Source organism: Mus caroli, unplaced genomic scaffold (genome assembly GCF_978045245.1).
Source record: "Mus caroli unplaced genomic scaffold, Mus_caroli_1 scaffold_14, whole genome shotgun sequence".
Classification (NCBI taxonomy): Eukaryota; Metazoa; Chordata; class Mammalia; order Rodentia; family Muridae; genus Mus; species Mus caroli.
Genome location: NW_028227269.1, coordinates 77,463,664 through 78,617,096, shown reverse-complemented (window position 1 = coordinate 78,617,096; position 1,153,433 = coordinate 77,463,664). Strand labels below are relative to the sequence as shown.

The 1,153,433-nt window shown below is 44.1% G+C and overlaps 11 protein-coding genes, 6 long non-coding RNA genes and 2 pseudogenes across 30 annotated transcripts; 13 read left to right on the top strand and 6 right to left on the bottom strand.

Annotated features, from left to right (window-relative positions):
* Positions 1-5,373: 5,373 nt before the first annotated feature.
* Positions 5,374-10,642, top strand: Zfp36l1 (ZFP36 like 1 zinc finger CCCH-type). Its single transcript, XM_021179175.2, has 2 exons — positions 5,374-5,605; positions 7,855-10,642. The coding sequence occupies exons 1-2, from the start codon at positions 5,549-5,551 to the stop codon at positions 8,812-8,814; spliced, it is 1,017 nt and encodes a 338-aa protein (XP_021034834.1). The 5' UTR covers positions 5,374-5,548; the 3' UTR covers positions 8,815-10,642.
* Positions 10,643-26,601: 15,959 nt separating this feature from the next.
* LOC110307431 (uncharacterized) lies at positions 26,602-51,034 on the bottom strand. Its single transcript, XR_002379387.3, has 4 exons — positions 50,839-51,034; positions 48,887-48,988; positions 28,038-28,310; positions 26,602-26,837 (listed from the first exon to the last, which is right to left on the bottom strand). It is a non-coding gene; the product is annotated as an uncharacterized LOC110307431 (long non-coding RNA).
* LOC115032802 (uncharacterized) lies at positions 39,783-50,141 on the top strand. Its single transcript, XR_003838442.2, has 4 exons — positions 39,783-39,867; positions 42,126-42,265; positions 46,582-46,705; positions 49,718-50,141. It is a non-coding gene; the product is annotated as an uncharacterized LOC115032802 (long non-coding RNA).
* Positions 51,035-137,041: 86,007 nt separating the features above from the next.
* LOC110307463 (galectin-1 pseudogene) lies at positions 137,042-137,463 on the top strand (annotated as a pseudogene).
* A 39,003-nt stretch (positions 137,464-176,466) lies between these two features.
* Positions 176,467-177,069, top strand: LOC110306554 (large ribosomal subunit protein eL20 pseudogene; annotated as a pseudogene).
* A 34,159-nt stretch (positions 177,070-211,228) lies between these two features.
* Positions 211,229-218,226, top strand: LOC147001266 (uncharacterized). The gene is made up of 4 exons (XR_015045130.1): positions 211,229-211,335; positions 211,711-211,771; positions 214,834-214,946; positions 217,527-218,226. It is a non-coding gene; the product is annotated as an uncharacterized LOC147001266 (long non-coding RNA).
* Positions 218,227-229,138: 10,912 nt separating this feature from the next.
* Positions 229,139-251,125, top strand: LOC115032772 (uncharacterized). Its single transcript, XR_015045129.1, has 5 exons — positions 229,139-229,387; positions 230,224-230,328; positions 239,640-239,723; positions 247,748-247,843; positions 250,435-251,125. It is a non-coding gene; the product is annotated as an uncharacterized LOC115032772 (long non-coding RNA).
* A 49,418-nt stretch (positions 251,126-300,543) lies between these two features.
* Rad51b (RAD51 paralog B) lies at positions 300,544-820,731 on the bottom strand. Of its 2 annotated transcripts, XM_029484370.2 has the most exons (11): positions 820,484-820,731; positions 816,391-816,496; positions 814,629-814,742; positions 812,765-812,881; positions 799,591-799,727; positions 786,556-786,675; positions 784,376-784,559; positions 468,100-468,196; positions 350,351-350,454; positions 311,599-311,677; positions 300,544-300,986 (listed from the first exon to the last, which is right to left on the bottom strand). In XM_029484370.2, the coding sequence occupies exons 2-11, from the start codon at positions 816,472-816,474 to the stop codon at positions 300,970-300,972; spliced, it is 1,053 nt and encodes a 350-aa protein (XP_029340230.1). In that variant the 5' UTR covers positions 816,475-816,496; positions 820,484-820,731; the 3' UTR covers positions 300,544-300,969. The 2 variants fall into 2 exon arrangements, with proteins under 2 accessions (XP_029340230.1, XP_029340231.1); XM_029484371.2 differs by lacking the exons at positions 300,544-300,986; positions 311,599-311,677; positions 350,351-350,454 and adding an exon at positions 454,580-456,295.
* LOC147001265 (uncharacterized) lies at positions 306,875-328,444 on the top strand. The gene is made up of 5 exons (XR_015045234.1): positions 306,875-307,273; positions 323,673-323,746; positions 324,741-324,937; positions 326,135-326,292; positions 328,125-328,444. It is a non-coding gene; the product is annotated as an uncharacterized LOC147001265 (long non-coding RNA).
* Positions 414,755-415,601, bottom strand: LOC110306769 (platelet-activating factor acetylhydrolase IB subunit alpha1). Its single transcript, XM_021178859.3, has one exon. The coding sequence runs from the start codon at positions 415,496-415,498 to the stop codon at positions 414,800-414,802; it is 699 nt and encodes a 232-aa protein (XP_021034518.1). The 5' UTR covers positions 415,499-415,601; the 3' UTR covers positions 414,755-414,799.
* Positions 419,372-428,377, top strand: LOC147001264 (uncharacterized). Its single transcript, XR_015045235.1, has 3 exons — positions 419,372-419,577; positions 420,586-420,768; positions 427,992-428,377. It is a non-coding gene; the product is annotated as an uncharacterized LOC147001264 (long non-coding RNA).
* A 137-nt stretch (positions 820,732-820,868) lies between the features above and the next one.
* On the top strand, positions 820,869-890,925 carry Zfyve26 (zinc finger FYVE-type containing 26). 2 transcript variants are annotated; one of them, XM_021178747.3, is made up of 42 exons: positions 820,869-820,939; positions 821,398-821,693; positions 823,336-823,414; positions 826,574-826,663; positions 829,514-830,036; positions 831,022-831,143; positions 831,698-831,862; positions 831,998-832,086; positions 833,148-833,311; positions 834,524-834,724; positions 836,464-837,072; positions 837,303-837,389; positions 838,273-838,341; positions 838,888-839,039; positions 841,207-841,408; positions 842,322-842,585; positions 843,772-843,891; positions 843,991-844,155; positions 845,169-845,387; positions 846,542-846,644; positions 848,596-849,338; positions 851,089-851,285; positions 851,848-851,952; positions 853,209-853,331; positions 853,688-853,864; positions 855,624-855,870; positions 856,556-856,654; positions 859,259-859,422; positions 861,434-861,570; positions 864,583-864,614; positions 865,473-865,609; positions 867,093-867,313; positions 870,178-870,325; positions 870,552-870,761; positions 878,525-878,743; positions 882,004-882,201; positions 883,055-883,254; positions 884,078-884,219; positions 884,742-884,801; positions 885,805-885,987; positions 886,660-886,704; positions 888,991-890,925. In XM_021178747.3, the coding sequence occupies exons 2-42, from the start codon at positions 821,500-821,502 to the stop codon at positions 889,192-889,194; spliced, it is 7,608 nt and encodes a 2,535-aa protein (XP_021034406.1). In that variant the 5' UTR covers positions 820,869-820,939; positions 821,398-821,499; the 3' UTR covers positions 889,195-890,925. The 2 variants fall into 2 exon arrangements, with proteins under 2 accessions (XP_021034406.1, XP_021034405.1); XM_021178746.3 differs by having other exon boundaries at positions 856,553-856,654.
* A 9,359-nt stretch (positions 890,926-900,284) lies between these two features.
* Rdh12 (retinol dehydrogenase 12) lies at positions 900,285-913,835 on the bottom strand. Its single transcript, XM_021179503.2, has 7 exons — positions 913,596-913,835; positions 911,754-911,872; positions 911,168-911,323; positions 909,992-910,096; positions 908,996-909,205; positions 904,127-904,316; positions 900,285-900,934 (listed from the first exon to the last, which is right to left on the bottom strand). The coding sequence occupies exons 1-7, from the start codon at positions 913,661-913,663 to the stop codon at positions 900,832-900,834; spliced, it is 951 nt and encodes a 316-aa protein (XP_021035162.1). The 5' UTR covers positions 913,664-913,835; the 3' UTR covers positions 900,285-900,831.
* A 19,080-nt stretch (positions 913,836-932,915) lies between these two features.
* On the top strand, positions 932,916-951,379 carry Rdh11 (retinol dehydrogenase 11). Of its 3 annotated transcripts, none has more exons than XM_021179204.2 (7): positions 932,916-933,080; positions 935,884-936,002; positions 936,359-936,514; positions 938,745-938,849; positions 939,904-940,113; positions 942,383-942,572; positions 949,370-951,379. In XM_021179204.2, the coding sequence occupies exons 1-7, from the start codon at positions 933,016-933,018 to the stop codon at positions 949,473-949,475; spliced, it is 951 nt and encodes a 316-aa protein (XP_021034863.1). In that variant the 5' UTR covers positions 932,916-933,015; the 3' UTR covers positions 949,476-951,379. The 3 variants fall into 3 exon arrangements, with proteins under 3 accessions (XP_021034863.1, XP_021034864.1, XP_021034865.1); XM_021179205.3 differs by lacking the exon at positions 932,916-933,080 and adding an exon at positions 933,872-934,024; XM_021179206.3 differs by lacking the exon at positions 932,916-933,080 and adding an exon at positions 934,176-934,356.
* A 1,508-nt stretch (positions 951,380-952,887) lies between these two features.
* On the top strand, positions 952,888-969,620 carry Vti1b (vesicle transport through interaction with t-SNAREs 1B). Of its 2 annotated transcripts, XM_021178769.3 has the most exons (6): positions 952,892-953,343; positions 959,573-959,631; positions 960,841-961,032; positions 965,337-965,510; positions 968,056-968,117; positions 969,308-969,620. In XM_021178769.3, exons 1-6 carry the CDS (start codon positions 953,229-953,231, stop codon positions 969,402-969,404), a joined length of 699 nt encoding a protein of 232 aa, XP_021034428.1. In that variant the 5' UTR covers positions 952,892-953,228; the 3' UTR covers positions 969,405-969,620. The 2 variants fall into 2 exon arrangements, with proteins under 2 accessions (XP_029340594.1, XP_021034428.1); XM_029484734.2 differs by lacking the exon at positions 959,573-959,631 and having other exon boundaries at positions 952,888-953,343.
* A 138-nt stretch (positions 969,621-969,758) lies between these two features.
* Arg2 (arginase 2) lies at positions 969,759-996,624 on the bottom strand. Its single transcript, XM_021178768.3, has 8 exons — positions 996,423-996,624; positions 995,472-995,544; positions 978,223-978,400; positions 975,863-976,022; positions 975,062-975,156; positions 974,830-974,934; positions 973,832-973,968; positions 969,759-970,054 (listed from the first exon to the last, which is right to left on the bottom strand). Exons 1-8 carry the CDS (start codon positions 996,531-996,533, stop codon positions 969,849-969,851), a joined length of 1,065 nt encoding a protein of 354 aa, XP_021034427.1. The 5' UTR covers positions 996,534-996,624; the 3' UTR covers positions 969,759-969,848.
* A 27,872-nt stretch (positions 996,625-1,024,496) lies between these two features.
* On the top strand, positions 1,024,497-1,033,656 carry Pigh (phosphatidylinositol glycan anchor biosynthesis class H). Its single transcript, XM_021179223.3, has 4 exons — positions 1,024,497-1,024,794; positions 1,028,411-1,028,620; positions 1,030,636-1,030,719; positions 1,031,850-1,033,656. The coding sequence occupies exons 1-4, from the start codon at positions 1,024,543-1,024,545 to the stop codon at positions 1,031,940-1,031,942; spliced, it is 639 nt and encodes a 212-aa protein (XP_021034882.1). The 5' UTR covers positions 1,024,497-1,024,542; the 3' UTR covers positions 1,031,943-1,033,656.
* A 29-nt stretch (positions 1,033,657-1,033,685) lies between these two features.
* On the bottom strand, positions 1,033,686-1,085,141 carry Plekhh1 (pleckstrin homology, MyTH4 and FERM domain containing H1). 2 transcript variants are annotated; one of them, XM_021179057.3, is made up of 29 exons: positions 1,084,791-1,085,141; positions 1,073,208-1,073,378; positions 1,062,240-1,062,302; positions 1,061,082-1,061,231; positions 1,057,677-1,057,760; positions 1,056,586-1,056,667; positions 1,055,741-1,056,495; positions 1,052,009-1,052,090; positions 1,051,411-1,051,502; positions 1,049,874-1,050,024; positions 1,049,568-1,049,695; positions 1,048,375-1,048,485; positions 1,047,420-1,047,506; positions 1,046,946-1,047,107; positions 1,046,130-1,046,210; positions 1,045,629-1,045,811; positions 1,044,989-1,045,097; positions 1,044,104-1,044,216; positions 1,043,219-1,043,395; positions 1,042,793-1,042,890; positions 1,041,306-1,041,483; positions 1,040,663-1,040,818; positions 1,039,531-1,039,631; positions 1,038,680-1,038,821; positions 1,037,746-1,037,888; positions 1,037,507-1,037,636; positions 1,035,617-1,035,703; positions 1,035,222-1,035,368; positions 1,033,686-1,034,881 (listed from the first exon to the last, which is right to left on the bottom strand). In XM_021179057.3, the coding sequence occupies exons 2-29, from the start codon at positions 1,073,328-1,073,330 to the stop codon at positions 1,034,726-1,034,728; spliced, it is 4,071 nt and encodes a 1,356-aa protein (XP_021034716.1). In that variant the 5' UTR covers positions 1,073,331-1,073,378; positions 1,084,791-1,085,141; the 3' UTR covers positions 1,033,686-1,034,725. The 2 variants fall into 2 exon arrangements, with proteins under 2 accessions (XP_021034716.1, XP_085686629.1); XM_085830503.1 differs by lacking the exon at positions 1,084,791-1,085,141 and adding an exon at positions 1,084,360-1,084,436.
* A 23,042-nt stretch (positions 1,085,142-1,108,183) lies between these two features.
* Tmem229b (transmembrane protein 229B) lies at positions 1,108,184-1,152,328 on the top strand. 8 transcript variants are annotated; one of them, XM_021179149.3, is made up of 3 exons: positions 1,108,186-1,108,503; positions 1,136,445-1,136,625; positions 1,148,954-1,152,328. In XM_021179149.3, exon 3 carries the CDS (start codon positions 1,148,972-1,148,974, stop codon positions 1,149,473-1,149,475), a length of 504 nt encoding a protein of 167 aa, XP_021034808.1. In that variant the 5' UTR covers positions 1,108,186-1,108,503; positions 1,136,445-1,136,625; positions 1,148,954-1,148,971; the 3' UTR covers positions 1,149,476-1,152,328. The 8 variants fall into 8 exon arrangements, with proteins under 8 accessions (XP_029340819.1, XP_029340818.1, XP_021034808.1 ...); XM_085830499.1 differs by having other exon boundaries at positions 1,148,951-1,152,328; XM_085830501.1 differs by lacking the exon at positions 1,108,186-1,108,503 and adding an exon at positions 1,114,717-1,114,734 and having other exon boundaries at positions 1,148,951-1,152,328.
* Positions 1,152,329-1,153,433: the final 1,105 nt, after the last annotated feature.

The following is a 1,153,433-nucleotide window of genomic DNA, read 5'->3' as shown; positions in this document are numbered from 1 at the left end:
CATGATTCACAGAGATAAAACTGAAACATCAGACTTCACTCAAGTTAAAAACCGTTCCTCACCCCTAGTTGTTAAAGAGTTGAAAAAGTAAGGGGCCGGCTTGAGAAATCTTTGCAAATCACATGTCTAAGGAACTGTATCTAGAATTTGTTTGTTTGTTTTAAAAAACAAACCCTCAAGTCTTGATAGAAAGAAAATAATGACCCAGTTAAAAATATGCTAAAGACTTGAACAGAGACTGCATATGTCTAAGACGGAGCATTGTTATAGGAGAAATGTGAATTATGTTGTAATGAGAAAGGTGGGCATAGAGGCTCAAAGCTGGAATCCTAACACTTGGGAAACTGAGGCAGGAGACATGCCTTGAGTCTAAGGCCAGCTGGAGTTGCTTTAGTCAGTTCTAGACCAGTCTGGGTTATAGTGAGACCTTGTCTCCATCCAATCCAAACCAGATGTGATGGGATAGCACAGTACACCTAGTAGAATGATTAAAGTAAAAATGATAACAAGTACTGAGGCTGTAAAGCAACTGGATACTCATAAATACACATGCCAGAGATGCAAAACTGTGAAATCTACTTTGTACAATGGCTTGGTAGAGCTGTGTATGGTGGTGCATGCCTTTAATCTCTACACCTGGGATGCTAAGGCAGGTGGGCATCTGTCAGTTCCAGGATAGCTAGGGTTATGTGGAGGCTCTGTTTCAAAAACAAAATAAAAGGCTTAGTAGTTTAAATTTTAATTTAATGTACAATGACCATATGGTCCTAGAGATCTCTATTTACCCTAGGGATGTAAGAGCTATGCTCACACACAGATGTGTATATGAACATCAATTGCAGCTCTATTTCCAGTCCAAATGTCCCATAGGTTCATGGTAGGCAAACTATTACATACTTATGTACCAGGAAGCTATTTGTCAGTAGCAGGGAATGAGCTAAAATATATGCAACATGGATAAATTTTAAAGGCATTATGCTGTAAAATATTTATATATTGTTTGGCTTTATTTATATGGCATCCTAGAAAAGACACTATTATTGCGATTGAGAACATATCAGTGGCTTCCAGGGATTAAGGATGGAGCAGCGTGTGACCACAAAGGGACATCATCCTTAGTTATCAATTTGGTTTGAGGCCAGTCTGGGTTACATAAAACTGTGTCAAAAATGAAAAAAAAAAAATTAGCCAGGTGTGGTGGTGCAAACTTTTCATCTCAGCACTTGGGAGGCAGAGGCAGGAGTGTCTCTGTGAGTTTGAGGCAGGCTGGTTTATACAGTTAAGTTCCAAAACAACCAGAGCTTCTACAGTAGAGACCCTGTCTTAACAAAACAAAACAAAACCCAAACCTTGGGGCAGCGACTTCGGACAGGATTTGCATGTGCAAAGGCCCAGGGTAGGAGGAAGAGGACTTAATTTCCTTTAAATAGGAGCACAAAAGAATGTCCTGGGGGCGTGGAAGTAATAGTGAAAAGTCAAAGGCTGTGCATTAAGCAGAGGGGTTGGTTCTCCTCTGGCCCAGGCAAGTGGGTACAACCCAGGGAAGGGTTTCCAACTTCTCTTCTGGGATCTGAAACAATTAACCTAAGAATGGAGGTTTAAATACCCCACTTAAGGTCCCAGCAAGATATCTTCTCTGCTAGAAGCAGGACTGGACTTGCAGTAGCCTAGGAGATGGCCTTGTATCTTCACCTCTAAAGGACTCAGACCCCAGGCCAAGTTTCATTTACCGTAGGATCTAGACTGCCCTGCCCTAGGCAGCACTGCCTGGTTCTGGGGGACCATGACTAAGCTGAATGATACTAAGTGCTCTGAGGGACTTAGGACACACAGGAGACAGGTTCCAACCTCTATTCGGTGACCCCCGCATCTACTGTTTGTAGAAACACTCGTGGCAATCATCAGAATATTCAGAAAAGTTACACAACAGGTTCCCGTGCCACATCCTAACCCACTTCCCTGGTTTACTTGAATACACAAATTTAAGGCCAGCCTAAGCAACTTAGCAAGACCTTGTGTCAATAATAAATAAAAACAAATCACAGCTAGAAGACAGAACCAATACTCGAATCCCGAACTGCTCAACGCCAGTGCCCTGGGTTCATTCATCCTTAGAGGGTCTGAATCACTGTGCCTGGCGTCCACAATCCTGACAGGTAACCCAGGTAGCTTCAGGGCTTCACTCGGCCAATTCTCTTTTTACCTTTAACCCAGGGAAATCGAGGCCACCCTCAGGGCTCAGGTAGCAAAGGACCGGGAAGGGTCAGATTTCAATCCGAAGCCTTTGGGAGATTTCGCAAATGACCAGGAGCCTAGGAGGAAACGCAACCCCTTTAGGCGCTCAGAGGCGTCGCCTGGCGCCATTGACCGGTTCCGCCGTCTGGGGGGAGGGGGGATGCGGACGACCCCGCGCCGCAAGCTTCCCCCTCAGCAAGGTCGACTGCTTTGGCTGGGCTTTGGCGGACGCACACGGTCGTCTCCACGTCTCCGGGCTTCCCGAGGACTTTCACTTTCCGGAGTAGCCCAACCTCGCGGCCCCGCCCCCCACCCCGAATACCTGCGCAGCGGAGGACGCGCGAACCGGAAGTCGGCGGCAGAGCGGAGCTCCCCGCCCCCCCCCCCCCCGGGCGGAAGCGGCTGCGCAGGTGGAGACGGCGGCCTGTGCAAGCCCCTTGGACGCTCAGGAGGCCTCGGCTCCAGTCCCGTGAGCTTCGCGGCTGGGCCGGGTACCTGCGACCACCTGCGGGTCACAGGCCCGCGCGCTGGCGGCCGCGGGTCTCGGACGCAGAGTTAGCGAAGGGTTAAGGAGCGCTCCCCCTCCCCCCCCCGTCCCCGGAAAGTCCCCTAAATGACGTCGCAACCCGACAATTAGAAAGAAAAAAAAAAAAGAGTTTAATTATAGAGACGGCTGTGGGACCAGGGACAAACCTGGGCGGGCGGGTGGGTAAACAAGCCGGGAGCGCGCCGCCCGCGGAGCCCGAGCCTCGGGGAGCGGGGGAGGGGCGGCCCCGGGGAGCTGGGAAGGCGTAGGAAATTCGAGGAATCGCCTCCCCCCCCCCCATTTGAGAAAAACAAAATTATTTAGGCAGCTCGGGGTGTCCAAGACTGCTCGGCCGCCTCAGGGACAGCACCACCCAGCGAGGTCGCCCCTTCCCGGCCAGGGTCCCCCTGCAGCTGAGCTTCGCAAACACTCGGGAGTTTAGAGCAGCCCAGCGGGTGATGCGGACTGAAAAGCCGAAATAACTTCACATCAGGACTCCGTCTAACCTTGTGGGTTTTAACGCACCCTGCTCTGTCCTGAAATCTGGAACTCATTACCTCATCATCGAGAAACTGCACGAAATCCGCGGCACACACACCAACCCCCCCCTTGGAGCTGGGGAGGGGAAGGAGCAAACATCCCTTTAAAAAGAAACCTACACACCCGAATGATTTAAATTAAGGTGGATGGAAGTTATTTCCCTTCCTGGCGCTTGCCAGATTTCAAGAAAAGATGAAAAATGAGAGCGGGGGAGGGAAGCCACCGGCGACTGGACAGCAGCAAAACCCGGAGCAGCAGCCGTGTTAAAAAAAAATGGGGGGGGGGCAATCAAGTCACTGGAGAGGAGTCAAGCAAAGACCCCGCGGAGAATTAACGTTAGGTTCGTGGGCTGCAATAAAAGTCGTGTTTCGCAAAGTTGAAAGAAAAAAAAAAACTTGTTTCTAAAACAGTTGTGATTTGGAAGGTTTCCCTGGGTTTGCCCAGAGGCTGGCGATAAATAATAAAGTTTTTTTTTCTTAAAGTGTGCGTGTGTGTAAGGGGTGGTGCGCCTCGAACGCTCTGCTCCGCCCGCTCCGTCCTTTCCAGAGAAACGTACTCGTAATGGGGTGACCTAATTACATCGCAATGGAACTCGCTGGTAGCCACTCGGAGCACCGGGTTTCATAACAGACCCGGCGGCCTCGAATGCTGGGAAGAAACGTGCGAGGCCTGGGCGGTGCGGCCCGCGATTTCCGCCCGGGTCTCCACTGCAGCACGCGAGCCGGTGCGGGTGGGAGGCAGCCAGACCTAATAGTAAATAAACACATAGTTCGCGGTTTTAAAGGGCGGTGTAATTCATTGAAGGCCACTGGGTTCCGTGGGTCTTATTGCTTGGTACCCCCAAACCGGGCATAGTGACAAGCCATATGTTCCGTTCGCGTGGGGGCGGGAGAGCAGCAAGAAGTTAAAAGTGTCGCTTCCCCCACCTCTACCTTCCTTCTTACCAAAGTAGCTTTTTCCCCCCTTGTTTTTAACATTCGGGGATGTGTGGAGGAGGCAGCCCGAATTCAAAGCGCGCGTGGAAAGTGACTTGTTGCTCTTTTATTTTCAAGGGGCGCCCTTTAAAGTCTGGACTTTTCTGCTGTAGCAAGTTTAAAGATCAGTTGTGTGAACGAAGCTCCCCATCTAGGTCTGAAAGAATTCTGCCCAGGCAGTAGTGTCCCCACCCTACTGGGAAAACGCAGGCTGCCGGACCAGCACGCTTGGACACCGGCGCTGCGCGCAAAATCTTGCTGCTCTCGCCCCGCCAGCCTAGGCTCTCCTGGAGAAAAAGTTTTCTCTGGTCGTCCCTACTTCTCTTGCCCACTGATGGGAAACAACAAACATAAAACTCTTGACTCGAACATTTGGGGTGCTCCGCATTCCTAAACTCCTCGCCCAGCTCATTTTGCGATGGGCAGCCGGGTGTGGACAGGGAAGTCAGGGAAAGGTAAGTCGTGCGGGCACTTGGAGAAGTTTCAAGGGACACTAGCTCAAGATGGAAACCGCAGCCCTGGCCGGCTCAAGACCAGCTCCAGCGCCTGCTAGGAAGAAAAAAAAAAAAAAGACGGGGAGAGGGAGGGAGGGAGGGAGGGAGGGAGGGGAGGGAGGGAGGGAGAGAGAGAGAGAGAGAGAGAGAGAGAGAGAGAGAGAGAGAGAGAGAGAGTCGAGCCCGCCTTCCAACTCTTTAAAAAAAAAAAAAAAAACCAACAAACACAACAACTCGAACTCCGAAGGGGGTGGAATGAGTGATGTCACAGAGCCGAGCAGCGAGGCTGACAAAGGGTGGGCGCCCCTCCCCCTCTGCCCGGCTCGGCCCAGGGGAGGGGCGCCCCCGGAGCCCGCGGACTCGAAACTTTTCCTCTTTAAGAAAAAAAAGTTTTGCGCCGCTCCGAGTGCTTTTTTTTTTTTCCGCCTTCTTTCCTCGTCTCCCTCCCCCTTCTTCCTTTTGAAAGTTTCTTTCCTCCCCCTTTACCCCTCCCTCCCTCTTGACCGCATGGCTGATTCAACCTCAGTGTCAATCAACTTTTTTTCCGCCTCCTCTTCTTCATTTAAATACGTTTATAAAGCTCCTCCTTCCACCCCCCCAACCCACCAAATTTATAAATTGGGCTTTGCGCGCCGCAGCCCGGGAGAGTCAGAAAGGCGAGGGGCGCCGGGAGCAGGCGTGTGGGACTCCTGACCGGAGAGCCGGAGGCTGCGCCTTCCCCGCACCGGGACCTTCACGACACACCAGATCCTAGTCCTTGTCCCGTGCGAACGCCCACGATGACCACCACCCTCGTGTCCGCCACCATTTTCGACTTGAGCGAAGTTTTATGCAAGGTAAAGCAGGGCGGAGCGTTGGCTTTTTGAAAGTTTCTCTTGTGCTCCAAGAAACTCTAACAAGTTTGGGTCTCGGGGACGGCGTAGAGGGAGTGAAGGAGTTTCACTGCTTGCGTTTCCCTCCATGGTGAAGGAATTTGCTTATGTCCTCCTCGCTCTTAAGTTTCAGGTCCCAGGTGGGGTTCTGTGAATCCGGGGAGCAAAGTTCTGGGCGACTGCTCCAGTTTGCGGGGCAAGGAGGTGCGGAAGATTGGTTAGGATTGGGACAAATTTTGAAGGATTCTTTTCTGCATGGTGCACCTCCGGAGCTGGGCTAAGCGGGTGGGCTCGGCTTCACAGTGTGCGCCTTGGGTTTCCCGTACCCGCTGGAGGTGTTCGAAGTTATCCAACACCTTTTGCTAGGGGTCTCTAGGAAAAGCGAGGTCTCAGGGCGGTATCTGACTGGGAGAATTTTCCTGTCTGTTTTGGGGAGCTAAGAGATAATGCGACGAAGAAAGAGGCCGACTTAAGGTTCAAAAAGATGTAGGCAAAGCGACGTTGTAGTGGAGTTTGTCCGCCCCAGCTGGGCTAGGCTCCCGCTGCGGGAGCTGGTCGATCGTGCTGCAAACTTGGGACTGAAAGTGTTTGCTTACCTGGGTTGTGAGGCACTACGGTTCGTTGACTAAGGAATAGGGGAACAAAATGCTGCCAGACCTCAAGTTCCCGCCAGTTAGGATTTAAGAGGGCCAAAATGGGGCAGTTTGCCAGTCAGGTTTTTGGAAAACAAAACAGAAAAAAAACTTTTAAAACCGTAATGTTCCAGGAGTGCGATTGAAATAACTCCGTGAATGCCCGCTCTACTTCCCCCAACCCCCCAATTTGAAAGGATGAAGCTGCTAGGCTACTTTTAATTGCTGAACTGTTTTTGCCTTCCCTTAAACACGTCGGGTCATGTTGCTCTCTTCCTAGCTCGCTGCTCCTGTCGGTGCAGCTGCCAAGGCCCCGGGGCTGCAGGGTTGGGGTGCAGGGCCGTGCTGGAGTTGAAGAGCAACATCAAAAACTTTGCATTTTCGGCTTCTTTCCCTCCCTGCGTTTTTCCAAGTCTGTTTGCCCTGGCGGCAGCCTGAGCTAGCCAACTCCATCCTGGGCCCCGCTGCCCCGCTCTTTGATCTATTTCTCTTTCTTTTGCCCCCTCCCCCCGCAGGACTTTTTAAATGAACCTCATTGTTGGAAGCGGCTCTCCTCTGGGTTCCTGTAATCCGCTCGGTGGGGTGGTTGGCGGTTACAGGGTTACCGATTCCCGATCCCCTGCTGCGGATCCTAAGGGACTAACTTTAGAATTTGCACAATGACACACACCCACATGTGTCAGGGGCCTGGAGATAACTTTCAAGTCTCCCACCCCCACTCTTTCTAAATCTTAGGTAGTTTGGGCAGGTGACTAGGGCTTGTGGCAGCCTCTGTCCCTGCTCACACACATACACCCGCCCCCAGTTGACTGAGTAGGGGAGTGTGAGTGTGCTGGTCCTTTTCTTTCTCGTCTGCAGCTTTGGTTCAAGATTAAACACTGGTGCTCTTATCCAGAGCTCTCTTGCAGCCAGGAGACCAAGTGCAAAGGCATCTTCCCAGTGAAGGGGGTGGAGAATGCTGGGAGAAAATCCCTCCCAGGGTGTGGGATACCCTTCCCGAACCTTGTGTTTTCAGACACCCTATAACTCTATCCACATAACAGACTAGGCCCTTCCACAAGCAAGGAAAAAGCAATTTGAAAACCTGTTGCCAAAGGAAGGGCACACTTGTGGAAGAGGAAATGGTGGAGAGTGTGGGGCCAGATTTTGGGGTGGGGTGGGGTGGGTGGGGTGGCGGGGGGCAGGTAAGCAGGGACTGATAGAGGATTTGGCTCATCCTTCCAAACTTCTAAACTAGCTTTACCTGATTTTTTTGGGGGGGGGGGGAGGGAAATGAAAAGGGACTGTCTTGTGTGAAAGGCTCTGAGTTGAGGAATGTATAAACAGGGCCCGGATTTTAGAGGGGACAAGAGGAAGCTACATATCGGGTCAGCACGGGGTGGGATAAATACATAACTTTTTCTTCCACACACGGCAGGATTTTGCGGTTTCTCATGAGCAGTGCCAAAATAAATCCAGGTGGCTCCTTTTAGAGAGACAGGCCTATCAGATGGAGAGGTGCTGTCCTTTGTGGACACCATGCTCTGGCCTCGTGGATGTCCTCAGTCACTCATCCGTCCCTTTCTTTCCCTCCCCTCCCAGGGTAACAAGATGCTCAACTACAGCACTCCCAGCGCTGGGGGCTGCCTGCTGGACAGGAAGGCAGTGGGCACCCCTGCTGGCGGGGGCTTCCCTCGCAGGCACTCGGTCACTCTGCCCAGCTCCAAGTTCCATCAGAACCAGCTTCTCAGCAGCCTTAAGGGTGAGCCGGCCCCGTCCCTGAGCTCACGCGACAGCCGCTTTCGAGACCGCTCTTTCTCCGAAGGGGGCGAGCGGCTGCTGCCCACCCAGAAGCAGCCTGGGAGCGGCCAGGTCAACTCCAGCCGCTACAAGACGGAGCTGTGCCGTCCCTTCGAAGAAAACGGTGCCTGTAAGTACGGGGACAAGTGCCAGTTCGCGCATGGCATCCACGAGCTCCGCAGCCTGACCCGCCACCCCAAGTACAAGACGGAGCTGTGCCGCACCTTCCACACCATCGGCTTTTGCCCGTACGGGCCCCGCTGCCACTTCATTCATAACGCCGAGGAGCGACGCGCCCTGGCGGGGGGCCGGGACCTCTCCGCTGACCGTCCCCGCCTCCAGCATAGCTTTAGCTTTGCTGGGTTTCCCAGTGCCGCTGCCACCGCCGCTGCCACGGGGCTGCTGGACAGCCCCACATCCATCACCCCACCCCCTATCCTGAGCGCCGATGACCTCTTGGGCTCACCTACTCTGCCCGATGGCACCAATAACCCCTTCGCCTTTTCCAGCCAGGAGCTGGCGAGCCTCTTTGCTCCTAGCATGGGGCTGCCTGGGGGAGGCTCCCCCACCACTTTCCTCTTCCGGCCCATGTCCGAATCCCCTCACATGTTTGACTCTCCCCCCAGCCCTCAGGATTCTCTCTCGGACCACGAGGGCTATCTGAGCAGCTCCAGCTCCAGCCACAGTGGCTCAGACTCCCCTACCTTGGACAACTCAAGACGCCTGCCCATTTTCAGCAGACTCTCCATCTCAGATGACTAAGCCAGGGTAGGGAGGGACCCCCCCCCCTGCCTCCTTCACCTCTCCACCCCATCTCTTCCCTTCACCTCCCCACCCCCTAACTTTCCCTCAAACCCCACATTGATACATTTAAGCTCAACCCCTTTCCCAGAACCTTGGTATGTTACCCTCCCCCCACATAAGGACAAGTCAATTTGTCGGTAGCTTCTGGCTTGAAACCCTCTCCCTCCATTTCATAGCCCACTTAACCACGCATAACAGAGTTCCATCTTTTGTCAGTAGATGCCTTTTTTACCCCCGGCTTAAGCCTTAAGTGCCAAATCACAAAAGAAAAAAAGCAGTAACCGTTTACAGAAGCAACTTAGTGCCTTGTAATCTAACTTTGTCACTGTGACTACATTACCTCTTCAACGCCAGGGGGCACCCGTGGGCCTCCCAGAGCCTCTGCCCGTGGGGTTGGGGGTGGGGGTGGGGTGACCCGCAACCAGCAGCTCCCCCAGCTGGCCACACAAGTGCACCTTTCTTTCGGTCTCCTCTTCCTTATAGTTACTCACCTCCCTCAGAGAGTTGTTGCTGGACTTGGGGGGGTTTTTGGGGGGAGGGGTCTATTTTGACTTTCAAAACCTTTTTCTTCCCAGCCCGAACCCCTGTTGACTAATCTTGCCTGGGTTTGTGTAGGTCTCCAGGGACAAAGGTTGAACAAGTTGGAGGAAGGTTTTGACATAAGTGGGACTTTGTGATTTAATTTCTTTCTTTCTTTTTTTTTTTTTTTAAGTGGGGAGGAAGGGGAAACTAGATGGACTATGAGAGACTTGATTTTGGTGCTAAAGTTCCCCAATTCATATGTGACATCTTAAAAACGACAACAAATGAGAGAAAAGCTAAAAACAAAACAAAAAAACAACAAAAAAAAACCTACCATGTAAGGGGTGAGCAGTTAATGGTATGCATTCCACATACAATATCTGTGTAAAACGATTTCCTGTAGAAGTAGCTTTAATGGATTTTGCTCTAGAATACCTTAGGTCTACCTTAGAGCCCCCCACACAATGCTTTTTTCCCTGGGTTTAAACTTCATCTAACTTTCAGAAATTGGAGAGCAAAAATGTTGCTTATCACTGCACATCAATATAAAAAAGCTTATTTAACTTATCAAAACGTATTTATTGCCAAACTATGCTTTTTTTTGTTAATTTTGTTCATATTTATCGGGATGACAAATCCATAGAATATATTCTTTTATGTTAAATTATGATCTTCATATTAATCTTAAAATTTTGTGACGTGTCTTTCCTTTTTTCCACAGTTTTAATATATTATTCTTCAACAACATTTTTGTAACTTTACACTTTTTTTGGTTATTTTATTTTAAAAAAATGAAAAATTAATTTAAAAAAATGCAAAAAACTGTTGGATTATTTATTTTAGAAATTCTCCCCTTTGTGTTGGACTGCAAATTGAGTTTCTTTCTCCTTAGGCCTTTTCACAGGTAGGACTGAGAATGTATGTATAATTTCTGTGACAGTACAGAAGGAAAACCACCATTTATGTATAGCTTCTAAAAGGGAAAACAAAAAAAAAGAGAAAAACCCTTTGAATTCCATGTGCCCATCTCAAGACATTCCGCTCGCAGATTTGTGGTTCTGGATTCCAGGTTGGAGTTTTCCAATGTTGACATAAACAACTGGCGCACACACATAAAGATGAATGTAATTATTATTCCTCTTGCTGGTCACTACCGTCGCTTTCTATTTCTCTTTCTTTGTGTGAATTTATTTAAAAGAAAAAAAAAACTTTTTGTAACGACTATTTGCAGTTTAAAAATCAATAAACCCCGTTTTTCAAGAAATGATTTGTCTATAGGTTTTTCCTTGGTCTGACACTCCTTGGGGCAACAAGGTGGCTGGTCTTTCATCTTTAAAGTTAAACCCATAACTCTGGATGTTGATGCCTTAAGGTCACTCAGCTTGGGTGGGACGGAGGTATTTTTTATTTTTATTATTATTATTTTTTTTTAGCAAAGGAGCCTGCAGAGAGCAGGTCCAGGGTAACCTTGCTGACCTGTGTGACCTTGGCTACTGTAGGGAGCTTTGACGACAGGATCATCCAGTCTTCCCACTGTGGACTTCCTTTGGGGGATGGTCAGGGTGCTACTGTACAAAGTACAGTACATAGCCCATGCTGCACTGGCTGGCTTACATTGGCTGTGTCAAGCTCTCATAGGTATTGGTCTCATAGCCATTAGCCTAGCCAAGGTCCTAGCCTCAGTTCACCCCTGAACCCGGTATGAGGAAGCACTGCCTGCCTGGAGAGGAGCCACCAGGATGGGAAAGGGCGGTCTGTACCAGGATTTGACTGCAGGGCTGGAAAGGGAAGATGGAGGTTAACCTAGACTAATAGGAAGTCAATTGTACCCATCAAGGGAGGTGGTAGGCCAGATGTGGTGCAAGAGTTGCTGGAGGAGGCTGAGGCAGGAGGATCCTGAGACATCCAGCCAGGATCAGGGAGCCCTTGGAAAGTAATTTTTTACCCCCTCTCTCTTTGGATTTTTGAGTTTCTCTGCAGCTTTGGCTGTCCTGGAACTTTCTCTGTAGACCAGGCTGGCCTCAAACTTAAAGAGATCCACCTGCCTCTGTCTCCTAAGTGCTGGGGTTAAAGGTGTGTGTCACCAGCACCCTGCTGGAAAGTGATTCTTTTAAAGGAGTAGGGTCTGGGAGAATTGAGTCCTGGGGAGGGCAGAGATAATACTTGAGCCCCTGGCTTCTTACAGTTAGCGAGTTTTAAGGGTTGAGCCATCTCCACCTTTATACCACTGCCCTCCATAGATAGATTTGCTGCAGACACTGTTCAATACTGAATGAATTACCAGTATTCTCTGAACATTTCAAGAGTTACTTGGCTTACCAAGTTTACTGCTTGTCAGGCATGCGAGGTAGAAATATGGGGACTCTTTTCCAGGATGGGCTGACTGATACAGGAAGAAAAGAGGCAGCCCTCGAGCTTGAGATGAACCCAGACTTTTTATTTCTTAAGAGGGAAAATTAACTGTGTGGTGTGAATGTGTGTGTGTGGTGTGAGTCTGGTGTGTGTGTGAGTGTGTGTGTGTGTGTGTGTAAGCATGTGTTGGGGTGGTAGTGATGATCTTCCATTCTGATCAAAAGCAAAGACAATGAGTCCATCACCTTGAACTCATTCTCTGTAGCCAGAGAGCCTGTGGTGGACATTTAATTCTGCCTTTCATGACATCATCAGTAGGGTTCAGACGAGTCTTGCAGCCACCCTGACTATCTTCCTTTGAGGTCAGTGTTTGGAGTTAGATAACAAGGGAATGCATTGGATCCAGAAGGCCCTGGAAGGGTGGAAAGGCCAAGGGAGGCTCCCTGTTATCTGGGGAAGCTGGCTGTTTGTAGACCCTCACTCCAAATCCCATCTAAGTGTCTCCATGAGGAGCTCAAAGCTTCAGTTTGTCCAGACCGGTAGCTTGGATTCCTACCATCTAGAACTGAACTGGAAGAGATGAGCCTGAAACTACTTAGGAAAGGAAGCAATAGCCTTTCAGCCCCATTATGCCCCAGTATGTTAGAAAGGGCCTTGGCAATGGCCCTAAGCACCAGGCTACGGGGACATCCAGGAAATGTGGTTTCACAGCTGGCAGGATAAGACCTGCAGTAGGAGCTGAAGGTATGGCCCACACAAGGGGATCTGTGGTCCTAAAGACTAGGTCCTGCTCTGGGTACAAGGTCTTTCCTACCCCTGCTCAGGACCTGGGTTATCTCTGCCTTATACAAGATCTCCTTTGTGTGGACACGGCCTCAGGGGTGCTGGCTCTGCTGGCCTTCCTTTGGAGCAGCTCAAAGCAATGAGCTGTTTGGGCCATTGACGACTCCTCCTCCTCCTCCTTTTCCTCTTCCTCCTCCTTTCTTTGACAAGGTCTCACTATGTAGTTTTAGCTAACCTATAACTATGTAGATCAGGTTGGCCTTTCCTGGTCTTAATGCCTCTTCATCAAGAGGAAGTAAGGGCCTGCTGGGCTTCAGGAATCTAATTGAATCACAAATCCCTAGCACTTTAGTAGATAGTTTTGTGTGTGTGTGTGTGTGTGTGTGTGTGTGTGTGTGTGATGGCAGAAGAACGAGCCAGGGTACCAAGAAGGAAAGGAGCTGTCATTCTTTTCTTCTTTCTTTCTTTCTTTCTTTCTTTCTTTCTTTCTTTCTTTCTTTCTTTCTTTCTTTCTTTCTTTCTTTCTTTCTTTCAAAGGTGTCTGTGTGCATGAGGGCCACACTGTGCATGTGGGCGTCAGAGGACAACTTGTGGGCACTGGTTCTTCCCTTCCACCATGTGGGGTCCTTCAGTTCATCAGGTTTGACGACAAACCCCATTGCCCACTGAGCCATCTCAGCAAGCCGAACTACTGGTCTCAAGGGTTACTGTGACGATTAAGGGAACATTGTGGTAGCAGCAGCTTTCATGAATACCAGGCAGTATTTTTAAGACCTGAGACTCAGATGCTCAGACTGATGGCACGGAAGAAGTGCTGCAGAGCCCCAGTTACATTTTGTTGCTGGGATAAAACACCCTAACAGAAAGGCAATTTAGGGAGGAAGGATTTGTCTTAGCTCACGGTTCCAGGTTATCATCCATTACAGCAGGGAAACCAAGACAGCAGGGAACTTAAAACCTAGTCACAGCACAGCCATAGTCGAGAGCAGAGAGAGATAAACACATACATGCTTAGTGTTCAGCTAGCTTTCTCTACTGTTACACTGCCAGGATTCCCAACCAGGGAATGGTGCCTCTCACCTTCAGCCTGGGTCTTCTGGTATCAGTTAAGGCCCTCTAGACAATCCCTCATAGACATGCCTGCAGGCCAAGCCATCTAGACAATCCCTCTCCTAGACTCCTCTCCCCTGGGCTTCTAGGTTGTATCAAGGTGACAAACTGACCATCACATATAGCCCTTTGCATGGGAGAAGTATGAAAGTCTCAGGACCTGAACTCAGGCTCATTAGCAGTGTCATGGCATATGATCGATGTCCTATGGAGTATCATAGGCTGGTACACTAAAGTCACTGGGCACAGTCCCTAGCACGCCATAATAACAGATTACCAGGGTCCGTTCCTGTCTCTCTCACCCTCGGTGGTGAGCTGCAGAAGCTGAGAGGCACCCGCTGGATTGGATGACTCTGCACACACCCCGCCCTCCGGGGGGTCATGAGCTCATGGCCCAGGAAGCTCTCTGGATTGGCATGTTTGGAGGAGGGAACAGGCCATCCCCTTGGACTTTCCCCTTTCTGCCTGCTGAGAGGTGGCTTCTGTTAATGATCAACAGACCAAAGGGTGCCCTGGGTGCCCCAGGGAGTTGGCTCGGAGCCCTTCTTTCTCCGGGGTCTCCCACCCCTGCACGTAGCCAAGCATTTAATCATGTCTGGCTGGCTTGACTGGAATGCTACCTGAGTTCAGGGGGTGAGGTGGCAGGGAGGTCAGCAAGGCTCCTGTTGCCTGCTGGCTGCCTTGCAGATGCTCCCAGGCTGAGGCCTACAGGTACAGAGAGCTGGGAACAGGGCAAGCACCTTTGGCCTGTTCCCAAGGTCAGGTCAGCTCTGGGGCTTCCACTCTTTGATGGGTACTGCTTGGGTAAGGGACACCTGGCCTGCAGGCCTGCATTGCTTTTTGGAGGAGTCCCAAATGGGCACATCTGAACGCCTATCTGAGAAACTAGTCTCTGGAGAGAAAGCAGGGGGCTGCTTGGGAATTGCTGCTGGTCAGCGGATGAGGGTATCTCTTCCTTGTGTAGCCTGTTTGTACTTGTTGTGAAATGTTGGCAAAGCCTTGGTCTCAAGTTACAGGGCTATGAGTGACGGCCATACCTGTGCTATCAGCTTGTCGTGCAACAAAAATAAATATTGGCAATTGCCAAACCTAGTGCTGTTTTCTCCCTTCCTGGATCTCTCTCTCTCTCTCTCTCTCTCTCTCTCTCTCTCTCTCTCTCTCTCTCTGTTTTGTTTGCTTTTGTTTGTTTGTTTTTGTTTGTTTGAGCCAGGGTTTCTTTCTGTATCCCCCGCTGTTTTGGAACTTGCTCTATAGACCAGGCTAGCCTTGAACTCAAGAGATCTTCCACGTAAATGGAAGGGGAAAGAGTGTGACCACAGGGGGCAGATTTTATTTCTTCTATCCTCAGAACTGAAAGCAGGGAGGGAGCTGCTTCTGGGGTTAAAAGAACCTGGGTTCAAGTTACTCTTCAGCCTCAGGGTCACTGTGTGGCCTTAAGCCACAAGGTTAGAAAGCAATTTAGGGCCCAGTTTTCTGCATCTGCAGAATAAGATGATCCCAGTGATGACGATGATGTTATTAACCACACCTGCTTCAATGGGCCACCATCCACACAGCAGATATACACATCGAGATGTATAACAAGAGCAAATGATAACACACAGCACAGATGAATTGCACAAAGCTGAGGGAGGAAGTCAGATGCAAGTGAGCACACGTAGGGGCTGAGGATATAGCTCAGTTGGGACAGTGAGTGCTAGCCTTGAATACATGAAGCCCTGGGTTGGAGCTCCCAGGCATTGTATAACCAGGCATGATGGGGGCACACCTGCAATCCCATCTTTGGATACATAACAACTTTGAGGTCAGCAGGGGCTGCAAGAGACTCCAAGTTAAAAAAGAAAGAAAAAAGTGCATACAGCATGAGTTGGAGACCAGGCAAAACTGGTCTCTGATGAGAGTAAAATCCACTGAGCTGTGGCCTGAAGACATGAGTACTTTATTGTATTTAAATCATACTTCAAAACAAAAAAGGGGGGCTGGAGTGACATCTGTGAGGTTAAGAGCACTGACTGCTCTTGCAGAGGACCTGAATTCAATTCCCAGCACCCTTGTGGTGGCTCACAACCATCAGTAACCCCAGTTCTGTTGGATCCAACAGCTATGCACATGGTACACATACATGCATATAGGCAAAACCTTCATGCATGTGAAATAAAATAAATCTAAAAAAAGTTATAATTCAAAACAAAAATCGTGTAAGTTTGATGTGAGGGTTAAATAGTATGCATAAGTAAATAAAAGAATGGATGAATGAATGAATGAATTCAGTACCAAGCTATAGGAAACTAGTAAATTGTGGCTATTTTGGTAAAAGCAACAGATACAAGATGTTGGTAGCTCTGTGGTCCCCCCCTTTATAGGAGGAAGACATGGGCTAAGAATAGGAGAGTGACCTGGCTGGGGAGGGGGATTTGAAATCCCCCTACCCATCCTGTGTTCCTCTATAGGAGCATTGACAGTGATGTGGGAGAAGAATAATTAGTAAATGCAAGCATCCATAGCAGAAATTAATTTTCCTCTTGACAGATTCAAAATAAATCTCCTGTAGCTACTTGGTACCTGTCATGATTCATAGGAAGGGCAAAAGGAGGCCAAGCTCAGGGTGAAGAGAAGAGAGCTTTGGTCTTGGGCGAGCCAGCTATGGGGAGCCACTGTCCTAGAGGTCACCCATATGAGGTGCTTGCCTGCAGGGCTTGCCCAGTCCTTTGCTAGGACTGATGAGGCTGTGGGGCCTTAGGAGTCTCCCTGGCTTAGATGAGACTTGGTCCTGTCTTCTCTGACCCTCAGGCTTAAACGTGTATGGAAATCTCTTCATCCCATCTGATCTCCCTCTGAAATAATTAAATAGCCATTTCCATCCTTTGCAGCTAGATCCTGAGACGGATGTCTAGCTTAGCCGCTAGACCTAGCCACTGCAGGGTTCAGGAATTGCTGTTTCAGGGCTAACCCCTTCCGTGGACTGTGTCCCAAAAATCAACCGTAGTGCTTGGGGAGGAGCCCAAGGCCTGGGGACAGACAGCGGAGAAGAACATAAGGTATCCCCACCTGGGGTTTTGCTGGTTCATGGCTCCTCAAATCTACCTTGGGCATCCAATTTGCCTTACTCTCTCTCATTCCATGCTGCCAGGCAGTCGTGAATTTGTGACCTTGCAGATGGCCTTGGGCAAGTGACATAATCTCTCTGAGAAGGGAAGCATATTCACCTTGGCCACATGACAGGATTGGGGGCAGACAGGAGGAAGGCACTCTGGAAAGGGCCCTGTGCAGAGGTAAATAAATATGGTGTAGGGACTTGTAGCCCTTAGGATGGTGCCTGTGTTAGGAATGCCTGGGAGTCAGAACCTGGCTCTTCCACTAGACTCTCTGCACCAGGCTCCCAGGCGGTATGTGTACTGTAGGAGACTGTTTAAACCTCACATACTTAAAGTAACAGGATCCAGCTCTGTGGAGACTTACTATGCAAGCCCAGCTCTGGCTCAGCCTCTCCTTATGTGATTATATGTGATGGTATCTTTAGATACTATTATCATTTGTCCCATTTACAGATGGGGAAAGTCGGGCTCAGGGAGATCACTATTTCCAGTCACACACTTATATGCCACCAGTCTGTCAACACCACCAGCTCTCAGTCCCCACATGGTGAGAAGACAGATGTCAAATGGCAGCAGTCTTCCCTAGGGATCAACTCACGCTCATGGAGTCTCTTTCTCTCAACTCATCCATTCCTGATCTCTCCATCCCATCTGATTACTCTCTGCAGCCCAGGAGGCTGTGCAGTGAGGAGAAGTTGGCCTTGATTTCAGCTTCTTTGGCAAATGAGGAAACAGAGGTGCGACAGGGTAATGGCTGCTGTGTTAGGCTCATTCTCAGGTGCAGTGGTCCAAGCCCATGTCTCAGATGAGCTGTGGCATGGCTGGTCGGGGTGTGTGTCATATTTTCTTTCTCAGGGGGATGTTGGCTCGTGAGGCAGAGCAGGACTCAGCTGATTCTTCTCATCAGCCACCAGTGTTGTGGGCTCTCTGAAACTCAAGGTCTCACCTCATGGAGCTAATATCTTCTTTGCTGATGCCCTTCTGAAAGATATGGTGCATACCTAATTTTTAAAATGATTTATTTTTACTTTATGTGCATCAGTGTTTTGCTGCATGCATGTCTGAGTGACAGCATAGATTCCCCTGAAACTTGAGTTACAGACAGTTGTGAGCTGCCATGTGGGTGCTAGAATTGAACCTGGGTGTCCTCTGGAAGAGCAGTCAGTGCTCTTAACCACTGAGCCATCTCTCCAACCCCTATGGTTCATACTTGTCAAGCTGCGTTCCCACAGTCCTCCTCCACCAAAAGTTATTCTTGCTAAAGTAGGGGTGAAAGGGGGAGAAAGATCAGGTTCTTAGGGATCCTTCCAACAGTGCTGCTCAGGGAGAGAAGATGAAGGAGGCCGTACAGAATCAGCATAGCCACAACTGCCATGGCTCAGGGCTCCCTCGTACCCCACTCCCATGGCTGCTAGCTGGGTTGGGGATGACAGCACTCTCTGACTTGGTCAATGATGAAAGAAGTCCTGTTTCCCCAAGCCACTCTCTTCCTTTTTTCTTGACTTCCTTCTATCCAGATCGGAGGCAGGGCGATAGCAGAGCAGTTGGACTTAGGTAAAACGTGAAATATTTTTTGGTATCTGGATGGCCTTTGATCCTTGCTTCTCTCTCACATACTACAGTATCTTCCAGAGGGGTTGGGAGCAGAGAATGCCTCTTGTCACACTGAAGATGTCACCCAGGATAGAGATAATGCATATCGTTGGGCCTGGTGGCACACACCTTTAATCCCAGAACTCGGGGGGCAGAGGCAGGCAGATTTCTGTGTTTGAGACCAGCCTGGTCTACAGAGTGAGTTCCAGGACAGCCAGGGTTACACAGAGAAACCCTGTCTCGAAAAACCAAAAAAAAAAAAAGAAAGAAAAAAAAAGGAATAATGCATATCAAATACACACAAGGATTCCTTGGGGGAAGTGATACACGTTCTAGGAAGGTTTATACTGGTTTGGTGCCCAGGAGAAGTGGTCGGGGCACTAGGTTTTCTCTTACTATGCATGTGCTACAAGGCCCTGAAGAGTTGGAGACCCACCCTTGATAGAGGCAAATATGGGAGTTACAGTGGTGTAACTACTGAACCATTCACACCCTGGTTTGGGACATGGAGGGAGCCAGACCTGTCCCAGCCATCACTGGTTGGATCCTGGAGGATCACTTTCTCTGTGATCTGGAATCTCTTTGTCTTTGTCTATGAAATGCTGGAGTTGAACTAAAAAAAGGCCTTTTAAGGATTCCATGAATATCTTAGAAAGCAAAATACACAGATTTTCCTTTTAGGAAAAGCCAAATTTCCTTCACCCGTGCTGAGGGCTGGGAAGCCAGCTGGGTGGGAGTTATAAAACCCTGGCTGGAGTTACAGAGGGAGTTGGTGGGACCTGCTGACATCAGCCGACTCACACAGTCAGGGGTTCTAGAGTTTTGGCTGTGTGCACATCCTTTGATGGGGTGGTTGGAACCACTTTTATGAACTGTATATTGACAAAGAACATGTAAGTCAGCCCCTTGGCATGCTGTATTTTCCCAGACATGCCATTTTCAAACTAAAACACCGAAATGTCGGGCCTTATTTTAGGTACTTGCACACCCTGTCTGGGATGTGCAATCCTGTCTAGGAGCTGAGCTGACTGGTTTCTCTGACATTTGAAGTACAAGTTACTGAAGGCTAAAGTCTCAGGGAGGTGGATTTCGCTTCAGTCCATGGATATATATATATATATATATATATATATATATATATATATATATATATATTTAACAAGCTGGCTGTCAGGGGCAGTGAGTTTCCTCTTGGTGGTGACAGTCAGACAAAAGCTAGGTGGTATTCGGTACACCAGTCCAGGCAGGAGCTCTGCAGAATGACTTGTGAATGTATACCCAAAGCAACCTCCCCTCTCCGCTGCCATGTGGACTTGTTATTTTAATGCTTATAACTATATGAAAGTGCAGAACCTTTGAGGGAGGCAGGTGTCTGGAATCCCTTACGGCTCTGTTTCCGGCGCAGATTCTCGACACACACCCGGTGAATGGCGTTTCCATTAGTTGAGGCTTCTCTAGGAACCCATCCTTTGCAGGCATTTGATACTTCCACTGTCTAGCCATGGATGTTTCGGGGAGCTGCAGTGTCCAGAAGTTCCTGAGTTGTAGAACTTGCCTAAGGAATGGGACATGAGGCCTGTGGCTGCCTCTGTGTCCCTGAGTGAGTCACTTAAGCTCTTTGACTCTCAGTTGCTCCATTGGTGAGAGGAGTTGCGGATTTTCTTCCTGCCCTTTCCAGTTGGACTACTTTATGAGTCAAGCACTCTGTGTTTGAGCTCAATCCTCTGTTCTCAAGCTGTTTGTTCAACTCTGTTTTATTAGGGGTTCTAGGCCCATTAAAACAGCACAACACAAAACAAAACAAAAAACCAAGTAGCCTTGGGAAGCAGACAGTAAAAACAAGTGGAAACATATTACTGTATTCTTCATAACAAAGTGTAAGGATTACAACTGGACTTAAGGAAGTTGACTATTTTTATTTGTTTGTTTTGAGACAGAGTCTCTTTACAGAGCCCTGGCTGTCCTGGAATTCACCATGTAGACCAGGCCGGCTGGCCTCAAACTCACAGAGATCTACCTGTCTCTGCCTCCTGAAATCCTGAATGCTTTAATTGAATGCATGCACCTCCATGCCTGGTGAAAAATGGACTATGTAAAAAAAAAAAATACACACATACACACACACACACACATACCCAGGTATAAATGAACTGTTAAGGATTTTTTTTTTCTGTGACAAGTTCTTATGTAGCCCAGGGTAGCCTTGAATTTGCTATGTAACCAAGGCCTCTCTCTCCTGAGTACTGGGATGTGTACCAACATATCTGGTTTATGCGGTGTTGGGGGAGTGAACCAGGGCTTGGTGAATATTAGGCAAGCATTCTACTTGAGCTTGTATCCTCAGCCCAACAAATTGTTGAAAGTGATATATGATAGTTACCTATCAGAACATTGAGCTGCAACAAAGGTAATATTTTCCCTCACAACTCTCAGAGATTCCTTCTAGGACATGTGTGTGGGTACCAAAACCTGAAGATGCTCAAGTCAAGTATATGAACTGGCTGGTGCACATAGCCTACAGCATCCTTTTATAGACTTTTTTTTTTTTTTTTTGGTAAATACAGACAGGGTTTCTCTGTGTAGCCTTGGCTGTCCTGGAACTCACTCTGTAGACCAGGCTGGCCTCGAACTCAGAAATCCGCCTGTCTCTGCCTCCCAAGTGCTGGGATTAAAGGCGTGCGCCACCACCGCCCGGCTAGACTTTTTATTGATCTGTCTTTTCTTTCTTTCTTTCTTTCTTTCTTTCTTTCTTTCTTTCTTTCTTTCTTTCTTTCTTTCTTTCTTTCTTTCTTCCTTTCTTCCTTTTTCTTCCTTTCTTCCTTTCTTCCTTCCTTCCTTCCTTCCTTTCTTTCTTTCTTTCTTTCTTTCTTTCTTTCTTTCTTTCTTTCTTTCTTTCCTTCTTTCTCTCTTTCTTCCCTCTGTGGTATAGGGGGTGGAACTTGGAAATACTTGCCTGTGCGTGCTAGGCAAGCATTTGGCCACTGGCTGACCTCAGTTTCCAGCCCTCTCTTTCATACTTTAAATCGTCTCTAGATGACTTATAATTCCGAATACAACGCACATGCTAAGTAAATAGTTGTTACACTCTATTGTTTTGGGAGTCATGTCAATCAGAGTCTGTTCGTGTTCAGTTCAAGGTCAATTAAAAATGTTTTGCATACATGATTGGTTGAACCTGAGGATTCAGAACTCAAGAATATATATAACCTACTATAAATTTGTTTCATTTAAAAAATACTTTTATATAAATGGAGTCTCTTCACTCTTCTTTCTGGGGACTCAAGGAGATGTGAACCTAAATGAATCCATTTTATTTTCTATGAGAATTTTCAAGTACTGACACTATTCCGACCACTTTCTTTTTTTTTTTTTTTTGGTTTTTCGAGACAGGGTTTCTCTGTGTAGCCCTGGCTGTCCTGGCACTCACTTTGTAGACTAGGCTGGCCTCTAACTCAGAAATCCGCCTGCCTCTGCCTCCCAAGTGCTGGGATTAAAGGCGTGCGCCACCACGCCCGGCTCCGACCACTTTCATTGCAGGGTTATCCTGCAGCTAGCACATGCTGAATCCGATATGACAAGAGGGTTCTTTTTCATTTCCAAATAACTTTTTTTTTTTTTTTTTTTTTTGGTTTTTCGAGACAGGGTTTCTCTTTATAGCTCTGGCTGTCCTGGAGCTCACTTTGTAGACCAGGCTGGCCTCGAACTCAGAAATCCGCCTGCCTCTGCCTCCCGAGTGCTGGGATTAAAGGCGTGCGCCACCACGCCCGGCTTCCAAATAACTTTTGTTGTTACATACATATTCCCCTTTCCGAATACTTCCAGAAGAGGTCTCCTTGTCTGTGTCTTAAAAGTCACTTCACTGCCATCTTCAATAACAAAGAAGGCCGAATCACTTCTGTGATGAATTGGCCAGCATACAAGCAGGTATTGCTTGTTGGGTTCAATTTTATGAAGCAGGCGTGTGGTTTGAAAAATCATCCGAGGCTGGGTGTGGTAGTGGATGTCCGTAATCCTAGCATTTGAGAATCTGAGGCAGGAGGATTGATGTGAGTTTGAGGCCAACTTGGACTACATCATGAGTACTATGCCAGACGGGGTTACAGAATAAGACTGTCTCAAAATAAAATAAAATAAAATAAAATAAAATAAAATAAAATAAAATAAAATAAAATAAAGACAAGACAGAGTATGGTGGCAAATCTTCTTTGTCAACTGGACAGGGTGTGTTTATAAGGGTGCTTCCAGAAAGGCTTTTAAGCAAGGAGGAAACCCATCCTGAATGTGGGCGGCACCATTCCTGTGGCTGAGGATCTGGACTGAGTGAAAAGGAGAAGACAGACTGAGCACCCAGACATATCCCTCTCTGCTTCCCGGCTGAGGACGTTATGTCTCACACCCCTGCCCCACAGTTACACAGCTCTTGTGTCCATAAATACTTTCCCCTCCGTGAGATACTGTACCCCAAACCGTGAAGTAAAATAAGAACCTTCCTTAAGTTGTTTTTGCCAAGTATTTTGTCACAGTGATGGAAAAAATAACTAGTTTTAAAAGGCATGGAATGTGATTCTCACTCTGAACAAGTTTACATTTTAGGAAGGTAGACACAGAACACGGTTTTAGGGATCGACGTCACTGGAGTGATAGGAGCAGAAGAAACCACAGACAGACTCACACGCAGAAGGGCTGGGATCAGGTGGGCCCTGGGCGCTCCGACGGGGATGCCCGAGCAGCCTGGAAACTTGGTGCTTTTTTAAATTCACAGCTGAAAGAGGAGGTGGGTTAGCTAATCTTGGTAAGGACTCTCTAGGGAGGCGGCCTCAGGCAGCAGTTATCTTGGAGGAGAAAGCTGTGGTTGTTACTTCTGTACACAGTTAATATCCCTTCCCTGAATGGGGGCGGGGGCGGTGCGGGGGGACGGGCTTGCCATTCCAATGGATCTGAGACATTGGTGTCCTTGACGTGGCAGGGTTATACTTGCTCCCCAAAGAAACCATGAATTATCCAGACTGTACTGTGTCCCTTAAATAACATTATATAGAGATTCAATGAATACAGACTGGGGGCAGTAATAGAGACAGTTCAGCTTGTGATACCGTTAACTGGCTGGCATCATCAGTGCCAGCCTAAGTAGGTATCAGCCAGCGACCCATCCTGACCTGGTTCTTATTCCTATGAGCCCCAGACTCAAAAACTAAAAGTGAGTGACCCCCTACCCTCCTACTACCAGCTCCCTGACTATCTCTACACAAGACAGCTGGTATCAAGAGAAGAGAGCAGTGACAGAGAGGCATCAAGGTCACTGCCTATGGGGTCAAGCCAGTTCATAGGCCCTTACAGTGTACTACTTTGTACATAACAGTTATAAAATTTGGCTCCAACTTTTATAAATATATATTTGTTTTTCTTTACAATAACTCAAGGGATAGGGATGTAGCTCAGTGGGAGAGGACTTGCCTGGGATGAACAAGGCTCTGCCTTTGAGTCTCTGCACTTCTCCAAAAGCTTGTATTTTCTGGTGTCTCTTGGGGTGGAAAAATCAGTTACCTAGTCACAAAAGGCTCACCATTTGGAGTTGTCCATGTGAACCTACGACATTTCTATTTCTTTTAAGATGAAGCTTGCTCTACTCACTGTGATCCCCAAAACTCCTGAATATATTCCTCAAATGATAAAGAACTATTTTTCTGGACTTTTATCTTTAGCCAAGTAAAATGAAGTGCCTAAGAGAACTGTGTGCTTTTTGAAAGAGGCAATAGAGCTGGGTGTGGTCGTGTGTGCCTCTGATCCCTGAGCCCAGGAGGTAGGAGGGGAAGCAATAGGAGAATGAGGTTATCTTCAGCCACATTGGAAGTTTAAGGCCAGCCCAGACCACACGAGAATCTGGTCTCAGAAAACATCAATCAACAAATCAATAAGCAGCAAACAAACAAACAAACAAAATAAATAAATAAATAAATAGAAATAGCTCAGTGGTTAAGAGCATTGGTTTCTTTTCAGAAGGACCAGGGTTCAATTCCCAGTACCAACATTGTGGCTGGCTCACAACTATCTATAACTCTACTCCCAGGGTATCCAGAAGTCTCTTCTGGCCTCTGTGGGCACCATAAGTGCATACACATACATACATGCGGGCAAAAGACCTATACATATAAAAAATTAATTCAAAAAGAAAGAAAAATATAAAAATAAAACAAACAAATAAAGAAGTCAACAAGAAAAAGCCCAATGCAGCATGCATTTGCCATAGGTGAGTCATTGAAGGTGTTTAGTAGTCGACAGCCTCTTTCATATGTGCAACATGCTTGGTTCTTAACAGAGAAATACCGCTTTAAGAGTGATCCTGATAGTTGAGATTTACCAAGGGCTAATACACACCAGGTAACACTCAATCTTTGCAGTATTCCCTGCCTTGCATATGAAGGAAATGACAGAGAGTTTAGCCAACATAACCAAGATCACACAGCTACTTAGGGACCCAGAGAGGGTTTGAATGAAAGCTGGCCAGCCAGACTCCAAATGTCATGCTCATTGTTGCAACCTCTGTGCCATGAGTCTCTAAGATAGACATCTCTGCATATATGTATTCGTTGTATGTGTGTGCTCTATGACTCCACTGGAATATAAGCCACTTGAGAGCTAGGTTCTGGTCCATTTAATCTCTGCCTATGCAGAGTGGTACCCAAAGAAGAGCTTGACCTGTGACTAGCACTCAGGAAATAACTTTAAATGGGTGTGTTGGCTAGAGAAACCTTTAGTTGCTGAACCTGAGCCTCTGAGTAGCTCAGCCTGCTGGGGGCTCAGGGTGGACATTTTGTCATTTGTAAGCAAGATGAAAAGGAGAGGAATGTCACTTCAGTTTGCTACACACCTTTCTGTCCCAAGCCTCTTTTCTCTCTCTCTTTCTTTCTTTCTTTCTTTCTTTCTTTCTTTCTTTCTTTCTTTCTTTCTTTCTTTCTTTCTTTCTTTCCTTCCTTCCTTCCTTCCTTCCTTCCTTCCTTCCTTCCTTCCTTCCTTCCTTCCTTCTCTCTCTCTCTCTCTCTCTCTCTCTCTCTCTCTTTTGACAGGGTTTCTCTGAGTCACCCTGGATGTCCTCAGATTCAATATGTAGACCAGGCTGGTCTCAAACACAGATATTTACTCATCTGCCTCTGCCTCCAAAGTGCAGGGGTTAAAGATACACGCCACCACTATCCCAGCCCTTTCTCTTTTCTAAGTCACTCCTCCTCCAACCTCTGGAGCTTGAGATGAGACATTTGGTGGGTTGGAAAGTGGAGGGAAGAAAACACTGTTTACAAAGCCATCTGGCCAAGGAAGTCATCCTTTCTATCATGTGATGCGCCATGTAGGGTGTTTGTGCCTGGGGCAGTGGCCATGGGTTGGTGGGCAGTGTTTGTCCATTTGATTCCTGAATGGGGCAGAAGTAGTGGAAGGCTGTGGGAGGGGTTCAATGATGCAGTGGCTGTGGGTGAGTGTTTCTTTCTAGGGTCTGCTTGCTTTAGGTGTTTAGAGGAAAAGCTTGAGAAAAGGACTGGGGTTCGAGTTTATTTGAGAGTTGATTCCAGGAAGCACGAATAGGTTTGGAGAGGCTGAGTCAGAGAAGAAGGTAACCAATAAAGAGCTTCTTATCAAGACAGCCATCGACAGGGTGGCCCTGGGCCTTCGTGATGCTGAAAAGATCTGAAAACTGATTAAGGATGTATGCCTTAGACATAGAGCACATCAAGGGTAAGGGAGCTGTGGTGTTGATGGCCCATCTCCCTCAGTCATTGGTTGAAGACTGCCTGGCACTTTTAGGCATCTATGAAGGGTGGTGAGAACCCACGGACAGACATAGGGTCTGGCAATTAGAATTGGACAGATGTGGGGTTGGAATGATGGCTTAGCATTTAAGAGCACTGGCCTTTTCTTCCAAAGAATCCAGGTTCAAATCCCAGCACCCATATGCCAGTTCACAACTATCTGTAATTTCGGGGGCGGGGGGGGGGCAGGGGTCTGACACATTCACACAGACATACATAGAGGCAGAACACCAATGCAAATAAATTTAAAAAAATAATTGGACAGTTGTACATCAAAATGGTGTGAAGGAAGGTGTTGGGATCTGGGTCTGTGACTGCTTCTGTGCCCACTGTGTCAGCACAGGTTGGCATCGCCATTGGACTCCAGGGCTTTTGTAGAGGAGCTTACCCTGCCCTGAGACAGTTAGCTTTTGCTATATAATAGAATATCTCATCAAATTAGGACCTGAAATAACCATTTATTTAGCTTTCCATTCAGTGGACAACTTGAGCTGGGCTCAGCTGCACTCAGCTGGGCTTAATTGTGTTTCTGTGGTCAGAAGGCCAATGGCTGGGAGCTGTGGAATTTAAGACGGCCTCCGTGGGACAGCTCATCCCTGTTCACATGATCTTGCAGGCTAGCTGGGACTTGTTCTCAGGGTGGCAATGCACTCCAAGAGAGTGAGGGTGGGCAGGCAAGAGCTCTGGATTGCTGGACTTGGAACTGGCACACCACCTCCATCAACCTCTGTTGGCCAAAGTCACAAGGCAAGCCCAGAGTCATGGGGTAAGGAAAGAGTCCCCTTGATAGGAGCAACTGCGAAGTCATGTTCAGGAGGGCAAGTTCAGGAAGAGGAACACACACAGCTATTTTTGCAATAATCTACCATGGTCCATGCCCTTTGGCATCTTATGATCATGGGTAGACAATCAAAACCAGTGTGTGCTCTGCTATTTTAAACACAGCAGGAGTCAGGAGCTCTCTGCCTCAAGGATGGGGAAGTATCTGTCCTGTGTTACCTCCTTCCTGGCTACTTTTAGATATCATCTCCTTGGGCTGCTTTAAGGGAGCAGCCATTTTTGATGGGTCGCATGCAATGTGTGTTTCCTGCAGCAGTGGCCTTGTGGACAGAGAGCAGAAAAGAGCTGAGTTGTCTGAAGCTAGGTCAAGGGTGGGTAATTTGTGTTTTGGCAACTTAATTTGTCGTCATTGTTTTGACTGGATGTAGACCCTTCTGCATGCTAGGCACTCCACTATGGAAATCCAGCCTCCTTATCTTCAATGTTAAAGAAAGCCCATCCCTTCCAAGACAGAAGGGATTTTTGGATTATCTCTACCTGGGAAGTCAAGTGTAAATTAAACAGGTGGAGTGCAAATGTTTAGGGGTCAAAGGTGGTATGCCTGAAGGGTTCCTACCTGTGGTGGTGTGATTTGCCTTGGAACCTTCTTCATGGTCTAGGTACTACTTTCTGGATATCTTGAAATGGTCCTCTATAGCCATTGTGAGCCAGGAGAATTGCCCAGAGTGATGGAGGCACTAGGGCTGTAAACCCAACACTCTTACTTACCATCAGACCTCATTGTTAGTTTTCTATGTGCCCAAGCAGTGCATTGAGAGGAAATAATTTTGAGGATCAACAGTTGCCATCCCTCTATGTCACACACCTTCCAGCCATTCTTAGCAAGGAGTCAGCCTCAATCTCCCTCCCTTATCCCTTCATCCTGTGAAACCTTCCCACCCCTCCAGCCTACCCTGACCAGTGTAGGAGCCTCTTCTCCTCCACAGCACAAACACTGCAGGAAGTTTGGGCAGCCACAGGGTTGATAGGGCCATCTCCACCTGTTGTGTCCATCTCCAGGGAAGAATCAGAGCAGGGAGAATGGCAACGTGCATCTGTCTGCTGGGTAGCAGAAAGCACACTGCAAGAGCTATGCCTTTCTGTTTACCTTTCAAATTCGTGCAGAGAACTCATTTATAGCAGCTGCTTCCACACACAGTCCGGATCGTCCAGAGATGGGTCAGTCCCCTCGGGCAGGTAGTGGGGCTGTTCGATGAAATTTAACTCTCATTATCTGAAAGGCTCACTGGGTATCTCCCATATGCCCTACAACAACGGGCTTTGCTGTTGCTTCGCTCACAGAACTCAGGTAATTTTTCTCTCGCTTGCCTCTGGTGGATTACCCTCTTCTGGAAGCGCCTGGAGGAATATCAGCAACCACCTGCTGGGCGACAGGAGTGGGGTTCAGATGAGGTGGTGGCAAGGGAAATGCTTTGCATACCAGCTTTGTACAGGCAGGGAGGGGCTGCCCAGGACAGTGCCTGTACCTTTGTGAGCACTATTGTCACCAGGTCTCACTGTGGTTCTTCATATGCACGTTCACTTATGATTCAGGCAACAGCCTCGTTTTAGAGATGGCCAAGACCTGAAGCACAGAGTGGTTAGGAAATTTGCCCAATATGGCTCAGCTGGTTCCAGCACCCGGCTAGAGGACGTGGGCATTATCCCATTAGTTTTACAACAGCCTTAAGAAGTAATTGGTTCTTTATTGTATTGGCTCATGAGAGCAGATTGCTAAATGTCCAGGTATTTTGTGAGTCAACCATTATTAAGTGTGAACTCACACAAATGTGAACTCATACAGTTAATCAGATCAATTATACTAAAAGCAAATGTAATGACTCCCCCAAGCTCATCCATTCCTGACTTTCTCACTGTTTCAGTGCAAAGCAAAGTAGTTGCTACTTTGGATTAAACAAAAAAAAAATCCTTTTTTTTCTGTAGGGTGGGAAGAGACTGCCTCAGCCGGAAGCCACTTCTTCCGGCCATTCTCCAGGGCAGATCACAGTAGGAAACAGCCACCCAGGCCTCCAGGAAGAAAAACACCCGCTTCCCATGCTCCCAGAACAGCAATAGAAAGTTCTGTGCTTGGGCTTTGAGACCCCTATCTGGATCCCAGAAGAACTGGGCTTCTCTGGTGGGATGGTGGGTAGGAAAAGTGTGTGTGTGTGTGTGTGTGTGTGTGTGTGTGTGTGTGTGTGAGAGAGAGAGAGAGAGAGAGAGAGAGAGAGAGAGAGAGAGAGAGAGAGAATGGTCTTTGTAGCCCCTGACCCAGAGGGTTTCCTGAGTCACTTGTACTCTGAGATTTTGGAGGCAGCTGATCTAGAAGAATTCATGGTTTTGGGTACCAAATAGACCCGAGTTAATCTCGTGGCCCTCTCTGCCTTCTGTAAAGTAGGTGACCTTGGTCAAGGCATCTCACTTCTCTGAGCCTTAAATTTTCCGTCTGTAGAATTGGAGACCTTCTGAAGGGAGCTGTGGCATAAAAACCAGCCAAGCAGAAAGCATGCAAAACATCAAGCCGAACTAGTAAAGAGCAACAGCAATTGTGTCTGAGTGGCTGTGCTAGGCTAGGAGGATTCTTCTATGGATGGACAATAGTCTAATATCCAGGTACCAAGGCAGAGGGGCACTGACTGTGGATGTGCTGTGCTGAGATAGCTGTAGATAGACAGCCTAGACATACAGGAGATGATCCTAACTTGTCTTGTTCAGGAATTGAATGAACAAATGTCTCCCAAGACCTACTTGCACCTATGGGATACAGAAGAAACAGGAAACCTTGACTAGTGGAAAGAGTGAGGCCCCAGGAGGAGCCCTTTTGGGAGGTTGGTTGGAGACCTTCTCAAGGGAGAGCTTCCTGGGGGAATCCCAGTTCTTCACTTTGTTTCAGTAAAGTGGAGAGAGAAGTAAGCTGCACGCAGTTGGCTTCAGGCACCACAAAGGTGCTCTGTTGTTCCCTCATCTTTGCTGCAGAGGACTGACTGTGTTTATCTGCCATTGCTCAGACCTAGGTAGGGCTAAAATTCTCTTAGGTGAGTAACATTGACTTTCCTGGTTGAAGGGACAATTCCACGAAGGGTCTGAAGCTAGTGTAAGACCAACAAGCCAGAGAACAAGGCTCTCCTTAAACCACTGCCCTTGGCGGCTGGGATCCAGTAGGCAATCAGGCCCTTCTGGCCCTCCTGATGGCAGGCTTCTCTCCTGTGGTCCTGGAGTCAGGAGCCTCTCTGGCAGACGTGTCTACCATGTGAATTGAGGAAGTCTAGTCTCTGAGGTTGTGTCAGGAATGGTATTGTACTGGTGTTTAGGGGACCAGGGCTCTTGGCAGGTTGTCATTGCACTTTACCAAAAGTCACCTTGTCTCCCAATCCATCAGTCAATCAATGACATATGTACAATGATAATGTTACTCAGCTGTGCTCAATAGTATAGCAAGGGGTCCTGATTTTTAAAAAAAAATTTTTTTTAATTTTCCCACATTTTTTCTATTAGATATTTTCTTCATTTACATTTCAAATGCTATCCTAAAAGTCCCCTATGCCCTCCCCCTACCCTGCTCCCCTACCCACTCACTCCCATTTCTTGGCCCTGGCATTCCCCTGTACTGGGGCATATAAAGTTTGCTAGACCAAGGGGCCTCTCTTCCCAATGATGGCCAAGTAGGCCATCTTTTGCTACATATGCAGCTAGAGACATGAGCTCTGGGGGTACTGGTTAGTTCATCGTGTTGTTCCTCCTATAGGGTTGCAGACCCCTTCAGCTCTTGGGTACTTTCTCTAGCTCCTATATTGGGAGCCCTGTGTTCCATCCTACGGGGTCCTGATTTTAATCTTAGCAGGGGTAAAACGAGCGGATAAAATGCCAGGTTCCTGTCACAGGTGAAGTCATTCACAGAATGACTTCCCTTCTCTGCACTTCTCCCACTGTTGTCTCCATGGCCCAATCATTCCTCAGTAGAAACCAAAGAGAAATAAACAGAAAGAAGATCAATTTTCCTGGGCCACATCTAGCCAACAAACATGAACTCAAGATGTGCTCTGGTGACAAAAAGGTTATTTTCCAACAATATTTTAAGTCGTTATGAGCTGGCAACAGTCCAAAGGTTTTCCTTATGGTTATAACTTGTTTGTTTTATGTGTTGGGGGTGTCGCCAGCAGGCTTGTTTGTGTATAGCTTGTGAATTTAGTGCTTGTGGAGGACAGAAGAGGGTGTTGGATCCCCTAGAACTGTAATCACTGATGGTTGTGAGCCACCATGTGGGTACTGGGAATTGATCTGGCAGAACAGCCATGATCTTAACTGTAGCGTCGCCTCTGCACTCCAACTTATCGGTTTTCATTTAGTGGAGTGACTGTGGTACATATCAGTTTGGAACAGTTTCATAAACAGTAGGGCAAAGAGCATGATAAGACGAACTACTCAGTCACCATACAATGTCACCATAGGTAAGCAGCTGTCACTTCTACACATGCCTCATTGGTCAAAGCATACCGTATGGGCAAATTTATTCTGTCTAGGACAAAGAGTCCAATACTCTTCCAATGAACAGTAACAAAGCCAATGGCATGGAAAGCTTTTCTTTGTTGTTTGACTCTGGCCTAGCCCACTATGTATTTGTTATGTAGGTAAGAATGACCTTGAACTCCTGATCTTCTCTCAAGTGCTGGGACTACAGATGAGTTTGAGGTGTTTGGGATCCAATCCAGGGCCTTGTGTATGCTAGACACATCCTACCGACTGAGCTACATCCCTAGCCCAAACCATGGGAAAGGTCTGTAAGTCTGTTCTGTTGCAGGCAATGAGGTCCAAGCTCATGAATTTAAAAAAGGTGTTTATTTGATTAGATTTTGAATTAGCATATATAATTGTACATTCTCTTGGGTGTTTGTCTTAGCGTTTTACTGCTGTGAACTTACACCACGACCAAGGAAGCTCTTATAAAGGACAGTTATATTTAATTGGGGATGGCTTACAGGTTCAGAGGTTCAGTCCATTATCATCAAGGCAGGAGCATGGCAGGGTCCAGGCAGGCTTGGTGCAGGAGGAACTGAGAGTTCTATATCTGAAGAGTTCATCTGAAGGCCACTAGGAGAAAACTGGCTTCCATGTGGTTAGGAAAAGGGTCTCATTGCCCACCCCCACAGTGACATACTTCCCCCAACAAGGCCACACCTCCTAATCGTGCCACTCCTTGGGCCAAGCATATTCAAACCACCACAGTGCTAATGTTTTATATCTACACACACACACACACACACACACACACACACACACACACACGCACGCAGAGCAAAAGCTTGTCAAATGCAAGCTCCCTTTGTTCACCTCTCCAGCCACTCCCTCCAACGTCTTCATGGCTATTCTTTATTCACAACAACTTTCCCCCAGACTTCACATGGGAGAGTGTGTGGTGTTTATCTTTCTGTGTTTGCTTAATTTGACAACGTGATGTCCTTCAATTTCATCTAGTTTTGCTGTAAATGACATGATTTTGATTTTTCTCTATGGCTATATGATACTCCACTGTGATATATACCACAATTTCTTTATTTCTTCATCTATTGATGAGCACTGAGGCTGATTCCCTATCTTGACTGCTATAACAGTGGCAAAGTAAGCATGAATGTGAAGGAAGGTCTATCCTTCTCTTTATTTCCTTTGGATTCACACACAACAGTAGGACAGCACACAGTAAGAGCTCACAGTGTGCTCTTAACTGTGGCACTATCTCTCTGGCCTCTATTTGCCCACTTTTAAAATTGAATTGTTGCTGCTTTTAAGTGTTGTGAGTTCCTTCTATCCTCTGGATTCCCTTCAGCGGGTGAATAGCTGGCCCTCGTTCTCCATTGTTGAGTGTTTCCTTTGCTATGCAGATGCTTCTGGGTTTGATGTCATTCCATTTGTCAATTTTTTGTTCATTTGTTTCCTGTGCTTTGGGGGCAGTCATATCTGAAAAGGTGTTGCCTGTTCCAATATTTCCCTTATGTTTTCTTCCAAGTGTCTGCAGGTCTTACATGCAGGTCTCCAATCCATTTTGAGTTCAGTTTTGTACAGGATGAGAAATCCACAGCACCATCAATTGGCGAGGTTTCACTAATGTGCGTTCCTGGTACCTTTGTGGGGAAGCTGCTGATAGAAGACATCTGGGTTTATTACTGGGGCTTCTAATCTGTTCTTTCTCTGTCCTTTTTTAATTTTCTCCCAGGACCATGTTGTTTTGGTTACAACTCCAGCCTTACCAATTCTTGTGTGACAGACCCCAGAGGCCGGAAACCAGTTGGTGAACTTGGAATGGAGTTACAAAAACCATAAGACTAGAATACAAGTTTCTTGAACGAAGGGTCTTGGTTTCCCTTGTTGAGGAGTGTATCCCAAGGGGAGTGTATCCCAAGGGGAGTGTATCCCAAGGGGAGTGTATCCCAAGGGGAGTGTATCCCAAGGGCCCCAAATAGAGACTTCAATGCATATTTGTTTCAGAACACTATAAATGGCTTTGAGAAGCGGTCTGACCCTCCCCGCCTCAGATGAGCAGTTTGTGCGTCTTCTCCCTATGGTGTGGTAATGGTGGCAAACTATGATCACCTCTCACTCTGTGTCAGAGCCAGGCTGACTACACCTAACCTTTTGCCTTGACTGGCTCCTTCTGGCCCCTTGTTTTGGTCTATCTCTCAGTAGAAGATGTTTTAGGCATTCAAGGCTCTATAGTCTGGGTTAGAACAACTCGAACCTGCCGTAGCTCGAGAGCAGCCAATCACAGGAGCAAACAGATGCATGCTCTGATGTTTCCAAACCAGGCAGTGCTGAGAACTGGGTGTAGGCCTACATTTGTTTCAAAACCTACTTTAATAAGGGTTCTTAAACGCTTTAACCTCCCTTCTAGCCCACCACCCAGCAGAGGAAAGCAGAAACTTCCACTTCCGCTGGGGGTACTTCCGCTGGGGGCACTTCCGCTGGGGGCGGGCTGTAGTTTGCTTCCTTCTGGTTCACCCACAGGGCTTGCTTCTCAGGTACTTTCTCTCCCCCAGTGCCCCTTTCAAGACTATTTGTGGAGCGTATACATATATATTTTTTCCTCACTTCATTTCCATAAAGTTAAGTCTCATAGTACCGACAGCGCCAGTCTCCAGGCCTGTGCTCTACCTACTTGGAGTCTGTGTTTCTTTTGGTCCTGGAGAACTTTCTGTCTTCACACGGCTCTGACCTAGTCAGGTTTTCAATCTTGCCTCGTTGTATATCTGAGGAAAAATAAACGTTACCTCACCCCTGACCTTCTCCAGGAAGTACCTTTGTTACTGTGGAAGGAGAGAAGGCCAGTGGCTGTGTGAGGGGAAAAGAGCATGCCTCACCCCCCTTTCACTGGTAAGTTTTTCTTTTCTTTTCTTTCTGGGAAGTATGGGAATCTATTTTCTTAGGGGATGTGGCTCAGATATTTTTACTTCATGGAACCCAACACCTCATACCTCCAGATTTATTTTCAGACTGGAATCTCTCCAGTGTAATGTGACAGCCTGGGCTATGCTAATCTGCCACCCCCTCTCTCTGGGTCAGCAACAGGCTTATGAAATTAGAAATCCAAATGGAGATGGTCAGACGGTTAGACTTACCCAGGCCACATCCTTCGTAGCCTTTTATCTCACTATACAGACTTGTGGAGCAGCAGGAGACTTTGTCCCCAGCAGGAGACAAATGAACCCAATGAATCCATCTTGTTGCAAGTGTCTATTAGTCCTGAAGACGCACACACATGCATACCTCCTGACCTAGATGTCTAAGCCAGAGCCTCGACCTTCAACCAGCTGACAGATGGCTTACCCCACAGCTTCTGTCTACCTCCTCTAGCAAGAACCCAACTATGACAGAAGGAAGAGGAAAGTGGGACTACGGGCTCAGGAGTCTCTCCAGCATTGACAATCAGAGATTCAGCCTTGACATGGGTTGTTAAGAGAGCCTTGGCCTCCCCTCTCCAGCTAGTAGGGGTCAGTGACCTAGGAGCATAGCCACTCCTGGGGGAGGAGCCGGCTAGGAAGGATGAAGTAGAGATGGGAGGAGTCTGGGTGACTCCCTCCTCCTGGCGTTCCAGCCAAGTGGCTGAGCTGGAGAAGCAAAGCCGGTAACAGATAAGGGACTGGTTTTCCTGTGGCCTTGTTTATTCAAGCTTAGGTTCTTGTTGACTGGTTCCTGAGGGAGGTGGGGGTAGGGCAGAAGGCAGTGTGGGGTTCCTGGATTCAGCTTGCATTCAGCTAGCCAAGGACTTCAGGGAGGGCTTATTGAACCCATCTCTCTTTGACCCCCAGACTTTTATCCAGAAGGTGGCTAGCTGGAGGTTTGAACCCTTGGTTTGGTGGGAGAGGATCCTTAATCAAGGAAATGGCTGGTGTCGTAACTGCATTTTTCCTGGTCTGAGGATCTGTGGGTCTCAGGGCAATTGAGAAAGGATCTCCAGCCACCACAGAGCTAGTGATAACATGTTCACACTAATTCAAGAATTCCTCGTGCTGCGTTCTTTTGCTTCTCTGAAACAAGCTGAGTCTGCAGTGTACCACGTCTGTGGACCCGAAAGTCTGTACCTTATGCTGTGCAGCATGGAGTCAGGGCAGAACAGATCCAAGCCTGTCCCTTGTGGAGATTAAAGGCAATGGAATTTTGATGCGACTCATGGCCCCATCAGGGTAGGCCATGAAAGCCTTGCTGGGGTCCTAACCTTAGGAAAGATTATTTAGCAGAGCTGATATGGAAGTGGATTTTGAAAGGTGGGCAGAACGACCACAGGGTCAGCTGGGGTCCAGTGAAAGAGCCTCCCAAGCAGAGGAAAGGGGAACCTGTGAGGGGAGGAAGTGTGAGGTGCTGAGGAAGCAGCAGAGGAGAGAACACAGGGCTGGAAGGAAGGGAGGTAGGGAGGGGGCCTGGAGGAAGAGAGAGGCTGCAGTAACAGACTTCTTGGAACAGGAGATGAGGGACCCTAGGAGACTGACTACTCTCTGAACACAAATGGGGGAGGGTGCTCTTCTCATGTGAGGATGCCTAGAACAGGAGCTTGTCTTCTTCACCCAGTGGTCCTTCCTTCCCAAAGCTTAGCCAATGGTGTGTTCTGTGCCCGGGGCTTGGGTGGGTCTGTGGTGGCAACGGCTTGCAGATGATGTCCTGGGAGATCTTCAGCTCAAGAATAGGACTGGTGGGAGGCAAGCTGAGCACCGAGAGGCGGTCCATCAGGCAGGGTGTGTCCCCAGACACTCTGCATCTGCCTACTATCCCTGTCCCACCCTCTAGGGTACAGTAGGGGAGGTGCTACAACTTCACAGACAAGCGCCTCAACTCTTCCATGTTCGTAAGGTCATCCATCCTCCAGCCTGCCAGGCTTCCTTCCCTCTCTCTTCTCTCCCTCTCATCCTTCTTCCACTGTATTTAACAGCTTTGGTCCTGTTTCTTTATTGACTCTCTGACACAGCACATAGGAGGTCCCTTCATTGGGTTAGACAATGAGAACAATGGGCAAAAGGCGTAATATTAGACTGTTGGGGTTAAACCTCCTCGCTAGCTTAGTGATCTGCAGCAAATATCTTCATCTTAGTCTCAGTACCCACAGAGCAGGTTAACAGAGACCACTGTACAGTCTGTTGGATTCCATGGGAACACTCCTATAAAGAGCTTTGGTGCATAGTAAGTGGTCCATGGATATTAGTGCTGCTGTTTATTTGAATTGGTTGCTCACTCTGGGAAAAGAGGTTGCTGAGAACTTTTTTTTTTTTTTGGAGAAAATAATGCAACAATGAAAAGATAGCCACCCTAATAGCAAGTCTTTATTTTTCATAGCCATTTCCAGTACTTATGGAGATCCTAATCTCAGAACCCAGAGCCTAGAGAACTTTGTTTTCTTTGATCTGCTCCACTAAATCTGCTGTGCATAGACTCAGCAGATGACTGTGAATGTGGGATCCACCCTCGCACCCAAGCTGAGGGTAAGAGCCCTGGATTTATATTTCTCCTCGCTCCTCTATGCCTTGCCTGCCATAGATCTGGGAACCTGTTTCTCCTCATCTGTTAAATGGGAGTAGTAGTGTGAATATGGGCAAAGAGCCCAGCACATAATAAAGGATTAGGAAATGCTAGTTCCCAGCCCCTCCCTTGGATTTAGTATGGGGTGCAGAGAATGGGAGGAACCCAAGGTTGGGGGATACCAAGCTGGCCCAAGGCCTCCTACCTCCCAGTGCCACACAGTGATGCCCCCAGGACACCTGAGTGAACTGGAGACCCCATCTGCTCTAGAGACGGGCTAGCCAGCCTGTGGTTTATTTTTCTGTTACTTCAGTGAGAAAGGAGGGGGTGTGGGAACCCCCATAGGTTCATGAAGGATGGGAGCTGAGGAAAGCCTGACCTGGGAGCTAGTGGGGGGCTCTGTTGTTGGGATGGGCCTACATCTTGTTGGGGAGAGCGACCATGGGCTTATGTGGGTGAGCCAGGGACTGCAGAGTTCATGGAGAGTTCAGAAAGAGCCAGGCACTGGGAGAGAGGCCACTATGATTAAGGGGAACTCATTAAAGCAGGCTGGTGGGAGCTTCCTGGCTAACCTGGCTGAGTTACCTAAGTAACTTCCCTCTATTCCCTGCCCCCTACAGACCACTTCTGTCAAGTGCCAGGGAACATTATGTTAATAACGGATAATTGCCTAGGCTCTGAGAGCATTTGAGAAACCACGGCACTTTAAAATAGTATTTTAATTTTATGTGTATGAGAGTTTGCCTGAACATATATCTGTGTACCACATGCATGCAGTGTCTGTGGAGGCCAGAAGTGGGTATCGGAGCCCCTGGAACTGGATTTATAGACAGTTGTAAACCTTTGTGTGGGCGCAGGGAATTAAACTCCATCTTCTGGAAGAGCAGCCAGTGCTTTTAGCGGCTAAGCCATCTCTCTAGTCTCAGTCGGGACATTTTAAAATGTTCATTGTCTACTTCTAACTTCACAAGGAGGCAGCATAAGAGGCAACAGTGCTGTTTCACAGGTGACAAGACTGAGACTTGGAAGGCTGGAGAGTGGCAGGTGTCATTTCTGCTGTCAAAGAACCTGCAGCTGATGGGTGAGTAGGGATCCCAGGGTTGTCTCCATTATTATTGCTATTACAATTTTCTTTCATATATTTATATATTATTTATATCAATTTGATTTTATTTATTATAATTATTGCTATTATCATTTTTATGAGTCATAGTTGCCCTTGATTTCTCTATGCAACTGGGGCTGGCCTTGAACTTGCAACCATCTTCCCTCTGCTTCTTGGGTGCTGAGACTGTTTTTTTCTTTGGTTTTTTGAGACAGGGTTTCTCTGTATAGCCCTGGCTGTCCTGGAACTCACTTTGTAGACCAGGCTGGCCTTGAACTCAGAAATCCGCCTGCCTCTGCCTCCCAAGTGCTGGGATTAAAGGCGTGCACCACCACTGCCCGGTGGGACTGTTTATATATGTCATGTACCACTTTTCTTGACTTTTCGTTCGCATTTATTTATTATCTATCTATCTATCTATCTATCTATCTATCTATCTGCTTATTTAGAGTCAGACTCTTGCTCTGTAGCCTAGGCTGGCCTTGAACTTACCATGTAGGCCAGTCTAGCCTTGAATTTGTTTCAATCATCCTGCCTCAGACCCCTGAATGCTAGGATTACAGGCGCCGGCCATCATGCCTGGTTTCCATTACACTTTTTAAAATAGAAGTTTGCCTTTATTCCTTTGAAGATCCATTGGTTTTGCTTTTTCAGTCTTGGGAAATGACTTTCCACTTGACAGGGCACCCCTGGGTGCTAGTGTCCCTCAGAGGAAGAGCAGAGATGCAAACAGAGCCTGGTTGGAGGGCATGGGACAGTGCCAGAGGCGTCACAGTTGCTTGTTAATGGGTGGCTAAGGGAGTCTTATGAGGCCACACTGCCTGGACATCAGCTGTCACTGACAGGACTGGGGCCTCTCAGCCCTGGACTGTGCATCTAAGAGATCACAGTAGTGAACAGTGAGCGTGGCCTTGGGAAGAGAGCCCTCCCACCCTGGTGCCTTGGTTGGGTCATTCAGAAATGATGACGTCCATTTTTTCCGCCCTCCCCCACCTGACATTCTAATCACCTTTGTTGACTTTCTGTGTACAGGATGGTGGAGCAAACATTTCCCAAATTCCTGGAAACCTGTCTAGGTCTGCCAGTACCAAGCAGTGTGGCCCTGGATCTTTTGGTTTTTGTTGCTGAGTCAGGGGCTCATCCTCTGTTACATGTATTGAATTGCTCTTCAGGGACCCTTCAGCTCATTCTCTGAAAAATGAGGCCCGGGGGCTCATCTGGGTGGGGTTGAATGAGGGGCCAATGAGTAGGCTGCAGTTATAGAGGCCAACAGAGGGAAAGGGTCTGGAGAAACCCAGGAGGGTAGGGTAGGGATTGGGTTGGTGAGGAGGGAGTCAGGGCACCAGTTGGTTAGGCTTTTGTTCTGGCTATCTTAGAAAAAAGGTTCCCGGGATTTTAGGGCTGGTCTCTGAGGAGGCTGGAGTCAGCTACTCTTTTTGCCTTATTCTGGAGGCCAAAAGGCAACAGAACCTGTCCTAGGTCAACCTGAGCTCTCCCTAGGCCACAGTTTCTTTGCTATCTGATATTTAGATCCCAGCATGGAAGAAACAGGCACAAACCACAGGCAGCCAGTTGTGTTCAGTGTGGTCTGCAGTGCTATAAGGTAGCAATAAGGGAGAGGAAACAGCCGGCATGGCATAGTGGCCAAAGTATTTTCTCTGTGTCTTTCCCATTGGACTGTTGTCTTTACTGACTTAACTATCTCCACAGCTTGGGCCATTGACTTTCTTTAAACAGATATAAAAATCCAACTCCAGCCCATGCTTCAGGAGGCCCCCAGACTCACCCTTCCTTCCATGGTCCAGGGCGAGGAGGAGTGGAGGGCACACTTCTCCTGGTAGGTAACTGGGTCTGTTTCAGTTCTTACGGTTTAGTTCAGTTGGTGACTCCATTTCCCTCTGTACTCAGGGTCTTCAGCTTGAAAAGAAGGGTTTCTTTGGCCACCCTCTGCCCTTGAGCTTGGGAGGATGTTGCTGGGATACATGAGGTCATGTCTGTCACAGTGCTGTGTGAAAGAGGCCCCAGGAATATGCCAGCTTCTTTAGTTGGTTGTGGATATTTAAGGTACAAGGATATTGCTCATGAGGTCCTGGCCACTATGCTGGCCCCAGATGGAACACAGTTAGGCCAGACCCGACTAGTCAGGAAGCCAGAACAAGTGAACTTCCTTTTTATTTAAATCTTAACCGTAGTACACGTTCAGAAACTCAGAATTATCAGCTCTTAAGATGCAGGTCACATCTCTTATCCAGTAGCCAGGGTGCTAGCGGGAATAGTGGTTTCTGACTGTTGAGTTTTCTTGGGAAATGTCATCAGATCTATGTAGGCCACACTTGTTGAAAAATGTGACTGTGCAGCCATTTGCTCTCCAAGCTCCTCCATAAGCTTAGTGCCCTCTGAGGTGGAGGGGTCACTGGTGGGAGAGCTTAAGAAAGGATCTCCCCCCAGCTGAAGGTCACAGCTTTGACCATAGAGTCTAAAGGTCCATCCAGCTGTATGACCCAAGAAAGGCATAAAAGGACCCAGTCTCAGTTTCTCTCTTTGTAAAACCTGTGCCACAAAAGGCATAAATCATGCCTTCTTTTTGTCATTCTTTCGAGAACCAAACACTATCTAGAATGTTAATGGCCTAAGGGGAATGTTCAGTATCTCTGAGCAAATGCAAGAAGATGGGACATGAGGGTAGGACAAGAGAACAGGGAGCATGGCATGAACTTTCCTGAACACAGCTCCGGGTGACGGTCCCCTCATGCACTCAACCACTTGGCTGATGACAGCAGGCCAGGATGTTTGGTCCAGGCAGCAGCATTCGCTGCATTTTGAGGATAGAAGTTTCTGAGTTAGAATAGAATCCTAGAGGAATAAGCCTTCCTTCCCTTAGAGTCCACAAACTATTCAACTGTGGATGCCCAGGGCCTAGAGGCCTTAGAGACAGGTGTGAAGAGCAAGGGTTGTTTCTGTGGTCAGTGCCCAGTGCTAAACTTAAGGCTTCTAATCTCCTGGAAGCTATGAGGTATACAGTCCAGGACACATTTTTTTTTTCCTGGACAGAATTTCTATAGACCAGACTGGCCTCATAGACTCACAGAGATTTGCCTGTCTCTGTCTTCCAAGTGCTGGGATTAAAAATATGTGCCACGACCACCCGGCTTCAGAATACGTTTCTTAAGTATCTTCAGTAAGGATGAGAGCTGCAGACTTATGGCGCTTCTAGCTCCGTGAACTTGAACGTGTCATTTGACCTCCCAGAGCCATGGCTTGCTCAACTGGAGACAGGAGCTGTTGAGAGGATGGCAGGAAGGGGCACTGAGACACCCAAGAGCATTGGCGTTGGTAGGTGGACAGAGAAAAGTCACCCACACTTCTGCCAAGGGACAGGCAGGGACGGCTCACCACTTGGGCTGGGGAGAGAGAGAGATTCCAGTATCCTCTCCATTCTAAACATGGGCTTTGGGTGCTTGGGTAAGGGTGAACAGAAGCACCAACTTGGGGCATCACGTGGGGCAGGGTGAAACCTGAGTCTAGTTCTCAGTTATATTCTCCAAAAGCCTTAAAACTTTACATTTAGCCGGGCGTGGTGGCGCACGCCTTTAATCCCAGCACTCGGGAGGCAGAGGCAGGCAGATTTCTGAGTTCGAGGCCAGCCTGGTCTACAAAGTGAGTTCCAGGACAGCCAGGGCTATACAGAGAAACCCTGTCTCAAAAAACCAAAAAAAAAAAAAAAAAAACCAAAAAAAAAAAAAAAACTTTACATTTATTTATTTGAGTGTGTGTAGGGGAGCACATGTAGAGACCAGAAGGCAGCTTGTGAGGACTGGGTCTTCCATCATGTGGGCCCAGAGGACTCAGATCATCAGGCTTGGTGGCTGCTGAGCTGGCTAGCTGGCTCTCCAGTAACTTTTTTGGTGCCATTTTAAGAGAGATGGACCTGAATCCTCAGTTTATTTGTAAGTAGTCCAGCAGACCTTATCCCTATTCCTAACAGGAGGGATAGATGAGAATTACTTAGTAAACTGAGACTGTAAAATGTTGTTGACATTATTATTATTATTATTATTATTATTATTAACAACTTAATATGTTTTCTTTTTTAAGGGGGAATCTGGCTTGCTCCGGTGTATGGTGCAAGCTATCTGCTGGCCTGCCAAGTTTGATGGGAAAGCTTAGAGACTGTTTCCACGTGCGAGTTTACAACACAAAGGATTAGTTGCAGTGGTGGGAGGCCTTATGGCCAGGTGAGGATGGATTCTGGTGGAGGCTTTTGAATTCTTCAGATGAAATCCAGAGATGTTCCCTCGGGGGACGAGTTATGATACAAGAAAGTGCCTTACCTCCAACCCCCACCTTTGAAGGGCTCAGGCAAGACAATGTGAATCTGCAGACATGGTCACCAAATAGGTCCCCTCTGTGCTTCTGAGGGTCCAGCTAATGAGGCAGCATGAAGGGGGTTGTGAACAGGTCTCAGATGGATAAGGGCATGGGCTACACATACTCACTCTCATGCACTACTGGGGTGTATAGGGAATGGGTCTGGTACTCTGGAAGACGGATGACTACCCCTCCCCCGCCACACCCTCTATGCTGCTCTTGAAGGGTCCCTACATACAACACTGACAGAGGCTAAAATGTGGGTTTGTAATGAATAGCCTAATGTGTCTAAAATGTGCTGGTTATGTGGGTCTGTAGTTTCTGCCCTGAAATCCACTTTTGCTGCCTTGGCTTTGGCTTCCTTGGTTGATCTTACTTTCCATATGCGGAGTTCTTATGTGTCTTAGTCCTTCCAAAACTAAGAAGCATGAACGTCAGGGTGACAATTCTTAGATTCGAGTATTGGCTCTGCAGCTCACTAGCTGTGTGATTTGACAAATTAATCTCTCTTTCTCCATCTTTGGCCATGTGTATGTTTGTGTAGTCTCTCTCTCTCTCTCTCTCTCTCTCTCTCTCTCTCTCTCTCTCTCTCTCGATGTACACACAAGCTCACGTGCACATACAATGTCTCTGGATGAACAGTGAGTTCACTATAGCTAGTCTGACTGCAGCTTGCTCCTGGGAACCTTCATCTCTGTCTTCTGAGCACTGGAATGGCCGGTTGTCATGCTCAATTGCATGAGTTCTGGGGAATCTGAACCCCAGTCCTTATACTTATGTGGTGAGTGTTTTACCCACTGAGCCATCTCCAAGCCTGCAATTCCGTTTTTTCTGTAGAATGGAGATGATGCTACCCCATAGACTCAGTTTGAGGATTAGGTTACCGTTTATAAAGCTTTTAGATGAATGCTAGCACATGATGGATGCCGAGCGCAGCAGGTGGCTTTAGGTTACTGGTGTCTCTGTGTCATCTCCTTTCTCCTGAGTCATTTTAGCTTGCAGCCTGTGCACAATGTGCTGGTGTAACTTGCCATTTTATTTTGTGGTTCTCCCTGACCCCTTGACAGCTCATAAATTACAAATGTATAGAAGCTGTCCTGACCTGAGTACATGATAGCTGTCTGAATCAGTTTCCTGTATGGAGGTACCCAAACCTGTCTGTTGCCATGGCTGTTCTAGGAGAGATGGATCCTCTTTAGGCAGGTGAGCCCAGCCTTACCTACCTGCATGCACATCCTTGTGTATCTGCCTTCAAATGTGTCACTGAGAATAGAACGCTTCCTGTAGCACATGAGACAGAGGCTCTCTGGAGAACAGCTAGGATGTTTTTGGGTTGTGGTTGGTGGCTGGTAGCCTTGGGGTGTCCATGACTATCTGAGGCTCTCATTCTGCATGATAGGCAGGCTAGAGTCCATCCGTATGTATCTACAAAGGATATGCAACTGACCATCTTCTCATTCCTTGCTTACTTTATTATTACCTGTCGTTAATAAAGATGGGAAATAGAGATAGGATAAATAGAAATACGGATTGGATTTTGGCAATAGCTGTCTTCCTGAAACCCAAGCGGATTGTGCAGGTATGTTGTATGTTTACCAAGAATCTTAAAAAGGTTCACATCTTGGATATCACCAGATCAGTTCTTGAAAAACCATCTGTCTTGCTTAGGGTTTCATTGCTGTTACGAGATATCATGACCAAGGCAACTTTTATTATAAGGGACAGCATTTAATTGGGGCTGGCTTACAGTTTCAGAGGTTCAGTCCATTATCATCATGGTAGGAAACATGGCAGTGTCCAGGCAGACATGGTGATGGAGAGGAGCTGAGAGTCTCTACATCTTGATCTGAAGGCATCCAGGAAGAGTATCTTTCTCTTCCTCCCTAAGCAGAGCTTAAGCATAGGACCTCAAAGCCCACCCCCATAGTGATACACTTTCTCCAACAAGGCCCATAGCTCCTAATAGTGTTACTCCCTGTGGGCCAAGTATGCAAACACATGGATGCATGGGGGTCCAAACCTATTCAAGCCACTACATTGACCTAAGGGCATGCTGTAGAATGTGCAGAAATGTGTTCTGCACAAAGATGTCTGCTATGAAGCTGTTTATGCAGTGCCAGGAGCAATGGCAGTGTCCAGCGACTCAGATAAAGTTGTACTGAAATTATAGGCATGTCGTTCTGGCAGTTTCCATCCTTTTATAGGTTTGCGAATGCCTTGAAAAGTTAGGAGAATGAAGATTCCCAGCCCCTGCCTCAAGCAATTCTGGTTTAGTGGGTCTGGGATGGGGTCCAGAAATCCATATTTTCAGCATGCCCTATATGACTCTTACTACAGATGTTCTGTAGATCAACATTTGGAAAACTGATAAACTTGATGGGATTTTGCCATCATTTAAAACGATGTTTATAGAAAGATTACAATAGTGTGGAGGAATGTTTTATAAATAAAAAAGTATGTAAAATTGTATATGTTACTCTGTATCCAATTATGAAATAGTTATATAAAGCAAAGTAAAAATATACAAAAGGGTAAACAGAGGTGGCCTCAGGGTGGTTGATAAATGGAGATATTTTTTCCCTACATTCTCTAAAATTTCCAAAAGTAAATTAAAAAACAGAAAAAGTCCAAATCCATAGGGCTGGAAAAGTTGCTTAGTCAGTAACCTGCTTGCATGAGGACAAGAATGTAACCCACAGAACCCACATGAAGAAGCGAGGTGTGGTTGCCCAGGCTGGAAAGCCCAGAGCTGGGAAGGTGGAAACATGTCCCTGGGACATGCTAGCCAAGTAACCTAGCCAGAGTGACCCTGTCACATAAAAAGAGCAAAAAAGCAAAGCAAAGCAAAACAAAAGAAAACAAAACCCCAAATAAACAGGATGGAGGCTGCCTGGGGAAAGACTCCTGCACACACACATACACACATCACACACACACACACACACACGCACATACCACACATACCGCACACACATACTCACACTGTGCACACATATACACACACACATACACTGTGCACACACATACACACACACTGCACATACACACATACATACACTGCGCATACACACACACACACAGACACACACCCCACATGATAAACTGGGCATGGTGGCAAACACATGTTACTGCTTGGAAGCTGGAGGCAGGAGAATCAGAACTTCAAGGTCAATCACAGCTCAACACTGAGCCAGCCTGGGCTATATGAGTCCCTGTCTTAAAACAAAACAAAAGCCATAAACCTGCTATTTGAAAACATATTTTTCTTGAAGCAGATTAAAGGATGTTTTGTTACCTTATTTCCTGGATTTATATGGGCGTAGGGGAGGGAGGTTTCATTTTCTTTGTAAATAATCTGAAATTAGCCAACACTGGACCATCTTCAGTTGGGCCCCAAGTCCCCATGGCAATGCTCCTGCAGGCAGCTGTACTCCAGACATTTTATAAACTCTCTGGAGTTCTAGAAGGGCACAGCCATCTCATTTGTTCTCAGATAAAACGAACTCTTGGGGGCGGATAGCTCAGCAGTAAAACGTGAGCTTAGAGTCTACAAAGCCTGGCTTCAGTCTCCACCAACAATAGACAAAGAGTAGTAGATAAACTAACACATGTATGTGCACACATAAGTAGTAAATAAGTATTGAAGAATGCTCTCTCTCTCTCTCTCTCTCTCTCTCTTTCTCCCTCTCTCTGGTGTGTGTGTGTGTGTTTTTCTGTCTCTCTTTGTCTCCCTCTGTGTGTGTCTCTCTTTCTCTTTTTGAGACAGGGTTTCTTTATGTAGCCCTCAGTGTCCTGGAACTTAGGCTGGCCTCGAACTTAGAGAACTGCCTGCCTCTGCCTTCTGAGTGCTGGGCTTAAAGGCAGGTGCCAACACCAGCTGGCTGTTTTTAAGATTCTTTAGATATTACAACTTGGATAGGATAAGGAGACATTGCCTTAAGGAGTTGGACATTAGAAAAACCAAAGTCATTGTCTGAAAGAAGCATGGACTGCAGGGGCCACCACACAAAGTCCATTGTGGCCTTGAAAGTAGAGATGTGTTGCTCTGGGGTAGAGGTCTGGGGTGGGATATCAGCACCCTGTCTCTGTCTGCTAGCTGTGAGGGCATCTCTTCTTAGCTGGTGCATGGCTGTTTTCTGCATGTCTTCACTCTGTAAAGGGTAATATTTAAATCTCTTCTCAGGAGGATACAACTACTTGATCAAGACTTCATCTTGATTATCCCATTAAAGACCCTATCAGTCAGTAAACTGTTGGATGTGCCAGCACGAGGACCTGGGTTTGAATCTCCAGCGCTTACGTAAGAGGTGGGTTATGGTGGCCAGTGTCTGTAATCCCAGCTACAGGGTGGGGAGAGGGGCTTGGTGCCAGGAGGTGAGGCAGAAGAGCACAGAAACAGGAGGATCTGGCTGCTTGCTAGCCAATCAGGCCAATCAGGCTAGCCAACTAGGGAGTTTCAGATTTAGTGAGAGACCCTACCTCAAAAAATAAGGTGGAAAAGGAGGAAGTCATCACAATGGCCTCTGGCTCCTACATGTTCACCCTGTCACATGTCTATGTACATACAGATACCATAAATGATCTTTTCTCTAAATAGGTATGGGTGCATGTATATGTTGTATATGTATATATGTGTGTATGTTCATGCTGTGTATGTGTGTTGTATATGTGTATATGTTTATGTGTGGTGTGTATGTGTGTGGTGTGTATATGTGCATTTATGTGGTTTCTGAGTGCATATGTGTATGTGTGTGGAAGTTGACGTCAGGAATCTTCCTCTGTCTTCCACTATTCTACCTTATTCTTTTTGAGGTAGGGCCTGTTAATCAATCCCAGAACTCCCTGGTTCATTTGGTCTCATACTTAGCTTGCTTCAGGGGTGCCCTCTGTCTCTGCCTTCTGAGACTGGAATAATAGGGAGACTGTCATAGGCTCCAGTGTTTATGTGGGTTTAGGGACCCAAACTTATGTCCCTTTACTTGTGGAGGAAGTGCTTTAGCCTTGTAGCGGTCTCCCAGTCCTATTGTTTTTCTTGAGACAGTGCCATATGTATCCCAGGCTGGCCCTAAACTTGCTATTTAGCCAGCCTTTGAACTAATTGCTTTAAGCACTTGCATACTTTTCTGTAGTACATACCTATGGTGTATCACTTAGTTATTCTTTTACTAATTGTTATTTATGTTACTTCTGTTTCTCAAACTATGATAAACATGAGCACAATGAATATATCTGCTTATTTGCCTTTGAGAGCTTGTGTGAATAGATACCTACAAAATAAATTCTTAAGTGCAAAATAACCAGGACAAAGGGGATCTCTATATATTTAAAATATTGATACATTTTGCAAACTGCTCTAAAAAGTGACTGTTAGTTTACTTGCCAGTTTATATGTCCGTCATTTTTTAATTTATTACAGTGCTAAGTAAGGCCTGTCACTTAGAGCCCAGAAGTGGGCACAGAGGGACAAAGAACCTTCTGTGTTTGTCATGGGAGATGTGAATTTTATGACCCTCTCCTTGCCATGGTCCAGGCCCTCCAGGATCTCCTCTGATATGCGGGCAGCTCCTTGTGAGGCCATGCCCTAGTCACCCCGCCCCCAGAGTAACCACCTTAGAGCGCCTCCATTCATGCTGCCATTGCTCATTGAGTAGGACCACTCTCTGAGGCCACGCTAGGTTCACAGAGGCATACACAAATAAGAAGAGATGAGGAACCAAGTTTGCAGAGCTTTGAATACTAAATCAGGGGATTTCCCCCATTAGGGAACAATTCCTCTGGTTACCCAAAAAGAATTGGGTAAATGAGGCAGAAACATCAGAGAAATAAGACAACGAGCGCACCACAAAACTTCTTACGTCATCAACCATTTCCTTATTAAAAATGTTTTTTAAATAATATGCAAGTTTAACTACCAGGCAGTTTATTACAGGTTGTACTAGAATGGTCTTCTTACAAAGTAATAAAATGTAAATGTGGCTTTTAGGTATGCTAATGCTTTAGGTTGGCTGAACACCAATTTCCCAATTTCCCAGCCCGGCTCTGCTCTGAGGAGCCTAAAGGAACCTATGAGAGCCCAGTAGGCATAGGGAGGAGAGGGGAGACCAAGTTCCTATCCTAGTTTGAGAAAGTTGGGATTCCCCAGAGGGGATCCTCAGCCTTGTGCTTGTTAGGGAATAGAAAATACTTGTCCCCAGGGCCACTGAAATGCACAGCATGTAACATCTGTACAGAAAAAGTGTGTTTGTTTCCCAAGGAGAAATTTAGAATAGGGTGAGATAAATAAGGAAGACTTTCAGGCTCAGGGCATTCAAGAAGGGAGTTATGGAACACATAGCAAGTGTTTTAGGTGGGAGAACGATTTAATTGTGTGAATAGTGTTACCTGTGTCAACTTAACTTCTTCTGTAAGTCTGAGGTCGTGATGTCATGCTCCCTTCCTTCCCCATCACTTTGGAGCCAAACCTAACATGGCAATAAAATGTGACCCACCTGGAGAGAGGCAGCTTGCAGTCTTCACTGAGTGGCTCTGACAGGACAGTTGCAGGACATGGATGTGGTGTCAAGGGCCTGACCTAAGGTGTGTGTGGTCCCCTAGGAGTTAGAATGAAAGACTGTTAACTTGTATTCATAGCGCTGTCCCGCAGGCATTTACCAAGTACTTTTCAAACTACTTAATATAATCTTTACAGTGACGCTACAGGACTGGGGTTCTATTATATAGATGAGGATACTGAGACTCCACCCTAAGAAATGAAGTTGTCATTGAGGCTGAATCTAAGATTGCACTGTCTGGGTAACAACATTGAAGTAATGTCCTTGGTGAGAATGGCTTTAAAATCAAGCTGCAGGGTCAACATGGTGGCACATACCTATAATCCCAATACCCAAGGGTCAGAGTCGGGAGGAACTCATTGAGTTCGAGGCCAGCCTGATGTACATAGCCAGTTCCAAGCCACATAGGGCTATACAGTGAGACCTTGTCTCAAAACAAACAGATAGACAGTCAAAACCTACAACAAAGCCAAAATCCCCAAATAAACATCAAGACAAAAAAGACAAACAAGACAAGCTAAACAAACCCACATTGAAGATGGATGTCAGATGGGAGAGGCTCAAGGAGAAAAGCTGGAGGGAAGGTGGGATTGAATTGGAAATGGGGGTAGATGGTGGCAGGGTGACATCTCAGATCAGGTAGATGGCCAGGGTTGGGAGCTAGAGGAGGTCCAGGCTTCTCAAGTGTAGAGTCCTGGAGAGGAGTCTTCAATTTGGGCAGTATAGCCTGGCTCCCTAACCTGGCCTTTAACCTGTCTTCTGTTTCAGCCATTCATTCCCCTTTCTGTCCAAAGAGGAACAGCCACAGAAGAAGAAAGATCCCCTTCGCCTACTCAGTGTGGCAGGAAGAGGAACCTGGATGTGATTTGGATTTTTTAAAAAAGAGATCTTGCTTTGGTGTGGCCCAATGTAGCTTTTCACTTTGCAGGTCTGATTGCGACCACAAGTGACTGCACCTCTGAGGGGACTCTTGGCAGCCACCTCTGAGGGTGGGGTTTTCCCCTCCCCAGCCTCGTGACTCCTCAGGTGCCTCCAGTTATCTCTAGAGCCACCGGAGACTTCTTCAGGCCAAACTGAAGTATCTGACACAAACATTCGAGGCCAGCCTGATCTACAAAGTGAGTTCCAGGACAGCCAGAACTAAGACAGAGAAGCCCTGCTTCAACAAAACAAAACAAAAGAAAAAAGAAAAAACAAACCATCATCCTTCTAAAAAATGTGGACTGGATTCTGTTGTAGTCTTAGCTCTTTCTTGACTCATTTCCTCACTCTTCAGACCTCTTCCCTCTCCCTCCACGAATTAGTGGCTCCCCCACTTCTGGCCCCATCCCTCCTTCCCTCCCCCTGAAGCCCCCTTTCCCATGCATCCTTCTTACTTTTGAGCATGCTTGTGACCTGCTGAGTTTAATTAGGGTTGTTTGCATCAGTATGGGGGGTAGTGATTTACTGAAACATGGGTAACTCATTAGTGACTCCAGTACTGAAGAAAGTGACATCCTCTCCCCAAAGGTCATTAACTGTCAGGAGTTCCTCAGGCAGGAGTGGGGGCCTCATGAGCTTTTTCTGATAGGAAAATTTGATGGACCCAGTGTTGTGCAGGTCTTGTATGGTAGCCATAGCTGCAGTTGAGTTCCTATCCATGTCATGTCCATGTTTTGTGGCACACCTCCCTATCCTCCGATCCCTATGCTCTTTTCATCCCCTCTTCTGAGATATTTGCTGCCATGTTTGGGGTCAATCTCTCTTCTGTTCCGTTTGGCTTCTCTTGAAGCCTGAGTGAAGTGGGATGAAGATGGGGCAGCCACGGATGCTGAGAAGAGTATCGAGTATAATGGCAAGAGGATGCTGCTGTCTGCTCATGGCCTAGGACAGAAAATCTGCCTTCCTACCTGCTTTGATTCTGTTTTACTGGAGAAGAGGACCTGCTGTATAGCAAGGCTCTTTATTCCCATAATTCTCTGTCTCTAGGCCATTCGAGTACAGCCCAAACTTCAGTGGCAAAGAAGAGGCAAGTTTCAGGGACACCTGCTTTCTGGTTTTGATAACGGATGAAAATATCTTCCCTTTGCTGCTGTTGCTACCCTGAATGTATCATCAGGACAGAGGAGTTAGAGTATCTCTTACCTGATTGGCTCAGGACCACTTGCAGTTCATTGGTCAGAGTCATTCAGACGCCCCCCCCCCTCCTCCGACTGCAAAGCATTCTGGGAAATTCAGGGTCTTCCACGGATATTTTGTGGGTGAAGATGAAGCCCCTCCCCTCCCCTCGCATTTTCCTCTTCTCTGAAATGGATGGTTGAACTGGATAACCTACTTCCAAGAAGGTATTACTCTTGCGTTCCAAGGTTGTGTGAGCCAAAGGCTCGACACCTAGGCAGGTGACAGTGTTCCAGGAGACCGTTCCTATCTTAAATGGCAATTTTATTCCCACATTCCTTCCCAGACCCTCTCTGAATTTTTTTCCTTTTGAAACACCCCCTTGAACTTCCAAGTCCCAAATATTTCCAACCTGTGAGATCAAACAGCCTCAAGTGTCACCAGATCAATGCAAACATTTTACTTTCTGAAAGAAAGGGGACTTTTCTTGGAGCGTGACAGAAATGAAGTGTTGACAGGCAGGCTGCTGCAGGCTGGGACCACCTGGAACCACCTGGCCAAGGGCATCCTCCTCTTTGGCATCTCTAGAAGGAAGGTAGAAACAATTCTAAGATTCCCTCATTTGATTTCTCCTTTTTCTTTCTATGTTTCTATCCTATTCCCAAGCGTGGTGAGATCCACACTAATCCCTAATGTGTGTGTGTGTGTGTGTGTGTGTGTGTGTGTGTGTGTGTGTAGACAAAGATGTGTGTGCAGCTGGGTACAGTGTACCCGCCTGCGATCCCAAGAAAGTGGCAGGATGAAGCAGAAAGATCATGAGCTCGAGGCCAGTCTGGGTGACTTCGACCCTCTCTCCAGATAAAAGTCTGAAGGGTTAGAGCAACTCAACCACACCTTGCTTGCCAAGGTGCTTCAGGGTCAGTCTCTAGTATAGGGAAGTGTGACTTGCTCAACCTGGGGAAACACTGTCCTATTTGACAGATCAGGAATGTGCCAGAATCTCAGTACTCATGATTCCGAAGGACATTTGACAAACTCTCACAATCTCAGGAGGAAGGATTGAGGCCTAGCCATGTCTTTGATAGCATCCTGTCACATGCTGTCACTCTGACCTCAGGCAGGCTCCAGTTTTGATAACTAAACTTCTGTCTTCCTCAAGAGTCTGTAAATGCCTCGCCCTCTCCTCCCATCTCCCCGCAAGGAATCTCTGTTTTTTCAGAAGAGATCCTTCTGGGTTCACCACAGGCGCACTCATGGCCTCTGCAGGAATGTCTGAGGCCTCTGGGCATTGCCATTAAAAAAAAAACAAAACAAACAAACAAAAAAAAACCAACAACAAAACACCCCTACATAGCCTGTCAGCTGGGCACCACCCCAACTGTGTCAGAGGCTATGGATTCCAAGGGATCTGGTAGGCTCCAGTGTTCCTTGGCTGCTAGAAAATCTTGGACGTTCCCTTTTATTAAGAGGTGCGGTATAAGTTTCTCCCCTTGAGCAGGATGGTAAAGCTTTGATCAGTAAAACAGGCAGAAGGTGATGTTCTGTGGCTTTTGGGTTTGGCTTTATAAGACCCCACAGCTTCTGTCTGGCCCTCCTGGAATGCATGTGGGGAACCCAGGTGCCATGCTACAAGAAGTGCGAGGCAGTAGGACAGGCCACAAGCAGTTCTTCTGTCCTTGGCGGGTGTGTGTGTGTGTGTGTGTGTGTGTGTGTGTGTGTGTAACCAAGTGTCAGAATCAAGGAGGTCTGAGACAGTGCATGAAGAAGTCTATTGGTAAGTCTAGATTCCAGTATTTTACCCTCCCCTGCTGACACGGTTGAGGGAGAGAGTTATGCCTTGTAGGGCCCTTTGTAAATTTCTGACTCTGGAATCTGTGAATAGGAGAAAATGAATGGGTTTGCTACAACACCCGATTTGAGGTAGTTTATTGCATAGTCATTGATAACTGGAAAACTATTGTTCTTCGGCCATTAATACAAGCGTGGATGGAATCAAATGTCAACTTCCAGGAGAGACGTCTATAGTGCTCATTCCTCTGCAGCCCTCTAATGACAATGTAGAGGGTTCAACAACCACACCAACAAGAAGGACAACCGAAGAATTACTGGGAAATTGAGGGTGTTGCAGACAGAGCTAGGGAAGCAGGGCACAGGTGGAGATGTGTTGGCTGGATGGTCACAACCTAGGTTCTCCCACCTGCTGGCCTGGCTCCCCTGGCCTCTCACTCGATTCCTCAAGAGCTTCCATGCTATTGCTCCTGCTGTGTTCTCCAGGACACTCTGAGCATCTCACACCAACGTTTCAAGTCTCTTGTTATCATTTGGTCCCCTCTGTAGGCTCAGTAATCCTTATTGGCGCAATTACATTTACAACCTAGCCATCATTGACCTCTCTTGAGGTCACTCCAAGCGTCTCTCCTAATTTTTAGGGCCCCTCTTTTATAACTAGAGGGGAAGCCCTAAGTACATAGAGACCAATGCTGTGCTTGTCTGATGCCTTTATTCGCCCTCTCTGCTCGGATTCCTGTTTATCAACCATCTGCATCTCTCATGTGTCCCTGTTATTTGTAGTTTATAGAACACCACCATGTCCCTTATCTCTGGCCATCAGTCCTCCTCAGTGATCTTGTTATTTCCACTGATTCAGGTGAAGCTGGGCCGGCGTGGGCTTTATTTAGATCATCTTTATTATACCTGTGGGTAGATTTTGTAAGCAGGCCTTAGCACAGGTTGACTTGTGGGCTTCCTTTTTAAAAGGTCAGTGTGAAACGGGAAGTGTGACTAAGATTCTTCTTCCATGAAACCTCATTTCATTAGCCAGAAAAGGCGTCTGTCGTTCCTCCCCCTCCCCCTGCACTTACTCATGGCCCAAATAGACACATTTCAATACAGCACGTATTTCCCAAAACACTGGAACGTGCAGACTAAGTCTCATGTGTGAGGTGAGTAGTTAGTTATCAGGTTTGCTCCGATTCTGTGGTCCCATTCTCACGACAGCTCCTGGAGCAGCCATCACACTCTTTATAGAATACAAAGACAAGCAGGTACTCGAGAGATCAGGGTTGAGCCGTGGGGACTACAGAGCCCAGGAGCTGGGGCAGCGGGCAGTGCTCATCTCTAAAAGGGCAGAACCAGAGTGGGAAATAGGGTCATCTGCTGATTCCCAGCTACAGATGCCAGATCGACCACATGTGTTGTCTTTGAGCATCCACAAGGGCCTCTGCATATTTCTTCTCTTGGGACAGTGGGGCCAGGATCCTAGGCAATTTCGTCTAAGATTCCTGATTGGGTGGGGCGGTCTCTGGGTGACAGTAGTTGCTGTCCTTGCACTTCCTGGTTTGTAGCCTACCTTCCTTCCTTCCTTTCCTTTCTTCCATAAAATAGAATGCTAGTACCCCATAGGGTTATTATGAAGTGAAATATAAATGAACACACAAAATCCAGAGAGCAGCCTTCCTGTGCTGTGGCTCCATCAGTGCTAGCTATTATTATTCTGGTGGGTTGGTTAGCTTTCTTCCATTCTATTCAACTTGAAAAGGATCTGGCACCAGCCAAAGCCTTTGCTCTGAACATGGCACATTGAGGCTCCACCCTGGCCCTGGCCAGTCTCTCAACAGTCAGCTCTTTCTTCAGAGCTAAAAGAAATTATGGAGATGATCCAATGCAGAGTCAACACTTGTGTGTGTTTGTGTGGGGATAGGTTTTTTTGTTTTGTTTTTTTTTAGTTATGACATGCAACAGCATGCCCACCTCTGAGATGATCTATCTCAGAGCTGTGAGTAAAATCTACTCCCCACAGACTTTTTCAGTGTCTGTTCTGGCCACTGAAGCTCTTAACGGGAGTGTGGATGGAGGGTCAGGAGCCAGGGCTCCATCTGCTTGATCGCATGCATGGAGAGAGTATGAAATGTTGGGACTAAGAGCTACAGCCCAGTTCAAGTGTTCTGAGTGTTGGGTTGATTTCACCTTCCTCTCAATGCTTTTGTTGAGAAATTCCTCTGGTTTAGATGTGAACCCTAAAAGGCTCATGTACACTTCTGTGCTTTGTGGTGCTTCATTTTGCACAATAGTTTCCTGGGGGGAAAATGCAGCCTTGCCACAACAGAGGAAGGCTAGACTGCTGCAGGACAGGGTGGGGGTGGGGCTGTGGGTCAGCAGGATCGGGTACTAGAGGGTGAACCAGAGATGTGGCTGCTGAGAGCAGAAGGAACCCAACAGGCCTGGGCTTCCCTGCTGTGTGCACCAATCTGTATTCTTCTAGGGCCAGGGTGAACCTCTGGGTTCTGTGTTAGACCCCCAACTGTCTTCATATCTGGATCAGAACTCTCCTTCCCGGAGAGGGAAGGAGGTGTTTCCCAGCACAGAGACAGTCTTTGCACTATTGTCTCCGTGTGAGAGTAAGTTCTTTTCTCAAATGTTCTTGATCAATGGCCATGGTTGGCTGGCTTGGCTGTATACGTGGAAGCATTGATGGTTGCTTAGAAATGTATTCTACTCCTACAGGGGTCAGAATAATGTTTCAGCACCTTAAGGATCTGTACATAGAATTCGCCCCATCTTAAGACACATAGCAGAACTTTTGGTTTTGGTGAGAAAATCTTTGTATTGATTGCTACTGATGTGCAATGAAGTAAAATTCCTGAACAAAAAACTGGTTTTTCGAGGTTACGCATTGACATGGGGTTGCTAGATATTTCCCACTCACCAATCTAGTATTTTGAAACAGGATGCCTTGGTCTCCCCAGTTTCTATTTTTATTCCAGAGTTGTTTTTTATTGTGTGTGTGTGTGTGTGTGTGTGCAGATCTTGGAAGAAACAGCAGGGGGAGAAAAGCAGGTGTTGGCTTAGGGCCTTGAACTGGGAAGATGGAGGCCTTTGCAGCTTTCCACCCCCGGCCCCACCCAACATCTTCCGAGTTTGAGAAAAATGGCTCTCAGCAGCTTGAGCAGTCCTGGTGTTCTGTAGCCCCTTGCTCCTAGCTCCTGCTTGCTGGTTTCAGTGAAGATGTGCAGAGGTGGGAGTGTTCTCCCTGTAGGCCACACTGCTGCTCTTTCCCAATTAGTTCCCCCAGGGAACAAAGCCTTATTTCTTTCCTCTCTTAGTTCCCAGGCACTGTCTGGGGGTTGGGGTAAAACAGCCCCTTGGCAGCTCAGGGGTTAAAGAGAAAACACAGCAAGAGGGGGAAACAAGCCAGACAGCTGCAGCGGCTCCTCAGAGCCCACTCTAGGCTAAACAGAGGCCCCAGCAACTCCTTGGAGACTTGAACCCTGGGCGATGGAATTTTCCCTTGCGTGGAGGCTATTGTCCTCTGGAAAGGGCCAGGGCCAGAGAAGGGCCTGGGGAGCACGGATTCCCCCCGAAGTGGCAGCCAAGGAACTCCTGAGAGCCCAAGGGCTCTGTCTCACCCAGCTGGGCTTGGGTGAAAAAGCAACTGGGGTGCAATCCACCCCTCCTCCTTTGAGAAAAAGGGGGGCATTATGAGGGGGGGGGGTGTGCTCCAAAGGTCTGGGCACCAGTTGTTGCCCTACCCCTCAGCCCCAACCAGCCAGTCACTGGAATAGAATGAAAGGCTTGGTTCCCTTGGCAACCAAAGGGTCTATGGTTTTTCACAGAGTACAAGATGGGCTTGGGGGAAAGACAGGGAGGTGGAATTAGGGGTGGGGAGTGGAGGAGGGGGCAGACAGGGAGGGGCAGCCTGTTTACTATAGATGTTTGAGTTTGACTCTCAAGGGACGCTTTTGTAGGTTCTGGCCTGGGAAATATAGGATACCCGGAGTGTGGTGAATGCTCTCAATGGCGGCTTAGTTCTGAGGCACCAAAAAGGTCCGTAATAGGAATGTGTGTGTGTGTGTGGGGGGGGGGGGTGCGTGTGCTCGTGCACAGGCCTCTTGTGGACCTCAGGAGCAGCATAGAGGAATCTCACCTTCAGAGGTAACTAGGCAGGCCCCTGTTGCAGTCGGAGCCCCTGAAGGTGCTGAGGGAAACTCAAGCGCATCAAGAGCTATTTGTGAGGCTGAGATTAGAACAGCAGGCGCCTGTCTCCTGGCCTGATCTCACTCGACCAGACAAAGCTATTTTTAATATCAGGCAGAAGAGTTGTTGAAATGTGGACAAAGAGCAGAACCTGGCTAACTTTGTCTCAAGCACCAGGCTTTGTGAGAGGGGCTTAAAAGCTGTCCACATGGTGGACACAAGCATGGAGGCTCAGTGAAAAGAAAAGGCCAGGAGACTTGGTCCCAGGACTTTGCGATGCGAGGTCCCAGCGCGTCCATAGAAGTGAGAAGGAGGTACTGGGACTCTTGGTGTGATCCTCTCTGGGACCCTAACCTGTGGGGCTCTGACCTGGCACTGACAGACAAACCTATAATGTCTCTGAAAGTATGACATCTTCCAAAGGAGACTGAGGGTGCATAATAAAGAGCATGCGTGAGCGGTGTAAGTCAGCACACTATTTAGGAGTTTTAAAAATATGTACACATGCACACACACACACACACACACACACACACACACACACACCCCAGGGGCTGGGGATGTAGCTCAGTAGGTGGAGTGCTTACCTAGCATGCAGGAAACCATGGGTTTGTTCTCTGCCACCACACACACTGGGCTTGAATGGCACAAGCCTGTAATCCCAGTATTGTGGTGGTAGGAACATCACAGTTGGGCTATCCTTGACTCAGGGCCAGCCTGGGCTATATGAGAACTTGTCTTATAAAGAAAAAAAAATCAAAGCCAAAATCAACCTTCCTATTTTAGACAGACAGGTCTTAGAGACAATATATGGGACTCATGGCTGTTTCTAGAAACTTCTGTTTCTATCAGAGGCCCTGAAAGTGGAGGTTGGGTGTGGGAGGTCACTGTGTTTTTCCTGAGAGGTGGCTGGGGCCATCACTCTGAAGTACTTCCTGTCACTCACCAGGTCAGGGTGGGTACCATCTGAAAGACACAATTTGAGGAAACCTAGAGGGCGGATCCTAAGATGAGGAAACACCTGGGTGGCAGGGTCCTGATAAGGAAGCAGTCCTGAGAGGCCACCGCAGCTGCTGTGTGTGTGTGTGTGTGTGAGTGAGACCTATGGCCAATCAGAAGTCAGCCTGCTTTAATGAGTGTCATCAAATAATAATAATCCCAGGCACATCAAGGGCTCACATATCACCTAGTTAATGTAGTAGTCTGTTTAGAAAACACAGAGAATGACATCCCAGGGGAAAGAAAATAACAGGAGGAGAAAGGTCATCTTGGCTCTTTCAAGTGCATAGGCCTCACGTCCCTTTTGTGTGCAGATGAGAAGTCTGGGTGGGTTAACTATCTTGAGCAAGATCACACAGCTAAAGGTGGAGGAGAACTGGGCTTAGAATCCTTTCTGATTATCTTAGATCTGTACAACAGCCTATTGTCAATCACAGAGGGCTTTCAGATATGAAATCGCCCTTGCTTTTCCAAACTGCTTATTAAGGCGATGTATTATCCCATCTGCAGCCACAGCAGCTGAAGGTCACGGAGTGCAGATCACAAGACCCGAGTGTGGTAAAGCCCTGTCTGCACTGGGGTTTGCTTCCTGCTTTCTGATTCTAGGTTCAGAGGCCCAAGAAGAATGGATTGTTCCGCAACTACTCATTTGTGTGTTTCAGGGCATTCAGCTAGCATTTGCTATGAACCTACCGCGAGCAAAGCATGGGGTTAGGCAAAACAGAGCCCACTCTCTGGCAATCAGGAGACATTTTCTGAATTCAGTGTGTTGACTGGTTCGGTTCACTCCCAGAAACTGTTATAATTTTAACCACGGGATAAACACATTAAGGAAAGTTCATCAGAAATGCTCCCCAGGTCACTTTTTACTCTTTAAAATTCACTGCGCAACCCAACAAACTTTGGCTGAACTCCTGGTGATCTCCAAGAGGGACATTCTTCACACCTGGAGGCCAAGACTTCCTCTGGCTGTCCATATTTGCACACCAACCCCCAGGCAGACTTGCAAGCCTGTCTCCCCTACTCCTCAGAGTCCCTATTGTGAGGGCCCTCCCATGGACCAACATCCTCCCATATCTGATTTCATGACCCAGCTACTTCCTGAGCAGGAGTGAAACATTTATCTGATGCCTAAACTCATGCGGGTCAAAGTTAGTGAGTGTGTGTGCCGGTCAATCCCTGCTCACCTATCTGCACAGGACCATGTATTAAAAATGTTTTTTTTTTCCCACATGAAACTGCCATAGGGAAAAGACTTGTAACGGATGAAACCACAGTTTGTACGGAGAGGTAGGAAGCACTTGAAAACAAGAGGGTATGGTTGTTGCCCTAGAAAAGCTGTCAGACTGGTGAGTGATCTTCATGGCTGTTCATGGGACCCAACTTTCATTAAGCCCTTGGGTCCAGCTGTAGGGTGAAGGGATGCTAAGAAGTCCTTACAAGGAAAATGAAGGTGCTAAGGAATGCTGGGACCAGTCTGTTTGTGTGTGTGTGTGTGTGTGTGGCTTGATTTAGGCATCTATTCAATTAAGTCAAGACCTGGTACTGTACTTGTAGAGCCTATGGTTGCCATGGGACCAGGATGAAGCTCCTCCGAACCTGGGGACAGGCTCTGGGAGAGGGAGTTTTAGTGTCAAAAATTAAATTGTTTTGTTTGTATTTATTATGAACAGGTAAGAATTTTTATTGCTCTGTAATTAAAATTCAATGGAATGTCCTCTTGGATCTTGTCTGGTAACCCCACCTCCTAGCTGGGCATACCCCCGACTTTGTGAGATTATATTTTCATTCTCTGCCAGCATGAATTAGCTTACAGAGAGTTTTAAGGCTCCATGTCTTCTGTGTGAAACAGCATCATGATCGGTTTTCACTTTTCCCCCTCTCACACATTTCAGAAAATGGAATTTGTTTTTTTTTGTTTGTTTGTTTGTTTTTTGTTTTTTCGAGACAGGGTTTCTCTGTGTAGCCCTGGCTGTCCTGGAACTCACTTTGTAGACCAGACTGGCCCCAAACTCGGAAATCCGCCTGCCTCTGCCTCCCGAGTGCTGGGATTAAAGGCGTGTGCCACCACACCCGGCTTGTTTGGTTTTTGATATTTTTCTTTTTAGTTTTACAGAGGCCAACGCTGACATTTGGACTCCTTAATAGATATATGCTAAGCACACCAGACAGTTTTTTTTTTCCCCCATAGCCAACTTACCTCTCATCTTTTTGTTTGCCTTTCCTCAGGTCTGTTGATAATGATTTCCGGGTGTGTAACAACCACAAATGGCACTAATCCAGGAATGAAAATCCAAGGAAATGATATATGTATTGTAAGGAAAGCGAGACAGGCCGGGTTCCCTCCCTACTCCTGCTGATGTTAGTTATGATGTGGTGTCTGTCCAGCACACACAAAGTTAGTAAAGGCCATGGGGAAGTCTACATTCGTTTGACAGAATCTCTGAAGTACGTATATTTTGCTTTTCTCCTCTCGATTTGTATGCCTATAGTTTCTTTATTAGTTTAATAACAAGCCAGTAAAAGATTCTAGAGACTGGGAAGGGAGCACTGGTGAGAAAAGCCATTAATTAGATGGTCTTCACAGTGTGTTCATTTCAAGAGACACCTCAGTGAAGGCAGGGGCTGTCTTAGGATTGTGAAGTTTTGGCTCTTAATTTTTATTTATTTATTTTTTTAGTCTTTTTTAAAAAATATGTGTATGTGTGTATGTGTATGCCTCTGTGTGAGTTTATGAGCATCACTTGTGGCCAAAAGAGAACATTGGATGCCTGGGAACTGGAACTGTGAGCCGCCTGATGTGGGTACGGAACTGAACCTGCAGAGCAGTAAGTATTCTTAGCTGCTGCGTCAGCTCCTGGCTCCTTGGTTCAGAGTGTTTTTGAGACAAGGTTTCACCTTCAACTCTGGTCCTCAAAGAGCTGGGATCATAAGCCTGTACCACCATAGATGTCAGAATGACAACTTTTATTAATCTTTTGGTTGTCAAACTTTGTGATATAGTTGCCTAATTTAAAAAGAAAAGAAAAAGTTTTAAAGGGTACTTTAATTTTCTTTATTGTGAAACGTGAGTTCTCAGCCTTGCGTAGTGGTACACAGGTGGTACCAGGTAGTCAAGGCATATGCAGGAGGATCATATATATGAACTATAATGAATTTGAGGATAGCCTAGACACCATCTTAAAATAAATAATAGTAATGGCAACGATGATGATGATAATGATGATAAAGCATGGTCTTGCTTTTAAAATTCAACTGGTTATAGAAAGGAAATATGGCACTTTTAAAATTACCCAAATGTGTAATGGCTTTTCAAACTCCTTGTTTTGTTTTCTGAGTACCATTTCCATGGCAACATGGTGGAGGGAAGTGATGCTGGAATTCAGCTGTACCTTAATGAACCTGATCCTTTCCATACCACAGCTAACGTTTAACAGTTTCGTCTTCGGGGAGTGTAACCACTGAGAATCGCAAGAGCAGGAGCCCCGTGAATCCCAGCTCTCTACCTCCGAGCAGTTCCTCTGTTCTGAAATCTGACCCTGCCTACCTGCAGAATCACTGACTTTCCTGACTTCTTTTCTTCTACACAAATCCCCTGAGCTTATGAATGAATCAGCAAGGAGACATAGAATTACACAACAATAGACAGTGTTTCCTGGAGCTCGGTGACAGGTACTAAGGTGAAATGCAGACTTCATCTAACGAATCTTTGAATCATCCTGAGGAGGATTGCAGCCCCATTTTATAGATGAGAAAACAGAGATTCGAGGGACATTCAGATCCCACAGCTCGCAGGTATTGAGAAAGCAGAGAGGAGAAGCCTGGTGAACTGTGAGAGTTTTGCTGTAAGCTGTTGTCAGTCCCCCTGGAGGATGGTAACCCATCATTGTAAGAGCCTTAAAAGAAGAGGCTATCAAGGAATGCTCAGGTTGAATCCTCCTTACGTTTGATGTCAACCTTTAGAAGCCCACAGTTAAACGGAGAAGCAGCTTTCAGATGGAACAATACATTCCAGATCTTTCCAACACACTTCGAATCCAGCCCCTTCTCTGGCAGCCCTTGTGGAATGTTGTAGGGTAGTTTGTGTTGTGAAGGCTGTGGAGGGAACAGTCATGTCTTCACTGCTCTCAGAAGGGCCTTCTCCCGTTCCCCCCATTAAACAGTGTAGCTAGCTAGCAAGCATCCTTGAGAATGGCCCTCCCACAGCCACGCTATGACAGCTAAGAGGGAGAAGGAGAGTCCTGAAGAATGGGCTCTACCATAACCCAGGAGGATCCAGAGAGGAAACCTTTTTTTCTCCCAAATGAAGGTTGATCATTTCCCGTTCCCCTGGAGCTGGCCTTCTCTGAGAACATACACATCAGAGAGATAGATGCCTGGCTCTTTAACATCTTCCTCCTTTTTAGGGGTGTGTTTCCAGGTTTTTACCACACTCATATGGACCAGCTAATGTCTACACTCATAGGGACCATGTAATGTCAGCGGGGCTTCTGGCCAAAGGTTAGTGTTTATGGTTCATTGACTAGGTTGAGGAGCTATCTCAGTTTCCTGGCATCTCATAACCATTCCCTGATGTGGTTGGATGTCTGTTGTATCCTCAAATTGTTTTAATGTGGGACTTAAAAGGAAATAGGATAGTTTGGCTCTAAAATGCAGTTTTATCTTTTGTGCATTTGCATGGGGATATAAAAAGAAATCAGGAAGAAGACTGTCTACAGTGCTTCAGTCTGCCATACCTTTTCTCAGAAAGACCCAATAGTATTATTTTGACAGTTGGTTTTGGCATAATATAGAATTTCCTTCAAGGAATTAAAAATCAAGCCAAGAGTATTGCTGAGTTCTGGGCTAGCCTAGGCTATAGCGTGAGACCTTGCCTTAGAAGGAAAAATTACATATATCCCTGTGAACATGTATCTCTGTGACTCTGTGACAGACCCTGGTTTATAGATAAAGAAAGATTCTTGCATAATATCTTAGAGAAATTATCCAAGGAGCTGAAGGGGTCTGCAACCCTATAGGTGGAACAACAATATGAACTAACCAGTACCCCCAGAGCTTGTGTCTCTAGCTGCATATGTAGCAGAAGATGGCCTAGTTGACCATCACTGGAAAGAGAGATCCCTAGGTCTTGCAAACTTTATTTTCCCCAGTACAGGGGAACGCCAGGGCCAAGAAGTGGAAGTGGGTGGTGGGTAGGGGAGCAGGGTGGGGGGAGGGTATAGGGAACTTTCGGGATAGCATTTGAAATGTAAATAAAGAAAATATCTAATAAAAAAATTTAAAAAATAACAAGAAAAAGAAATAGTACTTGTAGCCATTATGATTTGAGACTATCTTCACAGATTTGTTTATCAAAAGGTCTATTCAAATTTTCTGGTCCTGGTTAATTAACACTGCTTTTGCTGACTGAACAAAGGGTGTAAACTGGGCTTGACTAACCAAATAAGACCTTTGCCTTGCTTTGTCGGCTGCTCACAATTACCTCTACCATAAAGTCGTCCAGCCTGCAAGGAGATTCTAGGAGTCTTCCTGGAAAGACCTGTTTTTTTCTTTCTTACTCCTGATGGATAGCTGAATACGAGAGGGACACTAATAGGCAAGATCGAGAGAGAGAGAGAGAGAGAGAGAGAGAGAGAGAGAGAGAGAGAGAGAGAGAGAGAGAGAATGAAATGCACATGTGTTTGTGAGTATGTGTGTGTATGAAATGCACATATATATGTGCTTGTGTGTGTGTATGTGTGTATGCAATGCACATATACATGTGTTTGTGAGTGTGTGTGTCTGCACACGAGAGTGCACGTGTTCCTGGGTGGTGAGCTGTAAAGCATGGAATAGTGGGTAGCCCAGCTTCACAGCTGTGAATGTTGGCATGATCTTGTGGTCAGCTTTTTCTTGAAGTTGTCCATGTCTTCTTCCCATGATGGTCTGGATCACTTGACCCAGGTAGACAAAAACAGAACTTATGGATGGGCCAATGGTTATCCGATGGAAATACTCTGCCATTCTTCAGCGGACTGGAAAATACCTAAAGTAAATTAGAACGGATGGCTGAGTTAGTAGGAACGCAGTCTTGTCTGGTTGAACTGGTTGGGCTTATGTTGCTTTTATTTTCTAAAAATACTCAAACTTTTAAAAACCCTTTAAAAAATAGTCATCCTATTTATTGACAGTGTGTGACTGCTAGCCCTCCTCCCCTGAGAGAATCACAGGGCTATGGAAGCACCCTGTGTACCTTTGGGCCATCCTCAAGAGAAGTGTGTTCCCTGACCCCTGCTGTGGGGGTCCTAGTCTTCCAGACAAGAGAAGACCATGGGGAAGGCTCTATGTCACTGTTGGATGCTCTTCGCGACCAAGGCTTATGTTTATATTTGGAGGGAGGAGGGATACCTAACTTTGGAAGAAGATCCATCGACCAGATTCATATGCTTGCCACACTCACAGTACAGCTCATGCAGCAGAGAGAATAAACGTATTCAAACTATGACTGAAGGGTAGAAGTTTCCGGAGTGAGTATTTGGTTTAACCTAAGAACTACCCATTGCCCAACTATGAGTGGGGAAGTTCCTTGGAGGTGCTGAGAAAGGGCTCAGTCTCAGGACTGTAAGCAGAAGACAGCAGGGTGTTGTAATGCAAACAACAGCAGGAGGCACGAGGTTCCACCAATGACCTCCAAGGTCCCTTCCAGCTAAGACGACATGATTCTATATCTGTAATTTTCCATTTCCTATTAAGAAAAAATTTTCCACATTGAAAATTATTTTAGTATCTGATTGAGGCTGTGGGATAATTTCTTCAGTTTGCGCTAGTGTGGGGATTACTCTTCTGCCTCAGTATTTTAATAAGACCTAATCACATCAGTGGTATTTATTGGGCAGAGGCTGTGAGGGTTTATTGCTAGGTGGGAAGGTCTTATTGTACTGATACGACCTAGAAACTCTCATTTTGCCTTACCCACAATGCCTGAAATCCCTCTACCCAAGAACCCGGGCATTTTTTTTTTTTTTTTTGCTTGTTCATTTGAGCTTTAGTTTTGTTTTCCAACAAGGTCTCACGTAGCCCAAGCTGGTATTGAACTTGCTATGTAGCTGGGATAACCTTGGGTCCTCTCTTGGTCACCTCCCAAGTGTTGGGTAACAACTGTTACATTGAACAAACCAGGCGTTCATTTTTCTGTAGCTCTGGACAGTGGGCACAGCATCAGGGATTGGAGCCTCATTGTCCCCTCACCAGTGGCCTCTTCCTCTTTAGTTATTACAGTTCCTAGTCCTCACAGGGCCCCTCCCATGTGGGATTAGCTCCAGGGGTCTTCTATGACTTCCCTGTTCCCCTCCCTTCCCTCTGACTTGAAGGCAGAGCATGTTTTCTTTGAAGTATAAATGATGATTTAATTCTTCCTCCTCCTAAGCTATAGAGAAAACATTTTCTTCTATTGAAAAAGAGAGATGCACTAACTCAAACATCTATTAACACTAGACCAGAATTTCTCAGCCTGTGGGTCATGACCCTTTGACAACCCTAAATTTCCAAAATTATTTAAATTATGATTCATAATAGAAGAAAAATTCCAGTTATGAAGTAGCAATGAAATAATCTTATGGTTGGAGGTCACCACAGCATGAGGAAATGTGTTGAAGGGTCGAAGCATTAGGAAGGTTGAGAACCACTGATCTAGATGATGATATCATTGACACTTAACTCTCTCTCTGTCTCTCTCTGTGTGTGTATGTACATGTATGTGTGTGTGTGTGTGTGTGTGTGTGTGTTGAATGTGTGATGCATGCATCTGAGTGTAGATATGCACACTCCTGTGCATGCATATGCATAAGCCAAAACAGGACATTGAGTGGTGTTGGCTTCTGTCATTTCTGCCTTTGTTGACTTGACATAGGGTCGGTCTCTCAGTGAGTTAGAAAAGAGTAATTTCTGCTAGACTGGCTAGCTATCGAGCTTGAGGGCTCTTCCTGTCTTGGCTCCCCAAGGAGAGGCTATAGGCGAGCATGGTCTGACGTTTTATGTACATGCTGGGGACTTGAACCCTGGTCCTCATGCTTGCAGAATAGGCACTGAGCCGTTTCCCAGGCCCTCTGGTGTAAACTTTTTTTTTTTTTTCCCCGAGACAGGGTTTCTCTGTATAGCCCTGGCTGTCCTGGAACTCACTCTGTAGACCAGGCTGGCCTCGAACTCAGAAATCCACCTGCCTCTGTGCTTTGAAGGTCGACTGCTGTGCTACCATTGGCTTTGCAGTTCCCTGAGGAGCACATTCTCCCTTTTTGGGTTAAGGATGTGTTAGAAAGAATGTTCTAGGCGTTGGAAATAAAACATTGGCAATTTGAAAATACTCCAACTTAATGACTTCATATTAGACCTCCTTTTAATGGTCATAGTATGACCCCAGGTCCTAAAAGATATGGCAGCCTGAGACGGACCCCAGTCCTTGGACTCTCCAGTAAGTACCCAGTAAAGAAGGCTAAAGGATCACTTTAGCTAAGTTCCTGATTCAAATCAAAGCACGAGGTGCTCAGCGTGATTAGTTACTAGGGACAGTAGACGAGAAAGGACCCTGAAGTCTAGGGGCGTAGTAACTATAAAACTCAATGCCTAGGGAGCACAGGTCCTGGATTTGACCCTGAAACTGCAAAACAAAATCAAATGAGATAGAACGAAACAAACAGAAAGCAAAGACAAGAAACCAGTATTACCAGAGCAAAATAAGATTGAACTTAAAATGAGTATTTAAGAAGAAGAGTGTATTCATGTGCTCAGGATGCTGTGCAGGGACTTGAAACATGCACTCTGGTGTGGGTGTCAACTGGCGTAACCACTGTGGTAAACTGACAATATCTAGCTCTAGTTACCCAACAGTCCATCGCTTGGTATACACCCAAGCCTTAGGTCCTAGGAGGACCGAGTTCACACATCTTCCCAAAGAAATATACAAGAGTGTTACTGCAGCTGTACTCATGATCACCCCAAACTGAAGCAACACAAGTGTCTCAAATGTCTACTGATATGATCATGAATATATAGATTATTGCATTATTGTGTGAGGGGAATAACAAAGAAAAAACCCAACTGATAGGCTCAATATAATACTTTAAAAAGTAAAAAAAAAAAAGTATTACTCTTTTCAGTGATAGAGCTAGGAGTAAAAGAGCATAGACGGTGATTCCATTGAGAAGAGGAAGATAAGGGTCAGGTGAAATGGCTCAGGAAGGGTACTTACTGCCAAGCCTGGAACCCATACAGTGGAAGGAAGAGAAGTACTGACTCCCTCATGCTGTCCTCTGACCTACACATGTGTGCTATGATACATTCCTGCACACACATGTGTGTTCACACATATAAGGGATAAAGAATAGACAACGAACTTATGAACGTGCTGAGCACTTGTTCCCTTGGGTAGGAGAGGAGGTGGGCTGAAGGAAGGTTCTCAGTCTGATTGTGGTTATTTGATAGTATTTACCTCAGCAAAAGTGCATGAAGCTCAACCCAAGGCCTGTGCACTTCAAAACCACAAGGAGATACCACTTTACAGCCATTACAGTAGACAATGGAGCTAATACCAAGGTTTTAGGAAGATGAAGAGAAACTAGAGACTTCTTATCTGCTTGTACAGTATTGGTGTTTGTGTGTGTATGTCTTAAAAAAAAAAATAAAACAATTTGGCAGTTCCTTACAGAGTTAAGAATATGGCCAGCATATGCTATTCCTGAGCATATATCTAGGAGAATAGAAAACATATGTCAGCACAAAACCCATGATCGTTCATAGAATCTTTAATCATAGTAACCCGTAAGTGGTAACAGTCTAAACATGAATCAACCATGAAGGGTAAACAGAATGCAGTGTGCCCATAGAGTTGAATGCCATTCATCAATAAAAGGAGTGAAGAGCAGATGCACACTGTGGCATATGTGAACCTTGGAAATATGCAAAGTGAAAGAGTTATTCTTAAAAGACTACATGTTGAACGAGCCCATTTATGTGATATGTATATGTATGTGTGTGTATGTGATATGTGTGTGTATACATACATGAATGATAGTGGATAGAAAGTAGATGGATGTCTCAGAGGGGGAAATGGGGAGTAACTGCTGACAGGCACAGCAAGGTACTGGGGAGAGGCAAATGTTCTTATTCTTAAATAGTCATAGTAACTGCAGCTCTGTGAACATAGCAAAAAGCCATTGAATCATACACTTTAAGAGTATGAATTTTATGATATGTGATTATCTCAAACCTCTTGTGGTGTTTGTTTATTTATTTATTTATTTATTTATTTATTTATTTATTTATTTGGTTTTGTTGAAACAGTGTTTCTCTAGGTAACCCTGGCTGTCTAAGAACTCACACTGTGGACCAGGCCGACTTCAAACTCAGAGAACCTCCTGCCTCTGCCTCCCGAGTGCTGGGATCAAAGGTGTGCGCCACCACTGCTCAGCTACCACCAGGTATTTTGTGGAGTCAGAAATTTGTTTCCTTTATTTAACAACCAGAGACTTGAATTTACCTGAAAATGTCTGCTTGGGAAGGAAGGAGAAGCTTGAAGGGACGGTCTCTAGTTGGATGGTGTCTGCTGCTCTCCTAAAGACAGCTGGCTTTTCCAGGACAGCTCAGGTTGGACTCTTCACTGCTTCCTGCTCTGCCCCTGACAGTCGGCACACACAGACCTTTTTTACTTAACTGAAATTACGTTTTTTTCCCCATATAATCTGTTCTGATCATGGTTTCCCCTTCCTTATCTCTTCCCAGATCCTCTCCACCCATCCAACTTTATACCTCCTCTCTCTCTCTTTAGAAAACAACAGGCAAACAAAAAATTAAATCAGAATAAAACAAAACAAAACTAAACTAAACATAGAAAAATCAGGAGGAACACACACACACCACATACACAAATACACCCATAAAACACAAAATGGGAAATTATAGTATATAAGCAAAAGACCAGGAAGGCAAAAAATAGCCAAACAAAGCATTACGAGCAAAAACAAAAAAACTTCAAAAATAACCATGGAGTTCATTTACACAGACTTTTTTTTTTAAGCCACATGACATATTTTCCTCAGAAAGTAGACTCCAGTAAAGGCAGGGAATGGGAAATGATTTAGCCAAGGCAAGGGGTTATGAAATACCCTGTGTCAACCCTAGATTAATTTGTTGAATTGCAGTGTCCCTCCCCTGCCATGACTGTATTTGGAGACAGGACCTTTAAGGAGCTGATTACTTAAAAATGAGCCCCTTACCCTGCTGACTAGTGTGTCCTTTCACACTAGTGTATGCACATCAAGTCAAGATCAGGTGAGGACACAAGCCAAGCCAAGAGTCCTCAGATTAAACCAGCACTGCAAATAGCTTGATCCTGGGCCTCCAGGACCGTGAGGCAGATGAGTCTGCTGTTTAAGCCACCTGGTCCTTGAGTCTTGGTTACCACAGCCCTAAAAAGTAAGATGGCAGGTATGGGCAGAGTAGTGACAAGGCTCCCAAGGGTAAGAACAAGTCTTTGATCCTGGGTTCCTTCAGTGCAGTCTCCTCGTAGGTCTTATGTGAATGAAGTGTGAGTATTTTTTCCCACAGACCTCCATCTCCTGGGGACTGTGTGGTGGGTTGACAGTAAGGACAAATGGTACTCATAAAACTGAATCCCACCACTCTCCTCCAGGAATCAGGTAGGGAAGCCAGGAGCAGTTAGCCTGCAGACAGGTTGCCCTGTAGTTATCAGGGCCCAGTTGAAGGGAGTCACCAAACCCTGGAGTTTACATTCATCTGGAAGTGCCTCTCAACTGTCAAAAATTCCTTTGCCTGTGCCAAGGGCCTGAGTCAATATGTACTTCCCCCATGGGCCCTTCTTAAGGATTGCTACTCAAACAAGGCCTATTGTAGGGCTCTGAAAGCCCAAGTTCCTTCAGATATCAGACCAGAGATTATTGTCCCGATATCAAAGGACTAATAAAGGCCAACAGAGCTCAGAAAATGAATGCAGGGGTTGAATGTGGGTCAATCCTTGGGACCAGGGGGAACATGTCATCAATAAGGCTCACAGGAGGAAAATGTCCCTAGTAGGGAATGTAGAACAAAATCCAAAAATCTATTTCATATACTGTCGAGTTTCAGCAGTGCTGAAGCAAAGAGCACTCCATGTTCTTGGCATAATTTGCATTATCCGTGGTCTTGCTTGTCTGTGCTCCTCACTGCCCAAGAATCTGAGTTTTACTAGTGAAGAATGGCCCTTGTGTGACTGTATGTTTATTTATATTTGTGGGAAGAGCTTGTGGCAGAGACTTTGTGTGTATGTATGTGATGCAGGGTGGGTGCTGGAGGAGGAAAAGGTGGGCTAGAAGAGCCAGGGCTGGAGGAGATGCAGGAGGGGGCATCGCAGCTCCAAGGACTCTCTTTGGAAAGTTGTAAGAACCTACTGCAACCTGTGTTCTTTCTCATCCAGCAGTTGCCACCCAAGGCCTCCCCCTTCTTTTCTAACCCCCTCCTCTTCCTCCTCCTGTTCCTCCTCCTTCTTTTTTTTTTTTTTGTTTGTTTTTTGTTTTTCCAGACAGGGTTTCTCTGTAGTCTTGGCTGTCTTGGAGCTTGCTCTATAGACTAGACTGACCTTGAACTCAAAAAGATTTGCTTGTCTCTGCCTCTCAAGTGCTGGGATTGGAGGTGTGTGCTACCACTACCTACCCCCATTTCTTCATCTCCAGCTTTCTCTTTTTCCCTTCTTCCCCCTCCTTTCCTCTTTCTCCCCCTCCTCCTTTCCTCTCCTTACCCCACCTCCCGTGGTATGTGTCCCAGTGTTGTGTACATGGAAGTCAGAGATCGATACTGGGTGTCTTCTGTCTCTCTCCACCTTACTTTTTTTTGACACAGGCTCTCTCATTGAAACTGTAGCTAACAGTTTTAGCTAGAGTGGCTCACCAGCAAGTTCTGAGGATCATCTCTTCCCCTGACCCAGTGCTGGGGTTGCGGATGTGTGCTGCAGTCCCTTTTTACATGAGTGTGGGGATCTGAACTCAGGTCCCCGTGTTTATACAATGAACGTTTTTCCCAGTGAATTATTTCCCCAGCCCATAAGAGTTTGGTTTAATGTATTGCTCCAGAAAATTTTTTTCTGGTGCTATCTTCCTGTTAGTTTGGCTGAGACATCTACAGGAGATGGACAGCTTATCCATGGCCTTGGTGATCATTTACAGGGGTTAGCTTCAGTTTGCTCATTCACAAAATATGAGTTTGATTTCTCATATTGAGGGCTGTTGAGTTGAATAAATAAAATAAAGAGTATGTGGTACCCTTTTTACATGGTGAGAATTCAAAAATGTTGGTTTTTACCTAAATCTCAGCTAGGCAGTGTTTCGCTCAGGAAGTCATTCAACAAATTTGTTGTCAATTAGGTGGTGGTAAAAGGTGCCCCCTTTTAGTTGAGCAACATTGTGGCCTAGATGTTCCCGCCCTTATGAAATTACAGTCCAGTAGATAAGAAGCAAAGTGGAGTCAGGTGCTAGGGAAGGTTGTGACAGCATATTTTCTTAGCCTTGTTTTCTGATGTCGCCTCAATTGGCTGTGTAACCAGATAGGAATATACGCTCAAGGGGAATTCTTTTAGCAAAACCTTGGGAACAGGACCATAGTGACTCACAGCAGGCTAAGCTCTAACAGCAGCAAATAAAGGGCTGGGAAATGGCTAAGAGACTCAAGCAGCTGTCACAACAGCCACCGTCATCTTCTGCTTATGTAGGACTCTTCTCTTGCAAGCTAAGTGCTTTGTAGATAGACATTACTCAGTGAATTCTCACAGCTTCCTTCTGGGGCAGGGAGGAGGCAGAGATTATTAGAAATGAGGAAACAGGCTTGGCAGGAGGATAACCGCCGTGTCTGAAGTCATACAGCCAGCACATGCTCTGGTCCCTGGATTGGCTTGCCCAACTTGTAGCGCATTGGCTTACTCGGTGTCCATAGGACAGTGAGGTTGGGGAGCTGTGTAACTGGGAAGCACGTGTATAGGTGATGGATAGGAAAGCCTCACAACTATGCTTCCCAAACACTGTTTCTGGTTCTTCACTCTGTTTTGCATGGGTAGCCTTAAACATCATGTGTAGAGACACTAGTGCTTGGTCCCTTCCTGATTTGTCCTTGGGATGTTCCAGTGATGGGAACTTGGAGGGAAAGTGGTGTTACGGTTTTTTTTTTTTGTTTTTTTGTTTTTCCCTGTGACTTTGGTTATCTGGACCAGCCAACTGTGGCCCACATACATTACATAGAAAAATTCCAGAAAGAGCAAGTTTAAGATTGTAGGCTGTAAGGAGTGGCATGGTGAAGAAATCTTGCTCCAAATGAAGCACACGATCCTCCCTCTGATATGTCTTCAGAGGGTCAGTTGTAGCCTAACGCTACGTCACCACGTGGACATCAACTCAGTCCATTATCTCCCATCATTACAAGAAGCACTAGAACACTGTAACAAGACAGTTGAGGAAAAAAAAAAGATCATCTCCACATATCTTTTATTATAGCATCTTGTTATAATGGCTCTGTTTTATTATTAGTTATTGCTGTCAATCTTTTGCTATGTCTAAGTCACACATTAAACCCTATCATAAGTATGTATGTAAGAGGAGCATAGGTAGAATTCAGTGCTACCTACCTATGACATCAGGAGTTCACCGAGGGCCTTGAAAAGTCCCTCCTGAGGATCCAGGGGAACTGCTGTAATATACTTCACCCCGCTCATGCTACAGATGAGCAAGCTAGGGGGAGCAGAAAGAGGGAATGTGATTCACCCCAGGTCAGATAGATAGTCAGCAGTAAGCTCTGTTCTTTGGTCACTAGCTAGGACTCTTTCTCCTCCAGCAGAGAGGTTCCCAACCGTCCCTCTGCTTTCCAGCCCTGACTCTCTCAGTTCTTGGCTGTGTGTGACTTCTGACACCATCCTTCAGAGACCCCGGGCTTCAATTCAGCGCTCCTTGGAGGTTAAGCTTCTAGATCACTTCTGGGGGATATTTCCTGGAGCACCATCTACCTCCATGGCTGTCTTGAACACTAGGCACAGAATGGTGGTACCTGGAGACAATAGTGAATCCATGAGAGGGAGGACAGAAGCTAGAGACGCTCCAAAGTGCTGCCTGCTAGCTGTCTTCAGCCTCACCAGGTCGAGTCACCTCGCTGGCTGGAGTGTGGAAAAACATTCTATATATGGGGGACAGCTTCAGATAGCAGGCAGATAATATCTGTTTCGGTAAACCCTTTGACCTACTGACCTTGATGCTCTCTTCAGCTACACTGTCTCAGTGCTTTGAAGGTCTCCACTGGTCCAGGAAAGTGACAGTGTCTCAGGCTAAGCCCAGGCTTTCTACCCCTGCCCGTTGTCCTTCCTCTACCTGCCTTGTTCAGCTTCAGGGTAAGACCGACAGACAGGTAGGCCACTTTCTCCTACCTGATTTCCAAGCCTGAAGTTCCCTGGTGTCACTGTGGCATGGCCTCATGTGGGAATATTTACTTTTTTTTTTCCTGCCCAATTTGTAAGTTCTCAGCTTTGCTTTTGACCTTCTTCCCAGGAGCAGGGAGTCTAAACAGCAGATATTACTTGGCATAGGGTTGCTGCTGCTGCTGCTGCTGCGAGCTGATTTCCCCTAAGGATGCCAGCAAGTGGATCTCCTTTCTTCTCACTTCTTTGTGATTCTGCTATGGCCAAGGGGCTTGCTCTGTGGGCAGCACGGCTTTTACTTACAGAACCTCAGGAAAGGAGACAGGAAAGGCCTGTCGAGAAACTGCCCATTTTGTGTATGAAGCAATTCTCCCATGGCCGGGGTGGGGGTGGGGGGGTGGGGAGTGGAATGTGTGGATCCTGTAGGCAATGATGGGAGCCTCCGATGGAGATGGGCTGAAGAGGAGCACATGCTAGCATAGGCTCAAGGCATAGGAAAGGGAACACTCTCAGCTTACCCTTCCCACAATAACCGCCCTGCTGCTGCTGCTTCATGCAGTGCCTACCTGCTTGGGGGTGTGCATTGCCTTGCTTCCCAGATGCATCGAGATCTTCATGCTTATCTTACTCATCTGCACACTCAGAAGTGGGGAAGCAACAGGTATTATTATTGCCACTGACGGATGAGAAACTGGGGCACAAAACAGGTGCAGTGTGGGAGTGGAGCCCAGGCTGAGAACACAGATCTGACCCCAACCCAAAGGGCATACTGATGGCAAACCTCAGAAAGATTGACCTTAAACAGTCAGGTGCTCACCACATTTGGGGTGGGGGGAAGGGGGCCTTGTTGTTCTGGTGTTAGGATAATCTGGGGGCTTCACTAGTCATGCTAATGTTTTTGATTTTTCCATTTCCCTTTTCTATGTTGGGCAGTGAATAGAAGGTGTTGTTGTTATTTTTACTTTTCCCACACATCTTAATTATTGGTCTCTGAAGTTACTCAGTTAATAGGAAAAGCATACGATGCTTACTTGTAATTAGGGCATTTTAACGTCTACTGCAGAGAGCGTGGAGAGGAAAGGAAAGGAAGAAAGACCCACTTGGGACAACAGAAGGTGATGGCATACCAGGGAGAGTGGGAGTCCATTGGCAAAGAACCATTCAAGAAATTCCTCATTCTTTTGACTCTTAATTCACATTTAATATTTTTACATTTGAAATTTTTTTCCTGTGCATGCTCATACACCATAGTGCATATAGAAGTCAGAGGACAACCCCAGGGGTCGGATCTTTTCTCCTCCCATCATGTGAATGTCAGAGAATGAACTCAGTTCGTGCAAGCTTGGCTGCCAGGGGTTAAAATAGAACAGTTCTTGAGGAGGTCTCATGAAGAAAGAGGTCCCCCGTCTCTCAACCACAAAGAACTCCTGTGGGTCATTTCCCACTCTACAGATCTGAGAAGCAGCTTAGCTTGGGCAGGAGGAGTGGGACCAGGGTGGGGCGGAGCTAGTGTGATAGGCTAAAACCTGACCAGGATGCTAGTCCCACCCTGGGTGTGCCCAGGGCCTGTGTGTTGTACTCTAATGAGGGGTTGGGCCAATAGTGACGAGCATTTTCTTCTTCCACTTCTTCTTCTTCTTTTTTTTTTTTCTTAAATGAGGTGCTGTTTTGCATAGATAAATACTATGATTGTAATGTGGGAACCAAATGGCAGGTCATTATGCACCAGCACCCTCAGAGGTGAGATTACCGATTATGAAACCCTGCTGCTTCGGGCCTGCTGCCCGATCGTGGGAACTAGGAGGTGTCTGGTTGTCTGGGCCTCAACCTGGGCCAACTGGCTTGAGGCCCTCCTCCTGGGTCATCACCTGACAGTGGGGTGGGGACAGGAAGCTTTCCTCTCCACTGCTTACCTGAGATTCGGAATCCCTGGCAGGGCAAGTGGAAAGGGGAAGACTGGCTTCCTGCATTGCTGTTCCACTTGGATCCGTGGTCTGCCATTAGCAGGACCAAAGTTCTGCCCTTAGCATTATATGGAGCTGACCCCAGCGTGTTATGAGAAGAGATCTGGGGCTGTAAAAGAGGGGTCCTCAGCAGTTCCTTGTGTGCCGATGCTTTGTCTGGGAGGAGACAGAACACAGGAAAAAGAAAGAAAGAAAAGAAAAATGGTTCACTCTGGGTCTGTCAATAGATGCCTAGCTAGGGGGAGCCAATCTTAGAAGGGGGCGTGGCCTTGAAGGAACCTGCTGCTTGAAATAGCCTTGGAGCAGAGTAGCAAATGGCTGAGAGGAAATGGAGAAGGCCAGGAAGCGAGAGCCAGGGTCCCGGTCTCCAGGGAATGCTCCACTCTGCCCACTAAAGTGGGACATGCGAGTTCCTAGAGATCAACCAGCTAAGAAGACACTGCACACACTGTGTGCTTCGATGCACTTTGTGCTTTTTGTCAGGTTCAGCAAAGAGGGAGAGAATGAACACTGCTGAGCTTCCAAGAGGTCAGATCTTGGTGATAAATACAACCAAAGTCAGCACTGCCTGAGGAGGGAAGGACACTTCGTAGACAGCGGTGGGGAGGGGAGGGGAGCGGAGTGGGGGATTGAGAGTGGGAGGTGGGAGGGGTTGTGTCCTAACTGTGGTTAAGGTGGCTAAGAGCACTCCCTACAGATCACATCAGGGACGGCCAGCCTTTGGGACAGTGTCTAGCAGCCCAGGCCATCACTCACTCACTCATTTAGTCAATTTATCACTGTTCATTAAGCACCTGTGACGGTGTCAGTAAGACAAAGAGTCTTACTGATCTTCATCGAAATGAAGTCAGAGCAACCTCCCAACAAGACACAACTAGACAGCAACCAGTTTGTTCCTCCTGGTGTTGCCTGGGTTTTCAGAACAATGTCATAACATGGCTCTAGGGAGGAAGTTAGACTCAGCTACTGAACTCCATCACATCCTCCTCTCCACTTCCAGTCTTCTAGCGGAGCAGCTGGATTGGGAGCAAGACGGGAACTGAGAGAGCCAGACTCTACTCTTTCCAAAGTCTTGAGACTCAGTGGGCCACTGCTGGGTAGGACCCAGACATGCTTCATGGTGTGGCAAGGAGCACTCATGATGCAATCCAATTACGCCAGGCTGTTAATGGGCTAAGTGCTATATCTTTATTATGCATCAAACGCTGGAACACATTAAGCACCCACCGTATCTCAGGCCTTCCGCACGAACGATGCATTAAAATCGTGATTCCATAAGAAGCTCATAACCCTATTTACCAGCTTCTTCAAGGACTTGACCTTAATTGATCTGTAAAACCAAACATGACTCTTATCCCAGAGCTCTCTCAGAATGACTTAATGGAGGATTATAATGCTTACATTTCATAGCACCTAGAAATGGTCTTTTGTCTTTTTTTTTTCTATTTATTCTCACTGTAAGGAACCCCTGTAGATGTTCTGTGCACCGCTAAGTGCAATATTTGAAAGGAATTTGAAGGAAATTATTAAGCAGAAGTGAAAACTACATTTTTGTGTGGTTGGTGTTTTTGTTACATCCTATTTAAAATCATTTTATTACGTGTTTTATTTAATATTCATATGCACAAATGTTTGGAACCACTCTAGCATTCATTACCTTCCAACTTCTACCCTATCTCTACCCCACGTGCCCCTCCAAACTTCATGCTCTGTCTCTCTGTCTCTGTCTCTGTCTCTCTCTCTCTCTCATGCCCACTGAATCCATTTATTGCTGTTTGCATGTGCATAGGAATGGGACCATCTACTTGAGCATGGGTAGCCTTCCAAGGCCCTGAAGAAAAGTGACTCTTCTTCTCCCAGTAGCTAACAATTGCCAAGATACTCCTCAGATAGGAGTGGGAGCTTGTGAGCACCTCCCCCACGCATCCTGGGACTTTGGCTTTGATCTTGTGCACGCAGTCACAGCTCTTATGAGTTCATGTAGGCAACTGCTCTATTATTTCTGCCCAGGACTGCTGTGCTACAAACATCCATTCCCTTTGGTCTTAGAATCTTGTCATCTCCTCTTCTGTGATGATCTCTGAGCCTTGGAGGGAGAGAGAGCATGTGTGTGTGTGTGTGTGTGTGTGTGTGTGTGTGTGTGTATGATACAGATGTCTTATTTATAACCGAGGATTTTCTTATGGCTCTCATTCTCTGTGTGTGGATCATTGTTGGCTCATCACCATCTACTACAAAGGGAAGCCTCTCTGATGAGGGGTGAAGATGCACTAATCTGTGGCTGTAAAGATAAGAACTTGAGACAGTTTATTAGTAGGTCCATTTATCAGAATAATAGCACCAGGTCCTCCCCTGGGGCCTAGTACCAAGTCACACAGTACCAGGCCTGAGGTTCATCTTATGGAGCAGGCTTTAAATCCAATCAGGAAATGGGTTTTTACTCACATAATGTTGCTGCCACCATTGCCCCAGTGAGCCTGTCTTGCCAGCCTAGTCATTAGTTTGCTTGCTTGATTTTTAGAGACAAGGTCTCCTACTGTAACTTAGGCAGGCCTGGGGCTCACTATGCAGTCTAGACCAGTCTGGAACTCACAACATTCTTCCTGCCTTACCCCTTGAAGTGCTGGGATAACAGGCTTGTGCCACTACACCCAGCGAAAACGGTATGTTTGGAGATATTTATCAGTTTGAAGAATTGAAGGGATGAGAGGCAGCTCAGCAGTGAAAGCGCTTGCCAGCAGTCGAGGAAACTAGAGTTTGGGACTCGTGGACCCATGCAAGTTTGCGTGGGTGTGGCAGCTTGCCTGTAATTCCAGCCTTGAAAGGCAAAGGCAGGAGATTCCTAGACCAAGCTGACTGGCATGACAGCCACAGACTCACTTCTGAGTTTGACTGAGAGACCCTCCCTCAGTGAATAAAGTACAAGAGGAATGACGAAGATTGCCGATATGGATTTTGCGTCTGCACACGTGCCTGTATAGCTGCACACACATGCACGCCCACAAAAATGGGAACATGTCTACACCGTGCCCCCCCACCACATAAAAAGAATAAATCAAATAAATTAGAGCTCAGCACAGGGGATTATGTTCAAGGGAAGATGAGATAAACAAGTAGCCGTGCACCTGTATTTAGATGTATCAGTTAGTACCTTTCGTTACTATAACAAAATACCAGAAGTCATATTACTTTTTTTTTTGTTTGTTTTGTTTTTCGAGACAGGGTTTCTCTGTGTAGCCCTGGCTGTCCTGGAACTCACTTTGTAGACCAGGCTGGCCTCGAACTCAGAAATCCGCCTGCCTCTGCCTCCCAAGTGCTGGGATTAAAGGCGTGTGCCACCACCGCCCGGCGTCATATTACTTTATAAAGAAAAACTTTACAGTTCTGGGGACTCAAGAGCATGCAGCCAGCATTGATTAGCTTTGGGGAGGACCTCATGGTAGATGAAATCAGTATGATGGGAACACGCTGGAGAAGAAAAGATCACAGCACCAGACAGGAACCAGTGGGAGACTCAGGTTCCAGCACCTTTTCCAGGGACATCCCAGTAGACCCTACCTCTTAAAAGAGTTCCAGCCTGTCACCACAGGGACACTCAACCTCTAACACATGAACCGCTAGACGGACCAGCCTCATCCATGAGAGCAGTGGCACACTGCATAGCCATCAGGGATGCTAATGACAGTGCTTTTGCAGAATGAGAACATCCTGTCCGTCAGCAAGGCTGAATGCTGAAGACCATTTCTGAGAAGGATCATCACGGCACAGTGCTAGGGTATAGCTAATTTCATTATTTACGGAGAAGCTGTCCAGGATATAGCTCAGTTGGTGGGGTGCTTGCCTAGCATGCACTAAGCCTCGGGTTTGGTCCCAGCACCGCGTAAGTGAGACAAGGAGATTTTTTCATTTAGGAGATGGAGGTGGGAGGATCAGAAGCTGAAGGCCATTCTTGCCTACAGTAGTGATTTGCAGGCCAATGTGGGATAACTAAAGCCTGTCTAAAAATAAAAAATAATAATAAAACCAAAAATGGAAAACAAATAAACAACCCTCCACCTTCTTCCAAATTAGCACAACACTGCATGTAATTGGAGCGTGTGCTAAAAGACGAAAGCAACCCTTTCAGACGTCAGCAGAACGCTTCCCTGTTGGCTGTTTTCCCCATCATGCTAAAATCTTGTTCTCAAAATGAGGTTTGGGCTCTGGAGGCACCTGAGCAGCCTTCCCACTGTACTTAAGGGGCAGATTTTAGACATTCTCCCCCTTATAACAGAATCCCTGGGGCTGCAATCTAAGAGTCAGAAGCCAAGCCACGCCTTCCCGTGTCAGGACACATATTCATATTTGAGGGCTGGTGTTTCAGAAGTTCTCAAAAACATCCTGGAAACAAAAGAGTCAAGTCACCAAATCTTCAAATTTAGTAACATTTAAGTTCTACCAAAAAATTGTCTTAATCTTCTGAAATATACTTGAAGAATTTTTTCATTAACATCTGGCTGCAATCTGCCCAGAAATGTTAGTAACTATGCATTAAGAATATTTTAGTACTTGATCTAATGTATTCTTTATGATTCTCTGTAAACACATTCTTAAGAAAAATGAAATATTTTAATTCAAACAGCACATTTCAGAGGGGAAAAATATATCCATAAGAAGACTATATTTATAAAAAAAATGGAATTTTTCTAGGACTCTGAGTGTATCCCGTCGGTGACTGTTTAGCAAAATGCACTCATTGACAATGTTCATGGAGATCCTAGGAAACTATTATGTTTCATAGATTCTAAGAACTGCCATTCAGTAAATTGTTCATTTGGGGACTAGGGTCTCTCAAGAAGCCCTGCTAGGATGCAGGAGGAAGAAGAGGGGTTGGAAGGGTGCCAGCAGATCTTTCTTCCTTGAGATATTCACCCATGGGGTTCTAAGAAGATCCACAGTATTTTTCTCTGTCACCAGCCAGTTAGTTTTATCATAGGAAGGGGCAGTTCTTACCAGCCTTTTAAAGATGCATGAGTCACACTTGACAAGAGAAGATGTTGGATTGCATTCCTTTGGTGAAGTAGGGACAGTCTGTGCCCTTAGAGGAAGCCACTGGGCATCACACTGTGTCACAGGTGACAGCTTCCCAGAGAGTTTTCTCTATCCCCTGGGCAACCCTCCTTGTGGCTGCTATAGCTTTGTTGTTTGTGCAAAATACACATGATCACTATGCTGGTGAGCGGCTAGTGAAAGAGCCTTCCAAAGCAGACTGTGTGGATGCCATCAGTCACTGCCAGCTTCAACTCATCACTGACCCTGTCCTGGTACAGCCACTGCGTCTGATCACTAACAGTCAACTTCTTCACCAGAGTCACTTTCTTGTTTGATTCACACAGCAACCCTATAGAGAGAGTATGTCATTGCCCATTTGTAAACAGGAGGGACATTAAGCTCAATCAATGAGGCCTTGTAGCCACTCTGCAGTTGGCATGAACTTTGAAAGTGGGCAGCCTGGTTCCAGCATCCCCTGCCTTCTTTACTCACTAAGAAACATGCAGGTTTTCTGTCTGAAGCCTGCCTACCACTAATGGATGAATGTCCAGGGAGAACAAGGGGCAGTAAGAGATGTGTACAGGCTAGAAGCTTTAATGTTGACATGTTCAGAGTGGAACAAAGTCATTTACGTGTGTTCTGGGGTTTGGAGTTCTCAGCAGATAAGAGCTAATTGGGTTTAGCTCAGTGGTAGAGTGCTTGTCTAACATTGTTCTGAGTTCTATACTTGCACCACAAAACAGAGATACAGACACACACGCCAAAGCAAACGGTCCTTGTATTCCTCTGAGTACAAGTGGCTGAGATGGGTGGAGAATGTCAGATGGGAACATGTTTTCTCTCTAAGGTTGCCAGGGAGGTTTAAATCTGAATTTCAGGTGAACAGCAACATTTTCCTATGACTGTGATCCAAACATCACGTGGGGATAGAAAGTTCTGCTGCTGTTTATTTGAATCAAATTTCATCAGGAGTCTGCTGTCTTCATCTGCAAAAGCTAGACTATCAATGTTTTGGGTGAGACAGCCCAGAACTCAGGCTGTGTGTTTGATAAGTCCTCTCAAGGACTGAAAGTGCAGAACAGATGCAGAACTCAGGACTTAAACCAAAGGGCATCAAATGACCTTCATTTTGGGGGCATTCTCAGATGTCTTCCAAAGGCAGGCAAGTGGAGGCAAAATGTTTCCCTCAGTCCCAGCAACTTCCACCCCTATTACGTCTGTATGAGTTTTTATTAGAATTGAGCTCTGGTTTCAAGTTCAGATACAGTGCATTGAAGCTGCAGTTTTAGCCTTTGGGCTTTGTCTCCCTGGGAAGTTGTCTTTTATATCAGCAGTCACTCTACTGCCAAAGCTGTCACCCTCCTGGCTATGATTCTGCTTCTCTGGGTCCTCCCACAGCTCAGTCACCCCCATTTCTGGTAAAAGGTTTGAGATCCTCTAGGGAAAAAAATCTCTTCAACAGCCTCGAGCTTTGGCCTGTCCTGAAAAGCTGGCTCAGCTGTTCTAGAGTTCCCAGCAGAGCTACCAGACATGAAAGGTGCAGCCCAGGCATGTTGGAAATGGTGACTGTCCAGCCCTTTTCTGGGACTGGGAGGGATACGGCATGGGGTGGGGCCAGCAGGGGGAGGAGTCTTCTCCATCTCAGGCTGAGCCTAGTTCTCTGGTTCCATCTGACCTTTGTGCACTGGAAGGCAGGGTGAGGTTCACAGCCAGGGGACCTTTCGGAGTGGCCTGGAGGGAAGATGTGTCTGGGTGGTCCAGGCCCCGGGGGTTGTGGGGGCCACTCTGACCCTCATTGTGTATGAGTCCTTAGTGAGGGTGTTCAGAACCTGTGTTGCTGAAGGTCATGGGCTAGGAACTTGCCAAGATCAGCGTGTGCTTGGTGTGTTACAGGAATGGCAGATGGGCTGCTTATATGAGCCGCTGGCTGACTTCAATGCTGAGAATGGGGAAGCACCACACACCTACCATTCATTCTCCTGCTGCCAGCCAGCCTTTCCCATTGTATCCGCATTCCTTGTCTCCCGAGGGCAAATCACTGTCATCCACTAGGCTCCTCTACCAGCCACACACAGTCCTGTCAGCCTCTCCCCAACCTCCAGGTCCTTTGCCTACACATGCCCAGTGTGTGCCCATTCTCAGGAGTGCTCTCAGTCCATCTGCCTCTTTTCCTGGCAAACTTCTCCTTAGCAACAAAATGTGCTCCAAAGTCACCATCCCTGTGAAGCCCAGATCCTTTGACACCTCGGTTCTCTTCTTGTCTTTTCTATGCTGGAGAATGCTTACATAATTTATTCACAAGGAAGCTTTATATCCCAAGCCCTGTGTGTGGCTCCCAATTCAGCCTAGGTCTCTTGAACACTCTCGGGGGTTTACCCAGAGCCTGGACTTTCTAGGGCAACCAAGGCTCAGTTCCCTGACTTCTTTTCAGCTGCCCCAAGAATGGGCTACTGACTAAGCAGATGTGGCGAAGCCAAGGCACACACAATACCATCTGTGGCCAACTCTGGAACCTTATGAGGCCTCGAGTTCTTCCCTCATTTCTGAGGTTCTCCCTGACCCAGAGCTGGACTTTTCTTGCTCTGTTAACCCATTGTTTCTGCTTGCCAGCAGCTTGGCTAGGCTGTGCTCCTGATACGCAGTGGGCTGCTTGGTGACTCTTCTTCCTATGAATGTTGGGGAGATGTTCCAGTACTATAGAGAGGGTTAGGGAGGAGGGTCCAGTAGGAGGTAGAGAAGAAGATGGGTAGGGGAACCAAGGAGCCCATGCAATTGCTTATAGCAGAGGTTTTTAATGAGGGGCAGGCATTCTTTGCTAATGTCTACAGAAAAAAAAAGTTTTTTTTATCATACCTATCAATGGAAGGAGTGCTATGGCATCTAGTGTTGGCTCTGAGGTCATTAAGTCGCCTGTAGGCCACTGGAGAGTCCCACACTAGGAACTTTCCAGCCCAGAGTGTCAAGTCCTCAGGCTGAGAATCTCTGCTCTAGAGAAGGGCTGGGGTCAGGTAGGATGTAATGCTGAGCTTGAGAGGCGGACTCAAGGCTTATAGAAGCAGAGGCCAGCAGCAGGCATTGTCTTCTGGGCATGTCTGCTGCCTTCCATATGCCTTCTGGTTCCTCATATGCTGCCTGCTGTCATGGAGCTCAGAGGGGCAGGAGGCCTGTGGTAAACAGGAAATGGTTAAGTAGGAGCAGGTGGAGCAGTCCATGCAGAAGCAGGGCAGGAAATAGCTGAGCCGATGAATGGACTCACAAGAATGCCAACCTCCTCCCTAAAGCACTGGCAAAGCCTGGGCCACCTTTTCCCAGCCCCCTATGACATGTGCCCAGCCCAACATGGCCTCCTCAGCTCCACCCGAAGGAAGGACTTCAAGGAAACCAGAAAGTTGGGAGCCATAGGGCAAAGAGAAGGGAGTTCCTCCATGGTTGCCTGTGGGTCAGGCCTCCTGTGGGCCTAGGGTAGATGGGGCTGCAGGAGGTGAGCAGACTTGGTTTTCCTCTAGAGTTCCTTGTTCTCTGGTGAGCATTTTGCACTGGTGGGCACTTCCAGAAGCATTCTTCCCCACCTGGTAAGCACGTACAGTACTCCTGTGTCCTGGACCTGGGCAAGTACTGTTATCACAGGCTTCTGTCCTGGCTCTCTCATTAACTCCTTAAAGCTCAACTACATTCTGAGGGGGTGGTATAATCCTCCCAGGAGAGCTGAGGAGCCTAAAGGTGGGGGAAGTAAAGTGAGGGGCGCTAGGCTGGATGCCCCCCTTCATGCTGTGCTCCAGGACTTTCTTTCACATCTGAATGAATCCAACATTTAGGAAGTCCTCTGGGTTTGGTGGGCTTTCCTCTTCTCCAAAATCAAACCAGTATTCTTGGTCATCTTTGGACCCTTCTCTCCTGGGGACTTGGGGCTTTCCACAGCTCCCTTGTGAGTGGACTTTGTCTCTGTGGACTAGGTATCTGATTGCTCTGGACTCGAAGCATCCTTGATAGTTAGTCACTAAGGATCCTGGAGTATCCAGGTATGTTCCTTCAGTTCAGATATCATTGGCAGGATCCCTACATTGGATTGGGCACCTGGATGGTACACAGGAACATAGAGGCAGAAGTTGCCTAATTCTAGTGATGTTACAGTCACCTGTTCCCTAGCACCAGACGTTTGGACACAGCAATTGTGCATTAAGGACCATGGCTTTGGGCTTAGGTGTCCTTGACTCCTACCCAAGCATGGCAACAATTTGAGGGGAAGCAGCTTGGCTCACAGGTTTCATGTACACCACAGGCATATCAATCACCAAATACTGATAGTGACAGAATTATACTTATTCTATGAATAGCATGCATTGAAGTGCAAGTGGGTTTTAATCCATGTATAGGCCTTTTAAATACCTGTTCAAATACAAGAAGAAATACTTGATTGTTTCTGCTTCAGAGCTTAGAAATTGAGGCCCAATGAATGGAAATCAGTGTCCTACTTATGATCATAGTAGCGGGTTTCCTGTTCTCTGAATTGAAGCTTGGGTAGTCTGGCTTACTGAATGACCACTATACTGTACTGCTTGTGTGAGGAGACTTCTGAAGAGGCCCTGGAAGACAGAGAAGTTCAGTGGGGCAGTACTATGGGAGAGATTGGAGGCCTCCATGGCCAAGTGAGGATGAGCTGTGTATCATAGGGGCCGTCAAGGTTATAGAAGGCCCTTGAGCTTTGATCACTTTATGGCCCTGGCTTGAAAGTCCACTGGAGAGAATATGGACTTGGAGAGGAGGGAAGGCCTTTAAAATAATGCTGGTAGAAAGACTTGAACCACCTGCTTTCAGGAATTGCTGCAAAGCTTGGGTAATCAAGACAGAAAAAAGGATGAAAAGATAAATATGACAATAGAACAGAAGGAGGAGTGTGAGATACAACTGCACACACGAAAGGTGGGGGTGTTGCCTCTCTCTGTGTATGTACATTGTGTATACATGTGTGCAAGTGCACATGCAAGTATGTGCACATGTGCATGTGCGTGTGCGTGTGCGTGTGCGTGTGCGTGTGTGTGTGTGTGTGTGTGTGTGTTTGGAGGTTAGTGTTGGGCATTGTCTTCAGTCTCTCTACTCTTTACTCTTTGAGACAAGGTCTCACTGAACCTGGAGCCTACTGATGTGGCTGTACTGTCTAGCTAGCAGGCCACAGTGATCCTCCTATCTCCAAATCCCAGCACTGGGAGTCACTCACTGTGCCTGATGCCACTCTCTTTTCCTTCCTTCTTTCCTTCCTTCCTTCCTTCCTTCCTTCCTTCCTTCCTTCCTTCCTTCCTTCCTTCCTTCTTAGGTGCTGAAGCTTTGATGCCAAGCACTTCACCAATGGAATCATCTCTCCAGCCTTTAAAAGAAAGTTCAGTAAAGATAGAATGTCTTAATAGCATTGGGAAGATTGGATATCTATATGTGAAAAGGAAATAAAGAAGAAAAGGAGGGGACAAAGAAAAAAGGAAAGAGGAAGGGAAAGAGCAAAGAGGAGGTGAGAGGAAAAGGAGGAAGCGCAGGAGGATTAGGAGGAGAAGCAGATGTTTCTTTTGTTTTTGTTGCAGGATGTTTGATCACACTGTGAACCCTGACATTGTGTTATTTACTGAAAAAAAAAACCCAACCTGTTTTTAGTTGTGGTGTGGCTCAGCCTTAGCATATACCTTTAATCCCTCTAGTGGGAATACAGACGTGCCCTGAGCATATGCCTTTAATCCCAAACAAGGAAGCTAGTTTGTAGAAGGAAGCAGCCATGTTTGAAAGTGATGTCTAATTGAGTACCAGACGAAGTGATGAATCAGAGAAAGATTTGGCAGAATAGGATATGGCCAACTCTCATGAGGAGAGGAAAAAGATCATTTGGGAGAGAGCAGACAGATGAAAGAAAGAGGAAGGAGGAGGAGGAAGAGAAGGAAAAGGAGGAAATTTAACTGGGACAGTTGAGGCAGGTTGCAGAGAGAGGAGAGGAGAGGAGATGACAGGAGAGAGAGAGAGATGAAGACAGAACTAGAACTAGCCAGAGAATGAGAAAGAGCCAGAGATTAGAACATATTACCAACGATAGTATGAGGCCAAGCAGAGCTACTCAGTCAGAGGCTGAGAGAGAAGCCAGATTGACTCAGTCAGCTTGGAGAGGAGTGTGAGCCACAACAGCTGAGTTGAATCGGCCAGGCAAAGATCAGAAAGAACTAGAAAGCATGAGTTTCTTCAGCAGCGATTCTCCGAGGCTGTGACATTCTAGTCCTAGCTTAGATTGGATGGAGGCTAGAAGGCTCAGAGACAGGAATTATATCAGGTAGACGAAGGTTACGTTTACAGTGGGAGGAGCAAGAGGAAGACAGAAATAATACCAACATTGGCCTACAGTTCACAGTCAATAGTAGATGGAAATGTTGCCACTTTACATATAAAAAGACGAAGACACAAGAGAAAGCATAAAAAGGAAAGTCTCTGAAAGTACAAGTAAAGAACACAGGTGATCGTCTTTGTGATTTGGGGTAGACAGGAATTCTTACATATGACACTGAAAATATCACCCATCAATCTGGTAAATTTGATTTCATCAAAACTTAAAATCTCCATTATAAGGATAAAAGGACAAGCCACCAACTGAGAGAAAATGTTTACAAGGACTCTGTCTTGACAGAGGATTTGCATATAAAATAAACCAAGTCCTTCAAAGTCTGCAAAAAGAAAACAATTCTGACTATTAGATAATTGAATATAACCCTTCACCAAAAGAAGAAATAAACACAGAAAAATATGTTCCACCTCATTAATCACAAAATTGAAATCCTAGTGAGAAACCACTACATATCTTTGGAGTGGCTAAAAGAAAAAAAATGTTAGAAACAAAACAGCACACATGCATACAAAACAACGCACACAAAACAGCACGCATGCACGCACATAGAGGCAGGCCCTTGTCTCCAAGGCTCATGAGTGGATTTTGATCCCTGGAACGCAATGGTGGAGGGAGAGAATCCACTGCAAGTTGTCCTCTGATCTTTACACATGTGCTGAGGCACACGTGACTCCCATCCCCCAGCCCATAAATAATGTTAAAGAAGAAAAAAGGAGAGAAACCATGCTACCTCAGCAGCTGGGGAAACCAACTAGAATTCTTGCACATTGCTTGTGGGAGTTCAAAATAGTATCCTCAGTTTGAAAAAAGTGTTGACAGCTTAATATAAAAACAAGTGCATAGTTATCATACCCCAGAAATACTATTTTGGCATTTACCAAGGGGAACAAAAAACTCAGGTCCCTGTAAAGACTTGTAAACAAATGTTTATAATGGCTTTCATCGTAATGGTCCAACACAGGATGTAACTCAAAGGAACTTGGGTGACTGAAGGAACAAACTGCCAAGCCCTCCTCGTGGTGGCACAGTGCTCTTGAGTGAAATGCATGCTTACCATGGAGAATAAAACAAACAGCTTGGTGCATTAGGCAAAGCCAGCCCAGCCAGGTGAGCACACACAGAGCACAATGCCATTGAAGTGGCATTCAGGAGAAGGCAAAACTCTAGTGGTACAGGAATTCCTGAGGAATTGGGGATCTGTGCTGGGGAAGAGGTTGACTGAGAAGAAGCACTGAAGAACTTGGGGTGGAGGGAGGGATACCTTTGCAGCTCCATTGGAGTGCTCTCATGACTGCATGCATCCTTAGTTAAGGCCCTCAGAGCTAGAGTTTTTTTATGTATGTATGTATGTATGTATGTATGTATGTATGTATATATTTATTTATTTATTTAAGATTTATTTTATTTTTATTATGTGTGCATGTGCATTTGGGTGCCTGCAGAGGCCAGTCAGAGGCATTGATCTGAAGTTGGAGGTGGTGGTGAACTCCCTAACATGGATCAGCTGGGAGCAGATTCAGGTCCTCTGCAAGAACAGTGTGTGGTCTTAACCACTAAGCCATCTCATCTCTCTAGCCCCAGAATCAGAGGTTAAAAGTGGGCAAATTTTAGCATGTGTAAAGACTGTCTCAACAAATGACTTAATACACACACACACACCACAATATAAATACATTTTAGGACCACTGGATAACTTCTTGGGGGAAGACCCACCTGAGACATCATTCCCAATATCATCTCTGTGTGCCAGAGTCTTCAGCGAGCTCCTACACAAACTTGCTGTTTGTGGTTCTCCAGGGCTAGGAAGGGAACTAGCAATCATTGGTCCCTCTTTGGGTGCCAATTGTTGAGGCTCTTGTTTTCATTAACTTGCAGCACCCTGGATGACCAGTAGGTCAAGGTGAGGGGGTCTCTGACAGAATGGGAGAGGAAGAGGCATGGGAAGGGTAAGTTTTCCAGGAGGCTGGAGATGGGTGGGGTGGGAGCTGAGTCTTCAGTTTGGTTCCTGTCTCTGGGTTGTTCTGGGTAGGTACTCCGTGAAGGCACATGCCCTTCGCTCCCCCATCTTTGCTCTTGGCTGGACTCTGTAAGTCTTCCTTCTCAACCTGTGATCCCTCCTGGGCTTCCTTCCTCTGTGCCTCCTCCTCTGCCTCTTGATTATTCAATACCCAAAATAAGCTTTGGGATTCTTCTTCTAAGGCAATTGAACATAGGTGGCCTCTGGATCCCCATCTTGTCTCATTTCTACTTCTCTGGGCCTTTCGGGGTTCAGATTGTCTCAGGTGTTTCAGTCTTGCTAGGGGCTTCATGGCTAATAAGAACACTGGGTCTTCTGGGGCAAATGTCACGGAGCAGACTTTGGTGGTCTTGTCATGCAGGTGACGAAGAGAAAGAGGATTGACTGAGGTCATCTGCTTGGGTCCGTTGCTAAAAATGTCCCCATTTGTTGCCTGCCTGCCTTCCTTCCTTCCTTCCTTCCTTCCTTCCTTCCTTCCTTCCTTCCTTCCTTCCTTCCTCTCTCCCTCCTCCCTCCCTCCCTTCCTTCCTCCCTTCCTCTGCTTCTCCCTCCCTTCTTCCCTCTCTTCTTTCCTTCCTTCCCTTATCTTCTTTTTCTTCCTCCTCCTCTCCCCCCTCTCCTCTTCTCCTCCTTCTCTTTGAGACAAGTTTCTCTGTGTAGACTTGGCTGTTCAGAAACTCACTCTGTAGACAAACTGACCTCAAACTCAGAGATACTCCTTTCTCTGCCTCCCAAATACTGGGACTAAAGGTGTGTGTGTCCCCTCCTCCCCCCATTCCCAGCTATTCATTGTATTTCTAAGAGGCATTTTCCTAAGGTGTGAAATGCAAAACATCCTTTCTGGTGACCAGAGGATTTGGGAAGACGCCTTGAGCCACACGTCTCTCTGATTCAGTCTTCTTATGCTGTATACACATCCCACTTACCAAGGCAAGGGCCCACAGCTGGTCTATAAGTCATCCTCAGACTCCCATTGTTCTGAGTGAGTTCTGCTGTCTGGTAAACCATGAACAGTGTGGGTGTAACACTAGGTGACAGCAATCAATGGGTGACAGCCTGGGAGCTGACTCACTTCTGCAGATTTTGAATCAGACTAATGTTATTTCCTTTGATTTCTGGTGGACCAAGCCAGATTCCTCAGGGCACCTGTCGCTGAATTTGGGTTTTGGTGGAAGACAGTGAGTTGACTGAGGGCCTGAGGCCTGTTAAAGAAAAGCATTGTCCAAGAGACTAAGCAGTGGGAGCTAAAGCTTTGCAGAAGGACTGGGGGGGGGACAGAGGGACAGAGGAGGCCTGCCCAAGTAAGAGGGCTCAGCTATGGAGCTCAGGAAGTGGGAATGTGCAGTGTTCCTGCGTGTAAATAAGATTTAGTGGAGGCTCAAAGAGTGTAGAGAGAAAAGATACAAAGAGAAGGGTGGATTTCTTTCTCCCCTCTCCAAGCTGAATGTCTGCAGCGCAGTTGTCTTTCAAGTGACCTGGAATGAGACGTGAATAGGCTGAGGACCTATAGCTGGCAGATGACAGGCTGTCTAACTAGTGGCTACCAATAACGAGGAGCTTCCCCCAGGGCCCAAGAGCTCTGTAGAGTCTCCAGGGAACCTGCTTGAGGAGGACTCCAGGGGATCTCCTTGAATACACGGCCTTCTCTTTCTCTCCCACTTCTTTCTTCCTGGGCTCCTTCTGGTGTCTCAAGCTTGACCTGTTAAAAAAGAGGGCGGGTGTGGAGGAGGACACTGTGGGGATGACTCTGGCACATGCCCACGCCAGTGATGAGACGTGGAGTGCAAAGACCCAGGAGGGACCGTCGAGAAACTGCATTGCCGAGGCACCAGTATTCCTGGGTATACTGCTGGACCCTGTGTGACTGCCCCAAATGTTCCCTGGATTCCTCATCTCTCTCCAGGGAGAGAGGAAGTTTTATTCCTGGTCCCAGTGACACCCTCCTCAGCTCATCTTATGGGTAGAGAAATGAGTGACTCCTGTGCTAAGGACTCTGGGAGAAGAGTCTGCCCTACTTAGTGCTTCCCTGGGGAGGAGGGGCTGGTAAGGAGAGACAGTGGCTGAATATGTGTGGCCACCCCAAAGGGAAACCTCTCTCCTGGGCTCTTGCTATCTTCCTCTGAGATCATCGCCCATCTTTTTCAGTTCAACTCCCTCTCCCTTTCTATGTGTTTGCTAGACAATTTCTCACTGAAATATTCTCTTCATAGCTCCGAAGTAGCTGGGCACTCTGCATGAACTTCATGTCATTGGTGGAGGTATTGAGGCTGTGCTCTAGCCATTGCAGCTCTAGAGGGAACAGATCCTAGGACCTCCCTAAGAGTTCCGGAGTATTCTCTGGCTAAGGATAGATATCTGTCCAGCAGTGCTGATGATCTCATTGCTGGCTCTGTCTCCACTGTTCTTAGTGCTTGTCTCTGTGTGTCTTCTTGAGGGCTTGGGGGTCATCTATTCTGAACTGTCAGTGTCACTGTCAACCTCAGGTTGATGTTTCTTGGAGGCAGACTCAGAGCACTGAACTTGATTATAGCTCAGAAATGCACCTTGGTTTTTAGCAGGGTCAAGTTTGGGTGGTAACGTGGCAGAGGTGGTGGGTTCCCACCTATAACCTGTCCCCCCCCCCCCGCCTCTGATTTTTTTGAGACAGGGTTTCTCTCTGCAGTCCTGGCTGCCCTGGAATTCACTCTGTACACCAGACTGGCCTCAAACTCCAAAATCCGCCTGCCTCTGCCTTCCAAGTGCTGGGACTAAAGGCGTGAGCCACCGGGCTCAGAGGGTAAGAGCACTGACTGCTCTTCCGAAGGTCCTGAGTTCAAATCCCAGCAACCACATGTGAGCACAACCACCCATAATGAGATCTGATGCCCTTTTTCTCTTGCTACTTCTCTCCATACTGAGTACTGGACACACTGATCGGTGGGATACCGTCATCCTAGCCTTTGTCCCTACTATTCCATCCTAGCCTTTGTCCCTACTATGCCATTCTAGCCTTTGTCCCTACTATTCCCTGCACCCAGGATATACTCATCTATCTGCTAAGTTCCTGACCAGTTTCCAAGTTAGAAATAAATGGCCCGAAGCCTTCCCCAGACCCTCACGGAGAGGTTGGTTGTGGTTATACACACTGCCAGCCTTTTCATGGGAGATGGGGTTTTCATCTTGTTTTACTGTAGTTCATTCCCAGCTCTCTGGTCTCAATCCCCTGACATACAGAAGGTGCTTAGTAAGGTCTTCTGCCAGCACATGGCTCTGTGTGACTACATGAGTGAATATTCGGGTGGTGAGGTGAGAGGAGGAAACACAGATGCAACCCTTAAGGGGAAACTACACCATGCTTCTCCAGCTCTGACCCCTCGATGACGCCTAAGATGTTCCTCAAGGATGCTGTATCATCTCCTTGGCCCCTCTCAAGGACTGCTTCATTGAATGCTTGCACGTTCCGCAGGGACTTAAAGATGGAGAAAGCTTAAGGGCCAGGTCTGTGTTAAATCATGGTAAGAACGTCTTCACATTTATGGTGGAGATCAGAATCTCTCAAGACACTTCACGGAGGAAGGAGCTGTTCTGGGCTCTGGGATGAGATGTTGGGCGAAGGACCTCAAGGATCAGGAAATCATAGCAAGGAGTGAATTGAGGTGGGGTAGGATGATGGCAGAGGATGTGGAGGGAGTGGATTTGGGGTGGAAATGCTTTATGAGGGTGTGAGAAAGCTGGTGTTCGGGAACTGATTCGGGTCTATGGTGGCTAAGTATTAAGTGTCAGAGGCTTTGCAGTTAGAAGGAAATAAAGTAGGAGCCGAACGGCCCAGAATATAGTAGCTAACAGACTTGGGAGGGGCAGGAAGCAGCCACAGAGTTTAGGATTTGACTAGTTCCATCACATAGGGCCGGTAGCAGTGGGGAGGATCCGACAGTGCTCCCTCCCACTTCCTAAAGGCAAAACTCACGGGAACATGGGCGATCTGGGCCCTGGCTTCTAGCAGCCTTTTTCCCACCTTTCTTGTGGGCAGTTTATATACCAATGGCCCACCGCACCCCAGGAGGGGTGAATGGGGATCCATTTGTTTTTCCAGAGTTTGACCTCTCAGTAAAACTCTTACCCCAAAAAGTGTGGGTTTAAGTGAAAGCGTAAATCAGCCCCTTTGAAATGCAGAAGCAGCTTGGGGAAGCCCCCTTTGATATGCAACTTGGAACCCGGGCACTTAAAACCTGGGTTAATTCTCTCACTTTATTGGAGGCAGAGAAAGGGAAGAGGAGGAAACCCAGGACTGCTCATTAAGTCTGGGGACTTGAAAAGCTTGGGGCAAGAGCCTGCGGCTGCAAAGACATCAGGAAAGCATAGCGGCCCTGGGAAAAGCGGCCCAGTCCCCAGGCACTCTAATCCTGGTTCCCACCCAGACAGATGAGACCCGAGGGTGGAGAAGAGAGGAGTGGGCAGGCAGCAAGGGGAGGGGCTCCGGAGGGTGGGCGAACGGGCGGGGGGGGGGGGAGTGGGGGGTGTTACTACGGAAACGGGGAGGGCGCGGGATAGGAGAAAGCCAAGGGCTAAGTTGGCAATTTCCTGAAAAGAACTGAGAATGCCAGAGTGTGGATCTCATTCGCTGGGCAGCGTGTGCTTTCGTAGGTCCGGGGGCTGTCGCCCCTTGTGGGATTCAGGGCTGTGTGGTTTGCCTGTTACCTCCTGGCAGGGTCTGGGACCTTCATTAGAAACATCTGTGGCTTGCTGACCCCTGTCACAGGGCGGGTGGGGAAGGGGCTCCATAAGATTTTCAGACAGGGGTGCGGTCCTGAAGTTGCAAGGCTGTCCCCTACCGGACTCCCAGAAGGGAGGAGAGGCCGGGGCTCTCCAAGACATATGATGCTGGTTTTGAGAGTGCTCATCCTGGATTTTCCAAGGTGTTTGCCACTGTCATCCTTGCTAGCTCAAATCTTAGGTATCTCAGGCTCGCTTTCCCGGGGCACTGCAGCTGCAGAAACTTTATTGGGGAGTGCTTATAGTTCCCTAGTGGGCTGGCAGCTAGTCCTGAACCCCTCCCCCCGCCCCCCAAGGCTGACCAGGCACAGACTGTGCTGCTAAGTGCCAATCTGATTGCCCCGCTCTTCCCCTCTGCTGACTCCAGTTTGGTGGATGGGAGAGGTGAGAATGTAAAAGCTTGATCCTCCTCCAGAGTGTTATTTCTGTCTGGGCTGAGGGAGAGGGTAGCTGATGCATTCCTGCCAGCCCCTGATCTCCTTGTGACCTCTGGGCTCTGGATTCTGGAGAGCACATTAGTCCTGTCCTTGGCACAAACCCTGACTCTGTGTGCTGGGTTTTTGCACACGTACACACTACAGGCAGGGTCAGCATAGGATCAGCAGCAGCTGAGCCCTACGCCTCTCAGCATATGTCCCTGGTCCTCTCTCCTCATGGACTCAGGAATCCACCTCCATTTGAAGAACTTTACCTCCGTCTGGGGCCCCACCTGGATCACCCAGTTTCTTTCCTGTGTCATCAAATGGCTATAACCTTATTCGTCAATGGATTTCAGACCAGGACCCAAACAATGTAAACCACAGGCGTAACCAGCTTCAACCTCCTTTATCATAGGAGAATTGAGAGCAAGCTCCCAGAAGGCACTTCCCACACTCCTAGGACATGGAAGGAAGAGGACAGGGGGACCATAATTAAACCCAGCTGTCTTTGGAGCTACTGCCCAGGTCTCAGGGTAGTCACCTCTGTTTCTCTTCACTCAGATCCTGCCTTGAGTGGCCAAGAGGATGCAGCTCCCTCACCTGCTTCATTATAAACCAGCACATGAATCTCAGGAGGTTCCTGGAGGCCAGCATGAGAGCAACAGAACCTGGATAGCCAATGGCGCCGAGCTATAGACGCCCAAGGACTCTTTTCTGCTATGACCACAGAAGTGGGCTCTGAAAACAGGAAACCGGGCTCCTGAGTGTTGACTTGGAGATAGAGCAGAGGGGAGATGAAGACACCGGAGGCCAACTAGAAACAGCCATTGGGAAGGAAGCCTCAGAGGGAAAGGGATGGTGGTGGGGAGGATGGACAGGGTGTGAAGTCCAGAGAAAGGAAAAGGCAGAGAAAAGGCAGCCCCTTGGTGGTGGGGTCTGTAGTAACCAATTCTGGGTCATAGTGAGGGAAGGCCAAATCCAAGATGTCTGAGGTGCTTCTGGGAAAAGATGTATGGTGATAGTATATGTCTATGTAAGAATAGAACCCTGTCTGTACAGGCATGTGTAGACACACACACACACACACACACACACACACACACACACACACACACAGCCCTGTACCAGCAATCACTGCATTCCAGTCACCCAAATCCAGCCCACTTTGCAAAATGCTTTCTCATGACTTGCCTGCACATTCTCCTCCACTGAACCCTGCTCGTTTCTATATGCTTCCTGCGGCTGAGACCCTTTCTTCCCCGCTCTCTTTTAAAGCAACTGTACAAACACCTGCATTTTATTAATGCTGCCTGGAGCCGGGGCTGGGCTGGGCCCCCTCTGCTCTCACCCCCACACCATGCTCAGTGAAGCAAAACGCAAGGGTTAACCCTGTGTGGCTGGGTTTCTGTCCCCGAGAAGTGAATCCCCAAGAGTTCAGAAAAAAACGTCAAAACTATGAAAGAGTGAGAGTCCCCAGAAGTTATCTGGGCTTTCTGTTAGCCCAGGAACCCCATTTCCCTTGTCTTAGCTTTTGGCCTATTTCTCTGATCATTGTGCCCTGTGTCTCTTGACAGAAGACGGGGACATCATCCTTTCTTGAAATTCAGGCATCCTCTTTAGAGACAGTTCTCCTGCCTGGCCCTTTAACTGTCTACTGCATTGTTCTATCTTTAGAGGCCAAATGGGACTAAACAATCCCAGAAAGAAAAAAAGAAAAAAAAAAAAGAAAAAGAAAAGTTGCTTTCCTCTTTAAAATATTTTTAAGTAAGGAAAGCATAAAGAATATAAAAAATGTTCCATAATCCTATTACACAGAGATATCCCAGGTAGGGACTAACATTTCTTTCAATTCAATACAGGCATCTCTTTTTTAAAAGAAGCAAAGAGGACAGGACAGATGACCCAGTGGGCAACAATCATGAGGACTTCAGCTCAGAGCCACAGCATCTGAGTGTGATGGTATATGCTGGCAACCCTAGCATTAAGGAGGGGAGACAGTCAGACCACAGTGGGGTCCCTCACCAACCAGTTAAGCAGAACAGCAGGCTCCACGGTCATTGAGAAAAACCCATCTCAAGAAATAAGGTAGAGAGAGACTGAGGGAGACATTTCAACATCAACCCGTGGCTTCCACATGTGCCCATATGGGCAAGTGTGTTTGCATTCATATGTGCACCATCCCCCAGCGCTTGTGCATGTGTGTGTATGCACACACATATATACACACACACACACCCCATCATTAAAGGTAGTTTATGAATTCTGTTCAGTTTTTTCATTCTCCCCAGCATAGATTCCCTCCCCTCTGTTTTTTGAGACAAGGTCTCTCTATTATGTAACTCTGACTGTCCTACAACTCACTGTGTAGACCCAGCTGGCTTTGAACCCGCAGAGATCTGCCTATGCCTCCTGAGTGCTAGGATTAAAGGCACGTGCCACTAGGCCCAGCACAGTTGGGTCTCTTAAAGACAGTGGCTGTTTACAGTTTCTTGCATGTAATCCCAGAGAAATAACTTGCTTATACTTTACAAACAAGCCCAGAATCCCTGCCACTTCAGCATGAGAAGACTCAGTCATCTTTTGGATAGCTTTGGATGAGTCTCTAGAGTAGCTGTGTCATCGTTTATTTAACCAATGGGAATAACGGTAGCTTGTGGTTTGTTATTTTTTCTTCTTTTTTATTTTAAAGATTTAGCTTTAGCCAGACATGGTGATACACCCCTTTTATTCCAGAGCTCAGGAGGCTGGGGCAGACAGATCTCTGTGAGTTCAAGGACAGCCTTGCTTATGTAACAAGTTCCAACCAACCAACCAACCAACCAACCAACCAACCAACCAACCAACCAAAACAATTACCTTTTAAATGGCTGTACTCTGGACCTCGATAAGAGTGGTATGTGCTCTTAACTCCTGAGCCTTCTCTCTCAGCTCCACTCCGATTTCATCTCTCTGATACCTTGTTGGACTGATCTGCTCCTGTAGGCAGCCCATTTCTGATCCACATCTTCTTCAGTCCTTTTTATCAATACCACTGAACTTGGACTTTTTAGGTGTTTGTTCTACATATTAATCATTTTGAGATGGTCCCATGTATTGCAGGCTGGGCCTCAAACTCACTGTGTAGCTGAGGAAAACATTGGACTGTTTGTTGATCCTCTTGTCTCTAACTCAGGACGATAGTCATTCACCATCATGCCCAGTTTATGGAGTGCTGGGAATTGAACTCTCGCAAACAATTGTTCACAAGGCAAACACTCTGTCAGCTGAGCTACATCCCCAACCCCAACTGCTCCAGATAGTAGATCTTTAAAAAAAAATGCCTTTCTTAAGACAGGATCTCACTTGCTATATAGACTAGCGCTGACCTTGAACTCACAAATCTACCTGCCTTGGTCTCTGCAATGCTCGGATTAAAGGTGTGTGAACAGTATCATGTTCAGCCTCCACATTTGATCTCGATGTGAGGAGACTGCCAACTTTTCTTCAGAGGGAGTACTTTTAAATCTTGTTTTCTTGTGCAGTTCAACTTCTGGGTGTGCACTTCCCCCCACCCCCAGTACTGAAAGCAGAGGAGGAGCTCTGTATGCTGAGTCCTGCTCTTGGCAGCATTGTTCCGAGTAACTGAGAGGCAGAAACAACCTAAGTGTCTGTCAGCAGAAGGCTGGCTTACTTGTACACACAGGATGGTATCCAGCCTTAGAGAGGAGAGAGCATCACCTCGAGGGGATACTAAATGAAAAAAAAAATCAGTCACAAAGGGACAGCAGCACTGGACTGTACTTACATAAGACTCTCAGAGTGGTCAGAATCATCCAGACAAAGGGCAAAATGCTGGTTGCTGGGGCAGGGAAGCTCTGGCGGCGCCAGGGAGCAGGGGACGGACTGCAGAGCATTTTATGCACACAGTTTCAGTTTGGGAAGATAAAGACATTCTGGAGATGGACGGGGGTGATGGTGTGGAACACACCGGATGTCATTTAATGCCACCAAACTGTGTACTTTAAAATGCTCAAAACAGCACATTCTATGTTGTATATATTTTGCCCCCAATAAAATTGTCCTTTTTCTTCTTATGAGAATGTACCACTCCTGTTGCTGGCGAGCTGTCTCCAGGGCTTGCTGTAGCCACCTCCTTACCTCGGGTGCTATTGGCCCCCGCCAGTGCCAGAGAATCCTTATCCTGTTTCCAGATATTTCCAGGGCATGAGCCCATGACATTATTAGGCAATCTTTTCCAGCGTCTCAAAACCCCAGACATTCCTGGTAGCAGGCCTTTCCCGCTGCACCTGAAGTGGATTTTCCTTGGTCAGTAAGTGCTTTGTCAGGCCAGAGGCCCTCATAACACCACCTGCAAAGTAGATCTAGCAACATCCAGAAATAGGCTGGTGAGCAGGCTCAGGAGGTCCGGTGAGGAATTCTTGTCAGTGGGGGGATAGTCCTTGCAGGATTATAAATTCTAAGCAGAGCCTGGAGCTCAGGCCCTGTGGGGTCCTAGAAGGCAGTAGGGCCCACCACTACTGTCTTCACAGTGGTTTGTTGACCAGTAGAACTTCATTGCCTGTGTCCTCTTTTGCCTTCAGCTGAAGGCCTTTGGCTGACAAGCTAGTTCCCTCAGCACCCAGGGGCAAAGCTAGCAAGTTATTTCAGCAACCCTTTACATTCTTGTTTGACTGGAGACTCATGACATATTAATCAACTACTTGAAAGGCGTACCTGACAGGCATGTTCCCTGCACTGGAAAATGCTGACCTAGTCAGCTTTGAAACATCAAAGGACCACAAAGGAACAGTGGTTGAGAAAGACCTTGTCACCTGGGTACCTGTGAGGCCTGGAATGACAGCTTTGTTTGGTCTTGGAGCAAGTGGGCCTTCTCTGTGGTGAGGATATGTCCCCGTCCTAGTCCAGGGCCCAGGGAGGGAGTGGAAAGGGGACTGACCTGACTGGTGGCTTTGTGCCTCCTGACTTAGGTGTCCCTGTTATCACAGTGGGTCCTGGTGACCTCCTTACCCCAATCAGTGGTGTTGAGAGCCTGGCCTGGTACCTTTGGATGCTTGTCAAAGTGTTGGTTTCCCCCCTCGAGGGTTCTACGGAAGTTGGGAAGAACTAAGGCGAGGGAAGATAACAGCCTTTGGGTACTGAAGGCACTGAAAGCTAAGATGAAGAGTTGACCATGGGTCTGGCATGAAGTAGGTGACAGGTATCAGCATGAACAGAGTCTGTATAGTAAAAGAATGCCTTGGATCATTTTCTTTCCTGATCATCTTGGAATGTCTGACAGATGAAATTCCAGATGCCCTGGTGGGATTTTCATCTCGATCAGACTGCTAAGGGAGGATCTTCTAGCTATAACATTTTGGAAATACTACTATAGCACAGGGTTTCGGGTCTTCTGTTTGTTTTGTTTTGTTTTGCTGTATTGATAGTTTGGTATATGAGTACCCCTGTCCCGTCCTTGGCTCACACATTCAAGGAGCTGCTATCAGGAAACTCAAATGAGGAAAAGGAATGTGGGAGGAGCAGAAAAGGCTGCCCTAGCTTTCCATGGAGAAAGGCACAGTGCCTGTATTATTTGCCACTGAATTCTGGGACTTCGTATGTGGCAGGCACACGGAGGCTGAAGATAAAATAGTCACATCCTGCATGACAGCGTTTTGGTCAGTCATGGTTAGCACAGAGAACAATGGGCCCATCAAATTATAATGAAGCTGGGCAGTTCCTCTCGCCCATCGATACAGCAGCCATACTAAGACCCAAGTGCATATATTGCTCACATGTACCGTAACATTGGTATAAGCAAACCCACTATGCAGCCAGTAGTGTGAAAGTACTGCAAACAGATTATGTACAGTCCATAGTGTTTGATAATGATGATCAACAGCTGTTCTGGCTTATGTACTTACTCTACTTATTATACTGTAGATATTTAGTGTGCTCTCTTTCTAGTTACAACAAAAAGTGCTAATGGTGAAACAGTATGCCTTTCCCACGGTGTGAGTGTTCGCTGATTCGCCCGCGAATGAGGACACCACACACAGTAGGGTTCTTCTGCAGCAAGCTTTATGCGTCTTGAGAGGGAGAGCATAAGCTTCACAACCGGAGACCCCAGGCAGCCCGAGCCCCTCCTTTATATAGGAAATTCTCCCCGCCTCGGACGTGGCAAGCCATACTTGGCTCAACACTGATCACCCCATATGACGTTATCCCTGAGGCGCGAGCTGCCCGGGGCGGGGATTTCCAGCGCAGGCGCAAACTAGATGTTTACTAGTTGGTACTGAGGAAATGAGCGCCATCTTGTAATGGCGATTGCTCAGTACCAGAAGGTAGCGGCGCCACACACCACGGTAGCAGTAGCCTCATACAACTTGTGCTCACTGTGTCTGGATTACAGCAGACACAGTCATGTCAGTGACTGACCTCAACCATCTAGGCTGTAGGTGCAGTGCATTTTATTGTGATCACACAGCAACAAGGCTGTGCGATGCTCTACCCTTCAGAACTGATCCCTAATGTCAAGTGACAGTTGGCTATAGCTGACAAACTGTGAAGGGGGCATTGGTTATAGAAAGACCAGTGAATTGTCCGAATTTCCTAGCAGGTCATTAAACAAGGGGAAGGAGAGACTCTTGCCTCGTAACCTGGAGCCTGTTCCCTGCAGGAGGCCATAATTACAATCTGAGGTGCGTCCCCCGTGGAGGTTAGTGCCCATGCACTGCTATCTCAGAGCTTTGGTTTTAAGGTCAGAGCTGGATGGGACTCTGCCTTAGTTGGGATCCAAAGCCTCAAGGGGCTGAAATCCTGTAAAACCCTGAGCTTTCCTAAAGCAATCTGTAGGGACCTAGGACTCAGGTCCCTGGAGACATCCCTGTGAAGGTCTCCTAAACTTCTCATCTCCGTGTGTGTGTGTGTGTGTGTGTGTGTGTGTGTGTGTGTGTATGTGTGTGTGTGTGCGTGCGCGCACGTGGACATGTCTGTCTGTCTGTTTGTCTGTCTGTCTTCTCTAGGACTAACCCAGATAGCCTAGAACAGGAACAGAGCGTCTGCTATTCATGTCCATACGGTGGTGCAGACCCTGCCTCCCTTTCCTTTATTTTTTAATTAGTATACAAGATAGTGGCGTTTAGTTTTTTTCATTTTTCATACACATTTTTATTCTTGGTCCTTCCCTTTCTTAAGGAGACAGCTTCCTGGTATAGAGATAGAAGCCCCGCTTCTTGGGGACAGCTCTGACTCTTGACAGTCTTGGCAGGAGAAAAAGTGTGACTTTTTGAGAGTACAGTTTGTACTTGGACTGATCGCCCCTGCCCCCCAAGTCCTGAGGACGACGGATTAAGAGCATGGAATAAAGATGGTGACTGGATGAAATTTTAGAGCGCCTTTGCAGTGGCTTGGCCTCCACACCAGGCGCCTGCCACCATTTGGAAAGCTGACCCAGGAAAGCACCGGAAGTCATAGGCAGCTCTGATCAAAGAAAGCAGCCTTCCTCTAGAGCACCCTCTCTCCACACCCTTAAAGTCTTCTCTCTTCTTTCTTAAAAATTTAAAACTCACATACAGTTTAAAATTTAGCAGCACATGTGACGCCGTGTGGGAGTTGGCTCTTTGCTTCTACCACGTGGATCCTGGGGCTTGAACTCCGGCTGTCCGCTTCCGGTGGTAAGCGTCACTCACTGGAGCGTACTGCAGAGTGTCTTCCCACCCACTGTTTGAACTTTGAATTTATATGCCCAAATAATCCTCCTGCCTCAGTCCCCCAAGTAGCTGAGACTACAGATGTACACATCCTTGCTGGATTTTGAGCCCCAGTTCCTCAGCTTGTCCCCCAAGTTAGATATCCTCCTACTCCTCCTCTTGTTCCATCTGTCGTCCAAACACCGCAAGCACGGCTCACGCTTGAGCCAAAGCTCATCAGAAAAGCTGCCGGTGCGGCAGCGGTGCTTGCTGGGAAAAAGTCAGTGGCCCCTGCAGGGCTCACACAGGGCTCATGGAACGGGTGTGAACTGCCACAGATTCGCTCTGGAGCCCTTAAGTCTCTCACAAAAGGATGTTCAAAGGACATATTCACTCTCTAGGATCCCTTTCTTGGGTGACTTCTTGCCTCTTCCTGCCTTCTTCTGCTGCCTTTGCCTTCTTAACATCTGGGTACCCCATGATGGCATGCAAGGACTCTGGATGTCCAAGGTGCCAGCCTATCCTCCAGCCCTGCAGGCTCCATTGCCACAAGCAGTTTGAGAGCTTCTTCTTGCAAAGACAAGTAGGGAGAACACTTCCAAGCTATGCCTGTTTCTTCTTTATTTTCCGACCCACCCCCTGGGGGTGGGGGCTGAAAAGCCAGCTGGGTTTTTTTTTCTTTCTTTCTTTCTTTTTTTTTTTTTTACAGTACATTTTGGCAGCCCCCCTTTTTTTCTGACAGAAAAAAAAAATAACAGGCATATTTTGGGCGATTACTCAACTGGGGTCCTTTGTGACAGGATACGCAGCTGCGTGACTAATGGAGCCGGCTTTCTCCTGGTTTCCTTCTCCTTTCAAAGCTCTTGTTTACTGCCCTATACCAAAGGGGGGGGGGAGCCATACGCTACAGATTTTTATATGTTAAGAAAAGCTTTGTGAGACACATAAGCTATAAATCCTATGGATAGTCCATTTCCAGCAAGCCATCGCCCAACCTCCACCCCAGCGTCTTTAAAGCTCTCAAGCTCTTTACTCAGGACATGGGATTTTTTTTTTTCTCACTTGCGTCCCTACTTTCTTCTGAACATATGTCCAGCAGATCATGTGTGTGTGTGTGTGTGTGTGTGTGTGTGTGTGTGCATGCGTGCGCTTGCAATGCAGGGGGGGGGGATGGTGGGGGTGGGGCGGGGAGCAGGATGGGAACCATATTTATGATGCTTAATTCAACAATTGCTAAAGGAAGGAGTAATGACTTCCAGGGGTTCAGGGCCTTTGTGCTTCCATAGCCTATGACAGTTTTGTGGTGTAAGCAAAAGTTCTTAGAAAGCACGGGACTAGCTTAATGAGGAAGGGTATCTGTTGAATGGGGAGGGATTGCCTCTTGACAGGAAAGTCTGACTTGTTGGCTCTGGGACTCTGAAGTCTGGGCTTTCCCGGAGAAGTGTTGGAAGAGATTCTCTTTAGCTTGTTGTGTTTGACGACTGGAACTGGAAGTTTGGGTTTTGGAGAGACCACCAAATGGCTTTCTAGAGATCCATGGCTTTCTACTTCACAAAAGTATCTGACCTCTGGGTAAGAAAAGTCACCTAGTTAGATTTCATGGAGACAGAGCCTTGGAGAGCCAGCACAGTACCTGTGACTCTGTGATGGGTTTGAATTTTAGTTGCTATCTGGATGGAACTAGTCATCTGGATGGAACTAGTTTCAGTTGCTTGGATGTTGGAAATTGGAATAGTGTCCTCTCTTCAATCTGCATCGGAGCAGCGTCCTCTCTTCAATCTGCCGACGTGAGGAGGAAGACAGAAGAAGCACAAGGCAGGGCAGGATGTATAGACCTACTAACGTCTCCCAGCCAGAAGCCTGGCTCACACTCTTTCAATGGATGAGAGAGCCTGGCTACTTGAGGACCATGATGTCTAAGGATGAAGAGGAGTCAGAGAGGGGCCTGGTGCATGTTACTGTCCAGTTGTCTGGATAGTCTCCGACCTTGCTATCCCTAGTCATCATCCGAACAGCTCTCAGAATCATTACCAATCACAATCCTTTCCTACTTAGGAGACTCCCCTCCCTGTTCAGCCCAGACAAAAGGCACTCTCTAACCACCTGCTTGCCCTCTCTTCTTTGCATCTTTTCAGATACTCTTGGTTCTGGGAGGTGACCCCCAGACACAGTTTAGAGACTGTCTTCTCTGCCTTGCCTATTCTCTTTCCTCTACCTCTGCTAAACCTCCCTCACTGGCCATTTTTTTTTGAACTAAGGTTTCATGCATACTCAGGTCTTGTCAGACTTGCCCCAGATGAAGATGAATACTGTGAAGCATGAGGTTTTGAAATCCCATCCCATCTTTCCCTTGACCCCTTCAGTGATTAAATAGTACTAACCCTAAGAACTGTTTGAACCTAATATTCTTGATAAAACCAACTTGACCTGATTTGGGAAGAAACTAAAGTGAGGCTGGAGCTGGGAAACTAACGGGTGGAAGTTTACTGAACATGTCCGTGACACAGACAGAAATAGAACCCTACGACCCGACTCCCCTCTGCCTGGGGTTTACAGTGACATCTTAGCTTGCCTATCCCAGAATAGCCTCTCCCAGGCTGACCAGCTGTGAAGTGATGTGTTGCAAGGGTTATTTTTTGCCTTGGCTTAACTCTTAAAAAAAAAAAAAAGAAAAAAGAAAACACCCCAAACTCCTAAACCCAGCCTAAGAAAATCCATTTCTCACAAAGCTATCCACTTGCCAAGTTTAAATGGGACCCATTACATCATGAGTGCTTTCAGGCCACATTCTCCACGTAAGACGGCACTCTGGTACCTGAACTGAGTTCAGAAATCACAGTTTTTCGAAAGAAACAGATCACTAAGTCACTCCACTGGACTGAAGCTGTTGACATTGCTTATTTGGAGATACCAAGCATTGACTGATGTCCTTTCAGTCATGTGGCCCTACACTAGCCTGCAGCTATGTAACAACGGGTGTGGTCATCAAAGGCCTGGAACTCAAGGAGCTAATGGAGAGGGGCAGAGAGGGTGTCCAGGAGTTGGTTTGTGGAAATCGATTGCTGAGTTTTCAGGAATTTTACAAGTTTCGGTGCTAGAGGCAGCCATTATTAGGTAACACGCAAAACCCAAATTGTAGATGCTACGGCCTAATCACATCCTAATTTGTCTTACCACAGTTTGTCCTGTGCCTCTAGAGTTCCACAGCTATTGTTGTATATATGGGCTTGCTACTGTGAGCCAACCTCTGTGCCTCCGAATTCGGTGTCATGACACTAGCAATCTAACTCAGCTGTGATGAGGATATTTACAGCAGAGAAATGGGCAAACTCTGCTATGGGCTTGATGTTTGCCCTTTGTCCAGCATCAGCATCCAGAGTTAAGAAAAGGAGAGACTCAAGGAAGCGAATGAACATGAATAGGGTAGATTTCCTGTCGAAGCACACTGCAACTCATGTGAGTAATGTAGAAGCCCTTGGAAGCTCTAGCACTGACATGGTAAACAACCTAAAACACAGAGGCAACATTCTTCCAGTTTTCAAAAAATATTATCCTACTAGGTGGAGTCAAGTAAACTATGAAGAAATGAGGTTTTGAAATGCTCTTGTATGTAGCATAATGACCGATGCATTCTGAGAAATGTGTTGGGCAATTTCATTGTTGGATGACTTATGGAGTCAAATTGAGATGGCTACAGTGTCACTCTGACAGGATTCTGTTGTAGCTGCGGGGTGATTTTTGCCCAAACATTGCTATGTGGCATGTATCCATGCGTTTTTTTGCTGTTTCATGTTCCTCTTACTCATTATTTTAGCAAATTGTCAAACAGCAATCATTCCTGATTCATGCAAATTAGTTGTTAAACCTTTATTAGCATACTTCTGGGAATTAATGTGCATGGATCTCTGCCTTGTGGTTCTAGACGGAAGAACAGTATAGAATAGCTATGTAAATGAATTATTTATTCTAGCTAGCCTTTATAAAAGACACAGACACCTGTTCTTTTCTTTACAAGCTGTAAACCAGATTGGGCAGGTTTTATGCTATTGTCACCTATCATATGCCCCTTGTTACTTGCTTTTGAGTGTCACCCAGGCTGCTTCTGGTCCATCAGCCTGTCCTCAGGGTGCACTTCTGGCCATCGTTCTGCTCTCATGGTGACCTCCTCCTCTATGTCTTATTCTTACTTCTCTCCCCCTGTTGTCTCCTGAGTTCTATCACTTGATCTTCAAGTCCCGCCTTCCTCTCTCTACCGCCCAATCACAGGCTCTAGCCTTTAATTAACCAACCGTTTACACAACAAAGGCCGGTTTACATGAGAATACACTCATCTGAATGACAACCAGATCTTGGGGTCCAGAATTTAGCATTTGTATATATAACACCAGGCCAGCCCTCAGCATTCCACAACTCAACAACAGGGAACAGGTTATAGGGGAACGCGTTCTAACTACTGGGAGAAAGCCACACAGATGATGTAACTCATAGCCAGCACCAGAGACTGCCCTTAGAGTAGAATGTGGAAAATAAGACAGACATGTATAACATGTATATCATTGGCTAGGATTAGGGTTAGATGGCAAAAAAGCCAAAATCGCTGCTGAAACTCAGAGTGAGAATTAATGTGGTATTTATAGTCCCTTGGCGTTTGTAAAGGCCTTCCTTCCGCATGAGCTCATGTGATCACCAGAACTGTGGGACAGATGAGGAAGCTGGATAACAGCTGTTACATCATACCCATTTTACAGATGGGAAATGGAGGTACCAGGAAGTTACAGAGTTTGCTCATAGTTAGCTTTCCACATAAATGGCTAAACTGACACTTGATGGAGACAGAATTATCATAACTTTGGGTCAGACATACTTGGGGCGGGTGTGTGTGTGTGTGTGGGGGGGGGGGGACACTTAATCCTGACATTTATGTAACTTTAGTAAGATTACCATTTGAAGTGTTGGCTCTTTAAAAAATGTTTTGAAAATTATATTTGTTTATGAGTATGAATGCATGTGTGTGTGTTTGTGTGTGTTGTGTGTATACGCATGGTGCACATGTGGAGGTCAGAAGATAGCTTTCAGGAGTCAGGTTTTGCTCTCTCCCACATGGGTCTCAGGAGTAGAACTCAGGCCCGTCAGGCTTGGCAGCCAGTGCCCTTACCTGCTGAACCTCCCCCTCCTCACTAGCCCAGCTTTTGATCTTCTTAACACACAAAAAGAAGATGACAAGTCACAAGTTTGCAATGAAATTTAATCAATGGACATAAAGGACTAGTGTTTAGGAAGTCATCCATAAACGTTTCTTTTCTTTTCCCTCCCACAGAGTTTTGAAATTACTAACATTGGTTATGAGTCTTTTGTCTAATATATTTACTGTTTTTGCTGTATTTTTAGGGGTTGAGATAAAATTACTCACATAGTTTTGAGGGGCTAGAAGCCAGGGCAGGGAGGAAGGGGCCAAGAAAAAGGTAGGACAATAGGTACGTCACTCCTTAGCTCATTGGCAACTGCAGTAATTCCATACATAAGGCTTAGTAAAAGCACCCCACTTACATCAGCTAACTCCCCATTTGGGTGCCTCTGGTTCTATGCCCTATATCCTGTAAATCCTGTGTCCTTTACTCTTGGTCATGGTCTCAGTCTTGGTGTCGCTACACACAGGATTCACAGGACATAGGACATAGAACCAACAAGGAGCAATGAACAAGGAACATGAAGAGAACCGCCTAATTTTCCTTCCATGAAGACAACTTGGGAAGCGATGGAAGAAGTATGGTAGTCCCACATTAAAGAGGACAGGGAAGGTGCTGTGTTTTAAATGTTCGGTGCCTCCCACAGCTGTACATGATCGAACACTTGGTTCCCAGATAGTCACACTGGGGTCTTGCTGGCAGACAGAGGGCCGTAGGGGCAGGGCTTAAGGGTCCTCTGCTGGCTCTGACACTGCCTTCAGCTCTCTGCTTCCTGATTGATCCCATCAGCTGCCCCACGATGCCAATGCTCCAGCCATGTTTTCTCGGCCGTGGCGGACTCTACAATTATACACCAGGAGCTAAGGTAAAACCCTTCCTCCCTTAGGTTGTTTCTGTCAGTTATTCTGTCACAGCATGAGAAGAGCAGCCAATTCAGTAGGGGAAGCAGCGCAGACAGACAGACAGTTCAGACTCCAGACTGGGCCTCACCACTTGAATTAATGGAACAGTCCAGGCTGACTGTCCAGAGGCGGCTTCCCCAGGAGAAGCCCAGTTTAGGGTCAAAAATGTCCCCATTCTGCTTGATATTTTAAATGCTGCCATGCTCAAGATGGTGCTCTATGTGATGGCCTGAAATAGGAGCTGAAAGATAAGGTGTGAGGTTCCAAAAATCTCTTTCTAGTTTTAATCACAGTTTCCTCAGCTCTGACACAAGAAAGAACATCTCTACTGGGCCACTCTCAAGGCCAAATGAGAGGGAAACATCTCACAGGTTTCTGTTATTCTTCTTTGAGTCCCTGTGCTTGCAAAGGTCTCTCCCTTCAACAGTCTCCCCCCCACCCCCACCCCGCCGCCATCTCCCCAGTCTAGTATGGCCCCATGAGAAGAACACACCACTTCTGTGGATAAGGCTGCCCTCCTGCTGGCCCTGCCTGCATGTAGAGACACAGTCCCTGGATACTGGGCCAACAGGCTTGTCACTGTCAGTATCTCAGGTGCATGAATGGATGCCTGCAGAGAGCTTCACTTGAAAGCCATCAGAGCGAAACAGAGGCACCTTCCCTTGCTGCATTCTTCAGCAGGGGGGGCTCAACATGCGTGTCTCCTCAGAAGGCCTGTGCGAGTACAGACATGCATACCTCCCGGCACGCTGACACTGCCTTGGCAGTGTGCAAGTTGTGCAAATTCCACTCTGGATCTCTCAAACCCAGCAGCAAAGCAAAAGTCATACATAGGTACCCTGAGACCTCTGTCTACTGAGACCAGCGTTTCAAGGTTCTTGCGCATAGTTTTAAATTTTCTGGTTCCTCTAAGAGTCAGCCTGCTTTTCCAAACCCAATGCAGTTGTCTGCCTGGGTCCAGCTTCCAAGTGTTTGGGCCACCAAGTGTGAGGGTGGAGAGTCAGATTACTAGGATGGGGGTTGGCTTCCATCTGATGGCTATATAGTCCCAGAAGAATCGCTTTAACCTCCCCGTGACTGGGTTTTCTCACTGTAAAATGATGTTCATGGTGGCACCTAACTCATACGTTATTTCATACATACTCTGAGCTTGTGCATTTGAGTTGGAAGTTAGCACTGTATATGAAAAGTGCTTACCCAGTGCTTGGAGCACTATGAAAAAGCATACGTGATACACAGTAGTGATGATAATTAGCACTATTATCAGACCATCACCACATTATACTAATGATCCTATTACTACTACTACTACTACTTTCTTACCACAAACCTGGGGGTTTGTTACTAGCATCAGCCCTCATGGGAGCAAGGTGTGTGAGGCAGGTGGATTAGAGAATGCAGACGTGCAGAAGGCAAAGAGATAAAAGATGAAGGGACAGTGCTTGTGTTAACTCTCAGAAACCTGCTAGACCAACAGATTGGGCCAGTGTCGGGGATTTTTTCATTGCTGGGCTCTCTCAGAATCTACTTGGTCTCATTTTTATAAACTGTGTACCACAGTCATATAGAAGTTAAACTCTTTTTGTTTTGAGATCACTGGGGATGGAGCTTCTACATCTTTGAATTAACCCAACTGAGTTGGACCGAATCAGCCTTAGAAAACTGGTTAGTGACTGTGGTCCAAGTCCTAACTCCAGACCAGGTCTTTTCTTACCACGTCTATTGCCAAGCCGAGCCTATAAGGAATCAGAAACAACTAGAGACCCAAGTTAGCTGTCTCACACCTATGTACCTAGACATCTAGTCCCTCCCTTCAGTCACTTCTGACCCATCTCATGGTACTATTATATTTGACTGTAAAGTATCTCCCAAAGGCTTGACTGAAGGTTAGTCCCCAATGCAATGTCCAGAAATGGGCTTTGGGGAAGGAACTGCATCATGAGGGTTCTGTATGGGCCAACCTATAGTTGGAGTTATGATTTCATGGTAGTATTAGGAGACATTACAGACTAGAAGGTGGTGCCTGCTTGGAAGAAGTTTGTGAGACACTCAGAGCCATCCTTCGAAGAAACTAGAAGACAACACTGATGACTTCTTCCATTTCCTGGGAAATTTGTAGTGAGATATTTAAGGATATGCTTAAATGCAAGTATACATGCAAATAACTATATATGTGATATATATATATATATAGCATATCTTATGATAAATAACTGTATATATGATATATAACATAACTTATGATATCATCACACACTAAAACAGAAGTGGCTATGGAAAGAGAAATACCAGAAGGAAGGTTTTCTGTTTGTGATTTTGTGTATCCTCCAAAGTTTTTGCACTGAGTATTTATTGTGTGTGTTGTGTGTTGTATTCCACTCTGTATACTCCCTTTGATGAGAAAAGTTCTAGTTCAGCTCCTTATTTTCGTTTGATTTCTTGGTACAGAGGAACTATATTTGCTGTCCTCACTGTGAAAATAGGCCCGACATTCCCCCGAATTGATAGCTAAAAGTTTGCCCTTAGTCACTACAGGAATTGATGCATGTTTAAGCTTGACCAGGTCTGGCTAGTATACAGCACTGGTCAGCATGGTTGGGTGAACTGTGGATAAATATTTAGAGTTGCTTACAAACAGTGAGAAAAAAAAAAAAACCCAAACCTCAAACCAACCAACCAACCAAACAAACAAACAACAAAAAAACCCAGCCTGCCCTGTAGAGAATGTTCTGGACATGGTTTGTAGCTGCGGCCTGTCTGAGATCGCATGGGAGACATACTGTTCACAGTGCAAAGCCAGAGACTCCATGGCCAGGACGCTCTTAGATGGGGTTTGCACGGCTGTGTCCTGGCTGTCAGGCCCCAGAGGAGATGAGCCTGATGATCTCATGGTTATTTTCCATCCCTTATGATCTATGGGACTTCCCTGACGCTTGTGTAGCTGTTTGTAATTTGTTCTTTGGCTAGTCCTTTTTACACAGCTCTGAAGGAAAACAGTGATTTCCACATTTTTTTTTTAATGGCAGAGGATTTGATCCCTCTCCTCATAGATTTGCCTTGGGTTCTATTATCTGTCATGAAAGGAAGAGGCATATGGAAAAAGGAAGTTCGTTTTACAAAGATTTATCTATTTTTATTTTATGTGTATAGGTGCTTTACCTGCATGAATGTGTACCATGTACATGCAGTACTGACAGAGGCCAAAAGAGGGCGTCAGATTCCCCGGAACTGGAGTTATATATGGTTGTGAGCTGCCATGTGGGAACTGGAAATTGCATTTGAGTCCTCTGTGCTCTTAACTACCCAGCCATCTCTCCAGCATACCCCCCCCCCCAATAAAATTCTTTATTAGGTGAACCTGGACTCTCCAGAACCTCTTGTCTAAGATGTGTTCATCTACCAATAAGGACTCTCCACTGCCGATTCTAGCCCTGTGTCCCTGGGGGTCTCAGAAGACAGAATAGCTTCTGTCTCTGCCTAGAATTGTGAAAATTTCTGAAGGAGGTTTTGACATAACGGCAAATGCCGTTTTTGAGGCAATAGAATCTTTCCACTCATTACAAACCACCCTTCTACAAAGCAGATTTTTAAATCCTTCCGTAGTATGAGTAAGGGCCGAGAAACAACAGATGATTTCTGCTTTCATCCAAATTATATGGAAAGTTCCAGGGGCTCCAGGAGGGAAGGACAGGGAGGAGAACAAAAAACAGAACATCGGGGTCTCAGCATGTCCAGCTCCAGTCCCAGCCTCTGGGACTCACCACTTCCGACATGTCATCGAGCCTATAAATACTGTTCTCATCACCTGCAGCTGCAAAGCTAACGTCGCTTAGCTTGCCTGGATCTACATTTATAGTCTTGCTTGATTGCAGAGCACACAGTTCACCCAACCACCTCCCTCCTTGGGTCTCTGTGGGATTCTAGGGCTATCAGGGGATTGCCTAGAATGGAAAACCCATCAAACTACTGCCCCCAAGAAGGAACTGCCCAGTCCCAGGCTCACAGCTTCATTTAACTTTTCCATAGTTCTTCATGGCTCTGTATCCTTTTGTTCCCTCAAAATCCATTTTGGATAATCAGTCAACGACGTAAGCACTGTCCAAGGCCTGACAGTGTTCAGAGCACTGTGGAGATGTCCCTGGGGCATATAAAAATAGTTTAAGACAGGGTTGGAGACACAGAGACTCATTAGAGAGGCAAGGCCCTGTGCATCTGCATCAGAGGATGGATAGGGGTAGCCACTGATGTGGAAACAAAGTGTAGGGAGGAAGTAGCCAGGATGTGAGGTGGAGGGAAGAGGCAATGTATCTCCAGGCCTCTGGAAGGTTTGTTAGGGAGCGGGATGAGATGCCAGAGAGGACAGAGTTGGAAACTGGCCTCGTCCCCCAGGTGTGTAAGCCTGTGAATGTGAATTCAGGTGGGCAGAAGAGAGGCGTAGCACACAGATTGGAGAGGTGAGACAACTATGCTATGGGAAGCTTTACATTTTTAAGTTCCTGTGTACAATCTCCTGCCCTTCCTTCCTTTTGCAAGAACTAGTTGTTTTATGTTTGTCATTGCATCTTTGCCCCTATGTGCTGTTTTCTAGAATAAGATTGTGTTGCGAGCATCTGACATTTGCCTCGGGAATCTTCCTTTTGTCTCCCTCTCTCCTCACAATGGCCCACCAAGCATGGAAGTCTCCAAGGGTCCTTTGCCATCTCAGCATGGGTGACTTGCCAGGTACCATGGGTGCCTCGTAGACAAGACAAGCTGGCTTTCTCTTGGCAAGGAGTTTCGTTTTGCCAATGGAACCAGACTTGGAAGAAACCAGATCGAGTGTCTGAACTATGTCCCCATAGACTGCCATCTTGGGAGGGCCAGGGGCAGACGCCAGGAGCTGGCCAGCATCAGGGTACAATCTGGTAGCCACAGAAGAGCCCTCATCCTTGGAGAGTCTGAGTGCGCACTGACACCTGTTTGGCTTGGCTGGTCCTGGCTGGTCCTGGCTGGTTGCGTTTCCAACAGAGATGAGCAGGAGATGGATGAGTGGCTGAGAGCCGGCAGTGGTGGGAAAGAAAAAAAAAGTCAGTTCAGGGGTAGGCATCCATGAGGCAAACCCTAGTTAGACTGGTTCGCTGGACGATGTGAACCGAGCTTTCTCGTAATCATCTGAAGCACTCCGATGGAAGACAAGGGTGGGATGAAACTTCACGGAGCTGTTTTTTTGCATAAAAGGAAGATTAAAAAGAGCAAATGGCTAGAAGGGCAATGATGGACAGGGTTTAGTGGATAAGAAGAAAATCCATTGCTGGGAATTATGTGGGACTAGAGGTTTGTGGTCCGGGAGTTGGTGTATGTGGGGGAGCTATGGTAGTAGTTCTTGGGCCCCTTCTCTGTCTGTGCTCTTGGCTTACTGCTGCGAACATGGCTTCTTGAGGCCAAGAGGCTTTGTGGCAGAAGTACACCATAAAGACTTATTCCCACCAAGGTAGCTGCAGCAGGAGGGCTTGCCACGCCTCCCCGCCTGCCTTACAACCATGACTTTCTTACTCAAAGACTGTCCATCTGTCCAGCCACTCCGCCAAGCCCAGAAGCCCCATGCTGGTTTCCTTTGGAAGAGCCCCAGCTCCCAGGGTGACCTCGGTAACAGCCGGGCACACGGACGACTTCAATCCCAAACTTCCCGTTACCAGGAAGAGCTGGCCCAGGCTGTGAAAGTTACAATAACACAGTGGCTGTTTCTGAGCAGAAGCCTTCTGTGAAGTCATCGGGATAGTTCTCTCAGCAGCGTGTCTAATTTTCCCTGGCTGCCTTTCTGGGAGCCGGGCACCCAACCCAATTTAGTCCCTCCACTTTGGCTCATTCCTAGACTTCCATGCCATAAATCTGAGCCCCCCTCAGTGCCTGATCCCACCAGCAGGCAGACAATTCAGAATTAGCCGTCGTCATGGTTGTCTAAACTGACAGGCAGGGAAACTGAGGCACAGCAGGCCACAGGGCCCTGTCCCACCTCCCACAGTGACCCAGCAGCACGGGCTGCCAGCAAGGCCCAGGATTCTGGCTGGAACTTTAACTATGGAGCTCTTATGGAGGGCTAGGGGCCATGTGAATGGTTTCAAAGCTTTTACTGGGCCTCATTTGGCTCCAGATCCCAGAACTGTGTGCAATTGGATTTTGATGGGAATGCTGTGGAGTAGGAAGTGTGTGTGTGTGTGTGTGTGTGTGTGTGTGTGTGTGTGTGTGTAAGTGTGTGTGGTGGGCTTGATGGTGCTGTTTGGAATCCTTTTATGCTTTCTTGCCTGGAACTTGACAAGCCCCAGAGTAGAGAAAAAAACCAGAAAACTCAAAAGCAATGGGGGTGAGAGAAGAATCCTCCCAAAGCCAGGGTGCAGGCTGTGGGCAAATGCCTTTCTTTCTTCACCCAGAACCCCTGCCCTCAGGCACAGTAGGCTAGCTGGCTGGGCTGGTTTGGCCAGTCCAAGCCAAGGTTGGACTTTTGATTGCAAACACTCTCTCTTGCAGCCCCAGGCCTGCTGGGTGTGGCCTAGTGCTCTGGAGAGGGGGTGTGGGGGAAGCAAGTGGGGCCTTTGGGTTTCAGACAATTTCTAGGAGCCTCAGGGGACCTACATATTTCCTATGTAAAGTCCAGTCTGTTTGAAATTAGACTTCTCTTTTTTGCTTATTTCCGGAGAGATTAAAAATAGAGACTCAGGCTTAATCTGGGAGCCTCTGAGATCAACAGGGCCCTGTTTCCATGAGCATGAAAATACCAAGCAGTCTCACCCATGATCGCAGGTCATGCATAGCAGGCCGGGTGTGTGTGAAGGAGTTTTAAGTTGTGCTCATTTTCAACAGCCAAGATTCTGTTTCTAGACCACAGCAAGGACACCTTCTTTCTAATTTCAACTAAAATAGAAGAGATCAGCACTGTTGAGGGCCCCAAACCCTTGTTGTGCTTCAGGTTACTTGATGAGCTCAAGTTGCAGGTCCTTCCTGTCCACACAACCACTCAGTTCATAGTATGTATTGGGGGCAAGGGGTGGGCATCCTCTCTCTTCTGAGGATGCTTTTCAGGTTTCCTAGCTGTTGGCTGATGATAGCAGGTCAAACCCTCTGATGGTGCTTGCTCAGGAAAAAAAATAGATAAAGAAATATAGAAATCTAGGTTACACATCCTGGCATAGGCCAATAATCATAGTATTCAGAGGATGAAGGTCAGAAGATAGGTAGTTGGAGGGCTAGCCTGGGATACATAGTGAATTGAGGCTAGCCTAATTGCATAATGAGTCCCTGTCTCAAACCAAACAAACAGATGAATGGATAAAGAAATGTGGCATACACACACACAGCGGAATCTTGACTGAAAAGAAAACTGAAATTATATCATTTGCCAGAAAATGAATAGAATAGAATTGGAGCCCATCCTCTCTCTCTCTCTCTCTCTCTCTCTCTCTCTCTCTCTCTCTCTCTCTCACACACACCCCTAAATACTGTTATGTGAGTAAATACCAATATATACATATGAAAATGTCACAGCAAAATCCATTATTTTGTACAGTAACAAAAATATTTAAAACACAAAATCAAAGCAAAACAGAGATCTACTTGGTTCTAATCTCTGAAGAACTTAGATGAACACACTGGGGAAAGGTAGGAGCCATTTGTGACCGTAGGCTTTCTACTCCCGAGGAAAGGGAGTAGACCGTAGTGAACTACACATACCTGAGATGAGGGAGTAGCAACTTTCTTGGGTACACAAAGTGTAGTGTGACAGAGACAAAACTCAAGAAAATAGTCTAATCTTTCAGCATATTCAATTCTAAAAAGGAGATACTGGCTAGTGGACTTCCTGCCTGGAGTTCTCCTGTATCCCATCTGGGGACCTCTTGGTGCTGCTCTCCAGCATTAAGTCACATGGTTATGCCTGTGTCTGTGTACCTGAGTTTGCTCCGCATAGGACTAGTGCTGGCCAGCATCCTTACTTCTGCTCAACTCTCAATGTACTTTTGAGTAACTGCTATATACAAGGATTCTTTGGTTGCTAAGAACTGAAAATCTGTCTCAAATTCCTTTAGCAAAAGGGAAACCCAATGGTCCATGGAATGGAAAGACCCAGAATTCGAGTTAGCATCAGACACAACTGTATTTGGAGCTGAAATAATGTCACCAGAACTTGGTTATTCTCCACTTCTCATTGCCTCTCTCTGCCTTGCTAGCTTCAAACCCAGGTTTCAGGAGACAATAAAAGGACAACAGCCCCAGCTTTCTGCCTCGCAGAATTTCAGTTAAAGGGAAACACTCTCCTCTCCAAGAGTCTGGTGTGTGTGTGTGTGTGTGTGTGTGTGTGTGTGTGTGTGTTTGTGTGTGTAATTTCAAGATACCTTTTTGGCTCTGAAGGATATGATATCCACTGCCCAACCAATTAATACACCCAAGAGAATGTAACACCTAGACTGAGTTAAGCCTGGGTCACATGTATACTTTAAGTTTCGGGGTTGTATGTGGAACTGTTGTACTTTTGGGCTGAGAGCAACAGAGAGTATGGGATTTCCCAAAGAGAAGTGGCACCTGGGTACCGGAAGGTGGATGGATGCTGAATAGCTAAAATGATAAATAGGAAATGCTGCTGTTGTGTCTCCCCTACATTCCTCTCCCCGTACCTGGATCCATTATCTAGATCTTCCACTTAGAACTTGAATTTTGACCCTGGAATTGGGGAGGCAGGGTATTTCTAATGAAACTGATGTTTCCGCTTCACAGATGTGACTAGCAAGGATCTGATCCAGGAATAATTCTTAGCGCAGCTTTGGAAAGCCTGGGCTAGACTATAAATCATGAAGAGGAATTCTAGCCACACACGTCTTTTAATCCCAAACTCAATTTCTACCCACCCTGGGTCCTGCCTTTGGAGCAGAGCAACAGAGAAGTCCCACACTGAGGACACCCTAGGCCTGATGGGAGGTCACCTTCCCATGGCATTGCCTTCATCAGCACTCTGGGGGCAGGCCTTGAAACTCTGTGCTTTGTCCCTCACTCTCTTGTCTTTGCTGTATTGCCAAAAAGAGCCTTAAAAGTCATGGAAACATCTCTGCTTCTCTAACTCAAGGGATTCAGGCAACAGAGGTCAGGGAGTTGAGGTTCACATAGGAGCATGTGGAAGGGCAGATATGGCTGGACGGAAAGATGCTTATCCTTGGTGCAGTTATGTGTGTGGGAGCAGGAGAGGCAGAAAGTGCAGGAGCATGGCTCTCAGGAGCCACTGGAGTGGGGGCATTGGTAATGAGCCTGGGAAAAGAGTTTGTCCCTGCTGAGAATGCAGGATGCTTCATTACAGGTTTCCATTCATCCAGGAGCCTATCACGCTTCTGCCACCGGAGACAGGTAGCCCAGGGGATGGGTAGACACATGGGAGTTCACTAGTAGAGTCTCCAAAGTCAAGGTGGGTCCTGGAGTAACAAGCAGACCCACAAATGGGATCAAGAACAAGCAAGGCAGAGCCAGTGGCTAATTCATTGGCCCCAAACAGGCATCCTGGGCCAACGAAAGGGGGGTAAATCAGTCTCTCTTCACCCAGAAATGACTGTATTTCTCCATATTGGCAGACTTTCCAGCTTTGACAGGGCCTGACTCTTTGGGGAATCTTGTTTTCTTTGCCTTACACTGACCGGTTAAAAATAGATGGGTGAAATGTGACTGGCCGGAGAGTCTTTGACCTCTTTCAGATTTAGCTTTTGGACCAAGTTAAGAGAATCCATTCTAACCCTTATTTTGTGAAGAACAGCGCTGAGAGGGAGGATGGGTAGAAGATGCTCCACAAGGACAGGCTGAAGGGAGGTGCAGGTCTTTAGCTTAAGTAAGAATCATGTTTCCTGATAGTGGTGGCCGTGTCAGGGGAGGAGCTTTTAAAAATCAGCCAGCACAACTACTATATTATAAAAGAGGAATTTCTATCAAGGCTAAATCATAAAACTGATTATAAATAACTTCAAAAATGCTTATCTTTGCCTTTCTTCTACAATGTGTGTGTGTGTGGGGGGGGGAATTACATGCTGTCCAAATTCCCCTAGTAGCCATAAATAGCCAAATTTTGTTACTTACTGCTAAGTATATTCTAGCACCAACCCAACACCCTACATGGTTAGATTTTTCTCCTAGTAGCAACCTATGATACCTCACATGTGTTAAGTCTTTACCAAATCAAAACAAAACATATTCCAGTCCATTCTTCACAAATATACTCTCATTAATTCCTGACATGGACTTGTAAGGAAGGGTTGGTTATTATTCTCATTTTCTAGAAGAAAAATCAAAAGTTTAAAGAAGTTAAATAGCCCTGTCTAGACATCGGTAGAGATTGCCTTCAACTCTGGTCATTGAGATCACAGATCCTCTGCACTTAAGCCCTACTGTGTTCTTATCAACCCCTCCACAACTCCCTCCACCCCTGAGTCTTGCTGAGCTTGTGTTTAGGAAGCTTGGCTCCTGATATAAGCAAATTAGTCTTCATCCCAGCAGGAGAGAGATGGCACACTCCAACAGGGAGGTGGACGGTTACTTAGAAATAGGGCTACTCACAAGTTATGGGCAAGGTAAGAGATACCAACAAGGCAAGATGAGGTCTCCCAGGGCTGGCAAGGGGGGGGAACCCTGGGGCAAGGTAGACAGTATTGAGAGAAAGGGTCTGCAGGAAAGTGCCACTCTAGAGACAGTGGCATTAGGTGGAGGGAACAGCCAAGGCACACAGGCAAGCAGCAAATAGCCCAGTGGAGTGGAAACAAGGGAATGAAGCTTCTGACATTGGTTCATGCTGTGTCTCTGGTTGGCGTCTCCTACTGGACGAACACAACTGAAGCCCTGTCCACGATACCAGTCTCCTGGCATCATGGTGGGTTGATGGAGAAAGGAACTAAGGGTACATGAATGTGTTCAAATAACAGATGAACAAACCTACTGGGTGAAGGTTTTTACTTTGGGGGGTTCATGGGAATTCTTTAAGAGGCAAAGGGATGGTTTCTAAAGACTATAAGAGAGAATGCTAATTGTTAGGAGTCAGTATATATACACCAAGAAAGGAAATAAATAACCTGCCAGGTGCCCTTTATCAGATTCTGGCTAGAACCCTTAAGCTGGAGCCCCCAAGGCATCACAGAAGTCATTAGAGGAGGACAGAGCCATCTGGAAGATCACGTAAGCAGAGTGGCTGGGGATGTGCTACAAGACTGGCCTCAAGGCTGTTGATACGTGTTGTGTCAGCCTAGACAGGGATCCAGTAGTATCCCTGAGCCCTCTCATAGCCTTTCTCTGTGACCTTTCACCCAAGCTAGGGAAGAATAGTCAGGGGCTAGGCTGACTTACTTGCTGCTCACAGTAGCTGAAACGTTGTGTAACAGAGCTGGAATCCTCAGAGGTCTCATAATGTGGACTAAGGATGGCCAAAGGAGTCACAATGAATCCAAGGGATGAAGTGTACATCTGGAACACTGAGGCTGAAACAAATGAAACCCCCATGTTCAGGTGTGGGGGTGTGCTGTCTCTTAGAGAGCAATCTTGATGTGAGTCAATGTGTATGACTATCACAAAAACTGGTGTGCTCTTAGTTAGGTGACATTCATAGAAGAACGGTCTTAGGTGACATTAGCTGAGGAACTGCTGGATAAGGAAGGTATGATTTTTTTTATTATGTTTTGTGTGTGTGTGTGTTCATGTGTTTTTTTTTGTGTTTTGTGTGTTTGTGTGTGTGTTCATGTGTTTTTTTGTGTTTTGTGTGTTTACTGGATTCTTTATTGGTTTGTCCTGTCTAGAGTATTTGTGTATGTGTGTTCATGAGTTTTTTGTTTGTGTTTTGTGTGTGTGTTTACTAGATTCTTTATTGGTCTGTCCTATCTAGTGTGTGTGTGTGTGTGTGTATGTGTGTGTGTGTGTGTGTTTACTGGATTCTTTATTGGTCTGTCCTATCTAGAGTGTTTGTGTGTGTGTGTGTTTGTGTGTGTGTGTGTTTGTTCCTGTACACTCATGTGGAGGCAGGATATTGATGCTGATGTCCTTTCCTCAATCACTTCCTATCCTATTTGCTGAGACAGGGTTTATCTCCAAACCCAGAGCTCTACGATTGGATTAAGCTGACTACTCAGCAAGCTCCAGGGATCTGTAAGTTTCTTCTTTACCTCGCTAGGGTTACACACAGATCACCACATCCAGCTTTTTATGTGGCTGTTGCAGATCTGGACTTAGGTCCTTGTGCTTGTGAGGCAAGCCCTTTCCTGAGCCATCTCTCTAGCCTCTGCCTCATTTTTAATGGAGAAGCAAATAGAAATGGGATGGCACTTGGGATGAGGTATGGACGAGGTAAGAGAAGGTCACATGGAGAACATATGAAGAGAGAAGACACGATGAATATGAAGGGTAAGAGTGAGGTCTTTGGGTATCTGAAAAGTGTTTATACAGGAGGGCTTTGCCTATGAGGGCCATAAAGAAAGCACCAGTGGGTGTCAGTTAAAGGCAGGGTGACTGGATCATATTCTGTGGCTAGTGGAACAGCATGTGATGACATGACTCTGGTTGTGTTAGAGGTATTGGAGACAAGAACTGTTAGAGAGGAAACAGTATCATCACATGAACAGGAGGGCCATGAGCCCAAAGGATCCCTATGGACTCGACATATCCAATGCATCGTCGATGCTTGCTTTCTGTATCTCCTTCACACTACTGTTCATCGGCTGTGGAGAGGGGGCAGTGGTGGACCACATCTAGTAACTGGTCTTCAGTGCTTGGATCTCTGGCACTCCGGGAAGGGCATTTCTCTTCAAGAGACTTTGGGGGAATCTTTGAAAATGCAGATTTCCCCAGCATAGAGGAATATCCTAGTCTGGGGGTTCAGGCAGACCTGGGTGTGGCACACCTTTTTTTTCTGCAACCCCAGACAGGTAATTTGCATCAAGCATCATCAACTCCCAGGGGCGGCTGAAGGGCTTCTGTCCCAGAGAGCCTTTGTACTAGTCTGTTTCCTGTGCTGTGCTGTGGGAATAACGATGACTACCGTGCAGCATGTTGTAAGGAATGTGTGAATGGATATCTGGGAATCCTGGGGCCAAGTCATAATTGCCACTCTTTCCATTCATTCACAGGGCTCAAAGTGATAGCCATGTCTGTGAAATCTTGGGTACCAGATACCCACTCAGGCCTTTGTGTGAAATATGTGCACTTCTTTCCTTTAAAGTTGCTGGAAAAAGTTGGCTTTGGGGGGCAGTTCCTGAATGGATGCACTGCTTCAGTAGCCTCCGACAATGCTTGTGCAAACCCCCACACTAACATCCCCTTGGATGCTCTAAAGGATGGTCTCTTGGGTTCCTTAGACACAGTGCAGTAGCAGTGGAGGTGGCTGGATGGAATAAGGGTCCCTTCTTCCTGAGGTCCTAGATCCTGGTTTTATGGAGTTGCTGATGTCCTAAGTTCAATGAGAAGCCTGCCAGCTTCGGAAACCACTGCAAGGAGTGGCCATTCCTTTCCCTTCCCCATGGTTTCAGCCCCACAAGGCCTCTTCAGAGAAACCTGGTGTCTCTTTCCCCTGGACATTCTGTGCCACACAGTTAATCCCATCACAGTAGGTTCCTGCCTTCCAACCAGAGATATAAACACATGCTAGAGGTCTGGGACAAAGGTTCTGTTCTGGACCCACCTGAATATTTATCTCCATTTTAAAGAAAGACTAGACAGACGCCCAATAAAAGCTTGCTGTTTAGGCTTTCAACCTTGTCACTAATCCTTGTGTGAAGTCAGAAGCGGGAAGAGTAAACATGTTAGCATTTATTCAGCTGACTGACGACAACATTGGGCAACTATTTGTGATTTACAAACTAGAGCTGCCCACGGGCTCCGCTCATGTGGCCGACGGCATGTTTTTGTCTTAGTGATTGCAAATATTGTTAAAATAAAACAGGAGATTTTTACGGGAAACTACGGATCTCTGGGCTCTCTTTAAAGAATCCAACAGAATCTGAGTTGTGGCTTATCTCTAGGTCCCCTATATGTTGTGCTTTGGGCTTCTGCTGGTTCCCATAGGCATCTGAGTATTCAGCCCAAGGTTTGTTAGTTTCAAAGCTTGTGACTTCAACAGGAAAATCGGGAAACATTGAATTTGGAGACATTTGGCTTCCTGGGTTTATTTCCTGACTCACTATAGCTTGTGTTCTTCCAGCTTCCTCCAGCCCAACAGTCCCTTTCCTGTGGTACAACCAAAGCCTAGTAATGCCCACGGTGTGGGCCACGCCCCTTTGCCCATGTTCCTGACAGTTCTTCAAGGTCCCCCTGAACCATGCCCAGCTTTAGGAGTGCTAAGTGGGGGGTGGGGTGGGGTCAGGCTTCAGCCTGGCTGTATTTCCTTAACTTCACTTTATCTCAGAGACCTCAGTAGTTCCCAGGCATGGGGGAGGGGGTGGCCTGTGATGGCTGGCCTTCTCCAGAACCTCCTATCAGAGCAGTAATGGTCTGCTTGTCCTGTTACAGTGATCCTGAGACTGCCCACACTCAACAGGGCAGGAGGGACCCTGCTGGGGTTCTGCTTCCTGCTCTCTGCAAGGGCAGATTTCAAAGCTCTCAGTTCACTCCTTCTTCTCTGCCCCCTCCCACACTCCTTTCCTCCCCAACATTCCTTGTTTCTTGTTTATATTGCAGAAAACATCTGTGAGAGTAAATGGCCGGGATGAAAGATCTTGGCAAAGGGCTATTTTTCTTTGCTTGGCTTCAAGGGAGCCAGATGAAGACTTGAGCCTCACAGAGCCTTCCCCCAAGCCCTGGCCCCAGAGGGGAGAGAACTAGATCTGAAGGAAGACAGACCAGAAGGTGGCCCAGCCAGGCTCCCTAGGCTGGAAGGTTGTTTTTCCACTAGAACTGGCTGGCCCGGAGGAAAGTAGATTCCCTGTGTGTCCCCAGATGGTTCTGTGGGGGGTTTCCTGCCCACTCTGTCCCCTACTGTTCCACACTCTTCTGGGTTTGGTGACCTGTTTTGCAGGGGAGATTCTCACACCTTTCCTGTCTCTTGCCTTTCTCCAGAGCAGTTGTGCAGTGCAGGAAGTGGCTGCCTGGGCATTGCACACACTCTTTTTCTAAAGCCTTATACAGTTTTATCCAAGCTAGTGACTTCTCTGGGTCTTAGATTCTCCATCAGGGGTGTGGGGATAATGGTGTTTATTTCACAGTGACATGGTAAGGAAGAAATATTAAAGAACAAGGCCAGTTCCTTTGTCAAGTCAGTGCAGAGTGTGTGGCAGAGGTGGCGGTAGTGGTGGCGATGGTTTGATGAGGTGCACTGAAGGAGGGACAAAGCTTGAGTAGAATCTCCAGGTAGATCCCTGAACCCGGAGCTTCCCTTCTGTAAACAGAGCTGAGCTCTTCCCCTCCTCCTTGTAGAGAGGCTGTGCTATGGTGCTAAATGCTGATACCTGTGCCCTAGAGATGAGATCCAAGGAGGAAACCAAGCTTTCTCATGCAAGCTTTCTCATCCTTGATATTGTGGACACTTGACTTTCCTGGAACTCATCAACTGGCCATATTCACAAAAGGCCCTTGTCACCCAGATGAAGCCCCATGCCATATTCCATGATAATAGTCCTGGGGGCACTCACTGGTGTGGCCTGACTTCCTGGGCCTAGAGTTTTAGTTTAGGTACATCCAAAAGGGCTGCAGAAGCACCAGGAAAGTGGGGATGTGTCTGTTCTCAGCAGCCCAGGGAGCTGCCAGTTGAGTTGGCCAGACCCTCTCTCTTCTGTCATGGTGTCTGGTACTTCTCAGAAAGACCAGGGCCAGGTCTTAGGAGTTCATTAGAGCCTAGGACCATGGGAGAAGGCAGTTGTCCTTTGGGAAGATAACAAGTTGACTCTGTCCAGGGTGGGACATAGGATAGATAAGCTTTGGCTCAGGTAGAAGAAAGAGAAGGAGAAGGAGAAGAAGGGAGGAAGGAGAAGGAGAGGAAGAGGAAGAAGAAGAAGAAGAAGAAGAAAAAGAAAAAGAAGAAGAAGAAAGAGAGAGAGAGAAAGAAAGAAAGAAAGAAAGAAAGAAAGAAAGAAAGAAAGAAAGAAAAAGAAAGAAGAAGAAGAGATGACACATGAACATCAGTTTACTGAGAATCAAGGCAGGGGACATCCTTCAGCTATGACACTGTCTGGTATGGGGTTGTCAGGGTCACCAACTGGATTCATGAAGATTTGTTCACAGAAGATGAATCTGGTGGACATAGAACAGAAGACCCACTCTGGGCAGCAAACCGTACAGCATCTGAGCTGTAATCACCAATCAAATTGTGCATGCCCTGGAGAGAGATGGTTTGCCTTGAGGATGGTCTGCTTGCAGTAAAGGCTGGGGAAAGCATAGCATCCTGGATCCCCAGACTGACTTTATAGGGACCGTGCCTGATGGAGGCCGTGCTGGCAGGAGGGACTTGGAGTCTAGGGGCTTAAGTATCAGATGCCCATAAGCCCGGCCCCCACATGCTTCCTGAGAGTTATTATTCACTGAGACCCGAGAGATCAAGCCATGCATCCCAGTCACACATACAGTGACAAGTACATGCTGCGGAATCAGGATGTGAACTTGCGTCAGTTGTGGCCGCAGAGCCTCGAGGACCCTTTTCCATTAAACTTGTTGCTAGCCGCATTTGACTCTTTAAACCTAACTAAACAGAATGAAAGATGTGTGCCTTTTTGAGTCACACTAACTATATTTCACTGCTTGATAGCACCTGCAGCCTGTGGCTATCCCATGGGGCAGGCAGCATGGAACATTCCCTCTTCACAGAAACCTCCATTAGCGTGGTGACTGAGCCCCGAGCTTGTTTTAACACGCTGGCTAAGCCCTTTTATTCAGCGGCAAATTCATCTAGCTGCCAAACACCTATAGTCTCACCCCCACTTTCTGCAGTCCACCCAGAGATGAGGGGGTGAATATTTACCACGTTTCCTGAATGAGAGGGATGGAAAACGAAGGGCAAATAATTCATTGGGGCTGGAAGCCAGCACCATAGACCGGCAGAAGCTTGGGGAGATTATGTCTTTGCTGCAAGGTATCTTCTTAAGTCTGTGCAGAATCAAAGCCTAGCTGGTCCTTTTAGGGCCTGGAGGATCTTCAGGGGTCTAACTCTCTCCTACACAGGCAGACGCAAAGGTTACTCGGCTGGCCTGCCACCTCCTTTCAATCACCCAGCTTTCTGAATGGGAGATTGTGAGTGAGCTTTATGCAAGAGCACAGGAGAAAAGGGCTCTGTGTGGGAGCCAGGAGAGGCTCTGAACCCCACATAGAGGCCAGCTCTGTGCAGTACTGCCCAGGCAGGCTGGGCCAGGAGGGGTGGCCAACTTTAGCAGCACATCAACCTCCCTGTTTTGATCCTGGTTCCCATGGGATCGGTCCTCGATCCTCAGGCACCCATGGAGAAAGGGGAGAAAAGAGGTCCATGAGAATCAGAAAGAGGTTTTCTTGTCTCCCAAGGGATGGTACCCACAGGATCTGACTCACATCCTGAAGCCTTCTTGGAGGATAGGTGCGTCACTTTTAACCATCCACATTGCCAAGCCGAGATGAATGAGAAACACAAAGAAACAGGCCCAGGTTGCTCAGCCTGATGATCAGTGTAGAAGAGGCTGCCTGCAGCAAGATGAGCAGATCACAGGGGTAGAGTGCTCAGACCTGCTTTTGCTGGGCCTGTGTCCTCTTGATGCTAAAGATGTTGGCTCGTTCCTTTGGATTCTCTATTCATCTGGAGGGCAGCGTACTCTATTCTTGCTAATCTCTAGCACCTGGGCTATGTGTGGCCTTTGGGCAAATTCATTAGTTGGTTAATAAATGATTGGGGTTAGATGTGGGTAAGAGATGGTGGTGCCACTTGGCCCCTGCCTGTGGTGGGAAATGACTTCCCTCAGGAAAGAAGGAAAGAAGAAAGGAGAGAGAGAGAGAGAGAGAGAGAGAGAGAGAGAGAGAGAGAGAGAGAGAGAGCAAGCAAGCAGAAGCTTGGGGAGATTATGTCTGTGTCTTTCATCTGGAGCAAAGAGAACCAAACCAGGATGGGACCCAGGTTCCTTTCTGCATCTTTGGACCTGGCTGTTGAAAGCCCACTCCATGAGTGACTTCTGGTGTGGGCTAGAGTGCCCCTGATGGGCAGAGGCTAGGAGGAGACTGTAAACAGAAAGAACTGCAAGAGAGAGGGGACCTCGCCAGGATGGATGAGATCTGCCCATCTCCCCCTCCCCCTGGCCTGCCCTCTTCTCCGACCTGCACAGGTTTGCAGTTCATGCAGCGCTCTCTCCTGCTGTCCCTGCTATCAGATGATGAAAATGGAGATTGGCCTAGAAGAAAGAAAGAAGGCGCTTTCTTCCCCCTTCCTCGTCTATTTGAGCCCCCTTTCCTCCCCCATCACCATGTGTTCCTCAAACCTGGGCTCGGTCCAAGTCCTAAATGTGTTGGAAAGTGTATCCCCGAGCAGCTGTGAACCTGCTCGGGCTGCAGTGGCCCGGGGTGAATGAGAAACCAAGAGATAGGCTGCTAACAATGCAGCCTCTGTTCTTGTATGGAGAGCAAGATCACAATCAACATCACACACACACACACTCACAGACACAGAAAGACACACATAGACACACATAGACACACACATAGAGACACAGAGACACACACACAGACACAGATATACACACAGACACAGAGACACAGATACACACAGACACACACAGAGACACAGGCATGCACACAAACACACACACACACTCACAGACACAGAAAGACACACATAGACACACAGAGACACGCACATAGAGACACAGAGACACACACAGACACACAGAGACACAGATATACACACAGACACACAAAGACACACAGAGACACAGATACACACAGACACACACAGAGACACAGGCATGCACACAAACACATATACACACACTCACAGACACACAGAGACACGCACATAGAGACACAGAGACACACACAGACACACAGAGATACAGATACACACAGACACACACAGAGACACAGGCATGCACACACACACACTCACAGACACACGCACATAGAGACACAGAGACACACACAGACACATAGAGACACAGATATACACACAGACACACAGAGACACAGATACACACAGACACACACACAGACACAGGCATGCACACAAACACACACACACACTCACAGACACAGAAAGACACACATAGACACACAGAGACATGCACATAGAGACACAGAGACACACACAGACACACAGAGACAGATATACACACAGACACACAGAGACACACAGAGACACATTTATACACAGACACACACAGAGACACAGGCATGCACACAAACACACACACTCACAGACACAGAAAGACACACATAGACACACAGAGACATGCACATAGAGACACAGAGACACACAGAGACACACAGAGACACAGATATACACACAGACACACAGAGACACAGATATACACACAGACACACACAGAGACACAGGCATGCACACAAACACACACACACACTCACAGACACAGAAAGACACACATAGACACACAGACACACACACACACATAGAGATGCAGAGACACACATGGACACACATAGAGACAGACACACAGAGACACACATAGACACAGATACACACAAGACACACACAGAGACACAGGCACACACACACACACACACACACACACACACACACACACACACGCCTCCTGATACCCTCTACCCACAAATGACTGGCCCACCTGGCCAGCCTCTATCTGTGTAGCCTCTTTCCAAGCCTCTCCCTCTTCCACCTTCCACTTTAACTTAGCTGGGAAGGCTGGGAGGGAGTTGAAGGCTAAGGGCTTGCCTGCAGCCAAGTGGAGTAGCTTTGTCTCCTGACTTCCCACTGAGCTTGCGGACCATGAAAGACAGTTGGATGCACAGCCAAGGGGGCTTTGCTGGGGCCTGAGAAGGTTTTGGAAAGCCTATTTGCAGGAAGCAGACATCCTGGAAAAAACCCTTGCAGGCAAGTTCTGAAGCAGGCCTGGTTGTGGAGTTGGCAGCTGCTCAAGGCCGTGGTGGAGTCAGGGGGCCTTTCCATCAGGCCTGATTACAACCACTCATGAGCCTTGCCAACTGGAGGCACTGCATGCCAAGTCCCCATGGGGGTCTGAACCACCCACCGAAACAGCCAGACCCACTGTAGCACACCCGCCTAGGCTGGGAGCCGGAGCTCTCTTCTATCACAAATATGTAAACTGAGGCTCAGAGCAACCCGCCTGCTAGAAGCTGGCCTAGTAGCTGGATTCTCTAACTAAGGCCCTCATAGGTGGGTTCTGGTGCCCTCCATGAGCCTGACTGTAAAGCAAGCAGGAGGCAAGATGAACATAAGTACTCCCCAGTAGAAACTGTCTCAGAGTCTGTTCTCCCTAGATAAGGTGGGTACAGCCAGGCTATAAAACAAGATCTTTGTTGAGACAGCTAACCACCAAGAGTCTATCAATCCTGAGGCACTGAGGTCTTTTCTAGCTCTTTTCTCTCTCCTCCCTCACACCCACTGGGCCTGAGTTCTGTAATGTCTGTCTCCAAACAATCCCTCAAATATTGTCTCCTGCTACCTCAATTCAAGTATAAACGGCCTCTTTCTGAATTATCTCCACATATTTCCCACCTCCATGTCTGCAGATCAAAATTACACATGTTTTTCACATTCCTCAACTTAAGAGTGTTTCTTACCCTCAGGGTCACATCCTCACAGACACATCCTGGTCAAACATGGCTCACCCTAGTTCATCGTCTTTTATCAGATAGCTCATGTCAAGCGGCTGATCCATTCTGGGACACCGTAGTACCTTTGTTCATGCTGTGTCTTCCACTTGGGATATTCTCCCTCTAACACTGTCGCTATGTGGGAAGTGTATTCATCTTTCAGAACATGACTCAAGTGCATTAGACTGTAGGGCCCCCGTGACAGCCCGCCTCTGCTGTTTATCACACTAGGGTAGAAGCTCAGAACCTGTGGAGACTTTGCCTTCGAGAGACCATATTTGTAGACACTTTTGCTCATCACAACTTGTGTGTGAATTACTAGCACTAGTGACTAGAGGGCAGGGATGCTGTTGAACTTACACAATGCATGGAGCAGTCTATCCTGAGGGTATGTGTCCCCAGATGTTAATTATGCTGAGCCCTGGAATAGGCCAATGGAATGTCCAATGTTTGGCCTAAAAAGATGTCCAATAGCTATTTATATAACAAGTGAGTGATAGAACTGACATAATAGTCATATATTCTCTTGCTATAGGACCAGTTCTCTTTGAGACCTTCAAAAGAAGATCTTAAGTTCACTGTCATGCACAAGCACACTGAAAAAGATGGAATACAATATACATGTGTATAGAAAACTTTGCTTTTAGGGTACAAAAAGACCAATGTATCATTAGAGTGTAGCTCAGGTTGGGTGTGGTCACACATCACATCTTTTTAAAAGTAGGGGCCTTTGATAGAGCTTCAGGGAAATTGCTCCCATGCATCAGGAACCAAACCCTTATTAACTCAGAGGGAGTCAAGGCCCGAGTCCGCATCCTACATGGGATGTGGCCAACTTGGAGGCTGTACAGAGAGAATCATGAAAATGGTTAAACTCTGGACATCTCTTCTGATGAAGAAAGGTAAAAGGAATTGATATTACCTAACCCAAAGGAAGTGGGTTTCCAGTGTGCTCCAACCACTGTCATCCTGGAAGGAGACTGTCAAATGGAGACATAGCCATCAGCCACTTTTTGGCATCAAGGACCCAAGAGGCAGAAATAGGCAAGGAAGTCCATGGGCTTATGAACCAAGCAAGTACATGTGGGGTTGAGCACGCATCAGGGAAGCTGATTGGCAGGGGTCTTCGAGGGACCCCATGTCTCTCTCGACTCTTCCCTAGATTATATCCCTATCCTGCCGCTTGTACCATTAGAGAGCTGGGGATGGGGCTGTCAGGCTTTGGATTATGATTCTAGAACTTTCCTTTGAACTGGAGAGGCAGGAAAGACTAATGACTCCGGGAGGCAGAGGGGAAGAATATCAGGGAGGGGGAAAAAGGTGAGACAGAGGAGAAAGGCAGGCCAGAGCAAAGAAGCAGCTGGAACCTCATCAGGAAAATGTCGAGGCTGGCTGGCGAGCCAGCATCTGGAAAACAGACTGGGGGCTATATTTAGACTGCCATGACTTGCAATAATTTGTGTGAGGGGGGGAAAAGGAAAATGTGAAGTTGGCGTTGTCGTTTTTGGGGAGGGAATGAGTTATAAAAAAAAAAAAGGAGCGGCTGGAGTGGGCAAGCTGTACATGAGGCCTTGGCCCCTGGCCTCCAGGAGGGGGTTGTTGAACAGCACGGCCTGTCAGGAGTGAGGGATGGTGTTTACTGAGCCTAATCTAGCTCATGCCCCAGCCTCAAACATGCCCTGTGCTCCCCACCAAGAATGTGGGGTGCATACCTAGGTATGCCAGGCAGCTTGTCTCCCACAGCACCCTGATGCTTCCAGGATAGTGTGGGGTGCTCTCCTCGGAGAGAGGATCAGGCAGGGCTCTGGATGGGGGTCTGACTGGAGCAGCACTCCAGTAAATTCTAAGAATGTGTATACATCGCAGAGGCCTTCCTGCAGCTGGATTATAAATAGAGGATTAGTTCAAAGGCAGGCAGCCTTTTAAAGAGACGGTGCCAAGCAAAGTCTGCAAACCAAATACAGTAAAACCTTCTTAAGCCCCTGTTGGTTGATTCCAAATAGCATATAAGTCAAAGTCCCAGCATTTTCCTGGCTGACTCGGTGCCTGGCTGTCCTCTAGTATCCTTGGGGGTCTGCCTGAAGCAATGGTGAAGCCTCCGTCATCTAGAGCAGCACATGTCACTTTAGACGGCAGGACATCCCCGTTAGCTTGAAGTTTGTTCTCGGAAATAGCATGCTTATGAAATGCAATCATATTCTTTAAAACCGTCATATAGGTAATAGATTTTAATGTAGAATAGGCTGGGATTTTTCTTTTTGGACAGGCTCTCGCTCTGTTGTTGCCCAGGCTGATAGAGGACTCATAAACTCTAGCAATCGATCTTCCTGCCTCAACTTCCTGATTAGATAAGACTACAGATACGTTCCATCATATCTAACTAGGATGCTTTTATTTTAATTTAATATTTTAAAACTCCGCTTACGGTCATTTTTGTAAGTATTAGTTAGCATACTATATTCCAGTCACACCGAGCCTTTAGATGTGTGTATTTATGTTTTTTTGGGGATTCATAGGTCTTTTTTACATTAAAAATATTTACTTACTTTAAAATTATGTGTATTCTTGTGCATCTAGATGAGAGTCTGTTCATGAGAATGTGGGTAGCAGTGGAAGCGAGACTTCGGATTCCCTTGAAGCTGGAGTTACAGGCAGTTGTGACCTACCCAATGTGGGCGTGGTGAATTGAACCTAGATCTTCCAGAAGAGCAGTGTATGGCTTGTCTTTATTCTTTTTAAAAACAAGTGTTTTATCTCTTCTTTTGTAAACCAGCAGGAAAATGGTATATTGCCTACAGCAACCTTACAACCTATCTTTTTCTTAGCTAATTTACTTCCTTTAGTCTGTTCTGGATTGAGAAACCATCTATGCAAACTTATTAAACTTCTATGTGACCAAAAGGGCACCAATACAACATGAGTAAGGGTTCCAAAGTTCCCGAAGTTCCCCATTCCACAGGACTCAACCAGTCAGTCTTAAAGGGCCACAGACCACTCAGCCCTCCAGGGACACATTTGCTTTGTTTGTATGATTCTCTAAACAGTCCAGTATGGGTTTGGGTGGATTCATCTGGCTGCTTAGACACCTCTTGGCTCATTTCCAAGCTCTGGTCTTATTTTAGATAGTGAGGTATGTGGGGAGCTATGTTCTGGATAGAGGAAGCTTTCTTCCGACTTTACGTCTATATTCATCAAAACTTTGAATTTGAAGTCATTGAGGTTTTTTTTTCCCCTCCTAAACTTAATCATGTCAGTGGTAAAGGTACTGAGTTGCAAATTGGCTTATAAGAAAAGATAGAAACTGGATATTCATAAGCTAAGCCTACGCAGAGAGGCTGGGAGGTGTGTGTGTGTGTGTGTCCGTCCTCTAGTAAGTAATGATCAGAATCAGTGTTTTATATAGTCCTCAACCAGCCAGCCTCCCATCAGCCAAGACCAGACATTTTGGATAGAGAAATCCGACTAGGCGGAGGAATCACTATACTCAATTCCAAAATTTCTAAGCCTTCCTAATGCTGCAACCCTTTAATACAATTCCTCATGTTGTTCTGACCCCCAGCCATAAAGTTATTTTCGTTGATACTTCATAACTATAATTTTGCTACCATTATGAATCATAATGTAAATATCGGATATATAGGATATCTGGTATTCAACCCCCAAAGGGGTCGAGACCCACAGGTTGAGAACCACTGTGCTCTGCGCTCCAAGGCTAAGAAACAAAGAGATGACTCTCAGAAGCCCTGCTGCCCAGCCCCAGCCTGAGGCAGCTTCATTAGCCTGCCTCAAAGAGGCAGGAATCTCACAGGATTTCAGAGGTTGTCCTGAGAGAGGCTCTTCCAACCGGTTTCTGTATAAAAGTTCAGCGTCAGACTTTGTTCTCCTACGTTGTCCTGTTAAGACACTGGCCTCTTTGCTGAAGGCGTCCACCACTGGCAGGTCTACTCACATACTGACCCAACTTGCTCTAAGAAATTACATAGTCATGACCTTGGGCACATGCCTCTCCTCCCTTCCTCACATACGATTGGGTCAGGACACCTGATGGTGACCCGTTCTTTGGCTAGCCGGCAATTATCAGTGATTGATGTGGCTTGACACTGAAAACTAAGTGAGGGTAAGAGTCTGCTCAGGGGAATCTGGAGTTAAATGGAAAGCATGGGCCAGTGGGCCACAGACACAGCGACTAGGAAGATATGCAGAGGATGGAGTGGGGTTCATCTCAGAGCTGACTTTACAGTGAAGTGGCAGCTGGCAGTGAGGCACTGAGAACAGAGGTTCAGTGAGGGACACTTGTGGGAGCCAGAGCTGAGTCCCTGCAGTTTGTCTTTCCCTGTGAGTCGCACTTAAATTCATGTTCCTGGCCCTGAAAGCCTCACGAGCTGGCTTGAGTGGACCTCTGTTCTACTGCAACAAGACTGCCATGTTCTCTATAAAGTAGTTTCTGTAACCCTTGGAACCCAAAGCTAGAGCCATCCAAACATGTCCTTTTCTAGCCTAAGGAGTTATTCATTTATTTTGTTTTTAACATTTTCCTCCAATGATCCCTCTTATAGAGGCTTTAATTTTTGTGCTGTTGATCTCTGATCTACAAGTCCAGCACCTTTGTGTTTCACTGTGATGCCTGGTGCTAAGGTTGCCCTGGATACCACCAGGACTGACTTTGGTGCCCAGTGTCCCCGGCCATCAGTCCTAGGGCCGTGTTCTGCTTAGTCTTCTAATGATAGGGCTGCCTGCTGACTGACACACAGATCTGCTTCTTCCCTAATCTGATATTCCCCAGAGGGGCATCACTGTCAGCAAATGTCAGCGCAGGAAGGGGCTTGGCTGTCAAGTAGGCCAACCCTGTCATTTTAGCAATGAGGAACCTGAGTCCCAGAGAGACTACACAACTTACTCAAGGTCAAACAAAGCTGAGCAACTTGTTGGGCACCCTGCATGTTCTCCCTCTGAATGCTCTTTGCAGCCTCCACCCACCCTCTCCCCTCCCCCCCACACACTTTTTTTCCAGCTTAACCTCACTGATTTAAAGTGTTCTTCTGACCTCAGAGGGCATTTTGAATTGTGTGTATTCAAATTCAGACACTTATTGTTGATTTTCCAGGGCTGATAGAAATGATCATGCAAGTTCGGAAAGCTGAGGCAGGAGGATTACCTGAGTTCAGAATGTTTGGGATTAGTCTGGGAAGCATAGACACACTGGATCTCTTAAAACCAAACAGAAAGAAGTAATGTGCAGTTATTTCTCAGAATCTAAAGTATGCCTAAGGTAGAATGAAGCCACAGGTGAAGTACTTTATTAGATATACAAGTGAATCGCAATGGAGCCTCATTGTATCGCTGCTATAACCATGCACAGAGAGACTAAATGATATAATAAAAGAAAATGAATTTCGTTTTGTTTTGTTGTTTTTTTTTTAAAGATTTATTTATTTATTATATGTAAGTACACTGTAGCTGTCTTCAGACACACCAGAAGAGGGCATCAGATCCCATTAGAGATGGTTGTGAGCCATCATGTGGTTGCTGGGATTTGAACTCATGAACTTTGGAAGAGCAGTCGGTGCTCTTAACTGCTGAGCCATCTCTCCAGCCCTGTTTTTTGTTTTTTGTTTTTTGTTTTTTGTTTTTTGTTTTTTTAAAGACAGGGTCTTATTCCATAGCTCTGGCTGTCCTGCATCTCACTATATAGACAAGACTGGCCTTAAATTCACAGAGATTCACTTGGCTCCACCTCCCCAATGTTAGGATTAAAGGCATGCACTACCATGGCCAACTTGGATCTTTTCTTTTGCTACTTGTTTTGGCTTTTTTCTTTTCTTTTCTTTCCTTCCTTCCTTCCTTCCTTCCTTCCTTCCTTCCTTCCTTCCTTCCTTTCTTTCTTTCTTTCTTTCTTTCTTTCTTTCTTTCTTTCTTTCTTTCTTTCTTTCTTTCTTTCTTTCTTTTATGTGTGGTACCAATGTGTCATTGAAAAGGAAAGACTTTATTATTTTTTTAATAAAGCTGAGACACATTAGAGATTTGAAGAAAAAGGTGAATCTAGAATCTTACTGTGTAACATTTCCAGAGAAACCTCTTATGGTTTATTTAGTTGAATGCAAGACACACTAAAAAAAAAGGTTGGGGTGGGGTGGGGTGGGGTGGGGTGGGGGAAATGGCTCAGCAGTTAAGAGCACTGGCTCTCTTTTAAAGAACCCCTGTTCAATTCCCAACACCCACATAGCAGTTCACAACTGTCTATAACTGCAGTTCCAGGGGATCTGACATCCTCACACAGACAAACAAGCAAGCAAAACACCAATTCATGTAAAATAAAAATAATTAAAAAAAAAACCCTTCTGAAAGAAAATACAAATGAATGGCATGTTAATCTCTAAAAAAGGCTTGCAGGATAAAAACAAGGGAAACAATTCGGGACGCAGGAATTGAGAACATAAAATATTTAAATGGATTTACTTTGAAAAGTAATGTGAACCAAATTAAAAGGCAATATAAAAAATCTTGGAGAAATAGAGACACAATAATAATAATAACAACAACAGCAACACTAATAATAGTTCTTACAGAGTGCTAAGAAGATGGCCTAGCTGGAGAAGTGTTTGCTGCACAGCCATGAAGGGTATGGGTTCAAATCTCCAACACTCCTGTAAAAAGCCAGTGCAGAGAAGCAGCTTGCAGGAGCTCCCTGGATAGCTGGTCCACCCAGTGGTGAATTGAGCTTCAGTGAGAGGCCCTATTGCAAAAAGGAAGGTGGAGAGTGTTAGGGGAGGAAACCTGATGCTGATCTCTGACCTTTACACACACAAGCACATACATGTACATGCATACCTACATTCACATGTACACATACCCACATGGACATATATACACATGCAAACATGCTTGAGTTCAGATGACTTGACAACAGCAACAAAAACAACAACAACAACCCCAAACCAAAAAGGCAATGAACAAGGGATAGAAACATGATATTCATAAATGGAAATGAAAACGGTTATTAGAGATAATCCAAGTTTTATGAATGACCATTTCCTACCTATCATGAAAAGATAAAAGTTTTGTTTAGTCATGTGTTTTTACATTTACTTAAGTTGTGGTGTGTGTGTGTGTGTGTTCATGTGCCACAGTGCATGTGTGGAGGTCAGAGTTGTGGGTATTGGTTCTCTCCTTCCACCAGGTGGGTTCTAGGGATTGAACTCAGATCATCAGACTTGGCAGCACCCACAGAGCCATCTTCCTGTCCCCTTGGTTTATTTTTAAAAGAAAGGAAGATTCTGCTCCTGTCAGGATTTGTGTGTTTCCATTTGCTGTTAGAGAAGACTGGCCCCACTTTTCTGAACACATTGCTTTTGTCCATATGTGCTGAGAATGCTGAAGATGGTCATCAGTTTTGACTTCTGGGAACTGTACCTGCGATGTGGTTGTTAGATTTAGCAAATAAAAGATAAGGCTCCCAGTTAACTCTGAATTACATACACACAATGAACACTGTTGTTATTTTTTTTTTTAAAGGCTAAACTGACTCCAGGCAATGTTTGGGGGAATAGTTATGATAAGAAATTTTTCGTTGTTTATCTGAAATTCAAATTTAGCTAGGCATCCTGTGTTTTATCTGGCAGCACTTGCCTTAAATTTTTAATCCTGGGCGTTTCTAGAGATGACTCGGTGGTTAAGAGGGCTTGTTGCTCTTGCAGAGGGCCAGAGTTTAGTTCCCAGCACTCATGCTTGGTAGGCTACAACTATCTGTAACTCCAGGGGACCCAGCGCTTGTACACATATGTGCATGTGTGCGTGCGTGCGCGCACACACACACACACACACACACACACACACACACGCACAAAAAACCAAACATGCCAGGAATGGTAGCTCACGGCTTTAATTCCAGCACTTGGGAGGCAGAGGTAAGCAGATCTCTGTGAGTTCGAAATCAGCCTTGTCTACAAAGTGAATTCTAGGACAACCAAGGATACACAGATAAACCCTGTCTTGAAAAACACACACACACACACACACACACACACACTGCTCCGACTATAAAGGGATTTTAATGCTGGAAGATATTTTGTGCATATACTTGACACACAGAAGATATTTAATAAATATTTGCTGAATAGTTTAGTTATAATATAGACTATAGAAATAAATAATCTAGAACACAGCAAAGATTTATGCACAAGTCTTTTGTGGCAGTTTCATTTTCTGTTTTTGACATAGAGTCTTGCCAAGTAACTCAGACCAGCTCTGAACCCATCTTCCTCCTATCTCAGCCTTGAAAGTGATGAAATTACAGGTTTGATATTAAAAGATAAAAAGAATGCAAGCCATTGAGAGACCCACACAATGGTCTCAGATCACAAAATGGCTGCAGAAACCAATAGCAGAAAAAATAGTTGGGAAACTCTCAAACACTTGCGGATTAAAGAGCAGGTTGTAAAGAAGACCAGAGTCAAAAGAAAAATCCCAAGAGAAATTTAAAGGTACTCAAACCTGAATGAAAATGGAGATCTCTTTGGCAGAGTCTTCTGACAGCTGGTGGAGCAGGTCGCAGGACTCTCTTCTTCCCTTCAGTCATGGCCTGTGGTCTGGTTGCCAGCAACCTGAATCTCAAACCCAGGAAGTGTCTCAGAGTTTGGGGAGAGGTGGTTCCCCCCACCCTCCACCCCCAATTCCAAGAGCTTGTGCTGCACCTTGGGAACAACAGCAACAACAGTGCCTGCACTTCAACCCCCAGCTTCAGTGCCCATGGGGACACCAACTGTGTGTAATAGCAAGGATAGTGGAGCCCGGGGAACTGAACACCAGGAGTCTAACAACCCCTTCCAGCCAGGGAGCATCGTGGCGGTGTGCATCACCTTTGACTAGGCTGACCTGAGCGTCAAGCTGCCTGATAGGCATGAGTTCAAGTTCCCCAACCACTTCAACATGGAGGCCATCAACCACATAGCATCAGATGGTGAGTGACTTCAAGATTCAGTGTGTGGCCTTTGAGTGAAGCCAGACAGTCCATAGCCCTCAATAAAGCCTCTGCTCCCCATAAACAAACAAACAAACAAACAACAAACAAACAAACAAACAAAAAATGGAAATCCAACTTATCACAATTGGTGGTTGGAAATTGCTCAATTTTCTGAAAAATATAACCAGGTAAAACTCACACAGGAAGAAATATAGAAACATGTAGCTATTTGGCAGATTAAATTGATAATTAATAATCTTTCAAAACTGAAGGCAAACCATGTTCATAATGGTCCACAGATAAATTTTACCAAATATTTAAGGCAGATATTACACTAAGTCTCTGCAGTAATTTTTAGGAGATGGGGAGAAAGGGGCGATTAACACTTCCTAAATAAGTCTATGATGCCAATGTCATCTAAAACCAGACTGTGATGAAGAAAAAGGAGACCAATTATTTCTCATGAACATAGATTCTAAAATATTCAGTACAATTTTATCAAACCAAACCCAACAGTATATAGAACTAATTATGTATTGAAATTCAGTGGGATTTCTCTCAGCAATGGGAAGCTGTTCAACTTGTGAAAATTAATCAAAATGGCGTCCATCCCTTCAATACGCTAAGAAAAAAATAAAAAAATCATAAGATCACATCAACAGTTGACAAAGAACAGTTGACAAAATTCAGCACTTGGGCAGGGGAATGTATCTTAGTTGTTAGAGTGCTTACCTGGTGTTCACAAAGCCTGGGGCGCCCTCTGTAACACCCATCAAAACAAGCCATGGTGGAACACTTCTGTAATCTGAGCACTTGGGAGGTAGAAGCAGGAGGGTTGGAAGTTCAAGGTCATCCTTGACTGTAGCAAGTTTGAAGTCAGTCTGGGATATACATGACACCCTCAACCAACCAGCCAACCAACCAACCAACCAACCAACCAACCAACCAACCAACCTACACACTAGCCAATTAACAAGCCAGTAGTCTAACACTCTCTTCCCCAAAATTCTGTAAATTAGGTACACAGGGGTATTTCCTCAGCTTGAAAAGATATCTACAAAAAAGCCACAGAGCTAACAATGTACTTACTGATAAGAAACTCAAAGCTTTCTAACCAAGAGAAGGAACAAAAGAAGACCCAGCCCATTGCTTTTCAACACTGTACTAGAAAGTCATAGGAAATGTGTTAAGACATGGAAAGGAAATAGAAATGTATGCAGATTAGGAACAAATAAATAAACATATTTTTGTTGCAGGTGACATGATTCATAGAGAAAATCCAATTGAATTAACAAAGAACTAGAACCCACATATGACTGCAAGGTTACAGGATCCAAGGCTAGTACAAAACTATAACTTGCCTCCCTATGTGCCAGCAACGGACAAGAGGACTTGAAGTCAACCCCAGTAGCATAGGGCTGGCATGTGGGGTGCACATGTATGGAGCACATGTACGGAGTTGGTGTGGTTATATAGTCACTATTGGGGCTATATATAATCAGTGTCATCAGGCTAACACACACTCTGGTCATCTCTGCTGTAGGACAAGGAGAGGGTCTGAGCTCTGAAGAAGTATTCTGGCCCCAGAAATGAAGGTAAAGGTTAGGAGTGCTGTCTCTATGTGTGTATGGAATTAGGAGGAGGAAGAGTCAGAGAAAGGAAGCACCGGGAGGGGGCAGAGAGAAAAGGTGACAGTGACCCAGAAGGTCCCATCCTCAGCTTCCTAACGTCCTTTAACTAGGCTTTCCCACTTCTGGCTTTCTTTCTTCTCTTCTGGTCTAATACTTAAAGCAGGATCTCATATAGCCACAGCTTGCCTTGAACTTCTGATCCTCCTGTCTCAATATTCTGAGTGCTGAAACCACTGGGAAAGACCACCACACTTCTTTTGCTGTGCTGATGATCCAACCCAGGGCTTCCTGCACGCTAGGGCTAGGGAAGCATTCTCTCCATAGAGCTATATTCCAGCCCTAGGCCCCACCTCTTCAGCATTTTACCATCTCCTAGTAATGCTATGGACGGGTGCATTATACTGGTAAATTTTCATTTGGTTCTGGATGCGTGGTGGTCCCTCATCTCATTTCAAACCCAAGCATGTTTGCCTCAAAGTGTCCTCCAATAATTCTCTTGTCTCAGGGTTGGCTGCTTAACTCTGCAACAGCAAGGGAAGAGAATGGCTAACAGGCCAAGACTATAAAAGCTGTGTCCTTGAAAGCAGCTAGAAGGTAAGTCAGTTCCAACAGAGGGGTCTATTGTTGATCCCACGATATTAAAAGTACCTGAAGTGCAGAAGGAGAAGGAACTCCTGTATGGAGAGAGCTTAGCTGAGAACCGTAGTGAACTGCCTCAACTTCCCCAGTTTCTGTGGGATGCTTAGTGCCTTCAAAGATCTGAAGATGTTATCTCTCTGTCTCTACATCTCTGTCTCTCTCTATTCCTCTTTGACGTTGCCATGTTTTTTTGTTTTGCTTTTTAAAGATTTATTTATCTTATTATGTGAGTATAGTGTTGCTCTCTTCAGACACACCAGAAGAGGGCATCAGATCCCATGACAGATGGTTGTGAGCCACCATGTGGTTGCTGGGAATTGAACTCAGAACCTCTGGAAGAGCAGTCAGTGATCTTAACCACTGAGCCATCTCTCCAGCCCTTACTTTGGCTTGTTGCATTCTTAATAGACACCCTCATTCACAACTTGACGTGTGCTACTGTAGGTCATTCTCTGGGCAGTGCAGAACAACCAAGGACCAAAATCTTCAACATACAATTCTTAAGGAAACATGAGGGATCTCTAAACTACAGAATCCTCCAACCCAGCCCTCAGTGCATATGACCAAGGCCATGCATGTCCCCCCGTTGGCCATCTATTTCATGAAACCTTCCTGTGAGATTCAGGAATTCTGTCCCAGACACATGGCGGTTCAAGCTGAAGAGGGAAGAGGTTCCTTCTTTCTGGATCCTAAATCGCCTTAGCCTTGTGCCACCGTTTTAGGTGTGCAAGGAAAAGAAAATGTCCACTGTGTCATGTCCCTGAGGCTTGAGGGTCTGACATGAGTAGCTAGCTTCCCTGGACGGAATGCAGACATTTCCCTCACATGGGCATTCTTGGACTGTTCCATGCCGCTGGGAAGCTCTATGCTGTGTACCTTATTGCCAAATCAACCTTCCTTCAATGGATGTGATTCTGTGGACTTCTTCCCCTGCCCTAACCCTTCCAATGGCTTCTGTTTATCTACAGACTCAAAGACATATTTTAGAGAGAGGCATGGAGCCCTGGGGCTGTAAGCTTCTACCTCCTACTCACTCACACATTCTTGCACTCCTGTGTCATCTGACTACTTAGAACATCCCCCGCCACTCCCCTTCCCCCCCTCCCCCCCCCCCCCAGGCTCATCCTACCCCCTCTTACTGTTTCTTTCTCCTTTTCTGCCCTTGTCCTTTAAGGCCAGTCTGAACCCTTCCTTTGACCTTTCCGGTTCTCTAACCCCACCACTCTGCTCAGAGTCTTCTATTTAAATGTCACACGGGTTGGTTGTTGTCCTGCATATAACATCCATGCTTGTGCAGCCCTCCTCTCTGCTCACTGGACTGTTGGCTGAGTTCAAGCCTGGGCCTTAAGTGTTCCTTACTTTGCCAGGCAGACTTTAGATATAAAGTGGGTGCTGGCTCCCCTCTTCCTCTGCCCAGCAGTCGTCAATCTTTCTTGAGTGTGAGGCCAGGGGAATGCAGTGTGTCTACAGCCAGTCCATCCATCTCCCTCCCCCAGCACACCCAGAGGGCTAGCTGTGTGACCTTTTCCATCTGTGGATCTGTGGTGCTCTCTCTCTCTCTCTCTCTCTCTCTCTCTCTCTCTCTCTCTCACTCTCTCTCTCTCACATTTTTCTCTTCATATGTAGAGTACTGGAGCTCATTCAGAAGCCTGGAAGAAGGCCACTCTGTTATATTTAGGCTAGCAGAGACAACAATTTTAAGGGTCTTTAAAAATAAAGCCCCGTTTCAGCTGGGTCCTCAAGCATGATCCCACTGACTCCTTGCAAGAAGCTCATCTGTCCCCTGCAGGCCCCCAGTCTCAATTATAGACCCTTCATGTGGCCCACACATGTGTGAGCATGTGCATCAGAACCAGCTAACAGTTGTTCTCCCTGCTTAGTTCAAAGAAAGGGTTTTCCCGCCTCCCCAGGTCTTCCTTCACCGGTCTGGCCTCTCCTTTCCGTCCCAGAAGAGCTTGTGACTTCTCAGGGGCTTTTCTCTCTCCAGTAGCCAGAATCGGACCTGGTACCAGAGAAGGTACTGCCTCCTCTGGTTTCTGCTCCCTCTTCTTCCCAGTTCTATATTCTAGGGTCAGAAGCAAACAAGACAAAGGCCGAAAGCTTGAAGCAGATCGCGAGACTCGCAAGTGGGCTAGAATGTGACATGAGGCTTTGAATACATGTTCCCCGTGGGTGGCCTGTGTGTGCAGGTGTGCGCATAGGAGACTTACTGAAGACGCAGGAGAAGAGGCAAGTGTGAAAGCCAGGCCCACCCTTCCTACTCCCTCTGTTGGCCCCATATCCCCATTCTTTTCCATCCCCACCGATGAAACACTTCTTTATGTCTTATTCACATCCTGTCTTAACTACCACAATTGTCTCCTTGCCGGGCCCACATGTCTCTTGTCACCAATGGGATCCAAATGTTGCTGACACAATAATCTCACTGCCTTGGAGCTGCCATCACATTCCTCTGCTTTTGCAAATTCTTCTCTCTCTTCCTCTTGCTAGGGGAAATCACACACAGGCCACCATCTCTCAGGGCCGCCCCGCCCCTCTCTCTCTCTTGGCTCTCGGGCTGCCTTTTCTCTCACCCTATTGCTGCTCTGACATCACAGGGCCTTTCAGTATTCCGGCAACACCCCCAGTGTTGTTTCTTTAACCAGCAAATGCACACCAAGAGTGGCAGGAACGCCTCTGGGCATTCAAAGCCTAGAGCGGCAAGAATCAGAGCTGAGAGAAGCAGTGGACACAAACCAGACAAAGCATCAAGAATCAGAAATGCTGCTGGGGCGTGGTGGCACATACCTTTAATCCCAGCACTCGGGAGGCAGAGGCAGGCGGATTTCTGAGTTCGAGGCCAGCCTGGTCTACAAAGTGAGTTCCAGGACAGCCAGGGCTATACAGAGAAACCCTGTCTCGAAAAACCAAAAAAAAAAAAAAAAAAGAATCAGAAATGCTACACATGCAGCTGGAGCCATGGGTCCTCTTTGGTTGGTGGTTTAGTCCCTGGGAGCTCTGGAGGAGTCTGGTTGGTTGATATTGTTTTTCCTATGGGGTTGCAAACCCCTTCAGCTCCTCCAGTCCTTGCCCTAACTCTTCCATTGGTATCCCCAGCCTCAGGCCGATGGTTGGCTGCAAGCAGTTGGGGGTACGGGTAGGGGTAGGGGTTTGTGGAGGGGAAATCGGGAAAGGTAAGTAAATAAAATATCCAATTTAAGAAGAAAGAATCAGAAGTGCTTGGGAGGAAAGGGAAGCAGAGAGGGGCCAGTGAGTAGTCTGAGGCCTGGGATCTCTCTACCTTCCTAGCACTGGCCCCTGGGGCAGAGCGCCCCGCCCTCCCTTTCTCTTTGTTTCAGTCACTTGTGCTTATCTGGACTGGAAGGAGGCAGTGGCTTCCTCAGGAGACCCTTTACAGTCTTGCCTCACCCAAGATTCCCTAGGGCTGGAAGAAATCAAGCACACACCCACCTTCCCCCATTTCCACTCCATTTCCACTTCCTATCCAGAGCAGTGAGTAGTCATTTAAATGTGGTTAAGTAAGGCTGAGTGTGTCCTATCAACATTTAATGTCTCCCCTGGGAATGTGTGCACACATATAGAAGCCAGAAGTTGATCGTTGATGTCTTCCTCAGTTGCTCTCCATGTTATATTTTTTTAAGTTTTTTTTTTTTTTTTTTAAGTTTAAGGCCTAGAGAGATGGCTCAGTGGTTAAGAGCACTGACTGCTCTTCCAGAGGACCTGAGTTCAATTCCCAGTACTCACATGGTGACTCACAATCCATTGTAACTACATTGTCAGGGATGCAATACCCTCTTCTGGCCTCTGAAGGCACCAAGCATGCCCATGGTATATACATGCAGGCAAACCATCCATACACTTAAAACAACAACCAAACAAAACCAAGTATGTGTGTGTATATATGTGCATGCGTGTAGGTACCCACAGAGGTCAGAAGGGATCCTTGCATCTCAGGCCATGTGTGGAGAACTCAGGTCCTCTAGAAACAGTACTCACTCTTTACTACCAAGCCATCTCTCTAGCATCTTCACTCTAAGGTTTGAGACAGGGTCTCACTGATTGGACCAGATGGGCTGCCTAGTGAATTCCAGCACTCCGGCGGTCTCTACCTCCACAGCACTGGGATAACAGACCATCCATGCCATGTGTGGGGTGGCTTCCTCATGTGTGTCTTGAGAAATCCAGACTCAGGTCCATAACTCGTGCATGCGTGGCAACCACTTATGAGCCATCTTCCCAAGCCTGAAGATGAATTCTTAAAATTAATTTCACCTGTTTTTTTCCCTTCTCACCATGGCAAGTAGAAAACGTTTAGATTGCGGGCATAGCTTACCAGTGTGGTTTGCTTACTTTACATTTTTTTTTTACCAATAGCTGCCCCGCTGAGTATCAGACTGTGGCTTAGGAACAATTGTGTGACGCTGTGGCCCTGTGTTCGGTGGCCATGTTGTCCAGAACTCCCTCTCCTGTGTAAAGCAGGCAAAAGCAGATTTTCCTAGAAAAAATTAGGGCCATTCTGGGGAAAGGAAGGTGGGGGTGGGGGTGAGATCCAGAGGGCGGGGATATGGGAGGAGCCCCATCCATTAGCTAGTCTTGTCCTGCTCATCTATGATTGGATCAGATCGCCCATTCATTTGAAATTGCAGGGAGGCCCTCATTCAATCACCCTAAGTGAAATCTGATCTTTATCTTGGGATAAACATTCCAAATGGAAGGTGAGTGCTGCCAGATAAGGGAGATAAGAAAGCCATATGGCCCTGTCACTGCAGGCTCCCTGGGGCTTATTCCTATAAGGATTAATGACTCTGAAGGGGGATCTTATAAAGTCCTGTCTCTTGAGAAGGCAGAGCCTCCCAAGCCCCTATGTAGGCATGTGCACTGACAACAGACATAGAAGGCTAGAACTCAGACCTTGCTATTGCAGCCCTCTGGTCTCACTAGGGACCTCCTGCCTGCTCTGTCCATCTCTCTTCATTTCAAAAGGTTCACTATTACCAATGTTTATAACTCTACTGAGGATCCCAAACCCAGATTCCCACCTTGATGTAGGAATTCCCTCTGCCCACTTGCATCCCTGTTCACGGCTCTGACCAGTAATGTCTGCCAGGATGGTAGGGGAGGGGCATTTTCCAGGTTGAGGGTTTTCTCTGGGTTTGTTAGGGCCTGGAGACGCAGGGAAGCTTGCAATCCCAGGCCTGGGGGAGGGCAGGTAATATGAACTCCCAAGGGAAAGGGATCTGGGGCAGAGGAGAGAGGGAGGGGAGAAGGCTGGCTTTCCAGCATGTTCTCTATACCCTGGTATCGAGAGGCACTCCATCCTTCATTCCTCTGGCGCTGCTGCTCCTGCACAGCTGTTCTGACTCACAGTGGACATCAAGGTTCACAAGTGACTGCTCCCAGCGCTGGGGCAACTTCCAAACTGGGTCATGGTAACCAATGGTAACAGGAAGAATAGCCTATAGAGTCTAAGTGCCCCCATAGCTTTCTCTACAGACAGAGTAAGTAAAAATTACCAAGAAGGGAAACTGAGGCTCAGAGAGGCTGAGAGATTGCCTGAGTCTGCATAAGCGATAAGCGCCGCTGCAGCCAGTTGTCAAACCCTAAAGGTCAAATCGCAGAGTCACAATCTTGATGCAGAGAGGGGCCCCGACAGACACTCAATGACTATTTCCTGTCTTCAGCAGCCTTGGTCAGTGGCGGGGAATCAGAAAGGCACTTGCCCAGACTCTCCCAGCCCTCACGTTGGACAGCCTCAAGTTAATGTGGACAGTTGTGTCTGACTGTCAAGCAAGCCAGTCTGAGCTGGATTCCATACTTTACTTGCTGAACAACCCAAGCCTACTGCTCTCTGAACAGCCCTGGCCAGGAAGAGACCACCCCTGGATCCGGAGTCCAGGGCATTGCAGGGGGAGTAGGAAGAGCTGAGGAGGGAGTGTGGGGCCCTAGAGTTCCAGTAAGTGGGTTTCCCTGCTTCAGGCTTGCCCTGGCCAATGGTCTTGGTTTCAGGCTTCTCTGTGCTCTGAGCACATCTAAACATTTGGAGAAAAACAAGAAAGTGAACAATAGGCGCTTGTGGGCTGGAGAACAGGGCTGACTTCCCCCTGGGACCCGGGCGCTGTTCGTAAGCTGCCCCAGCTGCACTCTCACGGTTGGGATGTCACTGGGGCCTGGCTGAATTACAGCCTTGTCCTCCATGGGGCCTGCTACCAACTCCTTTCATACCCGGGGAATGCAAATGTTGGTAGGGTGATCTGGAGCTGTGTAGAGACGAAAGCTTGCTTTCCTGCCTGGAATTTGGGAAATCAGACAAAAGAACACACGCTCTCGCGCGCGTGCGCGCGCGCACACACAAACACACACCCCTATTTGGCATGGTAGCTCTGCCAAGCCATGCCCTGACAGTTGTGTCCTAACCAGAGAAGTTTGCCCCACAGGAAAAAAAAAACAAAATCCCAGCTCTCTATCAAGTGGACTCTGGGCACAGCCCCAAGAAGCTCAGAGTCCATAGGACCTGGAGAGCAGAATGCCTAATTTGTGCCAGAGCAGTTTCACCAGGAGGTGGTAGCAAAAGTACCCCCATTAGTTATAGCACTGAGGGAGGTGGGCCAAAGGTGCTCTTCTGAGCTGGCCCCTCTGAGGTTTTTAAGACTGTTGCTTCTCACCGTTACAGCCTAGGCCGCAGGGACAGAGAATGTAGTCAAAATATCAAGATTAGAACAGAGAAGAACAAAACAGAGCCCAGACCCCTCTCAGCTAGGGCTGACCAGTGGTATCATTCATACCCAGTAGGACTAAGTTTCCCTGTCAAGAGTTCCTCACCTTTGTTCCCAGGACTGGAGGCCGCTTTGAGCAATGTCCCATCTGGGTGGCATCCCTGGAACAGGCTCTCAGGCCCTGGTGTTTTTGAAGTGGCTGCCCAGACATCCCATCATAGGCTCAGGAGGGTGAATAGCCCTTCTACTCACCCCTCCCACTCCCCAGCAATGTTCTGGATCTGAGAGCACTTCTGGGTTGTTTGTGCCCAAGGACAGGAGGAATTTGGCAAGAAGTCTGTGGTTGGAGGACAGTGCATTTACTTTGTGAAAGGATGAGTGAAGGACCATTCGGGGAAGTAGGGAGCACTGTTGTCAGAGTTGGGACTGGAGAGATTAGAATGGGTCAGAGGACTCCCATGAAGGACATGAGTAACAAAATGGGGGGTTCAGAACAAATGGGTTGACCTCTGGAGAGCAAAGGCAAGGCTTTAGTATCTAAGAACTTCAAAATGGCTGTTAGGTCCCGCTAGATGTGTGGTTCCTCCTCTTTCCTGCCCCAAATAGTTTTGGAGACAGAATCGTCTTTTGTTTTGAACTTTTATGAGTGTCTGTCTGTCTGTCTGTCTGTCTATATGTATGCACATCACAGGAGTCCCTGTGGAGGGCAGGAGAACTCTTGGGAATTGGAGTTATGAACGGCTGTAAGCTACCACGGGGTAGCTTACCCAATCCAGGTCCTTTGCAAGAGCAGAGGTTGCTCTTGCCATTGCTCCAACAGTGAGACGGTGTTTTTATGTAGCCCAGGCTGACCTCAAATTCTCATTCTCCTCCGTCTGTCTCCAGAGTGCTGAGATTAATGGACTACATTATCACCATACCTGGCTCTTGGTCTACTTGTTGGTCACCTGGGACTGTGAAACCTTCGTAGTCTCTGCACTTCTCCTGAACGGAGTTCTGTTCCTTTCAGCACATTAACATAAGGCTTTGTTCCTTGTTAGGGAGCTGGGCTGAGTCCCACAGGGGCAGTGTCTCTAGGCACCCTGATCTTCTTGTAGTCACTGCTCTCTTGAAAGTTCACTCATCTAACAAGAAGGAGGCAAGCAAGCAGCCTGTATGCATGTTTGAAGGGGACACTCTGTTCCTTGGAAGTAAAATAGCATTACCATTGCTTTTTTTTTTTTTGATTCACAATCTCTTGTATCTTTTCCACCAAGCCTCCCAAAATTTCTATTAAATCAGTGCAGCCTTAAAACTGAGCAAATACAGTAATTTCACTTGCCTTGGAGACACAATCTTTGACCGTGTATGTCCACAGTTTCATGTGGGCTTTCCCAGTGTATTCTTTCCCCTTCACAATTGAACACACAGTTGTCTGGCTTAAATCAAGAGAGCATCTGAGTTAGGCTAACTATTCCCCACTTTTGGCGTGCCTAATGACTTCCATCTTTGTTTAAATTACATTAGGTTTGTGAGACCTGCCCTTTTTTATCACCAACATCAGTACTTCAAGTTTCCATTTCCATTCATTCTTATGAAAGAATTCAGGTCAAAATGCAATAAAAATATTCCAAGACTCACACAAGCACCACTGAACGGGCAGCAGGTGATGCTGCAGAAATGGAATTGTTGCTTGGCAGGATGTAGCATCGTGGATGCCTCAAGCGCTTGTTCACCGGCCAACCTGGGACAGTCTGAAACCAGAGCTTGGTCCAAGAGCTTGGGATGGTGTTATATAAGTCAAAGGGAAACATAGGCTACTGCCAGAGTCAGAGGTCGAAGCCAAAGGCGACTAGAATGATCTCATCTTAGGAAGCACAACAGGTGTAAATCCTGGCACCTCTCGTTTACTTGGGCAAACATTGCCATGCAATGAAGCTGTGGGTGAGGGTTGTTTCCCACAGCAGGGTGCCCTGTGCACATGCCCATACACCTTCCAGCATGCATGAGTTTGGGGATGCATGAAAAGAGTGGGTTCGAGGACCCAGCACCCTGCTACGCAGCTAGAGAGACTAGGCATGCCTATCAGGGAGGTCAGTCAAGTGGCCAAGTTCTAGCCAGGGCTTTTCCTAAAATACAGCAGCTCCAGGCCGCTCTGTTCACTTCGTGACAGGGGACAGGGGCAAGTTGCTATCATCTTGCAGAGATAGGGAGCTTACGGCCAACAGAGTGGTGAAAGGACACTTAGTATTCCTTGAAGACATTCTTCAGGAGACCAACAAGGAAGTCCCTGCCAGTTAGCAATTGGAGCTGGCATTGTCTGGTGTGGTCCTTGTAAACTCTGCAGTTCTAGAGCGCAGACTGAGACCCTTTTTCCTCAAAACTCCCTGACTACCAAGACTCTTTCATCAAAGCTTTACTCTTGAGACAGAATTTCTCCACATGTGGAGAACATGTGAGGAAAGCAGCAGGCGAGCACGTCAGAGGGACAGAACTCCCATCCCTGGGCAGGAGGCTGGACCTCCAGCTGCCTCGGCCTTATCTTTCTGAGTGGTGCAGGACACGTTATTTCATTGTCAAAAGAGAGTTGATCTCTGACAGGTCATCTCTATATTTAGGTATTGATTGGAATGTTGGCAGAACGTGACCTAGGAAAAAGCAAGCTATGATTTTTTTTTAAAAAAATAAAGCTATCTGATAAGCTATTTATGCTCTTGCCAGCTGGGAAACTTGTTTTTAAATTTTTTATTATTTCCTTCAGCGTGGCGGTGGTATGTTGCATAGTGTGGAGGCTCTAGTTTGAAGTTAGGTGTCTTACTCAGTCATTCCCCACCTCATTTGGTGAGACAGTGACTGTCCCTAACCCTGAGCTTACGTGCTGGGTTGGATAAAGCCCCCTTCCTTCTTGGCTTTTGCACCTCCTGAATTCCAATCCCCTGCCTCACTTTTTACACACTCAGGTCCTCCTGCCAGGACAGCAAGCACTTTATCAACTGAGCCCTCTTTTAGCCTCCAGAGAAATGTCAGTTTGGCCCTGGGGCTTACAGGAAATGGCTAGAGGGAGGATTTGGCGTTCCCATTCAGGGCTAGGATGAGGATTGCAAAGCTAGCAAGCTGTTCCCCAGCCACACTTTGCAAGTGAAGAGATATAGGCAATATTCACAAGGTGGGTTATAAAAGATGCCTTTTAGTTAAATTTAAAACCAAACATAACTTTTATTCAGAGTAACAGAAGGCTCACATTTTGAATTCACAAGACCTTGTTTGCAAAGCAGTTTTTCCTTGACCTTAAAATAAGAAGCGAGGCTAGACAGGTGGGTTTTGTGATTCCTGTTTAGCAAGCCTCCCTAGAGACAACTCAAGAACTCCTTCACCCTTGGCCATAGGAAACCAAACACCTGCGCTGGGAAGGAACTACCTGCGGTCCACAGTGCAGGCCAGCATGGCTAGGGAAAGGGGAGAGGCTTGGCAGCTCCGCGCCAGCTGAAAGCCCACTTTTGTTTGACCTACATCCCAATCACCCTCTATCTCTCCTCAGGAGGGTGAGGCTGCACCATGGAAGGTGTGGTTTTCCTCAAGGGACCAGACTAGTCCTATGGCTGCAGGAAGCCAGCCCTGGCCTCTTGGGCCCTGAGCTGGGGGAGGAAGAACAGCCTCCCCCACCCCAGTCGGGTTAGTTTGCACTGGAATGCAACACTTTTCAAAGTGTCCGAGTGATAGGCACTTTCTAAGTATGTACAGCGATGGTCCGATAAGAAACCAGGCGTGGGGCTTTGCGGGTCAACGCCTCCAGCTCTATTGGTACAGCTTGCCTCTACCCGGGCTGGGGATGGAGTGACGTCCCCCTTTACAAACTTCCTTATAGAATCTGCTTCCTGCCGAGGCCCCTGTTTTTCAATTTCTACTTCTGGAATTAGAAAAAAGAAAATAAGATCCCATCCACCACCCATCTCCCGCGCCTCAGTAAACCCTCAGTTTACACCACACCTAAACCCAGGTGACTCTGATGGCCGAGGGGACTTGGCACGCAAGCGTCTCCATCCCTATCCCCACCGCCCCCAGCCCCCTCTCGCCTTGCTCAGTCCCACAATGCACCCTTGTACGGGGGATTTGGCTCAGGGATGGGGGGCAATATTCGTCAGATATTTAAAACACAGCCGAGAGAACAAAGCCAGCCTTGTGCGGCGCGGCGGCGGGAGCCGGGAGCAGCGGGGCCGCGCACGCAGCTTGGCTGGGGCCTGGGCGCACGCGTGGCGCGCGGTCCCGTGCGGTTCCAAACTTGGTTCTCCCGCATTCCCCGCGCGCTCCCTGAGGCAGGCTGAAAGTGAGGCTAGCTTTCATATGCTCGCCACAACATGTTTAATTGAAGAAAGAAAAGAAAGAAAGGAGAGAGACAGAGAGAGACAGAGACACACAGAGACAAAGAGAGAGACAGAGACAAAAACAGACACACACAGAGACAGACTGACACATACACACATAGCCAGAGACAGTAAGAGACACAGAGAGCGAGACAGAGAGACAGAGACACACTCACAGAGACTGAGAAAGACAGAGAGACAGACACAGAGTCAGACACACATACATAGAGAGGGGAGGGGGAGAGAGAACCATTTTCCATGTTTCTGTAGGAAGCATAGGTGATTAAAATAAAATGACAAACCAATTGGGAACTCAGGTTTTAAATGACGCAGACTAACAGGACACTTGGGTCAAAGCATTTGGGAAAGATGTCTTCTTTGGATGCAAGAAGTGAAATCTTTTTGAAGGAACAGGCCCTTTTGTCTTGTTTAATCTGGATGACCACTCTTTCGGTTTCCTGTTTATTGTCACTTGGGATTTGGGAGCTATGATGGTTCTTGTCAGGGTTCAGGCTTTTGTTTGGGGCTGTGGGCAGCCAGTGTTTGTTTGTTTGTTTTCTAAAAAGGCAAATAGAAGTAGTGTTTGCATGGAACAAAGATGAAATTGTGTCATGAGCTAAGGAATTCTCAAGGGAGGCAGGGTAGCAAATAAATTTGGTTGTTATTGAAGAAGGTTGAAGAGTGCTTTCTCTGTCTCTCTGTCTCTCTTTCTTTTCTCTTCTCTTCTCTTCTCTTCTCTTCTCTTCTCTTCTCTTCTTTCTTTCTTTCTTTCTTTTTTTTTTTTTTTGAGACAGGGTTTCTCTGTGTAGTCCTGGCTGTCCTAGAAGTCACTCAGTAGACCAGGCTGGCCTTAAACTCAGAAATCTGCCTGCCTCTGCCTCCCAAGTGCTGGGATTAAAGGCATGCGCCACCACTGCCTGTCTTGAAGAGCTCTCTTGAGTAGAACTAAAAGAGACTTTGTAGGGAACATATGATGTGCAAAGCTCTGCTTTGCAATAACAAAGATTGTCTCCATATGCAATGGAGAGACTTGCAGAAGCTGGAGAAAGCCAACACCAGTCTTAGGAATGAGATTCTGTGCTTGACTTACCCAGATGAGTGGGAAAGGTCGTCTCAAACAATCAGACGAGTCTGCAGCCTTCCAGGACAAGGCTCCAGGACCAAAGTCCATGGTGGTTAAATAGACAGCCCTTGCAAGGGCAAGTCTGGAGGAGAAGAAGGAATCAAAGGGTTACAACACGCTGTCTTCTGCCCACCCTTCCCTGCCTGTCTGTGTACACACACGAGGAATTTGTGGTGCTCTCCTCTCCCTTCATAGCTCAATTGCCAGGTGGTCTGTCACAAGAAAGTGAAGAAATCTCCCCCACTCCCTGTTTCTGAGCACAGAGCAGAAAGCCTTGTGTATGCTAAGTGTCCTCTCCGCTGCTGGGCTGCAGCCCCAGCAAAGGGATTTTTACGTGAGATCATCTTGGCAAGAAGCTCTTTTTACCATCCTTGACCTCCACATCTCCAGGGCAACTGCTGTGGGGACGTCATAGGCAGAAGATCGTGACCCTTAGAGGCCACACTTCAGCAAGGACAGATAAACAGTTTTACTGCAATGGTCACGTCGCAGGCTCGTTCTTAAATGTGGGCTGGTTAGGATGATGTAAATGGGTTTTTCCTCTCTCTTCTACTTTCTGGCTCCAGAACCCTGGGTCTAGGCATAGTCTTGGGGTGTGAAGTAAGGGAACAGTGGGGTGGGACTTGAGAGAACTGCCTTCTTTTAGACCCAAGGACAAAGTCTCCCAACGCATAGCCTGGTTTCTATTTCCCATTCTTACTCTTAGTCCGTCTGCCCCTCTCCCTTTTTTCTGCTGAGGTCATTTGTCTTTTATAGAAAGGAGGTTATTGTAGAGAGTTTCCAAGATGGCAGCCATGCCATTTTCCTCATTGAACCTGGGCAAGCCTCGGAGATATGTTTGACCAAAAGTCTATGATTATTAGGGAGATTCTAGACCTCTTACAGCTTGGATCCAGCCTCACGAAATGCTCTTCTGGGCATCTGGCGCACAGATCTTTACCATGGCTCTAGCCTTAGGAGCCATTGAACTGCAATGGTAAATGCTCCCTAGAACTGGCTAGCCAAGCTGAGTCAGCTTAATCACTCTGTGAAGGAGCCGGGTGTAGGGCAGTCAGTGTGTTATACAGTGTTGGATAACTGAACAGGAACAAAATGGAGAGTGGAGTGTGAGGATCGTCCAATGTCTCAGGCACTCTGAAGAATTCCAGTCTCTTAGCCTTCTGGCCCTTGTGTCCTTCAGTGTCACCCTTCTTTTTGGAACTGTGCCTTGGGCCCAGCCTCATGAAAGCCTTGCATGCTCACTGGCTGCTTCATGCACACTGGTCTCAACACACATCCTAGAGTGCGGGGTCTTGCCTTGCTTGCTTCCTTCCCTTCTCTGTGTCCCCCTCAGTGTCCCCCACAGTGTGGGGATCCCCGGTGGGACAAGCATTTTCCTGGTGTCTGAATTGTTGGGCTTTTGTCTTGCGCGCATCTGACGCTGCAACAGGATCCTTCTGCACACGTTTATTGGGAGAGCTTGATTGTAGAGGGGAATAGACCCCGAGCCCAGAACTGGTGCTGCTTTATATAGGCCTAGGAGAGGCGTTGGTTGTGCTTGGTTGATGCTTACCACCTCATTTGCATGCCTACATCTGATTGGTTAATTTCTCTCTCATCTGATTGGTTAACTTCTCTCTCATCTGATTGGTTAACTTCTCTCTCATCTGATTGGTTAATTCTCAAAACCTCATCTTGGCAAAAAAACTTTACTGCCTATGTATGCGTGGTGGCCAGCAGAAGCCAGCGCCACCCTGCAACGGCACATGTGGCTTCCCACACTTTTGATGTGAGAGATCTGATACCTGGTGATAGATGGTCTCTGCTTGGGCTTACCCAGGAGTCAGCCATACCATGAAATCTCAGTCTATGAGGATTGCATATTCATTACTATGAGTTAATTACTCATGGCAAGAGATGGGGGGGCAGTAATAATCTGTTCAGATTTATCCCCAATAAAGCCACCTCAGGGGCATTAAGGGATCCAAAACTGGGCAGGTAGGAGAAAACCTGATATGGGGTGAGCTCCAGCATGCATCTGTGGAGCTTCCAGAGTCAGCTGAAAATATGTCTTGTGAAGGATCCTCTCGTGTGTCCTGGATCCCCTTTGACTGGCCATCTGTGGGAGTGTGTAGGCCATGTTGGGGCGAGCAGTAAGGATACATGTTAACTTCAGTGGGATGCAGTGCCTGCCTAGGACTTCTGCTCAGAGTTTGGAGGGGGGAGGAGTAAAGGACCAGTAGACCATGGGCAGCACAGGAAGGGTCCCTTGGTTCCTTCAGCAATCACCCTCCTGTGAGCCAGACTTGGCTGTAGAACAGGAAGATGTGGTGAGGAGCGAAGGCAGACAAAGATCCCGTTCTTGAGCAAACCACTTGGCATCCGGCACATCTCTCATTACACAGGCAGAGCTTGGCAGACAGCAGTATGGGAGGGATCGTAGCATCCCTTCATTACATCATCCTTTGACTTCAGTCAAGACCTAGAATAGAACTCCTTATGCTGTGAAGTGAGAATGAAGGTGGGCCCTAAATGGTCCCAGCTCCATCACTATTGACTGTGTGACCCTGGGCATATTACTGTGTCTCTGCAGTTCTCTAGTTTTTTGTTTGTTTGGGTTTTTTTGTTTTTTTGTTTTTGTTTTGTTTTGTTTTGTCTCTGGCCAAACAGTACTTCAGGGTTGGAGGGGGATTCTAGAGGCTCAAACATTTAACCCACAACCTGGCAACTGAAAGTGCTTAGGAACCACCCCCTCTCCCCTTCTCACAAGGTGTAGAAGTCTCGTATCTGCCATACTCAACAGCTTGTGCTTTGGAAACATAAGAGATAATGGAAGAAGAGGAGGGCAGAGAATTTCGGTTAAGGGGCTCTCCGTCCTCAGGAAGCACTCCAGTTCTGTACCAATCCCACCTCACTCAGCCTCTGCCTGTGACAGTCCTAGTGGCCACAGGAGAGCTGTGATTGGGAGCCCAGCTTCTGTCATTCTTCTATGCTTCCCATAACCATAGTTCTTTTACTTGAGGAAGACTGGGCAGATGGGAAGATGGCGTCACGAGGGAGACATACTTCTGAGAGGAGGTAGAAGCCCACCCATGAATGTTCATGGTCTTTGCCAAATAGCCCCCATGCTGTGTGCAAGGTGCAAGCATTTCCCTCTGCACAGGAAAGCATGAGCTAGCACCCCAGATCCTTTCCAAGCAACACACACATCCTCGTCACACGAGCATCCAGATGGTGCGCCAAGAGCTGCTCAATCTGGGTTGGAATTTATTCTCTGTCGAGGTGCTTGGATCTCTGTGGGGAGAGTCATTTTCTTGAGAAAGTGTTCACTTCACCTCATCTTCCAGGGGTCCATTTCCTGCTCAGCGGACTCCAGGTAAGTGAAGTCCTGGCCCCAGGACTGGGCTGGATTCCAAACCCTTGGTGTTTCCAACCCAGAGGGGGCCATGCCTGTTGTAAATCTTGCTTCTCCTTAAAGTAGTTCGACAGAACCTTCCTTGGAACCTTCCATAGCACACCTCAGTCATTTGCTTTTCCCTGTCAGCTAGCCTCAAGACCCCAAAGTAAAACCCCATGCTTCACCGGCCTGCCTCATTAGCAGACCATTCTGTCTGATTGTCTGATCAACTGAGGAACACCTAGTTAGAATGTGTAGGAATTGACAGCTTATTTTCCTTTCCAGATGTAATTCTTTGGACTCTCCCCACCCAGGGTCACCACATGCTCATATGGCATTGGTAGCTAACCTTAGTGAAGGCACCCCTTCTGTGCGGACACGGACATCTGAGGGCACAGTTTACCTAGAGGAACTTCTGCCCCCATGGGCTCCCTGAGCAAACGTCGCCTGTGGGGCTGCATAGAGTGTGCCTCACACTGTCACTAGCTGAAGCTTCTCCTCTTGGGAAGGTACTTACTGGAGGGACAGAAGGCCGAGGAGCCTTTGTGTACATTTGACACAGGTTTCCAGAGGCCTAAGAGAGACACCTTAATGTGGGCATGTTCTGAGGTCAGAGGGAACTTGGAAATGTTTTATGGTCAAGGCTCAAATTCTCCTGGGACAGAAGACCAGCCTTTTGAAGCTAAGGTAATCATGGCTGATGAAACAGCTGGTTAGATCGACATAATCCTGCCTAGACACTTGACAGCAGCTACCTTTGGGTTTGCGCTTCGCATCTGGATGCTTTAAGGGAATTCCCAAGGACCATCAACCTCTTCTGAGAAAAGAGAGGTGAGGTTCACGGTGTTTCTCTCCCTTCCTCCTCGAGTTTGGCCTGTGGTTAGGACATCTGGGCCCAGGGAGTTTGAACACATCTCTGCTTTCAGTTCCAAATCCTCACCTGTCAAGAGGCTTGCCCTCCCTGCTTTGATGAATCCATTTACAGAGTTCTTCATGGTGTGGTCTGGGGGCCAAAGGGGCAAGCCTGGAAGGCTCCCTGCCGGATCTCAGGGATATCATCTTCCCCAGCTGCGGCCCAGCATAAGCACCTCTCAAACCAGAAGAACCACACACAGCACGTCCACATGTATGGTCCTCAGGAGGATCGGTGATTTCCGGTTTAGTTCGGCGATTTCCGGTTTAGTTCGGTGTTTTCTAAATGGACACTTACTAGACCCAGCATCTGGCTCTATCAGGAAGTGCAGAGGCCCATGTTCATTTGCCACCCCATTCCACATATTTTACTGAGTCGCTACCATGTGACCGCTCTTGGTTAGGCTCTGGATGAGCTGCAAGTGAGAAAAGATCCTCCACCTACAGTTGAAATGCCCTTTCCTGACCACCTCCTCATCAGATCTGAAGCCTGGGCACACTCTCTTTTGAGAAACAGCATCCATATTAACTGCTCAACACATTCTGATTTCCTCAGTTAAACCTGGCTTAGGAGGAGAGGGTCTATGGAATTGGCACTCATACTGGCACTGTAACCGTCACTGATGTGGGCTGGGTAAACTAGCTTGTTGCCCAAGTGTACCAGAAGTCAGGAAGAGTTCCTTCTCGTGATGGAAACCCAGGCTCTGAGGAGGATCTGTTCCCAAGTGAGGGTCAGGAGATCAGGGATGCTAGGACGAAGGGTCCCTGGAGGTTGGAATGGCCAGGCAATAACCAGAGTACAGCAAGTGGGGAGGACATTTTTATCCAAGTACTTATTGAGATCTGTGCTTGTGTGTGTGTGTGTGTTTGTGTGTGTGTGTGTGAACATGCACTGTAGCATGAAGGCCAGAGGTTAACCTTGGATGTCCTTTTTGAGACAGGCACTCTTATTGGTCTGCAGCTCACCACATAGGCTAGACTGGCTGGACAGGAAGTCCAGGGATGGATCCATCTGGGCCTCCCCCAGGCTGGGACTACAAGTGTGCATTGCTTCACCTAGGTAGGTTCTGGGCATTAGATCCAGCTCCTTGTGCTTGCATAGCCAAGCATTTTGCCAACCGAGTCATCCTCCAGTCCTCTGTGAGCCGTCTTTAGGAAAGAGCCAATTGTAAGCCTGCTCACCCGTCTTCTACAACAAGCCATGTGACCATTTATGTGTCTGCCAGAATCAGGAGATGATGCTGGGAGGGAACGTGATGTCATGGCTACTTGGCTTGCTTCTTGAACCCCAGAGCTCTGGGTCAGGTTGCACCCCTCATTGTGCATAGAGCTGATATCATGGTTGGGAAGAAGATTAATTTGGGCCCTGGCTGCTGGTAGCACTATCTTATTCCTGCTGGGTCACTAACTCCTGTCTCCCTTGTTCTGTCTCGAAGAGCAACAGGAAATAAGTTTGCCTTTTTGGCTTTGGGGGCTTATTTTTCTCCTGTAGGATGAACCTCTGCTCCTTTTTCCTTTGGTCTCTCATGAGACCCCTCACTTGATCCTCAAGTCTCACCTCTCTCCCTCTACTGTCCAATCACAGGCTTTAGCATTTTATCCACCAGTTAACTTGCGGAGCATCACTTGATGTATGTGAAGATCTCCTGGGGGGGGGGCAACCAGATCTTAGGGGGTCACTATTTAGCATTTGAATACATAGCAGCACCAGACCAACCCCAACAGTGGGGGAATGACAACTGAATAGTTGCAGAGAAAGGCATGGGAGAGCATGGTAAGAAAAGAAACCTGGCCACAGGGGAAGACAACTACAACAACCTTGGACATCACTGGGATGTGAAGCCAAAGTGAGAGGACCCGGCAGACCTGGATGGATGAGTGGGCGGGTGGCTAGATAGATGGGTAGGTGGTTGGGTAGATGGATGGGTGGGTGGTGGGAAGATGGATGGGTGGGTGGGTGGACGGATGAACAAAGAAATGGGAGAAAGGACAGAGGATTTACCAGGGATTGTGTGAGTGTTTTCACACACAGGAGGAAAAATATGACCTATGAGCTGATGTAGAGTGTGCTTAAATAAACACAAAGCAAAGAAAAGGGGGGGGGCATTTTGTGTGGAGGGGAGGTGAGAGGGAGGGATTGGGAGGAGAGAAGCTGTGATTGGGATGTAAAGTAAATAAATCAATTAAGTAAGTAATGAAAAGAACCCTAAGGCATTCACACACTAAACAGCTTGAAGATCAACCCCACACTCCCGAGTCCAGCTCTCCCCGTCAGAGTCATCTTTTAAGAAATTCCAGACCTGCCTCTGTTCAACTGTATGGTATTATGTCTGCTTTCTCCAAATCCCATCCCACAGCAGACATGTCCAGCTTGGAGAGGCAGATGAGAGCCGGAAACATGGTTAGGAGAGTCAGGAGAGCAGCTTGTGATTTGAGAATAAGGAGTGTGACTAAGGCTTGGAATATGGATTACTCCGTGAGCAGAAAACCATTCTCTCTTTTGTTAAGAAAGGATTTTCCCCTATGGATACCCCAGAGGGAATGCTTTGTAAAGAGTCAGGGTCAAGGCTTAGGAGTCAAAGGACTATAGATTCTGTAAGCCTTAAACAATATGGGCACAGCCCATAGGAGAGTCAGACTCTCCATTCCTGAAAGGTCCTTACCAGGGACCAGAATGCACACGGGGACACAGGACATCATACTACAACAGCTACCCATGTGAGATAGGTAGGAAGGGGTCAAGGAGAGGTCAGAGAGAACAGGTGGTATTCTTAAGTCCCCACAACCTCAGGGGCCTGTTCATGTGTGAAATCATGGGATTCACACTGATCTGTGAATAGGTCCAGTCCAGCAACCTACATAACATGTGTCTATAACTTCCCCCCTTTAAAAAGTTTTCTTTTTAATCATGTGGTGTGTGTGTGTGTGTGTGTGTGTGTGCGCGTGTGAGTGCAAATACCTGTGGAAGCCAGAAGAAGGTGTTGGACCCCATGAAGCTGGAATGGTTAGAAGCCAGTTTATGTCAGAGCCAGGAACTGAAGTCTAGTCTTTTGCAAGAGCAGCAATTTCTTCAGCCCCTCAGGGGCCCCTTAAGGTCAATAAATGACAGGAACACTGGCCTTTTCTCTAAGCAGATGCAACACTAATTCAAGCCTAGGTAAGAAAATGGCTAAGGAGTAGAACTCCCAAATAGCATCAACCACACCTAAAGCCTTGGAATCCTGCAGGGAGAGAAAGAGATGTGGGTGGGAAGTTGGGATAGGGTGTTTCTGCTGACCGTGGAGAAGCTGTCAGGGAAGCTTTGGTGCTGTGAGATTCAACATGGGCAGGAGAAAGGTGCACTGTACTTGGAGCAAGGGGCAAATGAAACTCAGGAAAACTGTCAGCATCATGTCTGAAGCCTCCAAAGAGGGCTACTGCTCCTTTGATCAAGATCAAAAATATCACAGGGGAAAGTGTTGGGCAGAACCCAGAGAGAGGTACCTGTGATGAAAGGGTTGCATGGCAGGATATTGTGGCCTTTGGTTCTGGGGTAAACTACGGTAGGGTGATTTGTCAGGGAAGAAGCTGGTGAAGATTTCTCTACCTTGTAGTTTCCTGCTCACACCTCCCTTTGCCTGGGCATAATCGAAAAGATGTTGCCCTATGCAGTACTGATAGGCCAAGCCTCTGGAACACAGGGCAGGAGAGGGTGATGACCAGATACGGAGCAGAGTGTGAATGCTAGGCAGACACTCGGAAGCACGAAGTCTGCTGACATCTGTTGCTGCTCCTGCTGGCTTCTTTGTTGTCTTACCTGCTTCCGCCTTATACATCTTACCTTTCTGGCTGCTGTTTTAACCCTAGGACCCCAAGCCATTTTATCTAGTTTCTAGGCCCTCCCTCTGCCTCTACCACATCTTTATTAAAAACCAGTTCTAGCCAGACTCCATACAGAGCCAATTAATTTATGAGATTTCTGTTTTCAGCTGTGACAACGCTGTAGGTTCCAGATTCACTTCCCACGATCAACAACGTTGGGTTGTGGTGGCACATGCATTCAATCCCAGCACACTGGAGGCAGAGTTAGGCAGATCTCCGAGTTTGAGGGCAGCCTGGTCTACAAGAGTGAGTTCCAGGATAATCAAAATCAAAGACCCTGTCTCAAAAAAACAAAGAAAGAAAGAAAGAAAGAAAGAAAGAAAGAAAGAAGAAAGGAAGGAAGGAAGGAAGGAAGAAAGAAAGAAAGAAAGAAAGAAAGGAAGGAAGGAAGGAAGGAAGGAAGAAAGAAAGAAAGAAAGGAAGAAAGAAAGGAAGAAAGAGGGAGAGAAAGAGAGAAAGAAAGAAAGAAAGAAAGAAAGAAAGAAAGAAAGGAAGGAAGGAAGGGAGAGAGTAAGAAAGAAAGAGAGAGAAAGAAAGAGAGAGAGAGAGAAAGGAAGGAAGGAAGGAAGAAAGAAAGAAAGAAAGAAAGAAAGAAAGAAAGAAAGAAAGAAAGGAGGAAGGAAAGAAGGAAGGAAAGAAAGAAAGAAGCTGATGTGTTGGCTAGTTTCCCACCAACTTCACACAGGCTAGAGTCACCTGTAGAGAAAGGAAGCTCAACTGAGAAAATGTCTCTATAAGATCAGGCTGTAGCCTGTAGGGTGTCTGTGATTGACGGGAGAGAGTCCAGCACATTGTGTGTGTTGTGGTAGTCCTGGCTTCTATAAGAAAGCAGACTGAGCAAGGCATGGGGAGCAAGCCAGTAAGCAGCATCCCTCCATGGCCTCTGCATCAGCTCCTGCCTCCAGGTTCCTGCCCTGTTCGAGTTCTGCTCTCACTGCTTTTGATGATGAACTGTTCTCTGGAACTCTGAGTGAAGTAAGCTCTTTCCTCCCCACGTTGTTTGTGATTATAGTATTTCATCTCATCAATAGCAATCCTGACTAGGGCAAGCTTCAGAAAATGTACAGCAAGCATCGTAGAACTGCAATCCCAAGATGAAGGAAATGCGTGAGGAGTACTCTGGGATCACCCGTTTTGGAATAGGACGTCAAAGGTCTGGAAGGATCCCAGGCAGAATATGTTGGTCTCTGTGAATTAAAAACCAGGCATTACCAGGTGTGGTGTGACATGCCTACCATCCCAGCTCTTTGAGAAGGAAAGCAGAGGGATTACAAATTCACAGCCAGTTTGGGATACATAGCAAGGCCCTGTCTCAAACACAAAAGGTCAAAGGGGCTTTAGATAGAAATTGTCAGGGTAAAATACAAGTGCAGAATAGGAAAGAAGGGACTGTGTGGGAGAATCTGCATAAGTGCCTCCTTGAAAACTTGTTTCCCAGTGAGATGTGCACGCCTAGAGTGTAGCTCTGTTAGGATGGGTGGGCAGAGGATGACCAAACACTATCAACTGAGTAAGTCAGAGTTCATACAGGACAACGACTCATACAGACACCATCTAGCTTGCAAATAGTAATTCCAAACTACACATGGCTGGGGGAATTTTAAGAATCCTCAATCTAATAAAGCTTAAAACAAATCCCCCAAAGGGGGAAAATCACATTCAGAAGTAAGTAGTGATCTATCAGATAAAAACCTCTATATTCTTTAAAGAATATACCTAAACACACACAGTCACCAATAGAACCTTTAAGATATCCCCCCGTTCAATCAAAACAACTAGACTCACCAAGGGAAAGGAGAATGTGACCCACACCAAGAGAAACACCAGCTAATAGACATATACTCGAAAATGACAGAGTTGATTAGATAAAGAGACAGGCACATTAAAAATAAACATAACTGTAAACATAAAGTGTACTCAAGAGTTGGAAGGAAAACATGTATAGAATGAAAAAAGAATTGGAGATACCAAATAAGAACCAAATGTAACATCTAGTTATGGGGTTTAAAGTAAACTGGAAACTTCAGGAGAAAAAAAGAAGTGAAGTTAAAAACATACAGCAATAGAGACTATCCAGCTAGAGGCAGAGAGGAAAGACATAAGGTAATAAAATAAGAGGAAGGCATGGGCAGGGTCTAAGTGTAAGCAGAGAGGAGGAGCAGAATTTCCAAATGTGATGATAAGAACTATAAATGCCACTGAGACAAAACCATGTTAAGGTATATTTTAATCAAATTACTGGGCTGGGGCATAGCTTGGTTGACAGAGTGCTTGCTTAGTATGCAGAAAGCCCTGCGTTCACTTCCCATTGTTGCATAAGACTGGGTGTGATGATTCACACCTGTAATCCCTGCAGTTGAGAGGCAGAGGCAGGCAGATCTCTGAGTTTTAAGACCAGCTTGGTCTACAGAGGGAGTTCCAGGATAGCCAGAACCACACAGCGAAACCCTGTTTAGAAAAACAAAACAATGATGACAAAGAAATCAAATCAAATTAATTCACTAAAAATTGACAATAGAGAAAAAAATTTAAGTGTAAACAAAAAAACCCTATTAATTTATACTTTAGAAAGTGAAAGAAATAATGCAGACTTTGGCCAAAGTTATGCAAACCAGAGACAATGGAATAATATGTCAAACGCACATAAAGAAAATGAGAACTCAGCCTAGCTCCCTATATCCAGGAAAAATGCTCTTTACAAAAGGCAAAGGCATAATAAAGACTTTGCAAAGCAAAACTATAACGTTTCACTACAAGCAGATCTGCATTGTAAGACACATTAAAGGAAGTGATTTAGGCAGAAAGCTTAGATCTACACAAAAGAGCGAAAAGTGCCAGAAGTTGTTCACACAAGAACCACACAAACATGAACATGAAAGTCAACAGTGTAGATAAAATGAAATATAGAAAGGAGTGTTCAGGCCACATGGAGGAGGAGGAGGAGGAAGAAGAGGAGGAGCAGGAGCAGGAGCAGGAGCAGGAGCAGGAGGAGGAGGAGCAGGAGCAGGAGGAGCAGGAGCAGGAGCAGGAGGAGCAGGAGGAGGAGGAGCAGGAGCAGGAGGAGGAGGAGCAGGAGCAGGAGCAGGAGGAGCAGGAGCAGGAGGAGGAGCAGGAGCAGGAGCAGGAGCAGGAGCAGGAGGAGGAGGAGCAGGAGCAGGAGCAGGAGCAGGAGCAGGAGGAGGAGGAGCAGGAGCAGGAGGAGGAGGAGCAGGAGGAGCAGGAGCAGGAGCAGGAGCAGGAGCAGGAGCAGGAGCAGGAGCAGGAGCAGCAGCAGGAGCAGGAGCAGGAGCAGGAGCAGGAAGGAGCAGGAGCAGGAGCAGACAGGACAAGAGGAAAACAAACAGTAAAGACCTTCTATTTCTCTATGCTTTTAAAAGAGACAGCTTTAGGAATGCAAATACTTTTCAAGTAAAAGAATAAGATACTGAACCATACACCATTTATTAGAAATCTGGAATGGATTAATTACTGCAAAAGAACACTACAGAGCAGAGAATATCCCCCTCAAATAAAAAGGGACAACCTTACAAAGACAGAAAAATGTAAGAAGACATAGCAATACTCAGTGTTTGCTTATAGCACAGGAAAGAAAAACGGATGAGACACAAAGATGAACTAGACACACAATTACAGCTAGGAAAAATAATTCTCAGGAATCGATAGAACATATAGAAAAAAATAAGAATATAGATGTGACAGCATGCTCACTTGACTTGAGCTGAGACTTATAGACCTCACACAGCAACAGGGCACCCATTTCCTTTTGAGTTTACATAGGACAGTTAGCAAGGTAGATTATAGTTTGGGCCATAAAAACGTTTTTTAAAAAGGACTACATTTGATGAGGGAATGTAGCTCAGTGATGGAACCCTTGCCTAGCATGTGTGAGAACCTAGGTTAAGTTCCCAGCCCTGCAAAGAAAAAAGACTACTTACATTTATTCTTTTAATTTTAAATTGATATTTTTAAATTGACTGAAATTGAAGTTGAAATTTAATCACCAGATAATTAAAAGTAAATTAAATTAGAAGTAAAACCAGGAATATGTTTAGGAAAAATATCCAGATATTTTCAAGATAAATGAAGAAAATGTGAGGATAGTTTAGAATTTTTGTTTTGAACTGATGGAATTAATAAGACATAATTTGTGTGTGTGTGTGTGTGTATGAGACAGGGTCTCACTAGTAGCTCTGACTGTTCTGAATCTCACTCTGTAGACCAGGCTGGCCTCTAACTCACCCACCTCTGCCTTCCGTGTGCCTCCATGCCCAGCGTAAGACATAATTTTAAACTATGAAACTCTCTGTGTTCACTTATTCACCATGTTGTACAGCAATCACCAGTGCCTAGAACATTCCCAGTACCCATGCCTATTAGCAGCAGGTAGTTCCTGCTTCTTCTTCCCACAATCCCCTAGAGATCATTACCCTACCACAGGCAGGTCAGCTTTGTCCTAAGCTCTGTCTGTGCTCTAGACCCATACATTCCCAAAATGTTCATTTTGTTTTGAGACAGGGTTCACTTTGTAGTCCTAACTGGCATGGGACTCACTATGGAGCCCACGCTAGCCTTGAACTCACAGATCTGCCTGCCTCTGCATCTCATCCAGACCCTTCCCCAAATGTTCATTTGCTGCAATAATTTACTGCACTGTCTGCAGTCCCCACCTCCCTGTGTCCTATGAATAAGGATGTGTAGGCAGCTCTGCCTGTCTGCGTTGCTGGTAACCACACTCGTGGGATTTCCCACCATCCGAGCTAAATATGTGTGTGCCGTTTTCTCCCGATAATCTGTGCCGACCGTTCACTCCAGTGACCCTTGAGAGGGCAAAGGGCGAAGGGAACATGTTTTCCTTCTCCCCTACATTACTAAAACCCACTGGACCATATGCTTTAAAATAGTAAATTTTAATCACGTGAGTTACAACTCAACTTAAAAATATAAGGATGTGATAGAAGTGACTTTGTGTTCCACCACATCTGGCCTGATTCAGGTTGACCTTCCTGCCAAGTTAAATCTCTTTTCTCAAGAGTCCAAACTCAAGGACATCTGTCTGGTTCTCAGCATGGTTCTTGCTGGCTTCCTCCACGATCCGTGGCGGAGACTTGAGCTTTGTGTTTTAGCAGCCATGGTTATTTTCCTATGGTATTATTTCTTTAATGTCTATTGCTAACTTGCTCCATAACCAGGCTCGGTTAAAAGGATAAAGGATGATGGAAAAGCTCTTGGCAACTTCCAGAAAGCATTTCCAGACTCGTTTGATCTTGAACTGGCCGTACAATGACAGTCTCTAAGGCTCAGGTCCCCAAAATAGAGTCTCGCTTACAACAACTAAGTTGTGTGTTTGAACAGGTTATGGAGAGATGGCCTCTTACCCACAGCCTACCAGGACATTACGAAGGGCCATAGGCTTTTAATGAGTAACTTCCAATGAAAGCCTTCGATTAGTCTGTGTTGTACACAATTACCTCAGTTATTAGTCATGGGGAGGATCCAGGGGTTACGTGGCTTGGCCTCATGTGCTCCCCACTTTTTTCATGCTGTCTGCGAATCCATTTTCTCCAGCAAGGATGTGTGTACATTCCTCTCTTTGGAGTCAGGGCCTGAGTCACATGACTGCCTTTTGCCAGCTGTGCTGTGATCAGAAGAACTGAGTTCCCTGGTCCTCCTGCCCTTCCTTCTTTCCTCCTTTCCTTCCTCCTTCCCTCCTTCCCTTCCTTCTTTCCTCCTTTCTTTTTTTTTTTACCTCTTCCTTTTCTTTTTTTTTCTATCTCAGCTCCCTCCCCCCCTCCCAATTTTTGTAAAATATAAATAACTTAAAATAGATGATTTGGGGCTGTGTGTGTGCACATATGTATATATGGTATATGAATGATACATGTATGTATTATGTATGTATGTGTATGATGTATGTATTGCATGTATGTGTATGTTGTATACATGTATGTATGATGAATGCATGTATGTGGACAGGGAACAACCTTGGGTGCTGTTTCTCAGGAACCATCTGCCCTGCTTGAGAAGTCTTACTGGTGTGGAACTCAATGGTTAGCCTAGGCTAGGGAGCCCTAGGGATTTCCCTGCTTCTCTCTTCTAGGAGCTGATATTACAAGCACAAGTCACTGAGCCTGCCTTTTTTACTTGAGTTTTGGGGGTCTGATCTCAGGTCTTCACGCTTACATTAGAAGTGCTTTACCAAATGGGCCATCTCCTTGGCCTGTATTCCAGCCATTTTAAAACATGCAATTCTGTGGCTTTAAGTACATTCACACCTATTTGTAACCAACACCACCATCTGTCTCCAAAACTTTTTCATCTTGAAAAACATGAAACTCTGTTCCCAGAAACCGATGATTTTCTCCCAACACGTAGCAGCCACAATTATACTTCCTGTCTATGAATTTAATTAAGATACATACCTCGTATAAGAGGAGCCACATGACATTGGTGCTTTTCTCCCTCTCTCTCCACAACTGTGATCAAAGGGTCACATATTCCCTAGGCAAGTAAGTGCTCTACCACTGGACTCTATAATATATATTATATCACATGCACTATGTATATTATATAGTACTATCATACCATTGAAGCACACGCATGTGAATGCATATGCACTTTCCCCTACCCCCTTTTCACTTCTGCTAAATTGTCCAGGCTAGCTTTGAACTTGAGATTGTCCTGCCTCAGCCTCTTGAGCAGGTCTAGAGACCTGTGCTGCCAGGCTTGGCCTGCTTGCTTTTCTTTTTTTTTTGTTTTTTTTTTGAGACAGGGTTTCTCTGTGTAGCCCTGGCTGTCCTGGAGCTCACTTTGTAGACCAGGCTGGCCTCGAACTCAGAAATCCGCCTGCCTCTGCCTCCCGAGTGCTGGGATTAAAGGCGTGCGCCACCACGCCCGGCCTGCTTGCTTTTCTTGACAGCAAGAAGCCACGTGGCCCTGGAACTGACCCCTCCAGGAATTTGATTTTCAGCATCCAGGCCAGGAGGAGGGATAGGATAGTCTCAAACACACACACACACACACACACACACACACACACACACACACACACACACAGAGAGAGAGAGAGAGAGACAGAGACAGAGACAGAGACAGAGAGAGACAGAGAGAGATACACAGAGAGAGAGAGAGAGAGAGAGACAGAGTCCCAGACAGAGTCAGGAAGACTTTCTGTGCCCTGATGACAGCTGGAAATTCTTTCTGCTCTTCTGTGAGTGCTACAAACAGGGGACTTTTCAAGCCCAATTCCAAACACAGGAATTCTTCCCTCGTCAGACTGTCTCCTGGGCCCCATTGAGCCAGCTGGCCTTCCCACGCAAGCCAATGCACTCAGCTGTGACTGCCCGTTCCCGGGTCAGCCTGCTCCAGCTCACCCTTGACGGAGAACACCGGCTCCCTGACAGCTTCGGCTGCTTTCTGTTCCAAGTTGCACAGAGCATCATGAAGACTTTTTTCAAAACGTGCAGGTCAGCCACTCACAGCAGTTCCTGCAGCCTCGGCTGCCATGATCTTTTTATTTATTTGGCCTGTTCTTTGGCATTCGTGACAGGGTCTGAGCCTCATACAGATCCTTCTGGCTTTTGTGGATGTGAATAAACCAACTTCTTCCTCCTCAAAAAGAACATAATGCATTGGATTTGGGATAAGAGTAGAGCTAGACTGGAATCAGGGAGACTAGGAAACAGAGGTGGGGTCCAGGGGGCCCTGGGATGTCCCATGTCAAATCCGATGGCTGGAGGCTGAGAGTGGTGCACTGTGCATCACCAAGGCATGAGGACACGTGGACCCCTCCCTCCAGTGACAAAGTTTCGCTTTTTCAAATTTGTATGTGAGTCTGCTGTGCCGACTGTCACTGACAGGCTGTATCCCCTCCCCCTTTTGCTAAAGCCATGGACTGATGTGGCCTCCGTCTCTGTCTCACAGTCTCTTCAGGAGTTACACAGTTCTGTAAGCTCCAGAGATTCTCTCCATTGAAGATTGTGCCGATAGGAGAAACTTTGTCTGCAGGAGACCCAGCTAGAAGGGACGGAATGTAGAGGGAGAAGCAAGGCTTGGAGGGGCAGAGGAAGGCCTAGAGAACAGGAAAGAGGTTGTCCACCACAGAGCCTGTAAGACAGGAGCCTCCGATGCTGAAAGTCAGACATAAACAATCGCCCTGCAGGTTCCGAGAACAGAATGACACGTTCTCGGAGGTAACTGGGAAAGAGACTGAGCCCCAGCTGCATGTCCAAGGTCTCTCTGTTCTGACTCCAGTCCACCCAGTTGGTAGGAGGACGGTCCTAAGAGACGTCAGTATACCTACAGAGGGCACATGCAAGACTTTGGGCCACTGAGTCAGGGATTCCTTAATTTTCTGGGTACTGAATCAGGGATTAGAAGCCTGGGGCTATCTCACTCCCTGACTCTGTCCTCAGTTTTAGCAACGGAGAACTTAGGCTAAATCTGAGAACAAGATCCAATTCAAAAGCAGCTGGCTTTAGTTAAATATGTATGGTATTAAGAACGGTTCTCTGGTCAGCCAGGGCTGTGCACCCAGGGAGATGAGGCAGGCTCAAATGCTGCTCTCCTAGGGGATGAAGGAGGGGAGTTGTTCTTTTGGAGGTCTGCAGGTTTCTTGGAAGAGCAAGGTTTTGAGCAAGACTGGGAAATACAATGTAGCAAACAAGGAAGAGGAGGTGTCCTAGGCAGACAAAATGGGTGAGCAGAAAACTGGGTATGTGAGGGCTTGGCTAGCTCTGTAAGTGGGGAGTAAGTGGCTAGAGTCTAGACTCAGGTCCTGAGTCAAAGGCTGCAGGCAACAGGTGGCAAGAATCAGGCTGGCAGCAAGGCAAGGCCCTGACCCTGGCTAGGGAACCACATGCACTATGGAGTCCTCCTTAGCTTCTAAAGGGAAGATGGGTTGCTGCGAAGGACCCTGTGTCCACAGATAAGTAGACCGTAAGAGAAAAGGCTCAGAGGCTGAGAGAAAAGTCTGGGAGAGAAAAGACTGAGGGCTTTAATTTAGATAACATTAGAATATGAAGGTATATATACATATATGCATATTCACATATACAAAAATACATATACAATATATAAGCACACATGTACATGTACACATATATGTATATATACGTGTACATATATGCATATATACATATATGTGTATATATTCTGAATTAGATTGCTTGGGTTTGTAGAAGCTAATACTAACTTCAAGGGGCAGATTTCAGCCTTGCCAGTGGGGAGGCTGGAGAGATAACATGGTCAAGCAGTCTCAAGAAGAGACATGAGTCTGGGAGATGTTTGGTTTGGTTTCCTGTAGTTCTCCATGGTGTCTGTGGAGAAGCAGCCAGCAGTAGTGGGAGTTTCAGTAGAAATCGAATTGTGAGAATTTCAGTAGCTAGAGATGGAGGTTCATGGAAGTAACAACTGGAGACATGACTCTGGGTGATGAGGACAAGGAGGGCTGGGTTGGCAGAGAGGTAGGTTGGCGTGTACAGAGGAGGAGGACAGCGCAAGGCTGGCAGAGAGAAGCCAGGAGATCCCAAGGTAGAATCCAGAAAGATGGTGGTCTGGAGGCACAGCGCCCCCAGGAGGCGGCTGTGAGGAAGGTGCGTGGGCTGGGTCTGAGGAAAGGAGTAGACACAGAAGGTTTGCAGGACCCTATGGGAAGTGTGTGAACCAGAAGGTGCCAAGTGGACAGAAAGCAGGTCTGAGGGAAGCCATTCCAGCCCAAGGGAAGAGGCAGCTATGCTCTGGGGTACTGCCGCTCAAGGATGACGACGAGTGTACCTTTGAATCGCAGCAGAACCTGAACATGCAGCCTCTGATCCAGGAAAGAAGGAGGCTCAGATGTCCGGTGTGGAAGGCCAGGGGCAAGACTGGGCCAGGTAAGTAAGTTTAGCTTGCAGAGGAGGTGGGGACACCTGCTGCCCTGGCATGAAGGAAGGTAACCAGCCATATGAAGGGACTCTGAGGTGAGCCAGCAGAGGCCAGAAAGGGTCTGAGGAAATACCAGACAGAGCCCTACCAAAGAGGGCCATGAGATGTTCTACAGAGAGAAAATGGAGGTTGGGGGCAGAGTCGAGGAATCTGAGAAAGGTGCAGTTCTCAGGGGCAGCTGCCCAGGTGTTGATCCACCCCCCAGCATGGTATGGTGCCTAGCCTCCCTGCAGGGCCAGACAAGATAGCTTCAGGTGCAGAGAGGGCGCAAAGATTGATTTAGGTGGGTCCTTCTGGACAGCCCCGAGAAAGTTAGGGACAGAGGGACTGAGGGAACACAGAAAAGCTTGCGAGGGGACATGAGGGGAGCAGGGAATGGGGGAAGCACAGAGAACCACAGAATAGGTGTGGGGCAGAACCTGGGGAGTGGATGTCCAAGACACACAGTAAGTAATCTGTTGAGACTATTAAGAGGCAGTGTTGTGTCTGGAGAGATGTGGTTGATGCAGGAGGATGGATGGCGAGAGGCAGGGAGAGGCTGGGCCAGTGGCCCAGTTGATTAGAGACCAAGGACGAATCAAGTCCTGACAGACTGTGAATGGAGCCCAGTGCCCTGTGTGGAGAAAAGGCTGTGGAAAGTACTTCTCGCATACAGCAGCACTTAGAGGTGCAATGGGTGCTCTCAGAGGTAAGGGGTGGGGTGCTCTGTCCTCTCTCCCTAACCCTGCTTCCTGGGGTCCTTGGCTGAGAGGCTAAGGCTCTAACTTTATGACTTGGGTGATGCCCCGGGAAGACATTTTGGAAAAGTGTCTCTTCTCACCTGCTGCCCACCACCAGAGCCTGCTCCAGGGCACTCTAACCCCTTGTCTGGTCCCCTGGCTAGGGGTGGAGAGGGGAAGGGTCAGCCTCTTTTTACTCCACTCAAGTGTCTTCTGCATGCCAGGGACCTTAGGCAAGGAAGAGACAGGCCATGAGCACTTCCTGTCTTGGAAGGACAAGCCACCGCCACTGCCGCCGCCGCCACTGCCACTGCCGCCACTGCCACGCCGACGGACAGCACAGTGGGATTTCCCGGTTCCAATTTGTTCAGCTCAGTTTGATTCTTTCTTTCCCTAGTGAGCTTCATGTGGCGATGCTTGCTCTTCTGCAGCAGTTTACGGGCGCAGTGGGGTTTGGAGAGACCTGAGATAGCCACGCGAAGGAAGCGGGTTCTCTGAGGCTGTGCGCTCCCAGCAAGGCCTGGACGCGAACCCATACCCAACTCTCAGGCCCTCAGCCCTTGTCAGATCAACTTCAAGGAGCTTCCATTCCAGGCCTCCCAGGACCCTTGGCCTCACACCACTTCCTGCTAAAAATTGCCACAGACTTCTCTTCTCCAACCAGAACCTCCCTTTGTTTACTTTAGCCCCTCAGGACTGGGATTTCTTTGGGCCTGGCTCTCCTTTCCTATTAATGTCTATGAAAAATGGGTGTGTGGGTGTGGGTGGGTGGGGTGATGGGAAGATTGCTGTGCCTGCCCACCTTGGGTTGGTTATCTGTGAGTCTCCTGTGTTACCAGCCTGGGGACAGCTCTGGCCCTTGTGCCTCCCTCCCCCACATCTGTACACGCCTATCCTTTCCTGTGTCAATTGACATTTGTCCTCAGTGGGGAGAGAAGACCTAAAGCGTTTGCGCTGAGACCCAGGGCAGAGGGAGATAAATGGAATTTGCAATAAATCCGGGAGCAAAGTTGTAACTTGACTTCAAAACAAACAAAAGGGCCAGAACTGCACTTAAGCTCTGCAGAAGCTCAACTCCCAGTGTAAACAGAAAAGAGCATTGGGGGTGGGGAGCCTCCGAGGGCCTGGGACAGAGGGGCAGGGTGAGGCTGACTGACTTCCTCTGGAGGATAGGGCTGGGGCAAGGTTTCTGTGGCCTTGCTAAGAGTGGAGGAAGACGGGCCAACTGCTGCTGTCTGCCTCTCTTTTCCCATGACTTTCCTGTAGGGAAAAGTGTTCCCAGATCTGGACCAGAAAGTCTTTTAGAAGAATGTGTCTGTGGTCTGTGGTCTGTGGCTGGACTGGGAGTTTACCCATCTATCCCACTCCTGGGCTGCATGAGATACCTGCATATCTGTGTGTGTCGCTACACTACTCACAGTAACAGGGGATTAGAACATACTTAGATGGCCATCAACACACCAACGCATTGCGAACATGTGGTACTTACACGTGATGGCATTTCATTCAGCTGTAAAGAAAGACACAATTATGAAACTTGCAGGAAAATGGGTGGACCTGGAACTTATACTCAATGAGGTGGCCCAGATTCAGGAAGAGAACACCGTATGTTCTCTCACCTATCAGATCTTAGCCTGTGATGTTTATATGTAGATCTGTGCGTGTGAGCATAGATATAGGATGTGAAATGAGGACCACGACAAGAAGAAACAGGGGACTCGGGGGAGGACACAGGAGACACATGAAGACAAGCAAAACGGAAAGCTGGGGGGAGATGGCTTAGCAGTTAAAAATGCATGTCCGCGCAAGCCTAACCATCCAAGCTCCATCCCCAGAGCCTATGTAAAGATCTGGATGTGGTGGTGCACATTTCTGGTCTCAGATGATAAGCCTGTGGTAGGCTTTCTCATTCATACCACCATGCTCACTGAACACGTGCCCAGGGACTGCAGGCAACAGGAGAAGCTAGAAGGAAGGCCTGGACCACACTCTGCCTTCAGAGTGCCTGGAAGGAGTCCCTGTTAACAGCATCTTGTCTACAGCACTGTGGGAGAAGAGATTTCCCTTATTAAGCCAAGGTTCACACCAAGTTTGTGGAAACCAGCACAAGGCGGCCCTCACTGGTATACTTGAATTTGGATGTCTTTTCCTTAAAGCCATAAGAGAGACCGTGGGCCCGCCCTGTCACACCACAAGGATGTCTGAGGAGGCAGTATCTCTATTTGACTCTGCCTGGTTCATGCTCTAGAAAAGCACAGAGAAGTGATGGGACCCATTTGGTCTGAAGAAAAAGCAAGACCAAGGGAATGAATTACTCATTCATTCATTCATTCATTCACTTGTTCACTCACTTACCACTGGCTTATGGAACCTACTACAGGCCAGGCTCTTAGAACAAAACTGCACCCAAGGCTAGAGCCAGTCTTGTCCTGATCATAGGAGCTTGGGCCACAAGGTCCATCGTATGTCACTGAAGAGGCTGGTTGATGTGTCTGGAATTTTCTCCAACTCTGGGATTGGGTGATTTGGAAGAAGAAAGAAGGGACCAGGGTGGGGGGCATTTTCTGTGGTCACAGATGTTGAGAGTCAGGACAGAAGCAAGGCTGCTGGTGACATGAGCCAGTGAGGAAGTGGCCCTATGAAGACGAGGCATAGCTCAGTGGAGGGCTGGCGTAGGCAAGAGCCCAGCAGGGCAGCCACTGGCGAGACGTTGAAAGAGATGAAAAGGTCCCCCCTGACCATCACTAACCATACAAAACCCCAGGTCTCCAAAATAGCTTCAGCTGGTTTGTGCTTATCAAATATCAGACTGGAAACCCCAGCGGTTTGTGTAGGATGCTTTCCAGAACAGGGGGGTCGGGGGAGGATTTTACAAACTTGGCTTCCTGAAGCACAAGTTTCCTGGAATTCTGGCCTCCTTATTCTGGGATCCCCCACCTTCTCATAGGCATCCTGTTCCTCTCACACACCTGGTATCTCAGTGAACGGCCACTTTCTAGATGGCCTCTCCAGCCACAGGACATCTGTGTTCCTCAGCTCTTTGGTTTCCTCTTCACATATTTGGGAGTTACATGACACTCCGTGGCGAGTGATGCTGGCAGTCTAAGAAATACTTAGTTCAGAGCCCGAGGCCACTGTGGTTTACTGAAGCTCCATTTCATCTGGGCTAGAGGTGAATGCTTCCCTCCCGAGACCCCAGCAGGCGGGGGATGTAGCAAAGTTCAAGGAACAGTCGCTTCCACCGAGGCTGAGTGTTTGGCACACACAGCCTGACAACGCACTAAAAGACAGTCCAGGTCCAGGACCAGCATCAGCGGGCAGGGCAAGGCAGACTGAAGGAGTGGCCTGAGGGGAGAGGCTATGTCCTTGGATCCTTGCTCCTTCCTAATGATGGTTTGTAGTGGCACCATTAACCCTTCAAATGCTGTCATTGCGAGTCCTACAGTTACCTGACACCACATGTAATTAAAACCTGTTTGTAGTTAACTTTTCTTTTTATGACCTCATAGCTGTCTGTAAGGCCTCCATCCTGGGTCACCTTATTTTCAGAGAGAAACCCAGAGGTATGCTGAGGGGGAGAGAGAGAGAGAGAGAGAGAGAGAGAGAGAGAGAGAGAGAGAGAGAGAGAGAGAGAGAGAGAATAAAGAAATGTAACTTAAAAATGGAAAGAGGTTTGATGCCATAGCTCATATAGTTCATAGTGCATAGTTCCCAGACCTTAATATCTCAGATAAGTTTGATATAGGTATTAGTGAAAAAAATTAAATCCGGGGTGGGGAGGTGCCTTGGTCTATAGAGTGCTTGCCATGTAAACCTGAGGACTTGGGTTTGGATTCCCAGCACCCAAGTAAAAAGCTGGGCATGATTAGTAGCACCTGTAGTCCTGCTACTTGGGAGGCGGAGATAGGGAGGATAAAACATAAGGCTTGCTGGCCAACGGTCTAGCCAATCAATGAGCTCCAGGCTCAACTAGAGGCTGTTTCAGAACAAAGAGAGAAGGGATTGAAGAAGACACTTGATGCTGGTCTCTGTCCTTGACATATTGACATACATGTGTACCCATGTACATGCACACATGAACATGTATGCACACATGTATAACTCCCGTCTCTCTCACACACACAGACACACACAGAGTAAATCAATACACAAATAATTGAATGCCTACCTTGTGAAAGGCAGTCCTGGGCAACTTAGTGCTAAAGAGAGAGACAGAGGGACACTAACTATTTCAAGATAAATATGTAAATAGGATGTAAATAAGGCTTGAGAATACAGCTCAGTCCCTTAAGTACTTGCTAAGCATTAGGAGCTAAGTTTGGGTTCTAGCACTTATGTAAAAAAGCCAGGATGGCCTGTATAAATACAAGTATGCTCGTGCAGACAGGGAGGTGGCTGGATCCCAGGAGCTTGCTGGTCAGCCAGCCTAGTCTAGTCAGCAATCTCTAAGTCCCAGTAAAAGACTCTGACTCAGCAAGACAAAGTGGATAGCTACTGAGAAATGACACCAGAGGTTGACTTCTGGCCTCCACACGCATGTAAAAGCATATACATACAAATACATACACTCACATCCATGTGCGTGCACACTATACACACACACACACACACACACACACACACATATATATATATATAGTGGGCAGATACTCAGTAGTAAGGCATTTGCATAATATGTAAGTCCCTGGATTCAATCCCCAGTACTAAAATAAAGCCACTAAGTTTTAGGAAACCATAGAACTAGACAGATGGAATTAGACAGGTGAAGAGAGGCTAATGACCAAAGTTCCATTGCATAGAGGATAGAAGAATAAAGAACAAGCACCAGTCATTGGGTTTAACGCACAGGAGAGAAGACAGTGGGCAGGCACAGTAGGAAGGCAGTGTTTGTTGGATCACCATTGTGATTATCTGGAGATGAAAATAGACCATAATAACCATTTGAGTGGAGAGTAGAGTTGGCTAATGGGAGTTCTGTGCATATATATCCAAATAAAGAATTAAACTCAGTCGTCAAGATATTCAGGCTTGATCCCATTAACTATGTCTTTTGAGAGTTAGCCAACTGATAGCCTTTAGTCATCTTTATATTTATAAAGGCCTTTCTCCAAAGAATTCAATGCCCTCTCCCAGGATCCTTTAGGGGTAAGTTGGTGGAAGATACTACACATGGACACTGCTGAAGGATGAGAATGCCACTGTCAATCAAAGCCACCAGGTGTCTGTAGTGAGGGCCCCACCCTCTGTGACTGGGTCATTCCAAATCACCCACAGCTTACTAATATTCCTGCTCTCCTTGATGACCTTGTCCATCTGTGGCTATAGCATCTGATGCTTCAGTAGGTAGCTGCAGGATAGAGGAATCCTGGAACTTCCGTATGCTTGGTGTTGGACCACAAAGAGACCCCAACATCTATCTTACTTCTGTTTAGATTATCTATCTATCTATCTATCTATCTATCTATCTATCTATCTATCTATCTATCTATGTATCTATCAATGTATCTATCTATCTATCTATCTATCTATCTATCTATCTATCTATCTATCTATTTATCTATCTATCTATCTATCGGTTTTTTGCGGCAGGTTTCCTCTGTGTGGCCTAGGTTGTCTTGGAACTCAATCTGTAGACCAGGCTGACCTCAAATTCAGAGATCCTCCTGCCTCTGCCTCCTGAGTGCTGGGATTAAAGGCAAGTACCACCATCATCTAGCTCTGATAATTTATTTACTATAAGCAAATGCTGAGATCAAGGATTAGGCCAGCCTTTTATGACAGGCAGTGAATGAGCATGCAGTGCCATGAAGGCATCGGGCATGCTTTGAGAGTCCAAGGTGGTGGGGTTGGCAAAATGCCACATATCACCACTGTACCGTATGTGAATCTTTACACCCAACCATGTGGTGGCCAAGTCCCTCTTCTGGTAGTTTGTGTTGCAGCTGAAGAAGATGAAGAAGTCATCCGGGGAGATTGTGTACTGCGGGCAGGTGTTTGAGAAGTCACCCCTGCTCGTGAAGAGCTTCAGCATCTGGCTGCACTACGACCCCTGCAGTGGCACACACAACATGTGCCGGAAGTACTGGGACCTGACCACTGCTGGCGCAGTCACACAGTGCTACTTCAACATGAGTGTCCGACACCGTGCCCGCACACTCTCCATCCATATCATGAAGGTGGAAGAGATTGCAGCTGGCCAGTGCCGCCAGCCAGCTGTCAAGCAGTTCCATGACTTCAAGATCAAATTCCCACTGCCCCACCACACAAGTCAGCACAAGCCAAGAGGCTCAACACCTTCTTCTAGACACAGAGACCCACTGAATAAAACTTCAAACTGTCAAATATGTATATCAAGCCAAGAAAACAGGCAATTGCCCAGGTTGCGATCTGCAGGAACCTTTTCTTAAGACCTTCTCCAGAGCTGTTCAGTAGTACCCCGATCCTGTGCAGGACCCAGCCATGTGCTCAGAAGTCAAACTCCTTCTAAATGCAGAGAATATCAGGGCATACCACAAAGATGAGATCTGAGAGATGGCTTAGTAGGTAAATGTTTTGCCTTACAATATCCAGGACCGGTGTTTGATCCTCAGTACCAGAAAACCAAACCAAACCAAACCAAACCAAACCACGATCCAGGCATAGTATCACATGCTTGTAGTCCCAGCATTAGGGAGGTAGACACAGGTAGATACCTGTGGCTCACTGGGCAGCCAGGTGAGACTAATTGGTGAGCTTTAGCCTAGTGAGAAGCCCTGTCTCAAAATAAGGTGGATGGTATTTCTGAGACTATCCTCTGGCCTCTATGTACCATATTCATGTATGTAAACATGCATCTGAACACACATGTATACCTGCATGTTAATGTGAGCACACACACTGGGGAGGAGGAGAAGATGAAGACAACGATGTAATTGGTCACCTCTGTATAGTAATTGGTGTTGAGTGTTGGCTTTACCATGCCAAGAAGGAAAGGGAATGCCAAAGGCTCCAATGGCCGTAGTGCTTTACAAAGCCTGTGCTCTGTCTGCAAAAGATGCCTCATGTAAAGTCACACTTCCCAGGTCTTGTTGAGCTTAGCTTGGGAGGATTATCTCTTTGGGGGTGGGCCAAGAAGTTCACATTCCCAGCTTGGTACTTATGAAACTCACGCAGGCCACTGGCACATTGGCACAAAGCCAGGGTTTAGTGATTGCACAAGGGGCCCGATCCCTACAAAGCCAGCCCAAGGAGCCACATCAGCTCTCTCTGAGCCTTCGCTTGTTGCAGCAAATACTCCTCTCCAAGTCACCTGCAGCCAGTAGGATGCTCAAGAACAAGCTCCTAACCATCTTGGCTCTCCACAGCAGTCTTCTACAGACTTCTGCAGAACTGGGGTGTCCCACAAAGAGATGAGGGGCACTTAGCACACAAGGCTTTCTTTTCTGGTTTTGGTGGAGAAATCTCTGCTGTCTGATCATGACTCAGCAATGATATAACTTGTTCAGAGAACAAAATGATAAGTGTTCATTAAGTGAGTTGGGAGACCCAGAAGGTCCAGACACTGTATAGAGCAGGTCCTGGCACCTGCAGGCAGAGATCTAATTGCTGGGAGGCCCTGGAAGGGAAAGAGGATAAGAAGGAGCTTTAATGGAGGAAGATCTGAGACCATCATGGAGTTTCCGTCTTTTCTTTAGTGTCTCCATTCAGCTTCATACAATACAGTCAAGATATAGTAGATCAATTCCAGGACAGGCAATCACAGTGCAGACCCATCTTACCATTTGGGAGGTGCGACATCTCCATAGGGTGATGGAGAAAGGTCACAGGCAGGGTTGGGACGAGAACTCCTGCCTTGTCTTTTCTCAATATTCTCTTTCTACTTGAAAAGAGAAGGATTAAAGTCCTCCAGTGCTAGAGTCAGATGTGTAGCCTGAAAGATTCAGTCTACTGGCCATGTGACTCCTCTACAGTACTAAAGTGAATAGATTTCTCCAATAGAGTGGTCCAGCTTGCCTCTTCCTTCTGGGCCCTGGGAATTAGCTCATTAGACTCCTCTTGGGTGTCGAGACAATGGGTTGCCATGGGTACTGTCAGAACAGCACCCAACATGTAATGAGTTCTGTAGGGTGGGGTCATCCCCTTCTTCCCCCTCCCACTCTCCCTCTTTCCCCTTCCCTTCTTCCCCCTCCTCTTGAACCTAGGTCTGGTTAGCTGTGGACATCTGTCTATTTTGCTATAACCCCTGGCAGTCTCAGCGTGTTAGAGGAGTGTGGGAATCAGGCACTGGCCTGTGTCCTGCAGTGGGCCATAAAACAGCGGCAAAGGGAGCAGCCAGTGCAGATAGGCCTAGAGATGAAAGGCAGCGTGTTTTCCTTTCCAGAGTTCGGCTGTGTTCCTGAAGGCCCACAGCTTCCTCTGTCCTGCTGCTGGCTCTCCTTTTTTTTTTTTTTCTCTTCCCAGTTCCCCTCAGGGATATCTTAAGAGGCAAACTTCCAGCACTAACAGGAGGTCTTTTGTTCTCCTATTCTCAAAGTGGACTTTAACCCAGTTACTACAGACTGAGTCACAGTAAAAACAAACAAATAATAATACTTGGTTTTTCTTAAAGCCTCTTCCATTCCTGTTGACTGAAGAGGGGGAATCTGACACTTTCTTGGGCCTACCGGGGCTCTTCCCCACCCCAACCTTTTAGAGACACAGTCTCAGAGAACCTTCCAGAACATGCTGGATCTTGGCACTATGACTTGTCTTAGATTTTCATCTGATTTTGGGTGGTGTATGGACTTTGAGGAATTTGGGGGTCTCAGCATAGTCCTGGTAGGGCTCATCCTAGTCTGAGGAGCACCTGTTACACCCTTGGTGTGGACACATACTTACTCCTGGACTAGCCTCCCTTGTTCACACTTTAGATTCTTTATATGTGAAACTAGGGGATGAGGACATTCTCTGATTTTATCAAGAGAGACTTTGCGATTGACCCTGCTCTGCTAGAAGACATTAGGGCAAATTAAGATGCTGTTTATAGCAGTCTCAGTCCATTCACCAAAAGCTTTATGGGCCCTTAGGAGTAGGGTGGGTGTCAGAGGAGAAAACCCCACTTCCTGGCCTCAGAAAGGCACACAGGTAAGCAGGGAAATGCAGAGTCTTTTCCTGAGGGTAAGATGGGTTTGTGTGAAGGGAAGGGGGTGACCGTTTCCATGGGGAGGGCATAGAAGTTTTCCTAGGGGATGGAGCAATTGAGAGTGGAGCTGCTCAGGTGTATTCTGTCCTGTCTGACAAATAACAACAGAAATGTCACCTTCATCACGACCAACTTAATAGGCTTAGGCCTAAGACTTCCCACTGATCTCAGCCCTGTGTAGAAAGAGATTTCTTTTTCCAAGAAGCAACTCCCACTCCATCGTTTGAAATCTGACCAAGAGGATAATGGGAATCCAAGGCAGGAAACATTCTCTTTTTCAAGCTGATTTCTTTGCTTTAGTGAACCCCAGCAACACTAAAGAAGCCAGCATCTCTGGGTCCAGACCTTAGGCTCCTTACAGAGACTCAGCCTAGCCAGTTGGTGCTGGGGAACACCAGCCTCCCTCTTGGCCTGCCTTTCCTGGAGTGGTTCTAAGAGGTTAAATAAAAATAAATTCCAGGAGCAGACTTGCTCTCATGGACAGTAGCTGGTTGATTTCTTCTGAGAAAATGGAAACCTTGGTCTTCTGATGTGTGCAGTGACAGACACAAGAGGAATTTTCCGATACAACCAGGGAGTGGATTTTCCAAGGACAGGCTGACCAAGAGAAGCCATCATCTGATCATGACCCAGAATTAGGTAATGTGGCACCCCCTGGAGCAGAAGAGGTGACTGGCTATCCCAGGAAGAAAGTTGTGTTCTCTTCTTTTTCTAGTGTGTGTGGTGATCTGCCACCAATGGGATTAAGGATTTCAAGACAGCTGGGTCATCTCAGTGCCATTTCCCCGTGGTGAGAAGAGACAAGATGTTGATTCTGTTTGGGAAGGAGGTGATGGTGATGGGCAGCTGAAAGCTAGACCGCTCTCTAAACTCTGTGACACAAATGGTATGCACAGGGCCTATCTACGGGGCACTGGCTTCCACAGTGGCCCGGCTGTACCCTTCCATGAACTCATCCATTATTCCATATGCTTACTCGGCTCCGCTCTGTGGCTAACCCTGTCCTATGAACTGGACGGACAAAGACAAATTGTTCCCCACCCTGGTTTGTTCTCTGGAGTTCCCTTCATCTTCCTCTGCAAGAGAAGGGCCATTGTTTTCCCGAGCTCCTTTCTCACAGCCACGGCTGATTTTTCAAAGGTCTCAGGGATTCTGGAAAAGACCTCGGAGAAGGGATGAATCACACTCAGGTTTGACAGCCCACCGAGGAGCTGTCAGGGTTTGCAGTTGTCCTCTTCAAACCCCTGGAAATATACTTAAGATTCCTTGGAGATGCTCATTACTGGCTGGGAGAAGACGTGGCTCGCAGCTGATGAATTCTCACTGTTAGGTCAAATTCGCAAAACCTTCCAAAGCTCTTACTGTAGCAGAACGTCCACCTTTGTGATGCCGAAGATGCTGGCGCCATGCGCATGGTGGGAAGGGCTGGAGAATTCAAGGAAAGATGTGGGATTAATAAGCAGGAGACACATCTGCTCACATCTTTCTTTAATGATTTTCCCCCACTGATTTTGGAAACCACATGTCCATGGGAGAGAACTGGAAAAGTAGAGCTAATACCTCTAAAAAAATAATAATAAACGTGAGACATAGGTTTATCACCCAGAGACAGTACTATGACAATTGTAGATAGATTTTTGGAGTTTTTTTTTTTTTAAGTACATGATGCTTTACTTAAAAAACCATTCTGTTCTGTGCATGGGGCTTCAAAATTCACTTCCCCTTTAATGATATGTTGTGTGACTATTTTCCCACCAGCTTAGGTTTTCTTCTGATGTAATTTTAATGATTATCTAGTATTCTTCCGCACAGATGTTTAATTTATCTAACACCATATACTTGTGCCTGGTTTGAGTTTGTGTACCTTTTTCTTTGCCACTATAAATTGCATGACATAGACGTCGAGGACACTGACTCAGGTTGCTTTATTGCTCTGGTCATAAGTCATTTAGTCCTTCCTCAAAAGCCGTCCGTCTCCTTGGAGGCCAGAGACACTTTGCAGCCCTTTCGCAGAACAGAAGGACAAATTTAATCTATTCAAGCTAGAAGCAGCCAGAATGTGCTTATAAACCCACAGAAACACCCACCGATGTAAAAAGACAGTGGACTACTCAATTCAGCACAACTCTATTCATAGATGTGTTAGTTCAGACAAGACTGGTCTGTCCCCTTGACTGATCTCCTCAAACCTGGCTCTCTCTCCTGCAGGAAACACAAGCAATCGTGTAGCAATACAAGCTGAATGCCAATGTGAAGTCCACTTATAGAAGTAACTGGAAGTGGGATTTGCAGAGTGAAGCATTTTTCATGTTTAAGATTTTCATTTTTTCTTCTACTCTATCAGAGTAGAGAATCAGAAGGATGCTAGAATAAAACATCCAGGGCTCCAAGCATACTTACAAGTCATGGCTCACCCAGGTAGAGAAGGGGAATCATAGGCTTCCAGAACTGGGTGAACTCACATCAGAGAATTGGGGGCAAAATCCAGGCTGTTGATCTCCAAGGAAGCTCACCCAGAAGAAATCTAACTGCACATGGGATGAGCCTCAGGACACCTCCTGTGTCTGTATTTTAGGGGCTTGGCTCAGCCTAAGCCAGAAAAGTGTGCTCTCTAATGGAGGGGCAAGGATAGCAGCCCAAGACATGGAATCTGTGTGGGGAGGCCTAGAAATCAGCTCCTGCTTCTACCCACTCCTTCTCAACTCCATTCTCATCCAAGATGTTGGATGAAACCACTAAGGAAGAAATTCTGCTCTGCAGGGCAAAGTCCAGACCCCCTTTGTCCCCTGCTGAGGTACAGAAAGTTGTAGAAGCAATGAAGGGGAAGATGAAGGTGAAGGCTTAACGAGGAGAATGAGATGAGGAGACTGGCATGGGGTGTGAACAATGGCAGAGTGCAAAGAGGGGTGGGCGAGAGAGACATGGTGGCACATTTGTGCACACAACACACACATCCTTATCCTCTTCCCTCGATCACTCAGAGTTTAATGGAGTTCTGAGAGAGGAGGCTATGGGCTCAGCTGCTCATGAGAAGTCCTGGAGTGGGCTTTCCAAAGCGTGTGGTGGGTGGAAGCCTCGAGGAGTGGGGTCACAAGTTTCCCTTGAGGCTAACATTTTTGTCTCCACTCCAAAAGGTCTGCTCTTCTCAGCTGCTCTACTATGTCATCAGACACCCCTGCACAGCCTGACAGTCCCATATACACAAACCCAGCGCCCGAGTGAACCAGTGCTTTCCCAAGCTGCTGAGGGTCTTCTGGGGGTTGGGGAGGGTTCATTCTGAGCAGACCCAGAGCTGGCTGATGAACTCAGCTGTCTCGTCTCCCGGGAAAGATTTACTACGCCAGAAATATGGCTGCCTTCCACAGCCCCACCCACTACCCCCCATCTCTTCTTCCAAGCCTGAGGCTGGGATTGGGGAAGTTTATAGAAAAGCTGGGAACGGATCAATATTCCTGTCTTGAGTGACAAGAAGGAACTGTTCAGAGACTGAGGAAGTCCCTTTTTTTTTGAGACAGGGTTTCTCTGTGTAGCCCTGGCTGTCCTGAAGTCCATCTTTTTTTGCCCATAATTGGATGACAGTGATGTTATGATCAAGCCAGACCAGAGATCCCCACCTTCAACCCGCCCAGGTGCATAGGCCCTCCCACTAGGCCTCTGGTGATGAAGAAAAGAGAGCCTAGGCCTGGTTGCCAGCTATTTACACCTGGGATGTGAATTTCCCCTCTGTCCCATTAGATGTCATCTTTCCCTGTCTATCAAGCCTCAGGGACAGGCTCTAACTGGTTCCTGCTACAGCTTTCTCTACCCTAAGGATGAACTAACTTCTGTCCGAAGCCTCTGTGCCTTCAAAGCACCGAGAGGCTGATGGGAGCTTGCGAGCCCAGCTGGAAAGCTGACCGTGTCAATGCTCCGCCTGGGGGCGTTATTCAGTGCCACAGGCTGGGCACTTGACATCTTTGCTTTATAGATAGGGCTGTTGATTTCCAAGGAGGTTCATAATCTTGCCCAAGGTCACAAATAAAGCATGGTGGAATGAGAACTTGAGTCTGGCAGCCTGGTTTTGCCGTAGGAATAAAATGGCTCCAGTCTTGTCAAACCTTGCTGCTGGCTTGCTCTGATCTCAGTTTGGTGGCAGGATTCTGTTTTGTGCCTGTGCTTGCTCCTTCTCTGGAGCCTGCCTGGTGTGCTTCTCTTCCCAGCTCTCATCAGGATCCACTGCTGTTACATATGCCCCCATCTTTAGCCCACCATAGACTCAGCATGTTGGCCATGGCCAGGATCCCACAGGATCCTCCACAGCCTTCCTCCCCTCAGCTCTGTATCCACACAGAGCCCCACCTCTCGAAGAAAATGTCCCAGTGTGCTTTGCTGCAGGAAATCTATGCTAACATACTCAGCGTCCTTGTGTCTGTAATGAGGTAGCAATAACAAATACATAGCTTTGTAATGGCTGAGTGAATCTATGTAAGGCACTCACAGGGTTGTGCCTGGAACACTGCAGATGTTTGTATGGGCCAGCAGTTCTTGATATTGATATAGGTGTTCTTGTTACCACTGTACTTGGAGAAAGAGGAGCCTCGTGGGGAGGACTTTGGGTTCTGGCTCTTCTACTGCTGAGACAATTGATCTAGGTTTTGGTAATTGTAGTTCAAACTTTCTTTTGTTTTGTTTTTGCTTTTTGAGAATTAAATGAGATATACACCTAGCATGGAAAAAGAGCTCAATCAGTGATTGTAAAAAGACTATTCTCTTTCTCTCTCCCTCTCCCTCTCCCTCTCCCTCTCCCTCTCCCTCTCCCTCTCCCTCTCCCTCTCCCTCTCCCTCTCCCTCTCCCTCTCCCTCTCCCTCTCCCTCTCCCTCTCCCTCCCCCTCCCCCTCTCCCCCTCCCCCTCCCCCTCTCCCCCTCTCCCCCTCTCCCCCTCTCCCCCTCTCCCCCTCCTCCTCCTCCTCCTTCTCCCTCTCTCCCTCCCCCTCCCCCTCTTCCCTTCCCTCTCTCCCTCAGACAGGGCCTTATTATACAGCCCCAACTGGCCTAGAACTTACTAGGTAGACCAAGCTGCTTTCAAAGTGTAGCAATCTCCCTGCTTCTGTCTTCCGAGTACTGGAATTATGAGCAAGCCTGGCTCATTTTTCTTCTTCCTTCCTTTCTTTTCCTTTCTGCAACACTGGGAATTGAACCTAGGGCCTTAGGTTCTAAGCAGAACTGCCTAACAGGCCAGTTTTCTACCTTTGAGCTATATTTCCAGGAACAATGTTGCTATTTTAAAACTTGGATACATAATGTTTAAAGCATCTTAGGCCATTAATTACTTCTCCTATGACAGACCCCCCCCCATATACACACATGCACACACACCTCTCTCTACCTCCCCTGACATTGATAGTGCAGTTGAGTTGGTCATCCTTCTACTGGGTCTACTGACGATAGAGAGCATCACATGAATCACATGTGAATCACATGCTCCAGGCAGCGAAGCGCTACCCATGGCTCGACCGATTCTGCAGGCTCCAGTGGGACAGAGAGAGAAGGTGAAAGACACAGGATGGTATGGGACATGCAGGTGGCTCAATCATCTCTTCCTATGCCGAAAGCACAGGTTTGCAAGTCCTGGAGTGGCTTTGGGTCTCTAAAGACTTGCTCAGTAGAACCAGAGCCCCCATCCAGCAGCAGGATACCTCGGCAACAGGATGAACAATGCCTGATACAGCAGGTGTGCAGAGTCACCACGACACTGTACCACTTGCCAAGGCTGGGTACTGGCATATGCCCAGGAAGAGGTTAGATCCTGAGGGCTTCTAGGGCAGACATGAGTTTGACCATCTATGCGCTCTAGGATTAGGATGTCAATAGAGGTTTCTAGGAAGTGGGGGAATTCTGAAGGGATTTATTTGCTGACGAAAGAGCTAAGAGGCTGCTTTTGTTCCTCTTCACTGGTAGACAAGTATGAAGTAAAGTCAAAAGCCAAGGCTGATGGAGGCTCTAGGCATGGCTGCTGTACAGCATGCTTCTTAGAATTCCTTCGGAATCTTATTCCAATATCCATTTCCCACTACCCCTATGTGCGACATCATGCTAGTGGGAATCTGACCCATTTTGCCGTGTCTGCCATCACCAAACAGACTCAAAAGAAGAAGACGATACAGTTCTGTCTCCAAAGCCTGGGCAAGCAAGAATCAGAGTTATGCTGTGTTTAAATAGGAAGGGGGGGGGAGGGCCACGAGAAAAGTGAGTGTGGTGGTATCATGGGAAAGAGCGAGACAGGAGGGTAGCCTCTTCGGGTAGGGGTTGTCACTTAATGAACACTTCACAGGGCTTGGCCTAGCCATCAGGGAAGGCTCTCTGTGGAAAAGGCATTGAAGATGGATATCCAAAAGAATTTTGTCCCACTTCTGCCCCATAGTCAGCTTCAAGGTGGAGTGGATAGCCTGGGGCAGCTAGCTCCACACTATATATTCTAGGATGTGAGTCTTAAACAAAGGATACAGTAAAACACAGGTCTAACCCCAGCTAAGTACCCAGGTGAGTCAACACTTAGGACTCCAGGAAGAACTGCCTAGACTCTTGTGGGAGCCTAGACGAGAAATTCTGGTCTGCTTGTCAGTCTCGGCAGGTAATGAACAGGTCTCAGCCCGGGGCGTACACAAATCATGAGCCGAGGTCCTGGGATAGGTCACTCTAAGCCCTGCAGGGGAAGTGACTGGGAACATCCAGTCATGCCAGCAGGTGAGAGGGAATTACAGGTGTGATCTGAAGAGTAGTTGGGCTGGTTTCAAGCCTGCAACCTGCCCATGGAAAACTGGTTCCATTTGTAACAACTGTCAACTCACCTCCCCCCACCTCCCCAACCCCCCTCCCCCTTGAGCCCAGAGAGGCAGGCTAGCTACACAGAGTTTGGGGGAGAACTGTCAGTCTTGTTGACCTGCAGAAGCCTCCCCAGACTCTGATAGACAGTCGTGAGGCTCCTTATGCTTTGTTGGAAGACAGGCATTAGGCCAGGATGGTTACAAACCTTCAGAACCAACATCAGAGTGGACACTCCAATCAGTCCTGGGGTAATCTATGTGGAATGGACAGGAAAGAATATGAGGCATGGGTAGAGATGGGAAGGGAGACTTTGAAACACAATGCAACAATGTTGCTTCGATATTCGATAGACCTATGGAAGTCTCTCTCTCTCTCTCTCTCTCTCTCTCTCTCTCTCTCTCTCTGTGTGTGTAGAAGAGCTAAGAAGAAAAAAGAAAAGTTAAGGAAAAGAAGAAGAAACAACAACAACAGCAGCAAAAAACCCAAACCCAAACCCAAACCTAGCCTTTTCTATCCCTGTAACCATTAGAAAGAAAATGAAGTCTAAATTGTGTTCAGAGCCGCTGGGACAGAGGAAGAGAGGCAAGAATGGAAAAAACAGGCCGTAAAGATGCCAGGACTCCTTAAGCAGAAACATCTGTTGAAGTCATAAGACTCAGGGCCGGTCAGGCTCCTAACAAACCCAGGAAGAGGAGAGTCTGCACTGGATCAGGATGCCCCTTGTGTCCCGAGCAGGCCCCTGGGACAGCATATGTGCACGCAGAAGGGATACCTTCTCCAGAGCTCCACCTGGCCTGGCTCCTGGCAAGAGAGGAAAGAAAAGGAAGGAGCCTGGGGCAGCCAGGGGACAGAGATGGCCTGGCAGTTTGGAGTGTGTATTTATTAAAAACTTTAGCTTCCTGGGGCAGCCTGGGGAACCACAGGTCTAAACTTCTGCAGCTGAAGGAGGGGGGAGGGAGGGGCTGCTGACCGTCTCAGGAGCTGGGGGCTCTGTTTAATTTTTGCAAATTGTAGCACCTTCTCTTACTTCTGCCTTCAGCTTGAACCAACTATCTCAGGCTTGCCCATTTTGACAGTTACCAAAATGGCAGGTCCCATCTCTCAACCAGATAATACTCTCTGTGCCACATTCCTGCTAAGTAGCACCTCATTTAACCCTCTGGCAAATGTGTCATTGCTTTTGGGGATTATATATATATATATATATATATATATATATATGTATATATATCGGTCTTCAGGAAGGTTCTTGTATGAATACTACATTCCAGAAGAAAACTGAGGCCAGACACTGTTAAGGGACTCCCAGGTCTTCCAGTCATAGACTCCAAGAACCATCCAAGGAGCTGCCTCTCCGTCCTCCCATGAAATGAATGTGAAAAGCAGCAGCAGCCAAGCACTGCTGAGGGAACAGCTGTGCTCAATCAGCCCAGCATTCATGCAAACCTCGAGAGCCCCCCCCCCACCTCCCACCCCCTGTGGCTCATTCATCTCTATGCTCCATATCATCTACCTAGGTGTACAGATGGAACCACAGCCACAGGGCATGCCACCCCCTCAGGGAAACTGCCAACCCCCACTCCCACCCCAGCTCCACATACACACCACTGTCATGGCAACAACATCCTGCTGTCTCTCAAGGAAACACAGGTAGTGAACGAGATGAAAACCAGATCCCACTTTACTTGCTTGTGGGACGTGGGGAAGGTTCTGGAAGACTCCATTGGGAAAGCTAGATTTGATTTCTCTTCTAGGAGCTTCTCCTTCAGGCTGGCCGGGCCTGGAACTTTCATCGACATAGCTATGTTGTCTACATTAGACAGCAGCTCCCTGGGACCCATATTTCACATTGAGATGAAAGTATACATAGGTACAGTTGGAAACAGGGTTCATGACTAGGGGGCTAATAATACTCACAGACAACACACAAACGTGATAGCTAGAGGAAAAGCTGAAACCCCAACATCAGGGTAGGAAAGTCCACTACAATTAATGGTCCTTGAACAATTCTGGGATGCTATTATTCATGAGGTTGGGGCCTGCTGGTGTGGGTCCCCTGCCTCCATCAACCCCACGGGGTCGGTAGTATCACACCTACCCTAAAGAGAGGGAGCTGCAGGCAGAGGGCTCACTTCTCCTTCTGCCATATTGCCAAGTGCAAAACTGGGACCAGAACCCGTAAGGCTCTTTTCTGAGTGCCACTGTATCACAGACTGTGATATGTGTCATGGTACTTAGTGGGCCCCTGCAAGCTCACTCTCTGATCCAGTAGGGGCCTGTGGTTCTTCATGGAACAAGCAGGAGGCAGGCTCCGGGACCCTACCGTCTTCTTTAACACTCCACTCTGACAGCCATTTGGGTTGGTGTCACTCTTTCTCTGGAGTAAAGCTTTCCCACCAGGATGCTAGGATCGACCAAGAAGCCCACAGCATACAGTTGGTCCCACATGGTCTCACTTGGCTGCCTGTTAAACCCCAACACTGGTACTGAGTCACAGACGCCAGCAGGGACCTCTTCAGGGAGGATCAGAAGGCCATAACAGGAGACAGCTGCTCCCTGGGGGCTCAGATAAGACTTTGATAGGATTTTGGTATCTCAGGGGATGGATGTGATGAAATCTCTTTCAGATGGCCTCTCTCACAAGATGGGGAGAATCTCCCCACCCCTGACCAGCAAACAAATCAAGAGTCTGCTGCTTCAATCTCAGTGGAAGCAAGAAACAAGGCAGTGTGAGGCCTGTCTGTATAGGCATGAGTGCTCAAACCTATGAGCTCAGCATTTGGAAAACTAAAGCAGGAGCCTTTCTGAGAGTTTGAGGCGCCCTGGACTATAAGATCCTGTTTTATATATGTGTGTGTGTCTGTCCGTCTGTCTGTGTCTATGTGTGTGTGTGTGTGTGTGCGCGCGCGTGTGAGCACGTGCCCAGAATCATCTATGTGTGTGTTTAAAATCAATTATATATTAACATATATGAAATATTTATTTATTTATTTTAAGGCAAGGAGCTGCTTTGTGTGAGCCCTGATGACTAGAGTGGCTAGAGTTCCTGGTTCTACTCCATTTAAGAGAACTGGAGAGAGAGGGAGAGAGAGAGAGAGAGAGAGAGAGAGAGAGAGAGAGAGAGAGAGAGAGAGAGAGAATGAATCTTCTGGCCTTTTAGTTCCAGTCCAGAGTCTTCATTTCATCAGGGCTAGCTCTGGATTTCAGAGTCCAATTCTTTCAAGAGGGCTGGAGTGAGCTGCATTCCACAATAAGGAGGGTCTAGGAGAGGCCTGGGGTCCAGATTTTCTTCAAAGCATAAAACTAGGCTAGGAAGAGGACTCCCCCCGCCCAAATGCCCCAGTCCCAGAAGGATCTTTATGGCTCTCTTGTCCTCTTTTGCTTCTACAGAAGGGTTTCTCTGACAACCCATGTTAAGAGGCCATCCGGGTACAGGCATCCTGCTGGATGCTGGCATACAGCCCAAGAGTGGGACTCCCTGGCTGCTGGCTCTGTGGAGCTCACAGCTAGAGGGAGCTGACTTTTCATCCAGTAACTAGCAGTCCACTGGGATTATAGTGATGGGTACCCATTCCCTGCCTGACCTCCGGTCTTTTGGAGTTGACTTGCTTATTAAAGTACTGCTTTGCCCACACGAGTCCCTTCCCACCCAGCGTCCTTCCTCCCTCTCCTCTGACAGCCCTTCTGCAACCCACTGGACACCTAGGTTCAATCCATGTGTGGATTCACACTTGCATGAGCGTCTGGAACTTACCCATACAATGACCAGGAAGGCTGTTCCTTGGGAACATTGTATGTGTTTGCTTAGTAAGAAAATCAAATCAAAGTGTGTATGGAGGGGAAAGGTGGCTGTATGGGGGGGGGGTGCACAAAGATTGAGGTGCACAGAAAAAGACACTGGACCCAGGATCTTGCCCTAGAGTCTTGTTACCTACGCAAGGATCCTGACTCTAGTTTAGAACAATGCTCAGCAAATTGCCACCCTGGTAACAGGACCATCACAGCTCTGCCTGTCCATTCGAGCCTTAGAAACTCACCATAGGCACTTTCCTGTCCTTTTTTAGTGATCTTTTCTTTCCCAGGCTGTAGGAAGATGGGGTGAAGGTCAGTGTCCTGGAGGAAGGTGGATTTGCTATGGAGATTCACTAGCAAAGCAGGAAACAGGCCATGCAGAGGGTGCTTTGCAGGCTGTGATGAGCTCTGCAGCAGATGAGCGGTTGTCTTGGTAACACTAATGAAAAGCAGGCCTCAGAGAGGGCCAAGAACCCCCAGGGACTGAGTTATCTCCCCCTCCCGCAGGCAGCTCTTCTCGCCTCCCCACCAACAACCTCAGATCAAACTCCCCGAATATTTATAAAATCTCTACCAGAAACAGAGAAAGTCTGGCCTGGCCAGGCGTCTGCCCACGTCTTCCTGGCTGCTTGGGTGACACTGCCCAAACGTGGTTCATTATTCTGTTTTTCTTCCTTGCCTGAGCAAGACAATGGTGGTGGTGGTGGGGGGGGGGGGAGGAATGTTTGCTCTGCCCTGTTAGACTGACATTGAGTCAGAGCATTTGCTTCAAGTCCGGGGTGTGTGTGTGTGTGTGTGTGTGTGTGTGTGTGTGTGTGTGTCTCACTGTTCTGCTCCTCCCTGCTCTTCAACTCCCAGGTTGTCTTGTTTGGTCCCATGGATTCCCAAAGTGCCTTGGTTGCTTGCTTCCTCTGTCCCTATCAGCTTCTGCCTGGGGCTTTGCGGCAGCTTCTGAGGGAGAGTAATGTCGTAGGGCAGCTCTGAAAATGGAAAGGGCTGCCTGCAAAAGGAGCTGGCCTCCCTGCCATGGGGAGCAGGCATGGGGCTTATTCACTTTGAAGAAAAGGGAGGTACTCACATGCAGCCAGCAGGGAACTAAAGCTGGTCTGAGAAAATCCAAGTGACCCCCCCCCCCTTACCCCTGTTCATTACTTGTTTTGCCTGGTGGATATTAAAATGCAAAGAAGTTGAGAAACATACAGTGCTACAGTGCTCTGAGGGTCAGAGGTGGGGTGCTGCAGCAGGCTTTGTCCTGCTGGTAAATGGAAAAGCACCATTTGCCCAGTTGATGAGAATATCCCGTGCTTGCCCTTCGTGACAGCCGAGAACCCCAGATATGGTATAGCTCCATGTAGAGAGGCAGCAGGGGGTCGTGGGCAGGTCCTAGATTGGGTGGAGAAGTTGAGTATGATTTGAGTGTCATACTCAGCTCTGCCAGATTCAGACCTGGGTAAGTTATGACTCTTCACCTCCATCTTTGGAAAATGCGGACTACGGCAGGCTTAAGGTCTCTCCTGTAAATTTTGTTCAGGAAGGAGAGATTACAAATGCACGTTATCCTTTGGGTCAAACGGAAGGCACGAGATGTTAACCTACAGTGTGAGACATGTAGTGTGAGAAGGGACTCACGGATGTGCTGGGCAGGATAGGGATGTGTCTCGTTGCAGGGAGGCTTCAAACACAACTTCAAAATTTTTCATTTTTGAAAGATTTAGATAGAAATAAGAACAGCCTCTTGAGTGGGGACTATGACCCAAGTACTGGGGGAGAGGAGAACCTATGAAGAAGGCCAGCTTGTGAGGGGCAGGGAGGATGCTGGGAACTGTAGTGAAGCCTGTCTTGTGCCACAAGGAGCACCTGTGCAGGAGAGGAGAGACTTGTTCCCAGCGGTGATTTCAATGAATGACCCTGCTTGGAGTGACATCCACCAACAGCCCAGCCAGAAGAGGTGAAAGGAAACCAGGTCAGTGATCAGCGAGAGCAGGACTATTGGCCTTTTGCTCATGTGGCCTCAGGGAGACTTGAGTTTCGGTAGCCAGCGGGGGGACCTGAACCTCCAGAGACTTGTCCCTTCCTTACCTCTCTGCCAAGGAGGTCAGCCAAGTGGCACAGGAGGGTGGAAATTAGAGTTAAGGAGTGAGAGAGAAAGAAAACAAGCTCCTCCGCTGTGTTGGGAGCCTGGGATGGTGACACTTACAGGACACGTTAGGGACCTGTGTGGAAGTACGAGGTGGTAGGCTGACACTCAGTCCTAGCAGCAAGAGGCGTAGAGCACCAGGAAGACCCGTTCTTGAGCTCATCTCCTGAATTCCCACTGGCTGACCTCGTGCCTGCCAGGCTTTGGCCTTGGTCTGCTTATAAGATTGGCCCACGCTGTGGTCCGTATGCTCCAGCCACAGCCAAAGTATTCTTGGGATGAAGGGACAGACTCACCAAGAACACACTGTCGGACCTGGATTTCAGATTCTGAACTTTCCTAGCCAAGTGTCTGAGCTTAACTCAGTTGAGTGGAGGGCCCTAATTAATTGAAGTCTGGTCTGCTAAAGCAGGCAGGTCGAGGCACTGGTGTGCATACTCTCGGGCTTTGGAGGTGACCAAGAGGCAGTGTGGCAGGGCTAGGACTCAAAGCCTAAGTGTTTACATGCTTGTGCTTAAGACCCTTTTTTAGGGCTGCTAAGATGGCTCATCAGGTGAGGGAGCCTGATGCCAACACTGAAGACCTGAGTTCGATGGCCAGGACCCATGTGATGGAAGGAAAGAACCAACTGCCTTAAGTTGTCTTCTGACCTCTAGATGTGTGTTATGCTACATATACCACACACACACACACACACACACACACACACACACACACACACAATGAATACAAATATAATTTTAAAACTTTAAAGGCCACTTCTAGTACAAGGTGGCGTTAAGGGCTGAATCCAGTCTATGATTAGCTATCTCTAGGCCATCACATACTAACTGGATTTCTTGGGGATTCCAGATTCTCAATTCAAACTTGGCCTTGAGGACATCCTGGAGATGTCTGTCAAGGCAGGAGAAGAGACCAAAGACTTTACTAGCTTGATGAATAACTTTTAAATATTTGGACATGTGGAATCTGGCCTCCGTTGGACTCCGTGTTTCAAAATGTCAGAGCGGGTCTGTAGTCCCCAAACCATTTACACCTTGTTTCCGGTTATGCCACTATTGAGTTGTGACTTGTCTCCAAAGAGCTTCACTCGCTCCCAGCGGGTCTGTAAGTGTAATAGACAGACTTCATGAGCAGCAAATCCAATGGACTCAAGGTCTTGGTGAACCCAAGATCTGCTTGCACCTTAAATCCATCCTCTGACGCCGAGTCAGGCCCAGTGGGCCATCTGAAAGCCCTGCACTCTCCCACTTATGCCCTTTGGGTTTGGTGTCCTCCTTGGCAGTGGTTCTCAAACCGTTTTGAATGCTGCGACCCTTTAAAGCAGTCCCTCGTGCTGTGGTGACCCCAACTATAACATTATTTTTGTTGCCACTTCATAACTGTAATTTTGCTACTGTTACAGATCTGTGTTTCCCAATGGTCTCAGGTTGTGACCCCACAGGTTGAGGGCCGCTGCTCTATGAGGACACAGGCCGTGCCTTATAGAGAAGCAGGGTAAGCTTTCTGAGTGATTGAGGGAACCTGGAAAAGCCTGAGATCTGAACCGATGTTGACCATGTGCTCTGTCTTCTGAGCTCAGGCCTGAAACTTCTTTTCAGGCCCCAAAGCCTCTTGCTCTGTTTACTTCTGTTCTTCCTTCTCTGCTGCTGCCACACACAAGCCAAACTGCAGTGGACTCTAGAGTAGGTAGAGGCAAGGGATGGACATTGCAGTGGGGCTTCTCAGACTTCTAAGTAAATGAAATACTTTCCAGAATATCCAGGAGACTGATAGGGAGGTGATACAAAACAAAGGAATAAAACCAAGGAGAGAGAGACAGACAGAGAGAAGAGAGAGAGAGAGAGGGAGAGAGAGAGAGAGAGAGGGAGAGAGGGAGAGAGAGGGAGAGAGAGAGAGAGAGAGAGAGAGAGAGGAGGGAGAGAGGGAGAGAGGGAGAGGAGGGAGAGAGGGAGAGGAGAGCTGGGCCCTCGCCAGAGGCATTTCTCTGTATATTGATTCCCTTCCGTTTTCTTTTCCAGATGCTTTGACAGTGGGGCAGCTGCCATTGTAAGAACCAGTGGGAAATGGAGATTGGGGTAGCCTGCTCTGGCAGGCTGACTTGCAAGTTCCTGGTACGTTTGACAATCATACAAATAAGAAGCCATACAAATAAGGTTGAATAAAAAAACCAGAATATCTAGTGGCATTTGGATTTCAGAAGTGTTAGGTATCATAGGCCTCTCTCTCTCTCTCTCTCTCTCTCTCTCTCACACACACACACACACACACACACACACACACACACTCACACGAGTATACTTATACTAAAACATATACAATGGAAGATATTTATACTAGAAAACTACATTGTTATCTGAGATTATTTAATTTTGTAACATCTATAGGTCCTGCTCTCAAAGTTAAACACCTTGGGTTGGTGTTCCCACGTATGGTCAAGGAGAAGCCAGGGCAGTTGGTACTCCTTTAATCCAGACCTACACTGAGCTGTGAGCAGCAGGAATAGAGGCCTCCTTGAGCTGTCTCAGTTCACTGCCTGTGAAGTGAGGAAGGCTTTCCTTAACCTGGGCCAACAGGGCCTCTTCATTTGAGGTGGCAGGGGGATACAGGGGGTGGAATGGGTCTGGCCGTTTAGAATCAGCTAGACAGGAGACTTGTGGGAGGCTCACAAGTAACTTGTTTTCAGACTCTTGAATTTCTGAGGCGAGTGAAGCCATATGTCACAGGGAAGTTGGTGGTAGCCTCACCAACAGGGAGAGTCGGGCGAGCTGACGTCAGGAGCCAGCCACCCTGAGACCTGCTTGGCTTCTGTATTTCCCTCTTCCAGAACGATGGAAGGGGCCATGGGGGAGGCTACTAAGTCTGAGAGGGTGAGGCCAAGAGAGTTAGTTGATCTAGGGGAGCAGTCAGGGCCATGGGTTCAGTTTAGAAGTGAGAAGGCAGATGTCATATAAAGCTAGTGGGTAGCAGGGGTGAAGCTAGAGAGGTGATCAGAAGCTGGAGCGCTGCGCTCCCCCCTACCACTGATGAGCAGCACTGAAGACCGTGCTCAGGGGTCAGGGTGAGTTTGGTGGCCTCAGCACAGGCTGGCTCCTTTCAGGCACAGACTTTCTAAACTAAGAACAGGCTCCAAGATGCACTGACAACTGCTCTCCTTCCCTGAGTGAGAGAGGCAGAGTGATGGGCAGATATTGGTGCTCTTTAACAGTAAGAAGTTCATATTTGAGTTTTTTCCAGGATTACTGGTACAGAGCTTCCAAAACCAATGATAATAGACAGGCTGTAGGGTTGTAGGGAGCGTCATGATGGACGCTGATAGCCAGAAAGTCCAAGAGGATGACCTGTTGTTTGAATTGAAGTGCCCCCAACAGGCTCATGTTTTGAAAGCAAGGCACCATTTTGAAAGCTGTGAGGCTGCTGGGGGATGGGACCTGGCTGGCAGAAGTGGGTCACTGGGTCAGGCCTTTGAAGGTTAGTTTAAGCTTTTGGTTCTCTGTATGCCCTGTCTACTTTCTGGTCTGGACCATAAGAAGAAGATGCTGATCTCTGATCCTGCAATCCCACTGACAGAGCTGCCACTCCTTCATTGTCACGACTGACTGAAATCCCTCTGAAGCCAGGAGCAGAAATAAGTCTTTCTTCTTTTGTTCTGGTGAGGCAGTTTAGCTACCATGAGAAGAAAAATAATACAGTGTGGTGAAAAGGTGGGAATTTATGCTCAACCCTTCCCCTCCAGGGGTCAAGGGAGGGTCTGAAAATTGAGTTAAGCACTGATGGGAAGTAATTTAAACAATTGTGCTTATTTCTATGATGTCTCCATAAACCCCGAGTGACAAAGGTCGGGGAGACTATAGAGTAACACAATGAAGTGCTAGGGGGCTGCTGGCATCTTGAGATTCTCATCTGAGGTGGGAAGAATCTGTGGTCTGGAGCCCTTAAACCTGTGGCATCTGTTGGGAATTCTGAGCAGTGCATGTCAGGATTTGACACTCCATTTCCAGGTGGAGCCAGGCATAGTGGAGCTTGCTTTCAATCTTGGAACTTGAGAGATAGAGGAAGGCAGGTCTCTGTGAGTTCACAGCCAGACAGCCAAAGCTGCCTAGTGAGACCCAGTTGTGAGAGAATGAATGAATCAATTTTAAACAAAAAGAAGAAGACTTCTAGTTGATGTACTACAGAGAGTTTGAAAGTTGGTTGGGGTGAAGGGAACACCTGCATTTGGGGTCAAGTGTTCTGAATAAAAACTTGCCTTAGGCATCTAAGGTTCCACATTGGGAAGCAGCCAATATAGGAGGCTATCTGACTGGTAAAAGCAAGGTTGAGGAAGGATATAAGTGAAAGACATAAGTGACAATGGAAATGATCCTTTGTTGGTGAGCAGTTAGTGATCAAGCAGTGTCTGGAGAAGTGGATCCTAAGACTCTGAACACGCCTAGGTGGGGGACTATTGTAGAGAAGGGCACAGGCATATGAGACATGAGAGGGCAGAAAGGATCCGTGCAGTAGAAGGCTAAGGAAAGCTAATCAGAAAGACATGGCCTCAGCTCCCCAAGCCACCAGTCACAAAGTCAGCTCACTCTTGTCACTGTGTCTGCCTGAGAGTGTGGTGCAGAAGGCAGGTCCCGTGGTTTGTGCCCAAGATCAAGGGAAGCGTGGCGATGACTAACCACAATGTTACTTTGTTTAAAAATGTAAAAGATTTCATTTTTATTTACCTATGCATGTGTGTCTGTCAGGGACCATACACATATGCATGCAGATGGCCGTGGAGACCAGAAGGGGGCACAGGACTCTCTTGAGCTGGAGTTAAAGGCAGTTGTGAGCCACACTAGATGAGTGCTGGGTACAGAAGTCAGGTGCTTTGAGAGAAGCAACACGCAGACTTGAGTGCTATGTGATCTCTTTAGACCTTTTTTTTTCTTTCTTTCTTTTAAGGTAAAAATCAGGAGAATGGGGAATGAAAATCACACTCCACATTTCATCGCTAGACTGCAGAGAAAAGAGAAGGTTTGTCTTTGTTCGCCACCTTTGTAGCTGGCCGTGGGCCCTCCTTTGTTCCAGTCTTTATTCCTCTGCTTTTACCCCGATCCCTAGATAGGAGAGAAAGAAGACTGGAGGGGAGAAAGGAGTTAGGAAAGTCCCTGAATCTAATTAACTTTCCTTTTGTTTCTTCTTTGACCATGGCTACTAACGAACCACAACCAACCTCCCTAAATGACCCTTCCCGTGCGTCTCGGTGTCCTAGCATTTATAGACCCTCTGAGAAGCTCCCAGAATTCCATGCGTCACACAATCATGGGAACTATCTGCAGCTGGCAAAACCACACCTCTGCCAGAGCATGAGGCAAATTGTAGTTGAGTGGCTTCGAACAGTGCGAAGCAGGCCCACATCCCAACACCTGGGATTAAAACAAAAGCACACATTTTTATAATATTTCTGTGTCTTTTAAAGAAACCAAGATGGTCAAAGTTGTCACTATACCTTTTCAAGGCTGGGCCTTCATCTTCAAAATGATAGGTATCAAAGAGAAAAATCACAGGACAAGGAGGGTTTAGGAGCTTTGTTGCTGTTACCCTGTGGAGGAGGCCACAGGTACATGGCAACCGATCTGTATCCCCCCTCTCTTTCCTCGTCCATTGTGTCTCCTCGAGGGTTATTGTAAATACAGAGATCAGCTAGGCTCTGCTTCTAAGCTAAAGGTCAAGGCTAGAAAATACTTGGAACCAAAATGAAAATCCTGCTTCCCTCCCATAACTCTTGTCAGCTTGTTAAGCATTTCTGTTTATACAAGTTCTGGAGTGAGCATTGGTCTCTCAGGCTCTGACAAGACCCTGGCCTTCTAAGCTTGCTTTCCAGGGAATCTCAGCAAACCACAAAAAGAATCTCTCTGTTTCTTCCTTCTTTACTCAGTTTTTTTTTTAAATACAAGACAATTAACTGTTTTTCTCTTGATGTTGAAATGTTTTCTCTTTCAGATGCCCCAGCAGCAGAAAGCTTAGCTGGGAACCCAGGCTCTGGGACGAGAAGAGGCACACCCAGCCGGGCTCAATTCTGACCCTTTGCTGAACTCAGTCTTGCCCCTGCCTAGATCAAGGGCTAAGCCAGTCCTCATCGTCAGCACAACAGAGTATCGAGAGGAAGACTGCGGCTGCTCTAATTGCTAAGAAGGCTCTTGCCCTCAAAACCCTGAAACACCAAAGCCCGAATCCTTCCCGAGAAACACCGACCTCTCTCTCGGGCCCAGTCATGCCCACTGCCCAAGTGCAGCAACCGGGAGAGCAGAGATTGTTTCTCATCATCGCCAAGGGCCATGGAGGAGAGGATGCGAGGAGACTCGCCTATGAATGAGGGCTTCTATCTCACATGTCCTCAGCCTTCTCGTGTTGGGCTTGACTTTCCGTCCTCAGTCTTGTGGTTGGCTGAAATGTGGGCATGTGGGTGGTAGGCAGGGACAGATGCCCTTCTCTCTCTTTCAGATCATTCCCCCTGCTTGGCTGGGATGCTTCTGTGTTCCCTGGAGATGACAGCTAGGAACCTGGCCACCAGCTTCTGTGGTTCCCTGGGTTCCTTTTGGGCTTGGCCAGTGTGAGGCAAGGGCAAGACATCAGAAGCTGAGAGAGCATCTCTTCCCCATTGCTGCCTTTGTTGCCATGCTTTGTCCCTGACAGGAGCTATGCCCCTCCATTTTGTGGCTCTCCCAGGTGACATCCTGTAGGGTCTCAGCTCTCACCAGACCAGCCACATTATTTCTTCCCTTGGCTCCTCTGGGCTCCAGGATGACAGCATCTCCCTGCTATGACCAGTTCCCAGTGGGAGTTGGGGGTGGGGACTCAGCATTCCTGACACCTCCTAACCATCTATAAACTATCCCTCTACTGTCACTTGGAAAAGAATTCTGTTTCTTGCAGAGACCTCATTTGTTTTATCTTTCTATTAAATTGAGAGGTTTGGTTTTTTTTTGTTTGTTTGTTTAAAAAAACAAAAACCAAAAACTGTCCTCCAGTACTGCTGCCTCAGTTCTTTGGGCAGCTCCAAATAGGGAGATGCCACTAAAGAGCTTGGCTCAGTGCTGGGCACATAACAGAGAAAGGTACAGTGTATCAGCTAACCTACTGCTAGCCTTGGCCTCCTTTTTTAGAGAAATAGTCATTCCAGAGAATTTTCTTGGAAGCTGAGGTTATCAGTGAACTTATTAAAGTAGCCAGAAAACCAAAGACATTGTATCCCCTCCTTTGTTTGTTAGTTTGTTTTTTTAAAGTAGATTGGGTTAAGCAATCTTCACTTTCTCCCTGTATCTCTTTACCTTTGGCCCATTTTTCCAGCATCTCCCCCACACACACACATACACCTGAGACAAACCCTGGCTAAACCACTGGGCTTCCCTGGCCCAGGAGGTCTTGGTCCACCATGGTTTTTAACCTGTGGGTCATAATCCTTTTTTGGGAGGGTTGCATATCAGATATTTACACTAGAATTCGTAACAGTAGCAAGATTAGTTATAAAGTAGAAAGAAAAATGATGTTATGGTTGGGGTCGCCACAACATGAGGAACTATATTAAAGGTCATGGCATTAGGAAGGCTGAGAACCGCTGCTCTTGGGCCTGGAGCAGGTGCTGCAATGCTGCCACCACACACACAGAAACAGTCCACCCTTTGTTGTAGTGATGACCGAGGCACTCATGCCCAGGCCTGCTACTGTTGCCATTAGTTCTGGCTCCTGGCTCCTGAGCAGGACCAGTAGGATCACCATGGATATCTGAATGTCTTTCAGCAGCTAGAGTGAAGCCCTGGGGGCCCTGCATGGTCAGAAAGCAGGAACAGTGACATGTAGAGGCTAGAGAAGGTTTGAGGACTGAGAGTGCTGTGTAGCCAGCAGCATTGTTACCAATTTAAAGTTTCAGAGCGTTAGTCCACTAATATTATGATGGAGAGTGTGGCAGGGAGCATGGCAGCATGCAGGCAGACAGTGCTGGAGAAGGAGCTGAGAGTTCTACATCCCGATCCATAGGTAGCAGGAAGAGAAAGTCACTGGGCCTGGCTTAAACTTTTGAAACCTCAAAGCCCACCCCCAATGACACACTTCCTCCAACTAGGCCACACCTACTCCAATATGACCACACCTCCTAATCCTTCCCAAGTAGTGTCATTCTCTGCTGACTAAGCATTCAACCATATGAACCTTATTCAAGCCATCACATCAGAGAAGGCACATTGGCAGCAGCATGAGACAGCTGGCTATGTTGTATTCAGGTGGAAAAGCAGAGAGGTGAAATTGGTCCTCTACTAACCTCCTCCTTCTTATGCAATGGAACACCCCAACCTATGGAATGGCTATGGCTACACTGGCAGTGGTCTTTCCCACCTCAGTTCAATCTCTATGGAAATGCTCCCACAGACAGTCCCAGAGGTTTGTTTTGTAGGTGATTCTGAATCCCATTAAGCTGGCAATCATGCTTATCTATCACAGTAATGCAGAGAGTATTTAGGTAGGGGTATTAGCAAAGGTGGGTGCTTTGAGTGACAGTGAACACATCCCCAAGGGTATGGTAGGTGAGGAGCCTAGGGCAATCCAGGCAGATGGAAAATGGTGAACAAGGACACTGAATCGGGAGCCTGCTTTACAACAGTAAAGAGTTCCACCACGTGCCTGAGTAGAGGCAGGGAGAGAGGTGTCAGGAGGTGAAGGCAGAGGAGGAGCAGGACTGGCTCACAGGGCTTAAGATCACTGTAGCCTCTGGCTTCCTGTGTGTAAGATGATTCTTGTAGGGTAGGGGACAGCTTTGGAACAAGAAGAGGTGTGCTGGGATATGCTCAGTCACCCTGGATGGTAAGAACTGATTTAAATAGTACAGAACAGAAGGACAAATGCGGACATAATCCAGGTTAGCACTGGGTTTGAGTTCATACTCCATATATGAACTGGAATATGCAAATCTCTTTGCTTCTGTGTCCTCACCTTTAAAGTGAGTCCACAGAGCTCCGCATAGGCTGAGTGATTGTGTGCACAGAGCCTGGCCCATCACAGTGCTATGTTGTTCCTGCTGTTGTTGCTACATCAGAGGCGACTGGAAGCTGAGCCGTCAATGTCATAAAGGGTATCAAGATTGAAGTCATCGTGGTAAGAATGATGGCTCAGGCCTGTAATCCAATGCTTAGGGAGAGGGAGTGTGGGGGGGGGGGCAGAGGCAGAAAGATCAGAATTGCAAGGTTAACTTCAGTTATATATCTGTTCAAGGCCAGCCTGGACTGTATAAGACCCTGTTTTGAAACAAAAGCAAAAATAAAAACCATTGAAGTCTTAAGCTGTAAGTTCATTCATAGAAGCCAGGAGACACAGTGCAGGGATAGAGGGTGGGGGAAGTCCAGAAAAGCTGAAGGTTCTGGAGGAATGGGTGGTCCAGGGTGCGGTAAGAGGGACCATGGAAGCTCATTCGGAGGCCAGTCTGTGGGAGAGCAGTGGTGGAATGAAGTACCCCAGGCAAAGAAACTAAGAAATAAGGAGTTAGGACCCAGGCAGACCAAAGATCAAGAGATCAAACTCAGGAATCAGAGAACAAGGATAACTCGGGGCAAGTGCCCAACGCCAAGATCTTACTTCAGGCATGTGATAGGGTAGGCTTCTTAATGAGCAGCTTAGGCTTCCAACAACCCAGAAAGCAGGACAGCTGCTGGTATTTTCCAGCTTTGAGATATGAGGTCTGGGACTCATCGGACAAGGTTCATGACAGACGGATAGACTACTGCACAGATGAGAAACTTAAAACCCACTGCAGGCTGAGAAGGTTCCAGAGACTGAGCGATACTTAGCAACACCCACTAGTGTATTTGGATTAGAGATAGCATCTCCAAAAGTTGGCCAGAAATCCCTGCTCCTAAGCCAGAGATACCGAGGACTTGAGGAGAAATTCTTGTATGGAATATGAAATGGCAGGGCCCTGGGAGCCCGTGAAGCATGTGGGCCAGCAATCTTCCCAGAATGGCATACTTGTCAATCACCAGGATTGTGCTCTTATGCTAATTCTGATAGACAATGAAACCATATCCATTCCTGCGTCTGTCTCAGAGGTCCATTCTTCATGTCTGGGGATGTTCACTCTTACTTTGCTCCTTTTGTTATGCCTGATTAGCTGGCTTCTGGGTGAGGAGCTGTGAAGTGGAGTCTCAAAACACATCCAATCAACAGCTAACCCAAGGACCAAGAGTTGACCAGTGTTCTAACCAAATATACAGAGGAGACTAATAATCCCTTGAAGATATCTATTCTAGTGTATAGAAGTTCCCTTACAGGTAGATTTAAAGGTTCTTATTAATCAATCCTGAAATAGGCATAATGCCCCACATTGGTCCTAATATAATCAAAAAGGTTGTTGTTGTTTTTAAAAAGATTTATTTATTTCATTTATATGAGTACACTGTCGCTGTCTTCAGGCACCAGAAGAGGGCATTGGATCCCATTACAGGTGGGTGTGAGCCACCATGTGGTTGCTGGGAATTGAACTCAGGACCTCTGAAGAGCAGCCAGTGCTCTTAACTGCTGAGCCATCTCTCCAGCCCCAAAAGGTTTTTTTTTAATGGAAAAGGGAGAGAGAAGAGAAATTGCAGCCAGAGGGAGATGTGCTTGAAGAACAAATGATCAGAGGGTGACAATGCTGGTGGCTCTGAAGACAGAGGAAGGGGGGTCTGAGTCGAAGAATGTGGGAAACTCCAAGAAGCTGGAAAAGGCAAGAAAGCAATCTCCTTTAGAACCTCTAAAAGGAAATAAGACCCTGGCATCCTGATTCTTAGTTAAGTGAGAGCCAATTTGGACTCCTGATCTCCAAACCGTAAGAGAAGTAATTGGCATCGTCAAAACCCACTACGTTTTTGGTAGTTTGTTTCAAAAGTGACAGAAAATGAACACCCTGAGCTAGATCTGTGTTCTATGTGGAGGGCCCAGTGCCACGGTATGCATTGTTCTCATCTCCATGGCCCAACTTCAGCTCTCATGGTCACCTCCTGTGTCCCTGCCAACCAGAAGATTCATCGTTCCTTGACAGTCCTTGTCCCTGGCCTCTGACAATTTCCCAGAGGCTTCTTGGAAAGGTCGTTGGATCCTATCTCTATGGAGAGACTCAGGCTTTCAAAGCCTGCTCGTGGGTTGATGGGCTGGCTGTCCAAGGGCAATACCAAGAATGGAACGGGGAAACCAGTGTAAGACATGAACTAGTGTGATTGCATATGCGGCTCTCTAGACTTTGAGCCAAGGACTCCACACGCCTGCAGGGCCTCTCCTTTTAGGGTATTGACCACAGTCTTCAATTACAGCTTCATATATGCAAATGTCATTCTCCCACTAGATTTGAAGCTTCCTTGAGGCAAAGATTGTGGACTTAAGTATTTATCTTACTAACCTCCAGTGAAGGAGGAGGTAGAATCAGGGACTGGTTCTGATGAGGGTATGGGGTTACCACAGGCTGCTGAGAGCTCTGATTCCACATCCTAGCTCACCCGCAGCCTCCAGACTTAGACTCTCTGATGACAACCTGACCATACTCTATTCCTTTAAATGCAGTATGCACTGAGCACTTATTGGAGACATATTTTCCATAGTCCCCCACCTTGTTACTTTTTTATGTTACTCATGACTTCTAGATCCTTCCAGTGCTTGGTGCCATTAGCCCGTCTTATACAAGGTGACAAGAATACTTTCCCACAGCAGTGAGAGACCCACATGCCATATGTCAAAGGATCATTTGGAGTCTTCATTGTGGGCCTTCTGCTAACCCTAGCTCCTCCCATTGTCCCAAGTGTCCATGCTCTGCTCCAGGCTGGACACTCTGGAAACTTGATGCTTCCACCTGTGGAAAACAGAGTCAGGACAAAGAACTATAGGGGACCTGGGTGTGATGACTTAAAAGCCACTAGGGTGGGCTCTCCTCTCATTGCCACAGCCTGTCCCACTCTGGGCCACTTTAGGTAAACAAGGGTAAGAAAACAATGTCTATGGGCTACAAAATGAACCTGTCAGGAAAGGAACATTATTGCCAAGTGTTCTCAGAGGGCAAGACAAACAAAGACTTGACTTTAATACCAGGACCCTGGTTCCCAGCCACCTGTCCCCAGCAGACCTGTGAGCAACAGGCCTAGAGCCCCACATGCAAGGATTCTTTCTACCTGCCCCCTCCCTATTCCAGGGCGAGCTTGGCCCCGTTCGTCTGACTGGGTGAGGGGCTTCCTAGGAAACAGCCAGTGGGAGGCAGAGGCTGCTAGGATTCAGGATGCTGGCAGGCCAGGCTCCGTGGAGGCTGTGGCAAGCCCTTTCAGTGGTGGCAGCCCCATCTCCAAGGAGGCAATCACGTCAATAAGGGACGTTCGGCATCTTGCCCTCTCGGCTGGCAGAGGTGTCCCATGGCAACTAGAGCTGTGATCTGCATATGACAGCACATTGCTGCTATTCAGGACTTTTCTTCCCCTGCTTTTTTTTTTGAAACAAGCTTGCCCTATATCCAAGTTCCCTGTGAGCCCCATACAATGAAAACAGCAGTTGACAGGTTCCCTGTAACTTGTGAAATCTGAGTGCATCCAAGGGGAGAAAGAGTGCTCATTACCGAAACACAAAACGAGCCCCTTTCAAGGCACAGCTAGTTGGCCCTTCAGTTTGCTGCTGCTGACCTCGCTGCCCTTTAGAGCACAATGAGCAGAGAGGAGAAGGGAGAGGGGGGCCTTTACTCCTCAGGTTGCCAATTGATCACCCTCCTAACCCCTATGGGGGCTTCGTGGCCCAAACAATTCGGGTGACAGAGGTCAGGGCTCCAGCCCCTTCCTCTGTGGGACCTTAGCTCTCCCTGCAGGGACTTTCCCAGGTGAACAAAGGCAAGCTCCCAAAGTCTCAAACACACTCCAGCTGATGACGCAGAGGGGAAACAGAGACGGGAAATGAAAGGTGCCCAGAACCACAACACTGGACCTCCACCCTCTTAGCCAATCAGACACAAACACTGTTTGTACACTCTGGGATGAGGCCGTATGTCGCAAAGACCCAGCTGAATCCGAGCTCCAACATGGCAACCAACACCCGGCAGCTGGGCTACAGAAAGGAAGTCATATTGGAGGATGAAATAGCTATTTTGGTCACTTACCCCTACCTGAGACACACAAACACTCACTCTCTCTCTCTCTCTCACACACACAATTAATCATACTTCTAATATCCAGACTATCAGAAGAAGATGAAAAATAAGAGGAAAGGGAGACAGAGAAAGAAATTGGGGAGAATAAGAATGAGAATTGTTACTGTTATGAGGTACGCTCCCTTGAAGCTTCAAAGAGAGCCTGTGCCAGCTCCAAAGAGGGCTCTAGAGAGACCCAGCTCGAATCCTGGAATGGTCACTCTGCTGTGCAGAGAGCAACAAGGAGAATTTCTATATGAGAACTACACTTGGTCCAGCTCTCTGAAGAGGAAGAGACTGTTAAAAAGATAGTGCTGGATTCTTTTCTTTTTTACTTCTAGAAACAGTATTTGAAGGTACACACCCGATTTCATTGTGTCAGCCATCTGGCATAGGCTTACCGGAGGCTAGCAGGCAAGTTTTGTTGAGTCTCCTATTTGATCGCCAAAAACCAAACTGCAGCACCTACAACTCTAAAACTCACAAACCTGCTTCATACTTTCATTTTGCCAACACCAAACCTTCTGGAATATTCTCCACCCACTCATCCATCTCCTCCGACGGCTTCAGCTGCGCATCAGGTGTGGCATCTGTCACACATACCTGTGTCTTAGTACTTCTCACTGTGTTACGATGATCTGCTCACCTAATTTTAAATTTTTACTCTTTTGTGTGTATATTGTGTGTGCAGTATGTGTGTAAGTGCATGGAGAAAGCAGATCCCAATATCAATTTTTCTCTATAATCCTCTGGTTTTTTTGTGTGTGTGTTTTTGTGTGTGTGTGTTTTTGTGTGTGTGTGTTTTTGTGTGTGTGTGTTTTTGTGTGTGTGTCTCTGTGTGTGTGTATCTGTGTGTGTCTGTGTGTGTGGTGTTTTGGTTTGTTTGTTTGCTTACTGTTTTATTTTGTTTTGTTTTTTGAACCAGGGTCTTTCAAACCTCAGACTTCACTGATTCGGCTGGACTAGGGGCTGGGTAGAGTGTTCTAGGGTTCTACCTATCTCTGGCTCTGTCTTGGCCTACCGTGTTGGCTTGTCTGTGGGTGGCTGAGGCTATGAATTGAAGTCCTCATGCTTGTGTGGCAGGCACTTTATCCACTAAGTCATTCCCTTAGCACCCTGATTACTTACTTTTTGTGTGTGTCTCAAGAGAGGACAGGGTCAACCACTTTGTTCATCTTGATGTCATTAGTGTTCAGCTGTTGAACAATTGCCAGAAGAACAGCAATGGTCACCATCACCTGGATTGCTTTTGTTCGTTGTTGTTGTTGTTTTCCAGTTTAATGTAAGAAAGACCTAGGAACAAGCCTACTATATTGCAAATCACATCATGCGAATGAGACTTTTGAAGGGAAACACACAGCAGCCTTGCTTATGGAATGCCTACCACGGGCCAAGCACAAGGGTGGAAACTAAACATCAAAGCCAACACAAAAGAAACAACAACGGCACGTCTCAAAGATGGCCTGCTCGTTGATGTGGCAGGAACCACAGACAGGGAGAGATGTATGGACTACAGCCATTAGGAGAGGCGTGCTGAGAAAAGTAGAGCTTACGCTATCCATGATGACTGTGCCCGACAATGCAAATGATAATGAAAAACAGTATGCAGAGCACAGAGACTTTTTAGGGCAGCGAAGCTACTCTGTGTGATACCATAAAGGTGAATTTAGATCCTATGTACTCTCCAAATCCATAGAATGTACAACTTCAAGTCCATGTAAACTGTGGGTGTCAAGCAACAAGGCTGGGCCAATGTAGGCTCAGGGATTGAAAAACGCATCACATTGGTGGGCGAGGTTGATATAGTGGAGCATGGTAACTCTCTATTTGATGCTCAATTTTACTACGAGTCTGAAAAGTCTCTAAAAATAATAGCATATTAAAATATGGAGAAAGGATGAGCTGAGTGGGGATATTAATTAGAAATGTATATTGAAAAAGAAACTATCTATTGGTAGCATCAGCTTGTACCCAAGATGGTACTAGAGGTGGATAAGAATGATCAACATCCCTAGAGGGAAGAGGCCCAGGTCCGTTCTCCACTGCACTGAGGACACAGGGGATAAAGCGTATTGTCATTACTATCATTATCGTTACCCAAGTTGGCTTATTTCTTCATTTTTATTTTTTGTCATGTGTTTATATGTGTTGGTGTGTGAGTGGTATGTGCACACGTGTGTTTGTGTGTTCACACACCTGTGTCTATGCCTATAGCTAGGCTAGCAGCCAGGATGATGCTTCTGTCTCTGTTTGCTGAGGTACAGGGGTCAGAGGCATGTGGCCACACCCAGATTTTAATCCTGGTATTGGAGATTCAAATTCAAGTCTACAAAGACTTCTACTTATGGACTGAGTCATCTCCCAGTCCCTATAGCTCGTGTCTTTTCAGCAATTTTTAAAAGATTTATTTATTTTTATATATTTGAATAATTGTTGCTGTTTTCAGACGCTCCAGAAGATGGCATTGGATCCCATTACAGATGGTTGTGAGCCACCATGTTGTTGCTGGGAATTGAACTCAGGACCTCTGGAAGAACAGTCAGTGCTCTTAACCACTGAGCCATCTCTCTAGCCCAGCAATTTTTATTATATACATATATATGTATATTATAGATATAGATATAGATATAGATATAGATATTGTCTTAAAACAGGGTGTCACTATGGAGCCCTTGCTGCCCTGGCATTTGTTCAGTAGACCAGGCTGGCCTTTAACTCACAGAGATCCTCCTGTCTCTGCCTCCTGAATGCTGAGATTAAAAGCATGCACACTGCACCTGGGTTTTGGTAATATTCTAAAAGATAACATTGACCTTGGCATGTCAAGCCATCATGAAAACACATAGGGTAAAAGTATGAATCAGTCCAGCCAACAGGGACTCAGGACACCCATGAGCATGCTAGAGATGTAAACAGCAGGAGGGAGGGGCTGCTCTCTTGCTGTGTCTGTGCTCCCTGGCATTGGAACATTGCCACACCGCCTCTCTTGACAATAGCTGCAGGGCTGAGTCAGATCAGCCTGAGTGGCAGATCCTACTTTAATGTGAGAAAGAAATTGCCAAAGGTACAGATTTTCCAACAGCAATTCAGATGTGTTTCGAGAGTAGTGAGCACTCTGTCCTGGAAGAATCCAGCCCCTGGAAGCTGAATTTTATGACCCAGGCAACCAAGGGCTCTCAGATCTTACTACTAGGTGGTTAAAGACTGAAAGGGTTAAAGATCTGAGTCCCACCCTTGCCCAACAGTCAGTCACAGGAGTCCCGTGACTGATTTTTAAAGTTGTTTGGCATTGTCCTCTGAGTCTTCACCATCATACCCAGGACTTTCTGCTTACCATCATTTGTTATATTACAGGGATTTCAAAGATGGCTAGGCTAGCAGCCAGGATATGAGAAAGTCAAGGGCTAGTTCAAGGGTACGACATGCCTGGAATTTTACACTCAAGGGCTGTGTAGTAGCTCCCCAGCAGAAATGCTTGCCTTTGACAGAACAAGGCCACTCTACTCCCTGGGTTATAATGAGTCTTCCTTGGACTCCCGAACAAATGGCTCTGAAGTCACCTTTTGCCGGAGGAAACATGGTCCTTATAGGAGGGAACTAGAGTGGCCCCTGATAAGGCAGCGCATCCTGTCTGACTCCCCAGCCACACCCTCGCAGCTGGGCCAGCTGTGGTCTCTGCTGACTTCAAAGAAACTGCTTCCCTTGGATCTACATCAAGGACTTAAATGAGAAAAGGGTCCTCTGACCTTTCTAGTGAAGGATGGGACCACCTTTGTAGGGTGTGTGCGTGCGTGTGTGTATTTTTCCGGTTACTATTATGTTTTCACACACTGGATATAAAATATCTGAAAACAATCACCGGAAATAGTCTTTCACCTATGGCCAGAGACTGGAGTCTGGCCCAGTGTGGGAGAGGCTGTACTCCCCCTGTTGGAACCAGGGGCCATGTAAGCATACTAGCAAAGGTGGGTGGCCCAGGTTTCAAACTTTCATTCTGAGGTACCCTCTACCAGGAGTGCATGGCTTCTGATTGGATATGGCTTCTTACCCACCATCGTGTTCTCCTTGAGAAATGTCCACCTAGGAGAGAGACCTTGTTCTCAGACCCATCATCTGCCTTGTTCTCAAGGCTTTCCACTTCAGCTGCAACCCAACCTGACAATCAAGAGCATTCCAGGCCTGAAATCCAGCCCTATCCTGGTATCTTGAGAAGGTGCTTTGTGGTGGTTGTGGTCAGCCGTGTGGGGAGACAGTGGGATTTCCACCCATTCTGAGGTTAAGGCTGCTGGGTGCTGACCGTGGGAAGCTGACAGACTCTGCGGCAGTAAGGGCTGGAAATACTTCCCCAACCCACACCACCCTCAAGCCTTTAGGAAAGGGAGCAGATCCCACTCGGCCTTGCAGGCCTGAGCTGCAACACCAGGCTCAGCAGGCTCTGTTACCAGAAAGTGCTAACAGGGGCGGCCCAGGCCTCTGTGAGAGACCTCCCTTGAAAGGAACCTGGCCAGTCCTCTGGCCAATACCCACTGAGAGGCAGAGAACAACCACGAAGGAAGAAACGAGAAGCCTGAAGGTTTATAGGGAGGCTATTTGGCCCTACCCAGCCTCTCTGTGGGCTCTCTCAGCCACTATCCATAGAGCTTGAGGTTTAAAGAATGCAGGGAAGAGAGAACAGGCCCCAAACTGATTAGGACCCAACTTTCCAAACAGACACAGGTCACCCTCTTCCTGCCCCAAACACCAGGCAGAGCAAATGCTATTAATAACTGCAGCCTCTCTCCAGGCCACGAGGGCTGAGCCTGCTCCTCCAACTCGGCCAGCTGTTCTGAAACAGGTTTGGGAAAGTAATCTTTGGCACGTAATGAAAAGGGTGTGTAAGGGAGGGGGGTGCCCAAGAGTTCTCTATCAGGGCCAATATTATTTTTAATTGCCGAGAATCAGCCTGTGGCCGTTACTCAAGGCTGCAGAGCCCGGGTTTGCCAGGGATCTGAAACCAACTTCAAGAGGAGTTGAAAAGCTCATTCCAAAGACTGTTCATTACTGATCTGTGGCTTCTTGTGGAAAATCAGGTTATGTCTTGACGTTTGTACAATCCACTCTCCATGCCACCTCTCTCCCCCCTGTATCCCGCCGAGAGAGTGAGCGAGCAGTGAATTTGAGCTATCTGGGAATTTTAGTGTCTGACCCTCCCCCCCAACCTCCCCCCCCCCCCAAAGCATGACCGATGGCCCATTTTTCAAGCCAAATCTTGCCCCATGTAGGCAGCTGTCATGGAATCACAGAAGGTACTTGAAGGAGCACAAGCAATGGCTGGTTCTAATCTGGAGGGGGAAAAATATGAATTAACAAGGCAGCTACTTATGGAAGAATGTTTTCTTTTCTTCAGCCTCAGCCTGCATATTTTCACAACATGTGTACTCTGTTACCTTGTCACTTCCCTGTTTTCTTTGGGTAAATAACTGGGCTCTGGACTTCAGGAAGAAAGAAAGAAACCCAGCCCAGGAGTGTCACTAAGGCAGGCCTGGCTAGCTGAAAGAGCAGGGAGAAAGGAGTCTGTGCTGAGGGCCAAGGCAGCTTGTGCAGACTCGGTCTGGCCGGCCTAGCAGGGGCTGTTCACTGATCTCTGCAGGTACTGGTGTGGGAGTGAGAGACCCGGGCACTGAACTGCCCAGCTGGGCCCCGTGCTTGGCAGACCTCAAGGCTGGGGGAAGTAAACAACTCTCCTTCCCTGAGTCAACTGTGAAGGCCTCTCTGAACCCGGCAGAGTCAACAAGGCTCACAAAGGCTCTTCTGCCAACTCTGCCCTTCCACTGGCCAGTGAGGCAGCAGGGATGAGAGAGGCCACTCTTGTGGTTCCCAGCAGTGAACCAGGGAGGAACTGGCAGGAGCCAGGGCCTTCTGTGGAACATGGGATAGGCTCTTCCTCCGGATCGAGAAAGTGTTTGGATATGTTGGTGATGGAGTCCCATGCAGATGTCCAAAGGCTTCTGTTCTTGTCTTCCAGGGATGCTGGGCTTTTCACTTGGAACATTCCCCTGTGGTGTCTGTCACCTACTCCAGAAGAGGTAAAAAAAATTAAATAAATAAATAAAAAATAACCACTGGGCCACTAACTGGATGTCTTTCAAAGTTGCACTATTAAAGAAGGCATGAGACGATCCGTGTGTGGGTTCCTTTAGTGAGTGGAGATCTTTTCATTATAGAGCAGCACTGACTCTTTTTGATTTTGATTACATTTTTATTTCTTCATCTGTGCACGCGTGGGCACACATATAGGCGGTGGTCAAGAGACAGCTTGCAGAAGTCAGTTCACTCTTGGTGGACCACTGGGTCCCAGTGAGTCAAAGTTGGGGTGGTCAGGCTTTGTGCAACCCCCCTAGTCCACCCAGCTACTTCACCAGCTGAGTAACAGCAACAGCAACTCTTACTTAATCAGCTCTTCACCGCTGATAGTCAGAGAAGAAAATCAGAATTAGAAATGATGGATGGCTCACGCCTATAATTGCAACACTTGGGTGACTGAAGCAGGAGGATTATGACTTTCAATCCGACCTGGGGTACATAGCAAGGTCTTGTGTCCCCACCCCCCCCAAAATTAAACAGAATATAGAACCAATAAAATAATACTATCTTATTGCTCTTGATATTATATAGCATGTAAAAGAAGTTAAGTTTGCCATGTGTCACAGCATGCTTGCAGGAGAAACTGAGGCATACCTATTCAGAGACTGAGACTCTCATAAAGTCCCACAGTGGGCTTGGGAAAGGAAGAGTTAACTGACTGTTGTCTGGGTGGCTGCATACCTATATTTCTTTTTTTCCCCATCTGCTCAGGAGCCTTTGATTCCAACCTTGAAATTCCCTGTCTCACCTTGTAGATCACACAGCCCTCCAACCTTCCTGGGACAGATCTTTGGAACTTTAAAGTAGAATTTTCAGTTGCAAAGGTCTGGTCCTCATCTGTTGAGCACCTCTTTATATATCCCTGGAGTGAGGCAAATGTCCACAGGAGGGGTCACTTCGAGGGTCAGGATGATCAGGATGCCAGGATGGTGACTTTGGAAGCCATGCCTATCCTAAATTGCAGACTGCAAGGGCTTTTGGAAAAAAAGGAGACAGAGAGACCGGGGGAAGCAGAGACACAGAGAGAGACATCAGAGAAAGTGAGAGACACAGAGAAAGACACAGAGATAGACAGTCAGACAGACAGAAAGAGACAGACCGAGAAAACAGGCAGATAGAAATAGAGAGAGACAGAGAACCAAAAGCTTTCTGGGAACTGGGGATGAAGATATTTATAGTTTAAAAGTCGATTCTTCATGTGCTTAAATTGTACAAAGCCAGCTTCAGAGAGTGTCTGGGGGGGGGGGAGGAGCTTCCATGATAATGAAGACCACAGCTAATGGGGCCTTGCTCCCCCAGGCCAGGGGAACATGCTTTGCATGTACCACTGATTTTGCAATCTTCATAAGAACCCTCTGTTGTAGGTATTGTTGTCCTCCTTTACCGGGTGAGGAATCCGAGGCACAGGGTCAACATATAGCTTACTCCCACTTACTCAGAGAGACCCATAAAGTTGGGACCTGAACCTATATACCAAGTGCGGTGTTTGAATTCAGCATGTGCTGCCTCTAAGAGAAAGCTGGAGTTCCTGCCTCAGAACGAAGACATTCGTTGATGGCTGGGTTGCTCTCTATGGCTGTCTCATACCCACAAGAAGGCTCTCCAAGCACCGACAGAGTATTTAGGCATCAGGTAGTGTGCCCACCTGGAACCCTGTGCTGTGGTTTGCCAAATAGCCACACTGAGAGTCTCCGTCATGAGACCTCCCTCCTGCTCACACCCATCCCTGGTCTGGCTGGCTTATATTTGTATCTCAGCCTGTACCTGAACGCTTCTAGCTTTTGCTTCCTCTTACGTATTTCCTCTAAGTGCCGTTGGCAGGCTTTGCAGAGTTGAGACGCATGTAAGCATGGCTTGCCTAATTCCTGTTGTATTCCCTATAGACAACCCACACCAGAATCCTTTTAGCTGCCTTATGAATACAGATCCTCTGTCTCTGCTGGAGGCTTCTGTAAGGCCTTCTGCAGTGGGACTGGTTGTCTGCATTTTGGGGGCATCTCCTCAAGTGATTCTGATATGCTGATGACAAGCCGGACTTGATCATTTGAACACCAGCTACACTCTGGTGCCTTAGAGGCTGTAGGAGTGAGCACTGTAAAGATTCCACTGAGATTTAGGGCACCAACACTGGTGCTCTACAGCAGGGATGCTGGGACAAAGGGATGTGAAGAGTAGCGGAGACAGGTGTAGGAAGCTGGGCAGTATTTCTGCCGGCGGTATGGAACTCCGAGGTGGTCAAAGGCCCTGGCAAGACTATTCTACAAAAAAGGTTCCAAGCAGAGGCCTTCGGAGTCTATTTCAAGCAGCCAGGAAGCTGCTCTGTTTCCTGCTGGGAAGTAGTATCCCGTTTGTTTTCTCTAGGCGATCCCAGCAAGCAGGATGGAGAAAGAATCAGGCAGAGTCAACTAGAGAGGAAGTCAAGAGGCCTCACAAAATGGAGAGATAGATGGAGACCCAGACAAGTGAATTGTGGAAGCAGGAGAGAGAGAGAGAGAGAGAGAGAGAGAGAGAGAGAGAGAGAGAGAGAGAGAGAGAGAGAGAGAGAGAGAGAATGCCTGTGTGTATTGGAGCATGTATGCATAAGTATGTTTATGACTGTGTGTGTGCATGTGTGCATTTGTGTGTGTATATTCATGTGCATGTGGGTGAGTGTGTACAGGCATGCATGTGTGTGCATGTTCATGTGTGTGAGTATATGTATACATACATGCATATTTATATGTATGTTGGACTATATTTCCAAAGTTCACTTCAGAGCCCTCAGACTCATCAGTGGAAGACATTCCAAAGTCTACTACGTGCAGAAAATGAAATTAAGCTTTAAGTCGGTCAGTTGGAGTTGAGAAAATGAAACAAACAAAAATCTTCAAATTGAAAAAGGAAAGATTTCCCCCTTACCTCCCCAATAACTCCAAAGTAACAGGGCACAAAGTACTTCAACTTTGGCCTGGAGCAAGCCCGGCTCATCTGAAGGGAAACTATTGCTCTTTTTGTGAAAACCTAGGGCATCTAGGAATGGTCGGTGGAGTGACTCGGAGGTAAATCTGCCTACTAACTGGAAAAACGGCTCAGGAAGAGCTGAGGGGAGCAGAGCTGCAGTGCGCAGAGCCTTGCTGTGTGAGTAGAAGCATGACCTCCGCAGCAAGAACTGCTGTGGCCTCTGGGCTTGGGCAAGATGCTCAGGATTCTGGGGCCTTGACTTCTCACCCTAAAGAAAGCAGGAATCTGAGCTTGGTGGTTCATACATATAACCACTTGGGAAGCTGAGGCAGGAGAATTGCTGCCAGTTAAAGATAAACTTGGTCTATTCAGTGAGTTCCAGGCCTGTCTGAACCATAAAATGTGTCTTCTGTTTCAAAACAAACGAACAACCTAACTCAAACCAAACCAATACAAAATCACCCTCCTCTACCCAATACAGAGCAAAACTGGGGTGGGGAGCAAGTGCCCAGTTGGTAGGGCTTGTCTTGCAAACATGAGGTCCTGAGTTTGGACTGCAGAAACCATGTCTTAAAAAATAAAATAAAATAAAATAAAAAAGCCAGGACCTGGAGAGTTGGTCCCCCGCCCCCCATAGTGGCTCCTGTTCTATAACTCCAGTCATGTGGGATCCAATGTCCTTTTCTGGCTTCCAATGGCACCAGGCACACCCATGCCAGGCACATACCCATACACATAAAATAAAATAAAAATAATGAGGGGGTGGGTGGAGGGAGCTGGGTGTGGTGCATGTGCTTGCAATCCCAGCACTGGGGAGAAAAAAACAGATGGATCCCTGGGGCTTGCTGGCTGTCCAGCCTAGCTTACCTCTCAAATTCCAGGCCAGTGAAAGAGATCCTTAAAAAAGACTCCCAAGGAACAACATCCAAAGCTGTCTTCTGTTCTACACACACACACACACACACACACACACACACACAGAGTGAGGCAGAGAAGATGGCTACTCCACCAATAGAGTTGTTGCCTGGGCAGTGACTCTGCCATTCTATGCTGGAGACCTCTTCGGAGGTCCAGCTCTTTAGTCTGCGGAAAAGACAGATCTTTCTCACCATCTCTTTAATGTGAAATCCACAGAGAAAGTTCTGTTGTCTGTCTTTTGAGTAAGAAAATTTGTTATTATTCAGAATTGCTTTTGTGGTGTGTACTTATATTATCATATGCCTATTTATATAGTATTATATACTTCAGACTATATGTCAAATGTTTACATAATGCATCTCATGTGTGTGTTGTATATCTAACATATACTGTCATTAGTATAATATATATGTGTGTGTATATATATATATATATATATATATGCCATGATACTTTATAAATACAAATCACATTTAAATAGGTATTTAAATAAATATTATAGTTATATATAGATTTTTGTGTGCATATATATAGATATTTGTATAAAACACTATCAATAGTATAGTTGTAGATAGATATTTGTGTCTGCATATATAAAAACACTATAAATCATAGGTAAATGTATTTATTACATACAACCAAGAACATGAACAGAATAACTGGCAGTAATCTAATAACCATTTGGTTCTTGTGGTGAGCTAAATTGTATCACCCTAAAGGATACTCAGAATCAATAACTCCTTTTACCTGTAGCTATGGCCTTAGTTGGTTTGTCTGTCTGTCTGTTTTATGATGCTTCTCTCATACAGTACATCTTAACCACATTTCCCCTTTCTCCACTCCTCCCAGCTCTCCTCCCCTCCTCTCTCCCTACGATCCACTCCCCTTCTGACCCCTTTCAGAAAAGAACAGGCCTCCAAGAGATAACAACCAAATATCCAAATACTACAAAACAAAACACAGTAAGACAAGCCTGGACAAGGCAATTAATTCAACAGGAAGAAAAGAGTCTCTAGAGCAGGCAAAGAGTTAAAGACACGCCCACCCCACAGTTTGGAGTCTCACAAAAGCACCAAGCTGATAGCCACAGCATATATGGAGAAGGCCTAGTGCAGACCCTTGCAAACCCCTTGCTTGATGCTTCAGTCTCTGTGAGCCCTATGCACCCTTGATTGGGTGGGCCATGTTCTCCTGCTGTCATCCATCCCCTCTGGCCCCTACCATCTTTTTGCACCCACCTTCTGTGGGATTCCCCAAGCTCTGAGGGGAGGGACCTGATGGAGACCTACAATTTAGACTCTCTCTCCAAATAATATGTGGTGGTGGCTTTCTGTATCTGCTCCCATCTCCTCCCATCTCTGATGATGGCTGGACAAGGCACAAGTCCATAAATAAAGCAACATATCATTAGGAATAACTTCAGTTATTGATTGATTGGTTGAATTTTAAGCCAGTCCTGTTTGGCTCTACCCTAGGACTCTAAGCTATCCAGTCTCGGGTTCCTATATGGCCTTAGTTTTAAAATAGAGGCTTTGCGGAGACAGAAGATGTAAGGAAGGATGAGGACATACAGGAGTTGATCAGTTCTGATTCCAGTACCGTTGCTGCCCCTAGAAGAGAAAAGACACAGAGACAGACTCCCAGGAAGGGAAGGTCATGTGATGACAGGGAGGAGGACACATGACATGGGTGGCAGAGCGTGGCGCAGGCAGAGACTGCCTCAAGGCAAGGGTGGCCGAGGATGGTGTGAGCCACTAGAACCTGGGAAGACTCTTTTCCTGGGTTGCCAGGAGAAGTATAACTGTTCTGAAACCTTGATTTCCAATTTCTAACTTTTAGATCCACGATGCAATAAGTATCAAGCCATTGTTCACTGGATCTTCATTGGGGCAGACCTAGGAATTGAATACAACTCATCGCAGAGTGCAACAGAGCAAAGCACCATTGCAGAATTGGGCTTGCCAGCTGCTCGGTGCCCTCTTTAGCTTTCTCCCTCTCCCAGAGGCAGCAAATGGGGTGCAGATATCAGTTTCTAACCCAAACCAAGAGGTTATGAAGATCGCTACATATTCTGCTCCTTTGCTAAAGTCCGCCACCACCATCTCAGTCCAAGCTTGCCCTCCTGGAGCCGAGAGGGCAAGAAACGTCACGACTTCACCAACCCCGCCCAACAACCTCTCAGCTCGCCCTGAGCAGCTTTGAGCTCTCAAAGGCGGCTGCTAATTTATGGTCAGAGGCCCCTGGATCAGAGGCCCTGCTGTCAGAGACTTTTCTTCTTTCTTTTACTTTAATGGTACAGAAGAATTCCTCTCCAGTCCCCTCAAAACATTCACACATCTTTTTAAAATTTGCACTTTTTAAAAAGGCTCATTTCCTACGGTGAGGGGGGAGGCTAGGAAATGCCCAATAAATCATCTGTCTGTCCGCACTCAATTGCAAAGCAGGAAATGCAAAGAGCAGCCTGTACCTTTCCCGTTGTTGTGCATATAGCAAGAGCTATCAAGCCTGCTGCACTGAGTGCAAAACTCACTCCAGCAAGGCTGTTTGAGTTACTGTCTGGACTCTAGACTCAAAGCAGTGGGCTGGAGGTTGCTTCTCTCTGGGCAGCCTCCATAGGGCTTGCTCTGGGAAGTCTACTCAGTCAGCAGCAACCACTTAGAGACACTAAGTGCACATCACTGTAGTAATCTGTGCAAGATTCAAAAAGTTTGATCGTGACTGCTCATTTTAAAAAGGAATTTATATCTAGCTGATTCTACAGCCCACTCTTTTACATCAAGGTGAAGCCCCCTAGGATGGAACTGACAGAATGGTCGCATAAGCCAGCAAAAGCCTCTTGTGATGAAGGTTCTGGGTGGAGGCTTGAAATATAGCATGGGAAGACAGGAGGAAGAGGAGGGACAGATGCAGGGGACATCTGGGATGTCACAGATTAGAAGGCCCAAAAAAAAAAAATGCCCAACAAATCATCTATCCTGTACATGGCTTATCCAGAGACAGTGAGAAGCCCAGTGGGTATAGAAAGCAAGACTGCCAGGTGATGGAGTGCCCTTGTCCAGGACAACTCTGGAACCTGGTCTAGGACTGTGGTTGGTGACATTATAGGGCAGTGACATTGACAATGTGCTTGTGATCTGTATAAATGAAGCTGGCCCTAACTTAGAAATGACTTCCATTCAGACTTGGATTCAAAATAGCATGGGCCTGCAAAAGTTACCAGGCCTCCTGTGCTCTCTGGGGATTTCCCATGGAGCACTTCACAGAAAAACCATTCTCTTAGGCCTCCTGGGACATTTGCTCTTCAGCTGTCATGCACTAAAACCACCCGTAGTACTCTTCTCTCTCTGGCTTCCTGGAAACCTCCTCTTCCCTAACCCCTGTGAACTCCCTCTTTGCTAAGAGCTAGCTCTCCCTTACTTCTTTCTCTTCCAAGGGCCTTCCCCTACTCTTGCCTACTCTTGCTACTCTAGCAGAGTAGCGCCTTGTCCTGGTCTGAGTGCTCCTGGGATGATCCACATACTCTGAACTGGGATCCTATCAACTGACTGTAGCTTTTAGGAACCATCCAAAAGAGATGGGATGCAGAAGAGGCCACACTAAGTAAGGAGATCTTATACTCCAAGGAGGGGCCAGAGCAAGCCCCAGAAAGAAAGAAAGAAAGAAAGAAAGAGAGAGAGAGAGAGAGAGAGAGAGAGAGAGAGAGAGAGAGAGAGAGAGACCCCTTAAATAGGAGATGAAAGTCTTCCAGGCATCAAGGGTACCCCAAGGTGGATTAGAATGGTTAGAATTTATATTTGAAATCTGAGCATTGGGCACAGTACTGGGCACCCAGTGGACTTTTCACACAAATACACCAATAACTGAGGGGTGAGGAGGTGGGCGTGCAAGGGCTCCGTGCAGCTAATAGCTGTCCTGGAAACCGTGCCTTATCTACTTACATTCTATTGGAGAAAACAGACACAGCATGAAAATGGGGGCTGCTGTAGATGCTGAGATGGGAAAGGAAGACGGGATTAATAGCAGATCAGGTCAGCAGTGGGAGCTGGTCTGGGACTGGACCCCACTGCCCAGGCACTTCCTCCAGTAGGTAGAAACCAGGCTTTCTTAGTTTTAGTTTTTTCTTCAGTAAAATTGGAGAGTAGCTTGAAGAACCTGTATGCCAGGAAACTGGACTTTATCTAAAGCATTGGTGAACTCTGCCTTGTTATAGAGCGTACCCTTCTTCCCGTGGCAGCATAAAGTTAACTCAGGGCTGTGTCCAGCTTACATAGAGTCTGTAAGGCCAAGCTCAGGGACAAAGTTAATTTCTTTGGAAAGTCACAGGGGCTTTGTGTAATGTGCTACAAGCAGTCTGATTTGGGGTGGGGAAGGATTTCACGAGGCTCATTCGTGCCAACCCTGGCTCTGTCAAGGCCGTTTCTCACATCTGAAATAATCTTACCCTCCTGCATCCACCCACCTCTGCTTTTGTCTCCCAGTCTCCCAGGAGAGAGTCTCTGTGCCAATGTGTGACCTGGACTGGGTTCGCAGTGCTGCCAGACACTGCGTCTTTTGGTTAAGCCCTTGCTTGCTGCTCTCTTGCTTCCTGAAATATGAGTGTGTAACCTCTCTACCTCTCCAAGCCCTCACATTCCTCTCCTTGCTCTCGGCACAATGGTGTTCTCAGCTGCAGTGGGGGGCAGGGGGGGCGGGGAGGGAGCGAGTTCAACAATATGAGAGCTCTCTGCCGGGACATTCCTTGTGCACACTTCACTTCAGTGTGCTCCACCCTTCTCCAGGGTCAGAGCCAAGGCCGTCTCCCCAGTGCAGGAGATGACTTCTTTTTGGGCTGGCTGCTAAATTATACTTTCTAAAGAAATAATCTGAATGACCTAAAAAGATTTATGATTAAGGAAGTTGGTTGCTATATACAGCCTATAAAAGTATGAACTGGGAAGTAGCTGTTACAGCTAACAAAAAAAAAAAGGATTGGTCAAATAGACTAGGGGTCAGGGTGGTTTTGTATTCACTATGACTGCAGTTTTTCTAGAAGCGAAGCAGAATCTGTAACAACAAATACGAATATGCATGAAAAAATATGCCAAAATTAAACATTGTTTATTTTTAGGCAAGGAGATTCTGATTAAATTTTACTTATTCTTAGTACTTTGCTATCATATGGATTTTCTACTGTTAGACTGTGGTATTATGATTAAAACAAAGATTTAAAGAAAAAGAAAACGGGACAACGTCCCCCCCATGGGAGAGCCACATGTGATTCCGTCCCTTTCGGTGTTCCTTTAAGAGCAACCTTCCTTGGGGTGGCACTGGGCAGACATCTGCACAGTAACTCATTATGCGTAAGGGTGATGTGTAAAGAGAACCATAACCAATTAACATCACAGTGGGAACCGAGGCGTGCAGAATGGAAACGCCCCAAAGGGAACATACTATTACTAACTTCCCCCCACTCGGAACAGGTGTTTAAGGGAATGCACTAAATTCGCTTCAGATAATTTATTTTTGAGAGTACTCTGATTATCGAATTTTCCTGTCTTTGTTTTCCTGGGAACTTTCAGCCAGCAGAAACTGTTCAGCCATGGATGCTGCCCTTTGGTCCTTTGAATCTATTTCATGGAAGCTTTACCATGTACCACAACTGAGGAGACAACTGGTTATCTGCTATCAGCTTGCAGCAGTGGATACAGTAGTGTCTCCCCGCCAGGAGCTTGGGAAATGTTTGATGGTCAGAGTGATTGAGGGAAATGTGACATTGATTGGGGGCCAAGGAGTGGCGCTAGGCAGGGTGGCTAACTCTTCTGCAGCATGTGGGGAAGTCTTAGAGAAAGAAGAACTGACCTACCCCAGATGTGAACACCAGGGGAGGGGTACTCATCTACCTTGTAGACTAGAGGTGATGGAATCCCTAAGACCCCAGCTCTTCCTTGGCTGCATCTCAGCAGTATCCCACACCACCAAGCTGAGATGCAGGGTTACTAGACCTCTCAGGCTTTCCAGAGAAGATATAAATCTCGATGGTGATGCACAATTTCCTGATTTAGAAAAAAAAAGTATACTGTACAAGCCAAACAAAAGATATGCAAGGGTCAGAATTAGCCTTGGGTTACTAAGTCACAATTCCAACTAAGGAAAAAGACTCAATCCTTGTCTTTATGAAGAATATAGCAGGACTTTTATGAATTCAAATTCTAGAATAGACAGACCTGGGTTCAAATCATGGATCTATTTATTTATTACTCATTACCCATATCCCCGTCCACTGAGGATTCTTCAATCCCCACTTCTTACTCCATAAAATCGGAACTAAGGGTAGCACTTGTGGGCTCAAGATGTGCCTGGCACACGGGAAATGCTTATAAAGTAGAGCAAGCACTAGCATTACTTTTATTAAGGACCTCACAGTCTGGCATAAACACTTGCTACATACAGATATACAGATGCTCAGAGGTTATTGAATACATGTGAGAGAAAGCCCTTAACTTGGAGATAGTTTCACTCTGGAAAGAGAGATTAATCTTGGACATAAATATGAGTTTGTTGGCTAGACAACTGTGATTGACATCAGACACACGGGAAACTGAGGCAGTCAGGCTTGTGAAGGAGCTTGGGGTATGTGATTCTCACTTAGAGGTAAAAGAAGAATGGTCTGAGGGAAGGCCAGGAGGTAGATGATAAAATACTAATAAATGTGGCAAGGGCTCTGTGAGTATTCAGTGGAGTGGCAAATTTCCCTCTAGAGCGTCATGCAAGGCACAAGGCTGGAATGGTCATGGGGATGCAGGTCATGGGCACAGCCATGCCAAAGCATGAGTGTTTAATATGTTGGTGGAAGAATGGGGGGAAAAGGAAGTGAGCCAGTAAAAACCAGTGACCTGGGGTCAAGAACAAGGAAGGATGGAAACAGACCTGTGGACAGAGCCAGCCTAGCACAAGGAGGGTCCTGGGGATGGGTAGGGACTTTACCGGGCAAAATCTGTAAAGTAATGGCATGTACTGTCAAATATGACCACAAGCAGAAACAAACTTCATTTAGAAGCAATTATTTTAATTATATCAACTTCCGTTCTGTGACCAGGGTATCAGGAAGGTGAAAGACAGCATGTAGCAGCCACCTCCAGGGATCCACAGAGGTCTCTTTAAATTTCTTTAATGACAAGAAAGACTTTCATTGTGTCAATGGTGGCAGTAGTATGGGATGCTATGGAAACAGGGCTTGCATTGAGACGGTTAGATGGTTTGGTACTCTTGTGTTACACAGTCTCCCCATACTCTCGATGCCGTTATTCGTTGTCAGTGTGAGCTCTTCATCTTGATCACACGGCACTTTGTCAGGAGTTTTGAAATGTTTCTCAGATAATTTGCTGTTTATTCTCCCATCTCCAGAGAGCCTACCCTCACCTTACTTTTGGCTCTTCAGAGCACTCATCTATCTATGCTGGGGTTGTTGATAGAACGAGCATGAACAAAGTTTGTAGAGTTTTGACTCATCTGTGCTGGCTGAGAGGGAATCCCATATCACAATAAAGGAGGGAGACACGGAACACTTCCTGAGGAACAATATTTCCAGGGAAACTGCAAATCTACCAAAAGAACAAACTGTCTCCAGGCATCACAACAACATCCACTCACACTCCAAACAGGCCAAGTGCTGTTTATGCTGGAAGGCGTGCTCGTTTTTTAAAAGTAGACCTGGCACACCTCCTCTAGGAAAGATTTCATTGGCTGGGATTCTGATGACCTCTCTAAGGTGGGGTACTAAGACCGTCGTTCTGGAGTGCCCTGGGTTCCACAGAATGTCTCCCAAATGACTCCCGCCAGTGAAGTCTCACTGTCATATAGCCTTACTGTAAAAGAATCATGATCATGATCATGAATAATCACTTACACTCTCTGTCCAGATCGTCACTGTAGACAGCTGTTGGAAGGGATCGTACACTGAAGTCCTGTTACTGCCATCGGAAAGGGTCACTTATCTTAAAAAGTGAGTAGTCAGGTGGTGGTGACACACATCTTTAATCCCAGCACTCAGGAGGCAGAGGCAGGTGGATTTCTCGGTTTGAGGCCAGCCTGGTCTACAGAGAGAGTTCCAGGGCAGCCAGAGCTACACAGAGAAATCTTGTCTCATAAAACAAAAGCAAAAACAAATAGCGAGTAAAATGCTCTCATGACCATATTGTTAGGCAAAAAAAAAAAAAAAAAAAAAAAGCGCAAATAAAAGCAACTGTGTGGTACCTGGCACTCCTAGGACTAGGAGTGCCCTGTAACTGTCACATAAGAGTACCCTGTGACTATGTAAGGAAGGGAAGGGAGCACTTTGTGACTGCACAGAAGACAGAACCCTCTGACTGTACAGAAGGGAGCACCCTATGACTCTTTACAGAAGGGAGCACCCCGTAACGGCAGAGACTGGAGCACTAACTATGACATGAGAAGGGAATCGAGACCTCCTCCTTCACCCTCAGAAGAGTTCTGTTCTCTTCCTGTATCAGGATGACCCCCTGCATCTGAATCCTCCTAGTCCTTTCCCTTTCCCTGTCCAAAACAGATGCTGGTGACAGCTGGGGAATGCATAGCAATAAAGACTTATTGGACAATGGTCAGAGCCAGCCAAAGTGTGACTAGGCTGCCTTTTGGTGGCAAGTTGCCTGTCACCAGAGGCAACCAAACACGAGCCCAACACCTCTCAGCAGGGAGAACAGGAGGATTCCACCCAAGTTTCTCCAGGACTTAGGGGACCTTTTCTTTCTTCTAGATCCTTCTATTAAAATGTGTCTGGCCCATAGATTACACCCTGGATATGAACTATCCATTTTTTAATAAGGACATGTGATTCATTGGTGTGAGGGTTTAGGTTCAGATAGATCCATCTTCCCTTCCCTCAGTGTTCATGGGTTCTTTTCTAACCAAGCCATGGTTCAAGAACCTTGAATTTAATACAGATTCTGAAGAAATGTCACAGGTAGCCAGGAACATCTCTGGTGGCACTTTGAAGGGATAACTTCTGGAGCTCAAAATTCCCAGCTTCCCCAATTTCTAGAGCCCAAACCATTGGCCCCAGAGGTTTCCAGGAGATCTGAATTTTTAGACAACTTAGACATCCTGAAATCAAATGCAGATGAGGTCTTAAGAACTGGAAGAGGTGTCAGAGGGTAGCTAACAACTTTGAGAATTCCCAGAAGTCCCCCAGAAGTGACAGCCCCCAATCAGGGAGCTCAGGAGAGAAAAGACAGAAAAGGGAACAAGCTCAGAGGGGCCAGGAGCCTCAGGGTCTCCCTGTTACCCGTAGGATGCCCCCATCATGGCCCTGGGTGGGACGATAATCCTCGTGTCTCGGGCCCTGTGCATTGTTTTGCCCCACCAGCACCCCCTCCATGGTCATTATGGCCTGCATCTCTGGCTCCTCAGCTCCTGAGCTGTTGGCCAACCTTGTACCTAGATCACCGCACAGTCCCCTCTCTCTTCCCCTCTGTTGTGAACACAGGATGGGACCTGAGGAGGTCACAGCTCGGGCAAAGAGGGAGGGGCAGAACCAGCTCAAAGCTGCAGGGAGTAAATCAAACTGCTCTCTTCCTTGGGCTGTCTGACTGGCCTTGCAAGCCTTTCCAATCAGGGAGTCTAAAGTTACCATATTGACAGCATCTGCAGCCAAGCCCAGCTCTAAAGGAGATGAATAGCAGTGACGCAGGAGCCCAGTGGAGGTAAGTGGCTGGGCAGGGCTGGGCTGGGCTGGGGGAGGAGAAGGGGGAGTCCCAGAGGAAGAGGACAATCTCAGCAGGGGTTCTGGGCACTAGAGAAGTGGGGGCAAGACAGGAAGCAGGCCAGCAGCCTCCTAGACCAAGAGAAGCAAGGAGGAGAGAGAAAAACTGCGTCTGGCTTCAGAGAGTTCTTAAAAAGCTGTTCCAGGCTTTTTCTGTCTCCAGGAGGTTTCACTGAGCCTCCAAAGCAGGACCCCTAAAAGTTGAGTTTCCATGTGTAGGTAGTGGTGGGGTCTCCACTGGGTTTTGCTTTGGATTCGTTTAGTAAAGTGACCGCATCTTGTATGTCCCCTTCCTAAGGAGTCCTGAGCAGCCCATGAAGAAATGGAAAAGGACTCCATTGATAATAACGGCCTGGAGGTCAGAGTGATTTAGCTGTGGACAGTGAGACCAGGGAGGCTGAGGAGTGTTCGATGTCGGGGTGTCTCAATATGCTGTGCTCCGGCCTGGCCTGTTCTTTCTTAGGGAGGAAGGATACCTTGGAAAAGTACACAAGACAGATGACCCTGTCCCTCAGAGAGCATCAGCTAGAAGGGACTTATGTATTCCAAGGAGGAGGAAGATTAGAGGACCAGGCTGCTTCCCCTCCCTTCATGATTCACTACAGATGCGTGCATTCAGAGCTCTGTGGAGTGAGTGGGTACCTAGCCCAGCTAACTCTCCCCACTTGGGCTAAAGCATCTCCACCGCGATAGGTTTTCTGTACCGTCTTCTCTATAAGTTTTCATGCCATTTTTCTGTCTTCTTCAGCGACTACAGAAAATGCAGACATCATTGTGACAAGAAGGAAGGCAGATGGAGATATCCCTAGAGATGGCCTGGATGTGCCAGGGGTTTCTGAGGAAGGGGGCTAGCCTAAGGAGAGACCTAGATCATCATTTACATGAGGACTGACCCCAGCATCTAAAACTCTGAAACCTGGACCCAGACCTCTATATCTGGGCTGTTCACCTATCTAGTCCATGAGCGCTGTTCTTGGTAGGAGGTAGTAAGAGACAGGAGCTAATGGTGTGGTCAAGCTAAGGCCTTCCCTACATAGGCAGGACATTCAGCACTCATCCACATCTGGAAATGGTAGGTGACATAAGTCCTGATGGACACAGCTCGCTTGTCTCATGGCCCAGTATTCCTAAGTGCTCCTCAGTAACAGTTACCTGCTAAGAACTAGGCAGACTGCTTACCCAGAGTGACAGCTCCTATACCCACTGACCTTTGCCCTGACCTGTTGTCAGCAGTAGCTGGAAGTCCTCCTTTTTCCTCCTCCTACCTCTTAGATCTCTCCCTCTGTCTCCTCCCCAGCGTCTTTTGCTGCTGCCCCATCAAATGGTGTCTTCTCTAGGTTTGGGCTTCTGTTTGCTCTTTCAGATATGTTTGTTCTTCTTGAGTGACCTTATTACTCTGCTGGCTTCATTTACCACCCATGCTCTACGATCTCAGGCCCAGTCATCTTCCTGAATTTCCCACATGTATTTCCAAATGCCTACAGGACACCTCGAGCTGGGCATTGTGTGGTTCTCTCCAATCACACATGTTTAAAGCATATTGGTTATCATGACCCTGCCTCCTATGACAATCGCCTCATCGTGCTCCTCCCTGTCTCTTTTATGTCAGTTGACAAAATTGCTATCCCACAGATACCCAAATGGAAACCTTAAAACCACTCTTGATCGTCCCTCTCTCACTGACATCTGCCCTTTTCATCTGTGCCAACATCAACCTGGATTTGGCTTTTAACACACACAACACACACACACACACACACACACACACACACACACACACACACACACACACACACACCGGCTATGGCAGATTCCCTCCCTCCTCTGTGATCTGGCCACTCTTGGTTCTCTCTCTACTCTACAAATGGGAGACAACTGTTCAAACACAGTAGCTGTTTGTGCTAGTTTTTGTGTTCAGAACTGGTATGGGTGGGGTGTTTGGTGTTTTATCTGTGAACTGGGTGTGTGCCTAGCTAGTGCTCACAGAAGCCAGAAGAGGGAGTTGGATTCCATGGAACTAGAGTTACAGGCCCATGTAAGCTACCTTGTGGGTACTAAGACTCAAACTCGAGTCATCTTGTAAAACAGACAGTGCTCTTAACCTCTGAGCCATCTTCCAGCTCCACAGACAGTTTCATGTATCCCAGGTGCTGACCTCAGACCGGCTCTAGAACCACGGATGACCTTTGAATTTCTGATTGTCTTGCTTCTATCCCCCCACCCCACCCCCAAACCCGGGGGTTATATGTGTGCTTGCACTACACATGGTTTCTGCCGAGCTGGGAATTCAGCACAGGTCCTCATGTGTGCTAGGCAAGCACTCTACCTACTAAGCCACATGAGCCCTTTCCTAGCAGTCCTTTTCTATATTCCATATTCCACTTCATGTTGAACCCCAATCCTATCTAAATAACAAATGGATAATTGATATTTTAGAAATCAATGTGGGGTCCTTAAAGGAGAATAAAGACCTTAGGGATGACCCGTCTATCCTCATGTTTACTCTGGTGGCTCCTCTTCTCAAATCTCCAGTGTTTCTCACACTGTTTCTGCCCCAGGTGTCTCCCGTCCAGATACATAGACAAGACACTAAGGGCAAGAGCATTCTGGTTCCATTCCAAGACAATGACTGGCACGCAGTAGGGCCCTGAAACAGGCCAGCTGACTGTCAGGGGCATGAGGCAAAGGGGAAGTGGCCGTTTGCTGCTACCATATCCAGTGGCCAAGCTGTTTGGATGGAAAAAGGACTCTCGAAGGCTCCACTGACAAGCACGGAGCTGGACGCACACACCTCTTGCTCAAGAAAAACAGCTTTGTCCCCGTGTCTTGCCCTTTAAAATACCCCTGTACAGCCAAAGAAGAGAACCAAGAGCCAGACACATGCCCGTGGGATCTGATGGTCAATGGTCTGCTCTTATCATCCTGAGCAGAAAGTCAGCGGGCTAGAGACAGTCCTAAGACTTGGCTTCTCTTTTCAAATGATCTGTGCAGACCCAATTCTATTTCTATCCCAACAACAAGGTATTTATTTCTTTTTCAAGGATCTCAAGTGAAGCCTAGCTTCTCAGTTGTTCCCACATCCCGTTCCTGGAATTCCCTAATTTCTATTCCCTGAGACAAGAATAATTGAATACAGGGCTTTGTTGGTCTTTGGCAAAGCACTTAGAATCACTGCTGGCTTTGGCAGGATGGGGGCAAGGTGGACAGGTAACCAACCGTAAGAAATTCCAATAAAAATTCTGAGTGAAGGTAAGCTTCAAATTAAGAGTTAGATTTTGTGTGTATGAGAGAGCGTTGTTTCAGGCTAGGTGCCGGCTCTCGGAACGTTCTGGGCATGTGCCAGTGTGCTTGGCGTCCCCTGTCATTGTTGACTCTTGCAAATTTCACACATGCTCACCTCATCTTCCTTTCTTTTTACAATCTCCCCAGAAAGCACCCCACCTCTGACCTGAGCATTTCATTAGTCCTCCCTCCTTAGAGGCCATTTGGGATTTTTCTTGACAGTCGTTTTATTCACTCTGGCTCAGACCTGCCAGCCCAGCTTTTCTCAGCCAAGCCTCCAAAGGAAACATGATCTGCTTGCTGCGTCAGATCACTTGGAAATAGATACGACTGGCTTGGAGTCACTCCACGCAGGGCTGTAAAATTGCTCTCCTCCTTCTAAGTGGGTTGGGTCAAGCCCAAACTGAGGCAAGAGGTTTCCAAGGAACACAGAGCACAGGCTGTAGTAAGTGGCAGTGATGAAGTCGGTGGCTCGCTCACTTTGGAGTCAGTATTAACCTTCCATTGTGAAGGGTGACCTTCATGGTCAAGCACAAGCAAGACCCTGGGGTCTTTGCTGGGGTGCCTGAATCATTTTACAAGGGTGATGAGGATTCAGGCTTGCTGTGAATCTCTTCATTCAAGCCAAGTTCTAGTGTAAAGTTTTGTTACTTCCAAGAAGGTTAGTCGATTTGATTTCAAGATGTGTGTGTGTCTTGTGCAAAGTTTGTTAAGGTGTCTACTCTTCTACTGGGCCACACTAACAAATACCATCAAAGTTCTGATACTCATTTCAAGGTTTCCTTGGAATTCCAAATGGGATTAAAATACTGCTTGGCTCCTCTTTTCTTGTTCATTTTAAATTGTATTTTATATGTCTGGATGGTTGGCATGCATGTATGTACACCATGTATGCAGAATAAGAAGGCCAGAAGACAGCATTGGGTTCCCCCCAGGAACTAGAATTATAGGCATTGTGAGCCATGATGTGGGTGCTGGAACTTAAACCCAGTCCTCTGGAAGAACAACAAGTTCTCTTAACTGAAGAGCCATTTCCAGCCCCTGGCTTCCTTTCTCACTGCTGTTTCATTCTAATGCCTGGGAGTCAGCCTGGTCTAATGAGTAGGGCTCTTAGGTGGGAGTCCCAGGTCTCAGCAATGTCAATCAAAGCAAGTCCTTGAATGTGCGTCCATTGCCTCATCTAAGAAATGCTAAGTGCTTTGACCATCACAGAGCACTGTATAAAGACAGGGAAGGGTTGCTCTCAGCTGTAGCTATGGGATTGAAAACAAGGTGATTCTGGGGGTTTTATGGCAGCTGGGAGTTAAAACATGACAGGCAGACAAACATGACAGGCTGGGAGGCAGGACGATGACTACCCCATTAGAAACATGCTGCAAATTCTCTAAGCTCATCTGTTAGGATTTTCATATAACCTTTCATTTTAGACAATAGAATTAAGTTACTAAATCTCATGCCTGGTAATAACTTGCCCCTGCCCCCTTTTTTTCCTGCCAGGGACACAGAAACAATTCTCGTTGCTTAATTATTTTCTGGAATGATAAGGCACTCACTGACAGATCGAAGAAATGATTCCATCCGAGTCTATCCTGGTGAAGCAAGGTATTGGGGTTACAAGAGCACATGAAGTGGCCTCCATGCAAAGGGGAGGACTTTAAGTAGGGATGTAAAGTGGGGGGCATGCGGAGCGGGGAATTTGGGGCAGAGGAAAGGGGTAGACAGAATCTCTGGGTTGGTTTGGTTATCTGTCTCTTCTAGTGAATCTTTAATGGCCTCATCCCTGTTTCCATAGACCTTGCTACCATTATATCTGCTCTGAAATGTGTGATGGTCTCGCCAAGGCCCGAGGAAGCTGTTTCTCTGTGACTGTTCTGGTATTCAACCACTTGCCTTTGCCAAACAGCTTCTCGGTCCTAGAGATCTGGGGAGATCTAAGAGCAAAAGTCCTTAACTTCAAGAGATTCCGCCCCTCGGGAGGTCTGAGCTTATAAATAGCTAACCATGGAGAAGGAGGCAGAGGGGAGCAGAAGAGTCACAATGGAGCAGTGGTTGGCAGAATGTGGTCCTAGGGCCAAATCCAGCTCCTGCTCTACTTTTGTAATGTGAGTTTGATTAGAACCAAGCTCGTTTGTCTGCATGCTGGCAATGGCTGTTTTTGTACTACAGTGGCAGAACTGAGTAGCTGTGACAGAGACAGTGAGTGTCATGACTCAACTTGATTGCCAGGTTGGTTGAAAGGGCTTAAGAAATTAGTAAAGGAAACTTCAGGGTGCTTCCCTCTGCAAGGATGATCCAGAGAACAATAGATAAGGAGACAGACTTCCTATGACGGTGGTGACGCCATTTCAGCTGGGTGGATGCTCACACGGAATTAAAATAGGAAAAGACTCAGGAGGCAGAATTAAGAACATCATCTCGGGTTTGAGGCCAGTCTACTCTACTGTGAGTTCCAGCCAGGGATTCATAACAAGATCCTGTCTCAATAAAAACAAAACCACGGTCTGTCACCGTGACTTACACCCTAATCCCAGCCATTGGGAGGCAGAGGCAAGAGGATCTCTGCAAGTTCTAGATCAGCCTGGTCTACACAGTGAGTTCTAGGTCAGCTAAACAAGACCCTGTTTCAAAAAACAAAGCAAAATAAAACAAAATAAAAGACAAATGTGAGATAGGGGCAGGGAAGGTAACTCTGTCTCAGCTTCCTGGCTGCCTTGAGGCAAGCTGCTATTCATTGTCCTGCCTTCTATGCCAGGATGGATTGAAACTCTGAAAACTATGAACAAAATAAACGTCTCCTCCCTTAAATTGTCCGGGTCAAGATTTTGTCACCGTAACATGAAGTCTGACTAACACAGACAGCCTGACTCTCAAAGCTTAAAATATTTGCTTTCTCATCTTTTAAAGAACACATTTGTTGAGCTCTGGGTTAAGGGAAACACGTCTTACAAAAGTTTAATTTGGATTAAAGTGGGAACAGGAGAAACACACCCCAGTTTACTGGAATAGTGAACACAAAGAGACAGAGGCAGTAGAGGATCTTTTACAATAAGGCAAGCAATGAGCTGTCTTCTTATCTGTGGACATGGCTGAAATGTTGGTGGCCGTAGTGATGTTCAATCTCTTTGTGACTTCAAGATCTATAAGAGGTATCTCAAGACATTTTCTTACATTCGAAAGACTATATGAGGTCAAGACAGAAACAGGGTTTTCAACCCAGGCCCTTCCAAAAGGACGGTGAAGTTCAGGTTGCACATTCCAAGAGTCAACAGGTCAGCAAAGTAATGCGGGTTCACAGAAAGCAATGCAACATCTACCTTGAACAAGGACAGCAGAGAAAGGTTCATAGCACCCAGGAGGATGACAGTCACTCCAGCAAAGTAGTCATCACTAGTTTAAAACTGGAGAAAGACCACAAAAAGACACATGAGTGGAAAGGCAAATCTTGACTGGTAGGAATGGAAAAGGGCAAAAACATAAGAAGAAAAAAGACACAAGAAGATACAAGAATAAAGTAACTGTATGCACAATTTCCATTTGAAACTGCTAACATTAAACAGAAGAAACAACAGGAAGTTGAACTTGGTCAAGAGGAACGACTGGAGAGGAGGATGAAGGATGGGCTGTGGCTGAGCAGGGAAGCTGCCTTTACATCGACACTAACATGTTAGAAATCCATCTGTGGAGCAGGGCATCTTCTTCCCCAGTGGTCATTTCTTTCTCACCCAAGAAATGTTTATGTGACCTCCAGTATATAGATATATAAAAGTTATATATAACTTTTTGAGTAAAACTGCTGACACGGTGGTGTACTCAGACTCTCGTACTGGGGAGGCACAAGCAGAGGAATCCCTGGGGCTTGCCAGCCAGCTGCTTTAACCCAATTTGTGAGCTCCAGACCAATGGAAGACTTGGTCTCAAGGGAGATAGATAGTATTCTTTTTTTTTTTTTTTTTTTTTTTTTTGGTTTTTCGAGACAGGATTTCTCTGTGTGGCCCTGGCTGTCCTGGAATTCACTCTGTAGACCAGGCTGGCCTCGAACTCAGAAATCCGCCTGCCAGTATTCTTGAGGCTATCTGAAGTGGTCCTCGGGCTTTCCTTTGCATGCATACAGACATGCACACAGGAACACAAATACATACATTTGAAAATTCTCTGATAGACATGTAATTTTACATTTATTAGAGATTACATCACATTGCATACTAATGATATGGACATAACTATCTATTTACATGGCATTAAATTTTAGCTGAATATTTGATACTGCAGGATATACAGCATTTTGAACATATTTCATAGTTGATTAATTTGGTTTTATGGTTGCCAATACTAAGAATGCCACTTTTCATACATACATACACACATACACACACAGACACACACACAGACACACACACACATATATATGAAATGCAAAATTCCAGATGCTCATTCAGGATCACCTTAGAAATTATTGGAAATTCTAATCCAACCCAAAATTCATTTAACAGTTAAAATAAATGAAACTCAAGGCATCAACTCAAAATAGCAATTAAAAAAATTAAACATCCTTACAGGACTGAAGAATAATGGTAGAAAATATAAACAAGACGTTGTCCTCTGTAATGAAACCATTATGTTTACATGAGCAGAACACAATATGTATAGTGAGACACTATAGTTCATTTCAAAAAATATTTTGTAAAGATTTATTTATTATATGTAAGTACACTGTGGCTGTCTTCAGACACACCAGAAGAGGGAGTCCCATCTCATTACAGATGGTTATGAGCCACCGTGTGGTTGTTGGGATTTGAACTCAGGACCTTCAGAAGAGCACTCAGTGCTCTTAACAGCTGAGCCATCTCTCCAGTTTGACACTATAGTTCATTGCACACTCCTGCATGTGAGCTGGGGTGCTTCACTCATTGGCATTGGGCGACCCGGTGGCACACATGGGGCAAAGTGAGCATGCGTGTGTTCAGACGAAGGCTGCAGTGAACTGGAGCAAGGGGAGCACTGCCAGAGGCCCTTTGGATTTATGATGTCTTTTTAAGGACTTACTCTCTTTTCAATTACATGTATTATGTGTGTCTGGGTGTGGGTATGTGCTTGCAAGTGCCAGTATCCACAGAGGCATCAGATGGATCCCCTGGAGCTGGAGTTACAGAAGGTTGTGAGCTGACCAATGTGAGTGTTGAGAACAGAGCTCTGGTCCCCTGCCAGAGCAGTTTAGACAGCTGCAAAGAAAAAGTGTGGAGACCGAGTCTATAGACAGCACAGAACCAGTGTGGATCCCAGAGACTAGAGAGACATGCCACCACAGCCACTGCCAGCCATGTTTAAGTGCTTGGACTTCTTGGAACAGAATCACAAATACCAAGAGCTGTCATTCCAAATCCCACTCTGCATTCTCTCTCTTCTTTGGGACAAGGCCTCAATATTTGCACTGCTCTTAGAGCTTTGCAGGCAGAGAGTAGGGTGGTAGGTGACATTCAAATTCAGGGATGAGAAAATCCATCCCAGGAATGCCGCATCCCATCTTGACTTTCCCACTGATCTACATGAGTCCTCAAAGCAATGGGGTATGCCTTCAGCAAGGAGGGACAGGGTTCCCACTGGTATGCAAGACCCCTGGTAACACAGGATGGAGATGGGAATGGAAAAAGAAGCACTGATGGCCCAGAACTCGGTTCTCAGCACCTTACCCTACCTCTGTCGGACCTGAATTGTCCTCACTCGGTCAGAAACCCCCAGTTGTCCCAAATTCCAATTTTACACCTGCCTTCCAGGTTACAGGAGGGACATGGAATTATTGCAGCCACAGGGAGACCCTGTTGGGCTTATGTAGTTGAGGCTGATGGCTTGGCACATTCTCAGAACACCCGGCTGTATAGAATACGGCTTCTGAGGAGAAGGCAGGTACTACTTCTCTTTGGAAAGGAGCTGGGTGTGCCATTTATCTGTTTTATCTCTTTATTTAGACATCCATTCAGTGCCATGGAGAACCCATCATCTATGTTCTTCCAAGTTTTCAAGGGAAGGGACTGGGTGTAGTGGATTAGTGCCTGTAATCCTAGCACTCAGGAGTGTTCTTGGCCAGCCTGGGCTACATAGCAAGACCTTGTACCTAAACAGCAGAAGCAGCTAGCCTGAATTAAGCAGGAGAAGAATCTGCATAATTTACACGGGGTAAAGCTGAGAGCCCCCAAAGGATGCACAGGCTGTGGTCTGGAACCCAGGCCTAAAATCCTGGTCCCATCAAAGAATGGTTCTCCTTTTGTGCTCCGAGAAAGAGCACAGGCTCTTCTTTTCTGCCTATCTCTTTGAAGAACATGGGAGGGGGAAAAATGAAAACAAAAACAAATGACAGCGACCACAATCACTTTTTACGACCACAGATGGAGTCGGGAGAGGAAAGCACGTTCTGCCTGGCTTTCACAATCCCACATCATCTGGCCTCACTCTCGGATGGAATCTTATTCCCCGCATGGAGTCTTCATTCCGACCACGTCTGTTTCCTGCTCTCAAACACGCCACCCAAATCCACTCTTTGCTCTTGGTTGAAATTCTCCCCAGCCTTGGCTCTCACAAGCCTGCATCGGTTTACCAAGTGTCCTTCACTGCCACCAACTCCTCCTCCCACTCCAACTTCCTCCTCTAGAGAGTGGCGCAGTGAGCTAGAGCTCCCTGGTATGCTTCTGGGTTTCAGGGCTCCTTCACTGACTTTTTGGGAGGACATGCTGTCACGGATTTCCACAGAAGTAAACAAATGAGCGATCAGATTGGAGAATAAATATCTCATGTTTCCATATGACGTGTGTGATCTTGGAAGGACAGCAAGAGGATCAAGCTGAGGGAGCAGGGATCCATTACTGGCTGTTCTGCCTCCCGGGAGCCAGGGGTTATCCCAACGAGCTGGCTCCATTCCAGTTCTGGAAAGTTTTGTTCTGTTTTGTTTTCTGTGCATGGTGGGCAAATGCTCTGTGCAGAGCTCAAGTTCTGGCAAGCCCCCCAGTGCTGAGGTTCTGTCTGTAGAGGCTCGGACTCTTGGACCTCAAATGAGATGTAAGAGGCTCAGAATTCTCAAACGAGTCGGTAACTTGAATCCACTCAACCTTTTATTGAGAGAGAGAATGAGAGAGAGAGAGAGAGAGAGAGAGAGAGAGAGAGAGAGAGAGAGAGAGAGAGAGAGAGAGTGTGCTAAAAGAGAACTGATGAGATTGTTCAGTGGGTAAAGGCAGTTTGCCAAGAAGCCTGATGACCTGAATTTGATCCCTGGAACCCACAGGATGGAAGGAAACACTTCTGCAAGTTGTTCACTGACCTATGCATGTACATTGTGAAATTATATACATACATAGATGTGTGCTAGTACACACAGACAGAAAGATACACACACACATCTTTAAAATTTTAAAAAGAGGAAAAATAAATGCTCACGGTAGGATTCATTCATGGCTGGAAGCATTTTTGTAGGGGCAGAGCCTAGTCAGCTTTACCCAGTGGATTCTCTCTGTCAGTGATGCTTTGGTACAGCTGCTGGCGACAGATGCCAGCACAGAAGACATCCCATCTATGTATCACAGGGCCTAAAGGAAGTACCAACAAGAACTCAGTACCCACATGCTTTTCACTGCAGTGGTAAAAAGCACCAGGCCTCCGGGGCTTAGTTAACAGCAGTGTGGAGGATATGGGACTCCCGTTAAACACATGGACCACAGTTTAACATCTTTTCGCCCAGAGGGGGGAAAAGGTCTTTCTTTCTCACTCCTTCCGTCAAATTAAAACAATGGAAATGGGTTCTCATTATCCCGATGATTAAGTCCCATTCAGCCAGCTGACAGCACCCAAAGAATGATTTTCCTGTGTTGCACAGTGCGCTGCCCTCCATGGCCCCATTCATAGGCCGCTGTGTGCATTTAATCACCCTGGGCCAAGCCCAGCTAATGAAATGCTGGGGCCTTGCCCTGCCCTGACCCTGCTGCTATTTCTATCTGAGCTCAGCAGGTCCTTTGCTTGACAGTTGCAACGGAACAAGCATATTTTTCTCTCCCATCTACGTAGTGTAAAGAGCCTATTTTGGCAGCCTGTGGGGCTGGGGACCCCGCTGGAAAGCCAGTGAACGCCCCTGGAGGTTAGCGCGTAAAGCTGTTTTCCAGACCGAGAGGAGGAGGGGGTGGGGTGCTGGGGACTGGGCCTGCGGAGGAAGGGCTGAGCGTTCTTTTGGGGGGGGGAGGGCAGAAAGGGAAGATGAGCCTAGAAGTAAACGGCCGTGCAGTGGGGAGAGCTGATCTAGCCTGACGCAAACCTAAACAAAAGCTCTTTGTTGGTTATCAAAAATCTGCCTCCCTCACTGGGGTCAGAGCGAGGAATCCATGCGGCCTGGTTTCCAGTTCACGTGGTTCTGTGAAAGGAGAGGACCCCTGCAGAGAGGCTGCTCTCTTGAAATTCTTAGCTGTTGTTTTAATGAGTCCCCAAGACTCAGAAGTTAGGGACGGAGTTGCCAAAATTACAAGCATTTATCCCATCCTGAAGTTTTAAGAACTTACACTTGGTTGATGGGAAAACCAGCCGCCAACTTTCTTTGAGGCGTGTCGGAAAGAAGAGGTGGAGACCAGGTGTTTAATGTGGCAGCCCAGTGGCTTTATATGGAAGGGACATATCTAAATGGAGGTCTTAAATCAGGGGTGACAAACTCAAACGCCCTAGTGGCCAGAGAGGCCAGAGGTCACCAAAATGAGTGAAGGGAGACAGGTGGGAACTGTGACCAATTAGGAGACGGCCCACTCCTGGTATTTGCTGCTCTACTCCAGCCTTTCTGCATGTGCATAGGTAGGCCTGGCACTGCGGGCTTCATTGGGACTCACAGACTCATCCTTCCCCTCCTTATATAAAACTATCCTGTTGGAGACTAATTCAAGATGTAGAGCAAGAAAAGCAATGTGCCAACCAAACTTACCCTTAACATTTTTCAGGGCCTGGGGGAAAAGGACAAAGGGAAGTCTGCATATTGTGTGTCCAAATACTTAATAGATATAAAACAAGTTCATGAACTGTTAAGCAAAGAAGGTTCTGTCTGTCTACCATGGGGGGGGAAAATGCCTTCCTACAACCTGGAAGGAAGGCAGGTGTGAAATTAGAGTTTGGGACAACTGGGGGTTTCTGACCGAGTGAGGGCAATTTGGGTCTGACCGAGGTGGGGTAGTGTGCTGAGAGCCTAGTTCTGGGCCTTCAGTGCTTCTTTTCTCATTCCCAGCTCCATCCTGTGTTATCAGGGGTCTTGCATACCAGTGGGAACCCTGTCCACAGATCTAGTTCTGTCTGTCCCTTTATACCTGTAAATAGCCACTCTTGACTTGGGGCCATATGCAGAGAAGTGCAGGCTGCCCTGAAAGGAACTTACAAATGGACTTGGTTACATCTGAGAGGACTCTGGAGTGTTCAGGAGGAACATGTTCTCCGTGAGGTGTTTGTTTCTCTCTGGTTCATGGCACTGGAAAGCACCATGGTGAGAGGTCTTTTAAGGTTGGGTCTCAAGTAGCTAAGCTCTAAGTATTGGTCCCAACTTGAAGAGATCTCTACTTTTCCTCGTTAAATGCCTAGAAGCCACGGTGTCTTGACCTTGCTTGGCCTGGTGTTACGATTAAGCTATGCAATCTTGGGTAAAGTGCAGGAGTTTTGGTGAACAAATTTCTACCTGATAACATGGTGCTTTCGTCAACCAGTTCGGTAAATACCTTGAAAAATATTGGCGGAGAAATAGAGGACCTCCAAAAAAACGACTACTGGGCATATTTATCAAAGGATCTAAGTACAAAGAGTGCGCTGAAACTATCTCTACATAGCCTTTTGTTAATCCCAGGTATGGGCCAAGTCTGGAAGAACTGCAATGGCCTGTTCTCCCTCCTCCCTCCCTCCCTCCCTCCCTCCCTCCCTCCCTCCCTCCCTCCCTCCCTCCCTCCCTCCCTCCCTCCCTTCCTGCGGTGGTGGCTTGAATACGAATGGCCCCATAGATTCATGTGTTTGAATACTCAGCCTATAGGGAGTGGCTCTGTTCGGAGGTGTGGCCTTGTTTGAGGAAGTTTGTCACTGTTGGGGTGGACTTTGAGAGCTCCTATGCTCAAACTATGCCTAATGTGGCAGTCTTTTCCTGCTGCTTTTGGTTCACGACATAGAATCCTAGCGTCTTCTCCAGCACCATGTCTGCCTGCATGCCACCATGTTTCCCAACCATATTGATAAATGGACTAAGTCCCTGAAACTATAAGCTAGCCTCAATTAAATGTTTTCTTCTGGTCATGGTGTCTCTTCATAGCAATAAAACCCAAACCAAGACACTCCCTTTCTTCTTTCCTGGTTCTGGGGATTGAGTCTAGGGTGTTGCCCTTGGTATGTGGGCACTCTATTACTGAGCTATATTTCCATTCCCAACAATATCTTTCATGGGAGATTTTGCCTATCTTCCACTCGTTTCTTAGGCTAGATCTTCTCTTGCACTGGCAGAACCAAATCTCAGATCTAGGGCTGGGGAGATGGCTCAGTTGGTAAAGTGCTTGCTGCTCAAACATGAGACTCTGAATTCAGATCCCCATCACCCTCTAAAACCTCAGCTGTGGTGGTCTATAATCCACATCTATAATCCCAGCACTGGGGAGGGCAGAGACCGAGTCAAGCAGATTCAGGGGGCTCCATAGCCTACCAAGGCAACCAAAATGGTGAGGTCGGGTTCAGTGAGAAAGTCTGCCTCAAAAAAATAAAAAATAAAATAAAGATGGAAGCTGGATGTAGTAGCACACTGGCTTCCATATGCATACACATACATATACCACACACACACACACACACACACACACACACACACACACGGTGGGGGGGTGTGAGAAAGCACTGGATCCCTACAGACTCCTGAGATTTGTGCCTCTTTTCCACAGGTACTATCCTATAATCAACATCAAGAAAGGATCTGGGCTATGATTGTGACATTGTAGAAAGGCCTCGGTTCTAAATGAATGAAGGTAAATGGGCAAGTAGCTACATGGGGGTAGGGGTGGGGATGGGCGATCTATTTAAAAGAAAAAGGAAATACTGGAACTTTCCATAAGGGTCTAAGCCAATGACACAGTAAAGACTTACAGACGGTTAACTCCTCACCACAGAGGATGAGCACCTTCCTCGACCTGGAACCCTGGTGTGACACTAACTGTTAGAGTTGCTGCCAAGGTGTGTGGGACTATCCTACCTAAGCATGTGGCCCAATACACAGAGGTATCCTTTGAGTTATAGCAATCTAGGCCTGACTCTAAAAGTGAAGTTGCAGAGAGAACGAAAAAAAAATATGTATTAAATATTGTGGAGGATTTTTTTTTAACTCTGATTTTCACATGTATGCTTGTGTAAAAGTCACTTCTATTCTTCTGATGTAATTGTCATCTCTGAGACTTTCTGCCTCCATCTGTTAACCTATGCCTGGTCCTGGAAGCTTCCAGCCTCTGTACAATCTTATCTAGGCCTAGAATGTTTGCTTCCTCTGAGACTTCCTGCTGAATAAGCTCACCCTGTCTTGTTCTATCTGATCTCTAGCTGGCTGGTTTAATTCAGCTGTTCTGGCTCAAATTCCTCTTCAAGCTGACTGATTCAATCTGGCTTCTTTCCGTTTCTTACTGAATTGCTTTGCTTGGCCTCATACTAACTTTGGCAATTTATTCTAATCTTCTGGCTCCTCATTCTCTGGTTTGTTCTGTCTTTACCTGTGTCTAGTTTGTTCTCTCTTCAACCTCTCTGTGTCTCCTGGTAAAACTGATCCCCATTCCCTTCTCTCTGCTCTGCTCCCTTAAGTCGCCTAACTTTCCTTTCTCTTCTTATGAGAGTTGGGCATATCTTTGTCAAATCTTTCTCTGGCTCATCACTTTGTCTGTCACTCACTTAGACATCACTTTCAAACATGGGTGCTTCTTTCTACAAACTAACTGTACCTTCCTTGTTTAAGATTAAAGCTGGTTCACAGTGTGATCAAATATCCTGCAGCCTGCATGCTTTGCCTGCATGTATGTTTGTGTACCACAAGCATGCAATGCCCACAGAGGTCAGAAGAGGACTTCAGCTTCCCTAGAATTGGGGTTACAGATGGATGTGAGCCACCATAGGGATCCTGGCAACTAAACCCAGGTCCCTTGAAAAAGCAGTGATATTTTTAATTGCTGAGTTATCGCTTCACCCTGTCCCTGAGTTTAATGTGTGTGTATGTCTATTTGTGGGTGTGTTGACTGTATATGGGCACTTGCAGAGGTTAGAAGGTGGTTTGAACCTCTGGAGCTGGGAGTTACAGGTGTTATAGCTGCCTGACATGGGTATTGGAAGCTAAGCTTGGGTCCTCTAGAAGAACAGCAAGTGCTCTTAGCCACTGCTCCATCCTTCTAGCCTGAAAATGAGTTTGTCTGTCTGTCTGTTTGTTTTTTCAACTCCTTAAATCTCCACTGAGGATCTGGGTATGGGGGGAGTGGTTGCTGATTTTTCACCTGTATGGTCAGACTGTGGATGTCGCTCATTATCAGAAGGTTTGTGATCCACATTAGGTCAATCAGATGCCCCAATCAATTCTGTGGAAAGTGAATTTATGGTGGAGGAATAAGGGAATAGCTCTATGGAGAATTCTATCATGCTCAAGTGGATTATCCTGACACACTTGTGTGATCCTTATTGAAGTTCTTGCTTCCTGGCTTCTGAAAGTTTGCTTATCTCCTTCTCCCCTTCCCTTCCCTCCCCTCTTCCCCACCTTTTCCTTTCATTCCTTTCCTTATAGTTCTGGGGATTGACTCCAAGACCCCAAGGATACTAGGTAAGCGCTCTCTCTCTAATCTACACCCCCTGTTCACGTGTCTCCCATCTCTGAGACTGGTTCTCCAAGCCCCCCAGTCCTTTCCACCTTCTTTTTGGGGGAATTTCTGTTGCATTCACCCTAAGAACTGGCTCCTAACTGCACCCAGAATAGCAAGTACTGACCTCCAGTGCTGCTTACCAAATGCTGTTGACCGTTCATGCAGCCAGCCCCAGTGTGAGCATATCTCACTGAGGAATATGACGCCATCCCAGGCTTTCCCCACCCAGTCACACATATTTGTTTCCTTTCTTCATTTTCTTGGAATGTTGAGACACTCATTTCATTCTTTACTTCATCCTATGAGCTATTCATAAAAACTGGCCAGAAGACTCACAACACTTCAAAGGGCACTCCCAGGATGAGTTTGTAGTTGGAATCTATATATGGTGAGTCAGCCTGGGGCTCCTAAAGCCTGCTGTCAAGTATCTGTATCAATATCACATGCTTGGAAAGCATGCTCCAGGGCTGGAAAGACAGTTAAGAACACTTGCTGCTTTTGCAGAGGACCCAGGTTCAATTCTCAGCACTCACATGGTGGCTAACAACCATCTGTAAGTTACAGGGGATCCAATATACCCTTCTGACCTCCTCAGGCACCAGACACATACATATATGCAGACAAAGCACTCGTACACATAAAATAAATAATCTAACAAAGAAGATGAATGGGCATCAACGTTTCCAACTTTCCTTCAGAGAAGTTAATGGGAAAGGCAAAGGGTTTTCCAGGAGTCAAAGGCATGAGATTAGGAACTGAAAATAATGAAAGGGGTAAGTGTGTGTGTGTGTGTGTGTGTGTGTGTGTGTGTGTGTGTGTGTGCAGGAGAAAGAAAATCTGATGCCAGAAAGTACCTGGGTCACCAGAACAGATTAACCAGAATATAGGCATGGGAACCAGCAAAAACTCTAAGGGAATCTGAGGCTAGCCTGAGATATAAAATCCTTATCACAGACAGACAGACAGACAGACAGACAGACAGACAGACAGACAAACTCTTATAGGACCTCAAGGTGGGCAAAGAGAGACAGAGAGAGCCTGAAAGTTACCAGAGGCCAGGTATAGTATATTACCTGTAATACCAGTGAATGGATCTCTGAGCAGGAGGATTGTTCTGAGCATCAGGCCAGCATGGGCTACAAAAACAAACAGACAGATAAATAGATAGATAGATAGATGATAGATAGATAGATAGATAGATAGATAGATAGATAGATAGATAGGTAGATGATAGATAGATAGATGATAGATAGATAGATAGATAGATAGGTAGATAGATAGATAGGTAGATAGATAGATAGATAGATAGGTAGATAAGATAGAAAAGAAATTTAAAAGGTAGCCGATGATACTGGATATGGTCTACCGGTCATGGGGGGGGGGATTCTCCAGGGAAAGTGGAAAACCAGGTATTAGAAGGGTAGGTGATAATCTGGATATTTCTTCTTGATTAGAAAAAATAAAGAACTGTGAACTTTACAAAGCAAATCAGAAGCTAGGCGTAGTCGTCTACGCCTTTAAACCCAGCACTTGGGAGGCAAAGACAGGTGGATCTCTGTGAGTTCCTGGCCAGCTAGGGCTACACAGTGAAACTCTGTCTTAAAACAAACAAAAACAAAACAAAAACAAAAATACAAACAAAAACCAACCAAACAAAAATACAGTGGGAGGGCAGTAAGTGCACACACAGAGTGACAGCCGCATTAGGTTTGCTAAGGGTTTGTGCAAATTGTTTATAATTTCAAAGAATAAACTCTTTGTTTTACTGATTCTTTATGTTGTCTTTGTGTGCTCATTTATGGAATTTGTTTGTATGTGTGTGCTCATATTCATGTGGCTACAGATACACCCATAAGCATGTATTTGGAGAGGCTAGCTGTGGATATCAGGTATCTTCCTTAGTCAATTGTTATTCACAGTTATTTACTTAACTCATTACTTATGCATTTCGAGACATGGCCTCTCACTAACCATGTAAGTCACCAGCTTATCCATGCTGGCTCGCCAGTGGGCTCTGGGAGGCTGCCTGTCTCCGCCCCTTTCATAATTCTGGGAGGCTGCCTGTCTCCGCCCCTTTCATATTTCTGCTGATTCTAAGTCAGATTTGTCTGCTTGCAAAATAGGATCTTTTGTCAACTAAGCCATCATTCCAGTCCCTCGGGTTTTTTATTTTTGTTTATATTTCATTAATTGTTGTCCTGAAATGATTTTTTTTGGATTTTAGTTTGTCTTGTGTTTCCAAGGCCCCAGGGCACATCATGAAGATATTTACTTTAGGGCCCTCTAATGTATTTTTTAGTGCAGGCACTTGTAGGTATAAACCTCCCCTTAAGACTGCTTCCATGGTATCCCATAGGTTTCTATTTGTTGTGTTTTAAGTTTTGTTTGAGTCTATGAAAGTTTTGCTTCCCTTCAAGACTTCACAGTGACACATTTGTCATCCAGTAGCTTAATCTCCATGCGTTTGTATTTTTTGTATAGCTCTCCTTGCATCAATGTTATGCCATTGAAGACAGAATACAAGAAGATTTGATGTAGTGGGCAACTCCATGGTCTGTTTGAGTATGGTGCCACTAAACTCCAATGTTTCTCTGATGATTTTGTCGTTGGGGTGACTTTGTCATGGGTGAGGATTTGGTTCCTAAGTCACCGACTACTACTGAGGTGGACTTTAAATCTAGTAGCCTTTGGTTTATGACATTGGCTGCTCTTGTTTGGTGCATATATGTTTATAATGGTTTCTTGATGATTTGGTCCCTCGGATAGCATGAGGTAACCTTCCCTATCACATCAGACTCCTTTTAGTTTGAGGTCTGTCGTTGATTAGTGACACCAGTGTGTTTCCTCATTCCATTTGCTTGGAATGCATCTTCTGATCCTTCCATCCTGAGGTGAATCTGTCTTTGATAATCAAGTAGATTATTTGGAGACAACAAACATACAGACCCTGCTTTTTAATCACATCTGCTAGTCTCGTGCCATTTGACTGCAGAATAGAGGCTATTTACATTCAGAATTATCATTAAAATGTTTTTATCAGTTTCTGCCATGTTATTGGTTTCATGGGGTTTGTTATTTTCCTCTCAGTTGTTCAACTAGCATGATTTATTCTTTCCTGGAGCCTCCTGGGTGCGTTTATTTTTTCTCTTCAGCCTGAAGAATTCCTTCCACTGTCTTCTGCAGAGCTGGTTTAGTGGTCATAAATTTTTTTAGCCTGCTTTTATCATGGACAGTTTTTCTTTCTCCTTCAATTATGTCAGTTATCTCTGTTGTGTATAATATTATAGGTCAGCAGATGTGGTCTTTCAGAACTTGAAGTATATCATCCGAGGCCTTTCTGTTTTTCCCAGTTTCTGATGTATAATCTGCTGTTATTCTGATGATATGGAGTGGGTTAATGGCTTTCTCTTGTACTACCAATAATCTTCCTTTGCTCTGTATATTTGGTACTCAAGCTATAATATAGTGTGGGCGATTTCTTTCCTGGTTTAATGTACTCGGTGTTCTAAAAGTCTCTAGAACCTGGATGAGCCCCTCTTTCACAGGATTTGGGGAGTTCTCTGCTATAATTTCATTGAAAATGTTTTTTTATGCATTTGGCATGGCTGCTCTCTCTTTCTTTTATGTCCATAATTCAGGAAGTTGGTTCCTTTTTATAGTATGTCCCAAAGATCTTTCATGTTCTGTTCATGTATTGGTATTAACACATTAATTTGATCTTGACTGGCTGACCCAATCTGTCTTCCTTGTCTTCAGCCCTTGGTCTTCCGTCTACTACATGCTCCATTTTATTTAGGAGGATTTCACTAAGTTTTTTATTTAAGTTTTCATTTCTAGGATCTTAGCTTGGCTTCTTTTTCTTCCTTCCTTCCTTCCTTCCTTCCTTCCTTCCTTCCTTCCTTCCTTCCTTCCTTCCTTCCTTCCCTCCCTCCCTCCCTCCCTCCCTCCCTCCCTCCCTCCCTCCTTCCTTCCTTCCTTCCTCTTTCCTTCTGTTTCTTTCTTTCTTTTGTTCTTTCCTTCTTTCTTTCTCTTTCTTCCTTCCTTCCCTCCTTCCTTCCTTCCTTCCTTCCTTTCTTTCTTTCTTTCTTTCTTTCTTTCTTTCTTTCTTTCTTTCTTTCTTTCTTTCTTTCTTTCTTTCAACAAGATAGTACTGTGTGGCCCTAGATAACCTTGACTCACTATGTAGACCAAGTTGCTCTATAAATCATGGAGTTTCCCCTGCTTTTGCCCCCACAGTCCTGAGATTAAAGGCATGTGCCACAATGCCCAGCTTCAGCTAGAATTTTCTTCAGTATTCTCTGTGTTGAATTCCATTTTTTATATCCTGTATTGACTTCCTTATTTTATTCAGCTGTCTTGTGTTCTCTTTGAATTCATTCAGGAGAGTTTGTTTTTTGTTTTTTGTTTTCCACTTTGATTCTTTGAACATATTTATAGTCATTATGTTAAAGTTTGTCTGTCACCCTCCTCACTAAGGCCCACCACAATGAGGCTGATGATAGGGAGGAAATATGTTGTCTTGGTTTTTCATGGCTTTGCACTAGGATTTGTGCATCTGGAGTTAGCTCATTAGTTGAATTTTTAACATTTAAGTCACTTTTTTCCCCTCTTTCAATGGAAGTGTTTACAATATTCAGGAGGGACTAGCTTTTGGTAGGGTTGAAGTGTCATCTATTTGGCTGGTTTTGGGGGCCCCAGGATTGATCTACAGTCTTCCCCTGAGAAAAGAATATTTTCTGCAACAGCAGTTTGTATGTAGCAGTACACCTACTATGAAATTACAGTAATGGTCAATTAAAACAGCATCACCCCTTACGCCCCATTTGTACTGTGTGTGCTAATGTATTAGTTACTGTGTGTATGAATGTGTCTTCATTAGGGTTTCTATTGCTGAGATGAAACACTATGACCAAAAACCAAGTTGGAGAGGAAAGGATTTATTTAGCTTATACTTCCATATCACAGTTCTCATCATCAAAGGAGGCCAGGACAGGAACTCAAGCAAGGGCAGGAACCTGGAGGCAGGAGCTAATACAGAAACCATGGAGGAGGACTGCTTACTGGTTTCTCCTCATGGTTTGCTCAGCCTGCTTTCTTATAGAACCTGGGATCACCAGCACATGGGGTGACATCACCACCAATGGTCTGGACCCTCCCCATCAATCACTAAATAAGAAAATGCCCTACAGGTGTACCTACAGCCTGATCTTATGCAGGCATTTTCTTAATTGAGTTTCCCTCTTCTTAGGTGATTTCAGCTTGTGTCAGGTTGACATAAAACTACCCAGCATGAGTGGAAAAGAGAAGAGAAGAGAAGAGAAGAGAAGAGAAGAGGAGAGGAGAGGAGAGGAGAGGAGAGGAGAGGAGAGGAGAGGAGAGGAGAGGAGAGGAGAGGAGAGGAGAAAGATCCTGTCTTCTGCCTCAAAGAAACAAAGCAGAGAGTGGTAGAAGACACAGGGATCCTCCTTTGGCCTCCACATATGTGTCTATAGACTGTTCTTTCTCTCTCTGTCTCTGTCTCTGTCTCTGTCTCTGTCTCTGTCTCTGTCTCTCTCTCTCTCTCTCTCTCTCTCTCTCTCTCTCACACACACACACACACACACACACACACACACACACCCCAGAAACTGGCTATAAAAAGTTACTTAGAATGACAACTACAGTTAGAAATATTTGTGATAAATTCCAGAGGACAGTGGAAAAATATCTTCAAGGATCTAAGGCAATCTTAAATCTGCTAAATCTGCTAAACTAGTGTCTTATACCCAGCTAAACTAGCATTTTAAAAAAAAGCAGGTTAAAAACAGAAGCAATTTTAGAAAGTTTTTTTAAAAAGTTTTTTTAAAAAAAAGTCTTAAATATTCACAAAATAGATCACTAGAAGCTGGGTAATAAGAAGAAAAACAAGTCTCAAGGCAAGGTACAGAAGATAAGAAATTATTGTAGGCTCCAAAATCTATTACAAGCACTTCTGACTACAAATACAAAGCTGAAGTTTAAAATGAAGATTGGGAAAATCTGAAGGGAGAGATAATGCTCATTGGGTGGTGTAGGTAGTGTGCTTGCCTTGTTCACCAAAAGTCCTTCAATTCCAAAAGCATTTATAGTTAACTTATATTTTGTCAAACTAAGTACAGAATTTTGTCTCTGATGTTTCCTCCCAGATGCCAACCATGCCGCCTACCTGTCCCTGACTGGTCTAGGTATTCTCAGTCATAGGGATTTTAACAGACTGGCCAGGAACTCTCATAAGAAACCAGGTAAAACTCTTGTTTATTTTGTTTATTCTTTTTGATTTACGTCCAATTTCCAAAGTGTACTTGAGACAGTTTACAATAAAAGACATATGTACAATAAGTTGGTTGAATAAGAAAGAGAAATTTAAATCATAGAGAACGAAAAGGAAAATAGTTATGCCAGAAACCTGAGCTAATTGCTATTGTAATTGAGCATTAAATTTGTTCAAGGTTTTCTGGCAGCTAACGGGGAAAAAAAAAAAAAAAAAAAAAAAAGAGGAAATACAAAGGGTAACTTGATGGCTGCAATTTGCCCTTAACTTCTTTAGCAGGCTACAGGGCTAGAGAGCACTCCATTCTGGGGAGCTAAAGTGGGAGCCAGTCTGCGCAGGTTCCATACAGTGTATCCTGTGCAGGTCAAAACAGTGTGCCCCATCCACATCCCATCTTTCCTTTTTCCCAACTGTAGCCCCAGGTGGGACAGCTTTGGTTTGAAACCTGACTAGAGCCAGGACTTTCAGATTAAAGACTTAAAAAAAAAATTAGGGGTAGAGATTCAGACAGTATAGCAGTTGAAATGCATACTGTCCTCTCGGAGAACCCAAGTTTGGTTCCCAGTACCCGAAGCAGGCAGCTCATGTTTGTCTGTGACTCCAGCTCTAGAGGATCTTACACCATTTGATAGCCTCTGCAAGCACCTGCACTCACATGCACACAGTCCCACACGGACACACATAGTTGAAAATCAAATAAAATCTGAAGAAAACGTTTTTGAAATGTTCATGTATAACAATATGTATTTGGGACTGGGGCAACGGCTCAGTCTGTAAAATGAATGCTTACTGTGCTAGCATGAGAACCTGAGTTCATATCCCCAGGGCCCATTTAACTGCCAGGTGTGGTAGTATCTACCTGTAACCTCAGCATTGATGGAACAGAGCCAGGCAGATCCTGATGTTCGGCCATCTCGTCCAGCCAAATAGAAAGCTGGGTTCAGTAAGAAACTGTCTCAAAAAATAAGATATCAAGAGAGGAAGACATCATCCTCTGCCTCCATGCATGTAAATCCATACTCATCCGAACATGCACACACACATGTACATGACCACACATAAACACAGAATCGTACATTTGAAACACCTCCTTATTTAGGATTTGGAAAATATAGAAAAGTATAAAGGAGAAAAGATAAGTTATCTGACAATCCCGCTTGAAAACAATTGTGATGAATTATTAATAAGTTAACTTCCATTTTTAATGTAAACTTATATTGGCTCATTTCTTGCTATTTTCTTTCTATCTAGATGATTCTATAAGCTTGTGCTCTTTGACTCGAGTCATTTTTATTTACGGTAAAACCAGCCAGCCACTGCCCATAGATGGCTCTGTGAGGTAACTGCCTAGCTTCATAAAAAGTCTGTGTCTTTTCCAACAGGCAAAAGGAGGCCTTCCCTGGGTGCAGAGTTAAGTAATTTGTCTAAATCACACAGCACTAAAGGAAGAGCAAACCCACAAAGTTGGGTGTGTCTGTGGAGCACATTCACTTCAGCAGATGTTCAGTTGCTCAGAGACACAGACAGCTCCCTCCTGCCGCCTGTGACCCCTGGGAACAGGAGTGTCCGATGGTGGCTGAGCCTGGCCAGGGGCCCCAGCCAACCAGTACAAGAGAATGAAGGAGCTCACTTTGCCCCGGCTCTTCTCTCCTTCTGCCCTTCTCCACATGCAAGAGGCCAAGAAACTAAACTGCCTAGACTGCAGGTTAGCTCGTAGATATCAGTGGGTTTTTTGCGTTGATGAAATAATTTTTTTTTTGATTTTTTTTTTTTTTTTTTGGTTTTTCGAGACATAATTTAATCCAAACCTTCCTTTTCCATGGGGATCAAATTACGAGAAGGTCACAAAACCCGGTTCTGTTGTTCTCAGTCCCGACAGTGCCAGAGAGGGTGTCAAATTTTGTTGTTGTTGCTCATACTGTGGCTTATAGTTGGAACTGTGTGCAGACACGGCTTTCTTCTCTCCTGGGCACTCTGATTCGTGCTGAAACATCTCTCATGTACGAGTCATGACTGGAGTATCCTGAGCAGCTCTCAGAAGAGCCACTTCCTTGGGCAGATCCAGGCCACAAAGTTGCTGGGGAACATTGGTTGCCACCCTCTAAACAGACAAGCCTTTTGTGAACAGTCCAAAACCAGCAAATGACCCAGGAGTTAGGGCCACCCTGGGATGAAAGTAGGAGGGTCTTTTCCCCTGTCCTTTATTCCCTTGGGGGGCCCTATGAGCTAAGCCCCAGGAGTCCAGTAGTCTAAGTGCCAGGGACTCTTGGTTGGCCCCGCAGAGATCGATCCAAGATGAAAGTTTGCCGAGCGAGCCAGGCACTCTGCCGCAGTTGGGATAAGTCAAGCTGGTGTGCCAGTGGGTGAGTCAGCGACCGAAATGCCCTCTCTTCATTGCATAACTCTAAACACAGGCTTTGCCTTCCCGATAATCATGCTCCTGGCGGTGGCACAGCAGGGCTTATTTCCTGAAGACGTGCGTGGGAAAAAAAAAAGTTTTCCAGGCAGACTTAGACACTCAGGCTTCCATGCTGTAAGCAACAGTATTTCCTTCCTCTCCAGCGCTGGTGATATGATTCACAGCAAAGCGTGAAGATGACTTTCCTGATGCACCAAATGGCAGCTGGCTGTAGCGACTCAGGCTTGTGGTCCCCAGCACTCCGGAGGATAAGGCGGGAGACCCATGAGATTGAGTCTAGGGCTACATATCTGGACCCTGTCTCAAAACAAACTGATAAACCAGCAAACAAATATCAAGGATGAAGAACTTGAGCAATAAGAGGAAATGCATCAAGTGCTAAACACGTGGTACATCCTTCTCTCTACCTAGCTATAATGACCCACATATTCTGCCCGTTATACAGGTGAGAAAACTGAGGCCTGAGGTTAGATGATATTCTTTCTCTCTTTTTCAGTACTAAGAACTGAATCTTGGACCTCATGCTTGCTAGGCACTGAGCTGTATCCCCAGTCCTAAATGATGTCCCCAATGTTACAGAGCTTGTAAGAGTCTGAGCCAAAGCTCCAGGAATTCTATTTTCTTTTCCTTTTTCTTTTATTTTATGTATATGAGTACCTTATCATATATGTATATTTTATTTTATGTATATGAGTGTTTTGCCTGCATTTATGCATATGTACCACGTGCTGGCTGGTGCCCTTGGAGGTCAGAAGGTGGTGTTGGATTCCCTAGACCTGGAGTTATGGTTGTAATCCACCCTGTGGGTGTTGGGAATTGAACTGGAGTCCTCTGCAAGAGCAATAAAGTGTTCTCAACCACTGAGCCATCTCTGCAGCCCCACGTTCTAGTTTCTTAACAGCTTGAAAGTGACAGAAGTGATGGGATTGAGAGAAATCACAAATCCAAAGTATTTTCCATCAGATGGCTTATCAGACCCAAGGAAGGCTCCTCTTAGAGACGAATGCCTGCCATGCCACACTTCAGCCTTGCTGGCTCCATAGAAATCATGGCTGGCTTCCAGAAAGGGGAGAAAATTGTCCCTGCTCCTGTGTCCAGCACTGTTTGGTATTTGGATGAATATGAACAGCTAGTTATGATGCCATTGGGGGTGGGGGTTACACTGCAGAGAGGCCTCAACATGCTGTCCAGACAGGGAACGTGACTCACCAAGAAGAGACCCCAGGTTGGGAAGCTCTGGGTGGCTGGATTGCTCATAATCTGGCGAGACTAGGCAAAGAAAAAAAGGCCACAAGGACCTCCAGGAAACCACTGTGGTAATTATCATGGCTGCAAGTCCCCAAGTCAGGGGACCTGCCAGAGGCTGTCCCAGGACCCTAGACTAGAGATCTATGATATTGTAAAATAGTTTCCCACTGCTGCTCTAGTGAGTTTCCATACAGTGCCTTATGGCCATGCAGATTTGTTATTTTATACTTCTGGAGGTCAAAAGGTGGGTATGGGGCTATAATAAAGCCGCTGTCAGAGCCTCACTTCTTCTGGGGATTCAGGAAGCAAAGTCTGTTGTCTTGCCTTGATCTGAGTATGAAAGTCATCCACAGCCCATGGCTCATGGCTCTTCTGCTCTCAAGCTAGCAACGGCTCATGAGTCATTCTTATATTGTGTGATTCTCTTCTGCGGTTAATGAAGCACTTATGCCATCCAGGATCATCTTTGCATTCTCAAGTCAACCAGCTTGAATCTTAATGTCATCTCCCACCTTGATTCTTTCTCATCATATGACATATGGATTAGGGTGGTGATATCATTGGGCAACCATTACTCTGCCTAGCACAGGCCTCAAGTGGAAAAGCCAAGACTCCCTTGTCTTAGTTAGGGACTCATTGCTGTGAAGAGACCATATGACTAAGACAACTCTTATAAAGGACAACATTTAATTGGGGCTGGCTTACTGTTACAGAGGTTCAGTCTATTATCATGGTGGGAAGTGTGACATCATGCAGGTACACATGGTGCTGGAGGAGTCAAGAGTTATACATCGTGATCTGAAGGCAGCAAGGAAGGAGGTCTGAATCACGCTGGCCAGACTATGAGACCTCACAGCCCCACCTCCATAGTGACATACTTCTTCCAAGGCCACACCTCCTCCAACAAGGCCACATCTCCTAATAGTGCTACTTCCCATGGGCCAAGCTTATTCAAACCACCACACCCCTTTTATGCTACTCTTGGTCTAGTAGAGAATAGGCTAAATAAAGGGTGACCTCTGCCAGGCATATTGGGAACCTGCTTCAGAGAAAACACCAGGGAAGTTTGTTTCAGAGAGTGTCTCACTGTGGGTGTCTTAGTTAGGGTTTGACTGCTGTGAACAGACACCATGACCAAGGCAAGTCTTATACAAAACAACATTTAATTGGGGCTGGCTTACAGGTTCAGAGGTTCAGTCCATTATCATCAAGGTGGGAGTGTGGCAGTATCCAGGCAGGCATGGCACAGGCAGAGCTGAGAGTTCTACATCTTCATCCAAAGGCTACTAGTGGAAGACTGACTTCCAGGCAACTGGGGTGAGAGTCTTAAACCCACACCCACAGTGACACACCTATTCCAACCAGGCCACACCTCCAGATGTCACTCCCTGGTCCAAGAATATACAACCACCACAGTGGGCAACTCATAATCCTCCTGCCTCAGTATCCAAGTGCTGGTATTATGGGTATGTGCCACCACACCTGGCACATGATTTGTCCCAAAGAGCTATGGACATACCTCCCTCCTCCTGTGTAGTCATTGCTGTCATCTTTGTCATCTTCATCTTTTTACTCTGTGTGGTGAGGACCAAACCCAGGGTCTCATGCTCTTGTAGGCGCGCACTGCCCTGCAGAAGGCAGCCCTGGTCTTTGCACTTGTATCCTGAAATACTGGAAACACTCCAAGAGTAGAGCTGCAATATGTCTGGTCCTCAGGAGGGCCTTATATGCGACCTGGCTGACAGAACCTGTGCTCCTCCTGAGCCATGGCCACATGAAACAGATGAAAAGATGAACGTCCTCCACAGTTAAAGCAGTTCTAAAATCTAGAACATTCCCTAAACTGTGTGTCTTGGGTCACTTAGGAATTCTATTTAAAGCCTGCGGGCCCCTTCATCCACAACCCAGAGCAATCCTCTCAGTCCTCTCCCTTCATCTTGACACATCTCTGTGAGGAGTGAGAAGCCCCACTGCTTCATCTCACTCAGGGTTTATGGGGGTCCATGTATTTTTCTTTCTACTCTGCTTTGGTCATCTCTCAGCGTTGCTCTGTGGGAGCCTTAAAGGGTTTAATTTTAAAACCAAAGCATATTTTAGAACTTTGGTATGTCTAAGTCCCTTCTGGCTCATGGCAGCTGTTCTCTGTGGACCCCTCACTCCATGTGTCCTTGGCCAGATTACTGACCTTTCTCTGTCTCCCTCCCATTTGCAACAAGGCTGGTGACAGCACTCCCCATATAGGGCTGGAGGGAGCAGAGGATGCACCAGGGGACAAACCAAGAATAGTAAAGCGTGAATATCTTAGCTGCCATTCTTATCCAAAAAGGAGGCACAGCGTGAACCTCCTCTCTCAATCACACAAGAAGCCTATTTTGTTGTTTTCGTTTGTTTTCTTTAACTTAGTTCTGAGACAGGGGCTCACTATATAGTCTTGGCTGGCCCAGAACCTACTTTATAGACCCAACTGGCCTTGAACTCACAGAGATCCACCTGCCTCTGCCTCCCAAGCACTGAGATAAAAAGTATTTGCCACCACGCTGGGCAAAGCCAGCTTTACAGACCACCAGAATGTTGCATTTATGCCACCCAAGTAAAGGCATTTTTTAAAGCAATGTGTCACCTTGTTCTTTCTACAGGAATAGTATTTCTTCAAGGACCATTTCTTACAGGAGAGGGAAGACATGGAGGCACAGTAAATGGGTAGGTGACAGGCAAATGGAGAGCCTGGCACTCATGTCAAGGACATGATAAAGCCTGCCTGCACAGGCTGAAGTAGGGGCATTCGGCAGAGTGGTTTTTCTGTGGGCCTACTGTTTGGTGCCTGCTGCTTACCCAGGTCCTAACCCAAACTCAAACTGGAACTTCCTGGATGGCGCCACCTTGCCTTGACAATCCTTAATTTATTAACTCAAAATGCCTCCCAGACCCTGCCCAAGACCTCTCTAACCTGGCTCCCAACCCTCCGTGCTCAGACTCACTGGCCTGCACTGTCACAGCTTTGAATGGGACTGTCCTTGAGATCCATAAAGAAGTACTCCCCCGGATCCCTCACCAGCCCAAGGCCGCTCGCAACCTTCATGGGGGGGTGGGTGGGGGGACTGTCCTGGTTTCCACTGGCAGCAACGGTTACTCAGGCTGCCTCCGAACGGCCAGAAGAGTTCCAGAGTCCACAGACCTTGCTTCTCAGTGGCACACACATTCATAGACGTCTCTAAGGTGCTTCCCTGCAGGAGAGCTCTCTGTGAGCTAGGTTCTTACACAGGAGTCTCTGCTAAGGAAAAGCCTTGGACGAGGGGTTAGGAAAGCTGTCAGAGGCTGTTTTGCACAACATCAAACACATTCCAGGCCTTATCTAATCAGGGAGCCTTCTTCAACAGCCATGCAGAGGCTGTTCCTGCAAAACATTCCCCAGGCAGGGCGAGGGCCTTGATTCTAAAGGCAGAGTAATGGCTCTTTTGGCACAGGCAAAGCTGGCTGGCAGCTGGAGCTTTGAGGTAACCTCTGACCCTCTCCCACAGTTCCTCCCAAGTCCCGCCGCACCACTCTAAGCCACCCTCAAATCCCAGGCTCTAATTGGCTCTGGTTTGTTTTGCCTTTCTCTTCTGTCCAGTGCTTCAAAAGGCACTTCAATAATTGTTTGAGGCACGAAAAAGGCAGGGTTCAGCTTTCTTAACTGGAATTGGAGGTAATTACTGTCTTCCATATTCGAGCCGGTACATGCTGCAAATCACATGGCTCTAGATTGCTTTCCAGGGGGGTGGCCAGGTCTCGGAGCTACAAGGAGGATTATAGAACTTCACAAAGGCTCTGCTTCAGAGAGGGAAGACTCCACAGGTCTGAGAAGTACTAGAGGAGTTGTTTATCTCCTGCTGTCCGCTTGCTCGAGACTGCCCAGAGAGGTTTGGTCTGAAGAGACTTCAACTCTACCCTGGAAGTTTGGGATTTGCTTTTTTATTTTGTTTTCTCTCAATGGGCAGGAACTGACCCCCCCCCCCACACACACACACACATAACCCCCTTCTTGTTTGAAATTAATAACCACATGCTCGACCTAGGCTGCCCAACTTCAGAACAGAACCTCAATGCAGTGAGGCTAAGACCCACCTCCAAGAACCAGAATAAGGATTCCGTTTTGTGCATTCAAAACAGCAAACCCAAATGTGGAGAGTGTCTGGATCATCCCCCTTCTGCTCCATGTGGACCCGGAGGGCCTTGTTTAATTGATCAGCTGACTCACAGGACCTCACCCACAGTGAGAGCGTTTGCTGACCCAACCTCAGAGGGTGTGTGAGGTCCACATGAGTTTAGCCTATGTGAAGTGCCTGTCTGGGATCTGTGTATACCAAATGTTCAATAAATGTCAGCTAACAGTCACTGTCAAGGAGGGCCTTCTGATGCCAAAGGAGCCAGTCTGAACAGAGCCACCGTGAAACAGTACAAGGAAGCAGGAAGGGCTAGGGTGCCAGCCTCAGTGCGAAGTGTCTTCCCTCTGAAGGGAATCGTCTTAAACATCTGAAGTTACCTCTGTCTCAGCCTGGCTCTCGCTCACCATCCTGAATGATCTCATCCAGGTGGAGGGCTGCTGTCCCCACCGTGCTTCTGGCTCTTCTCTTTCCAATGTCCTCCTCAGAGCTCTCAATGTCCTCGAACCTGGACTCCAGGTCAGTAAAGCCAATCAAAGCCCACATCCGGGCAAGGGCTCGGTGGAAATCCCCTCTGAGCAGGTGACCTTTCCAGGTCGCACGCGTTGCTTTCATAGTCTTGAGGACAATGCACAGGCACATACTTATCTGTGTATTTGTCTCATATCTATTTCTAGATAAACTAAAGTTCATGTGAATGAGGCCAAGTTTCTCTGTCCTTTCTTCTTTAACACAGATGACGGTTTGCCTGTGAACTTTCTTTATTCTGTTTATGCAGATCTGAGTGATGGAATAGAGATCTAGCAGGTCCTTTCTGTACACTTGCTGAATGAATGACTTCTTTCTCTGTCTCTCTGTCTCCCTCCTTCCCTTCCCTCCCTCTCTGTGCGGTAATGGTACTGGGAATTGAACTCGGGACCTTGATCACATTAGGCAAATGTTCTACCACAAGCTACATTCTTCGCCCTCAAACCATGATTTCAAAGCAGAGACAGTTCCTGTCGTCGGGAAGAGTTTCTGGGCACAAAGAGAGGCTGAAAAAACACTTGAGATCACATCTTGTTTTTCTCAAGTGGGGCCATTTGGCTTTGTCTGTCTTGCATTTGATGGAGTTTCATGTTTAATAACAGCCCTGAATGGTTAGGATAAACACACCAGGCACGATCATGAACTAGTTGCAGGCTTAAAGGCCTGAAGCAGGGCGTGCCTACAGTGTATGCACAAACATGGTTGACTCTCAGTTATCCGCTCCAGCACATAATCTAATAGCCAGTAATCTAATAGTTTACAATGTAATATCCTACAGCCCTGAGAGTTTTACATGTGGTTTTGGACTGTTTCTGAATTTGCATTGGATACAGGCGGCTCTGACAGCCTAAGAATTCACTGGAGCTCCTATGTCTATCACCATTGGCTCGGTGGCCTGGAAAAAAACCCTCCTGGGCTCCCAGCACAGGCAGAAAAAAAATACTGCATTAAGCTTGGGGGTCGGGGGGAACATAGTACCCTTCAGTCACAGAAGCTGGCCGTCCAAACCCCAGCTCCTCCATGTGCCAGCTCTGTCTTTGTTCCCTTATCACTATCTACCCCCGAAGACTGTTTCAAAACATAGTTGAGCTTTCAGGGGGAAAAAATGAGTCTGAACTGCCCCGTTAGGTGGGTGCACAAACCAGCCTGAAGCAGAATGGGCTCCTTAAACGCTGTCTGTCTCACAACTGGGGAAAGGTTTGATTCTTCTCTTTTTCTTTTTAATTACATGTGTGTGTGTTTTTTTTAAATTACATGTGTGTGTGTGTGCTCCTGTGAGTATATGTGTACATACATGTACATGTTCAAATGTATGTGCTATAGACTATTCTCTCTTCCAACCATGTGGTTCTGGGAATTTGGGTCTTTTGGCTTGGAAAAAAAAGGCACTCTTATTGACTGAGCCATCTTGCCACTCCTTTATCTCCCACTCTTCATCCTTATCTTTTTCTGCCCTAACGTACCTTCTCTTCCTAGCTCAGTGGAAGGGTAGTCAACAGGTCTTTGCTTTGAAAACCATGCCTGGTGATGAAAGTTCTTGATTCTGCCAGTACACTTCAGAAAGGACCATTGTCCTGAGCAGCCTGGTGTTGAGCTAGCTGAGGGGCCCCTGTGCCATACTGGCTGCACTCCTGGTCCAAACTGTGAGGACTTTCTCCTCGATGGGACATATGTCTATCTTGGCATGTGTTTATGCTGACTTGGGTCAAAATCTCAAGGCTGCAAAGTGGAGACATCCTGAGATCCAATGCAGAGCCAATTGTGTTGTCAGTGAGTAGCTCGAAACCCAGAATTCCCACCTCTTTTTCCTGTCATGAAGTTATATCTCGAGGTAAAACAGCTGCCGGTTCTCAAGCCAACTGGGACAGACGCCAGCTGTTTATTCCAGATGCCAAGAGCCAGATGCACACCCACTCTCCTCTCCCACTCCCTAAGCCTGAAGTCTCAAATTTTATTGAATTTATTAATAGCCTTAAGGGTTTGCTAAAAGAGCTTTCCTACAGGCTCTGCCTCCAGAGAAACAGACCTCCTTAGTTCTGGATGGCCAGGAAATCTACATGTTCAATAACAACACTCCCATCCCATCTCATCTCCCTAGAATTCCAGTGTAATCCCTCAGAGGATTATATCTGGAGAGATAGATACTTGCTAAGGTGGAGGTACTGGTAGGTTGGTAAATGTGTGGCAATCAGGGAGTGTAGGAGTCTGATTTGCAGCCTGCCAGTCTCTGTGGTGTAAATATTCTCATCATGGTCAGTCCAAGCTATCACATCACCGTGATTGTGAAAGTGGGACCAGATGTGTGCACGTCCGTAGTTCCAGCATACCATAGGGTGGTGACTCTCCACGGAAGCTTCTGGATGGCTCTGAATGCTGGTTCCTAAGTTCTTAGTATAGGACGCCTACCCTCTGACTCTTCTTACATCCTTACGTCTGCTGACGGCTTGCTTTGGTGACTGGTTTCCAGTGCTCTCATGGGGTTCCAGATCAGAAAAAGAGGGAGAAGGAAGAAGAAGAAGGGGAGAAAATTCAGTGAGCGTGGGATGCTGGCTTCAGTACACTGATCATTCGGTTCCCCTGGCTTTTAGTGGGAAGGGCGCCCTCAAACATCTGCTTCTGGCCCCATTTGATAAACTCTCTGGTTCTCTCACGTCAACTTGATCCTGTTGACCTGGAGGATGATGAAAAGACTGGATGCCAGGGACCTGAAAGGATGGAAGGGGACAGAGGAGGTCCGTGGGGTGCTCATATGACCCAAGGTCAGTGGCCGCTCAAGGCCTTCCCTTTGTTTCCCAGATCTGGCCTCCTGTTTGAAGGTTTTGGCGATTTCCTCCCACCCCCAACCAGGCGAACAGATGTGGAAAGGTCTCCAGTTCCCAGGGCTCAGGACACAGCTGCCTGTTGCCCCCCAACCCCCGCCTGTAAACCTGGGTCTGCCCTCAGACAGAAGAGCCACACAGTCACTAACCATAGGGCCGAGACCAGTCAGGTGTAGGGTTCAAGCCTGTTCGGCACTTCTGTCAGCTAAACTACTCAAGAATGAAGAAATGGCATCTCCCGCTCTGTGCTAGGAATCTCCAGGCTTTGTAGAAGAGGAAAGGACCCCCCAGCCCTTCCACATAGCCCGTGGGCCTGCTGCTCTCTAGACTTACTGCATCTCACACTTACTGTTGACATGAGTGCCTTGCCAGCCCCAGCCTGGAGCAGGAGGGAACCCCACTGATCTGAAATGGGTCTTTTCAGCTGAGCTTCGCTGCCCATCAGATGAAGGGGCGCTGCATTGGAGGGGGCAGGTGTTAGCCTCCTCATCCGCTATATATTCAACCCTGATCATCCTCGGAACTTCCCAGAGTCTTACCAATGGGATAACAAAAGCATGAAGATTACCCTAATTGACCTTAAATAAAGAACCAGTCTCATATCTAATCTAACCACTGAAATACACTGCTCTTTAGTGATAGTTTCCTAGTTTATTGGAGAGGTGGCCATTACAGCTGTGAACAAAGGTTTGGTACATGCATGTTGTAGCACATAGCAGTCGCCTTAAAATGGGACAAGTAATGCAGTGTCACATGTTTCTGAAAGCGGTGGCTCTCATGGTGAGTCCGGGGGACCTTTGCAGCCCATGAGATCCTATCAGAGTGTCTGCAAGGTTACAGGTCTTTTCATAAAAACAACAAGATGCTATTTCCTTTCTTACCATGTTGACATTTGGGGTAAAATCGCTGTGACCGGACTGTTCTGGCCACCATGGTAGTCTTCAGTGCTACAAATGTTGGGCGTAGGTGAGTGGGGGAAGCCAGTTGCATTTCAGAATGTTCTAGATGAAGCAGCTATAAAAGCCTGCCTGCAGCTTTCTTGTTTACCATTCTGCATAATGAGTTGAGATGGGAGTATGGGGCCCTGCTAGCACATCTCCCTGTGAGCTGCATGGGGCCCTGCATGTGAGCCACTTCCACAGAATGCAAAAGTCCAGATAAGCCTGGGTATTCAGAGAAGGTTACATGGCAGGCATTTTCTGAAAAACAAAACAAAAACAAGCAAACAAACAAACATGCAAAAACAACCACCCGATATTGCCACACAAAGATAACTGACAATATTGGTGGCCAAAATAGAAGCTTTGAGCAAAACTTAGAAGTTTTGAAAAGGCCGGCAACATGATCTTGACACCTCCCCCCACACTGACAGACATTTCTGATTAAATCAACGGTGCTGTTAAGAAACACAAAGTTTTTGTTTTCATCACGGAATATATCAAACTGGGAAGATCTGCACTGTTTAATGAAGCAATGTTTTCCAAATGACCCATGCACAGCATTACCATGCACACCCCAAAGACCTAGTCCAAGTACAAGCTGGACCCAATGATTTTAATGTACGCAAGAACACAGAGTCCACTGATTTGGTTTCACATTCCACATTGCAAATAGCCGTCAGGAAACTGCTATTAGTTGACTACAGAATCTCGTCAGAGAAGATCTGTAATTATCTGAAAAGGCCATTAAAGTATTCCTCCCTTTTCCAACAATGTGTCTGTGGAGGAAGGCAGAAGTAGATACTCAGACCCAGCTGTCTTCTATTAAGCCAGACATTAAAGAGATTTGGGGAAAAAAAAACAAGCAAACAAACAAACAAACAAACAAAACACCATATACTGCTGTCACCCTTCTCACCACACTTTGTTTTGTTTTGGTGAGCAGTTGTTTTTACAATGAAAGATTTAAATTTTTAAATGAATTGATGTTAACAAATGACTAAATATTAAAATGTATCTATTTAAATGAATAAATGTAGCTTATTGCTATGCAATAACGCACTGACATTGTTTTCTGTTTTAATTCATAGTACAATAAGAATCATTTAATTATTAATTGTTGCCGAATGAAGCACCGTCAGCCCCATTAGAGGAATGCAGCATTGCTCCTTGGTTGTTTCCCATAGCTTCTGAGACTCAGGTATGCCCTGGGTGGGGCACGGTCTCTCCAAGTTGGAGCTATCTGAAGGCTGCACAGGGGTTAGAGGATCTGCCCTGAGATGGCTGACTCTGCAGCCTGGGACTGTGGGTGGCAGGTCTTGGTTTTTCTCCATGAGTATTTGCAGTGGACTCAACTCACAAGTGACTGGTCTTCTTCAGAGTGACAGAAGAAGCATGGGCTCTAGTTGGTGAGAGTCAGGAGACTGTCACTTCAGGGTTTACCAATAGATGCAATCTACAGAAACGAAGACTCTCTGGAATCTCCAATAAAACTCCAGAGCACAATGCAGTTGTTAGAGCGTGCTAGTCTGAAGGAACTGATCTGCGTCCTTAAAATATCTGCCGTTTACCTACTTCTTTATTAATCTCCCTTTGTTGATAACAATGCCATCATTTAGGCAAAACTCATTTACTCACCCTCCACGAGGTAGGCTGCTCAGCTTAGGCCCTGCTTCTCTTCAATTAAAAATAACCTTTCATTATAAAAACAACTGCTTATACTTACTGAAACAAATCAAAACTTGGGGGAAGAGTGACAAATTATATATATATATATATATATATAAAATTTCTTTAATGTCTGGCTTAATAGCATTCTAGTAAAGACGCCTTTGTGAGTCTCCAAATTTTTATTTTCTAAAATTTATGTGTATGTGTGTGCCTGTGCGAATTTTATGTGTACCATATGTGTGCAGGTACCTACTGAGGCCAGAAGAGGGCATCAGACTCCCTGGGACTGGAGTTACAGGTAGTTGTGAGCCACCAGATGTAGCCGCTATAAACTGAAGCCAGACCCTTTGTCTTGGCAGTATGTGCTAGTAACTGCTGAAGCATCTCTCCAGCCCCAAGCTCCCTTACTCTGTCATTTTCCCACTGTGCCAGGATTGATTCAAACTGAAGTTCCTGCAGCCACCATGCAGAGTACTAAGCACTATGTGATCAGAGTGAGCTACCCGGATCTCCCCTTGGGAGCTTTAACTCTTCTCTTTACTCATCTTACTGTTGGTTTCTGCTTGTTTAGTTGTTTGTTTGTTTGTTTGTTTGTTTGGCTGTCTGGCTATTTGGTTGTTTGGTTTTTTGGTTGTTTGGTGTTTTGTTTTTTTGTTTTTTGGTTTTTTGCATGACAATAGCGGGGATGGCGTCATTAGTCCTTCTCAGGTCAGGCTCCCCGGACAGTCATGGTCACCAAGAGTTGGGTCACTAATGGGCAAAGAGTGGAATGACTGAGGCAGAAGGAGGAGGGGTCTGAGTATTGACAGAGGCAAATGATTTGGCATTTCAGTGGCTGAGGTAGTGACTTTTACTCTGAATGCAATGGGAGCTGTTTGAGCCTGGGTAGGTGGGTTTGGGAGACACCGGAAGTAGTCTGACTGTTAAGCTGAAAGTACATTTTAGAGCAACTGGAAGCTGGGAGGTGTTAAGAAGTTTCTGTAGCAGTCTGCTGGGGAAGAGATGCAGGTAGCTGAGACCAGGGCGTGGCAGTGAGACTGTAAGGACTGGTTAGATTCTGGCTTTGTTTTGACAATGGAGCCAACCGGACTTAATGGCATCTTGGAAGTGGGCGTGACTAGAAAGGACAGATTTCAAGGACGTCTCCAAGGTTTTGATCTGAATAGCTAGAAGCCTGGAGTTGTTTTACTTGAGAAAGCCCTAGTTTGAAAGGAGAGATTTCGAGAGTTTCATTGAACTGGGTGAGTTGGGTTGTTTGCCCGAGCTTTCCTAGAGACCCCAGCTGCCTTTGCTCCTGCTGTTCCAACCATGCTTCCCCGGGGCAGAGACTGACTGCCTGCTTCTTGGAAAACCAAAGCAAGTCATTCACTGTGTGAAATTTGTGTTTCAGGGAGTGTGAGAATGTTAGTCTTGGGCCTCTTACTCCTTTCCCTTGTCCTTATCAGAAATGAAAGAAAACAGGCAGTGGAGATAGGATCTCCGTTGAACAATTCTGGAAGGTAATTGGGAGTTGAAAACAAATCTCTCCTGAAATGCTCGGAGCAGGTGGAGAGAATTTCACCCCCAGCTCTTAAGCCACACATTATCCCCCTCCCCCCCCCCCCCCCCCCCGCAAATGACTTCCAGCCCCAGGCAAACCCCAACTTCTACCCTCTAAATGCCTGTCTTCAATAGAGCTCTAACAACAAAAACCCACCATGAGAAAGGGGAGCCCGATCTGCACAGATACCGGAAGGGCTGCCCGAGAACATCTTTCTAGAATGGTGCTCCCCAGAGGGACACCCGAGGTGGGACTTTGGGCTTTTGTTTTTGAGATGTGTGTGTGCACATTTTATGGCCAAAGGTTATCCTCAGGCGTCATTTCTCAGATATCTACTTTGGTTTTTGAGGTGGGGTCTCTCTCATTGGTCTGGAATTCACAAAGCAGGATAGGCTGGCCAGCCAGCAAAATTCAGGATCTGTTTGTTCTCATCTCTCCTGTGCTGGCACACACCTCCATGCCTGGCATTTTTACTTAGTTTCTGGGAATCAAACTCAGGTCTGCCTGTGTGTGCAGCAAGCATCTTACCGAGCCATAGCTGCAGCCCTAACTTTTTTTCAGAGTGTTGTGAGGGGTTGAAAACCTGTCTTGAACCAAGTGATTTTTACTGTCTCGCCCTCTATCAAAAGATATATATTTTCTTGATGAGAGTTGTCTATTGTTTCATTAGAACTTCATACCATGAGCCATGGTCAAGCCCCTTGCCATAACTAGAATTTCCAGACTCCTTTATTGAACCACAACGTGTTAACCTTTCCACTAAAACAAAGCCGTGTCCAGTGCTGCCAAATTCTGGCTTCGGTCAGTCAACGAAGGGTTGACAGAGCAGTTCTCGAGGGTCTGGGATTACTAAGAAAAGCAAGGATTGTGTTATACTGTGGGGAATGAATGAGGGGTACCAGAGTACCCCTTATTCCCACAGAGAGACAGGAAGATGAGGGACTTGCCACACGGCTAGCCAGCAACAAGGTCACATATGGAGAGTCACAACAGCCTCAGAGGCTATACCATTTTCTGGCACCTTCCACGAGCTAGATATATACTCTATACTTTGTGTTAACTGGTTTCTATGGAATTTACATATTTTGCAATGAAGTAAAACTGTACAACAGAAATTCTTGTCCTGAAGGATATGTTGTGTATCTTTACTGTCCAGTGTAGCAGCCATCAGTCCTGTGTAGCCATTAGGTGTTTCACACATGGTGAATGAGCCCAGGCAGTAGATTTTTACACTTTATTTCATCTTGAATTCAATGTAGTTACATATGGTTAGTGGCCACTGCATTGTCCAGTGGAGTTCTGTGTGGCTCAGTCCATCTAAAAGCTAGTGAATTGACATGGCCAGTCAATCTCAGGCCTGGCTGAGCTCCAAAGGCAGGCCTCATCTTTTCTCCTATCTCCTCTCAGGGAAAGTGCCTGGCATTGTGCAACCGGAAAAGGCTTAGGAAGGAAGCTGACCAGACAACATGCAATCAGTCAAAAATAAAGCCAGATCCTAACAGGTTGGTTGGTATTTCTGCCGGAGGCCCTGATGGGGACCGAGCAACTCAGATGAAGGATGAGACTGCACGGGAGCCTGTAATGGTCCTGTTGACCAAGGGTTCTGGGACTCACCAGTCCTCACCCCTACTGTTTAAACAGCACCGTTTCCTTTTGCCAGGTCTACTACTAATCGACTAATTGGGAATGAGGTAGGGAGCTCCCAGGCCCAGCCTTGCCCTGTCAAAAACATGCAGCCTCCTTCTAGGGCCTCCACCTGAGACACTGCCGATGAAGTACAGCTACCATGTGCCACGTTCAGAAGCCAAGTCAGAGAGGTCATTGCCTTTCAGTCCTCTTCTGTGACCCTCCAGCATTCATCTTGACCTCAGCAGTCCTGCTGTAAGGCCTCTGAAGGGATCGGTGATGCTGAGGACAAATCAAAAGTCACTGTTTGTATGGCCAGGTCCTGCCCTCTGCTCTGAAGTATGCACCACTGGCATCTCACCCTTCATTCTGTTACAGTTCCTTGCTGCTCCTAAACACACTGAACTTGCTCTTCCCTTCAACCCGGCATGGTCTTCCTGTACTTCCTGGCTTACTCTCTTCACTCTGTCTCTGACAAACAGGTTACCTCTTCAGCAAGGTCTTTGAGGTCCCACTGTGTGCAAAACAGCACCTGAGTCCCATTCTCCAAGGAGCTTATCCCCAGTGCATTGTCAGAAATCTGTGGGTTTGACCAATGGTGGGCGGAAGCCATCAGTCAAAAGGTTGCACCCCTAACAGACAGTCCAGATTCTTTTCCTTGTCTTTATCCTGTAAAGAGTTACAGTGTAGCAGCTATTCTGCAGTGTCCTTGCATGGTGTTTAGCATTACAAATAGTGTGGAGGTGACACAATGTATGTGACAGCCAGCCAGTGCATGGCTTAAGTGTGAGCACTCTTATGCTGTGTAAGTTTTGGTATCTGTAGGTGTCCTGGAGTCAGTTGCTTGTGGTTACTAGGTATGCTTGCTTGGTTACATCTGTCACTTGTAATAAACTGGGTAAAGAAGAAAGGCATCTTTTTTTTTTCTCCTTTATCCTGCATCTATCCTGTAGTCTACTGTCACATCACTAGCTACTCACTGGATACTTGTTATATTAATGGAGGCAGGCATGGCCAGGCCTGGTGTGCAGGGATGGAGGCAGAGGTAGGGTTAGACTTGGCTTTCTCTCTACAGATCAACACGTCCATGATTTGGATCCTGAACCATGAGAAACAAAGAGATTTGCTGGTTAAAATTCTTCCGCCCTGGGAAAGTTAAAGATCACAGATAATCCAAACCTCGGTGCCAAGTCCTCTGATTTATAATCAGGGAACTATTCACGTAGAGGTAAACAAGAGCAAAGGCTTGACAAATGAGAGCGTAGGAGGAGATGATGCGAAGCAGACGGAGGGTGTTGTACTCGCCTTTAGTGGCCGAGGCTCCCCATCCAACCTCACCCACACTTGCATGCAGATCATTTCCACCACTTTCTACAGTCTCTCGAGCAGTGCTGCCATGATGGATGCTCGGAGTAGGGGGTCGGTGCAAACGGGAGAAGCATAGGTTATGTCCCATCTCTACAGTAGTGGTACCCTATGCTCCCCTGAAAGGCGCAACCGGAAACAGATGTTTTCCCAAGATCCAAAGCTTCCCTAAAACCTGGACTGGGAAGTGGAGGGGAATCTCTTTTCCTCTTTAATGGGCATCACAGAAACATACCTCCCTCTCCACCTTTAATAACTTCAAGGTCTAGAAGCAACTAACACCAGAGGGGTGCATAAATATCAAATGAATAAATGAGAATGCCCAGCCAAAGGAGAACAGCAACCTGGTGAGGAAGAATGTAGTAAGCAAAGCTGCATGGCGGGGGTGGGGGGGGTGTCGGGAACTGTGGGAAGGACTCCCTACACCAGCTGGGTGGTTTAGTGCATGCCTCAGTTTAACTATTCATACTAGAATCCCCCTCTCCCACCCCCAGAACGGTCCCTCCTTTGCCAGCTCTGAGTCTGATTCTCTGAGCGTACCTTTACAGCTTTGTTGTGGATTAGCTCTTACATGTGTCCTGCTGAGAGCGAGGCCAGCTGCTCTGGGACTTAGCATCATTATTTAACAGCAATTCCCCCAGTGTGTTTTCCATAGTCCTCACTGAAGAAGGTTCTGGAGGACAGTCATCATCAAAGAAGGAGGTAGGTCCTGACCAGTGCAGACCAATGTATCAGATAATGCCACCTTAATAGACGTTCCCATGGCTGTTTCTCTGGCGAGCCTTTGGAATGACTGGGTTGCAGAAGCCTTGTTTGAAGCCAGAAGAAATCACCTCTATGGCATGTAGAAATGACTGCCTACTTTCTTCCTCTCCACAGCTCAATTTGGGTCTCTGAGCACCAAGTAAGGGCTCCAGCAGTGGGCAGCAGGGATCAGGGGGCACTCCCTCTTGAACCTTTAGCTACCTGTGCTAGCCTGGATCATTTCCCTGGGCACACAGGCATTTGACTCAAAGCTGCCTCTAAATTTGGCGTCCCCCTCCCACCAAGAGAAGGATCGCAAAGCACCAGGTCAGCAGAATTCAGAGATCTCTTCCACCTTTATAGATGATTCATAACCTGGAGTCACCAAGAAGAGAGACAACACTTGCTGGAGAGTCTCCGTGGGTACAGGACTTCAGACCAGCTTTCGATGAGAATTTCTGTGCCTCAGTTTCCCCAGATGGGATGTCACACTCTCCATCACAGCCCCATGACCCCTTTCCCAACACAGGGGTATATGAGGTAGAGGCTTTCCTTTTTAATGATCCTAGATACACTCTAGGAAGAGAAACATTTTTATGATCCTGGTAACCAAATAAGATAATGAAAACCATGGTGAAAGCCTCCATGTTCTCAGAGGGGACTCTGGGAACTCCAAGCCCTCTGAAGCCTTAAGTGGCCAAGGCCTTCCTGAAGGCCTTGGGACACCAGCTGATGGCTGATGAAAGGATTTTAACGCGCCACTGAAATTCTCTTTTCCAAAATAACCACTCTGAAACCTGTTAATTACAGACAGACAACTGGTCCCAGCTCCCCAACAGGACCAGACTCTTCTAACATGGAGAGCAGGGCTCTGAGGCTGGGGGATGCCGTGGTGCTTACACATGCTTTGTGTTGGGTGAATTAGCTTTAGGAAGAGAATCCAAATTAATTAAAACCACATGGCCACTCCCTCCACCCCCAGCCTCGCTCTCCACCTCCCTCCCCTGGAGACAGGGGCTGGTTCAGTCTAATTTGGTCCAGTGTTTTTGTTTCCTAAAATCTGTCTTGGGCTCGGGCCATTAATAGGTTGCAGCTGATTTTAATCTACATGAATCAGAAACCTCGCTTCTTTGGTTTTAAGGAGGTTACAAATTGTGTGTCCCACAAAGTTGGGATGAAGGGGAAAGGCCCTGGGTGGGGAGGGGGAGGGGAGGGGGGAGGGGAAATGCATGCTGGAAGGCACAAAATCTCTGCTCTCCATTAAGTAGCCAGGCTGAATGAGCCTAGGAGTTCTCGAAGCTGGGGGAAGGGAGCTGAGAGGCAGGGAGGGTCTCCTTGCACTGATCCTGTGGCAGGTACATAGGACTTGGGCCTATGTAAACAAAGTTAAGACCACTATCTGGAAGAGCTGGGACTTCTATTCACCAGTCTTCCAACAAATTAACTCCCCAAGCTCTTGCTGGGCATCTACCATAAGTTAATGCTGAGATCAGCAAACCACAGCCAGCTGGTCTAATCAGGCCCCCAACCTGACTTTATAAATAAAGTTTTGTTAGGACACAGCAGTGCCAATTTCCTAAGGCATTGTCTCTGGCTGCTTTAACAGTTGTGGCAGAAAGCTGAAAATATTTACCAACCACCCCGCTGCAGTTACAAGTTTGCTGAGTTACAGAACTAGGCTAAGTCTTACAGACCAGGCAATCTGCTTATAGGACAACAAAGGACAGATTTAGAATTCATTCAGTTCCCACATCATATAAGAGTCTAGATTCCTTCCAGACATTACCCTGCGGAAAGAAATCTCTGTGCTCATTTAACCAAAGGCAATAAAAGACGGTGCCACCGCGGTAAGGATGCTGAACCCTGGGCCTCACAACCCCCCCTCTCCTGTTCACAGATGGAAGAGCAGTTTCTGAGATGTAGAAGTCATCTTCTGAGCAGTGCTCATGTGGGAAAGTCGGGAAAGAGCACTTGGGAGGACTTAGTCTCTGGGCCACACACCAATCCTGTGTGTTAGATGACCACAGTTCTAATGTCGCACACCAGCCAGCTCTCAAGACTCTCTTAGCTCTGGCTATACTGGTGCTGGTGTGGGTTTGGGCTCGCACGCCCATTTCAAAGGGTAAGAATCATAGCTCTGGGCATCAGGGAATAAGGACGGGGATGAGACTAACCAGATTTCACTTGTGAAAACGGTCTCTCCCAAGGCCCGTTGCTGAGTGTGTGTTGGGCATCCTCCTCTTGGAATTGTGGGTCCTATGCTGGTCGTCCTACAGTCAGGATCCCAGAGAGCTAGGATGATGTCTCTGAGACTCCTGTAAGCTAGCTGCAGGAGCAAAGGAACAGGGAGCTTCTATGATGGGCATGGAGTCAAAGTCTCACTTGGGGTGCTGGGGTAGACCAAGCAGATGAGTCTTACCCAAGCAAAGCCTCTAGGGAGGACCCTCCAGTTGAGATGGCAGTGAGGACCTTCCAAAGCTTTGGGAGCTAAAGACTCGTGGGCCTGTTTTGAGGATAAGCAAGGGAGCAAGAATCAGTTGGCACCCCCCCACCACCATGTCTCGTCGGGTAGGTTGACATGGGACACCAAGAAAGGTGTGACTGGCAAGCGCAGGGAGCCCATTTTCTGCAGGGTAGAGAGCCCAGCCTGGACTGCATGCTATCACCACTGTGTTCTGTGCATGCCTGGGCCTGGAATCAGATCAGTCCAGTGCCTTGACACATTGCATGGAATGTTGACTCTACTGGGGTCTGGGCTAGCAGGAGCTGAACATCCCTACAAAGGACATTATTCTAGGCCTCATTGTCTGTCCCTTTCCATCAGTGTCCCCAGCCAGGTTCCTTGCAAACTTTTTGTACTTTAGGCATCAGCTCAGAAGAGTTCCAACAGTCAATAAGGAATTCCAGTCTTTTTGAGTCTTGCTGTTTATTGTTTGATGGTCTCTATGTGACTAGTATCTGTGAGTCCCCGCCACCACCACCACTGAGAGTGACAGAGAAGGACTGAGGAAGCCCTCATTACCATAAACTGATGCTTCCTAGCAGATCAGGGCAGAACCAGGGAAATGACCCCATTAGCATATCTGAATCCCTCCATTTTGGGACTCTGTGCTTAGACACAGCCTTACACAGGGTAAACCCCGTGTAAGGTTAAATGCCTTTAGCATGAGGAGAATGTACAGAACCAGCTCCACCTTCTGCCTCCTTGTGAGCCTCGGGGCCTTCCCTAGTACCTGCCCTTCTGACAGGGCCAAGGGTCATGGTTAGGTCTTCAAGGTTATTTTGTCTGGACATGGTTCCAGACCATGTTTTACTGAACCCAGTGTCCAGGAGACTATTGCCATGGCTTCCTCTAGTCCAGACAGAGAGGAACAGAGGTGGAACTGGAGACCTAAGTAGGCATTTGGGACACCTGATTTAACAAGGCCCGGAGCTATGCTAAAACAGTGAGGACATTGTGCACAACTGGTAATGCTGTCGTGGCCCCTGCACAGAAGGCAGTGCACCATGGTTAAATAGGGGTCACCATGTGTGCACTATGAACTGGGCATGGCTTGAATGAGCACAACAGCAAGACAGATCCGAAGAGGTCACGCACCAATGAGTTTGTTCACAGAATGAGTGCAGTGTCTCACCCCGTTGAGGTGGTCAGCCCCTGTCCTATGTCCCTATTACATCTGGCCAAACTCCCCTACTTACTCACTGTGGGCTACCAGGCTGAGGATCTTGAACCTCCTTTGCCCCCCTTCCCCCCAAACACACACACACAGAGAACTAGGCATATAAGCCAAGCTCTTCTTCCCTTCTGTGCTACTAAACAAAGCAAAACTAGGATGAAACTGAGAAAAAGCCCACAGATGCTTCCTGGGGTCGGGCAGGCAAACTTCAACTCTGAACAGAGGGAGCCAGACCATTGGAAAGCACATAAACACATCCAGGAATGGCGCAAGCTCTCATGAAGGGCAGACTGGGCGCAAGGTTGGCTCTTGAGCAATGAAGAAGACACGATTGTTAAAAAGGTGGGGGGCGGGGGGAGTGAGCTGGGGAAGGGTCTCAGAGCCTGAGCTCCAGCACAGGCATACCAAAAAACAAGCTTCCCCACCAGGGCACAGATGGGTGGGAATTGAAGATTCATGTTGAAAATTGATTTCATGTGTCCTTCAAAAGAAACAAGACAGGGACCTCCCTTCACACTCTCCTGCCCTGCTGAGTAGCCCTGTCCTCTCGCCACCGAGGCCTGGACTTTGTGCTATCAGCTGCGTTTTGTGTCCTGTATAAACACAGGGCTGGTAATTAGCACAGGAAATACGCTTCGTGAGCACCAGCCTGTGGTATGGGGAGCTGCCAGGCTTCTCTACCTGAAAATATTCACAGGATCTCAAACCATTTTTTTTCCCAGCGTTTTCCCTGCCCACTTGAGTAAGGGCACTGCCATGCATTTTGTTATACACACACACACACACACACACACACACACACACACACACGGAGAAAAGTTCCCTGGTTCCCACCTCCCATCACAGACAGAGACTACTGCCCTTAACCAGGAAACACATCCTTCCCCTCAGGACTTCCTTCCCTTAGTTTCTATATGTCTGCTATTATGTGTGTGCACGTGCACAGGCGAGTGTGCACACACTTTCCCCTTCTCCTCAGACACATGGAAATCCCTTCAGTGTCTCACCCCTGCCAGCCATTGAGCATTACCCCCCACCCCCAACCCACAGTGCAAAGGAACTCCCACAGGAGTCAGAGATGTTTATGTTCCCATGTGTGTGTGCATACACACGCTCACAAGGTCTATATTCCAACTGGCTCTGGTCTTGGATTGTTTGCCATTGTTTTGCACTGGCCTCTACCAGGTGTCTGCCTGCAGAAGAAGACAGGAAAGGTTTGCCACCGTGGTTTATAGCACGTCCCTTGAGTCTAAGGTTTTTTGAAGGATTTTGAAGAAGATGGTTGTTTGAGCTGTGAATGGACTCAGGGTTACTGGCAGCTATGGGGTACCCTACCCCATCTCCCTAGGTGCATGAGCACTCTGGCTGTTTGGAGGATTTCTTTATTGTGCCTGTCTGAGATTATGGCTTCTTTGTGTTCTAGTCTGTATAGGTCCAGCCTTCTTGGAGAAAACTATCTTCTAAAAGTGTGGGTGTGGGCGGGCACCAGCCAAACAAACAAGGATGGATTTGGGTTTCCAAGAAATGGAAAGAGTTAACAATGGGCTCCGAATGACAACTGCCACCCTGGGAAATTGGACCCACCAGAGAAAAAACGGATACACAGAGAACTCCCAGCCCCACCTTCAATACCGCAGATACTGTGCAGGCTGTTTCCAGTCACATAAGATTTAAGTCCCAGGTCCTGATCAACCGAATGTGTCCAAGTTCTTGCTGTATGGATTTGGACAAGAGCTAACAGCTGTGTTGTACTATACACAGTGCGGCTTGCTCACAGTGCAGGGGCGGGCTGCTGACAGATTCTTCCGTACACACTGCTGAGCTGTGGCAAGGGCTGGCTGGAAGTCTGTGGACTCTGCCCATACATAGCCTTTGCTTATAAATTTCTCCCTACTTCCCACCCCAGCAGAGGTCAAAGAAACTCTTGCAAAAAAAAAAATTGTAGTGTGCAAGATTGGTAAGGGCAGAGTCAGGAAGTATGTGTGTGTGTGCATATTTGTATGTCTGTATGTGTCTGTTATCTGTCTCTATCTCTGTGTGTCCATGTCTCTCCATATATCTGTGTGTCTGTCTGTCTCTCTTTCTTGTGAGTATGTGAGTGTGTGTGTGTGTGTGTGTGTGTGTGTGTAGGGGAGTTCCATGATGATCCTTCCCTTATATATTAAGAGCCGGGCGTGGTGGCGCACACCTTTAATCCCAGCACTCGGGAGGCAGAGGCAGGCGGATTTCTGAGTTCGAGGCCAGCCTGGTTACAAAGTGAGTTCCAGGACAGCCAGGGCTATACAGAGAAACCCTGTCTCGAAAAACAAAACAAAACAAAACAAAACAAAAAAAAAGAATCTCTGGGGTCCCTTGGCCCTGGTTTGAAAACCATGACTACAGAGAAGATACTTTCTTGGGTAGGTACTGGACTTCAGTGACAGGGGCTGCTAGAGACTTTCATGGCAGATTGCATTTTGTATTCTCCTTGGTTCAGGTTCTGCTCATGTTGGATGCAGCACAGGGTTGTATCATAAGTATGTGGCCCCACCCCCTGGGCTTCCATAGGAAATCTGCAGCTTACCAATGAGGAATAACTATAGAAATCTAGAGAGGGCTGAGAAACAAAACTGAATGCCCATTAGGGAACACCACCACTATTAGAACCATTAAAATATATTCTGTGTGTATGTGTGTGTGTGTGTGTCTGTCTCCTTCCCCTTCTCCTCTCTTACTCTCTCTCCCTCCCTCTCTTCCTCTCCCTCCCTCCCTCCCCAGCTCCCAATAGGAAATGACATAATTGAAATCAAACCAGAAACTAGCAAAATAGTGTTTCAGTTCCCCTTCCATCTCCGTAGCAGCCTTAGCGTCCACATCCCAGGGTCACATGATGGACAGCGGCCAGGTTCCTCTGGCTTCTGTCAGCAGAGGATCTTGTTGTCCAATGTAGCTTTATGTAAAATGAGGGACCCAACCTGGGTCTCAGCACTGGTGTGAGAAAGCACACAGAGGAACATGCCCAAGTTAAAGAATACACACGTGGGCACTTATACTGTGTGCAGTCAACATGCGAAGATAATTGCTCACTTCTGCCCGCATTCGTGTGGGTGTCTTCTGACACCCCATGTCCCGAAATGTCTCAACTGAAGACTTTGGTCTCCTATGCTGGAGATAGCATCCAAATGGATGTGCAGAACAAGGCTGTGCTTCCAGGTCCAGCTCTGGATTCTGTTTGCCTTGAGGAGAATTGCCAAAGCTTTTGGTACTGGAATGTGTCCATGCCTAAAATAAGGGGTATTGTTAACGTGGCCCAGAGACTTCAGAAGGGCCGGGATGAAGATGTAATTAGAGCCTATGAAGGCTTTCCACTTCCTGGATGAAAGGCAAGGCTGTGTGGCATTTTACTATCTACCTACCCTGGCTTTTATATTGCTCCACCTCCTCTGTCTTCCCTTTGGGGGGTCTGCATAAATTTTACTGGATATTCATTTCAAAATAGACCTATTTCTACCTTAGGGCACAATTTCATTTGCTGTCTTAGAGAACCTTAGAACCTTGATAGTCCTGAAAGGTCTACCTCTACCACATGAAAAGAACAACCCGGGCTGGTGAGATGGCTCAGTGGGTAAGAGCACCCGACTGCTCTTCCGAAGGTCCAGAGTTCAAATCCCAGCAACCACATGGTGGCTCACAACCATCCGTAACGAGATCTGACGCCCTCTTCTGGAGTGTCTGAGGACAGCTACAGTGTACTTACATATAATAAATAAATAAATCTTAAAAAAAAAAAGAAAACCATCAAAAAAAAAAAAAAAAAGAAAGAAAAGAACAACCCACCTCCCCCACCCTGTGGAAGAAGAGGCCTGAGTGTGATAAGTCACTCTCATTGGTGGCACTTGATTTTGTCATGCTGCTTCTGAGCTCAGTCTATAGTGCCACGTGTGTTGCTGGAGAATCTTGTCACCTCAAATGTTCTGTCACCTGTAAAAGGAAGATGACCTCACTCACCTCACCAGGTCAAGTGACATAAAGAGCCAAATTTAGTGAGTAGCGGTGGTTTCTGGCTGCTCTCTCTTTACCATCTGTCGCCAGAGGAATAGGGGCGAGAAGACCCTTCTGCTCCCCCTCCTGGAAGCCCTCTGTCTAGCCTCGAACCCATTTTGATAGCAATACCACCACTTGGTTGAGTCTAGGCTGCTCTCATCTCAGTTTCTCCCAAATACTCAGCCCATCACTCCCAGTGTCTTCTCTCTTCTCCATGCAGCAATTCCAGGGCCCCCAAGTCATATCCCCATTCTACCCTCCCTTCAAGCCCAGTCCCAAGAGTGAGAAAGCAAAGAGCTCTTGTATTCTTTTGAGCAGGAGAAAAGTCCGTTGAAAGTGGCTTTGCTTTGTTGTGCCCACTTCAGAGAAAGATCAAAACTGCAGGCTCCTCGAAGAAGAAGGGAGGCTTCAGGCAGGAGGAGGAGGGGCAAGCCTAAGCAGGGGGTACAGAGGCTCTCACAGAGCCCAAGGGGACTAGATCCTTACAACTAAGCAGTATATGGCCCGCTCACAGATGGTCTCATTACCCCAAACCAGCCTAGACAATACAGCTAGACCGTTCCCGGCCGATAGATAGGCAACCATCCAGTCTGAGGAACTGAGTTAGCAGTACCCACATAGGACCCCTTCCCTTCCTGAGAGTTCTTGTCTTTCAGGTTCCCAGGGAGGAGCGCAGAGCACATGCAAGGAAGCCCTTGAATAGGCACCGCTTCAATTCAAGCCTTGGATGCTTAGAAGGGGCCTCAGCATCCCACAAATCCCCCGGTGCACAAAGCTTTGAGGCCAAGTGTTCAGTCTGTTTGTTCTTTGAAACAGGCCCTGGAAGCCAGGAGTTATTTGTTTCCGAAAGGTAGGCGCGCATCAGGTGGGTGGTCGCTGCAGTTTCTGTGCTTTGATTCCTGCTTTTCTTTTCAGGACCACTGAGGGGTTTATTTTCCCTCTCGCAGCAGTGCTCCGGGGCTCTGCTGTACACTGTATCTGTGTTGGGTTTTCCCACAGGCCCCTGCAAAAGCAGTCCACTTGCTTTCAGAAGGCCCTGGGCGGCCCCGTGAGGGGGGAGCTGGTTGCAGCTGTATGCCCCTCCTTTCTGCAGCAGGCTTTGATCAGGTTTTTTTTTGGGGGGGTAGTGATGGGGGTGTGGGCTGTGTGCAGCCTGACCTCCCAACTCCAACATCTCCCAGGTAGAAAGTTCTGTTCAGCCTGTCTGTGGCTTCAAAGGCCCTGCCCCTCCGGGCTGGGACAAGTCTGATAATGGCTCCCATTTTTGTTGCTGTGTGATCTTCCAGCAGCCCTATCTTTCAGTCGACAGGATCCTGCTTGTTTGGTTGGGCTGCTCCAGCCAAATTGAAATCACCTTTCTGGTTGAGGAAGCACATTGATGTCTGTCTTCTCCCATTGAGACCCCTTTGATGGCTCAGACATGGTCTTCTAGCTCAGACAAAGGTGACCCGGGCCATGGCAGCCAGACACCTGTCCAGTCAGAGCCCGAGCCTTGAACAGGGTGGACATCTGCTTGAGTCTGCAATTCAAGAACACTCCGTTTGGCACTTGTGTCCTCGGGAGCACACAGCTTAAGGAAAGCCAAGGCTTTCTGCTCTACTTCCTCGAAGAAATCCAGCCATGGTGGCTGAGGCGGCATCCTGTTCTTCTCCATGCTTGCACTTGAACCTGGGACACAGCCCAGATCCCTAAAGTTGACTACAGTTCCCAGGAACTTGAGCCGCTCTCTGAGTTGAGAAGCAGGCAGCTGGCCAGTGTTAGGCAGGATGTCCCTTCCTAACAGTTGTGGCCTTACAGGTTCAGTTCTCAGCCCCGGGGCATGAACAACAAGTAATGGGGCCCCTCCAAAACCTATTTCTAGCTCCTACCCCAAACAGTTTCATCTGTCAGTCCCCAGGGTTGAGTCAAAGGACAAGGGGCTGAGCCACCAGTGTTCTGCCGTTGGTCTGGAGAGGGGTTGTGGCTTCCCTGGAAGGCTGGCTGACTGCTCCTCTGGGGCAGGTGGGGTTAGGCTGCACATTGCCCTTTGGTTTCCTCACATTTAAAATGAGGGTGGCCAAGGGCAATAGGAGAGCATCCTCCTTCCTCAGTCTGATAGCACAGGGCTCTTCCTTTTGACTGTACTCAAAACAACCAGGGCAGAACAATGAACACAGGAGGAGGCCCAAGGGAATTTATCATGTGGCTGTCCCGTGGCAGTTCCCTCTCTGCCTTTATCTCCTACAGAGGTCTGTGTGGGAGGAAATTCTGGCAGGCTGCATTTGTCTCCCTGGAGTGGAGAGAAGCTGCAATGTTGGCCTCGCCCCAGCCTCAGCCATAGCAAGGAGACCTGAGCCGTCTCCCAAGACTCTGAAGATGTGCCCATCAGAGTGCAAACCTGCAAAGAAGAGACTCCAAAGAGTGCCAGTGTGTCCAGACCAGCCCAGGTCCTCCTCTCTGCTCCTGTCACGCAGTGACAGCTTTGTAGACACTTGTCCTCTGTTGTTGGAAAAGCAGGGGGCAGACACAGCAGTGAACACTCAGATTTCTCACACCAGGGAGGTCACTTGCCTAGAGAATTCATCCTTTTCCCCAGATGCCTGGGAAAAGAGAAAGGACCTCCGAGCCTTGCGGCAATGAGGAACTTAGCCAGTTCCAGTTGCTCCCTCTGAAAGTACATGTTTTGCTACCATGTTAGCAGCATCTGATCAGGCCATCTCATCTCAGCACTGCTTTATTTATTTGTATAGTGGGGGGTATACGCATGCAAGTAGGTACACGTGTGTGTACAGGTATATGTGCAGACTTCATGAATATGTAGAGGGCACAGGAGGAAGTCAGTTCTCCTACTATGGTGCTCTCTGCCTTATTACTGTGAGTCAGTCTCTTGTTGACCCTGGAGTTTGCAGCGTTTTGGCCAGACTAATGGCTAGCAAGCCAATGATCTTCCTGTCTCTGACCATCCCTAGTCCTGGAGTGAGAGGTATATGTGGCTTTTAACATGGCTGTTGGTGATCTAAACTCAGGTCCTCATGCTTGCAGAGCAAGTGCTATTACCCACTGAGCCATCACCTCAGCCTCCCATCTCAGCATTCTTAATGTCATTCAGTCCATATGCAAAATCCTCCCTGCCAAGGGGAAACTCTAGTGCCTTTGCTGCCAAGATTCAGAAACTAAGGAAAACAGTTCCTATCCGGCAGCTAGTCACTGTGGGATGTTGGACCACCATTCTTTGGGGGCTTGAGCCTTTTATAATGCTACAAACTGAACACGGGAAGACCTGGGTTGAAGGTCACCAAGTGATCTTGACTAGGCGACCTGACATCTCATGGCCTCAGTTTACACATTGGCAAGACTATAAACCTCAGAGGACTGTTCTCACTCAGAACTGCATGAGATAACGTCTGTGATGTGCCTAGCACACGCTAAGGATTCTATAATGTGACCATTATCATTACCATCCTTTCAAACGCTATGCAGGTCTGACTGGTCGACCTCCTTCCTGCTAAATAGCAACCTCAGAGAACAGTAAGCCCTACTCTGATGTAAGGAACAAACTCCGGGTGGGGATCGGGGGCGTACAGGTGGAGGCAGACCCCACAGCACAAAGGTTAGGAATGTCTACCTGGGATACCAGTAGAAAACTCAGGGACAGATCTGAACATAACCAGATTTTTTTTCCTCTCTGGCCAAGTCACCTCTCAGGTCAGACACAGTGGACTGGTTTCTTAGGACTTCAGTGACACATTGGCACAAACAACATCATTTCTCACTCAGTAGACAAATATTCTTTGACAGTTTTGGAAAGAAGTCTAAAATTGAGATGTCTGTAGGGTTGTGTCTCCTCCGGAGGTATCAGAGACTCTTTTCTTGTCTCACATAGTCCCAGAGGTTCCAAGTGTCCCCAGACTTGTCCCCAAACCAAGCACTGCATAACTTTGTCTGCCTCTGGGGCTGAGCTTCCTCCTCTTCTTTGTGTGTCTCTTAAAAGGACACTTGCACTTCATCAGAGACATGTGGCCTCAAGATTGCAAGAATCCTAACTTGATTACAATTACAAAGACCCTTTATCCAAATAAGGTCACATTTACAAGTTATAGGGTCAAGATAAAACACATGTTTTGGGAGGATCAATCTTCAAATGAGCACATCGCCAGCCTTGCAAAATGTCCAGGTTGACTAAGACTAAAACATCCACAGAAAGTGTTCTTCATCCCATGACAACATCCCTGGACCTCCACTTGGTTCTATCATTCTCATGGTAAAAGCTGGCTTTTAGTTCACTGTCAATTAACAAGAGCAGGAATCCTTGCACCAGAGAGTAGGTCTCCAGCTGGCCCTGCATCCTGGAGCCTCTGATTCTCAGCCAGAAACTGTTGTGGAAAATAATAAAAAAAGGAACCCACCAACTCTCCCCAGGGCCGGACCAAACTCACATTCTCCTGCCACTGATGTCAGCTTCTCCATCTAACCCCAGCAGCATCTGGCTCACTTGTCCCCTGGAACTGCTGGCTCTCTCTCCACCATCGGCTCTATCCCACATTCTAGTAACCAAATGGAACCGCCAACCCCGTGGTTGCATATCACAGTACCCAGTAACCTGGTAAAATCAAGACTCTTAAAGCTTAATTAACCAATCAGATTTATGTATCAATAATATCACAATTTACAAGATGCCAATTCAATAATTTCAGAGCCAATTGATAATGATAAAGGCTTTATCCCAATTAATCAAACCTTATGATACCACAACTACTTGTGGCTGGTAAACGCCACACGGGTTCAAGTCTGCAGCCATCTTCCTTCTCCTCCTACCCTGAGACACCCCCTGTCTCTGCCACTCTTAAGCTCCGCCTCCCCTTTCTCTGTCCAATCACAGACCTCCTCTGCACTAACGTAATTGGACAGGGAAAATCCTGCGACAAGATACACTGAGGTTTGGAACCCTGCTTTGCCCTGGAGGCTGATGAGCAAACTGTGAGGACTTGTCTGTATCTTCTTACTGGGTCCCAGGAAGTACTGATTGGTTGCCTGATGCTCAAACCCTTTATCTTCTCGCCGGTCTCCCATCCTCCCCAGGCCCTGCACTTAGAAAAGGTCTACACACCCAGGGCGCCTCACTTTTTGCCGATGCCTCTTCTGGCCTTGCTCTGGCCTGATCTTTTCTTTATGTTTCCTCCTTCAGCCTCTCACTCAATCTCAGGTATCCATGACTACGAGTACAAACGGACTTTCTCATAGGGGTTCCTGAGCTCCTGTTACAAGGCCCCCTGTCTTATTGGAGTTTCTATTGCAGTGATAAACACCACAACCATAAACAACTTGGGAAGGAGAGGGTTTATTTCAACTTACACATTTCATTGCTAAGGGTACTCGGGGCAGGAACTCAAGGCAGGAATCTGGAGGCAGGATCTGGTGCTGAGGCCATGGCGGGAGTACTGCTTACTGAATCGCTCAGCCTGATTTCTTATAGCACTCAGGACCACCAGCCCAGGGATGGCACCACCCACAATGGATTGGGCTCTCCCCCATCAATTGCTAATTAAGAAAATCTTAATTAGCAGATCTTCAGGCCAATCTTATGAAGGCATTTTATTATTTTAATTGAGATTTCCTCCTCCCAAATGATTTTAGCTTGTGTCAAGTTGGCATAAAACTAGCCACCACTCTGCATGTTGACTCTGCTACCAAGCAAGATGTAAAGAAGACTATAGTACAATCATATTCTTCCAGTCAAATACTGTTCTATAGAAATTTAACAAGGGATTCAGTTCCTTACAGGTGGTTTCAAGTAAGTGTTCTGTGTGCATGGAAGCCATGCCTTTGGAAGAGACTCAAAGGACAAGTCATTGCTGTGCCTGTCCCTCTGATGGGTTCAATCCAAGGTGCTCTGATGGTGACCTCTGTTTCCGCATCAGCATCTATTAATAGTTTTATGTCAACTTGACATAAGCTATAGTCATCAGAGAGGAGAGAGCCTCAATGGAGAAAATGTCTCTTTATAAGATCAAGCTGTAGGCAAACCAGTAGGACATTTTCTTAATTAGTGACTGATCCCGGAGGGCCCAGGCCATTGTGGGTGCTGCCATCCCTGGGCTGGGGGTCCTGAGTTCTATAAGCAGGCTGAGCAAGCTATGAGGGGAAAGCCAGAAAGCAGCAGCCCTCTGTGGCTTCTACTCCAGCTCTTGCCACTATATTCCTGCCCTACTTGAGTTCCTGTCCTGCTGACTTTCTTTGACGATGAATTGTGATATGGAAGTGTATGATAAACAAACCCTTTTCTCCCAGGCTTCTTTAGTTGTAGTGTTTCACCACAGCAACAGAAACCCTAAGATAATACACCCCCCCCCCTTTGGCATTCCTATTTCTGGCTTGCAGATGTCAACAAGTCCTGTGTAGAATTCAGTCTTTATACATTTGGCCTCTCTGGATCATTTACCAACACAGTTGTCTCCCCTCACCCAACCCCCCCACTTTCCCGTGTTCATTGGGGCCTAGTTAAGGGTAAGGGTTGTTGTGACCCTGAGAACAGGTGGTACTGGTGGCTAACTGGATATAACATGATAGCTGCATATAACACATACATTGGCAATGGCAATTCAGGGCTCTCCGCTGATTAGCACAGTATGGTGATGGGAAAGGGCCTTTCCTCTGAACATCATGACACTTCTTGCTGAAGGCCACACTCATCTTTCTTTTTTTCTTTCTGTTCACATATCTGTGTCTTTCCAAGTATATTGTGTGCTCTACACACATGGAAGGCAGTCCTTTCAAGTGTGCCACTTTCAAACATGGCTCCTGGAAGGAGAGGACCTGACTTGTGCTCATGCCTTGCTGGTGGGAATGTAAAATGGTCCCATCACTGTGCAAGATAATATATTAACTGGGTTCTCAGAAACAGAAAATACTGAATCACCATGTGGCCTAGTAAATCAACTCCTAGATATATAAGTGGGCTCAAATAAATATGCCTCTATACGCTCATTAGAGCTTTATCCCCAAGATACCAAAGTTAGAAACAGCCCCTCAATGTCCGTCATAGATGAATGGGTATGTGCTGCTGCCGTATACATCCTAGTGGAATGGTATTCAGTTGTAAAAGGAACAATACATGAATCTTTGCTATGGTGTGGATGAGTCTTTTTAAAATATTTTAATTTATTCTATGAGAATTTTATACACGCATATAGTATACTTTGATGTCCCACATCTCTTCTCCATCTCTTTCCAGATTCCCCCATCTCTATCCCATTTTTGTGTCCTCTTTTTAACAAAAGTCTTATTTCATTTCTAATTATTTGTGTGTGCGCGCCGTGCACACGTACATGCATACACTCATGCATAACCCCGAGAGCAGGTACCTCAAAGGACATCAGTTCCCCTGGAACTAGAGTTACAGGCTGCTGTGAGTTCCCTGCTGGAGCACCAAACTTTGGTCCTCTTCAGGAGCAGCAGGCACTCTTAACCATTCAGCCATCTCCAGTTCCTTCTTTCCTTCCTTCTTTAAATTCATCCACGGAGTTCAATGTATTGCCCATATTCTCCTCTGTGTGTGTGTGTGTGTGTTTGTGTGTGTGTGTGTGTGTGTGTTTGTGTGTGTGTGTGTGTGTTTGTGTGTGTGTGTGTGTGTGTGTGTGTGTGTGTGAGCACCCACTGGAGCACGGTCATCCTACCCCTAGAGAGAACGTACTCTCCCTCCCCAGCAGCCACCCACTATCAGCAGCTTGTCCATGAGGGATGAGGGCTTGTGAGTCATCACCCGCCTAGGATGAATCCTGTTAGTGGAAGAAGCCATACACACAATGTCATGGGCCAGACTGCTCTACTTGTATGAAACACCCAGAAGAGGTAACCCCAAACCACAAAGTAGACTGGCGGTTTCTCAGAGCTGGGAGGAGCTGTGGGATGGTAGGGGTGGTGAGAACATTCTAGAAGGTGACTGAGGAGGTCAATGCAGTAAACACCACCAAACTGTACCCTTTCAAATGCTTAATTTCACAATATGTGAATTTTAAGGGGATAAAATTTAAAATGTCGAAAAGAAATAACAATAACTGACCTGTGTGCTCTCTTTAGACACCCTAGCCCCGTTTAGATTTTCTAACTAGGGTGCCTGTGTGCCCATTTTCAATACTATCCACCAAACCAGTTCAGGGTGAAGATTACCATCACAACTGTTCACTATCCTAAGGACAATCTTTATTATTATTGTTGTTGTCATTGTTGTTACTATAATAATAATAATAATAATTATTATTATTATTATTATTATTATTATTATTAGTGCACTGGTGTTTTGCCTGCATGTATGTCTCTGTGAGGGTATGAGTTACTGACAGATTTGAGCTGCCAGGTGGGTGCTGGGTGCTCTTAACTACTGAGATCTCCAGCCCCCACACATTCCCCTTCTTAAGCCACATTCCCTGTATCCAGTGGCAAAGTTCCATCCCTGTCTCTGAGCAGCTAGCCAGTGCCCGAGCAGAGATCAGTGGGTGTGGATAAGAACGCTTGAACCAGCTGTTGTTTCTCAGTAGTTTGCTTCTATGACAGTAAAGAGGGTTTTCTGGGAAAGAAGCATAGCATAGGTCTTTAAGAATGTACACAGGCGTCAAGAAACTGAATTCTACTAAACAGGACACCTGGGGTTGGGGGTTTTCTTCAAAATGGTTGTTGCAGGAAGTTTGGAGCGGGGAGTCTACATCTGGGCTCTCTCTGCTTCCATTTCTGCTTCATTTGAGGAGTTTGGAGACCTTTTAGTTAGAAGACATGGGACTCCAACATGCAAAAGCTCAGCATGAGAACCAGGGTATGGAGACTATCCCTGCATCTGGGGCTAAAGGCCAGAGTCTGGTAACTGAATTCATCAATACACTCATTCGCTCACTTCCTGAACATAGCTAGAGAAGAGCTCTGACCCGGAGCTTGCTATTCAGGCAGCTCAGTACAAAGCTAACAGACACACCGCAATACTTAAACAAAGGTGTCCTGCCTGGGGAGCTTTGAAGCCTGGGAGAGGCCCTTCCGAGATGGTGATGTTTGTGCCCGGTGTTGAAAGCAGATGGATTTAGGGGCCCAGTAATACAGAAGATGAGCTCAGCACCTTGACCAGCCCAGAGGCATGAAGACCTGATGAATTTGAGGGGAGGAGACTACAGGGCAAGTCAAGGCCCTGCTGGGAAGGGCTTTGCATTCAGTCTAATTCTTTGTGCTTTTTCCTTTTCAGAGGAACAACAGCTGTATATTTATCAAGCGTCACTTCTTGCGATCCTTTCAGTAGCCGCCTTTGTACACATAAGGACAATAGGGTTCCAAAAAGTTGAGTCAACTATCAAAATGAAGAGCACAGTGCTGGACCCTACAGACCCTAGACAAGGTTGTCTATCTAGCGGTGTTCGAGAAGGAGAGTAAGTGCAACCCAACTTTGGGTGCCCTTTGACAGCCAGTCCTGGTTCCTTTTCAAGTGAACTTCCCTTCGGTTTCACAGTTTGCTTTTTTGGCTAGAGCGTCCTGTCCCCTCACTGCAGCCTGGAAGAGGAGGAGGAGGAGGAGGAGGAGGAGACCCAACCCCTTGCCTTCCTGGCCCCCAGAGCTTAAAACAAGAGCCCTCTGCCATCGGACATCCTTACCATTTCCAGCTATTGAGTGTAATCAGGTGGGCCAGGATCTGATTTCAAAGCCAAAAGTAAAGGACTCAGTGGAATCCTCTTTCCCATTGCTCCAGCAGAAGACAAAGGGTTTGAACAAACAGGATGTAAGAGCCACCGAGAGCACTCCCAAGCAAGAGAAGCAGGCAGGATGCAGGGCTGGATAGAGGGCCTGGGAGTCTGGGTGTTGGCATGTGTATCAATCGTGCCCAAAAGAAACAAGACACAGGATAAGAAGATAGTCCACAGCCGATCTAGAGGGTTCCCACTCTTTTTTAGGTATGAAGATCTGGCCATTCACCATTCAGAGATAGTGGCATTTGTAGATAGCACAGAGAACCCAGTATGCCTCTGGGACAGAAGACCAACCTTTGGGGATCTAGAGGAATGCCCCAAGTGTGATGTGGAGCTAGGAAGGACTTGCTGGTTGCGGCTTATGGACAGGTCCTGGGGAATATATTTGTTTCCTTGCTTTGCTTTTTTTTCTTTTTGAGATGGGTCTCACCACATAGGCCTGGCTGGCATGGAACTTGTTATGAACATGAAGCTGGCCTTGGACTTGTGGAGCGTTTCCTGTCCAAGCTTCCTGAGTAGTGGGAATGAAAACATGTGCCACCATGCCCTGCTATTTTTGCTCTTTTCTATCTCTTATCCCAAATCTGGATCACTGGGCTTGGGAATCTATGTAGTTAACCCTCCTAACTGCTGCCCTGTAAAGAGAGTCCAGGGTCATTCAGAGAACCAGATCCTTCTTAGGAGTACATGCACTTAGGGACTATCTCTATCTTTCTTCTTCTCTTTCCCACTGTCCATTATATATGAGAGGGAAATCAGTGGTGGAAACTACATGTCCACTAGGACAAGAGCTGACAGCAGACAGAGGTCAGAGGTTATGGAGGGTCGCAGGGATAGGAAGCAGCTCATAGGAGGAAGAGGAGGGGGAGGAGGAGGAAGAAGAGGAGAAGTGCCTCTAGAGTGGCTGATTCCCTTGCTGACTGCAGAACTTAGGGGTATATGCCCCCAGTTCACCATCTATCAATGAAAGCGACTTGGAATACTGTCTACTGACATTTCTGACTATTGCAGTGATGGGTGTGCACCTAACATTTCTGGAAGGACTTTCCTTACACAGGAAACTGAAGAACAAACCTAGCCTTTTACTAAGAAAGCAATCTGGATAGAAGTGGTCATTTCAGAGTTGAATATTTAACTTAGAGTCTTTAAAAAAGATGAGTGAGTGATTGTGTGTGTGTATGTTTGTGTGTGTGTGTGTGTGTGTGTGTGTGTTCTTTCCTTCTACCACCTGGATTCTAGAAATCGCTCAGATTACCGGGCTTGGTGACAAGCTCCTTTACACAATGACATACCTGGCCAGACCCAATCTAGAGTCTTTGAACATTAAATCTCTGGAAGAGATGTCAAATGGAGAATCTACTGTTAAAGGCCACAGTTGGTTGTAGATGGCGTAAGCATTGGGAAAGAGAAGGTGACCTGACATCTGTACCCCACATTTGACTCAAAAGGTGACCCTGCAACAAACTCCAGCAAACCCTAAAACTTTTGCAAAAGAGTACCGAACCTGCTGCAATGAAATTATGGCGTTGGGAGTTGTAGGAAGGCAAGCTACAGAAGTTGCCTGTCTTCTGGGAAGCGGGTCAAAGGTATTTGTTAGGTTGTTTTGTTTCTATATGAGTACACAGGTAGCATGTGACACTGGGCAAAAGCAAGAACATAAACTCGCAGCTAATGGTGAGAATATGGGGAGCACAGTGGGCATGCTGGGTGTGAGTGATCTCAATCATAAAAATAGAAGCAGGATGCTTCCTGGGTGTGGCCAGAGTGCAGACTCAGTGTGAGGGCCATGGAGGAATTCTAGCTTCATTAAATGGACCCTTCAACGTCTCTGGGTTTGGAGTAGGTAGAGGAGCCAGCAGATTCTATCTGGGTTTTTCTTAAAAGAAAAATATGAAGCAAGTAACCTTCAGAGAAACTTTGAATTCTGGGGGAGGTCTGTGTGTGTGTGTGTGTGTGTGTGTGTTTGTGTTCATGTGTGATATGTGTCAACATGAGTGTGAATGGGTATCATTTCTAAGTAGCTTTTGTTTGTTTCTTGAGACAGAGGCCCTCACTGGACTAGGACTTGCCAAGTTGCCAAGTATGCAAGGCTGGCCAGCCAGCCAGTTTTAGAAATCCACTCACCTGCCTTCACCTTCCAAGAGCTGGGATTACAAAGTTGATGTGCCACAGTTCTCTCTCTCTCTCTCTCTCTCTCTCTCTCTCTCTCTCTCTCTCTCTCTCTCTTTCTCTCTCTCTCTCTGTGTGTGTGTGTTTAAAGTGTAGGTTCTGGAGATTGGACTTTGTCCCTACCTGACTCATCTTTCCAACCCCTCTGGGAGATTCGAAGACGAAGCTCACGAAGCTGCAAGGCCTTTTAGAACTTGATTTATGACTCAAGATGCGCAAGGGAACTCCAGGGTTCCCTTGCCCAGGTCAGGGTGAGAAAAGAAAAGCCATTAATCAAAAGGTGACTGGCGATCCACTCCAGATCAGTAACTACACGGAGAGGCAGTGGGCCCAGGTGGAGGAGGAATGCTCTGCTTGTGTTCTGTGAGGCCAGGAGACAGGTCTGCTTGGAGGAACCCCTGAGGGATGGTCTGATGTTTGTTTCTCTAGATCCAGAGTGACCAGACGGACTTGTACAAAACTAAACAAGCTGCCTACACTTGAACCTTGGAGCTGCTGAGATGGAGCTAATTCCTGCCTCAAAGAAGTCTGCTTGTGTGAGAAATGCAAACTGGCAGGCACCTGATATTTGTCAGAGCTGGTATAAGGTACTGGGAAGACAATGAGACTTTGAAGAGGTCACTTATATGACACACTTGAGAGAGTTCTGCCTAGAAGCTGATCAGCACATGTCTGTTGCCTTCCCCTTCACTCTCTGTGCCAACTGGGAACTTACTGTGTGCAGTTCCAGGCCCTCAGAACTGATACCACACAGCACTTCATAGCCTCAAAAATAGCTTCACGTATAAGGGAAATGTCTAGAGCTTTTCACCTTTGCTCGTTAGAACTGCAGGCAGTCTGTAGAGAGCAGGCATGGATGGTGTGAGAAATCTGGAGTTCATGTTGTCCTTCAACTACAACGTCCTTTCTTGTATTGGTTTTATAATCCTGCATTCTAAGCCAGATCTAGCTTATGTGCTGAATGTCCCTAACATGCCAGATAAGGCTGCGGGGCCCTGGGGCACATCAGCAAACGGATCAGAGATGGCTTCCATCCAGAGCCTATATAATAGCAGGGGAGATACCCAATGGGTGATAAACACAGTAAGCTATTTATTACCTGTGTGCAAGAGGTGTTTCAGGAACATACACTCAGAGCAGGGAGGGCTATGGTTGTAAGCAGGGTGGGTTGCATGGAGAAGATAACCTTTTAGTAAACAGATGTGAGAGCCACGTAGTATCTGGGGAAGGGGAAGGGAACCTGTGGGAGGGAACAGGTGAGCTGCCATTTGGCTGCAGCACGGTACGTCTGGGCAGGAGCAGAAAGAGATAGGAAGGGGTGCCGTGGGGGCTCTGTGAGGGTTACCCAGTAAAAAAGGCAGCCACTTCAGCCTGTGGTGCCGAGGAAAGAGGCCATTGGATTCCTGTCACAAAACAGAATGGGTCACTGCCGGGACCCAGGCTCTGACCTCCAGGGCCTGCTGAAGGAGCCTTACCTTTCCTGTACTGTGGTCTTCTCAAGGCTCTTCGCAGATGAGGAAGGTGAATTCTGTCGTGTCACTGAGAACGGTTGCTTGGGGGAGGTTACAATGTTATCTAGAGGCCCAGAGCTAGAGGTCAAGAGGCTGAGTATTCCATCCTTACAGCACCTGCACTAGGTCACTGATATGCGACCAGACTCTTAGAGTTTGTGCATCGGACCTGTGCACTTGAGGATCATTCTCATTCAGGAAAAAAAAAAAAAAAGGTCATCTGGAGACTTTGGTTTGGGAAATTAATATTTTATTTATTAAAGTTATACATTGAGAAGTCAAACAAGTTTTCTTTAGGTTCAAATCACCTTTCTAAATCTTACCGTGTGCCAGTTATAAGTCGAGGCTGGGCAGTGAAAGTTTGTGGTCACTGATGACCAATGCACCCCACCGAGCACATCCCATTCCATAGATTCCACATCTAGATGCCCAGGGAAAGAAGAGACACCAGAAGAGGGTCAAGGGTAGAGTTGCAACTTGGCCAGACACTGGCCAGACACAGACAGACCCTCAGCCAGATCTGGGGCTCAGGCCAGAAGACCTTTGGGGATGGGCTCCCTGGAAGGCCCAGAGCCACTGGGAAGGAGATTCCCAAGGCAGCTCCAGGAAGGAAGAGAGGGGACTATTTGCCTTTCCCTAGTCACTAGCATTATTTTTTTTTTTTAACTCTGGAGGAAACATTGCCACCTGGCTTTGTCTCTACCATGCACATCCCACGAAGCTTAAGCAACAGTTTTATAGCTGAGCCTCTTCGGCACTCTCTCCCCTTCCCTTTGGTAGAAGGCTTGCTGGATTACTGGCTCTGTCTTCTCCTCACTCCATGCACCTTAGTGCTTCTCTCTGCTGTCCAGAGGGCATTCCTCCCCTCCCCAGCCCCTTCCAGGGAGCACTCTGCCCTCCCTCTGTGCCACAGTTTCCCTCCATACCCCACACCCTTTGTGCTGAATTCGAGGTTCACAGTACAATAGAGCTTTGATGATCTGCCCCAGTTGAGAAGGAATGTCAGCTGAAATTAATGAGGGGTCTGAATAATAGCTTTGGAAAGCTGAGTCGCTCGCTCTCCCGGACAGTTCCTGGGAGAAGTGTGAGCATTTACATTCAGTGGTAGCTGATGTTGAGAAATGGCGGCTAGGCTTAGAATGGAGATCCCTTTCCATGCTCCACCAGGAAGCAATTGTTGACAGCTAGCACATACTTTCTTTGAATCACACTATTCGTATTTCTAAAGCCTTTCATTTCTTTTTTATTTCTATCACCCTGAGTTTACCAGACTCTTCACAATCCATTAGTATTAGTCTGCGATCTCAATAGGAACATTTTTTTTCATCCAAAGTCTCCAGAAATTCCATGAGTGAAAAATAAAACCTTAAAAAACAACAGTCAATTAAAATAGTGGGGAGGGGGCACTTTTTGAGACAGGGTTTCATACAGACCACGCTGGCCTTAACCCATGTAGCTAACTAAGGCTGGCCTAGAATCCCTGACAGTCCTGTCTCTGTCTCCCAAGTGCTAGAATTATAGGTATGCATGGCTACATCTAGCCTAAAATCTTAAGCATAATAGAACCAGTTCTGTTATCCTGTTTATATCACTTTTATTGAAAGCAGTAACAATGTATTATTCCAACAAACTATTCTTTAAAAAAACAAAACAAAACAAGACAAGACATCCTTTCTTAGTTCCCTCCTGGCCTGTCTGGCCTTGGTTTCTATTTAAACAGTCCACAGAGGCAGAGAGAGAGCCCGCTGCCAGCTCTCACTCACAGAGGTTCGATAACTCTGTACCCCTCTGCACCGCACCCCACTTCCTTACTATGTCCCTGCCATATTCTATCCCATATATCTGCCAGGAAAACTTACCAAGTGAAACATGCGTGGCAAATATTAACATTAATGAAATCTAGGTAAATCTTTTGGGGTGTTTATTACAATATTTCCCCCCTTTTTGTTGAAATTTGCCAAGGAAAGAAAAACTCACCTCCCTTCCCCAACAACCCCAGACAAGGTCTCTCTACGTCTCTCTGGCTGTACTGGAACATACTCAAGGCCTTCATGAACTTTTAAGAAAACAGTCTAAGAATACAGTCCTAGCAAGACAAAAGAAGAGTCTCCATTATCACTTAACCCTTGTCTTCCCCTAGCACTGGGAAGGCTGTTCTCTACTCACAGAAACAGTAAGGAAGCTAGCAGCAGGGGAAGGTGAGTGGCATGGGGTCCGGTGGGGTGAGGGGTGGAGGGGGTGGGAGAGTGGGTTGTGTAGTTTAGTGGTAGAACATTTTCTTACACTATGTGGGACCCTGAGTCACATCCCCTTTACTGCCAAAGAAAAACAAATGCATTCTTCTCTTGCCTTCACAACAATCTCGTGGGAAAGACAAGTGTTCTCATTTTACAGAATGGACATTTTATAGGCCATTGAGAGGTCTATGAGACTAGCTACCAATACGAACTCACAGTTCTGACTGTCTCACTAGGCGGGGAGTCACCTGTTCTAGTACCAGCTTGTATTAATTAATTGTACCCTCCCAACAACTCTGAGTGACACAGAGAGGTCAAGGTTACAAAAAGTAGTAAGGGGTAGACTAGATTATGAACCCAGGAAGTCCCCACCCAGGACTGAATTCGTAGCCATGTGTTATCACAGCCTCATGTGACAACATGACACATCAACTTCTAGGGGAGAGAACCTGGTTCCCTCCAGGTGTATTCAGACCACCAACAGGTCAATTGGTCTTGCATGGTACCTTATAATGTTTGCATTTCAAGATTTACTTAAGACTTAAGAAATATTTTATCTAACATTCAGATCTCTGGGTTTTCTCATAAAATCAGATGCTTGGGCAACCTGAGGCCAGTATCTCTCGAGGTGTGTGCAGCTGAGTTCTGTTACAAGCTTCTCTGATCACACTTGTTAAAAGCTTTAAGGAAGGCCTTATTCAAGAAAGGGCAACGTTTTACAGGAGAGAAGAAAGACTAAATATAAGAAAGAAGGGTGGGGATTTATAGCCAAGGAGTGGGGTCAGTTAACGAGGAGAAATGGAAGGCAGTAGACATATTATTCCTATTGAGGCTGGGCAAGGATGAATCTGATTAGGTAAACAGGATGCAATGGTAGAGGTTTTATTTCTTTCTTTTATGAAAAATAGTTCTCAAGAGTGAGAACTATAAGGGGTAACAATTAGAGTGCCACCTGAAACAAACAAACAAACAAAAAGTTAAGGTCTTATTTTGTCCTCCAGGCTATCCAGAGCCTTACAACACAGCCTAGTCTGACCACAAACTCATACCAATCCTCCTGTCTCAGTCTCTGAAAAACTGGGAGCCATTATTCCCATTCTGTCTAATAGACAGATTCTGCAGTCTTCTTAGTAAGACTGAGCTAATCAAACCAAAGACAGACAGAGCCTGACATGGGGGCATAGTTAGAAGAGGCTCAAAAGAGGCTTGGTTTTGGTCAGGCACTCTTTGCCGGTAACCAGTGTTGACTTTGACAAGATCTGTGCTCTCCAGTCAGTCAAGTCCCCACCATTCTGTTTGCACAGCTCTATGACCTGCCCAAGATAGACATCTCAGCCACAAGGCTTGGACTGCAAAAAGCTACAAGGCCAAAGCAGCAGCATGTAGCATCTACCCTGCTGCCATCAATGTATTCAAAGTCACCTGTCAGTCAACCTACCTCATCCAAACCACCTATCATCCATCTTTTCATTCTTCTTGCCTACGCCCCCCTCCCTCCCTTAGCAATTTCCAAAATGCACATCCATGCCTTTGCATCTTAGGTAAGGGAAGGGCAATGCCGAGGGATGGGAGAGAATCTGCTGCTGAGAGCCGCTAAGGGTGTTACGCCACCTCAGAACTCATATGTTGATACACTAGTGTCATATGTGATTTTATTTGGAGTCATATCTTTTAAAAGAAGGTAAATAACCCAGGAGTGTCGTCTTCGTGCTTTGGGAGGCCGAGGCAGGAAGGATGCCTGCCACAAGTTTAAGATCTGGGTGGGTCACATGAATGTGAGGCTAGCCAGGGATAAATAGTGAGATCATGTCTCAAATGATAAAAAAAAAAAAAAAAAAAAAAAAAAAAACCTAAAATAAAGGAATGGTTTAAAGAGAGAGAGAGAGAGAGAAAGTTAAGCGGGGTCAGAAGGATAGGGTTCTAATCCCATAGGGAGTGATGCCTTTTTTTAACGGAGGTGACTGTAGGAACTCATGGACAGTAGACAGTCACTTGAAGACACAGACCAAGGTCAAAGGCCTCAGAAGATGCCACCACCTGTCTGTAAACCCTGGTCAGAGGCTTCAGGAAACCCCTGTCATTTTGGAATTCCAGCCCCCCTCTCCCCCCAGGGCTCTGAGAGAGTTCATCTCTGGTGTTTAAACCACATAGTGTGTTGTAGTCTCCCACACTAGCCTGAACACACACCAGCAGCCAGAGGCTGTGTTTGTGCCCTCCCTCCATCTTTATTTCCTCTCTCACCTTCCTCCCTCCCTACATAAGCTATTCCCCAGTGCCCAAGGTCATTTGGATTAGCTACCAAGAGAAGTTGGCAGTTGTGCCAGTTTGGGCTGTGGGGAGGGGAAAGGGGCTAAGATGCCACTAAAGGAACGTGAACTCAGACCCCCTCACTAAACCATGTGTGCCAACATAAGATGATGTGTTAAAGTTCACAGCACAAGGAACCTATGGAACACGGAACAGACAAAACCCAAGGTATCAGAGCCACAGGTCTCCTGGGCTGGCTGATTGGTTTGAACGGGTGGTTTTTATCCAGAGATTTGGGCGTCTAGCTTAAACAGTGACGGTCAGAGTAACGGCTGCGACATCCATTTCTGCATCAGCTTTCCTGTGGGTCTTAGCAGGTGTTCTACTGAGGCTTACACCATCCATACAAAGATAGGTGGTTGCTGATTAACCCCTGAGGGGCCTGGAGAACTGGGAGGAAGCCAAGCTGGCTTCTGCTTTGTCTCTGCATCAACCTCCCAGCTGTTGGATTGGAAATGACTGTGGAGTTTGGATGCCGGCGCTGGCACGAGAGGCTGGACAAAGCCCAGATGGGCTCTTCAGTCCCAGAGGACAGCCAATGGCAATAGGCATCAACCTCAGACTCTAAGTGGAATGAGCAGGGATCTGGAGGGGATCCAGAAAAAGTGGATTCTACAATCCCAGAGCAGCAGGTTTAGAACTGCAGCTAGTTATGGTGGCGGCCATCTTACTCAGCAAGGAGAATGCTATGGTTTTAGTCAGTAGATAAAAGTGTCAGTCACATAAAGAGTTTGACTGGTGATCTGATCAGCACTGAAAAACCCAGAGCTCAGGGTGGGGCAGAGCACCCGGCTTGGTTAGATTTCACTCATAACTGCACGACCACTCCAAAGAACATGGAAACACTAGAATCTGAAGGCAGACTGTGGTGGGCTTTCGGCTATCTGATGAGGCACAGAAGCTAGTACCGTCCAGTGACTAAAAGGTAAAAACTGGAGTTACAGTCTAACTTTCCCTCTAGTCCTTGGGTGTCTGGATTCACTATTAACTATTTATAGTGTTTGAAAGCTTTCGTGCACACGCAATACCAGTCTTCCAAAATCACAGAGATTTGTGAATAACCTCAAAGAGTTTTGAACATTTGGGAAGAACACAATTGCCAACACCTTTATCCTAAAGGAGCCCTTCAGCTGCGCTCCAAGCTTCAGTTTGAAAGCAAACTGCTTGCGTCGTTTTAGTTAAGAACCTGGCACCAGGGAGATGAACGGAGATGAAGGATCTCCCTACCTGCTCCTCAGTGTAAACACCTCTTTTGCTTGTAATTCTGGGAAATTACTCTAAGGACTGGGAGGGGAAAGGTACAGGCCTCAGGAGGGAAATGGGATTTGCTTTAGCAGAGGGGTTTTTATATGCATTTCTATTTCCTTATATTCTTACATAATTCTCAAGAGCCTCACTACCAGTATGAGATCTCTGTGACTGGGCGCATTAACAGGGTCCATGTTAACACCGACGGGACAGCTGGGAGGTGGAGAAAAAAATTTAAAATTTCCTGGTGTGACAGAGTATAAGGGATAGGTCTACAGGGACAGGAAGGGGAGAGAGAAGTGCAGGAGAGAATGGGTAGCCCTGAAGGAGTGGACTCGAGGAGTGGACTCGAGTTCATCATGCCTCGGCCCCTCTCTGGGGTAAGCAGCCTAGTTTGAACCTTTGGGGCACAGGCAGTCATGTTTCCAATTACTTTTCCAGCCCACAACTGGGGCTAGCTAGTGACCAGCGGTGCTGAGATCCAATAAGAGGAGACTGAGCCAATAAAGTGCTTTCTTAGGAATGTTAACCTAGAGGGTAGGATGAGGTGGGGTGGGAGGGGAAGGGAGGAGAGGTATGGTAGCTGAAAGGCTGAAGTACAGGAACCACCTGTAACTGAAGCCCCAGGGATTAGAACTATAGAGTGCAGGACACTTGGGCAGGACAGTGAGGCCGGAGGATGCCTCCAGTCCTGACAACTATTGTCCTGAATAACAGGACAACTTTTACTGGAGGGAATTAATACTGGTTTTCCCAATGAAAAGCGCCCAACTTATCTCAGCAAGGGTATGTGTTCTGTGTAGGCCGGTTGCTCTGGGAAGAGCATCGGCTGGCTGTCTTAACAGACGTGGCCAACAGCACAGCTTATTTGGAAACAGTTTGTGTGGTTTGTGTACTTGATCAGAGGCTTTATGGGAAGCCCTCAGTAGGAAATGTTACAGCCTTATGTCTCCTTTGCTATTGGGACGTCAGAGGAAGCTAAGTCTATGCTTGGGTCCTGAAGAAAGGAAGTCTTGGCATCTACAAAAAAAAAAAAAAAAAAAAAATTGGTTTGATCCCAAGAAGTTCTTCTCAGATTACTAGGCTCCAGATCTATGGTGAGCTGTAGGGGATCCAGGGCAGGGAGCCCTAAAAAACCCGACATCTTTTTACCCAAAGGAAGCAAAGGGGTGTGGCAGCCATGTTGGCTCATCATTTCTTGTCTGATTTCAGGGCTCAGGGAGGCTGACCTGGATGGAAACCGAAGGACAGCTCTTGTCAATACAGACCTCATCTATTATATCCACAGCATCTTGGAAGTGTCCCCAGGCAAGGCTGCCATCGGTACTTGACTGAAAACACATGGCCGGAGTCCACTCAGAGCAGGGATTCATTATTGGGAATAATAAGGGAAAGTTTTTCTCCCCCTCCCCCTGCAGGGAGAGCTGCTTTCTGGAAGTCACAGGGCTTAGAGGGAATCTGAATCACGTCTGGTAAGGGGAGGAACGGAAGAGCATCTCCAGAAGCCTCTCCACAAACAGTAAGATTGTCTCGGGCAGCTCACAGCTGGCTGTTTTATCCTCAGAGTGTCAGGTAGAGCAGGCCAATCCTTTTAACTTACTCTTCTCTCCCAGAGCTATTAGCAGCTACCAGCACGAAGAGAAAAGTGTGGAGTTAACTGGTCCTCCCGGTTATTTCTCGCTTTCAAAGACGTCTCCCCCCCCCCCCTTAGCACTGCTCCACAGAGATGGTTGATATATGCCAATGGATCCAAGGGGAGGTATATGCAAGGAGTGGCTCTGAGAGGAAACCCATGCCAGCACACTAAGGCAGAGGTTTGTGTGGTCACTAGTATATAAGAGTTCTTCTCTTCAGGGGAGTTTGACCTCTCCTGCCCCTACTCCCTTCAGGTTGAGGATGCATGAGTGCAAAGTCTAGGAGAAGTGGCCTGTGTTATTTCTTGGGAGGAGACTGTCTTAAGCATGTGCACACATGCGCATGGACACACACATACACACACACACACACACACACACACACACACACACACACACGACGTCCTGGAGCTAGAGTTACAGGGGGTGTGAGTTGCCTACTGTGGGTCCTAGGATCTGAACTTGCATCCCCTGCAAAAGCAGCAAGTGCTCTTGGTCTCTGAGGCATCTTCTCAGCCTCTGGATGCCAAAGTGGCCCTGGGAAGGGCACACTGACACTCAAGTGCACATGGAGTCACCACCTGGAGGGGAGCACGTCCAGAGAACTTAGATGTTCACACAAACTTTAAGTCTCTGGTATTTGGGCAGCAAAATCAAATCTTGATTTATATTTAGTGATTTGTTGATTTTCCTTCCTTCCAGGTCTGCACGGGGTGCTAGAGAAGATGTGTTTCATCTGATTTCTGTCTTCAGCAGAATTCAGAAAAGCAGGTGTTGTGTTTTCTCTCAATCTAGCATATTCGGCTGAGAATTCTGGTGGATCCTTCCTTCTCTCTGAAAAGAGACCTCTGGTGTTGAAGTGTGAACTCTTTAGTGGAGTAAGGCTGGTCCTTCCATAGCTGCGGGGACCGAAGTGATGCCCATGAGGCTGATAGCAAGCACCCAATGATTGATACTCCTGGGCAGTGCTGGAGTCAAGATCAGGCTTTAGAATCAGACACTTTGGACTTCTTCCCCATCACCTACAGCCTTATCCTGTTTCTAGAATTCTCTTTGGGCAATTTTGAGGTTTTTTACAGTCCTACTTTTGTAATCCTGACTAAGCAACTTCGTTTTACTCATAGCACACAGTTTAAAAGACAGCATCCAGAAGTGTTTGGCACTTCTGGATCAATCCAGACCTTCTTCTTCTGAATATTCCCCAGAACTGAAGTACCACCCAGAGAGGTTTATACACATAATAAAAAAAAGACATCATCAATAAATGGAACAATAATACAAGATACCCCAGTAGCACATCCTGGGTACCCCAGCCTGGCAGGTTCCAGCTGTGTCCTCTCTCCTGTGCAGCTTTCCTGCATGTGTCTCCCAGTATTTTAATAGTGTTAGAGATGAAGAAGGTGGTAGCAATACTTCTGTTCTCTTCCTCAGCCCCGGGCCCAAGCCTTGTGCAGCCACTACTCAGGGCACAGGATCTAACCAGTAGTGTTTCTTCTGTAATTATGTGGGAAATGATTACTAGTTTCTATAGAATTGGGTGTTTAGCATTGTGCTGAGTAAAAGTTAGAGAGGCTGCAGTAGCTGTGAACAGAAATATTACATGGGCAAAGGACTCAGGTTCAAATCCCCACTCTGTCTTTTCTGTTATGAGACTGACCTCTGCTGCCTTTGCCTCCTGTTAGTACAGAAGGAACACCGTGACAACCAACCTCACCAGACTGCAGAAAGGACTGGGACTAAGTGTGCACAGTGTGTCACACACCATACAGTGCTTGGTGTGAGCTGTCATAGTGCCCAGGCCTGTCTTAGTAGCATGGCATCTGGCAAAAGGTCTGGGGACCCTCAGAGCAGAAGAGGAGGACTATGTGGCTCTGTCAATCTCTGGGTATAGAGTTCTCAGAGGTTCCTGGGCTCAAAACCCAAAATCAAGCCAAACGAAAAACCCAGAAAAGTCTCCAGGATGAAGCCACTTAGTCAGCAGTTCACATTTTTGGATTAGGGGATTGCTCTTTGTCCTAATACCTTCCCAGACACTTTGGAGGAAGGGATCCATTTTAATATAAGGAGCACTTTGCTTTTCTCTTTCAGTTTAGTCAAAGTGGAGAGAGACCCAAGTAAAAGTGGTAGAGAATAAGCATCTTCCTGAAGATGGAAAAACTTTTAGTGTTTCCTCATTTGCCACGAGGTAAGTGACTCCAAACCCAAAACGATATATATATGAACATGTGTGTCTATGGTGAGTGTGTGTGTGTGTCATCAAAAAAGACTAAAAAGATGCAGCTCTTGCCAGATCCAAAACCACCCCCATAGAAAGGAAATAAGAAGGAAGGACAGAGAGACCCTCCTAAGAGCTATCATCACTGGGTACAGGTTCATGAATCCATATCCTGTGGCTCTCCAGCCTGAAGATGGCTGCCTGCATATGCAAAACTTGGATGCCCTGATAAGAGGAAAGTGAAGCCAAGTATCAGAGCCATAGATAGGCAAGAGAGCAGAGAGAGGTGGTGCTGCAGAGGGGGTCGGATGAATAGGTGGCTCCCAGCTAGCTTTGGTCAGTCAGTTCAAACACATTTGTTGGCCTGCTAAAGCAATTTGGGAAGCATGAGAAGAGAAGAAATCTCTACCTTCCTCTCAACCTGGCGTTGCAGACAGATCTAGGAGAGCCAACCTGGTAAGGATTCTTATTTACTGGCTCTGTCAGTTGTCCAAGGATCTCATCTGCAAGCTCAAGGGGAGTATCTCAGCCTCCCTATGCTGGGTGCCAGAAACTGCAGGCACGCATTGGTACTCTTCCCTTCCTCCCCCCACCCCCCCACCCTCTGCAAGGACCTCTCTGGCCAGTGACAGATTAATGAGAGAAAAGCATACACGTCTTTCTGATGTTTTATATGACACAGAATCCTCAGAAATGGAGACCCAAAGACACAGGAAAATGTGTAGAGTTTTTTCCTTTTTCCTTTTTAAGGAGAGTGGGCAGAAGTATGATTGAAGGATAAGCAGGTGTGATCTAAAGGCAGTAAACTTGGGGGCAGGTACTGCCACTCTGTTTGCTCATATTCTTCTCTTCATCTCCAGGCCTCTGAGAGATAAGAGCATTCCTTTCCTCAGGGCCCAGGGAGGGCAGTTCTAGGCTGAAGTCTTTATGACCTGCTTCAGGGGAAGAAAGCTGGCCAGGTTTTATGAGCTGCTCATGGAAAAGGGAGAGAAAGGGGCAGACATCAATCTTCCTCCCGTTGTTTCTTTATATACAGGGCTAGTGTCTGCTAACCCTCCTCACCATCTTCTCCAACGCTCCTCTGTTGTCTTGAGTTTAGCCAATTCCTGTCGTAAGAATGCTCCAGAATCTTTTTTTTTTTTTCCAAGACAGGGTTTCTCTGTGTAGCCCTGGCTGTCCTGGAACTCACTTTGTAGACCAGGCTGGCCTCGAACTCAGAAATCCGCCTGCCTCAAAAAAAAAAAAAAAAAAAAAAAAGCACCAGAAATGTACATTTAATCAGCTGCAAAACTAAGCTCAGTTTACCTGCGGAACTATGGAAAACCCACAAGTTCTCAAAAATGTCTCCCCCTTGGAGGAAGCGCATGGTTTCAACTGGAGCATCTGCCTTCCAAACCTATACAAATCCTCCTCGCTCCCTCATGTCCAGCATGCCTACTGGCTCCTCGGGAACTCCAGCACAGCGAGACACCACCTCCCCTCCGTCTCACCCCTGCCCAGCACGACGCTTCAACTTTATCCACCATGAGACTTCATCTGATTTTGCTGTATGGTTATTAGAATGAGTTTTCTTGATTAATTTATTGAGAGGAGCATATGTTCTGTTACTTTATATTGTCTTGTTGTTATTAAGGTTTATTTTATGTGAGTACACTGTTGCTCTCTTCAGACACACCAGAAGAGGGCACTAGATCCCATTACAGATGGTTGTGAGCCACCATGTGGTTGCCGGGAATTGAACTCAGGACCTCTGGAAGAGCAGTCAGCGCTCTTAACCACTCAGCCATTTCTCTAGCCCCACTTTATATTGTTATGTGCTCAGCAATTCCTAACTTTTTGGCAGAGGCAGCCTTTTACCACCCTCACCTCGGTGTTTGCACTCTTCAGCACAGGAAGGGGCGGGGGGGGGGGGGACCGACAAGATGTAACCCTTACTCTGGCTCCTATGACAGTTAAAATCTCTGAAGGGGGAGCAGGCACAAAGTAATTCTACTCTACTACAGTTTGGGGTGACTAACACCTGAGATGATAGGTTGCCAGAGGCTGGAAAGAATGTTGTTAAGAAAATTTTTATAGTTGGGCACAGTGGTGTATGCCTTTAATCCCAGTACCCAGTGGTTCAGACAGTCTGGGCTATGCAGTGAGTTTCAGGCCAGGGCTATATAGTAAGGCCATGTCTTACTAAACATAAAATAATTTTACATTTATTCTTTCTTTTCTTTCTCCTTCCTTCCTTTCCTCTGTCTTTTGTTCTTTTTGCGTGTGCACTGTGCATGTGCAGCGGGTCAGAGGACAACTTTGGGGAGCTGGCTCTTTCCTTCTGACATGTGGGATCTGGGTACTGAATTCAGGTCATCAGGCACAGTGGCAAGAATCCTTGCCAGCCGAGCCACCTTGCCAGCCCCGGGAAGATTCAAACTTTGACTTTGAAGAGGTTTAAGCCCCCCAAACATTGCACTGAACCATCTCAATCTGATACTTCAGCTAGGAGCCTCTGGGCAGTGGGAACTGGTGGGCTGGGGATCCGAGGTAAAGGACTGAATTACCCCATGGGTCACCAATTGATTTATTTGCTAATTGAGTGGCCCAGCTTTGGGTTTCAACTCTAAAGAAACCACTTCGTCCTTTATTAAATACTGCAAGAATCTCACTCTTTGTTCTGCGAGGCTATGCACAATATACCAGCGGAACGTGAATTTATACTTACAATAGTCACAGCACTAATGACCTTCCAAACAACACTAATACCATGCACGCTCTGCTCCAAAGTGAGGTCTGAGCCTGTCAGCGAGTTCTGAGGCCATCGACCTCCCTCTGACACGAGAGCAGACCCCCACGCCCATGGCCGCCTTCAGTTTCGCCCACGGTTTCAATATTTCATTTGTGAATCAGTTACTCTTTGGAGACCCCGGTTCTTTGTACACTTATTCTTTTTATTTGCGGGACAATACTTTATTCGGAAATGTTCCCTTCTGTAATTACAAATCTTGTTAGTCCCCCCTCCTGCTCTCCCTAGGGGGATTGTGGGCTTTAATTAATTAATGTGGCTGAACCGCTTTGAGGGGCATGGCTGAAAGGTGCTGTGTAAGTGCAAATTATTATGATGGCTGCTGACATCCCACGGTGGTGGAGCCCCAAGCCTCCGCATCCAGAGACTGGACAAAGGCTTCTTCATCTTCACCTTCCCTTCCGGGTCTGAAATCACGGTTACCACCTCAACAGCAATCAACCAATTAATCCTCATTATGTTGGTTTCCGTTTCCTTTTTCCAAGCAGCGCAGTCCTGTTTCATTTCACGAGTCACATGCCATCAGCACTAGACAAAGGTCACAGTATCCCTATGGCCTTTCGTGGCCTAAAAGGAACAAGAGAGGGAGGGGGAAAAAAAACGAAGAAGAAAAAGAAAGAGAAAGTTAAAAAGAAATTGTCATGAAATGTACTAGCTTGCCACTAGTAACCTAACCAAAGCTTTCTCTGCTGCAGCTGTCCCCTCCCACAGAGCCAACCACTGCATGCCCCAGAGACACCCAGAAATGGCCCAGTCAGGGTTAAGGTCCAGCAACTCTGGCTTTGAACTCCCTAAGAGCCACAGACAAAAGGGGAAGTCTATCTCTACTAGGTGGGACAGGATCATCCAAAGCCACAGGAACCCCCCTTTGGCTTTGTTACCCCCAAGTTTCTCCTGAGAAAGCCAGCTGCCCTCTGTGGTCTCAGGAAGCCCTCACAAAGGCCTTGAGCACGATTTAGATGTTTTATGCTGCACCTAGCACCCCACAGCCCTTAACAAACGCCCAGGACGTCCACTATGGTGAGAGCCATTGAAAGCAGCCCCGTAGGGGAGACTTGGCCTCTCATAGGGATGCTGCTGACCAAAACACTCCTTACAAGGTTGTGCCTCAGGCCCTTTGTTAGAGTGGTTGCGGGCACGCCTCAGGGGGTCGTGTCTTCATCGGCCTCCATTTATCCTCCCTATTGAAGGGCTCCTTCAGGACACTGGTCAGTCTCTGTGGGAAATGATTTGAAGAGCAACAAAAGAATTTGGGCCCTTTGGGGGGGGGGGCTTCAGAATTCAGTAAACATCTGGACATGGAAGGCCAGGTTCTCAAGCACCCTAGCTGGGGAGGTGTCAGGAGAGAGAAAGAGCTGCGTGCACAACGGAAGAGTGCTTAGTTTTGTGCTGACAGTTGTTGTCCAGAGGCCCAGACGCCCCAGTAGGTCGATGGAAGATTTTTCAAAAGCTCCCCTATTCGTCAGTGAGTGCAGTTCACTCTCTGTCAGTTCCCGGGGCACATGCGAGGAAATGGAAGTTTTGCATGGTCAGTGAGCAGCGTGTGACGGATGGACGGACAGGCTGATTTGGTATGGATTGTGAAATAAAGTAAGGTTGCAATAAGCCTGTCCTCAGTAGTAGTAGCTGCTCAGCATTTCTGTCACCCTTGAAGTTTGTAAAGCACTTACTAGCCAAGGTAACCTACTGATTCTCAGGACAGACATGTTTTAATTGATGAATAAAACAAACAAACAAAAAGAGAGAGAGAGAGAGAGAGAGAGAGAGAGAGAGAGAGAGAGAAAGTGAAGAGGAGGAGGAAGCGAGAAGCGATTTGCATTTCATCACATGGGTGAGAGTTAGGACCTGAACTCTTGACTCTCAATGTCCCTTTATTGTTGAGTCAATCCATTTAGAACACATTAGTCAGCACAATTCAACATTTGTCACTAACCAGCGTCAGTGCTAGAAGTAACCAGCATCCCCCAGGGTCTCCAGATCTATCCTCAAACAGTAAAAAGAGACAATGGGATGCAGGTTTTGTCAGTATTCACCAGCTGAATCCAATTCAGGGCCCGCATGCTTTCAGGCAATCATGCCTGGTCATCCCAAGCTGGAAAGAATCTCTCTCTTTATCCTTTTCAAGCCCTATTTGGGGGGGTGGGTGTCAAACCTTTGCAACAGGTTTTTGATTAAATTTATCTAACTACATCTTTTGAGCTAAAAAGAAGGGACTTTGCCCCTCCCTCCCCCACGTTCTCTGCATCTGGAGCTTTGTAAACAATAGGTGTTCAACTAGCATGTTCTGAACTGAACTAACCATCACGGGGCTTAAATCATATTCGAGAAAGAACGCCAAGTCCTTTTGGAAGGAATTTTTTTTTTAAAGAAAATCAATTGTTTTAACATCTTTTCATATTATTACCTGGGCGTCTTAACAAATGCAAACTCCTAGCTCTGTGAATGACTTCCAGATTCTACCAGAGGAGCACACAGTCAGCCTAAGTATAGCCCAGGTCTTAGAATAAAGGGGTTTCTTCTCTAGCTATATCTTTCAACGAATGTATAAAGAAAGCAAAAGTGTAGGCAGGGAAAAAGAAAAACAGTTGAAAAACAAAAAACATGTGTAGTCTATGACTTTAGACCTAAGTTCATCCTCTAGTTTCTTCCTTCCATACTAGTTTAAAACACACACTTTAGTTCCTGCTTAAAAGACTGAGGTGGGGTTGGGACAGGATTTTTGGAAGAGTAACTGACTGTTGTATCTTAGCCTGCTACAGTCTCAGAAACCAAAGAGAAAAAGACAGACCTTTTAATCATCCAGTATTAGTGTTGCATTTCAAGGCTGTGAGCCAGCGGCCTAGCATCTGTACGACTGCCCCTGCAGTCTCTGTAACTGGCCTCCGAAGGCGGTGTGTTCTTGAAATATCTCATTTACTTGAGCATATGACTACTGAGATTACGAACATTTTCAACCTTTCCGTTAAGCATTTCATCTACGGCTTGGCCAACATCATGTAAGCAGAAATAAAGCGTGTTAGCCTCTGGGTAATTGTCCTTAGAAGAGGTGTGGGTTCCCTCTCGTCTCACCATGTATCCACCAAACACAAATCCTCTGCAGGGCTGTGTGAGAAAGCAGGAGTCCTCTGAGCTGTTCAGCACTGTCTAACCGAGGGGTTATACCCAGCAAAGTTACAAGCCAGCTACCCTCGAGAATTTCTCAAGGGATCATTAGATTGGGATGACTGATGTATCGTTTAGCTTAGAATATCAAGATTTAAGATTTGAGACTGGCTTGCCGTTTGCCAACAGAGGCCTCGCAACCCTGAGAGCTAAGTGGCTACAGGGCTTGCCAAGGCAGGGGAGTTTCTAAACCTCAGGCCCAGGCTGGATGCTGGAGGGGGTGGATGGACTGCACCTCTTGGAACCGCTTCCTTACCTGAAGAAGAAAGTGGTGGACCAGCCTACAGGGTTCTTGGAGGAGATGTGTGTGTAGCTAACTTTAAGCAGGGAAGCAATTCTCACCAGAAACCACCTAAGTAGATGTTAGAAGCACACACATGCTGTGTAGCTCTTGCGAGAGGACACAAAGTCTTCCATTCCAAAGGCAGAATTGTTAGAAGCACAAATCGGCTTAGGAGAATCAGCAAAAGCCTCACAATGCTATGGATTGCACAGAAATCAGTTCATTAACTTCAGTGGGAGTGGAAAGTGGGAAATCTCTGCAGAGGGGAGGCTCAAGTGGAACAGTGGAGAGAAAACCTGCAGAGCGTCTGGAAGCCTCTGCCCTTCTCAGCAATTCCTAGAGAAGCCTCCTGCATGCCTACTAAGAGATCTATAAGGAGACCCGTTGCTCTAAATAATCAAAATTAAAGGGGGTGGGGGCTCTGAAGAAACGGCTCAGTGGGTCAGAGTTACTGCTTTTGCAGAGGACCCAGGTTCAACTCTCAGCACCCACATGGTCACTCACAACCAGATGAAACTCCAGTCCAGGGGAGCTGATGCTCTTCTGGCTTCCTCAGGCACAGGGCATGCATGTTGTACGCAGACACACATGCACGTAAAATAAAAATAAGTAAATCGTTGTAAAAAATGTCCATGAACAAGAGAGTGGGGTTGCATGCAGTGGATGCGGTTACCCGAAGTGAAAGAACACCGACTTACGGCTGTCGATGTAGAAATATCATGGAAGCCGGGCGTGGTGGCGCACGCCTTTAATCCCAGCACTCGGGAGGCAGAGGCAGGCGGATTTTTGAGTTCGAGGCCAGCCTGGTCTACAAAGTGAGTGCCAGGACAGCCAGGGCTACACAGAGAAACCCTGTCTCGAAAAACCAAAAAAAAAAAAAAAAAAAAAAAAAAAAAAGAAATATCACGGAAGCACGTTAAAGGACAAAAGAAAAGTTGTAAACTGCGCATGATAAACTATCCTCACAGCTTCTAGAACGTACCCCAGAAGAGATCATTCCGTGTGGCTTCACACCTACACAGGAAAACGGTCAAGAACAGCAAGGGAAGAGAGGCAACACTGGAGAGCCCAACTCTGTGAACTGAGGGGTGGAGGGGCAGGCTTGGGCGCTAGCTTTAGAGACTTGAACTTTGCTAAGTTTTACTCTCATAATTTAAAAAAGAAAGTGAAACCAATGGGAATTTTCAAACTTAATTCTAGGTATTAGATATACATAAAACTCATGTTTTATGACTTTTGCATTGTTCTGTATTTACAAAAATGTTTTCAGGCTGGGGCTACAGGTCAGTAGTAGAGCTGCATCAGTACCTGGCAGGCCAGGGACTCAGTGAAAGGCCAGCTCTGCCTCTGCCTCCATGATCTCTGGAGGAAAATCAGCATTGCCTGCTTCACCAAACCTCAGGGCTCTTGGCCCAGTTTCCCACAGGAATGTTGGGCTGTGCCAGGTATGTGGGATGTATTTACTATGTAGACATCGGTACCCGGCTGGAAATACGTTGAGAAGTTTTGGTGTCACTTTGAGTATAAGAGGCCAAAAATGAAACCTTTACATAGACTACTGATTGCAAATGAAGGCTAATAAACCCACATGGCAGTATTTAGGGGAACGAATTCTTCCATATTGTCTCCTAGGTGGCTTAGGACTAAGGAAGTGGGGTTAGAGACTTTAGCCCAAGTTTGGGACAAACATTCAGAGCAGATTAATGTCTTTCCCCGTAAGCTTCCAAAGGTGCTCAAACAAGGTAAAAAACAAAAACAAAAACAAAACAAAACAAAACAAAACTGAGCAACAGAGCAGAGACACGCAGCTGTCCAGTTCTCAAAAGAAACAGCTGCTGGCACTTGTGTCTCTCCTCAGGGGCCATGTCCGGGTGGTCCGGTCTCCTCTCTCATCCCCCCCGCCCCCCAGCTCCTTCAAACCTCAACTAGTACAGGACTGCATAGAGCCAAAGCCAACATGTCATGCTAGAGCCTCGTGTTGTAAAAACAATGGAAGACATACAAAGTTCTGTCTCACTGGGCAATGAAGCTGTCTTCTGTCCTCCTTAAAAACAACTTGGCTTTCTGCTTTCCCAACCACTCCCTGGATTCCTGAGGAAAGGGGAGACTGCAAGACAAAGCAGTCAACAGCGGGCCTCCTCATCCATCCTCTTCAGTCACTGGGCCAGCTTCCTCCTTGGAAGGTCCTTCACCCAGTCAGACTCTAGAAGGGTCAGCTGGCCTCTCCCACCCTGCACCAATCCCTCTACCCCTAGCATCAGCAACACACTTGGCTTCCCATCTCTGCTTCCATCCCAGTGCTGTTTTTTAGCAGTGCATTTTTTTTAAAGATTTCTTTACTTATTACTATACATAAGTACATTATAGCTGTCTTCAGACACACCAGGAGAGGGCATCAGATCTCATTACAGGTGGTTATGAGCCACCACGTGGCTGCTGGGAATTGAACTCAGGACCTTCGGAAAAGCAGTCAGTGCTCTTACCCGCTGAGCCATTTCACCAGCCTTAGTGGTGCATTTGTAGCTCACTGAGACCATGGGCATGAGCAGAGAGATGTAGGTCAAACTGGAACTCCCTGTGAAGTCTGTCTTCTCGATCGTAGCCTGGTGCTCAGACGTCCACCCCTATTAAAACCTATCCCCCAAATCAATGGCTTTCCTGCTTCCCTCCTGACCCCCTCCCCCCTCCCCCCAGTCCATCAGTCCTGGCACCTCTCTGCTTCATTCGGCCCTGTTACCACTTGGTGAGGCTTCCAGGGAGGGGTAAAGGAAAATTAGATTCACAGTCCCTTTCCATTCCCAACATCCTCCATCCAGTTGTACAAAGGACCGAACTCTCCCTCGGACTCCACCTGGGCCCCTGCTAAAGGCCAGGGCCCTTGGAAGCTGGTGGCCACTGGGTGCTTGGCTCCCTCTCCTTTGGGGCCTAAGTATTTCGCCTAGCGTGAGGAGGCAGAATCCCAGACAAATGCAGGGCAGACAAAGACGATGCAAACAGGATGGTATTACCATGTTAATGGCTTCAGTCCAGCAGCCTCCTGAAGATGCCTGGGAGGGTGGTTTTCTTTCTTTTACTTTTTCTTTTCTTTTCTTTCTTTTTTTTTTTTCCAAAGGAGAATAGTTCCGCTTTCTATTTTACTACAACAATAGCACGGACTGGCTCCTTCAAGGGTTTCAAAAAGCAGCTTGAGAAATCTCTAACCAGCCCCTTGGTCTTTCCAGCCTGCCCTTTCATTGTCTCTCCCATGCCAGTGAACAAAGAGGAGGGACGGTGTCAGGCCCCCAGTCGCCGCCGCCTGCATCTTGCCGTCCTAATCCTTGAGAACTCGTGAGGGGAATGGCCTGTGGAGCTGGTCAATCACATCTCGCCTTCACCTTTCATTCTCTCTGCTGTGCACAGAGAGCTTCAGGTATTAGCAATCTTTGGGGTTTGCAGAGGGATAAAAGGCACCGAGGGACCATTCCCACGGTCACTCACAGCCCCACCCCCAGAGTAGCCAGCGTGAGCTAACAGTGTTTTCCCACCACTCCAGCTTCACTCTCTACTCCAGACTGACAGGAAGCTACAATGGCACCTGCCATTCTCTTAGTAGTAGCCTATAGGACCTGCCCCAGCCTCCTAGGTAACCTCCCCACTGCCCTCCTCTGTGTCCTACAGGCAGGAACTGCAGGTTTCCACCAGGAAAGCTTTGTGGCTTCAGCTGCAGGCACCTCTCCAGGTTTATTATACTGGGAGCAGGGATTCTCTGCTTTAAACCTGAGGACTACGCAGGGCTTCCGGCATGCTCAGCTGCTAAAATCGGGGTGAGAGTACGCTTGTGTGTTTCAGCCTGTGGTGATCTCAAGGTAACGACTGTACTGAGAGGAGAGACATAAGTATGTGGTCTCCCAGGAGAAGTGGGTACATGGAAGTCTGGAGGCCTTTAGGGATGGCTCAGGCTGCCTAGTGCAGTCTAAGCCACAGGTCACTTGTGGTCTACATACATAACTCACCATGTACATACAGACACACATATGGATTGGTCCTTTTGCATGTGATATAACCTGATATTTTCCTGTTTTCCTTCCTCTCCTCTCCCCTCAGTTCCCTTTCGTGCTCCATGCTGTTTTTTTTTTTTTTTAAGATTTATTTTATTTATCATATGTAAGTACACTGTAGCTGTCTTCAGACACCAGGAGAGGGAATCGGGTTTCATAACGGATGGTTGCAAGCCGCCACGTGGTTGCTGGGACTTGAACTCAGGACCTCCGGAAGGGCAGTCAGTGCTCTTAACCGCTGAGCCAGCTATCCAGCCCCCTCAGTGCTGGTTCTTACGCACCAGTTTCATTGCTGACTGATAACAGGTTACTGTATGGTTCTTAAAAGCTGGGGCCCCAGAGACTTTTCTCCAAATCACACAGCAGAGTTGGAACGGAAAACCAAGCACTCTTTCTGATAAAAATGAGGCTCAGGTTTTCTGGGGAGAACAACTCTAGCCCCTAACCCCCACCCCCACCCCCACCTCCCCAGAAGAGTCAGGAGCACATGGCAAGAGGGCAGGGCATGAGAGGTTCAGAGGCATTGCTGACAGGGGACAGAGGTCCCTCACAGGGAAGTGCTTCTGGGGGAACTGGGACCAGCAGCCAGTGAGGTGTGGAGCCCCACCCCAGGAATGTTTTCTATTGGTTGGAAACTCTTCATCCTGACATTTTCTTGAATTCTCTTCTTTCCTGGACATATTGATCCAGGTCCATCCCTTTCGGTAACATATTTTCTTTGCTGGTTTCTAGTTTCCTCTGTAGCTATATTTATTACTATTAATTATTATTATTACTGTGTATGTGCATGTATATGCTCATGTACATACATGACATAGCATGCATGTGGAAGTCGGAGGACAACTTTTGAGGCTTGATCTCTTCTTCTACCTTCTGTTTTTTCTTTTTCCTTTTTAGATTCTATTTTATGTGTAAGAATATATCGCCTGCATATATGTATGCACATCACATGTGTGCCTGGTGTCCACAGAGGCCAGAAGAGGCATCAAATCCCTTGGAATTGGAGTCACAGATGGTTGTGAGCTGCCAGTGAATGTTGGACCTCACCCTGGGTTCTCTATATGAGCAGCAATCACTTCTAACTGAATAGCCTCTCTACCTCCTTTCTGAGAAGCAGGGTCTCTCTTGTTATTTTTGCCATGCCTATATACTTCAGGATAGCCCAGCTTCAGGGTTCCCCTCCTGTGTTTGCCTCTCATCTCTTCATAGGATTGCTGTGATTACAGATGTGTGCCACTGCATCTGGTTGGGTTTGTGGGTTTTGTTTTTTTGTTTTTTTGTTTTTTTTTGTTTTTTCCTTTTCTCTTTAATGTAGGCTCTGGGAATTAAATTCCCGCAGTTTGTTGGGTTTGTGAGGCCCTTTTGGCTTCTGACCTCCACTCATCAACTCTATATTCAGTTTCTATTCTTCTGTAAATAATTCTCTCTTCTCATCTAAATCATGGCCTTAGGAATGAACAGGAGGGAGGGAACCAGTGAATCTGGTCCCTGCCAACACCCCTGACTGATGTTATCCACTTTAGACAAAGCTTAGAAACGCTGTGCAGGGGGGCTTTCACTACAAGCTCTCTGGGCAGAACAGATTCTTTTCTTCCTGAATTTAGCTTGCAATTTTCCCTTAGACTTTCTGAAATCTTCATCTAAATTTTCTATTTACTGGGCTACTAATCTTTTAAGACAGCTTCTAAAAATGAGGCACTCCAAACCTACACAGTGCCCTGGGTAAATATGAACCCCAGCTTTCTGTCTGTTTATTAGTTATACACCCTTACAGAGTATGTAACAAAGGGGCCTGCTGTTTGCTTTGCTTAATCTGGTCTTAAAATCTCTGCTTCTTTGTCAGAAAACAATATTTGCAATTGTAAAAAAAAAATATTTACCAAGGAACTTGGATAGCATAAGTCAGAGGCTAAGAGCCAAAGGTCAGTGGTTCTTACCCCAAATTTTTGTAGACCTGAGAGTCTCCCGCTGTGGAGCTCAGCTGCACCAAACAAATGCACTGCTTGAGAGTCCATTAAGAGGCAGACATTTTAGAGTGGGGAAGGAAAGGGAGGGTTAAAGCCTATCCCTCATCCGGAAGTGTGAGCTCTCCATCCCGCCCCTGCTGCGCCTCTGCAATGCAGTAGTCTCCTTGGGGACATAGAGAAAACGGCCGCGTTTTACAAACCTGGGGAAAAACCTGAGTTCATAAAACCCTGCAGGGTAGGCATTCCTCCCATGCAAAGCCGTGGCAAAAGGCTCTTTATGGTTCCGGGCAGATGTTCGCCTAGCATCCCCGTGGGTGGAGCCTCTGGCCTGACAGTGCAGGACAAATGTGACTCCTAAACGCGTCTTAATCCACAGAGCAGTTTTAGACAGTTCACTCAAGAGGTGAATCATCTAAGTCTTGACTTTCCTTTTGCATGTTAAGTATTTTCTGGAAAGACCTGGCAATGTCAAGAGCCTCTCCTAGGCAGGGTAAGGAGCATCTAGGCTGAGGAACTGCCCTGGCTCTGGTCCAGTGGAGCTTTGCCTTGAGCAAGAACCTGGTTCCTTTCAAACCCAAGGACCATGGTACCACAGAGCATAAGCTAGAAGAAGTGTCTTTGGGACTTCAGCACAGGGAAACGATGGTCCAGGGATTTCCCACACAGCCCTGCAGGTTGTGGGCATTGAAAACTTTGCACAGTTCACACCATGGTGGAGACAAGTTCTCACAAACAATAAGAATCGTTCCAGACATTCTCCTAAGACAAATACTGGCTTTAAAGGAAATGGTTCTTTGAAACAAAATTTAAGTAAGTTAAAACCCCATTATGAGCCTGAGGAGCCAACTCCGTAGGTAAAACACTTGCTGGGAAAGTGTGGAGACAAGAGTTCAGAACCCCAGAGCCCCTGTGGAAAGAGAATCCCAGGCTCCCTGTGGAAAGCTGGCCCTGTGACTGCCCTCCAGCAATCTCAATATGGGAGACAGATAGGAGATTCCCTGAGGCAAGCTGGCTAGCCACACTAGCCAAAAGGTCAAGTCCAAGCTCAGCAAGGGATCCAACCTCAAACAGAAGGCAGAGAGGAAGAGAAGAAGACACCTGTTAACCTCAGGTTTCAATATGCACAGGCACCTGAGATTATGTAGAAAGACACACACCCTTTTAAAATCAATTTTATGGTCATACTTCATATTGGCCTACAGAATCTCTTTATGAATTAAACCTCATTTTTTCCTTTGTTTGTTTCATTCTTTCTTTCTTTCCTTCCTTCTCTCTCTCTCTCCTTTCTTCCTTCCTTCCTCTCTCTCTTTCTCTCTCTCTCTCTCTCTCTCTCTCTCTCTTTCTTTCTTTCTTTCTTTCTTTCTTTCTTTCTTTCTTTCTTTCTTTCTTTCTTTCTGGTGTTGTCCCATTTGGACAGTTTTTTGCTTGTTTTTCCTTTTGTTTTGCTTGTTATAGTGCAGTAATATAAGTGAATGTACCGCAGAGCAGCAGAGCCAGCCCTTCCTCTCTTACTAAGTCCTGTAACTCTTCCTCCCTCCTGACAAATGTTTGTTACAAGTGCCAAATCTCTTGATCTTATCAGGGTAAAATAAATACCATCGGCTAACTGCCCTTGGGCTTTGAGTTGCCCTGCACTAGCATCTAAAAGGACCCAGGCAACACTCACCACTGGCAGTGAGCAGCCCTGACAAGAACACGCTTACAGAGAAGGTTTAGCAGAGGAACCTTACCTTGAAGAACCAGGCCTTCTCCCTTGATGGTGTAGACAAAGGAGGTGAAGGCAGCCAGAGGAGACTTGGCAATGAGAATCTGCAGAGAGAGCATATTTTCCAGAGTTAGACAAAAGTTTAGCATGAGACTCTACTCACTCCCATTCTGCTTTGACAGCACAAGACTATATAATACATTGAATTTATTATTAAAAATATTTTAGAAAGCCAGGCAGTGGTGGTACACACCTTTAATCTCAGCTCTCAGGAGGCAGAGACAGGTAGATCTCTACGAATTCAAGGCCAGTCTGGTTTACATAGTGAGTTCTGGGATAGTTAGGGCTATGTAGAGAGATTCTAGCTCAAAGAAGCAAAACAAAACAAAAGCAGAAACAAACAAAAAACAAAACAAGCAAAAAAAAAAGTTTTTTTTTTTCTTTTGAACCAAATGTTCAAATGAGTCTTAAACATCTCAAAGTGGTCACCTAGGAAAGCCATTTATCTCAAACATTATGCCACTAAATACTATATTCTTAAACAAATTCTCCTAGAAATAAAATTATTTTATGTGATATGGTTTAATAGTTACTCTCTGCTCAATCAATGATAAACCTACTCTGATTCTCTAATTTTACCCATAACTTAGCTATTTAAAAAAACCAAAGCTACCCTTAAAATCGTTACTCTTATATAAAATACGTAAACTACATCACTGGGGGAAACAAGGGCAAGCTGTTTCACTGGCCCTCCTTACTGAGTGCACTTCCACCTTTTACCATGTGGGTGATGGTGCTTTCTCTAGCTGAAAGCATGGGGTATTTCTGTTGGCTTTTGACTGTGGGTTTGGCTACATGGTTTCTTTTGGCTTGTGCCAGTTCCCAGCCCAGGGCTCTATCTGTTCTCTTACACTCCTGTCAGAGCCACACTGGTCAGGAGAGTCGGAGGTGCCCGGGACAGAGCTAGCCACTCAGGCCCAGGAGTGGCAGGAGACCCACAGGTGTGAGAGGCCAATATTGCATTGTGCCCCTGAATGTTTGATCATTAAGCATTCTTGCACACAGGTGATCCGCACTCCAGCAAAAAATGAAATGTTTGGAGGATTTGGAACAATGACATTCTCCTAAGACAAAATGTCTCCTGTAAAGATGGTGATTATTTGGTAAAAATAATTTGTGTAGAATCATTTTGCAGAACATGTATGTATGCATATATGTATTTATCTGTACGTATCTGGAAAGTACACACACACACACACATATATATATATTTATATATCAAGTGCTTATCAGTGGGTATGTGAATTGGTTATCTGAAACACAAAGTAATCAGCATGTATTTATTTGGAATAAAATAAAAATTCCAGACTTTGATGGCCTGAGTTTGATCCTTAAGACTCAGATGGTAAGTGGAAAGGAAAGAAACCACTTTTATAAGTTACCTCTGACCTCTACCTGCATGTCCCAGCAGGTACATGCATACACACAGACACAGACACACATCCCTAAATGTAAAAAATAAAGTTTCACCAAAAAACCTAGGAAATAATTGGTGGATTATTTTATTATAATATCTCTACGCGACTGATAGGACACATGTCCTGTTTTATAAGTAAAAATGTCTGCAGCAAGTGACAGTTTGTCACAGAATCACTTTGGTAGTTAAGGAAGCAAAGGAGGAAAATAAGATTCCAAGCCATAAAAAAGTTTACACACATGTCTCAATTCAGCATCTACTGAGAGTCAATTACACAAAAAGATCACAAGTTTTGGTGACAGGGTTTGAATCTCAGCCTCCAGCTAGGCACCTGGGCAGAGCCTATGCACACTGGCTTCTCTCATTAGGTTATCCCCCTTTTCCTTTCTAGTAAATAACTTACAAGTTCCTACATTTCTTTGACTTTTTTTTTTTTAAGTAAATGTAGTCATGTGTGCAAGCTTCGATTAATGGAACATAAGTAGAAATGATAGGTAAAACTTTGGCTTATGTTTTCATAAGAAGCTGAATACCCCGGTCTCTTCCTGTCCTCCTTCCCAAGGACAGGAACCTGTTCCACCCACACAGATGCTGCTGCTGCTGCTGCTCCTGCTACTGCTGCTGAAGCCATGTGTGGTAAGGGTGGTCTGAGAGAGCAACAGTGCCTCCTTCATACCCAGGTCACCTGGCCTTTCAGGACAAAACTACCTGTCTCAGCCTCTGTGTTTCAAATGCGTTTGTTACTAACAGTAACACTTGTCACTCTAGACAGCCTGAATGTTTGGGGTCTTCATTTTTTTCATATATTAAATAAAGATTAAAAAAATACCTGTCTCAATAAGTTATGATAAAAATTAGATTAGGAAGAGAAATACTTGTCACGGTGTCCAACACGTACTAAGTACAGAATAAGTAAGAGGTCCTCGGAACCACGCATATTCCGTGCTTCCCAAATGCCCTCTACCACTGAGACACAATACACTTAGCTTATGCCAGAAGGGAGTCTCTAATTAATCCTGATCATTTTTGTAGCTGTTCTAAAGTTCCTTGATGCACTAGCTCATGGTTCTTGGAGCCAACGTCAAAAGCATCTCCTATGAAAGTTAAGGCAGGTCATCTCCTGACTGCGATAGTTTGGGGGATAGCTCGTGTGAATTTTAAGGATGTTCTTTCAGTGGGGAGTGTGGTCCAAACTTTAATGTAATCACTTGCAGGCCCCGGGTATTTGGTAGAATACCTACTTGGTAGAATTTGAAAGTTGCCCAAGACATCTAGATGTGCTTCTCACAGGCATCCATTAATCATGCCTGCGAGGCCAGCCGGACTCTGAAGTCTGGAATGGGAAAGCATGAGTTGAGAGGCCTGGAGCCAGTCAGGAGCTACGGGGGTTAAATCTGGGAAGAGATGGAAATGGAACCATACCAAAATTAAAGAAAATAAATAAAACCCCAAATCTAGGATCTTTTTTGTTTGTGTGGTTTGGTTTTTTGAGGCAAGGTTTCTCAGTGTAGTCCTGATTGTCCTAGAACTTATTCTGTAAACTCTGCCTATCTGCCTCTCAAGTAATGGGATTAAAGATGTTCGCTATCACACCTGGCAAATCTAGGATCTTTACTGTCTGTGTGTAGCAACAAGAAGCAGAGGCAAAAAGAGTATAATCAAATATGAATGCAATAAGGTATCGCATTTTGAATGTTATATGATTTTTATAGACTACAGAAGTTGAGAACTAGAAAAAAAGTAGAATGTTTTAATACTTGAAGAAGCAGTGCCTTTGAATCTAAGCTGTCTGACTCCTGGTGACATTGTCTACCATCCCACAAACAAGGTCCTGAGCATGAGCCAAGGGTCACTGTATCTAGAAGGACTTTCTTGAAGGTAGTCATGGGGTTTGGACAGGCTACTGATTAAAATGCTCTGTCTTGAAGCAACATCTGTGTGCAGTCAGTGAGAGGCAGTGAGAAAACCATATCAGATGGAGCCCATTTCCTTTCGGGGAGGAGGAGGCCTTTCAGACTGATAGATGAGAGGGTATCTCCAACACAAAATGTCTTGTTATAGCAAAAAAAAAAAAATGTGATCAGCTTTCTTGATATCCTATTGGATAAAGTAAAGATGGGTAAGCCTGGATGCTGGTAGCATTAAGTGGGGTTGTGAGTGATCAAATAGTCCTTAGCAATCTAGGAGGGGCAGCAACCTCCAGCAGGTGCCCCCCCCCCAATCTAACCTTGGCCTCGTCATGTTCAGCATTTTTACTGAGGCCAGTGAGGATGTGGCTGTATCTGGTCATACCCTATAACAAACATGGAGCCCAGTAGGGAAGAAAGTGACAATAAACCCCTCTGTTTCAACACACCTTACATTCTAAGGTAATGACCAGTGGCCGCAGTATGCTAGGCAATCTATGAAGGGGGAAGCAGAAAAGAGGACAGGACAGGAGTGGTGATTAGAGAAGAGCTTGGCTTTAAATAGAAGGGCACAAGCTCACTGAAAAGGCTGAGGATTACATAACTGAACATACCCAAGGGATGCTGACTTGAATAGGTAACAGAAGACAAACATAGGGGCTGGAGAGACGGCTCAGCAGTTAAGAGCACTGACTGCTCTTCCAGAGGTCCCGAGTTCAATTCCCAGCATCCACATGGTGGCTCACAACCATCTGTAATGGGATCTTCTGGTATGCTTTAAGACAGCTCTAGTGTACTCATATACATAAAATTTAATAAATAAATCTGAAGAGGAGGAGGAGTTTATAAAGAACAGGCAACTGTGATAATCAAATAAATCTCAAGTTGACTAAAATGTTGAGATAAATCCTATGTTTATTTTAGCAAAAGGTCAAAGATTTATATATTAAGAGGTAACCAGAAAATTCTATATATCTCACAGGGTACAATTTTATTGTAATAAATGTAAGGCCTTCTCTTTGGGGACAGAGTACCTGCTACTGGTGCCAGGTTAGGAGAGATGAGATCTGGCATTCAGAAACTAGACTAGGAATGTTATTCAAACAAATCAGCTGTGAGATGTGCTCAAAAACCAAGTGTGGGCTCAGGTGTAAGCTCAGCATCCTCAGAGGGCGGGGCTGTGTTAGCAAACTGCACTTACTGAATGCACAGCATGTTTGGATAGGGAACAAAATCCAAACGTCAAACTGACAAATAGGAGGACGCCTAAAGGAGAGCAAACAAGGGTGGTTCAAAGTCCAAAGTACTTCATGATCACAGGGTTCTTCGGTGCAGTCACAAGGGCTGGAGGTTGAGGGGAAGTCTACATAGCTTCTGAGTTTTCATAGGTGTGTTTCACACACACTAGTGGGGGGAATATAAAAATCACACCTTAGCCCCATAAATGTCAATGAAGATACTGACAAATGCTGCATGCCTTTGTAAATACACAAAGATTCTTCTCTCTTGAAACATGACCCAATGTCCTATATCTTTGTCCCCTTTTACCATTCAAACTAAAAGCTAGCATCTACGTATATGTGTGTGTATGTGTAGCATATCAGGGGAGTGTGGAGGCCCTAGCTAGACTTTCAATGTCTTCAGTATTGCTCTCAATCATATTTTTTTTTTTTTTGTGACAGGATCTCCAATTAAACCTGGCACTCTCTGTTTTGGCTCTCCTGGCTGGTCATCAGGCCCCCAGGACCCTCCTGTCTCTGCACCCTGTCTCTGAGAACTGGGGTTAGAGGCACAATCTGCCATGCCTGGTTTCCTTCATGGGTACTAGGGATCTGAACTCAGGCAGCCATGTTTCCTTAGCAAGTACTTTACCCACTTGCCACTGTGCACCCCCCGACCCCCGCCAGGGTAAACTATCCTCTGAAGCAAACAGCTTTACCGCTGGTAACGTGGGCTCCTCTGCTCCCTATGTTCAGTGCTCTCTCACGTGTTTGAAGTGTTCCAGTGTGTACATGTGTACATCAACGGTTCCTCTATCTTCTCCAGCACATAGGTCTACAAGGAGGCCTAGAGACTAGTAAAACCCTGAGTCCTTTGTAGGGGGGAAAAAAAGTGGGCTCTGCCTCTGAGGGTTCCAAAGTCTATATTTGCAACACCAAATGTCAACCCCCAGTTTGACAGATGTAGATCAATCCACTTCTCTGGGGGTGAAAACACCAGCCAAAGCAAAAGAACTACTAGCAAATAAAGGCATTTCCTCCCTACAGTAAGGTTATTGCATGATTCAAGATGGGGGGAGGGGACAAGAGGGGGTGCGGAGAGAACTGACCAGGGTATCTGTGCAGTGGCCTCATGGCTTGTGACTTCCACACTGGCATTGCCTTTCGTCTCTGAATGCCTAAGCCTTTCGTCCTGGGTGCAAACGCTGCCTCTTCCAGAAACTAGTGTTCATCTCCCCAGCTTAGGGTCACTCCTCCCTAACCGGACATGCACACATGCTGTCTCTGCAGCTCTCTGAGAATGAAACTGTTTTCATTTACTGTCCTTTAAATGTGTGAGTGTGTTACTACACATACTAAATGTTATTTTATTTCACGTGTATGCGTGTTTTGCCTGCATGTATGTTTATGTACTGTGATGTGCTTAGTACCTGCAGAACCCAGAAGAGGAAATTGGATTCTTTCTGGAGCTGTAAGCTTCTGTGTGGGTGATGGGAACTAAACATGGTTCCTCTGGAAGAACAGCCAGTGCCCTTAACTGCTGGGCCATCTCTCCAGCCCTCATTGCTGTTCCATAGCATGATTAGAGGCAACAAATCTACAGCATTTGGTGGCAGCCACCATCACAATCAGCTGCTTTTGGCTCCCACGTCTTCTAGAATGCTCTTGATATAAAACAAGTTCCTCTCTGGAGCAAAAGATGGAATGAATAAATGTATAAAGTGATGGATGACCTGCCAGACCTCATCTGACTTGTATCTATTTAAAAAAAACTTATCTGTTGTTTCTCCCCCAGTTAGGGGTCTTGGAAAATGTCATAGAAAAGAGCAGGCTACCTCCCCAGTCTCTGCCAAGAGACTTCGCTTGGGCAGGACCCAAAGTCAAGCCATTGGTTCCAGACTGCTATAGCATCATATGTTTTTCCTGGCCTGACCCTACTTCTATGAGGCTTAAAAGTGGAAAAGGAGCCATGGAATGGAAAGTGCTGGGCACAGGAGTCCTTCTCCAGGATGAGGACACCTTCCAGGAATAGTGCCTGTGCCCTTCTGTTATGATACAGGCATTCTATCATCTGGAGCAGCCCAGCCTGGTCCTCCTCTGTGGTTGGCCAGGGTATACAATAGGGACCAGGGTCTTGGAGTTTTGAATAAAGGCTATTCTGGAGGGTGCTTTTGGAGAGATTTGGTCCTGGCAGGCTCCATCAGTTCCTGCAATACAGCCCAGTCTCAGGAAACAGTGAGTTTTGTCTTTGTGGCCTAGGAAAGCAAGTTTGAATAGGCAGCCATGTGCGGAGGCAGGCTGGCACCAGCGCTCCCACTTTCTCTTCCCCAGCTCCCATGCCCGGAAGGCTGCTTTTAACCCTGGTGATGAGCACCTTCCTCCTTTCTCTTCTTCCTCTTCCCGCCCACATCCTAGAGCTCACAATGGTTGAGGGTGAGGGCTGGAGTAAAGGGCTTGGCAGAGTCAAAGTGTACAGAAAACCTTTTCTTCCCGTAGGAGCAGGTGGCTAGCTGGGCTGGCTTTCTGCTCTCTGTTGGACAATGACAATGGAGTGTGTTCAGCTGAGGAAACGGTGGTAAGAAACAACCGAGAGCCAGCTCAGAAGTGACACCTTGCACACTCACCCATGTTTTCCTGCTAGCCTTTCAATTCTTTCTTAGTCTTTCCATCGATCAGCAAGATTCTGTAGTTGTTGATAACTTGAGCCGGGATGTACTTGCAGGATATGTCTGATCCTTTCATCTGTATGTGTGGTCCTACTAAGGAGCTCAGGAGAAACCTGTGGACTCTGAAATGTCTTTCAATGCAGGTCCTATTATCTCATTTCATCTGCAGTCTGGGCTAATAAAACCCATTGCTAAATTAAACACATCTTTCCTCTAGCTCTGCCAAGAGACTGACAATAATCTTGCATGCCAGGGTTTTGCCTCCTTGTTGAAGACTTAGCAAAAGGGTTCCTCAAATGATTGGAAGCCCAGGAGGAAAGCTGCTTGGCCTGGCATCAAGTAATCCAAGAGATTAATAACCTCAAGGCTTGTCCCTTCCCCAGGTTGAGTAAAGTCCTCCAAGCTAAGGGACAGGAGGGCCGGAAATGCTTCAGACAGGAAGGTCTGTGTCTGCAAGGAGGTAGTAAGTTGAGGGGGATCTGAAGTATACCCAGAGATTCCCGTAGGAATTCCCTGTCATTGTGTTGAAGGACCTACAGGAAAGGCGGCGGGGGCAGCTGCTGTGTGTCTCTAGATCTGACCCCGATTAGAATCTGCTTCGTCACTAGGAAAATCACTCTCCATGGAACACAGAAGCTTCAGCAACAATGCCACAGGCATGGGAGAAGAGCCAGCAGGGAGTTTAATGGCATCTAAGTTGTCTTTTCACATCAGAGAGGCTCGGGCTCAAGAGGTATACAGTGCTGGAAATGGCAGGGTGGAAAATAGACTGTATCTCAGGAAGCCTGGATTTATTAATTTATTTCCATTTGGCCAACGTCACGTCTCCCATAGACATTTAGTCACAGAAAGTAAGCTGGCCTAAATCTCTATGAAATAGGGATTTCCTAGGTTTTAGGACAAACCCCCTAGAAGTTCTGCACCTGAGGCTGTGAGATCATATATTGCCACAGAATACTATTACGTTCTTTGATGGCATCTCTCTAGTGGTTGTTTCCAACGTGTCTTCTAATAACATTGGATTATGAAAGTATTATCTAGACGAGAATGTGCTCCTTAAGGAAAACAGAGTTTCCTCAGCCCAGTGGGATCCTTGTGTAGTAAGTTACAGGGCATGGTCAGAGGGAGCTTTTCCTCACAGCTTTCTCCTCAATATTTCTTTTTTTTTTTTGATTTTTAATATTTTTATTACATATTTTCCTCAATTACATTTCCAATGCTATCCCAAAAGTCCCCCATAGCGCCCCCCACTTCCCTACCCACCCATTCCCATTCTTTTGGCCCTGGCATTCCCTTATATTGGGGCATATAAAGTTTGCAAGTCCAATGGGCCTCTCTTTCCAGTGATGGCCGACTAGGCCATCTTTCGATACATATGCAGCTAGAGACAAGAGCTCCGGGGTTCTGGTTAGTACATCATGTTGTTCCAACAATAGGGTTGCAGATCCCTTTAGCTCCTTGGGTACTTTCTCTAGCTTCTCCATTGGGAGCCCTGTGATACATCCAATAGCTGACTGTGAACATCCACTCCTGTGTTTGCTAGGCCCCGGCATCGTCTCACAAGAGACAGCTATATTTGGGTCCTTTCAGCAAAATCTTGCTAGTGTATGCAATGGTGTCAGCGTTTAGAAGCTGATTATGGGATGGATCCCTGGATACGGCAGTCTCTAAATGGTCCATCCTTTCATCACAGCTACGAACTTTGTCTCTGTAACTCCTTCCCTGGGTGTTTTGTTCCCAATTCTAAGAAGGGGCACAGTGTCCACACTTTGGTCTTCATTCTTCTTGAGTTTCATGCGTTTAGCAAATTGTATCTTATATCTTGGGTATCCTAAGTTTTGGGCTAATATCCACTTATCAGTGAATACATATTGTGTGAGTTCTTTTGTGATTGTGTTACTTCACTCAAGATGATGCCCTCCAGGTCCATCCATTTGGCTAGGAATTTCATAAATTCATTCTTTTTAATAGCTGAGTAGTACTCCATTGTGTAAATGTACCATAATTTCTGTATCCATTCCTCTGCTGAGGGACATCTGGGTTCTTTCCAGCTTCTGGCTATTATAAATAGGGCTGCTATGAACATAGTGGAGCATGTGTCCTTTTTACCGGTTGGGACATCTTCTGGATATATGCCCAGGAGAGGTATTGCTGGATCCTCCGGTAGTACTATGTCCAATTTTCTGAGGAACCGCCAGACTGATTTCCAGAGTGGTTGTACAAGCTTGCAATCCCACCAACAATGGAGGAGTGTTCCTCTTTCTCCACATCCTCGCCAGCATCTGCTGTCACCTGAATTTTTGATCTTAGCCATTCTGACTGGTGTGAGGTGGAATCTCAGGGTTGTTTTGATTTGCATTTCCCTGATGATTAAGGATGTTGAACATTTTTTCAGGTGTTTCTCTGCCATTCGGTATTCCTCAGGTGAGAATTCTTTTTTCAGTTCTGAGCCCCATTTTTTAATGGGGTTATTTGACTTTCTGGAGTCCACCTTCTTGAGTTCTTTATATATATTGGATATTAGTCCCTTATATGATTTAGGATAGGTGAAGATCCTTTCCCAATCTGTTGGTGGTTTTTTTGTCTTATTGATGGTGTCTTTAGCCTTGCAGAAGCTTTGTAGTTTCATGAGGTCCCACTTGTCAATTCTCGATCTTACAGCACAAGCCATTACTGTTCTATTCCAATATTTCATTATTAGAAAATTTAAGTACACAGCAAAATGGAGAATGTTTTTAATGAATACCTATAGTCCAATCATCTTGCTTTATAATTAACACTTTTTATATTTACATCCTAGTTACCTATCAACTCACCTGTATTTGTTACATTTCAAAGTAAATTGTGAACATTAGCTCATTCTTGCCTAAATACTTTCACATGCATATAACTATTGTAAGAGTAGGGTTTGTTTATATATCTGATTAGCCACACTGGGTTTTGTTTTGTTTTTTTAGTGTACATCATATGTGACTTGAAAGTATCAGTGATTCTTCCTCAATATAATAGAATCAGCAAAAATATGATGACTATACACATGTGTTTGAATATAAACTTAATCAGTAAAGCTGATCTTTAATCTTTCAAAATGAACTTGTTTTATTAAGATATAATTTACATACAATAAATGTTGCTATATACATTTAATCTATAGATTTTCCTTTGAATGCCACTTCAACTATGTCATGTAGGCTTTGGTATAGTATATATTCTATTTCAATGGTCACAATTTTCTATTTTCTATTCTGATAGATTCTTTGCTTTGTTATTTATTTCAAAGTCCGTACCCAATTCAGAATTTTTGAAATGTCTGCCTGTTATTGGTTACTAACTTGATTCCATTGTAACTGGAGAAGTTTGTTCAGATTTCAGGTCTTTTAGATGTGCTGAGACCCGTATTATAACCCCATAGACTACAGATGATCATACTGGAGGGCGCTCCACTCAGAGTGAGCGAGCCGCTCCCACGGGAAGTGGTCTAGAGACGCCGATGATCATAGACTACAGATGATCATACTGGAGGGCGCTCCACTCAGAGTGAGCGTGCCGCCCCCACGGGAAGTGGTCTAGAGACGCCGATGATCATAGACTACAGATGATCATACTGGAGGGCGCTCCACTCAGAGTGAGCGAGCCGCTCCCACGGGAAGTGGTCTAGAGACACCGATGAGCATAGACTACAGATGATCATACTGGAGGGCGCTCCACTCAGAGTGAGCGAGCCGCTCCCACGGGAAGTGGTCTAGAGACACCGATGAGCATAGACAGATGATCACACTGGAGGGCGCTCCACTCAGAGTGAGCGAGCCGCCCCCACCGGAAGTGGTCTAGAGACACCGATGATCATAGACTACAGATGATCATACTGGAGGGTGCTCCACTCAGAGTGAGCGAGCCGCTCCCACGGGAAGTGGTCTAGAGACGCCGATGAGCGCACTGTAAAGTTCACAGCTCTCTTCAAATCTTTTGCTTCTTTGATGAAATTCTGCTCAACTGATCAATCCATAATTGAAAATGGGATATGGCAGTCTCCTAATGTTACTATTGAATTATCTATAGATAATCTTAGATGCCTTTTCCCTTTGAACTTGTTCTTGTTTCAGTTATTATTTTGGGGGTTCAGTTTTTAGACGCATTTATGTTTATAATAGTTAAGTGTTCCTGACGGAGGAACATTTCCTTAATTAAAACTTTTTCATACAATATATTTTGATTATATTTTTTTCTCCATCAGCTCCTCTCAGGTCCTCCCCCACCTCCCTACCTACTCAACTTTATATTCTCTCTTTCAAAAAAAAAAAAAAAATACAAAAAACAAAACCACAGTTTTGTGTTGGCCAAATACCCTTGAACATGGGGTCTGTCCTGGAGTTGGTTGTTATTATACCCAGCGAGACTCCACTGGTAAAAACTGATTTTCCCTTTGCCCCGGGGTATCGATTGTAAATATCTTCCTGGTTAGGTGGGTACCCTGTATCTTTTTCCCCTTTAGGCCAGGTTTGGTGACTTTAACAAACAGAAGGTTCATGAATTTAAGGCAAGCCTGAACTGTACACTGAGACCCTGTCTCAGACATTAACAACAACATGTCCATTTTTGTTTCTGATAGAAACTTTTTTTTGTCTTAAAGTTTATTTTCATTGATTTACATATGGTTTTCTTTCTCTCTTTAAACATTTTATTTTTAAAATATATAGGATATATTTATATAGTATATATAGTACATTTGTAAAGTATATAGTATATACTTATATAGTATATTTATAAAGTATATGGTATATATTTATATAAAATTTATTTAACTTTTAATCTTTATATTTTCAACCTAGTTGTGACTGTCTATGGGGGCCACACTTTAGAGTCAAAGACACAGGTTGGAAGTACAACTAATTTCAACTTACAAGTAAGTATGAAATATTTCATCCTCATCTCAATTTGGGGATTACACTTTGTTACAATATTTCCTGTAGCAGACAGTTTCGTTTCAAGTGAGCAAAATCACTATTTCTTTCCCTTAAAGCATGTGAACAAAACTGACCAAATAGACAAGGCCCGGGGAAAACAAAAGCACCAGTTAGCTGCCCACACAGAGCACTCTGGACATCCAGTTAGGCAGGTCTGCCCTTCCAGACTCTCCACAGGCCCACAGGAAGAAGAGCTTGACCCTCCAGTCCAGGCTTGCTAGAGAACACAGCCAAGGCGAGGCAGCTCTGGCTGTTAAGGGTCATGGAGGAAAGCTGTGGTTGTGAATTATTATAGTAAAAAGATGCCAGGAACTCAGAGGGTGTGTCTTGAGTTCTAAAGCACACATCCCTATTACATCATGCTTGGGCCACATGGGACATTCTTTAGTCTCACAGGAATTGATTCAAGGAAGGCAACATGTTTCTGTGTAAAGAGGCTGAGATCTGGGCTTGACACATCCAAGAACAGCTGGTCAAGTGGGACTGGCTTGTGTAATGTACCATACCCCTGGCCATGCTGTGATGGTGGAGGACCACTGTAAAGGAGTCAACATGGTTGTCCTTCAGATTATTCTTATTAGCACAACATTCTTATTATTTCCCTAAAGCCCTCTTCCAATGATGACAAGGTCAAAGGACAATAGACAGAATTCAGAGGGGCACGCGCGCACACACACACACACACACACACACACACACACACACACACACAGAGAGAGAGAGAGAGAGAGAGAGAGAGAACCCATTTTTTCTCTATAAGGAGATCTAGAACTTTATTCCAATGTAGTCAGCATGTAACCAGAAATTCATGCTAATATTTTTGTACTTTCAATAATTTTAATAAGATTGTGTCTAAATCTCATTCTGTATACAAGCACAGGGTGACTTGTTCATGAAGTATATTGGAAAACTCACAGTACCCTTTTCCCACAGAACTAGGCGCCCATGCTGAAATAATTCAAGGAAGTGGGATGTGCACGAGAAAGCCTTTGAGAAGAACTCAGAAGAGTGCAACAGGACAAGACTAGACACAGAGTTACCACACTGGGATTCCCCCAGGTTACCATTCGGCAGCTTACTCCTAACACTGCAACTCTTGGCGGACTTCCGGATGATCACAGAGATGACAGGTAAATTCACTCTTCAAGTTCTCTTCCTGTGTGCCCATGACTGAGGTGTGAGTGATCTCATATCACTCTTATCAGGGAAGCAGTGTTATTCTCATTTTACTAATAAGGAACTTTGCATAGGTTCAAACAAGAGGGAAAGATTGACTCTCCATGTCTAGGACATGTATTTATAGATCCCACTGGCCACTCAGAAGATCTGACTTGAGGCGTGCTAGGAGGTGTCTAGTCAAAATCTTCCCCACCCCACGGACTCTGATGTCAGCACTCTGCATGAGAATATTACATTTGGATTTAAGCTGTGCACACAGCTGTCCTACCCTGTTGATTCACAGGTACCACCAGCAGAGCATGCTTTCTTGAGTCAGTTTGTAGATTCCCTGGCCTGGAACATATAGCCTTGAAATTGAGGATTACAATGAGTTTGGGTGTTGGTGGTACACACCTTTGAGGCAGAGGCAGGCAGATCTTTGAGTTTGATCTAAACTGGTCTAAAAACGGTTCCAGGACAGCCAGGGCTACACAGAGAAACCCTATCTTGAAAACCAAAAATACATACATACATACATACATACATACATACATACATACATATATACAGACAATAAGATGAATATGGCTGGGATGTGTAGATAGGCCTTTTGTGGGGTTCTGCAGTTTGTGATTCTGCTCTCAGAGGAGGCATGGGAAGGGTTAAAGTCCTCCTATTGTGTTATCACATTAAGAGTCTTCTATAGAAACACACACACACACATACACACACACACCCCTTTTTATGGAAATGGCACTCATATAAATAGCACATGCTCATGATAATGGAGCCAAGCAATAGAAAGAGTTGGGAAAATGAAGCAGACCAGTACCTTCTCAGCAAATCTGTGAGGAAAACTTCATGTCTGAAACTGAAGACCCAAGTATCATAGTATGGGTATGCGCTGCCTCTTGAGCTCCTCGGAGTGAGGGAGAGTCCAGAGGATGTAATATTTAAAGGGCCTTGAGGGCAGGGAGTGTCTTTCTGAGGTCAGTTTCAGTCCATAATCCCCTTGGTCCTATCTTTCCAGGCAAGGAACCTACCTCTTGGGATGGCATACATGCTAACAACCTAGCACTTGGCCTAAAAGGCCAACAGAATAAAAAGACCCCCTTTGTTTCCTAGAGCCTTTATCTTAAATAGCCTAACCTTTTCTCTTTCCCAATCAGAGAATCATGTTTTAGAAGCAAATCAGAGATCTGCCTAATTGCTATGGGACAAAACTCTATCCAAGGCAAGAATGGCAGGGACCAGGAAGAGTCACTAATAGGAGAAAGGATGAGTCAGGGAAGACATCCCCCTCGATGCCCCAGACTCCTACGCACAGGTAGGTTGACAGGTCCCTGCAGAACAATCAGTGTTCCCAAGAGGGATAAGATCCCAAAGATGACAATGGAATGTCAACAAAAGTGAAATCGTGCTGGAAAATCTTAGCCTTCTTGAGGATCAACTGTGCAATGTCTTTCATCAGCACAGGATGAGTGGGCTTGATCCTGAGCCTGGGACAGATTGGGGTAGGAACCAGGGATGCAAACAGGCTTTAAGCACTTCATTGTTCTGAGTTTGTATGTCTTTGGTCATTTGTAGTTTCCTGAACTATCCCCTTTTTATTATTATATCTACATTTAATTTGTATATATGTGTGGTACTGTGAATGTAATTTGGTGCCATGAATACTCTGGGCAAGAACTCTACCAATGAGGTCCACACCATAGCCTCATCTCTCTTTAAAAAATAATCTGTTGTGTGAGAGAGGAGCAATTAAAGTAGGCCCGACTAAGAGACACTTGAAACAGTAAGTATATTTAAAGATTGGTTCATAACACCTGTTACAGAGTCACTACTGATAAAAGCCCAGTAAGCTTTTCCCAGTGTTCTGAGGTGAAGGGTTTAGATGAAGCAGAGCTATTTCTGAAGTGAAGCTATATTACGCCTGATCTTATAATACACATTTTGCTGTCAATGCTGGTATGTATTCCTCACTTGTTTGAGACAGGCTTTCTTGTAGCACTGACTGGCTTCAGATTTTCTGTGTAGACGAGGATGGATTTGAACTTCTGACATTATAGGTGTGTACCACCAAGTCTATCTAGTCTATCAGTCTATGCAGTGCTAGGGCTTGTATCTACTGCTTCGTGTGCACTAGGCAAGCACTCTACCACCCAAGCTAGAACCCCAGTCTGGTGATGACGATGACAACGATGATGTTTGGCAATTAAAAATAAACTACTTCATGTTTTCCTGGCATGAGTTTAAAGAACACAGAATTTCATTTTAATGCCATAATGCTTTGGACTGCATGCCTATACACTAACTAATATTATTGAATACCATGTTTCTGTGAAAAGTGATAAGTAAATACACTCAGGCACACACACACACACACACACACACACACACACACACACACACACACACAGTGGGAGAGAATCTGCAATAACCAGATTACTTTCCAAGCAGGCCACATAACATTATATATAGTTAGTGCAAACAGAGAAAGCCTGTATTACATATCTAGGGGGCGGATTTTTTCCTTTTGCTCCATATTATTCTATATTGCCTGATTCTCTCCATACACCCCAGATACATTAAATTTTGTTCCTCATTTCAGAACACATAAACAAAAGCCTCCTCTTCCTTCCTCAGGTAGGGAAGATCAAGTTGAAGGGAGTAAGAACTCTGCCATATTCGGTCAGTCGTCAAGCGGGGATATTCAATTTGTGCTTGCCAGAGCTTTCCTGTGGAGCAGGCAGACTCTAGCCGAGCACCCCTGACAGCTCTCAGGCCACAATGAGAATACAAGACCTAAAAAGGGCAGACACACTTTGCAATTATATAAACCCATATTTACAAGAAGTATAAGCAATGGTTACTTAGAACTGAATGACTTATTTCATGTTATATTCATTCAACAAATATTTATCGAGTACCTCCTATGTCCCAGGTACTGAGCTAGACAGTGGGGAAAACAAAGACGAATATGATGCTGCCTCTGACCATAAGCAGCCAGAAGGCCCAGCTTTGAAGTAACCCAGAAGGCCTTGGGAATCCAGAGATGACTCGTGCTTTAAAAAACACTGGCTTCTTGCTGCCTTGCACAGGATGAGCAGCCGTCTAGGGATTTAGTGGCTCATATGCCTGTATTTCTGGCCTTTTCAGATTAATGTGGACAACGGGTCAAAAAAACGTCCTGGAGCATGGATGGACTCTATATCTAAATAACATCAAGGTCACACGAGCAGGGCCCTCACAGAGAAAGCAGAAGTCGGTGGGCGCCAAGCTTTTTGTTTTTGTTTTTTGTTGTTGTTTGATTTGAGGCAGGCTCTCTCTATGCAGCCCTGGCTGTCCTCGAACTCTCTATGAGGACCAGACCGACCTTAAACTCACAGAGATCTGCCTGCTTCTGCCTTCCAAGTGCACCACCATACCTGCCCGCCTGCCCAACCTGATTATCATGTTTTAACATTTTGTTGGGCATCGCTGGCTCCCCTGCAGTGATTTTTCACATCTTCAGCAGCCTCCTTTCCCCATGGGCTGGCTTGTTGCTCCAGCTCCTCCCCCCCAACCTGATCATTCCTACACTGATCCTGTGGGTTAAACACAGAGATGCTGCTTTGCTTGGATGGTTTGTTCCCTCTGAACTCTCAATGTGGTCTGCTAGAGCCCTTCTCTGAAGCTGCGCTCAGCCTCAGGCAGGACAAAAGTTCTGCCATCTGTTTTAGGAGATCTTTACTCCAGCACAATTTGGGGGGCTCTTGCTTGACTGTATGAGGTCAGCCACTCTAGTTATAATTCTGCCATGTCATCTGGCAAATAGCTGCTACCTATAAGTAAGTCTATAAATGCCCTCACGGCAAACCAGGGCCCTAGAGCCAACCTAGACAATTCAGCAATAGTGTGTGTGTGTTTGGGGTGACACCCACACCCATTCTTCTTTCTCCACGTCCTGGCATCTGCTGTCTGCCCCCTCCTATGTAGGACCTCATGCCCCCACTACCCTCCTGCCCATCACACTGTATTATGGTCAGTGGTTCTGAGACTTACTCTGGCCAGACTTTTAAACACGATATTGCATTCATCTTTGGCTTTTCCATAACCTAGCTTGGTAGATGGCTGCTAAGTATCAACTTGCTGTATGACCTCATTTCCCAAACCATTAGTAGTTTCATCTTATTTACTTGATGCTACTTTTGAACTGGAAAGACTATTTTACACCCCATCATTCATTGATGATTAAGTGAGACCAACTCAGAAAAGGCTGTATTTCAGCAGTGGAAGCAATGACATCAAGTTTCATATGTGACAAAGAAGCCACGGTCAGAATAGCTAACTAAAATTCCAGGATGACTTTTAAATTGCTTCTAAGTCAGTACTTTTTTTTTTTTTAAATAGTCTATTTACTTACTTAAAAAATGTATGTGTACAAGTTTTGCCTAAATGGGAACTGGGCCCTCGGCAAGAGCATGACGAGCCTTCTCTTCAGCCTCTTAAGTCAGTGTGTTTAATTCACTCTTCATCTGAACCTTTTCTGAGAGCCAACACGGCTGCCTGAGTTAGGTTTCTGGCTTTTCCCCTCAGTACTGTGGTTGGGGAGCAGAGAAAAGGTCAACAGGGAGGCCGGAAGAACAAATGCACAAGGAGGGGAGAGCGAAGAAACGACCCAGTTTAGAAAAAGACAGACCTGGAGAATCAGAGCCTGTCTCTGCCCAATGGGAGGACAGGATCCGCAGTTCAATGATAACATTTTCAGATCCAGTGCAGGGCTCAGGGTCAGGGTCAGGGAGGATGTGCACAACCTAACAAACTCGTCTCTCCAGGGAGCAGTCTCTCTGTATCTCTCCTTTCTTTATGGATCGGCTTCTTTGTCTCTCTTAAGGTGGCTTTCTTCCACACCATGGCAAAGATGGCTCCCAGGAGCTCCCTGCCCGCATTCTACCAGCTTAGCCATCCTTGTTCCAGCTAAGTCTTGGGTTTACTTTAATTGGCTTAGTCTGCGCTCACCAATTATTGCAAACCAATCTCGGTAGAAAGGGAATATGATCCTTCGACTGGTCGGATGTGGAGCTAGTGGTTCAAGCAGCCCTGCCTGGACACACAGGTTGAAGATTAAAGAAGGGTGTTTGCTTACAGGAGAACCTCGGTACAAGCATTAAAAGAAAGGGTGAGAGGTCAAGGGCAAGACAAATGCCAGGTGCTCGTCTGTGTGTGTGTGGGGGTGGGGGGGTGGGGGGAGGTCTGCCTCCCTTTCTACCATTTATTAGTTGCTTGTGCTTTAGGACACGTCTTCATTTCCAAGCCTAGTTCCCCATTTGTAAGCCGAGGGCCATGGTGCACACTTGCCAGTGCTATTGAGAAAAAACATCTCATAGTATATTATAGGGGTGATGCTCCCACAAACCCTCCCTGTCTGAGGCAAAATTGGCAGATGTTATTGTTGAAGCCACTGTTTCTTGGGGACAGCAATGGAAAGCACAAAGGGTTAGAGTACAAATGACGGGGAAGAAAGTTGCAGTGCTCTCTGATTCTGATGCCAGATGCTCTAGAGTTTCCACGCTTGGGCAGCATCCTTCTCTCCAATTCTCTAGCCTGGTGGTTCTCAACCTTCCTAATGCTGCAACCCTTAAATACATACATGCTATGGTGACCCCACCACCACCATAAAATTATTTTTGTTGCTACTTCATAACGGTAATTTTGCTACTGCTATGAATCGTAATGTAAGTTTTTTGGAGACAGAGGTTTGCCGAGGGGGTCGTGGCCCACAGGTTGAGATCCACTGCTCTAAGGCATTTACTCCCCAGTCTAACATGGCATCTGCCTTTGTCTGCTCTATGCACTTGATGCACTTGATGATCCCAGTTTCAGAGAAGCCAAGCACCTTCTCTACACTTGTCTGTGAGTCAAGGGATGTCATAATTTCAGGTGTATTTGATACTGCCTGAAAATGGCCTAGGCCCGTATGGTGGTTTGAATATGCTTGGCCCAGGGAGTGGCACTATTAGGAGATATGGCCTTGTTGGAGGAAGTGTGTCACTGTGGGGGTGGGCTTTGAGACCTTCCTCCTAACTAACTGCCTTTGGAACAAGATGTAGAACTCTCAGCTCCTCTGGTATTATCTCTGCCTGCATGCTTAGTTCCTGCCTTGAATGTTGTCCTTTATAAGACTTGCCTTGGTCATGGTGTCTCTTCACAGCAATTTAACCCTAACTAAGACAGCCCATTATAACTTAAAGTGGGTAATTAAGAAGGCTAACTTCAATTATTTAGACATATTTATAGAATTTGAGCCTAAAGTTCGGGAGTGATAAGAACCACAATCACTAACAATTCTGCCACTGAAATTCTTCATGTATGAGACAGGGAGGTGGGGGTGACGGTACTTACCTTACAAGGTGCGGTGGTTAGGTTAGATGGGTTATCTACATCACTGTAGTACCTCACAAATGTCTAAATACTCAGTACCCATGTTGTTGTTAAGCATTATGGCACTAGAGAACACTAACTTAATCAGCTTACTGATCTTTTCCAAATGAGAGAGCCATTCCCTCTGAAGGAAGGGAACTTTAAAGGGATCTACCCAGTCTTCTAGGTAGAGCAGTATGTAACTGAAAAGAGAACTCTGTAGTCTCTGGCCCCAACTTGTCCCTTTGTGGTAGGTCTTGTGGACCATCCTCTGAAGCTACAAGTAGATATGCCGGTGGGAACACACCATTGCCTGCCTTTGCTATGCCTCTGAGCTCCAGAAGGAGTTCTTTGCCCAGCTCTGGACTTCATAAACAGTCATGAGAAGAGAAATTAGCCAAAGTTCAATTGCGTATCAAAGAAACCCACAGAGCCAGAGAGCTCTCCCAGGACCCACACAGCTGCTTTGTCTACTGCCAAGCCATGGCCCTAATGCATGGATACGCCTGTCAGCCAAGAGCCAAAGCCACAAAGCTCTACCAGCCCAGTTAGCCCTGGCATTCTGATATACCAAGGGATCTATTATTTGGGCTGTTGTCTCATTGTCAAGAGTAAAGATAGAAATACCAACCTCATCTGTAAGCCAGTGTACTAAAACCACTACCACCATCCCCCTAAGCTACCCTACCCCTTACTGTGAGAACGGGCCTATTGCCTTGTGTGATAAAATGGGAAAAAATTCCAGTTTTCCCCACTGGTTAGCTGTGGTCTGAATTCTTTGTGGTCAGTCTTTCCTATGAGCCTGACTTGGATGGGCCAGTTTCTATGTCCAAGTGCACACACTTGGATCCCATGCCAGGGTCCCACGCCAGGCATGGATCTATCTCAATTTGTCTCTAAAGGAAAACCGTTCTATGGTTCAAGTGTGTTTTCTACCTCAGAGTATAGCAGAGGGGTTCCCAGCTCTATCTATCAGTGATACTTGTTTCTTCAAATGGTTACCCCAGACTCAGTGGCTACAACTGTCCCTTCTAAAAAGCCAGATGTTCTGTACTCCAAATGGTCGGGCCTCTACTTGGGATTCTGAAGTTACAGACAGCAGCTTGTCAACTCTGGAGGAGGAGTTTACTTCATCTAAGCCAACCAGTGTTCATTGGGCATGTAGTCTGTGTCAGGCACTGAGCTGGGATTCTGCTTAAGAGCCAGAGGCAATGGGAGCCAGAGGACTGTACTTTTTCTGGTGGTGGTTAACAAGAATGTTAACAAGAATGTTAACAGAATCTCTAAGGCTAGGCCATAGGATCAGCGCTGAAAAGTTCTATGAAAGACCACAAACTGCAAAGTCTCAATCAGATCATAAAATTATCAATAAAGGGCAAATTATGAATATCTGTGGATTGCTAGGATGCTCAAACTCCATCCCATTAAAAGCACGTTTGTTTTTTATAAGCACAGAACTTAAAAATCAATTTTAAGTAAAAAAAAAAAAGACATGGAAATGTAATCTTTACAAAGTGATTTATCTAAAATCTTGGCAAAGGTTACTGTACTGAACCCTAAATTTGGCCACAGTGGAGACTGATTCCTCAGAATTCCCACTTTGTGTGTTACCATCAGACCACCCTGCCATCTAATAAAAAACCTATGCCATGTCGTGGATCTGAGCATTTGAAAACAGAAAGAAATGCGACAGGTCAAAATTCCACAGTCCCTAGCATTCTGATTACTTGCAAATCCATACAAGGCTCGTGTATCTCTCTCCTCTCATTCCTTCGGTCTCTGAGTGTCTGCCTGTCATGAGAGTGGTGAAAACCTAAAGGCTATGCTGATGCTTCCGGCATGTGGAAAACCACTCCCTGGTTCTCTCTGCCCCGAGACATCCAGAGGCTCGTGAAGATGCTCTTAGACACCCAAACAGACTAATCTGTCCACTCTTGCACGTATCCAACACCATTAAACACTCCTTTGAAAAACAGCGTGCTTTGCACAGACTTGCTGGGAAGCCACAGGCTGAGTTCTCTGTCATGGATCCAACCCATCTCTTAGACCACAGGAAAAAAATGCTTTCCACCACAGAGCTGGCTGCAAAATGTATTCTTTTTGTAGGAAACAAAATGTTTCCAGCCTTGGGCTTTTTTTTTTTTCTTTTCTTTTTTTTTTTTTTGTCCTTTCATTGCTATTGAGTAGGAAAGGCAAATGCTTAAGCAAGAGGCCAAGTAAACATCTGAGAAAACCGAAACCAGGCTCCTCTACTGGAGAGGAGCCGGCATCGAGTGAGCAGTTCACTGGGTGAGGCCCAGGTCTTGGGCAGCCCTGGGTCAACCCCAACACAGGCAGTTCTTTACCTGTTTATGGCCCTGCTTTGATCTGACTTCACTACAGCTCTACGTACTAAGTGAAGTTAGACAAGTTGCTTTACTTTTCCGAGCCTCAATCTGATCTCAAGTGTGACTTCTACCAATAACAGCACGTGTTACTAAAGATGTGGAGCAGAAGGTACAGCTCCACAATGGTGAATGCTCACATAAAGCCCCGAGTTTGATCTTGAGCACAAGAGGAGGAGGAGGAGGAGAAGGAAGGGGAGATGATGATGGTGACAAGGGTAAGGATAAAAGTTATGGGGTCTGGGGACATGGTTCAGTGGGTGAAGAGCTCACTGTGGAAGCATGAGGACCCAAGTTCATATCTGCAGCCCAGATGTAACAAGCTGGCACAGGCAGTACTGTGTACCTAAGATTACAGGGTCTGGGAAACAGAGGTGGAAGTCTGTAGAGCTACTAGCCAGTCAGCGAGTTCCAGATTCAGTGAGAGACCTTGTCTGAAAACTAAGGTGGAAAGTGATTGAGAAGGGCATCTGGAACTGACCTCTGACCTCCACAGGTACATATGTGCCATATGTATGTACACATGCATGCACGCACACACACACACACACACATGCACACGTGTGCACACACACACCCCACAGAGCCATACAATACCCAGCACTCAGATATGGTTTATTAAGATAGGTTCAGTAACTCTTAAAGGTCACTAGAGAACGAATTTCACAGACCACTAGAACCCAAAGGTCCCTCAGAGACAACTACTCTAGCTCTGTATTATGTAATGAGGAGGCACTGGAGGGATGGAAAGGGCCGATGAAGGCCTGCAGGTAGGAGAAGGCTTGCAGACAGGAAGCAAACAGAGCTAAAGCCACTTCCATCACAGAATATACATACACTATCAGCTGGCAGAGGATCTCAGGGTTTGTGTACCTCAGACCCACCCAGGAATGTAGAAGTTCCGATTTTTTGAGGTGGAGGGCATCCTTTCTGGATTCAGCCTAGAAAGGCTCAGGCAGCTGAACTGTCATATGCTCTGCAGGCGGAGTCTAAGCAGTGCTCCTTTGACCACCTGTCCAGAAACACTTCACAAGGAAGTCACTGGCCAAGTAAACAGCTGAACTATAGGATTATATGATATGGCTTTGCACAGATAAGCCATGAGGCAATTCCTGAAGATAACTAACAATGTTCCTATTGCCTAAAGCAGGGGCAGAGTGCAGTGTCTCATCTTCTTCATAGAAGTAGAGAGTGCAGAAGAGAAAACCAGGACTGGAAGGGCAGCTCAGCGGAGAGGAGTGCACACCGCTTGTGGGGGGGACCTGCCTTCAGCTCCCAGACCCACACGGACAGCTTTCAACTGCCTGTCACTCCTTCTCCAGGGTATCCAGTGCCCTCTTCTGGAATCTGTGGGCACTGCATACATATGCATAAACCCACATGCAGATATACATGTACACATAATATATAGAACCTCTTTTAAAATTTCAGAAGAATCAGTGGCTCTCTGTTATAGAAGAGCCATCTGTCCATGATCAGATATCTTATTAGAGAGAATTGATTTTAAAGTCTCATTGTCCTTTTGACAATGAAAAGTTTTCCTCCCCGCCCCGCATGGTACCTATTGAGATGAAGACAGTGTCTTTTGTATGTATATTTTATTTTAGAATTAATGAGTTAATCTTAATTTTTGAAGAAATGTGAAAGGCTACACAAACGTTCAGTGTACTCAAATGTAGCCATGCTCCTGCACTGCATATGTGGCTGACTTGTGTTGTAGAATTCTTTGTAGGCTAATGAAGGAAGCAATATATATAACCATAACTATACTTGGGATGGTGGGCTTGAAACTAACAGGGCCTGCTTTGAGAAAAGTTCATTGAGGGATTTCAGGGATTTACACACACAGGTCCTAACTCCGCCCTTCTCTTCGTAAAGCGTGGCAGTGCACTCAAGTGCATGGTGATTTCCTTGTTTATAATTTGGAAAAATATTAAATAAATTACTTATTTTTATGTGGATGGGTGTTTTGTCTTCATGCATGCCTGTGCACCACATGTATGCAGTACCTGTGGAGGCCAGAAGAGGGCGTGGAATGCTCTGGGACTGGAGTTATATATGGTTACACTATCACACACACATTGCTGGATATTTCAGAGACCAGGAATCTCAGGTCCATCTGTGCATATCACCTGCTTCCCTTTCATTAGCAGCCTGCTCTTTAATAACCGTGTTGAGTATCCTGCTCAGTGGTTATGGTATTAAAGACTATGTGAACTCTCCAAATAAATCAATAAGGAAGTTGACTCAAGTTGTTTCCAAAGACATGGGGTTTGATCTATTACTTGTAGAGATAGAAATATGGAAATTTCTGAGATTTTTTGCCACCAGAGAAGAATGGTGATTTTCTTGTTTATAGTTTGGAAAAATATTAAAGAAATTATTTATTTTCATGGGTATGGGTGTTCTGTCTTCATGTGTGGCTGTGCACCACATGTATGGAGGCCAGAAGAGGGTGTTGGATATTCTGGAACTCGAGTTATATATGGTTGTGGGTGACTATATGGGTCCTGTGAATAGAACCTGAGGGCTCAAATTCACTGAGTTAGTAACTGTGGCTTTAGAAAGTACTTATTATGATTTAGGCCAATCTTATAGTCATTAATATGGGGCAAATAGCTCCCCCCACCCCAGTTTAATATACAGGTCTCCTCATAGAATAAGAGATTGCCCCTGAGTTAGAATCCCAATCAATGACTATTTGACGATCCCTTCTTCCAACAAAGAACACTGTGGAATTGTTTGTCATATGATCGGGGCATTTAGAGAATGTCAATCCCTCCCAACGATGAATCCACTAAAGGATGAGAGCCTGCCATGCTTTCCCAAGGGGAGGGCAGAGGTAGGACCTGTGCATGCAGCTCCCTGAAATGCTTCAACGGACCCTTTTCACAGGAGGCCCTGTTAGTTTTAAGCCCATCACCCCCACAAGACACTATTTCCAGTCATTAAAATGTTTCCTGAACTTAGATACATCTGGAAAGTTTTGGAAAATCCTACAGGAAGGAGATGAGGCCAAAAAGAGCTCCTTTTCCCATGCTATTCAGGAAGCGCTGCACAAAATCTTTGCCCTCTAAGACAGCCAGCTCAGGAGCCTGACTCGTCTGGCTAGAGAACCACTGGAGATGAGAGGAGTGCTTTGGGGAACTGGGTAATAAAGAACATATCTTGAGCTTTACACAAACCATTTATCAAGAGAGAACACTTTAGACCCATATCAGTCTATGTCAGAGAAACAGGGATTTTCCCAGGAGATTCAAGAGAGAGATTTAATTTTTGGAACTAGTTAACGCATGCTGAGGAAGGGCTGAAAGGAAAAAGAGAATAGCAATGAAAAGAAGCTGTCTCTATCCTAGGGCTGGAGGAAAAGAACTCCCATTGCTGCTGGAGCCCAGAGGCTGAAGAAGTTTCGACCCATTGGATCTTGGACAACAAAGGGACCAGAGACATGGAACCAATACAACTGCCAGAGATGGGGCTGGAGGTGGGGAATGAGGGTCAGGGTTCGGTGAAGAACACACAGCTTCTTTATTCTTATCCAGAATGAAGGGAAAGGGAGCCCTGGGGATATGAACTGTAGGGGTCAGTTCTCTTGTGACTGAGCTAGGAAGGGCAGAGAATGTGTCTGAGAGGAGATAGGCTACTTACTGGAGGGATGCACAAGGCAGGTTCCTGATTGCCAAGTTGTAGGGGGTGTTTTACAAAAACCCTTGAAGCTGAAAGTCCTCCAGAGTCACTGCTTATCGTACCCATTGACCTTAAATTTTCCAGAATTATCTGGGGAAGGAGGCGGGGCTATCCATAGGAGACCCCGCCCCCTTCCTCAAGAAAGCAGGGGTCTACTGCAAAGCCTGTTCTTTTCCCTCGCCCAAGTGGGCACCGCCAAGCATTTCATTCTGATGGCTGCCTATTCAGAAGCCAGGGTTGTAACAGAAAATAACAGGGTTCTAGCAGTTAAAGGGTTTGCCTAACTGAAGGCAGAAGAATTAGGAGAGGACCTGTGCTTATGGCTAGATACACACAAAGGACTATTACAACAAATACTAACATTTGAATAAATTTTGTAACTAAAGGCTTTACATGTATTATATACCATCTTAGACTGTTCTTTATTGCTATATCTGAATACCACAGACTGGGTGATTAGTAATATACAGACATGTATTTCAGTTCTAGGGCCTCAGACATCTGAGATAGAATGCCTGAATCTAGTGATACTCTTTCTTGCATAATCACATAACAGAAGTAAAAAAGAGAAGGGTGAGAAAGAAATAAAAGGGGGCCCAATTCACACTCCTACCATAAATACATTAGCCTTGTCATAAAACCTTACGGCACAGCCACCTCTTAAATTGCTTATCTTTAAAATAAAATTAATGAGTTAATTAGTGATGTGTGTGCACACGCCATGAGGACAACTGTCCCGGGCTGGTTCTCATCTTCCACTCCCTGGAGGCAGTCTCTCTGGTATTGTGATTGTACTGAGTACTCCAGGCAGGCTAGCCTTTGAGCTTTGGGGGTAATCCTGTTTTCATCTTGCTATTAGAATGCTGGAATTGTAGATGCAAATATCTGCGTCTGGATTTTTATGCGAGTTCCGGTGACAACCTGGGTTCTTGGGCTTTCATGTCTAGTGCTCTTACCTACTGAGCTATCTCCCTACCATGCCCCTGTTCCATCTCTCAACACAGTTACAACAACCATCAACTTTCCAAGACATGCTTGGGAAGGAGCACATTCAAACGGTAGCACACACTTTTGTTTTTAGCTGAGGGGCTAAAAATCACATTTTAATATATGAACAAAAAGGGAACAAGGTCTTACCAGTGCTATGGCAGACACTCATCCAACTCATCTATGGATTTACTTAGGAAATACTTGGCCTCTGGACAATTAATTATACCGTGTAGTAAGAGCCTTGCTGTGGAGGAGTCCCAGGGACTGCTCCACTGAGAGTAGGGTTATGAATGGTGCTTCAGAGAACTGGCTTTCTCAAATCAATGGGATGAAATGCTGATGGCTCAAATCAATGGGACGAAATGCTGATGGCTGTCAGCTGAGCCAGTCCCAAGGATCTCAGAGCAGGGGTGGGATGGCATACAAAGGAAGGGCAGTGCCAGAATGGAGTCACAGTAGGAAATCAAGATCAGTTACCAGGAAGAGCCCACAGAACTGCCCAATGTAGGGCAGTATATCTAGAAAGAACATTGTATAAGTGGCTACTAATTGAAGGGAACACATGGTATAAGAACAGCTGTTGAAAGGTTGGAGGCCATGTTGAATCTATTAAACCTGCTCCTTCCAAAGGAATACCAGTGAAAGACCACAGGATGGCCAGTCATCTCGTTTCACAAGACACTGATCAGATCTTTAGTAGAGGGCAGGAACGGTACTTTCAGAGAACAGACAACTCAGGACTTAAAGGTAAACCATGAAGTTGCCTCCTATGTGGGAAAATGACATTTTAAGGGAAAAGTGAGGGGTCAGATATAATTTAAGTCATTATGTACCACCCATGAAGGAAGGGATGCATTTATGGGGTCTGCTACGGGCCCTGCCCATTCTCACTGGAGAACATCCTGGGCGGATGAGTAAAAGGCTGCTCTAAAGGTGAGCACATCTCCACAGAGGCACCCTCTCTTTCTTCATTGACAATGAAGGACACAAAATGAATGCAGAAGCCAGTCCATGGAAAGATGCTGCTGGCAAGACCATAGTTTGGAAGCTGAATGAAAAGAGCAGAGATCTCTCTGAGGGATGGGAAGATTCAGCAAGATGCAAGAGCTCATTCTCTCGCAGAACTGTTCTGGTAGCACATGGAGCCACAGAGCCATAGGAAATATCTAAGCTTGATGGAGATCAAAGTAGCCTTTTTAAGGTAAAGATCATCCCATTCTTTGAAGGAAACATTCTATTTAATATAACCACTTCAGGGAGTTACCCCCAGGGGTTGAACAGAGGAATTAATTCCAAGTGCATGCATGAAAACCTTACATTAACATGGGATATAATATAGGATGAAGGTTAAAAACCCAGAGGTGTAGATGAGGGAGCACATATGTATAACTGGATATGGCACAAAGGAGAAGAAAAATTCTGGGCCAGAAGCCATGCGATTTAGAGCGAAAATTTAAAGCTCTATAAACCTCAGTGTATTCACCTATAAATCATACCTAGAAATGCCTACCCCTTAGAGTTATTACGAGGTTGGAACAAGAGAATGCCCACAAAGAACTTAGAAGAGTAACTGGCCCAAAAGAAACCCAATAAATAGCTGGGGTAACAAAGGAAACTAACCCCAAAGCCAGGACTGTGGGGGCCTTGGGTAGACAGCTCCTGGTCTCTCCCAACTACACCCAGGACCTCGCTCGGTTCTGTTTTATGAGCTCTGTGACGATGTATCTCATCTGTGCTTCCAATGGGCAGTGAAGAGCTCTGTTGGGGAGGGTTGCGTCAACATTCCAACCCTGGGTCTTTACTGCCAGTTCTGAAAAGAAGCTTTAGAGAGTAGGCATGGGGATGCAGGCACCACAGCCTGGCTACCAAAGGTGTTCTCAAAATCACAGTCCCTTTGGTAACAATAAAGCAGGAGTCCAAGACTCAAGCACACATCGTCTTTGTCCAAAATGCCAAGACTCTAAAGCTCTGCCAAGCCCAGAAGGGAAACTTCCAGAAGGAGACCCAAAGATGAAAAGCCTCTGTTTCAAGCATTTTACCCAAGACAGTTGTCAGAGCCATTGCCTGCTCTAGAGAAGGCTAGAGACAGGGAGAGGGGCAACAGGGGAAGAAGGCCGAGGGAAGAAAGGAGTATGTCAACTGAAAACTCCAAATTAGATGAAGCAGCAGAAATCACGAAAGCCCAATGATTTATATTGCTTCTGACAACCAATCATGCATTTGATAATGTGTAGCGTATCATAAAATGTTACAGTAACATAAGACTTCATCAATTTGAATCGAATGCCAGAGACATATCCATTTACCCTCACACACCCATCATGTGACTCCCTTGTCTGCATCCAGTCCCTGCTCCTAACTTTGTGAGCTCTTTGGATGCTGAAGAGCCTCACTCTACCCAGTGCTCCAGTCAGGGACCTCAGGAAGGATGAGAAATGCAAATTAGCACTGTACCCGACTCTGTACTCTCAGCCGCAGCTCCTTCTGGGAAACAGCAGAGACCATAGGGCCAGGTAGCCTGAAAGTGCACTGTATAGATTCTCCCTGGCAACAGCACCCAGACTGTAGTACTATGACCTGGGCCTGCTTCAAGGTGTTTGGAGTCACACACCCAGAAAGAACTGAGCACTTCTTCACCGGCCACTGTCGGGAGTATTTTTAAAGCAAAATAACACTCAGAACAAGGGAAGAAAACATCAGACTATCATCCCTTCGTGTCCTTGTTCCTGAGTGGTAACTCTTTGAAGGTAAGTTAAATGACATTCTAGATCCAGCTGTCTTTCAGGAAAACTAAGCATGAAGCAGTGAGGGAATGGGGGCGGGGTTGGGGGGTACAGACAGAGAAAGAGAGAATCAGAATAAGAGCCATTAACTGTGAGACAAATGTCACTTTCTAGTCCCTCATCTAATTCCCACCCTTAAAAATGTAAATGATAGTAACACCAACAAAACCTCTTAAACCTCCGATGACATGTTACCTGGGCTCCGGAGCTCCGGTACAAACCTGTCTACATTTTGAAGTTATCATTGAATATCCTTCTTTATCTTACCAGCCCAGCTTTGCTTGGTAAGACTGGGGGTGTTAATGCCTGTGTTGAAGGACTATTGTGGTGATGACTGGCAATCATGCATTTGAAAGAGTCAGCCTTGAAGGCTGCACCATTATGGGTTCTGTCACAGGCTAACTCTTCCCCTCCTAGAAGACGCTTTCAGTTCTGCCGGGAACTCTGGGACCAAGCATGAGGCCCTGCCTGACATGGCAGAAAATGGGCCCCTACACAGAATGCCTCCTGCTTTCTGCTGCCTCCTGCCCTGTAAGGCCTTTTTGCAGGGAACATGTAAGACTCAAAAATGAGATGAGCACAAAGCATCTTCCACATTGGAAGCACCAAGAAAAAAGTCCAGGAAAAGGACTGAATGCCTTTAACCTGTGAAGGCAGGCAACAGGAAGCCTGGGGCTGGAGAGTGTCCTTCCAGGAGCACAATTGAAGTTACAGGAGATTGTCTGTGAGCACAGATCCTCCACGGGGAATTGCTCCACTGTGATGTTTAAGTAAGAAAAAGATTCCGAGTCTCCTCTCTGGGCCCAAGGTTCAAAGACTGACTTTTATAATTCATTGCAATGTAGAGTGGGAAGGTGTTTGTAATAATGCTTTTTTTGCAGAGTTCTGTAGAATTTTTTTTTAATGAATTACTGAAAGTCATAGGAGATATAAATAGCACATCACCTATTAGCCTAAGAATTTGCTGTGTTTGGGGACTTATTTGAAACTCAGAATCTATCTTAAAGATTCATCAGGAATAGTGAAAATGACAACATGTCAGGAGTGAGATGAAGTGAATTCTAATTCCAAGCCCATTTCTTGCCAGCTTCAGGACTGTGTATCAGTCACTTAACCCCAGAGACTTGCCCAACTGTAGGTTAGTTAGGAGGTTAGAAGAGAGCATGAGTCTAAGAGTTGCTGTTGCAAGAGTCACCAACAGGCTCCTAAAAGCTTCAGACCCTTCCTCCGGCATGACCCCAGGGCCTCCTGGGTTACAGGCACCTTAGCTTATCCAGTGACTCACTGTAGTCAGGGACACTGGATAAACCAGGAGGGATTTCAAATGAGACACTGTCACATTCTAGGGGAAATGCAGATGCAAATGCCAACCAACTCATAGTTGATGAAGATATGAAAGCCTTCTTTCCCTTTGCCTCCCCCAATCAAAGGTCTGTTCCACGGTCTGTTCTTCACCCATAACTAAAGAATGCCGCATCCTCCCCTACCTTCATTTTCAAATGAGCCAAACACAATTCAGTGTCCTTGACTCGGTCACAGGCCTTGTCCAAGAGAGCGCATAGCTGTTTTCCTATGTTGCTTCCCAACTGAAAGCATTAAAAAAAAAAAAAAAAGCTAGACAAACAGGGTCTTCAGTTTGGTTCCAAAGCCCTGTGTCTCTTTTACTTCCTGTAATTGCTTAGATTTCTCTGGGAAAAAAAAAATCTCACCCGGCTATTTGGCCTCCTTTCCTTTGCAAGTTAGAGCTGGGAGGGTCACTGCACCAGGGGACTTGGAACCAGACAATAGCATGTAAAAATAAAATTCCTCCGAGCTGGAGAGGGATGGAGAGGGCGGCTTATTCCCTAGGTTCAGCCTTCAGAACTCTGCGTAGACCTAGCACTAGGCTCCTGATGGATGGAGACCAGGATCCTCAAGGAGAGAAGGAAGGACATGTAAGCAGGAATAAGCCTGCTACAAAAATAAGGGTATATGGTTTAATACACTAATAAATATATTCTTTATCCCCACATATATGTTTCCTACACTTTTTTGGTGTTTCAGGGGTTTTTCTTTTTTGAGATGGTGGTAAAAACTAATTTTACAACTCTACTTTGACCAAGAAAAAAAAAGCTTTCATTTTTATTTAGACGTTTAAAGTCTCTAAGGTGCTCAGAATCTCCTTGGGAAGATGCACTCTTGGGGTCCATGATCTGTCGTAGCTGAAGGCTAGAATAAAGGGCCTTCAATGGAAGGGCCAGGCACCAACTGCACCTGTGTTTTTAACTGAATGTGCCCAAGGCCTTAAGAGACAGCTCCCTTTCCTGGGACCCATTAAGAAATGGTGATAGCAGGCATACTGATTTTTTCTTGATAAAAATGTTGTTGTGATGATGATGATGATGATGATGATGAGGAGGAGGATGTATGTGTGTTTTGCTTGAATGTATGTTTGTGTGCCACATGCATGCAGTGACTGCAGAGGCCAGAAGAGGGTGCTGGATCCTTGTAACTGGATTTACAGATTGTTGTAAGCTGCCATGCAGGTACTGGGAGCCAAACTTGAGTCCTCAGGAAGAGCAGACAGTGCTCTTAACAACTGAGCCACCTCTCCAGCCCCTAGCCACTGGCTTTTTTCCAGGGAGCCGTTTCAGGTGTGTGTGTGTGTGTGTATTTCTTAAGTGTGGAGATAGTCATAGGGGTTGTTGACTTGGTAACAGTGTTGTCCTTTTCTCTATTAGACCCGTGTATATGCTCTGTGACACCAACTCAACATAACCGTGGTCATAGCATCCTTTCAAGTAGAATTTCCTCAGATTTTTCCTTATCCACTTACTTGCCCTCCTACCTACCTCCTTACTTACCTTCCTACCTACCTGGTGGCCTGAAGAAAGAAAGAAAGAAAGAAAGAAAGAAAGAAAGAAAGAAAGCCCAAGTCTTTAAAGTCACCATTTTCCTAATCTGTACAATACCTGTTTAAGAGCATTTCTGATTGAGGAGTGTGGGCAAAAGTTCAGATTTCACACTTGAGCAGTCTAAAAAGGGAGGCAACGATCATACTCAAGGCAACGCACTTGGCTGGAATTCCATGTTCCCTTGGCTGTTTCTGCAGATATTTATGCTTAAAAGAAGGTCCTCCCACCCAGTCGCATGGCCAAACTCTCTTTTGCATATGTGATCTGTGATCACTCTTCCCCACCCTCCACTTCTCCCCTGCTCTCTCTCTCTCTCTTTACCTACAAAGAGCAGACAAGCAGATGTGCTGGGGTGGAAAGCAAGCGAGATGGTATGATTACCTAGAAGCTGTCTGTGAGAACAGCTTATGTTTGTGTTAAGGCTTAACTAAGTATGATCTCTCTGGAGCAGAAATCTTCAGAGAGATCTGAAAGCAAGGAGACACAAAACTGTGTCTGACTGTGGCTTACAGCAACCTAACATCATTTAATGTCTGAGTGAACACAGGCATACACCTCACATCGTGGCCAATTCTACCTTAAGGACTTTTGTGTACCCTCAAGAACTCAAGACACCTGCCCCTAAAGGTGGCTGTAGGACCCCTCTCTCATGTGACATGGGCCATGTTTAGGGCTCTGGCTTGGTTATTCTAGTAGACTGGCTCCGGTTCTTCCATAGCTCCCAGCAAACTGCTTCTGAACTGTCTTTGTGGTCAATACTCCTATTACACTGCTACGCAGGTGTCTGCTTGCAGTTGTAATCTGAAGCGGAACTTTCTAGCTGACTACTGGGGCTTTAAAGGAACTACTAAGCTGCGACATTCAGTATGGGGAAGAGTAACTCAAGGCTGGGCTCATGTATTAATAAAAAATACGTTTCCTTCTCGTCATTTGTTTTACGACGATTGCCTGGAACTTGCCTCCTGTCGCCTTAGCACACTAAGAGGGATTTGTCCACCTCTTTCCTTTTCACCTTCCTTCAGAACCAAGACCTTACATGTGTGTCACACAATGTCCTCAGCTCTGAAGCTACGTCTTCACTGAGCTCCTAATTCGGGGCTTGTGAGTACAGGAAGAGACATAAGTTTCCAATACAACTGTAATCCAGAGGGAAGTGGGGGAGTGGGGTGTCAATGAAGGCTTATGTCTTCGCAGTGACAAAGACTGGGCCTTTGACAAGTATAAAATGGATTCTGAGAAAACGCCGTCATCAGAAAGGAAACACTGGCTACTCAAGTCCAGGACCGCCAACAACCTATGGCACTGAGGAAAGCCACAGATCCAAATCAGGATTGGGGCTTGAATGTACAGTATTGGTCTTATCAACATATGGGCTCATCCCTCAAGTGTTCAATAACTTTAGGGTGCCTCCAGAGCAGAAGATGAAAATACCGTTATAAAGTCTATTCAAATAAACTGCCTATATGAAATGGCTACTTCCTTCCAATCTGTTGAAATAGGAGAGTCATAATATTTATTTCATCAAGAGGGTGTGAGGCTTAGCCAGGATTAATTTGTTTCATTACTCCTTCTTGGGCACTTCAAAATTTATATAATGCCATATGTGGTTTGTAGGAACAGGCTTCACGAGGATTTGATGGAAAATACTCTGAAGGTTCCATCAGGTTTTGCATCATTTCAAGCACAGCCACCTACGCTCCAACTTTCTGAGTCACCACAGGGAACCCGATGCTTCAAAAACTTCCCAAATGTTAGTCTTGGCCAAGTCACTGTGTATATTGCTGCCTCCTTTTTCTTTTAATTTTAAAGATGTGTTTATTTATTTTATGTACATAAGTACACCGTAGCTGTCTTTAGACACACCAGAAAAGGGCATCAGACCCCATTACAGATGGTTGTGAACCACCATGTGGTTGCTGGGAATTGAACTCAAGACCTCTTGAAGAGTAGTAGTCAGTGCTCTTCACTGTTGAGCCACTCTTCAGCCTCTTTGATCCTCCCAGAACCTTTACCAGTGGCAGAGCCTTCTATGGACTCTGCAATTACTAATTATTGATACTCTTATAGAACATACCATTTTCATGGTTGTCTTTCCAAGCAAACTGAGCAATCAGAGGGGATCGGCTACATTTCTTCATTCTTTGATTCTAGTATCTTCTGCCATAATGAGTAGACAGGGGGTGATTCAGTAAAAAGAATTGTCAGACAAATGCTGAGAGGAACCCTCTGCTCAGTGACAAGGCAGAATCCACCCTGTACCATCCTGTGACCACCTTCCAGCTGTTTTTCTGTGCTGGGCACCATCCTGACATCTTCCCTTTCTGCCTATCCTTATTTAAAGCACGAGCTCTTAACCTGGCTAGTTCATTAAAATCACCTGGGTGAGCTTTACACATGAAACGGATGCTGATGCTTATGTGTGCTCTCCTGTTCCCCCTTCCCCAGGCAGAGGCTTTGCTTTGGCTAGTCAATAGTCAGCATGGAGCTCTGGCATTGGGTATTTCATAAAGGATCTCATACTGAAGCTGCAATGCAGCCAGGCTTGAGAACTACTGGCTGGAACTACTCAGGTCCCCCCAGCCTTTCCTAGTGCTTTCTAGGACGCCCCTGATGGTTTCACCTTTCTTTAGATTCATAGTGTTTTAGCCATCCATGCAGGAGTTACCCAGACACCATCCTGTGGTGGCACTTCAGTATCCCTTACTCTGGCTTCCCTGTTGATTATCCATGCGCGCATGCACGAAATCTCCCCTCCTTGACTGGAAGGTGCTCTGGATCAGAACTATGCCTCCTTCCTCCTGGCACCTCTAAGCCATGCACTTGGATGAGCTCACACATATTTTTGGATGATTTTTAAAGGTCAAGGATAAGCATAAAGCCTAGTAGAGACCACCTTCATTCTACTCGAAAGTCATGTCTTTGGTTAGAAGAAAAATATTGCGAAATGACTACAGCAGGGCTGAAGCAGTACAGGGAAGGTGCAAATGAAAGCTGAGTTAGAAAGAGCCCCGAATTAACGCAAAAGAAAGCTTCTTAAGAAGGTTTTTGCTAACACGGAAGCAGAATAAACAAGAGGCTGAACTTGGCTTGTGCCCTGATAAGGAGATTTCTTTCTTAGTTATATAATTTTACAAAGTTTCCTGGGTGTGAAGAAAATAATCAGCCAAGGGGGGCTGCTTCCTCTGGACCATACACTTTACTCCTAGGCTGCTCAGCTTGGCCTCATCCCTGCTGGCCCCATGATCCCAGACTAAGCCTTAGATTCAGAAGCCCTGGTGCAGGATAAAAACATCATCCTCATCCCATAAGTTTGATCCCTTGGTAGAGTGGTCTCTGTTTGCAGATTGAAAGCAAAACACAAACCAAGACATACAAGCGATACCTGCCGCCTTCGAGTTGGCGTCTCAGAAGTACTGACCATCCTGAAATGGCCCTACGCGCTCTCCTGCTGAGAAGCACCATAAGAAGGTATTTCTAGACTAACTTGAAAGGATTGTTTTGTTACCCATATCACCAAAAAGTCTTATCTTCGTATGGCTTCACTGTGTTGTCATGAACTAAGACCACAGGAAAGAGCAAGTGAATCACCAGGCGCACTATCTGCTCAGGCAAGATAAGGACATCAGACCGAGCTGTGTTATTATAGGTATTATTATCCTAGGTATTAGGTCACACATTTAACAGTATATTTCTTCTGAGAAATTAAAATGTATGTGATCTTGTCTGGATTGGTAGTCCAGTCATATTTTTATTAATTGTTTGTTATTGTTTGAAAAGAAGACTCGAAGGCATTCAAGTCTGCTGCTGACTGGTAACCAGGGCAACACGTTTCCCTTTGTAGATCATACCAATGGTTCATAGATGGTCACTGTTCCATCCACACTTTGTTCCTGTGCTCTTCGTGTAATCAATGGCCTGTGTTTGACCCTCATAGTCAGAGCCACCCAAATCCTCAAGTCACCAAAGATACAAAAAAATAACATTGGTTCTGTCAAGTACTTTCTGTTGGTTCTGACAAAATAGACATGGTGAACATGTTATAAGGAGACCAAAAAATATGCTTTTAACTTTATTTATTTATAAATTTTATCTAGAATTAGAAAAACTAGAATCTGGAAGCCTGGATTCCATGGTGCTGTATGTGAAAGATCACAGAATCAGTATGTTTCAGGAAGAAAGCCATCTCAAATCAAAGGCAGAGATACTATGGGTTTTCAAGAAGTGGGGTCCATCAAGTGAAAGAACCAATACTGACATTGAGAACACAAAAGTCCCTGTACTCACAGATAAGCACTAAGGAAACCAGCAATGTTAAATACACAGGCTTGTCTCTTCAGTGGAAGGGATGTATACCTGTTCTGTATACCAGAGGGCCAGGAGGGGATATACAGTTAATAACCTGGTGACCTTTGCTATCTGTAGGGCCAGGCCTCACCCGAATCCCCTAGATTGTTTATTCCAGACTCTTCCTCCTTAGACCTTTATCTTTAACTTTGTCTCTCAGTCAATAGAATCCATCCTTACGGATGTCACAAGTACTGTATAGCCTGATGACCTCTACCTTATCTATACGACCAAGACCACACCAGATCCTAGGCCCTTAATCAATAGAAGAGGTCATGTGTGCTTTGCAAAAAGAGTTTTGATGTAGTCCTGCCTTAAGCTTTACTGTGCACACAGGATTGAGATAACCTTTACCAGGAAACTTATTCCCAAAGTTTTATTGTACTTAAATGTGTCTAAAATAAACTGCTTGGTGTCAGACTTTTGTAGTTTGAACCAACACCAGCTAAGTCATGTTAACTGGATTTCCTTCTGACCTCACAAGGACTGTTACTCTGCCAGCCCTGGTGGTCACAGAGACCTCTGCCCACACCGATTCACAAAGAATGTTGCTCTTTTCAGTGTTTTTCTGATAGCTAGCTACACACTGCTTTTCCACTGACATTCGCCCATCTAAGGGACACACCAATGGTCATGAGGTTCTCCAGAAATCGTTTGGATGTATTCCATCAAGAAAAGTGTTGGCCTCAGAACCAGGATACTGGAACCACAGTGGAAAGGTGTCCCTGAGTAACAGGCATGCTAGGGCTTGAAAACACAGGAATGCTTCCTTGGATGGAATAACCAGCTTTATCTTCTCGGAACAGGGCTGACCTAGTGTCCAGGCTGAAATGCTGTTTACACAAGCCCAAGAAAATCAAGGAGAATCCTCTGGTCTGTAACCAAGGACATCCATAAAGTTGTCTGGAAAAGGCAAATAAATGCCCATGTCTGTATTTGATGAGCCCTGGCTCCTTGCTACAAGAGTCAATTTATCTCCTGCTATAAAAGCAATACCATTCTGCCCCATCTCCCCTGGAAAGGCCCGCCAGTCCCACCCCCTTCTTTATTAACCTGGATTTGCTGTGTATTTAGCTGGCAAATCTGGCATGTGAATTCTTCTCCACTCAAAACATCAGGGCATCCACCCAATCTTTTGCCTTTGCCCGATTTCCTGAGAGATGCTAACTCAGTCTGGTCAAAAAGTGGGATAAAGTTGAGGCAGGGCATCAGGAGATACAACCTTTGTGAGTTTTAAAAAGATCAGGCTCTAGGGTTCCTTTCTCTGGATTTGGGAGAGAAGATTAAGTAGGGGGTGGACAGTATTACTTTCTGAATAGAGGGATTCTCTCTTGAGGCCAGAAATCTAAACAAGGGGACCTGAGGAAGTCATTATGCTTTCAGAGCACCCTCTGATGATACCTAGTTCTTAAACCCCCTAGCGTATGTGGCAATGTGAAAGCTACACACTGGGCTTAGCACTAAGTAGAAGGTGTCCACCTTAAGGTCTCAAAACACACACATGCCAAGAAAAGGTATGGCAACTATTTAATTTGCTCACAAATTAGCTAGTTCTCAACACATACCTAACAGAATTTAAATCCCTCATCTCCAAGAGTGGTCACCAGTCATTCACAGATGTTGAGGAAATGCTAACCGCAGGACCCACTCTCAAACTGTTTTCCTGTGATATGGCCAACTCCCCTCCCCTCCAGCCTACCTCTCCACTCCTACCCCCACTTCCATCCCCCCCCCCACCTGTTTTATTTTAGTTGCTCTTAGGACAGGAGAGTTTTCCTTACGGTCAGTTAGTTCTTGCCCAGGACAGATATGGTGGCGACCACCTTCAGATGCTCTGATTTCCAGTTCATCTTTCTTTCTTACCTTCACGCTTGAAGAACTCTGGGAGAGCACTCACTCACCTGCCTTCTCTCTGAATCAAGGTACTGGAGAATCAGCCGGGTGTTCACACAGTGACCCCATGTGTTTCCTAGTGCAGCTACCAAACAGCTGGATCTAGAAGTGCCTGCAAGGAGACAGAACAAAACCTAGTAGTTTGCAGAGAGGTCCTGCCTTACATGGCATTTGACTTAAGCTCAGTCATTATTCTTACTCAGAAGGGTACTCAAAGCTTCATCACAACAAAAAAAGATGAGTTAGAGAAGGCCAGCACTAAGGAACTGGGGACTAAATAAGAGTCAGCATGGAGTCCTTCAGCCTTAGCAGAAAGTGACCCCCCCATGGGCAAACAAAGGCAGTTACACATTAACAAGAAGATGCATGGTGTGGCAACAAAGCCACTACTCAAAAAGAACCACACCTCTCCCATCCTTGGCAGAAGGGCACAGCGCTACTCTATTGTTTATGAGCCATCTTGGTTTAGTTGAACTAGTAGATCTTCGTTTAGATTGCTATGCATCTTAACTCAGTTTTCCTTATTAATCTCATGGCATAGATGACATTCCTTTGCCCTCTCTCCCTGTAAACATCCACAGCCAAAAGGGAATCTGGGCGAGCTCAGCCTTTCCTATCCAGTCCGCTTTAGCTTGCTCTATTTTAAGAGAAACATTTCTTTACCCTCTAAGACTTTCCTGTAAGGAGGATCTGAACTGGACTTCATGTGAATTCCTAGCTTACTTCAAGTTGCACGTGGACAGCTATCTCATGTCTGCAAAGCTTCACTGATCTCTTTTGACACGACCAGGAGAAAGCATCCCTACTTCCAATCCCCTTTCTCTTTAAAGGCAAGCTGCCAAGCCCTGCTTCAGGGAATCCAGCTCCCTCTAATCCAAGTCTGACACAGCCTGAGGGTTCCTCCTCAATCTTGGGCCTTCTTTGACTCCAGGCCATGGCAGGGAAGTTGGCCTGAGGGGGCCCATGGAACACTTTGCTCCCCATTGAAACTCAATCTCCTATCAATGAGGAGACTGAGAACATAGATGTTCACTGAATGAACTGAAACAAACCGAGGCATCATTCACAGCCTCCTCACGGCATCATCTCATCTGCACCTCACCATGATCAAGTAGTAAGTGGTCCTCTTTCCCAGGACAGACAAAGTTTAAGGTAGAACCAGCTCCACCCAGCCACAAAGTTCTTGGGTCTAAAAACCACAGCAGAGAAATGATGTTCAGTGGGTCTTAGCCAGAGGTGATTTTGTTGGCCAATGCCTAAGTGGGAGGGCTACAGGCATCTAGAAGGTAGAGGCCAGTGTTGTTGCTAAACATCCTGTAATGCACAGAACAGGACTCTGACAAAGGTCTACGCACCCCTTGATAATACAACAGTTCTGGAACCCCAAAGTTAGGTAATGCACTGGGTGAAAAATCAATAGCATGGACTTCAATGAGGAGATTTAAAGAATTTAGCATCAAATAGAAAAGAGTAAAATTTAAAGTATCCCTGGCTCATGTGTACACAACCCATACATGAACAGAGGAAGGTGGAAATAATCTGGCTATGTGCATCTGATGACCTCACGCCCTGATCCAGTCCTTTTGGTCCTCCATACCGGAGGATAAGATGCTAAGGCCTGAACAGTATATTCTGTGGTCTTTGTCTTCTGCCCCTGCCCCTCCCTCTGACTTTATCTCTCTGAGCTTCCTGTGTCCTTTCCACTTCTCAGTTCTCACAAGCCTTGACCTCGAATCAGCAGGCGATAAAGCTCCCCACTCCTACAGACTCTTCTGGCCTTCTCTGTTGACTTTTACCTCAGAGAGCACGTCTTTACCCTTTCTGTCTTTCATCTCTCTCTCTTCTTCATCTGGGTGGACCCCAGGGAACTGGGCACAGCCAGCGTTTTTCCTATCTAATACCAAATGCTAAAGAGCCATTGTGTGGTTATGAAATGCATGTTCATTATTAATAAGAGGCCAGGTCTTTCTCACCTTAGAGATGAACTCACTTCCAATTTCCTGGAGATACACAACCTTTCCATCTTCCTTCCACTGTCCCCCCCCCCCCCCCGTGGTATATATGCTTTGTCCCCCCCCCCCCCGTGGTATATATGCTTTGTCCCCCCCCCAGTGGTATATATGCTTTGTCCCCCCCCCCCCACAGTGGTATATATGCTTTGTTCATGGTTCTGGGTTACAGAAGGATATTTTCCTACAAGTAGATAGCACATTTTGAACACATTCCCCCATATCTCTCTGTTTTCTCCTTTCTTTCTTCTCCCTCCTTATTAGCCACCTTTGTTTTATTGTTTCCTTTTCATATTCATACCATATGTACATGTAAGATTTTATGGATCTATATAAAATCTAGGAAGTATGAGTAAGAGAAAATACATAATATTTGCCTTTGGGGGACTCAATTTACTTAATACAAATATCTCCAATTGCATCCATTTTACTGCAAATGATATAATTTTATTTCTCTTTATGTCTGAAAAAATTCCACCTGTCTCTATAAACAGTGTTTTCTTTTACCACTCCTCTGCTATAGACGTAGGTTGATTCCATAATTCAGCTATTATTTTTATGTATATATGTGCACCATGTGTGTGCTTGGTGCCCACTGGGGCCAGAAGAGGGTGTCAGGTCCCCTGTAACTGGAGTTATGGGGAGCTGTGAGTCACCACATGGGTGCTGAGAGCGGAACCTAGGTCCTCTGTAAGAATAGGGAATGTTCTTAACTGCTGAGCCACCATCTCTCCAGGCCCTCTTTTGATTTTTTCTTTTAAAAAGAAAAGCCAAAAATCAATGTTTTGTGGACTTGGTCTGAGGCTATTGTTCAGTGGTAGAGTCCTTGCTTGCCACATACGAGGCCCTGGGCTCAAGTCTACAGCACCACATATAAAATTTCCCTCAATTTACATTTTAAAGGGTTGTTGTTGGTGGTGTTCTGTTTTGTTTTGTCTGTATTTGTTTTTTAAGACAGGGTTTCTTTGTGTAGACCTCATTGTCTAGGAACCAGTTCTGTACACCAGGCTGGCCTTGAACTCACAGTGATTTGCCTGCCTCTGCCTCCAAGTGCTGGGACTGAAGGCATGCACCTCCCAACCCCCCCCCCCCCCACCTATGTGCCCATAGAAAATGTATGGTATGACCTCATGTCTCAAATCTACCCTGTGTCCAGAGCTGCCTCTCAAATGCCAACTTCTCTTATCATCACAATAAATAACTACTGCCTTCCTCCTCTAAAGTTACAAAATACCTTTTAAAATCCTCTCACTCACCTCCATTTTCTATTGTGGTATATTATTTGTGTGATTTTTGTATAATACACATAATAAATGAGCCAGAGGCATGCCCTGTTTGTGCTAGCAGGCCCTGTATCACTTAACACAAGGATACACTGACTAAATGACTAATACGTTATTCCCATGCTGAACCATGTTATAGGCTTGTTTTAACAGCATATTTACATTCTTAATTCTACCTTAAGCTAAAATTAATAGGTTTGCATTTTTTTCAAGCTAACTGTAGCAGCTAGCTGTTTATACATCTCCTAAGTGAGCGGATTAAGTGAAGCTGTGCTTCACAGTTTGCCAAGAAAAGGCTACATGTGAACAATTAGGAGTTACTAATTGGTTAAGAACTTACAACTTTTTTTTTTTTTTGATGGTGATAAAACTGGTGGAGTGTCCTAGTTCTAAAGAAAGGCAAAGGATGGTTCTAGAGATCAGAAGATCAGAGACATGTTCAGGGCATGGGTGACTGTTTTAAACATTTCATAAAAGTAAATAAACAAGCAAATGGTTATAAAACCAACAAAAATAAAGCAAAATGAAAAACTCTATACCACAAGGCCCACGGGAGCGGGATGGATGGGTAGCAGATACTCGGCTGTTCTTTGGTCAGATATATTTGGGACCTAATCAAGGGCTGCAAGGGCAAATGACAGAGAAAAGCTTCCAGGGGAAACTCTGAGTGAGTGACCTTGAGGAGACATGATCCAGACACACAAGCATCAGGCCAGTGTGAGAATAACCCCAGCAAGGCCTTTAAAGTTACCAATGATGAAGACAATGCTTTCAATTTTACTATATACTAGGCACTATGTAAACCCCTCAAATAGAGACACCTTATATCATTTGAATTTCATATCTCAGTACACATTTTTTTGAGCCTATGAGATAACAACACTATCAGTTCTACTGACAGACTTAAGCTATGAGAGACGAAGTCAGTTCCTCAAAGTCACGTAGATTGATTAACGGCAGAGCTAGGTTTCAAAACTAGGCTGCCAACCCCTACTTCGATTAGCCTTCTCTGGGCTCATCATGTCTTGAAGATCAAATATCTTGTTATTCTCCTGTGCACAGGGGCTGAGAAGGGTCCTGGATTGCCCAAAGGCCCACCTCAGGAACGGTCCTGACAAGTTATCTTATCACTCCTATGAAACTGCATGTCACTCAGACTCCACAGTCAGTTTCCTTTGTTCTGATATTCAGTGATAACACAGGGCAAGAGGTCTCCACAAAGGCAGCACATGCATGCCCTGGCTTGGCAAGTTATTTAACTTTGCTCAACTGGCCTAGCAGCTGCATTCACACAAGTCAGGTGGCCTACAGCTGACCTTTAAGCTAGAGGCTTAAACTCAGGTTAGGAGAGGAAAGATAGGTCACTTCACGAGGCTTCAAACGCAAGAGAAGAACTGGGGGTGGCTCTGGTGGTAGATCACTTGAGAGGGGTCAACAGGGAGGCTGTCAGTTATGATACATGCATGGTCTTGTTTCCTATAGGAGAACCTAGTGGTCCTTTCTGTCTTTGCAGTTTCTAGCATTCCCATGAGAGGACTGGAATAAGTGCTCACTAATGCTGTTTATGCAAAATTCAAAGCAGGAGAGTCTGCTTACTGACTCTTTGTAAAAGGTGATTTCCTGCCCAGTGACCTCATTGGTTAGGAAACTGATAAGTAGGTCTTCTCTGTGTTCATTTTCAGCGGAAGTTCTGAAAACTGGGGCACTCTCCCTTCCTCCCATTTTTGAACAACTGTGATATTTAGACCTGCCAAGGCTGTATGACTTCATTGTCTGGCATTTGGTGGATTCCAATACAAATAAAAAAAATAAGTCAAAGGCATGAACTGGGACTTGAAAATATTTTCATGATTGGGTTGTTTTTTTCCTTTTTCTTTTTTCCCCATCCTCACAGGCTAGAGTCTGCAAGGTCCCCAGAACAGCTTAGTTCATTCACACTGAAGTGAGGCTCTCTCAAAAGACTGTGGGAATCCTTATGCCCCACTCTGTCAGAGACTTGGCTAGGTGAGTCAAAGCTTGCTAGTCTCCGTCTGTGATTGCTTACCCATCTGTAAAATTCGAATATTAATTCTTGCCTCCAGGCAACCAAAGGTTCTTGGTGACCCTAGATGGAGATACTTGATATGGATAAGGATAAATAGCAGGAACAAAGATACAAACACAGAAGATGAAAGGTGAGGGGGGAAACGATGTTTAATCGCAGCTCTCTCCATTTCTTTCTTTCTTTTCTTTTTTTCCCATTCTAATCGTTATCGGAGATAGCAAAGCTTAGGAATGACTCGGTGAGGATCTGGACGGAGCTTCTAAAACTTCTCCCAGAACTGCTATCTCTTGGAGCCAGTTCCCAGCCTCTGGTGGGAGCTGGATAGGAAAACACATTTCTCCCGTGGTCTCTCTGCTCTGTACACACAGGATGTAGACCTCATGATTTCAGGGCTGGAGGAGGATAGCCAAGTTGTTAGGGAGCCTGGTTTCTAGAAGGTGATGGGCAGCTGGTACCACTCTGTGTCAGTCAGTATTTAGGAAGGGCCTGTGTGTTTATGTGTGTGTGTGTGGAGGGGGGCGCTGTAATGAAAAAGTTTCTTTTCTGAAAACATTTAAATTTATGACTTCTCTGCCAAACATTTCTGAGAGGTTAGACTGTTGCTAGTGAATAGCAGAAGCATGTTTGCTCTGTGGCAGAGGACTCAATTTTAAGTGAATAGACTTATGCATGTTTAAAAATAAGTGGAAAAACCCCACCCCCAAAACAAACAAACAAAAAACAACCCCCTAAAACCAAACTAACAAAGTGGTGACTTCCAGAATAGGAACGGAAGGGAAGGGGAAGGGCTTAAAGGAGTGAATGTTTGGAATGCTTGGTTCTTCTTGTCCAGTTGGGTAAAAAGTAAGTTCCTGGGATAAGAAGTAGGAAGTTACAAACGACAACGCTCAGGGTTTTCAGGACTGAAGTGAGTGTAGGGAAGGATGGTGGGTTACCCTGGGAACTTTCTATGGCATGCTTGATGGTCTGGCCTATGGTTCTACTCCTGGTTTAGCGGCAGGTTTTCAACAGGAACACTTGGGAGAAGGAGCAGCCATAACAAAGCACCCAGGAGTGAGCCACAGGGCTGACTTTTCCCAATCCTCAGTACCTTCACCCATGGTCAGAAGGAGTTGTTCAAAGTGACTTCAAATGTCCTTGGGTATACTTACAAACAAAAACAAAAACAAAAACAAAACAAAACCCAAAACCAATAAACAAAAAAATCCAGAGTCTATGATATTTTGACAGCAAAATATTGGCTTCTTATTTGGGACCTTGTCTTTTTTAAGAAGCCTGAGTACACAGTGCTTCCAAACTGTCTTTAACTGCCAGGCCCTGCTCAGCAACCATGTATACCTAAAGACGGTACGAGTGTGCGACCCCTTTTCAGACAACAGGTTTCTCCCCAGACCAGGTCTTTTTCTTTGTCTGTTCTACCTACTACAACCCACGAGGACCAACTTCTAGCAAACACAATTTCCAATCAACAAAGCTTTTAAACTCCAGAGTCTGAGTGGTTGACTGGGAACAGATGGGGATCACCATCCATTTGATTCCAATTCTCCTGTTCCAGACCAGGCCAGGGAGCCACTGACCTGTGGTAGACATTTTTCCATGGGCTCGCCCATTTGATCTAGGGAAACGACTGGAGAATCTGGGTTACCCCAATAGGAAGATGAAGTAGGGGAAACATTCAGATTTCCCTCCCTGGCTTTCCACATAGTCAATGCTGCCTAGCTGGGTCTCAACAGTCTTCACTGTGTCTGATGCAAAAAGACAGCCACAGTTGAAGATGAACGGGGCACTGCCCGGAACAGGAGTTTTTAAAAAACAAAGATTCAAGGTGACCTTCGAGTTCCATGGAGCCACAGGGCCAACATATCAAACAGAGAGATTGGGAAGGCTCAAACATCTATTCTCCAACACAATTTCCTTGGGGGGCTTGCGGTTCACTAACAGAACCTGTGAACCAGCTGTATTTAGTGTGCTCTCTGCTTCCTTGGGTCTCTAGAACTGACAATCGTCTGTAGGTCAAGTTCCAACGGAAGTGACATTTCTGACCTAGCTCTATAAATAGAGTACTGGAAAAACACCATCAGCTGCACAGACTGGCCCAGGAACCACACGCTAACTATTAAGCAACCATACGATCTGGGCTGCCATTTTAGATGAGAAAGAAATAGCTTATGTTATTTATAACCTTCTGAGTTTCAAGATTCTCAAAATACTTGGAAGCTATTAGTCTTTCAGATTTACAAGGAAAGGATCTGAGGCATAAAGCCATGTAACAACTGTCTCACCCAATACCATCTGCTCACAGCCCAGTGACCTGCTAGCGGACCAGGCCACTTTGCTTAGGTCATGGAGAAATTGTCCTCTCTGGGCTATCTCAGCTAGACGAGGGAGGGATGGATTGCTGTCCAGTGTTTGCTCGTATCACATGCTCAGCCTGACTCAAGCCTCAGTAACACTCATTACTGGGGAGACTTGAGCAAAGGGAAGCAGAAGCCATCTGCTATGGTAGAGTAATCAGCACCTTTGGAATGCAAGATTTAGAGGTGGATTAATCTCCCCTAGCAGCAGGTGGAGCAGAGGCGGGGGTGAGCTAATCACTAGGATAAAGCCTGGTATGCACCAGCACAAATCATTCAAACAGCCCCGCTGATTTTTGTATGGGGAGAGAATACTTAGACTTTCCCAGAGTCTTGGAATGGTCGTGTAAGTTATTATCCAATCGGGATACTTGTGAGGTCGAGATGGGCTCATTTGAGTCATAAGGGGACAGCAGCAATGACTTGGGACTGTTCTGGGTGAATGCAGGTGTCATCTAAGAGGGTTACCATGTAGAAACTGTCTGGAATCAGGGTGCGGAGGCTCCCTCTTAGAAAAGGTCAATCTGAAGACTGTCCCATTTGGCAACCAAACTATCCCAACCATGTAGGGCTTCTTCTGGGCTGTGCTTGCAGTGACATGCGTCAATATCTTTAAATATAGCTAAGGAAAAAAAATAGCAGGAGTAGTCCCAGTGTCTGAGTAGAAAGAAGCAATCTCCTCACATGGGTTCAGCTGGCAATACCACCCAGGAGATCACTGGAGCCCCTGAGCCAGGAGCACTGCTTTCTCCCTGGTACTTTCTATTGGAGGGGGACAGTCCTGCAGGATGACCTGAAACGAAGTCTCTCAACCTGTGAGAAGAAGTTGTGTGTGCAGGTGTGCATATCCATGCCGTGCATGGGTGAGCCAGAGGGTGACATTAGGTGCCCTGCTTTTCCACAGAGACTGGATTTTTACAATGAATCTGGAGTTAAGCTGTGAGCCCTAGGGACCCACTGTAGTGCCATGTTACAGGCAGGCGTGGCCATGCCTGGGTTTTTAGGTGGATGGTGGAGATCCGAATTCAGGCCCTCATGCCTGCATAGCAAGTGCTCTTATCTGCGGAACCATTTTTTTCCAGCCCTGAGGAGAATCTCTAATTAGTAATGAATTCCCTTATTAGAGTGAATTCATGCACACGCATGGGCATGGGAATACACACACACACACACACACACACACACACACACACACACACTAGCAAAAAAAAAAAAACAAACTGAACTATTTAAAGAAACCTGAAGCACATTAAAAAAAAAATCCATGCTCATTTAAAATAAGCCAGGATGTTTACATGAAATGTCCCTTGTCCCCAGATGTATTTCTATCCTCTTGCTGTGGATTTTTCACATTGCACTTAACAGCTGTCTTGGTCTGAGTTTTGTTTTTCTGCTCTCATCATGGTATCTGAGGCGGCCGGAGGATGCCAGAGTTGCAGTCTCAGTAAATCTGTATTATGCATGGTCATCATCTTAGGTTTTGGCCATCTGATGTTTGTTTCGGGAAACACGGGCTAATGGAGAAGGAACACAGCTGTCTAGTCTGACATCAGGTTGGTTGGAACCCTGACTGCTGGGGTGAGAGAAATTCCTCAGACATGGACATCCAGACAACTGCCTTTGAAGAGAGCTGGAAAAGGTTAAAAAAAATGGCATATCCTTTATCCGTTACTCTTCCTAGGAAGACTTAAGACGCAGGAAATATATAAAAGCTGTACATGTTTCAGGCCTTAGTTTGGATAATGAGAGAGCCATGTGATAACCCACTCAACTGAAAATCAAGGGGACTCTCTGAAAGCTATGTTTTGACTTTGGGAACTCAGCTCACAAAGAAATGGAAATCCCAGGTCTGGGAGCCAGTCCCTTCACCTTTAGTTGAAACCCTACTACGTTTAGTTTAGACCTACGTGAGCAGTTCCTACTTCATACCTGCATCAGCTCACAGGCTCTGCAAGCGGCAAGGTCAAGAGGCAAAAAAAAAAAGAGATGTGATTTATCAGGAAGTATGTTCTCGAAGAAAAATATTTCTGTGAAACCATTGACCAAAAGATCTTAATACACAATGACACTTCAGCTAAACACAGTGTCTAATCCTGGACTGAACTCTGGAAGACCTGCCACAGAAACATTACTGGGACACCTGGCAAAGCTTAAATATTGCCCGTATATTACATTACAGTGTTGTATCAATGTTAATTTCCTGGGTGAAAGAATAAATGTATTATGGCTGTATAAGAGAAACTGTTGTTCTTGGGAGACAAATGAAAGTCTCAGGGGATGGAAGACCGTGACATCTACAACGTGCTGTTAGATGGTGCCACAAAGACAGTAACAACGTAATGATATCACAAACTAGGTGGATAATGACAGTAAGCCAGAAGCAGGTGAGGCAGAATGTCAACAGCTAGGAGATGATACACAAGCTCACTGTAGTTTTCTTAGAATGTCCTGTGTAAAAATGTAAGTTAATTGTGAGGGATGGACTGGGCCACTCACAATAGCAGGACATAGGGTTGGGTCAAATGTTTCTCACATCAAAATCACCTGATTAACCCTTTAAGGTGTTGAATACGGAGCTCCAGGATTTAAACCCCAAATCTAAGACACCAGAATTTCTACTGGCACTGTCCCCCCATCCCCCCCCAGCCCCCAAGCACAAACACGCAGCAGGAGTTTGCATTTCTGTTTGCAATGGCCCAGGTGCATTTGCATTGGGAAATCTTCAGTGTCTTGTGACACAGGCTCTGTATCCTTTTCATCTTGGAGACACAGCTCTGCGGAATGCCCTTTGGCCCAGTGTTTAAAAATGTTGTCTGCTGACTTTACCCTCGTCCTAGCTCCCAAGGGGAAGAGAGATGTGAGTGCTTTTTCAGAGTGGCCATAACTCATCTGTCTGGAGCTGCTGTCAGAGGCGCCACCAAAACATCCAGAGAGGGTGGAGGAAGGACAGCTGACAGTTTGTGGCATAAAACAGGTCAGGGCTAGAACGGGCCAGGTCCGTCATTTAGGTACTCTCATTAAGGCGCTTCCTCTGTTATGCTCCTTGGCCTGAAGTTCTTCAAGGCACTAAAGTGGTTCAGCATTCAAGAGGTCCAGGTCTTGCTGTCACTGACTAAGGAACACTCAGGGAGTCAGGATAAGTAAAAGGGACAGGAGAAAGACATCCTCAGGTGTCTATAACTCTGGGGTTGCACGTATAGCTGATAAAGTCAACTGAAGTTTCTTTCCTTTGATCTTAAGACACGGGTACAATCATTACTCCTGTATAAGAGGGAAGGAGAGAGGAATGGAGAGATGGAGGGAGAGAGAAATGGAGGGAAGGAGTGAGGGAGTGAGGGAGTGAGGGAGAGAGGGAGAGAGGGAGAGAGGGAGAGGGAGAGACTTAGCCACTGTAGCCCACCTTGCTGCAGCCATTGTTGAGGCCTGAGTCCGGGCCTCTCTGCTGGCCCAGCTGCCTTCCTTCTGGCATCTAAGAGCAAGCAAACAGCGGTGGAGAATGCTTTTAATTATCACCTAGCATGAATGTGAGGATTTATTGTTATGCTTTCCTCCCACCCATCTCAATTGCCCCTCTGGGAAGCAGAATGACTGATAGGAATCAGTATACACTCTTGCATGGAGAGAATGGAATGTGGGCGGCACACAAGTCTGTGCCCCTAAAGGCACTGAGCAGGGGAGAGGAGTAGATGTGGATCTGTGAGGAGCTCCGGTCCATGAAGGCCTCCCGGTGGCCTTGCCAGAGCTCCCTCAGAGTGGCCTACCTTTGTTTGACATCTGTAGCATGGTCTCCTTGAGCCAAGGCTTGGAGAAGCTGCCAGACTTCCCTTTTGGAGGGTTGTGCATACATGGGAGGGATAGATGTCCCCCAACACCCCAACACAAGGCTCACAACAAATTAGGGGCACAGAAGAGAGGAAAGCTCTTCTTTGTACCACATTCACAGTGAACGCTAGATGGTATATTGTAGGGTCCCAACAATGTGTAGATAACCAGACTCCGTGTGTGTGTGTGTGTGTGTGTGTGTGTGTGTGTGTGTGTGTTCCTGAGTCCAAGTGCATAGGTCTAAGGTCTGAAGGTACTTTTAGACAACGAGGTAATCTTGCTTCAACATTCTCTACTTCCCTAGAGGCATCCAGATCTTTGAGGGTTAGTCAAATAGTTTTAGAAAGCGACCTCATTGGCAGAGAGGAAACTGACAAGGGAGAGATGCTGATACCAGCAGAGTCTTTTTAACTGGGGGAACTGGTTTCAGTGGGTAGTAGGCAGTCAGGATACATCTGCAAAATATGAATTCTTAAGCAAAGCAATTTCCGTCTCCCTCACAGCCACTGTTTATCCAGAAATGGGATAGAACTATGGGTTTTCCAAAAATGACCAGAGTCAGGAAAGCAATCCAGACCACCAACCTGTGTAATGTGTCCCGCATCTCAGACATCAGGTGACATAACAGTAAAGACTTAGGAGGTAACATTTTAGGATAATAGGTGTGTTCCGGGTGCTGGGCTAAACACCTCGACTTATATTGTCTCCGTGAGGGAGGTACCACCATCACACCAATTTTCTAAGGGAGGAAGCTGAGCTGCCAAGAGAGTTATTTGCCCAAGGCCACTTGGCAAGTGGCACAACCAGGATGTGAGCCCCACGGTCTAACTCATTATTTCTCCTTTCATTATTTCCTTCTGGGAGGGAAAAGTAACCAACCCTCAGCCCACGCCATTTTTCCAGATATCCTCTTCTTCCTCAACAAATTGTAATATGTAGTTTTTCATTTAGAGTTCTCCGGGCCTTTCTAGAAAAGATATTCTAGTGAAATTCTCTGTGTTATTGGGAAATCCAGTCAAGAAACTGACAACAAAGAAAAACAAACCTGCAGGTTTTCTTCGGCTATGTAAAATATGTAAAATATCCCCAGCTGTTAAAACCATGGTCGAATGTCTTTCTATGATCATAATCTACACATCTGGATTTCTTTGCCACAGATACGTGATTATGTATCTCTTTATGTTTTCAGACATGCCTGTATTTTATGGCATCTCTAAGTAGAGGTGCTGTGTTGGTCATTTCAATTTCCATTGCTAATTTCCTGGTTTATTTTCATTAGCACTAACTCTACAATGAAAAACTGCAGAAGGCAAGAGTGATAGAGTTAAGAGCTCTGGACAAAGCCAGCCTGGGGCTACTTTCGGTAAGGGCACTTGCCACCAAAACTGACAACCTGAGTTCAATCCTCAGAACCCACAGGATAGAGGAAGAAAACCAACTCCCGTGGCATGATCGCCCAACACTGACCTGCCCCCTCCCAACCCCCCCAAAACATCTTGAAAGCGAGCTAGTTTATTTTCAACCCGCCCTGTTCTTGGGGATAAGAAGACGGCTGATACTCAGGGCTAACATAAGCATCTGTGTGGACCAGAAACTGCTGTACAAGTTAGGAGCCCTTCGCCATGCTGCCAGCAATAGGAAGTCGTTGTTACCATTGCTCCTCCATTAGAGAGGAGGCAACTTTATCCTTACTTCTATAGCTATCAAGTGGTAGGGCCAGGATTCAAATCCCTGCTGTCTGGCTGCAGGGCCCAGGTGTCAGCCTTATGCTCAGCTCTGCCAGGCGGTAAGGCTGGGACCTCGGGCCTCCATACTTCCCATCTCTGAGTTCGATTCTAACAATGAATCATTACAGCCTCTTTGTTTTGAGACAGGGTTTCTCTGTGTAGCACTGACTGTCCTGGTACTCACTTGGTAGCCCAGACGGGGCTATACCTGGAGTCTGCCTACCTCTGCCTCCTAGAGTGGAGCTCTAGGATTAAAGGTGTGTGCCACCATGGCCTAACCCATTACAGACTCTTAAGCAAAGATTTCCATAAACTTTCCATGATATTACCATAGGCTTATCATGTTTATGAAACAGCAATGGTGCAAACAAAAATCTCCTGTGTTAATGATGGTTTCACATAAAAGGCTACTAGTATTCCTTAGGAGAGTCACGTTGCACACAGCCCCTGGCCAGGACTAGGTCAAATACCCCTTTGCATATCCCCTGTAACCAGGGTTGCTGCTTCACCTAGGGGCCTCCCAGGGATAACTGCATCTAGGAACTCCTGTAGCTGCCTATGGCTCTGTTCAAGATGAAAGGCTCCACAGCACCTCTAACTCTAAATTAAAAACAGCACAACAGGGACAGTGTGATGACTCAGTGGGTAACTGACTCAGGCTTGTGCCCAAGCCTAATGACCTGAATTCGATCCCTGGGACCCCCATGGTAGAGGCAGACAACCAACTCCTGCAAGGTGTCCTTTGATCGCTACAAACAAACAGTCAATCAAACAAACACATACACAGGACTACACATAAAAACAAACAGCAGTGTAATAACATGGCAGGCAGGACAAAACAATAATAAGACAAATGGCAGAAAGACCTCAGGGACATAGCACTTCCGTTAAACTGATCACTAAGGGGGGATTCTTTCAAGAGGCAAGTGTCTGCCAAAGGGAATCTAAATTCATTATTCTGTATTTTTCTTCAGGACTGAGAAGTTTTCTACCCTCCTCTCCCCATCCTTTTCAAAAGAGTACCCCAACCACAACCATAAACTTTAAAAGTAGAAGCTCTCAATTCCAAAGGGATTTTTAAATAAAAACTCAAAACCCCACAGTGGTTACAAACTGCTCTGGGGGTGGAGGTGTCACCTAAGGGGACACTACTTTCATAGTTCGAGGAAGGAGAGGGATGGGAGAGAGGAGAAATCAGGAGTGAAGAAAGGGAGGTGGGAGGGGACTGGATAAAGAGGGAGAGTCGCTGGCTTGAAAAAAGCAACATTGTCCAGAGAGGTGAAAGGGAACAGATGGCCGTGGAGAATGTGGCCCTCAAAGACCCCCGACGAAAGGGCAGTGCTGACAGATCTTGCTGTTTCCCATTGATGCTTAGATGCTCTGTGTTGGAGAGCTGAGGCCAAAGTAGATGCCAGACCTCTGTTCCCAGCAGCTCACTGGGGCAATGGTGCTCGGGGTCCAGGAGAAAAGAAAAGGGAAGGGCATCAGCTACCAGCAGCAGCAGGGAAGGCCACATCCCACAGCCTCTCTTCAGGCTTGGCCAGGGAAGGTCAGCCTTGCTCTTGACTGAGCACTGGCAGAGGTGAAAGAAAGGACAGGAGTCCAGGCCAAAGTCTCTTGCTTCCTTCCCTGAGAACCTGCTGGGGGAGGCATGTCTGGGATCAAATGGCTTTACCTTAGGAGGGGGAAATGGAGAAAGACTCCAGGCATTGAAGAGTGAGCCATTCAAACAACAAACAAGAAACCTGGAGTTTTGAGAGAGGACAAAAGAGTGACTTGCTGAGACAAACGCAAACATGGGTTAGGAAGGAACCTGGGTCAGAGGCCAGTCAGCCTTTGCCGAAGAGCAGGCATCAAAGTGTACTTGCCTGGCATAGCACGATAGGACATAAGAGGAGAATGCATGCCCCTGCGTGTCTGTCTGGCATGGGGACAGGATGCCAATGGGCGTGGTGTATGCAGCTGTGCCACACTGGGGAATGCCCCAGGAGACTCAGAAGTCATTTCAACGAACAGCTAGTGCAGGAAGCCCTGGTTGGCTGGTGAACGCATCCTTTTGGAGGAGAAAGTCCAGCAGCCTCTGCAAGCCAGAGGACGGGAGAAGCGGTGAAGAGAGGGAACGGTTTGCAGAAGTAGTAATTACAAAACAGCTTGTAAACTTCAGGGGGCTAAGATGTAATCAGTGTAATTTCCTTAATATAACTTTGATCAGAAAAATCATTGTTCCAAATGGCCCCATGACCTCTCTTTGTACCATTTACAGGGGGAGAGATAAGTTCAGCCCTGCTCCTGCCTGCTAGGAGGTGGTTGCACACTCCCCATTCAATGTTTAGTCAGCCCACAGAGTTATATGAGCTCAAATCATTTTCCCAGTTCTGCATGTTCTCTTTCCTCTGCATTTTCTCTTTCTGCTGGCCTCGAAAATGGCAACAACCTGCCAGGGGCTCCGAGTCTTGAAGAAATGGAGTATGGGTTTGTGGGAACCTACCCCTCACAGGAACATTTGGAAACATTCCCACATATGTGAGGCCCCACAGACATCTCTCATTTGACCCTCTTGAGGGAAGGAGGGATTAAAAGAAGGCTCTGATTACCTTTAGTGACTTGGTAAGCCCACCTTAACCTAGCCCCCCCCCACGCCCCAATTTTCACCTGGACGAGGACTCCACAGTGGCTATCAAAGTCCCATGTTTATACCTTATGTGCATTGATCTGAGTTGCTGAGAAATTTCCCATGAAGCCACATAGGGAAAAAGACCATGATAAAGACCTTGCCTTTTATTTCTCTCCTTCAGCAGAATTGGTCCCCAGGCACTTTAGACTTAGAAGTTCCACTAATAAGCCTTATAAACTGTGAGCCCAGCCTCTGCATAGAAACTACTTTGTATAGCCCCTAAGTGAAATCCCCCGGGGGACAGAAGATGCCCACGGCTTTAACAATCGAGACATAACACAGCCTCAGTATGAGAACAGAAGACAAGCACGCTCTGACATCCCAATTGAAGCTACAGGCTGAATCGGACATAGAAGAATGCAATTACCTTTTCTCGTCTGATGGTACACTAAAGAAACTGGAGAAGTGGGATACCTATTAGGTCCCCACTAATCCTCCTCCTAAATTCAAAGCAGGGCGAGTCCCTGGAACTCATTTCTGAGTATTCTTACTCCCTGTCATTGTTAGGCAGCTCAATTGATAAGTGCTTCCAGCTCAGAATGCTTTCTGCTTAGCTCGCCCCCTCTTCTTTCCCAGCGTCTCAAAGCACTTTACAAATATCACCTCATTATTTTTTATAGCACTCCAGCGAGCCTGATAGGTGGAAAGGTTCATTATCTTCTCCTCAGCAATAGGGGAAATAGACAAAGGAAGGAGAAGTGACTCGCTGAAGCCAGCAAAGGAGAGGCTGGACTGGAAGTACAGCTCAGCCACTCTCCAGACTCCAAATGTGCACATGTCCCATGTCAGCTTGTAAAACTGATCTGCTGACAGGGTGGGGTTTTCTCCTAAGCACTGTTTTGTAATCGGCATGTCTGGAGGGAGGCTCTGCACTGGGCTGGAGGGGAAAGGGCAGGAGTCGAGATGGAGGCTGCCTTCAGATGGGAACATGTGGGTTAGACAAAGTTCTTCACCAGAGTCGCAGCGCCTTCCCCAGGAAAGGAGGTGCTTAGAATGGAGGACTCTTCTTGCCATTGTGTGATGGACGAGGAGAGAGTTTCTGAAGATTGCTTCTAGTGCTCCTTAGTCCCTGATCATTGGGAACCATTTCGCAAGCCGGAAATGGCTGCACCCTTGTCTTCTTATAGAGTGTTCCTTTTCATCCACTATCCATCTATGACAGGAAGCATCAGAGCAGCTGGTGTGACAAGGTGAAGCGGAGAGGTGGCCCTGGAGAGCGGAGGAGCAGGAAGCGGCTGAAGGGGCCGTAAAGGAAGAACTTAAAGTGAGAATCTGGCAAAGTGCATCATGACCTGATCCTCAGTTCGAACCAGAGACGCACCCAATATTCCGTGGAATTTATACTAAGTTCCCCAAAGTATGGGAAGGCCTGGGAACAACAGGACTTGATCTGGCTTTTCCAGATAGGGGATTTGCCAGTCCCTTCCCCCTCCTGTGAACAATGGTCCAGTGTGCCGGGGCAGTTTTCCATTGACACAGAAGTTCATTTTAATAATAAAAAAAAAAGCACTGATCTTCAAGTTAATCAAAACTGGATTATACAGGTTTCAGGAGTTTATAATTTGGCGCTTGAGCTGCTGCCTAAGCCCGAACCTTTAGAAAAGCTGCCTTAGCTCATCTCTCTCATCTTCAACATTTACTTTAAGTGATGAACTGACCAAGAGGTGGAGGGGTAAGACAGTAAGATCAAGATTTGTTTGTAGGAGCAGTTCCTGCCACAAGAATAATGACCTTGGATAGCAGTAAAGAATGATGCTTTGGGGTGAGGGAGTGGTTGGTTACAGGGACCAGAGATAAAGGACTGACTATGCAACCACTGAAGGAAGCCCATTTTTGTGATGCTTAGGTTGTTTTTGTTGGCCTGATCTTTGCACTCACCATGGGAACTGCGTCGATTGCTTGCTGCTCCCGCAGAGACTGCAGGATACTTTTCTTTATACAGAGGAAAAGGAATAAGTACCCCCTGAAAACCAGTGTCTTCAGGGCTGGGGGGGGGGGTGAATTGTATTCATCTCCCTGTCCAGCTGTAAGGGCCATGGCTTGCCAGCTCTGTTCCAGCTGCTCTCGAAGGGCCTCAGCCTGACCTTGTGGAACCTTCTTTCTGGGAAGTCAAGGAATTTCCAGGATTAGTTCAAATCTTGAGGCTGCCAACTGTGACAATCTACAAAGCTCTCTTAGGCAATGATTCAGACTCCCATTTCTGCTCAAAGCCAAGATGGTTCCCAGCGAACTGGAAATAGTCTCATTTCCTGGATGTAGGCTGTAATGGGAGTTGACCCCGGAAGAATTTTGGAAGGGCAAGCCTCAGCATTTCTGCATACTGCAGATTCAACAGCTGATACCAGATATAACTGAAATGTAATAAAACCTGAAAAGCAAGGTAAAGCGGTCATCAGACACACATTTGAAAAAGAACACCATAAGAAAAAGGGAGTGTGGTGTTTTAATGACAATAATGGTTAATCTCATATATTTAACCACCCAAGACGGTATATTTGGGGGGGGGGAAATACCTGGTGAATCTCTCCTGAACTGAACTTCTGGACATTCTAGCCTAAGTCCAAGTTTCTAAGTTCTGATTAGATAGAATACAAAAATCCCTCATTGGAAAAGAATAATTTGGTACTTCGCATTAGCCCAGGTAAGAGCTAGACCTCAGATCCAGCCAGGAACAGCCCTGGTACACTAAGGCCCTCACCTTTCCCTCTGTCTCCTGAACTCTGCAGACATCTGAGCTGTTGATGAAACATCAGAATAAACTTCCAACTCCCTCTGTGGCCTCCTCAGGCTTCAGTTCCATCTGAAAAGCGAAGCAACAGGACTAGAGCGCCTGCAGCATCCGTCCTCTGAGAATCCCTGTACAACTGTGTCTCTGCAGAGTTGGCTCCAGCACTTTCTGGCTACAGTATACTTTCTACCTTTCAGGCTTCACTGAATCCTAGTTCCCAGGCAGGCCTAACACTGTCTGGGGGACTCTCCGATCACAAACCAAAGCTTTAATGGACAATTCAGTCAAATGTTTCTTCTACTCCTGCAAGTTAGAATTGACCAGGACTCTACTAATCCGGCTGACCTCAGGAACTAGGGATACTAGCTCTTAGAGTTAAGAGCTCTCTAATCCAAAACAAAAGGATGAAGACTCCACATATGAAGGCTTAGCAAGAACACACACACACACACATACACACACGCACACACACACCTCTGGAGGTTAATTTTATAGTGCAAGCGTCTAGGAAGTTAAGAAGACAGCTTTTTAATATAAGTGGTCAGATTTTTTTTTCAACATTCAACATTTCCAGTCTAGTTCGTAACCCAGCTCGGCCACTCTATCCATAGCAATGTTTCACTAGTTGAGGGAATTTTAAGAATAGTCAGCAACTCCAAGGAACTTTTCATTCAAGGACTCCAGAATGTTACATAAGGATTCTCATGATCCCAAACAGATGTGGAGAAGCTATTTATCTGAGAAATGAGGGGCATTTTACAGATTTGTCTAGAGTAAGCCAGGACTCGAACAGAGATTCTAACAAAGCGCTTTCAGATTTGAGCAGTTCTTAATCTCTAACACATTAGCAGATACCTGACTGAGTTACACAGACACTTAGAAGAGTCATGGAGAAAGAAGGGGGTCCCAAGTATCTGATTTCTCTAACAACCCAGGGGTCAATCTGGGAACCTTCTGGAAGCCTAACTAGGGCAGGCAGAATTTAGACTAACCTAGATGATTAATATAAATAATGATCTGTGTTCTTAACTTAGAAAATTATTTCCCACTCTTGTGTATTATCTTTTGGTTCAAGTCCATGTGTATGCTCTTTCAGATGACAAATATTTAGAGCACGCTGGGGCAATAAGCACAATGAGAAACCAAAAGTCATTGTATGGTATGGTCTAAAGTTTGAGAAAAAAAAAAAACCCTCACTCCAAGTGTCTATATACATATATTTCTTGCGTCATCTTACTATGCAGTAAGCAAAGAGGACTCCTTTGCATCCAGGCCAGCCTTGAATACCTCAAACATCCCAGCCACCCTTGTGTTTAGATTACATTCCTATCACTGCAGTGGGATTACAATCTTTATTTTCCTTTTCTGTTACCTGTATTTTTCTTTTTTTTCTTTTTTTACTCTTTTAATTGTACATATGTTTTGTGTAATTACATTTTATATTGGTATACAAAACAGCATGGATAAACTTCATGAACAACGTAAAGCCAAAGAACCTGCACTGGAGAGTGAGAAACTGTCGTCACACCGTTTACAGAGAGTTCGAACACGGACAAACTAACTTGTGGTGGCAGAACCCTCGAGTCGGTGGGTATTCTGGGCATGGGATGGGAAGGCAGAAAGGATGGTTCCAGGGGGAGGGATTGTCCTGGAAACCAGTAGTGTTCTGTTTCATACTCACATGTTGGCTGCACATATGTGTTCACGGAGAAACTTAGTGGTGCTGTCCCTGTTCCCTGTACAATGCATACCTGTTGCTGACTGCATATCACACTTTTAGATACTTGCTTACAATATAGAAAATACTCAGAGGCTTCGCCATACTATACTTCCGGGGAGTCTAGGGAATGGCTCTTTGTAGACAAGGGAGGGAGAATTCAAACTATACTTGCAGATGTGTAGCTGTATATTTGCGGGGGGGGGGGGCGGGAGATGCTCATTGACAAGGAGGAGACAATTCTACCTTCACAGCTCCGTGTCTGAGAAGGGGGCTCCGCAATCTGGTTCCATTAACCGGAAAGAAAAACACGAGCTGACATCAGCAAAAGGTCATGACCTCTGCCAAGATTAGCAGCCTGTGAATCTTTCTGACAACACGGGATTGATGGTGACTCTGAAAGGCTGTGTTTTCATTCATCTTAGGCTCTCCAGAAAGGCTGATGCTGGACCCGATGCATCACATGGAGAGGCACACGTCTACGACTAAGCCCAGATTTATGAAAACAAAGGGCTGAATCTTCTAGAAGAAACTCCAAGAAAACGGGCAACCTTGTATCCCCAGTTCCTAGTGTGAGATCTTCTTATTAACAGAAGAGGGGCTCAAGAAATACTTTTGACGTGTGTGAATGTTTAAATCTCTGTTCCAAAAGAAAACTGGAAATGTGCCAGCTCAAGCAGAAGTGACTGTGAATGGGAAGGGACGGGTTGGAATGACACACTAGATTGATGACCGTCTCTGCAGCATCTCAAGGAAGCTTTAGCATGAGGGGACTGAAGTTGCTGTACACATCTAGGGAAACTCTCTGGAAAGACGCAACTGTCCAGCAGAAATATAGTTCAGGGTACACATGTCACTTAAGATTTTTATTGGCTATGTGAAACCAAGCGAGACAGATGCTAACATTTTATTTTAGTTAGCACACTGTGTCCAAACTACCATCAGATCGATGTGTAACCAACATAGAAGTTAATATATTTCACTCTATCTCCCCTATATGAAGTCTCTGAAGTCCATGGTACATTACACTTAGAACGTGTTTTGAATACTCAGCAGCTGCATGTGACACTGTGGGTCTAGGTGGCTTCCATTTGGTGGTGGTGGAGGCGCCCTCTATGTGACCCAGGGTATACAGAAAAATGAGCTTCGTATTTAACAGTGTTTCCATCTGTGCCTGCAGTCAACTGCATCCAAATCCTCCCCATACCTGGTATCCCTGTGGCAACTTCACTTTCTGCTTCCAGTACTTTGAGCATGGTTTCTGTCACATGCAATAAAAGCAGGCAGAGATAGAGAAGGCGTGCCTACGGTACATCCTGTTTAAGTGGTGGCATGCCTCTTGAATCACAGACGGCTAAATCAGCATGGTTGAATTTATAAACTAAGAAAGCTATTAAGAGAAATGTGCCACCATCTTATTCTTGGCTTTTGAGGGCATTTGCTGTAGGTTACACAATCAATTTGTCAGTCTCTTCTAGTTCCTGTTTGAAGAATTCCAGGTACGTTTTTGTAAATTCTGAATCAAACAGGAGTTTAATAAGGTGCAGGCCTACAAGATACCTGGATCCTATCCATGGGAGACTGCTACGACGTAAAAGAACCGAAAAGAACAGCCTTTCTACTGGCCAGCAAACTCCTGCTCCATCTCAGCTCCTGTCTTCCCTCCAGCACATGTATTTCTGAGTTTCCACTTAAACATGGAACTGGAGTTTGAGAGGAAATGGGCCAGTGGTTGATGTCTCTTGTGGGGAAAGCAGCGGCCATCCCTGATACCTGGACCCAAATCCTTAGTGATTTCATGATAAATAAGTATGGCTATTTTGGGACTAGGGTTCTTTTCCCTAGGAGAGATCCAGATACACACAGAGAGGTGAAGGCAATACAGACTCCGCTAAACTACACTTTTTTTCTCTGTCATAAGGCAAACTTTGGGCATTTTAGGTTGTAAAGGCCACCCTGATTTCTAGGATGTCTTTGCAGGTGATGTAGGGTTGGTAATCTGGAAAGTCCAGACCAAAAAAGAGGCAGAAACGGTCTTCTTCCCACTGGCAGCTAGGAGCTCTCCTGGGACCAGGATTGATGATGCTAATAGGCATGTGCAATTCAGTGGTTTTGGAGGAGATGGGAAGGGCATAGGGGTAGGTATTTAATAGTGTTTAACTAGGCATTGTGAGGGCCGAGACAAAAAGAGTGAGAAAGCAAACATGCCACTCTATCCTTTAAAGTGTCGGCATGGGTCCTGTGTGCCGTGCCAAGTGTGGGAGGGAATCTGCAGAACTTAGTGGAACTGCAGCTATCTACAGAGGAGTTAGATATTCAGTGGGTGTCTTTCAGCCAAAAAGGCAACCAAGAATGGCATGTAGTCATGTGTGTGAGTCAGGACCTTGTAGATACCTTTTCCCTTACACAGACCACTCACCATGTAAGAGGGGAACAACGCACTAGTCCATGAAGATATACTAGGCAGTTCCTTGCTGGAATGCTCAAGTGAGTCAAAGAAAACTTAGCCTTTAACATCCAAAGTTTCTGTTCTGCTCATCCTAATTATGAGTAGGTGAAAAGCTTCACACACACACACACACACACACACACACACACACACACACACACACCATGGCACAAAAGCAGGACCTTTGAGTTCTGGTAGTTTGTGTGTGTGGCTTTTCTACATCCCTTGCTCTCTTGTCTCAGGGTGCCATTTATAAGAAGGAGGAACTGATAAACTCCAAAGTGTATAGTTGATGGGATCATATCTGAGAATCCCAAAACTTTGGAAAGGACACAGGAAAGAGGGCAACAAAGTGGCTGAGGGACTAAGCTCCTTAGGTGACACAGAGAAAGGCTAAGGCCAGACTTTGGAGACAAGCTTTGGGTTTGAAATCTGACCCTGATGCTTATTAGCTGTTTACTTTTGGACTAACGATGTAACCTCTCTGGGCTTCGGTTTCTTGACCTGCCACCCAGAGACAGCCATGCTATCTTACCTGATGGGAACCACGCACTGGATGAGGCCATGTATGTTCAATATATAGGGCATCTTGTTCCCATCAATATTAGCAAACCCCATTACCCACAGCACAGTGTGTTTTCAGGATTTACTGAGAGATACAGTCTCTAGTCCAGGTTAGCTTCAAATCCCCAATGAAAGTGAGAATGACCTTCAACTCTCTATCCCCCTGCCTCTACCTTCCTAGTATTGGGGCTATAGGCAGGTATTACCATGTCCTATTTATGGCGTGCTGTGTACGGAGCCCAGAGCTTCTTGCGTGTTAAGCAAACACTCTGCTAACCGAGTTGCATCCTCAGCCCCATCCGTCTTTCTTCTTTTTCTATTGGCATTTCTCTTGCTTCAGTATCAGTGCTGGGACGGCAGGTGTGGGCTACCAAACACTGGCATACTTTTACTGTTAAATCTGGAAAAAGACTATACAAATGTCTACTTAGTCTTGCTTGGAAAACACCCCTTCATGATAAAAACGATCGAAATAAGTAAATAAGTCAACGAAAACAATTTGTGTATTCCAGGAAGGGGTAGGGGGTGGGAGAGACTGTTTCTTAAATTTTTTTTTAAAGTTGTATTTAATGTATGTTCATGAATGTGCATCACATGAGTGCCTGGGAGTTGTAGATGGCTAGGAGCTACCATGTGGGTGCTGGGACTGAAGCCCAGGTCTTCTGTAAGAGCACTGAGTGCTCTTAACTGCTGAGCCATCTCTTTAGCCTCCAACATTTCTAAAGAATGACTCTCAGAATTATTGGATGTTCTTAATGCTAGTTAAAGCCTTGCCTTCTGGGGAGGTAGTTCTGGGAAATAAATTCAGCCTTGCTTATTGGCTCTTAACTTTGGTATGGGCTCTTTTGAGAGATACAGAAAACATGCAAGAGCCTGTGGGATGGGTGGGGTACCTAATGTCATCAAGCTTCCTCTATGACGAGCTTAAAACTATCAAGGGTCTGGAAGGGGTGCAGAGAAGGAATACTAAGAAGAGAAAGAGCAAAATGCATCACATTGCCAGGAAGAATAGTTACATCCAGAGGCTTCCATTTTAATTGCCGAGGCTGGGGGGGGGGGGCTTCACCTCCATATGATGTGGCAGGGAAGGGTGGCAGGCCTGGCGTGCTGCCCATGTGGAGAAGTTGCCACCCAGCTGAGGGGAGAGTCAGGCTGAGCAGTCCCTCTGTTCCCCGGAGACTTGGATTAAGCTCATAGCCAGGGGAAGTGCGGATTAACACAATGTGGTGTCCGAGCTAATGAGTTAGCAAAACAGAGACAGATGGCAACTGAGTAACTTAGCCCATCTCTGTTTGCAGCACACTCCCACGGTGACTCCTGTCCTTGTGCTGTCTAACTCTGCAGAGCCCTTTCCGTCCAACCCAGAAGGTCATGGCCACTGAGTAATCATCCTGCATGAAAAACAGCGACAAGCCCACTTTTTAAACACAACTGTTGTCCATGATTGGTGGATAGTGGAGTGGAATTTTTACTGGTGACCTTGGAGAGACACCCGTGGTTCTAAAGGGGACACAATGATTTTTATGGAATTCTTGTTATTGTATATTTAAGACATAATTTCTTTTTACCAGTAGGCAGTATGTACAGAATGCTAGAGCATGATATGACTTGGGGGTACCTTTTATTCTGAACCTAAAACAAATTTCCTTTAGTCAGATCTATAGATTACAACAGTTTCCTTTGTGAGCTGGGGGCGTGGGAGTAGGAGTCTTGGCTAGAGAAAGCTGCTGAGACCAAACATGTGGCTATTCACGTGGGAGGCAAATGACTGCTTTACAAGTTGTCTGTAACTCTGTCTGTTACAACCCCCCCCCCCCCACATACACACTAACAATGTGTATTCCCCTAAAAATAAGTGTTTGTGTGTGTATGTGCATGCATGCCCATAAGCATGATGCATGCTGACACACACCTGTGGAGGTTAGAGGACAAGCTATTGGGGTTGGTTCTCGCCTTCTTTCATGTGAGGCCTGGGAATCAAGCCCAGGTTGTCAGGTTTGGTGGCAAATGCCTATACCTGCTGAGTCATTTCACCTGTTCCACTGTGTAATCTTTTAAGGTCTTTTTTTGTTTTGTCTTGTTTTTGTTTTTGCTAGAAAAGAAACCAAACAAACATGCTCTCTAATGGTCATTATTTTCAGGTGGGATTAAAGGCAGCTACCAATTGTGAGACTTGCCTATTGCTGACACCAGCTCAGACAGCCAGTTTGGAAGATGCTTACCTTTTGAGTATTGGTTCATTTTTAAAGTAGTATTTCCTGTGATAGTACAATCCCTGTTATATAAACAATAGACAAATATCTTCAGAAGAGGGGAAGATTTAAAATTTATTTCCTTCCCTAGTACACCTGGTTATTTCACTCAATAAAGTGGTCAGAAACTTTAAGAAAATCAAGACAACATTCTCCAGGGTCTAGCCCTAAATGTGTAGTCCTCACCCCTTATCAAGGAAACTTCTCTTCACAACAGATGGTGACCATTAAAGAAACCACAGCCAATCAAAATGTATAGTTGTGGAGTCCACTTCCAACCGATACATCCACAACCCAACCCCTGTTCCTAAGGCTCAGGTGTCATTGTGGATGAGGGGTGGAAAGAGCCAGAAATACAGGGAGTTGGTGTGAAACTGTGCCTCCTAGGAATGTCAGAAGCTACACCCATAAAGTCTCACCAACATGGCAGCCTAAAGATGAACTGAACAAGGAGAACAGCAATGAACATGCTAATCTCGATGGAGGAAGGCTCAAGAGATTTCAACCCTGTACAAAAGAATTGCAGGCAACTAAGGAATGCTGAACGCAGGAGAAATGGTCTTCCCCAGGGACAAGCACATCAATTGGTTATTCATACCAAACGGTCAGCCCTGAGAACATGCACACAAAAGTAACATTATATGGACTGGGCAGGTTGTATTCATGTATTTAGGAATATATACCATCACCACCACCAAAACCAAAAACAACAATTAATGAAAAAGGAGACCATGCATTTGAAAGAGAATAACAATAAATCTATGGGAGGCTTTGGAGGGAGTAAAGAGAAGGGGAAAATTATATTGTAATCGCAAAAAATAAAATAAATTGGGCTGGAGAGATGGCTCAGAGGTTAAGAGGACTGACTGCTCTTCCAGACATCCTGAGTTCAATTCCCAACAACTACATGGTGGCTCACAATTATCTGTAATGGAATCCGATGCCCTCTTCTGGTGTGTCTGAAGACAGCTACAGTGCGCTCATATACATAAAATAAACAAATCTTTAAAAAATAGTAAAAAAATGAATTAAGTTTATTTCTACAAGTGGGTTTTACCTTTGAAAAGTAAAAAGCTGACTTAGAAGAAGAAACTTTCAGGAGTCACTGACTAATTTAATAAAACACGTATGCAAATGGAAGCACAGATGCACACGTCGCACACCAAAGACTACTCACACCTCTACCCATTCCTTCAAAATTTCTTCTCCACCCACCCTCTCGGGAGTTCCCTGTTCACACTTTGCCTCTTAGAGTAGGGCCTTGGGATCGACAATGACAAAAAGTGATCAGTTCAAAGAATTTTGAACTCACTAGCAGACTTCAGACCACAGATCAGGGGCGAGTATACCTCCCCAAACCTGTGTGGGTTTAAAGTTGAATGTGCCACTCAGCTAGTGATCTGGAAATTCTTTGAACTGATCACTTAGTTGTACTGGCTCTTGGTGGCATTGTAGGACCTAAGCATCATCTTTCAGCCCATGTCAGTAGCATCTCCTTATCCTTTTTGTCAGTAACTAAAATGCCCGCCCACGCTACCAAGCACTGATAGGGAATTAGCAACAAATTACAAGATGCATGAACTTCTTCTAATAGATTAGAGTTAAGAGTAAAATAAGAAGTATCTGTCTTTTTCTAGGTATAATGTCTCATTTAGGAAGAAAGGCCTGAGTAAATTACAGGAATACACTACAACATAAGGCTGGGTGGAATCATGAGTGAGTTTGGGCCCAGATGGGCCAGTGAAAAACCCAACCAACCAACCAACCAACCAACCAACTAAAACATGTACTGAAAGCCATTTAATGAAAGGGTTTCATTGGACTCTGAGTCTTTCAGCTTTAATGATATTACCTTCATATCCCAGGAATCTTCCAACATTCTACCAATAGGATTCAAAGTAGTCTTGAGGACATTTGTACTGGTCTAATAAATGATGTGGCTGACCCAAGTTAAAGGCACATAATGAAACACAACTTCAAAACTTTAACTTCATTAGCACTGGTGAGCAAACCAACTCTACGGAGTAGCGTTTGAATAGGTTTATATTTTAAGAGCTTGTGGGTAAGTTCTGCTTTTTGTCTAGACTTAGCAAGGTTCCTGACACGTCATTTTCAATAGCTGCCTTTTTGGATGAATGAATAAAGAATAACAAAACTAATGTGTATTTGTACCAGTTAGGAAATGTCTAAAGTTCTAACTTTTGAGGTTATAGTTCAGAAGGCCATTCTATCCTCTCATAAAATATCTTCTGATGTGGCTTTCAAAGACAATATATCTAAGATCAGTGAATCTCTATGGAGAACAGTTCTTCCCTGACCCTGACTTGTGGTTATTTACTAATGTCTAGAGATATATTTTGATTGTTACAAATGGTAGGGAGGGGGTGCCACTGACTGGCATCTCCTCACTAGGGAAAAGCAGACCTCCAGCTAACACAGAACAATGTACAGGACAGCCTTAAACAGTCAAGGGGCAGCTGGTTCCAGATGTCAAGAATGGTCTGGTTGAGGAATCCCAGGCCAGATAATCCACTGGCCAGAGCCAAATAACTAGACATATTTCCCAATGATCTTTGTGCCAGCTCCTATTCCTGTTCTTTCTAAGTCTGTCTATCTTCCTTCCTCCCTTTCTTTCTTTCTTCATTTTATCCTTTCTTCTAAAATGGTTATTTTACTTTATGTGTATGGGCATTTTGACTGCATACTACATCTGTGTCTGCCAGAAGAGGGTGTCGAAGCCCCTGGAGTTTCAGATGGTTGTGCTGGGAATTGATTCTGGTTCCTCTGCAAGAACATCAAGTGCTCTTAACCCCTGAGAAGTCTCTCCAGCTCAGTCTTTTCTGTATATATTTATCCATCTCAAGCTTCTTCTTCTTCTTCTTTTTTGGTTAGCTATTTTATTGGGTTCTTTTTCTCTATCTCTCTATCTATTTATCTATCTGTTTATTTATTATTAGATATTTTCTTTATATACATTTCAAATGTTATCCTGAAATGTATCCTTATACCCTCCCTCTGCCCTGCTCCCCTACCCACCCACCCCCAATTCTTGGCCCTGGCGTTCCCCTGTATTGGGGCATATAAAGTTTGCAATACCAAGGGGCTCTCTTCCCAGTGATGGCCGACTAGGCCATCTTCTGCTACATATGCAGCTAGAGATACGAGCTCTGGGGGTACTGTTAGTTCATATTATTGTTCCACCTATAGGGTTGCAGACCCCTTCAGCTCCTTGGGTGCTTTCTCTAGTTTCTCCATTGGGGGCCCTATGTTCCATCTTATAGATGACTGTGAGCATCCACTTCTGTACTTGCCAGGCACTGGCATAGCCTCATACGAGACAGCTATAACAGGGTCTCTTCAGCAAAATCTTTCTGGCATTGTGCAATAGTGTCTGGGTTTGGTGGCTGATTATGGGATGGATCCCCGGGTGGAGCATCTCAAGCTTCTTGATACCAAGCACTATATGTATTTTTATCTACTGCCCATTGTATCTCATTATCTCAAAGATACTCTGAGTTAACTATAGGATGAAGTGAGAGAGACAATGGTCAGGGTCCCATAAAGGACAGAAATCAAACATCAGTTGTTTCTTCCCTCAGTAGAGAACAGCCTGAAAGGATTACAAGTAGATGCTCAGCTGATGCCTACCATACTATTCTAGTCCATTTATCATGACACTTTTACCAGTCGGGGTTAGAGGTAGCATGAGAGCCTAATTGTGGAAGAAATCTACAGTCTTTAAACAGAAGTTCATCATGATCAAAATACTGTTCTGGGCCAGGGTAAGATTACTCAATTCTTCTAAAAAATAGGTTAAAACACACACATACACACACACACATATATATTTATTTATATAATGTATAACATATATATGTATAGATGACTATTTGGCCAAGCAGAAAGACTAGAATTCTGATGAACTTGTTTCTAACTAACTAACTAACTAACTAACTAACTAACTAACTAGCTGTGTAGCTAGTCACTGGGACTTGCTTCCCTCATCTTAAATAAAGAGACCATGACCAAACTAATTTTGATGGTTGATGGGACAAGGAAATCAGGATATATAGAGAAATTAACAAGAGTGAAGGATTTGGACTAAACATGAAAATGATTTCTTGGCTGGGAGTGATGGGACTATATTTTAATTTAGAAGTCTATTAACAGGTGTCGATTAACCTGTAGTCACCCCATCGATCAGATCTAACTCCAAATGATTGGAATGCCAACTTCATTTGTTTTTATAAGACTGAAGCTATCACTCTTTGAAACCAAAGGGTGCTTTATGTGAATGCACACAAATCACAGACTCGATGGAGGTGGAATTCAAACAGAGCTTTCCTCTGCAATACAAATATTGAGGTTAACACTAAATGGTGAAGGGCTGGGTGCAGCTCAGGTACTAAAGCACTTGCCTTGAGTGGAACTCAGAGACTACAAAAGAAGTTAATGAAACCAAATAGAATGAAATAGTATGAACGTTGAAACGTTCAAGGCAAGAGTTTGGATTATATTTTCCTGGAAATGACACTGGGGTGGTAATGCCAGGCAGACTTCTAGGTGAGTTACTACACAGGTACAGCCCAGTGACGGGTCTTTATGCTGTGTTGTTTTGGTCCCAGTGCTTATAGTTTTACTTCAACAAGATATAAGCGAAAGTTATCTGGGAGGAGGGAGTTTGAATTTTAAATATGTCTCCATATGACTAAACTGCAGGCAAGCTAGTAGGGCATATTCTTAGTGATTGATGAAGGAGGGCCCAGCCCATTATGCGTAGTGTCACCTTGGGCTGGTGGTCCTGGGTTCTATAGGAAAGCATACTGAGCTCCTGCATCCAGGTTCCAGCTCTGTCTGAGTTCCCGTCCTGACTTTCTTCAGTGATGGACTACACTACGTGGAAGTGTAAACCAAATAACTCCTTTCCTCCCCAGGTTGCTTCAGTCGTGGTATTTTATCACAGCAATCTTAGTCCCTCACTGCTGACTCTTGCTAGACCTAGTGATTTTACCTTATTGCATCCTTGGCTCATCTCTATGGGAATTTTAATACAATGAAATCATCTTAATTATACACACATATTGACATCCCAGGAAGCTCATGAAAACTACCTGGCAGAAAGCATAGATGTACATTCACTTTAGCTATCTGGGCTTTGCTGGGGCATTAACCACAATCCATGAGTGAGATGTCATTTTGAGCCTGTGTGTGGCCGGTTAATCACGTGTTCTTCAGTCTGGCTCAGTGAACAAGCTCTGCAAGTTCACTTTGGCCTCCTCCAACAGTCTTCGTTTTTCAAGATGACCAATAACTGACAGAGGGAATGACTGGAAGGGGAAGTCACCCCTTTGCTGGCCAAGTAAAACCAGGCCATCTTATGGAGCTCACAGCAGCTAGTTGGAGGCATGATTTAAGCCTAAAAGAACTCTCTAGAATCCCAAGGCTTCCACAAAAAGGCAACTTCGGAGAATGGCAGCAAAATAAAAGCCTGGGACCTCAGGACGTGATTCCAGGAACAATGAGTACAGAAGAGTGAAACGGAGTCACTTTTTCCAGGCAGGCCACTTCCACAGACAATGCAGTCACAGGGCAATAAGCAGCATTTACGAGTATGTGAGGACACCCTGCATGTTTATAGACACCGCAGCAGCCGCCAACAGCGGAAGAGAGGGAGTGGATCCATTTATGAACAGCAGCCTCTCTCTTCACCCTGCTATAACTCCACCAAACCCATGGGAGCCCAGCTTACCAGTTCAGCAAGAACCATCTTGATTAAAATACGATGTCTCTGGTCACTAAGAGTTCTCCGGGGAAGTAATGGGAAAGTAGCCAAACCACACTATGTGAGAAGCAGACAAAGCCTCTCTCCTTTACAGGCAGACATGTTCTGGCCGGAGCCAGTCTTCTCACCAGCTCCTCCGCTCTCCGACCCAGCTTCCCACGGGGTAGATCTGGCTGCCTTCTATTTATTCTTCACACCCTCTCATACCTCTCCTCTCTCCCTGGGAGTGACAATTCGATCCCCGGCAAAAGGATACCATTTACCACATCACCTTGGAAGCCTAGGAAATCAGCCCTGGACAGAAAGTTAGAGAGAGCCAGAAAGGGGATTTCCTATGTTGGCCTGTCAGTCCGCCATTTCTCATCAGTTCCCTTGTTTCCCCTCAAAGCACTTGGAAGACTCAGCGAACCCTGTTGACTTAGTACTTGGAAAAGTGCATGAGGTAAAAAATGACCTCCAGTTTACAGACCTTAGTCAGAAAGATCTTGTTGGTTTGGGTTTTGAGACAATGTTACTGACCTTGCCTCCTGAGTGATAGGATTTCAGAGGTATGCATCCCTAGGTAGAAGGATTGATTTTTGTTGTTGTTGCTGTTGTTTGTTTTTTCGGGACAGGGTTTCTCTGTGTAGCCCTGGCTGTCCTGGAACTCACTCTGTAGACCAGACTGGCCTCTGACTCAGAAATCTGCCTGCCTCTGCCTCCCGAGTGCTGGGATTAAAGACGTGCGCCACCACGCCCAGCCTAGGATTGATTTTTAAAAATCCACTCGTTCATTTACTTACTCAACATTCAATAAATACAGAGTACCTGTATACACCAGGAACTGGGCTGAGACTAAGTCCAAACTGATGTCATGTGACTGACACCTGGCAGTGCCAGTCTATCCTTGAATGAGAAGCCCCATTTACTATTTCCTGAAACAAATAACCCTGGATCAGCGCAGTAGAATGACTAACAGATACCCCATCTACTCTCTTGCCATTCCAAGAATAGGAAAGCTTTGCTGGAGAGAAGGAATCAGGAAACACCAGGTGATTTTTTTTATGGTGAGATTATCCTCCCTTCTATAATGGGCATCATGCTACCAGACAATGTCTACTGAAAATCAAAAGGGATAAAGGCAGTGAGATGCCTCAGTAGTAGAGGCTCTTGCCACCAAGCCCGAAGACCTGGGTTTGATGCCCAAGACCCACATGATAGAACACGGTGACTAACTCCCATAAGTTGTCCTCTGACCTCCATATGTGCATCCTGCCCACACATGTGCACACAAAATAAATAGATGGATGGTATGCACAAATGCATTTTGTAAAATATGATTTAAAATGCACAACTGAAACTCAAGAAGAATGAAGACCAAAGTGTGGACACTGTGCACCTTCTTAGAATTGGGAACAAAACACCCAGGGAAGGAGTTACAGAGAAAAAGTTCGTAGCTGTGATGAAAGGATGAACCATTTAGAGACTGCCGTATCCAGGGATCCATCCCATAATCAGCTTCTAAACGCTGACACCATTGCTTACACTAGCAAGATTTTGCTGAAAGGACCCAAATATAGCTGTCTCTTGTGAGACGATGCTGGGGCCTAGCAAACACAGGAGTGGATGTTCACAGTCAGCTATTGGATGTATCACAGGGCTCCCAATGGAGAAGCTAGAGAAAGTACCCAAGGAGCTAAAGGGATCTGCAACCCTATTGTTGGAACAACATGATGTACTAACCAGAACCCCGGAGCTCTTGTCTCTAGCTGCATATGTATCGAAAGATGGCCTAGTCGGCCATCACTGGAAAGAGAGGCCCATTGGACTTGCAAACTTTATATGCCCCAATATAGGGGAATGCCAGGGCCAAAAGAATGGGAATGGGTGGGTAGGGAAGTGGAGGGCGCTATGGGGGACTTTTGGGATAGCATTGGAAATGTAATTGAGGAAAATATGTAATAAAAATATTAAAAATTAAAAAAAATGCACAACTGAATTTAATCTTAGGTTTATAAGGGTTGAGAGATAAAAGAAGGGTAGTCTCGGTTGATAAGGTTGACTAACAATGACTTATGATCCTCTGATTCTTTTTAAATCTACATGGGTGTTTTTTTCTGCATGTATGTTTATGCATTATGTGCATATAGTACCTAAGGAGGCTGGAAGAAGGCATTTGATCCCTCAGAAATACAACATTAATTGGTTGTTAGCTATCACGTGGGTACTAAGAACTGAACCTGTGTCCTCTAGCAAAGCAAAGCAACCAGTGTTCTTAAACACTGATCCATACCTCCAGCCCTTCGACTCTCTCTCTCTCTCTCTCTCTCTCTCTCTCTCTCTCTCTCTCTCTCTCTCTCTCTCTCTCTCTCTCTGTATTTAGGTATATGAGGCTGCATGTGTGTTATGGTACAAGCGGAGGCCTGAAGATCCGTCCTTCCTTGTCTTCCTCCTTGTTTAAGGCAGGGTCTCTGTTCTTCTCTGTCTCAAATACCAGGCTCAGTGGCCCATGAGTTCCCAGAGATGCTCTTGTTTCCCAGGTCCATGTAGGAGCACCAGGATTACAGACAAGGGTTACAGGACCAGATTTCCACGGGCTCTGGAGGTTTGAACTCAGGTCCTCATGCTTGTGTGGCAAGTTATTTTCCCACTGAGTTATATCCCCAGCCCAATGCTCCAAATCTTAAAGGGAAAGCAGCCTTTGTAAGAAACACACTCTTTACAGGTTCATGGAAAGTTTTGGCGAAAGAGCAAAAATCTTGATTGTAAAAACAAAAGAAGCCCATGCACTGAGAGAGTTAAGCATACTGTGGTGAGAAGAAAAAACTTAAAACAAAGATGTTTTGCTTTATCACAAATTCTATTGATTCATGGAGTCCTTTTAAAAAATAACTATTTGAGATTCCCATAATACACCGAGAAACTTCCAGAAAATGTTACATAAGTTTCAGAATCACCAATATAAGAAACTTATTATTTATTTATTTTTGCAGTGTCTTTCAACTGTAATTATACTGTCTTTATAATAATAATAAAAAAAAACTTTGGTGGTAAGAGTATAAAAATTTTAAAAATCTCATAGAACTTGCAGACCCCAAGTTCCAGAGCCCACAATTTGAGAAATATTGATTTTTGTCTCGCCTTTGCCTTTTATGGGTGAAGGAACAAATGACTCTCCTAACCACACAGATGGCTCTTAGCACACAATCCAGCCAGAAAGCTAGGTCGCCCGGTTTCTAGAACAGTAGTTTTTCCTTCTTTAGACAAGGCCTCCTCTGTCTGCTACCCAGCTCACTATCTGTCCCAGACAGACACTGGCTTTGTACTAGTCCAGAGATGGGGAAACAGATGGAGGCAGCAGGTTTGAGGGGAAGTGCTGTGGGTGTGGCTGCCGTCACTGCAGCTGGGCCTGCATCCGAAGGGAAGGGTCTCCCATGGTCACTTTCTACTGCGCATCTTTGAAACAAAGAAACGTTGGGTGGAAAACACAGGCAGCTTTAGGAGGAAGCATTTCTGCCTAGCAAGTTTGGGCAGAAACTTTGATGAACATGGTCCTGAGCTAAGAGCCAGAGAGGAGCTCCAGAGGGATGAGGTTATAATTCAGGGTGGCCAATTTAATCAGCTCATATTCATTAAACACCCACAAGCACGTGGTGCTTTACAGCTAACCCCTTCCCTCACGCAGAAGCATCCACAGGCCTGTTTTAATCGGGCCACCCTGTTCATGTTGGGAATCTAGCCAGAGTGCTGCTAAAGCAACTGCTTCCCTTCCTAAGAAAACAGGGTAGACTTACTACCGCGAGTAAAGGGGGAAAGCCTCTAGTTTTGCATCCCATCCTAAAGCCGGGAAGGACACAGGGAACCTGTTTTCCAAGGTTGGTTTGTAAAACTCAGTGATAGATTGATCCTTCCTCTTTCAGACTGGCAACATCCCATGCCATCTAATTCCAGGCTTTTCCCCTGCAGTTTCCTTGGGTGGCATCCCTCTCTTTTATCTGAGCTGAACTTGAGCACTTATAAATATTCCCACAGAGGGACTGAAGCATTATGGCCCTTGAGTTACTTATAATTAGCCAATCAATGAATTTGAGCACTTCTGGCCCTTGGATAATGAACTCATTGCAAGTAAAGAAAGCTTGTTCTTACCGCTGGCTGTTTGAACTGCCAAGAATGTTTTCAGCCCCACTGATTTACCAAGCAACTTTTGATTACCGGCTGATGAGAGGACTGACTGAGGCTGGTGGGCTGAATCTCCCTAAGAGCTGGGGTTGGCAAACTTCTGGTAAACTCTGAAAGCTGGGGCGCCGTGCAGCGCAGCATACAACGTACATCCCTGTCTGAGGTATTAGCAACTGTTCTGGCTTTTCCAAAAAAAAAAAAAAAATCTCCTGTAATTCTCTGCAGCGTGTCCCCAACAGAGAGCATTAGGTCATCAGGGAAGTCTGAAAGGCTGTCCTGACACTAGGACATGATGCTAGTCTTCTCTTACATGATGCGATCCACGGGTAAAGATCCCATGAAGCTTAGTGAAAGACTCCAGGTATCCAGCTTATAACCTAGAACACAAAGCACAAAGTAGGTGCTCAAACAAATATTGTGCTCTTCGTAGTTTAGGGGTGAAGAAGCCAGAGGCAGGATGGCTTTGAGTATCTCCAAAAATATGACCAGGGAAAACAGGTGTTCCGGAGGCTTTTAGGTGAACAACCATAAAGTAACAATACCCTTACAGTTTGTAAAACTCCTTAGGCTTCTCCAATAGCTCTGCAGTGGATATATATATATATATATATATATATATATATATATATATATATATATATATGAAATGAGCAGGTTTCTGTCTCTTTAGTTCAGGAGTAGCCAGGATCCCTCCATATTAAGGATCAGAACCTTGCAACGTGCTGGAAGCATCACCTGACAGCCTCCTCCCCCAACGTTAATCTTTTATTTTCAACTTGGTGACTTTCACTTAAGCCAGTGTCAACACTTCAGAAACCCTACCAGATTTATAGATTAAGACTCTCCAAGCCAATAGAAGGCCCACAATTCTCTTGTGTTTCAGTTACCTAATGCCTTAAGTCATTCGACAAATGTTTACTAAGTGCCAGTTATATATGCCAAGCAAAGACACAAGGAGTAGAAAAACAGTCAGGAGTGAGACAGACCAGTCTTTATAATGGCAGGCACACAAGGGACGGTGAAAGGGCCTCTGTGGTGAAGTGGAAGGTATTCTGGACATGTAACTGTGGGTCACATCCAGGGCTATACATGAGGTCTGGGAAGATGTCCCCACGAAAGCACTATGGAGAGAGATAAAGGCACAATGACCTGAGCTGTCAATGAGAAAACAAAACCATTGTTTAATTATTACAGTTTGTTTGCCAGACTCAAACCTTCCAAATGTGTGTGTGTGGGGGGGGGGGTCTGCAAAGAAATGTAATCTACAGTGGAAGTTTGGAAAGCACTGCTCCAGTGGGGCACTGGAGGGTGTGGGCAGGGGGGCATTCAGTGTTACTATCATACACGCACAGATCACAGAACACCCTTGAACTAGACAGGGTTCTGATTTGCCTTTCAGCCCTCTCCAGACAGAGACCGAAGCATTGTGCAAGTTTGAGGCTGGTTAGTGCTTCATAATAAAACATTTTTTTTTAAAGAAGGGGGACAGGCAGGGAAAAGACCCTTGCATCCTGTTTCTTGAAGTGCTACTTCCTGTTATCAGCCACAGCTCGGTGGGCTTTTAAGAACAGAGTACTAACTAGCTCTTGGTTGCTGAAGCAGCTTCATCTCCACTAACCTTTACACACTATGACTATGTCAGTTTTTCCAAGAAGGAGAAATGGATGGAAAGCCAGGCCACATCTTAATAAGGCCCTGGTGAGCTAATGGGTGTGATTATTTCATTGTCTCGGATTCATGCCAGCCTAGGCTCATCAGATACAGGCACAATCCAGAAGAAACATGACCTCACTTTTGACATGGGGCTATGTGCACAGATGCCAGCAGGAATTTAGTGATCCCTCAGCGCAGGTAAAACTCAACTCTTTATGGTTGCAGCTAATGAGAAGCACACCAAAGTTACCTAAAACAGTAAAGCTAATATTGACATTAGCGTACTAGATATGTTGGGGTAAGGGAAGCCAGGAAAAACTGCTGAGACCATCTGTGCTAAGTGTGTCGCATCCATAATGAGGCACATATTTAAGATAAATTGCCATCTCTTTAAATGATTAAGTGCCAGATTTATGGAAAGCTGCAGCCCTACCAAGACCACAGGGTTGCTAAGTGGTTTAAGGCTGTAAAGGTGAGACTCTCACAATTCTGGTTGTGTCACAAAACGTTTTGCAAAGCCTTTCTGTGTCTCAGTTTCCCAGACAACAGGAGAGCAATTCCATTACTTAAACTGCGCAGCTTTGAGTATAGTAGACTTTTGCAAATCAGGAACGCACTCAGACCCTTTCCATGGTACCATCTCAACAGACACTGGAACACACTAGGAAGTGCGGTCCAAGGCTCCACGAATTCTAATTGTACTTCAGAGCATGTGCACTCACTAGTCATTCAACGTTTCCTCCTGAGCATCTCGTATGTACCAGAGTCAGACCCTGCTGTAGGCATGAGAGATATGATAGTCTGAAAAGAGACTGTTTGGAATCTGGGATTTAGCTTACTGGTATAGAACAAAACAAAATGGCCCGAGGGGAAAACAGACTTCTTCTGTGCTCTAATGGAGCCCAGGGTTTGCTGAGGAGCCGCACCAAGGTTGAGATTTATTCCTTTGTGTGCCATGTGACATTGGACAACTTTGTTTCCTTATCTGTATAATGTTGTCCAATGTTGTATGGAATAATGAACATCTGACACATGTAAGTTAGCCAGTAAGTGTTAATTCTTTCCTTCCTCTCTGCAAGAGACACACAAGGAAAACAGCAAATAAAAACAAAATGGTGTCCTCAGTTTCTTTTCTTCAAGTGAAAGATGCTTTATAAATGCAAATAACCAAGCCATAACCAACTTTTCCCCTACAATAGGCAGTGTGGTAAGAAGAGCTGTAGTTTGGCGACCACAGAGTCAAAAGCTTGACACTTATGTGAGGCTTTAGTAGATTATTTAAACATCTCTGGGCCTTTGTGTCCTCATCTGTGAAATCACAGATGTGAGAATTAAATACAAATGTTGCTTTTATTTCCTCAGAGGAAAGGGTGAGAGGAGAGCCATACCCAAGCTGTGTGAATACATGGCTTGTGCTGAGCTCAGAGAGTTTCTATCTAACTATCCCTAGACCTAGAAGCGTCTAGCCTTTGTACAACTAATCTCCTACAAGCCTGGATCTTGAAGGCTTCAGTTTCCAGCCTCTGTCTCTTAACCTAGGCCTAGAATATTTCAGCCTCCAAGACTTACTGCTAAATAAACTTACTCTTTCTAGCTCTTTCTGAACTCCTTTCTGGCTGGCTCAACTCAGCTGTTACGGCTCAGACAACTTTACGAGGTGACTGACTCAAACTGACTTCTCTTGGTTTCTGACTGAATTGCTCTGCTTGGTAAAACTGCCTCTGAATTCCATGAACTGACCTGCACTGAACTGGACGGCACTAACTCAGCTGAACTCAACTGTACTACTCTCTCTCTGCACTGTTCTTAAGTAGTCTCTTTCCCATCTGTTCTCTTAAGAGTTAGGCATATCCTATCTCTGGCTCATTCTGACAAATCTTTCTCTGAGTTGTCACTTTGTCTGTCCCTCAATTAGATGTCATTGTGTGGGACTAAAGGTGTGTACTAAGAGTGTGTCTAAATTCTAGCCAGAAGGATGAAATGTATTCCAGCCAGATCAACAGACCTAGAAGGTCTCTGGATGTGATCCTTTGCCAGAGCAGGATTGTTGCTGGATTAAAATTCCTCTACATCTAAGAAAGAGGAATACAACCTGTCTAGGATAATCCGGAGGACCAGGAGCTGCCTGGCTCATTAACAAACAATGGGGGCAGCAGGACACTGTCTTAAAGTTGCTGGTTTGGCTTAGCTCTTAATAGTACTTGTATTTTTCATAATTTACTTGTCAGATTCACAGAGATACAAAGAGATATCATAACTCCACAAACAGCATCGTGGTGGGATTTCTGTTAAGGAACAGTGAAAGGGTCATCAAAAAGCCGTGTCAATGCTTTCAAGGGAGAGGAAAGTCTAGCATTTGGAATTACATTCTTTTGGTGACTCCTGAAGAAAAACATTAGTGACCTTACTGTCACTATTTCTCCTTAATTACCCACAACCCTGTGTTTTCTATTTCCCAAATATAAAGCAGGGATCTTAAAATATCAGAATCCTAACTAACACTAGCAAACAAATAGCATTTAGGTGGAATCCAAATATGTTCTGGGAAGTTCTCCAGTAGCACTGTTCTTCCTTCACCCTTTCTGTTGGGTTTGTAGTACATGCAGATGGGAGAGTCAAGAGCTCTTTCACAGCTGAGAGAGAGGCAGTTTGGACCAGTCTCATCCCCTCAACCCTCCTCCAAAGCCACCCACTGGTGCTATATTTCCTGGTTTATTTCTTAGCTTCCATCTGCTTTAGGACCCAGTCAAGTCTATGCAAGTTTCTAAAGGTGTAAATAAAGTCATGTCTATCTCCATTTGAAAAATCTGTATCATGTTTAGTATAAAATCCAACTCTTCTCCTGGCTTTACATACCCCAGCTCCAGTTCTACAGGCCTGAGCCTTTTAAAAAACAACTTCTAAGCCATACCAAAACTATTATAAATGTAAAACTAGATCTCCAAAAAAGGTTTAAAATTATAAGGGGCCAACAGTGAATTGTGTTATCATTGCTATTGTTGGTGGTTGATCAGTTACTCTTTGATGGAGAGTTTTGAACATCTCTTACAAACATGAAAACTAACTCCTACCAATGGCTATATATCTTTATGGACAGATTGTGATACAGGCAAATCCTTCCATTCTTGTTAATATGTTCAGGCATCATTTTCCTGCTATATATTTAACTTTGTCCTTTCCCCTTCTGGATGTAGATGTCCTTTGCAGGAAATAGCAGCTGTGCCACTGGACCATCTCCAAGGCCATTTCCATATCCTGTGAGAGAATCATCCTCTCAAAGTTTGCTTTTGCAGCAAAAAGGAATAAAGACTATTTTATTGTATATAGTACTTTTTTTTTGGTTGTTGTTCAGAAGTGACTTCTGTGTGATCCAGAGAGATGACCAGGCCAGTCTCTAAGTCTGCAGCTTGCACCAAGCTAGTCATTTTGACTGCTACATCTATCACCTAAACGCTAGAGGTTCTGGATGCAACCTAGTTGCCAGAAATGGCATACTATGTCTTAGGAGGGGACTCGAAGGACACAGCACCCATTTTAAAGAACAGCAGGATTTTCTGGGAGGAATTTCACCAACTAACTTATACCCAAATTCAAAGCCAAGTAGCTAGCAAGTAACCCCTGAGAAAGGCAGGACCACTGCTTCCCATCTCACCCAAGAAAAGACCAATGGTGCAATGAAGAAAGAACCTGAGGTGGCACAAAAGTGCCCGGATTAAGGATCATCAGAAGTGCCTCTGGGGTGCTCTTGGCTGCTAAAGGGAGAGTTTGGATTTCCATAATTCAGTGGACCCAATCTGTGCAAGAAGGTGCATGGGAAAGGGCATTGCACCCTAGCTGAGGCAGTGCTAAGAACATCCTGATGGGATGGAGGCTTTCTAAACTTTATAAGTTGCCAAATCCACTAGCACTACACTGGTGACTTACATGACTTTATTTTTGGATTAAAAAGTCAGCAAACACTAGACAAATCTGGGAATTTAAGCAAAGCAATAAGCCCAATGGGTAATATCAAATATGGAACCATGTCTCATCTCCCCAGAGAGATGAATCATCGGGCTCTTCAGGACAAGCAAAGCACTAGCTGTAGAGAAGAGTTGGGTACTGACTAAACTGCCTAGCCAAGGGACATCACAGCCAAGACTAATTATGTATGTGTGTGTGTGGTGTGGTGGTGGGGGATGAAAGAGAGAGAGAGAGAGAGAGAGAGAGAGAGAGAGAGAGAGAGAGAGAGAGTAGTTTCCATTTCACTCCATACAGAAAAGAAAAATACAATAGCCCAGGAGAAGAGGGGGAGGGGGAAGGGGAGAGGGAGGAGGAGGAGGGGGGAGGAAGGGGAGGAGGAGGAGGAGGAGCACCAGCCAAAGCAAAGAGATTGTGGCTCTAGCAGCTATTCTCAAAATAAGGCACCAAAGCAAACTGGAATCTATCATCACATTTAAGATACACATTTGATGTGAGGAATTATAGGAAGAACTAAGCTGTCTCCTGCTAGCTCCTAGGCATCTCTGATGTAGGAAGCAGCACTGTGTGCTTGGAGAGAGCTGGGTGGAAGTGAAAGTAAAGCAAAATTTTAGCTCAATTTTCTCCTTATGCTCAGTTTATTATAGGGAGAGTAAAGAGATTTGAAGACCAGTTGTCACTAGTGTAAAGGCAATGAGCTATTGAGAAATTTTAATATACTAAAATATAAAAGACATATCACATTTATTTATCCTTTAGAAACAAATAAGCATTAATTGGACCGCTATAATAAAATTTTATCTAACTGCAATTCAACAAAATAGTTGTTTTTTTTTCAATTCTTTTTTTTTTTTTAGGTATTTTCCTCAATTACATTTCCAATGCTATCCAAAAAGTCCCCAATACACTCCACCCCCCCAGTCCCCCACCCACCCACCCCCACCCCTTGGCCCTGGCATTCCCCTGTACTGGGGCATATAAAGTTGGCAAGTCCAACGGGCCTCTCTTTACAGTGATGGCCGACTAGGCCATCTTTTGATACAAATGCAGCTAGAGTCAAGAGCTCTGGGGTACTAGTTAGTTCATAATAATGTTCCACCTATGGGGTTGCAGTTCCCTTTAGCTCCTTGGGTATTTTCTCTAGCTCCTCCATTGGGGGCCCTGTGATCCATCCAATAGCTGACTGTGAGCATCCACTTCTGTGTTTGCTAGGCCCCGGCATTGTCTCACAAGAGACAGCTATATCCGGGTCTTTTCAGCAAAATCTTGCTAGTGTATGCAATGGTGTCAGCGTTTGGAAGCTGATTATGGGATGGATCCCTGGATATGGCAGTCTTTAGATGGTCCATCCTTTCTTCACAGCTCCAAACTTTATCTCTGTAACTCTTTCCATGGGTGTTTTGTTCCCAATTCCAAGAAGGGGCACAGTGTCCACACTTTGGTCTTTGATCTTCTTGAGTTTCATGCGTTTAACAAATTGTATCTTATATCTTGGGTATCCTAAGTTTTTGGGCTAATATCCACTTATCAGTGAGCACATATTGTGTGAGTTCCTTTGTGAATATGTTACCTCACTCAGGATGATGCCCTCCAGATCCATCCATTTGCCTAGGAATTTCATAAATTCATTCCTTTTAATAGCTGAGTAGTACTCCATTGTGTAAATGTACCACATTTTCTGTATCCATTCCTCTGTTGAGGGGCATCTGGGTTCTTTCCAGCTTCTGGCTATTATAAATAAGGGTGCTATGAACATAGTGGAGCATGTGTCCTTCTTACCGGTTGGAACATCTTCTGGATATATGCCCAGGATAGGTATTGCTGGATCCTCTGGTAGTATTATGTCCAATTTTCTGAGGAACCGCCAAACTGATTTCCAGAGTGGTTGTACCAGCTTGCAATCCCACCAACAATGAAGGAGTGTTCCTCTTTCTCCACATCCTCGCCAGCACCTGCTGTCACCTGAATTTTTGATCTTAGCCATTCTGACTGGTGTGAGGGGGAATCTCAGGCTTGTTTTGAGTTGCATTTCCCTGATGATTAAGGATGTTGAACATTTTTTCAGGTACTTCTCTGCCATTCGGTATTCCTCAGGTGAGAATTCTTTGTTCAGTTCTGAGCCCCATTTTTTAACGGGGTTATTTGATTTTCTGGAGTCCACCTTCTTGAGTTCTTTATATATATTGGATATTAGTCCCCTATCTGATTTAGGATAGGTAAAGATCCTTTCCCAATCTGTTGGTGATCTTTTTGTCTTATTGACGGTGTCTTTTGCCTTGTAGAAGCTTTGCAACTTTATGAGGTCCCATTTATCGATTCTCGATCTTACAGCACAAGCCTTTGCTGTTCTATTCAGGAATTTTTCCCCTGTGCCCATATCTTCGAGGCTTTTCCCTACTTTCTCCTCTATAAGTTTCAGTGTCTCTGGTTTTATGTGGAGTTCCTTAATCCACTTAGATTTGACCTTGGTACAAGGAGATAGGAATGGATCAATTTGCATTCTTCTACATGATAACCGCCAGTTGTGCCAGCACCATTTGTTGAAAATGCTGTCTTTTTTCCACTGGATGGTTTTTGCTCCCTTGTCAAAGATCAAGTGACCATAGGTATGTGGGTTGATCTCAGGGTCTTCAATTCTGTTCCATTGGTCTACTTGTCTGTCGTTATACCAGTACCATGCAGTTTTTATCACAATTGCTCTGTAGTACAGCTTTAGGTCAGGCATGGTGATTCCACCAGAGGTTCTTTTATCCTTGAGAAGAGTTTTTGCTATCCTAGGTTTTTTGTTGTTCCAGATGAATTTGCAGATTGCCCTTTCTAATTCGTTGAAGAATTGAGTTGGAATTTTGATGGGGATTGCATTGAATCTGTAGATTGCTTTTGGTAAGATAGCCATTTTTACAATGTTGATCCTGCCAATCCATGAGCATGGGAAGTCTTTCCATCTTCTGAGATCTTCTTTAGTTTCTTTCTTCAGGGACTTGAACGTCTTGTCATACAGATCTTTCACTTCCTTAGTTAGAGCCACGCCAAGGTATTTTATATTGTTTTGACTATTGAGAAGGGTGTTGTTTCCCTAATTTCTTTCTCTGCCTGTTTATCCTTTGTGTACAGAAAGGCCATTGACTTGCTTGAGTTAATTTTATATCCAGCTACTTCACCGAAGCTATTTATCAGGCTTAGGAGTTCTCTGGTGGAATTTTTAGGGTCACTTATGTATACTATCATATCATCTGCAAAAAGTGATATTTTGACTTCTTCTTTTCCGATTTGTATCCCCTTGATCTCCTTTTGTTGTCTAATTGCTCTGGCTAGGACTTCAAGTACAATGTTGAATAGGTAGGGAGAGAGTGGGCAGCCTTGTCTAGTCCCTGATTTTAGTGGGATTGCTTCCAGCTTCTCACCATTTACTTTGATGTTGGCTACTGGTTTGCTGTATATTGCTTGTATCATGGTTAGGTATGGGCCTTGAATTCCTGATCTTTCCAAGACTTTTATCATGAATGGGTGTTGGATTTTGTCAAATGCTTTTTCAGCATCTAACGAGATGATCATGTGGTTTTTGTCTTTGAGTTTGTTTATATAATGGATTACATTGATGGATTTTCATATATTGAACCATCCTTGCATCCCTGGGATGAAACCTACTTGGTCAGGATGGATGATTGTTTTGATGTGTTCTTGAATTCGGTTAGCGAGAACTTTATTGAGGATTTTTGCATCAATATTCATAAGGGAAATTGGTCTGAAGTTCTCTATTTTTGTTGGGTCTTTATGTGGTTTAGGTATCAGAGTAATTGTGGCTTCATAGAATGAGTTGGGTAGAGTACCTTCTGATCCTATTTTGTGGAATAGTTTGTGAAGAACTGGGATTAGATCTTCTTTGAAGGTTTGACAGAACTCTGCACTAAACCCATCTGGTCCTGGGCTTTTCTTGGTTGGGAGACTATTAATGACTGCTTCTATTTCTTTAGGGGATATGGGACTGTTTAGATCATTAACCTGATCTTGATTTAACTTTGGTACCTGGTATCTGTCTAGAAACTTGTCCATTTCATCCAGGTTCTCCAGTTTTGTTGAGTATAGCCTTTTGTAGAAGGATCTGATGGTGTTTTGGGTTTCTTCAGGGTCTGTTGTTATGTCTCCCTTTTCATTTCTGATTTTGTTAATTAGAATACTTTCCCTATGCCCTCTAGTGAGTCTGGCTAAGGGTTTATCTATCTTGTTGATTTTCTCAAAGAACTAGCTCCTTGATTGGTTGATTCTTTGAATTGTTCTTCTTGTTTCCACTTGGTTGATTTCACCCAAGTTTGATTATTTCTTGCCGTCTACTCCTCTTGGGTGAATTTGCTTCCTTTCGTTCTAGAGCTTTTAGGTGTGTTGTCAAGCTGCTAATGTGTGCTCTCTCTAGTTTCTTTTTGGAGGCACTCAGAGCTATGAGTTTTCCTCTTAGAAATGCTTTCAATGTGTCCCATAAATTTGGGTATGTTGTGGCTTCATTTTCATTAAACTCCAGAAAGTCCTTAATTTCTTTCTTTATTCCTTCCTTGACCAAGGTATCATTGAGAAGAGTGTTGTTTAGTTTCCACGTGTGTGTTGGCTTTCTATTATTTATTTTGTTATTGAAGAAAAGTCTTAGTCCATGGTGATCTGATAGGATGCATGGGACAATTTCAATATTTTTGTATATGTTGAGGCTTGTTTTGTGACCAATTATGTGGTCAATTTTGGAGAAGGTACCGTGAGGTGCTGAGAAGAAGGTATATCCTTTTGTTTTAGGATAAAATGTTCTGTAGATATCTGTCAGATCCATTTGTTTCATAACCTCTGTTAGTTTCACTGTGTCCCTGTTTAGTTTCTGCTTCCATGATCTGTCCATTGGTGAAAGTGGTGTGTTGAAGTCTCCCACTATTATTGTGTGAGGTGCAATGTGTGCTTTGAGCTTTACTAAAGTATCTTTAATGAATGAGGCTGCCCTTGTATTTGGAGCATAGATATTCAGAATTGATAGTTCCTCTTGGAGGATTTTACCTTTGATGAGAATGAAGTGCCCTTCCTTGTCTTTTTTGATGACTTTGGGTTGGAAGTCAATCTTATCAGACATTATAATGGCTACTCCAGCTTGTTTCTTCCTACCATTTGCTTGGAAAATTGTTTTCCAGCCTTTCATTCTGAGGTAGTGTCTATCTTTTTCTCTGAGATGAGTTTCCTGTAAGCAGCAAAATGTTGGGTCCTGTTTCTGTAGCCAGCCTGTTAGTCTATGTCTTTTTATTGGGGAGTTGAGTCCATTGATATTAAGAGATATTAGGGAGAAGTAATTGTTGCTTCCTTTTATTTTTGTTGTTAGAGTTGGTGTTCTGTTCTTGTGGCTGTCTTCTTTTAGGTTTGTTGAGGGATTACCTTCTTGCTTTTTCTAGGACGTGGTTTCCGTCCTTGTATTGGTTTTTTTCTGTTATTATCCTTTGAAGGGCTGGATTCGTGGAGAGATAATGTGTGAATTTGGTTTTGTCGTGGAATACTTTGGTTTCTCCATCTATGGTAATTGAGAGTTTGGCTGGGTATAGTAGCCTGGGCTGGAAATTGTGTTCTCTTAGTTTCTGTATAACATCTGTCCAGGCCCTTCTGGCTTTCATAGTCTCTGGTGAAAAATCCGGTGTAATTCTGATAGGCTTGCCTTTATATGTTACTTGACCTTTTTCCCTTACTGCTTTTAGTATTCTATCTTTATTTAGTGCATTTGTTGTTCTGATTATTATGTGTCGGAAGGAATTTCTTTTCTGGTCCAGTCTATTTGGAGTTCTGTAAGCTTCTTGTATGTTCATGGGCATCTCTTTCTTTAGGTTTGGGAAGTTTTCTTCTATAATTTTGTTGAAGATATTTGCTGGTCCTTTGAGTTGAAAATCTTCATTCTCATCTACTCCTATTATCCGTAGGTTTGGTCTTCTCATTTTGCCCTGGATTTCCTGGATGTTTTGAGTTAGGATCTTTTTGGATTTTGTATTTTCTTTGATTGTCATGCCGATGTTCTCTATGGAGTCTTCTGCACCTGAGATTCTCTCTTCCATCTTTTGTATTCTGTTGCTGATGCTCGCATCTATCGTTCCAGATTTCTTTCCTAGGGTTTCTATCTCCAGCGTTGCCTCAATTTGGGTTTTCTTCATTGTCTCTACTTCCCTTTTTAGGTCTTGGATGGTTTTATTCAATTCCATCACCTGTTTGGTCTGGTTTTCCTGCAATTCTTTAAGTGATTTTTGTGCTTCATCTTTAATGTCTTCTACCTGTTTAACAGTGTTCTCCTGCAATTCTTTAAGGGATTTTTGTGCTTCCTCTTTAATGTCTTCTACCTGTTTAGCAGTGTTCTCCTGCAATTCTTTAAGGGATTTTTGTGCTTCCTCTTTAATGTCTTCTACCTGTTTGGCAGTGTTCTCCTGTATTTCTTTAAGTGTGTTATTAAAGTCCTTCTTGATGTCCTCTACCATCATCATGAAATATGCTTTTAGATCCGGGTCTAGCTTCTCTGGTGTGTTGGGGTGCCCTGGACTGGGCGAAGTGGGAGTGCTGGGTTTTGATGATGGTGAGTGGTCTTGGTTTCTGTTAGTAAGATTATTACGTTTACCTTTCGCCATCTGGTAATCTCTGGGGCTAGTTGTTATCGTTGTCACTGTTTAAAGATTGGAGCAGACGCTGTGTTCCACTCACCAGAAGTCTTAAGATCCTGTGGTGGATGTCGTGGGTAGCTGGCAGGTGTCAGCTGACCCTGTGCCCTAGCTACCCTGGTGCTGGTCAGACCGGAAGAGGCTTGTGGCCCTACTCAGGCCGGTTTTCTGCTTCCCTAACTAATGCAGCAATTGGATTGGAGCAGAAGCTGTGTTCCACTCACCAGAAGTCTCAAGATCCTGTGGCGGGTGTTGTGGGTAGCTGGCGAGTGTCAGCCGACCCTGCGCCCTAGCTACTCCGGTGCTGGTCAGGCTGGAAGAGGCTTGTGGCCCTACTCAGGCTGGTTTTCTGCCTCCCCAACCAAAGCAGTCTCAGGTCCCGTGCAATTGGACTGGAGCAGAAGCTGTGTTCCACTCACCAGAAGTCTCAAGATCCTGTGGCAGGTGTCGTGGGTAGCTGGCGGGTGTCAGCTGATCCTGCGCCCTAGCTACCCCGGTGCTGGTCAGACCAGAAGAGCAAAATAGTTGATTTTTACATGGCTAAAAAGGTGTTCAGGCCAGGTAGCAGTGGTGGTGCACACCTTTAATCCCAGCACTCGGGAGGTAGAGGCAGGTGGATTTCTGAGTTCAAGGCCAGCCTGGTCTACAAAGTGAGTTCCAGGACAGCCAGGACTAAACTGAGAAACCCTGTCTCAAAAAACCAAAAAAAAAAAAAAACCAAAGTGTTCAGAATACCTAAGTAAGGGTTACCCATTTTTCCAGGTAAAATGAGTATGTGTGCACAAACATGTACATACCATGCATGCATGTATACCTGTGTTATAAAATATTAACTTTAAATATAAAATAGCATGTAGACACACATGCACAAGAAAACACAGAATTTTCTAAAACGCAAAACAATACAAGAGATTATTTCTCAAACTACAGGTATGAGTCTGAGCTAGAAGTTCATCACCTTTCTTGGCTCCATTGGTCATGTACCATAGGCTACTTCACAGCTTTCGTTCTGATGCTGTAGTATAGATAACAATTTAAATATAGAGTCAAGTGTGCTTGTGTGTTTTGGTTCCTTATTCTGCCTTAGCATGGTAATCTTTCAATAAGGAAGCCGTCAGAGGGATGGGGGTGTGTTACGATTTCACCATAGATACAATTCAATCTTCTGTAATCACATTAAAGAATTACAAATCAGAAAAATAAACTAATTCAACTAAAAAAAAATACACATTTGAGCTACAAACCTACTTTATTTACACTTATCTTCCATTTCAAGTCTTCGAAAATAGTTCTCATAAATTTACTGGCCTATATTGTTCATGCAACAACAGAGTGTTTTCCACCTTGGCAGTAGGCATAGCTTTCCTGCAGTAGTCTTCAGATGACTTTTCTCATCTTCCACTTTCAGGAGAAAGTAAAGATTCAAAGGTCGTCTCTTTGATGAGAGACATGCGGTCACACACCACTACCACTGTACACAGGATCATGTGGAGGCAGCTGCAGCAAAATTTCAACATAGTGGTCCAAACGCATTATCTAGCATGGTGAAATCTTTTTGTCATCTCTGGCTAGAAACCATTGCTAAATAAAAAATAGAAATAAAACGGTCTGCCTTTACTCTGGCAAGTTACTTAACTTCTTTGAAACTTTGTTACAATATGGGCAAAACATGTATTTCATGAAAAAAAGTAAAAAAGAAAAAGAAAGAAAGAAAGAAAGAAAGAAAGGAAGGAAGAAAGGAAGGAAGAAAGACAGGAAGAAAATATGTACTTGGCTCAGCTCATTTATTAAAGTTAATTACTTTTCAGATTAGTTCTCTGGCTTTCTAATTCATAGAAGCAACTCTACCATGATGGCTATTCTTGGTTGTCAACTTGACTACATCTGGAATTAACCCCAAGTGGCTGGACACACCTGTAAGAGACTTTCCTCAATTAAATAATTTAAAACAGGAGGACCCACATTTAATCCAGATCTTTGGAGGTAGGAAAATCCACTTTTATCTAGGTCATATCTTCTACTGGCTGCCTATACAAAGGACATGGGAAAAGGAAGCTTGTCTCTCTTTGCCTGTTTGTTCTTGCTGCCAAGTCAATTCCTTCACTGGCATTCGAGCCTACTTCTTCAGGATTCTAGCATAAACTAAAAGACCAGCTGAGACATCCAACTTACTTCCTGGACCAAGCAACTACTGGATTCTTGAATCTTCCATTGGTAGATATCCACTATTGGAATAGCTGGACCATAGCCTGTAAGTCATGCTAATAAACCCCCTTTCTCTATCTATACAGATTCACCCAATTCGTTCTCTTACTCACGAGAACCCTGACTAATACATCCATCCAGATTTAGTAACATTTCATCAGGAATAAAAAAGACTCTACCTCGAAACTAAATCAGCAATAAATGAAGAAATAATAAGGTTCTGCTAACTCTTTTTGGACTTTGAACTGATGTATAGCCATTAAGATAAGAATTGGTTCTAGAATATTCCTTAAGAGCTCTCTGGCCTCTCAGGCTGGAGAGATGGCTCAGTGGGTAAGAGCACTGACTGCTTTTCCGAAGGTTCTGAGTTCGAATCCCAGCAACCACATGGTGGCTCACAACTACCTGTAATGAGATCTGACACCCTCTTCTGGTGTGTATGAGGACAGATTCAATGTAGTTATTTATAATAATAAATAAATCTTTGGGCCAGAGTAAGCAGGGATGGAGCAAGCAGGGTCGACAGGAGTGAATGGGGGTTGACCAGAGTGAGCAGAAGTCCTAAATTCAATTCCCAACAACCACATGAGGGCTCACAACCATCTGTACAGCTACAGTGTATTCATATACATAAAATAAATAAATGAATTTTTTTTTAAAAAAAGAGCTCTTCTGCGTGATCTCCAGAAGATGCCCATACCTATAGAGGTTTCATAAATGTTCCTCGCCTCCTTTAGTTTCCAAAGTATCTCTACCACTGGTAACCCCATGCCAGAGGACCTAGTATAACAGCCTCTATGACAAAAATGGCAATTTCAGCTTGCAATTTTTTATCTGGGCCAGATTAGTCTCCAATGTGTCTTTAAAAAAATATTTCCCTTGAGTGCTGTGCCTTCTACTTGGAATGTTCTCTGCTTTCCTGCCTCATAAACTCATGTGCCATCTCCTTTGGTTCTCTTTGCACTTGCATGTTCCCAAGAAGCAAAGGATCCCTTCCCGTGCGTCCCCCCAACCTTCAGGAACCTGCTTGGCTGATAGCTTTTAGTGACCTTTGCTTCCCTCTATACTAAGTCTATCCCTGAAGCATGGATTCAGTACTGACTGAGAACATGAGCTAATTAAAATATATTAATAAAAAGTTCCCTGCTTTTCAGGTGACTCCTTACAATTTACCCTTCAGGTTATGGGTCTGTGGTAAGTCTTGAAATCCCCAAACTTTTCTGTAAGAAATAGGACTATGGTGACCTTTTCATTTTACAGACACATTTAATTTAGCTTGGATTATAAAGTCATGAGTGGGGAAGTGGCTATCAAGCACAATCTGGAGGAACACTATTACTGCCATTGGTTTGAAAAGCCCGGTAATTCAGTGGTGAGCTTCATTAAGTGGCCATTTTGCAAGGGCTTTCAGGTTGCCTGCCTGTCGAGTAGGACAATCCACAATGACAAGGATTCCACAGTAGCCTGCAGTTTAGACCCCTTCCTACATTTTATAAAGGGCACTTCAAATGCTCTGAAGAAAATCTGTTAGTGTCCCAAAGCTCCTGAGACTGAAACGCTAGAGTTAGAAGCTGGCTGAAGCTCGCTTACACACTGAAGTTATTAATCCCCTTCTTATATGTTTGATATAAGCCGGAGGGCACTTGGGAGAGTGATCCAATTACCCAATTCAGAGAATTGCCCTTTTCTTTCAACCAAGTTCAGAGCTCTGAATTTTTGTTCTACCAATGACTTTTTGTTTCAGTCAAACAAGGTCAAGGAAGAGGCCAGTATCTGCCAAGGCCAACAGGGGTTTCATTTACATGCCCACTAATTCGAGCAACATAAGAACCTCTTGAGAGCATTAAACTGGGGTGTGGGACAACAGGCCTGTTATTTATTTATCAGCTTTCAATGCCATTTCCTTGCATTTCAGCATTCTTGGTGACCATTTGGATTTGATGAAACTTTTGTATATGTGGAAGCTGTGGGTAGGATGTGCCAATAGGCAAAAGACCTCTGAGGGTGTGGAGGTGTGGGGGTGTGGGGGTGTGGGGGTGTAGGGGTGTGAGGGTGTAGGGGTGTGGGGATGTAGGGGTGGGGGGGTGGGGTGTGAGGGTGTGTGTGTGGGGGTGTGGGGATGTAGGGGTGTGGGGATGTAGGGGTGTGCTGATCCACAGAGGAAGGCTGCTTGAGTCCAGAGTCACAAGGCAAATTATGCACAGTCTGTACTTCCTTAAAGTCAAACATTCCCAAAGTTGACTAGAGGTTAGGGGCTTTCTTTCACCATCTATCATTTGTCACAGACCTTATTATTTTGTTGATTTTTATTTATTTGTTTAAGTGGTATTTTTTTTTGTTTTTTTTTTTTTAGTTCAAATCAGTCTATCCTTTTGCTTCCACCATGGCCAGAAATGGGACAGTCTGTCCAATGTCCTCTCACTGTCAGAAAGATTGACATAGGATGTCTATTACTTGAAGTTGATGAATTTTATTTCAATTTAGCATAAGCATTAAACTGATGCTGGAGGAACTAGAGAGGTGGTTCAATGGATTAGAGCACTGGCTGTTCTTCCAGAGGACCTGGCTTCAATTCCCTACCTGGCAGCTCACAATTATCTGTAACTTCAGTGTCAGGGAACCTGACACCCTTACACAGACATACAAAAGATCAATGAACATAAAATAAAAAAATAGATAATAAAATAAAAAGTAAACTGATGTCGCAGAGAGAGAAAACATATGTCAATCCAATTGTCAAAACTTCCAGGACTCCCACTTCAGAAACTGTGAAGAATTAAAGTGATATAGAAGTTAAGAATTAATTTTAGAGATGTTTATTAAACTCAAGAATAACTCGCTATTTTTTTAAAAATTTACCACAAAATGATATCAGCCTTGGAGTTGCTATATGTTTATAAGAGTGTAATCAATAGACACATCTGGTAAAATCTCCTTCCTGGGTATTTCACAAATATTCAAAATGTTACTGAAAACAATCAGAAAATTAAGAGGCAAATAAAAAAAATATTATTTCCTAGTATCCTGATCAGAAAGCCAAAAGTTTTTGAGCTTGGTATAGTAAAGTGATAACATTTTATCCATGAAACTATGATTGCTAGAAATCAAAGAAGAAAGGTTTGCGGTAAGACATAACTTACCCACGCAGTTAAACAAGAAGCAACTTGATGCATGCTAGTGATGGCTCAGATCAGGCCCTGTCTCAATTGCCTATCTTAAAAAACAAGATCCAAGAATTTCTAGACCACACTAGTTAGCTAAGGGTCCAGAGAGCAGGGGATTCTGGGTGTAATCTGAAGTCATCCCATCAGCTGCTCACCTTGGGCAGTCTTGGGAATGACTTGAATCTGTGCAGGCTCAGTTTCTGCAGACGCAGTACTAGCCCTGATCCTTTCAGGTGGTGATGCTCGCCTGTGCAGGTTCCACAGCCACACTAGGCTCCATTAGAAGGTCTGAAACACTGGACAGAACACCCTAAGACAGATGGACAGCATTTTGTTCCTGAGTGGGGCTATCAGAGTGTGGGCAGAACACTCACATCTTTCCTTAACACACAGCTGGATCAGGACCTGAGCCCAACTTCTCTGTCTCCTACACAGGCCTCCTTCCTGGGCACTCCCCAGAAGCTCTGGTGTGTTCTGAGGCAGCATACAGGGCCTGCCTTCCTCTCTCTTCAGTTTTCACATTTCCTTTGCCCAGGAATCCCACCCCCTCCCCTCATAGGCCCTTTTAAGCACTTTCTTCAGACTTGGGACTAGGTGAAAAAATGTAAAGGAACGCATTTCTAAATCCCCGCCGCTGAGCTCCCTCACCAAAGAAGAGGGCAACTGGAGACCCAGGAGACATCATAGACGCACTGTCCCCAGCACCTGCCAATTCCTGCATATAACTATCTGAAGAATGCTGGGGTCCAGGGAGCAGGAGTGCAGAGAGGGTAACTCAGAGAAGGGAAACACAGTTCTGGTCTCAAAGCGGCAATAAAAATAAAATTAAACCCTCTCTCACACACATAGGATTCTTTATGTCCTCAATTGAAGTTGCCGGAGTACTTCACACTGGAACTATGGGCAAGAGGATTTTCTGAAAAAACAAACCACACACACACCAGACCTTGCTGCTCCCTTGAAGGGGCTTATTTAAGGCAAAACAAGGCCTCCCATCATCCCTGTGAGAGACCATTGTCCCCCTTGTTGCCACAGCGCCCTGTGAGGCTGTGGGAAACAAATGACCTCAGAGGCACTCAGTGTGTGTCACTGCAAAAGAAAAGAGAATCTAGGGGGCTGGAGGGTGGGGGGAAGGGGGCTGCTGGCCAGCAGAGCCCTCCACAGCCCGGTCCTCCAATGATATCCCTCTAGGCACAGCGGGGAGGAAGCTTGTGGGCCCCAGGAGTCTCCATCCCGCCTGTAACGAGATTAGGCTCCACTCCTTAGCAGCTAGGCGTCCTTCTGGACGTCCTGCTGCTTGCCCTGGTCACTCTGGCCTCTAATTGGTCCTCCCCACAAAATGTCTGGTGGTTGCCTGTGTCACGCACTCTGTTTCATGCATGCCCTGAATCAAGCGTAGGCTCTTCTGAGGCCAGGCAGAGCAGTTGTGAGCAATGGGAGAGGGTGAGAGGGTTGATTGGGGATCAGGTAGGCGATCTATAAACAAGGGCAATTCAGGGACCAAGAAGATGGGGATGGGGAGATAGAGAGGGTGAAGACAGACAAGAAAGGATGTCAGTAAAGCACAGCTAAATATTCATCAGCCATTAGCTCGCAGCACAGAGTACGCAGCTAGCAAAGGCAGTTCATTGTGGCCTTGCTTGCCCTTGGAATGCATTTGGAGAGGTAAGCACGTGACCTAGTCAGACCTGTGCCTTCCCATGGACTAGTCTTTGTCATGGGTTTTAACTACCTTCCCATTTGTGTTTGTTTCCCTGTGTGTCTGTGAAGCGGGGCCATGCCCGAGATTCCCAGCTCACACCAGGGCACGTAGACACAATGGCCCATGTGCACACAAGTCTTGACTTCAGGACTCTCTCACAGGAGAGTATCATACTTTATTTTCAGGGGTGACACCAGTCCCGGCCCTCCTGGTGAAGGACCAAACTAGGGAAAAGCAGAGCGTGCACAATCGAGGAGGGTAAGCAGGCTGACACCTGAAGATCCTTCTGTTTCTATTCTGGACCTAATCCAGACCATGCAAAGAAATACAAATATAATTTTATATATAATAGCACATATGTGTTTTATAGGTAGAGTCTTATATGCATGCAATTTCTGTGAACACACATATTGTACAACTTTATCATTTTTCTCAACTATTGAGTTGTTTGTATTATCTCATCAAACATTTTCTCTATGCACAATATCAGTTTCCTAAGTATTAAAAGTTTGAAGAATTGGGTTTGTTTGTAGAGTTTGTTTTGGCCGCTATCAAACATGGAAACATGGTGTTGTGCAGGGAGGAGAGCAATGGGAGTGCTAAGTTAGTTGTTCCTTTTCGGAACAGGATGAACCATGGAAATGCAGGCTTTATGCTAACTGGGAAATGCCAGCTTGAGAGAAGTTGAGTTTGGTGCAAAAGGGCTTTCCCATTTAGAGTTGCTTATAAGAACATAAATTCCTATCTGTCTGTCATCCCCTGAGCAGTGTCCGGGACAATGCAAAATACCACTGGCGTCCACTTATGTACACTCACACCCTGAAAACACATACCAGGGATATGTTCCATTTCCATCACGCTCTTCAAGTGTAATTGAGAAACATGGACGCCAGCAACAGGACCCAATCTCCTGCACTTACTCTGTGCATCTCCATTCCCTTACCTGGAACAGGTTGCTGTGGAAATGACTGGGGGTGTGGAGAAGTGATGTGATAGTAGATAGTTCATATATAAAGTTCACAAAAAATAAAACAATAAAAGCATATTTTACAAAGAAAAAAAGAAAGCTAATTTAAATGAGCTGATATATGAAAAATCCTTGCAATGATGTTTGGCAAATAGAAGCAGATATTAGTCATTGTGATTAATTGCTGATATCAATATAGTTCTATTGACTTATTCTCATCTAGGGATTTTTTGTCTTCTAGTCAGGATTAGTAAACATGATGAAAGCTAACATTTCTGTTTTTTTTGTTTTGTTTTTACATATTCCACTGGGCACCCTTTGTAGTTATCGTCTTAGGAGCTCTCTGCCAGTTTAAGGGATATAATATGGCTGACGTGTGGTTACTGTAGACTTACAGAAGCGGATGCTTTATTCTGCTTTTAGCGGAATGTCTTTGGCATTAACTATAAAAGCTGTGAAAGAACAAGAACCTGATGAAGGAAAGAAGGCAAAAATAATCTCTCTTCCCAACCCTACCCCTGCTCCTGAGGATGAGTATGCTGTGTGTGTGTGAGAGAGAGAGAGAGAGAGAGAGAGATTGAGAGAGAGAGAGAGATTGAGAGAGAGAGGAGGCACTGAAGAAAAGGGACTGAAGCTCTAGAGACCAAAACTCTACTGGTTCAAGTGTAAGATGGTACCTCTTCAAATTCTTGGCAAAGTTCCCTCAGGTGCAAAGCCTATTTCAGTTCATCATTTAGCATGCCTGCCTCAAGTATCTAATAAGAGATATTAGAAGTGGACATGAGTAAGCTCTGGGTGTCAACTTTGGTCTAGACACTTCTGAAGTTATGTAAGCTCAATTTCAAACATTTAAGCTTTGACTTCATCTGTAAATGGAGATGCCACCTATGACAATGGGGTTGGTGGGAAGGCTGTAGACACTGCTTACAAGAACAGAGCCTCGTGGCCAACAGGTAGAAAAATAATGGTGTCAATGGCGCCATCATGACTGCCACTGCCCCTTCAGGCTGGATGCCCCATGGTTGGCTCTACTTTCCAGGACTCCAGCCAAGAAAAGAGAGAAACAGAAATCATGATACTGGGTCTTCTCTGAGGATACTATGCATTCAAAACAACTGAATATGATGGTGAGGATGGATTCCAGAGGAGGTGGGAAGGGTCTTGCAGGAGTCAAGTGGGAAGGGACCAGGAGGGAGATTGGCAAGATCCCTGACAGAGCTGCTGGACAGAGTTGGAGGAAGAACAAGCTGTCTGCCGTCGCCAGCAGTTCAAAGGCGGCAGAGACTAGGCACACTTCAGGAGATTCTTCTTGAAGCCGCCAAGTAAATTGTTTTGCTTAAGTGTTTGCTGTTGGGGACCCAGGAGCTCAGCCCAGATGGAGCAGATCCAGTTCCCCCACCCCGGCAAACACTGTAGAAAGGTCAAAAGCAAACACGCCAAAAAAGACCCACACCAAAAGCGGACTGGAGGAGATTTTTGTCCCCCTCCTTTTCCCCTTTTCCACTGTCTGAAAGAACTGGTCTCTCAAGTCTTTATTTCAGACAAAAAAGAACGAACAGCCCCCACTTCTAAACACTGGCACAGAACAACCACTTTTTTAGAGAGAAAACACACCACCCACGACACTCATTTTTGCCAGCAACATTCAAAATGGTCCCTTGATTCTGCCAAGGGGATGCAGAGGTGAACCCTCACATCTCTAGGCTGACAGGAGGTGCCTGCCTGAGCCTGTGCGCCTGCTTGGGCCCCTCCCTCCACAGCTGCTTGTATTTACAGTTCAGTACCTTGAACTAGGAGAGGAGATTTCATACCCCAGTGATGGCCTTTCTCCTCGCCCCAGCTCCCCAGCCCTCTTCTTCAACAACAAAACCCTGCCTGCCCCAAGCTAAAGGAATCCAATCACCCAGAAAGGGAGACTTTATGAGCTCTCTGGGCGCTTTGGGCAGACGGAAGGGATTAAAGCGAGGTGTGCTTTATGTCTTTTGTATTTCCATCTCTGCTGCCTTCTGGAGTAGCCAGTTCCCCACCTCGGACAATTCTGCCCATCCTCTCGATGGGGTCTGTTTTTTCTTTCTTCCCCCTGTGGTTTTTGGGGGAGGTGGAAGGAGAAGGCAGTAAAAATTTCATCTTAGACGCATCATAAAACCTGGAGAGGCAGCTGCAGGCAGGTGGGGTAGGTACCGCAGCATAGCTTCCCCTGGCAGGGCAGACTTGGGGAGGGTTTTTTTTTTGCATTTCTATAATACTTGCTTGAACTATAACACAAGGGTCCAGCTGAAACCCATCCTGTCTAGGATTGGTACATCTTTAACAGGTATTATTAAGTTCTTCGTTTGTAAGGGCACTCCAGCTCCGTGGGATACGTAATCATAAAATGAAATTCTTAAAATTACTTTCTCATGACTTTCAATACTTTTTTTTATCATAGGTTGGCATATCACATAATCTAACTGAAGAATAATTTATAGCCCAGACCCTGCATTCCATAGACCAAGCAGACCATAACACCCTCAGAGTGTTCAGACAGGTCCAAACAAGCAAGCCACTGCAAGAGAAACAAGAAAGGACTATATATATAATTTTTTTTAAAGACATACATTCCCTCCAGTAATCAATCAAAGAAAGCAAATAGGAAGATGTGAGCCAGTAGACATTGCTTTCACTTCTAAAAGTGACAGAGGTTGAGAAACAATTACCAGTCCAGCAACAGTGCATGATCAAGAATCCACAGTCTAGGGCCGGGCGTGGTGGCGCACGCCTTTAGTCCCAGCACTCGGGAGGCAGAGGCAGGCGGATTTCTGAGTTCGAGGCCAGCCTGGTCTACAAAGTGAGTGCCAGGACAGCCAGGGCTACACAGAGAAACCCTGTCTCGAAAAAACCAAAAAAAAAAAAAAAAGAATCCACAGTCTAGCAACAGTGCATGATCAAGAATCCACAGTCTAGCAACAGTGCATGATCAAGAATCCACAGTCTAGCAACAGTGCATGATCAAGAATCCACAGTCTAGCAACAGTGCGCATGATCGAGAATCCACGGTGCAGCACAGTGTGCATGACCAAGAACTCACAGGTACTCTTGATCATCATTCAAATAATATGCTGCCGACAGGCAGTTTGACACGTGAACATGGGAAAATGTACAGAAGCCGTCGAGGCTATTTAGGGATACATTCTAAAGACACAGTTAGACAAGTATAGAAATCTGAATATAAAAGAACGGCCAATACAAAAATTTAGTGATAGTAAAAATTGGTAAAAATGAAATGACCAACAATTGGGAAATGTCAATGGATTATGGGACAGCTTTTTAGTGGATTACTTTTGCCAGGAAAATTGATGGTGTTCCTCACAGATATAAGCTTGCCTACGCAGACTTGCACAGTAAAAAAGGCCACACACTGCCAGTTCAGCATGACTTTGTTTTCTGACGGTGGCACATGTGAACGGACCCTGCACAGATCCCGGAAGAGGGGCTCACCAAACTTAATTCTCTCAGGAGAACGACCCTAGTTGACTTTTTCCATTTATACATTTAGGGTTTTTATTTTCAGTACTTAACAACTATTAAAATTTTATCATTATTATCATTATTTTATTAATGAAGACAATTTTAACTTTAAATATATTTTGATCACATTCTTCCCCTTCCCCATTTTTTTAAAACTAGAAAACAATAACAATTGGTCTATTTTCACTGGGATTTTAAAAAACCAAAAATCAACAAACAAACCAACCTCCTGAAACTCCTAGAATGATCTCAACAGCAAACCCGTCTGACTCTGAGGAGAACCAGGATGTCAACTGCAGGCAACTGATTGCAGAGAATGCATCAATGTTGGGAAAGAGGAGAGGGTGGATAGAATGCCCAGGAGGCAGAGGAGTGGATTAAACTAGAGAATCGAATAGACCTACAGCCCAGGCACCACACCACTTCCTCGTGTTTCCAGATTCACATCAAAACTGGTAACACCATGAGGGTTTCAGACAATATTAAGAAGAATTTTAAAATGTTCAAGCTACTTTGAAGATACTGAAGCTAACCAGGCACTTGATAAATTTGCATTCATCTTTGTTAAATATAAAACAAAGAAAGCGTTAAGAGAATAAAAAGACATGTCAAATGGGCACTACAGAAAACAGGATTGTAACGGTTTGAGCGTGACATGCCCTCACAAACTCAGTCCTGGGCACTGTTTTGGGAGCTGTAGGGTATTGGGTCTTGCTAGAAGTGGGTCACTGGGAGAGGGCCTTATGGGCTACCCTAGTCCTAGTTCCAGCTGTAGTCACTCCCACTTGCCCTTCTGTTCCTCCCTCCAACCCTCCCTCCTTCCCTCACCCCCTCTCCTCTCTGATTTATAGCCCACTGAGATGAACACAGCAGCCTCAAGCTCCTGCCACCAATCACAAGTTACTCTCATAACTATGTCTTCTCTACCGTGATATATTGTCCCCTCAAACCATGAGTCAGAAAACAGTCTTCATCACTTTGGCTGTCTTCTGTCAGGTATTTGGTCATAATGATGGGGCAGGGGGCAGGGGGAAGCTGATGAAGTCTATTGGAAGAGAGAAGTGGGAAGTGGGGGGCTAACCAAGCAGTCTGTAGGCTTGGCTTTTGGAAGTGGTATGTGGAGAGAACGTGGAAGAGTTTGGAACTGTGGCCCAGTTGAGTGCTAGCATGTTGTAATTGGAGCTTAAAGGGTGATTCTGGTGGGAGTGCATAAAAGCACACTGCAGAGAGCCCTGGGGGCAGTGAAGGATGCTCATCCACCTTCAGGGGACACAGACTTACTCCATTCTACATAAGTTCTGAAAATGTGAATAAAGCTGGACTCACACGTAATGGACTAACTTGTTTGGTAGGAGACATTTTAATATGGTGCCACATTGTGGCTATGGCATGGCTACAGCTCCCATCTTTAAGTAGGGTTACAGTAAGAATACAAAGCAAGAAGCAGAGACCAAGTTGAGATCAATGTGTGGTTTGGTGAGGAAAAGACTGAACTCAGTTAAAACTGCAGGTAGGGCAGGTGTGGAAAGAGCTACTAAAATCATTTAGGAGATAACTGCAATAAAGAAGAAACCTAAAGGGTCCTGGGGCCACCACTGAAGTGTTTGGCTTGCAGGTAAAAGGCACAATTGTCTTCCTCAGAATCCTCATGTAAAAAAGCAAAGCCAGACCTGATGGCGCACTCTTATACATTCTCACCCTGAGGACGCAGAAACAGGTAGATCCCCGGAGCTAACTGGCCAGCCATTCTAAGTCATTTGATGAGCTCTAGGCAGAGAGACCCCCTGTCAAAATAAAGCAAAGCAAACCAAGAGTTAAGGCAGACTGTACCAGAGGAACAACAGCAGGTGCTGTCTGCTGCTCTGGGCATGCACGTGCACTCACACAGCACAGGCCGGCCACAGACACTTCAACAAAACAAAAACAAAAAAAGAGAGAGAGACACACACACACAGTGGAGGAGGAGGAGGAGGAGGAGGAGGAGGAGGAGGAGGAGATAAACTAGACCCTATGCTCTGGAACTACTGGAATGGTGCCGTGAGTGCAGAACCCCAGAAGGTCCAGGGTGTAACAATACAAATATAATTGAAAAACCTTTATTTAAAATGAGCGCGCCGACAAGTGAGAGAAAGGTGTCTGAACACGGTGACACATTAGCAATAAACTGCTTCAACAAAGGCTGCTCAAACTAATTCTCTCCCAGGTCCTGCCTCCCCGGTACATGGATGTTGCTATACCTGTGGCGAATGGGGCCAGTCTATATCTGAAGCTGGACTATATCTACCAAGTTCTGGATTTGAAGAAATACAACACAAAAGGGATTCAGGCTTGTGCAGGTTTATGCCAAGGAGGTTCCAGATAGCTTCTGAAGCCAGGCAGGGTTGGGTTCCCTGTGTGGGTCCCCTCAGTGGGCTGTGCAGGTGAAGCTTATGTGGCAGTGAAGACACCCCGGAACACTGACGATGCCGAGAAGTGCAATGTCCTCTTAGGAAAGCTATAGATGCCCCGTGGAAGCAGCCTAAGTGTACTTCAGACACTGTAGGAGCGGTGCTACCCAGGCCTGTTGGAGGCCAGAGGAATCCACTATGAGCACTAGACACTGGGCCTGGAACTGAAAGATTTAATGTTTTCAGTGCTGAATCTTGCTTTGGTCAGCTCTTCCCTTGCTATGCCCGAATTCCTCTCTTTGAAATGGGGAAGTTTATTTACTCTGTATCATTTTGTGTTGGAAATAAACAGGAGTTCGGTTAAGAGATGGTCTCGAGTCTCAGAAGAGACTTCACACATTTAAATAGTGTTGCTACTGAAAGATGTTGGAGATCTTTATGGTTAGACTGAATCCATTTTGCATCATGAGATAGATATCCATGGGCCAGAGTGTATGGGGCCAGAGGTGGAAAGTTATGGTTTGGATGTGAAGCCCCCTTACAGACTTATTTTGTCTTTGAGCACTTGGTCCCTGATGGGGATGCTGCTTTTGTAAGTTATGGAACCTTTAGGATATCAGTCTTTGCTGGAGGAAGTAGGTCACTGGGAGTTGGGCTGTGTTATGGTGAGCTCCACTTCCAACCCTGGTCTCTTTCTGTCTGCTTCCTGGCCCACCAAGACATGAGGAGGCTAATGCTCCTGCCGACAGTCATGAGTCATTCCTACTGCCATGAGTTTTGTTTTATGATGGACTGGACCCCTAATGATAAGTCCCGAATAATTTCTTCCTCTCTTAAGTTGCTTTTGGTCAGATACTTTGTCATAGCAATGAGAAATGTAACTAATTCAGGAATATAAAAATCACATTTGCCCAGTTGTCATCAGAGAGACTTCAGTCAGCAACTGATGGAAACAGATGCAGAGACCCACACCCAGCATTAGATGGAGCTTGGGGAATCCTACAGAATATGGGGGTGGGGGTGGTATTGGAGCCAGAGGGGTCAAGGACACCACAAGAAAACCTATAGAATCAACTAAAAAGGGTTCATAGGTGTTCACAATGATGGAACCGCCAACAAGGGAGTCTACATGGGTCTGACTTAGGTCTTCTGTGTGAGACATTGGTATTGGCTAAGGATCCCGAAGACCAAGTTCTCAGCACAAAGGAGATTTATTTGCCCCAGAGGGACAAAGGCCAGAGAATAAGAGACAAAGACAGGAGATAGAGGACAAGGGAGAAGGGAGAGGGAAGAAAGGACAGGGGCAGAGGTACCTGAAAGGGGAGGAGGGAGGGAAAACACAGACAACAAGCTCTTCACTGAGTCCATCATGGTCCCATCTTAGTCACAAGAGTTCATTTAGGGGCTGGAGAGATGGCTCAGAGGCTAAGAGGACAGACTGCTCTTCCGAAGGTCCTGAGCTCAAATCCCAGCAACCACATGGTGGCTCACAACTATCCATAACAAGATCTGATGCCCTTTTCTGGTGTGTCTGAAGACAGCTACAGTGTACTTACATATATAAAATTACTTACATCTTTAAATGTAATTACTTACATCTAAAAAAAAAAAGTTCATTTTACCAGAATCCTTGTTTAAGAGCCAGAAGCACACGTGGTGAGCCAGTCTCTTCTTTTTCCATTTTATCTAAAGCAGGAGCTTTCTATGCAGGCCAGGCTGGACTCAGACTTAAGTGTATGTAAATATGTAAGTTCTTATAATAGGACATCATCCACGTATAACACCATAAGCAGTAAAAACCATAGCTCCCTTTTTTTTTTCTTTTTGAGATTATGATATAGTTCATGTTCCTAATATTGCTTTTTGTAGTCTCATGGTCAGGAAAGCTCTGTACTGCTTTAGGCTTATTTATTTAGTTAGTTTGTTTTGTGAAAATGGTGATAGGAGAGGAACATGCACGAATGCGTGAGTGTGTGTGTGTGTGTGTGTGTGTGTGCGCACACTGTAGTATCCTCACAGGAGGTTTATATAGTATTTATATACTATTTAAGTGCAGGCCCCAGAGACCTGGGGCTCCTCCATTAACTAATTCTGTCAGGAGTTCAGTTGCTATTTACTTATGTCTTCTCATGGATCAGTAGTCCCCTGCAGGGAAATGACTCTCAAATGCCCAGACCTCTTTACCCTCTTCACTATACCATCCCCAAGGTACTGCAGACATCTCCGAGGCCAAGGCAATAATCAGCCTATGAATTCACTTCCTGAACTTCTCCTCAGTCCTCCCATCCCCCAGTTTGGAACAAAGGGCCCTGAATATACTAGGCAAGTGCTCTACAGTTGAGACACAATCCAAGCCCATGACTACTGTCTCTTTAACGTCACCCGCATCACCTCCGTGCAAATAGCATCACTCACCTGGACACTCACATCTGCTTCTCCGGGGGCATTCCCTCACTTACCTGTCTAATCCCTTCTCTACGCTATAACAGTGTCTTTCCAACAAGAAAAATCTCATCTCCTAATCTCTTTGTTGCTTGAAGCAGGTCAACAGTTTTCATTTGCTTTCGAGTGAAGACAGAAACTCCCTTGTAGGCTTCCCTGACTCCAGTCCATGTGTGCAGACCACATGTCGTCACTTTCTTTTTTTTTTTTTGAGGAGGAGAAGCATTTAATGTCAAGGGAAGGAAAGATGCTTAGGATGCTGTCTCTGGCAGAGGGATGCCTTGGCCCTGATCTTGGGCCAAGAGACGAAGAAGCAAGGAGTGCAGGGCCCGGCAGACAGGTGTGTAGCCCAGGCGGCTCAGGTGTAGGTAATCATACATGTCATGGTGACTTATGGTGCCATCGGAATGCACAAACCCAGGGTCTGCATCTAAGAAATGGGCTCGGGGGTAGCCAGCCAGCGCTGCCCGAACCAGCTCGTTTACCTGTCGGTTTTTCTCTCGAAGTGGGTTGGGGTGCTGGCCTCTCGGAAGCAGGCCCAGCACAACCACCCGTGCCTGGGGCTGCAGCTTGTTCACCAGTTGTACGATGGCTTTGATGCCACCTGTCACTTGTTCTGCTGTGTGGCTATGGTTGTTGGTGCCCACCCAGACCACCACAATCTTGGGCCGGATGTGTTCCAGCTCCCCATTCTCAAGCCGCCAGAGTACATGCTGTGTGCTGTCACCACCAATGCCAAAGTTAAGTGCATGCAGAGGTGAGAAGAGCTCCCGCCAGATCTCACATTGGTGCATTAGCTGAACCAAGGAGTCCCCTATAAAGACTACTTCGGGTTCCTTGTCTTTGCTGTCCGCTACAAACCGATGGTGCAGAGACATCCAGCGTCCGTCACCCTGCACGTCTTGCACAGGCGTGGGCTTGCTGGCCGGGTTCTCCCCTTCCCCACTCATCCTCAGCACCGCAGCCCCCTGTAAAGCCGACAGGGACCAGGGACAATCTAGCGCCCTCCGTCCGAGGAGGAAATCATTTGCTGCAGGGCCATGTCGTCACTTTCTCACAGCCTCTTACACACAGTATACATGACAACTTTCCTCCATGAAATGCTCTCACCAATGGCTACCCCCTTCCTTAGCCAAGGCCTGTAAAGTGTGCCTGACGTTCTTGCAGAACCTCTCAGTTCCCTTAGTGAAGCCATCTCCTTTGAGGTAGAGACAAGGGTTCTTTGACTCATGTTTATTCTTCCTTCAGACTATATGCTTTGTGGAGGTAGAGACCATGTCTGTCTGGTTCACCTCAGGCACTCATGAATTGATCAAGAGAAGACCTAAGGATGAAGGAGAAACAGGAGCTGTAGTTTCTACTGTTTCTGCTTGCGTCCCCTGAGTGTAGCAGATTCTTTCCCTCATGAGTTAAAATGCTATTCCCACTCCAAATGCCACTACTTCATGTCTCTCCTCCCTTTCTGATATCCTTTGGGTCTGGTCTAGATCAGGATGGCTTAAACCGCACAGTTGCCCTTCAGCAAGGTCCAATCCATCTCCATACCCCATTGCCAGCTAGAACACCAACAGGAAGGAAGGCCTAAGACAGCGCCTTCCCTCAGTTATTGTAAAACTGAATTTAGCAGAGCTATGGGGTAGGAATCCTTTTCTAGAGCTGGAGGCCAATACACTGCTTGGGAACACCACTGCTCTGTCACCCCATCCATGACTTCCCTGAGGCCGTGCCAGATCTTCTGGTAGGTTCTTCTATAAACAAAGTCAGACTGATGCAGTTTCTATTCTGGATCATCTTGGTATGTGAAGCAGAGAGCAGTAATAAGCTGTAGCCTTCAGGGTAAGCAACAGAGCAAGCATGCTCAGTGGGTTTGATGGATGGGAGTGGAGGGAGTCCGACTATACCAGGGCAGCCGCCACCTCCCCTTCACTAAATCAGGGCAACTGTCTATCTTCACTTTGCTCTGTTCACTTTAAACACTAGCTGAGAGAAACTTATTGTAGTTTATCCCTCTGTCTCATGGTTGCCACAATATAATTTTCAAATGAAATCTCTAAGTACAGACCACACACGCTATTTCAGTGGACCTAACATGATTTATGCTAAGACTTGGGGGAAGGGAGACATGCTGAAGAAAGATGCTTCGCCAGCAGTTTTCTGCTGCCAGCCGTTGCCTGCTCTGCCTTAGAAGAGCGCAGATGCAGATGGAGTTTAGGGTCTCCATTACCGCTGCCTTTGGCCATCTGACAGATCATCTCTGCTACACCAAGTGAGCATGAAGGTCAGAATCATGATTCCTAAGACAGTTGTGGTCATGGAATATGAATTAAAGAGAACCCTGCTTGCTCAGCCATCTATTCTGAGAACATCAGAATGCAATTTGTTGGACAGATTCTATAATCTGCAGATGAAGGCAGTTATAGGGCTCAAGTTTATCCAGCGTTAACAAGCCCTAATAGTCTAGTTCAGCTCAGACATAACAAACGGAAATGGCTTTAAATTATCCTTCCCTAGAGACATGATTTCATAAGAGAACTAACTCTATATGTGCACAGAGAGATTTCCAATGTAAACACGTGGTGGAAGCTAAAAGCTGCAGCCAGGCTTCAAGCCTGGATATGCCAATGGCAGGGTATTTTATTTCAAAGACACCGGTTTCCTCCCCACGCAACAGTGTGCAAGCATTTTCTGCTGACTACACTTTGAACTGTGGAATACACACACACACTTGCATATATGTGTAATTTTATAGTTTTCTTTCTAGCTAGGATATTAATAGATTTCACTTAGCCTTTCCATGCATAAATTTGACTGGGCCACAGATGCTTAAGGGATAGGGTTCCTTGTGGGAAGCACGGGGCTCACTCATCACCCAGGCTGTCTGAAATGTAGACTAGTCTCTGAGGGTTTGGAAAACACAAGGTGAACCATTTGGCTTTTCTACATTCATGCTGGGTATCAAGCAGCTTCTTCAGAATGGGAAAACATAGAGAAAAGAGAATTCCCTTAGCTTCCATACAGGACAAAACAGCCTAGCTCATTTGGGCGGGGGGCAGAGGTCTTGGGGTGGAGGTGGGGACTGGCTAACTTTAAACAGACTAAGAGCAAGGCTTTGCAATGGCAACTATCCAGTGTCCATGCAATCTACGTGCTGAGTCTTGCCTCCTGTTTTTTATATGGCCCACCAGCTAAGAATCGTTTTAGTGATTTTTTTTTTTTAATTTGAACAAGGACAATAGAAACATATTTGTGACATGTGGGGACTATATGAGATTCAAGTTCCCAGCCTTCATATTTCACAGAAACATAGCCATGCTTAACTGTTCACAGTCTGTGGCAGGCTATAATGGCAGAAGAGAGGAACTGCTTCGAAGACCATCTTAATGTGCACAGTCTCCAGTATTTATCGGGACCTTTACAGAAAGGTTTGTTGACCTCTCAGATCTCTACTGTGAGACAGAGGCATTCTTCAGTTCCCAGTTTTGCTTGCCCGTGTGCTTACGCATTACACCAAGGGGAGCTCAGCCAGTTAAACAGTCCTTGTGTTTATCCAGAGTCCACACATACAGAACCTTTGTAGGTTTTCCCACAGGCCATCGAGTCATACGCAACCTATTTACACCCAAGATCACAAAGAACCGCAAGTGAGAAACTTTTGATTTTTATTAACAATTTCCTGAGCTTGAAAATCTTGCGATCCTGGTCCCAGCAGGCACCAGTTGCAATCTCTGATTTAGGCCATTGCCCTAGTTAACTCTGAAATATGTCTTCATTTTTCAACCGTTACTTGCTACTGTGGCGGACTTTCAGATAGTTTCCCAAGCTTTACTCTGTATTTTATACATTTAAATAACTGTATCATCAGAACCTGTTACAGGAGGTGTATGAGATGCAGCGACAGTAATAGCTATGGCTTGTGTTTCAGGAAGGTCTTCACTGTCTTTTCACTCTGCCTCCCAGAGTGTGGGTCTGCAGTGGTCACTTGGTACTTGCTGATTTTAACAGCATTCCTCACTTCTGCCTTGCCCTGTCAATTTTCAGAGCCTGGGTTGGACACTGAGTGATTCATTTATCTCACCCACTCTCCAGAAAGGAACACAGGTCAGAGAAACAACAAGGATGAGGTTTCCTAGAGTTCTGAAGTCCCTTCTCAATCCACAGATATCCTCAGGCCTAGATTCCTATGTAGTCTTTCTGTGTATTACAGTAAAGACCAAAGAAGGAAGAAGAAACTGTTCTGTACCCTACAAGGAGTTGACGACGTCATGTCAATAGCCGAGAGCCTGCCACTGTTCATAAGCCTGCTTTTTACAGCCAGATTTCTGCAACACTCAGGACCTCCAGTCACTGTGTGGGAATAGCTGATCCAGTTCCTCGCAATTACAGGAGTAGAAAGAATGTTGCTAACAAAAAGTACTAAATTATTCATCCATGCATATAAACAAGGGCTTTGTGAACACGTATAGAATATTGTAAATGTGTCAGGTGAAATGCTATAAGCTAAGGACAACAGAAACCACACAGTGTGGTCTTTGTTCCTATGCTCATTCACTCCAGTGAAGAGAAAACACAGTGAGTAACAGTTTATGGGCCCCAGACAGGGAAACGCACAAAAAGAGAGTGTCTGATCTTCAGGGGGTGGGTTGTGAAAACAGCTTTGTCCAGGAGGTGTCACCGAGTCTTGAACACAGGGTCTGCTTTGGAGCAAGAGGACTAGCCAGGTAGGTAGGAAAGGGTAAATTACAAGTAGGTGGATCATAGGAGCCACTCTGAGGAATACAAACTGCCTCAGTGTTTGGAGGAAGGTGATAAAGAAACAAGGCAAAGGAGAAGCCATTCAGAGAGATGCAGCTCAGCTGCGGACAGATCCTCAGGGTCCAGTGAGCATGCTCAAGAGTTTCAATTAAATCCTAGAGACAACTAAAAGACACCAAGGGAAGGATGGATGTCCCAGCATTGGGTCAGAATGGACACTTGGTCCTGGAGCAATGGAGTAGGAGCTGCTCCAGAGAGGAACTGTCAAACCAGTCAGGTGAGAGATGCTCAGGGCATGAATGTGGACAAAGGGCAGGGCAGGAGGGTACCAAGAAGGGAAGCTTAGGGGAGTAGACAGGGCAGGGCCACAGAGGCGAGGAGTTAAGCTGATTTCTTGGCTTCTGGTTAGTGACTGGGTAGCTCTTGGGTTGAGTTGCCATGCACAGGAATAGAAGAATAGGTCTTTTTGTTTTAAAACAACACAAAACTTAAAAAAAAAAAAAAAAGACAGTGCCTTCCTGACTATATTTAGCTTAGGAAACCATATTAAATGAAGCTGTGCTTCAGGGTACCAAGGGAGAGGTTTTCTATCTCTGTGGCTTTTAAATGTCACGTGTGAGATTACCATGTCAAAGCTGAAGCCACTGTAAGTATGTTTTGGATAGAGATGAGGTATAAATGAATAATAAACAGAATGCTAATGTTTTTAGCGTCTGCTCTAGTCTCCAAACATACCCAAAGACAAATGCAGAATCTTTGCACAGCCCCTTTCTCGAGGCTTGAGGAGCTATTGAATTAGATCTCTAATATCAAACGTATCTCAAAAAGACAAGACTGCCGTTTATCAACTGGATATTGTCTCATAATTTTCCCTTACTGTCCTTTACCTCTGCGTAGAGAGAGATTTAATGGGATTTGAAATGTGCAAGTTATAGACTAAAATGTAGAGTACAGTTAAATTGGGTTTGAATTTAAAAAAGAAAAAAAGAGAAACAAGGGAATTTGTCTTTGTCACAAAATGTGCAGGGCTGGCAAATAGCATGTTAAATAGGCCAAGCCTAGAGAAACAGTTTTGGCATGTTCACATTCATGTGTGGAGCTTAGAGGCCGAGAGTGGAATGGTGGTTATCTGTGCTGAGGCAGGGAGGGAGGGCAGGCGGGGATGAGAGTCAGGGGTCCAGATCTTCAATTAAACAGGAGGAATAACTAGCCTTTGAACTTTGGGTATGTTGTATTGTGTGGGTAATGACAGATTGCACAGGGTGACCATAATAATGCATTATAGGCATCAAAAATGGGGGACTGGAGAGATGACTGTCGGCAAGTGCAAGCACGAGGAGCAGAGTTCAATGCCCAGAGCTCACAGGAAAAGCCAGGCATGGTACTGTGCATCTGTAATCCTGGTGCTGAGGCAGCACAGGCAGAAGGGTCTCTGGGGATTTGCCAGCCGGGGAGTCTAGCTGAATTGGTAAGTTCCAGGTGGAGGACAAGGCCTGACCAAGCGGCCCTTCTGTCTCTGCTAGTGCTTTTCTATCAGCGAATGTATCTCAGTCGCCATGGGATGTAAAATCACCGGTGTGCTACTATGAGACTTACGGGCAGGCATGTGTTCTTTCCACTTGACTTGTGTTCCTTCCACACTTCTGACAGAGGAGCCCTCCTTAGGAGAACTGCTATCACTGACTCCCCACCCCCGCCTGGGTGCCCTGTCTTCTTGCCACAGGGGGCAGGGGAGTTCTCTTGGAGAGCCAAGAGAAGGTGCTTGTGCTTTCTGAGGTCCTGAGAAGCTGCTTGGCTGCCACATGGCGAAAGTAGCAGCTGAGAACCGAACCAGCGGGCTGAGCCAGCAGGCAGAAGCCAAGGAAGCGCAGCAGAAAGGGGCAGAGCATTGAAAACCTGGCTGCAGCCCTTCCCCCACCTATACTAGGCAGGAAACTCCATTGCATCTGGCACCCAATTTTATCATTATTTATAAATTACTTTCAAACATTACTTAAGGATTGGGTCTATGGTTCTTTCAACCTGAGTTTCTAGGTTTTTAGGTATATGCAAAACATAGGAAGATTTCCTGCATTAATACTCAAAGACAAGTTCTAAGAATTTGCCAGTTACTCGAAGGATGACATCTGTGCTGTTTCCTGGTGGATCTTCTTGGATGTGGCACCATTTACCAACGGTCGCCTGTAGCTTTAACTTCTCCTATCACGTTATTTATTGCTCCATGACTTATTTTTTGTTGTTGTTGTGCACTGCGATTTACTGAAATCCAGCCCCCTTCGTTTTCTTTCTTTTCTTCTCTTCTCCTTGAAGCAATAGATTCATCTTTGCTTCTAATACATCTATGACCACTGCCTTACCTTAACTTTGCCTTCTCAGATCATCTCAATGGCGAATCACCTCCTCTACATGAAAGCCCCTGCTTCCCACCTTCCATGAAGGGGTGGGTGTCAGCAAAACCAGAATGTGATTGACCCATAGAGTGCACTTTCCCCTCTCTACCCTATACCGATGAGATGGAGCAGGTAAGGACTCTATCCCCAAATCTATGTGTCCATGTTGGCCTAATAATGGCTGCTTCCTCTACCAAATCTGAGCTCTTAGAGAGCCGAGTTTCATGAACTCCTTTGGTCATCCCATATATGAAAGATAGAGGCTAGATAGAATAGGAGAGAATGGGAAACAGTTGTGTACTATTCCTGGACACTTATCCCATCAGTATGAACCCAGCCATTTCTGGTAAAAGAAATGCTTAGTAAACACTATCATTTAGACTGTACTGACTACTAGCTATCTCAGGGTTGATATTGCTGTGAGAGACCACCATAACTAAAGTAACTTGGGGAGGAAAGGAAGGAGGAGCCTGGAGGCAGGAGCTGATGCAGAGGCCACGGAGGGATGCTGCTTAGTAGCTTGCTCCCCAAGGCTTGCTCAGTCTGCTTTCTTATAGAACCCAGGACCACCAGCTCAGGGATAGCACCACCCACAATGGGCTGGTCCTTTCTCATCAATCACTAATTAAGAAAATGCCCTACAGGTTTGCCTATAGCCAAATGTTATGGAGGCATTTTTCTTAACAGATTACAGGTGACTTTAGCTTATATGAAGTTGACATAAAACTACCCAGCACAATAGCTATGTGCCAAGCTCCTGGCAACATTAAAAACAAAATACACGTATTTGTGTGTGTGTGTGTGTGTGTGTATGACAACTCACAGTTAGCTACCTCCATCCACCTTGTAGATGGAGGGATCAAACTCGGGTTAGTATGCTTGGTGGCAAGGGTCTTTGCTTGCTTATTTGCTGTCTCTCTCTCTCTCTCTCTCTCTCTCTCTCTCTCTCTCTCTCTCTCTCTTCCTTTTGAATCTTTCAGCAGCCTTCTGTAAAGTTTTATAAAGCTTTATAAAGTTCTGTCTCAGCATCTCCATAGTAAACGAGCTTAGTGCCCTTTAACATGCTCTACTGCAGTGATTCAAGGTGCACGCAGTGTAGACAGTATTTCCATTCTACTCTCTACTCTTCAACTTTACTATCTAGGAGGAGCAGACTTCCCAAAACTCTGACTTTCACATATAGACAGTGTCACAATCATATTCATAAAAGGGAGAAGAAGGCATAGAAAGAGGAAAGATTCTTGGAGCAACATCTGCAAGAAAATCTTTCTAATATGATGAGATTGTGGCACACAGTCATGTCATCATCAATAAGGCAGAAATAGAAATAGTTATTTAATACGGTTTTGGGGGTAGGATGGAAGCTATGGTTAAGTATGAAGATACATTTTGAGCTGGGTATGGTGATTCATGCTTGTAATGAACTCAGGAGGTAGTGTAAAGCACGCAGGAGATGGAAGGAAGATCATGAGTTCAAGGCCATCCTCCAACATAGTGAGTTTGAAGTTAGCCTGGGTTATGTGAGATCCTGTCTCACCAAAACAAAACAAACAAGACAAAACAGCAGTATGACACACTGTGAGATACCTACACAGCTTCTAGTATGAATCCACACATTCAGGGGATGGGCTTAGGGGTTTGGAAGCCAGTTCACACCACATTATCTGAGTGGATAAAAGATAGACATATATCCCAGGCTAGGGCAATAAGATCCCCCGAGGAATTTAGATGGATCCACGCTAATTGACCCAGGCAGGGAAACGGAAGGAAGAACAGATGAACTTGGGTTCTTGGGATGTATCTATGTGCTTTGGCCAGCAGATAAAAAGAAAACAAGAAAGTAAATACAGAATCAAGTGGCTATTTGATACCATGTGGTCTTGGGGTGAAAAGGCTAGTTAGCCACCCTGGCCCCTGCTAGAAAGTCCATTCTAGCTCTGGTCTCTTATGAAAGCCTCCAAATCTAATCCACTGGACTGTGATTCTTCTGATTCCCTATGGTAAATCCCTTCAGTTAACACAGTCCGAGTAGATTCTGGCTAACAAAAAACTTTTAATCTCGGCAACAAGAGTGGCTCTTAATTCAAATTGAACATCAGAATGACCTAAAGAGGTTTGTGAAAAACACCAAAAGCTCTCCCTTCCCTGCCTTCAGGAATCAGACAAAGATGGTCTATGGCATTGCCATGACAAGGTGAAGTCTTTAAAAGCTCAGCCCGAGCGCTATGAAACACAGAAATGGCAAGTGGTAAATCGCAGACAGCTTTCTGCTAGGCGTCTGAAAGGGCATGTCTGACCAAAATAACATCTTCTTCGCTCCTTTTCCATCGCTGTGATGAATACCTCAACAGATGCAGCTTAAGGGAGAAAGGGTTTCTTTTGGCACACAGTTTAATCTACCACAGCAGCAGGAGCTGGCCAAGGAGCAGAGAGGGATGAGTGCTAAACTCAGCTTGCTTTCTCAGATTTATTCAGCTCAGGATTCCCTGCCTAGAGAATAGTACTGTTCACAGTTGAGACTGGCCTTCCCACATCAACTGTCCTAATTAAGCTGATCCCCCCATAGACGAGCCCCAGAGGCTCAGGACTCTAGATCCTGTCAAGTTGATGACTAACACTAGTCATCACAAGCAGCAATGGCAAACAGGGCTCGTCTCTGCCACCAGCTGAGGGCTACCATGGTTCATTCTCAGCATCGACTTTCACACTGACCACAGAAGGCAACCTCAGCCATCCACCTTAGGAAAGACTTAAGCATCCAAAGAGCTGAAATAACTATCTCGCTTACATACCAATGAGCTATCACTCTGGGAGTACTAGTGCATACTTGCAATCACAGCATTCAGGAAGCTGAGGCAGGGGGATAGTTGAGTTCCAAGGCCAATCTATGCTACAAAGTGAGACCTTGTCATAGAATAAAAGCAAAAGGAAATAAACTGAGATTTTTAACTCAAATAACTTTTGTGCATGGCATCAGATCTTTAAAAACATTATTTAGTTGTTAATTATAGGCCGTGATGGGTTTGGCTGGGCCCTCTTGAAAATGAGACATTGGGTGTGTGTGCAAAAGGCAATTACAGGAGAATGTGCTATAAAAATCCACCCCCCCCCCTCCACACACAGGAAGAAATCCAGTCCAAAATTTGATTGCATTCATCTGACAGCAAGATTAACACCCAAACTGTGGAATAAATTAGTAAGTAAACTGCAGTGAAATCACCCTCTTATTACTTTAACAAAGGAATTTACTGTAGGGCTAGAACATAGATCATTTTTTGAAGCAGATGAGAAAAATTACTAGAATGTTTGTTCAAAACAAAAGCAAAGCATTTTAAACAACGGAATGAAGGAAATTTGATTTGTTAAAAAATTATTACATTTATTTAATTCATGTGTGTGTGTGTGTGTGTGTGTGTGTGTGTGCTATACACCCACATACCAGGACATGGGTGTTGGAGGTCAGAGGAAAACTTGTGGGAGTCAATTTTCTTTATCTACCATAGGGAAAATTCTATTCTCGGGGATAGAATTCAGGTGGCTTAGTGGCAAATGCCTTTACCCACTGAGTGATGTCACTAACTCCCAACTTCAGTATTTAAGAATTACATTGTTTGCTTCTAATACAGAAACAAATAATGATATGGGTAGCGTCCTTGCAGGTCATGGGAATGAATTCTTCCCAGTGCACAGCTGGTGTCTGAAAGACTTGTCAGAAGTAACAGTTTGGTTTCAGAGTTGTCACAGGGAAAGCAAAGGTGACTGAGGACTGAGAGGCCTCACCCAGAGAACAGAGCAAATTTGGCTAGAGCTGAGCTCTGCATCACCTTATATCATGGCTCAAGGCATTTCCATGAAAATGACTACAGAGGTTGGGGTACCACCTTCCTTCAGAACCTACATAGCTTGCATTCAGAGTCCATTGTGACAGAAGTCTGGATTTTGGACAGTCAGACCCCCAAGGACTGGGTCCTCTACTTCTGGCCATCTTACTTGTCATGTATAGCCCTGTATGTTCTAAAAGCTGAGTAAGCGTGGAATGAACTATAATAAGAAGGCACTGTAGTCACTGGGGTGCATTTAGAACACTGTTCTTGGGAAGACACACGAGCTTACGTTTCTTGACTGTAAAACAGACTCATGCAAGTCCAACACAACCACATTACTGGCAATCTTGAGAGGTAAGTACATGATTTAAGGCAATAGATGGAAGGGATATTATTAAGTCTTTGGCTTCCTCAATGGCTCTACAGATGATGTAATGATAGCAGCTACCATTTGCTGGACACAATTGTTCAGTGGCTGGCTTCTCGGCAGAGTCTTCCAGTAAAAGCAGAGGGGCAAGGGCAGCTATCCTGTGGAGGAGCCTGCTAACTGCCTGCCTTTCTGGGTGGACAGGCTCCTGGCTACCCTTCATTTGCCTAACCACCATCCTGGTCAATCTGCTACTTGAAGCTTGTTCCTTGGGTGTAGGAAGGAGAGCCTTGGACCAGCCATTCACAATCACCCATGGATCCCAGGAAGAAGGCGATATAGTCCGGGTGCTCTTGATCCTTCAAGGAACCGTTCAGAAATTAGACGAGATGATTTGGAAGTCTTTCTCCTCAGCTTACAAAATGTTAGAATGAAAGAAAGCTAAACTGGAGCAAGCGAAAGATCCTTAGGTTTATCCTCCCAATTCTCCATATTTCAATTCTGAGAGATAAAGCATATTGTTGGTTTCTCTGAGCCAGGGCTAACTAGGGAGAGCCTCATCTTAACAAACACAACGACACCACAGCTTATCTTCAATCTATGGTGTATGCTCCTTCACCAGGCGAACTTAGATCTTTTAACATGTGGATACAGAGGCTGCTCCTTGGTGCTGTCCCCAGGGTTCTCAGTGGAGAAGATTTGTGCAGCACATAGGCAGTTTGCAAGAAAACGATATTATCAAAAGTAGTTCAGTCTCCCTGAACTAATGATCTCATGTCAAGACTGCACTCTTAAAATGAATTGTATTTTGATTAATGACTAAAAAATAAATGACTAAAGTGTGTTTATGTATGCAGAAATTTATATTATACATGGACGGGGTGTATCTCATTTGTGTTTGTATGTATATACCAGAATGAAAGAGGCAGCTGTTTTAGCCATTTATGCTTGGGGGATAGGTAGGTAATATGGTAGGTTCTGTTGAAAGGAAATTATGGAAGAGAATTTGATATCTTGAAGTTTTCAGCAAGACGGGATTCAGAGGGCAAGTATAGAAATACATTTAGAAACTGGCTTCTTGGTTCCCAACATTTTTTTAATGGTAAGTGTATTGAACGAAGCATTTTACTCAGGCTTTTTGTGTATGTAGGAGAGTTTTGTGTGTTTGCTTTTGTTTCGAAGTTCTTTTTTTTTTCTTAGCTCAATTGGAAAGTAGGAATGAATGGGGCACTGTAAAGTCCTTTCCCATCAAAATCACCATCTGCAGCAAACTCTCCCTCAAAACAAATTTACAAAATTGATATTCTTTTCTCTTCCCAGTTATTCCCTGTGACTTGGAAACTACAAACCCAGATAGCATCACCCCATCACCTGAACCTATTCAGAATAAGGGATGATGAGCTTGGTAGAGTCCTCTAGGGGTCCATAATCCTCCTAGATACTTTCAAGTGCAGATGTGGGCTCCACAACTGGGGGATGACTGCTCGTATGGGATCCTCCTGGCCCAGGAAGTAGAAGACTGATGTTGTGTAGCTAACGGATGGTTATGTGGACGCATGAAGTGCTACAGCGAGGGAAGCTGCTACCTCTACAAAGCACGCTGAGCTCCGCATGCTAGAACTTAATGAAATAGTTGACTAGTATAGAACAGTGTGGACCAACAAACAGCCTCAAATAGTTTTTTTAACTTTAGATTTTAAATAAGCTTAGATCCAGTCAAGCAATAATAATGGCAAAGCTTTTATTCTGTAAACTTTCCCATATAGAAAATGAGAATAAATCCTGTAACTGAACTCTTTCTTTTCCCAGAGTGTCTGGAGCCCAGGGCAGACTAAGTTACAGAAAGAAATATGGCTGCTCCCTCTTAGAGACGACATTAGATGCCCTCAACTCAATATGGAACCCATTTACTTAAGCAATGCCAGAACACTGCTACCATGGCTCAGCTAGTCCCTGGCTTTCCCCACTTGAATGCTGCCCAGAAGCTAAACTGAAAGAGTACAAAACAAAAAGCCCCTCATCCCGTTTAAAATCAAACATCTGTACTGAATGCATACAGACCTTTTTTTCATAGCATTATCCCCCCCTAATTTGCTGTTTGTTCACACAGCATCTGCCTCTTCCCAAGAAGCGTTGGGAGTCACTCCAGGCAGAGGTGCATCCCTGGCCGAGCAGCCAGTGCTCCCTCATCTCAGCTGGATCCTCTTCTGAAAAGACAACATTCTTCTGCTGACAGAGAATCTCTGGGAAGACGAACCTCAAAGTATAAGTTCTCACCTGGTTTCAGAATCTGATCTCCCTGAAAATGCTCTTTCATTGAAAGGAAATGTCTTCAGCCACCTATCCCTCTCTCATCCCATTTCTTTTCTTTTTTTAAAAAATTAATTAATTTATTTTCTTTACAACCCAGTATCAGCCCTTCATACTCAGTAGAAGCAGAAAACATCTGGACATCTTTTTCTTTACAAGAATTTGATTTTAAAGTGTTGCTTTAAAAAAAAAAAGCCGGGCGTGGTGGCGCACGCCTTTAATCCCAGCACTTGGGAGGCAGAGGCAGGCGGATTTCTGAGTTCGAGGCCAGCCTGGTCTACAGAGTGAGTTCCAGGACAGCCAGGACTACACAGAGAAACCCTGTCTCGAAAAACCAAAAAAAAAAAAAAAAAAAAAAAAAAAGCATAATTGATCTTTAGAATTTCTTTTATAAGGACATTTTTAACATTAGCTTATTTAAAATTAAAAAAATATTTAACTCCATTAGAATGTTTTGTAGAAAGCAAAATCTGGACTCCCAGGGTTTTAATGCCAGTTGGTTCTCCATATGGGCTGGTTCTGCATCTATGGATTCAACCAACTGTGGACTGAAAATACTTGGGGTGGGGGGGAACATCTGTACTGAATGCATACAGACCTTTTTCTTGCCATTATCCCTTAATCAATACAGTAGAACAACTATTTGCATATCATTTGCATCCTATTAGGTCTTTACAAGTAATCTAGAGATGATTTAAAATGTGCAAGAGGAAGTGCCTAGGTTATATGCAAATACTGCATCATTTTATGCAAGAGGTCTTTGGTGGTTGTGGAGTTTGGGGTGGGCCCTCCTGGATTCCTCCCCCAGTACGGTGGGAGACTACATTTAATTGCAGATGCTCCACACAGTCAGCGACATATTGTGTTACCAGGCCTAAGCTTGTTCTTGGAATCCCTGCATTCCATGTGTCTGTCATTGTGCTCTCTGGAACTGAGGAAAAAGAGTACTCTCTGTAGCTTTCTGGAATTCCCAGTTCAAACTGACTCTTATGGTTTGAGTATAAAGTGTCCCTGCAAAACAAAACAAAACAACAACAAAAAAACCCCACCAAAAAAAAAAAAACAAAACAAACAAACAAAAAAAAAAACAAAAAACAAAACCAAACAACAACAAAAATAGCAAAACCAAAAATCCAAACCAAAGCAAAACAACTCATTATTAAAAGCTTAGTTCCTAGCTGGTTGTGCTATTCTCGGCGGTTTCGAGAATTTTAGGAGATAAAGACTAGGCACAGAAAGCAGACTACTAGGGGTATGTCCTTAGAGGCTACATCTTGTTCTAGGTGGCTCTCTGTTGGCCCCGAGCTGGGCAGCCTCTGTCTCTTGCTCCTACTCTCATGATGATCTGTCTTGCTACGGGCCCAGAATCAACAGGACCAAAGATTACAGACTAAAATCTCTGCAACAATGAGTCAAGATAAATAACCCCCTTTCCATTGTTTTGTTCAGAATTGTCAGAGCAATCAACAAGTAACATAATGGCCTTAGTACAGAGGCTTATGGTATTGGTGGGACTATGAATTCAGGAAGTGTTGAATTCTCAGATATGAATCTGGGTTATAAGCGACAGTGCATATACTCAGGTTGATTTGGTAGGCAAAGCAACAGTAGGGTTAGGGACGGACCTAACGGGCCTTACCACCAAGCATCTGAGACAGATAAATGTGGGAATCCTTCTCTACCTTAAACCTCTGCTTTGCAGTATGTGAATGTTCTAGGCAGGCTCTTCCAAAGTATGGCCACACACTATATTCCACCAGGTTGGTATATGGTAGACTGAAGGGTCCTTCTTCCTGGTGGTTCTGACTAAATTCTTGTAATAAAATTTCATGTTCTCAGTTTGGGTCATATATTCATTCCAAAGCCAAACACCCGGAAACCCTGACTGGTTGGTCTAGATTCAGAGCCAGCCTATAGCATGCCCTTAGTGTCTTATGAGTCTGTCTCAGAGTCTATGGTATACTCTCATGATGATCTGTCTTGCTACGGGCCCAGAATCAACAGGACCAAAGATTACAGACTAAAATCTCTGCAACAATGAGTCAAGATAAATAACCCCCTTTCCATTGTTTTGTTCAGAATTGTCAGAGCAATCAACAAGTAACATAATGGCCTTAGTACAGAGGCTTATGGTATTGGTGGGACTATGAATTCAGGAAGTGTTGAATTCTCAGATATGAATCTGGGTTATAAGCGACAGTGCATATACTCAGGTTGATTTGGTAGGCAAAGCAACAGTAGGGTTAGGGACGGACCTAACGGGCCTTACCACCAAGCATCTGAGACAGATAAATGTGGGAATCCTTCTCTACCTTAAACCTCTGCTTTGCAGTATGTGAATGTTCTAGGCAGGCTCTTCCAAAGTATGGCCACACACTATATTCCACCAGGTTGGTATATGGTAGACTGAAGGGTCCTTCTTCCTGGTGGTTCTGACTAAATTCTTGTAATAAAATTTCATGTTCTCAGTTTGGGTCATATATTCATTCCAAAGCCAAACACCCGGAAACCCTGACTGGTTGGTCTAGATTCAGAGCCAGCCTATAGCATGCCCTTAGTGTCTTATGAGTCTGTCTCAGAGTCTATGGTATAGGATGACCAGTAAAAGAATGAGTCCAACCACTAACTCAGTATTAGCAGTGGACCTCTAACTCTTCTGGCTAATGATAGCACCATCCAGAAGTGCACAGGAGAAAATGTTGGGTTACATAAGACACTGGAATGCAGAGACTAGTCTGAGAAGATAAAATTCTCTTAATCAGGGAGGGAAACCTAAGAATTAAGAGAGACAGACTTTTGTAGCATTACAAAGGGGGTTATACTGTTGCCTGAATCAGTAATGTTCTGAGCGAACTTCTGCAGGGTGGCCACAGACCAAGACTGGACTAATGTACATGGTGTCCATTGGACGGGAGGAAGGGACAGACGTCATAGGTAAGTAAGTGCCTATGAGGCTCTAGGCAGAGTTAGCAGACACATTGTATGTCTAGACAGAAGACAAGAAAACACTACCTTTTGAAAGTCATTCAAGTGACTTCTTGCCAAATACTGGTAATAAAAGAAATGTGGGAAAGGAAATAATTAGAATAGAAATCCTATCATAAAACTAATAAAAATGTGTCTAATGTGCCGTAAGTGTGTTTAGTAAGGCACATTGGTTGGCTTTTAGATTTTACGTCATTGTACCTTTTACAGTGCACATATACTTTTGCAACTATAAGCTGATGTTTAAATAATGACTATTCTACTCTGTTTTAATAATACTTTCAAGATTTGTACTTGTAGTACTTATTAATTTTGGTACTTAGAAAGTGAAATAACTGCAGTCTGTTTACCTTTGGTTCCATGTAGAATAGTGGTTCTCGACCCATGAGTAGTGCCCCCCCGCCCCCCCGCCAAATCATCAGAAAACATAGATATGTACTTTATGATTCATAATAGTAGTGAAATTACAATTACTAAGTAGCAACAAAATCATTTTATGGTTGGGGGTCACCATGTCATGAGGAACTATATTAAAAAGTTATAGCATTAGGAAGGATGTAGAGTCTTAGATTAATTATAAGGATATCTGTAAATAATAAAAATAACCTTACTGGGCAGTATGAGCTTTAGTATTGAACACAAAAGAGAACCAGGGACTTTAGTCGGATCCCCACAGGACATTGCTGGATGTCTCCAATGGTAATATGCTCTGAGTCTAAACACAGGGGGAGAAAGCAGAGGAGAGACACACAGAGGGAAATGGAGCGAGGCCCTTTGCAGGAAGCAATGTTTCCAAAGAAAAATATTTTTATTGTTTGTTTGCTTAGGAGGAAAAGAGGTTAGTTTATACATAATTTTCTCTAGAAAACAAAACAAGTCAGAAAGCAAGATATCTGAGAGTATCAAATTGATAGTGTAACAGCTATGGCAGAAGCTATTAAAAACCTGTAGCTTTCCCAAACAGGTAAAATGGGAGCACACATACTCACCTCTAGAATCAAGAATAAAAGCAAACCTGTCAGACATGGCCCGTGTGTCCCTCCAGTTCTACTCTGGTTCCTTCTCCACCCCACCTCTTGCCTTTGCGGTCTGTGGATCACCTTAAGAGGACTCTCCTGGGCATGACCCCTGGAGAACATTAGCAGGAGACAGGAAGGAGGCCACCTCAGCCAGGGGTGCTGATGGAGTAAGTACCTCTAAAACACTGTACAGTTCTACAAGTTTCTTCATAGCTACCTATTCCTTGAATGCACTCCCTTGATTACACAAGTCTGCTGAGGCTGGGCGGTGGTGGCGCACGCCTTTAATCCCAGCACTCGGGAGGCAGAGGCAGGCGGATTTCTGAGTTCGAGGCCAGCCTGGTCTACACAGTGAGTTCCAGGACAGCCAGGGCTACACAGAGAAACCCTGTCTCAAAAACCAAAACCCAAAAACAAAACAAAACAAAAAAACCCCCACAAGTCTGCTGAACCAATTAGCTTACCCCATCTTTTTCCTGATAACATTCTAGCTGATAGGGTAATAGTAATAGCATTTAGTTGAAGAATCATTATGCTATAGAAAATGTTCTAATGGCAACCTGTACCTCTTCTTCCGTCTACTCCTGACATCTATTACCCTTTTTATTGGAACTGATTGCAGGCCAACCCCGGCCACAAGGAAGACTCTGCTCAAAAGGACCTTCTACCCACAGAGATGCAGAAGCCTAGGACCTGGGATGCTTGCCTTTCATCACAGTAGTCCATGCCAGCTTCCCCCTTTCCTTCCCTCAAATTCCTGCCTGTCCTCAAAACTTGCTACCCATTCTTTTCACCAGTGGTGGTACAAGTAGCACTTGCCAATGCTGCCCAGGACAGTACTGAGCGCTGGGTAAGATCAGTTAACCAACACTATTAAATTATTAAATATTACTATTTAATGAAGGTGAGGAAGAGCAATACCCCAGTGAGTACTTGTGAAGGAACCTTGCTCACCTAGTCCCCACAACGAGCACAACACCGGGCACATAGCGAGCTCTGTGAAAACACCTGCTGACGTGAGTTATGGTATTGAAGTCTGAGGTCCACAAGATAGTAAAAGTGTTTATACATAATTTTCTCTAGAAAACAAAACAAAACAAGTCAGAAAGCAAGATATCTGAGAGAAGCTGTAGTTGTGAACTTCAGCTGTGCATGTCTGCTGTGTTCTTGGCTTCTCTCCCACCCTTGTCTTTTATTCTTATTTTATTTTTTCATTTAATTTGAGTCAAGGTCTCCTCAACATCGCCCAGACTGGCTTCAAACTTGCTATGCATCGCTAGCTGACCCCATCTTCCTGCCTTTTGAGTGCTGAGATAATAGGGCTGCACTACCATGGCCAGCTTCACTCCTCTTAACAGAACACCAGTGATGTCTCTGCGGTGGGTTTTGACCTATTTTTGGAATGTGGACTTCCCCTTTGACATTCTGATGAAAGCTCTGTACCTTCTCCACATCAAAAGATAAACACAGCTCAAGGACTACAGGTTAAAAAAAATAGCTGAGATGTTCTATGTCATCCGGAGCAGACAGTTCTGATGTAGAAAAGGGCAGAACATAAAGTACTCTAAAGGGAATCTGAAAAGATGCATTCCAGCCCAGACTCCCTAAGAATGGCAAACAGGAACTGACTAAGCACGTGACTCAGCTGTGCTTTACATACACTTTATACACAGAACCTGAGATACTTTATATAACTTTTTACTTGCCTGTATTTTGACTTTGAGTAGAATTATCTGGTATCATGCTGACATTCAAAAGTCATAGATTTGGGAGCATTTCAGATTTTGAATAAGGAATGCTCGACTTGGATCATCTTTCATAAAAAGAAGATGCCAGAACTTTAGTAGCCCCGACCAAATGCTTGGTCTTGTACCTGGTTTTCTGCTGCCACTAACAACCCACGACTTGCACAGTCCTTTATTGGATGCACTTGTTGAACACTGAGCGGCAGATCAGGTACGATGCTAGCTGCCCTGAGAGACCCATCGCTTCATAAACAGTTTTCCTTAGAAAAGCCGTAGGAACAGAGGGAGCTTCACTTACACCAATGAGACCATCTGCAAGTGTGAAAGACAACTGTGGTGGAGCATCTGGCCTACTGAGATCACGTATAAACAGACAGGCCAAAGGCAGCTGAGAAGTTTATAATCTACAAGGAAACCAAACTTGAACAGAAATACAGTGATAAAAAAATTAATGGGGAGAAATGAAATAGCAAAGCAATTAGTGAAAAAGAGATACAGTCATCATGAATCTACAGTAGGAGGTTAAGGTCTCCCTCTTAAATATTTCATTACATGATATGGAGGTGTATGTCATAGTCTTTCATGGAATCAGAAGATGCAGCTTGACAACCAGAGCAGGCACCATCTAGTCCAGTGTCAGCTTAGGTCTCTAAGAGGCTAGTCCATCTCAAAAGGACCAGTCCCCATTCTGGACCTGTGTGCTGGACTCTGTGACAGGTATTAGAGACAAAGAGATGAATGGGGCAAGAAGCATAGGATCTTGAGAGAGACAAGCTCCTCTGAAATTGACTATAAGACTCTGTGGTATCCATGATAGCAGGGATAAACAAAATCTGTAAGATGACACCTGGAAGCTGCATCGTGTGACAGCCCGGATGTGTGTGCATGCTGGGAATCACAGGATTTGCTAAGTCTTCGTGGGCTTGGATGATCCATCATAATAAATATCACTCCAGTGGACTTTACAATAGAAAACCAGATGTTATTTGAGAACTTCCAAAACTGTACTGTAAGTATATCACATACATGTACTGGGATGTTGGGCACAAGTCAGTAAGCATGACTGTTTTCATTCTCCAGAACTCAGTGAACTCCAGGTGACACTAGTGACTGGACATACCTGGGCCAGTTCTTTCTCAGCTTCTTCCCTGATGTTTTGGGCTGCCTGTGTAGCTTCTAAGGACTCACAATGGACTCCTCTGGTCAACAGGGCCTCTGGGCTCTTTCCACATGTTCTCTTAGTATGTAGAGCTCATGGTTAAGGGTAAAGCTAGAATATTCAGATGTCTCTGTTCCTGCTTCACTCTGAGAGGAACAAAACGTTCTCTGGTGAGCTAGATTTCCCTGACAACTTTTTTTGTTTATTCTGTGCCTCCTATCTGGCAGACCTAGATCTTGGATTTGAGGCCAGTGTTTGGTACATAGTAAATACTGCAGGATTTACTGAAGGATGAAGGAACAAAAGAAGACTGCTCACATCTCTGGATATCTAATCGTTAGTGCTTCATGTATATGTTACATCTCTGAATGGTCGTTGGTGGCACTAAGAACAGAGCTCATCTGCCTCAGGCTGTCCAGCTGATGCTGGCACCAGGCTCATCTGTATACTACCTCCCTCCAGTCTCCCTTTTCCAAACCCCATGGGTTCCTCAGGCTTCTGGGTCAGGAAGGTCCATGTATCACATCACTGTGCTGTGCCTGGAGAAAAGCAGCATTTGCCTGTATAGGTCAGCTAAAGGCTGACCTATAAAAGCAAGAGTCTACACCAGCCTCTTCCTTCTGAAATCCTCATGTGCCAATCCACTGGTGAAGGTTGTTAAAGCCATCAGCTAACAAACAGCAAAAGTATCCCCAAAGTCCAGAGCATGAGCACATACTTTTATGTGCTTTGCTTTTGAAGACAGGGTTTCTCTGTGTAGCCTTGGCTGTCCTGGAACTCACTCTGTAGACCAGGCTGGCCTTGACTCAGAGATCCCCCGTCTCTGCCTCCCAAGTGCTGAGATTAAAGGTGTGCGCTGCCTCTCTCCAATTTCAAGCTATTTTCATAGAAGTGTGTTTTATATCTGCTTTACCTAGTTATCCTCATGCACTGGAGGATAAGGTTTTGCTTTGGATCAAAACTGCTGGGATTAGAGCACAATACTTTTCAATCCACTCAGTCATGTTTTCCAACTTGATCTCCATCATGGGAAGGTACATGGCTGCGTGAGTTTGCATAGGTACGTTTATGGCAGTGAGGACGTATGTGCCAGTGTGTAGCAGTGGCAGAATTTGCTTCTAGAAAAGCATTTTCTCCTGCATGTTTTATTTATTTATTTGGAAAAGCCTACATATAATTGAGCACATTTTTGGACAGCCACAGTGAGCCACCAACGCACACACCATGTTTTCCCTGCTTGCATCTGCATTGCACCTTTGCACAGAGGTCCACGGGTCCCACTAGCTCCATGCTTACTTACTTTGACCCCTTGGCCTGTGGAGCTGTAGCCTTTCCAGGAGCAGCCCTTCACATTGTTATATGAGGTACATTTTAACCAGCTTGTCAAGGCACTGCACTCTGGGTAATCATGCATGGTTAAACCCTATGCTTCCTGCTTGTAGATGTTCCTCCCATCGCTCCACACACAAATCCCAGCAATCCCCTCACACCACCAACTTTGAAGTGGCTGTTCCTACAGAGACCTCTATTGGTGGCTGAACTGTCACAACACAAACTGCCAGGAGGGTTTTGCCTTTCTACTGAGTGCATCTGGGAAACCCGGAAGCAAGACGCTGGCTATTAGCTGCCCCTCAGATCGATCTAGACCAAACTTTTCCCACTCTGCTCAAGCTCAGGTTAGACAATCAAAACATATAGCTAGACTCCACCGCATGTGAGCTATATCACTTCATGTACAAAGCTTGCAGAATGGCATAATGATCAAAAACGTAGGCCTCATACCTCAATAGGACGTGCAACCTAAAGGGGAGAGAATTTTGTGCTTAAACAGAAGCCTGGTGGCCCTCGTGCTGACAGACAGAGCGCCTACTGTGCTTACTGGTGGCTGTAACTGAAGAAGAGGCAGCAACACCAATAGACACATGTGGAGGGGAAGGAAGGAAAGAAAGGCCAGTGGGACGCTGGAGTAGAGATGACGTCAAAATACACTAAGGCTGGACAGATGGTCAAAATCCTTGAGCAAAATTGTGCACCATGCCCTTCAAATCCTTGCAAATGGCCACTTGCATCTTGCTTGGACCTATAAGTAAACAGGCAAAAGTTCAATGCTGTTCTTTCAGGCATAGATTAAAGGATGAACCACCTTCTTCTTTCTTCTTCTTCTTCTTCTTCTTCTTCTTCTTCTTCTTCTTCTTCTTCTTCTTCTTCTTCTTCTTCTTCTTCTTCTCCTTCTCCTTCTCCTTCTCCTTCTCCTTCTCCTTCTCCTCCTTCTCCTCCTCCTCCTCCTCCTCCTTCTTCTCCTCATACTGTATTTCATATAGTGATTACTATATACAAAGTATGTTCTTAGAGAATTGCTAAATGTTAACTCATTGGCTCCTCACAGTGTCACTTTGGAGCCAGAATGACCACTTTAAGGGTCTTCACTGCTGCTGCTTCTCCTGCTGGCTGTGGATCAAACCCTGACATTGCAGAGCCACTCAAGAGGCAACAGAGAGAGGAGAGCAAGGACCAATCAATAGTGTCTTCTCTGTGCTGTTTGAAATCTTCTAAAACTACCACTTACTAAACTGGTCCCCAAAGTCCCTGTGGCCATCGCATTCCAGCACTCAAATGGAGGAAACAAAGTATATAAAGTGACCAACTCAGAGCTACATTGTCAGATGGTTAGCAAAGGAAGGCAGTGTGCATGGAGCGGTGCCAGTGGGGAGGGGCAGAGCAGGGCCAGTGTTTGACAAGAGAGAGATTGCCTCTTTTCAGGTTGTAGGGCTAAAGCAGGGTACAATGTAACTATGCCTCACCATCCCTAGCTCCATTTCCCTTTGTTTGCCTTAGACTTTCTTTTTAATTGAATGGACTGTGGGGCACCAGACAAAGAAGGAGGTGTTTGCTGCGGGGTGAGGGTGGACAAGGAAGGCAGGGCTTGCTGCACTACTACACCAGAAGCCAGATGAGAGACCGGCTGTGAGTTCATGAAGGGCTGGGAAAACTTGCACTGTGCACTCCTGTGACCCGAAGGGAAATTTCCCCCAGACCTTTGGGTTCACAACCCACAAGTTTAAGAACTGTCATTTTGATACGTGGTAGACTACTCCCAGGGAGATGTTTGACACTTAACGACTTGTGGCCACAGCAGATGACGGGGTGGAATGGCTAACTTCATGAAAATTTCCAACTGGAGCAAGTAGAACTTTTTACACAATAAGACCAACATGCAGACTAGTTATTTTACATAGGGAGTAAACAAGAGAGGATGTGTTAATTTAAAAAAGAATGTGGTGTTTGGTGGTACATATCTTTTGGTACTCTTAACCAAGAGGAATGCTGAGAGGGCAGAGTGGCTGGGGCAGCAAAGAAGGGCCCTTCCCCTTGGCTCTGAGCTACAGCCACCCGGCAATTAGAGCAGACACCATTTTTATCCAATCATGTGATTTCCTGGTCAGGGCATCTTGGAGCTGGTAACTACTTACAGTATGCTGCTCCACAGAGAGCCTCCAGGCTTTTTAAGTCAATGTCTTATTGCTGGGAAGAGACACCATGACCACAGCATCTCTTATAAAAGAAATCGTTTCACTGGGGCTGGCTTACAGTTTCAGAGGTTCATTGGCAGGAAGCATGGTGGCACACAGGCAAACATGGTGCAGAAGAGCGGAGAGCTCTTCATCTGGATACACAGGCAGCACGGACAGACACTAGGCCTGGCTGGAGCATATGAAACCCCAAAGCCCACCCCTAGTGACGCACTTCCCCAACAAAGGCCACACCTCCTAATCTCTGTCCAATAGTGTCACTCCTCGATGATCAAGTATTCAAATATCATATAGAGGCCATTTCTATCCAAACCACCACAGATGGCAAAACAAAGCCACACTAAACAGTGTTCAAATCAATATCCTGGGCTTTTTGTTTCTCTCGGTTTAAGCATTTTCACACACAACAGGGAGCATTCAGTTTAACATTCAGTTTAACCTTCTGTTGTGCTCAGACTTCTGGTTTGCTGTGTTACTGCACACAGAGACAAAGACTGTGTCGCGTCAGTTCTGGATGAGAAGTTCTCTATCAGTTCTAACCAATAAGGGACAAGGAAAGAAAGGAAGGACAAGCCAAGCCAGGGCTTGAGGAGCGAGTGGAAAAGCAGGGCTCCGAGGGTAGGATCCGGAGCAGCACATTGGTGAGCAGAGGCACGGCTGCCGGAAATCCTTACCCTGCCTCTGTTTTGCAATGGCTCAAGTTACTAGCCCTCCAGAGTCCTTCATTGCTTTGTTTCTAAAACTGAAATTACATCCCTTTAACATAGAAACTCCTGTAGTTAGATGTAGACAGTGGAGGTAAAGCACTGGCATATTAATCACTCAGTAAATGACAGCTATTATTATTCTCTGAGACACGTCTAGTGGGACCCCACCTCACTGAGCTGAGTTTACAGAAGCAAGAATTTAGGAGGGTCCAGAACTATTCTAAGGAGGTCAAGAACACTGACATTCAAAGGGAGCCAGAGTTCTGAGTTCAGCCACCCAAAGGGTCTACAATTAATAGTAAGAAGGCTCCCCCCCCACGCCCCCCCACCGAAATGGACTCCTAGATCCAGCCACAGGAAGTAGTTGGGGTGAGAGGATTCATGTCACCGAGACAACTGGCTTGGTTCACAGTTTTAGTTACTATGTTTTGCTTTAGCTTAAGCTTGAGAGTGGCTTTCAATAATTGTAAAACTTTCCTAAGCTTCTTGGGTGGTATATATACATTTTTTAATTGTAAAAGTACCATAACAAAAAAGGTGCCAGATTAATAAAAAATAAATATATACAGCTCAATTAAATTTATATTTCAGATAATGCTAGCCTTGGTAGCCCATGCCTGTAATCCCAGCACTTGGGAGGTAGAGACAGGAGGATCATAAGTTTAAGACCTGGCTACATTGCAAGTCTGAAGCTGGCTTGGGTTACATGAGACCTTGGCTAGAATAAAATAAATAAATGAACACAACTCAGGCAATGAAAGATTATGTTTTAGTATAGGTACATCCCCAATCTAAGAGCTGGGATGTATTTTAAACTAATTCTGTGTGGTTGGTTTCTCTAAAATTATAATTTCACTGAGTACCCTGGATTGTATTTGACAAATCTTGACAGTGTCCAAAACCTTGCCCTTTTTAACATGCAGAGTAACAATGCTCACCTACCTTCCCCATCCACAATTAGTGTTGCATTGGAAAATAAGATACAAGAACAAAACAAAACCCCACATAATTTCCAGGTCTGTTATTTCTTAGTAAGGCAGTTCTAAATTCATAGACTTTTCTTGTGTTTGGTTTAAAAAAATTACTTACCCACACCGGAATTTTTTTAATTAAAATTTTTTTAAAATTTTCATCTTAGTACAGATTAAAAAAAAAAAAAAATGGGAGGGGACTTCCCCTCTGATGGCATCTAAATAATTATTGGTAGGTTGACATTTAAGACATGACATTTTTAAGATTACTGGCCCTTACATTTTTAGCTTGTCTAGAAGGCCAATAGGATAAGATATATTCTTCTAAAAAAATCTCTCTTCCTTATTCTTTATGAAAAAATAAAAATTACATTCCCCCAAATGAAGCAGTACTTTCTTTGGCAGGTTCAATACCACCAAATACTATGAAATCAAACTTTGAGACTCAAAGGGCAATGTTCAATTACCACTGAACATTGGCCACTGTGTCTAGCTCTCACTGAGATAGGGCCATTCACAATAATCCCAGAGAGAGGTTATCCATGCCATAAACAAGACCACACAGTAGGTGGGCCAGCAAACAAATACAAAACTCCCTCTTCCTTGGTAACATCGAAACCAGCTGAATTCATCCCATTTCTTTTTTTTGTTTGTTTGTTTGTTTTTGAGACAGGGTTTCTCTGTTATAGCCCTGGCTGTCCTGGAACTCACTTTGTAGACCAGGCTGGCCTCGAACTCAGAAATCCGCCTGCCTCTGCCTCCCAAGTGCTGGGATTAAAGGCGTGCGCCACCACGCCCGGCTCTCATCCCATTTCTGACTGGGAGCCAAAGATATCCCTACTTTCCAAATATCTCTGAACAACTCTAAGTTCTTCATCATCTTAAATTTAGAAATATGCACATTGTAGGGCCCTAGCACTTTTATGCAAACACGTTCTGTAGTTGTTTTGTTTATCTTCTCATATCTTTTTTTTTTCCCCTAAAGCTACTCAAGAATGAGATTGTACTCTAGAAGGTCAGCAGTTGACATTGCTGTCCTTTTCTTGTTGAAAGGATAATGCTGAACTTCAGGGCCAGGACGCAAGGGTCCACAACCTAGCACAACTAGACAAACAGAAGAACTAGTCCAGCTTACCAGCCTGGACAAATCATTTCCTACTCAAAGAAATGCCTTTTATTTTATTTTTTAATTAATTAGATAGTTTTATTTTTAAAAAACTTATATAATTGTTTTTGCCTGCATGTATATATGTACACTATATGCACACAATTCCAGAAAAGGCCAGAAGAGGGTGTTGGATCCTTCAAAACTGGAGTTACAGACAGTTGAGGGGGGCTTATATGGTTGCTGGGAGTTGAACCCAGGTCTTCCTCGAGAGAAGCCAGTGCGTTTAGCTACCAAGCCATCCTTTTCTTTTAGTAACATCTCTAAGAAGTCTTTACAGAAGACTTTTCAATTCCATGCAGTCTACAACAAAACTCATGATGTCATATTGAAATGACCACCTAGGCCACCGGCCCATTGTCTCTTGAAGGTAAGTACCTTGTTTCACTGAGTGTTAGCAGTGCCTGAGGAGAGACGTACCTAAGTAGACACGTGGATAAATGCTTGATCAGATGTTTAAAGTGACACATAAACTCACTGAGGAGAGCTTGAATTTTCATTTTCTGTATATCCTCTTTATAATCAGGCAAGGTAAACAGATGTTGACATGTAAGGAGAGTTCTGCAGCAAATAACTGCTCAGTATTTTTAATGATGTCCTGTCATTTGGAAAACAAAATTACTGAAAAATCTTCCTATATGTAAATGTTAATCTTAGGACGTTGTGTACTCTGGGCTTGAGACTAGATGTCTCAAGTGACTTCCTGGGTGGCCCCTCCCTAGATAGACTTTACTCTGCACTTCAGCTCGGCTTCCATTCCAATTACGATTGCTGGTATTTCTGAAATCAGTCCAGCTAAAGTTCTAAAATTGGATTGAGGCTCCATAAATTTACTTTAAAAAAAAATTACTCAATTGTATACTTACAATGGATGAATTTTATGGTAAATACATTAGACCTCAATAAATCTATATAAAAAATTAAGTATCTAAACAGAGAATCCTTTTAATTTTCATTTTGACTCCTCTGCTCCTACCAGAGCAGGAGATAGCCCGGTTGCTCCTTGTTAGCCTGGAGGTGAGTCCACTCTAGTGGGAGTGTGCAGGCAGGTCACCAAATGTAAACAGCTCTACAAAGGTCACCACAAAGGCACTGTTGTTCTGTCTCATAGCAAAGAGGGAAAGGAGAGTCGCCACAGAATATCTACTCTTTCTTGTATCCCTAATTAGAAACATGTGGAAAAGGCCCACCCACAGCCAATCAGCCAGAAAGGCTCTATTTCTTCTGCCTAATGTTGCATGTTGGCTAAAGGAAGACCTTTCCCTGGGCCTGCCATGGAATGGTTTCAAATTATTAAAGCATCTCCAAAGGCCACCATCAAAGTTACCAGTGGATTTTTACCAGTGGTTCCCCATGATTTGAAAAACATTCTCTTGACCAGCACATAACCTGTGCCCGGTTGGTAAACTGGAACCAGCTCCATTTGTTTGCCCAGTTCAACCTGGCTGTGGACCTCCTGCACCCTGCCCAGGATTGTGCACTGCTCAGATTCCCTTGGGTATAGGCGAAATGCAGTCCTTACAAATGTAGAAGGTCTGTGGCAGCACAGCTCAGTCAATGCCTGCAGTCCTTGTCATCCATCTAAATTGAGCATGGTGCTCTGATTTTTCCATTTTACAGATGGAGAATACAGAGCCCGTACCTAAACAGTCTCAATGAGAGTCAAGGAAATGAAGGATGGGCTGATAAACTCTATTTGCTAAAATGTCACTCATGTTTAAGATATACTACCCAAAGAGCAGTAGGACTGTTCTCACTCAAATTCATTGTAGTACTGACTTTACATCAACTCTGGAAGACAGTGACTTGTTTTAATATTAGTGTGAGTAAAACTCTAAATTATTTACACTCACACCAAAAAAGGCCCTTGTATAACAGAGGGAGCAACACATGTAAAGACTGTCATGCTGGTCCAACATGGGGCCTTTTGCAAAGATCAGATAGTACAAGAGCCCAGCTTTGATGTGACCCAAAGCAGGCATTTAATCTCCTATGTGGAATAGAGCTATAGTTCTTAGATTAATTATTCAGCCACAGATCTGTTGCCAAGCTGCTCCAAACCTTTCCTAATGGGAAATAGAATGGCCATTTACCTCAAACCATGTGGTAGAACCAACTTGTGCCAGTGACTCTGCATTCCTTCTTCACTTACAGATTCACAGAGGTCACTGAATCAGCTCTGTGCTTTGGGAGCAAAAATTCTATATTCTGAACAGGTTTGCTCGTTCAGACACAATACCAGAGATAAAGAGTGGCTGATTCTTAGACAGAAAGTGAGCCAACTAAGAAAATGAGGAAGTCAGTTTTCCATGTGGAGACCCGATCCTCACTTGAGGATTGAGATATAGGGAGTAAAGCAAGGTGAAGGCCAGAAGCTGTCTGTGAACCCAGACCTACTGTCATTAGCTAGCTTTTTACAGAACCCTCACTGGGTTTTGACAACTATTGGTGGCAGTATTGGGTTGAAAACAGAAGCCAAATTTAGCACCGGTGATTCTTGCTAAATTTGAAATTTGAAATTGGTTTTCTAGGATAGTGACCACCATTGCCTGTCACAGAGACTAGAGGATGGAACCTTGGACTCAAAAGGATAATCAAGAATGAACTCTTAGCCTTCCCTTTGTCTCTGTGGTTTCAACCAGTATCAAAACAAAAAACAAGGCCCACCAATTTGGTATGGGATGAGGTGGCACTGCCTTCTTCCCCAAAGCAAAGTAATATCTTAACATCATGCTGCGCTGTAGCATCAAGTATGCAGAAGTTGAGTTTCTACCATACATAAATGTTAGGAACTAAATGATCAGCCACTAATGTGAAATCAGACTCTCTGAAAGACACAAACACATAGGAGACTACCTTTAAGGGCATTTCCGACCTCCCGGACTGCCGAGGCATCCTGAGAGACAGTCTGAGACTGTTTTGTTAACCTCTCCTCCAAGAGGTATTTGGGCAGGGCTGAGAATCAGAATGAATGCATGAGAGACAGAGGCTGGGGGTGGGGGTGGGACAGAACTGTCTTTGTGGCACAGGCTTATTTTTCTCTAGTTAAGACAATTATAGTGAGCTTGTCATTAGTATGCTTGAACTAATTTTTCCAGATGCTTCTCTGAAGAGTGATTCTGATCCAACCTTTCCCAAACCAGAAGTTGAAGAAGAAAAAAAAAAAAGAGAGAAGTTTTAAAAAGCTAGTAATGCACATGGAATGGTGCTGGAGCTCAAACCAGGGCAAGCACAATACCATTGACCAGTTTTTTTTCTCTCTCTCTCTCTCCTTTTCTCTTTCTTTCTTTCTTTCTTTCTTTCTTTCTTTCTTTCTTTCTTTCTTTCTTCCTCTCTTTCTTTCTCTCTTTCATAAATGAGGCAAGAGAGAGAATGGAGCTCACCACTAAACTCATAAAATGGAGATTCCCACAATTGGGGAAATCACACCCTGCGAGTGACGGAGGAGTCTCACACTTGGACAATGACATTATTAATAAGGATATCTCCCTCTCCCCTGCCAGCTAACTAGTCTCCAGCATCTTTAAGCGAGAGCTCTCTTTCACTTGTATGACATACCCAGTCCTGAGTTTACTCTTCTAGGTCTGACAAGGCTGCAGCGATCGGAGGCCACCAGGGCCTTTAGTTTTCTTTCTCCTAGATTTCAAATTAGCCAAGGGAAAAAAGAAGGAAGCTAAGGACCCTGGTACTGAACAATCATGGCTATTGTCATCCACTGTGTGCGCTTTCTATCAGCAAAACCATTTACATCACTGCAGATCTATGCAGCTCTCACAATCTCCCCGACTGTCACTCAACCTATGATGACTCCAGGGGAACTGTAAGCCAGAGGTGAAGGCTTCCTTTGTTTCCATCTCTGTGGTAGGATGACATGTGGTCCTGAGTGCCAAGGTACTAAGATAAGAGGGATGCTCAAAATGCCCAGATGGCTGGAGAATGAAAACCAGAATACAGAGCCAAATCTGCACAGCAGAAAAGGGCCACTGTGGCCAGGCTGGAAGTGGGGTCCTTGTAGTCCACAGGCAGCGGAACTAAAGGGAAGCCATCCCCCAACTCAGCTGGTGGGAGCTGGGCAGCTTCCCAGCTGGAAGGAACTCTCAAACACATCCCTGTAAGCTACCCATGAGAGACAGAGACGCTGTTAAGAACAACACACAAAAGGGGCTGCTAATCAAGAGGAACTTCAGCCTTAAGAATGGGATTCAGTCATCCTTCCAGAGATGCCTGCCTGGGCCAAGGCCCAAGAGAATGACATTCAGCTGCTGCATCCCTCTTTGGGGCCCAAGTTGGAGGCACTGAAAGAGAGATTCACAAAGGAGGCAGATGGGAAGGCCCCATGGCCATGCAGTGCGGTTCCCATGCAGAACACCCGAGTCGACAGGTAGAAGCAAGCACAATTGGAATCAGCTGCTTGGAACAGAATCAACATTTTAAATAAGAAACTAGCAAAGGGACTGGCAAGATCGCTCAGGGTGAAAGTTCTACACAAGCCTGGAAACCTGAGTTTGGTCCTTGAGGTGTAAGGGAAGAACTGCCTCTACAGTTATCCTCTCCTCCAAGAGTCCAACATGGACCATTGCACCCACAGAGGCACAAAGGCACGCATACAGGCACACACACACACACACACACACACACACACACACACACACACGCAGTGACCAAAGACCTAAAACTCACACCCTACCCTTTCCCCGTAAACTCTGAAAGGGTTCAGTAGGCATTTGGTGACTGATGCATAGGGGCCAGAAGTCAGCAGCCTCTGATCTCTGCCACCCCAGGTTCTAACACTACCAGATGTCCCAGCCATGAGAGTTTCTGTGGCTCTTCAAACACAGGCCTTTCGTGTAGATAGCCCATTGGCCTTAACCGTCATTTCTCATGCTTAGTGTTTATAGCCCAGCTGTTTGCTAACAATGCCCGCCACACTTCTTTCCTAATGCTTTCAATACCATCCAAGTTGCTCTTAGGAACATTTTATCTTCCACTCATTCTAAAAATAGGAAAGCTATGACATCACCGAGTAAATCAGACAGAACAAGCTGTAGAAAGGGAGACACTGAAAGCTGCAGGACTAGGCTGGAGATGGACGTGCTGCAGAGAGGACGGAACTGCTAATGAGGTATTCTCACATAACTGAGGTTAGGGCCAGTTGACTAAAGGCCAGAGCTGAGCTGTCTTTTCTTTCTGCCCCTTGTTCTTCTCCTACCGCCCCCCCCCCCCCCCCGCTTTCTTCTTAGTGTACCTGACACCAGGCACTCAATGAATGACAGGTACATAGTGGTGGGCGAATGAGGGCGGGGAGGAGTGTATCTTCATGGTCCATAAAGACTGATCTTTCCTTCCTATCGTGCCTTGATGGCTGGGTGGGACAAAGAGACAGCAACAGAGTCTTTGCCTTCTGGGCTTTGGATTGTAATGTGTTTTCAGTGGAAAGGCGGCAGGAAGAACAGTAGATGAGTTCTCTACTCTGCTTTGCACACACAGGGACACAGGCGGCTGGGAGGCTCCCAAAAGTGCAGCCAGGCATTTTTTCTCACTAATGTGGGTATGGTTAGTGCTGATGTTCTGAGTAATCTCACCACGGTGTTTATAGTTTACGCTTGGGTAGGATACCGTTCATTAGCTAAAATGCAGAACAAAACCATATTTACCCTCCACTGCGTTGCTGTCCCATATGGAGTTGGACATTTTTAGATGGAGAATAGGTACCTCCATAAATGAATGTGTGATATGCTCAACATGAGCAACAATAACAGTGTCAAGTTTCACAGGGTCCACATGTTGAATGTTTGGTGCCAAATATCTACTTATTTCTCCTTTAACTTCTGCCCTCTTTTCCAGCTGTAATCATGCTAGAGCCTTGTCAGGCATGGCAGTGATGGGAGATGCTGCTCCTGAGGTGATAGATACACCACCATTCCCTTTTTCTTCTTCTTCTTCTTGTAGAGGGAATAACTTCATCAGTATCTAATACTGCCATGCTCATTCAGGCTCATATCTTTGATAGACATTTTAACTCCATTAGCCAGGATCTTTTACAGCAATAGCAATGCATTTAGTAGTGTTGCTTTGAGGCTGGTAAGATGGCTTAGTGGGTAAAGAGCTGGCTGGCTCTGTAAGTTTACTGACCTAGGTTCAATTCCATGACCCACAAAAAGATAGGAGGACAGAACCGACTCCACAAAGCTGTCCTTTGACCTCTATAAATACTCTCTCTCTCAAAAAATATTTTAAAATGCTGCTTTCTTGGGTTTGGTGTCACAAGACTGGAATCCTGACTATTCAGAAGGCTGAAGCAGCCAGACTGCAAGCTCAGAGCCTGCCTGGGCTGTGTAAGAACTTCCAGCTCAGCCTGGGAAATCAGTGAGCTACTGCCTCAAAAAGTGGAGGATGAGGAGATAGGGGTGCTAGAGAGATGGCGTGTTTGTAAGAACACACATTGTTCTTGCAAAGGACCATCTGTAACTCTAGTTCCAGGTGATCCAGAGCCCTCTTCTGGCTTCTGTGGGCATCAGATATACATATGGTACATCTACTCATGCACAGGCAAAACACTCATACACACAAAATAAAATAAAGTAAATAAAGAAGGGAGAGGTATGTGGGATATAGCTCAGTGCTATGGGTGTGGGTGCTGGGAGGCTTCAGAGTGGACAGAGTGTGCCAAGGCCATGGGTTTAATTCCAATACAGAAAGAAAGAAAGAAAGAGAGAGAGAGAGAGAGAGAGAGAGAGAGAGAGAGAGAGAGAGAGAGAAAGAAAGAAAGAAAGAAAGAAAGAAAGAAAGAAAGAAAGAAGAAGGAAGAAAAAAGGGAGGAAAAAACCCTTCTTTAGGGAGATTTCATAAAAGATTATGATGATGATGATGATGATGAAGACTATGTAGATGGTTCTAAGCATAGACAGAACTCTTTGCTCTTCACCAAATTGGTAATTTTCATCTCTGAAAACACTGAAGCTAAACCTAGCAGGAACAACGCAGCCTTACGATCTTTAAAGATTCAGTGCTGCTTATAGTCCATCTGGTCCCAACCCCACGCCCTCACCTTCCTCTGCATTTCATCTCTGTGTCTGTGTTTCCTTCCTACTTGATAACAAACATTTTTTTACCTTTGGCTCTCCCCTTTTATGACTCAGTGTTCCGAACTGAGATAAGAATGAATAACGGCCACCCTGTGGCTACTTTCAGTGCCAGGGCCAGTGTCACACAGTTGAGCTGGCTCAACAGTAGAGAGCAGACACCCTCACTTGATGAAGCTTTCCATCAGACCAACGGACAGAGGGCCAACCTGAGTTTTGCTCTAAGAATGGCTTCCCTATTCCACAACCAAGGTAACTCTAGGAAGAATCTGCTGACATTTCTAAGAACACCTATCTACTGGTGACACAGGAACCTCACAAAAAGTGTTGCTGCTGCAAGGATCTGTGGTTAGACTGGAGACTGAGAAACTGCTGCAGGGCCCCTTGTTTCCTAGGAGTCTTCCCTCTGAGGACTGCCTGTGAATGGGCCTCGGCGGCTGCTTTTCCAATAAGACTGCATTTGGTTTCCATTCGATTTCATACCAGAGATTAACCCTTAGCAAGATGGGCAATACTAGGCTCCGTGGTTCAGAAGATGGCCGACTTGGGTGGCAGGAAGCTGAACAGTCTACTCTGGAGAAGAAAATGTTTGTGGGTAGCAGGCTTCATTCCCAAGCCTTAACAAAACAAAGCACAGAAACAATGCAGTTACAAACGCCAGTGAAAGAAAAAGCAAGGGATAATGGCAAGTCATAGTACCGGGAAGGGCCCACAAGAAATCTCCATTTGACTAAGTTGGAAGCCTTGTTTCTTAAATAGTTACACAACCCCTAAGACATTGTTATGTAATATGGTCTAAGGGCAGAGTAAAGTATTTGGAAATATCTCTTGTAGAGCCTTTGTATTATCTTCAGCAATGAGAAAATGAATGAGCTTTTGTTTGTTTGTTTGTTTTTGTTTGACCTGGCAGCCTTAAGATTTGAAGGTTTGTTAGGTGGAAAAGGTAGAACGGGATGCAACTTGAGTTTCTCTGGCAAAGAAACGCCCCAGGACACTGGTTCATGTCTCAAACCAGACACAGAACTTTCTATCAGTGCAGTTTGTCAAACGCTGTACCAGGCATACTTCCTTCTCCCCCTGACAGTAAGGAAGGCAGGCTGGATAAGCTAACACAGTGGAAGTGTTCTGACGTACAAAATGTCCCAATGGTGTGTCCTCTGTGGTAACAAACAAACAAGGCCGAGCTGGGAATTATGTAAGGCTATCTTCGATACTATTTAGAAAACAAGGGGAAAATGCCATCTGCCCCGCGTTCCTCGAGAACATCCAATCAAGGGCCCGGGCAGGCTTCCTGGCTTCAGACTGGCTATAAATAAATTTAATAAGGATGAAAAAAGTCACAGCATCATTTACAGTTCTCTCTCGTCTCCAGCTGACAAAAATCCAGTCCAGATGTTTGTCCTACAAGATCAACAGTAACTGTGTGGAACTCCCTCTGGAGTAAGAGAGCTCTGGGATTGGTTGGAAAAGAAAGGGAAAGGAGGTTGGCAGGGCGGGCGTGGACTAGCCCTGTTTGATACTCACTTGACAGAGACACAGTACTTAACTTATTTTGTGTATAAGTATCCTAGTTTATGTAGCCTTCCCCTTCCTCATCCCTCCTTTCAAAGCCACGGGGACTTGGCTTGTGAAGCTTGCAGTGGTTGTTCCATAACCTTTGCTTTTAAATTAAACAAATGACCTCAGATTTTGGAGCGGTTGTTGACTCGGAGGAAAGTATGCCATTAAAAGCGTGCCAGAAACAGATTTAATTGGTGCACGTCCCAAAAACTGCCCTAAAGAACACAGGCTTCCCGCATATAGATTTCAGGGTACCTACTCAAAGGCCGCGAGGCTTTGTCAAAATTTGAGATGTGAAACAAGCCAGCTGAAAGAGTCCGTATCAAAAGGGTAAATTCAATTCAAGAGATATTAATCTGATTACCTAAGTATGGCTGCGAATCGGATATGGTCCATTGTGCGCTCTTGTTCAACCTGGACAGCTGGAGGAGCCAATGGCTTCCTTTCCCCTGACATATAATTAAGTTTTAAGAGCCGATCAAGTTACGGATACCAAGTTTTAAGAAATATTTCATTCAGGGGTGGCATTTACAGTGCTTGCCTGTTGCAAGAGTCATTGTTCATTTTACTTCCTTGAGCCATGCTGGAGAGTGTGTGGATCAGGGCGCAGGGGCTTGGTGTTTGTGTTTCAGGCTACAATAACCGCCCTCTGTGCACCTGCCTGGAGGAGAAACCAGTCCAGCCGCCTCCCAAGACAAAAGAGCCCTGTTTTAAGTGCTGAAAACCCAGACATGAACTGACCCTGTCAAATTCCAGTTAGGGAAAAAAAATCAATATTTTTCATCCAATCCAAGGGAGCTGGGTTTCCTTTCCTAGCCACAAGTAGTTTGAGCAAGAGTGACTGGACAACAGAATCATCTCTTTTCTCATGAGTCTCTGCACTCTTCTAGATTCCTGCCCTGAAGGTGGAACTCACAGCCTGGTATACCATTACCTGTCCCTTGGGGTCCATACACCTTTTTTTTTTTTTTTTAACCTCTTTCTCTCCCAGACAGCTCCCAATGCAATCTGACTACAGCCATAGAAGCATACCTTCCCAAAGCAGTGTGTTACCAACGTATGTTGACAAAGATGTCCCCAGTACACAGTTGTCACAAACTGCAGGTACAGTCACCATTGTAAGAATGCTTGCCAGTAGGCCAAGGGCTAAGACTACACTCTCTCGATTCCTATTATGGTTTTTTAATATGAGTTGATCAAAGACCAGGGCTAATTTTAGATGTTTTCTCTTGATTGTTCAGCTTTGACTCATACTAATTGATATGGAGGATGAATAATTACACCAAACTCAACTAAGAAGCATATCATAGAGGGAATCATTTCTTGAAAAATCTGAAACAGCCAACCAGGTGGGGTTTCTTTTGAGCATTTCACCCAGGTAGCAGATGAGCAACCAGAAAAGGAAGGTGACTAACTTAATTTGAGAGCACAAGTTGCTTCCAACAGCAGAAATGATCTGTGAATTATAGTTTCCTACTTCTTGGAGAGGAGTGGGAGATAAACTATGATTTTGACAGTTATCTTAAACTGCCATTGGTAATGAGACCCTGGCTAAAAGTTGGTTTTTATTATGCCTGCTGATAACCAGCTATAGTTTCAAGGGTTAAGGCTTTCTCAAGACTGCTTCAATAATTACTCCAAACTCCAGCCCCAAGGGGCAGGAAAACCAGACGATCAGCATAGAAAAGCCAGGTTCCCTGACATAACACTACACCAGGATGTGATTGATTGATTGATTGATTGCGTCTGTAGTGAGCCTAGGAACTAAGCAATAGTTTATCTGATTTGGTTCTCATTAAAAAGCTACCCATGAAAAAAAGAGCTGACCAACTCAGGTGTAAGCCACACTGAGCTACCTTGGCCAGGCTGGTGACTTCCTGGGAAAGCATGGTACTCAATCTGAGCTACCAGTGGATGTGACCAGGGACAAAGGCAGTCAGTCTATCAGATAAGATCCAGGGTACTGCATACATGTTGAATCAAAATACTAGTCAAGGAACTGTCTTAGTTTTGTTCAGCTATCCTGTGATGGTAGCCCTTGCAATCACCATGGAGACCGACTGACCTCCATTTCTCCCTTAATAGCATTTACTTATTTACTTATTGGTGAATACATGCCAGACATGCATGTCGAGGTCATTGAACAACTCGGTTCTCTCCTTGTCCTCAGGTGGGTCCTGGGAATTGAACTCAGGTTGTTAGGGTTTGACAGCAAGTGAATTATCTGCTGATCCTACTACTGGACTTGAACATCCCCCTTATTCTTGACAACTCATTAGTTGCTGTACAACATAACACATACAACAACAATTGTTGTATGTGTATGTGTATAAAATCAGGTCATTGTCTATATCTTTTATTAATCAACTATAGCACAACACCCGGCCAACTCAGGCATAAAGTTGAACTTCATTATGGCATGTAGAAATTCTAAGGCTCCAAACAGAGAAGCTGAGCAGTAGAATTGACCTTTATATTTTAGTAGGGCCAAGGCTGAAACTGGTCTTCCTATCCTCTGAGCAACCAGTAAGGTTTTTATATTATAGGTGCTCTACACTGAATGAAGGGGTGGATTAGTGAACAAACAATTGAAAAGATGGAGCCAATGCTCAAATTTGGGGTCAAAGGTCAATGAGATGATGCAGTGGGTAAAGGTGTCTGATACCTTGTACAATGATCTGTCTTTGAGCCCTGCAATCCACCATGGTGGAAGAAGATAACCAACTCCTGCAAATTGTCCTCTAACCACACACATGCTGTGGCATGCACACCTCAAAAATAAATAGATGATAGATAGACAGACAGACAGATGGATTTGAGGGTACAGCCTCACTTTTCTTGAGATGTAAAGAATTCTCTAAAGAGAAATGAGAGAATTTGGAACTAGACCCAATGCCAGACATACACATCCCACTCAATGAGATGTGGGAAATGAACGGTAGAACCTGTTTCATTTTCAAATGTCCTATTTCTAATGTGTTTTATATAACTTAATTGAACGGTTGTTTGTACTATGCTTTACAGAAAATATGCTAAATATTTATGGCTTATAGATTCAAAACGCAAAGACAACTAGCATAAAAAAATGACAAGGAAGGTGCCAGATGCCCACAGAGGGGTGGTCTAGCCTGTGCTTGCTCTACTCATTATCACAGGATGAAGAGAGAAGCCTGTCTGAGGCTCAGAGGAGAATATAGCACCTTGCTTTGTAAAGATGGAACACAACCCTACAAACACTCTGAAAAGGCCAACAGGTGTCACTTAGTGTGGCCAAGGGAAAGGAGGGTCAGGGGTATAGTCTAAAATGCCCCATGACTGGGGCAGGAAGAAGACAATGTGTCTTCCAGACACCATAGGCTATCATAATAAGCCCAGCGGCATATATGAATGACTTCCTTTCTAGTTGTTGGTCAGTGTGACTCAATAGAAACACCACCCCCCACCCCCATCAAAAAAGGCTATTGTCATAGTTCTTGGTTACCCAGTGGAACTTGATGGTAAGATCCTACTGCTAAAGATACTACATACCTGAGTCACAGACATAGACAAATCAAACTGGTATCAACCTGGAAGTCATCCCCACCCCTACCTGACACCATCCACTAGATTTCTTAGTGCTGAAAGGTCCTCTTCAGTTACCAAGGGAGAAAAGGAATCAATTGTCCTACACAGCTGTGACCTCTGTGGGCTACAATAGGATGCCTTGACAAGATAGTGCATGTTATGGGAGTAACTAGTCACTTCTGATTAGATTTAAAGCCTGCACTGTGACAAGACGAAGCTTGTGCCTGGTACCATAAACTGGGTGTCTTAGTTAGGGTTCCTGTTGCTGTGATGAAACACTATGACCAAAAGCAACTTGGGGAGGAAAAGGTTTATTTGGCTTATACTTCCACATCACTGTTCATTATTGAAGGAAGTCAGGACAGGAACTTGAACTGGGCAGGATGCTGGAGGCAGGAGCTGATGCAGACACCATGGAAAATGCAGACATCTACAGCTTTACTCCTTATGGCTTGCTCATCCTGCTTTCTTATGGAACCCAGGACCACCAGCTTGGGATGGCACTGCCTACAATGGGCTTGTCCCTCTCCCCATACTCTAATCAATCACTAATTTAGACAATGCCTTACAGCAGGACCTTATGGAGGCATTTTCTCAGTCAATGTTTTCTCTTTTCAGATAACTCTAGCCAAAACCCTGTGGCCAGCTAGATCATAGGCCCCAGGGTGGAACTTGATTGCATTCATTATTCCACCAAATGGACATACTAAATACACTGCCCCCAAGTTCTTATCTTTATACCAATAGATTAGTGAACCTCTCAACCCTCATCAAAGAAGTTTCTTTTTGTAGTAGACGGCAATCAACACAGAGACTCACAACTGGTAAACGTGCAGAGGATAAAAGACTGGAATAGTCTTTTTTTTTTTTTAATAAAAAACAACATTTAATTGGGGCTGCCTTACAGGTTCAGAGGTTCAGTCCATTATCATCAAGGTGGGAGCATGGCAGTATCCAGGCAGGCATGGCACAGGCAGAGCTGAGAGTTCTATGTCTTCATCCAAAGGTTATTAGTGGAAGACTGACTTCCAGGCAACTGGGGTGAGAGTCTTAAGCCCACACCCACAGTGACACACCTATTCCAACCAGGCCACACCTCCAGAGGGTGCCACTCCCTGGTCTAAGAATATACAAACCATCACATTTCACTCCCTGGCCCCCATAGACTTGTTCAAACACATGAGTCTATGTGGGGCCATACTTAAACGTAGCATAATGCAAAATGCATTTAGTCCAACTTTCAAAGTTCTCATAGTCTATAGCAGTCTCAACAATGTTAAAAGTCCAAAGTTCAAAGTCTCTTCGAGATCCATCCAATCACTTAACTGTAATCCTCAAAGAAAGACAGGAAACCAGCTGAGCAAATTCCAAACTCTGCATCTCCATGGCTGATGTCAAAGCAGTCTTCAGATCTCCACTCCTTTTTCATCTTTGTTGACTGCAACAAACTGCTTTCTCTGGGATGGTTCCACTCCCTGTTAACAGCTTTCCTCAGCATGTATCCCATGGCTCTGGCATCTTTAACATCTTCGAGTCTCCAAGGCAATTTCAATGTTACAGCTTCTTTTTTCAGTGTCTGGGATTCCACTTGATCTTTTGGACTCCTCCTAAGGGCTGGCATCACTTCTCCAGCTCTGCCCTCTGTAACACTCTAAGCTCAGGTTGATCCACTCGACTACGGCTGCTGTTCTTGGTGATCATCCCATGGTATTGACATCTCCAATACACTGGGGTATTCCACTCCAACTAGGCTTCACCAATAGCCTCTCATAGGCTGTCTTCATGGTGCCAAGCCTCAAATCCTTTGCATGACCCCTTCAGTCCTGGGCCATCAACTACAGCGGAGGCTACACCTTCTCCAATGGCCTTCCATGACCTCTTACAGTGCTAAACCTCAGCTGTTCTTCATGACACCTTCATGCCTTCAAAACAAGTATCACCTGGGTGACTCTTACACATTACCAAATCCAGCAGCAGCACCAGGTAGAACCTTGGCTATCTCAAGAACACATCTTCTTTGTGTTCCCAGAAAACAATTCCCAGAAGATTTCACTTCAGTGATGCTGGTCTCTTCTTAATCATTGCTGATTTCTTAGCTTCAGCTAACCAGCATCAATTGCCCCAGTAGTTCCTTCAATTCTTAACTCTAGAGCGAGAGCCATATGGCTGAAGCTGCCGAGTTCTGCTGCTTGCAGGAACTAGAACATGATCCCCTTGTACAATTAAATTGTAACTGGCTTTCTGTTTTCCAAATCCTTATCACATCCATATTACCCCCCCTTCCTCCAAAGCTCAGGGATCACTGAGGAAAAGGAGGCAGGACTAGAGGTAGTGAACACTGCAGTGAAACAGTATTATCTGGACACAGCAGTACCATTGCATACGTGAACTCATGGAGGTTATGACTTCATGCCTGAGACTTGAGTCCAAGCCAGTTAAGTTCCCAGTATAGATGTGGGAGGGGCTCCTGAAGTCCCACTCCTAGCTGAGGCACTCTTGGCAACTGATGCCTTCTGGGGGAGGAAGAGTCAGTTTTCTTCAGGGATGCAAACACCCTTCAGGAATGAGAGAACACCCATCCTATACCCATGCACATGCAGACAGCACCTAGTAGACTCTGTGTTTAAGAAAAAAGAGCACATGAAGTTGGGAAGGAAAAGGAGTAGATAGGCTAGGGAAGGAATTGGAGGGAAGGGAGTAGGGTGGGTTTGATCAAAACACTTTAATTCTATGTATGTGTGAAATTCTCAAACAATAGAAAAGGAGAGAAAAACTTATATGAGTGGAAACAACAACATAAAGATTCTAGGCTTGATCACAACACTGAAAATAAACTGAACCTCACAAACTTACTGTCTTTCTCAGTACTCGGTACAATGTCTAGTGTATACTAGTCACGTGACATTACTGTTGCAACTGTTAGCAAAAGGAGCGGGAGGCATACATGTATTTATTTTCACAGTGTCATTTAGGACTTTAAATCATTTGCTCTTTTTCTCTTACATCCTAACAATGAATTATAGGTATTCTGATGTCATTTCCAACCACAAGGCGCTTTGAGAAATGGATGGAGAGCTAAATGGGACTCCTATAGCCAAGGCTGGCCTCAAGCTCACTATGCAGTTCAAAATTACCTTGAACTCCTCCTGATCTTCCTCCCTCTCCCAAGTCCTAGAAAAACCAAGCATGAACTACCAACCGAGGCTCACATGATAAATTTAGAAGCCTAATGTATAAGATAAATCTCCCCTTTTTTCCCCATTTCCCAACAAAATGGGAAATCAAAAGTAGGTCTGGGCACTCAGGACCTTAGAAGGGCTAAAGTATACCAAGAGGTTCTTATTAGGTTAGGGCTATCCCAATCTTAAAGTGACCATGATGGGAGCGCCTCTGTTTGGTTCCTATCATTTCTAGTCTTTAAGTTACTACTTGAGAAATATCTTCCAGCTACAAAGTGGCTCTATTATGATGGCTGGGTACCAGACTTGCAAAACAAAAACAAAAACAAAACAAAACAAACAAAAGACTGATTAACATGATGGAGATCTTTCACAGTTGGGTCTCCACCTCTGTCTATAGCTTCCTTTACTCCACTACAGTTCCTTTCTTTCTCCCTTCCTCCTCTTCCCTTTCTTGTCCTCTTCTCTTCCCTTCTCTTTTATATATGTATATATATAAAACCTTCTGTCTGCTTGGAACACCAAACGAGAGCCCCCTTTCTCCTTAGAAACTGTTAAGGAGCCTTTCAAGTCCAGCTGAAGCTCCCTCTTGAAGACTACAGAGCCCATCCCCCAGCTAGGAGTTTCATGTGTTCACTTCACAATCTCCCAAAACCTGTGCCATTGTGACACCAAATATTGAGATTTTAAAGCTTTTTCAGTTTAACTTTTTGAATTTTTTACAAAATTTTACCCAACTTTGCTACTAGTCTGCCCATTACATACAGCACCACCTGTGAGCTTCCTAATCAGCAGGGCCCAGAGCATCTGTCTCAGACTCCTCCAGCCTGGCTAATGCGGGAACGGACAGATCATAGGAGTCTAATAAACACCCTTAGACTATCAGTCTAAAGTCCCACCATCTCCACCTCTGTGTGAGTGAGATTCCTCCTCCTGTACTCTCTGGCTGGTCCTTTCTCTGTATTACCCGCTGCCATTCATCTTACAGTTAGCACCAACATACATTGAAGGAATGGGGGGGGGCATTCACAATGTGTGAAGTTATTAAAAATTCCAGTGGTGGTATCGTGCCTTAGGCCAAAAGCTCTGAGCAAGCCTCTTCCTTCTTTTGCCTGCAGGTCCCTTGTCCACTCACCAGACATGGGTTGAGTAACTGCCCTTTCCTGTCACTGTTCTCTGGGGGGGCCTAAGACTGGACAAAGCCTTACCCTCATGGACCTTACATTTTAGTGACTTGAGAATAGGATTTTCTTGCTGGCTTACAGTAATTTCGTGCTAGCAGCTCAGAGAGAAAGCTACTCTCCCAGGGCTCAGTTTGAGCCCTAAAGGAAAAAGCAGTCCTTTCCTTTGGATCTGGGCTCTGTATCTATCCATGGTGCTCGGAGCCACTTGGGCATTGACTTGTTTCCTGAGCTTGACCTTTGAAGATTTCAATTGCTAATTGTATGTCTGTTATAAATATCTTAGGGGAACACCTTCTCCTTGTCATTTGTTGTTTTTGGAATCTATTATTTGTACAAAAATGATTTTATCCTGTCATTTTCACATTTGTTTGTTTTGACGGTCTTGGTGGGTAGCCTAGGAAGGTCTTGAACTTTTGATCCTCCCGCCTCAGCCTCCTCATGTTGGAATTATAGGCATGCAGCCTCACACTCAGCTTATTTCAGCATTTTCACTCATTTATATATCATATTTTAAAACGGAACAGTCTGTTCCATTCATTTTCTGACCACATTGTGAATATCCATCTTTTATAGCTGGAAGTGGTACTGCTAGGAAACCTGGATTCTCTTAGCTGGCTTTTTAATGAATCTAATGGAGATATAATTAAGAAAATCAACTCAACAACTGCTCGAAGCACACGCGCACACACACAAACACACACATTCACACACATACATACGAATTACACTTAGCTCATAACTAAAGAACCTCTCCTGAAGATAGTAATTTTGCTCCAGCTTATTTAAAATCATAGCAAGGATACAGCTTGTGAGTGGAGAATTTACAGTGTATGAATTTCAATTACTTAGCTGACAACTGGCTCTTCTACCTTTGCGCTGTCCTAAGCAGTTGATAGGTGATGGCTGATCATGGACTATATAGTCTGTGCTAATGTGCTTCTTTTATATGACTCTGAATATGAGGAAAAATTAGTAGAGTTAGGTTAGGGACCATATCTAAAACAACAATTAATAATTAAGACTAAGTAGAGATTTATGGATAAACAAGAGATCTTTCTTCCCCATGAAGACAAACTTTAGGGCTTGTTGTAAGCATAAAACAAACAAACAAACAATGGGTCAAGGAGGAGCCAGATAGCTGTTTGGGGCCAGAAAGACAATGATTTTATTTTATTTTGTTTTGTTTTATCTTATATCACAGTACACTGGCTTAAAGGCATGGGCTCATGAGAGGTAATTAAGACTAAACTCTCAAAGGAGAAGACACTGAGAGAGGACAGGACTGAAAGAAGGAGTCAGTCCTATTATCAAACTTACACTAACACATGCTCAACTGGGCAAGGTCGGTCCCTCCATTAGATGTTATGCTGTGTCTATATAAAGGGAACTTACCCTACTTTATGGATGTTCATACAAGGAGAATAGCATTGAACATTCCATTTGCCATAAGTCTTCTTAGTTCCAACTCACTGGGCAAAAGGATAACTGATGCACAGACATAGCAGGTCAGCGGGGCCAACCCGTTCATAAGATCAAGGCTAAGGACAATGCAAAGCCATGGTACAGAGAGATATGGGGAAATAAATAGAATGATTGAAGTCTCTGGATGTCTGATTCTCCATACGATTTGACTACATTTTGGTTCCCAATTGCATATAGATTAAGAGACTCTTAATTAAGTCTTCACAGACGAACTTGGTAGATTAAAATGTAAACTTTGGAACTAGCTTCTATGGGTTGGAGTCCGGCTCCACAACTAACTAACTTTGCCATATAAGTCCCAGGCCCCTTTGCCTGTAAGATGGGATAATGAATGCTGTCTTTTTGTAGAGTTGCTGTAAGGATTCTATATAACAATGGTGGAACAAAGCCAGGCACACACAGTACATAGTCCATCAATACTAGTAGCACATATTCATGGGCTTTCTTCTGTTCTTACTTTCAAGAGTTCCAAGACTGTCTCTGTATCCTCTATCCCAGCCTACAGGAAGCACCATTGGTGAGAATTCAGATGAAAACACATCTGTCTTGATCCTTTCCCATAGAGACTTACTGAACAAGCAGTGGTCGTCAAATTGTGACCTCTGGACCAACACTATCCTATTCTCAAAGGCTCAGAATTTGGTTGACCTATAAATTCTTTGCTTTTTATCCAGATCAACTGGAAGTCTAGGAGTAGAAGCTCAGGAACATGTATATTAGTAAACCCTCTAGATAAAGTTCACAAACAACTAGAAGAAAGCTTTTACTGGAGAAATGCAAGTCCCCCACATTTTTTTACTGAAGAGCAGATCTAATTAGGGGTGTTCTCCATCTTCCAGAGCACATGGCTGTGGAAGGAACAGACACAAGAACCTATGTCAGAGTTTGTCTGGGCTGTTCTTAGGATACACTACTTCACAGGACATTGTGACACTCCACCCGTCAATTCTATAAATGCATGTTTGAAAGCACTTCATGTCACATTACAACACAACACTAAACAAATCAGCTACTTTCCCTTTCTGCCATCAGTCTGACTTACTGGTGTCCCACCATTGGTATAGAACTCTCTATGTTGATGGCCAATAAGGATATCTTCTTAGAAATCCTTTCCAACTGGAAAGCCTCCAGGATCATACCATTCTCTTTGGCCTTGTTACCTCTGCATGGAGGCAACTGACAAAGCTTGGTTCTGATGACTGAATCCCGTCAGTCCCTGAGCCCTTAACAAAAACATGTGCAGACCTGGGAAACCAGAGAGTAAATTTTAGATGGTAAAAGGCTCTGCAAATAAGGGGAAGTACTTTCACAACACCTATCCTAGAGCACCTGGGGGGCAGAGGCAGGAGGATCACAAATTTAAGGCCAACCTGGACTAGGTAGTAAAACCCTATCTCAAAACAAAATAAAGTCTATACTTTGTCTTAGTGGGTAAAAGAGGCTCACCAAGCCCGATGATAAATTTTATCCTGGGAACCCACATGATAGAAGGAAAGAACCAACTCCCACAAGTTTTTCTCTGGCCTGCCCACGTGTGTGTACCGCATGGTGCCACACACAAACACATGCATGCAGACAAACATAAAGAAATATAATTTAAAAAATTTAAACAGGACAAAACAAAACCAAAGCCCCACATATCCAGATCTTACAAAACTATCCAAAGACTGTTCTCTCTGACTGTCATCCAGAGTGGCTATCATACACCTGTGCTTCAACTGTGTCTTCCTTCACCAGAGTACCGAGCTCATGGCCAAGCGGACTTCCCAGTGCTTGGCTTTAATGTTCCCCTCTCCTTTGATCCTTCAGTCATGGTTATATTGCCCCCTTGGCCTCCTTACTGAGAACCCTCACTCGGTTCCCCTCCCTCTGGAGATTTATGGCTTTTCTGACATTTGCAGGCTGTGCCAGCCTCCTCTCAACTCCAGTTTCCCCTGCCTTACACAATATTTAGACTTTCTGTAGCCAAACACCACACATTTTTTGTGTGCTTTTAAACTTTTTTTTTTCCTATAAATTAGAATTTCCATGGCATCTAAACAGTTGCTGGAAGTAATATAGGCACAGGCAAGCACTGTAGATTCTAGACTGCAGGGAATGTGTGGCATGGGCAAATATGTGTGCCTTTGGGAAGAGAAACACATGAATGCCCTGTGTGTTGACATATGTCTGTGGCTTTGGAATAAAAACTGAAAGATCACTGGGTCCTTTAAATATCTTTATCCAAAACTCACTGTGAAGAAGCCATGATGTCCAAATCTAAGGTTTCATGGGAAACACGGTGACTCCTGTCCCTGGCACCACCCTTCCACTCATGGTGTGGCCTTTGAGCAGTCTCCTTCTCCTCTTCATGCTCCAGTTGCTTGAGGTGGACTAAGACATTTATCATTTTAAGACAATTTATAGTACTATGGAAATGCTAATTAAATGCTGTTGACAACTGCTGTTAATATTAACCTCAAAATCACACAGGGACACCTGATGCTTTCAAAGCACCAATTATAGCCATGCACCATACCTCCGAGTAGAGGGTGTGAACCTGCTCCACCCACAATCCCGTCTACATGATCTACACAGACCTATGAACTCCAGTGTGTGCTTGAACTCTGAAGGGCTTGGAGCGAACATGTGGAGAGAGTTGGCTAACTTGACCAACCCACCCAAAAGTTTGTGGTTAATGGATTACAAATTTGGGTAATGCAGAACAATAAATCACAACTAAAATAATAAAGCTGAAAGTACACACAATTTAAGCAGAAACACCAGTGTTTTTTATCGGAAATGAAAGAAAGCATTGATCACAGCAACTGTCTGAGATTAGCAGGGAGCCGCATTTTCAAACATCCTGCAGTAAATCCAGAGCAGAGCCAGCTGGAAAGCAAGAGTGGAAATAAAACGAGAGAATTCATACCACGCTTTGAAGTCTGCTTCTTTCACAACCACGAGTCCCCGATTCGCCCCAACCATTCGGAGCTGCTTTTGCTTGCTAAATTTATTTTAAAAGACACACAAGCCACACACACTTGCATATAATCTTTCAAATGGACTCCAGCTTTTTGCAAGGGTGGCTTGTTAGGGAATTTGAATCCCAAAATACTTTCTCTTGCAAATAAAATCAGCCATCAATTCCCTTGACTGCAACAGGAATAGAAAGGCTTCCAGCACTAAAACTAAAATCTACTCCTGATTCTGGTAAGAAGCACATTTTATTTTTTCTTTTGTTCTATCTTTGACCCTTCCATGCACTTTCAAGTTTTACTTTCCATGTGCTGTAGTCAACCAAAGACTACTAACAGAGATAAGAAGATACCAACACACCAGATGTCGGAACACTGGGATGGCAGCCCGGTAATGTCTTCCATCCCATGAAACTACTTGGGACTCCTCAAGTGGGCCTGACTTGTCACCATATTGAAAATTAACTGCTACCTTCCCAAACCATCAGAAGAGAGCAAGGTAAAGGTGCAAGTTGAGCAGAGCTCCAATCTTGCTACTACAAAACAATGTCACCTACCAACCATGCCCCAGTGTATGGGGACTTGGGTCAGTTCTGCTCAAATCCCAGGTCAGAATAGGATAGGCATTTATGGACAGCTAGATCATTAGATCCTTTCCCTAATGACCGATATGAGGAAAGAGAGTCCCTGTGACTGAGGCCCAGCAACCCAGGGTCTCTTCTGAGTTGCCGCAAGGAAGAACTACAAGAGCTAAGAATCAGAAGTGTTGCAATAACTGTTGAATGACTTCTGATAGCGTGTATATCAGGATTTTCACCATTAAAACAATATCTGGAAAAGTTGCTTTGAATGACACTACCTACTCAGGTCTAGAATTATGGAAAACATAAAACAATAAATATTGTTGTTTTTTTTTTAAACCTGGTCTCATTTGTGAAATGATGGGCTGGACAAATAGAACAACCATAAAGTCTTTTCCAGCCCTGATATCATTGTAAGACAGTAAGGGGGTCTAAAGAGCAACCAACCGGTGGGATTTTAATTCTACTGTACAGAGTCAGGCAAATGACCTCATTGTTGAGGCTGCTCTAGTTAGCAAAGAGACTTTGGCAGGCTTGACACACACCCCTCTTTCTATATTGCTTCTTTCTTATTCCATATTCATTTCTGGACGCTGGATTGCTGCAGTGACCAATCTAGACTGCTTTTTGAGACAAGGTCCCATGTAACCCAGGCTAGTCTTGAACTCTATGTGCGGCTGAGAATGACCTTGAACTTCTGATTCTCTTGCTTCTAAGTCCCAAGTACTAGGATTACTTGGGGTTGTCTGTCCCTTATTCTCTTTGTATCTCTTCCATATGAACATATAGCCAATCAGAAGTGTATGCAACCCAGAGAGAGTGAGAAACACCCTGGGCTGGGATGACTTTGCATAGACCCTGAATGTTCTATTTTCTTGAATTAATGAGGGTAGTTATGAAAGGCAGGCTGCAAAACCGCCAAGTAACTGAATGTGTCCTCTTATTCCTTCCTAAGACACAAGCTGTATAGGGCAGGAATAGGTTGGGAAAGGCATCGGCCTATGGAGTCCACTCCTACCTTCTTTGGCCATTCCACCCCAGAGCTGTTAAGTCAACACTGGAATGAAACTGCAACGCAGGGACTCATATTGGGGGCCCAAACTGTGAACACTAGGTGTGCTTAATCCAGACAACAACCCAGGCACAAATTGAATAAGGCAGAGGCAGCAATGCCAAAACAAAGAACTCTCAACTCTACAAACACTGGGAGGGCAACAGCTGGTCAGCTGAGATTAAAGGAGCACAGAGTGCCTCCCATCTCCTGACTTCTCCTCCCCCATAGCCATCCTTGTAGCCAGCCAGGACTTACTTTTATAGCCCTGTGCAGATGACCTTGTTCCAGCTAAGATAGGGGCTCCTTTGATCTCAGCAGGGGATGCTCTGGGCTTGCAGCTGGCAGATATTAATAGCACAGGATCAGCTTGGGTAGAAGAGATGGCTCAGTTGGACCAGGTCACTTGTATTCCCTTCTCTGCAGCAGAGCAGAAGGGACTTCATTTCCCGGATCAACCCCTGCTGGGTGCTTCTCTCAGGTCAACCCAGATCATTTTATTGCTGGCTGCTCTTGGCTGCATGCTCTCACCCCACAACTGTTTTCAAGTGAACACTGTTTAAGCAAGGGCCTCTGTTCTGCAGCTGAAATCCATTACAGGTTTACTCTGTGAAACAGAAGAGCCACCCGTGGCTGGGTGCTGCCCATCTGCAGACCTACCTCACCCTGTCAGGACTGAAAAAGACTCAAGCAATCGCTCACTTCTTAAAACTAACATCAGGCAGAAGAAGAAACTGAGGTCCAAAGTGATGAAAAGACTTGCCCATCATCATTAGTTAGCACATAGGCAAAGGTGACCAAATAAAGGACTGAAACCACAAGCATTTTGTGCCATGTATTTCTCATCTCTCATAGGAACTAAGGACCATTGCAATATATTTGATCAGGAATGAATGTTCTAAGAAACGACCCCCACCTCTTTGTCTGAAGTTCTCGGGATGGACTGTTGTTGTTTCAAGAGTATAAGGGAAGTGTTTTCCCCAGCCAAAATCTGTTCGTTTTAACTTACTGGTAAATGACTCCATTTTAGACTTTGGTTAAAACATTCCCACATCCTCTTTACCTATTTAGCTATACAAGAAAAATACCTTAAAAAACAAAACCCCACAGCCGGGCGTGGTGGCGCACGCCTTTAATCCCAGCACTCGGGAGGCAGAGGCAGGCGGATTTCTGAGTTCGAGGCCAGCCTGGTCTACAAAGTGAGTGCCAGGACAGCCAGGGCTACACAGAGAAACCCTGTCTCGAAAAACCAAAAAAAAAAAAAAAACAAAAAAAAAACAAAAAAACAAAACCCCAACTGCTTCAATCGCCATTAGGGCTTCATAGTCAGGAACAGTTAGTTACCTAAGGAGGAGCTAGGAACTTCCTTTGCTGCTATCATTTTCCTGTTGCCATTACACTAGAGTCCAAAGCCATTTCTTCCCCCGCCATTTCATTCCACTTTGCTTAATATAAAGCAGGATTCTGGGAACTTATTTCCAAATAAAGAAGAAAGATAATCTTCTGATTTCCTCAGAGCTGAACAAGTGTGTGTGTGCATGTATGGTTTGTGAGTGTGCTTGTGTGTAGTGTATATATGGTATATGTATATTTTGTGTGTGGGTATGATTTGTGTAGGTATGGTTTATGAGTGTGTTTGTGTATTGTGTTATATGGTATATGTATAAGGTATGTACCTGTCTGTATATGATGTGTGCATGTATTGTTCCTGAATGTGTTTGTGTGTGTATAGTATATGTATGCGGGGTATGTATGTGTGTGTGTAATATGTGCATGTATTGTTTGTGAGTGTGTTTGTATATAGTGTGTATATGATATATATGTTTTGAGTGTGTGTGATGTGTGCATGTATGGTTTGTTGAGTGTGTTTTATGTAGTGCATATATTGTTTGTGTGATGTGTGCATGTATAGAATTTGAATGTGTTTGTGTATATTGTATATATGGTGCATATGGTATGTGTGTGTCTATAATGATTTTTAATGACATACATAGGCAGAGTTCTGGTCACTCTCTTCTGTGGTACTCACTTATATCTACTTACTGCTCACAGTATGCCTATAACCTTTGTTGGTCACTGACATAAAGCATGAACACAAAAAGAATACAGCATAGTATGTGTCTCTGAGAATCCGAGAGTTTAAAGCTTGTTATATATTTCAGTGGTAAAGGCCTTGCCATTATAACATGCGTGTAGTCCTAAATTTAATCTCTAGCAGCAGAAAGAAATATCTACCAAGTAAATCTTCTTAGAGCAATTTTTTTTTTTTTTGATTTTTCGAGACAGGGTTTCTCTGTGTAGCCCTGGCTGTCCTGGAACTCACTCTGTAGACCAAGCTGGCCTCGACCTCAGAAATCTGCCTTGCCTCTGCCTCCCAAGTGCTGGGATCAAAGGCACGCACCACCATTTCTTTACATATCTGAGAAGGTAGAGAAGGCATAGAGGGAGAAGAGAGCAGGACCAGGAGTATGGGTCAGGAGACTCTCTCTATGCAAGAGGCAGTCATTGAACCTGAAGGCCTTGGGAAGAGGGGAAGGGGACAAAGAGAAACGCTGCTCTAGAGGGAGGGAAGGGCATGAGAAGATTGCATACTTGACACGGATACTTCATTCAAGGACTTAGTAGGCTGACTAGCAAGGAGAGAGCTGACCCTGAACGGTTAAGAAAGATAACCTTGTTTAGTGGGGTTCTAGGAACTGGTCCACTCAAAAGAAAAGTACGGGTGCTTTTGCATTTGCGGAACCCCATGTTGTAGAGCATGGTTGTTACAATAAACCCAAAATCCCTGAATATTTTCAAATCGGCACACTTCTTTTAGCACATCCTCAGAAAAAGACAACCCTCAGCGAGCTGAGTAGGAGGGAAACACCCTGGAAGGAAGCCAAAGAGTAGAATGGAAACAGAAGGTCCTACAGGGTTTATTAAAATGAGCCAATTATGAGTTTTAATAAATCACTTGATCACAACACAAATCACAAAGAAAATGAAGAGACTTGTGAAGGATATATTTGGAAAGAAAGCTGAAGCTGATTTGATGAGAGAAGTTGAAGGAGAGGTGAATTTCAGCTTGTTCAAGTCTCAGCTCAGGTGGCAGGAGGGTGACAGAGCACTGAGTGAGGGAGGAAGGGACACAGCCCTTCACAGCGTTCACAAATACATCATTAGCTTTCACTCCAAAGACAACACCAAGAAGCAGACATGTGGGGCTTCCAGGCTGAGACTAAAGTGGTCCAGGAGCCTTGCCAGGCCTGAAAGTCTCCTGTCTTTCATCATGACCAATTTTTAGAAAGTAGAAAGGGAAGATGAGCTAGAAGGACTGTGCGTCTTCTCAGGCCCATAGCGCCATGCCCCAAATCCAACTGCAACTAGAAGAGCCCAGAAATGTCAAGGGAGGACTGTCAACAACATCAGAAACCACCTTCTGGCTGCTGATGTAGTTCCCCCAACTTCTCAAGGCTCACTGCCTTCAAAATTCAAGCCAGTTTGACCTTTGCTAGTAGGAGGTGGCATAAAAAAATGGGCAGATTTGCCCCTGTGAAGACCTTGTCATGTTCCTTCTGTACAGCTGATCAGGAATGTCACATCACCTGCATATGGAACCACTGCACACTTTTAGACAGTCTAGAGGTGTTTGGTTCAAAGAAAAGGTGAGATCACCACAGGGGACCACCAATAAAGGCAATGCTGGAGTATCAGTCTCAGAAATAGTCAGCAACTGGTTACGGGGGGGCACCGCAGAGGGGTAACAAGACTCCATCCATGGGGCAATGATGGATGAGTATGAAGATGCCTCAAAGGGAACTCACTCAGAGCCAGCAAAAGTCAAGAATAGATCAGCTGTCCCGCAAGATGCCCAAGCCTAAATCACACAGGCTCCAGCCAGCAGAACTGACCAGAGTTCAGTAGCCATGTCTCCCAGCTCCCAACAGGAGGCAGGAGGCTGTAAGTCAGTGTCAAGTTTCAGTCTCCCCAGGACAGATCCTTTACCTTCAGACAGGGACAAATCATCAGCTGGAGACACCAGGTCTGCTTGAGAAGGGAGGGCTCCACTCAGATGGGTCGTAATTTGATTCGTCAAGATAACCTGCGAACAGACAAGGGAGAACAGAGCAGGGAGGGAGAAGAAAGAGAGAAGACCAAATTAATTATTAGAGCTATCAAAAGGCAGGCTGTGGTTTAGGAGAAGAGTGATAAGCCAGGTAGGAAAACCCCTGCTTGAACTATCACCAGCTTATCTTCAGGAGGGGGCCTATCATCATTATTCAAGACCCAGAGAACAGAAGCAGGTGGGCTTTCCTCAGAGCTTAAATGGCTGATGGATTCGTCCCAGATGCTAAGCAAGCTGAGAAGTGTTACAATATTAGCTAAACACAGAGAGCGAATCAGAATCAAGAAGTACCCGTGCACATTTTATAAAGTTTATCAATTTTGAAAACCGATTTCCAAGTCTAAGATATTGCTGGTACTGATTTTAAAGTCATCATTTATAAAGAGTTTGGAGATCAGCAGCTTCTTCCTGTCACCCCCAATGACAGTTAGTTTTGCTATATATTTAAGACATATGTTAACATGATATTATTAAAAACTAAAGTTTGCAGTTCTTAAAATTCCTGGAAAAGACTCTAAACTACGAAGCTCACATCACCCAATATAATGCTCTTATATTTGGTAAGTCAAAAACTCTTTTCCTTAAAAATTTCCACCAATAAAATCTATTGTTTAACCATTGTAAAGAGAGAATAAAAGGAAGATTCTCTATTAGAAAATTCTGAGAACACAATCATTTTCAAAAGTTCTGCATGAGGCTCCCATCATAAGAAAGAAGCACTGGACACTTGAAAGAAACTTGTTAGCTCCCTGAAGGAAACAGTCCCGTGTACGCGATTTGGTGCTTGGCATGTGTATCTAATAGAACCGTCCTGGTCTGTTGTCAGGGCTAGCTTGTGGGTTTGCCATCTTGAACGCACAGAATAATGTCCTTTTAAAAAAATGTCTTGTGCTACTGGGGATTGAACCCAGGGCTTTGTGAATGCGAGCCAAGTGCTCTATCTCTAGCTACACTGTAAGACGTCCACATCACCTGGCCTTTCTACTCCACATCTCTCACCACGGATCATCGCCACATACAAGTCCTGAACCGATGAGAACCCATGTGGCTTAATCGAGGGGTGAGGGAGAAGGAGGATGACAAGGTCAGGGGAAGAGCTGAGGGGCTCTATTAGCAGAGACAAGCTCGTAGGGTCGTCAGCGTTGGGGAGACTCGTGTCTCCAGCTGTCTGCACACCTTCTCGGAGTGCTGAGCAGGCTCTGGGAGTCCACACAGTATTCACCCTTCTCATAGCTCAGTCTTTCATTTTGCTACTTCTTATCCAGACTGGTAAGACCTACACGAGCTGACGTCAGTAAACACGCCCCCCAAATAACAACTATTTATGTGAAAGAGTATTAATAACAAAGTATGTTCATCTCTCGCTTCATAATACATAGCATAATATAGCTGTTTAATATGGCTGGGTTCAAATTGTGACTCTGACATCCTGGACCTTGGAAAAGTCACTAAACGGTTGAGCCCCATGTTCGACATACAAAATCATATCTGTCTTACAGAATTTTTACATGAACCGAGACAATCAGTATAAGGTGCTTAGCGGAATGCCTGGTAGTAAGTAAATATTCAATAAATGCACAGAAGTCAGGACAATCTTTCTAGAAGGACAATGTGTGTGTTAAGGACATACTGTGCTTCAGACATTGGTTCTAATAACTGAATAATAAATCATAGCAGAAATTAGGTTTTTGGCATGTCATGCCCACCAAACTTAGTCTTTTTTCTTTTTTTTATAGAGTTAACCACAAATGTTTGTTATAAAAGTTCAGCAGAATTCCTCCCTAGAATAGGGAATAAAATACCCATGGAAGGAGTTGCAGAGACAAAGTTTGGAGCTAAGACGAAAGGATGGACCATCCAGAGACTGCCCCACCGGGGGGTCCATCCCATTATCAGCCACCAAACACAGACACTATTGCATATGCCAGCAAGATTTTGCTGACAGGACCCTGATATAGCTGTCTCCTGTGAGGCTATGCCATTGCCTGGCAAATACAGAAGTGGATGCTAACAGTCATCTATAGGATGGAACACAGGGCCCCCAATGGAGGAGCTAGAGAAAGCACCCAAGGAGCCAAAGGGGTCTGCAACCCTATAGGTGGAACAACAATATGAACTAACCAGTACCCCCCAGAGCTCGTGTCTCTAGCTGCATATGTAGCAGTCGGCCATCAGAAAGGCCCCTCGGTCTAGAAAACTTTATATGGCCCAGTACAGGGCCAAGAAGTGGGAGTGAGTGGGTAGGGGAGCAGGTAGGGGGAGGGTATAGGGGACTTTTGGGATAGCATTTGAAATGTAAATGAAGAAAATATCTAATAAAAAAAAAAGGTCAGCAGAAATGGCTCCATGGGTAAATGCACTTACAGAGAACCCATGTTCAGTACCTAGTGCCCACATGCTTGCACTCAACCACCAGCAACTCCAGTTCAGGAGATCTATCACCCTCTTTTGGCTGTAGCAGGAACTGTATTCATACAATGCATGCAGGCAAAACACTCATCCACATAAAATAATAAATTGAATATTTAAAAAACATATGTGAAACTACCACAGTAGGAAAGATAACTAGTTGGGACAAAGCTAGTCAGACACTGACGTGCTCTGGTAGTAATATGCACCTTATCTACCTAGGAACAAAATAATGTATGTTCTAGCTTTTTTTGTTTTTGCTTTAAATTGTGACTTCTGAGAAGTCTAGATAGATAGTCTTGATTTTTTTATTAAAGTTTTTTATTAGCAGACATTATTTGTACAAAGTGATGAGTTTAATAATGATATTTTCTTTTCTGAAATTTATTTCTTTTGAGAGAGGGTATCACAGTCCAAGTTGTCCTGGAATTCATTATGAAGATCAGGCTAGCCCCCTTGAGAGCTAGAATTAAAATGCATGACATTATGCCCCACCCACAAATGGTGCTTTCATTCAAGTATATCAGTGACTACACTCAGCAGCCTCCTGTTACACTTATTGGTTCAGTTATGTGTGGACATGAAAATTGTTTCCTCAGAACTATTTCAGGTTACTTTTAGTGGGTTAGGAACATGATAATAAAAAGTGAGCTCTCATTTTTGTGGGATTCTTCCAGATGATGGCTTGGTGAGAGTGACTAGAACTCAAGCAATGTGGCAACAGAATACACACACACACACACACACACACACACACACACACTCACTCACAAACACACACACCACATATGCACACACGCACACATATGTTTACACATGTTTATATCTATGACTTCACGGACTATAGTACCTTTCATGTAAAGCAACGCCTGTCGACATATATATTGGGGGCACTAAGAGGAGAGGGAGCTGCATGGCTTCTCCAGAAACGTATGCAGGAACAAGAAGGCATCAGCTAGCCGGGAGTGGTGGCACACGCCTTTAATCCCAGCACTTGGGAGGCAGAGGCAGAGGGATTTCTGAGTTCAAGGCCAGCCTGGTCTACAAAGTGAGTTCCAGGACAGCCAGGGCTACACAGAGAAACCCTGTCTCGAAAAACAAAACAAAACAAAAAAAAGAAGGCATCAGCTAAAATATTTCCATCACTTGTTTTCAAGTTTGTTCTTGTAATGGAAATGTTGCAAAAATGAGATGCTTTCACTGTGTGGAGTGGGTAACAGTCAGCAACTCTCCAGCAGGTTACAGATTGCTTCAAAAATGCCTGCCCCGAGTTGGGATGCAGCCCAGCAGCAGAGCACTTGCCTCCTAGGTGAGAGGATCACGGTTGATCCCCAACATATGAATGACAGAATTGGGAGGGGAAACACAGAGTGGGGAAGGGGAGAAAGGAAAGTACCCATTTCCACAGAGATAGTGGATGAAGAAGAGGCCTTTCCCTCTCCTAAGTGGCTCTCCTGATGATCTCCCCCTTGTTATCACGAGTCTTAAAGCCAAGTCACCAAAGGCTCCCACTGCCTGGAAACTCGAGGGCTTGGTAATCATATCATCTGATAGAATTGTGTGGTTTTCTAAATCTGTGTTTAGCAAAATGACAGAACAGAAACACATTCGAAAGCATCAATTACAAATAGTCACAACTTGGACAGAAGCCTACAGATGTGTTTTTCACCGAAGCGATTTGGAGATGTGAAAACTATGCTCTTAAAATAACTTATAAAATACTACTGCGGAGTTATAAACAGAGTCTTAACACTGTCTGGTTTCTGAAATGAGCTCTGACTGACACTTCCAAGGGCTTTTCATAAACTCCATTCCACTGGAGCAACTGGGGCTTCTGATATTGGACATAAATTTGTGTGAGAGCAGACTGCACAGAGCTTTAAGACAGTGGCTTCGGAATTAGACAGACTGAAGTTCAGATGTTGGCTCTATTGTTTCTGACCTATGTAACACTGGTCAATATCATAAATTTTCTTCATGTGATAAACTTTACTCCTAGGAACTTAAGGATTAGACTAGATCATTTACTTAAAGTCTTTAACACAGCACTCAATCTAGGGCAAATGGTATCCCTGTCACTGTCCAGACTCTGCTTTGCTTGTTTAGAAGTCTCATGCCCAACTTTACATAGTGGCCTGTTAGTATGTATAATGTGTATTTTTTTTTGTATCTGTTAAGAAAAATTTTAATAGTTTCTCATCCTTAAAAAAAACACAAATAAAAGTCTATATCCTCTTTGTAGACCATATCATTCACTGTTGACAAAGAACATACATTTGCTATTTATATCTTTAAAGGCAATAAAACTTGAATTGGAAGTGCATCTGTTATTTCCCCCATTTCCTTAAAAGCATGGCTAATTGAAAACATGACACATTCATATCACCATGGGCTATAACTACAAAGCCCGAGGGGGGACTCTTGGATAAAAGGGAAGATAAGAGATTTAATGATCATCGTTTCATCTGAAATTAGGAAGAGACTGAATCTGGCTCAATGTTTAGTAAGGAGAAAACCATCCCCCTACTGTTCGGGGGGGGGGGGGGGACATGAAACCTTGTGAGTTATACAGCAACTACTGTCTTGACTCAATTTTTTTTTTTCATGGAGAGATCCCTGACTTATTTTCTAGCACTGCCTTGACTATAGGATACACAAGAATTACATTTGTATACAAAATGCACCCTCATATAATGGAGCATAGACTACGAGTCCCATTGCTAATACTCCCTCCCAGCAGAAGGAGGGGGTCATTCCTTCCTTCCAAGACAAGTCTCCATGCCATGTGCACCATGACTCCAAGGATGAACCTGAGTAGAGTGGTAAGAAAATGAATAAAAGACAGACAGATGGACATGTGGACAGAAACCTAGGATACAGTGTCTGGGCTCTCATCTGGAGAATCCCAGGGCCCCAGAATCTCATTGTGTTTATTATGTAGAGCTGAGCAGAGTGGTGGGGTTATTACATACAGATGAACAAAGATGTGGGGTTCTTACATACAGACAAACAAGGAGGCAGAGTTAATGGAGTACAGCTGGAGCAAGGGGACTAAATATCTACAGAGAGAAACTATGGTCGATAGTTTCAGCAGACATCACCAACATTGCACTTGGTTTCCTGAGGAAGGCTCCGCTGTCCCTTTGAACCTGAGGCTATGGGGTCCCTGACATGGCTGTGCTCCTGTCAACAGCACACATTCAAGGCTTCTCTCACTCAGGGATTCCTCTGTTCCGTAGTTTCTTCTGTTCCCTACATGGCTCATCCCAAGTTTCCTCCCACACTGTCTTCTATAAATACACCCTGTCCATCTTTCTGTGCACCAGGGCACAATGCCTCTGTGTGAACAGTTTAAGGAAATAATGATCTTCCTTAGAAAGAAGTAAATTCAAGGTGCAGACTCATAAACAACATGGTAGGCCCTGCTGTCACAGAGACTTGGACATTAGAGGAAAGAGATGGGAACTAGGTTGGGAAATCGATGTAGTTTCAGTCAGAAGACAGAGTGTTCTGGTCATTCAGAAAACCATAATACACAAACAAAATATATGACTCACTTCCAGTAAGTATTAAGTCGACTGTCAAATGCTTTGATATCAGAGGGTGGGAGCAGAATAAGCTTGTCATCAGGCCTAAAAGTCAAGCAGGGGACTTGAGCATCTAAGCCCAACTCTTCACTAGTGTATGAGCCAGGGCAGACTACCTGCCTTCAGTTGAACTGTCTTAGCTATGCTATGATGCAAGGTTATACTCACACCATCCTCTAGATAATCCTGCTCCAGAATAATTCTGATTTTTGGGGCCTCTTAAGTGTGTAGTTTGATCTGCTCCACATTGAAGGATTAGAAGTATCAGTGTTGGGGCTTCCAAGAGTAGCCATCAAGTATACCATAGCTTACCAAGAGTATCAACACCAACTGTCAAGTATACCATAGCTTACCAAGAGTATCAACATCAACTGTCAAGTAATACCATAGCTTACTAAGAGTATCAACATCAACTGTCAGTATACCATAGCCCACCATGAGTATCAACATCAACTGTCAGTATACCATAGCCCACCATGAGTATCAACATCAACTGTCAAGTATACCATAGCTTACCAAGAGTATCAACATCAACTGTCAAGTATACCATAGCTTAACAAGAGTATCAACATCAACTGTCAAGTATACCATAGCTTAACAAGAGTATCAACATCAACTGTCAAGTATACCATAGCTTATCAAGAGTATCAACATCAACTGTCAAGTATACCATAGCCCGCCATGAGTATCAACATCAACTGTCAGTATACCATAGCCCGCCATGAGTATCAACATCAACTGTCAAGTATACCATAGCCCACCATGAGTATCAACATTGGAGAGAACAGAATGGAGGACTGCCATCTTTGATATAAGAAGTACCTTTCTCAACTCTTAGAAGATAATAAAAAAGACAAAGTTTTTAGTCAGCAGGGGTAGAATAGGTAGAATGTAATATCTGGTCTTGTTTAGCAGCAGAAGAAATTTTAATGGTCAGCAAACTAGTAACAAGTCAATTAAATATTTCTTAATTCTTTAAGAATTTTATATGATTCCAACATACCCCTCCCTGACCCACCCCCACTTCTCTACCCCTCCAACTTTGTGTCCTCTTTTTAACGTTTTTTTAAAAAAAATAACTGGCTCCAATTTGTGCTGGCTGTATATTCCTGGGTATGGGGCCATCTACTGGAGCAAGGGGAAGTCTAGTGACAACCCTCTTAAAGAAAAAATGACTCTCTTTCTTCCATATCAGTTGTCCATAGCTCCTCGGGTAGGGGTAGGGGCTTGGGAATCCCTCTCTGTCTGTGCTACAGTGCTGACTGGCATGATACTGTCTAAGTCTTGCACAGGCTACTACAGCTGCTGAGAGTTTGTAAGCACAGCCATCCTTGAATGTTCAGAAGACACTACTTCATTTTGGTCTTCCCTGACCTCTGATTCTTACAAACCTTCTGTCTCCCCTCCTTCAATGGTCTATAAACCCTGAGGAGGGAGTGTGATATGGACAGACACCTCATTTGTGGGTGAGCACCCCTGACACTTACTCTCCGCACTTTGACCAGCTGCGAGTTTCTGTATTAACCACCACCATCCAGTGTTTAGGGAAACTTTTTCTAAGGAGACTCAGGGTGGCACTAACCTACAGGGAGGGAGATGTGAGTTTAGAGTGCAGTTTGAGACTATGTCCATTTAGTGAGTGAATAGGAGTAAGCTCAACCATGGGGCCTGTGAGCACCCCATCATGGGTTCTTAGCCAAATTTACCTGGTATGTGTTTCCTTCTGTGGACCAGGCTTTAAATCCAATCAGAAATTTGGGTCATCCTATAACATTCATCCCGCAATCATACCCATGGACATATCTTACCATGAGGGTGATTGTTTGCAGTTCCCAGGATTCCCAGGGTCATATCTAGGTAAGTCTGTTGATGACTTTTTTACCTCAGTGGCCTGCATAGCCCCTTACAGTACTATGAAAGCTACCCAGCAAAATAAGCTTCCTGGTCAGTACTAACTTGATTTTTCCACATCTTATGAACAATGCCTTCACCAACAGGGTCTCACCATCAAGTTCTAGTAGGCAACTAGGAACAATGACAATAACTTGTGTTGTTTGGAGTCTCTAGGATACCTCTGATCAACAACTTGAGGTGAGGGATCCCATATCTTCCACTGGGATTTTTGTTTGTCTTCTGGGATGAGCATAATCCCCTGTGACATGAACGCCAATCTTCCCCCCCCCCAAAAAAAAACCACAAAGCTTATAAAATAGTAGGTTTCCACATGGTGTGTTCAAACAAGTTAGACTTAAAAAACAAAGACATCATGAATATGAGAAATGCTATCATTCATTCTGTGTGTGGGCATGTTAGAGACAGATTTTATCATCTGTTTTCCACTGAGTGAAGCAGTCACCTGCTTGAGTCCAGATGACAGGAGGAGCGTGCAGGTTTTCTTGATTCTCTTCCTTCCTAAAGTAACAGTAGGAAGAGGAGAGAGGGTCTCTGAGCCCAGGTCTATTTAGCAGGTGACTTCTTTATGCCTTGAAGTGCTGGCTTAGAATATTCAATCTATTAGTCATGAACTATGGGATCTCATGTCCAGACATGTACTATAAAACTGTCCCAAGTCACTGGATAACAAGCCACTAGTCATACTAATTAATAACTCTGAGCTACATGGGCAAACAGCTACAGTTTCTGGAAAGACAAGCACGCAAAAGAGTCTACATAAATTGTGTCGAGTTTTCTGATACATTGGACCGGTCATTTCTGAAACTAAACTCTTCATGGAACTATTTGCAACAGAGTTCAAAGGGTAGATGGGAAAGAGAAACCATCACATGACGTCAGGCATCTCAAGGAGTTCTTTGCCCAGAACACAATTGCCTCCTGTGCCCACTCTCTGGCAGAAAATGACCATAGCCTGCTCCACAGAATCAGTGAAGTTTCAAAATCACCTTAACTAGCCAGGAGGGCTAGGCGCTGTGATTGTAAATAGGCAGCCCACTGAAGAACAGGGCCAGTGGGAGAGACAGCTTGACCAGAATTCCGGCATCAACTCTACTCACTGCCAGCCAGGTATAAGCACAGTGATGAGCCACTGCCTTTCCTGGGCTCCAAAGTCATAATCCTTCTTTTTGTACTGAGAATAGACTATCTGCTCCAGGAACATTTTTTAAAATATTACTTTTTGTACCTTAAAGCATCCTAATTGCAGAGATGACAGTGACTTGGTCTTTTTATCCAAACAAAGCCTTGGGTGAGTCAGACATTCTGAATTTTGATCCCAGATCCGTTAAAGCTTGTAGAATGCCTTGCTCTTAAGGAGACAGAGGCGGAACTTTCCTGTGAGAAATTGTTCAGGTTCATTGAGCCCTTTCATCGCCAAGGCTTGAGAAACACCCTGGAGTGAATTTTCAGCATGCTCTACTCTTGCTTCCTGACCATGACAGTGTCTGGTCAACCCTCCTGCTCCTAGGGAGCCCCTGGGAGAGGCAAACAGAAGACAGAGAGCAAGCAAAGGAAAGAGTTCTCTCTCTCTCTTTCTCTCTCTCTCTCTCTCCCTTCCTCCCTCCCCCCACCCCATGTGTGTGTGTGTGTGTGTAGAGAAATGGATTAAGAACAGGGTAGGCTCACCATCAGGTCCAAAGGGCTGTGCTCCCAGGCATGGGCCCCCATTCCTCCCACACTCTTCCTACCCACTTCCATCTTTGGAAAGAGATATCCAGCATTTGTTGTGAGGAAAAGTCAGACTAAATATTCTGGAATTTGAGTATCACAAAAACAAATCTGGTTTTACTATTCACTGGCTTAGTTTTGCCAAGCTCTGGAAAATTATAAATCACTCCATGATGAAAAGAGAGAGAGAGAGAGAGAGGGAGAGAGAGAGAGAGAGAGAGAGAGAGAGAGAGAGAGAGAGAGAGAGAGAGAGAGAGAGAGAGAGAGAGATCATGTCCCCCTTCAGCTCCGAGAATATCAAGTATCAGCTCTACAATAAAGAACCGATAAGGCTTTGGGATGCCGGTCTGCTATTTCCATTGTGAGGGACTGAATGTAGGACAATGACTATCTGAGAAAATGTGAACGTTGTCAGGGCTTTTCTTTTTTTAAATATTTGTCATAAAACACCAAGCTCCAATTTGATCTGAAGAAAACATGCCTGTGGGATTCCAGCAGCCTGCCTATATTTAGTTTTGGCTCTGACACGAATCTGCTGTGCAATTCTGGGAAGTGTGCCTAACCCCTCTGTTCTTTAAAGTGTTGAGTCCACAAAAGCTATGGCAAGAATTAATATATTCTGATGGCTGTTAGTAGAAGGGGCTATGAAGGAAAAATGTTAACATGTCTCAGTTTGCATTAGTTCTGCTGTTGTACACAAAACTCCAGGACTGTCATTGAGTTTCATTAGCCTCAACCTTAAGGATGCAGCTCTGCCCAGAGATGCCTGGCAGCAGCTGAGGAAAAGGAGAGGGAAACACAGTGAGGGAGATGGCTTGGGCATATTTGAATTCATGGTGTGAAGTCTTCAGTTCACACTGCACAGTGATCTGCGAATACAGATCTCTCTAGTGGACTGTCTTCCTCAATCGTTGCCCTTCCCTACATCCCAGAATTAACAGGTGCTAAGGTCATTAAGACCAAGGAGCAACAAACCAATACTCAACTAGAACTCGCCATGCCTGCGGCCACAGCACCCCAGTTGCTGGCTGCAGGGTCTCCTGCAGGAGTGTACACCCTGGGAGAAGCAGACCAAAGCAATCCACAGCCAAGCTGGAGAGAAGAGTGTTGCTGATCAAGAGAGTCCCTGGAGGAAAGACAGGCTCTGTGTGAGGGACAGCACATATGGAAGGATGCTAAATCTCCTCAGCTTGCCATGCTCTTCAGCATCAGCTTGCCATCACCTCTTCAGTCACAGAGGGCACCCCTAAGCGTTCTACTACCATCACCTCCACCACCCAGTTCCGGGAGATGGAGGAGGAAGGACAGTGTCTGCCATTTGTTTACACCAGGTATGGGGTAACTGCCCTGCACGATGGTGAGGCTTTCTCTTTAGCCTAATTACCCCCAGAATGGATACTCTAGGGAATATCTGTGGCCAGCAACTGTGGGGCTGTGGCTTATAGGTATGGTGAGTTCTAGCTGTATATCAACATGTTCCCTGCCTGGCCCCAGTGGACCGACCTGTTGGGTCTGAGACTGGGGTGGGTTAGGAGGGTGGTGGCACCAGTTGTGGAAGCCACATGTAGCAGGCCAGTGTGGCAGTTTTCACCTCTAGCCCAACTTGGCAGTGTTGGGCCCACTGCAGGAAATGACACAGTCTCTTGGTTACTTGTGACAGGGTAACCACTGTGGTTTCCAATGGTATATTTACCAACTATATCAAATTTTGCAGTTAGCACGGGGCCAAGGAAGGCTGGCTACCTAGGTATGGAAAAGAAGGTGGCCCATTTTCAGATGGCTCTGGGGTTCACACGGATGTGAAAGAAACTTTCCTACCAGCTGTGCTGTGCATTTTCTGTGGCAGAGTCACTGTGCATGAAGTTTGTTCGGCTGTCTTTGCCCACTTCCTCATCCCTGCCTACTGAGCTCTTCAGACAGGCAGAGAGGTGAATTTCCAGACCCCTCCCGCCCCGAGTTTCTGATGACCTTTTTCGGTGTTTTTGTTACTTGTGGTGCTTTCTATTCACGTGTATGCCTTGGTGCTGGGGATTCCCCTCCCTTCAGTTTGCAAGGAGGGTTAGAAAGACACGGCTTTGTGATAAGTACCATCACAGACGGCTGCTACTCACTCACTTCCCCTCCTTACACTCATTTGGGGCCAAGAAATATCATTCTATTGAGTCATTTGCTCCCCAAAGAGACTGAAGATATAACTCTTGGGGGGAGTCCAACTTCATCAACACCAACTTTGATCCTCCAGCCTAAGGTATGCTTATTGTAGACAGGGGCTAAGCTCAGAGGAACCTCAGATACGTCCTGTGGGGCGCAGAGCAGTGCTAATCTCCCTGTCTGTATTTCTATGTTCCCAATTAAGTGATGTGGCATCCTAGCCAGCATGGGCTCACTGACGGGGCAGGTCCAATTATCTCCATCTCCAGAGTGAATCTGTAGCATGAAACTTTGTCCACCATTGTTCAAAGGTTGGTTAACTGGTCTACCTAGAAATCCCCAAGTCAGCAGCTTTATCAGATACTCAGGTACAAAAATGATCTCATGTCCTCAAAGATGGACAATTTTTAAAGTGATTATTTTTGAGGCAGAGTGATTGCATGCTTCTACATCCATATTTAGAAGACATTGATACAGACACAAACAGTGACAATTAGACACAATCAGACAGAGTCAACAAAGAAGAGACACAAGAAGAATAGGTCAAGAACAAATATAGTAAGTGGCCAAATACTTACCTAGTAGCCCTTGGTATGGCACTCTCCAACATGACCACTAGTGAGCAAACCCCCAGTCAGAGGCTACAGGCTGGCAAGGACCCATCTCACCTAAGGAACAAGGCCCAATGCCAGATGACAAACCAGTTTCTCCTCTCTGCCATTCACTCTGGTGACCTGGAAACAGCCATCTGGAGCAGAGTCTGAGAGGAAATGTGAGGCTCTGGCAGGCCTCAGAGTTGCTGGAGGTGATGGCTAGGCCTGTGCAACATCCACCGGCTCATCTTACCAATAGAACTACATATTGAAGCCAATATCTTACATCTTTCCCTCCCTCGTTTTCAGCTGGCTTTCTGGCACCACTCATCTGACATCATTAACATGAGTAATGGCACTTTGATACTTTTCAGAGTTCATTCACAGACTGGTCTTAACTGATCCTTAGTGTATGAGGGAAACTGAGAACTAACTCAAGTAGCCATCATGGCTTAGAGGGGTAGGCAGGCTCCAGACTCAAACATCCTGGCTCCCTTCTCTCTCTCTCTCTCTCTCTCTCTCTCTCTCTCTCTCTCTCTCTCTCTCTCTCTCTTTGGTTTTTCGAGACAGGGTTTCTCTGTGTAGCCCTGGCTGTCCTGGAACTCACTTTGTAGACCAGGCTGGCCTCGAACTCAGAAATCTGCCTGCTTCTGCTTCCCAAGTGCCTGGCTGGCTCCCTTCTCTTAACAGTAGTGGAACACCAGGTCTACACTTAGGTAGATCATTTGCTCTCTCTATGCCTTATTTTCCTGAGCTGCATAATTGGGTTAGCAATTATCCCTGTTGTGAAGACAAAGGACAGCATGTGAGATGCTCTTAAAAAGCCTGATACCTGATAGGTGCTTAATGAACATTACCTTTGCTATGACAGCCACTCTGGAACCTGTTTATGTCTCATGGTTCACTTCCTGTGGTTCTCACTCTTCCCATCCCAAATGGCCCAGTCTGAAATCCCCCTCCCTTCACTCTTTCTTAAGATTTTCTATTTCAGCATCCAGGTGAACTCTCAACTCTTTCATGAAAAACTTCCCAAATATTTTAGCTTCAACTAATTTCTCAGTTTTTAATATACCTACTTCAGCATCAGTATTAAGGAACTCACTGCAAGACTTACTCTACATGTGTTTTTGTTTTTTTGTTTGTTTTTTTTTTTTTTTTTTTTTTTTTTTTTTTTTTTTTTTTGGTTTTTTCGAGACAGGGTTTCTCTGTATAGCCCTGGCTGTCCTGGAACTCACTCTGTAGACCAGACTGGCCTCGAACTCAGAAATTCACCTGCCTCTGCCTCCCAAGTGCTGGGATTAAAGGCATGCGCCACCACGCCCGGCTCGTGTTATTTTTTTTTTAACAAGACTTAACAGAAATATTTCTTGGTCTCAAAGGAGTCCAAAGAGGGGAATTTAGTTGAGCCAAGCCATTTATGATGGTACTCATCATAAAGATTTGTCTTTTTAATCTTTGTAAATCCTTGCTTAAAGTGTAAACTTCAAGGGATTTGATGTCATTCTGGGTCCCTGGGTCCCCTTCTGGGTTCCTATTCTAAAAGCAGGAAGGGAGAATGGAACCCAGCTTTGATTTAGTTCTTCGTATCTACAGACTCCACACTGAGTGCCTGTCTGACATTTAGTTAACTTATTTCATCCCCTCAACCCAGCCAAGTCAACATTATTATCCTGCTTTTCTCAGATTAAACAGCACCATGAGTCAGACTCAAATCAGTCCTATATGGCTCCCTGGTTCTTCCAAGGAAAAGTTCTTTGCATGAAAATGCATGGCCTCATGATTTACTGATTCAGTTCATCAGACCAAGGCATGCTAATATCAGAGTAATCAAGTTCCATGTTGTTCAGTGCAAAATCAGATAAAGAAATCTGGGAAGATGGCTCAGTGGATAAAGTGCTGGCTGTGCAAGCCCAACATTAGACCATCAGCATCTACAAAAAGCCAGTTATGGCGGCTGAGAGAGGAGAATCATTGAGGGGTTACTTTCCATCCAGTCTTGCTAATCAATGAGTTCCAAGTTCAGGGAGAGACCCTGTCTCACAAAATAAGGTGGAAGCAGTGATGCCTATGAACGGCAACAATGATCAGCATGGTATGATATACCTAAAGGTGTAACAGTGGCAACCAACAGATGCCTAATTGGACTTAAGTCCTGCTCGACAGGAGGGAAATCATGTCTATCACAGGAAACCTACTTAACTTCCTAGGACTAGTGAGGTCATAGATCTTAGAAGGGAACCCACCGCTACCCATTTACTGGACCAGCATAATTTCAAACTGTGTTCTAAATATATATTCTTTAAATGCAGATAAGTCAATCTCTTACTTCTTGTCCAAAAAAAAAAAAATCCTATCTCTTTGCAGCAGACAGAGACCATCACAGAAAATCACAACCAGTCCAATTGTAGAGAATAACTGATCATGGGATGCCTGGCACCAGTGGCTATATCAGTAACACAACTCTTTCACACAAGCTTAAGGAACATTGCAGAAGAGAGGGCAGAAAGAATGAAAGCCAGAGGACCAGGAGGTCTGCAGGGAGATCACGTCTCTTGGAAATGACAGGGAAGCTATACCCAGGATACTGAAGTAACACGGATACCTGATCAAGACCCAAACAATGGCAACAGTAACAGAGAAAAGGGAAATATCATGGGGCACCAACTCCTAGACAAAGAACTACAGGCAACTAATGACTGCTGAGAGAAGAATTAGTCTTCCCCAGGGATTAACTAATTAATTGTGTAATAGCAAGTGGTCAGACTTGAAATAATACATATACAAGCAACACTGAATACACACAGCAATTTAAACATATATATGTATATACATATATGTGTGTGTGTATAGAATATAACATATAAATATAAACACAATGACAATCAAAGAAAAGGAGGCCATGAATTTGAGAGGGGGTAAAATGGGGAGGGAGGATAACAGAAGAGGGGTTGGAGAGAGGAAAGGGAAGGGGAGAAATGAGTTAATTATATCTTAATTATAATTTTAAAGACAACATGGGAAGTGATAGAGGAAGACATTGGGCAGTAACCTCTGGCTTCCACACATCCACAAAATCATATAATATCCACGCACATTAGAGAGGAGATGATTCTTAAACAAGATGTTTAAGAATAAAACAAACTTTCAATAGGAAGGCAAGGAATGACCCAACAGTTACTAGGCTCCTCAGTAGACTGAAAAGGTTGAGTTTGCAGGCTGGGGAGGAACCATGCACTGGTAGGTGTGGGCAATGGAAAGGACACAGATTCTTGGATTCTTCTTCTGTCCTGGCCACTAACCACGCTACTAATGCTTTCACTTCTGCTAAACTGTGATGACAAGAGTTTCTGAAGAAAAAGCTGCTACATAAGTGCAGACAGACAGACAGACAGACAGCGAGCTGGTTAAGTGTGCTGCAGTCACACACAGTACTGGGATCTGTAATAGAAGTTCATGACAGGGGCCAATTCCATGTGGACATTTGTCTTTCCAGTTTTACTTGGACCTGTAGAGAGTAGCTACTCAGGGTCTACTGAACCATTTGAATTTGTTCTTGTTTTCCTACTTTAAGTGGCATTTGTATTTTTCAGACCAGTTACTATATATACAGTAGCAATGCAAAATAATAAAAGATTGATTCTTGATATGTTTGGAAATCAAGTCATTAAATATTACATTAGTGCCTTTGCTTCCTGTTGGGCACCTGGCCTTATGGATAAAACTCAGCTGGGTGGGGACAATAGAGGCAGAGGTTTGTCCTTGGCTTTTTAATTCATTCATATCAAAATGCCAGTGGTGGGTTACAGCTGTTTTCTTTTATGGCATTCCACCACTCCTTTAAAGAAAAGTCACAGAGAACCTGTAAGTACTGACTGTCCATTTCCACTTAGCTGATGTCTCATGGAATTCCAAATCCTGGTGTGGGGAACAAGTTCTGCAGTTGACTTCCTGGAAGGGCTCCCCACTGAGAAGAGATGTCACGCTTCTTTCTCCCTCCCCAACACTCCTTCCTGTGGACTCCTGCCCTCCGAGGCAGGCAGGACCACAGTGAAATTACTAAATCTGCCTGTTGGGCTAGTGAATCCGGGTGAGTGAGTGAGTCAATTCTCTTTAACTCTGTGGTCTCAACTTCTTGTTAGCTTATTGCAAAATTAAAGGGCACATGGAGAGCAGAACCATCAATCAGTAACCAGCAGAGGAACGAGCTCTTTGTGGAATGCACTAAAAACAGGAAAGATGAAGAAAAAAAATGAAAAGGAACCTTATGAAATGATCATTTCTTAGGAGAACAGAGAGAAAATTCCCCTGCACACATGCAGCATTATTTAGGAAAAATCTTATTGAAGGTTTCCTATCTCACCAGGGAAGCAAGCACAGGAATGCAAACAAAATCCCTCAAATGAGCTGCCCTTTATTAGAGCTATTTGTGTGTGTGTGTGTGTGTGTGTGTGTGTGTGTGTGTGTGTGTGTGTTTTGATGTATTCCACAAGCATAGTAGATATGGGCCAAGGGGCTGGGACAGTGACTCAGCAGACCCAAGACCAGGGGAAGGGAAAGAGAAGCCATTATTGTTTATTATCAGACAAACAAACAACAATCACTGGCTTCTACAGGCTCTGCTCAAAGCTGACCTTCCCCCCAGCACATCTTAATTCAGAGCTAACGTTTTTGAGGCCATGCCTTTTTTAGAATACCCAGCAAATGCTATTTGATGAGGACAAACCCTGAAAAGGCTGGAGAAGAAAACCAATATTTACAGAGTGCCAATCACCATGCATAGTGTCTTGTTTAACTAACCCTCTTAAGGGACTCAGGGTATAGCTCAGAGAAAAAGTGCATGCCTGGGACACACAGGCCCTGGTGTAAACCATGACATCGCAATAATTAAATAACTTTCTATAATAGCCATCACAGCCCTGTGATGTAGATGACATTATCTCCCTATTTTATAGATTAAAAAAAAAATACTGAGCAACTGGGTTGAAGAAATAGCTCAATCAGTAAATTAAGACTTAATTCAACCTTCACATCCACATAAAAAGCCACATGTGATGGTGCCCACTTGTAATCCCAGCCCCCGGGGAAGTAAAGATCAACAGGCCCCTAAGGCTTGCTGGCCAGCCAATTTAGCCTAATTGATAAGCCATAGGTCCCAGCAAGAGACTCTGTCTCAAAACACAAGATGGGCATCTCCTAAGGAAAGACACTCAAGTTTGGATTGACCTCTGTCCTACGTATGTACACACACACTCACATAGCAAATTGCTGAGCTTGTAGCAAGCAACAACATCGTGTGACTATAAAACAATCTTTTATAATTTAGATAGCATTCAGGAAATCTACTGTTGCATCCTAAATCCCACTGGCAAGAATGAAAAGCAGGTAGTGATAGGAATGGCATTCTGGTAACTCACCAACATAAACTTTCCATGCTGACATTTTCCTGATCAGTTTCTTCTCCAAGAAGGTCCATTATAGAGGATAGAAAGGCAAGGAACTAAGGGGCGTAGGGAGCAGCTTGCACTGGTAGGCAGAAAGACCTTTAAAATACAACATGGCTCCCTTCTTACCTGTGAGATGCAGCTTTGTAAACAACATAACTATGGTGAAGAATTTTGTAGGATATTTTAAAATAACTTTAAATATCTAGTTTGTGTGAATGAATATAAACTCTTATGGGAACCTCACGGCCAGCAATAGAGTAGATATTGCAACCAGAAAGAATAACCCGTCTAATGTTTACATTTAAATGGAACGAAACCCAGGTCCAACTGACTCTATATCCTTCGTCTTGACACCCCTTGATTCCAGTGGGAGCTCACCTTCCAGAGACAGGGAAAACTGCCACAAGGATGGAATCTCATTGTCTTTGATGTGAGGACAGGCTGCTTGGGACCCGTATTCTCCTATGGAAACTGGGTTATTGTTCACTTATTTTCTCTAATGGTTACTCATTATGAACAGCTTTAAAGCTAGGCAGTGATGGCTCATACCTTTAATTCCAGCATGGCAGAGGCAGAGGCAGAGGCAGAGGCAGAGGCAGAGGCAGAGGCAGAGGCAGAGGCAGAGGCAGAGGCAGAGGCAGAGGCAGAGGCAGAGGCAGAGGCAGAGGCAGAGGCAGAGGCAGAGGCAGAGGCAGAGGCAGAGGCAGAGGCAGAGGCAGAGGCAGAGGCAGAGGCAGAGGCAGAGACGCAGACGCAGACGCAGAAGCAGGCAGTTCTCTATGAATTTGAGGACAGCTAGGGCTACACAGAGAACTCTGTATCAAAAACCAAAACCAAAACTAAAATCAAATCAAACCAAACAAAACAAAACAAAGAATAGGCTTAGCTGAGGTGGTCTTCCATTGCCTCTATGAGGCGTGTTGGTCATAAATTATCACAAGCTGTCTCCGGCACTGACTTAGCCACAGAGTTCCCAAGAGAGGCCAGTACAAGCAAGAGGTGACAAGGAAGACTCAGGATAAGCTTGGAAGGAAGCTAAGAGTAAGGTTTGTGTTTAAGTCCCCCTAAGCCTACCATGTTGCCTCTGCCTCAAGCATCCCATGGGAGTAATAACCCATCCTTCCCAGAGCATCTCTGCACCTCTGCAGATCCCCTCTCCCTGCAAAGTAGGCCTGGAAAGCCCATGCTCTCAGCCATGAGCCATCCACCATTACCCAGAACCTGCAGTCCTTCCCTCTTTTGGTAAACTCCATCCTTATAGGGGACTCTGGTTGTAGAACTTAGTGTCACTGAGGCCCTACTGATAAGCAAGTGCTCTACAGCCATGCCTATGAAGTGGTGGACGAGTGTCTGGAAGCCAGTGCTTCTGACTTCAGATCCATATCAGCTCCCCTGTGTGTACTTTCCTTCCCTTGTGCAAAATTTAATATTTAACTCTACATTTGATGACAGACACCCTCCAAACATGCCTGAAGCACAGCTGTGATAGGAAATGAATCAGATAAAACCAAAATTTATTTCATTATTAAAATGAAAACTCTTATATTTACTAGATGCTAAATATACTTAAAATGAAGCAGACAGGTATCTCTAGTGAATTGAAAGGGTGCAAATAATCCTTGTCGTGAGAGAGGTGCAGCACAGAGATGTGTGAGTGCATTGGAAAAGAAGGGGGTCCCCACGGGAGACTCAGGGAGACTGTCACTGGACCGGGACCTTACAGGAGACCATTTAGTTATGTGGAAGGCAATTCTGAGTGGCAGAACAACCCATGTTATAAGAATTTGGATCTACAGAGTATTTTAGATGTGATCCTTTAAACTGAAGTGCTGGACATCATTGATAAAGTGGCCATCCCATTTCTTCCTATAGTTATAGATTAGTCATGTATACCAGGAATTTATTTGTATTTAAAAAGATCTCTCAGAGAAGAATGGCAACAAGACCTCAGCTGAGAGACACCAGGATAGACTTTCTCCTCCACTAGGTATCTGGTACCCCAACCTTTCAGGAAGAGTAGGCCCCATAATCTCCTTGGCCTGAGATGACAGGTTATTCCAGAAAGAAAAGAAGGGTGGGGCTCAGGGGAGCAGAGCTAAGAGTGTCCACCCCTGTGTGTGTAAGCAAGGGAGGTTCCACATTTCAAGCTATATTTAGAAGTTGAATTCTGGTAAAAATTAGGACACTAAAAAGTAAACAACAACCAAAACATCCTCAAAGACTGTGTGCCATTGCAGTTCACCCTGGCGGTTCCCATCCAATTCCCTCACTATGGAGGGACTCTGTCACACTTCAGAGTTCCATGTCCAGGTACAAGGAGGCATGACCCGGCAGAGCCCTTTAGCTATGCTGGCAGTTTAAAAGTCTGCCTTGCTCAGCTAGCTACTCCTCAACATGAAGGGCAAGACCTCCTTCCATGTTCTGTTTATAAAGTCGAGGCCAGAGCAAAACTCAACTGGAGAATCAACTGCAAAGTATAATCATCACAACGGTAAAGGTTTCACTTTTACATGAATACAGTCGTGTATAAATATTGGATGGGAGGGTCGCACAGAAACCCCTTGATTCCAATACAGATCCGTGAATAGTAAAATAAGTAGTAGACACTGATGGGGTCAGGCACAAGTACTGAATATGAGTATCACAAAATAGTGAATCACTCACAGTATGACCACTAGCAGATACCAAAACCACTCAGCAGTAGCTGGTGGAGAACTGGATCAGGGAAGGACAAGCTACTACCACCCGAGCCTGAGAACTGATCCAAGCACTACTAACGTCAGTTCAAGCATAATTCTCGTCTTGCAGCATGATAAAATAGGTCCTTAGCACCACATATTGAATACTTTTACCCTTAAAAAAAAAAAGCCCTAAATCTGAATCTAAGCCTCTAACTGCAATCACTAGTAAGAGACACAAAACCAGTTAAAGGGAACAGTAGGAAGCCATCAGCCAAATCTCCAGTGTGGGACAAATGACATCCAATTTCTGCAAAAGCTCAATGGCCCTATTCAAACTAATAGTTGTAAAGGAACATCCTGGAGACAATCTGAGAAATCTGTATATGGGCTGGGTATTAGATAGTATTAACACAATGCTGCTGATGTTGTTAAGTGTGTTGGAGGCATAGCAGCTATAGTTCCAAATCCCTTTATCAATTTAAAGATGGTGGGAGGGTAGAGAATATTGTTCTGGTTTATCACCACCACCGCCACCACCACCACCACCATCACCACCACCACCACCACCATCATCACCATCACTACCACCTATTCATTTTGAGACAGGGCTCCTGTAGCTCAGACTGGCCTCCAGCTCACTATGTAGCCAATGATGAATCCGAACTTCTGATCCTCCTGCCTTTACTTCTTGACTGCTGGGCTTACAGGTATGGACTACCATACTTGGTTCTATGCCTGGGGATAAACCCAGGAATCACAACATGTTAGGTAAGCCCTCTACTAATCAAGCTACGTCCTCAGCCCTAGGATGTGCATGCATTGCAGAGAGAAATTATAAAATACTATCAAGAAAGGGAGATATAATTATGACATATTTTATAACTCACTGTGAATACTTAATAATAATATAAATACTACACATGCTAAATATGTCTTTAATGCAGTACTAATAGGGCTGGAATAATGGCTCAGCAGTTAAGAGCACTGGGTGCTCTTCAAGAGGACTTGGGTTTAATTCTCAGCACCCACATGGTGGCTCACAACCATCTGTCACTTCAATTCCAGGGGATCTGACCCCCTCTTCTGGCCTCTCTGGGCACCATGCATGCATGGTATACACAGACAGACATGCAGGCAAGGCACTCACACATATAAAATTCAATATAAATCAATAGTTAAAAATTTTAAAACAGATTACAACCAGGGTATATTAAAAGTGTCACCAAGAGAGAAAGGCGTAAGAGCTCAGTATCCATCTTCTGTTCAGATAACATCTAAAACAGGAAAACAAAGGCTAGCTCCAGCGTGTCTGTTGCACATGAGAAGCACGCCAGTGGAGCCCTCAACTAAGGCAGCTTCCAGAGAGGCAACTGAGGCAGCTTCCAGAGAGGAAGAAGCAAGAAGGAGGGGGAGGGGAGGGAACTGTTGCTTTCGGTTAAGAATTATACTCTCACTAAACTTATGAAACAACATACATATTTTACTTTGATGAAAACTACAATTAAAAACACTGTGCGTATTTGGATGAAGCGAGGAGGAAGCACTCTTGTCAAAGTCTGATCAAGGGTAGAGCCTTGTTAGACTTCCTAACAGGCAGTCTCCTACTCCGGCACTTCCCTCATGTCAGGGTCCTCAGCACACTACCTCAAGCACCATTTCAATGGCCAGTTTGCCTCTGTCACTTCCTTATTAAGTGATGTAGAGATCCCTGTTTGATTACTTTCGGAGATCTTATCCATACTATCACACCCGTGTGACAGGTGAGGAAAAGTGAGCTTAAAAGTTTATAAAGATAAGACAACAAGAGAGTCGGAGCTTGGACTCAGTACCTGAATCCAGCCAGACCTATGAAACATGAAGACTACTTTCTTAACCAGAGTTACATGGCCTCTATCGCTTTTGATCTCCACCATACACCTTCACTTTACAGATAAGAGAAGTGAATCTCAGAAAGGTTAAATCATTCTCTGAAGACACACAGCCACACTGGGATCCAACCCAGGGCACAAGCTTTCCACTACTACTACACTACATGACCATAGGTACACAAAGCCCTGACCATCTTGCAGCTAGAGCTCGGTGATCTGTGAGCGGCATCAGTGAAGGACTGTGGGAGGCTGCAGAGGTAAACTCTTCCTTCACACAGGAAAAGCACTTAACCTTCTATTCCAGACTTTCTAATGAGGAAGAATTAGGACCCAACACTGAGCTCTGTTGCCTAGCTTCCCCTACTAATGGCCCTGGGTTTAGCCATCTTCCCCTTCTGGATCCTAGTGCATTTAAGGTCCAATGACACATCCGTAGAGCCTCTCTTATACGGGCACACCACAAAGTAAGGGCCTTGAAGAAGCAGAAGCATCTAGTTGGTAATTGAAGTACAGTGGTGAAACTTTATTGGCAAGGATATAACACAGTATTACTTGGTCTTTTAATACATGTCTACTTTGGCTTACCTGTCAAGCCCTGGGGAAAAGGTGAACGATGCTGTTTCTAGTCTGCAGCTGTGCAGGACCAGACGCTTCTGATTAAGGGAACAAGTGAACCAAAAACCTTGATCCAAGGCATGTGCTTCGGTCCTAGACCACACATTTCAGCATGTGAGGAGGGGAGGGGAAGGGATAGGGATGGAGGGCAAGGTAAATGCCTTCAGATCTAATCCTCAATGAGTCCAGATGTGGTTGGGGATTAGACAACCTTCTGGGTTAGGAGACTGCAATAGAGAACAGGTCAAACAAAGAATGGTCTGCCCTTGAAGAATGGGTCCTCAATCAGCGTCTAGCAATAACTAAGAAAACCAGGAGGAGGGCAGGAGAGTTTCAGATAGAATGGGGGTTCTGAATAAAGAAAACACTGAACGTGAAGAACGATGGGCAGCTGCTACCAAGAGAAGCCATTTAGGCTGAGTTCTGAGGGGCAGTCCTGAGTTTCCAGGGAGTTCATGGTAGAATCACAGCCAGGAAGATGAACATAAGGATCCTGGGAGAAACAGGCTTGGGATCATCTCGGTACCCAAAGACCATGGTGGCTGCAGGCTAGTGATCAAGGATCAGGGTCAATGAAACGGGTGGGGCAGAGTCGGCACCCTGGCTCCCACAACACTGACTTAGAGTTTGGTTTTAGGATGGTAAGAAACCAGGGATGGGTTTGAAAGAGAAGACTGGCATTATCTGAGTTATGTTTTAGAATATGTTTGGTCTGAAACATTATAGCTCCAACATTTAGTCCTTCCCATAAAGGTACAGCTTTTGTGTCCTATGTAACCTGCTTAAAATATTTATGAGTGTCTAATCCTGAGTTTGAGAAAAATAAGAGGCTACTATGAGTTGAGAGAAATACACAGAGTGTGGCGCTGAAGTCCGAGCAGCATAGTAGAGAAAGGCCCACAAAGGTCTGATCGGACTGCACCTGCTCAGATGGATCCTAATGGTGAGGATGGTACAGACTCTGGAAATGCCCAAATAGAATCCAGATCATTCCAGGCAGGGTAATGGCCTAACTCTTTTAACGAGCAAGTACTTGATGCATCTCTACCAAGCAAGGATGAAAACGTGGATATTGCAAAAGTTAAAGATGCAATGGGCCTTTGACGATTGCTATGAAAGTTCTACACAGAAGATAAACCACAAGAAAGAAAATATCAACAGTGACACAAAGCTGCACATGTGCACGCACATGCGCGCGCGCGCATACACACACACACACACACACACACACACACACACACACAGCCCAACCAGGATCTCCTGATTCCTGGCTCATCACCATCTTAAGTGAATATATGTCCAAAGCCAGTGCTTTAGGATTCTGACAGCAACGGGCTGTTTTTCAGATGACTGCTGGAATTCTGTAGATCCTGTTCTTACTCTAAGACAAAGGTTATCTACAAACAGCCACTTGGCAGAACCCACTTCAACAGAGTCAATCTCTTCCAACCACCACCAGTTTCGCTTCCCTGTGGGGAAGCTACAAAATGTACACAGGGGAAGTGAGAGTGTCGTGCTGACGGCCAGTTCTTTTTTGAAAATGCACAATCCACACAATGATATCCATGGGTACACAGAGGCAACAGCAGCAACAGTGTGTGTGTGTGTGTGTGTGTGTGTGTGTGTGTATAATTTATTACCTCAGTTTTAAAAAGTGAGATCTGAATCTTTTTGTAGGTTTGCCTATAAAATGTCAGAAAAATACCTCACAGAAAAGGAAGATGTAAGTGACCTGGTCTCTCTAGCTATTAGGAAATTCTTTCTTTTTTCCTTTCCTTTCCTTTCCTTTCCTTTCCTTTCCTTTCCTTTCCTTTCCTTTCCTTTCCTTTCCTTTCCTTTCCTTTCCTTTCCTTTCCTTTCCTTTCCTTTCCTTTCCTTTCTTTTCCTCCTCTCCTCCCCTCTCCTCTCCTCTCCTCTCCTCTCCTCTCCTCTCCTCTCCTCTCCTCTCCTCTCCTCTCCTCTCCTCTCCTCTCCTCTTCCTTTCTTTTTTTTTTCCCCCAAGGAAAACAAATAGAATTCTATCAGAAGCTTGGTTAGTCTCTTTGCTCCATTCCAATAAAAATGATAGGTAAGTCAATTGTTCAAACAGCAATGACTTACACAGCAGCTGACATACTATAGAGAAGCATCTTAACTGAAAAATTCAGATTTATCCAAAGAAAAATGGAAACCACAAAGATGACAAGTTCAGTGGGTGCTTGAGCATGACGTAAATCATTTGATTATGACAGCATGATAGAGCCAGCGCCATTGAGGACATTTTACATTATAGTTACATCCAAAGTAAAGTAAGTGATCTGATGTCAACTGAGATGCACCAACCAAGTGAATTGTTCACCTCTATTGTCAGCTAGAGGCAGAAGACTGAATTCAGGACCCTTAGGCCAAATATTTCAAAATATAACTTTCTCTCCATATTTGAGGACCAGCCTTCAAGGATCTCTATGGGTGCCATGAGAGGCATGGTAGCATCTCTCTACAGGACTAAAGTCTGCAAGTATCACTCTTCTAAGTGAAATCAATATTTTCTAAATAGTCACTTGGACTGTACATAACTATTTCTCTTCTATGACTTCTTTGGGTTATTCATGATGGATTTTTAAGATAGAAAAATAGATATCATCTCTATAGATGCATGAAAACAGTAAGGCTCAGAAGTTTCTGGAATTGTTCTATCAGATGTAAGATCTGAATCTCAAATTTTGATGATGTTTAACTCTCATAATTTTGATCTTGTTGACCAAACTATAAATTAAAATGAAACCTTAGCAAAACTGAACAACAACAAAACAGTTGATCCATGTTTGCCCGGGGCCAAGGAGGGGGACAACCAACTACAGAGTTGTTCAGGGAAACGTGCTAGGTTATAGGACCTCTGTTAGGTATACATACTCTCCGAAACTCATTAAGCTATGCACTTTATTAGATGTAAATTGAATTTTAGGAAACTTGACATTAATCCTTTCATTAGTAAGAGAAATCACTCATCTCACTCTGTGTCTACTGCCTTGGCATAGGAGACCCATTCTTCCTTTGAATTTCCCACTTGCCACCATGCTCTCTCTGCCATAACCCTTCGTGTTAAATGTAACCACATTAAATTACATTTCTAGACTTGCATAGATTTTTTTTTTTTACATATAATACTAAATGTTTTTGTCTTATTCAAGTTGCCTAAATTGAGGTATATCTCTAATATTTTTGGTTGCCATGGCATTCCTCTTGTTAGGGGGACTATGGGGAACCAAATCAGCTGGATTGTTCATCCTTAGAACTCACAATCAAAAGAGTAAAACTAGCCGGGTGTGGTGCTGCAAGCCTTTAATCCCAGCACTTGGGAGGAAGAGGCAAGCGGATTTCTGAGTTCGAAGCCAGCCTGGTCTACAGAGTGAGTTCCAGGACAGCCAGGACTACACAGAGAAACCCTGACTCAAAAAACCAAAACCAAAACCAAACCAAACCAAAACAAAAAAAACCAAACCAAACCAAACCAAACCAAACCAAACAAACAAAAAAAGAGTAAAACTTTCCTCCAAAAAAGCAACATATTTTCTGAAAGCGCAATATTCTCCTCCTTCCAAATGTATAAAAGGCACCGAGAAGAAGGGGTTCTGTGTCTCTGTAGTGACTTCCATAATTCACAGTACTACACAAAAAATGATGTCCTGACCCTTTTGATAAAATAACTTTTACAGCTCTTCAAAGCACTTTCTGAAATATTCTCACATTTATTTCGGCCCTGAAGGAACAACATTATGGGGATGGTATTGTATCAACCCGATGGTACAGAGATAGGAGAGCCAACAGAATATCTAACTTTTCAGAAGTTATTCAGCTCTCATGTGGTAGAATCCATTTTGTCATATACTCTGCCCTTTTTTCATTTATAACACATTCTTATATTTGTTTCACTTGGACCCAAAATCAGTCTCCTTTCTAAAGAAATGTTGGGTTTCAGAATATGAGAACACGAGTCCCTGAAACATGGTACCTTGTCATAGTGAGTATTTCAAGCTCTAGAAACTAAAACATAAATGTATTCTCCTTCTTATTTATTTATTTATTTATTTATTTATTTATTTATTTATTTATTTAGGGTTTTCAAGACAGGGTTTCTCTGTGTAGCCCTGGCTGTCCTGGAACTCACTCTGTAGACCAGGCTGGCCTCGAACTCAGAAATCCCCCTGGCTCTGCCTCCCAAGTGCTGGTAATAAAGGTGTGTGCCACCACTGCCCAGCTCATAAATATACTCAGACATACCCCCAAACAGAAAGAACACTTCTGGCCTTATTCTGCCTGTCTCCTCTGACATAAGCTATTTTAAAAGTTCTCTGACCCACCTCTTCAAGAAGCAGGTCATAAGGTTTCCTTTCTAGTGAACTTCTGTCCATGTCTTGGAGGCTAAACAGAAATGGAACAAATCAGCTCTGGTAGGTCCCCGAGTTAGTACCACCCTCTGTCTTCTCATCAGATTCTGCCTAATAGTCCCCAAACCAGTTTCCAAGGGTCTTTGGGCTTGTGTGTCTGAAGGCTCCCCTGTCACATAAACCTTCTGATAAATGTATTTTTTCTGCTTTTCTCTTGTTAATCCCCTTCTTTGACAGGGCTGTCAGCCATGAACCTTGTAACCAGTAAGGGAAGAATCTTATCTTTTCTCCTTGTTGCTTTCTGATGTCTGAACAAGGGACCCAAACCCCATTAGCAACAGTACAAACATGGATTGCTTTGCCAGCTAAGAACTTCCTCGTGAGTAGGGAAATACGTGATGGGAGCGTCTATCTATAAACATGTACTTAATCCAACTGGGTGTCCTTCAGCTCCTAGTCATGTGTTTCCTACACTACTGCATTTCTCCCCCTCTCCCTCCCCGTTTTTTGCTGAGCATGGTGATATTCACCTCTCTAAATGTGAGCCATGTACTTCCTCCTGTAGGAGTTCTTCCCTAGTTTTCTGGAGTCAATTGTTTTCTTCCTCTGCTTGGCTTGTACAAGCAGAATAACAATTACTATCTTACTCAGTACAGTTATTTTCACATGCATCTGCTCTGCTGACCTGGCAGCATTTTTAAAACAGGAATCATGTGTCACTCATTGCCCTTGGTATAGAACAGTGGAGTAGACATCAAGAAAATGATGGTGAGGACTCGCTCTGGTACCTGTGATGTAGTTATCTGTAAATGAGTGGTAAACTCACTTCCCCAAACACACAATAACTGCCATTTGTAACCCTACCTCGGCACCCAGCTTGAGAATTCTATTTTGGCCATTGACAACAGTTATCATAGATTTATACAAGCATATTTACTCCAGGCATCTGTGACCATGAAGACATGGTAAGGTGAACTGGACACAGGAAAGGAAGCTGAAATCCAATACCAAGATGTCTGGTCACTTTCCCAGATATACCTTACTATACCTAATCTGCTTGCCTGAAGTTATTATTTTATTTTACATCAAACCTTATGATGAGTTATATATGCGACTTAGAGGTACAATCCCAAGAACTGAAGGTTTTCTGCGTCAATAGACCATGTTTTTCTATTTTCCTCTCCTCCAGACCCATCCCTTAACTTTGGAATATTATATCCAGGCAGGCAAATGACAGATGGCAAAGGAGGTTGACTGCATACACCAGTAACACTCATTTCCTCCTGTCCTTCCACTGACTTTCCTTAGATCCTGAACACTTCTGACATATCACTTGGTACCTTCTACCTCTTCTAACATCTCTGAAATAATCCCTACTTCAACATCCTTAACCTCATGAATATCTCTAGCCTCATAAAGTCCTGCTGATTAGCTTGTATACCCTTTCTTCACCTTTAGCACACAGGAATACCCTAGGATGCCTCCTACACCTCTGGTATTCCCAGACCTCATTGGACCCTCGGGCATCCAAAGTATCTTGTCCTGGCTTGACTGAGAGCTACAAATCCCCGCCCATCCAAAACTACCTATCCAGGACCAAACTTCCTCTTCAGTCCCACTGTGCTAAACTGCCACCAAGCCTGCCAGTCTCTGAGAGTGCCAGGAATAGAACTCTATCCCTGGGTATCAGTCATTCCAGCACAAAATCCTTTGAACAGCTAGGAATTAGCCATTTAGACTTCTTTTTGGGTAGTCCCAATTAGCCACACTGTTGGTCAATATGGCACCCCTACCCCCTGATTACTATCAGAGAGGAGCCAGTCAAAACTGGCCACTCATTTAGGAGACATAGTCCTGAATTGGAACCTCTTTTAAACGAAGAATTCTTAGGGCTCTATCCATTGCTTTCACTGAGTCTTTGTGAGGGCCCAGGGATGAAGGGTGTGTTTATTTGCTGAGCCATCTCAAGGGTCTGACTGGGTAGGATAATCACACACTTGTGTTTTGAGGTCCTTAGCTGTTAGCAAAAGAGAGATGTGAGCCGTTGAAAGGTAAGCATGGGATAGGTGAGATTTATCTGCAGATTCACTCGCTCCACTGCTGACTTTCTCTGCATGCTGCTCTTTGCTGCCCCCCACCCCCACCCTCCAACCCATACGGAGTAGACACTGTTTGTGACTCTTGCATTCTGGTTTCTGATGATCAAGGCTGACACTGGTGCTTATTTAAACCAGATGTTTTCCACAAGAAAATGTCAAATAAGTAGGGGGGCGGGGAGGGCTAGACCCATCACTAAAGCACGTAGGCCTTACAATGTCCCTCCTCCTAGAGACTGCTGATTTGACTCAGGTTTCTGAACTGAAAAACAAAACTGACATGTTTTGGTTTTTTTTTTTTTTTTTTTTTTTTTTTTGCTTACAGTAAAGTGTAACTCTGTGTGTTCAAACAAGGATTGGTGTCAGGAAGCAGAAAGTCACTGTGAAATATGCTCATCTTTACTGTACGATTAGCTAATATAACTTTATAAATCTAAACACATAAATTTAGGAATAAATATTCATAAAGAATTTGCATTCTCATTCGATTAGCATCTAAGTTTAAAAAAGCATACTAAAACTGTTGAAAGTAGCAAGTTCCTGTCACCAGGGCTGGCTGTCCTACGTGTCCTTGCTTGCTTGCCACATGGCTTCTGCTTGCTGACTTGGATCTTTGTTTGCTTTTTCCTTCCTTAGGTCTTCCCTGGCTCCCATTGCACTAGCTAGATCTGAATTTCTGTGATTCAAAATGATGCATTAGGATGCATGCTGCATTAGGATGATCTGTGTCTGAACTCGCTCTAGAGCAGTTTCTTTATAGCAATCTATAGATGCCAAGAAAGCACTTACAGGCATCCTCTTTCTCTCAACCCCACAGAGCAGGGATGGAGGTTCCATCTCTGTGCTACAGATAAGGAAACAGAGTCTTGCTTGAAAACTAGTAGCTGCTACAAAGAAGGGGAAAACAATTATTTTTAATTAAAATTAATTTAAATTTTAAATTAATGGCTAAGTATCTCTGGCAACAAATTAACAAGAGAAAAACATAAACATTTATTGATTATAAGGGTTTTTAAAAATGTGTAGGGGTGTTTTGCCTGCATGTATATGTATGGGCTAGGTGCATGCTTTGTGGCTGATAAGCCAGTTGGGAGCTGCCATGTGGTTGCTGTGGACTGAACCCAGACCCTTTGCAAGAGCACCAAGTGCTTTTAACTACTGAACCACCTCTCCAGCGCCTTAAGTATAGGTTCTGTGTGCACGAAAGCCTTCAGAAATGAGGACTCAGGAAATTAGCTTATTTTTATGCTTAGGTTTAACAAAGAGGCCATTTGGAGAACTATGATGGAACAAAGGAAACCAGAAGTACATGAGGTTGGGGAGGGCTTAGCAGGCAGTGCTTCTTCTCTGTGTCTGAAGATCTTCAGAATAAAAGATGTTCCTTTCCCTTGGGTCTGAAGGCAGCTGCCTAGGCTGGGTCTGATGACTACTTCAGAGGAAAGGGGTAAAAGAAGAGGGAGATCTTTTTACTTCTGCAGGGTTCTGCAAACATCAGGATTATATATATATATATATATATATATATATATATATATATATATATTTTTTTTTTTTTTTTTTTTTTTTGAGCAGCATGTCTTTAACCCTAGCACCACTGAGAGTTATGGGAAGGATTCCAACTTCAGGGGAAGTGACTCAGAATTCTATTAGCCTGCTAAAGGATTTGTGAGGGGGCCTGGTAGGCAGGTGAAAATCCCACAGCAAGGTTCCATGGATACGAGGATCAATTGCACTGAAATGGAGATATGAGCTGTCTATCAGTTCTCCCAGTCTCTGAGTGTTTCTGCATCTGATTAAACCCTCTTCCTTTGGATGGTGGGGAGGTGGGGACAGGGTAAGGGAACTTTTCTCCAGAACAACCTGTGACAGGGACTGGCAGGTGCAACCCTCACTTTCCTAACCACTGGCTTCTTCCCACCCCATCCCAGCCTCAGAAAAGCAGACGGTAGACGCCATCCGTTCTGACCCTGCTGTTCTCTGTGTCTACCTACAGCACTGCAAACTCAGGTGATGTACCTACACACAGTAACGTTCATAGGACAAATGCACAATGAAGTCCTCCTAGAAGGTGTGACAGTCTCGAGGGAAGGAGCTTAATATCCACCTAGAAAGGCTTACAATAGCAAGCCCATGATTAGTGCTGTTTTGAGCCATTCCTTCATAGGAGGGAAAAGTGCACCCATGACTGGCCAGACTCCCTTGGCAGCCTGACTCGGGAGTCTCAGGTCTCTGGTCTCTATCCTTGTCTTTACCAGAAATTCTTCCACCTTGCCCCTTATCCTCTTAAGTCCTTTGCCAGTTCACACCTGCTACTGTTTTAGGTGTTGGGTGTGAATATGAACCCCAGATCCGTTGGATAATACACTAGTGAATAAGCAGGGATTGAAGGCAGAGGGTCACGTTTTACGTGGGAGTTGCGTTCTCAAGTTGGCAAAATTATCACTATCAAAATTACCCTGGGGAATCCCTTAAGCCTCCCAGTACAAGACACTTGGTTTTGCAGTTATAGAGCTGCACAGTAATGTGTGTATACGGTAATATGCATAGCACATTTACTATGGACAAGTGTCACATACAGACCTGAAGTAGCTTTAATTATGTAGCAGAAAGGGTTCCCAGTTGAACTTGAAAAAAATAAATGAGATGCTGATGCTACAACCCAGTATCTTTCACCTCAACTCCCACAGGCTTTTTACACACTTCTAAATAGGCTTAAGGGCTCCATTTACATGAAAAGGCAGACAGCTCCGGGAACCTTTGAGGCCTTCTCATAAGATACACAATCGCCACAAAAGGAAAAGAGAGAGCATTCTTTCACACACATCTCTTTCCTGTTTTTGCCTTGTGGCAGGAACAAAAAAAAAAAATCTGAAAGAGAAAGCCAGTAAAAGCTGCAGGCAGTAACTTCTGCACCAGGCTGTGGAGCAGGCCAAGGTTTCGAAGGCCTCCTTAAACTGTGACATTCGCAGCACAAAGCCCAGAGATGAAGAGTAGTCATCACAGGGTGGCCTAAAATCTGTGAAGGACAGGAAGTTTTCTCAAAATAAAGAAGCATTCTAGTTGACCTGGAGTAAAACAATGGTTAGATAAGGCCCTTAACAATTAATGGAAGATAAATGGCTTTTGTGAATGTGCTTATTGTTTTGAAGAATTTACATAAGGACATCCTTTGAAGTGTTTTATTTAAATTATTTTCATGCCGTCTGATCATATTCTTTCCAGACCTTCCCTGCTTCCTACCCAACCAACTTCATGTTCTTTTCTCAGTCTATCAAAAAAAAAAAAAAAAGGATAAAAAAGAAAGAAAGAAAGAAAAAAGAGAAAGAAAGAAATGAAAAGATAAAACAGAACTAAAATCATTAGACATAAGGACATCTTTAAATATGGCATAAATCACACACCTGCAGTTACACTACCTAGCAGGCAGAGGCAGGAGGATCTGAATTTGAGAACAAGTTGGCCTGCAGGCAAGGCCTTTTCCCTTATCTCTCTCTCCTCCCCTCCCCTCCCCTGCCGTCCCACCCTCTTCCCTCTCCTCCTCTCTTCTCCTCTCCTCTCCCATCATCTCTCCTCTCTAAACTGCCCCCTTCTCCTTTCCTGTATGTCCCATACCATTGCATTAGGTAATTGTTTACATTGGCCATTGAACATTAAATGAAAGAATGTGGCCTTATAGAATGATGGGATGCAATAAATATTGGTTAAAGTTATGGCACATTTGGCATATTGAGCGTTTTAAATGAAAAAAAAAATTGAGTAAACTGAAAAAGTAAGAAAGACTCCCTGACCTTCCCTCCTGAAGATACATACGTGACAGGCATCTTCCTCTCTCCCGAAAGGAAGGAAAGAGAAGCAAACAGGGCAGGAAGAATCTGAATAAACCAAACGGCCTTTCTAAGGTCTCCTCAAGTCACTCCCAGAGGGCTATAACCTCTTTTTATCCAAACATAAGTCTATACAAGTGCCCATACTTGATCAAAGCTAGCCATAAAAGTAGAGTTTTCCTTGTGGCTGAGCCTTCATACCTAAGACTTTGGTTAAACTGTCAATCTGTCCTTCGATTTTGGGGTGTTAACCAGAAACCACGCAATGGGCAAAGAAATCAAACTGATTTTCTCTCCTACACTGGCTCTCCCTGTCTACTTACAGACATACATAGGACAGCACGGCCAAATGTCTTTTCTGACCAGCTTTTCTTTCTTTGAATAGTTTCTTTAGTTCTCCCCATGACAAGAAGACTCTCACATAATTGTTAGTCGCAGTTCAAGTCCTTTTAGGCTTCCCCTGACCATCTACTGTGCAGCAAACCGTCTACCTACCTATTACCACTAACTTACTACCTGGAAATACCAAATACCAAAACTACCAAAAGGTCATCACTAGGACCCTGGTATTGAAACGCAAGTTCTTCCTAGGTAGGACCTCTGCCTTGATTGCTACTTTCTCTTCAATATCTGGCATAGGCAGCCCAAAGACTGCAGCCAATACATATCTAATGAGAAAAAAAAATGACTCTGAGACAAAATAGGTTTATAGACACAACCATTTAGATATATCCCTCTGGCTTGGACTTCAGTATTCTGGCTAAGACACCATGTCTAACTACTCCAAGAATGGGGCTATGAGGGAAAACAAAGCTCTAGCAGCCTAATGTACAAAGTTACAGAGAGCCAAGTACCCCCAGGAAACTGGCTCCTTTGAGGTTTCTCTTTATATCATCTCTCCTTTCTTCTACTGAAAAGTGAAAAGATTAGAGATGCTGAGCCATAACTTGGCTGGAATATCAGAGCGTATTCTCCCCGAGTCCTCCAAAAGAAACAACCCTCCCCTCTCCCCTGACCCATGCCCTTAATTACAACTAAGGTCCTTGGGCCTATCTGGCCTAGTTGGCTTCACCAAGACCACAAGGCTTTCCAGAAGCAGCAGCAAGCATGGCCATAGCTTCATCATTAGATTGATGCCTAATTCCCTGCAAGAACATATCCATTACCGCCCCTAGACGCTGCTGAAATTCAGTTCAAAAGCCCTTTGTTAAGCATGCATCACAGACCACATGCTGCACAGAGCTGTGGGAGACACTAGGATGAGAGCCAGTGGGCTCCACACTGACACCCAAATGATGGAGGCTTAATGCAAATAGAGAACCAAGCATGACTGACAGGAAATGGCAGGTGAGGCTCAAAGAGTACTGACTTCAAGATTCATTTATTACCATGACTAACAATCCATTCAAAAGATAATACACAGTCATGGGAACCGATCATTGTAACAAGTTTCTGATTCCCTATACACTGAGCTATGAAAGACATCGATAGCTAACAACAACAGTTACAGTGTAGGGGCAATAGGAGGTGATATCTTTCCTTAGACATCATAAGGGTCATAACAGTCTCCTGCAACAATAGATAGCTTAACAGGAGAAATGCACAACCCATATACACAGTCAAAGTTTTATGTGACATGCGGATTTCTGATAATAAAGATCCAAAGGGGGACAGGAGGGTAGGAGGAGCCTAGAGAGAGATGCCTGACTACCTTTGAGATCTCTTCCTTCCTTCCTCCCTTCCTTCTTTCCTTCCTTCCTTCCTTCCTTCCTTCCTTCCTTCCTTCCTTCCTTCCTTCCTTCCTTCCCCTTCCCTTCCTCCCTTTTTCCCTTCTTTCTTTGACACACGGTCTCTCTACACAGCCCTGGCAGAACCTGACTCACCATGTAGACCAGGTTGGCCTTGAATTCACAGAGATCCTCTTACCTCTGCCTCCTGACTACTGATATTAAAAAAGTATACCCCTTTGGGACCTTTCAATCTTCATTAGCTCAAAAATACTTAGTGTGCCAAAGTGGTGTACTTTGAAGTAACATGTTCTGATATCCAACAGTAACGTGATTGTAACAAACTATGATAGATGGATAAATATTATCTTCTAGAATACTTTCTAATGTAATCAGGCATTATCTTTGTCACTCTAGTTACTTCTATACATGATATTTAATTCTTGCAAATAATGTAATTCCATTCTTATTCTTGCTTCTGCACAAGACAAAACTGGATCTCATATTTGATAAAGGGCATCAATCTTAGAACCTGAATTTTGAGACTAGGCATCCAATCTTCTTTTTATTTTACCACAATGGCTCCCCTGATTAAGATGCAGTAGAACTGGGGTGGAGGGATGGCTTAGCAGTTAAGAGAATTTGAGGTGACACAACAATTGATCAGACACATAAATTTATGTCAGGGAGATCACAAGTGATTTGAGAAATAAAACAGAGAGAATAAGCAACAAGACAAAGTCTTTGAGGTGGGAGTGTGCCTGACCTGGCATATAAGATGAAAGCAGTGGACAAGGCCAACAGCCATGAGCAAGAAACCTTTTTGGTGAAACCCTGGAAACAAAAGCCTGAGTGAGGAGAATTGGAAGAGATGAGTTAGAAGGTCAGGTTTTGCAGTTAGCGTGGGTTATCTAGAGGGGAAATCTGGGATACAGGGCTCATTTTGAAAATGGAAGTTATTCCAGCATGTTTTATGAAAACTAGTAAGGAGAGAATGGGAGTGAAAGTAGGTGGTAACCACTGTTTGAGTAAGTAGCTGAGATGAGGAAGAACCTGAGTATTCATGGAATTGAAAGACTCCTTAGTAACAATATGAAAATTACTTCTGAGTCCTCGGAGAAATCAGAGAAATGGCCACCAAGGAGTAAAAGAGGAGTCCTGGATGTTGGTAAAAAGAAAAGATATTTGCTTTGGAGAGAAATATTGGAATGGACCTAAGAAGGACTGGCATTCAAGTAAGATGGGAAGATTTAGATCAAATGTGTTTCCCCAGTGAAGACACCAAGTAGACAAAGAATTATTAGGTTTAATAGTTTTTCCTTAAGAAAAAGACGTTGAGAGTCTATATATATATCCTGTCTTGGTGATAACCATGGGCAATTGGGTAGTTTTGGTTAAGGAGATGAACTGGGGATGTATAATCATTAGTTTGGGAGGCACTGGTCCTATGCTGCTGACAAGAATTCCCAAAGCTTAGGGCTGGAGATCTGTCATCAAATTCAACATCAGGAAATCTGTATCCACCTGTCCCGTTCTCCCTGCACCCCCATTCTCCATCAAATCCAGCCAGAGGTAAGGTGCAGCATACATTTCTTTAGCTGAACACAGCCTGGATCCAGATGAATTTTTTTTGTTCAGTATTTATTATTCTAATAAAGCAAATGGAATGTTTAGCAATGATGGTGGCAATCTGATTGGCACGCATACAGGGCATTAATTCTTCCAAGGTGACTGGTGCATACAAAGTGAAACTACAGCACTCATGTAAACAATCCGTGGGCCTCGCTCCCCCCGCCCCCCAGGCACCTCTCATGTTCAGCTTATATTAACTGTAAGACGAGCTAATGTTTTTGGTGTAGAAAAATGGCATTATCCCAGACGTAGAAATTACTTTCAGAAAGAAAGATTCTATAGCCACCCAGATTACATAAATGGCATCTGCAGCCAGTGACTATTATGTTGCAGCAGACAGGGCAGGCCACAGTGCAAACACCTGAGTAACTAAACACCAACTTATTACAGGCATCAAGAGCTCCACTTTGGGTGAGAAAATTATATGATAACTTTTGTCCATAAAAGATAGGAAGTTTTGAAACAATCCCAAAGAGGTGACTACATCTCAACAATATAGTCTAAGCATCTCATTCTCTCGGCACAGGACTCCCTCGTGAGTATTTTGAAAATCGGAATGAATGATTGTCTTATAAGGGAAAAACTTTGAAAAGCGACTGGATAGGCTTGGGGCAAAAGCAGACGTCAGAGGACCAGAAAGAAGGCCCATTGCTTTCTTGGGGCCAGACCAAGAAATTTTGGGTCCATTCCAAATTATCTACAGGTGATTGTTTTGCACGTATCTTTACCAAACTGTGCTCTCAAATTCTTGCTATGATTTACTCTATCTAACCTATTTATAAACCAGAAAGAGAAAAGGGTTTTTAAAGAATAATACGTGGAACCCCTTAAAAGATGTTTTTAAGTGAAAGGAGGAAGAGAAAGAAAAGAAGAATGGAGTAAGAGAGAGAGAGACAGGGAAACAGAGAGAATCCTAAGTGAAAAGCAATGCAGAGGGGATGGAAGGCCAGGAGGAAGATGGGAGAGAGGAACCAATTTGACTTAGTACATAGAATACAGCACATAGGGATATAATGGGATCAGTATCAAAGAAATAGTTTCCAAATTATTTAAAACATATAAAATATTAATAGATGTGATTTGTAAGCACTAGAAGTATTATTTATCTATAATATTAAATAATCTGTAGTTTAAAGTTCAGGTTCTGCTAATATTATTGTGGTTTATGTTTATTGTGTATTTAAAGCAAAGGAAATGTTCAATTTTAGCTGATGTTTGTTAAAAAATGGAGATATGTCTACTTTATCATTCAGGTTCATGGAACACCTACTTTTTATTCTTTAGACAGGGCCTAATTATGTAGCTGAAGCTAGCCTGGAAATACTTTGTATAGCCTAAGATAGCCTGACCTAGTAGCCTCTGAGTAATAGATTTCATGCACATGTGCATGTGTGTGCACATGTGTGTGTGTGCACACACGTGTGTACACATATACGCATAAAACATGTATTAACTTGAAGAAACAGTTTATGAACTTTTAAAACTAAGAATAACATGAGATTCTATAAAATCATGCAGACCAAAGTAGGCAAGAAGATTGAACCAAGAACTCTGAGGAAATAAACAACTGAAGAAACAATTGGTGGCATTGATTATGCTTGTTTTGAAGATGGAAGTTGTTTCCAAGTTCCTAAAGAGGTACTATTATATGTGGGATGCTGAATAACTGAATTACATATGAGCCCACTTCCCAGCATAGAGCAAGGCAAAATCCAGACTCACATCAATAAAACATAAAACTATTAACTTATAAGAGATGGTGAACATTTCTCTAGTGTTCATTCAGAGAGAGTAGGATTGACTTTGAGCCAGCAGAGCATACAGCAGTGCCACCTAGTAGGCATATGTGCATGCTCATATTCATGCTGTCTGAGTTTGACTCTCTCTCTTGCTCTCTCTTGCATTCACCTGAATCTCAGTTATGCTACTTCTATAAGACTATGATTCCCTATACCCTAATTCCCTCATTAGTAAAATAGATAGGATATCACACTTCATAAGAATCAAAGAGTAACTATATACAAACACATAGACACACACACACCACTTGAAATGGTAGCTAGTAAGTATGTATTTACCAGTGTTACAGCTTCTCTTCAGATAAATTTTAACTCAAAAAAAAGTACTGACATATTTGATTACATCAAACTTTCCATACCCATGGTTTCATTAAAAAAGTTTTTTAAAAAAATCCCAGAAAAACTATAGAAAACATTTGAAACAAAAATTAAAAAAAAAAAGCCTGGCGGTGGTGGCGCATGCCTTTAATCCCAGCACTTAGGAGGCAGAGGCAGGAGAACTTCTGAGTTTGAGGCCAGCCTGGTCTACAGAGTGAGTTCCAGGACAGTCAGAGCTACACAGAGAAACCCTGTCCTGAAAAAACCAAAAACCAAAACAACAAAACAAAACAAAACAAACAAACAAAAAACAATTATAAGAAATCTTTACTATATAATGGATCTAATAATAATAACAAGTGGAAAATGGTATCCATAGCAGAATATTGACACATAAAAATATTTTATAGTCTAGGGGGAGATATACCACCATGATAAACATGAATGGAGAGAAGATAATGATTATAAAACATTTTTTCTTACATAACATCCCTCCTTTTTTAGTGGAGAATTTGACCATATTTATACAGAATATTTCTTTTTAATAAAAAATGATATGGTATAATGTTACCTAAAAGGTAGAAAATTTAAAACCAACTGTTAAAGTTAATCTTGTCAATTTGATTGTTCTTTGTGTTTCTAGAAGGGTGTTTCCAGAGATAATTATGAGAACTCTGATGTAATCAATAATATGATCTGTTGGTGGATGCGGAAGCAGGACTCCAGCTGGAGGAAGTGGGCTGCTGCTGAGTGTATAACAGAATGTCTAATGGGCCTTGGCCTGTTCCCGTTCTTCTTTGCCTCCTGGATGCAGAAGGTGAAGAGCTTTCTTTTACCATGCCCTTTCTCCATGGTGGCTCTGCTTTACCATAGGCTTCTATGCACTAACACCTGATGACCGTGAATTAAACCTCAAATTGTGAGTCAGAGTAAATAATTCCCCCTTTTACGTTGTTCCTCTCAAGTACCAGTGATGTCCTGAAACAACCATCCAGTTAACAATGTATAGACTGAGCAGGTTATACTTATATATGTAGGAATATATACACATATACATATACAAATACACCAACAATCAACAATAACAACAGAAGCCATTAATTTGAAAGAGAGCAAGCAAGAAAGGAAGGGTATATGGGAGGATTTGAAGGAAGAAAAAGGGAAATGATGTAATTATAAGTTCAAAAAAATATTTTTCTCTGTGTAGCCCTGGCTGTCCTGGAACTCCCTCTATAGACCAGGCTGGACTCAAACTCAAAGATCCTCCTGCTTCTGCCTCCTGACTGCTGGGATTAAAGGCGTGTGCCACTACTCCTGGCTAAAACAAGTCATTTATTAAAGACTAACACACCACTTAAATGCCTATCGATAACAAGTAAGTTAAGGGGTATACACTTAATATGACAATGGGAGCTGTTAAAAAAGAATGAAGTTTATTGCTTTTGCAATAGTGCTACAAAAAGGGAAATTATAAAACAGTTCTACTAAACAGACTCTATTAAAAATATTGAGCCAGATGTGGTGACATACTCCTTTAATCCTAGTACTTGGGAAACAAAGGCAGGTGATCTCTGTGAGTTTGAGGCTAGCCTGATCTCAGGAAATTCCAGGTCAGCCAGAGCTACACAGTGAAACCTTGCCTTAAACAAACAAAAAAATTAAAATATAGCACAGTTCTCCACTGTTTGTCAAAAGTGTTCACCCACATGTGTGTGTGTGTGTGTGTGTGTGTGTGTGTGTGTGTGTGTGAAGGAGAACTTGAACATAGGTTAAGATTAAATGTGTGTACTAATTTTCCATACTTAAGGTAAATCCCCAAGCACATACCCATGGCACATCCACATTACTTATTCTATTTCTCCTCCTCCATTCACATCATTTCTCAAGCAACTGAGATTAAAAAATAGAGAAGACCTACACTTGAGTTTCAGTATAGATTACTTCCAAGAAAATCAGAACCAAGCTACTCTCAAAATCTCCAGAGCCAAAATGCAATTTTAGAATATCACCGTCTTACTGTTTTGGGTTTCTGCTGCCTGCTGCAGGTACACTCCTGGAGCTGTGGGATTAGAAAGGAATTTGAGCCTCTTCCCTTTTGTAGAAACTACAGCAATCCTTTAGAAACAAGAGCTTCAAAAAAAATGAACGGGTACGCTGTAACAGGCATTCCTTTAAAATCTCAATAAACCCAGGTAGTTCCTTTTGTACTTTGCTGGCTATGAAGGTTTATCTTCATTTGCATGACTAATAAAATGACTGGCTAGGAGCTGTACCTAATGCCAACAGATATTGCAAAATGGAGACTTTTTACATATATCTGTTAGCATGCCAGACCTAAGCAACACTATTCTCTCGCAAATGCGGTACTATATACTTTTTAAATGGCTGGTTTGGACAAGGATAACACACACACACACACACACACACACACACACACACACACACACACACGCACGCACGCACGCACACACACACACACACACACACACAACCAAACTGAAAAAAAATCAGTTGGGGCAGTGGATAAGGATGTTGAACCTGTTAAGACATGGAGACAGGTGAATCAATTTGTGAGCCTCTCAGGACAAATGTGACATTTGCAAGGTACTGAAAAGAATGCAGCCCATGAAGGACTGACTCTTTTCTGAAAATTGTTCCCTTTATTTGCTTTCTGAAACACAAGAGTCAAAGGGACAACTCCTCCACATTCCTTTAAAAGCTTTAACAGGTTTCAAGTTATTTACCAGCATCTAAAATAGCAAAAGGACTGGGCCCCGGTCCCTTCTCCAGCTCCACTCCCCTCTAGGAAAACAAGTTTGACGCTTTACCTTATGCTTTTAAGAAGGAATTTTAACAAGGCTCCTGAAGGTGCTCGGACTTAAGGGAGGGAGCACCATAGTAAGGGAGACCTTACAGGGATGGTAAGTCCAGAACAAAATGTGGTTTGGAGAAAAAAAAAGTTCCTTCTTGAAAAGTGTACAGACGCCAAACTGCTCCTCCCGCCCCCAACCCTGGCTCTGTCAAATAAGGATCAAGGACTTGTCCATGACTCCTAACAGCAAGGACTTGACAACTGGTCAAAGTCAACTGTGTTTGCCCGGCATTTCCCTTTCCTCTGGAAGGCTTTTTCCCCCCTAATTAATATAAGTTATGAGTCTGTGCTAGAGAGCTCAATAAACTGACACTCAAGAGTAGTCACTGGCTTTTTTATGCTAAAAAAAAAAAAAAATCAAGGCAAGCTGACCTCTATCAGCTCATGCCTACTCCAGTGAAGTGCTGGGATCCCAGGATGCAGTCCTGTGCTGGGGCAGCCATTGTGTTTTTCCCACATTACTTCCCCCTGCAAATGCCTCCAGATCCCCAGCTCTACTCTCTGTTTTGTTCTTTCTTTCTTTCTTTCTTTCTTTCTTTCTTTCTTTCTTTCTTTCTTTCTTTCTTTCTTTCTTTCTTTCTTTCTTTTAACTGTTAGATCCCAATCCCTCAAGTCCCTGTCCTGAGTTGTCACTCAGAAGTAACTATGAGGCCTTCAGTGAATTAGTGCTGGTGTCCTAAGGCTGTGAACAGGCCTGGGCAACACTCAGAAGGCCTGTTCCTGGAGGACTCATGGGGTGGAAGGTGGGGAGCCTATTTTGAGTGTGTTTTTTTCTTCCTGTGGAGAAAAATACTAAGGCCGCCATCACTGTGTTGTTCAGTGTGGAATTACAGAGGCCAAGAACTCTGCAGTATTTGAAAACATTTCATTAAAGGAACTGACTGAATTCTGGTTTGTTTCCCTGAAAATGTAAGCTATGGAGCAGACATTGTAGTAAGAAAACTACACCCCTTGACACAGAAACAAATATAGAAACAAGCTGTGACTCATTTTCACCATCCCTCCAGTCCCAAGACTTTAAAGCATGATCCACAGAGTGAAGCCCCCCTGCCCCCGTAAAGATCCACTACACATTTGCTATGGTTCCAAGAGCAGAGGAAACCAATTAATTGGAAAAGTGTGAAAATAAAGACCTTCCAGGGGGAGGGAAGGAGGGTGGAATAAAAGAAAGGACCGACAAGAGCAAAAATATCATAAATTAATCATTCAAAATGGGTGCAAAATACTCGAGTGGGGTAAAGCCAAGCTGTTGTTTAGTCCCTGCCCAGGGCTAATCTGCACAGCACTCTAGAAGGCTCAAGAGCAGCTATTAGAGGAAACAATAAAGAAGCTCCCCCCCCCCCCCCCTGGAAATTTGATCTCTGCTTTGGAATTTTTATGACATTTCTTTCTTAGGGAAGGAGAAGGTCTCACCACCCTCTTCCAGCTTCAAAGCCTGCAATTAATATCCTTGGCCTGCTTTATGTACGTTGTTTGAGATATTCTCAAAAGTCATATAGCTGAATTTAATGAAAGTCCATGAGGCAACCGAATCAACAGAACACTTGGGCCTTCATCTACAGAACTATCCTGTAGACAAGTCACCTTGGTCACATTCACGAGGCCCTTCTGTGTCGCCAACGCTGTATGTGCAAAATTAGGATTTTATCAGGACTCTTAGCTGAAAACCAAAAAATGCTTTGGGTTCCCCAGTTGGGAAATGGTAGGTCGTGATGTAAGAATATGTACAAAGTGACTTTGGTTCTTGTACAAAGACACTTGGTTCTTGGTCTTACGCAACAAGTGAGTTCCTGAAAAGTTGAGACTTACACAGTCTTTTTTTTTTTTTTTTAATTCTCATCGATGGAGTCACTTACAATCCACATCAGGAACTCACTACTCACTGTTTAATGAAATCTGATGTGGTTTCAGCTGTGAGGAAAGAATGCTTTGTAATTAAAATGAAATCTTTCTGTTTGATCAATTTTCTACATTCAGACTTGTTTTGTTTTTTGTTTTTTTTTGTTTTTTTACTGAAGTCTCAAGGCAGGTACTGTCAGGGTGCTATCCTCAGTTGGTACGCAATGTTTTGTTTTATTGGTGTTTCTTCTTTCTTAGAATAATAATAATTAAAAAAAAAATCCAAAGATCCAGAGAAGTATTTCTCTAACCAGAGTTCATGCTCTCTACAACATGAAAGGACACAACTTGTACTGGCGCTTTATTTAGCTTACTGTGGCCTGCGGCCTGTGGCGTTCAAAGCATCCAGGGTAGCAGACCCCAGTACACTATTAGGTAAGAAAACAAGAACAAAAACTGGAAGCCATGTCTCACCCACCTACGGCAGCTCTGCCAGTCCAGCTACAGAGCAGAATCAAGATGGCGCTGTGCCAGCAAAACAAAAATCTGCCTTCTGTTGTTGTTTTGTTTATTTGTTTTGTTTTTGTGATCTTCAGTGTATCTGAGTTAGTGGGGACAGTGAGTGATCTTAGGGAAATGGGTTAGTGGTACTGTGATCTTCAGGCTTAGTCTGCTGTCCCTCTGAGAAATATCTAATGAACTCAAGGGAAGGGCTTACCTTCAGACACCCATGACCCAAATGACATGCCAAGGCAAGAGTGCCAGCACCACTGTGTGCACGCATCACAATCTGCCCTTCGAGGCAGCTGCTGGCAGGCAGTGTCTGCCCTCTACTACCAGAATGCAATGGGGCAGAAAAATTAAACTGCAAGTGGGCTGAGGGGATAAGGGGAGAAGGAAACGTAAAGACAGTATCTTGGAAGCATGTTTCAGGATCACTGCGGGCAGTTCCCTGTCAAGGACAGATCAGCCAGGTTGGTTAGCCTAATCTCCCCAAGCCACAGATGGTCTAGGCCTCCTCATTCCTGTCCCCGGGACCCCAGCCAGTGGTGTGGCCACCCTGCCACCTAGCGTTCCGTGTGAAAACAAGCAGCACGTCTTGACAATACATGCTGGGTTTCAAGAAGAGCCGGAAAAGGGAGCCATGAACTTTGCTAAATTCCCTATCCCTTGTTCCCTTGTTTTTGTTTGTTTGTTTGTTTGTTTGTTTGTTTGTTTTGTTTTGTTTTTTAAATGAAGGTTATTCAGCGCTGGCAGCCTAGTGAGACACTGCCAATAACCCCAACAGCCCCTCACATCTGAAGGGGAAGCAAAGAGTACTGGCTCTGAAGTGAGGGCGTGGAGGAGAAGGCCCATTCCCTCCACATATGGTAAATGGTGTGGCTACAGCAGCACTGTCTTGGGCAGGGCAGGAAAAGTGTAGCCGTTGCAGGAGAAGATGAGGAAAAGGGACTGCTTTTTAAAACATCATTTTAGCAACATGCATGGTGGGGCAATGAGATAAGCCGTGGGCTTGGCCTGCACGCCTGGGCGTGAGCCCCACTCAGCAGCTTCCTAGCAGTGTGGTTGGGTCACACACAGCTTCCAGCTTCAGTTCTGTTTCTGGAAAACAGCTGTACTTAGATGTGTCTTTCCTACTACCACAAAACTGCCTTGAGGGTCTGTTCGAACGAAATGTATGGGGGTGGGGCGCACTTTGAGCAAAAATTCTGTGGGCTAGAATTAGAACATAGGTTAAAATTAGAGTGTTCCAAATACATTTCTTTAAAATTATGCTTCATCGAGGATAACAAGCCCACCTTGACAAGCCACTTCAATGTCTTACATATTCACAATATTTTTTTTTTTTTCAAGACAGGGTAGGGTTTCTCTGTGTAGTTCTGGCTGTTTTAGAACTTTCTCTGTAGACCAGGCTGGCCTCAAACTCACAGAAATCTGCCTGCCTCTGCCTTTAATCTGCTGGGATTAAAGGTGTACCACCACTGCCTGGCCCACAAAATTTCTTAAAGCAACAGGACTGAATTCCTTTCTTCTGGACAGAGCTCACATTGTGATGACAAGCCAGGCAAGAGGAGACAGGGCTTTTCTTTGCTGTTCCTGAACTAACTTTCTGTGTAACTTCAAGCAAAGCTACTTCGCTGTCCTCAGTTGCAGTTTGTAAATGCACAGATAAGTCAGATGTAGACTGAACAGCCACCTCCTGCCACTTCTAAGATAAAAAGATGGCTTGCTTCTGATACCCACTCTTCCTCTTACACGAAACAGTCTTGAGGATCCAGTAGGATTTCTTTGGAAACATAAGCTCATCACAAACCAATACAATGCAATTTTTCCAGAAAAATCCTAAAAGCTGTATGCTAGAAAAGACAGCCTTGGGAAGAAAGAAGTGGCTACTGAAGTATGGATGTGTTCGTATCCATATCAGAACATCCCAGGCTGCTCACAAATGGCTGTGGCCTGAAACAGCTCACCAAGCTAACCACCTGGGCTTCCACACTGACTATGAACGTCATTGCTTCCACATAGCTCTGAAAATACTATCTGCTCTTTTTTTAGTAATGCTTTTAAACAATGTTAAGAAAAGAATTTTCCTTATCCAGATTTCTTCTCTGCCTACAAATGTCAACAGGACTTAGGAAGACAGTAATGAGAGCCCACTGACGTGGACTGCAGACAAGAGTCACACTGAAGCGCCATCAAGCCTGGAACATGACTGCCAGGGCAGGACACGACTCACAGCCACCTCAGGCTCGTGAGCTTTTTCTCTATGGAGGGTGACCTGCTTTGAACATCCAGCTTGTCCATCCTTTGGGAGAATGCCAGGAGTTAGCTTTGTCTGGTTATGTTCAGCTTTGCCTGGTATCCCTGGGTGTTGTGTTGTGTACACTACACAAACACACTGGTCCCAGAGGATCAAGCCCTCTCCTTTCTCCCCTCTGCTAGACCATCCACTCTCTAAGACAAACAGATTTTTCTCTCGTCTTTTCCAGAGGCCATGAAGACAGGGCTAGCCAAGGTTTGTGTCAATCTTCCTCCACTAGCCAAACAGCAGAAAGGCTCACTGGGATGCTACACTGCTTTAGCTCCATCAAGTCACAATCTGCCCAGGGAGGTGGGGCCCATTGGGCACTCCTGCAATAGAACCTTTTCCTGGAGGAAGTTCAGGGCTATACTTGCCCCAGACCAAATACACATGAAACTTTAAACTCTACAGAGCTTTTTAAAATGAGGGGCCTTGCCTCTCTGTGGCTTACAATAACACTGAAGGCTTGTTGTATCTCATTCATTTTGGCTGTTTTCCAGAGCAGCTGAGAAACTGAAAACAAGCCCACTGCTGCCCAGCCACTTCTCTTCTCACACAGCTCCTCCCTCTCCCATCCCTGTCACACAGGACTCTTCACACAGACAGGACAGTCAGGTATATTCTGGGAAGAGTATATAGGTGAAAAATCACCTTGGCCTCAGTGCTCAGAGTTCAATACCAGTCTGGAACAATCATCCTTTGCCCAAATCAGACTGTGAAATTAGATTCCTATTCAACACCTGAGGCAAGAATTTGCCTTTTAGATATATGTATCTAAGATCATAAGTGTTCCTGGAGACATCTCTCCCTCCGCTTCTATACTCCTTAGCATCTCCATCCTTTTGGATGACAGCAGAAAGCAAGATTTGTGGGGACCTTTGGTGGAAAGTTGATTTGGGAGTAGGGTTCATAATACCATGCATTTGGTAGAAATGAAATTGGCAGGCTCTGTGCAGGACTCCAGGGTCCCTATGCAAGGCACTATTGCTGTGTATTGATTGCAATTCTGATCAACCAGAGCTGCAGGTCGACTGGCTTCAGTGTTTACATCAGCTCCAGGTTCCCACATAGGTGAAGAGAAACAGACATTCAGTGTTAAGAGCTACTATCTGTCTTGTTTGGTTTTGTGTTCAGTGCTGTGGGCTAAACACATGCTAAGCAACTGTTCTATCTCTAGCCCCGACTGCAACGACTGTCTGTGAAGTACTAAGTTTCTAGCTACCTTAGTTCGCTGGACTAGATGATGAATGGAAGACTGGGCCCAGCTGGCATGGAGCAGGCAGAAGGGACGAGAACACAGGTCAGCAGTTTACCTAGGTGCTTTTTTGCCTTAGTCTCAATAGACACATCCAGCCCTTTGCATTAGGGCATTCTCTGACTCCTTCAGCCACAGAAAAGATCATGAGCCTTTCATAAGATACCCATTCATCTATCCCAATGTCCGGAGACTACTTTCTTTGTGCAATATGCTGATTAATTGCCAAGGCAACACCTGTGCATCCCCTTTCCATATGGGAAGCATTCTAGGAAACCCATGTACAAGACTGTGCAGAGATCACCCACCCAGTGGCTTGGAATGCAGTGTGACCAAAGGCATTTCCAGAGACCTCACAGGGTACAATGGCCATGCATGGGTGGATTTACTGGCTGGATTAGACAAACCAACCGCAACCTTTCCATCTTTTGTTTAGAATCCTTCCAGTAGATTGGCCTTGTTACTAATATTGATGCCAAGACTAGCAATTGCTTACAACAAAGAATTGCTGTTAACCCCTTCTCCCTGCTTCATTCACCCTAATTATTCCCTAACAATACAACGGCTTCAAAAAGCTTCCAACTGTCCAGCATACACTCTGGGCTGTAGGAATCACTGAACACAGCAGTCTGTCAAGAAAAGACAATACCAAGGCAGCTTCTGTTTGCAAATTTGTTCATCTCAGAGATAATAACAGGAAAAAGTTCAGCAGGGAGAAAGGAAGTCTTGCCCGGCAGATCTTCTGGTTGTCCACCCATTCTGTATCTGTTCCACGTTCTTGGGTGTATTCTTTACCACTCCCAAATACAGGAAAAAGGCTAGATTCTCTAGGAAACATATTTTCTACATATTTGATGAATTCTCATTGTATCTAAATCAGACTTCAGTGAGGATTCTGGTTGAGACCGTTTCTGTTTTCTAAGGTTGGGTATCTTATTGTAAAGTAGAGAGAGAGGTAGGCACTGGACTAGCTCATGGTAATGAAGGCGCTTTCCCTAATACTTCAGACAGACAAATGGAGCCCACCAACATATAGCTGTGCTTTGTTTGTTTTTAAATAGACAACAGATACCTTTGGGTTGACAGAGTAACTGAACAGAAAAGCAACAGATTAAAAGCAGGCCATCATGAAAGGAGACCTGTTTAATGAAACTGAAGTTGAGACAATAATCCTGGAGGTTTCCAAATGGTGTGTGTGGAGGGACCTGTGGGACACAGAGTCAGCATGAAATCAAATGAGAGGAAGCTTCTGTTGATTACAAATCAACATGTAATTAGGTTGAGAGGCACCCATGGTGAGGAAACGCCAGCAGAAATAAAACAGTGCTGGTTTACAACAGGCATTGTGGTTGGCTCTGTGTTTAGGAAGAACAGACCAACACAGCAACCCAGGATTTCAGATACCCAGGGATAAAGGCAATTCATTATAGTCTGTCTGAGTCATGGAATAGTGTGTGTCCATATGCAAAGGGAACAGGAACCTGGAATGTGTATAGTGTGTCGATTGCCATAGAGCAATAAAAACCAAGCCTCTAAACCATACCCACAGCAGAGCAATAAATAAGTGAATAACGAGAGACCCAACTCCCCCAGGAAGAAAGGGGCCCAGATCAAAAAAAAATTCAGTTTGTTTCAGACCCCACAAAATACAAAGCCACAGCAAAAAGCATGAGCCATGGCAATTTAATAGTGATGTTGGGCTGTGAGTTTTACAAACTAGATGACCTAAGGAAAAAGATAATCGTAGGCAACAAAACAATGCAGAAAGCTGGTTTACACAGAGAAGTCTACACAATACAAGGAAGCTCGTACCTGCCACATACCAGGAAAAGTATGGACAGTGCTTTATGGAAAGAAAGGAAAAGAAAAAGAAACTAGTTTCCTCAGAACTTTCCAAAGCTAAAGTTTTAATCACCTTGAAGAAATTCCAGACAGAAAACAGGTATGAGGACTCTGGGCATCTTTCTATTTTCTCAAACTATAGCTTATCATACCGAAAATAAGAATATTAAAATTTATAACACCAAGACAATGGGCGACATAAAAAAAAGAAGAAACGCCATTATCATATGACTCAAAGCACTGAGTGACTAGAAAGCAAATAGTACTGCTTAGCCTTAAAATGTCTGGAATAAATCATCCCAGCTTTAGGGCTGTAGGTAATCCTGAAGAATACATCTTAGAGGCACGGTGGTGCATTTGATAGGTGGTCAAGGGAGGTTTGTCTGTTTGAAGCTAACTAGGGCTATATAGTAAGTTCCAGTCCAGCAAACGCTATACAGTGAGATCCTGTCTGAGAATTTAAAACATTTTCAAAATGCATGGCCTGAGCCCTCTGGGAAAGGATGTCCTGTCAAGTTTGAGGATTAGTTAGCATCAGGGCTATCCTTACTTAGCCTTGGTGGACGGACCACCTGGCCCAAAGTCAGGCCCTTCAAGGGTAGACCATACCCTATATCTAAGAGGTTCTTTTATTGTCTCTTTGGGTGGTTTTAAGCAATTTACTAACTACTTTGACCTACAGCTTACACAATAATTCCTTGATAATACAATAATAACCTCGTGTGGTTGCCATGAGAATTACGTGTGATGATTAAAAAAAAAATTACTTAGCACAGTGCTTAGCACCTAGGACTCAGTAAATTAGACCATAATTATTTTTTAACCCTAGCAATTACCACAGTTTCTAACACTTAGCAGGTACTCAAAAATACATGTTGATGTAGCTGGAGGAGAAGTACACATATACGACACCAGAGGTTAAGGCAAGAGGCTTACTTAAATCTGGGAGTTTGAGACCAACTTGAGCAGCGCAGCAAAAGCCCTAGCTCAAAGAGAGCGAGCGAGAGACAGAGAGCAAGTGGATGCAGCGCCGGATCCTGGTGATTACATCATCTGCCTCCTTTGTTCTGGACATTAGAGGAAGCTGTCAGAGGCAAACCTAGGGTGCAAAGGTGCTTTATTCATTTATTCAAAAATACTTTTTGAGCATACATACAGAAAGTAGACTTCCTGCCTTCAAGAGGTCTACAACCCAGAAGGGGAAACAAGGTGTCTAATTGTCTCTTTCCAGGTAATCTATGACAAGTGCCATCTCAGCAAAGACTAGGTGTTCAGGGAGGACTGATCCCATCCAAGGGGTCCTTGGTTAGGATGCTTAAGGTGGGTACTTTGGGTGCTGGGATTGTGGTGAGCCAAGAAGAGAGGTAATTTTGTGAAGGCAGAATGGGCTGAGCCAACTGAAGGCCTTGATAGGAATGTTGACTAGTCTGGGCTGGCTGGAGGACAGGCGTTGATGCTGGGGAGTGGCGAGAGCCAGGTCTAGAAAGAGAGCAGTGTGAGCTTGCTGGAAGGGCCTCAGATGCCAAGGGACAAGTGGTGGAAACCAGAGAAGCTGCAGGGACGAAGAGGTGACAAACAGAACCGACAGCTGTGCTCAGATGGACCCACGACGGGAGCTTGAGACAGGGAGACTACTGCCAGACAGCAAACCTCTTAACAACCCACAAGTGCCCTCAGACGGGGCATACCCAAGGTCACATAACTCCCAAAAGATAGAGCAGGGTCTGGACACTAGAATTCAGGAGGAGAGATATGATTGAGCAGGAGTCATGTGATGGTCTTGGAAACGGAGGGGGAAATACCTTGGCTGGTCTGCCGTGCTATAGCGGAGGGAACTGAAACAGGCGCTGCATTAAAAGTCAAATCTGGCTGGTGAGATTGCCACCAAGCCTGATGATCTGAGTTCAACCCCAGGACCCACTCGATTGAGAACTGACTCCTGCAAAGGGTCCTCTGTCCTCCACATGTGCAGACACCAATAAATATGAGTTTAAAAATAATAAAATAAAGTGAAATGAAAACTGAGGCCAAGCAGGCTGGTTGAGCCGGTAAAGACACATGCTATGTAAGTGTAGAAAACCAAGTTTGATCACTATAACTCAAAAATGGAAGGAGAGACCTTGTTTCACAAACATGTCCTGTGACCTCTATACACACATCAGGCATAAATACATAAATAAATACTTTAAAAGTAAAATAATATCCGAGAACTCAAAAAATTTAAATATAAATGGTGCCCACATTCATTAGATTGGACCAAAAAGAAAAAACCTAACTTTTTATCACAATGCTGCAACTGACACTGTGAACAGGCTGTACTTTTTTTTCTTACAAAAAGAGAAAAACCAAAAGGAAAGAGGAAAAACAGGCTGTGTAGCAGTGTGAAGAACACAAACATTTTGGGTTTCTTAGGGTACCAGGAGAACATTGAAAATTACAGGGAAAAGGGCTTTGGTAGATAGCTGGGTTTGAAGCCCAGACAGCCTGGGCAGTGTTCATGGCCGATACATCCCTGTGAATGTAGCTTCCTCTATATTTAACAGTGCTTGAGAGAAAACAAGCCCAGTTCTTTTTCATTCCCTTCTTGGCTTCTTCCCAACATACCCAAACAAAGGATTGAATGGTTTTTTCTTTCTCTGATAGTTTAACCTGGAAAAAAAAAATCAAACACTCCTATAATTCTTGAGCAAGAAAACCAACGAGGTGAAGTTCCATGGGCTAAAGCTTTTGACCTGAAATTATGTGCTAGTTGAGACAGGTGACAAGAGAGCTTGTTTTCCCTGAGAAGACACTCAGGGTCACATGTGGCCCATGCTGGCCTTGAACTCATTATGAAGTAGCCAAAGGTCACCTTGAACTTCTGATCCTCTGTGTTCCTCCTGAGTATTGAAAGTAGAGGCATGAACTACCTCACACAGTGTATGTGGCACTGGGATCCAACCTGGGGGTTCATCCGTATTAGGCAAGCATTCTACCACACGACCTTCTCATCTAGCACAGCTTTATCTTGAACTGGTAACTCACCCAAAAGAACAGGGTCCTGTGTCAGTTGAAACCTTGGTCTGTCCTTCCTGAATGAGGGAAATAACTGTCCCTTATTGCCACTTCACTTGCCAGTAGCTGAGGAACACAGCACTCACAATAACATGACAGGTAAGTAAAAGGCATTGATCACATGTATATTGCAGTACTCTGGCCACTTACATAGGCTTTGGGTCATACTGGCCTAAGGAGAAAAGGCTCAGGCTGCCCATGAAAGCCAGCCACCTTCTTACGCCCTGAACAGACCATGACCATGACCAGAAGTTCCTGTTTATTGTCATCAGCACCTTCCTCTATGGTCATACATGGACTTAAAGCTGTCAAAGGTCTCCAGATCCTGAGGTAAAAGGTACATTCTAAGTCACCCACTTATGGAAGATACCACACCCTTAGGCTGTTCTCAGATAAAGAAAACTGAAGACCCAAGTCATCTTTATCATTGTAAGATGGGGCCTCCACTATAATTAGGGGGCCCTAAAAAACACTTCTGCTGACAAAGGCAGATAGGACTAACACTTAGGAAGAAGGCCTCGCTGCTTCCAGATGCCTGGTGGATGCTCTTCTGGCCTGTCAGGTACAGCAGAGCATCTTCACAGACTCAGCACCACCAGGTGTCTACGGCAACCTGAGGAAGAAAATCAAGGAAGAGGAGACCAAATGGCCACAGGAAGAGCGCAGATCCACCACACCTTCCAGGTGCTCTCAAGGGAAGCGACAGAGAAGTTACAGGCACTTTCTTCAAATGAGAATCGTGTCGTATATGGAATGAAGATACAGTTCCTCTGGAGACTGGAGTCCACAAGGCCAGGGATGCAGCTCAGTCATCTCCGTGGCGGGACCCGCCAGCACGATGCATTGCATGTCATGACTACTCAGTAAATGCTTATTGTTTTGTTGTTGGTAACGTGTCAAAGCTCTCCCAGAAGCCTCATCTTCTAACAGTGCTTACAAAACGCTACAACTTCATTAGAGCTGAAAAGAACCATAGGCATCATCATGTCCATTTCCTCCATACCACTCAGGCAGAAACCGGTCAGCTGAGAAACTATGGCTAAGCAGTGTGGCTGGTTTAAAGACTTTTGTCCCCCACCCATACCTCTACCACCTTTCATATACTTTACTTAAGGACTTGGTTTTTCACTAAATTTTTTTTTTTTTTTAGTCATTTTGGTGTAATTCAACAGGTAAATAAGAAGATGAAAAGTCTTAGGCTTATAATGAGGGAGCATTAGTCACGGTATTTGGGTCCACATATGTCGCTTATTTTTACATAGCTGTGTAACTTCCTATATACCACATTCTACCCCCAGATAGTATGAATCCTTGTGTGACCAGGAATCTGAATTTGTAACAAGCATCCATCAGGCTAATGAAATTCACTGCAGGTGCTCCACAGACCACAGCCCAGGGACATATTACATAAGGTGGCATTGTGTTATTTTGGGTTAAGGGTTGAGATCAGGCCGAGGGTCCAAGGGATGAATAACTATCACCACAATCTATCAGTAACATCTCCACATGACACTTAAGAAATTCTATTCTATGTAAAAAGACAAATAAATGTTTTGATTGACCTTGCGATGAAATATCACTTTACAATAATAACTAGGTATGAAATTAACAATAAGAGTTGCTGAAAAGCAGGTGGAGAAACTGGAACCTTCTTACATTGCTGGTGTGGGTGTGAAATGGTGTGGTCATTCTGAAAATCAATCTGGCAGTTGTTCAACATGTCAAAATACAGAGTTAACATACAGATCCAATAATTTCATTCCTAGCTATATTTGCAAGAGAATGAAAACATGTATCTGTGTAAAAACTTACATACAGGTATTCACAGTAGCAATACTTTTTAATAGCTAGGAGTGGGTAGAAATAATTCAAATCCTTAGAAGCACAGATTGGAAGTTTGAAACTAGAGGATGGAATGAGGAATGGGGGGGGGGGCAACATGGAAGGAAGTCACTGCTAACTGCTTTCTTGGGAGGAAAATATTCTAACCTTCAGACTGGGGAGATGGCTTAGCGGTTAAGAGCACTGGCTGTTCTTCCAAAGGTCCTGAGTTCAATTCCCAGCAACTACATGGTGGCTCACAACCATCTGTAATGGGATCTGATGCCCCCTTCTGGTGTGTCTGAAGATAGCAACAATATATTCATAAACACAAAATAAATTATTTAAAAATATATTTGCAGGTCACTGGACCTCATAGCTGTGAGGATGTGATCCTCCATCGGCCATGCATTTTTCCTATGCAGGTATAAAGTGGACTGCTTGAATTCAAGAGGGTCAGAAGTCTATTCTATTCACCCTCCACAACTTAGAGAATCTAACCAGTCAACAAATATTCACCATCAAATTCTTACACGGAAGGTTCTAGATGTTAGGGTCAGCATGAAATATAAGAAGTTGATTTTTTTTTCTCAAAAGGCAAGGATTACACCAAGGAAGGAACCAGCTCCAGCAGCCTGCACAAAGTAATTATGCTCACAGCACTAAAGCCAAAGTGTAGGCATCCCTGCACACTGTAAGGCCCCTGCTTGTGACGCTTCAAACTGGCTCTGTGCCTTCTGAATTCATTTACTTTTCATTGCTTCAGCAAACAGCAGGAGGAAACAGACTCATGGTTTCCCAATGTGCTTATGAGCTTCAATTTAAGGTACAGCTCATTCTTCAGAGTCAGAAGGGACTAGACACTTAAATCCAGGTGTTCTGCTGGCTGGAAGATATTTAAACCCACAAGTTGGCTCCACAGCCAAAATATTGTTTCCAGTAACTCTCTTATGAAGAAATTTCCCAGGACAGGGACTTTTGAGGCTGATCTATTACTAGTCCCATAATGGAAATAGCAGGCGAACACAAGGTGAAGGGGCAGTTGATTTGATTGGGGGGGGGGTCATACAGGTGTCCTTGGATATGGACATTGCTGGGGAATCAATTTGTGTGCTTTCTCAGAGATGTACAGAACAGATTGCTGCAATTAGTTAAGGGGCACAGATGTCTGCAAATCTATATGGCACCAGCAGCTGGGAGTGCAGGTCAATGGGGGAAAGCTAAGCAAAGCATGCGTTTATGTGTTTGAGAGGACGGCCCCCAACGGTTCCCTAAAACAGACTTCAAGATAACAGCCTAGAAAGGGGTCGGGAGCCTACTAGCCTTTGACAGAGACTTTTAAGCCTCTTTACAAAGGCTGTTAGTCACGTGTAGGGAAAGAACAGGATCCAAAGATGTAAAGTAAAAATTATCCCCATTTGCACTTCCCCAAACTCTCCCACAGCACGAAGGGCCCTTGAGAGCAGTCTTACTGATTATAATCTGTGGTCCTAGGTGGCTTTATGCTCTGCTGTCCGATCAAGCTGTCCTGGCTTCACGTGTTTTAGGTATTTCATTCTCTTGATCTTGGTATGGTTACCAAGGGGACCTCAATGTCTTCTCTTGAATCTGTGGCATCATTTAAACTGAACGTGTTACCAAGTGATCGCAACACTCTCTGTGACTGTTTCCTTCAGGATTTTTTTTTGTTGTTGTTGAAGGCATTGAGCTTCACCTGGGCACCCGCATCCTTAACCCAGGGATTACCCAAACATCATCGTTTGTTCTCAATTCCCCACTGCAGTCTGCCCTCCGTACTTTCTGAATCCGTCTTGGATCTTGTTCTCCTTTCCCACTGCTGCCACCCCTCAGGGGACACACAGACACTTTCTGTCTGACCTCTGCTCCCCTTTAGTCCTATTCCACACATTATCTTCAGAGTTCTTTTTCTGAAACATAATCCAATAAAGTTGCTGCCTTTCTTTTAAACTACCATGAGCTCTTCTACAACTCCGAGTATTCTACCCAAGGCCCATCACCATCTCCGTTTAATTTAACCCACTCAGCTCCCCACCATGACTCTACATTTTTTTTTCTATTTCAAGCATGCTATGCCATTTCAAACATCTCAGCATTCACATAAACCATTCCCTATGATGGTGCTGTTCCTTCCAACCTTAACGCTCTGAAAATTTAGATTTTTCTTAAATTCCCAATTCTAGTGTCTCCTTTCCTTTGCAGAAATAGTTGTTTCATGTTCTGGGTTTCTCCATGTGTTTTGTTCGCTTAGTTAAAAGGCACTAGCACAGTGTATGTCTTCAGGTCTGAGGTGGCATCTTAGGATTTACAATTCTCTCTCTGATGACTAGTACACTCAGGTGTGTAATAAACGTCTATGAACTCAATGAATAAGCCCAGAGATTAATGGGTTACAAAAGCAAAGAAGCAGACTTTCCAGTATGACTCAATATAATCATAAACTAAAACAATTTATTTTTTAAAATATAAGCTTCATGGTGGGGAATATTAGCCAGACCAAATAATATAATCATTATGTATGGCCTTGGCTAAGATGATCAAAATTGACCTTTTAGCGCTGTAAACTTGTCTCTTGGTAAAAGCACACAGTGCCTGATAAATAATAAACACTGTGTATGTGTTTGACATTGTCGGTGTTAGAGGCTTATACATGGGCCCACAATCCATCTGCATAGATACAAATGGAATCCTAATTCTAAGTTACTAGCCTATAAAAACTTACCTTAACATTAAGAAATGAATGCTCGCATACCCAAGTTTCCTAATGCACACAGAAATATTCTGCTTTAAACACATGGAACGAGCCAATGGCCTTTGGCCCCGAACCATACATAGCACTGGAGGATGATGGTATGCCGAAAGACTTTTGGCGATTTCTTCTAGGTTTCTGTATAGACTAACATCAAGTCAATTTATCTGACCTCCCTGATCCACCCAGCCCATCTAGTACCTTTAGCTATTTTTTTCTAGAAGCCTGAATGAGTCAGAACAAGAAAATGATTAATCAACTTGGAGAGCTTTGAAAGCTGGAACAGAGCCACGCTGTGAGTAAAGCCTCGGAGCTGTGGGACTGTAGCAGTTGGAAAGTTAGGGGATTTCCATGGTTGGAAACATTTGGCCGGCTCGCCATGCTCCTCTGACCTTGCAATAAGACAGAACAGACCTAGCTGGGTGATTTACCTCTGACAATATCCCATGTCTGCCGCCTTTGGCTGTGTGCTCTGACTTGACAAAATCAAAGTAATTCCCCCTGAGCCTTATGATTTTGGATCTGGCTCAGAAAATCCCCTCTGCTTTTTTCTCTCAGTGGATAGTATTCTCAGCCCCTGGCTTCACTTTTAACTGTGAGGTTGAAATTAGATGTACACACACTGTGCTTGGCCATCAGTCGGGGTGTGTGTATGTGTGTGTGTGTGTGTGTGTTTTGGGGGGGTTCTCTTCTTCTGTCAGGACAGGTTGGTTTCACAACTCAGGAAATACAGCACCATCTTGCTTTTCTTCTCTTTTTCTTTTCTTTTCTTTTCTTTTCTTTTCTTTTCTTTCTTCCCTCCCTCCCTCTCTTCCTCCCTCCCTCTCTTCCTCCCTCCCTCTCCCTTCTCTCTTTTTGCCAGTTGTTACACAGCAGGCACAACTTAAAATCACTTTTCCAGTTGAAGCTTTGAATTATCTTCTGGTTCCCTGCTACATCTATTCAAATTCTCCCAAATGTTTTATTGGGGCCTTGATTTCTGTTTTACGATTTTGTTTTTTTGAAGATACTATTCTGGTACCATTAACTTTTAGATGCTTAATGTGCTGCAGATAGTGTGTCTGAGCAGGGCAAGTGTGCTTTCCTGTTTCTCTCTTACCTGCAATGCTACACTGGGGTAGGGCCTAGTGGCTTTCTCATGTGTGTGTCTTCATTACTTACATCTCTGCCTCCGTTTCACTGCCTCTCCACATTATCCCCTTTCTTTCGTTTAAACAGATGAATCGCCGGGGTTTTTATTTCCAGATCTTTCTGCCCTATCAAGGCATCGATGATGTTTACTGTGAGTGCTATGTGAGAGGTTCTAGACTTGATTATTTCTTGGTCTTGTGTGTCTGTTTCTCTCTTTAATGTCATTTATTTCTCTTATACAACTTCTTAGGATCTCATCCACTAACACAACCAACGATAACCCCAAAAAATTTAGGCAAAAATTTCTGCTTAATTCTCTTACTTATCAGAAAAGATTCGGGTTCTTCCCCAAAGCAGCAAACACTGTCATGTGTCTCACATAGTCACAGAAACACACACATGCCACAGTTCACTGCAAGGGCTCTTAGCCATTGATTTATAGGTCACAAGGACCTTGTTGAGCAATGGCAGCTGCTGATTTTCATTGCATTGGCATGGAGGTGGCTTGGGAATTTTCCTTTTGGCACACAGGTCAGTAAACACACTGGGGATTTGCAGTAAAGAAATAAGGAGCTTGGTGGGGGGCGGGGGATGGTATGCTGGTGGCTTAGAGGAGGAAAAAGAAAGGGAACTTTGGGGAAAAGATCTGAAGTTACCGAATAAGCAATAAATGAAGGGGGGAAAGTCGCAGGAGTTAAATATAGAGAAATGATTTAATAGAGAGAAAACAGAAGTCAGGGGAAGGAAAGCAGAGTGGTTAGGGAAAAGACAAGTCAGGAGCAAAGGTTAAGAGAAAAAAAAGTGAGATCCAGCTGGTCCTCTGCTTGGAAAGGAAGCACGAGAGAGGCCATTCAGTCCTAAGCAAACACAGATGAGAAGGCATTCCAAATCAGTGCGTCACCTCTTAAACCTGCTCTATTATTAGAATCTGCCATCCACAACCTGGCTTCTGGTCGAAAATCCTCCAGCCCATAGAAGCAGAAAGATCCTCACTCAATTCTTTTGAAGTTAGTCTCTTACTTAGTCAAAGCCCTCAAATTCTATCATTCTACACAACTCCAAAGTGAGACACGAACTGGGTCGGGCTTTTGACCATTTGCCTCTGATGACTGGCCTTCTATATATGATAATGGTGGTTGTTAAATCATATTCAGAAAATTTACAGCATTTATTTTATTCCAGATAACCGATAACCAACAATACATGTTGTTCATTGTGGATCTATAGTGTCAAGTTGCAATGTAGGCAAAGGCCACTAAATCACAACCAAGAATCCCTATACCGGTGAGGATTTAGGCAGTTGCTAAGGAGACGGAGTCTCTGTATAACCACTGGCTCCAAAAGGCTGAGTTTTCTCCTCACTGCAAAACTCCACAGTGGGAATCAGGTGTCTTCATCTTCCTTCAGGTGAGAAGATTCTAGTCTGGGCATTGGTGTCTATATTCATTGTGGTCAGTGCTGGTAAGAATATCTTGGAAGATTATGAGGCCATTTACTGTCTAAGAGGTAGGTTTATAATCCAAGCCAGCCACTCAAACACTTTCTTGAGAATCTAAATAACTTAGGTAGAAAACATCTGGATTAGATTCATCCTAGTAGTACGAACTGCTCTAGATCCAGTCAGTGTTATTCTTTCCCCGCTAAGTCAGCCAAGGTGAGTCTTTTTTTTTGTAACTTTCAACCAAAAAGCCTAAACTAACACAACATATGTTTTACTGAATGAGAAAACCTGTACAAGATTGTCGTAGAATTGAATACCTTTTGTTACCCCTCAGCTAGCTCCAGGCAAGGTGTCCCTTTGTCTCAGCCCTGTGACTCTAACCAAAAAAAAAAAAAAGTTTAAGAGAGGGAAAAAAAATGCACTAGCGTGCTACAAAGGATATGAGTTGCTTCCACTTGGTCAAAAGCTAAAATCTTAGCATGAGACAGAGAAGGTGGCCAGGCCCATGATGGCACCCAGAATGTGGTCATGAACTTCGCCTTTTGAAATCCTGAATCATTAGTCATTAGCTATGGCAGTCTTGAGAGTTGGATGGTGTGTTAAGATAATACCTATGACGCTACTCTGACTCTATACTCAGATTTAAGAACTGTCTAACTAAACAGGGAGTCCCACAGTGGAGCTATGCACAGGAAGACCTGTCTGGAGACAGGGGACAGAGCAGCTGAAACAGGAGCACTCTTCAGTATAAGACAAAGCAATTCAGCTGAACCTAGAACTGGAGACCAAGCCTAGTTTCTCCCAACACCCTGGAGATAGCACTTCTCTGAAAGCAGCTGTGCACAGCTGATAGTATATCTTCCTCATCCTGTGACCTTGAAAGTGTCATTTATAATGCAGATGACTATGCTATAGACACCAATTAATTGCAGTTTTAACTGCACTGAGAATTGTCCCAAAGTCTCAAAACATATTTCATCATCTTAGTTCTTATCACACACTATCCTAAAGTGCAGTGTTCCCTCTAGGGAACAAGGCACCACCAGAAAAGTTTTGTAAGAAACTCTAACTGCCAAGAATTCTATAGGCAGGCCAACACAACAATTAGGTTAGTAGGGATTTAGCTCTCTATTCATGGCCAATAAATCATGTTAGCTTGACTAGTGAGATAACCACAAGTTGACACAAAAGATTCAGATATATACAATGCAATACACAAGAAAATACTACCTCTCAGTTATTTGTAGGAGCTTATTAACAAGTGAGTTTTCAATTATATAATAGCACAAATATAATGCCATGTCTAAATATGCCTGCCAACTCTGTCCACCAACAAAGGGTGGTATCAGCTAGTCTATAATTAAGGTCTTTAGGGGCTTACAAACAAGTAGACTTCTAGAAGCTCTCTGTAAATTTGGAATTTCTATAGTATTTTTTAGAGATTATTAGATCTCCTTACAAAATCTGCTAGTTCCTAGGTTTCCAGATCAATAACCAGAGAAACCATGCTGTATTCACACATTCGCTGTGTGCAGATGGCTACGGAGGCAGAGGATGGAAGGGAACTTGCTTGCATTAAATTCTTTCACTTTGCAAAGGGCACATTTCATGAGAGACCCAGTCACGAAGCAGTGATAACATAAATACTACATCTGATCTGTGGCCAGACAGCCTAGACTACTGTGTCCAGAGGCCGTCTCATCATATTGGATGCTTTAAAATTAAACTGCTTAAGTGTGTTAGGTTCTCCTTCATTCATCTCATTTCACATGCATTTATCAAGAGAGTCTACTTATGGCAGGAGACGCTACAGGTATAGACACAAATTTTTAATACTGTGGCAGAGGCAGGAGAACAAGGTCAATTTTAGTAATGATAGTGTTTTAGAATCCATAAAGCAATATATGAAACACTTACTAGAAACAGTGAACATTCCCACTATGTTAATACTTTCTAATATGCCCAGTAAATGATTCTGGACTCGGGTCCCCAGGTTAGAGATGCTCAGCCTCACCTGGAATGGGGAAGAGAAAATTATACTGCAAAAGATTATGGGCTTTGGACACTTGAGCTAAGGCACCTGGACTTAAGTTTACATTCTGGCTCTGCTATTTAGATTGGGTGACCTTGGCTGTGACTAAGTCTCACCCTCTTATCTATAAAGTGAAGATGGAATCATTACAGAGGGTTATTGTAAAGTATAGATACAACGTATGTAAAGCATTAGCTGGCACAGAGTAGGCCCCTGATGAAGTCTAGTAGTTATTGTTGTCACTGTGAGAGCAGAATAATATCTGTGTAGCAATTCTATAGGAGTGAAACTATAATGTACTGTCTCCTCATTTGATTAGTGTACATGGCTATCCATGAAGAAGTTTCTCAGGGCTGGAGAGATGGCTCAGCGGTTAAGAACACTGACTGCTCTTCCGAAGGTCCTAAGTTCGAAACCCAGCAACCACATGGTGGCTCACAACCATCCTTAATGAGATCTGATGCCTTCTTCTGGGGTGTCTGAAGACAGCTACAGTGTCTTACATATAACAATAAATAAATCTTAAAAAAAAGTTTCTCAAAATAATAATGCAGATCTAGGAATATGACTATGGTAGAAAGTCTGCTTACCACAGAGCATGGACAGGATCCCAGGTTCAAATTCTGTTGCTACATCATCATCGCCATCATCATCATGGTCAACATCATCATGGTCAACATCATTACCATCATCACCAAACAGACAGGATTCCATGAAGCCATCAATTAATTACCTACCATCATCTTTAAGCAAGATTCATCTTTCTTTTTTTGAGACAAGGCCTTTCTATTTGCTGTGAGCCAGGGTGGTCTTAGACTCACACTCTTCCCCCTTCCCTGTCCTACCTCAAAAAATTACTGAAATTATACATACCAGCATGCCCAGTAAGATTCATCTAAAAACAAGTGATGGAGGGAGGAATGAATGATAGATGAGTGGATGGATGATAGATGGTCATCAGAGAAAGGGATGGATGGATGAATGGATGATGGATGGATAGATGGATGGATATCATGAGATGGAAATTCAATCATTTCTCAATAGTTCACTCCAAGTTTGCCTGTCAGCTGATCCTTCTCAATGTCTGTGCCCAGTCATACTGCAGTGTAAGGCTGGTATGTTTTCCTCAGGTGAGGTAGAAAACACTGATATTAAATTGCCCTTTATCCTCCTTCCTTTCCATGCAGACTAATCCCGGTTTCTTTAAATTCCCTCATAGTTCTTTCCCAATCCTTTAATCACCTTTGTGGCTGAACTCTCAGCCACCTCTAGACTGAACTCCTCCACATTAATTAGAAATGGCAGAACTGGGCACAATCTTCAACTATGGTTCTGGATGTCAGCTGGCAAGAGGATTTGGTCATGATTCCCTCAGAACAGTATCTAAATTAGAAGCCCACGGTCATGCTTGGGTTTGCAGGACTGCAGAAGCCACCCTAATCTAGCCAGAAGGGAGGTTGTTTATAGCATAGAAATAGAAATATCAACTGCCTGCCTCTTAACTCTCAGCATGCTTCTACTTCAACAAGCAATTGGTAAGTTTACTAAGAATCTGGAGAAATAGGAAAAACACAGAACAGGGACCTTAAAACATGTAGCAAACATACATGAAGGGTCAGAAGGATGGCTCAGTGGATAAGAGTGCTTGCTGCCAAGCCTAAGGATCTGAGTTCAATACCTAGTACCCATGTAATGGAAGGAAAGAGCCAGCTCCTGCAAATTGACTTTGACCTCTACACATGAGCTGTGGTATAGTTATGTTTGAGTACATATATACATAATCATGCATGCAGGCACATGCATGCACACATACCTGCAGAACTAAGTTTGGGTTGTATGTCATTCACTGCTCCTCCATTGGTGTGAATAATTCAGTGGTATCTAAGACACTTACTTACTTTACTGTCCCTACCCAGTGTCTTTTGGGTTTGGCACATTTCCCCCCTAAATTTACAACGCCCACAGAAATGCTTCTGCGGATCGTGCAACAGCATGACTACCTGTTCAAAGGACTACAGTTTTCTCTTGTGTTTCCTATATGTGCTGATGATGCTTAAAATAACTTTTACAGATCCCCCAGTTGTTTGTTTTTAAAAAATAAGAGCAGGACAATGTTTTGAACCTGATCTTGAACATCAACTTAAAAATCCTGAGTACATGCTGTGCACACTAGGTGCTCAGAGAGCTGGACCTTCTACAAACAGAGAGGCTGATGCAAACTTGAAAGGCTTTTCAGCAGAGGTAATATGGAAGCTGGAGACTAAGGAATTCTGATTGGTGCTCAAGCTAAGGGAAGACATAGTAAGGAGAGGAACCTGAGCAGAGGCAGGCAGGGTGGCGTCTCGTGAGCCAACCAACATGACATTGATAAAGGAAATGACTGGGAATGTGGGAAACTGGACCCTGAAGAGAGGCTGTCTTTGTGATACTTTATCCAACTGTGTTCTTGAGAATCACCCGAGTCCTGAAAGAGTCAGACCAGTTCAGGACAACATCTGGATGGGAACACAGCTAGCAGACAAAGGTATGAGAAGGGCGACACTGAGTGAGTGAGTGAGTGAGTGAGTGAGTGAGTGAGTGAGTGAGTGAGTGGTTCAAACCCAAGAGTGGTGCAGAAACAAAAGGAAACAGCCATTCGCCTTTGCCACTTTAGATAAACTTACTTACTCTCCGTAGGTTCACAAACTTTCTCTTCATTCTACAGCAGGATTCCTTGGTCTTACTTGGCAAAAATAAATTTCTTTGTCTGTGATTGGGTGTTTTCAATAAAAAACAATAAAGAGAAATGTGGCTGAGGTTAATTGTCATTTTTTTTTCAGCGTGGGTTTGAATCATGGGTGATATCAGCACAGCTATAGAAATCGGCTTTGTCAGTTAAGCCTTCTCTCAGCCAGGAAGCAGCAGAGCATGAACCATAAACCACGGGAACAATGGTTGGGCTCAGGGGTTTGCTGTTCTCTAGATGCAATGACACCATGGAAAATGGACAACTGGGAATCCAGAGTGTATCCTCAGCAAGGCCAAGACAATGTCTTAGTGTAGGATCTTTTGTCTTTTCCTAATTTCTTTTTCCATTAAAAAAAAAAAAAAAAGGAGAAGGGAAAGTGGTTGAGAAATGCCTGAGAAGGGTTTAATGTTGGCTGTGTGGCTTAACTCATTGAAAAGAATTATGCATTATGGTAGAGTCTTCGGTCTATACCCCCTAAACAATGACGCATGCCTGCTGGCTTAGATCATATAACAATCTCACTAATAAACCCAGGGTTGAAGAGCTGGACAAGAGTTGGTGAACTTGAAAGGCTGTGAAAGGCACGTGCTCACAGGCACCCACATGCGAGTGTCCTTTCAATATAAAATGAAGAGGTATAGAAAAAATTCCTACTTATCAGACATTTATTGCAAACATATGTATTCTAAAAAAAAGGCCTTGGGATAGGCAGAGATAATAAAAAATGTATTAGGGTCTCTGTAAAGGAGATCCCAAAGCAGGAAGTGAATGAGAGAGAGAGAGGGAGGGAGGGAGGGAGGGAGAGAGAGAGAGAGAGAGAGAGAGAGAGAGAGAGAGAGAGAGAGAGAGAGAGAGAGAAAGAGACCATAGACACATGACTATGAGAGATATAAAGAAGGAGATTGTGCCCCCAAATTGTGGCCTAGGGAACTGTATAAAGACTTTCATTCTAAACAAGATAGGGATGTGTGAGAGATAGTCATTACCCATGAAGATCAAGAGTTCTGACTTGAGCATCCAGGAGACACTTGAAAAACATGCCTTAGAGCTCAGGAGAACAGCCTGGTAGAGACTATTCTAGTGGTCAAGATCTGGGATTGGTCAGAGTGGGAAGACATCATTGGGCAGTCCAGACCAAGAATGCTGGACTGGACAATTTAAGGAATGTGTCTTAGGGGGAGGGGAAGGAATTCCAGCCCTCACAAAGGTTTCTACTTTAGTGTGTATTTAAGAAAAATATTTTTATTAAATGCTAACAGTCCTTTACATATAGTTATTCTGTTTACTAAAGTGAGAAAAGAAAATATTACTGTATAGTTTATGTACCTATTCAGTACATTTTCTAAAGTTTAGATTTTCTAATTGGTTTTAGATTTATTTATTTTTATTTTGTGTATATTGTCTTACCACCATGAATGTATATGTACTTCATATGTTCGGTATCTGCAAAAACCAGAAGAGACTATTGGGTCCCTAGAACTGGAGTTACATGTGGTTGTAAGTCTCAGAGCCTCTACAAAAGCAGCCAGTGCTCTTAACTACCGAGTCTCTCTTCAACCCCATGAATTTGTCTTTAAGTTTAGCAATATTAACTATAAATTTTGCCTATAATATTAGGGCATTGGGCTCTTTGATATCAGGGGCCACTATAGCATACACACACACACACACACACACACACTCACACACACATATATACATATATATATGTATATTAGACTTTATATAAAGATGATAACTACAACTTACTAAATATATCCCATGTTTCAGATATTATTGTTAAATGTTTCATATAGGTTAATTTATTTAAACACCACAATAAGTCAGCACAGTTGGCATTATTATCTCATTTTACAGATGATACCATTTGGGGTACAATTGCTCCAGCAATGATATAATCAAGTTGTAAGCTCACATTTACTTTCTATGTAAAAGTGAACTCATGCCTATAAAAGTCGGGGTTTCTACATGACCCCTCCTCAGGTACTGAAAACATGTCACCCTCACTAGAGACAGTGGGGAAACTTCAGAATAACTTGGCCTCTTCCATCAATCAACTCCATCCAACGACCCCTTACTCCCTGGATCACCTTAGGAAACCAGTTATCCTGCTGTGAGAAGTTCTCTTCTCTAACACAAGTGAGTCTCTATGTAGACTTTTGAGAATGAAAACTTTCAACTGAAAAGGAGTTGTTTTATATATATATATATATATATATATATATATATATATATATATATATATAAAACATAATAGATGTACCAGTGAAAAATGAAATAAGTAACATTCTAGGTGGGTTCTGGGGTTCTTTTCCTCAGTGTGTAAGCAGTATCTGAAGTAGTGAAATTGGAGGTTCAAAAGAATCTGATTGGGTTGCAGAATAAAAAAATTAAAGGCCTAAAGAAGATTTAAAAACTCAAAATGGCACCGGGCATGGTGGCGCACGCCTTTAATCCCAGCACTCGGGAGGCAGAAGCAGGCGGATTTCTGAATTCAAGGCCAGTCTGGTCTACAAAGTGAGTTCCAGGACAGCCAGGGCTATACCGAGAAACCCTGTCTCAAAAAACCAAACCAAACCAAACCAGACAAACAGACAAACAGAAATGAACAGAGTATTCCTGGGGGAATAATGGAGATTGTTTGCAACAAAAGTAACAAGTGAACATGAATAAACAAAATGTCCAGCAGCCATGTGAAGAAATGGCATCCAGTGACAAAATGGATGAAGTGATACAATGCAGTAAATCTTAAAGAAATTATTCTAAAGGAGAGAAGCCAAGCGCAAAGGGGGAAACTGTATATGGCTCTGTTTACAGGAGGTGTCCAAACTTACAAATTCAAAAACTAGAAAATTGATGAGTAGGTTCTAAAAATGGGAGGAGAAGAAATTGAGAGTGACTGCTAATGGGCATTGGATTTCTGTTTCGTGACAAAGATGTTCTGGAATTAGATGCTGATGAGAGTTGTACATGATAGTCAATATACTGAAAAGCAAATTCATGTTGTAGTATGTGAATTGGATCTCAGTTAAAAATTACAGTCTAATAATTCAAACAGGATGGTGGGATTCATAAAAGGGATCACTTAGGAAACAAACAATCTTTTTATTGTTATTAAAAAATAATCCAGACATTGTGGATTGTAGCATCGTGTTCTGGAATCCAGATGGTTTAAAGGAGAGCCATATGCTGATTAGACTTGGAAAATAGAATGTACACGGAAGAATAAAGTACTGGAAATGATTTTATCTGAAAACCCCAAGTCAAGGGGCTGATTTTGAAGATTTCCTTGAGTATACAAGGACAGTTAAGCAGAAAACAGCAAGCAGCTGTATTCCATCTCCAAAGACAGAGTGGAGAGAAGAGGGAAAGATACTAGATTTCGGCAGACACAGGAAGGGTGTCCTCACACCAAGAGTGGAACAAAGTGCTTCAAAACCAGGATGTGGGGACTGGAGGACTTTTCAAGAATAGAGTCAAGGGCGATCTAGATGGCTTGGTGGCTAAGAGCACCTGCTGCTCTTTCGAAGGACCTGAGTTGATTTCCAGTACCCATATGGCAGCTCACAAACATCCATAACCCCACCTCCAGGGGATTCAACATATAAGCATATGGTGCACATATATGGACATATGTGCACACATAGGCAAAACATTCGTACTTATAATGTAAAATAAAGTCTTAAAAGAAAATTTAAAAGAATATTTTTAAAGCCATCTTTGTAAATGTGCCACTGTACCACTTTCAAGGATACTTTTGTTCTTTCAAAACTTATGTGTCTCCATGGGGTATATAGGAAGACATGGCTAGGTGAAGTGCCATCAGGCTAAAGGTCAATTAGAAACCAAATTTCTATTGTTTTTCTTTACAAAACCTCCCCACAAGAGGAAACACTGTTAATAATGCCTGTCCTCAGAGGATTACAAACATCATTGGCAGTTACATAAACTGCCATGAAACAGACTACCAACCACCTGTGATATTTCACCAAAAGTAGACAATTCTCCTTGCTGAGGCTGGCACCAAGTTAGACCAGAAACTATCCAAGCAATAGTACAACCTTTTCTGTAACCTCTGGTGCTCACTTGGAAGTGGGTGGCAATAGGGACAACATCAAATAATCTTTACAGTCCAGAACAGAACAATTCTTAAAATGTTCTTTGCTCTATCACCTGGGTCAGCAACACATCAACTTTCTTTCTCCTGCTCCTTCTTATCAGAAGACTTCCCACGTGCTCCAATTTCTTTTTGGTGTTGTATGACATGTCTTCTAAGTAGTGTGAGTTGGTTTAATTACATAGCATTAAATGTATATCCCCATTAGGTCTATAATCTAAAGACCCATTACAGATAATGGATAGCTGTTAACTACTGTGAGTTACTGAGAAACCCAATAAGGACCTCTTGCTAGAAGACTACCTTTAAACAAGGACTTGCTAATGTACACAATGTTGTCCTTTCAAGTAGACACTTCAGACACTAGACATACAGTCTTCTACAACTTCCTCACCTTTAGAATAATATTGTTCTCAGAGAATGCCCAGCTCTGCCCTACAGACTTTTTTCCACAAAGACTCTGAAAGTGAGACCTATCAGAATTAATGCCCCATGGGCCACATTGTGAATACCATACTACACAGGAACTGTGTTTCCACAGAGGTCCCTGATTCTGAGTGGGTTAAGAGCCCAGCTCTTCATCAGACAGATGAAAGTAGAGAACTCACTTCTTGTTAGCAGAGATTCTCATCACATGGAACTACCAAGCTTATGTTTTCAAAAGAGGGTCACAATCCACGTTCTTTCAAGAGTTAGAAGCTGTATATTATACCGCATTGTACTAAGTTCCTGAGATCTACACATAACTAACAGCGCAAGTACCAAGGAAGGCCTTTCTTTTAAGCAGGGAGGGATCAAGAATGGTCGAAAAGCAGCAGTGAGGAATAAGGACATGTATATGAACACATGAGCACACACAGGCACACACAGAGACACATATGCATGCACATGTACATAGACACACACAAAGACAAAGGAACCACTGGATGATAGGAAGGTAATGGCAGTCTTGCTTGGGAAACCCTAAGGATCCGTCACAGCACTTGGAAAACGCATTGTGGACTCCACTTCACTTGAGGGAAGCCATGAACTTTCTTTGAGACTGTTCCTTTCATCCCTTCATCAGGTTTAGCTAATAACACCTATGTTGTAGCACTACATTGAGGGCTGAGGCAAGCACATGCATGGCATCCACGATACAGTTCATTCCTAACAAATACCCAACTACCTTTGCAATGTGCTCTTTCCAGCAATCTTGCGGGCCATGGGTTAGTTTCATCTTACGCAGAAATAAGTTGTCGATGGGTTTTGGTAATGTATTAAAGTCCCTCTTCTAGGGAGACGCTGAGCTGGAACCTTCAACCACTCTGCTGATGCCAAAGGTTAGCCTGAGCGCCTTCCACTGAACCCCAATGACAATCTTACTTCTTTCTCTACTACAATTGAGAACTAATTTCCCCAAGCACATTAAGAAACATACTGCCTCTGCCAATGCCACAAGTACTAAAAGAGGGGTAGCTGGCATGAATTCACATTTGAATCATTGTTGTACAAGAACCACATACACTCTGAGGATGGGTGACAGTGAAGAACCGAAATATAAAGAAGTCATAGGCACTTGACCCCATGAGAACTGAGAGTCTCTGTGGTTCGGAAAGATTGTGAGGAACTATTTCTCTATGTTATGAGGATAACTTTGGCTCTTCTTTCACTTGCTAATTCTCTGTTTTGAAGGGGAAAATTAACTAATGAAGACCAGAGAAGCTGCCACATGATATAGAGCCTTGCTAAGCAGTCTAAAGACACAGGTACTGGGACTGCCAAGGCCAGTAGGCAGCCAGTGAAAAGTCCATGACCTTTCTAATGACAACAGTCTCCCATTTGAGAGTGAGGAGCTCAGAATTGGAAAGTTCAGGGCCTAATTCTGGTTTTTCTAGTCACCACTGTAGGATATTGAGCAGAGTTGCATTTTGAGTAACAGCTTCCCTGTGGCAAAACGGGGATAATAGTACCTAACTGATGGAACAAGTATAAGAATTCAATGTCCTATCGAAGGTGGACATATTAACTGGTAGTATTACAGCTGCTGCCCCAGCGTTCTCTGGGACCTGTGCTTCCTGTTTCTGAAATGGGGACAATTATACATGCCTTGCCTCTTCTGCCTTAGTTCCCTAACAGCACCATTTTAAACAAGTAACATGTATAAAGCATCGCTTTATAAAATGTAAAGAATGTGTAAGAGCACGGGGTTACTGCAATGACAACTTGGGAGTGAACTGAATGGTCCCACCTGTCATTAGAAGAGGGATACATTAATCTTCTTGAAAAAAAAAAAAAAAGCTGAAGAAAACAAATTGTTCTATATGTTCTCAGAACCCGGAGTTCTTTTTTTACATAATATAACTGGAATCCCTGAGGATTCGCTTAATTTACAGTCTAAAGGGAAAACAAGAACAAAGCTGAACCAAAGGGAAGGCTGGCTTCATGGACTGTCCACATCCTTCATGGACTGTCCACAGCCTTGGGAATTGGCCCTATAGCACAATGTAATAAAGAGGCTTACAAATCGAATCCTTGACTATATTTGTTGCATGTGGGCACCAGAGCCCAGAATTTGGCCTCTTCTGTTCTTTTGAGTGCCATATGCGTAAATTTGTGGGCTGTCATTCCCTTTAACTCAGAACACCAGTGAAGAAACAGTTGGAGCAAAGCCTCTTGAGAACATGACAAGGCACAACACTCAGAACACTGGCCATCTTCCATTGTTCAACGTCCTAAAACTACTGACTTAACTGTTTTCGTCATTTACCAATGCTCATCTCAGTGGATCTCAAGAGAGCCAGGGTAGGGGTGGTTTTAGAGATCATCTAGATGCCTCCCTCCCACATGCTAGAAGAGTCTTTTTCACCCCATTTATATACAGAAGCCCAACATATCAAGGACAAAATTACTTGGGGTTTGGTGACAAATGCCAGAGGTAGCATGCTTCCCTGCTCTAAGGTTTCCATGAGGGGCCACCCACTGAGAATAGTACTTCAGTCTTTTCAGAGGTTTTCTCTAAGGAGTCCAAGAAGGTTTTGGTTTTTTTATTTGATTGCTTTATTAAATGTATACACTTATAGCTCTAAAATCTCTCTCTCTCTTTTTTTTACATTTTATTTTATTAGATATTTTCTTTATTTACATTTCAAATGCTATCCCAAAAGTTCCCTATACCCTTCCTCTGCCCTGCTTCCCTACCCACCCACTCCCACTTCTTGGCCCTGGCATTCCCCTGTACTGGGGCATATAAAGTTTGCAATACCAAGGGGCCTCTCTTCCCAGTGATGGCCAACTAGGCCATCTTCTGCTACATATGCAGCTAGAGACATGAGCTCTGGGGGTACTGGTTAGTTCATATATGTTCCACATATAGAGTTGCAGACCCCTTCAGCTCCTTGGGTACTTTCTCTAGCTCCTCCATTGGGGACCCGCGTTCCATCCTATAGATGACTGTGAGCATCCACTTCTGTATTTGCCAGGCACTGGCATAACTTCATACGAGACAGCTATATCAGGGTTTGAAGGATTTTTTTTACATTTATTTTATGTAAAGGGATTTCGTATATGAATATTGTACTTAAATCATCTCCATCCCATCCTCTCCCTCTCCAGCTCCTCCCATGTCCTTCCTCCCAGTCTCTCTTAAATTCGTGACTCTTGTTAGTTACCACTGTTAGGTTTTTGTAGAGCTGAGGACTTGGCTTCCCTCTGGGAGAGTAGAGTCATCAGTAGATGACTCCTGGCTTCAGAATGCACAGTTCTCTTCCTCGGCTCTGTCCTTGCAAGACAAGGCTTGTTGTGACCCAGCTGGCTGCCCAACTCTAGGAATATCTAACCAGGGAAGAGATGGAAAAGAGCAACAAGGGCCATGCCTACAGCATGGTTTCCCTGGGCTAATGCTGGGATCTTCTTTGCAGTCACTTTAGTGTCTGAGTCTCTTTCTTTAAGGAAAGAAGCTGGAGAAAATAAGACTCTAACTTTCTTAAACACCAATAACTTTCATTCAATGTCCTCTCTCTCTCTCTCTCCCTCAGTCTTCTCCTCCCCCCATCCCCATCCCACTGAAACCACAGCACTGCATTGTAATAATGCACCCGAGATTCACGACAGTTCTTACTCTTCACAAAGTACATGGGCAGTAGTGTTTCATGCTCAGTTGCCTATTCACTTGCATTCTGAGTCTTCTCTCTCTCTCTCTCTCTCTCTCTCTCTCTCTCTCTCTCTCTCTCTCTCTCTCTCTCTCTCTGTTTTTTTGAGACAGGGTTTCTCTGTATAGCCCTGGCTGTCCTGGAACTCATTTTGTAGACCAGGCTGGCCTCAAACTCAGAAATCCGCCTGCCTCTGCCTCCCGAGTGCTGGGATTAAAGGTATGCGCCACCACGCCCGGCTTCCTCCATCTCTTGTTATCAAGCAAAGCTTTCTCCAAGTCACCCTTGTTCTGACTCCAATCAGTTACAGGACTGAGTTAAAAACCAACATCTCTTTGTCTCTTTATTTTCTTCTACAATTGGATATTTAATCATGTGAATCTCGGAGGATCACTGTGAGGACTCAGTGAGGAAAACTTTATAACAGCACACTCAACATTCTACTCAGCACACAGCAAGCACAAGCAAGTGCTTGACAAATGTCAATGCTACATGTTAGTGACAGATCTGTTCTCCAACTTACACAGATGTAAAAACTGCTGCCTCACTGGACTTACGAGTCCCTTCTTCTAACATTAAGACAACCATATGTTACGGAAAACACATATTTAAAGCACCCATCAAGATTTTAAATGAGAAAACTGGTCAGCAAATGGATTCCTGAGGTTTACCATGATGTCTTTTCAGATGGAAAGCAACCTACCACTTAGCTCAAAATCGTAACGATGAACCTATTGAATCAACCTCAACAACATAACAAGAGAATCAGCCATGCTGTTTCCAGAAAGAAGAATCCATGTTTCTACCCCATAGTCAAGCTGTGAAGGAATACAATGAGGATAGAAATAGGAATGGTTTGCTTCGGGGAACCTTGAATTGTCCCCAAATATTTTTCTCATGAGTAGTCATTTAATGATGCTAAACTTTTCCAATGATCAATGCTCTGCAGGTTTTAGAACACCCCTTCTACTTCCCTGCTCTTTTCAAAATTGGAATGATGCCTACCCTTCTTCAACATTCTGGTCGATACCTTATTGATATAGGTACTGGATGGTTTTGTGTGTCAACTTGACACAAGCTGGAGTTATCACAGAGAAAGGAGCCTCCCTTGAGGAAATGCCTCCATGAGATCCACCTGTAAGCTATTTTTCTCAATTAGTGACTAAGGGCCCATTGTGGCTGGTGCCATTCCTGGGCTGGTAGTCTTGGGTTCTATAAGAAAGCAATCCAGGGGAAGCAAGCCAGTAAGTAACATCTCTCCATGGCCTCTGCATCAGCTCTCGATTCCTGACCTACTTGAGTTCAGATCCTCACTTCCTTTGGTGATGTACAGCAATGTGGAAGTGTAAGCTGAATAAACCCTTTCCTCTCCAATTTGCTTCTTGGTCATGATGTTTTGTGCAGGAATAGAACCTTGACTAAGACACTATAGTATCTTATAAATGAATGTTCACATCATAGCAGCTCAGGCTCTTCTCTGTGTTGTGGTTCCAAAGGAAAGACCCAGCACTGAGTGAAATCCAGTCTAATTTGCTGCCCATCCAAAAGATACACAGGGTGGTGTTTCCTTTGTTCTACTGTGGATGACGACAATGACAAGGACAACAGCAGTTCTGTCAGACTCTGTCTAAGCATTTACAATGCATTAACTAATCTTACAGCAATACTTTGAAGTGACTGTTCTGACATCTCTTTTTTACAGCATGGGAATAAGACCCAAGTGAGATAGCTTGCAAATGGTTGACTGTTCTAAACTGTAATTAGATTCTAGAGCCCAAGTTTCCAACCAAATCACTGGTTACAGTATCTCCTTTTTAATAAGGGACACCATATTGGCTGTATAAGCTATGAAGCTAGGGTCCAGTCTACATCCAACAGGCATAGATGTTTTGTTATTTCCCACAGTTTTGCAACTCACCTTATACACAGTGTTTCTTTCTAACAAGTTCTTATGAAACTGACCTGGTAAGCCATAAATCAGTCTATTGATCTTCAACTTATATGTGTCTCTCACTCAGATTAGATAATCCTGACAGTATGACCACAGGATTTCTCTTTTTAGACACCTTTGCCTACAAAAGGCAAACTATAACTACACGCTATTAGAATACAAGTAGTCTACCCTAGGAATTTGCAGCAGAGGAGGGATATCGCTGGCAGCACTACAACTTTGAAGTCAGGCAGCATCCTCATCTCTGTGGACAGCTCTGGGGCAGACAGTAAAATCGGTGTGGACCTTCAGGTGCTTCTGGCATCTGGGTTTTTCTTGATGTCTTTGTCAGGCTCGGGCCTAAGGATGATTTGTGGTTGCTTTTCATAAATCTACTTAACACATTCTCTGGTACTTTCTGTATTACTTTATTTTCCAACCCAATTCTCAAATAACCCTGACGTCTACTCTACCTTCTACAGTATCTCTAGATCTGGCCTAAAAAAGTCTTTGATGTATCTAACACAACCTATTAACATTTACATTTTTTTCTTCTTTACTTTTTACCACATCCAATTTGTAGTAAATTTGAATAGACAAATAGAAAAAAAAAGTAGAACAAATATAAGTTGTTTTTTTTTCCCCCTTCTCATTATTATACCTTCTCAAAACACTGGTCTCAGTGAGTGGGGAAGGGCCTTGTGACTAGAAAGATCACCATGCAGAAAGAACGGATACTTGAACTATAGAAAGAGTCTATCCTCACATACATCAGTGGCCAGGCAGTAGGAGAAGAAAGCAGCCGGGGGGGGGGGGGGGGTTCGGAAAGAAGCTACTCATTCTCATGTCGAGCTAGAAAAATGATCATGAGCAATGCTCTAGTCTACCCATAATGTAAAGTTGAAGAAGCCAAGCAATGCAAATATCTAAGTGTGGGAATGCGTCTGACAGTAAACTGAGCCTGAGAACTGGAAAGTAAAAGGGAGGAAGGATGAAGGGAAACTGCTTTGTTGGTAAAGCACGGAGTATGAAAACGAAATAAATGTTTTTACACAGAGACACTTCTCTATACCTTCAGCTTTTGGTAACTCAACCCCGGGGAATTTTGTTGGCAGTGTCCTATCTACTCATTCTGGACCACACCATGAGCTTTTTGGCAAAGGACTTCTGCCAAGTAATCACAAAAATGTTCCTTTGTTCTTTCAGGTTGCTAAGGAGATTTCAAAGCACTTCCTCTCCGTCTCAAGAGGAGCTTAGCAAAGTTCTCAACAGATTCCACTCAGGTCAATGAAGAGTCGGTGGCTTTCACTCTGTGCAGAGTTAGCTGCTGTGTATAGGCTACTAAGCTGTTGCTGAGCATAGTATACTTCTATTAGAGTGCAGCTTGTTATCACGCAGGCCCCATGGTCAACATCTGGAATGTAATGTATGGAGCTACAGAGTCTCTGCAGTTGACGGAAGATGCTGTAGTATATGAGCCAGCGGCAGGCCTGGATGGAGGGTCAGGTGTCCTAAGATTGGGTTCTGCCGTTTCCAGCTATAGGGCTACAGACATAATTCTTTCTGCCTCTCTGAACCTTGGGTGTTTTCCTCTGCAACGTGAGAGGTTTCAAGCAGATAACATCAAAAATACTTTGTGCCTTCTCACATCCCATGGAGAAAGCAACTAAAATCAAACCTGTTTGTGTTGAAACAGTGCACAGAAAACAGGTTAATACAGTGGGTCCCACAGACGTGGATCCTACAAGCAAAAGCTCGGCTTTGGCTGTGGCTGAAAGGAATTAGAAGAATATTTTGGCTTCCAAAGTGGGCAAAGATTTGGTTTGGGTTTCTCTCCAAAAAGACAGCATGTCTCAGCTGTGGAAACGACGCCAGTAGCCACAGGCTGGGTCACTGCCTTCAGTGAGGTCCAGCAAGCACAACACAAATTTCTTAATTGCCATTACTATAACCTTTACCACACCTTGTTTTTCTTGGGGGCTCTCCTGGTCAGGTAATCTGGGTTAGATCCAACACAATTTATAAAATTTGAGGCTTTTCCCAATGTAGGTAAGATTACATGCTATTTTAGGAAACCTCCTGGGGGATGAGGAAATGTGTTGTTTTCCTTTTAAATATTATACTGCGTATCAATTCCAAATGCTAACCAAGCTTTTAAAGAAAAACATGAGTTCCCTAAAAATAGCCCGTCTACAGTGCCTTGCAGATTCGGGTGCTCTCTGCACAGAGCATAACTTGCTTAGCATGCAATTAGAAACAAAATAATATTTGTGGATCATATCTACAAGGTTAAGAAAAACTGTCTGTAAATATCCTCCAAAGACTAAAGAAATGGTAATCACTATAAGTTGGGTTATTATTTTAAAGTTGTACTCTTAAAAATGGCTCAAATGAGTTTCTAATGTCAGCTCTAAAAAAACCACTTTGGGTAATCAAATATAAAATCTAAAGACACAACCTTGGTCCTCAGTTTTCTCTGAGCACTCTTGAGTTTTCTTCCCTTTCTCCTCTTCCTCCTCCCTCCTCCTCCTCCTTCCTGTTTTATTTTTGTTCCCTTTTGTTTTTTGTTTTTTGAGATAGGATTTCTCTGGAACTTGCTTTGTAGAGCAGGCTGGCCTTGAACTCAAAGATTTGCTTGCCTGTCTTCTTTGCCGGCTGCGTGCTCGGTTAAAGAGGTTCACCAACACCACCCTCTGAGCTTTGGTCTTCTTACATTGATTCCAGTTTTGACCACTATGACACTACAGACTACTGACTAAATCCACTTTTTCTGAGAAAGTAGACCCAGGCTGACCCAGAACTTTCTAGTAATCTAGGCTGGCTTTAAACTTAAGGCAGTCTTCCTGCCTCAGCCTCCTGAGTGTTACTTAATATCTTTATGTGTGTATGTGTGTTCGTGCGTTCATGTGTAAGTATAGATGTGTGCATGAGACAGCATACGTGAGGAGGTCAGAAGACAAGTACATGTGTGCTCTTGCCTCCCACCCTTTCTTTGCTTGATTTTGTTTTGAGACAGAGTCTCACTATGTAGCCCTGGCGAGCCTAGAACTCACTGTAAACCAGGCTGGCCTTTAACTCATAAAGATTAGCCTGAATCTCAAACACTATGATTAAAGGTGTGAACCCTATCCCACAATTCCACCTTGTTTGAGACAGCCTTGTTCATAGCTACACATATCAGGCTAGCTGGCATGCAAGGTTCTGGGCATTCTCCTGCCTCCATTTCCCATCTCACTAAAAGAAATGTGGGAGTATAGATGCATGATACCATGTCTGTCTTTACATGGGTGCTGGGACCTATGCACAGGTCTTCATGAGCCACTGATACTGAGCCACCTCCCCAGCTGCAGCTACTTTCTAAACTTCAGTTTCTACATTTCTTTTCCAAACTATTATTTTTATTTCCTTCTTCTCCTGCAGCAGTCTTTAAGTGTTTCTTATAATTCAGTAGACAAGCTCAGCTATTTTCTTTTTTAGTATTTTTCTCTAACATTCTTTTCTTTGGGTTTGGCAGACTCCTCACTCTCTGTGGCTGATTTCCTAATCTTGACCACTAACCTTAATCATCTCGTATAAGTTTCAATTTTCTACTTCCCTTGACTATATGCCTCATTATCTCAAGCTTAAAAACTGTACAAAACTAAATCATACTGTAAAAAAAAAAAGTCTGTGTAAATAGGTTGAAATTGGAAGTTTCAGTATGTGATTAATGATTTCTAAAATGCATATATGTATGTTCTATGATATGCGTATATGTATGTATGCATACATGTTTTCCAGTCCTGTCTGTTTATTGAAAGAGCTGAGAAGCACAGACACTACAATAGTAATGAGCACAAGTATGTCTAAGAACCTGGTAGCTAGTACTATTTCCAATGAAAGAGAAATGTATAACTTGAGCTGAAGCAGTACAAGTACAAGGACGTCTACCATAACTTATCATGTCAAAAAGTAAAACAACACTAGAACATGATAAGGGCATTATGACACTAGAGAATACTAGCTACAAAGAAGATAATATGAATAGTAAATTCAATGTAGTACTGACCACTGAAAAGAAGTCTATGAATCTAAATTGGTAAGAGATAGATGGATGGATAGATAGATGTGTGCATGGATAGATGGATGAATAGATAGATGGATAGGTGGATGGATGGATGAGTGGGTGGATTGATGAATGGATGGGTGAAGAGATGGATGGATAGATAGATGAAGGGTGGGTGGATGGATGGGTAGATAGACAGGTAGATGGATGGGTATATGGATAGATGGATGGGCAGATAGATGGATGATGGGTGGGGGTGGTTGTATAGAAGGGTGGGTGTATGGATGGATGAGTATATAGATAGATGGGTGGATAGATGGGTGGATGGATGGATAGATGAGAGGAGCAAGATTCTCATGACTACAAGGAAAAGTTACAGTATTGACCAACAAATATAAAGAGAAAGTTGAAGTTGGAAACCATGATGTAACAACCGTCTTATTGAGCCTGCAGCACATAATATGAGACACATGTATACTGATGAGAAGCAAGATGGCTGTGTTGTAAGGGAAAAGCAGTAACTATATAGAGGGGAAATCTAACATGTCTTAGCTGAGTGACCAAAATTCTATATAACCAATGAGTGGCAGATGAACACTGTAAACCTCCAGAAACAATAACTTGAGGGCAAAACACCACCATGCTGGCAAGGTGTAACCCCAACCAGATATTGAAGGATCTAGGAATTGGGAGAAGGCTGGGGCTAAATTCTAAAAGGAAAAAAAAAAGGCACTGAAACATTTAGTGGTAAAAGAAGTCAAAATGCACAGATAATTTATCCCCAAACATCTCAGAACAATGTTGTGTGTATGGTGTATGTGTGTGTGTGTGTGTGTATGTATAGGTAACTAGAGCTGTCTAAAGTTAAAACCAAATGGCTTTAAGATAAATTATGTGCACGAGTCCTTCAGGTTTTGAGTTCTTTCTCAAGAAGCATCACTAATATTGAAGAACTGGTGCTTTCATTCATCCTGATGGTTATATTTACTCAGAACTAGCTAGAAAGCATAATTAAGCAATAGTCTTATAGAACTTGATTTTAAAAATAGATACAAATGATTTATTTATAAGACCAGGAAATTTTACATAAATATGAATTTTTTAAATATATGAAGGTATTAAGAAAAGATGTTTTCCTCAATAATTTCAATACAGAGCCTCCCAATGTGGCTGAGTTTTAAAAACTCATGAAAAATTAGAATACAAGACAGGGATGACTGTGGGCTCTGGGAGCGAAATCTTAGTACAGCAACAGTATCTGGAGATTCTGTGATGCCCTTAGACAGTCACAGAGGAAACCATTGTTTTAGTTCACTGAGGTCCTTCAGGCAAAATTTTATGCATATCTTAAATGATGGCAAGTTAACACAATATGCCTCCGAGGCCCATGAAAGGGAACATCTCTGGTGAGACTAAGTTAGAGGAGAACACATTTGCAAAATTTGGTTCATCATCACTTTTCTTGGCATACTTGAGAATTTTTCATAGTACAATGTTGTGTACAATGTTACATTTCCAAAAGAAAAATTTGAAGGGTAACACTTTAAATAAAAGCAGTGACGTATCACTGTTTGCTATGTGGCAGGTTAGAAGGACTTGGTTGGAGTCTTGTCTGTAACTAGACTCCATTTGAGGGTGCTGCTCCCATCCTCCACATTGCTAGGTTAGAGGGCCTTGCTTAATACCACTGTAGTAATCCCTGAATCAAAACCACCATTTGACAGTTGTGCTCTCAAGCTCCTCCATGCTGGACACTGAGACTGGTTTCCCGGACAAGGAAGGTCCTACAAAAGACATGATTAAAAACAACGAGAAGATGATTACTCCTTTGTGACTCTTGCCCGAGAGGCTGAAATCTGATCAGACTGCATCTCAGTTTCTCTAATGAATTCCTCTGCTGCTGTCATGCGGTTAATTCTCCACATTTCCTACTATCCTGATGATTAAAAAAAAAAAAAGGAGAAGAAGCCTGCTAATATAAACATCAAAGGGCACTCCTACTTATGTAGCCTTCAGATACTCTCCAGAGATGGAGTGTGGGAACAGAAGATTTAGGGGCTTTGTGGGAAGGATGTTTTCCTCTGGAGACAATGGACCAAGTCTACCAGACAATGCTACACTGCATTTGGTGGTATACAGTTAAGCACAAAGGGTTTGCCCGGAGAGGCCAAAGATGCCCCTTGGCTTAATGGCGACATAGCACAGCTTTTATTGAGCAGCAATGTGGAAGATGGGAGCGGCACCCTCCCTAAATGGAGTCTAGTTGCAGACATCCTCCGTGGGGCCTCAGAAGGAGGGGTGGGTTGGAGGAGGGAGGCCATTTGAGACACTTAAAACCAGCAGAGCTTTTCATTTCCTGAACCTAAAGCAAATAGCTGTTTGCGGTATTCACTGGAGTGTGAGGGTGTGTCTTTTCCTTCTTCTTCTTCTTCTGCCAAGCTTGTAGACCCCACAAAAGATTGACTATAAGATTGCTCTGAAGTTAATAAGATGAGACTGACTGAGAATAAATGGAAATGCCTACATTTGAGATGGGAGAATGAAAAGGCTGAACAAGAGGTCATGGGAAATGATCCAAGGGTTACACTTGACTATGAACATTATATGTGCCAATACCGTCACTTGGCTGCTGAAAGCCCCACTGCAATTTAAGGCCAGATTAGCAAAAGTATAGTGTTCAGAGTAAGGAAAATATACAGCCTCACTATGCTGACACAACCAGAGCACTGCCTCTGTTCTGTGCTATGTTTTATAGCACTTGCAGAAAAACTGGGGCATGTCAAAAGAGTCATAGGAAGAGAAATGGAATGGGAAACCATGCCATATGAAGAATAAATGCAGAAACTAGGGCTCTTTAACTAGGAAGAAAGAAATTGCTGGATACTTTAGCTATTTATTAATAAGGATGGGTTGGCTATTCTGTGGAGGAATGAACAAACTTATCTCCATAAGCATTACAGAAGAAAAAATTTCTAATAATTAAAATTGTCCCCAAATGGAATAGACTATATTGTATAATAGTTACTTCTCTATCATGGGGAGGGCTAAAGTCTGAAAATTCAGCTCAGTGATGTTATAGCTGAATATTTCAGCAGTAAATAGAAGCTGGTCTCAACAGCTACTGTATTCTTTTATCATTTTTTTACCTCCCCCTTTTATTTAAAATAATTTTTTTCTTATATACTACATCCTAATCGTGACTTCCCTTCCCTCTAGACCTTCCAGGTCCTTACCACTTCCCTGATCTTCTGGATCTACCTCCTTTCCATCTCTCATTAGGAAACAAACAGGCTTCTAAGGGATAATACTAAACTAAACTAAATTATGATATAGTAGGACAAAACAAAACCACCATGTTGGAATTGGACAAAACAAACAGAAGGTAAAGAGCCCAAAAGAAGGCAGAGGAGTCAGAGACTCACTTAGTCACATATTCAAGAATCCGGCAAAAGCCGGGCAGTGGTGGTGCACGCCTTTAATCCCAGCACTTGGGAGGCAGAGGCAGGCAGATTTCTGAGATCGAGGCCAACCTGGTCTACAGAGTGAGTTCCAGGGACAGCCATGGCTACACAGAGAAACCTTGTCTCGAAAAAAAAAAGTCCCACAAAAACACTAACTTGAAAGCCATAATCTACACAAAAAGGACCTGGTGCAGACCCATGAAGGCTCTGTGCATGCTGCCTTGGTCTCTGTGAGTGCATATGTGCTTTGATCAGGTTGATTTAGAGGGCCTTCTCTCCTGGGTATCCTTATGGCTTCTGGATCTTAAACTCTTTCTGCCTCTTGAGCCCCAAGGACAGGGATTTGAAGAGACATCTCCGTAAGGGCTGAGTGTTCCAAGGCCTCTCATTCTCTGCATAATATCTGGCTGTAGGTCTTTATATTTATTCCCATCTACTGCAGGAAGAGGTTTCTCTGATGATGGCTGAGCAAAGCACTAATCTATGAACATATAGAATATAATTTGGAATCATTTTATTGCTAGGGTTTTTTTGGGGGGTGGGAGGTGCCCTAGGTCCCTGGGCTAACTAGTCTCAGGTTTGTGGTCACCCAAGCAGTGGAAGATGGGAATTGATCTACATTAAGATCCAGCTATACCATTCTTGAGGATATACCCAAAGAACTGCACATTGTACTACAAAAACACTTGCTCAGCCATGCTCTCTACTATTTTATTCATAATAGCCACAAGGTAGAGACATCCTAAATGTCCCTCAACAGAAGCACAGATAAAGAAAATGTGGTGCTATTTATACAACAGAGTATTACATAGTTATTTTAAAAATGACATCATTGAAATTTGCAGGCAAATGAATGGAACTAGAAAAAAAAATCATACCAAGTAAAGTACCCAGATCCAGAAAGACAAATATGGTATATAATCACTTACATGTGACTATTAGCCATTATGTCAGTGATAATCAAGCTACAATCCATAGAACCATAGAGGGTAGGAGAAACAGTAAGGGAATAGAGGGTACAGATAGATCTCATTGGAAAGGGAAATAGAATAGGTAAATATGGTTGGGTGGGGGTGCTGGAATGAGAGGATCAAGTAGCGAGGGCGAACTGGCTAGTTATATGTCTACTTGACACAAGCTAGATTTATCAGAGAGAGGGGAGCCTCCTTTGAGAAAAATATCTCCATAAGATCCATAAGCCTTTGGGGCATTTTCTTAATTAGTGGTTGATGGGGGAGGGCCCAGTCGATTGTGAGTGGTACTGTTCCTGGGCTGGTGGTCCTGGGTTTTATAAGAAAGCATGTTTAACAAGCCAGCAAGAAGTACTGTGGGCTTGTATAAACTGCCTCTATTATGTTGAGGTGTATCTCTTGTATCCCTAATCACTCAAGGATTTATTTTATCATGAAGGGATGTTGGATTTTGTCAAAGGCCTTTTCTGCATGTAATGAGATGATTATGTGGTCTTTTTCTTTCAGTTTGTTTATATTGTGGATTACATTTACTGATATTTACATATCAAACCATCCTTAAACCTTTGGGATGAAGTGCATTTGATTATGGTGAACAATCTTTATATATATATATATATATATATATATATATATATGATTTAGTTATTTTATTGAGAAATTGATCTGTAATTCTCATTCTTTGTTAGATCTTTATGTGGTTTGTATATCACGGTAACTACGTCCTTGTCAAATGAATTGAGCAATGTTCCTATTTCTATTTTGTGGAATAATTTGCAGAGTATTGGCATTAACGCTTTTTTCTTTTGATAGTCTAGCAGAATTCTGCATTGAAACCACCTTTTTTGTTAATTTGGATATTGTCTCTCTGCTATTTGGTTAGTATGGATAACAGTTTGTCAATCTTATTGATCTTCTCAAGAACCAACTTTTGTTTCATTCATTCATTTTATTATTGGGTTTTTGTTTACTTGTTTTTTTCTTGATTTTTACCCCCGTGTTTGATTATTTCTTGCAATCTACTCCTTTTGGTTGTGATTTCTTCTTTTTGTTGTAGAGCTTTGAGGTGTGCTGTTAAGTTAGTAGTATAAAATCTGTATTTTTTTTTAGACACTTAATGCTTTGAACTTGTTTCTTAGCACTGCTGTCATTGTGTTCCATAAGTTTGGATATGTTTTCACTTTCTTGTTTCCTTCCTTCCTTTTCTTTTTTTGCTGGCATGTTTGGTTCTATCTTATGCCTCTGGGCCATTCAGACTCTAGTGTATTCATTTTCATTCAACACTACGAAATAATATATGTACACACACACACACACACACACACACACACACACACACACACACACTGTTGCTCTCTTTGGACATACCAGAAGAGGGCACTGGACCCCATTAGAGATGGTTTTGAGCCACCATGTGGTTGCTGGGAAATGAACTCAGGACCTCTGGAAGAGCAGTCAGTACTCATAGCCAATGAGCCATCTCTCCAGTCCCCTAAGAAGTCTTTAATTTCTTTCATGACCTGTTTTTCATCCAGTAACACATTGTTCAGTTTCCATGAATTTGTAAGCTTTTGTTGTTGTTGATAGTGATCAGATAGGAGGCAGGGTATTGATAAATTTTCTTGTATCTGTTGAGACTTACTTTGTGTCCAAGTATGCAGTCAATTTTGAAGAAAGTTCTATGAGGTGCTGAGAAGAAGCTTATGAGTTTGGGAGACATGTCTGTAAAGTCCTGTTAGGTACATTTGGTTGATAAGTTACCAGCATTTCTCCATTTTGTTTTTGTCTGGATGACCTGTCTAATGGTGAGAGTGGGGTAAAGAAATCTTCCACTAACAGTGTGTGAGGGTCAATAGGTGATTTAAGCTGTGGTAGTGTTTCTTTTACAAACTTGGTGCCATGTGTTTGTTGCACAGATATTAAGAATTCCAATGTCCTTTTGATGGATCTTCCTTTTGTAGTTTCCTTCCCTGTCTCTTCTGATTAATTTTGGTTTGAAGTCTATTTTGTCAGATATTAAAATGACTACACTAGCTTGCTTTTTAGGTGTTTTTGCTTGGAATTTCTTTTTTTCATCCTTTTAATCACCTGGAAGTGATATCTACACTTGATGTTAAGGTGTACTTCTTGGATGCACCAGAAGTATGGATCCTATTTTCACGTCCATTCTGTTAGACTGTGTCTTTTCACTGGAGAATTGAGAATACTGATGTGGAGAAATATTAATGAGTTGTGTTTGTTGATTTCTGTTATTTGTTGTTATTGTTGTTGTTGTTGTTGCTGCTGCTGCTGCTGCTGTTGCTGCTTCTGGTGGTATGTGTGTGTTTCCCCTCTTTTGATTTGTTGTTCTGGACTTATTTATTTCCTGTGTTTTTTTGCATGGTTAACCTCTTTATATTGGAATTTTCCTTTTAGTGCCTTCTGTAGGGCTAGATTTGTAGACAGATACTACCTAAATTTGGTTTATTATGGAATGTCTTGAATCTCTAAGTTTGTGAACACCATAATAATAGAGAAATAATATTAAAATGTCTTAAATGTATTAAAATAAATCAATGTCTTAAATCTTTTTCCAATCAATAGATTCTTTATTCATAGACATTTCCCAAAACTGCTGAACGTTGGATGCACATTTGAGTAAATAAGAAAAGTTCCCTAGTTAGAATCTTCAACTCAAGAAAGCATTGTTTGCTATTTAACAATTTAGTGCTCTCTCTAACATGACTATGAACCCATTTTGGGATACCTTATCTTCAGACATGTCACATACTCGAGCTGTCTATATTTCCTCCAAACTTGTGTCCTGGCAAAGGTACAGATACTCATTGATTTTATTTATTTTTTAACATATATAAGAAATAAATATAATAAACCAAATACATAGACAAAAAAATTACCCAATCACAAAAGAAGTCATTAGATATGCAAAATAAGTGGATAATAGCCCAGAAACTTAGAATTCCCAAGATACAATTTGCAAAACACAAGAAAATCAAGAAGAGGGAAGACCAACGGGTGGATACTTCATTCCTCCTTAGAATAGGAACAAAATACCCATGAAAGGAGCTACAGAGACAATGTTTGGAACTAAGACGAAAGGATGGACTATCCAGAGACTACCCCACCCGGGATCCATCCCATAATCAGCCACCAAACCCAGACACTATTGTACAATGCCAGAAAGATTTTGCTGAAGGGACCCTGTTATAGCTGTCTCGTATGAGGCTATGCCAGTGCCTGGCAAATACAGAAATAGATGCTCACAGTCTATCTATAGGATGGAACACAGGGCCCCCAATGGAGAAGCTAGAGAAAGCACTCAAGGAGCTGAAGGGATTTGCAACCCTATACGTGGAACAACAATATGAACTAACCAGTATCCCCAGAGCTTGTGTCTCTAGCTGCATATGTAGCAGAAGTGGCCTAGTCGGTCATCATTGGGAAGAGTGGCCCCTTGCTATTGCAAACTTTATATGCCCCAGTACAGGGGAACGCCAGGGCCAAGAAGTGGGAGTGGGTGGGTAGGGGAGCAGGGCAGAGGGAGGGTATAGAGAACTCTCAGGATAGCATTTGAAATGTAAATAAAGAAAATATATAATTAAAAATTAAAAAAAAAGAAAGAAAAGGACCAAACACTACACTCCAAGCAATAGTGGTTCATGAAATGAACTTGGATGACCATGCCAAGCATAAGAAAGAAAGAAAGAAAGAAAGAAAGAAAGAAAGAAAGAAAGAAAGAAAGAAAGAAAGAAAGAAAGAATCTAAGACAATACCGCAATGAATCATACAGAGCCAAGGCATGTATGATTTTGAGAATGTTTTGTCCAAGTCTTATAAGTATACAGTAACTCATGATCATCAGCAGCGCACATCCAAATGCAGTTTTTACTGTGGCTCACAGTGACCAAGTTTGAAACTTACTCTAAGAGGGAAGCAAATAGCAGGAATTGGGAGGCCAGTTAGAAGGTGTTGAAAATAGAGTCAGCACATCCTGGAGGGAGGCATGTGAAGAAACCTGATGGTTTCATCAGAGCTGAATGAGAAGGGATCCCTCTGATGACTCATGCATGGCTAGATTGCCATCAATCATTAATTTGAAAAATGAATGAGTGGGCAAAGGAACAAACCAGTAATGATGAGGACACGGTAACTCTAGCTAAAATTAGAGGTTTCTTCAAAATTAACTACAGAAAACACACACACACACACACACATGCATCTTAACAAGTTAAAATTGTAGGCTCTCGCTTTACCCTTTAGTTGTTCCAGCTTTGTCCAGGACCCCAACCTTATACCCACAGGGCACATGGGATATAAGCCTGCCAAAAATAATTATGTGCTGAATAAACTAATAAGTGGGGCAAATTAAAATGAAAACATACTGAGACTGAGAGGGAAATGAAGTGTTCTATATTTTTTAAATTAAGGAAAGTAATCAAGTTAGAATAGGTTTTTTTTTTTTCCTTTGAAGTTATAACCAAAAGTCACATTTTACAAAGCTGAAAAAGGGCATTGTCTCTATTACAGTCTCGCAACCAAGCATTGTGCCTCCTTTACTATGAAGCACCGGTGCACCACAATCCTCTTTGTCACACTGTTGGCTCCCATTCTCTTGCAAGAGACTCAAAGCCTTAAGTTTGCGATTGTAAACACTTTCCTTGGTAAAGGGCACATACAGTCTTGCTTAAGAGAAAAGATATGATATGTGGAGGATATCCAAGAAACTTAAAGCTACGACATAACTGCAGAGTCCACGGTAATCCATTCCTTACCTTTTGGTCTGTAGTTTGTCTCGGGCTCTTTGATTACACCTGACTTACATCATTCTGTTGCTGATCCTAATCTATATCAGTCACCTATTCAATGTTCACTCCCTCAAGGGCAGTAACCATGTCTTCTCCTATTACTGTAATGTCCATAATGCTGAACAGTCCTCAACACGGTGGACACTGTATACTTCTTGATCAATCTAACCGTAAGATGCAAACAGAGATGCCCTAATTTCAAGGACTAACAATAACACTAGACTGCTCTCTTCATCAAGCCATAACAATCCTGAACATATTTTCTCCCTTGTTATCTTTGTCTTCCATTACAGAAGTGCAAGTGCCTCTTTCCAAACTGAAAAACATTTTCCATTGTAAGTTATACTCACAGCTGGGGTCCTGAAATGTTCCCCTAGCAAAGATTCCTATCTGTGCTGCAACGGGGGAAAGTGCAATGCATGAGCTTAATTCTTTAAACAAATCCAGAAACTCTGGTCCTTGGGTCTAGACAGCTCTCTTAGCTGGCTTGTTTGTTTAATGCCCCATTGCTATTTACCCTTGAGCTCCTGCTGGTAAGCAGTCAAGTGAGTGTGATCAGACTGGGACAGACTAGTGCTGGCACGGTGGGTATGATCTCTATTATTCTAACAGCTAACATGCCATCCTACACAAAAAGAGCATTGAAAAAGGTAGATACCGTGGAGAGGAAGCAGAGGTTAAGAAGCAGCCTAAATAAATACGTTACTCAGAACAGCTCATTTCCCAGCACTCTTGCTTCATCTTGGCTTGGTTAAACAGACTTCAGGCAAAGGGTAAGCATATCACCTTTTACTGTGGTTGATTGTCCATTTTAACTTTTAGATATTGTAGAAAAGTCAGGTTGCTGTGTCATACAGCCGTCACTGAACACTTGTGGTAATACTTCTGGAAGAAATAGTAACAACTTTTAAGAGAATTCCAAGTTCACTGTCAGTCTTTTAGCTTTTCCTCAGAGCACTTCTGAGAAACCAAATATGAATGTTTCCCATCTATTGATGAAGAAACAAGAGAAATATGCAGTTTCGCGCCAAGCAAACCATTTGGATGCTGCTTAGAAAATAAGGTCTTGGTCCTCTGTATGGATGGCCGTTTGCTGAGGAAACTGGGACAAAAACCAGATTGAAATAAGGTAGTATGGAGTACTTCCTGAATAGGTCAAATAAAGCAGTGCACAGAACAGCACTGACACCCAAGTGCAAGGCCAAGGGAAATGTAAGGATGGAAGAAGCGCAGGAATACTGTCCTCAAGGAGATGAGGGAAGAATGGAAGACTGAGGGAACAGCATTATATAACCAGGCAAGACAGGCACAAGCACGTCATGTTCAGGTGACCCAATGGAGCCTGTGTGGATGGAACTGAGATTACTGAGTGAAAGCCCACATGAATGAAAACCACAACAAAGTTAACCCCAAGCCAGGCAGTGGGAACACAAGCCTGTAATCCCAGCATGAGAAAGGCAGAAGCAGGAAGGTCACAGTGAGTTCAAGGCCAGCCTGGTCTACAAAGCTAGTTCCAGGAAAGCTAGGGCTACACAAAGAAACCCTGTTTCAAAAACCCAAAACCAAAATAATAATAATAACAACAACAACAACAATAAAAAGGTAACCTTAAACAACACAACAACAATAAAAAGGTAACCTTAAAGTTTAGAAACATTCTGAGTGCCTAAAAAAGGAACTGAACATGATTTTTGTTATGAAGCTGAAAATATATAAATGTGAAAATATAAGCTGCCCCTAAGTTATCTGAGTAAAAGCTCTCCTCTGATATTCATTCACAAAATGTTCCGATCTAAACTCCTGATTATAGCCTTTTTGATCAAAGACAAATCTTTTGTTTTTAATTCTTACAAAACTATAGATCTATAAAACAGAGATCAGGGAGAGAGACATAGCCTTACAGATTGGTCACTCAATTACAGCATAGAAAATGTTACTTTCAGAGACAATGACAGAGGAAGGAGTGTCCAAAAAGACACCATGAAAGGCTCCACGTGAGCACTGATTCTTGCTGTGTCCTCCTGGTTAAGGTTCATAAATAAAAGGACACAGCAGCTGACACTTATGATTAACCATGGCATAGTATTTCAAGCTATGAACAACGGGAGAGTTATGGGAACCAGCAGAACTCATATGGTCATTCAACATATGACCTTGGCTTGTCTGGCCTGTAGGTGACCTGAATTAAAGAGAAATGTCTGGCTTAAAATTTAACTGGGTGTCTGAAATCCTATGTCACATGGCTGGAAGTCAGTAATGTTGCAATTTCTGGAACCTCCACTCCTGTCAATGCGACTGGAAGGTGTACAGGTGAATTTAAAGAGAACACTGAGAAAACTAGCTAAGTGGTTAGTCTCAGACAGCTCTTGAATAATTCCCAAACACTTGGGGCCAGTCTCAGTGAACCACGATTACACAACCAAGGTAATTTTATTCCCTGCCATGAGCAAGTGCCCTCTAGATTATAGTGGTAAACAGCTCTTGGTGATTAATGAAATAGACTCTTTCTCTGCCCTCTAGTGAGGGCAAAACTCTAAAGGAGAACACACACACAAAAGTATCAACCACTGATTTACAGGCAAAGACCAAAGCGATCTAAGTGTTCTCTGAGTTTGAGAAATTACTTCTGAATGTGACTTAGGCTTTCAAAAGACACCACAGATAACAAGATGAAAGGGACTTCCACCATTCCTTCCTTAGAGAGTAGAGTGTTCTCTAGTTAGTATCTTTCCTATGTCCTTACGGGATGAACACTGAAGGCAGAGCCTTGCTTTTCTCTTTCCGGGTGATAAAGAAATATCACTTAGTACTTACTTTCTTATCACAGGGGTGAAATACCTTTTATTGGATTGCCCATTAAACAGTTTGAATTTGTAGTGGCTTCAAATGTCTCTACATAGAAGCTCGAGTTTCCATAAAGCAGATCTATGGCCTCTCTAAAACCAGGATCCAACACAGACACTTAATTTTAGGCCTAGTCCATATATACTTTGACACTACAGCAGGTGAATTTCCAAGCATGGGTCCTCAGTTTCAGGTCTGAGCAACTGGTATTTTACTCACAAACCTGCCAACAATCCACTGGAGTTTTCTACAAAAGAACTACAACATGTACTTAACACAAATGAGTGTTTCTGCAATTACAATATCCTTTTAAAACAAGAATGCTGGCTTGTAAGAGACCTGAAGCAAGCTGGAGAGATGGCTCGGGGGAGAATGTACTTACCGCTCAAGAGTGAGGGCCAGGGTTCCAATCTTGAGAAGCCATATGAGGCTAGGTAGTACCCCCAGAACTCCCAGGGACTAAACCACCAACCAAAGACTACATACAGTAGGACTCATGGCTCCAGCTGCATATGTAGCAGAGAATGGCCTAGCTGGTCATCAGTGGGAGGAAAGGCTCTTGGTCCTGTGAAGAATTGATTCCCCAGTGTAAGGAAATGCCACGGCCAGGAAGCAGGAGTGGGTGTGTTGGTGAGCAGGGGGAGGGAGAAGGGGATAGGGGGAGGGAGAAGGGGATAGGGGGAAGGAGAAGGGGATGGGGGAGGGAGAAGGGGATAGGGGGAGGGAGAAGGGGATAGGGGGAGGGAGAAGGGGATAGGGGGAGGGAGAAGGGGATAGGGGTTTTGGATGGGAAACCAGGAAAGGGGATAACATTTGAAATATAAATAAAGAAAATATCTAATTAAAAAAAAGAAAAAGAAAAAAAGGAAGGAAGGAAGGGAGAGAGAGAGAGAGAAGAGAAGAGAAGAGAAGAAGAAGAAGAAGAAGAAGAAGAAGAAGAAGAAGAAGAAGAAGAAGAAGAAGAAGAAGAAGAAGAAGAAGAAGAAGAAGAAAGAAAGAAAGAAAGAAAGGAAGGAAGGAAGGAAGGAAGACACCTGCCACACATACACATTTGGTATTTTACTCAAAAAATGCCTTAAGCAATATGACACTAACTAGTGATAAGTATTTAGAATTAATATTGAGAACTAATAAGATACACTGTTCTGGCGAGGCGGAGCTTGTTTGAATCTTCCATTTCATAATTACTAATGAACTCTATAAAACTAACCACACACGAAGAACTGAAAATTCATCAGCTATTATTTAAAATCAATGGGATAACATACTGCCTTCTAGAGATATTATGGTTTTATGATCTTAAACAGTACTGAGCACAGGGAAGGGTCTAAATGAATACTTGTTCAATTAAGTCAATTATACACAAGGAGTAAAACTGCCTTTGTAAAACTGGTCAACAAGATTTAATCTGATATGTGAGAGCAAAGGACACATTGGAAATAGAAGACACTGATAATGGCAGATTATGTGAATGACTAAGCTCATTAAGTGACTAATTAATGCAAGAAAGACAATTCTATAAGAATACTAGGACAGGCTGAGAAGGGATCAGCTGTCTAGGTCCATAGGTGGTGTTTCTGTAACTACCTCTTAAAGAAGAGCTGAAAATCTCAGGCAGGGCCAAGTAATCTGTCTCTCAGCCTGGATTCCGTATGCAGAAGAGGTGAGCTAGGCCAGCCTTCTAACATATGAACTGCGTTTACTTTCCTTTGAGCCTCGGGATCATTTTCCCAGGAAGACCCCTGAGCCTTTCTGTTGAATTAAATTAGTCTGAACCAATGTTCTGCTTTCTAGCCTTAAAAACAATACATAAGTACCTTTCATAAAACTGTATCAATTCTTAATGGGAAACGTAAACCTGAAATAGAACATCACTGCATTTTAAAAATCTAAATCTAGATTCAGGGATGTTAGAGAGGGAAAAGATGATTTTTATTTTCTTTTAAGGAATAAACAACAAGCCATATCTTTCTGCTTAATGTTTTATCTTGAGACTAACATCTAGTAAAACTTTATAAGTTAGATACTAAACTATCAATTAATAGAAAAATAGGTGGAATATGTGTTTTATTCATTGACCCATAACTGCCACTGGCGAAGTCAATATTTTAGTTTGTTTCTCTTAAGAACTGAAATGAATGGCAATAAACATTTGGTTTGATACTTACAAAACTATAAATAAAATCCTTTATAAGAAATCTACACTGGATGAAATGAGCCAAGTTACCAGTTGTCAGCCATAATTGTTTGAGAACTTACTGAGCTACCTGTGGGAGCAGAAGAATGGTAAAACACATTTCTTATCCTCTGAAGGTTGCAGTCTAGGCATTAGTTCTGATTTGATAATTAGTCACCTGAATACTTAAGTTGCATGAAGTTTACTGTGTATGTATTACACTATGACAAAACAAAGTGAGCTGGGGGTGGAGCTCAGTGATATATGCCCAGCACCACATAAACAAAAATTAAGTTAGTTAATTAATTAAGACAAGTAAGGTAAAATGTGACATAACAGCAGAGCCACCCAAGAGAGGTAGAGAACAAGGATAAAGAGTTCTGTCTGGGAGTCTAGTGATGTCCCACTAAAGAGCTGTGGGCACACAAGCTTCACCAAATAGAAGAAACAAAAGGCACCACAGGAGAGGGAAAGTCAGTGTGGAACACCAGTGTGTGTGTGTGTGTGTGTGTGTGTGTGTGTGTGTGTGTGTGTGTGTCTGCGTGTGCGTGTGTGTGTGTGTGTGTCTGTGTGTGTAAGGAACATCAAGGGGAGGGCGGGGGTGATAAACCACATGTCTGACCCATAGGCACAAGGATCGGAGTAGTTGGTAAAAGAGAAATGTGCCAAGAAAACCTTACAAAGCAAACTGGTGACTTTGGATCCTGTCCTCCATAGAAGAACTTTGTTTTTCTCTAGGTAGACTACTCACGCCGTCTTTCTAGATGAGAGCAACATCGCCCCTCGAGTCTAGCAGCTTGCATAAGCCTATTGCTGGAAAATCAAGGGTAGGAGCTCTGTTTCTCTGAAGTCATTGACTCGGTGCATCACACTATCAACACAACAGTCGAAGTAATAACTGGCAAACAGGAAAGCAGGTCTATGAACAGTCCCAATAGCATTGCCTTTAAAAGCATTTTTGAGAGATCTTTCTTAAAAAACAAAAACAAAAACACTCTTACAGAGGAGAAAGAAGCGGGTGGGGGCAATAATTACCACCTAGAGCTTTTCTTTTTTAATTTTCTGGAGTATACCATCCAATAGAACCATGGGACTCTGAAGAAATAGGAGAAAGGAAAATATCTTAGAAAATCCTGCTATAAAATAATGTAATGAGAAGGGAAAATATGAGAAACTATATAGACCACACAAGCCCATCTCTTATTAAGAAAATGAAGGGTACAACATTGACAAAGCCATTGAAAGTACTTAAAGGACTACACACACATGTACATTAACAGCAATTGTGTTGAAAATTATGGGAGACCTTTTCTCTTTCTCCATAACGTATTTCTTAATAAGGACAGAATTTTATGATTATGCATTACTTTCACAAACAGGAAAACATACAAAAGGTCACCTTAATTTAAATAAAATCTCTTGATGGTGGCCTGTAATCACAAAGGCTGTGGGAAGCCAGATAAATGAACTAAGTGGTTCCATGTGACAATCACCACTAACAAGTAGGTTTCACCTATTTCCATGTGGTCCCAGAAGACACACCCGAACAAGAGTTTTAGTTTAGCAGGCAGGGCTTACCTACCATGTCTTCTGCCATCTCAATAGCTTTCCCCAGAGCACGATGCATGTCCTTGTTAGGATGATATTCTCCTTGCAGCTTTAAGCATGATCATTTGATGCTGATGAATCTACACTGGCAGCAAATCTTAAGTTACTGTCTTTGCTAACAATAAATCTGCATATGGGGCCTGCAGGACTGCAGTCTCTTGGAGGGGCACCATGGCCAAACTGCAAACACAAGAATTTCAAGTACTCTGCAGGTGGGCTGTTCCATCTGCCCCACAGAAACTCTGAATTTAAGGTAAAGCCAAACCTGCTGGCAATGTCACATTATGTAAGTAACTAGTCTACAAACCCTTCAGTGTGTGCCCTCCACATTGTTTCCCATGATTCTAAGCAGAACATCGGTCCCATGAGGTAGCTCAGGCTAGACACCGCCTACTCTTCCTGGTTTTCACCTTTGAAGAAAAAATGGGAAAAGGCAAGAAAATAGAGAAGGAATGTATCTCAAGTCAGAAAACTTAGAGGGAAAATAAATAATAAAAGAGGACCAAAGAACTACTTGCGTTCCTACCACCATATGGGACATCATACTATGTGGATATGTTGGCTTCCAGTATCTCCAATGATTCTCTGTAGCTTACTAGATATGTTTCAAGATGAATCACTTCCATGGCTAATCAGGGCTAAATGCCAAGACTGTTTTTCACTGTATCTGGAAATCCCTTCCTTCTGACTCACCTGTCTTTCAAAATTCTTAGGCATTTAAAAATGCCCAAGTATTATAAAGAAGAAAATTTTAGATGCAGCTTCTCAAATGTTCTATTTTATTTCCATTCATAAGCAAAGCTAACAATAACCTTTAGACAGAAATGACCTTATTATTATTAAAAAAGAAGTCATTTGAAATGACTGTCAAAACTCAAACGTGTCTAAGATTTTTCTATAATTCAGAAATAATTCTAACTTTCTCTAACTAGAAGTATGGCTAAGAGGTCAAGAATTGTTTTCAATAGTTTATCAGATGAGAGCAAGTAAGCCTCTCCCTATTCCAATGAGGAATTAACCAAACTAATTATTTTTTAAAAAATATTTGACTTATTTTATCTATATGAGTGTTTTGAGCACATGGATGTCTGCACACCACATGTATGCTTGATACCCACAGAGGTCATAAGAGGGCATCAGATCCCTTGGGCAGTTGTGAGACACCATGTGGGTGCTAAGAACTGAGGCCAGCTCTTCTGCAAGAGCAGCCAGTGATCTCATCTACTGATCCATCTCTCGTCATAGAAACTTGAAACTAAACTTGAAACCATAAATGAACATTATAAACTGGGATAAGAATCAGTGAAAGAGAGAAAAGGAATATGGACCTAGAAGAACAAGGCTGAGCCAACAGCCATTGGTCAGAGGTTGCTAGCTGCTCACAAAACCTGTTTTGTCTTCCTCCCAGATACAAAGACAAGGGATAATTTCTAGCCCTAGTAGTTCAATATGGTCATCTAACTCCTAGGCAATGTGATGTGAGCAGAAAGGGTGTGAGATAGTTCCCCCACAAACTCACACATGCTCTTCCTTCAGGATCTTCTACACATGCTTTCCTCTGCCAGTGTGGCTATGGAGGTCATTTTTAAGGCGGAGGGGTCACAGATGAGAGGCACATTCTGAGAACTACTGCCTAGAGATGATGAGTCTCCTACCAACCATGACTGTTTGATTCAACTTCACCTGAGCAAGAAATAATTTGTATAAACTGAGGCACTCAGACCTAGGGTTATGGTTCACAAGGGCAAGCGTTGCAGGCTCTTTGGCTGATGACAAATGGCTCAGCCATGCGGGAAAGGCCATATTCTGTACAGTCTTAGATAAAGACATTCTCACGAGTCCAGGGTTGTCCAAGCTTGGCGAGGCCTGTCAGTGAACTCACTCTACCTGATTTCACCAGGTGAAGACATCAACCGACTGACATACAGAATCCCATACATGTTAGAAACAACTCATGAAAACACTCACCACAGCATAAATGTCCACTGGAGTTTGGAGAATATTTTGATAATATTTTATTGGTGGCTCATAAATAAAACAAATTATAGCATATAATTCTGTATGAAGAAAGGGAGTGATAGAAGGAGGAAGAAAGGAAGAGGGAGAGGAAGAAAGGGGAGGGGGGACAAAAAGAGGGAATGAGAGGAGAAAGAGAAAGCAAAGCTGGCATGGCATCCGTGCTTCTACTTCATCTTCAAATAAACCTATGTAGTTAATGCCTTCCTATATATTTTTAAAAGAGGTACCTAAGGTTGATAAACTAAATGATTAAAGTTACTCATCTGAAAATTAGTAGGGCTGCATTAAACCCTAATCTAGCCAGGCCAGAGATAATATCTGTGATAGCCCTGCCATCTGGATATTTGCACACATCCCAAGAAAGCTATGACATTTTCCTGACCTCAACACACTTGCTGACTGTTCCCAGTGCTTCCTGCCCTGTCTTACCTCTGTAAATGTAGTCACTAAGTCCATGGCTGAGAAAGAAAGCATGCTTGCTCCAGAGGATGAGCTCTTCCAGTGCATGTGGGGAAGTTACCTGAGGACTGTTTCTGTAGAACAAGTCCCTTTCGCCTTTCAGCACATAGTGAGAAGATTAAAGATGTCTTTGGCTATTATTTTTAAAAAAGAAAAAAAAAGAAAGAAACTAATATATGTTCAGAGGACATACTTTTAAAAAATCAGATTGGATAGACCATTAAAACATTTACAGGACTTTCATATCCTCTGTTCAAGCAAATCTTGTGACCCTTAACTCTGCAAACATATCTGTCTATCATATGTTAAATCACTCACTATAGTTTGGCATAAAGTTGGTGTAAACTAGTAGGCAACAAACTGAAAGAAGGGCATACAGCAGACAAAGTTGTAAAAGTCAGTTGCCTATGCACCCCATCACTGTCTAGTTAGCTTTGGGAATATTCTCTCTTTAAAGAACCTGTAAATTGAATCCATGAGATGGCCAGTACAGTGGTTGTACAGAAGGCCACGGTCCCCTGGGATTACAGGGACCACACATCAGATGTGTGGCTTCTCATTACCTTTTCACCTCAGCCACCATATTATCATGGCAAAGTACTTCATGGTGCTCTAGGGCTTGGCAATCTATAATGCACACATAATTATATTCCTTTGGATGGGATTGGGTCTAAGAGAAAAAAAATACAGGTACTGCTTAAAAGTCAATTGCACTTAGTAGCCATATAAGACTGAAGAACAGGATGCCCAACTTCTACTCAGTTTTTCCAGTGACTCACTATGTAATTCTGAGGACCCAGCCCTTTGATCTTTAGTTCTTAGCCTATAACCAAAGCATTTTAAATTGCGCACCCACTCCTTTTGTAGGTACCCCTCCAGCTTCTCTTGCCCTCAAATGAAAGCGTCTATAGACATGGAAAATTGTTGCTGGATGATTTCCTATAACCCCCTTTCTAGTATTTCAACCGCTCTCCTCTTACATCCCAGGGACACTGGAGCGAGATCACTACTGCGCACAGTACAATTGAAGCCACAGGCTTAAGATTTCACTGTTGAAGGGGCAGACTAAGAAGGAACAAGTCCGGCTTTAACACCATGAATATCTCCAATTACCAAATGTGGGCTGAAAGAATACAAAACACTAGGAGAGATAGAAAGGTCCTTGGTATTCTTCAAAGCCTCCCTGTAGGGTTGGGATTCTTCTTTGAGCTTCCAAAACAGAGTCTGGGCAGCCTGCACACCTGGAGTGCATTAGTGGGCCTTGGACTCAAGGTGACACCGGGTACATTTCACCTAGATGATTCCCACAATCCATTCTCATAAAAAGCTCATGGTAATTTCTCAGCTTAGGAACATGGTATGCTATTCATAGAGTGTTGAACCCAGGGATTACCTCCCCAAATCCTGGAGGAATCCCACTGTTCGTCTGTATAAACACACTTTCATGTTGATTATCTTGGCTCAAGGAGTTGTTCATTTTGCTTGCTGTGGCACAGGGTCAAGACTGAGACCCACCCTCAAATCCAGTCGTTCTCATAGCTCTCTGGAGAGGCCCTGGTTCTTCTCTTTCAGCAGCAGTGTGTTCACCCAAGTGCAAAACAATGGCGTCTCTGCTGTCTGTTCCCCTTTCTTCACTCACCCTGTTGAGGGGCATTAGTGTTTCTTACCCTGCCATTTCCCCCTACATGCCACAGCTTGTATGGAGAAGTATCACTGTAGTCACCAGCAAGCTCCTACATTCCATGGTGGCCAGCACAGCTGCCTAGTCTAGGACAAATAGGCTCCCATATTCTTCATCTGTGCCCTGTGATAAAGTTTAACTCCGTGGAAGCCTCACCAACCTCCATGATGGTTATCACTAGGCACTTGCTCACAAACCTGGGCCTCTGCAGGGCTACTTAGAGACGAAATAGAGTGTAGGGGACACGGAGCAGCCCTTTCTGGTTGTGCGCTCCAGCTCTGCAGTTCACTGCCTGTGATGCCTTGCAAATAGTAAATAGTGTATGTGACTGTGTCTGTAGGCTTTGGTTAACTTGGCATAAACATCTGAGAAGAGGAACCTCAACTGAGAAAGCGCCTCTGTAAAACTGGTCTGTTAGCAAACCTGGAGCGTTTCTTCTTCTTCTTTTGGTTAATGATTGAGGTAAGCCCAGGGCAGGCGGTCCTGGATGATTTAAGAAAACAGGCTGAGTGAGCATGGGAGCAAGCCAGTAAACAGCATTTCTCCATGGTCTCTGCTTCAGTCCTGCTTACAGGCTTCTCTGCCCTAACTTCTCTCAATAACAGACTACAATTGTAAGCTGAAATAAACCGATTCCTCCCTGAGTTGCTTTTGGTTACGTTTTTTGTTCTGTTTTGTTTTGTTTTTAATCAGAGCAATAGAAACTCTAAAACAATGATCCTATTATCTTCTGAGTTCACTGAAATGTAAAGGTCTCTGGAGCACCAGGTGCAGTAGGTAGCACACATCTTTAAACCCAGAACTCTGGAGGCAGAGGCAGGTGTATGTCTGTGAGGTTGAGGTCAGCCTGGTCTATACAGTGAGTTCCAGGACAGCCAGAGGTACATAACGCAAAGACCTTGTCAAACAAAACAAAAGCTGCAGGAACGTGGTGAAGTTATAGTGACCTTCCCTTAGTTAGGGAAATAGCCTTTGGCTATTTTGGCTATTTTACAAAACCCCTCATCTAATGGTGGGCAAGATGACTTTATTTTCCCCAAACCACAGTCACCTAGGGTAAACTGAGTCACAGAGAGAAAGCTACAGGAGAAACAGATTTGGGTAAAACAGTGCCCCATATTGAAGAGAAGATAAATAAGCTGGTGCTGCCTACAGCCCATACGATTCCATCAAACTTAACACCCTCTGATACAGCTATGGCTCAGGGTCTTCGGGCGGAGGTGGGCGGAGGAGTTTTTAAGATGGTTAATACTCTATGGGCTGACATATGACCTCAAAGGAAATGGTAAAATAAATACATCTCCCTCAAACTACTAAATGACCTCTGCTACAAGTTCTTTGAATGTTTTTGATAAAAAAGAGAAAGTAAATTTAAAATATTTTTCTTTAATTTGGTACATTAGTATGGTAAAGTCTTGCCAAAATGGGGAATACTAACAGAGCCTCACAATTAAAACAAGCCTAAAGTCTAGGGCTGGATAAAAACAAATAAACAAACAAACAACAAAAAAACCCACAATCTACCACATATCACTTATAGGAAGGAAATCACATACCAATAAGCACTCGTTTAATTGGAAAAGGAATGTGAAATATACCAAAGCAGTGCTTGGATCTTTAGAGGACTAATAAATGCAGGAAGCATCTTAGAGTACTTTGCATGAAGGGGGTACCGATTTTGTCTGTTCTATGTGAAGATGCCAACAGGCATACATTCTCCCACAGCCCTGTGCCGTCAAACCCTGGGGGCAATCGCATGATTCAGAGCAGAGCAGCTGTTTTATCTACATCTCTCTGTCAAAGTGTTCCTTCTTCAGCTTCCTCAGCATCATTGAAAGCTCTGCCCTAGCTCTGGCCTCATGGAATTCTGCTTTGTAGGGAAAAGTGAAAGAAGATGAGCTGTAGTTCTTAATAACCTCAGCCACATGAAAACAGAGGCAACGGAACTGACGTAATCAGCCGAGGGTCTTGGAAGAATGCCCTCCTCTCTTTGTTTACCTTACTTTTTGCCAACCTGCAACATGCCAGCTCTCAGCCAGCACCAGGAAGTCACACCCTCCAAATCAGCCTAAAAATTCCTTTGTTAAAATAACGCAACGAGAAAAACTGGAAAAGATCCTCTACCATCAAACTTTTAAAACAGAAAAACTCAAGAGGGAGTATGGTTCGATAGTCTAATCATAGTCCAGTTACTTGAACAACCAAAGACTTCGTCCAGTCTCCAGTGGGTATTTGAAAATAGCTAACCATCTTCTTTGTTCATGAAACTGGCTACGAGAACAAACACAACAACAAAAGAAAGTATGCCCGGCGCACTGCAATGCTGGAAGGGTCAAACTAATGACAAACCTTCTAAAGCACATTAACCTTCGCTTATGTGTAGCGAGGTACATGTAATTAGTGCATAGTGCACTGCGCGTAGTGGGTGGGTGGGACTTAAGCTGAGTCAGATTTCAAGAAACAATTACCATTAATTGAGTTACTAAGAAGCAGTCATTTAAAACTAGCATTGTGATAAATGGGCCCCGGGTGAGATATTTTGTAAAATGCTACATCTAATTATCATGCTATGTATAAATTCTGAAAAGGGAAAATGGGTTTTATGTTTCCGTCTGCTCTTACTAAATAGCCTCAGGGCACTCGGGAGGATGTTTGGAAGGAAGATGCCAACCAACTACAGTTACTGCAAACGTGCAAAATGTGGCAAGGACAGACATCATTGCAACTTAGGAACGTTAGGAAAAGGGTATGAGGAAGATGGTGTTAAGAAGACCGGTTCTGCCTCCTTCAGTGAGTGGACGGCCTCTTTTCGAGCCGTGTCAAGGACAGGTGCACTGAACAGTTTAAGACACCTGAGTATGCAAATAATGGCAGGCAAGGTAACTGTGTATGTAGTGTTCTCAGCACCTGTACGTCTGGTCCCTCAACAGTGGCTCAACAACCAATAAACAGAACAGTGTGACGATTAGTCAAAGTCTAGAGAGCTCTGAACCATATAAACAAATGTTAGCATTAAAAGACCTGTTTGGTTTTCTTTTTTCTTTTTGATAAGGGTTTTACTGTGTTGCCCAGGCTGGTCTAGAACTTCTATGTAACTCAGGCTGGCTTCATACTCATGCTGTCTGGCTCCATAGTGCTGGGCTACAGGGGATTCCCATCACACCTGACTATTAAGACTGGACTTATTTGTTTTTCTTTGTTTGCTTGCTTATATGTGTTGCCAGGAACTTAACTTGCCCTTTGTTTCCATTTCTCCTTTTCTCTCAGCACCTTACTCCTGTCCCACTCAATTTACATGGCTTGGAGAAGCTTCGTGATGAAGCCAAAATTAAAGCAATCTTCTGTATGTTCTTCTTGTAAATGGACTTGATTGAGGTTTTTTTGTTTTTTTGGTTTTTTTTTTTCCTCATGAGAGAAGAGATAGCCACATATGACTACTTGCTTGTTCTTTATAAAATAGACCATTGAGGAAATCTACTTAAATTTGAAAGATGGGCTTTTCTAACAAGGAACCAGCGAAGTGTATGTAATCAGAGCACTCTGGGTATGGCCCAGCATCAAGGACCATGGTAATAAAACAAGAACAAAATATCTACATGCCTGCACATGCACAGCCACATGGGTATGGGTGTGCACGCCCATATAAGACACTTTTGACACATGTACAGACAGAGGTAGTTGTGGATAGGCTGAATTCCGTTCTGGCACTTAGAAAATATCCTTTCTTAAGTTTAGGGAAAACACCACTGAGTGTATTTGTGAATAGAATTTCATGCTGTTTACCCCTGGAATTCAATGTGGCATTGAACACTTGGCATTCTAGTTTGAAAGAAAAATCTTGTGCAGAAACAAATCTTAATCCTTTGTGTTATGGCTCTTGGATTTCTGTTCTGGAACTTATACACTGGCTAGGGGACCTCCTTTGCTCACTTAGTGACATGCCTCAATTGAGGATGACAAACTTGATGACAGTATTAGAAACAGAGTGATGTAGAACAGATACCTTCAGGGGATGGGGTGGGGGGAACAGAACTCAGTCTTGCCATAGTAGGTTAATTAATATGTCCTGGACCTTTGAAATACATAGTCTTTCTGTTAACTGAAACAAGCCAGAAGCCCTCTCTGGGAGTTACCTGAGTGACTATGTTGTAATATCTGACTCCTTTCAAAGTGCAATGGCTGGTTGTTTCATGACTGGCTACCCTTAATTCTTGGAATCTGGAAATCTGAGGTCCAGAATTTACCTTTTTGTGCTAAAAGCATTTTTACTTGAGGAGTTCTCATCATGAAATACTAACATTATAAATCCATGTGATCCTCTCTGGTGGTCAGGACTTCTATAGGAGCCGGTAAGTTTGAGTGGCTGTTTATTCAGCCTTAAATGATACCACTGTGTTCCTCCTCACTTCCTCGTGGAGGGATCATGTGATGGTGACTACCGCTGCCAGAGGTGAGGTCACTGGCAAGGCTCAGACGGAAATCTAAGCCTCTTGGTTTACCATCACAGCACAAGGTTTTATTATCTGATCCAGAGATGACGAAGGAGTTGAAAGGCAATTCTCTGAGAATAGTATTGATTATGACTGATGATTTAGAATTGGCTAGATCAGGACATGAATTCCAGTTCTACCTGCTGTTGTACATCTCAGTTTACTTTCCAAAGTCCCTAAAGAGTATACTTGGTGTGTTTTCCAAGACTTGTGCCTGATAAAGTAAGCCTCCACCTTACCTCCTGGGGGTTTTCAGGATTAGATAGATTAGAAAATCTGCCCACATTCCGAGTCCAGACAACAGAATAGTGGATCTGCATGGAGGCCAGGCACAGTGGGAGGATCAGCCCACAGCCTCAGAACCCTGGCAATTCACTAACAAAGGAATAAACAAGTTTTACTGTTACTGACCATGGTAGAAGAGCTAGAGGTGAAACTGGCAACATCTCAACAACAGATATTACAAATTCTATTATTAGTCATCTAGAAAGAGAATATCTGTAAAGTCCTACAACCACTCACTTGGACACCTGGGTTCTATAAATGAGAAAGTATAGGCCCTGAGGGGTTCATTCTGGAGAATTCACATAAACAGAGGAAGTAGACAGGGTTGAACCCAGGTCAAATTAAGCACACATTTCCTTCTAGTCTTCTGAACTTAGTAGTCATTGGTGATTCTGAGTATGTGTTAAGTTTGCAACGTAAAATGTAAGCGGACAGCATCATTCTAGAATTTGAATTTGGTAGGGAATTACAGAAGAACCTAAACTACTGAGGCACTGGTGCCCTTAGCAGCATATCTAGCACTCAGTGAGAGAGAAAAGTCCTGGAGAATGTAGCAAAGCTCATCTACATAGTATAAAATAGTCGTTTCTTAGTCACCCTCCCAGTCTAAAGGCTGCCCTCAGTCAACTATACTTGGGTGACAGAGTGAGCTCATCCCCAGAGCAGGTGGGATGACCATGGACAAGTGCACCCACTAACTCTGTATAAGCCATGCCAACAATGAATAAGATGGACAAAATCCTTCTGACACATTCAATACCTAAATTACTCTGCCTGGCTGGTGAAACTCAAATACTAGATCTCCATGGTGTGCTCCATTTTTATTATGAACACACCCACTCTCTGCAGGGTCAGAAAATGAACCTTGAATCATTCTCTCTTCTTTAACAACAAAGATGAAAAGGGGAGTTTGGCATTATACACTTGAGATTGAAAAACAAAACAAAAACAAAAACATTATAAGGAAGAACATTGTATATCTATATATTTAAAGGTCAGCATTTCAACTGAACCAATTTATTGCTTTATTTCATTTAAAGTTTAATCTTTCTGGGAAATGCTGATCTCTAGGATTCAGAGTATAGCCAGAAAGAGAGAACATTCTGTTCCTTTCTCATGGGCAAACATTAATATTTATATAAACTTAATACTATTATTTCAAAGGAGAATAAAGCTAAAAACTTCTATGAGGATTGTATCACCGAGTTCACCGGCTATAATGTTAAATATTCTTGTGAAATGCAGCTCAGGGCCTTGAAAAGAGGATTAATCAGCATGAGGTTTCAATTAGTTCTTTCAACTTATTCTGAGTTTAAATAGGTGGATCAGAATAGGTTTTCAGGCTTCATTGGAGAAGGTAGCATTTGAGCAGAAGCTTGAAGTGGGTGAGGGAGCTAGTCATGTGCATATCAGGAGAAGAGCATTTTAGTTATTAATCTTGATCCAACCAAATGCCCCTTGGTCTTGGCCCCAATGGATAGTCCTATCCACATGCTGTTGGCTTCACTCCAGCATTGTTTAGTATAACTTACACTATGGTCATCCCATTTTAAATTAATGTTCACTAAAGGGCTTTAGGCACTACACCTAAGTTGCTCTTGTATTAGTCTGGAGACACTGAGGTCTATCAAGACCATGTCCTTATCTTAGTCAAAATGATATTGTTTGTACTCCCACTATTCTTACAACCACTTTCATGCATCACTCATAATGGATTCTGAAATCCACCAGTAAGTAAAATTCTCTGGCACTTCCTTCATACTCTAGACATGCAGAATAGAAGTAGAATATACAAAAGAACAATAAATGGCAACATGAAGGTCACTAGGAAGAAAGGAAAAGCAGGAATTAGTAGGCAACCACTAATAATATACAGTCAACATGAAACTAGAAAGGCCATGGTGGGATAATTTGAGACTGGGGCATAATTACAAAGATGCCCTGCAGAACATGTTTCTAGTGCCTGAAGAAGTTTCAGCGACTATGAGTTCCCCCTTACCAACCAATCTGTGGCCACAGATGTCAATATAAAAAGGCTTATGTAGGAGTGATTTGTGTATTTTCACCATTTGAAGGCTCTGCTCTTCCAACACTATGCTCTTCCTTGAGTAAATATTTAATCTGGGCAGTCTACTGCTTGAGGAGAGAAGCCAGCAAATGTGAATAGCATCTCGTTTTCTGCTACTGCTCTTCCATATGATGAGAAAGCTGAGTCCTATCTGAGTCCCTTCAACTGAAGAGCAAACACTGCTTATGCCTATGGACCAATACAAAACAAAATTACTCCTATTTCATGTGACTCATCCCACGGAAGGTACTTAGATCTAAGAATCACCCCGATCTTGTCATCTCTGAAATACTGATTAGGATTTTCTAGGCAAAATATTCAGCATAAAGGTAAAGTCCCAGTTAGGTGTCACTACACTCAAAGACTGATATTGGGGAAAATAAATCTTGGGTTCTAGAGCCAGGGAATCCCCAAGGCCGAATAACAAGATGACAATCATCTTTTTGTGGAGTACACCAATATAATCCTAGTTCGTCATCACAGAGTCTTCAGTGGCAAAAGATTTTTAAAAATGTATTATTACAAATGGCTCCAGTCATCCCTAGTTTACCATGCAAATGAGAACACTATCCTTCCCTGAATTAGACTCTTAGATAAATATGTAAGAGTGTACATCCATTTGAATTCTGCTGTGGAGTTTTTGGCATGGGAATTTTCCTTAAGTTTGACTTCCTTGTATGCGAAATTTAAAATAATGATCTTTTGTTGACTGGGATTTTGTAACCAGTGAACTTAAAAATGCTTTTGAAAAGTTCAAAGCTGGGCATGATCCTAGTACTTAGGAGGCCAAGGGAAGACAGTTGAAGACCAGCAAGGGCTACGGAGTAATGAACTGAGACCCGCTTGAGCTATGTAATGAGAGCCTGCCTCCAAAATAAACGAATAAATAGTAAAATAAGACAGAACAGAAAGGTGCCTGGAGTGCCCCTTAGGCTAAAACAAAGGGCTAACTTCTTGTGACCCAGGTGTCCCTGGGCTCAGTCATAAGAGTGGTTGGAGATCTGGCTCAGGAGTGAGTAAACAGGCTACAATAAAGGAAGGGCAAGCTACTAGGGAGGGCAGCCAATGCAGGTTAATCATTCCTAGGATTAAGTGTCTTATTTCTCTTTCATAACATAGGCTTGACGAGTTGGAAGTGAACGCAGCCAAGCACAAAGCACCATCCGTGGCTAAAAGGAAATGATGCAATGGGCGAGAAGCCTGCTCTTCACTTCCATCCCTTATGTTGTCTCTTTAAGAGTCTTTCTTTAAACAAAATTGGGGTGGTAGGACAGTGTAGTGGGTTGTATGGAGATTTGATTATTATGATTTCTGCCTATGTAATTCCTTATACATCGGATGAATGAGCTCCCACAAGCTTCTGGATTTGGTAGGGATGATTTCGCAGGCCTCTAAGTCCTGGTCTTAGCTGTTTGCAAACAGTTACACTGTCTTTTCATCTGGTTAAGCTTCTTATTCTCCCAAGTTAAAAAACAGCAATTGTGAACTGGGCACTGACTAATAAAGAGACAAACCCCAGCTCTCCTTTCCTTAATATATTTATATTTCTCAAAGTGATCAGCATTTGAGCCAAGAGGAACTGGACAAACACATTTGTAGTTGATTAGGAATGTTAAGGACAGAAAAACTAGGACCCATGGGCTGTTCTCCTCTCGGCAACTGACAATGCATTTCCCAACCTTTGCTAAGTGAGAACTCTGCTTGCAGAGGGGAGGGAAGGGACAAAGTGAAATTTAAGAAAGTGCTGTTCAACCCAAGACCTAACAGAACGCAGTGAAAGCAAGCTGACAGTTGAGTGACGGCCTAGCATGTAAGCAGGGGGAAAGGAAGGAAGGAAGGAAGGAAGGAAGGAAGGAAGGAAGGAAGGAAGGAAGGGAGAGAGAGGGGGCGCGGGGAAGGAAGGAAAAAAGAAAGAAAGAGAAAAGGAAGGAAGAAAGAAGGAAAGGAAGGGAAGGAGAGGGGGAGGGAAGAAGGGAGGGAAGGAAGAAGGAAGGAAGGAAGGAAGGAAGGAAAGAAGGAAGGAAGGAAGGAAAGAAGGAAGGAAGGAAGGAAGGAAGGAAGGGAGAGAGAGGGGGGCGGGGAAGGAAGGAAAAAAGAAAGAAAGAGAAAAGGAAGGAAGAAAGAAGGAAAGGAAGGGAAGGAGAGGGGGAGGGAAGAAGGGAGGGAAGGAAGAAGGAAGGAAGGAAGGAAAGAAGGAAGGAAGGAAGGAAGGAAGGAAGGAAGGAAGGAAGGAAGGGAGAGAGAGGGGGGCGGGGAAGGAAGGAAAAAAGAAAGAAAGAGAAAAGGAAGGAAGAAAGAAGGAAAGGAAGGGAAGGAGAGGGGGAGGGAAGAAGGGAGGGAAGGAAGAAGGAAGGAAGGAAGGAAGGAAGGAAGGAAGGAAGGAAGGAAGGAAGGAAAGAAGGAAGGAAGGAAGGAAGGAAGGAAGGAAGGAAGGAAGGAAGGAAGCAAGCAAGCAAGCAAGCAAGCAAGCAAGCAAGCAAGCAAGCAAGCAAAAGAGAAAAGCAAGAGGGGAGAGGAAAAGTAGAAATGCTGGCTAGTGGATGCATACATGTGAGGGGCTAAGACAAACTGTTGAGCTTTTAAGATTTCCATCAGTCTAAATTACTAATGTAAAACATAGTACATAAGATGAACAGTAACTCATGTCTATACCAAAGTATTTTGTATTTTCTTCAAAAAATAAAATGAAATGAAATTTCTAGTGAAAACTTGTATGGTCCTGGACCTTCTTCTCACATCAAGGAAGATTTAACTGCAGAAATACCTAACTTCCTTCCCATCCTGTCCCTGCTCTTACAAAATAAGAGAAAATGACAGATCAATAACTCAAAACCTCATCCAGAGAAAGAAAACCTCATGTACGCATCCGGGGCTGTCAGGCTGAGAACCTGTCAGAGCCCTGTTCACACAGGAAGCCAAGACTTCTGCACTCGTGGGTGGAGGTGGAGCCTGGGTGCCCTGCCCAGGGGCTTTTGTTCCAGGGGTCTCACCAGATGAAAAGTCTCTTTTTTTTTTTTTTTTTCTGCCCCAAGTTCAAGTTTCTATTTCCCGAAACCCTGGTGTAAAATTCCACAACACCGTCACTCCCCATACACTTTCTTTGCTTCTTTTACATCAGGCTCGTGTGCTCAAAAATGAGAAGACAAAAGTTTCATAAGCTTTTTCAAACTGCAACTTGCTGTTTACAACTGTGATAGACAGATAGATTCGTTCTAAGGGCCCAGCCCTTAGAACGGTGATAGAAATTATGTTAAAACTGTGAGGTGAATTATGCTGTTCCCTTTACAAGACTGTTTACAAGGGAGGTTCCACTAGAACGAGAAAATGTTCATGATAAAATGGTAAGTGTAAAAACACTATTTAAAAATTATATGTGAAGGGCTGAAGAGAAGGCTCAGTGGTTAAGAGCACTGACTGCTCTTCCAGGGGAGCCAGGTTCCTGACCTAGCTCCTAAACTGTGGCTCACAACCAGATTTAGCACCAGTCCAGTGGAATCGGATGCCCTTCTCTGCTTCCACAAGTACTGTATGCATGTGGTACACACACACACACACACACACACACACACATTAAGTAAAATGTCCATACCACTAAAAATAAATAAAGTCTAAAAACTACATGTGAAGTATGAGCTGAACTGGGTAAAATGTTTAATTTGTATAAAATATTTCTAGAAAGAAATACAACAGATGCTTTCAACAGTAGTGATTTCAGGGTGGGGCTTTCAGAGGTGAAATTTTAGGGCAGCTTCATTGAGAGACCATTCACCTTCCAAACAATTTACCCACTGAAAGCATTTCAACAGTTTTACCGTTATTCACAGAGCTGTGCAATCATTACCACTGTCTACTACAAACAGCTTCATCATGTCTGTAAGAATTACAGGGTTGCAAGTATAGTCAGGAACGGAGCCCTTACTTACCATGCAGGAAGCCCTAGGTTTGAGCCCTAAAGCTAGGGAAGGGAGACAGAGAGGAGGAAATGGGGAAAGGAGGGAAAGTACGAGAGAGAGAGAGAGAGAGAGAGAGAGAGAGAGAGAGAGACTATGTGTTCTAGCTATTGCACATAGATCACTTTCCCCCAGTATGAAGCAACCACCAACCTTAGCTTTGCTTGACAGATTTCCTTGACATCATATAAACTTCTGCATTTTGCTTTCAAGGTGCATCCATATTATACCATGTACCCATAATTCATTTCTTTCTTTGTTGAACAACATGACATTGTATGTGTGTGCCATACTTTGTTGATTTATTCATCATTGATGAGCATTTAGGTTGTTTCAACATTTTTCAGCATTCTGAATAATGCTATCAACATTTCTGTACAACGTATTCAGGTATCCTAGGGCTATCCAAGAAGTGGATATGTGATTTTATTTTAAACGTTTGTTCTTCTGCACTTTCTATAAGGAACAGATAGTACTATCAGTATTAGGAAAAAATTACTAATAGGGAAAATATCCCTGTGTGCCAGTACTTCCTCTAATTGTCATTCTCTCCCTAGCTCAAGCCAGATACTTTGTAGTTAATTATCGAAAATGTTCTTAATGAGTGTTTGCTCTGAACTGGACCCTATACTAGGCAAATTAGAGGATACAACCCCCCCCCCCAAAAAAAACCAAAAAAACAGAACAGGAAACAAGGTCTTTGCTTTCAAACAAGGGATGCTGCTAAAGTGAAGGGGAGGGAGGATGCTTTCAAGGGAAAACCACCTCACAGACACAGGAATAAAAGAGCAGAGTAAATTCTAGTTGAATTGGTCCTTTCTAATTCCAATCCCTGGTACTGAAGAGTGAACCATTCTATCGTCCAACATGAAACCAAGTCTTACCTGCCTGTGCTGCATCAAGACATCACTACAGTCCAGTTAAAAAGGATTCTTCCTGTCTCCCAATAAAGAACCAACCAAGGAAGGAAGATTTTTAAAGGCTCTTCCATTACAGCTAAGATTCTATAGAACAGTATACTTTGTGATTTTTTTTGCAAACATACATTTATATACACACATATACAAATAAGATTTGTTTCATTTAGCAAGTGTTGGGCTCTAGCACTAGGTGTTATACAGGCTAATGGGGGAGAAAAGCCACCAACAGTTTTCCCCAGCTCTTAAATTCTGTGAGCTACAATAACAGCAGGCATGACAAGCTATGCCCATGAATGGATACTAGAGTGGCATGCATGTTATGGAGGTGACCAAGCACATTCTGATTGGATTTAAGGTCCACTGTACAGGAAGAAATGCATCCCTGGTACTGTAATCTGGCCACAGGACTCCTGGTTGGGGAGCATAAACCTCAGGGCTGAACCGACAACTATTACTTTGCCAGATGATCATCACATCAAATTGCTCCATACATTTGTTCTCAGGTTATCAGCCCTCATCAGAGAAGCTCCTTCATGAAATGGAAAGTGGTCAACACAGAAACTCATAGGTAACATGAAGAAAATAAATACCAGAGGAGTGCTAGACCACACAGAGACATCATAGCCTCTCCCCAAGGCTTGCGACCACAACACAAGAGAGGCAGAAAGACTGCAAGAGCCAGAGATCTGAGAGGATACAGTGAAATAGTCTCTTCTGGACATGGCCAGACCCGTACTCATGAACTCACAACAGCTATGGTCACAAGACCAGCAGCAGACCAAGCCAATCAACATTCTAGCATGAAGTGGGAGGAGCATGTTGAGCTCCCGACCTCTAATTGAGGAGCTACCCACATTTATAGTTTCCGGAAGTAGAGATTCAGTTTCTCCTGTGACTCCCGATAGATCAACCATACCCCCAGTGAATGACTCCACACACAAGAGTAACTGGGCAGTCCAAATTGGACTTGGTGAGTTATATTTTTAAAAAGAGGATACATGGGGGAATGGAAGTGTATCGTAGAGGAGTTATGGGAAGGAGTAGAAATACATTGTGTGCTTGTATACATTTGGTCAAAGAATAAATAAAAGTGTGTTATTTCTTGAAAAGAAAAGGTTGGGTTGGTAGGAAAGGCACAAGCAAGCTGTGGCATTGCTGTAAGATGACCAAGGAGTCCATCAGTTTCTACTGCAAAATACTCTAATCTGTTAAAAGTAAATCCACCAATTCAAAATGTACCTGTCTCAACTACATTGTAAGAGTCTCACATGAATGAGTATCACTGTTGCTCTCCAGGCCAATGCACATCCAAGTCACAGGGAAACATAATTCACCCGGACCTAGCAACAAATATTTAGAGAGCTGTGTGTGATACACAGTATCAGACGGAGAGAAGGGGAGATGTTTTTTCTTTTCTTTCTTTTTCTCTAGCCCACCATTCCTCCTTTCATCTTTTCTGAGACAGTCTCCCTGTTAAAGACTATGGGTTTTGCAACTGTCTATGGCTGGGAGTTAGCATTTCTAAACATGAAATTCTAATTTAAATGTACTTAAAGGTTCTACAGAATAATATAATAAGCACCCCTTTACATAAAACACAAAACATTAAGGTTTTATATTTTAAGGAATTGATGAACAGAAAATTCAAATAACATAATTTTAGTAGCCAGTAATAGAAAACAAAGCTTGTGGGGCTAGAGAGATGGCTCAGTGGTTAAGAACACTGGCTGCTCTTCCAGAGGTCCTGAGTTCAATTCCCAGCAACTATATGGTGGCTCACAACCTTCTGCATTGGGATCTGATGCCCTCTTCTGGTGTGTCTGAAGACAGCCACGGCATACTCATAAACATAAAATAAATTTTAAAAGGGAAAGAAAAGAAAGGTTATAACAGCCCTACCTAAGCAAAGTATAAAATATTTTGGGAAAATGGCTTGAGTTCCAAATAATAACAATAAAAACAAGCAACCAAACAACAATAGCATCAAAATAAAGCCGGATGCATTAGGAAGCTGCAGCCTGTCCCAATAAGACTCTTGCCTTGGCATCCTTCGCCCTTTCCACTGTATCCTTCCCTGAAACTACACTAGCACATGAACCATGTGTTCATAAAGAAAATGCCCTTGATTTAAAAAGAAAAGAGGCCAGCATTTGTTGCACTCTATGCCTGCTGAGGCTCCAGGGCCAAGAGCTAAATAAACTGCAGTACAGCGATTAGGAAAGCAGCAACAGCTAAAGTAATCCCTCCTAAAAGCTGTAATAGGAGAGTGCCAGGAACAGAATGCTCCGGGAGACGGGAGCCCATGTCCTAGGACCTGGAATAAAGGTAGATTTTAAAGGGCAAGTCTGAAATGTATTTGTTGAACACAGCTCGCCTTGCTAAACCTGGTTTCTGTCATAGCAATTATGCCCTCAGTTTCATGAACATTGTGTTTTCTTGGAAAGGAAAAAGAAAGAAAGAGAGAGAGAGAGAAAGAAAGGAAGAAAGAAAGGAAAAAACAACAGCCCTGTTTTTGTAGTAATTGCACATCAATGCCAGAGACCTATTATTTCTATTAAGTTAATTAACCTATTTTTGAAAAGTATACAAAATAGGTCACTTAAGTGGGTGTGACCTTACCCAGTGAACTATGCTTTTAAACTGTCTCCAACTATTAAGATTTATAGACCCCTTTATCAACATCTTGGTTTGAAAAGGCTGGCTGAGTGAAAGGCATGCACACCAGGCTAAGATGGCTTTGGTCTCTATCAATCAGCCCATTATAACTTAATGATATTTAGATGATGTGATTAGATTTTCAAATTGAATGCTGTTTAATCTACATTCCAGAGTGCTTATGTAATCAGGCCACATTGCTAAGGCTCGGGCAAACAGTCTGAAGGAGAGAAATTTGAATCTGAGATCAATTCAAATACTGTTCCTCCCCGTCTGAGAAAGGAGAAAAGTGCTTAGCCCTGGGAGAGTTTGCAAGAGGTGGGAGCCACAAAAAAAAAAAAAAAAAAAAAAGTAACTTCTAAATCATTACTCATATCGTCATTGAAAGCATGGCCAGCTTCTGCACCGCTGAGCGGTATGCTGGGTAGTGAACAAAAGTTCTGCCTCCAATTTTGTTCCCTATTAGATGGAATAAAATCCCAATAGAGAAGAGTTTCTATTAAATGTAAGAAAGTTCCAGGTACAAAGTGGTCAAGGGTCTCTGCTTCTGTACCACAACGGCTGGCCCATGTTAGTGATGACATTTGTGCTCTAAATAACATCTAGTGGCTAAAATCACAGCCGGCACTTGAGAGCTCTCACATTCTTAGGAAACCAGCTCATTGAGGGTGTGTACAAATTAACAGGCAAACCAAGCTTCAGAGACTAGTCTTAGAATCTGTAAGCTTGCATTATATACACATGACATCTCCTTTCTTTCAAGACTTCAACTGCAAAATACTGCACAATGTCAAAGCCATAGCACCTCAGCTTTCCTCACCCTTTAAGGCCCATTGGTGACCCAGGCACTTAGAGTCTGTCAAGCAACTTTTAGTGGAGGAGTGTGTGCACCTTGGCACTTTAACACCTCTGGGGGTGGGGAACCCGAGGCTTGTTTTGTCTTTGAAGTTCCAGGTCCTGATTCTAGCTTTCCTTTTCCTTCAACACTGACTCTGGTTTGCTTCACTCTAAGGGAACCTGGCTACTTGTAATTTCCTCTTTATCTCGTTGTCCTTCTTTTTCTCACCAGCTTTCTATCTTTGTATAATTCCTTTTGCAGAAAGACTTTCTTGTCTCCTTAGGTTCAAGTCCTATGTACACTTGGCAAGTGTGGTTGTGTTGTCCCACATAATCTTAACTATTTGGCTTCTGGAAAAATGAATATAAAGAAGTTGTAAACTCAAAGACAGCAGATAGAGCAGACGTTTGGGCTCAGAAAGGGACCGAATCTGAACGGGACTGAACAACAGCCAAAGTGAACCTTAATTTGTGGGAGAGAACACATCCTCACACACCAGTCCTTTGCTCTCCCCAACTCCCCAAACTTTGGCAATCAGTTGTTTCTGAGCCACTGAAAATTAGGAAGTTCTCTAACAAAGAGATGACAATGACATGCTGATGCTGACACAGATACGTGGACGTTCCACCACAAAACAAACTATGCAATCTATGGGTGGGTATGGGGACTAGAAACCTTCCTACTGGCCCTCCAATCACATTAATTAAGTAAAGATCTATCTAGTCTACCCATCTCATCAATTCCTAATCTGAATTCTCCTTAAGCCATTTCAATCCAACACTGGAAAGGAAGTACATATCTGAGCCGTAAGTCACACTGCAAATGCCGCAGCCTCCTCCGATCCCTGCATCAACCACTGATCCGAACACGGAAATGCAAAACTGTACAAGATATACTCCCTCGGGCAACGGATTAGGGAGAGGAAGACAAATGCAAATACAGTGGCTTCACAGTAACTGAGAAGGACGCACACTGCAGGATGGGAATCAAAGATGCAGTAACCAATCTCACTTGAGTCACAAAAGCTTTCATGGTGATATATATATATATATATAATTATTAAATAAGTGTTTTCAATCAAAGAAGCATGTAGAAAGAAAGCAGGGTTTAGGGGCAACAACAAAGGCTCCAAGAAGAGGTGAGGACAACACAAGGTGAAAATCCTTAGGATCCCAATAGCCAAAGCGAGTGTAACTTCATCTCACAGCTCACCAGGAGCCACCACAGGCCTTAAGTCAAGACAGCACGCGTGCGTTTGGGAAAAGAGAATCTGAACTCAACACGGGGATAGCAATGGAATAAGAAGGGTGGCAGGAAGACTGGAGCACAGGCTGATGAAAGTCCTAACATGAATGGACAGGAGGGACACAAACATTAAGGTGGTCAAAGTACAGCCACTGAGAGACTCTGGTGAGGCTTGAGAGAGAGGGAGGGTGGTGATTCCCATTCGAGAGAAAACATAAAAAGAGTGCAAGAAATGCACCCGGCCTCCCAGCAGGTCATTAAAGGAACTGGACTACATAACACACATCTCTAACTCTGGGTTTGCACTGTCTCCTCCACACTATTAGTATCAACCATCACTCCTGTGATGTCACCACTGGGTACCTGGTACTATAGCCATGGCACTGTGCCAGAACACTCTTACGGAATAAGACACTAACACAGAAATTATTCTAAATGGAGACGTGCAGATAAGGCATTTTTTTTCTCTAAGTCATGCCAGCTATTTTTTTTAAATGTTTAATGTTCAGTAAACTAGGATTATTACATATTATGGGAAACTAAAAAGAATTTCATAAGCTACTTGCAAATACAAAGCCAATGCAAAAAAAGACACTAAGTTTGGTAGAGCATGCAGATGTTGACTAAAATAAAGAGGAAAGTTTAATGATAGAAATGGTAACTGGAAATAGCAGTACTGGCTCACCAGGAAAATCTAGTCCAGGCTTGGAGTGAATGAAAATTCTTTGATGTAAAAGTGCTATGTTACCCAGGACGAAGCAAGCACTGCACTTGTCACTAGTTCTCACAGGACAAGCATGGACATCACAAAATAAACAGTTCAATACTTAACGGAATCCTTTGCCTCAGAGATGAAAATCTAGGCAGGAATGAATTTCTGTTACCGACCCCTCTTACTAGTATAAAAGGACTCCATCCAAATGAAACCTTTAGAAGGCTATTATCTCTACATAGGAACCGCCAGTCTTCCTTCTAGGTTTCCAGGTTTACACACAGTGCTAACTGAAACAACATTCCCAATGAGTTACTCATAGTACAGAAGAATAAATCTCATCTTAAAGTGATTTTCACAATCTCCCTACAAAATGATGTCTGAAAACACTTAAGAGATTCACTTATACCCCTGGTGGTTAAAAAAAAAAAGGTGGAAAATCCTCTCTGTCTTACTTCATAAAGGTTATTGAAAATGCCATGCGATTAATATTATTTATTTGGCATTGGGTTAAACACCAAAGGTAACACTTAACCACTCTCTGTTTACCAAGTTAATCACCAGATTTGTCTACTTTGTCTGATTTACTGAGACAAATACTTTGAGCGTCTGAAATGTTTTATCTGGCCCTGGGAAAGGAAAACGAAAGGAGTGTTGTGCATTTATTAATAGATAAGTGCAAACAGGCCCTATCCTATCAAATGAACAGCTAGGACCTTTGGCCACTGTTTACTGAAAATAAAATTAGCCTTGGCTGGCAGGTACTTATCAGCTCTGAGAATAATTAACTACTCACATCTGGTACTCCTTACTGAAAATGCTAGTGGGAGCCATTACCTTTGGTAAGGGTTATATTTCCTGACCAGCTAACCTCCCCCTAACGTACTACTGGAATGCACCCTTCATTCCCAAGCAGTCCACTGGCAGTACCCAGAGCAGTTCCACAAGCTGTTTCCCCTCCTCAACCCAACAGAAAGACATTTTCAGAAATCCAAAACATATCACCAAGCCATGCTGGTTCCCACAGGATGCTTACCAACTCACCACAGGGAATCCCCTGCCCCATGGAGGCCTGGGAACTTTGTAAACAAACAAGGGTCAGTCTGAGTTAATCAATAGTAACATTTTGTACTTTAAATTTTGTTTTTGTGGTTTTTCGAGGACTTCAGGGAACTTCATTGTGTAGAATAACATGAATATAGTGTTCAAGGTTCAAGAAGCCCAGGAACCCACAGATGCCTTCATTGGTCAGACAGAAAACAGTAATAAACTAGGTACCTCATGCCCACTTTATTTGTTTTCTATTCTAACAATTCCCTTACTGGGCAATAATTTTCACAATTTCATTAAAGCAAAGGAAATGCTCTGGGGCATTCATATAAATAAGCAATACATAATATGTGCTTTTATATTCATGCAACAGGGATCAAGAGGCAGGAAACTCAGGGCCTCTGCAATTAGCTTGCTGTGAAATCCTAAACAAGTCACTTGTTGTCAAGTGACTCTCATATCTATGCTCTGTAAAAGCTATACTGCCACGTTGGACTATGGAGTGACTTCTGACAGTGCCAGGAAAGTGTTGGTAAATCAGAAATTAAAATGCCAGCTCTTCTCTGAACCACCACAAAAAGAGCATACACTGGCTGTCCAGTGGGTGGGACCCAGGCCGCCCCGCACATATGTAGCCGGTGTGCAGCTTGACCATTATGTGGGTCCTGAACAATTGGACTGGGGACTATCCCAAAAGCTGTTACCTGTATGTGGAATATCTTCTTCTGGCTGCCTTGTCTGGCCTCAGTGGGAGAGAAAGTACCTAGTCTCACAGAGACTTGAAGTGCCAGGGTTGGGGGGCTACCCAGGGGAGGCACCTGCTCAGAGGAGAGGGGGATTGTGTGTGGGGGTGGGGTGGGGTGAGGGTGACTGGGAGTGGGGCAGTGAGCAGGATGTAAAGTGAATAACTAAAAGAAATTAAATAAAAAAAACTTTTTAAAACTGCCAGCTCTTCAAGACCTTTTTCTCAAAGGAGATAGTAAGCTTCTCTCAATAATAAATGGTGCCATTTTAACTTACACCTTTTATTAAAGTATATTTCTGACATGGTTTACAGATAAATGTTGCTCCTAACGCGACAAAAGAGTGTGCATGAAAACCGTGGGTAATCTGAAGATCAGCAGCTGCCCTGTTTCTAAGGAAACTGCAAATTGGATTCTATTAACAATGAATAGATGGTCTCTCCAAACACACAAGCCTTCTAACACACACTAGGTGGGTGGACATCAGATACCTTAGGAGATGAGGCCATGAACTAAGAAGCTGGGAAGTCTAAGGATATGGAGCCAGTAATTAGGGGTTGGGAAACAGAAGAAGGTAGGAATAATAGGCAAGAAGGGAATTTAATACCGAGGAGGGATGGGAGGCCAAAGAAAAACAGAAGAAACTGAAAAAACAACGAGCATTCTGGGATTAGGCAGTACAGTCAGGTGAAGCAGTGAGGACACACCATGGGGGTGTCAGGGGACTCTCAAGGGGCGAGGAGAAGTGGGTGGAGACTCAACCACGTGAACTAGCACGGCAAGGAGGAATTACTGGACAAAATGGGAGAGAGTGTTAGTTGCTCTGGACAGGGCCCAACAGGGACAAAAAAGAAGCCAAATGGAATACATTAATAATTCTAAGCAGGAGCAGCCGTGAGGGTTTAGAATGTAGCACTAAGAGATGATTTGTACAAAACTGGCAGAAATAGAAAATGCTAACCCTCCAATCAAACTCCAACAATAACTTTGAGTTACTGGATTGTGGAAATTTTCTTATGCGAATCCATCTGTGGTATCACTTCAACTATTTACTGGAAAACTAGCTGCGGTTTGACTACAGATGCCCCTCCTGGGTTTCATTCAGTTGTATCTTCTCAACTCAAGAATCAAGGAGGCAAATGGTTTCAACTATTTTCATGTCACTAAGAAAGGTTGGGTAAAAGTAGCTTTTAGTCTCCTGATATAATTGTCCTCTGGAGACTTACAGTCTCCATTGGCTAACCTAGGCCTAGTCGTGGAAGCGTCTAGCTTCTGTGCAATCTTATCTGGGCCTAGGATGTTTTTAACCTCTGAAAGTTAACTACTGAATAAGCTCAGCCTTTCTAGTTCTTTCTGAGGTTTGGCTGGCTGGTTCAACTCAGCTGTTCTGGTTCAAACTCCTCTCCAAACTGACTGATTCAGACTTCTCTCTGAATTGCCCTTCTTGGCCTCAAACTAACTCTGGCAATCTGTTCTAATCTTCTGGCTACTTCTCTGGCTCATTCTGTCTTACCTGTGACTAGTTTGTTCTCTCTTCATACTGTCTCTGAAAAGCTCTCCCAGTTAAACTACCTCTGAATTCTATGAGCTGACTGACCAGAACTGAGTGCTGAGATTAAATGTATGTATCACCACCCCTGGACCTACCTGAAACTTGCTGTATGTATACCAGGCTGGCCTTGAACTCAGAGATCTGCTTTGCCTGTGTCTCCTGTGATGAAAGGCATGTCTATATTCCAGCCAGATCATACAGACCTAGAAGGTCTTTGGTTGTGGTATCTTGCCAGAGCAGCAGTGCTGTAAATTAAAATTCCTCCACAGAGGTTGATTTTCTGAAAAGCTGAACTTCGAGAGTGCATGACATTCACTGGGTCCCCACCATTCTTCCACACCTGCTTTCACATGGCTACTTTTAGCTCACAGAGTCACAGGGACATCACAAAGCCCTGGCTGGTAGCAAGAAATGCTCTGACCATTGTTTAGCATACTAAAACCCTTTATTGTTATCTAAATTTGAAAAAAAATATGCTTTGGTCAAGAGTTTTTAAAATAATTGATAATTTCCACCCCACCCCCCACCCCCAGGTGTAGAATATTACCTGTCTTACCACATTAAGACAAAAATCTTATTCCTCTCATGCTATAGCCCAGACTGGTCTTGAATTTACTCTAATTAACAATAATTCTCCTGTCTCCTAAATGCTGGGAGCATAGGCTTGGTCCACCACATCTGAGCTTTAGATTTGTATTTTGATGAAAAATTATATGGCTTATTTTTTTTTAATTATTTCTGAGTAGTTAGCTAACATGTATGAATTAATTTTTTAAAGTAATGTGTGCTCTATTTAAAGTTACTTGTTAAATGAGAATTGACATAAAGCTGTAGGAATTAAAGAAAATTAATTTATATGGCTAATTTTACTGAGTTGTTAAAATTATTTCAATCCTGATCAATATTAATTCATTTTTTAGAATTTAGGTTAATGGCAATTAGTCTAGAACTAGAACCTAGGAAAGCAGGGTTTGTTTTTTACCCTTGGCACTATGATCATTGCAGGCTGTGTAAAGGTTTTCTTGGGAGGACCCGACCTGCGCACTGCAGGATGTTAGAAGCATCTCTGGCGTGGACCCACCAGCATGCCTGCCACCTCCACACATGCTTTCCACAACCCAAATCATCTCCAAATATTACCAAATGTCCTCTAGGGCAAAACCATTCCCTTGAAAAACCATGCTAGAAAGGAATGGCGTTCCTCACCATTTCAAATGTCTTTAGATACAGCAAAGCATTGGGAAAAGAGAAAGGCCTGATGTGTAGTCAGATATGATGTGAAACTCACGGTCTATCACTCACTGTCATTGTGGCCTTATGGAAGTTAATTTACGAAGCCCCCAACTTCGCAGAAGAAGATGGGATTAATCACATTCTAGTATACATTTCTCTTAGCCGGCCTAGAATACCATCCCCTAACCTATGTGCAGTACTGGGAATTGGCATGAGGGTCTTATACATGCTAGTTTTATTTCTGAACCTGCGATGAATAGCTGATGAGGAGCGTCTCAGGGGAGAAAGGGTTTATTTTAACTCACAATTTAAGTCACCACCCACCATAGTAGGAAGCCAGGGTGGTGAGAACTTAAAACACTGGTCACATCACATCCACAGTTAACAGCAAAGAGAAATGAATACATACAGGTTTATTTCTCAGCTTTACTTTCTCTATAGAATTAAACACCAAACCCCAGGTTATGGTACCACCTACTTTTAATTTGGGGTTTCCTCATGAACTAATGTAATCAAGACAAGCCCCCACGGAGATGTCCACGGGCCAACCTGATGGAGAGTCTTTCCCAGGGAATTCTACCTGTGCCAAGGTGGTAATTAAAACCAGCCATTACATCAGGCAAAGCTGTCTATGCTCTATCCTTCTGCCATCTTTTTTAATTTTCACTTTGAGGTACAGCCTCTTTAAGTTGTCCAGACTGGCCTTGGACTCTGTAGCTCAGGTTGGATTTAAACAGAGATATACTTCTAGCTTAGCCTCCCCAGTATCTACGATTACAGACCAGGACCACCAGGACCGGCTTTAGGACTTCTTTTGGGAGGGACTTATGGTATCCTTTCTTCCTTTAGAAGAGTTACATCGCTTCTGTTCTCATCCTAAGACTCTGCCCCAAGGTACAGCACAGGCAGCATATTTGAACAGTGATGCAAGTGCATCTTGAAGCCTCACAGTCTGGCTCAGGGATGGCATTGGAGTTACAGAGGGTCAGTTAGACTCAACTCTGCAACCTCTGGCTGGAGCACTCAGGGGAGGATCTCCTCCTGCTCAGCTGGTATAGGAGAGTGTTAAGCTTGGCGCTTCAAGGTAGGAAAAGAAGTAGAGCCTGAAGAAATGATGCTAATGTTGCAAGTCAGGTGTGTCCCCAGACACATCAGCAGTGATCAGTGACCTAGTTCTTTCTCTTTAAGTCTGTGAGATTTAGACTTGATTATTTAGGGGGGAAAAATGTACCCAATACCTATGGCAAACATTTGTTGAGAGAACCAAGCACAGCAATGAAAGCAATAGGGCTATAAAGAACATTCTTCAATTGCTAATCCATACAAATCACACACACACACACACACACACACACACACACACACATTATATAAGGGCTCAAAGCACAATACAGTGAAAGAGAATAACAGAACTCCCAACTGGCTTCAACTTCCTAATAAACTAGAAAATATCCCCCAAATGGCCATATTTATTTCAGAAGGCTGAAAAGAGGGGTTTATAGTTGGTACATTAAAGTAAAGTAATAGAACTAGGACCTGAGTGAAGGATTTACTGATTAAGATAATTATTTAATACAATTTAAAAAATGCTAAAAGTCCATGGTAAAGACAAAGTCAATATAGCTAGCCTTTCATTTTGACTCAGGCTCCAATATAGCTTGGCAAGGAATAGCAAAACCAATCACATTTCTAAGTTGTACAAAGTAGAGACATCATCTGCTGTTCAAAAGTGGAGTCAAAGATTCAGAGGCATGGGAGAGGTTAGCCTAATTAAGAACTCTGAGCTACAAGCGAAGAATCCCAGGTTCAAGTCCCAACTTCGCCAGCCCTAAAGAATGTAGCAGTAACAAATTCCCTAGTCTTTTTGATCTTCAGATCATTTTTCTTAAATGAACTGAAAGGCCTATGCCTGCTTATTAGTTACACCTAGCTCTGAAGTTTTACAATTCTATTGCAAAATTGATTGCTTTTGATGACTAGAACTAAATCGCACCAAGTATGCTGTAATTCCTGTTCAGCATTTGTGCTATCCAAGAGCTTATGAAATGACAAGTTTCAACTATTCAAGTCTACTAAGAAAATAAAACCCATGTTAAGTATTATTCAAAAAAAAGGCAAAAAAAAAAAAAAGCAAAAAAAGCAGAGGGAGTGCTCTTACAAGTTTCAAATGCCACTCAATGACAAGTCCTACAATAGAGGAGTCGGCAGCTTTGTGTTGTGTGTGTAGGGTGGCGCAGTTGATCTGTATCTCTAAAAGCTGAAATAATTCACAAGGCCACCCACTGACAAGTCCATTGAAGCATAAAGTAATCGGGTTAATAAATAACTGCTTATAATTTCCAGATAGGAAAATGAAAATCTAAAGTCAACAACCACATGACAGGGTGATAAGCGGGAGCAAGAGTGAGGAAAAAACAAAAGCAATTCCTAACACGACGTCTGGGGTCAAAAGTGCTGAAGAGCAGCCGTGTCATAGCACTGCAAACTAGAAACACTGAATAAGAAAAATTAAAACGTGTGTTCTGGCTCCATGCTTATAAACTTTTATCAAACTTCTTGCTGAACTTTAAAAAGTAAGGAGATTGGTGAGCTCAGCAATTTTAAACAAAATTCATAATGAAAACGGGAACTGTTTTTTTTTTTAAAAAAGTAAATATTTACGTGTAAAATGTCAAGCATAGACAAAGTGCATATGACAGAGGAAGTGGCTCTCCATGCATTAAAGCTGGATTCAACAGCTCCCAACTCACAGTCAATATGAGGCCATCTAACCGCAGCAACTGGGGTGTTCAAATGCAAATCGAGCAAATATTCTGGGAGCTTTAGTTTCCATATTTGAAGACACAGCAATTATTCTAACCTCTACACATGACATTGTGAAAAAACGATCATGAATTTGAAGGCTCTTCTGATTATGTGATAGGTGACTGTTATAAAATAAGATGGGAAATGAAATCGGCTGCTTGTTAAATACGTCTATCTTCCAGGCAACATAATGAGTTTTGGGAAAATTTATTTTTCATTCTCCCAGCACCTCTGTGTGGCCACTGAAAATATTACCACTCACCTCAGCAGATACAGGAGATGAGGTAAATTATTCAACTCATATCAAATGAAAATCAACAATGAGGGCAAAAATAAATCCTTACTTTCTGCTCCTCTCCACTCTATCACCATTACACACCGTCTGTGTTGTCACTATGTGAAAGCAACTCTCTTCTCTAAGTGAAAGAGACACGCTCTAAGGAGTGTCAAACATTTACAAGAGAAGCGTGTTATATAACATGCAGGCGTTCAAATGCTTTCACTGACTTTAAAGCTCACTTGCAGATTCATATGAGCACACTCCTTCCTTGGCTTGGCTTACCTAAAGAAGACAGCAAGAAATAAAGGGAGAAAATGAAACACACCCGTGCTTCACTGGAATTGAACAATTATAGCTTGCCATTTCATACGCTTGAAACTTAAACCATTTCCTTGACTGATGCAAAAATTACCTCAGTGTTACACTGAAGAATTACACCACCTGGGCATACTCCATAAGGCCAGAGGCACAAGTGATTCAGCTTCCAGCTCAGAAAGTCCTTATGGGATCTACCAAGTCATTAGGACTTTCTATACTTTAGACATTTTCCTTCCGATTCGTACAATGGTCTTGTTCACTGAGTTTAGTCAAGGCACGTTGGGATTGGGTAGGAGGAGGGTGGGGGGACGCTGTGCAAAGGGTGTGGTGGGAAGTCTGTCATGAACTAGTCTCCCTGAAAGCTATTTATTAGTCATCTCATGGAATATGCCAGAAGCAGAACAATTTTTCTTCTATGGTCTCAGGTTGAGCATCGTCTTCCAAGACCATCACTGAGAAATCACAGCCCATTGTAGCCTCAAACAAGTGGTCAACAGTATATCAAAGGGAGCCTTCTCCAGGAACTTCTCTCCGATCTGAAAAGGGATACTGTGGTTTTCTGAAAAAAACCAAATATAAATTAACATTTTTTTCTTTAAAAAAAAAATCAACAAAACTAATAGGCTGAAGTCATATTTTAAAATTAATGGTTACCAACATCATTACTTTTAGGATACAGAGGATCTGTAAAGTGCTATTTTTAAAATACAACAGAAATTGGAACTAAAGTCTATAGGGTCAGCTTCCGTAATGCGAAAATCCAAAACCTGAGACCTTGTGAAGGCCAGGATGAGACCACAAATGGAAAATGTTACACCTGACCTCATGTGACAGGCTGGCAGGCATGCTACGGGTATGATATGAAATTATGTCCAGGCCACGTGAAGGAGAGATGCATGAAACACAGTAAGTTGCACATTCAGATCTGCTTCCCATTCCCATTATTTATAAACCCATAGATGCAAATATTCCACAATCCAAAGAAGTCTAAAATTCAAAATGTTTCTGGGCCCCAGCATTTCCATGGTAGAAGTATGCAGGCAGCCTTTCCTTAATTCTGCACTTGTTAGTTCTTCTGGGCAAGGCTGAGACACTTTAGCACAGCAGCCTTTTCATCTATCATATTACATATGTGGTCTGAAAGGTATCTGAGCCTCCCTTCAGTTCTGAAATCCTCAGATTACCTAGCTCAGTAACTGTTACTATTAGACTTCTATGGAGGATTTTCATTTTTTCACAATGCCACTTATTGTGTAAAAATTGTTAAAATAAGCAAGACATCAAAGAAGATGAAGGACTAACATGTAGTAATTGTTTATAAATATGTTTTTTTAAAAAAAAAAACGAAATTCAGAAGAAAAGTAAGGTTTTCTAAGTTCTCTGAATTCCATGTAACCAATCCTTCGGGCCATGTTCAGAGGTTCAGCACAGCCATGTATGGGGTGCTAACCTAGAACTGGTTCTAAATACTTGTATATTTCATCTTTAGCTGCTGATGGTTCTGTTGTTCCCCACCATCCCAACAGCAGTACCCAAAGTAAGTCTTTCTTAGACGCTAATACCCCTTTGCATTGAAGAGAGGTTATGGAGGCAGATTGGGAACTCTTACTGCTGAGGGTTTAAACTTTCACACACACACAAAAACGCGCTACAAAACACTTCTGAAGGAAAAAAAAAATGTTACCAAAGTTTCTATTTTGAAACTGTCTAGAAATTTGGGGCATGTACTATTATCAATAAGGAAATTTTATAATTCATTGTAGCTTGAACACATGCTTCCCCCAAATACTTCATGAATAAACTTCACATAGTAGATAACGACCTATTAGAATGAAAGTTAACTATGACTTATCATAGAGCCTCCATTAAAAAAAATACTCAAGCCTCTGAGAGCACTGCATGTGCATCTTAACTGCCAAATGCTAAAACCCAAGCAGGGCCACATAAGCTACCATGGGCATCATATAGGCTGGAGACGGTGTCTTCAAGGTTCTCCTACTTGAAAGAAGGCTCTTCCTAAAGGCCAATGGAAGGCCATGCAAGTTTCCACACAAAAGCAGAGAGAACTACCAGTAAAATGATCTGGAATTTAAAAAAAAAAAATTGAAATGTGCACGGTTTTCCTGGGGGAGGTGAACCTCTTTCTTAGACTCTGTAAGGGCTCCATCAGCAGCATCGATCTCAAACATGTTGTTCACAAAAAATGTGATGAGGCAGGAAATTGTGTAAGAAGGAAACAAATCAATTGACCAGCATTCTCTCTCTCGGGCCACAACAGAGCAGTGCTGGGAGTACAGAGCTTGTTAAGGGCTTAATGTGAAAGTCTGCTTAACTGTTCACTGCACTTCAACACTCCGCGTCCCTCTTTTAAGCAGCACATGACAGGAAAAGGACTCTCCCATGCATCTTGTTCTTACTTCGCTGGCTTCTAAAACACTGAGTGCTAATTAGTCACATAAGTGGGCACAGTAAAATCCAAACCTTCCTGCATTACTAATCAAGTTTAGATGGCTCTGAGCTGAGGACTTAGTCAAACCCAAACTCACACTTGCAAACAGCAAAAAAATCTGGGTTTATACTTTGCAACTAGTCACTGCTACTTACAAATGTGTCTGCTTTTGAAACTATTTATAAAGAGATAAAAGGTTGAATTTTACAGAGACTGGTTCAGCTGACATTACAAGGGGATGCAAGAACAAGAAAAAGATAATTAGCATTACTTTATTTTTTTCTGGCCCTCTTTTAATATGCCCCTCCAAAACCCATTTGTTTTCTCAAAGAAAACCCAAAATAACAAAACAAAATGAACAAAACCAAACATCTCAGAGCCATTTACTGTTTGAAGGTCATGAACTCTGAACTAAGACACCAACACTGATCCTTTTATCATTTTTTCTTCTGTAACACAGCCCATGATCCTTCCCATTCTAGTAGCTTAAGCACATTTCATTGGTGTGGTCAGGGGTGCACAAGCAAATCTGTTATCTAAATGTTTGGAGGGTGTGTGGGGGAGGGAGTACATATTATTGTAATTCTGAAATTAATTCACTTTCTAATTATCAATTTAAGATAAGATATGAAGCTTCTGTCACTGACTCTTCTGTTTTGCTATGGTCATTTCTATACTACCTCTGAAATCCTATGGAAATTTTGCTTCTGACTAAGTGGATAAGAGGACTGACTGTTGCTCCAGAGGTCCTGAGTTCAATTCCCAGCAACCTCACGGTGGCTCACATTCATCTGTTATAGGATCTGGTGCCCTCTTCTGAAGACAGTTACAGTGTACTCATATAAATAAAATAAGTAAATCTCAAAAAAAGCCCAACTCATATTGTTGTTTTGATACATATTGTTCAGGCAGGCCTTGTACTCACTATGTAGCTGAGGCTGACCTTGAACGCTGGATTCTCTGACGACTACCTCCCAAGTGTTGGGATTACATGTGTGTTTTAATCATTTCTGGCATCAAAACAAATATATACTTGTACACATATATTTGTACACATACACACACACACACACACACACACACATACATAACATCTTGCACCCACAAAAACAGACAAAAAAAGAAGGGCTGCCTAAAATATGATCTGAAGGTGTGGAAGAACAATAAAATTCACCTAAAGTTTTACATTCAACAAAAGAATCTTTTAAAAGCAAAGGTGACAGTTGATAGCTTCTGAGAGAGGAAAAGTCGGTTTTCTTTAATGATGGGGCAAGCCACACTCCAAGGAGTAGTTCAGGGACATAAAATGAACTCTGTGGATTTAAACAATAAATAAAAGAGGAGAATTCAAAGTAGGGTGGGCAGGTAAGTGAAGGCAGAGAGGGTAGCTCTGACAGGAGTTGAGAGAGGAAGGTGAATGTGACCAAAATCATTTTATGAAATTCTCAAAGAATTAATGAGAATATTTTTTTAAAGTGAAATAAACTCTTTAAAACATCATCAGTGAGTGAAGCTAAACTAACAGATAATCCAGGCCTGATGTTGTAGGTCTAGTGACGCACACCTATCATGCCAGCTACTAGGGAAACTGAGGCAGCAGGACCACAAGTTCAAGGCCAACCTAGGATACAGACTGAGTCTAAGGCCAGCAAATACAACTTAGATCAACTCAAAATAAAAATATAGACAATGGGCAAGGGATATACCTCAGAGGTACACAATTCTGCCTAGTACAAGAAAGATGAGGGAAGAATGGAGGGAGGGAGGGAGGGAAGGAAGGAGGAGGGAGGAAATCCTCCTGTTAAATGCCTATGATTCAGCAAGTTAGTAAAAAATACAGGCATATGCAAAGGGATGGAATATGCTGGAAATGGTAACTTTGGACAACTATATACTTTTATTACTTAAATATATTTTAAAGCAACAGACTGCCTAAGCAAAAGCGTAGAGTAGGATTTATAACTCGTATATAATTACGTTTAAGTTAGCTGAGGTGGGATGGCCACTCATGGCAGGCAGCACCATTCTCTGGATTGGAATCCTGGGCTGTATAAAAAGCACAGTGTGAACTGAGTGCAACCACTCAGGGCTCTGCTTCCCTACTCAGGGTGGAACGTTGCCAGCTGCTTGCAAGCTCCAGCCATTGTGAATTCTCATCCTGATGGACTGGTAACCTCAAACCATAACCCTCTTCTCCCTTAATGTCTGAGTATTTCATCACAACAGGGAAAGAGCTAAGACAACAGCAAATGAAGCACATGGGCAACTTGGGCTCAGCACCGAGTCTTTTGATAGAACACTAAAACACAATCCATGAAAATAAATGATAGATAGAATCTTACTAAAATAAATACTTCTCGGGGCTGGAGAGCCGCCTTGATGGTTAAGAGCACCTACTTCTTGCCCAGAGAACCTGAGTTCATTTCTCAACATCCAAATCACGTGGCTCACAACCTCCGGTAACTCCAGCTTTGGGGGCTCCAACCCTATATTCTGGCCTACCCCATCATTCCCCCATATAAAAAACTAATGTTAAAATGAGGAACAGATAATCCAAAGATTAGAAGAAATTGTTTCAAAACTTATATATGATATTGGATTTATACACAAAATACAATGAAGATTAAAACTAAGAAATAAAAAAAAAAGTGGGGGATATAGGTCCATAGTAAAGAACTTCCTTCTCTCTCTCTTCTCTCTCTCTCTCTCTCTCTCTCTCTCTTTCTTTCTTTTTCTTTCTTTCCTTCCTTCCTTCCTTCCTTCCTTCCTTCCTTCCTTCCTTCCTTCCTTCCTTCCTTCCTTCTACTTTCTTATAGTATAAAAGGCCTTGGGTTAGTGAGTTCAATTGCCATTCCTACTAGCAGAAACTGCATATGTATCAAAAGATGGCCTAGTCGGCCATCATTGTAAAGAGAGGCCCATTGGACTTGCAAACTTTATATGCCCCAGTATAGGGGAATGCCAGGGCCAAAAAGTGGGAGAGGGTGGGTAGGGGAGTGGGGGGCAGGGTATGGGGGACTTTTGGGATAGCATTGGAAATGTAAATGAGGAAAATACCTAATAAAAATTAAAAAAAGAAATTTGTTTAATAATACATATCATTAAATATAATATATATTAATAAGTATACCATACTAGAAAACTGAAAGTTAAAATGAAGTGAACCCGGTTTTGTTGAGTATGAGCTTTTGAAGAAGGAGCTGATGGTTGTTTTGCATTTCCTCGCAGTCTGTTGTTATGTCTCCCTTTTTCCTTTCTGATTTTGTAATTTGGATGACTTCTGTGGTGCCCTGTAGTTAGTCTGGCTAGGGGTTTATCGAACTTGATTTTTTCAAAGAACCAGCTTTTGGTTTTGTTGATTCTTTATATTGTTCTTTGTTTCTATTTGGTAAATTTCAGCCCTGAGTTTGATTATTTCCTGTCATCTACTCCTCCTGGGTGTGTTTGAATCTTTTGTTCTACAGCTTTTAGGTGTGCTGTCAAGCTGCTAGAGTAGGATCTCTCCAATTTCTTTATGAGGGCTCTTAGTGTTATGAATTTTCCTCTAAGTCTGCTTTCATTGTGTCCCAAAAGTTTGGATATGCTGTATCATCATTTTCATTGAATTCCAGTTAGTCTTTAATCTTTTTCTTTTCTTTTCTTTTCTTTTCTTTTCTTTTCTTTTCTTTTCTTTTCTTTCTTTCTTTCTCTTTCTTTCTTCCCTGACTAAATTATCATTGAGTAGAGAATTGTTCAGTTTCCATGGGTATGTGGGTTTTCTGTTGTTTTTGTTGTTACTAAAGTCTGGCCTTAGTCTGTGGTGATCTTATAGGATGCATGTGATTATTTCATCTGTTGAGGCTTGTTCTGTGACCAATTATATGGTCAGTTTCATAGAAGGTACCATGAGGTGCTGAGAAGAAGGTATATTCTTTTGTTTTAGGGTGAAATGCTCTGTATATATCTGTTAAATCCACTTGTTTCATAACCTCTATTAGTTTCACTGTGTCTCTTTAGTTTCTCTTTCAATGATCTGTCCATTATGGCACAGGCTCTAAGATCAAGAATTGATAAATGGGACTTAATGAAATTAAAAAGCTTCTGTAAGGCAAAGGACATACTCAATAGGACAAATCGGCAACCTACAGATTGGCGAGAATCACTTAAAGAAATGTTCAAAGGCCTTAGTGGTCAGGGAAATGCAAATCAAAATGACCCTGAGATTCTACCTTACACTAATCAGAATGGCTAAGATCAAAAACTCAGGTGACAACACACGCTGGAGAGGATGTGGAGAAAGAGGAACAATCCTCCATTGTTGGTGGGATTGCAAACTGGTACAACTACTCTGGAAATCAATCTGGAGGTTCCTCAGAAAATTGGAAATACATCTATCTGAAGACCCAGCTGTACCACTCTTGGGCATATACTCAAAAGATGCTCCACCATACCACAGGGACATGTGCTCTACTATGATAGTAGCATCATCTGTGATAGTCAGAAGATGGAAACAACCCAGATGTCCCACAGCAGAAGAATGGATACAGAAAATGTGGTTCATTTACACAATGGAATACTATTCAACTATAAGAAAGAAGACATCATGAGTTTTGCAGGCATATGGATGGAACTAGAAAATATCATCCTGAATGAGGTAACTCAGACACAAAAAGACATGCATGGTATGTATTCACTACTAAGTGGATATTAGCCAGAAAAGTACAGAATACTATGGATACAATCCACAGAACTCCACAGAAGGTTAATAAGCAGAAGGGCTCAAGTGAGGATACTTAGGTCCCACTTGGGAGGGAGAAGAAAGCAATCACAAGAGGCAGATGGAGGGAGGGGTTGGGGGGGAGGGGAAAGGGAAGAGGGAAGGGAAAGTGGGAGCATGACCAGGTATTGAGGAGGGAACAGGAGAGAATCCCTGAGGGACAGTAGAAAGAATGGAAATATGCAACCTCAGAGGGTGGGTGGGAGGTGGAGGGCCCTCTAGAATGTACCAGATACCTGGGAGGTGAGAGGCTCTCAAGACTCAAAAGGGGAATCTTAGATGACATGCCCTACAGTGGGGAGAGGGAACTTGTAAAGTCCACCTTCAGTAGAAAAACAGGTCATCAAGTGGAGAGACTTGCCATCCCACAGTCAAAAACTCTGACCCAGAATTGTTCCTGTCAAAAAGAACTCCAGGGACAAAAATGGAGAAGAGACTGGGGGATAGGAGCTTCCAGTGACTGACTCAAATTGGGATCCATCTCAAGGGGAGGCTCTAAGGCCTGACACTATTACTGATACTATGGTGTGCTTACAGACAGGAGCCTATCATAGTGGTCCTCTGAGAGCTCCAACAAGCAGCTGACTGAGACAGAAGCTTACACTTACACCCAACCAGTGGACTCAAGTTAGGGCCCCCCCCCCCCCGGCGACTGAATTAGAGAAAGGCTAGAAGAAGCTGAGGAGGAGGGTGGCCCCATAGGAAGACCAGCAGTCTCAACTAACCTGGACCCCTGAAATCTCTCATATGCTGAGCCACCAATCTGGCAGCATACACTAGCTGGTCCTAGGCCCCCAACACATTTACATCAGAGGACTGCCTGGTCTGGCCTCAGTGAGAGAAGACGTGTATAACGAGAGAGAGAGAGAGAGAGAGAGAGAGAGAGAGAGAGAGAGACAGAGACAGAGACAGAGACAGAGACAGAGACAGACACAGAGAGAGAGAGACAGAGAGAGAGAGAGAGAGACAGAGAGAGACATACACAGAGACAGAGAGACAGAGACACAAAGAGAGACAAATACACACACACACACACACACACACACACACACACAGAGAGAGAGAGAGAGAGAGAGAGAGAGAGAGAGAGATTTGAGGCCCCAGGGAGTGGGGAGGCCTAGTGAAGGGGTAAGGGTTGACATCCTCTTAGAGACAGCAGGGAGGAATGAGAGGTGGAACTGTGGGAGGGTGGACCTGGAGAGAGTGATGACTGGACTGTAAAAAGTAATAAAACCCACAAAACCAGAGTGGAACCTAAACACCTAAGAGAAGGGCTAAAACATAAGCCATGGCATTGTCAAGTGCTGTTGTGCATATGGGGCAACAACAGGGCTCTGTGTTCATATCACTGCTGCTGAGAATGCGAAATGGTTAGCTTGGCATTTCCTTACGAAGCTGAACATAAGATCCACTCTATGATCTCGTCATTTCTAGTAAGAGCATTACTCCATTTAATAATCTATAGTCAAATACTAAGAGTGAACATCAACAAGAGACTCAATAGGCGCAGGTGGTGTGTAGACACCGTGAAATATTATTTAGCTATAAAAGAAATGAAACACTGATCCAAGCAGCATGAATAAATCTCCAAGCAATTAAGCTGAATTTAAAATCATACCAAACACTTTATAGACAGTATGATCCCATTCATGCAAAATTCTCGAAGAGAAAATATAATTTAGAGTAAGAAAAATACATCAGCCATTTACTTGAAGAGGAATGGGGGAAGTGGCAGATGGGAAAGACGTAGAGGAACCTTTGAAGATGATGAACATATGCATTATCCTCATTACCATCATGATCTAGTGCACATACACACACGCCAAAACTTACTACATTTTATTAATTGTACTATTTGTACTGTTTATTAGATGCCAGTAATGACCCAGGATCATTGTTTAAAATAAAATAAAGATTCCCTTGAGTTTCCTGTTCTAGTTCCATGTTCAATTTTTATTTAAATATATTTTAATTAAAATATAATTATACCATTCCTCTTTCTTTTTCCTTCATCCATTCCCATATCACCTTCCCTCAATCTTTCCCATGTACCCCCTCACTCTCAAATTGATAGCCTCTTCTTTGATTGTTAATGTTGTATTTATATTTTCAATTTTTAAATAAAGCTATAAGTCTCTCTCTCTATAATAGTTGTTTAAAACAAAAAACTTTCTCTTTTCATCATTAAATTAAAAGTACTTGTCAAAAAACCTATTATATGTAAACTAGTAGACTGAGTACCACTGGATGCTGTAGGAATGCTGTCAAATTATAAGGAATAGATAATACTGATGGCGACGAAGTATAATGGTAGGTGTCATTTTCTTTTTTAGAGTGTAAAAATGCTCAGGGAATGACAAAACAAAGAGGCCAAGTTTAGGATCATGAACACTTCTTGACAAAAAGCCTTATGACCTGGGACAATTAGCTGAGTATGATGGCACACGTTGTAATCCTAGCACCTGGAAGGCATATGCAGGAGGATTATAGCAAGTTTGAGGCCAGTCTGTTGTGCATAGTGAGCTCTAGGTTAGCTAGAGGTACATTGTGAGACTCTGTCCCATAAGAGAGAATCAGAAGAGAAAGAAGGGGGGGAGGGGGAACAGGAGAGAAAAGAAAGAAGAAAAGGTATGCCAAAGAAGGAAAGAATTTTAAAAATACAGATGTCAAGTAGAGGGTCTTAAAGTTCACCTTTTTAAATGATGTTTTCATTTTAAATTAGAGTATATCACACCTCAGTGGGAGGTGATCAGATTAAGGAAGAGTCAGTCATAGGGAACAGTATCCACTGTACTCAGAGTAAGTCTTATCTATGAAAGTTACAGACACACATCTACTCATTTGATGGAACTATTTCTCATGGGTTGACAGATCTAAGTTGATTCTTCTAAAATTCACCAACTCTGGACTTAAGGCCAGAAACCTCTGGCTTAGTCAAGCAGACTAAGACTCCTAGAGAAATTCTTTTGCTACCACAACTATGTGAGTGCGGTTCTAAGTGGTAAGTGTCAGTGCTGGCCAAATTCCTCTGGTCTGATTCTGAATCTGAATGAACCAAAAATACAGCCAAGTAGGACCTACCACTTCTAGCCATATTTGATTATCCAATATCCCTTCAAAAATCATGCCTGCTTTTATCCTGAAGAAACTGACAGCCAGAGGCTCTTCATGTGCTTGTACTTTTATGGCATGAGGGACAAACAGGAACAAGGAACATCCACTGCGCTCTGTGGTTACATGGCATTTTCACCTAAGTAAAACTCTTATTTGAACCCTCGGGAGGCTACAGTTTCTTTACCTAACCAAGGCAATGAGCTTCAGAGTCCATTGGCAGCTAGGAAGCTAGACAGGTACCTGTATTTTACTTAAAAATGATCTTCCTGCCACAGCTTCCTTGAGTTCTTGGCACCAAAAGCATGCACCATGTTGTTCAGCATGTCACTCTTCATTTTGATCTGAAAATGAGTCTAACTGAGCTCTTGATCATTCTGTCTAGTTTCTCAAGGCTCCTCCCTCTACTTGAACCTCAAGTCCAATCCTGGCAGCCCATACATAGTCCAGTCGATCTGAGAAGTCCTCACATGAAATCCCCTGAAGCTTCAAAACTTTCTTGTTGTGCTTTTGGTCTCTGCTGATTTCACAGCTTTGTTTCTGCAACTCAGCCTCTCCCATCAGTACTGCTATAAAGCTTAATAATTATGTCCTGTTTCCTTTTAACAGCAGTCTTGGATGCCTTTTGATAAATTATAACTTCTTATACTCCAAACAGGCCTAGATGATTTTACACTGGGTCCAGCCTTCACAGTCCTACACATATCAGAAAAATACTAAATCTCTAAATTATGAAAAGTATGGATGAAATATTTTACACAAAGTATATACTACCTTTACAAACTAATGTGTAGCCAAATAAAAAGGAGAAGACAAAACCAAAGATACTTCAGATGTCTTCTTGGGGTGAGTTTAACTTGTACAAAAATTTTTGGACAAGATGCACTACAGCTGAATCCATATGAAAGCCATAAAGAACAGGAAATGCATGCATAGTTATGCTATAAATAATTTCAGGAATTTATTTCCAGACAACTTACTCCATTCATATTTTAACCCTGAATTAGAAAACCATCTCTGAGCAAAAGAGGCTCAAATTGCCCAATAATAAGATACCTACTTCAAGTTATCATTTAAATGGTCAGCAAATGCTTACAATTATTTGTTAAACAGAATATGTGTAGCAGATACATTATATAGGTTATAACATTTCATAGTTACAGTTGCTCAAAAAGTATTAATGTTTTTAATACTCTTAGAATACAGAGGAAGAAACAAAATTCCTCTAAGCATGTCTTAATTGCCCAAGTCACCCTGCCAGCAGGTGGCAGGAACCGATATTCAAGCCCAAATCTGCCTGGTTTCAAGGCCTGTGTCCTTTCCCACAGGATGGCCTCCTATCGGTTGGAGGAACTCTTATCAGTGCTTTGGAAACTTCCTGACACATTAGACCTGATGGAATAGCAGGGGAAGCCTTTGAGCATGGCCATGAAGCTCACAAGCTTAGGCTGTTTCAAGTGTGTGATCTTAACTCAACTCTTCTGTTTCTTTGCTTCCTTTTTTTCCTCGTCCATGAAATGAGTTCAGATAGCTAAGATCTAAAAGTCCTTCCAGCTCTTAATAGTCTGTCATCTATGTGTCCACACATTACACACCATGCAAAACTACAGAATGAGGGGAAAGATAAACAAGAGAAAGTATAATTGGGTGTAAGACACAATATAGCCAAACCAACTGGACAGGCAGACATGAAAGAACAGAGGCTACAGGCCAATATTCCCAATGACCAAGAAGACATTACAGAATACATTACAAGGAAATGAAATCTATAGATGAAGATTTTTACCAACCACACTAGTCTGTTTCAACTGAGCATCAAGCAATATTTTAACGATTTAAGTAAAATACAAAATACACACAGATATGAGGAAACATTAGAGAAACCCAAGTACAAACATACTCTGAGTTTGTTTTTCACTGAATGAGATTCTGAAAACTTTGTGGAATTCCCCTTAGAAACCAGAGTGGGTTGGAGTTGGCAGGTACAGGGTACAGCGGCTCACTGAGCTTCCAGAAAGGGTGTCAGAGAAGAACAATCCATTGTCTCTGTAAAAGCTCTATTCTTGAACAAAAGACAATGCCTGGCTATGGGAGACAATGACTGCTTGGGGCTTCTGTTTGGTTTTGCCTTCCACACTGAGCTGGCAGATGCAGGCCAAGCACAGCAGAACAATTTAAAACGTTATGGCACACGGCTTCTCCGCATATTCAGTCAAGACTCTTCCGATACATTCCCTGATTCCTGGATTCTCTAAAAGGAGTGCCTCTTTGCTTAGAGGTCATCACTAAGAGCCAATAGGAGGTGGATACAGACACACTCCACAGAAAAACCTCACAGGCCAGAGGTCAAAGGCTCCCACAGCAGCTGGGGTTGGACAGGCAACAAATGGCCTAGAGAGTGCAGGGCCTTGGGAGGCCATGAAGCTTGGGATGGACTGTCAAGGCTGAGAAGGGTCAAATTTCTAAACTTTTGAGAGGTCAGCAGATCTGGTTATCAGTCTTAAAGTCTCGAAATAGATAAATATGTTTTACGGGGAAGAAGAAAGGATGATGAACAGTCTGGCAAAAGAAAATAAGACAAACCAAATCTTCCACAGGATGTTCACAGACCATAATGCCAAAGAATGTGCAGGGGGCGGGGGGAAACTCCCTAAGAAGGAGGGAGAAGGGAAAAAATTAAAGCCATCAGTGCTAACGGTTGCCAAGGAGCAAGAGCACTGTTCAGACCAGCTAGAAACTGGGTAGAAATGGCTGCAGTTCCAGAGTCTGTTACACACTACCAACACCCGCCACTATCCTCACCAGCCTGTGCCTCCCCTGAAGACTGCAGCTGCACCCTGAAGCCCCCAGAAAGCAGCAGCTGGGACACAGTGACAGCTGGAAGGAAGGGGGTGAGGCAAGGGCTTGGCATAAACAGACGGGTAGCCAAAAGGCACAAGTACGAAGGGAGAGAGACAATTTTCCTGTGTGGTTTGGGCATGTGGTGTGGGAAGCTGAAAATGAGAGCTAGCCAAAGTTTTGGGGCCTTGACGGCCTGAAGGATTTGGCAGGCCTGGCGTTTCTCATGGCAGACGTGCCAGGAAATGAAGCTTTCAGCTGTCTGCTTCAATGTTTTTCTCACTGTCACCGTTTTCATGTTCAATCCCTGGCCCATTTTGTATTTTCGTCTTCTTTGGGGATTAGCACATCAGTGTGGTCAGAATCCACTTGGGTTTCTCAGGGCTGCTCTGTGCATCATTTCCTCACACACCATTATCTGTCAAGCAGGGACTTGGAGCGTGTGAACCCGTGGCATAGCACAAAGAAGACAATAGGAGATGTTTTCTCTGTAAGAGACATTAGAGAGCATTCAGCTGGGCCTGGAATTACAGATGGGCAAGCTAAGTATTTAAGAGGAACAGGGGGACTTGCTAAGAGCAGCAAAGTGTGGATAAGTACCCAGTTCTTTCCCCTGCTGGGGAGCCAGAGTCCTGCCCACAAACATCTGTTCTCTTCAAGGCTTCATTTTAGACAAGAGCATCTACCCCATCCTCCTGGGCAACACCGACTGGGTAAGAATGCCGTCCTCCCTCATCCTCATCCTCTGAGTTCTAAGCAAGAATGCATCCCGGCACCTGAAGTTTGCCAAGTAATTATTCAAAATGTCTGCTACCTCCCCCAGAAGGAGCAAACAAACCCAGAGATGTATATAGTTTAACAATAACAATACTAGAAAGCAATGAACCTAAAACCAAGAAAAATGCTTGTCACTAAAAGGTGCCATGGTAAAACTTAGATTTTGAGTTTCATTTGTCATATGTAATTGTCAATCACATGGAGATAAAGTTGCCATTCAAATAAACTATGGCCTCAGCTTTCCCTGTCATGTTGATTTAAAAGTAGTAGGTTAATTTCAAGCCTTGGAGACATGTTTCAGAATGAGTAGGTGTCTTAGCAAGGAAACACTATGCCCACAACAACTTGGGGAGGAAAGGGATTTGGGGGCTTACACTTTCACAACACTGTTCATCATCAAAGGAAGTCAGGACAGGAACTCAAGCAGGGCAAGGACCTGGAGCAACAGCTGTTACAGAGGCCATAGAGGGGGTGCTGCTTCCTGGCTTGCTCATCACAGCTTACTTAATCTACTTTCTTATAGAACCCAGGACCACCAGCCTGGGATGGCCCTGTCCCATAAGAAAATGCCTTACAGACTCATGTGCAGTCCGATCTTGAAGCATTTTCTCAATCGAGGTTTCCTCCTCTCCACTGACCTTAGCTTGTGTCAAGCTGACATACAATTATTCCAGCATAGTAGGTCCTAAAAACATAGAATTTCCAACTTCAGGAACAATTTTAAAATTCAAAGGAGGGGTTGGGAAGATAGGTCAGTAGATAAAGTGAGTGTGAGGATGAAGTCTGGGTCTCTAGCACTGTCATGAAAGCTGGGCAGATCTCTCAGTCCACCTGGGATCCCAGCACTCAGAGACAGGGGATCCCTGCAGCAAGCTGGCTGCCAAGTCTAATCAAGTCAGTGAGCTCTGATTCAGAGAGAGAGAGAGAGACCTGGCAAGCAACTGAGAAAGACATTTGATGTCAGCTTCTGGACTCTATGGGCACACATGTGCACCCCCACACATGTGGACACACATGGACAAATAAAGCACAAAATGAAAGTTCCCTTCTTTCTCAGTCTGATTTCTTTAACTCCAGAAGAAAACTATTTTCCAGAACCACAGAATCCATGTTATAGGACATTGAACGATAACACTTTCACAGAGTAGTTAAGTTACTCAAGTTTTCCTTCTTCCTGTATATTTAAATTTAAATGTGCTTTAATACATTTATTATGTCCTATAGCAGACTCTTCTTATCATGAATATATGTGTGTATATATACATATATGTGGGCAAATAAAAACAACATATAAGGTTATTACTGTCATTGGTTTCTGGCACCCAAGCTGCAGTTTGAAAACTATCTTCTGTGGAGAAGGAAGAGCAGCCGTATTCACAGGTGAGAAAAGAAGAATCATGCTCCTCTTCTGGCATAAAGGCACATGAAATTCACTGAGAAAGACTAAAATGTGAGTAGGCCAAGTCAAATCAGTATGCACAGCGAGCAATAAAGGGTGCTATGAAACATAGTGGGTGGCCCCTGGGTCAGCATGGCTTCCTTGGTCCAGAAAGGAGGACTGAGGGTGACACCTGAAATGAAGGGGAACAGAATGAGCCAGGTTAAAATAGACAACAGCAGCGAGCCTTCCTGGACTGTGGGACAGCACATGCTGAGCATAAGCAAGAAGACCCCAACTTCTATCCCCAGTGCCACACACACAAAAGAACCCTGTTTCTATCAGGCTTCATAGTCTTTTAATCTAATGTACTTACTGTGCATGAGAATTTGGCATATTCCATAAATGTTTTGAAGGAAAAATGACATTATTGTTAACATGGAAATAAGACTAATGGGAGTACCGTAATATTAAATATTGGAAGATTGGACGGGGCAGGGGAGATGGCTCAGTTAGTAGAGTGCCTGCAACATGAAGACCTGAGTTTGGATCTCCAGCACCCACATAAGAATATCACGGGATCTGGGCATGTTTGTAACCACAACACTGGGGTTAGAGACAAGCAGATCCTCAGAGCTCACCCGCCAGTCAGTCTACCTAATTGGTAAGTGCCAGGGTTAGTAGGAGACTCTCTCTCAAAATATAAGGTAGAGAATGGTTAAAGAAAACATTCAATGTCAACCTCTGGTCTCAGTATTCATATGCACACGTGTGCAAATGCACTTCCATGCACACACATGCACAATTCAAGAGCATAACAATGTGAATGAATGTAATACACAAATGTCAGAGAACATGGAAACTTCAGAGCTGTCATAGAAGCTTGGCCTACCCATATTTATAAGAGAGTATGAGCCTACACAAGACATTGTGGTAGACACAATGATGCATGGCTGGTCTTTCTTAGTAAGGAATTTATTTTATCTGCAAATCTCTTCCTGCAGAGAAACAAAGGTCTAGAGTCACAGTTGTTAAACTTTTTGGAAATTGTTGGAGCCCTGCAGGATTGTGTTTAGCATACAAGAAATTGTAACTGATGGCTTCTAATGCATTTATTTTGCAAAAATCATAAGATAAAATAACCCCAAAACACCTTGATACAGATAACACTTCTTTTTTCCTCAAGGAAAATTATTTTCTAAAACAAGATTTAGTGGAAGAGTAACATCCTTTACATTCTTACAAATCTGCTGAAGTTCTGGCCTGGTCATTGACAGCTGCCTTCTAAGATGAGCTTTGGCACCAAGGTATAGGCAGCAGTAAGAGAGAAGGAATGGAAAAGGCAGATCATGTCTTCTGACGGTGCTGAGCTTCATGTCTTCTGACAATGCTGAGCAGGACTTGGCCTCACAGGCCTCCTGAGAAGATCTCGGTGGCCTCCAGGGACCCACGATCACACGTTAGGAACCACAGTTCCCCAGCAATAGAAGTGAGTGTTCAAAACCAGGCAGACCATAGTGTGGATCCAGACTTGTAGCTTTAACTTAGGGAACGGAGTTCATGACTTGGGCTTGACCTTCTAAAGGACTTATCTTCTTGTAGGCAGAGAAGCTCAATGGTCTGCTCTCTAGCACTGTGAACACAACCTTCTCAAAAGGCTCGGGATAAATAGGGTTTAGCACAATGATGAGGGTGACCATATGCCTTATTTGTTTTGGGGAAGCCTTGGGGATGTTTTTAAAACAGGGTGTCTATTAAAAGAGCCCCTTAGTCTTCAAAAGTATCCCAATTTGGTGGTCAAATTTAGTGGTCAACTTGAAGATACCCTTTAAAAGCAAAGCAAGGTTCCTGCCTCTTCCCACTGTGTGGATAAGCAGAAAGAAGCCAAACTGGTTCAAATAATGCTATTTCACCCAAGCCTGGAGAAAACGACTTCCCACCTCAGTGTCTTGTGCCATGCTGAACAGTTCTCCACAGCAGCCCATGCTGTTTACTCAGTCCGTACCTAGTTAGAGTTTGAATAATGAGATGCCACTTTGTTCAAATGTCTCAGATCAGTTGAAATGTAACCTGTAAATAAAGGCCACCAATTAACAGACTGAGTTAACGAACCACTAGTCTGTCAAAACATTAGGCAAAACCCTGCACACCAGTTCACCACACAACCAGAAATCAAGGCAACACAGTAAGACAAGGGACTTCTTTGAAGAAGTAGTGAGTCTGCCAAGGCCGAGCCCCGAGAGCATGGCGGGGGGGAGGGGGGGGATGGAGAGAACTGAAAAAGAAGGGCTGTAAAATCTGATTAGTGAGCCTCGGAACTGACAGGAATCTGGCTCTGTAGCCCCGAGTGGCAAAGAAACCTTAGCAGTTGTCCAGGCTTTTAGTAAGGAGGGCAGAATTATAAGAACGTTTTTATGAGTTGTGGCTGGCAAGCCCTAGCCTGTTAAAGGTCTTTAAAAACCAATGCCTTGGTGGAGGTAACACTCAGTGTTTACCGTAGCTCTGGTTGTTAAGGGTTACTGCTAAGGTCCTGGTTTTCCATGACATCAGCAGCATTCCGAGGGAAGTGTGTGTTAGTGACTTTCAGTAATGACTCCTTTTTCCAAATGTTCAAAGCTTCTGCCAGGCTGCCCTGCACCTGCACGGCAGCTGAACTGCAGGAAAAGGAAAAGCAAGACAGATTAAGTGGGATTTTTGTCTGGATTCCTTAATGAGACTAAAGGCTTTTCTTCCTTCTGCTCTTGGTTTCTGTAATAAATCGATGCCAGCCCCTTTAGGAGTGACATAGCTCCTTTTTAGCGTCTCATAAACTCATCTGATTGTCTGCCATGACCTCTCACTGACATATTCTGGAATCGACGTTTGAGAATTTTTCTTCTGCAGGAAAGGTTTAGGGCTTAATGGAATGATCAACATAGCAGGCTCACCCGCTGGGTGAGTTTTCTGAGGGAGGCATCTGTTGTGTCTCAAATCTGTAGAAAACAAGAGTATCAAGGAGATCTTGATTGGTTGTTCTAAGATTCATCTGGCTTTCAGCATCCAGATGTGGTCTCTCAAGGCAGCAGTAGAACTTCTCCTATGGCTTCGCCTCGCTGAAGTCAGGGGTGTGGTTAGCCTGATTGGCAAGCACCTGGTGATTACTCAGGGGCCAGTGCTGACTCGGCACTTCTGCAAGACCTCTCTCTCAAAAAAACCTTGAAGGACACTATCAACATCAAGCCATCAGTAGTCATGACAACCATCTGAGTAAAGAGGTGCCAAATATTAGTTCAGGTGGGAGAACTGGTGGGTGGGTGAGGAGACTGCAAACCCTGTTAGGAATAAGGCTATGGGAGAGCTCACAGAGCATGGCCACCACACAAAATAGCCACTGTACATCAGGCTTGCCCCAGCTCTGCCTACGCTACATTAACCTGATGGTTTGCCCCAATCAGAAGAATATGAAAATGAGCATTTGGTTCATAGGCAAAGCTTTAAGGTATCAACAGAAAACAGGAATAGACACAGGGAATTACACAAAGGGCTGTTCTCTTAAGGGCTTTGATGAAACAATGAGGTTTTTCATTTCAGAATATACTTCTGCGAATGACATCTGATAGAAGGTTCAAGCTTTCTGTACTTCAGTTTCCTCACCTAAAAACTAAAATCAGAATATATTTCAGGCATTTGAAAATTTAATGAGTCATGCTTTATAGGTTTTTAATTTCTAATTTTTAATTTATATGGAAGAGCATTTTGCCTGTGTGTATGTATATGTACCACGTGACTACCTGGAGCCCATATAGGCTAGAAGGAAGTGTCAGATGCCCTGGACCTGGAGTTACAGGTGGTTGTGAGCCACCATGTGGTTCTGGAAATCAAACACTGATACTCTAGAAGAGCAGCCAGTGCACTAAGCCATTGAGCCATCTCTCTAGGCCTAGACATAGAGATTTTTAAGAGAAGAACTCTACAGTGCCCTTTTTTTTAAGTGCCTCTTTTGCAGTATATTACATGATTCTAGAGGATGCATCTCTTAGTTACTAGTATGTATACTTTCAAAAAATAAGGATAAATGCCTGTGCTTTCAAGATGTTTCAAAAATAAAACTCCTCTAAATTATATAATATTATTACTATATTCATCGTGCAGGAACAAGGAAAAAATTTAACACAACAGAGGCAATGTTTAGTAAATGCAGGTAAACTAATAATGAAGGCTACTCTGCCAATTTCTCTTTGATTTTTATGAAAAATATGAAAAGATATTAGATATATTCCTTATGAAGGGAGAAGGCATAATTTTGGGGTTCATAAACTGCATTAAGCTATAAAACTCGATTTGCACGAGTCAATTTCAAGATTTTTTTTTTCTGGTTTTGTTTCCTAGGGTTGTTTTGGGGATTGGTTGTGTTTGGTTTGGTTTGGTTTAAAGGCAAGATCTCCTGCTACAGCTCAGGCTGCCACTGGACCTTTGTTACTTCTCTGGACTACTTAAGGCTCTTGAGTATTGCAGGTACAAGCACCATACCTGGCTTAGGTTCTAAGATTCAATTTCCAGGATTAATGGATTTTTTTTGAGACAAGTTCTTGCTCAGGCTGACCTTGACTTTGAGATTCTCCTGCCTCACCACTTGAAGTGCTAGGATTACAAGTGTGAGCCTTGAATAAAATTTAAAGGTGTTTTAACTATTACAGTTTAGTAACAAGAGACAGAGCCAATTAGAACTACATATTTGAACAGATGCTCTTGAACACAGGATTAGGAAAGTTACCTCTAAAGCTGAATTCTACAAATGATTCTGGTAAATTGGGATGGGGACAGGAAGAGAGAAGAAAAAGAATGAAAGAAAAGGAAGAGAAGAAAGAGGCTTGTAAATCTAAAATATTTAAATCCACCCCCAAAAGAGAAGTGGGGGGGGTAGTGGGTCTTTTCTTCTTGATGATAAAAGATTTAATGAGGTGCTAACCCTCATTAGGAAGATCCTAAGATCCATGGGTAATGGCCGTGTTTTTAAGACACACTAATTTTGCTAAAAGCAGTTGCTGTTAAAAGCTGTTAAAGTATACAGAGAAGCAATGTAACAAACCAGCAAACTACACTTCTGATTTTGTCATGCTACCAACCTATACTTATCCAGAAATGTTAACTGCCAGCCATCTTTTATCTAATGCAGACTTCATCCTTCACCACCCATCCTTTGCCACAGAAAGCAACAACGTCATTTGGAGTGGAAAACTCTGGGAAGAAAAAAACCCAAGCCATGGAAACAAATGTTCAACAGGAATCTGCCTTCAGCTCTGCAGATTTTCAAGCCTGCCCTTGCCTCTTGGGTCTGGAAGCTAGACTTTTGTGCCCAGAATATGGCTGGATGAGGAAGGCAGTTTCAAATCACACCCTGAGGGCTAGGAACAGAACACTTAGTCTACAGTCTTCCAAAGAGGATTGAAGGCTGGACTATAGAGGCACCTTTCTGATTGGCTCTTGGTGATGTCATGGCCATGTCTCCGGGGCCCAGGAAATTCACCATGACTAATGGAGCCCTCATTTGTGAATACACATTCCATCTCAGAGAAGCAGCAACAGTCTGAGTGTCAGGGCAACACAGATGGCCCAGTTAGGGAATGCCAGCCAGCCACGCACAGAGGGGCTCAGAAGTCCTGAAATAAGCTATTGGTTCGTTCATGTTCTCAGTAAACCTTCACCAACTACCTGGACACTGGTGGCCTGTACCTACTGAAGAATATGAACTCTAAACAGAAAACCAATCACTGAGACAGGATCAACATCCTTCCAGACCTCTAATGTATTACCGCAGGCATGGGCAATTTTTTTCTGTAAAGAACCTGATACTATTAATTTTAGCCTCTATACCACACAATCTTTATTGAAACTAGTCATTCCTGTCAATAAGGCACAGAGACAGCAAGTGACAATATATAATAATGAAGCACAGTGCTGCTGAGATAAATCAGGACTTACAAAGTCCACCATCAGACTGGCTTTGGCCCATGAGCTATTATTTGCTGACCTGTGTTTTTATTAAATATTAACCCACCTCTTCTCTGTCACTTATGGGGACCAAGTACTCACAGATAAAGGTACAGTTACAGGAAAGCATATGAAAGAGTTTTCCACAACATGCCTCTCATGACATTCTTCTAGGATATAAAGACGCTGGAGTACTTCTCTGTAAACTTTGAGAATATCGATTCTAGAGATAAATGTTTGGGTATGAATGCTGCCCCTGTTATCATTCAGTATAAAGCCTTACATAGTTATTTTCCTCTAAGAGTAGGCTTTCTCATCTACAAAATAATACTCCAAGTTGTGCCTGCTAATAGGGCTAGGCTGAAAGTTCACTGAGATAATGTTTGAGCGGAGCTCAGCATACTACCCAGGACACTTCAGCACTCAACAGTAACATGCTATGAATGTCAAGGTTTGTACAAGTGGTCACAATTACTGCTCTTGACCGCTGATGCTCAAAGAGAAGCAGCATGGGACACTATAAATGCTAGAACACTCTGAACTTCTTTCCAAATCCATTAATTCCTATTAATGCCATCATTACATTAATAGCTACACACAGTTTGACAATGAACATATAACTGAACTGTCCCTATATTAAACGACTGAGCTGTGAGCCGCCTGTTATCATCATGAACAACATGATGATGAATGTCTCTGAACACATGCCTTTGAATGCTGATTCAGTTTTATATTTGGGGGCGAAGATGTAAATCTGCATATTTTAGAGACCTGTCTGTTGTCCTGCCAACTGGCTCTCCAGAAAGGCTGTGCTTGTTTCTGTTTCTACCATTCCTGTCAGGATCCAGTTCTTACCATTCTTGACAAGCCTACAACTACTTTATTTTAAAATTGGGGGAGGGGGGGAGAATGAAAACCTGAACTCACTGAATGATTTGCACAAATTTCATAAAAAAGTTAAATGTTTTCTTTGGCCTACAAGTTTATGAGACATTTAATAATTATTTTGATTAAGGACAGATCTTTCCAGAGCCGTATGATTCATAAATATTATGATGATAATCCTACTTTATGATGAGAAAGCTGGAGGCCAGAAACCCACTATAGAAAGCCAAAGTACTCCAGACAAAGCAAAAGATATATGGGAACACAAACAAGAAATAAACTTTGCTCTGTGCAGGGCCACACAGAGTTCACCAGAACGTGGCAGGCAAGACTGAGCTTTGCATAGAAGACAAAAGTCAGTGTCTTCTTGCGAACACATCTGACTTTTCTTCCTTTTGGATTATACCAAATGCTTCGAGCCCTTTTATTTTCTGATGTAAAAGTAAGACCAAAAGTCTTCTTCCTGGAGAGAAAGCCCAAACCACCTGAGTTTTTCCAGGAAAGTCCTGGATCTAGACAACTGTTAAGGCTTACCTCCTTCACTCCGCCTCACTGTCTGTAGTTGCTTCTAAATACTCGTCATAATTTGAAACTGCATTACTGATTTGCTTGTAACAGTTCCAAGGGCCACAAAACAGGGAACTTTTCCTGTTTACTGTATTTTCAACACCTAGAACAAAACCTAGCTCACAACAAATGGCCTCTAAGTATTGATTGGATGAATGGATACAGATGCTATCCATGTCCTTTCCCAGCTTTGGAGTGGCCAGCCTGGGGCAGGACAATGTATAGCCTGCAAACAAAGCAGCTCCCTAAGTGAGACAAGCACATTCAGCAGCAGGGCTCCTCAGCAAAATGCCCATTACTCAGCTCTGCCGACTCATCCTAATCTCTCAGCATTTCCCATCTTATGCGCTGCCACGAAGATGCCCTACTGCTAGCCTTTATATATGTATTGTGGTTTTATTCATTTGGTTTTGTTTGGGTCAAAAGTTAGGACAAAATCTAAAGACAAATGAATGCTTTAATTGACTGCTTCCCCTGATTGCTGATCTTGTTGTACCCAGTCCAATACATAGCCACTTGCCATACATATATGGTTCTATAAACTGAATTTAAAAACTTTAGTTTCTTAGTTATAGCACTCATTTCTTTGAAGTGTGCAAAAATTGTCATGTGTGGTTAATGGCTTGCTGTATTGAACAGTATAAATATAGAACATTCCTGATATTGGCAAAAAAGTTGTTTTGGACCAAGTAAAGCAAACAAGTCACATGAGAGTAGTTCTATCTTCAGTAATGGGCAGTGTGAGTTTAGGACAAGATAGGAATGCCATGGTATAGGATCCAGCATAGCTAGCAAAACTTATTTCATAAAATATGAGTGCATAATGATATAACTGAGCTGAAGTGTCATCAACCCAGGGCCCTCAACCCAGGCGGAATTTTTATGTGATAGTAACAAGCTTGATTCTCATTGCTCTATGATGAAAGAATTTCAGGGGCTGGAGAATCAGCTCAGTGGTTAAGAGCTTCCTTTCTTGCACTTGCTCCACTTGCTCAGTGGTTAAGAGCACTTCCTTTCTTGCAGGGGACCTGGGTTTGGATCCCAGCACCCACATGGCAGCTCAGAACTATCTGTAACTCAAGTCTCAGGGCACACAATGCCTATTGTGGCCTCCACAGCCACTGCACTCACATGGTACAAAGACAAACATGCAGGTAAAACACTCAAACGTACAAAAAAATAAAACTGTTTTTTAAAGAAGTCTAAATCCAGCAATACTCTGTTTTTAAAAGTCCACTTTGCCCCTTCTTAGAATTGGGAACAAAACACCCATGGAAGGAGTTACAGAGACAAAATTTGGAGCTGTGACGAAAGGATGGACCATCTAGTGATTGCCATATCCAGGGATCTATCCCATGATCAGCTTCCAAACGCTGACACCATTGCATACACTAGCAAGATTTTGCTGAAAGGACCCAGATATAGCTGCCTCTTGTGAGACTATGCCGAGACCTAGCAAACACAGAAGTGGATGCTCACAGTCAGCTATTGGATGGAACACAGGGCCCCCAATGGAGGAGCTAGAGAAAGCACCCAAGGAACTAAAGGGAACTGCAACTCTATAGGTGGAACAACAATATGAACTAACCAGTACCCCGGAGCTCTTGACTCTAGCTGCATATGTATCAAAAGATGGCCTAGTCGGCCATCACTGGAAAGAGAGGCCCACTGGTCATGCAAACTTTATATGCCCCAGTACAGGGGAACGCCAGGGCCAAAAAGGGGGAGTGGGGAGGGTGGGTATGGGGGACTTTTGGGATAGCATTGGAAATGTAAATGAGGAAAATACCTAATAAAAAAAAATGAAAAAAAAAAAAAGTCCGTAAGAACCCTCCACCCCTTAGCATCCTCCTTTCAAACCTCAGCTGGAATATACTGGCTCTCAAGACATCTTAGCTTCTCTTTCTTTCTTTCTTTCTTTCTTTCTTTTCTTTTCTTTTCTTTTCTTTTGGTTTTTTGAGACAGGGTTTCTCTGTATAGCCCTGGCTGTCCTGGAACTCACTTTGTAGACCAGGCTGGCCTCGAACTCAGAAATCTGCCTGCCTCTACCTCCCAAGTGCTGGGATTAAAGGCGTGCGCCACCACGCCCGGCTTCTCTCCCTTTTCTTAATTTTTAACCTATCACTTTCCTCTTGAAACCAGAAATGGAGGAAACAAGAAACTTCGCTGACCTGAATTAGATCCGTTCCTTCACCTTACAGTTAAGGAAAGTGAGGGTCACAAAACTGAAGTGATTGACAAGTAAAATAACAACACGCTGCAGAGATGTTCACGTCCTAATGTCCAACTATGCTCCCTTACCTGGAGAAAGGGTCTGTGTTAAGGATTTTGAGGTAGGAGAGCATCCTGGGTCAACCAGATAGACCCAGTGCTGCTGTGGCTCTCATAAGGAGGAGGAGGGAGCCAAGGTGGGACATATGCTCGCAATCCTAGTACTGAGATATAAAGCAGGAGGACTGCCATCAGTGAGATCCTGCCTGGGAATCAGAATGGGTTCAAGGCTAGCCTGGAATATGAAGAAAGACCCTATTGTTAAGCAAGAGGTGGAGTATTGTGGACTGAGAACAGAAAAGAGATGTGATAATGAAACTAGAGATTGCAGTGAATGATAAGCTCTAGAAAAGGAAAATGGGGTCACTATGAGACAAGAGGCAGTCTCTGAAAGCTGGAAGACAAGGAAATGAATCTCTCTCCCTGGTTTCCAACAGAAATACAGCCCTGCCAACACTTGGTCTTCAAGCCTCTCACTTCCAGAATTTTAATAGAACAAGTTCGTGTTGTTTTGTACTATTAAATCTATATTATATATGTGTAATACCAATAAGAACCAAGGTAGTGGCCTTCCCCAAGTTACTCACATTGTACTGGGGATGTTAGAGTACAGATTTTTTGACTCCAGGTCTAGTTTTGTTTTTATCAAAAAATGTATCTACTTTGTTTTTCTATACTACCACTCACATTTCAGCTCAATGCCTTTATTGTATTAGCTGGAAAAATGCCTGACTAGCCACAATCCGGTTCTATTATCTATGTCAAAAACAAAGTCTCTGGAACTAGAAGGACTAGATTAGACCCTGCTCAGGCTCTTATTAACTGTGTTACTTGGAGCATGCTCCTAGCTCTTTAGTACCTCAATTCCATCATCCTCAACCTGGGACTAAGAATACCTACCTCACAGTTGTATCATGAGAACTTAATTAATATTTGCAAAAACCGCAGAAGGTATCTTTGCCGCAATAAAGTAAAAATCATAGTGAAACCACCTGTAGATTGCCATATATGATCCTGCTCACAACAAAGCAAACTTGTAAAGGCAAAACCAAAATTGTTATCTAGTGAGATAACAATTGAACCCTAAACTTAATTTCGATTTGGAATGTTGACATTTTTTTTAATAGTCTCATTACATAACTAAGGTTGGCCTTAAACTTATTATATCACCCAGGCTAACCTCAAACTCAGGGTCATTCCCCTGAGTCAGTCTCCTGATTGCTGAGATTACAAGCATGTGGTACCACATTCAACTACAGATTGATTCATAATTAATTTTGACTTTTAGCTAGTAGTTTAGATCTTATTGTAGAATCGTCTCCTGTGTTTGGACAAGTCATAACAAAACCAGACTATTAATAAGTCAGCCAGTTATGGAAAAATGATCTAATCTATGGAACTAAAATGGAATCAAATTTTTATAAATGATATGGGATTAGCATTTCTAACAAAAACCCTTAAAACTATGAAAGAGAGATCTGACTATCTGGCTCATTCAAGTGGCTAAGCACTTCTTTATGTAATGAAGGGAATGGTGGGTTTTGGAGTCTCATATTTAGAGTTTTTCAGTCACCCTGAGGTAATTTAAGGCTTTGCAAAAATATTTCCCCAGCTGGGAAGAAAGTAATTAATATGACAGTTTCCTCCTCATAATATGGGCTCATGTATATGCGTGTAAGTGTTACTTGCTTGGGTTGTTTTTCACCTTCCCAGAATGTAGCCACACCTAAAGCATTAAAATCATTCACTTATGATTCAAGACATGCTGCATTTTGAAGGAGCAATAAAGATCCTGTGATAGGCAACAAGGACACTCAGCTGAATCAGTGAACCACTGACAGACAGCACAGGCCTATGCATAAGAAGACATAGATCAAAGTGGCAAGTTTGTGGGCACAGAACCCACATCTATTCTGTTCACCATGGTAACCCAGCGTGTGCAATTCCAACGCACTAGAAGATGTCCTACATTATTAGAACAAATCAGCAGGCTCCCTTTAGGAGAGCCTAAAAGCAAAGCACACATAAACAAAGAAAGCTGTGTTTCTTTAATGTAAGGTGTCTATATTTATGAAATCAGTGGTATAAAGAGAGTCACAGGTCCATTTAGTCTATAAAGACATCTTGCTTCCTTGATAGAACTGAATTTTCCTTTTATCCCTTATTTAAAACACCACAAAAAGAGAAAAACACAGAGTCAGACACACAGTCACTCCACTGCATTTCGACATTGTAAGTAGACTAGTTTGACTCATCTTTGATAACTATACCTGCATCGAGGCTGAAAATGAAGGGGAAAACCTAAAATTCTTTAGCTTGATCATACATATGTGGAAAATATGTTTTAAATTTTATTTTACATATATAAGTACACTGTCACTGTCTTCAAACACATCAGAAGAGGGCATCAGATCCCATTACAGATGGTTGTGAACCATCATGTGGTTGCTGGGAATTAAACTCAGGACCTCTGGAAGAGCCTTCAGTTCTCTTAATCGCTGAGCCATCTCTGCAGCCCCTGGAATCTATTTTTTTAAAATATTTAAAATAGTCATCTTCATCAAAAGTTAAAATTTGCCAATTCAAGCATAGAGACTCTGCCTCAAGCAAATAAAGACTTTGGCTCTATGAATGACCATGTTAAAGGGTAAAAAGATACAGCACATACCTGGAGAAAAGATTTACAAAACATATATCTAACCAAAGACTTTTACCTTTTGACTATAAAGAAAACTCTTACACTCAACATTCAACCAAACCAATTAGAAAAGAAGCAGACATGTCCCTACAGGGACATGCAGATGAGAGTGAGCACTTAAGAAGATGTTTAGCACCATCAGTCATTAAGGAAATAGAACCGAACATCAAATGGAGACATCCCTGCATCCTACCAAAGAGGGTAAAATAAAGACTATTGTTAACACCACATGCTAGACAGGATAAGCTGGACCACTTGTACTTAGACATTGCTGGTGGGGATGTAAAATGGGCTAGCCCTCTGGAATAGTTTAATAGTTCCTTCATAATTAAGAAAAGATTTACTACACAAGCCCAAATTACTCTCCTAGCAAACAAACGAAAATGTAGTTTAACATAAAATGTATCTATCAATATTCTTAAAAGCTTTATTCATACTAGTCCCAAAGTGGAAACCATTCAAATCTATATAAAAGTGTGAATGGTTAAACAAACTATGGTATATTGCAATCAGAAATATTAGCAATAAAAAAAAATAGACAAACCTTAAGGAAAGTGAAAAAAGACATCTCAGAAGGATGCATATTGCATCATTTCATTTATAAACTTTCTGTGAACAATGCAGTTCAAGAGATGAGAAACAGATACAGATTGTCAGGGAGAGTAGTCAAGGTAAGTACGCTGGAGGGGTTAGTACACGAGGGCCTCTAAGTGATATTACCACTACTTTGGCAGTGGGGACAGTTACATACAGCCACATGTGCTACTAAAATGAAAAGCACACAATTAACCAGAAACAAAATAAATGTTTCTATTGTACCATTGTCAGCTCTTGGATTTGTTGCCTTATGAGATTCATGCAAGGCAGTGACACTGTAAAGTCAGGGTAGAAGTATGTGTGCCCCCCCTCTATGTGTATATATACACACATACATACAAAATAACTGATTGAATTTTATCTTATATGCATTGGTGTTTTGCCTGCATGTCTGTCTGCCTGTCTAAGGGTGTCAAACCAGAGCTGGATTACAGAGAGTTGTGAGGTACCATGTGGGTGCTGGGAACTGAACTTGGGTCCTCTGAAAGAGTATCAGTGTTCCCAACTAGTAAGCTACCACTCCAGCCCCAAGATAAAAAGTTTTAAATATATTTGTTATGAATTCTTTGAGAATTTCATATATCCATATAATGTATTTTGAATATAATCAGCTCCATTCCTCCCCTAACTCCTCCAAAATCTATCTCACCCCCTCCCAACTTCATGTCCCTGTCCCTATTTTATAGCCCAGAGTACAATGCATGCTGCTGTATGTGTGAGTGTGAGGCCATCCATTGGGACACAGTTAACCTACCAGGGATCACACTTTTCAAGAGAACTGACCCTTCCACCTCTAGCAGCCATGGTCACTCATAGCTCCTCAGCAAAGGATAAGGATCGTGAGCCTGTCTGCATTCCATGCCATAATGCTGATTGACTTGATCTTGTGCAGGTCTTATGCAGGTAACTATAGCTGCTCTAAGTTCGTGAGTGCAATGGTCCTGTTGTTTCCAGAAAGGACTGTTTTGCCTGGTCCTCCCCAACCCTTGGATCTTAGAGCCTTTCTGGCCTTTCTTCCACAATGTTACCTGAACTCTGGAGGAAGCAGGCATGTATGATACAGAGGTGCCTTTTATGGGCAAGCATTCCACTGACACCTAATCTCTAGGCTTTGGTGAGTTGTCCATTTCTGCATTGCTCTCCACTGAACAAAGACGCTTCTCTGATGAGGGTAGAGAGCTGCACCTTTATGGGTATAGTCGTATATTCAGAAAGTAGGTGGATACAATTCTGTTTAGCAAAACAGCCATAGTGGATGCATCCCTGAGGCCTATGACTCTACAGCCATGGGTACTTGACCAACTTTACATTACCAGGCATACATCTCCTCCTGTGCTCCAAGCCTTGTTAGTCATAGCCATAATAATCATGACACCTATGGGTATATCTTGCCTTGCCAGTCCTTAGTGTAGCCCACCAAGTTCATAGCTGGGAAAGGCTGTTGTCAACTTTTCTCCTCCAGCAGCCTGCATAGCACCTTCAGATCCTATGGACGCTAGCCAGCAGGGAGGAAGCTTCCAGCAAGTACTGGCTTGATTTCTCCATGTTCTGTGACCAAAGTATGACAGTATCCAATAACAGGGCCTTACCAGTCTTACCGTCAAACTCTTGTGAACAAAGGAAAACAATGCCAATAGCCTATATATTTGTGGAGGTGTCAGGGGAATCTTTTCTCTTTAAACTTAGGGTCATGTTTCTGCCATATGCAATAAAAAGAAAAAAAAAACCTATGATGGATGGGAAGTCCATGTTAGAATGTTCTTGTGATGAAACACAGCAAGCCAACTGGACTACTGTCTCACACCCTCCCTACTCAGCCATTTCTATATACTAGAGGTCCATTAAACTGGGAACTATCCCGACCCTACTGAATGCAGCCTGGTGAAACTGCTGGCCAAGGTGTCTGCCTGTCTTCAACTGAAAAAAATGAATGTATCTTTCTTCAGTGGAAGAATTAACAAACATGGGCACCCAGTTTTAACCCATGAAAATAAAAGCTAAAAAAAAGTCACTGAGTATGTATGCGTGGCCACCCCAGTACTGAAGCTAACTCAAGCACCCAATCAAATACCTTACTGTTTAGGCTAATTAGTTTACACACCAGAGAGTTCTCACTTTCTTATATCCACCTCTGCCCCATTTTTTTTCTCTCTTTCTCAGACTAAAAACTCTGCTGAAAACAATTTCATGTAACAGATTTCTAATCTGTTAATCTCAATAATTTTTTTCCTAAATACACTGATTTATCAAAATCATCGTAGACACATAGCAGTTCTAAAACAAAGGTTCAACCTTCTCAGAAATAGAAAGACTAAAGTTCATCTTTCATCTAGACATGCACTTCTATTCATCAACCCCAGAGTCCAGGAGTCTGCACATAGCCCCTGGAACCCTGCCCCCAGGTTAATTCTGATTGGTGAATAAAGATGCCAACAGCCAATAGCTAGGGAGAAGAGACATAGGTGGGGTTGAGGATTAGAGAGAGGAGACCACAAAAAGGGAAGAGAGAACAAAGGAAGCAAGAGACCAAGGGAAAAAAAGAATTTAGAGGAGGGAAAGAGAGAGATGGGGTAGAAATAAAAAATAAAAATGGCCCCGTGGTCTAGCCAAATGGAACTAAGATGAGCTCAAATAAAACATAGTAAATAGTAAATAATAATTTCGTGTAATCAGTAAAAAAAAAAAAAGATTCTAACAACATGGAGGGTAGGCAGCTGCCTAGCTATTGTGCTGCCTACAGCATATATTAATATATAAAGGCTATGTATGTCTTTCATCCGAAAACATAAATGATCTAAAGTGGATAGAAACCCCATGTCGAGATTTATTAATAATTATTTACTACAAGTCAGACTAGGCATTTAAAAATGGCAGATCATTTACCATATCACCATCTACCACTGAGCAGCCCAAGATCTCATTTCTGTTCAAGTTTTTATATTACTTAGAGATCTCAAGACCAAAGACTCACATCTCACTCAGAGGTTTCAAGAGACTAACTTAAAAAAAAAATACTGGACACTTAGTTTGAATTTCTGAGAAATTTCCCATTTTATTTTAGATCTTGGTTTTAATCTGATGTATCTGGAGAACAAGAATGATGGTAAAGTCATAAAGAGGTGATGCCTGAGTGGGCAGATAGGCTCTGAAATGGTCCCAATACTGTGTTTTGTCTTACTGAGTTTATTTTTATCCAGGATGGAAACTTAGTCTTAAAACTCAATCTTGTCAACACAGCAAGAGGAGGCCCACTTCTCTTTCATGTTATGAAATACATCCATTACCGCAGATGAATATAATAACAATGCCAATTCATTAACTTCCCAGGAGACGTCCAACTGCTACACAGCCAGGAATTCTTGAGTCACTCTGACTAGCATATATACTCCCCTGAGAGGCATCCTCTGTGGATCTCCAAGCAAACAAGTTCCAGGAGCAGAGGGAAGAAGGAAAGACAAGGCCTCTCTTAAGGCTGCCTAGGAATGAGCATAGCCAACAACAGGAGCACGCTTGGATGAGAACTGCTGCCCCACACCTTGATCTCAGTCTACACAGAGAACTTAGCCAGCACTGTCCCTGACTCCTGACCCGCAGAACTGTGAGCTGTGAATGAATGAATGAATGTTGTTTTAGGCTGCTCAGTTTGTGACTACACTGCAACAGAAACACACGCCTATCAACTAAGCCAGTTGCTTTACTCCCCTGCCTGCTCTTCAACTTTCTATTATATAGATTTTCTTGAATTAAAACCATGAATAAAATTAACACATATAAGTTCATTTTAATTTAAACAAAATGTCCAGTGTTTATTTTTTTAAAAGCCATTCTTCCAGTCCCTCAAGTCATACTTCACCAACTGGACTCCATGTCATATAGGAGATTTTAAGATTTGTTTTTAATTTTGAATTATGGGTATGCATGCATACCTGTATGGGGGTATGTGCATGTATATTTGGGTGTCTGAGGATCTCCTGGAGCTGGAGTTACAGGGGGTTATGAGCCACCCAATGTGGGAACTGGAAACCAAATTCAAGCCCTTTGTAAGTACAGTATAGGCTTAGCTGTTGAGCAATCTCTTCAACCCCCACCCCCTACACACACACACACACACACACACACACACACACACACACACAGACTTTTAAAAGTTGCAGATTCTTGGGCATCAGATGCTGGTAGCAGGGCCAACAGGTCTGTACATTGCAATCCCTTTCACTGACTCTCAGGTGCACTAGATAAAAGTTGCTCATGGCGAGGAGGCACGTGGATTATACTGCTGGAACTGTGTACAATCTTTTCTAACTGACACACCCTCTCCCTGCGAATGTTTACCTTGCTGTTTCCTTCCCAGTCACATCTGTCCTTTGGGATCATCCTCTTCAGGACAACTGTTGATAATGCCCTGTGGCTCAGCACTGCTGACTTCTAAATAAACTAAGTACAACATCACTTCTCTCACTAGTGAGAAGAGCCTATCTTGTTTACCTGTGATGTGTAGGTTTCCCCTCGTATGGGTCTTTCTCCCTAAAGAATAATGTGATATATTTAAATGGTTTTTAGCTATGTATTTATCCCTCTGAAGTCTTAACCCACAGAATTTTGACAGTTTCAAAAGCTAGTGTTTGCCTGGAAGTGAACATCTGTCTTCTCTACACAAAGAAAGTCCTATGAGTCATACCAGAAAAGCCAGGATTGGGCTAGGTCTCAAGAGACCAACGGTGGGTTGTGTGACCTGATGCAAGTCACTTAAGACTTCAAGACTTCAGTTTCTTCACTGGTGAAATGAAAGTTCCAAAATGGTGGTCTCTAAGATCTACTGCCAAGAGATCTTTCTGTAGTTTTCCCCCAAAGCAGACCAGGGCCTTGAGACCACAGGAGAAAGGTTTAATGTAGCAGACAGTTCTGAGTGCCTTGCTTCATCCCATCCAAGAGAAGACCTCATAACTAGGCAGTTATCAGTTATATTTGGGGTAAAAAAATATTTCAATGACAAACTACTTACTACATTTCAAAACAGAGAGTTACTAAAATCATCCTGAGTGTTTAAAATTCTTCATGTTGCTGAGAATAAGACAATTACTTGCTTGACGGTAATATATTTTTACAAAGTCATTTCCTTAAAGAACAGAGATAATGAACATCTCTAAGCCCTTCATAGGGAATCCTGCACAGCTACCCTATGTGATGTGACTTACAGAAGATACACTGGCTGGGGAGCTTTGGGGATCCAGTTGGTGTCTCCTTATGTCACCTTTTCTGAAGGTCTGTTTCTCTAGAGAGATGTTTAAGCAATACAAAAAGAAATAATATTAAGCTCCTAAACAAAGGAAGCAGTATCAATTTGCGGAGGGACAGGGGTACAACTAATGCCAGACTCACATTCTAGGTCTGCAATATCATATTCAAGCAGTTCCAGCTGTTTGAAGCTGAAAATTCATTAGACCCCACCAACGCTTCCCAAACAGTAAAACCATCTTCTACTCTTAAGAAATTCTATAGGTTTTTCTAATTGTTCATAGACACATTTTATTCAGTACTTATTGATCACCTCTCATACTCTCTAGGCACTATGGTGGGAACTTGGGCATTAGGTGTGATGCCAAGACACAGGCTGCTTACATTTCTTACGTGGGAAATGGTAGAACAGGCCACTTGACAGGCAGTTCTATCACTAGATATAATGGGGATTCAAAAAAAAAGTTTAATTGAATCAACTTTTAACCTTCTACAAGAAATGACAGACCACCAACTTTGGGTTTTAAAGTAAAAGGAAACAAACATAACTTTCCTGCCATGAAAGATAAATGTAATGAAGTGGAATACACTGGCATTTACAGCTCTCCAGAGATGTACATAGATATGAATTATAAGATGCAATAGTTTCCTGAAACTGTTTTTGCAGTACAGTTAACTGTGGAAAATGGGCTTTTGCCTTTCCAAATCCATATATACGCAAGATCAAGCCCACTGAATCAAGTCCAGCATTCATCCAATAGAAATGTAATGAGGATTCTGTGTGCCAGCACTACGCCTGGCCCTGGGAAACACAGGTGGAGAAGCATGGCTCTGTCCCCATGGAATTTAGAGTGTAATAGAAGAGACAGATACATAAATGAATCATTCCACAGTATGTGGATGGCAATTGCTTTTAAGATCATATAACCGCAGCAGTGAGGAGGCAGTAGGCAGAGGGGAACCCAGGTAGGGTGGGCATGGGGTAGCACAACAGTTTGGATGTGTAGCTGGGCGGGGGGTGGGGGGTGGGGGGGACGAGCCTAACAAAAGCCCTTCTCTAATTTCAAAAGTGAACGAGAAAGAGATGAAAGAACTGGAATTCAAGGTCGACCGGGATGTGATATTACCATGCTCAGGAAAGGTAAACATGCTTCGGAAAAGGCGAGCAGAGGGTGACTACTCTTCCTTTTAACAAGGGCCCCGAGGAAGGCTTCATAAAAGAGGTGGGAGTTGAGGTGGCTCATCGGTTCATACTCTGGAAGGCTCTATTTACACAGTAGACATAAATTATTTCAGCTCTAAAGAGGTGATTTTAAACTGTCCTTGAATCACTTTAAAGTCTTCCCAGAGAAACGGCAATAAGCAAATATATTTTCTGTAGAAAGAAACCACCCAAACACCTTGACATTTTCATTCCACATACTTCACACATGGTATCTCTTATGTCTGGGAAAATAGACTAGGAAATGGTTCAAATACCCAAGGGCCTCAAAGCATATATGTTGGAAAGTATACCTAATTTCCAAAAAAAAAAGGGTCGAATTGCAGAATAGGCCTTGATTGGAAAACAAGCTGCTCGCTTCTGGGGATGGAGCAGATGCTGGAGGTGAGGCATCCATCCAGGGAGTTCAGAGCACCTCAGCTGTCACAAGAGTCACTGCACAGCCTCTTCTTCAGCTCAGCAATCTGAGACTGATGGAGCTGTCGCAACATAAAACCGTTTTCATTTGCCTAGAACTCTTCTGACTGCAACTCACAATAATGCCTGTGATGATGTAGGCGGACAGAACACAGGTTAGTCCATAAGGATAGCAAGACATTTGCAATTATCCAGAGTTCCCCTCCCCCCCCGCCACACAAAAGAGCAAAGTGATTATCCAGAAAAAGACAATAAGTGACAACACAAAAAAAGGCAGTAAATGCATTAGGAATTAAGGCTTGATAGAGCTTGATAGACAAGGAAAGGATTAAGGATGAATATGAATTTTTATAGTCTGATGAACATATTTTTGTTGTTACTATAGGGAACAACAACATTAGCATAAGGAAACTACATGACTACAAAACACAGGTGTATATAATGCAGCCACCATTTATTCATAATTATTATGTCAAAGTCAGAAAATCCCTGGGAAAACATCTGAATTATTATGAGTTATTATGCTACTGTGATTCCATTGTTAGTTTACAACTACTTTGAAAACTCTATTTTCATATGCCCTCAGGAGACCCCTGGGGTCTATTATCTTTCTTACACCTTTTAAATGACTCTGAGAAAGGGCTTCCATAGAAGTAGAGGGATTCACTGGTCTTTTGCTTTGCCTTGCTGAGACAAGGTTTGGTTATGTTACCTGGGGTAATCATGAACTCCTAGGCCCTCCCACCTCAGCCATCTCAGCCGTAGGACCAAAGGCATAAGCTACCACGCATGTCTAGAAATGGAGTCCTAAGAACAACCTACCATTGAATTTCGTGGCAGAATACATGATGTTTAATGTTAATTTACTTATCACACAAAAAGGAATTTGCCTTCAAAAATCACATCCCTTAAGTACACCTAGAAATTAGGTAGTACCCCTTCCAGGAATATCTAGTCTACTTGGAAACCCAAAAGAGCTGAAGCTAAACTGCACAGATTATTCCTAAAAGCCCGAATATGAACATGTTAACCAAGCGCTCCGCCTCTGCTCAGCTTGCCAACATGGTAACTTTACTCACGAAGCCCGGTTCCAAGAGCTATCAGATTCCATTCACATTATACAGGCCACTGTGAATCACACTGCCAGCTACTTAGAAACAACGGCCTGTGCTTTTTCCATTGCATCTGGTCTTCCAGCTCTCATGGAAACAAGTGCTGCCACGGCCCCTTGATGAACCAGCAGAGCCCAGTCATCTGGCAGCAGCGACTGGCCTCTGGCATCTAAGAACATCAACCAGAGAAAATGAGGGGATTAAAAAGGAGAAGCAACAGAAGACAATCAATTTCTCACTCCCTGACGGCCTGCGATTCCAAGGGCCTGATGTAGGACTGACTTTGTTCTGAATGCTATGTACATGAATGAACAACACAGGCCTAGATTCAGACCATTTTCTTGTGTGCCTGGGATAAGGTTCAGCGATGTTCCCGCTGGCCCGAGTGCTTCTCAAAGCACATGATTCACTGATGTAATACGCTAAGTGAGGATACATTTCTCAACCCAATATGACATTATGTGGGAAAATTTAGCTTTGTCACCTGTTTTCCATGAGAGCTTGAGAAAGTTGCATAATCTCTTTCAACTGTACATCCATCTCATCTTTAAAATGAGAATAAGACAACCTGACTTTCCCCTTTAGTATTACAGAATTTCAAGGGCTATTCATCATTTAAAACGAACATCAGCAAGAACAAAAAAGAAAAGAGAAAAGAAAAAGAAAAAGAAAAAAAAAACTTGCGAACTCAGTGTACACCAAGAAGCTAGTCTACTCTTCCAACTTAGGAAACATAACCTCGATGGCCTCAGAGAACAAAGCCGTCAGCATCTAAGTGCGAAACTGTCTTGTACACAGAGGCCTTCGTTGTCTCATTAGAAATCAGAAGGTACCGCATGGCAACAATCTGCTGTTGAAAAAAAGGGGGTCCTAACACTCATGCTCTGCTGTCAGGAATGCAGAGGCTTGACTTACTGTGATGACCCTGCTTACTCAGTTGCCTCACGGCGTTGTGGGAAGAATGGAAAAAACAAGGCTGAACCCACATCAGGCAGGATTTCTGGCTCCATTGAGACACTTCCAAAATGAAGGCACCACTTTTCATGTATGCTTATTATAAGATGCACTTCCACTAAAAATTACACTTCTTCAATTACCTTTCAAACATCTACTTGTGCCAGCTAATATAACTATCACGGTACAGGTCCCCAGCCCACGGCCTACTGATCATGGAACCCAGGGAGTTAATGCATTGTTATGAAATACTCAGAACCTGCAGGAACACTGAGTCAGATCACAACAGGGCCAGCGTAGCTGGTTGTCCAAGAAGTGTAAATGAAACCCCACGCTGTTTCATGTGCGTAAAGGTCTTTTCAGTGAAACCTTTCAAATGCCACCAGGAGTTGATTATAATCCCACTTTTCAAAAGGTTAAGTTGCTTACACGGATGTGGTTAATTTTCTTTTAGGGGAACAGGCAGTGTCTGGACATGCAATAAACGATGAGGAGACCGGCAGTGCAGGGGAGCCTCTGTTGTCACGTGTTTCCAGATAGCATTTCTCAATACTGAAAGAATCTTTTAAGAAACAGAAGCGATTTATTTAAAAAAGGAAAAAAAAAGTGCAACTTAGGCAAATGCTGGCATGTTGGTGTTTTGCTTTTGGTGTGCTTTATTTACAAGGCACCTTGGATTTTGTTTCATTACTAATGTAAAAAGCCTACATTCTTTTAATAAAATTTTCTGCGCTATTCTATGATACACCCCAATTTATTTGGTCAATCCCATGTTGGTGGTCTCCGCCCCTCCCCCTGTTCCTCTGCTAGTCTATGAAATGGTATAATACTTATACTAATACCAGGAATATTATTTAAATGAGAGTAAAATGGAAAAAAAAACTCCTTAAAATAGATTATTTAGTGAAAGGATACAAGCTTTTAAAGTTAATAAAATGTCCACAAAATATAAAACAATTTAGCATTCTATCAATAGTGTGGTACTAAACTTAAGCCAACTCAGACCTGAACAAAATTTAAGTATCTTCAATAATGTAATCAATGAATATTTATTTATGATCAAATGATATTTGAATTTTTAGCTCTATGAAAGAAGGTAGCATGTTTTTCAAAAGTTTAAAATACATTTGTTTTTATTTTTCTGTGATTTATCTCTAGTTTTTAACCAAGTTTTGGTCTAAGTTTGGTCATAATTTTCTTACTTATTTGGAGATGTTCTTTATGCACTAGAAAAAGAAGTCCATGGTCTGCGATATTTTTTTCCAGATTTTCATTTGCCATTTGACTCAGCTCATAATGGATTTCTAGCTATACATTAATCTCCTTAAGCATTTGATTATATTGTATTTTATGGTGTGTAAGTTTTATATGTTGAAAAGCCTTTCTCACACAGAGATTTATCTTAAATGGTCTGACTTTCCCCCCTAAAATACCTGATTGTATTTCTACAATTAAATAATTATTGCACTTTGCTATTTGAGGATAAGGCTCTCTGTCAGCATCCTACGTAAAAGACTGAACAATAGTGATTAACAGCAGGCTCCAGAACGAACGTGTTCTACACATAAAATGTGTGGTCTTTCTGAAGGTAATATTGCTGCAGTGAAGCAGAAACATTGAGTTTCTGGAGGTTCAGAGGAATTAGAGCCCAGGTAGTACTTAGAAAAGTACTGAAAATATAACAAGCACTCAGTAAAACCCATGCTATTATTCATGAATTCAGGGGGAAGAGGTCAGAAAGGGGGTTTGAGAAAGGAGCTCATGTAGCCTACTAGAGGCCTTGAACTTATGTAGTGAGGATGACCTAGAACTGCTGAGTCTCCTTCCTCTGTCATTTAGGTGCTGAGATTGGGGCATGGGCTATGATGCCTGGATAGTAATCAAGACTTATACGGAAGGCTGGGGAAGATGCTCTGAGAATAAAGCCCTCATCCAACAAGCATGAGGAGGAGGGTTTCAACCCCCAGAACCTACAGAACTGCTAGGCAGGGGCTGAGAGATGGCTCAGCAGTTAAGAGCTATTGCTGCTCTTCCAGAGGATCTAACTTCAGTTCCCAGCACCCACAGCAGGTTCACAACTGCCTATAACTCCAGCTCCAGGGCTCCAAGGTCTTCTTCAGACATACAAAGGGACCTGCACATGTGCACATTCCAAAACACAGATACATAATTAAAATAAATCTTAAGCCAGGAAAGTTGGTGGCTGCTTTTAATCCCAGAATTCCTGAGGAGGGGGAATCCCTGGATCAAGCTAGGTAGCTACACTAGTTTGACTCAATAAGCTCAGGGTCCACACAGACTCTGCCTCAAAACAGTGGAGAAATCTAAAGCCAACTTTGGACCTCCACATATATGTGCCTACAACATACATGCACATCACACATACATGACTTAGATGGAGGACTTCATAAACTACTTCTTAATGGACTTTCCAGATGGCTCGCTGAGAAGGGGGCATGCAGCCAAGCTTGATGACTTAAATGGAATTCCAAGAAACTCTCATGGTAGAAGGAAACCGCAGATTATCCTCTGACCTTCACTCTCACATTAGGAACAGGCCCTCAATACAAATGTACAAGAATAACATAAATTCTTTAGAGTATATTAAAATGTATATGTATTCTTTACATATATTTTAAAATGAATAAATGTAAAAGAGTTAACAAATTTCCTCTGGTTTTATAAATATGTGATGGGGGGGCTGGCAAGATGGCTCAGTGGGTAAGATCACTGACTGCTCCTCAGAAGATCTTGAGTTCAAATCCCAGCAACCACATGGTGGCTTCCAACCATCTGTTAAAACAATTAAAAAAAAAAAAAAAGAAGGAGCTGAAGGGATCTGCAACCCTATGGGTGGAACAACATTATGAACTAACCAGTACCCCGGAGCTCTTGACTCTAGCTGCATATGTATCAAAAGATGGCCTAGTTGGCCATCACTGGAAAGAGAGGCCCATTGGACATGCAAACTTTATATGCCCCAGTACAGGGGAACGCCAGGGCCAAAAAACTGGGAATGGGTGGATAGGGAAGTGGGGGGGAGGGTATGGGGGACTTTTGGGATAGCATTGGAAATGTAATTGAGGAAAAGATGTAATAAAAAATATTAAAAAAAAAAGAGGCAAGAACTTAGAAGAAGAAAAGATAACATATACAGACCTATAATATGAGGAAGGCCTAAAAAAAAAAAAAAAAAAAAAAAAACAAGAAAAAAAATGAAATGGGGCAAAAAAAAAAAAGTACAAAAGGGAGAATTTTTTTTTTAAATCTAAAAGTAGAGCATTCACATGTGCAAAACCCTATTGATCCTCAGCACCATAAAAATAAAAGGCTAGACATAAGTTCTTGATTAATAAAATTGACAAATCTCTCATTTAATTGAGAGTGAGAAGGTACAGCTTTTTAAATTTATATATTTTATACATGAATACTTTATCTTTTATCATCCATTTTTATTGTTTTAAAGAGGGATTGGAAGGGGATGTATAAGAGAGGGCAGGTGCCCTATGAGGTCAGAGACATGAGACTGCTGGAAGCAGAAGTTATAGGCTACCCAGTGTAGCTGCTGGGAATCAAACTTGGGTCCTATGCTAGAACAGCACGTTTTTAACTGCTGAGCCATTTCATCTCTCTGGCCTCATTTTGTAAAATTGATGTCATATTTGTACTTATTCACAGAGTACAGTGTGTGTGTGTGTGTTTCACCTCAGGATAATTTTACTCGGTAACAATTTTACACTTCAAAATAACTGTAAGATAAATACATAAAGACTTCTAAAACATAGAAAATGAAGGGTGATTCTGTAGGATGACCAGCAGTCTCAATTAATCTGGACCCCGGAGATTTCTCAAACACTGTACCACCAAACAGACAGCATACACAAGCTGATATGAGGACACACATACAGTAGAGGACTTCCAGGTCTGTGTTCATTCAGAGATGATGCACTTAACCCTCAAGAGACTGGAGGCCCCAGGGAATTTAGAGATCAGGTGGGGTGGAGGGTGGGGACATCTACGCGGAGCCAGGGCGGTGGGGAGGAGGTATGGGATGTGGAACAGTCAGAGGGTGGATGGAGGTGGGGGATAAAATATGGAGTGTAAAAAATAAAATCATAAAAAATAAATAAATAAAAATAAAGAATGGGGAAAAAAGAAATTAAGAAATTCAGCAGAGAACTAGGGGAAGCTGAGTGAAGGATATATGGAAACTAGAGCATTTACATAACTTTTTATGCAAGTACAAAGTATTTCAAAATAGAAAGTTAAAGTGAAACATCCTCACTAATTTCAAATTGTTATTTCTTTTCAAAAAATTATAGACTCAGTGTTAGAAAGAAAACAAGCAGAGAAAAACTGATGAGAACGGAGGCTACAAAGAGTGTCAGTAATATACCTGACTAGTACATTTCTTTTCAAGGGAGGGCTCGATTAAAAATACATGAGACTGTTTTCTTTTACAGGTCATAAATGGCTTATTTAAGGCATTCAAAAGACAAGTTCTAAAAATATTTTTTGTAATGACAACATCATTGGATCAGTTTAAGTGTGACTATGTTAAAGAACAGTTCTCATTTAAACCCGGGCACCTTATGAAATATTTATTTTTAAAAATCACTCTTCATTACCTTCTGGTCACACCTCAGGGTGTGAAAGCAGTTTTTGGATACGCTGTAAATGAAAGAAAAGTTAACTGAAAGCAATAATTTATCATGTCTCCCTCTACCATGTAAATTAGGGGTCTGAGTTATTTTCCATTTTTTCTGTTATGGAAAACCTGTACATTTTACCCTTTGGGGATTTTGAGAAATGTTATTACTTTTTAATATAAATTTGCTTTCCTATGAGTGGAGAAAAGAAAAAAAGAAAGAAAGAAACACAATAACAGAGAATAAGTAGCTCACAGGCAGTGGACAGCCACTGGTGTGAACTCTTCCAAACCACACCTTTGTTAGTCTCATGGTGACTCCAGCTAGAGCAAACCAAAGATCACCTGGTTAGTCACTAATCTATCAGCCATACCACAGGCCACATTTTATTGAGAACTCATGACCATTGGATGGAATGTTCAGCTAGTCATTCCCTGGAACACAAGTCACTGAGCCACGATTTAAACACACAGAAACAACGGCCCATGGGCACCACTCCCAAGTCTAGAACGAACTGTATCTCCCTGCTGCAGCAGTGTGGTTTAGGATATAGATCCAAACCTTAAAACCAATGTCTGAAGTTCTCTTCCTTTTTGCCACTTAATTTGCCTGTCTTGCATATAAAACAGATGTAATAACATTGTTACCTTCCAGGAGATTTAAGGAGATTAATAATAGAGTTGTAAAACATTTTGCAAGCACACAATGTTACCTAAATGCTTGCTCGGTCCTTGAACTTACTCATTATGTTGCCTACTTTGAACCTTAATATTTGCTTATAACTCTACATTGGAGATTTCCCCAAAGGAAGAAATTGCAGCTTTTCTTGCCTCTGGCTTTCCAGACTTTCTTTACATAAGCATAGTTCAATTCATTAGGATGCAGAGCCAGGGAAACCCATAAGGGCTGAACCAAAACTGAGCAGTGGAAACTGATACGCTCAGCCTATGGACCCACTGCATGCAGCAAAGTGACAAATTCTCTCAGCATTTCCAGTTGGGAATCGCAACAGAAATGGAATAATTAACAGAGAGCTAATGAGATGTAAACATTCTCCACAGAGTGCCATGGACGTTTTAGTGCTTTGCTTCAAAACAGGGCTGCACTTTCTCACTAGTCAACATGTAAAATCTTCTGAGAATAAAAGATAATTTTATATCTAAACAAGATTTAACTGACTTGGCTTCTGCTATTCTAATTCTATTCATTTTCTTGATAAATTACCACCCGTGCTCTACATGGCCAGACTGAAACTGTTGGGAAGTCAAAAGCCTACGTTCATACTAAAAATTACTCAGATGATTAAATGATATCCGATATGAAATATTCCACACAGCACTGGATATATATAAACAATCAAGAAACTGCAACTTTGGGATACAAGCGACATGAAAGCAGAGGGGTCCACTGGGCAGATGGAGACTGATGGGAGGATTGCAGAGAGATAAGGGATGGGAAGACCAGGACAATGTCAGCAAAACCTAGTTATGCAAATGCCCACGATGGAAACCATCACTTTCTATGGTATCTTAAAAAAAAATAAAATAAAAATGAAAAAATCAATTTAAAAGGCAGTAATGCACATAAAATATGTAATTAATAATTCTGTCAGATCATTTGATGTCTAATTATTGAAGATTTGACAATATCAGTACCTCTGCTTCTATATTAAACAGGTGACTGTGAAGCCTGACCTAGGAAATATTTAGCCCATATTTGATAAGTACAAACACACAGAAAGGGGTAAAGCTGACAAAACAGATGTTTTTACTGTGATGTTATTATATCAGTGTAGTAGAAAACAAATCACAGAAACCATCAAATACAACTGTATTAAATTTACAAAGTTGCATGTATCCCTAAAAAGCTCCACTTTGAAGACATAGACCTTCAGGATGGTCCAGGAGTAAGGCAAGTGAAGTGACTCCCACACATGGTCCTCCGTATGTGCACTGTGGCACACACATATACACATAATGATACAAGAAAACAAAAAGACTACGGTATAAAACAGCAGATAAAAAGTAGCCATTCAATTATACTACACAGATTGCATGGTAAAAGTGTTATTCCATGGCCTAGACAGTATGTAGTCTATATACTATATAATCAGTATACAGATCAGTATAACCCAAATTGCTTCTTTCTTTCTCTTTCTCTCTTTCTTTCTTCCTTCCTTTCTCTCTCTCTCTCTCTCTCTCTTTCTTTCTTTCTTTCTTGTTTTTAAGGTTTACTTTTCTTTTTACACACTAGTGTTTTGTCTGTATGTATGTAAGTGGAATGTATGCATGCCTTAAAAGGACTTGGGATCCCCTGGAAGAGAAGTTAAGGGCAGTTGTGAGGCATGGCTGCTGGGAACTTAACCCAGCTCAGCTAGAACAGCAAGTGTTACACATATACACAGGTACAAAGAAAATGGGCAGTATGGGTGTGGGTCCACCACCACTCAGGAGCGGATGTTTTTCACTAATGTTTATCACAGATATTTCAGAAATAATAAAACAGGCAGGTGCCATAACTGCCAGTATATCAGGGAGAAAGTGTATCTATGTACCCAAGATGGGAAAGGAAAAAACTCATTGCCCGATTAAATCTTTGTTGGTCTTTCATTCGGGGGCTTAACAACATCATCTGATAAAGACTGGAGAAGGGAGCTGGAGAGAAGACTCAGTGGTTTAAAGCACTCGCTGCTCTTCCAAAGGACCTAAGCTAGAATCCCAGCATCAACATCAGGTAGCTCACAGTAACCTGTAACTCCAGCTCCCAGAGACCCAACAGCCTCTTCTGGACTCAGTGGGCATCTGTATTAAAGTGCATATCGTCCACAGACAGGACAGACCACACACACACACACACACACACACACACATCTCTAAACAACCATAAACAAGAAAACAATGATATCACACCTTCTGAACACACATTAAACCCTATACTCTTAATGGTCTGACTTTCTAAGTGCTGAGTGCACTGGCTTAAAAGCATCTAGAATGCACGGCCTGGTTTGACCAAAGACTGGCCTGCAGCTGGGGGTGCTGCTGCCACCTTCCTTATGAATTCTGCTGAGACACAGCTGCAGCCTAGCTGCTGGCTTTGATTCCCTATGGCTGAACTAAAAACAATCACCCTCACTTAAGTACATGAGAATTAAATCCAAACTCCTACAACCAAGAATCACCATGTCAAAATGTGCCAAGAACTCAGAAAGACTGTGACTACGGAATTACATCTAAGGTTGTCACCATTCCCTCCCTCCACATACATTTTGTCATCTCATACTCAAGGACTGCTTACCCTGGGACGGTGGGGACCAAAGGAAATACTGACAGTGGCATTCAGGAAGACACTTCCTCACACGCCATGAGGTTCATAAGCCCTTCTGGAACAGGCCCAGAGTTTATCAGGTTTCTGACAGCAGTCCTAGCACAGCTGCTTGCAGATAACAAGTGCTCAGTATAAGTGTTATGAATGATAAGAAATGGAGGTACTGTCCATGATACAAATAGCTCTCTAGGTGACAACGGAGCAAGGTGGACTGAACTCTGAGGCAGAGAAATCAGTAGAACCTTCCCACAGTGTCTTAGTCAGGGTTCTACTGCTGTGAAGAGACACCATGACCATGACCATGATCATGGAAACTCTTATGAAAGAAGCCATTTCACTGGGGCTTCCTTTCAACTTCATAGGTTTAGTTCATTTTCAACATTATGGGGGTAGCAGGGCAGTACACAAGCAGATATGGTGCTAGAGAAGTAGTTGAGAGTCCTACATCCAGATCCGCAGATAGAAAGGAGAGAGAGAAACCCACTGGGCCTGGCTAAAAGCCCAACCCCAGGGATATACTTCTTCCAACAAGGCTATACCCATTCCAACAAAGCCACACCTCCAAATCCCTCTCAAGTGGTGCCACTCTCTGAGGACTCATACTAACCTGTGAGCCTGTCAGGGCCAACTTACTCAGAGAACCACACCCAGAATGAGCACTTCAGGACATCCTGACTCCTAGGAAGAATATTTTGGGAGTCTACTGTGGAGTTCAATTGTGAGAAAAAGGGAGGATGCTCAGAGAAGTTACCAGGAGCAGTTCTAGAACTCAGAAAGCAAGCATTCACACCAACATGGTCACTGGTAAAACCACAGCTCATTTTTAGTCAATGCCTCTGCTTTGGAAGACATCTTGCAAAAGATGGAGAAGAATGCAGGCAGCCGGCCCACTCCCTCACCCAGTGAGGGCAGGTGTGGAGGAACAACCACCACTGGCTCGCTTGCTCACTCAGATATGTGCAGTCACAGCAGAGAAGCCAGGGAAATGGTAAAAGTACATTTACTCCACTAGCCCTGATCGTCTGGGTGGAGAAAAGCCTGGGTCTCTTGTTGTCTCTGCAGGATGAGGGTAGGGCCGGGGGGATTACTATGGCTCAGACTGAAAACACACCCCTGTGCTTGGTGCATTTGCATGGGAGCAGATACCTCAGCATCCACACTGTAACGGGAGCTGTAACTGGGCACCCTATCATCATGTGACTTCCTACATTAGTCCAAAGAGGGACTGTGGGTTTGCATTCTAAATAAAAAAAAAATAAATAAATAAGTAAGATGCTGAGGGAAAAGCAGTCAGGACCTCAAAGGAAGGCAGCTGAGACTAGGCTCTAAGTGAGTTACAGAACACTATTGCTAAATGGGGTTGAAAGCAGAAAAATTCAACATAAGGAGACGCTCCTGAGATAAAAGCTGCAGGAGTGAAACATTACCCTAGGATTCCCAACTCTGGATGCTAACCGAATTTCCTGAGTGGGTATGTTACGCTTTAAAATAAAATCCTAAAAGACTTTTCTAAAATTTTCTAAAAGGTGGGGCCGTGTGTAGGACATAGGTGCAGCTAGAGGGCCTTGACAGAGTTCCTATTATGAGCTAGCTACTGTACAAGCAGGGTTAGGAGATCTGGGTGAGGCTTTTAGTGCTAGGTGGTTTAACACATGCCTATACAATGAGCAGCACTGCTGGGAGGAGCACGGTGCGCATCACACAGGTGACAGGAATTAAGTACCTAGGAAACACAAAGAACAACCACAAATCAAAGGCTTCATGATCCGACACTCAGCGCTACTGACAACCATCTGCTCGGAGTCTGGTTTGGGGTATAATTGTTCCCTTCTTGCTGGCAGCCATTTCAGGGGACCTGGGTGGCACCTCTGGCAACCTGCCCAAGGTGGTCCTTCCCTGGGCGTAGTTGGCAAGAACAGGGTGAAGGAAGTGGTTTGCTAAGTCTTACTGAATTGTCAATTTAACCAAAATCAAAGTACTTAGGACACTGAAGCAGGGTTGGACTGTCTTTACTTCTCAAAAAAAAAGCAAGCTCTGCCACACATTTCACACGCGAAAAGAAGCCTTAAAAGCAGACACCTACCCACCAAGAATAAATAATAATTTAAGATGAAGGGGCTGAAAAGACATGCAACAGTGTAAGCGCATGGGAGCTGGAGTATGTAAGTGTGCTTGCTTTCCCTACACTGATATCCTGTTTCTGAAAACGTATTCCTGGACGACTCTCCTTTGACAGAGCCCCCTAATCTCCTGACAGCTCTTTCCCACACAGCTGGCTTTCACTGAATTTCACTCAGCGTGCAAGCCGTTTCAAGTCGCATGCCTGAGCACACTGTGAAGAATTCATTTTCTCTAGTTTCCTGGTGACAATGAAAGAATTTAATAATTTAAAAGAAAAAACAGTTGATTTTTGGCCTGAAATGCAGCTATCCTGCCAAAATGGTGACTTAGATAAGCGGTGCTCCCAAGGTTGTCTGGCTCATCACCACTATTGCCAGCACCATAGCGCTGTCACAACCACTACCACAGCCACCATCTCCACATCAAAGGAGCCTGAGCAGATCTTTTCACTTAGTTATCTTACTTGCCTTTTGCAAATCTTGTACAAAGAAAGAAAGTCCATATTGTCACTAAATAAATTGGGTCCAGACCTTGATAATTTGAAAAATGAACTTCCCTAGGATGGGGGTGGGGCAATCACACAACTTAGGACATACAAAATGGAACTAGTCAGATAATAGAGCTAAACAAGTCTGACCCTAGATGTATAGGAAAATAGGAAGGAAAACTTGATAAAAGAACTGACTTCTTGAAGGCGAGAAGTAATACCCAGTAATAGTTACAACCAAGTATTATTCACATGTCTCCATCAGCATTATTTCTTGGACACTTACTGTATTTCAGATGCTATTTGGAGTTCTTTAAATATTTTAATTGGTAGAGAAATTGGTATAGAAGAAAAGTCCTTAAAGGGTTTGTCACAGTTCTTATGCTCAATAAATCTTAATGATTATTATTTTTATTTATGGGCACGAAAACAAAATTTCCCATTAATCAGACTCTGGATCCAAAGACCAAAAAAGCATATTGCTTCCCTTCCCTAAGATGCAGAGGGAACCTTGAGATGGACTGACAAGTTTTGTTTATCCCTTTACCAACACAGGAACAGTAAGTAGAGACCAGGTAATAAGGTGGACATCTCAGGATTTTACCTCATTAATCACCAGGTCATAAAGTGGACACCTCAGGGTTTTACATCATTAATCACCAGGTAATGAGGTGGACACGGCAGGGTTCTCCATACATAGTTAATCGCCCCGCCCTCTACTGCTGCCCAGCCCTCCTATGATCATTGTACGATTTTAAGTCTTTCATGCCACAGGGTACCTTAGAGAACAGAGCTGGTGGTGCTTCTTATAGGCAGCATTGTCCCTATCTTATATTCCTACCCTTCACAGAAGACCTAAATGTACTTTCACTGAACTTTCTTCAACAATTTCTAAGTAGTTCCTGAGTGTGACAGCCAAACTGGATAGCCGATATCTAGTTAGGAACTTGGGCAGAATTAGGGTCAGAGTCCCCAAATTGTATAGCCTATCATTCTTTCCAGGTAATAAAATCAAGAGTTCTCGTGACCATTCTTTCTTTACTTTTATTCTTCAGTTTTGCTCTTCCCCAGGGTCTTTCTAAATAGTCTAGGCTATCCTCGGAGTTCTTACCTTCCTGACTCAGCCTTGGCCATTACAGGCTTCCGAGCAGGAAACACTAGGCCTGTCTCCGGGCCCTTCTTATAGTCAATTCAAGCACAATTTAAATTCAAATAACAGACATCTGAAGTATAAATATGGATTAGTGTTTGCCATTGAGACAAGAGTTTTGTTCTATGACCCTGGATGGTCTGGAACCGATTATATAGACCAGGTTAGCCTCGAACTTCTGGTCTTCTTGCCTCCATCCCCTGAGTGCTGAGATTTCTGACTTGGACCGTCATGCTGTCTTGACCATAGAGTCCTGTACCACAGAATTTTCCTTATTTAGTGGTGAAGTAACTAGTACAAACCATATTAAATTTTTACCTAATAAAACCGAGAAACATAAATGAAAAGAGTGAATACACTTTCTCAGAGGAAATCAATGCAAGAATTTTATAAGTACAACTTCTCTAGTATGAAAATGGTAAGTGGGAATGGCCTAGCTCTTGAACAGATTTTTCTTTTTTTTTAAATCACTAGACTATTATTATATTAGGATGTTTTCAGGACCTTCTTCTAGGAATAACAAGGCATAGATAACTCATGATTCTTCCGAAGAGCAAGGTGGTGTAATAATTAAATGTTTTCTACCTTGGGACCATACAATCTTTTACAAACTCAAGTGAAAGAAAAGCCATAGAAGAGGCACCAATCACTCCTGTCCATGGTAAAAGCTGATTAACCCAATCTGGTTTAGGTAAAATGGATGACCTACCTGTTCATCTAGATTGAAAACTTACGTGAATAAACAAAACAAATTTAAACATACCATCTCCACATTAAACCACTGAAACCAACAACCAGAAGGTGAGTGAAGAACTGAGGGAGCTCAACTGGAGGAGTCAGGTGAGAGAGTGGAAAGACTAGGCTGTGATGAGGGCAAGCTGAAGGAGTCAGGTAACAGAGTGGAAAAATTAGGCTATGATGAGGGAAAGTTGGGAAAAAGCAAAACAGATGATTAAAATACGAGATTTAGTTGGTTGACCTTTTTGAGTTCTGTGGACTGTATTTTGGGTATTCTGTACTTTTACTGGGGGGGGAGGTCTAATATCCACTTATTAGTGAGTACAGACCATGCATGTCCTTTTAGGTCTGAGTTACCTCACTCAGGATGATATTTTCTAGTTCCATCCATTTGTCTGCAAAACTCAGGATGTCCTCGTTCTTAATAGCTGAGTAGTATTCCAGTGTGTAGATGAACCACATTTTCTGTATCTACTCTTCTGTCATGGGACATCTAGGTTGTTTCCAGCTTCTGGCTATCACAAATAAGGTCACTTTGAACATAGTGGGACACATGTACCTGTGACATGGTGGGGCATCTTTTGGGTATATTCCCAAGAATGGTATAGCTGGGTCTTCAGGTAGATCTATTTCCAGTTTTCTGAGGAACCTCCAGATTGATATCCAGAGTGATTTTACCAGTTTGCAATCCCACCAGCAATGGAGGAGTGTTCCTCTTTCTCCACATCTTCTCCAACATGTATTGTCACCTGAGGTTTTGATCTTAGCCATTCTGATTGGTGTAAGTGGAATCTCAGGGTCACTTTGATTTTCATTCTCTGATCACTAAGGACTTTGAACATTTCTTTAGAACTTCTCAGCTGTAAATTCTCAGATTAGTTCTATATCCCATCAGTCAACAAGCTGAAGTGCCCAAGTGAGGATGCCTCAGTCCCACTTGGGAGAGAGAAGAAAACAATCACAAGTGGGGAGGGAGGGAGGGACCTGGGAGGGAAAGTGGACAGGAGTAGGGAGTATTTGAGAGAAGAGGGGAACCTAATCTGGTATTGGGTGAAGGAAAAGGACTGAAGCCCTTAGGGCCAGCGGAAAGAATGGAAACAGGAAACCTCAGGAAATAGGAGGTTGGGAGAACCCTCCAGAATGCACCAGAGACCTGGGAGGTGAGAGACTCTCGGGACTCAAAGAGTGGGATCTTAGATGAAATGTCAGACAATACAGAGAGAGAACTTACAGAGCCCACCTCCAGCAGGAAGACAGGACATCAAGTGAGGGATGGGGTTGCCATCCCACAGTCACAACTCTGACCCATAATTTTTCCTGTCTGAAAGAATTACAGGGATGGAAATGGAGAGGAGCCTGAGGAAGAGAAGATCCAGTGACAGGCCCAAAGTGGCACCCAGATCAAGAGGAGGTCCCAAGGCCTGACACTATTACTGAGGGTATGGAGCACGCACAAAAAGGGACCTATCATGACTGCCCTCTGAAAGACCCAACAAGAAGCTGAAAGAGTCAGATGCAGATATTTGCACCCAACCAATGGACAGAAGCAGTTGAGCCCTGTTGTTGAATAGGGGAAGGCTAAAAGAAGCTGAGATGGAGAAGAGCAATACTGTAGGAGGACCAGCAGTCTCAATTAATCTGGACCCCCAAGGTCTCTCAAACACTAGACCACCAAACAGACAGCATACACAAGCTGATATGAGGCCCCCAACACAGATATAGTAGAGGACTTCCAAGTCTGTGTTCATTCAGAGATAATACACTTACCCTCAAGAGACTGGAGGCCCCAGGGAATTTAGAGATCAGGTTGGGTGGAGGGTGGGGATATCCATGTGGAGCCAGGGGGGTAGGGAGGAGATATGGGATGTGGAATAGTCGGAGGGTGGATGGAGGGGGTGGGGGAATAAAATATGGAGTGTAAAAGATAAAAAAATAAATAAATAAGTGACAAAAAATTGCGATTTAAGTGGTACTAGAGACTGAGGCTATGACATAGGACTTTTCCCAAGTATGCCAACAACTTAGCAGGCACTGTCTACAGGGATATTCAGCATTCAACTGATGAGTCTAAAATGTAGTCTACTTTCCCTCCAGCCCCACATTTCCATCACTAGTAAAGATACCCGAGCCAAATACCACATCCAGAACTGTGGCTCCTTGTTGTCTACACATCAGGCCCCAAATAACTGGTTTCTTTATCCAATCACTCTCAACAGAGGGGCATGCAGCAGAGGATACACCCCTGGAAACCTCAGTGAGGACGCCAATGGAAAAGAACCATCTTCAGTGGAGATTTTATCTTCTGTCTACTAAGCTCCTCATTTCCCTCAGAAAATGTTGCTTCCTGTTCTAGAATGCTTTGGGTAGGACACTCATACTTCTCCCCAGCACTGTGCCAAAGCCCTCAAAAAAAGAAAACCTACTTGAATATCATGTTTACAAAAGAAAGGCAATGTATGAATTCATATCATATCCTGGGCTTGCAGCCACATAAGAGTCATATTCAACCTGACTGCATTCTGTCAAACCATGAGTCATGTCTACACTGACCTCCAGGATGCTGGTGCTTTAGCCAGGGAATATTTCAAGTGTGTGGTTATCCAGTGCCATGAATAGCAGAAAATATAGGCAAAGTAGTTTCTAAATCAAATGTGTACCCTTGAAAATAACATTTGCAAACAATATAATTATGACAGGACACTCTGGTTTGGCTATTATTTTACCATTAAGGTTTAAAAAAGATCAAGAAGGAAACATGACATCATATGGTATTCTGTCAGGTTTTACTTGTATGCGATAAGGCTGCCAGATATAAATTAGGGCAAAAAAAATTCAGAAAGAAAAATTAAAAGCCAATCACAATGTCACCTGCCTGTAATTCCAGAATCCGGGAGGAAGAGGCAGGAAGATCATAATTTCAAGGTCAGTGTGGACTGAGAAGCGAGGCCTACCAAAAACATAAATAAACAAATAATTAAAATAATAAAGAGCATTAGAGCTCCTAATAAAAAATAGAAGCCAAGATTACACTGTTTGTTGAAGTAATACACCTATAAACAGATACTTGAGAGAGTAGATTAAATCAAACTCCCAAAGCCAAAGTAACATGTAGTTTTAAATGCAAGCATCAGTTTTATTAAGATATTTAACCACACAACGTATGATTGTAAAGCATATGATTTGCTGTTTCTTAACTGTATACAGGGATTTGAAGTATAGTAATACCACACTCTAAAAAAAAAATGGAGTCAGTCAGATCCTTCAGGGGGTAAGGGCACTCACTGCCAAGGTTGATGACCTAAGTTCAATTCCTGGAACCTGAACGTTAGAAAGACAAAACTGACAAGACAAAAAGTTGTCCTTTGACCTCCATAAGTGTGCCATTGTGCACACATAACCATTCTGCAAATCTGTATGTATAAGTAAATTGAACTAGAGGCAATGCAAATCTGGGAAAAATGAGAATGTTAACAACTCCACTGTGACACCAACACTGTTGGTCATCTTTAGATTAAGTTTAGTCCTCTGGATATTGTTGAATACGGGAAGAGCTAGAGAATATTGTGCCGGAAAGGGATTGTTCAAGCAATCATACAGCAACTTCAAAAAACAAAACAGAACCCAAAACCAACCAAAGAAACAAACAAAACACTGCTATGTCTACTTCACAGCAGCGATAATGGCATAATTACATTAGAAGTGCTTGGGAAGTGATAATTTTTTTCAAGATTAGAATCAAATGATCCATAGCTTGTCAACTGTAGTAAATTTTCTTAAGTTCACAAAAAGAAAAATAGAAAAATTTGAAGGAAAAAAATCCACAAATGAAATTGGCCAGACACACCCAGTTACTAGGATCTTATAATTCTCAAAACCTCACAGAAATGTTCACTGTTAGAAAGTAACACAACCAGTGTGTAAACCAACATCCAAGTCCAGATGGTCATTTGCAGACACATAAAATGCCTTCTCATAGCTCAACTGACCACTTTGCCAGGTCCTGATGTTTTTATCTTCTGAAAAAGATTGGGGGGAGCTACTACCAAGGAAACTGAAATGCCCTACATCTGGCTCTACTAATCTTAACTGATTGATATGAAAATCATTTTTACCACCTCTCTTTTATTCTCATGATGCAAATCCAAGGATAGACCACTCTTAAACTGTCATACATAAGTAATAAGGCCCTGACCAGCAGCTGACTGAGACAGATGTAGATACTTTCACCCAACCATTGGACTGAAGTCTGGGACCCCTATGGAGGAATTAGGGGAAGGATTAAAGGAGCTGAAAGGGAGGGCAGTCCCATTGGAAGACCAGCAGTCTCAACCAACCTGGACCCCTGGGATCTCCCAGAGACTGAACCAGCAATCTGGCAGCATACCAAGGCTGGTCTGACCCCTTCCCCCTCCATCCCATCCCCCCAAGCCCACCACTCCCCAGCACATACATAGCAGAGGACTGACTGCCTGGTTTGGCTTCAGTGGGAGAAGAGGTCCCAGGGAAGGAGGTTGGGGGGCAGGTAGAGCATCCTCTCAGAGGCAGAGGGGAGAAGGAATGAGATGAGGAAATGAAGCTGAGGGAGGGGGTACCAGGAGGGGAGGCAACGGCTGGAATGCAAATAAATAAAATAATCAATAAAAAAAAATCAGTATTTGCTAGAATCTAAATATGTTCTAAAATATACAAATATAATTTTGTACATAAAAAATAACTGAGTAAACTTTACAAAAGGGGAAAAAAAAGCAAATGTAAAAATGCCCTTCTGGGTCTACAGACCTATAGTCATTCCCCCAAAGAAACCGCTGCTTATTTGTCTTATTTTTAAGATTTATTGATTTTCTGTCTATGGGTATTTTGTCTAGAAAATGGTCCACAAAATTAACTAACCCTGGCTCATAGGTCAGACCTAGGCCCTCTGATTGTGTAGCTTGGTTTCTTGTGGGACGTCTAACATTGGGAGTGGGAGGCTGACTTGGACTCTTTTGCCTGCTTTTAGGACCCTTTTCCTCCTACTGAATGAATTGCTCCATCCATCTTTAATATGAGGGGAGATGCTCAGTCTTGTTCCACGTGAGATGCCATGTTTGGTTGATTATCCCTGGGAGGCTTGCCTCTTTCTGAAGGGAAACAAACAAAGGCAGAGTAGATTGGGGGAGGAAGGGGGCTAGCAGGAGACAAGGAAGGGGAAACTGTGGTCAGGGTATAATATATGAGAGAAAAATTCTTTAAAATATTTATTAATTTTCTGTCCATGAGTGTCTTGCCTATGTGTATGTCTGCACTATGTATGCTGTTCCTGCAAAGGCCAGAAAAGGGTTTCTGAGGTCCTGGCACTAGAGTTACCAGTTAGCCACCTATTAACCACTATGTGGGGGCTGGAAATTGAACCCAAGTCCTCACTCTTCAACACTAAGACATCTCTCCAGACTTGAAATCACTATTTATGACTAGCAACTTTAAGTTTTCTGCTCACAGGCAGACCACATAGAAAAGATTAAATTTTATACGGACAAACATAAAGCAAAATAAAAGTATGAACATCACTCATCTTATTATCTAAAGGAAGGATCAGAGAACCTGAGAGCTAGAAGCAACATTAGATTATTTACAGACCCTTGTTTCACAGTTCAGGTAACTAAGGGAATTGTGCAGAGCTGGGCACTCCCAGAGATATCGTAATACCACCGAATCCCTAGCACTTTGTCCTGTATGCATTCAAAGATATTGCTATTTATTAATAGAGCCCAGGAAACTTTTCTCAATAGGGGATGGGGCATTAAACTCAAGAAGTGGCAAACTGCTAAACTTTCTTCCATTGCTTTAAGGTATCACTGCATGTAGCACGAGGTTGGAGGGAGCCATTTAGTTTCTTTCCAAAACAAGTTATGCCTCCTGGACAAACTTAACAGATGTATTCACCTGGTATTTTTAATAGAACATGTAAAGATCAGATAAAAAAAAACCTTACAAATTTAGCAAATTCCTGTGCATGCACAGTAAACCCATAGATTTGATTTTCTCAGTTCAGTTCCTTAAGAATTCAGAGAGCTCACAAGCCCCAACCTGCTGTCCTGCGTGATTAAAGAATCGCTCATTAAGAAGAGCAAGGAGAGTTCTCAGATTCATCTGGAGTGAATGAAGTCTATGATGGATTTCTTTGTAATCAGCTTACAAGAACCCTCCCTCCGCGCCAGATATCACACAGTCTGCATGTGAGAAGAGACCTGATGTCTGTGGTGTCTGGAGATGACCCTGCCCCCAGTCCTGGGTTTGCTGAGGTTCCGCAGTACTGACATGGGGCTTAGAGCCCATGGTAGAATGTGTGGTATATTGGCAGTTGAATAACAACACTTTACAAGCAGCTGAAGACAATCTTCCAAATGCCTTCTGAGTTTACTTGCTTTCTGAATCAGGCATGGTCATATTTATTGGAGGGGCAGTGCTCCCAAGTCTGTACAACAAAGACTTGGTTCAAAGACCTACTATGCCTTTTGAGTTCTCTCAAGACCAACATAAATGCACCTCGTAGCAGAACCTGGAGAGGTTCTATAGAAGACCGAGTCCGCATTCCCCTATCCGTGTTATATAATCATCTGCTAAGTCTTCCAACCTTTCAAAGTCCTACAGAAATAGAAAACCACCCCTTAAGCCCGCCTGGCATGATACTCTAAACTTCTGTAGATTGTTAGCAGTAAAAATGCCAAATAAAAATCTCCCAGATATAACCCGCTCTCTGTGTATGTTATTCCCTTGGGTTTCTGGGAACTGTCTCCAAGATAAACAGTATTAATGTCACACCAACGGAGGTTATTTCAGCCCTTCTTAAAACTGATCAGGTGAGCTCTGTTCCTTAACAGGAACGCAGAAGGAGGGATCCCAAGTCACAGCGCTAATCCTGACAAATGTCAACTAGCACTTCTAATAAAAAACAAGACATACCAAACCTGTGAAACCCCTATACTTTTACAGTACTGATTAATAGTATATTGTTCATACATAACAACGATTCTGATACATTTTTAACTTGATGTTTAACCTTTTCTTCATCTGTGGTGTTTGTCTGTGGTCACATGTTTGTGTGTAGTTACATGTGTGTCCATGTGGATTTAGGGGCTATCATACAACATTGAGTGTCTTCTTTGGTGAGAGGCCACCTTATTTTTTAATTTACTTTTTAAAGGTCCATTTATTTACTCTGAGTGAGTGGAGGTGCCCTTGCTATTGTGCTCATGTGGAAATTAGAGGAGACAACTTGCAGGAACAAGTTCTCTCCTGCTATGTGGGCTGCAGGGATCTCAGAGCATCAGGCAGCAAAAGCCTTAACCCACTGAGCCATCTCGCCAGTCCACCACCTGATTGTTTTGAGACAGGGTCTCTTCATTGGCTTGCAACTTACCAATCAGGCTATGGTACCTAGCCTCAAGGATCCTCCTGTCTCTGCCTCCCTAGCACCTGGATCACATATTGGTATGGTATTCTGTTCAGGGTGAGTTTATTTTTTATGACTGTGGGGTGGAGGATAGGGTTGAACTCAGGACTTAGGGAAGAAGCACCCTTCTCATTGAGCCTTCTCCCTAGGCCCTTAAATGTAACCTTTACAAACTGACCAGTATCTGAAGTAGTCTGTATGAGTCAGTAAATAACATAGCCTCCTCTCCTTGGTCCCTTCCCTTTCTCTGTACTAACATTTTAAATTGACTTGGTACGCTGGGATAAAGAGAGGGGAGACGAGTATAGGGGTGCAACCAGACATGAAGCACTGTTGCAGTAATACTGGCTTAGTCGCAGCAAGGCCACCCTGAATTCAGAGGAGTAAAAGGGGAGCCACTCCTTACAGTCCCTTTCTTCACCTTTGGCCTCTTGACTTTGGGACGCTCAGTTGTGCTTTTTTATCATCCTGCTCCCCAGAGCAGGAACAAAACCCACAATAGATGAGAACTCAGTGTAGAGATTTTAGTTCCTAGTTTCTTATAAAAGATTTAAAGGAAAAAAGTTGAAACTATTTTGATGACTCATGAGGCTATGAACTGTAAGGGAATTCATTGCATTCTTTTATTAATTTAGTCCCTAGAAGTCCATACAGCAAATTATTTTAGCTTCCTACACTGCACATAATACTGAGCTCTCAGCAGTTCAAATGACACACACTTGTTTGGAAAAGACTGTGTATGAGGTCAGACTGTGGGTAGAGTCCCTGCGTGCTTATTTACTAGCAGAAAGCCCATCCCCAAGCCATTAACAGCTCGTCCTAGGGCTTCAGTTTACCCTCAACAAGAAGGAAATAACCGGGGCAGTAGTGGGAGAGATCTCCAAGGCTCTATAAATCTATGACAATAATGAATTATTTTTAGCCAACTAAATACTGTTAAGCCCCTCTGGTTAATGTTATTCATCACATAAAATTATACATTTTCAAGGCACATTAAGATGAGAGACCAGAATCCACACCCAGGAAGCAAAAGGATAACCTACTGAGCTCTATAGAAGGTCCAAACTAAAAGTTCAAATGCTACCTTAAAAAATTGCTAACTTCCACAATTAAACATCAAAGCAATGGGCCAGAATTTTCCTATATGACATACAATGAAACCTATAAGCAAGTAAACATCAGTTAAGATTTATAAAATAAGACATTTTTGTTGTTTATTAAGGCAAAGGCTTCCTATATATATCCCTGGCAGGCCAACTTTTTCTGTAGCAATGCCCTTGAACTCTTGGCTGCACTCCTGCCTCAGCTTTCCAAGTGTTGGTATTGCAGGTGTGAGCTGGTTTGCAATGCTTCATTTCATAATAAAGACCTCAATATTTGATCAAGTTTCCCTTTACAGTAAGAACACTGGACTCTGTCTTCTACCTTGCCCAGCAAACTCACACATGTTTACATGGGCAAACTATCCCAATCATAAGTAGAATCATAAGACAAGTGTCTGATGAGGAAGAAAGTAGGAGAACTTCCCTCTCCTTTGAAATTTTAACCCCTGTCCTGCCCCCCCCCCCACACACACACACTGCTCATAAAACAGTGTTTATTTATCTTTGATTCTCCTTGGGGTGCCTAGAGAAGCCTGTGGAATGAGCTGCCTCCTTCCAGATTTAATCTTTTTCCCTCTGTTGTTTGGCAGCTCTAAACTTAGAAACCAAACCCTTTCTGCCCGAATGGGTGATCTCCATAGGAGAGCTGGGCAGCCTCTCATGAATTTCATCTGAGCAGAACAGTAATGGTATTGGGTTCGCTCACGTCACAGTGGCTCCAGTGTCCTTTGTTGGGTTGTCATTCTACCTGTCAGCTGCCACCAGAGGACAATCAAATTTGCAAATCTGCACAGGTCTCTTGCTCTTTCTCTCCTTTTCCTTCTCTCCTTCTTCTCCGCCCCGCCTCCCTTCTTCTTCTCTTTCCTCATTCCTTTAATTCTTAACATTCAATGGCATGGGGACTTACTAAACATGAATTTTACAACTCAACTAGAAGGATGCCCTTCTGGCAATTGAGAAATTGCCACAGAGCCTACTTAACTGCAGTAAGAAGATGATGGAACTAAGTTCCAAACTATGATTGTGTGTGTACATGTCTACTGCTGAAGAAAAGAGGTCATAGGCTTGGCTTGGAGCTGAGCAACAGCAATAAATACTATCTCTATTTAATTATGATGAGGGTGTTTTATGTGTATCTACAGCCTAGGTCAAACCCCAGACACTGAAAACCTAAGACACTTTAACACATCCTTACGAATGATGATTAAATACAGGTAGAGTAAGAGTTTAAGAGTTTGTAGCACAAAGTAGCATTCTTCATGCTAGGGGCATTAGATCAAACCAGTAGAAAACAATATGAGCGATAAGCAGTTGGGGAGAACAAAGGGGCTTTCCCATGTTGGGTTTTCCAACTTCAAAAACATCAAACAATTAAAGAAACAAAGGGTTTAAATCATGGTATATACTGTGGAAAAAGAACAGATGGTATAGTTAAACAATAAACAATGGTGATGTTTAACAGTCTAGTCCACTGCTGTCTCCAGAGCCCTTAGAACATAGTGTCTGCTACATAACAATTGTATAGGAATGCTTTGCTCTCTGACCAAAACACCACCCCTTCCCCACCACATACCATGAACATGGCTCCTTACTTCACTCAGGTCTCTGCTCCAGGGTGTCCTCTTTAGAGCTGCTTACACATACACACACACACACACACACACACACACACACCACACAGAGGGGCGGGGATGGGGGCAGAACACAGAAAAGGAGGCTTTTGTAATAGTTCAGACAGAAACAATGAAACTAAAAACATACATCCCTGAATTTTTTCTTCATTTTCCAACCAAAAATTCTTAGTGCTTGCTTGACTAAGAAAGACTATGTACAAGGCACTTGGAAAAGGCTAGAGAAATGGGAAACAGCCAGCTTCAAGTCTAGATGTAGGTAAAATTGAAAAACCAGGTGACCAATTAGCACAGGATGGCAAGGGAGCCATATACATGCCTTGAAAGAGCAGGCTCAAGGACTGCCAGCCCCCAAAACAGGAGAGGCTATGGAACAGGGAAAGGCTAACTTGAAGAAAAATAGGATGTGAACCCTCTGATGGCCTAAGGTACCACTGAACATTGAGTTAGACAACAGACAAGAAATTGTGCCATGGGAATAGGCTGAAAATTGTTAATTCAAGTTCACCCAAATCTCTATAGTTGGCATACCTTTAAGAATCCAAATTTCTCTACTTCTATGCTATTTAAAAACACATTTAATTTGGTTAAATTTCTTTTGAGAAGTAAAACTTTTTCATAAAAATTAAGCATGTATCTTTAATAAACACTATGAACTAAGAAAATCATAAATTAAAAGGAGACCAGTGTTTTAGAAAAAAAAAATCCTATTTAAACACAATTCTAAACTAATGTACTAGAGGAGAGATAAATCCAAAATTAACAATGTAAAATAAGGAAGAGAAGCATAAACATATGACCTCCCTAGTAAAATGTGCTTTAGTTATCAACTCAGGAAAATGTAAATGTCCTTACATATTTATATCTATCACCAGCAAAACAATTATGGTAGCTTATAAAAATCCATTCAACACAAACAAATAAAATAAACAATTATAAAACAAGAGATTAAAGAGAAATACAACTGGGCAGTGGTGGCGCACGCCTTTAATCCCAGCACTCGGGAGGCAGAGGCAGGCGGATTTCTGAGTTCGAGGCCAGCCTGGTCTACAAAGTGAGTTCCAGGACAGCCAGGACTACACAGAGAAACCCTGTCTCAAAAAACAAACAAACAAACAAACAAACAAACAAAAAACGAAACGAAACGAAACGGAAAGGAAAGGAAAGGAAAGGAAAGGAAAGGAAAGGAAAGGAAAGGAAAGGAAAGAAAAGAAAAGAAAAGAAAAGAAAAGAAAAGAAAAGAAAAGAAAAGAAAAGAAAGAGGGAGGGAAGGGAGGGGAGAGATAGGAGGGAAGAACCAGAGGGTGGAAGAGAGAGATGGGAGTCCAGGCTTGCTTTCTGACATTATAACCTGGCCTAAAACTAAACTGCAGATAATTTGAAGACATAGATGAAGAACAGTACCATCTGTTATGAGCTGGTTTTTCAGCAACTGAACTGCAGAGGTTCAACATACACTTAAATATATTGTCTTCCTTCCTTTACTCCTTCCTCCCACCTTCCTTCTCTCCCTTCCTCCCTCTTACCTTCCTTCTGTCTTTCTTCTGTTCTTTTTTTATAAACATAGTCTTATGACGTATCCCTAGATGGTCTGAACTCACTATGTAGAGCATGCTGGCCTTGAACTCATAGAACTCTGCCTGCCTTCTGCCTCCTGAATGCTAGGATTAAAGGCATATACCACCATACCCAGATAAATACACATTTTCAATAATGCAGCGTAACTGTGCCCACATCCTTCAGATGTTTGTCCTTTTCAAAAATGAAGGAACCTAATTAAGGATAAAAATATCCTTAATTATGAATTAAGTATGAATTTCAGGTGACAGCTCATGAAAAACTATGGTATGAGCAAGGAGAAAAATGGTAATGTTTGGAGTGAGACCCGGTTCCAAGTCCTAGTTCTGCTAGTCAGCTCTGTATGAATGTGTCTGGTCTTTCTGGATCTGTTTATGTCATCTAATACGTGCAGGCTGTAAAGAGCACCAACCAAGATGAATTTTTAAGTGAGAATAGTTCTGAGTGTGTGGACATAAGAATCAATGGAGACAGAAGCAAGGTAGGTAGTGGGAGAACTAATTCAGAAAGTACTTATGAAATTGAAGGAAAGAAATATGGAATCCATAGCTCCAAAGGTGACCCCTTAGCATAACCACAGCAGGATATGGTTCTACTAGGCAGCACATTCCTGGAGGATTGGGAGGTTGAAAATACAATTCTCAACGTAGTTTCAGGATCATGACCTTTCACCTTCCTTCAGTTGCCGATAATGAGTCAGCATTCCATGTTTGGTATAAACAGGAAGAACCTATACATCAAATGATAAATGCTAATAAAATAACTCATTTCTAAGAAACCACCCACATATTGCTTCTGTATATCATCAAATTTCAAATGGAGCCAAAAGGACATGTATAATAAATGACTTAATTATAAACCTATACTTGCCACGAAGAGAACTTTAATTTAACAAGCAACATAAAAAACAACTAGAGCCAGCTTTCAAAAGTAACTATTCATTTTGTCTCATGGCAGGTGCACACATGCTTGGAGACACATCTGCTTTTCTTCTTATAGATACCTAAGCAAGAAAGGAGAAATTACCGTTTCTTCCAGAAAATGCTTTAAACTTTTTTTTTTAAATCCAGATGTAACCATTTAGGGGCATTTTTCTTCTTTGTAGATGTTTCATTTATGAATTATAACACTTATAATGTTTTATTTCACCTTGTCTTCAATTAAGATTTTGGCTTATCACTGATGACATATTTTCTGTATCACCTCTCATAAATTATACTGACTTTATTCCAAATTTATGGTTGACCCTCCAGAATCTAGTACATGCCATTGCACTCTCTACAAGGCTCCTCTGTTAGGTATTTAATTCAGTTTTCTTATCGTTGTCTCCATTCCTCATTTTCCCTACTCTATATACCAAATAAGTAAATGCTTCATTTCCTGGCATCTATCTTTATTTCTCTGAAATTATAGCTAGCTCGCTCTCTCTCTCTCTCTCTCTCTCTCTCTCTCTCTCTCTCTCTCTCTCTCTCCACCCCCACCTCTCTCTCTCTCTGTCTCTGTCTCTCTCTCCTTCCCTCTCTCTCTCTCCCTCTCCACCCCCACCTCTCTCTCTCTCTCTCTCTCTCTCTCTCTCTGTCTCTCTCTCTCTGTCTCTGTGTGTGTGTTAAACTTTATATATATGCTATGGATAAATCTTTTCTATATTTTCAGACTTACACAAATCTGTAAAAATTTATCCATAATATAGTATTGTTCTCTGGTAGATACTAAATTGTTGCATCTTATTCCAAAATGTGATTCTCCTATGTCTCTACAACCAAAGATAACTAATAGACGAGGTAAAGTCGAAAAGTAAATGTGATTAACATTGTGGCCCTGGACACTAAAAGCATAAACTTTAAGATTAAAAGAAAGTAATCTCTGGAGCCGAGGAGATGGTTCATTGGGTAGAGTGCCTACTGTATAAGCAGGCAGACATGAGCTTGGATCCCTGGCATGCAGATAAAAGCTGGTCACAAAGGTATATGCCCGAAACCCTGGGTGGGAAGACAGAGACAGACAGATTCCCAAAGTCTGAGCTCAGATTCACTGAGAGACCCTGTCTCCAAATATAAGGTACACACATATAGAGAAAGACACCTGACATCAACTCTGGCCTTCACTTGGGCATATATAGGCCCATACACATACACACACACACACACACACACACAAATACCTGCATATATAAGTGTGTGTGTATGTATGTTTGTGAATGTATGTACGTATATACATATACATATACATACACATATGTATATATGTATATATATATATAAAACGTACATACACAGTAGGAATTAGATAGACAGACAGACAGACATTTAAGAATTCCAATTAAATTTTTTAAAAAGCAAGATGTTTAACTTAAAATCATGGTTTATAAATATGTCTCCAATAGGTCACAATAGTCAAAATAAAATAGCAAACTAATATACTGAGAAAAGTGTTCAACTTTATTAATGAACATAGAAATACAACTTAGAATTGAATATCATTTATACCAATTAATTTAGATAAATGAGTAAGTCTAAAAGTACAGTGTTGGCCAACAAAAACAACAGCAAAATCTTCTTATTCCATCCATGCCCTGACTCCAGGAACCAGTCTGGCGATCCTGCAGATACCCAGTGATCTTCAGAATGTATTATCAGTGACTTTACAATTCTACTCCCCAGTTCATACTCAGGGAACAGCAGGCTATGTCCACACCATTGCTTTGGTGGCAGGGAAACCAGACAATTATTTTAAAGTATAAAATGAAATGATAGATAACTAAGAAAAGATCTACCTCTTATCTCTAGAAACTTCTTTTAAAGGAGTCTAGAGATAGGGATGTAGTTGCTTAGCTCAAGCAAGACCTTAAAGTTGGATCCCCAGGACCCAAACCAAAGAGTCTACTATACAATTTATGTAAAACAAAACAAACAAACAAACAAAACCCCAGCATCTCAGATTTGCATACATTATATTTTTACAGAATCAAAATGTATTTTATTAAATTACTGAATAGTTTATACAAGCTAAGACCTCAAATGCTCTTAAGAATGTTATTGAGGAGTTGGTAAGATAGCTCAGCAGGTAGGGGCATTTGCTCTCAAGCCTGAGAAAAAGACCGAGTTCAATCCTTGGAACTACATGGTCAAAGAAAAGAATTGACTCCTGAAAGTTGTCTTCTGACCTCCATATGAGCACCATGGCCCATGCATGTCTGCCTACATGCATACATACATACATACACACACACACACACACACACACACAAAATGGTAAATAAAGTATTATTGAAATAAAATAGCAATATACTTTGACACTTTGCTTAAGGAATTGAAAAGACCTTGTTAAAGCCATTTATTGGAGTCTATTACTGCAACTACCAAGGGAAAACAAACAAAGGGTGGAAGCATTGAGTTTTCCAAGGTTAGGTAGCTCCTCGTTCAACCCAGAAAGGTCTCTGTGTTTTTTCTTTCCCATGCTACCTTAAAGCAAGCAGTTTCCAAACCCTGCAGCATACAGCTAAATGCTAAACATTTAACAAGATACAATGCTCAGGGGATTCCAAACACTTTCTAGAAGGGTCTGATGAGTAGCACTTCCACGTCAGCACCACACAGAATTATAAAATTCACACGCATGTGGCTCTAGAGTCAGGAAAATGTCCCTATGAACTTAAATATAAGACCATCATTGGGCCACCCTGGAAAAATCTAGAAACTTAACTTGAATTATGAATATGTAACCCACTTTACGGTTCCAGTTTTTAATATGTGTACACACGTGTCTGTGTTTGTACACAGGAGGGCGGGCACCCTTGGAGGCCAGAGGCATTGCATCCCCTAGAGCTGGAGGCTGTGGAGCTTTGGTCATGTGTGCAGGGACGCGCAGCAGGGTGCTTGGGAAGAGCAGTGGGGATTCTTAGGCACTGACCCACCTCTCCAGCTCTAAAACTCACTTTCATGGTATCACTGGTTTCAACTTACTTCTCTACACTTTAGGTGTAACCCCGAGGTGACTGTCACACACGTGAGGTGTGAAAAACCACAAATATCTGCCGCCTCTCTTTCCCAAGAAGCTACTATGTGGTGCTCGAAAGACACCAGATCTTTTCCTAAGCCTGCATTGTTCACACACACAAAATCATTTCCCTGACATACAGGCCAACCAAAAAAACCATATCCTAAGGATGGGCAAGTGGGGGCAGGGAGGCCATGTGCAAAAATCTAAGGAGGTGCTTGGCAAGGGGACAATTTGAGAGGCCCAGGCAGATTGGGATGTGTGGCTTTGTTCCATCAAAAGGTCGTTTGAAGCACGGTATTTTATTTTTATAGTGGGGTATTGAGTTCTGAGGTCTCTGATACACTCCAGGGAACCAGCAAAGGCTCGTCTCAGCACTGTGCCAGCCCCCTGCCAGGTCACTAATGAAGATGGAGAACTATGAGCGCACCCAAATAAAACACAGGAAAGGGCGAAAAAGGACTCCGAGTTGCATCTATTCCCTTTATTCCAGAGAAGCAACCTTTTCTGTACCGAGGGACTAATGAGTCGTGAACAGGAGTGGGAACAAGTCACACGGTGCGTTTACCAGGAGGGACATCATCGCCTGGCTTTTGTGCTCAGTCCCCAGTTCAGTTTTCAGAGCATTTCCCAGCAAGCACCAAAAGCAACGTGAACAAAGGAAACAACAGTTAGATACTTGAACTGTCTCCATTCATACACTAGAGAATCACGTCTGGCGCTTCCACACTGGAGTGCTGGGGAGGCCAGGCAGAGGGTACAGGTAAGAGGGCCCAGGAAATCAAAGGGTTCGTAAACGAGCATATGACAGTGAGACAACTTTGGAAACTTTTTCTCAGGGTTATTCTGAAAGTTCCGTCCTTTCTGAAAGACACGAACAACTGGCTTTTCAGCAAAGTTTTAAAAGGACAGAAACACAGCTGAAGTAGCTCCTTGATTTTCCATCCTCAGCACTTAATTAGGAAGGGCATTTATGATGTTCAAGGTTTTAATTGTTTTTGCCCCTCCTCAGGCCCCTTCTTCAGTTACACCCACAGAGCAATTGAACCAGAGCCAGGCATCTGAGCTTCTCTCAAGAAGGAAACACACACACACACACCCAGCAGCACAATTACCCTAGACAGTATTCTCTGACTTCATCTCTCCCATCCCCCTCTAGCTATTTGTCCCCGTCCCCTCTCAATAAGATAAATGAATGTAATAAAGAAATGTAAAACATCCTGAGAATAACATCTTTGTTAATATAAGGCAGGCTGGCTGTAGGTGAGCCGCAGGTAGGTTCTGTGACATCTGAGAAGTCTCCTAGAACTCTAAACTACAAGTGGGTCCCAGCCCCTAACCTGACCCACAGTCCTAGTGCAGCATTCTTGCATACGCCTGATATCCCACACAGAACCATGAAATCTGGAGACCAATGGTTTCCAGGACATCCAGAAATTATGTAGACTGTGGTACAAGTCCTGAGTCTTAAGAAAACCCCAGACCTAACATTCCCTCCGCAGGTCCCCAAATTAGAAGCCAATCATAGCAATAAAATTTGGACCTTCCTCATCCCCCAAAAGTCTCCGGTTTGTAGAGCATCCGTCCTAAAATTCACCCTTCTCCCTGTGCTCTGGACTCATCCTGCCTCAAGCTACCCATCCCATTTTCTCTTCTCCTCTATGAATTTCTGTCTCCTTGACTTCATCCTGCCATCACTTGAATGTATTCAAGGCCACAAGTCCTCCCTTAACCCATCCCTTCACATGCTGCCCTCCATCTTTCTTCCATAGGCAAACCACACAAGAACAGACCCTGCACCCACTGTGTCCACCCACCACCCTCCACTTACTCACCTTTAACCAAATTTACCAAATCCTCACAACCACCATATTATCAAAAAGGCTCTTGAAAAGCTGCTAATGCTTTCTAAGTTGTAAAACCACCTTCTTACTCTTCATTTCACTTCACTTCTCAGAGGAGTGGGTGGGGCCACCAAATATGTCTAGAGTAATTGTTCTCAGGTAGAGATGATTTTCGTCTCCCAGTGGGGTGCCGTTACTGCCATCCAGTGGGCAGAAGCCAAGAACGCTGCTAAACACCAGAACAGACCCTCTAAGAAACGATCCAGTCGAACACGCCAATGGCACCACACTCTGTAGTTAGAAAATCAAGGCACTGTCATGGTAACTATATTTCGAAATGTCACTCAACAACCTGTGTGTGGTGGCACATGCTTATATTCCTAGTGCTTGGGCGACTCATGCAAGAGGATCACAAGTTTGAGACCAGAGTGAGCTACATTGTAAGACTCTGTCTCTTAATAAACGAAAGTGTTACGGGGCATAATCACGGGACAGCAAACCTGTTTTTTTCCCCGTGCAGGAGAACTGACCGCTCCTCTTTTCAGAGTGAAGGCTGATGACTTTCTCCAAGGTCAGAGGACGACAAGAAAAATTAAATAATGACTTAGATACAGCTTACACGGTCAGAATAAAGAAGGGCGCAGCAGGGTCTGACAATAGATTCCTTGTGGATGCCTCCTCTCTTCCTCTACTCACTCTTCCTCACCAAACTAAACAGAGGAACAAAGATCTCAGAAGGCACACAGACACACGTGATGTTTTCTCATTGCTCCTCACACCTTGTGATAACACAAAGGCTTCCTTCTGCTTGCTTCCATCTGATTTAGTGTTATATTTTCTAAACTACCATAGGGCTAAGGAGTAAAACATTATTATCTGTCGCACTTCGCAGGCTCCCTTTCCCCGAGATTAAAAGTAAGTATGTGGAACTTTATGCTTTCCTGAAGAAACAAAAACAAAACAAAAATCTTAAATCCAAACTCTCCTCTCATGCTGCTTTTCTCTGTGACAAAAGAAAAAAAAAATCTGCCTAAAACGACTGCCGCCATCCTAGTATCTTGCCAACTTGTATCAACCCTATGAGATGTTTTTTTCTATTAGTTTTATTTCTAAATACTACACTTTAAGAAATAAAGCTCTTTGTACAAAATAAGAGTGCGGTAAGAGAGCAGGAGTTCAAGTCCAGTAAGCAGCGCAAACTCGGTGTCCCAGCATCACAACCTCCCCTGCTGATTGTGCCTTGGGTGCTTCCTGCACAAGGCATGGCCCACAACTGGAGCTCTCTGCCACAGGCCAGCAGCTCTGTTCCATGTCTGTGTGGTCTGACTAGTAGGCCTTAAAAATGCTGGTTATGAAATATGCCAGCCGTGTCCTGTGCAGCGCTGTTACATAAGTGGAATAATCTCAGGGTTGAAGTCAGAGTTCTGCTGTTTTGACAGTCTGTAGTCCGCTTACCCTGTAACTGAGGTGGCTCATGATTTGTCACTGATCAGCTCTACCTAATCAATGATAGCTTCCTTCTCATCACTTGCATCTCACCCAGTGAGGGTTGTTTCCTCTAACTGAAATAAAGCCTGTGTGAGAGGAATCCGAATCACAAGTGAGAGGTTGAGACTTCCCATTTTGCCAGGAGGTGTTGAAACCCACGATTCCAGCAATAAGCAACACTTCAGATGAGTTCCCTGAGGAAAGGGACAAGAATCGGCCAGGTCACCAGTGTCCCCTATTGCCAGATGTCTACACACAAACACTTCAGAGATGTTAGGACAGAATAAATACCCATTAAAAAAAAATTGGTTTTTATGTGTATAGGTGTTCTATCTACATGAACGTCTCTGTGATTCCCCTGGAGGCCAGAAGAGGCCATCAGATCTTTTGGAAATGAAATTATAGATGGTTGTGAACTGACTTGTGGGCTGTGGGAACTGAACTTGGGTCCTTTGGAAAAGCAATTAGTGTTCTTAACACTGAGCCATCTCCCAAGCCCAACATTCTATCTCTTGGTACTAATACCATGAGCCCTGACTAAATGTAGAAAATTAATTCAGAAGGGAAAACGAAACAGAAAGCAATATTAATGAATGAATGGACGTCAGTAGGTGCCCATTAAAACAAAATAAGCTTCATTCACACTAGAGACCTTTTAGGAAAGAGCGAGCCAGCATTTTACTTTCAAGTTCTACTGTTTAATGAAGAGAATTGTGTAAAGGGAACAAGCAGTGGTATAAAAGGGGGAAACTTTATACTTATTTAAAACACATACATCTCCCACACACATGAAGTATGTGCAGAATGAAATGCAGGAGACCAGACATTTGCGATGCCTATAAGGAAAGTAGCAGTCTGGCTTAAGAATGAGAGTGAGCAAAGTGGCTCTTCTCGAGCTTCTGAAATCTTGGACCAGGCAATATATTTCTTAATTTAAAAAAAACCTGACATTTAAATTTTAAATTTTTAAAATTCTGCTAATAGCACCTAACACCTAACTGACCTTAAAAACACATGCAAGGCAGATCTTTCCACTTGAAAACTCTTTGCAGTTCACAGTGGTATTTATAATAAAAAGAAGGTGGCGCTAAGGTGGATCAGGGTTGCTATTTGAACATCAGGCAGCCACCAGAGGTTCGGGTATTGAACGCTTGGTCTCCAGCTGGTGGCAATATTCCAGGGGGCTGCTGAGCTTTAGGAATGGGAGGCATGGCGGGCAGAGGTGAGTCATAGGTGTGGGTGGGCCTAAGAGTTACAGCACAGCCCCCAATTCGCCACAGCCCCTTCCTGCCATCAGCTGCCACAATGCAACCCACCTTTGCTGTGAGCTCCATGGCCCCCAGCCACAGTGGACTGCATGCCCTAAACAGTGAAACAAAATAAACCTCTCTTTCCTTGAGTTGCTTCTGCCCAGTATGTGATCACAACAAAAAACAAAGCGTGTGACACAATTAAAGACTGCTAATGAAGTCATTTTCCCTACTTGGGAAAGAGTTAAAATTTTTTAGGATGCTTTATCCCAGACTTATCTGTCCATTGTTAGCTTCTGAGACTTCCCAGAAGACCTGTGATTTCCACAGTTGTCACTCAGATGTCACCACAAACCTCAGGGCCTGTGCAACACAAAGCTCAACACAGACTTCTGAAATAACACTTTTCCTTTACAATTCAATGTCTATTATATTAAGAAATACATACCTTTTGAACAAGCATGGATACACAGTTAACTGCTATAAAATAAGCCTCTACCATAGCTCTTCTTTTAAATGACACCTTTATCATTTAAGGACAGAATAGTGTGACCTAGTCACATTCCCATAGCCATAGGAAAGAGAAGCTGAGGATGCCTTTCTGGACTGGGATTATAGCCCTGCCGGAACATTCTAAGAAGCACCTTAGGAAGCATTCGACTTTCTGTCCACCTTCCAGCAGGGAAAACAAGGAAACACACACACACACACACACACCTACTTCATCAGTCATCTAACCCAATTTTACTATCCATGGAAAACACTTTTTAGCGCTAGGATGAGCTAAACAATTGTGTCCTTTGAGTACCTTAATCTAAGATAAAACTTTCCAAATTCTATGAGCCATATCAAAATTTTTATCATTCACTTATAATTATAATTATTTAACTCCTGTCTTCAGAACCAGCAAGATAGAAACTGCTACAAAATTTTGGGTCTTCAGCCAAGTCCCAGTTGGGTCATACTAAGTCAGATCAGGCCCAAGGGTTGTGGGCAGCCTTAAATATGCTTATTTATTACTTTGGCTCTGGTTTTTGGTGATTCTATCAATTAATACTATGTCTGTCAGTTCCAATCTCCTCCTTTCTTATGTCGAAGTTTATCTGAAATGGATGTGATACCAGACACTGACTACTAAGCTATTCTCTCTCCCTCAGGCAATATCAAGCAGACAAGGCATGTTGAGGATCATGGTGAAACATCTGTTTTTCAGATGAAAAACAAAATGGACTTTCAGTTGATGCTTTCAGAGAGAACCCATACTGATCTACTCAACCATCAACTGGGCAGTATTTCAGAAGTGAGTCTTGAGGTTAAAGGACGGCATCTCAGCAGATAGCAGAGGCACTTTCAGAAAGGGCAGCATTTTCTAAAAGTAAAACTTTGGAAAGCACTCACTTAAAACTGGTCTCCCTCTCAGACTGAGAACAGCCCTCTTGGTATGTTCTTTGATAGTCTGGGCCCGGAGTACAGATACTCTAAAGCAAATGCAGCTATTCAAACATTTGCCCATATCTGACGATTACCTTGGGTATGCAAGTGCATTATGAAATGTGATTAGCATACTTTGACTTTGAAAAAAAATCCAGAGAAGGAAAAGAATGTAAATAAAGGAATGGAAATATATATACACATTGGACATTATGGAATCAGATGTACAGACTGAAAATAAACAAGATTACGTTAAGCACACGGGGGGGGGGGGGGGGGGGGGGGGGGGGGGGGATGGAAACATTAGCCCATTTGTCCTTAAGGTCCCATCAAGTATTTGAGAAAGCAACTCTCCACATTCATTTGTAAATGAGAAAGTCAGATCTAAGTGGACCAAAGGGCCTCATGGTGGGGCAGGGTTCCTGGTTTTCCAGGGAAGGACTGACGGAAGACCATAAGGACACATCACTTACTGCTATTCAACTGTACCAGCCTGCTCCCCAGAAGCATCCCATTATCTGTTACTACCCGTTGTTCCAAAAATGTGTGGCCTTCCTAGTGACTACCCAGTTATAAATAATTATGACTTTTATGCAAACAAAACAGAATTTTGGCCAAGGATAAAAGATATAGGCAAAAAAGGAGAAAGCATAAGGTGACTTCCAGGAGGTTTGCGTGTTGGGAGAAAGTGCACAGAAGTGAATGAAAACAATGATGTGTGTAATCGTAAATCTCTATGGAAATAAAGGGGAAGGAATAAAATCAGCATCAAAATAGATGACATGACTGTTGAGATGCCTCAGCAGTTAAGAGGACTAACTGCTTTTCCAGAGGTCCTAAGTTTAATTCCCAGCAACCACTTGGTGGCTCACAACCATCTGTTATGAGATCTGATGCCCTCTTCTGGTGTGTCTGCAGACAGCTACAGTGAACACATATAAATTAAATAATAAATAAATCTAAAAATATATAAATTTTTATTAGGCTAGGGAGATGAGGTTAAGAGCACTGGCTGCTGTTACAGAGGACCCATGTTCAGTTCCCGGAACCCACGAAGTAGTTCACAACCACCTGTAACTTGAATCCTAGGGGATCTGACACCCTCTGATGGCACTGTGCACATATCGTGACATGCCTCTGATGGCATACATGTAGGCAAAAAATTAGTATGACATAAACAAATAAATTTTTAAAACGTTATGGATTTTTAAAAAATTTTATGTGTACATGTGTTGTCTATGCACTATGTGGGTGCCTGGTCCGTGGAGGCCGGAAGAAAGTGTTGGAGCTCCTGGAACTGGAGCTCAGGCACTTTGGAGTCACCCTGTGGGCTCTAGGAACCGAACCTGAGTCCTCCCCAAGAACAAGTACTTTAAACAACTGAGCCATCTCTCTAGCTTTAAAAAAAAAAAAACAAAAAAAAAACTTTTGCCTTTTATGCTCTCATTGTACTTTGAATAAATAATACTGGACATGGTGATAATAATAAAGAAAATATTAATAATTCATTTAAAATATAGATTAGGCACTCCTAAATTTTTACTTATACATCTAACAATATTACATCTTTCAATCAATAATGGAGGTAAAAACACTGCCACGGGGTTCTGCTTTCTCAAGTGTCCCAGTGTATGACTGGGACACCACCTACTGCGCTGAAGTGGCTCTGAACCCCATCACTGTGGGAAGGAAACAGAAAATGTTAACTGTCCTCTTGAAGAACTCAAAAGCTCTGTAGGACTGGTAGACATTTGTTTAAATGAGGGAGCATTATGCAAACCAAACAAAGCATTCATTTCAAAGCAAAGTTTTAATATAATTTAATAATGACTTGCCAAGATTACATGGGATTAAAAAAAAAAAAGTACCTGGACTATAATTTACCTAGATATGTTTCAATTAAACATGCCTGAATCGACCTTTCCTAAAATTCTATCAGCATAGGGGAAAGTAAGTACTATATAAACAGTGGGAAACTATGTAACTAAACATTAGACTCTAAAAAATAAAATGATTGTTTTCTAAGAACAGGCTCAGAGAACTCTCACTATCAAAACTGATTATTTTCTTTTTTTTTTTTTTTTTTTATTACATGTAAGTACACTGTAGCTGTCTCCAGACACTCCAGAAGAGGGCGCCAGATCTCGTCACGGATGGTTGTGAGCCACCATGTGGTTGCTGGGATTAGAACTCTGGACCTTCGGAAGAGCAGTCGGGTGCTCTTACCCACTGAGCCATCTCACCAGCCCCAAAACTGATTATTTTCTAAAACCGGGGAAATTGCCCAACCAAAAACAAGATTACATAACTCCTTAGTGATATTAAAGATTAATAACAATTTCAAACAAATATGGGACTTTAAATACACCAAGCTATAGTTAAATGCCTAGCCATGATAGAGCCAACGACCTGTTCAACTCAAGACCAAGTATGTCCTGCATCGCAGCTATATCCAGTCTCTTGGGAACCATCTCAGCAAGTCCCTAAGTCAACTACTAATTATCTCTAAAGGGTTCTAACATGGCATTGTAACGAGACAACTTTCTTCACCCCTATCTGAGAAGGTAAAAGAAAGATGAAAGAGCTAAAGTGTAAGATACTACACTATTTTTACCTGATCACCTTCTGTTGCTAAATGATTCATTGACACAAAGCATTAGAACTGAAAGTGAGTTTCAGAAATGATAGTTTTCAAACCAGAATAGATCTTGAATGCAGAAATAAGAAATTCTCACTTATTCAATTAGAATAAATACATCCTAAAATAAATTAGGTTATATAATCATAACACTACATATTATATCTTCACATCCTTTATGACATACTTGGGCTATGGGTAGTTCATGGATACTTACAATGTTTATTAACTTTTATATTATTCATGAATAAGAGCAAGCACATGTTTTGATGGGATATATTTCAAGCAACACAAGATATATGGCTTAAATCTGAAATGTCTCCTATAGGTTCATGTTTGTTTGAGTGGGGGAAGGGGGTGCATCAGATTTTCTAGAGCAGCAGATACAGGTGGCTCTGAGTTGCCGAACACAGTTGCTGGGACCCTAACTCTAGGTCGTCTGCAAGAGCAGTGCATGTTCTTAACCACCGACCAACCATCTCTGCAGGCCCTGAATTCATATTCTAAATGCTTAGTCCCCATCTGGTGGTGGTATTCTGGAAGGATGTAGAGTCTTTCACTGATAGGAACTGGCTAACAGACGTACGTGGAGGAGCAAGCCTTTGAAGTTTATGGCCTGACCTGGTTCCAACCTTTCTCTGCTTCCTGGTCCACAGCCATGTGAACAGCTTCTGCCACACATTCTACCACCCCTGGCGGATCTGCATCACTACACCTCCCCTGCCATGGTTGTCTTAAACCTTCTGAAACCATAAACCAAAATAATAAACCTTTCTTCCCATAAGTTGTTTCCTACAGGTATTCTGTAACAGCAACACAGAAGTTATTAAGAAAGCATATAATTCAAACGTCTCTTTGTTTCAAAAGAGAAAGCTGGAGCTGGTTGCAGTGGTGTGCCTCAGTGATCGATGCACGCAGCAGCATGCGGGAGGCTGAGACATGAGGACTGCCATGAGTTCAAGGTCAGCCTAAGCTACAAAGCAAGATTGAGGTGCATGGGTAAGAGTTGGTCTCAAAATAATAATAATAATAATAATAATAATAATAATAATAATAATAGGTAGGTATTGGAATTTTTGTTTAATCTTAAGCTTATGATTATCTTTTCAGAATGACCTATAGAAATAGTACATGTACTTTTAATTGAAAATGACAGTTTTAAAAAGGCAAAATGTGTTTAGTACTGAATTTGGAACTTTTCCAAAAGTTTAATGGAGTCTTATATAAATCAGTAGGCTGCCCTTCCTATATGTAAGCTTAACCTGGATGAGACTGGAAAATAAATACTCTTTTCACCAAAGGGATTGTAGGAAAATGCAGAGCCAGAAGCACGTGGTGTCCCCTGCTTTCTGCTCACCATCTAGAATGGCACCTTGTATGCTATGGTCACAGGAAGAAACATTGGTGATCTAAAACAGAGACAGACAAGCCAATGCTGGCCCTCCCCCACCACTAGGATTTGGGAAACATAATAACTATCTTTTGAGGTCTAGCGCATAACTTATTCCATTTCTCCTCTTAGAAATGCTAACCAACACTCAGACAAAAGCCAATCCCTACCCTCATTTGCACCCTATTGCTATGACATGGCCCTACACTTTGACCATAGTTAACTAAAAGACAGACTCATGGCTCAAACTTAGAAAACCGAAGCATCACACTTGAGAGTTTCAACTCCAAGGCACTTAGGCTGGTGTAAGCTGAACTCGAAGTTTGAGGTAAGCCTGGTCTATAGAGCAAGTTCCAGATCAGCTGGCTATACAGCTAAGACCCTAACTCAAAAGCAATAACAACAATAATAAAAACAATAGCACTTATTTATAAAATAACTAAAAAGCAGGCTGTTCTCTTCTGAGACATTTCAATACATCCAGAATACAACACTGGACATAAGAACAGTCCTTGAGTTTCTCATTTCAGCTCCTCCCCCCTCAGGAATCCCTTTGGCAACCTCCTTACAAAGTGGCTCAGGATCACTACCTTTTGAATTGAAAAAGTCAGTTCTAATTGCTTTTTGGTTTTATATATATATGTATATATATATATATATACAAATGTGTATATATATATATATAAGTATATTATGAGATAACTATTATGCAATAAATTATATTTGCATATAAATATACACATGTCATCTCTAAGATATATTTTCTGATAGTAGAATTAAGAAGTCAAACAAGGTGGCGCACACCTTTAATCCCAGCACTTGGGAGGCACAGGCAGGCAGATTTCTGAGTTCAAGGCCAGCCTGGTCTACAAAGTGAATTCCAGGACAGTCAGGGCTACAACGAGAAACCCTACCTTGAAAAACAAAACAAAAAACAAACAAACAAACAAGCCCACTGTCCACTCTAAGCTTCTGGTGTTATAACACTGAGTTATACTTAACCGGCCCTGCCACTTCCTGTTTCCACCCAGACACACAGCATCAGGCATTGTTGTTAAAAAAAAAAAAAAACAAAGTTTAAAAAGCAAATTTTGAATGTGCCTTTTAAATCTGAAAAATAATGACTTTGGATATAAATGTATTACAGATTAGCATATTTCTATTAAATTTCACTGTGTTTTCACTATTGCTCTTTGACTTAGGAAATTCTCTATTACCAACTGTATCTGACTGACTGGAGTATTTTCTAGTTTTTTTCCTACTGATATAGGTGTTATAAGCAGAATTTTCAACAGAAATTCAATACTTACATGGTGGCTCACAATCAACTGTACATTCAGCCCCAGAGGATCTAACACTCTCTTTTGACCTACAGGGGCACTGCTCACACATGATGCACCAACATGCATACAAGAAAAAATCCACGGACATTAAAATAAAGGAAAAAGCTTTCAAATAAAGCACGTGTTCTCAAAGCTGACAAGTATCAAGGGGGTCAAGGCTGACTAAGTTTGAGGGAAAATCGAAGGCTTCTCCATCAGACCAAAACAGTGGCAAATGCCGCACCACATGGAATAACAATGTAAACAGAGGAGAGTGTTCCTGGAAGAGTAGAAGGTGAACTGGAAAAGGAAAAGACAGAAAGAACTGAACAGAACAAAAGGAAGAGAGGAGCTCTCTTTAATAATATTAACATTCCAAAATAAATAAAAAGACTTAATTCCAATAAAGTCAGACAAAAGGCATTAATAGGAACTATTTTCTGACTATGTAATCTACTTATCCCCCAACACACATACCCCCCACTCCCCCCACACTTTCACCACACACACACACTTTCAGTTTACTGTTACTCTTGATGAAAAATGAATTTCACAACATTAGGGCCCCATAACCATACGCACTAATAAGTCAGACTTCATCAAAGTTGAAGCCTGGTGCTCTTCAACAAATGCCATGAAGAAACTGAAGGTACACTGGATAAAAGAAGGCATCATGAGTGATATCTAGGGATGATTTCAAATATGATAACCCATGCCAGCCAAAGCTTTGGAACTTCACACCAAAAAACCTAAAAGGTCTTACATACAGAGAAAGGTTGTTTCAATGTTATCAGTCAATAATAAAACACATGTTAAAACTCAATGAGATGCTGCTTTGCGCACACTAGAGTTAAAAAGATAAAAGAATGGCAACAGGGCGCACAGCATTAGTCAGCAACAGAGTGACCACTGCCAACAGCTCATCACTTGCTGGTAAAATTGACTGTAATTCACCATAGACCCAGCAACTTACTCCCAAGTATTCACTGAAGCAATTAAAGCTTGCATTTATGAAAGACACTCACAAATTCAGAACCCTTTATCTGTAATTCCAAAATAAAGATGAGCAAAGTGTCTGTTAGTACGTAAGGCAATAAATGACAGCCTGTTTGTACAGAGTGTACTATGCAGGGATCTTTTTAAAAAGATGAACAAACGACTCAAACTTGCCACAAATTATCCCGAACAGAGCAGAAGCCAGACACAAAAGGATATATACCATTGATTCCATTCACTTGGGATTCTAAAACTTACAAAACTATCCTGCTGTGATCAAGAAGGATCCTATTGTTGTCTGGGGACAGGGTGGGGACTGCATCACATAGGCACAAGGACATTCTCTGACAAGATGGAGATGTTTTATAATTGACCACGGGGATGGTTATGAGACACACATTCTTCAGAGGTCAGTGGACTGCAGCCTGAGGCCTGAATTGTAATGTTCCATCCCAGCACTACAAATTAAAAACAAAACAAAACAAAATCATGAAACCTTGATGAGTTCTCTTGGGAAGCTGTTATAAAGCAGCATTCTTGGCCCTTCCATGCTTTCCAGATTCCTGTCCGTCACATGAGCTCTCTCTTTTACACAATTCCCGCCATTAAGGGAACTAGTCACACCCGACACAGCCAGAGACATGCTCACCGGAGTCAAATCAGCAGGCCATCTGATCTCAGCTGCCAATCTCAAAACTGTTAGCTCAGTAAACCTCTTTTTTTTTTTTTTTAGACTTAGTACCAAGCCTCTGATATTCTGTTATTATAAAAGAAAACAGATCAATACAAGTCATGTACTTTTTTATCACACTTAAGTTTAAAAAAAAAAAATCCTGACCTGCTCCAACTATCTCACGGAGAGGCAAACACTCTCCCTTCAGCATACTATGAGTAAAACTGAAGGCCACATAACAACATAGGCATAAAGTTTTTGCTTAAACCCACACATAATATAGTTCATGCCTCTAAATCTCAGTATTCAGGAGGCCGAGGCAGGAGGATTACAAGTTTAAGATTAGTGTGGGCTACACAGCAATGTCTTAAAAGACGCATATGACTCTTGTTTAGTCCCACCGGTTTTCACACACGCTTTCCCCTATGAGAGCCAGGGACGGTGAGTAGAATCCCAGCCCCTAAAGTGTAGGTTAGGAGGGTTACAAGTCTGAGGTCTGCTGAGCTACACGAGATACAAGACTGTCTCCAAGCAGGGTGGAGGAAAGAAAGAAAAAGAAAACTGAAAGTGATTTGGTTGACAAAAATCTAAAAGGAAATACTATTTTTAAGTTGAAAAGATAGTGGGTTTTCTTTGCATCGTTTACTGATTTTAGAACGGTGAATACAGCAACCATCAGTGACTCTACTCAATGAGAAAAGTACACAGAGCACATCCGAGAGACTCTGAAAGGACCTCGAGATTACACGGACAGTATATTCAGACTTCCTTCTCAAGTGGTTTTAAACGTGTTTGACATGTTTTATGTGTTGGATGAAAAATTTAAGGCTGCCCAACTTTTATAGCATGATTTTGATTTCAAGTCCCATCTCCTATATCCAAACTAATTTGTAAAACTTTTCAGGAAATTATACACAACTTTAAACTTCATTAAAGCTGCAAGCGTATGTTTAAATGTCAGCGAATGGCATTGAAAGCATGTTTACTGAAGTTTCCATAAACACACTCCAGAACTCAGAAAGGCAGGTCTGCTGATTGTGGTGGAAGAGTCAAAGGTCACCAATGATGGCTTACATCTTCTCTTGAAAGCCCTCCTCTTTCTTCCTCTGCTGTCTTTTAAAGAGCCATCTTATCTCTTGTGCTGTAAAATAAGTTTAAACAGTTCCCACCCAGATCTAGGGCCATTCAGTGTTCGTGGTTTTGAGCCTGCCCCACTCAAATTAATCAATATTTCCTCAGCAAACACTGGGATTTAGTACTGAGCTGAAAGGAAAATAAGAAAAGGCTTTGTTAATTGAAAGAAACGACAACCCTGGAAGCCACTTGGGTAATATTTTAAAGGCACTTTTGTAAGTTATTGAAGGTAGTCCCCAGCTCGTATGCAGTCCTCTTCCAAAGGAGTCAAAGCTGATCTGCAGGATCACCAGGGTCTGGTCAGAGTGATGGCGTGTAGCTTCCAAGATCTCTTGGCGTTTCGAGACTTCAGAGCCAGGGCCAGCATTGAGCAACAACATGACGCCATGACCCTCCATCTGCAGGGTTTTTAAGTCGTGGATGACCACAACACTTCACCTCACAATCCCAGAAACACCTGACCAGAAACGCTAAGGCTCCTGAGTACTGACATCCTGTTTACTTAACATGTGAGATCATTTCTTACAAGCAGTAGATCACTCAAACAAGGGCCAAAAATCAAATCCTTCATTTTTAAAGATTCCTATATCTAGTGTAGCTTGCTGTTTTTGGCTGTATTACATGTCTTCTCTTGATTAAATGATTCTGGGGATGAGAGAGTACTTACTTGTTTATTTACAAAAGAATGAGTGTTGGAGAAACCTGATAATTCTTGCTGATCTGCAGATAAATAGCATTAGTTTAAATTGTTTACTATATACATTTTGGGAAAAATTCTTTATCCTTAAAGGCAAAATTGTCCCTAAAAGAGGATAAAATGTTTGTGTATTCATATTTACTGTATTGGATATGTGACAAGAGTTTGATTTTGTTTTGTTTTGTTTTGTTTTAACTGGGGTTGAACCTAGGGCTCTACCACCAAGCTACATCTCAGCTGCAACCCCCCAATCCTCCCTTTCCCAACTTATTTTTATGTTGAGACAAGACTGTACTAAGGAGTCTTGAACAGCTCAGGAAAGCTCTGAACTTGTGGTGCTCCTATCTCAGCCTCTCCAAGCTGGGGTTACAGATCTGATTCACCAACTGAGTTTTTAACATTACGTATGAAGAAGATATTACAGATCACTTAAGCCGGGGCCTCCATATGCAGAACAGCTTTTCTCACTTGACAGGAACATCTGTTCTTTCCTAACTTGTTGAGTTTAGAGGAATTTTAATAATTTACTGTTCTCACTGAGACCCGACCAATACTCCTAATTTCTTGTAATTTATTTGGGGGTGGGGATAAGCTCAAGATTGGTGCTTGGTGTGGGAAATGTCACCTTTCCATGGTGTCCTGTACAGTGGAGCACTATTATTTTATAAAGAAGAATTGGAAAAAAGAAACCTCCCATGGATTTATAGGAAATAATTTAAAGATACATTATTAAGTAAAATCACAGACTATCACTCTGTGTAAAGACGAAGACAAAATCAAGGATACACTCACATAGATATAGACACCACGAGGAGAAACAAGCACAGGAAGGGTAAAAGCGAAGCTGAAGTTACAGGGATGAAACGGCAAGGAAGGGAGCTGGTCCTCCTCTGGGTACATTTCTTTGCACAGACACATTGATGTTTTACACACATGCACCCCCACATACGATTACCAAAGGGTGGGAGTTAAAGTGTAAAATGAAATCTAAATGGAACCGAATGAGTCAAGTTTTCACTTCAAATAACAAAGCCATGCTGGGAGCAGCCGAAGGCAAGCAGAGACTAAACACTAACCCAAGTATCACTTTATAAAATTATTACTGTGTGGCCATGATGCAAATGTATACATGTGCGTGCCATAGCGCCGTGGGAAGGCAGAGGGTCTGGAGACCTCAGCTGGACCAGTGAAACCTCTATCCACCCTGATGTCTCTCGCACTCCCATAAGGCCAGCTCAAAGTCTAACAGCTAACACGTGTCCAGGTGACTGAATCCAAACCGACTTCTGTCTTATAAGTTCTAGGTAGGTCTAACTCAAGCCTCTATTAAATACCTAAAGAATGCTGTGGTTAGTGTTACTATCTAAATAGTAGAACACTCACTTCCTCCCTTGTATGCTTGTATCTAGGCACTGGAGGGCTGAACGCTAGACAAATATTTCCCTATCACTTTCAAAGCAGTCTTTACACTGATTAAAATGTGCTGACATGCTAAACACATTTTTTACATAATGGTTTTACATAATGGTTTGGTTGAAAATATTCCATTCTTCGGGAAGATGGTTCTTTTCTTTTCCCCCTCTAATATTAAACCTCAAAAACTCGTAAAAATGTCTAGCTTTCTCGCTGGCACTTAAGACTCACTTACAGAGTGAAACACAAGCTCAGGACTTTGCAATGCCCATCTCACCCTGACAGGAGATGATATTTGTAAGATACTTAACAGAACACTCCAATTACTTGAACTGAGACCCAAAAATGTTAGAAAAACTTAGCAGGACAAGAAAGTTTATTTAGCATTATTTCAACTGCGTTGTATTTACAAGGATAAATATTAGAAAGAGGGCCTTCAAGATAGTTCAATGGGGAAAGGTCCTTGTGGCCAGATGACCTCAATTTGATCACCCTAACCCATATAGCAGAATAAAGTACCATCTCTGCAAGTAGTCCTTTAACCTACATACACAAGCTATGCGTGTGCACGAACACACACAGAATGAATGAATGATGAATGAATGAATGAATGAATGAACAAATGAAACAAAATTTCATTTTAAACATTAGAAATAAATACACCAAGAGAAGAATGGCTCTTCCAGGTCCCTGCCTGAGAGAGTCACCAAGGATACAGAGAGGCCTTGCCCTCTAGGTACCTTGGTGAAAGCCCATCAGTGAAACAGCCAGTCCGGCACAGACCCTGGTTTTTACTGTAAGTAAACACACTCGGGTAGAGGTTAACCAGTGGAGTCAGAGGTGGTATCAATAGACTCCAAGACCTATGTGGATCAGGCCAATGGGAGTTGAGTATGTGTCCTATGTCCCCGTGGATGAGCAGTAGCAGCTGTGCCATCTGCACATGAGCATGGCCACCCTAATGCCATATCAGGGTTTGAGTGAGGTGTTTGTTTGTTTGAAATGTTGGCTTCCAGTGGGCTCCAAATCAACCATCAGCCTGTTCCTAGGGAAGCCGCACCAAGTCAGAGCACAGTCCCTATGGTGCTCTGTAGAGCAGTGCTAGGGCAACTAACAGCTAAACTCTAACCAGAGCTGCATCCTGACAGCCTCACAGCACAGTGTAGAGGAGAAAAAAAGCCACCACTTTGGGTTCCAGGATGTGGGCAACACAGGCTCACCTCTGTCCGTGCCACCGCCCCACACTCTGCTGTTGTGAGCCTAAACTTCTTCATGCTTTGCTAGGTCCCAGGAGCCCCTTTCCTGAGTATGTGTTTATCATAATCGCCTTTTAAACGTAGTAAAATTTCCTATTTTTCTACATATGCACAGAGCACCTAAGTCTAAAAAATTGATCAATAACACAAATTAGAAAGAAGCACTTATAGACCCCGTAAGCTGTAGTTACATATTTACATGTGCATATTCAAGTAGCTATAATAAAGAGGGAACAGAGGGAGTGAAGTGCACTGGAGTCAGCACTCACCTTGGGAACAGGTAGTTGTTCTTTGTTTTTCCTTATTCTTTTCAAGTTTCCCACAATGCAAATGACTTTCTTTAATAATCACTATTTGCATAACTGATTTTTTTTCAAGACTTTACACATAAGAGGAGCCAGTGGGGGCATTTCCTGCCCTGGCAAGTATAGACTGACAGAACTTTCTCTCTTTGAAGCCTTGGCTCCCTCAAGGACGAGGCTATAGCTCTTCTGGGGAATCTTATTTTCTTTCTCGAATACTTGGTCCTTCTACTTCTCCAAAAGTTGCCCAATTGCTACTCTAGTGTCTTAGAGAATGATCATGTATACTGCACACACAGACACAAATAGACTTTAGGCTTACTTCTAAGTACAGCCTTCATTTATGTAGCTAGATGTTTTAATAAAATCTCCTGTGCTGAGTATGAGATGTGAAATGTCTTTTAATACTGTGGGTAAGTAGGAAAATTTACTTACACACACACACACACATACAGAAAGAGAGAGACAGAGACAGAGCCAGAGGCAGAGGCAGAGAGAGACAAAGAGACAGACAGATGGACAGAAAGAGACACAGAGAAACAGAGACAGAAAAAGAAATAGGAAAAAGAAAATGAAAGAGATACGATAACACTATTAATCCTTGAATCCTTTTCGTCAAAAAGTTGCAATGCACTTAGTATAAATGCTGTGCTTAAGCAGTGCCTTGGCGTCATGTCACCCTGCTCACTGGGAAGTTGCAATACTTAGGCTCATTTTAAAACTGAAAACCACAGAATGTATCCAGGTCTGATTCACTGACAAGTATCAATAGTACCATTTTTATACTGAAAACCACAGAAAGTGTACAGATGGTTTTAAACGTGTTTTGGAGCAATGCTCTAAAAAGCAACATGATAAACCAGCGTTTCCCCAGAATCTTTCCTCATGCTAAGATGTGTGAGCTGAAATTCCCACAGGGCACCTTTAGGGCTAGTGAGGCTCCCCCTGGGGCATCACCAAGGAAAGAAAACAGGAAAGCCCGCTTCCGGACTTCAAGAAAGAAAGAACCCATTTATATATTTCTGAAACTCATCATTTTTCTAAGTGTTATGAAGAAAATATATTGTCACCCTGACAGTTTGTCTGTCTTGCTCCTGTTTCTCCAAGTCCATGTAACACAAGGCCTGTCCCCATGTCATTAGTATTTACTGTAGAAGAGCAATAAATACATTACTGATGTATTTTCAAATATTTACTCATGAGAAGGCTCTACTTCTTGACTGTAATTTAAAAGGCAGATGAGCAGACCACTTCAAAATACACAAGTCAATATGAAAAACTACATGTAACGTTCCTGACTTCCCCAGTCTTCTTTAGTTTTAGCTTCCTACAAAGGTAATGGTCTTTGGCCTAAAGTAGTATTCAATACTGGATTGTATATTAAAGATATAGAACACTGGAGAATTAACTGAAGCAAAAGCAGAAATGAAGCTCAGGACAAACAAAAGCTGTGCTTAAAATGTCACCGAGCTTCCCAACAGCGAGCAGGAGCCCAAGCCTTAGGGCTGCTTCACAGCCTAACAACCCATTCAGCATTTTAAAATTTGACTCATTGATCCACCCTCGCCTTTCAACTTCACCAAGCCGCACCCACTGCAATAGATGACAACTGAACACATAAATCGCAACAGTGCCCCCACTGGTGATCGATATGCTCTAATTAAGTTATAATAACTGATAAGAGAGAGAGAGAGAGAGAGAGAGAGAGAGAGAGAGAAAGAGAAAGAAAGACAGACAGACATAGGTTAGGGAAAGAAAGAGCAGAGATGGGTTATCATTATTTACTGACTTGTCTGTTTTAATCTAACCAGGACAAAAGTTTAAAAAGAAAACCATGGATATTTTTTTGTATGCCAAAATCAAATACATGTGAATGTAAAAACAGACCTAAGCCAGCATGACTCTGTCAATCACCTCTGTTCTGACCAGCATGACTCTGTCAATCACCTCTGTTCTGACCAGCTAAATCAGAGATAAGATGAAGGACTTGAAACAGACTCTGTCTTTGGGGCATTTCAAGCAGTTTGAAGAACACATTGACTGACATAAAGAAGAAAATCCTCATGACGACCTAGACAGGCTCATGGAGTGATGTGAACTGAACTGGAACTGAACAATTCAGGGCTACGATTGCCCAATACTTCTGGCTGGTTAGTTTCGAAATAATCCCATCAATTTGCTCAAAATACTTCCCCCTGCTGGAGGACAATCTGAACTGTTTGCCCGAGGCTGCTGGCATTGATTTTTTTTGTCCGGATTACAAATGAAGGAAGCTGCAGGTGGGAAAAAAAAAAAAAAACAACAACAACGGAAAAAAAAAAAAAAACAGCCCTTCGCATGCTCCCTTTGCAGTAACAAGTTGGGCTCCATATTTCACCACGGCTTTTTTCCCCTATCCTTTAAAAGCTTATGGTTTAATCCTCATTCATGAAGTTGCCCGTGCTTCTCCCTTTCCTGCCAACCGTAACAGGAGTCACCTGTGGCACTTACGTTATGGAGCATTGTCGGGCTCCGTCATCTCCGAGCTTCTCATGTCACAAATCCTTACATTTACTCTCTCTCTCTTCTTATTTATTTCTCTAGAAGAAGCTTGCTCTAGATTTAGCTGTTGAAAACCCATTTGAACACGAACTTTAAAACTAACTATTGGCCTAGGGTTGCATATTAATCATGCAGAGACCAAAGGGGTAAGGTCTGGCCTGCTTTTGTGCCGCTCCCGTGATGGGTTCGGGGATCACTCCATAACTAAATAACTCCCAAATCTTACAGAAAGTACGTGAGGCCTGAATCTCTCCCTATTAGAATGAGGGGGCATCAACAACTGTATGTAAGGGCCTTCCAAGCCTGCTGATTATGAAAAACATGCAATTATGAGAGAAGCAGAGAAAGCAAAAAGCAGGAGAATGCACAGGGAAATGAAAGCAGACGCTGAGTGTCAGGGAACTGGAGGGAAACAGAGCAAGGACAGCTCAGGACTCGTGTGTGATGCAATCGCCTTCCGAAGGCAGCCTTCTAGTATCATGCAAATGAATCACCAACTCAATTCCACCCAATATATTCCTGAGCTGAAATTCAAAGGAAAGTGTTTGTAAATGCAAGCGAGAGGCTGTCGAACCCCAGACATCTGAAAACAAAGGTGAGCTTTGGCATGTTTTGCCAAGTCCTAAAAAGCAATGGCTACCTGTTTGGGAACGGCTATATCTCCTGATTCCTTTTCACTCATGTGTCTGTCAAAGACCAAGAACTACCAACCAGAGAACTGATAAAGCAGAAGCTCTGGGGCAGCAACTTCCATCTACTGGGCTCCCTCAGAAGAGCCACACTGTTGGAAGAGTCAGTCACACTGTTGGAAGAGTCAGTCACACTGTTGGAAGAGTCAGCCACACTGTTGGAAGAGTCACACTGTTGGAAGATTTTTTCGCCCCTATTCAAAGAGCATTTTCGCCTCAGGATTACCTCTCCTCCTGCAGGGCTCACCCACATTCTCACTCTTGTGGTTACTGGAGCAAATCACTGGTGCTGAGAAGGTGGCTTCCTCCATCTTAACAAAACCATTCAAGCCCTACAGTCAGTTAATCCCTGGAAGGCCTTACAATTCCATTCCCTGACATGTTTGATAAATATGGAAATTGTAAAAATGTTCTGACTTGTTAAAAATGTTTTCAGCCTTCTTAAAGAACGCTTTGGCCCCAACATGCACAAAACGCTGGCTTGGCATGCCTGGAAGCCTCCATCACCTTCTCTATTGTGTATACATTGACAAGCCCTGAAGCATAAATAAGTCACACTTCACAAAGAAATGTTTATTCTATGCTCTCAAGGGGGCTCTCCTTTCTCAAGGAAACAAAAGTAAAGCAGAGAAGAGGGAAGAGGGTGTGTACTAAAAAATGTGGTGGAAAGAGAAAAAACTCACTTCTAAATGATTGCGAAATTGAAGACCATTAAAAAGAAGTCTGGGCTTAGGAGAGGGGTGTGTCAGAGTTGGCTAATAAACAAACCTCTCAAAAATGACTGCGGTGAGAAACAACGAGACTTCTTTGTTTCTTGCTTTACAAAATGTAATGAATAATAGAGGGGGTTTTACTCCACTGTTCTGACGATGAATACCGTTTTCTTCCAGTGCTTTCTTTATTTCAAACGAGTTAACTCCCCTTTAATTCCATTCAAACTTTAAAGCATGAAATACAACATATATGACTACTCTCTACTATAAATACTACATATCTGGCCACCAATGTCCAAGAAACCAAGCCCTGGTCTCAGGAATAGGCCTGATTTCTATTCTCAAATACCTAATCATTCCTGAGATAGAACAAACAAATACATAGCAAAAAGAGGGACTCTGATGGTACAAGCCTAGTACAGTGCCTACAAACCCTGGGTATACAGGATTCAAAGGAAAACAATGAGGAGACCACAAAGACAATACACTGATAGAATCCTGATGAAGCACCAGAATCCTTTAGAAACGGTAACCAGCAGCATCCATCACAGACACTCAGCCTTCTAGTGCCCAACACAATGACTGCTTCCAGAAGATCCCCATTAGTGGTTCTAACCATCGAATTCCTCAACCTCTGACCATTTCCAGAAGACAGCATTTACAGGGCCTTCCAAGCCTGCTGATTATGTAAAACATGCAATTATGAGAGAAGCAGAGAAAGCAAAAGGCAGAAGGATGCATAGCAAAATGAAAGCAGACGCTGGGTGCCAGAGAACAGAAGGGAAACAGAGCAAGGGCAGCTAAGGATGACGTGTGTACTGTCAAACCTTCCAAGAGGGCAGGGTTTGCTCAGAGGTAGAATACCACCTGCCTTCTGCACAAGGTCTTGTATTCAATACCCGAGCAAACAAAATAATAATGGTAATAATCGAAGCTGCCCGAAACACACCCTTAATGTATCTCTTTTATGTGTAGCTGAAGACTTGTTCTTGCTGATGACTTAAAAGAAAATGAGAACAAATGTGTGCCAACACTCCATTCATTCCATCGCTTTTCGGATGGCCCACGTTGTTCATGGCTAGAAAGTAGCTTTTAATCATGGAGAAACTATATTCTCCTTTTTGTGATATTCAAAAGATAATTAGAATATAAACATGACATTTGTTTATTTAATATTCATTTCCACCATTACTCTGAAGGCTAAAGAACAAAATAATAGATCCTGATTTCAGCTCACTGATTTCCACAATGTAATTACTTCTACCAAGGTTTATTAAAATGCAAACATGTCCTTGAACATGAAGCTGTGTAGAAAAGCAGAGTCATAAATACCATTATATAGTATTTCCAGTAATTGATACCCACAATAGACAAAAATGACTTCAAATGAACAAGTCTAAATAAGATGTAGGAAGATAATTACAAAATATTGATCATAGAGCACTATTTAGAATATCATAGAGATATTTGGAATAATGTATTTAGTGGTAGGTTTTTATATTTTAATATCTAATGATAAGCAACTCACACAAATTCTATAAGTTTAATCATTAGCTTTCAGAGACCAGAACAACCTGGCTTAGATACCCATTGGCCATGAACCACATCCCACATACCAGATTTAGATGCCAATTTTGACTTCTTAAAATCAAAAAGTCTCTTGAATAAATCTGGTAAATTCTGTGTGCTAAGGAGATGATGATAACAACAAAGATGAATCTCTATGTATTATAATTAACATCTTATGTACCTGAAGTTATAGTTATCTAGAAAACTTACAAAACATGTCTACCTTCAGGCTTTCAGGAAATCAGATAATAAAAGCACCCACACCCACATCTGAGAGAAGAGTAATGTGAATCAAAGCACACTGGTCAGGGCGTGAGGACATCAAGCTAAGAATACACATATTTACATTGTTTTTAACAAAGAAAATGTATCAGAAAGTTTTGATTTGCTAAGAGAACAAAAATTAAAGAAGTAGTTACTTAAAACATATATCATAAAGAGTTTTTCTCCAAGACAATTTCCAAAATGTGCTTTTGATGTCATCATTATATACCAATACCAACTTTTTAATTTGTAAAAGATAAAAGAGGAAATTACAAGCAAACCCAAAGCTATTTCACTAATCCTTTCAGCCAAAGTAAATCACTCAGTGAATTAAAGAATTTATATTGCATAAAATAGTCATTTATGATGTTAACTAGTACTTTTAAAGACTTTCAAACATGAGTCTGCACTGCTCTGGCAAACCTTTGAAAAACAAAAACCTATTAAGGCACTCCTCGTCCCCTGGAAAAGTTCAATTACCTAGTTTATATTACAGGGGCGGAAAGTCAACCACCTTCATTTCATGGAGGGCATGCTTATGTGACGACTTTCCAAAACCTCCTATAAAGTCTGTTGGGGTTGTTTATTTCAGAAGTAAGTCTTCAAAGCTGAGGAAAAAGTTTATCTCTACAAGATGGAACATATGGAAAGGTTTACAGCTGTCAAGTCTATGACACTGCAAAACAAACATGTGGAGGAACATGAGAGAGAGAGAACCACAGTGAGAGGCAGTCACAAACTCAAGGTGCCAGAGCTGCATGGAAGAGTTTGCAGAAACTCTTACAATGTTCAGTTACAATACTCAAGGCACCCATAGGACGTGGAGCCTCCCTGGGCTGCAGGGAAAGGAGGCAGCCATAGGTTCCATTGTTCCTTTTCGATTATAGCACAAGTTTAGCACAGGGTTAATTTGAGACAACATCATGAAAAAAGAAAAGCCGTACCAAGTAAGTATTATGAACACTGAAACCATTACTTCAAAAAAAAAAAAAAAACAAGTAAAAATAAATAAATAAACTAAAATTTGAAAATAGGCTACTTTGAAAACTATTTTATAACAAAATATGCTACAAGGGAAACTGGCTAACATTTTTATAAAGTTTAATCTATAGCAATGTAGGTTAATGAATTAACTTAAAATTGAATCTATTTTTGAAATAAAATTCCTATTTTAAGAATGTGCTGCCAGATGGGAAGATGGATGTAAATTCTCTTTAAAATGTGGAATTCTAGAATGAGGGGTGGGGAGGAAGGAGTCATGTAGATATAACGTTCATGGAAGTAATTCTCGAAAGTAATTTTTCTCATGGCAGTCTTAAAATTCACATTTCATTGTGGCCTAGTTTTGGAATATATATTATTTCAAAAGTTTGGCTTCCACACATGAAATCTGAATGGAAAAAAAAAAAGTCAAACTTCTCCAAACTTTCCTCAGCAGTGATCTGAGGAAAACATCCCAAACCAAGCATAAAGTCAGAGATTAACTGGGAAGAAGAGCCCCTCCAACACTCCTCCAACCCTCTCCCCCCAGAAGCTCAGCTCAGTGCAGCTGGAATGAGGCCTTCTGCTGTCTCCCTCAGTCCTCTACAGCAACAGGCAAAGAACAGTAAACTGCAGCTAGGCAGAGGCACAGGCTCCCACATACCCTATGAGACAAGGGCCCGTTTACAGGAAGGCCTGTCTGCCGCTCCCGAAGCCTAAGGCCCAGGATGAGTCTCTCTACTCAGTCTATTTCTGCCCCTTGTTGCCACATTTGTATATGCTCCAAGTGAGAAGATTTACCTGTCTACACTTGGCTTTAAAACTAGAGCCACGTGGGAGCAGAACAATGCGAGGCTACACTAAGTAACACACAGCAAAGCTTTGATCTCTTGGTGGGGCATTCTGACACAAAGCAGGGGAGCTTTGAGAGATTGTGGGGACACCAATGGTGGCCAAAGTGAAATGCCAGGAACAGATACTGCTCACGGAAAATGCCTGCTGACCCTACTTGCTTATTTTCTAGATAAATATGGTCTTTGAAACTAAACCCACAAACAGCCATCTAGATCTTATCTCATTTCCACTTTCTATAACATCCACTTAAGCCCTCGCTACAAATTACAACTTCTGAACAAGTAGGAGACAAGCAAAGAAACGAGACTCCGTGATTAGAAAACCAGAGGAAAATCAGGGTGTGTGATTCCCAGACCCCACTCCTTACTTTAGAAGAGCTAGAAAGTTACTCTTAAGGATCCATCAGGGCTCTCTGCAGCCCCCTCCTGCCTCTTTCCTGAGAAGCCATCACTACTTCTGCCAAGAATTCTTGGTGGGAACAAGACTTTGTACGATGGAACAATTACACTTAATTGAAACTTAGTTTCTGGACGGAGGCCAGTATTTGCATTTAAGTTATTAAGGGCTGGTGCACAGTGTTTTCCGTTGGATCTTCTCTCTAAAGACTCTCAGGTCTGTAATACATATAATTTCCATTTTTAACTATGAAGGTATAATGATGGCAACAGCTTAGCTCTTGTGTTCCCTTAAGTTTAAGTTACAATACTCCACACATTTTAAATGCCAGACACTTACTTAATAAGCTACTTCATGACAAGGGAGGTGCACTGACAGGAAATGAAGAGATGGGAAAACTGTGTTGATTGCTCGCTGCTCCCTGGGGAGCTGTGGATATATTTTTCTCATAGAGACGGGATTAAAAATGGCAGCTAGGATCCTCCCCTGGAATATTAACATTGTAAAGTAATTATAAGGAAGTCCTCTTCTTGCATATTAGTACTCAGGTAGTTTTTTATTTCCTTATCTCATTTAAGAGTGGAATTTTGGTAGGTTCCTTTTGAGAAAAAGATCTTTATTGATAACATTCTGTGAGTATTTGAATATGTAGCAGAAGCACTTCATTTGATTGGCATTATAAAACTGGCATCCGGCTACTCCTAGGCACGGGCCGTGCCCTGGAGTGCAGTCGATATACCCAGTGATGCGCCACTGGAGAAAGCTGATTTTCCCTTCCCAGAAGGTATCAACTGCTGTTAGCGTCTCAGCTAGGGGTGGGATGTCCTGTCCACTTGCCCTCTTGGTGCTGGAATCCTGTCTGGCTTGAACTATACAGGTCTTGTGTAGTTGGACAAAAACGTAGAGGTGTTTTTGTGGGCTTTGTTTCACTTTGCTTTGCTTTTTTTTTTTTTTTAATGTCTTCTTGATCTTTAAGATTCCCGTGCTCGTGGGGTGTGAGGTGGCCAGGTTCTCAGAGTACAGACCCTTACCAGAGAAGAATATGAGGAAATGGAGTGCTGTGTCCCTTCCCCCTGGATGACTATGATTAAGGAGCTTCTTCTAGGGACTTTAAGGTAGAAGCTAAAATTGTATCTTTATCCTAAAACCACACATGACTCATAGTCACTATCTCCATTACTTATCTCTTTTTCATGTTGATCTTGGTTGGGTTCTATATATAATCTCTTTTCTTAGCATTTTTGGAGCTAAGCAATGCTTATTGAGGTAACTAACAATCAGGCATGGTGATACAACCCAGGCCCATAATCCTGGGAGACTCAAGAGAGGAAGTCATGGATCCCAAGTGAAGCCACACTCGATGACTCTCCCTCTCATGAAAAATAAGTAAATACATAAAAAGTAGCTGAAAAAAATTTAAAAAGCAAAATTGTTTAATCTTTGGTTCAGTTGGAGTGCTGACAAGTCCTACCCTCCAATGCTTTTGAGACCACAGCCATTTCTAATGGATTAAATTCAAAGTACAGCAAGAATTGTACATATTCTCCTCTAAAGTACCAACTCCTTAAAAGCTAAGATAGAGGAACTCCTTTGTACCTTAGACTGAAAAATAAAGTATTTTTTAAAGAATCAAGAGAATCAAGCACAAACAATAACGATGTTCCATCATCTATCTTTCAAAAATAAAGAAAATACTTCATTTTGTTGTTTGTTTTGTGCTGTTTGTTGTTGTTGCTGAGACAAGGGCTTGCTGTGTAACAACTCTAGCTAGGGTGGAACTCACTAAGTAGATCAGGCTGGCCTTGAACTCACAAAGATCGTCGATGTGCTACCACAGCAGGCCTAAGAAAGTACTTCTCAGTTGAATCACATTAACCCCCATCCCTATGCATGGAGGATGCGTTCCGAGATGCCGCTTAAGGACAGCAACAAACTTCACACTTACTGTGTCCTACACACCCTCCTCCTCATAATCTTTAAATTATAGACTAGGCACAGTGAGAGATTAACAACAGGTAAACGGAACAATGGCAGCAATACTATAAAGTGTTATTAAAAACTTATTACAGGGGCTGAAGAGACCGCCCAGCAGTTAAAGGGGCTTGCTGATTTCCCAGAGGACCTGAGTTTGGTTCTCAGCACTTACATTGGGTGGCTCTCAACTGTTCTAGCTCCAGGGAACCAGCATCATCTCCTGGCACCTGCATACCTGTGCCATATGCTCCCACAGACATATATATACATGAATTTAAAATTTTGATCTTTTAATTATTTATTAATTAAATAATTAAACTATTAATTATTTATTTCTGGAACTTACATTGATATTTTAATACTGCAATTGACCCTGAGAAATGGACAGCACAGAAAACACCACCACAATGAATGCATAGTAAGATAAGGTAGTATGGGTTGGCTATGGGATAACAGACTCTTCATGAATACTTCCCCAGGTCATCCCACAGCTGTCAGGGGTGAGTAGAAGGGAGAGGATGGCTAATCCATCCCTCTGAACAGTCCCCATGAAGAGACAGCCCCATAGGAGAGGCAGCAACGTGGCTGAGTCAGAGCAAGCTGCAGCCATGTAGCCTCCCAGTGTTTTCTACTCAGCTTCTTGGAGAACCTGACAGCTAGTGGGTTTCATTCTCATTGAGGATTAAACTAAAGACTGCATAATACAAATGTAATATCTTAACTGAAAAAAAAAATCTCACAAAATTACCCTTGTGAATATCATCTAACTATAGTGGGGAGACCAATGGCTGACAGAATCATTAATGTTAAGAGGAATTTTACTCTCAAAAGCATCCAAATAGGAAAAAAAAAAAAGAAAAAAAGGCTTCAGTGTCTGCAATTCAGAATGGAAATAAACATAAAAGATTTTAGAGCAAAGGAAATAAAGGTGTATGTTGAAAAGAAGCCTCCTTATTTTCCCCACACTTGTGTTCAAAGAAATTTCCAAAGCTAAATGCAAGAATACTATTTGTGGCTCTGAATATTAACATATGCAATTATTTATAAGATGGGTTTCTCCTGACTGAAGCATTCAACATTTAACAACTGGTCCTACAATAAGCCAGCCATCAGGCTGGAGAATGGGTGATACACTGACAACCAAAAAGATGTGGCTCCTGCTCTCCAGGATCTTGGGAGGAGACAAGAAACAATGTATAGCAAACATAGGCTGTGATGAGAAGGTACTACTGGCTAGCTATGGGATAACAGACCACATACACAGTCAGCTTATAGGGAGCTGACACTAAATGAAGAGAAAGGAACTCCAACCCAATGGAACAAAGGCACGGACAGGGCAACAGGAAGACAAGACAAAGCTAAAGGTGACTAGGGCCTGGTCAAGATGCTCTGCTTAGAAGAGAAAGAAGTTCCTTGGTTATTTTTGAAGGGAATCCACATATCAGCTTTGCGCTTTTGAGAACACTCTATGATACATCGGAACAGTCTAGCAAAGGGGTGGATGGTAGACGCTACTGCTACAATATTGTGGAGGTAACAGGCTCTTGGACTGGAACAGAAGTATCTAAAAAAAAAAGACTGAGAAAAGGTTAGAAACTATTTAAAGTTCACATTATCAGAAGGTTGTTTGATAATGGCATGTGAGGGGCTAAAACAAAAAGAACACAGGGTACCTCCTGGGCTCCTAACTTGGATCCACCGAGAAAAAGGGTCACAGAAAGCAGAATAGGCTAAGAAGTGGGGGGGGGGGGGGCAAGAAGCAATGAGAATTAAGGAGAGGTTTTAGGATGCCTCCAAAGCCAGACAGACGTAGACTCCAAAATGAATAGGATGTAAAGAGCTCAGAGAAGCTGGGACAGGTCCTCTGAGAGAGAGGTGAATCCTCAGATGAAGCAGGACAAACTTTCTTCCTATGAAAGAATAGGGCAGGGCACAAGAGAAAGAATGTGATCATAGCAAAAGGCCTTTCAACAAACCAGCCACAGAGTTTAGTGTTCCAAGTGTCTTCTCACTTTTTAAATTAAAAAAAAATCATTTTGTTTTGCCTGAATGCATGTATCTATACACCATTTCCATGTCTGTTGTCACATCTCCTGTTATGACAGCTACAGATGACTTTGGACCACCACGTGGGTGCTGGGAACCAAATCTGAGTCCTCCGGGAGAGCAGCCAGTACTCTTAATTTCTCAGACATCTCTCAGAATCTATTTTATCCCCTTTAACATTTACAACAACTCCAAGACACAAGGTTTATTATCTTCATCTAACACACAAGGAAACTGAGGCTGAGAAATCTCATATACCTTGCCCAATGTGGTGGTTTGAATATGCTTGGCCCATACGTGGCACTATTAGGAGGTATGGACTTGTTGAAGTAGGTGTCACCTTTTGGAAGAAGTGTGTCACTGTGGGAGTGGGCTTTGAGGTCCTATGCTTAACCTCTGTCCAGGGTGAGAGAACGTCCTCCTGGCTACCTGCTGAAGACAGTCTCTTCCTGGATCAAGATATAGAACTCTTAGCTCCTTCTCTTGCATCACGTCTGCCTGCTATGATAATGGACTAAACCTCTGAAACTGTAAGCCAGTACCATAAATCTCACTCTATAGTTTTCTTCAATGAACTGAGCAGCTCAGGAGTAGCTGCAGCATATCCATGTCACCTACTGCTGGGAACTCAGTAGGCTCAGGTACCTGATAGTAGGGTAAGTTGACAAGAGAGAAGTTGGAGGTGCGGCCTGTGGGATATAAAGTAGGGCAGTGGGGATAGCTGCAAACTTCTTCCTTAGAATCACAAGGTTCCTTCAGGTTGAGTAGTTAGTATATATATTAGAAAAACAGATGTTGTGGTCAGAAAGGGGAAAGTGCCCACATATTCAGACAAATCATGCAGGACAAAGAGGGGATTGAGGTGTGACAGATGGAGGAAAGTGTCAGAGAAGAAAAAGGTCTCAAAGATGAGGCTTTGACAAGAAGATTAAAGAGGGTATTACAAGAGTCGTAGGGGACTCCGAAGGTACGTGGAGGAAGAGGGGAGAGAGGAGAGGAGTTGCAGAGTTGAGGTCAGCTGGTAAAGATGACTAGGAGAGGAGTACATGCTAGTTTACCCAAACAGAACATTTCCAGCAAGCATCCTCTCAGAGTGGCTGGAGGGAAACTATCTCAGGGGACAGCCAGACCTCACATCAGGGAGAATGGTTCTGAAAGCAGCTTGCCCAAGGCCAAGCCAGGAGCCATGCCTGCTTCAATTAACATGATGCTTGTGCCGAGGAACTCTCAAACTGTTCTCCTTCACCCTGGCTCTTCTGACACCACAGTAACATAGTTGGGGAGAAATCCAAGAAAAGTATGAATCTGAGAAAGAGAGAAAAGAAATCCTTTTATACAAAAAATAAAAACAAACAAACAAACTAGGGATGGAAACTGCCACATTGACCCCAGCTGAGCAAAGTAGTTTATTTAGAATCATTTAAACAAGCAGACACCATTTAGGGAGCTAAGCAAGTTTCTGTTGCCACATCTGGCTGTGTACTCAGCCTTCTCCACGCATCACGAAGCTCTCTGTAAACCCACGTTAAAAGGACCATAACAACAGTCCTCATTTGTTCAACATCCTCTGAAGAAAGGCAGCCCAGCCAAAGGTTAAAGTAAATACTTGGTCACCAAATCATGCTTCAAAATTGTATTTATTTACACGCAAAGGTGTTCTCTTTTCATTTTGAACACAAAGGCACAGTACAAGGTACTATGCTGAATACGATATCATTTTTGTAAACAATCCATGGTCTGGTTTAGTTTTGTCTTCTATGGCGCCGGTGACTGGACTGATGGCCCTGCACATGCTAGGCAAACATTCTGTCACGAAGCTGTATGGCCACTCTTGTTTCTTACTATAGCTCAATATATACAAAATAGATTATTTTAAATACTCTCAAGTGTACAGGTCAGTTACAGGGAATACAGTCACACGACAGTACAATCATTATGACTCTCCATGTCCACTACCAATGGCATACTATAAATATTAAATGTTAACAGATGCATGCCAAGAAATGGTAACAAGGGACAGTTAAATTTGGTTTTATATCCCTACTTTTTTAGTCCTCTGTACTTCTTGATTAGTTTTTTCATAAAAGTGTGTTCCTGGAGTAAATTTCTAATTTCAGATGATTTTTAGACACTGCTAGTTTGGAAACTGAGAAAGAGAGGAAGGATGAGGAGGCTTACAATCATCTTGCTCAGATTTGGACCAGAGAGTTTCCATGTGATCTCAAGCATGTATTTGTTTTTAGAATAGAAAAAAAGACACATCAATTCCAAAACAAAAACAAACAAACAAACAAAAAGCCCAAAACCCTATTAGCTCAAAAGAGAGATTATTGCTACATACATTATCATTGCTAAGTGTCTAGTTTTCCCTTTCTTCCTAGTTATAAGAATCCTCTAAAGACAGTATTTCCTAACCATCATTAGTAGCTATGGACAGAGTCCCTGATAGGCAGACATGTTTTGCCCAAATGTGTGAACCTGTCAGGCTCTGTTTTTGTTCAAACTGGCCAACCCTGAGTTGGGGGAAGGAGGCACCTTCAAAGACCCTAAAGCCCATTCCTCAGGGAGAGGCTTTCCTGAGTCTCCTTCTGCCTTGAGAAGGTCTTTCTCTGTGCCTTGCTGTGTGTGTTTCCTCACCTCTAATAAATGTTTTTCTTGACAAGCTGATTCTGTCTGTCTTCTGCTGTCTACTTTGTCTAAGATTTCTCCCATTGCTACCTGTTACAGTGGGAAAATGTCCACCTTTTAATTCTTTAACTAGCAGAGGAAAAAATTAACCAATCCAGACCGCTAAATGGCAACAGATTGTTGTGTGATCATGTGACAAGATGGAGTTCTAACAGTCATCTTGAAGTACAATGCAGCACTCTAAGGCTAAGGAAGCAATGCAATAGTACTGTTGTCTTGTCTTTGTCATATATAATCTCCTAATCTTAGTTGATGCTATTGCACGATAAATCATTTTCTTTCCAAGTATGTGTTACATTCCTCTACTTTATCACCAAGATTATAAATACTGAGGCTAGAGAGTTGAAGGAGTCGCAAGTACTTGCCACACAAGCACCTGGGTTCAGATACCCAGCACACCGTAAACACTGTAAAAGATGGGCACAGTGGTGCACATCTGTAATTCCAGCACTGGATGGCAGGGATAGGAGGATCCCAGGGGCTTCCTAGTTAGCTGGTCTAGGCCTTTCCAAATCTCCAAGCTCTGACTGTCTCAGAAAACATAATGTCAACAGTGATGGGAAATGACACCTGTTATCAACTTCTGGTCCCCATAGACAAGTGCACCCAGAGACATATGTACACACACACATACACAAGCCAGTGATCATAGAAATCAGTAAAATTGCCAAATTCAAAGGTGACCAGTTTTCAACCTTTTTCCAATTTGACTTAACCATAGGATCCGCTGTGCCAACCATTACAATATTCCAAAATGTGTGTGTCATTCCACGCTCAAGTTCTGTCTCATCTCTCCTCACTCCTTTTCAGTTTCCTTACAAGGCTCCTTTACAATCTGGCAGCCAACTCACTAAACTACACTCATCAAAACCCTGTGTGTGTGTGTGTGTGTGTTTGTGTGTATGTGAAAGTGTGCATGAGCAAGAGAGAGAGGATGTGTGTGGTGAGAGAGTGTGGGGGGGGGGCATAATTTAAAGATGATTCAGGAATAAAACCTTTCCCCACAAGCAATTATTCACTCAACTAAAACCGAAAGGCTGATAGTCAGGTAGAAGCCCTTCTCTAGACACTGACTCTATGTCAGGACTAGTATATGCTCTATCTCTCGGCAAGCGAGGGGAAATTATCTTAATTTCGGAGATATGTCTAAAGCCCAAATAATTAGCCAGGATCTCACAACTGGTAACTGGATAAGCCAAACTTTGGAACCTTGCACATTAGTAAATAAAGTTCAAAGTCTTTTCTTCACTGTCCCGCTGACACACATCTCTCAAAAAGATGGCAGTGTTTCAGGGAGAGATCATCAAGACAAACAAAAATTGAATGCAAAAGTTAATAACAGTATATGCTTTAAAACAAAAAACAAACAAACAAACAAACAAACAAACAGGTAGCAGGAGTTCCCAGGATAGAAGGAACTCAGAACGCAGGAGATCATGGAACACTCCTGTTTCTTCTCTATAAAAACACTAAGAATTACTTTTAAAACCAAATCCCTGTTGAAACCTGTCCACGGCAAGTCAATAAAGTGGAAGAGATATTACAACTTTGGGATGAAGAAAAGCTGACAGGGGCTTGCTCTGATGTTTAAATTAGTGGCTTTAAGAAGTCATCGAGATGGCATTTCCTCCTGCACGCTGCGCTGCTGCGGGAATTTGTTTCATCACATCTTAATCTGGAAGAGAAAACTGCACAGGGCTTAGCCTGTCTGCCAAAATTAACCCACTCGTTACTGGCTAAAAAGGACAGAGAACGTAGTTTAAACTGTTTTCTAAAAGTGTGTGAAATTAGATTATCTACATTTGAAGATAATTTGAAAAGATCTGAGAAATTCCTTCAGGAAGTAAGACAGATAGAAATTCAACCACACATAGATCAGACAAGAATGTAGGATCTGCAGGACCCAGGCTGTTTTAGAACCGCACACCTTCAATTTTCTTGAGTGACAGCTAACCAGTTAGTACAATACAGTTTTATGAATTTTACAATACAGCTTATGAATTTTTTAAAATTTAAGTATCGTTTCTATAAAAATTTCAAATCCTATATGGAAATCCACAATGGCTTATACATAAAATCTGGGGACAAAAGAAATTGGATATTATCTATTAAAAAGTCAATTCAGTTTGTATATATATTCTCTTAGTGTTAAATTAAAATATTTAATATGTAAAATAAGAGATATACTTTGATACTATCTTTAAATGCAGCAGAAATCTAGGGATGTTACAATTTTGTTATGAGAAAAAGGTGACACTATATTTCTCATTTGTGTACGAGAAACACTAATTATTGGAAAATCTGAGAAGAATGAAGAGGACAATGCCATGCTCTTACAATCTTCAAACACTAGCATTTACTTCTGCTATTAGCAGATTTAAGAATTTTAAGTGTTGCCATTCTATACGAAGCAGATATTCAACATTCCTTTTTAAAGTTTTTTTAATTTTCATTTAAACATGTGGAATTTTCCTGTTGTTACAAAGTCATCAAATAAGTCACCTTTACTTATAGGGAACATTCCGATGAACTGATTTAACCACAATTCATTTTAAATAATTGGGTTGTTTCCAATTTCTTGACTGTTATTAATAACACCATCTGGAATATCTTTGTGCTTTACACAATATGTAGGTAATTTCCTTAGTAAAATTGCTAGTACTAAAATTGCTAGCCAGAGTCACACAGAGATGAAGGTAGTGAGTTGTTAGGGGTTCATCATCACTAATTGTTATGCTTTCAAACCTTTTCTAAGTTAATTGTTAGGTACAGACACCAGTAAAAATGAAATACTATGAATGGACAATTTTATAAATGCTATTAAATCAAAGATAATAAGCTCATTACTTGTTTCTTGTGCTACTACACTTTGCTCTTAGTTCTGCAGGTGGGCATTTGCACCAGTTGCGTCTATTTGATGGGAACACTACATAACAGTTTTCTCCTGCACGCCTCCTCCCGACTGCTTGCTCAGGGATAGCATACCAATGGCCTGAGGTGCCCACGTGGAACATTCACACTCTGGAAAGTGGAAAATGCTGCTCAGGGGAGTTTCTTATCACCATCTAACCCCGGGAAGTTGCCCTGACTACTCACATAGTGAGTTTATTTCACCTCACAATACTATATTTTTCTACCAGTGTATACCTTTACAAACTTTTTCAGAGTAGGATGGTGAGATGACTCACCACCAAATCTGACAAGCTGTGTTCAATCAACAGAGCCCACATGGTACAAAGAGAGAACTGATTCGTGCAGCTTGTTCTCTGGCCTCCACCCATGTGCAGTGCCATGTGTGTGTTCCCATTAATTAGTTAATTAATTAAAATATTAATGGATTGTTAATGGTTAATTCTTTAATAATTATGAATTGATTAATAGTTAAGACAATGTATAATAAAAATGAATAAAATAAACTTTAGAAAGCAGGGAGTAGATGTCTAAGTGTTTTCATCAGTCTGACACAAAGCATTCTGGAACTACACCGGAGTAGCTGTTAGAAATTCAGAAATGCCAAAGACAGAAAAAAAAGTGATGACTTAATTTAGAAAATAAGAATTGCCACACCATAAAATAATGCAGGGATGCAATGAACAGAGGGTACATCATGCTGAAGAATTTCAAAGGTCTACAAAAAAATAAATAATTTTTAAAATTATAAATGGTATCACACACAAGTGAAATTGCTTGAGGCTGGGATGTAGCTCAGTAGTAGGGAGCTAGTCCAGCATGTGTAGGCTCTGGGTTCCACTCCCAACACCTGAGAGGGGAGGGGGACAGTTCTCCATCCTCTGCATACACTGTCACATGTCATAGTGCATCGCCTCCACCAAGACTGTAGTGGTTAGAAGAGACCTCTTGCTTCTCCCATTACTTCCTGCATCTTCTAAATACTCACTCATCGATGTGCTACAGGGGATGCTCAGTCAATGTGTGTCTTTACTGAGTGACTGGAAAGCAGACTGATGAACAAAAGCTCGCATCTAGGGCTGACAATGTGTTTTTTCATATACTGAACCATTTTCCAACAATAATGCCATGAGGTGAGTGCCACTTTTATCAAGAAGGAAACTCAATCAGAGAGTGAAGCAGCAAGGAATCTAAGATTAAGGAGACAGCAAGACAGCCAGACTGTGGCTCTGCCCGGCTCTCTGGGGCCAGTGCTCTTTACCATTTGGCCACACCATTTGTCCTAGTGTGGTTTCTAGTGCTGTGGTAAAAGACTGACTAAAGCTCTTGGGGGAAGGTGTGTATCTGATCTTACTACTACCATGCCACAATCCATCAGTGAGGGAAGCCAAGGCAGGAACCCAATGCGGAAAAAATGGAGACGGGGATGGAGCAGAGACCTTGGTGAAACGATGCTTATTGGCGTGCATAGCTTGATTTCTTACATAACCCAGGACCACCTGCCCAAGGGTGGCATCACCCACAGTTGCCTACCCTGCCCCAACATCGACCAACAATCATAAAAATGCCACATAGACATGCCCACATTCCAGTCTGTTGAAAGCATTTCCTCAAGGTCCCTGCCTCTCAGGCGACTTGTTTGTATCAAATTGACAAAAACTAACCCTCACACCATCGCTTAAGGAAATGCAGCGTCCACGGAGGATTCGTGATTAAAATTTTTGATTCTTGCAAATAAACAAATGAGCAGTGACAGTTCAGTAGCAAAGTGCAGAAAATGCTTTTACAAATATTCATTCTTTATTTGAATTTGTAAGTCTGCGTTTCTTATCCATCTTACAAGTGAAGCATAACACAAGCACTGAGTGTGTAACTTGGAGGATATTACACCCCTATATTAAGATCAACACCATCCAGTTGTCTCGGGAGTGTGTTCGCGCTCCACACACTCACCCTTCTCACCAAGTGCCTGCCCCTCCAGCTTCCAGCATTCGGAGAAAGTATGCTTGTTCTTAAGAAATTCATTGCCGCATGAACTGAATGCTTCTGAATGATGTAATCTAGTCGCTGTGGGGAGCTCATTTTCCTTTACTTTGATTTATGTTGTTGTTTCCGTTTTGAGATAGAGCCTCACTACATAGGCCTTGAACTCCTGTCTTTGCCTCCTGAGTGCTGGGATTACATGCCTGTGCCTCATTCCTGCCTGGCTCATGCTACCTTACTAACCCCAAATAAAGCAAATTAAAGTAACATGGGTGTGTCTCAGCTAGCATGTTTTAGTTCCATGAATTTGTTTCCATTTAACCCTACTAAAAACAGCCTTTATAGAATAGCTTTAATTTTTAAGTAGAAAAAAATATATACCACTTAAATATTTTGAAAATTCACTTGAGTTTATTTAGCATAACATGAACACAATTTTCTTGGTTGTGTACACTGAACTATACCATGTGCAAAGACAAGAAGATACAAGTTAAATGTGTCCCAAATGTAAAAGGATGAAAGTCACTTCAGTCCATGCTCAAAACAGAACAGAGTTAAGAGAAGAGTGACAAGATTCCAAACAACTGGCTCAGACATGAATACATCTCCAAACTAGACCCAACAAATGTTAAAAAAATAAAAATAAAAATAAAAATAGATATGCCTTTAACTATTCCAACAGTCATTCAAACAAATTATATTTCTCCATCAACCAATACTGATGTGTGGGGAAAAGCAACCTTTATTCCTGACAAAATAATGTTTTTCTAATTTGTTTTTTTTTAATTAATTTATTTTTTACGCTCCATTTTCCATTCCCCACCCCTCCTCATCCACCCTCTGACTTCACATCCCACACCTCCTCCCCAACCCACCCCATCTCCACATGGATGTCTCCATCCCACTCACCCCCACCCCACCCTACCTCTAAATTCCCTGGGACCTCCAGTCTCTTGAGGGTTAGGTGCATCATTGGGGGCCTCATATCAGCTGGTGTATGCTGTCTGTTTTGTGGTCCAGTGTTTGAGAAATCTCAGGGGTCCAGAATAATTGAGACTGCTGGTCTTCCTACAAGGTCGCCCTTCTCCATCTCAGCTTCTTTCAGCCTTCCCCTATTCAACAACAGGGGTCAGCTGCTTCTGTCCAATGATTGGGCACAAATATCTGCCTCTGACTTTTTCAGCTGCTTGTTGGGTCTTTCAGAGGGCAGTCATGATAGATCCCTTTTGGTGAGCACTCCATAGCCTCAGTAATAGTGTCAGGCCTTGGGGCCTCCCCTTGAGCTGGATCCTACTTTGGGCCTGTCGTTTTTTCCTCAGGCTCCTCTCCATTTGCATCCATGTAATTCTTTCAGACAGGAACAATTATGGGCCAGAGTTGTGACTGTGGGACGGCAACTCCATCCCTCACTTGATTTCCTGTCTTTCTGCTGGAGGTGGGCTAGCTTGTTGACCTTTTTGAGTTCTGTGGACTGTATCTTGGGTATTCTGTACTTTTTTTTAAAGCTAATATTCACTTATTAGTGAGTACAGACCATGCACGTCCTTTTGGGTCTGAGTTACCTCACTCAGGATGATAGTTTCTAGTTCCATCCATTTGCCTGCAAAACTCAGGATGTCCTCATTCTTAAAAGCTGAGTAGTATTCCATTGTGTAAATGAATCACATTTTCTGTATCCATTCTTCTGTCATGGGACATCTAGGTTGTTTTCAGATTCTGGCTATCACAAATAAGGCTGCTATGAACATAGTGGAAAACATGCCCCTGTGGCAAGGTGGGGCATCTTTTGGGTATATTCCCAAGAATGGTATAGCTGGTTCTTCAGGTAGATCTATTCCCAATTTTCTGAGGAACCTCCAGATTGATTTCCAGACTGGTTGTACCAGTTTGCAATCCCACCAACAATGGAGGAGTGTTCCTCTTTCTCCACATCCTCTCCAGCGTGTGTTGTCACCTGAGGTTTTGATCTTAGCCATTCTGATTGGTGTAAGGTAGAATCTCAGGGTCGTTTTGATTTGCATTTCTCTGATCACTAAGGACTTTGAACATTTCTTTAGGTGCTTCTCAGCCATTCGAGATTCCTCAGTTGTGAATTCTTGGTTTAGTTCTATACCCCATTTTTTGATTGGGTTGTTTGGTTTTTGGTGATTAACCGCTTGAGTTCTTTATATATTTTGGATATTAGCCCTCTATCAGATGTGGGGCTAGTGGAGATTTTTTCCCATTCTGTAGGTTGCCGATTTGTCTTATTGTCTATGTCCTTTGCCTTACATAAGCTTTCCAGTTGATGAGGTCCCATTTATCAATACTTGATCTTAGAGCATGAGCCACTGGAGTTCTGGTTAGGAAATTTCCCCCTGTGTCAATGAGTTCAAGGCTCTTTCCCACTTTTTCTTCTATTAGATTCAGTGTATCTGGTTTTATGTTGAGGTCCTTGATCCACTTGGACTTGAGCTTTGTACAAGGTGACAAATATGGGTCTATTTTCATTCTTCTGCATACAGATGGCCAGTTAGACCAGCACCATATATTGAAGATGCTTTCTTTTATCCATTGTATATTTTTGGCATCTTTGTCAAAGATCAAATGATTATAAGTGTGTGGTTTTATTTCTGAATCTTCAATTCTATTCCATTGATCAAAATGTCTGTCTCTGTACCAATACCAAGCAGTTTTTTATCAGTATTGCTCTGTAGTAAAGCTTGAGGTCAGGGATGGTGATTCCCCCAGCTGTTATTTTATTGTTAAGAAATGTTTTCGCACTGGGCATGGTGGCGCAAGCCTTTAATCCCAGCACTCGGGAGGCAGAGGCAGGCAGATTTCTGAGTTTGAGGCCAGCCTGGTCTACAGAGTGAGTTCTAGGACAGCCAGGGGTACACAGAGAAACCCTGTCTCGAACCATCCCCCCTACCCCACACACACACACACAAAAAAAGAATTGTTTTTGCTATTCTGGGTTTTTTGCCTTTCCAGATGAATTTGAGAATTGCTATTTCCATGTCTTTGAAGAATTGTTGGGATTTTGATGGGGATTGCATAGAATCTATAGATTGCCTTTGGTGGGATGGCCATTTTTACTATGTTAATTCTGACAATCCATGAGCATGGGAGATCTCTCAATTTTCTGAGATCTTCTTAGATTTCTTTCTTGAGAGGCTTGAAATTATTGTCATATAGGTCTTTCACTTGTTTGGTTAGAGTTACCCTAAGATATTTTAGATTATTTGTGGCTATTGTGAAGAGAGTTGTCCCCCGTCCCCCCCCCCCGCCCCCGAAGACTGGGTTTTTCCCTGTTAGCCCTGGTTTCCCTGGAACTATCTCTGTAGACCAGGCTGTTCTCAAACTCAGGGTTCCCTCTGCCTCTGCATCTGCCTCTCTGTCTCCCTGTCACTCTGCCTCTGCCTCTCTGCCTCTGAAGTGCTGGGAGTAAAGGTATGTGCCACAATGCCCAGCCCATGCTCTATGGAGTCTTTTTGGCTTATTCTTCCTGGGTTTTGTTTACTTGTTCCTACCATTTTTAACTACCACTTTTACCTCACAGATGCTACATTGCCCCACCCCTCCACCCCCAGTTCATAACTTATCTAATAACCAGAACAGGGTGATACTGAATATTATGTTTAAAGCAGTAGACTCGTTTTTAGTATAATTCATAGAGAAGAATCTATATACCAAATTAATCTCTCTCTCTCTCTCCCTCTGCTCCTTTCTGTTCAGCCTATTATTATACACTAAAAGTACACACTTCCCTGAATTTTGTTGATAAATAAAAATGTAGGCCAAGTTATTCATCATTCGATTCCAATACATGTCTCCATGGAAGTGACACCCACGAGAATATTGTCTAAAGGAAATTATCTCTGTTGGCTCCAACTGCTTCTCCAAGCATGTGCACAGACATCTGTTTGTTTACTGAGCTTCATGACAGCCCACTGTTATTGATAAAACATTGACTATTTCTAACTTTTAGTGTCCATGCTCTGCAAGAAAATGTTTATTATTCTTGGCAAGAAATTATGGAAAATGGGAGGAAAGAGCCATCTTACCTTCATGTGTGAGTGAGCTGGAAGTTTTAGGGAACCCTTTCCCACTAGAAATTTGTCTACATACAACTTAACCAACTAAACTTACAGCATTTACAGCTGTGAACAGTTTGCACCTCTGTCTCTTAGACATAAATAAACTCCTTAATCACATCAAGCACGGGATCGGAGACCAGTTATTCAAACTGGAATGGGTGCAGCCGGAACACAACTCCAGTCAAGGAAATGCCAAGGAGACTCGGCCCTAGCAGCAAAGTTGTTTTCTGGTGTGGCGAGGAGGCTGCTCCTCTGGTCACTGAAAGCCTGAGCCCATGACCTCACCAGAGATGCCCAGTCTAATGCCAAACCAAACACAACTGTTTTTATATTAAAGTTCCAAATTAGGAAGAAACTAATTACTTAGATTTAAATTGGAAGGGAAAAACTTTTTGAAAGCCTATAAATCAGAAGGCCCTTAGAAGCTGGAACGGGGATAGGAGTGAGGAAGTGAGCTCATGTGTATAAAGAAATTTTATTCAGTTTGCTCAAGAATGTAAAATTAAAGTTTAAGTAAGAACTCCTAAGCTGAGGTTTAAGCGCAGCCCTCTTCACAGACTCTGAGCAGATAGGAACTGGTGATTGGTAAGTAAGACAGACATGGCATGGTTATAAAAACAAGCTGCCTGGAGAGCAATCAGATGATTAGCTAAACTAATCAACAGAGCATAAACAATCCATTAATTAAAATTCACAACTGTCCAACAGACTTCTTCCATTTTTAGAAAGATGTAGAAAATTAAAAGTATTATTACCTCAGGGCTTCTGGGATTTTTTTTTTCTTACCATTTTGTACATCTGTACTTTGATGTACCAGGAAGTCATCCAAAATGAGAAATATAGGCACTGTTAGAGCACCTAACATACAGAGAACTCTCATCACTCTCACAATGAACTCTTTTTGGAACATTGGTTTCTACTTGGCTGAGAGACTATGCGCATGGGTTGTGCTTGCTGGGCCATCCCTTGTATGAAACCTAAATTTCACCACAAACACTTAAATGCTATCAATATGCCAAACTTTACTTCTCCAATTAATCCAATCTGATCTTAGGTTAGGTGCTCAGAGCGGAAGCTATCCAGAAGAAAACACTCTGCAGGACACTTTCACAGTACTGGGAAAGGCCCTAACAATATTTAATCAAGAATATATAAGCATCCGAAGTCTCCCAGCATAAGAAATACTCCCACACTGACAAAGCCTAGCCCATAAATCTAAACTTAAAAAAAAAAAAAAAATGGCAGACACCTGAGCTAGTAGGAAAGAGAAGCAGAAATGGGCCAGCAACAATGGAAGAGTCTGAGAGCACCTGCAAGCAGTCAACAGTCGAAGAACGATCATTTGTGTGGCCAGCAATCCTGAAGGATGCTGACGTTAACCTCAGGCCTACACACACACAAGCAAGCAAGTGCATACGCATCTACACACGTGATCACACACAGAGATAACATGCACACTCGTGTACCGCATACATACAAACACCAAAAGTATTGATAAATTACTAAATACCAGCATAAGAAAGAATGGCTTTAGATATCTTGGTCCAAAAAAGACTTAAGAATTAATTTGTGCAAAGCACTAAAAAAAAATGTATTAAAATCAATCAGTTTTCAAAGTACTTACAACTTAATACCTCGGGCAGATAAAGCCCACAAGAATAATGAATTCACACCGAGAATTATAATATAGGTGTAACATTGATTGTTACAAACCCAGAAGATGATACAGTCAATCCTGAGTAGAAGTCAGAACATTTTAAGAAGAGTAACGATTAAAGCCGTGGATATTGTGCCAAATCACTAGGGCTAGTTAGCAAAGTCCAAGCACAGGCATTTTCTCCTGTGATACTATGTGACCCACATGATACTATGTGACCCACATGATACTATATGATCCAAGAAAATCAAAAAGTCTGTTTCCAAGTCTTCCCAGATACCTTTCATTGTCCCACCCAATGAACCCAGAGGATGCTGGAAACTTCCAATGACTTTGAGAATTGGTCATTTGCTCCCCAATCACTTCCTAAGACCTTTGCTACCTTCCACCTGAAAGGCATGCTATGCTCTTATTGATGTGATATGAGGAAATGAAGCCAGTATGGGGGGGGGGTGAGATGATGTGAAGATTTGATTGAGATTTTAATAGTCAGAGCTCCTCTAAACTTAATCATAAGAATTTCAAACTACTTTTACCCAAAAGAGATGCAGCCTTATTGTCAAGATCATGTAAGTAATATTTGGTTTGCAGCCCCAGAAATTCTAAGACTTCATACTGGCTCTATCCCTTCACTACTAAACATCAGACAAGTCCATCTATCTATTCTCTTATTGATGTGATATGAGGAAATGAAGCCAGTCTCCGGGAGGTGGGGGGTGATGTGAAGATTCGAAGGACGTTTTGAGAGTCAGAAGGACAAGTATATAAAGGTCTTTATGACTATAGATCCATGCTAGCTATCATTGCCTTATTACATAATTGCTGACCAACATTAATGTTCAGAGCTAGATAGGGCAAGGGAGAAAGGACAGTAGATAATTATTTAACCTATAATCACAGACTCCCTAAGCCCCTGAGACTTCTGATTTTGTGTCCCAATTACAAGTCAAGTCCACTGAAGCTTACATTTATAAGCAAAAGCCTAGTAAACCTTTTAAGTAGAATCAGCTTTGAATGGCCAATCCCATTTTTAGAATGTCTATAATTTGGGAAAATTTAAAGTCCATTTTTCACTATAAATAATTCTATATATTGATTTGCTAGAGTGTTCCTAGCGTGTCTGTGTTTACTGTCTACAGTAATGCTCTCCAATCAACACTTCTACACTGATGATATACTCCATATGTGTACTGTTCAAATGGTAGCCACTAGCCCTGAAGCTACTACTCATGTGTGATACAGCTAATGTACTACAACATGAAATTTTTACATTAATCTAAAGTTAAATTTAAACAGTCACAGTTATTTTACACTATGGCTCCATTTTGGACAACTCGGGTCTACAGTACGTTACAGACAAAATTCCTTCCCACGGGGGCACACACATGACCCTGATTCATCTTGATACTCTCTTAAGCATTAAGCATTCCCTTTGATTAAAATTTCTGTCCCCAACCTCAGTGTAAAACTCCTCCCCATCTTTCCAAGTCAGCTCACTTGTTACCTTTCCGTGAAACTTAGGTTCCTTTTGTTTCTTTGAGAGAAACAGAATAAAAAGAACCAGTTAGGAACACTGCAAATTAAAACTTGAAATCCCAAAATGCTCTCTATATCAAAACTAACTAAATCTTAAGCAAATCAATTTGCTCACCTATAGGAATACAAATTCAAATCTCATAAATTTGTTGCAAAAATTGGAATTTCTGACGAGTTGGAGAGATGGCTCAGTGGTTAAGAAAACTGGCTGTTCTTTAAGAAGACTTGAATTCAATTCTCAGCACTCACATATGGTGAATCATAACTGTCTGTAACTTCAGTTCCAGGGGATCTGATGTCTTCTCAGGCCTCCATTGGTACCATGCATGCTTGTAGTACACAGACATACATATAGGCAAACACACCTACACATAAATCAATTTAAAAAAATAAATTCTGAGTAATATGTGTGGCCAGCATTTCTTGTCTACTTCAGTCACTATGGAAGGGTCTGATGGCTAATCTCCACTGTCAACTTGACTATACTTAGAATCTCCTAGAAGTCTGATGAGGCACACCTCTGGGCTCTGTCTGTTGAGGGCATTTTCAGGGAGAAGTAACTGAACTGAGACTGCTCAGAGGAATGAACAAAAGAGATGTGGGGCCTCAGGGACTGTGCATTACCATAATTCCATGAAAAGCAGAGTGTCTTAAAATGAAAACCATCAGTCAGCAAGGTGGCTCACAGCTGGAACCCTGACTAACAGCTGGAATCCTGGCACTGGGGGGGGTGGGGGGCGGAGAAGGAGGAGGATCAGGAATTCAAGCCCATCCTGGGTGTCTTAAATTCCAAAAAGAAAAGGAAATGAATCAATTATTGAAGAAATATAGAGTAAAGAGCTGTTGCTTCTCCTGTACAGACACAGATATGAAGAAATTAAATGGCAAACTACTAAATTGTAAAAGCTGTATGTGGACCCGTAAGGTGGCACCTAATCTCACAGTTTTGTTAATATGTCATTCTCTCCTCCTTTACCAAAAAGTTTCCACAGAGACCAATAGAGGGCAAGGACTGTGGCCATTCTCTGAAATGCTCTGAAAAGCAGTGTGGCAGTAGAGAGCAGAGAGAAAGACTACGGAAAGTGAAATATCCTTTCTGGACAAAATACAAAAATTCCATTATAATTAAAGAGTCTAAGTTTAAATGGCAAGTAGATATTTGGGGAAATTCCAGTTTAAAAACAATAAATGAAATGCATAAGTTACTGGAAAAGTGATGTTCTTAAGTGGGACAGAATGAAAGAGAACTGTTTAAACAATCCAACACTCACCCCATCAATAGAGAAATATCCAGACGGGGTTGAAAAGGTAGGTAAGATGGGGGTAGGTAATGGGTGAAGAAGACAAGCAAAGCCACCATTACAGATGTTAACTCCAGCAGTGAGCAGCTAATAACCCACATCAGGATTTACTGGCAGGCACTCTATGCTTCAATATGTTCTTTGTTGTCATTCTTAGGACTTAAACTAGTTCATTCTAAAGCTGATTTCTATCACTTAGCAATCCAGTCCACAACTGCCAACACATTAGCAAATAAAGAAAATGTCAGAACCATATGGGGAAATTTACATGAAAATAATTATTTATACATGTTATACTTCTTTCCTAATTCCCAAGCAATATACATTCATTCTTGATTATCTTAAAAAAAGAAAGGAAGAAGGAAGGAAAGAAAAGGAAAAAATAAAGAAAAACTCAGAAATATATAAAGAAGATTGTATCAACCTTATTGCGTCTTCAAAAGCCATGTCTGTCAATATGAGGGGTGTTTGTCTCCCTTCATTTTTGCATATGTGTTTGATGGTCATTGCATGTTCTTAGAAATTTTTAGCAAACTTACTTTTCTAAAGGCTGGCTTTGAAATCATGATTCTCCTGCCTCAGCCTCTGGGGTTCTGGGAGCACATCACTCTAGCTCACTTCTTAGCATACTTTTACTGGTCTTGTATCTTGATAACCATGGGTTTACTATATAACCCATACTCTGTATTCCAGCTGTAGACTCAAGAGAACTAAAAATATGTGTATGTACAAAAATCTCACATATGGCAGGTGAGGTGCCTCAGGATGACAGCATGAGGAGAGAACCATCTCTCACATCCAAGTGCCCACACACAGACAAAAGAATAAGCAAGCAAGCAAATGCAACTTTAAAACCAAACTAATATGCATATACTTACAAATCGTAACATTATGTGTAATAACCAAAACATAGAAAGAAATCAAATCTCCAAGCTAAAGTATGGTATACAGCTATTCAGTCGAATATTATTTGACCATAACATAGACAAACCTCGAAATATTTTACCAAGTGAAATACGTCAGACACAAATGTCTACATTGTTTTATAATTCCACTTGTATAAGAGGCCAAAACATAATGCAGGAAGTAGATCAGGAGTTGTCAGGGGCTCCGGGAGGAAGAAGTGTAGAGTGATGACTAAGGTATACAAAGTTTCTTTTTGAAATGAAGATATTCTGAGATAGGATAGTGGCAATGGTTGTACAACTGGGAACAAAATAAAAATCAACTACACACACAAACACTCGCACACAGATTCATACACACATACAAATGTATATACTGGAGACTTTAAACTCACTATGCAGCCAAGGGTGACCTTGAAATTCTGATTTTCCTGTCACCACCTCCTAAGTATTGAGATTATACTTGTCTTTATACACATGGTTTTGTGCAAGCAGGGCAAGCACTTTATCCACTGAACTACACACACACACACACACACACACACAAAAGTGCACAAACACTTTATCAAAAAAATGAGCAGTAAGACGTTAAGTGCATGGAAAGGTGTTTTATGTACTTAATCACCAAAGAAATGCAAGCCCCAGTACACTGTGATAGTGAGGCGGCCAAAATGAGCATGCCCTCCATAAGCTCATCGGTTTGCATGCATAGTCCTCAACTGATTGCTTGCAAGGATTAGAAGGTGTGACCTTGTTGGAAGAAGTGTGTCTCTGGCTGTAGGCTTTAAGGTTTAAAAGCCTCTCTCTCTCTCTCTCTCTCTCTCTCTCTCTCTCTCTCTCTCTCTCTCTCTCTCCCTCTCCCTCTCCCTCTCCCTCTCCCTCTTCTCCCTCTCCCTCTCCCTCTCCCTCTCCCTCTCCCTCTCCCTCTCCCTCTCCCTCTCCCTCTCCCTCTCCCTCTCCCTCTCCCTCTCCCTCTCCCTCTCCCTCTCCCTCTCCCTCTCCCTCTCCCTCTCCCTCTCCCTCTCCCTCTCCCTCTCTCTCTGCTTGTTGCCTGAAGATCAGGACATAAAGCTCTCAGCTACTTCTCCAACACTACGCCTCTCTGCCTGCCTCCAAGCTCTCCGCTAAGATGATAATGAAGTCACCTCTGAAACTATAAGCAAGCCCACAGTTAGTGTTTTCTTTTATGAGTGTTGCTCTGGACATGGTGTCATCTCCACAGCAATAGAACAGTAACGAAGACGGACACCCAACAAACCCTTTCAAGTGACTAAAATAGTTACCAGTCCTAACTAGAATGTAGAAGGATCAGTATACAAATGCTGTTGGTCAGGGCCTATAAATTGTTTCAAAACTGACCTGGCAATTTCACCAAAGCTGGACATACACACACTTAACAATCCACTAATTCAGTTCCTAGGTTGAACAGAGTACACATATGTTTGCAAAAAGGCGTTTTAACAGCCCTATTTTTAGTAGACAAAACATGGAAAGCACCAAAGCCTCCATGAATAGTTTAACGCACACATAAAATACAATACAGCAACAGAAGAAGGGACCACAAGCACTAAGAAAACACAGTGACACTCACAGAGTGCCGTAGGAAATCAATCCATAGAAAGTCATCCTGCATGGCCCTACTTAGATACAGTTTAAAAACAGACAAAAATCCTCATCTGTGGTTCAGACACTGGGGGACAGTGGTCAATCTGAGGGACGGGAGGGGCTAAAGGCGCATATGACAAGGGCTTCTGCATAATTTTCACTTTGGTTTTTTTGTTTGTTTGTTTGTCTGTTTGTTGTTTTTCAAGACAGGATTTCACTGTATAGCCCTGGCCGTCCTGGAGCTCAAGCTATAGACCAGGCTGGCCTCGAACTCAGGAATTCGCCTGCCTCTGCCTCCCAAGTGCTGGGATTAAAGGCATGCGCCACCACTGCCCAGCAATTTTCACTTTGTTGATGTGATTCTGATTACCTAGAATTGTTTGGTTTATCCCAAAAGTGTGTGGACCTGCACAGCCCTGGCTTGTACATGCTTTTTATATGTGAATTAAGAGTCAACTAAAACTTCTTTTAAGGAGAAAAGCAATGCTCACCCAAGTACTCCAGCAGGTGTGTGCTTAAAGATTTCACGAAGAGATAAATTCTGTTGTCTGAAATTTTTCAGAGAAGAGGAAATAAGGAAAAACTCCTGTATCAGTTTCTTTTCCCCTTGGTGTGATAAAATGCCCCGAACAAAAGAAACTCAAAGGAGAAAGAGCTTATTTAGCTCAGGGTTCCAGGTTATTGTCCATCGGGGCAGGGAAGGAGGTCACAGAAGCAGGAGCTTAGCAGGACTGGTCCCATTCTGTCCCCAGTCAGAAGACCAGAATAAGTGCATGCTATGCTCAGCCAGCTTGCCCTCCATCGACAGCTTGGAATCCTGCTCACATGCAAGATGAACCTTCCCAGATCAATCACAGTCCTCAAAGCAAGTGCCCACAGACGAACCCAGCCTTGTTAAACCCTCACTGAGACCCTACTCCCAGGTGACTCCAGATCCTACCAAGCTGAGAACTGACATCACCCATCACAGCTACCAACTTATCCTAGGATCTCTAAAGGTTCACTGCTGGAGAGAAAATCTACAGGTCATTCATTCCTAAAGACTAATGACAATAGAAATCCACTGATGAACCATCTTATCTGAGAATATGAGTGGTTCAGTGCTAGAAAAATCTACTAATAAACTTTATACATTAATAGAATAAGAGCAAAAGTCCATGTGGTTTATCATTTGACTAGAAAGACATTTATGCAACCCCACATTGACTTATTACTTAAGGAAATAACTCTTACCAGCAACAGAACTTTCTAACCTGAAGAGCTCTATGTCAGTAGTGTTTTTCACATCAGGACAAAACAAGACCCCATAATCACTGGGCATAGTTACAATGATAAAGTATGAGGTCTGGACCGAAGAATTTCGTCCAGAGAATACGTGACTCTCCCCCATGGAAACCACAAGGAAGTTTACAAACCACTTTAACAAGTTAGGAAAGCTAGGGTTTCTGACCCCAAATCTACCTATAAAAAACAAACTTTCTGATACATCAGTTTGATTGTGTAATAAAAAAAAAACCCTGCTAAAAAATGATTATGGAAAAGCCATGAATAAATAATGTGCCAGGTCTTTGGTAACAGAACTTGGCATTAAAAACTCCTAAGTAAGAAAGTAAACCATTCTCATAACAGAATAATATTTTTAGCTTATAAACTCAAAGTAATTCCAATACATCCTCAAGAGGACTTCAAGTGTCAGCATTTAACAGAGAGACAGATTCCCAAATGATCAGCACTAGTCACAGACAAGGACTTCTTTTTAAAACACCAAATCCCATATTTCAAAGGTGGCATTTGACTTTTTTAATTAATCCCATTTCTGATCTTATCTATGTCAGAGAAAACACTCCCCTGTCATGTCTTCTAAATTACTTGAGTTTCAAAACACAAAACAAATAATATTAAGCCAAAGGTCAGATGAATTACTCACTGGACAAATGAACCAAACCGGCCAAGAAGTCATTGACTCTTCATAGTACAAAAAAAAAAAAAAAAAAAAATATTAACTTAAAAAACGGGGGGGGGGGGTGGAATCTGTCTTTTTCTTCTTTCTGCAGTGCTGGATACTCACAGGCTCCACCGCTGAGCTCCAGCCTCAAAAGGCCAAACAAACAAACAAAACCTCAAGGCAAATCTTAATCTCCGTGAACTCAAATGTTGCATTTCGGGTTCCATATGCTAAGGAGCATAGAAAAAGCATTAGGTACAATTTTACAAAGCTATGCCAGCACTCATACCAAGAGAGCAAGCCAGAGTTTGGGAAGGGCTCTGGAAATTTCCCACATCCCCCTTCAGAAAGCCTAGAGAACCAACCTAACAGGCAGAGGGCAGACAGGAAGCAAACACAAAAGCACTCAGCAACATGGTCCTGCGATGAGGGAGGGTGCTCTGCAGTTGCAAGTCAATGAATTGATCAGCTCAGCTCACCAGTGCAAAGCAGCCTGGAATGGTGGCTTCTGAAACATCAACTCACACATCTCCCACAAGCCTTCCCAATGTATTAGTAATGGCAGTAAACAGGGATGGCCTAGGTTGATACTATCTTTCATTTTTATTTACCCACCACTTTGATTTTGTTTTCTTTTTCTTATTTATTCATTCATTTGTTTGCCCGTTAAGATAGTCTTACTTTGTAACCCAAAATACTTTGGAACTCCTGATAATGCTCTTGCCTCAGTCTCACCAGCACTGGGAATAGAGGCATAAACCACGACACTCAACTACATTGCTTTTCTTAAGTTCTAGAGTATAACTCCATAAGCCCATATGCAGGCTTCCCACTTGTTACACAGTCTAACACTTGTTCACTGAGGTTAATGGAAGTTCACTGAGGTAGAGTGAATGCGGTTGGAGAGATGGCTCAGCAGCACTGTTCTTGCAGAGAACCTGAGTTCAGTTCCCAGCACCCATGTGGAGGAGTTTACAATTGTATATCAATATCCTACCTGACACCCAAGGCACAAATAAATGTCAATTCTACCCTGAAAATTGTTGCAGTAATAAAATTAACTGATTCTATATCTTAAATGTACTTTAAGGATAAAGAAACCAGTAGTTAGTTAATCTCTACTACATGCCAAGGTTTACAAAAACAATCATCTTAATCTTGTTGATTTAAGGTCCATAAATTATTATTATTTCGATACATGATGGAAACTAAGAGAGGTTACAGAACTGAAGCTTATCTCATTTCAATGTCCATGATCTTCATACAATGTCACTGTGGTCCTATTTGGAGTCTTTATATTATAAACTCAATCAGAATGAGTTTATACACCACTGTAATCTTGTAGGTTATGAGATGTTTAGAGGCAAAGCCCTCTCTCCAGATCTGAATACTGTCAGAACATATGCACTGTGCATCATGTATGCCACAGAAGCGACCTGGAGAAATTAGTACAATGTTAATTCCCTCATGTGATTAGCTTCTTCATAACTTTATGATCATAAAACCAGTAAGTATGCAGGGAGCTAGGAAGATGGCACACTTGGCATACTGGCTACACAAGCATAAGGACCTGAGTTCAAATCTCTACCACTCACATAAAAACTGCCTGTCATAGCACTGTACACCTTCAATCACAGCACTTGGTAAGTGAATACAGGAGATCCCTAGAGTTAATAAGGGACCATTTCTCAAATATTAAAATGGAGAAATGACTGAGGAAGACACCCGCCATTGACCTCAGGCCTCAACAAGCATGCACACATGTACACTCACATGTACACCCATCCCCTTCACACACATACATATAAAGCACTTGTGATTTCCAGCATTAACAGTCTAACTGAAGCCATATTACTGCAAATAATAACATAATTAATAAAAATATTGAAAAGGATTATTGTTACACATTGGACAAAAGTCATATAGAACTGTAATCTATAAAAGAATGAAAATTAAGCCCAAATCAACCTAGAGCGTACCGGAGAATGGAAACACAGCCAGACTGGAGAGTCGAGTTATGCTAGGATGGCAAACTTCCTAGGGTAAGAAGAGATGGAACAGTGCAGAGAAGGGAGCTGTACAGTGATGGCTCACATGACTGCACACAGGAGATTGGAGGTGAAAAATAAACTGTATGTTCACAGGTCAAGCAAGGCAGAGCCAAGCAAAATACCACGAATAGCACCTTTTTATTAGAGTAAAATATTTTTCAGAACTCATACAAGAGTGTAGGATATTAATCTTCCGGTCTGTGCCACTTTACCTTGGGTGTGAACTCTGCAGCCAGTCCCACTGCACCCAGAGGAGGATCCACTCCCAGACGCTCTAGCACACCCAGGATCATAGAATCAGGGGTGAGTAGGACAGAACACATGTTCCAACACCAGGAGTAACTGGAACCAGCAGGATACAGGGTCTCAGGAACCCCACCCTACCAGTGGCTCAGGTTCCTTCCAGTCTGTGCAGGTTTACCTTGGGCACTAACTCCACAGCTAATCCCAGAGCACCCAGAGGAGTCCCAATTCCCAGGCGCTCTAACACACCCAGGATCCCATGATCCCAGGAGCTTGGTCACACCAGGTTCTCAGGGTCCCAGAGGTAGCTTGACTCCCAGGAACTCTGACACACCCAGAATCTCAGGATCACAGGATCCTGGAATCCCAAGATCATAGAGACAGCTGGACTCTGAAGAATTCCCACATAACCAGGATTACAGGAAGGACAAGCTCCACTCAGATATAGTGAAAGCAGGTAGTACTAGAGATAAACAGATGGCGGGAGGCAAGCGTAAGAACATAAGCAACAGAAACCAAGGTTACTTGGCATCATCAGAACCCAATTCTCCCACTGTAGCAAATCCTGGATGGAAAATCACTTCTCATGACAATGAGAGAGGACTCAAGAAGGACATAAATAAATCCCTTAAAGAACTATAGGAGAACACAGGTAAACAAGTGGAAGCCCTTAAAGAGGAAACAGAAAAATGCTTTTAAGAATTGCAGGAAACACAAATGAAATGAACAAAACCATCCAAGATCTAAAAATAGAAACAGAAACAATAAAGAAATCACAAAGGGAGACAACCCTGGAGTTAGAAAACCTAGGAAAGAGATCAGGAGTCATAGATGCAAGCATCACCAACAGAATACAAGAGATAGAAGAGACAATCTCAGGTGCAGAAGATACCATAGAAAACTTTGATCCAACAGCCAAAGAAAATGCAAAAGGCAAAAAGCTCCTAACCCAAAACATCCAGGAAATCCAGGACATGATGAGAAAACCAAACCCAAGGATAATAGGTACAGAAGAGAATCCAGGACATGATGAGAAAACCAAACCCAAGGATAATAGGTACAGAAGAGAATGAAGATTTCAAAATTAAAGGGCCAGTAAACATCTTCAACAAAATTATAGAAGAAAACTTCCCTAACCTAAAGAAAGAGATGCCCATGAACATACAAGAAGCTTACAGAAGTCCAAATAGACTGAACCAGAAAAAAAAAAATTCCTCCCATCACATAATAATCAAAACACCAAATGCATTAAAGAAAGAATATCAAAAGCAATAAGGAAAAAAGGTCAAGTAACATATAAAGGCAAACCTACCAGAATTACACCAGACTTGTTAGCAAAGACTATGAAAGCTAGAAGATCCTGGGCAGATCTCATAACACCCTAAGAGAGCATAAATGCCAGCTGAGACTACTATACCCAGCAAAACTCTCAATTATCATAGCGGGAGAAAACAAGATATTCCATGACAAAACCAGATTTATACAATATCTTTCCATAAATCCAGCCTTACAAAGGATAATAGATGGAAAACACCAACACAAGGAGGGGAACAATACCCTAGAAAAAGCAAGAAAGTAATCTTTCAACAAACCTAAAAGAAGATAGCCACATAAACATACTTTCACCTCTAACAACAAAAATAACAGGAAGCAACAATCACTATTCCTTAATATCTCTTAACATTAATGGACTCAATTCCCCATAAAAAGATAAAGACAAACAGACTGGATACATAAATAGGGTCCAGCAGTTTGCTGCATACAGGAAATGAACCTCAGTGACAAAGACAGACACTACATCAGAGTAAAAGGCTGGGAAAAAAGCAAATGGTCCAAAGAAACAAGCTGGAGTAGCCATTCTAATATTGAATAAAATCAACTTTCAACCAAAAGTTATCAAAAAGGATAAGGAAGGAAAATTGCATACTGGTCAAAGGAAAAATCTACCAAAATGAACTCTCAATTCTGAATATCTATGCTCCAAATGCAAAGTTATCCACATTAATAAAAGAAACTTTACTAAAGCTCAAAGTACACATCTCACCCCACACAATAATAGTGGGAGACTTCAACACTGCACTCTTAGCAATGGACAGGTCATAGAAACAAAAACTAAACAGACACAGTGAAACTAACAGAAATTATGAACCAAATGAATCCATAGAACATTTCATCCTAAAGAAAAAGAATATACCTTCTTCTCAGAACCTCATGGTACCTTCTCAAAACTGACCATTAATTGGTCACAAAACAGGCCTCAACAGATACAAGAAGACTGAAATAATATCATGCACCCTATCAGATCACCACAGACTAAGGCTGGTCTTAAATTCCAACAAAAACAACGGAAAACACACATACACATGGAAGTTGAACAACGCTTTACTCAATGGTAACTTGGTCAAGGAGGAAATAATGGAAGAAATTAAAGACTTTTTAAATTTTAATTAAAATGAAGAAACTTCATACCAAAACCTGTGGGACACAATAAAAGCAATGGTAAAAGGAAAACTCATAGCTGTGCTTCCAAAAAGAAACTAGAGAGCTTACACTAGCAGCTTGACAGCACACCTGAAAGCTATAGAACAAAAAGAAGCAAATACACCCAACAGGAGTAGAGGGGGGTGGGGATCAAACTCAGGGCTGAAATCAACCAAATAGAAACAAAAAGAACTATAAAAAAAAAAAAAAATCAACAAAACCAGGAGCTGGTTCTTTAAGAAAATCAACAAGATAGATAAACCCTTAGCCAAACTAACCAGAGGGCACAGAAACAGTATCCACAATAATAAAATCAGAAATGAAAAGGGAGACATAAAAACAGAAACTGTGGAAATCCAAAAAAAAAAAAAATCATCAGATCCTACTACAAAAGTTTATACTCAACTAAATTGGAAAATCTGAATAAAATGGATGATTTTCTAGACACATATCAGGTGCCAAAATTAAAACAGGGTCAGATAAACCATCTAAATAGTCCCATAACCCCTAAAGAAATAGAAGCAATCATTACTAGTCTCACAACCAAAAAAAAAAAAAAAAAAAAAGTCTAGAACCAGATGGGTTTAGTGGAGAATTCTATCAGACCTTTAAAGAAGACCTTAATATCAATACTATGCCTAAACCACACAAAGACCAAACAAAGAGAACTTCAGACCAAACTTCCTTATGAACATTGATGCAAAAATGCTCAATAAAATTCTTGCCAACGGAATCCAAGAACACATCAAAGCGATCATTCACCACGATCAACTAGGCTTCAGCTCAGGGATTCAGGGATGGTTCAATATATGGAAATCCACCAATGTAATCTACTACATGAACAAACTCCAAGAAAAAAAAAAACAACATGATCATTTCATTAGATGCTGAAAAAGCATTTGAGAAAGTTCAGCATTCCTTCACATTAAGTCTTGGAATTCAAGGCCCATACCTAAACATAGTAAAAGCAATATACACAAAACCAGTAGGAAACATCAAACTAAGTGGAGTGAAAGTAGAACCAATCCCACCTAAATCAGGGACTAGACAAAGCTGCCCACTCTCTCACTATCTATTCAATTTAATACTCAAAGTTCTATCTAGAGGAATTATACAACAAAAGGAGATCAAAGGGATAGAAATCAGAAAGGAAGAAGTCAAAATATCACTATTTGCAGATGTTATGACCATATAAGTGACTTAAGTGACAAAAAATTTCACCAGAAACTCCTAAACCTCATAAACAACTTCAGCAAAGTGGCTGGATATAAAATTAACTCAAACAAATTAGTAGCCGTCCTCTACTCAAAGGATAAACGAGCTGAGAAAGAAATTAGGGAAATGACACCTTCACAATAGGCACAAATAATATTACATACCTTGGTGTGACTCTAACCAAGCAAGTGAAAGATTTGTATGATAAGAACTTCAAGTCTCTGAAGAAAGAAATCAAAGAAGATCTGGAAAGATCTCCCATGCTCATGGATTGGCAGGATTAATATAGTAAAAATGGCCATCTTGCCAAAAGCAATCTACAGATTCATTGCAATCCCCATCAAAATTTCAAATCAATTCTTCATAGAATTAGAAAGAGCAAGGTGCAAATTCATTTGGAATAACAAACAAAAAACCCAGGAGAGTGAAAACTTTTCTCAACAACAACAACAAAAAAATTCTGGGAAAAGCACCATCCCTGACCTTAAGCTGTACTACAGAGCAATAGTGATTAAAAAGAACGAAAGGAAGGAAGGAAGGAAGGAAGGAAGGAAGGAAGGAAGGGAGGGAGGGAGGGAGGGAGGGAGGGAGGGAGGGAGGGAGGGAGGGAATGAGAGAGAGAGAGAGAGAGAGAGAGAGAGAGAGAGAGAGAGAGAGAGAGAGAGAGAAAGAAAGAAAGAAAGAAAGAAAACTGCATGGTACTGGTACAGTCAATGGAATAGAATTGAAGACCCAGAAATGAGCCCACACACTTATGTCACCTGATATTTGACAAAGGAGCTAAAACTATCCAGTGGGAAAAAGACAGCATTTTCAACAAATGGTGCTGGCTCAGCTGGCAGTCAGCATATAGAAAAGTACAAATCAACCCATTCTTATCTCCTTGTACAGAGCTAAAGTCCAAGTGGATCAAGGACCTCCACATAAAACCAGAGACACTGAGACTTATAGAGGAGAAAGTAGGGAAGAGCCTTGAACCCATGGGCATGGGGGAAAATTCCTGAACAGAACACCAATGGCTTATGTTCTAAGATCAAGAATTGACAAATGGGACCTCATAAAATTGCAAAGCTTCTGTAAGGCAAAGAACACTCAATAAGACAAAAAGACAATCAACAGATTGGGAAAAGATCTTCACCAATCCTACACCCGATAGAGGGCTAATATCCAATATATACAAAGAACTCAAGAAGTTAGACTCCAGAGAATCAAATAACCTTATTTAAAAACGGGTACAGAGCTATACAAAGAATTTTCAACTGAGGAATATCGAATGGCTGAGAAGCACCTAAAGAAGTGTTCAACATCCTTAGTCATCGGGAAAATGCAAATCAAAACCCTGAGATTCCACCTCACACCAGTCAGAATGGCTAAAATTAAAAACTCAGGTGACAGCAGATACTGTCAAGGATATGGAGAAAGAAAAACACTCCTCCATTGCTGGTGGGATTGAAAGCTTGTACAACCATTCTAGAAATCAGTTTAGCAGTTCATCAGAAAATTGGACATAGTACTACCTGAGGATCCAGCTATACCACTCCTGGGCATATACCCAGAAGATGCTCTAACATGTAATAAAGACACATGCTCTACTATGTTCATAGCAGCCTTATTTATAATAGCCAGGAGCTGGAAAGAACCCAGATGTCCCTCAATAAAGGAATGGGTACAGAAAATGTGGTACATTTCACAATGGAGTACTACTCAGCTATTAAAAATTTATGAAATTCTTAGGCAAATGGATGGAACTAGAAAATATCATCCTAAGTGAGGTAACCCAATCACAAAAGAACACACATAGTATGCACTCACTGATAAGTGGGTATTAGCCCAGAAGCTCCAAATAATCAGGATACAATTCACAGACCACATGAAGCTCAAGAAGAAGGAAGACTAAAGTGTGGGTGCTTCGGTCCTTCTTAGAAGGAAAACAAAATACTCATAGGAGCAAATATGGAGACAAAGTGTTGAACAGAGACTAAAGGAAAGGCTACCCAGAGACTGTCCCACCTGGGGATTCACCCCATATACAGTTACCAAACCCAGACACTATTGTGGATGCCAATCAGTGCATGCCCAAAGGAGCCTGATATAGCTGTCTCCTGAAAGGCCCTGCCAGAGTCTTACAAATACAGAGGCAGATGATCACAGCCAACCATTGGACTGAGTGTGGAGTCCCCAATAGAAGAGTTAGAGAAAGGACTGAAGGAGTTGAAGGGGTTTGCAACCCCATAGGAAGAACAACAATATCAACCAACTAGCCTGCCCCCAGAACTCCCAGGGACTAAGCCATCAACAAAGTAGTACACATGGCTCCAGCTGCATATGTAGCAGAGGATGGCCTTGTCATGCATCAATGGGAGGAGAGGTCCTTGGTCCTATGAAAGCTTGATAGATGCCCCAGGGTAGGGGAACTGAGGGTGGGGAAGTGGGAGTGGGTAGGTGGGTGGGTGGAGGAACACCCTCATAGAAGCAGCGGGAGGTAGGATGGGATAGGGGGTTTCCAGGGGCAGGGGAGAAACTGGGAAAGAGGATAATACTTGAAATGTAAATAAAGCAAATATCCAATAGAGAAGGGGAAAAAAAAAAGATGAACAGGGGTAAAAGATGAGGCAGGATTTGAGGAAAGGGCCAATGACTAGCCCAGGTTGAGACCTATGCCATGAAAGGGAGCCAACCCTGGCATAATTAATTATATTCTTCTATACGTGCAGACAGGGGTCTAACACAACTATCGTCGAAGAGAGATAGGCTTCACCCAGTAGCTTATGGAAACAGATGTAGAGACCCACAGCCAAACATTAAGTGCAGCTTGGGGAATTATGTGGAAGAGGGAGAAGCAGGGTTGAAGGAGCCACAGGGTTCAAGGACACCACAAGATAACCTACAGATTCAACTAATCTGAGCTCATAGAGACTGAACTGTTGACCAGAGAATGCATACGGGACTGACCTAGGTCCTCTCCATATATGTAACAGTTGCATAGCTGGGTCTTCTTGTGGAACTCCTAAAGCAGGAGCAGAGACTGCATCTGACTATATTGCCTACCTTTGGATCCCCTTCTCTGGACTATAATGCTTCATCTAGCCTGAGCAGAAGACGATGCACCTAGTCTTACTGTAACTTGATATGCCAAGGCTGGTTGATATTCATAGGAGGCCTCCTCTTTTCTGAAGAGAAGGGTAGGAAGGCTGGATAGCAAGGGCCACTGGAAGGAGGGACTGGGAAGATAGGAGGGGGGGAAGCTGAGATCTGGATATAAAATAAATAGCTTAATTAATAAAAAAAAAAAAGGAGAGAGTATGGGATATTTTGGCCAAGAAGATAGAAACCTCAGTCAACATGTAGAGCATCACACCAATACTCCATAAGTCAGACCCTAACAGAAAGGCCTAAATGGGGCCTACAGGAGTGACTCTCAAACGTTAGCATGACATCAGAATAGCTTAGGGTTTATTAAAACTCACACTTTTGTGGCTGGAAAGATGGCTCAGTGTTAAAGGCAACTGCTGCTCTTGGAGAGGGTGAGGGATCTCTTATAAGCATGCATATGGTGGCTTACAACCTCCTGTAACTCCAGTTCTAGGGTACTGATGCCCACCTTCAGCCTCCACAGGCACACACAGGTGGTACACAAGCATACAAGTAGACAAAACACCTCTATGTATAAAATAAAAACAAACCTGAAGAAAAAAAAAAAACTTAACCATGTAACCACTGAATATGTGCAGAATTAACATTATACAGGCAACACTACTGTTGGCTTAATATTTCAAGTTTTCTCATTTCAAAATCCTTCTTGTCAACATAACAATGGTACATACCAAAATTTAATCACCTTTAGCCAAGAGAACAAGAATACTTTACTTCATCCTAAAAATAGTACTAGATAGTGTGTACTTTTAAGCCCCTCAACCAACATTTTCTTGTTCCTTCACAACTATAAATGACCAAGATCACTTTTTGAATTCAGTTAAGACAGACATTGATTCCAGGACAGCCAGGGCTACACAGAGAAACCATTTCTCGAAAAACCAAAAAAAAAAAAAAAAGACAGACATTGAGTGTGAATTTTTGTGTGAGCACATCTAATTGCTACCATATAGAATTAAGATCAAGATTTCTGGTATTTATAGTTTTCAACTTTACATCATAAAAAGTACAAATAAAAAGAGTAATATTTCTTATCTTGATTAAACATTTCTTGACAGGGGCTAGAGAGATGGCACAGCGGTTAAGAGCACTGTCTGCTCTTCCAGATATCCTGAGTTCAATTCACGGCAACTACGTGGTGACTCACAACCATCTTTAATGGAAATCTGATGCCCTCTTCTGGTGTGTCTGAAGACAGCGACAGTATATGCACATAAACAATCTTTAAAAAAATTTCTTGACATTGTGAGAAGTAAGCCTAATGTAAGATTTTTTAATAAACATTCAAAGAAAATTCAGTAAATACCAACTTCCCTAGGACCCAGTGGAATGACTGAAGTTAACCAAACAGCATCTATACATTAATGCATGGTAAATACAACTAATAACATAGCAAGCTTGGTTCTTCTGACATGCCTGCTTGATTTCACAGCATTATCGTCTCAATGGCTGCAATATGATCACCACAGTTTTGATGAAATGTGTAAAAAATGAGTAACATTTCCTGAAAGCTTTTTTTTCCCCTTTTAACCTCCTTTTGACTTCAGAAATGTATTTAGAAATGAGTTCACAGGAATGGTTTCTTCAAAGCAGAAAGGCATGTTTGAATAGCAACATATACAAATGATTCCTATGATCAATTTTTGGCCATAGACACTCTCTGTTTCTTAGTAGAATGACAGAGAATAAGATTAATTTTGAATAAGTAGAGAATACACTACCAGAAAGAACACAGCTTAAATGCAGAACTCAACTAGTTTCGCTTGCTATTTGATGAGTAAATTTCATTTACTGCTTCCTGCCCAGAGGTGGGTTAACACCACCCTGAAGACTGCACTAGGTAATTCCCAGCACAGTCTAGACCACTGCCCCTTTGTCTTTCTTTCATCCTTTTTTTAAAGATTTCTTTTTTTTTCTTTCTTTCAAAACAAAGTTTCTCTGTGTAGCCCTGACTGTCCTCTGTCCTAGAACTTGCTCTGTAAACCAAGAAAGCTTCAAACTAAGAGATCTACCTGCTTCTGCCTCTGCCTCTTTGCCTCCTCTGCCTCTTTCTTTGCCTCCTCTGCCTCTTTGCCTCCTCTGCCTCTTTGCCTCCTCTGCCTCTGCCTCTGCCTCTGCCTCTGCCTCTGCCTCTGCCTCTGCCTCTGCCTCTGCCTCTGCCTCTGCCTCTGCCTCTGCCTCTGCCTCTGCCTCTGCCTCTGCCTCTGCCTCTGTTATTCAACCAGTTACATATCAAATAAAACTGTATTATCCTATCTCTCTTATCAACCTCAGTAATATCATATAATACAACAAGTCAAAAGGATTCATAAAAGTCAGATTCTTAGAGACTGTGAGCAAATAAATCTAGAGAAGAAAATTGCCCAGAGGATGGAGAGATGGCTCTGCAGTTAAGGGTCATACTGCTCTTGTAGAGGACCCAAGTTTTGTTCTCAACATCCATATCTGATAGGTCACAACAGCCTGTAACTACTGTTCAGAGGGTTCTACCATCTCTGACTCTGCAGGTGCTTGTGTACACACACACACACACACACACACACGATATTTTTTTAAAAATTAAAATCAGAGGCTAAAGTGATGATGCGTCAGCAGGTAAAAGCTCTGGCTGCTCTGCTAGAGGACCCAGGTTCAATTCCCAGTACACACATAGAAGCTTCTAACCATCTGGAAGTACAATTCTGGGAATCTAAGGCTATCTTCTGACCTCTGTGAACTCAGGAATACACTATGGTGCACTGACATGCACACTGGCAAAATGTCCATACACAAATAACACAAATTTCAAAGAAACTTTAAAAAAAAAAAAAGATACAATCAGCCCATTTTTTTTTCTTTTTCTTAAACTCAGATTGGTAGAGATCATCATTTGTTGCTTCTAAGTACTTAACAAATATCTGCAAAATCGCCTAACCATGGTTCTACTGAAGATTCATCAGAAATTCACTAGCTATAGAGAGCAAGACAGACAATCTTCATAGGCACCCTGGTGTCTGTCCTGCTCTCTTCCCCAACCCCCACCTTTCTACCTTCAGCTCAAAGGACTCTGCCCCAGCCAGATCTAGATGAACAAATGAAGGGCTTAACAAGACCTGGTTTGGCCAATATAGAATTTACTAAGGACGGGTTTATAATGCAGTAAATAAGCTATGATTTGGGATTTAGGGAGATACTAGTTATGAGTAGAGACAGAAAAAAAATTAACATTTTCAGATTCAGCAAGAGACCTCATCTTAACAATAAGGTGAGGAACAATTACAGAAGACATCTGATGTGGATCTCTGACATCCACATTCATGTACACATATGTGCACATACATAATCACATACATATACATACACACATACATATACACTCATATACACAATCAAATGTTTTAAAACTACACTGAGACTTCTTTTAAACTTATTTTATCCTTTCTTTGTTTGTTTTATTGTTGTTTTTGTTTGAGATCACATCAACTCTCTACAAAACCGTAGCTGACCTGAAACTCTTTATCAACATAGATCAGGCTGACTTGAGCTCAGAGATCCACCCGCCTCTGCCTCCCAAGTGCTGGAATTAAAGTTGTGTGCCACTACACCCAACCTTCACTGAGCTTTCATCTCACCCCAGTCAGAATGGCTAACATCAAGAAAACAAAAAGCAAGAAGAACAAGAAAAAGAAGAAGAACAACAACAAATGTTATCAATGATGCAGAGAAGGGTAATCCTGTATTTGGGATTGTAAATTAGTGTAGCAACTACAGAAATTAGAACGGAGGTTCCTCAAAATTACCAAAAATAGAACCACCATATGCATAGTGGTCCTGGGAACATAGCTAGAGGATCAAAGGCAGAATTCAACAGACATGTGCACAGCCATGTTTCCTGCCACCCTATTCTTAACTGCTAAGTCAGGGAGAATCAGCCTAGGTTAAAAAAAAAAAAAAAAAAAAAAAAGTCTGATTCACTTTCTTCCCCTCTCTTAAAAAAAAAAAAAAACAAACAAACAAAAACAAGAAAAAAACCAAATGTTCAACCCTTAACACAGCCATACTCTAAATAAAAAAAACCAGCCTCATCTGTGGCTGCCAGGCAACAGCTTGTTCAAGAGGGTGGGCTTTCAAAGCTGTCAACTCCTTATCACAAACAAGAACTTATTATAAACCAAAGCATGCTGAGATGCCACAGTAGAGGAATTCAAAGCACCACTGCCTAGCTGTTAGAGCACTACTGCCTAACGAATAGTGACACTCAATAATTTTTTGGAACAGCGTTTTGACAATAAAAGACAACCCCCTGAACAAACAAAAGAATTGGTTATTTGGAGAAAAAAAGCAAAATTTGGTGTAAAGGCACATGGACATGCCTGCTGACAGGATTCAGCAACTACGCTCCTGGCCTTGCAGAATTTTCTTAGTTGTTAACTTTCTTTCTTTTGATTGACATGAGAAAGCCATGTGTTAGTGGCATGCATGCCTTTACTACCAGCACTTTCAGAGGCAGGCAGATCTCTGTGAGTTCGAGGCCAGGCTGGTCTATAAATGAGTTCTCCAATAGCTACGTAGAAAGGTCAAAGAAACAAATAAAAAGAAGAAGAAAATAAAAATAAACAAAATTGATTAAATAATGTTAAAAGTCAAATGACTCAGAGAATTGCTATTTGCAAAGGAAGAATAATTTTGTAATTCCCCCTAGTTAATTAGGATCAAACCTAAACTCTTAAAAAGACTCATCATAGGTAGGCCATGCAACTGCCAAAACTGGGATAAATTCAAAGCTGAGCAAGTAAATGCAAGCAAAGCAGATTTCAAAGAGAAGCAGCAAGTCCTCCAGGCAATGGTACTAGCATAACACAGGAAACTCCAAGCGAACCTTCCCTCCAGTGGAGCCTATGTAGAGCCCCTCCCTCCAGGGGAACCAAAAAAGGCTCTTTGCCCTGTTCCAGCATCTTATTTCTACCAAACACAGAGAGAGAAAAAAATCATTAACTTCTGCAGTATTTTAAAAAAATCCTTCTAGAAAAATGTGTCTGAAATGCCTATCATATGTGGAGACAGTATGTCTACAAGCAATCGGAGGAGAATCACAGAATTTCCTAACCAAAACTTTGACTATCATCTACACTAAGCCTTTCGGTTTTCAAAGGTTTGAGGAACTTAAGTGATTTTCCTGAAGGAAAGCAGGCAATTATTGAACACATCAGGAAACCACCACACATAATTCTGTTGCCACTATAAGGAGAGCCTGTGTGCCAGAGAGCCCAGACACAATCCTCAGTATAGAGAGATCAGATTTTGCCTGGGTGTTGAGGATTTTATGTTTTGAAATTCTGCTAATTCCAAAGAGTAGTGGTTTTCACTCACACAAAACATCACTCTGCAAATCCGTAAGTATAGAAAGATGAGTGCTGAAGTTATTACATGCTATAAACTACATTTTATAAGCCACATTATAATAGTCTAAGTGTACAGTAATCAAATGTCATCACATATAATTAAAGATAAATTCAACGTGTCAAAACAAAAGATCAAAGAGCATTTAAAACTGTGGGGCCATCATTTCCAATGGCCTGTTCCTTGATCATGCCTTTAATTCACACAGTTTGGTGAATCACACCCCACTTCTACTGCAGTTGAAATACGCCCCAAAGAAGCCTACTTAAGAAAAAAATCACAAGCATATAAAATGTGCTCAAGTCACATCTGTGAAAAAGTCGTTTTCTCTTAAATTTGACTCTGGGAAAAAAAAAAAAAAAAAAACGGGATGTGTTATTTTCCACATCAGATTCTGTGCTCTGAGTGTCTGAGTTACTGGAAGGTCCTCAGACTATGCCAAGAGAGTAGGCATCTGAATTCCCCCATTTGTTAGTGTTTCTTTCTTTGCCTGCCTTGTTTTTAATATCTGCTATATCCATGAAACACTACCTACCACCTAAGCACTTCAGTGAAAAACAGCCAATGGCAATATCAATTGGTATTATTCAAATAAATAACTAGACTCCATAGTTCAATGATAAACAGCCAACAGTAGTGTCACTTGGGATTATTCAAATAGATAGATAGATAGATAGATAGATAGATAGATAGATAGACAGACGCCCACTTCAATTACTTTATTGCTCTAACCTTTGGCTGAACTGCACTGGCTGTTAGTTCACTGGGAAGCTATTGCCAAGTTATCCACAGGCATATGCACACAGACAAACCACAATATGGAGAATGTCAGCCGCTGTTCCTCGGACTCTCGCCCAACACATGTGCTGAGTGATGAAGAGTTCCCCAGTAAGTAGAGAAGGACAGAGCATCAGAACAGAACTTCAGAGAGAGACGTTCACGTGAGATAAGAAGACTTCCCAGATGATGGCAGCAAAAGACAATGGAGCAAACAACCCGGGTAGCGAATGTTCCTCACTGAAACAGGCAAAAGAGTGCTTTAAGGGTTTCTAAATACTGAAGACTTAAAATCCTAATCGTCTTAAGTAATAAATGTAAGCTTGTGCTAGCCTTCCAAGCAAGGGAACAGCTTCAGGGAAATCAGGGCCTCCCACAAGTATCCTCTCAGATTCTGACTTCAATATGGAAAATGTCTTGAAATCTTATTCAAAACTTTGAGTGAGTCACTTTTGTATATTTATTTGATAACAAATGGCTAGTTAAAAAAAAAAACAAAACAAAACAGCTTTTCCCCACAATGTAAGATATTTTCATTCTTGATAATGGTATTGTAAAAGTCAAAGGTCTTCCATGCTAATGTCACTGCTCACTAAGATGCTGGGTCACCCGGCAATGCTCTTGGAACCTGCCTATGGGAAGGTAGTCAAACCCTATCGCAAACAGTTTCTTCAAAGAAAGGATAAAAACGAACAGCACACGTCAGTGAGTTCAGAATTCCCAGTGTTCCCTAAACGTCCTGGGCATTATGCTTTGTACTATCCAACTCCCTTCAATACTCAAAACACTAAGACCTTATGCTTCCATTGCCCCTGGACAGCCTTAATTTCGGAGAGCTCATCTGGTATGTGTGTGTGTTAAAGCAGCACCACAATCTACAGAACAACAAGGGCGCTTGACACAGGTACATTTAATTTTTATGATAAGTCATGTAGTGCGAGTGCTTGGAAATAGGGAGAATGAAGGTAAACTGGATGAATCATCTGACCACAAAGAATGTATGAGCTGAAAGAAAGGCACAATAGAATCAAAAATGTCATGTAACACGCAGGTGCACACAACCAAATTCAAATCCAGAAAGAAAGATCCAGTGAAAACCATTATGTAACTCTCAATGACGCATTATTCAAAAATGGGAGCTCATAGTTTAGTAAGTATAAATGGGGAAAAGGCAAGGAGAGGCTAAGAATCTGCCCTATTAAAGGAAGCTAACGAGATATGACAGTGATATTTTCCTCTCAATCTTGAGGTTGGTGAAATGTTAATACGTATGTTCACATTGGGTCAGGAGGTTACAGTTGAACATAAACTTTATATTGAATAATAATATATTGAATTTGATCACTATACCACAATAGTATAAAAAACTATACTTATTCTTAAGAGATACACATTAAAGTATTTATAGCAAAGAGTCATAACCTCTGCAATGTACCAAGTGGTTCAGAAAAAAAGGTACATTGCTATACATATGTGCATGTATGTATATGTGTGCATTTCAAAAACTAAGAGAAACAGCAACAAACTGTGAACAATAGATAAAAATGTGTGAATGGCTTATAAGACTTGATTGTACTATACTTATACTTTTTCGATTTTTTTCTATAGAAAGAAATTGAAATTAATATAGGTTGATTCTACCTTAATCAACCTATAAGCTAAAATAAGACCTTATAGAAGAGCCAGGATACACATCTGCAGTTCCAGCTGCTCAGGAAGCTTAGGCAAGACGATCTCTTGAGCTAGTGAGATCTAGGCCAACATGGACAAAATGTGAAGACCACATTCAAAGAGAAGAAAAAGGAAGAAAGCTTGGTACCAGATTTGGAAAGGGTTTGAATGTAAAAGCAAGGAGTGTTGGGAGGGGGTGAACAAGAAATATGTATGAGAACATAGTGTCTGAAAAGGCCGTAATGATACCCGCTGCTCTGCATGCTAACTTAAACATCAATCAAAAATAAGATGTAAAAAAACCCAACCTAGCAAACAAACAAACAAGGAGGAAGAGGAGGATAATTTACTAATGCCTCAGGTAAAGAGTGACTTTGAAAGAATTCCAGTAAATAAACCAACAATGTTTATGAATAACCTATAATGTGTTCTGGATTTATGAAATAAATTCAGAGAGATGGGCAAGTTATTATTAACTTACTCATAAGGGGTTGCTATGACTTCCAAGAACAAATGAAGTCTTTTTAATAAACACCTAGCTCTGGCTGGAGCAAACCCTACTTGGGGAAGAAAGCATGGTTTCGTTCAAGCTTGGACTCTCAGTATTAGGAATGCAGGGACAGATAGACCTGGGGCTTGCTGGCCATCTGGGTTAACCTAGGCAAGCTCTAGGTCTCAGTGAGAGACTCTGTCTCAGAAAACAAGGTAGACAATGATGGAGAACAATACCCAAGGTTGACCTCTGGCTTTCACAAGCACACATGCACATAAATCTACACACACACACCATAGAGGCACCTAGCTCAGCCCATTTGTTTACTTGCAGAAGTTATGTGCCCGTCTCACATTTACCAATGACAAGTATGCCCACAGGTTGAGAACCACCGCTCTGGAGGAAACTATAAATCAGGCTTGTGGAGAAATGGTGAGGGGGCAAGGTAAATGGAATCAGTGGAAAGAAGGGCATGGCATTTTAGACTCTACTGGTGACACCAGGCAGAGCAGGTGGAGAGGGGAACAGTTAACTCTGGGAAGATCACGGACGGAGCCTCCAGCGGCAGCTCTGAAATGCCTTGAGGTAGTCAAGCAAAATTATTTATTTACTTAAAATGTTCAGGCCTGTTCAAAATTAGAATTGAATGTTCTGTTCTAACTGTACTCAATTAAATATTTTCAAGCTATATGCAAATCATAATTGCACTTTTAAATTTTACTCTTGTGGGGTAAAGACAACCCTTAACACTTATCTCTAACAGCAGTGAAGCCTCGGGGCTCTAGAGCTGTTCCCAGTGAACTCACAGGGCTTTCCTTGCAAAACCTCCACACTTTGCAGTTTCATGTTTATATCATAACCAGGGAGTAAAGTACACTGCCCCCTCTGCACCCCACCCTGAACACACACCCTGCTAGCAAGATAAATCAGCCAGCTTTTGGCATATGGAAGCATTTTTATATTGTCAGCTCTGGTGGGGTAGGGAGGAAAACAATTTGCAAATGCCATTCAGTGAAATACACACTTTCAAGTAAGCCTGATTAGAGAAAGGTTCCTGTGGCAAGCATCGAATTCAGTAAATCCTTCCCCTTTCGTGGAGAACGGAATGTTAACTTTGTATAAAATACAGCAGAGTGATCAAGAAAGATGGAAATCGAGTAAAAACTGTAAGATTCTTCAGGATTATTAAAGAACTGGTCTGAAATATGTAAGCAAATGAGCTAATTTTTATTTTAAATTCCTTATCCAAATAGTGAAGTGTGGGGAAAAGGAATGGGGCGGGGGCAGGGGTGGGGGGCGGCTAGAAAAGGCTAAGCAGACTCTTCAAAGAGCCTCACCATGCTCCTCCTGACACCCCCAAGCCTGCTGCTCCCCTCATTTCTTTACCTCCTTTCTATAAAGCAGGAGTGGTGCCTGTGCAGAGCACACAGGACTCATGAGAAGACAACCCAGAGCCATCATAGGGTGGCTATCACCAGGATGCTCTATGGAAGGCTGGGCTGCAGACAGGAGGTACTGGGGTGATCTAGACAGTAAATGTGTATTTACATATCCTGTATGTCTTGCTTTCCCAAGGACATGATCCCTCACCCCACTCCCCCAAAATCACTAGCTGTAAGGACCAAAGGCAACAGTCAAAAGGTGGAACCTTTTCTAGCCCTTGAATTTCTCTAATTCAAGTATTTTGGCACTAAAGTAAGGATTTTTTTTTTTCTCTTAAACATACATATGCACAAATAACAGGGAGAGACTGGTTTTTGTTTTGTTTTGTTGGTTTTTAGTTTTGTATAAACATCAGTAATTTAGCCACAAGGAAACCAAAAATGTTCAAATAATAACCTGAATCACAGACTCAAATTATAAGTAATCCTAAAACCAAGCCTAAACAGACTATGTGACGGCTCTAATGGAAAAAGACAAATGTTGAATCAGTGTCTCCCTCTTGTAACAGATGGGAACGAAGCAGAGAGACCCACAACCTGACAAGAATTGGCAGAGGGAGAGACTTTGGAGTACTGGGTCCTAAAAAGATGTCTTTATGGAAGCCCTCCTCTCAAGGTTCAGGAAACTGTGCAGAAGGGGAGGCAGAGAGACTGAAAGAGCCAGGGGGGATGACTGACATCAAGGAAACCCTTCCAGACACCAGGGGACTGACTCACGAGTGAGCTCCCAGAGACTGTGGCAGCATGCACAGGGCTTGCATGGGTTCTAGTCAGATGGGTCCTGGCCCTGAGAAAGAGAAGATTTTTCAAAAATCAGTTTTCTCCAGTGGAGCCTCACTATGGATATAAACCATACTTCAGGGTAGGCTTCACGCTCAGCAGTAGGTCAACTCAAACCGTGCTTAGCTGAATATTTGTACATTTTTGTGTCTCATATTGCTTTGTCTGGGCAACTGTTTATCATCTGGTCTTTTGTTGGTATATTATGGTTTCTGATTGTGTTTTTATGGTGTGAGTGTGTGTGTGTGTGAGAGAGAGAGAGAGAGAGAGAGAAAGAGAGAGAGTGTTTTTCTGGAGCTTCTTCTTTTTTCTTTAATTCTAGGGGTTTTGAGAGTGTCTTTATTATTGGAGCCATGGAGATAGGGATAAGATGGAGAAAAAGAAACCATGATCAGAACATATTGATGAAAAAAATACCTTATTTTCCATTTTAGAACAAGAAGTTGAATGTGCCTCTGTCCTCTGACCTTAAGCAAACATTCTCCCTGAGTCTTTAGGGTACAAAGGAGACAATGAGGAGGAGGAGGAAAACTGAGAGAAGGTTAAAACTAACAATGCAAACAGAGCTGTGTCTTAGCTAAGCACAGAACTTAACATCACCAAAAGAGCCCAGCTGTCTTCCCCACCGGCATGCTCTCTGGACTCATTCTTCCAGGCTGTACTAAAAATACTAAGAATGCTATGGAACACAATTAGCCACATTATTTACAGGCTATTTCAGGTTGTAAACTTATATTATTATTGTTTTAACTTTTCTCAGTGAATGAGAAGATGATGAAACTAGATTTCAGTTATTTGTCCTCTCTCTCTTTCTCTCTCTCTCTCTCTCTCTCTCTCTCTCTCTCTCTCTCTTTGTGTGTGTGTGTGTGTGTATGTGTATCAAATTCATGGAAACTTTAAAATATAGAAGTAAATTTCTTGTTTATCTAATAAATTCTGCTTATCTCCGTCAAAGAACCTGGCCAGCCCATAATGAAGTAGGATAGGGGTCAGCGCTCCTATCTGTCCTGCTCCGGGCAACCTGTACACTTTTGCCTTGACATCTCAAGGCTAACTGCCAATTCTGATGGTTAGCCAGAGGGGAAGGGTTTTCTTTAATTAATCTCTTCATGCAGCAATTCATCAGGAAACTGATGAAATGTAGCTGCATACCTTACTAAAGTCAGCTAATCCCCATGCACGGCTCTGGGAGTTATCCTTCGTTCAGCAGCATCCTGGGGAGAAGGTTTTACAGTCAAGTCAAGGTTCCTAGCTGCTCAATCGGAGCATTCTGCAAAAGGCACACAGGAAGTAAAGGATATTGCATTTGGAAAATTGGAATTCTCTTTGGAAAGAGTAATTAACTAGCCCACTTAAACAAATTAAAAATAGAGAAATAAACTGTGCTGGCATTACATGTTAATACAACAGGAATTTGAAGTTTAAGAACTACTTGGGCCAGAAACTGTCTAAAGTGGCTTTACGAGAATGGAAAGAACATAATGAGATTTGGGTTGACAGAAGAAATAAAGAACTGAAAAAACAGGAGGGGAGACAGGAGAGTGTAAGCAAAGGGATACAGCAAGACAGGGAACTTTCTGCATGTGGTCTGAGGGATTTAGATGGACTTTAGTCTACAGTAGAAGCAATTAAGTAAAGTAGGTGTTTAAAATAAAATTGGTTGAGGGCTAGGGTGATGGCTTCATGGTTAAAAGCACTGGCTGATTATGTAGAAAACCCCGATTTGGCTCCTTGAGCACCTACCAGGTGGTCACAACTTCCGATTAACTCCAGTTCCAGGAAATGGAAGCCCTCCTCTGTTCTTCATGGGCAGCAGGCACAGACGTGGCACACATACGCACATGAACACAAACACTCATAGGCGTATTTTTAATAAATAAATAATCTTCTAAAGAGAAACAGCTGAACAAGTGGAGGAAGTTTGGTTTGTGATTGCATTTAAAGGTCAAGGAGGCAAATCTAAGCCTGAAGATTAGATCGGTGAGGCACAATTAGTTATCACAAGGGAGGCAGCAACTTGAGTCTCTTTCCAGTGGATGGTTTAAAAACAACAACAACAAACAAACCACGTGTGACAAAAATTAGAAGGCAGCAAAGGAGCTGTTGAAGCTATGCACACGTGTGTAGCACTAAAGGCCTCAGGTTGCAGCTACCAGGCAGTCAGCATCTACTATCTCACTTTATTATGCACATGAGACAAATGGGTACTCCTAGTCCCCAGAAACAGGGGTAACAAATGGTCCTTGTTTTAAGATTAACTTTTAAGCAATTTGTTACGGCGACAGATAACTAATATAGACTCAAGCTAGAAAGAGAAGCCCAAGAAAGATCAGGAAAGCAGGAGAGGACGAAGGACAAGCTCCCTGAAGGCAGTGCTTCAGTGGGTTTTTATGTAAGTCGTTCATGCTTGTGCACGACTGTGATCCAAAGCCTTAAGTTTGTAAATCTTCACCTCTCTCCATCCACACCCAATCCTAACTCAGTTCTCCATCTTAATTATACTGGCCTATACAATGCAAAATTCATAATCTTTCACGTTTTCCTTTCCAAATCATCCTAAATTGGGGGTTGAGATACCAAAGGGCTTTTATGAGTGGTAACTACCTAAAGTAATTAGGCAGTTGTTTTTAAAAGACTAAACTTAAGAAGCATAGGAAAATGGGGTGTTTAAAAATTGACACTTAAAGTGAACACCGAATGCTCAATTTTTCTTTTATTCAAAGAACATCAAAATGTTCAATTTTCAAAATGGTCCCAAATTAATCTACAATTTTGCCACTTAAGATATAAATACCAATCGTAAGCAGTTGTAATCAGGACAAATTCTTACGTTGAAAATGTTTGTGGGCTTTTACACAAAACAGCTGCCACCCAGGATGACTAAAATAACACAAATTAGATGTAATTGAGTTAAAGGGCCACACCAGGTTTGTAATTCAATTTGTCCGACGTGGTATGGGTTTGGGGTTACCCCCCTCCATCAAACCACAGTTTGAAATTTTCATCCAATGAGGTACAAAAGAATAGATATAGAAGGTGAATGGTTAGCGAATGTTTAGCACGAGTAATTTACATAAAGTCCACTTCAGCAGTGTAGAGAATTTTTGTTGTTTGTTGGTTTAGGTTTGGTAGGGGCAGGCATTTGTCTGTTGAAACTCCTTACAGTCAGCTTCTCACTTGCACAACATATCCTATCTGTAAGTTTCACTGTGATCTAGTTTCATAACTTAGCACACTATTTACTTGCAAGTATGGAGTAGATTCCAGGCCAGATTCAAACCCACTTCTAGGCTCTAATCCAACATCCTCAAGATCATTAATTCTTATGGGTAGAGGCAGAATTTTCACTACGAACACTTCAGTGGCCTCAGACAGGGCTGATTGTCTCTTGTTGATAGACACAGCTAATTACATTCATTATGTTGGTTTTTCCCTTATGGGTCTAGCTATCACAGACCTAGCCCTAGAAGACTGTTGAACTAAGCTGCCTTGAAATTAACCAATCCCTGGCCTTAGGTTGCCCCCAGACAAAGCAATGTGGCCACTGGGATTTTTATTTAAAGAGCTGGACTTAGAAGTTTAGTGCTGCTCCGCATCATGCCCTTAACAGTAGGAGTCACTCATGATAGGCAAATTTTGAGATAGAATTTTCCAAACGAGCAGGTTGACCAAGTAGCTCTTAATTCATATAGGAACAAGACTATCAAGTTTCATTTCAGACAATTGTATCTAACAACATTTCTCTGAAAAATGAAAATTAAACAAAACACATAAATAAGAACATGTATCAGGGCTGGGGTGTGGCACAGTAGTAGAATGTTTTCCTGGCATGCACGAAAGCGTAGATTTGTTCTCCAGAAACACACACACACACACACACACACACACAACGGTATATACCAATTTGAAAGCTAATCAGAAAACAGATACACCTCATTTGACGTTACATATAAAGTATTTGAATTTTAACATATGTTATGAAGTCATTGTGTCTTTGGGAAGAAAAATATGAGTGTTTTTACTAAGACAAACTCTAGTCTCTTAATTTTTAACTTTGGCAAATACATACATGAAAATCAGATAGCCTGATAATTTTCTTTTGCATAACATTCCTGAATACCTTAAAGCTGACCCTTCTAAAGCCAGCATCCTTCCCAGCTGTCTTAAACTTCTAAAACTACACCAAAGAAACGTTAGCTTCTTTGGTTATTCAGGGAATACTGCCATTAATAATGTCAAATGAACAGGGAAAATAATTTTTAAACATATTTTAATTATCAATGGAGATAACAATATCACGGAGACTTTATAGTTGAGAGACTATTTAGTCCTCTGCCTGCTGTCTAACACCAGCAAAAGTATATCATGAACCTTCATTAAAAAAAAAAAAACAAGACTCAGAGGTGCTACTGGTTAATTATAGGTATCTCACAAATAAATCAGATAATGAATAAAAAAGTGATTAAGACTATTATTACTAGCTAGGACATGCATAGGGCATGCAAACTATCTTAGATGCCTAACTATTCTTTTTATTCTAAATAGAGAAACGGACAGTAGACTTCTTAAAGGTGGACGGATGCACTATTGGGGCAATATTATCCTATACCCTAAATTCATTCAAATTGAGGCCAGTTCTACACAGCTTTAAAAAGCTTGGCTCCAATAAATTAAATGGATCTCAAATTACACAGCCACTTAACAGATGGAGAAACTGAGGCAAAGCAGAGTGATGAGATTCATCCATGGCAATGTGTTAAGATGCCATTGTAGTTAGAAAATAAATAGCCCAGCCTTTCCTCTGAGACAGAATGATGCAGTCACATGACACTCAGCCATCACAAGACTCTCCCAGAAGCAATCTGGAAAATAACAAGAACCAGGTGTTTCGAGACTCAGTTCAAACTGGAGCACAGCCCATGCAGCTCACGGCCTCCTAGCCACTCTGCCACGCTATTATCTTTAACAGTAATGTAGTGAAGCATTAAGCTTCTAGTCAGCTTACATCTGCAAACAGATACAAAGATGCAGAGCAAGCCCCTGGTTATCCTCTCCAGCTGCCTTCCTGCCTACTTAACGGATGGCTTCCTAAAGTTAAAGAGAAAAAAAAATCAAAACAATAACTTTATTTTTTACCCACACAATCATATTCTATGAAAAATACTACTAAACCTACAATCAGAAAGAAAAATTCTGTTGGCATAAGAAATATAACTTAAGCTGCAAACTAGTCAGACACAAGTTACAGTTTAAGTTCACATGAATAAGAAAAACAAACAAAAATCCTTCAGACAACATCAGTTCAAAGTGTCTTACAGCCACTGAGCCTGATCTGAAACACTGCAGAGAGAATGTAACACTCCTGTATCATAAACATGGCCTCCCCATCTCAGAGCCGGTTATACTTACAAGTTTCAGATGTGTTTATAAATACTTGATTGTGGGACATACAGTTTTAAATTGCAATGTTTAATAGTTTTATATGGTAACAGAATAGACCCCAGATGCAGAAAATACACAGCAAAAGCTATGAGACTTCAGGCAATCAAGTGTCACTTTTATTCCCCATGATGACACCAAACATTGAAAGGTTCCCTACACTAAATGGATGAGAACAATTTGGAAAGAAGAAAGTGAAAGAAGAGAAAGAGGAATTCCTTTAAACTTCTGCCTCCAAGAAATACCTATGTTACGTGCAACTGTTTTTCCTGTATGAGAAAATATACTGGTTACTTTTCATTAACAAAATCAGTCTTTTTCATGTTTTTATAACAACAAGCAGCCAATCACAAACACTGAAAATGGAATTTAGAAAGAGGATCTGGCAAGATTTCTAACACAAAATACATTATACTGAGCAAAGAGAAAATCTTACGTGGCGTGCCTTCCTATTCAGTGGGTATCTAAACGACAGAACCCATGAAGGATATTCTATAAAAAAAAATAATAAACATACAGATACAAAGTTATCAAAGGCCAAAAGGCAGCAGCTAATTAATGTCTATAAAAGCAGCAAAGGAGTGGGGCTATTACAGCTGGAAAGAGCTACACACAGCATAGATTGGCTGCTGCAGTGGCCTGAGACCTCAGCCTTTATACAGGTTTCCACAAGTGTTCTACCTGACAGAATACACTTGGCCCCCAAGAAGTAAAAATGCAAGTGAGCTACTCTGAACACCTTGCTTTCAAGAATGATCTTAATCTAACAGCCACCTGTCCTTCCCATTCAGCTGCGTCTTTATTGAGGAGCGGAACACAAAGTGATGGTCTTTATCACTTCACAAAGCATACTTGGGTCAGTTAAGAAAAATAATCTTCTACCAGCTACAAGTTAAACAAGGGGTACTTACAACTACAACCACTAAGAAAGCAATGGCCTGGCCACCAACTCTGTTCTGGTACCTTAAGGTGCCTCTAAAGAGTCTGACACTCAAAAGCATAGTAAGTGCAAACCTTTTTTACAAGTGCTCTCTCACCTATATTCCTTAGCTTTATATAATAAAAACAAACTAGCAGTCTGATTTAAGAAAGCCAAGAGTTTACTGGAAATAATGTGACGATTATCAAATAACTTGACAGGCTTGCTTGGAACATTCAATGATCATTACTAATACTCTTCAAGAAAGGGCGGCAAATGATCGGCACAGGCTTCATCAATTCCATTATTTATGTTCACAATTAGTCACAACCTAAATCAACAACAAAAAATTTCAGTTTGGTAAACTGTGTTATTCTCTGAAAGTATTCCAATAGCTTCAGTGAATCCCAGAGCTATGAAAGATTACAAAAGTCCTCTTCTTTTAGAGATTTCAAGTTTACTTCTTGAACTAATTTGGGAATTTTTGTGCTAAGAAGCAGTTGAGGAGGAGAACTCAGGGCATACAGAAAGGGGGAAAGCAGATGTAGACATGCCATCCAAGTCCCAGGATGCTTAATTTTCGGCATCAGCAGTAATTGAGGAGTGGGAACCTAGCAGAGTTGCTACAAGGGATGTTCTCTGAACTGAAGCCAGCAGTGTCTAAGATGGTCTCATTTTTAAGGAAAACGTTCTCCCCAAGCCAACGATTATAATTTTCTTCATATTTTAATTAGTCTTGAACCTAATGCCTACTTACTAAATTTTCCCTATTTTTACCTTTTAATTGTGCATGTGCAATTACTAAGAAAAAGAGTTAAGAGAACCCCAAAGATTCTACTGTGTCAGAAGCTAAAATAAATAAATAAATAAATAAATAATATAATATAATATAATATAATATAATAAAAATATAAATAAATAAATAAATAGATATCGTGACTAAAGCATCTGCTTGCAGTAATGGGGGATGATAGAGTTAAAATCTCGATTCAATGAAAGCAAGCTTTCAGGATGAGAGCTGGAGTATGTTTCTGTAGAGAACGCTCCTACCAAGGCAGAGTTACATGCCCACATTCGCCTGTTTAGCCATTTGCACAACCTCCCCAAAAGGATGCACAAGAGAAGTTCCTCAGGGCAGGGATGGAAACCAAAGGCAATGGCACTGGTGTCAACTGCAGGTGGGACAAGACAGGGACTGTTGTCATGACGAAGGTAAAGGAAACTTTAGAGATATTCTGAATATGTGTATATATTAATACACTACTTTTATAATAAAACTAATTGTTCATAAGAATAAGATGTGGATAAAAAGAAAAAGGTGCCCGTGCGTCTGCATGACTAGGCACAGGTGTGAGGAACGGTCCTCCTCTCTAGGCGAAGACTTCTACTCTTCCTCATTAGGTCTCTTCTAAAGTCACCATCTGCAGGTCTTTCCTGCTGTTGTTTTTGCTTGGTTGGTTTTAGTTCTTTTGGGACAAGGCACTCACTTGATAGCCCAGGCTAGCCCAGAAGTCATAACCATCCTCCCACCTCTGCCTTCAAACTGGGATGAGAGGTGTGAGCCACTACACCCAGCCTGTGTGGTTTGGTTTGGTTTTCACTTTTTGTTTGGTTGGTTTCTTTATTTGCTGGAGATTGAACCCAGGACCTCACACATAGCTAAGCTTATGTTTGACCACTGAGCTACACTCTGACCCAAAACTTTTGGTTTTAAGATGCATTAAAGTGAAAATTCTTGATTCTTACCTATTCTGTGCTCCCTTGAAAAATGAGATACGGTAGAAGCAGTAGATAGGTGTAGATATGGGTTTTCTCTTAATTCCTGAACCTAATTACCACACCAGGAATTTTCTGCGGCTCTTCCTTTTATCTCAATCTACAAAAATAAGAGCTGCCTCTCGATTTTCCCAGAAGTCTGAGGCTAGTATGAACCCCGCATGACTACTCTAACTTCTGCTTTTGAGGCTCCACAGTTTGTTTCGATTGTTGTATCTGTGATTACTTTATTGCTGCTGTTGTTTGGTTTTCCTTTTTGAGACAGACATGCTGCATAGCCCAGGCTGGCCTGGTACTCACTTACTGGGTAGATGGTACAGGCTGGCCCCAATTTCAAGACAATCTTCCTGCCAAAGCCAAGTGTTAGATGACAGACATAGCATTCATTCCCAGCTAATAGTATTCTTTAGAAATCCTGGCTTCCTCGTTCTTCCAATACTAGCAGAAATGTATTATTAGTCAGGGCAGAGGACTCTGTATGCATGGGGCAAGCACCACTGTTATCAAAGGCACAAGAAAACAGTGAGATTAGGGAACTAAGAAGACGCTGGACAGACTAGAGTAAGTATGTATGTGTTGGGCACAGGGTAGGGGAGAAGGTAATGGTAGAAAATGAGACAGGAATAAGCAGGTTATGCCCACACTATAAAACCTCAGCCCAGGCTGGAGAGATGGCTCAGCGGTTGAGAGCACCTACTGCTCTTCCGGAGGTCCTGAGTTAAAATCCCAGCAACCACATGGTGACTCACAACCATCTGTAATGGGATCCTATGCCCTCTTCTGGTGTGTCTGAACCAAGCAATAGTGTACTCATATAAATAAATAAGTAAATAAATAAATAAATATTTTAAAAGACCATACTGACAAGTTCTTTCTACATTATCTCTTGGACATTAGTGGAGACTCATCAAAGGTTTTTAAGGCAAGGCATATGATTAGATCTGTCTCTAAAGGAAGAAATATGACAGCTTTGTGGAAGATACACTAGAAAACTGAAAGGTTGAAGGTAGATAAGAGGCTTGGAACAGAACAGTCATGAATGATTAAAAAAAAAAGGGGGTGGTGTATGGTCTAGCCAGGGCAAAGGCCAAGGGAATGAACTCTTTCAAAGACTTCTGAGATAGAGGAGACAGGACTTGGTTGACAGATGGGTAGTGGAAACTTAGGGGACATAAGGACTCAAGATGAACGTAAGGTTTCTAGCTAAGAGGATACGGAAGTCATTAATAAAGATAGAGAATACAGAAGAGTGCTGGTGTGTGAAATATGAGTGGAAAACTGTTTAATGAGGTTTATTCAGCTACTTGCTGGGATACCAATTCTTACTACGTTCCCAAGGATAAGGCTCTTGCTTGCTTTGTACCCAGCGCAATGTCATCTGTGCTTAATTCAAGTCTATGATAATGACAATAATGGTAACCTGGGCCAGGAGAATCAAGACCTGACAGTATTAAGATAGCTCTTCAAAGTGGCTGTGAAGAAAGAAAATATGAGACAAGACCATTTGTTTCACTTTTATGTCAAATTTCTTTTGCTTTCCAAAATAAATGTGCAGTAACGGCAGAGCTTTTTTAACAAGAAGATCAACAGATCTTGTTGTAAAGAGCAGTGTGCGTAGGCCACAGTGCTTCTCGTTTCTGCACAGTCCAGCAATGGAATCGCATCACCTCAAATTCTCTCCCTTGCTCAGGAACCTGTATTAGCAATGAAGATGCTAAAGCCTTCCACACCCTCTGGCCAGACATCAGCGAAGCCATTTAAACAGCTTGAGGGGAAAAAGGAGCAGAGGGGGTGGCAACCTCACTGCTGTTTTATTTTAAAGACCTCGCAGGAGGTATAGGGGGAAAAAAAAAAAAGCACCATTTGCTCTGGTTCATGCCGTTGTGCAATGTTTTCTGGGGTTTGCCTTGTAGGCATGTTGAAATCATAACTAAATAAATCAGCTCCAGAAACAAAGAAACCATGTTCCCTGTGCCCTCCACTCTGAAGGAGTGTCGACTTCATAGGAGCAGTGAGTGACGCATCTTCTCCAGGACCACCATACTTGGGAGCAACTTGGTTTCTAACCCTCCACCAATTGAAACTTTTGTTTTATTTAATCTCAGTAACCACAGTAAATTCCATTTTTTTTTCTTTACAAGTAACTGCTTTCCTTCTCTGGAGCTTGAAGAAGGTTCAATAATGGCCAAACAGCTACTCTCTTTTTGTGATGAAGAAATGCTTAAAAACTAAGTGCATTCCTTGATACTTACATGGCACTAAGCATGTGAACATCTTCTCTGTCTACCTCTTATTTTTCTACTTACTCATTTATGTGTGTGTCTCTGCGTGCACACACATGCACAATGACAGGCATGTCAAAGTTGACAACTCTGACAGTTCTTGGCCATCCATGCTATTCTGAGTCAGGGTCCCTCTTGTTTCTGCCTCTGTGTCCTGTACAGCAGGCAAGTGACCCACAGCTTCCAGGCAATTCTTCCATCTGGCACCCATCTTGCTGTGGGAGCCATGGGTTACAGATGTGTGCTACCACATCTAGATTTTCTGTGGGATCTAGGAATACAAACTCGGGCTGTTCTGTTTACTCAGCAAGTGCTTTTTATCAACTGATCCATCTCTCTAACCTTCTCTCTGTAGTTAAAAAAAAAAAATGCATTTATGTTTATCTTTGAGGAAACAACAACTTAGGAAGCCAGGAGAGCTAGGCTCAGTTTCATTCACTTCAGTTGACAGTAGGATGTTAGTTAAGAATTTAATGTTAGAAAAAGATAGTGGTTTTCAAAGACCCCTTTAAACTTTAAAATATTGCACTAATCACTGGAGTTTAGCTCATTGGTAGTGCACTGACCTAACATGTGAAAGCTCAATGATGAGCCCACAAGAAAAAAAAGAGGGTGGGGGGCAGGGAATGGTGAATCTGACCGAAGCCTGGTTAAAATTTTCTAATTTGCATAGCTTCTGTATTCTATGTGAGGTTCTTCCGCAAGAGTAGTAATTTGCCAGGCGTGGTGGCGCACGCCTTTAATCCCAGCACTCGGGAGGCAGAGGCAGGTGGATTTCTGAGTTCGAGGCCAGCCTGGTCTACAGAGTGAGTTCCAGGACAGCCAGGGCTACACAGAGAAACCCCGTCTCAGAAAACAAACAAACAAACAAACAAAAAAACAGTTGTAATTTGTTTTATTTATGAGAAAGATGCTACCACTTAGAAGACTGGAAGAAATAATGCACACCTATAAAATACTATGCTGCTGATAAAAATGACAGAGAAAGGAAAGTCAACTTGAAAAGAAACTGAGGTGTAAAACCATGTACGCACAAATTCATTTTTCACCAGGATAAATTTACTGTAACATTTTCATTAAGATGCTCTTGTCACAAATACTCAAACAATACAGAAGTACCCCCCAAAAAACAGCAAATCATCTAAAATCTCGTCACTGAAAACACCCAACACTGACTGACCCCTCCCAGACAGTTATTCACATGTGCACAGAGGCAGCTGGAGAGGGAGATGGAGAAATCAATGTATTACTTCTGGGTAAAATTGTAGTCACTCCTTTTTTAAAAATCAATTCAATTTTACTGGAATAAAAGTGACGTATTTAAACTTTTTTTAACTTATTTTTTTAATTAACTATTTTCTTCATTTACATTTCAAATGCTATCCCAAAAGTCCCCCAGATCCCCCCCACTCCCCTACCCACCCACTCCCACTTCTTGGCCCTGGCATTCCCCCGTACTGAGGCATATAAAGTTTGCAAGACCAAGGGGCCTCTCTTCCCAATGATGGCCACTAGTCCATCTTCTGCTACATATGCAGCTAGAGACTATTCACAGTAACTGGGAGTAGGCAGCAAATAGTCCAGGAAGTATAACCAACAAAGTTTAACTTTTTTTTTTTCATGAAAAAAAAACTGATATAATAAAATGCCTGCAAGATTGTGCTGATAGGACCCTGATATAGCTGTCTCTAGTGAGACTACGCTGGGGCCTAGCAAACACAGAAATGGATGCTCACAGTCAGCTATTGGATGGATCACAGAGCCCACAATGGAGGAGCTAGAGAAAATACCCAAGGAGCTAAAGGGATCTGCAACCCTATAGGTAGAACAACATTATGAACTAACCAGTACCCCGGAGCTCTTGACTCTAGCTGCATATGTATCAAAAGATGGCCTAGTCGGCCATCACTGTAAAGAGAGGCCCATTGGACTTGCAAACTTTATATGCCCCAGTACAGGGGAATGCCAGGGCCAAAAAGTGGGAGTGGGTGGGTAGGAGGGTCGGGGGAGGGTATGGGGGACTTTTGGGATAGCATTGGAAATGTAAATGAGGAAAATACCTAATAAAAAAATTAAAAATAAAATGCGTGGCAAGTAGACCTTTAAAATTATTCTAAATATAATGTAATGTACACGAGCATGCCTATACACATGCTCACCCATGCGTGCGCGCACACACACATAGCATACAGGTGCCTACAGACTCTAGAAAGGGGCACTAACTCTTCTGGAGCTGGAGCTACAAGTGGTTGACAGCCATCTTATTTGGAAGCTGAGAACCAAACTCTACTTGTCTCAAACAAGGAGTCATCTCTCTAGCCCCACTAGCTTTTGTCTTTTTCACTTTTTCTTGACCTTCTTTGAATGTGAAATCTATAAGTATGAGATAAATATAAAAAGCCCCCTAAGGGCAATCAAATTGGCTCAGCAGATAAGGGGCCCCACCGCCAAGCCTGACCTGAGTTCAGTCTCTGGAACTCACATGGTAGACAGAGAGAACAAACTCCTACAAGTTGACCTCTGACTTCCTCACATCATCATGGCATGTACACAGTCATATACATAAATAAACACACAAATAAATAAAACATATAAAATATTAAATCAGTCTCCCAAATAGTGGGAAGGAGGCAGGGCCTTTTTCATCAAGGATGTATGTTTTGTTTTTTTAAGAAGACGCGGTGTGTTACGTTACTCTATGGCCAGCTGATCCGATGCAAAGGATCAAGTGATCCTCCTGACACAGCCTCTCAGGTGGTTGGAGGTGTAGGCACCTCTCCCACCGCAGGCTTCCCTTCCTTTGACAAAGACAGGACTCTGGTTTTGAAATGCCTCGTAATAAAAAATAAAAAAAAAAAGAGACTTTGCACAGAGACATTAGAGACTGCCTGGGCTCCAGGCACAATGGACATCTTTCAGTCCTTCCAATATGCCACGCCTTCACATCCAGGTGTTTTACATTGCTTTAATCATTCTTTCTACTCCCTCAGCTTAATCAACCAAGCCAAATGTAACCAAGCCAACACTTACTCAACTTTCCCCAGGGGCGAGACTTTGAGTTTTGCTTTTGTACTTCTCAAACCTTTCTAGATTTTCGTTTCCCTTCTATGCTGGTGCTTGCCAGATCCTATTTTATCATCTGTTCCCCTTATCTCAATCTCTCACAGGACTGAAAGGAATCCTCCACCTGACTCTAGCAAAACACAACACACATGGTAAGTGTCTTAGCTTCTTTTTCTGCTGCCTTAGTAAAATACACTAAGGAAAGCAACTTAGAGAAGGAAGAGGGGGTTTTTTGTGGTTTTTGTTTTTGTTTTTTTGTTTGGTTTTTTTTTTTTTCCCCACGAATCTCCATGGTGGGGAAATCAAGGCAGCAGCAACTTGAAGCAGCTCTGGTCATATTACGTCTGCAGCTAGAAAAAAAAAAAAACAAGGAATGCTTAAGTGTTACTCCATGTCCTTTCTCAAGTTATACAGTCTAGGATGCCAACCAAGGAATGGCAGTACCAACAGTGGGCAGCTCACTTAACAGAATAGAGACAATCTTCCTGACACAGGCATACCGTCTCCCAGGGGATTCTAGAAGTCTGTCAAATCGATAGCAATATCCATCACAACTCTACCCCTTATCAGCTTGACACCACACACATCACTTCTAAACCGCAGCCTTTTACTCCTTGCTCCCTAAGTCTTGTGCTTAGCTCATAATGTAAAACACATCACAACTATAAAAGTACTCATAGTTATTAACAGTTCCAATTTTCTTAACTGTGAACTCCTTTAAAATCAAAAACAAGTTACAAACTTTGAAAGTATAATGGCACAAAGAGAACGTTCCCTTTCCAAAATGGAAGGACCAGGGCATAGCGAGGAAAAACAAAATCACACCACAGCGAAACCATAACCCAGCAGGGCAAATACCAAATTGTGTAGCTCCTTATCTGGCACCTAGGGCTGATGATGAAACTGGCTATGCTCCAAAGAGCTCAAGAAACCTCACCCTTATAGCTCTGCTGCCCACAGCACATGCTACTCTTTTGAGTTCTTCATACAGACATATGCAGACATAATATGACCAAAGCTGCTTCAAGCTGCCCCTGCCTTGATTCCCTACCATGGAGAATCATGAGCAAAAAAATAAAAATAAAAAAATAAAAAACCCCTCTGCCTGCATACAAAATGAAGCTCGTCTAGCAGACATCCAGTGGTTCTGGCATCTCTAACAACCTGGGGTCTCCATCACATCTTAGCCTACATGGTCACATCTTCATGCAATCTCCTCTCAGGACCTAAAGGGACTCTTGACACACATTGCCTAACCTCAGCTTTTCACCATGATTCCTTCAGCCTTCAAAACCAGGACTCTATATATGATCTTCCCAAGCTAGCTGCTAACTGTTGCTAGAGGCTGGTCCTTTTAGATCACAGATGTATCAGTTTCTGAGCTGACCATGGAGAAACACTTTCCTAGGCAGCTGCTTTTGAGGAGCAAGGAATTCCTTAAGTTTAGGCTTTCTTTTTCTCCTTCTCCTTCTTCTTCTATAATGATATGCAGGGTTTTTTTTTTGTTGTTTTTATTTTATTTTATTTACATGAGTACACTGTAGCTGTCTTCAGACACACCAGAAGAGGGCATCGGATCCCATTACAGATGGTTGTGAGCCACCAAAGTGGTTCCTGGGAACTGAACTCTGGACCTCTGGAAGAACAGTCAGTGCTCTTAACCACTGAGCCATCTCTCTAGCTCTAGGCTTTCTTCTTTAAAACAAAAATGGATCTTTACAAGATGAAGTCATCAAGGAGTGGGATTTTACCCTCAAGATAACTTTGCTAAGATTTCTCCTTAATAGTACTGATCACTTTAACAATGGCAGCTGCTTTCTTAGCACTTGCCTACAGTCTACTGTCTTAAAATTCTCTCTGACAAGTAAATTAGCCCATTATCTTCAAAATCAGCTTTACTTAAGTTCTCAAGACATAGGCAGAATGAATCAGATTCTTACCCAAAATATTACATCAATGGCCCCTAACATAGTTTCTGATAGTGTTCTTGCTCTCCCACTAAAAACTCATAAGCAGGCCTCCACTATACACAATTCAATCAGCATTCTTGTCTTACAAGCTTCCACTAGCATGGCCCATCATGCTCTGCTTGTAGCACTTAATGGGCTTTTTTAGCCCCATGTTCCAAAGTCTTTCACATTCCTCCTGGACACCAGTTCCAAAGGCCTAAGAATAGCATGGTCAGGTTCAGCAATGACCCCACTTCTGATCCCAATTTCTGTTTTAAGTTTCTTTTTCTGTTGCTTTGATAAAAAGACCTTGATGCCGGGCGTGGTAAGCACTCCTTTAATGCCAGCACTCGGGAGGCAGAAGCAGGCGAATTTCTGAGTTCGAGGCCAGCCTGGTCTACAGAGTGAGTTCCAGGACAGCCAGGGATATTCAGAAAAATCCTGTCTCAACCCCCACCCCACCCCACCCCCCCAAAAAAAAAAGAAAAAGAAAAAACCTTGACAAAAACAACTTAAGAAGGAAAGGGTTTTGTTTTGTTTTTTGGTTTTTTTTTTTTTTTTTTTTTTTTTTTTTTTTTTTTTTTTTTGCTTTAATTCAGGGTAAAATTCATCATGGAGGGGAAGTCAGGGCAGCAGAACCCTGAAGCCATTGGTCAGATTACATCCACATTCAGAAGAAAAGAATAATGAGCACATGCATGAGGTTCAGTCCATTTATCCATTTAAAGTGCAGGATGCCAGCCAGGGAATGGTGACGCCCACAGTAGGCATGTCTTCCCATCCCAATGAACGTAATCCAGATAATTCCCCACAAGTATGCACAGAGGCCCATCTCACAGGTGATTCTTGTTCTGTCAAGTTGGCAACACTATCTACCACAACAGGCATTTATTTAATGACGTTTGGTGCAATAGATGAATGACAGGTCACTTATGAGTGGCACAACTAAAATATGCTATACATCTCTAGAACACTGTCTCCCTGTGGGGATTTCTGCAAAACTAGTAATCACTAATATTTATGCTGGCTAGTACTCTAGTCACTAATCACATGTGGTTACTCAACACTTGCCATGTAACTAGTGCAACTGAATTCTTCACAGTATGTAATTTTCATTCACTAGTCACATGTGGTTAGTGATGAACACATTGAACAGTTTAACTCTAGAGTCTCAGTGGGAATATAAAACATACACAACCTGACTTGCTTATATTTTATACATACTGAAATGAGAAGTGGAGCTTACTGATATAATTCATATTTTGTAAGTGAAATTTCTCATAACTGAGTGTGTATGTGCATTCTGAGGGCAGAAATGAGATCTTGCTCATAATCATCTTACATATACCAAATACTTAACATTTTAAAAATAGTTAATATTCAATTAAGCTGAATGAAGATATTGGTGGCTCAAATTTAAGTAATATACCATCTGTTTATTTTCTTCTTGGTTTAAGAGCAAGGGCTAAAAACAAAACAAAACAAAATTCCAGAAACCAGCAATAAACGGAAAGAAGACAAAGAGGATGCTCTGTTCTCAGAACTAAGCATCCTCCACCATACCAAGGCCCGCCATTGTACCTTAGCTCCATCTCAGCTCATGCTGCGTTCTTTGCCATGATGTGACCCCTTCTTAATTATCCACATTATTCACATGCTGTCCAGTTCACATTCCCCTGCTCCATAAAGCATTCACATTACCAAAAGAACTGAATCTGTCTCATCCCCCACGAGCAAGTCCTCTCTGTTGTATAGATGTCTGAATACTTAATTTCCCCTTGCTAGAAAATGACTTCTCCAAAGATGGATGCAATTTCTTACTTATCTTGCTCTTCTGTAATACTCAAGACAATGCTCTTTACTAGGTGGGATTAGAATATCTAGAGAAATACTCAAGCCACAAAACAGCTAATGCACTTATAGGTATCACTCAAAATGTAAAAGAACATCTGATTAAGAAATCATATTGGGAAAAAAACCCATAATTTTTCCTTTGCTCCTAGAATCCTCAGAGAGTGGCAATCTATCACCAATATCTTACATGCAGTGTTCCTGAATATTAGAAAGCCCCTATGTCCAACCCCACTTCAGTTTCGGTGCAGGAAGGCCCTTCCATCCTCATCCTCCTCTTTGGCTACTCTGCCTTCTTGCCAAAATTTCAGAGAAACTCTGTATGCCACCTTAGCTTTAATATGATATTGAATGCCACCTTTCCACCTTAAGGACAGCAACTATATATTTCTGTCCTTTAAAAGATATTTTGGGGCACAGCCAAATGTCAAGACATCATTCAGGAACAAGCTTAAACCACAGGACATACATGTCATTTCAGTAAAAAGTTGCTAATCTTTCTAAGTGGTCTTGCTTTCTGTCCAGGTGCATCATTAGAATGTGTAAGAAGACTCGACATTACTTCTCTCACTATGTGTCCCCTCATTAATATTACAGGACTCTTCAATTACTCTTCTAGGCACAGGTTTATTACTGCTTGAAATAATATACTCTTGTGTATTTAATATTGACAATGATACTTCAAAATATATTACTACATTTCAGAAGTTTTGGAGTGTTTAATTCCAGTTATCATTTTCTTAATAAGTGAAACTTAACAAAAATTTGTACACACAGGTTGCATAAAACGTGGTCATCTAAGATGATGACTCTTAAGTCTTTTGTAAAAATACTGGTGTGATACAAACAATAACTTTTTTTTTTTAAATCTGGAATTAACATGGAAAGAACTGGGCTTCTTTGAAAGCACGGCTATATTTCATTCTGGCCTTCTTTGTCTCCATGAAGTCTTTTTTGGTACCTAAGGATATATTAGTTTAATCACTCACAAAGCATTTGGAAATAGCTACTGCCTTTACAACATTTGCAAGTCACATGGGGTCATTGGTTAAAAGAACATGAGGTACAAAAAATGTTTCCATATGCTAGAAAATAGCTCCATTAGTTTAATAAGACAAGAGGAAAGTGTCGCTATTTTGCAAATGAGCAGTAAGCTATGAAAGACATGAGGAACCTTCAGGGTAAACTATAAACAACTCAGAAACCACATGAGACCACCTCACAAAACAGGAGTAGAGATAGCATAGCGTCAACTTTTATTTACAGAAGTTACCACAAGCACTGCTAAAATATGTTCTAAATCCAGATAAGCCCAAAATATCCCCATAGTAAAGAAGTACTCTTTCTGCCTTACCCAGCTGACTGCTGGGTTGCAGGATCACAAGCAAACTGACTCTAATTTTCCATTTCTATCTGTATTGTTATTCCTCCGTATCTAAGCCTTCAAACCAGAGGGTATAATCTTAGTGGAAAATGGATACTATATCAAAAGCTAAAGGTAATTCTCTTATTTTGATAAGTAAGCCACTTAATATTCGACAGTACCAACCTATCTACCATAGGAAAAAGAAAAGCCTCAAGACTCTGATAAGCAGATGATGGCACTGTTATTACAACCCTTGCCCGATTCCAGAATGAATGGTATTACATTTCAGTAGATTATAAGTCACATGATTCCAACTGCATAAACAGTAAGAAAATTTGCTATCAAAACAAAAATACTAAAAGTATTGTGTAGTCTGTATCTCCAGGCTCTGATTCCATATGCTAGAGAAAGATACCATTTGGTTCATCCACATGTCTAGAGTTCACTGTATATTTGTAAAAAAAATGTAGAGAGAGCGATTCTATGACCAGAGAAGTTCAAAATGCCCCAAGTCCCCAGTCAGTCTTGGGTATTCTTCAAACCAGGCCATCTGAATGTGCATTTTAAAACAGAACCATCTCTACTCACATTGTGCCATGGCAGGCTGATTTCTCTAGTTGTAAATATCCAAGTGGGCCACACAGACTTCTCTTCTAAGATGTGAGAGTCAAGGGTGTTTATTTGGAGCTGGAAAGATCTCACTGGTTAAGAGCACTTGCCACTTTTGCAGAGGACCCAGGGTCAGTTCCCAGCATCCACATGACAGCTCACAAGCAACTATAATTCCAGTTCCAGAGGAAACAATAGCCTCTTCTGGCCTTAGAAGGCATGCACATAGTACACATATGCACATACTTGCAAAATACACATATGAAATAAAAATAAACCTTATTTTTATACTTAGGTGTTTATTTACTTATTTACCTTCAGGTAGATCGCACTATATTGCCCAGACTGGTCCTGAGACCCTGGCCTCATACAACCTTCTTGTAATAGACTCCCAAGTGCCAGGAACTACAGACCCACATTGCTGTACCAGACTCAATAAACTACTTGAGAAACACTCTTCTCCAGGGGCAGTAGTACAAACCTGTAACCCCAGCTTCATGGGAAGCTAATGTGAAAAAAACCATTTGAGCCCATGGGTTCTAGGCCAGCATAGAAAACACTGAAATGTCATGAGGCTTGTGTGTGTGAAATGTCATGAGGGTGTGACAGTGTGGGTGGGGTGAGTTGAAAGAATACCTTACTGAAAACATAGCTGAGTTGGGGTATTGCTCGTTGACAGATCAGTTACCTAGTGCATATAAGGCTTGAGGTTCGATACCCAGAGAGAGAAAGAGAGGGGAGGCGGAGGGGGAGGGAGAGGAAAGGACAGGGGAGGGGAAGAGAAAGAGGAAGACAGGGGAGGGAAGAAGAGAGAAGAACCTTTGTCTATAAGATTACATATTTTTCAATACCCCCCCCCACACACATACCTACAATCATTTGAAGAGTATGAATTTATGTTTTTCCCTCTAAATGTGTAACAGTTAGAAAGCAGAGCATGGTAAGAGGTTCTAGACCGTGTCTGCCATGCTCTAGTGAACGGATTGATGTATTTTGTGGGAATGGGTTAGCCACTACAGAAGTTGAGCCCCTTTATTTTCTCTTTACACAAACCCAGTTGTCTTTCTGCTTCCCACCATGATAACTAAAGCTCCCTAAGGCCTTCACCAAAAGTCAAAACAATACCGGCACCATGCATTTGCACATCCCAGCCTCCAAAATCAAAGGAAAACTAAATTTCCTTTATAAATCACTCCATCTCAGGTATTCTGTTATAGCAACAGAGAACAGACTAACATAAACACCACAAGTCCAAATAGTCTTACGTTGAATTAAATCTTGTCTCCTGTGTCATTTGCTTCAAACAAAACAACATCATTCCAAGAAAGGCCCCAGTTTAACCGTCATTTCTAGTGGCTAAATCACTGATTTGACTTTCAGCAAATCTGTAGGAAGTAAAAACAACTATCTTTTTAAAAGCTAAAAGGAAGCCAAAGAAAAACACTGAGGAAAATAAAGACTTAATGAAATGTTTTCCTTAGTCACACACTAGGATGGGAACCAAGGACATATGGTCACAGAACAGAGATTGTCCCTGTCCTTGGGCAGCTTCATTGTTAAGAGTTTTATCACAACAAAAGAGACATTTATATTGCCATTCATCCATGAATAAAAGTGACATATCTTGTAAGAAACCCTTTTCAAGGGGCTGGAGAGACAGCTCAGTGGTTAGGAAGACAAAGGATTTCAAGTTTGATTCCCAGAACCCAAATAGCAGCTCACAAGCATCTTTAACTCCAGTGGGAGGAGTCTGATGCCCCTTCTGGCCACTGTGGGCAATGCGCTAACATGGCACACAAATAGACATGCAGGCAAAACACTCATACACATCAAATAAATATTTAAAAATTAGAATTAAAAAAAAAAAAGAAACTGTATCCAAATCCTGGTCATAAACAAAAGGTTCGTCTGATTGAGTTTTCCCTTCCTTTACATCTGTGGGCAGTTTTTATTATGTATGATTGACATCATATATCCAGTCATGGGAATATACAATGTGGATGCTATCTATGATGGTGGTGGTGGTGATGATGATGATGATGATAAATAATGACAATGACAGCAACAGTAATTGCTTAGAAAGCAGTAAAGTTCCTGATGTTGCACAGTTTGAGTTATTTAAGTTATTTGAAGTTCTTATCCCATCTTCTGATTGATATGATTACTCCGTGCGACACTGGGTTGGTTCGTTTGTTTGTCTAGAACCATGTCTTGCCACATTATCCACGCTAGTTTCCAACTCCCGAATCAGGCTATCCTCCCAAAACAGATCACTGACCAAAAATATTCTATCAAAATAAAGAACTTAAACAAACTGACAAAGTTTAACAAGTTAACTACTTGATCAAAGATGAAGATGTACGTTGTAACCATCCTGGAGATCAGAGCATGGCTTGTGGCAGTTGGTTCTCTCCTTTCACTACCCAGTCCCAGAGAATGAACTCAGGCAGCCGGGCTTGGCATCAGGCGCCTTGACCCACTATTTTAATGTGATAAAAATCAGAGATTTGGGATTTAATGTTCCAGGTGTCTATTTCTCCTTTGTCTGGTGTTCCCTTCCTATTTTGTTTCCGGAAAAATAACCATTTACCTGACTCCACATAGTCCTTACTTCCAAATAGAACATCCTAAAACTAGAGGATCCCCAAACATGTACCTCCAAACCCCAAATCCATTCAGAACCTCAAGACTTGTGTCCTTATTAGGAAGAGACATCCCAAGACCAGTGTATCATGAAGATTCTGTTGGCAAAGCCACAACCACAATTGTTACCCTTTTAATGTCCATGAAAGCCATAGAGAAGTTTATGAAGGCTATGGATTCTCTTCCCAGAATACACTCCTAAGAATATACCTAACACTTAGCATAATTTCAGGAGACCTAAAGCATGGTCAAAAGCCATCAACGTAAAATGATTGGTCCACATTTTATCTTCAGCCATGTTTCCTTCAATATCAAGAAATCCTGGCATCAATGAGAAAATAAGTTGGAACTTGCTCATGAAGTCAATAGAAAAAAAAAATGCCAAATGTCCAAAAATTAAAGAAAAAGGTCCGTACCAATGTGGGGTACTCCTAGGATGGCTGGATTGCCAAAAGACTCATTAAATGGCACTAGAGAAACAATCTAAACATTTTTATGATTTTAGAATACAAAATTCAATCTTGCTTATTTCAACCACCACCACCTTGCTTTGAATATTGTCATTTAATCAACACAAAGTCTAGATATTGTGGTGTAGCTTGATTTACTTATTCTTCCTAACTCTTACCTAGAAGCCATTTTACCTTATTTTCTTCTCATTGTTATTTACTAATTTTTACATTTTTATTTCGTGTGTGTATATGTAGTATATGCATGTGTGTACATGAGTGTATATGGGTGAGAGCCACACAGATGCCTATGGGAAGCTAGAGGTTGACTCTCCGGTCCCTTGCCTCAGTCATACTGCCTCACTTTTGAAGTAGGTCTCAGCAAACCTAAAGCTCACTGTTTTGGCTGAAATGGCTGGCCAGCGAGCTCCCAGGATCCCCCTGTCTGCATCTCCCAGTACTGAGGTTACCGGAGCACACCACCATGTCCAGTTTCTACATGAGAGTAGAGGATAAGAACCCAGATCTTCATGCCTGCATGCTGAGCAATTTCCCCAGAACCATCTCCCTCCCTGATTTCATACTTCAACTCTCAGGGAGAAAGTCATAATTCAACTGTCGAAGGAGCAAGAAAGTCTTGTTTTTCCCTTGGATAAAAGACATATATCCAAAGTATATTAATATAGTAATGCGTCTAAGGTAAATATGATTCTATCTTTCTCTTTGAAGAGCTTTCAGTTCCTTGGCCTACCCAATAGACAGTGACTGAAGCATATCTTCTCTATGTATCTATCGATCTCCCTCTCTTGTGATTATACATGCATATATGTAGAGGCCATAGGTCAATCTCAGACACCCCTTGGGTGATCCACTTTGGTTTTTAAGACAAAGGTTTCTCATTTGGCCCAGACCTAATACATGTGGCTAGGCTAGCTGGCCAGCAATGCCCATGAACTTCCCTGTCTCAGTCTCCCCCGAGCTGAGATTATGATCTCAGGTTACTACACCGACCTTGTCCTGTGAGTGCTGCAGGTATCAGCAGGATCCTCGTGACTACACAGCAAGCACTTTACTGACCATTTCCCTGGCGTTTTCTTTTTACCGACTCTCAAGGCATCGGGCATCCAAAAAACTCTGTAGAACATTTAATAATTTTAAGGTCCCTAATGGTAACACCCATGTTAGTTTTGACCACTGTTGTTTGCCTAGCATACAGCATGCCTGGCACACAGTATGTGCTCAAAATCTGTAACTTCAATCCACAGATGAAATTCCTACAGTAGCTGCAGTTCAGACTCAGTATGAGAATTTGGCAATCTACTGAGCATCTGAGACAATTTATCAAGAAAGAGGGATAATAGTTCTCATAGTTATTACAAAAATTAAACAAGTTCTACCACATAAAACATAGAAGATCACACACACACATACATACATATACACGCATATGTACACACACACACACACACACACACATATGAGCTGGAAAGACGACTCAGCCATTGAGAGCACTGGTTGCTCTTCTAGGGGATCTAGGATTTGAGTCCCAGACCCGCATTGTAACTCTAGTTCCAGGGAATCTGGCGCCCTCCTCTGGCCTCCACAGGTACCAAACATACAAGCAGGAAAAACACCCATTCACATAATAAAATAAAATTTAAAACTAAATTATCCTTAATGTGACCCATGTTACTTGAATGTGTATTTAATGTGAAAACTTGAATTGAAAAAATGTGACTACATTATAATTGATGTCATTCAATTTAACTTCATAACCATATTTTTATTAGATAACAAAAAAGGGCCAGAAAAACCTAGGAAGAAATGGAAATATTAAAATACAAAGACAATTAGGGGGCAACCCTCATACATAAGAAAATGTCTTAAAAGAAAATAACTCCTTTACATTTTATGGCTTGAAGCACAAGTAATAATTTCCAAGTGACAAAACTCACACAAATAGAGCAGCTAAGACATTGATTTTTACTGAAGTTATACTCTAGCTCTACCCCCAAAAATTTACTTCTTAAAGGCACTTACATGGATACAAAGTCCTAGGGGCGGGGCTTATCACAATGCACTTTAATCTTTCCTTCCACCCCTACCCCTACACTAGCTTCTTTTAAAAATAAGTCTACAGCGCCATCTACTGTGTCTGCTCTATCACTGCTCATTTGACCAGCGAGCACTGCAGCAATGAAAACTAAGAATGTCACTTGAAAATCTTCTTCCAGAACAACAATGTCAACCAACCAGTTTCCCAAGAGCTCCCAGGGACTAAGCCATCAACCAAGGAGTACACATGGCTCCAGATGCACACGTTGCAGAGGATGGCCTTGTCAGGCATCAATCGGAGGAGAGGTCCTTGGTCCTATGAAGGCTTGATAGATGCCCCAGTGTAGAGAAACTGAAGGTGGGGAGGTGGGAGTGGGTGGGTGGGTGGGTGGAGGACCACCCTCATAGAAGCAGGGGGAGGTAGGATGGGATAGGGGGTTTCCGGGGGGCGGGGGAGGGGCGGGGAGGGGAACCAGGAAAGGGGATAACATTTGAAATGTAAATAAAATATCCAAGACAAAAAGAAAACAAAAAAGAAAATCTCCTTCCAAAGAAATGAAAGAAGCCCGTCTTCCCCCAGCATATACATTTATATAATATTCTTAGGCTTTTGTTTCCCCCTCCTTATTAAATAGAACTGACCATCAAAAAAATAAAATCACAGTAGAGACCAGATAGCTCCTTTGTATGCTAAAGGAACAGTAATAACGATCTTTGTTGCTGCTGCTGCAGCTGCTATCGTTATTGATTTGCCTTTGCAGTGCTGAGGAATCAAATCCAAAAATCTCTATATTAGAGAAAAAGAAAATAAGCTACTAAGGAATTATTAAATATTTTGTTCAAGTCACAGAGCTAGTGAATGGCCAGACACTCAGAGTAAATTTTTACACACAATATTTGTGTTACTGTCAGCGGATTCCCACTAAGCACACTCTGCTCTCCAGAACTGCAGAGAACAAGCTCTACACGATGCTATTTATTCATTTCCCACATTCTAGCGCCATTCCACCTTCCCAGTGTCCTTGTCAGGAGTCGGGGTATAGTCTACATCTATTTTTAGAAACTATTCTCTTGTACTGAGAATGTACTAAAATACCTAGGCCCTACCCTGAAGGTTCTAACTCAGTGTGTCAGAATCAAGAAGTCGTTTTTGTCTCTTTGTTTCTTTTGGGTTTTGCAATACTGAGATCAAACATTGACCTAGTGCACTCTAGGCAAGAGCTCTACCACTGAGCTACATCGCCAGCCCTACAATATGAAATTTTTGTTTTTGACAAGTGGCCTCCAATGAACCTGACAGAACCAGTCTGAGGCCTTGCATTTAGATCCATGGAGATTGGGGTGTTTGGGGTGGGCGGTGGCTTGGGCTATTCAGTCAGAATATTACTCACAAAAGAATTCCTCTACTTTTGGGTAAAGCTACTCCTGATTTTTCAATTTGAAGTGTTTAAACTTAGAGAACTGTGAAAATACAAGGGTGTCACAAAATTAAAACATTTGAAGGACTCATCTTTATAATGACTTTTGAAAGAAAGTATACAATTGGTAAATGCAAAACTTTAAATTGTATTGTAATAATCTCAGAAGAGTACAGAAGGGATGAAGTCTTCCTGTTCTGTATACAAGTCCTTTTCTGGCCCTCTAAATACCTGACTCTACAGTGGTTTTCCAAAATCACTCCAGGGATTCCAACTCTCGGAGGTGAGGGGGCCTAAGAAGCCAGCCCCATCTTCTCCTTGCTTAGTTAAAACAAAGGTTCCATGACTCTCCTCCCCTCTCCAGCCCCCTTGACTCCTGTTTGTGTGTTTCATGTGAGTTGTTTACGACCACACAAATCCTGTCCTAATGCAAGGATACCTACAGCCTGCCAGCCCACAGTGCCTGTGACGGTGTCTGTCTTACGTTTTCAACTCCCAGAATCTTTGTAGTTTCTAGGCACCAGTGTACTAAGGGGCTCTCTAAGTAGTGTACAACATCCGGCTTTTTCTAATAATGCTTGAAGAGGGAAGAGGAGATTGTGGAAGAGGTGTGGTGTGTGGACCTGGGGCTGGGGCTCATTGGTAATGTGCTCTTGACATGTATAATGCAATGGTTTCAATCCCATGAATAAGTAGCCTATAACAGGATGGATATGTTAACATGCCTCTGTAATATACATAGATAGATGAGTCACATTTGCGAGCTGTATCAGTTAAGAACTTATTCTACTACTATTACACAAACATCCTTTCGATATCTCATGGTAGTTTCCTTGAGAATCAGCCCTGGAGGCAAACGATTCCCTGTACTACTTCACATCTCATTTACATTTTAAGTCTATTACTCAGATTTTAAATGAAAGACTATTCGAAAATCAAAAATAATCCACAAACCACAGAAAATACTTAAAAGGCTATATGAAGGGCTAGACCTGCCCATCAAAAAAAAAAAAAAAAAAAAAAGCAAACATACATAAAATGAGTATATAATATCCCATGGTTGTTTTAAAAGGAAATGACACCCACTCATATATATTACGGCTGACCTTCAAAAAGATACTCAGGTGCCATATTTTTACATCACTGTTGCTTCTAAACAGAATGTTCTTTGTCCCAGTCTCCACATTCTGGAGAGAGCAGTTTCCTCAAGGGGACAAGGCTCTGTAACTTTACTCTGACTACTTCACTTCAAGTTCAGCATGCCTGCCCCAAATTGCCCAATCCTTCCCCTATTTCTAATACTACAAAGCAGCTTCCCAGAAACCCCATGTTAAGATCAAGCAAAACAATTTGGTGTCATCGGCAGATTTCACCATTTCCACTTGGACTCATTAACACGCCAAGCAAGCATGATCCTGGTGTCACCTCTCGGAGTTACTACCATGAACCTTTCTCTTCAAATGAAGCCAGACCATTCTCCGCTACTTAGTGATTCCCATCATAGAACCAGAATGTGTTTATTTACTAATGGTTCATTTTTGATGGCTATTTTCTAACTGAAAGTTGCAAAATACATTATAAGAGTAAAGGAGGGCTGTCCCCAAGGAAAGGCACAAAAGGCAGCAAAAAGAAAACAGCTCCCAGATGAGCAGTTCACCCAATCACTCAAACCTCCTCAGACTCTGCTGGGTCTACAACACAATTGTGACCCTTCCTCTCCAATTATTTATTTCTTTAAAGTTGTATGAGAGACCACTGTTAAACACACTTGAAAATTCTGTATGAATTATAACCAGTAGATCCAATTACTTTATTAGATTTTCTTCTCTTTAATACATTGAAAGAAGGAAAAGCAAATAGCCCTTATATAGAAAGTAAAGATCCAAACAGCTTTCCACCCAAATGATGGACAACACATCGCCCTCTTTCATTCAAGGGCCAGTCCATTTGACGCTTTACTCTGCCTTCCCAGCTTGCATCTGCATTACAGAAGACATGCAGACATTAAAGAAAACCAGGCTGAAGGACAAAGAAGCAACACAGCCCACTGTCCGTATGCAATCTCACTCAGAGCAGCAACATTCTATAGCTCTTCTCACCTGCCCCATTCTACCAGACCCCCACCCAAAACCTGGCACTGGACCACATCACATTTACCCTGTTTTAAATGACAACCTCCTGTGTGAGATCATAAAAAGGATAAAGTCAGCAGACACGACGGACACCACCATCACCTCCATCGCCCTCAACCCTCACACACAGCCTGAGATGGTCTCGGGGTCACTGTAGTTCTGGATGCATGAACTGAGGGAAGAGCAGAAGAACAATGAGAGACCCTAAAAGTTTTCATAAGGTACAGTGGATTAGCAGGCAGGGCAGCCGTGAGCAGAACTCAGTTTGCCTATCTTGCCCCATACAAAATCAAGTCAAAACACTCCCCTTAAAGAACCAAATTTGCCAAAGACGTTTAGACCTCATGTCTAGCAGCACACGGACTGCATGGGAGGGTGTCGGGTAATTTATAATCCACCAATCTACTCAGGCCACCAGTGAACCACACAGCTGAAAAAGTTCACCACGTCCAAAGTCAAACTCTGCGGGGATCAGAAGGGTACTCCTGAGGGGCTGCACTCGGACCTCATTATAACTCCATGTTATTTTAATACTGTTCCTTGGATTTTGCCCCACACACAATTCCCAAGTCACAGAAAGACCATGAACAGTGTCCAGATGTATAAAATGCAAAAATACTTTCCTCCTACATGTGGACTCCAAGATAAACACCACAAGAAGCACGTGTGACTCAACTTGGAGCTCGTTCCAAATTAAATACTGCATCATGTGCACAGTGTATGGCTTAAAAAACAAAACCCCACGAATATCCTCCACGGTTCACAAGCCAGGCTTGGGCAAGCACATGACCACACTGGAAGAAGGAAACATGAATTGGAGAGCCGGGGTAAAGGGTGAGAACAGCCTCCGTCAGGACCTTTCCCAGAAAACTGTTGCTATTTTCAGGGAACATTGGTATAACATGGGACACTGATGAAAGGGGAAATCATAGTTTTCTGTTTGGTTGGGGGTTTATCCCACACACACACACACACACACACACACACTGATGACCCTGATTTCTAAAAAGGCAAAGAGTTTAAAAGCCCTAAGTAAGCAAGCACAAATATCATTAAATACAGATATGCATGCACTGACTGAGGTAATGAATACTTAAATGTCGGGGGCCAGATCAGCTAGAACGCTTTTGACCTGGACGCTGGGTCTGAGTGGAGTAATGGAAACCTGGGGCAGACACGGGACACAGACCGAGGGAAAGGTCCCTACCTCACTGTTGTTGTATTTCCCAGATGACAACTCTCCTTTCGTTAATCTATCTCTTTCCACTCCTCACACTTACGTTTTTATTAACATGTTTCCTTCGTTGACTGTAACTTGGCTTCAAGAAAGTTACAGTAAAAAAGTGAATGGCTGAATAAAGTGGAAAGGTAGGAGACGATAATTTGGCTAAGCCGGCATCTCCAGTGCTTTCTCCTGCAACTTAACATAAGCAAAAGTTCTAAAACGATTCAAGTTGGAATATATTTAACCAGCAAAACATCATGACTTTAAAAAATAAAAATAAAAATTTGATAAATGCAAAAGAACACACACATACACTGTGTAGGTTACAAGGCATGGCTATGGAATGCGTGCCTATGAACCTGCCAACTACTCTTTTAATTAGCACTTTTTCTGTCTAAAAAGCTATTAATGTAACTCAGTGGCAGAATACCTAACATGCCAGGACCCTAGGGATAATTCCCAGCAATAAAAAAGGAAGATGGGGGTGGGTGGAATATCTCTAATCTGATCATTTGCTGTGAACTAAAATTTTACCTCTCCCAAAATTCTCTGTAGAAACCCTAATCCACAGAGTGATGGTATCCGTCTATGAAGCTTTGACAATGCCTGGCTAGATTAGGTCTTGAAGGTGTACATAACCATGCTGGGGACAGACACACCAGAGCACAATCGCCAAGAAGTGACCCTCACCAAGCAAACACACTGTCAGACGCTGGTCTCACACACTCAGAGACTAGAACATGCTGATGTGAATGTTGCTGCTTTCTACACAGCTGCTGCGCTCCAGTAGCCCTAGAAGACAAGACACAACAGGGGCAGTAGAAGCCATCTTCCCACCAGGCAGCTGCCCGGTTGTCATTAGTATTCTGAATTTATGCCTTTTTAAAAAAAAATTTTCACTTTTGCCATTTTAAAAAAATTTTTGGTTTTGGCCACAGCTACTGAGATTCCTTTTAAGGAATTTAGTATTCCTCTTATATTGTCAGTCTTGTGTCTGATAAGGGATTGTACACGGGATCTGTACTACAGACACACAACTATTTTCACCATTTCTAAAGCTTATTTCCCAGGGCAATGTGACCCGTATCACATGCAGGGTACAGACATGTACCTAAAATAGGTTTGCTGTCGTTTCTCCCATGCTCCCTGTTGTCTTTGCTTCACACTGGAAAGAGGATTCTAAAAGAGAAAGCCTTCACCTCAACATGGGTGTTAAGTAATTGCCTCTGTTGTCTCAGCAAGTCTAAGTCCCTAAAGACAAGGAACATGGCTGACTTGCTCTAAGCTCACAGTAACTGGCTGAGTATTAAGTCAATGATTCTCAGCTAATCTCTCAATTTACAGCCCAAACGCCCCAGATGCTTCACAGTTAGAGCTGATCAACAGCAAATACAGATCCTTTGATCACTGCTTTTCTTATCTAAGACACCTCTTCCTATCCCCAAGCCATGTTTACAAATTATCTCCCTAGCCTGCAATCAATACAATAGCCTTCTCACCACCTCATAACAGTAGATAAAATGCAGACTATTTCCTTAGTCACACCAGCTGACCTTTAGTCTGGACAAGCAAGTGTAGTTTAACAGGATCTGAGCTATTTATTCTTAACCACAAGTGCCAACAGGACATTACAACCAAAAAAAAAAAAAAAAAAAAAAAAAAACCCAGAGGGGGGAGGGGTTCTGAAGACCAGCATCATCTACACAGCAGACTATACATAAACTGGTAAACTGGAAGAGACAGTCCTGTGACTTGGCAGCCAAGAGTTCCACTATCATCTAAGCATCTTTACATTCTGTACTGAACAGTCTCCTGGGGGCTGTGTTCTAAAGGAAGCCTACACCCTCAATTATGTCAGCCTTATGCAACACTTAGTTACAAATTTCTCAAAGGAGCAAAACTGTCCGTTTAGTGCCATTTCAGACTCTAAATAAGATTGTGTGAACCCCCTCCCAAAAAATCATTAGCATAAGCCTTCTCTGACTCATGCCTTCACTGCTCAAAGCACATGACTAAGATAACTAGAGGGCAATCTAAGATATCTTCCTGGGTGTGGACAGGCATCAAAGAGAAAGTGCCAGAAGAGTTTAAGCAGGTCACAAGACTCCAATCAAAGGGATATCTGTCTGTCTTCCTCTTTTTCCCTCCCTTCCTCCATCCCTCTCTTATCTTATTTGATTTTGAGGCAGGCTCTTGTTATGTAGCCCGGGCCTGTCTTATATTCACAATCCTCCTGCCTCAGCCCCAGGAGCAGCTGAGATGTTTTCCACCACCAGCTGAAGGATTGAAAATATGTATTTTAAAGAACTGCAGCACACAGCTGGCTAGTCACAAAACCAATACCTTTTCCCGTAACACAACTGAAAAGCCAGAGTCACAAGTCCACACTGACCATGCTGCTGGGCTAGCTGACAGGAAGCTCTTGAGGAAAAAGAACAACTTCTTCAACGGTCTGTTAACATTCAACTGCTAAGGAGAAAGAGAGAGAGAGAGAGAGAGAGAGAGAGCACAAGAGAGCGCAAGAGAGTGAGCACTCGTTGTACCTCTAACTAGCCCAACATGTTCAATCTTTATTTACCTCGATCAACATTAAACATATCCTGATTGCCACTGTGTTTGGACATCAGGCTAAAGGTGTGGCAAGGGGACTAAGAACAGCAGCCTGACATACTACAAGAGAATAGCCAATGGGTGGGCACACCACCATCTCTGTGTGCAGTTCCACACACATCACAGCAATCCAGCTCTCAATGGAGAAACATCTCCACTCACACCACGCCACAGACACACTCCACTTTTTCCCACCTATCCCAGCCTGTTAAAATATGAACCTAAATGACAGTCCTGATACTCTTCTGCCCCTGTAGGAAAGGAACAGCAGCAGCAGCTATGGTCCTGAATTCCTGTAAGGGAAGGTCTCTGAAGCTGACTCGACGTCCCTGCTAGAACCACTCTGTCCTGCAGCTATGGTCCTGAATTCCTGTAAGGGAAGGTCTCTGAAGCTGACTCAACATCCCTGCTAGAACCACTCTGTCCTGCTGAATGGTTTCACTTCTTAGCAACATTTCTAACAGAATCTCTTGCCTGTGCCACAAAAGGAGAAAACAGCCATTCTTTTGTTTGTTTGTTTGTTTGCTTGTTTGTTTCAAGACAGGGTTTCTCTGTGTAGCCTTGGCTGTCCTGGAACTCACTCTGTAGACCAGGCTGGTCTCGAACTCAGAAATCTACCTGCCTCTGCCTCCCAAGTGCTGGGATTAAAGGCGTGCGCCACCACGCCCGGCCAGCCATTCTTTTCTAACTGCCCCAATCCCTAATTTCAGGATAAAGGTGCTATGTGCTAGAGGTTACTGGGTTTCACTTAGTAGTTTCTGTTCATTTAGGCTCCTTATAATTGTGTTACATCCCAAACTCAGTAGAGACAACTGTTATCCTGTCTGTAACAATCTACTAATACAAGGTCAATCATTATATTTCTGATGCACCTTGTGTCAGCAAACAAGTACTGTATCTATATGGATATAAGACATTTCTGCTTCAATAATACTATCAGGGAAGTAAGAAGACAGGTTCTGTGAGGGTGTGTGAGATAGGAGGGCATTGGGGGGACTATAATCAAATTACATTGTAAATGTATGAAATACTCAAAAGAAAAAAAAATTAAAACAAAGTAGTTCTAGTGAGATGGCTCAACAGGTAAAGGGGCTTGCTACTGAGATTGGTGATCTGAGTTCAATCCCACCTAACCATATTAGAAGGAGACAATCCACTACAAAAAGTGGTCCTCTGACCTCCACTGTGCACAATGTCATGTGTAGGTACATGCACGCATGTGCATGCTTACACACAGACAAACACACACATTCAAAATGAATAAATGTAAAAATACTCTGTCAAAAGCAGAAAGAAAGATGGGGAAGATGATTATTTCATAAGAGGCTTGTATCTAGTATATAATGTGTTCTTAATAATGTAGACAACCAACTATAAATAAACAAAATTTTAAACATATTCTCAAAAATAAAAGATATACAAATGGCCAGTGAGCACATAAAATGACTGCCAATGTAAACAGAGCAGGCATTTCCTAGTATAGTTTTTATGAGATGACTACCTCATACCCACGAATAAGTTATGGTGGTAATCTTTTAGGCAACAGTAAGTGCTAATGAAGATGTGCAGAGATGAGACACGGCTTTAGTAGTGTCAGGATTGCAAATGGTTAAAGCCACTTTGGAAAATGGCTTCATACATCCTCAAATGTTGAATACAGAAATTCTACTCCTAGATAGATAATCAAGAGAAATAAAAGCATGCCTGTGTGCAAAAGCTTGAACATGGATATACTAGTTATAATACCCAAAAAACAAATGTCAATCAAATGATGAGTAGAGAAATAAAATGAAGTCTGTTCGTACAACGGCATATCATTTTGTAATAAAAAAAAAATGATCAGCCAGGCGTGGTGGCACACGCCTTTAATCCCAGCACTTGGGAGGCAGAGGCAGGCGGATTTCTGAGTTTGAGGCCAGCCTGGTCTACAAAGTGAGTTCCAGGACAGCCAGGGCTATACAAAGAAACCCTGTCTCGAAAAACCAAAAAAAAAAAAAAAAAAAAAAAAAAGATCAAGTACTGAGAGCATGCTACTATATAGACAAATTTTAAATTAACGTTATGCTTAATGAAAGAAATCAATCACAGAAGACATGTCTGGTTCCATTTTTGTGAATTTTCCAGAACAGGCAAATCTATAGAGACATAACTAGTTTGCAAAGACTGTGGGGAGGTAAAAATGGAGACCTACTGGCTGTTGGGGCCTGGGCTGCTTTGGGCAGGAAGGAAAATTTCGCTTAGGGAGTAGTGACAGCCGCACCATCTGTGACTATCCTTCATAATGCAATGACACACTCTGGTGAGGTGAGTTCACATGCCATGTGAAGAATATCCCAATAAACTATGTTAGGGGCCGGGAGCTTAGTATTTGCTAAGCATGATTTCAATCCCCATCACAGCACCAACTGTGCATGGTGGTGCAGAACCGCAATTCCAGACCTTGGGAAGGAAAGGCAGGAGAATCAACACAGCCTGGGTGGAATATAAGAGAAACAAACAGACAAACAAAACAACAACAACAAAAAATCTCTACCTACTTTTAAACTTTCTGTTCTTTAAAGATTCCATTTTTGTTCTTTGGAAAATAGTATGCATTTAAAGGTCTGAAGTGGTGTTTATTCCCTAATTTATATTGTTGAATATAATAACCCTGGCACTCAATAAATGTGTGTTTTGGGGGTTGTAGTTTGGTTCATTTTTGCTTTGCTTTGGTTCAGAAGGTGTCTCTCTTCCGGTCTCCTTTGGCCTTTCTGAAAGGCCCAACCTGGCCTTGTACTTCCAGCAGTCTTCTTGCCTGAGGTGAGGGCAAGAATGAACAAATCCTGATTCACACACACTCATCTCTGGTGTAGATGAGTTCAGCCACAGCAAAATGACTCTGTCATCTTTGCTTCTCGACTTGGTCTTGACTGAATCCACGGCCTGTCTTGTCGGTGACACCAGCCCCCATTACTTCAGAAACAGACTACACCACCTAGACTACGTATGCGTGACGAAGCAACAGAACCCATATTAAAATGAAAACGAAATGTATTTACAGGATGGGCACCGAACCCTGTCTTCTGGGTATCCCTAAAAATGAACTGGGTCTTATACGTCAAGGCACTTACTTCCTTATACATCATCAGACGTGTGGACGTGTTAAAGGCAGGCTTCTCTGACATACCTCACAACCAAGCCTTTCAGAAAGGATCCTATGCAAAGCCATCTTATGCCAGGTATATTGTAACTAGTCAGATTTGATGATTCAGGGCTGGTGAGATGGCTCAGTGGGTAAGAGCACCCGACTGCTCTTCTAAAGGTCCAGAGTTCAAATCCCAGCAACCACATGGTGGCTCACAACCATCCTTAACGAGATCTGGCGTCCTCTTCTGGGGTGTCTGAAGACAGCTACAGTGTACTTACATAAAATAAATAAATAAATCTTTGCCGGGCGTGGTGGCTCACGCCTTTAATCCCAGCACTCGGGAGGCAGAGGCAGGCGGATTTCTGAGTTCGAGGCCAGCCTGGTCTACAAAGTGAGTTCCAAGACAGCCAGGGCTATACAGAGAAACCCTGTCTTGAAAAAAAAAAAAAAAAAAAAAAAAACAGATTTGATGATTCACTCAACCAAAAATGCACTAAGCACTCAGAAGCCTTACACACATGGTTAAATAAACAATTCAAGTTACTAGTGAACATTACTATAAAGTAATTCACCATGATGGAGTCCTTCTCAGATGCACACACATACACTACTCCCTAAGCAAGAACTGGGTATCTGACTACAGGCTCCAAAGTCCTGACCAACACTTACCCTCCAACAGCCAATATTCCAGGCATGTCAACAAGATTGCTTTTCAATACCATAGATCTTTTTTCTGGCAAGGGAATGGAATGGAGAATAGGAAACAAACCAAAACAAAGGAGTTTCTATAGTATTTAACATAATCTATATGGAAAAATATCAACATTTTTCAGCTCAGCTTTTTAAAAACCACTTAACCTGTTGAGTCTGAGAGGCTGGGAACGACATCCTGTCCTCCACAGTATCTCAATCAGGAACCCTGACTTTCATTCCTTAAGTGTCAGTGAATAAACGAGAGCCAGACCCAATTATAAGCAACAGGTGGTACTGGTCCCATACTCCCGAGGGCATCACATTCCAATAACTCCTTTACTACTGTTTGCTCTTTTCTCTTCTTTTGCCTCCGTTTCTCCCTTTCTCTCTTCTTTGACACCTTTCCTAGGCTCTAGGAACTGCCACAGCTTTTGTCACTGGCAACTGCTTTGCTACTAAGCAGGCCACAATGACTGTAATGAACCCGATGAAAGGCATCTCATTTTCTAATTCAGAAGCGCCCCCTAGTGTTTTTTAGCTCCTTCTATCCCTAAGGTGCAGCAGCCTGAAAGCAGCAGCGGGAATGAATTTGTTTGCTTGTCGGAGCTTGCTCTCCTGGCAGCACAGATACTCTCATCGTGCGTGCCCTTTAACCTCTATAGCCAAGGTGTGCGTCACCACTGATAAATATGTGCACTTGAACATGTAATGATTTGGCTTCTTCCCAGCAGTTACTTCCTTCTGATAAAAACTACAAGGAAATAGAGACCTTTTACTTATAGAAACTTTAAATCCTAGGAAACAAAAATCAAAGTATGCTCTCCTCTCCTCTACCTGCAAGAATGTGCCCTAACTTGATCACAGTCCAGAAAGAGATGAGATTGCAGCTGTCCTCCTGCCTCAGCATCAGTAACTAGGGTCCACGGGTAAGACTGCAATAAACACCTACAGCTGAGGAAGAACCCCCGGACACCTCCCTCAGAGTTTGCTATGAGGTATGAAACCCAGTGGAGCACTCAGTAAAGTCTGAGGAAACTTGGGACTGTCACCTTACATGGCTGGCACTAGTAATGAAATGGGCACTGCAAGACACTGCGACAGACTGAGATGAGGATGTCTACAAGAAGCAGCAGTTTGTACCCAAAGACTGAGCTGCAGAAAGACAGCCAGGGCTATACAGAGAAACCCTGTCTCGGCAAAAAAAAAAAAAAAGAAAAGAAAGAAAGAAAGCACCTTAACACACGGTGCAGTGTCTAGAGAGACTGCTCAAGGCAATCATTGCTGAATAGCCCAACATCCAAAGCCCAGAAGAGGACCGCCAAGTACGTAGTTGTTTGCCTGACAAGAGGACCGAAGCCTTTCGAGGATATACTGAAATCAGCTTCAGTGTTCCCACGTGGAGAAAAATTAAATTAAAAGGACTGGAGGAGCCTAATAACTCCTGTGTCTTAGACAAATAATTCTATATCCTTTCTGAAGCAGGAGAGAGAGCCAGAAGGGGGAGGGGAGAGAAGGGATTCCCGAGCGATATCATAGCTCATCACGAGGGAACAAACCCTACCAGAGGTCAGTGGGGGAAGCCAGGGTACTCTGCTCTGTATGGGTTCTCACTCACAGAAATATTCATGTACTTTAACCAGTCTATTGAAAAGGTTTTGGCCATGTCCCCTATTCTTATTTAAATGTCTAAATTACACATTCTCTTTAAATAAGAGCTAGAGAGGAAAAACACTCCAGGCTCCAAAAGGAAATGTTCCTTAAGATATTTTTTTCCCTATTGGCAGGCTCAGAAAGTAGGATAAAGAGTTTTTACATGTTGTAACTTTAGACAATACTAACAAGAAGAGCCAAACTCCTGTGGTACAAGTATGCAATCTGATACATGTTTTATGTATTATGTAAGAATGACACACTTGCCCCATAAGTCAAGAGGAAGGCCTTTTATGTGTCTCTGGCGGGAAGCTTGGTGGGTGAGACTATGGCTGCAGGCAAGCAGGGCCCTTGTTTTCCTTGACATCACTCTTTCTTGACATCGCTTCCCTCCAGCTAAGATGACTGAAGCCCATAAAGCCAGAGGACTCCGTCCTGAAACAGTCAGCTATTGCCAAAGTGGATGGAAAACAAGCAGCAAGGAATTCCTTCCCAAAAAATCCTCCGGGACCTTTCCTTTCTCAGAAATGCCACAGTTTACCCGTGTACTAACTCAGCTCAAGCCTACCCAGTAAGCTGTATCCAAAGACTGCAGTAAACAGTCGTTCCTGACTGATGCCCAGCCCCTTTCTTCTGGGAAACAGACCCCATTTGGAAATCTAACTCCCCACAAAGCACTCTCAGACGTGTTATTAGAAGGGTGGCATCCCTCCAAATGAGGGTAGGGCATGTCAAGTCCAGAAGGGGTAACAAGTCCCCACTGACATAGTAGATATATGACACAGGCTAGTCTCCAACATAGCAAACAGAAATTATAAAAGTGTGAGAGTCTAAAATACAGATGTGGGATTTGTCCCCTTTTTTCTAAGATAAAGCCTTGGACTCTTCTAGATGATGAAATTATCCTTTGTGTGTTGAGAGGACTGATGGCCAAGAGCCCCAACTAGATCAAGATGGAGACTTCCATACACTAACTAACAGGAAAGCGACTTACACCTACTCCTCCTGAAAGGAGGAAAAGCCTGAAAGTTTACCCATAATGTAATCAATGAGCCTGCATAATAAAATCTTCATCTAAACAGGCTGGTCCTGGAAGCTTCTGGACAGCTCAACATTGGAGGCTCTTGGAGGGTGAAATGCATGTCTAGAAATGACAAGAAAGTTCCAAGGATGTTAATTTAGTGATTATGAGGATGCAAATTCACAACACTGAATCTGTAAACAATGAGAATCAACTATACATGCATACTTGCAGAAAATAGGAGTGCTCCTCCGGTTCAAACCCAGCTCAATAAAATACACATGTACCTGGGGCATGCCTCTTCCCCACCCCTGCAACATTTCACACACACATGCACACACATATATGCACACATGCACAAGCATACACACACGCGCACACACACACACACATACTCATACATACACACATGCACACACCCACAATAATTTTTTATAGGAAAAGTAGAAAAATGTATGCATAGGGGAAACCCAGCACTCAAAGGACTAACAGAGAAACTGTGTACAAATACATCAGGTTAAAAAAACACCCCAGGGCTGGAAAGACGGCTCAGGGGTTAAGAGTATGTGTTGCTTCTAAAGAAGCCCTCAACTTTCTGCCTAGAACCCACATCTGGCAACTCACAACTCCGTAAGTAGCAGTGGCTCTGGCCTCCACAGGCACCAGAACACATATATATGTGTACACATATACAAAAATAAAAATAAAATAAATCTTTACAAAGGTACACCATCACAGTCCATCTCAACAGCAGTTTAGAAAGAGCATCTACAGTACGTTGACTTTATATGAAATAGGAGAAAATAAAGTCTGCATGGATTTGGCCTTGAGCAAAAACATAGAAGAGATGACCTAGAACTTTAAGTAAGGGGGTGGGCAGACAGGACATGGTAGGCAGGAGTGTAGATCGGGGGGAACTAAGGGAAGAGGGACATGCGTATCCTGTTGCACAATTCTGACTTTTAGATTATGTTAAAATAAATACATATATAAAAGTGGGAAGGCAATCCTAACATGGGATGCTAGTAGCACTGCATTTCAAACATGTGACGGTCGCTCTGGGAGAAGCAACCCAAGCAGCTTTTGAACCACAGTCTTTGAAATATAGTCCCTTGGGTCAAACTTGTTTGTTTTAGCTCCAAACAAAATGCAAAGTCTAAGCAGCAGATTCTTCCCCTAGAGGAATGAATTAGCAATTCTGAAACTATTTTCTGTATAGTCTAAGGCTGACAAAATAAGTAAATATTCTTTGAGCAATGGGAGTGTGTCTCTCAGTCCCGGGGAGGGGACTACAGACATAGGGAGGGGACGGACAGAACGAGCCCAGGATAGCAGATCAGAGCTGGACACGTCAGCAGGAGGGCATAACTAGAAAAGAAGAAGTAGAAACAGGAAAAGATACAGGCATAAATGGGCAAAAGTAAGCACACACATACACTTTCCCTGCGTTCCCTGTCGACTAAGATAACCTAGAATCAGCGAGCACAAGCACAGACCAGACAACAGGTCCTCGGTATCATTGTCTCAGAAAAGGAACAAGGACTGGCTCTAAAAATAGGATTTTAAACAACTTAGTTATTTCACTTATTTGAAGTCAAATTGTCTTTAGGTTTCAGCATTTTTTGTAATTTGGGACTCTCTACATATACATAGTGAGGTGTCTTAGGGATGAAACACAACTCTAAATATGAAACACACACATAACAGAATATCGCTATATAAAAAAAAAGGATTTCCACAATGTGGGCATGTTTTCTATGTTGCCTAACATAATAGCTACAAGCCACATATGAAAAACACCTAAAATGTAGCCACTGAGAAAAGAATTTTCAGTTCTATATATAATGTATTTAATTTTAGGTGGAGAGCTACCTGTGGCTAAGGACTATTTTAGACAACACAGCATTAGACTACAAATACAGAGAGGAGACGGATTTCCATCTGTTAGATGAATAAGTGAACAAACAAAGGCATTACTAAATGAGTACTTAAATGAGTATTATAAAGGGTGTATTTGGACCAATATAAGACACAATTTACTGACTAGAGAGATGGCTCAGCAGTTAAGAGCACTGGCTGCTCTTCCCTGAATCTAAATGGTGGCCCACAACTGTCCATTTCCTGAGGATCTGACCCCTCCTTAGGTACTAAGCACACTCATGGAGCGTAAATATACATACATGCCTACAAAATACCAACACACATACATACATGCCTACAAAATACCCACATACATAAAATTTAAAAAAAAAATCTCTAAAAAAGACAACTTGAAAAAAGTATGTTAGGACCACTTTATTGATGGTCTTAAAAGCAACTGAAAAGTTGGAGCTTTAGCTGATAAACAGTGAAAACTGTCTTCATCCACAGACTGCTTTCAACTTCTCAAAATTGCTAAGGTTCACAAGGAACTTTCAGACATATGAACTACACACTGGCATTTACCACATTTGAAATAAAACAAATTTCAATTAAGTATCTACATACTTTTTTAAAGACATAGTCTTATATATCCCAGCCTGGTCCCATACTTCCTTTACAGCTTCAAACATCCTTGAATTTCAGATCTTCCTGTCTCCACCTCCCCAGAGAACTATAGGCTTGTGTGCTAGGACCAGCCTGGGGTCTTTATTATTTATATTATAATTCATTATTTATTTTTTATGATTCTACTTAAAACCTCACTAGACAATGATACATCTAATGCAAAGTTGTTTCTTGAATTTTATTGTTGTGTATGTGTGTTTATCGGTGTCTGTGTACAAACATGTTCATGCAGGTGCCTTGGAGGAGAGATGGTATCAGATCCCTGCAGCTGGAGTTACAGGTGATTATATGCCACGTGATGTAGGTGCTAGGAACTAAACTCAGTTTCGCTGGAAGAGCAGCCCACACTCTTAACTACTGAGCCATTTCTTCAGGCCACAAAATACATTTTTAATAGAAATGTCTGCAAACCATAGCAGACAACAACTAACTATGCTTCCATGTTTATATCTGCAGCCTGTCACGTGGTCTTGCTTTGGCTAATGTCTCTGAAGATAATATGACTGTCTACAATTGGAAATGTGTTTTAGTGGATTTTTCATATAACTGGAGAAATGTTCACTTGAAAATATACCAACCCATAAGAAGCGCTAAATTTTAAAAAGAAGTTACCATACAAACTCTGCAGAGAAATGAATTTCTTTTGTTCTACTATTTTAAAATCTTCTATTCTACTTTGTATTCCAAAAAAGATCTTTACCAATATGTTTTACAGTTCACACACCAATCATGTGAAAGATTAGTTATGCAGAGCTTCCTAATGTTTACAGGTCAATAATTACCAGTCTCATCAGAAATGTTTTTCAATGTAAGTTTTCCAAATGATCACTTTTGTTTCAATATTTAAATGTTATTACTAGCAATGACAGTTTTTCACTTGTTTCTTAAGAGGCAGGGGGAGAAATGTCTCTAGACATCAAAGTCTAAACAACCAGATTGCTTGCTAGCTATTTTTTCCATATTAAAGCAATATTATATAATATACAACTCACACAACAACAAAGGTGCCCTCAGAAACTTAAGAATGCCCACCTGCCTCGCAGACCCTTGGGAGCTGAGCCAGCTGGGGACACGTAGTTCTAGGTTCCTGAGTGGGGTGTTCTGTGTTACTTCATCTTCCCAGTCTCAATTTTATCTCCTCTAAAGTGGACAGTAGAGCTTCATTTTCACAGCCTCCATGGAAAAGTCTAGCACACAGGAAAACTAGCAAATTACAAGAATAAAAATCAATCGGCATAGTCACACATTCTTTACAAGTATTGCCTTTAAAGCTTACACTTGAGTGACTTCTCACTGCAAAACAACACAGACACAGTTTGCCATCTATTAATTACAGCCTAACAGTCTAATCTGTGAACTCAATACTTGCATCAGCCTACCTAGTACTGTCAAGATCTCCAAGTGGATATACAACAAGCAAGAAAACTTTTAAACACAGTTTGCTTTTGAACTATGGTATCTATGTAAAGAAAAGAAGAAAAGCTAGCTACCATTCCTAGACTGCAGGTAGACTTAATTTGCCCCTGCTGTTAGTGGACAAAGACACAGCAGGGGGCTGAAAATCTGTAACAGAGATGCCCAAGTCAGCATCTTCTCTAGTCACAAGAGTTGGTCCCTAGAGAGTCATGATTCTACAAGAGAAGTGCAGTTCAGAACCCTGTCTACCTGAAGGAGGAGCAGAGCTGGGAGACACGGGAAGGAGCAATCCTTAGGGAGGTAAAATGTGACTCTCTAAGCTGTCTTGTAACCAGTGGGGCTATGCTCATAGCCTGACCTGCCAAAAACAACATTAAAGTCCTTTTGACCACAGTTGTAAAGACTCTAGTTTTATGTTTCAACCGAAAATAACTATTAACAAATTTAAAGCCAATGGTAATTCAGAGTACAATAAAAGTATGTTTATATAATGATCCAATAAATGACGTTTCTATGGCAGAAGAAATAGTGCCTCCCTGCTTCTTTACGGCATGCATGGGAAGGACAGCACCCCCTCAGAGGAAGGAGGTCTAGATTGTTAGAGGATTGTGATGGCTAGATGTTTTTTCTTTCTTTTCTTTTTGGAGATAGAGTCTCTCTATGTAGCCCTAGCTATCCTGGAACTTGCTATGTAGACCACCGGATAGCCTTGAACTCACAGAGATCTGCTCATCTCTGCCTCCAAAGCAGGAATTAAAGGCTTGTGCCACCGGGGCCAGCTCGTTTTTAACCATCAGCTTTCCATAACCTAGAGTCATCTAAGAGCCTCAACTGAGGAACTGTGTAAATCAGGTTGGCTAGCAGCATGTCTGTGGTGGACGCCTGGATTGTTCATCGACACAAGAGGACCCAGCCTGATGTGGGCAGCACCATTTCTCAGGCTGGGCTTGAACTGTATTACAGAGAGAAAGCTAGCTGAGCACAGGCAGGCCCGCAGCAGCAAGGATGTGTGCACTCTCCCTGACGTGCTGTGACTAGCAGTTTGAGTTCCTCGCCTTGGCTTCCCTCCAGTGGTGCTTATAACCCAGAATATAAGCCAAGCAAGCACTCTGCTCCCTTGTGTACCTTTTGGTCACAATATTTTATCACAGCAACAAAAATGAAACTAGAACAGGATGTTTCCAGCTGCAAGTAAATAAAGCCCAAGCTGAGGGGACTTCAACACCGCCTCTGAAGCTTTTATGCATCCAGAGACACTCTGATTTAGTAGGACAAAGGGAGGGCCTGAAATTCCAACAGGCAAAGGGGATGCTTCTGCCAGTCTACAGACCACAATGTCAATCCCAAGAACTGAACCACAAGAAAATACACAGATCAATGTAAATATAGGGGCTGGACACATTGCTCAGAGGTTAAGAGCACTTACTCCGTTATGAGAGGGCTGGAGTTCAGATTCCAGCACCCACATCAGGCAGTTCACAAATGCCTGAAATCCCATCTCTAAGGGATACAATGTCCCCTACAGGCCCCTAGAGGCACCAGTATACATACATACATACACACACACACACACACACACACACACACAAACAGATAGATGATAGATAGATAGATAGATAGTAGATAGATAGATGATACATAGATAGATAGATAGATAGATAGATATAATTCTTTTAAATTTTCTTTTAAAAATGTATATACAAAACCAGAAATAAGACTTTCCAGTAATGTCAGCAAGGATTTAGTGGTCACATACCCTTAGACATGTTCTAGGAAAGAAAGTAGTGTTCATCAGATTTCAGTCAAGAACGAGAAAAATTACCAGAAGCTTTAAAAAATTTCTGGCACCCTGGAATTAGATCATCAGCTCCTGTGTGAACTGTTGGTTGGTAAGAGCAGTAAGGTGATCTTTGGACAAATCAGCTCAACATGAACATGGGATAAGCTTCCCTGACACAAGCTGGAAAGTGCACAAAAGACAAAGGACAAAGAAGAACAAGTCGTGAGTCCGTTAACAAGGAGCACAGAACAGATGCTGCACAAGGCACTTGCCAGACATTTGCAGAGATAAACACCGGTTCGGGCTAATTAAAAATCGCAGAGTACTCTATAAACATAAATGTTAAATATTTATTTTTAAATAACCACACTGAGTTATTACTAGATGGCAACCTTACTCAGTCTTCGCAGAAAGAAAACCTATTACAGCCTTCAAAAAATGACACTAGAAATCATTCATAACTATTACTTACAAGTTGTTTTTTAGAAATATTAATACTAGTCATAAAATACTTCAAAACTAAATAAAATTCATTAAGTACATTCTCTAAGTTTAGGAAAGTCTAATCCATCATTCAAGTAACTAAAGCTGAAAACAGCCCATACTAGTCTATTGCCATCTTAAAAAACAAAATCTGAGGCAGAGTATCTTTTTAAAGAAAATAAATAGTACCAAGAATGATGGTTCATGACTCTAATTCCAGACATCAGGATCCAGGGGCAGGAAGACTGCCACAAACCTGAAGACAGCTTAGCCTACATAGTGAGTTCTAGGCCAGCCAGGGCTACACAGTGAAACCTGCCTCAAAAACAGAATGAAAAAGAGTGGGAGAGAAGGTTCAGAGGTGAGAGCACTTGTTCTTCCAGGAGACCTGAGTTCAGGTCCCAGGACTAGGGCAGCTCATATTCCCTGTGGCCTAAAGATGGTCTAGCACCCTCTTCTGACCTCCACAGAAAGAAGCAAAGAAAGGAACAGAAAAAAGAAGATGTTGTTAGCTCACAGAACTAGACATGGAAGGGCATCCTATCAGCAGCTGCTCAGCGCTGAGCTTTGGTGAAGCTTTACGGCAGATGTTATCACAGTGCAGGTGTATGTGAGAGGCAGAGATCACACTGCCAGCCAAGATGTCAGAGAACAAGGCAGAGGCTGGTCTTACTCTTACAAGTCACTCTTCAGAGGATCACTTCAAAGGGCACACTCCCACTGATCTAAGGCTCTCCCTTAGACCTACCTCTTACAAATTCCTACCATTGTAACGACACTAAACGGGGACCAAGCTGCCACCTCATGAAGCCTAGTGGTACAATCATATCCAAACCATAACATAACCACTAATTCAAGTTTAAACAGTAATAAAACTACCAATTAATGCTATGGTGTTTCAGAATCTAAAACTTAGAACCTAGAGAGATGGCTCAGAGGTTAAAAGAATGGACTGCTTTTACAAAGGACCAGGCGTGGTTCCCAGCATCCACATCAGGCAGCTCACAACCACCTCTAACTTTTAGTCTCAACACCCTCTTCTGGCCTCCACAGCAGCCTGCAAACCCATGATGCACATAAACCTATGGCAGAACACTCACATGCACATAATATTTTTACTCATTTAAAACAACAATATGTAAACATATCTTCGTGTAAATTATATAATTCCTAAACTGAAAAAATTAAAATTTAGTAATCCAGCAATATATTAAATTATGATGTCTCTACTGATATTATTAATAATAACATTAAGCATTGTGAGAGAGAACTTTAGTCCCTTCCTACAGTACAGGACACCAAGTATCAGAAAAGAGAGCTGACTAAAGCAGGGTCATGCAGCCAGGTATAACACATCTGCTACAGAAAAACTTATCTTTTGATCCCTGCAATTCTCGATCACTTCTACCGTATCAAGATGTTGATATGAAATGTTTAACCTTCAAAATGTGGTTCCCAGAGCCTGGAAGCAGAAAGTGAGAAGAAAGCTGTACTGCTGAACGAAGAACTGCTACTTCCAAAACCACAAAACAGCCCAGTCCCGTGTTACAGGAAGTTCCAGTAGGCTAAGCCAAGGATCACACAGAGTAACAAACTAGAAGCACAAAAAGAACTTCACACTATACAATAAGGCCTAAAACAGTATGCTTTAGGCTGGGAAGATAACTCAGTCCATCATCAGCCCACCCTAATCAATGATACCATTCTTTTATCCTTATACTATGAGCATCACTTATCCAGTTCAGGTTGTAACTATCCATTCCTCATAAATAAGGCTTATATGTACAGGAAAAAGTCTTTGGGGCATGATTTCTAGAAAGAATTACCTTCTGTTTTAAGCCCGTAGGAGCTTTAAGTTAAATTCATAAGTAGGCCACTTTGTTGGCTACCTGTGACAACACCATATAAGTGAAGCGTCTTAAAAGTCAAAGTGAACAAAGTCAACACCATAGAAGTGAAAGGCTTAAAGTCAAAGTGTTTAGACATTATTTTCAGACAATATATTTATCACAGGATTTAAGTTAGTATACACATCTGCCTTTTCAGTTTTAAGAACACCGAAATCCAATATAGAATTTCCCAATAGACAGTGAATCAACATTCAGAGAATCAAAATGAGAATACAGAAATATGAAATTGTTAAGATTATCTCTTTCACTATCAAAGAAAAGCATAGAGCATGAACTAGAGATGTAGCTCAGTGATGAGATACTAGCTTAGCATGTACAATATGGGTTCAACCCCCAGCACAAAACATAGATGGATAGATGATTGACTGATTGATTGATAGATAGATAGATAGATAGATAGATAGATGATAGACAGACAGACAGACAGACAGATAAATAGATGTATGAGATGGCTCAGCAGATAAGAGCTCTTGCTGAGCAACATGGTGCCCTGAGTTTGAATCCCTAGAACCCATATAAAAGCAGAGTGTGGTCACACACTTGCCGGTAACCCCACTTCATAGCAGGAAAGGGAACAAGAGAATTGTTAGAGGCTGTCTCAAGAGAATAAGGCAGAGAGTAAAAAAACAATATATCCCATATCCCCCTCTGTCCTGTGTGCATGCACATAGCTGTGTGCACCATTATCACATGAGTGCATACACTGTACACACACACACACACACAAATTTAATAACACAAGGCAAAAAGAGAATAAATAAATTATTCAAATGTAACTTTTAATATGCTCCACTTTAAAGTGTCTAAGATTGGAAGAAATCTTTTAGAGCACAACTGTTATGTATTCTCATGAAACTATTTCTACAATTATTGCACTCAATACACTTGATAGCTTCTAGATTCACACACACACACACACACACACACACACACACACACACACACATTTGCTGTGTATGTGATAAGAACATAAGATTGACCCCATAGCAACTTTTAAAATATCTAAAACCATGTCGCTAATTCAGACACTGTGTTATGTACACAGCTCCAAGACTGAGTCATTTCTAGTAAGTATCTGGAAGTTTTCACTTTGACAAATATCTCCCTGTTTCCCCATCCCTCAGGGCCCTAGCAATCACTTTTCTGTTTCTAGGAGTTTGACTATTTTAGATTCCATATGTAAAGGGCATCACATAGTATGTGTTCTACACTTGGCTTACTTAATATAGTATAGCATTATCCACATTCATTCATGTTACACAAAATGTAAGATTTCTTTTGAAGGTTGAATATCCACTGCATGTATATACTGAATTTCCTTTATCCATTAATATGTGACTGAACATTTAGATTGCACCCATGTCTTGGTTTTGGGGGATGATGCTGCAGTGAAAAACTTGAAATCTTCCTACCTTAGCCTCCCAAGCGCTAGGATTACAGGCATGTACCACCACACTGGGCTATGTACGTCTGTTGAGGAATATCTATTCAGCTTATTTTAGCCCAGTTTTTTTACTCGGCTTGCTTTTTGCTGTTGTCCAGGTTGTGCTACTGAGATGTAGGATTTCTTTATATCTTGTGGATACTAACCCTTTGTCGCATCCATGATTTATGAATGTTTCCCCATTCTACAGTTTGGTTTTTACTCTCATTGATGACTATCTACTTGCTGTGCAGAAGTCTTTTAGTTTGATATAGTCCCATTTGACATTATTTTGTTGCCCACGTTTTAGGAGTCAGATTTCTATGTGAGGCATATGGTAGCACTCTGTACAGAGCACTGATGCTGAATTCTCACGGTATCGCTTTTTATATAAAATAGGAGCTGATGATCTCTCACAGGACTTTGAGTGGCTCCAGGAATTAGAGGCACCAAGCTTTCCAACCTTCAGCAAACCTCGAGGTTCAATTGTAAACAAGAAGTATAGAGACAGCAAGTCCTGGTTTCCAGGTGGTTTTGCACACTTTAGAAGCAGTGCCAGAGTGACCTTTAAATGGCATAGGGACTTAATAAGCATTTAATTAAATATACACTTCAGAAATTGTATGACTAAAAAGTATAAAATGGCCTACAAGAATGTATTGGATACCTACTTAAGATGAGACATTTTTCAAGAAAGGTAGATATGGAGATTATATGCTCTTGTTTGGGGGGGGGGGGGCTTTATGATATAACTGGGGGGCCTAGACATAGACATACAAAAGTTAAATGATACTGAAAGGCAAAGGAATCACATAAGTTCCAAATAGAAGTTCATGGTGTTTGTAGCACAATGGAAAGTGGGACCAGCTAGAAAGCAGAGGTAGACCAGCAGTCCACATGCATAGGAAAAGGCAAGATAGGAAGCCTATGCAAAAGCCAGAAGGGAGAATGTTCCTGAGTACCTTAGCAAGAATGTAATCAATCAACACATGGTCTGACCTTGCTACAAAGGATGCACCTGGCGACACAACATGTAAGTTCTCTGTTCTTATAAAGCTTATAATCTGGTACTTTAATTATACGATACCACACCGTGCTTCTGAGCAAAAGATGTGGTCAGAGATACACTGGGAGAAAGTCACACTGCACCGATGTGTATCAGACCATTATCTATACAGGAAAGTCAGAAGCAAACCAGAGATACTGAATAAAAACCATGCTACAAGCGGCAAGTAACATTACTCACTACCTTGGGTAGATGGCCTCGTTTCACTGTATCCCTGTCCCCAGTGGAAAACTAAAGGTTGCCATTCAGCCACAAGCTTGGGATCTTCAACTGGAAAGCAGAGAGCACACAGGGGACTCGGTAATAAGTGTAGGGGAACACTGACCACCAGGGCTGCAATTTGCTTTCACTTATAACCTCTTCTCAGCAAAACAACTTTAAATTACACTGTGTTCATCAGCTGAACAACTCCCAAACTCCAAAAAGCACTCTTTCCGAGAGACAGTAAAGGTCGGGGTTTAACTAGAAACTGGAAGTTTAGGCGCTCCCATTATTCTTTTCTGTGTAGTCAGTAGCACCAATGACAGAAATGGAGGTGCCATGATAGTTACTCATCAGTTAGACAGAAAAAGAACAGTAGACAAGATACTCATTCTATCCTGTACTATACCACAGGGCGTGATTCGTCTCTACAGTTGACTTATTTACAGAAGCCTTAAGGACAGACATGGTGTTTTATTCATCTGTATGACCTCATGTGCCTAGCATAGAGCTTTGGACATTACTGAGAGCAGAATTGAAATTGAAATGGAAGCTTAAGGTTTCTTTGGCAAGTCAGTTGTGTCAGATGGTGTTTTGCTTGGACAAACATGTGGAGAAACATTTTCCTGAGGTAGACACAGAAGAAAGGATGTTTTGCTAAAGTAAGCATGTGAAAGGACAGATGTGTGATGAAGGATTCTTCGCTAACAACATGCATGCGTTGGTTCGCCTTACATTGCATTATTGAGCTCCATTTGTCGGGACTCCATAGAGAGAAATGCACCAAAAAATTCCTGGTGGTGTTCTGGCAGTTTCTCGATGTTTCCACAGACTCAGGCTGATTGGCAGGGTGATGTCAGCTGATATAAACTCATATAGAGTTTTGCTAAGACAGACTCATGTGCAAGACATGTGGTGAGGTGAGACCCATGGAGGACACATGATATCTAGAGGGAATATAAATAGGACTCAACAGACTGAGAAAGGCAGTAGCTTTGCAACGCTTTTTGTCTCGAGTCTTCACTGACCTTTTTACTTTGTTGAGAGAGGCACAGCAGAGGACTTCTCCTGGTATCCCTCGTGCTGACTCATGCCAACTCGGCTGAGGCCGCTGCTGATTCGTGTTTGCTATCCCAACAGTACTGAACTAGACTGCTGATGTATTCATGAAGTATTTTCGAGTGGATCGAGCTATCTCTGGAGAATCCTGTGAACTGAACTGCTGGCAATGCAGAAGGGATTCCAAAGAACCATTTCTAAACAAGTCCACTTTCCCCATATCCCAATAACCTTTCTCTTCCACTACCTCTGGTGGGTGGTAGGCTAGAAGGGAGGCTAAAGCATTTAAGATCCTTTATTTAAAGTATAGTTGGGAAAAAATTTAAGTTTACATTGAATTAAATAAAAGGGGAAAGAGGAAGAAAGTCTGAGATACAAAACAATAGGAGTTATGAGGTAAAAGAGGCTTCAGGCAGCATTAGTATCTATCAACAACACTGAGGAAGGGACAATGAAGAGGACAGCACAATCTGTTCTTGTGGTTTTAATACTGCAAAAATATTAAGGTAGAAAATATACAAAGCATTGGGAATGAGGTAACTGCTAAAATTAACAACTAAAGGCTGCCTTTCACAGAGTGCACCACACATTGTGTAAAGAACATTACAGACAGCCTCACTTACTCCCCACAGCCAGAAAAGTCAGAGATTGTACCCATTTTTGAACAGGATAACTAAGGTCAGAGCCAGGATAAATTTTAGCAAGAGTGGACTATCTGCCAAGCCAACATCTAAATCCAAAGCCAGTGCTGCACTCCCATAGCCCAGGGAGGTAGGACCGAGATGGTGGAAGTAACCAGACACTGAGTTTATTACGAAGACGGAACCAGGAGAATTCGTTGAAAGATGAAGAAGAGTGTTAAAAATAATGAGGTAGTAGATAATATCTATAGAAGCAGATGGCCAAAGGGAGTCAAGCCAGTATCGCCAATGCACATCCCCTTCTCCAGACACAACCAGTACGATGTCATTATGAGTCTGTCGGCCGGCTATGACAAAGGCAATCACCCACTTTACCTCCTTTTTAAAAACTGTTTATTTTGCAGTAATTTTAGATTCACCATAAAGTTGCAAGAGAATACAGAGTTCTCTTCTCCCAGCTCCTCCTACTCTTACTCAGTACATGACAGCTCAATCATCAAAACTAATGAATCGAGCCCATGGGAACACTATTGGCTAAACTTTGCCGGGCTTAAGCAGTTACCATTAAAACTACCACAACATCACTTTGGATCCCATCAATACAAGAAATTATAAACTATCAATACACAATAAAAAAAAACAGTTTTAAAAGCATAAGCTCAGAAAAGATGTTACAGCTATGCTTTCTTCTCTCTCCCCATCTTTCCCATCCCTTCCCTCAGTTATGACTTTTAAGGGACAGAGACAGGTGGAATCAGCAAAGAAAAGTGTGACAAAGTGCAGAGAAACCACTAGACACCCTCACTGTCCTCTCCCAGTGGAGCTTAAGGGTCTCCACCGTGACTCAGGACAACATGTGCAAAGTGGTTTTAATCAGGAAACTTGGCTCAATTGTTAGGGTCCAGATTGTTATTAGAGGTCAATCAGGAGGTATGCCACACCTACTTAAATGACCTCAGCTAATTAGACTCCAGTCCCCAGAGCAAAATCAACGCTCACCACAACCACACTTGTATGCATAAACTGTCATCAAACTGATACCTGTGCCCTCAACCCTCGTGCACACAAAAATACTTAGTAGGTAGAATATTCCCAGGGCTCAGAGGTCATCTCCCAGGACCCAGGCCAAGAGTCAGGCCCTAAGGGAAGTTTTTTCTGGAAATCTGAGTGACCCAAGCCAACTAAGTTAACCCTTTCCTCACAGTGAGTATATTCCTGGGCTACCTGATGCATCCCAGCACCACATGCTGGATCACCCTTCAGACACCAATGCTGCCTTGCCAACCACCTATTCATTAACCTGTATGTGTTTCTAGCTTCTGACTTTAGTTAACAATAAAAACAAAGTTTGCCACATCAGAAAAGGTGAAGTGTTCTAGGATGAAAGTGAAGTATTCTAGGATTTCACTAGCTAATGAAATAAAGGCTTACTACACAGTGAGTGCATAGTGAGTCCATGGAGAGAAAGTAGATAGGTTGAGAGATCACGGTGTAGGCGAACAGAAAGCCCCACACCTTGGTGAGCCCTCCTCACCTCGGAGTTCAGGGTATTTGCTCCCAGTGACTCATGGGAATGGTCAGACTGAACCCAAAAGACCAGATTTTCAGAGAAGTCACACGATAACGATACACAGTGCAAACTCTGACTCCAGTGTTAAGGATCTGTGATTTCTATCTCAATGAGCAACTTCATAAGACTCTCCAAAAACGTAAGCTCTGAACATTCATAAGAAGGCATATAAACCTATGTCACAAGTCAGAAGCACAAGATGAAAATTTTGCAATTAATAAAATCTTAATATTTTAATGAACTCCCCTATTGGTTTATATTTTTTAGTATTTATTAGTGTCAATGATAAGGTATGATCTTAAAGATGAAGCCCACCTTGCATGATGGGACAGTTAAAAGAAAAGATAAATTCTGGACCATATAAAATTGGGTCAGATTAAATTGAGGGAAAAAATTCATTCCCTTTTCAAATAATAAAAAGGCTAATCTTACTGTATTTTCTTCACTTAAGACAAAAACAGTTTCTTCTTGTTAATTATCTGAATGCCTTTAAATGGTAAAATAAGAAGTACAACACATATTTTCATTCACTTTTCTAAAGGCTTAAACATAAAAATGGATATTACTATTTCAAAAGAAACCTTGATGAACAGTCTATGAGAGCCATGCATATTCCCAACAAGCACATGACAAAGAACACAGAGGACAACCACAGGAAAAATGGCTACAGTCATGTCTTAGAATAATCTGGATTACAGCAACTACAGGTGAAATAAAAGCTATTCCTACTTTCAGTATTATATGTAAAAAGAAAAAATGAATGGGAGGGGACTATTGTGAGCCATGTAATAATTACTCTTCAAGAGCATGTCCTATTAGCTTACTCTGATGGAGACTTCGCAGTGTGACATTACGACTTCACTTGGACGGTAAATAGAAGGGGCAGTGAATGGGCGGCACAGCCACAGTCACCGCTGACTTTAGAAAGCAACATCTAAACTCTCCTCATATTATTTCCACTAACCATCTGGAAACAGTTTCAGAACTGTGGCGATGAGAATAGGTATGTCTCCCATAGGTTCATGTTTGAATGCTTCACCCTAGGAGTGGTGCTATTAGAAGGTGTGGCCTTGATGGAGAAAGTGTGTCATTGTATGGGTTGGGTTTGAGGATTCCTATGCTCAGGCTCCACCCAGTAGGGAAGAGACCCTCCTCCTGGCTGCCTTCGGACCAAGATACAGAACTCTCAGCTCTTCCAGCACCAAGTCGGCCTGCACACTGCCATGCTTCCTGCCATGACTGCAATGGACTGAACCTCTGAACCTGGAAGCTAGACCTCATTAAATGTTCTCCTTTATAAGAGTTGCCTTGGTCAAGTTGTCCCTTCACAGCAATGAAACCCTAAGACAAGGATCAACACTACTAGAGTGAGTATGCTTTAAAGACAAAAGTTCTGCCCCACAGCAGCACACTCCTAAAATCTCTAAAGCATTGGAGGGAAAGATTCCACCAGACTTCTGCAACTGTGTTTCTCAAACCACAGTCTTAATGTATTCAAGTCTATAAAATTCTCCCCTGAGAATGTTTAATTTTATAACTCGAATTCTCCATAACATAATAATATGTGTGTTTCCAGTAAAGTGATGTCACTTAGAATCTCTTTGATGGTCAGTGACTAATGTAGACAAGAGCCATGACAGAATTAAAATATAAGCACATTCATGTCCACATGAAGCTCAAATGATGTCATCCTTCCCAAACAAAAGGTTTCCTGGTAGCTCAAAAGACAAGAGAAAACCTGAGTAATCACATTAACTATACAGCAAGGATGTTAAAACCAAAAGAAGCTATAGCATATATGTTATTATATGCATAAATATATAAGCATAATATACACATATTATAAACACATATGCATAAAACATGTGCATATTATAAACATAAAACCTCACAGTAATTATCTATAACATTAAATGAGCATAATCATTTATGCAGCATTATGTTGATTACAAACACAGTACACCTGAGTATTTCATAAGTATCCTTTGTCAGGAAGGGTTATTCCTACCTATCATACTCCTGTGGTAACAACCCTGGAGTCAGCAATGGGGGTTCACGAGAATATCTATAAGTGTAGGATACATGGTTGGAATAAGGGAAAACAGCCATTCACCCAACACTTGCTTTTGTTCCCAAAGACGTGTAGATGCTAACATGGAAGCAGTCAAGGCTCTTGACCTTGACAAAGAATAGCAGGCTATAGAACCCCGCCACACACTTGAACTCCAGAGTCTCTCTGCTCAAAGGTTGATGACAGTAACCACATTAATAGCACACCAATCAGAAAAAGGCTGCCCAGAAAGCAGTGAACAGTGCCACTTTAAAGACTAAATTTGATCAAGAAAAACATAAAAAAAAAAACCTCATGCTTCTTAGAAAAAAAATCTAAACATTAAAATTTTTAAATATTATGAAAAACACAAAATATAAAATAATTTCTAAAAGGAAAGGAAACTTTGAACTTATGAACCAAGCAAATGCCAGCTTCACAAACAGTGCTAGTCATGGATTACTTGATTTAAAACAAAACAAACAAAAGTGGTAAAATATAAAAACAAATGAAAGTTTTATAAACCATAAAAATGAATTTTCAGCAAAATACAAAATGTAAAGCATTCCTTTCTTTAAGTGGGTAATTCTTTGATGTGAGATAGCTTAGGCTACTCAGAGCTAGTCTAATAACAAGGCAAAATAATTTGAATTATAAAATTCTTGCTTTAGTAAAAATTTCATAAATAGTAGGGATGGGAGTCGGTGCCTTGAAGTAATACAAAAACACCATCAGATTCCTATATTCCCTCCTATTTACTATTGATTGATTGATTGATTGATTGATTGATTTTTGACAAGCGTCTCACCATCTAGCCTTGGCTGGCCTGGAAGTCACTATTTAGGCCAGGCTTGCCTTGTACGCACAGGACACACTCCTGCCTCTACTTCCTAGGATTAAAGGCGGTTGCACCTCCTAACTCCATAAGATATTGGTTGTGCTGGGAGCACTGAGCCTAGGGAGGAGCATCCGGATCAGGGACAGACAAATAACAGCGCATACACCAGATCACAACCCTGCCCAGCTCTTCTCAGACACCGGACACCTGTTGTTTCAGAGAGCTCTACTAAAAACACACACACAAAAAAAAAAGAGTAGAGTTTTTTTTTTCCTTACTCAGAAAGATAAACTATCTTAGTGAAATGCAAAACATCAGCCTATAATTGCTGTTTAAAAAGGAAAACAACTTTTAAAAGGTTACTTTTCACATTTTGCAGAGGCTTAGGTCAAGCAACACTGTAAGTTAGTAAAAATAAGTAAGCAACTCATCTTAAATTTCTATTAAGTATCTCTTCAAAAAAATTCTTTAAATTTTTCTATTCTACTTGACCAGGAACAATTCAAATATATCATTTTAAGTAGTTCTCAAGATAAACTTTGTAATAGCTGATTTTAATTCAAACTATAAATTTTAGAGGCATGAAAATATGTAGAATGTGTATGTATGTGAACTTTCTCCGACTTCTCACTTGGCTTTACAAATGAAAGGCTGCATGGTGACTCACGTAATTTGTATATATTCTTTATGAAATAAAGACACGAGATCTTAATTTCTCCAAAACAATTAAGAACCATGAAGTCTCAAGCAAATTTTATGTCAGGTTAAGGAATTTCCTTGTCTGGGTGGGAACATGGCTAAAACTAAAAAGCCTGGAAGAGTGTGGTAACCCATACCTGTAACCCTAGCACTAAGGCAAAAAGCAAGAGGGCCCGTGGGGAGGACGCTCGGGCTGGACAGCAGGATGCTGTCTGGAAGAAATAAAAGCAAACATAGTAATACCCAATGTCCCTGAGGCTGCAGAACAAGTACAGCCCTCCCACATGTAGCAGAGTGGGGTGTAACTTAATATACATTTCCGTGTTGTCTGCTGTGCATCTCCAACCCTAATAATCTCCCCTCAGATTTCCTGATCACAATACCCACCACAGAAAACCATCCCAACAGCTCTTTTAAGGTATTCTCTGTGCCGTTTCCATTAATGGTTGACCTCTGCCCATTGGAAACAAACCAAAACAGCACTGAACAGGGTAACCTACGAACAGAGCCTAAAAGATCTAAGTTACAAAATCTACAGGATACACCGTCGCTGCAAAGAAAGTTTGCAGAAACAGAGCCAGGCCGCTCTGCGAGTTGTCCCACTTAATAGTAATCTCAGCATGACAGACGTGACACAGAACACACGGAGTGAGTAACCAGTGAGAAGGAATAAAGGAAGGGACGGTGGGAACCGTCAGAAGCACTTAAGTCTGTCCGGGGTCATGTTATAAAAGGGGAAATAACCAGCAGAGAGGGTGACTGACGAAAGCAGTTCCTTGCCATAGCAATCAAACTTTAGAAGTCAGATGTTTAGTCTTCCCTAAGTAGATCATTCCATACTGTAAGGTCATGACCTTAAGAGAAAAGAAGGAAAAGGGACACTTACTGGGATTGAAAACTCCCCCGCCAGGTACTTCAGTAAGGACGCTCCTTTGCCCAAGAACTTGTTCCTTTCTTTGATGTTGCCTTGAAGCTGCGGGTCAAACTCCTTTCTGACCACAGAAGCAATGGAGTCAACAATCACAAGCTTAACTCCTTTCGAAATGATCTCTTCCTCCAAACACTCAAGCCTGTGAAAGTAGAATTTGTAAAATAACAAACAAGTGTAAGACACCATCTCTTTTTTTTATTTTTCTTTTCAGAAGGAAAATAGAAGAACACTGTATTAGGGTTTGAGAGAAAAGCCAAACACAAGTTGGGCAAGCTGTAAATCCTGGCAGCTGCTGGGAGGAGGGAGCCAGTGAAGGCTTAGAGTGTAATGGAGGTCTGCAAACATCTGTGAGGGGAAGAGGGCGTTAGAGCAAACAGCGAGGCAGCCTGGAGGTTGAGAGCAAACACGCTTAGGACTCTGGTTGTTCTCCAGGTCAGAGACAGAGGTGGGGAGAGGACAGCCATGCTTTTGGAGTTAGAACTCAGGAAAGCAGGCAGGACTAACCTTGAAGATCTGCAAGTCACTTCAAAGACGTGACTTTAAAAAGTGAAGGGGCAGGCAGGCCTAACCCTGAAGATCTGCAAGTCACTTCAAAGACATGACTTTAAAAAGTGAAGGGGCTGGAGAGACAGACGGCTCAATGGTTAGGAATACCTGCTTCTCTTGCAAAGGACCAGGGTTTGGTTTCCAGCAAGTACATGAGGGTTCACGGCCATTGGTAACTCTAGTTCCAGGGGACCCCACCCACTCTTCCAACCTCCAAGGGCACCAGACATATAAGTGGTATACACACAAGCATGCAGGTAAATACTCACACTCATAAAATTCAAAATAAATAAACCGAAAACAACACCACCACCATGCTGAAAGGGTTAATCAGCTTTAAAATAACAGTTTAGCCAGCTCTGGTAACAGAGATCTGTAGCCCTCATTACTCAGGAAACTAAAGAAAGAAGTTTGCAAGGTCAAGGCTAAACTGGGCTACAGTGGGAGTTGTTCAAAACCATACTGGATAACATAGTCTGTACGTTATCAAAATAAAAACTTTAAAAAGTGCTGAGAGGGGCTGGAGAGATGGCTCAGTGGATAAGAGCAATGACTGCTCTTCCAAAGGTCATGAGTTCAATTCCCAGCAACCACATGGTGGCTCATAACCATCTGTAAAGAGATCTGATGTCCTCTTCTGGTGTGTCTGGAAACAGCTACAGTGTACTCATATAAATAAAATAAATCTTTACATAAAAAAAAAAAAGTGCTGAGATGCAGCTCAGCACTTGCCTGACACACATGAGGCCCTAGGTTCAAGCCCAGTAACACACATGCACTTGCTCATGCACTCATGTGTATACACACACACACACACACACACACACACACACACTTCCCTGAGTTACAGTGATGGTTGTAAATGCAGCACACATAACTTAGTTCAGCACTCCTATCACATTGCATTGTTCTGGAAATAGCGACAGTGTTTTCATGTTGCCCTACAATACTACAAAAGCTGTAATTTTACAGGAAAGCTACTTGTGTAGCCAGTCTCTAAAATGGCCTCCTCTTATTCCCCCATCCTGGTGTGTCCTATCTTTTTATGAATTTCTACATAGATGCCCTCCCATACTACACAAGAGTTGGTCTATGTGACAAGTGCTCATGACAAAATGGCGATGCTCTTATTCCAGACAGTGGGGATGAAAGACTACACTTTCCATACGTAAAGAAAGGACGCCTTCCAATGGTGCACGAGTGAGCTTGGGAATAGGCATACCAGCCGACTGGTCAACAAAACAACGGCAGTCCTGGACAACAAGCAAAGCAGGAGCAGCTGAGCCACTTCCAGATGCTCACTCCCCAGAAAATACATATTTGCTGTTCTAAGCTGCCACATTTACAGGTAGTTCACTAACAAAACAACTTATAATAAATAAACCACTTAGATTCTAAAATATTCACTGATTTTTTTTCCATTTTAAAGAAACATTTCAAAAAAAGCTACAATGAATGAAGAAGGCACAAATTATTATTTCTTTAACTCCATTATATAAGAATTATTTTACTAAGAAGCTGAAAATGGGGAGGAGAAAACTTTCAAAGCATTACTAAAATATTTTATATTTAAAATAAAACCCACCTACCTTTGTAGAAGTCCCTCACAGGTGAGCTCTCGGCAGAGATGAACTCTACTGCTGGTCAGAAGCAATTTTTCCTCAGTGTGAAAATACTGTGGAAAACGGGATTCCGCAATCTCAACCAGTCTATGGAGAGAAGGGAATAGGATGCAAGAGAGAATAGTGAATACTGAAAGAAAGAGACACTGCTGGGTCTCCAACACACTCCACATGGGAAAGTACTAAGACGTATCCGTATGTCAGGTGTAAGCAAAAGGCTCAAAACACACGTTTGGAATATACGTGGCCTCTGTGAGAATTATCAGAGGTTGGCTATCAAGGGTTCTAAGTCTCATCAAATTTCCAACAAGCAACAATATTCCCAAGATTTTATTTCTGGAAATAATATGTTTACAGATAACATTTTCATAGCAGCTACTTTGACATATTAGAAATTTTAGAAAAAGCTTTCAGTTGCTTGAATGAACGAAGTCTGTTTCAATAAGTATGGTACTGTTTCCTAATAATAACATATCTAAGTTGCCTTGTCTCTTCCTAGAAAATATGCTTTCTCAATTAAAATTTAAAGCTATTTAGTAGCTCCTTGGTAAATAGAAAATTATTGTTTAACCAAATTAATGCTATCCAGTTACTTCTTGTTAACAAAAAGTTATTTTCTGAATGCTGGATTCAGACCCCGAGGCTAAATCTCATCATGTGGGGCAGGTCAGGTGAAGAAGAATAATAACTCAAAACATAAAGAACAGCATCGTTTAGCAGAAAGAGGCACGAAGGGCAGCGCTAGAAATGACAAAAGGGTAAGATATAAAACTGAAAAACAAAACTCTTGGAGTATAACTGTCTCCCAATTGCAATGACTCGTCAGGCCTACTTAGCCATCCAGGGAATCTGGAAAAGATACTGCAAACACAAAGCCACCCATAGTCTATGTTCACATTAGAGACACAGGAGAACAAAAGAGCAGTGTCTTCATCCCCAGTTAAAGGGCTCTGGGAAGAGGCTGAGAACTTTAAATAGATAAACAAACAAACAAACAAAAATCCTTAAATATGCTATAATCAGAAGCAAGGGAAGGACCTAAAACAGGAAAGAGAAAAATGAAGACAGTCAAGAACTTTTTAAGTGCATTTTCAGTCAACTGAAAAGAAAAATATATAATTTGGTTCAATAAGAAGAGGTAAAAATGCTTCAAGAGAAAAATAGTATTTAAAGGGGTATCCGAGTAAGGCGTGTTTGACAAGGCATGGGGACTGAGGGAGAAGGACAGGAAGTAAGAAAAGCAAAAAAGAGCTGGGCAGTGATGGCGCATGCCTTTAATCCCAGCACTCGGGAGGCAGAGGCAGGTGGATTTCTGAGTTCAAGGCCAGCCTGGTCTACAAAGTGAGTTCCAGGACAGCCAGGGCTATACAGAGAAACTCTATCTCGAAAGAAAGAAAGAAAGAAAGAAAGAAAGAAAGAAAGAAAGAAAGAAAGAAAGAAAGAAAGAAAGAAAGAAAGAAAGAAAGAAAGAAAGAAAGAAAGGCAAATAAGAAATGATGTGCTGTTGACCCTGCAAATTGGGCAGACTGGGAGGGTTTGTAGAAGCATGTCATTTTTATGATTACGGTGGTGGTGGTGGTGGTGGTGGTGGTGGTGGTGGTGGTGGTGGTGGTGGTGATGGTGGCGGCTGCAGCGGTGATGTAACTGTAATGTGAGCTCAGTGCTCAGTAGAGAAGGCAGCTGGAGCTCTAGCCCTTGGAAGATGCCAGAGTTCAATAGGATGGGTACAGCCACAGGTACTGCAAACTTGAGGATGCCTCACAGTTTGGATAGCCTGTTGCTAGGAGCAGAGGAGAGTCCCTAACTTACTGGCCACAGTGCAACACGAGGCTGGTTTTCCACCAGTGGCTTGAGTGGTGAAAGGTAATGCGATTCCTTACTGGTTCCATTAAGCCTGCTCATGAGGAATGATAGTCAGTATATGGACCGGAGCTACTGTTACTCACATCTGCCATGCTAAGTAACGTAGTCAGCAACATATCAGCCAATATGTTACAATTTTCTAAAGGCTTCTCCAAATGACTTTTACTTGGGGAAACTTTTTTTAAAAAAAATATAAATCAAAATAAATATCAGTGAAGTTTTTCTAAATGCCTGGTGTCGATCCCATTAGTATCCAGTGACAATTTTCTTCACAAGATCTTGTTCTTCAGGGGAAGCAACAGAAAACCCATCTTTGCCACCAACATAATACATAAAGTTTGAAAACAGTGCCACCTAGTGGATATCTTTTAGCAAAGGCACTTCTTTGAAAAGATGCATCTAAAATTCATTCATTCAAGATTTACTGAGAAGCCGGGGGGCGTGGTGGCGCACACTTTTAATCCCAGCTCTCAGGAGGCAGAGGCAGGCGGATTTCTGAGTTCGAGACCAGCCTAGTCTACAAGTGAATTCCAGGACACCCAGGGCTATACAGAGAAACCCTGTCTCAAAAAACAAAACAAAAAGACAAAAACAAAAATAAAAAAATAAAAATAAAAAAAAAACAACAACAACAACAAAAAAGATTTACTGAGGACCTATACCATGGGCCAGGCACAACTAACTACCATAAGTATTGAGTATATGACATCACTGTAATTATTGAGTATATGACATCACAATACCCCCAATAAAGGAAATGACAAGCAGAGGAGAGAAGAAAGTTACATTCTGTGTGCTGGCTAGATTGTATCACCTGGACACTAGAGTCATCTGAGAGAAGGAAACCTCAGTTAAGGAACCGCCTCCATAGGATTGGGCTGTGGGCCAGCCTGGAAAGGATTGTGTTTATTAGTGATGTATGGAGGAGGGCCCAGCCCATGGTAGCTGGTGCCATCCCTGGGCTGCTGATCCTGGGTTCTGTATAAAAGCAGGCTGAGCAAGCCATGGAGAGCAAGCCAGTCAGCAGCATCCCTCCATGGCCTCTGCAACAGCTCCTGCCTCCAGGTCCCTGCCCTGTGTGAGTTCCTGTCCTGAATTCCTTTGATGATGAACAGTGATGTGGAAATGTTTGTTTGGGGCTTTTAGTTTTCGTGTTTTCTTTCTTTCTTTCTCACTTTCTTTCTTTCCTTCCTTCCTTCCTCCCTCCCTTCCTTCCTTCCTCCCTCCCTCCCTCCCTTGTTTCTTTCTTTCTTTCTTTCTTCTCTTTTTTAAAATTTTTTAAATATTTATTTATTTATCTATCTATCTATCTATCTATTTATTTATTTATTGGTCATGTGTTTCATCACAGCAATAGAAGCCCTAAGACATATCTATCTATCTATCTATTTATTTATTTATTGGTCATGTGTTTCATCACAGCAATAGAAGCCCTAAGACATTCCAGAAGGAGAGAAAAGCAAAACACATCAGAGGCCAGCTACAGTGCTCTAACAGTTAATGTAGCTGGAACAAGGAGCAGGAAGAAGATTGAAAGGTTGAAGGGGAGAAAGCCAGAGCGCCAGGCAGAAATCAAGGTCCCGTCAGACCCTCAGATCTGTGGTAGTCTGTTTGGGTTTTATTAAGAAAAATGAGAAGTGTGGGAGCCGACCTGACCCCATCATGTTTCCTTTTTTAACAGACCATTACCTTAACCACTCAGTCACATCCCACAAATGTGTTTTTAAAAATAAAAATAAAATTTTTTTAAAGTGAAAGACTGCTCTGAGGGGTGGCTCGGTGCTAGAAACCACTGGCTGATCTTTCAGTAGATGAAATTCATTTCCCAGCACCCACATGGTGGTTCAAAACGACCCTTAACTCCAGACCTAAGGGGCCTGCCACCCTCTTCTGGCCTCTGTGGCACCAGGCACACCCTCATCGCTCATATATACACTCAGGCAAAACATCCGTACACATAAGATACAAAATAATAAATAAATCTTTTTGAAGGTCTGCTCAAGAGGCTAGGGAGATGGCTCAGCAGGCAGGAGTGTCTCAGGGTTGATGGCTGCCAGCCTAGCTCCAAGGCCAGTGAGAAACTGTATCAAAGGAGGAAGTTAGAGAATGAGACAGCAGGACACCCAACATCCTCCTTTAGCCTCCATACATAGACACACATGCCTACACACACACACACACACACACACACACACACGCACAGATGGAGGGACAGAGGGAGGAGGGAGGGGAGGGGAGAGATGGTTCTAGATGTCACATGGAGAAAAGGCTTCAAAAGGCAAGGGTAAAACAAGATAACTGCTGTCCACACAAGAAACATGGTGCCTTCACCTAGGGAGATAATACCTCAGATAATTAGGAGCAACTGGGTTTAAAGTATAATTCAGGTTGCTTTTATCATGTTTAGGTATGGGCCTTGAATTCCTGATCTTTCCAAGACTTTTATCATGAATGGGTGTTGGATCTTGTCAAATGCTTTTTCCGCATCTAATGAGATGACCATGTGGTTTTTGTCTTTGAGTTTGTTTATATACTGGATTACGTTGATGGATTTCCGTATATTGAACCATCCCTGCATCCCTGGGATGAAACCTACTTGGTCAGGATGGATGATTGTTTTGATGTGTTCTTGGATTCGGTTAGCAAGAACTTTATTGAGGATTTTTGCATCAATATTCATAAGGGATATTGGTCTGAAGTTTTCTATCTTTGTTGGGTCTTTTTGTGGTTTAGGTATCAGAGTAATTGTGGCTTCATAGAATGAGTTGGGTAGAGTACCTTCTGTTTCTATTTTGTGGAATAGTTTGTGAAGAACTGGGATTAGATCTTCTTTGAAGGTCTGATAGAACTCTGCACTAAACCCGTCTGGTCCTGGGCTTTTTTTAGTTGGGAGACTATTAATGACTGCTTCTATTTCTTTGGGGGATATAGGGCTGTTTAGATCATTAACCTGATCTTGATTCAACTTTGGTACCTGGTATCTGTCTAGGAACTTCTCCATTTCATCCAGGTTCTCCAGTTTTGTTGAGTATAGCCTTTGGTAGAAGGATCTGATGGTGTTTTGGATGTCTTCAGGATCTGTTGTTATGTCTCCTTTTTCATTTCTGATTTTGTTAATTAGGATGCTTTCCCTGTGCCCTCTAGTGAGTCTGGCTAAGGGTTTATCTATCTTGTTGATTTTCTCAAAGAACCAGCTCCTTGATTGGTTGATTCTTTGAATAGTTCTTCTTGTTTCCACATGGTTGATTTCGCCCCTGAGTTTGATTATTTCCTGCCGTCTACTCCTCTTGGGTGAATTTGCTTCCTTTTGTTCTAGTGCTTTTAGGTATGTTGTCAAGCTGCTAATGTGTGCTCTCTCTAGTTTCCTTTTGGAGGCACTCAGAGCTATGAGTTTTCCTCTTAGAAATGCTTTCATTGCGTCCCATAAGTTTGGGTATGTTGTGGCTTCATTTTCATTGAACTCTAAAAAGTCCTTAATTTCTTTCTTTATTCCTTCCTTGACCAAGGTATCATTGAGAAGAGTGTTGTTCAGTTTCCACATGAAGGTTGGCTTTCTATTATTTATTTTGTTATTGAAGATCAGTCTTAGTCCATGGTGATCTGATGTGGAAGAATGCGAATCGATCCATTCCTATCTCCTTGTACTAAGGTCAAGTCTAAGTGGATCAAGGAACTTCACATAAAACCAGAGACACTGAAACTTATAGAGGAGAAAGTGGGGAAAAGCCTTGAAGATATGGGCACAGGGGAAAAATTCTTGAATAGAACAGTAATGGCTTGTGCTGTAAGATCGAGAATTGACAAGTGGGACCTCATGAAACTGCAAAGCTTCTGCAAGGCTAAAGACACCATCAATAAGACAAAAAAAAACACCAACAGATTGGGAAAGGATCTTCACCTATCCTAAATCAGATAAGGGACTAATATCCAATATATATAAAGAACTCTAGAAGGTGGACTCCAGAAAGTCAAATAACCCCATTAAAAAATGGGGCTCAGAGCTGAACAAAGAATTCTCACCTGAGGAATACCGAATGGCAGAGAAGCACCTGAAAAAATGTTCAACATCCTTAATCATCAGGGAAATGCAAATCAAAACAACCCTGAGATTCCACCTCACACCAGTCAGAATGGCTAAGATCAAAAATTCAGGTGACAGCAGATGCTGGCGAGGATGTGGAGAAAGAGGAACACTCCTCCATTGTTGGTGGGATTGCAAGCTTGTACAACCACTCTGGAAATCAGTCTGGCGGTTCCTCAGAAAATTGGACATAGTACTACCGGAGGATCCAGCAATACCTCTCCTGGGCATATATCCAGAAGATGTCCCAACCGGTAAAAAGGACACATGCTCCACTATGTTCATAGCAGCCCTATTTATAATAGCCAGAAGCTGGAAAGAACCCAGATGTCCCTCAACAGAGGAATGGATACAGAAATTATGGTACATTTACACAATGGAGTACTACTCAGCTATTAAAAAGAATGAATTTATGAAATTCCTAGCCAAATGGATGGACCTGGAGGGCATCATCTTGAGTGAAGTAACACAATCACAAAAGAACTCACACAATATGTATTCACTGATAAGTGGATATTAGCCCAAAACTTAGGATACCCAAGATATAAGATACAATTTACTAAACGCATGAAACTCAAGAAGAATGAAGACCAAAGTGTGGACACTATGCCCCTTCTTAGAATTGGGAACAAAACACCCAGGGAAGGAGTTACAGAGACAAAGTTCGTAGCTGTGATGAAAGGATGGACCATTTAGAGACTGCCATATCCAGGGATCCTTCCCATAAGCAGCTTCTAAACGCTGACACCATTGCATACACTAGCAAGATTTTGCTGAAAGGACCCAAATATAGCTGTCTCTTGTGAGACGATGCCAGGGCCTAGCAAACACAGGAGTGGATGTTCACAGTCAGCTATTGGATGTATCACAGGGCTCCCTATGGAGAAGCTAGAGAAAGTACCCAAGGAGCTAAAGGGATCTGCAACCCTATTGTCGGAACAACATGATGTACTAACCAGAACCCCGGAGCTCTTGTCTCTAGCTGCATATGTATCGAAAGATGGCCTAGTCGGCCATCATTGGAAAGAGAGGCCCATTGGACTTGCAAACTTTATATGCCCCAATATAGGGGAATGCCAGGGCCAAAAGAATGGGAATGGGTGGGTAGGGAAGTGGGGGGCGCTATGGGGGACTTTTGGGATAGCATTGGAAATGTAACTGAGGAAAATAAGTAATAAAAATATTAAAAATTAAAAAAAATAATAAAGTATAATTCAGGCAGGGAGCAGAGAGAACTTGATTGATTGGATGAATATCTAGAACAGAAGTGATTCAATCAGGATTGTAGTTACTAGTGTAGCGTTCTTCCTCTCTCTCTCTCTCTCTCTCTCTCTCTCTCTCTCTCTCTCTCTCTCTCGTGTGTGTGTGTGTGTGTGTGTGTGTGTGTGTGTGTGTGTGTGTGTGTGTTTAAACAGGGAAATCCAGAATTCATCCTCAGGTATATCAAGCTACCCACATATATAGATGTGACTGTAATATGTTATTATGGCAAATGGCAAATGTATATGAATCTGGAGCTTGTGGGAAAGCTCAGAATCTGAACACACAACCCTTCTGCCATAAAGAAATGTGCTAAAACCATGAGAGTGCATCGGAGAGACTGAGGACAGATGGAGGGAGACCAAGATCCTAAACCTGAGTCCGGCATTCTCCAAGGCTTATATGCTGACAAAATGGAGAGGGACCAGCAACACAGACTAACGTGGTCAGAAACAGGGATTAAAAAACCTAAGAAGCCAACTGACAGGAACTGTTGGGGAGAACATGGTGGCTGTATGATAGGGCTGAGAGTCAACACTTCCTGGTGATGTGACAGCCAACATACTGTGCAAGGGCAGCACATTAGTCAGTTTATAGTAATATTGGTATACACAAACTTACCATGTTACCAGTCATATAAAAGCACAGTATATAAATTATGCACAGTATACAACACTTGGTGATACTTCTGGCTGTGCTCACTCTGCTAGCCATCATTACTTCAGAGTGTAAGTTACCTCTACAGCATTTTTAAGGTCTGGAAAACACAAGGCATCAGCTTCACACTGCTTCTACTCACCACATCTTTTGATTGTGTGCAGAGGCTACATCCATGATGAACACAGATAGCAGTCTGTGTAAGCACACAAGAACAGAGTCACAGGACTGACTGACTTAGTAATCCAGTCCCCAAACCATATCACCACCATTAAGCCACGCATGGCTGCATTTTATAGACTATTGAGTTGAAGAAAGTTTTGAAAATCAATTTCAATATAGGGATAGGAAATAAAGCCAATATGGAGTGAATTCAAGATAAATAATAGGGAGATTTTTGCCTTCTGTGCACAAAAGATTAACTGGCTTGGGAATTGCCCCGATAGCATCAACTAGAAAAGCAGACAAAATATCTGAAAGAACAGTTTCACACACTAAACAATAGTTCAAAACTGTGACCCTCATGAGAAAGGAAACTAATAAAGGAACCTGAAGTATGCCCCAGGCTCACACCAGAGGCACTTTCTATTCTACCACACAAAAAAGGGGAAGCGAATGTGAGTCTGGTGGACCCAAAGATGAGATCAGAGTATGAAACGGCTAAGCTGGTAGAACTCATGAAGTCACGTGCAGAAAAGAAGAGGTGACCTGAGTGGGGGGGGTCAGGGGGGAGGGGGGGAGATACACTCCAGAGCTAATATGCATAATGTATAGAAGGAAACTCTTCAGGATGAACCAGGAGACAACAGGAGACTAAACACTTCCAGCACTTACACAAGATGAAAACAGAGCATATTCCCACACCCACAAGGAATGCAGAGATCTCACGATACCTTGGGTAACAGGTGGGAGTCCTCAGAGGGACTTCACAGTGCTGAGGCTTAATCGGTCTCAAAGACCATCAAAATAATCTTAACTATATATTAAAACAAAAAAATCTAACACCTTAGAGATGTACATTAAAGTCCAGCATCTAACATAGCCATGTCTAACAACCATTAGGAAAGGGGCTGGAAAAATGGCTTAGCCATTAAGAGCACTGTCTGCTCTTCCCCCTCAGGACTCAGTTGCAATCCAGCAGCTCACAGCCATCTGTAACTTCAATTTCAGGGGATCCAACATCCTCTGTGGGAACCATGGACTGATGCACAGATATACACACGCAGGCAAGCACTCAGACACATAAAAAATAAACTTTTTCATTAATAGACATGTAAAGGAGAAGAAAAGATCTATAGTCAGGAAAAAATTTAATTACTAACAAAAGACCAGAAGTTGTATAGGTGATGGCATTATTAATGCCCTCAGAAACAACTATTTGCAATCTTATAAATGTATATAAGTAGGTAAATGTGAGGATAGACCAGTACACTATGTACTGTAGACACAAACAAGAATAATCTGTTTCTGTGAATAAACTCTTATTTGACCATGTATTTGTTCACTTACTATTACAGCCACTTTTGCACTGACAGCAGAACTGAAGAACTATAAAAGGCTAAGAACTGGAGGTGGCTTGCAGCCTTAATCCCAGCACTACACAGGAGAGGGAGAAGCATGGGTTCCCCTGAGCTACACAGCAAGACTGTCAGAAACACAAAGGAGAGAGAGAGCAGTAACTCAGCTGGCACAGTGCTTGCATTGCAAGCATGAGGTCCTGGGTCTGATCCTCAGAACTCATGGAAAAAAGCAAGGAGAGACAGCCCAGGCTTGTAATCTCAGAGCTGGGGAGGCAGGGACAAGCTGGTCCCTGGGGCTCCCTGGAGAACCATGCCAGACCACTGAGATCTTATCTCCATGAAAAAAAAAAAAAAAAAAAAAGAAATAGGAGCTGGTGCCTAGAAAGATTGCTCAGTGGTTAGCAGTGCTTGCTAACAGAACTTCCAGAGAACCCAAGTTCAATTCCCAGCACCCACACAGCAGTTCATAACCATGTGAACTCCATGTTCCAGGCAATCCAATTCCCTCTTCTGACATCTTCGGGCATCAGGTACACAAGTGATGCATAGACGTGTATAGTGATGCATAGAACACCCATAACTTTTCTTTAAATTTTTTAAGGAGGTAGACAGCACCTGAGAAATGGCACCCAAGGTTGTCTGTCTGTTGGGTCCACAGGATTGCACACATGTGCATTCGTGCACACACACACACACACACACACACACACACACACTAACACACAGGTACTCACATATATAAACATGCAACTGCATACACATACTCTTGACAGAATCAAGAACTAAAATAAATAGGTAGATAGATAGATAGATAGATAGATAGATAGATAGATAGATAGATAGATAGATAGATTAGGTAGATAGTAGAGAAATAAATAACAAAATCAAAATAGCTGTAAGGAATGCCTACAAGGTTAATGCTCTTCCTGAGATGTATCTGAAACAAGAATGTTAAAGCCGTGCTTAAGCAAAGCACATGTGACCTTTGAGTTTAACCTCATCAACACTCCTTAACCATAAACCTGAATAACGCACTATCAACCAACCCACATTGGCACTTATAAAATGAATTCTTCAGGATAAGAGAAATAAGCAAACCAGCTTTTCCTTTTACTTAGTGTTTACACTGAGTTAATCTTTGGCCGCGGTTATAAATTACATCCTTCGAGCAATGTAACTCCACAAGCCACAAATCATATATACAACCATTGTTAAGACACTTGGAGGTTTCTCTCCATCCTGCCAAATCTCAAGAATGCATTATCTCCTTGTAATCCTGCTACATGCTGACTGCCCATTCCATCTTTTCCTGCTTGTCTCCAATAAACATAATGTAATGGTTATTCAATTCATATGGATGGCAGTTCCCATAGCTGTCAAATGCCCATAGGCTGGAATACAGATCTGGTCAGTAGATTACTTTGCATACCCATCTTCTCAAGCTGTATGTAAACGTATGGCATCTAAGACTATACTGTGTTTTAAGCAGATGTCTAATAGGTAAAACAAATAAAAACAGACATTTTTCTGAATCATCCAGAAGATGCCATCCATAACCCTGCACGCTCAGCATCTCAGCCTCTCTTTCAAATTTCTTTTCAGTCTCCTACCCACCACCCATCACCCCCCCACCCCCAATCTCTTCTTAAGTCCAGAACAACCTGGGCTCTGATTAAACACTGACTTACCAACCCAACCCACCTCCCAGTTCCTCCTCTGTTGCTTTGGTCTCACTTTTATTCAAGCAGCAACTTAAACAAGCCCTCACAGCTCACCTTGATTGCTAGAGACCCTCCTCCCCTTGCTTTCCCATTCTCCACATAAAAGTGGTCTAGTGAGAAAGCTGCAGGGGAATTACTGTGGCTCAAGAAAACATCTGCAGGTAAGAAGATGAAAAGAAGTAGCTATCCTGTAAACCTCCCCACCCAGGGATGCTTGCCCTTGATCCCAGCACTGCACTCTGGAGGCAGAGGCAGGCAAATCTCTGTAAATTCAAGGCCAGCCTGGTCTACATAGTAAGTTGCAGGATATCCAGGGATATGTAGAGAGACTTTGTCTCATGGATAGATAGATAGATAGATAGATAGATAGATAGATAGATAGATAGATAGATAGATAACAAAAAAATTTAAAGTATATTTTCCTGAAAGTCTCCTAACCCTTTCTAGTCCCACTATTGTAAACACAGAATGGATACGGATGCCTAAAAACAAACCAGCTTTCGGTCCTTCCATCACTGAACAGCTGAAACAGATCTTTACACGTAAGAAAAGCATACCTACTTTTGCTCACACTGCTGTTCTTTGAACGTTCAGTTTACTTGTGGCAGAAAGCTTACGCAACTCGCTGACCATCCATCCCTGATGACCCTAACAGGGTCAAGCAGACTGACAGCAGCACAAATAACACATGGCCAGATCCTGAAGAGCAGGCTCTGTGCATGATCCACCACAGCAGACTCCTGAAGGCAGCGATACCAAAGACACTACACCTCCGGTTCTGCCTTACCCTCACCAGACCTCAACACACACCCTGTGTGAGAGCAGCCTTGCCCCTTCTCGGGCTATATGAAGAATGCAATAAAAACTAAAAACAGTGCAGGTTTTCACCCCTATTCTAAAACAGCCTTCTTGTTAATTATGTAACATATATTAACATAAATGTAAGGGGACTAAAATTGTACCTGTTTTGTTTGCACCCTGCCTCTGATGTAAGTACTAATACTACACGAAGGCAGAAAAGAGATGGAGAAATAAGTAAATATGAAAACTCCAAAATATAAATAAAACCATAGGCAAAGAAAAGAACCACAGCCACACGTCTTCACACAGAGGCAGAGGCTGCCCGCTGTGAATGCAGTAATTCTTGGTTATTTCCTCCAAACTGAAACCTTCCCTCTTAAAGGAAGGAAGGAAGGAGGCTCAGAAAGCTTACAGGGCCCAAAAGGGGAAAGACACCTACACTTTGACCTTTCCCATGTGTGTCACTTGCCTTTCCTGTGGCTGACACCTGACAAAAGCAACTCAATGGAGAAAGGTTCAGGGTACAGTCCACCGCGGCAGGACGTCCTGGCAGCTGGTCCCATCCCACCCACAGTCAGGCAGCAGGGAATGATAAACACTTGCTCCCTCTCCTCTTTATTCAGTCCAGGACCCAGTGGGGTCACAGGCCTTTGAGGAGAGTCTTCCCATCTCAGTTAACCTGATCAAGACAGTGCTTCACAAGCCCTCCCAGAGGCCGACCTAACCTAGAGTCCTCACAGGTCTACGTGGAAGCCCATTTCCTAGGCAACTCTAGATCCTGTCAAGTTGATGATCCGAATTAAACGCCATACCTCATCAGGTCCTTTTTGATCTACTACTACTCAGAGAGAAATAAAGAAAAGAGTTGTTCATAATGATGTAATTCAAAGAGTCCAAAAAAGAAGCTATGGTGTATCATAAGAGAAGAAACCGGAATTGATGCCTGGAACGACTTCAAAAGGGAAATTTCCTCTAAAACCAGTATCTAGCATCCTTCGTTCTTAAAAAGTTAAAATAAATTTCAACCTATCTGTAAATGTCCCATGGAGCACCGAGCTATAAAAGCAAAGCATTATAATAGAAATATAAAGCATCCTACCTCTCAGCAGTAAATGCAGACTCTGTGTCGATGTAGACCACAGCCCCTTCCAATCCTCCCAGGCTGGCGGGTAATGTAGCCAAGACACTCATCATTACGCAAAACTGAGTTTTTCCGCAACCTGGTGGACCTGTAATCTAAAAAACAATGTGCATGTTATATATGTGTATATAAAATTTGTATAAACATTGTAAGCTGGCCAAAGAAAATTATTTTAGAATTTGCTGGAAAAAAAAAAATTCCATAACCTTGGTTCGAAGAAAGAATTAAGCCATACTGCCCTAAGACCCCCCCACTGCAGATAGCATGCTAACTTTTCTCTTATAGGTTGATAATTAGGATATATATCCTTGGGAGCAATGAGAAAATGGTCACTCGGTCAAACTCCTTCTGTGCTTTGTTACCAGATGTGAAATTATAATTGAGAAAGGCTAGAAGTGTCACTCACTCACTGTATGTTCTCCTGTTGACAAATGGCATTGTGAAAATACTACTGAAGAATTGACTGCTGGGCAACATAGGGCACAGTCACCTGTCACTCAGACAGGGTCAGTAGATATGGCATAGTAACACAGAGCTTGTCTGTCCTGTCTTTCTTTTCACGTTTTTATTTTTTATTTATTTATTTTGGTTTTTTGAGACAGGGCTTCTCTGTATAGCCCTGGCTGTCCTGGAACTCACTTTGTAGACCAGGCTGGCCTCGAACTCAGAAATCCACCTGCCTCTGCCTCCCAAGTGCTGGGATTATTAATTTTTACTTTTTGAGAAAGGATCTCACTGTATAGCCCTTGGCTAGCCCAGAACTTCCTATGTAGTCCTGGAACTCAGAACTCTGCCTCTGCCTGAGGCTGAGATTAAAGGAGTGTATCACCACACCCAGCTGCTCATCTTTTCATCAAAGGTGTGCCCCTCTGTAAATTCAAGTTTACAGTCTTTGCAGTGGGATAACCAGGAAGCCTTTGTGATTCAGTGAGTTCTCATAAGCTCTCCTCATCCTGTCACAGACGACTACAGATCCTATCTTGTACAGCCTGAGTGCTCTCCCAAAGGCTCACACCCTTTGAGCTTTGTCCTCAGTTCACTGGTGTTTGAGGTAGTGGAAACTAACAGGGTCATGCTGATGAAAGATAATTAGGTCAGACAGGAGGACAGAAGGGATTATTGTCCCTCTTAGTCCAAAGGCCCATTCTGCATACAGTATTTTCCTTCTTGCTTCTTGGCCATAATGTAACACAGCCAGGTGGTTTTTGCCAACAGGCTAGAGCCATGTTGTTTGGATCTTCTAGCCGCTAGATTCTGAGCCAAATAAACCTCTCGATTATATAAAAGTACCCAGCCTTCAATATTCTGTTACAGCACATGGTATAGTAATAGACTCAAACAGGTTTCCATAAAATCCAGCCAATCTGATACGATACCATCTGAAATGTTCTTTTTCCTGTCTAACATCAACTTCTTTGTTGTCAGATGCCTAACAATAAATAAAATAGAAAAGCTAAAAGATTTTTTACAAGAAATGTCCAACTACCCCTACACCCAACAATTACCATTTTATGGCATTTACAATGCTATCTTCTGCTATACTAATCTGTCTGTCCATCTCTCCATTTGAAGATTTTTGTACTTCAAAGTAAGTCAAAGGCACCAAATATGATTTCTTCCAAGAATTCTGCATGCATACCATTCTAGAGTTTAATATGTACAGTATTTTCCTTTTGAATTTCTCATTTGTAAATATAATCTACCATTTCATGAATATGAACACTAGACACAAATTAGTTATTTGTTTATGGTACTAGGGACTGAACTTAGGGGTCTGTGTGTTTAGGCAAGCATTCTAATGCTGAGCAATAACTTCATTCCTATATATGTAATTTAAACTCCTACCAAATCAAATTTTACTACTCCCAGGAAGTGACACAGACATTACTATCTAATCAAGAAGTTTTAACAGGCTGAGCCAGGTGTGGTGGCGCATGCCTTTAATCTCAGAATGAGCATTGGAAAAGGATGGAAACGATGACGCAGTTCAGCAGTAAAGTGCTTATCTAGCATGGGTTATGTCCTGAGTTCCTTGTCAGTGCTACAAATACAGGCAAAGACCACCTATGTGCACGAAGTCCTTCATTTTTGAGGCTATACCTTCCCTGATAACATCTTTACCTCAATGAGATTTTCTAAAGAAAAATCCTTAATGGATTTCAATTTGCAACAGAATCTAGCTATTAGCCTAGATCATACTATTTATACTTTTCAATATTTACACTTTACAATCCTTCTTAATATTTCTACATCATTGTTACTATTAGTATTATTACTCTTTACTCCTCCTACTCTTCTTCCTCCTCTTCCTCTTCCTCTTCCATAGTGTGCATAGCCCACATGTGAAGGTCAAAGGACAACTTTAGCCAGTAGATTCTTCCACCTGAAGATCTGGAGATCTGGGGACTGAACTCGGGCTTTGGCTGGCATGGCAAGCACTTTACTCTCTCATCCATCTCAATTTCCCCCTTAAAAAAATTTTTTTTTAAAGAGGGGTCTCATTTTGTAGTCCTGGCTAGCCTAGAACTCACTATACAGACTAGGCTGACCTTGAACTCACAAACATCCACCTCCCTCTGCCTCCTGAGTGCTGGGATTAAAGGTATGTAACAAATCTAGCCAAAAATATTTTTAATTGCTTTAAATATATAGCATTCTTCCTTTGATTGACCAAGACTGAACAGTTTGTTTTGATCACAAAAACTCCACAAGTCTTTTATCATTACCAAAGTCAACACAAATCAGACTGTTCATTGCGTATCGTGACAAAAGAGACTCCAGTCAGTAGAAGTTGCACGTGAATGCTGAAACTGAATAAATCCATGCATGTTAGAGTGTGAACTGATGAAGAAATGGGGGAGCAGGCTGTCTGCCCACAAGTTTTGTCTATTGCCAGGTCTTGGATATATTCTCTGATTTAATGAGATTAAAACTGCTAAATGGGGGCTGGTGAGATGGCTCAGTGGGTAAGAGCACCCGACTGCTTTTCCAAAGGTCCGAAGTTCAAATCCCAGCAACCACATGGTGGCTCACAACCACCCGTAATGAGATCTGACCCCCTCTTCTGGAGTGTCTGAAGACAGCTACAGTGTACTTATATGTAATAAATAAATATTTTAAAAAAAACCTGCTAAATGCTTGGTGATCTTAGTGGAATGTAATATAGATAACATATATGAAAATATGCAATAAAGTATCAAGTATCATGAAAATATACTGTATTAATTTACTATTCATTCCATCTTCTAAAAATAGATACCTAAAAAAAGATTAAGTAAAATCTCATTTGCTCTGACCTATCGCTTTCATGTGCGACCTTAATACAGTCTGGGGAAACACAATGTCACATGGGTAATGATATCTGGGCTTGTTGGCTCATTTGAGTTTGAATTAAACTATAGTAACTATTTCTAGTATATTCTTCATATATTTTTCCTTCGTGTGTGTGTGTGTGTGTGTGTGTGTGTGTGTGTGTGTTTATGGACTGCCAGGAGTAAAATTTCATTATTTTTCAGGTTTATCTATTGGGGGAAAATATTTCAACATTAATAAAGTTAGCTTCAGACAGTTTAGCCCTGAATTCTACCATCCAAACCACAAGATTTCAAGTTGTGTTCAGTTCCCAGCTTCAACCCAGTGATGGTTACACAGAGAAAACCTGCCGAGTCAGAACAAAGTCACTTGCTTCTTGGAAACTCAGAGTGAATGAACTATTTACACACAGAAATACCTAGAAGATAAAAGTCAGTTGCACATAGTTAAGCTGATACCTTAACCCCTCTCCATGAAAAATCAACAACAACAACAACAACAACAAAAATACTAAAGAGAAATTCTTAGTGCAGGCCTTTCAAATATCAGTAGCAACATAGCAAAAAACCAGTGACTCACTTGGTGCAGGCCTTTCAAATATCAGTAGCAACATAGCAAAACACCAGTGACTCACTTTGAGGAAAATTACTATTCCCCATAACAGAAAATCTACTATCACTCACTCCAACCAAGATTGCATGAGTGAAAAAGAAGGTAAAGCCTAGACCAGCTAGGACCTCAAATCTTACCAAGTTAACTCTGCACATCTGGGATTGGGGCAGCAAGATAGTGCACTTTGCCAAGCCACTACTTGGCAAAAGAAAAAACTAAGGCTTTTCTAGCTCAGACCTGAAACAAGACAGCTCATAGGAGCTGCTTTTTTTTTTCCCCTAGCAACCCCCTTCCCCTGGGCAAGCATCTAAGTACTTGTCTGTATTTGCTCAAGAATTATGCAGAAATATGATTAGGTCTTCAGACCTTCATACTTCATTTTATAACTACCTCTCTGAATCCTAAAACCTGAATCTCAGAAAGGCTACAATCAGCCTTGTGAAAGAAGACCGGATCTTAATTTATCGACCATCAGTGTGTGAAAGCTTACATCCAACACTCTCTCCACCATTACTATATACTGACAACTACTGTGTGTGTGTGTGTGCGCACGCGCTTCTGTGTGTGAAAAGAGATGACCAGAGCAGGAAAAAACAGGACATGGAAATGACAGACGTTCCAAGTTGCACAGTAAAAATGAAACAGCATGAAGTTACAATCATTATCCAATAACAGCACTTCCTGAATATGCTATGTGACCCATCCTAAGGTACCATTAGGAATCAGTGTATTTATAAAGTAAGGAATGATAAAGAAACCAACAGTACATGCTAAAATCTTGTGTTGACTGGAGCCTTTCACAGCAACACATCAGGTAAAGAAATCGTGTGAGAGCAGCACACGTAAGAGATCACCCCCACACACACACTTTTCCCACCACTATGGCTACAAGTGGACCACCAAACCCAACTGTAACTGGACAAGACAAAACCTATGTATGTTCACAGATCTGTAGGTCCACAGGAAGAAAAATTAAGATTTGCCACAGTTCTCAGCAGTAATCTAAGGACCCATGTAAGTCTCACACCTTCCTATTGCAGGCCCTACAGGTATCTGAGCTTACAAGCCTTCCTCTTACCACCTCTTGTGACCATGTAGGACACACTAATCTTACCAATGAGAAGGAAAAAAATCCTGAGTTGTGACTTTTACCCATAAGAATAGGGGGATGTTAAATCAGGACTCTGGTTCACTCTGGGGAACATTAGAATTTATCCACTTATCTCAAATCACGAAAAAAGCTTACAAATGATCAAGGAAATACAAATAATGCAAATATTTGGGAGTGCTCACAGGTTGGTCTTCCAGAGGTACTTGTGAACCAAGATACACAGACTTGGCATCTTTTAATTGACAAAAGCTTGGACCATTGCCCTAGACCATAAACCCTAGATCATAAAATGAAACTATCTTTTAATGGTATCTTTTTGTTTGTTTGTTTGTTTTGTTTTTTCGAGACAGGGTTTCTCTGTATAGCCCTGGCTGTCTTGGAACTCACTCTGTAGACCAGGCTGGCCTCGAACTCAGAAATCCACCTGCCTCTGCCTCCCGAGTGCTGGGATGAAAGGCGTGCACCACCACGCCCGGCTCCTAATGGTATCTTTTTAAAGTTTCTTTTACATTGATTGATTGATTGATTGATTGGGGAGTACATCACAGTGTGTATGGAGATCAGAGGGCAGCCAGCATAAGTCAGCTCTCTCCTCCTACCACATGGATCCTAGGAATAGACTTGGTGGCAAGCACCTTTACCCACAGAGACATCCTGCCAGCCCCTGGCAAGACAACACCCTCTAAATACAACTCTGGCCTTACCTACTCACAATAACATCTATCTTGTGGACTTTTAGCAAGGACAGTATTGACCCCAGGAGTAAAACTCCGTTTTTGAGAAAACAGTAGCTTATTGTTTTACATTTGCACAGTAGACACACAGTATAGAAATAAATGCATAGCATATCTATAACATTAGATTTGCCATGGACAGTGAAGATAAAAGAGAGTTAGGGGGGAAAATTAAAGGCTCCTTAATTTATGATAATGAAAAAATAATAGTTGATAATCATTGACATAATACAAACTTCTAAAGTTTGGCTTCAACCTTATCCTCACTGTTCCTTTTCAATTATAATAGATTTAGAATTACTTGTTTATATATTCCACAAGTAAAAACTCCTGGTTCTGTAAGGCAATCCGACAAAGGCCTTGGTTCCCAGGACTGCTGCTGCTGAGGCTCTGCGCGAGCACTGCTTTGACTCTATCTACTTCCTACCTCAGTGCTGTAACTGATGATGTAAATAACCGTGCCCAGATTCAGTGAGTTCACAGAAGTTAAAATGGATGATAAACACATTCTGAGATTAAAAGGTAAAGCTAGGGAAGAGCAACTATAAAAATGACACAAGAGTGTTCCCAGGTTTATATTTACTCCCTCCATCACTTCCAGACCTCTGAATGAGAAACAAGATTGTGTTATACCATGGTACTCCACACCTCTATTACTTGTCTACTGCTGTAAACAATCACCACAGATTCAGATGCCTGAAGGAAGACTCATTCATTATCTTAGAGGTCTGATTCCTGATGGGCTGAACAGAACTCTCTGCATAGGATCTCATAAGGCTAAAATCAAGGTTCTCAACTGTACTGGGCTCCAGTCTGGAAAACTGAGCATCAACTCCCAGGCCCAACCAGGTCGTTGGCAAAATCTGTGCTTCTGCTCTAGGTCTGAGGTTTCTTTCTCGTGTTCATCTGAGAGCTTGGAACGTGCTTATTGTTCCTGGTGGCTGCATGCGTTCTTGGTTATATACCCACTTCATCTCCAAGCCAGGAACACCGTCAGTATCCCCCATGCTTTGAATCTGTCTTCCTCGTATCAGTGGGAGAACAACGATCACTGCTTTGGGGAGGTCACAGGATGAGATCTCGGGGCTTTCCTGTGAAAGCCACTGAGCCGTATGACATACCTTAATCATGGCGATGGCATGCCTTAATCACAGCCATGGCATCTCACTGTACTCACAAATACCAGGGCTGAGAATACAATGTCATTGGGAAGTGCCTTAGTCACTGCTTTATTGCTCTGAAGAGACACCATGACCAAAGCAACTCTTAGAAAAGAAAGGGTTTAATTGAGGGCTGGCTTACAGTTTCAGAGGCTTAGTTTATTATCATCATGGCAGGGAGCACGGCAGCATCCAAGCATACTGCTGGAGAAGTATCTCAGAGCTACATCCTGATCTGAGAGCCAAGACACACTGGACCTGGCATAGGCTTTTGAAACCTCAAAGCCCACTCCAGTAACACATTTCTTCCAACAAGGCCACGCCTACTCCACCATGGCCATACCTTCTAATCCTTCTAATCCTCAAACGGGGTCACTCCCTGATGGCTGAGCATTCAACTATATGAGCCTATTGGGGCCACTCTTATTCAAATCACCACAGGAAGCCACTTTAGAAATTTTGCCAGATATAATGTCTCTGAGAACAGAGACCTAGTACCTTAATAAGTTAAGGAGTTTTTTATTATATGCACATATAAATGCATATAGACATTTGTATGCACACTAGTAGACAGCCAGTCTTTCAGATGGACCCAGTGATCCTCACCCTTTGTATTTGTGCCTTTTGTGGTCCCCTCCACATATCAGATTTGTCTGTATGTCTAACAGAATATATAAGAAATGCTGGCATATAACTTCTAAACTGCCATTCCTACCTTTTTCCCTTGGTTCACACACACACACACACACACACACACACACACACACACACACATATGAGAGGTTAGCTGTCATAGCATGAAGGCACTCTAATACTCCTTTGGAGAGGTTCACATGGCAAAGAACTCCCCAGCCATGTAAGTGAGCCACCTCGAAGGCAGCAGTTCAGACAATGTCAGCCTAGGCCAATACTCTAACTGTAATCTCATAGCAGATCTGAACCAGAAACATTCAACTAAGCTGCTCTCAAATTCTTGACCCAAAGAATCTGTATGAGAAAATAAATATGGTTTTAGCCATTAAGCTTTGGAGTGATTTGTTAAATGATGTCTTTAATGATGGTAACGATACACAAAATTAAGAAACATAAAACTTTAAAAACATTTAAGGAAAAAAAAAGCTCCTAAAAGATTCATTAAATGTTCATCAATAGAATTTCTTAAGCATACTATTTTGATAATTTTAAACCAATTCACATAAATTAATATTAAATGTATATGAATAAATATTAAATACAAACTATTATACTCTGCAAATGTAAATAACATTAAAAACTTCCCAAACCTGGACTGGAAAGATAGCTCAGCAGTTAGGAGCATATAAGGCTCTTGCAATTCCTAATATGCGCTTAAACCTTTAGTGACCTTAAAAATGCCACGTGAATGGAACGAAACAGAAATGACTATGGATTGCTTAAGTTCATTTAGGTGACGTGCTTACAAGAAGCAAATTTATAGGGAACGAAAATGGATCTGTTGCCTGGGCTTAGGATGGGAGTGAGGATTCACTGTAAGTGGAACAGCGAAGACTTTGTAACTACAGTGTGACTGCATTGGTGACTGCACAGCTACAAGCCTATGTAAGTCACATTTCCTTACAATGCTTGAATTCTAGATTATTTAAATTATGCCTAAATAAAGCTGTTTTTGAGGTATCCATATGATCTCTAAAAGATCCTCAGTGCTCAGAAAAAATAAAATTAAGATCCTAAGGATGGATCCAAAGTCTGATTATACCAAGGTAAGAAGATGTGAGCCAGGAAGAATTTCTGTGCACGGTTAGTGGGAGTAGAAGCCAGCCCAGCACTCTGGAGGACAATCGGTCCTGGCTGTGTGAGGTTACCCCCGTGCATAACCTACAACCACCAAGCCACTCCAGGGCAGATGCTGCAAGCAGCAGCCACCCAGAAAATTCTTCAGGCTTTGCATATCATATGGTCTCTGTCACAGATAATTAAACTCTGCCCTTGTATCACAAGACAACCACACACAAAATGTAAACAAATGAGATTGGCCATAAAACTTAATTTACGCAAATAGGCAGTGAACACAATTTAACTGCTGGGAGGTAGTTCTCTAATTCCTGCCCCAGAGAAAAACTTCCCTATGCTATCTCCAGCAGCTATGTTCAAAAATATCCACAGGACTTACTCATATTAGTAGCAAGTGAAAAACAACCCAAATGTCCACTAATAACAAAAAGAGTAAACTGTGACATATTTTCAAAATGAAATATAATACAGCAATAAAGATTTGTTCTTGCAACCTGAAATAACATGAGAAAAAAATCTTAGAAATAACATGAAGTCAGAAAAGCAATTCATAAAGAAGACATGAGATACGGCTGAATCACAAATATATGATTTTTAAAGTTCAAGAATAAGCAAAACAAGAACAGTGTGCCTCTTATGTAACCATAAAGTAGAAGGAAACTCAAAGAATGGTAAACATTCAGGCTGCAGCTAAGCTAAGGTATCCCCTGTATGCAAATGAAAGCCCTCAAAAGATTCTAGAAATGACCTAAGCGAGGGCAGAACATAAAGAATTTATTACTAGTTAGCATGATAAGCCAGTCAGGTGGATCATAACAAACCCTCAAAAGGTTTCTAGCCTCCATTTGAATTCAAACAGAATTAGCAAAATGACAAGGTGTGGGCAGGGAGGGGGGAAATCACCATAAAACTCAAAAGATAAAATACATGCATTGGCTACCCTTCTTTAGATTAATTTTTTTTCTGTGCAAGTAAATTTATAACTCCATCAATATTACAATCCTTAATTGACCTGATCCAGCCTCATCTCAAAAATGATTGTAGAAAAATTTAATTCTGGCACCATCTGGTGGCAATGCATGACAACAACAGCCCTTCAATTAGCTTATCTATTCTTCGACTATTTATTTAATAGGCATCTACTAGACATAGCAGTCTTTAAATCTCTCTAGGAATATAAGAAATAAAATATTCCCTAAAACAGGATTCCTATCTTTAAGAAAAAATCATTTAAATTATGATTATGAGAACTATAAGAAACTGCTGGGAATATAGCTCAGTGAATCAGAATTATGGGTTTGATACCCAGAACCTCATGACCCATGTGCACACACACACACACACACACACACACACACACACTCACACTCACTAACATACAACATGTCTGCTCTTAGAACTTTGCTTCCAAACTTTTCTGGCAAGAAATTCTTACAGGAAGCCAGGCGTGGTGGCACACGCCTTTAATCCCAGCACTTGGGAGGCAGAGGCAGGCGAATTTCTGAGTTCGAGGCCAGCCTGGTCTACAAAGTGAGTTCCAGGACAGCCGGAGCTATACAGAGAAACCCTGTCTCGAAAAAACCAAAAAAAAAAAGAAATTCTTACAGGCTCCCATACACACCAATACACACCAATGCAGCTTTCAAAGTAAAGAGCCACAGTGCTCTTGAAACATCATTCAAAAGACACACCGTCAATAAGACAAAAAGACCACCAACAGATTGGGAAAGGATCTTTACCTATCCTAAATCAGATAGGGGACTAATATCCAATATATATAAAGAACTCAAGAAGGTGAACTCCAGAAAATCAAATAACCCCGTTAAAAAATGGGGCTCAGAACTGAACAAAGAATTCTTACCTGAGGAATACCGAATGGCAGAGAAGCACCTGAAAAAATGTTCAACATCCTTAATCATCAGGGAAATGCAAATCAAAACAACCCTGAGATTCCACCTCACACCAGTCAGAATGGCTAAGATCAAAAATTCAGGTGACAGCAGATGCTGGCGAGGATGTGGAGAAAGAGGAACACTCCTCCATTGTTGGTGGGATTGCAAGCTGGTACAACCACTCTGGAAATCAGTCTGGCGGTTCCTCAGAAAATTGGACATAATACTACCAGAGGATCCAGCAATACCTCTCCTGGGCATATATCCAGAAGATGTCCCAACCGGTAAGAAGGACACATGCTCCACTATGTTCATAGCAGCCTTATTTATAATAGCCAGAAGCTGGAAAGAACCCAGATGTTCCTCAACAGAGGAATGGATACAGAAAATGTGGTACATTTACACAATGGAGTACTACTCAGCTATTAAAAGGAATGAATTTATGAAATTCCTAGGCAAATGGATGGATCTGGAGGGCATCATCCTGAGTGAGGTAACATATTCACAAAGGAACTCACACAATATGTACTCACTGATAAGTGGATATTAGCCCATAAACTTAGGATACCCAAGATATAAGATACAATTTGTTAAATGCGTGAAACTCAAGAAGAATGAAGACCAAAGTGTGAACACTGTGCCCCTTCTTGGAATTGGGAACAAAACACCCATGGAAAGAGTTACAGAGATAAAGTTTGGAGCAGTGAAGAAAGGATGGACCATCTAAAGACTGCCATATCCAAGGATCCTTCCCATAATCAGCTTCCAAACGCTGACACCATTGCATACACTAGCAAGATTTTGCTGAAAGGACCCAGATATAGCTGTCTCTTGTGAGACAATGCTGGGGCCTAGCAAACACAGAAGTGGATGCTCACAGTCAGCTATTGGATGGATCACAGGGTCCCCAATGGAGGAGCTAGAGAAAGTACCCAAGGAGCTAAAGGGAACTGCAACCCCATAGGTGGAACATTATTATGAACTAACCAGTACCCCAGAGCTCTTGACTCTAGCTGCATTTGTATCAAAAGATGGCCTAGTCGGCCATCACTGGAAAGAGAGGCCCATTGGACTTGCCAACTTTATATGCCCCAGTACAGGGGAATGCCAGGGCCAAGGGGTGGGGGTGGGTGGGTGGGGGACTGGGGGGGGGGAGTGTATTGGGGACTTTTTGGATAGCATTGGAAATGTAATTGAGGAAAATACCTAATAAAAAAAAAAAAAGACACAGCCTAATTTTCCCTTCCCTGACAGTGAGCTTGGCGGGGCTCACTTACAATGAAGAGAACCTGTCATTAGCAGTGGTGTGATCGCCAAGGACATCACCACGTCCACTGACAGAAGCGAACAGGAACATCATGATAAGATACAGGCAGACTGAAGACCCCACTTAGGGAAAAACACCATAAAACAGCAGCAGCCTGCCAGCTGCGAGAGTAAGCCTCCTAGGAGTTTGCTTCTCTGGGTTTCTTACGCTGTGGCTGACTGCAGGCATTGCCAACATGACTAAGCTCAGACACTCCAGAAGACGCTGAGAAGAAGTCAGTGTTTATTGTTGCTTTAAGCCGCTTAGCTTGAGGATAGCTCACTGTACAACTACATAAGATAACACAGTAAGTTATCGCTTCCTAGAATCAAATGCTATCAATAGTAGGGAACAAAACTAACTCGATATAGTTTAATATATTACTTGCTCATATATTATCAGGATTGATTCACACTAGAAATCTACAAAGTTGAGATCCTTTCTTTAATTCACTCAATTGTTTCCTAATACTCTTTCATAATATTCACCATTGCATGTGGTGTAAGCATGTGTGTGTATTCATGCATGTGTGTGCATGTGTGAGTGGGGGGTAGGGGGCTGAGATCAACACTTAATGCTATTCTCTACTCCTGTGACCTTATGCTCTGAGCCAGGCTCAGGTCCTTTCGGCCACACTGGTATTACAGACATACGCCACTGCACCTGGCTTCTATATGGGTGCTGAAGACCCAGACTCAGCTCCTCATGACTGTGATGGGTGCTGGAGACCCAGACTCAGCGCTTCATGACTATGGGGCAAGCATATGGGCTCTGCCAACTCAGCCACCTCCCCAGACCCAATACATATCACTCTCTAAAGCAATTCAAAGAAACAAAAGCCCAGACACATCTAGTTAGCCAGCAAGGATATATTTAATACCTCCATTTATAAAGCAACTACAGTGATCCTGGCAGGACTATGCCAGCAAAGTACCTGGACTTAATTCACAGTTGTTTTCATGAGATTATTTATGCTTTTTTTTTTAAGATTTATTTATTTATTATATGTAAGTATGCTGTAGCTGTCTTCAGACACTCCAGAAGAGGGCATCAGATCTCTTTACGGATGGTTGTGAGCCACCATGTGGTTGCTGGGATTTGAACTCAGGACCTTGGGAAGAGCAGTCTGTGCTCTTACCTGCTGAGCCATCTCACCAGCCCTTTTTTTTTTTTTTTTAAATTAAACATTCCTCCTGGATCTGCTACTTATAGAAAAAGGTATGGGTTTCCTTTACCTCTGTGAGAGATCCACAAGGCACACCACCGTGCAATGCTTCATCCAAGGCGCACAGGGTAGTAGACAGGAATGCTGGTGAGAGATGTGCAGACCTTTGTGTCTTTAACTCATAAGCCTGTGTGAGAAAAGCATCACGCATCTTTCAGCTACTAATCAATCAGAACCACAAACCAAATCTGTAACCACAAGCCAGCTCCTTCCTTCCTCTGTTATTTATTTGAGCAGTGACTAAGGGATTAGAACACTGGACAGCTACAATGCTAACAAGAGATGGAGATTTACAGACTATACCTGACCCAGCTCTGCTTGTCTAGAGGGCTTCACTGAAGAGCCAGATGTCTGTGCAAAACTCTGAATCCACTGTTAGATAAGCAAAAGGAAGGTAGACATTCCTGCCACAGAGGCAAGGGTGTGCACAGAAAGAGCAAGAAGCGGGAAAGCAGTGAAGGTAAGGGAAACTGCAAACAATGAATAATTAAACTCAGTTCACTCAGGATGGCTGAAAGGCAGACCATGACAGCAGGGTGGCCAGGAGCTCTAGGACAGAGGAAACATGATCATGTGACCATTTTAAACTTAGGGTGATTTGTGAAGCACAACTTGAAAGAGGCTGAAGAGAGGTGAGAAATGGCCCCTAAAAGATATCCACACCAAATCCCTGGAGCCCGTGTGAAGAAGGGGTCTGCAGATGTGACTTAAAGACCTTGGGATGAGGAGATAATCCTGGATTATTTGTGTGCATCACAAATGCTAACAAAAGTATTCATCTAAGACAGAGGCAAAGGCAACTTCACTGGAGGTAAATGTGATAGGAAGATGGAGCAGAGAGGGGGAATGGTCACAAGCCAGGGAATTCCAACCTTCTTCAGCAACTGGAAGAGGCTAGGAAGGGACGCTCCCCAAGAGACTCTGCAGAGGGTGCAGCTGTGTCTGAGCCAGACTGTGGGGCAACAACTTTCTCTCCTTCAGATGCACCCATTTGTGTTCAATACAACAAATTAGCACAATTTTGTTTTATGTGTACGGGTGTCATGTCTTCATGGATGTCTGTGTACCACAAGCATGCCTGCTGACTGAAGAGGCCAGAAGAAGGCATTGGATCCCCTGGGGCTGTAGGTATCGTGTGAGCCACCATTTTGGTGTCAGGAATTGAACCTGAGTCCTCTGGAAGAGCAGCCAGTGCCCTTAACTGCTGAGTCATCTTCCCAACACTACAAATTATTATTTTGAGAAGATACAAAGGTTGGCTTAGAATAGCAGTTCTCAACCTGTGTTGAGAACAACCCCAAAAGACCACCAGAAAACACAGATATTTACATTATGATTCCAACAGTAGCAAAACTACAGTTATGGCGTAGCAATGAAGCTAATTGGGGAATCACCACAACATGAGAAACTGTATTCAAGGGTTGCAGCCTTAGGCAGGTTGAGAACCACTGGCTTAGAAGAATAGCTTGAAGATGGATAATACTGGAAAATAGGGCACATGTTAGGAAGCTCTTCCAACCATTCCAAAGGATAATAATGGTAGCACAGGAAGTGCCAGAAATGGAGATGAAAACTGAGTGCTCATAGATGCTGCCTCCAGCTTCTCTCATTGGCTGTTTCTCTGTGACTCTCTTCTTCACTGTGTTCCACTGGCATAGCCTAAGCTATTCGATGAACAAGCACCCTTCTCACAGAACCTTTGCATTTGCCACCCCAATGGCAGACACTCCCCTGCCCCACCTCTACCTATCCCCAACGTGTTTGCCTGTCTTCCCTATTCATCCTTCACATTTTAGCTAAAGCATTGCTCTCACGAGGAAGCTATTCTGATCCCCCAAAGTAAATAACACCCCTTATTGTTAAGTTACACGAACCGTTTGCATCTGCGGGGCACAGGCCTTGCTTACTGTATGCAGAAGCTCGTGGACACCTCTGTAACTCAGGCCAGTCACTTTCATAAGTTCTAGTGGGGAGAGACTTAAAAAGTGCTAAAAGGAAAAAAAAAAGTAAAGAAAAATAGTTTAACATGCATGTGTAGCAAAGATATAATAATTAAAAAGAAATGTTCATCATGGGCTTTTTAAATTTAAAAGCAAAGCAAATATAAAACAGAAACTTGCGGCTGTCACAGTTTGTCTCTAGGACGAAGTTAAACTTGTTTATTGCAGATATATGTATGCCTCTTTTACATCCTACCACTGAGCTTCCTCACGCTTCCGTGTTCCTTAACTCAGACATGTGAGGCACGGTCTTTTTTCTACTCTATGACACAGTCCAGATGGCATGCATCAGTATCTGGGAAGATGCCCAAGCAACATCACGAACAGCACCCCAGTCCAAGTTCTTATGAATGCTGCACTTGAGTTTAGGTCCAAATGTATGCCCAGGAAGAACAGCTCAAAAAGGATTTGAAGCTGGGGGTGGGGTAGGGGTGAGGGCAACACCTTTAATTCCAGCACTTGGGAGGCAGAGGCAGGCGGATCTCTGAGTTCGAGGCCAGCCTGGTCTACAGAGTGAGTTCCAGGACAGCCAGGGCTACACAGAGAAACCCTGTCTCAAAAAATCAAAACAAAACAAAAAAAAAGTATTTGTTTTCTAGGCTAAAAGTTAACTCAAAGAAAATTATTTGACAACTGAGAGAACACTTCATATTCTTAAAACCAGCTGAAATATAAACATGATCACTAAATGTATTAACAGAAGAAAGAAAAATATCAATCCCCCAAAAATTATTTGTTGTGAAAAATCTGTTTAGTAAAGACAGGAATCCTAAAGTAAAGCTTTAGTCCTATTTTCCCTCTTAAGAGGGACGTTTTTCATTATTATACGTGTGGAACATGTAACATGTGGGAAAAAAAAAGAAAGGAAAAGGAAAGGGAAAAAAACAACTTCTGTTGTATACATTAATGAAGCCAAACCTAAAGATATACTGCCGGGCCAGGGGATAGAACTCAGCTGCAGAGCACCTCAGCCTGGGGTTCAAACCGCAGAATTAGTAAATCACGATAATAACACTGATTGTCAATCTCATACAGCCACGCTGTAATCTCAGTTGAGTCATATTTCTCAAGTGATGATGAAAATAATTTTTAAGTGGATTAAACTTCTCAGGAACCCCCCAAAAAGATGGAAGAGGTATTCTTCCTTACGTTGTGAACATTCTTGGCCTAAAATACAAATATTGGACTTCGATAAATAAAATTCCAGCTGAAATGCAACCTAAGGCACATACGGAAAGCATCACTGTTTAACTCACTTCTGTACAAATGAGCTTTTCCTTTCTGTCTATAGAGATGAGAAGTCAAGATTAGGAAGCTCCTTCAAATGATCTCTGTGGTCTGACCACTGAGGCAAACTTAGGGGTCACGGTTTAGCTAGATTGGCTACCTGGCAAGTTCTTTTGTCTCTATTTCCCTGGAGCTGGGAGTTCAGGTGTACACAGCCGGGCCCTGAGCTCAAGTCCTCATGTTGACATGGCAAGGACTTTACTGATGCCATCATGTCCCCAGCATCGCCCTCCCCCCACCCCCGCCCCACCTTACAATGCTAAATCTTTCTAACCCGAGTTTAACAGTTACTAATTATAATTAAAATTAATTTGTGCATAAAATCGAAGTAAAAGTGCATGACTGTTACCTGACAGTTAACAATCTGGTATCTGCTTAAACGGTCACACAACTCTGGAGGTAAACCCACTCGTCTTAGTTTCTTGCTGCTCATGTTTCCAGGGCTCCCAAAGAATCTTGAAAAACATAAGAAAACAATAAAAATGATGGTGGACAGATTATACAAAACACCCTATAAAATAAAGTGCTTCAAATTTCTCTATGTGCAAAGCAAAACATGGAAAAAATGCTAATAAAAAAAGGCGTAGGAAAGACACTTAACAACCAGGTACACCGAGAAAGCAGGCAACCTCAAAAAATACATGCCATGTAATCTTTTGCTATTACTTGACTTTAACAGGACTTCCCATTTACATAGTAGTCTAGTTTGCCTTTAGTCGCTGCGATAAAACACTGACCAAAAGCAAGTTGAGAAGAAAAGTTTGATTTGGCTTACAGATTATATTCCTTTGTCAAGGAAAACCAAGGCAGGAGCTGAAGGCAAGAGCTTGAAGCAGAAATGGAAGCTGAGAAGCTGGGCGTAGTGGCACACACCTTTAATTCCAGCACTCGGGAGACAGAGGCAGGCAGATTTCTGAGTTCGAGGCCAGCCTGGTCTACAAAGTGAGTTCCAGGACAGCCAGGGCTACACAAGGAAACCCTGTCTCAAAAAACCAAAAACAAACAAACAAACAAACAAAGAAAAAAGAAATGGAAGCTGAGACCACAAAAGACTACTGCTTACTGCTTGCTTCCGCAGTTTGCTCACCAGGCACTCTGGCTCACAAGAAGGACCACAGACACTGAGCCAAGCCCTTTTCCATCAACTAGCAGTCAAGAAAACAACCCCACAGATATGCTCACAGGCCCATCCGATGGGGACAATCATCAGATAGTCAACTGAGATTCCCTCTTCTCCTGAGTGCCAAGTATCAAGTTGATTATCACGACTAGCCATCACTTATAACATCTTAAGACACTGAGTGTTACTAACAAATTTTGTTTGGTTATGTAATCTTCAAGATGCATTTCCAAGTGGCAACTCTATACCGAACAAGAATGAACAGACGGGGGCTGGTGAGATGGCTCAGTGGGTAAGAGCACCCGACTGCTCTTCCGAAGGTCCAGAGTTCAAATCCCAGCAACCACATGGTGGCTCACAACCATCCGTAACGATATCTGGCGCCCTCTTCTGGAGTGTCTGAAGACAGCTACAATGTACTTACATATAATGAATAAATAAATCTTTAAAAAAAATAATAAATAAAAAATAAAATGTGTATGTGGGTGTTTAAAAAAAAAAAAAAAAGAATGAACAGACATCTGCTAAATATCAACCATGCTCTAAAACCTTATATTTAATATTCTTGACAGACTATAATAAAAGTAAAATGTTCTTTTTCACATATGAGAAGGCTAATGTGTAAAAGTCAGTTATCCCACTGTCATCAGAAAATAAATAAATAACAGATTTAGAGTTTCATTAGGCAGCTTGTCCTGAGACCTATCCTCTTACCCACTACTACTGTAGAATCACAAATCTTATTTCACCCTTGCTTTTTCTAAAGAGTCAGAACAAATTTCAATCAAACGTTATCAATAAAATTCTTCATTATACTAGCCGCTTACTGTCCCATGTAGAATTAAATTCTGCTCTTCCTATAGCTTAGATAGCTAATGAGACTCATGAAGTACTTGTCTTCAGGGAGTTAGAACTGTTGTAATCTCTGTAATAATGCCTGCAAAGAAGAGGCTGTGCGTCTCATTGAAATGGCAAAATATCCTCCAGAAATAATAGGAACTCATTATTCCATGGAATAAAGTAATAATCAATAACTATATAAACAAAAGAACAAAACTACACACAAGAATTAAGATTCCTACTACCAACACTATATATAGCCCAAGTCTACTTAACACTTAAATATCTGAATTACATTAAATAACCCTCCTCTCTCTCTCTTCATCCCCCATCTTCTACTCCCCTCTCTCCACACAAAACCAAAATACATTCTCTTTATTTCTTTCCGTTGGAATCTTGTAAGGAGGATTTGTTTCCTTAAGAGAAAATTTACCAACATTTATACGCTACTCTATTGCCTACTGCTTCTCAGATAAGGTAGTTCCAGGCAATAACATCATATAACGAATAAGTTCAGACCCTCAAAGAACAAAAATAAAAAACACCTACGACCCCAAATTACAAAGACCTTAGCAATAACCACTCTGATTTACAGTAACACTCTCACCACTTGCCCTCGATTCTGCTTATGGCTTCAAGTTATTTCCCTACTCTCCCAAATATAATATAAACTTTCCAAATATAACATTCTCTGTTCATTTGTTTCTTTCACCAATATTAAGCACATGCTATGCTAAGTTTATGTCCTCCCTTTTGCATACTTACAATTGAAGAATGAAGAGACATATATTCAAGTAACTACATCTAGGTGACAGGTATTGTAGTTGCTATGTACACGTGCTACTGAGATAGGGAGAAGTCTCGAATTGGTCTGACAAAAATTAGGTTGCATGTCACAATCCTACTAAAAGTAGTTCCCTTAAAAGTTAGTTTCATTGCTTAAAATGCTTCATGGGACCATCATGTGACAACTTCCAAACTTTTATGATCAATCATATTTTTTTCAACTTGAAAAGAGCATCTCTTACTTAGCTCTTGTCTTTCGGGCAAAGTTGTCCTCATGTGTAAAACAAGGGTGATTCTAATTTCTACTCCAGAGCTGGTGCATAACGCTCAAGGTAGGCACTCATTATAGACATGTGATTCTTCTAACGTGACCATCCACAACGTTAGGTTAGGTTACTCAAACACATATTTCTCCATGCTTTCCTTTCTTCCTGGTGTGTGCGTGAGCGCATACGAGACAGAGGAGACAGCATCTCAGACTGAATTTCTGTTAGGCGCTCAATAAAAATAGTGAAGCAACAAACCCAGATATTTTACGGAGGCTGAGGGATTAATTTATTTATCGGGCCATTATTATGCGCCAGACACTAGTTTTAAATGCTTCGGATGTTTTTAATAAACACACGAACTAGCCAAGGGATCGAGCCAGCATTCGAATCCAGAAATCTGACTCCAGATTCCGCGCTCTTAACACCTAAACTTGCCCGGATGCCTAATTTGCCCAAGAGCGGAGGAAGAAGTATCAAGAGTTAGAAAACCTGACGCAAAATATCCTAATAAAACAGGACACCTTACAAGCATCACTCGCCTCCCTAAAGGAAGTCGGAAGCTCCAGGACCCCGTCCGGGTTCCAGGGACGAGCCCCGTTACAGAGTACGTGCTCAACACGCAGGACTTTCCGCGACCCCGGTATCAACAGCCACAGGCTCCAAGAGGGAGCACAAGATAATGAACACACCCTCCTTCCCGCAACTGCCCCCTCAGAAAACTCCAGTACCAGGTCAGCAGCGTGGAACTTTCAAAGTTTCCCCCACCCTCACACAATTACCCGCGAAAAGTGCGAGCACCAACATCTGGGGCTCTGGTTGGTTGGTATTCTGGCGACTTATCCAATCAGAAGCAGGAAAATCTCGGGTTAGCCCAGCTGTATTTTGGGAATTGTAGTTCAGTCTCGAAGGTTAATCGAATTAAAATTTTCCTTTGTAGTGATTGTTTAAATCGAGGGGCGGAACCTTTCAAGACAAATGTAGAAGAGGGAAAACCCTGACTGGAAATTCTTTTCCTCAGTGAATCGCATTTTAAAGTTATTTCCTGGGCCAGAGAAGGTTCTTTTGTGGGGCTGAGGGGTTGGAAAAAGGGTGGGCAATATGCCCTATTCCCGTTTTGGGATGAGAGTTTTGTGTTTCCTTTGCACTGTTCAACACACTTAGATGGTGAAAATGACCGGGAAATACTAACTAAAGCGTCTCAAACTAAAATACATTGAAAAAAACCACTGAGTTTAGTTGAAAAAATAAAGGAAGTCAAGTAGGTTTAGTATTTAAAACAGCTGCGTTAAGAAAAACTAATAAACTTAAGAACTGACTTGATTACATGATTTGTGAAAAGCCTTTGCTCACTCTTTGTTTTCGTTTGCAACTCTTTTGTACCGACCTCAGTTTTTCGATGGATATATAATTATATATGATATACTCACGATAGAATTAGATTGAATAATGATACAGGAAGATCCAGAATTCCTGTGGCTAACCTATCGTCTATCACTGGTTGGCACGGAAAATGTTGACATCAAAAAAAAAAAAAAAAAGTGGTGGGTCCGGAGCGTGGATCACAGATATTCCTGGCCCCAGCTCCCCCAAAACGAGTAACTGAGGGTGTTTCGAGGAGGAGCAATCATAATCAGGGAGAGTCCTCAGTCCAGTAGCTAGCGGATCTAACTCTTCCTTAGAGTCCCCGTAGCAATCAGGTGGTATCACGTGACTCAAACAAACAGGGCACTTGATTTGCATCTTGCTTCTCCTGAGCCAATAAGAGTGGCGCTCTCTTTCGTCATCGCCGCCCCTTCCACCACTCTTCGCAATGGGACTTGTCACCTGACCGGGATCAAACATGGCTGCTCTGGACGGGAAAATGCACTCGACTCCCGGAGCAGGTGAGTGTAAGGCGCAGGGAAGATTGCGAGGGTGCTGTCCACGACCCCGCTAGGGGGAGCATCCCTGTCCCCCAGCCTCCCAGCTCCACAGTTCAGCCCCAGATTGATCTCCTAATCTTTAGCCTCTGTCTTAACAGAAGGCTCTAACCAAGGGAGTTTTCATCCTTACCAAGGCATCCACCAAACCTAGAGATTTGTAATCTGACTGACAAAATGTTCAGGAGGGAATGCGGAAGTAAATTTATGTGTCTGCGCCCCAGGCTAACACAAATATTAAGATTGTTATATGTGAGGTCTGCGGTAGGAGATGGGGTCCATCCATTAGAGAAAGAGACAGCTCGCAAAAGGAGATAGTAACAGGTCAAATTAAACCCAAAACAATCATTAGAAAAGTAAGTTCTATCGTTTCCTTTCGAGCCAGTAGCTGGTGGTTCATCAAAAGTTTCGTTTCTTCTCAGCTCGTGTGGTGTTTCTAGGGGGTACTCCACGGATGAGAAAATTGAGAATGTATTTCGCGTAACGCCTCTATTTTCTATGTACCTGCACTCTGTGCTGGGAAAATGAGTTACCCATTTGGGAAAGAGGAAACCGCTACAGAGGAGCAGCTTTTTGAATTTTTCTGTGAGTGCCTGCGGAGGGGAGATTGGGAGTTGGCACAAGCATGTGTACCTCAACTACACCGGGGACAAGGAGAGATCCCCCAAAAGGTGGAGGACATACTACAGGCGCTGGTGCAGTGTCCTGTTCTGCTAAGGTAAGCGATCCCCCACTCCTACCAGGATCTAAGAGAGGAAGATAGTAGTTAAGTATTTGTACTCTAGTCTCTCTCTCTCTCTCTCTCTCTCTCTCTCTCTCTCTCTGTGTGTGTGTGTGTGTGTGTGTGTGTGTGTGTGTGGTTTTTTGAGACAGGATTTCTCTGTATTGCCCTGGCTGTCCTGGAACTCACTTTGTAGACCAGGCTGGCCTCAGAAATCCGCCTGCCTCTGCCTCCCGAGTGCTGGAATTAAAGATGTGCACCACCACACCCAGCTATACTCTATACTCTAGTCTTTATGCGCCCCCCTCCCCCAGTCAGCTACTATCTTAAAAAGTTAGCAGACAGGGAACACATTTCAATATTCTGATGTTTTATCTGTGTAATGTATTTTATATCTAATGTACTCCAATGGCCATGAATTACGCTCTGCAGCTGAGTTTAGGCCTGACTACCATAAGGATCCTGAATATCATTTCTTGTTTATTAGCTATAGAAGATGGCTTAACTGCATGTTGTCTCCAAAAGACAAACCCTGTTCATTCCTCTTGCTTACAAGACTGATGATGGTGTTGCTCTGACAAAGAGGTGAAAATGCATTGACTTAAAATGTTTTATTGTGAAATAATCATAGACCCACAAAAGGCTGAAATACAATAGAGTTGGCACAAGCTTTTTCCAGCTTCCCCAGTTGTGACAACTCATTCCAGCTGTATGTGCTAAAGCAGCAAAACCAGGAAAAGTGCATTACTATAGAAAACTATGCAGTTTTATCCATTCAGGGGTTGATATACGCCCACTGTAATAAAGATACAGAAGTTCTGCACACTACACATGAGTCCTCTCACTCCTTGCTACTCTACTGTATGTTTGCACTATGACCCCTTCTTGCCTCATGAGAACCACAGTTCTCTATCCTAGATCTTAAATTAAGTTCTTTAAGGTGTGTACTACCGCCCAAACTGCCGACATAAAGTAAGGCTTATGAATTCCTATAACTATATAGTTATAAGTGAATCACTATGAACTCCCTTTATTCTTTTATATTTGATTCATTTTCTGTGTTCAAAAGTACTCTTAGGAGCTGAGTATGGTAATTTAACCCATGCATCTCAACTGAGGCAGGAGTAATGTCATGAGTTCAGGGCCAGCCTGGACTACAATGTGAAACCCTATCTCAAAACAGTGAAGGACAGTGTGTGTGTGTGTGTGTGTGTGTGTGTGTGTGTGTGTGTTTCAGATAACATTCATTACTGTGATTTTCTCTGTAGGAATATACTTAAAAATAAAACTAAGTGTCAGGTATTGGGAGGCTGTGTCTGCAGCTCCAGACACTCTAGAAGATGAAACAGAGGAGCCTGAGCCCGGGGTTTCTATAGCATAGCCATCCAGCATGGCAGCACTGCAACTGCAAAGCTAAGATACAACTGGATAAGGTGCAGGCATTAATGCAAGCTGGAAGTTATGGGGCTCTGTTTTGTTGAACTGTTACTTACAACTGAGAATTTCTCACTAGGACTTACCTGTTCAGCTCTAAAGTGGGCTGACTGAAAACTGAACCATAAAGCATGAACCACAAAGGGGAAAAGGGTGGACTAAGACTCGTATTTTACTAAATCAATCTTTCTTTCTTTCTTTTTAGATGTGGGCCAGACATCAACCCTCAAAGATTAGCCTGGCTCTGGCTTCTCGTATTAGAAAAATGGCTGGCCCCAGAAAAGGTACGTGGGTTTACATTTAAATTTTTCCCTGAGGCCAGGACTGAAAAGAACTAGAAGGAGCTCAGAGATCTTCCTTCTTTCTGTCACTTCCTTTATTTGGTGGTTAGTTGTTGTTGTCTTCGTGTAGACTGTGGAAATTATTTGCTCATTAATTTGCCCTGGTGGCTTGGTGTATTATCATTTGGAGTGATGCTGTTTTGTTAAATATCTCTAGAAGTCCTGCTTTTGAAACAAACTTTGTGGGGCTCAGTGACTATGCCAAGATGATGGGGGCATGGTGGTACAAGCCTGCAGTCCCAGCTTCTCAAGAAGCTGAACAAGAAAATCACTTTGCCTGGAGAGCTTAATGAGACTGTGTCTCAAAAAAGAGTGTGTGTGTGTGTGTGTGTGTGTGTGTGTGTGTGTGTATACATGTGTGTATAAACAAGGAACATTTGACTCAAGAAAAATGACTCTGGGAAAGCCAGACATGAAACCAAGATCTTATCACCCTCTACCCCTGTCCACTTTCTATTTCATAATTATTTTAGCCCATATGGACTTCAAAGTAAGAAATTCAATTTTTGCTGGGGGGTAGTGGTATACACCTTTAATCCCAGCACTTAGAAAGCAGAGGCAGGAGGATCTCTATGTTTTCAAGGCCAGCCTGGTATACAAAGAAGGTTACAGGACAGCCAAGGCTACACAGAGAAACCTTGTCGCAAAAAAAAAAAAAAAAAAAAAAAAATTTAAGTATTTATCATTTTGCCTAATTTTTCTTGTATTCATTGCTTTCACGCCAGAATTAATTTTATATTTATGTTTTGCACATTTGTCCCTCCCACAACTGTCCAAAAACACCAAAGTTCTTGTTCTAAATGTAACTTTTCTGTTGTGATGTTGTTGTTGTTTTTGAGACGGGGGTTGTCTGTGTAGCCCTGGCTGTTCTGAAACTTACTCTGTAGACCAGGCTGGCCTTGAACTCACAGAGATCCACCTGCCCCTGCCTCCTGAGCCCCGGGATCAAAGGTGTGCGCCACCACTGCCCAGCCTAAATGTATCTTCTAGACAGAGTTTTAGGTGGTTGTCTAGCAAAGAGAAATTACAGAAAGACTAGCAGAAGTAACAAGTAAGAGAAGCAAAATTGTAAAATAATGAAACCTAGGATAAGTAAGACTCAGAACTGAAGAGGGGAAAGAGAACAAAAATGAAGTAAAGTAGAAGAGATTCCATAGCATCTCAAAGGGAGGGGGAGATCGAGGCTTTGCTACTGAGTGAGGACCTTCCATTACAAACATGAAGTCCCTTGCACTGACTGAGTGACCTTTCCCCTCTGGGGAAGAGGTCTGCTTGCTTACTGGTGGCCTCACAGCTTGCTTATTCTCGGGAAGCTTGCTCAATACCATCAGGTGCTGAGTTTCACATGCCGGGCTTCCCAGCCTAGCCTGGGAAAGGTCCTGGTTTTGGCCAATATCAGACAGATTATCTAGTTCTTAAAGCTCCCGGGGTCCGCTTCTTTAAACAGTTACAGGAGTAGTTTTGTTGTTCGGAGAATTATAAACTTTTGTAAGGACCAAGTCTCCGGGTGCATTTTGGAATGCCACAGAACCTGTTGTGGCTTCATGCTCTAGAAACTCGCAGCAGCTTAGTGTTCCAGGCTCCTAGCGCCTGCCAAGAGCTGCCTTTTAATTATTAGTTGAACCATTGATGCTGGTTTTATCCCTTTATTCACTTTTATCTTCTGTTTCTTTTATCTTGCTGTGGCTTAGGCCTACAAGTATAAGCATGTGTATAAAGGTTTAGCTGCAGCAATGTGTGCTGATAAGCTGATGCTAAAAGCGGGAAAACTAGAAATAACCCTCACGCCCCTAGTTCACAGGATTGCTTATTAAACAGAAGCATATCTATCTGTAATAAATACACTATGCCACTGTTCAAAATGATATAGTAAATGGATTTTCAGTGTCATTAGTAATACTCCTTTGTTGGGGATTCTTTTATTTGTTATAGGGTTTTTTTTTTGTAATCTTTTTCTACATCAAAAATGTATTGCTTTTTAAAAAAATTTCATGTTGGAATAATTAGAAAATGCACCTTAACCATTTCACTTCCAGTTAAGATTATTTTTAAAACACATAGTTTCATGCATGCCATGGGTTTCTTGATTTGGAAATGAAATATGGTACCCCTGTGCTAGGCATGCTCGCTAAATAAACATTAGATTCCCTCCCCTTTGTTGTTGTTTTTTCCCCAACAACTGGTATAGAAAGGATAGAGAAGCTGGGTGTGGTGGCGCACACCTTTAGTCCTAGCACTTGGGAGGCAGAGGCAGAGGCAGGCGTAGATAATTCATTCTTGTTGTTTGTTTTATATTGTGTTTACGCTGTGTTTGTTTTTAGGTATATGGGTCTTTGGCCTGCGTATATATCTCAGCAGCTAAACTATTTCCCCAGTGCAGGTTTTGGGATTTTTTTGTTTGTTTGTTTGTTTGGTTTTGGTTGGTTGGTTGATTTGGTTCAGTTTTGTCTCAAAATGTAGCTCTGCCTGGCCTAGAACTCACCATGTACACCACAATGGCCTTGAACTCTCTGATGTTTGCCTGCCTCTGCCTCCCAATTGCTGGGACTAAAAGCTAGAATTAATGGTATGCACTATCACACCCAGCCTTTTTTTTTTAAATGTGGTGCTGGAGGTCTAAACTTAGGTCCTCATGCTTGTGGGGCAAGCACTTTTTCAAATGAGCCACCTTTCCTAGCACCTGCATATTAATCTAAAGAGAGTTCAAGTTTAACCAACTTTATTTCCAAAGGAAAGAATCTAAAACCATATCCAGGAAGGCTGGAGAGATGGCTCAGAAGTTAAGAGCACTGGCTGCTCTTCTAATGGTTCAATTTCCAGCACCCATATTGCAGTTCACAACCATCTGTAACTCCAGTCTCAGGGATCTGACATCCTCTTCTGGCCTCTGCAGACACCAAGCTTACACATGGTGCACAAACATATATAAATCACCCATATACCTAAAAATAAAAACAAATCTGTTTTTAAAATTTTATCCAGAGAATGAATGGCTAAAAGTACTTTATCTTAGAGAAATATCAGAAATAAGAGTAACTAAAGAGAATTGTATTTATTAAGCAAAGCATATGCCTCGCCTCTAACTGCTTACTCTTCCTCTAGAAATTACTTTCTACAGCTATCCGGAGAAAACTGGAGTTTCTCTTTTTGTCAGAAGACCTCCAAGGTGATATTCCAGAGACCATCCTCAAGGTAAGAGAGACTGAGGGCCACCTGCAGCCACTCAACAAATTCAACTTCAAGAGGGCAGTGGGTAAGCAGGTCTCTTAAATGTTAGCTGCCCTTTGTTTTCAGAGAAAGCAAAACAGGCCCCTCCAAGGGTAGTTTAGTCTGAATATCAACTTACCTGATTTTGGAATTCTGAAAGCAGATTGCCCAGCAGTACAAATTGGAACAAACAATTGTTCTTTGCATTCCCCCTAGGAACTCATTGCTTAGGTTTATTGTAAGATATTTGAATTGTTGACCAGTAGATGATAGAGAATTCATGGGAGGAAAGGAACTAATATTTGACAGAGTTGTCTTTTATAACAGATACACTGATATTTTATAGCTGATCATTACAACAACCTAGGGGCAGATTCTAACTAAGTGTTCTCTGTGTCTGGGTCAGCATGCTTGTATATGCCAATAATCAAGAATTTGAGGCCAGCCTGAGCGATGCAGCAAAAATCTGTCTCTATTGCCACCCCACCCCAGAAAAAAATTAGCAGTTAATAAATAAATGCTATAGATGTAGTTATCTGAATTTATAGATTATAGATAGAAAAAAGTTAGCAATCAATAAATAGATGATATAGAAATAGTTAATATCAGTTATGTATCAATTACTACTTAAGTGCTCAAGACTTAATACCTCATCTATTGATTTTAATTTGTATTAGCATTATGTAGGGGGCTTGCACATTCTAGGCCATCACTCTGTCCTTGATCCTCACTCCAGCCCATAGTTTTCTTAAGACCAGATACCAGGTAAGGCATATTCATGGTAAGATTTGTGTGAGAACTGACTTGAGTGAGTTCAAGGGCTCATGGACTTGCAATTAATAAAAAAGCCATCCCTGCACAGCATCTATAGATGTGGAAAACAGTGCACTTCCCTTCTCCTTCACTCTGGCTATACAAACAGACTATACAGAATCAGGCTTTTAACAGTCTAGTTCAGGAGGCAGAGCTAATACACATATGAGAGGTTTTCTTTTTTTTCAAAACAGAGATTCTCTGTGTAGTATCTTTGGCTATTCTAGAACTTGACTTGTAGACTAGGATAGCTTTGAAGTCACAGAGATGCACCTGCCAGCGCCTCCTGAGTATCGTGTAAAGGCATGCACCACTATGCCTGGCTTATGAAACATTGTTTTTAATAAACCATATTGTACTCATTTAATTGTGTTGAACGTGTGTGGATTAGAATATTAATAAAAAGCAAGAGCCTCTGATGTCTGTTGCTATAACTAAATACCACAGGCTAGGTAATTTGTAAAACAGATTTCTTTAGTTCATAGTTTGGACACTATGAAAAATAACAACACACTGTGTCTGCTCAGCATCTGGAAGAGCCTTCTTGCTGCACCATAACGTGGCAGAGGGCATCACAAAGTGAGAGGGGACAGGTGTGCGAACTCAGGGAATCTCTTGTAAGGCTGGGAATAGCGTGGGGATGGGCCATGTGGTTAGAGTCCATCTAATCTTCACTATCTCCCAAAGACTTAGTCTCCAAACACTAACACATGAAATCGGAGACTACGTTTCCAACACATGAACTATTTTTGTTGTTATTTTGATTTTTTTTGTTTGTTTGTTTTTTTCGAGACAGGGTTTCTCTGTGTAGCCCTGGCTGTCCTGGAACTCACTCTGTAGACCAGGCTGGCCTCAAACTCAGAAATCCGCCTGCCTCTGCCTCCCGAGTGCTGGTATTAAAGGCATGCGTCTGATTTCTTGAGACAACATCTTGTCATAGCCCAGGCTGGCCACAAACTCTAAACTGTCCTGTCTCAGCCTCCCAAGTGCTAGGATTGCAGGTATGTGCCATATGCCTGGGTACTGACACGGTAACTTTTTTTTCATGACTTACTTTTTTTTAAAAGGTTTATTTATTTTATTTATATGATAAATATAAATCACACCTGTCTTCAGACACACCAGAAGAGAGCATCCAATCCCATTACAGGTGACCATGTAGTTGCTGGGAATTGAACTCAGGACCTCTGAAAGAGCAGTCAGTGTTCTTAACCTCTGAGCCATCTCTCCAGCCCCTGACACAGAAACTTTTGTTTGTTTTGGTTGGTTGGTTTTTGGTTTTGTTTTGTTTTGTTTTGGTTGTTTGTTTGGTCTTTGGTTTTTTGTTTGAGTTTTTTGGGGTTTTTTTTGTTGTTGTTGGGTTTTTTTTTTTTTTTTGGTTTTGTTTTTTTCTTTTCTATCTTTTTCTTTTCTTTTTCTTTTTTTTTTTTTTGACAGGGTTTTTTCTCTGTGTGACAGTCCTGGCTGACCTAGAACACTCTCTGTAGACCAGGCTGGCCTTCAACTCACAGAAATCTGCCTGCCTCTGCCTCCCAAGTGCCAAGATTAAAGGCGTGCGCCACCACCACTTTGCGACACAGGAACTTTTAAGAGGCACACTCAAATTATAGCAGAAGGATCTCATAGACTATACCTTTAAATAAATGTGGACAGAATTCAAAACAGTAGTTAAAAGCTGATATGTAATGTTCTTTCAAAAAATACGATGAAATGCTTTTAGGTATGCATAATGCCTTGCCCACCTGGTCCTTATTCTGTAGTCCTTAATTTAGGTCACCAGCATACATTTTGGGGAGAGTGCGGTAAGACTTGGGTAACTGGGCCAATCACTTTTAACCTCAGTCCCATCAGTAAGATGGGAATAGAGTATCTTCCTGCGAGATTTTCATAATGGTTGAGTTGTCTGTTCTGTGAAGAGCCGTGAAGAGTGGCTAGCTAAAGAAATGCCATCGAAATGTTTGCTCCTGCATACATAACCATCTGGGTGACCCACCACAATCCCTGTCTTCATTCTCCATTTAGGAGCTGTTTGAAACACTAGCACAAGGCCCAGTGGGCAGTATACCTGACAGAAGTCAAAGGTGTGAGAGCAGGACCCCTCAGCTCAGCCCTGAAGCTGTCTCCGTGCTCTGGAATCTTCTGAAGCAGGCCCCACGGCCAGCCCAGGCCCTATTGGAGCTGCTGCTTGAGGACCACCACAGTGCCAGCCTGTGCCCTAGTCCTCTGCAGAAATCCCTGCTGGACCTCATCCGAGAGGCACTGCAGACCCTGAGGGACCCTGCCTCTCAGCCCCCCGGGGTGGCTGATGCTGTCTGTGGAGCCCTTCAGGCTCTCTGCTGCACAGCTGAGCTACCAGAGAGTGAGTGGCGTGTCCTGTGTGAGGAACTGTTGGAGACCTGCAGGACTGAGGACAGTCCCCTGCAGGAGGAACGGCTGCTTGGTTGCCTGTTGCACAAGGCTGGACGGAACCTGCTGTCCCTCTATGGCCACACCTATGCAGAGAAGGTGGCAGAAAGGCCACCAAAGGCCACACTTTCAGGAAAAGGTGTGTTCTTCACTGTTTCTCTTTCTACTTTGGTAATTTCAATATCCCCAGCCATTCTAAAGTCAGGACTAACTGTTGTATTTGCTTGTTGTTCAAGACAAGAGAGGCTAAGCAAGAAGATGTAGCATGTTTCATAATTGTCTGTCTGTCTATTTGATTAGCCAAAGTGAAAAATTAAATAAATAACAGGAAGCCAGGCGGTGGTAGTGCATGCCTTTAATCCCAGCACTCAGAATGCAGAGCAGGCAGATCTCTATAAGGTTGAGGCCAGCCTGGTCTACAGATTGAGCTCCAGGATAACTTTTTTGTCACAGAAAAACTGCTGCTGCTGCTGCTGCTGCTGCTATTAGTAATAATAGTAATAATAATAATATACCAGGACCAGAAAAGAGTTTTGTAGAAGCTACTAAGAGGAACGAAACATCTTTAAAGTGTAAACAATCTAGTTTAACTTTTTAAAAGTCTGTTCTTGGGCCAGAAAGATTGGGTACAGGTGCTTGCCACCCTAGCCCAGAAATCTGAGTCTGATCCCCAGAACCCATATAAAAGTGGAAGGAAAGAAGACACTCCACAGCATTGTTCTCTGACCTCCATAGTATGCACGTGCGTGAACACACACACACACGTCGTCGTCATCATCATCATTGGTTTTTAGGTTTTGCGGGGGTTTGTTGTATTTTATTTTGTTTTGTTTTTAGGGTTTTGGTTTTTTTTTTTTTTTGGTTTTTTTTTTGGTTTTTTGAGACATAGTTTCTCTGTGTAGCCTTGGCTACCATGAAACTCACTCTGTAGACCAGGCTGGCCTCTGCCTCCCTAACGCTGGGATTTATGGCATGCACCACCACCACCTAGCAAATAAATTTTAAGTAAATAAATCCAAGCACCTAGTCTCACACTGCTTGGTTTTCAGTGGCGACTGTAGCATAAGAAACGGGCGCTTGCCGCTGCCTGGTAACCCTTCTGGTGTGATGTTCTGTCATCCCAGATCATCCTGATCCTGAGCGGGCGATGCTGGCCCTGTTCTCCACTCCTGACCCAGCCCATGCGTGGAAAATGGCCTTTTTCTACTGCCTGAGTAACAACAAACACTTCCTGGAGCAGATCCTTGTGAGTCAAGCTTAATTGCTGTCCATCATAGAAGAACCCAGAACTCTCTCCCACCCGTGTATCCAACTCCTACAGCTTAATTAGTGACAAATCCTCTGGTTATCATCCTGCAGCCCCTAGAGAGAGAGGCCTCTGAGGATCAGTTCCGTTCATGATCGATGCTGTGGTCACTCATTCTGTTGGACCTTTGGTGGGAAGTAAGGTGTTGGCTGTGAGTCAGCTCCCTGGAAGATGTAGAAAGCAAAGGCCATGGCAGCCGTACTAGGTCTAGCGGGCAGGAAGAATGAACTAACTCTTAACTCTCGCCTCCCGAATTGCAACTGAACTTATTTACTTCAACAGATAAATTTATGAGTCCCATCCTGTAGGCCATGTGCTATGTGAAGACACAAGGTTACAGCAGAAGTCTGTCCCTCACTTCAAAGTGTTGTGCTTTGGGGACATTCATTTTTATGTAACCAACCATTTGTGTCATTATGGGAATCCTACTTAATGATGCTAGGAGTCATTCTTTCCAGTTCAGGCAGCCACCTATGGTGACCTTTGCCTTGTAGGTGACAGCACTGACCCTGTTGAAAGAGGAAGATTTCCCAAGCCTTGGATACTTGCTTGATAGAGAATTCAGGCCTCTCAGTCACCTGCTCGTGCTCCTGGGCTGGACACACTGCCAGAGCCTGGAATCAGCTAAGAGACTGCTCCAGACTCTCTACAGGACCCAGGTATCTCAGCACCTCACACTCCCCCAGAGGCAAACACCATGGGGCTTCGGGCCTCCGTGGAGTTCAGTCTCCTAGTCAGCAACAGTATCTGATGCCAGGTGCCTGAGTCAGCGTATTTCTTCTGCTTTGACACAGGACCAAGGCCATGATGAGCTTCTCAGGGATGCGTGTGAAGGGTTGTGGGCTCACTTGGAAGTCTTGGAGTGGTGCGTACAGCAGAGCAGGTATGTCCCTGTCAAGCCATTCCCTCTCCTACCCTACCTGGAGCACATTCAATGCTGTGCTCCTTTTCTGGGGAAAAAAAAATTACTGTTAGCCAGGCAGGAATAATTGTCCCGTGTGGGGAAAACATAACTGATGATCAGCTTCCATTTGCAGCCATTGTGTCACAGTCAGAGGACAAGTCAGAGTCTGAAAGGACAACAGCTCACAAATCCCTAGGCACATTCTAAAGGCTGTGCATTGTCCTAAGCCGCCTAGAAGATGATCAGTCCTCCCAGCATTCCGGGGAAGTAGATCCCAACAGGATTCTCACTCTGAGCATGGGACACTAAGGGCCACACGTGGCGGCTCGCTCTTTCAATCTCAGTACCTAGGAGGCAGAGGCAGGCTGATCTCTGTGAAGTCACAGGCAGCCCATTCTACAGAGCAGGTTCCAGGAAAGCCAAGGTCGTTACATAGTGAGACCATGCCTCAAAAGCCACAACCACCCCCACAAAAGGTGAGACTCTGAAGCCCAGAACTGTTAAATAATCTTCACAGGGTGATACAGCAAGTAAATTTATCATCCATGTTCTTAGCCATACATTATTCTGAGTCGTAGGTTATTAAACCTATTTCATTGGATGTATATGAAACCCTGTATTTTCCTAGTCACTTAGCCCAGATCTGAGTTTCCATTTAATTCTTCGTTCATCTCACCAATGCTCAGAAAGTAGAGTAGTCAGAGGTGTGAGCAGGGAGGGGTTCTAACTCAAAGCAAGGAAACATATCAAAGCTACAGAGCATATAGAACTTAGGAACTTCAGTCATCAGCCCTTCTAAGACACCACTAACCAGAAAGGCTCTTCCTAGAGCCTTTCCAGACAACGTATCTTACTTGGTGAATATAATTCCTTCAAGGTAAATAAATGTCAACTTTTATCCTAGACCTAGTAAAAGATAGTTTGAGAAACTGAAACCTGAAGTATTCTAGGTCAGAGAAGAACAGGCTTGTCCTTCTGCCGGACAACAATATAAACTGCCTCCCTCGCCACCCTTCCATCCTTCCATCCTTCCTTTCCAGCAACCTCGTACCAAAGAGAGAGTTCTTGTGTCACTTACATGGTGGAGACAGCCACTCAGTGCTCTACTCTCTCCATCATCTTACAAACCTTCCAGCCCTCAACGAGGAAGAAGTCCTCAAGCTGTTACAGAAGGAACCAACCAAGGACCTCCAGGGAGAGCATGGTGAGTTGGCCAGGAGTCCCTCTGAAGAGTCTCATATGTCTCCTGCAGTATGAGATTAGTCTAGACATGGCTGCCCGGATGCCCGTTAGTTAGGCGGTTGGTCCAGCATGTATACTTTGAAGTATTGCTGTTCCCCAAGTCTGATTAGAGGATGTAGCGGCATCCCTCCCCTCTGCCACTGAGGTGTAGAGAATCCCATGGACATGCTCCCATTGTCGCCCTGTGGAATCATGTCAGGGACCAACTGAAATGTCAGTGAAGCAGTGCTGTGAAATGTCTTCTGCATTCTCAGCTCTGAGGAAATTCTTGGTGAGTGTACTTGATGCTTGCTAAACTGCACAGCACATTTCGTGCCTCCTTCAGACTCTGTAGAACAGGGCAAAAAGTTTGGAGGGAAGACTTATCAGAAACAATAGCAAAGCTGTATTTTAACCTTTGGCTTTTTTCTTAAAAATCAAGATCCAATGAGTGGGCTCCTTCTCCTTGCTGTCTGAGAGTACCGCCAGAGTGTAGTCATTCTGCTCCAGAGGTCAGAGAACTGTCTCCATGAGAATAGCTGTCTCCAGCAGGGAGAGGTTGCTTTGATTTACTTTTCAAAAGAACCTGCCACAAACCTATGTCACCACATTCTTCCCCCCACCCCGCCCCGCCCCCAAGTAGAATTCTGACTCACACCTACAAGTGCAGAAGGCTTCCAAGGATGTATTTAGATTTGGCCCCTGAACCCACTTAGATGTATTTGGAGCTTGGGACTTAAACTTGAGAAGGGACAGCAAGTACCATGGCTGAGGTACAAACCATATGAGGTAGAAGACAGAGCCCAGGCAGTGGAGGCCTGCATGAGATAGAAGGAAGACTGGTAGGGAAAAGACACAGAGGACAGAGCTGCTGGTGACTAGGAGGGTAAGAACCTCAACCCTCCAGACCAGGTCAACCCTCTTTGCTTCAGCCATGCTTGCTGCTCGTGGCTGAAAAGATTACCTCTGGGGCTGGAGAGATAGCTAAGTGGCTAAGAGCACTGACTGCTCTTCTGAAGGTACTGAGTTCAAATCCCAGCAACCACATGGTGGCTTACAACCATCTGTAATGACATCTGATGCCCTCTGATGTATCTGAAGACAGCTACAGTGTACTTACATAAAATAATAAATAAATCTTTTAAAAAAAGAAAAGAAAAGATTACCTCTGAACTTCTTCATTTCTATGCTTCAGAGACCCATGATGCCTCAGTCCCCGAGCACCTGAGCCAGTGTCAGAGCCTGACCCTCTACCAGGGCTTCTGTGCCATGAAGTATGCAGTCTATGCCCTCTGTGTGAACTCACACCAGCACTCTCAGTGCCAGGACTGCAGAGACAGCGCCTCCGAGGACCTGGCCTTGGTGGATCCAGGCAGCGATTCTCTCCCCTCCCCAGGTACAGCACTTCCCTGCCCCTGGCATACACAGACACCTTCCCCAGTGTCTCTGTGTGGTTACCACATCCTTCTAGGATGGCGTGCCCTTGATTTGGAAGTGCTCAGGAATGATTGTGCACATCTATCAACCTCTGCATCAAAAGGACCTGTTTACGTCTTGATGGATCTTACTCTGATCACCTAGCATAGTATTTGCCAGATGTTTTTCTTTCTGTAGCTAGACACCACAGTGAGAATAGCATTTCAGAGGCTGGAGAGATGACTCTGTGGTTGGGCTGTGGTGGTACACATGTTTAATCCCAGCACTCAGGAGGCAGAGGCAGGAGAATTTCTGAGTTCGAGGCCAGCCTGGTCTACAGAGTGAGTTCAAGGACAGCCAGGCATGCACAGAGAAACCCTGTCTCAAAAAAACAAAAACAGAACAAAAAGCACTGGCTGCTCTTCTATAGGCCCTGAGTTCAGTTCCCAGCACACATGGCAGTGTATAATTGTCTGTAACTATAGTCCCATGGGATGCAATGCCCTCTTCTGATGTACAAATGTGCATGCTGACGAAGCACCCACATACATAAAATACATAAATAATTCTCCCTCTCCCTCTCCCCCCCTCTCTCTTTCACACACACACACACACACACACACACACACACACACACACACTCTGTCTCTCTCTTCTCTCTCTGCTCACATGATCTTTCTCTTCCCCCTCCCACCACCTCTCTCCCCATGGTGACTTCCCTGGCTTCCATCCTTGGGGCTGGTAAACTCATCTGAGAACAGCTTCCCAGTAAACCTGTCTATGTAAACAAACAAACAAAAGAAAGAAAGAAAGAATAATGTTTCTTATCAACTTTGGTTTAAACTTCAGTATGCAGCTTATATCTTTATATATGTATACATTTATGTGTGTGAAATATAAATTGAAGCTTAGTATTAAGTAACAGTACTCCAAGTAGAACATACGATTGTTTTTCTTTTCCTTTCCATTCTTCCTTCCTTCCTAAGTCATACTGTGTAGTCAGTTCAAATGGAAATTGATGTAGCCTAGTCTGGCCTCAACCTCAGAAGCCTCCCAACACTGGGTTACAGGCATGAACTACCATGTTTAGCTCTGCCCCCTCCCTCCCCTCCTCCTTACCCTCCTTTCCCTCCTCCTCCTCTTCTTTTAATTTTTTTAGATTCTTTTTTTAAATATATATGGCTGTTTTGCCTGCATGTCTCTGTGTATTATACGCATGCCTGGTGTCCACAGAGAACAGAAAACAGCATCAAACCTCCTCAGAACTGGAGATACAGAGACTGTGAGCCATCATATAGATGTAGGGAATCAAACCCATGTCCCCTAGAAAAGCAGCCAGTGCTCTTAACCACAGAACCATCTCTCCAGCCTCTCCTTTGTTAGGGCAGTTTCATTCTATAGCTCAGGCTGGCCTTGAACTTGTGGCACCCCTCCTGCCTTAGCCTCCAGAATGCTGGGATCAGAATTGCACCACCACATTCTTGTGAAATGAGAGACCTAGGCAGCCTAAGGTCCTCTTTAAGCATAGTGGGAGGTTAAAGTTGAATTGAGATTATGATAAGGAGCCCATGTTACCTTAATCCCTAGAACTGAAATATGGAGGAAGCCTTTGTCATAGATAAGAAAGATTGTGATCGTGTAAGAGCATAAGCATGGCATTGTTCAGTGGCTCTGCTTTTTCATGTTGCTCTCCCTTATCTCTTCCTCGTCCATTCTTAGGTGCTTCACATCTCTTCCCAACATACCTGGCCAGGTGCCGACAGTATTTACACAGCATCCCCGCCTCTCTGTGCCTGGAAATTCTGGAAAACATCTTCTCATTGCTCCTCATTACCTCTGCCGACCTTCACCCAGAGCCTCACCTGCCTGAGGACTATGCCGAGGACGAGGACATTGAGGGGAAAGGCCCCTTGGGTTTGAGGTCCCCATCAGAGAGCCCTCAGCACATAGCTGCAACAGAGAGGAGGTCAGAGCGGGCTTCCATGGGACCCAGGAACCCTGCTCATACAGTGCCCAACTGTCCAAAGGTAGAACCAAAAGACAGTTCACCAGGGCCTCACAAGCACAGCTTTTTGGATCTGAAGCACTTTACTAGTGGCGTGAATGGATTCCTGGCCGATGAGTTTGCAATAGGAGCATTCCTCAGCCTTCTTCAGGAACAGCTCAGTGAAATTAGCAGCCACTGCACTCCCGAGGAGACAAAGCTGCCGGAAGACCAGAGCTGTTCAGCGGCCAGAGATGGACTTCAGAGCCGCCTGCACAGGTTCTCAAAGGTTCTCTCCGAGGCACAGTGGCGGTACAAAGTGGTAACGAGCAACCAGGGCTCAGGTGAGAAGAGGGGTCAGAACTAGAAAGTCTAGAAAGTAGGAAAGGAGAAAAGACCCAGCAATGTGGACAAGGGGCAGGCATGTGGGAACCACACCCTAATCTGAGACATACGACCATAGCAGCCCAGGGCAGTGCTGCAGATCTTGGGATCTGCTTAATGAAGATCACCCCGCCTGTTTCCACAATGGTCAGATCAAAGCTGCTCACCGTGCCTGTGTTTGCTGTTTCAGAAGAGCAACTTTCCCGAAGATACCGGCCCATTGCCACGAGGCATTCTAGTCTCCGCCGAGGTCGTCGGACCAGAAGGACCCGGGCAGGTGATCAAAAGAACTCTTGTCAAGCCTTGTTCCCATTCACCTGACAGAGAGGCATGCCAGTGCTTGTCCGTTCCTTTAAGCTGAGCATATGGTCAGAAACACAAAAGCATCTTCCCACTCCCACAGTCAGCTCTTGACAGTTTCTTACACAGCCATGCAGAAAATTTTCCATGCAACACAATGTACACATCCTTTCACATATTCACACACACACACACACACACACACACAGGCATGCACAGGTTGTAGACACTCTGGGTAGGCGAAGGTTGACACGAGAGAAACCTGGGAAACTGCGTGGTGGTGGTGGTGTCACTCAGCTCTGATGCTTCTCAGCTGGTTGGCTTGGGACACAGGCAGAGTCTGCGTCCACCTGAGTCACCCAGCTCACGAGTGTGCACTCCATTTCCTTTTCTCCACAGTGGTTCCTTTCCACAGGGCTGCCTCAGCAGTGGGCCAAGGGGACACCGTTGGTGGGTGACACGGCCTTCATAAGGTCACACTGAGGGACAGACAGCCTCCATTGGCACTGAGCATCATTTCCCCTGGGCAGCCTTCTGCAGGCCACGGCTGGCTCTTTATTTCCTCCCTTTTCATATCTCAAGACACATCCTCTGTGTCAGAAAATGTCCCAACCCCTTCTTTGCACCTCATTGTTGCCTGATCATGATTTTACCAAACTATCACTAGTACTTTCTCTTCAGATGTTGGTCACAAGCTCCCAGGACTCTTAAGACCCCACATGGTAAAAGCCATTGGTATAAACTGCTATCCTGTACTTGCTCTTTAGCCTCAGTCCGCCTAGATTTTGACTTGTAGTCTGACTTCACACTTTGTACGCTATAAGGAGTTGCTGACTAAATTTTCCATCTATTACCTCTAGATGGCCGGGAAAAAGGCTCCAACCCATCCCTGGAAGGGACAAGTAGCGAGCTGAGCACAAGTACTTCAGGTGTGTGCGTCCCAGCTGCTGCCACCTGCAGACAGCTTGCCCTCATGCACCCTTGCCATGCCCTGTGCTGCAAACACTAGAACTGAAGCTCTGTTCAAGGTTTATTCTTGCAGATAGCAGCAGATGTCAGCTGGGAAAGGGGAAAAGGCTCTCTTCCTTGGTTAAGTCGCCCAGTAGTAAGACAAAGGCTCAAGGAAGGCAGTTGGTACTTATATTCTAAGATGGTAATACATGTTTGCCCTTCGTACATGAAGACATGACTGGCAGTTATTTAGGGAAAGAAAAAAGAGAAGTACTTCATTAAGAGGCTCTTTTTAACCCAGGCAGTGGTGGTGCACGCCTTTAATCCCAGCATGTGGTAGGCAGGGGCGATCAGATCTCTGTAAGTTTAAGAACAGCATGGACTACAGAGTAAGTTCTAGAATAAACAACAACAATAAAAAGTCATTTGCAAACCTTTTATAGAAACTAGGAATATGGAGAGATGACAACTTTGGTTTGTTTGTTTTTTTCCTTAATGTCTCCAACATCCTTACACCCGAACAGAAGGGAGTCTGAGTGCTGTGTCTGGGCAGGTGGAGTCAGACAGCCGGTTTCAGCCCCAACCTCAGAGTTCGATCATTCCCATGATGTTCTCCACGCCGGAGTCTCTGCTGGCATCCTGTATCCTCAGGGGGAACTTTGCAGAAGCCCATCAGGTAAGCAGAGCCATAGCCACACCTCATCATGGTAAAGCATGCTAAGTGAGCCCCTAACTGGTTGTCGCCTCCAGCCTCAGGGAAAGCTAAATGTATGTGACATCAAAAGTACTTGGGGGGTGCTTGCAAGAGGTCCCACTGAGCAGAAGAAGTAGAAAGGAATGTGTCTGTGTGTACAGGCCCCGTGCTTAGCACTGCAGGCTTAGAGGCATTGAGTTATTTGTGTTCCTAAGAGAAGTGGCGTGTTAACAAAATACAGTAGCCACAATCTCCTACCTCATAACAGCGAAACTTTTGTTTCTTTCTTCATACTTTTGTAAACATATCTGTGTTTTTATATAGTTAAAAATCAGAGTTGGTCATGGTAATGCACACCTTTAATCTCCACACAAGGGAGGCAGAAGCAGGTGGATCTCTGAGTTTGAGGCCAGCCTGGTCTACAAAGCAAGTTCTAGGACAACCAGGGCTACACAGAGAAACCCTGTCTTGAAAAAAAAAAAAACCACAATGCAGATAACTTTTGGTAATAAACAGCTCATTCACCATATAGCATAGAAGTAGCAAACTAGAGTGCCCTGCAGATATGTAAGGAAAATAGCATTCAAAAGACTCAAGCTTTCCAAGCCTTGATCCTCCATGGACAGTTGTAGCTCAGTATAATTCCTGCTTTTCCCACCTCAAGGTAAGGCTAAGAAGATTATACAGAAGTCATGAGAAATGCAGGAACCATGTGTGTTGTTTAAACTCAATAGCATTAAGTACCACTTATGCTTCAAACTCTCAGTGCATTTTTTAAAACTTAATGCTAGTCCCTGACCAAGTGTTTAGGTTAGAATTTTCTATGGTGTGACTTCAGTTGTTAAGCAGATCTAGGGGAAATTCTATGCTAAGATGATCTTTCCTGCTGGGCGTGGTGGCGCACACCTTTAATTCCAGCACTCGGGAGGCAGAGGCAGGCGGATTTCTGAGTTCGAGGCCAGCCTGGTCTACAAAGTGAGTTCTAGGACAGCCAGGGCTACCCAGAGAAACCCTGTCTTGAAAAACCAAAAAAAAAAAAAAAAAAAAGATGATCTTTCCTTAATCCCCACTGTACCTTTTAAGAGTTCTTACTTTAATAAAGAGGAACCTCTGGACAAGAAAGGTGATCCCTCCACCCCACCAAATCTTTTTGTTTTTGTAGTGCCATGGATTGAACCAGGGGTCTCACAATGAGTTACACTCCTGGATCAGAAATAGATCCTGGATCTCACTGTTCTGTTGTTCTTGCTTCTCAAACAGCTGGACTAGGAGTTGCATAGTGCTTTCTCCTCTAAATACCCTACACTTGTCTTCCTTTCCTTGAGTCGTGTGTGTGTGTGTGTGTGTGTGTGTGTGTGTGTGTGTGTGTAACATCAGAGAGGAGGGAGTCTCAACTGAGAAAATGGCTCCAATAGGATCAGGCTATAGGTAAGCCTGAGGGCATTTTCTTTATTAGTGATTGATGAGCTGAGCCAGCCCTGAGCTAGTGATCGTGGGTTCTATAAGAAATTAGGCTGAGCAAACCAGTAAGCAGCACCCCTCCATGGCCTCTGCATCAGCTCCTGCCCCCAGGTTCCAGGCCTGCTTGCGTTCCTGTCCTCACTTCCTTCAGTGATGGACAGTGCTGAGGAAGTGTAAGCCAAATAAACCCTTTCCTCCCCAAGTTGCTTTGGTCACAGTGTTTCATCACAGCAACTGAAACAGTATCATTAATTAAATTCCTGGTCCGGGAAAATATTTTCTTGTGTATTTTGCATAGGCGCTTCTTCTGAGATGACTGATGTCGTTTGCTTATTTCCTGCTGGACCTTTGGTGATTGGTTTATGGACTTTTTTTAGCCACTTTGTATTTGGCCTCTTAACATTTGGTGTCAGCTTAGTATAGTGGCACATGCCTTTAATCCCAGCACGTGGGAGGCAGAGAGAGGTGGATTGAGGCTACCCTGGTCTACAAAGTGAGTTCCATGACAACCAGGGCTACACAGAAAAGCCCTCTCTCAAAAAGAAAAAATAAAAATCCAATGCTCTCTAGTCCTGTAAAATAGCCATCTTAGGTCCATAGTCTAATGAGTTGGCCCAGCATTCTATCTCTGGATACTCCCAGAGTCTGTGGACTCACCACTGCCACACTCCTTCCCTTTCCATGACAGGTGGTACTCATGTTCAACCTAAAGTCCTCACCTAGCGCCGGGGAGCTGATGTTTGTAGAGCGATACCAAGAGGTAATCCAGGAGCTGGCCCGCGTAGAACATAAGATTGAAAACCAGAATTCAGATGGGGGTAACAACACCATTCGGCGCACTGGCAGTGGGCGCTCAACTCTCCAGGCCATCGGCAGTGCTGCAGCAGCAGGTTTGTCTTCCTTGCTGACATTAAAGTTGGAGGGATAGCTGGGGTGGTGGCTTAAGGGAAGATACCACCCAGGTCTTCATGAGAAGTCAACAGAAACGGGACGCAGGACACCAGCTATCCTGACACATTCCAAGAGATTCCCAGCTGCACGCAGCCTCCCTGGGGAGGTGTTTCACACACCCTCCCTCTCACGCCACCCCTACTTATCCTTTCAGCTTAATCTAAAGAGCAGGAGGGCTGCCCCTGTGCATCTTGTAATCCCTCACGGGGGCTTTAGAGGGTTGTTAGGAGGACTTCCCCTCCCTGTAGTTGTTCCGCAGTAAGCGGTATCACATGACTGTTCCTAAAGTTGAAAAAACGAACCCGCTTGTTAACATTTGCAGCCTGGGGGCCACAGCCTGGTTCCCAGCAGTGGGAGCTGGGTACCCCAACAGCTACCTTTCCTTCTTTCTCAAAGCGGAAGCTCATCCCGCATTTTCAGCTCTCCTGTCTCCCCAGACTCCATACATCAGGTTACCATCCTGTGGTTGGCCTTTACAGACACTTCCAGAAACTTTTCAGTGCCTTCTTAAAATATATACCCAAGTCCTTGTGCCTGTTCAGCAAGTGTTCTTAACCCAGTGAGCCATCTCCCCAACCCCTATTTAAAACATATATAGGCACATAGAGTCAATGTTTCAGACAGAAAGGGCCTCTGACAGCAGTAATGTTGTCTAGTGTGTTTTTTGGTTTTTTTGGTTTTTTTTTTTTTTTTAGCAATGTGTTTTAGAGTATTTCCATGAATGGGCCCTAATGAAAGCCTATTGTGCACAGATCCTGTGCAGAAGAGCCTCAGGCAAACTTCTTTTCATAATGCAGGTGGTAGCTAGAATCGCCCTAACCCTTCTGCTTTGCTCCAATGCTGCCTGTCCAGGGATGGTATTTTACTCCATCTCTGATGTGACTGACAAGCTCCTTAGCCCCTCTGAAGACCCCATCCCCACGCTCCAGGAGGACTTTTGGATAAATGCTACTCCCATGGAGACCCCCACGCCTCTTAGAGAAGTCCTGGAAGACCTCAGTCCCCCGGCCATGGCTGCATTTGACCTAGCTTGCTGCCAGTGCCAGCTCTGGAAGACCTGCAAACAGCTCTTAGAAACAGCTGAGCGGCGACTGAGCAGCAGCCTTGAGAGCCGGGGTAAGTGAATGGTGTTCACCTCCCTCCATTCCCATCCATCCATCCATCCATTCATTCTTAGTTATGCCAAAGAGCTCATTGAACCTTTAAGAAGCTGTGAGGGGAGGAAAGGGGGAAGGTACTAAGCATTAGTTAATGCCCTCATTCTAATGGCGTAAGTACAAACTATCGAGTGTCTCGTCATATTCAGAAACAGCAGTCTGTAGTCATTTAGAGAAATTCTCTGCTGATTTGTCATTAAGTTGAAGGAAGTCAACGGGTAACTAGATTTATAGGGAAGAGGAGATACACAGCAGAAGAGAGAGGAGGATGAACAGAGGGGATGTTCAAGGCATAGGACATAAAGATGCCACAAAGGAACCCACCAATCACTACTTTGTAAAAAGAAAGAAACATACTTTAAGAATGATACAGACCTGTGGAGTGAGGAGGCAACATGCTGGAGCCCTGGGTTCAATCTGCTGGCCTAAAAAAACCAAGGTTCCAGAGAAATAAGTACTATGAGACGGCAGGCTTCCCCTGGGTGAAGATGAGACTGCCATGAGTATGTAAACCAGGGTAAGGGAAAATGTCCTAGGATATGTGCGCGGAATGCTTAGAGCAGTGGTTCTCAACCTGTGGGTCACGACCCCTTTGAGAGTTGGAACAACCCTTTCATATAGGGGTCACATACAACCATCAGATATTTATATTACAATTCATGACACTGACAAACTTGCGATCAGGAAGTAACAATGAAAATAATGTTATGACTAAGGGGTGACCACAACGTGTGGAACTGTATTAAAGGGTCACAGCATTAGGAAGGTTGAGACCCACTATCTTAGAGAAAGAGTATGGGAAGGTATATGAAGATAGCCTTGGGCAGTTAGTAAAGACAACTGAATCCAGCTCAGGCCCATGGCTGAGGAGAACAGGAAAACAAATCCCCAGGGAGTGTCCCTTTGTCTTTGGTCAACAAATCCCACAGAAATGCCAGAGATTCTGAATCTGCTGTCTACGGCTGAGGCATCTCACGAAGGTAGTCCTGGAGCCTCAGGCATGCCATATAGCAGGTCTGCTTGTGGTCATCCAAAATGTCACAGTGTGCACCCAGCAATTGCTATTAGAAAAGAAGATCTACCCAAGGAACTGCAAAACTGAGCATCAGCCTCTGAGAATCCAGTTTTCCCTTTGTCTATTTCAGGTCGAAGGCTCGACCAGGTTGTCCTGAATCCTGATGGTATGCGAGGTTTTCCATTTGTCCTTCAGCAAATTAGTAAAATTCTCAGTTACCCACTTACGCAAATGGGACTAGCAAAATCAGGTAAGTTGCTTTACTCCACCCCTTTGCCGTTCCTGGGTTGGAACAACGGGTGAGCAGACATTTTTCTCCCCTCTCTTCCTTTCCACATGTTTTCCACAGAGACTCTAGAAGAAAGGGGAGGAGGCGCTCTGCGGAGCAGCATCTCTGAGCTGCTTCAGATGTGCTGGCCCAGCCTCACCGAAGACTGCGTTGCCAGCCACACCAGCTTTTCCCAGCAGCTGGAGCAGGCTCTGCAGTCACTGCGAGAGGCATTAGCGTTGCCAGGTACAGGTCTGTCTGCACAGGAACAGATAGATAAGCAGAAAAGAGCAGCAGGAAAGGGAGATGAGACAGCCGAGGATGTATGAGCGTTTTGGAGCAGAGGCTCTGCCCTCTAGAGCTGGGCTCAGTCAGCCATTTCCAGCTAAGCAAGGCACATCTCAGAACCACACTTCCTTCTTCCCCAACTCAGTTGAAAGGACACTTGACACTCTTACTAGCAGGTACTTTTTTTTTTTTTTTACTCCTGGTAAGAAACATACCCAGCTGGTACAGGGTTAGTTTTGACCAACCCTCCTCAAAAGCTTCATATGCCCTTCATAAAGCTGTTGCACCCCAGAGAGAGCAGGGTCAAAACAGCACTGTATAGCCTGCCTTCACTAGACTCCAGGCTCTCTCTGGCTGAGATCACATGCTCACGTGGCTGAACTGGGAGTTTTGTGTGTCTGTTTGTTTTGTTTGTCTGCCTTCTAAGTGTGGTGCTTACATAGTCAGTCACATGTGTCCTGGAGAAACCCAGTGTACTATGTAGAAAGCTCAGCTTACACACTGGGTCTCAAGTTGATCCAAAGCCAAGAGGCCAGAGAGATGGCTCAGTGGCTAAGAGTGCTTGCTCTTCCAGAGGACCCAAGTTTAGTTTCTGGCACCCACATTGAGTGCCTCACAAACACCTCAACTCCAGCTCCAATCGGTCCCACATCTTCTGGACTCTGCAGGCACCCAAATTCACATATACAGGCACATATCTAAAAATAAAAAACAGAGCCATGTGTGTGGGTAGCCTTTAATCCCAGCACTTGGGGGGCAGAGGCAGGTGGATCTCTGTGAGTTTGAAGTCAGCCTGGCCAACAGACCAAGCAAGTTCCAGGGTAGCCAGGGCTAAACAGAGAAACCCTGTCTCAAAAACACACAAACAAAAAAAGTAAATAAATAAATAGAATGTTTCTTTTTAGAAATTGACTCAAAGCTAAAAGCTTAGAATAAAGCCACATCTCTTCTCCCGCCCGGATCCCTCACAGAGCCCAAGAGTACTCCACTCTCTTGCCTAGTGGAGCAGGCAGCCCAGAAAGCCCCCGAGGCAGAGGCCCACCCTGTGCATATCCAAAGTCAGCTCCTCCAGAAGACGCTGGGCAGACAGACCCCAGCAGGCCCCAGACAGACTGACTACGTGGGAGCCTTCTTCAGCTACTGCAGCAGCCTGGCTGCCGTCCTCCTCCGGAGTCTGAGCTCCGACCCTGGTGAGTAGTGAGAAAGATTTGGAGTTATGACTGGCAGTTATTTAAGGAAAGAAAGAGAAGTGCTTCATTGAGAGCCTCTTTCTAACCCAGGCAGTGGTAGCACACGCCTTGAATTCTAACACTCAGGAGCCAGAGGCAGGTGGATCTCTGTGAGTTCTCGGTCAGCCTGATCTACAGAGTGAGTTTTAGGACAGCCAGGGCTACACAGAGAAACAAAAAAAAAAAAAAAAAAGAGGTTCTTTCTGGTTACACAATAACCAAGGATATCAGATTTGTAAATCTCTTATTACTACTCTATGTTACGCATCTTTCTGCAAAGTAAAATTTTTCAGCTCATGGAAGTCCTCAATAACCTCTCATGGGATTGGTGCCTCAAAAATATATCTGAAGCCGGGCGTGGTGGCACATGCCTCTAATCCTGAAACTTGGAGGACAGAGGCAGAAGGATCAGGACTTCCAATCCAGTCTGGGCTATATAATAACCTGTAACAAAACAAAGCAAAAAGTCTGTCAGAACTGGGGGCCATTGTAGATTTGAGAGCCCAGTGGAAAAATCAGGCTTTTGACATGAGTCCTAGATTCTTTCTTGAGTTGATAGCAAATTCCAGGTGAATGGATAAAAAGCTGAAATCTTACATTTTCCAGATCCCCAACCTTTTAACCACCAACCTGATGCCATAAATAGTTTAACAGGTCATGACTAAAACACAGATGCATGAAAATACAGTATAATCTTACCTTTGAGTTCTGTACATAAGAGATCAATGAAACATCAATATTTAGACTTAGATCCTATCCCATGGTACCCCATTATGTGCATGCAGACATTCCAGGAGCCAAAACACTTCAGAGCATTTCAGAGACAGAGGCTCAAACTGTCAGCTTCAACTTCAGTCAGGTTGCAGTGAGCATTGTGTGCTCGGTAGCTAGACTGGCCACTGAAGTTTGTCTGGGTTGGAAGTCTTTAACGCTGTGATGTGAAATAACTTGTGTCCAGGGTCATGGCGAGACCACCTGTACCACCTCTGAGTCAACAGAAGACTGTTCTGCTGTCTTCATTGTCGCTCACAGCACAACTAATCGATTCTCTGAAGCAGGGCCCTGAGCACTTGCTCCCAGCCAGGCAAACAAAGCTTATTTCTTTACTCTCTCAGATCATGTGGAGGTCAGGGTTGGAAATCCCTTTGTTCTCCTGCAGCAGAGCTCTTCCCAACTGGTGTCACATCTCCTGCTTGAAAGACAAGTTCCCCCAGACAGGTAAGTAAGCTTCACTTGTGAAGACTTTTATTCTCTCATAGCAGGCTCAAATTCAACGTTCCTCCTTCCTTTCTCTCTTGCTTACCGCTAACGTATATTCTGAGTAGGAAACTATTGGTGACTCTACACTGACAGATGAGGTTCGCTAATGATGGTCATGGAGCCTGTAGAGAAATAAGCATCCTCAGACTTGAGACTATTGCTTGTAAGGCATAAAAAGTGTTATAACCCATGTGGAAACCCATTTTACCATTATCTACTATGATTAAAAATTGTTCACAAATGGCCAATAAGTATTTACAAAAGTAGTGAACATCTTTAACCATCAGGGAAATGCAAATTAGAGGTACTTTGAGATCCTACCTCACCCCAGTCTACTATCAGAAAAGCATATGACCACAAGAATCTGGTGCAGATGAGGGAGGCGCGGATCCTTATTCAGTCCTGGTACAGCCACTGTGGAAATCAATGTGGTGCTTTCTCTAAAATCAAAAGCAGGACTACTGTATGACCTAGCTACACCACTCCTGTGTATCCAGACTCTCTGCCGTGCCATAGAGATACTTACACAGCCATGTTTGTTGCTGACCTATTCACAGCAGGGAGATGGGATCAATCAGTTGGGGTGTTTATCAGCAGATGAGTGGACAGTGAAAATGGACTACATGTGCACAGTGGAAGCCAATTCTCTACAAAGAAAGATGAAATGGCAGAAAAATGGGTGAATGTCAAATTATTATATTAAAGGAAGTAACACAGACTCATAAAGACAAATACTATATATCCTTTCCATATACAGAACCTAGCTTTTAATTAATATATAGTTTTATGATCATAGGTAATATAACTAGAAAGAGGACAAGATGGGAAGAAGAGCTTTGCTTGATCGATACAGATACACAGGATATGAAAACAAAAAGAGAACAGCCAGGCGGTGGTGGTGCACACCTTAAATCCCAGCATTTGGGAGGCAGAGGCAGGCAGATATTTTGAGTTTGAGGGCAGCCTGGTCTACCAAGTCAGTTCCGGAATAGCCAGGGCAACACAGAGAAGCCCTGTCTTGAAAGAAGGAGGAGGAGCAGGAGGAGAAGAAAGAAAAGGAGAAGGAAGAAGAGGATGGTGAGGAGGAGGAGAAAAGAAAGGGGGCTAACTACTAAAGTTGAAAGAGGTGGGAGCCAGCAGATAGAGAGGAGTCACAGAGAATGGTCCACAAAAGCAAACTATAAAAACACCATAAAGAAATCTATTATTTTGTGTGCTGTTTAAAATCCAGCCAATTGATGGGTCCTTTAACGTAGCAATCCATGTTGGGGACTTTATCCAGACACTTGGTTGTACATATATGAAAAGTACATGTGCAACAGACCAGAAGACCCCATGGTCCGCTAAGGTGGGATGAATTAAGTTATATAATACTTTATAGCTGTAGGAAAACCCCCTCCCTATAGAGGGCTGTGAGTGGATCCCTCCGATTATGAAGTGAAAAGGAGCTGCGTAGTGGGTCTGGTGAGCTGCCGTTCAGATTATTCTTTTTTTTTTTTTTAAAGATTTATTTATTTTTTACATGTAATACACTGTAGCTGTCTTCAGATGCACCAGAAGAGGGCATCAGATCTCATTACAGGTGGTTGTGAACCACCATGTGGTTGCTGGGATTTGAACTTCGGACCTTCAGAAGAGCAGTTGGGTGCTCTTACCCACTGAGCCATCTCACCAGCCCTAGATTATTCTTAAAAGAATGACTAAGAGCCTTGATTTCTGTTTGCTATGCAGTGACAGCTGTGTGCAAGCCCAGCACTCGGGAGGTAAAGTCAGCAAGAGTGAGGCCAGCCAGGACTATAGAGTAAAACCTAGTCTAAGATAAATGAGCGAATGGATGAGTGAGTTTGTAAAAGACTGGGTGATGGTGCCTATGTGTTCAGCCTCACGTGCAGTCTGCTTCTCCCTCCAGGTTGGCAGCCCTCCTTGCCCAAGAGCATCTCAACTTAAGTGTGCCACAGGTCATTGTCAGCTGCTGCTGTGAGCCCCTTACTCTTTGCCTATCCCGACAAAGCCAGCAGGCCTCGTCCCTCCTGACCCACCTAGGCATGCTGGCTCGAGAGCACGCCTCTCACCTTCTGGATTGCCTGCCCCTCTCTACGCTGGGCTCCCCTAGACCAAGCGAAAATCCCTCAGCAGAGAAAAAGTCTCATTCCTCCCCAAAGGATTCACTCCCGGCCTTCACCGCCTCTGCCTTGGCCTTCCTTAAATCTCGCTCAAAGATACTGGCCATGGTGGCCTGCCTACGGGCTTCCCGAGGGACAAAGGTCAGCAAGCCCGGCCTGTCTTGGAAGGAACTGCGTGGTCGCAGGGAGGCACCTCTGACTGCAGAGAAGGTAGCCCAGGAGTGTGAGCACCTCCTGGAACAGTTTCCTGTGTTTGAGGCTGCCCTCCTGGCTAACTGGGAGCCTCTACAGCAAGCCTCTGAGCCAAAACAGAGTCTGGCAGCTAGTCTCTGTGGACAGGCTAATCTCTCCACTGTGCTTCTGGGCCTACATTCTCCGCTGGCCCTGGATGTCCTAACTGAGGCCTTTGAGGGAGCTTTGGTGGCGAGAGATTGGCCACGGGCCCTTCAACTCATTGACGTGTATGGGCAAGACTTGGATGACCTGAGCAGTGTACGGGATTCGGTCCTGACCTGTGCTGCTGTGTGTGGTAAGCCGGATGATCCCACCCCCATCCCCCACCCCCGGCACTAACATCACTTGGCATTCACTGTGCTGTGATCACAGGTCATCCTCACAGCAACTCTAGGGAGACACGCCACCATAATCTCACTTTACAATGGGTGTCTAGAACCAGTAACCAATGTTTTCAATCTTGAATATCAGAATTATTGTCACGTATATAAAGGACAATCTGGGCCTGCCTTCAGAGGCCCAGGATGGAGTCCAATTAAGTGGTAACTTTAAAAAAGACCTTAGCAACCTTTTTCTGCAGAGTCCTTTTAGATCATGTGGTCTTTGCTATGCTGTTCTGCTAGTGCAGCACGAAGGCAGCCAGAAGCCACAAGTACAGACAGGGACTGGAACATCCACATGCTAATACAAATGCTTATGCAAGATGAACTGTGAGCTGGGCCTGGCGATCAATGCTTATAGCCCAGCCCTTGGGAAGGTGAAGAAAGTTTGAGGCCAGCCTTTCTCAAAACAAAACGAGGGACAAGGAAGATGGCGAGGCGAGTAAAGTTCTTGCTGCTCAAGCATGAGGATCTAAGCGTGGATCCGCAGCACCACAGAAAAGCCACGTGTGGTCCAGCACTTGGGAGACAAAGACAAGTAGATCCTAGGGGCTAGCTGGCCAGCCAGTCAAGCCAAAGCAACATGCTCCAGGTCGATGAAAGACACTGTCTCAAAACTAAGGTCTGAGGCCAGTGAGTTGGTTCAGCTGGTAAAAGTGCTTGCCACCAAGTGCAGTGATCTAAGTTTGAACCCCAGAACTGTCATAAAAGTAGGAGAGAACCAATTCCCAAGACTGACCTCTGCTAGGGTATGTGTGCAGTTGTACTATGTACACATATCACACGCACACACAAATAATAATAAACATAAAATTTTTAAAAAACTAAGGAGGAGAGCAATAAAAGATAGCCAATAGCCGGGCGTGGTGGTACATGCCTTTAATCCTAGCACTCGGGAGGCAGAGGCAGTCAGATTTCTGAGTTCAAGGACAGCCAGGGCTATACAGAGAAACCCTGTCTCAAAAAACCAAAAAAAAAGATAGCCAACATCAACTTCTAATCTCATGCACACGCGCGCACGCACACACACCAAAAAAGTAAATAGAAGAGATTTTCATATATAATCAAAATAGAAAGCCAGTGAGCTGTAGTGCTCCACTGGAGAGAGCAAGCACCAGATGTGCTGTACAGAAAGTTAAGAAATCCACTAAAAGAACTGTATGATATCAATTGTTTGGGGTCTATGTTTTTTGTGTTTCTAAGATCAGATTTATGAAACAGAGAGAGTTCTACTTAGTGACAGGATATTTAAAGAATGATGCTTTTTTATGTACAATATTTTATATATGGGATGCAGAGTGGAAATTGCAGGGAGCACAAAAGCCCTACTGACAAGAAGAGTTTGACAAGATGGGCAGCAGAACAAAATATTAGAAGTTTGCTTTCCTCTCTGCCTTTCATCCTTTCCTCTCCTTCCTTGGTCCTTTCTCCTCCCCTCCCTTCAGAAGGTGCCATGACTGTGACAGGCTTGCATAAAGGGACACTGGGAGTAGAAGATATCTCTCTGTCATGTAATGGTTCCAGGTATAAACCTAGTTCCAGTCACATGGATTGGAAGGACCCTCCAAGCTCCTGTGTCATAAGTTAAAACAAAGCCCTCTTAGTTGGGCCTTTAAGCTCCTTCAGGTCAGGCTTGCTGCCCTTGAACATTGTTTTGTCTTATAGACAAGGAAGGTTGGCAGTACCTGTTTCCTGTGAAGGATGCATCCCTGAGAAGTCAGCTGGCCCTTCGGTTTGTGGACAAGTGGCCCCTGGAGTCCTGCCTGGAGATCCTGGCCTACTGTGTTTCAGACATGACTGTCCAAGAAGAACTGAAATCTGAGCTGCAGAGGAAGCTAATGGAGCTGCGGGTCTATCAGAAGGTAAAGCCTGTGGCGTTGGAGTAGAGGAAAGTGGAAGATTCCAAGCTGATGAGGCTCAGGGAGCCAGAGCCAGGAGGTCAGCTGTATAACTGGTATACAATACGTGCGAACCTTCCCCTGTGGCCTAGAACAGAGCCTGGAGCTCACTAGACAAGGTGCACATGGTAAGGGGGAAGCTCTTTCTGTGCCTCTTGAGCAGTTTTCACCCTAAAAGGCTGTGGGAAGGATGGTCCACAGAACATTCAGACTGGAAGAACATCTTGGGTAGAGTTTTGAGATGGAGAAACTGGGGACAGGTGACCTCAGGGGGCCTGACTGTCCTCAGCAGTGAGAACATCCTGTCCTGACTGCTGGTCAGACTTTTCCCCCTATTTAACTCCTAGAGAGGTTTATTGTCTCTTGACATCCTTTGCTCGTTTTCTTCCCCCTCTTTCCTGGAAAGTTCAGACAGCTTGATGCTGGGGCAGAGCTCCAGGGACGGCCCTTCCATGGACATACTCTAGATGCATTCATGGAGGGAACAGCTGCCAGCTGGTTTATGGGTCTGCCTGTCTTTCCTCAGATCCTAGGTTTACAGGATCCCCCAGTGTGGTGTGACTGGCAGACCCTGAGGAGCTGCTGTGCTGAAGACCCATCGGCTGTCATGGACATGATGCTGGATTCACAGGTACCATTTTCCAGGATGGATTCATCCTCTTCCCAGGCTATAGCTCCTTACCTGGTCATGTGGATAGAGCTCTCTGCACGTATCAGTGTCCACATATTTTATATAACTACAGTATAATCTTTGTTTCTTTTGATTGTGAGATTTGGCAACACATCGAGAGCTAGGATAATACTGTCACAGTAGTATTCCTCTGTGAAATCTCCCACACTGCATGCAGAATGTACCTGCACACAGAATTGCTGTTTACATGAGCATCCTTTCTACCAGGATGAAATCAGGTCTCTCAGCAAAGCAGATGTCGCAGCTTTATTCTCACTGTTCCATATCATTGCCAACTCTTTATAGTGTCATTTTTTTTTCTTTTTTTCTTGCCGCTAGGGTGGTATCTTACTGATCCAAGTAGCACTTCCATGCATGAATACGAATCACTTTTCTGAGTTTATTGTCCATTTTGGCACTGTAATCTGCCTTTTAAGCAGCTGAAAAATCAAAGGTCACAATGTAGATGTTTATTTAAGAAACATTTAATAAATGTTGCTGAGCACTGTGCTAAAAGGTGGTAAGGCAAAGATAATTAAGCTTAGTCCTTGCTCTTGAGTGGCTCACATCTTAGGGGGAAAGGCAGTGTAAGATGCGTCCCACAGCGATGCAACAGGAAATATCAAGTGACAGAATTTAGCCCAGAGTCAGACAGGGCACCTGACCGTCGTCACCTGGAAAGCAAAGGATCATGGTGAAGAAGGCAGGCCCAAGCAGAGGCACAGTGAGCATCCCAGACAGCAGCACACTGGGGTAGTTTGGCAGTGTTCAGAAGCAGAACACAATGGTGCACACTTTTAATCCCATCACTCGGAGGCAGATACAGGTGATCTATGCAATGAGGCCAGCCTGGTCTACATGGCAAGTTCCAGAACAGCCAGGGCTCACATAGAGAGACCCTGTCTCAAACAAAAAACAGAACAAAACAAAACAAAAACACCAAAATAGAATGCTACAAGCAAAGGTTGTATTACTGTAAACTTTTTAAAGATTTATTTTTATCTCATGTGCATTGGTATTTTGCCTGCATGTACCTCTGTGTAAGGGTACCAGATACTCTGGAACTGGAGTCCAGGTGTGAGCTGCCATGTGGTACTGGGAATGGAACCCAAGGCTCCATGGAAGAGTAGCCGATGCTCTTAACCACTAAGCCATCTCCCCAGCCCCAACAGCTAGTAATTTAAAGGAACTGACTGAAGGTGTGTGTTTCCTCCCAGGAGTATGAACTATGTGAGGAGTGGGGGCGTCTGTACCCCATTCCAAGAGAGCACCTGGTCAGCCTGCATCACAAGCATCTTCTCCACCTGCTAGAAAGAAGAGAGCATGACAAGGCTCTTCAAGTAAGCTCTGCTGCTTCACACTTCTCATCCGGGGAGGGCGAGGTGACTCAACTCAGGTGACTTATTTCCTACTGAGTTCTATGCAAGGTATTTGCCATTGCAGACCTGCCCCTTCCATGCTTCAGGGCCACTTACATTTATTTCGAGGTAGGATCCTAGGCTTGCCTTAGGTGCCACATGGAGCATTTGGGTCCTCTCAAAGCCACGGCTCATTAGGAAAGCATGGGGGTGGCAACAAATGAGTCAAGAAACACAATTAGCCCCAAATAGATGAACCTAGATATTCTCACACCAAGCAAGGCCAGCTTGAGAATTCTGTAAGTCTGTCTCACCTCCTTTTCTATCCTCTGCTACAGCTCCTGCAACGAATCCCTGATCCCACCATGTGCCTTGAAGTCACAGAGAGGTCCCTCGACCAGCACCCTAGCTTAGCCACGTCACACTTCTTGGCCAACTACCTCACCTCCCACTTCTATGGAGAGCTGACCACTGACCGACACCGTGAGATCCAGGCACTGTACATGGGATCTAAGGTGAGGAGGGAAGCGGTCTGAGGAAACGATGCTTCACAGAGACATCTGGCCTCACTTCTACCTCAGAATCTGCCCTTGTGTAAGCCCTCGTGCCAGGCACCTGCCTGCCTTGGCCTGTGCTCTATGGAATCGTTACCCGACAGTTCACCTCGTGATGATTGAGTATCCTAGGACTTGTCATACTTTCTGTTCTCCCTCTGAAGAGAGGTTTGCCCAGTCCTCTCAAGCTGTCCTTGGGCTTTCTATGGGACCTGCTATATCATTGTTTTTCAAGGCTGACCATGTATTAGGATCACTGACTGTTTCAAAAATATTGGTAGTCAACATTCAAACAAGACCAGTTGAAAATGGCCATGGAATAAGGACTAGTTAGTTCTCTTCCAAAAGGATTTGGATGTAAGGATTTAAAACTACTACTTGGAGGGCTGGAGTTGGCCCAATGGTTAAGATTAAGAGCACTGGCTGATCTTACAGAGGACTTGGGTTCAGTTCCCAACACCCACATGAGGCTGCTCACAACAACCTGTAACTCCAGTTCCATCAGATATCCTCTTCAGGCCTCCACAGGCATTGCATGCATGGGGTGCATGTATAGACAAGCATGTGCGCACACACACACACGTGCACATGCATAAATTTTAAAATTAAAATGTCTGTGTGGAAAATAGTCTAAACTGGTGGAAGAAGATTATTTGCCTCAGTAATTATATGAGAAAGTAAGGGGGAGACACCAATTAAAAAACAATGACAAATAAGACTAAGTAATTCAGTAGTGCAGGGTTTGGAGACAAGACCCTCTGACTCTTTTCTAATTCACTTCTCATATACACTGCCCCCTCAGATAAGTCAAAGTACCGAGGGAGCCAGTGACGTAGCCTTACCCTGAAGAGAAAGATTCTTTTCCTTCTTTCATTTTGTTGTTGGTTGGTTGGTTGGTTGGTTGGTTGGTTGGTTGGTTGGTTGGTTGGTTTTGTGGGAAGTTTTGGTTTGCTAGGTCTTAGCTGTCTGTCTGTTTTTGGAGGCCCAGGCTGGCTTCAAACTCTACATAACTGAGTCTATTGCCAATCCTTCTACCTCCACCTTCCGTGTGCTGGGCTGTCAGGTGTAGCCCACCAGGCTCAGCTCTTCTTTTTGATTCACATCACTTAATTAATTGGAGACAGGGGGTAGTAAGCAGAACAGGACTAGTGCCTCATTAGTGATCCTGACCACTAAAGGGCATTTAGATCCGTCTTTTCATGACTAGGACACTGGAGCTGCCAGCATCACTTTGTGTTGTCCATTCTAACCAAAACTTCACATAGAATGATAGCATCTGGGGTTAGGCAACACTCAACCATGCCTGGAGGGGCTAGGCCAGGGTGCCCACTGGTTGCTGCCTGTAGCTCAGAGCTAGCCCTCAGCCTATTTCTGAAAACCAGGTTGTATTGGAACAGGTCATATCCATCCATTAATTCATTTATATATTTGCCTATGCTGGCCTTTGTGCTACATCAGCAGAGCTGAGCGGGTTTTAAATCCTAAACACTAAAATATATACTCTCTTGCCTCTTACAGAAAAAGATTAGCAACCTCTTGTCTATGTAAAGGCCCTTAGGACACTTCTCATTTGCCACCCAGAGGACTTAGAAGTTCAGCCTTGCTTCCCAAATGCAGTAGTGCTTTAACCCTTTCACTTTAACCCTGTCACTTCTCTGCAAGAATAGCAAGAGTCTCCTGAGGTTTATGTGCTCTTTTCTCTGCACTACCCTGTAAACAGGTTCTTCTGACTCTGCCTGAACAGCACCGGGCCAGCTATGCCCGTTTGCCCTCCAGCCCTCTGCTCATGTTAGAGCAACTGCTGATGAACATGAAGGTGGATTGGGCCACCACGGCCGTGCAGACTCTGCACCAGCTGCTGGCTGGGCAAGACATCGGCTTCACCCTCGACGAAGTTGACTCGTTGCTTTCCAGATACGCAGGGAAAGCCCTGGACCTCCCGTACCCTCTGAGAGAGAAACGATCAGGTGACTGACAGCGTGCTAGACAGCAGTGGTACACGGAAGAAGAAATGCCATGCTGCTCTTGGGTTCCATCTCCTCTCCCTACTAACTGAAGGGATCCTCAGGAGATTCAGCTGTGTGGTACTTAGGAAAGATCTGGATCTTAGGAGAAGGGCCAGATGCTACATGTCTGATAGCACAAAGGTGTGGGAAGCCAGACGCCTGGCCTTGACAGTGGACTCATAAGTGCTATCGTTTTTATGGGGGACACACTTCATTTCCAGGGTCATGTCAGACATCAGTTGTATGTGAGCTGATTCACCTTCTCCTAGAATGAAGAAAAGAAACCAGTCTGAATGCTCCCGGCCAGCTCCCTGGCCTCCAGGGGCACCGTTTAAGCTGCTTCTGCTTCTCTCTTGGCGTTTTTAGATTTATTTTGAGAAATCTGCTCCACTCTCTCATGTGCCTTAAACATGACTTGTTTTTGTTGTTGGTTTTTTTTTTGTTGTTTAATTTGAGGAAGAGGTATACACCTTGGGCTTACAGGGTTGTTTTTTTTTTTTTTTTTTTTACCATTGTTTTATATTTAATATAATCATGTTACAATAATCAACAAAACCAGCAGATGTTCCAGCTAAGCATGTAGCTTAATAAAGATGCTTGTGGTAGAGCAGTGTTTTGCCAGCTCTTTGTCTCTCTCTCTCAGCAGATTCCATGATTCACCTCCAGGAGCCTGTCCACCAAGCTTCAGACTCAGAGACCCTGTCTAGGTCATCGTCAGCTGAGTTCTCCACGGCTGCTGCTCCTGGTGAGAACCGCTCTTCTGACTTTCTCGTTCTCTCGCTCACTCTTCATTTCCACTTAAGAAACTCTTTTTTTTTTTTTTCATAATTTATTGCAAGCTTCTTACTTCCCAGTAGATTCATCCTATAGCTGACTCTCATCATCTATAACAGGGTGCCTATAAACGACTCTGCAGACAGCGCATCAGTGAACCCTGAGCTGTTGCTCCCAGAGGACGAAGCTACATGAATATGGGCATTTGTACACACACACACACACACACACACACACACACACCACAGTCACACTCCTTCTATACTTTATCTTATTAAAATCTGACAAAGTAACTCATCCTAGCAGATTCTTTGTTCTTTATCTTACAAAGAAAAAAGAGGCCCAGAAGTGACTCATTAACAGTTACCCACGGTGGAATTCTAAGTCTGTCCGTTGGTGTGGAACCAGAGTCCTCGCCCAGCCCTGACCTGCCCCCTATCATTTCCATACCCTCATCACCACCATGTGAAAGCTGAGACAAGAATGTCACCTTAAACAACCTCTACTGAGAACCTAATGTTGGATGACTCAAAAGTTCTCCAGTCCACACATGCCCATATGTAGCTGTAAAAGCAGTAGAAATGTGGGTTTTGAATCTCTTAGTTTGCTTCTCGGACTGTCTTGGAACCAGCTCTGTAGACCAGGCTGGCCTCAAAATCACAGAGATCTGCCTGTCTCTGCCTCCCAAGTACTGGGATTAAAAGTGTGCATCACCATCACCCAGTTCACCAGCTTGCTTTCTTATACAATCCAGGACCAACTGCCCAGGGGTGGCACAGTGGGGCCAGACGGACAGACACACACACACACACACATACGCCAATTATTAATCAAGAAAATGCCCAACAGATATGCCCACAGGCAGTCTGATGGAGGCAGTCGTTTAATTGAGGATCTCTCTTCCCATGTGATTCTAGTTTGGGCCAAGTTGACAAAAACTAGCAGGATAAGAGTGTTGATTCTGAAGTGACATATTTAGTGGCTAGACAACACGGTAAATATGGAGTCTGTTAGTGATGAGGAGTAACTATATTTAGCCATCGTGAAAGTTCTATTGTCCCACACAAGGGACAAGCTCCCTGGAGGCCTCAGCTGTGCTTTGGTCACCTTTCTTCAGTACCCTTCTCTCCCAGTCTCCAAGACCATGCACAATAACCCATATTCAGGAAAGGCTCAGCAGTTGTTTAGCCAAACGGTCAGGAGAACAGGGCTCTGGGTGCTGTTAAGAATCACTGTGCTTTCAGTTCCGTTCAGTTCAGTTTCCCTGCTGGTAGTAAAATTGCTCCTCCAGACAATAAGAAATCTCCTTAGATACCATAAGGCATTGCCTGAGAAGCTTTGTGTGTGTGTGTGTGTGTGTTTAATGGGTTGTCCCACACAAATCCCAGATATACGTTATTTCACATGTTAAGTATGTTGTTACAAACTTCCAAAAGCCAAACACTTATAGAATCAAACCATTGGAGGCTGGAGAGATGGCTCAGCAGCCAAGAACATGCACTTCTGTTGCAGAAGATCGCACAGTTCCCAGAACCCACACAGGGCGACTCACAATTGGTGGTGACTCCAGCTGCAGAGGAATTAACACCCTCTTCTGGATTCTGTGGACACCTGTGCCCACATGTGTATACACCCACACACAGATACATAATGTAAAATAAAATGAAGTCTTTAAAAAAAGCAAACCACAATGTCATTATTAGATCTAAAAAAACAAACGAATAATGATAATTATGAACTATCTAGCTGATATTGAAATATCCCCAGTTGTCAGGTAAAGTTGTTATTTTTTTGTTTACAATTTTTTTGTTGTTGTTTCTAAATCCAGTTCCAAATAGCATCCACATGTGACATTTGCCTAAAATGTCTCTTAAGCCTAACTAATTGGTCAGCCCATCTTTTTTCTCCTTCCCCCTCTCTTTTATTTATTAAGGAAATTAGATCATTAGTTCCATATACTGAATTTTTTTCCCCGTTGAGTCTTGGCTATCCTGGAACTTACTATGTAAACCAGGCTGACCTAGAACTCAGAGACCTGCCTACCCCTGCCTCTTGAGTGCTGGGATCAAAAGCGTGTGCCACCACCCCTGGCCCACATGCTAAGTTTTGCTGATTGCCTCCTTAGGACAATGAGGGTCTGTGTCTCCTAAGTTTCTAGTGCATTGGTAGTTCTAAAGCTCATCTTGATATGGGCATAGTATGTGTTCGATAGAATATGTGTTGAGATCAACTTGCAGGAGTTGATTCTCTCCCTCTACCAGTGTGGGTCCCAGGGATCAAACTCAGACCTTCAGGTTTGGCAGCAAACACCTTCTACCCACTGAACCCTCACTCCCAACCCCCACCCCCATCCAGGCTTAGTGGTTTTTATTAACTATATTTGACCCATTTTATTGTGTATTTTCATCTTGGGGGATGGGTACACAATGTCCCCTGTCTCTGTTTTGTGACTCAAACAGTCACCAAGCACCTAGCTCTATCATTCCAGTAGAGTCTTGTGACTGGTCAAATTCTGTCTCTCCTTCGCCGATGAGCTGGAATGTTGACAAGCTTTTTCTCTGACTTCTTACTCCAGGAAGTGCCTTAGTCCGTTCCCCCAGTCCCAAGGAGAGAGCGTTCCCTCAGACTCAGCCGCCAGTGGAGTTCGTGCCCCCAGAAACACCCCCTGCCAGGGATCAGTGGGTCCCAGATGAGACTGAGAGTGTCTGCATGGTCTGCTGCAGAGAGCGCTTCACTATGGTAAGCAGCCTCTGCCCTCAGCATCACCCCAGGGAGAGAAAAGCAGAGTGCCAGGTTGTGAGTTTGAGTTCTCAGTCAGCTGTCCCCAAGGGGACAGTGATGCTTTCAGATCACCAACCCTGTGACTGCGTCTGCCTTTGACCTGACTGAGCACATTCTTAGGACCCGTTCATTAGTAGACATCCTCAGATAGCCTTAAGTTATAAAACCATTGTCATTCTCACTGGATAATTAAAACCAGGCAGGAGTCACCAAGTCTTCAGCGATCCGATATCTAATCCCTGTGTCTTTCACAATAAGACAGTGATCTGATAATAGTTGTATATGCTAGCTCAGGAGAGAGAAGACTCAGTTCCTCCTCTCAGCTCTGCTTCCTAATAACAATGTGACTGTAAACGTTTTCAATCTCATGGGCCTCTTGTAAGCTACAGTTGATATGTAAGTTGCCTCATGGAGCTGTTAAAACTACCTATAATTGATTATGGTACCGGAGTTAATACCAGTACCTGTCTAGCAGATTTCTTCAGCACTAATGTCAACAGCAGTGATGTAATTTCTCTATATCTCTTTCCTCATCTATGAAAGAGTATAAGATGACTATCAACCTCTAAATGTAAAATGGAGAAGTCCTTTAAAAACACAAACAGCTGGAGAGGCTTGCGTATGCAGCTCACTTGGAAGGGTGGTGGCCTCTCATGGACCAAGCCCCTGTTCAGTCCCAGTACTTCTTAAAATGGATGTGATGGTACCCATACTCAAGAGGCAGAGACAGGAGGACCAGCAGTTCAATGTCATCTCTCCGACGTGTAGTGAGTTTGAGGCCAGCCTGAGCTACAGGAGGACCAGCAGTTCAATGTCATCTCTCCACTGTGTAGTGAGTTTGAGGCCAGCCTGAGCTACAAGAGACAGAGCAGGAGTCAAAAAAAAAAAAAAAAAAGGCTGGAGAGATGGTTAGTGGTTAAGAATGCTTGCTGCTCTTATAGAAGACTCTCACAGCCGCTTCTAATTCTACTTCTAGGAGAGCTGGTGCCCTCCTCTGGCCTCTATGGGGACCTGAACTCATGTGTACAGACCCACACACAGACAGATGCAGACATATAAATAAAAATTTTTAAAAAGCTTTAAGATGTTAATGCCATAAAGTACTCGGTAGAGGTTGTGGTCTTGCCCTGCCATCACTGACTCTCTACAAGTGTGGTCATCACTGGCTAAGCAAAGCTCTTCTTCCTTACTAAAATTCTTTAATGTTTTTGTGTTATTAAACATGGAATCTGTTGCCTTCAGAGCCTGCAAGCTTGTAGAAGCCGTAGCTTTTGTCTTAGTCTCTGCTTGGGCCGTTTCCTCAGTCCCCAGACTCCTGCACTGCAGCCACATTCAGAAGAAGCTCAGCAGTTATTTTACCAAACGGCCAGGAGAGCAAGACTCTGGGGCCCCCTGCTAGATTTTACTATAGTTCAGGCTGGCTTAGAACTCACTGTGTAGCCTAGACTGGCCTCAAACTCTCAGCAATCCCCCTGCCTCAGCCTCCTGAGTGCCAGGATTATAGGTGTGAGCCACTGTGCCCACCTTCCCTGTTGCTTCTTCCAGCGTCTCCACACGTTGCTTCCCTACAGAGGCAAACTCTGTCAGGAGCTGTTAGTTGTAGGTGGCACAGGACTTAGAACATTTGGTCTTCAGCTGAGTAATACTTTAGAGTGTCTGTTTGGTAGGCTTTTGGTTGTTTTCTTTTTCTTTTCTTTCATGTGTATGGGGGAAGGGAGGGGTGTTGATAATCCAACCCAGGACCTTATGTACTAATCTAAAAACCCATTCCACTAAATGTGACCTTTCTGGGTACAAGGCTAGTGTGATCATGTTCAGTAAAAACCCAAGTGCCCAGTATTCTTAATTGACCAAAAAAAAAAAAAAAAAAATATATATATATATATATATATATACACACACACACACACACACACACACATATGAGTGACAGTCTCACTTTCATCTCTTGCCATCTCTTCTACCTCAGTTCAATAGGCGCCATCACTGTCGCCGCTGTGGGCGCCTAGTGTGTGGTTCCTGCTCCACTAAGAAAATGGTGGTGGAAGGCTGCAGAGAAAACCCCACCCGCGTGTGTGACCAGTGCTACAGTTACTACAACAAAGAGTGAGTGTCCTGCAGTACGTCTAACGCCTCCCCAGGGTCCGCACTATTCCGTCAGTGCTACACTGCATTACACCACAGAGATGTATACTGCTGTGTCATTAATTGTATTGTGAAATGCTTATAGAATGAGTGACTTTGTCAGAGACACTTTGAAGATGGGAAGTACGGATGAAAAGGGAGTGTTCAGAGCTCTCACAGGCTGGGGTTTTTTGTTTTTTTGTTTTTTGGGGTTTTTTTAGTTTTTTTTTTTTTTTTTCCTGAAATCAAGACACTTTGGCCGGGCGTGGTGGCACACGCCTTTAATCCCAGCACTACGGGAGGCAGAGGCAGGTGGATTTCTGAGTTTGAGACCAGCCTGCCCTACACAGTGAGTTCCAGGACAGCCAGGGCTACACAGAGAAACCCTGTCTCAAAAAAACCACACACACAAAAAAAAGACACTTAGGTCCTCAGCCCTTCCACACACTGATGTCACCATCTCGCCTTGTCATCTCTCCTGATACCTGGCCAAGTACTTGTGATTCAAGTTACTCCAGCTGGACTCAGAATGACATGTCCGTACCCGCTGAATGTGTGGGCTCATTTGCTCTAGCTCTATACTGGGTAGTCATCTTGGCTTGTTACTCACAAACAAGCCCTTACACTCTCCTGCACATGGCTAACCTCCAGATAAATTTTGGCAACTGCCCCTCCCTCTAGCAAGGCAGATGGATGAAGAAGATGTTTTGTGAGTCATGGTGACTTAGATTTTTTTTTTTCCTACTGCTTTTCATTGAGAGTGTGAATTGTAAGGTTCTTAGGGCACCTGGAGAAAATCAGCTATGCAAAAGCAAAATTACTTTAAGAGTCTCAGGTTTTATTTTATTTAGCAGACTTAACTAGAGTTTGTATTCTACTCAATAGCATTTTTGGTCATTATTTGCTGTAAGTATTGACTGCACAGGAATGAAGGCATGTCATATGCATTGAAGAGTTCCCGAGACCCTAACACACCACTCCCTGCCTGCCCCGCCCCGTCAGGAGAAGGATAGTGATTACCCAAACACCATCCTGCTGGGTTGGTTTTTGTTTGGTTGGTTGGTTTTGGTTTTTTTTTCCGAGACAGGGTTTCTCTGTGTAGCCCTGGCTATCCTGGAACTCACTCTGTAGACCAGGCTGGCCTCGAACTCAGAAATCCACCTGCCTCTGCCTCCCGAGTGCTGGGATTAAAGGTGTGCACCACCACCGCCCTGATGGAGTTTTAAGTGAGCAGTCAGTGTTAATGGGGAGTCTTTTTCCAGCAGTCACTCTACAATAGTTGCATTACCCTAAGGGAACCCCATTGTACTAGGGAGACAGCCAATAAACCCACCACAAGGTGACTGGCTGAGTGCAGTGGTGACAGAACACACAGATTAGCCCAGGGAGTTGAGAGAATCCCCTGGAGGTGACACCAGGAGATGAATCTTAGAGAATGAGGAGTTTGGTAAAAAAGAAACCTGAAAAAGAACAAAACAGAAAAGAAAAGTTATTCTCAGAGGTAGGAATAGCACAGCAAAAGCAGAGGCAGGAGGAAACGTTAACCATTTGAGGAGCTGTGTGTAGGTAGATGAGGGGCTGGGGCTCTGATCAGTGGACCCTGGACTTGACGCAGACAGCCCAGTGCAGAAAACTTACTGGCACGAGACATTGGCCTGCTTTCTGGGGCCATGGACTGTAGTGGGTCAGCATGTTCCTTATACACATTGTAAACTTGCTCCTTGACCAGAACTGATGGTAGTGCAATGTCCCTTACAGCCTGGGGACAGGTCATGCATAACAGGAAATAACTAAAGAAGTCATGCCAGAGCTCAGCCTGGGGACAGGTCATGTGTAACAGGAAATAACTAAAGAAGTGGTCATGCCAGAGCTCAGAAGCCTTTCTTCTGAACCACAAATGAGGAAAACTTTCAACCTGAGCAGCTTCTGAGGAATCCTTTTTTTTTTTAAGATTGATTGATTGATTGATTGATTGATTGATTATATGTGTGCACGCTGTAGCTGTCTTCAGACACTCCAGACATCAGATTTTTGTTACGGATGGTTGTGAGCCACCATGTGGTTGCTGAGATTTGAACTTTGGAAGAGCAGTCAGTGCTCTTAACCGCTGAGCTAGCTCACCAGCCCCTTTTTTGGTTTTTCGAGACAGGGTTTCTCTGTGTAGCCCTGGCTGTCCTGGAACTCACTCTGTAGACCAGGCTGGCCTCAAACTCAGAAATCCACCTGCCTCTGCCTCTGCCTCCCAAGTGCTGGAATTAAAGGCGTGTGTCACCACTGCCCGGCCTGAGGAATTCTTAAGCAGGAGCACAATGTGACCAGATTTGAATTTCTGAAATCTTGCTACAGGCACAAGAAGAGGCTAGGTGGTCAGAGTTAAGGAAAGTTATTGCAGAATCATGGCCAAGTTATTACAGTGAAAAATTATGAGGGTCTCCTTCAGACACAGAGAGAGGTGGGGACACTTATACAGATATGCAAGAGATAAAAGGGACAAAGCATTATAAGAGGAAGAGAAAAAGTTATGTGTGATTAATTCTCTAATTGTCTTAGTGACAGCCTTATTGCTGTGAGGAGACACCATGACCATGGCAACTCTTATAAAGGACAACATTTTATTGGGACTGGCTTACAGTTTAGAAGTATAGTCTGTTATCATCGTGGCAAGAAACATGGCAGCATCCAGGCAGGCATGGTGCTGGAGAAGGAACTCAGAGTTCCACGTCCTGATCCTCAGGCAGCAGGAAGAGACTAAGACACCCTAGGCCTTGCTTGCACTTCTGAAACCCCAAAACCTACTCCCAGTGACACAGTTCCTCCAACACCACCACACCTACTCCATCAAGGCCACACCTCCCAACAGTGTTGGTCCCCTGAACCTATGGGGCCATTGTCACTCAAACTGTCACACTGATCAATGACTACTCGAACAAATGTCATTTTCACTCACTCACTAAGAAGCAGTGGCTGAGGCCTTTTGTTTCTCTTTGTTTCTAGTACACCAGAGGAGAGCCCATGCCAGTCAGAAGGTAAGCCTGATCTTGTTCCTGTGTCTCTGTTGTCAGAGCACCCGCTGCAGCTGATGACCGTGGGGCAACTCAATCCACTTGGTTCAGGAATGGAACATCATGGATTTTCTATCAACCTGTCTCCTTGACATCCCTTGACATGTAGAGAACTTTCACTAGAACCTGTATCTAGGCCCATTAGCTCCTAGCACTGGGAAGGCCATCACCAAAGGACTTTGGCTTTTAGCTTTTAGTAGGTGACACTATCCACCACTACCCCAGCTCCCTCCTCCATTGTCCTTTGTCCTCTGTCCAGTGCTCTGTCCTTCCCTTGGGAGATGACTGTCAGCAGTTTAGTCAGTGCCTTTCCACAGCGGCTTAGTTTCCAGTGGATGAACCATGTCTTTCAGGGTTTCTTGTGTGAAGCATCATGGTCATGTTACAAGTGCTGTGACATTTACTCCAGACCTCTGCATGGGGAAGAGCACTTGAGGTGCCTGATGGGCTTTCCTAGAGAACACACAAGGAAAGAGGGGAGAATGCAGTTAAGAACACTCTGCTCTCACAGAGACTCAGGTTTGGTTGTCACCACCCAAACCGAGTGATTCACAAGTGCCTGAACTAATTCCAGGCAATCCGATGCCCTCTCCTGGCCTCTGCGGCCACATGTACATGCATGCACACACACACACACACACACACAACTCATGCAGGCACACACACAAACAAATAAGTCTTAAGAAAAGAAAAGAAGAAAAGGGACCAAGGAGAAAGTTGGGGGTCCTCAGACAGCAGGCAGTTAGCTAGCTGTGACACACATCAGCTTGCCTAAGCAGGACCAAACAGTGACTGGCACAAGAATGACAAGCCTCTTCTCAGTTCCAGACAGCGCTAAAAATGAAAGCCCTCCATATTCAGCTGTGGTGAGAGTCCCCAAAGCCACCGAGGTGGAATGGATCTTGAGTCTAAATGAAGAAGAAAATGAACTGGTGCGCAGTGAATTTTACTATGAGCAGGTAATAACAATAAAATATAATGGTCACGTAAGTTTCTTTATGTCTAACAGTATAACAGGAAATATAGAGGTTGCCGACTAAGCCTGGCCCTTGCTCGCATACCACCCAATGATATGAGAGCTGAAACGAGTAAGCCAGGTAGGCAGAAGGTGAAGAACATCTCTGGAGATGTACAAAGAGAAGCCAGGAGATGGTAAGCAGTGTGATGAGCAGAAATCTGGGGATTGCAAGGGGAGTGAGGACAGAGAGGACAGAGCACGGAACTGAACTGTGGGGACTAGGGAAGTGGTGCCGTGGGTGGTAAAGTGCTTTCTGTGCGAGTGTGAGTACCCGAGTTCAGATCCCCGGCATCCATATAAAAAAATAGATGCAGCAGCATGTGCCTATTTAGCCCCAGCACTGAGGAGGCACAGACAGGCTGATGGCTGGCGCTGGCACTGGCTGGCCAGCAAGATCTGGCTGAAGCAGCAAGTTCCAGGTGCAGTGAGAGAGAGACCCTGACTCAAAAGTAGAAATAAAAATGAGGTGGAGAGCAATTCAGGAAGACACCCACTATCAACCTCTGGCCTTGACACACACATGTACATACAACTGCTTGCACACCTTCACGTACATGCATCAACACAACACACACACACCAACACCAACGCCCCCAACAACAACAACAAGAACTAAAACGTCTGAGCAGAAGCACAGTGTCAAAAATCACAGGACCTGAGGCTGGAGAGATGGCTCAGCATTAAGAGCACTGACTGCTCTTCCAGAGGTCCTGAATTCAATACCCAGCAACCACATGGTGGCTCACAAACATCTGTAATGGAATCCAATGCACTCTTCTGATGTGAAGACAGCTACAGTGTACTCACTTACATAAAATAAATAAGAAACAAAATCACAGGATATGATGAAGGTATCAGAAGACAGTATTGGAAATAAGGGGTAATGTGGTAAGATTAGGAAGGACTTTATATATGGAACCATGTACCCTACAGTAAGAAATAAGTATGTGATAGGTGTGGGCAGCTAGGAATTTTTACAGGTGTGCTGTAGGAGCGTTGGTTGGCAGCAGCGTGTTCATGACTTAAAGCGGTGACTTCAGCTAGGCGAGTGATAAGAATGATTGCAACTGTGGGTCAGAAAAGCAAAAACGGGAGGCCACCTGTGGAAATTGTCAAGCAGTAGGAAGTCCCTGGACAGCCAGGTCTATATAGAGAAACAATATCTGAAAAACAAAGTAGGAGCCATGGACATAGGATCCTCTGCCCACTGTGTCACAAAACCTAGCAGCCAGAGCTCTAGCAGCGGAACTTTGAGCGTCTGAAACACGGTCACTCTGTTGGTTTGCGGTGGAATGTCCAGCTTCCTCTTGCAGTGGATTCCTTCCTTTTGGAGAGGCCATGGTGATTCCACCACATAGCCGCATTTGAACAATGCTCTGGTCCCTGAATTCACTGTCTTTTTCTCCCTTCCTTGCCCCAATCAGGCCCCCAGCGCCTCCCTGTGCATTGCCATCCTGAACCTGCACCGAGACAGCATCGCCTGTGGTCACCAGCTGATTGAGCACTGCTGCAGGCTGTCCAGGGGCCTCACCAACCCAGAGGTGGACGCCGGGCTACTCATAGACATCATGAAGCAGCTACTCTTCAGTGCCAAGATGATGTTCGTCAAGGCTGGCCAGAGCCAGGACTTGGCTCTCTGTGACAGGTACATAAGAATGGGCCTCTGTTCTTTTATACAGTGGCAGGTTTTTATCTGGCTTCCTTTTCTGACTCTATTATCTTTCTATCCTCTCTGATGAAACATACTGACCTGTATCCCATTTTGATGTTTATGACATATAAGTACTAAGCACAAGTGGTCCAGTTGGTGGTCCTTGCCCTATGTCAGCCTGTGTCCTTTTCTTTCCCACAGTCCTTAAAAACAGAGTATATTCATTTGCTTTCTCTTACCATGATAAAACAACATGGCTAAAAACAATTCTGCGAAGAAGGGGCCTATTCAGCACAAGGCTCCACATCACAGTCCATCACAGAAGGAAGTCAGGACAGGAACCTGGAGACAGGAATGGAAGCACAGGCCATAGAGGAGAGCTGCTTACTGGCTTGTTCCTCATGGCTTGCTCATCCTGTCTTATACCAGTCAGGAACACCCGTCCAAAGGTAGTGCCTCCCCAGGGAGCTAGGCCCACTCACATCTATCATTAATCAGGATAATACCCTACAGACTTGCCTGGGCCCATCTATGGAGGCATTTCTTCAGTTGAGAGTCCTCTTCCCAAATCAGTTCAGCTTTTGTCAAGGTGACATAAAACTACCACATTGAGTTTCCCCAGTTGTACCCTGTCATAAAGCAAGAAAAGAAAGACCTTAACTAGATTCTTTGTCATTAAAATAATTTAGGGAAGTACCTGTCTGTAGAACTCTCTAGTTTCTAAAAGAAATGTGACCAGTGATGAACCTCACACAGAACTCCTCCCGTCTTGACTGTGACCTCTGGGACATATGGAAAATGAATCTATAAAAACAATTTGGGGTCCCCTAGCCTCACTGTATGAAGTTGGTCTCCGGGACCCACATGGTGGAAGGAGAGAACCAACTCCCACAAGTCCTCTGACCTCTACACACATGCCAGAGCATGCATGCCACAATGTACATGCAATAAATGAGCAGATGTCTTTTAAAAATTAGGGAACCAGTGGGCTCCTGTATCATGGTGTATTGTGAGTGTCTTTTAAAAATTAGGGAACCAGTGGGCTCCTGTACCATGGTGTATTGTGAGTCATCTTGTGGAAACGGAGTGAATGTGACTGAGGGTTAGTCTCTTCTCCTGCACACTCCTGTACAACCTGCTTTGACTCCATCCATTAACTTGACAATGAAAACTCCTAATTCCTTACTTACCCACCCAGATGCATGACTCATGAAAAGTGCTCCAGTACCAGGCCCAACCAGCTTTGGGAACCAGGGATAAATGCCTCCCTCAGACACTCGCTCAGAGCACATACCTACATTGTCATCTCTTAACATTCTAACCTCAGACAAGTCTGCTTAACCCCATGAGCCTCCTGAGGGTGGCAGAGATCCAGGAAGCCCTGACTTTAACTGGGTTCTCACCCCTGTTAAACAGTCAAGGGCTTCCCAAACAGTGTACAGCACTATCAACATTCTCTCTCTCTCTTCCTCCCTCTCTTTTCTCCCCCCCCCCACACACACACATACACAGATACCTGCTTCACATACAATCATGTTATGACTTTATGTCAGTCTATCCATGGGAGAGGACTCATCTCTGCTACATATTGCTATACAAACCAGAATATTCTGCTTTAAACTATGTCTCCTTCTGATGGATAAACAAATAAAGTGAATACATTTCAAAGCAAACAAATAACATATCTAGTTCAAATGTTTTCATTTTCCAAATGGAGAGTTATATTATGGCTTCAAATCTGATTTTACATACCATCCTCCTGCCCTGCCCCCACCAGGTTAAAAATCATTAATGATAGGGAATTAGAAATGTTGCTAAGCAGACGAATCAGGAGCCACAAGGGGTTTTTTGTTTTGTTTTGTTTTTGTTTTGTTTTTTTGCTGTAGTTGTGAGACAGACCTCTGGAACCATGGGTGTGAGCTTGCTGCATCAGGCAGAATGGTCTGGCCCTCTAGACTCTGTCTTGATAAGGTTCTCCCCATCCTCAGGTGTCAGGAGTAAGGTTGTTGGTGGGGCATAGGGAAGGCCATTCTTAGCACAGAGGAAGAATATGAAGTCTAGGAGATGAGACCAGAAAGGCCAAGGTGCTCTGTAGGTGCCACGCCCCTATAGTAATGGTGAAACCACTATACTGACCAGGAATATAGGTCAGTGGGGTTTGGTTTGTTTTTTAAGAATTATTTTATATATGCACGCACACATGCACATGCACACATACACATGAATATCTTGTCTGAGTATGCCATATGTGTGCCTGGTGCCCCCAGAAGGCAGAAGATGGTATCAGGTCCCCTGGAATTGAAGTTACAGGTGGTTTAAACCATCACATGGTGCTGAGAACCAAGCCCAGGTCCTCTGTTAGAGCAGCCAGTGCTCTTAACCCCTGAGCCGTCTCTCCAGCCCCTGAGCCAATGATTCTTGTTCTGTACTCTCTTTCAGCCAGTGTTCCTAAAAACCCAAAGCACCTGGGGAGCTTGCAAGCTCCAGCATTTAGTGTAGAGGCCTTGTCTCAGAAATCCCAGACATCTGTGCTCCTACTCAAACAAAAACCAACACGGTGTGACTGCTACAGAAGTCCAGACACCATCAAAACTCTCGCATCTGACACACTTCATTCTATCCTTAAAACTTTCTGCTTTACATCCATTCAACAGATGAGTAAGCTGAGGCAGGTCTCAGAGCTTTTAAGTTAGAGGTGGAGTTAAAAGAGTCTGACTCTAGAACCTTCATTCAGAGTACCTATGCTATATGTCTCTTAGTTCCCATGATCACACTTAGCATTGAAAACGAAATAAAACCCTTCCAGCAACAATCACTCCAGAGCTCAGCCCAGCCTCCTGTGCTCTTTCTCCCTGTAGCTACATCAGCAAGGTAGATGTCCTGCATCTTTTAGTCGCTGCTGCCTACCGCCATGTACCATCTCTAGATCAGATCCTGCAGCCAGCTGCAGTAACCAGGCTGAGGAACCAGCTCCTAGAAGCTGAGTACTACCAACTGGGCGTTGAGGTGAGACAAGGATGACGCTTCCTTATACCCTGCTGTCACGAGTGGCTTTGAAACGGGCCTTACGGTCTCAGTTGTCCTCATCATGGACACATACAGGGCACAGCAGCTTGCCAGGGTGAGAGTTACAGCACTTGGATGGAGGGCAGGTGGGTGGGGCAGAGGAACAGAACAGGGCTTGGGAAGACTCTGAGACCTGAATGTAGACACCTCTCATTTTCACCTCCAGGTCTCTACAAAGACGGGGCTTGATTCCACAGGAGCATGGCATGCCTGGGGTATGGCCTGCCTCAAAGCTGGGAACCTCACTGTTGCAAGGGAGAAGTTCACTCGCTGCCTGAAGCCTCCTTTGGACCTGAACCAATTGAGTCATGGCTCCAGGCTTGTCCAGGACGTGGTCGAGTACCTGGAGTCCACAGCGAGACCCCTCGTTTCCTTGGTAAGAGCAAAGCAGGCAGTGGGCCCATTCAGTAAGAGACTAGGGGCAGTAAGGATCCGGGGAGAGGACGGGCTTAATCCAATTAATAGTGCATTTGGGCTGAGAGGTTCCTCACCTGATGTCTGTTTGTCTGTCTGTCTGACGGTTTCTACTGTATGTAGTTAGATAAGTGACTGTATGATTAGATAAGTAACACAAAGTCAGGGAGGGGGTTGGTTTGGTTTGGTTTGGTTTGGTTTGGTTTGGTTTGGTTTGGTTTGGTTTGGTTTGGTTTTTCAAGACTGGGTTTCTCTGTGTAGCCTTGGCTGTCCTGGAAATCACTCTGTAGACCAGGCTGGCTTTGAACTCATAGAAATTCACCTGCCTCTGCCTCCCAAGTGCTGGAATTAAAAGCGTGTGCCACCACCACCCAGTTACAAAGTCAGTTTTTTAAAAGAAACTATAAACGATACATTTTTTAAAAAGTTAAAATCACATAACCAGATTACTGAGTTTTAATATTCCATTTGGAGTGTCTTTATTTTTCCATTTTGTACTGAGTGTATTGGAGTGTATTCATGTGTGGCTGTGTGTGTTCACCCATACATGCATGTGTGGAGGTTTTTGCATTTGTTTTGAGTGTGTGTCTGTGTCAGTTCTGCCCTTCCTCCAGTGTGAAATTCAGAAGTCAGGCTGGTTTCCCGCTCCCTCACTGGCTGAACCTCAGTGCCACAGCCTACTTTGTTTCTCTTTCAAAACGGGCTGTTGTTGCTGGACCTGGAGCTCACGGTTTCCAGTAGATTCTCCAGTTGGCCCCTACCCGGCTAGACTCTGACTACCCATCCGCTGGGTTACAGATACACACCAGAACACCAAGTTTCACACGGGTGCTGGGGTCCACAGACTTGTACAGCGAACACTCTGACAACTGAGCCATCTCCCAGGCCCTGGTTGCATTTTGTTTAATCCAGAGCAGCCTCGAACTCCTGATCCTCATGCCTCAAGCAAGCTGTGTACGCCGTCAACCCCAGCTAGTGTTAAGATCTGCTGAGAGGCAGGCATGGTGATGCAGGCCCATGGTCCTGGCTGCTTAGAAGCTGAGAGGCCGGCGCAGGGTCGGCTGACACTCGCCAGCTACCCACAACACCCGCCACAGGATCTTAAGACTTCTGGTGAGTGGAGCACAGCTTCTGCTCCAATCCAATTGCGCGGGACCTGAGACTGCTCTGGTTGGGGAGAGAGAAATCCGGCCTACATAGGGCACAACCCTCTTCCGGTCAGAAAAGGACCGGGGCAGCTGGGGCGCAGGGTCGGCTGACACTCGCCAGCTACCCACAACACCCGCCACAGGATCTTAAGACTTCTGGTGAGTGGAGCACAGCTTCTGCTCCAATCCAATTGCGTGGGACCTGAGACTGCATTAGTTAGGGAAGCAGAAACCGGCCTGAGTAGGGCCACAGGCCTCATCCGGCCGGATCAGCGCCGGGGTAGCGGGAGCGCAGGGTTGCCTGACACCCGCCAGCTACCCACGACCCCCTCCGCAGGATTTTGGGACTGCTGGTGAGTGGAACACAGCTTCTGCTCCAATCTTTAAACAGTGACAACGATAACAACTAACCCCAGAGATTACCAGATGGCGAAAGGTAAACGTAATAATCTTACTAACAGAAACCAAGACCACTCACCATCATCAGAACCCAGCACCCCCACTTCGCCCAGTCCAGGGCACCCCAACACACCGGAAAAGCTAGACACGGATTTAAAAGCATATCTCCTGATGATGATAGAGGACTTCAAGAAGGACTTTAATAACACACTTAAAGAAATGCAGGAGAACACTGCTAAACAGGCAGAAGACAATAAAGAGGAAGCACAAAAATCCCTTAAAGAATTGCAGGAGAACACTGCTAAAGAGTTACAAATCCTTAAAGAAAAACACGATAACATAATCAAACAGGTAGAAGTCCTTACAGAAAAACAGGAAAACACATCCAAACAGATGATGGAAATGAACAACACCATACTAGACCTAAAAAGGGAAGTAGACACAATAAAGAAAACCCAAAATGAGGCAACACTGGAGATAGAAACCCTAGGAAAGAAATCTGGAACCATAGATACGAGCATCAGCAACAGAATACAAGAGATGGAAGAGAGAATCTCAGGTGCAGAAGATTCCATAGAGAACATCGGCACAACAATCAAGGAAAATGTAAAATGCAAAAAGATCCTAACTCAAAACATCCAAGAAATACAGGACGCAATGAGAAGTCCAAACCTACGGATAATAGGAGTGGATGAGAATGAAGATTTTCAACTCAAAGGACCAGCAAACATCTTCAACAAAATTATAGAAGAAAACTTCCCAAATCTAAAGAAAGAGATGCCCATGAACATACAAGAAGCCTACAGAACTCCAAATAGACTGGACCAGAAAAGAAATACCTCCCGACACATTATAATCAGAACAACAAATGCTCTAAATAAAGATAGAATACTAAAAGCAGTAAGAGAAAAAGGCCAAGTAACATATAAAGGCAAGCCTATCAGAATTACACCAGATTTTTCACCAGAGACTATGAAAGCCAGAAGATCCTGGACGGATGTTATACAGACACTAAAAGAACACAAATTCCAGCCCAGGCTACTATACCCAGCCAAACTCTCAATTAACATAGATGGAGAAACCAAAGTATTCCACGACAAAACCAAATTCACACATTATCTCTCCACGAATCCAGCCCTTCAAAGGATAATAACAGAAAAAAACCAATACAAGGACAGGAACCACGCCCTAGAGACAACAAGAAGGTAATCCCTCAACAAACCTAAAAGAAGACAGCCACAAGAACAAAATGCCAACTTTAACAACAAAAATAACAGGAAACAACAATTACTTTTCCTTAATATCTCTTAATATCAATGGACTCAACTCCCCGATAAAAAGACATAGACTAACAAACTGGCTACACAAACAAGACCCAACATTTTGCTGCTTACAGGAAACTCATCTCAGAGAAAAGGATAGACACTACCTCAGAATGAAAGGCTGGAAAACAATTTTCCAAGCAAATGGCATGAAGAAACAAGCTGGAGTAGCCATTCTAATATCTGATAAGATTGACTTCCAACCCAAAGTCATTAAAAAAGACAGGGAGGGACACTTCATACTCATCAAAGGTAAAATCCTCCAAGAGGAACTATCAATCCTGAATATCTATGCTCCAAATACAAAGGCAGCCACATTCATTAAAGAAACTTTAGTAAAGCTCAAAGCACACATTGCACCTCATACAATAATAGTGGGAGACTTCAACACACCACTTTCACCAATGGACAGATCATGGAAACAAACTAAACAGGGACACAGTGAAACTAAGAGAAATTATGAATCAAATGGATCTGGCAGATATCTACAGAACATTCTATCCTAAAACAAAAGGATATACCTTCTTCTCAGCACCTCATGGTACCTTCTCCAAAATTGACCACATAATTGGTCACAAAGCAGGCCTCAACAGATACAAAAATATTGAAATTGTCCCATGCATCCTATCAGATCACCATGGACTAAGGCTGATCTTCAATAACAAAATAAATAATAGAAAGCCAACCTTCACGTGGAAACTGAACAACACTCTTCTCAATGATACCTTGGTCAAGGAAGGAATAAAGAAAGAAATTAAGGACTTTTTAGAGTTCAATGAAAATGAAGCCACAACATACCCAAACTTATGGGACGCAATGAAAGCATTTCTAAGAGGAAAACTCATAGCTCTGAGTGCCTCCAAAAGGAAACTAGAGAGAGCACACATTAGCAGCTTGACAACACACCTAAAAGCACTAGAACAAAAGGAAGCAAATTCACCCAAGAGGAGTAGACGGCAGGAAATAATCAAACTCAGGGGTGAAATCAACCAAGTGGAAACAAGAAAAACTATTCAAAGAATCAACCAATCAAGGAGCTGGTTCTTTGAGAAAATCAACAAGATAGATAAACCCTTAGCCAGACTCACTAGAGGGCACAGGGAAAGCATCCTAATTAACAAAATCAGAAATGAAAAAGGAGACATAACAACAGATCCTGAAGACATCCAAAACACCATCAGATCCTTCTACCAAAGGCTATACTCAACAAAACTGGAGAACCTGGATGAAATGGAGAAGTTCCTAGACAGATACCAGGTACCAAAGTTGAATCAAGATCAGGTTAATGATCTAAACAGCCCTATATCCCCCAAAGAAATAGAAGCAGTCATTAATAGTCTCCCAACTAAAAAAAGCCCAGGACCAGATGGGTTTAGTGCAGAGTTCTATCAGACCTTCAAAGAAGATCTAATCCCAGTTCTTCACAAACTATTCCACAAAATAGAAACAGAAGGTACTCTACCCAACTCATTCTATGAAGCCACAATTACTCTGATACCTAAACCACAAAAAGACCCAACAAAGATAGAAAACTTCAGACCAATATCCCTTATGAATATTGATGCAAAAATCCTCAATAAAGTTCTTGCTAACCGAATCCAAGAACACATCAAAACAATCATCCATCCTGACCAATTAGGTTTCATCCCAGGGATGCAGGGATGGTTCAATATACGGAAATCCATCAACGTAATCCAGTATATAAACAAACTCAAAGACAAAAACCACATGGTCATCTCGTTAGATGCGGAAAAAGCATTTGACAAGATCCAACACCCATTCATGATAAAAGTCTTGGAAAGATCAGGAATTCAAGGCCCATACCTAAACATGATAAAAGCAATCTACAGCAAACCAGTAGCCAACATCAAAGTAAATGGTGAGAAGCTTGAAGCAATCCCTCTAAAATCAGGGACTAGACAAGGCTGTCCACTTTCTCCATACCTATTCAACATTGTACTTGAAGTCCTAGCCAGAGCAATTCGACAACAAAAGGAGATCAAAGGGATACAAATTGGAAAAGATGAAGTCAAAATATCACTTTTTGCAGATGATATGATAGTATATATAAGTGACCCTAAAAATTCCACCAGAGAACTCCTAAGCCTGATAAACAGCTTCGGTGAAGTAGCTGGCTATAAAATTAACTCAAACAAATCAATGGCCTTTCTCTACACAAAGAATAAACAGGCTGAGAATGAAATTAGGGAAACAACACCCTTCTCAATAGTCATAATATAAAATATCTTGGCGTGACTCTAACTAAGGAAGTGAAAGATCTGTATAATAAAAACTTCAAGTCTCTGAAGAAAGAAATTCTAGAAGATCTCAGAAGATGGAAAGATCTCCCATGCTCATGGATTAGCAGGATCAACATTGTAAAAATGGCTATCTTGCCAAAAGCAATCTACAGATTCAATGCAATCCCCATCAAAATTCCAAATCAATTCTTCAACGAATTAGAAAGTGCAATCTGCAAATTCATCTGGAATAACAAAAAACCTAGGATAGCAAAAACTCTTCTCAAGGATAAAAGAACCTCTGGTGGAATCACCATGCCGGACCTAAAGCTCTACTACAGAGCAATTGTGATAAAAACTGCATGGTACTGGTATAGTGACAGACAAATAGACCAATGGAATAGAATTGAAGACCCAGAAATGAACCCACACACCTATGGTCACTTGATCTTCGACAAGGGAGCTAAAAACATCCAGTGGAAGAAAGACAGCATTTTCAACAAATGGTGCTGGCACAACTGGTTGTTAACATGAAGAAGAATGCGAATCGATCCATTCCTATCTCCTTGTACTAAGGTCAAGTCTAAGTGGATCAAGGAACTTCACATAAAACCAGAGACACTGAAACTTATAGAGGAGAAAGTGGGGAAAAGCCTTGAAGATATGGGCACAGGGGAAAAATTCCTGAATAGAACAGTAATGGCTTGTGCTGTAAGATCGAGAATTGACAAGTGGGACCTCATGAAACTACAAAGCTTCTGCAAGGCTAAAGACACCATCAATAAGACAAAAAAACCACCAACAGATTGGGAAAGGATCTTCACCTATCCTAAATCAGATAAGGGACTAATATCCAATATATATAAAGAACTCAAGAAGGTGGACTCCAGAAAGTCAAATAACCCCATTAAAAAATGGGGCTCAGAACTGAACAAAGAATTCTCACCTGAGGAATACCGAATGGCAGAGAAACACCTGAAAAAATGTTCAACATCCTTAATCATCAGGGAAATGCAAATCAAAACAACCCTGAGATTCCACCTCACACCAGTCAGAATGGCTAAGATCAAAAATTCAGGTGACAGTAGATGCTGGCGAGGATGTGGAGAAAGAGGAACACTCCTCCATTGTTGGTGGGATTGCAAGCTTGTACAACCACTCTGGAAATCAGTCTGGCGGTTCCTCAGAAAATTGGACATAGTACTACCGGAGGATCCAGCAATACCTCTCCTGGGCATATATCCAGAAGATGTCCCAACCGGTAAAAAGGACACATGCTCCACTATGTTCATAGCAGCCCTATTTATAATAGCCAGAAGCTGGAAAGAACCCAGATGTCCCTCAACAGAGGAATGGATACAGAAATTATGGTACATTTACACAATGGAGTACTACTCAGCTATTAAAAAGAATGAATTTATGAAATTCCTAGCCAAATGGATGGACCTGGAGGGCATCATCTTGAGTGAAGTAACACAATCACAAAAGAACTCACACAATATGTATTCACTGATAAGTGGATATTAGCCCAAAACTTAGGATACCCAAGATATAAGATACAATTTGCTAAACGCATGAAACTCAAGAAGAATGAAGACCAAAGTGTGGACACTGTGCACCTTCTTAGAATTGGGAACAAAACACCCAGGGAAGGAGTTACAGAGACAAAGTTCGTAGCTGTGATGAAAGGATGGACCATTTAGAGACTGCCGTATCCAGGGATCCATCCCATAAGCAGCTTCTAAACGCTGACACCATTGCATACACTAGCAAGATTTTGCTGAAAGGACCCAAATATAGCTGTCTCTTGTGAGACGATGCCGGGGCCTAGCAAACACAGGAGTGGATGTTCACAGTCAGCTATTGGATGTATCACAGGGCTCCCAATGGAGAAGCTAGAGAAAGTACCCAGGGAGCTAAAGGGATCTGCAACCCTATTGTTGGAACAACATGATGTACTAACCAGAACCCCGGAGCTCTTGTCTCTAGCTGCATATGTATCGAAAGATGGCCTAGTCGGCCATCAATGGAAAGAGAGGCCCATTGGACTTGCAAACTTTATATGCCCCAATATAGGGGAATGCCAGGGCCAAAAGAATGGGAATGGGTGGGTAGGGAAGTGGGGGGCGCTATGGGGGACTTTTGGGATAGCATTGGAAATGTAATTGAGGAAAATATGTAATAAAAATATTAAAAATCAAAAAAAAAAAATAAACATTGTCATACTATCTATTTTTAAATGAAAAAAAAAAAAAAAGAAGCTGAGAGGCCTTGGAAGAGGAAGAACAACTTCTTCAACAAAGTCAAACTGAGACGCCTGGGAAGACTGGCTCAATAGACGAACGACGCGTGTGTGGTGTTGATCGGAGCTTGAGTTGTACCCTACGGGAAAGGCTTTTCATGCTGCCTGTTTCTCTGCTCTAAAACTGTCGTCTTTTTCCACATTGTTAAGTGTTCCCTCGAGCAGCCATGTTTCACACTGTGGCTATGGAGCAAAGGCTAAGTGTAGCCCTTGCTGTCTTAGCACTTGCTCTGTAGACCAGGCTGACCTCTGCGTTACAATTACAGCCCAGTACACCATGCCCAGAGGTTTGCTCACTGTCTTTCTCCTGCCAGCAAGATGACGACTACTCTGCCACCTTGAGGGAACTGGAAGCCACCCTTCGAAGCCAGAGCCTCTTGCTGGAGGCCATGCCTGAGGGGAAGGTCATGAACAACACCTACTACCAAGAATGTCTCTTCTACCTGCACAACTACAGCACCAACCTGGCCATCATCAGCTTCTACATGAGGCACAACTGCCTCCGGGAAGCCCTGCTGCACCTGCTCAACAAGGTAAGACATTGGGAACACGGTCCAAGGGCAGTGGCTGCCCCCATCACCTCCATAGACATAACTCAGTGACCCACTGTGAGATCATTTCCAGCGGAGCCAGGTCGAAATGAAAGGCTCTGTCTATACAGTCATCCAATGACGGCAGCAAGACTTAAATTCAGAACCAGATATCCCTCCTGACCAGCAACACCCAAGTTCATCTCCTTTCCCAAAGCATAGAGCACAGGCAGAGAGTCAGCCCAGCTTCTGGAGTGAGGTGCTCAGAGGGAGTCCTGTGTGACATTTGGCACATTGTTACCGAGATGACACCCTGTATGTGTGCATAAGCGAGGAAGAGGAAGCGGCACGCCCTCTCCTTGGTTCTTCTCTCTCCCCTGGCACCTCCCACTGGAGGCAAGAGCACCAAGAGCATCATCGCTTCCTTAGCCATCACTCTTCTGTTGAGAGAGAGCAAGAGTGAGGGAGAAAGGGGTGGAGGGAGAGAGAGAGAGAGCAGGTCCGTACACAGGGGCCCTGGTGCATGTGGTAGATAAATTCCAGTAGTTAGTCACTTCTCACCTTCTGCCTTTGAGCAGGGTCTCCTGTCTCTGCGGCCCTTCTGCATCCTCCAAGCTAAGCTTTCTCCTGTTTCTGCCCCACCCCCACCCCCACCCTCACCCCCCATCTCACTGTAGGCATCCTGAGCTTGAGATACATGCTCCTGCATATTACATGGGCTCCAGGACCAGACTCAAGTCATCAGGTTGCATAGCAAGAGCTTTTATCCTCTGAGCTCTCTCCTAGGCCTGCACTTCTTATTTCTCAACATTCCATGGTAACCTCCTGACAAAGCAGCTGATATTACCAAGTTTCACAGAAAACTCAACATTATTATTTAGCCAAACTAAATCAGAACAGCAGCCAACAATAGTTTGCAAATAGGTATATCTTGTAGATGACTCCAAGAGAAATTCAGCATCATGGTAACTGGACCCTTGGAGGACTGTGAAAGGGAGACCGTAGCTTAGCTGTTAGTCTTAGCTGCCGAGATGTCTTAAGAGTCATATAGAAAGAGTCTTGTTATTTGGAATTTAATTTCCTCTTTTCCTCATGAGTTGAGAAGTAACGATGTTTCTGCCAGTCACAGGCTGATAGTATAAATCGTCAGGTCCTGTTGCCTCGGATAAGTGCAGCCGGAGGTAAGCAGCTTATCTAATCCAGGTAGAAGCTGACGACAGCACTGCCTTACTCTGAGGTTGACAGAGCCAGGCAGGAAGCCTTCTCTTCTCTCCTGTCATTGGCTACCCTTGCTTTTTTTTTTTTTTTTTTAAGAGCCTTGCCTTTATCCTCAAGCAAGTAGGGATACAGAAAAAAATGCACTGAAAAATGACACTTGAGCACCTAGCATGTGCAGCAGGGTTTCTGTGTATTCCCTCCCTGTCACACTGCCCTCCATGTGAGCATCCTAAACATGACACCCTCATGTTATTCCTCTCCCCAGAGGGCCTTCAGGAATCATTAGGATAGAGGGCAGCTTCTTAGCATGCGGCTGGGCCTCAAGATCTCTGCCTCCATACTTCTGATGGTTTTTTTCACATCATTATCTTTCTTAGTCTTCATGCCCTGTTCCATCTATCTAAAATGCCCTGACCCGCCTTGTTTTCTTGAAGAAATCCCACTCATCCTTTCAGGCTAAACAGGGGTTAAGCATCCCTAGACCAGGAGCACACAGTAGAAGGGCAGAGACGGGCATATTTCTGTGAGTTCAGGGCCAGCCTGGTCTATATTTCAAGTCAGCCTGGTCTGTATTTCAAGTTCCAGGACAGCTGGGGCTCTGTAGACGGGAAGAGAAGATGAGCGTAGAAGGAGAAAGAGGCAGAAGAGACTGAAGGAAGGGTGGAGAGGAGTGAGGGAAGAGAAGGAGGGAGCAGAAGAGCAGGGTCATGCAGTGTTAGATGGGGTACCCAGAGAAAGCGGCCTCTGAGTGAAGGGCTGAAATACAGAGGACAGCTGGAGGGATTACAGTCCAGGCAGAGGAAGAAGCAAATGAAGAGGTTAAAATGGCTAAAGCCAGGAATGATGGGGCAGGCTAGTAGCAGATACGGTCAGGACGGCAGTAGCTAAATCATACATATATACATAAATCAATCATATATGTAGACATTGGAAGAACCTGGGCTTTACAGTGAATAATTAGCAAAATTCCTGGAAGATGGTGGGCAGAAGAGTAATTTCATCTGACTCATGTGTCAACAAGATTGATTTGTTGACTTTATATGGAAGAGACAGGAGTGGGCGGTGGAAGGTCACAGAGAAAGCTACTTAAGTAATCCAGATTAGCTGATGGGTATGGGGGGTCATTGCATGAGTGTGCCCGGGCAGCTTCTGAGTGTGTCTCAATGGTAGAACTTGCTAAAAAAAAAAAAAAATCTATATCAGAGTGTGAGGAGAAAAATGGTCCCGAGGCTTTTGACCTGAAAGAACCATTCTTGCTACTGGAAGAACGGAATTGTGTCTGGGAAAGAGGAAAATTGTGTCTTGGGTAGAGCTTGTAGGAAGACATGTTAGAAGGTAGCTGGGTTCCATGGGAGACGCAGATTTCTGCGAGACGCAGAGGGTGAGCAGGCTGGAGATAGAGGTGTGAATATCATTAGCACACAGCATGGAAAGCCATGGGACTGGATAAAATCAGTAGGGAAGTAGAGATAGAAGAGGAGTCCTACAGGGATGAGAGGAACCAGCTAAGGAACTCAGTGGTCAGAGACATTGACAGAAAACCTTGAGCGGATGGTTCCTAGCATCCTAGAAGCAAAATAAAGAATTTTTTCCTCAATTAAAAGTAAAAATACTAAGCTTAAAGGTTTTCAAGAAGAAGGAAGTCACCATCTTTCAGAAGCCACTGGTCCCATTGGGAATGACAAACCAGTCTTCTAGCATGTGAGAGGTACTTTGGTTGTCCCCACAGCAGCAAGAACCGATTCTGACAGAATTAGCAGTGTGGAGCTCCTTGTTAGCTAGCTGCAGTTCCTGATAGCATTTGGGGGGCAGAAGTAATATTAGAGGGATCTGAGGTAAAACCCTGGGAGAGGAAGAAGAGCCCATGGGTGTAGAGAGCCGTCAAGGAAGGGCCGAGTGGAGCATCTATCGAGTGTGTTCTCAGAAGAACCTGTGACACAAAGGATGCGAGGTAGTGCTCAGGGAAGACCGAAGCTCAAAGCAAATCCTAGAGCCTGCCAGAACTAGCTCTCCCACTGCTGACTTCTTACCGTATCCTGCTCCAGGAAAGTCCTCCAGAAGTCTTCATAGAAGGCATTTTCCAGCCGAGCTATAAGAGTGGGAAGCTACACACTTTGGAGAACTTACTGGAATCCATCGATCCGACCTTGGAGAGCTGGGGAGCTTACCTGATCGCCGCCTGCCAACATCTGCAGAAGAACAACTACTACCACATCCTGTACGAGCTGCAGCAGTTTATGAAGGTGATAACACCCCAGCCTCCCTGCCTCTCCTGTCCCTGGTGCTCTGTCATGCTGGAGAGGCTGTGCAAGATGAGGGAACAGGGCAGTCATTTGATCCCTGACCTTGGTATTTGACCCTAAAGCAAATCCACTGGGCTCTCTAACATTGTTAAATATTTAGACTTTTATCCTACATTTAGAGCCAAACTTTAATCTTGTCCATAATAACATTCTTCAGAATTCAAAAAATGGGGGGCTGGACAGATGGCTCAGCAGTAAAGAGAACTGCCTGCTCTTCCAGAGTATCCAGGTTTAATTCTCAGCACCCACATGGTGGCTCACAACCATCTGACCTCCGTGGGCACCAGGCACACATGTGGTACACAGACATACGTGCAGGCAGAATACACACATAAAATAAAATAAAACTCATTTAAAAATAAAATTCAAGGACTATAAAGGTCAAAAAAAAAGATATAGAATCCATAAGGAATGATGTTCCAGAAAGCTGGGATCTTTAAAAGAAAACATACAAGTAAAAAGGCCAAGTTTCCCCTAACTGTCTGAGGTTTCTCAGTACTGTAATGTCTCAGAAATTATATCATCTGATGCCAAATTAAGACCGAATCCCTTCTCAGTGGAGAATTGGAAGGATCTTCCTTTAGATCTCTACAGGATAAAATAACATCCAACCCAAGGGGACCACGTAATTACCAATGTAAACTGCCAACTCAGCTGATGATAGGGAAGAAGGGAGGATCTGAAATGGAGATCGATCATTGGGCCAGAACGTGAAGGCCTGCTGTGAATTCTCATGACAAACAACCCCCAACATCTCTGATCGCTCCTAAACCAAACATCTTTTCACTCCTAGGACCAAGTCCGGGCTGCCATGACCTGTATTCGGTTCTTCAGTCACAAAGCAAAGTCATACACAGAGCTGGGAGAGAAGCTGTCATGGTTGCTTAAGGCCAAGGACCACCTGAAGATCTACCTCCAAGAAACATCCCGCAGCTCCGGAAGGAAGAAAGCCACCTTCTTCCGGAAGAAGATGACTGCGGCTGACGTGTCCAGGTATCACAATACTCCACAGATAGATGGCCAGTGTAGGCGGGGAGCTGGGGCTGGATGGCAGTGTCTACTACAACCTATAAACTGAGGTGCTTGTAGGAGAGGAATTAGGATCACATGCTACAGGCAGGCTGAGCCCCACATTCTGTACAGTGAACAAAAAAAGGTCCCCTGCAATGTCTCCGCAACTCTTCTCTCCCTTGGCACACATCAGCCATTGGCCAACCTGGCCTCCCAGGATCCTCAGCCTATGTGCTTTCTTTTTTTGTGCTTGTCAGCCCCTCTATTTAGAACATACTATATGAAGCAAATGCTTAGCCAGGCTTGGTAGTCCATCCTGAAGCAGAAGGATTGTGACTTTGAGGTGAGCCTAAGTAGCGTAGCTAGATGTAGTCTCAAAAAAAAAAAAAAAAAAAAAGCCGAGTAAGCAGTTTTCCACCTCTAACTTGTTGTCTTTTTAGACTTAGTCACTAAGGCTCTTCTGTCTGCTTCCAGTCTGTTCCTCCTCTAGTATGATCTGTGAGGTCAGGGCTTAAGCCTGCATCCTCACTCTGTGCCTGCCACAGAGGTACTCAGTACACATTTGTTGACCCAGTGGTGGGACTTTATCCAGCTCCGCGGTGCACCCTAACTCCTGTGTGTCTGTGAGTGAACCCAGGTCCTTCTCTTTTGCTGAACCGTAGCTGTTTGGAGGGTATCTCAAGCCCCTTGACTGCGTGTCACTTCTTTGGTCTTTCCATTGCTGTGATGAAGCAGTCACCCAGCCGCAGACACCCCACTCCTGAGAGCCTCAGGAGGCTGGACCATGCCTGCCCTGTCCCCATAGGCACATGAATACGCTGCAGCTACAGATGGAAGTGACCAGATTCTTACATCGCTGTGAAAGCGCTGGGACCTCTCAGATCACCACCCTGCCCCTGCCAACACTCTTTGGAAACAACCACATGAAAATGGAAGTTGCCTGCAAGGTACGCAGAGCACGTCGCCTCTAGAAGACTGCTCACATCTTTCAGAATGCTTAGTTAGCCCAGTTGAAATTATCTGGTTATCTCAGTTGTTTCCTTGATGGCATCCTCCATGCTGGAAATGTGAGCCTCGGGCTGGAGGTAGAGTCCAATTTGATCACTTGTATTTCTGGTACTTGGATGCTTAGTAAGTCTCAACATATATTTAATAATTAAATAAAGGCGTTGGGTGTGTGGGCTCATCTGTGATCCCAGCACTAGGGAGGCAGAGGTAGGAGAATCCCTGCAAGTTCAAGGCCAGCCTGATCTGCATAGTGAGTTCTAACCCAGCTAGGACTGTGGAGGAAAACCCGGTCTCCACAAAAACACGATGATGATAATGATGGTGGTGGTGGTGGTGGTGGTGATGATGATAGGGACCCTTGTTTTTTGTTTGGTTGGTTGGCTGGTTTGTTTTGTTTTTTTCTATTGAGAAGCTATTTGAATAATTATGATTTCTTTAAGCATATGTCCCTCTCCATCCAGGTTATGCTGGGAGGGAAAAATGTGGAAGATGGTTTTGGAATTGCATTCCGTGTTCTGCAGGTATGATACATCATTCAAGAGTATGTCAAGGGAACCCATGCCTGACATTTCTATGAAATGCTACTCTTTTAAAAAAAAAAAAAAATTCTTATCCCAAGAAGAGCAGATTTGCATTAGGGGTGATATCTGAAGTGATACGGAACTGGGGCAAATGCCAGGCTCTATATCACTTAGCCACAAGCCAACCTTAGCCTTTCAAAAGGTATCAAAGAGCCCATGTAAGACAGCTCCCCAGAACTGGTATAAAGCAGAACTCTCACTCATCTTCCCAGGAGAACACATCTGGAAGGAGAAGCCAGAGCATCTCTCCCTAGGCCTATGGCATAAGGGCTAACCTCAGCTAGGTTTAGTGTATTTTTCTGGCAAGTTTCAGCAAGTGAGTCTTTTGATAGTCTGTTTCAACACTTAGGCAGCTCTTAACAGACAATCACTATTTCCCAGAGAAAGGAAAGTCAGGGGAGAGAGAATTTGTCATAGGAATTAAGTAGAATGCCTTTTGCAAGTCCATGGAGCCAGGCATGGTGGCACACCCTGGAATATCAGTGTTGGGGAAGTAGAGGCAATTAAGTCACATGTTCAAGACCAGCCTGACCCTGTCCTGAAGAAAAGAAAAAGCAAAGAACTGGAAGCTCGTAGGACACTGAGGAGGCAGTCTTTGTAATCACTTCTTAAATGCTTGCCTGACTCCAAAGAGAACCTTTCCTGCTTTCCTGTATCTTTGTGGTCCTGTTGCGACTGCAATTGCTTCCCATGGGGGGCATTCCCCAAGTCTCCCAAGTCTGTCACTTCCCACAGTGGGCATCCCCAAGTCTCCTAAGTCCATCACTTCCTACGATGGGTGTCCCCTGCTGACCTAAGTCCATTGCTTCCCATGGTGGGCGTCCCCTGCTGACCTAAGTCCATTGCTTCCCATGGTGGGCGTCCCCTTCTGTCCTAAGTCTGTCACTTCCCACAGTGAGCATCCCCTGCTGACCTAAGTTCATCATCCTACACTCTGTCCTAGGACTTCCAGCTGGACGCTGCTGCGACCTACTGCAGAGCTGCCAGGCAGTTGGTTGAGAGGGAAAAATATGGTGAGATCAGACAGCTGCTCAAGTGTGTCAGTGAGTCAGGCATGGCAGCCAAAAGCGACGGTGACACCATCCTCCTCAACTGCCTGGAAGCCTTCAAGAGAATCCCGCCTCAGGTGCTCCCTCCTGGGTCTCTTGGGTCCTCTGCTTCCGTATCATTCCATCTGCACCCTCCTCCTCCTCCTCCTCACTGCAAGATCCATTTCTCTTTCTGACTCTGCAACCACAGCCTCCCTCTTACAGCCCTCTCCCTGTGTAGTTCATGACTGTGACTTCTGTATCCAGAAGATGTCCCTCTGGAAATGTCTGTGCTCTGAGGAGACAGAGATCAGAGTGGGCCCTTGTAGCATACTGACTGCAGAACATGCCTGTGGGGTAAATAGAGGCTCATCCACTTGTGAGTGCTGGCACAGGCCCCTTAGGCGCTATCCCTTCTTGTCCAATGCAAGCATAGTGGTGTCATTAGCACTCATTTGTTATTCTTTTTTTTTTGTTTGTTTTTTGTTTTTTTTTGTTTTTCGAGACAGGGTTTCTCTGTGTAGCCCTGGCTGTCCTGGAACTCACTCTGTAGACCAGGCTGGCCTTGAACTCAGAAATCCGCCTGCCTCTGCCTCAAGGCATGAGCCACCACGCCCCGGCTCATTTGTTATTCTTGTAATGGGAACTGAGCTAGAGAGATAAGAGGCAAGCAGATTTCTTCCCCCCCCCCCCCATGAGTCACTAGCTGGGTTCAGAATGGATTGAGGTTCTTCTCCCTCTCACGGCTGCCATGTCTCTGTTGAATGCAGGAGCTGGAGGGACTGATCCAGGCCATCCAAAGCGATGACAACAAGGTGAGCAGACATGTCCTAGCCCTGCTCATGCCGCTGAGTGAGCACCATGCAGTTTTATAGCTCAGTTTTCTTTGTTATCCAGGACCTAGACAGCGCTTTAAAGCCCCAGAGGGAATAGGCAGGGCCAGATTAACGTTGACTGCCCAAACCTTTGCCTACCCGATTCTTTCTCCCTGACAACTGTTTAACTCTCCATGTTATTTTGAGGTCTCTCACCAGATAGATTTCCATCTTCAGGTATGAGGTTCCTAGGGTAGGCAGGGATTTCCTTATTCTGGGGGGCAAAAGGGTTTGTAAGGAAAGTCCCACTGTATCAGCTACTGTTCCCATTGCTATGACAGAATACTTGACAAGAAGCAATTTAAGGAAGGAGGGATGCATTCTGACTTACAGTTGAGGGACACATTCCATCATAGTGGGAAAGGAGAGGCAGGCACAGTGACAGGAGGAGGTGGCTGGCTGGTGACCCTGCACCAAGAGAACATGTCCTAAAACCTTAGTGCCCACCCCAAGTGACCACTTCTTCCCGCAAATGTGCCGCCTTCCAAAACACTGCCACCAGCTGCAGACCAATTGTTCCAGCATATGAGGGGTATTTCACATTCAAACCGAAGCATCCACTCAGCCCTCTGGAGGACAGTGCTCCTCTGGGGCCCACGAACTCTTCCCTGTTTCAGACACGACTGAACCTTTGGTCTTACATTGCCTCTGTGCTGAGTGCCAGCCAGGATCAAAGTGTCACTGGTTGTGGCTGGTCAATCGTCCTACTGTCATCAGGAAGGCCTCCAGGCCAAGAGAGCCCCACAGAAGCAAAGCCTGGCCAGCTGGCCATCAGGAGACAAATTCCCCAGCAGCCAAGTCCCTCGTGATGAAATACCTCGTGTCAGGCAATGGCATCTTACACAACACAGGACCACTCCCACTGCGGTGTCCCCAATCCCCAGGCAGAGCCTGCCGGCCATCTCTTTCAGTCTTGGTCTTAAGGAGAACTCGTTCTAAACATTTCCTCACTGCTTGTGCAGCATCCTAATTAGGTCCCGAGGAAGGCTGGGATTCTCACTTTCTAAAATGACCGTTACTTTTGTAGAGTCTGAATGAGAGCCCAAGAGTCAAGCTAACACAGTTGTTGCTACTGTTCAATTGTTTTTCTCAGCAGCTATTCTAAGGGGCTTTCAGGACCTCGGGTCACCAGTCTTACCAAAACCTGGGTGATCCATTAATCATCATTACCACCACCACCATCATCATCGTTCTATTCTAGCAATAACATTCCCCTCTTGAATTCTGCCTGTCAACTTGTGGCGTTTCATACAGGTAGGATTAACTAGAGCTAGACGCTTAGATGAGGGCTCACTCCCTAGGGTAGCATATATATCCAGTTGCTTCAGTGAGTTCACAGTACATCAGATGTCTTCCGTAGTGGGAAACTATGTGTAATCAAGCTGAAGAGACCTTGGTGAGTAAAACTCACCCACCCCCCACCCCCACCTCCCCAAAAAGAGAATGCTTTTTACATGGAGCAAAAATAAGTAAATAAATTTAAAAAGTCTTTGTGTCAGAAATAACTGCAAAAAGTCAGCTGCTAGTGGGGGCTCAGCCACAGCTGTGGAGGCCTGGCTACTGCTCTGCCCAGAGTGATGGCTAACCAGGAGGTGTCAGTGTCCTCTACACTGAGCTGCCGCAGAGCCAAACAAGAGTAGCCCATACAAGTCTCACTTGGGTGAGATCTTAAGCAAACCTCTAAGTGTGGGTATCCATTTTTCTCCCCATGTTATCTAACAACAGGCTTTAAATTCAGATTTAGTGATGTGATACAGCTCAATGGTAGAATGCTCGCCCTGCACGCACGGAGCCCAGGTTTAATCCCCAGTACCCCACCCAGAGGCTTTTTGGTTTGGGTTTTGGTTTTAATTCAGGATGTTGAAAATAGACAACTAGAGAACGGGAATCTGTAAACCCTTCACAAAAAGGAAAGTATGATCTTTACACATACATCCAGTCGCCCATGTAAAGGCATGATCATTTGCACATACATCCAGTCGCCCATGTAAGGCTCATTAGCTGAACACTGACTGCCAGCTCTGCACCAAGAATACAAGGGGCAGGAAAGGCAAACACTGTTCCTGCCATGCACTAGCCTGGTGCCTAGAACACTTGAGGCTGTTGTGAAAGAATAATAGGTGAGCGAGAATACCATTCGTCTGCCTGTGCTTTCTGATACCCTCTGTGCTCGCTGATTTTCCTTGGCAGTCATTTCTTTCCAAATGTCTCATCCCCAATCCCTAGGTTCGGGCCTATTTGACATGTTGCAAGCTACGTTCTGCCTACCTGATTGCCGTGAAGCAAGAACACTCGCAGGCCGCCGCCCTCGTCCAGCAGGTGCAGCAGGCTGCCAAAAGCAGTGGGGATTCTGTAGTGCAGGACATCTGTGCTCAGTGGCTTCTAACAAGCCACTCCCGCGGTGCCCATGGCTCAGGCTCCAGGAAGTGACCCTGGGCTGCAGAACCTGGAAACCATAGCCTGGGAACTATGACGACAGGCAGGATACCACACAATGCCCTCCATCTCCGTCTTCCTGTGGAGTGGGACTTTGTGCGCCTGATGCAGGTTGGAATGAGCAAGTTGGACCGTACTTGCCTGAGTGGTCAGGAATAGGTCCTTTCACACAAGTGCCATGTAAAATTGTAGACTCTGTGTTTGTCTGGAGATAGCCACTTCTTTCTACCTCAGAGTGACTGTGCGTGCGCATGTGTGCACATCCGTGTGCATGCTCCTGTGCACTCGTGTTTACGCCCAAGCATTTTCTGAACAAATGAGACTCCTCCATTGAAGAGAGGCGCTTTACTTCCTGCTTTGTGCTGGTCTGAAGACCTTCGGTATGTTTGGTTCTTGTCCTAGGTCGGCCTGTTCGTGCACAGTTCCCTCTATGCAGACATACATGCTCCTCCTAACAGGGGGGATCAACAGAATTACAGAGCAATGCCAAAAGGTTGCTTCTGCCCAAACTTCAGAGAGAATGTTAGGAGCATGGCTGTGGAAGATGGCAGCTTTCCCCGCCACACCTCTCACAAGCACAAGGTTGGTTTTCAAGTGTAGACATCTGAAAGCTCTGGCAGTGGTATAAAGGGTCAGATATGGGAAGGTCAGGCCAGGCTCCTTCACATTCATTCCGAGGGAAGGAAAAGGCAGACCTCTCTGAGCACAAAGCTGGCTCTTGTCAGTATCCCTGCTGCAGGATTGATGGGTAAGGACACACGGCTTTTTCTTTCAGAGGCTGGGGAGAGAAATGGTAGCCGGGATCACGGGACTGAGTGAATGCTAGACTCTACCTGTTTGCATTCCATTCCCGCGTGTACCTCTTGAATTAGTTAAGAAACCATTTCTCCATCCCTCGTGCTCCGATCTGGTCTCCTCAGGGCCACGGGGTGGATATGCAAAGGCCTCGCTCATTGAGGCAACACTGAGGGGGATGGGGTTTGCTTCAGAGCTGGGTCTGTCATCCTCATCCGAGGTGAAGGCTTTAATATGCATCTGCTTCTCACCTAAGGTGAGCTGGTGCTGAGAGAAAGGGTCTGCAGTTTGGTGATGTATTTGCAAATGAGAGCCCTAAAGAAAGGCCTGTGGCCCCAAGTCTCCCACCAGCCAGAGCTCAGCCTATTGTCTCCCTTTGCTGCCAAGGCAACAGGAACTGGAAACTGAAGTCAGTGTCTCTGGTGCTTAGAAACCCTGTTCGTTTCTTCTGAACCAAGATTTTCTTAATTAACAGCTGTTAATGGACATCTGTCAGATTCCAGGCTTTGGTCCTAATAGAGAAGAAAGGCTGAAGCAGAACCCTAGCTCACTTAAGGCTGAGGTCTGACTGTGCCTTTCCTTCCTGATGCATAGAACACACACAGCTCACAGGAACCCCCATTGCCTGAGGTCTGCTTACACTCAAGGCTGTGTATGTTTGCACTGAACATAAGCACTTTACACAACTGGGTTGTAAGTCTTGCAGCCCTCGATTTAGGATGTCATTACCAGATTTCCCTGACTATCTTCTAACTTGAATTGTAAAATAGGTGGACCATTGACCAGATTAGCAGAGAAAAGACTGCAGACCTAAGACTGTGGTCTCCTGAAAAGCAACAATAATATCAAAGCAGTTGTACATGTTGAGGGGTTGTGTGTCCTCCTACAACCAAGCCACAATAAACTGCCTATCCCACCTTCTTAGCTTCATCAGCTTTTTAAATTTTTTTATTATTTATTATGTGCATTGGTGTTTTGCCTGCATGTATGTCTCTGTGGGTGTCAGGTCTCCTGGAACTGGAATACAGACAGTTGTGAGCTCCCATGTGGTTGCTGGAAGAGCAGACAGTGCTCTTAGCCTCCAAGCCATCTCGCCAGCCCCATGGCTTTATTTATATAAACACACGTTTTAAAATTTTTCATGAATACCTGCGTGTGTGCGTGTGTGTGTGTGTGTGTGTGTGTGTATGTATGTACCACACGCATGCCTGGCACCTGTGGAGGCCAGAAGAGGGTATCCAATTCCCTGGAACTGAAGTTACAAGTACTTGCGAGCTTCCTAATGGGGTTTCTGGGAACTGAATTCAAGTCCTGCCTAAGAACAAATGCTCTTAACTGCTGAACCGCGTCTCCATTCCATGACTTCTATTTGTTTTGGGACAAGATCTCATATAGCACAGGCTGACGCTGAACTTGCTGTGTAGCTAAAAGTGATCTTTAACTCCTGATCCTCTTGCCTCCACTGGACTCCCTGTTTCCAGACTCCCGTCTTTTGTGTGTTCTGTGGGGAAAAAAAGATAAGTGGGAAAGAAAGTTCAAGTGGGCCAGGCAGTGGTAGTGCACACCTTTAATCCCAGCACTCGGGAGGCAGAGGCAGGTGGATTTCTGAGTTCGAGGCTAGCCTGGTCTACAGAGTGAGTTCCAGGACAATCAGGGCTATACAGAGAAACCCTGTCTCAAAAAACCAAAAAAAAAAAAGTTCAAATGGCTGATTTCCTCTTTAACAATTCCTGGAGTGACCATTCACTCACTTAGGATTTCCTCTAATTCCCTATGTATTAAAAACTGTTAGTGGACCAAGGAGATGTCTCAGCGGGTAAAGCACTCAACGCACAGGCCTGACAAACTGAGTTTGATCCCTGGCACCCAGATGAAGATGGAAAGAAAGGACTGACTCTTCCAGGCCTCTGACCTCCAGAACACACACCATGTCATAAACGTGTCTGTATGTGCATGCACAAATACATGCTAAATAGATGATATTAATAAATTTTAAAACCTTAAAAGGAGGCTGGACATGGTGACACACACCCTTGATCCCAGCATTCAGGAGACCAGGGTTACCAATACCTAGTGTATCATTCCCGGGACAGGAAGTGGGTGGGGAGCACTCTTGCCACAACAAACTATCATGCAGTGGATGATCCCCAGTTGCTGACTTAAAGGATATGTGTATTCCAATCGCACTCGACTCTCCCACCAGTGGGGTAGAGAGTGTCTGCTCACCCTACCAATCCCACCAGTCTTGCCCCTGATATCTACAAGCTTTATGGGATATTTTGTTCTTGAAATAGGATCTCAATTTCATAGCTTTTTGCTCAGGTGATGGGAGACAGATGGCACACTGAAACCTTTTTTAAAGTGAGTTGCCATTTTTTTTAAAACTTTGTGATTCCTAGCATGACAAAAAAAAAAAATTAGCCAACTATATTTTTACTATCAATTGATTTGTGAATTTTTTTGAAGAACCACCTGTATGGTATTTGAGAAGAGCATAACTCAAGCTTAGGGAAAACAAAAAAAAACAAAAAAAAAAAACTGTTTGCCTGTCTTTCTCTTTTTTTTTTTTTTTTTTTTTTTTTTTTTTTTTGCGTGTCTTTCTCTTGGGGCCATATGCTTACAGAAGGATACCTGACCTGAGAGCATTCGTTTACATGGCAGTTGTTCTCCCCAGAAATTCGAACTCATCCTATTTCTCATTCAAAACTAAACAAAAACAAGACAACAAAAATAAACACAGCAAGCAAATGATAATAATGAAAGGAGACCTGAAAGCCGGCCGTGGTAGCACACGCCTTTGATCCCAGCACTCGGGAGGCAGAGGCAGGTGGATTTCTGAGTTCGAGGCCAGCCTGGTCTACAAAGTGAGTTCCAGGACAGCCAGAGCTACACAGAGAAACCCTGTCTCAGAAACCCAAAAAAAAAAAAAAAAAAAGAAAGGAGACCTGAAAACATCTGGTGTGGACATGACACAAAGACATGTCACAACAAAGAACACTGGAACATTCCATCTGAATGTAAGACAGATGAACAATGTGTTTAGAAACCCAACACAGACTGGGTTGCCAGACACCTTTGGCTGAGGCTGAGGCAGAGTAGATCCACCCAGGCAAGTCAATAGTTACATTACCTTGGTAGAAACAGGCTCCTCTTGCTTATGTTTTTTTCTTGGGGAGATGTAGACAGACATATATTCAACTGGCCTAGGGTACCAATGACAGAACAAAGAAATCCTCTCCAGTGTAGCTTGGTTAACCAGTGAGTTTACTGGGGCTACTCACAGGAGCATGGGTAAGTCTCCATCAACCACATCACTGCAAAGTGCCAACCAGCGTGGTCCATGACTCACAAAACTCCCCCATCCTTAGTAACACCTCTATTGGATTCTTCGTCTTGGTGAAATTAACTATATTTAAGTAGGAATAGTACATTTACCAAAGCACCAAATATAAAAATAATTTCCTGAGATAGGAAAAAAATTCTTCATAAGAAAATGGACAGAATGGAACATGTTTAAATCAAAACCGAAAAGGTGCTGGGAAGAAAGCAAGACAAATCCATTTTATAAAACAAGTACATGACATTTTATAAATCAGACATGTCTGTAACAACTGGTTCCCATGGTCTTGCTCATTTTCCTGCTCCACTCAGAACACCAGGTGGAGAACTCAAGGACTTGAGGAGCAATGGAGCCAATGACATTATTTTTTTTTTTCAGATTTTTTTTTTTTTTTTTTTTTTGGTTTTTCGAGACAGGGTTTCTCTGTATAACCCTGGCTGTCCTGGAACTCACTTTGTAGACCAGGCTGGCCTCGAACTCAGAAATCCGCCTGCCTCTGCCTCCCAAGTGCTGGGATTAAAGGCGTGCGCCACCACCGCCCGGCCAGATTTTTTTATATTTACGTGTATGGGTGTTTTGCCTGCATGGATGTCTGTGCATCACATGCATGCATGGTGCCCATCAAGGCCAGAAGAGGGCATCAGATACCCTGGAACTGAAGTTACAGACTGTTGGAAGCAGCCATGTGTGTGCTGGGACCTGAACCCAGGTCCTCTGCAGAAGGAGCAAGCGCTCTTAACTGCTGAGCCATCTTTTTAGCCTCACCATTGATCTTTTAATAGTTGACACAGGCCACTCTATCTCTTCTCTAGGTTGTGACATGAGCAAGAACTAGATTTTTCCTGGAGTAAGCCATGGAAACTTAGCACCGTTTCTTGTACCAGCTACTCTTCTTCTGTGAGAATAAGCTGTTCCTTGTGTTCTATGTCTCTTTGGCTGATTGTTTTAGCTAATGGAGATCATAGAGAAAACAGGCTGAACACATTGGGTAAAATAAGAGTCTCAGTTTCAGTTCTGAACACCAAAATCTGGTTGCCCCCAGATGAGTGAATTCTCATTCTCTTTGTTATGTAAACCTTACTCTCCATGTTAAAGCTATTAGTTAATAAAAGGCTAGAGACTGTGGTTGGGCAGTACATAGAGAAAGATGGAACCTGAGAATCCAGTGAGAAGCCTCAAGAAAGACCACGGTGGGGATAGGGTAGGGTGGAGACAGAGAGAGCAAGAGGCTGCCATCAGAGGAGATGGATCATGAGCACATGGCCAGGAGAAGTGCACCCTGAGGACAGGCTGATGGAACAGAAACAGCCTGGGAGAGGCTCAAACAGCAAGTCACAAGGGGCATATGGTTGGGATATAAATTAGAATAACTCAGAACCTGCCCAATCTAGGCTTTAGCTTCTTTTAAAAAATACCAGGTTTTTGTGTCTTTTATAGTGAGGTAGCTAGAATTTTTAAAAAGTTCTTTTTTATACATCTGATAATGACAGGACCAAGGGGCAAAGGAAAATACAGTGAAGTAGATGTCAAAATTAATTTGGAAGGTGAAGAAGTTAAAAGTGACAAAAGTAGGCAAGGAAGTCAGGTGTGGTAACAAACACTGGTAATCTCAGAAAGACCTGGGATTACCATGCAAATTCAAAAAGACCAAGCAAATTCAAGCCAGGACCATGTAGCAAGCTCCAAGCCAGGCTGCGGTGCATACTGAGACCCTCTCTAAAAAAAAACAAAAACAAAAATAACAAACAAACAAAAAAACAGAGACTGGCAGTAAAATAAAAATGGTTAAATATTAGCAATGTTAGAGTAACATTTAATGCATCATAATGCAACAAGATAGTGCAGCATAATGCCACTGTATCAAGACCCAAACTTAAATGGTGACAGCAACTTATTATGATATAACAGGAAGTCTCAAGGAGGGCAGCTCAAGTCTTGATTAATTCTGTGACTCCCTACTGACTCCCTACTGGGTCAGCAACCCAGTTCTTCCCATCTTGTCCACTACTAACCTCAGCATGTTAGCTTGTTGGGTCAGCCCTACTCATGGACACAGAATGCTTTTAGCTGATTCAGAAATCTCATTCAGCCATAAACATCATGCAACAACAAAAGAAAAACCCAAAATCCTCCCTATGCCTCACCTTTTACACTTAGAGTCTATGTATGTACTTATTTGTTCATTCAGTTTTGAGACAGAGTCTTTCTATATAGTTCAGACAGTACTGAAAACCCCCTATGTAGTCTAGGCTGGCCTTGAACTTACTATCTTCCTACCCAACCTCCAGAGCACTGGGTTTAATTACAGTCATCCACCTCAGTTTTTAATAAATTCAGAAATCTTTTCAAGAATCTACCAAGACTTTTTCTATGTCCCGTTGGCTATAATTGCATGCCTTTACCATAGCCAGTTGCTTGGTAAGCAAATGTGATCACCATGGTTGTCTTGAACCAGTTGTCCAGAGTCCCGGTAGCCTATTGGAATCATCTGGGGAATTTTCAACAATACTTGCCAACACCAGAGAAATTACATATGAGTCCTGGTGTTTAAACATTTTACAATATAGGCAGAGCTAATGATACTGAGACAGGTATATTAGAGTCATAAAAGGGAAGTGTGTGAAACGACTATTGGTTGGCATATTTTAGCCTTCTCTTAGTTATAACTAAATACCTTGTGGAAACAACCTAATGGAAGACAAATTATTTGGGGGCTTGTGGTTTCAGAGGACTCGGTGCATGGTGGTTTGCCCATATGCTCTTGGGCAGGACAAGGTGGTGGAAAGTATAACAGGGAATTTTTCACCTAGTTACATAGAGGAAGCAGACCGTGAGGAAGGAACTGGAACCCTTGAAAGGCATGCTGCCAGTCAGGGACTTCCTCCAGCAAGGTTCTACTTCTGAAAGTTTCCAGAACCTACCCCTGAATAGTACCTCCAACCAGGCAACAAGTCTGAGTCAGACAGGGACATTTCACATTCAACCCAGAATGGGTGGCTGTTAGCAGGCTCTGCTGAAGTTAATCATTTTGAATTTCCAATAAGATGTGAGTATATCCTGTTTTTAAAAATTGAAAAATGATCTCCCATCAGCCTTTTTCTAGGGACAACCATTCTTAAAGAGTTCATCAGAAGGATGGAGATATGGCTCAGCCATTAAAGGCTAGCCTTGAAACCAAAATATTAAGGATGCAATATAACTCAGTGTGCTTGTCTAGAGTGAGTAAGGCCCTATGTCTAATCCCCAGCACTAGAATGGGTAGAGAAGAAGATCATAATTAATTGCACATTTCCATATATAGATACATATATATGTATGTATGTATATATGTATATATATATAATTTTATATAGACATATTTTTTAATTAAATTTTATCATATAACACACATTTATCATTGTGCAATTTATCTTTCTATCCATGTATTTATGGATAATGTGGTAATTTTTTAAATAATATATATTTTTTGGAATGGCAACTGCTATAATAATAGCATTCCATGTATATTTATACTGAGGATTAGGGTTTTTAGCCCTGTTCAAGAACTTTGGGCATGTTTCTTGCTAGTCCAGTATCTCCTAACATACATAGTAACATCAGTGTAGATGCTAAGAAGTAAAGAACAAGAGAGGACTAGGTTGAAGACTAGGGAGAGGAGCTTGGGGAAGTACAGGGAGCTGGCTGGGTTGCTCATCCTTTCATTGGTATTTCAAATTCAGTGGAGAGATGACTTAATTTGGTTCAGAGGTTTCAGTCCATGGCTGACAGGCTCCACTGTTTCTGGGCCTTGGTGAGGCAGACTGTCATGGTGCTAGGACATAGCAGAGAAGCACTTCAACTTAGCTACATTCTCAGAAGCCAGCCCTGCTTTCTCCTTGTCACAGGGCCAGGGAGCCAGCCTGTCCTGGACCATGAGTTTTGGGGGAACACTTAGGGATGAATATGTCTGAAATGGAGGGGGAACTACCTGAATTCTAAATTCAGCTGCTGCTGCTGCTTCTTCTTCTTCTTCTTCTTCTTCTTCTTCTTCTTCTTCTTCTTCTTCTTCTTCTTCTTCTTCTTCTTGAAAAAAAGAATGTGTATATTTAGAATTAGCCATCTGGACTCAATTTAGATGATCCCAATCTTGTTGGCAACATCTAGGGCATCATAATCAGGAGCTGCCTTCTCTCTGTCAGGTCTTATCAGGGTATTGGCTTTTGCCACATCAATGCTAATTTCGGTATAAGCATGATGCCCTGGACAGAGGAGCTAGAGTAGCTAGCCTCTTGCAGCCCCTACATGGGTTTGCTTCTTCTGCCTATATCTAACCCCTCTGTCATATATGTGAAGCCCACCCCAAGCCTGTTCCATGTGTCACTGTTCACACTGCTTATCTCTTAGACCTGGATTGGGTCACATGTGTGAATCTTTACCCCCATACCCATAGTGTGCTTTAATGCACAGAGAGCCTCTGGGAGTGCTTGATTCCCACCTTCCATGCATCTGAGTCTTTGTTCCTGTTGCCAACACATAGAGGACATTCAGGCTCACCTTCAATACAGTACAATAGGTACTCATTTCTTCTGTCTTGACTTCATCTGTGTACTTGCTCAAAGCCTTGAGTTCAATATCCATCTCTCTCTCTCTCTCTCTCTCTCTCTCTCTCTCTCTCTCTCTCTCTCTCACACACACACACACACACACACACACACACAAATGCACACACACATTACACAGAGACAGAATAGAGAAAAAATAATAAAAGAGTTTAAAGGTTATTTCCAGGGAAAAGAAGAAGAGTGTGAATAATGGAGAGAAATATGATAAAAGTACTACACCCACATGTGTGCAAATGTCATAATTAAACCCATATTTTGAATGATCAACATATGCTAATAAAAATTTTAAAGCTATGTTTTATTGAAAAAAGGAGAACATTTATCAACAGATGCCCTTTGGATGCCTTAGAGCTGGGACCAATAAAGATGGCTTCTTGGGCCAAAGGGTCATAACATTGCTCACATCTGTCTACCTCTTTGGGATGGCCTTCAACAAGGAGGCCATGGAGGCCATAACATAGAAGACGGGAGAGCTAGAGTTAATGAGAGCCATGTTTAGGGAGATGAATTGGTAGAGGCTCGCTTATTTTTGTATTTATATGTCAAATCTATCCAATCATAATCCATGGTGGTGCTGAATGGCTCTGTAGTTTAAGCCATACTTATCTCAGTTCTCACAATAAAATACTGACATTGAAAGAGACCTGACTGAAGTATCCATACTTTGGTCTTCCTTCTTCTTGATTTTCATGTGTTTTGCAAATTGTATCTTGGGTATTAAGTTTCTCGGCTAATATCCACTTCTCAGTGACTGCATATCATGTGCGTTCTTTTGTGATTGGGTTACCTCACTCAGGATGATATCCTCCAAATACATCCATTTGTCCAAGAATTTCATAAATTCATTGTTTTTAATAGCTGAGTAGTACTCCATTGTGTAAATGTACCACATTTTCTTTTTCTTTTTTTTTTTAAAGATTTATTTATTTATTATATGTAAGTACACTGTAGCTGTCTTCAGACACTCCAGAAGAGGGCGCCAGATCTCGTTGCGGATGGTTGTGAGCCACCATGTGGTTGCTGGGATTTGAACTCTGGACCTTCAGAAGAGCAGTCGGGTGCTCTTACCCACTGAGCCATCTCACCAGCCCCTGTACCACATTTTCTGTATCCATTCTTCTGTTGAGGGGCATCTGGGTTCTTTCCAGCTTCTGGCTATTATAAATAAGGCTGCTATGAATATAGTGGAGCATGTGTCTTTATTACCAGTTGGAACATCTTCTGGGTATATGCCCAGGAGAGGTATTGCTGGATCCTCTGGTAGTACTATGTCCAATTTTCTGAGGAACCACCAGACTGATTTCCAGAGTGGTTGTACAAGCTTGCAATCCTACCAGCAATGGAGGAGTGTCCCTCTTTCTCCACATCCTCGCCAGCATCTGCTGTCACCTGAATTTTTTATCTTAGCCATTCTGACTGGTGTGAGGTGGAATCTCAGGGTTGTTTTGATTTGCATTTTCCTGATGATTAAGTATATTAAACATTTTTTCAGGTGCTTCTCAGCCATTCAGTATTCCTCAGTTGAGAATTCTCTGTTTAGCTCTGTACACCATTTTTAATAGGGTTATTTGAATTTCTGGAGTCCAGCTTCTTGAGTTCTTTGTATATATTGGATATTAGTCCCCTATCAGATTTAGGATTGGTAAAAATCCTTTCCCAATCTGTTGGTGGCCTTTTTGTCTTATTGACAGTGTCTTTTGTCTTACAGAAGCTTTGCAATTTTATAAAGCCCCATTTGTCAATTCTTGATCTTAGAGCACAAGCCATTGCTGTTCTGTTCAGGAATTTTTCCCCTGTGCCCATATCTTCAAGGCTTTTTTTCCCCACTTTCTCCTCTATAAGTCTCAGTGTCTCTGGTAACCAGTACCCTCAGAGCTCGTGTCTCTAGCTGCATATGTAGCAGAAGACAGCCTAGTTGGCCATCATTGGGAAGAGAGGCCCCTTGGTCTTGCAAACTTTATATGCCCTAGGACAGGGGAATGCCAGGGCCAGGAAGCAGGAGTGGGTGGGTTGGGGAGCAGGGCGGCCACGGGGAAGGGGATGTATAGAGGACTTTTGGGATAGCATTTGAAATGTAAATGAAGAAAATATCTAATAAAAATTGTATAGAGAGAGAGAAAGAGCTGACTGAACACCTAACCTGGCCAGCTTACTCTGTGCCCAGACAGACACAGTATTGTGAGAAAGTTCCGGATGTACGGGTGAGTGGCTGAGTAGGGGGACCCGTATCTCACTGGACTAAGAGACTGATTTTCTCTCTTCCATGTCTCCCTGAGAAAAGACACCAGGCAATGAGAATAATATAAATCTTTATTTCTCTAAAAATTGAGGTAAAGAGAACGGTTTAGGGTGGGGGGGGGATCTACATGGTGAAAAACGGGAAGGCCCAACTTCATACAATGGCTCCAGGATGCTCAAAGGAAAGAAATGAAGCTTGGCCAAAGTGAGCTACGTCTTCCTGAGTTGGTCCAGACTCCAGGGCTGTGACTAACATTTCATTTCAAAGAAAAAGAGACCAATCTAGAGCTGGAGGGTATAGAAGTGTGTGATGCTGGTATCCCTGTGAGCGTGTAAGCTCAGGTCAGTAGTACTGGGGGGGGGGGGAACTAATCCAACTCCCCAGGATCCTCTACCACCCCCACGGGCAGCTCTCTTGCCCCGGAGAGCTGTGGATGCTCTAAGTCTTTGAGAATGAGCTGGAAATGTGACTATCATCCTGTACTCCGACCCTGCCTCACAAAAACGTTGTGTGTGTACAGGGTTCCGGAAGCTTCTTAGTGGGCAGGAGTCACCGCAGCAGCAAGCCAGGATAATCCTTTCAGGTCAACCTTCTCTTTGGTCCTCTTTTTTTTCTGGCATGGATTGGACCTGAAAAGGCTCTGGTCTTCGGGCCAACTATTCCCACTGGATTCCTAGAAGCTCGCAGCTGACATTCCACAATCGCTCAGCTGTTTTCTTGTTCCGGGCCCTTGAGGATACCCACATCCTCTTGCAGTCACTGGTAGGCAGAAAGGATGAATGTTAGAATGAAAACTGGCCCTCATGGAACATGGTCCTCAGAATAGATTTAGAATGATATAAAAATATGTGCGCTGAACCTAAAGAAACTACACTGAAATGAATTAAGTATTTCAGGCCAGATGTGGTAGCACAGCCTAAATAACCTTAGCCCTTGGGAAGCAGAGGCAGGAAGATCAGGAGTTCAAAACCATCCTTAGCTCCAGAGTGACTTGGAACCTATCCTGGACTGCAATTAGACCATCTTGACAAACCAAAACATAGAGGCTGGAGAGATGAGTTGGTAGCTAACAATGTTTGCTGCTCTTCTAAAGGACCTGGGTTTTGTTCCCAGTACAATGTCAAGCAACTTACACCCACCTGGAACTCTAGTTCCAGGATACAAAACTCTAGGATACAAAAGCCTGTCTGGCCTCCATGGCCTCACACACATGCACATGCTCATATATACACACACAGAGATTGAAGAAAATCTTTAAAAAATAAACATGTATGCACATATACATATAAACGTAAACTTCAAATAGCAATACATAGGCTTTTTCTTACTATAGTCTACAATAAGATATAATACCAGATGGATGAATGCTACTTCAAAGTAATTGTGAGCAAAAGAGACATTGTGAAATTATCTCAATGATGCAATGTGATATGAAAATACCTGTAACCCTATGGTGGCAGAGTCACAGATAACACCATGGTTACTTTCTTACTAAGTTTAGAGAAACTCTGAATTTCTACCAGAGCGATTTGGTTATTCCGGGAGGAATAATGGAAGAGAGATAGAATGCCCCATAGGGCACGCTTCCATCTTTTATACTTACAAAACTTCTATATGATGCTTGTAAAATCTGATTCTGATGGAAAAGAAAAGCCTACCCTTTGATCCGCCTTTTCATCAGCCTTGTTTGTTTATATATATATATATATATATATATATATATATATATATATATATATACATATATATATATATATATATATATATACATATATATATATAAAGTTTGTTTATATATATATATATAAGTTAATGTATATTATTCCTTTTATTCAAAAGTTGTATTGTGTATTTAGTTTGGGGAAGTCTCTCTTTTGTTAAAATGTATTTTAACTAGAAAGACAGCAAATAAATGTATGTTCTTCTAAAAACGTTTAAAATGATAAAGAATGCCTGAGCTAAGAAGCTGCAATCCTTTCTCACACCTTGCCTGGATCTTCCTCAGGCTCCCTTGAAGTAACTGTTACTAAGCACAGACTATTCTAGACTATTCATTATGTATTTGTAACAAATGTTTACATGTTTTTAAAAAAGATTTTATTTTTAATTATATATGTGTACCTGTGTGAGGGTTTGTGCTTATGAGCGGGTCCCTATAGAGGCAGGAAGAGGGTGTCAGATCCCCTGGAGCTGAAGTCACAAGCAGTTGTGAGACATCTGGTGCTGAGAACTGAACTGCATTCCTCTGTCAGAGCAGTAAGAGCTCTTAGCTGCTGGGCTATGTCTCCAGCACTTACAGTTTTGTATTCTATCGTTTGTCTGTTTATTTGTTTGTTTGTTTATAACATTGTATCATGAAAATCCCTTATTAATTAACTATTTCTGAAATCACATTAAATGACTATATAGCATCTGTAACACTCATAAGGCAATACTATAAACACTCAGACTGTGGGGTAGATTTCCTCAATAGACATGGAATGTATACCAGGCATGGTGGTGCACACCTTTAATCTCAGTACTTGCCAACCAGGAGGCAGAGGCAGGCAGATCTCTGTGAATTCAAGGTCTGCCTGGTCTACATAATGAGTTCCAGGACTACATAGACAAACCCTGTCTCAAAGAAACAAAACACAACAACAACAACAAAGGATGCAAACCAGAAACAGGAGCCACATACGTGATTTGAAAATTCCAGTGGCCACATTATAAAAGAAAAAGAATCTAGGCATACTGGGCCACAGTTATAATCCTAGCACTCAGAAGACTGAGGCAGAAGAATCCTAAGTTTAAGAGCAGACTGGACTGCATAGTAAAAAGCTGCCTCTAAAGTAAATCAAGAGATGGAAGGTGGTGGCATGATCCTTTAATCCCAGCACTCGGGAGGCAGAGGCAGCTGGAGATGACTGCATTAATCAAGACACTCAGCATGCTTAACTGAGAGGCAAACACAGCCCAAGGGTTCAAGCAGTACTGGCTGCTGTCACTCATCCATTCCCCTATGACAGACACTAAACTACTCTAATTGCTCGTTGAGAAATGGTACCTCGGGCTGGAGAGATGGCTCAGTGGTTAAGAGCACTGACTGCTCTTCCGAAGGTCCCGAGTTCAAATCCCAGGAACCACATGGTGGCTCATTACAACTGTAATGAGATCTGATGCCCTCTTCTGATGTGTCTGAAGACAGTGACAGTGTACTTACATATAACGATAAATGAATCTTTGGGCTGGAGCGAATGGGAGGTACAGGGTGTTGGGGTGCAGGGCAAGCAGAGATCCTGACTTTAATTCCCAGCAATCACATGAAGGCTCACAACCATCTGTACAGTATATTTGCTACAGTGTACTCATATACATAAAATAAATAAATAATTCTAGAAAGAGAGAGAGAGAGAGAGGAAGAGAGAAATGGTGCCTCACTTAGCAAAGAGCAGCAGAACAAACTGGGCTGGATTAAATCATGGAGAGGGAAGGAACCTTTATCTTGGATTCCTTATTTGGAAGCTCTGGCTACATGTAGAGTTGTGTTCACATGTGGTACCCAAATTTCTATTCCTACACACCAACAGGCAAGGCCAGTCTTGACACAACTGAAGGGGAGGGTTCCCACTGGGTAGACAGGACCTCCCCCTTATTTGATGCCAAATAATCCAAATGTCAAATCAGCAGAGCCTTAGAGGAAAAAAATCCAGAGGCCCTGCTAACATTCTTGTTATAGGACAACAAACAGGGAAAGCCTTTGCGGCTTTCAGAAAGGAACGGTGCTCACAGAAATGTGGCACATTGGAATAAAACAGAACTAGAAAAGCAATTCTTTCTAACTTAAGTCTTCTTGGAAAACTCACGGCAGTTGGTTTGCAGACCTGACCTGAGCCTGGATTCCATCATCAGGCACAAGGAGTCTGAGTGGTGCTGGAATTCGCAGGCACAGGGGGCACCACCAGCTCCTACCTGAAGTACTTTCCGCTCAGGGGCTCTAGGTCCTCTGCCAGGGCACAGTGCAGGCTGGTCTGAGCTCCCTGAGAAGTGGACTTGAAGAAGGGTGAGAAGAGCCGCCATAGCAAACACAGCAGGTAGGAGTTCCTGGTGATCTCAGACAAGACGACACCTGGGTGAACTGCATAGGCGGTGACTCCAGTCCCTAGAACAAAGAGGACACAGTAAGTCCAGGGAGACACGGTGTAGGAGTCCCTCTGGCTCCTACAATCCTTTGCCTCCTTCTTCCATAGAATTTCCCCAGCTCTGCCTAATGCTTGGCTGTGGATCTCTGCTGCATCTGTTTGTGCCTCTCTGATGACAACTAGGCTAGGGACCAATCTATGAGTATGGCAGAATATCACTAGGAATCATTTCATTGACTTCTTTGGTTTTTTTTTCTACTGCCAGTCCTGTTTGGTTCTATCATAGGTCTCTGGGCTATCCAGCCTGGTCCTGGCCCTCCAGATAGTGTCAGTTGATGGGCTCTCTCAAATCATGGGACAAAAGCTGGACAAAGTCATTGGTTAGCCACTTCCACAATTTCTGCACCATCTATTTACCCTAGCATGTCTTATAGGCAGAACAAATTGTAGGTCAAAGGCACAAGAAAACTCACAGAATCAACTAATCTGGGCTTTCAGGGGCTCACAGAGACTGAACCGCCAACGAGGAAGGCTGCATGGGACTGACCTAGGCCCTCCTCACATATGCTGTAGCTGTGTAGCTTGGTCTTCTTGTAGAGTCCTAACAGTGGGAGCAGGGGCTGTCTCTGACTCTGTTGCCTGCCTTTGGGACCCTTTCCTCATACTGAGTTGCCTTGTCAATCCTTAATAGGAGAGGAGGTGTCTAGGGTAACTGCAACTTGATATGTCAGGGCTGGTTGATATCCATGGGAGGCTTGCCCTTTTCTGAAGAGAAATGAAAGAGGAATGAAGAGGGAAGGGGGTGAGGGTATCTGGGAGAAGGGGAGGGAGGGAAAACTGTGGTTCGGATGTAAAATTAATTAATTAATAAAAAAAAAAAAGAAGGGACTTGGGAAATAAAAGCCTAGGCTTCAAAAGGTTCTGCTCACCCTGCCTAGTAATGAATTAACCTCTCTGAGAAAGATCTCTACTCAGCTTTCTAGGCTCTGAGTGCAGAGTCCTATTTCAATGTTATTTTATATGGGGGCTTACATATGACGAATAAAAGCATGTGGGAGCTAGCAGTGTTAATCATTAATAGCAGTATCTTTGCCACTAGTATGGGAGAAGCTTTGGGGCCACGATCTGTTTGAAAGGTTGAGGTAGAGGCTAGTTAGGCAAGTGCATTTATGAGGTGTGGATGGAGGGGTGTTGGTGGGAATTATGGGACATTATGCTGCCCCCAACACAACTCTGGTACCACCTCGCTGTCTGTACTTTTTACCTACCAGGACCACACAAGGCACTTTGCCTGTGTTATCCCATTTCTTTTTAGTTTTGTTTGGTTTATACGACATTACTGAAGGAAAATAAATCAGCTACTAGCAGAGCTATTGTTGGCGCAATGAGCCACTAACAGCTTGCATCAGTGAATCAGTGAGATCTTAAACAGTGTGATGGAAGATGGGCGAATAACTTGGAGTTTCCCAGCAATTTAAATGAAAAGTACACAGGTTTTGAGATTCTAATTTAGAAGGTAGAACGTGCCTGACTTTCAGTTTCCACTCTACTAACACACATAGCTTATATCACACTTTCCCTTCTGATGATGCTATGAATTCAATACCAGTTCTGCAGCCACCTAAGTTATGAATACAGAATATATCTCAGTGGATGCCTTAAACAAGAAGAGACACAGCTAGAATTCCAAAGCTTCCTTTGATGTCACAACAGAGTGTCTCTCACAAACAAGTTAAAGTGAAGATACTGGCCACATAATACACACATTCTATTTAAAAAAAAAAAAAAAAACAACTCATCAATCTTGTACAACTTTTCATTTGTAACTATTTTAGAAAGTAGTCATTGTCCAAAGCTGGGAGAAAATAAAATGAAGGTGAGGTCTGACAGCTGGATAAGAAACTCAACCAAGGAACAGCCATTTAGACTTGGTTCCGGCTATCCTGCAGGTGCTTCTGAGTTTAAGGTGACATTCCACAGCCTTCCACAGTCCGTTCCTGGGATGCACTCTCATCTGCAACACGGATTTGTAGATTAGGAATCTCTGGCAATAGGGGAACATGGGGCATGCAAATTTGGATCACTTTGCAGTGGACAAAATGGACAAGGTAGCTTAGGGAATAACTCAAGCAGGAGACTGCTCAGTCTCAGCTGAGACAAATGATGCCATTCCTGTTAACATTTGGACAATAAATCCAGTTGTAAATGCATCCTTGGCTGGTTGAGAAAGATGGCACCATGGGGAAATAAATTGGTTTAAAAAAAGAATATGGTTTGGTATAGGCTGCCATTGGGCTGCTTAATTATGGCTTGTTAGAGAAAGATTATCCTCAATTGACCTGTAGGACATTGTGGGGGAGGGTTATGGACCAAGTCACTAAGTTCCTTATTAATCCGTTTCAATATACAGCCTGAGCACCTAGTTCTTCACTGCCTCAATAAATGTCCAAAGGTCTGGCCAAAACTCTTGATCATCTGATGGTGAGAGAGTGTTTCTTCCTGATACCAGGTCTACCCAACACAGGTGTCACCTGCCACCAAGGTCAAACATTTCTGTCCCACCCTTTGCTTCTCCTTTTTTGGAATTGCGCCTTCTTGCTTAACTAATCGGGGTAGGAGGACTTGTTGAATAGCGGGCAGAGGCTGGTCACGTCTCTATGCTAAAAAAAGAGGCTTATGCAGTAGGTAACATTAAGATGCTCGCGTACTAAGGAAGCTGAAATGCAGAGAAATTAAATAAATCACCCAAGCTCATATCTAGTCGGCTGCAGATCAAGGTACAATGCCTCACATGAGGGAAAGAGTGCTAGATTCCCATTGCTAGATTGCAGAATGAGACCTCTCAGCTACCTTCTTAAACAAATTCCTTAATACGGCTGTGCCTTTCTCTTCATTCGTAGAGGGAGTAAAATAATAGTGCTAACCTCATTAGAACAGTTTGAAGCTTGTACAGTGCCGGGTACACAAAGCTTCCTACATTACTATTCATTTCCACAATTGTCCTATTCTGCTTTGGCATTCTGATACAGGTTATTCTCAAATTCTGAATTATTCACAATATCAAGTAGACCCCAAGACTCAGAGACATCAGAGCCTACAGATTACCTAGACCCCAGGGAAATGCAGAATTAGTAATAATTAAAATGATTAATCCTGTAACAGTTGAGGAGGCAGCTGGGGAAGTTAAAGGAACAGGTCTACATATACACAGCCCTCATATATGGAAGAGCAAGAACTCAGGCCCAGGATCCCGGAATCCAGTCCTAACTCCCCAATGGTAGGCAAGGACCCTTTTGGAGCTTAGCAGAACTCAGAGAAGGACACACAGGAGGAGGAGCTCTAGGCTTAAAGCAGAGAGCCCATGTTCCAGTACTCCTTTACAGAAGTAATTCCCGAGGTACAGACGGATGGCTCCATTTGCTGTATAATCCTGATCTAGCCACTTCTACCATCTCAGCTCTGACCCATAAAATAGAAGAATACTACCCACTCTGACTGTGACAAAGGGTTGTTGTAAGAACGAAATGAAACAACAGGAGGCAAAAGTGTAACAGATGTCAGGTGAGGTTAGTGTTCCAGCATCTCTTAGATACAGTGTTTCCTTGTGCAACAGCACCAAGATGCTGCACACGGTCTCATTCCTCCCAGCACAGCACACAAGTCCCTTCTTGGAATGTACATTGCACTGGTAAAAATTTTCCGTGCTGTTTGAACCCACGGAGAAGCTAGCTGGGTTGCCCTCCTTCAGGCTCAAGCATAGTTATGTCAAAGGTCTTCCAAAAGCCCCTGCCCTTCCCTGGGTCAGGATGGCTCCTGGCTCTGTAACGGGGAAAGGGAAAAATGCTAAGAGTGTTAAAAAACAAAACAAAACAAAACATTGTGTTCTTAGCCACATTATGGCCCACAATCCCAGCACTTAAGAGGCAGAGGCAGGCAGATGTCTGAATTTGAGGCCAGTCTGGTCTACAGAATGAGTGAGTTCTAGGATAGCCAGGGCTACTCAGAGAAACCCTGTCTTGGAAAACCAAACCAAACCAAACCAAACCAACCAAACGAACAAAAAGACACTGTGTTCTTGAGGACAGCTAGAAGGTAAAGTCTTTCCAACCAAGGTTATTACTGTCCATCCCATAATAAACAATGCCTGGAGAGGGACCAGGGACCAGGGAGTGCAGCCACTGAAAGCTCATCTGTGGAGAAAAAGCTAAAGGAGGGGGTTCCAACTGACTGCTTCAGTCCCAACAGTTGGTCCCTGCTGGCTGTCGTCGTGGCGCCTGCTTTGAGGATGCTGTTAATGTTCGCCTGAGGCCACTTGCTCTTTTACTTGGAGGCTGTTCTGTGTTCTACTCAGTTTTCTCAGTCACAACTCCAACCTATTTATTCTTCTGTTTTTGTGTGCTCTATACCTAATAAACTCACTTATTAACTTTTTGTTAGGCACAGTTATCATTTTCTAGACTATACAGAAGACTGCTAAGAAAAGTATGTTCAACAGTCTGGTTCCAGAAGGTTCTACCTATAACCTGGACCAAGGATTTCGTTCTTGTTTTTGTTTTTGTTTTTAAAATAATAAAACATCTATTTTATTATTTTTCTAATTAAACATTAAGTATATATAATATCATTGATATCATATAAGCATATAAATAATTTTTAAAATAATAAGACGCTTAATATTTTATGATTTCTCCACGCTTACCTTGGAGCCGCTTAGCCAGTTCTCGAGTGAAGAGCAGATTGGCCAGCTTGCTGTGGCCATAGGCAAAAGCACTGCAGTATCGTTTCTGGCCTTGGAGGTCATGGAAACGGATCTTGCCAAGCAGGTGAGCTATTGAGGAAAGGTTGACCACCCGTGCGGGAGCAGACTCCTTCAGCCTCTCCAACAGCAGGTATGTAAGAAGAAAGTGTCCTGCAAAGCAATCCAGAAGGAAAACCTCCAGGTAGAACATCCCCAGGCTCAGAGGTGTGTGGATCGAATGGCAGGACTTCTGAACCAGCTCTCTGTCTTCTGAGTGCGAATAACGTTTGATACATTGAGTGCTAACTGGTCATTTACTCTAAGTTAGTTCATTCTCCAAAGCAAGGGACAAAGCTAGACTGCAGTAAGACAGTATCTAACCTATATTCATGTATCTATTGTTTATATACCTATCTGCTAGCCTCCAATATCTATGTATAACTGTGGGCCCTCACACTCATACAGAAAGAAAGCTATAGTAGTCAGGGAAAATAACATTTTTGCCTAGGATCCAGGAATATGCCACATGCCCCTTTGACTAGAAGGAATCTTCACCAGAAACTCTGAGCAACAATTTATCTTGTGCGTCAACATCTCAAGGTTTGGTTCCAGAAGCCCAAGGCTTGTTTCAGTTCTCATACAAATGTTACTTCCCCCGCCAAATCCAGATTCCTGAGTACCCACAGGTTGACCCTGTGCAGCAAGCCCTGCATTGCCATTGCCCCATCCAAGGATGATACTTTTTCTCCCTAGCATCTTCCAAGATGAGGTTTCTGGACAGAATGCAGAGTCACATTTTTGACTGCTTAGCCATGTGTCTAGTGTAGGGGGAATCCTATGAGGGTTCTGTGAGGCTCTATGAGGACCAGTGGAGATCCTGAACCCTGGTGCAGAGCTATCTTCCTACAAAGAACCAGGTAGGTTAGAACTCACTTTTTATCACCCAAAGATACTTACCCAGGTGGTTGACTCCAAAGTGGGTCTCAAAGCCATCTGTTGTCTTAGAATATGGGCACATCATCACTCCCGCATTGTTGATCAAAATATGAAGCTTCTTTTCCTCTGTTGAGAACAATCAAGAAGACCCATGGCTAGCAAGGCATCTTCTATCAACCTGTCACTATCCCAAGTGTTCACCCTGGCTTCCATCTGTGCATACTCTTTGCTGGGCAAAGCTAACACTCATCTTTCTCTTGCCTTCCAAGATAAGGTGTTGGCTCAGAAGTCAATAACTATCCCCAGCCCGACCTGTCTGTGTGATAGGGACTCTCCATTGCCACTGGGTTTCTAATATTACTTGCTGCTGTCATCCTGGACACCATTTGTTCATTTATAAAGCCAATGCATACTAACTACCAACTCTGGAGCAGGCCCACATTGATGGGCCCTGAGAAGACATAGTAAAATAAGGCAAACCTAAACCTTGTCCCTCAAGAAGCTGTAGTTCTTTTTTTTCTTTTCTTTTTTTTTAAAAGATATTTTCTTCATTTACATTTCAAATGCTATCCCTAAAGTCCCCTATACCCTCCTCCTGCCCTGCTCCCCAGCCCACCCACTACCAATTCCTGGCCCTGGCATTCCCCTGTACTGGGGCATATAATCTTCACAAGACCAAGGGCCTCTCCTCCCATTGATGGCCAACTAGGCTATCCTCTGCTACATATGCAGCTAGAGACACGAGCTCTGGGGGTACTGGTTAGTTCATATTGTTGTTCCTCCTATAGGGTTGCAGACCCTTTCAGAGGAGCTGTATTTCTTGGTATATATTGGTAATTTCCCAAGACACAGGAGCCTTTTGACAATGGCACAAACTCATCTAGTGCCTGTAGCCATAGAAGGTTGATTTTCTGGATGAAAGAAAAGAGCAGAATCTAGGCCACACCTTATGCCAAGGTACAAGCTCAGACATGGAGACGACACCGCCAAGATTCCCACTGTGGAACGAAATGCCGATAAGGATCCTGTCCAGCTTGTCCACCCGCCATCCCTTTGCCAGTTCCCTGCCCAGCTGGTTTATCTACATAAACCTGCCCAGTGGGATCATGGGTATGATGCAAGGGCCATAAATGTCCTAGGTGGAGTAGCCATTCCACACTTAGTTTCCTGCCTTCCTGGCACTCACTGGAACCTTACCTGCTAGGAAGCCCTCAGCAAAGGCTCGGATGGATTTGGTGTCAGACAGGTCCAATTTCCGCACTAGCACCTGGGAGTTCTTGGTATCTGCTCGGATTTCACTAGCAGCAGACTCTCCCTTTAGCACATCTCGGCACGCAATGTATACTCGTGCTCCTGGGACCAAAGTAAACAGGGCAATGTGTGTAGAGGTACAGGAAGTGAGCTAGGGCTGATAGGTAGAGCATACTCAAAGCTGTCCCAACAGCAGTGAAGTGGCCATATTGCCACTTCCAAATTCTCCCAGTGGGGCCAAGAACCCTTTATTTAATTCTGCTTAGTAGCTACATTACAATAACTGACTTAACTAATATTACACTGAGACGTTATTCTCCTTACTTTCTGAAATAGTAAAGATGCAGGAGGGAAAGGAACTATGCTGAAAGCCAGAATAAATTAGTTGGACTTGGATTGGACTTGGATTCCAGTTTCCCTGAATTCCCATTAGAGCCTTCAAGGCCAGGAAGAAAGACAAGGAAATTCAGGCAGAACCCCAGTGAAGAGGGCAGAAAGTATGGCCCCACAGAGACCGAAGGAAAGGACTCACCTCTTCGAGCAAGCTCTCTGGCCGTCTCCTTGCCAATGCCTGTGTTGGCACCTGTGATGACCACTACCTTCCCTGGGATCTGGACATTTGTTGTACAAACTCCACCAGCAAAGAACTTCCTGTCGCCAAAGGAAGGAAAATCATCCACGATTTCCCCAAAGTCACGCTGAGATGCATTAAAGAAAAAGGACACATAAACCCAAAGAGGGAGGCCTTTAACTTGGAGTCATAAGACTTTATCATCTTTAGAAATTAATTTGCATGGACCACTTTTTGGTTGGGCAAGGTAGTGGCCAGCTCATAGACAAGAATTGAAAGGTCATGTGTCCAGAAGCTAAAAATAGTCACCTGAGCAAGCAGAGAAAATGCTCCTGAGCCAGGGCCAATGGAGACATTCCTTGTCAGATAAAAACTCTATCGGTCTAATCTCTAGACTCCCATGGGTCAGCTTCCTCCTCTGACCCACATTGGAATCACATGGGTGATACACATTAGAGGACTCAATGGTCCTGAGCCCTATGACTCCAATAGTTACTATAGGAACTAGCAGATAGCATCTGGGTTGACACATTAACTACTTCCCCCTCAGTTGTCTCTTTTGTTTAGAGAGAGTGCATCCTGAGTGACTTTCTGGCACTTTGTTATGGATTTTTATTTAGGCCATTGGCACACAGAGAAAGCTTTCTTGTTGAAAACAAGACCAGAGAGTCTAGAATACTTCCTGAACATCACTGGATGGCAGACACTGAGCTAGACACTTTCTATACACTACCTTTTCTCGATACTTTCTACATGCACTGTCTAGCCTAGGCTAGACTTTCTACACTCAATATTTAGACCAGGCTAGACACTTTTCTATACTCATGAGGTCTATCCCAGGCTTGATTTTCTATACATTTTCTGTCCAGGTTTAAACACTTTCTGCACCCAGTCTACCTCCATGCTAGATAGTTTCTACACTCACTATCTTTCCACATTTTCCATACATATTATCTTTCCATATGCCATTTATATTAATTTCCCCCGCCATTTCAGTATTACTTAGATATTACAAAAACAAAAACACACAAGCAAACAAAAAACCTCTGAAGCCCAAAGATGTTTAAGTCATTTCTAAGGGTGGCCGGGAACAAGTATGACACTTTGACACTCTGTCCTCAGTATGCCTATCTAACCTTCCTTTGGGGGTCGGGGGGTGGGGACCAGGGGGCAAAGGTTCAAGACAGGGTCTCTCTGTATAGCCCTGGCTGCCCTGGAACTCGATCTGTAGATCAGGCTGTCCTCTAATTCAGAGATCTTTCTGCTTCTGCTTCCTGAGTGCTCGGATTAAAGGCACGCACAACCACACCTGGCTCCTAACCTTTCTAATCATCAACAAAATTTAAACCCTCCACATAGAGTAGCCATTTCTTGGCACCTCCACAAATCCCCAGTGAGTCATTTCCAAAACACTTCTTGAGAGAAGTATCAAGGGAAGAGCATTTGCTTCCTTCCCAGAGTGCCTAAGACTTGACAAGGAGTCCCTTAACGATGAAGTCCCCATGACACTCACCTCATCTAGGGACAGAAAAGAAAAGGAAAGTGTCAGAGAAACCTAAAGGAATCAGAGGAAAGCGCCACAGGACTCATCTACTCATCTGCCTTCCTCGGACATCCTAATTCAAATCAGCCCCACCTCCTCCCACCCAGGCGCTTCCTTCTCGGTTTCTGCAGAGACATCCATAACCCCTCCTTTCCTGTTTTTAATGTACTAATCTCGCCTCCGCCACCTTCCCTCCTTCTTCTTTTAGAAGTCAAAACCATCTTCGTAAAGTATCTTTGAGTTGCTGGATTAAAACAAACCTGATGGATGGAGCTGTCAGATACAAGATGGAGAGGAAGGACGTGAGCAGTACCAAGATAAACAGCATCTTGTCAACTTTCTTCGTTGCTGCTTCTGCAGCTACCACCCTCAACCTAGCAGGAGGATCCTTCTCTAGCTTCAATTCCTGGCAGCTTCTGTTGTCTCTTGGTTCCTCTCACTCGGGGCACTCAGCAACTGGCTGGCTTAAGCAATGCCCAGAATCTTACTTAAATCCGAGAGCTGCCAGAGCACAGCCTCCTGGGAGATGTAGTCCTAGAGGGGTGGGGCTTAAGGAAAGATTAGGGCTTCACCTTATATTGGCAGTGAGAATTTGGCAATACTGGAGTCCCTTCCCAACACGCTATTTTCTTTCTTTCTTTCTTTTTTCAAATTCTTTCTCTCTCTTTTTTTTAATTAGGTATTTTCCTCATTTACATTTCCAATGCTATCCCAAAAGTCCCCCATACCCTCCCCCACACACTCCCCTACCTACCCACTCCCACTTTTTGGCCCTGGCGTTCCCCTGTACTGGGGCATATAAAGTTTGCGTGTCCAATGGGCCTCTCTTTCCAGTGATGGCCGACTAGGCTATCTTTTGATACATATGCAGCTAGAGTCAAGAGCTCCGAGGTACTGATTAGTTCATAATGTTGTTCCACCTATAGGGTTTGCAGATCCCTTTAGCTCCTTGGGTACTTTCTCTAGCTCCTCCATTGGGGGCCCTGTGATCCAATAGCTGACTGTGAGCATCCACTTATGTGTTTGCTAGACCCTGGCATAGTCTCACAAGAGACAGCTATATCAGGGTCCTTTCAGCAAAATCTTGCTAGTGTATGCAATGGTGTGACACGCTATTTTCAAGATAGAATATGTTACACATTATCAGCAGGCTTCAAAAAAGCCAGGCATAGTGACAAAGTCTTATAATCAACTTATTTGGCAGGCTGAAGCAGAATGATCACTTGAGTCTGTAGTTCAAGACTGGCCTAAACAACATAATAAATGGTGTCAAAACCAAACCAAACCAAGGAAACAAAACAAACAAAAAAGCAAGCAGGCAAACAAACAAAAAAATCCTCCAAGTCCTTAATGATGCTTGAAATATGTGTGATTAAAAATGGAAGAGAGATGGTAATAAGGATGGCTAAGTAGGTCAAAGCACTCTCCATGTGAGCTTGTTGGTATGTGTCCAATCCCCAGGATCCATGTAGAAGTCAGATGTGGCAGCTCAGGCCAGAAGAGTGGCTGCCATCTGTAACCACAGAAATCCTACTTCAAAATGGAAACTGGAGCTCAAAGGCCAGATAGCCTCCAGGAAGTGGAACTGCAGGATCAAGAGGCAGGTACGCACAGACCTTGCTTTGAAGACAAAGTAAAAGCAGTGACCTGACTTTTGAAAACGTGTTCTCTAATCTCCATATGCATGTCCCTACAAACCCCAAAGTAAATAAACAGGGCAGGGAAAGTGGCTCAGCATGTATCAGCAATAGCAACAGGCACAGTGACCTGAGTTTGGTCCCCAGGTCCCACAGCCAACTCTCCAAGTGACACTGTGACCTCCACACAGGCTGAAGCCTGTGCATTCCTGCACTCTCATGTATACAGCCAATTAAATAAGTAAAAGTTAAAAATAAATAAATGGAAGAAATTGGGGGGGGTGGCTGAAGGTCCTGTGGGGCTGGCAATGTGCTGGTCTTTGATCTTCGTGCTAGTGCACACGTGTGCTTACTGTGAACAATCACTGAGTCAGGCGCTTTTGATTTGGGCATTTTGTGTGTGTGCGCTTTACATTACACTTCAGTGAAGTTGACACACCCAAAGACATGTCAAGCAAGGGTAGAGTGTTTAAGTATTCTCAAGCTAGACTTAAATTCCTGACTCAAATCCCAGCTCAGCATCCTTCAAGCTCTATGGTCCTGGGCAAGTTATTGAGTCTTTCTGCTGCCTCAGTTTACTTGATTATCCAATGGGAGTGATGATCAGTTGCAAGTCTCCACATGGACACTCGGGCCACTCGCCTCAGATGATTCACGGGTCAGGCGGACTCAGGGGAGGACACGGCAGTGGGACCTGTGCAGGTCATGCTTTGTGAAACAGAGATGAGGAGCCCCTCTCTGATTTGACCTTTGGTGGTGGTTTGTCGAGTAGAGTCACAGAGCTGTGGTCAATGTCATCACGGTCTAGAATATTCTGTAAGAACAGAGCCTACAGAATCAGAGCAAGTGTGAAAACTGTAAATGCCTCTTCCTCTTCTTCCACTCCTCCTCTCCCGCTCTTTTCATCCTCCAATTGTGTTTCAAAATAGTAAAAATTAAACCTTGAGCAGAGACCTTTGTCTTGGTTCCTTCCTTATCTCGCACAGCCCAGCCCCTCTTCTCTTCCAGGTTTCCAAAATGCCTTTCCAGGCTAGAACCCAAACCTGTGATCTGCTGGCCAGACACAATAATCCAATGACATATCCTGGCATCCAGATGAGAAAAGTAGGAGCCTAGCATGGCCCTCAGTGGTTTCCCTAAAAGATCTTTTGTACAATAATGTGTCCATTTCAAGTCAGGAGCAGTTTGCTGCCACACTCAAAACTGTACCAAAATGAAAGAATGGTTTTTTGGTTTTGTTGGTGGTGGTAGCAGTAGTGGGTTTTTGTTTGTTTGTGTTGGTAGGGGAAGGTTGTTTTGAGTCAGGGTCTTACCATATAGCCCTGGTTGGTCTGGTACTAGACCAGGCTGATGTCATATTCATAGAACTCAGCCTGCCTCTGCCTCCCAAGTGTAGGATTAAAGGTGTGCTATGCCATCAGACCTGCTTGTATCTTGTTTATTCAATAATGAATCTTTGTTTCTCTTTTTTCATCTTTTTAAATTTTATTTTAAATTATATGTAGAGAAGATATGCCCATGAATGCAGGTATCCACAGATGTCTTTAGATCTCTCTGGTACAAGAGGTATTTACAGTGGTGAGCCACCCAGTGTGGGTGCTGGGAGTTAAATCAGGGTCTCCTGTAATAGCAGTGCTCTTAACCACCACTGAGCCATCTTTCCAGCCTCTCTTCTTGATCTTAAAGGGTAAAATATCTCATCAACTTTCTAAAATAAAAAAATTGTTTGCTTTGAGGGCAAACTGTGACTGACTTCCTCCCATAGCATACCTGTAACCTGTAGCAGTTGTCATTTGGGGATTATAAAATGGTAAAGGACTGTTCTGTATACTGCAGAGTGTTTAGCAGGATCTCTGGATTCTTTTTTTTTTTTTTTTTTGGTTTTTCGAGACAGGGTTTCTCTGTATAGCCCTGGCTATCCTGGAACTCACTTTGTAGACCAGGCTGGCCTTGAACTCAGAAATCCACCTGCCTCTGCCTCCCAAGTGCTGGGATTAAAGGCATGTGCCACCATGCCCGGCTGGATCTCTGGGTTCTATTCAGTAAAGTGCCTAAGCACTACTCCTGTGACCATCAAAAATGTCTCGAGACATTGTCAACTGCTCACTGTGGGGTACAATCACCTCCAAGTGGGAAATGCTGTCCTTCAGGTTGTTGGGCATATGGGAGAATCCTGGTGTGAGATGTTGGGTCTGATGCTACAGAGTGAACACAGAGCCTCATACATGCTAACCGCATTCTCTAACACGGAGTCACCGCCCAGCTCGGGTAGGTGTGATATTGAAAGAATTTGAGCACAGCAAAGTTTCATTTAGATCCCATGCATTGGATGCAGGTTCTGCCAACCTAGTCTGCTCACCAGAATGCAGCAAATGACTAGTATCTCACAGGGTCTGGGATACTGATCATCAACTAATCATTTTGATCTCTTAAACTTTATTTTTCACAGTTCTATTCTGTCTAACTCTGCCCACTCTATTAACTTACAATATCTGGGATCTGTATACAGGAACAAGTTAAAAAGCCCCTCCTGGTAATGAAAAGGCTCATCAGGTAAAAACACTTGCCACCAAGCCTGATGACTTGAATTCAATATTCAGGACCCAAGTGATGGAGCGAATCAGGTCCCTGAAATTGTCCTCTAACATCTACATGCTTTTTATGCCATGTGAGCATGCACACATACATAAGATAAAACATATTATAAATGATTAAATAAATGTAATTTTAATAAAAAGTTAAAGCCATCCCTCTTATGAATGCCTTTCTTGGATGATAAGAATATTTTGTATTGGTAGAAGTTTGGGCTGGACTTTAGAGTGGCCAGTCAGATGGCTCACTGGGTAAAGGCATCTGCCACAAAGCTTGATGATCTGGGTTCAATACCTGGGACCCATGATGGATCTATGCATTGGTCAAAATGACAACTATACATTTGAAGCTTTTACATTTCATTATATGTAAATTTCACATAAAAATAATAAAAACTAGATAAAATATTGAACTATAATTAATTATATACATGCTGAAGTTTTAAGAGTAAATTGATACATTCAATTTACTTTGAAAAAAAAAAAGTCTATTAACAGGGCTGGAGAGATAGCTCAGCATTTAAGAGCACTTACTGCAGAGAACCCAGGTTCAGTTCCCAGCCCCAACATGGTGGCTCATAACAGTCTGTAACTCCAGTTCCAGGCATACACATGGTACACATACATACATGCAGGCAAAACATTTATATGTATACAATAAATAAATAAATAAATATTTTTTAAATGTCAATAGCATATCACAAATTTTTTTTAAACTAGCACTTGCCACAATATCACACAGTTCAGAAAAGCTTATTGCATTTGTATTAAGTAGATTAAGTGCATCAATAAAATACCATAGTTTGATGGACAGGGGGAAGTAAAACCAATGATACACTGTACATTTACTGTATTTACAATGTTTTACTCATATTTATTTATTGGGGGGTGGTATGTGTGTCATGGAGTGCAGGTGGAGGTCAGAGACAGCCTTCAGGAGCCAGTTCTCTCCTTCCACCAGCAGGGTCTCAGGAACTGAACTCAAGTCATCAAGGCTAACAGTAAGGTCATTTGCCCACTGAGCCATCTCTGTGGCCATGCGGTTATCTATGTTAAGCACGTGGTAAATCCAGCATGCAAAAATGTAAGTGCAGAAAGTAGGCAGTACTGGTTGGATATTTACCCTGAAACTCTACAAACACTATCAATATTCAAGTAGGCGGTACTGGTTGGATATTTACCATGAAACTCCACTATAAATGTTCAATAGTTTTCAATTTAAGATTTTACACACATTTTGAAACTTTTTGCTGTGGAAGTCAACCCAGGAAATATTTCAGAATGAAAACTTGGGACATTGCTATATTTATTGTTTTGACTTTCTAACATCATATAAATGTTCTTAGACTGAATAAACCTTTAACCCCCCCCCCGTATGTCTTACCTCGACATTCTCTGCAGTCCCCAGCCAGCTTCATCAGCCACTCTCTCCCCCTACCCCCTGCTCCCACAGCTATATTTATTTACCTCTTCCTTAAGACAATCATAACGGTTTGACATATATCTCTTTTGAGCACCTTTTGTTCATGCTATTTTTCAAGACAGGGTTTCTCAGTATAGCCCTGACTGTCCTTGAACTAACTCTGTAGACCGGGCTGGCCTCAACTCAGAGACCTGCCTGCCTCTACCTCCTAAGTGCGGGAATCAAAGGTGTGCACTACCACTGTCCAGTCACCAGCTGGCTAATCAGCCCCACCCTAATGGGGCTCAAGCATTTATATATTCTCTGAAAAGTCCCCAGATTTCCAAATGTCCCACACTCACACAAACTATCTGCAGCTGGCAAAATCACACCCCTGCCAGAGCACAATGCAAATCATAGTCAGCTGCTGTGGTCAGCCTAAAGCAGCCCCATATCCCACACCTGGGATTAAAATGAAAACACGCCGGGCGTGGTGGCGCACGCCTTTAATCCCAGCACTCGGGAGGCAGAGGCAGGCGGATTTCTGAGTTCGAGGCCAGCCTGGTCTACAAAGTGAGTTCCAGGACAGCCAGGGATACACAGAGAAACCCTGTCTCGAAAAAACCAAAAAAAAAAAAAAAAAAAAAAAAAAATAAAATAAAATGAAAACACATTCTTATAATTAAATTTTTAATTTAGCGACCAAAATTCTCATTACAAACCTCCATGTTACTTTCTTGAACTACACACCACACAGAAGTGACATCTTTCTAGGTTCAGACTTAGGAGTCTTCCTGTCTCTTGACTATCACTCCTGGAAAACAAAGTCATCCTATTAGAAATTCAACACACAAGATTTGCATGCATAGCTAAAATTATATTCTAATTTTTATTTTCTAAAATTTCCTTGAATCCATGCCTATATGTAAACACAAAACAGAAAGATATTTATCTACAAGTCAGTGCTATCTGGGAGCCAGCTTGTTGCCTAGGCCTCAAGCTTGCTTCTTTCTTTCCTGATGTTGAGCACTTTATCAGCAGGGATAAATGACATTTTATTCTAAAATTATTTTCTAATTTTTGTGGATGGATGTAACCAGCTTTCTATTACCAGAATTTTTGCTTTATAACTATCCTATGCAAAGGAATTTATAAATACTAAATAAAATTCCTTAAATATGAGAAGAAAGCAGGAGGAGAAAGAAGAGGAAAAAGGGGGAGAGAAGGAAGAAGAGGGAGAAGAGAAGGGGGAGGAGGAGGAAGGAGAGGAAGAGGAGAAGATGACCAACCAGCATTCCAGGCAGGACCATAGAGAGGTACTGAGACTACAAAGAGAGAGTATCCCAGCCCTAGCTCAGCTTTACTGCCAAAACTTGAGACATTTGAGAGATCCCTTCTTGAACTTCCCCAGACCGACCCAAACATCAACTGCACCCCACAAAGCTCTCACAGTCCATAGGGCGCAGAAGAGTCACCCAGTGCTGCCCTCCCGAACTTCTAATTATCACCAGATCATATGACCATTGTGAAATAAATTTTATTTAATTCCTAAGTGTAAGTAGATTGTTACTCAACTACTCAATTGGATAATTGGAACAATGGTCTGACAAAACTGCCCTGGAGAACTCTTGCTCAAATGCATTTGCAAAATAAGTATACCTTAAGCAATAAAGCAAAGACTGCTTCTTAACTACATTTTACTCTCCTTGAATCCATGCCTATATGAAAACATGAAACTGAAAGATATTAGTCTATAAGTCAGTGCTATCTGGGAGCCAGCTTGTTACCTAGGCTTCAAGCTTGCATGTTTCTCTCCCAATGTTGAGCACTTTATCAGCATGGATAAATGAAAGCGATGTTGGATTACAGCTGCGGAGGAGTGATTTGCCAAGTCCCAACCTACCCGGGGGAGAGCTACTCTCTAACAGCTCCATCATGCTCTCTGGAGGCATGCAGAAGGATGGTGCCATTCACCAAAGGAATACTCAAGGAGCCTACTCAATGGAGAGAAGCAGAACACCCAGATAGAAGACCTGCCTGGTGGGTGGTGGGAAACAGGTATGGGTGGGAGAAATGGCTTTGTTGAGCATTGTAATCTATTTGGGGGATAAAGTAGAACATGAATTCAGTGCCTCGTTCTTCCATCTAAACCTTTCACTGCTTGATATACAGTAAAAATGTTCATTCCAGGCCCATCCTGATCTTCCTGGCTTCTGTCTATGCCTCTGGCCTTAGCCGTCATCCTGTGTCTGGACCCACCCTTCTAAACTATTAAAATTAGAAAATAAGATACTGGGGTTTGTTATAAAATTTTAATGCACATATTATAATATGCATTATAATATGTGTCCCTTTACTATCCTCCCCCATCCCTCCTCCCATCTCATTGGTTGCTTTTCCCCAATACGTGTGTGTGTCATAGGTGTGTGTGTGAGTAGATAGATACACAGGTAGGAAGTAGATAGCTAGGATATATAGATAGGTAGATAGGAAGAGAACTAAACCCAGATTCCATAAATATATGATTATATTTATATTTAAATCTAGGTTATGGATATAAGAGAGAACATGAAATCTTTGTCATTTCACTTAACATGATGATCTTCAGTCCCAACCATTTTCTTGAAAGTGACACAATTTCATTCTTCTGTATAGTTAAATAAATTTCCATTGTGTATGTCTATCACTATGATTGTTTGAAGGAGAATGAGCCCATAGGCTCGCTGAATACTTGATAGGTGCCTAGTTGGTGGAACTGTTTCAGAAGGATTAAGTGTTGTGGGCTTGATGGAGGAAGTATGTCCCTAGGGGTGGGCTTTGAGGTTTCAGAAGACTCATTCTATTCCTTGTGTGCTCTCTGCCTCATGCTTGTGGTTTGACATGTGAGCTCTCAGTTGTTGCTGCTGCCATGACTTTGCTTGGCTATCAGGAACTCTGGAACTGTAAGCCCAACATAATGCTTTCATTTATAAGTTGCTTTGGTCATGACCTTACCACAGCAGTAAAAAAGTAAGTAATACAACCACATTTCCTTTAGCCATTCATCTGGTCATGGGCACCTAGGCAGTTCCGTATCTTAGCTACTGTGAATAATTTAACACACATAGATTTGCAAGTATCTATGCTCATTTGACCCTGTAGAGAGACTCTCTTGTGCACTGTGTGGAAGCTTCACCTGTCAATAAAAATGCCAGTGGCCAATTAGCTTAGAAGATGGGACCTGGCAGAGAGAGAAAGAGAGAGAAGATGCTAAGATAGAATAGATGTGGGGATTTTCACCTGGGAACACTGATGGAGACAGATGCATGAAACAAGGTGAGGTAACCAACCTCGTGGCAGGACTTAGAGTAGAATATACAGGTTAACCAAGTTATGAGCTAGTTGGGGAACAAGAAAAGGCTTAGGGCCTAAGCATTTATTCATAATTAACTAAGTCTCAGAGTTGTTATTTTGGAGAACAAAGAGATTATGTGGGAAACCCCAAGGTTACATTACCCTTTGATCCAGATTCAGCCACATTCTGGAACATCTGTCTTATTTAGGGTTTGTTTTGCTGTGATGAAACACCATGACACAAGCAACTTGAGAGTGAAAGGATCTACTTCCACAGCAGTGTCCATCATTGAAGGAAGTCAGGACAGGATCCTGGAGGCAGGAGCTGATGCAGAAGCCCTGGAGGGGTGATGCTTGCTGGTTTGTTCAAATGGCTTTGCTCAGCCTGGTTTCTTATAGAACTTAAGACCATCATCCCAGGGATGGCACCAACCACCATGGGCTGGATCATCCCCCATTAATAATTAATTCTTTTCTTTTTTTTTTTTTTTTTTTTTTTTGGTTTTTCGAGACAGGGTTTCTCTGTGTAGCCTTGGCTGTCCTGGCACTCACTTTGTAGACCAGGCTGGCCTCGAACTCAGAAATCCACCTGCCTCTGCCTCCCAAGTGCTGGGATTAAAGGCGTGCGCCACCACGCCCGGCCCTAATTCTTTTCTTTTCTTTTCTTTTTCTTTTCTTTCCTCTTTTCTTTTCTTTTCTTTTCTTTTCTTTTCTTTTCTTTTTTTTTTTTTTTTTAAGAGAACATCAGATCCCATTACAGATAGTTGCAGATAGTTGTGAGCCGCCATGTCGTTGCTGGGAATTGAACTCCGAACCTCTGGATGAGCAGCCAGTGCTCTAACCGCTGAGCCATCTCCTCCACACTAACAACTAATTTTTAAAAATATCTTACAGCTGGATCTTATAGAGATATTTACTCAATTAAGGTTCCCTCCTTTCAAATGAAGCTAGCTTATATCAAGCTGACAAAAGCCAGGACAAGTGACACCTTGTTAACTTGACACACAAGCATATGTCACTGTTCGGCCATAACCTTTCCTTTCATCTCCAAGATCACACATTAACACCAACATCACAACATTTTACAAACACTAAAAGGCCCACAGTCTTTAAAAATTCAAACACTTTACAATTCCGTCTCTTTAAAAATTCAAAGTCTCCGCCGGGCAGTGGTGGCACACACCTTTAGTCCCAGCACTTGGGAGGCAGAGGCAGGCGGATTTCTGAGTTCGAGGCCGGCCTGGTCTACAGAGTGAGTTCCAGGACAGCCTGGGCTACACAGAGAAACCCTGTCTCGAAAAACAAAAACAAAAATTCAAAGTCTCTTTTAAAACCTAAAAATCTCTAAGAATCCAGTTTCTCCAGGCTGGAGGGATGGCTCAGAGGTTATGAGTAGCTGCTTCTCTACCAGGGGACCTGGGTTCAATTCCCAGCACTCACATAAACAACCATCTATAACTCCAGTTCCAAAGAATTTATGCCTTCTTCCCTCCTCTGCCCCCACAAACATTGCACACATTCGGTACCCAGACATACGTACAGGCAAAACACCCATCCACATAAAATAAAGATAAATAAATCTTTTAAAAAGTAAAATAAAAATTCAACCTCTCAACTGTGGGTTCTTGTAAAATAATCTTTTTTTCTTCTCGCTCCAGCCCCTGCTCACTCCGGCCCAAAGATTTATTTTGTTTTATTTTATTATATGTAAGTACACTGTAGCTGACTTCAGACACACCGGAAGAAGGCATCAGATCTCATTACAGATGGTTGTGAGCCACCATGTGGTTGCTGGGATTTGAACTCAGGACCTCCAGAAGAGCAGTCAGTGCTCCTAACCCCTGAGCCATCTCTCAGCCCATAAAAAAAAATTAAATTAAATATTTCCTTACTTCAGGAGGGAAGAATGAGGGCACGGCCACAATCTAAACAAAGTAAAAACTGAACTCCAACAGTGTAAGTGGCTCAGTGTTCAATGTCTGGGATCCATTCACAATCTTCAGGGCTTCTCCAAGGGACCCTGGGTCACTCCTCCTACTCTGCCCTCTTTAGCACACACAGCTTGTCTTCCAAGGCTCTGGCTGGCTCCATGCCACTGCTGCTGTTGTTCTTGGTGGTCATCCCATGGTTCTGACATCTCCAAAATGCTGGGATCTTGTGCTGCAACTGGGTGGTACTTTCACCTATAGCTTCTGCTCATCTCCCCTCACGGTGGCAAGCCTCAGCAACTCTGCATGGCCTTCAGTCTGGGGCATACACTGCTATTGAGGCTATAACCTTCCCCAATGGCTTCTCCTGGCCTCTCACAGTGCCAAACCTCAGCTGTTCTCCATGACCTCTTTGAATCTTCAAAACTCACACCACCTGGGTGACTCTTACACTACTAAGTTCTGCTGCCAGTGTGAAATATGACCTTGGCTGCCTCTTTCCCAGAAGATTTCACCCCAGTGATGCTGGTCTCTTCTTAATCATCACTAACATCTTACTCCAGCTAACCGGCATCAATTGTCCCAGTAACACAAAGGTTTCACTTTAACGGTGCTGGTCTCTTGTTAACTACAGTTGACTTTTCAGATCATGCGGATCAGAATGACAAAAATACTAATTCAAAATAGCAAACAGGCCTCTAAGAGTCTTTAAACTTCCTTTTGAAACTTCACAAGCCAGGCCTCCATCTTCTGCACTGCTTTCAACACTCTTATCTTCCAAATGTCTATAGAACATCCCACTGAGCTCTCAACACTGAATGGCTTTTCTAGCCCAGAGTCCCAAAGTCCTTCCACAATCTTCCTCAAAACAACATGGGCGGGTCTGCCACACCAATACCCTACTTTGATACTAGCTTGGCTCCGGTGGTTTTGTGGCATTTCCTGGTCCCTAAGGATTCTAAGGCCTGCTTCTCAGTCTCCTTGTCTCAGCTCTGCAATGGCCCATGTCACTTCATTATCTTCATGCCCTGCTCACTTCCCTCTTTAATGCTTATCATCCCAGTGCTCAGAACACTGAGGCAGCTGTGAATTCAAGGGCCATCCTGGGCTATCTAGTGAGTCTGAGGCCAGCCTGGGCTACACAGTAAGATTCTGCCTCAAACAAAACAAAACAAAACAAAATTAACAAACAAATGAAAACCAAATAAAAACCAAATGGAGCCGGGCAGCGGTAGCACACACTTTTAATGCCAATACTTGGGAGGCATAAACAGACAAATCTCTGTTAATTCTAGGCCAACCAGGGACTTTATAGTGAGCCCATCTCAAAAAGGAATGGGGGTGCAAAACCAAACCAAAGCAAAACAGAATGTCCAAATAGACGTTGAAAAGGTTTGCTTTTGGAAGGCATTTGTAAACTTATCTCACTGGGTTTCACTCATTCATTTTTTTTCTTCTAATTTTTTAATTGTGGGAAAATGCTCATACTATAATTTTTTTAAAAAATTAACTTTTCCCTTTTTAAAATTATTGTTTATTCTTCCACAATTTCATGCACACACGTATGCAATTTGACCATATTCCTGCCCATACTATCCTCTCACGTTGCTCTCCCTCTTCCACTGAACCCTTCCACCTTCCCCAGTTTTATGTCACTGGGGGGAGGCGGCCTACTGTATGTAGTAAGGTTATACACATGAGTATAGGTGTGGCATTATTTACTTTTTTTTTTTTTTTTGAGACAGGGTTTCTCTGTGTAGCCCTGGCTGTCCTGGAACTCACTTTGTAGGACCAGGCTGGCCTCGAACTCAGAAATCCACCTGCCTCTGCCTCCCAAGTGCTGGGATTAAAGGCATTCGCCACCACGCCTGGCGGCATTCTTTACTTGTGCAACAAAATTGTCTCAGTGGCTGTAACACTGAGGTCTAATACGACTTTCCCTCTGGAAGCAACCATTTCTGTGTTGTACTGTATTCTTATCAGTACTGGTGTGTTGGGATGACTCACACCCACACACAAATTGTATCAAATGGCACTGTAGGCGTGCTACTGTATTTTCTATTGTTAATTGCTGAGCCTAAGTGCTGGCAGGATACTTGGTATTGTCATCTCTATGGAACATTAACTGCTTTCTATATATGAATATTTGTCAATTCCTCACTTGCCTCAAAAGAGATTAGCCTGTTAAAAAGTAAGCTGCTAAACTGGGCGTGGTGGTACACGCCTTTAATCCCAGCACTTGGGAGGCAGAGGCAGGCAGATTTCTGAGTTCGAGGCCTGCCTGGTCTACAGAGTGAGTTCCAGGACAGCCAGGGCTATACAGAGAAACTCTGTCTCGAAAAACTAAGGGGGGAAAAAAAGCAATCTGTTGTCTGGAAGGTCCCAGAAGATCACAATGCCCTCAATCTGCCCAAAAGTCGTCACTAAGAAGTGAACTGGGCATGGTCCTGCTGCTGATTAGCTTAGAATGGGCGATCTGTGGAACATCTCCCACTATGCTAACAGCTTTTTCATATAAGAAAGGAATGAGCCGGACGTGGTGGCACATGCCTTTAATCCCAGCACTCGGGAGGCAGAGGCAGGCGGATTTCTGAGTTCGAGGCCAGCCTGGTCTACAGAGTGAGTTCCAGGACAGCCAGGGCTATACAGAGAAACCCTGTCTCAAAAAACCAAACCAAACCAAACCAAACAAAACAAAACAAAGAAAGGAATGAGGCTTTTTGTAGGATAAAGAGGTGGCAGCTGGGGCTGGGGCAGAATGACAGGACAGAGAATGGAGCAGAGAGGGAGAGCAGGGAGAGCCACATGAAGGGAAGCAGTGGCCGAGAAGTCGGGTTAAGTTAGAGGTTAGCTGAGAGACTGCCCCAGCCAAAGGGCCAACAGCCTTAAACTATATAGATGTGGTCAGCCTTTTGACACTAGCCATTCTTTGTAGGAGTGTAGTGATATTTATTGTGGTTTTAATCAAATTTCCCTAATGTCTGACAGCAGTAAGCAGTGTTTAGTGTTTTGGTTACATTTGTTCAAATCACTTGGTCATTTAAAATATTTGTCTTCGTGTCCTGGAGAGATGACTTTGATTTCCAACACCTACATGGTAGCTCACGACCATTTGAGCCTCCAGTTCTAGGGGATCTAATGGCCTCTTTTGGCCTCCTTGGGCACCAGGCATGCTATGATACACAGATATACATTCAGACAAAATATTCCTACACATTTTAAAGTTTTAATTAAAAATTTAAAAATAAGCTCTTTCCTTATTAAATCTGATACATATCCACTTTCTCTGGCCTTTCTCAGCATCTCCCCCATTCTCTTCCATTGGTGATGCTTCAGCTTCTCTGTGAAGCAGCCGCTCTAAGGAACCCACCCACCTTATTATTACTATTATTGCTATTGATGAGGGCAGGGTTTAAGACAAGTTTCTCTGTAGCCCTGGCTGTCCTGGGCCTCATTTAGACCAGGCTGCCCTGAAGTTCACGGATATCAGTCTGCCTCTGTCTCTGGAGTGCTGGGGTTAAAGGAGTGTGCCACTGCTCTTAGTTTAGCCAATGTTCTTACTTTTTAATTCTTATATTATGCAAATGGGTGTTTTGCCTGCATGCATGTTTGTGTATCATGTGTGTGTGCCTGACCACCTGAGGAGGCCAGAATAGGACATTGCATCCCCTGGACCTGGAGTCACAGATGGTTGTGATGATCATGTGGATGCTGGGAACCGAATCCACGTCTACTGGAAGAGTACTCGTAACTGCTGAGCCGTTTCCCCAGCCCTTTAGTTAATAGTTTTTAGGTCTTACAGATAAGGATATCAAGTCACCTAAAATTATATGCTAATATCACATGCATATGAAAATTATGTATATGTATGGGGATAAAGCTTCCCGCTTCATCTTTTGGCAGTATGGTTTAATGTTAAGGATGGAAGCCCAAGACATCCTCTGTAGAAGTCTGAACTCAAGCTCTGCTAATCATTCTTTGATTAATAACTTATTGTCTCAGCTGAGCTTCAGTTGCCTTGTTGGTAAAATAGGAAAAAATGATAGTATCGGCTTCACACTTAATAAGAATGAAGAGAATTAGAGCTGAAGAAATGGTTCAGTGGCTATGAGCATTTGTTGCTCTTGCACGGGACCTGGGTTTAGTTCTCAGCACCCACATGGTGGCTCACGACCCTCAGCAATTTCAGTTCCAGGGAAGCCAGTGGTCTCTTTTGACCTCTTGAGCACCAGGAGTTTTATGTGGCAAAGCCAGAGAAGTAGCGCCCAGGTTATGGATTGTAGGTGAAGGAAAATGATGTCAGCCACAAGCTGGGTTTGTGCCCAAGTATGGGTCACCTAAGTGGGAATTTGGGTGACTGGCAATGTCAGGGGAGGTGATTGCGACAGCTTTCAGGAGTGCGGAGCTGGGCTTCAGTGCCTTCTCTTTGTTCAGAGGCTTTCTGAGCTGGCAGGTTAGAGAGAGGAAGAGTAGGGGAGTTTACAGGACCATGTGGGTACTGTGAGCCACCAGAGGCTCCAACCAAGTAGCTTGGGCAATTTAGCAATGGAATGTTGGGGAGGAGAAGAGAGAGGGAGAATATAAAAGGTTTGGCTATAATCTGGCACATAATAAACCTTATATATACATGGGCTAATGTAGTATGTAGATTTTACTACTCCACTTTAAGCCCTGGGTGGACCATGCTACCAGCCCTGCCTAGGTTCTCTTGGATCCACGGATGAAACACACACACACACACACACACACACACACACACACACACTAGCTTATTTTTCAACCCGCTTTATCAGCTCAATTGCTGGGCACTTCTTATCTCCCATGGCTAGCGTACCCTTCCCAATATTCTTATCTCAGCACCCTAGATCTGCCCTCAGCTTTAGTGGCTCAGTTACCTTCTCCTTGTTCAGCAACTCAAAACTGTCCTCAGGTCTACTTGTGTTTCTAATCTCCCTGGAGAGAGGAGGTTTCTAATCAGCCTGGAGAAGTGATCTCACATGGCTGGTCACCTTGTCTCCCTCCAAAGAATGGCAAAATTCTCTCTTCCTCCTCTCTGCCTCTTAGCCTGCCTCCAGGGACCCAGAAATCCTGTCTCTTTCCTTCAGTCCAGCAATTAGCCCCTGGCATCTTTATTGACCAATCACAAACCAACTGGGGAAAAGGACCTTAGCACTAGACCCACCCTCTATGGGCTAATGTCATTTCAGGCCTTCCTCCTTGCCTCCAAGGTCCTCAGTCCTGTACCCTGAGTGTTTGGTTAAGGTCTCCTTTCTACTTGTTCTGAACTCTGGGGACAATGAGCACAATGTAGTTTCCAATTTGTCCCCAATATCTTAACAAGTGACTGTGTTACCTGAGAGATCAAGGCTGGTCCCAAGGATAGTGCATACCTGGGCATGATATCCTCCAGCAGATTCTTGGCTATCATAGTGGTGGCCTCTCTTTTAGTGGGGAATGCTTCTATCCAGCCTGAAAGGTACCTACAAGGACGAGGAGGTATCTATAACTGTACAGGCTGGGCTTGATCTCAGTGTAGTCTATTGCCCAGTTTGTGCTTGGCCTCTGTCCTGGTTCCTGGGTTTCCTTGTCTTTTATTTTGAGGCTTTACTGCCTTGCAGTCACGGCAGTGGGAGTGACCTCATCTACTAAGGACCCTACATGGAAATTTTTATATTTGGCGTTCCTTCATAGCTCTCTGAGTTTCCTGTAGCCCAGGTGGGTATTCTAATGAATCTGACACATAAGCTGTCTAGCAAATTCTGAGGGAAGGATTACACGGCTGTCTGGGGTGTGGAGCCATCCATATTTTTGATGGAACCCTTGATACTTTATTTGACCCTTTTTGTCCTCTGGGCTTTAATGTGGGATTGGGGGGAAGCTCTGGGAACTAAAGCTATCATGGTTTCAGCTGTGGAATGAAACGCAGCCTCTTTTGCAACCTTACCAGCTAGCCTGTTTCCTCTTGCCCTCTTGTCCATGCCCTTTTGATGTTCGGTGGATGATGGCTACCTTGAGGAGCAGCCATCGTGCCTCTAATTTCATCCTTACTTTTGATAGTCTTCTCCCTCCCCTGTGAGCATCCACCTTTCTTTTTTTTTAATATATGAGCCCATGAACATGTGCCGTAGTGAAGGCATATCTGCTGTCTGTATAGATGTTAGCAATTTTGCCCTTTGCCAGCTTTAGGGCCTAAGCCAAGGCAATTAATTCAGTGTTTTGAAGCAAAGTCCCAGGTGGGAAGGCCAAAGCCAACACTATAGAGTCAGGAGCCACCACCTCTGCACCTGCATACCTGACAAAGCCCACACTATAGAGTCAGGAGCCACCACCTTTGCACCTGCATACCTGATTCAGCCTTGCCTGAGCTGTTCCTCTCTGTGAAGAAGATCATTTCCCCGTCCAGCCTAGGGATGTCTGTCAGGTCTGGCCTCATGTTCTGGATGTGGCTGAGCATTTTCAAGCAGTCATGCTTAATGTCCAGGTCCAGGTTTGGGAGCAGAGTAGCCAGGCTTAAGGCAGAGGCAGGGTGGTATTTAATGTGGGCCGGGTTCCGGAGCAGGGACTGATAACGCACCAGCCGGGCAAGAGATATCCAGTGTTCAGGGGCAGGGTGAGGTGTTGAGTACTCCCTTGATGGCATGAGGGGTAGTTATAGTCAATTCTTGTCCCAAGGTGGTTTTATCTGTGTCCTTGACCAGCAAAACAGCAGCTGCCACAATACGTAGGTAAGCTGGCCAAGCCTCGTGAGACAGGGTCCAATTTCTTAGGCAGATAGGCCACTGGTCTCTTCCAAGGACCCAGGGTCTGGTCAGTACCCTTTGGCTATGCCTTTGTTTTCATCTACACACAAGTTGAAAGGCTTGTAGATGTCTGGCAGGGCAAGTGCTGGGGCCTCAAGTAGTTCATTCCTTGAGACTGAAAAGCTTTGTCCATTTGGGGAGTCCAGTTTAAGACACTCTCCTGCCTCCTAGTGGCCTCATAGAAAGGCTTTGCAATCTCTGTGAATCCTGGTACCCAGAGACTGGAGGAACTCACAAATTTGATACCAGGTCTTGGGGACTGAAATGTTGAGAATCATTCCTTTGCTAGCCTGGGATAGCAGATGTTGCCTGTCCTCCCCCCCCCCCCCTCTGGTTTTTCCCCAAGGTGTTACATCATTTTGGCAGAGCTGCACTTTCCTCACAGACATTTGATATCTCATCTGGTCTAACTCTCTAAGCAAGGCATAAGTTGTCAAACAGCAAGTTTCTTCATCTGGGGCAGCTATGAGCAAGTCATCAATATGCTAATAGAAAGTTATCTGGGGGTGGGCCTGCCTGTATGTATATGTATATGTGTATATAAGTATATGTCTGTCTGTATATGTATATGAATATGTATATGTATATGTATATAAGTAAGTATATATCTGTCTGTCTGTCTGTCTGTATGTATGTATGAAGAGTGGTTGGAGCCTTGCTCCATCTGCCACATGTGTGAATGTATGTGTGTGTGTTTATAATTCTTCCCCACTAGCCCCTCTCTCTTTTCTTTCTCACTGATCCCCAAAGAGTTGTCTCAGGAAGGCTGAAGGTTGAAGCAGGAAGGAGAAAGCTGCAGTTTTGACGGCTCCTGAAGCAGTACCTCACAGCTGTCTGTGTCACCTCTCAGAGGTTACACCAGTTTATGGTAGAAATACTGTTAAACATGTATAAAAGGAATAAGAAACAGAATATGTAAAAGACTTTTTTTTCTTTGAGCTGTGAGCTGCTCTCTACGTACTAGACACTAAGAAAGGGTTAAATGCTGATGATTACTAGATAATCCAATACTAAATCTGTAAGAATATGTCTTCTTCCCAGGTGCTATGCAACATATAGCTCCAAATTGACTGTGGAACAGGTATCTTCCAATGAATGGAAATTAATTATGCAAATGAACCAGAAACTAATAGTGTAGGTGGGAAACCACAGACAATGACTTTTAAAACTTGTTAAACATGATAACCCATGTTTATCCCCATGAGGTACACCTCAAAGGAAAGAAAAGTTTGAACAGGGAGTTTGCCTTTTCCCAAAGAAATGTTCCTGGCCTTAGTGCAAAACAGGATTAAACTCTTTGACAAAGTGATAAAACCAACTGTGCCAATCTGAGAAATGCATTGTTTCCTTGAAGAGTAATACATGATACAGTCATCCAAGAAACTATTTTATTATCAAATAACAACCAAGGACTTGGGAAATTATGAAGGATCATAGATCGAAGTACACACAACAGTGACTCTCTAAGTCTTAACTTGCTTTGCCCCATAGGGCAACGGTCATCTCTGAGGAAGGACCTCTTCCACCACACCCACTGTCCGACAAACGGCTCCTGTCCTTTGTAATTAAACTCAGAATACTTTCCGGACGCTGTCTCCCAGACAAAATGTAATTTCCTAATAATGATTGGGGGAAATTGAACCAAACACTGGACTTGGGCTCCAGGAGATAGCAAACCCGCGAGACTTCCAAAGAGTCAATTAGTGGCCAGAGGAGTGGTAGAAGGGCTGGCTCAACGATCCCACAGGGCCTAGGCCCTGGACCATTGAAGACCATTGCTCCACGGTTGTGTTATTCAACTTTTCATAGTGCTTGGAAGTATACTCTGAATGTATCACCGCCAGGCGGCCGCCAAATCCAGGACTACATTTCCCAGAGGGCTTTGCTCCCTGGCGGTTGCAGTTGAACCGGGGTGTGTCTAGGATCAGAAGCCATATCCCGCTGTCCTCTTTAGAGCATCAACTTCAACTGCCCTTCGGTGGTGCTGAGATGTTCGGATTCCTGCTTCTGCTCTCTCTTCCCTTCATCCTGTACTTGGTCACGCCAAAAATCAGGTCTGTGCGAATGTTGCCTTTTCTTGCCAGGTCTTTTAGAGAAGATAAAAATCCCTACTGAAGCCTTCTCCCTAGCCCCGGTAAAGAAAGACTAGGAAAGGACTGAGGAGCCCTTTAAGGTAGCAAAGATCTGGAGTTTACTGGACTGTAGGCGAGATCCTGGTGCCCTGGACGTGGGCACGGCCAGACGCCAGACCCCAGGTGGTCGTAAAAACGCTCCAGGTCTCCATCATCCTGTTTTGCTCTTTCTGGCCTACCTTATTTCCTCTAGCACTATTTGCTTTCTAGGTTCGGGAAGCCGGTGAGTATGGCGGGCTTTAGATCTGTTTTCTCCACTCCCAAGCTTTGAACCAGCCTTTGTCTAGCTATTTGCCTCCAGCCCTTGAGGTACTACAGGAGGGTTGCACTTTTTACTCTCTGAACCCGATGCCAATGTTATCTGGGGCATGCTTCCTTGTTGCCGTTATTCACTTGTGTAGGTGTTTGTTGTGACAACTGAAGGGGAAGAGTCATTGTCCTTCGGAGTAGGAACATGTGCTTGTTTGCCCTAATTAGATTACTAGGAGCCAGGAGAAGAACCACGTGGTCAAAGAATGGTTTCTTAATTAAGTGTCAGGTCAGCCCAAACCTGGAGGTGTGTGTAATCACCTGAGAATCAGCGGCAGGCTACCACAAGGGGCAGACCACTGATTGGTTCTGAGTAAGTCACCAGGAGTGACGGTGGACCAGTAATAAACGCCACCTTCTTTCTGGGCGTGGCCATAGTTCCTATTGGAGCTGAGGCTGTGCCATCCTTCTGTCATTTCTTACCATGACCAACATTTTTTTCTTCCCACTCTTTTTGCTTTTTCTTCTCTCTCCGGTGGCTACTTCCATTCCCCCCCCCCCTCCTCTCTGAATACCTACAGCTCCCAGAAGTAGGCACACATGGGCCTTGTATTCAGGTAAAAACTTGGGTTTCTTTCTACCACAAGATCTTCATATCCGTATAGAATCTCAACAAAACTTGAACCGGAGCTGCATCCAGTGAAATGTGTCTTAGAAGAGAGCACTCTAAGAACTCTACCATCCCCGTTGGAGCCAGCATGGGAGAGTGGGGCCAGAGCTGCGCTTTCAAAGTTGATTGTCTTGTTTTCGATGATGACAGAGGAAGGAGGAAGGGCCAATTCCTGGTCCCCAGGATTTGTCAGTGTTGAAGTTCAGTCTGAAGGGCTGTGAGACACAGAGCCAGGGGCCTTGATCGCTGAGGAGAGAGAGGTTCCTTTGGGTACCACAGGTTAGTTTGCCTTAAGTAGTGGCTGCTTGCAGATAACAAGTTTAGTGGAATGGTTGAAATGCTCCTTAAAAACACACTTCTGAGTCAACAGATCCTTTTAGTCCTAAAATTGAGGAGAAGAGAAGAGGAAAATCTGAGGGTTGTGTTTGTGCTTCATCCATTTGGAAAGGCCAGCAGAGCCTGCAGCACAGGTGCAAGGACTCCAACTAGACAAACGAGATACCGATCCTCACTCTCTACTGGAACTCTGCTCTGTTGTTGTTTTGTTGTTATTGTTCTGATATTAATGTGTGATGGCAGTAGTCAAACCCAGGGCTTGGCATCTGGGTAAACTATGTATGCTTACCCTGTTACATTCCTAGCCCTTGTCTCATTCTTTTTTTTTTTTTTTTTTTTTTTGGTTTTTCGAGACAGGGTTTCTCTGTGTAGCCCTGGCTGTCCTGGAACTCACTTTGTAGACCAGGCTGGCCTCGAACTCAGAAATCCGCCTGCCTCTGCCTCCCAAGTGCTGGGATTAAAGGCGTGCGCCACCACGCCCGGCTTCCCTTGTCTCATTCTTAAATGTTTTTTTTTTTTTTTAAATGTGTGAATGTGGTTATCTTTTTCTTATTTTTGACCTAGATTCATAAGCTTATGATTTCTATTCTTTGAATTGGATTAGCCCTTCTTAAGATTATAAGATGCTGTTTGTCACAGATTGGCATAGAAAGGCCACTTTTCTTCTGTTTGGTTGAATCTTATGATTTCCTAAGCCAAACATGCCTGATTGGAAACTCTGAACTGAAGTCAGGTGCCTGACCAATCAAACACTTATCTAGGTCTTGTGCTTTGGGGAGCAGGTATAACTTTGTTTCAGTGTTTTGAGACTGAATCTCTCTATATCTCTCTGGCTGTCCTGGAACTCACTATGTTAGACCAAGCTGGCCTTGAACTCAGAAATCTGCCTGCCATTGCTTCCCCAGTGCTAGGATTAAAGGCATGGGCCACCATACTCAGCCAGATCTAACTTTTGTTTTTAAAATGCTATCACTTTTTGTCCTTAAACAAGAACATAAAATTTTTGTTTTCCTTTTTGAGACAGTTGTAACCCAGGCTGGCCTCGAACTCATCTATCTCCTGAGTGGTATATACCTGGCCTAAGAGCAGAAAGCTGTCTTCTTTATTCCTTACTTTCTAACATTTATTTACTGTGTGTTATTATATGGTGGTGCGGGTACACATGCGTGTACTATGGCGTGCATGTGGAAGTCAGAGGATAACTTTGAGGAGTCAAACCTCACTTTCTATCATATAGATCCTGTAGACTGTACTGATGTCAGCAGGCTTAGAGGCAAGCATGCCTAACTGCTAAGGCATCCTGCTGGCCTTGCCTTTTTTTTTTTTTTTTTTTTTTAACTTAACCTTATAAAAGAATAACATTGGAAGCCATAAAAGCAAACTCAGCCCTGGAATTGGAAGAAGAATGTAGCTTCAGGAGTCCTTGGCAGGAATGGATAATGAAGGATTGATGTTTTCTTGTGTCTCTAGGAAAATGCTATCCAATGGGGTGTGTACATCTAATGTCCAGCTTCCCGGGAAGGTAGCCATAGTCACCGGTGCTAACACAGGCATTGGGAAGGAGACAGCTAAAGATCTGGCCCAAAGAGGCAAGTGGACATGTTTCTAACTCACCTATGCTGATATTTTATCCCTCACAGTGATGGTTGTTTCTTCCCAGACTTGGAATGTAAGAACACTCCAAGTACCTAATTAATTTCCTGTTATAGTCTGAATCTAGTATGATGTTCTACATATAATAGGCACTTAATAAAACTTTAAAAAATAGCAAATACCATTTTTATTATTTTTTCTTTGCTAATTTGCTTCAGATACCATGGTCGTGAAATAAGGGATAAAAATTCCGATTTTGTAAAATGTCAGGAGCAATCCCAGCATCTACGTTCAGTCTCTCAAACCACTTGAAACCAGAGCTGACTGGTTTTTTGCTTCGTTTGGTTGACAGGAGCCCGTGTGTATTTAGCGTGCCGGGATGTGGACAAGGGGGAACTGGCGGCTCGTGAGATCCAAGCCGCCACAGGGAACAGTCAGGTCTTCGTACGGAAACTGGACCTAGCTGATACCAAGTCTATTCGAGCCTTTGCCAAAGACTTCTTAGCTGGTAAGTGGTGAGAGACGATATTATAATCATTGGGATATGATTTATGTCAAAGGGACTTCTTCAGGATGCAGAAATGAAAAGAGAGCCTGTTTTAGTTCCTTTACTATTGCCATGCTGAGACACCGTGAACAAGGCAACATATAAAAGAAAGTATTTAATTTGGGGTTCCCAGTTCCAGAAGGCTAGAGTCCATGACTGTCATAGCGAGCAAGGAGCATGGCAGCAGGTAGGCAGACATGGCCGTCAAGCAGTACTGTCTGGATCTGCAACCATGAGGCAGAAAGAAGTAGCTAATTGGGAATGGTGTGGGCTTTTGAAATCTCATAGCCCACCCCGAATACCATACCTTCTCCAACAAGGCCACACTTCCGAATCCTTCCCAAAGAGTTCCTCCAGCCTCCAAATTATAGCAGTGAGCAAGAGCTAAAGCTGAAACTGTAGCAGAAACATCAGCACTCAATAGGGGCTTGGTAGGGTATAGCACAGTCATCCAGGCTAAGATAGGAAGCTGAGGAGGCCCTAGGCTCTTGAAAGCTGGAGCTATATAGAAGGTTGAGATTCATAAGAGAGCCATTTGGTCCACAGTCTATGTACTAAGAAGAAGAACAAAGCCCTGGCCACCTTGGACATAGTACAGCAGCTTACTAGCTCTGGGTCTGTTGCTTACTTTTCCTTTGCTGTGATAATACAGTTGCAGAAGGGTAAGGTCCATGATGGCAGACTAAGGTGTGGCAGCAGGAGCAGCTGAGGGCTCACATCTACAACAGCCAGCAAGATACAGAAGGCATACTGGGAAGGGCACGAGGTCTTTGAAACCTCAGAACCAGTCCCTAGAGACATGCTTCCTCCAGCAAGATCACACTACCTAATTCTCTCCAAATAGCTACCAGCTAGGAACCAAGTATTTAAATGTTTGAGATTCATGGGGGAACGTCTCATTCAAGCCACATTCTTAGGGTCTGGGTAGAGAAAGAAAGGGTGGTGATTTGCGATAATTAGAAACCAGGCTGATATCATGAAATCATTCTACTAAGTGATGTAGGATCTTAATTTAAAAAGACCTGTGGGGCCAACAAGATGGCTCAGCAGGTAAAGGTGCTTGCTGCCAAGCAACCAGAGTTCAATTTTTAGGGCCCACCTGGCAGAAGGAGAGAACTAACTCACATGTGTTGTCCTCTGACCTGCACATACTCCATGCCATGTATTTTCTCTGTCTTTCTCTCTCAAATAAATAGATGCAATAACACTTTTTAGAAAGCTGTGGTATCTCCCCATAAGTAGGTATGCCTCACCCCCAATCACCCAGGGATCTAGACTTCTTGAGAAAAATATTTCCACCCTTAAGAGTTTACAGTCGGGCTGGTGAGATGGCTCAGTGGGTAAGAGCACCCGACTGCTCTTCCGAAGGTCCAGAGTTCAAATCCCAGCGACCACATGGTGGCTCACAACCATCCGTAACGAGATCTGGTGCCCTCTTCTGGAGTGTCTGAGGACAGCTACAGTGTACTTACATATAATAAATAAATAAATCTTTAAAAAAAAAAAAAAAAAAAAAAAAAAAAAAAAAAAAAAAAAAAAAAGAGTTTACAGTCGGGCTGGAGAGATGGCTCAGTGGTTAAGAGCACTAACTGCTCTTCCAGAGGTCCTGAGTTCAATTCCCAGCAACCACATGGGGGCTCACAACTATCTGTAATGGGATCTGATGCCCTCTTCTAGTGTGTTTGAAGACAGCTGCAGTGTACTCATTAAAAAAAAAAACTTAAAAAAATGTTTACGGTCATAAATTATAAATCACACAAGGAAATGAACTGAGAGAGAGAGAGGTGGCAGGTTTCTTTGAAGGCCTGAGTCCCACAAGTATGGGTGTTCACGGGGCACCCCAGCCTCACCCCTCCACCCCTGCTAGCTTCTAAGTCTTTCCATTCAGCTTGGAACGTCTTTCTGTTAGGAGAGGTAGATGGAATACTTCCCCAAACCAATGAGGAAGGTGCTTTGGGGGAGCCTGGATGTGATAGTCTGTAATGTAAAATGGAATTTTGCCCTGTCAAGGTGTGTGGATTAGCCCTAGTCTTATAATAAAAAATAAATAAATAAATAATGCAAAGTCACTGGAGGGAATAAGGGCAGAGAGTGCTGTCTCACGCCCCTGCTTTCATCCCCCACTTGGGAGCCTGGGCTGTGAGGAGGATGTCTGAGATGTGAATGCCCTGGCTGTTTTCTCTTCCTGCAGAGGAAAAGCATCTACACCTTCTAATCAACAATGCGGGCGTGATGATGTGCCCCTACTCGAAGACTGCAGACGGCTTTGAGATGCACATTGGTGTCAACCACCTGGGTGAGAAGTCTGTCTCCAACCAAAGCCATGGGGAACCGAGAACTCAGAAAATTCAAGGATCAGGTTGAGCCTTATCTGTGGCATCATTGGAGCTCAGGGCTATAATTAACCATGCATGCATAGTAAATAGTTAAGAACTGCCTGAAAGATGAAGGCTAATCCTGAGGCTTGCTTCAGGTTCTGCCTACACACACACACACACACACACACACACACACACACACACACACACGCGTATGTATATATGTATGTATAAAGATTTGTTTTTATTTACGTGTATGTATATATGTATGTATAAAGATTTGTTTTTATTTACGTGTATGTCTGTATGCTACATGTATGTATGTGTCTGCAGAAGCTGAAAGCCAAGTATCAGATCTTCTGGAGCTGGAGTTGTGGGTAGATGTGGCCTTCCACATATGATTACTAGGAAACAAACTTGGGTCCTCTGGAAGAACAGCACACACTCTTAACTGCTGAGCCATCGCTCCAACTTTTCTCCCTACTTTTTAAATCTGTAATTCAGATTTGGCTTTTATTGCAAGTATAGTTGAATAGCTTGATTAGACAGAGGGCTGTGTTGCTAGTCTTAACAATTGATCTTTATAGTTAGCAACAGGTAGAGGCCATGTGTTCTCCATGTTCCTTTGAGGGTTAAGGTTTCTCTTAGACTACCTCCAACTCGTGATTTTCTTGCCTCAGCCTCCTGAGTGCTAAGATTACACATGTGTGCTAATGTTTGCTCTTAAACAGTGATGGTAAAACAGGATTCATATCCTTAGCCCAAACATGTCTCGTATAAGGACGTCTTCTATCTTTGGCTGCTTCTTGTTCCTAAAATCCCCTCTGAACCTGTTCTCTAACTCATAATGAGAAGTTGTTGTGGTGGACCTCATTCCCGAGTACATACTCTCTCTCTCTCTCTCTCTCTCTCCCCCTCTCCCCCCTCCCTCCCTCCCTCCCTCCTTCCCAGAAGTGATCTCGGTTTATCACGCTCCTTCTTATCTGCACATGGGTGCTGAACAACCCTGATAATCCTACTTCCTCTCAACAGGTCACTTCCTCCTGACCCATTTGCTGCTAGAAAAGCTGAAGGAGTCAGCCCCATCAAGGATAGTCAACTTGTCTTCTTTGGGACACCATCTGGGTAGGATCCACTTCCATAACCTGCAGGGTGAGAAGTTCTACAGTGCGAGTCTCGCGTACTGCCACAGCAAACTAGCCAACATTCTCTTCACTAAGGAGCTGGCCAGGAGGCTGAAAGGTGAGTGGGCGTGAGCAGTGTGAGAGACAGGAGACAGTAAGAATAGCAGAAAGCCACAGGACAGGGTGCTTCCCAGAGCCCATCCCCTGCACAGACCTGCTTCCATGAGTCTAACTGGGTATGCTTTTAGTAAGTAGCCCCCAATGACTATTGGAGGTGGCTGGCTAGGGACAGGGGAACTCTGACTCCGAGGTCTTGGCCTCACTGCTCACTGCAGCACTACTGCATGTTACTGAGATTTCCAAGATTCAGTCCCTCCTAGGTAAAGTGAGAACTGCTTACAGCTTGTGGTCATAATCCATTCAGTCCTCACAAGCAAGTCAGGGTTTTTCACTCCTTGTGACAAGTGAAGTGTTACTTAATAACAGACATTGTATGAAACATGTACTGGGAGTGATAGACAGGGGAGGGGGCATCTCTCTAATAGCAAAAGGTCAAGCAAGGGAGAGATGGTTTAGCAGGTCAGAGCACTTGCTTTTATAAAGACTCAGGTTCAATTCTCAGCATCCACATGGTGGCTCACCCATCTGCAGTTCTAGTTCCAGGAGATTCTATACCTTCGTCTGACCTCCTGGGGTATACTATGACACACACATGCAGGCAACGTTGTCATAACTATAAAATAAATATTTTTTTAAAGAAAAGAAAGATCAAATTTAAGGGAAAAATATGCTTGAGAAAGGGAATTTTTAGTCATGAGTAAACAGAGGTCGTTAGCATTGTCTGCTGTGTATTTCTAATAAAGAGAAAGGGAATCTAGGGCAGGCAGTGCTTAGGAGTTGAGCCAGACAGAACCGAAGCTCAAGGAGTCAGGAGCAAGAGCCCCACTGTTGAAACAGGGCGATCAAACCACAAGGACAGCTACAGAAGTTGCAAGATGAGAAGAAGGAAGCCAGTGGTCATCTCAGACCCGGTGTCCAGTCTGTGCTAGGGCAAGGTATCCCTTATCGGTTCAGGACAGTTAAGAAGAAAATGTTGTAAGAACTACCAAAGTGTGGGTGAAGAAGCTAAGAAGATGCAGAGGTAGAGAGATGTATCCATTGTGAGAGTTAGGGAAAAACAGTAAGGGGGCCCTGGCAGTTGGGTTCATTAAGTGGGAAATAGTGGTATGCATAATACAGGAACCCTGATGTGCAGGAAGATTGACCATCCGTCCCACAGACATGCATCCCATGTCCTACCATGGGTCTGGGGATGAATTACAGGATGAGGCAGGTTCAGGGACTTCTTGATTTGCTTCACAGCTCTGAGGGAAAGAGAGGTTAACAGGTGTTTAACAGCCGGCACATGAAGTTTCTCTAGTTGTATATCACATTCACTTTATGACATTCAAATAGTTTAGAAGTACATAGAACTAAAGACAGAAAGCCTCTGTTAGTCCCCCAGCCTGAGCCCGGAGCTAGCAGGGGCTGGAGCAAGAGGGAGAAGGGAAGGGGAAAAGGAAATTCCCCCATCCTTCAAATTACCACTGTCATCAGCTGACAGTCACCTTCCTATGCATTTGCTTCTGTGTATTCCTCATAGACAGAATACAACTCTAATAAGATCTCTGTGATCTTTCCATGTAATGTGTTACTGCTATTCAAAGGAGCCGTTGCCCATAACTCCAGCTCTAGGGGATCTTCTGGCCTCTGCATGCACCCCACACATGGCATACATACACAGAGACACACATAGTGTTGATAAGCACATTAGTCCCAGCACTTGGGAAGCAGAGGCAGTCAGATCTCTATGAGTTCCAGGCCAGCTTGGTCTACAGAGCCAGTTTCAGGACAACCAAGGTCACACAAAGTACCCCTATCTCAAAAAAACAAAACAAAACACCCCGAACAAACAAAATTGTATGGTGGGAGTTTAATGCACTGTGAGAATTCTGAGGTTTGGTATCAGGGTAGAAAGTGATGACTAAGGAAACGAGTTACAGCACCTGGAGATTTAAGAACATTGGAAGAGGCATGGGGTCATGGAAGGCAGTGGAAAAGAAGCCTGAGAGGGAGGGATGAGGATGGCCAACAATGCAAAGGGCTGCTGAGAGGCTGGGACTTGGCTCTCCTACCCTAGTGCAGCGGCAAGCCTGTCTCTTAGGAGCCTAGTTCCTGAGTCTGCAGTGTGTATAAATTGCAGTGAGTAGGTGCGTGTGATATAGATGCTCGCCGGGAGCAGAGATCGTCTGTGGGTGTCATAAGTGTCGTCACATGCTTTGCTCTCTTTGTCTAGTTGTTAAATCAAATCTTGTCTTCCTTCTTGGCATGTCCCCTGCCTGCCCCAGGCTCTGGAGTGACAACATATTCTGTACACCCTGGCACAGTCCATTCTGAATTGACGCGGCACTCCTCTATTATGAGATGGCTTTGGCAACTTTTCTTCATTTTCATCAAGACCCCTCAAGAGGGAGCTCAGACGAGCCTGTACTGTGCCCTGACAGAAGGTCTCGAGAGCCTAAGTGGCAGTCATTTCAGGTATGAGGGTATCTGTCTTTGAAATGAGTTGTTACTGCTTTGGGGAAATAACTTGGGGTTTGTTTGATCTGGTATATGCGTTTTTGTAAAATGTGTATTTCCCAGAGTCGGAGAGTTGGCTGGGCTAGCACAGGCTGCTCTTCCAGAGGGCCTGGGTTCCATTCTCAGCACCAGTTACAACTGTGTGTAACTCTAGTCCCAGGGAATCTGACCTTCCCTTCTGGCCACTGTGGGTACCAGGCATATACATGGTTCATAGACATACACTGCACATAAATACTCGTACATATAAAGTAATAACAATAGATTAAAAAAATTTTAAAGATTTATTTATTTATTTATTTATTTTATGTAAGTACACTGTAGCTGCCTTCAGACACTCCAGAAGAGGGCGCCAGATCTTGTTACGGATGGTTGTGAGCCACTGTGTGGTTGCTGGGAATTGAACTCAGGACCTTCGGAAGAACAGTCAGTGCTCTTAACCGCTGAGCCATCTCTCTAGCCCCAGATTAAAAATTTTAAGGTATATTTCCTAAAATAGCTTTTGTCGTTTAATAAAAGAATTTACCTGTTCACACTTTTTTTAGTACCCGCTAGCTTTGATTTTATTTTTATACCATCTTTTATAGTAATAATTATGGTTTTTTTTTCAGCTTTTGTTCTCTCATGTCAATCCTGTTTTCTTCCCTTTTTGTACCCCAACTTCTTCTTTTTAAAAAAAGATTTATTTATTTTATGTATTTGAGTGCACTGTAGCTGTCTTCAGACACACCAGAAGAAGGCATTGGGTCCCTGTAGGTGCTGGGAATTGAACTCAGGACTCTAGAAGAGCAGCCAGTGTTCTTAACGGCTGAGCCATCTCTCCAGCCCCTCTATTTTGTTTTTAATCTGTATTTATCTATTATCTTCACAATTGAAATAGAACCAATCGAGTCCCTTGTTATCTTAGTTAGGGTTTTACTGCTGTGAACAGACACCATGACCAAGGCAAGTCTTATAAAAAACAACATTTACTTGGGGCTGGCTTATAAGTTCAGAGGTTCAGTCCATTATCATCAAGGTGGGAGCATGGCAGTATCCAGGCAGGCATAGCACAGGCAGAGCTGAGAGTTCTACGTCTTCATCCAAAGGCTGCTAGTGGAAGACTGACTTCCAGGCAACTGGGGTGAGAGTCTTAAGCCCACACCCACTGTGACACACCTATTCCAACCAGGCCACACCTCCAGATGGTGCCACTCCCTGGTCCAAGAATATACAAACCATCACACTTGTATTTTATTTTATTATTTTCTCAGTGCTGGGGATGGACCCTGAGGCCTCTTGGGGCAAGTTCTATCACTGCCGAGTCCCCTGCCTAAGTTTTGGTTTTTTGGGTGTGTTGTATGCATGTTTGTATGCATGAAGGCTTGCATGTGTGCCTGTCCATGGGGAAGCCAGAGGATAACTTCAGGCACCATCCACCTTTTGAAGGGGGTAGGACACAGAGAATGACAAGATTTCTTATCTTTGGCTTGAGACATGCCAAGAGAGCTAGACTCCCTGGCCAGTGTGTCGCAGGAACCCACCTGTCTCAGTCCCCTGCCCTGGGATTACAGGTTTGTGCCACCACATCTGGCTTATAACGTGCATCCTCATGTTTGCAAAGCATGCCCTTTACCCACTAAACTAATCTCCCAGCCCTGTTATCTATCTACTTTTATATTTATCTTTTGAGACATGGTCTTGCTGCATAGCCCAAACTGATCCCAAACTCACAATCTGCCTGCCTCTGCCTCAATTTTTATTGTAGAATAAATAGCATATTAACCCCATATTCACCCACTGTCCAGTTTAAGCTGCCATAACTCATGGCCAAACATGTCCCATTCCCATCCTTAAGCCTGTCACCATATTTTTATAAAGAAAATCATGTGTCACATAAGTTCAAACTTATATTTTATCCCCACCTTCAAGATATTGTTGGTATTTTATAGACAAGACTGTGGGTAGAGTTAGAGTGGAAAGATGAATAAACATACTGTGGGTAGCATTAGAGTGGAAAGATGAATAATAGCGTTAGATTGGAAAGATGAATAAACAGATGACAAAGGGTTAATAATGCCAGCCTGGTGGAGGAGTCATAGAAGTTAGTGCAGCAGAGAAATAGAATCTGATCTGATCTCTGCTTTGGGAGAAACAAAAAAGGAATAAAAAATTTTAATTAATTAATTTATTTATTAATGATTGAATAAGTAACCCCAAAAGATACAGAGTTCCTGGTTTCAAGCAATGACAACTGGAATGAAAAGGCAGCTTCCATGAGTGAGGCCTGCCTGACTTCTTAGTGGATGCCTAGTTGAGTGTGGGGCTGAAAGAGGATTTGGTAACCCGGTTTCACATCTGTGGAACCTGGTTGTTGATGAGAACAGGAAGGGAAATGCAGAATGGGGAAAGAATGCATGCAACTTAAGGATCTTGAATTCCAAAGCAGTGGGCATGAAGTCTGGCAAACAAGCAAGAGGAAAGTGTACTGCAGTGTTAGTGCAGACTGGGAATGTCAGTGGCCAGCCAGCTGTCTGACATACCTCGAGGGGAACTGTTTTGGGAGTGTGGAGACACCAACTGTCTTGAACCTTAGTTCCATTGTTTCCCATCCACTCTTCAAAGAGGACAAGTTGATTGGGAGGGTAAATTTGCTATTGCCAAAAGAATAAAAATTAAACAGATATTCAGTTGTAGTGACCTAAGACTATATAATTGTCTAGTATGTGATATCTGCATGCATACAAGTTGTGTATCGAATAGTTGGAAATAAAGATCTGAACTTCAAAAACTATATAAAGTATAAAAGCACTGTACACTAGACACATAACACTGTGTGTTGGAATGATTGTATTTTATTGTTTTATTCTTTTGAGTCAAGGTCTTACTAGGCCTTCACTGTCCTAGAACTTGCTCTGTAGACTAGGTTGACCTCAAACAGATTCACCTGCTTCTGCATCCCAGGGTGCTGGGAAGAAAGGTGTGCACCACCACACTGGCCTCAGATCGATCGATCTTTCTTCCTCTCTCTTTCTTTCTCTCTCTCTCTCCCTTTCTCCCTTTCTCCCTTTCTCTCTCTCTTTCTTTCTTTCTTTCTTTCTTTCTTTCTTTCTTTCTTTCTTTCTTTCTTTCTTTTTTTCTTTCTTTCGGAGACATGGTCTCATGCTGGTTTCAAGCTCAATCTCTAGTTGAGGCTGGCTTTGAACTCCTAATCCTCCTGCCTCTTAATTCCCAAATGCTCAGATGCGTGACTCTTTAGGAAATTTTCTTATGCTGTGAATATTAATTTTTACTTCATTTTGAAGGTCTAGCAGCAGTCATGTAGATAGGTATCTAGAGATGAATTTGAAGCCTGTTCTGATAGAGAGAAGCCTTGACTATTTTAGTAGCTATTCCCTTTGCCTGCTCCTACTAACCTACTTTCTGTCTCTATGGATTTGCCTACTCTCCATGTTCATATAAGTGGAATCATAACTAGAATTTCTTGTGGTTTCTTTCACCTACCTTAATGTTTTCAAGTTTCATTCATGTGAAAGTATATTTCACCTTTTAGTTAAAAACAATATTTCATTGTATGTTCATATCATCATATACCATGCATAAAATGAACATACCATTTTGCTTTCTGGCTATTTAAATAATACTGTTATGAACATTCATTTAATATTTATTTTACTATTGTTTGGCTTATTCCATTCTGGTTTTGGAAACAAGGCTGGCCTGGAACTTGTGCCAGTTATTGCACCTCAGCTTCCCAAGTGCTGGGATTATAGCTGTGAGCTGCAGTGTCTGGCTGTGGGTTTTGTTTTGTGCTGTTATGTGTTTGTTTTTGAGATCAGTTGTCACTCTGTATCTCAGCTGGCTTTGAATTTGCAAAGTAACCCAGGTGGGCCTTTTGATCCTCCTGCTTCTGCCTCTTGAATACTGGGATTAAAGACTTACACCATCATACTTGACCCACATGGGAATTTTTGTATGGAAATTCCTTAATGATCTATAGAGGAATCTCTGAGCCATTCGGCAACTTCATGTTTAATTGTAGAGGAACTACCAGGCTTTTCCAAGTATCTGTCCCATTTTGCATTCCCACCAGCAGTGTGTGAAGGCTTAGGTTTCTCCAGCCTATGGACAGCACCTTCCTTCCTTCTAGTCTTAGCCATCCTAGCATATATGAAATTGCAGCTTATCCTTTTCATTTTCCTGCTAATGTTGTTGAGCATTTTTGTGTGCTTTGTTCATTTGTGCATCTTTATTGGAGAATTGTCTTTTCAGCTCTTCTGCCATTTTTAAAATTAGGTTTTGCTTTTTATTGTTCAGTGTTCTTTATAGGCTAGATACAAGTCCTTTATCAGATATATGATTTGCAAATATATCTTTATATTCTGTGGATTATCATCCCATCTTTTTTGATGGTATCCTTTAAAGCTCAAACACGTTTCTAGCATGCATGTATGTGCATGTGCGCATGTGTGCGCTTGTGCATGTGTTGCTGGGACTGAACCCAGAGCTTCTGCCACTGAGCTCTATCCCTAACCCAAGTGTCTAATTTTAATGTTGATGAAGTCCAATTTATCATGTTTGCTTGTCAGTTGGACTTTTGGTGTCGTATCCAGGGATCTACTGCCTTACTTGAGGTCATAAGGACATACTACGGTACTATCTTTCCTTCTAACCATTTTAAAGCTTTATCATTACAGTGAGAGCTAAGATCCATTCAAGTTAATTTTTTAATGTGATTGATACACTGGAAAGGCCCATGTTAGTTACTTTCCTTCTTGCTGAGACCAATTAGCTGACAAGAGGGAGGAGCAGTCAGTTCAGAGGAGTGTAGGTCCTGCAGAACAACCCAGATGTCTCATTCACCTGTGGCCAGCCATGTGAGTTGAGAGAATTTCTGATTCTCTTTATATTTATGCTGGGGAGGAAGTCTTGTCAGTAAAGCTTTTGAACCTCCTATAACTATGGGACTGAAGACAAAGTTGCTTACACATGGTATTATGAGGAGGTCAGCAGTCCTTAGAGGAGACCTTTCTTGTGGGAGGCTGCCTTGTGCAGAGCCCTACCTTCCCCTCCTTAGACACTGGTATACCTCCATCCACTGTGACAGCCATAAATGTAGTCAGACATTGCCAAGTTTCCTCAGGAGGGATCCCACCATATTTGAGAACCACTGCCCTGGAGCACAAAGCGGGGACAAAGGACAAGGAAAATCCCAGTATGAGTACTAGAGGGGAGAGGGGGTTGCTCGAGTCGGTAAACACTTGGGGTTTGTCCAGAGTTACTCTTCTTATGTTCCCACCAGCATTTCTTGCAAGATCATGGGATGAACTGATTCTCATGTAGCTAGCACATCTGATATTCAGACCTTAGTTCACTTGCTAGCATCCACAGAAAAGTCAAGTGCATTGATATACACCTGTGATCCCAGGACAAGGGAGGCAGAGACAGGAAGATCTTTGAGGCTTGCTGGCTAGCCAGTCTAGCTGAATTGGTGACCTCTGGTTCACTGAGAGACCCTGCCCTAAAAGGAAGGTGGAGAGTTAATGAGGAAGGCATGTGCTGTCAACATCTGCCTTCCTTACACATGAATACACGTGTGCACATGTGCACACATGAACATGAATGTATACATGCTGATGTGTACATACACATGCATGCACAAAATGTACTAGATGCAGAGAGTATAAGATGAATAAAAGAGAATTGTCCTTGAAAGAAGTTTCTGGGCTGGTGAGATGGCTCAGTGGGTAAGAGCACCCGACTGCTCTTCTAGAGGTCCAGAGTTCAAATCCCAGCAACCACATGGTGGCTCACAACCATCCATAACGAGATCTGGCGCCCTCTTCTGGAGTGTCTGAAGACAGCTACAGTGTACTTACATATAATCAATAAATAAATCTTTTAAAAAAAAAAAAAAGTTTCTAGGTGGTGCAGAGTTTGGATGCCTGTCCTGCAGAGTTATGGCAATGTAGAGAAGGATTCTGAGAATACCTCTCTGTGGCTCGAATGTGTCCCCAACACAACAGTGTGGAGAATGAAAATCATCAAGCTCATGGAATATTGTTGCCATTATTACTGAGTGGGCTTGGTATTAAAAAGTGATTTCCCTCATTCTCACTTTTACACTTTTTGTTCTTCCTCTCCCTTTTTCACTGTGCCCCCATGTGCTAGGACTTAAGTGGGCCAGGCAGTCAGTACTCAACCACTGCGGTAGCTCCCCATCCTTCTTCACTCCTGTAACAATGCCTTCTGCAGCCAATGTGAACAGCAGGATGTTAGCCACAGGTCAATGTCCAAGGCCTTGAAGGGTAACCTTTGACCTCATTTGAAGTAAATGGACCTGTACAGGTGTCTGGGCGACACTGATATAGCTAAGCATATACACAGACCACATTTTATAGCAAAGCATTCTGATCAGAGATAGTTGAGTGAGAAGATAGAAATATTTTCTTGAGGGAAAGACTGGAGAATAGTCTGGCTGTGGTGGCATGTGCCTATAACCCCAGCATTTGAGAGGAGGGAGTCATGGCAAAAGGATCATGATGTTGAGGCCAGGCTTGGCCAACAGAGCAAGTGGTCCAAGCCAGCCTGGGCTACATAGAGAGATGCAAATAAATAAAAGGATCAGCAAATGAAGAAATAGGATAGCATTGTTCTGTAAAGTATCTGGGGGACCTGTGAGCTCTAGATTGTTTTCCTAGCATATTCTTTATATTAGGCAAAGAGAAAATGCCATTCTTGACCCTGTGTTTCAAGTCTCTTTGTATCCCTTCCAGTGATTGCCAGTTGGCATGGGTCTCTTACCAAGGTCGCAATGAGATAATAGCCAGGCGGCTGTGGAATGTCAGCTGTGACCTGCTGGGCCTCCCAGTGGATTGGTAAGTGGTGGTTTGGACTCAAAAGAAGATTGGAGGAGATGATGATTATCCTTCAAAGTGGCCAAAACCTTGAACCCGAAGAGCAAAGAACTTCAAGCCTTTCCTGCTTGGCATCCAGTTAATCCCAGTACACTGCCAGGTTCCTCTAAACCCCTTGAGTTTGTATTGACTTATTTTGTTCCTGCTCCTGCCAGAGTTTCTAGTGGCGTCACTAAGACAGAGGACCTTCATGTGACCTATACAGCTCCTAGTTTCCTTTGGAAACTCCACCTAACCAGGAGCATGAAAGCCCTATGAAGACTGGTGCATGACAGTGTGGATTAGATGGAGCTCCTCCGAGCCAACCATCCTTTCCTTGAAGAACTCCATTGTAACCTCAGCTGAACCTCAGGAGTCCTGTGACCTGGCTCAAGAGCAGGGCTTTGTGGTCCCAACATCTGGATACTTAAGAAAAGTTTTTACTAAATCTGGCAGTCTGAAGCTTTTGCTTCTGAGACACTTTTCTATGTCCAGACCACTGAAGCGCTTCCTTCTCTAAGAAATTTGTGGGATTTGAAGGGCAGAGATAAAAATAAAGCCAAACCTCATCTTCCCGCTGTTTCTCAGCCTAGTAAGGAGGTAATGGAAGGAACGGTATGAGACGATAGGTCACTGGGGTCAGTTACTGACCCCAGACCCACAGAGGCCTCTTTTTTGTGCCTTAGTTTCTCTTAGGAAACTAGAAAAGGAAAGGCCTTCTCATTGTCATTGTGTCGATTTTGTGTGTCTTCTTGTGCATTCATGCAGTTGGATATGTTTCTACAAAATTCACAATAGCCACAAAGGAAAAGTCCTTCATCAGATTGTAGTGTAGACAAATTACCAGAGATGGGACAAATCACTGTGGAGTCTTTGAGTACAGTTGCAAAGCGAGGGAGACACTATCTGTGTTGTAATAGGTCACTGAGAAGCACAGATGCCGCAGGGAAGAAGTTTAAAAGAAAAATCCTAGGAGGTGACATGTGATAATGAAGGGGTCAGCTGAGGATCTAAAACCATAACGGAAAGGCAGTAATAGACAGCTACAGAAAGGCACACTGTCTTAATCACCAGTCAGAGTGACAGGAAAATGTCCAAAGCACAAGAGTAAAATATTTCTCTATTCAGAAATGTTATCCTAAGGATTGGTAATTATAGTCAGTTCATAATCTTACAGAGCATTTTTTTACATTAGCTTAACAAGATGTCCATTTCAGGAGTGTGTATGGAGAGATTCGATGGCTTAGTAATGCCTGCTGTTCCAGAGAACCCTGGTTCAATTACTAGGACCCACATGGCCACCACAACCATCTATAACCTCAGTTATAGAGGATCTAGAGGATCAGACAGCCTCATCTACCTCCACAGGCCCTGCAGGAATGTGGTGCATAGATATACATGCAGGCACACATACAAATAATTTTGTAAAAAAAAAAAAAAATCAATTTTGACTTTGCGGGGTATGCTCTCCTGAAATGTGTGAGGTCCCTGGGCTTGATCCCAGCACTGCAAAAGAAAGTAGAGATAGCCTCAATTTACTACGATTCTGCTTTATTTGGAGAGCTTTTATCAAAAGCAATGCAGACCCAGGGTGTCAGGAACCCCTCATGTTCCCATCACTGGCTTGGAGGATGCTATTCTAAGGGAGTTTGCCATTTCCTTGGGCTGACAATTATATTTTAAGCTTGAATATGTAAGACTGACAGGACCACAATCTTTAACTTCTAACATTTGTAAATTAATAATTTTATGGGTTCTGACCAATAAACTTATTTTAAAATTAGTTTATGGGGATATTGGAAAACTTTTGACAATGCAGTGGTTAATTAAAATAATATTTTACTTAATTTATATCCACTTGTCAATGAAAATAAAGGTTCTTTTCAATTACCTTGTTTTTAATTCCAGATTATAACTGTTAGAATTAAATGAAAGTACTTGTAGCTTAAAGAAAACACAGTTACACAGTTATTTCCCATTCTATTGGATGCCTGTGTCCCAGAATCACTATAGTACACCTAAAATGCAAGTGTCGTTAATTTGGTTTGTGATCACCGGACCAATCATTAGATCATTTTCTACTTACATGCCACCGACCAAAGGTCACTGTTTCCACATCTCTTGGTCTTGGCAGGAGCTCCTTTTTATATCTGTCCATTTCTGCGACAGATAAGACTTGGGGTTGAAGAAATGGCACAGTTCTTTGGATCACACACAACTCTCTAACAGCACGGCAGGCAGCCCACCTGTAACTCCAGCTCCAAAAGATCCCACGCCCTCTCCTGGCTCCACAGGCAGGGCACTTGCCCTCACACGTGTTCATACATATTCAAGTATAAATCTTTTAATTTTATATTTTTGGGGCATGGTTTCTCTATATGGCCTGGCTGTCCAGCAATGTGCTCTGTAGACCAGGCTGGCCTCGAACTCAGTGATCCATCTGCCTCTGTCTTCCAAGTGCTAGGATTAAAATTGAACAACACTCTTGAACTATCTTTTAGTTTTATAAGAAAAAGAAATATTAAGACTTCACACCACTGCTAACAACATCAGATTTTGTCATCCCTGCACACTGTGTTTTATTTTATTTTTTCATTGAATTTAACGGTTGGTGGATTCAAGCTTGTAAAACCCAGGGCTTCAAAGACAAAAATCACCAGGAACCCACTCCCACACACACCTTAGAAGATGGATTATAGGACTTGCTTATGCTAGATAAGTGTTGTACCCCTCGGTAACACCCTCAGCCCCATATATATCCAGGTATAAATATTGAATCCCCACGAAAACTTTTGAGAGTGGGCCCTTTGTGGAAACCCTGCCAACAGTATACACAGGAATTTATACGTATGGAAGGACAGAAAGGACTTCGTAATTGTTGATATATTTCACATAAGGGCAGATAAGATGGGTCTATCTTCCACACCAAATCATACATTACCCAAGGGCAGAGACAAAATTACTTTGATCAATATATAACTTTGGTTTGTCAAAATGTCTATTCTTAACATGTTGTGAATGAGAACCCGGGGCAGCCTAATGGACTGGACTGGTTCAGCCGCTAAAAGCTGTGGGTATTCTGGGATCACGCTGCCCATTTTCCGGTTCTGAAAACATGTGACCCTGGCCACTTAATCTCCCCACTTTTATTAGAGTTTTACCATCCGAGGGTAGGCAAGCCTCTGCTCATCTATCTAGGGCTGAGACTGAACATTTAGACGGGATATGAACTGAAGTCAGGTGGCAGAAGGAACTGCGATGACAGCGAGGGGCGTGTGCTAGCCAGTCTCTGCGCGACACCACAGGCACTCCAGGCCCTCCCTGCACAGCCGTCCTCCCTCACTTAACTACAATTCCCAGCATGCACTGCAGGACTGGTGGGCCCGGATGAGGCGGCCGAGGCGCCAGTCCCGCGGGCTCTCTTGGGCCCTTCCCTTTGGTACCTCCCCTGTGCCCACTGTTTGTCTCCAGGTCGGAGCCACCCGCTCGCCTTGGCGCGAGGCCGCGCCCCTGTAGTAGCCGAGTGTCGGCCCCGCCCCGGCTTCTTGTCAGGCTTTGGCGCCCGGCAGTGACAAGCAGGGGGAGGGCGTCCGGCTCGGAGGACCCCGGAAGCGCCTGATTCCGGGAGGCCGAGGTGCGGCTGCAGTGATGGCTTCGGGGCTGGGCAGCTGATTGCTGAGGTGGGAGTGGGCCCAGCGCCCGGAGACTCAGTGGCCGCAGCTCACGCGCAACCTGCGCCATGGCCACCTCCGCCGCCTCCTCCGAGCATTTCGAGAAGCTGCACGAGATCTTCCGCGGCCTCCTTGAAGACCTACAAGGGGTGCCGGAGCGGCTGCTGGGGACCGCGGGGACAGGTGAGGCGGGGGCGGGACCAGGCCGGGAGGACCCCGCAGGGTGCGGGATCCCAAACACCGACCCGGGGCTCCCCGCTTCCCCCTTGGGCACGCCCCCTGCTGCTGTCGGGTCCCGGACGCCCAGGGTGTGCTGCCTCTTGTGGTGACTGGGGGCGTGCAAAGGGATAGACATTAGGGTGTCCTCTCCTAGCGAGCCTCCCATGTCCCAGCCCCCAAATTCTTAGTTACCTTCCTCTCCCAGTAGCATAGGGCGTTCTTAAATCTGTGCTCCTGTGACAAAAAAACAAAAACCCTTAATTTGGAGTTGGGCATGTAGGAGTTTGGCAGTTTGGTAGGCAATGAAATTTTAAAAATAGTTGTAACCATAGAGATTAGCTTATATGTGAGACAGTGGCGGGAGGTGAGGGGAGTAAGACAGCTACATTGGAGAGGAACCGGAAGTCTCACATTAAGACTTTTTTGACGTACTAGGGTAAATCATTAAGGAACATAAGCAGCGGAGTAATGTGGATTTCATTTTAGAAGCAAGGCGGCGGATAGCTGGATAGAGGATGTGAGAATGGCTATAAGAGACTGTGTTAGGAGCTTCTGACAGTTGACTAGGTAAGCATGCGAATCTGGAGAGTGAGCATTAAATCCAACAGGTGGTGCCGAGGCAGAGATTTATGAGACTGGTGGATGTGAGGAGGAAGATTGAGAAGGGGCCGTGTCTTCTCACGTGATCAGTTGAATGAATGAACTTAAATAAGAGGCGCATACTCGTTTGAGCTGTAGATGAGAATGTCTACCTGTGGATTAAAGATAACAGTGTATTCTGTACCTAGCATGACAAAATATTTTTCCGCCATTCAAGAGGTGGCCAGTGGTGGACACTTTTAATCCCAGCACTTGGGAGGTAGAAACAGAATCTCGGTGAGTTCAAGGCCAGCCTGGTTTACACAGCAACACAGAGTTCCAGACCAGCTAGATTCTTCTATCTTGAGACTCTATCAAAAAAAAAAAAAAGGAAGGAAAAGAAAAAGAGTTCTAGAGTCAGACGACCTAAGTTACATACACCTTTTATTATCTATGTGACTTTGCAAGTTATTTTAACCAAACTAGTTTCCACTATAAAGTAAAACATAGCACATGACTAATGGGATTTTTGTGGGGAGTAAATGAGATATGTAAAGCTATTAAAAATACCGTCTGGCAACAGTAAGAGCTACCAGCTATTATTAATATGTGTTTGTTGTTTTATTTAGAAATATTAGCTCTCTACACAGTTATTCTTAGGATGCTCTTTTTGCTTGCTTGTTTTTGTTTTTTGGGTTTGTGTTTGTTTTTCGAGACAGGGTTTCTCTGTGTAGTCTTGGCTGTCCTGGAACTCACTCGGTAGACCAGGCTGGCCTCAAACTTATCGATCCACCTGCTCTGCCTCCCAAGTGCTGGGATTAAAGGCGTGCATTCCCATTGCCCAGCCTCAGAACACTTATTCTGGACTTATAATGGACTCATCACTTTGCATATTTATGATACAGTGTATTGTCTTCGAGTTACTAGGAAAGTAGTTTGGAATTGTAGTCTATGAATCAGCCCATCAACACCATCTGGGAACTTGGGAGCTGCATATGCTCAGGCCCCATTCTGACTAGCAGAATCACAAACTTATGGCAAGCAGTCTGTCTTAACTACACTCGAGGGATTTCTAGTGCTGGCTTAAGTTTGAGAGCCAGTGAACTGGAAACGAAATAGTATTTTTGTTTGTTGTCTGTTTGTTTGTTTGTTTAGCATGTGACCTAAACTCCCTGGAACAGTACACAGCACGTCCTAGGTATCTGACAAATATTTACTAGATATGTTCGGAGTTGGTGGTGCATACCTTTAGTAGCACTTAGGAGGCAGAGGCAGGGAATCTCCATGAGTTCAAGGCCAGCCTAGAGTACACAGTGAGACCCTTTCTCAAATAATAAACTACATATTATATTTGTTAAATTATTGTAAAAGTCATTTTTGGTTGTTTAAAGTACTATGAGTTCTTAGAAGAAAATAGCTGGGTATTGAAGCAGAATAATTTATTTTTCTTTGTTTTTTTTCACATTTTCATTACTCTTCAAATTGATGTATATACATTGCTTAAAACAACCAGAACGAAAGAGATACTTATTTCCCCAAAGTATAGTCTGTATTCTCATGGCCCTTGAAGGGTAGCTGCCACCATGTATTCTAATTTAGGAGAGTTTTGTGGCAGTAACAGTTTTACCATGTATGGTAAGTATTAGCCTATTTATAGCATTTATCACCTACAGCTGTAATTTCTTATCTTGCCTTTGCATCATCTGAAGAGGTTTCTCTAAAGCCTCAGAAGGGATGGAATTTTGTCATCTGGTTAATATGTTAAGTGCTTATAGTTATTGTTTCAAATTTTGGTTTTCTGGTACCTGTAGACATTTGTCCTTGTGATAAAATTATTGACAGTTTTCCATTTTAATTTGCTTGAAGTCCAGTATCGATACCTGAGACCTCAGTTTTGTTTGTTGTGTGTGTACATGTGGAGCTCAGAGGACAGTTTATGCTTTCTTGTTCTACTGCTGGGTCCTGGGGATTAAACAGGTTATCAGGCTGCAGCAAACACCTTTACCTGGTAAGCCATCTATCCGGCCCTAAGATGCTATCTCTTTAGAGCTAGGAAGGAAACAGGAAGTGCCATGCAGGCAGGCTGGTAAACACTAATCACTCACAGGTTACAGAAGCTCCGTTACTTCCCACCCTGTCAACTCTGCTGAATTGTGTTTTGCTCCAGGTCTATGCTTTCCTTTGAGACTCAATGGTAGTTCCTAATATTTGAAAGTTCACTGTGTCTGGTGCTTGCTAAGTGCCCTCTGGAGTCAGCATTACTGCATTGCACTTACAAAGGAAACAGGCTGAGAGAGCTGATGTTTTTGTTGTCTTTCATCAGATGACATAAGTGAGTCTACAGATAGGAGCTGTGAGTCTACAGAAATGCCACAATAGGGCGCTTAAAGCAAATGAATCTTGTGTTCTAAAGCTCTTGGTGAAACTGAAGCCTTCTCCCTGTCCTATTAGTTAATATTCCATAAGAAGAGGGCGTCAACATTAATGGCACATTACTTTGAGGTCCTATGGCCTGAGGAGGGCACTTGTCCAGGTTAGTTTCTTTTCTTTTTTCTTTTTCTTTTAGATTTATTTACTTATTTATTTATTTTATATCTAGGAGTACTCTGTCACTGTCTTCAGACACACCAGAAGAGAGCATCAGGTCTCATTACAGATGGTTGTGAGCCACCATGTGGTTGCTGGGATTTGAACTCAGGACCTCTGGAATAGCAGTCAGTGCTCTTAACCCCTGAGCCATCTCTCCAGCCACTTAGGTTCTAGTTTCTACAGCTGTAAAATGAAGTTGATAATTTCTGAGAACTATGCCAGCTCTAATGCTGATTGATATGTGAGACTGAAGCATCAAAAACAGCTAGTGACTCCTCAGTTCAGTAGAGACAAGCCTCTTTTGATTTCTTAATATTTACTTTTCTAACATCTATTTTCCTAGATGTTTTTCTGCCCTATGGGCTTTGATGGAGGTTGAGGGGCAGCACCAGCTGGTCTAAATCATGGTGGGGGTGTTAGGTCCTTCCAACTTCACGAGATTGATTCTTGACTACCTTGCTATGAATGTCACTGATCCCTGGGTAGTGCAGCTTGACAGAGCCCTTTTGGGAATCACAGAAGCATCAAAGACACTCAAGTTGAAAATGTCCCTGATGGTAGTAGCCTTTATGATATTTGGAACTTCTTTATGGCTTTGTCCTTGGGCATACATCACCTTCAGTTCATAGAATGATTCATAGAATGAGTTGCCTGCACACATGCCTGTGTCCCTTTTTGGTATGACTTGTTTCTTCTTCTTCTTCTTTTTTTTTTTTTTTTTTTTTTTTTTTTTTGTCGTGGTGGAGCCAAGACTGGAAAGAGCCCTTTCTAGGTTCTTAGGTTTTTCCTTTGTTTTAAATCTAGGAGTCCATAAAAGAGCTCAAAGGTGAAGTTCTGTTTTGAAAGGTAATAAATAAAGGTGACACAGGAAAGTGGGTGAAAGCAGTTCCCATCATCAAACTGCTACCTCCCCCACCACTTTCACTGACACGCTTTTCTTGAATTGGTCTAGAAGTTGCCTCTTTGAGTGTAGGTAAAAAATGACACTGCTGTAGAAAAATCTGAGCTAGGAAAGGGATGCTGCCTAGCTTAGATCAGGAAGGGGGTGTACTTGAGTTTGGATCTATGCTCTGTTGTAGGAGTAGTGACACTCAGCTCTTGTGGAAGTAGCTATTCTTGACTGCAAGTGTTTTTTTTCCATTCTTGGTGACTAAGAGCACAGCCCCTCAGGAAGGGGGGTGGGGGGGACAGATGCTTTGCTGTCCGTCTCAGTTACATCACAGATAGCGCAGATGTGCACCATTTGTTAAACCTTTCCTTTTTCTTTTTTTAATTAATGGGTCCTTGGGTCTTGTTTTGTGTGTTTGTTTGTGGTTTGTTGTTTGTTTTGTGTTGTGTTGTAAGTAGTATGAAGAGTGCCTTGTGTATGTCCAGGGAGTATCAGACAGGTGGGTAGACATAGTAAGTAGTGAGTTGGAAGGTGGTGGCAAGAGCATCGGAAGATCAGGGTCATCCTTGGCTACCAAGGCAGTGCTGAGTTTTAGCTACATGAGACCCTGTCTCAGAAGAGAAAGTGAATTTAAAAACTATTGTAAGCAGTGGTAACTTTGTAATAAGTAAATTATGTGTAGATTTCCACATGTAGATCATTCAGGTGAATGTTTTTGTTTGTTTTTGAAGCAGGGTCTCACTGTGTAGCTCTGGCTATCCTAGAACTCACTAGACCAGGCTGGCCTCACACACAAGGATCAAGATGCCCACCTCTGCATAGGAATAAAGATGTGAGCCACCACACCCAGGGGATGCATCCATTTTTAAAAATTCACATTTTTCACAAATAAAGCTGATTGCTGCTTGTCAGATCTGAAGGAATGATCGGCTTCCTTATTTTACAGCCAAGAAATGAAAATTTCCCATGCTTCCTTTCATGTCAAGAAAGGTTCATCACTGGTGCCAAAACCTAATCCCCTGACCAGCCAGGGCTCTTCCCTCTACAAAAGTTTACCAGGTGTCATTTTTACTCTTAAACATTCTCACCGGGCAGTGGTGGCACACGCCTTTCATCCCAGCACTTGGGAGGCAGAGGCAGGCAGATTTCTGAGTTCGAGGCCAGCCTGGTCTACAAAGTGGGTTTCAGGACAGCCAGGGCTACACAGAGAAACCCTGTCTCGAAAAATCCAAAAACAAAATAAAACAAACATTCTCACTTTATCCGTGTATTCTTGTAAAAATGTATGTGTCTAATACAGTTAGCTTTAAAGGAAATTTTATTCTAAGTGAAAATCTTCATATTATAAATGATCAAAAGAAATATAGTAAAGATGAAATAATATTTATTTAAATATTATTGCTTTGAAACTGGGGCGTTTTCTCTTACTATACTGCTAAAAGGGAAGATCAGTAACTTCTATTAAAGACAAACCCAGCCAGTAATGGCTGTACTCATTATAATTCTAGCATTTGGGAAACTGAGGCAGGAGGACTGCAAATTTGAAGGCAGCCTGGCCCACATAGTGAGCCTACTTAAACAAACAAACAAACAAACAAGTGCAGCAGTTTAGATGACATGGGAAGGACTGAAAGAAAAATGACAGTCTCATGGGCAAGTCATTATCCCTGCCACCGTAGGGGAGAGAGATCACACACCAGTGAGCAGATGAGGTGAATGTTGAGTTTGTTTTGCACAACAGTGGTGATTCCAGAATCACTGTGGAGACCAGTGTTGATAGACATTCACATTGATGAGAGAGCGCCGGTCCTCCATGAGGTTGGGGAGGAAAAAAAGTTACGAATGATTGTTAATTTCAACCTGTAGTAGAGATGTTGTTGGCTTTAGAACCAAATAATTGTTACGCTGGGCTTTATCCTCAGTAATAGTATTTCCCTGGGTTCAAAATGCCAACACAGTAGGCACCCTTCAGGCACAGTGAAAGCAAGTCTCCAAATATAGCTAGGCCTCTAGGGGTAGTTAAGTGTTACTACCCCAAATTAGGGAAAAATGGGAAGGTTATTCTAAGCAGAGGGAATGCCTCTACAAATGTACAGAAGCAGTAATAAGTGTTTGAAATGCACCTGTCTTTTCTAGAAGAGAAGAAGAAGCTGGTCAGAGATTTTGATGAAAAGCAACAGGAAGCAAATGAAACGGTGAGGACAGGGAGCAAGTACTTGTTTCTTGTACTTGGTTTTGATCTTTTCTAGAAATACTATGGCTTCATAACAGGTAACTTTTTCCTGTCTTCTGATCTTGATTTTGACTGTTTCTAAGTCACTCTTAGGTTCTCTTTGGTTATTGTGATAAAACATTCAGACAAAAGCAACTTAAGGAAGAAAGGATTTGTTCCGGCTTACAGTTCATGTGGTAGAGAAGTCAAGGCAGTAGGACCGTGAAGCAGTTGATCACATCGCAGAGAGTGATGATGAATGCATGCTACTGCTTAGCTCCCTGTCTCCACTCTATCCCAGGTCCTAGGCAGGGAATGGTGCTACCCACAGTGCGGAGTCCTTTGGATTTTTGAGTAATAGTCAAGATAATCCCCCAGAGATTAACCTAGGCTAACAGGTGTGTCCAGAAGTTTGTCTTCTAGGTGATTCTAGATCCTATCAAATTAACAGCACTAACCATTGCACTTATTAAATGAGGCTAACTGGTGGGAATGGGTGTTGAGCCGGCTTAACAACACAAATAGGTAAAGTTTGAAGATGTCTGAAGTATAAGCCTTTGCTGGCACATTCCGAGTATGAGGAGTAGGGGCATTCCCATACCTTTGCTGAAGCTGCCCACTGAGATCAGTTACTGACACAGAAGATATATAATTCACGGAGCATGCATATATGTCCATGCACACTTATTTGCATTGTTAGGTATAGAGCCTAGGTCTTTATGCATGCTTGGTATTGGCAGGGAGGCATGCTACCACTGGTGCATTCATCAAATACTTGTGTTTGTTGTGAAAGTGCATGTGTCTGTGTGGCTGCAAATGCATGCGATCTCCTTCTTCAAGTTCCATCCACCTTGTCTTTTCTTTCTCTTTAGTCTTTAAAATAGGTTTTGTCACTGCCCTGGAACTTGCTGGCCAGCACTGGGACTATAAGTACATGCTGCCATCCCCAGTGTTATCTGCATGGTTCTGGACATTGAATTTAGATCCTCATATTTGCAGGGCAAGCACTTTCCTGTCTCTCTAGCCCACCACATGCTTTCGTGAGTGAATGTCTGCTAGAAACTATGTCAGGCACTTCAAGTGGATGTGGCATTTGTGGCCTCTGCCACAAAAACATACTTGTTATTTTGGATACCTATGCCCAGGTTAGGGGAAAACCAGGCTGTCTACTTATCCCTTTCTGCTTTCCTAGTTGGCAGAGATGGAGGAAGAACTACGATATGCACCCCTGACTTTCCGTAACCCTATGATGTCTAAGCTGCGAAACTACCGGAAGGACCTTGCTAAACTCCACCGTGAGGTGAGAAGTACACCTCTGACAGCCGCACCTGGAGGCCGAGGAGACCTGAAGTATGGCACGTATGCCTTGGAGAACGAGCATTTGGTAAGTGTTAGCTACTCCTTCCATATGGGCCTGTGGTACAAGAACTAGAGGGTTTATGTTGTCAATGTATATTGAAGTCTCGGGTTTCTGTTTTCTTACTCTTGGCCTCTTTCCTGCCTCTAGTTGCCATTCTCCACTCTAGTTGCTGCTTTTTAACTCCAATCTGTCTAACTATGTGCCTAGAATTCTTTGTGAGCTTAGATAGATAGGTAGATAGGTAAACCGACAGACAGAACAGTACTTTGCCTCTACCAAGCCTAGAAACTGTTCCAAGCTAGACTCTGTATTTTGACCTGTTGATCGAATTCATTTTTTGAGCTTTTCTTTTTTTCATATACCTTTTAGAATCATTTTCTTGGGTATACTCTCAGCATGCAGTTGGATTTTAAGTTTTTGTTTTGTTTTTGAGATAGAGTCTGGTATTCTCAAGTAACTATCCCATCACAACCTCCCAAGCAGCTGCTGGTCAGTTAGATCTTTAATTCATCACAGTAGTTTTTACAAGATTAATCCAAGCTTTCTGTTAGCTTAATATCAAGATGGCCCTGAACCTGGCAGAGAAACACAGAGTACTTCTCAGTAGGGCCATTCTGACAACTTGTCTTGTAAAGTCTGCTAGACTGCTTCTAAGTCAAATGATTCTGACATAATATTGGGCTTCAAGAACCCATATCTTGAAACCATCTGGAGAAGCTGACTAGTTAAAGGAATAAAATAAAAAATTTCCAAAGTTTAATTTAGTGTGCTGCATTTGGATTATAGTCCACAAAGAGCAAAGTTGACATAGAATTTGTAAAAGGAATGGAAAGGGACCCAGCACTGCAAAATTAATATCTATAGAAGGGCTAGCAGGAGAACTGTAAATGCTATGTCAGGATGTATTTTTATTAGAGTGTGAGAAACAATGTTCTACTGACTGAACATTGCTGAAGTTTAAGCACATCTTTTGGAGAGGAATGTAAAACATTGGCATGGAGACAGATGGCAGCAAAGGTAAGAGGCTGGGAACCCCAGAGTCATGGGGCAGGCCTGGGAAGCCATACAGTGAGGAGATGGCGAAGTTCAAAATGAGGCTTCCGTCAGTGCTGCATCCCTTGGAGGCCCCATAGACCTCTCTGACAAGCTCTGCAGCTTCTATCTCAAAACACAAAACGTATGACTTGGTGCTCACAGTGATTGGACTTAGGGACTTAGAGACTGGAGTGGGTCAAACAGCTGCAAATGGTCATTATCCGAGTCAGAATCTATGTCAGCTGCAACCAATGTTCATCCTCAGATGGCAACCAGACCAGCACATTTTGTGTGGCAGCATAGGCACTCATTGCCAGGGTCACAGGCATTGATGGGTTGCTCGATGCCTTGTATGGCAAGGTGCTGACTGAAGAACAATGCCAGACACTTTGTGCAGAGACCACCAATCAAAGCAAGATAAGGGAGCTTTTCAGCTTTGCTCCAGCCTAGAACCTGACCTACAAATACTTCAAGTCCCTGGGGTATGCACAGCCCTACTTGGTAGCTGATCTGCAGCAGATTTGAAGTATCTTCCCTAGCAGTAGCCCCTACATTAGTTCCTGGCTTCTTATACACAATTTTTGAAGAGAAAACAAAACAATTTTGAAATGGATGCATATGAGTACACCAGTGAAGGAAGGCTGAAAAGGGCAAATAGAATTTGTTAAAACAGAGATTATAAAAAAAAAATCACTATGGTAATTTTTTTTTTTTTGCTAACTTCCCCCTAAAAAAAAAAAGAGTATTGAAAAGTCCAAACATTTACTTTAAATTTATTAATTTCAAAACATGTAAGTCAACTTGAAAGAGGATTGTCACCGCAATGCCAATACTGGCCTCAAATACCCCGTAGAGCTGCTGACTCAGCAGCCCAAGTCCATAGTGTAGATAACACATATACCTTCAGTAGGATTATCCCATGTCTGTCTGAGGCTGATTTATGTGGATAACATGTGTGCCTTTAGTGGAACTATTTCATGTCTTTCCAAGGTTGATTTATGTGATGTTATCTTTTCTTGCTCTATTTTATGTGCGTAGGTGTCTACCTCCATGTCCACCACGTGCATGCAGTTCTCACAGAGGCTAGGTGAGGCTACTGATCCCTGAAACTGCAGTTCCAGATGGTTGTGAACCAGTACGTGGGTGCTGGGAATTAACCCAGGTTCTCTGAACGACAGCCAGTGCGAATCCCTGAGCCATCGCTCCAGCCTCGCTTTATTACATTATTTATTTTGTATGTATGCATAAGCACGTGTGTGGAAGTCAAAGGACCACATGCAGGAGTCCCCATAACTGAACTCAGGTCTTCAGGCTTGGCACTGAACCATCTCACCAGCACCATTTTAGCTGCACTGAACCTCACTATATTGACCAGGCTGGCCTCAGAGCCATCCTCCCACATCTGCCTCCTAGATGTTAAGATTACAGGCATGCACCACAAACGATTAGATTTATTTGATCCTCAGTGGTTTTTTCACTTACTCGTCTGTATGCTATTTGTAAAGTAGACATTCTTATTTTAAGAATCTAATTTAAGAAAAAATTTGAGAGAGTATATAGTCCTTGAACTCCCTATTGTGCATCAGGCTAGCCTTGAACTCACAAAGATCCTTTTGCCCCTGCCTCTCTTGTGGGTGCTGGAATTAAAGGTGTGCACCACCGTCCCAGCCCAAGAGGCTAATTTTCTCTTCTTTCTTTCTTTTTTTGATACAGGATTTCTCTATGTAACCCTGACTATCCTAGAACTCAGATCTGCCTGCCTCTGCCTCCTGAGTGCTTGGATTAAGAATCTTAATTGTTGATGACATCTTATGCCATTTGCCACCTGCTCTGTAGTAAGCTCTGTGAGCTGAGCCCCTCTTGATTATGTGTGCTACCCCAGCTCTGTCCATCTTTATTGATTCTGGCCAGACGTGGGCTGGTTTTGTAGTCGTGCTGCATTTAGGATTAAAGAGAAAAAATTTCAGTAAAGATGAAGAGTTCTTGGGAAGTTAGGGAAGCTTGCTTGAGGTTCAGATTCTCCCATCTCTGTGAACAAGCACCAGCGTGATAACTTGAGAGTGCTGTTTGGCATGAGATGATGTTCTTTGTTGGTGGTATTGGTGGATTTCACAAACAGATTGTAGCCATAGAACTTTTTTCAAGAATATATCAATGTCTCTAGCTTTTAGTGACTTCTATGCTGAGAAAGAATACTTTATTTATGGTCTATAAATCTTCAGGACCAGTCAAATGGGAGCTAATTATTTTCTAGAGTTTTGGGGAGTTAGTTGTTTACTTGTGGCACTATTAAAGGCTAGCCAGGCATGATGACACACATTTACAGTTCCAGCACTTGGATGTTGAGCCAGGAGGGTCATGATGCATTTGAAGCCAGCTTCAATTACAGTGAGACTGTCTCAAAAAACAAAAATGAATAAATATTTGAAAGAGTTTTAAGTTTTAAAGTCACAAGCTAATCAGGTCATTTTTGCACACACTACCACCTTCTCAAGTCTGGATGCTGACTGAAGTTGCTAGTAACCAATTACAAGTTTATAATGGATTTTAACTGGTCTACAAGAAAAATGCTCCGTTTTTTTCCATTCTTTTTTCAGAAGTATAACAGGAAGTGGGATGTACCTGCTTTAGTCTAGGACCTTGAAGAGGATCTTATGATTCATTAGAATCTTTGATTCAGTTTTAAAAAGCACAGCTAACCAACTCTTCATACCCATTGCAGCTGAATACCCAGTCAGCTTTGGATTGAAAATACTTTTAAAGTATTACATCTGTCCAGGCATGGTGGCACCTAGCTTTTCATCCTTGCACTTGGAAGGCAGAGACAGATGGATCTCAGTGAGTTGAAGCCAGGCTGGTCTACATAGTTAAGTTCAAGGTTTGCCAGGACTACACAGTAGGACTCTGTCTCAAAAAAAAAAAAAAAAAAAAAAATCCAGTTTTGAGGGATCCAATACCTTCTCCTGGCATCCATGGGCACCCTGGTGCACATGTACACACGCATAAATAAATCTTGTCATGATTTTCTTGTCATGATTCTCTTGAACAATATTTACATAATATTTACCTTTTCTCAGGTATACATAATCTAAAGATGATTTAATGAATTGGGAGGAGATAGATAGATGTTATATGCAGATACTTATACGTAGGACTTCAGTAGAGTGCCCTAGAATCAGTTCCCTGCAGAAAGAAAGGAAAAACTGTAGTGAAAGAAGAAAGTCACAAGGAATGTATTGACAAAAAATTCTTAATGGAAGTAGCCTAAAACTTTTCTTCCTTACTCCTGTCAGAATCGACTACAGTCTCAAAGAGCATTACTCCTCCAAGGCACTGAAAGCCTGAACCGGGCTACCCAAAGCATTGAGCGTTCTCATCGGATTGCCACAGAAACTGATCAAATTGGTACAGAAATCATAGAAGAGTTGGGGGAGCAACGAGACCAGTTGGAACGTACTAAGAGCAGAGTAAGTCTGGGCAATGTGTAAAATAGGAGGGTCCTTCATAAGGACTAGATGCCGTACTAAAGCCAGACACTACAGCAGTTCTGAATTCTGGAAATAACTCTTTTATTCTCTCTCTCTGGGAATAACACCCCCCCCCTTTTCACAATTTTTAAATTGCTGGGCTAAAAGATTCCCCATTAGAATTAATACAGAGCCAAAGGAGATGATTTGTCAATAAAGTCAGTACAGATGCCCATGCATTTGTAACCCCAGAGTTTGGGGGTGAGGATTAGAAAAAGGTAGATCTTTGGAGATGCTGGCCAGCCCAGTGTATTGAGAGGTCCTTTCTTAATAAGGTGGTGTAGCCAGTTTTTGCGGGTTCTTCTACCCTTCCCCACCCTCTCAACCCCCAACACAAGATAGCAGAGGAAAAAGGAAAGAGAGGAAAGAAAGGGGGTGATGTTACTGTTTGGCTACTTCCTGCTGACTAGGAGTATAGAGCTTCTTGTGTCAAGTTTGATCTCCAAGATTTCTAATTTCTTCTCATCTCTTTGTGCTTAACTACTTGAGAAACCATGACCGACAACCACCACCACCAATCAACCCATCTTGTTTCTTGGGACTCTAGCATTTATCTACCCTCTGAAAAGTCCCCAGAACTCCAAACATCACACAGTCACAGAAACTATATGCTGGTGGCAAAATCACACCCCTGCACGAGGCAAATCAAAGTCAGCTGCTATGGACAATCTGAAGTAGCCCCATCTCTCATACCTGGGATTAAAACAAAAACATATTCTTATATATCTGTGGGGTTTTTTTCCTAAGATTTACTTTTATTTTATGTGCATTGGTGTTTTGACTACATGTATGTCTGTGTGAGGGCATCAGATGCCCTGGAACTAGAGTTATAGATGGTTGTGAGCTGCCATGTGGGTGCTGGGAATTAAACCTGGGCCCTCTGGAAGAGCAGCCAGTGCTCTTAACCACTGAGCCATCTCTCCAGCCCCTATTTCTGTGTTTTTAAAAGAGATAATAATGCCAGAATTGCCTACAGTGTGGAGAGCAGTCAAGGAAGGTACCCTCCATACCCACACAGATGTGCACATACAACAGACATAAACACACAAAAATACATAGATGTGTCTATAATATTTGTGAGTTGAATCTTGCTATTTAGGCCTGACTGCTGACCTGTAACTCAGTGATCCTCCTGCCTCTGCCTACTGGGATTAAGATTGTGTGCCACCATGCTGGGCCACAAAGCAATAATGATTTATACTATTCCATATCTTATTTTATTCATGAAAAGAGAATGTGAAAACACCAGTAAGGATTCAGTGAAAGGAGATTTTAATTTCAGGTCTAACAGCATATTTTTCTATTCTTAAAAAAAATTATGTGTGTAGGTGTTTTGCCTATATATATATATATATATATATATATATATATATATATATATATATATATATATATATATATATACACACACACACACACACACACATGGTCCTGGTGCCTAAGGAAGCCAGAAGACATCAGATTCCCTGGAACTGGAGTTATGGTTGTAAACTGCCATACCCGTCCCAGCAATAAACTCAGGTCCTCTGGACAAGCAGCAAGTGCCTTTTTTTTCTTTTTTTTTTTCTTTTGGTTTTTCGAGACAGGGTTTCTCTGTGTAGCCCTGGCTGTCCTGGAACTCACTTTGTAGACCAGGCTGGCCTCAAACTCAGAAATCCGCCTGCCTCTGCCTCCTAAGTGCTGGGATTAAAGGCATGTGCTACCACCGCCCAGCACAGCAGCAAGTGGTTTTATGTGTTGGGTCACCTCTCCAGCTCTGTTTTCCTATTCATGACAGCTCACAACCATGTATCCAGTTCCACAGGATCTGATGCCCTCTTTTGACTTCTGAGGACACCACATATCCATGCGGTGCACATACATACATTCAAGCAAACACTCACATACGTAAAAGTAAACCCTTAAAAACACAAGCAAATACCAACTCAGGAGGCTCTCCAAGTATTTAAGTGATGAGATTCAAGTCTTAGGTTGCCCTGCAGTCACTGGCCCGGCATAGGTAAAACCTTATAGCCTATATGGCAGTCAGAAAGGCTTGGTTTTAAAACTGTGGCACTATTCTCCTCCCCGCCCCTTTTTTTTTGTTCTTTTCCTGAGGCTGAGTCTCATGTAGCCCTGGCTGTCCTGGAACCTGTCTAGACCAGGCTGGCTTCAACTTGCCAAGCCTGCTTCTGGGATTAAAAGTGTACGTCACCATGCTACCATGCCTGTCGCTTTCCTATCTGAATAGCCAAGGTGAAGGATTAGTGACCTCACAGCCACCCATGCCTATAGGAACAATGAGATATAGTGCTTCCCTGCTTAACGAGCACGCAAACACCTTGACTTTTCTAGGTTCCTTTACTTATACTTAATAGCTTAGATATAAGCTATTAAATTCATTTGATTCTTTGTGTCTTGACAAAGACCTTTTTAATGCCCATGTTCAAATTCTATAGATTTTTTTTTAAAGGATTAGGAGATGACCTATTATTTTCTCTTCCAGCTGGTAAATACAAATGAAAACTTGAGCAAAAGCCGGAAGATTCTTCGCTCAATGTCCAGAAAGTAAGTTTCAAAAACCCCACAAATTCTTGACATTTAATGTATTTCAACTAAGATATAACTCAACAAGCAAAGGACAACATAGTTTGTATAGTTACATATCTCAGGAGATAGTTTGTTAAATTCATAGGTTGTTCCAACATAAATAGCAGAAAACCTGTCTGCTGAACAATGTCAACCCCAGTCTCTCTCTTAGAGGAGACCTAAGGAACAGTCGAGCTTTTCCGCTCCCGGGAACGTTTATGAACACCCGGTGCGGGAGCACGGGTAGTACTTAGTTCTTGCCTTTCATGGCAGGCCTTTTTTGGGAGGCCTGTCTTGTTAGCAAGAAGTATTTTAAAAGAACAAAAACAAGCTAGCAGGAGGTAAAGTGGTTGTGGCATGAGCCTGACGATTGATGGGAGAGGGCTATCCCCAAAGCTGTCCTCGGACTGCCACAAATGAACTGTGTAGTATGCACATACCTGTGTTCACTAATTTAAAAAAACTAAACAAAAAAAAAAAAACAACCTTGAGGTAACTCCTAACAGTAGTTTAAAAAAAAAAGCCGAAGGGAGATGGTGCCATTTGGGCTAAGCTGGGTACCTAGTGTGGCGTGTCCTTGGTGCATGTGAGCTTCAGTAATCCATGCATAGAACAAGCAGTGGGAGAAGATTTCCCCCAAACACTAGTAAATTCCTTAAAGTAAGGAGAAACGAGATGATAATCTGAAGTAAAATTTTTGGTGAGTGACTATTGAGGTAGTAGAGCAGAGGGAGAAATAGGGAAGAGTAAGAAGGGAGAAGTTTACAAGACACTGAAAAGCAGATCTCAAGGCCACTAGTTCCTCATCCTACAAGCAGGACCCGGCCGTGGGCTTAATCGACTTTGACACTAAAGAGTGCACCCGTAGCGTATGTATGGCTGGTAGGACCATATTTAAAACAGCAGGATAAGTAGAGGAATTTTTAGAGTCAAGAGGTCATTACGTTTTAGTGTTATAGTCCTGTTTCCCACATTTTTGTGATGTAGTCAGTGTTGTCCCTCACTTAAGCCAAGAGCACCATGAATTGTCACTGTCCAAAGGACAGTGCTTCCTGCTGTGTGGCTGTGTAGCCAAACTCAAACTCCATCTACCTCACTGTCTAGCATTAGAAACAGCTAGAAATAAGATTGCGCAGACTCATGTCAACTTACTCTGCTTGTCTTTGTAGAGTGATAACCAACAAGTTGCTGCTCTCCGTCATCATCTTGCTGGAGCTAGCCATCCTGGTCGGTCTGGTGTATTATAAATTCTTTCGACACCATTGAACTTCTGTAGGGAAGGCCTTGTGGACCAGCATCTTACTCTGAATGAATGGTGTTACATAGGGATATGTGTTGCTGCTGTGGGCTAACGGTTCAAGAATGTATTGTCTTGTCAGACTATGGGAGGGAGGGCAATGGAAAACCACGAAAATGTGAAGGAACAGCAACAAGACCAGTATGATATACTAAGGTAATAAATGCTGTTTATGACTCCTTCAATCTTACATGTATAACATTAATAGCTTGTAAACTTCAAAAACAACAAAAAAAAACATTTACAGTAATAGTGTTGGTGACCAAACTAGAGAAGGGAGTTTTACAGTTGTGAGAGTGCACAGATGTTCTCATTAAGGCAATATTGATCCAGATAGCCATTTCATATCTGTCCCTTCGAATGCCTTGCAACTCTGGAATGCTGTTGTGAAAGGTGCCAGAGTACAGTATTTCCTAAATTCTCACACATTCTTCATTTTCTGATTCATGTGGTGAACTAGGAGTAGGAAGGTGGTCATAGACAATGTGTCCTCCTTCTCTTGTCTGACCAAAACTTGAAGCAATCACGTCCACTGCTAGTCTGGCTGTTGCCTTGGCCTCTTCCTCAGAAGTGGCCAAATGAGGATTGACTTCAACAAGATCCAGAGCTGACAGCAACCCTGGAACAATAAAAGGTAAAAGACTTTAGAACATGCCCTGGCTGCCACTTTCAGTGAGGGTTGTTCCACTCATAAAAACAAGTCATTTTCCAATATAAAATGGCCTACAATCAGAAAGCCCTCTGCAGTCTGGAAAGGTGGCTCAGCCAAGCCTGATTAGCAGAGTTTGATCCTTGGGCCCCATGTGAGATTGAGAGAGCCAGGCCAGCAAGTTGTCCACTGATCTCCACATGTACTCCTCACTCCACAAACAGGGACACAAAAAGTAACTTCGGCAACAAAACACCCAGGCAGTAGTAGCACAGGCTTTTAATCCCAGCACTCAGGAGGCAAAGGCGGGCGGATCTCTGAGTTCAAGGCCAGTATGGTCTACAGAGTGAGTTCTAGGATAGCCAGGACTACACAGAGAAATTGTGTCTCTAAAAACCAACTAACCAAAAACAAACAAGAAAACGTGAGAGGCTTACAAGATGCAACAGTAAGAACATTTGCTCCTCTGACTGAGGACCCAGGCACCCACAGGGTGGCTCACAAGTGTCTCTTACTCTTAATCCCAAAAGATCCAACACCCACCTTGGATTTCCATGGGCACCAACCAGGTGTGCACGTCCATATATGTAAAAAAAAAAAAGTGTACACATCCAGACAGACATTTTAAGAAAGCCCATTGTGTCTCATCCTCTTGACTACACATTTAAGTTAAGATAACTGTGCTAGTACAGAACAATTATAAAATCCTACCCCTGTTCCAACTCCTGTAATAGGAAAGCCCTGGTGTCAGGATTGTAGGCCCCTTGTCTGTTTGGGGGTTTTATTGGTCCTTTTACCTCGCACCCAGGACTGTGGATTGAACCAGGGTCTTTATGCATACTAAGCATGTACTTTACCACTGAGCTGCATCCTAGCCCATCAGTACTTCTTTTATCCTTTTGTGTAAGGTGTGTGTGTGTGTGTGTGTACCTGCCCCCATGTGCACGTGGAGGGCAGAAGACAACCTTGGATGTTGGCCTTCATTTCTGCTTTGAGGCAGGTCTCGAACATGCCAGGATAGCTGGCCCTCAAGTTTCTGGGGATTCTCCTGTCTCCATCTTACCACAGGATTACTGGTGTGCGCTATCTCTGCGGATCCAAACTCAGGCCTTCATGTCTGTGCAGCAATTGCTTCACCAAACACTTAGCCATCTTCCTAACTTCACCATCAGTATCTCTTGAGGTGCCATGACATGCCCAGAAGTATAGCTATTGCTGTAAACTATTTTTTTTTTATTTTGAGACAAGATCCTGCTATGTATCCCAGGCTAGCTTCAAACCATCAGTCTGCCTGCCTCAGCCTCCTGAATGGCATTTACTCCCACAGCTAGCCCAGACTTCCATGACGGAGTTCTAAGAACAGATTCCACATATGACATAGCTGACTTTTATCTGGCTGGCCCAGCAGAAGACCCAGCCATATGTTGACTGTTTCAATCCTGATTTCAGTCACTTAATCTGAGGGTTTGAGTTCGTGTCCAAGTCCTCAGCACTGGTCCTTTGTTTGGAGTAGGCTGAAGGAAGGAACTTAATCTACAGCTGCTTTCCACTTCTATCCCTCCTTATCTGGCCTACTTCCCCTGAGATTCTTAACACTTACTCTGGGTTAATCTACCTTTTAAAGAGTGATCTGAATAAACTAAAATTCAATAACACAAGTATTTAAGAATATTTAGGCTGACTATAAAGTCATATAAGGTATATTGTAATACCTAATGGTTCATTTATATTACATTATGGTACATGACAAACTCTCCAGTGTTTCTTGCAATCTTAGTGATGCATAGTTGAGTGTATTATACAAAATTACAGTAACTAAGGATGTTAACATTTCATTGTCATCATTTCCTGCCCAGGAACCTGTGTCCCTAGTGAGTCTTTTTTTTTTTTTTTTTTTTTTTTTTTTTTTTGGTTTTTCGAGACAGGGTTTCTCTGTATAGTCCTGGCTGTCCTGGAACTCACTTTGTAGACCAGGCTGGCCTCGAACTCAGAAATCCACCTGCCTCTGCCTCCCAAGTGCTGGGATTAAAGGCGTGCGCCACCATGCCCAGCTTGTGAGTTGTGTCTTATTCCTAATGGTTGAACCTAGTATCTCTAGCATATCCTAAGTAGTAATCAGGAGGGTTTGCACCATCAAAAATATATATTGCCTCCATCCTACAGTTTAGTAGTTTAAGCAAATTGCTATCTTTGTTGACAATGTCATGTCAGCAAAACAAGGAAACACAGACACACAACTGCTTGCAAAGTTTATTAATCCCTCTTGAATGAAGCAACAGAAATGCTTTAAGTTCACTGTTAACTGAAAGACCGTTGCAATATTTATGTTTGTGGGTCTAAGTCTGTCTTCCTACAGGCAGATTTAATAGGCTGGTCTCCCCTAAGGTGCTAGCAGACTCTAAGGACCCAATCCCCATTTCTTTTCCATCTAGGTAAGGGTTCCTTACATGGCTGGTGATGGCTCAGAGGGTAAATGCTTCTGCCACTAATCTGTCAACCCAAGTTCTATTTGTCAGGACCGACGAGTAGAAGAGAGGTCACTGACTACAAGTTGTCGTCTACATACTCACATAATAAATACTTTCTAAAGGGTTTCTTGTCTGTTGTGAGGTGTGCACCTTTAATCCCATCACCATGGAGGCAGAGACACAGATCTCTGAGTTAAAGGCTAGCCTGGTCTAAGTGAGACCCTGCCTAAAAACAACAATTCCTTGTAGGTCTTGGCCTTTGAAATCTTGGAGTTTTTGCTTCTTGTCTCCTAGTTTCATGGAATGATTGTTAAGGTTATATCATGTGATAGTTGCTCTTGATAATCTAGAATTCACCTCAGTCATGACCTTAGTGACCTTCATCAGCCATTTCTCTAACAGTATCCTTTTAAAGTTACCAACAAGCTCCAGTAGAAGGCTTATCTCTGATTTAAAAAGAAAAAAAAAAAGATACTGTCTTCAAGATGGAGTCTGGGGAGATAGCTCAACAGTGGAGTGCTTGTCTAAGCATGAGGACCTGAGCTCAAACCACAGAACCTTTATGCAACTCCAGTGTTAGGGAGGCTGAACTTAGAGCTCATTGTCTAGCGGACTTGCCCAGTCATTGAGTTCCATACAGGCAAGAGATCCAAGAAACGGGATGAATGGCACCTGAGAAATGACAGTTGAGGTTGACTGTATTTAAAAAAATTTTTTTTTTCTTTTCAAGAAATGTTCTTAAAATCTGGACATGGTGGTGCATGTCTGTACACTCAGCACCTGAAGATTAGCAGGATTCGGAGTCCCAAGTCATCCCCTCCTCAACTACATGAGTTTCAAGTCAGTCTTAACTACATGAGACCCCGTCTCAAAAAAATTAAAAAAAAGGATTTGAGACAAGCTTAAGCTGAACTCCAATAATTTCCAACTGCTGGTGAACCAGCAAACCCCTTACAACTAGAGGAAGCAAGCTACTTGGCTTGTTTTCTTAATCTGCCTTTAGGCAGTGTAGACACAGTAAATGTGTGTTGGACATTCTGTTCCATATACTAAATCTATTGAGTGTGTGAGTGACATAATTTCCTGCATGGTATTAGCATACTTTGGTACAGTCCCGGTCCAAAAGATGCCTCTAAATATCTGTCTATATCCTCTATTAGCCATATGATTCTGGGCTTTAAAAGTTTAACCAAAAACAGAGTGACAAAGAAAAGATCCCCTGCAGAAAGAGATTTCAACATGTTTATATAGTGACTAGGCTGAAGACCTGGCTACATACCTGTATTATGTATTTCTTCAGTAATATACACTCCTTCTCTGTAGGTTAATCCCCCTACAACAGGGGTTCCTGTGGCTGGAGCCAGTTTAGGGTCAAATGCATCAATATCAAAACTCAGGTGGATTGGCCTCTGTCTTCTGAAAAGGAAAAGAATGAGAGACTATGTTATGCTTGCAGTCTTCATTCTGTGACTACAACTTGATTTTGTTCTTATTCTGGTGCTCTGCTGATTCAGTGTATTTCTAGATTTCTACCCCTAAAAGTAACGGAGATTGGCATATTAACTTCTTACATAGTACTTTAAGATACTGCCATTTGTTCTGCCTGCTTCAGAAGACCTCCAGTGCATTTTTCTGGGTTTCGTAGGGTATTAATGCCTCTCGGGAATGCTTCACTTCCATCATTAATTAAGTTAGCTTCATTAGGTTATAATTGTTGAATGAACATAATCCAGTTTAAAGTCTGCAAAATTATCTTCCAATTCCAACTTGAGTGCAGGTATCCCATGACTAAAACCAAACATCAACAACCTAGTAGCAAATAACTAATGTCTTGGCAGCTTAGAGAATGACGACACAGCAGTTCTGATATTGACCACTCAGAAGAGAAGCCCCATTGTTGGGAAAATGAGTCTGACTAGCATGTGTTTTTATGCTTAATACAGAACTCAGATGAAGCAGTAATGAAGTTAGGAAGAACAGGACCACTGGAACAGTGATGAAGGCTTTTCAAAAGTCACAAAATCGAAAACAAATTTATGAGAAGCAGGATGGGTCACTGACTTAACCCCTCCCAAATCTAGAAGAATATGATTTATGATTGATCCTATGCCTTTCTAAACTATTTGAAAATACATAGACATGTTTTGCTTTTACTTGAGAAGTGGAATTCCTATGCCCAAGGTACGGGCTTAAGTGTGCTGCTGCTCTCCCAGGGTTTGCCCGGCCTCCTCCTGAGACCTAGAAATAGACATAATAGACGCCTATGTCATTTCTTACTTGCCAATCAGCCGATCAAATGTCTGTTCCATCACCTTCTGGATCCCAAGACGATCAATCTCTCTCATGGAAAAATACTGGATGTCATAATTCTTTAAAATAAAACTGGCAAGATAAAAGGGAAGACTCTAGCTTTAAAAAGCTTTTAATGTATATTTAGGGACTCTTGCCTTTAGATTGACCTAAAATAGGCAGGATAGGCCCAAAGCTTACCCCTTCCGCATCAACTTACTGTTCAGGAGGCTCCACATCTCTCAGGCCAATGTACACAATATTTGGGGAAGAGAGGCAAGGTCTGATCCAGGAAAATCCTGGCAGCTGTGGTACCTGTGAAGAGAGGGATGAAGCAGATCAGTCAGAAATCCTAATTCTCACTAAGATGTGCTCCCAAGAATGTACTGTCACTTTCGTGTCCACTATGTTTGAGGTGACACAGAACACCTGAGCTAGGAGGGAAACTGTCCAGTGAGATGATTTAGAAGGGCAGCTGCAAAACAATGCAGGTTTCCTGAGAATGCAAAAGCATCTCTTCTAAGATGGCCCTGGTTTCTCATTAACTACCTAAGTAGCAGGAATATGCTGGGTAGGTAGCCTTTCCCACCCCTTTGCTTGTTACAGGTTGAGTCTTTAATCTGTCCTGGCTTAGAGCTTTGGCTTCTTGCTGAGCAGAGAGTCTTGTCTGTCTAACAAAGACTTCCTTGGCTTTTGAAGAGATCAGAAGAAATTTTACCTGAAGGTAAGCACAGCGGCACTCAGACTCTAAATCAGTGTGTTTAGAGTGTGGCCTCCACCTAAGTCCTTGGGCTATGGAAATACCCACTCCTACTTTCTCACCTACTACTACAAACTTAATTTCCTAAACAATTATGTACCCCACAGAGAACAGAGACCTAGCATCTAGTTGACTGCCCAGTCCTTAGTAACGTAAATAAAAGTGAGTTAAGTAAGTCACATTCAGTCCATCCTTTGTTCAAATCTCAAAGCCCCAGGATAACCATGCAAGCCATTCACCTTTTCATTTGGGCCTGCTTACCTTGTCTTGTAGTTCTTTGATGAGAAAGGAAAGTGGCTGTCCATGTATATTTCCAGATGCAGTGGTGAGGGGTGTATTAATGTCAGCATGAGCATCAACCCAGATGACACAGAGATCTGGGTGGTGCCTGGCGTGCCCGATAATGGTACCTATTGCCAGGCTGCAAAAGAAAAACAAATGTAATAATCTTCAAGGCCCTCTACTTGGCAAACATGCCCAGTAACAGATAATCTCAGCCAATACTGCTTATACTCTGTCCCCAGGGCAAAGTCAGGGTCTAGCCTGAGGCTGGGTTACAGTGAGACAAAAGTCCCTTAATTGTACTTCCCAAAGATTAACGTTTAAGTGAATTAATTAGACAGGAGAAAGGAAAAGCTTTAAAGAGTCAGTGCTCCAGTGCCAGGGGACCCAACACCTTCTGGCCTCTCAGAACACTGTTCTCATGGTGTACAGACATACATACAGGCAGAACACACATACACATAAAATAAAATTCAAAGTTGGGGGGAAAGCAGTGCTGGTGACTGGCTGTCCCTGCCGTGTGACACATGTCACAGCTGTTCCATGTTAATTTGTCCATTAGCACTAGCCCAGAAAAGGAGCTCAGATAGTAACATTTGTCCAGTGAATGAAATGTAGTTGAGCAATGGGATCTTGTCTGTAACAACTTGCAGAAATGCTGCCTAGTCTTTTTAATTCTAACTTCCAAGGAACTTGGTGCATTAGAGGGGTTTTGCTGTTTGGTGGCAGTAAAGTCTTGCATGTTGCCTGGTCTGGTGTCGACAGAGCTCGGGCAGTCCTCCCAGTTCACCTTTGAAGGTAGCTGCGGCTACAGGTGTGCACCACTACATCCAGCTTACATGAACTTTCTAGAGATAATTAGGAAGCAGACTTGCAGATGTAGCTACATGACCCTCCATTTGCCTTAGTATGTGTGAGGCCCTGAGCTTAATTCCCACACAATCAGAGAGCTGTAAAAGCTACTTGTATGTAACACTGCTGAAAACCCGAAAAGGGGGGCTGTTAGGAATCAAAGTTACAAGGCAACCCCTACTGAGCTGAAGTACACCAGTGAATAAGCAGTCATTCAAATTAGGCAGGCATTTCTTCCCTCCTTGCTATAACAGCCACAGTCTTAGTTTTGAACTGGAAATAGTTAAGTAACCTGGTTGCAGTGTGTATGTGTGTATATATATATATGTGTATGTGTGTGTATGTATATATATGTATACACACATAAATACATATATATATGTGTATGTATGTATACACATATGTGTATGTATATACACACACACACACACATATATATATGTGTGTGTGTGTGTTTTATATATATATATATATATATATATATAGGCAAAAAGAAAAACTAAAGGCTCTGGCTGTCACACTCATGAGATCTCCAGTGAGACATGATCAAGAGGAAAAACAAAACCCAACAAAACCAAGAATAAGCATTCATAGACGAAGCAGAGATGGGAGGCAAGAGACCTGCTACCCTCTCCTCTGGTTGATTCCATTGAGTGGCCAGTCATCTCTAGAGAACCTGAGTTCCTTTCCTTCCTGAATTTCTACTCCTAATGAGGAATCTACTTGCTTCTGAAGCTGGAGCAAAGGTTTCACTTCTGATAGTTATCTAGAAAGTTCTCTGAGCACCTCAGGGGAAATTGCTAGGCTGAATCAAAAAGAAAAGCCAAGTGGATTTGAATGCCAGCTCTCCTCCTTCCTGGGGTTAGGCCTTGAACAAGCTATTTAACCTCTGTCCCTCAGAGCTTCTAGCAATAAATGAGATAAAACTGTATCTCCCTCAGGACATGGTTAGGATTAATTAACTGAAAGTATCAGTAAGTGTTCACTACTGCTGCAATACCTCATTCTACTTCACTGCTTAGCTCACACCAAACTCCCTGGTGGAATTTGGCTATACTAGCCCAGACCTCTCCCTCTGAAATTCTATAGTATTCAGTATTTTTCAGTCTTTAATTTTACATGTATTTATTTTACAGTAGATCTAGTAGATCTCAGTTGAGCATTCTCTCATACTTTGAAAAAATAATTCACCAAGAAAGACTTAAAGGACTGACCATGTCCATACTAGAGAGAAAAATGTGTTCGCAAGCCAAGGAAGGATTGCTAACAAATGAATTAGCAGAAATGCTAAGGAAAGCATGCAAACTCAGTCTATGGATGGATGGATCCTACCAGTTCTCCAACACAGCCAGATGAACGTCTTGAGAACCTTGCTTAGTCTACCCCTGTGCTTGCTGGGTTGAGTGTGCATAGTCTCTTCTGTGCCATGTTTTTCTCCAAGTAAGGACACTGAAATTAAGAAGCTAATTACTAAGCCCACAGCTTACCTGTGGTCTCCTCCCATGGTGACACAGCTGTAGCCACCTGACACAGCTCTACTAACCACTTCAGCCAGTTCCTGGTTGGCAAGGCCCACTGAACGAGGATACACAACCAGATTATTGTAGGGATCGTCTTTGGGGACATTAGTAAAACTCAAGTCTCCAAAGTCTTTTAGGTGGCATCCTGCAACAGATGAAGAACAACAGAATGAACCATTTGTGCCATTCCAATGTCTACTGGCCTGGGTTACAAGTACCTGGGACAAAGTGGTGACATGTCATACTCATTTTGTCCGACAACAGTTCCACATGTCACCTGCTTGCAATGTAAGCCCTTTTATGAACACCATTTTTCAGAAGCTTCACGTTGGACATGAAATCCAGAGATATTATCAACCTAAGAATCACCAAATAGACCTCACATCTTAAAATTATAAAGTGGAATTAAAATAAAAAACTCATTAGGATATAAAGTAATTAAGTGGTTTTCAGGATTAAAAAAATACATGTGTAGAAATTCTCATGGCCCTCATTTGATCCTCAGCAATGCAACAGAACAAATTCTCAAATATATTTTTTCTAGAATAAAAGGTCAGGAGCTAAGGCTGGAGAGATGGCTCAGAAGTTGAGAGCACTTTCTGCTTTTCCAAAAGATCTGAGTCATGCACCCAGCACTCACATCAACTGTCTATAACTATAGCTCCAGGAGACCCAGGGCCCTCTTCCATCTTCTTCAGGCACCACAGCACATAGAGCACATACATACATACATATATATATATATATACATATAAATAATATGTCTCTTTTAAAAAGTCAGGAGCTCAGCTGCATATGTAACAGAGGATGTCAGTCATCAATGGGAGGAAAGGGCCTTGGTCCTGTGAAGGCTCTATGCCCCAGTATAGGGGAATGCCAGGGCCAAGAAGCAGGAGAGGGTGGGTTGGTGAGCAGGGGGAGGGGGAAGAGATAGGGAGTTTTTGGAGGGAAAACCAGTAAAGGGGACAACATTTGAAATGTAAATAAAGAAAATACCTAGTTTTAAAAAAAAGTCAGGAGCTGGGAATGTAACAGTGGTGGAATATTACCTAGCTATACAAAGCCCTTGTTCTGGCACTTGAGATGTAATTGCAGGAGGATCAGAAGTTGTCTGTCACCTTGGTTACATAAATAAGCTCAAGGCCAGACTTGTCCCAAAATAATAACAAATCAATCAGAGGACATAAATAGAGAAGTTATTGAACATTTATTTGTTACAGGGGCTCAGGCACTGATCTAACTGCTTATCATACATTTTTATGTCAGACTCCAAATAATGAGGCGACTGAAATAATGTTTACTGTATAGATGAAGAAACAGCAGAGAAGGAGTCTGCTGAGTTCCAAAGTCAAAACCTACAGCTAAGACGTTTGGAAGGTGTTTGACTTTTGTTACTGTTTTTGTTTTGGTTTGCTTGTTGAGACAGGATCTCACTGTGCAGCCATGGCTATCCTGGAACTCATTATATAAACCAGGTTGGCCTCAAAGTCACAGAGATCCACTTCTACTTCTGGAGTGCTGGGAAACCATATATTTTATTTTAACATTTGCAGAGGTCAGTTAAAGATTTAGGTTATGACCAATGCGGTTTCATCATGAATTTAAACTGTGCAGTTAGGAACTTTCCTCTTGAGCCCAACTCATTCTAAAGCAGAACTCGGAAAGAATATAAAGATGAGAAGTCTTGAAAGAATATAAAGATGAGAAGTCTTGAAAGAATATAAAGATGAGAAGTCTTGAAAGAATATAAAGATGAGAAGTCTTGACTTGAAACATAAAAGCATAAGGCCAACCTGAATCATCAACAAAAATGGGAATTGGAAGCAAAACTATCCTTTCTCAAAAGATATACCTCAGCTAAAAAAAAAATATGAACCTTTTGACCAGTGCACTGTTAAGAAATAATTATAAAACGATGCATAGGAGACCTAGTCAACTGGAAAACAAAAAGAAACTACAGCCAAGAAGGAGACAACTATGACAACATGCTGAAGACACTGAGAACTGGTCTGGTCTGTTTGTCTGCTGTGGTAAACACTGTGACTAAAATCAACTTGGAGAAGAAAGTATTTGGCATACACATCTCAGGTCACAGTCTATCACTGAGGGAAATCAGAGCGGGAACTCAATTCTGGAACCTGGACACAGGAACTAAAGCAGAGACCATGGTGGAATGCTGCTTATTAGCTTGCTTTCCATGGCTTTTCCTGGCTTACTCGTGTATAACCCAGGACCACCTGTCCAGAGATAGCAATACCCACAGTGGTTGCTACCTCTGTTGCTACCCACAGTGAGAGCCCTTCCACCTCAATCATCTTTCAAGAAAATACCCCACAACTGGGTGCATGCCTTTATTCCTAGTACTCAAGAAGTAGAGGCTAGTGAATTCCAAGCCACCCTGGCCTTGATAGGGAATTCTGGGCCAGCCAGGGCTACTAGATAGAGAGACTCTGTCTCAAAACAAAAAAGCCCCCACAGACTTGGGTACAAGCCAGTCTAATGAAAAAAATTCTTAATTGGTATTACCCCTTCCTAGATGACTCTAGCTTGTGTCACACTGACAAAATAACCAACCAGCTCAAGAACCAACAGAAAAATTACCAAATAAAACAGCTGTCTTAAAAGGTTTGTGTGTAGGGGGCTACTGATGAGATAGCTCAGCAGTTAAGAGCACTTAACTGCTCATAGAGAGGACCTGTGTTTACTTCCTAGCACCCACATGGGTGACTCAAAACCTCTTTGAACTCAGTTCAAGATGATCTGACACCTTCCAGCTCTGGCACATAAACGGTGGAGAAGGGCTGGACAAGGTGGCTAATAGAGTAAAGGTTCTATTAGTAAAGGCTCTATTTGTCCCCAGCCAAACAACTTAAGTCTGATCTCTGGCTCTGTAATATGCATGGTAGGTGGAAAGAACAAACTCCTAAAAGTTGTCTGCTGACTTCTACACATGTACCATGCCACACGTGTGCTCATACATACAATAATGTAAAAAAAAAAAAGTATGAAGATTCACAGACCAAAAAAACCATGTGTTTTCCAAGCCCATGGGGCTGGAGAGGTGGCTGAGAGCACTTGCTGGTCTTCCAAGGGAGTTTCCATCCCAGTACCCACTTTGGACCACGTACACTCTCTTCTAACTCTAGCTCTGGGGGATCTGAGTTCTCTTCTAGCTCCCCAGTCACCTGAACACATGTGGTACACTAGAGGAGGGTGTAAAATTCCCTAGAGCTGGAGTTACAGAAGTTGTGGAGCCAATGCAGCTACTGGACTCCAGTCCTCTGGAATAATAAAGTGCTCTTAATGGCTGAGCCATCTCTGCAGGTCAGCTGGACAGACCGTGAATGGTTACTATTCTAGAATGTTTCTGCCTCCTTGTTAACCACAGCAACTTCCTTAAACATCATCAAGCATGAGGTTCTTTTTTTTTTTTTAATTAGGTATTTTCTTCATTTACATTTCCAATGTTATCCCAAAAGTCCTCCATACCCTCCCCCCCTCCCCTACCCACCTACTCCCACTTCTTGGCCCTGGTGTTCCCCTGTACTGAGGCATATAAAGTTTGCAAGACCAATGGGCCTCTCTTTCCACTGATGGCCGGCTAGGCCATCTTTTGATACATATGCAGCTAGAGTCAAGAGCTCCAGGGTACTGGTTAGTTCATATTGTTGTTCCACCTATAGGGTTGCAGATCCCTTTAGCTCCTTGGGTACTTTCTCTAGCTCCTCCATTGGGGGCCCTGTGATCCATCCAATAGCTGACTATGAGCATCCACTTCTGTGTTTGCTAGGCCCCAGCATAGGCTCACAAGAGACAGCTATATCAGGGTCCTTTCAGCAAAATCTTGCTAGTGTATGCAATGGTGTCAGCGTTTTGGAGGCTGATTATGGGATGGATCCCCGGGTATGGCAGTCTCTAGATGGTCCATCCTTTCATCTCAGCTCCAAACTTTGTCTCTGTAACTCCTTCCATGGGTGTTTTGTTCCCAATTCTAAGAAGGGGCAAAGTGTCCACACTTTGGTCTTCATTCTTCTTGAGTTTCATGTGTTTTGCAAATTGTATCTTATATCTTGGGAAGCATGAGGTTCTTAATGTTGTATAGGAAACTGGAGCAAATCTGGTATTTTGAAGACTATAGTATTTACTATTAAAGGCATGTTGGCTATTCTTTATTATCAACTTGCCTACATCTGGAATTAACAAAACCCTAATGGCTTCTTAAACCTGTGATGAAATTTTTCTTAATTAAATCATTTAATGTGAGAAGATCCAATTCTAATTCAGATTTTTGAGGTGGGAAGATACACCTTTAACCCAGATCTTTTGAGGTAGGAAGATCTACCTTTAATCTGGGCCATACCTTCTGCTGGTAGCCTATATAAGGGCATGGGAGAAAGAAGAGTTTGTCCATTCTTCTCTTGCTTGCCTTCACTTTGCCAGCACATCCATTCCTTTGCTGGCATTGGGACCTAGTTCTTCAGGATTCCAGTGTGTACTGAAGACGTCAGCTAAGACATCCAGCTTCATGGACTGAACAACTACTGAATTCTTGAACCTTCTATTGGTAGACAGCCATTGTTGGACTAACTAGACCATAAACTGTAAACCAATCTAATAAATCTCCTTTATATATATATATATTATATATATATATAATGAGTATATATATATATATATTCTATAAATACTATTTCTCTAGAGAACCCTGACTAATCAGAAGGTTATAATAATGTTAATATTAACTTTCATAACTACTTGCCAAACCTTTAACTCATAGAAATCTTCATATGGCCAATAAGAAAACAAGGGCATTAACGTTTCAGTGGATAAGATTAAGTAATAGAACTTAGGGAACACCTAAGCCCAATCAAGGATGCCAGGGCATAAACTGAGATAAGAGTAACAGAAAACAGTATTCTACTCATTTAAATGTACTAACCAGAAATGAGCTGCAGCAAGTACTCCAAGGAAGAGAGACTGCACTTCATGGGAGGATATGGTCATTAAATGTGCAGCTCAGGGGCTAAGCATGCACCAGATCCTGAGGTAGAACAATTGCTTAGCATGCACCAGACCCTGAATTTGATCCTGACACCAATCAGCTGCTGGAGGTAGTTCAACAGATCCACTTATGTATGAATGTGGACTCTTAAGATTACCGACTCTGGAGGACTGGATAGATGTCCCAGTGATGAATAGCAATGGCTGCCTTTGAGACCTGGGTTCAATTTCCAGTACCCACATGGTAGCTCGCAACTGTAACTCCAGTTCTAGAGGATCTAAGGCCTCATTTAGCCTCTGCTGGGCACCAGACATACAGGCAAAACATCGATACACATAAAATAAATCGTTTTGTTTTGTTTTTAGAGAGTACCCACTACTTCTCACCAAACAGCTTTCTTGTGTTCCCATTTGCCTCCCAGGTGCCTCACATACCCACAAGGGCTTCCTGACAGTGCATGATGGAAGGGCTATTTCTCAATCTAATTATGCCAGCTGCATGCAATTTTGATAATTTACATGTCAACATGAGTCTGGCTATTAAAACCTGATAAGCCCTGCCTTGTGTTTCCACAACACTAAGAGGCAGACCCTGAATGGGATTTGCTCTTGAAAAGGTATGACTGCCTCCCTAACTCGACTCTTGAACTTTCACCATGTAAGTAGCAGGTAAAGAGTAGGGACAATGACTGCAGGAATCAAGGACTGGCCCTCTGCAAGTACAATTTGTACCAACACTGTCTTGCTGTGCATTTTTCCTCCTCCCTTATAAACAATAGAAATTCTTTGAAAAAATAATTAAGTATCTCACGATATAGGCTCCCATGTTACTCCCCAAACCTGACAATGTATTCTTGAAGATCTTTATGTATAATACAAGATTATGAGGTAGAATTGGCTAAGTTGCTACAGCTAACTACTCAAAACATAGTTCAAATATCCATGTTTGTTTACCATCCAGGGAGACAGCAGACTTTTTTCTGTGCAGTGATTCAGAGACCTAGGGTTTTGCTCTTGTAAGTCTAAGGATAGTTCTCCCCAGGTTCAAGACAGCAGGAACAGGAAAAGGCACGGAGAAGGTCCTTTCCAACCTATGAGACACACCACAAACTGCAATGCCTACAGCAGACATTGCTCAGCAGAAAGGGCCCAGTTCTCCACAACAATGCATCACTACACATCATAAAGGCAGTAGTGTGTCAAAGATTGAACCAATTGGGCAATGTATTCCTGCCTCATCCACCATGCTCATTTGATCTCTTGCCATCAGATCTCTTCAATCATTCTGACAGCCTGTAACTTAACCAGCAGAATACAAAAGGTGCCTCCCAGGACTTTGTCATATCCCAGAGCAGAAGTTCTTTATACTGCAGAAGAAACAAACTTATTTCACAGTGTCAAAAATGTGCTGATTGTAATGGCTCCTATTTTGATTAGTAAACATACATTTGAGCCAGGCATGATGGTGTAACTCTTGAGTGCCAGTTCTAGTTTGAAGCTCGCATGGTCTATGTAAGCTACAGAAGCAGACTCTACATTTAAAAAGAAATGTTTGGGCCTAGTAACAACTTAAAATTCATGGTCTGAAACTATAAGCAAATACATTGGGGCAAGAGCCCCAGCCCTGTCACCAGAGATCATAGAGGAGTACTATCAAAGGACAGTGAGTTTCTAAGCCCTTCCTGCAAATTGTATTTAAATGGGAACAAGGATTGACATAGTAACAAGGAAGGGGGCAGGCCAAGGGGATTGCAGGTCACATGAGACAGCTTGCTGGTTCTTCTCTCCGCCCTTCCTATTATACTTTCTTTGAAACTGATGTTGTAACCTAGAACTTCCCAAAACTTGTTTACCATATGTCTGCGTCATTGTTTCATGAACCGATTTTGGATAAGAAGACCCAAACAGAGTCACACAGTAAATAAATGAAATCACTAAAGGATAAAAAATAAATACACTTGCTGTTGGAGTTGTTGACTCGAGATTTTTATTTTTTAAAAATCACATGGGGACTGGAGAGATGAGTAAGGGGTTAAAAACACTTTTTGCATCTCAAAACAGCCTGTAACTTCAATTCCAGAGGATCTAATGCCTGTGACCTCCTCAGGCATCGAGCACATATATGGTACACATCCATACATGCAAGCGAAACAGCTATAGATAAAAGTAAATTTAAATCGTCTTCTAATTTATTACATGAATTTTGGCTTAAATGTAGGGCTCTGAAATAGCCCCACACATAATTCTTCCACTTTGTATTACATATTTATGTGAAGCACCATTCTCAAAGTTGACTATAGACTAAAATCAATAAATATCAATCAACTCTGAAAAACATTGACAATAACTATGTCTGGCAAAATCATATATTCAGCCAAGATTTGTTTATGTATTTTTTTAATACAATCTTACATTTGTACCCAGATCTGCCTGGAACTCTCTAGGTCCCTTGATGGCCTCAAACTTGTAATGATTCTCTGTTTTAGCCTCTTAAACCCTATTGGTCAGTGTAAGCTAGCATACTCGGTTCAGGATTTAATTCTGTATGTAAAACTAAACCCATCCATCTCATAAGTATGTGGATTTGCTATTGTCTTTAATAAATGTTAAAATAGGGATACTAATTTATGATGATCAGAAAATGTTTGACTTGTATACCTATACATATAGAATTGGGTAAAAATTTCTCAGGTGAGCCAGGCGGTGGTCTCAGCACTTAGGAGGCAGAGGCAGGTGGACCTCCAGATTCAAGGCCAGCCTGGTCTACATAGTGCCAGAACAGCCAGAGTTACACAAAGAAACCCTGTCTCGAAGCAGGGGGAAATTCTCAGGTTAAAAAGAGTCACAAATGGTAAAACTTTAAGTCCTAATATAGATCAGGAGTTAACATGGTGGAGGCTGACCTTCCAACCACAGAGATTTTCCTCTGGAGTAAACCTGTTAGAGTAAACTAATCAGCTTTCCTAGAAACGGGACGTGCCCGTGTAACCAGCACCAGCCAACAACGTCCTGCCATAGCTTCTTAGAAAGGGAAAAGTTCTCCCTTTGTGCCTTTGCCCATCCACATATCCTGCTTCTGCTTCTAGAAGTGAGTATACAACAATTAAGTCAGAGCCTTGCCAACGGCACAAGTTAAGAATCTAGATCTGAGGCACAGAGCCACCAAACCAGTTCTGGACCTCCAGATTGTTTGCTTGAAAGTGAAATTAATTTTTTTTTCCCAGTTGCCGACATCTCAGGCTCTTAGGTGTAATGCTAGCTACCCGATACAGGGATTGATGCAGACTCTGATGATAGTATAGGAAAACTGGCTCTTGTAAATACAACTAATTTGGGAGACGACAGGGAGAACTTGAGAGAGTTTGTATCTGAGTTGGTAAAGCAAGGGCTTGAGATTACAGACAAGGAGCCATCACAGGAAGTAGGAGCAAGACTTCGGAGGAAGTTGGTGTTGAAGACCACGTGTATTTGTTTTCTGATAAAAGATCTCACTATATAGGTCAAACTGGATTCTGTGTCAGCCTCCTAAGTACAGACTGGGTTTACGGGTATGTACTACTATGCCTGCTAGACTGTACGAATTGTCCTGGCTTGTATATGTACACTGTAAAAAATTCAGAATGTGTCTTTAAAGGGATTGGAAAATGGCTCAGTAGTTAAGGGCACTTGATGCTCTTTCAGAGGACCCACTTGGATTCCCAGCACGGTCTGTAAGTGCAGCTCCAGAGAATCCAATGCCCTCTTCTTTTTTTTTTTTTTTTTAATTAAAAGTACTCTTTTTTTTTTTTAAAAAGATTTATTTACTTATTATATGTAAGTACACTATAGCTGTCTTCAGACACTCCAGAAGAGGGCGCCAGATCTCGTTACGGATGGTTGTTAGCTACCATGTGGTTGCTGGGATTTGAACTCTGGACCTTTGAAAGAGCAGTCGGGTGCTCTTACCCACTGAGCCATCTCACCAGCCCCCAATGCCCTCTTCTAACCTCTGAGGGCACCAGGCACCCAGGTGGTGCAATGTATACATACATATATACAGGCAAAACACATAAAATAAAAAAAAATAAGCACAAGTTGGTTTTTAACAGAATACCCAAAATACAGTCCACAGAACTCAAAAAGATCAACAAGCTGAAGGGCCCAAGTGAGGACACTTCAGTCCCACTTGGGAGAGAGAAGAAAGTAATCACAAGTGGGGAGAGAGGAAGGGACCTAGGAGGGAAAGTGGATGGGGGTTGTGGGGAGAAGGAAACCTGGTCTGGTTCTGGGTGAGGGAAAAGGACTGAAGCCCTGAGGGCCAGCAGAAAGAGTGGAAACAGGCAGCCGCAGGAGGTAGGAGGTTGGAGGGACCCTCCAGAATGTACCAGAGACCTGGGAGGTGAGACTCTCAGGACTCAAAGGGTGGAAGATGGGCCTAACCCTTCAGAGACTGGAGGCCCCAGGGAGTTTAGAGGTCTAGTTGGCTGGGGGATGGGGAGGTGGTATGGGATGTGGAACAGTCCGTGGGTGGATGGAGAGGGGCTAAAATCTGGAGTCTAAATAAATAAATGACAAAAAAAAAAAATGAAAAAAAGAAATGGATCATCAATAGTGACATCCAAGGTGTAACAGTGTAGGAAAGCCTACTTACTAAACAGCTATTTCTCAGGCCTCAGCTCCTACTTCCCCAGGACCGATGGCTTATCCCACAGGCAGTGTAGCTCAGATAGGACCAAAGCAATGTGGTAATTTGTGCTAGAGTCTTGCTATGGTTTTGAATGTACCCCCTCAAAAATCATGTGTTGAAATTTAATTAATGCACCAGAACTGGGAAATGGGCTTAGTGGGAAGTGTGCACTCAGATCATATGGGCTTCCTCATATGCAGATTAATGCCAACTACAAGAGAGCGTGAGGCTACAAAGTGATTCTTGTTCTCTTTTGCCATGTGATGCTTTCTGCCATCACTAAATGTAGTCTCTTAACCATGGACTCCTCAGCTTCTACACCTAGAGCCAATACATGTCTGGTTTTTTTGTTTGTTTGTTTTTTGTTTTGGTTTTTCGAGACAGGGTTTCTCTGTGTAGCTCTAGCTGTCCTGGAACTCACTCTGTAGACCAGGCTGGCCTCGAACTCAGAAATCCGCCTGCCTCTGCCTCCCAAGTGCTGGGATTAAAGGCGTGCGCCACCACGCCCGGCTAAATTTCTGTTTTTTACACATCATTTACTCTCAGGTATTCTATTAAAGCAATGCAAAATGGACTAACACAACCACCAAAGGAAGTATAAAGCCAATTTTCTGACATTTGGTTTTCCAAAGATGTGTCCAAATGATGTTACTGACAAAGCAGTTTCCAAAACCTTAATTTTAAAGAAGCTCCCATCACCCACTTACCTCACATCCAGACCTACACTAAATCATGCTTATTGACCTTTGACAGTTGCTCTTGTTTCCTGGCTGCAAAGAGAGAGTGTCTTTCTTATCTTAAAGGCTGACTGCACACTGGCTCTGCTCCTTCACTGATAGCAAATTCTGATATGTGCTGTTTGCTACTGATACAACCTAGCAACTAATTTTTGTCCCAAAGACATCCAAGTGTTATTCAAACAGCATCCCAAAGACATTAATTTCATCTTTTTATTCAAGGTAGAATTGTCTCTTTTTCCCCCAAAACCAGAGATTGTAAATTGGGAGCCTAAGATCTAGATGTCAACGCACATGGTTTATAAAGTCTATGCAAAAAGCACAATGGTTTGCGGTGTTTGTAAAGCACACATCATATCATAAATCATGCAGGTCACACGTTCCATACTTCCTTCCTAGCCACAGGCATCTACATAGTTTGTTAGAAATACAATTTATATGCCATGAAATTCATTCCTAGAATTTATAATTCAGTCATGTTTTAATATATTATTCACCAAGCTGTAAAAATGTCAGTACTATCTAATTCTAGAACAGCTTCAGTTACCTTCCCCTCAAAGCCTAAAGCCAGCCATTTTCAGTCCTGTCCAATTCCTCAGCCCCAAGGAATGACTAAGTTCCTTTCTCCAAAGATCCACCCACTCTAGACAGGTCACACATATGGCGCCAGTCAGTGGTCTTTTATATCTGCCTTCCTTCATAGCATAATGTCTTCAAGGCTCATAGTTTCAATTTTGATGAAATCCATGTGATCTATTTTCATTTCTGTCATATGTGATTTTGGTGACCGGGTAAGATAGCTAAGAAACTAGAGTCTGGTTTAGCCCAAATTCACGAAAGTTCACATGGTTGCTCTGCAGTTTCATAACTTTAGATTTAGAGCTTTGATAAATGCCCAGTTGGTTAAAAAAATGTAAGTCTTATTTATTTTTATTGTATGTACATGTGTGAGTGCCTGCATATGTGTATGTATGTGCCCCATGCGCATGCCTGGTACCCTTGGATGTCAGAAGGATGTGTCGATCTCCTGGAACTAGAAATACAGTGTGTAGATGCACAAGGGTGCTGGGAGCCAAGCCCCAGTCCTCTGCAAGAACAGCCAGCACTTCTAACCAGTGCGCCATCTCTCCAGCCTGAATTAGGAATTTTGATAAATGCTATGAGGGAGAATCCTTTTATACATTTTATTTATTTTTGTACAAGGGTATCCAGTTGTCCTGAAACCACTTATAAAAGATTATTCTTTTCCCTACTGACTTGTGCTAGTCAAATAAAGACCAGCCGTGTAAATAGAGCATTCTAAGAAATTCCTGGAGTTTTAAATTAACTAGAATTTCCTGCAAACTGTCTTTTGAAGATGCTAAAAACCCTGGAGTAGAAGACTCACCCCTTTGAACATAGCAGCCTTGGCTAGGGCTCAGGAATGGTTCTGTTCATAATGTAGACCCGACTCAGGGTCTTTGTACGTGCTGTTTTCTCTGCCTGAAATTTGCTCAGACAGACGTCTTTTCTTCCTTCCCAGGGTTTGCTGACTCAGCTGCTTTTCAGTGACTTCTATCTAAGGGTCGATGCTTACCCATCTCCAACCTTTGCTGTCCCCATCCCTAGCTTCCATTGACTCTGTACATGGTCACCTGACATATTTCTGTGTTTTCCATTTCCATCTCCCATCCCATCTCATTAGGGCATTGTTAACAGGAATTAATTTTGTCCATTAGGGTTAAATCTAGCATCTAGAATTCATCAGCACTCTAACACAAATATGCAAATTATACAACTCTGTACATAAATTATCAATCAGGAAGTGAATATACTCATATTTTTGTTTTGAGACAGGATCTCGCTAGCTACCTCTGGAACTTAGTACATAGACCAGAATGGTCTCAAACTCACAAAGATCTACTTGCCCCCACCTCCAAGTTAAAGATGTGCATGCTTTGCCCAGCTCACCATCGTTTTAGTGCCTAAAAGCTGTTCTAAAGAAAAATAACCCTGCCAAGCGGTGGTGGCACATGCTTTAATTCCAGCATATGGGAGGCAGAGGCAGGCAGATCTCTGTTAGTTCCAGGACAGCCAGGGATACACAGAGAAGCCCTGGCTGGGGGGTAGGGGGGGAGAGAGAGAGAGAGAGAGAGAGAGAGAGAGAGAGAGAGAGAGAGAGAGAACCAAGCCGGGTACTATGCCACACACCCATAATTCCACAACTCAGGAGGCTAAGGCTGGAGAGTTGTGAACTTGAGGCCAGCTTGGGATACATAATGATAGGTACTGAAAGAAACAAAGAGAAGGAGGGGTGGAAGGAGGGAGGGAGGGTGAAAGAAACCTGAAGATGTTGAAATTTTTTCAAAACAGATTTGAGGCATACTTTATATTAACTCACATTTTAAATTCAACATGTTTTCATGGGTATATATAGCCCTATAACCACCACCACCACCATACTAAAAACAGACTGAAAAAAATTCAAGTAACAATAGGTCCATTTATTGAGAACTTTGTAAGCCAATCAAGACTTTAGACTGCTGTTCCCAGAGGTCACATTAAGGAGCGTGACAGTTCAAAAATCAGAGCACCACCATCAGGAAGTTGCTGAAATACAAAAGAATTAAGACACACTCCAAGATTAAAAGCCAAAGAAACTAAACTAGGAAGCTGCATTAAAAAAACAGGACAAGACAAAACAAAACCCAGATTGTATAAAAGGGGAGGAAAGCAAATAATCAAAATTAGCAATCAAGGTCTTCACAGTCCACTGTTCCTCACTGCTGCTTATAAAGTAGCTTATTAATGACAAACCACAGAAACCTGCCTAAGCGGAAAAACAACTTACGAGTCTGAGACTTTCCTAAAATCATTAAAGAGAATCTTTAAGAATCTAAGTCTAAAGCCAGGCATGGTGATACTGACCTACATGTAAGCCTAGGGCTAGGGAGGCAAAGGCAAAGGATTGCTGTAAGTCTGAGGCTACCCTGGAGTTCCCAGCACCAGGGTCATACAGTAAGACACTGGAAAAAAAAAAGTCTAGTTTCAGTGCTTGCCAGGAATAATGACACAGGCAATACAGAATGATCCAGTGACGGTAGCATCACTGTCCCTTCTGGAATTTCAAATCAAAATTTGCTATGCATGCTTCCCTTGGGGGAACCTAGGTCAAATGGCCACAGCTTTAGCTGCAATAAATAAAACCAAGGTGGAATGTGGAAACTGAAAACCTGAGAGAGAAGAGCCACAGCCATGTCAAGGCTTCAAGGCTTAATCTGCTCCAGATCCACTGAAGCTCTGAGCCCCGTGGAGATCCGCCCCCTTTGCCATTACAAGTAGAAAGAGTGTTCTATGCTTAGAGACAGCAGCAAGCCTAAATTACCACTTTGAGGTCTCACTTTGGAATTGTGGTCATGTGACTCAGCTGTGATAGTGAAGAAACCACACGTTCCCGAGGCTGCTGTACAAAAGAACTGGGCAGTGTTGGTAGGCCACGGATGCTGGAACTCAAGAAGCCATTTGGGGATTTTCTGGTCCCTCATCACAAAGCTCACATTATTTTTTCCTAGGACATTTCTTCTTGAATTCACTTGGCACTTCTTCAGATAGCAGAAGAGAAATCTGTTTTGCTAATGCAAGAAACTGCTGATAGAGAGCCTGAGGTAGTCACTTAGACATTAGAGATTTTAAGGCTGAGAATGGAGACCCAGGAATTCCAAGTCTGCATTTGCTTTCAGAGATTAAGAGAACCTCAGGAGGCGGGGTGGGCGAGCTGCATTGTATGACAGTGATGGCTCAGCCTGGCTGCCTCCCACCATTCCACTGTAACTTCCACGCTCACGCCCAGGGATCTGCCTGCCTTTATTTTGCTGGATCTCTTATCATAAAGCTGCTTGCTTCCTCCCCACCCGCCAAATGTTCTCCTCTGGGTGAACACTTCACTCTCTCCTGGCCTCCTCTCCCCCTTGATTGGTCCTCTTCCCGAGAGATCCTCTAATCCGAAAACCTTCAACCGATGTGTCTCTGGCATTTGTCCATTATGACAGACCCAGGTGACAGTCACGCTTTATGTATGTATGTGTGCATATCTGCATGTATGTGTGTGGGCATGATACAGTTTAGGGGTCTTGCCTGGGATTGTTTTTTGCCATCTAAAGAATTTAAGAACCACGAAAAATAGCCGGGCGTGGTGGCTCACGCCTTTAATCCCAGCACTTGGGAGGCAGAGGCAGGTGGATTTCTGAGTCCGAGGCCAGCCTGGTCTACAGAGTGAGTTCCAGGACAGCCAGGGCTACACAGAGAAACCCTGTCTTGAAAAACCAAAAAAAAAAAAAAAAGAACTATGAAAAATCTTGAGTGCAACAGGTTTGTTTCAGCAGAGCCATCTCAAACACTAGCAACGGGAACAGACACCATCAGCAGTAGAAGAAAGATGATTATTGGGGGTGAGGAAATGCATACATACAACAGAGGCACAGAGAAGACAACCATCTAAAAAGACTAGAAAAATCCATTCTCTTCTGGAGGGCTAGGGTTTCCAAGTCTCTGAAGAGTTGGTCAGTTTATAGAAAGAGAGGATGGGGCTAGAGAGATGGCTCAGTGGTTAAGAGCACCAATTGCTCTTATGAAGGTCCTGAGTTCAAATCCTAGCAACCACATGGTGGCTCACAACCATCTGTAATGAGATCTGATGCCTTCCTCTGGTGCATCTGAAGACAGTGACAGTGTACTTATATGTAATAATAAATCTTTGGGCCAGAGCGAGCAGGGGTTCTGAATTCAATTCCCAGCAACCACATGATGGCTCACAACCATTTGCACAGCTACAGTGTACTCAATATACATAAAATAAATAAATCTTTAAAAAGAAAAAAAAGAAAGAGAGGATGGCTGACTGGCATGCAACTGTTGTGTGACTGGCTTTGAACTTATTGAGCCAACCTGTCAGCAGGGCACCTGCTGGTGGGAGATAAAAGCCTACAACGCATGTGTTGTAAGCTGCCAAGCTTTTGTCTCAAGTCAGGAAAGTGAGGTAGAAGTTGGCCATCTTGGAAATTCTCCACCTTTATTAGATAACCATGGCCCCTATCCCTACCAGGAGTCTCTCATATGTATGTGTACTATGCGCATGCCTGGTGCCCATGGAGATCAGAAGAGGGCATCAGATACCCTATAAGTACATTTGTGAGCATCCATGAGGGTGCTGGTAACCAAACCTGAGTCCTCTACAAAGGCAGCCAGTGCTCTTAACTGCTGTTATCTCTTAAACCTCCTCCCCTTCTTACAGTTCTGCCCCAACTCTGGCCTTCCTCTAGAAAGCCATACTTGCTTTTCTACCTTTGTTCTAGTGCCTCATCTTCCTTTTACAGGTATCTCAAACCCATCATGTTCAAACCACCTTTATTTCATCTTCAAATCTGCTTTTTGGCTAGGCTTGGTGGCACACACCTTGAATCCCAGCACTTTGGAGGGAGAGGCAATTGTATCTCTTCGAGTTCAATGACAGCCTGGTCTCCATAACAAGTTGTTGTCTCAAACAACAACAAAAATCTGCTTTTCTTGCTATCTTTTCTTATTTTCCATTTCACACAATCACCGGTAATCTAGTTACTCAAGCCATTCCAAAGACATCACAACCTCTACCTTATGAGAGACCACCCCCTCCTTGGACATTTGGCTCAGACTAATTTGAAAGTGTTTAGGCCACTACAGTTTTGATACTCAAGCTGAGGTTGGCTCTCAGTAATGTAGCCCCTCACCTGTCTACCATCTCAACATACTCACTGGTTCACCAACTCGCTGTTTGTGGTCAGCTTTCTTTCATCTGTCTTTGTTCCCTATCATGGCCCCGCATAAAAAGGACACATTAGATGATTTCATTATTCCTGATTCTGAAGGATGAGGTCCCTTGAAATGGCTTCATGATCAGCAACTGTTTCAGAGTAACAGTTGGCATCTGTAGTTCACCCTGATTCTGCATTCCTGTCGCCAAAGCTTTCTATCGACTGTATAAATCATATTCACAGCACCAGGAAAGATTCGTGAATGGTCCTTGAGACAACTGGGGACATGCTAGCCGTATTTGGGTCAGATACCAAACAGGTATTGAAATGTGATGCCTTGGCACTAATAGTTCTCCACTACTGTAGACATGGTGTTTATCTCGGAGTCTGGTTTATTTCTGGTCCTAAAGGTCTAAACACTACCTTAATTACAACATAGAAAATTGCAAATCTGACTTCAAGGAATGCCTGTAAAAATGCACAGATCTATCTAGCTCTTACCTCATCTGCAAGGAGCCAGAACTCTTCCATGGAGGAGGCTAGGAACTGCTTTGAACAAGTCACCCAAGTGATTTCATAATTAGGTAGTTTTGGGGAAAAAAACAAACAAACCATGTACATCAGGGTTACAATAATACAAACCCGTTAGCCCCAGAGAGGAAATGGTTTGGAAAGAGGCAACACTTGTGGTGGATGACTCAGGCTCGGCTCAAGTCTCAGTTAGGAAAGCTACCTTGTAACCAGGAAAGGTTAACTGAGCAGTTAGCGCTTGAGCGAGCTAGCATCCTTAGCTGCACTGGCAGTACACTGATGGCTGAACGTTCCAGGACCTACTTTGCTCTGCTTCACTTTCCCTAACACTATTTGCAAGAAGACTTCGTCTGAAGATTCCCTGATAGATGTTTATCTGCAGAAGGAATCCAAAGGATACCAGATGGGAACAAATTACAGATGCCAAGCTGCTACCACAGGATCAGGATAGAAGAGATGAGATTCTGAACAGGTCTTTTCCCCTTCCCGAACAAACATGGAAATCCAACCACTTACCCAACCTGGAGAGCCTCTTCAGCAAGCCAGCTTCTCGAATGGCAGCTGGACCATATTCCACTCCTTTCTTCTTCTGTGAATCATACAAACCCCACAGACGAAAGAGAAGGTGAGGAAAGGAGCAGAAACACTTGACACAGAAATCTCTGCTGCTACCCTGAGTTCCTGACAGACTCCTCTGCAAACCTTTCACAGCATCAAAACTTCTACTGTAGAAGGCTGATCGGTTCACTAAATGCTTAATGGACGGAGGGAAGATTCCGTTCTTGAAAGCAAATCAACCTTCTGAGTCCCTCACTGAGAGCCAGACCAGAAAAGTCTCGGATCAGGAAAGGGCTCAGTGAACTATGATCCGGTGCCTGAGAGTGTGTATCTGGCAGAACGCGGCACCTAGTTTCCCCATCAGTGAGTGCGCCCTCCGCGACAGCAGCTTTTTTTTTTTTTTTTTTTTCATTGAAGGCAGAACAAAGCCCCTCCAGCCTTCCCGCAGCTGCAGAGACCAGCATCAATTTCTTTCCAGGTTAATGCTCTTTCTGCAAGAATAGAACCTGAAGCCTGCCTTAATCCCCGGTCACCGTCTCTAACCTCCTCTCCGACAATTTCTCAACGATCCCGGTTTTGCCTTCTCCAGCTCCTCCATGGAATCCTCTCTCTTTTCCTTCCTGTCATCACCCCAAGCTGGAAATGCCCACTCTCCGTCATCCTGGAGGCCGCAGATGCTCGCTTTCTCGATGCCCACTTCCCTCCCTCTCGATGCCCAGTGCCCTCTCTCACCCCTTGCCTTCCATCGGTCCCTCATCTCCATCTGGGTCCGGGAAAATCCCATGTGCGCTCCACGTACCCGCCATGGGATCCCGCGAGCTCTTCCCCACGTTTTTTCCCCCTCCTCCCTCCCGGCCCCACGAAACTCTCCAGGCTTAGTGTCCCGTCAGCTCGGGTCGCAGCTCTCACCTGTCCCCGAGAGAAAGGGGCTCCGACTATAGCTACAGAGTGGACGGATCTCGTCAGGACGCAAGAAATTTGCCCGTGGAGGAGACGGGAGGCGCTGCTCCTCAGGAACATGATTGGCAGGGAGGGGATTATCCTAGGAGAAGCGGCTCTGTGCAACTCAGGACCTCGAGTGAGTGCAGCCTCCTACAGCTTCGCTGCTTCACTAGGCTAGCGCTCCGCCCTGTGACGTCAGCATCTCTCGGACACGCCTCCAACCAGCCCCACAGCGCACCTTCTCGGAGGACTACAGCTCTCTAGAGCCTGGGATACGCCTGCTGTTAAGTCACCAATGGACCTGTCCTCTCTTTCCCTGGACACGCTCTCCCCGCCCCCGATGCCTAAGCCACCAAGGCGGATACCATAAAGCCTCAGATCAGAGTGGCACCTGTGTGGTTTCCCGGGAAGCAGCGTCCCTGCCAGGTTGGAGACCTCAGTGGAACTTGAGAACTCGACACATGTACCCGCCCCAGGCGCTCTCGGCTGAAGAGTTGGCACTGGCCGTGGTCTGCCCGCACCCGGGGTCATCTGCTAACCCACACCAAGTCAGCATCCATCTGCAGCTTTCTATCAAAGCTTAAAATCCTAGAAACATTTACCCCCATCAGTGTCCTCTTGAGTCTGGCTTTTTAAAGACTCACCTACCTTGGATCTTTGGGGAGAAGTTAGAATTTACCAAGCAATTACTTTCTAGATGTTTTAAATATTTTTTTAACAAAATTTTTTTCCTTTTCAGATTTTTTTAATGTGTATGAGTGTTTTGCCTGTATATATGTTTGTTCACCACAGGCATTCATGGTGCCCAGGGAAGTCAGAAGTGGATATAGGATTTGCTGGAACTAGAGTTACTACAGACATTTTTGAACCACTATGTGAGTGCTGAGAATCGAACCCAAGCCCTTTGCAAAAGTAACAGATGCTCTTAACTGTTGAGCTACCTCTCAGGCCTCTGTTTTCAGTTCCTTTTTTTTTTTTTTTTTTTTTTTTTTGGTGGTTTTTCGAGACAGGGTTTCTCTGTGTAGCTCTGGCTGTCCTGGAACTCACTTTGTAGACCAGGCTGGCCTGGAACTCAGAAATCCGCCTGCCTCTGCCTCCCGAGTGCTGGGATTAAAGGCATGCGCCACCACGCCCGGCTCTGTTTTCAGTTCTTTACATGAACAATAAGAGCAATGGTTACTAGAGGCCAACTATATCAACACATTCTGACCATTCTAAATTAAAAGGAGGCTGAAACAAGTCCAAAAATATCAAGGAGCTTTTGATGGTTTTAATAGTAAATAGTGGCTGATGGCCCTGCAATTACGGACACACATTGCTCTTGCAGAGGACCTGGTTTTTGCAGAGTTTTATACACAGCCAGTAACCCCAGCTTCTGGAGAATCTGATGCTTCTTGCCTCCACAGACACAGCAAGCCAGGGGAGATAGGATATGCATTCTTTGTTGTAAGCACAAGTTTACAGTATGATAAAATGGACATATTGAGTGTTTCATACAGTGGCAAGATTGTCTAACACTGTACTCTTAACTGTGACTCTGTAGCCTGCCAATATCTAGACCTGGTTCTTTCCCAGATTCATTTTTATATAAACGTCTGAAATTTATTTCACCTGATGCCAATTTATGTGCTGCTTTCTAAAGTAGTTCAGCGGTCTCCATAGCAACACTAACTCCAAGTCGCTTGGTTTTAAAGGCCTTTATTCTTAGGGGATATCCAACATACTTGTCTCCCCCTGCTGGTTTAATAAAGACATCCTGCGCTCTTAGCAAAATCAGCCAGATAATACTAGACCTCATGCCTGGTAAGGCTGTAGTTCTTTAAGTGGCTTTGTGTTATTTTATTGCTGAGATAAAACAGCATGACCAAACAACTTAGGAAAGTATAGGTTTATTTCAGCTTATAGTTCCACAGCACAATCCACCACTGAGAGAAATTAGGACAAGAACCTGGAGGCAGAAACTGAAGCAGAGGCTACAAAGAATTGCCATTGGCAACTGTCTTAGTCAGGGTTTCTATTCCTGCACAAACATCATGACCAAGAAGCAAATTGGGGAGAAAATGATTTATTCGGCTTACACTTCCATACTGCTGTTCATCACCAAAGGAAGTCAGGACTGGAACTCAAGCAGGTCAGAAAGCAGGAGCTGATGCAGAGGCCATGGAGGGATGTTCTTTACTGCCTTGCTTCCCCTGGCTTGCTCAGCCTGCTCTCTTATAGATCCAAGACTACCAGCCCAGAGATGGTCCCACCCTCAAGGGGCCTTTCCCCCTTGATCACTAATTGAGAAAATGCTTTACAGTTGGATCTCATGGAGGCATTTCCTCAACTGAAGCTCCTTTCTTTGTGATAACTCCAGCTGTGTCAAGTTGACACAAAATTAGCCAGTACAGCAACCCTGCTCAGCCTGCTTTCTTATACAGCTCAGGGTAGCCTTAAACTCATAGCAATATGTGTACCTCTGCCTCTCCAGTGCTAAAGATTAAGGTGTGTGCCTCCTCACCTGGCCTGAGAATTCTTTTATGTAACCCCTGCTATATAAAATAAACAAAGTTTCAGGAGATCTGATGCCCTTCTTCTAACCTCCACCTGTGTACACACAGACAAACATATAAATAAAAATAAAATAAGTACACAAATCAAATATTTACTGATGACAAATCAAAAATGTATGTTAAAATAATTTGGCAGACATAATTTTAACATTTATTAAAAATTGTGGAGAGCTTTTGGGGCTGCTTCTAGGAATTTGGCAAGAATTTGACATGGGGTTGGGACAACGAAGTAGTCTCAGGCAAATACAGCCAAGAAATGTATGGTATTCCTTGTATCTTGGTCATCCTGATAAACCACTAAACACAGTGACCACGGGATTTTGTTTATTGCCTTGCTTGATTATTTTGATTTTTGTCTTGTTTGTTCCTTGACTTTGTTTATGCCTCAGGATTGACCTTATTCTTTGTATGTACCTAGAATGATATAAAAGCAGACTTGGAAAAAAATAAACTCACTTCAGCATCAGAGCTGGCTGGGGTCATGTTATGGTATTCTCTAATTGTCTTTTCCTTTTCAATTCTCCCTCCCTCCCTGGAGAACACACTGACTGACTGAGCTGGCTTGATCAAAAAAAAAAAAAAATTAAAGCAAAATTGCATATGAATTAGATGCATTGATTGTTTAATTTTACATAAGGAATTAAATCTTAGTTGCATATCTGATACTGCCTGTAAAGAACATTATGTTAGTTAATTCTTGTCATCTTGACCCAAACTAGAGAGAGATCTAGGAATAAAACAACCTCAGCTGAGGAATTGGTTCTATCTGATCAGCCTGTGGGCATATCTGTTGATTATGGGTTGGTGTTGGAGGGCCCAGCCCACTGTGGGTGATACTAGCAGGTTGTCCTGGGTTGTATGAGAAAGCACCCAAGGGACTAATAAGATAACTAAGCGATTAAGAGCACTTGTGGATTTCGAAAGGACCGGAGTTTAATTCCTAGCACCCATATGGTGGCTCACAAGTATCTGCAAGTCTAGTTCCAGAGTATCCAACATTTCTTCTGACATTCTCTGGTACCAGGGACATACATGGTACAAATACTGATATCCAAGCAAAACAACCACACACATAAAATAATAAAATAAGTAAGTCTCAAAAGAAAGAATGACAGCTAAGCAAGCCACTGAAAGCAAGAAAACAAGCAGCTTTTTCCATAGTCCTTGCCCTGACTCCCCCCAGTGATGGATCCTTTCTTCCCCAAACTGGTTCTTGAGCTGGCTAGTTTTATGTCAGCTTGACACAAGCTACAGTTATCTGAAAGGAGGGAGCCTCCATTGAGAGAATGCCTCCATAAGATTGGTGTATAAGCAAACTTGTAGGGAATTTTCTTAGTGATTGATGGGGCCAGGACCACCTCATTGTGGATGGGGTCATCCTTGGTCTGGCTGAGCAAGCCACGAGGAACAAGCCAGTAGGCAGCACCCTGCATGACTTCTGCATCAGCTCCTGCCTCCAGGTTCCTGTCCTGATGAATTTCCTTGATGATAAGCAGTGACAGGGAAGGTAAGCCATATAAACCCTTTCCTCCCTAACCTGTCTCGGTCATGGTTTTCTGTCCCAGCAACAGTGACCCGGATGAAGACTGTTCTGGTTAACGTCTTATCACAGAGCCCAAGAAGAAAAGTAGGACAGAAATCCTCAACTTTTTTCAGAGTTGATGCTTTGATTTTATGATTGCCAATGCTGAGAGCACCACTTCATATAAATATGTAGTACAAAACACCAAACGCATGGACAGGGCCACTTCAGTAACTGTTGGAAATTCTGTCGTAATCCCCAGTTAAAACTCAATGAACATTTTTTCTGAAACTTAAGCCAGCAGCTCAACAATTTTTAAAGTCAGACATTCTAACACAATACATTCTAACGATATAACCATCACTATAGTCTTCAAGGACGAGCTTTGGAAAGAGGAATTTTAGATTCTCAGAAAGGAAAGGAGCTATAGGAGACAGGAGGGTGGGAAGAGACTGTGATCTGAGGTCCTTCTGATGTCCTTTAGTTCAAAGTAGTCAGCATGCCAAGGTTCTACTCTGGGGGTATTGTGTTCTGTGTTCCACATAATTATCCCTTTAAACTCAAAAATATTTATAATTTCTACAGGACTGGCATATTTTGTCTAATCTTCCAAAGGACAAAGGTATAACAATTTAGAGGGGGTTTTGGTTGGTTGTTTTTGTTTTTATTTTATTTTGACACAGCTGTGTTGCTCAAGCTAGCCCATAACTCCCATATGTAACCTTGGCTGGTCTTGAACCTGCTACCTTCCCACCTCAACCTTCCCAGTGCTGAGATTACTCTTATTCCTGGCATGCTTGTTTATTTATATATTTACTTTTGTAGTCCTAAGGACTAAGCTTTACACATACTAAGCAAACATCTTTTCTTCTTTTCTCTTCTCTTCCTCCTCCTCTTCTTCTTTCTGAGACAGCCTCTCCCTCTGTCGGCCTGGATGGCCATTATATAGACCAAGCTTGCCTTGAACTCACAGAGATCCACCTGCTTCTGCCTCCCAAGTTCTGGAATTAAAGTCATACACCACTATGCATGACTACTTCTTCTTCTTCTTCTTCTTCTTCTTCTTCTTCTTCTTCTTCTTCTTCTTCTTCTTCTTCTTCTTCTTCTTCTTCGTCTTCTTCTTCTTCTTCTTCGTCTTCTTCGTCTTCTTCGTCTTCTTCTTCTTCTTCTTCTTCGTCTTCTTCGTCTTCTTCGTCTTCTTCGTCTTCTTCTTCTTCTTTTAAAGGTTTATTTTTTCTTTTTTTTTTCCTTTTTCTTTTTTTTTTTTTTTTTTTTTTTTTTTGTTTTTCGAGACAGGGTTTCTCTGTGTAGCCCTGGCTGTCCTGGCACTCACTTTGTAGACCAGGCTGGCCTCGAACTCAGAAATCCGCCTGCCTCTGCCTCCCGAGTGCTGGGATTAAAGGCGTGCGCCACCACGCCCGGCTTATTTTTTCTTATTTTAAGTAGCTTTATGGTTACAATAGTAGCTTTATGAAATGGGGTAACTCAGACTGGAGAGATGGTTGAGCACTTAAGAATAATAGTTAATTTTCCAAAGGATCCAGATTCAGTTCTCAGTATCATGGTGGTTCAGAAGGCATGCATTGGTTTTTTTTTGTTTGTTTGTTTTTTGTTTTTCCTAGCTCATAGCTTTTTTAGCCCTGAAGTTTGGCCTTTCGTTCTTGATTCTTTTATGTTTTGTTTTATTGAGACACAGCCTTACTATGTAGCCCAGGCAAGCCTTGAATTTACAACAGTCCTGTCTCTGTCTCCGGAGATCTGGGTTATAGGTGAGCCACCACATAAGACTCTTGAGCTTGACTCTTGAAACACCCTTGGAACTGTCACCACACTCAGGCCCAAGTTCAAATCCAGTTACTCATTTACAGTAGGCCAAGTAAGTCAACAGTAAAGGGTGGTGAGGAAGGCACCTTTATTGTAAAGTGATGTGGGGCTGGGGCGGAGAGAGAAGTCAATGGTTAAGAGCACTTGCTACTCTTGCAGGGAACTCAGGTTGGTTCCCAACCCAGACAGTGGCTTACAACTCTCTATAACTCTTGTTCCAGATCCCACAGTGCACTCACATACATACAAGCAAAACACTCATACACATAAAATAGAAATTGCTGGTACTTAGTAAGGATCCAGTACTGATAGAACAGCAGAAGCCAGAGGCCTCGAACCAGACAGATGACTCACTGCAGTGAACATCTGCAAGTAAAGATGTGAGAACAAAAGGGAACACTGTGGGACACACTGTGACACACTACAGCTTCCACAACAAGATGTACTTTTCTTTTATTGTTGCTTTTATTTTATTTTATTTGGGGGGGGGTGGTAGTAAGGGAAGAGGGTGGATACAAAGTATTGGGGGAGATGAACAGGATTGGGGTACATGATGTAGAATTCACAAAGAATCCATAAGACATTTAAAAAAAAAAAAAAACATAAATAGCTGGGTGGTGGCATGCACCTTTAATCCAAGCACTCAGGAGGCAGAAACAAGTGGATATCTGGGTTTGAGGCCAGTGTGATCTCCAGAGTGAGTTCCAGGACAGCCAGGGCTACACAGAGAAACCCTGTCTCGAAAAACTAAACTAAACTAAAATAAAATAAATAGAAGTTTAGATGCTGGGGAGACGTCTTAGTGGTTAAGAGCATTTGCTGTTCTTCCAGATATCTAGGGAGAAGTCTTAGCATCCACATGGTGGCTTATGACCACCCAGGAGATCCTCCAGCCTCCCTGGGTACCAGGCATGTTTGTGGTGCTCAGAGACACAAGCAGACAAACATTCATAAAAATAAAATAAAAAACAAAATCTTCAAATAATACAAACATCTGGGACTGGAAACGTGCCTTGGTTATAGACTACCTGCAGAGCAAGGGTGAAGCCCTGGGGTTAGTCCCCAGCACTGTGTAAACCAAGACCTGGTAGCACACACGCCTGAACTCCCAGCATCTGAGAGGTGCAGCCAGGAAGATAGATGCAAGTGTTAAGATCCCAGCTAGAGAGATGGCATTGCAGTTAACAGCACTGGCTGCTCTCCCAGAATGTGGGAAGCCACATGTGCCGTTGCAGGGTGGCACTACCTACTGCTGGCCACCACGCATACATAGGCAGTAAAGTTTTTTTTTCACCGACCAAGCAGGGCAGAGATATCATGAGCCTCTAGATTTCAAAGTAATCAGGAATTTGGCTGAGTCTGTGCGGATGGACGGATGGACGGCTTAACTGCCTCCTATACTGTGGCTCAAGTAGAGGCCTTGAATAGACACTGCATAGACACTGCCGTCTGATTGGGCAGTCTTGATGAAGGCATGCCTTTCACCTGGGCAGTATTTAGATTGGAAAGCCTTTCTTATTGAATTTGCAAATGAACAGGCAGCGGCTAACTCTGCTGCAGGAAATCCAGCATGGGATAGGGATATGCTGCTTGGCCAAGGTCGCTTTGCACAACAGCAGACAGGATATCCAGTGCAGGTGTTTGAGCAGGTGAATCAGATTGCCATAAGGGTGTGGAAATAATTGCCCACCGGTGTTGACGGTGTTGCAGAACTCCAGAGAGATAATGAGGCACTGAATCAGGTAAGAGAGGAGCACTCTCAATTGGTTTGGGAGAGAGGGTCTGTTTGTGTTTCCTCAGGATCATCAACAACAGCTGCAGGTCCCGGAGCCGCTGACCAGAGCAAATCAGGGCAGGTGGAGCTGTGAGGACGTGGATGCTCCTGTGGCTGGAGATGCTCCTGCTAGTGAGAACTGAAGAGCTCTGTGTTCCTGAAACCATGCCGTTGACACATTCGGGTGTTTCCTCAATTCTTTACATCTAATGCCAGATTTTAAGCCTTAATGGAACTCCAATAGAACCCATCATTGTTGGCAATTTTACCTCTTGGCTTACCTCTGCTTTTTCTTACTTTAAGGAATGGGTGGGAATGATTTTGTTTGGTGCTGTCTTATGCTGTGAACTGGTGTTCATGCTCTGGTTGGTATGCAAATTCAGAACCCAACAAAAATGTGACAAGGTGATTATAACTCAGGCACTTTTAGCCATTGAAAACAGCACCTCCCCTGAAGTTTGGTTATCTATGCTCAAGAATTAGTTGGCATCTGAGTTCTCTGCTCTTGCACCCCACGGATTTATGGATCCATTGCACTAGGATGAGAGAGACTCAATGATCATTGATCAGCCCTTGCACATCACTGAGGTTTCCTCATTGCATGCGATAGGGTGATCATGATTTCCCCACTAATTCATTTTTTGGCTGGCCTCTTTTGTAGAGTTCGCCCTAGGTCATTTAGCAGTTACTGTCACACAGCACTGCAGTATCCAGAGATGGGCAACTTTCCTCATGCACAGACCAACCTAAGACACGGGGCCCAGTGGCGATAGGGTTACCCTATGACAGGAAAGGCTGTGACATTAGAGGAACGACCTAAAACAGGAGCCACGGCAGATGGACATAATTGCACAGGCCTAGTCCAGCCTCATTTTATTAAAACAAAAAGGGCGAGATGTGGGAAGCCACATGTGCCGTTGCAGGGTGGCACTAGCTACTGCTGGTCACCACGCATACATAGGCAGTAAAGTTTTTTTTTTTTTTTTTGCCAAGATGAGGTTTTGAGAATTAACCAATCAGATGAGAGACAAGTTAACCAATCAGATGTAGGCATGCAAATGAGGTCATAAGCATAACCCAAGCACAACCAATCCGGGTGTGAGACACGCCTCTCCTAGACCTATATAAGCAGCACCAGTTCTGGGCTTGGGGTCTCTTCGCCTCTGCAATCAAGCTCTCCCAATAAACGTGTGTGGAAGGATCCTGTTGCAGTGTTGTTCTTGCTAGCGAGTCGGGCGTGCGCAAAACCGGAAGCCCAGGTTTAAGTCCTAGCACCTTCATGGTATCTAACAACCATCTGTAACTCTGCTCACAGGGACTCTGAAACCATCTCTGGCCTCTGAGAGCCATGTACACAGTGCACACAGATGATCATGTGGGAAAACATAAAATAAAAACAAATTTAGGACAAAGAAATTCAAAATTATCTTTGTCTACACACTGAGTGTGAAGCCAACCTGGGGATACATAAGGCCTCATTGGAGTTGGGGAGAGCAAGCTCTTTTTCTGCAAAGCCCATCTTGACAGGATGCTATTGGTTGGTGCTATTCCCAAGCTTCTCCCAGCAGACAGTGGACAATCACATATTGGGGTGGGGGGATGGATATCGTCCCAAAGCAGGTGGGCATATGGTGCATATTCAACCCTTACCAACCCAGTTATTCAATATTTTTCAGTTTTAGTTGAATCTCCAGAACAAAGGTCATGATTTCTCAAGCTGTTCTTATCCCTGGATCGTTTGCATCTGTGCTGCTTATATCACAAAGGTTGGCCAGATGGGAGAGCTGCCCTAAGGCCAAATCATGGTAAGGAATGAGAATATGCAGAGCGCCCCACTCCCGTTCTCCACTGTCAGCTTGTCCATTTCTGGCACTTGGCACAGAGGCAAGGCTAGTACTCAGAGTTAGAATAGGGCCTGGTGGGACTTGAGTATCAGTGGCTATTTGATGGCAAGTTCTTCGGTCTTAGTCATGAAATATCTTATCACAGACTATATTTGATCATTCAGATGATTTGGGCTGCATTTGGTTCACGTGTACTCGGCCAGAGAATCACACTCCAGGTGGTCTGGCTACCTGAGCACCCAGGCCACCCTCCTTCTATTAGTAGGAGGGTTTTGATTTACTCTGGACATTTTGTTGGTAATGAAAATCCACCTTGAGCGGTGAAATAAACCAACACAAATAGTCCTTGTTGTATCAACCTTTCATTTAAAAAACACATACTTGCAGTTGCAGAGATGTCTCAGAGGCTAAGAGCACTGGGGCTGTTCTTGCAGAGGACCTGGGTGAGGCCACCAGCACCTATGTGGTGGCTCACAACCATCTGAAACTCCAGTTCTAGGGTATGTGGCACCCTACTCTGACCTGCCTGGGCACCACACACATATGTGGGGCACAGACATGCATGCTGAGGAAACATTCATGCATGTGAAGTAAGTAAATCATTTAAAATCATATTCCTATTTCTCAAACAGACATTCATATTATAAATAAAGCCTCCTCTGTCATTTCTCGCTACATCCCAGTCTCCTTGATAGTATACTGAATTACTATTACTTTATGCACCAAGTAGCTTTTGCATATTTCCTGTCTTCTTTCCTAAACTTTTATTAATTTTTAAATATTTTTCCATATTCATTCCTAGTCAAGAGATTCTAAATGACAGACTCATTCATCTGATTTCATTTAAAAGAGACCTCCAATTTTTTTAAACCACTAGGAGCTTTATTTTTAGAAAGATGCCAACACAAAGTATCACCCTAAATAGTAATGTTTTTGCTTTTTAACCCTGCTTAAGTGAACAAACAGAATAAATCCAGACAGAGTTTTAAGAGAAGTAAGCCTTTATTTCCATCTTTCTCAAATTAAGCAGGCTGGCTTGGTTGCTTTCACGGGATTAGTCAAAGAGACCGAATCCCATATCCTCATCTGAGTCCTAGGGGCTGCAGCAGCAGCAGCAGGAGCAGGAGCAACAATGGTGGCAGCAGCCACAAATGCAGATGGATCAGCCAGGAAGGCCTTGACCTTTTCACCAAGTGGGAAGGTGTGTTCCTTCTCCACAGACAAAGCCAGGACGCACTTGTACCCACTGACAATGGAGTGAGGCACTGAGGCAACAGTCAGGCACCTGATACATGAGATTTAAAAATTATTTGTAATTGTGTGTGTTCACACATGTGCACATGTGCACCCATGCATGTACTCTTGATATATGTGAGAAAATGTGCTAAGAACTGCATATGGAGGTCAAATGATGAATCCACTAATGAGGTCAAAGACTCAGTCACTTCCCATCAGCTGGCAACCAGTCTGTTACTTGTAGCCTTTGAGGACACTTTTAAATCTAAAGTGTACCAGCAGGCTACAGGACCTAGTTGCTTGTTGCTTATAGCTAAATTCACAGTAATTAATGAAAGCATCCTAGGCCAAGTGAGGTGGCTCACACTTGTAAATTCCAGCACTCAGTAGGCAGAGGTAAAAGAATTGCTGCAATTTTGAAGCCAGCCTGAACTAAACAGTAAAGACTTGCATCAAAATGTTTTAGTTAGCTTTTCTATTGCTGCAATGAAGCACCATGACCCAAAAGTGAGTTGGGGAGGAAAGGGTTATTTGGCTTACACTTCCACATTGCTGTTCTTCGCTGAAGGAAGTCAAGACAGGAACTCAAACAGGGCAGCATCCTGGAGCCAGGTGCCAATGGAGAGGTCATGGAGGGTGCTGCTTACTGGTTTGCTACTCTGGCTTGCTCAGTCTGCTTTCTTATAGAACACAGCATGTTAGAGAACAACCTGAGAGATGGCACCGCCCACAATGGGCTGGGCCATCCTTGTTCAATCACTAATTGAGAAAATACCTTACAGCTCCATCTCATGGAAGCATTTCCTCAACTGAGGCTCCTTCCTCTCTGATGATTCTATCTGTGTCAAGTTGAAACACAAAGCCAGCCAATACACAAAATAGATAGGTAGGAGCCGGGCGGTAGTGGTGCACACCTTTAATCCCAACACTTGGGAGGCAGAGGCAGGCGGATTTCTGAATTCAAGGCCAGCCTGGTCTACAAAGTGAGTTCCAGGACAGCCAGGGTTATACAGAGAAACCCTGTCTCGGAAAAAAAAAAATTGATAGGTAGGTAGATAGATAGATAGATAGATAGATAGATAGATAGATAGATAGATAGTGAGAGGACTGAGTTAGCCAGAGCCAGGCTGACTTCATGACAGGCTGCAAACTGGCAGTTGGGGAGGCTAGAGCTAATTTCCTTTTCCCAGAAATGAGAACCCAAATCCAGGAACCTGTGATCAGCCAATCTGAGCACACCTTGTCATCTGGCCTGAAGTAAGAGTAGATAGCTATAATGAGTCAGCAGCCCCTGAGAAGTCTCCAGAGCCTAACCAGTTGTAGTATCAGTCAGACCCTTAGAGATATAGAGCTAGCCAATCAAGGTAAAAAGGCACACGCCCCTCCCTGGAGTTCCCCTAACAATAAAAGCCAGGCCTGCTAGTCCACCATGGGTCTCCATTCACAAATGGGGAGGCCCCTGCATTCAGGAAATTCAGCTGAATTTCCTCTTTGCTTTTGGATACTATTTGAATCTGGGGTATCATTCTTCAGTGTTCTTAGACCCCAACAATAGACAGACAGAGTACAGAGTACTTCCAGGAGATAAGAACATATCCACTTCCAGGAGGCTGACAGCTCAGTACCATAGAAATTAAAGTTCCTGCACTTAGACATTGCCAGACTTTGCCTCATACGTTTGTTAATCTATCTGTCCATTTGCAGCATGAAAGCTTACAAGAGCTGAATCTTCAAGAAGGGTCAAGGTGGCTAAGTGGGTCTCAGTTCAATGGCCAAGTGTGACAGCCATCTGCCAATGAGAGGTCATATACACAGTGTCCTAGAGGAACCACAGATCGAAACTTGCAGCCGTTGCTTAGGTGTGTTCCTCTCCCAACCCTGAGATAAACAGCTTCCTGAAGCTCTTTTGGCCACTCACAGTCAAATTTAAATGCCAATCAGGAGTGTTCCCTAGGTATTGTATCTCTGTTTGCTGACAGTGTGGAAACTTTCTCTGCACAAGCCAGACCCTGGAGTGTGTGTGTGTGTGTGTGTGTGTGTCTGCCTGTCTGTCTGTGTCTGTTTCTGTGCATGTGTGAGCTTTGCTGCATCTCCCAACTGCAAGCTGCTATTTAAAAGCTTTTATGAGTTGTAGGGCATTTGCTTAGCATGAAACCCTAGGTTCAATCTCCAGTGTGCAAAGCAGCTGAGTAAATAAATATTCAAACTAAAATAAACCATCTCCTTTTTCTCAAATTCTTCTCTAGTACACTTTTTTGTTGATACCTTTAGGTATCAGAAGTAGGGTCCTGCCAGGTGTAGACTGTAATTCCGACACTCAGGAGGCAGAGGCTGGAGGATCCTAAGTGCAAGAATAGTCTCATTGTGGGGTGTTCAGCAGAGAAGCCTGCTTGGACATGGGTTTAAGTCAATAGAAAGCCTTTGTTAGCTGACTGGTGACTATAGCCCCAAGCATTTCTCAGGATGAGCTTTTAAGCATACAAATCATGTTCTGGGTTGACATACTTCAGTTAACAAGAACAATTAGCTAGAAAGTGGAACTACAGAAGCCAAAATGCAAGGTTAGTACAGTTTGAGATTTTCCCAGAACTATGGACTTTGGTGGATTAGATCTTTGTTTTCATTTTTCCAAGTGGTGCTATATGCTAAGTTTTACAGCCTGAATGGTACTTCCTTCCACCATGGAGTCAGTTGTGTTAAGATCTGGGGCCCTGTTATAGTCTGAGCTATATACAAACCCTGTCTCAAAAATAGCAATTAGTGAGATCAAATAAAACAAATGGCCCTTTGCTTACTTACAAGTTCTCTGAAACAAATCCTTACCTCACAATGGCAGCACATGTACCAAAATAGGACGGATACAGAGGAGATTAATGTGACCCTGTGTAAGGATGCCAAGCAATTTATGAACCATTTCATATTTTAAGACATCCTTTTAAACCTGGGGCTAGAAAGGTGGTTCAGCAGTTAAGAATGGCTCAGTGGTTTGGAGTGTTTGTTGCTTTTGCAAAGGACCTGGGTTCAATTCCCAGCATCCACTGGTGTTTCACACCACCTGTAACTCCAGCTTCATGGCATCTGAAGCTTTTTTCAGTTCTCTTGGGCACCAGGCATATGGATGGCACACACACATATATGCAGGCATTCACACATCTACATAAGGTAAACATTCATAGCCATACAGGGTACAATATATTTCTAATCCTAATACTTGGGAAGCAGAGGCAAGTGGACCTCTAAGTTCAAACTGGTCTACATATAGAGTGCCAGGACAGCAAGGTATGGATACAGAGAGAGACTTTATTTCAAAATACATAAACAAATAAAAATAAAATAATAATAATAATTATTATTATTGGTGGTGGTGGGGTGTGTGTGTCTATGTGTGTGTGTGTGTGTGTTTCAATATGGGCACAAGTGTCCCACATGTAATTGTGGAGATCAGATGACAACTTTCAGGAGTATTTTCAATCTTTCCATGGAATCAAACTCAAATCATCTGGCTTTCATACTAAGCACCTTTATCCACTGAGCCGGCTCACCAGCCCAACTTTCCCACACTTTCCAGCACCATCTTGAATGATAACATTAGTGTCTCGGGCTGGAGAGATGACTTAGCCGTTAAGAGCACTGCCTGCTCTTCCAGAGGTACTGAGTTCAATTCCCAGCAGCCACATGGTATCTCACAGCCAACTGTAACAGGATCCAATGCCCTCTTCTGGTGTGTCTGAAGTCAGCTACAGTGTACTCACATATATATAAAATAAAATCTTTAAAAACAAAACAAAACATTAGTGTCTGCAAGAGCCCTTGAGACTGAATGTATGTCTAGAAGTGTTGAATTACATCAGGCAAGTCCTCTTGATTCCAAACCTATACTTCAGATAAAAGACTTAGAGACCATACTTCAAGAGAGAAAACAACACACACACACACACACACACACACACACACACACACACACACACACGGTGCATTGGTGTTTTGCCTGCATGTATGTCTATGTGAAAGTGTCAGATTCCCTGAAACTGGAGTTACAGACAGTTGTAAACTGTCATGTGGTCTGGAAGAACAGCCAGTGCTCTTAACCACTGAGCCATCTCTCCAGCCCATCTCTTGATCATCAACCTCCCACATTCCAAACATATTTCATGATCAAAAATTATTTTCTGACAAAAAAGGGGGTGGGGGGACAAAAAAATTATTTTCCATAAAGTTGTAATTTGCTAAGTCTCTAGGCAAACATTACACAGAATGATCCCGACTTTCCTGTCCAAATGAGGTTTTCACAGACTGGGGCAATGCTTGCCCTGGGGCTGCTGCAACTGAGATCTGGGACCTCTGACAAAGGACTGGCAAAGGGTGACACTTCTTACCAGTCAGCGTCCTAGAACCCTGCTGTGAGGACCAGTGCTGGTTAGCTTTTTAACAACTTGACACAAACTAGATCTAATTTGGAAGAGGAACCCTCAGCTGAAGAAATGACTATCAGATTGCCCTATAGACAAGTCTGTGGGTGTCTTAGTTAGGGTTTTACTAATGGGAACAGACACCATGACCAAGGCAACTCTTTTTTGTTGGGGGGGTGTTCAAGACAGGGTTTCTCTGTGTAGCCCTGGCTGTCTTGGAACTCTCTTTGTAGACCAGGCTGGCCTCGAACTCAGAAATCCACCTGCCTCTGCCTCCCGAGTGCTGGGATTAAAGGCGTGCACCACCATGCCCGGCTCCAAGGCAACTCTTATAAGGACAACATTTAATTGGGGCTGGCTTAAAGGTTCAGAGGTTCAGTCCATTAGCATCAAGGTGGGAGCATGGCAGCATCCAGGCAGGCATGGTGCAGGAGGAGCTGAGAGTTCTACATCTTCACCTGAAGGCTGCTAGTGGAAGACTGGCTTCTAGGAAGCTAGGACAAGGGTCTTAAAGCCCAAACCCACAGTTGACACACCTACTCCATCAAAGCCACACCTATTGCAACAAGACCACACCTGTAAATTGTGCCACTCCCTGGGCCAAGCATATATATATATATACAAACCATCACAGTGGGGTGGGGAGTTTTGTTTGTTTTGTTTTAAATTAATGATTGCTGTGAGATCTGTGGACTGTGACCTCCTCCTGGCAGGTGCTCCTTGAGCGAGCCCATGCAAAGGACGTCAGTGAGCACCATTTCTCTGTGGCCTCTGTGACACTTCTGGACTCCAGGTTCTTGTCTCGAATTCCTGCCCTGATTCCTTCAATGATAAACTGTGTAGGCCTAGTAACTCTTTCTTCCCCTATTTGCTTTTGGTCAGAGATTTTTATCATAGCAATAGAAAGCAGAGTAGGATGAGGGGAAACTAGTTCTTTGGTTAAAGGGGATCTGTTGGTGACTCCAGACTCCTGTTATTAGGAAGAGTGGAAGCACAGGGGAAGAGCATAGGGGTTGGTGCTGGCTTTGCAGACTGTCTGGTTTACAATTCCCAACAACCTAATACCTCTTTTTTCTTAAGATTCATTCTATTTTTTTTTTAATGTTGCACAGGTATGTCTTTGTGTGGCTATGTGTGCATGAGTGCAGGTGCCTGGGAGGTCATGAGTAGCTGTTGGATCCTCTGGAACTAGAGTTACTAGGTTGTGAGCCGTCTGACATGGGTGCTAGGACTCGAACTCAGATCCTTGGGAAGAGCAGGAAACACCCATAACTGCTGAGACATCTCTCCAGCCACCCCCACTTCAACATCTCTTTTTTTTATGTCTCTCTCTCTCTCTCTCTCTCTCTGTATGTGTGTGTGTGTGTGTGTGTGTTTGTACCACATGTATGCATTACTAAAGGAAGCCAGAAGAGGGCACCAGATCTCTTAGATCTGGAGTTACAAGTGGCTGTGAGCCACTAACTTGGATATAGGGAACTTGGGTCCTTCCGAAGAGCAGCAAGTGCTCTTAACCACTGAGCCACCTCTCCAGAAGCATGATGTCAACTTACACAGACTTCCCCGAGGGTTCCTAAAACAAACAAACAAACAATAGTAAAAAGCAAAACAAAATCAAAAATTATGTGAAGCTCCTGTCTAGCCTGTGTCTCAGCAGCCAGCAGAAGGCTGGAAACTCCAGACACATCATATACTCAGCAGCAATTCTGTGTGCGTGTGTGCCAGTCTCTCGGGGGCTTTGTTTTAGCAAGAGGCTGCTCATCTGGTCCACTGGGGCCTTTGCTCTTCTAATTTTATTGCTCCCTTAGTCCTGGGACAACTCCCATCCAGGTACCTCCTACCTGTTGTCACAAGTTTAAGGCTTTATAATCAGAAGTATCTCTGCTTTTAAAGGAGAGACTAGAGAGGCTATTTGCAAAAACATATTAGCCATTGACCAGCACAGCAACAAAGGTCTCTGGCTCAGTGTCTGAGGGTAAACTTAGGATCCTGCATGTCACACCTTCTGCTCTCACTTCAGAAACATCTTACTTGAATGTTCAAATAAGGTCCCAAGTGGCTAATTGGACCTATGGTCAAAATAAAGTCTGGTTGCTATCTTCCAGATGGGGGTCACCCAGGTACTCTGTGTTCCTGGAATAATCACACACTGAACTTTGCCGCCCTTGCCTGGGGAATGTTCCTGTTCCCACTGCCAAGGTAAACAACCTCCAGGAAGTCCCTTCTGCCACCTGCGCTCAACTTTCTTTTTTCACCCTGTGATGCAGGAGATGGAACTCAAGGCCTCCAGCATGCTGGGCAAGTTCTCTACTACTGAGCCAAGCCCCCTTCACCCTCTACCTCCCACCCCAACCTGTAGTCGATGTCAACCAATCAATGCAGAGCTGAGAGAGTGGGGACCCAGGCAAGACATTCCCTGGCATAAGCCAGCCTTTCTCTTTGCTCCTTCAGAGCAACTCCTCAGCCACTTCTCTGAATTTAATGCTTTTACATTAAACAATTGGGCAGTCATATTACACCTTAGGAATAAAAAAAAAAAAAAACCCTTACCTTTTTAAATAAAAGCATTTTATTTCTTATTGATGTGTGTATACATGTTTATCACACATGTATGGAGACCCATGGAAGCCAGAAGAAGGTGTCAGAACCCCTGGAACTGGAGTTACAGGCAGCCGCCTCACATGAGTGCTGGGGACTGAACTCAGGTCTTCTGGAAGGGCATTGAGCACTTCTAACCGCTGAAGCATCTCTTCCAGCCAAAGGACAAAATTACTTTTAAAAATTCTTCAAGTGTCCAGTTTGGTTTTTAACAATTTATCTCACGTCTTAAAACATACAAGTGCACTTTTAGTACCCATTATAATCATGAAACTAATTTTAAGCAACAAAAACCACACAAAACCATGGAGATCCTTTTGTGTTGGCCAACCACTTCTGGGCGTGAGGCCTGCCTGCCCTCGGGGTGATTGGTAAATCCAGTATGTTCTATAGCACTCCACTGGAGAAAACTCCCCTCCACCAACAGGAATCAGTTTCAAATAGGTTTTGGTTAGAGATGGTGCCCTGTGTCAACTTACCCCTCTAGTGCTGGACCATGTCTGGCTTGAACATGTGTTGTCCTGGTTTTGGTGAGTTCAGGTGTATTAAGCCAGGTCTAGCTTCATCTATCACCTCGGGCTCTTAGAATCCTTTCTCCTCCTCTTTCGAGGAACCTGAGCCTTGGGGGAAGAGTTTCAATGACGACATCCTGGTTGAATGCTTGTCTCTTCCTGCCTGTGCACTGTCTGGCTGTGGGCTCAGTATTAATTCCCGTCTCCTACAAGAAGCTTCTCTGGTGACCATTGATTGGTGCCCCAGTCTCTGAGTATTTTGTTTGACATCCCCAGATTTTCCAGATCCAGTTTCACTTCCGGTTGAGTTGTCTTCGTTGATTTTATTTCTTTCGTAAATTCCACTTTAATGACGTGAATACACTTTACTCTTTCATTCAACTGTTTGGGTATTCAAAGCCTTCCTTCAGGCATCTGTCCATGTCTTCTTTAAGACCTCGAACACATTCATACTTGCTTTTTGAAGTTATTGTCTTGTGCTTCAGCTAGTTGCTTGTCCTTGGGGACAAGCTAGTCCTTGGGGCCTCTGGGGGAGGCTTATTATCTTGTGTGTTCCTGTTTGTGTTTCTGCACTGGGATGAAGGCATCTGGACTTAGAGCTGTGACGTGTTTCTGGCTTAGGTCTGGTCTCTTTGAGTGGGTGATCATTCTTTGGTTGCTGTTACTCATTCAAGATTCTAGCCAAGAGTGATTGGTGGCTGTGGGGTCCCTGGTAGAGAGTCTCTCTCGCTCTCTCTCTCTCTCTCTCTCTCTCTCTCTCTCTCTCTCTCTCTCTGTGCATCAGTTCGTGTCACAGAAGAATGGAGATGGGTCAGAAGGAAAGACTGAAAGGGCAACAGGGGGACCTGGGGTCTACATTAGGAAGCACAGTCCACAGGGGTTTAGTCAGAAAATGTTGCAGAATAGAAGTGTATCCAGGCAATTGGATACACCACACAATAGCAAGAGAAGTGAAGTTCAACCAGTGACCTAGCATTTAAAAAATAGAAGGCAACTATGTACTCCAAGTTCCAGTGAGAAAAGCTTTCAGAGTGGTGCCCATGCCTCTGATCCCGGCACTCAGGAGGCGGAAGCAGGTGAGGTCGAGGTCAGCCTGATCTTAAGAACAAGTTCCAGGCTAGGCGTGGTGGCACACGCCTTTAATTCCAGCACTCAGGAGGCAGAGGCAGGAGGATTTCTGAGTTCGAGGCCAGCCTGGTCTACAAAGTGAGTTCCAGGACAGCCAGGGCTACACAGAGAAACCCTGTCTTTAAAAACAAAAGAATGAAGAAAAGAAAGAAAGAGAGAGAGAGAGAACAAACAAAGAAAGAAACAAAGAAAGAAAAAAGGAAGGAAAGGCTATCATAGGAATACTAGCAAAACGACAAAAAAAAAAAAAAAGATTAAGAAAATACTGGTATCAAAGTACAAACAATTACCAGGTAAAAATACGTTTGTTTGCTTTTTAGAAGAATACAACACAGAAGTAAGGATGATTTTCCTGTCCACTCATGGGTTTTAGTCTTTGTGCTGCTAATACTGGTTGTGCTGACATCCAGTAGAATTTCTCACCACATCTGAGGATCTCTCATTCTGGCTTCACGGGCAGATCTCTCCCAGGAACATCTTGTCACTGTACAGTTTCAAAGTGGTGAAATATCTCTATGCCTTACTGGGGCTTAAAGATGTGCTCAGTGTCCAGTGGATTCTGACATGGCACTGAACACAGTCCATTGCCAGGGCTCCAGCATGAGAAGCAGAAGGGAGGAGAGAGGTGGGAGGGCAGCAGGGCTGGAGGCAGGAGGGTGTCTCGGTGAATTAGTTAAACTGCTTGGCTCCTGGAGGATCACTCAAGCAAGCTGTACTTGCCCAAGAGCTCTCTGGATTCTCAAATGAAAGACACACATATGCCAGCTAGCCAGATAATTTTGATATGCCTTGAGTAGCTCAACGCCTGGCCACTTCTAAACCTCCCCGCAGCTAGCACACACTTCCCTCCAGTAATCCTGGCTTAACACCTTCCAAATCTCTCGGTTATCTTTGCTGCCCTATTACTTTCTAGGCAGCGCCGCATTCCTGGCCACCTATATTACTGGATGGTTTCTCTCCTGCAGTTCTTAAATCTGATCCCTCTGCCTCTGAGTCACAGTGATTCTCCTCTTCCCCACCTCTCTCTCCATCCCTTGCCCAAGCAATCTAAAAGTCCTGCCCTGTCTCCCTGCCCAACCATTGACTGTACAGCAATTCTTTATTATCAGTCAAAGACAGCTGGGGGCGGGGACCCTCTGAACTGAAAGCGTGGCTTTTGGGAGCCAAAAATAAGTGCATTAGAACCAATTCCCAACAGGAGGACACTTCTCTCTGCTATTCCAAGGCTTGTCTCTGGAACCTTAAGCATGAGGTACTCCTGTAGAACTAAGTTCTCTACTTCTGGGAACTACCCCCACCCCCACCCCCCGTGGTGTGGGGAGTGGCTGGTTGAAACAGGGTTTCTCGGTGTTGTCCTGGAGGTCCTGGAATCTGTTCTGTAGACTACTCTGGCCTTGAACTCACAAAGATCTGCCTGTCTCTGCCTCTCAAGTGCTAGAATTAAAGGTGTGTACCATCATTGCCAACTTCTGAGATTTCATACTTCTGGATAATATCAGAGCTAAATCGTTTGTTGGTATGAGAGAGAGTCCTTGTCCCACACTGCTGCTTTTAGGCACAGGTGTGCTTGGTGTTTGGAGAGTATGGCAGAAGAAACAGGCCCCAGGCTTAGTGATTTTAGAAATGACTGAATCCACTGGTTGCTCTTGCAGAGGACCTGGGTTCAGTTCCCAGTACCCATGACAGTTTGTAATTCCAGTTCTAGGGGATCCTCTGATCTCATTGGGAACGAAGCAAATATAAGACCACTTATACACATAAAAATAAAAATAAATAAATCTGAAAGGAAGGAGAACTGAAAGAAATGGTCCATCATCAGTCACTGATCCCTGGGCTCTGTAGCATCTCCATTCTGAACCTAGCAGCAACTGTGGTTAAGAACACTTTCTGCTCTTCATTAGGTCTCCAGCACCACAAATATTTACACCTTGAGTTCCAGGGACCCCAACACCTTCTTCTGACCTTCAGAGACATCAGGCATGTACATGGTACACATGCATACATACATACATGCAGGCAATCACTCATGCACACAACACAAAAAGGAGAAATTTCTCGACTAGGGAAAGATTGACTCAGCACCAAACCTGGCCTGTTGGGGCACCGGCTGTGATTATAAGCGAGGTAACAAAAGTGTTCTGATCTAACTGAATCTACTTGTCTCTTAGGTTTAGACCCACTTTTTTTTTTGTCTGTTTGGGCTTTTATTTTTTGAGACAGTCTCACTACATAGTTCAGACTGGCCTTGAACTCATGATCCTGACAGCCTCCATCTCCCTAGTGCTGGGATTTCAGGTGGGAGCCACCAAGCCTGGCGAGTTTCATTTTTTTTTTTTTAATAAACTTTCCCATCACTTTGGTTTATGATGTTTAAAAGCTTGTAGTTAGGGCTGGAGCTGTAGATAACTCACTTAGCATGCACAAATCCCTGAGTTCAACTCCCAGCACCACAAAAGCAACTAAAACCACAAAGAGACCAAAAGCAAACATAGCACTTGGGTGTATAAAAATTAAAAACATCATATATGACAAGGAGAGAGAATCCTTCCACACAAAAGCCAGATGATGTTCCTTGAATTAAATTAAAACTATCAAGTGTCACTACTGTAGAAGGCCACAAGGTGGGGTTGTGACTCCATGGAAGAGAGCTCTACCTTCTGTACTTGATTTTTCCTCTTCTCACCCCTGGCCATCTTCAATACCAAGTGTGTGGTATATGTGTTTGTGTATATATGTAAGTGTGTTTGTAGGTAAACAGGCATGTGTGCATGTGTGCGTGTAGAATCCCCACGTTAATGTTAAGTGCTTTTCTCAATTGCTTTCCATCTAATATACTGACAAAGGACCTCCCACTTGGGCCTGGAGCTCACCAGCGTGAATATGTAGGTAGTTAGTTTGTTCTCGAGATTCCTGGCCTCTGGCCTTCTGGAATTATAGGTGGACCCTCAAGCCCACCAAGCCAGCGGTGGATCTGGATTCTGGTCCTCACGCTTTTTCTCAGGCTGAGCCATCTCTCTGACATCCACCCTTTTCATTTGTTTGTTTTGCGTGAGACAGGGTCTCACTGTGTGGTCCCCTCTGTCCTGGAAGTCAGTGTGTAAAGAAGGATGTCCTCGAGCCCACAGAGATCTGCCTGCCTTTGCTTCCTGAGTGGGATGTTGCTACGGTAGGCTTGAGCATGCTTTTGTTTGGAGGAATGTGGAGTTTGGAAAGCAGTGTAATGCTTTAAATGGAGCTTAATGGGCCATACTGTTAGAAGCACAGAAGGCAGCGGTGCTGAGGGTGATTTTAGCTGTGGGAGCCTGGCTCAAGAGGTTTCAGAGGTAAAAAAAAATTTAGTATGTGGCCTAGATGCTGTTCTTGTGATATTTTGGTGAAAATGAAGTTGCTTTTTGCCCTTGTCTGGAGAGTCTGCCTGAGGCAAAAGAGATCTAGATTAATTGTATTGACAAAGGAAATCTCAAAACACCAGACCATAGACTCTGTCCTGTGGTTCACTCTTATAAAGAGCCTTTTGATCAGATGTAGCAAACTAAGAAAGGAAAGGTACAAAATGTGTGGTTCAAAGATTAAAGGGGCACCAGGATGTAGAATGAAGCTAAATCCTGTGTTCAAAGATATTAAATGTAATTAAGGGAGTGCAAGATTCCACCCAGCTAGACTTACTGTTTAAACTTACAGTTGAACAAAGAATAGTTATATCATGTTAGGAGATTTTATGACCTGGTTGGATATTGTTTTCATTTGGACATAAGGAGATATAATTGTGTGTCAAATTCACAAGGGATAGATTGTGATGGCTATTCTCAGTTGTCAACTTGACTATATCTGGAATGGAGGGCACACCTGGGATCCAGATCTTGAGGCTAGAAGACACAGACTTTTGATCTGGATCTTGAGGCATAGTAGCCATGCTTATAAAGATCTTGTAAAAAGGAATTAAAGAAAAGCTTATGTCCGGGTGTAGTCGTGCATGCCTTTAATCCTAGCACTCAGGACACAGAGGAGGGCAGATCTCTTGAGTTCAAGGTCAGTCCACAGAGCAAGTTTATGGACAGCCAAGCTTAGGCAATGAAAGAAACCATGGAAAACAGAAAACTGGTGAAGATGTAATTGAACCAAGGGGCCAAGTTCCAGTCCCAGCAAGCAGCAGAACTTGACAGCTTCTGTCATGTGGTTTTGGCTTTAGAGTCAAGAATAGAAGGAGTTACTGGGACAATTGATGCTGGCTAGCTGAAACTTAAAAATTAGCAGTGATTAAATAGGGACCAGAATCATTGAGGTGAAATCTTCTGGAAAATGTTTTCTGAGAGCACAAAGAAGCTGTGTTCCAGAGATAGCCAAGGTTGTACTTTGTGCTGGTAGCTGGACTTGATAATGTATAAGAATCACCTAGGTGTGGGGCTGGAGAGATGGCTCAGCAGTTAAGAGCACTGACTGCTCTGCCAGAGGTCCCGAGTTCAATTCCCAGCAACTTCATGGAGGCTCACAACCATCTGTAATGGGAACGGATGCATTTTTCTAATCTGTGTCTGAAGACCACTACAATGAACTCATACAAATATAAAATAAATAAATATAATAAATAAATAAATAAGATCTCTCATTTTGAAGGCATAAGGGGGTCATAGAGAGAGGCTGAGGCTTGGCACTGTGAATGGCCAGAAAGGCCATTGGTGAAGGTACAGTCTCAGGGGCAGGCCAAGGACCAAAGAGGTCATGCAAAGAAGTTGAGGCTTGGCACCATGAAGAAAGCCTTTGAGAGGTTATTGATGAAAGTGCAGCCTAGTTAAAGCATAAGACCCCAAAGTATTGGAGATGCCAGTACTATGAGATGACCATCAAGAACATCAGCAGCAGTGTAGTGCAGTCATCCAGAGCCTAGAGTGCTACAGAGGGCAGAGCTAGAGACATGACTCAAGCATTTTGGAGGAGCCCAGAAGATCATGTGTAGATCCCGGACACTGGAACAAGAAACTAAGGAGCTGAAGTTGCCTTGGAGACTCCAGCATGATAGAGATGCCAGAGCCATGGAATACCTGCTGAGGAAAGCTGCTAATAGGGAATGGGACCAACCCAAGAGAAAGAATTGTGTTAGTCAATTGTGTTAGTCAGTCAACAAAGCTGAAAGGACCTGGATACCAGACATAGAGGTACAGAGTTTGGAGTTTGCCAAGCTGGGTTTTGGTCTTGCTTTGGTCCAATATTTCCTCACTATGACATTTTGGAATGGTAATGTATAACCTGTGATGTTGGAAGTATGATCTTCTTTTTGATTTTGATTTTATAGGGGATTACATTTAGGAGATTGCATGAATCTCAGAAAAGACTTTGAACTTTGGATTTTTAAACATTGTTGAGACTGTGGTAGACTGTGGGGAGTGTTTAATGGCTACAAGCCTATGGAGTCTGGAGGTGGAGTGTGGTGGTTTGAATAAGTTTGGCCCCCATAGATTCATGTGTTTCAATGTTTGGCAATAGGGAATGGCACTATTAGGAGGTGTGGCCTTGTTGGAGGAAGTGTGTATCCCTCTGTATGGAAACATGCTCTGCCCAGTGTGGAAACAGAGCCTCCTCCTGCAGAATACAGTCTCCTTTGGATCAAGAGATAGAACTCTCTGCTCCTCCAACACCATGTCTGTCTGCACGCTGCCATGCTTCCCTCCATGATGATGATCCTCTGAAACTGTAAGTCAGCCCCAACTAAATCTTTGCCTTTTTAAGAGTTGCGTTGGTCCCTTCACAGCAACGAAACCCTTGGACAGACCCTGTTTCCAAAATAAATTGGAAGCCTCTCATTATACTAAGAGACAGGAAAACAGAACAAAACAAAACCAACCAACCAACAACAACAAATTCACACTCAAAACAAATAACAATAGCCCAATATATGGTGCTTTATAAACACAAACAACACCAAAAGACAACAACACCAAAACGAAACACCAGCATGCTTAAGGGTCTAGGTTCAATCTCTGCCACAAGTGTACATGCCTGTACACACATATGTATGCACACATGTATATACACACATGCCCCTCTAAGACCCAGAAAAATCTCAATTTAAATGAAATAGACAATTAACAAAACCAACAGTGAGATGAAATAGATGTTAGACTTTTCTTACTGTGGTGGTTTGAATGAGAGTGCCCCCCGCCCCCCATAGACTCATATGTTTTAACACTTGGTCTCTAGTAGGTGGAACTATTTGGGAAGGATTAGGGGGCATGTGGCTTTGTTGGAGAAGATGTATCATTAGGGGCTGGCTTTGAAGTTTCAGGAGCCCACACCATTCCAGTTGGTACTCTCTCTCTCTCTTGTTTAGAGATCAGATGTAAGCTCTCAATCAACAGTGCTATGCCTGTCTGCCTGCCACCATGCTCCCTTCCATGATGGTCATGAACTTTAACCCTCTGGAACTGTGAGCCCCAATTAAATGCTTTCTTTTATAACGTGCCTTGCTCATGGTATTTTGTCACAACAATAGAAAAGTAACTAAGACACTTACATATATCTTAAAATGCATAATTGAAGTGACTAAGACAATAGTCCTGATCTTGTCCTGATCTTACCCTAACTCCATTTAAAGTTTGCTCCCTAAACCTGTGAACAGTCATGTCGGCCTTGGTGTCACATTTATGACCTACCATGACCCTGACCATGGTTCAAATGCTTAACCTGAATATATAGCCCAAGCAATTGTTACAGTTCTGTGACCTACACTTGATGCCATCATGGGGTTTACCTTTAAAAGGCTATATACCCCTAAGCTTCGGGGCCAAGAGTTTTTTTGAGGCTGGTCATGGTCACTGGCCAGTAAGGACTCTTAATCAGGCCTTATATACATGCTATCCTGTAACTTTCTCACATGGACCATTTACACACCCCCAGCATTTCAGAAAAGGCTGAGGCTAAAGGATCACAAGTTGGAGGCCAGGTTGGGCTATAGCGTGAAAGAAACCTTCTTTCAAAATACACCTCCTCCAAAATCAAATAGAATAAAAGCTATAAGACAGCATTCTTTTATAAAACTATTTATTTATCTATGTATTTATTTGTGCGGGTACAGGCGTGCCATGGCTAGTGAGCATGTGGCAATCAGAGGGCAACTTGTGGCAGTTGGTTCTCTCCTTCTACCACGTGGATCCCATGACTCAAACTGAAGTCGTCAGCCTCGGAGTCTGGTTGCTTTCCCTGCAGGGCCTCTGGAAGGCTCACACCACAGTAGTCTTAGAACTACGAAATCCAAGTGTAAGCAAATACTAAAGCAAGAGCTCCACAGAAAAGATTTGAAGAGCCCAGCCTGAGCGTGTGGAGTCCTCAGTGGAATTATTCAATTACATTTGTTTCTCCATTATTCATATTTATAGTGACTCAAGTTCTAAGAATAAATTCAAAACAGTGGAAATAATTACATCATCAGAAGTATGATTGTCTGTGCACTGCCACAGTAGTGCTCCATCCATGCAAATATATGGTTGGCAAACAGCATCTATTAGTGGCTCCCCCAGTTATCTTTCCCCAGTGATAAGTACTCGAAGAACCAGCCTGCTAATGAAAGAACCTAGTGGGGAAACCCCCACTCAACTCCCATTCGGCGTGTACCTAAGAATCACTAATAGAACACAACACCTTGATGTAACAACAAGAGGTATTTTAATGGCGGAGCTCCAGGTCGAAACATATCTCACACAGGAGACAGTGGATTCGACCACGAGGCTTGGAAGCTAGGGGTTTTTATAGAAAAGGAGTGGGGCTGGGGGAGGAATTGGCGCGGTTTCACATGATTGGTCCATTTAAACATCAGCAGCCTGTTAACATTTAACTTAGGTCAGAGGGGTGGGAAATAGGGAGGCGATAGGCCTGCCCGGGCATGTCCTGGTCTGTTCTGCTATGTTCTCAGCCCCGGTTTCAAAGCTCACAAACAACTCTTTGGGCTATTTGACATACATTACATGAATCACAGGTTTCAAGTTTTATTTCCTTTCACTTCCATATTAGGCTTGAAAGCCATCTTATAGTGAAGACAAACTAGGTTCATTCTTGTTTATGAGTAAACCTGTTTTTCAAGGATTGAGCTATGCCCCACCTGTGACCTTAACTACAAATGGTTCTGTACCGCTTGTTCCAGGAGTGCAATCACGTCTTTGTTTCAAAAAGTTGTTTATAGTCATCTTGCAACCTGACCTTTGCTTCAAAGGGTTATAGAGCTACCTTCTTAGGCCCATCTTTGCAACCTTGTGTCTCTGTTCCAGAGGGACTTACTTGCTATGCTTGTGTGCTGCTCCTGTAACTATAGTTTGCCAGACAAACCCTCACTTGGAAACCTTCCTACCCCTGAGCATCCAAAGCTGAGCCCCATCTCAGGAGGAGGCAGCCTGTGGGGACAGCCTGTGGGGAGGAGAAGCTATGTGGGGACAGAAATCTTCAGTACCTAAAATCCCTTTGCAGGGAAATGAATGAATGAATGAATATACCTGCAGACCATTTTGGGGGAGTCATTCTAGCGTAACAATATAAATGCGTCAGTCGAGTGAACAGAGATCTTAATCTGTCCAAAACTGGTGCTGCGGATCTGGGGAGTTAGGGCTAAGGATAAACTGGGAGAACTAGCTCTAAGCCGCAGCCCTGCTCTCAGTGAGCGACTACGGCTGCGCGGACAGGCAGGGCTCAGCCGCTTCCGGGATGGTCGGGAGCCAACGAGACTTCGAGCCTCCGGGTGGGCTAGAGCGGCGCGACATTCAGGTGTGTGCGGCCATGGAGGACGAGAAGAGCTTCTCGGACATCTGCGGCGGCCGCCTAGCCCTGCGGCGCCGCTACTACTCACCGTACTGCCGCGAGTTCGGCCTCAGCTCGGCTCGGCTGTCGCTGTGCTCGCTCACCGCAGTCACCTGCGCGGTGTGGCTGGCGGCCTACGGGCTCTTCACCCTGTGCGAGGTAAAGGCGGGCGCTCGGCCGGCGCAGGCAGCTTGGAGAGGTCTCGGGGCTGACCCGTGGGTCCCGGAGGGTGGGGACTCCCTGGATCAGGGACGCCGTTCCACGGCAGGACTGCCCTCCCTCCCCGAGAAGTTTGTGCTTCTGGACGTTCTACCACAGTGGACCAACTTGCCCTGCTCATTCATAGAACATAACCTCCTCAGAGAACTCAGTGCATCCTCCCGCATCACTTACTGGGTACCAAAGCCAACGGATAGCAGGCGTGCGACAGAATTACAGAAAAGTTTTTGCCTCCACAACTGTGCACTACAGAATGTCCACCTAATATCTGTTTCTCAAGGCCAGGTCAACTACCATCCCCTCTCCCAACCCTTCCCCAATTTAAGTGCATTTTCTAAAGTGTTGCCAGGTCTAAGACACGAGGGTTTTCTATGCTCAGTTTTCAGACTTTCTAATCTTTTTTCCCCCCGAGCCTCATTTTTAACATCTCTAAGATGAAATTAACGGTTCAAAATATTGCGAAGGTCAACTGCTGTTATTTTGTGACAGTTCCCAAGCAAAAAGAATCATCCGATTGACCTTTGTTCAGGATGAGTTCTGTTCTGTTTTAACTCCCTGTATAGCCCTAAAATGAATATATTATTCCAGGAGTGGTCTTAATAGAGCCAGTACACCAGAACAGTTTATTTCTGTAATTTTCAACATCCCTTAGCTTTTTTCTTTTCTTTTGCTATTATTATTCTTACTTTGGCAGGATCTCAGTATGTGTAGTACTGGCTGGCCTGGAAGGCTCTATGTAGAGCCTGCCTCTGCCTCACTAGGGTTAGGATCAAAGGTGGTGTCATCATACCTGGTTCAATCACATTTATGCCATCAAAGTGTGTGGCAGAGCATCATAATTTGCACAGACATAGATGAAGTTAAGTCCCCGCACTGAGGGTCTGGGGAATGGCTCATCAGATGGCTGCAGCGACTGCCAAACCTGACCACCTAAGCCGAATCCCCAGAACCCACAGGATGGGAGGGAAGAACGGATTCAAAAAGTTGTCCTCTGACCTCTGCACAATAAATAAATGGTAGGGGCTGGTGTGGTGGTGCACACCTTTAATCCCAGCACTAGGGAAACAGGAAGGAGCAGCTCTGTGAATTCAAGGCCAGCCTGGTCTACATCAGTCTACATTACCAGCTCTAGAACAAACGAAGGCTACACAGTGAAACCCTGCCTCAAAAAACAAACAAACAAACAAACAAACAAAACACAAATAGTATTCTTTAATAAAAGACTCCTAATCTTTACCAATTTATATTTAAAAGTGTCTTCACAGGTCAGTTGAAGTTATTAAACTGACCCTAGTCCTTCCCCAAAATTTTAAATATAATTGGATTTTTATTCTTTTTTTGGGGGTGGGGGATGTTGGGGTCTTACCATGTAGCCCTGGCTGTTCTTGAACTCACTGTATAAACCAGGCTGGCCTGTAACTCAGAGATTCACCTGTCACTGCCTCCCAAGTGCTGTTGTTAAAAGGATACATCACCATGCCCAGTTGAATGTTAATGCCAGCCTATGTTCCAGATACCCATGCAGTTATCTGAAAGCAGGAATAAATATTTATTAAATACTCAGAGTGCCAGCTGTTTTGCTGAATTTCTTATTTCAACCCCGGGGGAGGGGTTCATAAAGAGTAATAATTTAATAACCTTGACATTGATAAAGTGACAGAGCTGGGCTTCCAAACTGGAGCTGCCTGACTTTGAAATCCCTTTCCGTTGTACTTTGGCCTCGCAGATCTCAGGCCGTTGCAATTGTTACTGGTTGGTTTGTTTAGAGATACAGGGTCTTGCTATGTAGTTTAGGCTGTCCACACACTGCTTCCTCCTGGTTCAGCCCCTGTGAAGGCCTGGGCTGACAGGTGAGTGAACCACACCCAGCTCAGAGAGCTGTTCTGTCAGTTCCCTACTGTACTCATCTCTCTGGCATGGGCACCCAAATGTCCCCCAAATGCACAAGTCATTGTGCTCTCTTACATTACTTCAAGACTTCCCGAGGCCTCTGTGTGCAAGAGTTCAGATCTCTGCTCCTATTCAAACTCATTCATGGAAAGAACTCTCAAAGGACTCCTTCAGATGTGTGGCTTAACCCAGACCAGATGAGTAGTGTGCATCCTTAGAATTCTGGCCAGGAAAATGGACTTTGAGGCAGATTATCTTAACAGAGGCTGACTGGGTAACATTCCCTAAGCATTCGTTGTTCTTCACCCTGTCATCCCCTGCTTTTGATCGGTTTAGTTAACATTACTCCAATCTGCAGTGCAGTACCCTTTCAGCAGCGTGTACCTGTCAGAGTGCACTACTTCTCTGCACCACCTGGGTCCTGAGTCCTTGGAAGTCTTTATGGAACAGCTGTGTGCACTGATCTATCTCTCTGTCTCCCTCTCTTCTTTTTCCCTCTCCATCATTTTTCCCTTCCTTCCCCCCTCCCTCTTCTCTTTCTCCTCCCTCTGACACTTTAAAGTCAGTAGCACAGTATTCTAGACTTTTGTTTTTTATTCATTTTTGCAACCTGTAGAGGGCTGAGTTTTACCTTGGCTTTCTTCCACGGTGCTTATTCAGTTTGGACTGCTTGCAGGACACCACCCTGCATCTGAAGTTAATTAGCAGAAAGGAGCTGTTTCTGGGTCATCAGAGGCCCAGTTCTCACTCCTGCTTACCAGCCAGAAATAATCGTCTGAACGGAAGTCATCAAGCTCTTTCTATAAAAGGCCAAATTAATATTTTAGGCTTTGTGGATCCCTGTCCCATATTCTTTTGTCCTTATATTTAAATTTTATGTGTATGGGTGTGTTGTGTATATGTCTGTACATGACATACATGCCTTGTGCCCAAGGAGGTGAGAAGAGGGTGTCAGGTCCCCTGGAACTGGAGTTATAGACAGTTGTGAACTTCCACATGGGTGTTAGAATATGAACTCAGGTCTTCTGGAAGAACAGCCAGTGCTCTTAACCGAAGAGCCACCTCTCCAGCCTGTTTTTTGTTATTTGTTGTGTGTTTAGAGACAGGGTCTCACTGTGTGTGTAGCCTTGTCTGGCCTGGAGCTCGGTGTGTGTAGTCCTGATCCACCTGCCTCTGCCTCCTGGGAGCTTGGATTACCATGAGCCACTGCATCTGCTTCTTTTTGTTCTTCCATCAACCTTGTAAAAAATGTTAAGAACCATTCTTCGCTCAGAGTTGGCAAGCAGAAGTGTGTGGCTGAACTCGTTTGTTAAGATTCTTGGTTTTTGTTGTTTTGCTTTGGTGTTTGTTTGTTTTTAAAGATTTATATATTTAATGTATATGAACATACTGTAGCTCTCTCTTCAGACACACCAGAAGAGGGCATCAGATCACATTACAGAGGGTTGTGAGCCACCCTGTGGTTGCTGGGAATTGAACTCAGGACCCCTGGAAGAGAAGTCAGTGCTATTTCCCCTTCATCTAGGTTCCCTCATCTGTTCACCTCACAGCATAGCCACCAGAGCAGAGGCCTTTTCCTCATTGTCCAGCTCACTTGCTGAATAGCATAGGTGTGTGCAGAGGGGCATGTGGTGATCTTACTGCCTGTGTCTGGCTCTCTCTTCAGAATAGCATGGTCCTCTCTGCCACCATCTTCATCACCATCTTAGGCCTGCTTGGTTACCTCCATTTTGTGAAGATTGACCAGGAGACTCTACTAATCATCGACTCACTTGGCATCCAGATGACGTCATCTTACGCATCGGGCAAAGAAAGTACCACCTTCATAGAGATGGACAAGGTCAAGGACATTATCATTAACGAGGCTATCTACATGGTAAGTGTCTAGGTGGTACTTCTGGGCTCTGCAGAGGAGGCAGTCAGCCTATGGGGTGTGCTGGGACCTAAACTGAGTCCAAATACAGCATTCATTGTCACAGAACTAAATTTAAGGTGCCTCTGTTCCAATACAAGTAGTTTTTTGACTGGCATGCCTATGAACTGTAGAAGAGAAACTTATATCCAAGTAAAAGTCTTTATAGTCGTGCTTTCCTTGGTGATGGGTTATGTTGCAAGGAATGTGTTGTTCACAAGGTTGCTGGCTGTACAGATATCACAGCACACACTACACTTAGATGGTATAGTCACTCAGACATCCCATTGATGGTATGTCATAAACACAGGTGCTTGGGGTTGCTGCCAAGTGTAACACTGAATGCTGCTTTCCAGTAATCTTTTGAGTCAGGGTCTCATTGAATAGTTTATGCTGGCATTGAACTTCCCATCCTCCTGCCTCTATCCCCCTTTGCTTGTTAATAATTTAAATTTTTTTTGTTTTTGCTTATCCGTGTGTGTGTGTGTGTGTGTGTGTGTGTGTGTGTGTGTGTATCCTGCTGAGGCTAGAGAGACTGTCAGATCCCCTGAAAATGGCGTCACGGGTGGTTGTGAGCTACCCTACGTGGGTGCTCGCTAGGTACTGAGCTCTAGTGCTGTGGAAGAACAGCAAACACATTTACCTGCTGAGCCATCTCTTTAGCTGCCTGCCTCTACTCTTTTTTGTTTGTTTGCTTGTTTGTTTGGATTTTGAGACAGGGTCTCACTGTGAGGCCCTAGCTGATCTGGAACTTACTATGTAAACCAGGCTGGTCTTAAACTCAGAGATCTACCTGCTTTTGCCTCCTGAGTACTGGGATTAGAGACGTATGTCACCATGCCTGATTAACAGACTTTTCTTTTTTTATAAGTAGGAGTACACTCCATTAAAAAGCATAGCAAATATGTAAACTGTGTCTATTTTGAAGAAGTAGCTGATTGTCATGGATAGAGAGTCACCATTCCACCTTTAGTCTCGTAGCTCAGATGCAGACACGTCTTTTTGTTTGTTTACGTCCTCTAGGAAATGAGGTCTTATTATGTTGCCCAGGTCTAATATCTAACCTACTCTCAAGCAGGCACCTGCCTTGGTCCTGGTTGGTGGGACTTTTGATTTGTGGGGGCATACTTGGCTTTTTTTTTTTTTAGGGGCTGGCCTTTTAAAGGACAAAATGTAGGCAACTGGACACATGAAATTATGAAGGAAGATATAAAGCTAATTGCTATTCTAGTTTCAACTCTGTCGTGCTTTTTCTTACTTTGTAGTAGATACGTGGCATAAAAGTGTGGTTGATGAGGTATAAAACCCTAAGTGAGGCCCTGTGGCTTCAGAGTGGCCATCCTGATTGTATATAGTGTGAGTAACTACCTTAATCTAGCCATGCTGTTTCTATTTGTGAGCGTATTACAGTACAGTGGGTGATGTCTTGCTGCCACGGCCGCTCATGCCTTTCATCCTAGCACCTAGGAGGCAGAGGCAGGTGGATATCCCTGATTGAGTCCAGCCTGGTCTACAGAGGGAGTTCCAGGCTAGCCAGGACTACTGAGTCAGATCCTGTCTCAAACAAAACAAATATATTTTTTTATATATAAAATAAAAATAAGAGATGAAAATGTCTTTCTTTTGTTTTTTGTTTTTTTGTTTTTTTTTTTTTTTTTTGAGACGGGGTTTCACTGTGCAGCCGGCTAGCCTGGAACTCACTCTGTAGATCTCTTCTCGAACTCACAGAGATCCCCCCCTGCCTCTGCTTCCCAAGTGCTGGGATTAAAGACGTGTGCCGCTGCTACCACCACCGCCCCCTTGGCAAATATAAACTTTTCTTGTACTTCAGAAGTTGTCAGATATCTGGCTACATAATAGATGTGGTGTAATGCCTTTCATGAAGTATTTCCCTGTATGAGAAGGACTTTTTAGCCTTCCCCTGAAGAAAAAAGAAACAAGCTGAGTTTCACTGCGGTCTCTGTTTTCTTGTCTTACAGCAGAAGGTCATTTACTACCTCTGCATTTTACTGAAGGAGCCAGGGAAGCCACACGAGATCTCTCAAGTAGTTCCTGTCTTCCAGGTGAGCACCATGCTCTCCCTTCTCCTGTAGTAAAACCCTGTTTTCTCTTTCTGCTTACCCTAAAGTCTTTTGTTCAGCGGGACATGAATGTCTATTGACAGAGTACTGGCAATATCTCACAACCAATTTGAGTAAAGGGAGTTTTTTTTAGATTTTCGAGAAGATAGTTACCAATTCTATAACCACTTCTGCCTGTAATCACATTCTTGTACTTCAGGTCTGTCCATCTATGTTTTTACATTGATATCTTATGGGTGAGGGTCTTTTTACATATATATTATACATAATATATAATAAATATATATATCTTTTCTATCAGAGCCATTATACTTAAATTATATTTAATTACATTATGTTGAAATATCAGCTTATTTAGCTATGTTATTGATAGGTTTTAAATAATGCTTAGACTATCTTCTGTTTTGATTTACAATAAAAACCACTATGGTGGCCCAGGCCCCAACCCCCCTCATTGTAAACTATCAGTCTTCTATGCTAGATGAGTAGAACCTAGAGACCAGTTATGTATTTGTAATAATTTTGTGTTATTTTGAATAGAAAACATTTATTAAAACTGGATGTTCTTTGTACAGTTTTTCTATCCTGTGGCTTGTCTTAATTTTAGTTGTACTACATTTTATAGTACAAAATCTTCTCAGAATGTATATATTAAACTACCAATCTTGTCTGAGATGGTCGTCTCACTGTCATATAATTTTGTCAGGCTAAAAGCTGTATTTTGCTTGCTTGTAATCCCAGCATTCAGGAGCCAGAGGCAGGCAGATCTCTTGAGTTTGAGGCAGCCTGGTCTACAAAGTTAGTTCCAGGACAGCCAGGACTACACAGAGAAATCCTGTCTAGAAACCAAACCAAACCAAACCAAACCAAACCAAACCAAACCAAACAAAACCAAAGCCAAATCAAATAAAAACCTGTCTTTTTATTCCCCACACACCCACATACAAAGGCTGGATTTGGAGACCTCCTGGCAGAGTACTCATCCCCTCAACCTTGTGTCTCTTAGTTCACGGCTGCCATTTAGAGCCAGTGGTGTATGTGAGAGGTTAAGGGGGCAGGTGGGTTCTTCTCACACTCTCCTTGACTCTGCATTTCTCCACTTTGGAATTCAGAGTGCCAAGCCCCGGTTGGACTGCTTGATTGAAGTATACAGAAGCTGCCAGGAGGTTCTGGCACACCAGAAAGCCACAGCAACAAGCTTATGAGGCTCAGCATTCAAAGGCCAGTATTGTCTTTATGGAGAGGACTCCTAGACTGTAGTGGCCGGTTTATTTTCCATACTGTAAAAACCATCAGGACACAGTCCCGGAAATCAGAATGGATGAGTAGATCTCAGAACCACAGAGGAGGGGCTGGAACTTGATTCATGTTCATGTGTCATAATGTTCCCTGTATAATACAGTTTTTTCTATACTACTAATCAAGGGGAGACCTTAAGGATTTGACATGTCAAAAGAAGGTCAGGCATAGTGGCACATGCCTTTAGTCCCAGCACTCAAGAGGCAGAGCAGGTTATCTCTTGAGTTTAAGGCCATTCTGGGCTACATAGTGAGTATCCTCCACCCAAAAGTATTGTCCAAAAAGAACACTGAAAACTTTAAGGACCTTCATGTTTGTGTTAAAATCTGTGAAGTATTAAGACTGGTACCAGATTTCACAAGAAAAATGTAACTTCCATCTGTATAGACTCTTGTCTAAAAGTTAGGGAAAATAAGTCACATTTTTATGTATGAGTTAGCAGGAATAAAACGCCTACAAAGGGCTAGCCTCTACCCACCCAGCTCCTAAGATCTGTGCAGGATCATGACTCCTTCATCCACAATTTAGCTAGAGATGGTGTGGATGCTTGTAATCCCAGCTCTCAGAAGCTGTCAACAGGAGGATTGAAAGTTTGAGGCCAGCCTGGGCTACGTGATGAGACACTGTCTCAAACCCCAAGATAAATAAATATCCACAACACAATTATTGTCTGGTTCACCGACAGTCTTTTATTGACAAACATACATAGCATTTCAGCCATGGGTGTCAAGCATATGAGTACCTTTCTGTTACTTAGTATTTTCTATTGCTCAAAAGCTGTTTGGCTAAGAGGGCTTAGGTGAAGAGTGAGAGATTAAATGTTGGTTCCAGACATGAGCCTGTCACATTAAAGGATGAAGAAGCCAGTTTACAGAAGCCTTTGTTTCAGAGGTGGTTCTTAGATTTGAAAGATCAGGAAGGAGAAAAGGAGCTGGACTGGGCGGAACTCGCCTTTAATCCCAGCACTTCAGAGGCAGAGGCAGGCAGATCTCTGAGTTTGAGGCCAGCCTGGTCTACATAGCGAGTTCCAGGACAGTTAGGGCTACACAGAGAAACCCTGTCTCAAAAAGAGAGCAAGAGAAAGGAAAAAAAAAAGCAACAGCAGCAGTAGCTAACTGACCTTCAAGTCTTACAAACAGTTGCATTAGTTGGAATTCTGTTTACAAAACAAAAACAACCTGAGAGCAGACTACATCCTTACTGGCTTTAAGGCCCTTGGGATGTAAACCAAGAACTGCATTCTCTGCCCTTCACCTGCCTTGAAGGAGCTGTCCAGGGGCCTATAGCAATGTGACTTGAGGTAGACCTGTCTCCTCTAGAACCCCAAATCTGGGGTGGGAGTTGGGGTTCAAACAGAAATGGCTATAAAGCTGCCTGGCTTGCAAGTCAAGCTCTTTTTAAGGGGCAGACTCTTGTGCCTTTTTCAAGTCAGGCTTGTCAGTTCAAAGGATGAGGGATTACAGCAGCTTGCAGTTTCTTGTGGACAACACACACATTGTTGGGTTAAAGGCTCATTTCTTGATACTCTTCTTATCCCCTAGTCCGTGTTACTGAAAAATAATAAAACTGCCTTAAAGCCACACACAATAAAGCTTATTTTTTATATGTTGGAAAACCAAAGTATGGACTTCTGTGTTTTTTTTTTATTATTTTGTGGGGAAAGATGGAAATAAAGATCATCTTCATCAAAATCAACTAAAAGGTTTGAGTTGAGAGGGATGATAATATTCTCAGGAAGGCAAAGTTGAAAGAAACTTTCTACTTCCACAGATATGTACATGCCCTGTGCTTCCAACTAATTTCGAGAAGCCCTCTACCAAAAGTCTTAGTGAGCAATCCAGGCCTTCCAAGAATGGAAGGGTCTTTAATGTTCCTGATATCTTGTTTCTGGTGGCCTCTTAGAGCAGCAACAAGCAAAACTCATGTGCTTGGTCTTGGAGAGAATAGGAGATGATGACCACCTCGTCCTTCAGTAGTGAGCACAGCCTTAACTGAGCCTTGTTGGGCCTTAAAATGACACAGGAAGGGTGCAGACTGGCTCTGTCCCTGCCTGTGCTAGTCCAGTGTGAGAGAAAAAACTTTAATCTTAACAGGAATACTGTGCAGTCCTGAAAAGATTAGAGCCCAAAAGGGCATGACAAATGCCTCCTCACCAATAGGGGAAGGCTCGTCATTCTTTCCTTCTCTAGCTTGGCCAGTGTTTCTCCCATTTGGGAAAGAAGTCCAGTTTTAGATATTTGTAGGCATTTGCCAGAGTTTAGGTAAATTAGGAATTTTAGTCCTATTTTATTCAGGGATGTTCAGAAAACTTCAAGTATAAGTCCCCACGTAAAGACCATGTATAATATAAAAAGATGAGCTTCCCTGAGTATCAGTGCAGAAGCCCCAAATACAGTACCATTGCCCTGGTAACTGTGGGCCATCCCTGTCTCTATCTAGAATCAGGTAGCATCCAGAGTCAGTATTCTTGTAAATAGTGGTTTTGATGTTGGGTCTGAATCTTAAAACATTGGGCCTTGAAAGATAAGGCACCTAAAGGGCACAAAGGTTTCAAGAGACCCTGGAATATACAATTCACAGAACAGTTTGAGGAGAGGGCCATTAGACCCATCACAGTAGTGTATGCTCCAGGATATTAATCTGATCCCAGAGGCACCAGTGGTGGCAAGGGTATGGGGAGGAGAAATGTTCACAGCAAAGCTGACCCCTTAGTGCAGGAAACAGAAGCAAAGAACTGTCCATCCAGGTCTCGGGGCTGGCGGGCTGCAGGGAGCTTGGCTGATAGGTTCACAGTTGCAGAACAGTGGTTCATGTAGCTGGCCATCGTTAAGGTAGTTTCTGTAATCTAAGGAGGTTAGAGAAGCAAAGCATTAAACTAGCCTTATCCTGAATGCTGCCTTTTTCACTGGCTATAACATTGGGTACACACAGAGTACCTGGGCTTTAGCTGTCCAGTAAAATGTACCTCTGCTGGCCTAGAGAGTCTGAGATGCACAGTACCCTCCCGAGGATAGGGGGACAGCAGTGGCTGGATCAGGCAGTTCCCACCAAGTTCCAGCTCAGTGGAGAGATGGACGTGCTGTTCCACCCGGACCCTTGGGGATGCTGTCCAGAGTTTTCTAAGTATCAAGCTTACCACATCACACCAGACCAGGGTAAACTGTCGTAGTATCTGTCAGACCCACCTTGGGAGCAGGCATTCGGAAGGTCAACTTGTCAATACGGGTTTTTCCAGAGCTCTGGTCTGGAGTGGATCTAATCACAAGCATGAAGTCATCCCTGCAGCCACCGAACGTTGTCACTGAAGAGTAGGGATAAGTGACGTTCACCTGCTGTGGGAGGAGCCAGTCGAGTTCAGGGGAAACTTTCTTTTAGACACAGGGAACCTTAACCAGGAAGGGAGAACCCCAAGGTGATAATAATTTGGAGAGCTAAATCTTGATGTAAGTTGTGACCAGATTATAAGACAGCACTGCTCAGCAGGAGTTAGAGAGAGCAACCATGGTCACTTAGTTCAGGCTTCTGACCAGAGCAGAGCAGACAATTCAGTGTTTCAGAATAAGAAGGATTAGAGCCATACCATAGTGCGGTGGTCCAGGATGCTGACCCCATCCTCATTCACAGCAATCCACACCACAGTGTTCTCCTTAGAAGACAGCTGGGCAGGCTGCAGAAACAGAAAGGCGTATCAGACACATCCAGTTAGAAATTCTGAATATAAGTACTCTCTAAGGAAGAGGGGTCCATCCAGAGAGACTGATGGGCAATCATGTCATCGTGGAATACACAGCATTTGTACACCATCAGGGATGCTTGTGGCAGGAGGCATTGGCCTTGGGGCTCTGCACCCAACATCCAAAAGGTGGAGGGAATCACACCTGCCAGAACAGGATGGAGAGCTCTGTGGTCAGATCACAGGCTGAACTAGAGGCTGGGCGTGTAGCTTGGTCGGTAGGTATTTTTTCCTGTACCCCAAACTCTCACAAGCAAAATACATCTTGCTTTAACTAATTTCCTAGGGACTATATAAGAAATAGGATGACAAGAATTCAGAGAGATGGTCCTTAGGTCTTCTCGGTGAGTTTGTGACTATTTGGTAGCCATTTCCTGGGTGTTTCTGTCAGGGCTACAGTGAGGTACTCTAGAAGGTGTCTCTCTGCTTCCCAAGAGCCTGGGGGAGGGAGACAGACCGAGAGAGAGCCTTTTATGAAGCTTTCCCAACCTTCCAGGCCGGTGGCTTTCTATTACAGTAGCGCTGTATTTTTGCTTCACTGCCACCACCACCTCCACCCTGCCTCCCTTCTCCCCTTCCACAAATGCATGCACACACTCTTGTGCATGCACACAGATTGGAGGTATAGTTTAGGGGCAGAAAGCATTCATGTACAAAGTCCTGATTTAGTCCCCAACATATTCCCAAAACTAAGCAGATAGAGGGTAGTGCTTCTAAGAAAGACTGAAAAGACAGGAAAGTGAGTGTGAAGAATCCTGATGTATGGCCAGTGTACAACCTCTCCATTCAAGTATGCAACCTGTTTCCTCAGGTTCGGAAGCCTCTTGAAAGCAAGGGACTGATTTGTTCATGTCTTTAAAAACATTTTTTTTAATTTATTTTTAACGTGTAGGGTTGTTTTGCCTGCATGTGTGTCTGTATACCATATGTGTGCTTATATCCAAGGAGGCCAGAAGAGGACACTGGATCTCCTCAGACTGGAATTGCAGATGGTTGTGAGCCACCATATGGATGCTGGGATTCAAACCTAGGTCCTATGGAAAAGCAGCCAGTGTTCTTAACTGCTGAGTCTTCTTCCCAGCCTTTTTATAACTTTCAACAGCTGGAACTAGAAATATGCTTTCAACAACCTACCTACCTATGCTAGATAGGTGAGTGAATGGCCATTTGCTTACTTGTAGCCTCAGTGAACAGACCCTGGTTCCATGCTCAGTGTCTGATTATAATGTCTGGTCGCAGGGAATGTCTGTGATTAACTATAAAGTTCATGCGTGCCAGACACCCACTGACGGGAACTTCCAACTGAAATTACTGTTTGCCTGCTGGCCTTCAATGCAGAGGCGAAGGTAACTGCTGTCTGTCTGCATAGTCTCATTCCCTCGGGAGGTCCATTTCTGTCTACGTCTGGGCTTTTGGGGAGCCAGTCAGGATGGGTTTGTTGAGGTCAGACATTGTCTTTTCAGTCTGAATCTTCACGTGTGAATTAGTTGAGCTTGTCTTTGCAGGGGAAGCACTGGCAAGTCAGTAAAGGAAACGTGAAGATAAACAATGAATTAGAACTCAGCTGTGGGCCGTGGTCTGCGCAGAAATGCGTGAGGAGATAGCATCTCCTAGTGTTTGAGGAGGTGGGGGCTGCAGACTGGACTGATGGGCTTCTGACCAGAGAAAGACAGAGGAGAGAAGCTCTAGGAGAAACAGCATCTGAGGGTCTGGGCAGTTCCTCTTCCTGTCACTCACCTGAGCGGCGAAGAGCTTAGCACCGAAGAGAGGCCATTTCCGAGCCACAGTCAGGTAGATGCGGATGCACTCGGGAGGAGAGCAGCCTTGTAACGCTGCCCACTTGGTGGCCATCATGTCTGCCAGGTGCCTGGTTCAGGCGGGTGGAAAGACACGGTGCTGGTGAAGTGCCTGCCTGCTTTCACCACAGTTCCCAGGTTTCCCCACAGGTTTCCTCTCAGACCTTGCTTCTAGCCTACCTCAGCTGCTCAGGGGGTGCTCCATTTCGATAGCGCCTTGGGTAAAACCTGTCAAGGACCTGCTGGAGGAGATGCTGGGCTTTGGCAAGAGGTGTACCCCCGGGGCCTGGCAGAGTAGGCTTTTCCAAGTCCCCATACTCCACCTGAGGTAGAGATAGCAGTTATGAGTCTGGGTGAGTGGTGGGTGCTGCTGTTCGAGAGGTAAACAAACCCCTGACCACATCACTGCCTTATCAGATAACAAAGATAAGAATTAACCCCATGTTTCATAGACATTAGAGGACCATCCTTGAGGTCCTAGAATAGTAGATGGTCTAGATCAGTTCTCATTTGTGGGTAAATGCTAGTAAGACAGAAGGGATTACAGACTACAGAAGGCAGCTCAGGCGTCAGCCCCTTGAACTTTGTTCAAGTTATTTAAACTCTGAATGCCACATTGATGATTATAACTATGAAGAGTTATAGCCACCACATCTGGCTACATCCACACTTATAGGAACCATGGAGGTATCCTGGATACCCCTAGCAGATAGCCGTCTGCACGAAATACAAAGGAGAGTCATTCTAAACGTGTGCTCTTAGCTTTCTACTTAGAATGTGGGGTGGTGCATTGTGGGATATATTCTGCTCAAGTACATCCGCTGGATAGCGGCAGAGAGAGAATTGTGTTTTTCAAATACTCAGAAATAAACTGAAGCACCGAGAAGCAACTTCTCATATTGGAGGGAGGCTGGAACTTCAGCCCAGGCTTCAGTTCCCAGCGGTCTACTGCACACAGCATCCATGTGCAGTTCCCAGCGGTCTACTGCACACAGCATCCATGTGCAGTGAGCAAGGAGATCGCTTTCTCTGCACAACAGAGCCCCTCCCTGCTGCCACAGGAGCTGCAGCCTCCTGTCAGGTTTCATGGTGTTTCCAACAGGAAGAAACCCACCTGGGCCATCAAGGCAGCCATTTCAAGGGCCAGTTCCTTAGTGACTGGAAATCTTCCTGCCACTATTTCTCCACTGGTTTGGAAGGCAAGTAGCAGCCGCTCTCTCTCTGTCTCCCCTTTGACTTGACTTCGAAAGTACAGCCTACAGTGAAGACAGTGAAAAGTCAGATCTCAGCTGGTCCACTAAACAAAAATAAGGCTTTCCTGGAATCTTGATCTTGATCTCCATCTGTAAGCCTCTTTTCTACTACCAAAGAAACGTGTAGCCAAGCCTAAGCTAGATGTGTGCACACAGGTCTCACCCAGAGGAACAGGTGGTTAGTTCTGAACACACCACTACACTTACTGCATTCTGCATGAAGATTCTGGTACCTAGAATCACAGCTTATTAGAGGTCTGGATGAATTAAGACTCCCAAGAGACTAATGGAAATTATTTGCCTGGAAGCATACTAGGATAAATTTCTCTTACTTAAATTGGTAGAAAGAACTTGTGTATGTCCTGAAATTGATACACAGAAATTTTTTATTTCTTAGCTTTAAATATTTGGTGCTTATACAAACCTGTACTCTCATAAGGTAATGTACAGCCATCACATGTGGCATGTATGCACACCCATGTGCACATGGCAGTGCGGAGAATGCCAACAGCACAGAACCCTGCACTACCAGGGTTTCTTGAAGGATCAAGAGCAGGGCCAACCTGAAACCCACCTCATGATTGCCACTCAGGGCAGTAACTGCAGCCTCTCTGCCTTGAGGGGTCAAGCCATCGTGTTTGGGAGGTGATAGCTGGGGCCCAGGGCAGCCCTCATGTTTTCTCCCCTCCCCACACCAGGCAGCTCTCAGGACCTGTTCTTGTACATCAGCTTCACGACTCGTGTCCCACCCTCAGACTTTCCAGGATGCAGCTCCTTCAGCGTTTGCTCCCACTTGGAGATGGCGTCACAGATCTTAAAGAGGCAAAAGATGAATGTCAGCAAAGCCCCTTGTGGGGGCCACTGCCAGAGGGAGCCAGAGTTGGACTCTGGCCAAGCTGAGTGAGGGCTCTGCCTTTAGGAAGGTTGCCCTGTGAGGTCTCAGGCTGCAAGAATGGGAAGTGCCGACCAGTTCCCTTCAGATGAGGAGTTAGATGGCACTATGGATGTGGTTAGCTTCCAAGAAATGACCACTGCCATGCTGGCTGTGTGAAGGCTGGCCTCTGAGGGACCAGACTAGGCAGGTTCCAGTTAAAATCATGGCATCGTGACTCCATTTTTACTTCACTCACCACATTCTCCTTTCAATACATACACCCAAATGCCTGCTCTGACCAAAGCTGTACAGATGCCCATACATTTACTAGGAAGATACATGGCAATTTTTCATGCACTGCTAAAGACTAGCCCTTTGTTCTAGGATAACAAAGAAAGCAGATGCTGGAGCCAGATGCACCCATCCAGTGTGGTAGCACATTCCCACAAATGCTTAACACCCTTGCAGAACTAGTCCCCAGACCACCGTACAGATCAACTCTCTCTTTCAAAAGCCTTCCAACCTTCTGAGGTGCCATGAAGACCTACCACCCTAAACTCTGAATCTATAAGCATCTGTCTATAAGCATGGGCAGACAGAGTAAAAGCTAGGTGATAGTCACATCCACTGGATCTCAGCGTAGCTGTTGACCTAAGTGGGCAGATATCATTGGTGACAGGCTTGGCCAGGCTTCCTCGTCTTTTCACTGAGCTAAGAGGCTCTACCCCTAGATGCTGCATAGTCCTGTGAGGGAGACAGGACTGTGAGGATTTTGTCTCCAGAGTCAAGGTACACGTAGCTTTCTCTGCCTGCACAGATAGTGCATTTTAGGGTGGTACAGAAATGCTGGCCTGAACCTAGCATCTTGGTTTCAGCACCAGACAGGGCTCTGAAGAGTTAGGCGCGCACATGGGACAGACTCTGACCCCACCAACTATGTCTGAGCTAAGAGCTGGAGTGGGGTGTTTACCTTGACACGCCCTTGAAGACAGTGCTCCAGGTCCCTGCCAGAAGGATCATCCGTAAAGAGGGCAAAGCCAGACTGGGAGGGCTTCCTCATGCCTGTTTCCTGGTTCAGCCGCTGGAGGAACTCATCAACTGTGGAGGAGCCATCAAAACCAACCACCTGGGAATGGAGAGAGGCAACCTGAACCACAAACTTCCCGAGGAGCTGCCAAAGGGGATCACAGAAGGGGGTGGATCATGGAAGACAGCAGTGGAGAGGTACAAGGGTGAAGGCAGGATGTCAAAGCCAGTTAGTTTCCACAGTCACATTCAGAGCAACCCGAGCCTGCCCACTAAACTGGAACTGGACAGAGGCCTAGTCACTCTTTTATAGTCAATATTGTGGGAGTTTTATCTCCTGCTTTTCTGGTCCAGTGTCTCCGCTTCCCTGTTCACACAGTGGGTTCAGAAGACCTACCTGTAAGGCACCAAGCAGTATAGTGCTTTGGGTTCAAGCTCCTTTCTCCTTATACACACTATGCATGCTATCCCCACCTCAAATCTAGCCTTAATCTGAACACCTACAAGGCTTAGCAGCACCCTGAAGTATTCTCTCTGGATAGTGGAATGGGAAGACTTGGGGTAAGGCGCATGTTCAACTTCCTTACCTGGTAAGTTCCATTGGCAAAGTGCACAGGGATGCTGAAGGGTAAGGAGTGATGGAAGGGGTTTCGTAGCAAGATGGACACTACTTCCATCCGTGATGGCCTGGCCTCCCGTTCTCCTGTCTGCAGGGTTCGCTCCACGGCTCGCTGGCAGTATATAGCATACTGACCAGTTTCACTTCTGTAAACAGAAGGGAATATTAGGAGTTCCTTCCTCTTGGCACCCTGAGGTGTATACCTGAGCCAGGATAAAAGCTAACTGGACTGTGGGGACCTGAAAACTAGCATGGGATGTTATTACATTCTTATTTGGGGAGGGAGCACATTTGTAGAGGTCAGAGGACAACTTCTGGTTTTCTCCTACTACGTGGGTCCTGGAAGTTGATCTTGGGTTGTCAGCCCTGGCAGCAAGCACCTTTGCCTACTGAGCCCTCTTCCCCTGCTGCATTTATCACTGTGGACCTATCCGCAGCACTTGGCTGCTAGATCCTTCCCTTCCTCCCTCCCTCCCTCCCCACTCCCTCCCCTGCCTGCAGGATATTTGATCATATTGTGAACGCTGAGATTGTTTTATTTACTGTAAAGCCTGGTTTCTAGTGGTAGTGTGGCTCAGTCCTTAGCACATGCTTTTAATCACAAACAATGAAGGTAAAGTTAGTTTGTAGAAGGAAGCACCCATGTTTGAAAGTGATGTCTAACTGAGTAGCAGACAAAGTGACAAATCAGAATAGGATATGCCCAACTCTAAGAAGAGAGAGGAAAGAGGAGCTACTTGAGAGAGCAGTGCAGAGAGGAAGAGAAGAAGGCAGTTTTACAGGGAGAGTTTTACAGAGGCAGGTTGCAGAGAGGGAACAAGCTAGATACAGGTGAAGACAGAATGAGCCAGAGAATGAGAAGGAGCCAGAAGAGAGAGAGAGAGAGAGAGAGAGAGAGAGAGAGAGAGAGAGAGAGAGAGAGAAGCCAGATTAAATCAGTCAGCTTGGGGAGGAGTTTGAGCCAGAACAGCTGAGTTGAACCAATCAGCCAGAGCTCAGGACTGCCTGCCTGCCTGCCTGCCTGCCTGCCTGCCTGCCTGCCTTCCTTCCTTCCTTCCTTCCTTCCTTCCTTCCTTCCTTCCTTCCTTCCCTTCCTCCCTTCCTCCCTCCCTCCCTCCCTCCCTCCCTCCTTCCCTCCTTCCTTAAAACCTGGCCTAGGGATCTAACCCAGGGCCTTGTACCTGTCCTAGTTGAGCTAATCTATATTCCTACATGGATATTTTCTTGCAGAAGCCAGAAGAAGAGGGAACAAACATTTGGGGATAATTTGGGATAGCATGGGTATTCCATGAGAATGCCCCACCTCACCCCCAAATACCCAAGCACACATGGAGTCTCTGAACCCCGAGCAGATCTGAGGGGAGCGCAGTTAATTCAACCTCTTCCTCCCCTCACCCCTTTGAATCATGCCTGTCAGTAGTGCAGGAGTGAGAGAGAGAAAATGCTGTCACTTACCTGGGGTCTGCATGGCGTTGGAGCTGCTGTTTCACATACCAGAGGAAGTGGTGCTGAGGCAGGAAGAGTGGGGCACACAGAGCCAGGAGCTGCCAGCACTGCCATGGAACATGGGGCGTATGGAGTCAGTGCTAGGATCCTGCTATTGCAGCTTTGAGCTACAGGCCCTACACTTTTTTTTTCCTCCAACCAGAACCTCAATCCCCTAGGCAGGTACTGGGATAGCTGCCTTGACCAGGCATTGCCCAGGATGGTAGTCACACTGTGTGCATGCACACAGTGGGCGAGCATGCACACATCAAGCAGCTTGGAGCACAGAAGCTGCCCACTGTCTAGGCCTGGAGAACATCTGACCTGCCCAGGCACCTGCTACTACCTTCTCTACCCTCTAAACAGCTCTTACAAGTGGTCCCCACGCATGCTCACTTGCATAAGAGAGCACTTCTGAGGCGGGCGGCAGCTGATCTGCTTCATGAGCTGGCAGTAGATCTCACTCTGTAGCTCTGGGTGAACGAGGCACACCTGCAGGGCCGTCTGAGCCAGGGACACATGGTAGTCTACTGAGGCGGCTTCCACCGGCACATTGATGAAGAGCTGGCAGGACTGGAAGGAGCATGGCAGTGGGTACAGGCAGGGACAGCCCCTTGGTTATTCTTGTGACCTGCACTGGTACTGCAGCGCCTCAAGAAAGACTCAAGTTCACTAACGGTCAGCCTACAGGGAGCAACTGTTTCTGCATGTGAGGCTGAAAGAGGCTACTTTAGGGGCAGAATTACACCTTTAAATGTTTCTATTCCATAAGCTTGCCTGTACCCACAGAAATATTTTTTCAAGACAGGGTAGCACAATGTAGCTCAGACTGGCATTTAACTCCAAGTCCTACCTCTGCCTCCTGTGCTGGACTGTGAGCATTTAGCACCACACTAGCCCCTTAGCAAATTCTTTTTTTTTTTTTAAAGGCCAGAAAATGCAAATAGGCTCAAAGACTGTAAACTAGGTCAGAATCCCTGATGTCCAGAAGTAGTGTAAACCTGGCCTTTTCTATCATTACTTGAGGGCAATGGCAGCTCCTCAAGGCAGAGCCTTTGCTGGCATTTCCGAGAGCCCCAGAGCTACTTCCTGGGTTGCAGAAAGGTTATGTTCCTGCCATAAAGGAAGCCATAAAGGGAACCCTGTGGGACTTTCTCTTCCTATCGCAACCCTTGGGGCACCCTGTAACCACACAGTTCTCCTGAGCTGTGAGGGGGTCAAACTCTGCAGGCTGAGCATGGGCACCCGCATCCCACAGCCTGGGCTCCACTCCCACATTACCTTGAAGAGCTTCAGGGCCTCCGTCTGCAGGGCCTCGGAGGGCAGAGTGGTAAGGGAGGTGCACAGCCCTTCTTGGCTGTAGCACAGCATGGGGTGCCTCCAGAGTGGGGAGTCTGCACAAAGCAGGGGCCAGAGAGCAGGGCAGTTACTTACTACAGAGAACACTCACCTCCTGCCTACCAGCCTGTGTACAAGGAAGACTGTGGCTTATCTCTAAGGCAAACATGGGTTTTGCTGGGTTGATCATCTCCAAGTTGGAGAGCATGTCAGTGTGCCCTGTGAGTTGCACGTTCCCACACACAGTTGTGGAGGAAGGCAGCCAAAGCTTTGCTGAGGAGCTGCAAAGGGTTAAGTGACCAAAGTTGTGAGTGCTTCTGAGCACAGTGTCCTCATGCAGGGACAGCCTTCCTTCCAGTTTCAGGTTGGAGGAACAGATGTATCAGCCTGAAACACACCAACCCTCAGGTTGGTCCACGAGGACCTTGAGACTTAGTAGCAAAATAAGGACTGCCAACATCCCAGGCTTAGGCTGATCCAAATGGAGGCTTCACTTATTAACCAACTTAACTATAGATTAACCAGCTGCCTCCTCCACCCGACCCCTACCCCCATGTCTTCTGCACAGCTAGCAAAGCTACAGATGAAACAGGGTAAAACATTTACCTGGGTTTCTGGAAAGTCTGTTTCCCAGACAGACTCCCTCACACAGAGTGGTTACCTCAGTGTTTTAGCCAGAGACAGAGAGGGCAAAACACTGGAGCGTGGGATGGGACGTCCCTCAGGCATGCTTCCCGCAGCTTATGCATAAGCGCTCTCTGCTTTTCGTCCAGTCAGTACCCTACCGCTTCCCTGCAGCTCAGGCCGTGATGGCTGCTCTCTCCTTACCTGGGTTACCCTCACCATCCATCAGTTTCCCAATAAGCTGCTCATAGACAGTGCCCACCTTGGCACTGCTGCCACCTGCAGCCACTGTGAGGTGGTAAAGCCACGTATCCTGGGAAAGACAGAAAATAGGTGCTAATGTGGTCAGAAGAGGACAGGCAAGCTTTGAGTTTGGGCAGGGGATGGGGCTCAGGGACAGGACACCTGTCTAACATGTGTGAGGCTCTGGCTTTGATTCTCACCACTCCACTGCAAAAAGGCAGCCTAGAATTTAAGATGGGAATGGAGGTGCATACCTGTAATAATGTCATAACCAGATTTAGGAGGCTGAGGCTCAAGATCAGCTGAGCTCAAGATCAGCCTGGGCTATGTGAGACCCTGCCTTGGGGTGCGGGTGTGTTTTGAGGGGGGCAGGCTTTCATTAGTTTGGCTGGCAGGAGTCAAGACCATCACTCCAAAGAGAAAGACAGGATTAGGTGGGTGTAAACCCAGATTTCCAAGTTGTAGCTGTCATGGCCCATGATGAAGAGATGCTAGTCATTTGGGATGTGTCCCATTCAGTGTCCAAGAGGAAATGAACTTGAACTTGGATAGCTCAGGGGAGGGAAGGAGAAGCAGAACACAGGTCAAGCTCCTCCCCTACCTTTTCATGCTTGGTGCCGATGAGGAGGTAGGTGGGGCTGTGTTCCGGGGGATGGATCACCAACGTGCAGTGGGAGGACAGCAAGCGCCCGGTTCCTCCAGCTTCATAGTCTTCGTCCGAGTCACAGGACCGATCTACTTCCTCTATGTGAGCGTCCTGCACAGGTAGGCAGCCCAGGGGTCTCTGTGGACATGAATAGGACAACAGGTAGAGAGGAGAGTCTCCTTTCCTGGATGCTTAGGTCGTGTGGGGCTGGAGAGCATACGTGTGGACAGAGGGCAGGGTGAGGAGATGGAAGAGGCAGCATTGCAGCCAGGCCAGAAACACGAGACTGCTTTGTAAAATACCAACTGACTACACCGGCGGGCCATAATGCTGGTCACGTGCTCAGGGGAGCTGGGCAGCTGACCTGTGCATCTGCTGTAGGTAAGCTGGGGGCTGCTGTCAGGGGCATGCAGTGTGTAGTCTGCAGGTGGTACTGTTAGGAAGCTCGTGAAATACCTTGTCCTCATGGCTCCGGTAGTAGTAGAAGGTTTTCCCAACCAGGGCGCACCAGACCAGCTTGGAGTGGCCGTGTTTTACCTGTAAGTAAAGTGACTTCATTAGAACCAGGACTCCAAAATAAATGCAGGGCTAGCCAAGACAGGCCACAGGGAAGGTGGCCAAAATCAGGTCTCCTCTCACAGTGAGACTGCTACGGTATCTAATCCAGTCACTGTTGGGCCACCCAGGGACCTATGACCTGCCAGTGAAAGATTATCCAGGAAGTCAGAATACGGAGATGGGAAGAGCCTGCCAGTTGGCATAGGCAAGAGTTCTAAGGATGCCACAGGGTAAATAAAAGGCCCTGGCAGTCTGAAACCCCAAGTAATGTGCCATCAATCACCAGGGAACAGCAACTACACATGCACATGGAAGAACAACAGACTGGCTGATGGGAGGCAGAGGCCCAGGAGCAAAGTCTGAGCATCAGCTGGCTGAGCTCAGTCACTGGTCCTCAGTGTTCAGCCCTGGTAATGGGCTTCCTAGCTACCTTCCCTTACACATCTCGACACAGCTAGTTATACCCTGGAGGGCAATGACTAATGTCCTAAACATCAAGTCAAAACATTTCTTTTCCTTCTGGCTTGAGAGTAACTGTTCTGACAGACCCCATCTCTGTTTCCAGAATCACCACCGTCATTTTGTATGCTCAGACCATATTTGAGGGCCACCCATAAGCACTGGGATGTAGTTCTTGGAGAATGGAACCCACCATCTCTGGGCACTTCCATGTCTGGCTCCTATTACCTCCCCCCTACTAGCTCCACCTTGTACCTTGGTCAACCAGCCCTTCACAGTAGGCTTGGTGCCCGCTTGATGCAGGGCTGGAGGGCCAGTGACCTGCACCTTCAGCAGGCTCTGTAGGACACGGATCCATTCTTCTAGGAGGCTGGGGGACTCTGCTGTTAGGTAGTAGGTTTTGTTTCCAGAGATGAGCTGTGGGTGGGGGCAGGGTGGGAGTAGGGAAGGTTAGAGCTAGTGACAGTCTGACGGCACAGATCCTTCAACTTGCTGGCCTTCCCACTGGCCACCTGCTCTCTCCCCCTTCCTTTCCTCCCTGACTCTCTTCCCTTCCCTTCTCTCATTCTGTCTCTTTTTTCTCATGCTCACAACCCTAAGGTTATATCCTTCTCCTGGTATGATATCATTCATTCATGTTTATTTTTGCCTCATCTTTGCTTCATTCACAGCCATATCTAAACCCAAAAGCCACACTATCTAAAATCCAGCTGCTCCGAGCAGGCTCACCTGAAACGTCTGTGCTTCCTCCCCTCGAACAATCTGGCAATGAGAATTCAGATCCACTTGACCCTGAGGTTTCCGGATGACGTCACTCTGTAAAGGAAGGAGTGAAGAGGGAGCACTGGAGCCGGAGGCTTCTCAGGTCACCATGTCTTACACCAGGTCACAGGCTCAAAGGAAACGGTGGTTCCCAGGCTTTCCTGGCTATGGTACAATGAGTGACTTAGTCTAGATTTTTATTCTAGCAAAATAAAACTATAATTAGGAGCATTAAACCCTCTAACCCAGGCCTCAAAAGATCTCAAAAAAGGAGAGTGTGACTTGAAAATCGGATCAGAAACCCATCTATAAAGCCCTCCTAGTCCTCTGACCAAGCTATGTGTGGTGACCTGCGCCTACAGACCCAGCTACTTAGTAGGCCATGGCAGGAGGCTTAGTCAAAGGACACGTAAGTCACTATTATCCTTTCCAGTCTTCTTACAGACATTACTAATTGATAGTGGATGTTTCTCATTGGTATACAGGCTCGGAATCCTTAGCATGGAGCTGGGAACAATGCCTACTAAGCAATCAGTTTCACAAGAGGCAAATCCTTTTTGTCCTCTTTTTAAAAACATGATTGTATCCATCAACCTAGTTCTCAACATTCAAGGCTCCTCCTGTTGGAACAATCCAGAAAAGGGCAGCTTGGGAACAACCTTTTACAAGGCCAGGCATTCAAGGAAATCAGTTCTGAAGAAAGAGGAAATCCCTAGCCAGCTGTCGTAGGACTGCTTTGATAGTCCCTCCAGCTTATTTTGAGAGCAGGTACCTCAGAGTCTCCTATGTGACTCAGTATCTCCAAAGGCCAGGCAGGCTGTCGAGCCTTCTACCTGCCAGGCCTTGAGCCACACTGCCTTTCCCTTATATGGTCTGGGTCGGGGCTGTGGTTATGTGATTAGGGCCCTGAGGAGGGTCTTACCGGAGACTTGTAGTATAGGATTTGTCCCTGTCTCAGGACAAACCAGCGCCTCTTCCATGTCTTCACCCGGCTCCCCATTTTCAGCAGGTAGCCTGACTTTTCCAGTGCCTCCTGAGGTGGAAAGCAAGGAGAGAAGAGGGGACAAAGGGGAGAGTCACATTGAGGCTTCGGAGGGGGTAAAGGCAAGAAGGAAAGAGGGGACAGATGGGAAGAAGTCACTTGAGGACCCTGAGGAGCAAAGGCAAGGAGGGAAAGGCTGCCCAACACCACTGAAGACAAAATGGTCGAGGCGGCCACTGTCATTTTTGTCTAGTGAGTTTATTTCCAGGCTCTGTCTCCTTCTGAGATCCAGAGAGAGCTGAATAAATAAAGTATGGCAGTCCTGCCATGGAAGGGCTCTCAGTGATGACGGGGAAGGCACACCTAGCCACCAGGAGAAGGTGGCAGACCAGGGGCTGTAAGTAGCAGAGAAGCTGACCAGGGGAGGCTTCAGGGGAGAGTTGCATCTAAACTCACCTAAGCCAGTGGTTCCCAACCTTCCCAGTGCTGTGACCCTTTAATACAGCTCATGTTGTGCCGACCCCCAACCATAAAATTATTTTTGTTGCTACTTCCTGTGTAGTTTTGCTACTGTTATGAATCGTAATGTAAATGCCTGATATGCAGGACAGCTGATGTGTGAGCCCTGAGGTCAAAGGGTCATTTGACTCCCAAGGGGTTGAAACCCACAAATTGATAACCTTAACTGAAGGCCAGATTCTTTTACATAGACTAGCTGAGAGGAGAAAGGCCAGTCGAGGCATCACCGATGGGAGAAAGCAGGCAGGTCTCTGAGCCACAGGCTTATCCGTAAAACACAGCAAGAACCAGGATACCATGAGGCAAATAAGACATAAAGCACTGAGGCAGGCACCCTGGCCTGCTGCAGCTTAATTGTCAGCTCATGCCAGCACCTGAGGGTCAGGATGGAGATTAAACAGAGAACCAGTGCAGACCCTCATGGGGTCAGAGAAATTCCGGGCTTGAACTCTGTCTTTCATCTTGGGGTCTGTGCACAGCTGTGTCTGTAACCCTGCTAGAGCCTCCTCCTCTTCTCTACCTTCTCTCTACTGCCTGCATGGGTACTGAGGCCTGGGCAGCCTCTGTTCAGGTTCGCACCTACCTAGCGCCCCTTCCCCATTCTCACTGCTCACCCCGTCGGTGGAGTACGATGACGTGCGCTGGAGTTTGTGCTCAGGCTCTGAGTAGTCACTGTCCAGTGAGCAGGCATCAGGAGGTATAGCATAGTCACCCTCAGAGCTCAGTGAGGACATGGAGACCCCTGGCCACAGGAGAAGGAATCGGGAATCAAGGCTGAGGTCCCACAACCCTTCCAATACCCACAATCAGAGATGCAAGGCTTTCATTACCCACTGGGATCCCCTGAGTCTGCAGCTGAGGGTGAAACTGGTAAGGACCCCAGTCAGGAAGACTCTCGAGTCCCCTCTCCCTCTCAGTACCTCTCTTGATGGCCCGGGGGCTGCCTAGTCCACTGGTCTTCCTATACTCAGAGCAGGGGATTGACATCCGGAAACTTGCTTGAGAGCCGCAGTCATCATCAGACCCGGAGGACTCATCCACAAAAGGCACATTGCTGATCTGCGTGGCTTTCTGCAAGACAGGAGCCTCCCCAGCTACAGCTTTGAAGCAAGGCCTCTGCCACACAGCAGCTGTATCCACTTTGGGATGCCTACATAGCCTGGGGAAGCACGAGGCCCTCACCCAGCTGAGGCACTGCTGACCAGGTGTAGTCCCAAGCCATGTAAAGTCTCTTTCTGACCTCACTCCTGTGGTCTTACCTCCATGCTGCTCTTTGGGTCCCCCACTCCCCTACCCCAACTTCTGTGGTTCCCCAGAGGTTGCTGCTTCCACTAGAAAGCTATACCACAAGTCAGGTATAGGACAGGGCACTGAGACAGGGAGAGACCTTTCAGTGCTGTTAAGAGTGCAGCAGGAGCACAGCCAAACAATAGTGCTGATCATGGTGGCACACTTGTGGTGGCATGCAGCTTTATTTCCGGCACCCAGGAGGCAGAGGCACAGAGCTACCTCTCCAGCCCACAGAGCACGTTCAGAAAGTAATGTGGCAGACCCTATCAGAATGTAAGGCATCAGAGAACCTGTCCGGCACTTCTGTCTCTAGCTAGAATTCTCTTCTGATAGAAACACGAATAAGTGCACAGTGGTGCTCACTGCAACATTTATTTTTAAAAAATACAGGGATACAATCTACTGTAAATCGGTGGAAGGAGACCTAAGGTAACATGTTGTCTACTCCAAAGATAATACACAGAAAACATGGAAGGGTGGGCTACTCAGTTAGGTGAATAGCCAAGGCATAAATGTGTATAGGATCCTGTGTGTGCATCTGTCTGTCTGCATGTACGGCAGGAGGAGAGTGGAAGCAGGAGAGATGCACATCTGCAGGTCATCTGCAGCTTCATCAGAAGGCCTTGCAGAGCAAGCATTGCGCATTGACGAGTGTTGGCTTAGAGGTTAGCAACTGGGGAAAGCAATGTGAACGAGACCTCTGTGTTTTTATTCTTCTAAGAAAAAGCTTTGTCAAGCATTACTAATATTGCTATTATGATTTAAAAATGAATAACAAGAGCTGGGAGTGTAGCTCAGTGGTACATTATCTGCCTAGCAAGAGGAGGCCCTGTGTTCTAACACAGGCACTACAAAAACCAACAAAAGCCACTGGCAAAAAGATGCAGATATTACGTTGAAGTTACATGGTGAATCTGAGAAATGATCAAGTATGACAAAAGGATGAGTGGGCAGTGCTCTTGCTCCTTCCTTGGCCTGGCCCCCCATGTAGTGAGCTGAATAAACTCATTTTCTTCCAAAAAGAAGACAACCACGCCCAGTAGGCTGAGCTCTCTGACTGAGATCCCCATGCGAAGGGGCCTAACCCTCCAACCAATGCGAGCTCTGCCCTGGGACTAGGGGCTCCTCCTGGTGGGGACAGCCCCTCTATTCTGGGCAGTCACTTACCCCCTTCAGTGCTGTGTAGACAGGCACAGTGACATTCTTGTAGACAAGGCCAGAGAAAGCTCCAGGGAATGCAAGGGCAGGTGGCCCCGAAGCTGAGGGGGGAAAGAGGGAAGCGATGAACTCAGGAGGTGCAACTCAGCCAGAAGGTCAGGGAGGCAACTGGGCAAAAGGCTCAATCCGTTCCTTTCCCCGCGTTTTGTTCCCCACAGATAAAGAACCCATCACCCCAGCACCCAGGCATCACCCTTAACCATTTCCTCTCTAGGAAGCTTGCACCATGTCCCACTCTTGCTGAAGTGAGTTATAAATATGCAGATGCTATGGGTGTTCAGTGACTCCTGAGCCAGCAGGCAGTGCCCAATCTGAACCATGAGGCTCAGGGCTCTTCCCACCCAGGCCAGTCCTGCAGGGGGTGAGAGAGGGCAGGGGAGCACTAAAAGGCAGGAGAGACTTGACCCCTCTTTGCTAGATGAGACACTGAACTTTCTGTTCCAGGCAGTCGGCTGCCTGCTGCACAAAGGGACAGGGACAGGGACAGGGATGGAGTGCCAGGCCCATCAGGAGATTTGTAGGTCCTTCACACCCCACCTGTACTCACCGTAGCAGGCAGCATTACTTCGTCGTGATGACACTTCTGACAGCTGCATGCCTGATGTGGCCATCGCGTAGATCCTGCTCTCCTGAAAGAAAAGTTCCAGCCAGTCAGGACTATGCTTATCTCAGCTCTTCCAAAAATGTGGAGGGAACACATGACTTGGGGTACGCAGAACTGGGTTCACCACTCAGGGAGAGCTGGTTACTGGCTGAGGAACTTTAAACAAATGTCTTCATTTCTTTTTTTTTTTTTTTTGGTTTTTCGAGACAGGGTTTCTCTGTATAGCCCTGGCTGTCCTGGAACTCACTTTGTAGACCAGGCTGGCCTCGAACTCAGAAATCCGCCTGCCTCTGCCTCCCGAGTGCTGGGATTAAAGGCGTGCGTCACCATGCCCGGCTAATGTCTTCATTTCTAAGCCTTAATTTCTCAGCTCTAAAATGCTACTGACTTTTAAAGAGTCTGCTAATGGAATCAAATTAAGTAATTAATGTGTGATATAATGTATAAATACAAATAAATGTATAATATAAACATCTCATGCCCAGGACATAACCCATGTCCAACGGATATTCACTCCCTCTAGCCTCCACCCTTTCCCTTGAGGCAAGGGCGTTCAAAGAGCTGACCAATAACCTGGCTCTGCATTTCTTGGATTCTGGCCTGGTTTAGAGACCCCTGGGTCCCTAGGTGTCAACCCCAGGGGTTGAGAGTGTTGACAGTGAGGAAGGGAGAGCCCCAGGGAGACAGATACACTTCTGTCATCGGCTGTTTGGGGGGTAGGGTACATTAGCTTCCTACGGCAGCTGTGTGCATATGTTAGGCTTCCAAGGCCAATGGCAAAGGTACTGTAGCCCAACAGGGCTCAGATCCCTACAGTAAAGCATTTCTGCAGAAAAGCCTGGCACTAAGTATACGTGGCCCTGAGTCTGAAGCCAACTCCAGGGCAAGAGAGTTTTGCTCCAACAGCCTAGAAGGCCCTTCCCAGGCTGCTCCAGAGCTGTCTGCTCCCCTACCCAGACAGGGAATGCAAACCCTCTCCTCTCCGTCCTCCCCGTGAGTCACAGGGGCGGACATGCTGGACCAGAGAAGCAACTAAGAAAGAGACTGGGATGAATACTGGGTGTGGCCCAAGAGGGGGATAGCTGGGGGTGATGTAGAATGATATGCTGAGGTAACCAGAGCTGTGACAAGACAGGTGGAGGACAGCAGAAGGCACTCGGGCAGGGCAGCCACAACCACAGTGAGGGACTAGCTGGGTGTAGCTCTCTGCCCATAGTGATCATGCAGGGACTTGCACCACTTCATAAAGGAAACGAAACTCACGGTTGGGGGAAGGTCAACCAAAAGGCCGCGGAGGGTTTCCCTCACACAGTTGTTAGAGGACTAAGAGAAAAAGAGCTATACAAACTGGGAAGGGAGTACATAGACTGCGCCAGCCTTGGACTGAGGCTGTCCTTCTCTGAATTCCAGACTTTGCTGGCGGTCACTGCCTGGCTGGCCCTGCCTGAGGGGGACGCCTAAGCTTACCTAGGGACCGTGAGTGAGCTGGCAGCATGTCTCTTCCCCTCAGAAGCAAATTACGAAGGGGACTGAAAATAGGAGACAACCTCTCCTTACACTGCACTGCTGGAAACTGGGGTTCCTGGGTGCCAGATGGAAGGGGAGGCAGTCAGTGGAAAGACCTGACACTGACTTAACACCTTCACCCCAAGTGCAGCTGAGACAGGGCTGCACGCGGAGCCTTCTGCCGTGGGCTTTCTGAGGAGGAATCATGGTGCCAGGCTGGCCTAGACTCCTGGGCTCCCTCTCTTGCCCTGGAGCGCTGGGACTTCAGGGCCCCAGCTCACCTGACTAAGGCTTCTTGTTTACCTGTCCTCTTTTCCCCCTGCTCTTTCACACTCTCCTACACACGTGTGTACACACTGTCTGTACTCTTTCACGCTCTCCTACACACGTGTGTACACATGGTGAGTAGCTATTTTCGGGTAAAGTGGCAGACGTGAACAACAGTTCTTTCAGGTAGCACCTACTGAACAAACTTCTCTCACAGCCCCTGTCTAATTGTTCCCTTGTCCCCATCAGCTTCAGGGCTGCAGAACAAGATAGTGAAGAACAGCAGGTGCTGGTAGCCACCGCTTAAAGTTGGCCTGGTCACCAGAGACACCACACTTTGTCACCTACTGTCCTGACGACCAACCTTGCCCAACATTCATGTCTAGAATCTTGCAGGTGCTCTTGTGGCATACAGAGAGCTGGCCTGCAGTCACTGTAGTCACTGTACAGTCAAAAGCCTAGCTGGGGAGCCTCCTGAACCAGCACTTCAAAAGCAGACCTGGTGTGTGTGTGTGTGTGTGTGTGTGTGTGTGTGCTGCTGACCGTTGGGCCTCCATACCACCTGAGAGAATCCACTTTCTCTGCTGCCAGGAGCAGACGTCAACACAGCTGTAGCATTGGGCTTGATTAAGCCTGACCTCTGAGGCCAAGTCCCAGGGGGGCAGTGCAGCTAGAGTGCTAGGCTGTCCTTCAAAGCAGCCACACCTCTACCAAAAGCCTCATTCCTTCATTAGCAGCAGGACCTGGGAAGTGGTTGCACTGTAGACATCAGTTTCCTATCTGTCAAAGGGAGAAATGACACTAGTCCCTCATGAAGATGAGGGTATTTCGAATGTCAGGCTCTGAGCCAGGCCTGTGTGTCCTCCTCCTCAGCAACCTGTGAGCCAGTGATACTCTGCCCTCCCTGTGTCTATTGTAACCTTTTATACAGGTGTCAGAGAGAGATGCAGGACCCTGCATCTGTCCTCATGCTATATCAGTGTATGCTCAGCCTCGGTTTACCTGGATCCCACCTCCTCCCTAGACACCGTGTCACTGTATAGAATGTTACCTATAAGGAAGTGAAAGCTCGGAGACAAAAAGCAATGAAAGACCCCTCACCACTTACAGGCACTTGTTCAATACCCACTTTAATTACCTGACTATTTAGTATGTAGGGAGGTTTGTCTGCATGTCTGTGTGAGCACCACGTGTGCACCTGGTGCCTGAGGAGACCAGAAGAGGTCATTTGAGCTCCTGAAACTGAAGTTGTAGACAGTTGTGTGCAGGGACTCAAACCTGGGCCTTTTGGAAGAGCTGAACCATCTCTCTCTCCCCTTAATATACATGTAATCCTCCTAGGGACTCTATTATAGGAGCAGCCAGATAGCTCAGTGGGTAAAGCACTGGCCACCAAGCCTGGCCACTTGAATCTGATTCCCAGAATCCACACAGTGAAAGGAGAAGACTGACTCCTGTTGTCCTCTGACCTTGACATGGGACCCATGGCTCATGAGACCCCTCCCCTAAATTAAGCGTAAGTAAATAAATAAACAAACCCTATTAGTAATCACAGCCCCCATTTTGGAGACAGGGAACTTGGTCTACAACTGTAGTAACTTGCCCAGGTTCACAGGTAGAAACTGAACACAGTGGCTTGATCTTGGGTATAGCTCTTCACTTCCACGTGTGTCACCTCAGGATCACAGTGAAAGTGATGATGCACCAAACACCCGGTTTGGCATGGGCACATATTCCAGATTCTGGCTCTGTCCTGTCAAGCAGGCCTGCCTGCCTGCCAGCCTCACCACATTGCTGTGAGAATGAGCCTTCTTATCTCATGCTCAGCCCTGGATATTCTCGGTGTAAACCAGGCCTACGGTTGGCTCCGCCCCCTGCCCAACCCCGATGACCGTCACTTACCCAGGATGGAAACCTGTGCAGTGGGGGTGTAGGTGGCTTGTTCTCCAGTTCCACGTCCTCCAGTTCACCTCTGCGTGACTTGAGGCTCGCTCTCTCTTCCAGCTTCCCTGATAGAGGCAGGGCCTCCATCTCCATCTTCTCTGCTTCTTCCCGGACTTTAGCTCTGGCTTCAGACTTGGAGGAGCCAGGTGAGTGGAGGGCTGATAGGGCCCCAATCTCAATGCTTACCACGTGGTCACAATGCCCAGGGCCCACCTGGGGCTGACTGTGGTGCCTTTTGGCCACTTGGAAGCTGTCCCGAGGGATGCTGGGAGCCCGCACCTTTGGCAGGGTCAGGCTACTACCAGGGCCACCTTCTCTGACAGAGATCTTGGTCCCAGGGAATGTCCCTCCCTGAGCAGTGACCAGACTCTCCCGGTAAGAGGCTGACCCATGCTTGGGGCTGCCAGACTTCATGCACAGCTGACTGGGAGAGCCCTCTTTCTGAAGATGAGATTGAAGAGTCTTGGCCTCTGCTGTTTCCCCAGGATGGACCACGCTGAAACGCAAATCCTCGAGACTTCTGGCTTCTGACAGGGAGTCCCTGCTCTGCAGGGTACCCAGAGAAGGTGTAGGCACAGCCACCTTCAAAATCTGGGTATGGGGATTACTGTCCTGCTCCACAGGCTGGTCACTGGGCCCTGAAGGGACAGGATCCCTCTCTGGGGTTCCCTCAGGAACAACTAGCAGCTCCTCTGAAGGTGTCATTCGAAGATCTGTGGATGAGGCACAACCAGGCACATCCAGTGAGAATGTCCCATTCGGTCCCACATCTTGGTGTGCATACAAACACCTGGCCTCCTTACCCTCAAGAGCATCCTGAAGGGCTGCCACCTGCTCCACTAGCTGCTGGTTACAAGTCTTCAGCTGTTGATTCTCCATTTCAAGCTGAGCAAAAAGAAAATGAAGGTTTAGAGAGCAGTGTCTCTGAGCAGAGCACTTGCCCAGAGCTGGAGGCCCTGGGTTTAATAGCTAGCTGTAAGGAATCAGTTAGACTGGCCAGTCCCTGCTTGTTCATATGCATAATCCAAAAAGGCCCGAAAGTCCAAGTCTTTGAAAAATCGTATGCGGTATCATTTCACAACCCCTGCACACACATTCTCACTGTCACGCTCGCTCACTCTGTGTGTGTGTGTGTGTGTGTGCATGCATACACACCATGACTTAGATGGATTTGGTTTTGTTTTCTTTTGTGTTTTAAGATTTAATTATGGGCTGGTGAGATGGCTCAGTGGGTAAGAGCACCCGACTGCTCTTCTGAAGGTCCAGAGTTCAAATCCCAGCAACCACATGGTGGCTCACAACCATCCGTAACGAGATCTGGCGCCCTCTTCTGGAGTGTCTGAAGACAGCTACAGTGTACTTACATGTAATAAATAAATAAATCTTTAAAAAAAAAAAGATTTAATTATTTCATTTATATGAGTACACTGTAGCTGTCCTCAGATACACCAAAAGAGGACATCTGATCCCATTACAGATGGTTGTGAGCCACCATATGATTGCTGGGAATTGAACTCAGAGGAGTGCCTGCTCTTAACCACTGAGCCATCTCTCTGGCTCATGCTTTACCATATTTTTTAAGAAAGAGAAAGGAGAAAGAATCAATGGCATCATGAGTGTGCTCACTGCAAAGAAGCTGAGAAGATTCTGGAAACTTCCAGCTACTACTCCCTTTTCCAACCTCAATCCCAGGAGTAGGCTAGAAGGAGGCTTCTGGAAGGCTGACCCAGACAAAAGGAAAAAGGACGCGATTAGAAAGACAAAGTGGAGATGGGGAAAGTGGAGTTGTGTCTGAATCGCAGCCTTCACAGGATGAAGGCCAGGCAGAGGCAGGGCCCTGGTAAGCTGGGCAGAGGCAGCCCCACAGGACCCTCAGGCTGAGGGTTTAACTCACCTCTGCTAACTTTACTGTCACCCATTCCTTGATCTTTGCAGCTTTTTCTTGAACAATTTTGGCTTCTTCAGCTCTTGTCTGCTTCTGCAAAGAGACAGCCGTTGGTTAATTATAGCAAGGGAGGAGAGAAGACAGGAGGAGAAACCCAGTGACTCGATGTGGCACCACAGCACAGAAAAATTAATTCCATTACAACTTTTAAAACATTCTTCTTGGGCATGATACCACACACTTCAAATCTCAGTACTTAGGGGCTGAGGCAGGTGGATCCCAAGATTAGACTTGGACTACACAACAAAATCCTGATTTAAACAAGTCAAAGTTAAAGTGGGAAGGGCTTTTTCCTAAGCATAATACAAATTCTAAAAACCCACAGAAGAAAAAACTAATAATAAATCCATGTACTGTACCATCACTATAAATTACTGTGTGACAAAAGGAAGGCAGTTGAAGAAACTGAAACCCCAGTGGAAGGTGGCCATGGTGGTGGGCGGTGTGCACTCAGCTGTACACAAGGCCGAGGTGCGAAGAAAGAGCAGTTAAGTACAGGTTCAAGACCAGCCTGGGCAAATACAGAGATCCGTTTGTAAAACAAAACAAAAGACCTGGCTAAGAAGGATTTATAACAAAACAACACACAAAGGGGTATTTACCATGCACAATCAAATAAACATGCACAGGAGATAAACAGAAAGTCAACAACAACAAAAAAAGAACCCATGAAAGGCTGTGAAGCGCCATCATGATTTTAAGCATGCAGATACACAGAGGACGTCACTTCCCTCTATCAGACTAATTTGATATTACCCCCAATGTCAAGAATACTGGGAGTGCTGGGCGGTGGTGGCGCACGCCTTTGATCCCAGCACTTGGGAGGCAGAGGCAGAAGCAGGCGGATTTCTGAGTTCGAGGCCAGCCTGGTCTACAGAGTGAGTTCCAGGACAGCCAGGGCTACACAGAGAAACCCTGTCTCGAAAAACCAAAAATAAAAAAAGAATACTGGGAGCAACTCTAGCACAAACTTGCAAGGTCTCTGTGGAGACAGTTAGACAACATCTGCCAACATCCCATACACACAGACCCTCGGCCTCACAGAGCCACTGCATATTAGTATTCGCTGAAATACTATTTGAGAAAGCAACACAACATAGGAATCCAACCCCTGAACTAGCCTGAGTGCCCACCGACAAGAGTTACGGAATTAAACATAGCACAACCACAAAACGAGAGTCTGCTGCACAGAGACCAGAGAGGGTGGGAAGGAGCACTGGGGAGCGAGGGCAAAGGCCACTTAGCATTTAGACCCTTCTGGATGGTGTGGGGGTGGGAGTGGGGGTGTTAATTTTTTTTTTTACTATAGCATACATTATGCTTACAGTTTTGTTTTGTTTTTTTAAAGAGCTAAATGAGCATAGAGGCAGTATTTCTCAAAATAATTAAGGATTGAAAGGTGTTCGTCTAGCCAGCCTTTCGTTCCAGCACTAGGGAGGCAGGCCATCAGACTTCTGGATTTGAGGCCAGCCTGAGTCTAGTTAGAACAGTCATGCACCATGCACCACCATGCATGAGAGCGTGAGTCTGCGTGTCAGTGCTGGGGAGAACTTAAAAAGAAGCCTAGAGTGAAATGAGGTAAGAGGTTTGCCTCTGCATGAAACTTTCCTGCTGTAAAATACAGCAGGAAATAAATACACCTCTAAAATAAAAGATAAGGTATTCTACTCCTGTTGGGCCATTCTGAGTTGAAATAAGAGTCAAACGTTCAGTGTTTTTAGCACAGGTAACAACCAGCTGATGATGAGAGCTACTTCCGCACCTGAACAGCAGGAAGCAAGTGATAGCCCCTGAGTTGTTCAGAGCGGAGCAGAAATGACTCTCGTTAATCTCCTAGTGGAAACTGCCTGGCCATTCTCAGACGACAGACACAAACTCCAAGCCAGAAGGCTATGGAAAGGAGCTGGGAATGAAGACCTCAGATCAGTCATTCAGACTGATATAGCACAACCTTAAAGGCCACCTAGTTCAAAGCTGGTAAACAGTAGCCCTGAGGCCAAACGCAAGCCTTCCTCCACCTGTTTGTCTCCCACATATTTTTATAGATAAAAGATTTCTTGGAACACAGCCATGCCCACTCATTTACAGACCATCACTTTTTATTTCACATTCTAACAGCAGAACTGGGCAGTTGCAAGTTGTAAGTTCTTTGGCTCTGTATGAAAAGCTGGCAGACTTCCGTTCTCTAACATCCGCTCAGTACAGTCTGATCTTTCCCTACTGATTGTAGTTGTAAACATTTTTATCCTAACCTGGAGCAAGCCATTCTGCCCCATCAACCATCAGAATGCTGCCACTTCTTCCAACTCTGAGCCACTCAAAGGAAAAAAACCTCTCTAAAATTAGTGCATCCGAGGCACATCCAGTAAGGGAATGTCCAGGGAGTACTGACAACTTCCATTCACCCACACTGACTGGAAGGAGCTGCTTGAATCCACTGGAGCCTTTACAGCAAATACACATGCAGATAGGTCAACGTCTCTCGATCTGTCCTCGGGCTTGTTATGGGGAATAGATGGCAAGATGGCACCAGGGGAACGCTGGGTAGATAAGGCCAGTGACAGAGGAGATGGAACTGGGATGGAGAAGACATGGTGGCACGTGTCCACAATCCCAGAACTTGGAAGGTAGAGGCAGAAAGATAAGGAGCTCAGAGCCAGACTGGGCTACCCAATAGTGCTTATAAGACCATGAAAAGGAGAAGTCTGGGCACAGGAAGTAGCAGAAGGAAGGGCCAGAGGGATTCTGGAAGTCCCTAGGAGCAAGAATCCTAACTTGCTTAGATACTGGGCAGTGGCCTGTTAGGCTCCCATGTATTCACGAGAAGTCTCCATTTTCAGTGTCAACTCTGTTCGCTGCCTGTCCAGGTTCACTGAGAAACTGGCCAACCAGCTGCGGACAATCCAGTCCTATGCCACTTCAGTCACACTACAGCTGAGTATCAAGTAGCGCATGATGGCCTGGCACAAGGCCACCAGAGGGAAGGAAAAGATCTCCTAACCAAGTGCTAACCACGTGTCTGATACTGTACACAGATACCTAGGGCCCATTATTCCCCAAACCTCAGAGGTTTCATAACCTCCATTGTATAAAGGTGTGACTCAGGCAATTCCCCTCGAGAACAGCAGGCAGCAGAGGTGACATTCCCCTCAGGGCCTACTTCCTCTCTATTCCCCTAGTTTCTAATGAACAGGTGAAGAAGCCGCTAAGGACTGCGGCTGTGTAAAAGAAGAGTCTCATGAAAGAATGAGTTCCCCGTCACTCCAGGGCCCAAGCACAGGCCCTAGAGACACTGAGGCCAACTGATGGCGATGCTGAGAGGGGAAATGGACTCTGCCTCACATTAGCCCCTACCTGCTTCTCCAGCTGTGCCTGCAGCTGGCTGATGAGCTCATCTTTGCCTTGCACGGCTTTCAGCAATTCTTGGTACTTTTGGTGCAAGGTACCTGTGGAGTCCACACTCTTCAGATTGGACAGTTTTATCTTCTCTTCCATCACACCCACCTGAAAAGCACCAACAAGTGCTCATAAGGTCTCAGGTCACTCGTGAACTGTGTGCAATGGCTAATACAATATGGAATGGGCTAACCCCTTGATGCTTCAGAATGTGCCTCCTAGCCAGAGCCCTTACCCAGGCAGTCTGGGCCAATTAATGGCATGACCAATGATACCTTAATCTGTGCCAACGAAGGAACTGACAACTGAGAACACATTTTGGCTACTCTGAAGACATCAGAAGCCGAGCAGCTGGCTTCAGGGTGGCACCTGCTCCCACCCCACTGGGGCAGAAAAACTTGCCACTCACAGGACATCCATGTGCCTCCTCATATTTCTTAACCCTCTTAGAGTTAGACAAGACCATGCCATTCATCTAACCAAAGGGCTGTAAGTAGAAACAATACATACTTCTGGGCTGAAGTATTTACAGTTTGGTTGTTTTGAGACAGGGTCCTCCTCTGTAACCTTGAATGACCTTGAACTAGCTGTATTGGTTTGAAGTATTTAAAAATCTGGTACATGGGTACCCAGTAAATTCTCTCCAGTGGCAACCAAGAAGGCTGTGTTCCAGGCAGGAGTGTTCGTACACTGTCATTGTAACATGACAGTGTCACCTACACACGTGTTGTGCTGTCCTGGGACGCACGCAGACCCCATAGTTGTACATGCCTGTGTAAGATCCAGCTAAAAGACAATGGAACCTCTTTCTGTCTGGATTCCTGAATGACAGGGGAAGCTGGCTCCAAGTTAATCCCAATGGGTGTGGATCAGTCATGAGGACATGATAAACACAGACTGCAGTTTCAATTTGTCCCTCAGCACAGTGAAGCCAGTTTGGATTAATGTACCCATTCACTACACTGAGTCTCCTTCATTAGCACAGAAAGCTCCCAGTACCTTGATGTGTTTGAGCCCCACCTATAACTGCAGGTTCTTAAGAGTGTGCCCATGTGACCGTGGGAAGGGAAGCTCATTTTCTCCAGCACTCTCCCACAAACCCCCATGCATAGTTACCTGGGTTTCTGCATTTTCAGCTCTCTGCTCAGCCTCCAGCAGCCTCTGTTCCAGCTCCTGCATCTGTTCAGGCAGAGAGGGAGGAGAGATATTGGTACCAGGTCCTGGTGATGAAAGTGGTATCAGGGCACTCAAGTGCACAGACACCATACTCAGGCCAGACTCCAACTGCCTGTGTAAATGGCTCCAGGATTCCAGGCTAGAAATTTCTCTTGGCAAGTCTCAGTAGATGAAGTATGGCTGCTGTCATCAGGACAAAAAGCCACTCTGTAGAATAGCAGATCACCGTCATTTTTCCTGAACACCACTGCCCCAACTCTGCCTTGGTCTCTTCTCTCCGGTGATCTGTTTCTTCTGTACTGGGTGATGGATAGGCCATGCTGCTGTCTGCCCATGTGCCAGCACAGACCAGGCTTCCGTACACATCCACGTTCTGCCAGTGGGAGGCAATGCTCCCTCTACCCCAAGTATCTGACCAGCTGGGGGAATTCATCAGTATCCTCTTACTTGATTTCACTAAGCTTAAAGAAAGAGAAAAAGGCCAGGCAAGGTGGTGCACAGCTTTAGTCCCAGCACTTGGGAAGCAGAGGCAGGTGCATTTCTGTGAGTTCAGGGCCAATCTGGTCTACATATCAAGTTCCAGGGCAGTTAGAGCTACACAGTAAGATCATGGAGGAATGGGAGAAGGAAAGGAACAAACAGAAAATATACTCAAGTATGTGTATGTTTGTGTATGTGCTGGGGGTCAGAGGGAACTTAGGGGCATGATGACCCACCAACTCCTACATTAAAAAGCATTTGAGCATTTGCTGAGAACCTGATTCTATCTCTGCAAACAGATGTGGTGGTTCGCATCTGTAATCCCAGCACTTCTACCGTAAATGGGGTGAGGCAGAGACAGAACTATCTAGGAATGAGCCAGGTAGTGCATAGGTAGAGAGGAGAAGGGCAAGACACCACTCACACTCACACATAAAATAATAAAATGTATTTTTAAAATTCTATCTTGCACAGGACAGAGCAGTGTACACTTGCAATAACAGCCCTGAGAGATGGGGACAGAAAGATTAAAAAAAAAAATCTAGGACTAGCACATACAAAATTCTTGACAGCTTGGCCCACAGAAGATCATGTCTTAATAAGTAAGTAACTAACTAACTAAATAAATAAATAAAAACAAATAAACAACAGAATATATACTGGGCCAGTCAAATGGCTCAGCAGATGAGGATGCTTGCTGCACAAGCCTGGTGGTCTGAGCTCATCTCTGAACCCGCGTGAAGGTAGAAGGAGAGAGTTGGCTCCACAAAGTTGTCCTCTAACCTCCACACATGCGCCATGACATGTGCCCCTATACAAACACATTGTGTAATTTAAAAAACAAAGCCATCCACCTACCTTCCTACCTACATACTACCTGCTTTGCTGGTTGGAGGTATGTATAGTCAGTGGTAAAGCACTTGCCTAGCACGTGCTTAAGTGGAACTCAATAGAGATCTGGCTGCCTCAGCCTCTCGAGTGCTGGGGTGAAAGGCTAATTCTGGAATCTTATGCAAGGGCTAAGCTCGTAGTTTAGTGTGGAGTGCAGGTTCTCCCTCAGCTGGCACACCTCTGTGTGCTGCATGAACCACTAACCATTAGTTCATCTGGTTCTCACGCCAAAGGTCCTGTGCCTTCCTGAGAAGGTGCCAGCTGCTTCCCCTCCCTCCTGCCGCAGGGCAACACACCTACATTGTTCATTCATGAGACACACACCTCACCCTTCTCCTTGTGGCTGCTGGGCAGACTCAGAACCCTTCCCTTTCCAAACTCCAGCCCTCACCTGCTGTTCACGGAGGGCTTGACTTCTCCAGAAATGTAACCTTGTCTCCCTTGGCCCAGACCTTGGCTTGATGCTTATGAGACAGCACACAATTGCCCGTGTCTTTTCACAGGCACACCTCAACTGCAGTTTTGCTTTCCTTGAGCAAAGGTGGGAAGGAAGAAGAGAAGCTGTGCTGGTGTGGGCCGGGGAAAGTCAGAGAGCTGCAGGTCATGTTTGAGACCCAGAGGGCCTCTTTTCTGAGGCTACCTTCCTTGGGACCAAGAAGACCCAGCTACTTTAAGTAGCCACTGCACCTGAAGAGCAGTTAGGGGATGCTCCTCCAAAGGTCCAGGTAAAACTCAAAGTTGTTCCCACAGGGCTCCCAACAAGTGAGAAGGACCAAGGGCAAGTGCACTCCCTCCCTTCACTCTACTGAACAAAGACATCATGAACAGATTACTCAGCTCAAGCGAGGAGAGAGGGCTGCTTGTGCCAGACTCCGGCATTGTCAAGGTCAAACCACATGGTCCTAAGCCAGTCTGGGCTCCCTGACCTCCAGCCAGTTTCACACCGCACAGAACAATATTACAGGGATAAAAATCTCCTCGGTGGCTGGAAGGAGAGCTGAATGATACAACTCAGTATTAAATAAGTCTCCCTTCAGCTCTGAGCAGCTTAAATCTCTTGAGATTCTGAAACCTGCAGGCAAGACAGAGGCCAGGGGGCTGCACAGAAGTATCAGCCTCACCACCATGTTGTGGATGTTGGGCAGAAATGACGAGCTTCCTGCTGCTCAGGTCCTTCTAACAGAGTTCCTGTTTGCTTTGGCTAACCAGTGTTGAGGGGTTTGTCCTCCAGAAAGAATCTAATTAATGCAAAGACTGGGCGTATTCTAAGAATACGACGAACTGTTGAATGGGAAGGTCTTGGCTCCTCGGCAAGTTTCCCAGATGGTGAGATTATAGTTCTAACATCTGTTCTGTGGCTCAAAAGCCATAGGCTTTCCTTGGGAAATAATTCACGTTTATGACCTTCCACAATAACTGTCTGACATTGTGATGGTTTGTATATCCTTGGACCAGGGAGTGGCACCATCTGAAGATGTGGCCTTGTAGGAATAGGTGTGACCTGGTTGGAATGGGTGTGTCACTGTGGGTGTGGGTATAAGATCCTCACCCTAATTTCCTGGAAGTCAGTCTTCCACTAGCAGCCTTTGGATGAAGATATAGAACTCTCAGCTCCTCCTGCACCATGCCTGCCTGGATACTGCCATGCTCCCACCTTGATGATAATGGACTGAACCTCTGAACCTGTAAGCCATCCCCAATTAAATGTTGTTTTTTTAATAAGATTTGCCTTGGTCATGGTGTCTGTTCACAGCAGTAAAATCCTAACTAAGACAGAAGTTGGTACTGGGAGTGGGGTATTGCTGTGATAGGCCTGACCATGCTTTTATTTGAAAGAATGTGTATTTTGGGACTTTGGATTTGGAAAGCAGTGGAATGCTTTAAATGGGGCTTAATGGGTCATCCTAGTAGGAATATGGAAGACTTTGTTGCTGGGAGTGATTTGAACTGTGTTGTTCTGGCCCAAGAGATTTCAAAGGAGAAGAATTTCAGAATGTGGCATAAAGACTGGTTTTGTGGTATTTGGGTGAAGAATGTGGCTACTTTTTGCCCTTGTCTGAAAAGTTTGCCTGAGACTAAGGTGAAGAGACTTGGATTAATTGCATTAATTGCATTGACAAAAGAAGTTTCAAAAAAGCCCAGCAGAGACTTTGTTCTCTGGTTAAGTCTCACAAAGAGAAGTTTGAACAAGCATAGCAAGCTTAGAAAGGCCAAATATAAAATATATGGTTCAAGTATTAAAGGCATACCAGGAAGTGAAATGGAGCAAAATTTTGTGTTCTAGGAGATAACAGATTAAGGGAGTGGGACCTTGGGGCAAGATTCTACCCAGTTTAATTAAATCCAGGCATGGTGGTACACACCTTTAATCCCATGAGACAAGCATGCTGATCTCTGCATTCAAGGTCAATCTACAGAGCAAGGACCAGGATAGCCAAGCTTAGGCAGTGAAGGATTTAGAAAACATAAAGCCAGTGTTAATGTAATAGTACAAGGGGATCATGTTCTAGATCCTGTTAACAGCAAAACTGGGCAGCTTCAGCCATGTGGCTCTGACTCTAGAGTTAAGAATGGAAGGAACTACTGGGAAAATTGATGCTGGTTAGCTGGAGCTAAGGAATTAGCAGTGATTAAGAAGAGACCAGCATCACTGAGGTGAAATCTTCTGGAAATTGTTTTCTGGGAGCACAAAGAAGCTGTGTTCCAGAGATACCCAAGGTTGTACCTCCTGCTGTGGCTGGACTTGGTAATGTGTAAGAGTCACTCAGGCGGTACTGCTTGTGAAGGAATGAAGGGATCATGGAGAGAAGCTGAGGCTTAGCACTGTGAGAGGCCAGGGAAGGCCATTGGAGAAGGTGAAGTCTCAGCTGTAGTTGATGGCCCAGGACTGAAGGGGTCATGCAAAGGATTTGAAGCTTGGCACCCTGAGGAGAGCCTATGAGAGGCTATTGGTGAAGCCTAGTTGGAGTGGAATACCCCAGTGTATTGGAGATGTCAGAACCATGGAGTGATCACCAAGAACTGCAGCTATAGTGGAGTGGATCAACCTGAGCTTAGAGTGCTACAGAGGGCAGAGCTGGAAAAGTGATGCCAGCCCTTAGGAGGAGTCCAAAAGATCAAGTGGAATCCCAGACACTGAAACAAGAAGCTGTAACATTGAAATTGCCTTGGAGACTCAAAGATGTTAAAGATGCCAGAGCCATGGGATACATACTGAGGAAAGCTGCTAACAGGGAGTGGAACCAGCCCAGGAGAAAGCAGTTTGTTGCAGTCAACAAAGATGAAAAAGGAGTGGAGATCTGAAGACTGCTTTGACATCAGCCATGGAGATGCAGAATTTGGAGTTTGCCCAGCTGGTTTCCTGCCTTGCTTTGGGGATTACAGTTAATTAAGTTGAATGAATCTCAGAAGAGACCTTGAACTTTGGACTTCTAACACTGTTGTGACTGCTGTAGACTGAGGACTTTGAAATTTGGACTAAATGCATTTTGCATTATGCTATGTTTAAGTATGGCCCCCATAGACTCATGTTTTTGAACAAGTCTATGGGGACCAGGGAGTGGAATGTGATGGTTTGTATATCCTTGGACCAGGGAGTGGCACCATCTGAAGATGTGGCCTTGTAGGAATAGGTGTGACCTGGTTGGAATGGGTGTGTCACTGTGGGTGTGGGTATAAGATCCTCACCCTAATTTCCTGGAAGTCAGTCTTCCACTAGCAGCCTTTGGATGAAGATATAGAACTCTCAGCTCCTCCTGCACCATGCCTGCCTGGATACTGCCATGCTCCCACCTTGATGATAATGGACTGAACCTCTGAACCTGTAAGCCATCCCCAATTAAATGTTGTTTTTTTAATAAGATTTGCCTTGGTCATGGTGTCTGTTCACAGCAGTAAAATCCTAACTAAGACAGACATTTTCTAATTTTGTCACATGAAAAAAAAAATGTGTCTTAGCCAGGCTGTGGTGGTGGTGCGTACCTTTAATCCCGGCACTAAGGAGGCAGAGGCAGGCAGATCTCTGAGTTCGAGGCCAGCCTAGTCTACACCAGACAGCCCCTGTAAGGCCATCCAGAGCCAGTCACCTCCTGTCAGCCACTGGCAAGCAGCTCTGCCCCACACAGCTGATGGTCCTCTGTTGCCAATCCTCCCTGTGATTAACTTTCCAGGACACTTGGCGCTCCACAGAACTCTGCACTCGCTTCTATGCCTCTTCTGTGGGGAGGAGGAGGTCCTAAAACTAGCTTCTGAACATTGAGTGATTTTAAATATAGAGAACGTCTGGTTTTCCCCTTTACTGAAAGAGTTATTGTTTGTGTGAATGTTTGAGCAGCTAAATATATGTGTGTGCACAATATGAGTGCTTGATGTTGTGTGAGCCAGCAGAGGGCATCAGATCTCCCAGATCTGGAGTTACAGGCAGTTATAAGCTGCCAGATATGTGTACTGGGAACCGAGTTCAGGTTCTCTGCATGAGTAACAAGTGCTCTTAGCCCTGGAGCCATATCTCTCCAGTCCTCCCTTTTCTAAAAGGAACTTTTAAGGGGCTGGAGATACGGCTCAGCAGTTAAGGCATTTGCTGCTCTTGCAGAGGACCTGGGTTTGATTCTCAGCACCCACATGGTGGCTCACAACTATAATTCCAGTTCCAGGGGATCCAAGGTCCTCTTCTAACCTCTGCAGGCACATACATACATGTAGGCAAAACATTCACACATATAAACATAAAGTAAAGTAAATTTTAAGAGAACTTTGATTTTGGTTCGTGAGACAAAGACTCTACCTATGTAGTCCAGGCTGTCCTCAAACTCACAATCCTCCTGCCTCAGCCTCTTGAGTGCTGAGATTAAAGGCGGCACGCAGCACTACACTCAGCTTTTGACAGGATTAAGGCATCATGCCCATCTGTGTATCTTCTGTTATACTCAACAATTGTAATTACCAATACTGGCCATGAGTGAAGAGAAATCTTAACCGTTTCTGTTATTATGAAGACAGATCTTCCGCACTGCTGCTGGAGCGCTCGCAGGTGTACTCATGCTGACACGTCACTTCTTAAGTTTGAACTCTCGTTTTTTTCCATTGGTGCCGCTGCTTCTCCACGCCTCCTTTACGAGGTGCACCTGGAGCTGTGAACTCGGGGCTCCATGGTCAGGCCCCTCTGCATCTGGGTTCCATTCTTCCTCTCAGTGGGTTCCCTAAGCCCATGTCCTCAGCTATCCTCTTAGTGTGTGGGTCTCTCCTGACGCGCCAGCCGAGGAGGCGTCAGGTTTACGCAGCTGTCCAGGATCCACTTTCACCAGCTGCAGTTAAGACTCATAAGCTCCCTAGGACTTGGCTCTAGCAATCTGACGAAAAGCACTTGGCACCAATCTGGTATTCAACTCCTCATGTCCACAGCAACTTGTGACACATGGCAGACCGTGAAATACCAACCCCACAGCAGTGGAGTAGCAGGCACTCTTCTGTACCCAGCACTGCCGTGCCTGGAGTTACTGAGCTAAGAGCTGAGCTGAGACCTGAGTCTCAACTGCCCCTCTGAAAAGGGGGCTCAGGCCAGGTGTGGGAATGCATGCCTATAAGCCCAGCACTTAGGACATGGTGGCAGAAGCAGAAATTCAAGGTTATTCTTGGCTACTTAGAAGTTGAAAGCCAGCCTGGGCTCTGTGAGACTGTCTCAAAACAACAACAGAATCCCCCCAAAGCTGGGGGTGTAACTCAGAAAAATAAAACATTGCTTACCATGTACAAAGCCCTGGGCCTGATTCCCAACACCCCAAAGTTTGTGCCCAACATTCTTACTCCTACCTTTTATACACTGGACAAAACAGTACAGAGAAAGCAAAGTTTTGGGGGCCTACTTGATGTCCTCTGTGTGGCTTCAGAACACTACATCAGTCTCCTGAGTGCTGTGCTCACGGGCAGATTTAGCTCTGACTAGACAGGTTCCTACTTTTCATACATCAGCACCACTATATATATATATATATATATATATATATATATATATATATATATATGTCACCTTATTTCTTATATGTCACCTATGACTGATAGATTTAGATTTATTTTCTACCAATGCATTTTTTTCCCTCCTGTAGGTCTTCTCTCCTTTTGTTTGTTTGGTTTGGGTTTTTGTTTTTTGGGTTTTTTTTGAGCCAAAATCTCATGTAGCCCCACCTGACCTTGCTATGATCCTTCTGCAAGGAAATCAGGAGTGAATTCCTCCCGAGAGCTGGGGTCACAGGCATCCTTACCATAGCTGGCCTATAGTCCCCTTGTCTATTGTTCCTTTCCCATTTACCATCTGGCTCAGGAGACTTTCTTTGTTCCATTTCCTCACTGTCGTGATGTGAGTTAGTGTATAACTTATTTTTACTTATCACTTTTATTTTTATTTATTTATTTTGTTTGTCTTTTCTTTTTGGTTTTATTATCACTTTTATTATTCTAGCCTCAAAGGCAGGTGATTACTGAGACGGTAACTTGGTGGTAGAGGGCTTGTGTAGCACGCATGAGGTCCTGGGTTCTATCCCTAGTACCACAAAATGAGAAAACAGGGAGAAGCGAGGAGAGAAACCGCTGGTTTTTGTGTGATGGGTTCTCTCCTCTACAAAATAATATACCCAGCTTTTAGCTGAGCATATGGCTGTTGGAATAAAGACATTTCCCAGTCTTCTTTAATGCTGAGCATGACCACGTGACTAAGATTTGGCCAGTGGGATCTGGGCAGAAAGAACACAAGCAACCTCTGGGTCATACACTTAGATGGAAAGAGTGCAAACAGGGGCACCAAGGTGAACCATCGTCCAGCTCGGGGCTGGACTGCTTCTGTCTGGGAAGTTACACATGACAGAAACAAACATGTGTCTGTCTAACCGCTGTGTGGTTCTTACAGCAGCCACACGGTGAAGTAGCTAAAAACAGAAGATGGAGATGTTTAAGTTCTGTAGCCTGTTCTCATTCCTCGTGATCTCCAAATCTAAGGTTTACCTCTCTTTTCAAGTTGGGAATGTTTGTAGGCATGAGCTTTTCAAATAACGCCTCTCTCCATGTTCCTCTCCATGGCTGTGAGGGAGCGTGATTTGGAACAGACAGGTTCTCAGCATCCTGCATCCATATCTTGCTGTATCGCGCCACACACAAGGTACTAGGTTTGATCCCTTGTAATAGGCATCCAACTTCCGGTGCACAACCAGATATTTAATCTATCCACTGAAAAACTAATTTCAATGAGGAGGCTTTCTCAAAGGTCTATCTGGCTTTTAAAGTCAGTCTGGTCTTTTGGATACAGTGTTGTTCTTGTCTCATCTTCAGTTTCTTTATTCCATCATTAGTAGTTTTTAATGAACTAACTTACAGTCTCTTGTCCACGGTTGTATCATTAGAAGTCCAACTGCCTCTTGCATAGGTGAATTCCTACTAACTACAGATTACCCCACCCCCGCCCCTGGCACTAGTCATTTTGAGTTTTACGTTCATCTTCACTACATCTGATTCCTGGGGACCTGCAGTGAAGTCTTGTTTCTCCAAAGCATTGAGTCTGTTCCTACAAGTTTCTCCTGTGTCACCCACCCCTGACTCAGAACTCAGGTTCTTGAATCACACAGCGGTACAAATCCAACTGTAAAGCATTGTTCTTCCCAGAGCCTTCTGTCTGAGACGCTCCCGGCATCTCCTGCACCTCCTGCACCTCCTGCATCTCCTGCATCTCCTGGTGCTGGTGGGTGATCTTCTTGCATTTCCATTTGTAAATAGTCCAGAGTACACAGGAGATTCTGGGCTATTTTTTAGCTCTAAGTAGCCAAACCTCATCTGACTCCACAGATGTAAAAACTCCAACCTGAAGCCCAGTGTGACCACCGGGGAAGGCTAGCCACCTACCCCATTTCACTCCTGCTTTGTCCCTTTGTCCCCTTTCTGGGGAGGGGTCTTGCTGTGTTCCAGAGCTATTTATCTCTCATTCCTTCAGTGTTTCCATGGGCTCCATTCGAGGCCCTCTTGTTTTATCTGAGGCTATTTCATTGTAGTACTTTTATTTCAGAAGTCTTCCCCCTGAGATGTGTTCCTGCCCACTTGGCTGAGTAGAGCCCTTACAGTCTCTTTCCCTCATTCCCTCCCCCAACACCACAGGCTAAGGCAAGGTCCTCAAACTTTACCGACAAAACCATTCTAGGAGCCTGTTAACCAGACATTAACAGCACTCCGAAGGCTTAGGACAGGAGGACTGAGCAACCCAAAAACAGACACCCTGAGCACACAACCCACCAGGTGGTTCTGGCAAAGGGGTTCTGACCACGCCATCCTTAGACCCGCTATCCTTTCCCTGAAGTGGCAGTACCCCCTGGCATCCACAGGAACCCTACGCCGTCTGAACTAAGAAAGCAATGCCAACAGACTCAAGCAAGTTCAAGAGTTCAAGTCCAATCTGGTCCAAGGCCACGCCCCAGCCATGGGAATGCCAAAATGACACTACCCACTTGCTTCCCCAAACTCCAGGCTGCAGGAGCACCAGAGGGAGCTGGTTATTTGTTCCGCTCTTTCCAGCTTTACTAATCAAGGCTTGGACCTTACTTATAAGGGTGAGCTGAGCATTATCTTTGTACCAAGAAAGGATTAGCTAAGTACACTGACACTATAATCAGTACCATCAAGAGAACAGTTAGCTGAGTCATCACCTGCTGTGTCCTCACACAGACACATTCTAACTGCAGCTCTCCACTCTCTGAACAGGTTATACCTGTGATCATCAGCTTCTTGATGTCCCTTCCCAGAGACATGTGACAACAGTGCTCAGGGTTGCAGACCAGCCTACCTAAGCTTATAAAGATAACACACCTGTTCACATTACTTAATTTGTGTCTGAACTCTTACATAAGTTATCAGATACGTCTCAAAATAACTCAGAGATATAGAACGCCCTGGCCTGAGAGGTGGAAGTTCACAGAGCCAGGCATGTCTTTTTCCAAAGCTTATTTGTTGTCCCCAGAAAATCAGGCACTTTCTGAGGCTCTCCGGATAATAAGGGATGGGCAGGAGGGTGGGGACTCCCATTGTTCTCCTAAAGTGCCGTCCAGCCCCAAAAGAGGATAAAGTGTTAACAGCAGTAGTAACAGCAAGAGAAATGATGAGAAAGATAAGCCACTGGGGCTCAAAGCGACAGAGAACCCAGAAGATCTTATCGTTTTTTTTAATTTTTTAATTGTTTTTGACAATCTCATTACATAGCCCAGGTTGGCCTTGAATCCTTTGAAGATGGGAGTGGCCTTGAACTCAGTGAGCTCTGCGGGCCTCAGCTTCCCGACTGCTGGAATTAAAGCTCTGCTACACCATGCCAGCTCAACTGTATCATTTGTCCGTACATGGCACCTGAGGTGGCAGAGCCAGGAGAAATGTCACATGACAGGTTTTGAGTTTTCATTTTTCATGAAAAATGTAGCAAAGTCTTGGGGGGGGGGGGAGAGAGAGAGTGTGTGTGTGTTCTGCCTGCCCCTGCACTGAGGATGTGAGGGAACTACCTGCTCTCCAGGGACTCACCTTGTCAGCCAGCAGCTCCCTTATCTTGCTGGCCTGAAGGCGGAAGCGGAAAAGCTGCGTTTCCAGGGATAGGCACCGCTTCTGCCAGTCTATGCTGGCCACCTCCACCTTGACTTCTGCCATGACGGAACCAACTTCCAAATACTCCCGGGAGCTCCAAGATCCAGCACACTGAAAATGGAAAGATAAGAGTCTGAGGAGGAGGAATGTGCAGGAAGGAGAAAAAGAGGGCAAAGGGCAGAGAAAACAGGGTGGGGTCGAGGGTGGTTCCAACTGTCCCTACGGTGTCCCCTTCTCTCAGCCCAGGGCATCCAGCGCCAGGAGCAGGTGGCTGAGCAGAATCTGGACAAAACCCAAGACGCCTTATGAAGAACTTGATTTCTTCTGATTGTTGTCTGTTGACCGTTTTAATATATTATTGTAAGTGATGCTTATGAGGAGTTTCAGGCTTTAGATTCTCTTAATTAGCATATGAGGCATTAGGTCTTATTGTGGTATTTTCAAATGGAAGTTGCTCTTGTCCACTCTCCTCCTCCACCCCACTGCCCCACTTGGACCCACAGGCACCGTCTTCAATCTCCTGTCGCATGCTCTCTTGCCCACTCCACCTTCCTCAGAACCGCTCTTGTTCCCTTTCTGGTTTCCCAACTGTTGCTCAAACTCTCTCCTGGGGAGATGTAAACAATGGCCACTCCCTCCTTACAGGGCACCAACCGCAAACCAAAGATAATTCCACCAGAGTCCAACCTGGGAGACCAGTGAGTGTAACAGGCTTACTCACAGAGCACAGGAAAGGATACTTATAGGACCCTGGGCGACTGCAAAGCCGTTTCACCAGGCAGGGATGAGCTTCCCCTACAGCTGCATAGACAGCATAGCCTCACTCTGACATTCCAGTTTATATACTCTAGCCCCACGAGGCCATGTGAAATGAGGGCAGGGGCAGGAGGTGAGACAGAGCTTCAGGGATCTCAGGGGAGGGTCTAACCCCTCCTTCTAGGTGGGAACTTCAAAAGTCAACAAGCCCAATCTAGGGCTGGGATGGGGAGAGATCTTGGGGGGGGGGGTCACTTGCAAATAGTCACAGCTGTTGTGGTGAAATGAAGGCTATTCAACCTGGATGATGGGGGCCATACAAGAACCAATAGCCACTCTTGCTCAAAACCTACACACACACACACACACACACACACTGAAAGCTAAGATCCATGTGTGAGATAAGAAGAGGTAGAGTCTTTCTGAGATGAGGTCACCTTGCTTAAAATAATAATTTCCAGATCTATCGGTTTTTCTAAAGATTTCACAATTACATTCCATAGATCTATCACCCAGCTTCCCAAATCACCAGCGGTTAGGGCTAAGGTGTAGCTGAGAGGCAGGGAGGACCCCTAGCATTCCTGAGTCTCTAGAACACATGAAATCGTGAGTCCAATTTCCAGCAACAAACACATATCTGTTACTATACTTTTTTGTCTTTTGAGATGGGGTTTCTCTGTGTACCCCTGGCTGTCCTGGAACTCACTCTGTAGACCAGGATGGCCTCAAACTCAGAAATCCACCTGCCTCTGCCTCCCAAGTGCTGGGATTAAAGGCGTGCTCCACCAGAGCCCAGCTCACAGTTACATTCTTTTTTTTTTTTTTTAATGTTTTTTTTTAAGATTTATTTATTTATTATATGTAAGTACACTGTAGCTGTCTTCAGACACTCCAGAAGAGAGCGCCAGATCTCGTTACGGATGGTTGTGAGCCACCATGTGGTTGCTGGGATTTGAACTCTGGACCTTCGGAAGAGCAGTCGGGTGCTCTTACCCACTGAGCCATCTCACCAGCCCACACAGTTACATTCTTATTTACAGATGAACAAACCTCCACTTGGCATACGCCATTTCCATTATCTACTCACTGGCTGAACATTTAGGCTGGTTCCATTCCTTTGTATTAAGAACAGTATAATGGTAACATGGATGACCAAGTGTGCCTGTGGTAGGATATGGAGTCCTTTGGGAATATGCCCAGGAGTAGTACAGCTGGGTCATTTAGAAGTTATACTCTTAATTTTTTTATGACATTTAAAAAAATAACGTGACTGCAATTCGTGGTGTCCATATACTTTTGCAGGCGTGGTGTCCATCCCGCCCTCAAAATGAACTGACTCTCCCTCCAGAAGCCTCGACAGGCCATAGCTCCTCAGGCAAGGGTGCAGATTCATGAACACCTTCCCTGTTTTTAATTTCTTAAACTTCTATGGTAATCTCTAGGTCATACTAGTTTACATTTACATTCCTATTAGCAGTGACTCCCTCCTCCTCCACATCCTCAAGCATTTGCTGTCACCTGCTTTCTGGATGGTAGCTATTCCTACTGGATAAGAAGTGAAACATAGGGCTCCCCCTTGTTTTTCATTTAACTGTCTGCTCATCTGCCGTATCGTCAGATCCCATTCTAGGCTCTGCTGTTGAAGGAGAGGTCCCTGCCTTGAAGTTTTCCATTATAACACATGTGCCATCTATAAGCTAGACAAACAGAAGCAGGGAAAGGGGGTGGGGGCCTTGGTGTTTAAGAAAACAAATTCCTCTAAAGTGAGCCACACAGCTAACTGGAAGCAGAGCTCTGTCTGGTTCCTGCTTTGGTCCTGACTCTATCTCTGTTGGTGTCCGATGGGTGGGAGTGGACAGGAAATATGCTCTGGGTTTCCTTGACACTTTTCTCTTTAGCTGGGATCTTGCCGACTGTCACTGGATCATCTTGACTGGGAACAAACTCTCCCCCCCTTCAAGTCATAAGATGCAACCCAGACGACCTTCCGACGTTTGCTCCAGACTCTGGTGAAAGCCATCTTTCAGAACCCTAGCCAGGGGAATTTACCCAGAAGCCCTTACCTGTAGTTTAGACAAGAAAAAAACTGGGTCAAGGTTGAGAAAGGAAGCAGGCATGGGTGTGCCTGAGCACGGAGACAGAGAGTGAGCAGGAGAGGAGAGCTGGAAGGGACCATCAGAATCAGGACTTGCAAGTCTCCCAGGCAGCAAGCTGGTACTCTCCACAGCAAGCATAAAGAAAGCCTGGACCAAACCACGATCAAAGGCCACCTGAATACCAAATCACTTTAAGAAAAGTGTTAAAGCCAGACCATGGTGGTGCACACCTTTAAAACCAGCACTCAGGAGGCAGAGGCAGGCAGGCAGACAGAGACCAGCCTACTCTATACACTGAGTTCCAGGACAGCCAGAGCTATACAGAGAAACCCTCCCTGTCTCAAACAAAACACCCACAACTGTTAATAGTTCTAAGTTGATAGTATTCTTTAATATCACCTGTTAAGTATTACAAATGATTTGTAGGGAAAATGATAAAATATCTTATGGTGAGAGAGTGAGTTAAGAACATGTCAGGTAAGATGTTAGAACAGTGACAGTTTGGGCTGAAGAGACAGCTCAGCAGTTAACACTGGCTTTTTCTGGAGGACCTGGGTTTACTTCCCGGCACCCACATGGCAACTCCTGTCTGTAGCTCCAGCTCCAGGGCATCCAAGTCCTTCTTCTGGCCTCTGCTGATGCCCGAGCTTAGAGACAGAGGCACAGGGTGACATGAATGAGGTGCAGGCTCGCTCGCAGGCAGAACACCCATATACATAAAATAAAGTTTAAAAAAATACAACTGTGGCCTGAACAAGGAAACAGCTGTGGACATGCTAACACGGAAGGGGGAGAGCTCATGAGGCCTCAACCCTAGACATTGTGAGAGCTGGAGAAATAGTCTTCCCCAGGGAAGAGCACACTAACTGGCTATCCAATACCAAATGGTCAGCCCTGAGAACACAGACATGTAAGTAACATATGGACTGAGGAGATTATGTTTATAATAGAGAGAAATATATATATATATATATATATATATATATATATATATATATATATCAATCAATGATGGGTGGTAGCAGTGCTCGCCTTTAATACCAGCACTTGGGAGGCAGAGGCAATAGGATCTCTAGGAGTTCAAGGCCAGCCTGGTCTACAGCGTGAGTTCCAAGACAGCCAGGGGTACACAGAGAAAGCCCATCTCAAAAGACAAAAATTAAAAAGTATAGTAACAGGTGTGTGTTTGTTGCTGGAAATTGGACTCACGATTTCATGTGTTCTAGAGACTCAGGAATGCTAGGGGTCCTCCCTGCCTCTCAGCTACACCTTAGCCCTAACCGCTGGTGATTTGGGAAGCTGGGTGATAGATCTATGGAAGTTGGTTATACTGGTCTTTCTACTTGAAAATATGCTTGGAAATGTCTATAATAAAATGTGTTGTGTTTTGCCATCCTCTTCTCTCATTCTTCAGGAGCCGTGCGGCCTCTGAAAACCCAGTCTCTTTCTGTGCTGTTGCCAGATATTTGCACTACCTGGGAGCAACAGTGAGCTTCTTTCATGGTTAATCACCAATACTGCTTCTCCCTTCACACTTGACTTTGATTAATAGATTTCTCCCATTGTGGTTTTGTTTGTTGTCTTTGAAACAGGGTCTCACTGTGCAGCCCTGGCTATCCTGGAACTTGCTATGTAGACCAGGCTGGCCTTAGCTCTGCCTGCCTTTGCCTCTGCCTCTGGAATGCTGACACTAAAGGTGTGTGGCACTGTAGTAGGGCAGTGCTAGGTCTCTCCAGTTAGGCTCTACAAATAAGGACTTCTTGAATCCTTGCTGTACAGCAGACGCATGCAGTCTCTTTTCTTCAGGACAACCTAGAAGCTGTTAAGAAGACACTATTGTATACAAAGAAAATCACCAAGGAAGAGAATCTGAACCTTCTACATCTGGCCAGGAGTGGACTGGGATTCTGGTTCCAAATCCCACTCAAAATCAAAGAGAGAGAAAAGAAAGAAAGAGGTTGGTGGTCCAGTGGTACAGATCAGTCGTGGGACACCTGCTGGCCTAGCATACCCGAGGCATTCTATTCCTGATTCCACAAAGAGAAGATAAATTGTCAGTATTTTCAAATGTCTTTCAGAAGCCCCAGAACTAAGGTAAACCTATAGCCCTGATTTTCCAAGGCATCCAGGGCTCAGCTATTCTGCCACCACAAGCCTCTATAAGCATAGATACTTACCACGTCAGAAGCCCTGGAGAGAAGGACAGAACAATTAAGCCACTGATAGTTCTAGTGTCTGATTCTTTTGGCTCTGGGATCCTCTGAACACTGGACACATGACCTAAGCCCAGAAGTGTCATCCTAGACAATAGGGACATTGTGACCTCCCAGCCAGTCCTACTTCAAAAGACTGGGACTGACTGGAACAAGCAGGAAGACAAAAGACAAAAACAAAACATGACCTTATCTGAGCTAAGATCACTGCTGTAAAGACAAACAGAGTCTAGGACACCCGGAGAAGGCTGGGACGCTTCGTGTTTTGAGTCTCCTTGTCCTTCAGGGGAAACTGTGTTTTTCATCCTATAAACAGGAAAAGTGGCAGATCTGAGACTGGGACTTGGGGAGTCTTGTTCTCCAGTCCAGGGCTAGGAACTAAAGCACCTAAGAAAAGCCCAGAAGTTGAGAGGCAGGTCACTGGAAATTTGGTGACTTGAGTTTGATTTAAATACTTAAGTCCTTCTTTTGATTGTTCAAACTACTGCAGAGACGGGACTGGGAAATGCCTGATTATCAGTCTCCTAGAATTCGGGAAACGGACGTCTCTAGTGCCTGCCTGGCAGTGATATTTGAGATTACCCTTAGACTCCAGGGAGTGCTCTCTCCCTTGGAGAAGCTGATCCTTCTCCCCTCCTTGGGGTGCTGACAAGTCCTGAGGAGGCTGGGGCTCGAGCTAGGCTTGCCTTGGCACAGCTTGTGAAGGGATTTAAAGGTTTGGAATCACATAGAGTGGCTTCAGTAGAGAAAGGGTATCTACGGCCAAGTCAAAGGTCCGGAGGCTTTGGGCTAAAGCAGGTGGTAGCACCGACAGCTATAAAGCAGGAGATGTTAGGGGAAGATGCTAGCAAAACCGAACTTAGCCTCCTAAGTGTTCTTGCATATGTACCACACACATACAAAAAGATGTTCAAGGATAAACAGAAAGTAATAGCTGGCATTTTAAAAATGTGTGTGTGTGTGTGTGTGTGTGTGTGTGTGTGTGTGTGTGTAAGGCCAGAGATCACTATCAAGTGTCATCCTCACCACTCTCCACTTTATTTATTTATGAGTTTGTTGCTGGTCTTTGAGACCAGGTCTTTCACATAACATGGAGTTCACGCCTTTAATCCCAGCACTCAGGAGGCAGAGGCAGGAGGATTTCTGAGTTCGAGGCCAGCCTGGTCTACAGAGTGAGTTCCAGGACAGCCAGAGCTACACAGAGAAACCCTGTCTCGAAAAACCAAAAAAAAAAAAAACAAAAAAACAAAAAAAAACATGGAGTTCACTGGCCAACGGGTTTCTGGGATTCTCCTGTCTCTGCCTCCCCAGAGCTGAGATTTCAGGTATGTGGCCACACCCTGTTTTGTTTTGTTTTTTAAAATAAGAATGCTGGAGTTTAAATCCAGGTCCTCATGCTTGCCTGGCTAGTGCTTAACCAACCCAGACCCCAGTTTTTAACTTTTCAAAGCATCACAACATGTGAACTTGATAGAGAGAGAGAGAGAGAGAGAGAGAGAGCACAAATATAATTATTTACAGTGAATACAAGAGGTTACTTGCACATGTGATCCATTTAGAGACAAACAGGGAAGAGCAGAACTGAGCCAAGAATCATGCTATCCCAACATCCTACAACAGTCCTCTTTCTGTGAGAATGCTTCAGGAGTGATGGCGGACAGCAGTGGTACCTGGCTTGCCTAGAATAAACACATTATGGCCAAAGAAATCAACGAGACAGGTTGGGGATATAGCTTAATGAGCTGGAAACAGACACAGCACGATTGGATTTTGTTTGTTTTTTCTTCCTTCTCCACCGTTTTGTTGGGAAGCTACAACACACACAAGAAGTGAGGAGACTGAACAGTACTTCATCACCCCATGACCACGCGTCTGAAACCTGTTCTCCTTCCTGCTTTACTAGGGCCCACAGGCTGAGTGCATGACAGATAGACCAGATGATGTCCAGGGCCCTACCTGCTGTCTGGAAGGTCTGCATTCCCAGCACCCTGGACATAGTGTCATAGAGGCCCACAGGGGCATGCTAGAGGCAAGGGCTGGGGCTAGAAAAGGTTGTGGAAAAACCACACAAGACCAGTTTGGTGACTTTGCACTCAGGCTGTATCAGGGAAAACACAAACTTGCTATAAGATTGCTGGGGCAAATTTAGCCAGAAATAGACAAAATGCCGAGATTTAACTTAATTCAGCCAACTTATGGTGATTCCTATGTGCAATATTCAAGCAGTAAGGCTGTTAAAGAGCTTCCATCTTTCAAGCCTTCAAGTCTGGTTACTGCAGACCCAGGACCACACAATACTTCCAATAACATTACCAGAAGGTAGGGAGGGCCAGGCTTGGTGATAAACATGTGTAATTCCAGCACTCTGAAGGCTGAGGCAGAGGGTTCACTAGTAAGAAATTTCCAAGAAGGAGGAGGGGGAGGGTAGAAGAGGAGGAGAAAAGAAAGAAGGGAGGAAGAGGAAAGAAAGAGGAAGAAGAAAAAGGAAGAAAGGAACGAAAGGGAGGAAGGGAGAGGAGGAAGAAGAGGAGAAGGAGAAGAAGGAGAAGTAGTAGAGAAGGAGGAAGAAGATGCATTTTTTTCTGGACTGTGAGGACGTTAGGGCCCCATGTGACTTCCATTTAAAGGGATGGGCTATCACGTAATCTGAGTGCTACTGTCTTAAAGGCCAACTGTGGGAAAGGAAGACCACCATGCCTCCTTCTGATGCATCTGGGAGGAGATGGTAAACAGGCAAAACACAGGGATCCCTCTGATCTCAACACCACTCTCGGAACAACAACAAACACTCCACCTCAATTGGGTGTGAGCATCGTCCCATCCTTCAGACAGTGTTAGAGGAGATGCGGGAAGGTGGGAGAGCATGCCCTATCTCATGAGAACCTAGGTATCAACAGGAGAAACAGCACAGCTCTGAAGATCCCCAGCTAAGACCAAACAACCTGGGTCTGAATACCAGGCCAGACACTAAATAATCCATTTGCTTAACTCTGCTGGTCCCCAGTTCCGCTCTGAAAACAAGAGCAGTGATACCAGTTCAGACCTAGGAAGCTGTCAACATTCAACTATCTTTTTTGACCGTTGTCAAAACAGCAATTCCCAAGCTGGGCAGGGTCGTTCAGAACTGTAACCCCAGCACTTAGAAGGCTAAGACAGGGAAACAGCCTCAGATTCCAGGACTGCCTGTGCTATGGAGGGATGTGACATCCCATATTCCCAGTACCAGTACCAGAGAGCTAGAGCTAGGAGGGACCAGCTCTAGGATAGCCCTGGGAGGTGCGGGGGGGGGGGGGGGGGGGGAGACAGGGCGTGGAGGGTCAGCCATCCCAGGGATGGGTGTGCTTACTGTGTGTGAGGGCTAGGGTTCTTCTATACCTGTATAATGGAAAGGAAGGGAGGGAGGGGTGGAGGAGACATTGCATAGAAGTCCATTGCATAGAAGTCCCTTGAAATTTTAAGAGTATTGTCTAAGTCTGACCCCTGTTGAGTTTATAAGCACTCAATGATTGACAGTTAATGTTCCCCAGGCATATGAGGATATGTGGTTAAGAATATGCTTACTGGCATCCCCACATGATACTTTTTTTTGTTTTGTTTTGTTTTTTGAGACAGGGTTTCTCTGTATAGCCCTGGCTGTCCTGGAACTCACTCTATAGACCAGGCTGGCCTTGAACTCAGAAATCTGCCTGCCGCTGCCTCCCAAGTGCTGGGATCAAAGGCGTGCGCCACCACTGCCTGGCCACATGGTACTTTTTAATAATCACATAGTCTTATTTTTCAGTATTAAAAAACGAAAAGTATAAGGTACACAGTAAAATGTCTTCCCACCACTGAACTTCAACTGTTACTCGTTTTGTTTGTTTTGTGGGTTTTTTGTGTGTGTGTTTTTAGAGGTATCCGGAGAACAGAAACAAGACAGGGTTTCTCTGTATAACAGCCCTGGCTGTTCTGGAACTCACTGGCTGGTCTTGAACTCACAGAGATCTGTATATGTATGTATGTGTATATATATATATATACACACATATATACATATACACACATACACATATATATGTGTGTGTGTAGTGTGTGTGTGTAATGTGTGTATGTATGTGTATAATGTGTGTATAAGTGTGTAATATGTATATGTGTGTGTATGTAATGTGTCTGTATGTGTGTATGTAATATGTGTATAATGTGTATGTGTGTATAATGTGTGTGTAATGTGTATGTAATATGTGTGCGTATGTGTGTAATGTGTATGTGTGTGTATAATGTGTAATTGTAATGTGCGTGTGTGTATGTGTATAATGTATATGTGTGTGTGTAATGTGCATGTGTGTATGTGTATAACGTGTGTATGTGTGGTGTCCTCAGAGGCCGGAGGGAGGATAGGGTGGGTGTCAGATGGAATGGAGTTGCAGTTGTGAAGATGCTAGGAACCAAACTCAGATCCTCTGCAAGAGCGGTAAGCCCTTACCTGCTGAGCCACCTCTTTAGCCTGATACACTACATTCTCTGTACTTAACAGCAGCACTCAGAGCTCTTCCCATCAGCATACATCCTGGTCAAGAACCTTAATGCGTCCTATTGTGAGGCTATTACATGACCTTATTTAAGAGTCCCTTGTTGATGGACATTTGAGTTCTTTCCAACCTTTTGCTAAAATAAACAATACTACAATGAATATTCAATGAATATGCCTCATTTTATATGTATCAGCATATATCTGAAGGGTAGTCCTAGAAATGGGATCATAGGGTTAAGTAATGAATATTGTAAAGTGCACTCCCTTGAGGCTCCCCTAATTCATACTTCAGCCAACAGTAAGTGCCTATTCTTCAAATCAGACTCCAGCGTTTGGTTTTCTCTCAGGGTCTTATTATATAGCCTAGGCAGGCCTGGAACTTGCTACGTAGTAGACTATGGATCCCACTACCTTACCCTTCCAAGTATTTTGATTATAGGGACGGACCACCACGCCAGGCTATATTATCAGTCTGGAACCGGCTATTAGTAGAGGGTCAGACAGGGTTAGACAGCTTATTGGTCCATCCGTAGAATACAGATGGTGGCTCAGCACCCGTACACAGTGATGGAGGGGATTCCCACGAATAAACATCTACACGAATAAAACGTTCCCCAACCTGTAAGGAACACAGATTTCAATACATATACATAGCCTTGTAGAGATAAGGAAAATAATTAGGAGAGATGAGTTGGATGTGGTGACGTGTCACCAGCACTAGACAGGCTGCTGAGGCAGGAGGGCTGTTGAGAAACCCAGAAAAGAAAGGTGGGGGAAGGAGAAAGAGACAAACAGAGAAAAGAAATTTAAAAAAGAGAAAAAAGAAAAAAATACACCATTAAGAGTGGATTGAGAGGAACACACTTCTCTCTACAGCTGATGACCGATTCAGTCAGAAGGGCAGCACACTGTTTTAGGCTAATTGTCCATTTCCCTAAGTTTGGGACCACAGGGTTAACGATATCACAAAACAGCTCTGAGTAGGTCCCTTAGGCAGCTAGGGGAAGGCAAAGGACAGTATCACATGTGGAATCTAGAAGGCTTACGTTTGAGTCCTGTCTTTACGTGACCTTTACAGTCTTTCACTATAACCTTGGGCAAGACACAAGTTTTCTGAGTCCCAGTTTCCTCCTTCACTGAGAAAGGTGAATGGATTGTTTTGAACTGAGTGGCGACTATTTGCACCGCACAGTGTCCGGAACAAGACAGTCCAGAAAGTCTGGTGCTGAGGATTGATAGCTACTACATTGGGGGTGGGGGGAAGGGTTACTTATTTCAAATAACGATCTTTCGAGCATTCTCCTGGAACCCGGAGTTTGTCAATGTCAGTAAGTTTTATGAGGCGGATTTACAGTAGAAGCTGATTGAAGATCCTGACAGGGAGGAAGTATGCTGAAGGAGCAATAAGGGAGAACATTCTATTTCCACGGGGTCTCGCTACCTCTGCCACCCTCCGTGGGAGACGTATTCCTGAGATTGCTCGGACACAAAGCCCCTGATGTCACTCAGAGTCCAACCTGTGCTCTTTTCTGCTTGGCAGGACGCGTCAATAAGAGTTCAGCTTGACTCCTAGGACTCCTAGGAGAGACATCCAGCAATCACATTAACAAGCAACCTAGGACAAGCTGCTGAGAGGAGCGGAAGGGATGAACGGAGAGCACCGGTTTGGAAGGAAGCCTGCACGTACATCCCGGGGGCCTTCCCAGGAGCAACTGGATCAAGCCGGTCCCAAAGAGCAGGACCTACTGCGGGAGGGGCTGTCACCGCCTCCCATTACGGGTATCCTGGAGCTCCCGGTTGCCTGCGCCCGTCCCACGGCTCCCAGGTAGAGAGGCACCTGCTCCAGAGTTGCCCTCCCGGCCGCGAGGAGTCAGCCCCGTCCGCCCCGTCGAACGCCCTCTCCCGGCGGCACACCCCCCCCCGGCCCTCCCAGACCCGCCCGGCTCACCTGAGTGAGCTGCCGGGAGTCCCGCCGCGACCCCGGCCGCCACGCGCGCCTCTGCCCCGCAGTGGCTCTCCCCGAGTGCCGAGAGGCCGCCGGGTCTCCGCTCCCCCGCTGCAGGGGTCGCGGTGGGCGTGGCGGGCCGAGGTCGGAGCCTGGAAGGTCCCCGGAGCTCGGCACAAAGCCCGCCCCAGCGCTGGGTGCAGCGCCGCGCCGGCTGTGTCCGCACCGCGCTCGCTCGGCGGGCAGCTCGCGGCCAGGCACAGGAAATGACCTCAGCAGCCGCAGCCTCCCACCGCGGGGCGCGGCCGGGGCCGCCCGGAGGGCTGGCTGCGCGCTGCGACCCCCAGACAGCGTGGGATCCCCGGCGGGATGCTCGCCAGACTGGACCCTCCCTCCGCCGAAGGAGGTCCCAGCGAGTGTCTAGCCACCTGTAGGAAAGTCCCACCTGGTTACTGGGAGCGAGCAGTCTGCACAACTGATTTGGAGTTGAGAGAAAGAGAAGGGGGAGCGTGTCACTACAGCTCCAGGAGAACCTGTTTGTTTGTGTATGTCTTGCTTATTATAAAGGCGACAGCCAGGGAGCCAGAAGGGCAAGGAGCCCTAGTTTGCAATACCTAACTCACACAATAACAATTACACACCCAGAGGGAGTGGAACACTAGATGTTTGGTTAGGGGATGGGGCTGAGGAAGATGCAAATGAAATGTAGTTAGGAAGGAGCCGCTTTAGAATACTGCTTCTTCTAAATGGGCGGCGGAACTCATGAAGGAGGTCCTGGGTTTGATTCCCAGCACAAAGAAAAGAAAAGAAAAGAAAAGAAAAGAAAAGAAAAGAAAAGAAAAGAAAAGAAAAGAAAAGAAAAAAGAAAAGAAGAAAGAGAGAGAGAGAGAGAGAGAGAGAGAGAGAGAGAGAGAGAGAGGAGAAAACAAAAACAAAAGCTGCCTTTCCCAATTCCATAAACTGAACAGAAACAAAACACCGGGTCCTAGAATATTCACTCCAAGCACTCACCAAGAAAAATCCCCAGCCCCACCCCAGGTTTAAATCTGAATCTGGGGGTGGGAAGGGAGAGGGGACTTGCCCATGGAGCAAACCTCCTTAGGCATTCTCACACACGGATTTGAAAGCTCAGGAACTAAGGAAGGCAGTTAAATTGGGTGGGTGGGACTCCAAGTGACTTTATAGGCAAGACCTCTGGGTTTTGTGAAGGGGTGACACTTCCATACACTTTGAATAGGCAATCTTGAGCATGATATGAATTTCAAATACAGAGGGCTAACAGTGGACACTAAGACTTTATCCGTCTTTGGCAGATCACCCCTACCCAAATGCAACTATTGTCATTATGTATATTATGTATATGCATATTCATATATGTATTCATATGCATCTGTCTATATCCATATATATGTATTTACAAACACCTTTTAACGCTAATTAAGCAGCCCTTCTTTTCACTCCCTCCCCGCCCCCCCCCTTGAGATAGGATCACAGCAAATATCTCCCTGGCTGAGCTGTAACCCACCTTGTAGATCAGCCTGGCCTTGACCTCACAGAGGTCTGTTGGCCTCGACCTCCAGAATGCCAGGACTAATGATGTTTGCCACCACACCCAGCTTGCTTTTTATTCTTGACATTATTAATTTGTTGACAGTGTGATGTATTAAAAACCTTACATTTGTAATAACAAATAGTTGAATTTTAGATGGTTAGCTTGTTGTTACTAGTGACCAGACACTGAAGGATAGAACTCCAGAGGTGAGAAGAATGTCACCATGTGCCTTGGCTTCAAGGATCCCTTAGGGTACCTTTGGGAGGTGAGGATAAAATCCAGTCTGGACCAGTTTGGATCCTTGGTGGTGGCAGAGTTCTCCTACTAGCAGCAATGGAACATGAGCAGAGGCCATTGACAAATGGCCTCTTCTCAATTCCTAAGGGTGAGATATTTTAAATGGCTGAGGCCAAATCAGCTAAATGCTCGTGTACCACCAAGCAGGCACAAAATAGTCACCTACCCTACTTAAAGGCAGGCCAATAGTTGGCCTTATCTGATTCATTCAAAGGCAGCAGGGCCCAGATAGTGTTCCTGGCTGCTTCTGTGTCATGAAGCCACTTATTTCACTGAGGAAAGAGTATTTCCTCTCAAGCACATTAAGACCTAGCTAGTGTTGGGCATATATTTTGATGGCCTTTGAAGTGCTTATCTAACCAAGCTCTGATGTACAGATTCATGACTAGACCATTTCAAATGCCAACCTCACTTCTGGGGTAGAGGAGTCTGTTTGTATACACACACTAGAAAGCTGAGGCTGGAGTGTTAGCCAAGTCCATACAGAGTCGTCGGTATAATTGTACCTTAGTCTGGTCCCAGGTTCCTGGATAGCACTGTAGGAAAGAAGAGGAACCTGAAAACCGGAAAGACTTCAGTTCAAATCCCCACTTTGTCACCTTAGTGGTCATGTGACTTTCAAGAAGTTGCTGGATCTTCTGGGTTAATTCTTCCTTTGCAAAGTGTTGTTAGTAATAAATTCTCTAGGAAGAATTAGTTGAGGGAGGGGCTAGAGAAATGTCTCCCAGGTCAAGAGTACCTGAATTCAGTTCCCATCACCCACATCCTCTGGTGACTCACAACTGGCTGAAACTCCAGCTTCCGGGAATCTAACACCCTTTTCTGACCCCCTTGGGCACCCATACACATGGCGTACACATGCAGACATAAACATACATACACTTAAATAGAAATTCAAAATAAGCCTGAGGGGTTGGTGAGATGGCTCAGCAGTTAAGAGCACTGACTGCTCTTCCAAAGGTCCTGAGTTCAAATCCCAGCAACCACATGGTGGCTCACAACCACTCATAATGAGATCTGATGCCCTCTTCTGGTGCACCTGAAGACAGCTACAGTGTACTTACATACAATAATAAATAAATCTTTGGGCCGGAGCGAGCTGGATCGACCGGAGTGAGCAGAGGTCCTAAATTTAATACCCAACAACCACATGAAGGCTCACAACCATCTGTACAGCTACAGTGTACTCATAAAATAAATAAATAAATCTTTAAAAAAATAAATCTGAAAGGATTGAATGAGATAATATGGTAGCTGACATTTAGCAGGAGACTATATATGGCAGCTTTTGTTATTTGATCTTTGAACACATATTTTCTGGAGGTCAAATGTTTCCCAGACACTCTAGTAAAGTCTGGAGCAGGAGGATATAAAGATGGTCAAGACCTGCTATCTGCTCTTAAAGAGGCCCTTTGTTACAGGACTGCAATTCCTGTCTCTCCTGCATGGAGAAACAGGAGAATTCTAGAACTCTAGAATTACAGAGTGATTAGCAAGTCATGTTCTCTTGAGACTGCCTGATTTCTCTGAGCAAGTCCTGGACTGCAAGGAGCCACGCCCCCTCGAGTCACTAAAACCTTCTGGAATCAAAGCAGCCTTCTTCCTTCTGCCTGCTTCTTTTAGAAGAAGAATGGCATACACTAGCAAGATTTTGCTGAAAGGACCCAAATATAGCTGTCTCTTGTTAGACGATGCCGGGGCCTAGCAAACACAGAAGTGGATACTCACAGTCAGCTAGCTATTGGATGGATAACAGGGCTCCCAATGGAGAAGCTAGAGAAAGTAACCAAGGAGCTAAAGGGATCTGCAACCCTATAGTTGGAACAACATGATGAACTAACCAGTACCCTGAAGCTCTTGTCTCTAGCTGCATATGTATCGAAAGATGGCCTAGTCGGCCATCACTGGAAAGAGAGGCCCATTGGACTTGCAAACTTTATATGCCCCAATATAGGGGAATGCCAGGGCCAAAAGAATGGGAATGGGTGGGTAGGGAAGTGGGGGGCGCTATGGGGGACTTTTGGGATAGCATTGGAAATGTAATTGAGGAAAATATGTAATAAAAAATATTAAAAAATTAAAAAAAAATTCAAGAATGGAAAAAGCATCTGAGAGTGTTTGACATTCTAAAAAAAAAAAAGAAGAAGAAGAATGGAGAGGGGGAAAGCAGAGAAGAAAGTGGGGAGGAACCCAGATTTCTAAGAATGGGGAAGTAGGGATAGTCCTAGTCTAACCTCTGCCTCGTAGACAGGGGTAGAGCCTGGTAGTCCTTTTTTTTTTTTTTTTTTTAAGATTTATTTATTTATTATACATAAGCACACTGTAGCTGTCTTCAGACACTCCAGAAGAGGGCGCCAGATCTCGTTACAGATGGTTGTGAGCCACCATATGGTTGCTGGGATTTGAACTCTGGACCTTCGGAAGAGCAGTCAGGTGCTCTTACCCACTGAGCCATCTCACCAGCCCGAGCCTGGTAGTCCTTAGGGAAGTCATTTGCTACAGCAAGGGCAATTGTGGAGTTGAACCAAGATTGGGGTCAGAATCTTTTTTTGTTTGTTTTTTGTTTTTTGTTTTTTGTTTTTTTTTGTTTTTTTCGAGACGGGGTTTCTCTGTGTAGCTCTGGCTGTCCTGGAACTCACTCTGTAGACCAGGCTGGCCTAGAACTCAGAAATCCGCCTGCCTCTGCCTCCCGAGTGCTGGGATTAAAGGTGTGTGCCACCACACCCGGCTCGGGTCAGAATCTTAAGGTGGCCTAGATGGGCAGTGATTGGGCATGCAGAGAGAGGCATTGTCTGATGGAAGGCCTGGTGGAGTCAGGGTGGAGAGTAAGCAGGAGTATGAATGAATGAATGAATGAATGTTGAAGGCAGATGAGCAAAAGCTGTCCCAACTTCCAGTATTCCCTGTTCTCCCACCTGCTTGCCCAGCTGCTCACCAACCCATATGTCTTAACTACCTGCTGGTTTCTAAGCATTGTGTTAAGAAGATAAACCTTAGAGCTCCGTCTATCTACCCTACACTCTTGGCTATTCCCAGAGGGGGGCACAGGATGGACCTGAATCAGTGACCACATATAACTATAAGATCTGTAGAATCCAGACAGAGGATGGGGAAGTCAGGCCTTTTCCTCCGTAGAACAGGAATCAGTTATTTCCTAAAATGGTATTTAAAAGGTGGAGATCAAAGGCCTGCCCTAGTGTCTGGCATATTATAAGCATGTAGGAATTGTTATTACATGAAAAGCAGTCTCGAAGGAATAAAGGCAGAAAGGACTGCCATGGTGCTAAAGGAAACAAGACAGAAAGGGATGGAAAGGGACTCTGGGCAAGGAAGACCCTGATGAGTGGATAGACAGATTTCCAATCTGACTTCACATTATAACATCCTGGGAGCATTGATTTAAACCATAGATTTCAGGTCCCACCCGTGACCTTTTGAGTCAGCAGGCCTGGGGGTACGTAGGATGCTGCTGTGTTATCTCTTTCTTAGGGCTCGTCGGGTGTCTGTATTGACTAGTAGACCAGACATCATATTCTGACATTTCTATGATTGCCTCAGAGACTAGCAGCCCCAAATGGAAACACAGGGTAGAACGGATATAATTACAACATTATGTCAATGCAAAATGATCTGCCCAGTGCAGCTGTGGGCAAGAAGGAGCCAGGCAGGGGCGGTTCAGTATGATGAGAACAGAAGAAAGGAAAAAAGAAGCTGAGTTGTGGAGTGAGGACCAGGGAAATCTAGCCAGTTCTAGATCATCACAGAGCTCGCCGCATCCCAGTTTTGGATGGCCTGTTTCACTATCACCTTTTACCCATGATAAAAAACAAATGCTCGCTCATACCAACTTAGCAGAGAAGCCCCATATTGGGAGAAACCCTGGGAGACAAGCCAAGAAAATTCAAGTCAGTTACAGAGCTAGGTATATGGCTCCTTTTCTGTGTGGTAAATGTCAAATCCATGAGTTTTCAAGTGACAGCATGTAACCTCTGGCATCCCAATGCCAGAGTTCAAATTGCTGTTCTTCGCTTAGTTCTGACATTGTGATCTGTTCAGGCCATGACAGACACAAGCTGAAGAAGTCTCACCCCCTACTTCACCAACTTGGCTCCATCTCAGCTTCTATAAGCTCATCTGGGGTAGAGGGAACAGGGCAAGAGGTCTGGGAAACCAGGGTTCTGATTTCTATGTTCAAGTCATGTCTGCTGCACATCCACTGTAGGCCAGGAAAGGGGAAATGTGGAGCAGAGGTCAGTTCCAGGCAGTTAGGTCTAGAAGGACTTCACCATGCTCTCTGGCTGGCCCTCCTCTGAGCCCCTGTTTTCTCCAATAGGAAGAGCCCTATGATCTAGTGTGGGGGCCTACACAACACATAGGACTGTGCATACTTATTCTTGCTCAGTCTCTTTGTTGGGATCTGAGGACAGTCTCCCCAGGTTCTCATGCCTCTGTTAATCTGTGAAACCAAACAAAGCAAGGCTTTTATGGCTCCCACCATCAGTGATAGAAGATGGATATTTCAGGAGGTCCAGGATCTGGCAGGAGCACAGAGCTCTTCTGGCTAGTGTCAGAATGGCCAGCGGGGATAAAAGCAGGGTCAATCATACCTGGGTCTGCCATTCCAGGGCACTGAGAACAAGTGTGAATTGCTCTGTCTGATTTGCTCATCGAGAACTACACATTTAATGCCAATACTCACTCTGTGTGTGTGTGTGTGTGTGTGTGTGTGTGTGTGTGTGCGTGTGCGTGCACGCACACGAGTTCTCGTGTTCTTCCAGGCATCTGCTGGGTATTTTATAAAGCATTTGAATAAGAACATTAGAAAGGAAAAGAAAGAAAGAACCTTTCAAAGGAGTGACCTCAGTTCTCACAATTCTCTGTGCCTGGAGCTGTTTTTATCTCCATTTTGTGAGTAAAGCACACTAAGGTAGAAGATATGCAGTCAAACTGGGACTCAAGCCCTGCTGGACCTGACGATTCCAAAGAGCATGCCTTTGGTCACTGCTGGGGCCTACCTCAGGGACTGGTAGGTCTGGTTACACTGGTGTAGTTAGAGAAGAACAAGGAGGCGAATTCCCTTATCAGCTCAAGACTTAAGCTGTCACATTTTTCTGCTCAGCAGCCTCATACCTTCCTGGACACTCTGTCTGCTGCTCCTAGTGATCAACTCACATTCTAACCTGTCCACCCTTTCTGGGCACGACCCAGAGGGAAATGAGAGGCTATCTCCCAGTGCCATCTAGTGGCCACGGTGGCCTGTTTGCTTTCCCAAAGGACCCAGAGCTCCAGCATCCTGACTCCCAGACATGCCAAGGGCCAGATCGGTTCTCTTTTGATTTGACTACTGTGTGCTTTGATCAACCTCCAAACACAGATGTTAGTGGATCTGTAATCCCCACTTAAAACGCAGATATTTTGTTTTTTGGGTTTTTTTTTTTTTTTTTTTTTTTTTTTTAATAAAGGGTCTCCTGTAGCCTAGGTTGGCCTCAAAACTGCTGTGTAGCAGAGAATGACTTGGACTTTTGATTATCTTGCATGTATGTCCCGAGTGCTACCACAATTGTGTGGTACTAGAGACAGAATCCAGGGCTTCGTGCATGCTAGAAAGGCACTTTACCAACCCAGCCACATCCTTAACCCAAAATGAAGACTTTTAACTCTCACTCTCTATACTATGTTCGTGTTCTTCTCCTTTGTTTTTCTACAGATCAGGGGATTGAACAAGCAGCCTATAACACTTATTCTAGGGGCTGGCAAGATGGCTCAGCTGGTAAGACTGCTCTTCCGAAGGTCCTGAGTTCAAATCCCAAGCAACCATATGGTGGCTCATAATCACCCATAATGAGATCTGACGCCCTCTTCTGGTATGTCTGAAGATAATAATAATAATAATAACAATAATAATAATAATAATAATAATAATAAAGCTTTGGACTGGAGTGAGCAGGGTTGCCCGGAGCAGAAGGGTTGACCAGAGCGAACAAAGGTCCTAAAAATTCAATTCCCAACAACCACATGAAGGCTCACAACCATCTGTGCAGCTTAGTGTACTCACATACATAAACAAATAAATAAATCTTTTATAAAAGAACACTTATTCTAGGTGAGACCCATCTTATTCTAGGTGAGATTATGTAACTGAGCAGGGAAACTCAGTGAAACTAAAACCCTAAGGGTAAGTCTGGGGGTGAGCTCTAGCTTAGCATATGGCAGGGCCTGGGCTCAAATCCCAGCACTGGCTGCCAGGAAGAGATGAGGGTGCTGCTGAGAAAGATGGAAAGAACCTTCCCAATAAAGTGACGGCATTCAGAGCTAGGATGAGATGAGAGTTCTCAGCTTCATGCCTCTGGAGGTATGGGCAGAAATGTGATTTTTTTGGAATTTCAGGGAAGGACATTGTCTTAGTTAGGGTTTTACTGCTATGAAGAGACTCCATAACCAAAGGAACTCTTGTAAGGTCACAAAATTTAATTGGGGCTGGCTTACAGGTTCAGAGGTTCAGCCCATTATCACCAAGGTGGAAAGATGGCAGTGTTCAGGCAGGCCTGGTGCAGGTAGAGTTGAGAGTTCTACATCTTCATCTGAAGGCTGCTAGCAGAAGACTGACTTCCAGGCAACTAGGATGAGGGGTTGTTATTATTATTTCTGTTTTGTTTTGTTTTTCGAGACAGGGTTTCTCTGTATAGCCCCTGGCTGTCCTGGAACTCACTTTGTAGACCAGGCTGGCCTCGAACTCAGAAATCTGCCTGCCTCTGCCTCCCGAGTGCTGGGATTAAAGGCATGTGCCACCATGCCCGGCATTTCTTTCTTTTTTTTTTTTTTTAAGATTTATTTATTTATTATATGTAAGTACACTGTAGCTGTCTTCAGACACTCCAGAAGAGGGCGTCAGATCTCGTTACGGATGGTTGTGAGCCACCATGTGGTTGCTGGGATTTAAACTCCGGACCTTCAGAAGAGCAGTCAGGTGCTCTTACCCACTGAGCCATCTCACCAGCCCCCCTATTATTATTTCTTAAATTGCTCTCTCTGGCCCCACTTGCTCCAGCCCCACTCGCTCTGGATCAAAGATTTATTTATTGATTGATTTTTAATTTTTAAACATTTATTTATTTATTATATGTAAGTACACTGTAGCTGTCTTCAGACACTCCAGAAGAGGGAGTCAGATCTCATTATGGATGGTTGTAAGCCACCATGTGGTTGCTGGGATTTGAGCTCAGGACCTCCAGAAGAGCAGTCAGGGCTCTTAACCTCTGAGCCATCTCTCCAGTTAAAGCCCACACCCACAGTGACACACCTACTCCAACAGGACCACACCTTCTAATAGTGCCACTCCCTGGGCCTAGCATATACAAACCATCACAGGCATGGACAATGAACGTTTTAAAAGGGGGATTTGTGGGGGCTGGAGAGATGGCTCAGCGGTTAAGGGCACTGACAGCTCTTCCAAAGGTTCTGAGTTCAAATCCCAGCAACCACATGGTGGCTTACAACCATCCTTAATGACATCTGACGCCCTTTCCTGGTGTGTCTGAATACAGCTACAGTGTACTTAAATATAAAATAAATAAATAAACAAATCTTTTTTAAAAAGAGGGGGGGGGGATTTGGAGGCTGGAGAGATGGCTCAGTTGTTAAGAGTGCAGACTGTTCTCAAAGAGGACCCAAGTTCAGTTCCCAGCACCCACACTGGGTGGCTCACAAACACTTGTGACTTCAGCTCTAGAGGGATCTGATACCTGTTGCCTGCACTCATGTGCACATCTCTCTCTCTCTCTCTCTCTCTCTCTCTCTCTCTCTCACACACACACACACACACACACACACACACACTTGAAAATAAATCTTTAAAACTTTTTTTAAAAAAAACTTAAACACGGAATACAGATGTCTAGACTCTGGACTTCTTTGTTCAGGTCTAGAGAGAAGCCACTGCTTCCTTTCGAGGCAGCCCAAGCAGAGAAATCAAGTAGATGGCATACAGACTTCAGACTTGCAAGGGAGGGTAAAGGTGGAGCAGAACAGTTTCCTAGGATGGCACTGCTCTTGGGGTGACCCCAGGTTTGTTGCTTCTTTCAAGCATGTCTTGTTGCTCCGTGTTCCATTGGGGAAACACTCAGATGGCTTCTGGAATGTTCTGATCCCGAAAGCACAGATTTCCTGGATGTAGAGTTCATACTTTTATGGACCTGGGCTCCCCAGAACAAAAGACACTCTTGCAAAAATTGTGATTCATTTGAGAAGCAAAATTTTCAGTGTTGTAATAAACCCACTGTGATGATGAAAATAAGGTTCCCAGAATACATTTGCCACTCGTGCTGGTCAAATAGTAATGGACATGTGTAGTCATGAATATAAGACCGGAAACTCTATAAATGGAAGATGACAGTTTTCCCTCAGGTCTTTACCCCAAACCTCTGCTTTTGCTGACGTGCCACTGTGCAATCGTTATGTCCTTTCTTGAGCTAGATCCATTGAGTATTTCTCATCCATCATGTGTTTAGTTACTTTTCTATTGCTGTGATAAAACATCATGAAAAAACAACATATAAAAGAAGGCATTTAATTGGGCTTACGGTTTCAGAGGGTTAGAGTCTCTAGTGATGGAGAGGGAGCATAGCAGTAGTAGTAGGGACAGCTGAGAGTCCATGTCTCAAAACTGCAAGCAGGCTGGGTGGTGGTGGCACACGCCTTTAATCCCAGCACTTGGGAGGCAGAGGCACATGGATTTCTGAGTTCGAGGCCAGCCTGGTCTACAAAGTGAGTTCCAGGACAGCCAGGACTATGCAGAGAAACCCTGTCTCAAAAAAAAAAAAAGCAACCCTGCAAGCAGGAGACAAAGAACACATACAGAATGGCATGAGTATTTGAAAACTCAAAGCCCACCACCAGAGTGACACGCCCTCTCCAACAAGACCACATTTCCTTATCCTTCCCAAACAGTTCTTCCTGAGGACCAAGTGTTCAGACATAGGAGCCTACAGGGGCTGTTCTCATTCAAACCACCACATCATGTCAAGAGAAGAATGAGAGAAAAATCTCAGGATTTATAACATCGATAAGAACAAAATAAAGGGAGTGGGAAGGATGCGAATCTTCCATCCTGGCCTCGTAAATAAGCATTATAATGGTGACTCAACTACAAAATAGGCACCATATAGTATTAAACCCTGAGATAATGATGATGATATTTATTGATATGGAATTATAGTCATGCCATTATTTGATGCCACATAAAACAACTTTTTAAAAAGTATATAGGCTGGAAAAAGAGAAGGCCCAGAAGAATGGCTCGCAGTTTGGAGTGTTTATTGCTCTAGTAGAGGACCAGGGTTCAATTCCTAGCACCCATATGGTGGCTACAAACATTATAACTCCAGTTCCTGGGAACCTAGCACCCTTTTCTGACCTCTCAGGGTACTGGACATGCATGTGGTGTATAGACATAACATGCAGAAAAACTATTCATATAGAAGTAAATAGATGTAAAATAGATGTAAATAGATGTAAAAAATTGTTTTAAGCGAGAAAGAACATGAAATTGGGTGAATAGGAAGAAGAGAGAGGATCTGGGAGGAGCTGGGGGGAGGGACAAATACTGTCAGAATACATTGTATTGGATTCTCAAAGAACTAAATTAAAATATTTGAATAAAAAGCATGTAGACATACTTTCTATTAAACAAACAAAAGACATATGAATAAAAGTATGTAGAATATGATTTATAAGCATATATGGAAAATTCACCCCCACACCCAAAATGATTTTTCTTTGGGTAAAGAAATTCAGAATTTTTTTTTTTTTTTTTTTTTAGTTTCCGTTTTGTTCTTTTCTATATTGTTCAAACATTTTTACAAGAAGCACGAATCATTTTCTAATAAAAGCTACTAAAATGTTTAAAAAGTATTGATCTCATGAGAAAGGGAGAAAGCTGAGATTAGGGGAAGTTGATAACCAATTCAATATAAAGCCACAGTTCCCTGTCCAAAAGCAAATGTGCCCCCATCCTTCAGGGTGAGTGCCAGCCCTTTAGGTCTCCAGCTGGATAAGATACTGGAGAGGAATATGGCAGCAGGGATCTGGGGGAGTTAGGAATCAATTTTAGGTCAGAGGGGACTCACATGCCTCTATTATTGTGTGGCTCCCCTATTATGTCTTCAAAGCAATTAAACTATGACCACAAGAGCATTACCGGGTTCCTATTATACACTGTGTTCTTGTGGTCTGGCCGTTGCCCAAGTATTAAAGAAGCAGACACAAGTCTAGGGGCAGAGTTACATTGGGCTTTTATTTCTAATCCAAGCCCATCTCACATCCTACCAGTGAAAGGCTGTTTTCAGCCACTTTCTGCATTCGAGAAAAGAAGGAAGCTTGTGCTGACTGAGTGGGTGTGGCCCAGAGGCCTGACCTAAAGTATTCAGGGGAGAAGCATAGCTGTTGGTTTGGAAGAGGAAGTCCTGAACCCACCTCCCTTCCGTCCCTTCTCACCATCCATAGCCACCCATACTCATCCTTATTCCTAACTCTATCTCTGACTCCCTCATGGTTCTTCCTTTGATCTTAGCTTGGAGTAGCCAGCTGTCAAGCTTCTGGAGGCTCCCCTGTCTCTGCTTCCTGTTTCCTGTGTGGCCTCTGGGGACCCAAACTCAGGTCATTAGGTTGACGTGTAGTAGTCTAGTAGGGTTTTTTTTTTTTTCTTTCTTTCTTTTAATTGTTGTTTGGTTGGTTGGTTTTTGTTTTGGGTGCTTTTTTGTTTTTTGTTTTGTTTGTTTTTTTCCTTCATGAGATAGCTCCCCAGTTCTGGGCTTGAATCCTCACCATCCCACATCCATCTAGGATTATAAGCGTTCATCCCCCACACCATGATATTTTCTGCTTTTTGAGACAGGACTTTCCCCTGCAGACAAGGCCTCAGACCAAAGGTGACTCTCTTTCCTTCACTCCCAAGTGCTGGGGTTACAGGAGGGCACCACACTGGTTAGCAGTTCCCTTTCTAGGCTATCTTCTAAACGCATATCCTTTATGAAAGGCCCTCCCCACTGTGCTCTTCCTCTGCGTCACTGGAAACCCCAAGTTTTCCCTTCCCTAATCCCAGACCTCCCCTGCTCTTCTATGGGGGAAGTCATACAGCTATATATTTGACAGTACTGCTCAGGCCTCTCGAGGAGGGGAAAAAGTCCTTCCAAAGATGTTACCTTCCTTTCCTACACTCACACTTTGTGAAGACTCTGTCTGACCTAGGCCTAAGATGTGAGCCAGAAAAAGGAGATGCAGGGTTTTGCGGGAAAGGGATCACATTGATGTGTGGATACTGGTCAATTGTGAGCTCAAACCAGAGAGTTTACTTTGCAAAGAAAGTGTGGTAAAGATACAACCTGCCTACCGAGTCAGCCCTGAGATAGAACACAGTAACCACAGACTCTTTCTTCACTGCCCAGAAGGCGGAGAATTGGAAGTGTTCTCTTGCAGCTCGGGTAAGTTACAAAGTATCTTGTGGTGTTGTTCTCCTCCACCATAATGCATAGGTGTAAATCTTTATTATCTGTGGGCTCTAAATCTTTAGTAAAATGTACAATACATTAATGGACGTTGCATAGATGTTTCCAGAACCTAGTCCTCAAAACAGCAGTCTTAAGCAAAACAAAAGAGAACAGACAGCAAATGTGTATTTATTAATCAGCTAGCATCTGAAGCTAATGGGATGTCTTAGCTGAACTAATTTCCCAGGCAAGACAGACTCCGTTGAATCATGCATCTTTTCCTTATGGTGAGTGAGTTCTAGGAGAGCCAGACAAGAGGAGAGCTGGGTTTTACCCTACTTTCTATGATGCAAACCACCTATCTTGGAGCCCCAGGCCAGTCTGCTCCCAACCAGCTGCTAGGGGAAGAATCTCTCCACTCAGTTCTCAAAATAAATAAAATAAAAATAAAAATAAAAAAATAAAAAATCCCATTCTACCTCATCCCAGGACCTAGTAGAGCTGGTTGGTGTTCTGGGCTCTGGGCTTGGATGAGATGTCATGATAGAAATTCTTAGCCTATTAATGCTGCCAAGTCCCAAGATACCTTTCTGTAATCGCTATGTCTGGCTAAAATTTCCCTTTGAACTGATATGGTAAAGTTGGGACAAGCACACAGTGTCCCCTGGGGGGGTGAAGGCTTAGACAGCGGCATAAAAGCTTTTAGTTGCAAAGCCCTCTCATAACCAGGCTCCCCTTAACAATACTCCTTTGTCCCTCCTCAGACGTTTGCACTCCCTGTATCCTGGCAAAGGGAGGCACAGAGGGGAGATGACCAGCTTAGAGTTCAGTTTTTAATCTCTAGGATGGAAATTCTGTTAAATATGCCTAGACTCTGGATTGACTGCTGGCTCAGGAAGGACAGCAGCAGAGTTGTAGTGACATTTCAGGGAGGGAGAGAGAGAGAGAGAGAGAGAGAGAGAGAGAGAGAGAGAGAGAGAGAGTCACAGAGAGAGATATGCACACAGAGACAGAAACAGAGACAGCAGAGACAGACAGAGGTAGACAGTGTGTGTGTGTGTGTGTGTGTGTGTGTGTGTGTGTGTGTGTGTGTGTGTGTGTGTGTAATGGAGTTCTCCCATGATTCCTAGGTACTCAAGTCAACTCTCTCCTCCCATAGATTTACAGCCTTCCCAGTTAAACCTACACTCAGAAGTTTGAAGTAATATGGTCTCAATGTGTTCCTAGTCTCGTTTTGCATTTTCCCCTGTTACATCATATTTTCTTTAATTATTTGAGACCAGGTTTTATTAGAGCCTGGCCTTGAATTTGCTGTATAACTAAGGACCTTGAACTTTTCCTCTTGAATTATTTTTGAGCTCTGTGAAAGCGCACTTCCTAGTCCCCAGCGTCACCTTGATCATGTCTCTAGATTTTAATGCTTTTTGCTTGTTTGTGTGTTTGTGTCGTTGTTGTTTTGTCTTTCGAGACAGGGTTTCTCTGTGTAGCCCGGGCTGTCCTGGAACTCACTCTGTAGACCATGCTGGCCTCGAACTCACATAGATGCTTGTGTCTCTGCCTCTCAAGCGCTGGAGTTAAAGGTGCATGCCACCACCCCGCTGAGCCAAATGCTATCTAGCTGTGGATTTCTCTTTCCATGACTCTGAGACTTTACAAACATTCAAGGGCTTCCTTACTTTTTTGCACTGGCTTCTCCTGTAGAAATCTACTCATACCAGAGCATAATGAAGGTGAAGCCCACGCATCTGCCTTCGTGATGTAACTTGTGAACTTTCCCTAATAAAAACAATGAGTTTTGACTGACAGCTGTGTGTCATCCAGCTCTATACCAACTTCCGCAAGATAAACAATATTGTTCAGCAGCTACTTCAGAGCCTCCTGCTGCCTTCTTCAGTCTTAACTGTTTCTCCCCTCTCCGTCTCATGACTGAGAACCTCATGAAGAAGAGAGAGGAGCTGCCGCTACATCCCGGATAGGAAGGTCCGAATCAAGAGCATTCAAAACTCCTAGGAATACAGAAGGGTACGGCCACATTAGAGGGCAGTTTGGAGTTTTCTGAGACCACACCTCCTCTCACCATGTGATCAAGCACCTAAGATCCTTGGTATCCACCCAAAGCAGTTAAAAACTTATGCCTACACCCAAAATTGCACAGCATTTATAAGCACCTCTGTTCTTATGTATTTATTTGCTTTGAGGCAGGGTCATCCTGGCTGTTCTGGAACTTTCTATGTAGACAAGGCTAGACTTAAACTCATAGAGACCTTCCTGCTTCTGTCTCCCAAGTACTAGAATCAAAGGTGTGTGCCACCATGCCTGGTCTCTCCTATGTTTGTATTTTATGTATTACATTTATTTATTTGTTTTATTTTTATTTTTTGTTTTTTTTTTCGAGACAGGGTTTCTCTGTATAGTCCTGGCTATTGGGGGGGATGGCATATACGTGATGGTCAGAGGACAACCTGTGTGACTGAATTCTCTCCCTGCACCATGTGGCTCCCACATGTAACAGGCATGTTTATCTACTGAGTCATCTCACTGGGCCCCTGCTCTTTCTTTTGAGTACTGGGACTTGTGTAAGTGCATTCAGATTGTTGTCACAGTGTTAGGGATTCGTTATGCTCATTCAAAGCACATGCTATAGACACATCAGGCCTACAACTCCAACCCTAACAACCTTGTTCTTAATCACTGAACACTGGAAGCAACAAAGATGTTCTTTTAGTAGCTATATGTACAAACTGTGTGTACATTGACGCTGGAATCTTACTCAGTATTTAAAAATACAGTATCAAAAATGAGACATAATACCTGATATTTGCTTTAAAAATATATAGGGAGAGTTTGTGGATGTATAAACGAAGTAAGATTTGACATGAATTGATCATTGATGAAGCTAGGTTATGGGATATTTAAATGCATTATGCAAAGAATGCAGTACCAAGCTATGGGACAATATGGAGAAGACATAAATACAGATTACTAAATGGAAGATGCCTACCTGAAAAGACTGCATGCAAGGGATACATTTTTTGTTTTTGTTTTTGTTTTTCAAGACAGGGTTTCTCTGTATAGCCCTGGCTGTCCTGGAACTCACTCTGTAGACCAGGCTGGCCTTGAACTCAGAATTCTGCCTGCCTCTGCTTCCCAAGTGCTGGGATCAAAGGCGTGCGCCACCACCACCTGGCAAGGGATACATTTCTTAATTGTATGAGTATGTGCTCTTTGAGTGCATAGCAGCAGCAGGGGGTTGGGTGGGGCATATATTCCTGACATTGGGGATGCACAGAGGTTGGAAGACAGCTGATGGGAGTGTTTTCTCCTTTTATGTGGGTCTCAAAGATCAAACTCTGGCCATTAGGTTTGGTGGCAAATGCCTTCCCACACTGAGTCATCTCTTCAACCTTCAGGTGCATTTTTTTTTCTTTTTATTGTCGGTCTTCCATACTGTCCATTACATTCTTTTTACATTTAAGATATCCAGCTGGGTCTTGTACACCTTTAATCCCAGCACTCTCAGAAGGTAGAGGTATTTGGATGGTTGTGAGTTTCAGGACAGCCAGGGATATTACACAGAGAAACCATATCTTGAACCCCACCCCCTTCTTGTGGTAGCATACATCTGTAATCGTAATACTAAAGAGGTGGAAATGGGCCAGGCAGTGGTGGAGCACGCCTTTAATTCCAGCACTTGGGAGGCAGAGGCAGGCGGATTTCTGAGTTCGAGGCCAGCCTAGTCTACAGAGTGAGTTCCAGGACAGCCAGGGCTACACAAAGGAAACCCTGTCTTGAAAAACAACAACAACAGGGGGCTGGCAAGATGGCTCAGTGGGTAAGAGCACCCGACTGCTCTTCCGAAGGTCCAGAGTTCAAATCCCAGCAACCACATGGTGGCTCACAACCATCCATAATGAGATCTGATGCCCTCTTCTGGTGCATCTGAAGACAGCTACAGTGTACTTACATATAATAATAAATAAATAAATCTTTAAAAAAAAAAAGAAAAACAACAACAACAAAAAACCAAACAAACAAACGAAAAAAGAGGAAGAAATGGGAGAATCTGAACTTCAAGGTCATCTTTAGGTACTTAGCAAGTCCCAGGCCAGCCTGGGCTATGTAAGACCCTCGTCAAAGAATCAGAAGTGATACAGATTCATCACCCTTAGCCTCTTTAGGCACTTTTTTGGGGTCTGTCTATTTAAAGACAAGTTTGTTAGTTAAAAGCAGTGGCTCTTGCCTATAATCTCAGCACATGGGAGGTTGAGGCCAGAGGATTGCCATGAATTTGAAGATACTCTGGAGCAATGGAGTGATACTGTTTCATAAAGAAGCTGGGTTTTTCTCTGGGGAGGGGATGTTGCACAGAAATCCATTTTCAAATGCCAGCCTGTTACTCTGAACCACTCTCACCACATAGACAGGCTCCCCACTGCCTAACTCGGTTCCCCAGAAAGCCCATCCAGATACTTGTTCTTTCTGTTTCTGCCTCATTTCTCTCCTACCTCACGTCTTCCATAGACTGTGTGTTCCTTTCCTGGCCTGTCTTTCTTTCTTTCTTTCTTTCTTTCTTTCTTTCTTTCTTTCTTTCTTTCTTTCTTTCTTTCTTTCTTTCTTTCTTTCTCTCTTTCTTTCTCTTTTGTTTTTTGAGACAGGGTTTCTCTGTATATCTGTGGCTGTCCTGGAACTCACTTTGTAGACCAGGCTGGCCTTGAACTCAGAAATTCGCCTGCCTCTGCTTCCCAAGTGCTGGGATTAAAGGCGTGTGCCACCACACCCGGCTCACCAAGAGTATTCCTTATGCTGGAGACAAGAGTAAGCCCTTTATGGGTGGTTTGCTTTATAGGAAAAGCAGAAGTCCCACGTCCTTCAGAAAATATACCTAAGAACTTGATATGTGCAAGACATTTTAGAGGCTACATAGACACTTAAAACATTTTTATTTTTTGTATCATGATGGTAGAAAGGACGTGTAAAGTAAACTCTTTTTTTAAAATTATTTATTTATTTATTTATCATATGTAAGTACACTGTAGCTGTCTTCAGACACTCCAGAAGAGGGCATCAGATTTCATTACGGATGGTTGTGAGCCACCATGTGGTTGCTGGGATTTGAACTCAGGACCTTTGGAAGAGCAGTTGGTACTGCTGAGCCATCTCACCAGCCCCCTGATAACTCTTGACGGTGACAGGGATTTTCCATGATGATGCTATTGGTACTATTAGGTACTTTGTGCCTGGTACCGTAGAAGTCACCTTTAACATATCATCTTATGCACACAACATCCTAGGGTGGGTATTGTTGCTATGTCCACTTTACAGATGAGGAAGTAGTCTGAGAAAGATGAGCTGCCTTAAGATGTCCAACAAGGATGTAGAGTCTGAGTTCAAATCCAGGTCTGCTGTGCCACAAAAATTCTAATTAAGACATGTTCCCCTCCTCTCATTTTTATGTGTGTATGTGTGGTGTGCATGCATGTATGCATGTTTTGTATGTTTATGGGTGAGTTTATATGCCCCAGGTTGATTTCAGGAGTCATTCTCTTCTACTTCATTTACTGAGGCAAAGAGTCTCTCAGTCAAACGCAGAGCTCATTGACCTGGCTTAGTCTTGAGCACTGCTTGTTCTGAAGATTCTCTGTGTTAGGCTCCTTAGACTGAAATTACAGGCAAGACCCCATGCTCATCCAGTGTTTATGTGAATCCCTAGAGATCCAAACCATGGTCTTCAGGCTTGCATGACAAGGACAGCCATATCCCTGAGATATACATATTAAAATAGATATAATATATTTAATATATTACATAATTGTGGGTGCAAAATATATGTCTGTGTGGCCCACCGCACTGCTCCACTGGCTTTTTAAGACAAGAAGAAAAGTGTGGGGGGGGTACTGGTATTGTCTGTATGTATGAATGCTGGGTCTTGGTTCCTCCACCTTCAGGGCAACTTGAGTCACTATAGCCATGATTTTATGGTGCTTACCTTCTTCAGCTGGGGCCACATCTCCAGTTCCTCCCCACCACACAGCATGCAGGACTCAGCATCCTTTGGGTAGAAAGGCCTGGGGACCCACTCATTACTACAGATGCTATTTTTAGGTCCCCTGCTGCAGCAGACTGCTCTGTCCTGTGTATGACTGGTTTTATTTCTCATCTCCATACAGGTGGAGAAGATCTTGGTCTGGATGCTGAAGGATCTGAGTTTGAGGTATATCCTGCTTTTACTAGCAGTGTAGCCTGGGCAAAACTACACACCCTCTCTCAGACCGATTTCCTCATTTATGTAATGAGAGAGAGAAACAGCTGACCTGCCCAAAGAGAGGTCAGCTGTGTAAACTGTTGCTAGGAGGAAATGATTCCTTTAAAGACGGGAGGGAAATCCTGATCCTGCCATTAAGCTGGAGGGAGAGGTGAGCGGAGACCGCGTGGTGCTAAACCCAAGTCTCAGTTGCTGACTCTCTTCCTTTGTACTCAGCCTCTGGCATCTTGTTCTAGACTAAGGACGAAATATTAATATTACATGAAATCATTTTCTTTGACCTCAAAGTTTATTTTTTGCATCCATTTTTTATTGTGAAAAATGCATTTTTGTGGGTCCCTAAAAATATTGCTGGCACTAGGTACTGTGCCTACTGGACCTAATAGCTAAGTTTCCGGGAATTCAGAGTTGGCTGCCTGCAGCTCCTAACGCTTTCCTTCCTCTGCAGAGTGCTGCCTCCCAAAGCCCAGAAGAAAGCCAAGCTGCTGCCAGACACAGGGAGGACTAGAGGGCTTTGTTCCACAACAAGGGGTGCAGAGGATACCCCCTCATCAGCTTGACCTTGCTGCTAGGTTTAATGAGGTCACTTGTTTGAGTTGGGAGAGTCTTGTGTCTTTCTGTATATTTGAGTGCTTGTAGTCCTTCTCCTGGCTTTACTCCCAAGAGAAAAGAGTTCCTGTTATTGAAAGTCTACTTATGTGCTCAGGACTTCACATGTATGAAATCACCAGATTATCACATCATATTCATAAGGTAGGTGATAGTATCTCTACTACACAGGAGACAAGGAAAGCCGAAAGTTCTTATCAATCGCATCTTGTAGCTGTAGACATTCTCTACTGGTCTGGGGGACCCAAGATAATGCTTGTCATTCCTACCTGAACTCCAATGCTTCCCCCATGGTGTTAAATGGATTCCAGACTCATACATACCAGTCAAGGGCGCTACTACAGAGCTTCATCCCCAGCCCCACTCTGGTTCCTTACTGAAGAACAGATTGTTTAGGCCAAGAAGAGAGTATGTATGGGAATGGGCTTAAAGCCCCTCCCTGGTCCACACTGCCCACTCCAGTTTAGAGATGTGTCATTGTTGATCCTGGAATACCCTGGCTAGGGACAGAAGACTGATGGAGATCTGTGGTCTCATTAGGCAATCAAGGGAAGACACAGGGTCCATCAAGTTAGGTTCAGGAAGTAGAAGAGCAGTCTGACACCTTGTCTTGAGTGGGGCAAGACAGGTTGAATGAACTCTGTGACCTTTTTCTTAAACTTGCGTTGCATTGCTCTTCTGAGACCTCTATGCTTCTGGCACATTATAAAAGGGGGTGGGGTGGGGGTGGGGGACAGGCTTAGGGAGATGGTTCAGCAATTAAGCAGATTTGCTGTTCTTGCAGAGGACCCAGGTTAGGTTCCCAGTACCCACACAACCACTCTCAACAGTCTGTAACTCAGTACCAGGGGTTCCAATGTTCTTTTGTGGCCTCCAAGAGCAGGCTGTCCTGGAACTCACTCTGTAGACCAGGCTGGCCTTGAACTCAGAAATCTGCCTGCTTCTGCCTCCTACGTGCTGGGATTAAAGGTCACCACTGCCCGGCTTGTTTTGTTTTGTTTTGTTTTAAGGAAGTGTTGCAGTTTCTTTAGTCATTGTGATGGATATTCTTGGCTGCCAACTTGACAGCATCTGGAATTAACTAAAAACCCAAGCAGCTGAGCATACCTGTTATGAGACCCTCCCTAAATCTGGGCCACACCTTGTGGTGGCATCCTATATAAAGGACACTGGAGAAAGAAGCTCTTTGCTTTTTGCCTGCTTGCCCTCACTCTCACTGGCACATTCATCTATCCTGCTGCTAAGTCATTCTTTACTGCATTAGAGCCTACTTCTACTGGATCCTGATGTACACTGAAGACCAGGCAAGACATCCAGCCTTGTGAACTGAACAGCTATTGGATTCTTGGACCTTCTGCTAGGAGATAGCCATCTGTGGAGTAGCTGGACCACAGCCTGTAAGTCAAGCCAATAAATCCCATATATGTTTTTCTATCAGTTCTGATTCTCTAGAGAACTCTGACCAATACAGTCATCTCTCTCCCTAAATCCCCCCCCCCCCTTTTTATCCACGCTGTATCTGTGCAGGCTTTTTTTTTTTTTTTTTTTTTTTTTTTTTTTTTGAGACAGGGTTTCTCCGTATAGCCCTGGCTGTCCTGTAGTTCACTTTGTAGACCAGGCTGGCCTCAAACTCAGAAATCTGCCTGCCTCTGCCTCCCGAGTGTTGGGATTAAAGTCGTGAGCCACCATGCCCGGCTTCTGTGCAAGCTTTTAATTTAGTTCTCTCAGCACCCCATTTGTGCAGGGGTGGTGGGGTGGCAGATTGTGAGGTCAGGCCTCGGCACCCATAGGGTATGTGAGAATTGTGAAAGACTGCTCTCTCTGATTTATATTTATTTATTCATTTTTCCTTGAAACATTTTTATTAGATATTTTCTTTATTTACATTTCAAATGTTATCCCCTTTCCTGGTTTGGATAGGGGGTTTTCCCCTCTGAAACCCCCCCCATACCCCCACCCCCTGCCGTCACCCACCCACCCACTCCTACCTCACTGCCCTAGCATTCCCCTACACTGGGGGCATCAAGCCTTCACAGGACCAGGGCCTCTCCTCCCACTGATGACTGGCAAGGCCATCCTCTGCTACATATGAGGCTGGAGCCATGGGTCGCTCTTTGGTTGGTGGTTTAGTCCCTGGGAGCTCTGGGGGGTCTTGTTGGTTCATATCTGATTTATTTTTAAAATGGACATCCATACATGTCCATGCCAGACCTGTCGAGGCCTTCCAGTAATCCTAACATTGGGCAGGTGGGCACAGGAGTGTGGGGAATTCAAGATCAGACCTATCCTAAAAGCAGAAAACAAGTCCTTCCCACATGTTATTATAGGCCTTCAAGATTGTATGTTCCTCTTGGCTAAAGTACCCAGCACCAGCACTCATGGTTGGTGCCTGAAAGGGAAATTTCATTCCTGTTTCCTGCAGGACCCACGACTAGTTGAGAGGTCTATCTGAACTTGGCCTCATTGAGCTGATTTCCCACGTTCTGAATTCTAAATTGCCAAGGGCTTTTGTTGCCTTTTTTTGTTGTTGTTTTTACAGTAATGTCCATTGTTTTGCACCTCCTAAGAAGACCTCAGAAAAAAACATTCCATTTAATCTTTACAAACCAAATCGTGGACTTGGAGGTCCAGGCCTTGATTGAGGCAAATTCTAGTTTTTGCACGGGCCTTTCTCCATCTTAGAAATGAGAATAATAACAATGATGATGATGATGATAAAAACAAAAAACCCAAAAAAACCGACCTGATCTGCCTGCTTCAATGATTAATTTGTATGAAACACATTGAGGACACACAGTGGGTGTGCAACACCATGTGAAGTGTGGATCTCTGGTAGCCTGAACCTTCACAATACCCAGATACCCAGAGTGAATGTTCTGCAAGCGGTTCCCTACAACTCCTACAATCAGGAGGTGACCCTTACTCCACACATGGGTGGCAAGGAGGGCCAAGGTATCTTTACAGCAGCCACCTGAGCCGCGGGGACTGCGGGCGGAGTCCTGGCAGGGCTGACCTCAGGCTGGGGATGAGTGGCGGGAGTCATCTGGGTTGGCGGGGGCGGCGGGGGCAGCGGGCCGGGCGGACACGCGGGCGCTGAAGGAGTTAAACAGGGCCGGGGGCAGAGCGCCTGTCAGAAGCGAGCATGTGCAGTTTGCACTGCATCCGTACTATGGGTGAGTGCGGCCGCCGCCGCTTGGGGCTGGGTTCCGTGGGGCAGCAGCGGCTGCAGCACCCCGGGCCCCGCGCCGCCCCGGCGGCCGCGGACACTGGATGCGGGAATAATCGAGGACGGGTGGCGTGGGGGAGGCTCGTCCGGTCACTCGGCGCGGGGGGAGCCCTAGCGCCGGGCGTGGGGGCAGGGAACAGGCGGCGCAGGAGAGCGCCCCGAGTCCCGGCGCGGAGGAGGAGCGGGAGCCTGCCCGTGAGACCGCGCTCCTGGTCGCACCTGCGTCGGGCAGACGGCCGCCGGACCCTGCCTTGCCTTGCCCTACCCTCGTCCCCGGCCCCGCACCGGTAGGTGCCCGCGATGCCCGCACAGAGGCCTTTCCGCCGCGGAGAGAGGTGTCTGCGCGGGGCGGGCAGCGCCGAGCGAGGGGGCGCGGGTGATGGGGCGGTGATGGGGAAGACCCGGCGACCCCGCGTGGGGACACTACCGGATCCCGCTTCCTCTTTGCTTTCGGTTTCGGAGCGGCTGCTGGGGCTGGAGAGCGAGCCGCAGATTAGATGCTGTGTCTGAGCTTGGATTCCCTGCGGGGGATGGGCGCACAGGGGGGCGTGTTGGCGAAAGGGGTGCACATTGGCAACTTTCCCCGCCTGAAACAAAGAGGTGCCGGGTTGAGACGAGGGTGAAAGACTTGACTGAGGATCTGAGACCTCTGAAGGTTGACATCTCCCTAACCCAGGGGAATGCACCCCGAGGCCCTCTGCAAAGGACAGAGGGGGGCGCCAGACTGGATGGACGCTGGAGAGCCAGGTCTTGGGAGTAGCAACCACAGACCCTCCTGACTTTGCGGGTTGGGGAAGGAACCTTGTCAAAATGACTGACCTATTGCCTCTTCTTCCGTCCGCATAAAGGAACTGGGTGATGGTGGGCTGCACACCTTGGCATTTTTTTTTTTTTCAGGTGGGTGCCTAGGTCAGTGCTCAGCCCCTGGTTGCTGGTTCCCCACCTGCATTCACCATCTCTGTTTCCTTGTGGGAACTGGAGGGTTGAGATGGGTAGCCCTATTTCTGGCAAGGCCAGGGAGGTATTGGCGTCTTTCCCAGGTGCCTTCTTTTCTCTTTCTATGACCAGTCAGAAACGGACCCCTCTTTCCCTCACCGTTTCTCCTTTCCTTCCTGGGGTTTCTTAGGGGGTTGGAGGTATGATCTCTTCGGGCTCAGGGTTTGTGGTGTCTGGTTATTCCAACTCTGGTTAGATGCTCACTGGAGGACCCTTGGAAGCTGCATACTAGTGTAAGCTTGGGGTTCTGCTTACCCATTGTTGAGTGTTCTCTGCACCCCAATAACAAATGATCATCATACTGGGGTCTTCAGAAAGCCTAGTCTTCTCTCTCTCTCTCTCTCTCTCTCTCTCTCTCTCTCTCTCTCTCTCTGTCGTGTGTGTGTGTGTGTGTGTGTGTGTGTGTGTGTGTGTGTAATATGAAGAGGGGTCAAAGAGAGAGCTGATGAACCTCCCTTAAGAATAGTATAGGGTCTTTCTCTCTAGAAGACAATTGAGCCAGGTTCCAAGGTCCCAATTCCCAATCTGTGTCTTTGGGAACCAGGTTCCTCCAGCTTGCAGATGGCAAGCATGTGACCATTGGTTCCTGTCCTATGGCAGCACAGCCACCCAGGAGCTCCTGTCATCTACCTGGTTGCAAGGCAGAGCTACACTTGCTTCTGTTTGGTCTGACCGGCGAGAGGCTGCACAGTAAGCTCTGTACTTCTGGGTGATCCTCTTGCATCTCTGTGAAGGAGCTAAGGACACATGTGGCTGGACCAAGGATGCATCTACAGGGACAACTAGGTTCAGAGACATGAGGGGTAGGCTGAGGTCGGGGATCACAGGAGAGAAGGAAGTGCCCTGAGTGTCCCATCTGTGGCCCTGGAATTAAAGTGGCTAAGGTTAGGTCGGGTGGCTCACCCAGGCAACACAGGTAGCATCATTTATGTGGAGATCCTCCGTCCAGCTAGCGGGGTTGATTATGGCTCTGTCTCTGTTGGGTTTATCCCAAGCTGTTGATTCACAAGCTGAGGATAGCACCCAGTGGCCTGATCAAAAGGGTACAAGAGGGCTTTTCTATGGACTGACTGTTTTTCAGATACACAATCTGTGAGGTAAGCATGTGGGCTCCCTCGCCTCTCTCCTTGAAAGCGATGGGACACGATCTCCTACATTTATAAACTGGTTTAAGAGCCTGGAGTTCTTGAGTGAAAGATACCAGAAGAGTTAGTGACTCTTAGAGCGTGTTTATTTTGGTTGACTCCGGTTTGTGCGTTGTTTCGGAAGGGGAAAGTGTCGTTTTACAGGGAAGGGCTAAATTACAGCTTTTGCGATAGGGAAAGGTCGGTGTTAGTTTTAAAAGTGTCATTTTTTTTTTTTTTTAAATCAGAAAAGTTGCTATAGTACACAGGCGGTGGGTGGTTTTTCTGTCTGCCTCTACTCATGGGACATCTCCGAGCTCTCCAAAGCAGATGACAAACCAGGGCATTTGTGGCAATTGCCCTTGAAGCTATGAAAAGGGTCTCTGGTGATGTGGGGGCCTTTGGTATCAAAGGGAGAGAGAGAGAGAGAGAGAGAGAGAGCGAGCTCGCGCTGGCTAAGAGCAGTAAAGTGAGGCAGCTTGGTTTAGCAGCCATATCAGATCTGGCTGTCCTTGAGAGAAAATGGATAGCTAACCCTCCTTGTGCTCTACTGCTCTCAAATTTGTGGCCTTTAACCCCCTTCTCCCCACCCGGTCTCTACCCCCTAATTACAGACAAGGTGGTTTAGGCTTTAGTGGGTTTTTGGTTCGGTTTTGTTTTTTTCATTCAAGAACATTCCTTTTAAAGTGTGAATAGTTTCTGCCCTGGCACCATGGGCCCCTTTTGTGCAAACCTGGCCAAGGAGGGAATCCAGAAAGGGATTAAGATCATCTGAAGCTGGCTGTATTTTCTGCTTCTTCCCTCCACGTCATTTTGGAAACCAGTTTGTTTTTGAAAAGTAGAGTGTAAGCGAGTTTGAGGGGAAGGGGACAGGAGCTGAGTTTCTTGGTCCTGGTCCTCCAGTCACTCTCAGCACCACGGGATGACTGGTGTGCGCTAACGTTTCTTTCCTGGGATTAGACAAGGTTTAGAATCAACTCTCCCATGACTCTTGGCTTAACCTTTTCCAGGATGCTAGAACAGGAATTGGGTGCTGTAGGTTGGGTTCAAGCATGGTGACAAATGCCTGTAATCCTAGCCCTTAGGAGGTAGAGGCAGGAGGAGGATTCGAGGACAGTCTGGTCTACTTATAGAGTTCCAGACCAACCAGGGCTATATAATGATACCTTGGCTAGGGGAAAAAATACATTTGCCTTGTATCAAGCTATGGGATGCTCCATGCTGTTGCCACTTATTGAGGTGTACGTGGGAAAGGAAGTGCTTTCTTCCTGTGACACACATCTCAACACTGAGGCTGGGTGGGTGAGCTGCTGAATCTCAGGCTAACGTGGAAAGCCTGATTGCTTCCTTTTGCTCTAGTGCATTAGGCTCCAGGAGTGGGCTCTGCACGCCTCCAAGCGAAGGTCCTGCCTAGTCTTCATCTTGGCATCAATTTCTCTTACCTGTAAATTTAGTGGGGGGTTGAAATTGTAGGGTGACGCTGGCCCTCGGCTTCTTCAGGGGATGGTTCTCAGAGGAAGCTTTCTGTCCCTTTCCAGTGATGACATTTTCGTGATGGGGTTAGACATGGTCCATGGTCCACAGCCATTGCCATTTGCATCTCAGAACTTCTAGACCCCACCCTTTCTTCTTCTCTGATGGCTCCTGGGGGCTTTGAGAGCTTCTGCTCTCTATCACGGCTACTGTTGTAGAAGAGCCAGAGACATGAATATTATAGCAAACAGTCTACATGAGCAGGGACTGGGTCTTGAAACTGCTCCTTCCACTGGAATCTTGGCAGTGTGAAAATTTCACTGGCCATGTAGGACTAGGAGAGCTAATCCATGCTGAATGCCAACAAGCTATGCTGTTGCCAACTTGGAGGTCTTAGGCAACCATACTGTCGAGATTTCCTGGGTGTAGCTTCCCTGTCATATCTGGGAGATGTTTTCTAGTAGTAGGTGTCTTGGTACTCCAGTTCTTAAAATCTTTTTACACCCTGTTCAGTGGTTTCCTCTGACACTCAGGCCTAGGGGTTGTGTTGTAGACATATCAGTTGGGGATAGGGACCGTCTCAGCCATTTATTCTCTACTTTTGACAGTTGTGGATCTCTGTAATAGTCTTCATCTGTTGCAAAAGGGGGTTTCTTTGAGGGGTGAGAGCTACACATATCTGTGGGTATAAGGATGAGCATTTAGTTTGCTATTAGAAATTATACTTGTTAGGAAACTGGCAGAGGTAGATTCTGCTCTAGGGTCTGTGACCTCTCCAGCCATAAGTATTTGGTTAGTTTACAGTACCTGGCACGACTTCCTTCCTCTTAAGCAGGCTTTAAGTCCAGTCAGATGGCTGTCGGTTATCCCCAAGATAAAAGTGCAACCATTGCACCATTGGAGATATCTTGGCAGGCCAGTCATCACTTCGGTTCTTAGCCTTTGTGGCTGGGTGGGACTAGTGACTGCTTTTCTCCCTTGGCAGTTTGCACCGTACCTATACTCTGAGAGTTAGTCTCAGGAAGATCATGCATCGGTACTTAGCACATGTACAACCCCCATTGCCTGTCTAGTGGTGTCCTTAGCTATTCTTAGCTTGTTTCCATCTTAGTTCCTAAGTTCTTAGTCTTTAGGATCCCTTTTCCCTCTTTTTCCCAATTACACACACACACACTTCCAAAGTCAGGACTAAGGAGCCTGGACATTAGTCACACTTTTATCTACAACATTAAACAAATATGGACAATAAATACTGCTATCATTTGGGCAGCGTAAGCAGTGGATCCCGAGTTTTCTCTGACTCTGTGCAAGGCTATTTATTTATTTATTTATTGCTTACCTAAAGCAATGAGGTGACCTTCTTATACTGACCTAATATAAGTGGGTATGTCTGCACCATTCCTGACATGTGAAAGTACTTATTAAATCACCAGCTGTGATAGTTGGATGTCATCCGACACACCGACTTCTAGGTCACTGGACAATGACATCGTTTTAGAGAAACAACTCCAAAATCAAGAAATCTGAGAGCGCTCCCCATCCCACTTGCTTGATTGACCTTGGGTGACCTGTTTCAGTGCTCTGAGACTTAATTCCACATAGGAAATTTCAAGTTGCTTCAATGGTCAGAGTGCTAACAGTTGACAGTCACCATGTATTGAATACTTACTCTCTGCCAGGCATTGGGCTAAGTACTCTTTATGTATTCTCCTGTATACCACTGAGAAAGCTACTACAGATTATCCCCATTTTACAGCTGGAAAGACTGAGCTTCTGAAAGAGCGATCACACATCTCATATGGCTAGAAAATGTCCAGACTGGGACTTGAACTGAGGTCTGATTCTGCTGCCGATTGTGAGTGTTGGATTGGTTGGGTGATAGAACTTTGGTGAATGAGTGGCAGCGGAGGTGGTGTGAGTGTATAGAGAGTTGATGTGGATTAAACATGGCAGCTAAAGGAAGATGGAAGGACACATTCTTTTTTGTTTGTTTGTTTTAATTTTTTTATTGGATATTTTCTTTATTTACATTTCAAGTGTTATCCCTTTCCTGGCTTCCCCTTCGAAAAACACCCTACCCCTACACACACACACACACACACACACACACACACTCACCAACCCACCCACTCCTGCTTCCTGGTCCTGGCATTCCCCCACACTGGGGCATAGAGCCTTCAAAGGACAAAAGGCCTCTCCTCCCATTGATGTCCGACTAGGCCATCCTCTGTGCATATGCAGCTAGAGCCATAAGTCCCACCATGTGTGCTCTTTGGTTGGTGGTTTAGTCCCTGGGAGCTCTGGGGGATACTGCTTAGTTCATATTGTTGTTCCTCCTATGGGGCTGCAAACCCCTTCAGCTCCTTGGGGAAAGGACACATTCTTGAAAACTAGCATCCTCGTGAGTATTCCGGAAGGAAGGTGAGATCTGTACCCTGCAGTGGGGAAGTAGACCAGATAGCCTGGAAGTTATTATAAAGAGAACAGGTTTTCTGCTTGGCATAGCAACGTATCTTATAAATCCCATTTCATTCGATACCAATGTAGGTAGGCTTGCTTGGTAGGCTCTTGGGCAGCATTTTCCTTTCTGTTAGCCTCCTGCCCCTCAGAGCAGCTCATCTTAGCAAATAAGTGCCTGGAGTCTGTCCTCCAAGCCCATGCTTCCCTTGACCGTTACTGTACATCTGGGGGACTTGATTATGGCTTGAGTCCCAGATATACTTTGCAAAGCACAGAAAACGTTAGACTAGGGTTTGGAATATAACTCAGTGGTACAGAACTTACCTAGAATACGTAAGGATCGGAGGATCAATCTGGAAAAAAAAATAGGTTTGCCTTATATTGATCAGATTACTCTAACTTCATCAGGTTACCCTGTTCTGAGAAAGGATGTGCTGCGGTGAGAGATAACAAGCTACTTCAATGGTAGGCTACCCTCAGTCCTAGACAATTGGACTTTGTCTCTTACATCATTCGGGGGTGTTTGTGGAAAGGAATGGGTGTTATGGAGGAGGAGGTCTGGGAGAGGAGGGCTGACGATATTAGAGTTACTGAGAAGCCATTTGATAGAGTCACATGGTAGGGACAAGGAGACGAGCTCTGGACTCAGTTTGGTGACTATACACAGGATGTATAAAATAGGAACTTCCAGATGGGACTGTCTGTAGCCTTTCTTCTAGGAAGTGTGCTGGGTGATCCAGTGGCCTTTCTCAGGGAGGACTCAACTCCTCTGGAACTGATGGGAGTCAGAGCTGAGAACTCTGGGGTGGAGTGGAAGGAGATTGAAATCATCCTGGGAGTTAAGGGGCACAGCCAGAACTAGAGTAAGAACTTTCTAGTGAAGGGGTAACAGGACTGGCCTACCCCCTACCGAGGGACCAGAGGGGTGGCATTTGTGTGCCTTTCCTCACCCTATCTCACCTGCAGCGTGATAAGTACCCTTTGCTTTCTCTGAAACCTCACTTCATCCTCTCGAAGGCCCAGAGCAGCCTCTAGGGAAAGCTGCAGCACAGCTGTACCTTGTAGAGTTTCATATTCTGCATTTGGGTTCGGGGGAACCTCTTCCTCCTCCTCCTCCTGCCCCTCCCTGTTGCTTCCTAGGTCTTCAGGACTTCGAGACTTTGCCTGAAACCTCCTGGTTAACTCAATGCTTGGGAGGACTCACCTTTCCTGCTGACCTACCTCGGCCTGAAGGAACAAGACCAAACCCAGAACTCAGCCAGGTGCTAAAAGTCATGGCCTCTTTGCTCATGGAATTAGACCACCTGGGTCTCCTTTGAGTAGGGCCATTTATATAAAGATCTACTCATTCTTTCTTCCTTATATATCCTCTGGTTTTTATGGTATGATATTTGTGATTAAGAAGCTAGTGAGTTCCTCCCAAACCCACCAAACCAATCATTTCTGTCCCTGCCTACTCTGGTTTTTTTTCCCTCTTTTCTCCCTGTTTTCCTATACTAGTTATTCCTTTATTTGTGTTTTCCCTGCATGTATGTCAGGTCTTGGAGTTACAGACAGTTGTGAGCTACTCTGTAAGTGCTGAAAATTGAAGCCAGGTCCTCTGGAAGAGCAGTCAGTGCTCTTAACCACTGAGCCATCCCTCTACTAGTTATTTCTAATTGTGAGCACATACCTTGGAGGTGATGAGAGGCTTTTAAATTTTTTTTTTTTTAAAAATTATGTGTATGAGTGTTTTGCCTGGATATGTCTATGCACTATGTGTATCCAGTACCCATGAAGGTGAGAAGAAGGCATTGGATCACCTAGAAGAAGGCACTGGATCCCTTAGAAGTAGGGTTACAGAAAGTTATAACCTGCCCTGGGGATCCTGGAACTCAAACCTGATCTTTTAGATCTTTTAGAAGAACAGCCAGTGCTCTTAAGCACCCTCCAGCTCCACGAGACACCATTTTAACGACAAGGACAGACATTTCCTTTTAATAGCTATTCACGAACAGTTCTGTGTCCCAGAATGCCTTTATGTTCACTCAGTGATCTTACTTATTTCCCTACCCGTGGACAAACAGTCATACTTTCTAAGTCTTCTGGTTGTTCATGGGCAGTAGAGGGTCCTGTGGTCACAAGCATGGCCTCAGTTCAGAATTTCATACAGCTACATCTTTGTCACTGAACTGCAAAGGACAGGTGTTCAGTGGCCGGCACTTCTGTTCCCTGGGCCTGACAGGCATTTAGTGCTGATTCTCTCTCTTGTGGCCGTGCTCATGGGTTTCTTAGAGATCACTCTTATCCCAGCTGCTGAGAGATTCACAGTGGAAAATTTATCACTGGACATGGCAACTCGTGCTCATTGGGAAGACTAAAGCAAGAGGTTTCAAGGCCAGTGAGGGCTGCAGAGTGAGCTCCAGGATAGCCCAGGCTATAAAGTGCTAGCTACCCTTGTCTCAAAACAAACAAACCAATAAAAAAGAGAAAAGTATCCATCATACCATATTACTGCTCCTGTCTTAGAGCTCCCCAAACCAGTGATTTACCTCCAGTCTCTGTCCACTAAATCCATTTAGTTTGTCCATGTAGGCGCTTTGGACAAGCCTTACTCCACTCATGTTAGTTCTAGAAACCAATCCCATATGCTTTGGAGCAGTGAATCTAAATAGGTGTACTCCCAGCTCAGCAGTCCCCCTCGCTCGTCCAGCAGCTGATGGCCCCTCAGTGGTTCACCGTCTGCTTATCCCTACCTGCTGTTTCCCTACCTGTAAGGAACAGACATCAACTTTCCTGAGTGGTCCTGTGGCAGCTCTTCTCACCACCCAGCCCTCAGAGAAAATTCTGGTGGTAGGGTGGGGACAGAGCCCAGGAGCAGTACTGCCAATCATTTACGCATGCCCATGTACAGTCACATATACGTACATAAAATTAAAACAGTAACTGTCAAGTTAGGTGTAGTCGTGCATACTCAGCACTGGGGAAACTGGAAACAGAGAATAGGATCATGTGTTTGAGGCTGGGGAGGTGACTCCTTTGGTAAAATGCTTGTCATGCAAGCATAGGGCTCTGAGTTTAGATCCCCAGAACCTGTGTAAAAGCCAGGCACCACAGTACACATCTTTAATTCCAGCACTAGAAAGACTGAGACAGTGAGACGGAGCTTGCTGGCCAAGCAGCCTAGCTGAGTCAGAGTGCCCATCAGTAAGAGACTCTAGCTCAAAAATAAGACAGGGTGTGACTAAGGAAAATTTCATGTCAACCTATGGCCTCTACACAGATGCTTCTGCACACATACACAAGACTAAGTACATACACAAACATACACACACACACACACACACACACACACACACACACACACACAGAGCTAATCTAAACAGGTTAATGAGAGCAATTAACATTTATTGAGTTCTTACATAGTAGTCCTCTATATCCAAAGATTATTCATGTAGGGATTCAACCAATTGCTGATCAAAACAATGCAAAAAAAATTACTATATTTTACTGAACGTGTATAGACTTTTCTTGCTATTGCTTTCTAATCAACACAATACAGCTACTATTTATATAGTATTTATTATGTATGACAACCAATCCTTAAAACCTGTGGAGGATGTGCCTAGGTCATATGCATTTTGTATAGGAGATCTGCATTTTTGCAGACATTGGAATCTGCTGGGGTTTCCTAGAAACCGCCGGCTTTCAACACTAAGCGGTGACTGTAGTGCTAAGTGCTGGTTTCAGTACAGTGAGCAGGCACTCTCAATCCCCATGAAGGAGGTGCTTGGGCTATCTCTATTTTACAAATGAATAAACTGAGGCAAAGGAAGGCTAAAGCCGTTTGTTTAAGGTCATGCAGTTGGTTTGCATGGGGTTGAGATTTGAATGGAAGAAATCTGACCCCAGATTTAAACCACTTTAAACCACTGACCCCTGAGCATGCAAGCACCTTTAAACCACAGTGCTCTTCTGCTTCCCACGAGGGAGGGGTCATGAAGATGTCACTTATATGATTGACAGATGCTGCTTTGGGATGCACTACTGGCCCTCGAGGCTCCCTGCTTTGTCTTTTCCTCTCCTGACATCCCCACTCCAACAACCTCATCCGTGTCTTTCCCCAGAGTCTAACACACCTGCGTAAGTGATCTGCCAAGTTTGTGCCTCTGTGGACAAGCTGGCCCCAGGGCCTTCATCTGGCTGTCTAGAACTCAGCCACAGGGGTATATATTTGGCCCAAACCTTGTCTGCTGGTCTCTTTCAACTCCTCTTGTCATTTCATCACTAAGTTACTATTACTGCATTCATTCACGCCAAGGGCAACGAACAGGAAGTTAGCAATCTAAGTCACTAATTGCCTATTGCTAACTTATGCAAAGTCCTGGCTTCTCTAAACCTTTGTTTTATCATCTTTATGATGGAGGCATGAATTAGGTCCCTTCAACTTGTAATAGTCTGCAGTTGTACTCTCCTTAAAAAATTGTGTGTGTATTTGGGTCTACCTGTGGGTATGTATGTGCACTAGATTTAGGGGCTTGCAGAGGTCAGACAGGGTGTTGGATCCACTGGAACTAGAGTTACAGGAGTTGGGTACTACCACATCTTAATTACCCTTTTGTTTCCTCTTAGCTCTTAGGATCCTGAGGGTTCAGGACTCTGTGCAAGCTTTACATACAGAAGATTTGTATATTAGTTGGGAAAATATTTCATGCTATGTCTATTCTGGACTTGACCAACTTCTAGAAATCACACTAGGTGATGACCAGTGAGGGCTCTGAGGTTTCCTCTTCTCAGAATGAGTTTGAAACAAACATTCCAGGTCTAATCAGCTGCCTTTCTCCTTTCAGAAACCTATTTAACACTTATTACTCCATGGATCACTTTAATGATAACGAAATAGAAACATTCTTAAATGAGAATTAACTGATGACAGAGGGACCAGACCTGGACTGAGAAGGTCATCAGTGGCTACTCTCAAGGCAGAGTGAGTTTGTAGATGTCATTGTGGTTTCTCTAAGGGATGATCCCTCCCTAGCTCTGCTCTGGGAATTGTGTCACTCACTATATGTGCTCAGAATTACTTTTTCAGAGATCTAAAACATTTTGAATTCCAAGGCTGTGGGATAAACATTTGAGGTTCTATAGTATGTTTCTCAGCAGAGATGCCGTTGGCTCTGGTGGTCTTTTGACCTCTTTAAATGTCATGGGATTTCAGAGGAGTCTCTATTTCATTGGCTTCTCCTGAGTCCTGACCATGGCTCCCATGGAGCTGCTGCCATTGACCATGATCTACTGTGTTTTGAAAACATTGCATCAAAATATCACTTATGGTAGCTCAAGAAATGAATGGCTCACTGATTAAGAGCGCTTGCTGCTGTTGTGGAAGACCAGAATTCAGTTCTCGGCATACATGTCAGTTGGCTCACCTTGACCTGGTACTCTAGCTCTAGGGGAACCCATATTCTCTTCCAGCTTCCAGAACACACATATAAATTATATATTTAATTACACACACGCACACACTCACACTCTCACACTCTTCATTCATAAGTTGCTTTACACTTTGCACTTCAAGCAAATGCTCTTTGTTTTTGACCTGAGGTTTGCTATGTAGCCCCAGTGGGCCTTGAACTTGAAACCTTCCTGCCTCAACCTAATGACCTAGTGGTCATCAACTGCCATGATGACAGTCAAGCACTATAGTGCTCACTTGTCAGTGCCTTTCTTGCCTCTCTCAGGCCTGGCTTCCAGTTCATTCACTGAAGGACTCTTGGACCATTAAGTCTGTGGCTCTGTGATAAAACTGGGGCATACCTGCTAGTCTAGACTATGCCCTGCTCCCTCCTTGGCATAGTTAGCTCACATGAATAAGCTTGACGGTTTCTAGGGGCATTTTTTCTGTACTTGGTTTTTCTTTGGAGCCCCAAGACCTCATTTCTCCTCTTTCATCTGGGAAGTGATGTACCTTGATCATTACAGCTGTGTTGACTGGGCATTCTACTATTCATTTATTTAGATTGGCTGTTTGAAATGAAGTCTCACTATGTCCTCAGGGCTGGCCTAAAACCCACAGTGCCGTGACTGCCTCCCTGCCTCATCCTCCCAAGTACTTGGGAACTACAGGCATCAGTCACCACTCCTGCTTGATCACACATTTGAAAATTAAAACATAGATTCAAATGCTTATGGGAAATGCAAAAACTACACAGACAAAACAACCCTACACAGACATGCAAAATGATAGAAGACGTCGTTGTGCTCTCGTCCTCCTCCTCCTCTTGCTCCTCTCCTCTTTTGCCTGAAAGTTGAGAGGAATTAGGATGCGGAGTTGCATGTTGACAGACAAGTCCTGTTTCTGGGCCTTTTGTAAGGTGGGTTCTCTCCTCTCTTTCTCACTTGGCCCCTATGTATCCCTCGGTCATTAGAGACAGGAGACACACAAGTCAACTATCATTGTCTCTTGACTTTGTCCATGTTGAGAAATGATGGCCAGGCCTGTGGGAGGTTAGGCCACTCCCCCTGACTATTCATTAATCAGCCCCTCTCAAGAGGCTGAGCTGCATTTCTAGCTCTGCCGTTTTAACCCGTCGTCGGAAGTTCTCCAAGCTGCTCCCTTCTCTGTCCCTACATCCTGCCACGGTTCCTCACGATGTGGCATTTTCCATAAATACCCCTAAGCACCCTCTTCTGTGCTGTGTACTCATCTTTATGTCCATTAAGGAAGATATTCCACAGACTCAGCCTGGCACTTGCCTCTTTGGCCTCCTCTAAGCACCATCTCCAGACACTGAGCATTTGTCATTCCCCTGCCCTGTCCGGATGACTTGTGATCTTTCTGTTGTTAGATTGTGCTGGAAAAAATGCTGAGGTATAGTATAATTTGAATTAGTAAGCAAATAACATTTCCCAAAGGTGCTCAATTGAAGTTTGGCCATAATGATCACGTGGGAGCTCCAGTCTATGTCAGGAAAAGACCATTGTCTTTATTCTGAGGGACAGATCACTTGGCTCTACCCTAATTCTTCTTGTCCCCCTGGCATTGCAGTTTCCTTTGCTTTTAAAGACAACCTACAGTGATGCCCCATTTCAGACAGTACTTTGGTACGGTCTCCTAATTACTCTGAATAAAATTCAGACACCGGCACCTACCTAGATCAACAGAAACTTTTGTGCATTTTCCAGGTCTGTACATCGAGTTACATCCCCAGCTCTTGTTTGTTATTGTTGGTGCTATTTATTTGTGTTTATCTTCTCCCTACCCTCGCTCTGTGTGTGTGTGTGTGTATGTGTGTGTGTGTGTAGTACTGGAGCTTGGTCCCCCAGTGCTTTACCACTAAGTTATATCCTAAGCTTCTTTGGTTTGGTTTGGTTTGGTTTTGAGATGGTTTTTCTTTATGTAGCCCTGGCTATCCTGGAACTCACTCTGTAGAGCAGGCTGGCCTTAAACTCAGAGATCTGCTCTCCTCTTCCTCCGTGTGCTGGGTTTAATGGCATGTACCACCATTGCCCAGGCCTTCTGTATTTTTATCTTAAAGCAGGTTCTCACTGAGTTGCCCAAGCTTGTCTTAAACTCCCCTTGTAGCCCAGGAAAGTCTCAAACTTGCATTCGACCCACCTCAGCCTCCTGAGTCGCTGAGATCACAGGCATGAGCACTACACTAGTAAAAACCTTTGGGGGTTTTTATTTTGTCTTGTCTTTGAGATATAGTCTTGATTAGCTCAAGCTAAGCCTAGAACGTGTTCTGTCCCCAGGGTGACCTCAAACTCTCTTGCATCTCCAGCCTTTGCCTCCCAAGTGCTGAGATTACGGGCAGGTGCGACCATCCATGCCGCCTCTATATGAACTTTTTTAAAGTTAGTATAAATGATCAACTCTAACCTAAAAGAGAAATAAAGGGAGAACGTAATTATCATGCGGTATCATATATTCAGTGTGTAACTCTTTTGTCATAACCACCTGAAGTCAGAAACTGGATCCTTCGCATAGTAACCACCGAGAATGAGCTGACAAGAAAAGAGATACAGGTGCGGGTTGTGGGTGACTCACCATACCAGGAAAGGTGCTACTCCATACTGATGAACATTTCTTGGTAGCATTCCAAAGAATTTAAAGTAGGATGCCCTTTCAATTTACATGTTAATGGCATTCCTGGCCAATGCAGCATCCAGCAAAGCCACACTAATGCTGGGTGTGGTGACATGTACACCTGTGATCCCAGCATTTAATAGGCTGTGGCAAGAGGATTTCTATTGGAGGCCAGCCTGTGATACATAGTGAGACTGTGTCTCAACCAGACTAAAATAAAACAGCAACAACACAAAAACCATGCAAAAGGGACTGGGATCTATCTCATAAATCATGTCATGAAATGGTCATGTGCTGGTCTTGCATAAGGCCCTCAATTCCCAGCACCTCAAAGCAAAAACAAAGCTGGGCAGTGGTGGTGCATGACTTTAATCCCAGCACTCAGGAGGCAGGGTCAGAGGCAGAGGCAGAGGCAGAGGCAGAGGCAGAGGCAGAGGCAGAGGCAGAGGCAGAGGCAGAGGCAGAGGCAGAGGCAGAGGCAGAGGCAGAGGCAGAGGCAGGAGGATTTCTAAGTTTAAGGCCACCTTGGTCTACAGAGCTAGTTCCAGATTAACCAGAGCTACATAGAGAAACTCTCTTTTGAAAAACCATTGTATGTTTAGTAGTAGTTATAATTTAGAGCACCTTTTCTGTAGAACCCTCTAAAGTCAGGTAGAGATTGTAGTGTTGGCAAATGGGAACCTCTGAGAACCTGGAGCACCTACAATGGTGCTGATAGCTACCTTCCAACTCTCTCTCCTGGTGAGGAAGAACCAAGGACCAGGTACTGGCTGCTTGGGCTCTAGGTCTAGCTTACAGTACCACAGTGTTTGTATAACCTTACATAGGTTACACTTAATTCTATATGTCTGCTTGTCTTCTCTGTCAAGAAGATTCAAGCAATACACATGTGTTGAGGATATAGTGGTAAGTACTTGCTTAGAGTGTGAGAAGCCCTGGGTTTCATCTCTACTACTACTACTACTACTTCTAAAGGCACATGTGTCCTACCTACTCTGAGATTGAGCTCAGGTCAGTCTAGGACTCCCCCTCACTTGATGTCTTTCTAGCCCTCAAACTCTCTTAGACTTCTCTTATATTCAAAGGGAGAGAGAGAAGAAAAGAAAAGGAATGAAGGAGAAGGAGGAGGAAGGGGTGGGTCAGGATGAGGTTAGAGGAAGGGGAGAGAAGGAAGAATGGGTTGGGGGGGAGACCTTTCTCATGTCCGCTTCAGCAGCTTCTCCTTCATGAGCCGACTTCTCAAGTCCTCAGTCCATTCCTGGGCCAGCCCAGTGTCCACTTTTTGCAACCACACCTTTCTAAACACTCACCAGTTCCCTATGCTGTCAAGTTTTTTTCATCCCCTGGACAGCTTTCCTCTCTAGTTGGTCCTGGCCTTGGGCATTCTCCTCCCTTCCGCATCACAGGGTCCCAGTGTCTCTTCCTCCGCATGCTTCTGCTTTCCTATGCCTTCCTCTGGCTCCTCCTCAAGGCCCATCCTCTGCCGGCCTCAGATGTCACCCTCCTCCCCAGGATGCTCCTCCACTGCTGTGCTCCATCCTGACGTGTTCACTAGGTAATCACTCAGTTACCTGTTTGTTCCGTCAGGTGTGTAAATGCAAAGACCCCAGAATCAGAGGAATCCAGGCCATGTCCAGCCTTGAGCTGGCTATCCTATCTGTACCTCAAACACAAAGAGCATCTGAAACAAAGCTACTGTGGGTTCCTAGACCTGTACCTCTTCTTCCTGGATCCTCTTCTCTCAGGGAATGACACCACCATAGCCAGGGGCAGAAGTCTGGGTGGCATCCTCAACCCTTCCTTCCAGATAATCACTCAGGACTCCTGCCCTTTGTCTTCCATGATGACTCTGCGTTAACCTGGGTCAGATTTCCTAATTGTTTTAGCTAATTGTGTTGATTGCTCATTCCTCATTAGGATTTAGGATTGCAATACCTAATTTACTATTGGGCTGGATTAAGAGTTTTGCAAGTCTTCAGAATGGATATCGGGTCTCTTTCTTGACCCTCTTATGCTGGGAATAAATCCTAGCCTTCAAACATGCTGGACAATTTTCTGCCGCTGAGCCTGCCCCAATCCCACTCTTTAAATACTTTTCTCTGATGTCCTAGGCATGTAGGAGTGTGCCCAATGAAGTGTCAAGATGCTTGGCCTGGGCCAGGGTCTCGGATTCTGTGGTCTTTGCATGTACACATCGGATGGAACAAATAGGTACCGAGTGATTGTTTAATGAACGTGTCAGTGAATGCATAGATAATGAGATTGATCCTGTTTTTACAGAGAAATGCACTGAATAGGGAATAGGTTGTTGGTCTTTTGGGCTTTGATACTGTACCCTTAGCCCTCCAAGATTTTATGTTTTAAACACAGCCAGCTCTCTGTTGTGCCTCAGCATTCATACTCAGCCCGTTTAGCATCCTGTGGTCTGCACATGCAAGATGCATATAAAGATGTCTGCATTACTAAGTAAGAGTATCTGTATAATGGGGAGTTCGCTCCATCCCTGTTGCCCTCAGTGAGACTCTGCAACCTGGCTGTGTGTTATTTAAAGTGGCCACACAGAGCTAGACAGTGAAGCTGGGAAGGGCATATGTGGTATGTGTGTGTGTTGGGGGGGGGAGTAGGGGATGGTATTTTAGAATTCAGTGGAGGGGATGGTAGAGGGTCTTGCAAATGGAGTTTCTGCTCTAGAAAGCCCAGGTGAGATCTTAAAAGGGAGAAACTGTCCTGTAAGCCTCAGTGTGAGTGAGACTAGCACGTTCTTGAAACCTCAAAGGTTCTGGTTTTAGCCAGTAGTATGACTCACGCTTAGGGGCTTATGGAGTGACCAGGTACATTGAGACCAGGTGTCAGAATACATTAATGACATGTAGGTATAGTGCCAAAAGTTTAACCATGTCTTTTGGCCTTAGAATACAGATCACCTGGTCCTGGAAAGAGAAAGAAACAAAAATGACAGAAAAGAAGGCAAAGAAGGGAGAGAATGCGCTGGGTGGGGATCATTTTAGCAGATGATAGAAGTCCCAGTGTCGAGTTCTTATGCCTGGAAGGGCTGTCTCTTCCTCCTTCCAGGACTGCTTTCATGTCTGTTCTACTCCAATCCCCAACTAGCCCCTGTGTGTTTACAGGTATTTCTGATTAGCCTAAAGGGTGGGAGTTCAAATCTCTCTAGGGCCAGGTGGGCCATTCCGAAGGCATGGCCTTGGGGAAGAGCCAGGCTGTGCTGAGCCTGGACTCATTGAGTCATGGCTTCTCCACACTATTTTCCTCATCCTTCTCCCATCAGTAGAAGCTGACTTGTCCTTCATGCAAATGACATATAAGAGTGTGACTACAGATATTACTCAGCTTTATTGCACACAGTGGGGTATTAAAGGAGGCCTCTCTTTAGCCTACCAAGACAAGCCTTGAACCTCCTAAAAGGTAAGATGCCTGTGAATTGTCAATGTTGTGACCTCACAGCACAGTTCAACCAGCACTGGAACCCTGTGCCTTTAAGAGTTTGGGGGCGGGGTCAGAAGGATTGTGGTGGACTTTTTCCAAAGAGAATAATTTTTTTTTTCATCCATGAGAGCAAAATCTTTGAGAGAGCACTGAAGAACAGATGAGAGACAGAGCCATTCCAGGTGGAGTCGGGGGTAGAAATTCTGAACAGAGACTCCAAGAGGCTAGAGCATGTATGTGCTTGAGAGACAGCCAGGTATATACCTGGGTTGGTATAACAGACAGGGGCTACTGCTTTTTACTTTGTTCAACAAAATCTTATTAAGTACTCGTACCATGCTAGGCATTTTAAAAAGTAGCTTCTGGGGCCAATGAAATGGCTCAGTAGGTAAAAGCACTTGCTACCAAGCCTGATGACCGGAGTTCAAGCCCAGTGAGCCACACTGTGGGGGAGAGAGCCGACTCCTACTTGTCATGTTTTAAGTCATTTCATCCCTGTTGTCTTTGCTGGTTCAGTTTTGCAGGAACCCTGGGTGCTCCTTGCCTCTCATCTTCACATTTTCAGGTCACGTCTCTTAAGTATGGACCCTGCAAAGTGCCCCTCCAGTGGAGCAGAGACTCTGCAGCCTAGCCCTGGTATCATGATCTGGAGATAGTCCCCTATAACCACTTAGGGACTCACTTATATAGGGGAGGCAATGACAGTCTCTAACGCATAGGATTTCTGTAAGCGCTGAGTGAGATAATGCATGGAATGGTGTCCATTGCATGTGCTGTGTCAGCTGTCATTATTGCTATTTCATTGTTCTCTTGGGAGGGCGGCATTCGCCTCAACTTATTCTCACCTGACTTCTGTCTTCAGGAAGGCCTTGTGATTCATTCTTGTTTTCTGGTGCTGCTTCAGCTTAATTGTTCCTAGGATATGTCTTGTCTGTCATTCTCAGGCTCTGAGGAGGCACATGCCTGCCCTTGGCCTCCAGCCCTGATGTGGCTCTGCACCTCCCTCGGGGTTGTTTTCTCCATGTGCGCATGTGTGTTATTATTATCTGTAACACATACACAGAGGAATACAGTGTCACATGCATCAGCTCACCCAGCAGCCTGGCCCAGGGCAGGACTTGCCACCAGGTCTGAGTCACCCAATGTTGCTGTGCCACAGGCGGGACTAGGAGTCCTCAGCTTCCTAGACTGGCTTGAGGCTCCCTTAATGAGTGTAATGGGTCCTCTTGTTTCCTTTGTCAAAAGGAATGTTAATTATTTTCAGCAGTCTAATTATATGGCTAATGAGAGACTGACTGAGATAACATTGCCTTTAATTACTCTTGCCTAACTGCTGTTTGGAGCCATAATTTGAGCGTGTTGCAAGGCTGGGTGCCTGCTCAGTAGATGGAGCTGTCCAGCAAGAAGCCGAGGGAGGGGCCAGGATCGCTGAACTCATGGGTCCTCATGAAGGTGCCTGAGGTGGCTGCCGTCTGCTTTGCCAAGTGGCTGGCAGCCTTTCCTGTGTGCCATCGCTTAAATGAAATGGGCCAGATGGAATCAGGCGGAGAGCAAGCAGGGAATTCATAGTTCCACCGATGATGAACCGTCGTTCTTCCATCCACACCCTTCACCCCAGTATACCTGCCCTTCAGACTGCTTTTGGCCACAGTTCCTCATTCTTGGAGAACACATACCTCAAGTGCTGTCTAGAACATGGGGAATACAGAGATAAGGAGCCTGTGGTCCAGAAAGCTTCCTTAAATAAATTTGCATTATACCCAGGATAAATATCACATGCTTGTCTTCTGACCTCTACCAATGTCACAGTAGCGAGGCCTTCCTGTGGTTATGGTATGGTGCCTTTCAAGCCTTGATTGGCAGATCCTGGGCCTATAGGTAATGTCCAGTAGCTTATAAGGAACTGTTGTCAACTTGAAATGGCTCATTGCTATAGGCAAATCAAGTCATCTTAGACCCTCCCCCTTATATCTCTATCTTTCATGTGGGGTGTGGGGTGGGTAGGTACTAGTAGAGACTTTTGGCCTCCAAATTTTTAGGTGTAGACATAAGCAAGTTTCTTAACCTCTTTGAGCTTCATCTTCCTAAATAAGTTGGTGGGTCTGTGTGCATCTCATAGACTTGTGTGGAGTCAGATGAATTAGCCTACTGGAAGCTGTCTGGCACAGATACAAAATCAAGAAATGATTTTCAACCCTCAAAGCATTACTGATAGTCTGAGCTATAGCATGAACCAAAGGCCGACCTTATCCCTCAATAGCCACAACTGTCTCCTGGTCACTTGCGTAGAAGTCACTTTACATACCGTAGATAGTAACTTCCATGAAAGGTTACCCTCCCTTCATTTCAAATGCTAGTCTTGGCCACGTGACCTGTTTTGGCGAGAGAACACAGATACCTGCTCTGAAGGCACAAGATACCTGGGATCAAGAGAATGGAACTCAGGGTTAGCAAATCTAGAGTAGTACTAGCCAATGGCATGTCCTGTGACGGCGGAAATATTCCATATCTGCTATCCAATATGGCAGACAAGGGCCATATTTAGCTTCGAGTACTTGCAATTCGGCTAGTTCAATTTCAATCACTTTTACTTTTTGGTTTCTCGAGACAGGGCTTCTCTGTGTAGCCCTGGCTGTCCTGGAACTCACTCTGTAGACCAGGCTGGCCTCAAACTCAGAAATCCACCTGCCTCTGCCTCCCAAGTGCTGGATTAAAGGCATGCCCCCCCCCCAGCTCACTTTTATTTATTAACACTTAAATAATCTCACATGTCCAGCGGCTACCCGATTACATGGTATATTTTTGGAATTTTGAGAAAAAAAGAATTTGTGCACTTCCTGTTCTTGGCATGTTCTTTTTTCCTGGTCCACATGAGTGCTGTTTACAGGAGATGGGCAAGATTTGCTAGGTTGCTGGCAAAGGGAAGGTAAATTTTCCTTTCTACCAATTAAGGTTCGGACAATGACCAGGAGGGAGGCTTACATTAGCCATACTGTTTAACCTGACTTATCAATTTGAGGTCTGATTTCTCCCCATGTTTCCCTTTCTGTCTGCAAGGATCAGAGCCATTGCTGTTGGACCTGGATAGGTGGCTATGTGGATGTGTGATCCTCGTGCCTGTCTTAGGAGTTTCTTGATTAACAGTGATAGAAATCCCATCATATTAGTCTGGATAAAAAGGAATGTTCAATAGCTGTGATCCCAGCACTCAGGAGGCAAAAGTAAGTGGATCTCTGAGTTAAAGGACAGTCTGGTCTACAAAACATGTTCCAGGACAGCTAGGGCTACACAGAGAAACCCGGTCAAAAAAAAAAGTTCCTTTGCTCACAGGCATAAGGAAGGTTAGACCATCAGTCAAAACCACAGGCAGGAGGAAGGTTAGACCATTGGTTAAAGTAATCCATTTTGCCAAACTTGTTGTTAGTGCAGCCAGTGCCTGCAAGGGGGCATTTCTAGCTGGTGGATTTTTGTTTGGTAGGCAGTGGTTTTGGTTGGCTGAGCCAGAGCTGTATACAGCACTGCGTACCTTGCAACCAGAGTGGGAATTGTCTGTGGTGGGAGGGGCAAGAGCATTGTCTTAATTCACATTCATACAGTGCCTGACCTACAGTGAACTCAGACTTCCTGGGCTTGGCTGTGGTTGCTTGAAAGCCTCTGGGATGGCTTAGTTATGGAAGCAGAGCACTGAACCACACTGCTGGGCAGGTCTAGCTGTGGTTTTATTTTGTTTTAATTAAATTTATTTATTCACTTTACAACTCAATATCAGCCCTTCCTGTCCTTCCAATACCCCTTCATGGAAGTCCTCCCCTCATTCCCTTTAGAAAGGAAAGGCCCCCTCTGGGTGTCAGTCCCCATCCCCCCACCCCCACCCCACACATCTAGTTATTGCCAGACTAGGTGGACTAGGCACATCCTCTCCCACTGAGGCCAGACAAGGTTGTCCATTTAGGGGTATGGGATCCACAGGCAGGCAGGTAGGCAATGGACTCAGGAACAGCCCCTACTCCAGTTGTTTGGGGGACCCACAGGAGACCAGGCTGCTCATCTACATATGTGCAGGGGGCCTAGGTCCAGTCCAGCCCATGCTTGTTCTTTGGTTGGTGATTTAGTCTCTAGGAGTCCCCAAGGTTAGTTGACTCTGTTAGTTTTCTTGTGGAGTCCCTGTCCTCTTTGGGTCCCTCAGTCTTTCTCCCAACTCTTCCACAAGACTCCCTGAGCTCCATCTACTGTTTGGGTGTGAGTCCCTGCATCTCTTTCCATTGTCTGTTGGGTGGAGCCTCTCAGAGGACAGTTAGGCTAGGTTCCTGTCATGCATGTCCTTTTGGGTCTGGGTTACCTCACTCAGGATGATATTTAAAAAAAAAAAAAACAATCAAAAAATGACCTCTAGTCTTCTTTATGAGGAGTCACCCTTGCACCTGAAGACACAGACAATGATGAGGAGGGAGGGGCCCACCCAGATTCCTGGTCACTCCTGTGGGGCTGGAAGGCTGCTGGTCTCTTATGACTGACAGGAGATGGCTTGCTAGGGTCATCCCATGAGGTTGCTAGAGCCTCTGGCAGTGACCTAATGGGATCTGTGTGGGGAGGGTTATGGATAAGGGAGAGGCAAGGAGACTGTAACACATGCCCAGCTCTGGGACCTCAGCCAGGAGGCTAATTAGAAAGCTCAGCAGCTGTCCAGCTTTTCAGGCACTAAGTAGGAGCTACCAGGTGCCAGTGAACATCCTGGGAAGGAAAGGGAAGAGGCTGTGTGGGGAGGTTGTCAGGAAAAACACTCCCGGGTGTACTGGTTGGCAATCAGTGTTTTGTTAAGAGAGAGAGATTGGAAGGGACTTGCTAAGGCAGAATTAAGTGAGGAGGACTATGAGGGGACAGGAGGGGGCAGGACAAGAAGTTCCAAGTGAGAGAAGGTGGGGGTGAGAAGAGGAGGAGGCAGGGACCTCCAGAGTCCAAGCCCAGAGCAAAGGGCCAAGTGGAAGGCCAAACCAAAAGCAGCAAGGGGCCAGCTGCTGTCTACACACACACACACACACACACACACACACACACACACACACGCCTGTGCCTCCCATTTGCTTCCCAGGAGGTGGTGACGTATTGCTTGTCCCTTGGAATACCTGCACACCAATTGTGTTTGTAGTTCTGTGACTTGGGAACCTGCCAAAGCCATAGTGTTGAGTGCTGGTCTCACTCTAGAACGAGCTAACGCGGTTGAGCCGGCCTCTTTGGTTCCACCTGAGTTTTCACTAATGAAGTTCTTAGGGTGGGGCCCTGGCCAATCACCAGAACTCCTTGTGATAAAGGGATTAGAGGGGTGGACCTTCCAGCCCCCAGCATTAACCTCTCAGAGTGTAAAGCTCTTGACAATCTTATCAAAATGTGCGGTGCTCCAGTTGCTGAACGGGCGCTGGCTGTGCAGCACCCCCCCCCCCCGCCGCCATCTCTACCTTGCGCCATTTTTCTCTTTGTCCAGCTGCCCTGTCAAGGTATGTGTTTCTGTGAGTTCTGTGGGGCATCTGTGAGGTGGAAATCAAGGGCCTAGGAATAATGGTTTGTAGTCAGTGGGTGAAAACCTGTTTGTTATTGGTATCTGAGGTGGGGCAGTCATGTGGGAGGGAGCCCTCACATTTCTGGGAGAAACTGACATTGTCTTGGGGTAGAATTTCAGATTTTAAAACTGTTAGGATAAGCGATGGATATCGGTAGAGAAACTGTTCTCTCTCTCTCTCTCTCTCTCTCTCTCTCTCTCTGTGTGTGTGTGTGTGTGTGTGTGTGTAGGGAGTCCCCCACAGCTGGTTAGGGAAGTGCTAAGTACTTGGTTGTGAGAGTGTGTGTGTTTGTTTGTTTATTTGTTTTGGTGAATGATCACATTTTTGGTCACATTTGTTGCCCATGTGTTGTTGTTTATATTGTTGTTGTTAGATGAGGTTTCACGTAGAACTTGATGAGTAGCTGAAGCTAGCCTTGAACTCCTGATCCTCCTGTCTCCACCTCGTGAGTGCTGGGAGCCCAGTTTGAATATTTGATTTTTACCTTTTTCTGAGAGATTTGGGGATTTCTGGGGAGAGAGGCCTGCAAGTGAAAGGGTGTTGTTGCAACCCCCCTCTGGCCCTCTTCTTAGGTTCCAGGCTATAGAGATGGAGTAGGTGAGAGGATTTGGATTCCAGTCCGAGAAGTAGACTGAATCCTGCAAGCCCAGCTTACCCTAAATAGTTACAGAGGAGAGAAAATGACGCAGGGGACATTCCTGCCAGCAGCTGCTGGTTAAACCTCTTTGGGAAATGAATCCTCCTCAGGAGAACTGGCTGGGGCCATGCACATTGTAGAAATAACAAAATGGGCTTTGTTGTTCTCTGGCCTGAACCTACCTGGACTTCTGCTACGCAGGAGCCTTCGGGTGTCTCCAGGGATGCCTGTCTGGGACACTCTGTTCCCAGCCTCACTCTCCCTGTGGACTTTCAGGCAGATCTTGGGTATCACCCAGACCCATGCCACCCCCTCTTGGTCTGTGCTGGTGCTTGGAGAAGGAGCACTCCCTTTGTGCCTCCCATCTGCAGAGACAGACCCCTTGGTGATGCTTATGGGCAAGAGCTCCTTTTCCACGAAGGTACCATGGATATAAGAGACAAACTTCAGGCATTGCTAGCGTTGGTTAATAGCAAACTAGATGACTCTATCAGCCAAGAATTTAGCTGGATCCTTCTCTGTTCTGCTTGCTCAGCTGTCCAATAGAAGACCTGTGGTCTCCAGGAACTCATCCGGTGTGACACACACACACGTGACGTTATTTACAGATGGGATGACATATTTTATGGAAATATGGTTAGAGTCTCATGGCAATGGAAATGCCGGGATGACTTTGAAGGCTGTGGTGGCCTCTCAAAGCAGCAGCATAGGAAGTGTCTGAGTAGGTACGCCACAGAGGTGGGCTGGGGGAGACAGGGATGGAAACTGAGTCGTAATCCCTGAGCCCTCCATCTCAGGGCTTCAAAGGAGCAAGGTGCCCAAGGCCCAGGGTTTCATTAGATGCATAGGTTTGACCAAATCTTCTCTCTCTCTCTCTCTCTCTCTCTCTCTCTCTCTCTCTCTCTCTGAGACAGGATTTCTCTGTGTAGCCCTGGATGTCCTAGAACTCACTCTGTAGACCAGGCTGGCCTTGAACTCAGAAATGTACCTGCCTCTGCCCCCCAAGTGCTGGGATTAAAGGCATGCGCCACCACTGCCCACCTTTGACCAAATCTCTTAATGTCCTAAGCCTTTATATTTGTCGCCACCACCACCTCCCCAGAATAGATGTTGTCTCATCCTTCCCTGCTCCACAGGTGTCCTAAGAGAATCATGAGAATTGACAAGCTTGAGTAGGCCCAGCTCTGCCTGCATGTTAGCTGCTATGAGGGCTCCTGATACATTTCACGTGCTGCTCAGGCTTCTGACTCAGGCTGTATGAGCCACCAAAGAGCCTTGTAGTTTCTGCCCTCTGGATTCCTGCTCTTTGTTGTGGTGGTGTTTGGTTGTTTTTCCAGACAAGGTTTCTCTGTGTAGTCTTGGCTGTCCTGGAACTCACTCTGTAGCTCATGCTGGCCTCTCAACCCCCAGAGATCTGCCTGCCTCTGCCTCCCATAGTTCTGGGATTAAAGGTGTGCGCCACCACTGCCCATCTTGGATCCTGCTCTTGAAGGCTAGAATGTTAAGAGAGATCTGGGGACAGCTTGTGCATTTGCAGAGAAAGGTGGGACCCCTGTGACCCTCGCATCTCATCCACACCAGAGAAAAAGCCAGCAGACCGAGAAGCAGGAAGTAGCCAACCAGAGGCTGATTTCCATTGAGTGGTGTCATCTCCTAGGATAGGATCTCAGCCCATAGCAGATGGCCATCGGCTGCACCAGGCTGCAGAAGCAGGATGTGGTTTTTGGTTTCTGTTTCTGTTTTGACTTGTGCTGTTGCTGTGGCTTGCCTTGGCCCCAGGAAAAAGGAAGTGCCTACGGGTGGGATTGAACTTTCCAGGCCATGTCAAGGTGGTGCAAATGGTGGATAAAGATATGGAGCAGGCTTCATTAAGACTCTTTCATCCAGGCGATAGGTAGGTGCCAGGGTGACCTTTGCCCCAGCCCCGTTAGGCAGGCTAGGGGAGAGGAGGAAGATGAACAGGTGATCGGAGGGCTGAGGTTCCTGTTTGTAGAGGAATTGGGAGAGATGGGCGAAGCTGAGCACAGCAGCCTCCCTCCACAGGCACACCTCGTACCTTCAGTGTTCTCTGTGCAGTCCTGGGGCACCAGGGAAGGAGCCGACATGGGGACAGGTGAGCCTCTAAAGCAATCATGGCAGGGTATGTTTTATGGCCCCTACCCTCAAACTTTGTCTTGTCAGTTGTCCTCTACCTTTCCAGTTGTTAGTTTAGGTAGCCATGGGAGAGGATCTGCTTCCACTCAGAGCCTCTGGGAGGGAGGAAGATGATACTGGAGTACAGACCGTCACCTCTGTGTTTCACCCATGTGTGGGGGTGATAGTGCCACCTCTCAGGCTACCCCCATGTGCTGGGCAAAGTCCTGTCTGGAGACCTGCACAGAAGGCTCTGTGTCAAGGGGAGTCTGATAGGAGCTCTGGTACCTTCATTTAATTTCATTATTCCTGAAATAAAGCATCAAGTCTTACTAGTCTTCATAGCCAGGGTTGTCGTTCTATCTACTGTGAGGCAGGATAGTTGTGTGTATCTTAGTCAAGATACACAGTTTTTTTAATTAAACTAATAAAATTTATTTTAAAATATATAGCTCAGTATTGACATTTTTAAGTCAGCAAAATAATTTATAATAGTCAAATGCCTCTTAAATATGCATGGTATCTTCTGAAGCTAGAAGTAATATTCACAGCCGGGTGTGGTGGCGCACGCCTTTAATCCCAGCACTCGGGAGGCAGAGGCAGGCAGATTTCTGAGTTTGAGGCCAGCCTGGTCTACAAAGCGAGTTCCAGGACACCCAGGGCTACACAGAGAAACCCTGTCTCAAAAAAAAAAAAAAAAAAAAAAAAAAAAAAGTAATATTCACTCAACCAGTTTTTAAAATCTATTTGTAACATTAAATGTGATAGAAGTAGAAAAAAAATCTCTTATGAAGTCCTCTATGAAAGGAAATTGTGACAAGTTCCTGATTAGACAGAAACTGTTCCATCTCCAAGGGAAAATATGCAGTGTAACTTTGGCTTCATAGAATGAATTGGACAGTGTTCCTACTGTTTCTATTTTGTGGAATAGTTTGAAGAGTATTGGTGTTAGGTCTTCTTTGAAGGTCTGCTAGAATTTTGCACTAAACCCATCTGATCTTGGGCTTTTTTTGGTTGGGAAACTTTTAATGACTGCTGTCTTTAATGACTGACTAATGATACTGTCTCTGTGCCCTCTGGTTAGTCAGGCTAAGGGTTTATTTATCTTGTTGAACCAGCTCCTGAGTTTGTTGATTCTTTGTATAGTTCTTTTTTGTTCTACTTGGTTGATTTCAGCCCTGAGTTTGATTATTTCCTGCCTTCTACTCCTCTTGGGTGTATTTGCTTCTTTTTGTTCTGGAGCTTTCAGTTGGGCTGTTAAGCGGGTAGTGTAAGATACACAATTTTTAAAGATCTGGGGGTATCACTCAGTGGTCAGGCCCTTGTCTAGTGTATGCCAAGTTCTGGGTCCAATCTCTAGTATTGTAAAAGGAAAAGAAAATGTCTTAGGGTTATTATTGAGAGAATGTATGTGGCAAAAGGCCTTATGATGTAAGATTTATATCAGCTTCAAGCGAGTTGTTAACCTTACTCTTAAAGGACCTCACCAGTATTACAGTAGTGGATTATAGGTAAGATTTGAGATTTGTTGTTGTTGTTGTTATTGTTGTTTCATTTGGTTTTTTTGAAATGGTCTCACTATGCAGCCCTAGCTGACATCTGATTTGGGGAATTTCTTCTGCCTAAATCTCCTGAGTGCTAAGATTAAAGGGGTGCACCGCCAGGCTCAGCTCAGGTTCAGAGAGGCTTAGCATACTCTCTGCTTTCCTGCATTTCCTTGTGTGGTATACTTAATTCTCTAAATCAGCAGTTCTCAACCTGTGGGTTGCAACCCCCAAAAGACCATCAGAAAACACAGATATTTACATTATTGTTCCTAACCGCAGCAATTTGAAGTAGCAATGGAATAATATTATGGTCGGGGGTCAACACAGCATGAGGGATGTATTATTAAAGGGTCACAGCATTAGGACAGTTGAGAACCACTGTTTTAAATGCTAAAACAAAGATCCTGTACTGGCTGCCCTCCATGACGTTCTTGACTACCCTTGTAAATAGAGGTCTCCCCTGCATGGCAGAGTATACTTTAAAGCTAAGAATGGAGCTGGAGTCTAAAATTATATTTCCTTTTAGGTTTCAAAGTGTGCATTCATGCGTGGTACAAAAGGGCCCTAAGACTTAACTAACCTTGCAAGATGATCACCTGGGAACTATCCCAGCCTCTGATGTCTGAATCAACTGCCCTGAGCAGAGAGTGGCTGAGAGATGTCAGGTTCTAGGAAAGAAACCTTGGTGGTCTGTTGCTGAGTACTTGGCCTTAGATCTGCTTTTTGGTTGGCCTGGTTGCTCAGAACTGGGGGTGGATTAATCTAATGATGGCCACCTCTTTTATTCCCAGAGACACATGAAAGCCATCCTTCAGCCAGTCAAGAATTAACTGAGTACTGGGGTGAATGCTTGTCTACATTGCTGAGAATGGCGACAAGGTCCAGTCTGACACCAAGACGAGGTTAAATTGGGACACAGCTGCACAGTGATCCTGATGTCTGTTCCCAGCCACGCAGTCAAGACTGTGATAAGTGAGTATGCCCCAGACACGTAGGAGAATCACTGGCCCAGTCTGCCTTCCCATTTGGCATCTTATCAACATGGGTACAGGTCTAGGGGTTCAAGTTCTCAGCTTGCTTCCTGTCCAAGGGCTTGTCATAGGAATGAGAGGTGAGCATTGAGCAGTCTCAGGCTATGCCACTATTGGAGCCATCTTATGACTTCTAAGACTGGGCCAGACCCAGATTGGCTGACCAGGATAAAACTAGACACCTGGGAGAGGGTGTCTTCATGTTCTGACTCAAGAAACTCCTGGGTGCTTTCCATCCAAGTAGTAGGGGCTATGCCTTACCTAGAATCTGAATTCTGCCCCATACTTTGAACAGTTAATGTACTGGCCCTCAAGGAGTTGGGCTCCTAAGTCCAGACAAACCACACAGGGTGAAAGGCCTTGACTGCAGAGCATGGTGTTCTTATCTGGCCTCTAGCCCAGTCTCTGCCTCTGGCTTTTCCTTGATGATACTTTAAAGAATGGCAATTGGATGCTTTCCCTAACCCCTGAGGCCCAAAGACCATTACGTCAGTGCAGAGCAGGCAACACAATGGTGGTATTGGGGATCAGAAAGAAGGGAGCTCCAGAAAGTCAGGGTAGGTAGTTGGCACGTAGGCTGTTTTGGCACTGAGACCAGCTTGATTGGATAGCCTCTAGAAGCCCATGGGCTGGTCCCTTGGAGCCCAGAGCTGATTCCATACTGGTGTATGCAGAGATTGGGAAACAAGGTAACTGGGTTATTTCTCAGCTGTAGATAGAGATTTTGACTCTCCTAGCTGAGGGTCAGAATCTATTTACCAGTTCACTTATGCTTGCAAAGTCATCATGTGCTACTAACAGGTCATTTCAGGACGTGTTCTTGATTTGCCGCCAGAATAGGGTAAGTGGGCCTGGATTTGAGGGGGCCTGGGAAGAGGAGGAAGAGGGTCATGGAGGTCACTGTGAGGATGTAGTGACCTAGATGCCATCACATGGCACAGGTTCTCATAGCAATCTACACTGTTAGTCTGAAGGCTGCCATGCCTTTGACTCGGTAGTTCCACTGCTGGAATTACTCCTGGAGAGATCTGCCATGCTGGGCATGGGAGCACACTCCCTACTTGGAGGGCAGAGACAGGCAGCTATCTAGATAGAGGAAAGCCTGGGCTTCCCCAGTTTGGGATGGGGAAGGGGATAGAAGGCAGGAAGGAAGCAAAGAAAGAAAAAAAGCAAGCTAGCTGAATGTGAAGGTGCACATCTTTAATTGAGAGGCAGGAGGATCAGTAGTTTGAAGCCAGCCTTGGATCAATGACTCTGTCTCAAACAAACAAAAATGGTGGAAGGAAGGAAGAAAGGAAGGGAGGGAGAGACAAGGGAGGGGAGGAAAGGGAGGAGGGATAGATAGATCTTTTATTATGAAATAATCTCAAAGAAGAAAATGGCAATATTTCTTTTGTTACAGACATGGAAGATATTTCTGTGCTGTTCTCTGTAATAGGGGAAATGGAAAACAGTTATTACCTTTGTTGAACATCTTAGTCAAGTAAATTATAGTTTTCCACTTGGTGGGACATTATATAGCTATTCTAAGGATGAACACACAGGCTGTAGAACTTGGAAAAGACTGTGAAAACAGAAAGTAAGAGAGTGCGTCCCAGTGCCTTCCGGTGCACCTGTGGGCAGATAGCAAAGAGGAAGAGATACTGACTCTGTGACCTAAGTCTACTTATGATGGCTCTTCCTTTCTGTGGTGCCAGAATAGGCTTCTTCTACAGCAGTTTCTTGTAAGAACGCACCATTAATAGTGACTTTCTCTAAGAATGGGGGGTGGGGAGCTTTTGTTTGCTAAGTCATTCCTTCCTATAGTATCTAAATTTTAGCTGGGAGCATGTATTATTTTAGTAATTGAAATAAAACAATAAAGATATTTTTAAATTTTAGAATTAAAACCTCTTAAAAGGCAATCTCCCCAAAGAGAGGAGAGGAGAAAAACTGAGTCAGCTAGCTCTTTATTCCCATTGTGTTTAAGGTCTTGGGCCTGTTTGGGCCCATCTATCTGTCTACCCACCCGCCCACCCGCCCATCCATCCATCTATGCATTCATTATTAGGCACTATTGCCAGGCACCAGTGAAGAAAACTAAGACTTACCACTTCCAGAGTTCTCACTGCAATAGGAGAAAGGCCATAAACAGCAGTAGACTATTAGAGAACGCTACAGAGAAGGTGACATGGAATGGTTTGAGTACCATGGGATGGTGTGAGTAACATGGATGGTTTGAGTAACAAACATCCACCTTTGATTGGGGATCGGGTAGGTCTCAGAGGGGTGAGAGCCGAGTTGAGTGACAGCAGAGAGACACATGAAGGTCCTAGAAGAGCATTCTAGTCAGGACACAGAATGCCTAGCCTGTGCCCTTACCTGCAGGTCATCAATTGTTTCCCAAGCCCAGTGAATCTCTGGGCCAGGACAGACTCCAATCCCTGGTGCCATCACCTTCATCCTTCCCATCTGGGATGGGAGTCCTTTTCATCTGAGTCCTTCCAAAGTCAGGGGTGGGATAGTTGTTTCTGACACTCTGGCTGTTGCTGCTCTGGACAGATGGTCCCTCCGGACATTCTGTACACAGGGCGCTGGTCTTGGCTGGCATTTCCAAAGCAGGGCTGAGCTGGGTCAGATTTCCATACCAGGGTGGATTGGCACTTAGGAAAGTACTGGGTAATGTGTGCCCTGGCAAAGGGTCTTTAACGGCTCATGACTTGAAGCCCTGAAGGGTGGCTTCGCCATGGCTGTGAGGCTCAGCTTTGACCTTGGAATATTTATGTGTGGCTCCTGCCAGAATTTGGTCTGAGAAATAGGCTTGGAGCCTGTTATGTCTAACACTTAGTGGCGAGCTTGGTTGATGGCCCAGTGAGAAAGTAATAAGTTTTCCATGAGTCTTATTACTCCCTATACCATCTCAGTATCTAGAGGCAGCACCTTGGAAATAGTAGTATCATAGAGGAGCCTGTAGCTGGCTTTTGGAACAGTACAGGTGCTGATCAGGGGTGGAGCCAGGCTTATGAGGGTCTAATTCCCAGCCCAGCCATTTAGATCTATAAGAATATAGGCTAAGTATATAATTTATAAAATAATTATAATATATATAATTTATATAATTATATACATTATATAAAATTTTCTGCCTCATTTTTTCCCTCTGTAAAATGGGCTTCAGAATTCTCTGCGTTAAAACATAGAAAGCGCTGAGAAAGGTTATTATTTTCACTTGAGAGGTAGGGGAACTACCTCATCAGGGCCTTCAGTGTGATACCCAGGGGCCTGTCATGATAAAGTTGGTAGCATCTGAGTTAGCCACTGACCACAGGCACTAGCCTCCCTGGCCCATGCAGGCCTTGAAGCATGTCTGTTTTCCTTCCTCTACGTTGATGACAAGGGAAACCCAAGGCCATTTGAGGTCTGCAATAACTCAGATGTAGAATGATCACACACACACACACACACACACACACACACACACACACACCCATACCCATTGACCCTCAGCTCCAATCCTTTTAGGGTCAAGACTCAAGGTCTTTCCTGCCTTGCCCCAGAGACCTCCTAGATGGGCTGTGTGGCTTCTCAGAGTGTGGGTTAGTAATGATTTGGGTGCCTGGGGTGAGCAGTAAGCTCGGAAAGAGAATGGGATGCCAAGCCTAGCAAGATGCTCCCCTGGGCAACAATCCCAAGAGCCATTGTGTTACAGAATCTTAGCTTCTTGGAACAAGATCAGAATTTAAGGCAAAACCAAAGCCCTTCCATCTGGTTTTGCCTATCCTGATCTCTCTCTCTCTCTCTCTCTCTCTCTGTGTGTGTGTGTGTGTGTGTGTGTGTGTGTGTGAGTGTGTGAGGCAGGGTTTCACTCTGTAGACCAGGCTGGTCTTGAACTCATAGACATTTGCCTCCTGAGTGCTAGATTAAAGGCATGCACCACCACTGCCAGGTTTATCCTGGTCTCCTCAAGCTGATTCCACATGTCTCTACTGCCCAATCTGTGTCATACTATCCTGTGACAGAGCTCAGCACATTCTGAGAGCTTCAGGTGAGATATTCCTAGGGACAGGATATAAGAAGCCAACTTCCTTGTCCCCACCACCCGTTCCCTCATATTGACAAATCCCTTGAGTTTTGATCCTTCTCAGGAACACTGTATTCTTTCTCCAACAAGTGTGAGCAGGTGACATCACCCACACTCTTCAAATGCCTTTTTCCCATGCTTCCAACCCATAATCTCCTGTGTGCCGCCGTGAATGTGTTTGCTTGGACCGTCCCATCTTTAGAGTCTGTCATCCACTGAGCTGCTGGCCCCTACTGTAGACTTTCCCAGGGTTGATTCCAGAGCCGAGAAATGAGTTATTGGAAAGGGCATAAGGGTAAGAAAGCTGGGTGAAGAGAGGGCACAACAAGGACTGGGCCTGTTGGCCTCAGAGGAGGATGGGATGAGACCAACCTAGATGTAAATTCAGACACAACACCCACGGTAATTAGAGATGGGAGTTGGGTGTGACATTCTGAAATGTTCTCAAGTCAGTACTCTACCTTTCATCTGAGCACCTCCCACTACAAGGAGTTGTATCCCAACCAAAAAGACTCACCACACAAAAGACTGCACCCAACTAGAGGTCTTTCAGTTGGCCATATTCATCCTGCATGGACCAGCTGTGTTCTCCTGCTAAAATCCCTTGAACAAGGTCTGACCTCTGCTGTCTAGAAATGGAACCATGCCTGAGGCTCCCTCTGTTCCCTCTTCTGTCTTCCCCCCATTTTCTGAGTTGGTCCCCTTTTGTCCTATGTTCCCTCACCCTTAGACATATATTCCTTCTATCGTGCTTCTGCTGCTGAAGTTTTGAAGTCCAGCTCTTCCCAGTTACCTGGGAAGCTGGAGCCAATGGTTTCCAGCTGAGAAAACATTTTTTGGCTATTCCAGGAAGAGGAGATCAGAGACAAAGTAGAGCAGGGTTTAAAATCAACCTGAAGAAGGGGAGGAGTGGGTTATGGAAGGAGCCCAGTAGCAGGACATTTTTGCCTAGCATGTACAGAGTCTAAGTTTGAGCCCAGCAACACACACACACACACACACACACACACATGTGCGCACCCATACACTCAGAGAAACTACATGCACATACACATGTGTATACACATGCATGTGCACACATGCACTTATACAAACTGCATGAACATACACACACACAATGTGCACCCATGCATTCATAGAATCTGTATGCACATACACATGCTGATGTTGAAGATCCACTAATGGGCTTTTAATGGGGAGAAACAGACACACACATATGCACACATGCACTTACACAAACTACATGAACATACATTCACACACACACACACACACACACACACACACACGGAAGTTGGCTTATAAGAGATCTACATAGTCATGCCAAGCCACTGCAGGGGAGACCACTTGAGTTGGACACTCCCTATCCCAGGATTCCCTGCATAAGGAGGAGTCAGGCTTGAGTGCAGGACAAACAGACAGTTCAAAGGGGCCTGAATCATGTTAGGAGATCCAGTCTTGGACCTCTATGTCTGGACCACCTGCAGCCTATCAGTGTGCCCCCTCCCATGCCTCATCCCCTGCATTTCCCAGTCACCCAAGTCTGTTCTCTCTTGGTCTGTAAAGAAAATTTACAAAATAGTGGACCTTTGCAAGGCTGTGCCTGGGTATGCTTGCTCTTTCATTCTGTCCTGTTTTCAAGCCTGACCCTCAGGGCTGACCTTTCTTCTTAATTCATCTGTGGGCAGCCACAGGGAAGCAGGGGCCTCACATTGGCTCTCCCAGGCTATATGTGTGGGACTATTGTTTCACAGGGTTTCCTGGTTCCATGGCTCGATGTCCTGTAAGCCTGCTTAGCAGGGAAAGCTGCCAGTGGCTGCCTAGGACAGGGACATAGTGACCCTGCCTGAAGTGGGAGGTGACCCAACTAGCAGCAGAAGCAATGCCAGAAAGGACAGGATTCTTGCAGGATTATTTGTGTGTATTTTGGTTTTTTAATATTTTTAATGTATATTTATATGTGTGTACTCATGCATTTGCCTGAATGTATGTAAGTGTGCCATGTGCATGTAGTTGCCACAGGGGCCAGAAGAGAACATTGGAGCCCCTGGAATTTGAGTTACAATCAGTTATGAACCACTATGTGGCTGCTTGGTACTGGACGCTAGTCCTCTGTAAGAATGACAAATGGTCTGGACCTGAGTCATTTCTCTAGCTTTGGGATATCAGGCAGGACTTTGGCCCAGACAGGATCTAGGGTTCTTGAGGGCAGTCAGTACACTGCGTTCATATCTAACTTGTGAAGTGTATTGGGGAGAGCACAGAAAGCAAAACCTACATCAGTTTTATGTGACTTAGGTCCATTTATTTGTCAAGTTTAGAGTATACAGAAAATGGAATGAAGAATCACATACAGTCACGACCACAGACAGTTTGTCGCTGGATGTTTTGCGCATTTACATGGGGATGCACCTTTGCAAAATCAAAGCTTCCCGTCCTAACATTTTTCTTTTCACATTGTGTGAAATGTCCCTCAGATGGCTACTGGGGTTAGCCTCAGGATGAATCGTAGCAAAGTGAGGGCTGACTGTTGCGACAGGTGAACAAGGTGCGTGGAGGTAGCACACAGGGCAGGAGACAACTCTTGAATATTGTAGGATTTGCAGGTTCGTGGACTGTGGCAGATCGGAGTGGGGGTCAAGGGGTTCAAAGACAGGAAAGGAGAAGGGCATCCCAGCCAAGACAGCGATGCTGGGATCCGAAGCATAGGGCTGGCTGGGATCCAGAGGCAGAGCTGAGCCCAGGAGGACACTGCCAGCTATCTCTGAGGGATGCTGATGTTGAAGATCCACTAATGGGCTTTTAATGGGGAGAAACAGCAGACTGGCATTTTAGAAAGATACACTTTTGTTATGGACTTGAACTGTAAGCAGACAAGGCAAGGCTGAAAGACTTTTAGAGCTGCCTGGTGAGATACAGTTGAACCTGAACAGCAGCAACAAGGAGATGGATTCCCAAGGGATTTTAAAGGTACCTTAACCAATGAGATATTTACAGACATGCCTTAATTTAAAAAGCAGGGTAGGAGGAATGCCTTTTTATTTATTGAAAAGAATTTAAATAATTTTAAAATTAAAAGTATCTTGAATAGGGACTGGAGATGCACTCAGTTGATTTGAGTCCTCACCTCGCACTTAGGAAGCCATGGGTTTGACTCCCACTGCATAAGTGCACTGTGCAGTGCTGCATGCCTGTAATCCTAGCACTTGATAGGTAGAGGCAAGAGGATCAGAACTTCAAGGTTATCTTTGGCTACATAGTGAATTCAAGCACCAGACTTTGGTATATCAGACCCTGCCACACACAAAACTCTTTAGTGGACATATAGTGATTGTATGATCTTTCCATGCCTGGTCACAGGGTCTTATCAGATCAGGATAATTGGTACTATCACCTGAGACATGAATCATTTTTTGAGAACACTCAAAATCCTCCCAACTCGATATTTTGAGATATACAATGCATTGAAATCAACCATAGTTAACCTAGCATACTCCAGGACATTAGAAATTATTCCTTCTCTTTAACTGTCCTCCCAGGCCATTAATTGTGATCTCGTTCCCTTCTTTCTCTGTCTTGGCCAGAGTGGAAAAACACTTGTTGGTTGGGCTGGCTTGCTTGTGGGCTAGTGACTTACAAACTTACCATGAGATAAGTCCTAGTCTGCCAAGTCCAAGAGGAAGATGAGAAACTGATGGAGCAGAGTCGCCCTGGTTTAACCTCCCCAGCTGAGCACAGAACAGAGCCCCAGATGACTCAGCCTTGTGATTTAGGCCAGCTGAGATCTTCTGACCCACAAATGCCTGAGCTACACTAGGAAAGGATGGATGGGGTAGGATATGGTACAGTGGGGATGGCATGCTTGGTGACGTTTGCTAAAGATTGAGGACTACCGTCATCCCTCTGCCAAGTGCAGTCCTGTACACACACAGGGGTGTGACAGTAAACCCGTCATACAGGTCCTTATACTCAGAAACTCAGTTTAAGGTTACAGGGCCTCTCAATTCTAACTGGTTGCTTGGTGGTGCCATCTAACAGGAGCAGGCAAAGGAGAAAAGCTGGTTTTGGGTAAAGATACTGAATTGATTTAGGAAGGAGCTTGAGGTGCCCACAGGACATCAGGAGGAGGAGGAGGAGGAATAATCCAGGAAAGAGAAGGAATCTAGTTGTATTACTGAAGGAAGAGGTCTAGGCTTTGACAGCCAAGAGGATAAGGTCTGGCTTGGGACTGAAAATGGAACTAAACAAAATTAATTGGCATCAGAGGGTAGAGTGCTGTGGAAACTCAGATGAGGAAGAGGATGTATGACTGGGGAGAGGAGACGTTTGCTCTTACGGTCACCCAGACACCGCGGCTGTGCTGGTGAGTGTGAGAAGGCATACCAAACAGAATAAACCCAATCCAGGCAGGGAGACCTGGATGGTGAGAACCAAGTGGAAGGGATATATTTGGGGCCTTGACTGTCAGGCCAAGGATGCTATCATGTTTCATTAGGAAAAGGGGGAGCCTTTGGAGCTATACAGAGCTATTCGGGAGGTTGAGTCTGGAGTGGGAATCGGGAGCAGGTTCTAGTCTAAGGGCCTCCGTTTACAGACCTTGGGGTGTGGGGCAGATACTAATCCCTCCCAGTCTCACATATAAACTCACTCTTTCTCTTCTCCCTTCCCTCACCCTCTCCCTCTCTTTCTTTCCTCCCCTTTCTCCTCTCTCTTCCCCTCTACCCACCCTCCCTCAGATCTCTTGAAGCTCGGGTGGACAGGAACTCACTATGTAGTTAAGGATGACTTTGAACTTCAGACCCTCCTTGCCTCTACTCCTTAACTCCCAAGTTTTGGGGTTATGGCCATATTCTGCCGTACCTGGTTTGCACAGTGCTGGGGATTAAATGCAGGGCCTCTGCATGATAGGCAACCCCACTTCCCTTTTTGTTTTTGTTTTGATACAGGGTCTTGCTATGTCTCCCTGACTGGCCTGGAACTTGTAGTCTTCCTGTCTTAGCCTTCCCAGTGCTAAGCTTACAGGCACACACAATCACACTTGGCTTCATATGAGTTTCAATTAAGAACCAGTGTTTTAGAGTATAGTTAAGGCACAAGGGTGGATAAGTATTACTGCAGTGAGGCCTGCGAGCTAAGAGATGGTATTAGGATTCTCGGTCAGCTGGGCAAACAGCAGGTGCCACCTTGATAACCTCTGTCACTTGTCCTACCTGGGAGAGAGGATTGGTAGATAGCAAGCCAAATGCCCATTGGTAGCTGACAAAACTTCTTATTCTTGATAAACTATGAGATCTCCCTCACTAACCTCTGCATAAACAAGATTGTATTGTTTAGAGTCTTACAGGGGAGAGGCCCGGGGCCATAGCTGGATAACAGGGCTGTAAAAGAGTCACACTCTCAAAAGAGTTCACTCAGAAGTTGGAGAGCTTGTGGAATCATAAGGGCTCACGTATCAAAAAGTAAATAGACTGGATTCTGATTGTGGGGCCACATGAGTGGTCCAGACCCTCTACAGTAGAAAGCTAGGAGAAAGCCAGAGGCCTGAGAGGCAGGCAAGGCTTTAGGGAAGGATGATGGGAGGTGAAGACTTGTGGTGGGGTTTGAGAGGGGAGGAAAGAAAAGCTAGCCAAGTCTCCTCTACTGTAGCAGTTAAAAATAAAATGTGACCACAATATCATATTTAGGTATCTAGTCTAGGACAGCCATTATGAGGCAAACAAAGCCCAAATGTTGATACAAAGAAGGGATACAAAGAAGCTCGAATTTGTACATGTTTTGCCAAGGATGTAAAATGTATAAAACAATACCACAGTTCTCAAGATTTTATTTTTTATGTGTATTGGTGTTTGGCAGGCATGCACATATATATGTGTGTGCACCACATGTGCGCAGTACCCACAGAGGCCAGAGGAGAGTGTCAGATCCCCTAGAACGGAGTTCCAGACAGTTGCCAGGTGGGTGCTGTCCAGCCCAGTACTATGGTTGTTCAGAAGGGCAACAACAAAGTTGCCCTGTCTCCTAATAGTTCTACTGCCAGGTACAGAGCCAAAGGAGCTGGGAGTGGGCCTTGAACAGATGCTGGTTCACCTGTGTGGGCCAGCACTGCTCAAAAGCAGGAGTCATCTAGTGTCTGTGAACAGCAGAGAAACAATGTTCAGCCCAGTAGAAGTAGCTACAACCCAAATAAACCTTGAGCAATAAATTTAAGTCCAATATATCAGCTGTGAGAGAAAAATTATGATCATTGTCAAGTTGATGGAGGCTAAAGCAATGGCTGCCAGAAGCTGGGGGGAAGGAGGGGTGGAGAGAGTGGGAGTTAATAACATAGTTTTCTTTTTTGAGACAAGGCCCAACGTAGCCCAGGGTGTAGCTGAAGATGACCAAATCCTACTACCTCTATGTCTTTGGGATTACAAGTGTATGCCCACACCCAGTTTGCATGGCTTTAAGCAAGTTCTGTCAACTGAACAAAATCCCAGCCCTCGTGCACATATTCTATTTGGGATGGTGGGAAGGTTCAGGAAACCATGGTAGTAATGATTGTACAATTGTGAATGTTCTTTTTTTTTTAACTTTAATTTTTTCTGTTTTTACACTCCAGATTTTACCCCCTTCCCGGTCCACCCTCTGACTGTTCCACATCCCATACTTCCTCCCCCCTTATCCCCCAACTCCACAAAGATGTCCCCACCCCCAACCCCCCACCTCACCAGACCTCTCCACTCCCTGGGGCCTCCAGTCTTTTTGAGGGTTATGTGCATCTTCTCTGACTGAACCCAGACCCAGCAGTCCTCTGTTGTATGTGTGTTGGGGGCCTCATATCAGCTGGTGTATGCTGCCTGGTTGGTGGTCCAGTGTCTGACAGATCTTGGGGGTCTAGATTGAGACTGCTGGTCCTCCTTCTTAGCTTCTTCCAGCTTTTCCCTACTCCAACCACAGGGGTCAGCAGCTTCTGTCCACTGGTTGGGTGCAAGCATCTGCATCTGACTCTTTCAGCTGCTTGTTGGGTCTTTCAGGGGGCAGTCATGATAGGTCCCTTTTTGTGATTACTTCATAATATAGTAATAGTATCAGACCTTGGAGCCTCCCTCAAGCTGGATCCCACTTTGGGCCTGTCTGTTGCTGCACCTCCTTTTCCTCAGGCTCTTCTCCACTTTTGTCCCTTTAGTTGTTTCAGACAGGAACAATTATGGGTCAGATTTTTTGACTGTGGGATGGCAATCCTCTCCTCTCACTTGATGCCCTGTCTTTCTGCTGGAGGTGGGCTCTACAAGTTACCTCCCCGCACTGTAGGGCATTTCATCTAAGGTCCCACCCTTTGAATTCTGAGAATCTCTCACCTCCCGGGTCTCTGGTACATTCTGGAGGGTCCCCCCACCTCCTACCTCCTGAGGTTATCTGTTTCCATTCTTTCTGCTGGCTCTCGTGGCTTCAGTCCTTTCCTCCCACCTGATCATGTTCCCCTCTTCCTTTCTGTCCCCTGGGTGGGGAACACCCAGGTCCCCCCTCCCTCCCCACTCCTATGATTGCTTTCTTCTTCCTCCCAAGTGGGAGTGAGGCATCCTCACTTGGACCCTTCAGCTTGTTAACCCTTTTGAGTTCTGTGGACTGTATCTTGAGTATTCTGTACTTTTTGGCGAATATCCACTTATTAGTGAGTACATAGTGAATGTTCTTAATGCTATTGAATCATACACTTAAAAACTATAAAATATGGCGATCTATGCGAGAGAGGAATATATGAGAACGAGACTCAAAAATTGTTAAACTAGTGTGTATGTACGAGGGGGGGGGAGAGAGAGAGAGAGAGAGAGAGAGAGAGAGAGAGAGAGAGAGAGAGAGAGAGAGAGAGAGAGATCTCAGAAATATGAATGACCTGGAGTAGTTGGGGAAGAAATAAGGTCCCCAGTGGTCCTGGTGAGAAAGGGAAAGACCAATGGGTCAGGGCAGCTAACACTTCAGATAACCATAAATATTACAGAATTCAGTAGACATTTCCACATAGTATTTGCGTAGAGTTTCTCAGAAGAAAGCCAGTGGTGATACAGAAGGGTAGACGATAGGGACGATGGTTTGGTACCAATGAGGATGAAGAAAGGGTGAATGATTTGAAATCCCCTCCAGCCTGGTCACCACAGAGAGATGGGGAGCCGGGGGCAGGGAAAAGTACGGGGTGGCTCCCTCATCTGACTCTCTGTATCCCCAGCAGGAGGCCCCAGTTGTTACCATGGCTTCTGCCGAGCCCCTGACAGCGCTGTCCCGTTGGTACCTATATGCCATCCACGGCTACTTCTGCGAGGTGATGTTTACAGCGGCCTGGGAGTTTGTGGTGAATTTTAACTGGAAGTTTCCGGGGGTCACGAGCGTGTGGGCCCTCTTCATCTATGGCACCTCCATCCTGATCGTGGAGCGCATGTACCTGCGTCTGCGTGGCCGCTGTCCTCTTCTGGTGCGCTGTGTCATCTACACTCTCTGGACCTACCTGTGGGAATTCACCACCGGCTTTATCCTACGCCAGTTCAACGCCTGTCCCTGGGACTACTCCCAGTTCGACTTTGATTTCATGGGCCTCATTACCCTGGAGTATGCTGTGCCCTGGTTCTGCGGGGCCCTCATCATGGAGCAGTTTATTATCCGCAACACCCTCCGCCTGCGCTTTGACAAGGACGCAGAACCTGGGGAACCTGCCAGCCCACCAGCCCTGGCCAATGGCCACGTCAAGACCGACTGAGTCAGAAGATTAATATGAGGACCTGAAGTCTCTCGTAGGACCCCATGAACAGAGAAAGAGAGAGACCAAGCTGATGTGGTTACCCCTTGGTTCAGCACAAGCCCGGCCCCCAACTGGGTCTTAGCTCAGTAGGGCAAACATAACCACACATGGTGGGCAGTAGGATGGTGTTAGGGAGTTGGGCAACAGAAGGACTTTGAGACTCATTCGTGGCTCTCAACACATCCTGGGGACTGGGAGCTGGGTGGTGAATAATTGGACATTGATGGATGACTTTGGAAGCAGCAGACCCGTCCTAGCTAAGGGACATGAACTCTGGGGCCACGGGTGAGAGGCAAGGTCTGAGAGGGCCTTGGCTGCTGTTGGGGGCCACCACCCCACCTGCCCCCTGGCTTCAGCTGGGCTTTGGCTGGTTCCATTAGGCAATATTCAGGTGCTTGCTTGCAACCAATACCTCCCCAGGGGCCTCTGAGCTGCAGCCTGAGAGAGACCAAGTAGCCAACTGGGCTGCTTAGTGGCACTGGTGGTGTGCAAAGGCTGGGAAGACTTCCTTTGGCTCCTCTCCTTCTCCCTCTCCCAGGGCCCCACGCTGCTCCCTTGGCCTTCTGGGGGCCCCTGTGGTGCTGGATTCCCACCAACCTTGGGCTTTTGGAGGTTTCAATCCCCGTGTGTTCGGTGGCGTTTCCCCTTTCTCTTATGTTCAAGATATTTACCATTAGCAGGCAGCCCTTTCCTCTGTGTCAGACACCATACCTCCCCTGCTCCCAGCTCCCTATAGAACACAGCAGTGGCCAGAGGCACAGCTCTGAAGTGGACCCCACCTGCCTTGCTGCAGCCTTCCCTCCACCTTCGTCTGATGACTGGGGGGTGCCCTGTCTCCCTGGCCCAGGGATAGTAGTCTGGTGCCCCTTGCCTGAAGAGGTCCTACTGAAAACGCATAGCATCCCCATAATGTACAGCGAGGCCCAGAGGTGTACAGTGGATCCACAGTGGGGAAAAAAGGCAGAGTTTTAGGTCCCATTTGCCCATATGGTTTATTATTTCAGCCAGTTAACCAGTATGGCTTCCTGTGAGCTAGAGGAGACCCATAGAGAACAAGGCAGATACAGAAGACCATGGGAGGCTCTTTAGAGGCCCTTTCCTGGAAAAAGGACGAATCTCACCATAGCCTCAGCTCAGCAGTCAACCCTCAGGGCTGCTCTTCCTGCAACTCCCCCTGGCCAGCTGATCCCATAAGCTTGTTTCTCAAGCAGTGTTAACCCTGTCACACTCATGGGCCTTGTCAGTTTGGTTATTGTAACTTTATCCCATGATGGGTCCATTGCTGGCAGTGGACAGGTGAAATCTAGGCCCCTTCTGATTTTGTCCCCCACTCCTTGAGAAGACGGGGCCATCAACGAGAGGGTAGCATCCCATGAGGCCACCCTGGGACCCTCAAAGGTTGAAATCAGCCCTTATTTCTTATAGACCATTTTCTTAAATGACCACACCACCTGTGTATAGTCTCTGGATCATGCAGGCAGCACCAAGCCAGGGCCAGCAGCAGGGCTGTCCTTGGCTGGGGGAAAGACTTGGAGACATAACCTTCTGTGGCATCTTTTCCCAGAGTGTTCTCTGCCTAGGGTAGAATGCAAAGTGTTTCCCTGGGTAGGCTTCTCAAATCACCAAACACCATTCTGTTGCGGGGGTACTTGTTATAGCCCTAATTCCAGGGCTTTGGGCGTTACAGGGATTCAGGTTTCCAATGGGAGTGGTTGCTTTCCATCTACAGGTGGAGAAGATTCCTTATTTTCTCCATTTCCATATTATCTTAATTACCTGAATCCTAACGCCTCTCCAGGCCACCTCACACCTGTCTTCACAACTGAGGTATCCCAGCATTAAGGCTCCCAATTCTCAACCAGAAAAGGCCATTGGGTGGCCCCTAGGTCTCAGCGCTCCAGATGTTGTCTTGTAGGCATTCCCTAGTACCATTTTTTCTCAAAGCTCTATTAATCCCATGTCAGGAGGGGTTCCCAGAGCAGATCTGCATGCCTGGCCATACTCAGCATTGTGGTCTGCTTTCCTAGGTCCCCTGTTGCTCCTAGGGCCCCTCCTAGGCACAGAACCCCCAGCCAAGGGAAGCTACACCTTAAGGCCTGACCACAGACCTGCAGGGTCAGATCTCACGGAGTGTAGATTTCAGCTCTTGCTTATTGGCTCTCTTCAGGGCTCCAACCCCTTAGTGCTTAGGGGCTCAAAGGTTGGGGGTAATTAAGCCCTTCTGAGCAGTGGGAAGTCTGCTGGTTGTTTATGGAGCTGCCCTCTGCTGTTCTGAGCCCAAGGTAGGCGTTTCGGATAGTAAGTATGCTGTCCTGCATGGTTGAGTTGCTTTGGATGTCTGCTAGGCTTCCAGTACCCTGTCCCCTCCTCATGCTGGAGAGTCACAATGGCCTGTGCTTATTCACAGCAATAATATATAGGGAGCGTCTGTGAGTCCCCTTTGTCCTGATCCATCACTCTTCATGGATCTCCCAGGAGACTGCTGAGTGGGTCAGTTATGTGGAAATCTATCTATGAAGCTCTGGGCTGTGCAAAGTCTTGCCGTAGGAGGCAGGTGAGCAGCCCAGCCCTGAACTATGAGGAAGGCCATGGGAGTGCCTTCCACCCTGAAGCCACCCTTACCTGGAGGAGCTGTAGGCCCCAGCTTTGTAACAGGGCCTATGAAGTGGTTAGGACTGTCTTCCAACTGGACAGCTCTTGAGAAAGGTACATGATCAGTTTGTAAGCCCGTTGCCTGCTATGTCTCCGTTAGTCTGTCTCTCCCTTTTCATAACTGTGCACATAAAATATACTGGTGTTTGTGTTCCTGGACTGGCTGTGACCCATCTGTTCCACTGTGGGGCCCCTTTCCCAGGGCGTACTGGATGTTGGGCTCTTCATATCTATGTCACACCTTCCTGAACCAGGATGGCTGGTGGTGAGGTGGTGTGGCGCTGCCACCAGCCCTCACTCTCTCTAGTCACCTGTGTCCACTCCAATGCTCCCTAACTCCTGCAGTCCCAGGCCAGAAGTAGACATGGGGTCCCAGCAGAATTCGGGCTGCCTATACCAGTCCTGAGATGAATGGCTTTTAGATTGGCAATAGCTTGGCATGTACCATGATTAGAGAAGGCATGGGGGGGGGGCAAAAACAAAACAAACAAGTAAAACTAAGAGGCTTTTGTACAACATGAAAATCATACTTGAAGATTCAGTTCCCTACTCCTTCCTAGCAAATCTACGTTCACTGAGAAGGCCTTTGGAGGATGTAGCCCTTTCCTACTTTGTGAGCTTGGTTCTGACTAGGTCCTCTGCCCCATCCCTGTGATATACTGTACTCCTGATTACTTTTCTGCTTCCAGGAAGAAGAGGGAGAGTTTAGAAGTCCTTCAGACTTAGAGTGAGTTCCAGGACAGCCAGGGTTACATGGAGAGACCCTGCCTCAAAAACAAAGTTGTTCAGTCTGATCTGCTAAACCCAACTGTCTTGGCCCCCATCCATAGCCAGGGCACAGAGCATGGCAGTGTGCTTGTAAGTCACTGGGAAGGCCTTTTGCTTTTATTGGACCCACAGTCACTTGGAAGTATCTATTTCTTCGACAGATGGTCTCCTTATAAAGTGGAACTATAACTGAAAGCACCCTAACAATCATTTGCATGTTAGTAAAAACAAACCTATAAGATAGTTCTTTCAGGGTAAGAGTTTGTAGAAAGAGACAAACGATGAAAGTCTAAATAGAGCCATAGAAAAGAGGCAGGCTGGGTATGGTGATGCATGCCTTTTATCCCAGTACTCAGGAAGCAGAGGCAGGTCGACCTTTGTGAGTTCAAGGCCAGCCTGGTCTACAGATCCAGTCCAGGACAGCCAGGGCTACACAGAGAAACCCTGTCTCGAAGAACAAAACAAAACACGACACAACACAACAAAAGAGCAGAAA

Coding starts and splice junctions, on each gene's coding strand:
- Vti1b (XM_021178769.3), top strand. CDS start 953,229: ATGGCCACCTCCGCCGCCTCCTCCGAGCATTTCGAGAAGCTGCACGAG. Junction 953,344..959,572: donor GCTGGGGACCGCGGGGACAG/GTGAGGCGGGGG, acceptor TGTCTTTTCTAG/AAGAGAAGAAGAAGCTGGTC. Junction 961,033..965,336: donor CCTTGGAGAACGAGCATTTG/GTAAGTGTTAGC, acceptor TACTCCTGTCAG/AATCGACTACAGTCTCAAAG.
- LOC110306769 (XM_021178859.3), bottom strand. CDS start 415,498: ATGAGTGGGGAAGGGGAGAACCCGGCCAGCAAGCCCACGCCTGTGCAA.
- Arg2 (XM_021178768.3), bottom strand. CDS start 996,533: ATGTTCCTGAGGAGCAGCGCCTCCCGTCTCCTCCACGGGCAAATTTCT. Junction 976,023..978,222: donor ACCATGGGAGGAGACCACAG/GTAAGCTGTGGG, acceptor TTTCTTTTGCAG/CCTGGCAATAGGTACCATTA. Junction 970,055..973,831: donor TGAAGAAATACATAATACAG/GTATGTAGCCAG, acceptor TTATTGTTCCAG/GGTTGCTGTCAGCTCTGGAT.
- Rdh11 (XM_021179204.2), top strand. CDS start 933,016: ATGTTCGGATTCCTGCTTCTGCTCTCTCTTCCCTTCATCCTGTACTTG. Junction 933,081..935,883: donor TTGGTCACGCCAAAAATCAG/GTCTGTGCGAAT, acceptor TTGTGTCTCTAG/GAAAATGCTATCCAATGGGG. Junction 942,573..949,369: donor CTAAGTGGCAGTCATTTCAG/GTATGAGGGTAT, acceptor TATCCCTTCCAG/TGATTGCCAGTTGGCATGGG.
- Rad51b (XM_029484370.2), bottom strand. CDS start 816,474: ATGAGCAGCAAGAAACTAAGACGAGTGGGTTTACCTCCAGAGTTGTGT. Junction 799,728..812,764: donor CTTGTGGATCTCTCACAGAG/GTAAAGGAAACC, acceptor ATTGTTTTTTAG/ATTACAGGTCCACCAGGTTG. Junction 784,560..786,555: donor TGTGAGGGACTTCTACAAAG/GTAGGTGGGTTT, acceptor CTACTTTCACAG/GCTTGAGTGTTTGGAGGAAG.
- Tmem229b (XM_029484959.2), top strand. CDS start 1,148,972: ATGGCTTCTGCCGAGCCCCTGACAGCGCTGTCCCGTTGGTACCTATAT.
- Plekhh1 (XM_021179057.3), bottom strand. CDS start 1,073,330: ATGGCAGAAGTCAAGGTGGAGGTGGCCAGCATAGACTGGCAGAAGCGG. Junction 1,056,496..1,056,585: donor CCTTCAGGATGCTCTTGAGG/GTAAGGAGGCCA, acceptor CCTCATCCACAG/ATCTTCGAATGACACCTTCA. Junction 1,035,369..1,035,616: donor TCCTGGACCACCGCACTATG/GTATGGCTCTAA, acceptor CTCCTCCCACAG/CAGGTGAACGTCACTTATCC.
- Pigh (XM_021179223.3), top strand. CDS start 1,024,543: ATGGTCGGGAGCCAACGAGACTTCGAGCCTCCGGGTGGGCTAGAGCGG. Junction 1,024,795..1,028,410: donor GGCTCTTCACCCTGTGCGAG/GTAAAGGCGGGC, acceptor CTCTCTCTTCAG/AATAGCATGGTCCTCTCTGC. Junction 1,030,720..1,031,849: donor AAGTAGTTCCTGTCTTCCAG/GTGAGCACCATG, acceptor TTTGGAATTCAG/AGTGCCAAGCCCCGGTTGGA.
- Zfp36l1 (XM_021179175.2), top strand. CDS start 5,549: ATGACCACCACCCTCGTGTCCGCCACCATTTTCGACTTGAGCGAAGTT. Junction 5,606..7,854: donor TGAGCGAAGTTTTATGCAAG/GTAAAGCAGGGC, acceptor CTCCCCTCCCAG/GGTAACAAGATGCTCAACTA.
- Rdh12 (XM_021179503.2), bottom strand. CDS start 913,663: ATGCTGTTTATCTTGGTACTGCTCACGTCCTTCCTCTCCATCTTGTAT. Junction 911,873..913,595: donor CTGACAGCTCCATCCATCAG/GTTTGTTTTAAT, acceptor CTTTGGCGACAG/GAAGTTCTTTGCTGGTGGAG. Junction 910,097..911,167: donor TGCTGAGGGCTTCCTAGCAG/GTAAGGTTCCAG, acceptor TGTTCTCAACAG/AGGAAAAGAAGCTTCATATT.
- Zfyve26 (XM_021178746.3), top strand. CDS start 821,500: ATGAGTTACCCATTTGGGAAAGAGGAAACCGCTACAGAGGAGCAGCTT. Junction 837,073..837,302: donor AACGAGCAACCAGGGCTCAG/GTGAGAAGAGGG, acceptor TTGCTGTTTCAG/AAGAGCAACTTTCCCGAAGA. Junction 884,220..884,741: donor AAATGGAAGTTGCCTGCAAG/GTACGCAGAGCA, acceptor CTCTCCATCCAG/GTTATGCTGGGAGGGAAAAA.